Source organism: Nyctereutes procyonoides, unplaced genomic scaffold (genome assembly GCF_905146905.1).
Source record: "Nyctereutes procyonoides isolate TBG_1078 unplaced genomic scaffold, NYPRO_anot_genome, whole genome shotgun sequence".
NCBI lineage: Eukaryota > Metazoa > Chordata > Mammalia > Carnivora > Canidae > Nyctereutes > Nyctereutes procyonoides.
In genome coordinates, this window is record NW_026575049.1 from 43,441,430 (window position 1) to 44,452,301 (window position 1,010,872).

General features: G+C 39.2%; 8 protein-coding genes and 1 pseudogene across 13 annotated transcripts; 6 read left to right on the plus strand and 3 right to left on the minus strand.

Annotated features, from left to right (window-relative positions):
• The first annotated feature begins 90,783 nt into the window (after nt 1-90,783).
• AFF3 (ALF transcription elongation factor 3) lies at nt 90,784-611,969 on the plus strand. Of its 3 annotated transcripts, none has more exons than XM_055329104.1 (22): nt 90,784-90,848; nt 180,665-180,785; nt 181,754-182,066; nt 182,199-182,584; nt 339,901-339,948; nt 417,094-417,174; nt 432,156-432,192; nt 443,215-443,266; nt 495,532-495,583; nt 517,531-517,571; nt 564,926-565,112; nt 571,080-572,180; nt 576,939-577,063; nt 580,409-580,604; nt 583,088-583,209; nt 592,820-592,883; nt 595,370-595,506; nt 600,641-600,712; nt 602,321-602,414; nt 605,136-605,185; nt 605,335-605,558; nt 608,212-611,969. In XM_055329104.1, the coding sequence occupies exons 1-22, from the start codon at nt 90,796-90,798 to the stop codon at nt 608,331-608,333; spliced, it is 3,678 nt and encodes a 1,225-aa protein (XP_055185079.1). In that variant the 5' UTR covers nt 90,784-90,795; the 3' UTR covers nt 608,334-611,969. The 3 variants fall into 3 exon arrangements, with proteins under 3 accessions (XP_055185079.1, XP_055185081.1, XP_055185082.1); XM_055329106.1 differs by having other exon boundaries at nt 517,534-517,571; XM_055329107.1 differs by lacking the exon at nt 90,784-90,848 and adding an exon at nt 164,958-165,033.
• A 33,133-nt stretch (nt 611,970-645,102) lies between these two features.
• On the plus strand, nt 645,103-740,144 carry REV1 (REV1 DNA directed polymerase). Its single transcript, XM_055327939.1, is given in 24 exon segments — nt 645,103-645,291; nt 674,359-674,422; nt 675,685-675,811; nt 695,341-695,509; nt 699,171-699,323; nt 702,855-703,564; nt 706,072-706,179; nt 707,556-707,672; nt 712,186-712,294; nt 716,909-717,037; nt 719,713-719,867; nt 722,403-722,522; nt 727,774-727,994; nt 728,266-728,438; nt 733,793-733,895; nt 735,010-735,175; nt 735,413-735,615; nt 736,762-736,995; nt 737,594-737,714; nt 738,475-738,549; nt 738,552-738,694; nt 738,805-738,961; nt 739,264-739,366; nt 739,733-740,144. Coding segments are annotated over 23 exon segments (3,762 nt in total). The 5' UTR covers nt 645,103-645,291; nt 674,359-674,368; the 3' UTR covers nt 739,845-740,144.
• A 208-nt stretch (nt 740,145-740,352) lies between these two features.
• On the minus strand, nt 740,353-830,614 carry EIF5B (eukaryotic translation initiation factor 5B). 2 transcript variants are annotated; one of them, XM_055327941.1, is made up of 24 exons: nt 830,419-830,614; nt 801,699-801,824; nt 801,505-801,589; nt 800,253-800,922; nt 798,961-799,178; nt 798,395-798,545; nt 787,149-787,247; nt 786,594-786,683; nt 784,168-784,242; nt 778,020-778,303; nt 764,205-764,312; nt 763,909-764,019; nt 761,108-761,175; nt 760,413-760,554; nt 751,140-751,271; nt 750,298-750,480; nt 750,001-750,162; nt 748,048-748,179; nt 746,672-746,803; nt 746,491-746,567; nt 746,210-746,374; nt 744,019-744,157; nt 742,106-742,267; nt 740,353-741,757 (listed from the first exon to the last, which is right to left on the minus strand). In XM_055327941.1, exons 1-24 carry the CDS (start codon nt 830,451-830,453, stop codon nt 741,650-741,652), a joined length of 3,654 nt encoding a protein of 1,217 aa, XP_055183916.1. In that variant the 5' UTR covers nt 830,454-830,614; the 3' UTR covers nt 740,353-741,649. The 2 variants fall into 2 exon arrangements, with proteins under 2 accessions (XP_055183916.1, XP_055183915.1); XM_055327940.1 differs by having other exon boundaries at nt 778,020-778,306.
• A 983-nt stretch (nt 830,615-831,597) lies between these two features.
• TXNDC9 (thioredoxin domain containing 9) lies at nt 831,598-844,609 on the plus strand. Its single transcript, XM_055329306.1, has 5 exons — nt 831,598-831,745; nt 834,465-834,683; nt 837,556-837,674; nt 841,304-841,558; nt 844,008-844,609. Exons 2-5 carry the CDS (start codon nt 834,495-834,497, stop codon nt 844,123-844,125), a joined length of 681 nt encoding a protein of 226 aa, XP_055185281.1. The 5' UTR covers nt 831,598-831,745; nt 834,465-834,494; the 3' UTR covers nt 844,126-844,609.
• A 49,534-nt stretch (nt 844,610-894,143) lies between these two features.
• Nucleotides 894,144-904,220, plus strand: LYG1 (lysozyme g1). The gene is made up of 6 exons (XM_055329493.1): nt 894,144-894,214; nt 898,737-898,803; nt 900,673-900,777; nt 901,729-901,922; nt 903,625-903,757; nt 903,949-904,220. The coding sequence occupies exons 2-6, from the start codon at nt 898,761-898,763 to the stop codon at nt 904,065-904,067; spliced, it is 594 nt and encodes a 197-aa protein (XP_055185468.1). The 5' UTR covers nt 894,144-894,214; nt 898,737-898,760; the 3' UTR covers nt 904,068-904,220.
• A 42,928-nt stretch (nt 904,221-947,148) lies between these two features.
• Nucleotides 947,149-959,482, plus strand: LYG2 (lysozyme g2). The gene is made up of 7 exons (XM_055329206.1): nt 947,149-947,182; nt 947,315-947,420; nt 948,084-948,151; nt 953,455-953,595; nt 954,377-954,573; nt 955,355-955,493; nt 956,880-959,482. Exons 3-7 carry the CDS (start codon nt 948,109-948,111, stop codon nt 956,996-956,998), a joined length of 639 nt encoding a protein of 212 aa, XP_055185181.1. The 5' UTR covers nt 947,149-947,182; nt 947,315-947,420; nt 948,084-948,108; the 3' UTR covers nt 956,999-959,482.
• An 18,353-nt stretch (nt 959,483-977,835) lies between these two features.
• Nucleotides 977,836-978,459, minus strand: LOC129511895 (cytochrome c oxidase subunit NDUFA4-like; annotated as a pseudogene).
• A 3,139-nt stretch (nt 978,460-981,598) lies between these two features.
• Nucleotides 981,599-994,602, minus strand: MRPL30 (mitochondrial ribosomal protein L30). 2 transcript variants are annotated; one of them, XM_055329013.1, is made up of 6 exons: nt 994,485-994,602; nt 988,627-988,704; nt 987,217-987,297; nt 982,833-982,979; nt 982,529-982,602; nt 981,599-982,450 (listed from the first exon to the last, which is right to left on the minus strand). In XM_055329013.1, exons 2-6 carry the CDS (start codon nt 988,675-988,677, stop codon nt 982,318-982,320), a joined length of 486 nt encoding a protein of 161 aa, XP_055184988.1. In that variant the 5' UTR covers nt 988,678-988,704; nt 994,485-994,602; the 3' UTR covers nt 981,599-982,317. The 2 variants fall into 2 exon arrangements, with proteins under 2 accessions (XP_055184988.1, XP_055184989.1); XM_055329014.1 differs by having other exon boundaries at nt 988,627-988,783; nt 994,485-994,600.
• A 62-nt stretch (nt 994,603-994,664) lies between these two features.
• Nucleotides 994,665-1,006,845, plus strand: MITD1 (microtubule interacting and trafficking domain containing 1). 2 transcript variants are annotated; one of them, XM_055327984.1, is made up of 7 exons: nt 994,665-994,864; nt 1,000,060-1,000,161; nt 1,002,567-1,002,703; nt 1,002,784-1,002,870; nt 1,003,977-1,004,092; nt 1,004,934-1,004,994; nt 1,006,192-1,006,845. In XM_055327984.1, the coding sequence occupies exons 1-7, from the start codon at nt 994,714-994,716 to the stop codon at nt 1,006,291-1,006,293; spliced, it is 756 nt and encodes a 251-aa protein (XP_055183959.1). In that variant the 5' UTR covers nt 994,665-994,713; the 3' UTR covers nt 1,006,294-1,006,845. The 2 variants fall into 2 exon arrangements, with proteins under 2 accessions (XP_055183959.1, XP_055183960.1); XM_055327985.1 differs by lacking the exon at nt 1,006,192-1,006,845 and adding an exon at nt 1,005,108-1,005,275.
• Nucleotides 1,006,846-1,010,872: the final 4,027 nt, after the last annotated feature.

Below are 1,010,872 nucleotides of genomic sequence, written 5' to 3' on the forward strand. Positions count from 1 at the left end.
TTCTTTTATTCCCAATGCACCAGTTTTCTGATAACTTTTACATATGGATGGGTGTTCCTTTCTTTTCCTGGACAGATGATGGCATCGTAACACTTCTGTAGGAAACAAAGCCCAGCAGCATCTTCCTGTGTTTAATTGAATCCAACATTCTAGAAAAGCCTGAGATTCACTGTTTTGCCTTTCATGTCCTGGGTGAAGCAGATGAATGCCATAATTTCTGTGTTTTCTGAAAGGGAGATATGAAAATCTTGCGTTTATACTAAAAAGTATTCTCACTTCATTGAAATTCCGGCTTGAACTATCCACCCTGAACACGTCCAGAAGCCCTTTTCTCTAATTCTGGAAGCAGCGATCTCAGGAGAGAAGTTTTCCATCTGTCTCCTTATGATGCTAAGCTGTTAGTGCAGTTCATTATTTATTACATCTCCCACTTTATGTTAAACTATGATTTTCTTTTTTGCTGGGCTTTAAGAATTCAGCCGGGTTGGTATAAAAATAGGGTTGGCATCTACTTTGCAGACTGATTTTTTGAACAGCATATTTTGGAAGAGGTTTGTAATTATTCCCAAACTGCTTACTTCCTTAGCCAGTACTTGATATCTACTCTGGCTGTTCACACTCATGCCATCTCGCATGAGACTCGTCTGTGTGATGTGTGTCCTCAAATTCAGCAGTAAAAAGATATGTCTTCCAAGGCTCTGCACAGATGTTGGAGGCTAGGTTATCTGGCCCCAGAAGCAACTAGGTGACATGGGAGCATGTCCACATAGCAGAGTACAAGGTCTCACCTTCCATAGCAAATCCATAGCCTCTGAGTCGACAGTTTGTGGCATGTGCTTTTGAAAACAAACACATTAACAGACAAAATAGCCGAGATTCAAAATGTCTACTGGTCCTCCAGGGCAGGCAGTGATGTGGCAATGATGTGTTTATCAGGGTGAAGCTGCTCAGGCCCAGGTGGAAAAGGATGCTGGCCTTCTCAGGCCTGGGGCTTTGAGCTGGCTTGCAGTCTCCAGGGCATCCTGCCCTTCCAACCTGGCAGGGACACAGCTAAGAGTACCACGGAACAAAAGTGCAGTCTTGCACATTCTAACCACATCAGTGACAGCCCTCTAGGGGTCTGGAGGAAAGAACTAGAACCATGACACTAGCATTCTTACAATTAAATCACTACTATTCACTCCTTACAAGCTTGAGAGTTCTCTTTGTAACAAACCCTGGCCACTCATGTCATGCTAACAGGGGCTCAGGATTGGTGAAATATCTGAAAAGGAAGATTATTTCACTGCAACAGAATTGGGTCATTTTCTACCTAGCATTTTGTTTATAGAAATATCCTATCAGACACAGGAAGGAAAAGATAGATATCTTTTGCACCATAATTAACATATTACTTTTCTCAATGAAACATTATCTGTAGATTATTCCTCAAAAAAAAAAAAAAGAAAACACGATGTTTACAACAGTGACTATAAATGTAACATTGCCACTTTGAATTGTATAGAAAATGTGAGCTACTGCACCAGCTCCCACAGTTGTTCTTTTGATGTGCTAGTTCAGAATAAACAGGCTTATCTTTCCTGTCATACAACACTGTCTTTAATTTAATGGAGATGTTATTAAGATAAAATCTCTATTCAATCCCATATTGTACCATATTAACACACACAATTAGTAATGCTTTATCAGTTATGAAGAAAGATGATGACTGCTTTTAAGCTAAATTACCTTTATCATGGTAGCACACGAAGGAAACTACAAATATTTACCCGAGTGTATGTTAATTCTTATTTAATTTTAACGCTGCTTTTATCAACCAAATTAACCAATGAATTTTATTAAAAGGAATGTTATTATAGAAGAGAGCTTCCAATGCTGCATTCCATCTGCTTTTATTTATATAATTTTGATGGTTTCTTTTTCTCTTTCATTTCATTTTTAATTAAGAGGAACACATGGAAAATTGAACATTTGGGCTTTATTTTAGCAGAATTTAGAATAATTAGACCCATGTTCTGGTTAAGATAAAGATTGTCATCAGTGTTGGGACTGCAGGGTTCATATTGGTTCATATGAACCCTTGCAAAGGACACCCAATAAATACGATGGTGGGGGTGTTGCCACAACCTTTAAACTACCAAAGACAACATGTAGCAAGAAAAAAGAACTCACCTGAGTGATTTTACCCTTAAGGAAGCCAAGCGGTTCCTATCTATATAGTTTAAGAAATGAGAATTGCATTCTAAAGGAGGAGAATATTAGGCAGAAAGCATCTTAAAATTCAGACCAAGAGCATTCTTCCTAGCAATATATAAAGAAATTTTGCTTCTTTAGGCTCTGGATCTGCCTGGGGACTTAGGTTTCTAGGATTCTAATTGTAAGGTGTACATATAGATGGAAGAGACTGCAGTTAAAGAAAAACCCTATTTCGTTTCTTGACCTTCTTGGACTAGAAACTTTTGGACCTAAATTTTCTTACCTTTTCTTCCCCAAATAAAATATCAAGTGTAGGAGCAGCATGTTGATGGGAAATTAATATGTCCTTGGGGTAGCAGTTTGTAATCAGAATATATGAGATCGGGGTGCCTTGGTGGCTCAGTCCGTTAGGTGTCTGCCTGTGGCTCAGGTCATGATCTTAGAGTCCCAGGATCAAACCCTGCAACGGGCTCCCTGCTCAGTGGGTAGTCTGTTTCTCCCTTTGCCCCTCACCCCACTCTCATGCTATCTCTCACTCTCTTTCAAAATAAATAAATAAAATCTGAAAAAGATATATATGAGCTCAGATCTTAGTGGACTTTAGGTTTTCAATTGTTCTAGACTATTTACTTGCTTTTTGGAAGCATTCTGTGAGACAGAACTTATGCCCACCTTTAACTGCTTTTAGAAAAGAAAACCAGAGTGACTAAACTTTTTGAAAGGTACCTCTTGGCTCAGATTCAGTGAGTAGATCGCCTTCAAAACATTGGAGGGCGGGGGTAGAGCTGGTGTCCCATGCACCAAGCATTGGGGCAGCACAGTTTGCCTGTCTCAGTCATCTCTTCACATTCATCAGATGGTAACTACGCAAAAAAATAGACACCGTACAATGAGCTAAGCCCTTTGCTTTGGCCCAAGCTGGCCAGATCTAGCACTAATCATTGTGGGCTATGTAAGACTAGTTCTCAGAGAGATTGTGATGAAAGTGTTGGGTTTTTTTTTTTTTTAATTCGTGACTAGAATAATATATACTTTCCATTATAGTCATTTCATGCTTCTGGTTCAAAGGTTGTTGTTTAGGACACCTGGATCCTTCTAATCTTATTGTAGACACATGACCTTGAACAAGCCATGTGGTCTCTCTAAACCTCACTTCCTTATCTGTAAAATGGGGCAAATAGCTGCCTAATCTACAAAGTGTAACAACACATGGTCTCCCAATCTCTTAAAGAGAGAATAAGAAAATAAAATTGTTTTTAAGTAGTTGAAAACACTGCACAGAACAAACTGTCATTGTCATTTTTTAAATTGAAATCTGAGTTGTTTCTTACTCTTTCTAAGCTAAAAAGACCTAAACATATTAATGAGAAATAAGTTCAAAAAATGTCTGTGAAGTAAAGAAAATCATGTTCAGTTCCAGAAGAACCAAAATGCACAGCTCTGACAATTCAGCTCTTGTTTGGATGCTCAGGACATTTATAGACATTTATAATGTTATAAATCTGAAAATAACCAAAGAATGCTTTATCAATTGGAAACAAACAATTTAATCTAGTTCATACATGCCAGGATTGAAGTAAAAATTTGCTAGAAGTTGTTGGAGTAGGGGTAGCAGTAGAATGGTAGTATCAGTATTTCTATTGAGTTACAACAGGCCCCTGAAAGCCAGAGTTATCATGGACAGCCTTACAAAACTTTATAGCAGCCCTAAATAATAATACAATATATCCAAAGCCTCTCTACCCCTTACTTAAACTAGCACTCCTGCTATGGAAGACTCATAAAATTCAGAGCCTGGCAATTTATACTTAATCTCTATAAAGATTCTGTGTTCAGGGGAGATCCGCATTCCATGAGATGGCATTTGAGCATCAACATATTCAGCTGTAGAAAATGGCTTATCCACAGTAAACAAATTAATTTGACCCCAAGGGAAAGAAGGTGAGAGTAAATCAACTAGAGCAAGCCATTTACGTTCTTTATTTCTGAAGAGGAACCCTTCATTTATGTTCATCTTATCATCAGGCACTTGCCAAATACACAAAAATCTCATTTTCTATCTCTACAGCCTGTGTGTCTCCTTACTTTGATATGTCTTGTTTTTAGGAAATAGTGATGTTATAAAATTACATTTTAAACAGGAAAAAAAATCAGTCTCCATATAATTAGTGAATGTAACCAGATTACTTGCAATCAACATCTACTTAATGCCTTATTACCCTAATGGAAGTTATTGTAAGTGATGATAAAATTGTCAGAAAGGAGTTATGCTAAGTGATGATAAAATTGGCATTATTAAGTGATGAAAACCTTTTATGTTCTCCTTGGCTTTTTTTTTTTTTAATCTTTAATCTACCCAAATTCATTTCTAATGAGAGAATCTGGAAGACCCATTTATGTCACTTTGGCCAATGAAGGTAGTATGGACTCTATGTTCATGTCTTTCCAAAATTCCTATGTCAAAGCCCTAATACCCAGTGTGATGGTATTAGGAGGTGGGGCCTTTAGGAGGTGAGTAGGTCACCAGGGAGGAGCCATCGTGATGGGATTAGCGCTTTATAAGACAAAGGAGGGAGACAATCTCCATCTCTGTCCCGTGAGGATCCAACACAACAAGAAGGCAGCCATCTGCAAGCCAGGAGGAAATAGGTTGTCGCCAGGAAACAAACTGGCCGGCTAGGCGTCTTGATCTTGGACTTGTCAGTCAGCTTCCCAAACTGAGAAATAAATGTCTGTTGTTTAAACTGCTATTAGTTATAGCAGCCCAGGCTGAGTAAGACAGACAAATACTGCAGTTTTTATCCACAGCTGGTGGAAGACATCAGAAAGCAGAGGTGAGATGGACAGTTGGAAGAGCTCTCATGCTATCGTCCGCCTGCTTTGCGTGGTTTTGCCTTAGTGCAATTCTCTGTTCCTAACCTGCGGTTTTGCTGTGATTGGTCTGTACCACCAGGTTCTGGGTCAGAGAAGGAATCAGAAACAAAATGATGATTCCATAGGCAGAAGGGAAACAAAAGCAAGAGCATGCACCATGTGAATGAGGGGAGGGGTCCTCCGGTTAGGTGAGATGGCCCTGGGCCAGGAAAGGGGGGGACCACTGAGGACTTGCTCTCCCTGTGCCAGGCCACTCACTCACACACATCTGGTACCCACGTGACTCCATCTCTTTTTCTTAACACTTATTGGATTAGCTGAAGAGAAAAATAAATAAATGTGGATTTTCCAGTTAGTTGTAACTGACTCCGGGTTGTCCGATAAAAGCCCTGATGCCATCTTCATGTCCATGTGAATGACATGGATGAGGAAGATGAGCGTGTGTTCAGGGGTGAAATGAACAGCAAGTGCCTGGAAAGGGCTCGTGGGTGAGTCTTTGGCCTGCAAGTCCTGAGTTATAAGGCCCTTTAAAGAAAAAACAAGGTGCTTTGAAACATCTTCCCCACTGGGATACAAGCTCTGTGCAGGTCCTGTGTGTTTGCACCTTCCCTCTCAGCACTTAGGACAGGGTGTGGGAGGCACTCAGCAAATAAGTACTTCTTGGGTGAAGGCACCCGTGATGATTACTAGCGCCCTGAATGAAGAAGGAATGAAGAAGCCAGTTATCTGGGCACCTGGCTGACTCAGTTGGTTAAGCATCTGACTCTTGATTTTGGCCCAGGTCATGATCTCAGGATTGTGAGATTGAGGCCCTCCAAGAACCCCATGTCGGGCTCTATGCTCAGCAAGATGCTACTTTACATTCTTCCCGCCCCCCCTTTCTTCCCCGCCTTGCTCATGTTCTCTCTCTCTCTTTCTCTCTCTCTCTCTCTAAAATAAATTTTTAAAATATTTTTATTTTTTTTAAAGATTTTATTTATTTATTCATGAGAGACACACACACCACACACACAGAGAGAGAGAGAGAGAGAGGCAGAGACACAGGCAGAGGGAGAAGCAGGCTCCATGCCGGGAGCCTGACATGGGACTCAATCTCAGGTCTCCAGGATCAGGCCCTGGACTGAAGGCGGCGCTAAACCGCTGAGCCCCCTGGGCTGCCCTAAAAATCTTTTTGAAAAGTCAGTGATCTCCTACTTCCAAACTTCACATCTTTTCATCACTCCTCCTCTGCTTTTGTTAACCTCTGTGTTGAGTGGCCAACATTTGGAAGCTCTGGGTCATTTTCTTCTTCTACTCACCATGTTCCATTAGCTGGCAAATCTTGCCCTTTCTGATCTATGGTCTCCTTTTTACTCCCTCCCTGGGCCCAGCCCTTTTGTCTAGGCAGCTGCTCCGGGATCCTCACCAGTCTCCCTGCCTCCACAGTGAGTCTGGCAGTCTGAGGCCAGATTGATCTGTCTCAGGTATAGCTACGATCATTCCCTTTTGCTCAGGGGTTTGCTGAGGTTCCCCACTGCCAATGGACTGATGGAATCATTACTCACACAGGCATGTGAGGCTCTGCATTATGAAGCTCAAACTCACTTTCTCAGCCCTTGCCTTTTCTGGGTATGTGACATTTTGTGGGGCTACTCTGATGTCAGAGATTTTTGACAGGACTGTTCTAAAATGAAGATTTTATTATTATTCAGGTATGGTGAGGCTAACATGTCAGGAGACCCCTTGAAAAGGTAGTTCATTACTGTTCGTGAGAGGAGGGGGCATGCCATGCTATGCAGGACCACATGAGGAAGCCTGAGTGGGTCAGAGGAGGAGGGAGTGAGGGGGAAAATGTAGGTGGGCAAGAGCCTTTATTGTGGTTCCTATAAGAAGGAACAGGTGAGGTAAGGTAAACAGAATAAGCAAGTTTTGGATTGGTTGTTTGAATAATTTCAAGAGGCTCTTGGCCACCGGGGCTATATTCTAGTTGTCTGGGAGTTGGCCCTGGAATTATTGTTTGGGCAAGGGGTTAGTGGTCCTAAGTGTAAGAGCCTGTAAGAGGAGGTGGTTGGAGGTAAAGGCTCTGGATAGGTTAGTTTTCATATAAAAGGCTTGCTCACAGGCCCAGGAATTGTCTCACCCTGAGGAAGGGCATTCTCTCCAGACTCATCCAGGTCCCAGGGTATCAAAGCATCTGAAATACAGAAAAAACATGATTAGGGGTATCTGGGTGGCTTAGTGGTTGAGCATCTGCCTTTGGCTCAGGTCGTGATCCTGGGGTCCTGGGATCGAGTACTGCATTGGGCTCCCTGCATGGAGCCTGCTTCTCCCTCTGCCTGTGTCTCTGCTTCTCTCTATGTGTCTCTCATGAATAAATAAATAAAATGTTTAAAAAAAAAACCCAAAAACAAAAGCATGATTAATACAATGGTCTTAAGCCCTGCCCCCACATCCTCAAACTATTGAATAATGCCTTAAATAGTCTCCTATTAGTGAGCTTCCTGCATGCCTAAAGACCCACTCCAATGGAGACCATCCCCATTCGCACCCACTCCAACCCACCCAGTTCCATCCAGACTTATCCTTAATTTGCTAGAAAATGCTCAACAATTGATGGGGAATAAGACTTGGCTTTTCCCACTTGCTCCCAGGGAATAGCTGATCCTTCCTTGTACATGGATCTCCAGCCTCGGTCCCTGCACTGACTGCTGCGTCTATGTCTGAGAGCCTGTTGTGGTCCATTTCCTTTACAACTGGCTATTAAGAACCAAAACCAGTCATCTGTTCAGCTAGGTATTTGCCGTTTGCCGAATCATAACGCTTAAAATAGTAATCTCAAACTATTTTGTTAATTTTTAATAGCGTCTGTCTGTGCAACTGGACGCTGATGCCTGAGAGCAGCCACTCTGCTCAGCCTTCCGATTATTTAAGGACTCGGCCAAGCCCCCAAAGGCTTTCTTTCCATGCCATAGACTTTTATTCCAGCTTTAGAATAACATAAATTCCACCTGATTACTCACTTCCCTATTTTGCTCACACTTAGTCGTTAATCAGTTTTATTGAAAACGGTGACTGATCTAACTTGCCGTTGCACATAAAAGTGGTTTACCTGCAGTGTTTGTTTGAGGAGCACCCACTAATGGGTATCTTCTTATTTCAGTTGTTTTTGTTTTTGTTTTGGAAAACATATGGATAATAAATAAAATGATGCGAGGAGATTGTCACTCCTTATATAATCTTCAAAACCTTTCTTAAAAGAAATATGTCATTCTTCATCTATTTTATTGTATTCTAGTAGCTTTTATAAAAACTTCCTATACATGTATATGAAACAGAGGTCAGGCAAACTTATTAAAAACTATAATTAAAGTCTATTCCCCAATCTGACATTTACCTGAAATAGTAGATGTTAAAAAAAACAAGTCTTGTGATTGAATTTTTCTCGCCCGAATTTCTTCTGTGGCTGAGGTTGAAAAACACTCTCAGAGTATAATTTTTATATCTGCCATTCATTATGGTGGGGTTTTTAGTGCTCTGTAGATTTCTAGTCCGTGTAAAGATGCATACAAAAGAATAAAGGACATCCAGCTCTGGGGAGTGAATTGCAGTTAATCCCATGGGACACAATCATCGCACAAAACATAGGATCAGCTAATGTTGAATTTGCCTATTACTGAAGATGGTCAATGTGTAGCACAGAGCTTGTTCGAGGGGATGAAAATGATGGTCACTGTGCTAAATATCTGTCATCTTCTCTTTTAATTTTCAAAAGAACCCCATGAGGTAGGTACCCTGGCAATTCCCATTTGACAGATGAGGAAACTGAGCTGTGGTTCAGAGACCGGTCCCCTGACTCTACCAAGGACAAGGCTCCTCTCTACTGGGCTCCCTCCCTCATCACGCTGAGAGTCGGCCATAGCCTTTTTCTCACTGCAGACATATGCTGCTCACCAGAGGGCACAGCTCAACATCACAACATGCCCTTGAAGAAAACAAAATAATTTGTTCAATAATTTGTGAATTATTTTGTTTTGAAGAAAATAAACTAATTCATTCCAAAATGCCATGGAGCTTTAAGAAAGACATGTTGGTGGCCATTTGGATAGGGAACTGCAGCACTTTGACTGTCCCCAAGTAAACTAAGCTCCCTGGGGCAGGATATGTGTCTCTCTTCCTTTTATTATTCCCACCAACCATCAGCCCAGTGCTGGCCATGAGGCAGTGCTCAGCTGGGGAAGACCTTGGTTTTGTGGACAGAGCTCCTGCCTGGGAGATCACACAGGAATCAGAACCCTTGCTTTTGACTCTTGGCTCCACTCTTTTCTGTGTGACAATAGACAAGTCACCTAACCTTTTCAAATCTCAGCTTTCTCATCTCTAAAGATGGGGATGAAATCTGCTTCCTGTGGTGGTTGTGAAAACAAGTGAGAAAATTATTGTGGAAGTGTTTTGTAAACTGTAATTAATATAAATATAAGCATGCAAATTCCAGTTGAATTGTAACACACTTTTGCCTAGGCACAGGGACCTCAAGCCACCTACTCTCCATCTACTCTTTGCAGTCCCAGGAACCCTGATTTCTGAGCCCCCATTAGGCAGGTTCCCTGGGAATGCTAAGAATGAAGGTCGATATGCTTCGAATACTACAGGAATGCCAAGCCAACAGGCCACACGATTAAGTCTACTGGCCATACTCTGAGGTGGCATGAACTGTGATCTCTAACATTCACTGTTACTGTCACTCACTGCATGCTGGCCACTTCTCATGACCTAGCACTTTCAATGGCCTGACGAGGCAAATACTGTTATGATCCCCATTTGAGGTGAAGGGACTAAAGTGCACAGAGGCTGAGCAGTCAGCCAAGGCCATGGAGCAAGGAAGAGGCAAAGGCAGTCTCCTGATCAGTATAGTCTAGTTCCAGAGTCCCTGCACCTGACCACTGACCTATGTCTACTCTCTGAAAGCTTGAGGAATTATGTAGGGCAGGGGGACCTGTATATCCTATTCATGGGGACCCAGTTATATAGGGGATGGGATGCCACAGTTGCTACTGTCTCATTAAAATAGAAGTCTTGGGCAGCCTGGGGGGCTCAGTGATTTAGCACCACCTTCAGCCCAGGGCGTGATCCTGGAGACCCAGGATCAAGTCCCACGTCAGGCTTCCTGCATGAGCCTGCTTCTCCCTCTGCCTGTGTCTGTGCCTCTCTCTCTCTCTCTGTGTGTGTGTCTCTCATGAGTGAATAAATTTTTAAAAAGGAAAAAAAAATAAAATAGAAGTCTTCCTGTGCACGTCACCTGCTCCTCACCCCTCCTCACTTGAGTCCATGGAACAGACAGAAATATCACTTTTCCTCTGACCTTTACAGAAGGTGGATCAGTTTATGGCCAGGCCCATAAAGCTGAAGCCCTTGAGGCATTTGTGCAGGCAAGTGTGGGCACCCCAGACAGAGGGGAGGGCTAGCCAGCCTGGGAGAGGGGCAGAGGACTGAGCGGAGGGAGCCTGGGCTCTGCTGGAGGAGAGGTCTGGACGGGAGGTGTCGAGTTTTTGTTTTCTAGTAGGGTGAAATACACAGAACAGACCACGAACTGCTTTAAAGTAGCATTTAGTACACAATGTTGTGAAACCATTGCCTGTATCTAGTTCCAGAACATTTTCATTACCCTCGAAGGACATCTTGTAAGGGGAGGTTTTGAAATTGTGAGCAATGAAGTGTATGATATAACCCCCCAACTGTGTTCCAACCCCTACCTCCAGTCAGTCCCTCTTGGCAGCTCATGTTGCTTCTGCGTAAGTGGATTCCACTGGGGGACCCACCAGGAGCTTCCACCTGACCCCACTCGAAGACTGAGAACATGCAGATGAGGCATTTAGGACCCAGACCGAGAGAAAATCTGGGGGTGGTCAGGAGTCAGAGGCAGGCCGCGGAGGATTTGGGAGCTAAGGTGACCTCAACTCCAAGGTTAGTGAGATCCCAGCTGACATCTGGGTTATATAAGCAATTTGTGCGCTTTTCAAACTAGGCACAGAACATCTCGAGTACATAAAATGCCTTCCTCGGAGCTGTACCCATTGTACCTTGCATCACAGAAGCAACCGTGCTTCAGACAGCTGCCGTAAATTGTCCATGAAGCAAAGGCTGTTTTCCTATTGGCTCCAGGATCATCTGCAGGGCGGACTCCCATCTCACTGTTTCTGCCTGGGGCTGATAATGGTGCAAGGCAGGCAGGCGGAGGAGGGGGAAGGAGCTGAGAGCTCCTGGCTTTGCTGGCAGTGGCCCCCTTGGGCAGGCGTGGCCTCGGCTTCCTGGGGCCACAGGCAGTTCCAGCCAAGGAGTAGCAGACTTCCTTCCCCAGCCCGGCTGAGGCCAAGCTGTGCCCATCCCCCAGGCTCCTGCTCCTGCCTCCCGCCAGCAACCCCCCTCCCTGTCTGGAGTCTGAGCCACATTTTTTATTTCCCTTCTGGTGCATTTCTGGTATTTCTTAGTTGCTTTACCGAAAAGTCACTTCGAAGAACATCTCTATTCTTTAAAGCAAGGCATACCTATGTCCCCCTGAGCTAAAATTGTATTTTATTGAGGATTCCCTTATATTGTGATTATTTAATGGACAGTCTGCCCTGCTGGGAATGGCAGCAAATATAACTATTGACAGAAAAAAAAAAAAAAACCATGCACTTTCTGAGACACATTTGGCAAAGTAAATCCAGCTTCTTACAAGAAAAGAATGTAATGAATTTTTCTCTATTTTTAGTCACGCATAAATCCCTTTAATACATTTGAGCTCAAAACTCCATATTTTTCTTGGTCTGAAGTTAAATCTACAGGATAAGTTTAAAGGACAGCATATTTGTCCAACACAATGTATCGAGGTTCCCCAAGTGGAAAGAGGTTTATAGGAGCCTGGGTGTCATGGCAACCCTAGAACTGAGGTCCTCCAACACAGATGGGAAGGAAAGGGCTTCCCCCCAGCTTTCCTGGGAGAGACAGGATGGCAGCAAAGTGCCCATTGAGGGCCTGAAAAGGCCAATTTTGATACCCAGTCAGCACAGATGAGAGGAGATCATCTTGAACTCAGCCCATTAAGAATTTAAAGAAGGCCCAAGTGGCGGGGAAGGGAGATAACAATACTGATATGGAAGATAAAGGAGAGCTGTAGCACAAGAGTCAGTCACTGTAAAGCTCTAAGTCTTCCTATTTAAGGATTAATTTTTTTTAATCAGTCAATTAGATGGAGAGCCCTTGCCTTACCAAGTGGTATGGCCGGGATCAGGTAGAGTAAAGGAGGTGCGCCCAACATTGGCAGTCAGAGGTGTGACTACGTAGACTTCACTAACAAGGGAGGTCAAGTCATGGTAAAATCTAAAGTTGCACAAGGGCCACACCATGTCACTGGCCCCCCAGTGGGCAGAGGCATGGGGCAGGAGAAAGTGACCAGGGAAGAGGAAAGCTCCTGACTTCAGAGGTGAAAGTTTCCAAAGGACACACATTATGAGGAACCACAGAACCCAGCCAAGAATCTAGAAGGACTTTGCATATGTGTTGGGGGAAAGAAGAGGAAATAGACTGAGGGTTCAGTAGACCCACATCCCCTTGACGATACCCTCAGGTTACTGTGGTTTGAGAGCTCCACCCGTATATTTCTGCATCAGGGCACCAAAATTGGAATGGAAGAAAAGCATTGCAGCTCAGGTTGTCTGTAGTCCAGAGGTCTCCTCATGTGTGCTGGATTTAGTGATAAGCAGAGTCCAGAGTGTCTCAGACCCAGAAGATGTTGACATCACTAGCTGGAGAGTATGCCAGCAGCTCACCTCCCCAACATCCAGTCTAACAGGCTGTGTGATACATGCAGCAAACGCTCCTTGCAAAAACAGCCCCATCCCACTCCCTTCCACCCCCAGGAACCAAATCATGTTCTACTACTCTATGCCTGGCAAACAGACGAGCTGTGCCATCTTGTGATGCTCTGTTCTCATTCTGTCCCTATTGGCTCTAGATGAGGCAAATGAGGCAGAGATATTCATCTTAGTTTATTTACTGAGCAGTCAAGCCACAAAGAGGCTCAACCACTTGTCCAGGAGCAAAAACCTTTCAGATGAGCTTAGGGTGTTCTCTCCCTTTCTGATGGAATTTTTTTTCTTTTTAAAAAGATTTTTATTTATTTATTTATTCATGAGAGACACAGGCAGAGGGAGAAGCAGGCTCCTCTCAGGGAGCCCGATGTGGGACTCAATTCCGCAACTCTGGGATCACGCCCTGAGCTGGAAGGCAGACGCTCAACCACTGAGCCACCCAGGCATCTCTCTGATGGATTTTCCATGGCCCCACCCTGACCCCTGGGACAGAGGTATCCTGTTGGAGTGACTTTAAGAATATCCTTTTGAAATGTACCTAGCAAGGATAAGAAATTAATTTTTTAAAAATCTCCATAAATGTAAAGATTATAAAATACAGAGACTATCCTCCCTGAGACTGCCTGGTAGTGACAACACAAGCCAACAGGGAATTGGAAATCAATCAATTTACCAGGTCAAAACACTTTAGCATAAGCTCCCATTAAAACCCTTTAAAAAGGACCTTTGCTACTATCTTCAAGATCTTTAAATACCTTTGTCTTCTCACTGCACCTTAAGTGTAAAAAGCACCACCCTGAGCCCTTTTGATGTGGTCACCAGGTGTGTCTGCTGGTCTAGCCATAGCTGGGAACCCACACAACACCCTTGAATTTTTATTGAGGAGGCAACACAGTGCACAACTGTTGTCTGGTCTCATTATCAGCCAGATATTTTTGTTCATGTAGAGTAGATATAGGCTTTGAGATTTTTCAAACTGAATCACAGTAAGGAATATGCTCCGAATTTTACATCTAAACTTGCACAATTTGAATAATTACAAGCACCTGAATCCCTCCCAATCTACTGCCATCTTCATTCCCTTAAGGGCATAAATCGACCTTCTGTTCCTCCTATGAGGATGGAAGAACCATATCCTTCACAAATGTTCCTTCTTTTATATGAGCAAATAGAAGAACCTAATCAATCCAAATATCACTTTTTATGGAATTAAATTTTGAGATGAGGACATTTAGGCACGTTTTCTGTTCAGAGCTACAGAGAAATCTAGATTGATCATGAAAGTAGTTTCCAACCTTTCCTATAGTATTAAAAAAACACATGTTACATACATATGCCATTGCTGATGTCTGCCCTCTAGCTAATGTACCTGGTACCCAAAGAAACAAAACTCGAAAATTACTGAGTACTTTTATTTAGTTTTTTATTCCCAAGACCAATTGTTTAAGTGGAGATCTTCTGCCTTAGTGAATGAACACGTTAACTGTGGTCTGCAAAAGGTAGCTGCCTCAGCAAATGCATTTACATGTGGTAATAGCTGCAAGCAAAGCAGAAACACACAGAGACACACATAAAATAACGGATAGATATAGATAATCCAAATAATAAACTAAGTGAAACAAAAAATCTTGAAAACAGTGTTTTTCCTCCCTTCTTCAGCCTCAGCTCCAGGGTGACCTCTTCTTGGAAAGACTCTTCCATTAGCTGCCTTCTCTTTACCTGCCACCACCACCACCACCAGATCCCTTCTCTCTCACTTCTATCCTTTTGTGCCCCAGGAGGCTGACCTCTGTAGAGTAAATCACTCTGACACCCTACCTGGTGGCTTTCTGGTTGTCTTGAGCCAGTGGGAGAGACTGGCAGGAAATGGGAAAGCAGGAAGAGAGGGAGAGAGATTGGGGTATTTCCTCCTTGTTTACCCCATATATGGGTACGAGGTCTCTGATTTTGGCCGGGTCTCCCAATTCTAGCTCTTATTAGGTCCAACAGCACCGTTTCCTCTTCTAGCCCTCTAGCCCCAGGAGAAGTAATGGCTTCCCAGTATCATGACAACAGCCCTTCTTAGTTCCTTAACTTCCCCACAGTTCTGTGTCTGGTGCCTTCACCAGACTCTTTGCATGAGCTATCTGGCATGAATTTTGTATTCTGCTGGGACTCAGACATAGATTCTCTTTACCACTCAAGGTAAATCCGTCAACTACCCTCCAGTGCCCCTCCACATTCTTCTCTGATCCCATTTATCACCTCCACTGCAATCATTGTGTTTCTGTTGGTCTCCCCATTAGACTATGGCCTCACTGAGAGCTAAGGCTGACTTATTTGCCTTTTACCCTCAACATCTAGCACACTATCAGGCCTATAATGGGCAGTTAATTGATATTGCTTCAATGAACATGTAATTGTAGGTTAAACAAATAGGGCCTAAATGCTCTTCTGAGACAAACAACATACATTTTACTTTTCACTTTCATCTGTACATGCACTAAGTACCTGCTACATGCCAGGCCCTGGCCTGGGTGATTGGGACAGAACCACGAACAAGACAGAAACACTTATGACCCTCAAGGACTTTATAATCTGAGTATTGAGGGAGCTGACCAGAAAATGGGTGGTTACAATAATGTGATAAGTGTTTTGACTACGGGAGGGAAGTCTTTGTAAACAGCCAAGAAAAAAAAAAAAACAATCTAAATTGGAAACAGGTCTTCAGGGACAGTCTAAACTAGGGTTGGCAACTTCCAATGCCTACAGGGCCAGGCAGTCTATATAAATGAGTTAATCCAGTCAGGTGGGAGCTGAATGAACTGGAGAGAGCATTCCCTGTTTACAGTTGCCATGGCCCTCAGCTTGAGTGAGTGGAGTCTTGTGGCTATGTGCCGTTAATATCTCTTCCCAATTTTTAAGGGAAGTCAAAAGCTGGACATTTATTTTTTTTTAAATTTTTTTAATTTTTATTTATTTATGATAGCCACACACACACACACACAGAGAGAGAGAGAGAGAGAGAGAGAGAGAGAGAGAGAGGCAGAGACACAGGCAGAGGGAGAAGCAGGCTCCATGCACCGGGAGACCGACGTGGGATTTGATCCCGGGTTTCCAGGATCGCGCCCTGGGCCAAAGGCAGGCACTAAACCGCTGCGCCACCCAGGGATCCCTAGACATTTATTTTTAAATGTCCCAACCGAATTAAAAAATATAAAAATATAAAAAAAAAAATAAAAATACTAAGGGAAACAAATAAAATACATTAATAGATCAGGTGCTGCCAGCTTTCCACTCTGGCTTAAACCACTGGTCAAAAGAATGATCAAGAGTTAACCAGGTAAAAATATGTTGTGTGCGTGTGTGTGTGTGTGTGTGTGTGTATGTGTATGTGTATGTGTGTGTTGTGGGGCAGGGGGCAGATCCTTCAGTAGAAAGAGAGTTCAGGTAAGAAGAACAGCATGAGTGGATACCCAAAACAGAGTCAGTCTCGTAGGTTGAGAAATTTACTGTAGCTGAAGAATAGAATGTGGGAGAGATGTGGCAATAGAGAAGGCCAGATACATAAGCAGGGCCAGATGATGCAGAGCCTCATGCGCCTGGTGGGTGGGCACTGCTGATTGCCTTACTACTAGCCATCCTTCTTTGCCTTGGGAATCTCTATGTTGTTTAGCTACTAAGCAGCATGTGATTGAGAGGCGTGAAAGCCCCTCCATAGACCAGGGTCTAAGCTGGTCATGGTAATTCTGTTCCTTCCTAAGAATTGGTTTAGCATTGGCAAGACTGCAGTTCTTGCCAATGAGATAGCATGGGAAGAATGCTCATTCAGAGAGTCACATAGAGGCAAACATACCATTCCCCTTTTCCTCTGTGGATATATCCTAGTTCAAAAAGAAAACTAACCCCAGAAGACAAATCAGTATGCTGGAAAGACAAGAGTAGCCAGATAGAGGGAACCCACATTCATGATGAAGTCATTGGGCTGATGAATTAACCAGGTCTGAAGCTTCTCTGCCTGGGACTTCTGGTTATGTGAGGTAGTACATTTTCTTATTGTTGACTCTTTCGAGTTGTTTAATAATTACTGCAGGAAGTGTATGAAGTGAATCACCAAGTCAGTGAGTTTGAACTTTATTCTGAGGGCAGTAGGAAGCCACTGAAGGGTCTTTAGGAGACAAGTAGTTATATTCAAATCTAAGTTTTAGAAGGATCACCCTTGCAGCAGTGAAGATAAATGATTGGAGACAGGCAATACTAGATTCCAGGAGGAACATGCATGTTTCATTTGGCCCAGGAAACTCTAGATTCCTTGAGGGTAGGAATTGGGTTTCATTAGTCTGTCAAAGTGCTTTTCATATGGTTGGCTCTCAGTGTTTGTTCAGTGAAGGAGGTCAGTTACTGAATGGTGTGTGTGTATCCCTTCCTTTACTGTGAGAACAGCTGGAGGCTGACCCCTAGCTGGGTCACATAGAAAATACCTACAGGTTTCTTGTCAAGAGTTGCCAGTTAACTTTTTAAATTTGTTCGTTCTTTCTTTTCCTCTCTTTTTTCTTCTTTCTTCTTTCTTTCTTTCTTTCTTTCTTTCTTTCTTTCTTTCTTTTTTCTTTTGGTATTTCTTTATTTTTAAATTAAATTTAATTATTTAAATTATTTTTATTTGAATATAGTTCTCTCTTTTTCCTTTTAAGGTATGCAATATTCTTTTTTATTATTTTTTTATTGGAGTTCAATTTGCCAACATATAGCATAACACCCAGTGCTCATCCCGCCAACTGCCCCCCTCAGTGCCCATCACCCAGTCACCCCAACCCCTCACCCCCGCCCAGTATGTAATATTCTTATAGCCTAAAGCAACTACATAATTTATGGAGCCCAATGCAAACTGAATATTATCAGGCCTTTTGTCAAAAAGGAAGGAAAAGTATCATTCAAAGTACTACAATGTATAAGCTTTTCCTTTTTTATATGTATCTCCTCTGCTCCTGCATACTTGCCATTTGACTCCACTTATAAAACACAAGTTCAGAAAATTACTGAGAATTTAAAGATGGTGAAAGCAGAGCATTAGATCCCCAACCTGAGACCCATTTGAGCGTGGGGCACTGTAGATGGCTCAGCTCTTGCCCCCATGAAGCCAGTGCTGCCTCAGCTGTGAGGTACACTGTGAGATAAGGGGGGTAGGTAATGGAGAAGGCACACAGAGGTGGGTCTCTAGGGTGCCAACTACCTTCTTGTTAGTGATGTAAGTGGCTTTATAATTACAGTTTACTGCAAATTTATTTTTATGCACTTCTATTTATATGTATTGTATTTTCCAATTATAAAAATTTAAAATGAATGACAAAGATAAATTCATTATGAGTCTAATGAATTTTCTGAATTTCCCTCTCCTGGGGTCTTTCTCTTTGTTTCCGTGATCGTTTTGGGTCTTTCTACCTTCTCATTCATTCCCTTCCAGCTTCTCAGGAGTAATTTGGACTGATAAGTCCCAGGTTGCACATTTCTTTATGATCCTGCACTACAATAAGTAAATCCAGAAGGGAGTACAGGGAGGGATTAAGGGGTTAACCTTTTCCAGAAGCATTGCCAGACCAAGGAAGAACTGTATCACACACCAGAGAGCTCAACCAAATCTCTTTAGTGCACAATGTCCATTCTGCCCCCTCATGGCCAAAAGAGACCTTCAGCGTTTCTTCCATATAGACCTTGTTTTTCAGTGAAAGCCTAGAATGACCTCCCTGTCTTAGAGTAACAGGATCAGGGTCATCCAACAGAAGGTTGTACATCCCCACCCTCTACTTCAACTGGTGTAAATGGACCTCCTCCGTTTGTGGGGGACACTATTATTTTTGTCCTATGGGTTCAGGATAAAAGGACTCTAGTCTTATATGATGGGGGAAAGGGTGAGGTTGTGTGCTCATTGCCCTCCTGAGTTATTAAATGATAATTTCAAGGGGGCTGGACTTAGAGTCTTCATATCAAGTGATTCATGTACAAACATACTTACCTGTCACACTTAATATTTGTTATCATTTTGACAACACACATTCTTTTTTATTTTTATTTTAACTTTTCGGAAATTAAGCCTTGCAATCAGTGACATCTTACATTATTTGGCAGTGGTCATGACATAGTTGCCATTGCCTGGACAGGCATTGATTGAAAACACCAGCATCAGAACTTGCAAAATGAGGATCAGTGGCTTGGAAGAAAATCCCCAGATCACAGTGGAGCACTGCATTCCTATGAGCCAAGTGGCTACCAGGACACGGTGGGGGAGGAGGTAAACCAGACTAGTTAGCAACATTCTCAAAGCAGGAGTCACAAATAGGCTGACTCCACAGAAAAGCAACATTAGCTGAGGAGTCCAGTACCAGTTGTTTTTTGGGCCTGTTAAAAAAAATGCTGCATCACCAATGAGCTTGATGATCCTACAGCATAGACTGTGACATTGCATGGGAAAACATCATCATCTCTGAGTCACTAAGTGACTCAGGAAAGTCAGACAATATGAAAAAGTTCTAAGAAAGTCTGAAACTATTGACTTTGCTTGTATTTCCCTTTTTATGGATGCACAAGAGTGATATATGATTTTTTTAAATGTCTATGTCTAATTAGGATGGTTGTCATAAAAAGAAAAGCAAACCAAAAATAATAAGCATGACTAGGATGTAGAGAAATTACAACCCTTGTACATGGCTGGTGGGAATGTAAAATGGTGCAGCCTCTCTGGATAAGAGTATAGTGGGTCCTCAGAAAAATTAAATACAGAATTACCATATGATCCAACAATTACACTGTGGGCACATGCCCCAAATTATTCAAAGCAGAGACTCAAACAGATATTTGCACACCCAGGTATGTAGCAATATCATTCACAACAGTCAACAGGTGGAAGCAAACCAAGTGTCCTTTGATGAATAGGTAGATAAACAAAATGTGGTATATGTATAGACAATGGACTATAATTCATCTGTAAATAGTAATGAAATTAGGACACATCTTCCAATAGGGATGACCCTTAAGGACATTATGCTCAGTGAAATAAGTCAGTCACAAAAGGACAAATATTATATGAATCCACATACATGAGGTCAATGAGGTCCCCAGTAACCAAATTCAAAGAGAAAGGAAGTGGAATAGTAGTTATCAGGGGGCTCTATTAAGGGGAGGGGAATGGGGATTTCTGCTTAATAGTACATAGTTTCAGACTGGGAAGATGAAAAAGTTTTGGGTTGGTTACACAACAATGTGAATGTTTTTGATGCCATAGAACAATACACTTAAAAATGGTTAAAATGGTAACTTTTGTTACATATATTTAGTATGATAAAAAAATCTATGTCTAGGGATCCCTGGGTGGCGCAGCAGTTTGGCGCCTGCCTTTGGCCCAGGGCGCGATCCTGGAGACCCGGGATCAAATCCCACGTCGGGCTCCCGGTGCATGGAGCCTGCTTCTCCCTCTGCCTGTGTCTCTGCCTCTCTCTCTCTCTCTCTCTCTCTGTATGACTATCATAAATAAATAAAAATTAAAAAAAAACTATGTCTTAAGAAATGTATACACATTCTATTAAGTATAAAATAATAATTTTAAGTGATAAAGTGTTTTGCCCAAGGTAATTAACAGCATTTTTTTTCTTTTTTAGTAGTAAATAAAATAATGATACATCTTTCATCATTGGCGTCCTAGATTTGTGAAATATGGCCATGTGCTTTCCTTCACCTCCTCTCTCCATATAAAAAAGACCCATGTGAGAGGGTCATCCCTGAAAAGGAAAAGTTGTGCCCTGCGACTTCACCTCTGTTCAATTGTTAAGATTTTCTCTATGTTCAGTCCCTTGGTAGGAGCTGGGACTAGAGACCTATTCTTGACTCCGATGAGTGTATGGACTTGTCAGGTAAAAAAAAATATAAAACACTTAGGCAGAATTGTAAGCTCTGGAGCAGGTATTGGAAGAGAAGAGTTCTAGTCTAAACTCTGCACTGGGCAAGTCACTTTGCTTCTCTGGGCCTCAACTGTAAAAGGCAGTGTTCGTATTAAACCTCTGAGCTTCCTTATTACTTTTCTGCATCTGTGGGAATAATTAGACAAAATATAATCAAAGTGAAGCAGCAAAGAATGTAGCAGAGACCATGCTTTATGTGCCTCCTGAATGGCTCCTCCTGGGCAGGTAGCACAATGACATCTCCCAGTGTCGCAGCAGATAAGTAGGGCCACGTGACTCATTTATGGCCAAGGGAGCATAGTCAGCTATTACATATGCCCCTCTCTGGTCTGGCATATGAAACTTCACATTGAGACCTCCACTCTCTATGTTTTGCTGTGGTGCCCTCAAATGCCATGGATTGAAGATGGCTCTGCTGTGATGGAAGGCACTTCATTCTGGGTCATTATTTGGAGAGGTGCTACCTAACCCACATGGACTGTACTGCAAGCCGGAATTACATCATCATAATTTTAGCTACTCAGATTTTGTTTTGTTTTATTTATTTGAAAAGTTAACCCACTTTGAATAAAACAAAAAGTGACCTAGGAGTTCAATAAGAATTCTTACAATTTAGGAAAGATCAGAGAAGTGACATTGACACCAGCCCTGAAGGCACAGTCAAAAAAGGAAAAGGAGATGTTCTAGCCTTGGCAGAAACAGGATTCAAAATCTGGGGATTTGGATGTGGTTTGTTCTGAGAGCTAGAGATGAATGGTTGATGTACTAATCTACCTCCCTCCACGTCCCTTCCTCTACCATACACACACATTCAAAGATCTCCATCATCCAATAGTATCATCAAAAAGTATGCAAATGACTCTGAATGGATCCTGAAATGTAGAAACAAAATATGAATCACTGTAAAGAAGCCAAGGCAATGTACAACCTGGTGTATTAACTGTGCAGATGCTGATATGGCTCATTTGAGATCAATTTTCAATAGTATAAGCCAGCAATCCCAGACTGAGAAGAGTAAGCCAAACAGGGACTAGTTGGAGTAGATGAAATGCCAAAGGTGCATCTTGCTAGGGGTCTTCCCATGAAGGAGTTGAGAAGGATCTCTATGACCTCCACTGTGTAGTTAATAGGTAATGTTGGCACCGAGGAAGAGAAATCACATCCACCAAGCCTTGCCTTGAGGACCCAGCACCCCAAAGCAAGGTCACTGGTTTCATCCCAGGGCACCAGGTAGAGAGTGGGTGGCAAAATAGAGGAGGAGGGAAGGGAGGAGGGAGGGAGAGAGGGAGAGAAGGAGTGGGAAGAAGAAGGAAAGGAATGGAGGGGGGAAGTTAGTAAAGAAGAATTGACTTGACTTGGTAGGAGAAAGCTTGTTAAGAGTCTTAAATAAGGAGAAGACCCTTCCTACATGGTTCAAGAGAAAATGGCCAAAAGGTTTTTCGGCTCCTTCTCCATGATCAGATGATCTCCTTATATTAGTAAGAAGAGTCAACATCTAGACAGAAGGCAACAAAGTTAGTTTCTCTTCATCTATTCAGAAGCTTCTAAATTCTGGCAGTTTCTAGGAGGGATTTCAGCCATCTGAACACTTGATTATAACCTCAGCCCAGAGATGATAATGAGAATTGGCAGTACTTGCACAGGTGAGTCATGATTGTGCAATGATTGTGCAATGATTGGCTTTGACCAAGAATGGAAAATAGGATGGGGTGGTAGATGGGGATCAGGCTGGATGGGGGAGATGGCAAACAGATCCCTAGCAGCCTTACAGCTGCAGGCCTTTGCACTTGCTATTCCCTTTGTCTGGAAGAATCTTCCCCATTGGTATTTGCATGGCTGACTCCCTCATTTCTCTCTTTACTCTCTGACCAATTAGGCCATTTCCTCACTCTGATTAATTTTTCTTTCATGACATTTTTTTCCCCTATCTGGCATTAAATCCTTTATTTATTTATCTGTCTTCTGTCTGTGCATGGCCTTTGTTGTGTTTTCTGCTGTGTCTCCAGGGCCTAGAAGAGGTGGCTGGAACGTAACAGGGTTCAACAAATTCTTTCTTGCTGAGCTATCTTGCTTGCTAACTCACATCAGTAATTAGTGACCATTTGGAGGGCTGTGTTGAGGAAGATCTGGAACATCAGAGAATGGTAATCAACAATTGATATTTTGCCCAGCTATGGGGAGGCGGAGCCAGAGGGTAGGTTTCCAACACTGCAGTCTGATATTAGGATTAAAAATGGTATTGAATTTGGACTTTCCTAACGTGCTAGCCAGTAAGTCAACATTCTGGGTTTTTGAGTGGGAGAAGTGTCAACGAAATATGGCAGGGGAAGAGATTTCAGCTAACAAAGTACACAGGCCAGGACAGAACAGGGGGAATTAACATGGGACTGGGAAGCTGCAGTGGGAAATAAGACAGTTCTGGGGTGACAAAACCCTCTATAGACAGAATGTTCAGAGGCTGCACTGGGAGCAGGGCTTATCTGAGATCTTGCCCTGGTTTTGGGGGGGAGAATTGAGACAAGGAGGGACTACTCCATCAACTTCCACCCCTGGCCACCACGGCATCCTCACATCAGCCAAAGCTATCCCAGAACTTTGCCGTTCAAAGCAAAGCTATGAAGAGTTCATGAAAGAAGAGTAAGTAGGGAATAAATAAACCCACAGGTGAATACATTATTAGATAATATTCTTTAAATACTTCTTAAATTTGGACCAGTAGCGTGATTTCTCTTAGTCCATTAAGCAAAACTTGACAGAAAGGAAATCTCCCTCTCCTTTTTGGATTGGGGAGTCTGCCAAAACCACCAATGCCAGGATTCTTTTTCATCGTATTTTTAATGATAAATTAATTGTGAGCTCTAAAATCATTGTCCTCACAGTCATGCCAGGATTCAGTATAATAGTGCTGGCTTCTCAGGGCTGAGAGGCCTTCTATCTATGTCTCTCTGTCTCTGTCTGTCTCTTTCTCGCCAAAGCAAATTAATGAACATCGCCGAGCATCTTGGAACTGCATCACCCAATTTCTGGGATAGGACACAGAATCGATGGGCACATCTTCATTTCTCTCTACAATATGCATTCTTGTGTAATAATCTCCTTCCCATTTCCTACAGTCTCTACCAGCCAAACGATGACAAACATAATACAAACACCACTTGCAGAAGAGATGGTCTTTTATTAGTTCTTAGAAAGGCCTTAATTTCCTTCTAGGCTCATCTTTATAACTGGGAACCAGCTGATGGTTGGGAGTGAAGCAAATAGATCAGAACAGTAAACACTGAGTTTTAGAAATATGGTTATGCTTCTAATGGTAAAATAATTATAAGCAGGGACCTTGAAGCAGACTTTAGTTTACCCCCAGGAAGAATTATACTATTATGGTTTTATGCTAGATTAAGATTGGAGTTTTAAATGATTTGTGTCTCTCTTGAAGAGGCGCCACTTTATCTTCAGGGATAGGGAGAAAATAATACTTAGTTTCATATTTATAACCTTTTTTCTGAGTTGTTTGGATTTCAGAACCGATTTCTTATGCAGAAGAGACATGGAAATGTCAGGAAATTATGCAGAGTTCCATTTTAGTGATCACCACTTGGGATGATTTAGTCAGCCATAATGACCAGAGTTTCTGGTTCTGGTACATAGGTTCTTTTTATGCAAATAGAATTTTACACAAATGATCCCAAATCCCAGGTTATTCATTTCTCAATTGTTTATTTTTCACTTTTAAGCAATTGAGTTCAAAAGCATCCTAGTTATAGACTGTACATACAATTCATGCCACCTGCATACGCTCTTTCTGCCTGAGTGACTTTGTTGATGCCGCTTGAAATTAGCAGCCATTAGGGTTTATCTCTGCAAATCTACATGCCTCAGCCCAGATATTGCAGATCATTAGTGGGTGTAAATTGAGGTTTAGGAAATGAGCACCCTCCAGCACTTGTCACTTCACTTTGACTGTTGCCTGGTCTGATAAAATGGAACAAGCCAGCAAGTGGGACTTTTCTTCCAGCTGAGACATTGAACATGAGACAGTGTGCTGGGCTAAGGCAGTAAGATCTCACTAGAGAGGCTGGCATAAATGTGCCTGTCCCCAGTCACTCAAGGAAAAGATTCTAGCGGATGGCAGGAAGCCAAGTGACAAAGAAAGCTAAAGGCACAATGGGAAATACCCTCTGAAGCCAGACTGTGAAGAGGTGAGAAAGACATTGACAATGGACCAATTACTAAAAAGAAATGAAAGGCGCTGTGTACCTGGCACTGAATTTTTGAGTGGCTTGCAGAACGGAAAGGCTAGCCCAGTGTGCATTGTCTGACAGATACAGGTGGTGCATGTGGGCATCCTCTGGGCCTTGACTCATCTGTCCTCTGCCAGGCCTGTATTGAGAGAGCCACAGGGGAAGCTCCTGTGGGGCCAGAGAGGTTGGACCTTCTGGACAATGTCTGCCATTCCTAAAGACCTTTCTCTTCCATGGGAGAACTCTCCATCTGCCCAGCTGTGCCTGCATGGGTTAGAGACCTTGGGGATCTGCTTGCCTACACTCTCCACTCAACATTAAAACAAAACCATCTCAGGATGGGAGCCACTGCTTAATGAAAAATCAATGAGGGCCATTTTACTATATGATAGTTATTAATTAATGCCAGAGACAAAATGTAGAAATTACTCTGGTGATGATTTTGTTGCCAAAACAAACTGGAAGAAGTCCATAGAGGTAAATTTATTCATTTTAAATAGGATTCCTTTTAGGATGACCAGCCATCCTGGTTTTCTTTTTTCTTTTTCTTTCTTTCTTTCTTTCTTTCTTTCTTTCTTTCTTTCTTTCTTTCTTTCTTTCTTTCTTTCTTTCTTTTCTTCTTTCTTTCTTTTTTTTTTCCATCCTAGTTTTCCCAGTGAAAAACATCCTGGGATGTTCCCAGTATCTGCTCCTGGTCAAACTGAGGTAGTTGGTCACTCTAATTTTATTTAATATCAGAGTAGCTGGTTTAGGATAGTGTAATACAAACAATTAAGTTTATTCAGACCTGGATAACAAAAATCTAACAGTTCATTCCTTTACCTTTATTTCCAGAAATAAATGTATTGAGAAAACCCTCTGTGAGTCAACTTAGCATGGAAACCCCAGTGACTCTAAAGTCAGGCAACAGGGACTTGAATCTTGGCTCTAACACTTACTGGCTGTATGAATACTGGCTAGTTACCATTCAAACCCTTTGTGCCCCAGTTTCTTTATCTGCAAAGTGGGGATAATAGAGCATATTTCAGAGGGTTGCTATCTGAATTAAGTGAACTAATACATGTAGGAGGCTTAGAACAGCACCTGGTACATAGTCAGTGGTTAATACATATTGATTATCATTATCATTATTATTCTTATGTCTCTTTTCATAAGCCCTGAATTACCACCAAATATAGCAAGTGTTAAAATAAACAACTCCTAAGTACTCATTAAGCCTTCATGTAATTCCTTAACTATTATAGTCTGTATGTCATTCAACATTGTCTTCTTTGAGACCTAAGAATGTGATGTTTTTTCTTCTTGACTCTACGCTGGCCTGGAAACTTTCCATACTGTTTGGCTGCATTTGTTTCATCCTGCTTGGAGAAAAGCATCAATTAGGTTCCTAACAGCCTTTCTGCCAAAGCTTATTCCTTAACCTGCTGTCTTACATCTCTGTTCTAGGGCTCTAGCTGCCTCTTCTTTCACACACACACACACACACACTCTATGTGCACACATACACATATCACATGCACATACACACATCACATGCATATATATACATATATACACACACACACACATGCATACATACATCCACACACAACATTGTATACTGCATTCCTAGTGTGCTGCGGACTCCAGCTCATTCTCAGAGAGCATAGCAGAATATTTTTACCATTTCCATATGTATGTAAAGGCAGATCTTTTCCTAATGAATCTTAGGAAGGAAAAAAACCTGACACAAAAGGAAATTATATGTGCTTTTCTTCACTGTCACTTTATAAATATCAATTATGTAAAAGACTATTGCAAATATCCAAACTTTTGTATACATGCTGGTCATTGACTTTGGTCAACAGGTAATCACAATTTCATTGTCTGTAGCACTTTATTGTTTACAAAATGCTTTCTGACATGTCATTTCATTTAATGAGGAACTTCTACAGGCAAGGAATTTCATGTAATGCTGTCAAATTGCCTGGCCTTGGAGTGAGGATGTGTGCTCTGGGGCAGCTCAAATGGGAAATATTTATGGCTAGGTAGAGGCCAAGTAATATGTACTGGAAGTAGAAGGAATGAAAGCTGATGTAGTTCAGAAAGTACAGTTGGCAGTCAGGCATCATGTAGGCCTGGGTACACTGACTCTGATTTTAGAAATGATTAGTTCTAAGTGGCCAATCAGGCAGCTGAGGGAAAGCAGAGGAAAACTGAGTCCTGGCTCCTATAGACCTGCCATGGCATCTAGAGAAGGAGATTTGAGGACCTTAAGCCATGGGGATGAACATGGTGAAAGGTAGCCAGGGTCTAATAGCTAGGTAGGCTATTTCAGGGCAAGACACCAACTATAGAGGGAAATCAGGAAGGAGAGAGCCACAAAAAGAAGCTCTAGACCAGATGGGAGGTAGGGGATATACAGATTGGGTAGATATTTCTGGTTCTCCAAATCCTTATCTGATTGGAAAGAAAGGAGGGGGACATATAGAATGGCAATGGCATTTATGGCTGCAGCCCCCATCTACTTTATCTCAGGCCCAAACATCCCCAGGTGAGGGCTGGAAACTATCAATCTAAATATTAGTCAGGACACAGCACATGATAGGCAGTTTAATAAAAAAAAAAAAAAACACTTGTAGTGAAAAACTGAGAGCTTTCCCTCTAAGTTCAGGAACAAGAATGTCCATGCTTGCCACTTTTGTTCAGCATAGTCCTGGAAGTCTTACCTATGACAATCAGACAAGAAAAAGAAATGAGCCATCCATGTTGGCAAAGAAAAGTTAAACTGTCACTATTTGCCAATGACATTGATGTTTGTTATATATAGAAAATCCTAAATATTCTACCAAAAAACTACTGGAAGTAACAAATGAGTTCAGTAAAGTGGCAGGGTACAAAATTAATACTGAGAAATCGGTAGCATTCCCATACACTAACAACAAAGTTACAGAGAGAGGAATTTTTTAAAAACCCCACATTTGTAACTGCGCCAAAGAGAATAGAATACCTAGGAATAAACTTAACCAAGAAAGTGAAAGACCTATACTCAGAAAACTATAAAACAGTGATGAAAGAGATTGAAGATGACACAAGCAAATGGAAAGATAGTCCATGCTCAACTAATATTGTCAAAATGTCCTTATTACCCAAAACAATCTACAGATTCAATTCAGTCCCTATCAAAATACCAACAGCATTTTTCATAAAACTAGGACAGTGATGCTAACATTTTTATGGAACCACAGAAGACCCCATATAGCAAAAGCAATCCTGAGAAAGGGGAACAGAACTGGAGATATCACAGCTCAAGATTTCAAGATATACTAAAGCTGTAGCAATTAAAGTTGTATGGTACTAGGCACAAAAACAGACACAAAAATCAATGGGCCAGAATACAGACCCCAGAAAAAAAACCCCACATTTATACAGTCCATTAATCTATGACAAAGAAGGGAACAACATACAGTGGAAAAGACAGTCTTTTCATACATGGTGCTGGGAAAACCTGGACAGCTACATGCAAAAGAATGAAACTGGACTTTCTAATAACATACACAAAAATAAACTCAAGGTGGATTAAGGACCAAAACATGAGACCTGAAACTATAAAAATCCTAGAAAAGAATACAGGCAGTAATTTCCTCTGACATCAGCCTTAGCAACATTTTTCTAGATAGGTCTTTTAAGGCAAGGGAAACAAAAGCAACAATAAACTATTGGGAATGCATCAAAATAAAAAGCTTTTGTACAGCACAGCAAAGGAAATGATCAAGAAAATGAAAAGACAACCTACTGCATGGGAGAAGATATTTGCAAATGATATATCTAATAAAGGATTAGTAGCTAAAATATAGAAAGAACTTCTACAACTAACACCAAGAAACCCCAAACAATCTGATTTTAAAAAGGGGAAGAGGACCTGAATAGACATTGTTCCAAAGAAGGCATGCATATGGCCAAGAGATACATGAAAAGATGGTTAACATTACGCATCATCAGAGAAATGCAAATCAAAACCATGGTGAAATATCACCTTACACCTGTTAGAATGGCTAAAATTAAGGGGTGCCTGGGTGGGTCAGTTGGTTGAGCATCTGACTCTAGCTCAGGTCATGATCTCACAATCCTGGGATCAAGTCATGCATCATGCTGTGTGCTCAGTGGGAAGTCTACTTGTCCTTCTCCCTCTTCCTCTGCCCCTCTACCCACTCATGCTCTCTCCCTCTATCAAATAAATAAATAAAATTAAAAAAAAAAGAATGGCCAAAATCAAGAAGATAAGAAACAAGTGTTGGCGAGAATGTGGAATGAAAGGAACCTTCAAGCACTATTGGTGAGAATGTAAATTGGTACAGCCACTATGGAAAATAGTATAGAAGCTCCTCAAGAAATTAAAAATAGAAATACCATATGATCCAGTAATTCCACTACTGGGTATTTACCCAGGAAAAACAAAAATAGTAGCTCAAAAAAATATATGCACTCCTATATTTATTGCAGCATTATTTACAATAGCTAAGGCATGGAAGCAACCTAAATGTCCGACAATAGATGAATGGATAAGGCAAACATGGTACACACACACACACACACACACACACACAAATATTCACACAATGGAATATTACATAGCCATAAAAAAGATGAAATTGTGCCATTTGGGATAACATGGATGGACCTAGAGGGTATTATGCTAAGTGAAATAAGATTGAGAAAGACAAATCCTGTATGATTTCACTCATAAATTAAATCTGAAAAAAATGAATAAACGGAAAGCAGAACCAGAACTATAAATACAGAAAACAAACTGATGGTTGCCAGGGGGATGATTAGAGGATTGGGAAGGATAGCTGAAGGGGTGTGCAGACCTCCAGTTATGAAAAGAGTAGGTCATAGGAATGAAGAGCAGAACACGAGGAGTGCAGTCAGTGATATTGTGATAGCAATGTAATGGGAACAGATAGTGGTTATACTTGTGGTGAATATGGCATAATGTATGAACTTGTCAAATCACTGAGTGGTGCACCTGAAGCTAATGTAACATCGTGTGTTAACTATACCAAAAAAAAAACAGTTTAAGAAAAGCTACTTATAAAAGTATAGGCAGAGTGTAGAGAAAGCAACAAGAGAGTAGTCCTCATCACTAAAAACAGTGATTACCACCCGTTAAGCCTGAGTAGAACTCAGAGAGAGTAGAACTCAGAGAGAGTAGAACTCAGAGAGTAGCGGTATAAGGAGATGGCTGCCTGATAAACTGTGGCCTTCCATGGAGGGATGCAACCAACCCAAGACATCCAGAATGGCAGAAAAATACCTCCACCTTATTTTTCTCCCATCCTCTGATCCTTTGCTGGTGCCTGCCATTGGCCAAATCAACCAAAAGGCAGAAGGCAAGTATATCTGTTTGTATACTCCATATAGGCACAAGAGTAGGGAGGAGAAGGATGGAGAGTGGATCTGAAGGGACAATGGGAAATATCTAAAAGACTTTACCCTCTTTGCCTCTTAGCTTCTTTGCTATCTTTTATTTTGTGGGAAATAATTGATATCTGCAACAGTCCTCTCAGGGATTATATTTTGATGGGAATTGGGAGACCTGACATAACTCAGGTGGAACAGTAATGGACTATTCTGTATATGCAACTGCTTCTGATTATCCTGTTGATGTGAATGAGAAAAGGATTTTCTGGACTATAGCTACATACCAGATATTAGGGACCATGTTGATTTGTTTTAGTAATTATACCACAACCCTAACCACAGCTGTGATCATCATCGCCATCTGGTTAGGTTTGTGATCATCTCGGTTATTCTCCAGGAGCTATCAGGCTGTTTCACCAGGTGATTTAAATAGAGATATGGCTGGAGTCTCCACCCCCGCGTGTGTCAGATCTTTGATAGCAGCATTAATCTCTGCAGTTCCCAGAGACGTAGCAATTCCTTAGTTTACTTTCTTAATGATGGGGTTGGGGGCATTTTCAGGGACTTCTGCTTGGCTCTTCCTATCATAATTATCTTCACTTTATAGGTCAGGGAACCAATGTCAAAATTTGGTTAGTTACTGAGTATATCTAGTCTTGCTCTACTTCTGATGGTGGGGAAATTAACCACAAGAAGAGTGGACCCACAGTGAGACAGATTAAAAATTTTATCTATCACTTACTTCACAATGTCACCACTGTGGCTTTTTGGTTCTCCAGGGATTAGCACCACTTCAGAACCACTATCTAAAAAATTCCTAGAAGAGTCTGGTTATCTTGGGGCATAGTCCTGGAAAATGACCTCAGAGCTCTCTGGGAAAGGCTTGGAAGAATATTCACAGTATGCTGTACTTCTGTGTACATATTGCTAGATCCTTCTTCAAAGAGACCCAGTCACCTCCTTGAATTGAGAAGTTCTTAGTCTGTGAACTGATCTATGTCTGAGACCTGTGTATGAGACCTTGAATCTCTACTATAGCAACTTACGTTAGGTTTCTACTCATCAGACCTAGAATTTTTTCACCTATATATGTCAAGTAGTATCCTAGGAAATTGTCCGTCTATTTCATTTCCAGGGACCCAAGGGACCTACCTCTTACATATGCAGGTGAAAACATTCTGATAACAGTTCTAGCTCTGTTGTTTGTTGTAATCATTGCACCTGTCTTGTTGTGAAAGTTAAACACTATTTGGCTTCTAAATCTTCAAGTTCTCATTGAGATCAGAAAACCCAATAAGCTGCCACACCTACCAATATCTCTGACTTTTATTTTTTTAATATTTAAGTTATTTATTCATGAGAGACAGAAAGAGAGAGAGAGGCAGAGACACAGGCAGATGGAGAAGCAGGCTCCATGCGGGGAGCCTGATGCGGGACTTGATCCTAAGACCCCAGGATCATGATCTGAGCCAAAGGTAGATGCTCAGCCACTGAGCCACCCAAGTGCCCTTATCTCTGACCTTTAAAGAGGAATCACTTTTGCTCTGTCGTGTTGGTCATCATCTCAAGGTTTCACCAAGCCACCTATGAATGAAATAACTTGGATCTGTTGAAGCCTGGAAATAAAAATATCCTTGAGAAGCATTTATGAAATCTCTATTACTGGAATGTGGATTAAAAATGCTTGCTGGGGTGAGCTGCTAAATCTTTACACATGTTTAGGATAAAGCACAAATGAGAAAACCATGTTCAACTAGGCTCTTGTATTTTAGCTAACTGTGTTCTTAATTCTCTTCTGCTGAAATATCAGTGTTATGAGCAGGACCAAGACCGCAGACCAGATGGTGAAACCATTGTCCTGCTGTACTTGGGGTGACTTCTCCTCTAGGTGTTATGCTCTCTGTTTCTAACTGTCTCACTTTCTCTCCCCCCGTCCCCTCCCTCCCCCTGCCCTCTATCTCCCCCTTCCCTCTCACTCATGACAGAGAAAATCACTGTTTTGTTATTCTTATTTAATAACTATAGTGATATAAGTCACAACACAATCTTCTAGGCGTGGGCTAAGTTTTTACTAATTAGGATAGCTGTAAAGAGGCTGGTGTAAAACAGCAGTGAGAAGAAAATAATTAAATTGTTGAGGGGAGGGGATCCCTGGGTGGCGCAGCGGTTTAGCGCCTGCCTTTGGCCCAGGGTGCGATCCTGGAGACCCGGGATCGAATCCCACATCGGGCTCCCAGCGCATGGAGCCTGCTTCTCCCTCTGCCTATGTCTCTGCCTCTCTCTCTTTCTCTCTCTGTGACTATCATAAATAAAAAAAAATTGTTGAGGGGAAAACTGGACTTTCAAGATTTTAAAGTAAAATTATGTTTGAATTATAATATACAGGAAATGACACAAATCATAAGTATGTAATACAATGAATTTTCACTGAATGAATCATGTGTAACCACCATCCAGATCAAGAAATAATATTGCTGGCCCCTTCGAAACCCTATTTGTGCCCCTTTTATTACTGCTATTACCTGCAAAAACCCCACTATCAAAACTTCTTAGTTTTTTTGGGTTTTGCCGAGATTGTGAGTATGCACTCTTGGGTGAATGGGTTCCCTCGTGTAAAATTGCATTGGTGAAATTCATTAATGTTATTGCATTTAGCAGTAACATACTTGTTCCTGGTCTAGAGCAATGATGGCCAACTGCAGCATACTATAACTGCTCTTGTACAGCCCACCAGCTAAGAATGGCTTTAACATTTCTCAAGAGTTGTGAACAGGGCAGCACCGCCTGCAGCCCAGGGTGTGATCCTGGAGACCCTGGATCAAGTCCCACGTCAGGCTCTCTGCCTGGAGCCTGCTTCTCCCTCTGCTTGTGTCTCTGTGCCTCTCTCTCACTCTCTCTCTCTCTCTCTCTATGATTAAATAAATAAAATCTTTAATAAAAAAAAGAGTTGTGAACAAATGACATGAATATGCAACAAAGACAATATGTGGCTTGTAAAACCTACAATATTTACTCGCTATAGAGTACTGTGTTGTGTGAATATACTACAACTTATTATGGCTTAATTCCACTGCCAGGGGATATTTGTGTTATTTTCAGTTTTTCGCCGTCATGAAGAGTGCTGCCATAAACATTCTTACACATGCCTTTCGGTGGACATGTATACACATGTCTGCTCAGGATAAACCTAGAGGTGGAAGTATTGGGGCGTAAGGTATGAAGATATTCAGTGTTAGTAAATACTGCCAAACAGTCGTACAAATCAACACATTTGAGCAGCAGTGATTGAGAATTCCAGTTGTTCCACATCCTTGCCAAACTTGGTATTATTTTTCTTTTTAATTTTAATCATTTTGGTGTATCTATAATAGTATCCCCTTGTGCTTTGGGTTTTTACTCACCTGACGCCTCATGATGTAAGTACTTTTTCATGTGTTTATTGAACATTTGCTTATTCTTTTTGTGATATAACGGCTCACATGTTTTTTCCATGGTGCGTCTGTATTTCCCTTTTTGATGGATTAGAGTATCAAATTCTTTGTTAGCAATGAGTTGCAAATACCATGTTCTATTCGGTGATTTGTATTTAACTTTCCTAAGGGTATCCCTTGATAGACAGAAATCTTTAAGTTTAACATGGTCTAATTTTGCTGGTTTTCATTGTGGTCAGTGCTTTTCGAGTCCTATTTAAGAAAACTTTGCCTATCAACACCCTTTTTGAACTTGGCCACAGCAACTTCTCGTAAGGTACATCTATGAAGACAAGGGAAACAAAAGCAAAAATGAACTACTGAGACTTAAGATAAAAATCTCCTGCACAGCAAAAGAAACAGTCTACAAAACTAAAAGACAACCTACAAAATAGGAGAAGATATTTGCAAATGAAATATCAGATTAAGGGCTAGTATCCAAGATCTATAAAGAACTTATTAAACCCAACAACAAAGAAACAATCCAATCATGAAGTGGGCAAAAGACATGAACAGAAATCTCACAGAGGAAGACATACACATGGCCAACAAGCACATGAGAAAATGCTCCACATCACTTGCCATCAGGGAAATACAAATCAAAACCACAATGAGATAAAAAAAAAGAAATCTTTGCCTACCATTGTGTCATCAAAATATTCTCCAGTATTCTCTTCTACAAATGTTATTGTTTACCTTTTACATTCATATCTAAAATTTACCTAAGTTTCTTTGCATGGTGTGAGGTAGGATATCAAGATGGATTGTTGTCCCTTGTGGGATCCAGTTGGTCCAGCACTACTTTTGGAAAAAATTATCATTTTTCCTTTATAACTGGAGTGTCACCTTCATCATAAATCAGATACAGTATATGTGAAGGTCTGGTTCTGGGTTCAGTAATGTCTTCTATATGAACTCATCTAAGGTTCAGTAAGAACTTAAGTTTTCTTCTTCAAGATTATCTTGTCTCTTCTTGGCCCTCTACATTCCCATTTAAATTCATTGAATTGAAGAGGAAAATGCAATTTTATAGTATGAAAATGAAGATGATATATCCTTCCATTTATTTAGGTTTCTTTAATTTTTCTATGTGCTATTTTGTAATTTTCAATACAAATGAATTATGTAACTTATTACTTTATTTTTAGTTATATGATGTTTGTTGATGCTATTATAAATGGTTTTCTTCTTAAAGTTTTATTTTGTAATGTTTCCTCATGTATAGAAACATAACTGGTTGCTGTACATTGGTCCTGTATTCAGTGATCTTGCTAAAATTATTAATTCTAAGAGTTTGTAGAACGTTTTGTCTTTCATGTTTTTGTTTTAACCATGTTGCTGTTAATAATAACAGTTTTATTATTTACTTTCCATTTCTTAAAACTTATCTTTCTTACCTTGTTGTGCTGACTATATTATACTGTACAATATTGAATAGAAATAGTGATACTAAACATCCTTATTTTATTCCCGATCACAGAGGAAAGGCTTTCACTATTTCACCATTAAGCATGTTTACTATGGAATTTTTGTAAATCTCTATTGTGTTAAGAAGTTCCCCTTTACTTCTAGTTTGCTAAGTGTTTTTTTCTTTTTAATAAATACATAGATGTTGAACTTGGTCAAATATTTTTTATAGATCTGTTCAGATAATAATCAGATTTTTCACATTTATTTTGATAATTGGTGAATTACACTGAATGATTTTTCTAAATCATTACTGGAATAAGCCTAACTTTGTGACATGTTACACTTTTTATAAATATAAATATAAATATATAATATAAATTGCGGGTTATGGTTTGCTAAAATTTTTTTAGGATTCTGCATTATAAGAATTTGGCTGGAAATTAATTTTTTCGTATTGCCGTCTTTTGCATGATTTTGGTATTAAGGATGTGTTGGCGTCATAGAACAAATTAGAAAGTATTTCCTTTTTTATCTGCTCTCTGAAAGAGTTTGCATAGGATTGGTGCTATTTCTTCCTTAATGTTTAGAAGTATCTGCGAGCAAATACATCTGGGCTTAAACATTTCTTTGTAGGAAAGCTTTTTAATTAAATTTGAAACAGGTTTTTTTGGAGATATAATTGACAGGCAAGAAACTGTATGTACTTAAAGTGAATTATTTGATACATTTGAATATAGGTTCCCATACTTGAAACTGTCACACAGTCACCACAATCAAGATAATGGAAATATCCATTATTTCCAAAAGACTCCTTGAAGTCCTTTGTATTGCTTCCTTTTTGTCACTCCCCATCCTCATCCTCCAGCAACTAATGATCAGCTTTATGTCACTTTAGATTATTTACCTGTTCTCAAATTTTATAGACGTAAATTATGGGGTTTCTTTTTCTTGTCTCTCTTCTTATGCTCAGCATAATTATTTTGAGGTTTATCCAAGTTGTACCGTGTTTTAACTCATTTTTTCTTGAAAGATGAGCAGTATTCCATTGTATGTACATATTACAGTTCAGTTAACCAACTACCCACTGATGTATATTTAGGTGTTTCCAATCTGGGGCTATCACAATTAAAGTGGCTATAAATATTTGTGGACAAGTCTCTGCATGGACATATGCTTTCTTTTCTACCTAGGAGCAGAATGGCTAGGTCATGGCAGGTGTAAGTTTACCTTTAAAAGAGTCTGCCAAACTGTTTAACAAAATAGTTGTGCCATTTTACATTCTTACCAGCAGTGTGCAAGAATTTCAGTTCCTCTCCATCATCTCCAATACTTGGTATGATCAGACATTTTAATTTAAAAAATTCTAATATATAGGTAGTGGTATCTCATTGTGATTTTAATTCATTGCCCTGATTACTTAATCATGTGCACCATTTGTATATCATCTTTGCTAAAGTGTCTGTTAAAGTATTTTGCCTATTTTATATTGGGTTGTTTATTGTCTTATTACTGAATTTGAAGAGTTCTTTATTCTAGATCTTAATCAAATACAGGGTTTGCAAATATTTTCTCCCAGTCTGTGGTTTACCTTTTCTTTCTCTTAAAGTATATTTTGAAAAGTAAAACTTTTCAATTTTGATAATGTATAATTTCTCAATATTTTCTTTTAACTCAGCTTGCTTTTGATGTTGTACTAAAAAAATTATTGCCTAACCTAAGGTCACAAACACCTTCTCTATGTTTCCCTCTATAAATTTATAGTTTTAGGTTTTACATTTAGGTGTATGATCCATTTTGTGATTTTTTTGTTTTGGGGTTTTTTGGGGTTTTTTTTGGCAGTTCGGCAGCTTCTTATAGAAGTAAACGTGCCACTACCATATGGTCCATGATTTGCACTGTTGGACTTTTATCCCAGAGAAATGAAAACTTCCGTCCGTACAAAAATCTGTATATAAATGTTTAGAGCAGCTTTATCCACAACAGCCAAAAACTGGTAAGAGGGTAGCCCCGGTGGCCCAGAGGTTTAGCGCTGCCTTCAGCCCAGGGCGTGATCCTGGAGACCTGAGACCGAGTCCCATTCGGGCTCCCTGCATGGAGCCTGCTTCTCCCTCTGCCTGTGCCTCTGCCTCTCTCTGTCTCTGTCTCTGTCTCTGTCTCTGCTCTCTCTCTCTCATGAATAAATAAATAAAATCTTAAAAAAAAAAAACAGAACAAAAACTGGTAAGAGCCCAGATTTCTTTCAACAGGTATTTTAGCAAACTGTGATACACCCATTTCATAAATACTACATAACAATAAATAGTAGTGAACTATTAATATGTGCAACAACTTGGGTAGGTCTCCAGGGAATTGTACTGAGTGAAAAAAAATTCAATCGCTGCCTGATCCCCTTTATAAGATTTTGTTGAAACAACAAGATTATAGAGTATAGAATAGTTGCTGCTAAGGGTTATATTGGAGCAGGGGGATAGTAGTAAGAGAGAAGTGACTATGGTTATACAAGGGTAGCTTGAGGGCTTTTTGCAAGTGAACTGTTCATCTTGATTGTGGTGGTAGTCAGAGAGCCACCCATGTAATGAAATTGCACAGAACACACACACACACACACACACACACAAATGCAGTGAGTACATGCAATTATTTTAAGCAATTTGATTGTGATGTGACTAATTAACAAATAGTCATTTGTTTAGGTGTTTGTTGTTGTTGTTGTCCAGGGGTTGCTAGTATTTTGCCCAGAGTTTATCATTTTTATCCGTCGGAGAGTTAGTTAATCCAATATAAGATTCTCCACCATTACTGGAAATAGAACCTCTTATCATTCACTTTCCATTATAATTCTTTGTCCCGTAAGTTATTTAGAAATTCTTAAAATTTCCAAATATTTGAGAATTTTCAAGTTATCTTTTGTTACTGATATACGGCTTAATTTCACTAACAGATAACTTTGAGTGACCTTATTCCTAGTTTTATGGACCAGACTATGTTAAATTTTGGTGAATATTCAATGTGCATTTGAAAAGGATAGCTGTCCTGTCATTTTTGGATGCAGTGCTCTGTATAGAATAATCAGGTCAAGTTTATTAATCATGTCGTTCAAGTCTTTTATACCCTTATGAATTTCTTGTTGACTTGTTCTGTCAGTTACTGAGAAATGGATGTTTAAATGTCCCAGATTTGGTTATTTCCACTTTCAGATCTGTCAAGTTTTGTTTTAAGTATTTTTAACTACGTAATTAAGTGCATACAAATTTATACTTTTTATACATTTCTTGAAGCTTCAATCTTTTGTTATTATGAAAGTTTCTCATTTCTAGTGCTGTTTCTTACCTTAAAGTCTACCTTGTCATTTGACTAAAACTCACTAGATTAGCACAGCTACATCAGTCAGCTTGCTTCTGCTTTGCGTTTGCGTGGTACACTTTTCTGTATCTTCTAATTGTCATCCCTTTTGTTTTGTTATATTAAAATGCGTGTCTTGTTAGCCACATAGTTGGTGTTTGTTTTTTTTTGTTTTTTTGAAATCCAGTCCATACTAATTTGCTTGAGTAGCTGCCACCTGCCTGTTTTGTAGACCTTCTATTTATCTTTTTTAACCTTTTTTAGATAATAAAAAATATTTCCTTATTCTATAATTTTCATCTTGCTTTTAGTTATGCGTTCCTATACTATTCTTCAAATGGCTACCCTAGAGACTACTATCTGTGCTTTTTACTTCTTAAGGTTCAATATAAATTAGTTCTTTCACTACTTCTCATGCCAGAATTTTTTAACTCCATTTTTAACTTTTTTTTGGTATGATGGTCATGAACTTTAATTGTGCATACACTTTAAATCACATGAATTGTTGTTGTTGACATCTTATTCATTTGTGTGTATCTCTTTTATTTATTCCTTTCTATATTTCAATCTGGTATAATTTTCCCTCTGCCTGAAAAGCCCAATTTCATGTTCTTCTATGGGAACCCCTGGCAATAAGTTCTCTGTATTTATCCAAAAGTATCTTTATTTTCTTTAATTTTTAAAGAATATATTTTTTAGTTAAAATTCTAGTTTGGAGATTACTTCCTTTTAATACCTGAAGGTATCTTTCCATTGTTTTCTGGCTTTTGAAGTTTTTATTGAGAAGTCAGATATTAGCCTTATTGTTCATTGACTATTTGAAAGTGCTCTATCTTTTTTCTTTGGCTGCTTTTAATATTTCCCCTTTGCTTTTAAGTTTCTTCATTTTTCCTATGATGTAGTAGGTATAAGTTTTTTTTTTCTCTTAGTTTCTTTATACTTATTTGAGGGTCAGAGTGATCCTGTATCTGTAGCATGATGTCTTTTATGTATCTTCTGTATGTCTTGGAAAGCTGTCAGATATTCTCTTTTAAATATTGCTTTTGCCCCAATCTCTGTATCTTCTTCTGAAATCCCAGGTACTGTATTGTTTTCAATCTGCTGCCATACCTATTTATTGAGCTCTTTTTTAATTTCAGCTATATTTTAAATTTCTAGAATTTCCCTTTAATGTATGACAGTGCTCTGTTGAAATTATTATCTTCACATCTAGTTTCATAAACATATCAATCAGATGCATGAACGCATATAACTGAAATATCTAGATCAACTTTTTGTCTTTTTATTGCCTATTTTTCTCTTGACCCTGTTTCCTATATACATGGATATGTTTAACTGAATGTCAAACATTATATAAGAAAAATGAAAAGGTTGAGAGTAATTTTTTCATCTTCAGAGAGGATTAATGCTACCCTCCACCAGACAGCTCAAATATGGGCAGCTGACCTTATTTGGTTCAAAGTTATGTTACAGCCTTTGTAAGATTGAGTCGATCTATGATTCAAACCTACCTTCAGTATATACTCCAGACTCTCTCACTGAGAGCTTGAGTGTTTGCTAGAACTTAGAGAATAGTGGGCTCTAATTCTCATTTCTCCACATATATGTGACCAGTAAAAACTTCTGCTGTTTTCCTGCTGTTTTTTCAGTGGTTTCCTAGCCTTTTTGTATTGTACCAATTAAGAATCCAACTTCATTTCTCTCTGAAACTTTCATTTTGTTCATTAAACTTTATAAATCAGGTGAAATCATGAAACTGGTAGTTAAGTAAAGGCTTGAAAGTTGAAATATGGCCTCTTGGATTCAAAATACCAGGAAGCATTTTTTAGTGATTGAAATATCCATTATTGTTAGCTGACTCAATAAATTCATCCATGCAATATGGGAACATTTTTCTGTGTCATGTGTACATATGTACAAATATGTCCCCAAAACACGTGTTCAGTTTACCCCTTGTTCAATTTCTTCCCTCTTCAAAGTAAAAAGGAAACTTTCTTCTATATTCCTTTAGAAAGGAAACTTCAGGAGATCACATTAACCCAGTATTTGTCAGGCAGATTGCTCCAGTTGTGATGCAATATGGTAGAGACAAGTTATAAAACTAGAAGATCCATAATGAATTGAGCACCTGTAGGGTTTGTCCTCATTCAAATATCACTCTCTACTTAATATCAGAATCTACTGAGTCAACAAATTAACATGTTTCTGGTCAGTATGATAGAGATTTTTGTCTCCCTAGATCAATTTCTCCCTTTCCACCTCCCTTTCTGCTGAGAGGCTGAATTCCAAAAATGTATTAAATGGGCTCCCTTCCTCTCTGGATTCCATTTGGCTTTAGCCAGTGGATGTCATTGGCAGGAGACCAGAAAACAATAGAAGAATAATATCAGGATAATTACTCTCCCAGCTCCTTCTCAACTGGATTACTATGAATGGCCTGAATCCCTCTACCTAAATCACAACTCCTTTGTTACAGCCCTCTGCTCTGGCTATAGCTATGTGCTTTGGGTCACAGGTGGGAGTTTGGGGTTTAGAGGTGGTTGGCAATGGCCTTCTCCCTATCCACACATCCTTCAATATCCTTTCCTGGTTTCTCCAATTCGGCCCAACAACGTATTTTAAGGTTTCTTTAGTAAACTCTCCTCAATTACACAGTCTGACTGAGTATGCCATCTGCTTCCTATAGGGACCAAAACTGGTACAGTTTGACCCTCCCTATCACAAGTAAGCAGGGCAACACAATGCAATACAATGGATATATGATGTAAGTCCATTGCAGAGTGAAATTATACATTTTGCAAAAGATGGTAAAATTTTACGGAGCAGATGAAAGTAGTGTTGGAGAACTGTTTGAATTACATATAAAACTATTTATCTAATGCAGGTTAGCAAAGTTTCTCCATTGGAAAATGGAGGAGAAAATTAGCACTTAGCCATTTCAAAAGAGAATGATTTTAATGTCAAAGAATTAAAAGAAGCATTCGGCAAATATATGAATTATTTGATTCTTCTTCTTCTTCTTCTTTCAATAAAAGAGATGTTTTCTTTATATTTGTACCATAAAACTATATGAAGTAAAGGGTGTCCTTAGATATTACCCTACTCTTTTGTCAGGAGTGTTGTACCCAAATAGAAAAAGCCATCAAATAATACTCAGTTTACTTTTTCTTTGTCTTAAGAATTAGCATATAATTACAATTATAACCTACATTTTATTTTTTAAAAAGATTGTTATTTATTTTGTGAGAGAGAGCATGATCAGGGGAAGGGTCAGAGGGAAAAGCCGACTTCCTGCTGAGCAGGGAGCCAGATGTGGGACTCCATCCCATCATGACCCAAGCCAAAGGCAGATGCTTAACCAACTAAGCCACCCAGGGACCCTTATAACCTACATTTTACTACATGTAAAATAAACTTACTTTCACAGTTTTTCACTTTAATTTTTAAAGATGAAGTTACAGTGGAACTTCTTCTCTACTGAGAATCAAATTTTGGCCTCCACTTTAAATGGAGTCACTCTAAGTGGCTTTTTTCCAGGACCAATTATCTTTGGCTAAGAGGCTCTTTGAACATCTGCAGAGGAGTTGTAGCAGGTCACTCAGGGGGGTGGGGAGGACATCGGTTCCTTGAAAAGATTTCTAAGGCATCCCTTTGGATTTGGGATTGGCCTCTGTAGTCACACAGCCAAGGGTTTAGATTCTAGCTTCATCTACTGCTAACCCCTTGGCATTGGCTAGGCCCTCAGCCTTGGGAGCCCTACCACCAAGCTGCACCCTTGAAAGACAACATCGGTTTTGGCTCATGGTAAGCACTTGGTTAATATCAGTTCCTCCCAGAATTATCATGCCCATTAGTAGTTCTATTAAGCATTTTATCCATCTTACTAAAATTAAAACAGTAAATAATGCTTATGTTTTTACCAATTTCAAAATGACTAGACTCAAAGAATAAAAGACCAATAAAATTAAAGCAGGATTTCCACCTTTCAAAGAGAGTAATACATAATTTTTTTTGTATATTTTTTATTGGAGTTTGATTTGCCAACATAGAGCATAACACCCAGTGCTCATCCTGTCAAGTGCCCCAAAGAGAGTAATACCTAATTTATGTAGGAAAATCAAAACAAGAGAAGTAGAAAGAAATATAAAAAAGGAGAAACCTGAAACGTAATGGAAAAAAAGATAAATTAGTAAAGACAGTAAAAGTAAATGAGGTAAGCCAGGTAAACAAATATCAGGTAAAACAGACTCTGGGGTGCCTGGGTGGTTCAGTTGGTTAGGAAGCATCACACTCTTGATTTGTCTCAAGTCATGATCCCAGGGTCATGAGATTAAGTCCCTTGTTGGGCTCTGCACTGAGTATAGAGCCTGATTGGGATTCTTAATATCCCTCTCCCTCTGCCTCTCCCCCAACTCCCACTTGCTCACACTGTCTCTCAAAAAAACCTAACAATGTAAACTCTAACAAATTACCAGACTCTTAATATGTAAATGAAAATGACAAATAAATATTAAAATTAAAAGAATAAATGAAGACTCTCAGGAAAAAGCTAAATATAAGGAGTATGATATTTCTATTCAAACAAAGTCAAATTCAGCAAAATGTGCATAATTATAATGAAAAATGGAATCATCTTATAAATTGGTATAAGGTATAATCAATAACAAAATTAAATATTTTGTAGGAATATCTATGTGCCCAAAACAGAGCATAAAATATAGAAAGCAACACCTAAGTGTTCATCAATAGATGAATGGATAAAGAAGATGTGGTATGTGTGAACACACACACACACAATTCTCATTGACTGAAGTTTCTTTTATTTAATTTTTTAAAATGTATTTATGATAGTCATACAGAGAGAGAGAGAGAAAGGCAGAGACATAGGCAGAGGGAGAAGCAGGCTCCATGCACCGGGAGCCCGACATGGGATTCGATCCCGGGTCTCCAGGATCACGCCCTGGGCCAAAGGCAGGCGCCAAACCACTGCACCACCCAGGGATCCCTGACTGAAGTTTCTTGTAGGAGATGCAGTGTACAGCTTTCCTTGGTGGGGCCTGTAACTGATTCTTTCCTGTTGATTATTCTTTCGTTAGGGTCTGTAATTGACAATTCTTCCTGTAATTGATGTTGAATATTAAGGTTCCCCTGTTTAGCCTCCAACTTCACGTTAATGAGATGTCCCTTTATTAATTTTCACAGCGTGTATCAGCCAATGGCATGTTGAGTACAAAAGTAATAGCCAACTCTTAACTCCCAAGTTTTAGAACAGAGTTTCCCAACCAATAAGCTCTCTTGTGCCATAGGACCTTCTGAGACTTTAAGTCATCTACAGAGATTAGAGAGCTGAAAACTTCAGTCTTGAGCAGCTTTTCCTAGGACTCTGAGGAGAACTACTTGAGTAGATGGGAGTTGAATGGGGTCTCAGCACCTGAGACCAGAGAAAGAATACAAGGAGTTACATCTGGCTCTCTCCAGTGCGCAGAAATACACTGTGCATGGGCAAGGAAGTGTCCACCACCCGGGCATGTGATTCCACAGGCACCTGCAGTTGCCTGTTGTGGAGCAAGTAAGTTCAGGTGGGATGCCCAAGTAGCAAGGAGCAAGCTGTCCAACAAGGACGTGACTGGTAATTAGGGAAGATGAGCAGGAACATATCCAGGCCTCGGCCCTAAGTCTCTTGGATACTTCTGTCCCTTTTGGTAGATTTTTTAAAAAATATTATTTATTTATTTACTTACTTAAGAGAGAGAAAGAGCACAAACAAGGGGAGCGGCAGGCAGAGAAAGAGGTAGAAGTAGGCTCCTGGCTGAGCAGGGAGCCCAACATGGGGCTTGATCCCAGGACCCCAGGGATCATGACCTGAGCTTAAGGCAGACGTTTAACCAAGGAGCCATCCAGGTGCCCCTACATTTGCCTTTCAGGGCTTGCAGCAGAGTGACTCCTCTAACAATATATACACAAATAGAAAATGAGAGCTTCATCACTATTTTAAAAGATTGATATGAAGTTTCATTTGATACAAAATTCATTCCCTCTTCACAATTTATTCCAACAAAGCAACTTCCAAGAAAAAGCAAAAGAAGACTGTTGGACTCCTTAAATACCATTTTAACTGTTGTAGAAGTTTTGAATGATTATTTATAAAAGTTCGAGTTTTTCTTACCTATTCATGAAAATGAATTTTGCATCCATGGTAATGATGAAGTATTTTGAAGACGTTATTCTTTAAGAGTCTTGTCTAAGAACTGCACACAGCATATAACAAGAGAATAAAAAACAGTGTTTGTGAAAGTTAAAAAAAAAGAATGATTACCTTTAACCTATAGGAGAACTAATAATTTAGTATTTATTTTAAAATATTAGTTTCTAAAATAATAAGGCCAAGGAACACAAATAACGAGACAGACACACACAAAATATCAGTTAACTTTCTGAATTGAGAGCCACATACCTGTTTTAAAGCTCAGGAGGCCATTTGAAATTTATTTTGGTAATGTAATGTAGTTAAACCTGCATGGTATCAATTTAATGATTTTTTTCCCACTGACATGCTTTAATAACATGTATGAGGTCTTATCACTGTCCTGTTCCTGCGCTTTCAGCATCTCATTTGTATGCAAATTCTCTTGCATGCAACTTACTCTCTGGTAAATGCAACCAGCGGATTGAGTGTCTCCATAATTATGTTCCATCCTTGTCTACCCTATTTGTTTCTTATTATATCACTGTGGCAGTCCCTGCTTCGTGTTCCAGTCATGAATTACTGAGTGGCTCCAACAGTCATTTTTCTTATGGGTGATGGGCCGCTCTAATTCCTTTTCCTTAAGGCGTTACCCGCTTACCCTTACTTTCAAGACCAAATGTGCGAGGCTTGTTCTGTCTTCCTTCTGGTTGTCTCCTTCTGTTTCTTATTTATTTTCTAACTAGAAGCCTTTTGGTTCTAAGAGAGATAATTTGTTCAACTTACTAATATAGCCCCTTTCCTCCCCCTCCCTTGGTTTGATTTGTGTGATACTGAAATATGAGGCGAAATTATTTTATATACACGTGTATTTTTGGGTTCCTCACTAGGGCCGAGAAATCTAATGAAAATTCCACATGGGACAGCCATACCAGGAATAAACACTATGCGGATAGATTTACGTATCTAATACATAATATGTATACCTGCTTCTACATATGCATGTAAGTGTATGCGAATGAAGTGTGTGTGTGTGTGTGTGTGTGTGTGTGTGTGTGTGTGTAGGGAGAGAGATTGTGTTCTAAAACAGTAAGACCTATGTTTGAACCTTACATCAATCATTAATTATTGGTGTGACCTTGGGCAATTTCTTAAACTTCTGGACTTCATTTTCCTCATTGGTAAAATAAGGATAGGGATAATATCTATCTAATAGCATTTTGTGAGAAATAAATTAATTAATACATATAGAGTTCTTCTTGGTACATTATAAGCATTTCAACAATCCTGTCAGCTGTTTCTTTATCACACAGGATAAATAATATAGACATACACATACAGACATTGATGAGATTGGATCCTCCATACTCACTCAGCCAAAATTTACAGCACCAGAGTGCCAGACACCATGCAAGAATGCTCGGAGGTGCAAGGATGGAGAGTCTCTGCTCTTGGATGTACATCCATGATCTTCCCCAGTCCTCCCCAACGTGGACCCTCATGGGCCTCCTCCCTCAGTCTGTCCTCGATACCTAGGCTGTCCGCACCTATTCTGGGTGGGAAGTATGATAAAGGCCCCAGGCAGCACTAACCAGGCCTTCCTCGCCCACCACTCTTCTAGCTGTTGCATTTGACCAAAAAGGAATTGTAAGATTCTCAAACACTCTTCTCCATCCCAGTTTCATGGAGAGACTCACCCACGAGGCCCCTCAGTGTCCAGTGAGTGCAGCCAGCGTGGGCTGCTTTCCAGGTCCTGGCAGACAGGACAAGCCGTGTTTCCTGTGCTCTTGTTCCCTATCACACGGTACATGTCACTTCCCTCCAGGGAGGCCTCAGAATTTTGCACAGCAAACTGAGAGGGGCTCAGGGGAACAGCAGCCCCATAAACATAGCCCTTCCTGGGCTCAGAGGTGAAACCCGGACTTTCTCAAGCTGGAGAAGCAGGATGTATTTAGAGTGGGACATTCTGCCTCTAAACCTGCTTGAGCACATTCATCCCCATCTTTCCTGCCACCCTTTCTCATCACTTCTCTCCCCTCAACTCCAAATACAGCCTGTGGTGTCTGTCTTGTAAAGGTCAGGCTTGGCCGTTTATGACCTGCTTTGGTAACTGCCCTGTTCCTATGGGAGACGGTGTTTTGTGCTTCCCATTTTATAAGGAAACTGAGCTCTGAGACATTACAATTTGCTCAGGGCTGCACAGCATGACAAGGTTATACATGACAGAGTTTGAGGTCGACATTGGATTTTCTCAACTGCAGTTTATTTTCATTTACGTACTCACTCAACGAAATTTATCGAGGGCCTACTATGCGTGACAGAGACAGGTGTAGGCAGGGCCAGTGCCAACTGTACCTGGCAAAGCCTCTGGTCTCCTGGAGAAAATGCACGAGTCAGTAACTGATTGTAACTAAGTGTGTTGGGTGTTGTGGCAGAGGAAGGACACTTATTGAACATTGTGCGGGAGATCTTGCCAGAGACTGCAAAGAAGTTTCCATGAATGCATCTGCAACCAGCCCTACCTCCAGGGACCTGTTGCTGCTCACATCCCATGTCTGCCTTCTCATCAGTCCAGCTGTTCACCCAGGGCAGGGCCCTCTGTAGGGGGTACCCAGGGCTGATCTCTGAGAGGAACACAGGCTCCCTGCCAAGGTCAGCAACCTCACGAAGAAGCACAGTGGCAAGAGCAGCCCCGAGTGTTGAGCGATCTGCTAGTGGTGGGTTATTGCTGTGTGGGTGGTGAGAGGAGCCTGGAGGGGAAAGGTGGAGGAGGTGTGGCCTGGGAGTCCGCAGAGGTCAGCACGTAGGTAGGACAGCTGGCGGAAAATGCCTTCTCTGAATTTCTGTTACAAACGCACACCAAAGAATCTTTTTTTTTTTTTTTTTTTTTTTTTTTTTTAATAAAGGCATTCTGCTTCACTGGGAGTAGCTCTCCTTGGTATGAAATTTACAAATTTCACATCAAATTCATAAAAATTTCAAGGAGTTTTCAGAATAGTAAGGGAAACAAAGAAATAGGATATTCCCCACAACTTGCTGAATACTTACCCTGGGCACCGTGATGTTGTTTAATTTAGGCAATCGCTCTGACGTGGGTATTGTAAGAGACGAGGAGGTTGAACTTAAGAAATGTATCTGAGTTTCCACAGCCAGTAAATGGTAGAGGCAGGATTCGAACCCAAGTCTTTCTGACATCAGCACTCACCCTCCTAACTACCAAATCGCCCATGGTATCTTCCAACATGGAGACCCATGGCTGCGGTGGTGGCTGGCAGGTGTCATGAATTATGCCTCAGAGAGGAACAATGAGGAAGGAATTTTAGTGTCTGTGGGGATTTTCCAGTTAGCCAGTGGGTGTAAAGGCATCCTTCACAGAGGAATAGCATGGGAAAAACATCAACCTAAAGTAGCCTAGATGTTCAGGAAATCCCCAGGGGCATGGTATTGTTGGGTGGTGAGGAAGGAGGGTGGTAGTGAGCATGACAAGAGATCATTTTGGAGAGGGCAGGGTCAGGACTTTGGGATTTTCTCATAGGTGATGGGGTGGTGGTGGTTATGCAAGGAGGCATTGAAGAGTTTAAGGACAGGGTTTGGGGTAGGGGCTTGTAACATTAACATTTTTTGCAGGCATTTCCAAAGAAAATTTAGAGGCAGTTTGGAAAACACTAGAGCCGTCACCTGGGAGATGAGTTTAGAGACTATGTGTCCACATTTCTGATCATGTATCCTTCTCGGTAAAAAAGTCTTCAACAGACTTCCGGTAGATGTATGTTTATTCACAAATGATCATAACACAACTGTATTCAAACATTGCGTGCATTAAAATGTACACAAAAAAGTAGACACTAAAGATGTGACATAAAAATAAATGTGAGGTTTGGGACTAGATGGAGCTGGTAACCACCAGCACAATATTATGAATATATTCAATGTCACTGGATTATGCATTTTAAAATGGTCAATGGTTAATTTTATATTGTGTGATGTGAATCTAACCTCAACACAAATAAAAAACAAGCAAGCATGAGCAATATTCAAAACTTTTCTCCCCCAACTCTGAATTTTCTTGCATACCTTGGGCACACATGCCCTTTTGGGGCATGGGGCATTGATGATGAAGCCTGATGTAAGGGCCTGGCTATAGGAAAAGAGAAGAAAGAAAGAATTTGAGGTGTGATTTAAGAGGTAGAACTGACAGGGCTTGGTATTTAAAGGTGGAGGAGTATGTGAGAAAGGAAAGAAGGCAGGAAGATACCCCGTTTCTTTTTTTTTTTTAATTTTTATTTATTTATGATAGTCACACAGAGAGAGAGAGAGGCAGAGACACAGGCAGAGGGAGAAGCAGGCTCCATGCACCGGAAGCCCGACGTGGGATTTAATCCTGGGTCTCCAGGATCAGGCCCTGGGCCAAAGGCAGGCACTAAACCGCTTCACCACCCAGGGATCCCCCAGATACCCCGTTTCTGATTTGAATATTGGACTATAAAAGAAAGAAAGGTTTTCCCTGTGCCCAGGACCTAAAGTTGCCAATACTTGGATAATGCCCTGTGGTTGGCATAGGCTTGAGTGGGGCAGTTTCTAGGTATGTTCAGAAGTGAATCCAGAAGTAGGCAAGCTCAGGAGTGGGAAGCAGGAGCAAATTGGGAACAAAGCAGGAAGGATTTCACAGGTTTTATGGGAAGGCAGGGGAGTGAGAGACCAGGGTTTCATCTTGGCCAGTTGAGCCAGAGTGTCTGGGGGACATGTTGGGAGATCAGCAAAGACTTGTGAATATATGGATATGGACTTGGAAAGAGGCCACCCATGGAGAACATGAACCACTAGACTAAGAATGGAGCCCTATGGAGGGACAAAAATTAAGATGTTGGCAGAGGAATGGAAGCATGACATGAAAGAGATTGCCTGACCCAAACCAGGAGAATGTGGAGTCATGGAGGCCAAGAGGGAAGTTTCAGAATGAAAGACATGGTCCCGGGTGTCAAAAACTGCAGAGAGACAGGTAAGACAGGAACTGAAGAAGTGTCCCTCAGTAAGCTCCCTGGTGACAGAAAGTAATTCCAGAGATGAATGGGATAGAATGGAAGGATGTGGAGCAAGAAGTCCTACTGTTGTGGGTTGAGTAGTGAATGGAGATGAGTTGGTAGAAATCCTACAAATAAGGCAGCTCTGGGTCATCTGATTAGTGATCTAGAGCACCTTCTCTCCTGCTGCATCTTATTCTAGAAAGTTCTAGAAGACTGATTACAGACCATGGGCAGGATAAGGCTTTTGGTTCCAGTCTCCTATATATGGGCAGTTTGGGAAGCCAGCAGAATTTCAGACAAGTAGTAGGCCATTTAAATCCGTTTACTTGAGGATAAGGATGTATTTAAAGGGTTCCAAAAAAGTTCCTGGGGTTCTTCTAAGGAGTCTACATAGAGTCTGGGAGAGGCAGAGCAATAGAGAACTTCCTTGGCCTCCATAACCAATTACATTCCTTTGGTTCATGTCAGGTGGTCCCCAAGAGTGGGGCCCAGGCTCTTGCTTTCAGCCTTCTGGTAGACCTTGCCCTGCAGTGAGTAACAGGAGGGCAGTTGGGTATCTGGTGGGGAAATGCCATTGGCTGGTTTAGTCACTCGCCTCCACACTTTCACATCCTCTATCAGCACCTGCACACTTCAGTCGTGACCACACACACTCTTCCTGTTTATATAGAAAGTGCCATTCAGAAAGCTTGCCAGGGAGACGGGAGCTCCACACACAGCCTCAGAAGAAATAAGCTGAACGACTTATTTGAGAGAAAAAGAAAAGGAGCCTCTGAGTTGAGAGGTAAGATCAAGCTGTAGAATGTCGGTCTTCTGGGCTGCCATGGGTGGGAAAAAATAACCCTTGCCTTGGTACCCTTGTTCAGGGGTGCATCAGGGTAGCCTGGCCCTCCTCTTCAGGACCAGGCAGCACAGAGCACCCCCATTGCACCCCATAGAGATAATTCAGCTTTGGGTAAATGGCTGGGCAGACTAAGAAGGCAGATTTGGAACATTATCAGAAAAGGACACAGAATTCATATGGATGCAGCATGTGAAGAATATATACAGCCTTCATGTGGACGTGCTGATACCGAGGGTAGCTGGGCCTATGGGCCTTATGAACAGTATGTCTGTACCTTATTTAGACCATTAGGTGTACCCCTAAAAAAGAGGTTATGACACAGACTAGACCTCAGTGAATGGTCATAGAGAATAACGTCCCAGAGGCCTGGTCACAGGAAAGAGAGAATATGTGTATTTTACCCGAAGGCCACCACTGCTTCTGCATAAATAACTCAGAACAAATGACCTCAACAACAGGGTCTGACAGCTCTAGCCCATATTCTTTGGATAGCACATTATATACTATGCATGCACATATGCTTGGGTGTGCAGATATCATACATATATATGTATAGCACTATCCACACACACACACACAATATACACATAGACACACATCTAATACAAAATAACAATAGTGACAATATTTTTGAAGCCAGAGATCTGATGGTGTGACAAAGGATTTTGTTTCCTAATATGTGAATTCCTTGCAATTGAAGCTCTTACAAATGTAAAAGTAAAATCATGTTTAGATATGCAGTTCATAGTCCCTTTTTTTTCCAAAGGGTTGAATATTCATGAGGTAGAGCATTCAGGAATTCTGCGACCTGTTATTGCAACAAAGATAACATAAGCCAACTGTTAACCAGTACCCACAAGAGCAGAGAAGTGGCAGTAAAGTCGTTCGAGTCTTGATTGTACAACTAAATAATCCATTAAAAAAATTATGGTGTCTGCTTTTCTCAGAAGTATTTGCCCCTTAGTGCAAAGTGAGGGAGAGTTTCTTCCTTTACGTAGGTCTGTTGGGGTTTCTCATCTCACTGCTGATGTGAGATTACTACAGTGAAAGTAACACAAACACTCAACATGCTAAGGTTTTGGTTTTGCTTCTGTCTACTGTGGTTCTCTTTCTCCAAGTATCACCTGCATTTAGTGTTTAGTTGTCATCCATATTTTTATTTATTTGCATTTAGAAAATGAAAAAAAATACATTGCTCGTTCACTGGATTTCTGGGCTCAAATCTTAACTCTAACACTTGCTGTGACTTCAGGCAAGTCATTCATTATAGCTCTCTGCATCAGGGTCCTGCCATCTGTAAAGTGGGTACAATAGTCCCTACCTCTTATATAAGGTTTAGCAGAGCTAATACATGTAAAGTGCTTAGGAGAGTTCCTGGCACATTGAAATAGCTCAATAAGTATTAGTGAACATCATAATTTATTATTATTATTATTAATCGTCATCACCCCCTTCTCTGCAATTAAGCTGTTAGACTTGGGGCTGCTGGGTGGTCACTTTAGTGTCTGCCTTCAGCTCAGGTCACGATCCCAGGGTCCTGGGATTGAGCTGCAGGTTGAGCTCCCTGCTCACAGGGAGTCTGCTTCTTCCTCTCCTCTCCATTCATGCTCTTTTTCACTCACTCTCTCTCTCTCTCTCTCTCTCTCAAATAAATAAAATCTTAAAAAAAAAAAAAGCTGTCAGACTTTAAGGGAAATGGTAGGAGAGTGGGAAAGATTGAAGATGGGAGGTAGAGTAGGTAAATGAGCGTATGAGGGGATACGGAGGAGGTCAAAGCAAGGATACCCAACACATGCAGTGCAAACCCTGCAAGATGTAGTAGAGAGGGGGTGCTGGGAAAGGAGCCCAGGGCAGAGCTTCCTATGAGTCCTGCTGGTGATGGAGTCCCACCAGTCCTGCTGGTGAGTCCTGCTCCAGAGCTTGGTGGATTTGATGACACGAGTTCAAACACATCCGTGTGTCCATGTACACAGCAACCTGGGCAGCAGATACCCGTAACCAGCATCCAAATGACAGTACATGGCATGGGCCCAGTGTCTGTCACTTGCATGTACATGTCACATGCATTCTCATGCTGTTGCATCAGATTGCTTGTGATTGTGCCTATTTTAGAAGATAGCTGGTAGCTGGCCCAAGGGTGCAGAGCTGGGTGGGACCGGGCAGTGTTGGGGTCTGAGGGTCTGACCATCTCCGGACTCTGTGCACCTAAGCTGCCAGTGTTGCCTTTCCAGTACTGAGTGGTATTGAAATGTGAGTGATGAGAAAGCCAGGTCCCAGAGAATTCAGAAACAAGTTGAAAGTCTCACTGAGATTTAACAGTCTGGGGAGGAGCTGGATGCTGGTGTCTGATTTCTAGACTCTTTATTCTACACATCAGTTCAGAGAAAGAATTTGCCTGCCTCCTGACATTGACAGCTATGGGACTCCCTCAATAACTCACTTTCTCTTCCATGCTTCAGCTTCTTTATCTGTAAAATGGGTATAATAACCTGTCCTACATAGATCACAGAGTTTTAGGAGATTCCAGTGAGGGTACATTTGCAAATTACTATTCTTTCTTATTCATGTACGAGAAAAATGTGAGAAAGCGACTTTCAGTACAGGCAGTTATAGGAAAAGTGAAAGGGAAAATATAAATGATATTGGTTCTTAATGATGCATCATTAGGTAGGATTTAGCTCATTTTTTCAAATAGCTGTTTTGCTCTCTGGTACTGATGTTCCATAAATCTGTTGAGTCATTCCCATACATGGAAAATTAATTTATTGCCAATTTTTATGATATTACAAATCAAATGGCAGCGACTGTTCTTCCACAAATCCTGTAGCACATTCTACAAGTTCTTTTATTTTTTGCAAATCTGATCAGCAAATGGTGTTCTCATTTTTGTTTTCATTGGCTCTTCTCTGATTATCAATGTGTTGATTCCCGGTGTTTTAAAACATAACTGCAAGAAAATAAAAACATTATCCCTCATCCAAAAAACAGCCCAAATCCATGTTCCTTTTAAAGTGAAGTAGCACCATTTTTCTCATGATTGAAATACAAACAGGTATTTGTGTACAAATGTGAACCCACTGAAAAGCACCTTGCCAGAGATTTCTCCTTATACCTATTATCAGTGCAAAGAATGGGGGGGGGGGGCGGTTATCATGAAGACGAGACAACGAGACTCCTGCAATAACTAATAAACATGACAATTTGATTTATTAATGGTGCTCCACTGTAGTCTGTTGACAGATTTTTCTTTATGGAAAAATTACCATGGTTTAAATCTCTATCATATGGCACTTAATTCAATCGACAATATGTTACCAATTAGATCCTGCTTAAACTACCATCAGCCAGCAGACCACGGAACATGTTAAGTAGGATGACAATCAGATAACTAGTAAAATGCTTTGCGGCAGCTTTCTCAGGCCCAGGGTGCAGTGCTGAAGCAATGTAAAATGAAGAGAGTAAGGGCAAGTCTAGCATTTACTTCTCCCCATTCTGAAAAAAGAAGTTGTTTCAGGTTCTCCCGAAAGTGTACGAAGAGTTGGGTTTGAGTTGGTAGTTGCATCTGCTGATACTCCCTATCCCTCTTCCAACCCTCCATGCTCTTGCTTCCTTTGATGATAAATTTACAAACTGAGAGGCATTCTATTCCCAAGTGCTCTCTAATGTGATAATGTAGAACTTCAACTCAGTCTTGATGTCCCATTTAGTCACGTGTTTTATGAGTTCACCTTTCTCCCAAGCACCAGCTGTTGACAGCGGTAAAAGAATTCTTGGTAAGTGGGATGAACTTCTTTTCTTATTTTTGTCTTGGAATCAGGCTGTAGCCTGTCAGTGCACTGTTGCAAGAGATAGAAACCGAATTGCGTTGTGCTAAACAAAAGGGCAATCTTTTGGAACAATGGGGGCGGGGGGGGGAGGGGTGGCGCTGACCAGGTAGGTATAAAGTAGAGTAGCAAGTGAAGGGGTCTGAAGGCCAAGCACCCAGAACCAGTATGAACACCATTAAGAACAACAGTAATAGGAACTTGAACACATGTAATGTGGCCACCATTGTGACAGATATGACCTCAGTTGTCCCCACTTTGGGGCATTACTTAGGTAAAATACAGAATCTCAGAGAAGGGAGAGTGTGATGAGCTGCTTCTAGGTCACATGCCTGTTCCCAGAGAAGGGTCAGGTCTGTCCATTTGACTTTAGGTTCTACTTCCCAGGGCTATGTACAGGAAGGCATCTTCAAAAGGAAGAATGCAGTGACAACAGGAAGGGGTGGATAGTTGGAAGGTGACAGCAAAAAAATGGCAAATGTCCACCCCATAGTTACTGCACTGCAGCCTCTGAGTGGAGGCTGGTTAGTTATAAATGAGAGAGATCAGCCATTGGTGGTTTGTTTCCATAGATAGGTGCACAAAAGGGGGAACTAGGAGACAGACCCCACTGCTTCCCACATTCTCATTCTGGCCACTTTGCATTACAAGCTTTACTTGGCTTCGATAGCATGAGACCCAGGAATTTTCTTGAAGATCTGAGCAATAATATGGAACTTCCTTCTAAATCACAATAATAAGTACTGTTTCCTCAGCTCTTACCTATGCCAAGTCCTTTTCTGAGTCCTCATAACAGCCCTACAAAGTAGATATTCACATGTAGAGAAGAGAGGTTCTAAGGTTAAGTGACCTGCCCAAGTGCATACAGTTAGAGGGAGGTTCAAACCAAGGCCTCCATCCCAGCCAGCCTTAAGATGGTCCTGAGTCTAGGCTGTGCAGCAGCAGTACACATGGCAGTATTTGAATAAAACCCCTTTTCCTCCAGGACACCACACTGTGTGTTGTGTGTGTGTGTACATGTGCATGCATGTATGTGCTACGGGCACACATAACCAGGAAAAATGCTGAGAGGAAAGTTAGGGGCTCAGAGAAAAAACATCCCATATGTTATAACTTTGCCTGGGCTGTCCCTGTTTCTAAATACCGTGACAATATTTTTTGAAGCAAAGATCAAAGGACATATGGTCTGACTCATGGGTTGACAAAGGGAAAAATATTTGAAATTGGAAATATCTGGCACAATTTGAGATGTGTGGCTACAATCATTCTCAGAGCACCTGGAAATCATGGAGTTCTTTTTGAAACACTTTGAAATAGTGGCATATTAAATCCCATTCTCCAAACTAGGAATAATTTTATCAGCTAAAATGAGGACTGTTGGATATATTGGCTATTTGGTTCCATAGCTGTGAAACTTCTTGCTCATGAAAATAACAAAGGTGTGAAATCTGTTTACATCACCTGTAAAATCATTAGAAATAATAAGAGAATTCTTTATACAAAAATAAATAGATTTCTTATGGCAAAAATAACCAGTCAGAAAATATAATGAGAAAAAGGGGATATAATTCACAAAAACCACTGCAATTTAAATACCTAGAAAAGAACCTAAGAGAAAACACATGGGACTATATGAAAAAAAATCTACTTAGGTTTGTGAAACATATAAATGAAAATGCATAATGTCTGGAGACTAGATAAGCAGACTCAGTATTAACTCTCACCAAACTAATTTGTATGCCAAAAATATATAAAATAAAATTTCCAGTACAGTTGGGGAAGAAGGGAACCTGATAAAATTCCAATCTAAAATTCTGTTGAATTTTAGATTAGAATAACCAGGATATTCTTGGGGAGAAAAAAGAAGAAAAGGTGTGGGGGTGGGCAGGCATAGTGCTTGCCTTGGGGGGGTATGAAAGTTTCAGTGGTCACATGGTTCCAGGTGGATAAACAGATCAATAGGAGAGAAGAGAAAGTTCACACACATGTACACTCACACATGCAAATTTAGTAAATGATAAATGTATTGAATTGGTAATACCAAGAATGAGGACAATAATATCGGGAATGGTCAGTCCTCATTTGACTTGATTCTTTGGCAGATCTGACATAGTTTTTTGCTCTTTCTTTACCAAAGCAACTTCCATCTCTGCCTCCAGAGCATCATTTTCTTACTTCTCTTCCTATCTCACTGGGCACTCTGTCACCACCTCCTTTTTGTGTTCCTTCTCCAACTCTTCTATATCTCTAGATGGTAGAGTGCCCGGGGCTCAGTCCTCCAACTTCTCTCCTCCATTTGTGCTCATTCCCTGGGACATCTGGTCTGATATGACCTTGGAAACACCAACAATGCCCAGACTTACTTCTCCCAGCCCTGATCTCTTTTCTGACTAGAAACAAGGCTGCCCAGCAACACTCAATGTCTCTATTTGAATGTATATTTAGCCTCCTAATCTTAACATATCCAAAACAGAATTCCTGATTTCCCTGCCTCCAAGCTTCTCCTCCTGTAGTTTCCTTTCTTGTCACTAACAGCCCCTTCTGTTCTTCCAGTGTCAGGCCAACGCCATCCTTCATGTCTTGCTTTCACCACACACATGTAATCCATCAGCAAATCCCATCCATGTGTCCTTTGAAATACATCTAGAACTGAATCACTTCTCACCTGTTCAGCCTCTACCGCTCTGGTGTCTTAGCTGCTCTGCATGCTGCTTTCCTGTCTACACTCTCCGTTCCATACTCTGTTCTCAGCACAGACCCAGAGGAATTCTCATAGAACAGGTCAAATCATGTGATTGCTCAAACCCCTCTAAAAGCCTCCTTCCTCACTGTTCCAGTTATCTGTTGCTGCATAACCAACTATCCCAAAACATGGTGGCTTAAGACAGCATTTCAATTTTTCTCAAGATACTATGGATCAGGAATTGGGACATTTAGGTGTTGAACGGTCTGGGGGATCTCCTTCTGCTTCTTTACCTGGAGCCTGGTGCCTTGTGGATCTTTGTACCTTCTGTCTCTTCAGGTGGCATCCCTTCTTCCAGTGCTCTCTATGTGGCTTGGGCTTCTCACAGAGTGGTGGCTTTGGAGTGGTTGCATTTTTTCCATTGTGATTGTCTTCTAAGAGTCAGGAAGAAGAAGCTGCCACACCAGTTAGGGGCTACCCCCAATACCATTATAGCATCTATTCTACCATATTTTCTTGGCCAAAGCAGTTACTAGGAACGCCTGGGTGGCTCAGCAGTTAAGTGTCTGCCTTTGGCTCAGGGTGTGATCCCACGGTCCCGGGATCGAGTCTTGAATTGGGCTCCCTGCATGGAGCCTGCTTCTCCCTCTGCCTACATCTCTGCCTTTCTCTTTCTGTGTCTCATGAATAAATAAATAAAATATTTTTTCAAAAAATTAAAAAAAACAAAGCAGTTGCTAGGCCTGCTGAGATTCAAAGAGGTTGATGGTATGGCAATCCCTTACTGCAAACAAGCACATGGGATGTGGCTGTGGCCATCTTTGGGGAATGTAATCTGCTATGCTCATCCAGTGCCAAAATCCCAAATGCTTATCATAACCCATTAGGTCCTCCATGATCTGACTCCTGCCACCCCTCTGACTCCTGGTCCCATTTCCCCTAATTTGTGATGCTACTTCATTCAGAGAGATGGTCTCTCTGCCATTCTTCAAACACATCAACTATAATCTGACCTCATGGCCTAGCACCTACTGTTCCCTCTGCCTGGAATGCCCTTCCTTGGGTACACAGATTGCCTCTCACTTCCTTCAGCTCTCTACCCTAATACCACCATTTCAAAGAGAACTTGACCTTGACCACTCTGGGTAAAATGGCCATTCCAGCCTCTCCTCATCCACTGCATTAAGCACCACCTAACATACTACATGTTTAGTTGTCCTAATTGCCTCTCCTCATTATAATGTAACATATCTCCAGGACCTAGAAAAATGTCTGCTCATCATAGGCTCCAGATAAGGATTTGCTGAATAAATGTATGATTAGAAAAGTAACTTTCCAGTAAACAATATTAGGACACTGCATAATTGTTGGGAGTGGTTGGAAGTAGAGTAAAATTAGATGCATACTAAGCTAAAATAAGTTCTAGAAAGATTTCAATGTATTATAATAAAGCTTGAAAATTACTAGAGAAAATTTAGGCACAGACTAAGTAATCTTGCGGTGAGCAAGGTTTTTGTAAGTCTATACTAAATAAATGAAATATAAACAAAAATAAGGATAGATTTGTCTCTGTCAAAGACACCACTCACAAAAAATGAACAGCAAACTTGGAATACTTTGATATATAATGTGTGATGCTATCATTAATACATAAAAAGCTCTGTCAAATAAACTCAAAAGAGAAAAATATATATAAATGCCTAATAAGCATTTGGGAAGAGAAATTCTACCAGCTGTGTGGCGGCGGGCAAGCCACTCAGTTCTATAAAAGTGGATGCCATGTGGCTTCAGTGAGCAAATACCTGTACCTTTCTTAGAATAACACTTGGCATATAGTGGGGGCTTAATAACCACTGGCCTTTAATATTATTGTTATCTCCTAATGCCACGCATGACGCATAGATGGAACCTCTAAGTGTTTATTAATTATTTCATTCTTTCATTCCTTGGGGTGTACCTGTTAGATCACTTCAGAGGCAGCACTCTGCTTTCTTCCCCCATTGACTCAAAAATATAATGAAAAGAAGGTGAGGTAGAAGCCCTTTAGTTCTTGAGAACTCTATTTTAAAAGGCAGGTTCCCCCAAGAAAACTGCATTTATATCATATCAATAATACTGACCATGAAAATCACACTCATTTGAGTAGTTAAGGGCCGAGAAAGCACCGTGTCATACATTGAACTGACACTTCCTCTCCTCTGTTTGGTTAAAAAATAATAATAATCATAATTAAGTGTGTCTTTGGGGTCTGAATTTCACAGGAGTAATGTGCTGCCCTGCTCTTAAAGATGTTGGAGATATTGGGGAACTGGATTGTTGAGTCCATCTTTTTGTTTTTCAAATAGAATATTTACAGTCTGAGGTCAGAGAAGCTCTGGGCTGAAAATGTTCCTGTGGAATTTCTGGCCATTAATTTTATGAGTCTGTTATTCAATCTTCATTGTCGTCTGGCCTGCAATTATATTTTTGTGCTTTAGGAGATGCTCCACAGTCTTTGTTTAGAAATAAAGAATGAGCAGTTAACCTTCCTGACTGGTAAATGCCCTTCTGCTGACTCAACTGAGATCTTTGAGTATTGACGATGCCTCAGTTGGGTTATCCCGTGAGGCAGCACAGTGATCTCGTCTTTTCAAACTACATGAAATGATTTCACTCATGAACCTTCTGAAAGGAGCCCAGAAAACTGAGTACTTCAAGGCTTCCTGGAAATCAGCTTTTGAAACTGCCTCTTTTTTTTTTTTTTTTAATATGATCAAGTTGAAACTGCCTCTTAAACAAAGAGCCACAGGGCTTTTATTTCAGGACAATGAATAATTCTGAGGGCTGTAGTAAGATTGGTGCAGGCAATGAGTTGCACAGGGGCACACTGCCCACTGTGTGAGTAGGGACTGAGGTCCCTACCCTGAGGTCCAGCCCACACTCCATTTGCCCAGAGGAAGGGATGCTTTTTCTCTATTGTCACAAAGGCACTAGCGTCTTAATAAGCTCTGGGCCCACAGGGCTGCACTCTTGAGAGTGAGTGTCTCTTATGTATGTACATAGGACAGGCCTGGGTGAGAGAAGTGTCCTGTGTGGCAGAAATCTGTGGTATAGGAAAGGCAGGAATGGGGAGCTGGCATGGAGCCTTGCCCACAGAGCAGTCTTGAGCAAATCAGCTTTAGGAAGGATGATATCCACAAAAAGAAGTGGTATCATGCAGCTTCTGACTGTATCATGCAGCTTCTAGAAACTTCTAGAAAATTCGTTGCGTACCCTACCCAAGTTTGGAGACCTTCTGTGTTAATTGTTATGTTTTACATGCCACGTGCCTTAACTAAGAGGGAGCTACTGAAAGTGTGACAAACACAACATGGCTCCCTTAGGACAAAGATTCATGTCGGTGACACTCGGCCATGACACACCTCCTTCTCATGGACAGTGCAATTTGTATGGGGCGGAACCACATAGAGGCCATTGAAAGGCTTTGATGAGTGTTAGATCTCAACTCAAATCCCAGCTGTGCCTCCTAGAGTATAAACTAACATTAAGGATCACTCACTCAGCACTTCCTGTGCACCAGGCACTACGAGCTGTGTAACTGTGGGCAAATTGCTTCCTTCTCTGAGTCTTGGTTTACTCTTCAGTTCAAATAGGGGTAATAATACACGTGGGTTGCTGTGAGGATTTAATGAGGCTGTATGCAATGCATTCAGAGTACCTGGAACACACGGAGTCTTCAGTAAAAAGTAGCTATTTTTTCTTATTTAGACACTGGACCCGTATCAACGTTAACGTGCCTATTACTTGAAGAACAAGTAAATTAGACATGTTGGGAGGAGGGTTAATTCCTGAGATTGGTGGAGCATTTTGTGAATAACAATAGTAATTTTCTAAATGGCTCTGAGCAACTTGGGAAAGAGCATGCATGTAGCACAGGCCCTGTTGGTTTCCTGGAGAGTAAATTGCCCATTGGAATGGCCTGACCATTACTTGCTCATAATGTGGACTGTTTTATATATATACTTAGTTATAGCACATTTGCCAGGAAAACTACTAGGCGGATGTTTTTGCCTAAATAGCCAATCTTTTTTTGTCTTGAATAAAGTGTCAAATAACTGTATATGATTTAGATTTTATGTTCAGCTGATTATTTACATCAGGAAGCATCAATCCAGAGTAATTGGCAAGTGGGTACACATTCAAATGATATGATGATATCTCTGCTACATTTTCCTATGATTCTGGGGAGAAAATCATTAGGGATTCTTGTTTCAGAATCTCATCAAAATAGATCCTTTGGTTTAGTTAAGTGGTTGCTGCTGCGAAGTTTGTCGATGGTGGGAATGTAGCTGAAACGGGGGAGCCTCTGACCTATTAGCTATAGACTGGTATTTTGCCCAGCTGCTCTCCTGGTACCACATTCCTTGCTGGACTTAGTGGATGAGTAGCTTGGGTTAGCAAAGGGGACAGATGGACTGAAGATGCCTGACCGTTGACCCTGACCTCTGACCCAATTCCCTCTGTCTGTACTCCAGAAATGTGTCTATGGGAAAGATAAACAGATTAAATATCTCAGTATTGAACCTTAGAGGTCATCTATTCTAACCATACTCTTTCCAACACATTTCAGTAAGTGGTCATCGATTCAATTTAACTACCTCTGGCAACAAAAACCTCACGGCCCCTTGGCATGGCCATTTTTTTTTTTTCAAAGAGTTCCAATTACTTGAAAGTCCTTCATTTCAAAGTGAGATCAGTCTCTTCGTCATTTTGACTCTTGTTTCTCATTTTGCCTTCTGGTGTCACAGTGAATAAATACAAGAATACGAGACTGACTTAGGCAAACAGATCATAATTCTCTGTATTCCAAGCATCCTCTGAGCCAAATAACAATAACCAACATTTATTAATCTCTAGTGGCATGGGCTAGAAGAAGTAGGCTCTGGAAAACTCATTGCTTGAACTCTGAAATTAACCTGCCTCGAGTGGGTCACTCTAGTCATCCTTAACCCATCACGAAAAACATCAGAAGCCCCTTGAGAGTTTTTCCTATGAGAATGGGCAAGGCAGGAAGAGTGTGGGGAGGTGGGGGAAGGGAGAGAGAAAGGGAGAGAGAGAGAGAGAGAGGCAGTATTGTTCGTACTAAAGCAACTAGCAGAGAGGGTCAAAGATCTACCTGGTTCACGATTGTCTCTAATGCCAACTCCTCCGTGGGATGTATGCCATCCCAAGAGTTCCCATGCCTCTACGTAACTTATCAGCATCTAGCTGGGAGCAGAAACTGTCTCGGGGCTGCTCTTCCCAAGTCTTGTTTATTCAGACATTCAAAGCACTCGTATGGCAGGGGTGGGATGCAGTGGTTGAAGCTCAGAGGTCAGGCAAAATAGGGCTTAGAGTCACCTGAGGTCTGTGAGCCAGCAAGAAGTACCTGCAAGGAATCAAAAGACTTCCAGTCTGGTTCCGGCTTTACCACCCAGCAGCTATGTGACCTTGGGCAAGCATCCTCAACGTTTTTGTGTTGAGATGTTTCTTATGTACTAAAGGCAAATAAATAACCACCACCACCACCATCTCACCTACACCATAGCAATGATCTGAGAATCAGACAAGACAACAGAAGTAAATGACAATGAGTGCCCAGCTGAGGTGACAGAGGGATCAGAACTGAACATTCTGATTGAAATGTGAGAAATGCAGGTCAGTAATCCTGGATTTTCTAAACAGCCGAATCATGGGCATCAAACACCTGGCTGCATCATTTACTTTTCCTCTAGATGAATTGTAATTGCAGACTTACCTCCTAGAGATGACGGAATGATGCACTGCTGTGCCACCACCCAGCATTTCCGACAGTATTCCTATAACCTCGCAAGCAGCTGGCAGCTCATTGAAGCAAATTTATATGCATCAGCACTGTTTTCATCTTATACTTTAAGCAACTTTAATTAATAATACCCTCCTTTCCCAGAGTGTCAACACAACTCCACCTTTTCATTTTGAAAGAACTTAAATAAATACAGAAATAAAATATTCAATTATTGGAACTAGAAATGAGAAAATATAATTGATTTGAGAGGTTTTTGCTACAAAAATTCCCCAGGGCCACTGACTACATTTTATTAAAAAATATCACACACTTATATTTCTACATTTCTTATGTAATAATTTTGAGTTTCTCAGGGGGAAAATAGTATTATTGAAGGAAAAATAATTATGACAAGTGTTAAAGATTAGTGTGCCAGATTCCCCTGGTGTGCAACCAACATCCCGGGAGTAAGTTAAGTGCCTTAGGAAGCGACGTGAACTCTTGTCATTGAGTAAATTACTGCTTCGATGCACTAACAAGGACCCTAGTGGATTGGAAGAGTTCATTCAACTTCCCAGAGCACCAAGCCTAATCCCCGTGCAGCATTTGTGCTCTGAGAGAATCTGGATCTGTGTTCATCCACATCTATTTCTATCTTCTAAGAATAGGCACTCCTTCAGGGTAGAGCCCATATCTTTACAATTATAATTGGTGTCTGGCCCGGCCCCATGCTCCTGAGAGCCCAGTACACACTCCTCTGGCTTCTTGAGAAGAATGTGCCTTGCCACTGATCAATGCCTAAATTGCCCTGATAATGTTTCTCTGCCTCCCTGCTAAAAGAGTATCACAATTTCCTGACAGGCACCAATACTTTGACGAGAAAATCCAGCTTTTTCCTCCAGCATTCTCTGCATATCCCCTTCACTTATGCAATGAATACACAAAGTGTGCAGTAAGTTGACCATAGTCTACTCAGTCACTTAATATGTAGTATCCTCTTCTTCTTTGGGGGTTCAGAGTTATTAGATACTGAAAATCCAATCCAGAAGCCCAGTCCATTCCCGAAAGGCCAACAACAGAGTTATATGCAAGCTGCGATCTCAAGTGTGAGGGCATAGAGCCCAAGGCATAGAACCCAGCCTCACTGGTGATATGGAAACACAGAGAAGTCAGAGTCCTCATTTTGTGTTTCCCGAGCAATTCATCAGCATCCTTACGTGGCCTGCTAAACCCTGTTAGACTTGGCCCCTGCCTACTTCCACAGGCTCGCACAGAGCCTACCTCGGCTTGGCAGTCCGCCCCAGCCACCCGGATCGTTTCTCCACCTGAAGTCTGCACATGTGTTCCTTCAGTCTGGAACTCTCTTTCCACACCTGGCTGATGCCTCTTCCAGGTCTCATCTTCTCTTTTACTTCTCCAAGGAGCACCCCCGTTCATGACATGCTCCATTCTCCTATGTCCTTTCAATATTATAATTTTTTTCATCAAAGTAGTACCTTTATCTGGTAATCATTCAATGTTGGAAGAGACAGCCTCTGGCCCTTCTGCTCTGCACTCGTGTGTTATTTCTCAGAGTCACCTTCTTTTCACTTACCAACAGCAGGTGTGCCAGTACCATTCGAGGCACAAGGGATACAATGTTGGACAAAGGAGATAGACAAGGTCCCATTCTAAGAGGTTGTTTCCATTTTCATTTCTTCTATTCTTTCCTCCCTATAAACAATATGCCATCAACTCTCTCTTTTTAAAAATGTATCAATAAAGGATATTATTTGCACACTCTTCAGCATGAAAGCTGAAGTCCAGTCCTACCACCCCCCCTACCTTCCCAATCCTGGCTGTTCTCTGTGTCTGACATTTGTATTGCAATTTTTTGTTATATTTATTATCTATTGTTCTTCCCATGTTTATACTTGTAATATAAAGTATTATACTTAATCTATTTCTTATTTTGTTAACTTTTGATAATGTTGTATCTCTTGATTTCTCACTTTGAAAAGTAAAATTATTGATGCCTCTGCCCTTTTTTAAAATATTTTATTTATTTATTCATGAGAGATACACACAGAGAGAGGGAGCGAGAGGCAGAGACACAGGCAAAGGGAGAAGCAGGCTCCATGCAGGGAGCCCGATGTGGGACTCGATCCTTGGCCCCCAGGATCACACCCTGGGCCAAAGTCAGTGCCAAACCGCCGAGCCTCCCAGGCTGCCCTGCCTCTGCCCTTTTATTGACCTTCCAAATCTCCTTCTGTCAGATAAACATATACCTTACATTTTGTCCTAAAGTTGCAACCACATCTCCATGATTCATCCATAGATTGATCATGTCATGTGTTAGGAGTATATTCTTTTTGAGAAGCCTAACATTGTAGGGGCCAATTGAGAGAGGATGTTACCATCATGGTTCAGTGGAACTTCTCTCTCTTTGTTTTTATCTTCCAATATTGCCACATTTTAGTTTGCTTCGTGTGTTAATTATGATTTTATTAAACATTCATTTTATTATACATTCCTTATCCTACCAGTGATCCCTGGAGTTCCCAATGGGAGCAATTGGGGTTCTTTTGCATTATTTGTCTTTGTGATTAGTTTTCCTCAAGCCTGTCTTTTCTGTCAGGTCCCCCTTTACTCCTGGAAACCTCCATCCCCCCATCTCCCCACCTTCCTTCTGTTCCAATCTGTACTGGTTGCCCTCTGAGCCTTTTATTCAATTGTCATGGTGCACATTTTCCCCACTGCTCTCAGGAGTCTGGATTTTAACTACAGGTTCCTGGACCCCAAAACCTTCTTATTCTACTCTTTCATTTCTCTTGGCATATCTTCAAATACTTTTCAAGGAGAGAATGTATGGTAGATAAACTTTCTGGGATCTTTTTGTTTGAAAATATTATTCTGCCCTTATACTTTATTGGTATCTGGCTGGGTATAGAAGCCTTAGAAGTTTCTTTTTATCCTTGGTGTTCTGACACATCAAAAATGTTTCTAGGTATGGCTCTCTTTTCTTTAATTGTTCTGGGTATTCAGAAGCTTTTTTAATTCTGAAGAATTTTGTCCTTCAGCTTTGGAACTTTTTTCTTCAAGTATTTTTTTGTGATAATTTTTTTTTAATCTCCAACATTGCATGTGAGACCTCCTAGGTTGAACTTCTGGTTTCTAGACTGATCTTTTGTTTCATAGTTTTCAATTCTTTGTCTTTTTCTCCCTATATTTCAAGAGAGTAGAAAGAGTCTTTGGGTTTTTTTAGTCTTCTGTAATTAATTTTTTTTTCTCAAGGAGTATTGTTTTTTTAAATCTGCAAGCATTCTCTTTCATTCTCTAATTGTTTCTTTTTCTTAGCATTTTGTCCCAATTTTAAGGATATCATATTTTCTCCAAAATTCCCCTGGCATGTTAATTAGAGTGTTTTTAGTATTGTTTTCTATTTCCTATTTGTCTTTCTCCCCCTTTCTGGGTTAGTTTTTGTCTTTTTTATTGGTGCGTGTGTGTGTGTGTTCTTGATTTTTTGGTTTTTGTTTTTTGTCTTTTTCATGACAGTTCTCCTTGTATGCCTGGTAATGCTTAGTTTTGCATTTCCATTTAAGGGAGAAGAATTAAGTGACTTGTATATTTCTGGTATTTATCTTTTGTAGGTCTGTTTTCTGGCTAGATCTCTCTACTTTAGAACTGTAAGTAGGATGGAGTAGGGTGTGTCTGCTAGGAAGATTTGCTTTAGGGTGGCATGACAGTGAGCAAGAATCATCCTGAAGACTTCCAAATGCTGAAATGAGCAAGGCTTTATCCTAGTACTCCAAATATTAATGCAACTTTACAAAGAGGAAACTGAAGCTCAGAGGCTTGCCTGTGCTTAAATAGCTAGAAAGTGATTAAGTCAAAATCTGAACTGCAGTTTGCCTGATGAACACATTTATTATCATTTGACAAAACCAAATAAATTTCAGTGTAAATTGAAAATTAGTATGAAATGAATAATTAGTTCTATCTTCTGTGTGAATATACACTTTCATGTGCTATCTACTTCAAACTTCTGCCTTGATGGTCATATCTACAATGGCATACCAGGGACTCTGCACCTTTCCACCCATGTAACAAACCTTCTTTTTCTCTTAAACAATCAATCTACTCTCTGCTATTAAAGAAAATGAGATAATTAAATTTCACTCACACTCAGAAGGCATCTAAGCAGAATTAACAGTTTCAGAGGAACTATGTGCTATGGAACTGGAGGGAATAATTTATCCCTGAATTGGGCAGGCCCCGAGATGGTAGAAATTTCTTTAATTATTTTTACTAGATGTTAAGAAAGCCACATTCTTTCTAAGATTCTGCCCTGATTCTGAAGGTCATGGCTACTTCACTTTTTTAAAAATCCATTTTTTGAAAAAACTGTTGACAACAAATAATGATTTTGTTATTAGAAAATTACTTATAAAAGATCAAAAGTAAGTATTTATCACTTAGTATGTACTAGACACTATGAAATTAGACATGATTTCTTAATTCAATATTTCCCACACCTTTCTGGGAGGTGGTACTAGATGTTCCATGACAAATGCATTTCAAGATCAAATAAGTTTGATCAAATTTGGATTAAATAAAGTTAGTTTTCTTTTGCTGCTGGTCTTCTCAGAGTCTTTCATTGCTAATATTTAGCATTGTGAATCTCTTGGAGATTCACAATTTGGGAAATGCTTAATTTAGAAAACACACATTTTGAGAGACATTAACTTAATTTATTAAAGAGCCATTTTGCTTTCCTCTCCTCTCCAGAGACATATTCTCAATTACACGTGTTTGGGCCATGTCTCCCAGCCATGTGGCATTTCATTCCAGAATAATATTCAGTTTTCACTACTTTGGATTGGGTAACCTCACTACTATATTCATCTTCATTCTCTGCTTTTGTGCTATGACCATCTTTAATTTGCAGCCAGCCTCCCTCCCAAACACCCTTCCTTGAATGATGTTGTATTTTAATACAATTCCCTCATCTGGAAAATATCAACACACAAACACATTAGGCTTTAGTGAGAAATGAAAAAGAAAAATGACAGCCTACCTATTACATGAAGGTGACAATAAAATCACTGAAATAAAGTTTCTGCTTTTAGAGAGTTCTCTCATGGCCACCTTAGCCTTTAGTAAATAATACCCCATTTTGGTAGACAACAAAATCAAAACTATACAAAGACTCAAGATCTAAGATAGTCACAGAATGTCCAACAGAAAAGTTTACAAGAGGATTCCAGTTGTGTAAATACTGAGAAGGTAATTTGAGACAGTAACAAGATGCACCAATCTCTTGAAAATGAATTTCCCCAATTTGTGACAAAATATCATGTGTTTGTTAGTAATTTGACTGATGTCTCCTCTTCCATCCATCACCTTGTTCAGTTTATGGCACCACTGCCCATTAATCTGCCATAGTGGGAACTTCAAAGCCATCCTCATCCCTTTGCTTACCTTTCTGATTTGAGCGGATCTCTTCCTCAACTTGCTAATTTCATCCTTTAATATTGAGTTCAAAGCCTTTACCAGCTCACTTTCTAAACAAATATATTCACCCAACAAGCATTTGAGAATTTCATATGCCAGGCATTATCCAGGCTTGCAGAGCAAATATATAAGAACTTCATTTATATACCTTCACTATGGGAAAGCACTGCTATAGATGATATGATCCCCCCTCCTTCATCACCATCATCTTTGGAATGGGTATTTTACACCACTCTACCTTCACACTTAAACATTGGTATTAGCAGTCCTTGCATCGATTTCTACACAGACTGGTCAGATTACATTAAAAGGCTAAAGTAAATGAAGTGAAGGATTGTTTAATCTCATAATATCTTCTGAAGCTACATTTTAATTGTTTCAAGAAATTTAACAGGGGATTTATTTCCATCCCTCAGGTAAGTGAGGGTAACCAGAACTACTTGGGTAAATGTGGGCCCAACCCCTCAGACTTTGGGTTTCTCCTTGGTTAAGTATTCACAGGGAAAAACCAAAATCAAAATCAAAACCTTGTCTTAGTAGTCTAGGCAGCAGGACCATTAAGTAACTTAATAAATTTTATTCTTATTTAATTTCATTTCTACTCCATAAAAGAGCCTCAAGTGTAATGATTTGTGTGGAAGGCCTTGGTTGGGTTGTTAGAATCTTTAATGAGGGTCAATTCTGTAACATGGTTACCCACTAAGTGTGTCTAGTCAGAGATTTTGTGGAAACACATATTCTATTTGGGCCTAGAAGGTTAACTTCTCACAGTCTTATACTTGCAGGAGTGTTACCTTTCATTTTCTCAATTATAAGCTTCTATAAGAAGTTCTAAAGACCTTGTAGTGCCTCCTTTTCTGGATGATTTATTGAACATCATCACTGACACGACCAGGTGCTATCCCTTTGCTGCCAGACTCTTCTGCTCCTGTTCCGACGGGTTGGTTTTGATGCTTGCTAACCTAATTGTTTTAATTAGATCTTTAGTCTTTATTCTTACCAGGATAGTCTTTGAAAGCATAATCTACCTCATTTTAACAGAGCAATTCTGTGGAATAACTACAGGCCTATTAATTTGCTGGATGTTCTTTCAAAGCTTCATAACAGCCTTCTCCATAATAAATTGAGTCTAAAATTTCTCTACCTAATATTTTATGTGGAGAGAACACAGATTCCAGGATTGGCTGACATGAACCCTGTTGCTCGTTTGTGGCTTCAGGTTAAGTACTTTGCCCCTGTAAACTACAGTTCCTCCCCTTTAAAGCAGGGGTAATGACAGTGCCTACCTCATTTGGTTGTTATATGAATCAGACTAGAGCATGTGTGCGTATTGCCTGCTACATTGTAAACACTCAATACTTGCTAACAAGCAACTATTGAACCATAATTAACTATTGTTAAACCCTCTCATTGTTGTGCCAAGTCTGCCAAGAATAATATAACATTGTTTACTACTTTTATTGACTTTTCACAAAGTTTTGACTCTAGGGTCAAGACTAGGTTAGGACTTAAGCAGCATGAGGTCAATGAAGACTCCTAGTTATTGATGTTTAAATGAACCTGCTTTCAAGTGCCCAACAGGCAAAATTGGCAGGAATAGTCTCCTGAAGAGGATAATCTCTAGATGTGTAAAAACAAGGCCAAGTGGTTTAAACTAGGGCTAGAACAATGGGAGTCCTAAGGGTAATCACAGGGACTTTTTGCTAGTGCACCTTTGGCTTTACCTGTGTGTAAAGAGGGAGGTAATAAAGGCATTAAAACAATTAGGGTAATTGTAGAAATTCAAACACATGAAGTCTTACACATCTTTGCACAGAAGCATGCTTTAAGGCTACATGTGGGCAGAGCCAGAATTTTCCTTAATTGGAGTTTTTAATTGACCCCAGAATGCAAGGAAGTATTCCACTGGGTCCCTGACTTCTATAGCATAAACAATGCTAAGATTTGGGTATGGAAAAATTACAAAGCAGGTACTGCCAGGACCCGAAAGCCATGACCTAAGAGTTCCTTTCTAAAATACAACACCAGAAAAAAAAAACTCATAACTATAATCATTTTAAATCTGAAATAGTTATCTTTGGCAGATGTTATTAAATATTTAAATAGTTCATATTGAATAACAATAGCTGCCATTTGATTGTGCTTACACTAGATGCCAACTCTGTATTATATTTTTGCAATATTCTATTTATTTGTCAACAAAGAATCCATAATCATCATTTACATTTTACCAGCAAGGGAAGTGGGAATCAGAAAGTTTAAGTAAGCTACCTAAAATCACACTGCTACTAGAAGCAAAACAAAGATTTGAACCAGATTTGCTAGCTCCAAATCCTGTGCTCTTAACCAATATGGAGGATAGCTTACATCCATCCTGTGAATGTCATTGTCAGAGCAAGTTACCCAAATCCAAATAAAATTTTATTTTTCATAGCCCATATGCATCTACTCAATTAATCTAAAAAGTTTTTGAATAATTAGGATATAAAGGCATTAGAGATATAAAAATTGAGTGAAGAATTACAGAGTCAAGCTCCAGAAGGAGAAAGAGATCAAAGAAAGTGAGGCTGGTGTTTTCCCTGGAGGCCAAACCCGATTTTGGAGGCACTGATTGGGAGCTTGACACAAACTGTTGACAGTTTTCTGGGGCTCAAGTGATTACAATGAAGTCAGAGTTCACAAAGGAAAAACAATAGTGAATTCCTATTTTTTGGACTGGAATCCTGAAGAATGAACCCTAAGAAATGGAGACTTGAAAGCAGACATGCCCCTAGAGTATAAATTCATTATAAATTCCCCCCAAATTGTGAAACTATATAAAGATAATCATTGATTGCTAATACTTCTAAGAATCTGGCAGAAATGGACATACTTCTTTGGAGAAAGATAACATTACTATAACCCTCAAACTATTTCCAAAAATCATTTTGCAAATGCAGTCCCCACCATATAATTTAAAGGAATAACTGGAAATAAGGAAGTAAGACGATATGAATGACATGTTCTCAGTAGAAAAATAGACCATGGAAATATACTCATGGAGCTCCAGATAAAGGAGCCATGAGACATAAACTTTAAAATAACTATGTTTATAAAGTCTAAATTGAAAAAAGGTAAGATAGAGAATCTTAGCAGAAAAAGAGAAACTACAAAAGGAATCAAATGGGAATTGTATTATAAAAAAACATGATACTACAAATTAAGAACTCAGCAATGGGCTTAACAGCAGATTACATATAGCTCAAGAAACAGTTAACTGGAAGACATATTCAAAGAAAATAATTAGAAAGAAGATTTAGAAAGGCAAGAGGATTAAAATTTAAAAAGACAGAGTAACAGAGAAGACAGAAATTCTAACATGCATAAAATTGAAGTCTCAGGAGAGGAAAGAGAGAATGAGTCAAACTCAGTAACTAAAGAGATAATAGCTAAGAACTTACCAAAATTGCTGAAAGGTATCAAACTCAGATAAGAAGCCTTATGGATCTCAAGTAGGATAAAGAAAAAATAAACTACATCTAGGCACATCATAGTAAAACCTCTGAAAGCCAAAAATAAAACAGATAATCTTAAAATCAGGCAGAGGGAAAAAGAGGCTTTACCTACACCGGAACAAATATATAATTGATAGCTGACTTTTTAATGGATATAATAGAAACCAGAAGGCAGTGATATAATATCCTTAAATTGCTAGAGAAAAAAAAAACCCTGTCAAGCCAGAATTTTAAGCCTAGCAAAAATATCCTTCAATAATAAAAGTAAAATAGAGAAGTCAATCACAATGGAGAGAGTGAAGGCTTCTTTCCTCTTCCCATGGGAACACCAAATGTACAGATAAACACAGAAATTACCTCTGAAGGAAATACAGAAAGTATCTGAGATACTTCTATACATTGGACAAATGGGAAAATACTCATATTGGAATGGGTAGGAAATGTGATACATAAACCCCACCACTGATGCAGAACCATCATTTGGGAGGGAACTCCAAATTCCCATATTATTCCCAAGGAGCGAATGGTTTGAACCCCACATTTAGTACCCAATTTTTAAGACTCCCACCTGAAGGACAGTCCCACAAACACCTAGCTCTGAAAACCAATGTGCCTTGTGTTCATGAGACCAGTAAGAGAATAGCAAAGAAGCAATCATTAATGGGCACGAAGGCACTTGCTGTGGCTGTCTCCCTAGGGCTCAGCATAGAGGGAACAGGGAAAATCACCCATCTTTAGGTCTTCCTAAATAAGACAATCTGCAAATTTTGAAAGCTGTCACCTTAGGATCAGACTTCTAATTTAGCATACATCTTGAGGCTAGCTGGGATCTGTTCTTGAAACTAGAAAAACCAGCAGACAACTCCCTTTCTGGGATCCCTGGGTGGCACAGCGGTTTGGCGCCTGCCTTTGGCTCAGGGCGTGATCCTGGAGACCCGGGATCAAATCCCATGTCGGGCTACCGGTGCATGGAGCCTGCTTCTCCCTCTGCCTATGTCTCTGCCTCTCTCTCTCTCTCTCTGTGTGACTATCATAAATAAATAAAAATTAAAAAAAAAAGACAACTCCCTTTCTCTCCCTTTGGCATACTAAAAATCACCAGCATCTCCTTGGAAAGAGTTTGCACACACATGTGCATCCAGTTTTTGCTCTACTGCCTGAGGGATGTGTCCCCAGATCACCCAGCTCTGAAAGCCAACCGGGCTTCCATTCACAAGTCCCACAAAAACACCACTGCAGCTATATACCTGGGCCCAGTGCAAAGGGAGTAGGCAAAAACATTATCTACCAGTTTCTCCCTGGAAGAGGCTTATATACCTACTTTCCCAAAGCTGTTTGAAGGTCTAGCTTCCAATTATACTGTATCTAGCTGCTGAATGCAGTTCTTCTTTAGGGACACTGACAGGTCTTGGCACACCCTCAAATACTATTTGAAAGACACTTAGAATAAAACAAGCAGGTTGGACAATCACAGAGGTTTGAGAGGCAACCAGGAGCTCAGGCAAGGCTGATTGACAAGTTTCATCTTCTAGCAAGACTACTCTGTCAAGACTAGGAGAGTGATTGTTTTATCTAATGTACAAAAACCAACACGAAAAGTCAAGAAAAATTAATAGAGGAAAATTCTTCAAACAAAAGTTTAAGATAAATCTTCAGAAACACATCTTAGTGAAGTGGAAATAAGTGATTTATCTGACAGAGAGTTCAAAATAACAGTCAAAGATGCTCTCAGACGTCAGAAGAACAGCATATGAACAAAGTGAAAATTTCAATAAAGAGATAGAAAATATAAACAATTACCAAACAGAAGTCACATTGCTGAAGAATTGAAAAAAATCATTAAAGGAGTTAAACAATAAACTAGATCATGTGGAAGAAAGGATAAGAGAGCATGAAAACAGACAATAACATTCAATCAAAAGACCAAAAAGAAAAAGAATGAAAAACATTGAAGACAGCTTACAGGAGTAGGGAAAACCATTAAAAAAAAAAAAACCCAATATACACACTATAGGGGGTCCCAGAAGGAGGACAGATTGTTCAAAGAAATAGTGACTGAAAAATTCCCTGACCTGGGGAAAGAAACAGAGATCCAGATGAAGGAAGCCAAAACAGTACCAAATAAGATGAATTAAAAAAACAAAAACAAAAAACTTTTTTTCACCAGCACATTATAAATAAAGGGTCAAAAAAAGACAAGGAGAACATCTTAAAAACAGCAAGAGAAAGGCAACCTGTTACATATAAGAGAACCCACATAAGACTATAAGCAGATTTTTCAGCATAAATCCTGTTGGCCAGAAAGAAGTGGAATAATATATTCAACGTGCTGCAAGAAAAACACTGTCAACCAAGAATACTCTACCCAGCAGAGCTGTTCTTCAGAATTAAAAGAGAAATAAAGAGTTTTCTAGGCAAACAGAAGCAGAAGGAGTTCATCACCACTAGATAGGCTCTACAAGCTGTTCGTTAGAGTTTTTGAAGCTGAAATAGAAGGGCACTAAATAGTAACAGGAAAACTTAAGAAAGTATAAAACTCACTGGCAAAAGAAAATATATAGTTGAATTAAGAGTACTCTAATGTTGTAATGGTGGTGAGTAAATCACTTATAACTCTACAATGAAGATTAAAACATAAAAGTATTAAAATACCTATATTTACAGTAATCAGTTAATGGCTACACAATGTAAAAAGATGTAAATTGTGGTATCAACATAAGATGAGGGGACAGTGAAAATGTAGAGCTTTTGTTTGCATTCAGAGTGAAGCTCTTATCAGCTTAAAGTAGACTGCCATAATATAAGATGTTTTATGTGACCTAGTAGCCTTAAAGGAAGGCTCATGGTAACCTTAAAGGAAGAGCCTGTAGTATATACACAAAACATAAAGAGAAAGAGATCAAAGCATACCACTATAGAAAATCATTGAATCACAAAGACTGAGAGTGAGCAAGGAATAAAGGAAAAAAGATATCACAAAGCAACCAGAAAGTAATTAATAAAATGGCAGGAATAAGACCATACTTATCAGTAATTACTTCAAATGTAAATGGAATAATTTTTTCAATCAAAATATGTGGTGGTGGGGGGGAGATGTAGAGTGGCTAAATGGATTTACCAAACAAGGCCGAGCTACATGCTATCTCCTGCAAGGGACTTACTTTTGCTTTAAGGACTAAATGTACTAAAAGTAAAGGGATGGGAAAAGGTATTCCATGCAAATGGAAACCAAAAGAAAACAGGAATAGCTATACTTTTGTCAGACATAATAGATATTAAGCCAAAAAGTAACAAGAGACAAAGAAAGCCACTATATAATGATAGAGGGGTCAATTTATCAAGGTGTTATAACAGTAGATACTTATGTACCCAACATAGGAACACCTAAATATATAAAGTAAATATTAATACATTTGAAAGGAGAAATAGCAATACAATAATAGGAGAGGACTTCAATACTCCTCTTTCAATAATGGATAAATCATCTAGACAGAAAATCAATATGGAAAAATCTGATTGAAACTACACATGGGATCAAATGGACCTAATAGACATTTATAGAACATTTCATCCAACAGCAAAAGAATATATATTTTTTTCAAGTTCACTTGGAACATTCCCCAGGATAGGTCAATTGTGAGGCCACAAAATAAGTCTTAATAAATTTAAGAAGATTGAAATTGTATCAAGTGTCTTTTCCAACCGCAGTGGTATAAAACTAGAAGTCAGTTACAAAAAGAAAACTGGGAAATTCGCATATATTTGGCTATAAACACATGCTACTGAACAATCAGTGGATCAAAGAAGAAATCAAAAGGGAAATTTAAAAAAATCTTGAGACAAATAAAATTGAAAACACAATACACCAAAGCTGATGAGATGCAAAAATTGAGAAAAAATACATTGAGAAAAAAGAAAGATCTCAAATACACAACCTAACTTTATACCTCAAGGAACTAGTAAAAGAAAAACAAACCAAGCCCAAAATTAGAATGACAGAAAACCAAGGAATGGCAAAAAATGATGGAGACTAAAAAGAGAAAAGAATGATGAAAGTAAGAACTGTTTTTTTAAAAGATAAACAAAACAGGCAAACATTTAGTTAGACATACCAAGAAAAAAAGAGGACTCAAATAAAACTATAAATGAAAAAGGAGCTTTTACAATGAATGCCATATAAATACAATTGATTATAAGAGACCACTATGTACTATTATATGCCAACAAATAATGTAGAAGATATAGACAAATTCCTAGAAACCTACAACCTAATAAGATTGAATCATGAATAAATAGAAAATTTGAATAGACCAATTTCTAATAAGGAGATTGAATCAGTAATCAAAAACCTCTCAATGAAGAAAACCTCAGTCTTCATTGGTGAATTCTATCAACACTTTAAAGATTTAATACCAATCCTTCTCAAGTTCTTCCAAAAAATAGAAGAGGAAGGAACACTTTCAAACTCATTTTTTTTGGGCCAGCATCATGCTGATACCAAAGCCAGATAAGGATACTCTAAGAAAATTATAGACCAATATCTCTGGTGAGAACAGATTAAAAAATTCTCAACAAAATATTAGCAAACAAAGTGCAGGAGCACATTAGACAGATCATACACCATGGTCAAGTGAAAATTTATTATCAGGATGCAAAGGTAGTTGAACATTCGCAAATCAATGTGATAACCACATTAACAAAATGAAGGATAAAAAACATATGATTATCTCAATATATGTAGAAAAATCATTTGACAAAATTTAACATCTTCTCATGATAAAAACTCTCAACAAACTGGTTATAATGGGAATGTACCTCAATATAATAAGGCCATATATGAGAAGCCCACAGCTAACATCACACTCAATGTTGAAAAGCTGAAAGTGTTTCCTCTAACATCAAGAAGAAGACAAGGATGTCCACTCTTACCACTTTTCTTCAACATAGTACTGGTGTTCCTAGCTAGAGCAATTAGGCAAGAAAATGAAAGAAAAGGCATGCAAATTTTAAAAAGATAATGAAAATTCTGCATATCAAAACTTATAGAATGCAGCTAGGGGATCCTTGGGTGGCTCAGTGGTTTAGTGCCTGCTTTTGGCCCAGGGCATGATCCTGGAGTCTCAGGATGGAGTCCCACATTGGGCTCCCTGCATGGAGCCTGCTTCTCCCTCTGGCTGTGTCTCTGCCTCTCTCTCTGTGTCTCTCATGAATAAATAAATAAAATCTTTAAAAAAAATGCAGCTAAAGTTGTGTTTAGACTAAAAAATGTATAGCACTAAATGCATATATTAGAAAAGAAGAAAGGCCAGATATCAAAGAACCAAGCATCCACTCTGGAAATTAGAAAAAGAAGAGCAAATCACAAGCAAATAAATTCAAATGAAGGAAACGATAAAGATGGTCACAGAAATGAGTGAAATAAAAAACAAACATATGATAGTAGGGATCAAAGACAAAAAGGTAATTCTTTGAAAATACTGATAAAATTGATAAATTGCTAGGGAGGTCAGTTTAGAGATAGAGGGAGAGAAGCCATAAAATGTGATGAAGAAGTGAAAAGGGGCTAACCAGTGATCTGATGGATATTAAAGAGCCATTAAGTAAATATCATATCTTATGGAGTCAACTTGAAAATTTTCATGATTTAGACATCTTTCTAGAAGAATACAACTTGCCAAAATGGACAGGAAATAGACCTAAAATGATTAAAAACTGAGTCTGTAATTTAAAAATTTCCTTTAAAGAAAACTCAGGAGTCAGATGACTTTACTGGTGAAAGCCACCAAGTTCTTAAAGAAGTAATTAAGGCAATATAGTACCCAAACTCTCCCAGACAATACAAAGAAAAAAAGGTAAATCCAATTCATTTTCAAGTACTTTCTTGGCAAAAGCTAACAAGGTCACTTCAAAATAGGAAAATTTGTTCACTTATTCATGACCATTGATGTAGAAATTTCCCCACCCTGGCCAGATAGCACATTAATTCTAACAATAAATATATAACAAGCAATGCTTCACCACTGAGTTGTATTTATTCCAGAACACAAGGCTGGTTTAACTTTTGAAAATTAATAAACGTAATTAATTGCATTAACCATTACTAGAAAAAAAAAGGAGTCAAATAGTGGAATCATTTCAACAGGCCACAGAAAATATATTTTTTTAATGCAGCATCAATTCATGATTTCAATATACAATAATAGCTATAAAGCTGACAAACCAGGAGCAGAAAGGAAATTTCTTAATCTGATAAAAAGGTCTACAAAGAATCCTTAGTTTTGAAACCAGGAATAAGACAATGGTGCCCATCATTACTGCTTCTACTCAACATTGCATTTGAAGTTCCAGCTGGTAAGTTAAGGCCTCAGGATTGCAGAGAGGGGGAAAAACAGCCATCATTCATATGATGATATTGTTGAATTATTGTGTACATAGGAAATAATAAAACTACAGAAAAATAATTAGAATGAATAGACCAGTTTAATCAGACATCTGGAGAAAAAAGTCTAACAAATAATATGCAAGATCTCTACACAGAAAGATGTGAAAAATTAATATAAGTGAAAGGAAATCTAAATAAACAGAGGAACTAGCATGTTCAGGTATAGAAGATTCAATATTGTTGAAATATTAGTTCTCCCCAAATAGATCTATGTATCCAAAGCTATTCCTGTCAAAATGCTAATATGTTTTCTTTTCTGTGCATGTATGTGTGTGTGTAAAATGACAAGCTGATTCCAAAATATTATTGAAAAACGGAGGGCTAGGAATAGAAGATTTTCTTTTTTGAAAGAAGTTTTTATTTACATAATCTCCAAACCCAACTCAGGACCCCAAGATCAAGAGTTGCATGCTCTTCCAACTGAGCCAGCCAGGCACCCCAAAGATTATCTTATAGAAGAACAAGGTGGTCAGCCATCAGAAAAAGAAAAAAAAAAAGAAGTCTTGCCATTTGCAATGACATGGATGGAACTAGATAGAGGGTATTACATTAAGTGCAGTAAATCAGAGAAAGACAATTATCATATGATCTCATTCATATGTGGAATTTAAGAAACAAATCAGAGGATCATAGGGGAAGAGAGGAAAAAAATAAAACAGTGAAATCAGAGAGGGAGACAAACTATAAGAGACTCTTAATCATAGGAAACATGGGAAGGAGAGGGGCTGGAAGGGAAGGGGCTCAGGGAGGTGGGTAACTGGATGATGGACGTTAAGGAGGGCACATGATATAACGAGCAGTAGATGTTAACTAAGACTGATGAATCACCGAACTCTACCTCTAAAACCAATAATACCTGATATGTTAATTAATTGAATTTCGATAAAATAAAAAAAAAAAAGAAGAGGAACAAGGTGGGAGTAACAGACTCTACCATCCATCCGAGTCTTTTCTAAAGCAACAGTAGTTGAAGTGTGGAACTGAGCAAAAGAGAGACAAATAGACCAATGGAAATGACAGGATCGCCAAAGAAAAGGACCTGGACTAGGATCAAGAGAGCCACCTTCTCCTGGCCAGTGGTGTGATAGCTTCCCCCGAGTCAGGGCCTCTCCAAGCTGCTTCACACCAGTTAATCTTCACACTGTCTTGGGGCAGGTCGGGCCATTGGACCACTGGAATGTTCCCCTAGATAATTCTAATCTGCAGGTGTTTGAAAACCACATCCCCCCAACACACTCACACACACACACACACACACACAACGCACCTCTGTCTTCTAAACTTTGATGAGCGATGCAGTTTTTTATTTGAGGCTCATTAGGAGGCTGGAGAATGCAATTACATCATATTCCAAAACTTTCTGAAATCCCATTTAGATATTTGTCTTTTCCCAAATTTCTACTCCCTTCAGTTGCTGCCCGCTCCTTTCCCTTTCTCTTCTAGCCAAGTTCTTCATTTCTTCCTGCATTCCTCCTGTTATTTTTTGGTTTATTTCGCAGAACAATTTCTGCCTTCCCTCAGTTTCCCTCTCCCCCATCTCTATCATCACCTTGCTTAGCAAACAAAAGTCTTTTTGAGGACTTGATCTAATAAAAGGGAGAGAAAGATTGAAAGTACTTCTAATTTAATGTTTCCCCCTGCCACGTACAGCTGGGCAGGGCTTGCATTGTCTTCCTTTGTGTATATTTTCAATACTCTCAGGAAAAAAAGAAGCTTTTCATTTTGGAGTGAACTCAAGTGCAGGGGACTTGCATGGTGCAGACTGAATGGGTGACAGCACTGTGCTCTAGATGTGCTGCTCAGCCCGGCCTGGTGACAGGCCCCAAGGAGCCAGCAGCCACTCACCCTGTTAGTGAAAAGGTGCCCCATGGCACAAAAGTACCTCGGCAGCCCCAGCTTTGTGAACATGTGACACAGGCAATCACACGGGGCCCCACACTTAGAAGGGTGCTGTGCTTGTTGTTATTTGAAATTCTTACTAATTTATGCACAAGGGGCTCCTCACTCTCATTTTGCTCTGGGCTCTGCAAATGATGTGGTCAGCCCTGTGCTGAGGGAAGGGGTTTATAGTTTTGCTTGATTTTACAACAAAAAAAGAAAAACCTCTGGGCTGAGTGCTTTGTGAAATACTTTCTCTGGTTTCTCAGAAACCATTTCCTCTTTTCAGCTCTCAGTTGTCCCCCTGGGTTTGGCAGCTGCTGTTCACTTGCTGCTTTACTGAATCTCTGATGTTCGTTTCCTGCTCCCTTAAAATATTTTCACAATGGCAAAATAGGGTTTTCACCACCTGGCCCCAGTCTCGGCTCCTTTTCCCTTCTCCCTTCATTCTGCTTCTGCTCCCACCTGAGCATGACCCACTGACTACTATAACGCCCCCTCCTCTCCAGCCCAAGGCAGGGCTTTGACCACACAGAACCTTCTCTGTCAGTGGAACATGACATGCTTCTCACCTCTGCATTCTGCCATGTGCTTTTCCTTCTGCTTGGAATGCTCTTCCATTGCTACCACCTACCCCACTTTGGCTCTCATTTTTTAGACCCCACCTGAATGCCTCAGGCAGAAGGTGTTACCCACTTGCTCTTGCTCCCAAAGCTTTGAAGACACACCTCTGTCATAGCAGGTAAAACAGAATGGCATACAGAGGTGGTTCTTCTCTTTCATCCTCTCCCACCCACCTTATTCTGGAGAAGTCCATTCATGACTTGGAATACAAGTCAGTCATTCTTTCTAGAAAGTTCTTCCTGAGTACCTCATTATAGCACTAATCACATTGTAACATAATTGGTACCCCTCCTCAGTGAAACCAGGTCTGTTTCACTTAGGGTGGTAACCAGAGTGCCTAGCATAGTTTTGGGCACGTAACTGGCTCGATAAATACTTGTTCAATTTGAGAATGAGTAAGTAAAGGAAGATATATGTACATTATCATCTAGACTGTGGGTTTTATAACTTTTTTCTTAAACTTCTCCCTCTCTCTCCTTATTTCTTAACCCACTGATTGGCATGTATTAGCTATTCAATGTGTTTGTTAGGTAAACAAATGTCTGAAGGACTTAGGTGATCATGGAGCCTGACACCAAGGCCTGGGTGTGGGTAAGTATCCACAATGACTTCATCCTTGACTTGAGGTTGTATTCTTTAGAGGAGGATGGCAGGGATGACAGCACGGGATCTGGTGATACTCACTGAGGACCAAGAGGAAGAATCTCCTTTTATGTTGTAATAAACCTCATATTGTTGTCTAGAGAGTGACAGAAGTAATGCTAAATTCGTAAAAATGTAACTGCGCTAAGTATATAGAATTATAATAAGCATCACAGGAGAGTTGGGGCTTTGGAAAAACACTGGGAACCAACTGCCGAAAGAGCTGCTGTCTTTATTCAAGGGTGGGCCTGACCCTTAGACTAATAGCTTTCATCAGGGCTCCTTCCTGTCCTCATTGTCCTCCTCCTCCTATGATCTTGGGCTCCCATTTTCTACCTCCCAATGTGTAACTTCTTCCTTGAGATCCCGGAGAGAGGTATCTTTCTTTTGAGGAGTTTCCTGCCCCCACCCCCAACCCCTGTATCTTGTAGCATGCATTTTCATTGTTGTGACCAGCTCAAGTTCTTTTTTTTTTTTTCTAGAAGATTTTATTTATTTATTCATGAGACACACAGAAAGAGGCAGAGACATAGGCAGAGGGAGAAACAGGCTCCCTGTGGGAAGCCTGACGTGGGACTCGATCCCAGGACCCCGGGATCATGACCTGAGCCGAAGGTAGACACTCAACCACTGAGCGACCCAGGTGCCCTGGCCAGCTCAAGTTCTTTTTGAAGCTCCCCTCTTCTAAGAAACCACCTATCAGTTGGAAGGAGGTGGGATTTCTCTCATTCCTCTGTCCAAGTGCTCCTTTTAAGAGTCTGGCTCTCCTCTGCACAGCATTCCCAACTGGACAGGGAAGTCTCTCTTCCAAAGGTGCCAACGAAATTACTTGAGCCCCCCAGTCTCAATTTATGGAGCATCAAGAGAAGGAATTTAGTGAATCTGAGCTCTATTTGAGTACTTACTGCAGGTTAGTAATGTGCTAGACAGTTACAGGAAATCAATTTGGGATTCATAAATATAAGGAGGAATGTTGTTGCAGTTAGAGCTGAGCTCTTTTAAAATGGAATAGGAAGCCTTTCAACAGAGTGAGCTACCTATCATTAGAAATGCTCAGGGAGCCTGCGTGGGGCTCTGTCGGTTGAGCATCTGCCCTCACCTCAGGTCATGATCCTAGAGTCCTGGGAGTCTTGTGATAGAGCCTTGCACATCACCTTGGGCTCCCTACTTAACAGGGAGTCTGCTTCTCCCCTTCCCTCTGTTGCCTCCCCTTGCTTGTGCTTGCTCTCTCTCTGTGTCAGATAAACAAATGAATAAAATCTTAAAAAAAATAGAAATGCAGGGTGCCTGGGTGGCTCCTGGGATTGAGTCCTGCATCGGGCTCGCCACAGGGAGCCTGCTTCTCCCTCTGCCTATGTCTCTGCCTCTCTCTGTGTGTCTCTCATGAATAAATAAATAAAATCTTTAAAAAAATGCTCATGCACAGGCTGAACATACCAGGGCTGATCTGGAAGTAATTCCTGTATGGGTAGAAGGTTAGCTAGAGAGAGCCTCTATGGTTTCTTCCAAATTTCAAGCTTCTGCAATTTTATTATAGGGTTCTAACCCTATAATGTAGTTTGTATTTCAAAATACTGTACTTAATTAGTTGTTTTTCTAAACTCCTTCTGAAGTAAATCAGCTTCATACAGTGGTAATTAGTTTATTGGTAGAAACAATGACTGAGTCTGAAGCATGCATATTTTTATGTATGTGGCAAGGACACAAGAAAGGCTGACTATTATTATTCCTGCACTATTTTCCAGAAATGAGATTTTCTAGCATCCTTGTGAAGATGTAATAGTAACTTAACCAAGTTAATAAATAACATGAAAATAAAGAAACAACTATTAATATGGAATATTTAAAAAGTGCTGAAGCCAGATGAATCAGTTTTCAGACAATTGAACATAGTTTTTTATAACAGGAATGAACCCAGAATATTCTGGTAAAATTATACTTAAGAAAGCAAACACAGGGGGCACCTGGGTGGCTCAGTGGTTGAGCATCTGCCTTTGGCTCAGGGTGTAATCCTGGAGCCCTGGGATCACAACCTGTATCAGGCTCCTCACAGGGAGCCTGCTTCTCCCTCTGCCTATGTTTCTGCCTCTTTCTCTGTGTGTGTCTCTCATGAATAAATAAGTAAAATCTTAAAAAGAGAGAGAGAGAGAGAGAGAGAGAGAGAGAGAGAGAGAGACAGCAAATGTAGGCTTCTCCAAAGCACAGTTGGTCCTCTCATAGAGCTGCCCCTGCTGGGGCACATAGGCTGGGACATCTGGAAGACCTGACTGTATGTGGCAGTGTGTCAGGTACCCTGGAGGGACCATGACTTTCTCTATTAGTTAGCTGTAATAATCAAGACAGGACTCTAATGACTTAGCCAAATAGAGTCTTACTTTGTCCCCAAAAGTCCAGAGACAGGTAGATGGTTCAAAGATGGTATAGTTGTGTGAGGAAACCACCAAGGATGTAGCTTCCTTTTAACTTCAGATCTACAAACTCTAGTCTGTAGTTTTTTTGCCCTCGAGGTCTATGATGGCTGTTCCCCCTCAGGCCTTTAAATACATTTTGGACATGAAGAAGGAAGTGACTTAGAGGAAGAGATGGTAACCTATTTCAGGAAAGCGAAAATTTCCAAGAAATTCCAGCCAACTTGAACTTAGGCGTCATTGACCCAAGCTGTGTTATATGCTGTTATATGTTCTTGCTGTAACAGAGCCTGGAAAATATAGTTCTTTCAGTTGGTTTTATTAGCTCCCCAAACAAAACTTAGGTTTAGTTAGTAAATAAGAGGAGGAGGCATACTGAGTAGGCAAACAGCAGTGAGTGTCATAACTTGTCTGTCTCCTGATGAGGTAGACTCTGCTCTCCATTTCTTTTTTTCTGGATGGAGGACTTTCCATATAGACTTTGAGCTATAGGAGGTGCCACTATCTGAAAGACCTTGTGAGGCTCTTATACCGATGCCCTTTGCCCACACCAATATTTAACCCATCCACACATAATTTTGAAATTTCTCTGTCTTCTGGCTATGAGCCTTAGTCCATCCATTTGCAGCTCCAGTGTCCTCTAGGAGCTTGGGGGGACCGTCAGCTCCATACTTGAATATTTTCTGGTGCCATAGAGAAAAGAGTCTGACACCTATAGTCATGTTCTGACTTCTTTCTCACACTTCTCCCCAGACCTAAACCAAGTCTCTTCCTCTTGGACATGCTGGTCTTGCTGTCTGTTAACACTTAACAGAACAGCAAGCTCTCCTGTTTAGAACAGATCAACACCTTGAGATTTGTTTAAGCCAAGAAGGAGGTCCTACCTTTAAACAACAACAAAAAAGATTTATGGCTCTCTTGACATACTCCAGGGATTCCTGTCTGGCAGTGCTCAGGAGGGACAACTGAAAGCAGAATCGTAACATTTTGTAACTGTCAGAGACAAAAACTGACAAAGGATGGCCAACTCAGCCCTCTCATGTTGCAAAAGAAGACACTGAGACTTGAGAGAGTGCGGGTCTTTACTCCAGGTGTGGCATGGCACAACTCAGAGGTCAAAACCTAGGGGAAGGAAGACTACAGGGAGAGAGGTAGAGGGCTCTCTTTCACTTTCTGAGTAGGTTTGTGTTGCATTCATTATTTAAGCACCTGCAGGCATAGGAATGCTCCAAAGCTATAGACAATCAAGGCAAAAGTTATGGGATGTGGTGTGATATTGTGGCTGCTAAATCTAATCCCCTTTCTCCATGCTTTGGTTTGTGATGCTTATCTGTTCCTTAAGTTTGCTCACCTGTAAAAACAATGGTAACGTACCCCGTGTGGTTTTAGGAGGAATAAAACGGAGTTGCCACTTTGAACAGTACCCAGTTATAATATGAAGATATTATAATATAGAAATGTTTGCTTTCATTATGATTAGTTGTCTCCTATTCTCAGCAGATTAATAGTCTTTGAATCTTGCACGATGGCCAGTGCACATCTTAAAGAAGCACGACAAAGAGCCAGTGGGAATATTAACTTTTAAGTCAGGACGGTTGGTTCTTGTTACCAACACCAAGGGAATCTCAAATCACAAATAATGGGATTATCCCCCAAGTAGGTCAGCATGGCATGAAATACATGATCTATGATAAGGAATACTTTTCTGATCTACTTTTATGACTAGCCTATGCATTTTCTGCCAGTATTTTCATTTTCAGTAGATATGCCTGCTTTGTTTCTTTTCTTTTTTAAAATGTGGTGAGCTTCACACACTAGTCTTTTGTACCAGCTATATAAGGAGCAACTAACACCAAAGACATGCATGGGATTCTTATACCAAATCAGTTTTTTTTTAAAAGAACTCTTTAATTGGACAATACTTTAATTCTCTAAACAATGTTATGGTAGTTGACCACCTTTTGAAATTATCTTTGTCTTGTTTGGTACTTGAATGGCATGAAAAATTTCCCTCTGCTTCCTTACCCCTCTCCTAAGGGGTCATTTTCCCCGCTCTTTTCTCTGCCCTGCCTGGCCTCTGACCCTGCCAAACTCTGCTGTTTCCATGGACTTCTGAATCTAATTAACGTCTCAGTGGCTATATAAGTGAATTATGTAGGCAGGAGGATGTTGGAAAGTTTGAGGAAGGTACATACATTCCTTGGGGGAAAACCTGGTTTTGTACAAAGGAAAAAAAAAAAAAAGGAATGCACTTGGAGGAGGTGGAACGTCAGTAAAGGGTAAAAACATCAGTAACATGCTTAAGCTCATTAAGTATCTCCTGCCTGATGAGCAGATGCAACCTTAGGAGCATCTCTTTTGACATCTGGGCAATAATCAGCCATTACAGAATCTGGTTGAGGGGACAGGTAATCCAGATATGCCACTAGTGCAACACAACTGCCGCACAACTAGGTTATCAGCACTCTTCCCTCTCCCCCTTCTTTTTGCAGCCAGTTCACAACCACTTGTGGGGAGCATGTCCTTAGATGATCTCTGAAATGACCTGGCTACCAGGGCCACAAGTCTTTCTCAAACTCTCCAGGATGTGGGCAAGCAAGGGGGAGGGGGCCAGAGTGTTGAAGTTCTCTGCCAGAGGATACTGTCAGAGAGCCCAAGGCAGAGATGGTCCCTATGCCCCATGTTTCCATGGAAACATAGGAGGAGTGATGACAGCCAGCACAGCCACACCATCTGCTCGGGACCTGGTGAATGATGAAAAAAAATAGAAAAAGAGAGGCACCTCAGATCCCAGGCTAGAACCACTCTGAGATACCAAGGCAGAGGGAAAGGCCTGAAGACACTACACTCCTGGGTGGATTAAAATCCAAGCTGTCCTGGGGCTCGACATATTAGCATGTCATTTGCAAGCAGAAAGCCTAGAGGGCTTATCCTGCAATCCCTAGATATAGTTACGAACACTCAAGAAGCCTCTGGAAGGAGAAGCAGACTGTGATGTGACTGCAGCCTTGCTGGAACATGAGAGAAGGTGCAGTGACAAACAGTGCTGCAGGATGTGGGGTGGGGGCTCCCCTGACCTTCCAGCAAGATCGCCTGCACAGCTGGCTTTTAGCCAGGCATATTTTCTAGGGGAATGGTGGGAATATAAAAGGAAAATACCTACCCGGTCACAATTGTGACCTGAGTTGCAGCCACATCTTCAGAATAAGGCATGGATTAATAAAACCAGGCAAGCTTTCTCTTCTCTCAGCTTGGATCCAGGAGATCTTAGTTGGATGTTACAGATCTGCTTCTGGGTCTGTTTTAGAGGCTTTCAATTCCAGGCTGGTGGAATGTGAGTGGGGCTCTTGCTGAGTGTGCTTGTCAGCCTGCCCCAGACTGAGTAGGATTCATTTCTCAGTTCCTTCCATTCACAGATTTAACTCAAAAAAAAAAAAAAAAAAAAAAAAACATCCCTGACCCAGGGAGGCCTTAGCTAACTCCTCACAGTGGCTCTCCAGAGCTGGGTGGTTTCAACCAGCTCTCTGGAGTATTATCTGCATCTACCCCAGGAAAAGAGTCCCTCAAGTCTCCAGGTCGTTAGTATGCACAGAAACTACATCTGCTTCAGAAGAAACACCAGTTTTTATTTTTATTTTTAATTTAGGTAGTCTCTTATTCCTTTACAAACCAAACCAAACCAAACCAAACCATACCAAAAACCCAAACCTCCCTTTTACTTCTGGCATTCTAAATCCCAGAAAGTCCAAATCTTTTTTTTTTTTTCTTTTTATTCAAGATTTAAAATTTTGACAACTGGATGAAGCGCTTGTTTTGGTACGTGTATCTAGGGGCTGGCGTATTATGGCAACATCTTAATATACCAGATAAATAAAAATAATAAAAAGGTGACCTTATAAAGGTTCTCATTAACTCTTCTACGTTTTACTTGTAAATACTATTAATTTAGATTTATTTCCATGACAACTTAGTAAATACGGTATCTACAAGTATGATTCGGGTTTCTTCAAAAGACCATATTCTCCAACTGGACACTAAACACAAAAATATAATTGGAAATAAAAGTGTTAATGCAACTTCCCCTATGTTCGGAGGCCCCAAACAGAAAATAATGATGATTCCTGAAGAAAAATATTCGGATACCCACACTGAAATTGCTTTAGGCTCAAGTACCTTCATGTAGTAACATGAGGCACTGTGTTTAAATTCAAATAGAAATCTACCCACTACTACGTGGCTTTTGGGGAGAGAGACCTTTTATGAGTAAACCACTCCACTGGCTCTATACCCCCCACTGCTTTCTCGCTTTCCTTTTCCGGGGCCATCTATTTATCTTCAGCCTCTGTGGTGAGGGCAAATCTGTATCTTAAGCTTCAAGCTTAGGATGGGACTCCCAGTAAACATGGTTCTGTTTGTTCTCCAGCAGCCCTCCTTTGTATAAACAGATGTGGTGGGAAGGGAAGGAAAGCCAGATCTCTGTGAGGGGTGGGAGGTCTTCTTTCTGGAGAAGCTTCAGGCTGCAGCCATTAGCACAGGGACAGGATGCATTTCTTGTTCAGGGAGGGGAACTTGCAGTTCTTCCAGAGAGGGGCTGTTCTTCTCACTCTCCTCCACCCTCCACCCCCATCCTTTGTTCCTGGGAATACTGTCTGGATGTCTCCGGCATCTCACTTTTGCCAGAGCAAACATTTCCAACAAGGCTTATGCTAAGGAGATATTAGGAAGACAGATTTTTCCCCCCTTTACTCTCCAGATGTCCTGTAGACTGGGATTTGGGAAGACAGCCCTTCACACCTGTACTTTCTCCTCTATTCACATTCTCTTTGTTCTTTTGCAGCCTCTTTACTACCTTCAACTAATGAGGGAGATTTTTAGGGGCTGGGAGTTGTCAGCTTGTAAAATAACAATTCCATTTTCTCAAACTATGTTGATACTCTGTCTTAGTTTAGTGTTTTGCATTTTGCAACCAGTTATGGATGCTAATAAAGGAAGGACTACTTCAGAGCTGGGGGGAAAAGGGGGTGGGGGGCTGAGTGTTTTGTAATCGGATCCCAAATAAGTAAGAATTCTCATCAGTCTTTTCTTCTTCTGCATGTTCTCCAGACTTAGTTTGTTAATCCTCATTCAGAGATCAGAGAGGTGAGGAGGCTTGATGGAGGGATCCTGTGACTTTTACGCAAGGGTCTAGATTTCTGCTGGTTCCGGTCAGTGGTCCTTCTGTGAGAATGAACAAAGGGGAGAGCATGGAAAAGGCCTCTCGGCCTGCAGGAAATTGGGGGTTTGGTGCAAATGATGGGAGGGATATAACCACATCGCTCTGTACCACTCTCTAGGAGTTCTCTGGGATCCTGAGCTCTGGATCCCCAGAGCTGTGGCCAAGAGGACAGGGGAGTCAGGGAACTGAGGAGGGGTTCTGATTTTGGCCAGCTGTGGGGAAACAGAGCCACGGCCCTGATCTAGGCATGGACTTCTTGGCATGTCTGCAGAAGTAAGGAGGGGGGTGGGGGATGTTCTCTACGATCTAGGAAGTAATGGTAAAAAGGACCTGCTTTTTTTTAGGAGCCACAATGATACTCTATCATCCTCCAGCTGACAGTATGTCACTTGCCAGACAGATGGGGCGAGAAGTTAGCAGTCTACACCCGGGGGCCTGTCCCCCTCCCTGTAAGGAATAAAAAGAAAGGAGGTTAGTTTCCAGGGACGGCCAGCTGGAGGACGGTGGGACCCCCACTGTAGGCCAAACTGCGGGTCCTGTCAGTAGAGGTTTCCTCCCTTTCACTTAACTTACTGACTCCAGATATTTTAAACGATTTGTTTACAGCGCGACTGCAGGCTGCTCCGTTCACTCTCCCGGTGCCTGGGGGCCTGGGAATTTCCCAGCCCCCCAACCCCCCCCCCCCCCCCCCGGGCTGCAGGCGGCACAGCGCCCCGGAGCGCCCGGCACGGTCGGGGCAATTCTGGGCCGCAGGAGAAGTGCGTGCGGCCCGGGCAGGCCGGGCGAGGCGGCGGGCGAGGGCGAGGGCGAGGGCGAGGGCGAGGGCGAGGGCGAGGGCGAGGGCGAGGGCGAGGGCGAGAGGCAGGAGATGCGGCAGGCCGGGCCCGGCTCAGCATCCCCCGGCGCTCCGCACGGCCGCCCGCCGGCCCCCGCCCCCGCTCTCGGGGCGGCCCCGGGGCAGGCGGGCAGCGGGGGCGGGGGCGGGGGCGCGGGGCGCGGGGGCGGCGGGGCCCCGGGGAGCGGCGCGGGGAGCGCAGGGGCGCGCGGGGCGGGCGCGGCGCGGGGCTCACGGCGCGCGCGCGCCTCGGCCTCGCCCGCGCACACGCGCCTCCCCGAGGAGAAAGAGGCGGGCGGGCGGGCGCAGAGCACCGCGGCGGCGGCGGCGGCGGCGGCGGCGGCGGCGGCGGCGGCTGCAGCGGGCCGGGCCGCGGGGAGGGAGGGGAGGAGGGGCGGGCGCGGGGCGGGAGGGGGGCGAGGCGGCGGCGGCGGCGGCGGCGGCGGCGGCGCGGCGAGCTCGCCGCTCTCTGCTGAGTGTGCCTGCGCGCGAGCCGGGGAGCGGGTGAGTCGCCGGCCGCTGCCTCCCGCCGCGCGGGCCGGGCGTCGGGGGCGGGGGGCGCGAGGAAGCCCGAGCCGGGGGCGGGCGGCGGGCGGCGGGCGGGCGGCGGCTCCGGCGCGGCCGGGATGCACCTTGAGCGGCGCCTTTCGTTGCAGCGCGCGGGCGGCCCGAGCCTCGGCGGCGGCGGCGGCGGCGGCGGCGGCGGCGCGGCGCGCTGACACCTCCCACCATGGACAGCTTCGACTTAGCCCTGCTCCAGGAATGGGACCTCGAGTCGCTGTGGTGAGTGCCGGTGCCGGGCGCGGGGCGCGGGCGGGGGCGCGGGCGCGGGCGGGGGCGGCCGCGCGCTCACCTGCGCGGGGGGCTCGGGGCGGCCGGCCGCCGTGGGGTGGGGTGGGTCGGGGGCGCCCGCCCCGCCGGCCCCCCTGCCTCCCCGTCTTCTCGCCCCCCTTTCCCGTCCTCTCCCCTCGGTGCTGCCCGCCCCAGCCCAGGGGCCGGGGAGCGGGGGAGCCAGGGGGCAGAGCGCAGCCACGGAGAGAAAAAGCCCCGATTTCCAGAACGTGTCCCTAGTGCCTGGGGATCCACCCCTCGGCCCCGGCCCCGGCCCGGCCCCGCCCGGCCCCGGCCCGCAGCGCCTCCCGGCTCCCTGCGCCTGGTCTGCGCCCTGCGTTCACCCCAGCGACCCCCGGAGTTGGTGCTGCTGGAAGTGCCCTTAGAGGATGCTCCAGCCTCCCGCCCGGGGCGCCGGGCTGCGCGGCGGCATCCCTGCTGCCTCCTGCCCGCTCCCACCCGAGAGGGAAAGTGAACGCCGGGGGCAGGGGGCGAGGATTTCTCCGTGCGGGATTCCAGGGGCCCTGGCCCGGGGAGGCTCGTTTCCTCGAGGTTCACGGTTCCTCTGGGCCCTTTCTGCACACCTCGCTGCAGTTGCCCTCCGCCCCCTCCCCCCCCCCGGGCGCCCCGCGTGCCCCTTTATTCCGCGCTCCCGGCTCCCAGCCGGGGCGGCGGGCGGCCGCGGGAGCTCCCCGGGATCTGTTGCTCCGTGTCCTCTCGTTGAGGAGCTGCTGTAGGCGAATCGCCGCTAGAAGCAGTTTAATTCTCGTTGCGGGTTTCTTAAAAATCCCATTGGCTGCTTCGGCATCCCTCTGATTTCCTACCCTCCCTTCCACCCCTATCTCCTAAATGTTTCCAACCAGCCCTATTCAGGTGGTAAAATTACTGCCCGCATATTCCTGGAGGAACTTGTGTTATGTTTAATATTTACGGGAATGAACATCTGCTGGAACAAGCATATTAACTGCACTCTGTTCTGCCTCTGGTAAATTTTTTTTTTTCTGCCTTAATTCAGTAAAGAGTTCGCATGTGTCTAGAACTGCAAGTGGTGTGCACATGAATATGCAGTGTACGATTTTAAAGCTAAACTGCTTTGAGATTTATAGATTATATAGATGATAATGTGGATTATTTTCAGTGATTTAGGCTTCTAGTCACTTTTATCTTTCTAAAGCCAGGTGTAACAAACTAAACTGGACGCAGAGCTAGCGCATTATTGAGCAGTTTCTTATAAAAGATCTGATGATGAGTAACTGCAGCTTGCTCTGCATAATGCTGGTGCTTATAAAATACACAAGGATGGGCCCTAATGTAATAAAACTTTTATATATTACCCTGGAAACTTCAAAGAGCCAGTGTAGAAAGAATATGAAACATGTTATTACTCTATAAAAGTTGCTAATTACTGTCTTGTTGCTCCTGGGGTTATTTCAGCCTTTCATTTACAGATACCTGTTATTTTACAGGTTTACATTTAGAAATGTTGGTTTCTGGCACAAATTCAGTAGTTTGCTAGATAGAGACTGTGCTTTAAAAATGCCTTTTGCTTTTAAAAGACAGTTTTTCAATCAAAGGGAAGAACTTACTGTTTTGGCATGTTTTTATGGTGCTCATCAGCTTGCTGACTCAAACCGAAGCCCCCTCATGACTTTTACAAGTAATAGTTTGAAATTACCAGCTATAATCTGTGGGCTTTTCCAGCACAGGATCTAAGCTTTATTTCTCTCTTCATCCTTAGTTTCCAGCTGGGTTACCTGGATGGAGCACGGTTATACAATGTCTGTTGTATTGACTTGAAATTTACGTTATCTAGAGTACATTTATTCCTTTCAAAAATGAAAAAAAAATAAGCATTTTTGAAAAGTTGCTGTATACGCAGTCAGCATTGAATCAGTGCATCGGTTTATCTTTGGCTTATAAAAATGTGGAGGGTTTCTTGCTTGTAGTATAGTGGGACAGTTTGGCTTGACCGAGGGGGTGTTTCTAGTTTGCAGACGTAAAACTTACGTTTTACAAAAGCTTGTGTATTTCTGATAAGTTAAAGATAAATCATACTTCTTGAATATGCATTTATAACATAGGCATTTTCTCAGTTTATGGACGAATTTTTGCATGGTATTTTCTCACTCAGTTTTACGGTTTATTTTTAAATTTATAAGTGATCCAAAATAACATTTGAGTACTTTGTGTGTCAAATGTTTTCTTATCCATTGTTTGCTTATTTGAATCTGACAACAATCTTGGTGGCAAGCAGTAGGAGTCTTATTTTATAGATAAGGAAACGGAGGCTTTGGATTGTAAAAGGACTCAACTGAGCCGGTAAAACAAATGAGAGCAGAATTTTCACACTAACATTGACTGAACACTCACCATTTACCAGGCACAGTTCTAAGTACGTTATATGTTTTAGCCCAGTTAGCTCTCACAACTGCCTCAGGAAGCATTATCTGTTACTGTTCCCATTTTACAGATTGAGAAATTGAGGGTGGGGAAGGCCAGGTAACCTGCCCAAGGTCACACATCTAGAAGTGGAGGAGCTGTATTTGAACCAGCCATTAACTTCTCAACACTCAGGTTTCTGACTCTAAATCCCGTGGGTTTTCTACAATATTGCAGATGTCTCCCAGTGTATGAGGGTGGCTCTAAAGTTAATTATAAAACAAAACCATGATGGACTGGACGTTAAGGTTCTGTTAAAATACCAAAGAAAGAGAAGGTCAGAACCCTAGAAGATACTGATCTAAAATTAAAAATCTGAAAAATAAATACCAGGATTTAGGAAATTATGCCTGCCTTACATGAATTAACTTATAAATATCTATACATTTAAAATAAACACCACTAAAAACTTATTCTTTTCATTCATCTTAGAAAAACATGTTTCTTTGGAGATGGTGGGGGAAGGTACAGGTTAATGACAAAGGAGAATGGTATTTTAATCCCTAATAGTTCTTTCTAATTGGTGGGCATTGTTTTCCAATAAAACAAATTTATTAATTGTGACTGTGGCTTTGAACCTGAGCTAGCTTAGTCTGCCGGTCACAGAAAATGTCCCCAAATGACCGTATAGACAATATGAAGAGGAAAGCTCAGTATTATTGAAAGAAATCAAGAAATTCAAGAGCCATCTCCTCCACCTCCTTGTACCTCCCTCACGTTCTGCCAAAACCCTCATTCTTATTTTTCAAAGGAGGCCTTTTGAGTCTAAATGGTCCAGATAGCTGTTTAAACTTTTCCTTTCAGCCTTACTTAAAGTTGAAAAGGGTAGCCCTAATTTCTACTTTTTTTTTAAATTTTTTTTTTTTTCTAATTTCACTTCCCATTTCTGGTTTAAAGAGAATAGAGAGCTTGGAACAGGGTGAAGGCACTCATCCTGCCCCCAGCTCCATAGCTTCACTGGGTAGAGTTGGATCCCTGGAGAGTTGGGGATTCAGTAAGTTTGCAGAGGCAGGTATCCTGAGGAACAGCACTCTTACCAGCCTCCCACCCTCTTCCCATCTGCTCCTTCCTGTTCTCTATCACCTTTTGATCAGCTGCTGGACATAGCCATTCCTCATGGCCTTTAAAATAATGACCCTCCCTTTTAACAATCTAACATTACTTTCATTTATTCATTTAAATATTAATTGATCATTTCTTTAGTCTAAGATCTTGTGCTGATTGCTATAAGGAGTACTAAGATGAGTAAACTGTGGGTTGTGCATGTGATTATCTAGTAGGGGAATGAGATGAGTATACAAATAAAAAAGGAAGTTTTCAACACTGGTGATTCAGAAGAGAAAAAGACCATATTTGGGACTGGGGTGGGTGGTAAAGGAAGGAAAGAGGAAAAATTGAGTTAAAAAAAACCAAAACGCTTCCATGGAAAAGGTGGCCTTTGAACTAAGCCTTGGAAGATGAATGGGATTTTTACAGATGGTGGGGGTCGGGGTATTGAGAGGACATAGAGGCATCTTGGGCAAAGAAAGAACTTGAACAAAGGCTTTCATGGTGTTTCTGAAAGATCCTTTTATGAATCATGGTGGAATTACCTATACCAAGTATTTTAAAGATGCAGAACTTTTGTAATCAGGAGGCAGTTTCAGGGAGTGGGAAAAGTTTTCCAAATGAACTTAGTCAAAATTGTCTTAAATATAAAACTTTTCAGTTATTGGAGAGAAAGACTATCGAAATACAATAGAAATATTCAGATTTCTCTCTACTATTTCCCTCACCACACTCCCCCCACCCCATAGTTTCGCATAGGCCAGAATCCATTTTCTTTTGTTCAAATAGGCATTATACTTTATATTCTTTCAAATTAGAACCTTTGAAGTGTGATAAATGGATTGTTTCATACTTATCAATTTGTTCATTTAGCAAGTATTCATAGAGTATTAAGCATTATTCTGTGATAGGTACTATAGAACCAGTGGCTTTCAAGCACTTTAGACCCTGACTCACAGTAAATCATTTAACATTTCGACCCCTTGTGAGTGCCCATACACATAACTGAAACAACTGTCACAAGGTAATGCTTATCCTTACTATGTGTGATGCACTTTGATATTTTCTATTCTATTTCCACTCTATTTTTTTTTCAAATTTTCCATCTACCCATAGGTTGAAAACAGTGAAGAAGAGCCACTGACAGTACTGGAGTGCTTCCCAGTAGTACCTACTGACACATTTGGTTCTCTTCAAGTCAACTACCAATGGACATGGCCAGACCATGGCTTCTTTCATTCCTTGTTAGTTTGGCTTCCCAGGCCCCATATAGTGTCAGAAAACTGCTCCAGATTCCTGACCTTGACCCTCAGGTGCCTTGACCCTTTCCTGCAGCCCCGGCAAAGCAAACATTTTAAGGCTTACCACTATGCCTCTTGTTGGCTCTTGGGGTCAAAGTAGTTCAGTAGAACACAGAAGGCAGAAGGAGAGGTGCACACAAGGACCCTCCACATGCTTTCTGCAGGGTTACTGCAGGTGACTGGCCCAAGGTGGCTGTATGATTGGCAACAGTGGTTCTCTTTGGTTGAGAGCCCTAGAGCATATCCAGAGCTTAGGAAAGGCCTTAGCATGTGTGGGGATGACAATATTTCTACAAGTGGATTGCAGGGCTAGGACCTGTGGGCTGCAGGCTTGAAGGGGGCTGGTTGCCTGGGTGCAAGAGGCAAGGAGATATCCATGGGAAGCTATGGAATGCTGGGGGCAAGGATCTGAGTGCCGCTCCCATCTGTGTGAAGAGCATGAGCCTGGCTGTGGGTAGGTGTGTCTTGGAGAAAACCAGGTGGGAAGACTGGGTAATGCACCGTGTTAAAGTTGAGGACTCAGGCTTGGCTGGGGGCCACAGTGTTACAGAGACGTTGAGCACTGGGTGTGCAGATGAATTTTAACCACATGCCTTCTGATGACGATGAAGATGAGTATTGTGTGTGGGGAAGTGATTCCTTCCTGTGTTCCAGATTCTCTTTTGTGAAAATGTAGGAGGGTTATAAAATGCTAGGGATCTATTTTGGGAGAATGTCCCTGTGAACTAGAATGGGTCTAATCAATGACACTTTAGATGTAGCAACTGGTATGAGGCCCTTTGGCATAATATTGGTTAGCATAGCAGTCGAATTGAAGGAAAAAAATCTCGAAAGGAATGCAAGATTTTTTTCTGTATAAATGGGATTTTTAACCTGGTATAAGTTTGCCTGTTTAAATTTTCTTTATTTTGAAAATAAAGCCTTGGTAGCAAAATCAAGGCCATAAAAGACAATTTTAATATCATTTACTGGTAACATAATGTTTCCTTGTTTTATTTCAAAGTGAAATCCATAAAACTTACTTTAAATGTTGCCCATTCTCTTTTGTCTGGGAATTTAATTGAGGTTTCTGAATTCAGTTGGCTCCAGCCTTGCTTTCTGTTTGGCCCTGGGCAGCTCACGATTTTTCTCATTTCCTATTCTCAGTCTTGGTTTAATCACTTATAAAATGACAGCACTTATAGTGGCCTACCTCATAAGGTTGTGATGTTAAGTAATAAAAGTGTCAATTGCTTTGTGAATGCCAAATGTAGTTCTTTTAATACCCTTCGCTTCCTTAAAAAGTCTCTTTATCATAAACAAGGAAGGATGCAGAAAGGCCACGTTGGGTCAGGTCATCCATCTGGTACAGAGTTCTGTCCCTGGCAGTGGGATCCAGGGACATTTTAGAGTGGAGGCTGGTAGTTTTTCTTAGTTGTATATCATACTCTAGCAGACAAATACACCCTTACTTGTGGTTGTGCTACTAACGTATGTAGATATATTAACCATTACATAATCTTTGATGTTTCACTGAGAATGTATTGAATTACCACCCATTACATCAAATGACTTCATTTGGCACTGTGGGTCTCATTAAATTATGTCAGGCTAATCATAATTTAGTTTCAATAGAAACAAAATACACAGTTATTACCAGGGTAAGAGGACACCACACCATCCAAGAAACTAAATGGGTTTAGTCTACAGAAACTAACCCCTGGAGACATGATAGAGGCCCTGAAGGGGTTGAAGCAGTTTCACTGGGAAGGGGGCCTGGAGCTGTTTTGGGTTATTTAAGGGCACTGGTGAGATCAGGGGGTGTGAGAGTATCTAAAGGGGATGTGACCCTGCTATGTTGGAGGGTAACAATTACCTGTCTGTAGGAGGCTGCAGATGCCCTGCCAGCTACTTCTTACAAAAGATTCCTGGGGAAGTGGGCCAGCAGCAGTAAGTTATCTGAGTTCTTCCAACTTCAAAATCTATGATCATTCCTATCGTAGGAGAGCAGGGATCAAAGAGTGCAGAAGTCATTAATTTTCTCTTGTGTATTTTTCCCCTTTGTAATTTCCCCACTCACATGTGGAGGATGGCATAGAGGGTACTTAAACTTCTTCACATAATTTCTTCCCAGGGGGCTCATTGTTAGCTGAGGTAAACAAAAAGAACTGTAATTTGAAGACCACTAACATAACAACTCTGTTTAGAGTTATGTGTTAACTTGATGCTGAAAATAATTTTAATTTTCCTTTTTATGAACAGGAAATTAGTTGTCAGAAACCCTCTGGAGTGCTGTAATATGAGTCTGTTGGTCTTGGTTCCATTTTGGTTGTCATACCTGTACTGTACCTAAGTTATGAAGTGACCACACTTTTTCTGTCAGTGTTCATTGAAATGTTAATTAGTTGTCTGGTAGTTTAGATAGAAAAAAGCTTTGACTTCAGTGGATCATCACCAGTTCTAGGAAATAACCTGTTTTTATTTTCCAATTTCAAGGTATGTTTGTTTTTCTATAAACTGTATCTTGAGAAAGAAAAGATCCAGGGCTTATAAAACTATTTTGAGAACATAAGTCAGTATACTTAACTGTCATCCAGGAGGTGCTTCTCAGACATTAACTTGCCTTCAGGTAACTTAGGGAACTTGATAAAATATACATTATGATTTAATAGGTTCAGGGTGAGGCTATGATTCTGCATATCTAACTAGCTTCCTGGTAAACTGCTGGTCCACAGACCAAACTTTGAGTAGGGAGAACTAAAAGGATGAAAATTACTTTAAAAAGAGGTTCTTTTAAAATACTGCACTTTCTTCTCCTGATTTTGGGGGAAGAAGGGGTTGCATAATAACATTATAATTCCATGATGCCAGGAAGGTACGTTTAGAGCAGCATTTATTTTATTTTTGTGGGTCTTTCTAATACAGTTTTTTTTTCTAATACAGTTTTTTAAAAGACTTTATTTATTTATTCATGGGAGACCCAGAGAGAGAGGCAGAGACCTAGGCAGAGGGAGAAGCAGGCTCCTCTGATGCGGGACTCAATCCCAGGACCCTGGATCAGGCCCTGAGCCAAAGGCAGACACTCAACCATTGAGCCACCCGGGCATCCCTCGAATACAATTTTGATGAGTGAGGGGGTGGTTAATTGTATCCTAGTGGGGACACAGTGGCGAATAAACATAAAAGCTGAAGTAAATGAAGTTTGTAATAAATAGGCTAATCACTTTTTACAGCTTTACAGTTCTTGTCAGTCCTTCAAAGGCCAGGTTTTCCTGTGTCAGCAGTGAATGCTCAGAGTAACTGGGTGCCAAGTCTTAGAGACACTCCTGGATTTGTTGGGGAATCTCACAGTCCTTCCTGGAGCTGCCCAGGGCTCAGACCAAATGTCTGCATTCTCTCCTAGCCATTCCCTCTCTGGGAGGGAATTGGGGAGGTAGGGTGCTGAGGGGAAGGGAGGAGGCAGTGGTGGGGGAGAGGGGTAGCTATTTGCAGATTGACTGCACTACCCTGTGGCCATAGCTGCAAATTGCAACTTTCCTCAAGTCCTGAGAGAAATCAAAACTCAAGCTCCAAGTGGAGCCAAGGGCAAGTCTCAGACACCTCAGGTGGGGAGACTTCTAACCCAGCACTGCCAGCTGCCCTATCCCTCAGCTCTGACCACAGAGTGCCCTGAATCCATCAGGTGCTCACACATAGCTGCAGTTTCTGGGTTGAATTTCCAGTCCTATTTCATTAGAAAAATAAGTGCAGATAGGAATGATTATATAAGCAAATATAGTGCAGTTGACTTTGTGCTGTTGAGACGGACAGGAAATTTATTTACTTTATCTTCTTAATGAGGATTTGTGTGTGTGCATGCACACATGCACATTTCCATTTTCTGAAATGGCATAGAAGACTGTTGCTGGTAAGAGCAAGCCACATTGGGTTAAACAATTGTGACCATTTCAGATTTGAAAAAGAAAGCTGACTTTGCAGGAATAGTAGCGACCAGTTCAAATCTTGCAGTCTTGGGACACATGTGAACCCACAGAGGAAGTGCTTGCAATAGCTTTCAGCCCACTGTTTGTGGCAAGACTCCTCATTTATACTTCTAGTTGTGATGCTGCCTTATACATCATAATTCATTTTGCTGTCTAATAGTGTTTAATAATTTCTTGTAATTATTCCACCAATTTAACTTTTCTTTCAGATTGGGAGGAGGGGAGGGAAAATATTTCCCTCAAGAAGATAGGTCAGGTCCATAATAAGGAAGGTGGGTGTTTGTGAGTATGGCTTTGTTTTGTCCTAGTATTATCAAATTAATATATTTTCTTTTACAAGACAGAAAACACTATTTATAGGCCATCAACATACAGTACAAACAGCAGAATAGTCAGGCGATTTAGACAACTCTCAGGGGTAAAAAAAAAAAAAAAAAAAAACAGGACTCTCAGAGTCAGGGGTTGCTCCTAAGAAGAAACACCCAAGAGTTGCTTAAGAACAAAGAAGCAACTGATCACGGTCAACTAAATTCTGAACTTAGGTTACATTATTCAGAGTTTTGACTGAGAAGACAGGCCATCAGCACGACCCTCCCTCATTGCTCCCTTTTATACCAACCATATTCCATGACAGGGAGCCCACTGGTGTCAATTTTCAGAATTGCTGAGCAGGAAAATGCTGTTGGAGTTTGTGGACTTTACCTCAGGCTAAGAGACATGTATCTTCACAGGCCGTGGACACTGCAGCTCACTGAAATAGAGGGTCGGGATGGGGAGTGTTTTGGTCCTTCCACTTACTCCGATGTCCTGCCAGCTCTCCTCATGGTCTGCAGTGGGAGTGGAATGGAGTGTGTGACCCTTTGAGCAAAATATATGAGTCGTCTGTTGTCCAGAGGAAATAGTAGCATCAGCAGTAACGGGAAAACCATGCTATCCCAACTGACATCCATATCTAATAGCCTCTTTTTGATATAAAATCAAATGGTTTAATATTTTACTGTGGTATACCAGTTGTACCTCTGGCTGTGTAAATCTGTAGGATGAAGCCTTTGACCTGGCCTATATTGTCTGGGCTCAGGTTAGGGTGATGCAGATAAAGTCCATGCTGTGTCTGAGCACCAGACACATCTGCTGTGGTAGGATATTCAGAGCTCAGGACAGATGTTGTGTGCAAAGCCTGCTGAGTCCTCAGAAGTGTAGGACAGGGCTGCTCAGCTGGTACCACACGGACTCTCCTATTTCTGTTCCTTTCATTGAAGATAGGTCTTTCTCCAGAATATGGCATGACTTCTCCTGAGAACTAAATCTTTTAGATGACTTTCCTTTAGAGTGCTTTTTGTTTTGGTTTGTTTTTAATAAGTAGAGTTTATTCTTTTAGTATGAGCAGAATACCTGAGAAAGATATTTTGTGGGAAAGCTGGTATATTTTTACCTGCTACCCAGCCACCCTCCCCCTCCCTCTCCTCAAATCAAATGAATACTCCAAGGCTGAGTTAACAAGTTCTCAGTATGGAAATTAAATATTTATACTCTAGAAAGGAAGTATGGTATTTCAGTTTCTAATATTTAGGTAGATAATTAGTTACATAAATTAGTTTCTTTTCTTTTTTTCTTACTCTTATCCCTCAGCAGGACAAAAGTAATATTTTAAAGTCCTAAAATATCGTATACAATAATGTAACACAGTATGGATGCTTTAAACTGCTCTTTGTAACTTTCTTCCTCTGGATTTATAGGTTTCTGGGTTGAGATGAACAACCATTTATTGAACCAGACACAGAAGTGAATAGACCACTTTTCCAGCCCTTGATGTGTTTATACTTTAGCCTGGAGCAGATTATTTCAAATAATCTCAGTAGAGTTTTTATATGCTGTAATAGGGAATCCTGGGGAGTACATAAAAAGGTACTCTTCTCAGTGTGGAGTTTTAGGGAAGATTCTTGGAGAAAATGAGACCTAATTTGAGTTTTACAGGATGAATAGGAGTTAGTGAGGCTGGGAATACGGGAAATGTGGGTAGGTACAAAGGTGCAAAATAATGCAATAGTTACAATAGATAAGCAAAGACAAAAAGATGAAAAAGAGTGTGTTGTGAACAATGATGAATGCAGGTAAGTTGCAGGTCTGAAGCATTCAAGATAAGGAGTAGCAGGAGAGGAGTGGGGGGGAAAAGAGCCCCAGAAGCCAGACTTCCAAGGGCCTTGCTTGGCGTTCCAAGGAGCTCGAATGTTTTCTTGTAGGTAATAGCCTGCTATTGAGGGCTTTGAGGTGAGGAACAAAATGGGCACATTTGCATTTTATCATTATTTCTAAAAGACATTGTCAATGGATGAGTCTGGTGGCTGTGAGGATGGGAAGGTCAGTTCAGGGAGTGATGGCTGCCAAGATGAGGCCAATGCGGATGGAGAGGAGAGGAGGCAGTGGAGAGGTGTTCAGCGATTATACAGGAAGAACTTGGTGACTGGGACCAGAGATGCCTTTAGAACATTTAGCTTGTGTGATGAGGTAGGGAATATAAGAGGAAGAGCAAATTGAATGGGGAGAGATGAAGTGGTTGGATATAAATATATTGCATTTGAAGTGCCTTAGGCCCTCCAGGTAGAATTGCCCATAGAAAGTTTATTGTATGATAATGACAGTTAAGGTTAGAACAGAAATAAAGATTTGGGAGTTATCTGCATACAGGTACTGATGAGACCTGTGAAATTGGACAAGATTATCCAGGAAGAAAGGAGAGGATGAGAATTAAGCTGAGGGCACAGAGGGACATTGGTTTGGAAAGCAGCCCTTGAAGAGGGTTGAAAACAAATGGTTAGAGAGGTAAGGAACCATGAGAAAGTGGGGTCCCAGGTCAACTGTTTTAGAGTAGTCGCTTAACACGAGAAGGTTGAAGTGGTTGATGGAATTGGCAGTGGGGGTGCAAGAATGAATGGGAGGTGGGGAAGTGGAGATTATGAATGGTCTCCACTTGAGGGGAAAGATGGAGCAAATGGATGGTGGCATGTCTCAGAGGAGGAAGTGGATGGGCTAGGTCAGGCCCAGAATAAGAGGAAGAGCAAGTGGGTGGTTATGGATGTAGATGTGTTGAGGGTGGTGGAGACTTTAAAAAAAAATCTGAGAAATGGAAGTTTTGGGACATGGAACCATAGAGAAGAAGGTAGTATCAAATATTAGACTCTAAAATGTAAATAATAAATGTTTCATAGATAGTTTTGAATAAGTGACTAATGAATGAAAAGTCTGCATACACCACTTGAGCATAAATTTATGTCACACCATCTGTAATTTAATTAGAGTGTTTTTTAAAAGTAATTTTGATTTGGAAGTAATTGGATGAAGCTCTGTAGCCAGGAAAAAATTTGTAGACTTTTCTAATTGAGGACTGTTTAAAATGGATTTTTAAAAAGTGTTTTCAAACACACAAGACTGACAGAATGAGGTGCCCCAGAATGGTGTTCCGACATTTAATGGCCATAATCTCCTTGGAAGGGCACTTAGCCCATCTGGCGTCAGGGATTCTTAGTTTTTCTTACATGTAAGGAAGTGTAGTGAGCGCGTTATGTGCATCGTATCTCATTTAATCTTCATCACCTGTGAGGAGGTTCTTTTATTCTTTATTTTATATCAAGAGTGGGAAACAAAGGTGCAAAGTAACTTAATCCAAAGCCCCCACAACTAGTGCGTACAGAGCTGGAGCTTCAGTCCAGACAGTCTGGCTCCAGTCCTCACAGGTAGCCACCAGCATACAAAAAGTATCTCAGTGACAGAATCATAGGGCATGAATTCCAAGGTCCTTTCCAACTTTAAAATATTTGTGATTTCATATGTGTATCTTTATAGTCTCCAACAGGTACAGTGAAATACATACGGAAAAACATCTTAAGATTCTGTTTGAACTTTTTAACTCAGAAGGAATAATATATTGTGTCCAAGTTACTGTGTATTTTGGACTAGAATTCCAATTAAACAGGTTTTACTATGCAAAGATCATAATTCATTGCCATTTTAGCTACCAGTTTTTTTTTGTCAGTGTTTAAAACATAAAAATACGTTGTCTATATCTGTTTTCTCTCTTAATTATTTGTATACTCATAAAACCACTGATTTGACAAGTTTAATGGATGAAGAAAATGATAACAACTGTTCACCACAGCTGGTCAAATCTATCATAACACCTAAATGTAACTTTATTAATAATAATGATGGTGCAGAAATAAAATGAATACAAACACCTTAGAAAGGTAATCTGAAATTGTGTGTGAAGTGATTCTTTTCTGTGTAGATTATCTTATTTCTTTTTAGTTTCTACAGAAATACTATCTCTTCTAGCTATACAATTGATTCTATAAAAAGTGTTGCTTTGATGACGTGGAAAGAATAAATGGGATTAATTTATGTCACTAGCACTTCAGGGGAAGTAAAATTAATAGATTCTTGGCATAAGGAATTGTGACATACTGGAACAGATGACAAAAGTGATTTTAAATATGTAAAAATCTTTGAGTATAAGACAAATTAGCTTTAAGGTAGGTTAAAAATCCACATGGTGACAAAATTCCAGAAAGAATTTTGTGTCTGATAATGGGAAGGGCAAGGGGTTTGGAGCCAGCATGCAGTGGGTTCAAATTATGACTGTGCCATTCTCTAGTTGAGCAAATAACTTAATCTTCCTGTGCCTGTTTCCTTATGTATCAAATGGAGATAATGCCTGTGCCGCTGATGTATCATGAAGATTAAGTGAGATAATATACACAGATAACCTGGCACATAGTAGATCCTTAGAATGGTAACTTTATTATTCTTTATTCACTTCTCTTGGTTACTTACTATTTTTATTAGCAATTGTATTTAATTGCTGTATCCATTCTGTTGATTAAAACATATTTAGAAGCATTTATGTGAGTCACTCTTTTGGTTTGTATCTTTTTAAAAAATTGGTATTTTTTTTCAACTCTGGGCTGTGTTTATTTAATAACTACAGCAGATAAGAATAGAAGATAATCTAATACTTTCTTCTATAGGGAGCAGAAATATTTTCTTGTGACTTCACAATCCTCTTCGGTGTTGGTATAAAGATCCCTATGCATTGTATGTGCCTATTTAAAAAAAAACTATATACATTTCAATTACAATAAAAACTAAGAACTTGAACAATTATAATTGTTATAATTATGATATATAATATAATTATATTCTGGAATTGTTTTGGTGGACTTCAGAGCAATGACTTTGGATAGCCCCAATGACAAAATTTCTAGTAATTTTTCATCAGTACCAAACTGAGGTCTTTCCACTATTTCAGATGGATGATTGTACCTTTACCTCATATCTCTACTTTGATCCTTATCCATATGATTGCTCCCCATTTTCAGACTTAGAATGACCTCAGATTCTCCAGCTGGATGACAGCCTATTGTAGTCTATAGAGTGAACCCAAGTGATGTATTCGTTGTTTCCATAGACTTCAGATTTGGGTGCTTTCTATTCTCTTGATTCCCTTCTCTTGTCACTGCATTAATTGCTGCTGAAGAACATAGGATAGCTTTATATCAAATTGCTTTATTCTGGCAAACCAAGAAGATGAGTCATTACACATTTCTTTCATACTGAATTGTGAAATCAACATTCCCTAAAGGTTGTTTATGACATCCATCAGGTTTGTCTACTAACAGATAAATTAAAATGACAAAGTGGGTTAAATGCTAGAATTGTAGTTTGCATTAGTCAGCTTTTGTCAGGCAATGCTGTGGTAATAACCCCTAGATCTCAGTGGTTTACAATCTCAAAGTGTAACTCTTACCCACATTATGTGGCAGTTGAAGGTCAGCTGTACCCTTGTGTGACTAAGGCTGACAGTATATACCTTTTTTGGAACATGCCATCCTCTTGGTGGAGAGAATGAAAGAGCTTTTGCTGTATATGGCATACTATCACATGGCTCCCATTTCATTGGCCTAATTAGTCATAAGCCCAAACCTGACATCAGTAGGAAGGACAAATATCCTCCTTTTATGAAGCAGTAGTGCCAGTCACATGGTGGTCAGCAGGGACGCATATCCTCCTAAAGGAAGGCAATGAAAAACTGAAAACAATGATACATATAGTCTACTAAGCAATTCATCAGTATTTTATTGTTATTGTTAATCAGTGTTTTTAAATGAAAGGAAACTAGTAAGCTTTGAAAAAGAGCTTCCAGAATGTCTAGTAGTGTGTTCTTTTATATTATAGAATTTTTCTGTCTTTTGGCCCATGGTTTTCTTTTTACTGGAATTTATCACCCTTTTTTGAATTTTCATGGCAGAAAGGGTAGCTGATGAAAAAAGTTGGTGAAATGCGTTCATCCATAGAGCCAAAGTTTCCATGTTGTCGGTTTTACAATATTAGGGAAGTTATTTTTGAAACTATATGTTTATTTAATATTTCATTTTTAAGCAATGTGCCTTTATCATATATAGTAGAATACTATTATTCAATTATAATGTCCAGGTTCTTAAATTAATAATCAGACTTTGCTTGCCAGTCACTAATTGGAATCAAATTGTGAATGAGGAGTAAAATCCATATATAAATTGTAAGGGAATCAGGCAATAAACTATCTGGGAAAAAGCTACATTAATGTTTTCTTTAACTGAAGCTTTGCTTATGACTTGAGCCTCATTTTGATTTTTGTTTAGAACAAATTTAGACGTTTAGACAAAAGATGTGGTAACCTATAAATATAGAGGGAATGATAATTAACTGTTGATGTGAGTGAATGAATGCATGCATGTTTATTGAAGTCTTGAGGGTAAGGGCTATGAAAGGATTTTCTTGGACTCTGGCAGGACCTTTCAGAGTCAGGCTTACTCTTGGTTCACTTTACACTTTGTGGATTTTAGGATAGGCTGGGTCTGTACTCAAATGTAATGCTTTTCTGAAATAATGAACAACTTTCCTTCCTCTGTATGTTCAGTTTGTGTTACCTAAGAAGTGTATTCAATATTATTGGAATAAGATACCACTTCTATGTTAATTCTAATGAAATTGAAGAAGGAAACCCAATATTGTGAAGTGCTTAATGGAGTTTAAAATCTCTGGGAGACTAGGCCAAAGTAAGAATATAAATGAAATAACTGAAAATGTAGTCATTACTTTCTAGTTTGTATGAGCACTAGGATGCAATATTTTGAACTAATTGCAACTGCTATAAAGTACTTAGAAGAAAACCCATTAGAGAAAAAGTAAAACCTGAACAGATTAGTGTTCTTTAGTGAGCCAGGCAGAATTTCTTTTGTTGCTTCAAATTTTTTCTTATCACTTAAATTTCTTGGCTCTATAAACAAAAGTATCTTTCCCTCCACGTTTTCCAGAACTGTGTGTATACCAGGAAACACGTCTCTTAACCAAATATCATAGATAGTATTGAAAGCCAAAATAAATTCTGAATTTTATATTCTGCATCTCAGGTTGAGATTATATGAAATTAGAAGACCAGACTTTTTAGTTGTTAGTATTTAGTGATGGGATCGTGAGTCCCTGTTATTTTTACTGTCTTTTTTGTATATTGATCTTGTATCCTGCAACCTTGATGAATGTATTCATTAGTCCTAGTAAGTGTGTATGTGCGTGTGGGAATGAATGTGTATGTGTGTGTATTTCTTAGGATTTTATATGTGCAAGATCATGTTATCTGTGAATAGAGATAGTTTTACTTCGTTTTTTTCTAATGTGGGTATCTTTTATTCCATTTTCTTGCCTAGTGGGTACGTTAGAATGTCCAGTACTATGTTGACCAGCAATGGTGAGAGCAGACATTTTTTCTCGGCTTATTCCTGTCTTAGGGGGAAAGCATTCAGTCATTCAGTATTAAGTATGATATTGTTTGTGGGTTTTCATAGATGCCTTTTATCAGGTTGAAGAAGTTCCTCTTTCTTTTTCTAGTTTGTTAAGTGTTTTTATCATAAAAGAATGTTTGATTTTGTCGAAGGCTTTAGACATCTATGGAGGCAATTGTGTGTTTTGTTCTTTATTCTATTTATGTAATGTGTTATGTTGACTGATCCTTGTATGTTGTATCAACCTTGCATGCCTGAAATATTTCACTTGGTCATGGTATATAATCCTTTCATATGTTGCTGGATTCATTTTACCAGTATTTTGATGAATAGCTTCCTTTTTTGAAAAGACTGTCAATTTATTCTTTGAAAATAGAAACTCAGGAACACTGGAGAGAAAAGTAAACATGACTTTCCCAGGACTTGGCCCCATGGAAATATGGAAACTTCATTTCTGTACATGCTCTGAATGACTGTCCTTTAAGTGATAATCAGACTTCAAAATATGCCTACCCGAGTACTCAAGTTCAGAAACTTATGTAATAGTTATTTAAAGAATTTTACCTTGGCGTATGCTGAAAAATTCCCACATAATGTTATTTCTTATGTGACACGTTCAGATTTTAGATCCTGACCCTGTGGAAATCACTTAATTTTTCTTCTTAGCTTAGTTTCCTAATCAATAAATAGAATTATGAGGAGTGAATAAAATATGGTGTTTAAATGTGCTCATATTACATAATATGGTAAAATACAATTGTTTATATAGGCAGGTAAATATAATTGCTTAGCACAGGGGCATAAGTTAAAATAAGTTCAAGAACCAAAGAGACCAAGTAAATGTCTGAAGCAGTTACATAATTGGATATGATGGGGCCTGTGGCCAGTTGGAAACCTTGCAACCTTGCTTCAGTACATTCAAATTCAAAGGAAAACAAACAAAATAAAATGAACAAAGCAAACTTAAATCCCCATTGTTCTGGCCAGACATCACATTTCTGCCTCCCCGGTGTGACACCCTGATTCAGTGACAGAATGTATAGACCACGGTCTCATTCCAGTTCCACCATTGAAGAAATTCTTAATCTCTCCTAGTCCTCTTCTTCTCAGTCATAAAATGCTGATGATATGCCTTGCCTGTCTCCAGGGGCTATTGTGAGAGGCTGAAGGGGAATAATATGTGAAAATGACTCGAAAACTATTCAAGCCTGTATCCATGTAAGAAATATTGTTGTTTCTTAGTTTTTGCAAATCTTAGTTCTCCAAAGATGACACTTTCCTTGTTAAGAAGGTTTCGTAGCCAGACATTGGGAAACTCCAAAAGGCTAGCTAGAAAAGCCCCCTTTCGATAGAATGAACCTGGTAATAAATGAAAGCCCGTTTAATGTATTTTCCTGACTTGAATTGTTACCTGAATCATACCATTATCATTATGGCAAAAAGAACCATTGTCTTGTTTTTCTCCCCATTACTTGCTATTAGAAATGTGAAGTATTATGACAGTACTATAGGCTTCATAATTCTTAAAAACCAGTTATATTAGTTATAAGGACTATCTGTGGTTTCCTTGACAAAGTCTCGGTACCCTGAGATTAGAAAAAGTTAATTTTGCAATTTTCTGACTGCAGCCAATCAAGTGCTGTTATCTTGAAGCCTCTGTAAGAGGTTCTTTTGGAGCAAGATGTAAACCAGCATCTGCATAAAATTTGCCAAATAGCCATTCAGTGGTATCTGTGGCTCAGCTAACCATTTCTCCTCAGTCAGTAGGACATAGTCGTAGAAACTCATGATCCTAAGTTTATTGAATTCCCACTAAGTCTGAGGCGCTATGCTAGCTTGAGAGCACAGAAAAGTAATGTGGCCCTTTGAAAAAGCATGAAGTCTGGTTGGAGAGCGAGCAGTTTCCATGAAATAGCTCTAGAATCTGGACTCATAGATTATTAGCTTGTCTTGAAGGAGCCCTGGAAGTCATCTATCCAGCCATTTCCCTCATTTTACAGCAGAGAAAACTGATACCTGTTACTAAATGTTAATTTCTACCAGGTAGTCCAAGTCTTCTCAAATCCTCAAGTCTAGCTGCTTCCCAGAATCACATGGGGATATAGTCTCTAGGATGGGGAACCAAGAGTTCATACTGAAGTACAAAAGATTGACAGTTCTGAAGGATTCCGGCAGACCCAAATGCTTAATGGATTTAGGAATGGTACCAGTCAGGTTGTTAGTGTTTTTGGAATTTAGAGTTTAAGGAGTTCATTGAAAGGCCAAGAAAGGGCCCAATGGAGAACTTTAATGTTGCAGTAATGGGTGGGTAAGATTGAGATGACTGAGACCTTGGGTGAGGGCATGGAGTTGGGGATTGGCATGGCCAAGGTGACGAGTATGGTGTTTTATGTCATGAGTTTCTCTTGGATAGCAAAGTGCTTAGGGGATTTTGTACATTCACTTTGAAAATGAGCTGTGACATGCTCAAGACATCTTGATAGTCACTTGGACTTTTTTCGAGAAGGTTTCGAGAAAGTATTTGATTGCATTACAGGTAATTCTACAATTCTAAATTCATTGTATCTGGCTAAGCATTTTTTTTTCTAGTTTATTATTAATATCATCATAGTATCTTCTCTGGCTTCCCCAAATTGTTTTGAGATAGACATTGATAAATTTGTATGCTCATTTCCTGTTTTTCTTGGTAATAAAGTAATTGATATACAGTATGCTACTAAATATGTCCAGATAAAGAAGTGTACTAGAGACAACCAGCAGAAACATGAACACTTATAAATTATTCTTGGTTGAAAATAATTTTATTATCTCAAGAAAGTGAATTATTTTTATGGTATTTTAAATATTATTAAGGTACATGAAGCTGTATACAGTCTTCATGATAAATAAATAAGTGTTCTCAACCAGTGTTGACACCACACAATTTCCTTTTTGTAGAATGTCTGTCCACTTTGTATTTACATATATAATTTTATAGTTATGCATTCTGTATGCATTTTATTTTATTTTATTTTTTTAAATTTTTATTTATTTATGATAGTCACAGAGAGAGAGAGAGAGAGACAGAGAGAGAGACAGAGAGACAGAGACATAGGCAGAGGGAGAAGCAGGCTCCATGCACCGGGAGCCCGATGTGGGATTCGATCCTGAGTCTCCAGGATCGCGCCCTGGGCCAAAGGCAGGCGCCAAACCGCTGCGCCACCCAGGGATCCCTCTGTATGTATTTTAAAGTTACATTCATTTTGCTGTCAAAATGTTCAACAGTTTTTGTACAATAACCATTCTCTCTAGCCTATGAATTGGTTGAAGGGGGTAATGGCATAGTAATGATTAAAACCATGGACTCTGAACCAGATGATCTCAGTTCTTATTCCACCCCGCCCCCCTTTTCCCTTTTTGTTGCTTGCTAGCTATGGATAACTATTTTGTCAACTGTGAACTCTGGAAACAAATACCTATCACAAAGGATTGGTGTCAGGATTAAATGAGTTAATCTCTGTAAAGTGCTTTAAAGTTATCTAGTTAATGCCCTTCATTTTATACATTGAGGAATCAAGGACTTATTCTAAGGACTCACTCAAGATCATTAAGAAATGAGAACCTGGACCAGGACCCAAACCACCTGATTCCCAGGCTAGGTGAGAAGGGAAGAAAGTTGCTTCTCTCTGAAGCACTTCAGTGTTTTGGTCTGGCCTTTCACTGAGTCCCTCTGGCCCTATTCCTGCCCTCCTTCCCCCCCTCCCCCCAGCTCTTCATTTCTCTTTTCTATCCCATTCTTCCTCTTTGGCCTTATAAATCCCGATTCTAAACCTGGAGGTTTGGGAAGCTCCAAACATCATATGCACATTTTTCTTTTTCTCTTTGTCTTTTCTGAGAAGAGAGCCTACAACTTTCATTAGACTCCTGAAGCAACTGTGACCAGAGTGGAAGCATCTCTAGTAGCAGAGTCCATTAGGAGCAGAAGCTGAGGTGGTGCTGGAGAAGTGTAAGAACCGTATTCCTTTGTTAGTGTTTTCAGCTGCAGAGGAAGGAGTGGGCACTAATAGGGCTGCTGGGCAGAGCCATTGTGCCAGGCACAAGTGATTTTATCATGAAGACACTGCCGAATCTCTTCTTGACTGTGTGAACACGTGGGAGGCTTGGAATTTTACAGCCAGAACATGAAGACAATGCAGGCCATGGCTTGGAAACTAAGCCCCAGAAGAACTAAGAGCCAGCAGGTCCCTCTCTTCTTCTGTTACTTTGTTATGGCAAGGTGGGAGTCAAGTGGCTTAAATTTGCCTTCCTTGCAAATGAGCTGATTGATCTGAGCTTTCTCACAGTGATGCATAACTGCTAAAGGAAAAATTCTGTTTTGTGTCTCAAATACAATTAATGGACCAATGTTGTGTGTAAGGACTTAGGAATTCAAATGCGTTATGATGTTATAAGAACCATTTTACAAGAATGCATATCATGTATCCCAAGGGCTTTTCAAGTTAATTGTTGTTTGGGTTATCCTGTACCTTACTACTCAATGATAAAATTGTGACCAAAGAGATTTATGTGCACCTTTTGTAGCTATCAGGTAGCTCAAGATTTTTTTCCTTCATTATGCAATATTCAGATTTATCACATAGCAACTTTAATATAACCCATGGCAGTGCATTTTTTGTTGCAGTGGTAGGATCAAGGGCTTTTTAATCTAGTCTGGCTAGACATCAGGAGTATAGAAGTGATCCATTTCTTCCCTGGCAGTTAGGTGGAAAACAGGACATGTTGGGGGCATTTAGTTAAGCATGGCCAGACAGGAGGGCTTTATCAGGCTGACATTCTTTTGCCAAGTATGTGTGATAAAGCCAGGGTAGGCTTTGGGCATTTGGGCCTGGTCTATATTTAGCATTCAGAAATCACTATTGGGCTGTCATTGGTTAGGAGTTTCTAGTCACAGTTCTTGTTGAAGTTAGGTACTTTAGGCATATAGGACAGTGGTGCATTGTTTGTTCTAGAGTTTGTTTTTTAATTTGTTCATTCATTTATTAGTTCGTATTTCAATATGTCTGTGTTTTCTGACATTAGGTTTACTTTTTGGACATTTTTTTACAAGGATCTGAATAATTTTTGTTGAGAGAAACTTATGATGAAAAATTAAAATTAGGAAAACATTAGAGGACTTATGTACTTGCACAAACCCTCTTAAAAAGCTTTCCAAGGAAACAGATATTAAAAATTACTAAATAAAAGAAAGAAATGTCAATAGGAATTTCTTTCTTTAAATGAATTCTTAAAAAAAAAAAGAATTCTTAAAAAAAAACCCCTCACAAATACAAGATCTTTCTGTTAGGTTACATCTCATTTTTTCCCCCCAATAGAGATATTTTTGTTCTATATGTTCTATATGTTCTATATGTTCATTTTTCCCTCCAATAGAGATATTTTTGTTCTATATATATTTTTGTTCTATTTTTGTTCTGTATGTTGCCTGTTGATTGTTATGGGAGAGCTGCTGATCAATGAAAGGTCAAATGTGGGCTTAACTCTTGGCCATGCCATTCCCTACAATCTGATTTTTTATTTCTGTATCTATAAAGTTGGGATGATGATACTGTGTGTGTTTGTGAGCTTGTGTGGCTATTAAATGAATGAGCAGTGCCTTACTGTCAGCACCTGATAAATTGTAACTGTTTTTCCCCCAAAGAGTCTGTGAATCAAAAGGCAAATCAGAGTCAACTGTGGAGGTCCTGTTACCTTAATCAAAGTTGTGTCTCCTCTCCTTTTATCTGTGAATTTAGAACTTGGGTGGGATATAGGTCAAACCCTTCCTAAGCCAGGTGAGAGGGAGGCAGGGCAGGGCAGTGGAAATTTGGGAAGGTAGAACAAAGTGTGGACTCAACAGAACCTATCTGTTGTAGGAACTCACTAGGTGAACAGGTGGTCACTGAAGTTGTGGGGATTTTTTTGTTCTTCTAGCTCTGTTTGATGTGGCCATCCAGGGACTTTCCTGTCTCTAGATCTGAGTGAATGGGAGAAAATTGCTCTGAGGCAGAATCCACTTGGCTGTAGTGTGGAGATCACTTCCTGGCTTAGAGAGGTAACAGGCCTAATTATCAGGATCTTTTCTTCTAGCAAAACCTAATTATCCCCCTTCCTAGGGAAGTTTACCTGATTGCCCTTGGAGATGGTGGGCTTGATTTACTCTGTGGTTGGCTCCGCTCCCTGTAGTAGACTTAGAAGTATATGGACTTGGGATCTCTGGGTGGCGCAGCGGTTTGGCGCCTGCCTTTGGCCCAGGGCACGATCCTGGAGACCCGGGATCGAATCCCACGTTGGGCTCCTGGTGCATGGAGCCTGCTTCTCCCTCTGCCTATGTCTCTGCCTCTCTCTCTCTCTCTGTGTGATATCATAAATAAAAAATTAAAAAAAAATAAAAAAAAAGGAGTATATGGACTTGTTCTTTCTATGGCCTTTGGACTGCCTTTCAGGCTGCTTGCTGGTTTCTGTAGATGTCTACTGTTATCTGACTTTTTAGCTGCCTGCTCAATCCTTGTTACTAGCTTCTGGATACCCCTTAATCTGCTCCTAGCCCAAAAAAAGCCCCACCTTTGGTTCCCAGCCTTGTCTTGATCATCACTGTACATTTCTTTAGAGCCATTGCCTTTTGGAGAAGTGCAGTCTTCTCTGTCCAGATCCTTTGGCAGCCCCCTGGGGGCAGGGAGCAGCATTTATGTGTTTTCCTAGAGGCAGAGGTGAGTGGCCCAGCAGATAGGATACAGGTTAACCTGAATGCTTATCACAGACAGCTCTATATGGAGGCACTCTGTCCCATTTGACAAATGGGGCCAATGGAACTCTGAGGGATTAAATACATGTCTAAGTGTTGTGGCCAATGAATAGTGGAGTTAGGGTTATATCCTTGTTCCATCTGAGGGCAGAGGACTTTTCTTCTCTTTGTCCCTAAAAGAGGACAGTGCCCTCCTGTTCTGAAGTAGACATTTGCCTGAGAAGCCTCCCAAATGCACTGATTCTTCATCTTTATGTATAAATCGGTCATTGAGCCCAAACAGTACAAATTATTTCCTTCAAGGAGAACATCTGAGGCAAACTGGTTAGAGCTTAGTGTATGTCTATGCTTTTTCTTTTTTAAATCAGTTTTACATTTATTTATTTATTTATTTATTTATTTATTTATTTATTTATTTATGTGCTTTCCTCCCCCCCCCCTTTCTTTTCTCTCTTCCTTTCTTTATGTAGTCAAGATGATAGGCTTTACTTTTGCCTCTAGTCTGCAGGTTTCAGGACAATAATTTATCGACAAATATGCATATGACCTTTTTCTTTCTTTTTTTTTTTTTTTTAGCTTCAGCCACAGCCTTGGATAAAACATGTAAGGGAAGAGAAAACCTTCAGATGGACTATATGAATGTTTTAATTAGAAGTAATATATTCTTTGATAAAGCTAAGCAAAATTGCAGTAAACATCCATTAAATTTATACAAGTAACAATAATGGTTAAGAGCTAATAATTAATATAATCCTATCTACATTCTCTCTAGTCACCATAATAACTTAACCGCAGCAGGGAGAACAGGTGAGGAAACAAAGGCACAGTTGGGTTTACGCCCAGTTGTGACACTGGACATAATGTCATTGGACTATGCCATCCTGGTTTTAAAGCAAAGCAGGTGCCCTGTCTTGTTGTTTTAAAGGGTATTGCAGGGCAGCCCGGGTGGCTCAGCGGTTTAGCACTGCCTTTAGTCCAGACCTTGATCCTGGAGACCTGGGATCGAGTCCCATGTCGGGCTTCCTGCATGGAGCTGGCTTCTCCCTCTTCCTGTGTCTCTGTCTCTCATGAGTAAATAAATAAAATCTTTTAAAAAATAAAAAAATAAAGGGTATTGCAGCTCTTCTAACCCTTTTTTGTATATTGTGGTTCTTGGTCAATTTGCTGTGTCTGAATGCTAAAGGACCAGCACAGGTTATACACTACTTGAGTGATAATGACAAGAGTAACAGTAAAGTGTGTGGTTAGAGCAGGGAAAAATAAGATCAAGATGTTCTGTCTACCTGGCCGGGAGCTCAAGAGCACCCTACTCAAGGGAGACTGACTTCTTATTCTTACAGTGAGTCTGGTGGCACCCCATTCACCCAGTGCTCTGAAGCAGCATATGTATCCATCAGACTCACCTTGCACCCAGATGAAAATGAACTTCAAATCAAGGAGCAAACACTGGTACGGGAACATGGACCACCACCAGAAAGTTTAGATAGCATCTGCAAGTGTTCATGAAGCTGGGGAACTTCAATTTCTATTGGGGGGGGCAGTGGAAAAAGGTGCAATTCACACTGTGGGGATCTCTCCATCTCTAAGAACAAAGCAGGGATGGGTCATTTCCAGGTGAATTCAACATGCACTGATTGTGTGCCTGTCGTAAAGCAAGGGTGGCAGGCAAGAAGGAGAAGCGTGTCCACAGAGTGGCTGCCCTGAGTAGTTGACAGGTTAACTGAAACACTTGAAATCTGCTAGTTTGCTTGTTTCTAGTGGACTTTTTATTTTTTTAGGTTATGCATACTCTCCTACACACAACACTTAATTCTATCTGACATCATATTATTAATTTAATTTTTTATTCTTTCATTGGGAGATGTTCAGAAGTCCATGTGACTCAGTTCAGTGGTAGCCAAGTGAGCCTGTTCTCTCTGTCGTCATTTACACCCCCACTGCAAAGCAAGACTTGAGGCTGAACCTGGGAGCGGAGCCCTCTGAGACATTGATTTGTGCTTCTGGGTCAGGACCGAGTCATATGTACATTCTCGTGTAGAGAGGATTCTTTGACTAGATGAAAGCTTGAGCTAACAGTCTCTAGTTCTCTTCCAGCTCTAAAGATTTTGATTTTGATTCAAAATAAAACAAACAAGCCTTGTAAAAAGCTGCAAGTTTGAAGTGGTAAAAACTCTCTTCAGTATTTTAGATGGCATTTGTAACACCTACGGCTTTGACAAACCTGCACATTGACTTGCAGCACCTTCTGCATTTTGGCAGAAGCTCAGTTCACCTGGCTTCAAGGTGTCGGTCTCTGGCAATCTGGTAATGCCCCTCAGGGTGTAACTGACGGTTCCTTCTGTCAGGCTGGTTTGTCATGGATTTGCTGGCTTGTGTGTATGGCCTCCTCACTGGCATATGCAATATAGGTATATTTTGCTGATTGAAATATTTATGTCAGAGGAAAAATTTGTAAAGGGAATCAGAGGGAGGGAAGAAGTTATTTCTAAGGGTGGAATTGTTCACAATACAAGCAGGATACAGGAAATTTAGACAACTGGATCAGAAAGTCAGAAGAAGGCAGCAGTTGACTGGGCGTCCATGGGAGTTCCTTGAACCTCTCTGAGTTCTTATTTTCCTCTTGGATAAGATTACAGGTTTGGCTTATTAAATGGCTTCTCTAGCCTTAAGAATTCTGCAGTTCTCCTAATAAAGGAGACTGTACCTGGTTGGCTTCTACTGATGGAACAGAAAATCGAGAGTTGGAGTAGTAGAGAAAGAGTTTGGGGACTAGCTAGGTGTTTCCCCCACTTGCTTCCTCAAAACTCCTAGGTCGAATTAGTTAAGAGGGAGGAAGTAACATCCTGTATTAGTTTCTTCTGCTGCTGAAATAGAGTAGCACCGCCTTACTGGTCTAAGGCAGCACATATTTATTATTTTATAGTTCTGAAGGTCAGAAGTCTGACACAGGCTTCGTGGGGCTAAAATCAAGGTGTCTTTCTAGAAGATCTAGGGGAGAATCTGTTTCCTTGAGTTTTCCAACTTTTGGAGGCTTTCCACAGTCCTTGACTTGTGGCCCCTTCCTCCATCTTCAAAGCCAACAGTCATCTCACGCTGACCTCTGCTTCTCTAACTCTCCTGCCTCCCTTTTATAAGGACCTTTGTGAAGGACCTTTGGGCCCTCTAGGATAATCCAGGATAATCTCAGCTCAAGATCCTTAACTTAATCACAACTGCAAAACCCTTTTTGCCGTGTAAGGGGAACATATTCACAGGTTCTGGGGATTAGGAGGTGGACATCTTTGGGGTGCCATTATTCTACCTACCACACATACATAATGTTGATAGCATTGCAGTGGCCCAGGAGACCATGCTTCTCTCTCTTGAAAGAAATATTGCTAGCAGATTAAATCATTTTTAGCATTCATGAGGGACCTTCAGCTGCACTGCTCCAGCCTCTTGTGCCTCAGCAGGAAGTTTATTAAAAGGAAAAAGGGGAGAAAATGGGAAAAGAACTACACAGCTGGGAGGCAGTTTTATCAACTCAAATGGAGTCAACATCAAGGCCCTTTGGAAGGAGAGTGTACGATATGCTCTGATTCAGTTGTGCAGAAAAAAAAGGCAAACAGGTTCCAGGGGTCAGAACCACAGGTATTTTATGACTTGTCTCTTAGGAAATTTGGTGAGATATTTGGTTGTAGGTTCTCTGAGAGTTCAGCTGCAGTGTGCACCTTGCATTCAAGGTGGACATAACATGTGTTTACTTTCTGGAGGTGAGGCTTTTTCTGGGAAGTCTTTTTGCCTGGAAAGGCGTCAAATCTTTGGTGGGAAAGAAGCTCCTGCATAGAGTCTGAATGTGACATCAGCAGTGTTTATAGTTCTCTACAGCAGAAGCCACGATGAATCTGTGTTCTTAGTGTCTCAAGGGTGACATTTTAATTGTCACTGCATTAGATAAGGAGTTATCTTGGTTTATAGTTACAGACGTAATTGACTGAGGACAAGTTAGAGCGTGGAGAGCAAATGAGTGACACTGAAGCCACATCTTTCCCCCCATAAACTCCAGCCACTTTGCATTCATACTCTGATTTGACAGAGACATTCGTGTCATTGGCAGAAACTCATTTGGTTCCTGAGGAATTTTGTATTTCTCCAGTCCATCTTGACTTTTGGATTTGCTTAAATAGAAGCATGCTAACCTGCCTCGGAACACTACCTGGTAATTGGTGTAGAAGCGCTGACTGGTATATTAAAGAAGGATGTGGGCTGCGTTCAGGTGTGGGCGTGTCCAGTCAGCCTGGTGGTATGGGCTCTATAACCTGAGCCCCCAGGTGTCCTGACAGCACAATGCCTTCAAGGCATAAAACATCTTATAGAGGAGGGACCCACAGAGGTACCAGCAGCAGGAACAACTGGAGTATGTTATTCTGTTTTTGCAATCATACCAGACATCATCAGATAAATGTATGCTGGGAATTTGGCCAGAACCTCTAGGGAAAAGTGAAAGCTGGAAACATTTATAAAATACCAGTTTTAGATTTTCCCTAATTATAGTGAAATTTCGTTAGTTATTTCCCTAATTAACAGGTTTTTTTTTTTTCATTGTAGAAGTCAGTGTAATTATTGAAACCACAAGCCAAAAGGTCTTTATTTTATTTTTTGGCTTGTTTTTTTATTTACTTTCTCTTATTGAAGTATAATCAACACCATGTTATATTAGTTTCAGGTGTATAATATAGTGACTTCAACAATTCTGTAACTTTCTCAGTTCACATTGAGACAAGTGTCCTGTTAATCCCCTTTATTTTACCGATCCCCCACCTACCCTAATTAACACTTTTTTGCCACTGTTGTTGCTGTGTTTAGAAATAGGATTGTTCTCGGCTGACAATATCTGGGAAACATACGTGCTTATTCTTTAATCTCTCTTCGTTGTGCTCTGAGGAAGAGTATTTTCCCTGAAGAATCTTGAAATGGGTATTCCTAGAGAGGCAGACAGCCTTGGCCATGTTTTGTTGCTCTGACTCTGTTGTTTTTCTCCAGTTCTCAGAGCTCTAGTAGAAAGAAGGAATACCCGCTCACTAGATGGGCATAACTATTGCCCTAATCTTTGTTGTGCTTCTTATGGACTCCATTCACTGAAGAAGGAAGGCATTGATCATGGTGTTTCTTAAGAGGGTTTTAGAAGAGGTTGATTGAGGGGACAGGGACATTTGCCATATTTTACCTGGGAGCCTTGACATTTAACTTAGCCCATGGCCAGCTTCTGTGTGCCTGCTGTTCCCCTAAATGGGTCTGCTCTAAACTTATCTGATCACCCACCAAGAAATGTGAGCAGTTAGCTCAGGTTATTCTTTAGAAAGCAAAGGATACTCCCTGGAGCAGAGAACTCTATTCTATGTTTCCTTTCTAGAGGGGTTATATTTATAGCTCATTGTCATATAATTAAATGCTCTATTTACTGGCAGGAATTAAGATCCAATAATGGTCCTTTTGAACATTTAAATTAGAATTTTTTTTAACCTATCTAGGCTTCCTGCTGCCTCTCTTTACCTTCTTTTCTATCAGTGCTCGAAGGTGGGCTTTAATTTGCTTCCAAATAGCAGGAACTCTCTCCAAAATATTCTGTAATTCTCCAAGGTCAGATTTTGTGTTCTCAGGGTAAACAAGGCTAACACTCTGTTGGGTCTCTGTCCTTTCATTCTTCTTAGTTGTTCAGTCTTAGGGAGGACCTGCAGATCCTCAGCGTTGGATGCTATTAGATGCATATTGCCTATGTTGTACCCCTCTGATTCAGAATTTGGAGGCAAATTGGGCTTTAACTTTCCACCAGGTAAAGTGAGATAAAGACATCTGCTAAATGAAAGAATAATGTAAACAAGGTGCTGGGATGTGTTAACCTTCTTTGAGGGACTAATCTATCCACAGGCCATTTTCCAAGTAACCTTATCACTTTATGTTGTGTTGATCCTGTGGTGGATCAGCTGTAAAAACACAGTGTTTAGCAAGTGCAAATCTAAGTATGTGTAGGTACCAAGCATGTTGGTAACATGCAGTGATCATTAGCATAACTGTTCCCCAGAGATGACTGCTTAGGCACTGTGAGAGGTTGGGACTGAGAGGATAGGCTTGTCATGGCATATAAGGTACAGGAGGGAGAATGGCAAGAATGGCATACAGGATATAGGAGGGAGAGTGACAAGAATGAAAGAGAGTGAGAGGTGCCCTTGGCAGGTAGAGGAACAGACACCGAGGCAGGAGGAGAGCCAGGAGGTAACAAAGTCCAGAAGCCCAGTAAGGAAATTTCAAGGGTCAGGGTCAACAGAATAAAATGCCACAGAGTTAGCAGCCCAGTCAGATCTGGAAAGTAACCATACCTGTGACTTTTGACTGAGGAAACCAGTGCTCAGAATGAGTAAGTGTCTGATCCATGGCTGAGCCATGACAGGGCCTGGTAGGAGTCTTCCTTCTGGAACTTTCTACTCAGTCTCCTTCATATTTATGGGACTGGCTCTTCTGATATGACTTGTTTACAAAGTGCTCCATCATAGAGGCCACATGTTCTCATTTTTCATAATTTAAGAATTTCTCATTTCATAAGTCTCATTAGATATATATTATAGATTGAGTAATATGCTGCTTTTTGTATAGTAAGCCACCTGTTAACAATTTTAAACTTAGATAGATGTAACACTTTAAATGTAAAGTAAAAAAAAAAAGAAAGATCTGATTTCCATGAGGTAGCCATCTAGAAGCTCTGTCAGGCAACCTTTGAATTGTAGGTGGCAACAATTTTTCTTTTAATTTTTAACTTCTGACCATGATGTATGAACTTGCCTTTATTTGAGAAGGAGCTTGGTGTCTTATTTATGTGGCTCTGTGTTGTATTTTATTAGACCAAATAACACATTTTGTTGAGCTGCTTGGGCGAACAGAAAATGCGTGGCATGTGTATTAGTTTGTGAGAGCTGTTATAACAAAGCACCACAGGCCGGAAGGCGTTAACAACAGAAGTCTATTGTCTCACTGTTCTGGAGGCTAGAACTCTAGATTAAGATGTTGACAGTCAGCAATTTTTAAAGACTGTGAAGGAGAATTTCTTCCTGACTGCGTCCTAGCTTTTAGTGGCTTTCTGGCAATACTTGGTGTTCCTGGGCATGTGGAAAACATCACACTGATCTCTACTTTCATGCCCACTTGGCAATTTCCCCCTTTTATAAGGACATCACTCATAGTGGATCAGGGGCCCGCCCTACTCCAGGATGGTCTCATTTTAACTAATACATCTGCAGTGACTGTGTTTCCAAATAAGTCACATTCTGAAGTAGTAGGAATTCAACATACGAATTTTGGGGGACAAAGTTCAACCCATGACAGACTACAGGAAGTAAGATTTCTCTGAGACTGAGGTTAGGGAATCTGTCCTCAACATTGGCCTTCAGGCGTAGGACTTGATCTTACACTTCATTGAAAAATGACATTTAGGAAAGTTCGACAATAATTTCTTCATATTTAAGTCTGTGGATTAATTAGCCAAATCAGTTAATATGAGAACGGAACTAGAGAACAAAAGGACTCTGTTAGAGTAAAAGGGATGGCAGGAAACAGAAATGAAGATAAAATGGCAGAAATAAAGGAAATAACGTATACTTGTCTGAATGAGCTCTGAGAAATGTGTAGAATTGTTGAATCATTATGTTGTACACCTGGAACTAATATAACACTGTATGTTAATCATACTTTAATAAAAAAATAAAGAATACAAATAAGAAACAGCAATAGTGGTTATGTTCAGAGCATATTTCAGATGGAATTTTCTGGGTGCAGAAAATCTGTGAAGTATTTTAAACACACTTAATTGTCAGTGTTTGTGATATTATGGGTTCTTAGCATTTGTGATTTTAATCCTACGTGTAATAAACAAGAAAAGCAAAAATGTACTTATCAGCATTATTTTGGAGATGTTTCAGTTCATTAATACCCCCCTTCTGAGTCTTTTCCGAGGAAAGTAGCATTTTCCTGGAGTGGGGATGGAAGTGGGAGGGTGTCCCAGCCTTTACCCATAGGGTGGATTCCTCCTGGTGTGGCCCAACCAGGAAGCCAGCTCCAGCGAGTCACCTACCATTGGATCCTGCTCTTCAAGGGCCACACATATTCCCTTAAAGGCTAAGGGGTCATTTAGAGGACAGCCTGAGCACATGGACACAAAGAGGCCAAAATATCTCATTTTGCGGTTAAAGCAGAGGTGATTTTTCTAGCCACCGTATCTCATAGATTAGAAATCTCCAGTTGTCAGTGACTCTTCCCTTGTTTATATTTAGTAACAGACGTCAGAAGGCATAAAAATACATGATAAATGCTGTTTAGTTGAGCAAGCTGGATTTACAGACTGTACTACCTGCAGATAACCACATCTGCTGTGCAGTATGTGCCTTGAATATACACTCACTGAGACTCTGAAATGGAGAATGTCTTCACAGGAAAAAGGCAGCTTGATTCACAGGCAGAAAAAGGAGAAATAAGACACAATTACGGTTTCTTAAAGAAAGCACCAGCCATTCACTTCATCATTTGGTATGTATGGACAGCTCTGCTCAAAGCATTTTTCGGGGTTCTCTTTCTTTTCAGTTCCTTTTAACACCCATGTCAAATACCAGCCCCTTTAAAGGCAGACCCTGACATTGAGTCACCTCATTTGTGGGGGGTTTCTTTCTTCCAGGGGCCTCACAGGAATCACATCTCCTCCCTCTAGCTGTGTATGCATGCTTTTGTGCACTTTAACTCTTCCTTCAAACACGAGTCCACATGTGTAGAGTATGGAGTCACCTCAGTCGCAGGTGGCTCAGCGTATATTTCACAATTTGTGTTTTGTAAACTGTTTGCATAAAACCCTGGAACTTGAAACTTTGAAACCCTCCTATATCTTCTATACTTTCCTTACAGTTGACCCTTGAACTGCACAGGTCCACTGATAGATGGATTTTTTTCCAATAAATACCATATAGTACTGTAAATATATTTTGTCTTGTGATTTCTGAGTAGCGTTTTCTTTTCTCTAGCTTACTTTTTGGGTAAGAATACAGCATATAGTACATATAACCTACAAGATACGTGTTGTTGAGGTTATTGGTGATGCTTCCGGTCAGTGGTAGGCTACTAATTAAGTTTTGGTGAAGTCAAACATTGTATGTGGATTTTCGACTGTGCAGGGGACTGGTGCCCTGAAGTCCTGTGTTGTTCAAGGGTCAACTTTAAAAGATACTTCAGGCTTTATACTTCAGGCTTTTCTCCTGTCAGCCATTTTTGTTTTTAATAAGGTTCTCTATTTTATATGACAGTTCCAGAATTAAAAGCTTTTGCACACTTGCTTTTTTTTTTTCTTTTGGAAACAGGTCATTTCCTCTAGACCATTGTTGATAAGAAGAAGTTTATGTTATTAAATTGTAGCATGTTTCAAGTCAAGTGTTTTAATGCAATTACTTCTAACATGCACAACCCTTTTAAACAAATATTTGAACTCCTATGTTGTGCTGGACAACAATATAACTATAATTTATTCTATTATGTACTTTCATAGGTTATAAAATGTTCATTCTTACCAGTAACTTGAAAACTGAAAACCAGAAACAATATATTCCATTTTAAGAAAAAAAACCTCATTTATTAAAATTAAAAACTATCAAGCAAGTTTACAATAACAGAAAGAATTTACCAAAAACTGTCTTTAAGGAGTAGATCTTTGAGGTGTTACAGGTAATTACTTCATTCACCAAATCTTGATCAACATGTACTGTGAGCCAGACACTTGTAATTATGTGTTAGAAGTAGGCACAGAAGTGGAAGGGAGCAGAGAATCCTAGTTGCTGTGGCCAATTAGGAGCAGTCAGAAATGAAGATAATGCATTTCTAAAATCATGATGTGTGGAACAATGTGAAAATATAACTGATGATTAAAATTCAATTTATAACTTTTCAAGAACACATCTGTAGAATAATGATGAACACTGTATAGTGATTCAGGGGAACCAGAGTATGAACATAAATGAAAGGCAGTGATTCTATCTCAGTCATGAACAGGAAAGTTGACCTGAGGCATCAAACGACTGCTCCAGAGAGTGATGTATCTTCTAAAAATGCTCAGATTTCTACTTATAACAATTACAGCAACAATGATTTCACATCTGTTAGTCAGAGGGTTTTAATCTGCAAAAGGTGAAGTGTTTGACAGTTCCTTGTTCTCACATACAGATGAGCTGCTTGGAGTTTAACCTTTAGATGTGCTTAAGCAACCACGCTTTACAATTTTTTTTGTACAAAACCATCCAAACAGAAACAGTCTAATAACTTGCAACTAGGAATGCAGAAATCCAGGAGACATTTTTCCATTTGATATAAATTGCTTCAGTTACCTCCTTTCTTCCCTTCTGTCTGGGGGTATTTTTAACACTCACCCTAGTGTCTAGAAGCAACTTTACAATTAAAGAATTGAAGTCATTTGTGCTGATATAAATGTCAGAACAGGATAATTCTTCCATTTCAATGCCCTGCAGGATTTTATGAGTGACTGTGGCTGTTTGATATAGGGAAGATGAGAAATGGGGTCTTCTATCTTTACCTGAGTATGCTGGAATAAATATGAGTTTTAAACTCATCTGTGTAGAGAATGTGTATCTTGAGCTTCTGATTGTTGTAAAAGAGCAAACATTTATAGGCTTTACATACTACTGCTTTCTGTTTTTAAATGCAAGTTTATGTTAAATGATTTTAAGGCAACATTCACCCAGATAAGACATTTTAGTCAACTAATTCAAATTAGTTGCATCAGGTTTTGTTCTTTTTGCCATAAGAACACAGGATGAGAAAACAGACAAGAAAATAGATGGCCAAACATTAACTCTGCATGAACTGCATCGTACTTATTTTTAATTAGTGAATGCTCTTAAGTAAAGCTTGATCGTGTATGGTGGGAAACACATCTTTTAAGGCATTCCAGTGTTTATTAGAAATAGACACCAACCTATGTATTTTGCATGTTATCATAACTATCTCTATAACTCAGGCAAAATGCAGCATTAAGTCATTTTACAAATGAAGATGTAGGGTAAAAAAGTTTATCAGTGGTCCCCAGATTGGTCTGCTAGCAAGTCCTGTGGGAGCTTTTTAAAAAAAGAGATTCTTGGACCACCTTCTGGTGGATAGGATTTAGAAGTTCTGGAGTATAGGTCTGAGTGTCTTTATGGCTAAGTAGTTTCCCCAGTTGATTCTAATGAACACCACCCAGGTTTGGAGGCCACACTTGGTTGGAAGAGCCATCTCATGTCACACGGTTGTGAAATGATAGTGTTAAGATTGGAACTCAGATCTGTGTGCCTCCAGAGTTCATGTGATCTGGAAGTAATGTCATGGGGTGCCTGAGCCAGAGACATTTGAAAACCACCATAGAGTCCTAAATATTTGAAAGAATCCTAGTGGGGCACCTGGGTGTCTCAGTGCTTGAGGGTCTGCCGTTGGCTCAGGTTGTGATCCTGGAGACCTGGGATCGAGTCCCACGTCGGGCTCCCTGCATGGAGCCTGCTTCTCCCTCTGCCTGTGTATCTGCCTTTCTCTCTGTCTCTCTGTCTCTCATGAATAAATAAAGTCAAGAAAGAAAAGAAAGAAAAAGAAAGAAAGAAAGAAAGAAAGAAAAGAAAGAAAGAAAGAATGAATCCTAGCTTTTATTTTGTCTGACATCTTTCCCAGCATGGGATTCTCCTCCCGACATCCTTGGCGGTGGGTTTCTGAGCCTCTGATGCAGGCAGTTGAGAGATGAGGCTCTAGTTTTTTCCGGGCAGGCCCTGCTATTGCTGAGCAGTTCAGATTATTCACAAGTTCTGCTCTGGGCACGTATATTCTTGCCTGTCACTTACTGCGTTTGCCCTCTGGAGCTATCCAGAATAAATCCAGCCCTTCTTTTGCATGACAGCCTTTGTGCTATTCAAAGAAACATGGCTCCTTCGTTCTGTGGTTTTCCTACTCTAGGTTACTTGCATCGGGTGCCAAATTCAACTCCCCTCCAAAAAGAAACCACCACAGCCCCCACATACAACCATGATATCAACCATGGAATCTCCCCCGATCTTCAGAAGGCATGTATTATGCTGTTTGCCCTAGTATCATACCATTTTGTAGCCTCCCTAAATCCCCAGTTAATTTTCTTTTTTATTACTTAGCTCTGTCAAAATTAGGAGACTTGGGTCATTGTTTATAACACAAATCTACATTTTGCTTGTCGAGAAAGATTGCTTGCATTCCAAATCAAAGATGTGGTGGAATTAAGAGCATGGGAACTTGGGACATTAAGAGAGGAGTTAGTTGTGCTGAAGCAGCAGGTATTTCAATGCCATGTTTCCTTCCCGTGAGCTTGTGGCCTTCTGCAGCACAGGCCAGCCTTTGCAGGAGGACAGGCTGTTCCTGAACAGCTCCTCCACTGTAGTAAAAGCAAACATATCTTTCTCCTATACTGAACCCTTCAGCCCTTTGTGTTTAAACTATTTCCCATCTTGTTTGAACTATTTTTTCTGGAACAAATATTTATTGTAGGCAGTGTAAATAACAGCTGACACTGTTTGTGTTGACTTTCCTATGACTCTTCTGGGCCTTTATTTAGTTAGCAGAGAGTTTGGAGACCTGAATTCATGTCTCTGCCTTGTCACCAGTTCCTAGCTTAGACGAATCTTTTAATTTTCTGGGCCAAAGTTCTTTTGTGAAATAGGGTAAATAAGTATCTTTGCCCTGTCTAGTGGAAAGAGGTGTTAAATGTATTGGCTACCTAGAGGCCTGAGATGTCTAGAGAAATGAGTTTACATAAAATGATGTGATGCTATTGTGAGTATTTATTTGCCATTACTATAAATGAAAGTATTGGCTTATCAGTGGATTTTAGACTCTTCCTAGCATGCTGTTTTTTTTTTTTTTTTTTTTTTTTAGTTTTGCCGTTGCTGTTAATTTAGACAGGGTGGAGTTATCAAAAATATTTACCAGAAAATTCTGACTTTTCAGGGAACAGACTGATCACTCAGAAACAACTCCCTTAATTGATCTCAGATGAGCTTGGAGTGGGGCGTGCGTATGTGCACGCATACACCCTTAGATTTGTGTGCTTGCTCCATTTGTTCTCAGGAAGGAAACAGATAAGAGGCGCTTCCCCCTGCATGTTATCCAGCTCTTTCCTTAGCTGTAGATTGGACTGGAAGAAGTAAACTTTTTATATCTCCCCAGGGGCAGTGGGTTTAAGGTTATCTGTCTGGCTTTTTGAGCAACACCTTTTTTTAGCAAGTGTAAGAGTATGAACAGATCTTCAAGTGTGCTAGTTGAGAGGGAAATAATTATGAGTATGATGGTTTGGATGATGATGCAAGTGAGTGAATTGCAGTTGCCCAGGATCACAAGTAGTATTTCCTTCACGGCAGAACACTGGCGCTGAAGATATGAATAAAAGTGGTATCCTCTTTTGTAGAAGCCCTCAGACTCTTGTCAAATTTTCTGAATATATGTCTCCAGTTTTCCACTCTATCAAATGTCAGTTTTGGAAAGTATTTCCTGTAGCTGTCCTTGCAGAGATGCTGTGGGGGTTAATTAAATAGAAAACTAGCAAATGCTTTGAAAATCAAAAGGTACTTCAGAAATGATAAACATCGTTTGGTGCTTATTGGAGTGAGCAGAAAAGATATCTCCTTTCTTTAAAGTAATTTAAAGAAGATAGAAGAGAGAATAATGTTCCTCTCCTCGTGGTGATATGAACTACTTTTTTTTTTAAAAAAAAAAAAGATTTTATTTATTTATTTATGAGAGACACAGAGAGATAGAGAGAGAGGCAGAGACACAGGCAGAGGGAGAAGCAGGCTCCATGCAGGGAGCCTAATGTGGGACTCAATCCTAGGTCTCCAGGATCATGCCCTGGGCTGAAGGCGGTGCTAAACCACTGAGCCACCCGGGCTGCCCACGAACTACTTTGTTTCAGTGCACTACTTAGGTTGTATTATGCGCAGGCCCTCTAAGTTAAGAAATAAATGGGACCTCACTGGGTCTGCTGGAACCCTTCTACTGCAGGCCATTACAAACACATTTCAGGTATGTTTGACATCTAGTACTGTAGGTCTACAATGTGCCAATTAGAATACTTAACTGTGCAGTAAAAGAGGAGTTAATAAAACACATCTAAGAAATGGAAAATAAGATTAGAAGTGGTGTTTTGGCCTTTATTCAAGTGGCACAGAGCAGAAGAGGCTGTGGAAACCATGCTCAGTTCCCTTCTTGTCTTTATATTCTCCACCGGCTTATGGATGCTGAGATATTTAGATATCACCCCCTCGTCCCAAATATTCTGCTCTCGGCTTGATTCAGTGCTATTTTATTGTTTAGCAACATGGAAATTTTAGAATTTAAACTCAAAATAGTAAAACTAATTACAATTAGAGTCCATTGATTTCTTTGTTGGCTTTTCTGCTTATATAATAAGACTGCATAGATTTTGTACTTTATTCCTTTCAAAAGTCACTATGTAAGGACCCCCCAAAATACCTGGAGGTAGTTTTTTTTTTTATTATTATTTTAACGACAAGTGAACTGCTGTTTAGCAACATTGACTAGAACTGTGCTTCTTGGGAATTTCGCCACTACCTAATTGCCTTCTTCATTTCTTTTCTGGCTTAACTAGTGTATATAATCACTGATTTATAAGTGTGAGCTATAATAATGTCAGCTGTCTGCTGGCATGATTGGAGAACGTATTATGAAATGAAGTTAATTTTCTATCTTCTTTTCTTGGAAATTCTTTTACACTTAATTTTGAGCAGATAAGTGACATAAAAGACCAAGCCACTTGAAGATAATGCATTTAGAAATTGCTGATTGATGAGCTTATGCTTATCTAATTTTGTTTTAAAAAGATCCTAATATATCTTTTGAGAATAGATTTTTTTTAAAGATGTTATTTATTCATGAGAAACACACAGAAAGAGGCAGAGATGTAGGCAGAGGGAGAAGCAGGCTCCCCACAGGGAGCCCAATGCAGGACTCCATCCCCAGACCCAGTATCACGCCCTGAGCCAAAGGCAGACGCTCAACCCCTGAGCCACCAGGCATCCCAAGACTAGATTTTTGAATGGAGGAACAAAAATACTCTACGATAGGTGGATAAGATACCGGAAGAAGGAACACGGAAGGGCTCTGACTATGTTTTTCTCTGACCAAAAGTGATTTTAATATTAATCTTGGAATGTATGTTTTAGTCATGGTTGTCAGTGGTGGAAAATATTATTTAGCTTTAATAGTTTAAATTAAAATAAATATTTGTGTTTTAAGCAAAACAGTTTATGTTGTAATAGGATAATGGCAACATTTTATGCATCTCTTTCTTTGTTGGATTTTCTTTTGGAGATAATGATCTTTTGGGCTGTTTTCCATAAATATGCATATCATACTCCTGTTTCTGTTTAAATGCATGCATGAGTAAGAAGCACTGAATTTGATTAACTTTATTAACCATAAATAATGAAGTGTACTCTTTGATGTTAACCCTTGTTTTATTGTGTATCAGCCTTTAGACATTTGGCTATCTGGACAAGCAATCACTTATATCCTTTTAAAAAATATTTATAGCTTCTTTGACTAATTGCTTCTTACACGACTTGAAGCCTTTTGCAATGGTACCATTTGTTAAAACACAGCCAGGAGCAAGCAGAGCAGTGTCATTTTTCAAGAATTTAGTGTCATTTTTATAGACAAATAACACTTGTAAATGATGGATAATAGCTAGCAGGATGCTGCATGGCATAAAATGTGCATGAATTATATTTTCTGGGAGTTAGAAGGTTAACTTGCCTATGAACTAATTGAAGAGCTTTATGGTAAATGCAAAATGCTGTATGCACATTGTCGGTGCGACTTAAACCAGCTGAAAAAGGGATTTCCTTCCCTTGGGTATTATTCATTATCTCATCCCCTTTTCTGGCTAGCTGGTGTGTAAGGAAAGCATCTAATCATAATGCATCTATAGAATTTATAAAAGAGAGCACAGCATAGATGCTTTTCACAACAATTGGCAGATTAATACTTTGCACATTGGAGCTGGGAGTGGAGGTAAGTGCGGGCACTGAAATTATCGCTGCATAATGACATATTTTTGTATTTACACAGACCATGTTTATCAGGCCAACTGTGGTGTCTGGCCCTGGGAAAACAAATGGTGAGAGATATTCCTGGTTGCTGGCAGCTTGCAATATAGAAGTAACAGGAATTTATCACCTCCCTTCTGTTGAGGAAGGTTAACTCACAGTTCTCTTTTTATCCTCTTTACACTGGACAGTTGTGTTAAGTTGAAAACACACTGTCTCCCTGTAGTATCAGTTAGAAAACTCAGTAAACTACAGTATTATGTTAGTGAAAGCCTCAGAAACTTCATTTGTTCAAAGGTGAGACTTTTCCTGCCCAGCTGAGGCCGGGTCATACGCATCCATCCATCCTGATTATGGGAAAATTTGGTGTCTTTTTCATTTTCCCCTGCATTTTAACTGGTCTTACTCATTGGGTTTGTGTTGGGGAAGAAAAGAAGTTGAGGGAAGGAAGGTAATTTTAAGAAATGGATGGGATTTCTTACTTGACTGGTCTGGTCATAAGCTATGTTTTCTGGGCTTAGTTGCTATTTAACATCCTTTGTCTTTGGGGCTTTTCCATTTCTCTACAATATGTCTAGATTGGATTCCTTTTTATTTATTGGATTCATGTCCTACCACCTTCAGGAAGGTCTCTGTTATTACAACCTTAAACATTCCCTGTCCTCCATCCTTTCTCTTCCAAGACTGTGATTAGACTTATTTTAGACCTTCTCATTATATTCTTCATGTAGGTTAACATCTCTTCTATATTTTTTATCTCCTTGCCTCCCTGAATGGCCTTTTAGGCAATTTCTTCAACTCTTCCTTCCAGCTCATTAATTCCCTTTTCAGCTTTGACTAATACACTGTATAATCTTTCTAGTGCATTTTTTTCAATAGTTATAATTTTTTAAAAAGTAGGCTCCAGGCCTACTAGCGTGGGGTCTGATGTGGAGCTTGAACTCACGACCCTGAGACCAAGACCTGAGCTGAGATTAAGTGTCACTTAACTGACTGTGCCTGCTAGGTGCTCCCAATAATTATAATTTTTATTTTTAAATGTTTTCTTTGGTTCTTAAATCTGCTGATCATTTAAAGAAGCTATGGTCATACACACATAAGATTTACCATCTTAAGCATTGTTACATTGTACAATTCCATTAAATTCAGTTAGTATTAAGTACATTCACATTGTTGTGCAACCAGTCTCCAACACTTTTAAAAAATTTTTTAAAAATTCAGTTTGCTAACATATAGTATCACATCCAGTGCTCATCACATCACATGCCCTCCTTAATTAAGCTTATCACTCAACTTTAAAAAAAAATAGATTTTGTTTACTTATTTGAGAGAGAGAGAACACAAGCAGGAGAGAGGAGGGGCACAAGGAGAGGATGAAGCAGGCTCCCTGATTGACATATGCTTGATCCCAGGACCCTGGGATCATGACCTGAGTGGAAGACAAACTCTTAACCAGCTGAGCCACCCAGGAGCCCCTCCAGCACTCTTTTCATGTTGCAAAACTAAAACTGGTCACTTTTGATAGTCACTTATTGCATGTTTATTTTTGTGATTCTTTTTGTTTTTTAAAAAATGTTTCTATAATAATTTTATAGGCTTTCTCTGGTAAGTGAAACTTCTGAAGCCCATGGTAGCCTAAATCTGTTGTTTGTTATCTGTTCTGACTCTCATGCATGGTGCTTTGTTTCCATGTGTACTTAGTAAGCCTTGATTGCTAGTTCATATTTGATCTGATTGATGCTAATCTGTAGACAAAGCCTTGGGACCTACATCAAGGATGCTTTTCTGGGAGAGTATTTGCATTTTCTTCTGCAAGTTGTCTTGGGGCGCTGCTGTCCTGCGACCATTTCACCACCTCCCAGGTGTCCCAGAGCTTTAGTTGATTGCTCCTGTCCAACGGCACATGTAAGTCCCTCCCAAAAGCCACTTTGAAAATAGCGCTGTCCCTTGTAGGACCGACCCTCTCCTTTTTGTGTTCATTGGCTACAGTTTTCGTTTGCTTTTTCCTTTGTACTTGTTGGTGATTTTTCTCGCTTCCTCTGAACTTAGGAAAACAATAATGATTGCATTTTTATTTAGGATCTGATTGTTTTACTCGTAGATCCCAGAATAGTTGGTCTGCTATACTTCTGGAAGCCTTAGCTAAAAACCTATAATCTCAGTCTAATGATGAGAGAAAACACCAGTAAAACCTAAAGTGAGGGACATTCTACACAATGTCTGACTAGCACTCCTCAAACTGTCAAGATCATCAAAAATAGGGAAAGTCTGAGAAACTGTCACGGATGAGAGAAGGCAAAAGAGCCACTACTGCAAACTGTAATGTGATGAGATCTGGGAACAGGAGAAGGACATCAGGAAAAAAAAGTGGTGAAATCCAAAGAAAGTGTGGCACTTAGTTAATGGTAGTGTACTAATATTAGTTGGTTACTTAGTTATAAAAGAGATACAGAGTAATGTGAGATATTAATAGTAGGGTGAACTGGTGATGGAGTATAGAGGGATTCTTTGCACTATCTTGGCAACTTTTCTGTATGCCTAAAACTATCATAAAGTAAAAATGTTACTCAAAATTTTAAGTAGATATCCTTAAGTAAAAATAGGTATTTACATACTTTTCATAATAGCACTGAGAAATATCTATATGTGGTGTTACTGGTACTTCAGTAGAACCTTTGGTCATTTTCTAGAAGAGATAAATTGTGGTGGTCAGGCACATAGCCTAGTTGAGCAGATAGCAGTTAGCGTGGTGATGAAGGGCATCACTGGAGCTAGACTGATGGGGTTTGAAATGCAATTTCATTCCTCCTAGCTGGGTGACCTTAGGCAAGTTAACATTTCTGTGCCTTAGTATTTCCACATGCAGTATCATTATCCTACGTTGGATGGTTGAGGACTAATGAGATAACACACATAAAGCTCTGTGTCATAATCTACATCCCTGCTGTAGTGCCAGGACTTTCACCCTATTTTTCCAATATCTTTACTACCTATTCAAATGACTCACAGACAAGTTAGTAGATAACCTGATGCCAGGCAGATTAGTGTGAAAATATCTGTTCTCAGAGGCCAGTGTTGAACTGGGCAAGGATGGGGAGGGTGTGTTTCCCACATTGTTTAGTAATAATATCATCACTTGCGTATCCTGGATCCTTTGGGTACTCTCTAAATGTTAATGAATGTATCAGATTAATACATCTAGTCATATGCGTTTTGTGTTTTTGGTTTTGCAGAACTTTATTTATGATTTTGAGGAAACACATCATATGGCTGGGATCATAAAGCTTATTCTCTGGACACTGCTGTGTTTCATGACAGATAAGCTTTCATTGTCCTCTTTCAAAGGCATCAGTGCCAGATCCTGGGTTGTCGTCTTCTCGTCCTGACATCTGGTTTCTTGGCTGACTCTTTAGCCAGATGGGAGCATTGAAGTGGCCTCTGGATCAAAATTAGCACTCTTTTTCTCATTGTCCTTTTGTTAACTTGCATTGGATTAGAAGCAATGAGAACATATAATTTTCTTTAAAAAATAACTTTATTGAGATAAAATTCATATACCGTACCACTCATCCATGAATGTACAATTCAGTGACTTCAGTGCATTCACAGAGTTGTACAACCCTCATAACACGCAATTTTGGAGCACCTTCATGACCCCCAGAGAAATCCCACACCCTTTAGCTATCATCCCCCAATTCCCCACTATTTCCAGCCTTAGAAAGCCACTAATCTGCTTTCTATCTCTGTGGATTTTCCTGTTCTGGACCTTTCATATGAGTAAAATCATATAATATGTGGCCTCTGTATCTGGCTTATTTTGCTTATTAGCATAACATTTTTAGGTTTTATCCATATTGTAGCACATATCAGTAATTCGTTCCTTTTTATTGCTGAATAGTATTCCATTGAATACATAGACCACATTTTATGTATTTGCTCATCAGTTGATGAACATGTGAGTTTTTTATACTTTTTGATTACTACAGTAATGCTGTTGTTGTGGATGAATATTTTCAGAATTGCTGGTTCATATGTTTAAGTGGTTGAGGAACCACCAGACTGTTTTCTAAAGTGGCTACATCATTTTATATTTTAAATAGTAGCTTATTTGTGTTCTAATTTTTTATATTCTTGTCAATGCTTGTTTCTCTTTTTTTGATTATAGACATCCGATTGCTTATGCAGTGGCATCTCATTGTGGTTGTTAGACATTTCAGTAATGACTAAGGATGATGACCATCTTTTCATGTGCTTATTGGCCATTTATATACCGTCTTTGGAGAAATGTCTATTCATATTTTTCCTGATTTTTAAGTAAGTTATTTTCTCTTTATTTTTGAGTTATGAGAGTTCTTTGTATATTGTAACTCCCTTATCAGAAATGTGATTTGCAAATATTTTCTACCATTCAGTGTGTCTTTATGTTTTTGATGATAGTCTTTGAAACAGAAAAGGTTTGCTGTTAATGAAATCCACTTTATTTTTTTTAAAGATTTTATTTATTTATTCATGAGAGACATAGAGAGAGCAGCAGAGACACAGGCAGAGAGAGAAGTAGACTCCATGCAGGGAGCCCGATGTGGGACTCCATCCCAGGACTCCAGAATCACGCCCTGAGCTGAAGGCAGATGCTCAATTGCTGAGTCACCCAGGCATCCTTGAAATCTACTTTATTTTTTGTTGTTGTTGCTTATACTTTGGTGTCCTATCTAAGAAAGTTTTGCTAATCAAGTTCAAGAAGATTTACTCCTATATTTTTGGGGATTTTTATAATTTTAGATCTTACACTGAGGTTTCTGATCTATTTCAACCTAATTTTTATATATGGTATGAGGAAGGGATCTCTTGTGTGTTTTTTTTTTTTTTTTTAATCCTGGAGGGTCTGTAATTATAGTATGGGCTAGGAAGAAGGTGCCTACGTGACCAGCTTTTGGTAAAAGTCTAGGGTGTGTGGTCTCTAATAGGGTTCCCTAGGTAGAAACATCATACACATGTTGCTGCATCTTTATTGTTGGAAGAAAAGTGCTGTGTGTGACCCCTCATAGGAGGGAGAGAGCCTAGGAAGTCTACACATGGGTTTCTCCAGATTCCCTTGTGTCTTTTCTCTGTGTGATCTAGCTTTGTATCTTTACTACATAACTGTAACAAATCTTGGTAATGAGTATAACTATGTACTGAGTCTCAGTCTTTCTAGCAAATATCTGAACATGGTGGTGGTTGTAGGGCTCCATAATACAGCGTCCAACTTCATTCTTTTGCATTTGGATATCTAGTTGTCCTAGCATTATTTACTGAAAGAGGACATATATTTTCAAAGAGAAATTCAAATCCTGAAAGCTCAGGAACAGCACATGTGTTATACAAGGTCAAACATGTAGCAAGTATATGGACTAAGATAGGAGCCTATCTTAGTTCAGGCTGCTATACAAAAGTGTCTGTAGATTGGGTAGCTTAAACGATAGACATCTGTTCCTCATAGTTTAAGGTCTGGAAAGTCCAAGATAAGGTGACAGGCAGCTGATTGCATTACCAAGGAGGGCCTCTCTTTCTTTTTTGTGGACATATGCCTTCTTGCTGTATCCTCCCACGGTGGAGAGAGGGAGGAATTATGGACTTTTCTACTTTTTATATGAGCATTAATTTTATCATGGAGGGTCCTATCACATGACCTCTTCTAAACTTTATTACTTCTTAAAAGCCCTATCTCCAAATGCCATAATATTGGGGAGTAGGACTTCCACATAGGAATTTTGGGAATACATAAACATTCAGTTCATAACAGAACCCCATCTTCCAAATTTAAAACCAACTCTGGGTCACTACATGAAATATAGATGCTGAGGGATTCATGAAATATGTTTGTGCATTCCCACTAGAGCAGCTCTCGAATCATGCAGGTTAGAGATACAGGTTGCTTTTTTGCCAGAGGAGAAACTTCCTCTGTACATCATAGCTCTCTTTGTGTCTAGTGGAGACAAAGATTTCTTCAAATTTCTCTTTGGGACACTTTCTCTTTGGTCCCACTTTCTCTTTGGGACACAGGATGAATCAAAGTGATACCTTTCTTGAGTCTCTTGGAATTTTACTTCATTGTAGTTCTCTGCTTTGAACTGTGGGCCTTGTATATATTATGTAAGTCTTATGTAAAAAGCACCTTTGGGATACTAGCCTTTCATCATCCAAAATTGTTGATTAAAGTCAACCACCCTATTCAACGATCAAGGTGTATACATTTCTCTAAAATGTATATAAACCTTACTAGTTTTGCTTTTTTCATGGTGGCTTTTTATTTTTCAACTGTGTCTAAAAACAAGCTTGGATTGTCTTTATAAAAAAAGCCTGGTATATCTGAAAGAGCTTAGACTTGGGTTCAGAAGATCTGGCGTGAATGCTATTCCTGCCGTTTATCAATTATGCGCCTTGGTTGAGTGAGTCCTGAGCCTCATTTTCCTGCAGAATTTCTGAGAGGAATACGTAATATAACATTTCTAAAATGCCTAGGATGTCATGTCTTGGCATATAGTAGTCACTCAATAAACGGCTGCTATTTTTGACCCGGAAACACCAACTATCACTAACTTTTTTCTGTGTGGTCCTTTTTCTAATGCCCTTACTTGAATATGGCTTAGGTCAGACTTTTTCCTAGAAAGTTTACATAGTCATATCAGCTAGCTGGTGTGATTTACTCTAGCTATTTGAAAATTGAAATCTCCCAAGTTTTCAGGATGTGTTCCCAAGGGAAACACGAAGGATAGCAGTTTATCTTGTTCCAAGAAATATAGATGCTGAGGGATTCATGAAATATGTTTGTGCATTCCCACTAGAGCAGCTCTCGAATCATGCAGGTTAGAGATGCAGGTTGCTTTTTTGCCAGAGGAGAAACTTCCTCTGCACATCGTAGCTCTCTTTGTGTCTAGTGGAGACAAAGATTCCTTCAACAAGATAGGAATGACTTTACAAGACTGTGGCAAGGTAGAGTTTGAATGAATAGCAAGAGATTAATGAGAAGAAAGAATTCGTGACTAATTGAAGAGGAAGGACAAGCCACCAAGAGAGGGTTTCACATACTGTGACCCATGGAGGGAGTTGAAGGAATTAATAATATTGGTAATTATACTAGTAGTAATAGTAGGTAACATTTATTGGGTATTTGCTCTGTGATACATGTGTGCAAAGGACTCTGATCACATATTTGTTCATCTAATAGATATTAAGATTGTACTGAATCCAGTCAGGAGTTAAAATAGAGTAAAGAACTTATTCACAGATCACACAGCTAGTAAATGGCAGATCCAGGAAATGAATCCAGTGTGGCTAGAGACGGCAGAGATGTTTTTCTCTTTTTCTTGAGAGTGTGAGGGACCTGAGAACTCATCAAGCCTGTGAAGTGCTGTCTACTTCCATTTCCTTAGCTTTCCTATGGAGCCAGCTGTACAAACTGGATGCTTTTTGGAGTAAAGAGGGCTTTCTTAACATTTACCTCAGTGCAAAAGATATATATCAGACTGTCCCACGCATATGGTCACCTGTGTGGAGGGGTTTTAAAATAATTATATTTGAAGCAAAAAAGAAAAGAAAAGAGAGACATAGCCTTATTTAGAACAGATGATGGTATAGTATAAACAGATGACATGGAGAAAGCAGAACTGCTTTACTCCTATTTTGATGTTATCATATTTATCAGGAAAAATGATCTTGAAATTGGTATGGGAGGAATGAAGATGGTTACAAGAAATTAAAGCCCAAGATAGAAGAGATAATAAATGCTGCTAAAAATGCATTTAGGTCTCCTGTGCACTGAAAGAACTTGCAGATGTGATTGTGGAACCACTTTAGATAATATTTTGTGAATCAAGGCAAATAGGATGCCAAAAGATTGTAAATGATTTCAGTGAACATGTACCAGTTTTCAAGGGGGGAAAGCATAGTTTAGAAACTACAGATGGGTGAGCTTAAGTCAGTGTCTGATGAAATTCTAGAAGCGATATTAAACAGATGTTTGTGAACATATAAAAAGGCAGCAGCAGTGATTACTGGGAGACACAAAGGATTCTCTAAGAACAAGTTTGTTCCTGTTTGGATGGGATCATTAGTGTGACACAGGAAGAGGATGCCAGATAGTGAATATTGAGTTTAACAAGACATTTGAGAGTCTCTTGTGACGTGGCAAGATAGAGAGATGTGAGGTGGGTGATAATACAGTTCGATGACTTTCCTTTTTGCTGCAAGAGAGAGCAACAGCCATTTAAAAACTTGTGGTGAATGGATGAATTGACAAACATGGCCCATGAGCCAGTATAGCCCACTGGTTGTTTTTATAAATAAAGTTTTATTGGAACACAGTCAAGCCATTCATTCCTATGGCTACTTTTCTGCTAAAGGGAACAGTGAGCAGTGTGACAGAGACCATGTGGCCCACATAGCCTAAAATATTTGCTGTCTGGCTCTTTATGGAATAAGTTTGCTGACTCCTGGCCTGGACAAAACATGAGTTTTCAGACCAACTATATATTAGAATCACCTAGGTTCTTACTGATACCTAGCTTGTGCTCCCCACTCTCCCCAGCTGAATAAGAAACACTGAGGCTGGAACTGGCTTGCTTGCTTGCTTATTTATTTATTTATTTATTTATTTATTTTCCCATGTAATGTAATGTGTAGTCAGTCAGGGCTGGAGACCTCTGACCCAGAGGTAGGGTACTAATGAGGAGTGCTGTAGGGGGCCAGGAGCCATCTCATGTTTTCTATTAGAGCTAAGGATATATAATTAATCTCTGGATGATGCAGAAGGGAAAGGAAGAGATAGTTCTCTAGATGACAGGGTAAGAATTACAAAATTTCTGCCCTTAGGGTAAGAAAATGATGTTGGTTATAGTAATAAATGCAAAGTCCTGCATTTATGTACTAAATGTCCCCGTACAAGTATTGGGTGATGACTTAGCCTCATTGTAATTCATGTGAAAATGAGCTGAGGGTTAACTGCCAACATTATGATATAATCAGGAAAACCAAAATGAAACCAAATCAACAATAACAACCAAGGCAGCCTCAGCCTGCGTTAACCTAATTATAATGAAAAGCAAAGATCCTATACCCTGTTTAGGTCAGATTACATCTGTTAGATCTAAGCTCCTTATAGCTGAGGATATGGCTGATTCTGCTTTGGATTCTCGCCCAGGGGTAGGATGAGCTGCCATGGGAAGCAAGGAAGTCCCCTCTCTAGGATGTGTTCAAGGGAAGATTACATGACTATTTGGTATGGGTTAGAGTTGAAAATATTCTTGATGATTGTATTAGGGTTCTTCAGAGAAACAGACCCAATAGGATATATGTGCGTATGTTTGTGTATTTATATATTTATAAAAAGATATATTGCTCATGTGATTATGGAAGCCAGCAAGTCCCAAGATCTGCAGGGTCAATCAGCAAACTGGAGACCCAGCAGAACCAATAATGTAAGTTCTAGTCTGAGTCCTTAAGGCCTGTGAACCAGAAAAGCCGATGGTGTCAGTTCCAGTCAGAAGGCGTGCAGGTTCAAAACCCAAGAAGAGTTAATGTTTCAGTTCAAATCTGAGGGCAGGAAGAAGCCCTTGTCCCACTTTGAAGGTAGTTGGGCAGAAAGAATTCTCTCTTCCTCAGAAGAAACTGCCTTTTTGTTCTAGTCAAGCCTTCATTGGATTGTATGAAGCTCACCCACACTGTGGAGAGCAATCTGCTTTACTCAGACTACTGACTCAGCTGTTAATCCAATCTAGAAACACATTCACAGACACACTCAGAATAATGTTTGACCAAATGTCTGGGCATCCATAGCCTAGTCAGATCAACACATCAAATCAGCTACTATCACAGTGACCCTTTTTTTCTTTTTTTAAAAGATTTTATTTATTAATATGAGAGAGAGGCAGAGACACAGGCAGAGGGAGAAGCAGGCTCCATGCAGGGAGCCTGATGTGGAACTTGATCCCAGGTGTCCAGGATCAGGCCTTGGGCCAAAGGCGGTGCTAAACTGCTGAGCCACGGGGGCTGCCCTCACAGTGACCTTCTAATGCAGTGTGTTCATTTCGTGGAAAAGAAAACAGTCTCAGGATGTGACTTGCCAAAGGTGCTCCTGTGGCCAAAACAGCTTTAGGATTTGGGTCTCCTCAATCCACAGTCCTTTGCTTCTCTAGCCAGACTGTTCAGTAGATGTGGGTGGTGTGTGTGTGACCTCCAGGATCTTTCCATTGCACAGAATTAAACTGACTCTGTTAGAAGAAATGAAAAAGTAATGCCTCGGGATGAGAAACCATAACCAGGACAAGCACTGTAGCCACTGGAAAGTAGTGAGCAATTTTTGGGAGCACACCTGTCAACTAGATACAGAGGTGGTCAGTGTACCAACAGGTGACAGCCTTAGGCTCAATTACTTCCATTTTATACATAAACCCCCTTCAGGCCTCTCAAGGAGCCTGAAATGCTAGTTAATCTTTTAATGCTCTGAAGAGGAGGAGGAAGAGGGATCTCCAGGTAGGATACTGTGCTGGCATGCATAATTAGGTGAGTGGCAGTCCATGGGCTGGGGGTGGTAGCAGCTCCCTTGTGTTCTCAGCATCTGACCTCCTTGTGGAAAACCAGCAGATAATTGGCCAGAAAGATGCAGGACACTCAAAGGGGGAGCTCTGCCAATGTCAGGACATTGTTCCTGACAGCCATCAAAACAGGCTTAGCACCTACCTGGTGTCAAATACTATTCTAGGCACTTCACATGCATTGTTTTTTTTCTAGTTCAAATTAGCTCTTCAAGTCACACATTATTATCCCCATCCCACAGATAAGAAGACTGAGCTCCAGATGCATTTTCTTCATTTTGGAAGAAGGTTATTTGAATTGACAGCCTAGATTCAAGCTTCTAATGTCATGCCCCTGCATGTTTCCACACTGCTGGCACTGAGCCCATCTGATTTTAGGGAACAATAATAATGCAGTTATTCAGAAGATTGCTCTCAGAGTCAGCTTCCAGTTACTGTCAAACAGCAGAATTTGAAATTCCGTGGTGGCTAACGTGCTGACACCCAACACAGTTCAGGTGTTGTATAAATAAAGTCAACAGGCTGACTTTTGAGTAAAACATAATTTTTCAACTGCTGCCAAGAGGAAGATAATTGATGATAAAAGGCAAATATAAATGACTTTTTGATTACCTGTTGTTTTAGATTATCCCGGCTTCTCTTCATCATTGCTACAGAGACTTAAAAGCTATGCAAAAAAGCCTCTTAGTATAAATTTACCCCCTTCCACTTCCTCTCTTGTCACATTTCCCCACATCTTTTAATAGAAGCCCTACTCCTGGGGAAGTCAGGAATTAGTTGCTTAACTTTCTAATTATTACAAGTGTGTTAAACAAATCACTGGTAAGAGGCTTGTGTGTTGCAGGTGCCCCATGCCCGAGCAGATACTCAAAGAGGGCTGCTGGGGGAAAATGCTGGCGGGTGCTGCTGCCCCTGTCCTGCTCGAATTTAGGATGATAGTAGATGGACTTAGGATGCTTTGAGGAGTATTCTGTCTACATGTACAAGTACATTATCTTTAGGCTCTAAACCCTCTAAGTTGGTAAGTGGACTCACCACTCTGAAGGGCAGTCTAAACCCAGCTCTTGGGCTTGAGTAGGTAGTTGGAAAGTTTGGGGCTCTTCTGGATCATTTTCAGCAAGAATAGTTCTAGAAGGTAGCTCTAGGTAGTCCCCAGACAAAATGAGCATGGCATCCCCATTGCCCTTTCCCAAATTCATTCCTGCAGGGGAGATGGTGTGTGTGTGGGGAAGATAGAAGATCTAGAGTTGTTTCTGCCATTTTACTTTAAAACTTCACAATTTAGGGGCACCTGGGTGGCTCAGTCGGCTAAGGTTCAGCTCAGGTCATGATCTTGGGTTCTGGGATCAAGCCCCATATGGGGTTCCCTGCTTAGTGAGGCGTCTGCTTCTCCCTGCCCCCCCTTCCCCCAACTCATGCTCACTCTCTCTCAAATAAATTTAAAAAATATTAAAAAAACAACAACTTCACAATGTAAGTTTTGTCAATTTCTTAAACCATAATTAGAAATCTTACTGTTTCCCCTATCAAATTAGATTGAATACTGAAATTTTAAACAAACTGAATCACATGGCTACTCATCCCTGGATCAAGGCGTTATGGTAAAACATTTAAATCACGTGAACTACAAGACAAACAAATGTGAACATAGCACACAAAGGAGGGAAGGAAAGGAAGACTCCATATAGCAAGCTTAGAACTGGGTTTCCTTCCTTCTTCCCACCCTCTCCAGTCCCCTTCCTCAGTCTGTGATTGAACATCCTAAAGCCCTTTGAAAATCCATTTTTTTTTTTTTTTTTTTTTTTTTTTCTGAATGCATCTTAGGTCTTGAGGACTCATAGCCTGGAGAAGTATTGATTGCATTTAAGGGTCCATTACTTAGGTAAACCAAATAATGTAACTGATCTTGGCTCTAATTGATCAAATCTCTCCCACAGTGTTGGAAAGATTGTAATCTAATTACTCCAGTTCCTGGTTTCTAAGGCGAAGGTTACATTTTGCTGAAATTTAGCCGCTTCAGCGGCCTCTCCCCTTCTTGAAACACACATGCAGTGCATGTTGTACATCTATAAACTCAGAGGTACAGACACACACAAATAACCTATGCCTGTAAAGCTCCCTGGCTTTTACTTTCAACTCTCTATGTAAATGGTAGGTTAGAAATGTAAGCCGTTTCAGTTTTTTTCCTTTTACCTTTGGACTTTTTACAGCTTGCTAAGGGCAGTTGGAAGACGCTACTGCCTAATCTGGGTCACTACTAGCCTCTCTTGTTTCTCCAAGGGAGCTTTGCCTCATCCCAATACTTCTGTTTCTGGAGATAGAAGATGTGTTTTCAGTTTCAGAATCTGTAAATGCAGTGTGTTTGAAGACTGTTAAAAGCTGCTGAGCTGCCAATTTATCCATGGATTGGCTACCCTGGCCTTAACTTGTTCTTCACTAGCAGCCCTCTGTACCCTCCTGAGAGGTGTTAGTGGCTCAGCTTGGATTTTCCAGGTCTTTTTACTTCTTTAGCTAGGCCTGGTCTACCCCCACAGGTTAAAATCCAGGGCTGGCCTGGGAGTGGACCGACCCTTGGCCAAGAAGCTTGTTATCTTCCCTAACCAGCAGGATAACTACATTTAATGAAGACTGCCAGAATGACTGAGTTGGAAGCAAAAGGCCCTGCCATGGGGAGAAATCAGAAATTCAATTAAAAGATAACTTCGCTAGTACTGCCTAAAAATGCCATAGGTAACTGGAAAGCTTCATGGCAGGCTCAAGGAGTAACAGAGTGTGTGTCATATAGTTCTTTGGATAGGGGAGGATTGTGGACAGGGATCCTGGAATGTAGTGCCCTTCTTGCCAGTCCTCCTTCAGTGGGACGTCCCCTTACTGGTTGTTAATCCATATTAATCAGACTGCAGCAGGCATCTTCCTATAAAAGATCCTTAGTTCACCTGCCAGGAGGGAATTAGTGGGCATGGTCCAGTATATCTGCACTTGTAGGAAATACTAGCCTGGCCTGGTTGGGGATGAGCAGGGAAAGCTCTGAACTTTAGGGTTCTGGGGGATTTCTCTTAGCCAGGCAAATCCTGGGTATGCTGATGTTTGTTTTCCTTTCTTAAGAGAGTATGTTTCTACGAATGTAGAAACTGTGTTAGGGAACTTACAGTAACTGTCTTACAATTAAATAAAATGTATAAAAATACATTTTAAACTCTAAAAATAAAACCTCAAATAAAACTCTAAAAATGCATCTTTTTTAAAAGATTTTATTTATTTATTCATAAACTCAGAGAAAGAGGGGCAGAGACACAGACAGAGGGAGAAGCAGGCTCCATGCAGGGAGCCCGATGCAGAACTCGATCCCAGGTCCCCAGGATCACACCCCAGGCTGCAGGCGGTGCCAAACCGCTGCGCCACCGGGGCTGCCCAAAATACATCTTTTCTGATAAATCTAAGCACTATACTTCTCACCCAGGCTGGTGGGGTGCATGTCTTTAGTGAGAAGTGTCTCGGCTATTGGATTCTTTCTGGGGTCTAAAAACATAAGGTGACTAGAATGTGCTTCACGGGAATTTTTGAGTCTATATGGAGTTCCAAATGTAACTCTGCCCATTTTAATGGGTTTAATATTCATGCTAAAAAGTTTAAATTCAGAGTAGTGCAATAATGTTTCTTGCAAGTCTGTATCTAAGAAGTTGTATAGAGTATTCCTAGTTTGGTCTCCCATTCTGCCTGTTGGAGGACTCCTATTTCCAAACTTTTGATTTCAAAGTTACAGAATAATTGGAACAAGGGTGTAATGAACATGATGAACTCTTTACCCCCACCCCGCCCCCCCAACCCTGTGTACCAGGCATTTTGCTGCACTTGCTGCATAGCTCCCACTCTGTTCTCTGAAAATTTGAAAGAATGTTGCAGACCATGACACTTCATCCCTACCCACTTCAGGTTCCTAAGAATCAGTTTTTCCTTTACAAAATCTGTTACCATTAAAACACCAGGAAAATGGGAGCCTGGGTGGCTCAGCAGTTTAGCACCGCCTTCAGCCTGGGGCATGATCCTGGAGACCTGGAATCGAGTCCCATGTCGGGCTCCCTGCATGGATGGAGCCTGCTTCTTCCCCTGCCTGTGTCTCTTTCTCTCTGCGTCTCTCATGAATAAATAACTAAAATCTTAAAAAAAAAAAAAAAACGGGAAAATACAACTTTGACATAATAATATCATCTAGTATTAATTCAGATTTAAATTTCCCAGTTGTGTCAGTTATTTTCCTTATAGCTATTTAAAAACAAAAACAAAAACAAAAACAACCCAGGATCCAACCAAGGACCACATACTGTATTTAGTTGTCCCATCTCCTTAGCCTTATTTATTTATTTATTTATTTATTTATTTATTTATTTATTTATTTATTTATTTATGAGACAGCACATGCACATGGGGTGGGGAAGTGGAGAGGAGCAGAAGGAGATGGAGAGAGAGAATCTTAAGTAGGTGTGGAACACTACTCAGGGCTCTATCTCATGACCTGAGCCGAAATGAAGAGTTGGCCACTTAACCAACTGAGCCACCCAGACACCCCTCCTTAGTCTCTTTTAAATAGTCTCTCAGTTTTTTCAAAGTCTATGGTGTCATTGAATAGTCCAGGCCAGTTCTTGTGAAATATCCCACAATCTGTGTCTGTTCAGTTGTTTCCTCTTAAAGATTGAAGAATGCTACTTCAGGAGGGTTATCTTCTCAGGGCGATACCTCAGGAAGCACAGAGAGTCAGTCTGTCCCTTGGTGGTAGTGTTGGCTTTGGTCATGTGGTTAAAGTGGTGTCCACTAGATTTCTCCCCAGTGAAGGTATTTTCTTCCTCTTGTGATTTAGTAGCTTGTGGGGTGATTTTGAGACCATGTGAGTATCAGTTCTTGAATTGATGGTTACCATACCCCAATTTTGAGACAGAAAACGTCAACTGTACTTTGGGTACCAGAGGAATGATTCTAGGGAGAAAAAAATTGCATATCCTTTTCTAAAAATAAAGATAATTTGCTTTTTCCATATTTAAAACTTTTAAATGAAATTTGTGAATGTGAATATCAGTAAATAAAAGCCTTTGTTAATTTTGGGTGCAGATAATAAAATCGTGAGCTTATAAATTTCTAAATTTTGTACACCATCTCTTAAAATTTGCATCAAAAATTTTAGGGTTGAATTCTTGTTATTGCAGTATTTGAACCAAAAGTGGGAAAGTATTCTGTTTGCATGAGTGAAAGATCTTCATACTCTATTACTGTAGAAATATCATCTAAGGAATTTACGAAACTCTGAATGAATCTGTTGTATTTTTTAAGCAGCACTCATTTGAGAAATTGCTTGTGATAAATGGGTTTCACTAATTAAATCATACACTTCCATAGTACATTACATATAAAACTAGACTAGGAAATAAATATAATTAAAGTAAACATGCCCTTCTAATTAGTAATTGTTTCTGCCATTTTAAGCAAATTTCAGAGTCACAGAGAGCTGCTCCACTATAAACCTAATAATGAAGCTTGTGATAACAGGTGTAAATTAACACAATGGAAAACATTTACACTGTAACATGCTAAATTAAAAATGACATTAACAAGTCTCATTTTCAAATTCTGTATAATTAACATTTGTTCAACCCGGAGATGAATAAGTACAGTACAATGGTAGATGTCTTTATTTATAGCTTATAATATTTGTCATAGCTTTATCTTTGTTAAATTGTAAACAAGAGAGATGCATTCCTCCTTAAAAATATATCATGTTTATGTAATCTTAGACAGTTCTGACAAAGGGTAAAATGTGATATTTACTGGTGTCATTACTGTGGGTAATATGCAGGTATGCCACCAGAACAGCTTTGGTCGAGGATAGAGATAGACATGAAATATTGAGAGTGGCTTGAGTATGGAGATATGCAGGTACAACGGTAATAATATACACGACATGATAAAATATTAGGATTCCCTCGAGTGTTTCCCCTCAGTGCACATATGTGCTTCTAAGTGCTTTGAATCGATGTTTGTTTCTGCAAATAAATATTATCTTAAAGGCTTTCTTTTATGGCACTCGTTAATATAAGCTAGAAACCAGAGAACAGAGGAAACAGCTTTGTAGCTTAATTTGTCACAAAGGACATGATGTTTTACTCCTTACAGAGAATTTCATCAGTACAGTAATGATTGAACGAAGAATTAAGCGTTATTGCATTACATTGGCTTAGATCTTATAGTTGACTTTTGTTTGTTTTTATTTTTTATAGTTTACTTTTTAAAAACTCAAGATTTTAATTACTGTAACTGAATTTAAAAAATTGTCAAGGAGGGGCAGCCCGGGTGGCTCAGCAGTTTAGCATCACCTTCAGCCCAGGGCGTGATCATGGAGACCCAGGATCGAGTCCCACGTCGGGGTCCCTTGCATGGAGCCTGCTTCTCCCTCTGCCTGTGTGTCTGCCTCTCTCTCTCTCTGTGTGTCTCTCATGAATAAATAAATAAAATCTTTTAAAAAATTGTCAAGGACATATATTCTGGATTGGTTTTGAGGTTTTTTTTTTTTAATTTTCGATTTATTTTATTTAGGTTGCTTCGGGATTTATTTTAGAGGTAGAGGATAGAAAGGTTTGTAAGGACAGAATCTGTGTTATGTCATTAGGCCTGGCCCACAGCAGGTACTCAATAATACTTGGAGAATTCTAAGACTTAGTATGTACAAGTTCTGAAACCTGTTCTGTGGAGGAAACGGAAAAGTAAAACAGTGAGTGTTTTTACATCATTGGGCTCTCCTGGTCCTCGGGTCTTCAGACTCAGACTGGATCTCCAGCTTGCAGCTCACCCTGCAGATCTTGGGCCTTGTCAGCCTTCATAATTGCATGAGTCAAGTCCTTATAATAAATCTGTTTATACACACACACACACACACACACACACACACACACTCACATGCCCCTTGTTGATTCTGTTTCTCTGGAGAAACCTGACTAATAACCAACATAACAGGATTGTAAAGTAGGTTAGAAATTTTATATATATATATATATATATATATATATATATATATATATATATGAATAATAAATATTTATTGGTACCCTTAAAGGGAAGATTTAAGGCAATTCTTAGCAGAATAGCTGACATACAGTGAGCACTCAATAATGGTGGCTGTTTTTCTTATTAAGAAGTAGATTTGTCTGTAGTTGCTTGGCCATTTTCTCTGCTTCTTAGAGGCAGAGCAAGAACGCTGATAAAAATATGATTGCTGCTGCTACATAGTAGCTGCTCCATAACTCATCAATTGCTTGCTTTCCTGAGGTTATATCACAGTCTTCAATAGCTACCACTGGCCACTTGATGAAAGAAAATCGCCAATTTCCTACCCCTTCCCATTCTTGCCCCTCCATTGCCCCCATGGCCACGGTGTATTCCTTCCCTTCCCTCTCCTCTCCTTTCAGTCCAATGATGATATGATGGCTCTGAATTTGATGAGGATGGCTGGGGAGGTGCTTAGGAGCCCTTGGGCTGAGGCTCTTTCTCCCAAAGCACATTACCACCCTGTACTTGTTAGATCCTCCAACCAACCTTTTTCCAGTCCATCTGGTCAGGTCTGTCTCATTGCTTGATGTGGTCTGACCTGAAGGACAGCAAGACAGCCATGGGACAGAAGGGTTTGGCAGGCCCCTGAAAGGACATTACCGTTTTCTTTTTTCCTCTTTGGCACATCTCTAGGTTATTTTTGAAGGAATATAAACGTCCCCCAGACTGAATCTCAGAGATCAACCAAAACCGAATGCCATCAGCCCATGAACCGGCAGAGAGCAGGCCAACCTACAGAGAAAAAAAATGAGACAGTATGCATTTCTATTTATTGCTTAGAGAATTCCCTTTCACTATTGGCTACTGCATTGGGCCAGCAAAGTGAACTTAGGTTGGGTGTTGAGAATGAAAAAAATCTTGAAAAACGGTGTTGAAGTTTGTTGCACTCCCTAACTCATATAGACAGATCTAAAGGGAGAGATTGACAAGGAGTAATTCTGATTAAATTCAATAGCCTCATCCAGAGATTTTCTCTTTGTACCATCCCCAATATTTAGAGCACAGGGGCAGATAAATACAGAAAGAACTATTTTGCTTAAAACATGTAACCGTTTATGAATATGTAGATATTATTACTGCTGGGAAGGGAATGTTTATAAGCTGTCTTCCATGAGCGAGGATTCTGCTAGGTGCCCAGAGAGAGCAGAAGTGGAGGATGCATTCCTGCCCTCCAGGCACTGACCATGTAATTGAGAACCTGGCTACCTCGAGGCAGAGGAGGGTGCGGAGAAAGGGTAAGAGCAGTGCTGCTCCCAGTCACAGCTCCTGAATATGTTCAGTCCTGGTCCAGTGGCTGGATGGGGAGGAAAGTACCACCATGAGATCTAATTACCAGAGGCAGAGATGCTCAGGTGTGAGCTGCCTAATTATGAAAGCCCAGGGCACACAAACTCTCATGAGACCAGCCAGTGTTAAAGATACTGAAAAAATAATTTTGGCAGCAAATTTAAACTCAGATGAACTCCACTAGGAGTGGCAAATGTAGGAATGGAGTCTAGGCTTTCTTAAAAACACGAAAAGACCTCGGCAACAACTACAAAAAAACCCTTGGATTCATTATTTCAAGCCAAATCATCATGTTAGTTTCACAAGTGTGTGTAGAAAAACAAATGCACATGAATAGGGCCTTTAGAATGTTCATAATTAGGCAAAAGATCACACAGTTGATAGTTTGGTAGATGGCAAGAGTAAAAACAATTGCTCTTTGTGGTATGTGTTGGTTAAAAAGAAAAGTTGTATTTTCTAGTATCCTGCATCATGAAACTTTTTTTGAATGCAGCTATTTTTTTTTCAACCATGTTTAGTTTCTCTGGAAATAAAAATCTCAAGTGTGGTGAAGCTATTTTGCATCTTTTTCAATATAACATTCTCCCCATGTGATTGTACAGAATTCATTTTGCATGGCCCCAGACCAAATCCCTCCAATTCCTGTCCTCATCTACAGCAGAGCCATGTGTTTTGCACATGACGCCAAGCCTGGTAGTAACACAGTGTTGCTGTCAGAAGATGCTTGCTGAGGGGACGGGAATGTGCATTGCACACCATGTCATCCCACCTGCCCTTCCTGTTTGGGGCTAAGGCCACAGATTCTTTCAAAGCCAAATTGATATTCTTTTGAAAGAAGCATCTGGCTTCTTGGCAGCTCCACAGAAGTTATCTTGGTCATTTGAGAGTTTCTTCTGCATTTATCACATATTTTAGATATTGAAAGGATTCCTGGCATTTTATAATGTCCCAATTTCTGGGCATGAGAAACGTGAAAAAGCTGAAGTCTGTTTGCACTTGCAAAGGCTCTTTGAAATTTGTAGGGCTAAAAAAAAAAAAAAATCCTCCCTACTTAAAAAATTTTTTTTCTTCCAAGTTATATCTTACCTAGATTCATGGATAGTTTTTCTACTGCCTGATTTTAATATCCACAAATCTGGTATTTATGCTGGAGTAGAACATCAGTAGGGATTATAGTGAAGTGGTCCTTAAAAATATTCACTGAGAAAACGAAAATAACATTTTAAGTTTTTCTTAGTTTGAATATTTTAAAGTTCCGTGATATTTATTGAACAGCTATGATATTCCAGGCAGTATGTACCATAGCAGACACTATGTGTATCAGTCAGCTTGGACTACTGTAACAAATATTCCATAGATGGGGGGATTTCAATAACAGACATTTACATCTCACAGTTCTAGAGGTTGGAGTCCAAGATCAGGTTATCAGCAGGTTTCGTGTCTGATGAGGTCCCTCGTCTTGGCTTACAGAAGGCTTCCTTCTGGCTGTCCTTACATGGAGAGCTGGGAAGAAAGGGGAGGAGGAGGGGGGAGATATGTTTGTTCTCTCTTTTGTTTTTTATAAGGACACTGTTCCCATCACAGGGACTTTACTCTCTTGACCTCTTTAAATCTAATTACTTCCAAAAGGCCCCACCTACAAATACCATCACATTGGAGGTTAGGTCTTCAACATATGAATTTGGGGAAGATATATTCAGTCCATAAAATCATATTAGAAATTTCATGAGGTTCTTCATTATCAAATTTCAGAAAGCCTTCCCAGTCTAGGTCACTCACATTTCCATGTGACCCTTCTTTCTTTCTTTATTTTTTAAAAGATCTTATTTATTTATTTGAGAGAGAGCAAGAGAGCACAAGCAGAGAGAGGGGCAGGGGAGATACAGACTCCCCAATGAGGAGGGAGCCCAACATGGGGTGGGGGGTGGGACTTGATCCCAGGATCCCAGGATCATGACCTGAGCCAAAGGCAGACAATTAACCAACTAAGCCCCGTGACCCTTCTTTATTTTATTAAACAATTTATTCATGTTGTATAATAGTGTTAAATTTGTTTGTGTTGGATACCTTCAGTTAAACTTGATTACTTAATCATAATTTAGTGTCCAACTGCTAAATATTTTTCTGTTTCCATTTATTTCTCAGTCATTAGATAGTTTCAGGCATGTGGATTGCCACATCCATAACTTGTTTTGTCCGGCTTCTAGCCCAGCATTCAATTATGTAACAAACATGTATTGTGGACCTATTGTGTGCCAGGCACAGCTTCCGGACACTGCACTAAAAAGAACCAGCTTACCTACTGGAACTCACATTTTAGTGGGCCAAAAAATAGCTTTCAGAACAAAATATATTTGTGCTATAGAGAAAAAATGGGCAATAAGGGACATGGTAGAGGTGCTTGCAGGTGGAGGACATCAGTAATTAAGATGGCCAGGGAAACCCTACTGGTGAGATGACATTTGACCTGAGATCTGAGAAGTTTACCACACAGAGGTCTTGGGGAAAAGCTTTTCAAACAAAGGAAACTGCAGGGTCAGGGCGGGGTTGGGGGGGGCCAGGGATTCCTCCTAGCTCACTCTGGGACAAAGAACAAAAAAGGCCTGTGTGCCAGGGGTAGGATGAGTGATGGTGGGACAGGGCCAGGGGGTTTGCGAGGTTGTGGAATGGGGTGGGGGTGGCATGAGGTGGGCTCAGAGTGAGCACTGGCTGGAGGTTTGGAGGCGATAGTGAGGAGTTGGACATTTATTCCAAATGCAGAGGGAAGCTGTAATAAGCAGGTTGAAAGCAGGAGAAAAATAGGATTTTATTAATGCTGTAGGTTTTATTCAGTAAATACCATGATGTTAGTAGTATTGATAGTGGGTATATAATTACATGTAATAATAGCATGTGTACTTGCTATGATGTGAACATTCCCTAAGTATGTTTGGTTGAAAACAGAAAGAAATGAGTAAGTAAATTATATCTTTTTGTCTTTCTAACAGTTTAATATTCATCATTTGGAGAAGATATATACATTTTTATCCATGTGTAGGCATAAATTGTTCATTTGAGTAGGGCATGCCAATTTTAGCTAGGGTCTCCTCTTAATTTTGATTGTATATCCCTTGTGGCTACGTGTCAAAATATGACATATCAGCATAAGCCAACCTGGATTTAATGAATAGGAAACCATGGAATTTATATGATTTGGGGGCACATGGGTGCTTTTCTAATGCCAATTCCAAGGATAAGTGGCATGGAGGTTATTTGATTAATTGGACAAGCATAAACTCTAGGTTCTGCTGCCTGCCTGTCATCTGAACACAAGACATTGAAGATTAGTTGACTTAGCACTCCAGAATTAAAATCATGATACTTCCTTTACTGTTAACAGAATATTTTGCTTAGCTTTACACTGTCTTTTGGATAAGCACTGACAGTACTCTGAATATATAATTTTTACTTACAAGTGAGGTATTTTCCAAGGTATATTTCAAAAATACTCTGCTCCCTGAAATTCAAGGGTAGACAAAGACCTATCTTTGAGATGAGGCCTGGTTCATAGTTTCTCGTTGAACCTGTGGGCTGCTTTTGTGGAACTGGAGAATGCCATGTGCTCAGGAGGCACTTCCTTAACAATTCCTTGCTGACATCTTGCTGGTAGAGCCATCAATCACAAACACGACTTTTTTTTTTCTTTAAAGATTTTATTTATTTATTCCTGAGAGACACAGAGAAGGAGAGAGGCAGAGACATAGGCAGAGGGAGATGCAGGCCTCCTGTGGGCAGCCTCATGCGGACTCTATCCCAGGACCCTGGGACCACGACCTGAGCTGAAGTCAGATCCTCAACCACTGAGCCACCCAGGCATCCCACACACACTTTTATCCTCAAGAAATTGTGCATTTGCACATAGGTTTAGCTCAGTGTTGGCGTTATTTTGGAAGACCCAGAGACCTCGATTGGCTTAACTTTCAAGGTGATGAAGAGGGAGGCCAGACCCTGATGAGACCCTGACCGAGCTGATGTGATCCTGAGCGCTATTCTGACCTAGGATGACATGGCCCTTGGCCTGAAGAGCTGGTGTTGAGTCTGGCCATTCCTCACCCCCAGGGATTAAAAGAAATAAGGACTCTGAGACTTACCCATTTGGTAATCCAGACCCTTTAACCATCATTAGAAAGATCCACCATTAAGACACTACTCACACATTCAGATTTAATTCATATGTTTTTAAAAGAAAGTTGGTGACTTTCTTTTAAATAAACTATACCCCCAGCATGGGGCTCGAACTCTCGCAACCTCAAGATTGAGATTTGTATGATCTAGCAACTGAGCTAGCCAGGTGCACCCATGAAAGTTGGTGCCTTTTTAAGAGGCTCAAAAATAAAATTTGGTAATTGTTGAGACAAATATTCATAGCCCTTGACAGGACCTATCCTACAGATTTTAATGTTTTGTTATTAATACCAGTTTTTCTTTCCTTGCTTGACTATATTCTGCACTTTTATTTGAATAATGTTTTACAGTGCAGGAGCAATTTCTAATTTTGTCTTTTCAAAAATACACAAAGCATATAGAGTATCAGCATTATTATGCCCACTTTATAGATAAAAGACACTGATAGTGTTTTCTGAGGGAGCTATCCATCCAGCAAGTTGTAGAACTGTGTGCCATCCCAGATGTGCAGCCATCAAGCATTGTGCTTTCACCACCATTCCACACTGAATTTCAGTTTGCAGGAAGAAATTACTAAATGCCAAAGTCAACAAAGTTTAACTCTTTCCGGTTTAAATAAGCATAGGATAGTAAATGTTAATCTATAGTGTTTTAAGATTTCTTTTGCATTGCTTTTTTAGGTGGAAGTTCATGGTGATCAAGAGGATACAGCCCTCTTCAGGATTACAACTATTTGTGTTGAGATTGAAGTTTATCTTTTTTTTAGAATTCATAGACTAGAATTTGGTCCAATTTGGTTCTTGCTATAATCTGTTGAATTGAGGACACATAGATGGTTGTATAGCATTGGATGGTAGTAGAGGGAAAGGGTAGAGAGAAATTGAATGCTTTTTTCTTATACATCTTCATTTTTTATTTCTTACTGAGAACTCTCCACTTTTCTGTTTACTTTACAAATCCTACTAAAGTGTATGTGGTGGGGGAGACACAGTTAAGAAACTTGCCACAGTATGAAAAGACTACAGTTGGAACACAGGCCTGATTCTATCATAAAGCACATTCCCCAACTAATTGAGGTTTTCACCCTTCTTGTCCTCCTTCAAGGGTTTATCTTATCTAGGTGAGGCTCTCTCCTTTCAGGGGGAGTTTGTCCCATCATTGCTCAGGGTGACTTCCCAGCTGGCCCAGCAAAATGACACTTCTCAAGCCCTGAAACTGTTTTCTAACACTGCTCTTGATTGTGATTGTCCATGAGAAAATCATTTGAAGAAAAGGCAGGCCTTGTAAGTATCAGGTGAATGAAGATGCTTCAGCACCCGAGCCCTGCAGTGCTCTTGCCAGGCAGGTGTGTCAGACCTGGAGATACTGACACTGATTTTAAGCATTGCCTCAATATCCTGCTCTCCTCAGGGGTTCATGGTGGTCTTTTGGTGTAACTGATAAATGTAAAACTAGGACATTTTCTCCTACTGCTAGTGACTACAAAAGGGGTCTGGTTATATATTGGTTTCCTTTACTGGCGAGAGGGAAGTCTCCAGGAGCATTTGGCCTTTTGCAACTCAGTGATGTACATTGGTCATATTAGTAAAATGGTTGCATCTCAGCTAAATTGAACTCTTTTCTCAGAGCAAAGGAATGCTGTGATCATTGGGGTGGAGCTCTTTGTGTTGAGTACTGTATCAGGGACTCAGGGACTCCAAGTAATTTGTCACATTATCTTTCGTTAAGGAGATTATAGTCAAATGGGGGAGGTTGCAAGCAACAATAGCGGAGTGCTTAATAATATTGCGCACCCAGGGTCCGAGTGACAACAGCTTTAGAGAGGTCTGGTAGAGAATATAAAGACAGAGGAGCACGTGGGGGAAGGTCAGGGGAATGTGGTTAGGGAGGGGAAGCACTCTGTGAAGGAAATGACAAGAGTTGTGAGGAAGGTGGAATGTGATGAGTCATGCTGTAGATGGAATCCCACTTAGAAAGCATGGCAGATATAGTAAGTGGGTTTGAAATGGGAGGTAGCATTGAGGCAGGTGTTTGCTAGGCTGGAGTATTAGAAATCTCTGTATTTGAGATTTCTGTGAAATAGAACAGTTGAGATGAAAACTTAACAAGCATTTATTCAGTGCCCCTTTGAGCTAGGTAATGAGCTAGGTTCTGGGGAGAACAGAGATGAGTATGTGCCCCAGAAGTCACAGTCTCCCAGGGAAGAGAGAAAATGGAAACTAATCTGTGCTGGATGTGAGCCCAAGGCACCTGGATTAAGGAAGATGCAGCAGTTGGTTATGTTATGGACTGCTTCCTAGAGCAGAGGGACCTTCCAGCAGAGCTGACAGTGAATGAGAGGTGGGGAGAGAAAGAAGAGGAATTTCAAGTTAAGTAAGAAGGTTAGCAAAGATGTGTATGTGAAAAGGACTTCGATGTGTTGGGGAGAGGTCCTGTGTGTCTCCTATATGGACGTGTGCAGGAAGGTAAGTTATGCAGAGCTAGGGAGGGAGGCAGGTAGGTCAGGACTGGTGGGGAGAGTCTTTTATATCATGCTGAGGCTTCTGGACATGCTCAGGTCTGATAGAAAATATTTGAAGGCATGTGAATTTAATAGGATAGCCCCTGGTTACTAGGAAACCACTGTAGACTTTTGAGCAGGAAAGTGACATAATGAAGGTGGTATTTTATTTAACTAATTTAAAATGTGAACATTGTTATAATAGTTTTCTCTTATAAAAGTAAGAGATTAATTTCAGGAAAATTCAAAATGAAAAACTAAAAGAATAAAATAGATATGTTGCATAATCCCGTGACCCATTTATAAAAATTAAGCCATTTGAATGCTTTGTTATATTGTGGTCTTTTCTATGCATAGATGTGGCACTGGTAAAATCATGGGAAGATTTTGGATGGGTACCCAGCCTCCTTTCCCCCCCAACCACAAGCCGTGTGATGTCTTTTACTTGCTCTCTCCAAGGTTTATAAAATACATGAGAAACAACATCAAAGCTCTCTTTGTATTATTAATCTACAAAATGGTTGAGTTTGTTTACTTTTTTCTGTGTCTTTCTGTAAGACACTCTTTGCTTTTTGCAGCTCCTCTCTCTTTGATATGTACATACTTTTACATTGTTTGGAGGGGGTTATTGATATGAGGAAAACTTAATTTGACTGATGCTGGAAGGCTGGAATCCTGGGAGGAATGAAATAAGGGGCCACATGGTCTCTGCTGAAATCTTTGAGAGTAAGACCGCATGACACACTTAGTATGGTGGGAAAGCACCACAGGCATAGGCATACTCGCTCAGCTGAGATGTCCATGGGTGCCTCTGGTTGTGTCCTATGTCCTCTGGAGGACCATACGGGGGACTGGTGATCGTTCTCTTCTTCTTAGAATTACTCCTGTATTGTATTTGCACACACCCTCCCTGTTCTCTTTCTCTCTCTGTCTTCCCTTAATGACTTGAGGATTTTTTTTGGGCTGAGAAGAAATGTAGCCTAGAGTTTGATCGTTTGAAATACTGACTTTGAAAGTATTTCTTCTACTCAAACCATTTCATAGTCTACAGAGACCCAAATCAAAGAATTACAAAACAAAGCAAAAAACCAAAGACACTCCAAGTTGAAGTTGTGGGTGCTATTCTTGACTTTTATATTCATAAAATGTGTGTATTCATATTTGCACCTTTCCCCCATTTGGATCATAGCCAATATAGTTTTGAATGTTCCATTTTCATTAATATTGTGGGTATTTATCGTTATATATCATTACATTTTCCTTGAAAACAGATTCCAAATACTCAATAATATGGATTTACCGTACTTGCTTAACCATCCTCCTATTGGACATTGAGGTTTTTTATCTTAATACTTTAGCTGTTACATGAACACATACAATGATAAACATCCTTGTATAGAAGTCATTGCCCATATTTCCAATAATTCCTGATTGGAGGATGTGAGCTTTTATATAGTTTTTGATATATTGCCAAATTTCCCTTTAGAAAGATTTGACCTGTTTTGGTACCAGCAGGAGCATATGAGACCTCCTGCTGCCCTGTACAGTTGTCTGTATTGAGGATTATACTTCTTTTTTTTTTTTTTTTTTAAATTTTTTATTTATTTATTTATGACAGTCACAGAGAGAGAAGGAGAGAGAGGCAGAGACACAGGCAGATGGAGAAGCAGGCTCCATGCACCGGGAGCCCGATGTGGGATTCGATCCCGGGTCTCCAGGATCGCGCCCTGGGCCAAAGGCAGGCGCCAAACCGCTGCGCCACCCAGGGATCCGAGGATTATACTTCTTAGTTCTATGCCTGTTTGGTAGGGAAAAATGGTATTTATTATTTATTTTTTCTTTTTTAAAGATTATGGTGGTTTGCTATTTTTTTTTTTTTTACATTTTTGGTTATTTTTTGTTTCTTCTTCTCTTTTATTTTTTTTCTTGTCACTTAGTGTTCATGACCTCACTCACTTTTATCTGATTTTTTAAAACCATTTCCTATATTTATAAGAAATCTTTATATATAGAATAAAACTATTACCCCTTTTCTTATACGTTTTACATCCTTTCTCAGTTTATCCTTAATCTTTTGAAGATAAATTTGTGGGAATTTAATGATGTGTAGAAGTGTAAAATTTCTACATGATCAAATCTGTCCATTTTTTTTTGCATTTTCTTTCATTGCTTTAATGACTAGGAATGCCAGCCTCTTCTAAGATCACATAAATATTTACCTATATTTTCTTTTGGTTGTTTTATTGTTGCTTCATTTTGTTTTTGTTTGTTTTTTTTTAAAGATTTTATTAGAGAGAGAAAGAGAGAACTGGAGAAGGAACAGAGGGAGAAGGACAAGCAGACTCTGTGCTGAGCATGGAGTCTGACATGGGACTTGATCTCATGACCCTGAGACCATGACCATGAATTCAAGAGCCAGACACCTAACCAACTGAGCCACCCAGGCACCCCTATTGTTGTTTCATTTTAAAACAGTTATTCTTCAAACTGTTAGGATTTATTTTTGAACATGGTATGAGTAGGGTAAAACAGTGTCTTTCCCAAATAGTGTACTTATTATCTTAAAACCCAAAAGTGGATCTGTAATGATATGTTAGATTTTTAATAAACTGGTAAGAGGGGATCCCTGGGTGGCTTAGCGGTTATAGCGCCTGCCTTTGTCCCAGGGTGCCATCCTGGAGTCCCGGGATTGAGTCCCACGTCAGGCTCCCGGCATGGAGCCTGCTTCTCCCTCCTCCTGTGCCTCTGCCTCTCTCTCTCTCTATCATAAATCAATCAATCAATCAATCAATCAATCAATCTTAAAAAAACAAAACACACACAAAAAAAAACAAAAAAAAAACCCTGGTAAGATAATAATGGCTTAGAGCAACATGTGGGTGCAGCCCTGGAGTTATTAAATAGAAAGAATTGAATGTAGCAGCAGGTGGGTGGCAGACACTTCAAACTTAAGGCATTGTGAAGATGGTGGCACCATCTATCTTAATGGGGAATTCATGGTGGGGGAGATCATTGGCAGGAAAAAAATTGATACATTTTCTTCAGCACTTTATTTTTCAGAGCCCTGGCACACATATTCAGTTTTGATTAGAACCATATCATTGATCTCTTTCAGTGGATAGAACATCTTTGTGAGCCAAAATGTAGGTAAAGTGGTTCAAGGGACAGAAGAAATAAGGACTTTTGAAAACTATGTTCCTTGAAGTTCCCTCATTGCTACCACCACCCCCATTCCAGGAATGCTTCTTTACTCAAAACTTATCTCTGTAACATACTTTATGAGGAACAGATAACTTTCATATCTATTCGTTCAATTGGTTCTCACAACAACCCAGTGTAGAAGACATGCATGCATTATTATTATGTCCTTGTTTTTAAAGATTTGGAAATTTATACCAAAAGACATTTGGTGCCTAACGTCACACAAAGAATATATGTTTTCCTGTTCTCTCATTGAAAAAATACTCATCAAGGGCCCATGGTTTGCGGAGCATTGTTAGGTACTGAGGATGAATAAAAAGGAAGGTTTTTGTTCTGAATCAAAATAAGGAAGAAGCAGTCTCTTTTCCTTGCTCAGACTTCACTTTTTAAAGCCAGGATTTGATGTTTGGCTCTACCCAATCATTAAAATAAAATAAAACTCACATGAGGCAATTAATGTGGGTGACACTGAATACTTCATACACGGTGAACTTGAGTGGTCTTAAAGGAATGGAGGGCCTTGAGTGGTAATTAGATCAATGTATTATGTTGCTTTCTACCTCGGTATCCAATGTATACCTTTTTAAAACTCTTTTTATTGGTACTAGAGCAAAAGCTGGATAATTTCTTTATTCTTTATTATGTAAAGTGTAACTTAGACTCACTCAGGCTCTTCGTTTAAAGAGAAATGTTTTCTTTGTTGATATTCTGATATAAATGTCCCACTATCATTCCTCTAGAAAGTTTAGTATTTGCAGATAAAAAAAAAAAGAAAAAATTGGATTTCTGTGTGTAAGAGAAAAAGTTATTCCAATGATTTTATTTTTTTGAATTCTTTTTTTAAAAAGATTTTATTTATTTATTCATGAGAGACACACAGAGAGAGGCAGAGACATAGGCAGAGGGAGAAGCAGGCTCCCTGTGGGGAGCCTATTGTGGGACTTGATCCTAGGACTCCGGGATCATGTCCTGAGCTAAAGACAGACGCTCAACCACTGAGATACCCAGGTGCCCCTAATTTTTTGAATAATGAATTGAAAAGAGATTGCTATATTTGAAACCTAAAGATGGGAATGAGTTTGTGCAACTTATTTTTGTCAAGTTTAGTTTTTACTTCCGTATTTAATTCTTTTTTTATATGTCTATATAAGTTATTAATTCTGTTGTTACATATGTATATTTTGTATGTAATACCACTTTATGTTTCCATTTCATCTTAGATTATTATTCATTGTTCTTTTATGTGCTCCAATAAAGTCATTGTTTCTATGTGTTTTCTGATTGACAAGTTGAATAAAGAAATTGATTTTCTTTGGAGTAAAACTAAGTATTGAGTCACACAGGAAAGCCTTTGGAAAACAAATAGAGCAATCCTTTTGTCAATGCTAATATTTCAGTTTTTCAAGCTACTTGCATGACTGGAGTGATAACCGATCTTAGAACAAGCATTTGATATTGATTTGCCAGTCTAAAGTAACAAGTTAACGCTTCACTTCTTATCAAGAATTAAATCAAAATAATTCTAGGCCTATATAATATGTATCTTGAGAGTTCTCTTGCAAGATTTATGTGTTGCAGTGTAGCAGGGATAAATGTTGAAGAATCATATGACTTTAGATAAAGGTTGTATATTATTACATAATTTTATTATATAATAAATCTTAATTTGATATACACAAAAAGCTGTTGCAGGGGTTTTTATTTTTATTTATTTGTTTGCTTATTTATTTATTTTTAAAAGATTTTATTTACTTATTCATGAGAGACACAGAGAGAGAGAGGCAGAGACACAGGTAGAGGGAGAAGCAGGTTCCATGCAGTCCCCCGATGTGGGACTCGATCCTGGGACTCCAGGATCATGCCTTGGGCCGAAGGCAGGCACCAAACCACTGAGCCCCACCCCCCCGGGGATCCCCAGTTGCAGGGATTTTTAAAAAGTTGAGGGGCATATCGTATTATAAGAATTTGCATCTTTTTTTTTATTAATCCTGATGAATTTTTAGCCCATAAGGCTTTTTTATTGTCCAATAAAAATCCCAAATGGGAAACACTGATTTGCTTACAAAACATAGATTTTTTTACAAATCTGAATTATCATTCAAAGCTGATATTAGAAATAAAAATTCTATGTTGTTTCCTCTTTTTCAGAATTAAAATATGAGGTTATAATTAGGTACTCTGTGTTTCATATAAAAGTCAGATAGTATTTTTTTGCATATTTTAAATTTATTTCCAGAATTTACCATCTGGTAAATGGTTTGAGTTAATTTCAGAGAGTTGCAAATAACTCAGATGTTTCATACAGAATTAACAATTCATGCATCCCATATATGTGTGTATGAGTCTATATGCAATAAGCTTGTTGTAGCTCAGATATTTAAAATAAATCCAGAATTAATATTGGATCTTTTTCTTACAAGCCCTCTTCCTTCTCGAAGGCCATAGAATTGTTTTTGATAATGTAGGTCTGTTTCTTGATTATGCTACATGTTCATAATGTGTCAATGGGAGTAGGGGCTTTTTGTGACAGCAACCCTACTTAGGCACCCAAGTATAGGAAAACTATATCTTTATGCTTCTATATTTGGCAAGGGAGGAGATGTGGATGTGACATATGAGAGGATGTGTGTACCTGTTCCTAAACAAGCTCCTAGCAATTGTGTGTGGAATTGGCAAGCTGATTCCAGAATATGTATGACAGATACAAAGGGGTCACTATACCAAGACAGTCTGGAAAAAGAATAAGGTTGTAGGGCTTACTCTACTGGATATCAAGACTTTATTACAAAGCTGTAGTAATTAAGACATATAGTGTTGGCACAGGGATAAGCAAATAGACAAATGGAATTGAAAAAGGACTCCAGCAACAGAACCACACCTATATGAAGACCTGATTTATGGTGAAAGTTGGCACTGTATAGCAATGTGAAAATAATAGTCTTTTCAACTAATAGAGCTGGGTCATTTGGCTTGCCGTGTGGAAAAAAATGAAACGGATCATCATATTACATCAAAATCAATTTCAGGTGGTTCCTCCTCCTCCCTCCCCCCAAACTGACGTTGGTTTCATGCATAGTATGAGGTAGTGGTCAAGTGTAATTCGTTGAGTTTGATTAGATCATGGATAGAACATATCCATTAACAAGTTTAATAGAATATTGCCAGCATCTCAGAAATCTCTCCTGGGCATCCTTCCAATCACTGTTTCTTTCCCTTTTTTTTTTTCCAGAGATAACCATTATCTTGAATTCTGATGCTAAAGTTAATGCTTACTTATTTTTGTACATCATACAAATGGAATTATATAGTAGATACCCTTCTCTGTTTTGCTTCTTTTGCTCAGTATTGTGTTTGTGAGATTAATTTATGTTGCTGGTTATAGCTGTAGTTCTTAAGAAGTGTGGAGTTATGCTTCTCCTCCCTAAATGGAGGTGGAGTATCTATATAAATTGTTTGGATTTGTTTACTTAGTACGGACTCATGGATATTTCTTTGATACTTTGGATTATATTCCAGTACTATTTTAGTCATTTTCTTGTTCAGGTTGCTCCAGCTTTGGCCAGCAGAAACTCTTTCAGTTGCCTTTTATATCACCAATAGGCTCATCATTGGTGGTGGTGGTATTGCTTTTTGGTGCTACAAGTTGGTCAGATCTATCTTGTACATTTTCTGTGGCAGTCTAAAAGTAAGCCATTTCTTCAAGAAGCCCTGGTTCCTTTCATTGGAGAATGCTGTTGGAAACCAAGATCTGAATGCTAGCCATGTTCATTGTCACTGAGGTGTTGATGTTTCTAGGCCCACTTAGCTGACAGAGCAAGGACATATATGTGTATATACTAACCTGTGCATATATACATATATATACATATATATACTATAAATATTTACATATGTATCCATCTGCATATATATTAAGCTGAACATAAGTTCAGGCTGATGTCTAGAGCTCTAACTCACTATTACATGGATTGCGTAGATCCTGCCAGGTTCCCCTCACCGTCTTATGTGAAGAAAATTCCAAAGGTTTTTGGCCAATTAGAAGAATGGATTTGCTATTTATTGAGAGGAGAAGACTGCATGGGAGCAAAATTGGGGTGAACATCTGGAATACTGTTATCCTATTGTTGAATGATGTGAATTAAATAGATAATATTTTATTTTAAATGTTAATAAAATATGTATAACATTTATAATTGTGAAGAAATCCTTTTAACTCAGATTGTCACTTTCTTTCTTAAATTACAGTAAAATACATGCAATTTGGAATTTGCCATTTTAACCATTTTTAAGCATACAGTTCAGTAGTGTTAAATGCAGCAAATCTCCAGAACTGTTTTCATCTCACAAAACCAAAACTCTTTATGATCGGCTCATTTACTTAGCATTATATCCTTAAGGTCCATCCATGTTGTATGTATTAGGTTGCTAGGATTATTTAACAGAATGCCACAGATGGGGTGGCTTAAACAGCAGAGATTTCTTTCTTCACCGTCCTGATGGCTGGAATTCCCAGATCAAAGTGTTAGAAGGTTTGGTTTGTTTTGAAGCCTCTCTCCTTAGCTTGCAGATGGCTTCTGTCATCCCTCCTCTTCACATGGTCTTTTCTCTGTGCATAGACATCTCTGGTGTCCCCCTGGTGAGGCCAAATTTCCTTTTCTCAGAAGGACACCAGTTGGATTGAATTAGGACCCACCCTCATGACTCATTTTAACTGAATCACCTCTTCCAAGGCCCTGCCTCCACATACAGTCACATTCTAGATACTGGGGGTTAGAGCTTCGATATTTGACTTTAGGAGGGACACAGTTTAGCTGGTAACATTGTAGTAAATGTCCTGTGTCAGAATCTCCTTCCTTTTCAGGCTGAATACATTCCATCGTGTGTGAAGAGCACATTTTATTTATCCATTCATTGGTTGTTTGGGTTGCTTCCACCTCTGGGGTGTTATGAATAATGCTGCTCTGAACATGGATGTACAGATGAACATGGATATATATATTTGAGACCTTGCTTTCAAGTCTTCTGGGAATATGCCAGAAGTAAGATTGTTAAATCATACAGTAATTCTATTCTTAGCTTTTTGAGGAACTGCCATACTGTTTTCTAATGCACCTGCACCAATTTACATTCCCAGCAACTGTGCACACAGGGTTCCAGTTTCTATACATGCTTGCCAACACTTGGTGTTGTCTGTGTCTTAGAGCAGTGATCCTAATGTATAGGAAGAGTCTGAAGACTCAAACATACCAAATACAAACAAATGAAAAAGAAAGTTTTATATCTAATGTTTCTCAGAAATAGCCAGCATTAACATCTTGGTATTCTTTTAGATTTTTTTTCCTGTGTATGCAGGAATACACAGAAATATGTATACACACATACACTTTTGTATGATTTTTTTTTACTTTTGTATAATTTTAACAAAACTTTTATCATTTGCTTACATAATTTTTATCCTGGTTTTTTTTTTCATTTAACATTATGAGTATTTCCTGTGAACTTAAGTAGTATTGAAATACATGAGTTTTAATGGCCACAGTAAATTACGATTTAATTATTTTCTGATTATTGCACATCAGGTTGCTTCTAGTTTCCCTTGTATACAATTCTCTGATGAAAATTTATCTATATAAATCTCTGCATTTCTGACAATTTCCTTTGAACAGATTCCTAGGAGGAGAGGAGCAAGATAAAAGATCCTTTTTAAAGGTTCTGAATATGGATTACAAAACACAGAACTGTTGTCAGGAACTTGGTTCTGATCTAGACTCCCTCCAGCTACATGGAAGACACCACTGTCAACCAACACTTACCAGACTTGAATATTAATTTTTCCAACTCACTTAAACATTTTTTTTCTAATTGGGTAGGTAAAAATGGTTTCACTTTGATTTGCCTTGCATTTCTTTAATTATTAGTGAGGATGTGCAGTTGTTACATATTTATTATTCTTTCTCTTGTGAATTTTATGTGCCTGATAAAACAGTTGACATGGATAGAAAAATGGCACATTGAATTTGCAGAATTACCAATATTTTTCTAGTGTAAGAATAGTATAAGAAGATGTTATTAGTCATAGCCTTTAATGTTTAAGAATATATAATATGCCTAATATGAAGAGATGTTGCATTTATTAATGCTACTTTCCTTGTTTTATGATATATAAATACTAGACAACTGCTTAAAATATAAGTATTTGTAACAGAGGAAATGCATGTTATAATTTGAAGAAGAGTTCATTTTTATCTAAAATTCCAACATTATTACTTACTAACCTGAAAATAAATAATTAATACAGTAAATACTATTACTCAAACAGCAAACAAAATTAGATTAGATGAGAGATAAGGAGACAGACAATCTGACACAAAAACTCAGGACTACTGATAAAATTATAAGGGGAGAGAGATTTGGAGGGGAATGGTGCAGACAAGGGAGTAGGATGGACAATTAACCAATTTGTAGCCAGGAGAGCAGAATTCAGAGTTCCTGGAGGGCTTTGGCAATTCAGTAAACCCTTTTTGAGGTAAATTGTTATCCTCCTATAAATTGAAAGTCTCAGATGCCTCTGTACCCAGGTTTGTCATATTGGGGTTATGTTTCTCTCTGGAGAAGTAGCAAGTTGAGTTCATAAAGAGACTTTCCCAGACTTGGTATCATGTGACCTGGTGTCTTCTGAGTTATCCCTAGGGTTTATGCAGATTATTTGTCTGAAGCCCAGATTATATCAGTGTAGATGCAATTAGATACTAACAGGATGAACATGGTGATTTTATGTTTGTTTGGTATGCTTAAGTACAGGGGAATTACTGACAGATTCAGAAAGTCTTTGATCAACATGAAGTTTAATTGGATTAAAGTCTACAGGTTACATTTGTGGAGACATCTGTTTAGTTCTTCCTTGGGGAGGAAGAGTGAGTGGGTAGGGGGCGTGGAGCCTGGCCTGGTAGGGAGAGTCAGGATCCCGTAGAGTGTCGCATATAAACCTGTGCTATATTTACTAATCATTGCTTTAATTTTACATTTTACATGTTTATAGCTAATTCAGAAAGGAGAAACAAATTGAAACTTAACACGGTCAATATTTTAAAAATATAATGCTTTCTATTAAAAAAGTAATGTGCTTGTAAAATGTCCAACCTAGGCAGAAGAATATAAATCCCTTCCCACCCCCTGCCACTTCATTGTTTACTTCAGAGAGGAGTATTTTAAGATTTTCATATGTTTGTAAAAACACACATGTTATTTTATGTAAAAGAGATTATATCATCCATGCTCTTCTATAGCTTATTCTTTTTCCTTTAATATGTATGTCTTTGGTATTTTTCCATGTCTGTACATTTAGATCCCCTCCATCCAATGGCTTCATAGTCTTCTATTGTATGAAAGATCATAATTTATTAAGCAGGCTCTTCAGAATGATATTTAATTGACTTTAAATTTGTTTTGCAGTTTAAATAATGCTACAGTGACATCCTAAATATGGATGGTGTATTATTAAATATGAAACCTTTGAGTCAAAGTCAGTATTTAAGGACAAGATGGATAAGAAGTAGCATATTTTTCTGCATAGTGGGTATTTTAATCACCTCTGTCCAGGCATTAACAGTATTTTACCTTGGCAGAGCACTTTAACGTTTTCAAAGAATTCTACATTCATGACTTCATTTGCTTCTTACAAGTGATCAGTGTATGGATTGGTTTTATTAATCTTGCTAAAGCATGGAATGGTTCCTAACTTGTCTATGGCTGGACCTTACCTGGGTCTCCTCATTCTTGGTCTGATATTAATATCTTTGAAGATAGTGGAGTGTCCTTGAAAGGTATAGGGCCAGTGTTAGGGAATGTTCTTCTTGTCCAGTGGGGAGGCTTTGCTAGGTTTTCCTTTTTATGTCATTTCAACCTGACTCTGAATCATTAGCTTTTTATTCAAGAAAGCTTTAAGTTTAGAGATTTTCATGTAGGTTTCCCATTGAGATATTACAATATCTTCTGTTAATGCATATAACTTTTAATTCTAAATGGACAATATGACACTTTCATGTTTCTTTTGTGCCAGTCATTTAAAGAATTATTTGATAAAACCTTGCTTTATCAACTCCTTGAGACTGCTGCCTTCAGAATGCATCTGAAAGGCCTTTATGTATCATAGCATATGTTTTACTGTCCTGAGAAGACCAGATAAATCTACTCATAGTATTGTTTATCCTTACTGATTATTCAGTGAAAGGAGGGGTTGAGTGAGAATTATGTTGGCAGCCATCCATCCATTCATTCAACAAATGGTGACAGAGTGCCTAATGTAAGCCAGGTATTATCCTTAGCTAATTCTGAGAGGTGTGGACACTAAAATCTTATGGAGGGAGACCTTAGGCACTCCAAAAGCTGGGCAGTCAAGATGGAAGCCCACAGAATGGAATCCTCCTTCTAACTCAGCAGAAAGCTAATGTTGAATTGCCAGAGATCAAAGGTGAGAAGTCAAATGTTTCTTCTCTTGTCTCTCCCTCTAGTATGTGCCACTAACTGCCCAACCTTGTTCTGGACATAGCATTTTGAGAAAGAAGAACCTTTTTCCTAGACTTTCTTCATAATAAATGTATTTTAATGCCACAGAGTCGCCTATGTTTCCTGTGATGTTGAATTTACTTTGTTGTGAATGGTTGTATGTTGAACACATTGAAAGAAACAAAAAGAGTAAGGAGCGAGGGAAGAGAGGAAAAGAGAAGGGGAAGGAGGGGTATTTTAAGTTAACATGAAGCAAATATATTGGCAGAATATGTATGAGTGTCCTCTTTACAGCATTTCTTAAAAGAATTGTGAAAATTATCATCATGTGCAGGCAGCCCCATAATGTATAATATTCCTAATGTTCTAGGAATCTAATAAAATATTTTTATGATAAATTAGATGTCTATTTAAAATTGGGAACTTGTGAATGATACATCAGCCATAGGAAGACCCCTTGGTTTTCTGACACTATGTTATACGGATATTTAGAATTAATCATCTTTACTTCACTAGCACCTAATGAATTATAGAACTATAGAGTTCAAATAATTCATAATTTTTAACATCATCCTCTAACTCAAGCTTAATCGACTATAGAGCTTTCACCATGGTAAGTTAGAGAAGTCCCCAAGAATGGGTATTTTTTCATATCTACCTGGCATTTTGGTATATAGTGCTAATTAAATTTTTTGAATAAAAATATATATATTTTAAACACTTCAATTGTTTTTAATATCCAGAACTTCTGTGGAATTTAGAATTTTAATTCTGTTACTGTTTAGGCAACTCATTTAAATTTTCTTTTTTTTTTTCATTTAAATTTTCTAAGCCTCATTTCTCCATTGAAGACAGGCTTTTATCTGTAAAATGAACAGAAGAATGTTTATGGCACACAGATTTTCATTTTTATATTTGCATGTTCATTTATTAAAATCTGTGTTTTTCATAAATAAGGGCTACATAACAGTTTGCTGAGAGGGATAATAAAGTAACAAAACTTTCTTTACAAATTGTCCGACACCAAACAGTTGCTCAGTATTACTGTTAATATGATTCCCATTGTTATACTCTACAACCACAAAGAACATTTTAAGACCCAGGATTTTTTTTTTTAATTCATGAGAGACACAGAGAGAGGCAGAGACATAGGTGGAGGGAGAAGCAGGCTCCCTGTGGGGCACCAAATGTGGGACTCGATCCCAAGACCCTGGGATCATGATCAGAGCCAAAGGCAGATGCTCAACCACTGAGCCACCTAGGATTTGAATGGATTTTTATTCTGTTTGTTCAAATTGTGGTATGTATATAGGCTAAATTTTGAAAAGGAATGAGAAAAAAATTTAAAAATAATTTATCATGTATTTTAAAGTACTTTGAGTATTATTTTTAGTACCCATTCTGTGCCAGGTAGCATTGTAGGTGCTGGGAATATAGTTTTACAGAAAATAGATATAGATCCTCTTCTGTGGGGCTAACCATTTCATGGAGGACTTAGATGATTCATGTAAGAAATGTGACTAGAGGGAGAGTGTAGGATTCTATATAGGACATATGAAGGGCACCCTCGTCAAGACTTGGGTCTGTTGAGAGCATCAGGGAATATTTTTGTGAAGGAAGCATCACTAAATTGAGACCTTCAGGATCAGGAATAGGTAGGCAAGTGGAGAGCATACACTCGGCTCAAAGAGAGGCTATAGTATAGAGATTGGGGGAGATTTGAGCTGACATTGGAGAGATAAGCAGGGACCAGGCCCTGCAGGGTCATGGATACCAGATTTGGATTCTGTCCAAGAGAGGGTGGAGCATCACAGTGACGTGATCAAACTGCTATTTTAGGAAACACCACTTCACTGTGGAAGAGCAAATTGCAGGAAGAACAATAGGAAGCACTGTGAAGGACTAGGAGAGAGCTTCTGGTGGCTTGGACTGAAGACATAGCAGTGGAGAATGAGACAGACAGTTGGACAAATTGGAGTGATACTGACAGGCCTGGGGGATTGACTGGATGCTCTTGTTTCTGACCAACCAACTGTGTGGGTAGTGATGCCATCCACCAGCATAGGCAACAGAGTGGAGGCAGAGGCTGGGTCAGGGAGTGGCAATGAGGTATGTGTAGACTTGCTGCACTCTGTGTAACTGTGGGAAATATGACTTGAGAAGATGAGGTGGATAGTTGCATAATTGGGTCTGGAGCCAAGAAGAGAGACTTGGGTAAGTATTGGGAAAGAAGAGACCGAGTCTAGACAAAAGGTCTTGCCCAGATCTTAAGTGGCAACAAATTCTAAAGGAGTGACAAAAGAGTAGAGACAAGCATAGCACATTCAAGAGTAGCCCTAAAGGCAGGAGGTGAATTACGAGTATATATTTCCATAGAGTGTAGGGAAGAAAGCTTCTCAAAAGGCAATAGTAGCTGTGTGGGAGGTTGTAGAGTGAAAAGTATCCATTGATTGCCTAGTGAGGAAGTTGTGACCTTGCTGTGAAGAACAGAACCAAATCACATGGGTTTAGGAAAACCAAAAATTGGAGAGAGAGCAAGTGTGGATGGCTCTGCAGAAAACAGTGGCTGATGGAGAGCAACAGCCAGAAGGGGGCAGAGGGTCAGGGAGGACTTGTCATTTTCTTTTTTAGAAGATAGGAGGGACTTGAATGAGTTCATTAGCTGATGGAAAAAATCCCAGGGGAGACCAAGATGGCGACTAAGTACGAGAAAGTGGCATCTGTAGAAGGCAGGTTGGGGGCAGTAGGCTTCAGTGTTCAAATGGGAGAATTAGCCTGGGAAGGAGGAAAGAGGAGTGAGGAGTAGGGGAATCCAGAAAAGGATGTGAGGCCTGAGGTGGCAGGTGAGGTGAGAAAGATTGGAGGATGAGAAGTTGAGAGAGCATCTGCCCATTACCTTCTGTTTCCCTGTGACCGAGGAACAGAGCCCATGTCTCATACCCCAGACCTGCAATCCTGATGACATAGAGGCTGCATCCTCTCAGTGGTTCTCTGTTCTTATTCTGACACTGAGGATTTCCATCGTATTTTCCTCTTCCCTCTTCCCTTTACCCACTAAGACTTCTAGCTCAGCCGATAAACTGCCCTGTACTAAAATAGGCCATTCTCATCTTCAAAATAGGATCTCTCTCCCTTTCAGATAAATTATTGGGTCTATGATAGTCTTTGCCATTTGTATTTCCTACGTGGAAGACTCTAATGGTTGGTCTGTCAGATTGCTTCCACACCAGAAGGTATTTGAGGACATGCCTATTCCTTTAATTCTTTCTTTCCTTAAAGTTAGCTGTATTTGCTTGCATTCTAGCCTGGGGTTAGTTCTGTACCTCACAGGTAAATTAATTCAGTTCAACAGATGAAAGTAGCTCAAGTTAACTCTTAACTCCTTTTCAGAAATCCTATTTCAACCAGATAGTGTGGGTCATTAATGGTTCTGGGAGGAAAAGAAGTTGAACAGTTGGATTCAGGGAGAACAGGAGCCATTCTTTAATGGCTGATGTTCAGGGTCTTTTCTGTGTCCAGAAAGTGGACCCAGCCAATATCAGGAAGTTATATGAGAGGACACGGCCACCGTTCTGTCCTCTAGTTTAGTGCAGAGTATCACATCCATGACCCTGAGTGGCCACAAAGGGAGGGTATGGAAGGACATCATAGTTAAAACATAAGCACGCTATTAAATATGACTTCTTGCATATGGTTTTAAAATTCCTAGGAATATAAGTTTAGAAACTGATGCTGCAAAGTGAAAATGAAATTTAACTGAATATGTGGTGGAGGAAAGTACTTTATTGAAAGTCTTGGGAGTGAGTGTCCTTCTAATAACGGACACCGTGATTGATGGCAGCTCTGTGCTGCTGCTGGCTAGAAGTGAGCTCTTTGAAATAGCATAGTAGGGACTATATAGGTGGGTCTTGTTTGGTTAAGTTACTACTGCTTTTGTGAAGCTCCACTGCATCTTTATATTCTAACAAGGAGAAGATGGTAAATCAGAGTAATTGCTTCATCCTAAGGCACTTTTATATTGTAAAGGAAAAAAGGTCCTGTTAAGAAACTCAAATTAACTTCTCTGTTTATACTATGCTATGTGGAAAGCCTCTTGGAAAGCTGCTTGTCATACAACCTGGTGGTTTATTTATAATGGAACAATTCCATTAGAACCTGACACTTGTTCTCATGCCACGAAGACTTTAAGATCCCTCAGGAAAAGCGTTTAACCCTTGGAAATGCAAAGCTGTCATTTATCTGTCATCTCTCTAAGAACTCACTGGGGGCTATTTACAAGAGAGAGTTGAAACAGTCATCATTTCCACTGAGAAATGGAGTTAGGACTAACTAAATGATCAGTATAGAACTGACAAATGTCCAGCACCATATTGCAGAAGTGTCTTGTCTTTGTAAGTGTAATTATGGTATTCCATAATTTTTAAGGAACTCACTGTACAGAACTAATACTGGAGTATTTTTTTAATACTGGAGTATTAATTGCTAGTGCTGACTCAGTTGAATTGCTTATCCCACTTATATAAGTTTTAGAAGAATTCTTGAAGTTAACACTTTCCAACTAAAGAGACTTAGCAGATCTTAGAAGAATGAACTGAAATTGTCATGATCTGAAAATTAATACCCTTCTGCCTGGCATTTACTAGCAAAAGATGGGGATGCCATTTGTCAAAGCCTGTCAGTGAGCAGATTCCCCAGGGAGCCAGCAGAGCAGAGTCTAAGAATTCGGTTTCTGGTGCCAGACTGCCTGGCTTCAGACCCCAGCATTGTCGCTCACCGGCTATGAGACTTGTACGAGTTAGTTAACCTCAGAGCCTCTTGTTTCTTCACTGGTAGATGGGGATAATGTCTCTTAGGGTTTTCAAAACCACTCAGTGAAATAATGCATGTAAAGTGCTTCAGTAATAGTAAAGGGTTGCTGTTATTAGCAAAATTTAATATGGGCCTGATGGGCTTGGGAAGATGTTACAGATTATCCCAAAAGGCCATTTTTCTTTGGAATATTTATGGGCTCAATTTGTCTATGAGTGTTCATTATTTTGTGACTCCCTTCTGTTTTCCTAGTTTCACCAAAGCTGTGGTACGGGACAAGTGATTATGGCCCAAACCACTCTCAATTTTTTTTCCCATTCTTGTAGAATAGATCGGCAGTGCTGAGGCAGAGATCTGTGAATGCTCTTAGAGGGTTTCAAGATTGAATTAAGATTGAGATCACCTTTGTGATCCGAGACAAACAAGTAAGGTTGGACTGACCTTTCCAAGGTACTTGTTGTCGAAATAATTTTGGGGATCATACTTATAAAGCTGATGGCAAAGCCAGTAGTGTAATGCTCTTGGGGGGAAAATGGAATCAAGAGATGTGAGAAGGGAATTACTTGGCTCTCCAAGAAAAGCCTAGTATAAGTGAGCAAGACAGAGTGCTGTTCTTCAGGATTTAAGGGTTATATGGGCCGTTGACCAGTCCTCACTCCTCAGCAGATCTTTAACTACCAACCTCACCACTCTTCTCATCACCATCACCCCTTCCCACCACTCTCCAACCCCTCTTCCCACCACTTCACCACTACCACTCTTACCACCACCATCACTCCTGTCATTTCCATTACCCCCCAAACATTATCAACCCTGCCAACACCCCACCCCTTCCCACTTCCCCCAACTCCTCTTAATGCCACCCCCACCCCCTTTATCCTCAGCCCCATCATCACCACCATTACCTCCATCCCCTATGTCCTCATCCCCACCCCCATCCCCATCGTCACTGCCATTACCTCCATCACACCTGCTCCCTACCTCCTCATCCCCACCCTACCCCCATCATTACTACCATCACCCCCACCCCCTACATCCTCATCCCCACCCTCACCTCCATCATCACCACCATTACCTCCATCACCTCCATCCCCTACCTCCTCATCCCCACCCCACACTCATCATCCCCACCATTACCTCCATCACCCCTACCCCCTGCCTCCTCATCCCCACCCTTACCTCCATCATCCCCACCATTACCTCCATCACCCCCATGCCCTGTCTCCTCATCCCCACCCCCACCTCCATCATCACCATCCCTACCACTATTACCCTCCCCATCCCTACCCCACACCCCCAGCACCAGTACCATGGCTACAACAGTTCAGGACCTTGAAGGACTCCGGTTGGGGAATCTTTGCCTCTTTACCCAGCTCTGATTCCAACCCACCTTCTCTCTATCTGACTCACTTCTCACACCTGCTCATTCTCTGACCACCTTCCTGCCTCTCAGTCTCCCAGCTCTGTCTGTAGATTAAGGAAGGAATTTGCAAGTATACTTTAACAGTCTTGCTTTTCTTTGACTTAAGGGATTACTGATATTTTATCATTTGCTTTATAAATAACAAGAGATGATAGTTTGACTCATAAAGTTTAAAGCAATTGTTATAATTTTGCAGTGTTTGATTAAGTTTCTTTAATTATACAAAGTTGTTGACATTGCTACTCCAAAGAACAGGAGAGTTTCTGCAAAACATTCTCTCTACTTGGTGTCTTCTCTTGTGTTTGCCCCTGTGGCTGCCAGTGCACTCTAGGGGAAGGTTAGTGTGTTGTGCAAGGGCTTTGAGGGTCCCATGACTGAAAAGGTTATCTTCTCTGTGGTCAAGGTGTTCAAGGCCAGTCCTGATGCAAACCGTAAAGAAAGAGACAGTGTGTCTTTTATTTTTCCTTGTGTCCACCCTTCATTTATTTACTCCAAACCAGACCTGCTCCAGGAAGGGATCAGATTAAACTCATTTAGGGTAAGGTAGCAACAACAGGGTGGCGGTGGAGCTCACCAAACAAATGAAGCTTTAAATGTGGAATTCCAGCAGGTTAAAGAACTAGGATGGTGTGGGCAGGGCAGAGGTCACCTCCTCCACATCCTCTCAAAGGTTGCCTAGTAGTAATTTGTGTATCATGTACTTTTAAGCCCTTCTTCCCTTCATTCTCCTCTACCCACCCTTTTCTTTTTTTTTTTTTTTTTTTTTTTAAGATGCTTTAAAAAAAAGATTTTATTTATTCATGAGAGACACAGAGAAAGAGAGAGAGAGACTAACATAGGCAGAAGGAGAAGCAGGCTCCATGCAGGGACCCCGATGTGGGACTCGATCCCAGGACTCCAGGACCACGCTCTGAGCTGTAGGCAGATGCTCAACCGCTGAGCCACCCAGGCATCCCTAATTAAGATGCTTTATAGTGCATTAACAGGGCACTATATATATATATATATATATATATATATATATATATATATATATATAACAGTACTATATATATATAACAGTACCTTTCAAATCCACCGTAATCAAAGACAGAAGAGGATTCATTTGGTGCTACTACTTTACCACATTAGACTGCCTTGACTTCCAATGTTTACAAAGAGACGACTTTCCACCCTTCTAGATGCCACATTTTGCCCATCTGCATCTTTACCACAGTGCTTCAAAAATAAAATACAATTTAGAAGCACATTTGAACCTGGGTGTTTGAATAACATCATCACGAATAGGTCTCTCACCATCTCTTGATCCTGCTTTCCTCTGAGAGAATGAGTCCAGGCAGATTCTTCACATGTATTACCCACCCTTTTCTTAAGACCCGGCTCAAAGGCAGTCTTTTGCAGGAAGCACTCCAGATTCCCTGTGCTTCCTTCTCTGATGCCCCAAACACATGATGTCAACATGCTCTGCTTTAAATGGGCCACTTCCCTCTTCTCCCCATCTCCTGAACCATTGGCTTCACAGTAACAAGGAAAGGCCAGTCACAGCCCTAGTTGTCTCCCTTGGACCTAGCACCATGGCTTTCAGAAAAATACTTTTGGACTAAAGTGAGTTGTGTTTCTGCTGTGTAAGAGGACAGTAGATTTTAACCATAGAGAACATGAGAACTTTCTTCAAAAGATTGGTGAGAGGTCGTTCTCTCTCTTCTCCTTGAATTTACTTGTTTTCCAGCCCTCAACTCTGGTGACATACCAGTAGATAAGATAATGTTTTTTTGTTTTGTTTTGTTTTGTTTTTTAAAGAACAAAACAGTTTGATGACTCTCATCGAGGAGTGGGATTAGCTATGTATGCCCTTGGCTGATAGCGTTCTCCATGGGAAATGCAGTTTGTCTGCAGCAAATGTTCAGATATAAACAGGCTGCATATGAATCAGTGCCAGAGGGAGGAGAGCAGTCCCTCCTGGCCAGCTGGGCCTTCTGGGTCAAACCTGGGCTCAGCTGAGTGGGTGGCTCCACCAGCTCCACCACCTCTCCCTCCAGGAGGGCTGCTTAGGCAGAGACAAGAGCAGGCTAAGGGATGGGTAGGATTTGATGCAACTAGTGATACCAGCAGCCCAAGCTGCCTTATTACTTCAGAGTCTGTAATTTCTAAATTGGCTCATCTGTGCTCTAGTTCACTATTCTGTATTACATGGATATCCTTTTATCGCGTGTACTGTGGAAAGAAACTGATTTTTGTCTTTTGTGGACTATAAAAAAATTTAACAACTTAGCCTTAATTCCAGAATTCTCCTTTTAGTTCTTTCTGAATGGAAAGTAGCTTCCCTATGTTTCATTTGCCCTGTTTTGCTTTTGTGAGGTTCACATTCACTATTTATTAATACTTGGCTTGTAGACATCAGGGTTTAGGAAGCATGTCCACCTCTTGCTCCCAGGTAGCTCCTCATCCATGGATTGACACTGCTGTTCCTTCTACATGATGTCTTCTTTATGACATTGTTTTGATTATCAAAGTCTTAAAGATCAAAGTCTTTGATCTTTAGAAAAGTTATCCCAGCAGTGATAGCCACCATCGTTTTCTTTCTTCAAGGGACATTGTAAGGATAAGTAAGGGACCTGTGTGTGGGATGTTTTGAGCTTAGTAGAAGGGAGAAGCCATTAGATTCAAAGGTATTACTATTATTTGGTTTCATACTGTTACCATATGATCCAGAATACATTAATTTTGGAAATGGCGATAATTTCATGTTTGAATTTCTATTCCTATCTACTCAGCATAATTGGCTTTGGCCTGAACCTTACACTTACTTACCTCATTTTATAGATTAAAAGCAAATAAAGGGAAATTATCAGAAATGTTTTTACTATAGTTTTCATTGGCTGTTTTTTAATTCTAAAAATAAATAGGTCTTTTAAAAGGAGTTGATTAAAAAGGCTCATTTTCTGGGAATGTTATGCATCTGCAATAAATAATAAATAATATTGTAGCAGTTGGCTGCCTCCACTTTCATACAAAATAAATAAATACATTTGGTGACATACATTTGAGGAGTGTGATTCTTATAATTTTCATGGAAATAAGGAATAACTTTACAGAGATTTCACCATCTGCTAGTCACCAAAAAAACAAAAAACAAAAAACAAAACAACAAAAAAACTCCAAAACAAACCAACACAGCTCATAACATGAGGCTTTTACTGAGTCTAATGTATGTATCAGCATGCCAGGAATCAGAATTCTCTATAACTTTAGTCAGACATTCCCCAGGGAAGCTGACCTGACTTTTCAGCATGTCAAGGGAAAGGTTCCTTTGCTTCTAAAGCAAATGGCATGATCTTTACATTGCTTGAATGACAGAGGAGGGAAGAGAACTGAGTTTTAATGGTGAGAGATCAAGAGAAAGGCACTCTCTGGAGTTGTAAGTACCTGCACAGATTTCACTGGTAATTAGTGGAGTGGTGGACTCACTGTTGAGAAGATACTGTCTTTATGAGTTAAAACATTTAGCGTTGGTAGAAGAGATAAGAGTTCAGACGTTTAGAGAAAGATGGGGGGTGGCAAGTCCAGACTTTCTCTACAATGACATTTGCTTTAAGCAGGTGACATTTTAGCTTCCAAGGCCTGACAAGACAGGTGGGGGTTGTGGTTCTAGTGAAGGAGGTGGAGTCAGATGGGTCACCTTTAGGAAGTGTTGAATGCTCAGTAGAAGCAACAGAGCTGCCTTCCAAAGAAGAAGAAAAACCAAAAGGAAGGCACTGAAGAAGTATTGGCTTTCCTTTTGGGTTTTTTTTTGTGCTCTTCTGGAGAAGGTGGGGATGATTGTAATTTTTTGGTCATTCTGGTTTCATCTTAGTGGCATGGAGGTTACTGCATGTCACAAGCATCATGGCAGTGCCATAAAAGATGGCAAGTGCATTTCTATTAGCAGGCTGTGTGTAGGTGATCCTGAGGGTGTTCAGTCCTTCTTAGTATGAGAAGGCATAGGCTGGGTGTGCAAGCCGAACCTCATTAGGGAACGTTAGCCAGCCCAGATGTGCATCTTGAAGTGCTTTTGGTTATCTTTAAATGGATTATGGAATAGGCAGATTTAGTTAAAGAGGAGCAGCTTGCCTCTCACCTCCAGCTTCTCCATATTTTGAAGTGATTCTTACTCCCTGACCCTGAATGCAGCAAGTCTGATAGCTGCCTGATTGACTATGGCTTTTAGCCTAATGCTAAACATCTAAACCAGGTTGCAAAGTAGATAGTTTATAAATTTGTTTTCATTGCTATACTCTATGCTGTCCCTCCCTTTTTTGTTATACCTCCTATTTGGACCCCCTTTGGGCCCCTATGTCCTCTGCCCTTTCCCCTTGGAAACTCATGCACACCCAGATACCAAGGGCTGATTGGTTAAAGTGTTTCCTCTTCTTGTGGTGTCTACATTTTTTACAGGGGTGAAGACATCTTAAACCAGAGGAATGACTCTCTAGTTGTGGAATTTCAGTCTTCCGCCAGCAGATGCAGGAGGTATTATTTTGGGCATGGGGGCCTCTTAGGAGCCCTGAAATCATTCTAAATGACCACCTGCCTGCCCCATGTCACATAAGGCCACTTCATGCATCACACCAGTCTCGTGCGTGTGGTTGGTTTGACTTGCCCTGAGGGCAGTGAGCATGTTTGTGGAAGTCTCTGTGCATGGAGTTCTGCACAGTTGGTGCTTCACAGATGTGTGGACATGCTGGAGAGGGGAAGAAGTGCAGTGCATGCAATGCAAGCTTGTATTTCTGACTGCAGATGCTGGTATTGGTCCCAAAGTTAGCAAGTTCATAGTAAAACTCGGATTCACTTCGTGGTTAAAGCTTACTTCATCTCCATCCACAGCATGGGTCAGTCTCCATTTGAAATCCATGGAATGTTCGTGAAAGCTGGGGTTTCATATTGCAAACATCCACAAGCAGGGCAGGACAATCACAGCCTCTTATTTGAACTGGAAGTTTGGTTCTGTGAATAAGAGTGTCGTTTTCATCTTACACTAGTCACTATGACCATAGCTGCCCAGAGTGTTCTTAGTGATGGCTATGTTGGAGCAGTGAGCCTCTCAGTTGGTAAGGCTGTGGCTGCAGCCTCCGTTAATGTGAAGGTCACTGGTTAGACTCCCCAATCTAATAACTTTGGGTAACGTGCTAAAGATGAATTAAAATGCTAATAGGTGACACGTTCTGGGTATTTTAACATTCCCTAATCTTAAATTTAAATGGAATGCCTTAGGTGTTCTCACAGCCTTGCTGGAAGCATTGCCCCTTAGCAATTTAAAGTATATTCTGTTCACCTGGTTATAGCTAGAAGGATAAGCAGTATTTATTTTATGATCATTTTATTTGTGTCCTCTACAGCCACATGACACAATATTCTCTCTTATACTCAAGATAGCAATTTGGCTAAAACAAAACAAGACAAAAAAGAATCTCTCTCTTTTCATATGTTTCTGTAAACTCATGGATTCTTTCATTATTAACAACATTTAAAAGCAATACATTGGAGTTTGGGCACCTAAAGCTATTCTAAAGCCATTTTGTGCATTATCTTCACATTGAAACCTTACAACGCCATGAAGAATCCCTGTTTTATAATGAAGACACTGGAGTGAGAGAGTTTGTGTGGCTCTTCCATCATCAAGTCGCTGGTTATGGGAGAACCGGTTAGTAGGTAGTTGTCCTGGCTCCCAGCTCAGGCATCTGAGTCTTAGACCAAGTGGGAGCTCAAAGGAAAACAAGGTCAGTTAAACCAAATGCTTCAGCTAGGAAATGAAGACAGGGCACATTCTGAGGGACATGTCAGTTCTCCACTGAGGCCAGATTTCTTTATATACTGAGCTGAAAAAAAAAAAAAAAACAAGTGTATTTCCTTCCTTCAGTAAATGGGTCACTTCCTTATTATTAGTTGAATTAGCCTCTCTATTTTCTCCTTATGAGGGGGAAGGAACACTATTTCTCCCTTAGTCCTCCCAGTTATCTGGTGTCTGGTCACTTCATAATTGTATTTTGGGAGAATAGATATTAATTTTCTTTAACAAAAAAGGCTGAGATCCTTGATGACACACCATAATTCAATTTCCGTTCTCTCCCTGCGTTGCCTGCACCCCTTACTCCTGGCACATTTTTCATAGTTAGGAGGAGTGATAGTGTCAAATATATCAGAAGGAAGAATTGATTCAGTAGTAGTTTGACGACTTGACTGATTAACAGAGATCAGAAGAAGGCTCATAACTGTGAAAACCATTGCAGCATGGAGTTTTAACAGCTCTTTAGGGAGCTAGTTAATGAAAGAATCACTACAGAAACACAGCCATACAAAAAAAAAAAAAAAAGGAAAAGAAAGACAAGAACAGGAGCATTCCCATAGAACATTCAGAGGCTATGTCATAAGAGGAAATATGCTCGTAATTTCTATTTACACATCACTGTAATTACTGTCTGCCTTAAGATTACTTTTAGTCTTCTCCTGTCAAAGCTGCTTAGATATTTCCTGTCTTAGATATCAGGCAGAGAGGACTAGTACTGGTTGGAACTTGCCCTAAGGATTTTTTTTTTTTACCCCTGAAGAATGTAATTATCAGACACCCAAGCTCCTACTGCTGGGTGTCTAATCTGATCCTTGTTCTCCTTGTCACGGCTGTCTATCCATGAACCAGACTTTTGCACTCAGGGGAATGTTCCACAGGGTTTTAGCCTTTAACTTTTTCCTGTGTGGTTGTTCTCTTTTCTTTCTCCTGATGCAGCGTCTATGAACCAGATAGAAATGTGTTACGAAGGAAGGAACGAGAGAGAAGAAATCAGGAAACACAGCAGGATGATGGCACATTTAATTCGAGTTACTCCCTCTTCAGTGAACCTTATAAGGTAGATGATTTTCAATTCATCTTCTCCCCGACTTGTACCTCTACCCCTGTGATGGCAGTCTCTCCTCGAAGAGTTGACCAACCAAACTCCCGCTTGTTCTCTGCCTGTTCAGCCCAAGAAGACAGCTCTGCCTCTCAGAATGAGGTCTTTTCCCACAAATCTTGGTGTCTAGTTCACATGACTTGACTGCCTGTTTCCTCAGTAAAATGTAATGGTGAGAGCTGCTTGCTGTGAATTTTATCAATAGTATGGATTTCATTTCTGCATTGATTTTCAAAGTTAATGCCACTTGTAATGTTTTTCCTTCTAAGCTATAGGAAATAAAAAGAGGTTGGGTAACATATTTGCCACACATAGGTTATGCTGTGATCAGGCTACCTGATAAGATAATGAGAAAAAAAAAATGGCTGGATTGTTTCTTATTTACACCAAAGGCCAGAGATACAAACTCTGCCAAAATGCAAGGTCTTCCAAGATTTCACTAATATCTGAGGCCTGCACGGAACTGTGGATAGTTGGCCTCTTGCACATTTAGCCCGTGTTCATTTTTAAGCTTTATGCTGACTTCTTTTGCCTGTCACTCTGGGTTTCTGACAAGAATATGATATATTTAGAAATTGGCAGCAGAACAATTTGAGCCCAATTTGAATTTTCAAGAAAAGTTTCTAAGGGACTCTAAAAAAGCAAAGAAAACCCAATCCTGGAAAGCCTTAATCCTGATTTCCATTGCTGCATCATACCACCAAGGATAGATTCCCTTTTGGTGTAGTCTAAGGCTCTTAGTGGCTTCCTGGTTCTGGTGCCATGCAGCGTAGATGGATTTCTGAGACGATTTTGATTTCACCTCCCAGCTCTCATTCTGAATGTGACAGCCCTGACTCTATGAGCCATCAAGGCACCTCTCCATTGTTTCCTGTATTTCCCTTGTCTCTAACAACAAGGTGCTTACTGTGTTTTTCTTTCTCCAGACTAACAAGGGGGATGAGCTCTCCAACCGGATCCAGAATACTTTAGGCAATTACGATGAAATGAAAGACTTTTTAACTGATCGATCTAATCAGAGTCATCTTGTCGGCGTTCCCAAACCTGGGGTTCCTCAGGCTCCCGTGAACAAGATCGATGAACATTTTGCTGCAGATTCAAGAGCCCAGGCCCAGCCCTCATCTGTCTGTACCACTGCTTCTTCCACACCAGCAGCTGTCCCCGTGCAGCAGAGTAAGAGAGGCACCATGGGCTGGCAGAAGGCCGGGCATCCGCCATCAGATGGCCAACAGAGAGCAAGTAAGCACGGACACAGGTTGCTTGATTTGAACCGCTCTGCTAACCCAAAGAACCATAATAAAAAACCTAACCAGTCTGTGTTGAGCCCCTCATCCTCATCTTCCTCTTCTTCTTCTTCTTCTTCCAACTCAGCACAACAAGGCTCTCTCAGGACCTTGCTTGGAGATGGTGTTGGCAGACAGCAGCCACGAGCCAAACAAGTGTGCAATGTAGAGGTGGGTCTTCAGACCCAGGAAAGGCCACCTGCTATGGCAGCCAAGCATAGCAGCAGCGGACACTGTGTTCAGAACTTTCCTCCATCCCTGGCTTCAAAACCCAGCCTGGTCCAGCAGAAACCAACTGCATATGTGCGGCCGATGGATGGCCAAGATCAAGCTCCCGACGAGTCTCCAAAGCTTAAGTCGTCCACAGAAACGGGTGTGCACTGCACCTCATACAGGGGAGTCCCGGCCACCAAGCCAGAGTCTGCCAGAGCCAAGGCCAAACTTTCCAAGTTAAGCATCCCCAAACAAGGAGAGGTGAGTCTCTATTCAATGCCACCTACCATCTGAGTCATTCTCAGTGATAACTTGATACAAATTTACTTACCATGTTTATTTTCAGTGTGTGAATGATTCATGTGGTAGGATTTGTAGCAATTGCTAAAGCAGAATGTACAGATAAACAATGATTTCTTAAAATCTCAGATTGGTTATCACCCTTTTTTTTTTTAAGTTCTAACATAATGCAGTTACATGTCTATGTTCGTTCCGGAGAGAATATTTCCTTCAGTATAGGTCAAGGGTTTTTTGTGTGTGTGTGTGTGAATGAGTTGGTGTTGACATGAAATAGTAGAAATAAAAGTATTGTAAAGGCCATATATAAAGAGGTTAATTTTTATGTGAAAGAGTTCAGAAGTTCAATATTTTTGTCAGTTTTGAAATATTCCAGGACAAACTTTACAAAGTAAACCTCAATGATTTTTAAAGTAATTATTAAATGACTCAATATTGAATATGGTGAATATTCGAGTGTATTGTATGTCCCATCTATATTATAAACTTAAAATCCAGATTAATTGATGTTAATCAAGTAAGAACTTTTCTTGCCCTGTAAAAATGATCTTCGGTTATATGAAGTGTGTGAAATCTTTCAGTTCAGATTCTTCTGATTTGCCTCTTGAATTTAATCTGAGGTATTTATTTATTGTATTACAAAATGTGTAGGCTAGATGTATGGAATATTAGAATTCATAAAGCAAATCTCATAATCACAGAGGTAGCAAAGAGTCTAGTCTACTTGAACAGTAAATCTGGATGGAAAATGAAGTCTTGGTTTAGAGAAGCACATTTCATACTATATTCCAAATTGATGACAGTTGTCAAAAGCATAGGAAAAAGTATGCATGCACATTTTTTTTTGTTTTGTTGTGATGTGGTATATTAAGTAACATGAAATGTGAATTCTAGAACGTTGGACTTAGGAAATATTCAGGTTTTTTTTTTTCTTTTTGACATTTGTTTTTAAAGATGGAGTAACACTGTAGCTAGCATATTCTTTGTATCTTAATTTGATTTACTGACCAACTAAAACAAATGATTTGATATTTCTTGTGGGGAGTCTGACAAGGCTGAACTTAATTTCTGAGCTGAGCTCTTACCTCAGAAAGCACAGTGCACCAATTGGGAGATCAACATATTGCCCTTAGAGAAGATACATCCAAGATGTTTACGCAGGTTCTAATGAGGAAATTAAGTGACATTCACTTTTGATTATTCATTTATGATGGATCCCATAAAGTATTCTCAGGAATTAATTGGAGCAACATATAACTTCCGCAAGCATTCATGTTTTTAAAAATTTGCAGGAAACACGTATTAATATCACCTTATAAAACTGAATTTATCAAGTCCTTTGATTTGTGTTATCATCATCCAGTGACCTGGCAAATAAAACATGGCTTATCCTTGAACAGAGGTGACTGTAATCCCCAGGAATCCTTTATAATTTTAATCCCAATTGATTCCTTGTTAAAATGATTTTTATGTGCCAAAGAAACTTCAAATTTATTAGTAATTTATTTATTTATTTTGTAACCCAATGAGCTGATAAAGCCTGGTTAAAAGCCAGTTTTTCATAGCCAGTACAGCCTTATGTAGATAACTGTACAGTTTTCATTAGGCTTTTGGGTATGCCATTAATAACGTGGACACTTTCAGGACGCCCTTCCAAGACCCCAGATTGGGAATGACACATTGTACTACGGTTCAGTAATCACAGAAAGAGGGAAATGCCTGAGATAGAAAGTCATACCGAGAAAAATTAGAGCTTTTATACAGGAAGTGTTTCATTTCCCCCATGTAATGACATTGAGCCTGTGAGCTTGCTCCCTTCCTAACATTTTATACTGAATAGTTTAAAGAGGCCAATCATGCATTGATAGAAAAGAGGGAAGAAGTGTTGTTTGCAGAACAAAATTTTAATTGGTGGATTTGTTTTTTTGTTTTTGTTTTGGGTTTTTTGTTTTTGGTAGGGAAGATAGTACAGTCTTTACATTAGCAAAAAACTCCATATTATGGAAAATATGATAATTTGAATCTTGCAACACACACTGTGTTATAATAAGTTCATTATAATAGATTCTTTCCCAGTTAGCAGCAGGGTAGTATCTATCAGTTATATTTCCCATCCTTCAGACTTTTCAAAGAGTTTTTTTTGCTTGCTTGTTTGTTTTACAGTACTCCCAAGAGATTAAAAAATACCTTTTTGCAGGTATATCATTCAGTATTTATAGGGCATCCCTATAAAATCCACAATCATAGCATAGCAACTAAATTTTATTGGCTAATTAAATGTTATTTTTGAGGGAATATTTGCTTTTATTTTTCAGAGAGACTAAAACAAACATGGCAAACGAGAAATATTAATGCCTATTTTTTTTACACAGTACCTAGGTGAAAATGTCCTCTTGATTAGTACTAATATTAATTCCCAGTGAGGTAGGGAATGAATTTTTTTAGGGAAATCTACAGAGGCAATGACCTGATGGGAACTTTTGCATGACTTGACTCTAGTTTCCTAGGATGTTAGCTGTACAGCAAAACTTAACGCCAATGTGAGGGATTTGGGGGCGTAAAGGAAGTGTTAGGTAAAAATGACGTAAAGACAAAGGAGATACAAATATAGCCATATGGCATTGTGTAGCTATAGTCCTCATAAGAAATCAAATCAATGATTAGGTGTAATGTAATATGCAAAATTTAAAAAAATCTACGATATGATCTCTGCCTGCAAGAAATTTACATGAATTGAATAAATTAGACTCTAGCCCTTAGCTTTTAATTTGCAGTTTCTTTCACATACAGTCCAAACTAAATTTAAAATTTGCCTTTTAGTCCTAGAAAATTTCCTCACCTTCATAATCCTTGTAGTAGAAAAATATTCTGTTGTTTTAAAAAATTGAGAATTTGTGGATCTCTTTCGCCTGATTTTATACTTCAGAAATTCTTCCTTTTTTTTTTTCTTACAACATCTGCACTCTATCAGCTGCCCTGGCAAATTATTTGTTATAATTCTTTAGTCTTCAATAATAGGTAATTAGTGTGGAAAAATTCAGTACAATTTGATGTGGAAGTTAAAGACCTCAAGGGAGTTCTTTAACTGATACACCTGTCTCTTGGCTGGTTTTTCCCTGCTCAGTTTTGTGTTTAATGAAAAACATATTTTTGTTGTTATAGCTGAGTTTTTTATTCTTGATGCCATCCCTCATTAAGTGAGCCTTCCCTGGAGTGCCACTGGGAAAGATGACTAGTGTTAGATGAGAGACAGGGACATAAGAAGGACTGCAGCATGCATTCTAGAACATTCTAGAGTAGGGCACAGTAAATCTTATTTCCAGTTGAAGCAAATTATTTTTTGTTTCACATACACACACAAAATAAATGTTTTGCCCTTCACATGTAATTCAAGATCCAGACACGGGGGGCTGTTAACCTAGTGGGGCAGATACAAGTTTTGTGGGACCTAAAGTATATACCATCTTGAGGATTTTCTTCAGGAAAAAAGGACTAGAAAATTATATTTGAAATTCTTACAAAAAATGTATTAACTCATTGCTAGAGCCCCTCCTGGGGCCTTGGAGGAATCTTTGCTTAAGAGGTCTTGAAGATTATGCATCATTAGCTTCATGCTGTACCTATCTTTGGCTCATGGAATAATAAGAAATTATTAAAATGATAATTTTAGATTTGAAGAGAGTGCTTTATATGGCCTCAAACTTTATAGAATTTAAAAATACACATGTATGTGCTAGGTGATATAGAAAAGCAGAAATGGGACAATCCTATAAAAAAGCTTAATATGCAGTGCTGTTGAGACAAAATATGGGAATATGGGTCTCATGGGCCATGAAATCAGTTTGTTTGGCAAGTTTCAGCTTCAGTGGTATTCCAAAACATATACATTTTAGTTTCTGTTATTAATTTAATAAGTAGCAGTGATTTAAGACCGCACTTACAGAGGGGCTCTGATGGCCGAGAATAGAACATATCTGAAAAGCCAGGGAAGGAAGGAAGGAAAGCAGAGCCTGCTGCTCTCAGCTTAGTCAGTGATAAGGGAAGAGACACTTAAATTTGAATATCAATTAATAGACTGTAGTATGTATACTAGGAGTTTTTGTAGTGGTTGATAATTCATCTCTAAGAACAGAGAGACCATTTTTGGTTGGTCAGAATTTTATTTGTTAAAATAAGCAATTAAGTAGTTTAAGATGGGGATGCCTGGGTGGCTCAGTGGTTGAGCGTCTGCCTTCAGATCAGGGCATGATCCCAGTGTCCCAGGATCAAGTCCCACATCGGGCTCCCTGCATGGAGCCTGCTTCTCCCTCTGCCCATGTCTCTGCCTCTCTCTCTCTCTCTCTCTGTGTGTGTCTCTCATGAATAAATAAATAAAATATTTTTTAAAAATAGTTTAAGATGTATTGATTAATTAGCATTTTCACAATGGGCATTTTAAAATCACCATTTATATATAAATAAGAGCAGAAAGATAAAGCACCATGATTCCACAAAATAGCATCCTAGAAAAGCAATTAACTGATTTTTTTTTCTAAGTTCATAGAAGATAAATGATGTAGGCTTCCTATTTCCTGTCACTGTTGGTTACCTTTGTATGAAAATGGATTTCTTCCAAATTAAAGTCAGCACCAGCCTGTCGGACGAGAAAGGCATCTGCAGAGCAATGTGTACATTACATATTCATGCCAGTCTAAATTTCTTAATTACATTTGAGATGTATAATGTTTTCAAATGACAGTATGCTATCTGATTGCTCATTGATGAAATGAGGGTGCATGGCCAGGCTGGAGACTCAGTTTCCCTGTCTGTTGTGGTTTTATCCTCCCCATCACCATAACCTCCATCCTCCGTCACCCACTGCAGCATAAGGTTGTATCCTGTGGGACAGTGGGGCTTAGTAACAGCATAGCTGATTACACGCAGTGTGTTCTCTCAGTGGGAACATAGACAACTTGTAGCACTTAGACTTAGAAGAGTGAAGAGCCACAACTTTGATCTTAGATACTAGATGAAAGCGCTCATTTCTCATCTTAAAGATGGGTCACTCTGAAGGTCATAATGAAGGCTGGCAAGTGGAAATGTTTCCATACTTTTTGGTATTTTTATGTTCAGCTAGCGAGGCCCTAAAAGGTAAAGCACTTAGCCAGTTTAAAATAACTTCAGCTTCTATAACTCTTTATTGAAAACTTTGAAGAAAGCATATTAAAATGTGCCTCGTGTAAAGGTGCTGATGTCCTTTGCCGTCGTCCCCTTTCCTCTCTGGGCTCCTTTAGGTTCATATTATAAAACCACATTTTCTAGCCATAAGATAGGAGACTACTCCCAGTGATGGAGACGTTGAGAGTGAGACCCAGGGGAGGCTATTAGAAAGCCCCACTTTACTTTCCCCATATATTTTCTCAGTTCTCATAAAGTTTCCTCTCCCAGACAGCATCTGGACAGATTACGGGGCTGTTTGCCCTTAAACCGCAACCTTATATGTGTTGACTCCAAACCTGGGACTAATCAAGAGCCTGAGCTCTCTGTATTTGGAGTCCCTTGAAGAGATGGGTGTGTGATCCAACAACCTCTTCCACCCTGGAAAATGTCTCAGTGTACAGCCCAATGACAAAAGCCTCTTCTCTTGTATTTCATTCATTCTTGGTTGGAAATCCCATGCAAGCTTTCAGATGTACAGGGATACACAGTGGAATGATGATGGCTCTGCCAGGCATAGGTTCAAATCCTGGCTCTGCCACTTAGCCATGTGGCCAAGAGCAAGTAGTTTAATGTCTCCGAGCCTCAGGTTTCTTATGAGTGCAGAAAATGATAATATCTACATTGCAGAGTTACTGGAAAGAGGAGTTGATCGATGAGTTGAAGAATGTCATGTGCTTAACGCAGTGACAATATAGTAAGCATTCAGTAAATATTGGCTGTGTTACTCTTATTAGAAATACCACTGAAATGACAAAAGCAAACAAGATCTAGAAGTGAGGGTATTATTGGAAGTGGTTGTGTGTGTGCATGTGAGTGAACTAGAGAGAGAGAATGGCAGAGATATGAGGTGGGAAGAAAAAGGAAAATGAAATTCTGAAAGTTCTTTTGTGTTTATTTGTTGGAAATAATGGAAATCTTGAAGACTGAGATTATCCTGGATTAATATAGCAAAGCCTGAGTGACATGACTCTCCCTAATTTAATGCTTAGCCCCCTCCTGAGATTTTATTGCCAAGCCAGGGATCGAATTTTCTCTCTCCTTCTGTGTATTTGGCTTTCCTGAGCTATTACCTGTAGTAGAACTTATCACACTTCAGCTTTATTTCCAGTTAAATGAAATATAAAATCAACAAGGTATGGGCTGAAGAAAAGGGTTAAAATTTTCAGGTAGTATTTAGAATGACTCATTGAAATCGATCTTTTTAAAGCTACAAAGTATTAAATAGCATGTTTAATTGGGCTGATCAGGAGAATCACTTACCCACATGATTAACCAGCATTAGCAATGCCCTTATAGTAGAGGAGATTCAGTTTCCCTGCTGCTAGTCACACGTTCCATTCTGTAGCTGCATGTGTGACAGGCAGCCTGTGGTCACCCCCGGACATAGCAGTTTTCTATTTTGGCCAAAGGTCAGGCTTTAGGATCAAAAGACACTTTCAGGAGCAATACTGACTGGGACCCATCTCTGCAGTAATTGGCCTGGTTTTAGAACCGAATGAGAAGTGCGGTTTCTTGAGCTAGATTGTCTGACTTCAACTCCCAGTCTGTTGGCTAGCCAGATGACCTTGTGTCTCAGTGGCTTTATCTGCAACATGGAATCATGACTGTACCTTTATTAGTATGCCAGGGCTGCCATAACAAAGGACCACAAATCGGTTGGCTTAGAACAAAGAAATTGTCTCACAGTTCTGGAGGCCGGAACGCTAAAATCATGGAGTTGATAGGGTTGATTTCTTTTGAGGGCTGCGAGAGAGAATCTGCTCTAGCCCTCCTTCTTCCCTGGCTCAAAGATAGCTGTCTTCTCTTTGTGTCTTTACATTGTTTTCCCTCTACATGTATGTCTATCTAAATTTCTCCTTTTTTGTAAGGACATCAGTCATATTGGATTAGGGCCACCCTAATGACCTTGTTGTTAACTTGATTACCTCTGTAAAGTCCCTATCTCTATCTCAAATTTAAAATTGTGAGGGACACAATTCAATATAACAGTACTTGATAGCATCTGATAGTCTTTTTATGACTACTTAGTAAGTTAATACTGGTACAGTGCTTAGAATAGTGTGCCTGGCACAAAGTAAGCACTTAATAAGCCACAATAATAATAATAACTCCGAATTACTATTATAATTATTTATAGTAACTCTTTACTTCACATTTACCTTCTACTGTGCTCAGCCCTAGACGGTTTGAGAGCTTTGAACCTAGAAACTGAGGTGAGGTGATGAATTTTACTAGAATATGAATGCCATAAGAACAAGGATTTTTTGGGATCCCTGGGTGGCGCAGCGGTTTGGCGCCTGCCTTTGGCCCGGGGCGTGATCCTGGGGACCCGGGATCGAGTCCCACATCCCACGTCGGGCTCCCGGTGCATGGAGCCTGCTTCTCCCTCTGCCTGTGTCTCTGCCTCTCTCTCTCTCTCTGTAGCTATCATAAATAAATTTAAAAAAATTAAAAAAAAAAAGAACAAGGATTTTTGTTTTGCTTTTTGCTGCGTTGCTTCCTGGAGCTTTCCTAACTGTGCCTGACACATAGTTTGTGCTCAATAGGGGTTTGTTGAATTAGTTAATTCATTTAAGGATATAGGTGAAGGAAGTCACTCCCTTCCAACCACTGACCTCCTCTTCTTGGGGCCTCAGTAATTCCTGCCAAACCTTTTATGGGAAGAGAAAAGCCAAACACTTCCAACATATAATTTATAGCTGCTGTTACAAAGAGAAATGGGAACCATATTTACTGATGTATGTAAACACAACCCATGTAAAATAAACCATAGAGCTATATGTTGGCCTCAGAAACAAAAGCCAAAGCAGGCAGTGGCTCTGCCAGGGATATGTGCTCTGTCTCTTTTTTCATGTTCTTCTTCGTTTGGTTTGTGTGAGCAGAAGCCCTGGCCTGGGGGCAGTGTGGACGGTGTTTTGTGTATGTGCTGCAGGCAGATGCTTCTGTTCCCTGGCCACATGATGTGAGCTGTAGCAAAAGGATGTGGGGATGAGAAGGGTGGTGAAGGGGACAAGGGACAGTGGGGAAGAGACCCCATTTCCAAACTTTCTGCCATGTGAATTAAGTTTTAATGGATTTAAAATAGCCTGGAACACATGGAGTTCTTAGAGGTACTCCTTGATTCCAGTGGGTACCGAGTCCCAGAATTGCCCTTTTCTATGTCATTTTGTGCTTCATGGGTCTTGTTTCTGTCACGATTCCTATTTCACTCCTTCATAGTAATGCATTATTTCATAATTTATGCAAACACAATCCACATATTTATCCAGATCTCTGTTTATTTGTTGTCTTGGAGACATATCCTTCAGAAATATTGCTGGTTACAGAGCATTTGGGTCCACATAGCCAGTGGCATGCCTTTAATACACAGTAAATGTTTGACTCCTTATCTGTGTGACAGAAGGCTAAACTAGAAAATAAAAAGATGTATACATTCAGTTTGTGATCTACATAAGCCCTGAAAACAAATATAGATCAGCTGCTCTCCTACCCTCTCCCTCATTCTTGGATGTCTTGAAAATCTTACAGACAGAGCATGGGTGATGGAAGGTCTCCTCCAGACCTCCTGCAGGATGCTTGACTCCTCTCTGTGACATCCCCACTGAGGCTCTTCCTGTGTTCAGCCCCCATGGCTAAGAGGGAACTTCCTACCTCCTGATGTAGCCTCCCCATCTTTGGACAGCCCTCACCCTGCCTTATGTTGGCCTACAAACCAACCTTCCGGCAACTTGCGCTTCTTAGCTGTAGATGTGCCCACTGGGCTTTCACATTACTGGCTATTTCATTCATGTTTGTGTGTTAGTATGAATTCCTGTAGGTTAGGTTCTCTGGCCAGTCCCTCCCTCAGGGTCATGCCACCCTTTTCCAGTTGGCATCATAGTAATTTAAACATGAGCTTTCAGAGGAGCCTTTCTTGCTTCAGCACAGCCTATCTCAGCAACTCCTTTACCATTTTGAATTTTACCCTTTTATAATTTGTGATAAGTATTACAGAAAAGAGTCAAAGTGACTGGCTTCACACCTGTAAAGGAGTGCAGAGAGGTTGGGAGGAGGGGGAGCAGATTGCTCTATTAAGTAGGATAAAGTAATCCTCATTAAGAAAGAGAGACTTGAGCAGGAAGTTAGGAGGAAGGTATCTGGAGAAAGGAGGAATTAGAGCAGAGTGGATAGCTAGGGCAAAGGCCCGAGTGGGAGCATACCTCCTCACCCTGTAACATAAATGGGACAGTGTGCTGGAGGAGAATGCATGAGGTGAAGGGAAATAGTAGAGGAACCCACATCACGTAAGGCCTTTAGGCTACCACAAGGATCGGGGTGTTACTGCGAGTGAGAATGGGGAACCCTGGAGGGGTTCTGAGCACAGAGCATCATGGTCTGACTTAAGTATTACAAGAATCTGTCTGGCTGTTGTGTTGAGAATAAACTGTAATGGGATAGACGTGGAAGCAGGAGATTAGTTGGCAGATTATTTCCCTAATCTGGGGGAGAGATGACAGCCGTTGTAGGAGCTAGGTGGTAGCAAACATGATGAGAAGGTTGGATTCTGGATATATTTTGGAGGAGAGTCAGGTAAGAATCGACTGATTGGATGACAGATGGAGAGGAATTGAAGACAGATTTTTGACTTGAGTAGCTGAAAGTTGCTTTCAACTGAAATGGGAAGTTATATATGAAGCCGATTTTTGAGGAGAAGAGCAGGAATTCATTTGAGCCGACTGAATTTGGGGTGTCTGTTAGACATCCACGTGGATACCTTAAGTAGACACACACATTGGAGCCATAAGCGTGGAATTTGGTAGAGAAAGAAATACATATCTGGGCTAGAAGATAGAGATTTGGAAGTAGTCTGCATACCTTGATAATGCCTTGAGGCTGGATGAGGTCACTTAGGGTGTGAGTGTGGCTAAAGAAGAAGGCTAAGCCCTTATGTATTCGTACATCAAGGGATTAATGAGAAGAGAAGGTGCCAGCGAGAGAGAATCAGGAGGTGGGAAGAAATCAGTGTAGTATCTAGCAAACGTGAGGAGAGAAGGTATCAAGAAGAGAAGGGAATTGTCAGTTTCATTTCTGCTGATGATGGATTTAGTAACATGAAAGTCATCAGTTACCTCAAAGAGTGTTTTGGGGGCCAAAGTCTAAGTTTAAGAGAAAATCAGGAGGAGGAATTAGAGACGTTACATATAGACCACTCTTTCTGGAATTTCTGCTGCAAAGGGCAGCAAAGATTTTTAGAGTGATATGTCTTCATTATAAAAATTTGGGTAACATTAAGAACATAAAGGAGAAAAAAACCCACATGTAATGCTGCAGTCTGGAAATAGTCACAGTTTACATTTTGGTATAGATTCTTCTGGTCTTTTTCTATACTTAGACCTTCTTTGTTGGATCAGGATGAAGCTATCATATATGGTTATTTTCCCAATTATTCTCCTTGCATACCATAACCGCTTTGCTATGTTACTGAACAGTCTTTGGCAATGTTCAGTGTATGATCTTTGCATCACATTTAGTTGAGAATTTCAGTAGTTTTATCCTATGCAGATACCATAATTTGTTACATAATCCTTTTGTTGGACATTTAAACTGTTTTCAATTTTTTTCACCATTGTAAATTATTCTGCAATGAATAGCCTTATAAGTAAATTTGTGTAGATATCATATTTTCCAAGGAAAAATGCATAGACATCTAATTTATAATTTCAAAATGAACAAAGGTGATTAAGTATAATTTTTTGTGATTTTCTTTTCATGCTCTTTACCCATTTTTCTGTTGGAGTCTTTGTATTCTTTCTTACTGAGTTATGGGTTTTTAAAATTAAGGAAATGAACCTTTTCTAAATAAATTATAAGCAATTCTCCCAGCTTCTTGATTAACCTTTGTTTATAATGTAGAAATTAAATTTTGTATCTTTTTGATCTCTTCTTTTGTAATTATGGCTAAAAAGGCTATTTCCATAGATATGTTAAAGAGTTAAATCTGATGTGTAAAACCATAAAGGAAACTAGATGAAAAGTTAGCCATCTGGAATTTATTTTAATATAAGGTAAGCCTTTACTTACTTGTTTATTTTTCCCTACAGTCATATTCCAGCCTAAGCGATGACTCAGTCCATCTTTTCTTTATAGTTCAGTATGAAAGAAAGATAAATACTCCATCTTTATGGAATTGTGATGTAGCTGTGGGTAGGGATCCTACAATGTAATTTCTTGTGAGACTGAAAATCTTAATTCAAAATGCTCCAGGCTTTCTTCAAGCCCATGGCATAAGTCATGCCACTTCCACAATCTGCTCCAACCATCAAAGAATTTCCTTTCTTCTAAATTCCTATAGAGTCTGTGTGTGTTATATTACCATATATTATTATTTACTGCTTTGTTGTCTGTCTGGTGTCACCAATGTATCGTAAGCACCTTGAGCTTACTCTCTACTTCTCATCTGTCTTTGTGCCATCTCTTAGAACTAGTACTGAATTATCTTGTCCCTGAGGTCTGGACTTTGAGTTTTTACACCTGAAAAATAGAGACAAACATACTGTAACTGGCTTGAATGATGTTAGTTAATATCAGTGACAAAAATAAAGTCTAGAATGAAGTTCAATCATTGTATATAATCTGACCCAGACTTCATCCTTATCTACTTACCAGACCTCTTGCTGTTTCCTAAGCACACCATTTTCTTTCATAATTTTCTGGCTTTGCTTATGCCTGGAGTATTATTTTTTCCTAGTTTGCCTGCCCAATTCCTCCTTCAAATCTGGTTCCTCTTATAAAAAAATGATAATAATATTTGGAAATTAGAGAGTCACCACCCAGAATTGATTGTTGTTAATATATTGTCATATTTGCTTTCCATCTTGATATTTTCTGCTTACTTACTCATCGTTTTTGTTAACATGTTACATGCTCCTTCAAATTATCTAAAAATGAAGAAAAATGAAATTTAAAAATCAACTCAAATCCTGCCATCCAGAAAAAATTCCACAAACATAAAATGAATTTCATTCAAGACAACATTGTCTCTCTTCCTTCACCTCTCTCTTTTTCTACTTCTTTTTAGTTTCACCAAATTTGAAGACTCTCTTGAGCTTTAATATGTATATTCCTCAAATATGCCTATCCTGTTAAATCTTGAAAATGATTTGCTCATTTTGCTTGAATATCCTAAGTATTTATTTCTTCAAACTTCTGCAGCTTAATCAAAATGTGTCTCAGTATTGAGCATTTCCTGAAACATGGATTGGTCTTTCAGTCTTGTCAGATTAATACATTATTCCAGATCAGAGGTTTTTTTTTGTATTGTTTACACACATTGTGTGCACACACGCTTTTTGATTTGCCTTTAAGAGGCAAATTGAAGTAAACGTATTACTCTTGTGTTGAGTCATCTTTGTTTTTCTCATCTATTAGTTCCATTCTAATTGCTTTGACCTGTACTTTTTTGTTTTTTATCTGTATTCACTACTATTTTCCTAAGCCTTTCTTACATGTTGATGATCAGGTTTTGAGACCTATTCTGTTACTTACTAGGTTGATTTTTTTTTCATTACCTCTATCTCATGATTATACAGTTTTGTTAACAAAAACTTAGGCCCCCTATCCCAAATGACTTAAGTCATTCTCTTCTAGGAATTTATAAAGTTTTAATTCTCATTTCTATTTTAGTATTGTAAGATTAGTTTATTTTTATGATTCAGGGTTTTATTTTTCATGAAAAAATTAGAATTCAAGCTTTCCTTTGCTTTTACTATAAAATTTTGGTTCTTCCTTTTAATGGACACTTTCTGGTACCAAAATTCTCAGAGAAAGAAACATGTCTATTAAATCTTAATTAGAACATGGTGCTGTTTTCGGGCAGCCCCAGTGGTGCAGCGGTTTAGCGCCTCCTGCAGCCCGGGGTGTGATCCTGGAGACCTGGGATCAAGTCCCACGTCGGGCTCCCTGCATGGAGCCTGCTTCTCCCCCTGCCTGCGTCTCTGCCTCTCTCTCTCTCTCTCTGAATAAATAAATAAAAAATCTTAAAAAAAAGAAAAGAACATGATGCTGTTTTATGTGATGGATTACCAAAGAAGCAACTTAAAAACAAGCCAAAGGTTGCTTTTCTTACATTATAAATCTGAGGTGGAATGGTGGCTTTGTTCTCTGACATTCTATCATGGACTCAGTCTTCTTTTATTCTATAGCTCTACCACCTATAATGAGTGCTACAACTTGTCCACCTGATCCAAGGTGGCCCAGATTCCTTTTGAGCCCTCAGGAAGAGGAATAGGAATGGGGAGGGCATATCCTCCCCTTTAAAGCTTCAACCTGGAAGGAGCACAGACTACTTTCTTTCAGATCCCATTGACCCCAATTAGTCACCTGGCTGTCTTAGCTTTAAAGAGGGCTGAGAAATGCATCCAGACTTTATGTTGGGTCACCACGTGTCCAGATAAATTTATTTTGCTATAGACAAAGGCATGAATAGATATGGGGGGGAACAGCAGCCTTTGCCCTGTAGTAGTTATTACTTTATATCAGTGGTTCTTTCGGGGTTTGTCTCATGATTTGTGTGAGCCCTTCAGAAATGGAATCCTGTTCTCCATCCTCATTTCCCCAGTGCCTGATTCCAACATATAATAGGTTGTTCAGTAGTTTTTTGTTAGTTGTTTTTTAATTAAAATGACACAATCCGTATAATTTTTTGAATTTCTCAATGAATGAGGTCTGTAAACTCAAAGTGCTTTTAGAACATTATAGAAATGTTTGACAAAGAGGATGGGACTTCCTGTTATATTATTCTAGTTTGATAATTGTCCCTGAAATCAATGATAGCTACAAAGTATATGAATTTGATTGAAGTGACTATAAATATAACCAGTAATATCAGCTCTTCTTACTCAATATGAAAATGTCTTTGGATAATAAGTGGATTCCTATCTAAATTCATGAGTTCTCTTATGACATTTGGGTTAAGCCTGAAATGGATTAATCTTTTTCTGATAAAGTTTCATAAGCTGTGATTTCTCTGGTGACCACATTTAATTAGATATTAAATAAACTGCTTATCTTTATACCAACAGGTTTTATGACAGCATTTTTTTTTCCTGAGCTGTATTTCACAGATTAAGTAGCTAACAGTAGTAAAAAAATAAAATAAATTTTTGTAGCTATATCATCCTTAGATTAGAAATTAAAACATGCCCACTTTTTAAATGAAAAATGAATATTCAAGATTAGATTTAAAGAACAGAAATAGTAAGATAGTCTAACTATATACATTCTAGTGAAAATAAACTCATTTTGTTTTTCTAAGTACTATTTTCCCCTAGAAGTTGGCTATGTATTTTTTTAAGTGAAAAAAACTCCATTTAATCTGCAAAGGCTGAAACATTTTGTGATAAGATTCTGAAGGTTTTAATTAAAAAGTTGAATTTTCTTTTCTTCTTCTTCTTTTTTTATTCCTATACATTACAGTAAGATTCTCTAATCCCAATATACTAATGGCATTCTGATTTACCTGGTTTTTCCTCCAAGTGTTTGTGTGGAGAGGAGGGACTTGCAGTTCTTGTGGATGCTAATTTAATCTGCTGTTTTAGTGACTCGAACACCACAGAGATTGATCTGGAAACACCAGATGACCTTTTGTACAGATCAGAGCGGGAGAGTTTCTGAGTTGCCTGCAGTACTGAGATCCAAAAGGAGAGGATTTGTCCTTTTGGACAGTGGTTGTCAGATTGCCTAAAGGCATAAAGTCTATCAAGGGTTTAATTTTTCTCAGCTCTATTCTGTTTCCTAGAGCACAGCAAATTTTTAAAAGAGACTGTTTCACTCTCCAGAAGTTTTTTTAGTTCCATCAAATTGGAAGTGAAATGATTTTTACTTTTCTTTGTTAGTCCCTTCACCTTCCCAGGTAAACTTCAAGTGAAGAAGGCACAGGGACAGGTGAGTAGTGTAACCTTGCTGGGACAAAACCTGATGGCTGAACTGGTTGATGGACTTCATCTAAATTCCTGGTTCAAATTTACTGGCATGTATCTCAGATTCGGTGTCTTTGAACCTTGGTGGTAAAGGTTAAAGAGCATCCAGGCTACAGTGTTTTTGTTTTTGTTTTACCAAATGCTTTTTTTTTTCTTTTTAAGATTGTATTTATTTATTCATGAGAGACACAGAGAGAGAGAGATAGAGACACAGGCAGAGGGAGGAGCAGGCTCCATGCAGGGAGCCCAATGTGGAACTCCATCCCGGGTCTCCAGGATCAGGCCCTGGGCCGAAGGCGGCCCTAAACTGCTGAGCCACCCAGGCTGCCCCTGTTTTACCAAATGCTTTCTGGGTATTTTCGTTTTAATGGTTAAAGCTCAGGTTGACCATTAGTAGCATGTACCATGTTATTACTGGAACTTGATCTTAGATTCTCTTTCTTTAGTCATACCATATCTTGTTGATTACTCTTTTCATAAGTCTTTCATAATCTTCCAAACCTTAGTGCTACTTTCCTATTTAACTGTTTCACTTTGTTAACTAGCTTTTCTAGCTTTTGAATGTTCATCTTGTCACATCTCTTTAACAAGCCCTGAGTAACATTGTCTGATTAATTAACCTAAAGATCCAGTTCCACCTCTTTCTCACCATCTGAAAATGGTGGCCGGCCCCCTATTCCTTGTAGGATATAAAACATGTTCTGGACAAAAGTATGTTAAAGTGATTTAATTTCATGATTCCTTTAAAAATTTTTAATTGTGATAAAAAACATGTAGCATAAAATTTATCATCTTAATCATTTTTTAAGTAACTGGTTCAGGAATGTGAAATATATTCATGTTGTGCAACAATATTTTATAACTCTCAAAGGTTTTATTCCCCTCTCACTGAGGAAAAATGTAAATTCTGTTATATCTAACACAGATTTTAAAGGATTCTATACTTGAGTGTTTAAGAACTTCATGCCAGTCAATTGAAATCATTATGTGCAATTAAGTGGAGGCTGTTGGGAGTCTTCCTTGACTTCAGTTATTTTTTTTTCATATTCTTTATCTCTTTTTTTAAAAATATAAATTTATTTCTTATTGGTATTCAATTTTTTTACTTCATTTGTGGTTGTACTACTCAACTCTTCCTTTCTCTGGTGTTTCTCACATGAGTAAGGATGTGCTTCGCTTATGTTAGTCACTTAGTAACTTTTGTTGATTGGCTATGTGGGATATTAAGACCATTGTTAATATAGAATGCATATAGACCACCCTTCCAAGAATACAGGAACATAATTCCGTGATATTCCTTCCAATGAAGAACAATTCAATTACATAAGAAAAAATTAGCTAATATTGTTAACACTTTATAGCTATTAAAATTAAAGAGTACATGTGAAAATTGCAAAATGATTTTCTAATATCTGTTAATGATCTTATTTGAGTGAATTATATGATTTTATTTATATTCTCACATGCCTTAGAAACAAATAAAAGGAAAGAGAACATCAGATTTTGAATTAACTTTTAGATATTGGGCTAATTGCAAACAGGACCAATTTGCTGCAAGACTTCGGTCAATTCTCTGAATCGCTCTGGACTTCAGGTGTATTTAATTAGCCTCTGTTCTGTTCCAAACATATTTTGATTTCTTTACGTGATGTACCAGTGACCAAAGTAACAATATAAAACAGTGTCAGGCTCAACACTGTATTCTCTTTCTGGATAATGTAAAACAGAACCTTTTACATTATAAGAAAACCTTAAGATTACAAAAACTCTTAAGATTACAGTATAAAAAATGTCACATAAGATATTAATTAACTTTGTATTTTAACACTGAAATGTTGGTATTCTGGATTCTATACTCTTTTTGCCCTAAATTTTCCCCACAGTTGGGAGGGGAGCACTTTATCTATTCCAATGACTTCATATACCATCTGTATGACTACAGATGGTCCTGACCTTCCTTCTAAACTGAAAGCCATATTTCTAACTAATTTTTTTAAATAGGAGTATAGTTGACACACAGTGTTACCTTAGTTTCAGGTGTATAGCATAATTGCTATTCAACTTCTCTAGATGTATGTTATGCTCACTGTCTAACTGCTTTCTCAGTATGCCCCTATGGATGTTTTTGTAGGTACCTCATATGTAAAATGACCAGCACTGATCATACTGCTTTTTTTGCAGAGCAGACTTCTTTGAAATTCTATCTTGGCTAAAGGAGCACCTTCCACTGGGTCTTTAGGCTAGAATCTTTGAAGTCACTGTCATTTGCTGTGTTTCCATCATTCCACTTTTATCCTATTATGAATTACTTTTGTAATTTCAATCTGAGATAGTGTCTTGTGTAAAGTCCCTCCTCCCTGTGTTTTGTCACCTCTTGGCTTTTTGCCAGTAATCTCTTTCAAATTTAGTGCAATATCTACTTCATTACCAGACATGAACTGCTAAAAAAATAATTTTCTAATGAAGGGAAATGGAAAGGAACAAATAAATCTGATCATGTTCTATTCCTGCTCCAAAAGTTTTTTTGTTCCCCTACTTTCCTGAAGCAACATTTAATATCTTCCATGTGTATTCTGTAGAACATTAGTTTGAGAGATGTCAATAGTTATGTGAAGATGCTGTGCAATTAAGATGGTTTTTACTGCTGTCTTTCTCAACCCTGTTACACCAAATGTGTATTATGAATCTCTGAAAGGAGACTATAGGATGCAGCATTTTCTAACTTACTTGATCAAAAAGCATTTTGGTTTTTCGAGGGTTTTTTTGGCAAAGCAATTCAGAAACATATTCTAGAAAATACTAACCTAGAGGTAAAAAATCTAATACTTAGACCTAGCATACAGCCTTCACAACCTTATATCAACTCACTCCTCTAGCTTTAACCTCACAACACTGAGCCAGGTATACTATGCTTTACTGACTCTGAACTTGATGGCTGTGTTCCCAGCCTCCTCCCAACCTCCCAGCACACCATGCGCTTTCATGCCTTGATGCTTTGCCATCAGTTTTTCCATACCAGACACCTTCTGCATCCATTCACCCCACCCCATCAAGGCAACTGTCACTAAAGCTCTTTATCATCTTCTCTGTGAAACCTCTACTCCTTGTGGGATGACTTGCTTTCTGTGTGTCTTCACAGAACTTCTTGTCTCTACCTGTTCCCCGCCATCTATATTATCCATCCATCCATCCATCCATCCATCCATCCCATAATGTTTTCATTAGGTTCACATAGTTCTCTTTCACTAGTCTGTGAGCTCCTAGTCAGGCTAGTGCCCTGTTTTCTTTGTCTTTACATCCTTGGCATCAAGTACATAGCTGTTCTTTTTTTAAAAAAAGGATTCATAGTGTTTTATAAACAAGCATTATCCCAGCCTAGAGATTAAGAAAATAATATACTTTACATCTTACATCCTGTCAGGATTCTGGCTGGACATGTAATTCTTTTTTTTTTTTAATTTTTTATTTATGATAGTCACACAGAGAGAAAGAGGCAGAGACACAGGCAGAGGGAGAAGCAGGCTCCATGCACCGGGAGCCCGACGTGGGATTCGATCCTGGGTCTCCAGGATCGTGCCCCGGGCCAAAGGCAGGTGCCAAACTGCTGCGCCACCCAGGGATCCCTGGACGTGTAATTCTTAAAGGACAGAGAATACGTTTTTAAAAGGTGTGGGTAGTGCAGGAGTAAGCTCATGGATAAAAGCTTCATTTGGGATAGTCGATGATCAGGAGAGAAGTGTCCATACTCAGAGTGAGTAGGAATTTGAAATCATAATTTCGTTAAGGATACAGATTTAGTTCCTTTAAATTATGATTGCAAAGGAGTTCTTTAAAACAAGCAAATACTCATAGTTTGGCATAAGCTAAAGTTCAAGTAACATCAAGTACTCCATAAATCAAAATTCAGTGAGCTCTGAATGGTCCTGGGTCACAAGCTAGATCTCAGGATGACAGTCTGAGAGGTTGTATAGATGGATCTAAATGAACACTAGCTGAACACGCCAGTTCCAAGTCTCCTATTTGTGGAAGCATTGCACGGGAAAGTGAAGCCTAAAGTTATTTCAGCTATTTAACAGACAACCTGTTTGTGGAGAGTTCCATTGTGCTATGTACAAGTTCTCTATGGCTTTCACTTACAAACGTGAACCCCAAATAGATTAACACGAAGACTGTGGATAATGTTTTCCATATCCCTGTCTTTTAGGTATAGTTTAATGATAATTATCGTGTGGGATCAAGCGATCAGGAGAGAATTCAGCCTTTGCAACAGTGTTGAACTAGATGAGCAAACATGCAGAAAGAGGTCAGAGAGACCCTCCTCTTAGGCTAAGAAAGTGTCTTTATGCCTTTGACCCCTGGTTCATGCATGGATGGTCACTGTTTGAGAAGTGCAGCTGTGAAGCCACTTAGAGTAAAGGGCACAGAATTATGTTTGTAACTCAGCCGCTGTTTTGTTCAAAGCCCTAGCTGGGACAAAAGTGTAGAAAACACCACCCTTGTCGTCAGCCACCACAACTTGTTTAGTAAGTTTACTTCTCCAGATACTCTGATGCCTTAATGCTTGTTTCCAGCTTCATTGCATCTGTAAATGCTGAAATTTGAAATTCTAAATGAAGATTACACCACTATTTAATCCACCAGTTATATATTCCTAATAATTTTAAATATTCAGGCTCTTAGAAAATATGTCAGCTTGAGTAGGCTTATCTTGCACGTTCTACTTTGAATTGGTTTACTTAAATCTATGGGTTTCTGTAAGGATTATTGTTCCTTAGGTAAAGCAGTGTAATAGTACATCATTTGAAAGATGCTCTTAGAACCACTTTTTACTTAAAATTACATGTTTGGAACTGCTTCTTTACTTTAAATTATACACTGGTAATGAAACACACAAAAATTTATTTAACATTCATACCTTTTGGGAGGATAATCTGTTGAGCATATTAGACAAGAGACTATCCTAAAACATTGAGCTATTAAGTTAAGCTTAAATATTCAAATGTCCAATTTAGTCATTCAAAAGTAAAACTTATAACTTGATAAGTACTGTTAATAAAGACACTGTGACAACAGTATCGGAAGCTTATGAACACTGCATGGATTGAGTTATGTGAAGAGGTTGGGAGTAACATCGGTGAATAGGTACTTATTGTTGACATTGAAAATCATGAAGTTCAGTGCATGCCTTGCCTATCTTTTATTCATTTTACTTTACTTCATTTTATTTTATTTTTTGTGGAAGTACAATTTATATGTAGAAAAATGATCCTGAGAATATAGCTTGAGGAATTTTTACAAATTGAACGCATGTAGTATAACTGGCACCCACATTAAGAAATGGAGCATTAAAAAAAAAAAAAGAAAGAAAGAAATGGAGCATTACCAGACCCCAGAAGCCCTCTTTTGCCCCTTCCCAGCAACTACCCTATCTACCCAGGAGGGACCACTATCCTGACTTCTAACAGCAAAAGGATTTTTCCTGTTTTTGTACTTTATATTATGGGCTTCTTTTGTTCTTTTTTCTTTTTTTATGTTTTTTTTTTAATGTATGTGAGTTTCATCAATGTGTGAACTGTAGACTGCTTTCTCATTGTAGTGGAGTGACATTCCATTAATTTGTCCTTACCTATCTGTTTTTATCATAATTTTATCATTTCATTAATTTTATTTCTCTGATTTAATGGCACACCAATTTACCTTTAAAAAGGTCAAATGTGATTCCTTTTACTGCATGTGCCGTGCAATCTTTTAAAACATGGATAAATGAGGCAGCAATAAATTTAGCAAATTTTACGAGTAAAAGAAACTGGTAGCGCATTTTCATTATTTGAAAGAGGTCATGTCCATGGCAGCGCATTGCAATTTTGAATATGTAAAAAGAAAGTGAATCTGGTAGAATGCCAAAATAAATTTAGTTGCAAGATGATGACAGAAATATAGTTGTACTTCAGGTTTGGACGTTCCCTTATACTTCATCATTGGCTAGATGATATTTTTAAGAGAGTATCCTAAAGCAAGATAGGTAAATTTGGTTTGGTTACCCAGTACAAAATATCCAGTATGTAAATGCCTTACATCTGTGTATTTGTTTTGCTGCAGACATAACCAGCAAGAGTTTAGTGATGAAATCTGTTCTTAATTATGAGAGCAGCTGTTGGAGTGGTAGCCATTTTTTTTTCCTCCTGATGTGAAGTTGCCTGATTTACTCATTTTTGCCTGCATTTTTCAGGGTTGCTAGTGCAGAAAAGGGCCCCTTTGTGAGAGGTTGCAATTTGTTTTCTGTATGAGAGCCAGTGCAAATGGACTAAATCTGCACAGCAGGGTGGTTTTATCTGTCCTCCTCGTGCACTGCAAGCTGTCCTACCTCTGCTCAGCACCAGAGACCTATAAAACCACCCAACAAATGAGGGGGCTGTTAAGTGTTCTGGCAAGAATCTCAGGCAGCAAGCAGTTCATGTGAATTAACTAGGTCCTTCTGATGGGGCGGGGGGTGGCAAAGTTGGACGGTACAGAACTGGAACAGATGGTATTAACATACTATTTTGTTTTTAGTTTTGTAGATTTATTAACATACCTCTTTCCATTTCCATCCAGTTACTTTTCCATCCATAGGGCTATAGGATATTTATGACCATCTAGGTGACCCAAACAAAGCAAAAACACATTTAGATTAGCTTTCACATTATTTCATAAGCAATCTTCATGCTAAACCCAGGCCTTCACAGAAGGGGCCTATTTAATTTCTGTTGATATTCATAGCATACTAAAATAAGGACTTTGGATGAAACTGAATATGGAAGCTGAGTGAAGAGGATCTTTCATTATTAAAATTTTCTACTCAGGTCTGAATTTAAAAGCTTCGTAGATTCCTTTCATATACAGAAATCAGTGAATTGTTTAGTTGAAGTGATTGATACCTCTGTCAGTCTTAGGTGCATTGAACATTCGTTCCCTCTCCACATTATTTCAAATCTTGTCATAATCACCTTAACACCTCAAGCCTGACATCTGAAATATTAGAAGCAGTTTGTATTACATTGTAAAATTAAAAAATAAAGGACAAAAACAAAAATGTGAAAACAAAGCTCACTCTTGACAAGCTGGGAGGAAAACACTTTTACATTTTATTTTATGTAAAAGGGGAAAGAGAATTTCTCTCTCATGCTTGAAAACCAGTGTTTTTATAAGCTTTGCGAAGTGGATTTCTCCCGGAATTAGTGAAATTAAAACTAATGTTGTTTAGATGAATTTTTCTGCTCTGCTGGCACTTTCTGAAGCCATATATTCCTATTGCAAAACCTTTGGAGTGCACACTACTCTAAACCTTCCGAAAAGTGCTTGCCTGGCAGCATTATTTCCTTTCTTATTTTAATTAAACACAGACCAACACATTACTATTACCCGAGTAATTCAGTCCATTAATGCTGCTTTTACACAAATAATTCAGGGAAAGGTGAGTTTTTCTCACCTGAATTCTCCAGATAATTGTTTTTGCCTTCTGAAGTCAATAGATAAAAAGACACTGGCCCTATTGCTCTTTCTGCCTCCTCACTTCCCTCAAGATGGCAAACAACTCCAGACCTTGAGGTCAGGTCTCTGCCTCCTTAGCAGATACTTTAAGTACTTGATATCATTTCAGGATATATTAAAAACAGGAATGGTAATAGTAATAACAATTACATTTAAAAATAATTCACAAGTGGTCCACCAAAAAATGAATTATATCATCTTGGATTAAGGAAAAAACAGAAAGGTAATCAAGATATATGGAGATCATCCTTTATATGAATTTTGAAAATTTGTAAACCATTTTGGAGAGAGGAAGAAATGGGTCAGATGAAGAGTAGGCCCCATTCGACTTTGTTCCTTTGCCATTGGGATGCATGGTGACTGTTGACTTGATGAGACCGTTCTGTTCGAGGAAAACTGGATTAATCTCACACTTGTATGAGGCTCTTCTGATTAAGCAGAACTTAGATTTCATCTAATATATTTTAAATGCCTTATGGTTGCGTTCTAGTCAGCCAGAGACACGTGAGTAATTCTTAAAGGGACTGAGACTCTTGTCTTTATTAAAGATTTGTGGATTATCCCATGTATCCCTGGTTATGTCCCTGCATGAATTATATATACATATTCTGACAAAGATTATGCTCTGTCCCTCAGGGAAACTACATGTATGTGGCAATAACACTTGTCAGTGAGTGAGCACAGCTCATAAAGCCTGGAATGTTTTTCCTCCATGGTTAAAGACTCCCCTTCTTTCTCTCTTTTTCTTTTTTAAAGATTTTATTTATTTGAGAGAGTGAGCGAGCAAGAGAGAGCATGAGCTGGGGGAGGGGCAGAGGGAGAGGGAATAGCTGATTCCCTGCTGAGCAGAGAGCCAGATGTAGGGCTCAATACCAAACCCTGGGATCATGACCTGAGCTGAAGGCAGATGCTTCACCGACTGAGCCACCCAGGCGCCCCTCCCCTTCTCTTTATTTTTTTTTTAAAGATTTTATTTATTTATGAGAGAGAGAGAGAGAGAGAGAGAGAGAGAGAGAGAGAGAGAGAGAGGAGAGACACAGGCAGAGGGAGAAGCAGGCCCCATGCCGGGAGCCTGACGCGGGACTCAATCCCGGGACTCCAGGACTGCACCCTGGGCCAAAGGCAGACGCTAAACTGCTGAGCCACCCAGGGATTCCCCCCCTCTCTTTAATTAGGAAATACTTCTCTGTCCTTTTTGATTTTCTGTATTATTTTTTATCTTTAACTTGGTTGCTTGGTTTTTTCAGTTTCATTTTGAGTTAAATGCTCCATATTTAATACTTTCTGCAAATTTCTAGTAAATTTAATATCCTGGGCCCACAGTGTGAGGGAATTTGGAACATCAGACCTGGAGAGTCATGAAGAATACTGCCAATAGTTGACATGCCAGAATGAGACTCAGAAATTCAAGTAACTCAGTGAGTGTGGTTGCATAGGCTGGACTGCATTTTTCTGTTATGTTTATGCTTCTCTGGTTAGGTCACATTAGAACTCCAAACTGAATCCCAAAGGATGGTGGTTTGTTACTAGGCTGCCTTTGCTTGCTTGTATGTGGCTCATGTGGCTTGAGCAAGAGCATTGTAGGGCTAGTATCTTTGAGGCGTTGCTGGATCCTGACATTGTGAACAGCAAAAGAGCAATGGAAATTACTGGTTTTTTTGGTTTTCTGATAATTGTTAGCTAAAGGCTCTCTTTTTCAAAAGGTTTTAGTGGTTTTATATTTTAAGTGGTAAATAGTGGACAAGTTCAGAACATTAAATACATCTGATTATTATAAATGGTATGATTTTCAATAACACTTTGAAGTTCAGATGACAAACAACACAGATATAAGTTCCTATACATTAGAGTTTTTAAGACATGATCATCTCAGATTTAAAGGAAAATGACAAACTGAGGAAAATTTACAGTCTGTTAATATCCTAAGAAACATAAAGAATTATTAAGTGTTATTTAAAACAACAACAACAAACCACAAATCTTTGCTCTAAAAAAAAATAGGCAAAGGTCCTGAGTAGATAGCTCACAAAAAGAAGATATCCAGCCATCAAAAAAATCATGTGGGAAAATAAACATAAAGACACATGAAAATATCAGTGTCTTAACCCATCTAATTGACAAAGATTTAAAAGCTGTGAAGGATTGGGAGCAGTCATGCTTGCAGTATCCTTATAAAAGTCTACATTGTTAACTTTCTGAATTGCAATTTGGAGTGTGAATGAAGAAATTTAAAATATTATCTACAGGGATGTGTATCACAGTTTCATGTAACACATCAAGGAACTGGAAAAAAAAAATCCCTCTGCCCTGTGTGACGTTAAAATACGATTTTGGAAAGAACTTAATGTCATGGGAAAGTTTTTATGATATGTTAACCAAAAAATAAATCTATAAAACAGTACTCAGAGGATGATCCCAATTTTATAAATACATAGTTTCTTACCAGAGCCCGTTTTGATTGGTGGCGTTAGAGATCATTAAAACATTTTTACTCTTTTTACTTACAGTGAGCATGAATTTTATCATCAGAAACAACTCATGTAGTTAAAAAGTAACTCTGTGACTTAAAGTTCCCTTAGGTTGAGGATAAAAACATGTTATGCCAAGATATATTTTGTTTAAATAAAATACAGTGACTGAAAGACACATTTTTTTATAGCATTGATCTGGATAAAAGAAAACTGATACACGTAATAGCTGCCCAGGGAGTACTAAATAAGAAGAAAATACCTGGCCCCATGCTTAAGGTCAGCATGCCTGGCCTTAATGGAATCAGGAAAAGAAAGGCAATTGCTATAAATCAAATCCTTTCATAGAATGTGTCTATCCATTATGCCTCTGAAACCTACAAGTTGCCACATATTGGGCAAGAGAAATCATCGCCTTTCTTCGTTTTCTTCTGGAACACTTGTTCTGTGATGTGCCCTATCTCTCATTGCCACTCCATGCACAGTTGTGCTGGTGTCATTATATCTGCAGTGAGAGGAAAATAAAACATTGACATCGTGTCTGTTAGGGCTCATCTTGTGTCTTCTGTCCTGGCACAAGGGACAAATGTGCTAGACAGCCCTCGAGGCTGAAATGAGACGGCGGAACAGCAGGGAAAGGCAAACAGCACGGTATTTATTTCCATAAGTGACATTACAGCAATGAATATGAGACTCAGAATCCTCTATTAACTTCAGTCAAGCAATAGCTGAGGGTGAATAGCATGCTATAACCGTAATGGGCCATAAACCCAAGGACGTTGTCATGAGTTTTTACATTATAAAAAAATTGGCCAGAAACTTATATTTAATTAAGGACGCATGATTATGGCAAGAAGTGTACTTGAAAACCAGAGATAGTGAGCAAAATAGGCAGTAAGATATTCGGAGCAGTGTTTGCTTATCTACGTTGCTTGTACTTTATGGAATTCAAGTTCTTATTGATATTCAGAGTTCAAATAGTGGATTGTCAGCAGGAAAAAAATGTTTAATATAGAGATCATAGAACTAGGGAGTGATTTTTTTAAAGGTATAGAATATAATAAAGGAAAAAAAGAACATTAAAAAAAAGTTGGTTTTTGGTTTTTTTTCTCTGTGTGGACTCTGGCCCTTTTTCATGGCTTAGGAGACTGTTCCCTGAATCTAAATATTCCCACTCAATCTTAGATTCATAGCTGTTCTGAGCTTATCAGCCATTTCACTCTTTTTCTACAAAGACGTCTCTAACAGAATACCTCTTACTAAAATGAGCTAGTTCTCAGGCACCGACTTTTACCTTAAGAAAATGCAGTCTGATTCAGTTTAAATGTGTGTTAAGCACCTCATGTGTACAAGGCCCTTCAGAGTCTCTGGGTGACACAGGGATAACTTAGTCCCGGTCCTTGTCTTTGAAGAGACTCATAGGGAAAAGTATTTATTAAGAAAATATTCCCCTTTATTATAGCTTTTCAGATTTTGAATAGACTTGAATGATGTTCATTCCTTTTGTACATTCGTCTCTTCCAGTTGAAGAGCCCTATTTAGTTAGTCCTCTTACCACGTTGATCATGTTAGTTGTTCACCTCTTCCTTCCCCTGTCATGCATACACATGGCACTGTGGCTTCACCCAGGAGGAAGAGAATGCCTTCATTCTCCTATGATGTCCAGCATTTCTATTTGTCATGTGGGCTATAGGCCCTTGTGCTCTCAGAGAGAAAGAAATCAATAATGACTTCCACTTTCATATTATTCTCATTGATGCTCTGAGGGTTTTTTTTATAAACCAATAAGTAATTTTGACATTGGCAGTATTAATAAAATTACAATGCAAGTGTTTTCTAAATCTTTTTCCCATGTTGTGCTTATTAGCCTCTTCTAGTTTCTGCTGGGTTTGTAGCTTTACAGTAGGCACCCCCACAAATACACATGTTTATTACCCTATTGATATTTTCCTGTGGATCTGAGTTCTGTGAACAGTCTTCATTTGTAAAGTATATTCAGGCATACTTTTCAGATTGTTAATATTTCCAGGAATTCTGTTCCCAAACCTCTGAAGGAATGTACACTGCAGCTGTCTTTGAACCTTTATCGCCCAGGTGAATGTACTGCTTTTGGATCTTTGGACGAAGTTTCACAAACTAGTGTAAAGTGGACATGTATAGACAAGAGGGAAGGCAGGTTTCAGCTGAGCTCTTTCTCTCATTTAGAGTAGGATAGCTTTGGGATGAGCCGATTGCAGATAATGAGTTCTTCCCCCTGGAGGGAGCGCTGGCAGGAATAGGGTGATCAGTTGGGAGCTGGAATGGAGGGGCATGTATTGCTGATAAGGATTGATCACATGTTTTCCGGGATCCCCAAATAACTCAGCATCCTTGAATCTATGAGGACAGGACTGGCAGGTGGTGGGAGAAGCTGAACCTTCCAGCTCCTTAAGTGTCCCCTGGGGTTCCCTTTGAGAACCCACACAGAAACTTTTGAGGCCAATCTGAAGGGATAAGGCTATAGACATATCCTCCACTCTAAGTTGGGGCAGGATTGTCCAGCAAAAAGGAAGGCAAAGACCAGCCCAATCTGATAGATGGTTGTTTTGAAAGAAGAGCTGGGCTATTACCTGTTCATCAAAAGAAGAAAAAAAGTGTCTTGCAAGGCTAATAGGGATTTTAAAAAAATCTGACATTCATGTAATTTCTGCTAAACAGCACCTGAGATCAATTTTTTTTTCTTGGAAATTTAGGATCTCGGTGGCATTGGGGGGATCTGGGGCTAGAATTACAGGAGCAGTTCTCTCCTCCTTTTCGGAAACCCCCTTTCCAGCCTCAGGCAGGAACAGGTCTCCAGTTACACCATAGCAGTGGTGGCTAGCCACAAGGTGGTGAGTCTGTGAGATTTATTAGTTAGCTGCCAACCCCTTCCCCTGTTAGAGGGACAACTGTGGGCTTCCTAGGTTAGTGTGGAACTTCCGATAGGCCTGTCATGCCCTTAGAGTCATAGGCCAGGAGGAGACCACTGGTGGTAAATTTCACCTTGCCACATTGAAGCCATCTCAGGCATTTAAGAATCTATCTGGTCATATACTGTCCAAAAACAGTCCCTCATTCTTTCAGTTTAATGTTATGACATCTTTATGTTAGGAAATTTAGCTTTAGAGCAAACTCAGTTTCTTCTTGACCATTTCCTTTGGCTATCATCTTCTGAGTACCCTTCTTGTATTTGAAACCAATATTAAATTGGCTTTCAGCTTTCTCTTCTCCCTAGGTAGAATAATTTCAGTTCCAGTCACTTGAATTCAGAAGAAAAGCTTGCTAGGCAAATTTAAATCAAGTAAATATAAGCTCTTTTTAGGGGGGAAAAATAAGAGAGAAGGAGAGGGGGGCGGAAAGAGAAAGAAATGGTTTTTAAGCTGATAATGTCCATCTAAAGTTCAGGCTACTTGAAATGAAGTTTTATATTAAGTTTGCATCACTGCAGAATTAATCAGTTGCTGTCCATTGCCCTTGCGGTGGGAGCTGGAGTTTACTTTTCTTTGTAAGTCTTACGGATTTCCTTTGTGAATTTAAAAGTAGTTGTGTGAATTGAAGAGATTTAGAAACTGTTGCGAGAAATGAGATTGTGGAGTAAGGATTCCTTACTTTTGCCAAAACCTCAGCCCTCTTTGGAACCAAAGTTATTAATCTTTGGGGAGAGCCATAGACCCATTTGAATATCTGATAAAAGCTAAAAATCCTTTCCTAGAAAAAAACAACATACGTATATACAGGAACTATGCCATAAAATTATGTCGAGTCCGTGGACCTCGGATTCTAATCCCCAAACCTAAAATAGGTTGTATTTTAGTCAGAGGTAAAAATGAATCATTTTGCATAAAACTCTTAATTTATAAAAAGAAAGGAAAAAGTGATTTTTTTCTTTTTAAAAAAGAGTAAGGTAAAGCATTTCTTTTGAAGTATAGTTCTGTGACATAATTGGATATTTAATTTAATTTAAATTGAAAATACTTTTTCATTTCTGAAGTATTCCCACCAGAAATCTATAATATCTAGTAGAATTTAAGTTTGAATAAGAGTTGGTGTTAACCTCCTCCTCACAGTGCAGTGAACTGTGTAAAGAAACCCTGGACAGGCACCAGGATGATGGATTCTTCTCTTGCGTCTGTCACTGGCTGGTTATATGGACCTGGGTACATCTGTCACCTTCTTGGGCTTTCTCAGTAAAATGCTGCTTTCAGAATCTATTACTTAGTTTTATTTTTCTGTATTTGTCTTACATCTTCATAGGTATGCTTTTCCAGAGTTTAGTGAGATGTTCCTTGATGCACCACTTTTATAATTTAGTTAGGGCGGCTTGGCAAAAATGAGCCGAGGAAATAGTGTAATAAGGTCTTGGCACAATGGGCGGCCACCATAATTGCTCACCAGAGCTCATGTGTCACTCATCTTGTCTCAGCCACCTGGGCTCCACACATTGTGGAATAAGATGGAAGCTCCAAAGTCTCATCACTCCTAGCCCACATACATACTTTAAGGATACACAATGTATGAGAATTCAGATTTCCTGAACAATTTCCTTCGTTTTGACATATGCAGGCTGTGTCCAAGGACCCAGAGCAGGTCCTGCAGGACCGGCCAAGAGGATCCTTGGCTTCACACAGGATGGAAATCCATCTGGAGACAAGAGGAAGTGAGAGCAGAGTTTATTGAATAGTGTAAGGGATAGAGTATAGCAGATGGAGTGTCTGGGAGACTCGGGAAAAGAGAATGAGTCTCTCTGTCACTTGGAGTTTAGAAGTTTATATTGGAAAGGGGTTCAGGGTACTTGTTCTTTGAGTGATCCAGGGTAGGGTCTGATCAGAGGCAAGTGGCAGGTGAATAACTGGTCATCCAGGGTAGGGGGGTATTGATACCAGCATCAGCCGAGGTATTTTGTTGCAGCTAATTTCCTGGAACATGTTTGGGATCTGGCTCTTCTTAAATGTTATCAGGTGTTTGGGGGGCTTAGGATAGAACTCAGAGAATAATGAACTTTACTGTTTTCCCCTTGAACTGGGAACATAGCTTCTTTGTTTTACTCAGATGCAAAATATAGAATGTGGATAAATGAGGCCTAGCAGAAAAACAGCAGAGATGGAGCCTTTCTAAAAATGGACTCCTTTCATTTTCCCTGTCTCAATTTCAGTCCCATGAAACTAGCAAAATGCCATAGTAAGTGACTTGATTTAAAGAGAACTACATTATACATATATTCCCATGATCAATATTGACATCTATAGATTCGAAATGGGAAGATCTCCCTGCTGCCATTGCTAGTATTTCATGGTCAGGGATACCCTATGTAGGTGAAATTGTTTAGTCCAGATAGCTGGACAACTTCAATAGATTGTTTCATGTTTCCTGCTTTGTGTGATACTTAAGAATATCCAATTCTATCCCAATTGATTGGTTAAAATGAGACATCAGTGATTTGGCAGGCCTGGATGGATTCCAGCTTTAAGTCAGATGTGTATTGCTCACTAGCCTAAGTGGCTGTCAAGAGAAAACACCCAAAGAACTTGGTGAAACAAACCCAAGTTTACCTTGGAATAAGAGTAGGCAGCTGTGATTCCCAGGTTAAAGATGCCTTCCAGTTCAGCAGGCTTTTTGGTTGGGCTCACATACTCTTGGTGAAGCCAAGTGGAAAATTTTAATATTCTCTTAGTATTTGAAGTTATGTATTTCAGGAAGTATGTTATTAATTATCACTATCGTGAACTGCAATCTGATGATTCGATTCCTTTGTGTCACCACAGCACGGCAGGGCTGCATCCTCATAGACACCACCATTGGCCCTGGTAGTTTGTTTGGGGTGTCACAACTTGGAAAGGCCACGTGTCTATAGTCTCCGTTGGTACCAACGGGTGGATTGGGGAGAAGGTGTTCCAATAAATCGCATTAATTCATCTTTTATTTCTGCAGCGTGATGACAACTGTCAGCTTTTGCATTTATTTTATACTCAGTTGTTGAATGAAATCTCCACACTTGGAAGAGATCCTTCGCAGTTGCAGGCGCAGCAGTGAAAGATCATTTCCATTTTTCACTGGTCAGAGAGACAAAAGGTGGTCAGACTGGGTAGAGACAGGTTTGACATAAATGCTGAAGTGCCTTGCTAGTAAAGAGAGCAGGTTATCTTTGGATCATGGCAGCGATTACTCATGCTTTTAGCGGTGTGCCTTTCATCCCTGCAATTAGCTTCTTGTCTGGGAGTGTTTGGATACAGAATCTGTGGTTGTCATGCAGTCAGTGTCAAAATCACTCAACACTGTGCTCACTTTTGTGCTTGAGTACACTTATTGATGAGCACACAGGTGTTAAATTAGATTGTTTTCAATCCATTGTATGAAGTGGCCAGACACCAACTAATCCTCCTCTTGCTAGGGTTTCTGAAGTCTAGGTTACAGGAAAATGAAGAATGATCAGATAGTTTTAATCAAATAGGAATTATAAAGAGTCACTTAATTTAAAAAATCCCATCACATTTCACCTAAGGGAAAAAAATACAAACAACCTGTGGTAGAAAATAGGCATTTAGATAAAACTTATACATTTTGCATGACAATGCCTTTGACTTTCATTTACCTCCATTGTATTAACATAATTTGTACATATTCAACATCGAAATGCACCTACTCCCCGGCTCAGAAAAATCACAGGTGAAATTGTTCTTCAGGAGTTAGGTTTAAATGCAAATTAAAAGGCAGCTTCAGAAATGCAGGAGCATTTTTGCTCCTTGGGGTATATCGGGTGCTCTGGCTCCTGGCTCAATACAGGGCTCTTATTATTAAAATGGCTCATTACTGCTTGCATTCCAGAAGAAGAACCCTCTGCAGGCACCCCTGCTCCAGAGCAGGCCACAACAAAGGGCCGGCATACAAGCAGGCAAACTAATTAAAACAATAGCTGCAGAGACAGAATAGAAATTGGAGACCTGTACCTGTAGCAATAATTTTTCATTAAAGGTCTCATTTCTTTAAAAAATGAAGACTACCTACAAAGGGGAAAACATTGAGAATTAGAATTAGGCAATTAGGGCTTATACAGTACAATTTTGAATACCCAAGTCGAAATAGAATTATTTCGATAGACCTGAATTTGTGATTACAATTCTAGGCAGCACAGATTTGGGGGTATCAAACTTAGGAGAAATTTAGGTCCATTTTAAGTGATTGCCCCCTCAACCGCCCCATGCATAGAGTAGAATAAAGTATAGCCATCTGTCTAGGTGTCAGTCTGAATCTATGGGCAAAAAAGAGTCAGGAAGTATTCTGCACTCATGTAAATGGTGAGAAAATGGAGCCAGTAGAACAACTTGCTTATCTGCTTCAATTGTCTACCTTATACTTAACAGAATTTCAGCAGATGAGAAGTCCTGAGGAGCTATGTTTTCCCTCCTCATATCTCATTTTAACAAAGAAGTATTTTTCTAGTGAGCGGGTGGACTGCTTTTTAGCTGCATCTGTGCCATGATAACAAAACACAGGGCCTCAGTGAGTGAGAGCTAAGTGCTCCTAGTGAATGCTAAGAACAATTCTATAGTGAACACTCAATATTGAGCTAAAAGGTCCTGTGAATTTAAGTTGGAAATTATACAAGGCATATCAGGAGAAAAATTACAAGTATCATGTGTTGTTTTAGGGTCCATTTCTGATCAGATCAAGTATGACAAATATTGCACTAAATAAAATCACCAAAGGAGAAAAGCTTGCATGTTTATTTACACTTAACCATTTGTAGGTGTTGAGGTTTAGTTTTGTTATGACGAGGCCAGGCCTAACAAAGGAATACAAGAGCAGTGCGGTATTTCTGTTGAGCCTAATTGGCACCAGAGCTAGAAAGAGTAGCTCTGACCTCTAGGAGTTGGGTGGGGAGTGGTGAGAAGAGGTTTGGAACATCTTTGCCTCTTTCTGGTTTTTTATTGACTGTGCATAAAGTCTACAATCATTCATAATCCTTTTTAACTTGTTACAGTTTATCACTTATCTTACTCATTTTCTGGTTTATTGCCTGCTCCTTGATATATTAAGGACCTTATCTGTCTTGTTTACTGTTGTATCCTGGGTACCTACAGCAGTGCCAGGCATGTAGTAAAAGGCCAGTAACTTTTGTTGAATGGATGGAAATACCATCCAGAACGAAAAGCAGGGTAATATAGATATTCTATATGAAACTCTACATGATGTCATTGTTTGTCTTTATCTGACACCTCCTCCCCACTGCCCACCATGATTTCTATAAAATTATAGGAAAGGATGCTGTTTGAGGCTTACCTGAATCAAGAGCTAACCAACTGTAGCACCTGCAGAGATAAGTAATTATTTTGGACTTGCCCCTGCTCAGCTCTTCTGGCTAAGCACGATAGATGTGTGGATGACCAAGGAGCCAGCCTGTATCTTCTGAGCCTGGCACAATCCTTGTAGCCTCTGCAGTAGACCCTCATTGACTCCAGCCCCGGGGCTTGAGGTATATTCTGGGTTGATACCAGTATTATGGCCTCACGTGCTTAGTGCCCAGTAGATTTATCAGTGCGTCCAGCAAGTGGTCAGCTGGCTTTAAGGTGGGACACTTTGTGACACTGGTTTGATGTGGATCTCATTTGAGTTGTTTCACCTGTTAATAGATTTAGTAATCTTCTGTCTTTACAATGCACAGACATGTTGAATTCTTTTAGTTTCCTGCTTATGATTTAGATGGGAGAAATCAATCCAAATCATTTTTTTTCTACCATAAAGTTTTGTTAACAGAGCCTCAAGATATGTTTCCAGATCAATCATACTGAGTTGAAACCTCCAACTAATATATTTTTGTTGCTCATTTTTTGGTTTGGCCCTCGGCCTGACTCCCCAGTGTAGGGCTAGATGATGAGTTATTATTTAAACCAAAATGGCCTTCAAATTATATTTTATGATCATATTACCCTCCTTAAAGTTTTCAGTACAAGATGGACCAAACATTACATGTTCAGTCAAGAGTAGTCTACACCATGTGGATTACACAAAATAAATTTAAGTCATGTTTTTTTAATATATATATATATATCAAGGAGCTTTTGGCCTCAAGAGGAGACATGACATTTACATTTAGTAGTGGGTTGTGGTTTTGGATTACTTGGAGATAATTTTGATTGGAGAGAAAAAGTTAGATTATAGAGGGTTGGAAAGTCAGCCAGAAGTTAGAGTCTGGATATTTTCCTGGGCAGAGTGGGAACTGTAATCAGTTTAGGAAATGGGAAAAGATGTTGTGGAAGTTAAATCTTAGGAAGATTAGTCTGGGGGTAGCATAATGGAGTGAAGAGGGAGAAATGGGAAGTGTCTGAATTAAGGAACTATTGCAAGAAGCAAGTAGTGGTGGATGAAGGACATGGCTGAGGGTGGAGTGGACAAGGACAACATAAAGGATGTCTTGAAGGAAGTAATAGGGCCTGGAGATGCTCTTCTGTTGAGGGAAGGGACAACAAATTGGAGAAGATGTTTATCTGGTAACTTAGTAAAGAAAGAGCTGTTCAGATGAATGAGAGTGGTAAAATTGCTGTGACAGCATGTTAGGTATTCACAGCACTCTGTGGATGTGAAGACCATTTGATTGTTATGACCACCCTCTGGACTAGGGAGGGGAGATCTTTTGACTCTCATATTATAGAGGTAGATGCTCAGAGAGCTCAGAAAAAACAAGGTACATGGTTAATAAAGTGGAGAAGCTGGCACGGAGCCTAAATACTCTGGGACCTGGTCAAGAATGTGGTAAATTCTCATCTGGATATGTTGAGTTTGAGCTGGAAAATTTAAGTGGAATGCTGAGGAAGCATTTGGAGATACAGTGTAGGTGCTTGGGACTAAAGTTCTCAATATGATAATTAAATCAATGAAGCAGTAATTGAATCTCTTTGGGAAGGAGATTTAGAGGAAGAAGAGTAGGAGGCCAAGAATTCTATGTTGAAGACCGTGCATCATTAGAAGGATGGGAAAGAAGTAGAAGAGAAAGGGAAGGAAGTGTTGGCAGAAGAAAGAGTCAAGATGATGAGCAAGAAAGAGAAGGGATGGTCTCTGGGTCACAGGGGCAAGGTTGCTTTTCAGAAGGTGGGAAGGAACACTTCTTCCTTTGGGACTGGAAGGGTGTGACTCTGGTTTATTGTCAGCTGTACAGTAAGTGCCCCAAAGGAAACATGTGGAGCACATCTGTTCATGTCTGTGCCTTTTGCCATTTTCTTCCTTTTCATCCCATTCAGAAAATTTTGTCACTTCTTGCAGAGATGTACCATTTGTAGACTTTTATGCACTGTTTATTTCTCAATCCAATGAGAAGTATAAAAACTGGGACTGAGGTAGATGATACCGATAAGTGTTGAGTGATTCCTGAGTGGAAAATATAGAAATGGATGGTACTATTGTGATAATTCTGTGTATAATTTCAAAGATCCTAATTATTTAAAAAATGATAAATAGATATTCAGGTTTAGAAATACTAAAATTATTTGATTTGGTAGGTGTTTATTCATTTTTAAATATGGATCTATATTTGGTAGAAAATTTTTAGCTTGCTAGCTTTCTATTAATAAAACATAATCTGTCTTCATAGACAAGGGAATTTACAGATGGAGTTGTCCAAACATGGGTCATTCCACCAATTAGTACATTTGTTCAAGGCAGATTGGTGAGGTCACTGCTCACCAAGAGAGAAAATGCATGTCTGCGTTGTCTCTGAGGGTGGTAAAGGGAGTGGAGTGATCCTGTGGACTGACATCCACGGGGACTTGAATAAGAGATGTGGCATGCACACCTGAAGATTGCCTGGTGGCCATCCATTCACCTTTGTATCCTAGGATAAGAGAGAACCATAAGTCAGAAATCTGCTCCCACGCTCGGTTCTTGCTCTGGATCTTAGGAAGACAGTGACGGCTGTAGGGCAGGAAGCAGTTCACCCTAACTCCAGGGCCTGTGTTCTTTCTTCTGCTCCTCTCTCTTTGCTTCATTTCCATCTCATTTCACTTATGACCCTGAAGCATCCAAATCTCTTCTTTGGCAATGGAACATTGCTAAATTTTGATACATAGTTAGGAGGATATTGCTTTAGCTGCCTTAGAAGTGGGGAACAAAGAGTAGAGGGAAGTAAAGGCTGAAAAAAGGGATAAAGAAATTTTACAAACCTGTCACTGGCCAGAGCTGTTGGCTTCCCATAGGTATTTTATGACAAACCAAGCATCCTCTAGGCCACTTCCCTCCTTGCTGCTCACTTCATGTTTTACCCATTACTATTTGTTGAGGGCATTCCTGTTCCTTGTTTCTTGATGTTACTTCATGCTAAATTATTCCAGGGCAGTCTCAAATCCAAGTTGTACCAAAGCAGAAATGTCAACTGAATTATCTTTAATGAAATCATTTTCTTTTTTAATCATAGAGTCAACCAAAGGGAAAAAAAAGAAAGACTTGCTTTAATTGCAGGCCCTTGGAATACCCAGCCTGAGGTTAAATATCCTTTCATCTTGCATGATTGTGACAGACAGAGTAGGCATTCTTAACTCTGTAAATGCTTATGGTTTGGGAATAATTAAATTGGGTTAGGGAAGCAAAATGAAGGAAATACGTGGTTGAAAGGAAAATAGAATCTCCCATCAGTTAAAGGCAAAAGGAGGTTTTAAAAACTGATGGAAATGAAGTTGATCGCCTGCCAAGTTGGGTACACGTGAGACCCTGAAGCACAGAGTTAGAAGAACAAGTAGTGATGCAAACAAAGGTTGCGTAGGCATAAAGGAAGGAAGAGTTCATTCTTACTGGGGGATCAGGAAAGGGGCTTCTCAGCTGAGTGGGCCTTGAGAGGAGGATGAGCGTATGGACACTTAAGGTTAAGGGAATACAGAAGAAGCCACAGATGGGAATGTGTAGGCATATATTGTATCAGGGAACATAGGATGAGGTACTGTGTTTTGAACATCATTCCTTAGAAAATGGTGAGATACTGAAGCAGAATTGAATGTACCAGGCTGTATTTTAAAGGATGGAATCTTGTGGCCATGTGAGATTGATTGTGTAATCAAAGACAAGCCAAGGAGACCAGTTAGGAAGCTACTGCAATAGTCTAGGCACACACTGCTGGTGGCTTGAATAAAGCAGTGTCATTGAGTAGCATGCTGAAGAATAATACAGAGAGACCCTGTTTCCCAGTGTCCCTAATGTAGATACACCCACCAAAGTCAATTCCCACCTTCTGACTGTGGGTTTGAGAAGAGGTGCACACACTCAATATACAAGCTAGATGGAGCTGGCCCCAGAAGCATTGTGTCCTATAGATTGTATAGAACTATGTGAGGTCCAGTTTTGAATGGTTTGAATTGAATATATCTGTGGAACATCCACTGAAACATAACTGGTGCTCAAGAGAAAGGGCAGGGTGAGATTCGTAGATTGACATCATCAGCATTAAAGTGGGGGGGTGAGGAGAAGGTGGAGGCAGGAGAGGGAAAGTGGCTGGAAGAAGGGAGCGTGAGGGAGAGAGAGAATTTATACAAATGGGCTTAGGATGGAACCTTGGGGAATGCCTATGTATAAGGGGTAAAATGTGAAAGGAAAACCACCCAGATGTGAAGGCCTGAGGAAAGGAAAGTGGGGTTTGGAGGGTTGGGGGTTGGTGAGAATCAGGAGAAGGCAGGATGGCAGCACCTAAGATAGCAAAGAGTTCAAGCAACAGCATGATGTCATCAGGAAGACGGGATGTTTAGACTCCCGGTTTATGAACATAACATTTTAATCAGAATTGGCCCAGCATGAATTAATTTTCATGAAGTTCCTGAGGGAACATCATTAAGCCAATTTAATTCCTTCCCATAATCAATTTTCCATAGAGTGCTGTTAATCTGTTTCCATTTTTTTCTGTTTTCATATTTATCTTAATAAAATTATTTAAATCAGGATTGGTTATTTTCTTCATAAATATCATGGTAAAGATTGGATTTATCAATAATTTTTTAAAGTCTCTATTGGGTTTTACTGATTATATCGTCTGGTATTCATTTTCTTTTGTGGCCAGTTTCCCTAGGTCCTTTTTTGTTTTTTAACTATTAACAGTGAACAGATGATCCTTTAGGCAATATTTCATATCCTTAAATTTTAGTCTGTGGTCGTTATTAGCCATGTAAGTTTTATTTTGTCTTTAAACATAAACCTATTAAGTTTTAGCTGGTTAGTTGCTTTTTCCTGACAGCTCACTTAAGCACAGGGCAATTAAAAGTCTACATGGGAACCCTAACAGAGAAAGATGACATGGTTTGAGAAGCTCTTTCTCTAGTCTTCCATATCCTAGATTCAACAGACTTAATTAATAAAAACTTTATTTTTTTTAATAAAAACTTTAAAGTCTGGGAGAAAGTAACTTCATTGCTTCTGTTAGAATAATTTCAAAATCTTGGGTTTTCATAATGCTCTAAAAAACATAAAATTATTTCATTTGCTAGTCAAAATATAATAAAAATCTCATGTATATTTCCACTTACCACATGGCAATTGTGTTAGTACAGTCAAAGAAAAAAAAACATCGTATCCAATTTGAGATTGCTGGCAGAAGAATGAAGAACCCAAAAGTGGGTTCAGAAAGGTCACATTGAACCTCAAGACATATAGAGGGAATGATCATCACCATGAGAGCCCAGTTCCTAAAAGGCCACCTATGGTTTGGTGCCATTTCAGTAGTGAATTTGCTGATTTTTTCCACCAAACTTTTAAGACTGGACTCCCTTTATTAACCTAATGAGATTGATGTGCAAATCTAGAATGTCAGTTTATTCATTCAAGTAGGAAGAGAACTATAAATTTAGGAAAGAATATAGAATTGATATGTGGCTGGCTTGGAAAAGAAGGAAAAGCTAAATGAGTATACAATGAAAACTTTCAGCTAGTTGTCATCAGATGCAGGTTTTACTATTGATTTCTAAGTATTTTGATTTTTTTACTGCGCACCCCAGGAGGGGAATATTCAAGGGGCTGGAATATTTGAAGTCCGGTAAGTATAATTCTGTGCTTCCATCTCAATGGTGTGAATACCTGCCTACAAACCGGGTATCAGTAATAGATTTGGTTAAGGCTGGTTCCTTCCTGTAAAGGCCTGGCATGGATGCTACACTCTTGGCTTTTTTCTTTAGTGCTTGGCATGGTTGCTTCAATCGCCCTTCTGAACCATATGGCCTTATTTTAGATAGATAGCTTCAGTCAGATCACAGTATAGTCTTACTGGTCTAGCATTCATAGTAATTTTTTGAAAATTTATTTTTATATTTCATCTTTCATTCATTTTGTGTTATTCATAAGTTGAAACCTCAGAGAACAATCTCAAATTCTAGTTTTGGTGGGGGGGGGAGTCTAACCCCTAGGAACCAAGAACCACAGTACCCTCAGTCTTCCATAATATAAGATCACTTAAAGATTGTTTTAATCATACTTCTTATTTTGAGATCATTGTAGATTCACACGCAGTTATAAGAAATAATACAGAAAGATCCCATGTACTCTCTACCCATTCCTCCCCAGTGGTAACACCTTGCAATCTATGGTATAGTATCACAATCAGGATATTGACGTGGGCAGAGTCAAGATACAGAAGAACTCTACCACCACAGAGATCCTTTGTGTTGCCCTTGCATCCCCCCAAATTGGTTCTACTTGGTCATGGTACATAATGCTTTTCATACATTGCTAGATTTGGTTTGCTAATATTTTATTGAGGATTTTTGCATTTAATACTTGAGATCTTTTCTCTTTTCTACTTGCAGGCATTTAGTATATAAATTTCTCTTTAGTACTATAAATTTCTCTTTCAGCACTGCTTTAGCTGGGTGCCACATATTTTGATATGTTGTATTTTCATATTCTTTCATTCTGTCAATTTTTCATTTCCTTTGGGATTTTGTTTTTGACCCGTGGAATGCCACAGTAACCGGAGAAGGACAAACAGTGTATGTTCTCATTCATTTGGGGAATATGAATAATAGTGAAAGGGAATATAAGGGAAGGGAGAAGAAATGTGTGAGAAATATCAGAAAGGGAGACAGAACATAAAGACTTCTAACTCTGGGAAATGAACTAGGGGTGGTGGAGGGGGAGGAGGGCGGGGGTGGGGGTGAATGGGTGACGGGCACTGAGGGGTACACTTGACTGGATGAGCACTGGGTGTTATTCTGTATGTTGGTAAATTGAACACCAATAAAAATTAATTTATAAAATTAAAAAAAAAGTGTCTTGATAATTTTCAAGGGCTTGGAGATTTTCCTCTTGTCTTTCTGTTATTGTTTTCTAGTATGATTCCATTTTGGTCTGTGTATGATTTTAATTCTTTTACATTTGTTGAAGTTTATGACACAGGAAATTCCCTCTCTTGATGAATGGTTCATGAGCACTTGAAAGAAATGTTTATTCTGCTGTCATTGTGTGTAGTTTTCTGTATATGTCAAGTAGATTTTGTTGGTTGAATGTGTTGTTCAATTATTCTATATCCTTTTTGATTTTCTGCCTAGTAGTTCTGACTGTTGCTAAAAGTGGGGTGTTTAAGTCCCCAGCTATAATTGTATATTTCTCTGTTTTGCCTTTCAGCTCTATCAGTTTTTGTTTCATGCATTTTGAAGTGTTTTTATGTAGTTTGGTGCATGCATGTACTTTTAGGACTATTTTGCCTTCCCAGTGAACTGATTGCTTTATAATCATGTAATAATCCTCTTCATCTCTGGTATTTTTCTTTATCAGTCTAATAATATTAATACAGCTGCTTCTGCCCTTTATTTTTTTGATTGATGTTTGCATGGTCCTCTTCCCTCCTTTTATCTTGACCTAGTTGTAGTGCTGTACAGGAAGAAAGTTTCATGTAGACAGTACATCTGTCTGTCAACTTTGTTGGCTCATGTTGTTCTATCCACTCTAACCATCTGCTTTAGTTGGTTTATTGAGACCATTTACATTTAAGGTAATTTTTGACATGTTTGGGTGTAAGTCTTCCATTTTATTATTTGTTCTCTGATTTGTTTTCACTGTTTCTCATTTCTCTGTTTCTCTTACATTTCCGTAGGTTGTGTGAACACTTTTTTGATGATTCTGTTTTGATTTATTTATAGTTTTTTAAGCATATCACTTTGTATAGTTTTCTTAGTGATAGCTGTAGTTATTAACAATGTGCCTATGAAAGAAACATCGTAATCTACTGGTATCAAAGTTGTACCATTTTGATTGAAATATAGAAAACTTATGGTCATTTAGGTATCTTTATCTTCCCTCTCTAAATGTAATCGTTTTAAGTGTTTCCTCTTTACATGTGCGCCACATCAGATGGTGTAAAAATTTTTGCTTCATCAAAAAAAAATTTTTTTGCTTCAAACATCAGTTTTACCTATTCTGATATTCTTTTTCTCCAAAGCTCCAAGACTTTCTTCTGTATTTGCTTTTCTAGCCATTTTTTAAGGGTGGGTACAATTTCTCATACTAATCCCCTTAGTTTTTCTTCATCTGAGAATGTTTTTATTTCCTCTTTCATTTCTGAAGGATATTGTTACCAGATAGAGAATTCAAAGTTGACAGTTCTTTTCTTTGAAAAATATTTGAAGACTTGTGCCATTTCCTCCTGACCACCATGGTTTCAGATGAGAAATCTGTTTTCGTATGGATTGTTATTCCCTTATAAATAATACAACTTTTCCCTCTGGCCACTTTCAAGATTTTTTCTTTGTCTTTAGTTTTTCAGAAATTTAATGGTAATGCATCTTGGTGTGCATTTCTTTGATTCTCTTATGTAGAACTCACTCAGTTTTTTGAATCTGTGAGTTACATGTCTTTCACCAAATTTAAGAAGTTTTTAGTCATTGTTTTGTTAATAATCTTTCATCCACATTCTCTTTTCCCCTTCTGATGCTGTGATGATAAAAGATAATAGATCTTTTGTTACTGTGCCACAGGTCTCTAAGACTCTGGTTTTGTTTTGTTTTGTTTTTGTTTTTGTCCATTTTATCACTTTTGCTCAGATTGAGTAAATTCTTTTGCTACATCTTCAAATTTTATTGATTGCATCTTCTGTCATCCCTACTTTACTACTGAACCTATTTAGTGAATTTATATTCATTATAATATTTTTATTATACGATTTAAATTTTGTTCATTTTTTATAACTTTTATTTTTTTTTGCTGAGATTTTCTGTTCTTTCATTTGTTTATTTGATTGTTGAAGCATTTTCATGATAACTGCTTTCAAGTCCTTGTCAGACAATGCTAACATCTGATCATCTTGGTGCTAGCATTAGTTGACTATCTTCTCTCATTTCAACTTGTGGTTTTCCTGGCTCTTGTTATGATTGATTTTACCATTTTATCTTGGACATTCTGGCTATTATATTAAGAGTCTTTCTTTTTTAGGTTTAGCACCCAGGCTACTTTTGTAGACTGTGGTTACAATGACATTTACTGTTCAGAGCTTTTGTAGTGCTATTTTGATCTGTTTGGTTTATCTGGGCCTTCATGTTGCTTGAGGAAAAGGAAGGATTATTTGCCTGCCTTTAGTCCAGGGAGGAGAGTATTTGGCTCATGGGGAGGCCATAGATGAAAAATGTTTGTGATGGGATCCCCCTTGCTTGCTCTGTCTGGGTGAGGAAAGGCAATCTTAGGCCTGGCAGGGTAGGAGAGCACTTCTGGCTGACTTTTGTCAGTGGGGCACCTGGTCTATCCCCCTACCAGTTCCACCTCACCTGGCACTGTTGGTGAGAGTCTTATTCAATTCGCAGAAGGAATGAGACTACCTGGGCTGCCTTCTGTTCCTATAGGTTTGGGTTGGGAAACCCCAAGTCTGAGACTCCCTCTTCTGTTGGGTGGGAAGGTCCTAAGGTTCCCTGCTACTCTGTAGACCCTTGGATCTTGGGTCCCTAGCCAATATGCCTTCCTCTTGACACCTTTAGATATTTCCTTTGGCTGCCCTTTGTGTTATTTCCAGGGTTCATTGTTTTGCCCACAGGTGGGCACAGTTGCACACTTGATGCCCACAGGTCAGTCCTGTTATATTTCTGAGACATCATTTGTATAGTCTGTGGAAAATGCAGAAACATATAATCTACATAATCTTTGTGCACCAAGTGGACTGGCTAGTTGGAAACAAAGAGTGTAAAGAAAATGGTAACAGGGAAACCGCAGGTGTCTCAAAGCAAAATGTAATTGATTGCCAAGTGAGTGATATGTGCAAGAAACACTGGGGACTCAGAGGGAGGAGAGATCAATATATCTCCTGGCCTGACCTGAGCAATTAATAACCACAGTTTTTCAGTGGTCGTGACACCCATAGGATATGATCGTCAGGTTAATGAGGTTTCCTAGCTGGTAATATAGAACCGCCAGCTAGAAAGCCACATTTTTAAACGAAACGTCTTCCCCCAAGTCATCTCGTCCTTCCTTTACCAGGTACTGGGGGAAAGGGAAGCTGGGTGGTGAGCTATCAGTGGGAGACAGGTGTTGGGGAAGACTTTGGAAGAATGTCTTTCAAAATGCCTACACGTGGTGACTAAAACCCTGAAGGCGGTGACTAAAATGCTAAAAAGGTTGAATGGCTGGCTCTATGTGATTTCCAGTTTTGAGAAAACAGATAGCCAGCCCACCATGTGGAAGGGCATGTGACTGTGGGGACGCGAGAATCACAGGACTATGTGAAAGTAGGTCACAGGTTTGGCAGCTCTGTCAAGACAGCTCCAAAGGAAACAGCACAGCTTTCTGGTGGCTGGCGAGAGGTGGAGGCTAGATCCTTAATTAGCATATCAGAGTGCTCAGAGGGGGACCTGGAAGGCCCACCTCTCTGGTGTGTGCTGCTCTTGATACCCACTCCATTCTAGAACCTGCCAGTGCCCCTTCCCCAGGTGTTCTAAGCACCTGGTCCTCTTTGGAGGGTCCCCGTACAAGGTGGTTTGCAGGCACAAAGGGCAGGGGGCAGGGAGGCAGAGGATAAAAAAAATATGACAGAGATGGCAAGCCTGATTTTTTTAATAAGAGGTCTGTTGTATGAAACACAGCACTTGAAGGAAGGAAAAATGTTGGGGGTTATTATAAGGATAATAGCATTTAGCGTATTGTTTATAAAATGCAACATCCCAGAAGGACATCTTGGAGTTAGTCCGTATGGTGCTTGTTGGTTTTTTTTTTTTTCAGTATACGTAAAAACTAATTGTAAATAGTGATATTAAATGAAACATCAGAATGACTGCTTTCCCTGTAATAGCTAAGAAAGTGTGAAATTATATATGGCCAGCAATTTCTGGTTGAGTCTAAAGATCTCAGCAGAGAAACCTGTAATACTGTCGTTATTTAAATACAGTTCAAAATTTAAAGAAGAGTGCTGGCAGAGTGATGACTCAGATGTTACCAACGCTAGTGCCCACCAAAGAAGGAAGAGTTTACCCTTTTTAAGCATGAACTTCCCCATTTCATTGAGTGTAACATCTTGATCGTGCCACTCCGTTAGTATGATAGATATTTTTAAGAAGGAAGTAAGCAAGCAAATAACACCACACATAATTTTATGTTCTGTGTAAGTTAAACATCTGTTTGCGTTATCCAACACCGAAATATTTATTGACCACAGACCGCGTCCCTGTTCTAAGCACTGGGAATATAAACGTGAACAAAACACACAAAGTCCCTGTCCTTGTTTGTTCTGTCCGGGACACCATTCAAATATCCGTGGTCTTTGCTTGGGTGTAGGTGTAATTGGGTGTGGTAGGGAGAAGCCATAAACTGTGTTGGTGACCAGGAAGAGCTAATATGGAGTTTGAAATGGGGCCTACACCATGCATGGGAGTTAAAAGCATGCATTTAGCAAGAGTGGTCTGAGTTTACAAACAGAAAGAAAGGGGAAAAATATAGGACTGATCTTAGGAGGAAAATTGCTAATAATCTCATATGTATATGTGCTATAAATTATCTTTAAAAATATCAATTTATGTTTTCATTTGGTTCAGCAATCCATGATTGAGCATTTAAAAGGTACAGGCCTCAAAAGTATGACTTAGAATCAAGGGTTTGTGAGGAAGAATTCTTGTGCTTCACTTCCCTAACTACAAATGGTATATATTGTAGTACTATGTTAAAAATTTTCATGAAATACAAATATTCCTTGCAAATACATAATTCACATACCAATCTTACATTGTTTTCTTTATTGTATTGTATTTTCCAGGCAAAACTAGACTTCTTTTCCCAACCTCATATGTTTTATGTTCTACTTGTACGTCTTTGTTCATCCTATTCCTGAAAGTGTCCTTATTTCTTACCCACTCCTCAAAAAAAACCTCTGGCAATCAAAACTTTATCTATCTCTCCAAAATGTCTTTTAGTGAAAAATGATCTTTTCCTCCCATAGGTCCATACAACATTTTATGCTTCCTCGGGCCTGCCTTGGGTTGGTTATGTGTTTATTTACAATTTTCCTCTGCCCAAGTTAGATTGCAAACTCCCTAAGGACAGTGACTGTTTCTTACCAGTCTCTGCATACCCCTCCAGGGATCTGCATGGAAGTTACTCAGTAAATATTTATTGAATTATATTGTATAGTGAGCCTTCATATTTTTGAGTATAACTATTCTGTTCCACGAGTTTTTCCAGGCTATATTAACTCCTTCAGTTCTTGAGATTCAGTATTTCCAAAGCCTTTGTCTTTCCACTTGCTCTTTTCTAGACACAGTCAGAGGGACTGAAAACAGTATTCTTATTGGGGCCCAATGTAGCACAACCACCAATTTCCTCAGAAGAGGGTTGGTGGGTAGCTACCCACCGTTCTGAGAGTCTTCTTCTCCTTCTTCCTTCTTCCTTCTTCCTTCTTCCTTCTCTTCCTTCTTCCTTCTTCTTTTTTAAAGATTTTATTTATTCATGAGAGAGGGAGAGAGAGAGAGAGAGACAGAGAGAGAGAGAGAGAGAAAGAGACCTAGGCCAAGAGAGAAACAGACTCCCTGTGGGAGCCTGATGCAGGACTCAATCCCAGGACCTTGGGATCACACCCTGAGCCAAAGGCAGACACTCAACCGCTGAGCCACCCAGGAGTCCTGAGTCATCTTCTTTTAATTATTGTGGGAAAGTCCAAATGGACCAAAAATACTTTGAACACATAATGAATGTAAGCCATGCTGTCAGGCCTTGTGGCCATTCAGCCCCCTTATGCCTGCTTCGAAGCTGTTACTACATTTCTACTGTCAAAGACTCACCTGCCTCCCTTGCCGTAGACATTGAGAAAAGATTAAACAGAACAGATACAACCCTTTGTTTCCACATACTGAGCAGACTTCCCCCCCAAAAAGCTTTAATATGCACACTTTATCTTCCACGGATCTTGAGAGTTTGCTTTTCATTACCCATTACATACTGCTTTATCTGAAAGATCTCTCCAACCTGATGATCCAGTTGGTCCTGTTAACACTTCATACTGTCTTTTGGAGACAGTGTTGCCTTTGAACACCCGGTTGAGGCCAACAATTGGAAAGTGTGCTGGTGTTTTGTGACTCCATGCTGTATCTTTTTCTCTCTGTAAAGAAATATACCAGCTCACTTCTGTTTTCTCCTTTCTCCCTCTTTCCACATCCCACACACATACATAAATGAATTTTCTTATTTGACAGGCTGTCTGGAGAGATAAATTTAAGTGAGATATCACAGTGGATTACTATCACTTGATTTTAATCTATTTCTGTTTGCAACCCTAAGGTGTTAAATGTTACTGCCTTTCCTGTAAAGGAGTGATAAATTTAAAAAATAACTCTGAATGACCTCCCAAATTTCTAGGGGTTGACATTTAATTAAGTAAGGTGTCTGTAACTAATGATGCAGGGACACACACATATATACACACACGCACACACGCAGCTTGTGAATGTGACGGGGCCTTTGTGGTTCTTGTGCAACGGGGCCCTTTTCAGATTTTGTGGGCACTAGAATAGAATGCATATTGTCTCTTCATCCCAAGGCTCTAATGTGGGGCCTGGTGTTTATTGGGCACCACTCTCACCTGTTTCTGCTGAAGCTTCCATAAATTGCAATTTCTGTGGGTAGGTGCTTATATTATTTTTATACTTAACCTACTACTTTTATGCTGTGGTTCTTACGGCACAGAGTTCATATTTCATCTTCAGTCAAAGGCAACAGGGTGAATTAGCATATGACATCGATAAGTTCCTTATTTCCTGTTCCTCCCAGAAACTCCTTGCCACAATTGCTTACCACTGTACTCCAGGTATAATCTATTGCCTATTGCTTAGTGATGCTGAAATGTATTGTCATGGATAGTGATAGGTAATGAACATATGTGGCTCTTAATGGCATAATTTTAGTCAAAATCAGGCAAATTAAACGAATACTGCCAAATCATTCCAGTTTCTTTTAATGCTAAATCAAGACATGGTAGGTGAGGGATAACTTTCATATTCATTTAAAATCAGGTCCTCAAACCATAACCTGCTTATAAAAACTAGATGTCAGTTTTGTGTCAATCAGCTTAACCTTACTGATGCTGTTGTAACAAACAGCCCCTGATCTAGTGGCTTTGAGTGTCATGGTTCACATAAATATCTATCAGTTCCATTTAGTTCTGCTTCAGGAAGTATTCTTTGGAGACTCAGGCTTTTTTCTCACATCAGAAAGGGAGGGCCCCTATTCCTGCTGGCCATGTCTTCCTCCTTCCTTTAACCTGATGTCCATGTACTGTTACTGGACTAAAACAACATTTTATTAAAAACATCATTTGTGGACAAAGAAGTATATGGCAAGGAAAAAATTAAAACTGATTGGATTTTTGAAGGCTGTTCCACACACACATATACATACAGAATTCTCAGATTTTCTTTTTGCCTACAGCTCTACACACATATTTTGACTAGAACCATCTTCATTATTGAGTGGTTACAAATTTTGTCAGTGTAAAAACATGTGAAATCCTAGCTCCCGCCACAGGCCCCCTGCAACAGTATAGAGGAGTTTATGTTTACAGCTACCTACCTAGAATTCTCTGGGCTCTTTGAATATGCTGTACAAAGGCCAAAAGGAGAGATATTTATGCCCTTTTAAAAACCTAATGCTTCCCGTAAGGGCATTGGAATGGTTTTACGGAATGGTGTCCTAGTTCCTTAAATGATACAGAAACAAACTGGTGTAAAAACTTTGGCAGGATAATTTTTAGTTAAAATATATTCTGCCAGCATTTCTGCAGAATATTATTTTTGCATTAAAATTAAATTCTTAAAAAAATAAAAATTAAATGAAATGAAATTAAATTCTTCCTTTAGTTTAAACTGTCCTCTGCCTTGGCTATAAGAACATTAGACATTTCTAATGGGAGCAAAAGTCTGTTCTGTGTGCACCAGAAATGGGACAAGTACACCAGAGTCCTAACTGCTTTAAAATTCATTTCTTATTTGTTTATAACTCACATCTTTGAGTTTATGGCAGTGTTTCCCATTAAGATGTTAAACAATTGTAAGAATTTTTTGGAGGCAATTCTCAGTGAAAATGTCTTGAGTTCACAGTAGTAAAGCGTCACAGAAGAAACTTAACAGTTTTCTATAAATTTTATTGCTGCCTTGAAGTAATTATGTCTAGAGAACAGAATACTGTATATATTTTATTATCCATCAGTTTCTTTTTTAATAGGAGTGCTGTGCTTTGTACAAGTCAATTATTTTTGATAGTTTCTGTAATTAATGTTTAATTATATTTTATTATCCTCATTTTACTACATCACCTTGGTGATAATTGAAGCATTTCTAAATACTCTACTTCCTCAGAGTGTTTTGTATGTGTATATACTATCACCTCGTTAACATTTCCACAAAGTTTCAGGATGTATGTGGGTGTATGTGTATGTGTGTGTATATGTATACAAATATATATGGATATATTTACTGGAAAAAAATATGATACCAATTTTCTCTATATTTGGCAAAGTAGCCCTTAAATGTGAATAAAGATAGAAAAACAGCACCTGGGCAGCCCACGTGGCACAGCGGTTTGGTGCTGCCTGCAGCCTGGGGTGTGATCCTGGAGACCCAGGATCGAGTCCCACATCGGGCTCCCTGCGTGGAGCCTGTTTTTCTCCCTCTGCCTGTGTTTTTGCCTCTCTCTGTGTGTGTCTCTCATGAAAAAATAAATAAAATCTTAAAAAAAAAAAAGAAAAGAAAAACAGTACCTAAGCATTGCCTTCTATGTATATTTATCAGCATGGCAGATTGATAATTAAATGGGTTGTTTTTTTTTTTTTTTGGTACCACAGGATTTTAATCTCCCTACATTTATATGATGCTAAGTGTATATGAAAAGACATCACTGACAGTAGAACTGTCTGCTGATTCTGTCATAGAACTTATTCTTTGAGGATTTTGGTTGGTTTGTGCACAGCAGTGGTGTACTATCTGTAGCACTCCATCACTCCACTCACACACACACATTTTTGTATACAAGGCAAGTCTTAAGCCATAACCTTGGTCAATCTGTCAAGCCCACAAGGCCCTCTGTGTTCTTATTAATCGTTTTTTAACATGTTCCAGTGTCTCGGTTGTACTGGCCAGAGCTGTATCTCTTCTACTGTGGAGAGGGAGGGGAGGATCATGGGAGCAGGAGCTGCAGCGGGTGAGGGAAGCCCAACTCCTCACTTGGGTCGGTCCTTCCTGCACCGTGATCCCTCTGTCTCCACATTTGCAGCTGACTGTGTTGGCTGTACAATTATTGCCATCCATCACTTTGTTTCTCATTTTCCCATAATTTTCCTGCCTATTTTTAACAACTGGCATTTTTCCTCCTCTTCTGAATAAAACAGTCCAAGAAAGGATATTATAAAACAACTTTCCCAGTTCATTGGTTAGCCACTCCGTACAGGATGAAATAATACATTTTGATGAATTTAAGAAATTACAGCTATTACAGATCCTCAATCTTCGAAGACTTGTAGTTTGGACATAGAAGGATTTAAAATTAACCAGAGTGCACTTTATTGAAATGGCTCATTTTCTTCTAGGTATTTGCAAATTGAATTTATGCTCGTTTTTCTAAAGAAGGGAAGGGAAATGAACATTTCTGGAGTATCTCTGTGAGTCTGTTTTAGATGCTTTGTCACATATGTCTTGTGTATAATCATTCCAAAACCTGGGTGAGTTAGGGAGCATTGTCTCCATGTCTTATAGTGGAAGAAAGAAGTCTAAAGACATTAGATACTCCATCAAGAGTCAGACAGCTGCTAAGGGGTGCAGGTGGCCTCGAAAGTCTGTCCCTGCTTCCCCATCCCAAGTCACACAGCCTGTGAATGTGAAGATGCCTTTGAAGTCCATGCAATAGAGATCTCTTTTCAGATTTCAGGGCCAAGGGAATGCATATTATCTCTGTATCCCAAGGCTCTAGTGGGGGGCCTGGTGTTAATTGAGGACTGAAGGGTACTTGAAGATCCCAATAAGGACTCACACTTAGCGCTTACGGAGTACCAGATCCTGTTTTAAGCATTGCACATATATTAGCTTATTTAATCTTACTGACTGTGTGGAGTACAGCACTCTTCTACCTCCATTTTACAGGGAAGGAAACTACAGTACAGAAAGGTTAAATGACTTGCTTCAGGTCACATAGTAAGTTAGAGCCAGGTTTTGCACCCAACTGCCTGTTCTCAGCACCCATCCTCCTAACCACTGGAGTGCATCTACCTTGCATTAGTAAGTCTTCTGAATAAAGAACAGAAGGACCCTGGCAAAGTAAGTGTGTAGAATGAGAGGGCCTCTGCACGTTTGTTCTTCTCAATCATAAATAGTATACAATTCAGGTACATTTCTTATATTAGGAAGTTACCTTCCTAATGAAGTTTTGAAACAATAATACAGAGGATTGGAAAATCACGGAAGGAGGGAAAGCAAGGTGCTGGAGGGCAGGTCAAGGTGAGCATTTTCAGGGTGAGAGCAGTGGGACAGTGTGAGGACTTGGGTGTTTGAAAAGCAAAGGACCTTTCTGAAGCAGTGGAAGAGAAGCTGAAGTCAATTGGTGCCTCTTGTTCTCTAAATAAGGCTTTGGCACCTCACTTAACATCTTCCAGGTAGTCATGCCCAGAGAATTAACTGAGTTTCAGAGTTTCAGAAAGTATCAAGTCATTGTAGGGCACCTGAGTGGCTCAGTGGGTTAAGTGTCCGACTCTTGATTTCAGCTCAGGTCATGATCTCAGGGTCGTGAGATTGAACCCTACGTCGAACTTTGTGCAGTCTACTTAAGATTCTCTCTCTCTCCTTCGCCCTCTGTCCTTCCCTCCCTCTCTCTAAAATAAATAAATAAATCTAAAAAAAAAAAAGAAAATCAAGCCATTGTAATATGATGCTATTTACAAATGAGCATGAATTTCTACTCCTCTTTCCTAACCTTGCATCAGTCTATTTGTTCCTCCTAAGGAGTTATTATAAACATCTGACAATAAATTCCAAATCCAATGCAATTTGGAATTGTGATGTCCATGCCTTACCAAAATATGAGATTTCAATGATGCCTATGAAATTGGTGTTGGAGAACTAGTCAGATCATAGGCAGAACCACTGGCAAATCAACATTTGGCAGAGTCAGACAAGTCAGTAATTAAAAAGAAGATCAACCAAGATGATGGCATGGTAGTTATTTATTAATTGTTTTTATTTTATTATATATATATATATTAAAGATTTTATTTATTCATGAGAGACATAGAGAGAGAGAGGCAAGGACACAGGCAGAGGGAGAAGCAGGCTCCATGCAGGGAGCCCGACATGGGACTTGATCCCGAGACTCCAGGATCACGCCCTGGGCCGAAGGCAGGCACTAAACTGCTGAGCCACCCAGGGATCCCCTATTTTATTAAGTTTTTTAAGAGAAAGCATAGTAAGAATTACAGACTTGATTATTTTTTGAAAAAAAAATCAGGTTCAAAAATCAGAAAGGTGTTCTTGAGGGCAAGTCATACAAATTTTTTCAGAAAAATTATTTCGAAGAATAATTATGACTCAATTCATTCTTTGCTTAAGACTGAGTGGGTAGTTACAATTAGAACATAAAAATTGTTAAGCTAAAAAAATTGTTAAGCTATAAAATAAATACATTTTCTCTTTTAGTTTTTTTTTTCAATTTTTTTTCTTTTTTTCTCCATTAGTTTTTTTAGGCAACATCATAAAAGTTCATTTAAGTATTTTGTATAGAATCTTAGCCTCTGGTTTTGGTGGATTTATTTTACCTACCCCCTTTGGGCACTAAGTCAGAATATAAGGGACATCTGTGCACATGTTTGGGTATAGGCATGTATTTTTTCATTATTATCAAATTTCTTGATCAGTAGTTTTCTTTCTACAAACTAGATTTTATTTGCTGTCCCAACATGAAGTATGTCTCAAAGTTCTTAAAAATTTGTCACAGTACCACTAGAGCATGGAGAATATACATAATACACAGTTTTAAGTAGCAGATTGATGTACGAGTCTGAATCTCCTGTTGTAATTGTGCATAATAGGTGCTTCAGAAACATTTGCTAAATGGATGGATAAATTCTCCATCTATGATTTTGGAATAGTTAAGCCTAGTTTTTAAATCTTTTTTTTGTAAAATAAAAGATTTCATGGATATGGAAGTTGATTGAGCACACACAACGAAAAACTCACTAAATTTTTACTTGGCCATATTATTTTCACTAGTAGTAGCAATAATGAATTGCTGTGATCATTCATTCAAAGGACAAACACTGAATTGCCTCTCATGTCCCAGGCACCGGGGTACAGAATACGGTAACTTTATGTCTCTTTTTACCAAAGAGAATATTCACATTCAGCAAATTATTTCCATTCTTCCTTTCCTGGAATCTGTCACATATTCACCCACACACCAGCTCTCCTTAACTTGGTTTCCCCTTGTTTTTTTTATGGGTTAAAAAAGAAAACAAAACCTAGAAAGCTAACCACAAATGCAGAAATACTTGGCTAAAGAAGGAGAATATAGGGATAATCCATTTAATCTTACTGTTACATTACATTTAATGTTACTGCACGATTAATCATATAATTATTTGTCCAAACTGAACTGATACAGCTGCACATATAATTAAGGCTTAGCAATAAAATCACTTTGTTAGTAATGCTTTCTCATCTTTTATAAGTCAAATTGCTAGTAGAGAGTTGGTTTTTAAAAATTTCTTTGTAATGGCTAGGAAAAGTGTAAGAAATAAGGTGGTTTCCTTTTAAGTACTTGGAAAGAGTGAAAAATACCATTTCATGATTATTGTGTGAAAAGACGTTTTATTCCATTCCATTTTTTTGATACTTGAAACATGATTTCAGTAGCTGTAGAAGATGCATATCGATGCCTGTGAGTGTTTTAGAGTATTCATGCACCAGATGGAGTTCACATACTTGCCCCAAAGTTCATCTTTTCTCCTGCCTTTAGGGAAACTAAAAGGAAACAAATGTTTCACTTGAGATGGAAACAGTGAAATAAATAAACCAGTTTGGATACATGAATGTTAGTAGCAATGAGATATCCTAAATGAATGGATTAAATACTTTTATATGCATTACTTCATTGAATTCTTGACTACCCCAGTAGGTTGGTACTATTATTTTCCCATTTTACAGATGAGGACTCTGAAACCTGAGTAACATGCCAAAGTCAACTTGAAAGTGACCTTTAGTTTTTTTCCAACTAAAAAATTTTTTGGAGGAGTTAAATTGAGGATACATCCAGAGGTTTGCCTCCCATTTCTTTGCCAGGATTCATATTGCTCTAGTTGGGAGGATTATATGTGGTTGTGAGCTAGTGGTAGGGAAGACACAGCTTTTTTTTCCCCTTTAGCTTATGTGTTCCTTATTTAGTCCATATGATACTGCATTTAACATTTTTTAAATTAGACAAAAGAGCATATTAAATATCGAATGCTCTGTCATAATGAATTTCAAATTTTAATCCCAGTGGAATTAACATATACAGTGCTATATTAGTTTTCAGTGTACAATGTAGTGATCCTGCAGTCCCATATCTTACTCAGTACTCATCAAGACAAGTGTAGTCCTAATCCCCATCACCTATTCCCAGCCCCTGCTGCTCCCTCCCCCCCCCCCCCAGCCATCTGTTGGTTCCCTATACTTAAGTGTCTGTTTTTCTGGTTTTGTCTCTTTTTTTCTCTATGTTTGCTTTGTTTCTTAAATTCCACATATGAGTGAAATCATATGGTATATTTGTCTTTCTCTGACTGGCTTACTTCACTTAGCAATTTTTATTTTCATTATTTATTTTTGGACACAGTGGTTTTATTTATTTATTTATGTATTTATTTATTTTAATTTTTAAATTTTTTTAAATTTATTTATGATAGTCACACACACACACACAGAGAGACACAGGCAGACACAGGCAGAGGGCTCCAAGCACCAGGAGCCCGACGTGGGATTTGATCCCGGGTCTCCAGGATTGCGCCCTGGGCCAAAGGCAGGCGCCAAACCGCTGCGCCACCCAGGGATCCCGACACAGTGGTTTTAATTCTCAGCTGTTTTCCTCCATCAATCACAGGTTGAAGATGAGAATAGGCTATGCATGCTACTAGCTCTGCCCTGGACTTTCTGGAGCTGTGTCTTTAGGATGTCGGTTCTTTCTCCGAATTAGGCAGGGAGGTCCATCTGTGGATAGCAGGAGAAGCTGACTTGGGGCAGGGGGTGAAGGTGTCCTATCAACAAGGCCCTTGCTATCCACCGTTCTCATTCATCATCCTTCTTCCTTTGAGTTTTTCGATTCCAAATGAAATACAATAGACTATAGCAGCAAAGAAAAATTCCTGCTGTCTGCATTCAAAGCCAAGTAAGACTCTCAGAGTGTGCTGCAGAAGCTGAAACGTGTAAAGGAACAGGTAGATAGAATGCAGGGCAACATGGGGAGTTGTCTCAGGATTCATTTAGTGTAAGATTCTCCTACACCTGCAGTTTTATAAAGGGGTGAGTTCTGTCGGAACTGAGCCCTGCAGGCGGAAGACAGCCAGGCCTTCCTCCCGGAAGGAGTGGGCCCCAGGTAACCGTGGAGCTCTGAGTACCCCAACTGGTGACCTGTACAGCAGCGTTCTATTAATGCAGACTACTGTTAGGGAGAGAAGTCAGCCAACCTGCATATACCCCAAGGTATAGAGGACTAGAAAAAAAAAGTGTGGTTTTATAGCTCTTCTGTACAACTGCCATGACTTCCTTTGCTTAAAAGAGTTTTGCCACTCACTTCTAATGGCCAAACCAGATGCCTGATCTTGGCTGCAGGAAAATCCATGCTAAGTCCCCATTCTTTCTCCCCATCTTTCTCCCCCACCAGTCCCTTCATTTATTCTGTGCATTGAAAAAACCGAATGTCTTAGTATTTCCTGTGCACTCCCATGCCACTACTGAGCTGATTTCCAGCCCTCCCTTCTCTACATGCCTACTTAATGCTTGTCCCCCAAGCTGGTCCTAAGTGCCTGTCTCTTGCCCTCCTTGTTCACCTGCAACTCCCATTTCCTATGAAAGCTTTGGGCAGTTTGTCTATATAAATCCACGTTTTGATTTTATATCCATGCACTTGCTGAGATGTGTTGTTTATCTTTATATCCTGTTACAATACTTTACACAGGGCTTTGCACATATAAGTACTGAATAAATGTTTATGTAATGACTGACTAAAGCAAATAATACATTCTCTTGCATGAGAACAAAATGTTGCTAAATAGAAGGCCCTAAGGTGACATATTTTAATAAGGATCATTTTATCCAGGATGTAGTGAATGCAGTGTTCTCTGAGTGATACACAAATGAAAAGATATCAGTCACTACCCTAAAGATTTGAGGTTAGTTTGTTAGCTATTTGTGTATAATTGAGGATTAAAGGTGCCTGAGATACTGTAGTCTCCTAAATAAATTACCAATGATCCACCCACACACCAACTCTTGGTATTGTTAGCTCCATAAACAAATCATTTTACCTAAGCATCAAACAATGTGAACGTTAGCCTAATTCCTATTCACCCCTACTGGCTTCTAATTAGGGTGGCCCAAGTGAATTCTTCTTTCCTTTATTCTTGATAATGGTCAGTCTGCAAGGGAAGTTCCATGTCTGAGCTTGGGGCATGTTATGAAGAAATTCTGAAGACAGTGGTGCATACTGAAGCCCCAGCAGGATGTCAGTCAGAGCCTCTCTGTAGACCATCAACCATCGTTTAGGGACATTTGCCACATGTGGCATCTCCCAGAATGTAAGTGTGTCTTTGTGGTGGGGGCTGTGCCTATTAGAGCCCCAAGGAGGACTTTATGGGGAACCTGGTTCTTGAAGTTAATTTTCTGTGAAACATTTAGAAAATCACTGAAATAGGTAATGGGGGAATTTCTATTAAAAATTTGACTATCTTTGCACATACATTGTCATTTGTACTAATTGTTCAACAAGTGTGTTTTGAATGCCATCTAGGCTGTGCTGGGGTGTGATAGATCCCCCACCCCCACCCCCGTCACATGCCTCACAGTTTTCCTCAGTGGCCAGTAAGATTTTTGTCAGCAGTCTCTGCTTTCTAATCCCAAAAGCATCTTCCCCATGTGTGGTTTACTCTCAGTGATTATTTATTCTAGAATGCAGAGCTGAGCTGTCTCTAAAAATACCCATAGACTAGGTTTGGGAGTAAATGAGAAGCTGTTTGAAGGAATCATTGTTGAATAACCTGAATCCCATATGGTTTCCCTAGTGAGGGTGAGATGGATGGTGAGTTTCTCATTTCTCCTGGCTAGACATTGGGGGACAGAAATTGGACAAATGGAAACTCACCATTCCCAGTTGCCTTCGTGAAGAGAAGAAAGGTCCAGAACTGACTGCCCTGTGGCAGGGTCCACTGAGGTGCCTCGGGGGGCAGTCTGACTTCTGATGAGGAGGTGTGGTAGGAACCGAGGAGGCTCAGTGTGCTCGTCAATACCAGCTCTTCACCCATCTGGGGAAATGGAGAGGAGATCCTCTTTGCCATGAGTCTTCAAGGAAAGTGTTGGAAGTTTACTTTAGAGCTCCATTAGACTAGTGTTTTACCTAGTCAAAGAACTGTTTTCTTGCTGTGTGTTTTGCTAGCTATATAGTCGAGACTCATTTATTTGTATCTTCTGCATACAAATATTCAAATAATCCTGATAGTGTCTGATCAAAGGGAGAAGTAGCCACTTCTCCCTTTATTATGGAAGAGAAGAAATTCCAAAGTAATTTCCAATAAAACTCCACCAGGTCTTAGAAATCACATTTATCTTTTGAGAACCAGCTAAAGACCATTCTTTGGTCACTGGTTCTTTCATGCCTGGTTCCTGTGTCTGCATTAGCCAGCAGACAGTAAGTCCCACATTCTAAGCTATCTCTCTATATATTCACTTATGTTTGGGGACAAGTCATCTCAAGAGTAGGGATCATGTCTTGCCTGTGTAACTCCAGCTTGTACATAGTGGGTGTCCATTAACTGCGAAATACTTAAATGGATGAATCACGTCACTGAGTTTATGTCAGAGAGTCATGCAAACTCCCTGTTGACTCCATTTTTTCTGTTTTAAAAGTCCAAACAGATAACTTCTGGAGGTCCATTTCCTTTCTTAATTAAATGTAAATGTATATTTTAGGTTCTGATGATTACATTTTAGCTTGAAAAAGAAAGCTCTTTCTGGACTTGGGTCTTATGGGCTACTGGCTATGTGTCCTGGATATAAGGAACCTACTTGGCAACTCTGTCATTCACTGCCTTGTCTTTTCCTTCTTTGTATCTCTAGGGTCAAACATGGTTCTCTGCATTTAAGTGTTAAAAAATTTAAAAGCAAAGAGTTGTATAGCATGTTGATTCATCTTTAGACTGTAAACTCCTTGACTGCCAATGAAAGAAGAGCTGGCTCCTGCTATGTTTCTTTCCATGCTAGAGCCCCTGGAAGGTGGTGTAATCTGGTGAAGATGGAATGCTTTGACCAACCTCTGCACTTTGAAGAAGTAGGAGTTTAGGTTTTCCAATACCAGCCTTTCACAGTCTGCTTTGCCTTAAGTTTTTTTTTTAAAGAATTTATTTATTCATGAGAGAATGAGAGAGAGAGAGAGAGAGAGAGAGAGAGAGAGAGGCAGAGACATAGGCAGAGGGAGAAGCAGGCTCCATGCAGGGAGCCCGATGTGGGACTCAGTCCCAAGACTCCAGGATCAAGCCCTGAGCCGAAGGCAGACGCTTAACTGCTGAGCCACCCAGGCATCCCATTAAATTGGGTTTTTGTCTAATTAATCCCACTTGACTTATTAGGACATTCCTATATGTGGATGTTATTACTAATAGGGGAACAGATAATATGTTTAAACAGCTTTAATTTGATAGTGAGAAACATCTACACTATGACAACATGGAAAAAATATAATCAACTCCAACCCAAGATCATCAACTCCAATCCAAATTTGGGCCCTTAGAACAAAAAGTCAACATAAGTAGGCTTATTTTAAGCACAAAGAACTCATAGAAGACAACGTGGGTTAGGTTGAAAGCCAACATTCAAACTAATCTAGATGATCATCCAGACAAAGATTGCAAATAGAGGCACCAGTGGGAAGAATGATCTGCTAGTCCCAGTTTTACATAAAGTACTAATCTGAGAGAAACATAAAGGAGGGAAGACACCAGAAGACTCCACAAAATGTCATCAGTTCCACTTTTAGATGGGAGACTGAACAATCAGCAGGAAGGTAATGGGAAACCAAAGAGAAATTATTTTTCCACATTCAGCTTCTTTTTTAACCAAGTAGACTTCATTAGAAATAGATCACCAGGTAATAACTTGACAATTATTGAGTGCAGTATATCTGTGAAAAGAGAGGAAGAATATTCATTAAAATGAAGAAAAACCTTTTCACTTGATAAACTCATTTTTTTTTCTAGAGGAAAAGAACTTGTTTTGGTTTGAGGAGAGGACAGTGCCACATTTTCTCTTAATGATCAAAGAATCATTGTCCATGTGATAATATCATCATTTATTGAAAATTGGATATGTCACCTCAGAATCTGCTAAAGTCAGTGGACTGGTGTGTTTCTATACTTCCCACCTTTTTTTTTTTTAAGATTTTATTTATTTATTCATGAGTGACACAGAGAGAGAGGCAGAGACACAAGCAGAGGGAGAAGCAGGCTCCATGCAGGGAGCCTGACGCGGGACTTGATCCCAGGTCCCCAGGATCAGGCCCTGAGCCAAAGGCAGACACTCAACTGCTGAGCCCCTTGGGCTGCCCCTACTTCCCACTTTTTAAATAATGCTGACTAAACCAAAAGACTGGGGATATCCTCATCATCTTGGCAGTGAAGCCACTGAAGGGTATTCAGGATAGGCAGTTACCAGCAAGCTCATGTTCCTGGGGCCTCATACAGAACTAGGTTGGGGTTTTGGAGTAAGGGACATGAGTTTGCATCGGTTGCTCCTGTGGCTTTGAGGGCATGGGCTGCTTCTGTCCACACTGGCTTGGCATATGGTCAGTGAAGATGCAGTTGACATCTTGGAATTCAGGTAGCTGGCAAACTTTGAACAGGAATTGTGTGTTAATGAACTTTTATGTGGCAATTGATCTGGGTACAGGCTGGACCTTAATCATGACAACTGCTTCTGAAATGGCAGGGCTGCCAAAAATTATTTTCCTCTAATACATAAGGGGAAGGATGGATTTCTTCTGCTTGTTTGTTTGTTTGTTTGTTTGTTTTTTCCTCTGAGTCTCACATGATTATTTCTCAGGGAAGGAAAATCTGTTGGGAGTGAGGCACAGACAGTGGCATCACTGAGTAGGGCGCCAGGTAAGGTTGGGAGAGGGGATTCGCTCGCTGTATTCTTTCTCTGCTGGGAACTCCTGTGGTCTAGAGAGGAGAAAGACTTGGCTGCAGCCAAGGTCAACTTGGGATACTCGGAAAACTTTCCTCCGATCCCCCTAAGTCAGGGCTAATTCTCTCTGGATTAGTACGACTCTCGAACATGCTAAACTTATACCTGCCCAGGACCTATGCATTAGCTGTGCCTTCTGCCAGAAACATTCCTCCCCCAGCTCTCCACAGGGTGGTTTTCTTTTTCCTCTTTGTTTAGGATCTCATTTTAAATATTACCTTTACAGAGAGGCCTTTGCAGGCTACCAGCAGTCACTCATGATCATAACACCCATATTTTCTGATATTGTCTTGTTCACTAATCTTATTATTGTTTTTATTTCTCCAACTTGCTCTTCTCCATGCCATTTAGAGTATAAACTCTTTATCATATCCCTGGGAGTAGTGCTAGAACTTAATAGGGACTTAATAGGCATCTTTTGAATGGGTTGATAATGCACGCCTTACTATAATACAACACGTACTCCGCTACTTACCTGAATGTTTCCGCCAGTAGACTGTTAGCTCCTGAACAGGGAGCCTGATGCGGGGCTCCGTCCCAGGGTCCCGGGATCATGACCTGAGCCTTAGGCAGATACTTAATCAACTGAGCCACCTGGCACCCCAGGATGTCTAGCAGATTAAATGTAACAATACAGGAAAACCCCATGCACACTTACATGCAAATATACACAGAAACTCTGGGGTATCAGGGTCTCCTGGTTTAAGATTATAGCACAGGTTTCCTGCCACATCAGACATTTAAATTTAGGGATAGGCTTCAGTGAAAAATCTAAGATCTCAGTGATTGTGGAAGGCTGATTTTCTCTGTAAGTTCGCTTTTAGCTCAATATAGCATAAAGCATCTAACTATAATTGCAATGCTATGGGCCCCATCAGAACAATATCTTCATCATTTGGAACAAGACTTAAATATAAAGCTCTTATGTACTCTTAATACCTTAGATTTGTCCCAAAAGAAAACTGACAATAGAGTAATTAGCAAAGCAGTTCTTATTAATGCCATAAACAGATAATGAAAGAAATACAGATTTCACTTTTTATATTTCAAGTGTTTCATTAATCTAGCAGAAGTAGTCAGAATATCAGATGTTTCAGGAGGCTTAGTTTTAACAAATAGCTCTATTTGTCCCTCTCTGGAATGAAGAGATATTAAAACTGTTAGTCTCTTAATATATTATAGCTTTTCTAAAGCTGCATGGAATTGTATTTTTCTTCTTGGGCAATTCATCTGCATTTGTTACAAATATTTAAATGTTCCTTAGATACAGTGTCAGTCTAAACTGATAGGAACAATATATTCTGTAGGAAAGGGCTTAGGTGTTCTTTAATGTAGAGGGGAATTGAGAAAGGCCTTTTTCCCTTCTAAATCCAAGAACTGAGTTGTTGTGTTTACATGATTGAGTTGAGAGTGAAGCCCTTTGCCTCTGGGTGTGATCAGGAAGGTTAAATGTTACTTTATTTTATTTTAATTAAACATTTGTTTTTATTTTCTAATAGAAAGGAAACAACTAGGTATGCATTAAGTAAATTGTCCTCTTGACATTCAGCCAGCATTTTCAGGGAAACAAGATCAAATAGGATGGTCCTTACAGAAAGTTCATCAGGTTGAAATCTTGTTTGTGATATTGATCCCAGCATTTCTTTCATCGTTTTTGGCCATAAAAAAATAATAATAATAATAATAAATAATATTTGTGTTCGGGTGCTCCAGAGAAACAGAGCCAATGGAGTATATGTGTGCATGTGCATATACATTTACCTACATATGTGTATGCATCCATACATATAGTAAGAGTATAGTATATGGTAGGAGTATATACACATACACCATGCAAAAGTATATGTATAAAATACATATATATGAATGGAGAGAGAGAAATTGAGATGGAGATGGAGATTAAAAATTGAATCCATGATTATGAGGGTGGACCAGTCTAAAATCTGCAGGGCAGGCCAGTAGGCTGGAGACAAAGAGTAGACTTGATGGTGCAATCTGTCTGACTTTACAGGCAGTCTGGAGGCAGAATTCCCTCTTCCTCAGGGACCTCAGTTGTTTTCTCCTAAAGCCTTCAACTGATGAGATGAGGCCCACCCACCTTATAGAGGATAATCTGCTGTACTCAAAATCTCTTGACCTAAGTATTAATTTCTTCTAAAAAATATCTAAAATACCCAAAAATAGCAACATCTAGAATGGCCTTTCTTTTTTTTTTAATTTTTATTTATTTATGATAGTCACACACACAGAGAGATAGAGAGAGAGGCAGAGACACAGGCAGAGGGAGAAGCAGGCTCCATGCACCGGGAGCCCGACGTGGGATTCGGTCCCGGGTCTCCAGGATCGCGCCCTGGGCCAAAGGCAGACGCCAAACCGCTGCGCCATCCAGGGATCCCTAGAATGGCCTTTCATCAAATATCTGGGTATTGTGGTCTAGCCAAGTTGACACATCCAGTTGACCATTACATAATATAACATAGATCAGCCATACTTCAATTTAAAAAAGGCTGAGATGCCTGGGTGGCTCAGCGGTTGAGCGTCTACCTTTGGTTCAGGGCATGATCCCCGGGTCCTGGGATCAGGTCCTACATCGGGTTCCCTGCAAGGAGCCTGCTTCTCCCTCTGCCTATGTCCCTGCCTTTCTCTGTGTGTCTCTCATGAATAAATACATAAATCTTTAAGAAAATAAATAAATAAAATAAAAAAGGTAAAAAAAAATCAACTATCACAGCAGCAACATCATCACCACCATCATCATTTATTCTGTGCCAGGTACTATTTTAAGTACTTAACACGTATTAACTCACTAGATCCTCATCATAGCCACATCAGATACATACTCTTTCTCTACCCATTTTATAAATGATAGAGTTGCAGTGAGGTCAAGTAACATGCCCCCAGTTCTATAGCTCATTTAATTTCATTGTATACATGTCTACTTTGCCTATAAAATTTCCTTGAAGATGTGGCTGGTACTATTCTTTTTTCTTTTCACTCCCAGCTTTTCCAACCTGGATATCACTGATTCTTTTGCCTGTCCCTTATGAAATACATTGCACTTTTCTCTTCTTTTCTTCCTAAATATGAATAATCATTCCAGAATGTTACTTTTTCTGTTTGGGAACTCATCAAATAGTTACAGATGCCCTGGATTAAAGCTGAGTGTCGGAGGACTGCATCCCAGTGGCACAAGATGATGCCACAGATAAATCCAGCTCTGGCTAATGTCTGGACCGAGGTTAGAGAATGCATGCAGTAGTTACTGAAAGAGGAAACAACTTCTTGACTAAGGTCATTAGTACTTTAAAGAGTGTTCACCTTTCCAACAAGTGTGTTCACACTTCACTAGTCCAGTAATTTCTCACTGGGGCCAACATCTTTATGCCAAATGAATATACCCTAATTCCTTCTTCCTTCCTAAGGACTTCTGAGTTTGAAGTTGGACTTTTTTCCTCAATATTGTGTAACTTGTCCTTACTGTTCTAAAACAATTTAGAAGATGAAGTTAGGAGCTATTAACTGCATAACCACACAGCCCCAAATGGCATTTCCTCTATATAGGAATATATATGGAATTGACAGATAACAAGAATGCCTTTTTTTTTTTTTTTTTTTTTTTTTTTTTTTTGTAATCCTCCTGTAGCTTTGTGGATGTGTCCCTGAAACTCAGCTGGCTTTCTTGTCACTGCAGTTCCTGGGTGGTCTGATTAGGGTAAAACCCATCATCAAAGCAGGCCAGGTGCTGACACTCAGCATATGAAGCTGTCAGGAAATGATCCTCTCAATTTCCTGGGAACTCCTGCCCACACAGCACCACCAGGCCCTGATGGCCCCTGGTGCCTCAGGTGAGGGATTAGCAGAGCATCGTGTGGCTAGCTCTCACTAATCCTTCCGTACCAGCAAACTTAGATCCTCTAATTAATAGCCAGCTAATACCCAATTCCGTTTCTCCCAAGGCTAGAGTCTTTGAGGGATAGAAGGAAGAAGCAGGGGCGGGGGGGAACGAAAATGAAAAACACGAGCGCGTTGGTTATATTTACTTTTCCTTTCAAGCCATCTTGGAAAATTCTCTCTCTCTAGCTTTTGCCATGGATATCTACCTACTTACCTACCCACCTACCTATCTAGGCTCCAAGATCAACCAACTAGTATAGGTGTTTTTCCTCTTCTGATTTTGAAGTATAAATAATGGAGGGCTTTAGGTTTTGGCTTTGTTTGAATTCATGTTCTTCCCCCTTTCTTCCATTTCTTCCGTTTGCTTTTGTTGAATGATTATCATGCAGCTCCTATGACTGGGGACGAATGGTGGGGTTACTTACCAGGGAGCATGTTTATTTGCAGGTACACTGCTTCAAGTAGATGTTCACAGCTCCTACTTGCATGTTGATCAGTTCTCCCCTAACATTCTTAAGTGGAATGGAAAATGTTGAAGTATATTCAAATTGTGGTGTGTTCAGAATAGACAAGTGATGTTAGAATTTTAGGACATGCCATAGGCCTTTTGATATGGGACTATTTAGAGAGTCCCAGAAATACCCACGACGAGGCTGAGGTGTCAGGAAGTTCTCTGCTGTTAAATGGAATATAAGATGGTCACACTCATTCCTGCGGGATGGCCTGCCATCTCTGGGAATGTTTGAACTTTTTCAGTCTCTTTCTTTCTAAATTGTACCCTCTAGTGTAGTGAGAATATGTCTTCTCGTTAAGGTTCATGGTACTTTATTATCCTCAGTACTTTTATTATTTTAAAGAAGTTGTATAGAGACAGCTGTTCCTCTGCTCCCCAATTTGGGTTCTAAATTGCTCATTAAATATTTGTACAGTGAGTGAATGAATGATGACCAAAGATAACCTGTCTGGCTAAGTATAGAAAGAAGTTCTTCAGAAAGGACTAGAACCAGTGTCTAATATGCAATGGTCTGGGATAATAGATAATTTCACGTTGCAGTGGCAGTTTATTGGTGGTGACTGTCAACATGATCGTCATGTCGAGAGGGCTTCTAAGGTGTCTCCATGGCTGAAAACAAAAGAATGTCACTTGTACCAAAGGTGACAGTGGACATATGCCATCTCCTTGCTAATGCTAAGTATTAGGTAACCTCCTCTTTTCAAACATAAAGGTGTCAGAGTATTAAGTGGCAGGTAAACACACTCCTTTTGTCCCCTTCCGAATCTAGAACTAATTGGGAAATAAGACACCAGTGACAGTCAAATGTATGTCAAAATCTCAGCTGCTAAAGTGGATTACAGAAGGTGGCCTTTGATCTGTGTTTCTTCTCCCCAGAATTAAACATTCCTATCCCAGTAGTCTTGGGAAATCCTGGACACCTGCAGCTTCTCCTGAGAGGCAGGTCCTACCTTGCTAAGCTTTCTGCATGGCAGGAAAGCAGAAAAAATGTAATGCCACTGTATGGTGACAGAATGATAACTGCACTTAATGGCAGTGAGCATAGCCTAATGTATAGAATTGTCAAATCCATATGTTGTACACCTGAAACTAATATAACATTCCAAGTACAGTATGTGAGCTGTACTTCAGTAATTAAAAAAAAATGCACCGTTGTCACAGAAAGATCCAAAACACCAGAGTGACCAAGGTACGTGGATCATTCTTCCTTAGGCAGAGATAGGAAAAGGGACTCCTGCCCAGGAAGGCAGTCGTGAGGGAGCAGGCCAAGTGAGGTTGGAAGTCCTTCTTCCCAACTTGGGAAGGGAATGCAAGTTCCTTCCCTCCTGGGGTAGATGAGAAGAGGGAATAGTATCACAGTAACCAGCTAGACGTAAACATCTATTCTAATACAGGTTGTTCAGAAAGCCCACCTGGATCTGACTTTTTGTTCTGTCTAGGTTCACAGCAGCCCTCACTGTTGGATTAAGCCCCACACTGTCCCTGTGCCCCATCCCCAGGGGGATGTCTGCAAGACATCCTTCTCTCTCCTTGTCCTGCGCCTCTACTCCCTGAGAGCGGATTAGCTTTGTCACGAGCTGCCTGTGAGGCACTTAAGGACACATCTATATGCAGAGGTGTCTTCTCAGAAATTTTGGACATTCCGAACTTTATGAAAACTCACATAAAATATTCACCTTTTAGACCTGAAAAAGCCCAGTTGATAGGTTAGTGTCAATTGTCAAACCGTGGAACTAAGACACCACGCACTTGACCTAGACAGCACTATCTCAATCACTGTTGAGGGTACGTGGGGGCTGTGGTGGCTAGAAGCTTCAGGAGGAATGGGGAGACATTGGGCAAGGGTTCTGTTCTTCACTCACTCTCTTCCCCACAGGGCCCCTTTCAGTTCCTTGTGCTGTTGTTTTAGGCCCATCTACAGGGATTTCTGGCTGCCATAGAGATGCTGACACTCTCTCCTCAGGCTGGGAGTGCACAGTGGCTGTTTGTGCCGAGGAGGTCACAGGACCGGAGAAGGCTGTACTGCTCAGTTGGGGTTGATACTACAGTTGAAGCCTGCTTCCTCCTGGTACTGCCCTTGCCCGATTCTTAAATACCTCCAGCCATCTTTAGTTACCTGCTCCACCAGCTCTCAGGTCTTGTGTTTGAGAGTCTTCCAAATGTTTAACCTAAGTACTTCCACCCCTAGTTTAAGCTTGCTACTTTCTTGATAGGTCCTCAAGAGAACCAACTCATCTCAAGCCTTTACTATTCAGAATGTTGCATTTTTCTGAAAAAGACCTCAGGGGAAATGCATCACTAGTTGTGTAGAGCTTGGAATTTCTGCACTACCTTCATTCCATTTATGTTTCTTTCTGGAAAGATAAATCTCTTTTAATTATGAACATACATATATTTGTTATCTGACAAGCAAATCTAGTTTGGCTTTTTGTGGAATTACTTCATTGCAGTGCAGCTTCTCAGAGCTTATTTAATATCAATTAAAAAGCCCCACATTATTGAAACTGTACATTTTGATCAGGAATAGAACAAGAAGATCTATGGAGCACTGTGGAAAAGTTAATTGGAAAATATGATTAACTGAGAAGGCCAAAGGACCCTATGGAAACTGCTGGCCTTGTTGCCTCTCTGTGTAGCCTTGTAAACTCAAGGAAATACATCCTCTGATCCTAAGAGTGTGGAACTAACACTGAAGAGCATTTTGTGCCTGCCAGACACAGATTAATGCGAGATGCAGTCTCTGCCCACCTAGTTTCTGCAGTTTAGTTGGGCAGATAGGCAGTTAGTTTGTAAGGTGACACAGAGTTCCAGGTATAGTACTGTCCCTAAGCAAGGAAAGTCAGCACAGTCTGACTGGGCCCTTGCAGAGTTTGCCAGTGGGGCTGTGGTAGATGTGTTGAGAGAGGCCACTGACATGGGACACCTGTGGAGTAGAACAGTTCTCCTGGTGGTAGCTCTTATTTACCCGAAATAACTGGAGAATGCTCAACTTCCAAAATCTTGTGGGTTTTTTTTTTTTGATCAGCATAAAATCTGGAATGAAGAGGAATATCTTCAGAAATGCTTATTCTCAATGAGAAAAATAAGCAGAGTGAGCTGTTTCATCTGTACACTGATTGTAGTGCTAAATTAGGGAAGATAAATGGATGTCATCTCTGTAGTCGCCAAAACTGTGCTATTTAGCATCTTGTTCTTTGGGGTCCCCATGGACTGAAGACAGTACATAGCAAACCTTGCAATATAAATTATTTATACTTATGTTTATATAAATAGGACAACAACAAAATTATCATAGTAATCTTTAAATAGTACTCTATGACTAACTGTGGCTTTAAGTACTCACTGAAATGGAAAAAGAAAAGAACCCACCAGTGCTCTTCTAAGACTTCAACTTGTCCACAAAGCTGAAGTCCTTCTTCGTTTGTACCCAGAAAGGTCCACTCTGTTTCTTGGCCATACAGGTCCGTGAAAAAGGATATATACACTTGGCTTCTCTTGTGGACAGAGACCAAGAGTCCCATGAGGCCAGCCTGTGGTTTGCTATTCTTAACATCTCAGCAAGTGCTGGAAGGTCATCAACTAGTTAGTGAATATTTCTCTTAGGTCCTGACTCATCATACCCAGACATAAACCAACGAAAAATAATGATATGGGCAGTATGCCATTATTTTTTATTTTACCATGTTGTTGATTTTGTGATAAAGAAACTGATCCTAAGGTCATGATAATCTATGCTTATTCCCTGTCTTAAAATCATGAACCTTCTGTGATGTTGTAAAATCTTAAAAAGCAAAGAGTCATACTGTGACTTTAAACCCTCTTCCATATGAATTCCAGTTCTAAATCTTAAACTGTTGGTTGTTGGAACCGTAGTATTGTAAAAGCTTAGGCAAGTTACTAAATCACCCCCAGATGTGCTGTGGGAGCCATTATAAAGGACAGCTCTCAGGTCTCATTAAAGCCATGTATAAATGGAACATGTCCTTGAGAACCATACATTAGAAAGTACATATATTTGAACTTGTGTTTTGGGGCTAACTTCCTGGGTCCCAGTGGTAAACTTAACCTGTCAATGGCTAAATGCTTTAAAGAAATATAAAAGCCCTTAGGCTGGTCACACACACCACCCCCTCACCCCCCTCACCCCCGTCTCATGGATTTGCATAGCAAGTATGAGCATTAATCAACACTTTGAGGGACGCCTGGTGGCTCAGTGGTTTAGTGCCTACCTTTGGCCCAGGTCGTGATCCTGGTGTCCCGGGATCGAGTCCCACATCGGGCTCCCTGCATGGAACCTGCTTCTCCCTCTGCCTATGTCTCTGCCTTTCTCTTAACCTAGAGTCAAGAGTTTCTTAAAGTTTAGAGAGATGCTAGTGTGCAGGTCTATGGCAATCTCTGTATAATCCGGAAAATACTTTATTTTAATATCTTGGGATTTTCTGCTTTCCTGAATTTGAAACATAAAAAGAAGTCAGATGTTCATTTAAATAAAATAAAAATTCTAAATGCATGATAATGAATTTACCCTTGGTTCTCCTTCACTAAACATGTCAAACTGTATTTTAAAATGATGCTCATTCTCAGATATTTGTTGGCATCGCAGCCTTTTCATTTGTTTGGAAATGCTATTTTCAAGCTATTTTGGTTGAAAAATGTTATACTCAAAACATATTTATTTTAACATTTTTGAATTTCTTTTTACTTTATTATAGTATGAGTTTAAATCAAGTAAGGGCAATGCAATGTGATATCAGAAAATGCTTTATTCCAAGAGGACATTTTTCTGCAAAAAGATATGCTTTAAGTAAGGTGGCTTTTTCAGATGATTCATATGACAAGTCCTGGGGAAAAAGAAACCAAATTTATTTTTAAAAAAATAACCGAGGTCTGGGACGCCTGGGTGGCTCAGCAGTTAAGTGTCTGCCTTTGGCTTAGGGTGTGATCCTGAAGTCCTGGGATTGAGTCCCACATCGGGCTCCCTGCATGGAGCTTGCTTCTCCCTCTGCCTGTGTCTCTGACTCTCTTTCTCTGTGTCTCTCATGAGTAAATAAATAAAATCTTAAAAAAAAATAACCGAGGTCAACAAAAGTAACATGAAGTTATACTGAAGGAGGTAGTTGGTCATACTTCATGATGAGATGGAGCAATGTGTCCTTTTTTCTTCTCAAATGGAGTTGATGCACAGACAATTTTTATTATGTAATCTGTGTTGGTTGTGAGTTTTGTGATCCTTAGTAAACTTTTTACTGACATTTACCCATGCCATTTCTTTTTTTTTTATATAAAGATTTTATTTATTCATGAGAGACACAGAGAGAGAGGCAGAGACACAGGCAGAGGGAGAAGCAGGCTCCATGCAGGGAGCCCGACGTGGGACTTGATCCCGGGTCTCCAGGATCACGCCCTGGGCCAAAGGCAGACACTGAACTACTGAGCCACCCAGTTGTCCCTCTTTTTTTTTTTTTAAGATTTTATTTATTTATTCATGAGAGAGAGAGAGAGAGAGAGAGAGAGAGAGAGGCAGAGACACGGGCAGAGGGAGAAGCAGATGTGGGATTCGATCTCGGGACCCCAGGATCACGCCCTGAGCTGAAGGCAGGCGCCAAACCACAAAGCTACCCAGGGATCCCCTCATTTCGTAAATCATGGCCTGAAACGTATTAAACTTGGTCTAAGTTATTTTTTGTGCTTTTCTAAAAACTGGCTTTAATATACAGCATTTAATCCAAGTCCTGAAAGTTTGGTTTCTGCGGCGTATATATGATTTATACATAGGCACTACTGTGCAAGGTGTTTTGTGATGAAAGTTCTTCTAGTTAAAGGCTGTGGCAACTCCAAGAGGGTTGATCTGAACGGACTGCACACTAATTTGACAGGTCTCTTAGAACTGGGATGATGCAGTTCCTTGTTCAAATGAATTGAGGTTGGAGCCATCACAAACCACAGCGGTGATATCACCTTACCCAGCAAATCGCCAAGACCTGCCTGTGAAACTCTAACTCATTTTCTGGCTTCTTTCTGGGTTTCCTATTGAAGAATGAGTAGGACTGGCCTTATTTACCTGAAGTGATATGGTAAAAAAAAAAAAAAAAAAAAAAAAGAGTGACTCAGCTTATGCAGATACATTACTCAGCTTTTGAAGGAAGATTCTTTTATCGGTGGTGGCTTTCAAGTTCCAGCCCATACTGGCAAACAAAGTCCAGCTTGTTCTTGTTATATAAATATAATTAGGTAAGTATGTTCTGTGAAGATGACCTATAAATATCAGCCTCCACTTGCAAATATTTATAGGACAAAGAGACTTCGGAAACTTATATTCAAAGAAGGATCCCTGGCTTCATGTCGTGCATATTAAAAGGACTTACATAATGCTATTTAGCTACCATTCTGAGGTTTTCATGAAGTTATTTAGCCTTAAACTTTAATTTTCTTTCCCATATTAGTACATCTGTCCCACAATAGCTTTGTGGGCTCTGAAGCATGAAATAGCCTCCCACATGCTCTGTGGTTTCTCAATATACATTCATGGTTCTCTGATTAGGACACGTTAGTATTTTTAAGGTTTAGAGCTCTGGAGAGGTACCAGATTGCTTCTGGCTCATTTGCAGACCCTTGGAAAATTGTTTAATTACTCATCTCCTTCTAGCTTTTGACCTCTAAGCAGGCACTGCTTTGCACAAGTAGGGGCATGATGAGAAGTTGAGAGATGAGAGACACAGCTTTCACCTTCCCTTCAAGGAGACAGGGATCTACTCTCAAAAGAATTCCAATATCACCTTGCATATCAGCTTATGCCCTGAACCTGTATGAGACCACAGGAGCAGCTAGGAAACTTAGTAAAAATTAAGCAGGATTAGCATATGGGCTGTGGCGCTTTTCTTTGGGTTACTTGGAGATTTACATTTGTAGGCAAAATTTCATTTTTAATTGTTGATGTATTAATATATGCAAAGGAATAAAATCAGGTTCCTAGGAAAAGATCATTGGAAGCATTGTCAAGTGTACATGGTGTTTTCGAAGCAAGTTGTTGCATAATAAAAGTGTAGATCATTTTTGATCCACTTCAGCCCTGCAGGCACATCACACTTGCTCCTTCATCCAGGTCCTGTGTGTCTGAAGCACTTTGTACATACAGTGGGGAGCCACTAGATTCAAAGTTGGAGTATGAGATAAAAACTGTCCTTGAGAACCCTAATTCTCCCACAAAGAACAGTTGAGACCTGTTCTAATGTATCTAGTCCTCAGTGTATGTGTAAATTAATAATGTGTGAAGTGGGTGGTATGGCTTTAGAGATTTTGCTATATGAAAACTTATGTATCTTTAAATAATAGAATGAGCTCAGAGTGGGAAAATGAGAAGCATAAAGAACTTGCACCTGAACGTGGAGCAGCAGGTCTCTGGCTCTGGCTATACATGCACTCTGGGCATGTGTGCACTCTGGGCATGTGTGTTTATTGCAAAGAGTGGCAGGTGGACTCAGTAGTGCTGTTTAAATTCCTTTTGTGCTTGGTACCAATGTGTTGGAGCTTTGCTGTCTTGCTATCACTGGCTGTGTTTCTTCTCCAGGCTTATGTATTTGGGGTCTGGTCTCCTACTTATTGATTTAAGTTATGACTGTGTCCCCATGGCAGATTACTCCATGAGGACTGAGGACTGCGAATTATTGATTTTTGTATCCTCAACTCCTCACACAGTTGAATTGGGGCCCAATAAATGTTTACCAAATGTATAAATGATGACTTCATTTTCCTATGAGCAACCTTTGCAGATATATTTTTTTCAGGTTGTCTTTATGTTTATTTTGGTTTAGTTTGGCTTAGTTTAGTTTAATTCTCGTGTTTTTAACATTGCAGTATGATATTAGTTTCAGGTGTACAATATAGTGATTCATTTCCAACCATCATCTAGCCTTGGCAGATATTAATTAAATGACTCCATGGTTGCCTGTAGCATAAAAGGGACATTATCAGCTCCTGATCCATAGTTGTGAGACCTTGGTTTATTGGGTGATAATAAAGCAGCTTCCTGGGAATGGAAGCTCAGCTTGTGGCCTTGGAATAATATATGCTGTTTACTGTGTGTCTTCTGTTGCTAAGCTGATGCCAGGGTCTGGGGTTTCCAGTCCTCTTCTATGCATGTCCTGCACCCTCCCCTCCTCCATCTGTGCTTGACTTACGAACTGCTCAGTCTATCAGCACAGCCTTGGAGATGGCAGGGACTGGGCCCCTGGAGAGTCACAGAAAGGAAGGCTGAGATTCCAACACACTTTCTTCATTTTTCAATTGTCTTTTCATCTGCCCAAGAGAAAATGTAGGGCATCCATTCTGTAAACTTGGATTGAGTACTGACTAGGTACCAGGTGCAGTGCTATCTGCCGAAAACACAAGATATTAATATGTGGTCCTTGACCTCAAGAAGATCAAAAGCAACAGACATAAATTCCTAGATCATGCTCTGGGGTAGTGAGAATCACTCCTTCGGATGGCTTACATTTCTCTATATTAATAAAACGTATTTTGTAGGAAAATATTATTGAGCTTGAAGAAAACAGAGTTTGATCATCTGTGCCAAGCCTGAAGTAAATTTGACTGAATCGGTATTAGCACAAAAGGAAAGAAAATCTGTAATAACAATAATATTAACAATAAAAACCTTAGCCTTTGCATTTGATGGTGTAGTTCTAAAATAGAAATTCCCTTTTGTAGTGTGTGGACATGGGAAAATTAAGTTGATAAAGTAGCATTTTGGGTTTTATGTGTCAGTTTAATAGTTTCTAAATCTGAAACATAGCATGTGATAGAATGACCTCCTGATGTTGCTATTTTTGCCAGATTAATGTTGAATTTATAGCAATAAGCTAAAGTAAAGTGAAGTTTGGGTTACATGATATGGCAGACTGAGCAACAGTGATAGTAATGCAAGAAGGATATTCACCTCTTCACCTTCCTGGTAATGACCATCTTCTTCCATATTCCCAACTTAAATGAAAAGGCCAGGAATTCAACTCTTATTTAGTGACACTGCCTGCATACATGGTGCTGTAGTAAGCACTGTGGGAAGAATTCAAAGAGGAATAGAGATGGACAGTATATTATAGATCATAGCAGGATCAAGTAAGAGCTGTAAGAGAGACACAAGTTGTGATGTGAGTAGGAAGGTTGATTTCTTTGGAACCTCTAAGAAAGCAACTCAAAGGAAACGATGCCCAAGTAGAACCTTGAATAATATGTAAGATTTGTGCTAGCTGAAGGGGGAGGAATTGCATTATTGTCTGTGTGTGTTGTGTATGCCTGTGCGTTTTCTTTCCAAAAATCTTGAAGTCAAGAGTCAAGATCTGAGGCATGTCTTATGAGGAGAAAGAAATTTCCTCAATCCCCAGCCCAATGTAGAGCACAAAGGTTTGTTCATTGGTACTCGTAAGAGGAAGGACAGGATAGGAAAGCTTAAGGGAAGAATGTTATAACAAACCTACAGAGAATAGCCTGAATTGGGTAAGATTCTGATTTTCTTATGAGGGTCATATCCAGCAAGGTGATTCATAGATAAGCACACTCCCTACATGAAGCTGACTGCTGGAATTCTCTCTTGCCCATTCTATAGTCCAAAAGCAGAGATGTTTCTTAAAGCAGGACTTGCTTACTCTTCCTATGCAGCCGTTATTGATTTTATTCTTTACCTTGGTTTAATTGTAACTCTAAGAAGTACAACATTAAAAGTGAATTCTATGGTGTGATTTTATAGAGGCAAAAAACACATTTAATATGCTTAGAACACGCATACTGGGGTGGATCATAGCATCCCCGCCTTTTTTTTTAGGCCACACAAATCTCAGAAACTAAGGATGAGAAATTTCCTATTTTGGGAATGTTTTTCCCAAAGCAAGATTGAGTTTTTATTGCAAAAGAACTATGGAACAAGTCCTTTAAAATATCTGATTCAAATTATTTACAGTCAGCATAGTAGATATGCTCAAATGCCATACAACAACTGTTGTCACTATGTGCTTTCTCTCTTTTGAATGAATTCATCAGACCTCACTTTTCCACCAACTAGAATTCAGAAGATCCTAGTCATCTTTAAATGTTCCTTTTGGGGATCCCTGGGTGGCTCAGCGGTTTGGCGCCTGCCTTTGGCCCAGGGCGCAATCCTGGAGTCCCGGGATTGAGTCCCACGTTGGGCTCCTTGCATGGAGAGCGCTTCTATCTCTGCCTCTCTCTCTCTCTCCATGTCTACGTGAATAAATAAATAAATATTAAAAAAAATAAAAATAAATGTTCCTTTTGCAACAATACAAGTTAACTTCTAAATTTATAGAACTCGTAGCTGTGGCTCTTGAGAATACTTGGGTAGAATGTGAAATAAAGTACTTGCTGATTGTTAAGCCCAAAGCATATTTCTTTCCAGATATTTCATATGCTTTTTAGCATTGAAAGCTTATATCTAGAAATTGACAATCTGTACTCTGGTAAGCATCACAAATGTACAGACCAGAGTCCTTTGTATGCAAAATCCTATAACTCCCTAAGGAGCCATTTAACTTTGAGCAATTTGGCATTTGGAAGAGATGGCAACTGTGAGAAGATCCTGGTAGATCGAGGTTACTCAGCTACAGTTTTATCTTATCTTCAGATTTCCCCTATATTATCCTATCTAAAATGGAGCTAGGTTACTGTCATGCTTCCTGTGGGATGAAGAAAAGTTTGCTTAAACATACTGTATTTGAGGGCACCAGGGTGGCTCAGTGTGGAGCATCTGTCTTCAGCTCAGATTGTGATCCCGGGGTGTTGGGATCAAATCCCGTATCAGGCTCCCTGTGGAAAGTCTGCTCTCTCTCTGCCTATGTCTCAAGAATAAATAAATAAAATCTTAAAAAAAAAAAAACTCAGAAAAAAACTAAAAAAAACCCATACTGCATTTGGCACGGTGTAAAACATACTGTTTTAAGCAAGAAAAGTTTGCTTAAACATACTGTATTGGCATGGTATTTCCCCCCTTCCAAGGGAGGGGTGATGGTGAAACTTTTTTTTTTAAGATTTTATTTATTTATTCATGACAGAAAGAGAGAGAGGCAGAGAGAAAGGGAGAGAAGCAGGCTCTATGCAGGGAGCCTGATGTGGGACTCGATCCTGGGTCTCCAGGATCACACCCCAGGCTGAAGGCGGCGCCAAACTGCTGGGCCACCAGGGCAACCCTGTTTTTTTTTTTTTTTTTTTTTTTTTTTTTAGTTTATAAAATATGAAACATTTATGAGGTTGATGCTCTGGATGGGTGTATTGGGAGTGAATAGCACGTGCATGAATATACTATATTACATTTGGGAAGTGTTTCAAGGACACCTGGTAGAGCAGTAACTTGCCCTAGCAGAAAACTCCAACAGTCTGGGCTAAAATATTTACCACCATTCCATGAGAAGTGGCCAAAGGACTGGAACTACGAATAAGGCTTCTTTCATCCCCAGAGGTAGGAAAGACTCTAGGCATAAAGGAAAAAACATGTTAACTCAAGAACCTATAATGGTTCTTAATTCTTAGGAACTGTGTTACCTTTTTCTTTAATTGAGGTACAATTCGCATGCAGTGGAATGATCAGTTACCTTTCAGTTTTGATAAATGCAAAGGCTAAAGGCATCATCTCCAGGCCTCCCTTCCAGTCAGTTCCCATGGCCCCCAGAAGCAAGCCTTGATCTTATTATTTTACCCACTCTAGAATTTTGTAGAAATGGGATCATACAGTATGTACTTTTAATTTCTGGCTTTCTCCCCCTCAACATAGTATTTTTGAGATTCATTGATTTTGTTGCCTGCATCAGTGTTCCTCCCCCCCCCCCAATTTATTGTGTAGTAATCCACTATATGAATATATCACAGTAGGTTGATACTTTAATAGAAATCTAGGCTATTTATAGGTTTGGGTCATTATGAATAAAACAGCTATGGACATTGTAGTACAGAACTTTTACAGACCTATGGTTTGATTTCTTTTGTATAAACACCTAAGAGTGGAATTGATAAATTGTAGAGTAGATTATGTTTAACTTTAAGAAGCTGCAAGAGAGGGCAGCCCCAGTGGCTCAGAGGTTTAGCGCCACCTTCAGCCAGGGGCGTGATCCTGGAGACTCGGGATCAAGTCCCACATCTGGCTCCCTGCATGGAACCTGCTTCTCCCTCTGCCTGTGTCTCTGCCTCTTTCTCTCTCTGTGTGTCTCTCATCAATCAATAAATAAAATCTTAAAAAAAAAAAAGAAGCTGCAAGAGATTTCCAAAGTGATTTTACCATCTTATATTTGACCAAGAACACTGAAGAATTTTGGTATTGCACAATCCTCCTCAACATTTGGCAGTGGTTGTCTTTTTCATTTAATCATTTTAGTGGATGACTTTTGGTATTTCATTATGGCTTTAATCTGCATTCCCCAAATGGAAATGATGTTGAGCACTCTTCCACGTGCTTATTGACAATTTGTTTAAACATCATTCGCCAAATGACTCTCTTCATGTCTTTTGCCTTTTCTTATGCTGTTATTATTGTTTATTAGGTACCAGAGTGCTTCTTATGTACTAGATAGAAGTCACTTTTCAGATTGCATTGCAGATTTTTCCTTCCATTCTGTGGCTTTCTTGTTTATTCTCTTGTCATGCTTTTTTCATCACATTTTTAATTGTGATGAAATCCAAGTTATCAGTTATCATTTTTGTTCTTTTTACGTTTACTGCTAAGAAAAATTCCTATTCTGAACAATCTTTGTCTACTTCACCTTCATGAATATATTTATACTTTGTTCTAATAACATTTTAAAACCTTTTTATTTTGAAGTAATTTTAAATTTACAGGAAAGTTGCAAAGATGGTGCATTGAGTGCCTGTGTACCCCTTACCCAGCTATCCCTGACGTTAACATCTTTCACAACCATTGTACAATTGTCAAAATTAAGAAATTAATGTCAGTACGATATATGATGTACTGACTCTGTTCAGATCTCACCAGTTTTTCCCTTATTGTCTTTGTTCAGGATCCAGTCCAGGACACCACATTGCCCTTAGTTGTTGTGATTCCTTAGTGTTCTCTGGTCTCTGATAATTCCTCAGCCTCTTCTCATCTTTTATGACCTTGACACTTTTGAAGACTACTGGAGAGGTTTTGTAGAGTAGCCCTCAATTTGGTGTATCTGACATTTTCATCATAATTCGACTGAGATTATGGATTATTGGGAAGAATGAGCCGTAACAGAGGTGGTGTATTCTTTTCAGAGTCTCTAGTAACTTGTTTGTTGTAGCTTTAATGTTGGGTCCATGATTCTGTGCCTTTTCTTTTATTTTTTTTTTAATTTAAATTTTAATTTTGTGCCTTTTCTTTTAACAAAAGACTGCTGGGACTTTGACTGTAATTGTATTGAATTTCTTGATCAATATGAGGAGAATTGACCTCTTCACAATATTGAGTTTTTCAATGTCTGCATTTGTCGTATATATTTTTACTTATTTAGGTCTTCTTTAGCTTCTTTCAGCAGTGTTTTAGACTTTTTAGTATAAAGATCTTACGTGACTTTTATTAAATTTATCCCCAAGTACTTGATATTTTTTATACTTGTGTAAATAGTGTTTTTAGCATTTTTATTGTAAATACTTGACTTCATATCTTACAACATTGCTAACTTCGTTTAGCAGAATTCGTTTAGCTAAATTCGTTTATCAGATCTAGTAGTTCTCTTGTAGGTTTATCCTGATTTTTATGTATACATAATATGTCAGCGCTGAATAAAGGTAGTTTTGCTGCTGTCTTTTTGGTCTATATACCTTTTATTTCTCTTGCTTGTCTGATTGCTATGGCTAGAACCTTCAGTAAATGTTGAATAGAAGTGGTAAGAGTATACATTATACATTTTTTTTTCTTGTTCCCAACCTTAGGGAGAAACATTTAATATTTCACTGTTAAGTGTGGTTAGCTATAGACTTTCCTTTTTTTCCTTTTTTTGATGTCCATTACAGGCTGAGGAAGTTCTTTTCTATTCCTAGTTTGCTGAAATATTTTTACATAAATGCATGTTGCATAAGTAGGGTATGTATTTAACGTAAATGGATGTGTCAGCTGCTTTCTCTGTATCTGCTGAAATGACCATATAAATCCCCCCTTAATGTGTTAGTATAAGAAGCTACATTAATTAATTTCCAACCATTAATTCCTAGAATAAGCTCTACTTGATTATGGTATATTTTCCTCTTTATGTTTCTAGGTGATGTAATAACATTTTGTTAAAGTTTTTTTTTTCCTTTACATTGATGTTCATGAGGGATTTTGCTCTGTAACTTTCTTTTCTTATAATGTGTTTGGTTTTTTTTCAAAATTTAAATTCAATTAGCCAATATATAGGACATCATTAGTTTCAGATTGGTTTTGATACCAGGATCATAATGACTTCACAGGATACATTGGGAAGTATTCTTTCCTTTGTCTAAATCTAAAAGATTGTATATGATTGATATTATCTCTTTTATTAATTCTTGGAAGAATTCAACAGTGGATAGATTTAGTCCTGGAGTTTTCTTTTAGAAAATTGTTTAATTACAAATTCAATTTCTTTAATGGATATAGAGTTCTTTAGATTTTCTATCTCTTCTTGTGTCAATTTTGGTAAGTTGTGTTTTAGAAACTTGTCTATTTCATATATAGTCAAATTTGTTGGCATAAAATTGTTTATATCTTTTCATTATGCTTTTAATTTTTATACAATCTGTATTATGTCCACTCTTTTATTCTTTTTTATTTTTTTTTAAATTTTTATTTATTTATGATAGTCAGAGAGAGAGAGAGAGAGGCAGAGACATAGGCAGAGGGAGAAGCAGGCTCCATGCACCGGGAGCCCGACGTGGGATTCGATCCCGGGTCTCCAGGATCGCACCCTGGGCCAAAGGCAGGCGCTAAACCGCTGCACCACCCAGGGATCCCCACTCTTTTATTCTTAAGATTGATCATTTCTGTTTTCTATCTTTTCTTTTTTCCAAATCTTGATTGGTATTTGTAAGTGGTTATCAATTTTATCAATCTTTTTAAAGAATCCAATTCTGGCTTTGCTAATTTTTTTGTCAGTTTTCTGTCTTATTAATTTGTATTATTTTCTGTGTTCTACTTTCTTTGGGTTTAATTTGGGGAATGCTATTACTTTTAACCTTTGCCTTAAAGGAATTACAATTAGTAAGGGGAAAAAAGAGATTAATTAGTATGAAATCTTTTTAAATAAAGAATAATTGTTTTATAATATATTGTGGGTAAATTGAACTTGATCCTAGTTTTCAAAAATGAGTAAAGTTTACCTGTTAGATCTAAAATGATTTGAACAGGAATAGCTGTCTGGTCTTGGTAGCAGCTGCCCAGGGGATTGGCTAATTTTGTAGAAGGAACCATCCCATATTCTACAACCCATTCTAGAAGTGGCAAAGGAATGCCTCCTGAAAGGTATGTATAGGAGGGCAAGAACAGATCTTCACACAATTAAATTCATTCAAAACATGAAAATTATACATCTCATTTTAATTGCTGCGTTCAACTGTGGGCATTGATATGGGAAATATGGTAATTATACTTAAGAGATAAACATTAATAGTGTTATCTCTTGGATCTTCCATAAAAGAATTAGGTGCCCCAAATGTTTTTCATCCATGTCCTTAATGGGGGAAAACATTACAGTACAGTGAAATGGTTTTATACTGCTACTGGGAATTAATGATTGTTGTCTATATTCATAAAAACCGACAATAACCTAATGAATATCATACAGCAATAACAATAATGAGTAGGATTAAAAATACCTCTGGCTTTCCAAACCTGGATAGTGGTACCATTTTTTGTAAAAGGCACAAGTGGAACGTTGAGTATGTATGGTCAGTAATTCTGACCCCCAGAGTGTCTAAAGCATGAGGAATGGGGGTCAGGGTGATGTTCATTAGTAGATTTTTAAGGACGTGAAATGCAATGTATAACTAATCTACTTTAAATTATTCTAAATTATCTTAAATGCCCAAGATATTTCCAGGATGTTTCAAGCTTTGGGTTGATTGCCTTTTCCTTGTTGTCACCAAAGCAAGATGTTGGTGTTTCAAAAAACTTTTCTTTATGACTTCTGAGTTATCATGCTCATAATCAAAAGATATACAGCAATGTAACGGGCAAGCCGGGGGAAAAAAACACTCTCTATTTTTTGTAACTGCAACCAGAATATATTTTTCAGATAATAGGAGACAATTGCTTGGTTGAAGGAACAGTAAATTATTTATTCCCTTTAGAAAACGACACTGAAAGAGAATAGCTGGGGTTTTTTCTTTCCCCTTTTTTTTGCATCAGAATTGATTGTGCACTAGCATATTACTATTCAGTCCTATAAGAATTTGTTAGGATTTTTTCCTCTTCCTAAGGTTTTTATTTCTGTAATATTTTCATATAATGACCAAGTAATAAATAACCAACAGAATTTTTTTTCATGCTTTTTGTAAGGCAGATAATACAGTTTTCTTGTTAGTGAACTACCTTCATCATTTACTTTTCTTACTAGGTTATGTTGTATCTTATGCAGAAATGTGTATGAGTTGCTCCAGAATTCTGGCTTCTGTTAATGAGATAGATACTGCTATCACATATAATCAGAGTATCATAAATTGTGATGCTTTTAGGTCATTTTTAATATCAGAAAATCTGACAGCCTGTTTAGTAATCTCTCATAGGATCACTAAATTGTGATTATTTGGTATGATATATGATTATATGATAATCTCTTTAGGGAATGCAGGAAGAATAATATATGATCCCTTCCCCTGAAGAGCTTAGAGTCTAGCTGAAAAAGACAAGGCTGGCACACAGGAAACAAGGGTTGAACTCTAACAAGAGAGGATATAATTGTACATTCTTTGTTGTAAGTGTCTAGAACACAGAAATAATTGTCAGTATTCAGTTTCTTCTATATGCCTGTCCCAGATCTACTCTCACCTCTTCTCCCAGCCGTTTCGTGCTAGAGAAGTGCCTGTAAGTAGTGCATCAGACTTTCCTACCCTCTGGCCTCTGGTTGAGCTCAGCCAGTGAGGAGATCAGAGGGAGGAAGGACAGTCAGGTCCTATCTCCTCTCCCTGCTGTGGCCCCTGTTATCACCCTCTGGGCTCTGACCTTTCAGGCCAAGGAGCAGTCATTACCCCTTTTGTGCCTAACCTTAGGCAGAGTGCTGCACTAGCCTACAGTTCAGCCCCCTGCAATGGAGTGTGTAAATAATCCCTGTGTTAAACTCTCATCTTCCAGGTCCTTGCTTACCCAATCTTCCAGAACCCTGATTACACAGTGGGCTGCAGTCCTTAGGGCAGGTTTTCTGAAGGGAACTCAAGTCAAGCTTTGGAGATCAGGCATCTAAAAAACTAGATGTAGCATGAACAAGAGCAGAGACACACAGAAGTGCACATGTTCTAGAGATTTCTAGTCTTGCAGAGGTGGCATTAGGTGTCAGGCCCTTGCCTTTGCAGTCTTTGCCTTGGCCTTGTAGACTTGCAAGGCCACCTTGAAATGAAGATTTGAAGTGACCAGAATTGACGACCCAGAGACAATGCTGTCCCTAAAGAGGTAGTTCATAATTCTGTTTAGGACTGTTGCCAGGATATGTTTTCTAAGGGCATAATTGGAGAATGTGATTTCCAAGGATTAGGGTGTCCCCAGCTTCCTTCAAGTCTGTGTTTGCACACTTAGTGCATCCTGCAAGCTCTAGAAAATCTTACTCTGGGCTGGTTACAAAAGCATGGATACTTTTAGATCTTTCTCTATGTCTGCAAATCTTTCTCGTTGTCTCTGTCCCTCATTTTAAGTTTCTTTTTTAATGGACATTAGACACTTGCTATGTGCCAAGTCCTTTTTCAGGTGTCAGAAATATGGAAGCAACAAGGAATACAGAGCTCCTAGGATTTATATTCTAATGAAGGAGAATATAATATAGCATGACACATAAATAAATTATGGGATTTCAGAGTAAGTACTATGATAAAACAGAGTGAGGTGATGGAGTGATGGACTAAGAAGGAAAGGGGGAGTTATAGATGAAGTAGTGAAAGAAAACTTTTGAAGAGGTAACGTTTAAGCAGAGAAGTAAATGCAAAGGATTTGGGCAAGGGAAGAGTGTTCTTGTAGACAGCTTCTCTTTTAAACTGAGCTTTAGGGCAACCCAACTTTGCAGTGCTGAATATAGGGTTGTTATTGTTGTGTTTTTTTTACCACAAGCTATATTAGTGTCATAAGATGAACTTGTGAAAAGGTTCTTTTTAACTTGAAAAAAATATTGAAATACTGTGAAGCACATAGAATAACCCAGTAAACACCTGGGTATATGCTGTCCAGAAATAGCTAATTTATTTTAGTTATTTTTTATGAAAGAAAGTTATAACAACTTGCGGGGCTGCATAGCTTATGAGGCTCAGTGCAAAATGAAAATGTGGGTACCCATGTTTAAAAATTAAGAATTTCAAATAACATAGTAATGTTTCACCTATATATTTTAAATTACATAAATGATACTGTACTTACTGTTCATGACATGTGAACTTGCCTTTTTCACTTAATACATCCCTACTGATACATGTGGCTCTATTTTTTTTGTGTAATTGCTGTTAGAAGTTAATATATAATATTTTAATTAATCTGTTCCATTAAGCCAATACTTTTCATCATTTCATACCTATATAATTTTAATACACTTATTTTGAAGTAATTTTATGCTGAAAAGTTGCGAGGAGAGTCAAAGTATTCCCTGTACCTTTTATTTGGATTTCTCAAATGCTAATACTTGATCACATTATTTTTCTCTTTTCCTTTTCTCCTTGCTCCTTGTACGTGTGTATAATATAAAATATATGGCTTTCGCATATATACCTATAATTTTTCTGAACCACTTGAGGAAACAGTGTGGACACAAAGCTCATTTTTTTTTCTAAATAATTTAGTGTGTATTTTCTTAAAAAACAAGAGCATTCTCTTACCTACTCATAGTACATTAATCAAAATTAGGAGATTAACATTAATGCTGTACTATAATCTGTAGACCTTATTTTACTTTCTCAAATTGTGTTACTGTCTCTTTTCTTTCCCTGATCCAGGGTCCAATTCAAGATCATCCACTGTATTTCGTTGATATGCCTCTTTAGACTCCTTCAATATGCATTATTTCTTAGGCTCTTTTTTGTTTGTTTGTGTTTTTGCTCTTACAGTCTTGACATTTTTGAGGGCCAGAGTCTAGTTTATAAACTATTTCTCAATTTAGGTTTGTTTAATGTCTTCCAATGATTAGATTCAAGTTTTGCATTTTTTTTGGCAGGAATGCCACAAGAGAAATGCTGATTCATCTCAAAACATCATGTTCAGGGGCTCATGATATTGACTTGTCTCGTTACTGATGATGTAAACATGCTCACTTGGTTAAGGTAGTACCTGTCAGTTTTCTCCATTAAAGTTTTTAATAAGTATTATCAATAAATATCTTTGAGACTCTGTAGACATTTTATTTCTTATGAAGCTTTCACTCACTAGTTTTAGCATCCATTGATGATTCTTGCCTGAGTCCTTTATTTTAGTGGTGTTTGCCAAACAGTGGTTTTGCTAATTGTGTAATTACTCCTATATTTATTAGTTGACATTCCTATGTAAGGAAGAGCTTTCCCTTCTACCTTATTTATTAATCCAATCAGTGTGGGCTCATGGATTTTTATTTTATTCAGTAGGTTATAATGGATTATTCACATTATTTTAAGATTTAAAAAAAAATTTTATTTATGATAGTCACACAGAGAGAGAGAGAGAGGCAGAGACACAGGCAGAGGGAGAAGCCACTGGGAACCTGACGTGGGATTCGATCCCGGGTCTCCAGGATTGCGCCCTGGGCCAAAGGCAGGTGCCAAACCGCTGTGCCACCCAGAGATCCCCTATTCACATTATTTTAATGCTCAAATTATCCCAGATATGGTCAGTCAGAATCCCAAGAAGCTGGCTTGTTTACACTTGGCATATTCCCCTTTTCCCCCATTATTCCTTTTCTCTGGTACAGCAAGATGTCCTAAAATAATTTTGTAATTCCTCAACCTTAGTTCTGGAATCAGCCATTTCTCTAAGGAGGGAGCCCTGGCTCCTTTTATTGAAGTCATGGTATTTAGAAACCAAGATCTGGGTACTATGTGTGCTCATTGCTACTTGGATGTTGTTGCTTCTAGGCTTTTTAATTGGAAAAAGGTAGTAAACACATATACATTTTCTCTCTCTCTGTATATATGCCTGCTACTTCTTCTCAAATGATTCAGAAAAAAATCATATGTGCCTATGCTAGTATATATGTTACATACATATATACATTACAAACACATATACTATCAATATTAGATACCTAGGTATCTATCTAATGTTTATCTTCCACATATCTACCCTTCTCTCCAACAAAAATCAGAGATCATATTGACATCTTTAATTCTAATCCAGTTCCACAGGATTCATTCTAGAGTTCTCTCTTTCTGCATTTATAATTCCCTTTTCTTCTATTGAAAAGTCTTATTCCTATTATCATAATATATTTACTTTTTTATTTCAACTCAATTTGCCAAAATATTGTATAACACCCAGTGTTCATCTCCTCATGTGCCCTCCTTAATTCCCATCACCCAATGCCCCCACCTACCTCCCCTTACTTATTTGTTCAATATTAGAATACACCAAAAAAATTGATTCAAAATTGCTAACATATACAATTGTGCAAAACAAACATACTATCAAAAATTCACTATTTTAGAGCTACCCTGTGACCCAGCAATTGCATTACTGAGGATTTACCCCAAAGATATAGATGCAGTGAAAAGCCAAGACCCCTGCACCCCAATGTTATAGCAGCAATGTCCACAGTGGCCAAACTGTGGAAGGACCCTCAGTGTCCATCAAAAGATGAATGGATAAAGAAGATGTGGTCTATATATAAAATGGAATATTACTCAGCCATTAGAAACGCCAAATACCCACCATTTGCTTTGACGTGGATGGAACTGGAGGGTATTATGCTGAGTGAAGTAAGCCAATCGGAGAAGGACAAACGTTATATGTTTTCACTCAGAGGAATATAAAAAATAGTGAAAGGGATTATAGGGGAAAGAGAAAATGAGTGGGAAAAATCAGAGACAGAAGGTGATATAACATGAGAGACTACTAACTCTGGGAAACGAACAAGGAGTAGTGGAAGGGGAGGCGGGTGGGGGATGGGGTGACTGGGTGACGGCTACTGAGGGGGGCACTTGACGAGGTGAGCACTGGGTGTTATATGTTGGCAAATCAAACTCCAATAAAAAAATATACAAAAATAAATAAATAAACCTCTAGTTTCTGATGCTAAAAAATAAAAAAAGAATTTACTATTTAATATAATTCCTTATATAAGGTTCCTATTGTATTGGGCACAATAGTAGGTATAGCCAAGTAAGAGACTATCCTTGTCACTGAACTACTTCAACTCTTCCTCTTTCTTCTCCTCTCTGAAGGAAAGGAGCCAGATAGAATTGGTTTTGCCCCAGTGTTTTTCAGAACATAGTTAAGTGCTACAGAGTCCAGGCTATGATGGGGTTGGGATTAGTGGGGGTGCAGATGGAGGTTACCCTTGCTCTTCCCTGTTTGGGTACTATGTAGTATCTGCCAAAAGGATGGCCCTTCACATGCATGTTACTGCTGCTCCATAGGGAGTGTTTGGATTAGCTCTTGCTATAAAACAAACCACCTTAAAAGATAGTGGCTTAAAACAACCATAATAATTTATCTTGCTCATGGATATGCAATTTTGGCAGAGCAAAGATCAGTCCTTTGATACAGAAACAGTAAGCTAAGAATTTGTTACCCTGTGTTATCATTTGGGAATGTATGACCCTGTGAGATTTTGTCCCTCATTAAATTTAAAGTTTTCTGAGTTAATATGTAGCCTCATGTCTCTTTCATACCCTAGTGATTTCTGATCTTGAGACTATTCAGTGAGAAATACAACTATATTTATTAGGGTTAAAAATATGACCTTTGGAAACCTTTGTATGATTGGAAGGTACTCTAATGGAGAGAAATCTTCATAATCAGTGGTGCAGGGAAGCAATTTATTGGGTTTTAATGGAGACATATAGCATAGTTATAAATATGAGGACGTGTTATAGCAAGTTATGTGGTATTTGGAAGCATGTGCGCCCCAAGTGTGACTTTTGGCTATTAATTTTTACCAATGCAAATTACCAAATGACGTTTATGGACTGTGTTTGTCATCAAGCATAAAACTTTAGGTAAATATAGAACTATTGATCCTTAGTGTCCTAGGAAGATTTTTTTTTCCCATGAGTCACAGTGGATTTTTGCCCTAGGTCTCTAACAGTGCTAGGTTCTTAGATTAATAAATAGAGCAGTCTTCCTTTTATAGACTAATCACTTGGAGAAATCAAGACTCACCATTTCTCAGTACCATGAATGTAGCCTTATTCTCCTTTGGGCTAAAGAGCAATATATTACTCCCATTGACCTCTGAATTACTTCCACATGCCAAGGAATACTGTGTCTGAGCCTTGGTATCCTGGCTGTAGATGGATTCTGCTTCTCTCTTTCATTTGGGCACTTTCTCCTGCCAGCTATTATTTTGTGCTTGTAAATTTCTGCCACTTTCAACAAGACAGACCTGATGAATCATCAGGGAAGTTAACCTTTACCATCTAGAGCTTTTAAAATGTTAAATTGCTTTCAAATACCCAGTTCTTCTTAGAATTTCACATCCCAGCTGTAAGTAACAACATGGGGTTCTTCACCACCTAGCACAGGTATAGGTTTTTGTTGCTGTGGTGCAGATCTTCCCTTCTAGCCTCTTGGCTGCCATAACCCGTATACCCCCTTCAGTTACCACAAGGCATCCTTTCAAGCAGCTGTTGCTGAGTACGGCAGGTTGTTTTTTAAAGGAACATTTGCAATAATACATAACACCTGCATTTACAACCTGTTTTCATAATGCAGTTCAAGTGTTGATCAGTAAATTGCAGTATGAATCCAGGGACATAGGAAACCTCTAATGACCACTCAACCTTCGTACTTAGAATTTTGCTCTATCAGAGGGGTCAGTGCTCACCATAATAGCCAGACTCACATCCTTTGCCCTGTCTGAGTGAATATAAAAAGTGCAAATCTTTAAATGAGCACAAAAGTTTGACAAAACCAGTTAGATCTACTGGGGCAGCTAGTTTATAATTTCCAGTTTCTACTGAGTTTTTGAGAGGAATCCTTTTCTTATAAAAAAAATCTTTTTGTACTAACTCTTGGTACATGCTTAGTCTTATAAAAACTAACATAGAAATAAAAGATCAAACAATGATTGAAAGTTCTTCGGATGTGATAGTCACACACAAAACCACATAGACCCTTGATGCCATACCTCCTGCAATACAGGCCAATCCACCGTCAAAGACAGAGCATCAGACAGCTGGAAGAATAAATGGACTAATATGCTTCTCTCCAGGAAGCCCATACCCCAGCAGCTCTGACTCAGACATCGCGCTGGGTTATTATACTGTACGCACAAATCAAAAGCATTTTTTATGCCTTCCTTAACATTTATGTAAAAGCCTTCTTTCAAGATTCTTCAGTAAACTTCACCAATCCTCAGAGTAGCCTTGGATATGGAGGAAGGAATTGTAGAGTCCCTAATTCAGTATTTGGAGCAATTATGTGATTTGTGTAGCCAAACAGCAAAGCCAGTGAGAGCTCCTTCAGTGATCATATTTAACTTACTCCATCAAACCACAACATTACTCGTATGTCTCTTATTCAGAAAAGGATCTAAGGTAACTTACCAGAGCTCGTACAATTATCATATAGTAAGTGAAAGTAGCCTATAAATTGTCTCTGAGTTCCCGAGTGGCCAAAGTGAAAAAGGAAACTTGAAGGGCTTCAGGAATCACATCGTCCTTTAATATAAACTTAGCCACTTAGGACAAGCAGACACTTTGCTCATTTTGTGGTCTAAGAGACATTTCTCCTTATATAGCTCAAGGGTAGTGATATAGAAGAAAAGACTGTTTATAACATTCTTGCAATATCTAGAAATTTTCATCCAGCTGTTTTTGTTGCATTCCTTTGTGCAGATAGTGATCAGAATGCTACAGTATAGTACAGTGGTGATAGAGAATGAATACACTGCTATTTTACCTCTCCCCTATCTAGGTTTTTCCTTAATGCTTTAATACGGTATCCAAATGCTACTGCATAATACAGTATTTTAAATTATTAATCAAGTCTAGTTTTTAAAAATATGCTTGGGGATGAAAACAAATGAACAATAAAAATGTTAACCAACAGTACTTAGTGAATAAATAATGGGAGGATAGTTTTCTATCACTGCCTAAACAAAAGTATATTTATTCCCAAATCAAGTATTATGAGTGCCTTTCTCTTGAGTGGTCATTTTTATTTTATTTTATTTATTTGACAGAGAGAGCATAAGCAGCAGGGAGCTACAGAGGGAAAGGGAGAAGCAGGCTCCCCACTGAGCGTGGAGTCTGATGCAGGGCTCCTTCCCAGCATCATGGGATCATGACCTAAGCTGGAGGCAGATGCTTAACCTACTGAGCCACCCAGGCACCCCTTGAATGGTCATTTTAATGCAATTAATATTTAATGGAATTCTCTGTGACAGAGCATAGTATTGTGGTTATGCTTTTTTTAGTCCAGATCAGCACGTTTTATATTTTGGAGTTCATCTCAAATTGAGCATATGCTGCTATACATGAAATGATAAATTTTAAACATCTTTTGATAAGAAACGTGAGTGAAAGATTGAAAACTATGTTCAGTGGCATATAAATGACCTATTACTGCCTTTAGACCAAGAAGCAGAAGGTAAAATAGCCAATGAAGATTCAAAATTATTAAGATGAGAGAAGATGGGCAAGTGTAAGCCACCTGAATTAGAAATAAGTATCGGGTAGACACTTTTTTTTTAAAGATTTTATTTATTTAGTCATGACAGAGAGAGAGGCAGAGACACAGGCAGGGGGAGAGAAGCAGGCTCCATACAGGGAGCCCGACGCAGGACTCCATCCCGGATCTCTAGGATCACACCCGGGCCGAAGGCAGCACCAAACCGCTGGGCCACCCTGGTAGACACTTTTATTAAAGACAAAAGCTAGCTGTGAGAATCACATGGTCAGAAGGCCAGGACTCCTTCATTTCAGTGAGGAAGGAGGAGGGTAAAGCATCAAGATGCCTTCTGCTTGGCAGGAAGAGAATGAGGGGATGGTCTGCAGTGGTGTGGGGATGGGTATAGTAAACCCAAAGCTGAATATGGTTGGTGAATGTTTTTTTCATGGTAAGAACAGCATTCCTCAACAACTCAGACTCTCTTATTAGGAAACTGAATCTAGTGTTAGCTTCTTAGGATGAGAAAAAATAAATAGTAAAAATTCCACAGGCAAGCAAGACTTGCAATAATTGCAAGACTGAGTGTGTGATTCACGGTGAAGCATTAAGGGAGAGTGGGTTATTTAACCTGAAGAAAAGAATGGGCTTTCCTAAACTAGTGTCTGAGGAATAATATTTTGGTAATACTTGAAATATTTCACTTTAATCTTGCACATAGAATGACTGAGTTTTGCATGAACTTGTTAATTATGTAAAATGGTAAAAATTGTACACAGTGCAACAGAATTGGGCTAGTGTTAGCTTATGCAGATATTACATAATTTTAATATTTTTCATATCAATGAAATATGAGTAACTTCAAACAGATGAGTAGGAAAGGTTTTCCACCTCCATTTAGGATAAAAGGAGCCCTAAATTACAAAAGGAGGAATAGCTGTGCTTATTGTTAGAATTCATTTGTTTACACCATTAAGGGACTTGGGGGGGCGGTGATCTTCAAGAATGTGGTGCATTCACTATTTTCCCGGCATGTAGTATGTCTAGACTTGCTGGATAGTAACAGGTGACAGTGCTTAGCCCAGTATTGGTACATGATAGCTCCTTAAGCATCAACACAGTTCTTAGATGGTGTCTCAGCCATGGTTCAGGAGATAACCAGAAACAGATCTATGGATATATGTAAATAAGTGATAGATATATAGATAGACAGATAGATAGCAAGGAATTGGCTTATGGGTTGTGGGAAATGGCTAGGCAAGTACAAAATCCATAGGCCAGGACAACAGGAAGAACAGACTGGAAGCTCTTGGCCAGGAGCTGATGCTGTCTATAGTCTACTAGGGGAACAACTTCTTTAGGGAGACCTCAGTTGGGCTCTTAAGGTCTTTCAACTGATTGGATCAAGCCCAGTGAGGTCATCCATAATACTCTTTTCTACATAAAGGCAGCTAATTGTGGACGTTAACCACATCACAGCAACACCTATTTTAGTGATTGAGCCTAGCCAAGTTGATACGTACAGCTGACCGTTGCAGATAGATAAGGGTACAGTTATGTTTCAGGCTAACATGCTGGTCCTAACACACGCACTTGGTAGTTGGAAAGTGTAGGTCTGAAGCCCAGCTCCGGTCACATCCTGGTTTGAGCCTGCCAAACATGTTTCCTGACATTCTTTGTTTCAGCTCCCTCATATATAAAATGGGGTAGTAATGCCGACTTTCAAGGGTTCTTAGGACAATCAGGTGAATTTCTGATATGATGAAAGTACACAGTTAACAGTAGCTATTGTGGTTTGTAATGTTTTAAGGTTTAAGATGCAATTTAGAGAATTTTATCTTCATATTATTTGGAATGGCATCCAGAAATGTAAAAATGCCTAAAAATCATCTGGATGGAGTGGCATGGAAGAAGTTGGAGTATTTTAGTGTTGGGATTTATAAAAGTTTCTTCTCATGTCTACAGTCACACATTAGTCAGGCCTGGTTTTAATATTCTTTTATTGTGTAGAGCAGAGATTATCAGCTTATTTATCAAACATAAGGAATAAAAAAAAAACCCAGTGAATGGGAATGATTCTCTGATGGCAGTGGAGGGCATGATAAATGATAACGTCTGTATGAATTCCAAATGCAGTCATTAGGATCTATGCTGCTGGTATGAGTACCAACTGAATTCATAATGACGGGACTCTTAAAATAATGTATTACTTAGGATGTGAGGAAGTGGAGCGCTTAATTTTTCTGTTGGTTTATTGCAGCCCTTAACAAGCGTGGCTGCTAGTAAGTAGACAGTTAAATTAAACTCATGAATATCTGTTATAGTTTTTAAAATATAAAATATAAAATTGAAACAAAAGCCTTATATTGCTGTTTGTACGAATGCACTGAACTGCACGAAGCACCTTTCTCTTTGCGGGTCTGAGGCCAGGAATCAGGAGAGCAAAGGGGGACAATTAATTGGAGTGCTTTCTCCTTGTCGTTTACAATAATCAGTGTCTAAAATGATAAGAGAAAAAAAATGATAAGAGAAGAAACTGTAACTAATGATATGATCTCTGTTTCTGAGAGAAGGGGAGGTAGGATGGGGAGACAGGCAAGAAGCATTTGGACCAAGAATGTGAGGCAGATCACTGTCCTTGCCTTTATTTGGGGAAGTCACTGAGACCAAGGGGGCTATTAAGTTTTCAGCAGAAGCTTTTTCCATAACTAGCAGAGGTAAGCTGGCAGGAACTTTGAACAAGCATCTTCAGAGCAACCCCATGAAGACTTGGGTGGCAGCAGCGAGAAAGAGCAGCAGAGATTTCTGGATGGCACACCATCATCAGATGCCCCGCAAAGTTTAGTCAACACAATTCCATCCCTTGAATATTGGCCTTGGAGTAGCCAGGTTTGTGGGCCACCACAGCACAGGGGCCAGCATGGGAGGGAGAGTTCAGGAGTGTGACCAACCAGAAGAGGAAGCCAGGAGGTGTAGGGGAACAGAAGAAGGCAGGAGCTGCAGCAGCCAAGGGGGGTGGGGGATGGAGGAAAGAGAGGGCAGGATGGTGAGGCACTAGGCATCGGCGCATCATCCCTGAGCAGCTGGCCTCCATGGCCACAAGGAGAGTTAAAGGCACTAGAAGTGTGGGAGGGTCTATTACTCTAGACCCTAAGAGGCACCTGGGAAAGAGGACCAGATTATGTTGGTGTTCTGGATAATCTTAAAACAGATGGGCTTAGAGAACTGGCCATGCTCATTGGAGACCTTTTCCTCTCCAAAGGGAAAGAAGGATGCCTGGGGAGTCTGGAGAACAAGGCAAAGGCAAAGTCAGTTATTGAAGAAATGGAACAGAACAAAACAATGAATAAACTAGGGAAACGTTGTCACTGATATTGCTTACACCAAATGTATTGATAAAGAGAAAGCCTTCATTTAATTGAAAACTCTATGAGGCAACTCAGAGTACTGAAGCATTTCAGATATCTGGGCCTGATATTGCTAGATCAACTCGTGTTTGCCTCATCGGATACTGAGAGGAAAGGGTGTGAGATAAATTAATTCAAAATCAAATGGAAAGGGCCCCAAGCCAGAGCGTATTTTTGGATAGGACTTTTTCTACACTCTAATTTTAACCAAGTGAATTCATTTATAAGTACTATCCTCTTCAACCTTTAGAAATGAAGGATTTGCCATTTAATGGGAGATGTGCATTTTATTGTACAGATAGAACATGATGTCCTTGCATAGTTATTCTCCAGAGGTCCCTGTTTTGCACTGTGCATCGAGAGCACAGAGGAGACACTGATTTATCTCAGCCCTGGCAGACCTGGCTTTTCTACATGAAGATCAAAGCTGAGGGAAGCTGTAGCTTCCATTCTCAGTGGAGTGTCAGGTGTCAGAACTATCAGAAATGACCTAACCAGTTTCTGGTTTCATACTCATGAGCCCATGAAGGCAGAACAAATGAGGAAGAAAAGGGAAGTTTTCAGATAAAGGATAAAATTCACAAAGATGTGTAAAGCAAATGACTAAAATCCAGCAAATTTAAGCAACAAGTAAGAAGTTGTTGAATTCCTCTTTGTTTTTAAAACTGCTCTCTGCTGGAAGTATCTTAAAATGATGTCAATAGAAGAAGAGAAATATAATAAAGGAAGAGTATTCATGAGATTTATTTAGGAAGAAAGCTTGTAATTGGCAGCATCAGCAGGTGGCTGGCAATTGTAAAATAGGACATTTCCCATTCATATTACCATGATTGCAGACAAGCCTAAGGTGTGTTTGTTCAGTCCCAGTAAGATCCCCCCCCCCCGACTTTTGAGATAAGCCTGATATAAGTAATGATTGTAAAGTAAAACTCAGAGGAAAATCTATTATAAACCATACCAGAAAGGCATAGCAGGGCATTCATTTTAAAATCTAATTAAAAATAATCTCATCAAATTTATATATGATTTTGTGTATCTTAAGCCTGATTGTTATCTATTTAATGGAAATTTGTAAAGAGGTTATTATTTGTATTCTAATTTCCTCAGCTGCAATTTCAAAGAAGAGACAATCTGGTAATAAAACAACTGCTACTTTTAAAAACTTGTCATCAGGACAGCCTGGATGGCTCAGTGGTTTAGCGCCGCCTTCAGCCCAGAGCCTGATCCTGGAGACCTGGGATCAAGTCCCACGTCGGGCTCCCTGATTGGAGCCTGCTTCTCCCTCTGCCTGTGTCGCTGCCGCTCTCTCTCTCTGGGTCTCTCATGAATAAATAAATAAAATCTTCAAAAAAAATTGTGATCAATGCCCACCACTTTTCTCATTTTTCTATATAGGTATTTATTTCACTATATTTTAAATATTCAGTTATTATTTTTTCAACCACTCAGCAAATATCTATAGTCTACTACTGCCAAACACCATTTCAAATACAGAAAATAAAGCAGGAAAGAATCTGTTACTTTATATCATTGATTATAGGATTCACATTTTCTCATATTTTAACATCTCCAAAATTGGAATGTGTCTCACAATCTATTATGTGTCATTATTTGGTTGACAGTTTTTCTTCCTAAATGGTACACAACATTATTGTGCATCTCTCAATTGACAGCGTCTTAGAATTGTTGAAGTAGAGTTTAATGATATAATTACAATTATACATATTGGTGAACCTAAACGACTACTTCATATTTACTTATTATGAAAATTGAGAGTATTCTTCCAAGATTATTTCGTTGTTGGGCCTTAGGAAAAAAATAGCTCTATTGTCCTCGGTAGTTGTGAACTGAGAGTAAAAATATTTTAAATTATAGATAAAATGGGATTCAGAAAAATATAAATACTAAATTTTCCTATATTTCTTCTCTCATTATGTATGAGAGTTCTTTAGAACAGCTTAATCATCTCAGTGTTTGTATTATCTAGGATGTTGGCAGTGTGCGTGTACGTATCTTATATTTCTGTTTTTTCTTTCTATTTTATTCTATGACTAAAATCACTTAATTGCTTTATAATACTGCTATAAGTAAATCCAATTATGAAGATCTGGATTATTCAGGAAAGTTGAATTAGGAGGTGATTCTTCCCTTTGAACATGGAATTACTATAGAATTCGCTCAAATGGGACATTTAAAATCAACTTTGATTCACAGAAATTCAGTTTGTGTGTAGTTTTAAAAGCATGCCTGTCAGGTAAAATGAGGTACACCTGCACTGATGTGGTATATACCTGCATTGTTGAGCTGAATCAAGAATTGAATTCAGTAGAAGAGACTCAAATACATAGCATACTAAATATATATTTAAACATTATTCAGAAGAGTCACCCACTGGGAATTAGAATTTATCACTCATTGATTTTAAACAAATGTTCAATTTCTCTGATCATAAAAAAGAAATATTTCCTCCATTGTACATGTATAACAAGTCAGTACTAATTGTACCATGTGACTTCCAGATTTTAAGAATTTATAGGGCTATAAATTATGTATACTGTTTATTAAAGTTTAGACTTTAGTGCATGAGCTTACAGTTTAAACAGTCATGAGCAAATATACTTCCAAATACATCTAAAATCTATATTTCATGAGCAGTGTTAATGACCACCACACACGGGGTTCTTCTGTAGGAGCACCGAGGAGGTTCCTCTCTTCCAGATTTGAGGAGTAAATTACATTCAAGCAGAGACTTCCATGATGCACTGGGGCAGTGGGAGAAATATTTGCAAAACCTAGCAGTGTAGGTGAGAACAGAAAGTAGGTGAACAGGGAGTTGTGAAGGGAAGTAAAAGACTGTTAAGCCAAGCCAGATCCAAAAATGCCTTCTTAACTGTGACAAGCAGTTGACCTTCTCTTCTAAGGGCACAGCCATCAGAGTGTCTCAAGCAGGGAAGCGACATGATGAGCCTTAGTAGATCCCTGTGGCCACAGGGAGAGAACCCACTAGAGCTGTACTGGATGCCAGGGGACTTCTAGGGAGATGGCTTAAGCAATTTGAGAATTTGAGAAGCAGCAATTTGAGAAGCAATTTGAGAAGAAAGAATGGAACATGAGCTAGAGACTGTAAGGAAGGAAGGGGCACCCAGAACAGAGCTCTTCAGGAAGAGTTGGTAATGCCCTGGATGCGGGGTAAAACATGGGCAGAGCTGTGGCTGACCAGAGCCCCATTTCAGGCAGCTGGAAGGATGGTGGTGCCACTCTCTGAGAGTGAACACATGAAGAAAAGCAGATTGCGAGCAGGGAGTCAAGATGATGAGTTCAGTCCAAGTGGAGATGTCCTATTGGCCATGGAGTGAGAGGGAAGAGTAAGGGTTTAGTAGACCCCGCAAGGTTTGGCAAAATCTGTTGGAAAGTGGGAGACTTCTCACTGGAGAAACAGATTGCTGCACACCCCAAGCACCAGGGTGAAGGCCCTGTCTACCAAGTTATGATGAGAGTTTTCTCCAGCTATGCTACATAACCCACATGTAGATGACATCCTGATAGAGAGATAGAAGCCTCCATCTGATGTAACGCATTGTGAAGACAAGTCCAGGTTCCTCAGAATAACTGGCAGGAAGAAAAGAGAGAAGAAAACCCACATTAAGCAAAGTGTTGCCTTATTTCCTTAGTGTCTCAATACCTGAGAGATCTTCTGAAATAAATTCAGAGCTGATGACATGTGTGCACAGACATATGCATGCATGGATACACATATGCATGCATGCACATTCTGTTCCTTCAAGTGACAAGGAGGGATGCTGCCATTAGAGGGGACATGCATTTCTACAAATCTGTGGCTAAGCCTGCACTTTCAACTCCTCAGGAGGAGCAAAATGAGTATCATTGTACACTCTGGACTGTTTCCTGTGACCTGCCTTTACGGGAATGTGCCAGACCTATTTCATGGAGATTGTCCAAGCCTGTCAGACAGCCTTTCGTCATGGGCATTTCCCCCTTTGACTGTACCCATGGCTACCGCTCTGTTCCTGCCCAGAGTAGCTTTAGCAGCTGTTAGAACCACATTGCCAACATCCTGTGACCCCCAGAGAATCCCAGGCCTGGTCTGGCCACCCAGACACTTTCAGTCAGAAAATGCCATTGTATCCAGTGCCCACTGTGTCCCGCTGGGCATCACCCCAGCCCCTAGGAGATACACTCCTTTTAGCTGCCTCACCAAATGCCGAGCAGGCTTTCCTCCAACAGGACCCTGGAAAGCATCTCTCTGGGCAGGGGTCTTTGAAGGCAGCAGTGGTCTGTGTGAAGGAAAAGAAGAAAAATAAGGAACTCTTGAATGGGCTCCTGGTAGTTAACGAAAAGAAAACCAGGGCGGGCTTGGATCTAAGCGCTACATATTTGGATTGGAATTTTTTTTTTTAAGTTTGAGAGCCCTTTGAGAAGTTGCCTGAACCAAGTTTATAATCTTTAGCAGTCCGTGCATCCTGACGGCCATGTGTCTCCCTGGGGTATGGTCATTTCTGAAGTCACTATTGGGCTGAAATTATAGTATCAGCGTGGGAACCTCCATCATCAGTCCCATCACAAGATGAAAATGGTCATGCTGCCTTCACACAACTGCAGTAAAATCTTCTTGCCAGTGTAATTTCTCAGGGTAAGTTATCGCCTCTTCACAGGGTTCCCACTGCTCCTACACTTCAATTAAAATTCTTTAGGAGACTTACCATCCTACAGAGCCTTGATGTTACGGGTTCTCCGTGGCCTTGCATCAAAACCTTTATGAGATCGTTGCGGTGCAATTAAGTGGTTTTGGTGCAGTGAGGTTTAACAATAAAGCCCTAAAAAGCCACTTCAGAGTATACCCCATTCTGACAAAGTTTCAATAAGTCTGCCACTTCCAAACATACCTTCAAAATATCTAAAGACACTTGTGAATGTTAGGGACTCTAGCAGTTACTTTCTGATAAAGAGGGGGAAAAAAAATCTTTGTTTTCCTTGCATTTCTATTTCATGAGGACTTGACGTGTGTCCCCTGTTTTTCTCGGCCATGTGGCTCAGAATTTTACTTGGTCCCACACGGATTATGTAGAGCAAGTGAAAAGGGACGTTTCTTTGTGGACAGCTATTATTAAAAGTGCTAAAATCTTAAGCCAATTGTGTGTCTCAAATAGCAAAACTGTCTGTTCTCTCTTCAGATCCTTATGTCAGCAATATTTCTTTCATGATAACATTTATTTATCAAAGTTTATGCTACTTTGACTTTTTATAAAATACCAGTGAAGATAAATGGATCGATTGACCCCAGGAGCAGTTTATTTATCCCCTTAGTCACACTTCAGTGGCAAAATCAATACCCTTCTGAAATATCTGATATTACAGCAGTTCCAGTAAATAGTGACATTCCTGAGCTATGTGCAAGGGGAACTAAAATTTATTATCAACTTAGATTTTTTAGTACCTGTATTGATTTTCCTGGAGATGCTTGTGAATTTTTATTTATCCGTAGCTGAGCAAGTGACCTTTGTTTCAGAAAACTGCAGTTTAAACTTGCCAAGATGAGGGGAGTTGGAAGGACTTCTGTATATTTGTGTATATTTGTGAATGTGGGGCGAAAGGAAGAAAAGAAACCTTGGAGAGGTTTTTTTTTTCTTTAGCAGTGGGCTATTTTGTTTTCTTCCACAGTCGACATTTTGCACTCATTTTTTTGTGTTGTCAAATCCAGACGTTCAGAGCCCACATCCTTGTGCCTAGCCCTGGGAGGAGGGTTCTGGAGAAAATGTCATTCAAACCGGTCTGGGTTCTGAAGATGAGGTTAGCAAAACCAAAGGGTAGAGAGAAGAGAAGGCAGTGGGAACAGGAAGCAGGATGGAGGCTGGGATTCTGGTGTGGAAGGAGAAGTAAGGGAGGATGAGGGAGAGATGCACCCCTGTTGGAGCAGGGGTGGTCATTGGAGATGCAGTTGGCTGGCATGAGGGTGCCAGTCAATGGGGCCTTGGACTTTAGGCCTAGAGGCCGGGAGGGGGTGGGGGCTGTTTTGGAATTTTATTTTATTTTATTTTTATTTATTTATTTTTAAATATTTAAATAAAATTTAAAATCAGTTTAAAAATCTGATACAGAGGCACCTGGGTGGCTCAGTGGTTGAGTGTCTGCCTTTGGCTCAGGGTGTAATCCCAGATCCTGGGATCAAGTCCCTCATTGGGCTCCCCACAGAGAGCCTGCTTCTCCCTCTGCCTGTGTCTCTGCCCCTCTCTGTGTCTCTTTTGAGTAAATAAATTTTAAAATTTTTTTTAAACTGAGATGAAAATGTATTCTTGAAAACCCAGTCTAGTCATAGGAGGTGTGCAGAAGGGATGGTTGAAAGAGGCTTTCATGAGAGAACAGGGCTACAGCAGGAGCCAGGTAGAGCCACCCTGGCTGGAGACAGCATGAGTGGGGACCAAACCATTAGCACGAGCAAGTGGCCAAACTGAGAAAAAGAAAAGTGATATGATACCTGGGGAAGAAAAAACCATGGCACAAGAGAAGACACACAAGATTTGCTTGCTTGTGAGGGTGCCCCTTCTGATTGTGAGTTTGTGCTTGAGGTTTGAGATGATGGTTTCTCCTGCAGGCGAGTTATGAAGTGCTACAGTCAGTGTCAAGAGCTCAAGTTTGGGAATCTGAGACTGGTTTGAGCACGCAGGCTGTGAGCCGCCCTCCCTGTGCCTCAGTAGCCTCATCAGATGCTTGTCTCTTGGGGCTGGAAGAATGCTTCAGTGAGGGAATATGAGAGAAGCGTTGGGCACCGTGCTTGGCACAGGGCAGGTACTCGATATGTGAGTTGTTACTATTCAGAAGATCATATAGAGGAAATGTTAACTCTCAGGAAAACCAAAACAAAAGCTAGGGAGATGACAAGATAGATTTTCTTACTCTGCAAACATGTTTCTGAATTAACAGGAAGGGAGAAAAGAATCCACTTTTGTCTGTATTCTGCATATAACTTTGTAATGGACTCAGTGGAAATTGCAGAGAGGATAGGAAATAGAAAAGTCTTAAGACTTATTGACCCAGCTTATCAGTTAAGTTCTCCAGTATTTTCCAGCAGTTAGTCATTTGAAGGGCTTTGTTTTTTCTTATCAAGCCACAGTTAGTGTGTTTTTATTAAATTGGCAGATCATCATTGTACTTTGTGGTTTATACGTAATATTCATTTGCTCTGCCTCTATCATTTTTTCTTGCTAGACATTTCAATTCAGCATTTACTGAATTTCCCAACCAAATACTTATCACTATCCTGGGCAAATTAAAAGATGTAAGATTTGTACTTTACTCCTAAAGGGTGTCTCTTCAGAAAGACAAGATTATAAAATGATGATAAAAAAAAAGTAAATGAATAAGGACTAAAAAGAATGGTATAGACAGTAAGCACCCCAGAAATGGAGAGAAGTTAGAATTATGAGCCGAAACAGTCGGAAAAGGCTTCACGAAGGAAAATGAGCTGAGCTCCAAGGAGGCAATGAAGTGTGAGCCCTGGGAAGTAAGTGTGAGGAGAGACGAATGTTGGAAGAGGGCTTGCATGTGACCTGAGTCTTCACAGAATGATGAGCCACTCACCTGGCTAAATACATCCTTTGGATCCATTCAAGGGGCCCTATTTCCATGGTCTCCTGGCACTCTTTCATTCCTAAGTTTCTCATGAGAATCTGTTGGATTTGGTGGAGTAGTGGAGGGGTAGGGGTGCTTTTTAAATCAAAATAAGTTAATTGCACATGACGAAAAATTAAATTAACTATATGATTACAATGCAATTTGTCTCATATTCAGCACTGGATAAAAACTTCTGAAATGCAGCTTTTAAAATGTTAGTCTTTATTGTCCTAAAATGGAAATCATACCTATGGTAAATGAGGTGAATTTATTCTTCTAATTATTTTATAATAAATGTTTCACTTAACTTTGCAAGATAAAGTAACAATCTGTAACTCAGTTTCTTTTTTTTTTAAATTTTTATTTATTTTTGATAGTCACAGAGAGAGAGAGAGGCAGAGACACAGGCAGAGGGAGAAGCAGGCTCCATGCACCGGGAGCCCGATGTGGGATTCGATCCCGGATCTCCAGGATGGCGCCCTGGGCCAAAGGCAGGCACCAAACCGCTGCGCCACCCAGGGATCCCATGTAACTCAGTTTCTGAATAAATATTCACAATACAATTGAAAAAAATAAGAAAAAATACAAAAATATTTTAAAATAAATCATTCCTTTAAAATTTATAGGGTGTACTTGCAAAACAGTTTATTTACTCCTGGGATAGAGAAATACTGAAGAAGAATGCATTTTTGACAGGGGGGTAAAAAAAGGAACAAATGAAAACATCTTGACTAGCAATTTTAAGTACTTTGACTTAACTCTGCTTCACTTCGGAAGGAAACTTCTGACAGGTTCTTGGGTGTAACAGGTTCTTGGGTGAAGCTCTGTGTAAAAAGCATCAGGTATTAACCGAGGAAAATACTTCTAGCACCTGGGAAGCCTGCAGAGTGGCCCGGGCGACACTGCTGATAGGTGGCTGCAGCATGGAAGTAGTCAGGATAGACTTTCTTGTGTTTCTGGAATTTGGGTTGATAGAGGCGTGCATTGGATGGTGTTGATGGGAAACTCCTTGACCCTGGGTGTTTGGTTCATCCTACTGTACATTTTATATCAACTCATAATGTCATATGTTCTGTGTTTGTCAGACAACCAACTCCCTCCCTAGTTGTTTATCCAGAAACTGAAGGTGAACAGAATTTTCTGTAGCCAGGTGATTTCTCAGTTGAGATTTACTTTAGAAATGGGGAGGAGGGGAGGAAGAAGAAAAAGAAGACAGAGAGATAGAGGTAGAAGGGTTAGTGTAAGAGAAGAAAGAAAAAAAGACAGCCTTTTTCTATGGTAGAAGCAGCTGCTAAGGGTGTATAAATATGGTTTATTACTTTACTCAGGTCACCTTAAATCCTTTCATCAGCATATAGAGAGGGCACAACACAGGCCTTTACTGCAGTTGGTACTCAGCCAAGGTGAGGGGTTCCACGTGCCACTGTCAGAGGTCATGCTTTACGGGGGGTAACGATCCACTCTGGAGTGAGCATGGTGGCCTCTTTATAAAACCAACTTCAGAAGGTTATGTGAATAGATGTAATTAAATAATATGTAAGTGAAGGCTAGGATTCTTGTGCTCCAAGAATATCCTGTGCCCTTAGCATATCTGAATTTCAGCATGTCATCTGTTTAAAATCAAAGGCATGTTTCTATCCCATTTTATTGATTTATTTATTGCAGTTCAACTTCAAAAACACATTTATATCTTCAAATTGGCTCTTATATTAATTTTCTGTTGAAGTATGGGGAAATGTTCTGTTGGTGGGATTGTAAACTAGCATTGTCTTTTCAAAGTGCAACTTGGCAATATCTGTGAACGTTTGAAAGTATGAGCCCTTCAGGCTGGCAGTTTCATTTCTAAGAACATTTCCAACAGGAATACCCACATATGTGCGCAATGAACTTGTAATGGAGAAGTATCAACTGCCCAAACGCCTTCCTATAGGGAAGAAGTTAAATTGTGGTGTAAATATTTTGTAGATTATCATATGTCAGATACACAAAATGAAAACAGATCTCTATGTGGTGAGCATCAAGAAATGTTAGATCGAAAGCAGTTGTAAAACCAATATGTAATATTATTTTATTTCTAAATAAATGACATATTTCTAAATAATGACACACAGAACTTAATAGTTGGTTATTTTTGAAGAGAGATATAGATGGGTGCAGAAGTAAAGGAAGGGTTTACATTTTAAAATCTATGCACTTTTGCACCGCATAAAGTGTTTCAGAGCACAGACTTATGTATTATGTAATTAAGTTTTTAAAAACTATTTTCCTGACATCAGAAAAAAAAACTTCAGACAATCAAAATGTTTACTAAGTACCAGACACTGTCCTTCCTTTTTCTTCCCTTCACAATTTATGTTCTCAAGTTTCCGGAGGCTGGAAGACCAAGGTCAGGGCTGGGTTTTGGTGAAACCCTTTTCCTGGCTTACAGAGAGATGCCTTCTTGTTGTGTCCTCATGCGGTGGAGAGAATGCAAGCAAGCTCTTCACTGTCTCTTCATAGAAGAGCGCTAATGCTGTGATGAGGGTCCCATCTAACCTCAATACCTCCCTGAAACCCCACCTCCAAATACCATCACATGGTAGGTTAGGGATTCAACATGTGAACCTGGGCAGGGGATGGGGGTGGGACACAAACGTTCAGATCATAACATTGTCGCTAAAGGGCTTGGCATGGGATGGGATGAGCACTGGGTGTTACACGCAACACATGAATTATTGAAAACTACATCTGAAACTAATGGTGTACTATATGTTGGCTAATTGAATTTAAATTAAAAAAGAGTTTGTCAAACTTCCAGTAGTAACATTTATTAAATATTTGCTTTGTGTAGCATACTATGAAGTACTTCAGATATAATTCTAAGAAAACATTTCCAGTGTGGAGGTGTGTTGGGAATGTTGGACCCATTGTCATCCTGAGCAGAAAGTTTGACCAGTACCAGGGGGCAGGCAGGCCCAGCCGTGGGTAGCAAAGATCGTTTATTTGGATTTTTTTAAAACTGGAAAAAAAAAAAAAAGAAAAAAATTTGGAGGAGGTGCAAAACTGGTTCATCCTATGTCTATGGAGGTAGTGAGAGTGCCATTTGTCTTCTTCCTGAGTCACAGAGCCATCTGTGTTAGCATCAGGATAAGGAGAATTAGGTGCCCATGATGGAGCCGCTTCTCCTCTGTCACTCCCATCTGCCACCCCACAAGCCCACGACTTCCCTCTGTGCTCCCCTGGGATGGGAGAACATAGTGCTGAGTGCCGAGAGCCCCACAGCAGAGATTGGAGGCAATCCTGCGGTTATCCCCCATCGTGTTGATCTCACAGGATTCTCTTTTACGCTCAAGATGTTGATATGGATGTAAGACACAGCCTTTAGGAAGAATCGGGGGAGGGAGAGGGGTCACAACAAATGCTTGTTGACTGAGCTAATGAGGGACAGACAATAGCACCTGTGCTCTGTCATCTCATCATTATGACAGCCAGATAACGGTTGATTACTTCCCGTGAGTACAGGGGTCTTTTCAAAAAGACTTACATAGATAACCTAAAATAATACAGAACTTCCCTTCTTTTATTCCAAAACAATGTAATTTGCAAGTGTATTTATTAATAGTATCCTAGTTCCTAGCTGCCTAGACTGATGGACTAAATTTATTAAATTGCCCAGGTTGCAAGGAGCTGTAGCACTGAAAGGACAACTCCCAGACTTTGATGTTCTTGACAGACATTCCACAAACTCCATCGGGAATCTGCCCCGTATTTGAATATTCTACCTTCTTTGTTATAGTTGGGATCACATCCTACAGAGTTTAAGGTATCAAATGCTGCAACGAGCAGTGGGCAGAGCCCTTGAACTAGTCTCTATAGTAAGCGCATTCCCACAGGGACCTCTGAAGCCACGTTCCACAACCCCTGTGGTCAAGGCAGGAATGTAAGTAGAAGGAGCCTGGATTAAGGAGCAAGGCTGAATCAGGCAGGTCCCTTTTGAGAGACTTCCAAGTCATTAGGCTTGCATCCTTTCAGAGGCCATACCCTTTTCCTGTTGAACAACTTCAACATGTTTTATTTTAATGCTTTAAAACACTAAAAAAAAAGTGGGTTTTTTTTGTTTTTTTTTTGTTTTTATTTTAGTGCCAAGCATGGGGCTCAATGCAGGGTGTGAACTCACAGCCTTGAGATCAAGACCTGAGCTGAGATCAAGAGTCAGGTACCTAACCGACTCAGCCACTCAGGCACCCCACTTAAAATTTTTGAAGGGTTTCCTTTTGAAATTATTTGACTATAATTCATTTAATTTACATTTGGCTTCTCTGTAATAATCAAACTCAGAAATTCTTGGAAAATGAAAAAAAATCTAAGCTACACATTATTTTCAAGTGTAATGTATTTTTAAAATGAATACTAAACATAATTATTAAAAATGAGTTATAATGTTTTTGGACATTATTTAAACATTTATTAATTTTGACATTATAGTTTTCTCTTTTTATTTTGGAGCCCCGATATTTACTTCTCAGATGTCAAATATTTGTCCTGGATACAGTCCTGTCTCTACCACCTCCTAGCTGTGTGACATTGAGAAAGGCGCTTTCAAACTTTGAACCCCAGTGTCTTCATTTGTAAAATGGGGGTGATATTGCCTACCTCAGGGAAGTCATGTCTGGTCTCTTGGCATTGCGTGCAATGTCTACCAGCAGCTGTCTTTCATTTGTCAGAAGGACCAGGTGGAAGGCTTGGTAACCCTCATAGCATGCACTTGAAACAGGGTCAAGGGCAGTCTTTCTTCCCCAGCCTCAGAATCCTGAAAGCTAAATGGGGCTCTGGCTGCCTTTGCTATAGGCGGGGACACTCTTACCTGCCTGCCTTCCTTCCCTCCTGTATCAATCTTGTCTTTTTATTCTGTAATTTTGATGCTTTAACATCTTGGGGCCTGGCTGACCCTGGAGGGACTTCCTTTCCCCAGGGCTGGCTGATTCTTAGAGATGTAAATGACTCTCGCTTGTTTCAGCGGGGACAGTGCACCTTTTATATACAAAACCAGCCAATCCTGGGAGGCCTGGGTGGCTCAGCAGTTGAGCGTCTACCTTCAGCTCAGGGCGTGATCCCAGATCCTGGGATCTAGCTCCGCATCAGGCTCCCTGCATGGAGCCTGCTTCTCCCTCTGCCTATGTTTCTGCCTCTCTCTGTGTGTCTCTCATGAATAAATAAATAAAATCTTTAAAAAACAAAACAAAATCAACCAATCCAGAGTCTACACCCCCAACCACCTCCTTTATCAGGCTGCTATCCCTAGGCCCTGATCACCCCAGGTACCAGACAACTAGGGCCAGTCTCTGTACCGTAGAGCCCACTAAAATTATTCGAACTAGTAATCATAACCCCACTTTCCTTGCCTTTCCTGTTCCTTCCCTTGTAAAGCACAGTAAAGGCTCTTGCCCACATTTTCCCCTTGCTCCCTCTGCCTCTGGCCAACCTCAGTGCTTCCCTGTTGGCACCCATGGTGTGTTGTGCCCTCTCCACTTGGGACCTGTGAATAACAAGTTATCTTTTCAACATCAGGTGTCTTCTGATCAATCACCTTCTGTTATCATTCCTGAATAATAATAAACTTATGTTTAAAAGATACCAGCTCTGAAGAGGCCAGGGGTGGGAGTGGGGAATGGCAAATCCCACTGAGCAAGGAAACTAACTCAGTTGGCGTGGGTCCCCATGATGGTGAGGAAGATACAGCTGACAGGCCTTGATCCTGCATCTGGTAGGCCAGGGGCATGCAGACATTTACTTCTATCCAGACAGAACTGAGCCCCAAAGCCTATCTCTGACACTCCTGTTGTTTGAAGGACGAGAACAGCAGGGAGGGGCAGGTAGGGTGCCCTAGGGAGAACAAGTGGATTGTGAGAAAGTGCCGAATTCTTAGAAGTCACATGCCTCCTCCTGTTCCAGGTCTTCTCCCCACTCTGACCCAGGAACATTCTGTTTCTGTATTTTTTCTGACTTCTGCTTCCTCTCCATTCTTTGTTCTTTCTGATGAGTTTTCTGTTGAAAATTAATGCTAGAGTGCTCACTTCTGCAGCACATATACTGAAAATTAATACTAGAAATAAGTGATTAGAAGCAAAACATGGAAGTGTCTTAAGCCAATTCTGAAAACTCTGAAACTTACTTAATGATAATCTTGTCGGTCCTCTAAATTGTTTAAAAATCAAAAAGCACTCCTTTACCCACTGTGGCATTTCCCTCACCACTGCCTTATTGGCTGGGAGTGGCCACCTGCAGTTTTCCAGAATGTTCACAGAACCCTGTGGGCTGAGCTGATGCCCCATGCCTTCTCTCTCAAGGCATACTCTGCCACAGTAACACAGAATGTCTGAGGGAGGTCAGCGCAGGCTGCTGTGGAAAAAAACTAGATGAAATACCTATCTCATTTAGAACTTGCCAGTGTACAAGCAAGATAATACTCATGTATTCAGTAGATGAAGCAGGGGTGGATTTACCACTAAATTAACCAAGCTTTAATTTCAGAGCTCCTGAGTTGTGTGGTCCTCTTATAAGGCTGTACCTATTTCACATTCATGATTTTGCATTCTCTCTCTCTCTCTCTCTTTTTTTTTTTTTTTAAGGAGAACTCCAGAGGCTTTAGGGCCCTCAAAACTTGTGTCTGTTCCTGGGAAGGGGTTATGTGGTTGTGTGGTTATGTGGGTGTTATGTGATGCTTTTACTCCTTTTCATATAAATCTGTCATGATGAAAGCACATGTTGAGACGACATGTGTCAACATCATTCAAAAACAATGACATGGGTATTATGATAATAAATGTATTTCAAATACACTGTTCATTGCATCTTAACAGACTTATATTGAAGCCATTTGCTTTTCCTTACAATGTTTAGATCTATTAAAAATCTATTTGGACTACAAGAGAAAGAAAGAATTGACAAATCAGCGCCTTTATTTCTCAGCAATATGTCTGTCCCTCTGGGTTTTAAACCTAAAAATGAATTTTTAAAGACTTAAAGTATATAGTTGCATCGTTATTTTTATGACCATCAAATTAATTCTTTCACCTACCACTTGAAACCAATGGATATTGACGGTCCTGTTTTCTTACTTTAATGATGTAAACCTCATTGAAAATGAAGATTCTGGAGGATAAAAAATGGTGCTGTGACTGCTATTGATTAACTGTCTTGTTGGCTTCATTGTTCAGCCCTCATTGGCCTCTTGGGCAGAGGGAGGCCCAAGAATAACATTGCTGACATTTCCTTGAAAAGATGCAATGCTTTGACAAAGACAGCTGCATGCTTTAAAAAGATACAGTTTTGATATACATGCTTTAGTCTTTCCAGAAGTACGAGTGATTGATTACGATGCATAAAGAGAGAGACTTCTAAAAGTTACGTTGGGTTAAATGTTTATCTGAAATACTTAAGAATGAGAGTCATTGTAAGATGGTGATTTGCAAAAACCACACTACTCATACAATTTTTAGAAAGAAATTGATGAAGTGGGAAGAAATCAAGGAAAAGATAATATACTTATCTACAAGCACTGGAGTAATGATAACATTTAATTTAAATAAACATTTCTAGTCTTGTGGCTATGAAATCCTGAGTGTAGTTTTTAATACAATACAGAAAATGACATGCTATCTTAAAATGGCAACTCTCAACTATTATACACATGCTGAAGCTTCTACTTAATTGACAGTTTTTATTCACTTGAAATTACATATGATGTCCTCAATGTCTATGCTTTATAGGTAAGATCTGTTTAATTTATACCAGTACTTTCATCATCTACTGTCTTCATTTATTCTCAAATTACAGTGAAGTTTTATTGTATTTTATTGTCAGAGTTAAGTCTTCCCATCCCAGTAGTTTATTGAGAATATACCTTTCCCACCCCTTGCTTTGGAATTATCCAAAGTATTTATAATAGGTTCATTACTAAAACATTTGATGCAAAGTCTTGACTGTGTATGACAGTGTTTGTTATTAATAATAACACTTGCTGGGCAGCTCGGGTGGCTCAGCAGTTTAGCGCCACCTTCAGCCCGGGGCCTGATCCTGGAGACCTGGGATCGAGTCCCACGTCGGGCTCCCTGCATGGACCCTGCTTCTCCCTCTGCCTGTGTCTCTGCCTCTCTATCTCTCTCTGTGTCTCTCATGAATAAATAAATAAAATTAAAATAATAATAATAACGCTTGCTGAGTTGGGTTACAGATAATAAGTGCAGAGAGGTAGCTGCTCTTAGAATCATGTGTGTTCATGGATATTTGGGCAGCAAGGAGTAATGTGCCTGTTTGGAGTTGGACAGACCCAGACAGAAGTGTGTCTCTCGACCTGATGGCAGGGTCATCTGGAACAAGTTATACCTACCTTACTAAGCCTGGTTAACTCATCTGTGAATGAGGAGAAGTAAGGCTGTTTCACAGGGATATAATGCAGGATCAAGCAGATAAAGCATAGAAAGGGTTTGGCACAGGGCCATTTACAATAAGTACTCAGTACATGTCATCAAGTGCAACAATAATAAAGATATCTATTTATTAAATGCTAATTGTGTTCCAGATACTGTATTATGAACTTGGATTTAAAAAAAAAAAAGAATAACAAAATAACCCTCAACATTAAAGAGTTTATATTTTCTGGTAAAAGCACAGATATTTAAGTGATAATTATAATGTAATGTGATAACCACATTACTCTGAATATACTCTATGATGTTTTGCAAACAGGGATGTGTTGCTCAGAAAAAATAGTCAACTTCATAAACTAGGCAGATGCTGAATGAACAAGCATAGTGCCAACCCTGCCCCGAATAATCAGTTATAAGAAAGGCTCAGAGTCATGGAAGAATTCATAGTCTTTTTTATCCTAAAAAATGATTCTAGTAACAATAGTTTGGGGTTTTTCTCCCTTTTGTTTTGTGTTTCAAAAAATAAAAAAGAATTTTTACCTTTTCTGGACTCAGAGACTGGTTCTCTGGTTTAGGGCTGCAGGTGTAGTTGCTCTTTGCCTGAAACCCCCCTCCATTCTAGAGAGTGTAGCTAAATCGAACATGACAGGGAGGTTCAGGTGAACAGATTAGCTCAGCTGTCTTCCATCAGCACACCTGCTGCTTTTAGGGTCCCTTCTCCACCAGAGCAGGAAGGCAGCTGTGACCCGTGAGGGCCAACCAGGATTTCCACCATTTCTTTTCAAACACTGACTGCTGATAGGGATTTGGGTATGAGGGTAGTCCAGGCATCCCGTTAAGGGTCATTGAGAGATGATAAGTGATGAAATTCTAAAACCTAGGTGTCACTGGAAATTGAAGTAAGGAAATTAAACTTTGCTATTGCCTATAGCATTGGGTACAAGTTGAAGTTGATACTTTAAAGATGGTTTTTCTCAATTGAGATCTTAAAAAGAAAACTTTTAGGTAGAATCCCAAATTAACATAGTAAAATGCTTTCATGATTACTGTTGCTCTTTTGCTATTCAAGAAATCTACAAATCATATGTTAGAATGGAATTTCTTCCACAGTCTGCCTTATTGTGATCAATTTTTTTTTTTCACTTTGGGTAATAAAATTTCTCCCATAGAGTCTGGTCAGACCTTTCTTTAAAGGACTCTAATCCAATGGACTTGAAGTTAAAATAGTCCAAAAGCAATTAGAGATTTTTTCTAATGGCAAACTTGCATCCTTTGCATGTCTCCAGCAGGGAGGAGAGACAGCAAGGGGCTACAGATGCTTTTAGCTCTGCCTCCAGACCTGACGTCATGGGAGTGCGGCCATCCTGTATTAAGGAGGCTGTCTGACCTTGCATGTCCCACCTTCATTCCTGAAAAAAAAATTGCTTAGAGACTCTAGTGCATTAGTTTTAATTTAGTGGTGGGCATATTGGAGTATCCATGTGTTGGAGTAGTCTAAGGCCAGTCTGAAAAGAGTTCCCCAGCAAGAGCTGGCCAGGGATAAGATGAATGCTCTCCCAGTTTGGTGATGTGGGTGGAAAGTAATAAGACCTAGCTAGTGTGAAGCTGAGCACCTATCTTTAGAGTCATGGAAACCTTTTTAAATTGGGGAGAGACAATAAATCTAAAAGGTACAATGTAAGTGAACAAGATGTGAACAGGTTTGGATGTCACACAGAGGGCATGTAAGAGGTATGTTTAGAGGATATTTTTAAATGTATTTTGAGGATTTAGGAAAGAGCTGTACACATGGTTCGTGCCATGTTCTGTCTTCTCCAGATCAATTGCTAAGAGTAAACTGGATCAATAAACTTTCACTATCTACTATGTTCCCTGTTCCATCTTTAGACAGTAGGGGATGAAATAAGACTGACAACAGAGAAGCCCTTCCTTGCCTGTAATAGCCAGAGAGGGTAGATGGAGAAGCCTTACCACATAATAGACTCCAAAGCTGGCCCTGTGTATGGTCTACCCTCCAAATGAGCTTGTTCAGATGACCCAAGAGAGTGGTTGAATTTCTCTCCCAACCAGAAGTTGAGACATGGCGAAAGAGCAGATTAGCTACAGACAAGTTAGTAGTCATTGAACAGGAGAAGCGTTCTGTATCTTCTACTACCTCCAAAACTTACAAAGGGTTGGGGGAAATTTTCGGGTCTTAAAAGGCCCATGTACCTTCATCCCTGGAACCAGCAACCATTGGGCATGAACACTTATTTGGAGGCCTGGAGTTTCTCTCTGAAACTCCTATTTTCTCAAATTGAAGATGGGAGTAGGAAAATAATCTTATGATTACATTTTTATTTGGTCTTTACTGTGGGTAAGGCATTATGTTGTATGTAGATTTTGTGCCTGGCAGTCCAGACACAATTCCTGCTATCAGAGATCAAAGACATATTGTAAACGTAAGTGAAACATTAAAATACCTCAGTAAGAGAGTGGGGTGTCTGTCTGGCTCAGTCAGTTAACTGTCCAACACCTGATCTCAGCTCAGGTCATGATCGCAGGGTTGTGAGATTGAGCCCAGGATCAGGCTTCCCACTGGGCATAGAGCCCGCTTAAGATTCTGTCTCTCCCTTCCCCTCTGCCCTTCTACCCACCCCTCTCTAAAAAAGAAAGAAAAAGCTCAGTAAGACAGAAGGGAATAAATATCAAGCATAAGGGTTGTAGACATTGGTTTTAAGCAGAAAGATGAGGAACACCTGCCTGGCTCAGTGGAGTGTGCAACTCTTGATCTTGGGGTTGTGAGTTCGAGCCTCATGTTGGGTGTAGAGGTTACTTAATAAGATCTTTTTAAAAAACCAGAAGGATGAGAGAAAGTCTTTATATTGTGAGGTATGGTTTGAGCAGACCTTCAGAGGAAGAATTTGAGGAGGAGGAGGAGAAAGGAGGGGCTCTCAGCAGGAACACAAAGATTGTTTAGAAGGAAATGCCCAAATGAGCCAGACAGGAACAGAAAGGCTTAGTAAGGGGCTGCACTTGGCTCTGTGGACTGCGGATTTATCCTCTAGGTAACGGGAGCCATTAAAGCTCGGAACATGGAGCATGGAGAACTGAATGGTGAGAGCTGTATTTTAAGATTAACCTGGTAGCAGAGGATGGTGTTGTTTGGAAAGGGTGGGTGGCAGGCAAGCTTTTAGGGAGTTGTTTCAGGCTGAAGAACACCAAAAATGAAGAACATGGATTGTTCCAGTGAATATCCTTGATTGAGGGGAGGACAGGTTCCAGGATGGTAGGAGAAGCAAATACAGTGAAGCCAGCAATCCCTAAACAACCGTGTGTCTCCTCTGCTACCTGCCTTGTGTGGTCTTCACACTGAAAGTTGGTAGATAATATAGACTCATCTTGCTTTAACTAAATATCTAACTTTTAATATCTGGATTAATCAATAAGCAAATAAAGGAATAATTATTTGCTTTTCAAAATGGTTCTTTGCTGAAAAAGGAATTATGGTGCCATTGCTTTACAGACCAAACTCTAAAGTATTTAAACCATGATGTCTGTATCTTTAGTATCACACACATTGGGTGAAATAAGGCAACATTTATCTTTACTATACACAGACTTCATCTCTTCATTTGTCCTATTAAATAAATCAACAGTATTAATGTTTGGTGGTTGCTTTGTGGAATGATCAAGCTGAATTGTGTCTACTGACACATAAGGCCTTTTGCGGTGAAGAACAAAATCCAAACCATTTTGAATTTAACAAGTTTTTATTACCTACGATGCTTTTTTCTTCCTGAAATTTATAGTAATTCCACCTAGCCTTGTTTTAATTTTAATTTTTGCATATACATAAAACTAAATGTTTGTCCTTTCCCAATTCAGTAGATGGCTATCTGTTGATTTTAGATTTAGGATGTTTCAGTGGAGGACAAAGAAGCCACCTTGAGGGCGAGACTGGAGAAATGATAAAAGAAAATGTATGTTATTTCTCTTCTCTCCATGAAATCATGATTTGCCAAAAGAAAAAAGACCTTTGTGAAATGCAGTGGTTCTCTTCCATATGAAACTGAAGGGTCACTCCAAAGATTAATGATTCTGAGATGTTAATTCAGAAGAGAATTTATTTGTAAAGGCTGAGATTTATTCTGAGCCGGAGGATTCTGAGTTCAGCTGGGGGACTAATGAAGCATGTATTTTATTCTGTGGAGCTCCTAGTGGTATACCGTCAGTCACTAACATGGGGCCTATTTGCAGGAATTTCAGATCTGGTTGAAAGTCTAGGCATTCAGATGGTGAGATCCTTCTTCATTGGGAAGTTTCTCAGAAAACGTTTAGAGGGCAGCTTATTTCTTCTATACTTGAAAGGTTTTATGTGTGAGTTCTGTGTTTCTGTGAAGGCGCCATATTGGTATGAATTTATATTATTAACATATTGCAAAGGTTAAAAGGCACATTCTTCACAGTAGGGCACCTTCCAGTCCCTGGATTGTTCATTGTTTTCCCTGCCTGGGGTCAAAAACAAAACAATTTATTGATATCCTAGCCATTTATCTTCCCAGACTCCAGGTGAGGCTTAAATTTCATTTAAAAATACGTCTCTGAATGGACAACGCTTTTTCAGAGTTGAAAATTACATGGAAAAATACATTTTTTTCTTTGTCAGAAGTAATCTTTAGTTCTCTCTCAGATTGTACCCCTTCACTGGCTTTGTATCCCCTTTGCCCCAGTACTTCTCAAGGCCTCTTTGACACATGGCATTAGCTTCTCCCTCCCTGATTAGTGTTGTTCTTAGATCATAAATGAATCAATGTGCCCATCAAAATGTGCATTAGTAGGACATGGATAGGCAGAAATAAAGTGGCCATGATTTGGGTTCGGACTATAGAGTTTCTTTATGAGGTCAACTATCATTTTGACAGTCTTGAGCCTTGTACTGAATTTGTGCAGTCATGTTATAAAGAAAATTCTCCATTGGAAACAACCAAATAAATAAATTAAAACAAGATATTCAGTAGAATATGTTGACTTTACCACTTGTCACCATGTGTTCTTTTGTTAGCCAAAGCTTCAAAGAGAGATGCCACTCATGTAGAGATGGGCTGTCATTGGACCCTGCTTCCCAGAGACAACAATCCCAATGAACCAGACAGGCTTTGGGGTATACCCCAAGCCAGGCCAGCAGTGGGTCACTAGTCATTGAAGAACCCAGGCTTCCTTGTAATGCTGTTCATTTGGCTCACTTTTTCCTAGCTGGGTGGTTTCAGTCTCTGCTCTGGGATATTTCTCCAGCATTTTGACCTCATAAAATATAACGTCTCTAGAATACCAAGATTGGCTAATTATAGTTTATCCTGCAGAATGGGGCTGTAGAAACCCCCTTGCACAGATAATGGCTGTTCCCTAGACATCAGGTAAACCTCAACAGTGTAATTATTTGTATCTTCATTTTATATACATTCACTCACACAGAACTAAAGCTGGAGAGACACATAGGTCCACTGAGCTCTCACATAAGCAGGGACAGCCAAAGAATGCAAAGAATGATTTATATGTTGCAATAAGAGAGGATGGGTTGGGGAGGGGAGATATATATATATAGAGAGAGAGAGAGACAGAGAGAGGCAAATGAGGACCAATCATGCCGAAATGAGACATGATTTGCTGCTATTTTACTTTTTCAGTGTATTTTTCCTGAATGCCTCCCTGGCATTGCTGTTCAGTCACTTGTGTTGTGTGTGTGCTCGTGCATAAATTCAGGTCAAGTACAAAACCCTGATTTCTCTATTCATCATTGGAACAGGTAATGTTCTTATCAATACATAACAAGAAATTGCAACTAATTTGGCTCATGACCTTATTCTTTTATCATTAATGGTTGAAATGGTGTTTGCCTAGCCATTAATGCATTCGGTTCAGTAAACTAAAGCTGTTTGAAATTTTCACTAATCCCTTCCCATTGAGGGCTTCCCTGGACCAAATCACTTCTGAATAAAACAACAAAGCAAATGCATGCACAGGTTTCTAAGATTTTCCGGATCAAACGTAATTTACAGGGCACAGCATTTTAAAATGGGATTTCTTCTTTTTGAAATCACAGAACCCAAAGTACTGGAGAATGAATGAACTGTTTCCTAAAAATATGAATTGCATGAACTTACCCCATAAAGTGTTCATTATTGAGGGCCTATTTTTTTTTCCCAATGAAAACATGAACCAATATATAGCATAAAAGTAGAAAAATGGTTTAACACCTAGCACAAAGATGCTTTTCAAAGGAATCCGTCTTTGCTATTTAATTTACATTTTGAGGGCTCATTAGGATGATGAATGACACGACTGGAGAATAAAACATACTTCCTGAACAAAAGACGATCTCTGTAGCCTAATAACATTTTATGCCAGCACTTACATTTGTCAGAAGTGGATGCTATTTATCCCTATGATTATTTAAAAATCATTTTTATTGTCCTTTGTGCTGTGTCCTCTTCTGGGAATTTTAATTCAGAGTTTGACACCTACTTATTAACTTCGGTGAAGTATGGAGTACAAAGGCCCATACTCTATAAAGAATTCTAAACAGCCATGTTTATATTGCCTGCAGCTGTACACAAATTAGCTCAGTTTGGATTTGTTTCGATCAGAAACAGAAAGCCTGTTGGAATAGCATGTAACCTCAGCTTCCTGGGCGAAGCAAGTGCTCTCTCCGTCTGAACCAAGAGAGGCTTACGGGAGTCGACAGAAGGGGCAATTTTCCTAATTATGCTGCAGCCCTTATGCATTACTTCCATTTCCCTGGCCTCCACCAACTGCTCCTCCCAAACAACACGCTGTCATCTGTCGCCACATACTGATGCCCGTTCTCTCCTCTCTGATCTCCTCACCCAGCCTGCACTTCGACTCCCACACCCTCACTATTATTCCAGATTGCTTCTTCCTAAGCCATCTGTTTCCCTGGCGGTGCATTTTCACATCTCCTCAGTGGGCTAGGGTTTTTTTTTTTTTTTCCAGGGTGGGTAGCACCCTTTTGAAATTGAGTAGGAGTCCTAGCTGCATGATGAGATCCACACCAGGAATCCTAGAGTGAGGGATTCTCCATGTGGTGCAGCCATAAAAACCCAGCCCACATTGCTTGGGAAGCAGCCAGCAGGATCATCCAGCTCATCATAGGGCCCCCCTCGCAAACCCTGATCTCCACCCGCCACCTCAGAATGCTAACTAATTTTACTGGTGACTCATCCTAGAGGTTTTTATAAAGGGCAAGTGTCTGGTCTTTCCCAAGAGGAAAACAGCCCCGGCATTGTGAGTCAGAGCCTCAGGATGAGCTGTGTCCTGGGAGATGCCTCCTCGCCAGAGCCACAGTGGGGCTCTCCCAGGGCGCGTGACATACAGCCAGACAGCGTGAGGTGTGCTCCTCTCCACTTTAATATGATGTACAAATGTTTCATCATAATTCCATTCCTCCAACTAGACTCATGCCTGCTCACTTCAGGGGACCTTACATTTGTGTCTTAGAGGGCTAGAAATGAAACCACTAGCCACAAAATTTCAAAGATGAGTTCTTTCTTGGAAAGTAAAATCCTGGTACTAATTTTATATCTCTCTTATCAGAAGATCCTGGCTGATGCTACTTCAAATCGATATTCTGCAGGGAACCCAGCTTTGAATTATGGGTCTGGCTTCATTAGCAATTTAATGAACATCTAACCATCTTACCACTTTCATTGTTATTTTAAATGATATTAATAAAGGAAACTATTTCTATTTGGTCCTTAACTACCTTAATATTTTAATGAAAGTTACAGTGATAATTGATGATAGTCCATACCTAAAAGACTAGTTACTTTAGCAGCTCCCATGGACATTAATAATAATTGAAAAGGGCATTAAAAACTCAAGAAGAGGTGAAGACACGAAGATCAAGTTTTCCGTATTTGCACAAGAACACAGATGTGGCCCTTGGGCACATTGGCAAGACCTGAGTGCTTGCAAACCTGGCCACATGTGAAATGATGACCAATTTCGACCTTTTGCAAAATATAAGAGATTATAAACACCAGTTATTTATGCCCAGTTGACTCTGAATAAACTATCCAGAATCTCAGAATTACCTTCACAGGGAACTTCTGACCATTCCCCTACCTCGAATTGATAGAGAAATTTTATAAAAGTGGCTTAGTGCACCTCAAGGAAATAGAAGAAAAACTGATGCACATTCTGTATAGTTTTTATGTAATGCTTCATTACAGTTATTAATAATGTTGCTATATAGACATTTATGGAGCTAGTAGGAAGTTGATGAGCATGGCTCAGAAGATATAAACATAGCCCCTGTTCACAATCTGAATTTAAATAAGCTTGGAGATGGATAGTATAAACATAAAAATTCAGGTAAAGGAAATGATTTCAAGAAAGGAATTCCATGAATCTGCAGAACTCATTATGGACTGCATGGGGAAGTCACTGACTTTTTTTAAAAGCATAAATAATAGGTATTTTTGTTAAAGAATACAATCTGGAAAACAGTTTTAGAACTACACGGTCTGTGTTTCCATCCCCATGACCAGCTCTGGGACTTTTTTCAACCCCTATGAATTATTACTTCATTGCTTCTATCCAACAGATTCCTGGGCTGCCCTGAGTGTTGACTTCATGCACAAAAAGAAAATCTAACATCTCTGAAGTGACCTAATTTTGTGGCCTTTGGTTGTCCAGTTTTCTTAACCTCTGTCCACATTTAATTCAAATATTTGAAAGATATTCCATAGGCTTACAGAATCAAAGGCTGTAAAAAGGATTGCTGCTTCAATCTGTATGAATTGTACTGACCAGGGTGTTGTTGAATAGGAGTGCAAAAACAAGATATGTTGGCAGGCAACAGGAATCACCCATCCACCTACTCTTTCACTTGAGAGATTTAATATTGCCAAATCAAGAATTTAGTGACAGCTTTCTTAAGTAATTGACTGGATGTCTAACATGGTCTTAAATTTACTCTTATCATTGATTATTTTTAGATTGTATCAATTTTCATAAAAGTACAGCTCCAGAGAACATGATGGGAATTAGAAGTAATATGTCAGTGCGTACTGACAGAACAGAATTTTATTTCCTTTGTTTTTACTAAAATTTACTTATTATAGAGTAACATAGTAAAGGGAGAGATCATGAGACTTTGGATTAGTTTGGAAAGCTCTGTATGTTTAAAAATCTGCTATGAATGGGTAAAAACAAACAAACAAAAAAAAAACCTCTTAACCTCCCAGTAAAGAGATGATTATTGAATGGAATTTCCCTTCATTCTGACTTAAGAGCCTGAGTCTAATCACACAGGGAAGGGCGTTCCATGACAAGAACTATTTCTCCCCAGAAATTGTGTTTTAGCCACTTATAATCCAATCAGAGTTTTATTCTGAAGTCAAATTACCCTGCCTTGATTTTTCTTCACAACTCAAGCAAACTCATGTTGACTGGAATATTGCCATAAGAGGTTGTATGAACTTTCTCGTCCTGCTGTTTTCTCCTACATATTAGTACAGAGTTACATTTTATTGGATGTCTATTTTAATGTAGAACTTAAGTGTTGGGTGCTTTTGCAATATTTAATGATAACTTATCAAGCTAGGTTTACCCCTAGCATCATGTCTGTGGCATTGAGAAGATGTGTTAGAGATGAGATATTATGATATGATTTGATTCAGCACATTCATTAATCACACGTTGTATAAATATGTATCTTTCTTACCAGCTCATCTCCAGCACCTGGATAATGTCTCTCACATAGTAGGACTCTGTGAACGGCTTGTTCAATGAATGAGGAATGCACTTTTTTGAGAATTACACTGTTTTTGAATGGAAGGAAATTAACACCTAGTATCTAGGTGATAGTATCTAGTCTCTGTTTAGCAACATCTCTACTAGGAGCAAACAAAAGTTCTAGTTTGCTTCTAAATAAACTAGTATATTATGCTTGTAAAATAGTTTTATGTTTCACTTGACATTTTCATTGCATTCCAAAAATAGTCATGCTGGCTTCATGTGTTCTGTGAACATACAATGAATGTATGGCTACAGAATAATGGTCTTTAATAAAGTGCAATGACAATTTCCATTTAAAGGAGGCTCCCTCTCAGTGGTGCCAACAACTATAACAGCTCTCACCACCCACGGGCCCCCAGCATCTCCTTCACCTTTCTAGTCCACTCCGTTTCTCATTTCTCACAGTGGCAGTTCCAGCCTGCTAGTACCCTCCAAAGCCGCCATCACAGCAGGTGATGGACATTTCTGCCTGATGTCTCATTGACATGCCAAATGCATGTCCCAAACTCCTCAGGTAGGCTCATTAAGGATTTGGTTTCTATCCTGAAGGCCATAAAAAGCCACTGGGTGGTTTTAAGCATAAAAATGATGTGATGTGATTCCTCTTTTACAAAGCATACCCTGGTTGCTGCGTAAAGTATGGAGGTGGGCAAGGAGGAAAGTTAGGAGACGGGTTAAGAGAGAGGTGAGAGGTGATAAGACTTCCAGCTAAGGTGATGGCATTGGAGATGGGTCAGAGTACATGGATATAAAATATCTCCTGGAGGTAGAATCGACATAACATTGATAAAGTGGATGTGACAGTAACTGTAGGTTTACAAGGTGGACAGTCCCTGAAGTGACCAGGACAGAAGAAGTTTAGTAGAAAAGACCCAAATTCAGTTATAGACATTTTGGGATTTCTTTGAGATATTCAAGTGAATGTACCAACTAGACAGTTGGATAAATGAGCTTGGGATTCAATGATAGATCGGGACTGGACATGAATGTTTGGGAGTGAACACACAAATGGTATTTGGAGCCACAGGAGTGCATGGCACAGTACAGGGACTGACTGTGGCATGGGAAGTGAAGGAGGCTCAGGACTGAGTCCTTTGGAACCTCCAGAAGTAGTAAATGATTTGGGAAGAGCTGGTAAAGGAGAGCTAGAGTCTGAGAGAAACCAGAAGTCGCCGATGCCCTGGAAGCAGGGAGATGAGAGGCGGTGAAGGAGGATGTCCTGAGCAACAGGCCTCAGGCTTGACAGATCAGGGACTGTGGGAAGCTCACAGGGGAAGTCCTGGGCCTGCAGTGCCCTGAGCAGGATAGGAGGGGGCCGAGAGAGATATGTGTGGCATGGAGAAGATTGCCTGTGAGCACCATCATTAATAAGCGCTGCCAACAAAAGCAAAAATATGTCTCCTAAAAATTCATACAAGTTTGTATTTTACAATATACATCCGTGTCTGCTTTCCTTTTAAAATGCCACATTAGGGGCACCTGGGTGGCTCAGTGGTTGAGCATCTGCCTTTGACTCCAGTCATGATCTTGAGGTCCTGGGATCGAATCCCACATCAAGTTCCCCGAAGGGAGCCTGCTTCTCCCTCTGTCTGTGTCTCTCTCTGTGTGTTTCATGAATAAATAAAATCTTCAAAAAATAAAAATAAAACACCACATTAGTACCATCAGGAATAAACAAACCCATATCAGCTTCCTATCTTGTTGGCGAAAGGGACAGATGTTTTTGTCCTGAGTCTGCTCGATTTACAAACCATGCTAAACTGCAGAGAGCTGACATTGCACAGCAGGGTCAGGGGTCCAGGCAATCTCTCATCTCTCTCTCGTGTCACAATATTTTGAGAACCCAGCCACATATAAAAGCATAAATATAAATAAATGTCAGCTTTTCTCCTCCAGTATTTCCCGTGACTCCCTGGCAACCCCTAAGAAGAGATGCTCAGAAAGCTGCACAGAGGTGGAGTAGGTAACATTCTCAGGCTACATCAAGAGCCATTACAGCGATTAGAGTTTTTTAAAGAGTGGTGTAGTTCTTGCGGCATTGAAAGGAGTCTCTGACCAGTTGATCTTTTTAACAGTCTCTGGGAAATACCCCACAAGAACTTTTTCAGTGGAGATGACCAATAGATGTTCTTTTTTGCTTTAACCACTGAAGTGGTTATTTTTTTTATCATATCTGAATGAACCAAGGGTCTCAAGTGATCCCCAGGCCCCTTTTAGCCAATCTTTATATGGCACTTACCACAGGCCAGCTTTGTTCTTTGGTCTGTACCAGACTTGTTCTGTTTGGTCATCACAGCAACCCTGTGGGATACATGCTGTGAATGATCTCCATTTTACAGATGGGAAAACTGAGGCCTAGAGAGATGAAGGAATCTCCCTAAGGCAGCAGTTCTCCATATGTAGTCTCTGATGGCCCCAGACCCTTAGGATGGGTACACAACACCAAAACTATCTTTACAGTAATACAAAAATGCTATATTGTCTTTTCTTTTCCCCACCATTTTGACGTTCAACTAGGAAACAATGGAGGATAAAGTTCAAATGCCTTAGTATAAATCATAGCAGGGCCACCAAACTTTATTAGTAGTCATTGTATTCTTCATTGTCATGTACCCCCAGTTAAAAACCAGAACATAAACTGTCCATTTCATTTAAGAATGCCCTTGATTAAGAAGCACAGAATTATGAATTTGATCTCAATAGCTGAGTACATGTCTCTCTAACGCTCTGTAAGTGGGAAATATATGGAAGATACTTCTACTGCCTGCCTACCCAAGTAGAGTGGTCGTCTGGAGAAAAGACACTAAAGCACTCAAGTGAGATGGAACAGTGTTTTACCTTAAAGAACAGCCGACAGTCAGACTGTGGTTCTCAAACTCGGGTATTTGGCAGACATTTTCTCAAAAGTGAATGAAGTGAAATTGTCACTTCAAGGAAAACTGTTTGTTGCTAATGGCGAAACTTGAGCTTGCAAGCAAAACTTAAAATTTCAGAAAATGTGGCTGCCACCAGGGGCTTGATAAGTACTTAAACACTGAAAGACTTTTTTGGTGAGACTGTTGGTAATAAAAACAAACATGATTTTTTTTGATGTTCTGTATTGAAATGTGTTAACATATGGAATATCTGTATAATGCAGTGAGTTGGTAATTTCCAAATGACCAGTGCGTAATGTCACAAAATTGTGCATGTGCAAAAGGTTCATTCATAGTGCCAGATCATTGGATTTTAGTGTAACTAAAATTTGGAAAGTCCATTGCTGTGATTTCAGAGTCCACGTTGCAACTTACTGTTACTTGTTTCCCAGAACATTTTTGTCATGTGTAATCAAAATATTCACAACAGCATTTTACGTAATTGTTGATTGAAAGTCAGTTTTGAAGAAACATCTGTAAGACAATTTTATGAGCATTTCCTTATCCTTAAGGCAATCAGGAATTTTATTCAGTTTATCCAGGTTTTTAATCTGTTTTCTAATGGGTCACAGAGAATTCACTGAGGTGAGAAATAGAACAATGCACTGTGCTGTAATGTAAATATGTATTTAAATAATAATAACAATGGCTAATATGTCTTGAGAGGGAGCGCCTCCTATGGGCCTGGTGCTTTGCTATGCCCCTATTACTTGTAGAATCCCATTGAGGCAGATCATCTTCTTTTCCTCATTTTTATAGGTGAAGAAACTGAAATAGAGAGAGGTTGGATGACTGCTAAGTGACAGAGCCAGCGTTTAAACTCAGCAGTCTACTTCCCAAGTCCAAATTCTTGATACAGTTTATGGAATTTAAACCAATTTGAGGGACAGAGGGGTTTCTTTGTGTAATAATTTTTCAAACACTCCTTCTTATGGTTGCTAATTCATTTTTCTTCGGCAAAAGCTTTATTGTTTTCCTCATCCCATAGCTTCGCTGGAAGGCTCCCAGTGGTTAAAAACTCCCTCAGAGACCCAGGAGGACCCTAGTCTTTGAGGGCTAGTCTTTCCCAGGGTCCCTTGCACAGCCCACGTGGGGACCTTCCGGTCTGTAGAAGAGGGTCAGGCAGTTACCCAGTTCATCTACGTAGTGGTTTTCTGGGAACTCACAGGGATGGGGTCTGTGTGAGCCCATCTAAGAGGGCTGGTGCAGGTTCTTTGCAGGGCCAGAATGTCCAGGGTGGGGTGTCCATTCTTCCTGGCCAGCTTCCTGAGGAGAGATCAGGAGTGTCCTTCACCAGCTAGGGGTAAAGGGCCCATTTTTTCCAAGGCCACATCCTTGGGGTGGAAGTTTAGGTCCAGAGGGAATATATGAGTTGGAGGCTGATGCTGTTTGACCAGACAGCTGGCTATGATCTTATCCTAAAGGAGTAATTCTTTTGAATCTGGGAGCTCGTGGCTGGTCAGCAGCACAATGCCAACCACAGATGTCAGTATTTGCTATTCCCAGAGGCAGAGGAGAGCTGAGAAGATGGTCCCTAGGGTGAGGCTGGTCAGCGCTGTTTGGTCTAAGCCCTGGTGTTGAAGATAAGATGTAGACCCATAAGACCACCAGGCTTACATTTCTAGATTCTAAATTCTTTTTCTGTAGAACCTACTAATGGAATCCCTGAAGATATGCTGGGAAATTGCAAGTTCACAGCCCTGGCTGATGCCACACTCTTGAGCCTTTGTGCCCTACTCACTCTGCTGTGGTAAACTCCATAATGTGGGTTTTTCTTTATCCCACCAATCTCTCACTAAACATAAAGATTCCTATTCTTTATGAGCTTTCAGGAAAGGGATGAAATTAGCTCACATAGAAGAGCAGAATTTTGAGTGCATTCTGTAGTAACAACTTTTAAAGAATATATAATTCCACCCTCATATCTTTCCATAAAAGAGACCCTCTGTCATTATTCTTTGGCTCTGATTGCAGTCTGGCACATCACTTAGGGTGCTACTTGGGGTAACCAAGGATGAGCTGTTACCCTGATGTTTCTTGAAAAGGCGCAGTGGTGGTCCTTCTGGCCAGAGAGGAACACGTTTGAATACCTCTTGTTCAACGTTTCTTATTAGTTGATGAAGTCCTGTGTCAGTCACTACACTTCCTCAGGACATATGTCATGATTTTCAAGGTTATATTACTGGAATTTTATGCAGTAGGAGATCTCTTTAGGTCATATTTTATTCTCCCCAACCCACCTCCTGCTTCAGCCCTACACCTGACACATGAGCCATAGTAGGTGCCGGGTAAATGTTTATTGAGGGAATGCCTTCTTTTTATGGAAGATCTTTTCTGAGATTTAAAAAGTACTATCAGGGATCCCTGGGTGGCGCAGCGGTTTGGCGCCTGCCTTTGGCCCAGGGCGCGATCCTGGAGACCCGGGATCGAATCCCACATCGGGCTCCCGGTGCATGGAGCCTGCTTCTCCCTCTGCCTATGTCTCTGCCTCTCTCTCTTTCTCTCTCTGTGACTATCATAAATAAATAAAAATTTAAAAAAAATAAAAAATAAAAAGTACTATCAGTCTATCAACCAAGCAATTACAAATAAATTGGGTATTTTCTGGGAAGATTGCTAATATCACCTGTTCCAAATCCTGGGCATGTGTTGAATAGACTACAGCCTTCTCTGTACGTGCTACCAGGGGGCCCACTCTGCTTGGGGTCAGTGTAGTGAGACCCTGAGCGGGCTGAGGCCAGGTGGGTGTGGCAGGAGACCACCGAGAAGTCCAGAACTAGGAGCTTCAATTAAAATGGGACTGTTGGATCTTCGCATAGCTTCCTTTCTTCTTTATACAGAGACAGCCTCATACAAAGAGAACACAGTGTCCATCCAGAGAATAGTGACTTTATTCTCTTTGCCTCTTTGATTTTGTTCAGGGGATCGTGTATGAAACTGATTAAAATGTTCAGGAAGCCACAGGTCATCCAAGACAGACTCATGGTTCTCAGTACTCTCCCTCCATTCCTCATTATCTTGCTGTTTCCATACAAAAACTCCCAACCCCTTCACTGGAACTTTCGTAACAAGATAAAAGACCCCTCCCCCAAGTCCCTCCTGCTTCAGGACGCATCTCCCCTCAGGGTACCACCTGTCAGACGCCCCTCTTGCTTGCCCTGCTGTCTCCCCTTCTGGCCTGACATTGAATTTCAGTAGGTTGTGGCTAATGTTGAATATATTTCAAATGCTGTGCCCTCTCTGTGAACTATGAAGACAAGATTAGCAGAGACAATTAGCTGCTTTAGGATTAAAAAACAAATCAAAAAGAACTAGATTTTAATTATCGCCCTATTGGTTATTACTACTTGGAACATAGTCTTCTGTGATAGCCTATTTCTGAAGCAGGAAGAGAGTGGGGAATGGGTAGAAATTAGAATACAGGGTTTTTTTTCTTCTTAAGGAAAGAAACCCAGCACACTTTCAAAAGCTGTGAAAGCGTTCTCATGATCTGGTAGCTCCCATCTGTGCAGTTTTCAATGACATACTTCAAGTACATAAGCTACATTCAAAGGACCTTAAAAAAAAAAAAAGAAAGAAAGAAAGAAAGAAAAAAGAAAGACAGAGAAACGTGGGTGTTAATGAGAGGCCCCAGCTTGACAGCTGTAGGGAAAGCTAATCTCTCTCTCCATGTGCCCACCTGTCCCAGGGGCACGATTAGCGTGCTCACACTTCTTGGAGGAAGTCTGGTGTTCTGAAGTGTCACCCAGAGTCTGGAATGCCCCAGTGGATGCACCCCGGTGGTGGGAGGTTGCTCTGGCTCTGTCCCCCAGCACTGTCCTATGGAAACCGCAATGAAATTGCTGGAAGAGATGGTGAGCCCCTCCTCTCTGTTTTCCTTACTGAGGTGGGAGGGTATGGATGGAAAGAACATCATCAAAGAACATTCTGACCATGAGATATATGACATCTGCAGTTCTCATTTATCTAGGGAGGTTATCAAATGACCTTCCCTAGAGGCTTTTAGAGAAAGGGAACTGCCAGCCATCTTTTTGGAAATGCAGGCCCTGGGGACACTGTGTGATGGATTTCTTGACTGCTGGAGGTTTCTTCCAGTCCTGTGATACTAGTAAGTTATTCTTGGTCACTGCTACGGTAATTAGTTTTCCAACAGGCTGACTTGAAAACTCATCTGCCATAATACAACCTGAAACTCCCGAGTTTCTCTTGGGTTTTGCTTCCGTTATCAATTCCATTCGAATCCACTATGGCAATTTTTAATCATTGGTAACCATGTTTGTGAGGGACCATGACTATCAGAATTCTTCCTAAAAAAGGAGTTCAGAGAAGCAAATACTCCCTGTAATATTAGGGAAGTTAGGGCCGCCCAGTGGCTCAGCGGGTTAGTGCCACCTTCAGCCCAGGGCCTGATCCTGGAGACCCGGGATCTGATCGAGTCCCACGTCGAGCTCCCTGCATGGAGCCTGCTTCTCCCTCTGCCTGGGTCTCTGCCTCTTTCGATCTCTCTGTCTCATGAATAAATAAATAAATAATCTTTAAAAAAGGGGGGGGGAGTTAATTTGCCAACTTTAATTTTCTCATCTTTTGGCCTTCTGTTTCAGTTTTTGGCTTAAAGTATCATTTTGAGAAGAATTGCTATAATTTCTTTTGAATGTTTTTACAACATTATTAGATTTTAGGGACTCTCAGCACCTGAACACTCTCATAGACTCCCCTGTCTTATGAGGCGGGGCCCACCTATCGAAGCTGAAAATGCCAGATACTTGAAAATTCCAGATACTTGGAGTACTTGCCAGATACTCTAGCCTCTCTTCAAGCTGCGACTTAGGCCCATGATCCTAGCTCTGCCTGTCCAATTCATCCCCTCCAGACGTTAAATTAGAGGCAGGTGATGTGAGGGTTTAGGGAATGCATGGAATCTGTTCCACTGAGGGCGGGAGGGGAGGCAGCAGTGGCAGTTTGGTCCAGTTTTCAGGCTGCTGTTTTCTTGTAGCACCATCCAGTGCCCATTGATAGTAACATGAGCTCATCAATCATGGCAGAGGTATGCCCCAGACCAGCTCTGTAGGTCCCCTGGAGAGCCATTGAGACACCCAGTATCCTCTTCAATAAATGCCATTTCTGCTTAAATTCACCAGTGTTGTTTTGGTTGCTTTCTGCTGAAATCCATGTCAAGTGAGTTGGCCTCTTTCTTACCATGTGAAAGAACTGAAAAAAGAGAAACACATGGTATAGCAAATGGATGATCATAAGTCACTAAAGGTAGGAAGCTTAAAATTCATCTCTTCTATTTCCAAGTGGTCTAACACAGACATGTAGCTTCAGACTTTACCTTAATATCTTCAGCAAACATGTACTGTCTTCAGAAGGCAGTCCATTTTGTTTCTGGAAAGCTCTGAGTATTGGGGGGAATTTCTCCTACCTTGCAATTCTGCTGCCTAGCATGATGCCTGATGCATGATTGGAGCTCAACAGATCTTTGTTGAATGAGTGATTAAAGTGTAATGTCCATCACTGGCTCTAATTTTGCTCATAATACCCTCATAGAATAACTCCCATCTCTTATCTGTATCATAACCCTTAAAAAATGTGAGGGCTTTCTGATATTTTTAAGTTCTCATACCCTTTAAGTGAGCATTTTCAATGATTTCATGTGTTCCTCTTTGGGCACCTTCCTCATGGATGCATCTGAAACACAGTGCACTACATCTGGTCCATAAATAGGGTTATGCTCCTTTTTTGTGCATAATTAATCAAATTAACTTGATTAATTCTGCTTCACTATTGACTCCCAAATACAACTCTTCCAAGTCTTATCTACATGCGGCTGCTAAGCTGCAATGCATATATTCTTGGAGTTTTATCTTTGGGTCTAGATATAATTCATTCTCACGTATCTCTATTAAATTCCATTTTGTTGGAATGACCCATCCTAGCTTAGTTGAGATCATTCTGAATTTAATTCTGTCATCAAACATATGAAGTATGTGTGGCTAAAATAAGCAGTTTGACAGCCAAGACCTTCCATGCTCTTGTAAATAATTATTTGGTTTACTCTTTAACTACTCTCTGTTTCCAGAGTCTATTGCTCATAGGCCAAAGCTGCCCACATTTTTCCTTGAAGGGTTCCAAAGACTCTACTCAGAAAAGCTGGCCCACTTCCACTGCCCAGGATGGTCCCCTGTTGCTGTCTCCCCCAGCACTTGATGGTGGGGCCACTGCAACTCAAGCTGTGCCATTGTGCCCACAGAGCATTTTATCTACCCACACAGCTTATGTTCAGTTCCATTCACCATCTAACATAAATGTTGCTTAACTGTCTGATTTCCCTCCACCGTGTTCTCAGCAGTGTGAGCTCAGCAAAAATTATTGTAGTCTTGTCAGATTGACTCTGTTTAAGAATCTCTTTTCTTTCTATTTAATGCTAAAGAAAGTTCACAGAGGATACTAATTAAAATGCCTAAGAAGCAACATGTGGCGTCAGTATCACCTCGGTCTCTAGCTGCAAAGAAGGCATGACTCTTCGCCCTTTTGTTTGATTTGGAGTTTGGTGGGGCCTTGATGTTGCTGAACCCTATCACACTCCCCCAAAAAACAAATCGGCCCTCACTTAATATTTCATGTTCAGTGAACACATTGGATTGTGAAGCAGAATTCAAGCAAAGCTTTCAGTTCTTCCCTTGATGAAGTTCTTTGGTCACTTGCAGGGTGATGCGTTAACCTCAGGCTTCTCACTGCTCATTGTAGGCACATTTGCAATAGAGTAGATGCAGAGTGGGCTCATTCAGAATAGTCATGAATAGGCAGCCTTTGAATAACTGGTATGGCTGGTCGTAAGGACTTTTCATGACATGTGTAACCTATTAAATCGAGAAATTCCACAGGGGACTAGATGCATAGATATACCAGTTTACAGGCCTCTGTTTATGCTTTTAAATAGAACTACATAAAATAGATTGAACAAAATGGGAGCTATTGTGGAACTCTGCTCTACTACAGGCATAGTGGGGACAATATCTGTGGACATTTTTGCTACTCCTGGGCTTATCGCCATGGAAAAGACTAGACAAACTTTTAAAGACATATGTAGACTTTTATCAGTAGGCAAACTTACCAAGCTCCCAGAATCCAAGTCCAGTACTGATATCAGATGCCCTTTATCTTATCTGCTGTTTTCAGTCTATTATGCAGCCATCATTGGGTTCCTTGTATCATAAAGCAAGGAAAACTATATAAATGAATTCTCCAAGACCACAACAGGTCATATTAGGAAACAGCTCATCTATTCAGATGTTGCCAGCAGTAGTGAACTGTCTGTCAGGGCCATGGCAACAACTAACTTCCGTTGCTTCCCTTGAGAAGGCGATTCTGTGGTATTGAAGTATCAAGTAGATAATTGATGTCTATCCTACTTCCCTGACACTCTGATGGCTTACAAGGCCTCAAAATAGCTTTCTTTTGTCTCTCTCTCTTTCTCTCTTTTTTTTTTCATTTCTAACATGGAGTTTGCTCCACCAGTGTGAAAGAAGCAACATCTTTGTGGCAGGTGGATTTCAAATAGAAATTGATCATGAACCTGTCATATTCTTTCATTTGATGCTTCTATCCTAATTTGCCTCCAAGCTGCTCAGTTAAGATGCTGTCATCTGACTTATATGCTCATACCACATTCATCCCAAAAACTTCTGGGTAACCTTGTTAAAATTAAGTGTCTGCTTTGTGGATGAATTAGCCTCATTACATAATATTTTTGTATCTTGGAACCAAAGCATAATATATACATTAATAGTTAATTTTTAAAAATGTTCTCTACAACATTGCACATAAAAAACATAAATCAATAGAAGAATCCAAATATTTTCCAGTGTCTGTAAGTCATACTTATATTTATCTAAGATACTTTATTTGATGGCTAAAGGATTAGGGTTGGGGTTATGTGAACTCCTTTCTGAAATTTTTCTTAAAAGAGGAGACAAAATAAATAGAGCAGTCTGACTCTAATGTTTGTATGGTTTAAATCAATCATCATCTGGCTGCATACCCCATGAGAAAGTGGTATATTTATACCGAAATAGTTATCTTCAGAGCACAGAAGTGTTCTTTTACTCTGAAATAGTTATCCTTTTTGCACAAGATAAATTTTTACTTTTTTGTCTGAAACGGGCAATGCAGAAGCTTCTTTGTGAATGACAAAAACATTCACCTTTAAAAAAGCTTACTTCTTCTCAAGCTTCTCTGTTATTACTTACAGAAATCGATGGTCATAGCACACAAACAGTAGAGTCTTTATTGAGCAAGGTGGATAGATTAGTTTTGAATTTCTGTGGTTCCATTTCCTTTGCAGGAAAAACATCTGTTGAGATATTTTATTGCATGTTTCCATTTAAATATTTATTTTAATAAAAAAAAATCCTTGTAATATTAGTTTGCCAAAATGGCATCGTTAGATGATAGGAAGTGGGTGGAATAGAGAATAGCCTAGCGCAACCAAAGGGGTCTTTTTAATTGCAGAAGGACAGAGAAAGGAAACCTTTTGGTGTATGGCACTAGATTTTAATTTAGAAGAAGAAACTAAGTAAGTTTAATGACAACCTCATTCAGTTCCTCTTGCAAAGCCTTAGCCTTTGGCATACTGACACATCAAATAGGTTTCAAAGATCCCTTTTATGTTTGTAAAATATTAATTGTTTTTTACTCAGCTCTTCCACAGAGTAAAGAGCATAAGGAATGAGATGAGACTGTGGAAATTTCCTACCTCAGTCATTCAGGCCAGTGTCAGGACCACACTATGGAGCATCGGACCAGATGGATGATGCTTGGCATTATCCATAAACATGACCATAGTCACTGGACAATTAGGGGAGGGAGTTTTGAGGAAGGTAGAGGAAGCCTTCAAAAACTAAGCAATGGAAAAAAAAATTGACAATCGTGGTGAACAAGACATTTTTTCAAAATCTGTGACAGTCTCCCAATTGTAGAGAACAGAAGAGTCTTAAAAAGGTGGCAGGTGGAGAGTGTTAACAAGAAAATAGATCATAAAAGAATTTATGAACTTGCAAACTTTCTTTAAAAATAGTAATAAACAAATAGGTAGTAAACGTATAAAGAAAAGAAGAAATGACAACATTTAGTAATAGTGAAGAGAAGTTGGTAAGTAAGGAGCACAATGATTCCAAAACTTGGTTTTTATGATTCTGTATTTTAAGCTGTTTAGGTACACAAATATGTATTTTACTGTTATTCTTTATGCATATACATTATGGACACTTTTGTATGTATGAGATTACCTAAATATATGTGTGTATATGTATATATAATTTTTTAGAGAGAGAGAGAGAATATGTGAGCTTGGGGAGAAGAGAAGAGGGAAAAGGAGAGAGAGAATTGTAAGCAGGCTCCATGCCCAACATGGGGAGCCAGACGCGGGGCTTGATCTCATGACCCTAAGATCATGACCTGAGCCAAAATCAGGAGTTAGATGCTTAACTGACTGAGTCTCCCAGGAGCCCCTGTGTGTAATGATATATTTTGAAATAAAACCTTTAAGGGATGCCTGGCTGGCTCAGTCATTAGAGCACATGACTCTTGATCTCGGGGTGTGAGTTCTAGCCCTACACTGGGTGTAGAGATTATTTAAAAATAAAATCTTAAAAAAAAAAACTTTAAGAAAATAGAAAGAAGTGGTTAACTGCACAAGAGTCCAGCTAAAGATTTATAATGGTGCTAAGAATATACTCAATGTTCTTAGTGTAGTAACGATAACAATTTGCACAACTTGACTTCTAATGAAGCAAGTACTGTTCATGCACTTGTAAATGCAATAATTTATGTAGTGCACAGGCTTGTGTAGTATGCCATTGTCATCCACATTTACATAGCGGCGTTACTGAGACACAGAGTGTGACCAGGATCAAATCCAGATACTTTGGCTCTGAAGCCCATGCTGTTAGCAACTTTTCTACACACCCATATAGTATTAAGGAGACTAAATAAAATTTTGTATCAGTTCTTATACAGAAAAGATTAATTTGTCTTTTGAGTGTGAAAGGTTGGAAGCCACAGATGAAATGAAACCAGTGGCTGCACCAATTTTGGAGCTATTGATTGAAACCCTCATGTAACTGGCAAATTGCTGAAGACCTGGTTGGCTACCAATTTGACTTCTTTCCATAAGGAACTCAATGAATTAAGATTTTTGAGTCACCACTTTATGAGGCCAGCCAGTGAACTCCATTAAAAGCAAAATGCAAGGACTAAGCTTTGAGGGCTGGAGCATGTGATTTCTTTGGGGAAAATACTTGACTAACCCAAGTACTACATTTTTTAAAGAAAATGTAAATTTGTTAATAGAAGCCATTGAAATAGTATATTTAACTTATCAAAAGGTCTTTGAAAATACTAGGTACAAAGGTTAGTAAAAAAAAAAAACTTGAGCTTTCATGTGATTAAAAGTGAAGTGAAGAAAAAAATAACATTTTGAAGTAGATATAAAATGAACATATAGAAAACAAATAAAGGATAGAGATAGAGAGGTACATTTCTGGGTAATGATAGATAATCATTTAAATCAGGATGCCTGAGTGGCTTAGTGGTTGAGTGTCTTCCTTCAGCTCAGGGTGTGATCCCACAGTCCTGGGATTTAGTCTGCATCAGGCTTCCTGTGGGGAGGGAGCCTGCTTCTCCCTCTGCCTGTGTCTCTGCCTCTCTCTGTGTCTCTCATGAATAAATAAATAAAATCTTTAAAAAATCCTTTAGGACTCAGTATTGGCTTGAGGTCTGATTAGTTAATATATTCACAGTATTGAAATATTTTGCAAACTTTGTTGTAATATAAGAATTTCCTAGGGAGTTTGTTAAAAATGTAAATTCCTGGATCCCACCCCAAAGGTTCTGACTCAGTGGACTTGGAGCTGGCCCAGAAATTGGTAATTTTAACGAGAGTTCTAGGTGATTGTGCTGCAGATGGTTCCTGACCCCTCTCAAGAAAACTAAAATCCATACCACAAATGATGTGAATCTAGAAGACAGGGTGCCGAGTGACATGTTTGCAGATGACCTCAACTTTTCTGAAGAACAGTTTACCAAAGTGTAAAGGCTAAATCACAAAATGATCTTGAATGACTGGGCAGAAAAGAAAAACAGCAGCTTTAATGTAAGAAAGTATAAGAAAATGGCATTAGTGGAGAGCAATCCAAACTCAATTTAGCACTGTCCTTAGGACATAGGAGAAGCAGAGCTAGTTTATTTTGTAGATCATAAACATATTCATAGAGGATAAAAAACCCACATTAATAAATATATCAGTCAGTTATTACTGAGGAGCAAACCATCCCAAAATTCAGTGGCTTAAAACAAAAATCACTTATTCTTGCTCCTTTATCCAGCCTAGGCTGAAACTGGCTAGCACCAGCTCCATGTTGAAAGTTGGGTTCAGGGACGCCTGGGTGGCTCAGCTGTTGAGCGTCTGCCTTTGGCTCAGGTCATGATCCCAGGGTTCCAGGAGCAAGTCCCACATCAGGCTCCCTGCAGGGAGCCTACTTCTCCCTCTGCCTATGTCTCTGCCTCCCTCTCTATGTCTCTCAGGAATAAATAAAATCTTTAAAGAAAGAAAGAAACTTGGGTTCAGATCTCTTCTATGAGTTAATTTTCTTTCAACCATATACTATCTGGGGCATGTCCTTTCCCTGGTGATATCAGGAGTTCAGAAGGGCAAGCCCTGCTGAGCAAGCATATTTGAAGTTTGTGTCATGTCCGCTATATCCCATGTGCCAAAGCAAGTTATTCAGCCAACAAAATTAAGGGGTAGGGAAACATATTCCACCCACAGTGGAGAGAAAGGGGAGTGGATATTTTCTGGAAAATAACCTAACATAGCACAGTAGAGAATTTTTCTTTAATTTATGTCAGGAGAAAAAACTAAGGAGATAGCCATAGGTTCAAGGTCAAGGTGTGGAGGAAAACTTACCCAAGTTAACTGTAGGCTTAGGGGAAATGTGACAGTGGAGGCCCAGGTAGAAGAGAATCATTAACTATTTTTAGGATCATCCAGGAAGATTGAATTGACTGAGGTTTGTAGGATGGATGGGCTCTTTCACCATCAGAAACAGGAAGTTGACCTGATCCAAGCTGGGATTTGCATGTGTCTGTGTTCCAGTGTTACATTTTCTACCTTACTGTTCATTGCACCTGAAAAATCCTAACATATATTCACCTTACCTTATTATTCTAATGAGCTATTGACAGAATGACTTGGAAAACCCTTTAAGTTCTTGGGAATAAAGCAAATACAATGAAATAAAAGCCCTATATTTCAACATCCAAAAATGCAATGATTATATTAAACATTTTCTAAATGTTAAAAAAACAAATAATACAGAACCATTTGATAATCAGCATAATTATTTTCGGATTAAAAATTATTCAGTCTTATAAACAAACTGTGACAATTGATCACAATTAATACTAATAAGTAGGGTGCAGTATTATGTTCTGATTCACTCAATTGTGCCCCTAAATGAGTGGCACAATTATAGGAACAGTTTGTAAATAAGCTCCCAAACATAGATACCAATTATGATTATTCATTTATTTAGAATAAAAGAAGATCAGTTTTACAGATGTTTTCCTTTTGAGAAAAAAAAATTCTTTAGGACAGTCTTTTGACTCCTATGTATCTATGCCCCTTTAGTGATAAGTAAGGATAAAAATGAGAACACTATTTGTCTCCATGGTTCTTTCTAGGAAAAGCTGAAGGATTTAATGAGAGATATTCTATAAAAACAGAACTCACTAATTTCTTTTTTTTAAGATTTTATTTATTTATTCATGAGAGACACACAGAGAGAGAACGGCTGAGACATAGGCAGAGGGAGAAGCAGACTCCCTGTAGGGAGCCCAATGTGGGACTCAATCCCGGGACTCCAGGATCATGCCCTGGGCCAAAGGCAGGTGCTCAACCACTGAGCCACCCAGGCTTCCCAGAACTCACTAATTTCTAACAAATTTCAGTGCCAGAAGAGGGAAAGGGGTCCCCTATCAGGATAACAACTGAGTCATCATTTGAGAATTTTCTGAAAGACTACCCTTGCTCCAAATGTGCTATCTCCAAAATCCTTTGAGAGATGTTAATATGCTTATGTATAATTTGATACCCAAGTAATCACGAGTCTCACATTCCTGAACTGAAGATGGGATCTGTACCACATTTTCTAAAATGTTTGGTCACCAATCTAAGAAAGGACCATGTGCCAAAAGATGTTTTGCCATCTGATTATTTGAAACTTAGAACGTAATTTATCAAAGAAATACTGTTATGAATAGTGGTTGAGTTCCAGAATAGTCTGTAGGAAACAATACATCTCACACTGTAACTAAAAGAGTACTAACATAAGATTTCAACTGCATCAGTCCTCCTTTAAAACTACCCTGGGGCAGCCCCAGTGGCCCAGTAGTTTGGCGCCGCCTTCAGCCCAGGGTGTGATCCTGGAGTCCCGGGATCGAGTCCCACATCGGGCTCCCTATATGGAGCCTGCTTCTCCCACTGCCTGTGTCTCTGCTTCTCTCTCTCTCTCTCTCTCTCTCTGTCTCTCATGAATAAATAAAATCTTAAAATAAATAAATAAATAAATAAATAAATAAATAAATAAATAAAACATACTCTGGTTTTGTTCATTTTTCGAGGTATAATTTACATATAATCTACCAATTATGAAAGATTAACAACTCAATGAACTTTGATAATTTCAACATCTGTGTCATCTCACCATTGGCATCTATTGTCTTTTCCTGTGTGAACTGAGATTTTCTTGGTTCTTCATATGCTCAGCAACTTTGGATTGTATCTTGGACATTTTGAATATGATCCAGTTAAGACTGGTTCTTGTTTAAATCATACGGAGAAGGTTGGTATTTTTGTTTTATAGCAGGCAGTCAGCCAGCCTGGTTGGATTCAGGCTTTAGGTTGAATCCTTCTGTGAGTTTTAGTTTCAGTGCCAGTTCTGTTTTCAAATCATTGGCTTGCTGTTTGGGCCATTTCTGCACATGTGCCAGCCAATCCAAGAGTTCAGATCTGAAAGTCAGTGGTTTGCTGTTTAGAATTAGATCCAAGCATGTTCTGTTCAGAGGTGAACCCAGGAGATCATTATTAACCTTATGGGATTCATTTTCTAGTCTTTTTTCTCTTGGTAATTAATCTCTCTGGAACTTTCTGGTTCACTGGGACTGTCTTTTTAGACATTCCACCAGGAGTATGGGACTTTATAGCACTCTCTCACACGCTTCCTGCAACCTTGCCCAGGGGTTTGCCCCGCCTTCATAGGAAGGTCTGTCTGATATGAGCTATGATTTGTGTTTGTATGTGCTCCATTGTTATATGTTCACCTAGCTCAGATTGACTGGGCGTTCTTCTAACCCAAGAAGAAGGTTCTTCTCCATGGCATTCCTAGGCTCCTGCTGGCACCTATTTGCTGCCACTGTAAAAGTTATCATCACCAAGGGATATTTTTGGAGCCCAGGGTGTGAAAAAGTAGAGAAATGGAGGATTCTCTGCACATTCTCTGAATATTGGTAGCATCTTGTACTTCCCTTTGGGCCATATCAGCAGGCTTCTCCTAGTACTTTCTCCCTGTCTCCCTCTCTCCACAATAATGCTCACTTGTGGGTTTCACGCTTTCTGGAGTACAGACTGGGAGATACCAGAGAGAAAAGAAAATGGTTCACTGGTACTTCAGATTCTGGTCTTCTTTGCCAGCCAGCTGCTGCTGTTTAATTTTTACTCCATACATTTGTCCAGGTTCTTTAGCTTCAGTGTAGAGAGAGGATAAAAGTCGGCGTATTCCATCTCACCCGGAACTAGAAATGAACATGTCAGGCTATTTAACTTCAGTCTAGAATTTCTAGTGGATGTATAATGTTAGCTCATTGTGGCATTCCCTTTTAGCCAATGATATTGAGCATCTTTTCATGTGCTTATTTGCAACTCCTGTATCTTCTTTGGCAAAGTGTTTTTCCAAATCTTTGCCCATTTTTTTTAGAAAATTAACTTTTTCTTTCAGTATAGTTAATATTTACAAAATGTTGCAGATAGTACTGACATCCCCTGTGCCTGACATCCAGTTTCAGCTATTGTTAATATCTTACATTAGTATAGAACATTCATCACAACTTATGAGCCAATATTAACCCATTATTATTAACTAAATAATACTTTATTCACATTTACTTAGTTTTTTACCTAATATCCCCTTTCTATTCTAGAATCTCATATAGGATACCACACATTTAGTTGTCATATTTTCTTAGGCTTCTCTAAACTGTGAGTTTCTAGACTTCCCTCGTTTTTTATAACCTCGACAGTTCTGAGAAATACTAGTCCAGCATTTGTAGGAAACCTTCAGTTTCAGTTTGTCTGATCTTTTTCTCATGATTAAACTGAGGTTATGATTTAGGGGAGGAAGACCTCAGAGGTAAAGTGCCAGTTTCATCATGTGATATATAGGATACATACTGTCAACATGACTTAACAGTGTTGATGTTGACCTTGATCATTTTGCTGGAGTGGTGTTTGCCAGATTTCCCCCCTGTAAAGTTACCTCTCCTCTCCCTCTTCCATCCCAGCCTTTGGGAGAGAAGTCCCTGTGTACAGCCCACACTTGAAGAAGTGCTAGGTTATGCTCTATCTGTGGGTGCATATTAGCTACATAACTTATTTTAATTCTGGTGCACAGGAGACTTACTTGTTCTTTCCTATGAATTTATTTTTTCAGACTTTTTTTATAATCAGTATGGAACCATGGGTATTTATGTCATACTTTGAGTTATAATCCAGCAATCTAGTTTCAGCTCTGGCCATTAGGAACTCTTCCAGTTGGCTCCTTTGTCCCTTTGACATAGCTCCATCATTGTGATTTTACCCATGTTTTATTGAATTGTTTTCTCATTATTGAACTGTAAGAGTTCTTTATTTTGCTTATAAATCTTCTATTTGATAAATGTTTTACAAATATTTTCTCCCAGACTGTGGATTCTCCTTTTCCTCTTCTTCTTTTTTATTTTGACAGCTTTATCGAGCTATAACTCATATACCATACAATTCATTCATTAAACATGTACAATTTTTAGTATATTTTGAATTCTGTAACTACCGTCAATTTTTGAACATTTTCATCACCCCCAAAAGAAACCCTGTACCCTTTATCTTTTCATTTTTACAATGTCTTTTGAAGAAGGATAGTTTTTAATTTTAACAAAGTTTAACTATTTTTTCTCTTGAAGTTTATTCTTTTTGTGTCTTAGTTAAGAAATAATTTGCCTCATTCAAGGTCATTTAGATTTTCACTTATGTTCTAGAAATTTTGTATCTTAGCACTTATATTTAGGTCTAAGATCCATTTTGAGACAATTTGTGAGGTGTGTGGCAAGGCTTGAGGCTCATCTATTTGTATATGGATATGCAATTATCCTAGTACCATTTTTGGAAAGATTCTTTTCCTCATTGAATTACCTTTTAACAAATTACCTTACTTTCTTAAAACATAACTTGACCATTTATATGCCATCTATTTCTTAACATCATTAAAATTTTTGTTAATATTATAAAATGCCTGAAAATGTACACCCTTCCAAGACTGAATTGTGAGGAAATAGAAAATCTGAACAGACCAATAAGTAAGGAGGGTCAATCAGTAATCAAAAACCTCTTGCTAAGCAAAAATGGCATCATTGGTAGATTTTACCAAGCATTTAAATAAGAATTAATACCAGTCATTCTCAGACTCTCCCCCTGCCCCCAAAAAAAGAAAGAAAAGAAAGGTACAGTTCCAAACTCATTTTACAAAGCCCACATTGCCCTGATACCAAAGCCAGATTACAAGGACACTATAAGAGAAGAAAATTACAAGTCATTATCTCTGATGAGTATAGTGCAAAAATCCTCAACAAAGTATTAGCAAACCTAAATCAAGTACGATTCATTCACCGTGATCATTCACCATGATCAAGTATGATTTTATCCCTGGAATACAAGGATAGTTCAACATACACACATCGTGAGTACAATGAAGAATAAAGATCATATAGTAATCCCAGTAGATGCAGAAAAAACATTTGACAAAATTCAACATCTTTAGGATAAAAACTCTCAACAAATTAAGGATAGACAAAACGTATCTTGACATAATGAAGGCCATATATGACAGCCCCACAGATGACAGTATACTCAATGGTGAAGAAAAGCTGAAAGCTTTTCCTCTAAGATTAACAATAGGACAAGGTTGTCTACCCTTGCCATTCTATTCAATATGGTATTGGAAGTGCTAGCCAGAGCAATTAGGAAAGAAAAATAATTATATTTCCAATTCTGGCACCCCAAAACTTACCATTTTTATTGTAGGGACTTCCTAGTTAGTGGAGAAGAAAGGGGACAAGTTCTATCTACAGGCAACTATATTCTGGTTATATATATTCCACTTTGCAAAAATAAAGTGCCACTCCAGACCAGAGATTTACCTGGTGTCCTGAATTTAGGGCACAAAAGGCAGAAGTGATAGGAGGTTTTGAGGTGTACCTAGTGTTTATGTATTTATGTGGATTTGGTTGTGTGGATTTTTCTATAATAAGTTTGTAACTCCACAACTGTTTATCATGCTGACTTGTCTTATGTAATTTGTTCTTTTTGTATTTTATTCTTTTTATTCTGTTTATTATTCTGGCTAAGTAGGATTTAAAGGGTTGCTAAAGACAGTCAAGATTGCTAGTCAGTCAAGAGATAAAATCATTAATTGAAAGCTATAAAAAAATTGAAAGCAATAGATGATATGAAAGAATTTTATAAAACCACATACTTTTCTCCACTGACACTAATGCCCATGGCCACATGCATCAGCAACTCATTTGTTGGCCAATTGGTAGACACAACTAAAAAGCAATGTAGGTCTGTGGATAATTGGAAATCACTGAATACAGGCAAATCTATTCCTACTATGGTTTTTGCATTTGTTAGGGTTATATTTATAATTTATATCACTGCATTTAGAGAGCTTAAGTGTTTGGCAAATGTTCTTACTGCTTGACTTCCTTTGGGTTCTTCCTGAACTATTCATCAAGTTGTTTAAATATGCCTTGTTACTTTAAAAAGTCTTCTATGTTTCAGATACAAAAACAATTTATCTGCCTTTAAAATTTATCTGCCAGATACTGATCATTTGAGGTAATACTGATTTTTACGTCTAATACTGCTAATCCAATAATCTTGTATTTAGAGTCTCACTGTATCCATGAGACACTATATGAAGCTGTTAAGTTGAATGGAGTTAGTTTTTAATTCATTTGAAGCCCCAGGGATTTCCATTATAAATATGTAATTTTCTAAGTCTTGGTATATTATGTAAATTTGACCAAACATTGGAATTGGTTTATGAGATGAATTATGAACTATAATACAACCAATGGGCTTCAGGTTGCTTTTCCATCTCACAGATTGAAATAATAATTACAAGCTCTTGACTTGCCAGACACAGATCTGCAGTGCTAGTCAGCCACTGTATTAGGTGCAATTGACCTGTCCTTGGACAAATGCTAGAAAATGTACTCTAACATAAACTCTGCTTTTGTGATTGAATAACCTAATTCCTCTGGTGGTGGGTGCTTTGGGTTATACAGTGGGGCATATCATCTGTTGCTAACAATGTAAACGATGGCTTTGTAAATATCATTTTAAAAGTTAGCCTGAAATTTTAGATCTCTGACTTATTGTGGGGCAGGCTAAGTTTTGTTGATCTTAATTTGTTTTTAACTGCCTTCTCAAAAACCACACTTGAATTACTAACTCACTCACTGTCCTCCATTTGTTCATGATTTTCCCAACTCTATGACTGTCATTATGTCTTGTGCTTCTGGAAGAGTTTGTGTTTAGACCCCTTCCTCTATTCTTTACAGTTTAAGGCACTTCTCCAAGAGTCTCTTCTTGATGAGACAAGGGAGCTGCTTCTACCCTGAACCTTGAAAAGTCGACACTGTTGTTCCCATACAGACATCTGAACAATAAAGTATTGCATGTAAGAGCAGTTGAGAATATGGGCTTGGCCCACAAAATTGGGTTTGGGCTATGGCCCTACCACAGGCTCGTAGTATGACCTGGAAGAAGTTCCTCTTCTACAAAATGTGGATAATAACAATATCCGTTTTGTAAAATTGTGATAATTGAATGATACGATGAATGTAAAGCACTTAGCACCGTGCCTGGAAAACTGCGATACTCAATGAAGTTAGCTTATCAGTACTGAGACTGTGAGATCAGTAAATCAATAAACCTAAAACGAGATGTGTTCAACAAGTTATATATAGTCACCTACATGTCCTTTCCTGGAACAGATGACTCAGTCTTCCTCCCTACATTATCTCTAGCTTCAGGAAGGGTGAAATGAATATTATGGTTTTAGGCATAATTCAAGAAGCTGTAAACACCGAGGAATTTAACAGGGAAAAAAAAGTATTCAAATAGGAAAAAGAAACATGTTTTGGAAATCATTGGGTTGAAGTAGAAAATGCAAGCAGGGTGATTTTTTTTTTTAACCTGCTGTAGGGCCATATGGTTGCTGAATGTGTTGATGCTGGTTTTAAGATTCTTGAGTATTTTAAACTTGACATGTTATTTTTTTAATGATTTCAAACATCATTTCTTTCAGAGCCTTTTCCCAATGTTGCTGTAATATTGAACAGATGGCTCAGCAGCATTTACATTTGCATTTTGCAATACTGCCATGTTATTTGCAAAATTTCTTATCAAAAACCTGTTATTCTTTCTCTACCTTTTCAGAATGGCTGCAATGAAACTGTAAATAGGTTCTTCCCAGAGTCTTGGGGATGTAGTAGAAATTGGGATCGCATATTGCTTCTTCTTTTCAATTTTATGTTGTTGTATTTTTGGGTTTTATACCTACCATTATTAGTATACTCTCTCATCCTAAACAGCCCCTTTCTTCCAAATGACTGAATGTCCTCATCATACCTTTGTGATAGGAGTAAAAGTGAGGTGATGTTAGAACTAAGAGGAATCCTGAAGATTATATACCAGCCCTTTCACGCCACCCTGTTTACTATTCTAGCAATTGCTTGTCACTATGTGAAGTTGTCCTGTTTATTCTATTTATTTGTTGTCCATCTCACCTATAGAATGTAAGCTCCATGAGAGCTACGTCCCTGTCTGTTTTGTTTACTACCTCATCCCTAGTATTGGCACAGCGCTGGTGCCCAGTAATCATCTGTGAATGAATGAATGAGTTAATGAGGTCATTAATAAGTAATTTTCTAGATGTTGAAATTCTTTCACAAGCAGAATATGAGTTCCATGAACATAATTGCTTTCTCTAATCTGTTTACTTTTATGTTATTTAGCTATATTTTTAAGAAGGCTTTTCCAGGAGTGTTCTCTTGATAGTCTTTATTTCCTTGTTTTTTATGGTTGCTGCTTGTTTTTTTTTTTTTTAATGATTATGTGCATATAAGCAGGTAGTCCCATAGGAGGTTTGTGGGGGATTTTTTTGTTTTTTTGTTTTTTGTTTTTTTGGGTTTTTTTGGTTTTTTTTTTTTTTTTTTTTTTTTTTACTTTGGGGGCACAGCAGGATTAGTGCCAGCATAAAGGCATTTTCTTGCCTAACAGATTGAAAAGACACAGGAAGCAGGAGGAACTGTATTGATCAGAGCTGACTATACACCTTTCCTTTTAAAGGCATGTGATGATGAAAAATAAGCCCACTAATATCTCTGTTAAGGCTCTTTGATTTTTCTTTTTTTAAATGAGGACTGTGAGGGTGCCTCTTTGGCTCAGAGGGTGGTTAATGCAACAGGCCATACCGTGTCTGACTGTTGGCTTCATGGTTCATATTTTTCTGGTTTTGCCCTTGGCTATTGTTATTCTCAGCCCGAGACCTGCATTTAATATCTCCGAGACTTCAGGCTAGGAACTAGTCTAAGATTTGTTCAGTCTTAGCCTTGCACATAGAACAAATAGAGAAAACTTTAATATGAAATGTTGTACTACACTGTATCTAGAAGAGAATCATTTGCTCTGATTGTTGCTAAGTGTTGGCATGTTATTTGTCAGTAGAGTAACAAATCCTGTCTATCAGCTCAGAGGTACAGTGGGAGGTGAAGAACCACTTTTATTGGTACAACCATGTGTCTAGAAAGCATTTTAGGCTTCATCAAGTAGGTCTTTATAGATATTAGAGATTCTGTGAAAAGGGACAGGAGTTTCATCTCTGCTGAATGAAAACTTTGATTTTTCTAAAGCCAGAATTACAAAAGGATTTTAAAAGTGAGGGTATTTGTACTGTGGGTTTATATTTCCCACTTCTGAGCCTAGATTTTTGCCGCAGGCAAGCCCACGAGAAGCCTCCAACTGTGCTCAGAGTAGGAGATAAAGTGCCATAGAGAACAAACTCCAGCCCCAATGCAGGAATGAAAAAAAATTTTTTTTAATACTTTTTTCTGGCCTTCACAATACACCAAATGGTTTGACATATATATAAAACATATATACAGGTAAGATTTGAGGAAGCAAGGAGAGAACATAAAAGCAGCTGCAGTTTAGCCTTTCCCCATACGGTAGGATTAGTGAAGTCCAGTGGAGGTGTAGTATTTCCTGGACTCCCTGTACTCACCACCTCACCTTGGAAGATCTTACCTGTCTTAACATGAAGCTTTATTTATGGTGTATTTCCTAAGGCAAGGCTCTGCACTACGGGGTTAAGTGTATAATAAATACTGCCTAAGTGTAGTATTTTCCTCAATAACGAGTTTAACTCTTTGTTTGCTGCGCCCTGTGGCCATGTGACCTTCCTGTCTGTGAAAATGAATACTAATTATCATTATAAACAGTTCTTCTCATTATGTTCCAATGGATGGCATCTTTTATAGCTTGCTAATTATAAGCACACAGAACTGAAGCGCTTAAAGTTAAATAATGTAAACAGGGTTGTAATAGATTTTCATGTTGAATGCTTTTATTGATTAATTGTTAATTAAAATTTCTCAAATCTCTACCCAATTAATCCATTTAATTTATTAGATGCTGTAGTAACTCTGATTCTGTACTTGTAGATTGTACTTATAGAATATTCTTTTTATTCTCTTAAGAGGATTTCTTCATAAATCACTAAGTCATACGGACCTAGAGTGCTATGCTAAACTAGAAGATATAGAAATTTACCATTCAAGATTTTATTAACCAGAAATTGGTTAGAAATGACCGTAATTATAGTCTTAAAGTTGGAAAGAATCTCACATTTAGAGATGTGAGGTAGCAACTAACTTCCATTCAGAGAGTCATTTAACTTCTGGTTGAACATGTAATCAGTTGAGGAATCCTACCCATTCTCTTTGGACAGCCCTGATTGTGAAAAGAACTCTGATGGAGCTAAACTCACCACTGTACTGTACCCCATTGGTCCATACTCCCCTGTCTGGAATGGCCCAGAATATGTTTAAACTCTTTTCCACAACAATGCCCTTTAGATATGTAAGATGTCTAGTGTGACATCTTCATTTAACTCTTCTCTTTCTGTGATAGATTATTTCTACTTTCTTCAGCTATTCCTCAGATGCTCAGACCCTCCATCAATCTTGCTGTCCTTTTCCAGACTCACAGAGCCTTCAACTCAACAATGAAAGGAAAAATTAAACACACAACACTAAGAGTAATGAGATTCTCATAGTGGAAGAAAAAAATACTACAGATTTGTAGCTGCGAAAGGAGGTAGGGAAAGGGACTAACCTTCTAGCCCAGTCTCAAAACCTCTCTGGGTCAATAGAGATAACATGCACACCAGATGAACAGATTACAAACAAAATGCCCCATCCCACATTCCCAGTCCTTTTACCCTGTTCTAGTTTTCCTCCATGACACTGCATCTTCCAGTATATTACATAATTTATTTATTATTTTACTGCCTCCTTTCGGTAGAATCTAAACTCCATGAAGGTAGGAGTTTTTTCTGCTATATTCAGTTATGAATCCCTACCATCTAGAACAAGCTAGACACAGAGCAGGCACTCAACAAATATTTATTGAACAGTATTTATTGCTTAGGTGTGGCTGTTCAATTAGCTACCAGTCCATCTAACTAAACTTACAACCAATTCATATGTTTCCATCTTACCCACTGGGAGCTTTTGTAAGACTTGACAGATGCCTTGTAGAAATCCTAATACATTATATTTAAGACCAGGGGAAATTGTAGAGATAACATCATCTGGTCTTTGTGAATCATGTTGGCTCCTGGTAATCATTGCTTTCTTTTCTAAGTATGGAAATACTCTCTTTGTAATTATAACCTAAAATAATTATTCATATGTACTATTCAGCTCTCCTGTCGAAGGAACCCTGCTCAGTGAGCTGTACAAATGTATTGGCTCATTTAGTCCTTGCCTCATTTAGCCCTATTTAGGAGGTCCTGTTATCCCTGTTTTACAAATGAGATGAACGTGGTCTGGAGAAGTTAGGTAACTTCTGGGGGAACAAGTATGAAGTGGTTAAAAACATTCTCCTAGTATTACCTCTTCACCAGCACTTAAATTCCCTCTTTGTTCTACTTCTTATCACCTTGAAGATTGTTCTTGGTATGAAAGCAGAAGCAAGACAGAAGCTGAATTATGTTTTTGCTGGCATCTGTTGATGTTGTGCTATTTCACATAACACCATCTACCTAACCGGTGACCATCCTTTTTCTAAAAAAATTATTGAGGTATAATTGATGAACGGTGTTAGTTTCAGGAGTAGAACATATTGATTCAACAGCTCTATACATGACTGAGAACTCACCATGATAAGTGTAGTCACCATCTGTCACCACCTGTTCTGACTCCTTACACTACCTTACAGGTTTCTCAAGTCCCTCTCTGGTTGCGTGTTACATTAAACAGTCTGTATCTTTTATTCCTTTACAACTGCTAAGTTTCTAGGTGTCCTTTTTCTGTAGCCCAAAGGAAGTGATTTCTAAATATATCTACTTTCCTGGTGCTAGAGATCAAGTCTGTAATCAAACATGGCACATTATTTATTGGTATTATGTTAGAGAGGAGGGCTTAACTGAATGATTTTCTTCTTTTTGCTTTTTATGTAGGCCTCTATGCCCTAGTGTTAAATAGAAAGTAACTGTGACTAAATTCCATTCATACTTGGACTTAATTTGACTGCTTTTGGTATTTGTGACAAAATGATCATTTTTGGTTAAGTTGTTCCAACATAATCTTGGGTGTGTTTTAATTGGATTTCAAGCCTTTTATTATACACACACACATACAGTTCAAATTTTCTCTGTTGAAACGAGAGACATTGTTGATGTAGAAATTTGCCTTATGGATCAATTCCATACTCTAACAATCTACTAAGAAAACCAAAGGAGCCAAAGCCTGTGAAATGAAAAAGTGACCTAAGCACGAAGTCTTCTTCCCATAGTTTCCCAGTATCTCATGCTATAAAGGATTTCTCATGGTGTTAACTTATGTTGAAGAGGGAATGTCTGCATTCTGCCAAACAGAATCTTGCCATCATGATCGCAGCATATTTAGAATGTGGTATTTATTTCTTATTGAAATTTTTGTTTTGGCAATCTTTTGTTTTTCTCTCTCTGGATTACAACTCCAAGGGGTTTTGTGATACCAGTGAGGATGTGAAGATACAGAGAGGTTGTCTTCTCATTGGGCTTCACACAGAAGCTTTGGAATAGGCATAGAAAACAGCTCTGCCATCTTTATGGTAGGGTCACAGGAGCTGATATGTCTCTTCCCTTCCTCTTCCTTAATTGCCCAGCAAGGACCATCAGAGGATAGTTTATCTGGTGATGTTTTACATAGAAATCCAAATGCTAACAGGCACTTCCAAGGGACCTTCTGGGCCCTGCCTTAATAGTGGAAAGGGCAGATGTATGGACTAACGTCCCAGGTTCAGCTCTGGGTGTACGAAGTTCCACAAGTGAACAAACTCACTCTCTCTTACACTGTGGCAAACATACAGAAAGGAACTGAGTATTTTCTAGGAGTGAAAGCAAAATGTAAAATCCATTGCATTATGACAGGTCCCCTCTCAATAGACTCCAAGTGTTTTCCAAGACTAACAGTTAAAGAAAGCTACATCAACAGAGTCCAGAATGAAAATGCTGTAAATGTGCATTCAAAAAAGAAGAAAATCTTTAAGTGTGGCATTGTAGGTGGCTTTTTTCTAAAAATATATTAAAACTCTGAGTATTAAAAAACCCTCACCAGCCAATAGAAATGCATACCAATTTCTCACTCATGCTTTTCAGTGCTGCTTGCTTCCAGCATCTCAGGTCAGCCTCATTTTCAGCTGGATTTCTTCATTCAGCTTTTATTTATAGCCTGTCTCCTCAGAGAGCATACATAGAAACAGTTGATGTCAGGCACAGACAGAATGAACTCTCTTCTAGGGGGCAGCCAGACCTGAGACCTTTGTGAAAAGGTGAGATGATAATGGAGAAAGATTCATGAAGAAACATGACATATTAAGAGTTACTTGTGAATCTGTCCTTTATTTCTTTTATCTAAGTACATAAGTAAAAGTAATAGAATGTGCCAAACAGAATATTGTTAAATACGTCATGCCACTTCTGCCATTTACAATAGTCATTTCAATTCATGGTTGAGAGAACATTGATCATCTATCTTTCTGTGGGACACAGGGTAGAGCAGCCCTAAGTATCTTTAATTGGCTAAATTCTTTAGCCACATCAAATTACACTCTCCATCTTGCAGGCTTTTGTGTCCAGAATTTCACGAATGGAAAAGAAAACCATACTCCCAACTGTAAATGATAACTCAGATGTGTTTTTTCCTCCATCATTTAAGAAAAAAAAAAGATGATATATTATAGGGATGCCCTATCAGCAAGCCTTCTGCTACCTACAAAATAAAAAAACACATAATTTGTTACTGTAGATGAGGTGCAGGACAAAATTCAGGAAAGCATTAAAAAGGAAGTAGTACATTTCCAAAGTCTGCCTGTCACGTGAGGGTTAATAACGTCAGCATTGTCACTTGCCTGAGCCTGTGTGGTCTTCCTCTCACTCAAAGTAATGACTGTGCAGTTTTAGATGAAAGAACATAGAGGTCTTGCAGCATTCTTGTCAATGTCAGATTACAGGTGGAAGGCACGTGTTCACTATTACTGTTAATGTGGTTTCTTTACCGAGCTTTGACAGGACAGTGGAAGACGGCTCCAATATGCACTACTCAGGCACTTTATTGAGACATGACCCTGTGGAAAAGCACTCAATATCAATCAGTGATCAGGATGTAAAACCACTGTCTCTGGTTCTAATCTCTTTGTGCCATCAATAGATTTTTGACAAGGTCAGTGCACTGCCCACTTAACTTTCTGAAAACCAAATGCACTTTTAACTACACGTTCTGACTGAGGTCACTAATTTTCATTATAAAAATAATAACATAATTGAAAGACCTTGTCCTATGACTAAGAATCTGATAGAAAATCGATTATTAACTCTTTAATAATACTGTCTGTTGATAGCAGGCTAATACTTGTCCTCTGATTTATAGATGCCAATATGGAGATTAGGGAAGTCACATAACATGCTAATGGATTTTGCCTAAGGTATATAAGCTTAATTTTAATGAAGCAAACACATGTTGATATTCTAAGGATTTGTCTTTAAGATAACTCTGGTGATTTATTTGGGAGGGATGGGAGTGGCAAAGCAAAGACATCCCTTTGTCATGTTGATGACCAGCCGTATTATGAATAAAGTGCAACTTTTAATTTTTAAAAGAATCTCTTTTTAAAAATATCAGACTCTTATTTATTCATTCATTCAACAAATATCAACAGGCGCCTATGACATTGTGCCAAATATTCTGCTAGGGACTGGTCATAAACACATAAATGAGAGATACCATTTCCACTGTAAAATCTATTCATATAAGTAAATGATACTTATCAATGGTTTTCTCATTCTGTTCTTTTTAGTTCACTAAAGTATTAAATCAATAAAATCATATTTAAAAAGCTAATGTGAATGGGAATGAAACTGCTTAGTAGGTACTGCATTTTACTTTGAATTGGTAGAGATGTTTTGGAATTAGAGGTGATTGTGATTTACAACATTGTGCACTAAATGTATGTAATAAATGCCACTAAATTGTTCACTTATTTAATGTAATTGATTTTCTGTTATGTGACTTTCATCTCAGTTTTTTTTTTAAGTTAATGCAGTCTGTGGTTTGTTTCTCTTAATATATTTATTTGGCTTTGTATTATACATTAGAGTTGAGAAGTCTAGCTTGGTCCCTTTAGGCTTTTTTTTTTTCCTTTGGTTTTCAATAGAATTCTGAAGATATTTCTTACAGGTCTTAAACATTTCTTCTGAAGATTCTTCCTCACTTATTTTTCTTGATATTGTGGGTGGGATTTTTTTTTTATATTTTAAAATTCTTTAGTGCTGCCACACAGAAGAGCGATGGAGCTTTGACTCTGGTTTATATCTAGCACCTTTTAATCTTCCTTTTTAATAAGACTCACAGTAGAGTCTTTTGGATTTTTCTGGGTATGTGATCAGACATCTATAAGCTGAGATGATCCCAATTTTACATATTTTCCTTAGTGATACAGTACATCTGAAGTGCCCTAATATTAAATATTAAACCATTTTGTAGTCCCTAGGATGCACCCCACTAATTATTGTGATATTTTATTGAATTATATTTACTAATAATCTGCTGGGGATTTTCCATTTATCTTCATAAGGGATATTGATTATTCTCTTATGTTAGATTTTTATACTAATTTAATAAAATCACTCATAGCTTTCCATTACTGTCTACTCTGGAAGAAAAAAAATATATGGAATTAGTTTACCTTGAAAGTTTGAAATGCTTCACTCTAAAACTATCTGATTTGAAGCCGTATTTGTAGATAATTTTAAATTTAATGTAATCTACTCTCTCAGGATGATGGATACAGTCTTTCCTTTATTTAAGTCCATTGTTTTGTTTTGCAGAAAGTTGCCAATTTCATCAGTTTTTCATTTCTTAGTATTATATTCTTTTTTAAATATTAATATCAATATCCTCTTATAGTTATAATTCCTTCCATATATTTTATCTCCTTATTATGTTGAAGTATGTTTATTTGGGCTTTCTTTTTATTTGAACAGATTTTTAAGTGACTTTCTATTGTTGTTTTGGGTGGTGTGTTTTGTTTTTAAGAAATTACATTTTGACTTTCTAAACTCTACTGATTTTTCATGTTATAAGTTTATATTTCATTGGCTTTTCCCTATGTCTTATTTCCTCCCTTTTGTATCTCCTTTGATTTTAAATTTTTAATTGATTGCCTAGCACCTAAACTTTCTTTTAAAGCATAGTGAAGTTTTTTAGTGTGTGAATTTTTCTCTAAGAATATTTTGGGGTATCCCATAGTTTTCTTTTGCAGTATTTTAATTTTACTTTTCTGTGTCTATAAAGAGTTATTTATAAGTGTGTGATATTTGTTTTATTCCAAGAATTCTAGGAGATTTTTATGTCTGTACAGTGTTTAATTTATAGCTCCATCGTTTTGATAACTTGTGGTTAAAGAGTCTAGGCTATAAAACAACTACTTTTTTGGATTTTTTTGAGCCCTCTTATACCTTAGTATATGACTACTACAGTGACTGCCACTATGGTAACTGTCTCGTGTATGCTTGAAAAGCTGAGGTTCCTCCCTAAGTTCATAATAGCTAACAAGTTAGCCTTCTTCATTTTATTTAATTTTTCAAATTTTCTTTTTTTTTTAAGTTTTTATTTATTCATGAGAGACACACAGAGAGAGAGGCAAAGACATAGTCAGAGGGAGAAGCAGGCTCCATGCAGGGAGCCTGATGCCAGACTTGATCTTGAGACCCCAGGATCACGCCCTGAGCTGAAGGCAGATGCTTAAACACTGAGCCACCCAGGCATCTCGTAATTTTTCAAATTTTCTAACCCCTTATATGGGGGAGGGTGCAGCATCATTCTTTTCTTAGGGACAATATGGGTGAATTAATTGTTTCCAACCATAATAATTCTATGTCTCTGCTTTTCTCCTAACCTACTTATTTTGATGCTCTATTAATGCCTGAACTATTTTTTCCTCATTTTTGCTCTCCAATTCTTTTTTTTTTGCTATGAACTATCCTTTAGTTGATATTAATATTGCTACTACCTGTCATAATTCTGTTTGCATTTTTATATTATCTTTGAACATCTTTCTTTTCTTACTACTCTTTTTGCTTATTTTTCCTCTCAGTGTGTAAATGTATCGATGATAGTGTAACAGTGGAACCAGAGAGGAAGGCGCGGGTGTGAGTAGCAGAGGAAAAGAGCACTGATTTGCTGAGCTCCATCAGGGATTCAGAGATAAGAGGGGACTAATGAGGGATGAAGCAGGTTTTCAGCTTGGGTGACTGAGAGCAGAGTGTAGCCTTCAAAAGGGGAGGTGTTAGGTTGGGTGTAAGACAGGCTGAATTTGAGGGAGAACTGGCTGGCTACCTCCCTGTCCATAGGTGACTGGCCTCAGATGAGACTGGGGTGGGGATACAGCCAGTGGATGGGTTGAACATAGAATTCAGTAATCCCTGAATTCAAGCTTAGTCCTCACCCACTGCTTTGCTGGCATTGATGGCACACCTGATTTCTTTGAAACTCAGTTTTTCTGTGAATCAAGAATAGTAAGACTTATTTAAAAATATTCCTGTAGAAGTATTGAAGAGTGTTCATGTGATAAAGAATTGCTAAATGCTTGAGGGCCTTTTGAGTGCTTGCAGACAAACAAAGGTATTCTGACTTTAAAGTAGCATTATTTTATTTTTTTAAAGATTTTATTTTATTTGACAGAGCAAAAGAGAGACTGCACACGTACACACAAGCAGGGGGAGCAAGCAGGCAGAGGGAGTGGGAGAGACAGGCTCCTCATGGAGCAGGGAGCCTCATGCAGGGCTCTATTCCAGGACCCTGGGATCATGACCTGAGCCAAAGGCAGATGCTTAACTGACTGAGCCACCCAAGTGCCTGAGTAGCATTATTTTAGAATGAAAGTTCTGCCTTAAGTGTGTCTGATGAAGAGTTAAACTATTTTTGAAAATAGGATGTGTATAGCTTCATGTATGCAGTGAAATGCCATTTCCCACTGATTTGATCGAGCCTTTTCTCCTTAAGCCTTGCTTGCTTCTTCCAGGGCTCTGTGCTTGGCATGGTAATTAAGGACTTCTGCTCTCAGTGATAGGACGCTCCTGGCTATTTCTCCAGTTCTACTTTCCCACAGCTTAGCTCCTCACATTTCCCTGGCAGAGTGTGTGGTGTGTATTTTTAAGTGGTAGGATTTGAGGAAAGCAGTTCTGTGAAAAAAGGAACGTGATAGACAAGGCTGTAGAGCAGGAGAATCAGCTGGGGTTGCTAGCTTTTAATTGAAGTTTAGTTGGAGGTTCAATGAGGTGAGACTGTTATGACAGATTTCAAAATGTAATGATAGGAAATGGGGTGGGTTCATCAAAGTCAGAGTAAATACGGAGCAACGACTCAGTAACTCAGCATGAAACAACAGCTACAAACCCTCAAAAAAATAGAGTAATTAAAATTTGCATTGTGCAGTCCTCCTTCTCAGTGGGTACCTTTCCAGGGAAAGCAATAACTTTATTGTGAAAAATATAAACACAAATTTAGAGATGTAAATTACATGCATGTTTTAATCTTGTTCGTAAACACTAAAAGTTTTAAAAATCTAAATATAATCAAAGCACACAAGTGTAGCTAAAACCAGATTTGAGAAAGACCTCAACAAGGTGGAATGCCCCTCAGTCTCCCCCAACCCTCATCCCCTGCCCATGCCAGTCCTACTTGCCTACCCTCTTTTGCATATTTGGAAAAGAAGAAGTGGGATTCTGTCTTCCAACTTCAGGGGGCACAGATGCTTGTCTCTAATCTGTAAATGTCACAAGGAGGGAAGGTGGGTTTAACCCTTTCCACTTCCTCTCCTGTCTCTTCCCCCTTTAGTCTATGCATGTGATGTTAAAGGTTAGTAAGACACGGGGTGACTAAATGTTGGATGATCTGCAGCATGGAAATTTACCTAAATACCCTCTGGATTCTTTTATTTCTGTACTTCAGGCATGACAGTGACCTTAAATTGAGCCAGTTCTAAGGGTTGATCTTAGAGAGACAGCATGATATAGCAGAAAATTCACTGAACTGGTATTGAATAAATGAGTATGGGTTCTATCTTGATTTGCTGCCAGAATGATTTTGGAAAAGTCTCACTTCTCTAGGCCACAGTTTCTCCATCTGTTAAAGTCATTGAATTGGCCTAAAATGAGCTCTACGGTTTCTTCCAATTCAAATTTTCTACAATACTGTGCTTCATGGACTGACTTCAATCCAAATGGGATCCTGGGGATTCAGATTCAACATAGTACCCTTCTTAGGTTCTTAGGTGTCCCCAGGAGTAAGAAATGTTCCAGAGAAGGCCCAAGATTTTCCGTTGTCAAGTACTCTCCATACTGTAATGTAAGGCCAGATCTTCCTGAGACTATTATTGAAAATCTTTGTCCTTGGCCTCACTTCTGACACTTTCTCACCTTTATAAGGGTCTCTCCCAGTAGGGAATGACCTGATGTCTGTCCAGACCATCAAAACTCATAGTTGGAGCAGTCATCAATATGACCCAATGTAATAATCTTACATCCTCCATCTACAGTGAAAAGGGAAGTATTTTAATAGGATCTATACCATATGCCTCTCTCTGAATTCTCTTTTCAGAGTAGAATAGTGGAAATGTATAGGATTTTAGGGAGAGATATTCATAAAAGCAACCTGTTATTTATATAAATCACTTCAAATGAAATTATTGTATTTGGGGGAAATATAGTTTTAAGGAATCAAACCCAAAGTTCAATCTGAAGTATCTTTTTAGTTTGTTGTGTACTTGAGTGAGACTACCAGACAAACATGAAGTCAAGTTTTTATTGATTGACTGTTTTAAGGTGGAAAATAGAAAGTACATGAGAACTTAGCATTTGCTCTGCCAGTATGTTATACAGTAGGAAAGAATTGGGACTTGGAAGTAAGGTAAGAGAAGTGGTTATGAGTTTGAAGACATGTTTTCCGATTGAGACCATTCATCCCCACCACTGAACTCCAAAGAAGATGATTCTAAACATCATTGAGCCGTGCCCTGACCGAGACTTCAACATATAGCCTTTGTGATGATTGTCTCAGGCTCTGGAAAGGCAGTAGGTTTGGGGCAAGTTCCAAAAAGAGCTCTCTGATCCAATTTGATTAGAGTGTCAGAATACTGAAGTTTCCTAGAGCGCCTGAGTGGGTCAGTCGGTTAATCATCAGGCTCTTGATTTCAGCTCAGGTCATGATCTCAGGGTTGTGAGATCATGCTGGGCGAGGAGCTTACTTCAGATTCTTTCTCCCTTTGTCCCTCCCCCTACCTCTCTCACTTTCTTAAAAAAATAAAAAGAATTGTGAAGTTTCTAGAGCGATCCTGGGATAAGGCATTGGGGATGGGAGGAAGGGCTTATTAGTTGTGTGTCACCAACCTGGAACTTTTGGGGGAAATAGGAGGGATGGATGTAAGAAAGGTTAATGAGATTTTAGTAAAAGCATTTGTGTCTCCTAATCCTGTCATACCATTTAACACTATTTTTCTTGATTTATAAGGATAGACATGTATGTTGTATTCAGGCACCATTAGCAATAGTGGCTGTGCCTTAAACATTTTGTTACTAATCTTTCGTGATGAGACCAGCATGGAGTGATTTATACAAAGATAATATTCTATTTTAACTAAAAGTTACCAAATAACCAATAAGGAAATAAACTTTACCTAAAAGTTCTCAAACTAATGGATTGAAGACCTAAATATAAAAACTAAAACTATAAAGCTCTTAAAAGAGAACATGGGCACATCTTCCAGAACCTTGGATTTAGCAATGGTTTCTTAAATATAACACCAAAAGCAAAGGAAGAGAGAAAGAAAGTAGATAAAATGGACTTAATCAAAATGAAAAATTTTGTTCATCCATGAACTACCAAGAAAGTGAATATACAGCTCACAGAATGCAAGAAAATATGTGTAAATTATTTATCTGATAAGGGTCTAGGATTCAGAATATATAAAGAACTCTTAAAACAAACAATAAAAAGATAAAAAGTGGGGAAAAAAAGTGGGCAGAGGACATTTTTCCAAAAAAGATATGCGAATAACCAACATACATGTAAAGATGCTCAGCATTGATAGTCATTAGGAAAATGAATATCAAAACCATAACAAGATATCATTTTTACACCTAGTAGGATGGCTACTATCAAAAACAAAACAATGCAAAACCAAAAATAACAATACTTGTGAGGATATGGAGAAATTAGAACCTTCATAAATTGCTGATGGGAATGTAAAATAGTACAGCCAGTGTGAAAAACAGTTTGGCAGTTCCTCAACAAAGCTAAGCATAGAATTGCCACGTGACCCACTAATTCACCTCCTAATTATATACCCAAAAGAACTGAAAGACGTTCAAACAAAAACTTGTATATGAATGTTTATAGAAATACTATCACAAAGGCCAAAGTGGAAATATCAAAATGTCCATCAATTAATGAATGGATAAACAAAATGTGGTATATCTACACAATGGAATATTATTTGGCCATAAAAACGGAATGAAATATGATACATGCTATAACATGGAGGAACCTTGAAAACATTATCCTAAGTGAAACCTGCCCACCAGAGATAAAAGACCACATTTTATATGATTCCATTTACATGAAATGTCCAGAATAAAAAGATCCAGAGAGACAGAAAGTAGATTTGTGGTTATTAGGGGCTTGAGAGAGAGAGAATGGGAAGTTCCTGTTCAAGGGGCATGAGAACTTCATTCAGGGTGATGAAAAACTTCTAGAACTAGATTACGGTGGCATTGTGACTATATTTAATGCCAGTAAATTATACAATTTAAAATGGTTAAGATGGAAAATTTCGTGTTATGTATATTTTACCACACGCATGAGAAGTTCCTAAACTATATAAACCTTGTAGAAACCCTGGTGTTGAAATACCTTTGACAAACGATCTCAGATATGCTAAGGAATTAGATATAATTCAAGCATAGATTTAGGCCTGGGGAAAGCTTCTGGAAGTGGAAATGTGCATGATCCAAAGTCAGGAGTCCTGTGTTTTGGTCCAGGTGCTCCTGTTACGTGGTGTGGGGGCAAGTCATGTAAGATTTCTGGGCCTCAGTTAGGGTACTTGGACAAATTTTCTCAATCTGTGTGGGATTGAGAAACTTCGCATACCTTTATACACCCTCGCCTCTTACCCAGTGTGAAGGGTAGGATATTTCAAACAGACTCTTCTACCAGAACAAGGGAGTGGGGAGGGTGCAAAGATGTGCCCTTTGGTAGAGCCTTGGCAATATTCCAAAGTCCCAATTGTGGAGCCAATTGTGACAGTGCTCATATTCCTGAGACTGTAGGAAGTAGGTTTACTCATTTCTTCATATCGTGTCCACGAGCAAACATCTACCGCACATACTCAGGACTGTGTGAGGCACAGCTGAAAGCACAGAGCTCCTGAATTTGTGGAATGTATATTCTAGAGGGAGGAGATACTGTGTAAGAGTTAACTGTTGAGCGTGGCGAGTACTCTGAAGAAGACGTAGATGCTGCTGAGGATGAGGAGTCCAGGCTTAGGGACAGCTGCTCTGAGAAAGGCATGACTGACCTGTGATCTGCAGGGTGACTTGGCATTAACCAGGAAACCTGGAACAGGCCCATTTGCTTCCCTGGTGGAGAGAGAACCGTGAAGAGAATGAAAGCGAGGGCTTGGAGAAGACTGTGAAGACAGCCTCATTCTGGAACCTCATGCTGAGTGGTGGCCAACATCATTGAAATAAAGGCCAGAGGAAGTTTCTCCCTGAGACCACAGTGGGCACTTCTACCAGCAGACGCTGCTTTCATGTCCCCACCATACCACTTCCTGCGCTCCAAGCTATGGAACCAGCAGTAACCACACAGAATCTCTGGAACTTAAAATGCTCCCCAGTGTCGACTGTGACCTGAAGCCACCATTCCTCAGAGCCCTTAACATCTCCACAGCACAGGGCAGCGTGGGTCACAGAACAAGTGGCTCTGGAGTATGACACCCAGCATGCTGTGCGAATGTTGAGAGGATGTTTCTCCTTTTGGTCTTTCAGTTTTCGGCTCATCAAACCAGTAAATCTGGGCTTTGAGGATGGTGGAACTACCAGACTTTTACTTAAAAAGTGGGGACAGACTTCTACTTAAGTCTCTGTGACCATTGTGCTCGGCAAAGCCATTGCACGTGTTTGGTGGGTGATCTGGTTCCACTTTTGTGGTGGAGGTCACGTTTTTACACGTTGGTGGAGCCCAGGGTGAACAGAGCTCACACCTGCCAGTTGGCTCCTGTGCTCCTAGGAACCTGCCCTTTCTTAGCGTGGATGCAATTGGAGGACGCAGAGCTGAAATGCAGGAGTGTGTGGTGCTCCTGGGTGGCCCATCTGCTGCGCTGCCGAGGGGAGGGGAACAGTCATACCCGTGACTCAGGCTACCCTGTTAAGGAAAGGAGCTTCTCAGGAAGGCATCCCCGGGCCAGACTCAAGTTTAGAAGCTTATGTGTCATCTCTTCCTTTTAACCATAAATCTATGTTATCAGGCCTAATTTTTTTTTCCCTTTGCTTTCAGGAGAGTAGATCTGGAGACACAAACAGCTGTGTTGAAGAAATAATTCGGGTAAGGACTTTTTTTTTTTTTTTTTTTTTTTACAAATCTCATCCACTGGTTGGACGTAGATGCCGAGTAGAAGGCATGTGGCCACATTGACAAAGGAGCCTCTTGTCTGTTTCTTGTTTGACATGTACCTTTTCTGAGGGCAATCATGTAAGTTGCCTACATGCCACTTTACAAAAACAGTACCTCTTTTTGAAATCTAGGAGCTACACATCAACCTGATGCGTTTGTATAGGCTGAGGTGAAGTGTATTAAAGTGATCAGCTGGGAGACAGAAGAACAGAGTTGAGATGAAAAATATGCTTGTGGTCACATTTGGATGCTCCATTTATCACCCTCCTCTTTAGAAGCACCCTTACATAGTCTATCCTCTCCAGCCAGGCAAGGGTTGCGTTGTTATTTTTCTCCTAAACTTAATTAGGAGCACAAGCACCCTGACAAACAGGCAGTGCTCAGTGTCTGAAAATGTACTTCCATATTGTCTTGCTTATTACTGTCTGTAAGACTGTCCTTTCCTCCTCATCATCTCTAGCTGGTGCCCTCTGTGAACCAGTTTCACACCCAGATTTACTCAGGTTGGCTCTTCTGCCACATTAGTGTTTTCCCGAGTATTCAAACTTATAATCAGGATGTCATCTTCAACCCATATTTTTTCTTCACTCATATTTTTTTCAGGGGAGTAACCTAATAATTTACATTCTCAGAGAGCTGATATTACGCTGGGCAAAACACCAAGACAAATTAGACCAGATGGGATGGCAATTCCCTATAAAGAAAAAACCTTTATTTTAATGTATTTCTAACTTTTGGACATCCTACACACTTTATCTCGAATTGCTAGTGAATGACAGTAATATAATTATTTGGTTTAAAAATTTGCATTAATCATCAAATTGTTTTCGGAAGGCAGAGTTTTTTTTTTCTTCCTGGAAAGCATTCTTTCATAAATAAATCTTTTAACTCTCAAATTGACCAATATAAGTAATTGAAGCTTGATCTGTTGAGTTCATAATGATTTTTGTTTTCCTGGCAGAGATTTGTATAGAAAACAATTGTCAAAATGGGGAGCTTCATTTCTGGCGTTTAATATGTGTCAAATAAAATACATATTGTGTATTATCTTTAACCTGGGGCTTGTTTCAGATTAAACAACAAATAGTGTAAAGTGCTAATATACCTTTCCTATTTCTCTTTTGACATACTTGCATGTCTGGAGTCTAAATATTCAGTGTTTAAGCCTTCTTCCCTTGATTAGTTATGGTGTTTATGTCAGCAAAGTAGTGATACCAGAACCCAGCAATCCCTCTTTGGTTTCCCTGTTTATAAAATCCTACCCATTCTTATCCTTTCTCCTCTTTTCTGATGATATGGTAGAAATCTGTCATTTAACCTTCCTTATCCATATTCCAAGCAGAGCCTAAAGTTTGAATAAAGGCTGGAGCAATTCACACACCAAAAGGATATAGTTAAAGTGATATAAAATTCACCTAAAATAAAACTGAACACCAAGAGTTTAAGGCATTTTTTTTTTAGAGGGCTGATGGAACCCCCTGGCCCTGCTCTGCTTCCTAATATTGGCCCTAATATTCCACTGGTCCTGCCTCTGCCGTGGCCCACTTTGAATTAGGCATGGAACAAAAGGGAAAGCCTAGACCAAGCAGATCATTGATTCATAAGCATATTGCAAGGTTCAGGGCAATGGAGATAATGATTTCATCAGGTGGCAGCTGAGCTTTGTCTAAGTCCTGGTCTTCCTAGAGCCTATGAGGAGTGGTCCAGAATGGGAAATGGGATAGACTAAGAGGAAACTGGGGATGGTGGTGTCCAAGTGGGCCTTTTCTCTGTCCTTACCTGTCAGCCTGAGGCGATAGTATAGTGGTAGTTAGTAGTAGTAGTCATTGCGTACTTGGTAGTAGTAGTAGTAGTAGGTAGTAGTAGTAGCAGCAGCAGTATTAGTAATAGTAGTTAATAGTAGTAGCAGTAGTTAGTAGTACTTAGTAGTAGTAGTAGGGAGCTCCTAGAGGATCACATCGTGTTCTCATTTTTGCCTGCAGGGTTTTCCTGGTTGTCCCCTGACTCACTCATACCAGTCATTCTTCAGGGTTGTCTTCCTCTCTTGTCCTAAGCAAGTCCTCTCCTCCAAACACAAGCATGGGGCTCCTTCTCTGTTCAGCCAGTGGGATTTATTATGTGTCTGCCACATATCGGTTTTCCTCCCACCCTGTGGCCCTGATGTCTGGAACTGCAAATTCATGGTTTTGTAGAATGAATAAATAAACGAGTGAGTGAGGGAAGGAAGGAAGGAAGGAATCCTCTAAGGGAGAATGAAGAATATCCTTGTGATGGCTCACAAACAGATTCCATTTGCTCTAAACTGTGGACGTGACGTACTGGCCTTTTTAGCACTGGGTTCCCATGGATAGTCTTTATGGAGTCCAGTCTTCCTTATCACTGTCTCCTCCCTTGTGATCAGCTCAGGTAGACCTAATGTGGTCAGGGTCACCAGTCACTAAGGCACTCATTACTTATAACCATCACGCTTAAGCGATGGCTCTCTCTTATTGTGGAGAATGAGCAAGTCATGAAAATGCCTTATAATAATGAAAATTGAGTTATTCCCTTAACAAGCGTTAGTGTGCCCTTTCCATGTGGGAGGTACCGGGAGAATAATAGTGGGCCGAATGGGCATAACCTTCTAGAAACCAACCGTGTGCTGGAAGATATAGATACTAAGTTTTATTTTTAATCTTATAAATAAATATCTAATGTTAATTGTAATAAATACCATTCTATGAGAGCCCACTATAAGGCACACGACCTCATTTTAGGTCAAGAGCAGCTTCCCTGAAGAAGGAACATTTGGACTTATAGCTGGAGGATAAATAGGAAACTGTCCTAAGGAGAAAAATATTGAAGCTACAGGCAGAGGAACAGGGGAGTTTGGCTAGTTAGGGACCCAGAAAGGAAGTGAGGCCAGAGTGGCTAGAGAGTAGGTACAAAAGCTAGACAGGACAAGCCAGGTAGGGCTGTGCCTTCTCAGCCACGTCCAAGATGGGGGGCCAGCAAAAGATTTGAGCCAGGGTGATGTGATCGAATTGGCTGTTTAGATACTCTACTCTGACTGCTACGCAGAATGGATGGAGGGGAGGAGAGGAAGAAAAGAGGAGTGAGAGTGTGTCGCAGCTGCCCAGAAATGAGATGCAAGGTGGGGCATTTGTAGGCATGGGAACATTGAGGGAGATGCTAGTTTGTGGGGGAGGGATGAAATCATACAGTACTTTTTTGACATGTTGACTTTGAAGTACCTTTGAGACAATCCAGTAAACATGGAGACTGTAGATGAGCATATGTTGGTCTGGGGCTCAGAACTGAGGTCTAAGCAGCAGGCCAACATTTTGGCCTAATTAGCATGTTGGTAATAAATAAAATCATAGAAATGGGTAGATTTGCCTGGAGAGAGGCAAGAGATTGAGAAACAATGAGAGGCAGACTCCAAAATTTAAGGGCCAGGGAGAGTAGGATCCATTGGCAAATGAAAGAGGGAGGGTGTGACCCAGGAAGTTGAGGGCGAATGGTGGCCATGGAAGGTTCTAGAACCCAGGAAAAGAGTTTCAAGCTCAACAGTGCACAGGGCCTCTGAGAGGACAAGAGAGACAAAGATTGAAAACCACTCCGTGGATTGGACAACAAAAAGCTCATTAGTGACTCTATTGGGTGCTGTAGAGGGGGCAGTATCCAAACAAGAGAAAATTGAGAATATGAAGCCAGTGAGTCAAGAGAGCTTTAGTGGGGAGGGGCTGTAGTTTCCATCCAGGGCCTTTTCATTTATTTGCATTCAGTCCTATAGATACGAACAAGTACCAAATGATGGAGAGCGAACATTTATGGAATGTTAGGATTCTGGATGAGGAACTATTCTGTTTCTTGCCTACATTAGCTCATTTAACCATCACAGATGCCCCATGAGGCAGGCGCTGTTAACACCCCCATTTTACAGATGAAGAAAGTTAAATAGGGTTTGCCCAAGGTCACAGAACTAGAAAGTGGTAGAACTGGGGTTTTAATGAGCACCGTCTGGCACCAGCACCTTCTCTACTAAGCTTTCTTATTAAATGAAGAAGTCCCCCTGTCTCAATAATGAAACCACTCAGGCATTTTGTCGTGAAAGGGAGGCTTCCCATTTCCACATGTTTATGATTCAGAAATACCAGATCATGCATTTGTGCACTTGAACTCACAGAGGCTTTACGACCAATGTTATCAACTTCATCTTTAAACTTCTTTTTCCTCTCCCTTCTCTTATTTTTGCTGAGGTGACTGTTTTCAAGTCATTTGAATATTACATTATATCCTAAAGTGTAATTATTTTTTACTCTTACTCAAAGAATTTTAATCCTGGGACCTAATAAATCTGTGTATTATTGCAAAATTCAGTTAACCAAGGGAGAAATTATAACTGGGTTCTATGAAGATGGGCGATAAGAGCTAGAAGCCCTCCTGGCTGACATATGCTTGTAACAGACAGTTTTGTAAGTTATACTATATTTCATTCTTAAAGGTTCCAGTGCTGTAATACTTAGGTGCTTTTTGTAGCATTATCCATTAACGTAGAATGGCATTAACATTTGTTCAGCAAATAAAATGCGTTTACAACTTAATGGGGTTGTGCAGGGCTAGAATCTAGGATGCACAAATTTTATGCAAGACAGTTTTAGGTGGCAGTTGTTGAGGGGCACCACTCACAGTGTAGTGAGCCTTCCTAATAAGAGACCAGTGTTTGAGATCCTGGTTTGGACTCAAAGGATGAATTTAGAGACAATTTCAGGGTAACATCTGAGCAGAGTATCTTCTTGGTTTTCATCTTTAGTCACTAATTTAATTTCAGTTTGCTATGAAATATTTATAGTGAATATTTACATAGAGTTGCATTTCTGTTGATATAGAAGGGGGTAACTGGTACTCATTTAAATTCCGGAGACCCAAATCAGTTTCCTGAAACTATAATTGAACAGACTTCCAGCAAATAAGGGAAACTCCTTTTCTAGAAACTAAAGAGACTGCTGGACAAGATTTTCGGTTGTGATTCTGGAAGATCTATAATAAGTGAGGAGAGGTTTCAGCACACCATCGTATGAAGCGCATATTATCATGGCCCCACACACACACATTCAAACCATCATGATGGGCCAAGGTAAACCTTGTGCTTAAATGTCTACATGCTCCTTTAACCCAAATGAATATATGCTAGCCAGTCTACAGAGAAAATAGAGAACAAAGAGACAACTTGTTTTAAGTGACCTGTTTGGATCATTTGCAGAGATGGACCTTGGTCATATCTCCCCTGTTTCAGCCAAGATGGGCTTTTTCTAGTTCATGCTCTTTCCTTTACCAATTACTTCATTTATTTCAAACAGTAAAGGTTTTATTAGTGACAAAATGAAGCCCGAAAATGGCAAAATCAATCCAGGTACAGCTGCAGAGGGGTTCCATTAATACATCCCATTACTTGTCGTAGTGAAATAAAATCAAAGCAGAAATAAACCTGATGTAGGCCTAGAGAAATTCACCAGACAAAACCTACAAGTCTTGTGCAAAACAAATTATTATCTCATAGTGTTTTGTTTTAATTTCTCTTTCTGAGTTTGGTCATCTGAATGAATAGAGACAGAAATACCACAATTTGTATCTTATTTTACAACTATAGATGCATTTTTAAGAGATGTTATTATGTTAGTCCTTTTGGCTGAAACCAGAAGTCCTACTTAAAGGACTCCGTTTCTGCTTGGGTAGGGCATCTTTGTGCCATGAGGGGCGTGAAATTGAATGTAACTCAAAAAGTAGTAGATTTACACCAGGACTTAAGACACCTGCCAGACATGTAAAAGGGACAGATCCTTATGGAATGAGTAAGAGAGAGATGTGGGGAAGAACACAAGTAGGGATGCATTCCTTTTATGATCGTGCTCCTCTGAAAGGTGCCTTGCAGAGTCTGCCCTAACAACACAAGAGTGTAGGAGGGTGGGACAGAAGCAGAGACAGTCATTGACTGTCAGAGCATATGTGGTCCATAGGACTCTACTTGTCACCCATGCATGCCTCTCAGGTTTTCATAGCACCCTCATGGCATTTTGCTTTTTTGTATTTTGGTGAGTCTTCATTTGCAGAAAAATAAAGACTTAACCTTGGATTGCCGAGACCAAAGCATGCAAATTCTTATCTTTATCTATGACCAAAGTTTATCATTGCAGTGTGGTTTCTATTTTACTTATAGAAAATGTCAATACACATGAGATTATAATATCTGCTAATACTTTCAAATGTATAAATCCCCAAAAAACATACTTATTTTTAATCTTGGGTCCTCTTGAGTGCTATTCTTCAGCAGTGAAATGCTAATGTTTAGTGCTGGGCACTCAACTTGTTTCATGTCCTTTGCTAAATTTACCTAACAGAACAAATGCAATTTTGTTTTTTCTTTCCTGTTTCTAAACCTAAGTTATAATATAAGCATATGTGCTCCTTGGACTTTGAAACCTTATCAAAGATCAAAACTGGTAATTATTTATGGAATTATTATGTTAAGTCATTTAATGAAGAACATTTGGGAGTGCTAATTAAGAAGCACAAAAACAGTAGAATATTTGCTACAGTGATATTAGTATTTAACATGTACAGACAAATAAGTTTCTCTTTGTTTGCAAAAGTATTTTCAGACTGTGAATGTGTGTCTGCATGTATATAACCTTTGTGTCAGAAAACTTCTACCGCAAAAGGCTCATAACACAACCTTCTTCACCTCTACCCTACGTTATTTGCTTCTCTCTGTAACCTAGAAATTCTCTTGGGCAGCTCGTCCTTGTAAACAGGTCCTTGCATACAAGTCACTGAAGACTTCTTACTATGTTTCTGCCCCGTCAAACTCCCTAAGGGCATGGCCATCTTTTCCCCAAAAAAGCTTTCCAGTTTCATCCTGTGGCTGGAATGGCCATGTGTGAGGCATTACCTTCCTCTGAGGTGGGTCCTCTGTTGATGCTCTCCCCACCCCACATTAGCACCATTGTGCTTGGTCTCTGATCCACCTTCAGAGTCCACAACACCTCTCAGTCCTTCCAGGACTTCTAGGATGGAGCAGTGAAACTTTTTCTCGAGCAGCCAGCTCTGAGAGCAGGATCATGGACCCCTCCAAGCATCCAGCCAATTGTCAGCTCTTGTTTATGCAGAATCCTGCTTTCAGGGCAGGATCACGGTAGCTGGCCTGTGCTGGTCCCCTTAAACAATGACTTACTTCCACTGGAGTTCACTGTTGACGTGGTGTTCACCAGGCATTGCTACTATAGGTGTCCTGTAGGCTTTCTGCCTTTGCCCAGTCAGTGTTTCTCAATCTTTTCCATTATCCCCTTCTAGGGAATCTTTTGACACTCTTCTAATTGCTACCCCACAAAATTCTGATACCACAAATATACTGTACATCTGTGTATGGTATATGCATCTGTGATTTATACACAGAGAGTAAGACTTTTTCATCCCTAAGAACCAGATTCATCTGGCTTAGCCAAGTCAGGTCTGTTGCAGGGTTCACACCTCTGGTGCCTGCACCTCCCTCCTGCCTCAGCAGGAGCTTCACCTTTCTAGATATTGAGGAGATAGCTGATTAGTTATGAGCACTTTGGCCTGCTCACTTCATTGGCCAGTGTGCTAGGCTCTGTCCTAGGTACTGGGGGTACAGCAGTGAACCAAATAGGCCTAGATTCTGTCTTGCTGGCCCCACGCCAACTCAGGAGTTGACATGTGCCCTCTCTTCCAGGTCTCCTCCAGCCTGGATCTCCTGTAATGTCTCCTCCTCAGGGTAAACATGTACACATGCTTTCCATCTTTGGAAAAGTGCTTCTTCAATGCTGCACTCCTCATGGCTCTTTCCCCTTCCTCGGTTGACTTCCCTGGCCAAAGTCCCTGTGTACCCTCACTTCTACTTTCTCATCAACCACTGCTGTTCGATTTCTCCTCCTCTGCTCCCCTAAAACCACTTTCACCATGGTCACCGCTCCAAGCTGGCTTCTCACTAAGCAGAGACCATTCCCAGTGTGATCTCTTGGAGGGCATTCGATGTGCTGACTCCACTTCCCACTTTAAAATGCTCGAGCCTTAGCATCTCTCACCACACCCTCCTGGGTTTATTCCTTTTTTTTTTAAGATTTTTATTTATTTATTCATAGAGACACAGAGAGAGAGAGAGAGAGGCAGAGAGAGAAGCAGGCTCCACGCAGAGAGCCCGACATGGGACTCGATCCAGGGTTTCCAGGATCACGCCCTGGGCTGCAGTCAGCGCCAAACCGCTGTGCCACCAGGGCTGGCCCTGGGTTTATTCCTAATTGGTGGTCATTTCTTCTTGTTCCCTTCCATGCACCTCTCTTCCTGGTAACTACCCCTTATGTGCTGGGATTCCTTGGATTTCTGTCCTATTTTCTTCTCACTATAGTTTCTCCAGCTTCTGCTGGCATTTTTGCTGTGAGGGGGTTTCTTGAGCCCAGCTGTTTGCTGAGTTTCATGCTCGTCTATCCAGCCGCCCTCTAATTGCTCTACTTTTTAAAAAGATTTTATTTATGTATTTGAGAGAGAGTACTAGCAGGGGAAGGGGTGGCGGAGGTGGGAGAAGCAGACTCTGCTGAGTGTAGAGCCCAACACGGGGCTCAATCCCAAGACCCTCAAATCATGACCTAAACTGAAGTCAGATGCTTAACTGACTGAGCCATCCAGGGCCCCAACTGCTCCACTTATATGTGCCTTGGACACCTCCACCCTAGTGCCATTTCACACCTCTGCTGGCTCTTTCTCCAGCATGGATTGTCCTCATTCACCTAGCTGCGCTCCTCACACTTGCCACATTCGGTTCCAAACCAAGTCTGTTATTCTGTCTCCTGAATCTCCCTCAAATGGGTGTGCTTCTTTCTATCTCTCTGCTACCCTCCTTGTTCAGTCCACCATCCTTTCTCACATAGATTATTCCAGAGACCTCCTCTTGGCCACCTGCCTACTGGCTGCCTCTAGCCAGCTCTCCCAGTGTAGGCAGAATCAGCTTTCCAAAGCATGTTTGCTCTAAAAACATTTCCATGGCTCCTGTCTGGGTTCAGGACAGAGGCAGAGTGGGTGTGGTCCCATAGAGCCACACAGGTCCTAGCCCTGCATTGCATCCCAGCCTTATCTTTCCCTACTGCCCTCCTCACACTCTATACTCTATTCTGCAAGAGTGCTTTCAAGCACCTTTCCCTCACCTCTGGACTTACCTCACTATCTTCTCTACCCCCAGAACATGCTCTGTCTACTCCTTATCCCAAATTCAGCTGTTTCCAAGCCTTCCTTGAAAGGTCACTCCCTCCAGGAAGCCTTCCTGATTCCGGAGTCTGAGTTAGATGCTCCTTTTCTGTATTCTGCAGAAAAGGTACCCTTTATTCTTATAAGACCACTTATTCCATTGAGTCATAATGGTCTTTCTTAGTACGCATTAAGCTGTTACCATCTATCCCCAGGGACTATCAAAATGACTGTCACATAATGAATGTTTAATAAATATTGAATAAATGGATGGAGAATAATTAATGAATGACTTTGACCTTTTGCTCAATGTCTGTTCTTGCTCTCTACCTTATCCTGCAAAAAATAAAAAGAAAAAGAAAAAAGAAAAACATTGAAGTGCCATCCCCCTAGAACATACCTCTATAAGGATAGCCAAGACTGTCATGTGACCTGGGAGCATAGGACACATCCTACAATTAGCACAAATGCAAGAGAGATGAAAATTCACCTCCTAACTCCTGAGGATTGGAAATGAAAAGGAGTCCAGCAGCTCTGGCTGGTGTACACATCAGGAGAGCTCAGACCTTTCTATCCGCTATTTGTGTTCTGATTATCTTTCAGGAGATGGAGTTTTTCATTTTGATAGATAATGAGTGTAATGTACAAGTTGAAGAAATCAAGATAATAAATTTGCAGAGATAATTTGGTTAATTACCATTTTGCTGCTCAGAGAATCAAGGGCTAGAAGTCAGAGCTCTTTCCACTGCTAATATGCTCTGTGGAAAGCAGTTCTTAGAACAATTAAAACACATCTACCCAAAAGCGATCAGCTCAAGACATACATTTTAAAATTATCTTTATTATCATGAAAACCACACACAGTGTTCTCTGTTACTTTTTCAAATTCAGGGGTGTGAAATTACAAATTTGTACCCACATAGGAAAGTTGAAAATAATTTTTTTAAGATTTTATTTATTCATGAGAAACACAGAAAGAGGCAGAGGCATAGGCAGAGGGAGAAGCATGCTGCCTGTGGGGAGCCCGATGTGGGACTCGATCCCAGGACCCCTATCACGCCCTGAGCCAAAGGCAGATGCTCAACCACTGAGCCACCCAGGTGTCCTGAAAATAATTTCTTAAATGGAAGATGATAATTTACAGATTAAAGAGATAATGGCCTTGAAAAATTAGACCATCCATATGGATATTAATCTGCATTTTCGGGCTCCCTGGGTGGCGCAGCAGTTTGACGCCTGCCTTTGGCCCAGGGCGCGATCCTGGAGACCCGGGATCAAATCCCACGTCGGGCTCCCAGTGCATGAAGCCTGCTTCTCCCTCTGCCTATGTCTCTGCCTCCCTCTCTCATTCTGTGTGACTATCATAAATAAATAAAAATTTTTTAAAAAAAGAGTTTAATCTGCATTTTCTGTAGTCTTTTTTTTTAAGATTTTATTTATTTATTCATGAGAGACACAGAGAAAGAGAGAGGGGCAGAGACATAGGCAGAGGGAGAAGTAGGCTCCTCACAGGGAGCCTGATGTGGGACTTGATCCTGGATCCTGGGATCAGGCCCTAAGCCAAAGGCAGACACTCAACTGCTGAGCCACCCAGGCGTCCCTATAGTTCTTATATTCATAATTATTTAAATCAACATAATCTGAAAAAAACCTAGAAACCTAATTTTCCCTTTCCATTTCATTTATATGTTATAAGTCCGAAGAAATGTGATTTGTAGATGTGCAATTCTTTTGTTTTTATGTTGATTGGATGCAGTGCAGTGTGAGTATATTTTAAATGTAGGGGTTGGAATTCAGACATTTTGCATAACTTTTAGAACGTGATCCCATACCTATGGGCATCTTATTTTGTTCTGATTTTGAAAACTATCCACACAGCCCATAATTTCAGAATAGGTAACCTAGCATCGGCTAGGGCATCTTTCTTCCCTGACTTTCCTAGGACATTAAAGATGTTGTGACCTATGGGCAGTTCACTGTTTATTATTACAGATTTTTCAACATAATGTTTTTAGTGCTTTATTTTTGCATTGTAATCCTAAATAATTAGACATCTGCAGCTCTGCAGAATTAAAAATATTAAAGATTTTATGTTATTTTTTTTAAACAAAGTATCTATGAACATTGATTAGGCTTCTGAAATTTGATTAAAAATCTTAAGGTCGGCATGCTTATTATTGACATATTATGCAGTTATTTAAAACTCTATCCTCAGCTACTTGTTAATATCTTTTTAATATTCTCAAATATAGATTTATTTCTATATGTAAAGTGCCTATTTCTTTTTAAATTACCCAGGGATTCTATATTAATTCATTTAACATTATTGAAATACTTGCATCTGCATATTTCCTTAATGAATCATTTTAGTCTTCCCTTCCCTAGCAATAACTTGTGACTTAACAGTATTTTTGGCCAATTTTTAAACATGTTTTTGCATTCACCTTAATGGTGTATATCTGGGGATAGAGTGGGGTTGAAGAGTAGGTTTTTCAAAGCAGAACCTTTAAAAGTTAGCTAAAAATGTTAGGAGTTACAGCTTCTAAAAAATGACCATCCCTGAAAACCTACCCAGGCTGCTTCTCTGTAACCAGATTACAGATTGAGAACCTGGTAAATCTGAGACTCAAATTGGACTACAAAAGCCATTTGAAAATTCCATTGCAAAAGAAAAGAAAAAAGAAAAGAAAAGAGAAAAGAAAAGAAAAGAAAATTCCATTGCAAATAACTAGTGAGAAAGAGGCAAGAGGGATAAGAAAATACAGCCACGTGCAATGAAGAAGATGATATTGCACAATGAGGTGCAACAGGTTCTCTCCAGACAGTGAGATTAAAACCTCTCTACTAATCCGCAAAATAAGCATTTGCCGTTCTGACTTCTTAACTTTCTGTTTCCTTGTTTTGTTTCACCAATGCCTCTTACCAGCCTCTCCACACACATCTCAACCCTAGACTCAGGAAAAAGATGAGAAATGAACACAGAGTTCTTTTGGAGGTTCACCAGTTATTGTTGTATGAAATGAGAAGCCCACTGTGATATGAATAAAGACTCCTAACAGATTCCTAACATGTTTAAAATGGTGTGGATGGTGGGGGAGGAGGGGTCATCGTAGCTGGCATCATCTAGAAAGATCAGCAGCAGCCCTTGAATAGTTGAAATGATTAATCGCTTCAGCACAATAGAACACAAAAGGAGATTTGTTAAGAATAAGCAGGGGACTGAGTGCTAGCTCCAGGGGTGACGTGCTTGTCTGCTTAATAATGTATTTTTAAAGTGTGTGCCACATCAAAAGCAAAGCACATGCAAATGGAGGAAGATAGAAAGACAAGGCAGTGAGCAAAATATTTGGCGAATTAGAACAAATGTTTAGGAAATCAGCTGAACGGTAATTTTGATTTGAACATTTTAAAAATGCATTCCCCTCCCCTCCCTGCTCCTCCCTCCTACCCCAGTATCTTAGAAGCACTGGGAAAGCTTGCAGGGTGGGTGCTGGACCTTTCTCACTGAAAATGATGAAGAGCTAATCAAATCAATATTGCCTCCTATCCTCCCTGTCTTTAAGGTATGGGAATTTGAATAGGCTTCTTGGACCAGAGCAAACTATGTGACTTAAAGCATCAGAAAGCATCATATTGCCATTGCTTTACATGTATTGATGGCTGTGCCCTTCACGTCTATTACCTCTTTTAATCCTCGAAGTAACTCTATATGATGTCATCCCTATTTTACAGAAAAGACAACGGAAATGTAGAGAGCAATTAAGAGACATAGTTTGAGTTCAAACTCAGGTCTCCAGAGCCCAAGCTCATAAACACAATATGATGCAATCCTTTAAACTCTGAATATTTTCAAAATATAAGACTGAGCACATCCTTCTTGTGGGGGCATATCAAGACTTGCATTTGTACCAACCTCTTTCTTATGGCCTTGAGGAAACAAAGGGATGTATGATGGCCACAGTTGTTTCCCAGTGGTAAGAAACTGCAAAGCGTCTGGAAGGAGTTAGATTGAGGATTGGTATGTGCTGTGTGGCATGAGGGATGCACAGTGAGCATTAGAAATACTGCCGACAGTTCCGTACAAATTGATCTCCAGTGCATATTCATGCGTAAGCTAGTTACTGAGTAATATGTTTTGAAACCGTGGGTTCCTTTGCATCAGCCTATGTTATGTGCTGCCTTGTATGGAGCTGTACGTTACTGACACCTCCTGCCCATATTACTCTTGGTAAGAGCAGCAGCAATCAGTGCTCTGCTCCTCCCGAGGAGAGGGATGGGTAAAGATGGAAAGTCAAGAGAAATCAAGAATTCCAGGTGACAAATCCAGGCACCCCTGACTGCACAGGTGTGAGTTGCCCTGGAGCTCGAGCTTTTGCATCAGATATACTCCTGTGTTCAGCCACAGCTCCACCACCAACTGGCTGGGTAACACTGAGCTAATACAGATTTCAAGACAGTGCACATTTTGCCCAGGAAAAAAAAAAAGGCTATTGTTCTCACTATTTGATATGGTTGTGACATCTATTGCTGGGTAAATTTGTGAATACACACATCTTAGTGAGTCAGCGTCTAACAAAATATTTTCATTCATCAAATGCAGTTTTGGAGGTAAACCAATTTTGTAAATCTGTGATTGAAATAAACATTTTATTTTGGAGCTGATGACTGTTAGCTGCTGGTATTCTTGTTAGGATAATCGAGTATTTTCAAATTAATTAGAGATGAGGTTCACTTAAAGAAATGGCAATCTAGACTATCTAGCTGTAGGGTATTTGTGAGATTATCTTTGCTAAAGGATTCCTAGCTATAGGAAAAGATCGACCTAGGATCAACAGCAAACTCCCCCTAAAGAACCTAGATGTCTGTTTACGGTTTCTTTAAAACTTAGCGTTAATAGGAAAACAAAAGTGTAGGAAATCATTGAGTTTGACAAACAATAAAATGTGGAATAAAATCAAAAGCCAGTGGGACATTATAAATCACTTTACAAAAATAGAATTTTTTATACAACTGTTCAGGTGCATGTACCAAGTACAAAGTGGCTGCAAAGGGAATAAATGCAGACTACACCCCCTGGTGGAACATTTGTTTGATAGGTGGTTGATAGCTTTTTATCTCGTTAAGTACAGTTAAAGTACTTATTTAAATTTCTTTGCCTTTTTTTTTAAGTTTTTTTTAAATTTTTTTATTTATGATAGTTACAGAGAGAGAGAGAGAGAGAAGAGAGAGAGACAGAGACAGAGACACAAGCAGGCTCCATGCACCGGGAGCCCGATGTGGGATTCGATCCCGGGTCTCCAGGATCATGCCCTGGGCCAAAGGCAGGCGCCAAACCGCTGCGCCACCCAGGGATCCCCAATTTCTTTGCCTTTTTAGTTGATTATAAAACTATGTCAACTTATGCCTATAAGTTGCTTTTACAAGTATATGGTTATACTAACTATGCCTAATTATAAATCAGATTACTGGGGCAAAGTAATTTTTATATGTGTTGTAGTCTACTATGTTCCTAAAGATTCCCTTTTGAGAGCTCACAAAGGATTAAAAATCATGCAAAACTTCTAACTTAGAACAGTATTTTCACATTGAAATACACTTGGTACATTGCTTGGAACAGCTGGCAAATGACATAGAACCCTCCTACTTAAATATAAATCCTTTCCACAATGTAAATGTGGAGCAATGTAAAACTCAGAAATACTTGGACTTAAAAGGACAATGAATTAAAATAGTGGAGGTCTTCAAAGGGGTAGGTTCAGAAAATCTTAAGCTTTTATAGAGACTCTTAAAAGAAGATATGAGAAGGGAAGTGGGTTGGCATTTTTTATACCATGTATGAAGGATTATTTCTTTTCAATATTTTTCAGAGATGTACAGACTTAATTTCAATTATAATGAGATTGCCTACATTTGTGTTTGACTTTGTAGCACCCAGCAGTCATTCCGATAAGTACTGGAATCGTTTATTGAAAATCTAACTTCATGAAAAAATAGAGTTATTCAGTATTTAAAGACATCTTATATACTTTCAAGCATGGGACATATTACTTGCTAAATTGTATTCAGTGCCTTGAACTATTACTATTATGAAAGCCAGAGAATTCTAGGGTCCAAAATGAATAACAGCTAGAATTTTACCTAAGAGCTATAATTTTACATAGAAAATTCATGTCTTCACGGGAACTCAGAAGCATCTAAAATTATAAACTTAGTGTTACCTCTGATAAGAATCTACTCTTGAGTGAATTAAGAGTTTATAATGATACCTGTCAATACTTGGCCATACATATTCAGAATTGTTAACAGTAAGTTTTCTAGCTGGTTGTCTTGTCTGCCTTGGCAGCAGTAATATGTGCTTGACCCAGGTTTGTTGTGTAGCTCAAAGATGATAAAGGATTGTACACAACATGGTAAAGTGCTATTAAAAACAGAAGTGCTTCAGCTCAGAGCTACAGAAAGAAGACAAGAGAGCTGGACGATGTACTGCTTCCACTCTCACAATGAGAAAAAAGAGCTAGAGAAACAGCGAATTAACTATTTAGCCCATGAAAGAACTGACATCATAGGTCAAACAATTAACCTGAAATGTGATGAGAGACAGGCACCTTCAGGAAGAAACAGGACCTGAACATTTGCTGATGTGGGACACCACCCAAGGCCATGTAAACCAGTAAGAAGATTCAGTTAGAAATTTGTAATGAATTGCTGAAGTCAGATGTGGGCTCACAGGAGAGTGCCACAAACATAGAGGTGGTTACCTCCACCAGGCACTCATAGGAAAGACTAGGGAGCATACTGAGAAGGCTCTCTTGTGGTGTTGGCTAGGGAGGGGAATAGCAGTCACAGCTCAACCTCCATCCTGACCCAACTCCTCTATCCCTCCGACTGCTTGGAAGCCTTCATCTGTAGGAAAAAGGGCATGAAACTACAGCCTGAGAGCACTGGTGGATCCCCCTGGTGGGGCAGAGGAATGGCAACCACTTCCAAAACTGAGCTCAGACCCCTCTCCCTCTCATTCCTAAGAAACAAAAGCCTTAATCTCTAGAAGGAAGGACAACCAAAATGCATCCTGAGGCCCCTAGGGGGGAGATCCACTGTACTGGGGAAGAGAAAACAAACAGCACTACCTGTGGGGAAAGCACAGGAATATGTGCTACCTAACATTACTTCTGGAGGACGGCCACACCACCAAGACTCATGTTCATACTGCCTACCTGACACCAAGTCTTAATCAGAACATCAGAGTCCATTTTCCCTCCCCAATTCTCCAACCACCATACTAGCAAGCATTGAGTAAAAATAACAGTGGGATACAATCGGAAGAGCCATGCATAGGGAAGATCCAAAGTCAAGTGGGGAGAACTCAAGCCGAGCAGAGAGCAAAACTTCATATCCAGACCAACTTCTGACTAGATTAACACAAACCTGCACACTAAAGACCTAACAGAGAGAAAGGTGTTCTCATCTGCAAGCACAGGACATACTTACCTCAGAGTTTGCTGCCCATTATGACATGTATGACTTTCAGCACCAACTTAGAGGACCAATAAAAAGGCTTCAGAAAAGCATAGACTGAAGGGACAAAGCAGTCAATCAGAACTGGAATCCAACGTGACACAGACATTAGAACTTAAATGTCTGTAATCGATACATTAGTGTCTCTGACGGAAAAGACATCTAAAATTGTGAAATTAGTTTTTACCTCAGATAGGAACCCAAAATAATGCATGCAGAATCATAGGTAATTTCATTGGGGAGCTATAAGAGAGAGCCACATGAAAAAATTGGAAAAATGGAAAACACAGTGGGACATAAAATGCCTTTAATGAGTTCATCAGTGGCCTGGACACAATTGAGGTAGAGTCCAGGAGCATGAGGATAAGTCAATAGGAATTGCTCAAAATGAAAACAAAGAGACAAAACTATAAGAAAAAGAAAACACAGAACATCTAAGATCTGTAGGATAATAGTAAATGGTGAAATATTCACGTAACTGGAATTTGAAGAGGGGGAAGAAAATAAAAGAGAATAAGGCAAAACAAATAATAGCCAAGAATTTTCAGAATTAGTGATAGATCCCAATGCACATATCCCAGAAGCTCAGGCTCAAAGAATGCTGAGCAGTGTAAATACCAACACATTGCCCCAAGGTGTATCATATTAAAACTGCTGAAGACCAAAGACAAAGAGAAAATCTTGAAGTCAGCCAGCCAGAGAAAAAAGGCACATTACCAACAGAGGAATTGAGATGAGAATGACAGAAGACTTCTCATCAGTAGCCAGGCAAGCAATAAGATAATAAATAGAGTGACATCTTTGAAGTAGTTAAAGAAGAAAAAGCTGTCAGTGTCAGCCCAGAATTCTCAGCAAAAAATATTCCTTAAAAGTTAAATTAAGAGTTCCATAGACAAACCAAAATTTGGGGAATTCATTACCAGCAGACCTACTTTACAAGAAATGTTAGAGGAAATTAGACTATTATACAGTCTGAAACTCCGATCTCACACACAAAAATAAGAGCATCAGAAATGGAATAAGTAAATAAAATAGCAACAAAAGCATTGTAGTAAATTCCAAGGCCAAGAGCTAGACCTTATGCTGAGTTCTTTTATTTGCACTTTAAAATGCAACTATTATATATTATTTAAAGGAAACAGAGCTTCAGTTTGGAAAGATGAAAAGGTTTTGTGGACGGATGGTGGTTACACAACAATACAAATGTACTTAATGCCACTGAACAGTATACTTAAAAATGGGTTAAAATGGTACATTTTGCGTTACATATATTTTGCCACAGGAAAAAAAAAAGAAAAAGAAAAAAAGAAATGCAACTGTTACATCCAAAGACTCAATAGGTTGCAAAGCCCGATGTTTTTGATCACATGATCTCTTGAAATACTTTTTGTGGGCAACTTCTCCTGCCCTTAAATGAAATCTCACTAGTTTCCATGGCTTTCCCAGACACTGTTAGATGATTCAAAAGTCCTCTAGTCACTCTTAATGACAAAAAAAATAAAATCTCACTTCAGTAACTAAAATGCCCAGTTATAGGGCATCATCAAAGCTCTGAACTTCGTTTAAAGATTCTCTTACCCCCAACTTGACTTCCTTCAGGCTGGAATCCTAGAAGGGGAGGAGAGACATAGGTGTTCCTTCTATATTTCACTGGTTTGCATAATTCCTTTTTTCAGCTGGGGTTTCTGGTCCCCCCGCGGCTAGAACCAGGGTGATAATAAAGTACTAAGGGCCCAGGAAATCATACTTGGTTATCCCTGTGAACTGGCACTGGTGTTCTGTGGAGTTGGTGGGTCTTTCTCTTTGGGAAAGAGCACTGGTTCTTTGTGGGATGTTTTAATGATTCTAAAAAAGATTTGTCCCCATTGTGAACATTCACCTATAGCTCTTTTGATGAGGGTAGTGCCTCTTTCCATCTTCCATATGACCCCCTCTTCTCTCCATGTTCTTGTGCAACCCAACTTCTGCATCCAGGGTATATCTTGTCTCTCTGTAGGTCAACGTGCAGTCCACACATGACATAGCCTTCTGTGCCGCCCTGTCAGCCATTCAGTGGCTGCTCCCCTGTTGATTTTTTTCAGACTTAAGTTAGGTAACCCCAAGCACCCAGAGCAAATACAAAGTCTTCTGAGGGTTGTTGATGTGTGCGTGGGTGTGTGTCAGAAAGCCCTTGCATTTAGGCTTGAGGTGATGAGGAACCAACTCCCTTCCCCTCCCCCACTTCAGATGGGGGAGAGAAACATCCCAACCTTAAGGTATCTTTCTCCAAAGAAATTCTCTTCCTAGGCCTTAGATGAGTATTAAGCAAAAAGTCATAATACTCTCCTAAGAGCCCATCTACTGCAAGTTTTGTCTTGCCTAGATGCACCTTCCTTTGATTATATAGCATTTGTTGTTCTGAATTATAAAACAAAAATCAGTTCCTTTTTCACATCCTGTTTAGTAGTACTTAACTTTAGCATGATCAGGAGGTACATGGTTAGCTGGAAGATACACGGACTGAGAGGATTACCGTTTTGTCCTATGCTACTGCATGTAGTATCTACCATCTAGGTTACAAATAAAGCAGTTGAGAAAACCTGTTTTGTTGAGAAAACCTGACATCTCAGACACAGGCTTTAGCCAGGTAGAAAGAAGTATGTTCTCTTCTAATTTTCTCACATCCTCAGCCTTCTTTATCCTTCCATAGTTTCCCCTTGCCTTTTTTTGTTTGTTGTTGTTTGTTTGTTTGTTTGTTTCGACAAGGAGTTTGGTCTCAGACAAGGTTCATTGACCTCACTGAAATCACAAGCCAACATCTGCATGAAGATCCCAGTGCCCAGGTCTTAGTAAATACCCAAGTCAGAATCTGGTTTTGGAACTTTGGTAGGACCAGCCAGAGGACGAAATTAATTCCCATTAAGAGCTAGTTCTCTTTCAACTTAGTAAACGTTTCTTATCCTGTGTTTCCCAGCACTGCTTAAAGAGCTATTTTTAAAAGATCATTTTAGCTTTGGAAGAAAACTAGTACAACAATCCACTTAACACAAATAGTATCTTTGTTTAAAATGAGAACATCACAGTGTGATTGAGCTATAGTTGGAACTGGTACATTCTAATCTTGAGAGATGTCTCCTGTAAGCAACTCCATAGCCTCCCCTCCTTGATGCCCCTCCAACCTGAGCCAACAGTGGCTGTCACAATACACAGATTAGCATTGCTACCTAGAGATGTCCTTGAAATACTTGTTGTTTAAAGTGTGTTATCACATGGCATGAAAATGTTGAAGAAGGGAAACACGGACTTTTAAAAATATGTCAGTACTTCCTGATTATCTTTTTTTTTTAGGTCAAACCCTTCATTTTGACACTTAATGAATAAAATGCCCACATGGCAAGAAATGAGATAATGAATTGTAAAAAGACATAATCAGCAATGACTAAATAATTAAGGGAATTGAAATGCAGAGTCATTTGGGAATGCATTAATAATAACACGATTTGTTCCATATGCTGAAGAATTCTGTTTTTAGAAAATCAGTCATCACACATGCTCCATAGCAAAAATAAAAAAAAAATTAATGTTGACTAATAGGAACTGTAATTAGATGTTCTGCTTTTAAACAGCTGAATAAAAGATGAAATCATATAGAAAGTATATTTAGATACAAGTCAGAAAGTAAACTGATTATTATTCATAGTGCTGTTAATAGGAACTATAATTTATGCATCTAGTGGGAATTGTGTTAGGCAATTAAGGTAGGGAGTCACACTTGAGTTCCCTTTATGCATTTACATTTATGTATTTTCCTGCATTATACCAGGGACTATCTTTCTTATCTTTCACTGGCTTAACCATTAGAGTCTTGAGGTAGTGCACAGTGAGCATTTGGGGGTTCTGGGGCTTGGAAGGTCTTCCCTCAGGATACCACTCGGCCAGGGTGTACCATGTGCTTTTGTCCAGCACTGCCAGCTGGCGACTGTGACTTTTCAGCTTCTGTTTGTGTTTCACCTTGAGAGGTTTCTTCAGAGGTTACTAGGAAGGAAAGAGTAATATCTGACTTGGAAAGGCTACTGTGGGCAGCCTCTAAATCAAAAGTGGAAAGTGGAAGATAACAACCCCATGCCGTCACTGTCGACTGGCCCTAGCCATGCATTAAGGCAGTCATCAGGAGTGGTCACATTTCACTAATCATCAGCACATCCCTTTAGAGGGACATGAAATTCATTCCTCTTATTGTTTTTAAAGTATGAAACAGAACAAATCTGTGAGATCATGGTCAAAATGGACAAGTTTCTGATTTTGGATTTTCCATTAAAATGATGTACCTTTTTGGAGAATAAAATCGCTCATAGGGGCAAACAGGAGTGCAAGATTTTAACAAAACCCCTCAACCTCTCTGGCTATCAAGTTTATATTCCTAGTTGCCATTGTGAACACAGGCTCTTAGCTGTCCTGCAGGTGCATTCTTTTATTGCTATAAAAAAAAAAAGCCCACCAAAAATACAACCCACAACTCTGAACCATAAAGTGAGCAAGTCCTTTTACTATGGATGTCAGGCACACACATTGCTCTGCTGTGCCTCAGTGCTATAGTAACTCTGCCTATACAAGCAGCTACTCTTGTCGTCTCAGCCCATTACTGTGTCACTACCCATGGCATCGATCAGAGATAAGCTCTGAGTTGTTGCAGAGAGAATCACCTCAGCTCCATGAGAGGCATGCTTCGCGTTCTTCGTTAAATTTCTGAATAACCTCACACCTGTTTCTCCTTTCATAGAATAGAAGCAAGGTCTCTTACAACAATTCTCTGGGCAATATATGTTGATATGACACATGCCATGAGGGTCTTGCAGTATGGGTAATAGAAAGAACAGTGGACCTGAACTCTGCATATCTGGGTTTGAATCTGATTTTGTGGCCTTAAGGAAATCCCTCTGTGCCTCAGTTTATGCATCTGTAAATCAGAGATAACAGTGCTTCCCTTATCTACCTTGCAAAGTCGTTATGAGGGTCTTATAGAAAATGTGTGTGTTAAAGTGCTTTGCAAACTATAAATCATGTTATAAATGTCAGGGTTGTTTTTGATTATAGGGTAAATATTTTATGTATATATTACCTTCCTTAGAACATAAAGTTCTGAAGGCAATAGATAGTCTTATACAGGTCCCAGAGCTGTAACCATAAAATTTATAACCCACCATTGCTTTTGATAGATAATTACTCATAAACATACACTGTGGTAGGCAGAATAATGCACCCTCCCCCCCCCGCCAAAGATGTCCATATTCTAACCCCCAGAACATGGGACTGTGCTAGGCTATATGGCAAAGGGGAACTGAATTAAGGTTACAAAGAAAATTAAGGTTACCGGGATCCCTGGGTGGTGCAGCGGTATGGCGCCTGCCTTTGGCCCAGGGCGCGATCCTAGAGACCCGGGATCGAATCCCACATCGGGCTCCCAGTGCATGGAGCCTGCTTCTCCCTCTGCCTGTGTCTCTGCCTCTCTCTCTTTCTCTCTCTGTGACTATCATAAATAAATAAAAAAATTTAAAAAAAATTTTAAAAAAAGAAAATTAAGGTTACCAACCAGCTGATCTTGAAATGGGGAAATTATCCTATATTATCTGGGTGGCTCCAATGTAATCACTAAGGCCCTTCCTGAGTAGAGGAGAGAAGCAGAAGAGATGGGAGTATGAAAAAGGTGCCTGACTTGGAAGATGGAAGAAGGAGCCACAAGCTAAGGAACATGGGTAGTCTCTTAAAACTGGAGAGGGCAAGGAATAGATTCTCCACCAGAGCTTCCAGAATAGAACACAGCCCCACTCACACCTTGATTTTAGCCCATTCTGGACTACTAAGATTCTGAACTGTAAGATCATAAATTTGTGTTGTTTTAAGTCACCAAATTTGGGATGATTTGTTTACAGCAGCAATAGGAAAACACACACACACACATACACACACACACATTCTTACTAAAGTTAGTAGACAAGATTATTCAGATACTAATTTTAAAATGCCCCCAAAGCCTCAACTGCATAAGGCCGCAATCACCTGGAGGATTTCAGAGCCTAATACTTTTACTGGTGCCTCGTTTGCCCAGGTATTTGGACTAATCCTCTGCTTTGCTTTAGCCTTATTTCCTGGCTTAAATAAGCAGTAAGTTTATTGCTTTGTGCCCTGTGGGTATTCCGTAAATGCTTGTTGACTGCCTGACAGTGTGTTCTAAGTATTTCCTAGGTCAGGAAACAGGGGAGGTTAGAGAGGCCAGACAAGACCAGGAACTTGTCTGGGGTTGCATAGCAACCAGGAGGATGCTCAGCTGCTTTCAAGTAGTCTTCACCTATAATCGCCTGGCCTTCCCAGTAAACAATACGTCCACTTCAGATTAGCATCCAGTGATGATGGATCGTTTTGCTCATCTCAGGCTGTTTTACAGGTGCCAGTATTGATTCAAGCTCCAGAAGATCCTGAGTAAAAATCACTGGTCAATCAGCTAACTGGGGAAACCTTGAAATTCATGAGGGCATAGAGTTGACCTTATACATAGCTATGAGCACTTACTATATTCCAGCACAAGTGATGAATATGACAGATCCATTTCTGCAAAGATCTCATAAAACTGAGTGTCCTTTGTTGCACAAGTTATCCAGCAGTACTTACCAAAGGTCTCCTAAATAAGATGCTCTATTCAGCAGAAAATAGTTTGTTGGGCTTTCTTCTAACATATTATATGGCCCCAAAGTAAGGAGTTAATGATCCCACATAACAGTGATAAGAAACTCGCAAAAAAAAAAATCCTGGGAGCATGTAAGTTAACACATGTCCACATGAATATAGTGCAGTATGATCTGAGGCTCATCAGGCAAGTTTGGTTTTTGTCTCTTTGTTTCTTCAGGGGAAATAGGTTTCCTCCTTCACACCTTGGTACATGATCCCAGAGCATCCCCTATAGCAGGACCTCAGGAACAGCCACGTGGGGCAAAGATGAACTGTGGCTTTGAGGCCAGATCTGGTTTTGAATCCCAGCTTTACCACTTACTAGCTGAGTGATTCTGGATAAATCACTTAATCTCATTGAGCCTATTTTCTGCTTCTATTAAATGAACTCATAGGAGGATGAAATGAGATAATATATGTAAAGCCCAGCTTGGGCAGATCTGCTCCCCTTCCCACCTGCCAGAGCAGCAGCTGTGTTAGGAATGAGGGTCCCCTGATTGAGGGCTTGCCCATGTGGCCACTGAGAGCTCAGCCCCTCTAGCCCCTGCCTGGTCTTCTCTACCAGCCCCTCCGATAAAGCTCTCTGCTGTCACTTTCCCTTCCTGTTGCACCTTCACTCCCATATCCAAAGGCATACCTTGGAACCTCCAAGGCTTTCTGCCTTCCAGAAACTTCTTTCACATCCAAAGAAGAAACTTAAAAATCACCAAGAAGGGATCCCTGGGTGGCGCAGCGGTTTGGCGCCTGCCTTTGGCCCAGGGCGCGATCCTGGAGGCCCAGGATAGAGTCCCACGTCGGGCTCCCGGTGCATGGAGCCTGCTTCTCCCTCTGCCTGTGTCTCTGCCTCTCTCTCTGTGTGTGACTATCTTAAAAAAAAAAAATTAAAAATCACCAAGAAGTACTAATACTGCACTTTAGTTTCATTTGCCTACTTTCCCTTTAAAACACATATAAAACCATTCCTTGTGCACCCTGGGTGGCCTAGCGGTTTAGTGCCGCCGTCAGTGCAGGACATGATCTGGAGACCCCGGATCGAGTTCCATGTCGGGGCTCCCTGCATGGGGTCTGCTTCTCCCTCTGCCTGTGTCTCTGTCTCTCATGAATAAATAAATAAAAGCTTAAAAAAAAAACCCACTCCTTGCCCTGTTCTCTCCCCTTTTATGTATGAATTCTGGTGTTCAGTTTTATGTGTGAATTCTGGTGTTTAGATTCATTACGTTTGCTATCTATTGAACTCCCCTGGCCAGGGAATGAACCTATAAGCTTAAAATGGAAACAGAAAAACTCCTTCCCTTTTGTAGCTGCTGCTTCACTGGGTAGTCATTAAGTAAATTCAGTGTTTTAATGCACTAAAACACATGATTGTTTAACAGAGTATATTATGGAAAATGGTAACGTTAATAGTCTCGGTGGAGTTCTAGTTGGGGAAAAGTGCATTATAGCATTGCCAAGGCAGGGGGCTGTTTTTGTACGTGAAAATAAGTTACTGACATTGTACATCATTTTTATATCTTGTTGCTAGGCAACATTAAGAATGTGGTTATTGCCAATGTGTCTGCTTTTTTGTAAAAAAAAAAAAAAGCCACTTCTTAATTCTGTTAAATTAGCCCTGTTATTGATTCTGTGGTCTTTCCTGAGTGTATTGATTGAGGTTCATCCATTAGCTTGGGGTGGGATGGGGGAGGGGAGACAGATTTGCGTCTGTAACTCGAACACATACATTAGTACTAATCACTAATTCTCTTGTTCGTCACTCTTTGTTTTCACACAGAGACAGGTAGAGTTTTGGTGTCCTGAAATGCGATATCCAGTGAACTAGAGTTAAGATGTTGGTGGAATCTGCTGGTGAATTGAATGAATAATTACACATTTTCTAGAATATACTTCAAGTCACCGATGGTTTTGAGACCCCAGAATATTTCCTTATTTTCTTTTTCCTCAATTGTGACTCTTGTTTCCACCTCTCTTCACTCAGCTTGTTTCCTAAGCTCGTGCTACGTCAGCAGCCATACCCCACAGTCACTTAAGAAAACTCAGGAGTGGTATTTAGAGAAGATGGAAAGTGTGAGGAAATGTGATTTTTAAATTTGCATGAAATCAAGTTCTTCTGGCCTCTGTTTCGCCCACTCTTCCCAGGTACATAAGCCCTCCTACTCACATGCAGCTGCTCTGATTGTCTCTACTTCACCCCATTGCTGAGGGAGGGATTTCCACCCCCACCTCCGGAGAAGTGGGGACAGCCAAATGCATGACACCTGACACTGGACAGATGAGCTTGGCAGCAGTTTATTAGTCACATATGTTCACAGCCTGGCAGATGAGGATGCAGGGCTACACGGGGCTGAACCCTGGAACAAAGTGAACCAGCAGGGGCCATGAGAAGCAGGCTTCATAGTAATAAGAGAGTGAGGTGTCCCCCAGTCCCCACAGGGGTGAGATTGGCTTGTTTGAATAATTCTGCAGGCTAGCAGGGAGCTATATCCACCAGTCAGGGATGAGCTGAAAGTGTGCTTGTCCCTCTCAATAAGGAGGGTTGTTTGGCTAGGGGATCTTATCCACAGGGCATAGAATGGTGGCAGATTTGTGGCTAAACCATGTGAGGCTCCCTGGTTTCACCAGATGTCAAGGCAACACATAATACTGAATCTTAATGTTAGGCCTTACACCATAACAGTAGATGATTAGAACCAAGTCAGTAGGTTGGTTCTTCTGACTTCAGGGTGAAAAAAACAGGACCAACAAGTAGAATTTGCAGTTTGCAGCTTATCAGGAAGCCCTTTCTATCAGCTGAGATATCAGAAAACTAAGTGTCTATTTGGGAACACAACAGTTTCTCATCCTAGGAAGAACAGAAACTGGGTGTTTGGTAAGGATTCATACATTAGGGTCATGGCTGGCCCAGAGTCCTGAGACTGGGAATTCTGTGATCTTAAAGGACTTCAAGAACCAGCCAATCATGTAGCAATCCAAAAACGAAGCCTATACAATGCTCTACCCCCTTCCACCTAGAATACTAATTCTTCATTTCTGAGATGATACCCACTAATCTGATGAACCAAATTTACATTCATGGGTGATGAGTTTCAGTTCATACACATGTTAATAGTGGCCTTCTATCAAAATTTGCTGACAGATGCAAGGAGTAGGCCTAATGATGCCAGTAATACCACACAAAGCAAGGAACATTTTGGAATTAGGCTAACACTTATTTCCCCCTTCCCAAGCCTTTTCCAAACCTCATTGGAGCTTTGAGATCTTAAACATGGCTTTGATTAAACACTGGAGGTCATGATCAAGTTCATGATCCATGATAAATCAAAAGGTTCCATGTACTACTATATCTCATTGGTATGTCTCTTCCTCCCAAAATGATAAACAAAAAAATTATTGGAAAAAACCACTCACATGTATTATACCATGGATTATAAGTGGTACCCATGTAACTTGTGGATTCAACATTCAACCTGGAATTGTGCTGGACCCCAGCCTACCAGTTTATTTCCCAGCAAAGATACATTAAGAATAATGCTTGTGAATTTTTATCTGGAACAAGGGTGGGGTGGGTAGAGACAGGTGAATCTGGAGGGAATGGGACTCCTCTGAGACTAGTGGATCCACTCCAAGTTCTGGGACATCAGGGTCATCCTGAGTTACTTGCGCTATCATTTGAGTTCAGCTTGGATTACCCTTATTAAATCTGCAGTGGCTCTCTAGAAGAAACAATATAGGGAGCTAGAGTCCTGGTGCAGTGCTTTGAATCTGTCAAGGAGTGCCCTCCTCCACACACCTTGAGTCCCCACACTGTCATCATAGGGCTGAGCACACGCACCATTATGTTTGTTCATGTGTCTGCCCCATCCCTGGAACGCGAACTCCATGAGGTTATTTTTCGCCCTTTATTGCATCTTCTGTAACCAGCACACCACTTTGCATACAGTCGACAGAAGCTCCATAAATGTTGATGGGAGTAATTAATTAAAGAATGGAACATTAACCTGAAGCACATGAACTCATAAGATGGTCAGTGACAGAGCAGTCTGTGGAAACTGGGCACCTCTTAAAATGAGGCTGTGGTTGACTCTAACTATTCTGATTTTTTTCCTGCCATCTCTGAGAGGCATGTTCTTTATTTAGTGCACGTGTTTCCTTTTTTTGTCCAAGAATAAGTATCATTTGACAGTGATCTTTATGAATATTTTCAAGTTAAACTGTTGGGTTTTGAAAGATATGCTGGTTATGTGTGTTAAAAGACACATTCTGCTTCTGTGAAAAGGGCAGGCAAATGTTACTTTGTTGTGTGTACACCCATGTGTCTGTGTGCACGCGCATGTGTGTGTTCAGAAGATACTCTCTGCAGGCATTAACACATGTGAATGTTTCCTGCACTGAGCAATTTCCCTCCTGGACCTTACATTCTAAAGAAAAAGCAGATGTATACATAATTATGAGATTATAGGATAAGTACTTTATTATGAAGTATGTACAGAATGTTATGGGCCTAAAGAGGAATAGAAATTTCCTGCACAGAAAATAATCAACTGTTGTATTGATATGGATCAGAAAAATCTAAAATCAGTTGCTGGCTTAGAGAATGAAGATTGTTTCCTCAGGCACCAAATTATGACTTAGTAGATTAAAAAAATGTTTTCAAAAGCTTTTATGGCCCGCATTCTCTGTGTTTCACTTATTGGCTTGTGCGTCTGTCTGAATAACATAAAGCCAGAGAACGCTTCTGATTCCTCTTTCCATCTCTGGCATAGTTGAATTATTATCATAATACCACTGATGTAATATACTTCTTTTAAAATTTTTTTATTCTTCAAGTGAAAGTGGTATAAATAGAGGTGGATTTTTCTTATTTTGAAGCAGATATATACTTGACATTTATTGTAAAAGTCACATTACACCTTTGAGACCAAGCATAGATTTTGGGGGCGAGGGTGCAAATTGGAATACATGGTTTCCTGGATTCACCAAAACACCAGCAGGGTAGTGATTTTCATATGAGTTACCACTGCTTATTATTTACGGTCAGTTATATGAAGTAAACTTACATGTGTGGGAATAGGTTAATAATGCAGCCAGACCTCAGGTATACTTAATGAGAGCTGCCTTTTTTTTTTTTTTTGTCTCTTTATCCTACACTCAAATGCTGAGCTATTGAAGGTTTTTAATATTTTAACAAAATAAAAATCCATTTAAAAATTTAAAATATCCAGCATATCAAGTGAAATAACTGGTGACTGAATTTTAAATCGTGTTTTCTGTTAAAATGATTTTTAGAAGTCCTAAGTTGTGAACTTCAATAGTTGCCTACTCATACATACATTATTCATTGAAAAAAAATAATTTCCATAACTTTTTAAACTTGGTAATTACATGTTTTAATTATGTAATTACACATTCTAATTATGCAGTTAAATCCGATTACAGTAATTATGTAATTATATGATAATTGATACATAATACACATGTAAAAACCTGTATAAGCATGTATTTAACAAAGGAAATAGTTCTGAGCGAGATAATTATGGGAAGAGTTGCAAAAGGATTGACTTACAGAACTTGGCTAATTAATGACTTGAAATAATAGAGAGACCCCCTCCTACAATTTTGAAGAAGTTCTCATGCTGTAGCATCTGTGTTCACAATTTCTACTTTTTCGGTCACAGGCAAACACATGAACTGAAAAGGTGGAACTCAGGGGATGAGTGAAAATGAGAGATCTTATAACTAGATGTTAGGATAGGAGCATAGTTGGTGAAAACTTTTTAACAGAGTAGGCTATGGATGGCTCCTCCATCTAGATTTTCCTGTAGGAAAGAAATATAGGCCCTGTGTTTTGGTGACAGGAACTTTCTGCTCCCTGCACATGAGTCTGCTACTGGATCAGTAGCTGCCTTACTTAAGGATCCATTTCTCCCTTTCCATTTAACAGTGGCTTCACCTTCTTGACTGTAAGTATCCACAGTCAGTAAAATCTTTGACATGGAAGACCAAGTTAATGAAAACATGGGACAATACCTTGTAGCATCCATGGATGAAGGTTGGAAAAGAAGGTTAATCTATACAATTATAAGAAGTAATTGAAGTGGACAGCCTTTGAAATTTCTGAAAAGTTTCCCAAAATTATTTAGCTGGTTTTGCTGAAAGAGAGAGACTCTGCTTACAGAGAGGATCTATGAAGTCTATAACTGCATAGAATTGAAAGGAAATAGGAAGTGTTAGTTGTGCCTTTCTTCATTGAGGTAAAATTGATATACAATGAATTGCACATATTTAGAATGGCAGTTTGGTAAGTTTTCACAGTGCATGACGCTCAAGATACCTGTGAAAACATCATCATAATCAAGATTATGAACATATCCATCACTCCTCAAATTTTTCTTAGATTCCTTTGTCGTTCATCCCTTACCCTTGAATGCCCCACCTATCCCCAGGCCACCACTCATCTGCCTCTGTCAGTATAGAAGAGTTTGCCTTTTTTACACTTATATGAATGTAATCATATAATAATATATACTCTTTCTTGTCTTCTTTCAGTCTGCCTAATTATTTTGAGATTCATCCATATTTCATTCTCATTCCTTTTTATGGGTAAGCAGTATTCCATTGTATGGATATACCACAACTTGTTTATCCATTCACTTTCAAAGGACATTTGATTTGTTTCCATTTCTTGGCTAGTACAAGTAAGTCTATTATAAATATTTGTGCACATTTTTAGAATGTACAAAAAGTCTTTGTATGGAGTTATGCTTTCTTTTCTCTGAAGTAAATACCTAGCAGTGGAATGTTTGAATCAAAGAAGTGTGTTTAATTAAAAAAAAAAAAAAACCTGCCAAACTGTTCTCCAGACAGTATAAGCATTCCAAAGTGCTTATACCATTTTCATCTCTACCAGCGGTATGTGAGAATTGTAGCTTCTCTACATCCTTGCAAATACCTGGTCTTTTTAATTCTAAACATTCCAATGTGTGCAATGGTATCCTATGGTTTATATCTGTGTTGACTCAGTGGCTAATTACCTTAAACTTCTCTTCACTCACTTATTTTCCATCCATACATCTTTGGTAAAGTATCCAAAACGTTTGTCCTTTTTAATTTTATTATTGAGTTCGAAATTTCTTTATATATATTTTATATACAAATCTTGTATATACTTTGCAGATACTTCCTTTGCAAATATGTCTGTTCACATGGGGTTTGTCTTTACATTCTCTTTAACAGTGTCATTCAAAGATGACACTGTTAGTTTTTATTAATTAATTTTGGTGAAGTTCAGTTTATTAATTGTTTTTCTTTATGGATCATATTTTTAGTGTCGTACTACAAAATCTTTCCCTAATCTATGATCACAAAGATTTTTTTTCCACTTTTTTTTAAACATTTGCAGTTTGAGGTTTTATATTTGAGTTTAAGATCCACTTTGAAGTATAGATGGAGTTCAGTTTTGCACATGAATATCTAATTGTTCCATCACCAATGGTTGAAAACACTGTCCTTTCTCCATTGATTTACCTTTGCACTTTTGCTGAAAATCAGTTGTCTGTGTATGTGTGATATATCTCTGGATTCTTTATTTTGTCCCTATATATCAGTCTTTTCACCAATATCACACTTTCTTGGTCACTATGGCTCTATAATAAGATTTTCTAGCAGCTAGTGTTAGTTCTCCAATTTTGTTCTTGTTTTCCTAAGTTGTTTTGGTTATTTTTACACCTTTGCATTTCCGTGTGAATTTTAGAATCAGCACATCAATTTCTACCAAAAAAAAAATGAAATACCTACTGGGATTTTTATTGGGATTATATTGAATCTACAGATCAATCTGGAAAGAACTGATATCTTAACGGTATTGATTCTTCCAAGCCATGAATACAGTATATATCTCCATTCATTTAAATCTTATTTAATTTCTCCCTTCAATGTTTAGAATTTTTAGTGTACAAGGCATGAACATCTTTTGTCAGATTTACCACTAAGTATTTTATATTTTTATACTACTGTACATGGCACTTATTTTTTAATTTTAATTTATATTTATTAGTTGCAAGCATAGAGGTATACAGTTGATCTCTGTTGATCTTAACATCCTAAAGTATTGTGAAAGTAACTTATTAATTTTAGTAGCTTTTTTATGGATTCAATTATATTTTCTACATAAATATCATGTCATAATGTTGCTGTTCAAGCCTGTGTTGTAACTGGTTTTCTTCCTACTTATTCTGTCAGTTACTAAAGGAAGGGTATTGAAATCTGATGATAATTATGGGTTTGTCTATTTCTCCTTACTCTTGTGTCAGTTTTTGCTTCATGGATTTTGTGGATTTTGGGGTTTTTTTTTTTTTTAAAGATTTTACTTATTTATTCATGAGAGACAGAGAGAGAGAGAGAGGCAGAGACATAGGCAGAGGGAGAAGCAGGCTCTATGCGGGGAGCCCAATGTGGGACTCAATCCCAGGACCCCAGGATCACGCCCTGAGCTGAAGGCAGACACTCAAACCACTGAGCCACCCACGCATCCCATGGATTTTGAAACTCTGTTATGAGAGGTGTAAGTATTTAGATTGTAATGTCCTATTGACGGATTGATTCCTTGAACATAGTATAATCTCTTAATTCCTGGTTACACTGAGATGTACTTCAATATTAATATAGCCATTCTACCCATTTTTGAATTCATGCTAGTATGTAATTTCTATTTCTATCATTTTATTTTAATCTATTTGATTTTTTATATTTTAAGTGTGGTTTTTATAAGTAGCATATAGTCAGGTCTTGATTTTTTATGCAGTCTCATCATTTTTGTTTTTTTAATTAGGATTTGAAAGTGTTTACATTTAATATAATTATTGATATGGTTGAGATTAGGTCTCTTTTCCTGCTATATTCTATCTATCCTATCTTGTCTTTGTTTCTCTAACCTCCTTCTCTGCCTTCTTTTGTATTGAGTTGTTTCATTATTCTAATTTATTTACTTGTTGGCTTAGCAACTAACTCTTTGTTTTGTTCTCTCAGTGGTTATTTTCAGGTTTACAGTAGACACCTTTAACGTATCACAGTCCACTTTCCAGCGACACTATCCCTCTTCCCATACAGTCTGAGAACTTTGCAACAGGATGTTTCATTTTCCCTTCCTAGCCACCTGTATGCTGCTGTTGGCATATATATTTACTTCTTTATGTTATAAACTTCTCATAAATTAATATTGTTAAGTAGCCATTTATGTTTTAAATGCATTTAAATAATAAAATATATTTTTCTATATTTACCTCTGTGGTTATCATTTCCCATTCTCTTTAGTCCTTTGAATATATCTACATTTCCATCTGCTAGCATTTTCCTTCTGCATGAAGGACTTCCTTTAACATTTCTTGTAGTGCAGATCTGCTGATTATGAATTTTTTAGCATTTGCATATTTGAAAATGTCATTATTTTACCCTAGCTTCTTACAGATATTTTTGCTGGTTATGTATCACTGGGCTGGTATTTTTTTTCCATATTTTAAAGATGTTGTTTCACTGTCTTCTCTCTTATGTTGTTTCCAATAAGAAATTTCTTGTAATCTTTATCTTCATTCCATTTTACTCTGGCCGATTTTTTTTCTTTATTGCTAATTTTGACCATTTTCATTATACAAGGCTTTCTCCATGGTTCCCATGCTTAGAGTTCATTGAGTTTCCTGAACCTACAGGTTTGTCATTTTCATTCAGTTTGACTTTTTTTTCTCTTATTATTTCTTCAAACATATCCCCCCCTCCTTTCTCCTGTACTGACTCCGATTTCATGTACATTAGGACACATGTTATCCTATAGTTCAATGATATTCTTTTTTTATTTTATTATTTTTTCCGTTTTATTTTGTGTGTTTTCTGTTGCTGTGTCTTCAAGTTCATTAGTCTTTCCTTCTGTAATCTCTATTCTGCCATTAATTACATTCAGTGTACATTTTCATCTCATACCTTGTAGTTTTCATCTCTAGAAGTTTGATTTAGTTCATCTGTGTATCTTCTATGTCTCTCATCTTTTTGGACATATAAATTACAATTATAATAACCATTTAATTTATCCTTATATACTTACTTTAACATCTGTGTCAATTCTGAGTTTGTTTTGATTGATTGTTCTCTTCACTATTTTATTGCTTTTTTGTAGGTCTGGTAATATTTGGTTGATTGTTAGACAGTGATAATTCTGCCCTTTTTATATTTTGATAAATCTTGAGCCTTGTTTTGGGGTGCATTTAAGTTGCTTGGAAACAACTTGATCATTTGGAGTCAATCTGTTATTTTAACAATCTGTTAGGTGAGAAAAGAGCAGCATTTAGTCTGTTGCCCACTACTGATGCAAGGTTCTCTTTAGTCTCTACCCAATGCCTCAACATTTATGAGGTTTTCTACTCTACTGAAAATAATTACTGTTTCAGGCCTTGGGTGAGCACCCGATGTCTTCTTTCTAATCCTTTTAGATGATTCTTTCCCTGGATTCGATCTGTTTCCTCCTCACACTTGTGCTACTCAGAACTCTGTTGAAGGCCCTCAAGGGGGGCCATCTACAGATCTCTATGATTCTCTCTGTGCAGCAATCTCTCTGGTCTTTTGTCTTGCAAACTCTAGTCAAGTTGTTCTTCCAGACTCAGCTCAGAGTGTCCACTGGGCTCTACCTGGATTCCCTTTTCTGTACCATAGCCTAGCAACTCTTAATAAGCTGCAGTGTTAGTATAGTTTACCTCATTAGTTTTCCGTCTCCTGAGAATCAGTGTCATTGATTGCCTAACATGTATTTATCTTGAAAGCCTTTGTTTCATGTATTTATCCCAAATTGGAAACTTTTTTTAAAATTTTTATTTATTTATGTTAGTCACACACAGAGAGAGAGAGAGGCAGAGACACAGGCAGAGGGAGAAGCAGGCTCCATGCACCGGGAGCCCGACGTGGGACCCGATCCCGGGTCCCCAAGATGGCGCCCTGGGCCAAAGGCAGGCGCCAAACCACTGCGCCACCCAGGGATCCCAAATTGGAAACTTTTTTATTTAAATTTTATCTTTTTGGTTTTTTTCCTTCTGTTTTAAAGTGAAGTGTAGTTGATGCACAGTGTTACACTAGCTTCAGTGTACCACATAGTGACTCGACAGTCTCTAAATTCTACTATGCTTATATGCATAGCTACCATCTGTCACCATATGATACTATTACAATACCATTGACTGTATTCCTTATGCTGTACCTTTTATCCCCATGACATTCATTCCATAACTAGAAGCCTGCATCTCCCTAAAAAGGAGAAAGAAATTATGACATAATATTAAACTTCAGAGCTTTGAGTCAAATAATGTGATTGTGAGCATGGTGTGTTCACATATGACAGTTGCAATGGGTACTGCAGTAGGATATTCAATATAGTTAAGTAGGAAAGGTATTTTCCCAACATTAAAATTCACCAAATTTTGGCAGGTTTGCTTAGATCATAAAATACAGAGAACCTCCATACTGAGGTTATCACATTTAAAAATTCTGGTTTTCTGAATAGGTTTTTTTTTAAAGATTTTATTTATTCCTGAGGGACACAGAGAGTGAGAGAGAGGCAGAGACACAGGCAGAGGGAGAAGCAGACTCCATGCTAGGAGCCTGATGTGGGACTCGATCCCGGGTCTCCAGGATCACACCCTGGGCTGAAGGTGGTGCTAAAAGGCTGAGCCACGTGGGCTGCCCTCTGAATAGGTTTTGACTGTAGTTGAGAATGTAACAAGAAAAAGTAGGATGATTTGGTGTTAAAAGGACATTGGGCTTCCTTAGTGTTGAAGGATGAGGTTAAATAAAATAAGAGATATTGAACACTCCTCTGAATTACCTTTATCACATACCTTTTATCCAATTTTTAACAAATACTGCTTCTGGTTAATTTTCTAAAACATACTTCTTGATTTTGCACTTTTTCAAAAAGCTAGTTTATAAGAAGAGCCAAAATGTAAACAAATTAACACACTTCCATGAGGGACATGCCAAATGAGGTACAAAGCACTACATAGACATAGAGACAAGATAATGTTTTAACTACCTGAAGGGAAGAAGAGGAATTTACTAAATGGACAAGATAGGAGAGGTACTACAAACAAAGGAAAGCAAACTGTCAAAATATTAAAGCTTGGTGGAAGATGGGGGAAGGGGCTGCATAGTGAGACCCTAGAAGCTATGCCAAGATGTATGAAAATGACAGAGGTCCCTATAATACCTCCTTCAGATGAACATTTTAGCACTTCAAAAATACACCATATAGACAATAAAATATGTAGTCAGCTTTGAAAGATTTTAAGCTAAAGAGTGACTTCATCAGGTTTGTATTTTTGAATGATTAACCTGGTTCCTCTAATAAAGTAATGAATGGCAAAGAATTTGTTCTTCTGCCATAAACAAATAGAAGACTGCACAAAATAGGTAAAAATCACTATTTTCAGACATTGGAAAATAGTCCGTTCAGAATTGCGAATTTATAAGAAGGAAAATAAATTAGGTGACTACTGCATATTCACTTCAGATTTATATTCAGAGGTGCTTTCCAGACTGTGGTGCAGAGAGGTAGCTTCAGGCAGAACCTAGAAGTCTCACTGAGATGAGGGGAAAGAGAAACAGTGTTTGGAGAGGCCTAGGGAGCTCGAATTTGCAAGGCAGAATACAAAAGTGGAGGCATTCAGAGAAAGAGTTCCAGAAATCTGCATAGGGAGCCCCTTGAGTCTTTGGATGAATACTAATCCTTGCATACATAATGTGAAACTCCACAAGGCCATGCAAATAAAAATTTCCATGGAGCTATAAACTGAACAATTCCCAGAGCTCTCATAGGGCAGAGGTACATTTGAATTCTCACAAGCCATAATGGAGAAATCTCATTAAAAAACCAGAACATTAAGTAGAGTCACCAGAAAAGTCATGCCTTAGTAATAAGGCTAAAATATCCCCAGAGTAAAGGCTACTTTGGACCCAACCTAACAAACTTTAAAATTAAGCCTTTAAGGATAAACCTGATCCACAAGTAACAAATTTCATCTTTGAAGAAAGAAAAACGTTAAAACAATTACCAATACACATCTGTTGTCATCAAAAAGACAAGAAATAACAAGTGTTGACAAAAATGTAGAGAAAAAGAAACTCTTGTACACTGTTTGTGGGAACGTAAATTGGTGTAGCCACCATGGAAAACAGTATGGAGATTCCTAAAAAATTAAAATAAAACTACCATATCATCCAGCAATTCCACTTCTGAGTATTTATTCAAAAGAAAACCCTAATGCAAAAAGATACATGCACCCTCCAAGTTCACTGCAGTATTATTTATAAGAGACAAGCTGTGAAAACAACTTAAATCTCCTTTGACAGATGTATGGATAAAGAAGAAGTTTTATACACACACACACACACACATGAATATTACCCATAAATGAAGGATTAAATCTTGCCATTTGCAACAACCTGGATGGACCTTGAGGGCATTATGTTAAGTGAAATAAGTCAGAGAAAGACAAATATTGTATGACCTCACTTACATGTGGAATTTTAAAAACAAAACCAAAAAACAAGCTCATAGATATAGAGAACAGGTTGGTGGTTGCCAGAGATGAGATGGGAGTGGGTGAAATGGGTGAAAGGAATCAAAAGGTACAAACTTTCAGTTATAAAATAAGTAATAAGTAATTCAGGTGGTTGTAATGTATAGCCTGGTGACTGTAGTTAATAGTACTGCATTACACACTTAGGATTAAATTCACAACTTTTTCTTTACAACTTTTAAAAGTTCTGATCACAAAAAAATTCTTTATGTATAGTGACAGATGTTTACTGGACTTGTGGTGATCATTTTGCAATATATACAAATATCAAAGCATTATGCTGAACATGTGAAACTAATATAATGTATGTTATTATACCTCCATAAAAAATTGAAAACAATTACCAATATAACACTCACATAGTTAAGCATCCAATACAAAGAAACATGAAACATATAAAGAAACAGCAAAATGTGACTTGTGACAAAAGGAAAATAAAAAGGTTAATGAAAACATTCCCAGAAATGAAAGACATAATAGAATTATCAGACAAGAGCTTTATAATAACTAATCCAAATGGTCTTGAAGATTTAAAGGAAATGATTAATATATTAAAGAAACCAAAGATATAGCAATGTAACTTCTAGAGCTAAAAGTACACTTTTTGAATTTAAAATTCACTGGACAGATTTAACAATTAATTGGCACTTTAGAAAATAAAAATCAATGAAGCTGAAACATTACGATAGAGAAACTACCCAAAATGAGGTCTAGAGAGAAAAAGAACCAGAATTATACTGGTCTGTGTCACAGTATCTAGGTGTTTATCATGTGTATACTTGCAATTAAAAAGGAGAGGAGAAAGAAAGGGGCAGAAAAAATATTTTGAAGAAATAATGGCTGAAAGTCTTTCATATTTTTTTTAAGATTTATTTATTTATTTGAGAGAGTGTGTGTGAACAGGGGGAGGGGCAGAAGGAGACAGAGAGATAAACAGACTCCCCGCTGAATGTGGAGCCCAATGCAGGACTCAGTCTCACAACCCTGAGAGCATGACCTGAGTCAAAATCCTGAGTTAGACACTCAACCAACTGAGCCACCCAGGCATCCCATGAAAGTCTTTATATTTGATGAAAAGTATAAACCTACAGATCCAAGAAGTTCAACAAATCCCAAATAGGATAAACATAAAAAACATCATATCAAAGCAGGTTATACTCAAACTGCTAAAAATGAATAACAATGAAAATTTTAAGGTAACTAGAGGGAAAAAAAGGAACATTATACACAAGGGAGCAAACATAAAAACATCAGTGCAAACTTACTGCCAGTAACAGTACAAACACCATCACAATGGAGCAGCATTTTTAAAGTATTGAAAGAAAAAGCATGTTAACCTAGAAATTAATGTCCAATGAAAATATCTCAAAAATGAATGCATGGTAGAGCTTTTTTTTTTCACCATGGTAGAGCTTTTCAGATAAAAAGTGAGATAATTCATTTCCAACAAATTGGACAAATATTAAAGTTTTTCAGGCTTAAAAAAATAATGCCACATGGAAACTGGGAACTACATAAAAGAATGAAAACCTCCAGGAATGGTAGATATACTAGTAAATATAAAATATTTTTCTAGTTTAATCTGATTTTAAAGATAACTGGCAATCTAAAGCAAAAAGACAGAGGCACCTGGGTGGCTCAGTAGAATAAGCATCTGCCTTTGGCTCAGGTCATGATCCTGGAGTCCTAGGATCAAGCCCCCAGTTGGCCTCCCTGTTCATCCTGGAGTCTGCTTCTTCCTCTCTCTCTCTCTGCCTCTCCCTTGGCTTGTGCACTGGCATGTGTGTGCAGACATTCTCTCTCTCTCAAATAAATAAATAACATCTTTTTAAAAATAAAGCAAAAATACAGCAATTTATCAGTGTTTACAATATGTAAAATAAGTCGCAACAGTAGTACAACAGACTGAATAGAGCTTACTGCTTTAAAGCTCTTACATCAGAAGTAGAATGATAGGTTACTTTATGACAGACCATAATAATAATCTATATTGTAAACTAAAGAACAGCTATTTAAAAATTAAATGGATGTATAGCAAATAAGGCAATAATGGAGAAAAAAATACAAGAAAGATTGAATTAATACAAAAGAAGGCAGGACAAGAGAAAAAAAGGAACAAAGAATGGACAAGAAAACAACCATTGAGACGATAGACTTAAACCAAAGCCTAAAGTACACTTAATACTAAATTGATATAATTTTATAATTACATTAAATGAAATGGCCTACACACTCTTAATTAAAAGACTGAGATTGTTAGAATGGATATAATAAAAGCAGAAAGGAACCATTTGCTGTCTACATTCTTTATATTTAAAGAGATAGGTAAAGTAAAAGGATGAAAAAAAAGCGTTTAGCAAGTTATCAGAAGTACATAACAGTCTTGTATATGTATGCCATTCATAGTAGCATCAAAATCATAAAGTAATTGATAAATTTAGCAAAATACATCCAAAAATTATACTCTGAAAGCTATAAAAAATTACTAAGGGAAATTAAAGAAAACCTAAGTAAATGGAGAGCTAAACTGTAGCACTTAGGGAAGCAGACACTGAAATAGACATAGAAATGCAAGTGTAGGGCAGTCCGGGTGGCTCAGCGGTTTAGCGCCACCTTCGGCCCAGGGCCTGATCCTGGAGACCAGGGGTAGAGTCCCATGTCAGGCTCCCTACAGGGAGCCTGCTTCTCCCTCTGCCTGTGTCTCTGCCTCTGTGTGTGTGTGTGTCTCTCATGAATAAATAAATAATCTTTAAAAAAAAAGAAAGGCAAGTGTAATAGAGTCTAGTGAAAGACCCATGTATACTGTCAGTTCTCATTATTCATGGTAGTTATGTTCTATAAAGTTGCCATGAATATGAAATTTGCAAATATTGAACCTGGAGAAATACAGTGTTAAGTTCCTGCGAGCCTCTTGGGTCACAACACTTTCATCAACCCATTAGTGCATAACCTTGTTTTATGTGTGTTTTTGTTTAAAGACACCTTATTCAATAGGTATTGTTGGTTCATTAGCATTGAATTCATGGCCAGTACTCTAACTCAGGACTGAATGAAGCTTATCTAACACATATGTCTTCTCTGGAAGGCACATCACAGCTTTCTTGCACCTAAGAACTTTAGATGGCACTTCAGCTCTACACTTGGGGCTATTTTAAATGGTGAAACCATCAACAAAAAGCACAAAAATGAAAAAAATATGGGGCTAAATAAACCACAAAAAGGATGTTTCTTTATAGTGTAAGAGCTGAAAGAAGGCAAAGCATCACCTTTATTGGACCTCACTTGGGAACGTGAGCATTGAACATTCATGGGCAAGTCCTATGGTGTTGTGATTTATAGTAAGGAATATATATATGTTTGGTCTTCATCCCACTTTCTGGCACAAAGCTCCAAAAATTCTTGGAATTTCCTAAGTGATCAGCAAGATAAAGGTTCCTTTTGTTATTTATAATAAATCTCTTTCAGCCACATCTGAGTTTGTTAATGAGGTGATTTTTGGAAAGTCCCTAGATTACCTAAAGATGAAGGCTAGTTGCCAGGAGAATCACCCTTGTGATTAGAGGGTTGGAACTTTCAGCCTTACCTCCTGACTACCAGGGAGGGGAGAGGGGTTAAAGATTGAAGTGATCACCAGTGGCCAGTGATTTAATCAATCATGCCTATATAATGAAGCCTCCATAAAAATCCAAAAGGGCAGGGTTTGGAGAGCTTCCGAGTTGGTGAATAAGAACCTATTCATGTGCTTGGGAGAGTAGCACACCCCAAACTCCACCGGGACAGGAGTTCCTGTGCTCAGAATCTGATGGACCTCACCACCCTCTGTATTTCTTCATCTGGCTCTTCATTCATGGATATATGTTTTCACTTATCTTGGGTAAGTACCTAGGAGTAGAGTTGCTGGATTGTAGGTTGATCATGGTTTTTCAGACTTGGCACTATTGATAATTTGCACCAGATAATTCTTTGGGGAATTGTGGAGAGGGGATTGTACAGAGGATGTTTAGCAGCATCCCTGTCCTCTACCCACTAGGTGCCAGTAACACCCAAAAATGTCTCCAGACATTGCCCCTGGTTCCTTGGTTGAAAACCACTATAGAATTTGGCGGCCACTTAGTGGGGATTTATAATAAAACTGTAAAAGCAATCAGTGCTCAGTGAAGGAAATATTTTATCTTCAGATGCATGAATATATCTCACAGTCCCTTTACTGGGGAGAAGCAAATCTTAGATCTCTCATTCATTGACAGAAGTTCTGTTTAGTGCACTTCATTCAAAAATTCTAAAGCATTAGTTCCATTGTGTTTAGATATTGAAAAGCACATGGTGCTTTTATTAGATTTTCGGTAGTTTCGCTATGCTTGCTAATTGGCAGACACCGTAGTTACCTCAGTTACATGGTCCTTAGTTGTGTTTCAGGCAGTTCTTGTGGCACTTCATTGACTGTATAGGCTTTTCAGATGGTTCAAGATTCTAATGGTGTGATCCCATTTCTTCCCTTATCTGTGCTGTATACACATTTTTGGACAAGAAGCATTAGCTTGCAGTATTTTCCAAAGCAGGTTGGTAAATGCTTGAGTAGTCACTTTGCTGGAAGAATTTATCACAGGCAAGAGAGTTTCACACAGAAACGTATGTATTTTCTGATGAGCAATCACTTCGCATTTATTTTTGCAGGAACTGCCACCAAGAATCTAATTTTAGGTATCATCACCAGCGTCCATGCATGTGTAATTTTGACTGGATCTACATTCCTTTCATTGTTGAAATTAGTTGAATGATTCTGTAATTTGCTTTAAAATGCAAAGAAGATAATTTTGTAGCTATATTTTAATTTGCAGAGCTTGTGCTTCTGCCACTGATGTTTATTTTTCCTGACAAGACTTTAAAAAGTACGGGAAGGACTCAGCACTGTAACTTAGCCATGGAAGCAGCCTGAGTCCTTGGGCTCTCCCTCCACTACCTTCTCTGTGACCCATTCTCAGTGCTGATTTTCAACATTTCCAATTGAAAGTCTCTCCTAACGCTGGAGGCAAGAAGAGGCATGGCTGCTATCTATTGCATGTCATCTCCCTGGTATCCAGAGAGGCCTGATGGAAGTTTTGAGAGCCACATTGCCATTCCGGTCACAAATACGTGATCACTAGGGTCCCTAGAAAAGAAAGTACCAGTGGCCCGAGTCCTCAGGAATGAGAAGTATCATACCAACTCTAAGAGGCATTTTACAGATGAGAGAACAGATTCAGAGCATGGCTAACTTGGATCACAGGGCTGCTACATAACAGCAGACTCAAAGCCAAGCCTCTGAGTAAAACTAAGGGTTTGGTTTTGGTTTTATGCACCCTGCCAAAACTATCTCCATCAAATTTTGAAACCCAGCCTAATGGTCTCTGACCAAAAATGTTTAGCCTTTCAGGCCAGCAGCCCTGATCAGAGCTCTTCAGGATATACATCATAGGGAATTGATAATTTGTTGGTTATATGTTGTGTTCCCAAGACAGAAATTTATGACCTGTCTGTGGCAAGGAGCAAAGAGTGGGCAGGAGATGGTTGGGGGGAAGTATATTGCCTTGAAGTCCTATAAACTGAAAGCCAAACTATTAGGCTTTCTTAGAAAGCAAAGTATACCGCTTCACAGTACATGAGCGAGGGGTGGTATCCAGTAATGAGATGGGAGTTGCAGCCATCCAGAGAATTTAGTATCTAGAGAATACCTAGATCATCATTTTTGTGTTTTCTGCCTTCTGTGTTTTAGCCTGGCACTCACTGGCCTCTGATTTAGAGAGTTGAGTTTGCAGGCAGTTTGCTAATTATGACCCAACGAGGCACTTCTGGCTTTGGTCAGAGTGAGTGGGTGTGAGCCAGCACACAGCCATGGCCTCCCATTGCCATCTGTGATTTAGAGCAAAATCTTTGAGAGAAGTATAACTGCCTGAATTACTGCTCTTTTATATGTTTTTAAATGAGAATGTAAAGGCCAAGGGCATTTTTTCCCATTTAATACTATTAAATCCATCATTAAATCTCTCGCTGAACACTGGCTGATTTTAATGATGCCCTCCAGTCCCGATCCTGATGCTTGACTGTGTTAATATTGTTGTATATATAGATACAATAAATAATGCTTAGCTAAGATGGTATGAGAAGCATTGCTATGTGTATCAATAAAAATAGTCGTGCTAATGAGACCAAGTGTCAGGAACAGATGGTGTGGTGGGAATTCAGCCATTGGTGCTAAAAGTACAGTAAAGGACAAAGCTCCATGGCACACTGAATCTATCACTAAAACTGGCCCGAATCCTCTAAATATTTTACAGCAACTTGGCATAAAAGGATTAATTTGAAGTTTGAAGTTATCATTTATATTTTTACTATCTTACTTTATAGCACTATGACATAAAAAAATCACAAATGCTTTCCAGGGTTGGTTCTATTTACTGACTCCCGCACCCATGCCTCTTGGGCAGTCAAAGACACTTACCTGCCTGATTCCTTATCACATTGCTGGGTGACACATTTTTATCATGTAAGACCGAATGTGGGAGGTCTTGATTTTGATTTTTAAACATTTGTCATTCTGAAGATGAAACAGTATTTTTTACCTGAATATCCAATATTATATCTTCCACTTTGAGTACTTTGATCTTTGTAGCCACAACTAATATCTAAGGTCAAAAAGGAACTAGTGTGCTGGTGCTGGCTTTGGTGCTAACATCTCATTTGAACCTCCCATTGACCCTGTGAGTCAAGTACTGTTATCATTCCCAACTTAGAGATGCAGAAACAGGACCTGGAGTTGAAATAACTTTCCAAAGGGCACAGAGCAGAGGTCGGCAGAACTGGGATTCAAACCCCACCAGTCAGATTATAGGACCCATGCCCCCTTCACCTCCACGCTGTTTCTCTGCCTCACACACTAGACATTGTGCTGGGTGAGTATAAAGTTTCAGAGCAGGCTCAGAATAGATCCTCAACGGATGTGTGGAGTGGAGCGCAGAGAATACATGTGCATGGGGCGGATTGCACTAGGTGAACTCAAGTTCTTAAATAACTCCTTAAAAGTTTATACTGTCTCCCAACTCCCAGAATTCCTGGAGTTAGAAAGAGAAGTTTTCTAAAGATTGGAAGAAGATCTAGCAGAGAAACCTTTCATCTATGATACTTTTTAGAACTTTTATTTAAGTCTCTACTAGGACCCTGAAATGAAATAAAATGTCCCTCTTTTATTGCCCTTATAGAACTTCTGATAAGGTTCTGCTGTAAAGAGAGAAAAGGAATGAGGAGAGAGTAAAGTTTTATTCTTTTTAAGCTAGTCTTCCTATCTTTAGTAGTCGTAACCTTTACAGGTAATTGTTAGAGATTGGGATGTAATTTTCGAACTAGTGCTGTCCTTTTAAAGGCAGGGAGAATCCACCTCTGCGCTATTATTTTAGATTTAGAAATGGCCGCTTAATGTGAGTGTGGCACTAGGGTAGTGATAGATCATTTCATTACTCAGAGACTCCCTGACTGTAATTCTCTGTTCTCTATTTTACTCTCTTCCTATTACACAGGTCCACGTAGATTAGAACTTGGAATGACTTAGCCAGGGTTTGACTAGGAACAGACAGGCCAGTTCAGGCCGACCTGCGGTAACTAATTCATTCTTCTGCCTGTGGCTCCCGGGACACAAGCAGGGAGGCAGATGGGCCTAAGGTGAATAAAACCTCGGAGGGTTCCAACATCACCCTGTGCATAAACAAGATCCAAACGGTCAGAATTCTACAGTCAGAATTTCCTTAGTAGATCATTTCAGAGGAGCGAGGGAGCACACGAGCACGTTGAGAACACATCCACAATGAGGAAGATGAACATGACTGGCTTATCGGGTCATTATGAATTTTTCAACTCTAATAACTCCAGGTGAACTCATGACAGAAACAGCTTCTGAAGGTAGTTGAAAAGGTATGGACTAAATTTTAGGGCAGTACAATTACATTTGGTGTATTCTTCAGATCCTGAAATAAAAAGCGGCTCAGAAAATTGAAGTCCTCCAATTCACTAAAAGAAAATTGCTCTTATATTTAGTGCCATGCATATAGAATTTGTTCCCTTCAAGCCAACAGCCTAGGATTTTAAAGTGGAGAAGCAGAATATCTTCATATTGCACAAAGCATTATATTTTTCTCATATACTGATATATAGAATGTGTTAGCACACACAGTTTTGTTTGCCAGCACATTTGCCTTCCATTCTTCCTTTGCTTAGAGTCTGTGCCTTGTGCCTGTAGAGATGTAAGTCCCAGGCCTTGTGCCTATCATCTCTATTCTGTGGGTCCTTGGTGTGACCCTCTGCATTCTATCAGATTTGGAACTTACAGAGGTTTGACAGATATGACTACACACACACACACACACACACACACACACATATACCACACACACACACACAGAACTCAGACCCTCCACAGGGTGCTGGAAATTGCAGCTCACCCAAGCCTCTCTTCTAGGCAGGGAAGCACCCAAGAGGATGCTTGGACAAAGTCCTGGGAAGTCTAGGCTGTGTGGGCCTGGTTGTTATCAACAGGTACTGCCAATGGATGCTCAGGACTGCCTCAGTTTCTCTGGGGGGCCTGGGGCTTAAATAAACCCCTTGCTAAATCATTCAGGCCAGAGAAGCTGGTGAGCTAAATCCATGCTTCTCAGTAAGGCATCTGTGGAGGCTACCTTGAGTGTTTTCTTTGAGGACTAATGGAAAGTGCTGGGGTACACCTAAAAAGTAGACTTTCAATCCAAGTCTATGTAACTCCCCAAAGTATTTGCCATGGATGACATGTGATTGATGAGGCGCAGTATCTGTACTTAGCACATTTTAAGTGCTCAAGAGAGTGTTGATTTGCTGCTCTGAAGACTCTTGAATAACTTTTTCTATAAGGGCCCTGTCTTGACATATCTGAGCAAGAATAAACTATCTTAGAAAAGATGCTGGTTTTATATCCTCAGAATGGTCTTTAACCATTCATTGCTTTTCTGGAAATTTCTGAAAATGGCAGTCTCCACAACACAAAGCATGCCTGGATTCTAGAAGGACAGCCAGGCTAAATGATTTATTATAGAGATGTTTGGTGGAGAAAAGAACATATATTTTGTCAGTGACCAGGCTTGACTTAGTCCTTAGGACAGCATAAGCTTGAAGTGAACCCTCTTAGGCTGCTCAATTCCTTGCTGTCACATGGTGTCATTGGCCAGAATATGTCAAGTGCCCTTGAGAGAGAGGCCTAAGTTACACATCCTGAGATAGGGTGAGTTCTGCTGTCACAGAACTGCAGCATTTATGTCTGTACTCTCCCCTTGTACATTGTCTACCCAGAGTCCCTGGACACTGACAGCACACAAAACCCCCAGTCTGTGACCACTCTTTAGAATCTCCACAGTTAGGTCCAACGGCAGAGGGAATTTCTATCCTTCAAGTTTGGAGGAGGATATTAAAGAATATTTGGGAGGTGAGAGTTGGGAATGCATGGCAGTTACCAGACTCCCAGAGCAAAGGTTTTATTGCCATTGTGAAATTGAGTAATTATTAGTATTTTGTCACTTAAATCTCTGTTCACTGTCTCTTTTCCTTCTGTGAGTGATGGATTTTATCTTCCACTGTCTTCTGCAAAAAAAGATATCAAGAGAAAAGGTGGCCAACCTGGGCTCTCGGTTCCAAGCATCCATTCACTGTCTTTATACCCTATTTAACCCCTTAAATACCCTAGAAGCATGTCTAAAACAACAAGGTAAAACAGGCTTTTGGATGTTGAAAATGGTTCGTCTAGAAAATATTCAAACTTAAGAAAACAGATTCTCTATGTATTCACAAGCCAAAATAAGCATTTCTGGCTTCTTTTTCTTTTCTTTTCTTTTCTTTTCTTTCTTTTTTTTTTTTTTTTTTTGGCTTCTGGATATCTAAATGTCATTAAAGTATTTTGAGTCTTTTTATGAGGCTGTATAGTGCTAATTTTATCTTCAGAAGTCTTATCTCTTGAATTTACTATGAGTGCTATGTGTGTCTGTGTGTGTGTAGGACCAGGAGTATTAGTCCATTAATCTAATTACCAGTTTAAATGGTCAAATACTGGTAGAGGTCTGAACCCTGATGTTACACAAGAAGCAGAACACAGAAGGAAATAAGCAAATGCTTTTCAAGCTAGATCTTTTGAGAACTAGTGTTGCAGGTCAAGGTTTAAAAAGTTTCAGAAGTATTTTCAAATGGATTACCACAGAAAACCTCTGCAGGGTCATTGTAGGGCCCTTGTCCTACAGTGACAACAAAGGTCAGAGCTTAGGCAGTATGTCCCCTAAGTATTCAGTTGGGACTTTGTACTGTCTTATAAATTCTAATGCTGACCTTTCCTTTTTGGGTTCTTTTTCTTCCTCTTTCTCATGCTGGCAGAATTAGTGCCTTAAAAAAAATAACATCATAAACCTGGAATCCTGTTTCTTTATTTTATAATGTTCACTAGCATTTACAGATGTTTGGGCTACTGGACTTTTGGTAACATCTATGTTAAGCCTTTCAAGTACACTCTGTTTATAAGTATTACGATGTAAGGACGCTAAATCCAAAAGAAGACTGCCTTCATGCCCAAAGGGAAATGGAAAATCAAAACATTGGCCAGAATAATTTAAAGAAGAAAAGGGAAAAAAACCATTCCTCCAGGTTTCAGAAGCCATAGTTTTTGGTGTGTGGATGTTTGCTTGTTTGGACTTAAATCACCCAGATGATAAAGCCCTACATGGCCTTAAATGTCATGCAAGCTAGCAGTATTCATCTCAGTACTTCTCCTACATCACATCAGAGAAAATACTTTGATTATTTTTCTCTCAGAAATACTGAGATTATTCCCAATGTACAGAAAACAAAATTATAAAATATTTTTCATATATATTTGGATTTTAAGTTCAAATCACTTTATAATTTGCTATATTTGGTTAATCTAGTAACAAATGCAAATGTCCTTTTGTTATGATACTACTTAACCCCACTTCTTTGTTTCTTTTTTCTTTCATTCATTCATTCATTGAACAAGTGTGTTGATTGCCTTCTACTATATACTAGCATAGAATTCTAGGCCTCAAAACAGGAGTTAGCAAACTTTTTCCATAAAGGGCTGGGTAGTAAATATTTTTAGGCTTTGTGGGTCATACAGGCTCCATTGCAGCTACTCAGTTGTGCTTCTAGAGCACTAAAGCAGCCATACAAGCCATAGTGAATGCATGGATTTAGCTCTGTCCCGGTAAAACTCATTTACAAAAACAGGTGACAGGTCACTTTCATCTGGAGGTCATCGTTTACTGACATCTGCTCCATGTTAGAGCAATGAAGAGAAGATTCTTTGTTCTTATGAAATTTACATATTACTAGATGGGGGCAAGAAATAAACCAATGTATATATATAAATGTCAGGTAGGCCATAAGTGCTAAGAAGGAAGCAGGTTAAGAGGACAGGGAGCAGTGCAGCAAGTGTTATTTAAGATAGGACAGGCAAGGAGCCCTCTCTGTGGAAGTGACAGTGGAGCAGAGATGTAACAAATGAGAGAATGGTGTTGCTATCATGCAGTCAAGTGGGCAGGCTACAATTACAGTAAGTACAAAGGCCCTGAGGTAGGAACTTGTTTGGCTTGTTGAGAGGAACGGCAAGGAGGCCATTGTAGCTAAAATAGAATAAGCTGGGAGACAATAATGGAAATTAAGTCATAGAGAGAACCAGATGCCAGATCATATAGGACATGATATGTTATTGTAAGAACCTTGGGTTTTATTCTCTGTAAGATAGGCAACCATTGGAAGTTTTTCATCAGAAGAGGGACAAGATTGGTTTTGTGCTTTTTAAAGATCATTCTGATCTGTTTCTGTAGTAATTTTGCCACATTCACTTAAAACATCCCTCTGGTTAATATATGGAGAAGAGACTTGTCAGGGGACAAAGATGGAAGCAAAAGAACCGATAAGAAACAAAAGTAGCATATACCAGGACATAGTAGTGGACAGTAACAAGTGATTGCATCGTGGGTACAATTTGAAGGTTGAGTTGACAGGATTTGCTAATAGACTTAAATGGTCAGTGTGAGAAAAGAAAAATCAAAATGACTCTAAGGTTTTGATCTGAGCAACTGGAGAAATGAGGTTCCCATTAACTCAGATTGGGAAGGCTTTGGGAAAAGAAGAGCTGTGGTGGAAATCAAGAGCTCAGTTTGATTTATTTATTTATTTATTTTCAAGATTTTATTTATTTACTCATGAGACACACACACAGAGAGAGAATGAGGGGGTGGGGGCAGAGACACAGGCAGAGGGAGAAGCCGACTCCATTCAGGGAGCCCGACGTAGGACCCGATCCTGGGTCTCCAGGATTACACCCCTGACTGAAGGGAGCGCTAAACTGCTGAGCCACCCAGGCTGCCCAAGAGCTCAGTTTTAAATGTATTAAATTGGGATGCTATTCTGATATCCAAGTGGTGGTCAATGGGAAGCAGTTCAATATACAAGTTTGGAATTAGGAGAAGGGTATATGTTAGCAGGATAAATGCCGCCAGGATGAGATCACCTTGAACGTAAGTATACTTGGAAAAGAAAAGTGATTATAGGGCTGAATGAACCCTGGTTCACACAATCCTCTTGCAAAGGAAGTAAGGAAGGAGGAGAACTAAGGGAAGCTGCTGAGGAAGAACTAACGGCAGGCGATTCAATGACTAGGTGCAGAGAGATTCATGGAGGAGAGAATTCTCAACTGAAACAGCGTGCTGAGAGGTCCAGTGAGATGGAGACTGAGAATCGGCATTGAGAATGCCAGAGCCCAGCGCCAGCTCAGTGTGACTGGAATTGGCAGGTTGAGGAGGGGAAGTGGAGACAGAGAGTACTGATAGCTCTTCCATGGAGTTTTGCTGTAAAGGGGAACAGAAAGATGGAACAGCTGCTAATATACTGAGATTAAGGAAGAGTGGAGCTGGGACATACTTTTTGTTGTTTCTGTAGCGATAGGAATGACTCATAGAAAAGGATTATGAACAGATGACCACCAAATGTTTCAGTGATACTTAAGATGTTGAGATTCTAGTTTTGAATGAGATGTCCCTACATTTTCATATCATGATGCTGTGGCTATCTTTTCAGTATAATTAGAGGAAACTTTCTATGTATGTATGGCAATATACAGACTGGAAATGAAAGACCTGGAGCCTGGACCTGGCTTCACCATTTGCCAATGCTATCCTTGGGAAAATTTCTGAGCTTCAGTTTCTTCACTCGTAAAATGAAGATTAATAACAATAATGACTATGTGGTCACTTTCCCAGAGTTTTTTGTTTGTGTAAATTCCATGAAAACTGTGAATCACCACACTGGTATGTGATGCTAAATGCATATTGGTTATCTTCCTGCTGTTTTAAGAATTATTTTTTAGGGATTTATTCTAAGTAATTCAAAGTTGATTCAACATATGAGAATCAAATAATATATAATAATTAAATTATAAAAACCACAGATTATCTCAATAGATACAGAAAAAGCATTTGATAAAATCCAGCACTCTTTCATTATAAAAATGCTCAACAAACTAGCAATAGAGTTTATATCCTTCAACCTATAAAAGGATATCTGTGGAAAACCCACCGCTAACATCACATTTAATGGTAAAAAACTGAAAGCTTCCCCCCAGCCAAGGTCAAGAACTAGTCAAGGATGTCTGTTGTCATGGTTCCTGTTCAACGTGTATTGGAAGTACTATATAGGGCAGTTAGGCAAGAAAAAAAATGCATCCAGATTGGATGGAAATAAAGAAGAAAACATATCTCTACTCACTGATAACATCATTTTCCACTTATAAAGCCCTGAAGAACCCCCGTCTCCAACTCATACACAAAACTATTACAACTAACAAACAAGTCAACAAAGTTGCAGGATACAAGATTAATATACTAAAATAAGTACTTCTATACACTAACAATGAACAATCTGAAAATGAAATTTTTAAAAATCCAATTACAATACCAACAAAAGAATAAAATACTTAGAAATAAAATTAAACAAGTGCAATACTTATACACCCCAAACTGTGTTGAAAGAAGTTCAAGGCCTAAAAAACTGTAAAGACATTTGGAGTTCATAGATTGGAAGAGCTAGTATTGTCAAGATGGCAATACTCCCCAAATTAGTCTAAAAATTTGGTTCGATCTTTATCAAAATTCCAATTACTGTTTTTGCAAAAAAGAAAAAGCTGATCTTAAAATTTATTTGGAAATTCAAGAGACCTTCAAAGCCCAAGAAAAATCTTGAAAAGAAAAAATTGAAGTATTCACACTTTCTGATTTCAAAATTTACTACAAAGCAACAAAGTATAGTACTGGCATAAGGATAGACATAGACATATAATCAATAGGATAGAATTGAAAGTCCAAAATTAAACCATAATTTTATGGCCAAGTGATCCTTGACAAGGGTATCGGTCCATTCAAAGGGGAAAGAGGAGTCTGTTGCAGGGACAAGCAGATATCCACATGCAAAAGAATGAAGTCAGACCCTTACCTCACACCATATACAAAAATTAACTCAAGATGGATTAAAGACCTAAATTTTAGAGCCAAAACTATAAAAATCTTAGAAGAAATCATTTTGATTTTTGTGGATTTAGATTAGGCAGTTTTTTCAAAAATATGACATGAAACGCACAAGCAACAAAAGGGAAAATAGCTTAGTTAGATCTCATCAAAACTTAGAACTGTTATACTATCAAAGGATTAGAAAAATAACCTACAGAGTGGAAAAAAATATTTGCAAATTATATATCTAGTAAGGGTTTATTATCCAGAATATGTTTTTAAAAACTTCTTAAAACTCAACAATAAAGAGAAAACTCAACCCAAAACGGGGCAAAGGATTTGAATAGACAGTTCTCTAAAGAAGATACATATAAGGTGGCCAATAAGGACATGAAAATAAGTTTGTCATTAGTCATTAGGAAAATAGATCAAAATGAGCTACTACTTCCTACCACTAGGATGGCTAAAATGAACAATAATTGACAATGATGTGTAGAAATTCAAACCCTCATATGTTGCTGGTATGAATGTAAATGTTGCAGGGATTAGGGAAAACAGTTGACAGTTCCTCAAAAACTTAAACATAGAGTTACCGTATGACCGAGCAGTTCCATTTGGAAATACATATCCAAGAGAATTAAAAACATATGTTCAGGGGCAGCCCCAGTGGCTCAGTGGCTTGGCGCCACCTTCGGCCCAGGATGTGATCCTGGAGACCCCGGATCGAGTACCACATCGGACTCCCTTCATGGAACCTGCTTCTCCCTCTGCCTGTGTCTCTGCCTCTCTCTTTGTGTGTCTCTCATGAATAAATAAATCTTTTTTAAAAAAAAAACATATTCACACCAAAATTTGTACGTGAATACTAGTACTGGCATTATCCCTAATAGCCAAAAAGCTGAGACATCCTGAATATTTCTATCAGCTGATGAGTAGATAAAAAAATTGTGCTGTAGTGAAGCATTATTTGGTCATAAAACCTGACACATGCTCCAACACGGATGAACCTTGAAAACATGATGCTAAGTGAGAGAAGACACACAAAAGTCCACATATTGTATGATTCCATTTATAGGAAATGTCCAGAATAGGCAAATCCACCAAGACAGCAAGTAGCTAGATAGTGGTTGCCAGCGGGGAGGAGAGTGGAATTGGAAGGTACAGGGTTTCTTTGTGAGATGACAGAAATATTCTAGGATTTAGATGTGGATGGTGGTTGCACAAAATTGTGAATAACATAAATCCAGTGAATTGTGCATTTTTAAATGGCTAAAATAGTGAATTTTTATCTCAATTTCTAAAAAGTTACTTTATAGTTCCCAGTAAAAGAAACATAATAGGAATTTCAGACACTGAGATGACAGAAAAATACAACTGCAGTATATCTTTTATTGGAAAGTGGCCAAGTTCTCCAGGATGGGCCTCTCTTAAACACATACACACATGCCTACATACAAACCGTAACCGTCTTTTCTTTCCTACTATTTTCTTCCTTTTGATCATGAAGGTAGACAGTTGAGACCAAAAAATAGCTTTCACATAGGAAATCCAGTTAAGTTCTGTGGTAAGTGCCTAGTGCCCTAACCATATGTGGTCAATTATGTCTTAGAGCCTCACTATCATCTTTTTCTTTCCCCTAAAACCTATTTAAATTCCAAGTTCTAGGAGTCAGGAATCAACATGTTTTTCTGTAGCAATTAGAACTGGAAATGATTTAAGACCCCTAACACCATCACTCCTGGCCATGCGAAGTAAGCCACCAGAAGAGGCCCTAATTCATCCCACCGTTTCATTAGAGTCCAGAGGGAATTGCTAAATTCAGAATGGTCCCTAAGGAGGGGCTCTACGGTTTTAAATGTCATTTTTTCATAATGGTTATATGTGGTATGTTCATGTAAAGGTGATAGTGAGTGTAATAAAAAAATTTTTTTAGCCATTTCCTTGTCAAGAAATCCTAAAAACTACATGCTTGCAACAATCCATGCATGAAATGTTTGTGGGGGAACTGCTAAAATGGAGATGGCTTTTCTAAGCTCTTTGTATGTGACACACATGTACACACACACGCTTAGTACTCACAGAGATGCTCTCACAAAACACTCTTGACAGATACATAGGTATATAGATAGACACACAGATACACAGGCAGATGGGCCGCCATACGGATCATGCTGATACTCACATAAAAGAAAAGATGGCGGTGCCAGCCCTATCCCTGCTAGCTATTGTTGAGAGATAGGGAGAATCACATTGGGTATATGTATGTGAATATTTCTGTTGCTTTATACATCTGCTGTGAACCTCCCCCTGCCCTGTTCCCTTCTTCCATCCCAGCCACAGCCTATCTGGGACACCCACTGTTTGATCCTTTTCTTGTATCATTGGGACATTCCTTCATTCATTAAGCAAACATTTGTGAAGCTTCACTCAGTGCCAGGTACTGTGTAAGATGCAGGAAAAAAGCCATGGAGCTGTAAGAGGTATGCGCCGAGAAGGAGAGGGGACACAAGGAGACTAGATGAAGGGGAAGGAAGGGGAACAGGCCCAGGCAGTGGAGACACAAGAAAGCCCAACAGGGGCTGTGGCAAGTCCAGTGATCACTCTGGCTGTGGTGCTCCAGAAGCTGCTCTGCATTTGGCTCTCAGCTCTCCAACCAACCACTTAAAACCTGTCTTTATTACACAGTCAGACTTGCAGAGGCTGGGCCATATGGACATGCAAGCTGCCCATTTGAACTGGCAGTGCTGGGACTCATTTTTCCAGGTTTTGGGTTTGGTTTTGAAAGAACCCCAGGGCCAGCTTTGTTCCTGTCATGCAGGTCGAGTCTGTACTCTTGGGGCCCACATGGGTCCAGGCTCCACCTACAATTGTGTCTCCACTGTGCAGCCATGGAGACCTGTTGGCAGTTGACAAGGCTTTTTCAGGCTGCAGAAAAGAAAGGAACAGAGTAGAAAGCCTGCCAGATGCTAGAGGGGTCAAGCAGAGCAATCCTTATCTGAGGTGATTTAAGAGTTACGAATGAGGAGCCTTGTACCTGAAAGGAGAAGCTCACAAGGCCACACAGTGGGAACACTCAACCCAGCCTGGCAGAGTGAAGGCACAGGTGTCCAGTGATATGTCTGCCCACCTCAAGGAAAAGCTGGCAGCCACTCTTCTGTAACTCAGCACTCAAGCCCAGGACACGGTGTGGTCAGTCTGTGGACACTCAGTCTGAGGGCATGCTACACTAAATGGCCAGTGCTCAGGGTGGCACGAACCACTGTCTGTCATCAGCTGCGTTAAGGCCCATAGAGAAGAGGCCTAGGTGTCAGACATGAAGTCAGGTATTTCTCTGTGCAGAAAGAACTGAAGTCTCTTGGGGCACCTCCCTAAGCAGTCCTAGGAAGGAAGCAGGTAAATGAGAGGCCCTCTGGCCTGTGTAGGAACTTAGCATGGGGCTTCATACACGTGAGGCTCTTGACAAATGTTAGTGTAAAAATAGAAGCACCAAAGGTACTACAGCTTCCTGAAAAGCCTGATTTTGGCAGAAAATCGCAGGTCCCTTTCTCTAGGCCAAGGTGACTTTATGCCCAGACTTCTCCTTACCCCCACACACCCCCTCACCTCACCACAGTCTCCATCTGAAAGTATCAAGTTCCCTGGAGCTTTCTATGCTTATAAAATTGTAATAGTGGAAAGTAGATTTCCCCTGAAAAGTCAAATTCTCCATGTTTCAGAGAGTGAGTGACAACATGGAGCCTGTGTCCCCTCTGGAAGCAGCTACTGTGGAGCCCCAGAGACACACACCCTGCCCCCTGCCCCACCCCCTGCTCTGTAGCTGTGTCTAGGGCTCGGTGAGTCACAGAAGGCACATTTGAGGGTGGTGGGAGCACTGTCAGCAGCCACGGTCCCAGCCCCACTGGCAGGAGGCTCACAGGCCTACGGAGGCATTGCTCCTTCACTTCCTGGCTTCGCGACCCTGGGCAAGTTCTTTAACCTCTCAAATTCTCAGTTTCCTCATCTTTCACATCCTGCTTACCTCACAGTTCTGAGGATTACATGAGATAAGTGTAGAGCAAGTGTTTGGTGTGGCTCTTGGCACACAGTGACCACTCAGTACACAGTGCCTTTGAGAATATATTAGATACCTGTGCTCTGCTCAGTGATGGCGCAAGGAGCTGAACTTGCTAACCTCACCCTTGACTTGGGATTTTTCGCTGTGACCACAGTTGTGTTAGAGATGACTTGGTGATTGCACTCGCCATTCCTCATACTGCGTTCATTCTGAGTTTGTCAATTCATACTTTCCTTCTTCCTCAAAGCCCAACCCTTCCTCTGTTTTAAAGTCTTATCTTCAGTAGGAGCCAGAGTTCTTTAAGCAAGCCTGCTCTGCTCCTTTGGGGGCTCTTTATGCTTTTTAAAATTATTTGGTCATAGATTCCATAGATTCTAAATGTCTCCAAAGTCCCATTTACGCTCTGATCTAAAATACATAAGGTTGTCATAAATTACATGCCATTTTGTGATGCCCAGTATCTGACGTGTGTTCACTGGGCCTCCAAATTTTAATGTGAGTCTTCTTAGGGGAAGGTCTGCAGTTTACAAACCTTCTGTATGGCCAGAAGGCAGACAAAGACCATTATTAAGCCTCTAAATGCAGTTGAATAAATCAGGCAGGCTGGTATACTTCTTGTTTGTTTAACTCAAGTACAAACTGACCAGGTCCATTCCTATCTGCAGTAATAACTTGAGAACTCAGGAGAGCAGAGGGGAGCTCGTCCTGCCCTGGCAGGGCTTAGGGCAGGGCTGGGCTGGGCAGGGATCTAGAAGCTGAGGTGGGACATGATTGCATGTCCCCCTCATGGTTGTCCGTCTGAGCCTGGGTGTGGTGTGCTCTTAAAACTGCCTTTGAAGAAATCTGCTCTAAGGTCAGAAGTTAGCCCTGCAGACTTTGTATCCTCTAAAAGTAGTTCCTTATTCTGTTGCTAAAACATCTGATTTTTCCTGAACCCATCACCTCCTCATTCCTATTGTAATTCTGTTTCTCTTCTGTTTTAATAAGATTTTTCTTCCCAGAAGACTTCCTTCTCTCCCACTGTCCCTCATCCAAGCAGTCTGGCTCAGGATCGCCACGTTGCTCTGCCCAAAGCAGCACCTGGCATGTCTGACCCTCCACATTTAAACCCTCATAACCTGCCACCACCAACTCACCCTCCATGGCACAATCTGGTATTCAAAGCCCTTTGGAGACCATGCTTATTACTCCCCTCAGCTTCTACTCATCCCTTCACCCCTGCTTAAATACCCCACCAGCCTATTCCTGGGATTACCCAGGAATCTCCCCTTCTGTCATTGGCTTGCTCACTGCTCACCTCCTTCATAGACCCCTGAACACACCAGCTCACAGAGCATTGCTCCCTTGCTCAGTTCCAAGCATCACTGCCCATCCTACATTTGGAACTTGCCACACAGTCCCAGTACCCGAGGGACTGTATTGCCACCTTCCCAACTGCACTGTAAGCTCCTTTACAGGAGAGCCCGTGGTTCCCATTTACCATGCCCTTGGACATGCTCAGCCCAGTGCCCTGCACCAGCCAGCTCTCCACTGACTTCTGTAGATCATGATCATGACACTCCTGGTCCTCTGGTTTCTACCTTACTTAGGGCTGCTATTAGGTGTCTCAGAGCTGAGCCCTCTCGTTTTGGCTGGAGTCTACCATTGGGCCCCAGACAAAGCTATTTTTTGTGTAGACAGGAATAATAAAAAATGATTTTGGCAATTGTACCAGCAGCCCTTCATCTGGGAGCCTGCAGCCCACTGCAGGAATGGTGGAAAAAGTGTACTTCCTCATGCCAGTTCCCTCTCCATTGTAATTAGGAAGCTGGCTTGTTTGAAATATAGTTTCACAGGTGCAGGATTCATCCTCGACAGGTGATTATGTTTTGATTTTTATCATCACTTATAAAACAGAATGGGGAAAGAGATTTCAGACCATAAAGCATATTCCACTGCAAATGAGATATTAGTGTTAAAAATTCGCCAATGTTGCTAAATATTTACCCAATACAGGGTTTTTTACCTTCTGCCAACCTGAAGCATTCTCTTGGCAAATGTGCTTCATGGAACTTTGGAAGTCTTTCTGCATTACTAGTCTAACTACATAAATACAACCATCTGTCTGTACTAGGTAAACAGACTGACCTCTGTTCTTCTTCTTTTTTTTTAACCTTTGTTTTAATTTCTTGGAATTTGTCCAAAATAATCCTGACTCTGCTGCTGGTTCTTTGTTTGGAGCCAAAAAGATAAATTATAAAGAACCCCAGAAACATCTAGTACATTCCTTTCTTCTCCCTGTAATTTGAAACCCCTCTGAGAATTATAATTTTAAAAAAAGTTCCCCACACTTTCCTTCCTCCCAAAAGGTAGCCATGCATCTTTGTGTGTTTCTTACTGTTGTGTTGTTTTATTGTTCTACTATAGAAACTTGGTATTTTTAAAGCATCAAATTTATTTTGAAGTTCATATTTGCTCAGAACCAAACTACAACCATTAATAAGATTAGATCAATGGGTGTTGATTTAGTTCATACTAATGTTCTTAGTTGCTAGGTTCACCTTTATTTTATTTTTTAATTTTTTATTTTTTTTGCTAGGTTCACCTTTAAAAGAAATACTCATGTGGGATATTTTTAATGCATTCAAAGGCATTACTCACTGTCCTTCAAAAAGTCATTTTGAGAAGTTAAATACTCATTCTAATGATGTCATCTCTCAGGCATTCCTAGAACTACTTTCTTCTTGAGAGCAAGGAAGATGAGCAGGGAGGAACCAGCATCCTCACTTGGGCTCTGATCCAAAATAGCTCTCCTTAGTTAGTAGTGAACTGATATGTGATGGAAGGTTAGGGATGTGAACAGGGAAGTCAAGGCAGATGTGCCAGCACCTAGCAAAGCCCTGCAGGTGAGAGGGACAGAGCCTCCTTACTGTGAGCGCAGGGGATCCCGGCTTGCCTAGATGAACACTCGAGGAGGAGTGTGTCGAACATGTCACAGTCAGGCAGGGCCTGAGACAAGACTGAGAAGTGGGACTTCATCTAAGATGAAGTCCAGGACCCTCTCGATGGAGCAGACTCTTAGGGAGGCAGGTGGCATGATAGAAAGGGGGTTAAGGGAAGATTAATCTGGCGCCAGGATTAATAACCTTTCCCTTAGCTGCAGTTGTCCTAACTTGCTTGTGCTCAACTACATTCCATGATAGATGGTTCTAGAATTACATGTCAGAGATTGGGACATGAAGTTCCCCAGGGTGGGGAAGCAATTTGAAAATTAGAGCATGACTGTTTAACTCTGGAGTAAAAATGGTGCTTTGCTTAAGCACATGACTTGACGCCGATCAAAATAAATTGTTTTTAAAAAACTGTCACCACATCGTCCTGAGGAGATACAAAAGAAATAACAAGAAAAGGGAAGAGGCAAATGCCAGAGAATCTGAGAACATTAAGACCCTGGCTGTGTATTGAAACCAGGTTTCCAGAGTAAATACTTTCCATTTCTATCACTCAATAGAGCTGAATGGAGCCAGGCAATTTCTGTGTAAACTTCGGCAAGAATCTTGCTATGTGTGTACACAGTTGCTCTGGAGGTAAGAGTGGGGTAGGATCCATCTAACAACTTACTTTCGAAAAGTCTGTGATTATTGTTTCTTCTGACAGTATGCACAGGTAAGAAACCAAAGGCCCAGCAAAGTCAAGCACACATCCTGGTCAAGGACAGAGTAAGGTGTCCTGGTTCCTAGTCTACTTGCCTTCACCTGCCCACTTTGCCTAGTTCTGGTCTCTGTTTTTTTCTTCCCCTTCCCTTTTTTCTCTTTTGTCCCACTTCTTGTTTATTTTTGGTGGGAGCAGAGGTAGGAAAATAGGGGACCAGGATTGAGTAAAAAACATTAAGAGAACCAATAATGCTAGAATAGTGTATAGATCACATTTACACTTAAGAAATACCGCTGATGATGGGGCATCTGGGTGACTCAGTCGGGGAAGTGTCTGCCTTCAGCTCAGGTCATGATCTCAGGGTTCTCGGATCAAGCCCTGAGTCAGGCTCCTCCCTCAGCGGGGAGTCTGCTTCTCCCTCTCCCTCTGCCCCTCCCCACTGTTTGTTCTCTCTCTCCCTCTCTCTCTCTCAAATAAGTGAAATCTTAAAAAAAAAAAAAAAGAAATACTGCCGATGCTCCTTATTCTACATCAAGTAGCATATTTATGAAATAATATCAAATACAGTATCTTATTCTCACTGAACCCTGGTTAAATGATCTTTACTTTACAAACTGAAGGAAAATTGAAGGATGTAGAAGCCATAGTGTCACATTTTAGGTGAGTCACAGAATGGCTTGGTGGCCTTGAGCAGATAACTTCTCTGGGTCAAGTGCTCTCGTCTTCCAACCCCTTGGTTCCATGGCTCCCTATGGCTCTGGGACCAGCCTCAGTGTCTCCTCATTCTGAGTCCAGTGCTTTTTCTATACCTCTTTACCCAGTGCTGTTCTCTTCATCTCTGGGGCTCCAAAGCACAGTTTAAAAATATAAATATGCTTTAAACGAGGAAACATTTTTAAAATGTTTAGTTGGAATTCTGCACCTCTAGCAATTTCTTGATGTATCCCACTTGTGCCAACCTCCTTTTTTGTCAGAACCACTCCTGCCATGACGCTTGGGCTTAGACCTCTTAGCTGACTGAATTGCTCCATTACAGGCTACCATGATCTGGGTGCTTGTTCCCTATTCCAGGTTCATCTCTGTCTCTGCCAGAGCACTCACTACCACGCAGCACCACCTTCCATGCTGCCCTCATCAAGCCAGGTTCTTCACTCCCAATACCATCACTGACATGGGTTCTGACCTTCCATCAAAAACCTACTCCTCTGTGGCTCCTTCCCTAAGTCACAAGGGTCCTTATCTTCTCTGTACTGCTATTCTACCATAATCTTCAGGGCATAATTGAGCACTCTAATTCTCCCTTTTATGACGTTGTTGAGGCATAGTTTACATATCAAGAAACTAACCCATTTCCAGTGTACGATTCAGTGGTTCATAGTAAATCTAGAGTTGTGCAATGATCACCATTATATAGTTTGATTTCATCACCCTGGTGAGATCCTTCATACCCATTTTATAGCCAACATTCACACACGAACATACACACACACACACACCTGCTGACTCACACACACCCTCACATGTATATACTCACTCAAACATCCATTGGATCAACTAGAATATTACTATCCTCTTCCTTTTAGGCTTTTACTACAACAAATATTTTTTTGCAACCAGGTTTCAATACTTAGACAAGTTTGCCACTATACAATAAAATTGCCACATACTTTGATGATTACATTGAATACTTTCAAAGATAAAATTTTACTCTTCCCCTTTTCTTCCCAAGAGTTGCTTTTCCTTCCAATTTTTGTTATGCATATTTACTTCAAGAATTCTTTCCACAAAGATGTGATTGGAAAATATATTCATGTGACAACCTGACAGAGACAGAGCTGATCTCCAAAATACCCAAAGGATATTTTTTTTTTGCTGTAAAATTGGCAGTGAGGTAAAAAATGATTGTTTGTTGAGGTATAATTGACAAATAAAATTGTAATATATTTAGAGTCCAACATGATGATGAGATATATATATACATTATGAAAAGATTTCCACCATGAAGGTAACACTTCCATCATTTCACACATTTACTTTTTTAAAAATTTCTATTCTCAACAAATTTCAGTTATATGATACAGCATTTATAATACATTATTAGCAACTATACTTTTGGATCTAAGACTTCATTTATCTTATAAGTGAAAGTTGATACCCTTTTACCAACCTCTCCTTATTTCCCCCACGTCACAGCCCCAGGCAACTACCAGTCTACTCTTTGTTTCTGTGAATTCAATTTGGGTTGTTTTTTTTTTTTTTAGATTCCACCTATATTAATGCTGTACAGTATTTTTCTTTCTCTATTTGCAATATTTTACTTAGCCTAATTTCCTCAAGTCCATACATGTTGTCACAAAAGGCAAGATTTTCTCTCTTTTTAAGGCTGAGTAATATTCCAATGTAAATACAAAACACAATTTCTTTTTCCATTCTTCCATCAGTGGATACTTAGGTTGTTTACATTCTTTGGCTATTATGAATAATGCTGCAATGAACATGGGAATACAAATATTTCTTTGAGATGATTTTGTCTCCTTTAGATATATCCCAGATGTGAGATTATTGGATCATGAAATAGCTTTATTTTAATTTCTTGAGGAACCTCCATGGCGTTTCCCATAGTAGCTGTCCCAGTTTACATTCCCACCAGTAGTGTACAAGGCTTCCCTCTTCTCTTCATCCTTACCAGTATTTGTCATCTCTTATCTTTTTTAAAATAGATATCCTAACATGTGAGATGATGTTCATTGTGGTTTTGACTTTCATTTCTGTCTCTATGTCTTCTTTGGGAAATGTCTGTTCAGATCATCGGGTTATTCGGGTTTTTTCCATTGGGGTTCTATGAGTTTCTAGTATATTTTGGGTATTAATCAGATATGTGGTTTGCAAATCTCCTATGCTAGAAGTTATCTTTTCATTTTGTTGATGTTTCCTTTGCAGTGTACAAGCTTTCTTTTTTTTTTTTTTTAAAATATTTTTTTCTTTATTTATTTATGATAGTCAGAGAGAGAGAGAGAGAGGGAGAGGCAGAGACACAGGCAGAGGGAGAAGCAGGCTCCATGCACTGGGAGCCTGACGTGGGATTCGATCCCGGGTCTCCAGGATCGTGCCCTGGGCCAAAGGCAGGCGCCAAACCACTGCGCCACCCAGGGATCCAAGCTTTCATTGATGGAGTCTGACTTGTTTATTTTTGCTTTTATTGCCTTTGCTTTTTGTGTCAAAACTGAGTGATCACTGCCAAAACCAATGTCAAGGAGCTTACTCCCTGTGTTTTCTTCTAGGAGTTTTATTTTTTTTAAATTTTTTTATTTTATTTTATTTATTTATGATAGGCACACAGTGAGAGAGAAAGAGAGGCAGAGACATAGGCAGAGGGAGAAGCAGGCTCCATGCACCAGGAGCCCGACGTGGGATTCAATCCCGGGTCTCCAGGATCACGCCCTGGGCCAAAGGCAGGCGCTAAACCGCTGCGCCACCCAGGGATCCCTTCTAGGAGTTTTATAATATTAGGTCTCCCATTCTGTTTCACAGTTTACATCTTTTTAAATTGTGCATTTATTAACAAATTGTAGTTATTTTAATACTTTTGTCTGTTAACCTTTATACAAGAGTTACAAGTAATTTATGTAACACCACTATAATGTAGGGTTTTCTGAATTTAATAATATTTACCTTAGCCAGTGAGTTTTATACTTTCATATATTTTTATGTTACTAATTAGCATCACTTCAGCTTAAAGAACTAACTCCCTTTAACATTTCTTGAAAGGCTGGTCTAGTGATGATAGAAGGACTTTGTCAGGTAGAGTATTCTCAGGTGGCAAGTTTTTTTCACTGTGAGAACTTTGAAATATGTCATCCCACTTCCATCTGACCCACAAGGTTTCTGCTGAAAAATCTGTTAAAATTTTATGGTGTTCCCCGTGTATGTAACAAGTTTTCTTGCTGCTTTTAAGGTTCCTTCTTTGTCTTTAGCCTTTAACAATTTAATTATAATGTGTAACAGCATGATTTGCTTTGGATTCATCTCCTTTGGTACCTTCTGGGATTCCTAGATCTGGGTATCTGTTCCCTTTTTCAGTTTAGGGAAGTTTACAGTCATTATTTATTTGAATATATTTTCTGCCCATTTCTCTCTTTTTTCTCCTTCTGGGACCCCCATGATGTATATTAGTACACATAATGGTGTCCTAGAAGTCCCTTAAGCTAACTTACCCTTTTTTATCCTTTTTGCCTCTTAGTAGATGAATTCCACTGCCCTGTCGTCTAGTTCCCTGATTTTTTTATTCCTCTTGATTTAGTCTGCTATTGAATCCCTCTATTAAAACTTCCAATTCAGTTATTAAATTATTCAGCTCTTAGTTTTTTTATACTTTTTAATATTTCCTGTCTCTTTGTTGAAATTCTCACTTTGTTCATAGATTTCCTGACTTCATTGAGCATCTTTATGAACATTACTCTGAACTTTCTTTTGGGTAAATTACTTATTTCTATTTCATTACTATTGGTTCTTGGAGATTTATCTTGTTCTCTTTTTTTGGAACATATTTCCTTGTTTCTTCATTCATTTCTGAGATGTTCTGTGTTTCTTTCTGCACATTATTTAAAAGAGCCAACTCTCTGGCTTGACAGACTGGTCTTATATCAGAGATGAGACCCATCAACCTGCCCAGCTCAAGCTCCTGATTATTTCTCAAACATTTGTGATTGTCCAAGCTACCATTTTTGCTCTTAATATCTCTTAGTAGTTGAGAGTATGCCAAGACTTGTCAGTATCCCAAAAGAGAGGATTGTAGTTAGCATGTACATGCATGTTGACCAGAAGCCAGTCCCTCTAGCAGTCCCCTCTTACTCCTTCCAGGGAGAAACTGGAAGATGGGCATTTTTGCCTGCTACCTTTGCACTGTGCCCAGGTATATAGACACAAATGCCCCTTCATCCCTTAATGACTCCTTCTTTGTTTTCTATAATCCTGTGGGACTCATGGATGCAAAGCCCTGTTGTTCTATTGGAGCTAGGTGATTTGGAGGCCCATTCCTCAAGGTGTCAGCCTTCAAATCTGTGGTTCTAGATTTGTGATCTAGAACTTTTGCTTCTCAGAGAGAAGCTGGAACTTGGCAGATTCCCTCCAAGTTATATACTATGCCAGGGATGGGATTTATGGCATAAGTCTCAGCCTATTCCCTGTTTCAATGTGGATATTTTCTCTGTCACCTGGTATATAGGATTCACTCATCTAATTCCTGGATTTCTCTGAGAGGATATTCTATGTGTAGACATATATTCAGTGTGTCCATGAAAGGAGGGAAATTCAATAGCCTCCTATATCTCCATCTTGGTCTAAAAGCCATGGAAAATATGACTTTGAAAGAGTATTAATAAAGATAGTTAGAAACAGGGACTTCCATATACTGTTACAGGATATGTAAATTAATAGACCATTTTTGGAGAACAATTTGACAATATATTAACATTTAAAATAATTTATGCCATTTGATCTAGAAATTTTATACAAGGAATTTATACTCTGGGAGAAATACACAACCGTGAAAAGATCGATGGTCAAGGATTTTTGCCAAAGCATGGTTTATAGTCATGAAAAAAGGCAACAAATCAACTCTCCATTACTTGATTAAGTAACCTATAATACTTCCAGGCAGATTAAATAAACTATGATACTTCCAGGCAGTGGATTGTCTGTGTAGTCTTTCAAAAGAAGATACATTTGTATGTTGTGTTGGGAAGGAAGAAATGAAAAATGAAAAAGATTAACTTATCAAACAGTATCTTGGGACACCTGGGTGGCTTAGTGGTTGAGCATCTGCCTTTGGCCCAGGGCATGATCCTGGAGTCCTGGAATCGAATCCCACATCAGGCTCCCTGCATGGAGCCTGCTTCTCCCTCTGCCTATGTCTCTGCCTCTCTCTGTGTGTGTCTCTCATGAATAAATAAATAAAATCTTTAAAAAAAGAAAAAGAAAAACAGTATGACCTCATTAAATATATATATATATATATATATATATATATAAAATCCCCATGTTAGTGTATAGTGTATATAGTGTGTGTGTGTGTGTGTGTGTGTGTGTGTGTATATATATATATATATATATATATATATATATATATATAAACTGGATAAGTACCCAGTGCTTAAAACTGTTCACTGGGGGCATTATCCATAGGTGTTAAGATCCTGGGTGGCCTTTGCTTTCCTGCATTTTGTATTTTTGCAATGTTTAACTTTTTAACAAGAAGCATATATTATTTATGTAAACAGAAAGATTCAACGAAGATAATTTTTCAATTAAATTAAAATTAAAGTGAAATCATGTGTCCTTAGCCTAACAGAGATTACATGTGCAGTTAAGAACTTCACTGAGTCATACATAGAGACACACAGAGAGGGCAGGGGTGGTCTCACATCCCCCATGTGTTCCCACCAAAGTCAGAAGGAAGTAGATATTCCAGACTTGGGATGCACAGAAGCCTCTTGCTGTTATGATTGCAGATGCTTCCAAGATAGGCAGCTCAATATTTTAAGAAATGGCCAGTTTACCCCTGAGAAGTTTTGCTTTTTTTTTTTAAGATTTTATTTATTTATTCATGAGAGGCACAAAGAGAGGTAGAGACACAGGTAGAGGGAGAAGCAAGCTCCCTGTGCAGAGACTGATGTGGGACTCAATCCCAGGACCCTGGGATCACTACCTGAACCAAAAGCAGATGCTTACTTAACCACTGAGCCACCCAGGTGCCCCTACCCCTCAGTAGTTTTAATGGTTCTTACGTCATATCATATTATGCTAACTCAAGCTGCATTGTGTAGTTATAGATGCTGTATAAAGTCATACACATGTTTGCTGTCTATCTCACTTTGGCCAGAATGTAGTTTCCATGAAGACAGGGACCATATTTGCAGCTGTGTCTCCAGCACCTAAAACAGGACTTAGCACAAAGCACCTGTGGAATATTGTCAGAAATTGTCAGAAAGTTTATAAAAACCAAACTCTTCCTGATAACTTTAACCAACGGACTGTAACTGTGGCTGCTTGTCTCCATAAGCCACAAGGTAGGCCCTTGTATGTCCGACACAACAACTTGTGCTTCTTTTTTGCCAGACTGCTTAGACACATCAGACCAGGGGAGCAACCATGAGGAATGATTCCTCAGCCAGCATCCATGAAGGCCAGGATGGGCACTGGTGGCAGGGGTGCCCCATGAGAAATAAACCAGAAACAAAAATGTGGCAACCACAAAGAATATGGATGTGTTCGTTGTATTTACATCATTCATTGTTTATTGCTTATCTGTCCCACTGGCACTCACAATGCCGTGTCTGTTATATTCTGTGTTGTATCCCCAGGACATATTGTTACACCTGGTACATAGTAGATGCTCAAAAATTAGTCCAGTTGGATGTCCATCTGGGTGCACTAGTAGAAACTGAATTGATTAGTCTAACTAAGTCATAAACTCTTCAGCATGATTTCAGACCCCTTCTCAAGACAGGAAGCTATGTCTGATATTGTCAGCAAGGATCAAGGAGTAGAAACATCTGTCTCAAATTTGTAGATTGTCCATTTGCTTTTGCACATTCTGAACCTTCTCACTTTCTCCCCATAGAGACATCTGCAAGATCATCTTTGCTTCCTCGTTTCTTTAAGTTCTTTTCTTTCCCCCATTTAAAGACACACCATCTGGGTTCAGGTCTTATCTTCCTTAGACATCATTCACTTGGTGCCTTCCTCTTTTATCTTCATTTATGAGTTCTGAAGGAATACCTTTTCCCGAGGGGTAAGCTCTTTGCCAGGCTGTACTAACTCGGTCCTTTTTGTTGCTTTTCTTCAAATAAAAGTAGTTATGGTCCTGTTTTCATTTTGGCCTTAACATCTCTTTTCTCATAGACCTATAAACTCCTGAGGGGAAATACTTTGATCTTTTGCTTCTCCATTTTAAAGATATTTTAACTTCATGGCTTAAAAATTAAAAAAAAAAAAAAAGGTCGTTTCTCCAAGACTAACCAGCTTTCCTTCTTTCTCTGGATTTGGCTGTCTGTATCTGGAGTACTTCAGTAGACATTTCCTGTCTTTTACATTCATCCCTAAGATGAAGAAACATCCCCCTTGAGACTCGGGCAGTGCCACTCAGTGATCTATAAATCACCCCTCAAACTGAGAAGAAATACTTGGGTGAAGTTAATAGGCAGAAACCTGCATGGCCAAAGGGAACTTAGCTGAGAAAGGGCTTGAAAGGGAGAAAGATGTGCCCCAACTGCAAGGTTGCACTAAGGGCAGCACAGCTGCTGAGACTTGCCTTTCCTCTGGGGAACCAGACGTCCTGCTGTACCAGGGACATTTATCTCAGCCCCACAGTGGGGAAGACGGAGTCCCCTCTTGTCCAGGCTGCCTGCCTTGCTCTGTGTCCTGCCTGCCTCCAGGCTGACTTCTACCGCCATGACACAGTAGCTTTCCACCTCCATATTCACATCTCCCCATTGCCTCCTTCAGGTCATCTTAGAAGAGCTCTCAAGCCAGTGTACCAGCTTAAGTGCCCTAACCGTTGCCCCAGAGGTGGTCTGGAGGCATAAAGACAAAGCTTCTAAACTCTTTTGAACCCCAAACCAGCTTTTGGAAAGAGAATGCATTCTGCTTACTAGTAATGGTCCCATTTAAGAAAACTGTCAGACCATGTGACAGCACACTCTCCCCATTGTACAAATGGCACTCTAGTGGCAAAGGGAGTAAGGGAAGCAAATTATTGTTTGATAAGCACACTTTCATTATGCCTTCTATTTGACTATGAATAATTAACCAGGTAAATATTAAATAATTAACAGAGTGAAATAGATTAAAAAACAAACTCATAAATGTCTTCTCCTATAGTCATCCCCATTTCTTCACAAAGCTCAAGCCAAAAGCTGCCAACAGTAATGATAAAGGTAGTGACACAGTAGTAATCACCTTCTGTGGAGCACCTACTTGGTGCCAGACATTATGCTAGGTACTTTGTGTGTTTGTCGATAACCCTTTTAGTAATGCTGTAAGATAGGGTTATTAACACCAAGTTACAGATTAGGTCATCAATAATCAGAAAAGCGAACTTGCCCAGGGTCATTCTACGGTTCACAGCAGGACCAAAATGACACGTGGTTTCTCAGATGCTGACTTCAAACTTCTCTGTTCCACATTCCACTTCTCTGTAATTGAGAGATGAATATTGTCTGTGGAAGAGGGTTCGGGAACATGGTAAGAGGAAAACATGGCCAAGAATGTAATTATCACCCTCTTCCCCTTCTGGCTTACGAGTCTTCCTCTCTGCCCCAAATAATATCTTCTTTACCCTTAGATACACATGAAAGAGCTGTTTGATTGTTGCAAACCACAGCTAGTTCCAAGATTAATTACAATCCATACATCTATTAGGAAGGTGTTAGGTAGATCAAAAGTAAGGTGACAGTGGCATCATTAATAACATGACCTTTCTCACAAGCCAGTCAGGAACTTGGCTCACTTCTTATAAACCTAGACTTACTAAGACTTATTCTTAGAAATGATAGAGGAAAATACCAGCCCCACATTCAGAATTTGGGAAATCCTCTTACTGCCCCCAAATGCTTTATTTTTTTCAAAAGCATCTTTTAAAATTAGACTAACTAGTGTTTCTCAACAGGGGCATAAGGTTTTTAAGGAGTGAAGTTGTCACCTGAGCTTAACAAGAGTCATTAAGTTCCCGCAGCTGTACACTCAACATCAAAACCCTCGTCTTTAAATTCTGAGAACCCAACGTAGATTTTACTACTTTTTTTGAAGATTTTTATTTATTTGAGAGAGAGAGAGAGAGCACAAGCAGGGGTGAGGGGCAGAGGGAGAAGCAGACTCTTTGCTGAGCAGGAACCCCACATAGGGCTGATCCCAGGATCCCGGGATCATGAACTGAGCTGAAGACAAACACTTAACTGACTGAGCCACCCAGGCACCCCAGATTTTGCTACTTTTAACATTTCAATCCAACATTTAGTTCCAGAAACAATGCACAATTAAGGAATAGGAATTATAATATTTTTAAGGCCGGGGGGGGAATGAAATTGAAAGCCAGGTAAATCTAAAAATGAATTATAAAAATATATGGTTCTTACTGTTCCAGAAGGTCCCAATTAAACAGATAAAACAGAATGCACTTAACACAAAGAGGCAAGAGAATAAGATCACATCCATCTTCCTGCCCCAGAAGAAAACTGGAAAATAAGCCAAGCTGCATCTAGAACGAGAAATCTTCAGAAAAGTCTGGAATGAAGGCATCTAGCGGGAAATAATTTTTTGGACTGGCACTTGTATCTTGACTTCAGTCTGTGCTCTTATCCTGTTATTGGAGAGTCCAGAATTTGCAGGGAGGCTGAAATCAGGGAGATAAGAGTTGAGTCTGTAGTGCACGGGATGGATTTCCTTACAAGGACTCACTCTTTACATGTGAAGGAAATAATGTGCCTCAGAGGACTGAAAATCCTATGGCCCAGGGAGGAAGTGTGATGCACAGGCCGAGGGCACCCTTGGAATCTCTTGTTTCAAGGCTGGCTTTTGTACTTTCCCGTCCCCAGTGCTTGCTTTCCCACCGTAAGCCCATGGGGTCCTATTGTTATCTAACACATGTGTTCTCCTTGTCTTTCTCAGTCAGTGAAAGCTGAATTGAAAACCATTTCTCGAATTGATTCCATTAATCTTTACCTACATGGTACACCCACCATTCTGTCCCTTGTTGAAGAAGCTCACTGATGGCGGAGGGGGGAGGAGGGTATAGCCTGGAGTTAAAAAGCACTGGCATAGATTAGTTAGTGTTCCAATCTGCGAATCTCCCTCCCAGGGGACATGCACGAGACCAGAAAATACATCCATGGCTCCAGGGAATCCCCTCCCTCCTCAAGCCAATTTTTGTTCAAATTGGATGTATTCCTCGGTTTTCAATATAAAGAAACAAGATCTCACGATGATTTTTAGTAATGCTGCAGTGACACATTTTTATTGGTTATTTACTTACTTATAATTTTAGCAGCCTAACTGGACTATATATATATAAAAAAAAAAACAGAAGGTACTTTTCTTTTCCAGCAGCTACTGTTTTTCTAAAAGCTTTCCGTGAGCAGTGTTTCCATCAAAATCATGATTGTTGTTATTCTTCATGGACATGAATACACTATATCTACTATTATTTTGCAAACTGTAGGTCCTCTTACTATAGCAACAAAATGAGAATGCTCTTGAATTTTTGTTGATTTAGGGGGTACCTTCAACCTACTTGTTCAAAGCCAGGATCTGCCCACCCTTCAAGTCTGGTGTTGGAGTCTATGGAAAGTCCAGGGATGGACTGACAATTAGAATGTACTCTCAGCACCATTAGAGAAGTAGAGTTCTCCTGGTTTTTCTTCCTCCAGGGCTGGTGCTCTGACTCCCAGATATGGGCCTGCAGGAGTGTTTCCCTTTGCTGGATACAGCTCTCGTTAGCTCCCCACACTTAAAGGGTATGCATCGTAATAAAAATTACGCTGTCCTGTTGTTGGCAACACTTATCGGATAGGAGTATCATAACATGAATAATATGTGTGAGAAAACTGAAAAGCTGAGGGATTATCCTGATATGGAAACTGAAAACAAAACAACGCTCTGGTCTGCAGGAGCTACTTGCCACATATAAAAACCAACTTTGGCATTTTATATTTTTATTCCCAAGTGACAGAATTAATCCAGTGTTTTATTTTGAAAAGAGGGAGTTTCTGAGCACAAAGAATTCTGGAGTTAGCTGTGGTCATTTGCCAGGCCTGCGGAGATAGACACCCCTTTTTAGCAAACCTCTGAGTTGGCAGCAGATGTTGAAACATTGCTGAAAGAGAAAAGAAAATTCAGTCTCTCCCAATTCTGGCAACCATCATATGTATTTGGTAGGACAAGTATAGCTTATTGGTGCCATCATTTTAAAAGGCGAGAAAAGAGAATCTCAAAGAAATTAAATGAATTCCTATTCTTTTCTTCATTGTGGTAGGCCTCCAGAGAGTTACGAGAGTTTAAAAGACACAGTCCTTCCCTCAAAGAGGTTATAGCCTAATACGGGTTTTAAAAATGTATAATCTATATAATCTGGGAGTTCAAAGAGCACAATCCCTTCTCTCAAAGAGGTTATAACCTAATAGGGGTTTTAAAAAATGTGTAATCTGATGACACATGAAAGGTAAACTCATAGCCCCAGGTAACGTGGAAATGTTAAGTAAGGGACACAGGTCATGTGAAATGGAGAGTGGAGGGCATGATGCTTGCTAAGGATTGCACTGGGCAGTGACTTTCATAATGAGATGAGAAAGAAGGAAGAGGTAAGGGTGAGTGGGTGGCTCAGTCATTAAGCATCCGACTCTTGATTTTGGCCCAGGTCATGATCTCAGGGTCCTGAGACAGAGCTCTGAGTTGGGCTCCCCACTAAGCTGGGCATTTGCTTGAGATCCTCACTCTTCTTCTCCCTCTGCTCCTTTCCCCATCTTTCTCTAAAATAAATAAGTCTTTAAAGAAGAAGAAGAAGGAAGAGGTAAATGAAGTAATGAAGGGAAAGCATGAAGGGAAAAGCAAAAAAAAAAAAAACATGAAGGGAAAAGCAAAAAATGTTGGGACAGGAAAACGTAGGGGTAGGACAAGAAGTAAGCCCATCTGGCAGGGAAGGGGGAGGACCGTATAGAAAAGTAACAAGCAGTAACACCGCAGCGTTTCTTGATGGCACCATATGACAGAGCATCTTGAATGCTTGGACCAGAGTCCCTGGAAGCTTTTGAGCAAGTGCAGCATAGTAACTATTTTAAATAAAACACTTCGTTGACAGTGATCAAGATAGATTGTAGTGGAGAGACAGTAGACAGGGAGAGAAACCAGAGAAAGTATTTCTCTATTTGCTGATTTTAATAGGAAAATTTAAATGTTCAAAATTTTTCTAATTTACTTTGCAAACTAAGTATACTTCACAGCTCTTTATACTGTACATTTTGAACTCTTGAGATTTTGGGCTAAAATTCAATTTTTGTTTCTTCTCACCTCGAATAACAAAGAGTTACACTGCATAATGAATGGATACCCTGTGCCTTTGACCATTTGTGCTAGGTCAGGCTGAGCCAGGTGACACCAGAGTAAAAGTGGAGGGAGAGGATTATGCAAAATGAGTACATGGGCATTTGCTCACCTTGAGGTTCTGGATTCCTGGGACTCAGGGCCAATCTTGCTGGACAATAGACATGAAAATGGACACTGGCCCATGTCCCTATGGCCTTTTGAAAACCGCTATATGGAGGATAGAAAAAAGTTGGACAGTTAATGAAATGCAGTATTCTATACTGTTATCATTTAACCATCTGTTCCTTCATTTAGCAGAAAAGTGAGTGTATTTACTATAAAGAGATTTGGCATTTTAAGCCTATCTAAGAAATAAGAAGACACCCTGAAATATGTCCCTTGGGTAACTAGACATCTGCTTAAAGAGATGGGACTGGTGAGGCTGTGTTAAGACAGATACGTCTTATTCTTAATCCTACCAGTAGGCTAAGCAATGTAAGCTCAAAACTGAGGCCCTCTCAGTGCTGAGGAATAGGATGTAACTTCGTTCCTAAGTGACAAGAAAATCAAAAAGGAAGGAAGGCAGACAGATTAAAGAAGTCCAAGGGACTTTAGAAGATCAGAAGATAGCTTCCTAATAAACTCTGGAGTAATTGACCTTACGTTGTATTATCTTCCTGTCTTACCATGATCCAGAAAGTGGCTACATGACAGCCAATTGGGGGAAGAGGGAGCAAGGCAGTTATGAAGGGAAAGTTGAGGCAAAGGAGGTTGGGAGCATGAAGGGGTTAGGGGACAGCAGTGGACACAGTGGCATGGGATTGATGACCTGGCAATGGATAGGAATCTTTCCCTGTGAAGAAAATGCTGTGAGATAAACTAAGTGAAATTTTAACAGTTATGAAATTTTTTTTACATTTTAAATTACTAGAAGTAAGATATAAATTAAACACCCCTTTATTTTGTAAACCAAATCTTATCTCACTATTATTATGTCAAGGCTGTGTTCCCATGAAAAAGCTTAGGGACATTTTCTCCAGTGTAACGTACAAATCATAGTTAGGGATCATAATAATCACCTTAAATAACTTTCTGTTTTAATACTGAATAGTTTGTATTGATAATTACTAGCTTAATTACAGGTTACATTTGCATAATGCCTCATTTTTTTAAATAAAAACACTTCCCCATATATTCTCTCAGTTTCCCAATATCTAAAGCTCAGAGAGAAATTCTGTTTCTCATTTTAGAGACAAGAATTCTGAAACTCAGTTTGATATAAATCAGTACTGTCTTTTATTGGATGATTAAACATAAGGGAACCATTCTATGCCCTTTATATGTATTATCTCATTTAGTCTCTGTGACTAAACTGTGAGATCGTTAACATCTCTATTTCCTCTGGTTCTAGGATACCACAAGCTTAGATTTAATTAATTCCTAACTGTGGTTTGAAATCAGTACAGTTTACTGAAGGTGTGACTTACCTAAGCTCACTAAACTAGTAACAGAAGAGGAAGTAGAAAGAATCTATTTGCTCTTAATTTTCCCATCTAACCATAGTGAAGAATTTTTATATACTAGGTAATCAATCTTAAAAAAAATTCTTGCACATTGATTTTTAAAGTATACATTTAAATAGTTTGTGTAAAGAATTCTTATGTTTTTAGAAATTCTGGAATGTTTTAAGAAACCCCGTTGTCTGTATTTACCATTCCTTCATATATTTAGCAAAATGTATTGAGTGGAAAAATCACATGGAAATACTTAGCTAGAATTAAAATAAAGTTAGTGAGCAATTTTGCATTGAAATATGGGCATTCAGTTCAATTCAGCAAGTTGATTTTGAGTGCTTAGTATATAATGTGCTTCAATCTACACAAAGATAAGTAAGCAGTATCCCTCTCTGAAGAAGTTTTCAGTGCTTCTTTACAGGATTATGTTAAAATATCTGAATGTTATTGAAAGAGATTCTTGAGATTCTGAAGTATGATTTCTATTCTACTTGGGGCGGGGAAGACTATCAGAAGAAGGAGAAATGGTTGAGTGCAGAGTGAAGTACACTCAACTATCATAAAACTGTAACACAAAGAAGAATCTAACAGTTATGATGAGAGAGGAAAATGAGTAAATGCTTTGGAGAAGCATCAGAAGGAAACTGTCATATCACATTGGAATAGAAGGGGAATTAGCAAAGGCCTCAAGACGTAGATATGTTTAAGATGCACCTTAGTGAATGGATAGAAATCCAAAAAGCATATGAGAATAGGGCATTCACACACAAAGGGTCTCGTGTAACTGAACACAGAGGCGTAGCTTTTCTTATATTAGTGTATGTATGTAGATTAACAAAAAGGCCCAAGGCTGAATACCAGGACTTTGTTGTAAAGGTCTTGAATACTGGGCTGAAGTCTTTGAGAGCAAATGCAGTGGAGTGAAAGACAAATACTGGGCTGGAGGTATGAGACATATATACAAATTTCAGCATGACATTTATGAATTGAGTGAGCTTGAGCAAATCAATTATCTCTTTGAACTTTGACTTCCTCACCTGAAGTATGGATGTAACAGTAATTAAAGGTTGAGTATAAATTTTAAAATGTGTATGGAAGTACTCTGAAAATTGTAAAGCACAACAGGAGGCATCATTGCTGTGGTCATCATCATATTGTTATGTATACAATGGCATGGGAAGATTTTGGAGCAGTGAAGCTTTTCATCTGCATCTACAATTTAGGAAAATTGAGTTGGCAAGAGTGTAGTGGGTGGATTAATAACAAAAGAGGGGCGCCTGCGTGGTTCAGTCAGTTAAGTGTCTGCCTTTAACTCAGGTCACAATCTTGTGGTCCTAGGATCAAACCCCACATCCAGCTTCCTGCTCAGCAGAGAGCCTGCTTCTCCCTCTCCCTCTGCTGCTCCCCCTACTTGTGCTCGCTCTGTGAAATTGTGTCAAACAAATAAATAAAATCTTTTTAAAAAATAATAACAGAAGAGAGAGAACCAATCAGGAATTATTAAAGCAATCCAGGTTAAAAGTAATTAAGGTATGATTAGGATGGTAGAGACATTGCAGAAATACTGTTTAGTTTGGCATTCACTCAAAAATATGCTGACCACCCACTCAGTTCCTGGACACAAACTCAGGAGTCCTGCTTAACAAGCCTCTTCAAAAGAGACAGCAGGGAAAGATACAGGATAGAATGGGCGGGCAAATACTTGGGGAGCAGAGGTAAGAGGAGAGGGGCATAGAAGGTCACTGGATCTTCTTTTGCTCCCATTGGAGAGACCTCAGGAACAGTGGAATGGAGAAGGGACATCTCAAATGCCTGTGAGCCTAACCCACCTACGGCACAGGTGTCATGGAGGGCAAGAGATGACGGTAGGGTCAGTAAATCCTTCCAGGGTGGGTTTGACTCCTCTGCTCCCTGCCTGAATGGGTCTGCACTATCCGAGGTGCTGAAAGAGGAAAGTTACCCCCCAAAAGGGCACAAGACCCCCTCAGGAATCTACTGGACTTGAAAAACCTGTCAGAATCCCTCTTCCCCAAGAGAGATGAGAAAAATGTCTTCAACTAAAAAGAATTTCTCACTTTTCTTAAAATGGATCAACTACTGCTTCTGTGTTTGCTTATGTTTGAAAGTGGAAGGAAATTAAAAAAAAATAGGGCTCAAAACCTATCTATAAACTCAAAGTAAGTATCCTGGTAATCAGAAGTTGATTGACTCCATTGAATTGTACAGTCATTCGGTGAATGCAGGTACCTTCCAGGAGATAGAACTGAGGAAGGAAACTGCAAGTGGATAAACACTGCTCCCTCTCACAGTTTAGTGAAAGTGTGTGTCAAAAAGCACATGACAGGTGATTGTGTATTGAGGTAAAGTTGTGTTCTTAATACTGTGTTAGAAAAATAAGACACGGGGATCCCTGGGTGGCTCAGCAGTTTAGAGCCTGCCTTCAGCCCAGGGCGTGGTCCTGGGGTCCCAGGATCGAGTCCCACATCAGGCTCCCTGCGTGGAGCCTGCTTCTCCCTCTGCCTGTGTCTCTGCCTCTCCCTCTCTCTCTCTCTGCGTATCTCATGAATAAATAAAGAAAAATTTTTTAAAAAATTAAAAAAGAAAAATAAGACACTTCTCTCTCTCTCTCTCTCTCTCTCTATTTTATACATATGATTTGTTTTTTCACTTCTCCATGAAGGAAATTTTTATGAAGGCCAAAGCAGTGTGTGGGGGCTTACTGGAAACTCACCCTAATATTAGTTTCTAATAAAATAAAGAAGTCCTCTAATAATGACCCTAAAGTCAAAAGTACTTTGTCCATTCCTTCAGAAACACCCTATGAAATTTTGTGGGATTAAGTCCAAGAGAAGCAGCCCCCTTTGTACGGCATTTTCCATAGAACTTTTACTACTGGGTTGTCCCTTTATGCAGGAGCTTAAATGAAGTAAAAATAGGACAGCCTTGCAGCTCTTTTTAAGATTAAAGAGAGAATGGGGATAGCCATGGAACCAAAAATTGGTAAAATTAGGAAAAGAGATCATGAAAGCTGGTCTCAAATCCTTTTTTAAAAAAATCCCTTTCATTCTTTACTCCTGTTACTTCCCAGTGTTACTAAGGCAGGCTCGTATAGCTATTTTATATGCTACAGACTTTAAATACTCTACATATTACAGTGCTGTTTGTTTTTTCCCACCACTTAGGAGATGACCTGGCTCCCACCACTTTCTGCTATTCCAGCACCTGGGAAAGTGGAACCAAGCAAATTTCCATTTCCAAATAAGGTGAGATCTTGAAACACTCAGGAACGATATGCTTTACTCACATAGAGATTTTTAGTGGATAGTGGGTTTTCCCTTGATTGTTTTCCATCTGTAAATAGTCTTACCAGAGGCATAGGGTTCTGATTTTCAACAATTTGCAAACATGTATTTATTCATCAAAGGGAGAAAATTCGCTTCCATTTCCATACTTCCTGCAAAATGTGACACATGTTATACTTGTCATTTTATCTAAAACATTTGTAAAGTTGAAATGCATCATACAATCATTTTATACATTTAGTGTGATTGTGTGTCTTTTTTTCCTAAAAAGCTGTTATTAAATTAATGATGTATCTTAAAATCAATGTCTTAGAATTGAGGACATGTAGTATGTAATTCCTCCTGGGTATGTTTTATAAACCTTAAAATGTTTTCTAGGACTTTAAAAAACAAATTTCCATATTTTCTTAGGACAAGCACACACTCAAAAAATTCATCACAATATATTTAAATTATACATGAGTCTAATAGGTTTTATGTTTTTTAACCATACAACTAACATATAGCTACATATTCATAAAGATGAAATTATGCATATAGCAGGAGCAAAATATGAAAATGTACAGTACCCTCCATCCAGATTTTTATTTCCCTACCCAGAGTTTACTCTCAAGAGTTCGGTGAATACTATTCCACTCATCTTCCCTGTGCATGATATACATATATGTGCATATGCAGTTTTTTAAAGCCCTTAAATGGTATGGTTCTAAAAGCATTTCTTCTATAAAAGTTGATTTTTTTCAGATACCGTGAATACGTATTATTGCTAAATATTAACATCACAACTTTTTAAAGTGAATTGTTAAAATAACAGTTTGTTATAATTATTATCACAGTGGTAAATTTCATTCTAAGAGCTGATTTTTATTTCCTTTAACCAAGTGTATTTGGAGATCTTTGTAAGTAAATATATGGAGATGTTCTTCATTCTCCTTAATAGCCACAAAATACTTTGTAGTCTGAATATGTTGTAGTTTATTTGGTCAAGCTTCTTTTGATGGACACTGATATTGTTTCTGGCTTGTTGTTATCACAAACACTATTACAACCAACATTTTTATAACTGCCTCTTTGTATGCTTCTTGAAAGTTTCTAGTACAAATACCTAGAACAGGAATTGGGTGCTGGAGGCATGAGAAGCCAAGTTTAGCCTTGACTGTGTTTCAACAGTACTTTTTTATGCATCTTTGCCAGTGTTTAACATTATTAGGTGCTATATCATTGTGTCTGCAGTGCAGGTGAAAAATTGATATCCCATTGTTTTAATTTGCATTTCTCCAATTACTTCTGAGTTTGAGCATTGACTATTTTTCCGTTATAAATTGCCCATTCATATCCATTACCACTTTAAAAAAAATGATTTGTAGGAACTCCTTATATCTTATTCATTTGTCTGTTATATATGATGCAACTATTTTCTTACAACCTTATTTATGTACCTTTTATACTAGCAAAGTGTTTAATTTTATGTCAGGGAAAAATGATTTTTCCTGCTCTCCCACATTCTTACAATGCTCTCTATTTTATTATCATTTTTTATAGTTTCGTTTTTAGGTTTTAAAAAAACTTTGTGGATGGTGTAACATAGGATTCTAGATTTATTCATTTCAGTGGTTAGTAAATTATTGTAACACCATCAACTGATTAGCTCATATTCCGCCCAGTGGTTTGAAATATCACCTATATCAACAGTTGAACTTCTCATAAATACATGAATTTGTTTCAGGATTGTCCAGCCTCTTTTTTTAGTATATTTATCTAATTCTTTCTCAATTACTCATTTTTAAATAAAAGGTCAACAAGCATTTTTTGTAAAGGATCAGATTGTAAATAGTTTAAGCTTTGCAGAGAATATCTAAATGAATGAATGTGGCTATTTTCAAATAAAATTTTATTTACTGAAACAAGTAGTGAAAAAAAAAAAGAAACAGGTAATGAGTGGCACAATATATAAAGAACTCTTACAACCCAACAATAAAAAGATAACTCATTTTAAGGTTAAATGGTGCAGCCTCTTTGAAAGACACTTTTAACAGTTCCTCAAAAGGTTAAACATCAGGTTATTATATAACCCAGCAATTCCACTCCTAGGTATATACCCAAGAGAACTGAAAAGGAATGCCACTGGGGGTTGTGTTTACTTTGAACTCCTTTTGGTTCTGGGAGGTTTTTTTTGGTGGATTTATATTTTCCAAGTGGGGGAAAACAGAATATGTAGCAGTAAATTGTGTAACATGTTAGATTATGATATGTAGTGAAGGAAGATAAATTAGGAGAAGAAAATAATGAATGCTGATGGTGAATAGGGATGGATGAATTTTAAATAGAGAGTTTAAGAAAGGCCATCCTGAGGAGGTGACACTTGAGCTGAAGGAAGAGAAGGAGCAAGTCACATAGGCAAGAGGAGGAAGAGAGTTCTGGCAGATGGAAGTGAAATTGCCTGGACGCTAGAGGAACACCAAGAACTCAGTGGGGTCAAGGCAGAGTGAAACCAGGCAAAGAAACAGTAAGTGGCACAGTGAGGTAAATGCAGTCACATTATACTGGGACAGTAGGATTTGGACTTTGAAAGGACTTGGGCTTTACTCTAAGTGAATTGAGAAGCTGTTAAAGAATTTTGCAAATAACAAATGTAAAATGTTCCATTTTACTCGTCTTGTGTCTACTGGAATCTATACATCTTTGCCATATTCGTAACATTAACAAGGATGATTCTAATCATTGAATGTAGTTGTTATCAATAGGTATAAGAATTGTGTATTATATGTCCAGCCCAGGTAGCTTCCTTCTATTTCTAGGTTTTTTAACACTTTCACAGTTTCTTTTTTTCATTTTTAAAACTCAAGGTATAATTTTCAAATAGCAAAATGTACTCTTTTTAGTATCCTGCAAGTCTTTAAAAATACATATACTCCTGAGACCACCACACTCAAGATATAGAAGCATTCCATCACCACCCAAAACTCCCCCTTGGTACCTTGTAGTCAGTGCCTCCTGCACCCCCAGTCATTGGCAATTACTGATCTGTTTTCCAGAGTATACATGAATAGAACAAATTTGAATTTGGTTGAAATGTATTCAGTATTTATTGATATATTCATAGCTTTTTTCTTTAATCTGCTAATGTAGAAAATTATATTAATATGTTCTCTGATTTTTTAATCACTTGTATATTCCTGTGATTAGTTTCCTTGAGTATGGTGTTCTGTTCATTTGATACACTTTTGGATTCAATATGCCAATACTTAATTTCATAATTTTGTTCCTGTGTTCATCATCAGGAATGACATCAAGAATATAATAGCCTTCTATAATGAATTCTTTAGCTTTCTACTTTTTTCTGTATTCTGGTTTATATAGTTTATATAATATGCCAATTTCCCCCTTCTTAGAGGCATGGAGTAACTCAACCATAAAAGATACTGTCCATAGTTTTCTTTTAAGAGTAGATCTTTAATTGTATTTTCATTTTCTTCTATGCCTATTAGGTTTTTGAAATTTTCTACCTCTCTTGAAGTAACTAAACTTTCTTTGTTCTTTTTTTTCCCCTTTCAGATTTTCAAATGTATACATAATCTGTTTTTGTAGTAATTGCCTTTAAATTTTTAATACATTAGCCTATTTAAACTTATTTTTATCAATACCTACAATTAACTCATAACCATATTCTACGCCCAGCTATAAAACAATTAGGTTTAGTTTGGTCTCTCTCACCACCGTCTCTCAGTTTGAGATTATAGTATTTCAAATTGTCATTATTATAACTTTTTTTTAGCATTACACCGTAACAATTATTTGTGAGTTTCTTAATTAGTCATTGATTGTTTCCTGTGCATCAAATCTTCTGCTTTTTAAGATGTGTTTATTGTTTTCACTAAGAGTGTATTTTTAAGCAGGTTTTTAGTCCAGACTTGAATTAAAGTTGCCCACCATCCTTTTTTGCACTTACTTTTAATCCTTCCACTTCTCCTCTCTGTTTGTTCACTCCTTTAGTGATTTCATCTGGTCTGTTGCTTTAAATAACTCTCTATGCCAAGCTTATGACGTCTAAGTTTGTGTCTCCAGCCCCTTCTCCATCCCCCAAACTCCAGACTTGTATTTCTACTTACTTAATCAATATCTCCACTTGGATACCTAACAAACATCTTAAGCTTAGCATAGCAAAAACTGAATTTTTCACCCCCCTCCAACAAACCTTATCTCAGTTTTTCTCAGTAAGTGATTTCTCCATTTTTGCAGCTGTTTCAAGCCAAAAACCTTGGAATCATCTGTATTTGTTTTCTAAGATACCTTTAACAAAATACACAACTAGTGGGCAGCTTAAAATAAATGAATTTATTCTCTCTTAGTCCTGGAGGCTGAAGTCTGAAATCAGGGTGTCAGCAGTGCCATGCTCCTTCTGACGGCTCTAGAGAAGAATCCTTCTTGCCTCTTCCTAGCTTCTAATGACTGTCAGGTCTAATCACATTCCTTGGCTTGTAGCTGCACCACTTTCACTTTTGCCTCTACATTTACATGGCTGTCTTCCCTCTGTGTGTCTCTGTGTCTCTATAAAGACAACAGTCTTTAGATTTAGGGCCCACCCTAATCTAGTGTGATCTTGACCTCATCTGAGTAGTCATGAGTTTTAGAAGATGCTATTCAACTCAGTACACCATCTTTGATTCCTCTTTCTCTCATACCATTCATCCAATTCATCATTAAATCATGTCTACCCCACTTTTAAAATATATCCCGAATCTAAATGCTAACCCCACCATTATAGCTACCTCCTTGGTCTACACTATCACCTCTTGCATTAATTATTGCAGTAGCTCCCTAACTAGTCATCCTGTTTCTACACTTGCTCTATCTACCACTCTATTCCAGGCCATCGTCACATCTAGTTTGGACTACAGTTCTCCAGCCATTCACCCTAATACACAATCTATTCTCCACAGAGTAGCCTTAACAATATTTTTTTGAATTTGTTTTTTAATCCATTCAGCCACTCTGTGTCTTTTGATTGGAGAATTTAGTCCATTTACACTTGAAGCAACTATTGGTAAGTATGTGTTTATTGTTATCTTGTTAGTTGATTTCTAGTTGTTTTTGTAGTTCCTTTCTGTTCCTATCCTTCTCTTGCTCTCTTCCTTTGTGATTTGATGACTTTCTTTAGTGGTATGCTTATATTCCTTTCTCTTTCTCTTTTCTAAGTATTAACTATAGCTTTTTGCTTTGTGGTTACCATGAGGCTTACATGTAACAATTTATATCATAACAGTCTATTTTAAATTGGTAACAACTTTGATCCCATTCTAAAGCTGAACATTTTTACTCTCCTGCCACATTTTGATTTTGGTGTCACATTTTACATCTTTTTATCTTGTGTATCCTCTAAGTAATTATTGTAGTCATGGTTATTTTTACCACTTTTGTCTTTTAGCCATCATGTTACCTCTATAATAATTAATCCACTACCTTTACTAAAGATTTACTTTTCCAATGATATTTACTCTTTCACATGCTTTCTTGTTACTAATTAGGCCACTTCTTTTCAGCTTCATGAGGTACCTTCATCATTATGTGATGAAATCCTTTAGCTTTTGCCTGTCTCAAAAACTCTTGATCTCTCCTTCAATTCTTAATGAATTTTCTTGGCTAGATTTTTCTTTCAGCACTTTGCATATATCCTACCACTCGCTTCTGACCTGTAAAGTTTGTTCTGAAACTCTTATAGGGGTTCCCTTATACTTAAAAAGCTGTTTTTCTCTGGCTGTTTTTAATATTCTCTTGTTTTCTTTAACTTTTGATGTTTTAATCATAATGTGTCTTGGTATGGGTCTCTTTGGATTCATATTCTTTGGAATTCTTTGGGATTCCTGGATTTGGATTCTGATTTCCTTCCTCAAGGTAGAGATATTTTCAGTCATTATTTCTTCTGATAAGATTTCTGTCCCTTTCTCTTTGTCTTTTCCTCCTGGGAGCCCTGTGTACTGCAGATGTTAGTTAGTCTGTTGTCCTGTATGGTCCTGAAGTTGTCTTCACTTACTTCATTCTTTTTTTTTTTTTCCCTGCTCTGATTGGTGAGTTCCACTACCTTGTCTTTGAGTAGACTGATCCTTTCTCCTGCTTCATTTATTCTGTTGTTGAACCCCTGTGGTGTATGTTTCACCTCAGTCATTGCATTCTTCACCTCTGTGACTTCTGTTTGATACTTTCTTATATTTTACATCTCTTTGTGGAAGTTCTTACTGTGTTCCTCCATTCTTCTCACCCTTTCAGTAAGCATTTTTATGACTATTGCTTCGAACTCTTTATTAGATAAATTACTTACCTCTGTTTCATTAAGGATTTTTTTTCTGAAGTTTTGCCTTCATTTGGAACATATTCCTCTGTATCTTCATTTTGCTTGATTCTCTGTGTTGGTTTCTATATAGTAGATATATAGTAAATTAATTAGCTGAATACCTCTCACAGTCTTGAAGGAGTAGCCTCATGTTGGAAATGAACCCTTTTATTCAGCCTTTCCTCACGTCTCAGTCATTTCTCAAACCTATGTATTTGTCCAAGCAATCTGCTATGTTTCTAACAGCCCCTAATAGTTCAGAATGTGCCAAGACATGTCAGTGTCCCAAAGGGAAGAATCTCAGCATGTAGATTCAAGCTGAAAACCAGACCTGCACACAGCAGCTTTTAAAAGTATGCAAATATATGTAGTCCTGAGGGACCACAGGCATAAGCACTGCTGACCACCAGAGCCAAGGGATCTGGAAGTGTTCCCTGCATAGCAATTGCAAAAAAAATTGGGTTCCAGAGGAGTGTATAAGCTCCTTTCTGGGAGATACCAACAAGCTAGAGCTAGGCAGAGGGAGAATGAAAAGATAGTGTCTACAGCATATCTTCCCTGAGAGCAGCTCCATTGGCCACTAATGTATGTGCCAGTCCCGAAGACTACCTCTCAGTCTAAAGCTCTAGGACAATCAAAGTGGCCTCCTTCACAGATTGGGGGAAAGAATATGGCTCAGTCTACTGTCTGTGCAGTCCCCTGGACGTGATAGCCTGCCAAGAAGGCTATGAAGATAGGCTTCCCTGTAATTGCCACAGTCCTGTGGCACCCAGGAACAGAAGGCCCTTCAGGCCATCAGAACCAGGTGATCAAGAGGCATCCCCTGGACATCTGTTGCAAACACCAGGCACCAGGTACACATAATGCTCCCCTCCAGGAGATGTGGCATTCTGGAACCCAGCTGGGATGAATGCAAAGATAGCACTTACCCTCCAAGATCGCTGGAAAGAAATATAGTCAGCTCCTAGATGCATGTTTAAGTAGTAGCCTGCCCCTTAGGCCATAGCTATGATGATTAGTTACTAGGCCTAGGCCTCCCTCACAGAAAGACTGGGCTTCTAGGTCTATTGCTTCTTGTTGTGACCCAGGGATAGTAGTGGCTTAAGAACTCTTCTCTGTTGTTTATAGTTCTGTGGGACCCAAAAGTATAAGCCCCACTGGCCACCCCAACCAGGCAATGTAGAGGTATCCCCAAATAGCACACATCCCAAGGCCCATTTGGTTGTGACTTTACCAAAAGGACTGTACAAATTTGTTTTGTTGAATGTATATGGTTAAGTTGAAGTAATAACTTATCTTTACTTATCTTTACAGTAAAATTGAGACCTCATGTCACTAGTATAAAAAATATATTTTTCAAGGCAGAAATTAAGTTACAAGAATCTTATCTTCCATCCAAAAAGATACATTATCAAATATCAGATAGGGCACAGAATTTCAAATTTAAATTTTAAAATGTATGTTATTTAGGATTTTTATAGGATTTGTGTGGAGTTATGTCACTCCTAGATCTTTTTGCCTTGCCCAAGAAAGAAAGGATAAGTCATTTTACAAAGTGTAAGAACATTGCATGATTTCAATAATGTTTTTCTTTCAAAAAGCTTGTAAGTACTATTAATTTATCTTGTACAGAAGAAATAAGACTGGGTTAGTGTACTATGTCTGCTATAACAAATTACCAAAAACTTAGTAACTTAAGACAACATAAATTTATTGTCTTACAATTCTGGAACTCAGAAGTCTGAGCTAAAATCAAGGTGTTAGTGGGCTGCATTCCTCCTAAATGCTCTAGGGAAGAATTTGTTTTCTTGTTGCTCTCAGCTTCTACAAGCTACCCTTGTTACTTAGCTCATGGCTCTCATCATTCTGACCTCAGACTTCCTTGTCACATCTCCTTCTCTGAGACTCCTTCCTCCTCATCTCTGTCCTAAGGGTCTTTGTGATTATAGTGGGCCTACCTGATAATCCAGGATAATCTCCCATCTCAAAATTATTTAATCACATCTGCAAATCCCTTTTGCCCTGAGCAGCAGCATATTCATGGGGTCCAGTAATTAGGAAACAGACATCTTTGGGGGAGCCCTTACTCTGCCTACTACAAAGACTATTGCTAATTTTCACACACAGTGCATCTCTTTTAACCTGTATCTCAACTAATTAGTATTCTGACAATTGGAGGTGTGCAGTTCATTAATTGATTAATGTTTGAGATTGTCACTATTGCTAGTGTAGAGGAGTTAGAATTATTTATGGAATATGAGGGGGAAAAATCTCCAAAATGACTCATAAATAACAAAATTAAGCCCTCATTAAGATTGAAGGAGCAATTTGACCTCACAAGGAAAAGTCTTTTTAACTGAGCATTCTGAGTTACCACTAAATTAATTAGCTGAATACTTCCGAGAATTTCCCCAATTTGTCTCACTGTTAAAGGACATTATGTATAGTAAAGTTCACTGATAATGAACTTGGATATTTTTTTTCTGTTCCCTAAAATCTTAATTGGGAGTCACAATTCCCTAGATAAAAACTACCAGACATGTCCACCTCATTCTCTAAATCTCAAAAGTAATTGAATTTGCTTTTTAAAAAAAAAAACAAAAAAAAAAAAAAACAACAACAAAAAACCTATATACCATTATCAGGTATTTCAACCAAGAAAAAAAAAATTGAATTTGATTTGCCCTTTCTCTTCGTTTCTGGAACAGTCTCATAAATTTTGAAATGCAAATAAAGGACTCCAAGTGCTTGAACCTTTTCCATCCTCAGAAGGCATATGTGCAAACCTAATGACATTTCACAAACATTTTGTGTGGCAATGGATGCTGGCTCTGGTGGGATCAAACCTGGTCTGGAACTATACTTACTGATCAGTGTTTAAAGCATTATACAGAAGAATTCTAGCATCATTTTAGAAATGGTAATCCTATTATTGCCTTTTTGTCCACTAGAAGGAGAAGGAAGGCAGCAAGTGTGAAGGAAAGTGCTTTACAGTTGGGAAGTTTATTTTCTATCTTGTTCTTGGTGTTCCTAACATGCTTTAAGTTGCACCACAAAATTTTTGGACGAAAACTCCATGATTAGCACTATCTGGAAACAAACATTTAAATTAATTATAAATTACCTTATTTCAATTCTTTTAAACTTTATAGAAAAGAAGGAGGAGAAATAATAGGTGTGAAGGGAGACTGCAAATCATGTGTGCCTTGTTCCTGTAGTAACTAGCTTTGTACGTGGGTCTGAAAATATGAGATATATTTCCATTTCTTGCCTATCATAATTCTAACACCGGATTGATAGAAACACAACGAGAGATCTGAGTGAGTAGTCCTCAGATGATTCCAAAGAGCCATTTTTAAGTAATACCCTCAAAAAAAAAAAGTAATACCCTCATAGTATAAGTATTACCCTCCTTAAGCTATATGGCTTAAGAAAAACTGCATTTTACTGATGTAAAGTAGTTATGTGGGGGTTTTTTTACATCTTATGTTCCCTAAAAATCAGGATTTGTTTTATAATTGACGGCATCTTAAAATTAATTGGCAGTAGTTTTCTTTCATAATAGTACGGGAGGGAGTGTAGCTTCAGACAGTTTTGCTGGCAGGGTACATATGACGAAATACAGTCTTTATTACAGTGCTTCACTGAAGGGCTTTCTAGATACCAGCACACTTCAGCAAAATGATTTGTACAAACTCTGCTTCCCAACTAAACACTACATTTAAAGAAGGTTTAGGATTCCTGTGTACCAAAAAATAGGTGTTGGGAATTCAGGACTTGGAGGTGGATAAGCATAAATTCTCATCTGTAGATATTCTTGTAAATAACCGGAAGTGGCTCTCGCCTTTGTGCACACGTCAGAATGATGCTCACTTGATGAATGACACTGGCAAACCAAAAGCAGTCAATTAACCTTAGCAGTGTCCTGTTACAGGATGACAGGCAACTTTTTAAAAATGTATATACTTTACTTTTACTGCTTTTCTGAATTTTCTTTAATGAATAGATATTACTGTTGCTTGTTTCTTTAAATAATAAATGCTCCTCAATAAGATACAGCTACCTTTGGGTCAAGGCAGGAATAATAGTAGCATCTTTTTATCCTATCTATCAAATTGTATACTTGAAATATGTGCAGCTTATATCATTGAATTTGTACCTTAATAAATCTGGGTTTGTCCTTCTTTTAAAGAATCATAGTTGAAAAGGTAATGTCTGTAGTGGCAGTGTGACACAGTGCAGTGAAAACATAAAGCAGATGAGCCCTTTCTGGATCAGGAAGATTTCAAAGAGCAGGTAACCCTTGAGCTTTTCTGTTCTGAGCCTTGAAGAAAGAATGAAGTTTGCCAAGCAGAAAACAGAAAATGACAGGGCATACATCCCAAGGCCAAGGAAAGGTTGCAAAGACTTGAAGTACTCTTGCAGAGTGGCCATGACATCCCTTTCAGCCCTAGGTTATGATATTTTGTATACATATCATCTACACTGCTAACTTGCCAGGCCCCGGGGCCCTGTAGACAAGGAGTTTGTTCCCTCACTCTGTAACTCTTAAAATGTCTGACAGAACTTTGCAGCCTTCATAGAGTGCTCCCAGAGGGGGCTATAATAAGAATACGCAGATGAGGTTAGCAACTCCCCAAGCATCTACTTACAGAAAACTTAGCAAGGGCCTTTGAGAGAAAGAAGAGAAGAGAGAGAGAGAGAAGACCTTTGAGACAAGCTATAGGTGGTAAGAGTGTCTGGGTAGGATGACAGGAAATACAAAATGGGAAGACCTTAAGTGCCTGGGCCCTTGGAGGGAGGGGGCTTTGTTTCCCTTTGCTCTGAATCCAGCCTGGCTCCTCTCAGTGAAGGATAAAGGATCTGTACACTCACTCTCTGGTGGCCCCAGTGTTTTGCAGCTGCCTGGGCAGGGCAGGACTCTTTGAAGAAGCAGCAGCCACTGGCCCTATTGTTGGCCAGCAGAGACCTAGTCAGTATAAAGACAACGCCCTATGGATGTAGTCTTGAGAGGAGCCTCATAAGGTAACTCACGCCCTCCACCGGCCCACTGGCTATGTGCTGGCCAGACATCAGTGACAATGATGATGGGATAACATTCGTACCCCCAGAATGGAATGGTCTAGAAACTGGGGTTAGAGTCCTTATTTTCAAGCTAATATTTGTTGGTTCAGTGCACCATCCAGAAGACATTGGTTACAAACATGACATTACATATTAAGACAAAGTGTTTTGCCCCTCCAAAAGTCTCCTTCTTTCTGGAAGGGCAGATTTTTATGGTGATTTTTTTTAACCAATTACTTGAGCCATTTTCTGCCTCTCTTCACTGCCCACACAAAATAGAAATAATCATCATCATTAATTATGCAAATGTTTTGGTAAAATTCAAAGTCTGCAAATCTCTGAAATACATGATCTTGCAGTATGTAATTATAATTCAGGTTATATATGACCTTACTATTTGTTCTCTGCTCAAGAGTCACAGTCCATAGTCATCGTCTGAGCTTGAGGATGCCTGGTATGCATCAAGTAATAAAATGAGCTATTTTCCAAGAGTTTCTATCAGCTGACTCACAGAAATACCTACTTTTTCTTTTAAGAATGAACTTAGTGCAGGGTACCTGTGGTAGCTCAGTGGTTTAAGTGTCCAACTCTTAATTCCAGCTCAGATCTTGATATCAAGGTCATGAGTTCAAGGCCTGTGTTGGTCTTCATGCTGATTGTGGAGCCTACTATAAAAAAATTAAAAAGAATGAACTTAATGCTAAAAACTATCTCAATTACTATTCTTGCCTATTTGATCATGAGTGAGTGTTTACCTCTCTAGTACAGGACACCTACAAAATGTCAAAATCTGCAGGCAGCTTAGAGAAGTCAGCTACATGGATTCAAAGTACTTTTCATGTATAAAGCTAACACTAATTTATGTTCAAATATAAACTCTAAATTAATTAGAAAAGATGGAAAACATACCAATCCATTTGGAGGATTTAACTGTGGTTATCTTCTTAATAACAACTATCCAAATTATTTATTTATGAGGATTATACTTTAGCCCATCATTTCAGGAACAATATTTCATCTTAATACACTGTTTCCAAAACCTGACTCTCAGGTTCAGAGTTGAGCTTGTTCTTTTTCTTCATATGAATAGCTCATCATTACCTGCATTAGCATGAAAAGCATCTGTATGTGACTCGGTCTGCTTAATAGAGCAGGAATCCCTTTCCTTCCCTATTTTCCCAACCATTCCCTACCCAGCAGTCTGGCTGGTTTTATCATGTTTCAGTGGAATTCCTTTTGAAAACATCACATGGATTTGAATATGCTACAAGTCATAAAGGACATCTCCTGTCCCATGACAAATATATTCATGGAGCAAAACTCTAGTAAAATACATTAAACTATATAATAGAATTTAATTCCATTTCACTAGATTTTTGTCCCATGCACTAAAATTATAAAGGAGTTTCACTGGATTTTATTTGCTGCTACCTATTCTTTTACATTCCTACCATCTCCAATTCATTCTTTTGTAACTCTCCCTTATATTTCATGCTAAAAGAGAATTTTGCAAGTAAGAAGGATGTGAATTCCCAAAACAAAATTTAACATTTCACTTTAGTGCAAATAAAATCATGATCAATTGCTATTTACCTAAACAGTAACTAAATTCAAAATACTATGTAGTACTGGCTTTCCACCATTGCAGGTTAAGTGGGAATCTGTAGTAATCTTTCCATCTACCAATGTGAGACTGACAACAGTTGTTCAGGAGAGTTTTCCATGGTAGGATGGTTGCCAGCATCATCTATAGAAAGGTGATGAGAGTAAAGATACACACAAAGGGAAGTAGGTTAGATTAAAAGTCAGTCATATAATAAAATCTCAATATATGAACTAACATCATAAACCTCATGGAGAAAACATAGAATTAAATGTATGATTTGGATTTGGCAGTAGATTCTCAGATATGATGCCAAAAGCATGAGCCATAGAAGAAAAATAAGTTGGACTTCATTAAAATTAAAAAAAAATTTTGTTGATCAATGGATATTATCAATAAAGTGAAAAGACAGCTGACAGAATGGGAGGAAATATTTACAAATCATGTCTGATAAGAGTCTAAGATCCAGAATATATGAAGAACTATTTCAACAACAAAAAGGCCAACAACCTACTTTAAAATGGGCCAAGTTCTTAAATAGATATTTCCCCAAGGAACCTATACAAGTGCCCAACAAAAGCATACTCATCATCATTAGCTGTTAGGGAAATACAAATCGAAACCATATACACACTAAGATGGCTATCATAAAATTTCTCAAAATTAAAAGAAAATAACAGGTGTTGGTAAGGATGTGGAGAAATTGAAACCTGCATACATGGCTGGTAAAAATGCAAAGTGATGCAGTCACTATGAAAAATAGTTTGACAGAGATGCCTGGGTAGCTCAGTGGTTGAGCGTCTGCCTTGGGTTCAGAGCATGATCCCAGAGTTCCAGGATCAAGCCCCACAACAGGCTCTCTGCGTGGAGCCTTCTTCTCCCTCTGCCTATGTCTCTGCCTCTCTCTGTGTGTCTCTCATGAATAAATAAATAAAATGTTAAAAAAAATAGTTTGACAGTTCCTCAAAAAGTTCCATATAGAATTACCTTATGACTCCACGATCCCATTTGTGGGTATATACCCCAAAAAAGTTTGAAAATAGAGACTGAAACAAATACATATATGTGTGGGTTCATAATAGCACTATTCACAATAACCAAAAGGTAGAAAACAGCTGAAATATCCATTAATGGATATTCCATTATGTTGTATATATACACAATGAAATATTATTTGGCCTTAAAGAGGACTGACATACTGATACATGCTATGACATGGGTGAACCTTTGAAACATTATGCTAAGTGAAAGAAGCCAAACACAAAATGTCACATGTATTATGATTCCACCCCCTAAATATCCAGAATAAATAAATTCATAAAACAGGATGCAGAGTGTTGCTTATCAGGGATTGAGAGGAGTGGGTAATGAGGACACACTGCCTAAAGGGTAAGAAGTTTTACTTTGGAATGTTGGAAATATTTGCAACCAGATAGAGATAGTGGTTATACATTAAGAGTGTACTAAGTGCCATTGAGTTGTTAAAACATTTTTTAAGATTTATTTATTCATTTTTATTTTAGAAAGAGAGAGAGTACAGGGGTGGGGAAGGACAGAGGCAGAGGGAGAAAGAATGCCAAGCTGAACATGGAGCCTGATGCAGGACTCGATCTCACAATCCTGAGATCACCACCTGAACTGAAACCAAGAGTTGGACGCCCTAACCGACTGAGTCACCCAAGCACCCCTGAATTGTTCACTTTAAAGTGGTTAATTTTATGTTATGTGAATTTCACCTCAATAAATAAAAAGTCTACAGTACAAAAGTGAAGTGATTGTGAGCTAGCTACATTTCAGAACTGCTTAGTAAGCACATTTCTCATTACAGTATCTGGTAGAGACCACAATTAGTGAATAGGATCTGAATGACTGATAGTATGTCTCATATTCAACTTAGATTTTGAAAGTCAAAATAAGAAAATTAATTGATATTTCTTGTTCTTTTAGGACTCTCAGCTTGTTTCCTCCGGACACAATAATCCAAGTAAGAAAGACTTCTCTCTATAGCTTTGTATGCGGAGGGTGGGAGATAGAGGGAGTGAGGAGGGGACAATGCATGCAATAGACTGTAGGTTGAGAAGAATTTCACTAAGAAACAAAATCAGGTGGTGAAAAAGAGGCCCATTTGTTCAAGTACTGCCCAAATGGATAAGATTCCTGGTGATCCAGAGTCCTCCTCTAGCTTTATTCAAAGGGAGGGAGAACCAAAATATAAAATGGTGAATTTCAAAGCAATCCTATGAGGAAGGAACATTATACTTTATTACAATTGGTCTCTGGTATACATGGACAGGAAAAAAATCTTTAAAGGCAATCAGTGAGTTATTTAATTTGAAAGAAAATGAGTGGGCCAAGAGAACCAATTAGAAGACTTCAAGATAAATGACCTTAGAATCCACGAAGAAACCATGCCCTCTTCCAGAGATAGACAGGCTACAGTGTCTGGGAAGGAATTTTCTTATTGAAACGAGTAACTAATGAAACACGTGGGCTTCATTGTCAAAGATTGAATGTTGTCATTCCATGAAGTAGTGTTTTAATTCTCTTCTTTGGCACTAGTGATTGCTGTTAATATCATCTTGAGCATTAAAAATGCATATGCTACCCCATTCATGTCATGAAAGCACACTCACAAAGACTGGGCATTGTTAGTCTCATGCCCAGCCAGTCAGCTGAGAGCACCCCTTGCCAATTACAAAGCCACGTTTGAACATGAAAATCACTCTGAGCTAGTAAATGTGTCTTTGGGAACTGAGGCTCACCCACTGAGCATCTGTGAGGCAGAAGGCTTGAGGAGAAAAGACATTCAGACAAATGTGTTAAAAAGCCCCAGACTTTTAATGCACAGCTAGAGAAAAGTCAGGGTAGGGGGATGGTAACATCATGATGCATAGGCAATATCACTTAATTATTCCACCCTCTTTGGGGATTTGCTGTGAGCATTGGCACAGTGAAGAAGTGAAAGACCAAGGGACTTGAAATCTAAAGAAAATGATAAATTCAATGGTAAGAAAAGGACTTAAAAGAAATGCCTGATTAAATCCATGAGGTGTGCAGTATTAGCATCATATGCTTTATGATCATACTAAAGAACATACTAAAAAACTAGAACATACTGAAGAGTTGCCATTCCTTTCCTATTTCTTTCCATTTGAATTTAAACAGTTCAGGGTAAAGGGAGAATATAATCAATGTACATCCATTGTACTTGCTTGAGCTTTGAGTTTTTGACATAAAGAACAAAGGAGTCTCTTCTTTGTTCCAGTGCCTTGATATGTGATTTCACTTAATCCTAACCATAGGCAATTAAGGTAGGCAGTACCATCCCCATTTTACACATGATAAAAATGAGATTTTTGAGCTTAATGACTAACCCAAGGTCACATGGTAAAACAAAAAATGAATCTACCCCTAAGACAACAGATTGTATCCCACTACCTTGACCCCTAGAAGGTAGCTTCTGTCATTTCACGTGAGTTTGAATTCTTGTCCGAAAACTGTATACAGTGATTTTTGTACATATCTAGTGTATTTTTATGGCGCGTCATGCTTATACTGCAATTTAGATTATATAAAGCAGACCCCATCTTCTATGGAACGGGAGGTAGCAACTGCCTTCTGTGGCATACTTCCTAGCATTTTATTGTCTATGGAAATTTGTGATTGGCTTCCTCTTTTCTAGGGATAGAGAGGTTGTTTTTTTTTTTTTTTCAAATAAAATTTCCCCCAAAAGCTGAGCACATCTATAAAAAGGTAATATTGCTATTTAAAAATCTGAGCTTTTTCTATAGATTATAGCACATTTGAAACTTTAGGAGAGCTGAAGCCACCAGCATTTCCAGTGCTATTTCTTGTATTTGGTTTCGAATAATTACAGTTTGGAATGTGTTTGAAAGTCTGATTCCAATAAATATGTAGAAAATAGAAAAAACTGAAATGCAGAGACACCAAACACAAAATGTGTATGTGTGGATTGATGGACTGTCACTTTTGGTCAGTGCTTTTTTCTTTTTGAAATCAGAAAAAGTCTGTCATGTAGATAATAAGGGAAAAGAGTGTGTGAATTAAACAGAAATTCTTTACAATCCAAGTCTTTTTTTTTTAAGATTTTATTTATTTATTTATTTGAAAGAGAGAGAGCATGAACGGGTAGGGGGAGTGGCAGAAGGAGAGAGAGAGAAGCAGGCTCGTCACTGAGCAGGGAGCCCTACAACATGGAGCTTGATACCAGGACCCTGGTATCATGACCTGAGCTGGAGGCAGATGCTTAACCGACTGAGCAACCCAGGTGCCCTACAATCCAAGTCTTTAAAAGATGGATGCTTTAGTCAATTTGTTGAATTGCTGGTTAATTTAATATCACAAAATAGAAACTTACTAAACATGTGAAACTTAAATATTAAAATAGAGGGCGTATGTCTATGTTTTTTGAAAGCTATGAGAGTGTCCTGTTCAAGAGGACACTCTCATAAGCACTTTTTCCCGTTTCTTTAGGATCCCCATTTAAATAACCAAAAGCTATATTAATGGAAATAAATCTATAATAGCACTGAGAATAAGAAAGGATGTCAACAGCAAATCAGAAATTCAAGTTGAGTTTCTAGAAAACAGAAGCAGAAAGGACCATACTGTTTGATAATCCTGGCAGGAAAGATCATGGCCCAGAAAAAGAAAAAAAGGAAAAGAATGAAACAAATAGGAATAAGTTCTAGTAATGGTGGGAACTATCCTAGGGTGCTCCAAGAGATACTTCATATTTCCACTCAATCCCAAGAAAGAGTATATAGGAATGGATTGTGGACAATGATAGGTACACCTGGACCATTTTTCCCTGATTACCTCCACCCCGATCCTAAGTGGTTCTTATAGAGAGCATTCTGTCTTGTTTTTGTCCCCAAACAAACAAAAAGGTAATATTTACTAAGAAAATGAACAGCTTACTAGAAGTCCCAGCTAGGAGGCTAATAACTAAGAGAGAAGCAGAGCAAATTCTGAGATAATACCAGACCTTAAAAATAGACATATATGGGTAGTAGAAGAAGAGTCACATTTTCTCAAGAAGAAAATAAAAATACTACACACTCAGAGTAAAATAGTTCCTACTTGTGTTGGGGTCAGGGCTCCCAGCTTACCTTGAGGCCTCTCTTCTGAACCCTCAGTGAAGCCTTCCAGTCACCATACCCTGTGCACTTACAGAGAGTGCTAAATCAGCCCTTTCTTACAAGGCAGAGGTGTGTTAGGAAAAGAGATCAATATTACTGATACAGGAAATTCACACCAATTACCTTCATTAATCAACCCATTATCATTCAAAAATGTGAATGCATAACAGAGTACCAAAGAGAAGGAATGGCCCTGAGGGAATCAATCCATTAATTCAAAGAACAGAAGAAAATATTTCAAGTGTCATCAGTCTTCAGAGAAATTTGAAATTGTTTGTATTAAATATAAAGAGAACAGATTGGCATGAAAAAGAAGTAGTAGCAGAATAAATGAGCACTTGAGAATTTAAAATATGGTCAATAAAATTTAAAAATTTAATAGAAATGATGAGCAATAGCTGAAGTCTGGAATCTGAAATATAAGGTTGAAAACATTTTTTTCTGGGTATAAAGCAAAAGACAGATGGAAAATATGACAGGAAGGTAAGATACTTGGAAAATCAATCAGCATGGAAAGGTCAAAATCCAGCTAATAGGAATACCAGAAAAAGAAAATAAATGGAAGAGAATAAAAATAGAATTCTAAGGGAAATGAGCAACTCACTCTCAAAACCACTCATATACTAAATTTAAAAAAAAATAGGGGTGCCTGGCTGGCTCAGTCAGTGGAGCTTATGGCTCTTGATCTTGGGGTCATGAGTTCAGGCCCCACATTGGGTATAAGATTGTTTAAGTAAATAAACTTAAAGAGAAAACCAGTCACATACAAGAAAAGGAGAGATCATCAACAAAAGCAATGAAAAACAGCAGAGAATTGGTTAGATTTGCAAGGACTCCAGAGATTGTAATTACCAAGCCCATCGCCTTGTGGGCTTTTGGCTAAGATCAAGTGGAATTACCAAGCAAATATAAAATAAGACTGCTTAATTCCCTGAAATAAAAGAAAGGATTGAAAATGTGGTAAAGAACAAGAAGCCTTGAAGAAGTACTAATCAGAACCTCTAGAAATGAAAAAATAATAGTAGGAAATAAGATTTCTTTGGTCAGGTTTAACAGCAGATGACTGGACATTACTGAAGAAGAAAATAATGAATTGGGAAACTGGACTTAAGAGTATAGCCTGGAGAGGGACACCTGGGTGGCTCAGTGGTTGAATATCTGCCTTTGGTTCAGGTCACGACGCCGGGGTCCTGGGATTGGGTCCCACACAGTCTCCCTATGGGGAGCCTGCTTCTCATTCTGCCTATGTCTCTGCCTCTCTTTTTGTCTCTCATGAATAAATAAATAAAATCTTTAAAAAATGTATAGGGGATAAAGTGAGAAGGTCTAACAGTTGCAGAAGGAAATAGGGAACAGAGAAAAAATTAAAGTAGAAAGAGGCTGAGAATTTTCCAGGATTGAAAGACACTACCCCACAGACTGAAGGAACTCAATGAATACTAAGCAGATAAATAAAAAAGAGGTCCCCCACACTAGACACATTATAGTTAAACTGCAAGTCACAAAGATAAAAGTTCTTAAAATAACCTTTAATACCTTCAGAGAAGCAACAATTAGAATTCCAGTTGAATTCTCAACAGCAGCAGTGGGATCCAGCAGATGGCAAATTTATAACTTCACTTTTGTATATGTGGAAATTGACAGGCTGATTCTCAAATTTATTTGATAGAACAAAGGGCCAAGAGTAGCTCAGACACTCCTGGAGAAGAAAAAGGTTGGAACCTTGCCTTTCCAGTACTTAAAATAAATACATATTTGTAGCTAAGTATTGAAGATAGTAATAGACAAATTGAGCAATGAAACAGAAGACCCAGGAACAGACCCACAGATGTATGAAAACTAGATTTATTACAGAGCTGATAATGTAGACCAATGGAAAAAGAATGGGCTTCTTAATAAATAGTACCAGAATAATTGGTTATCAATAGGGAGAAAAATGAAATTAATTCCTACCCTACAGCATATTCAAAAACTATTCCTCATATTTTTATTTTTTTAAGATTTATTTATTTATTTGAGAGAGAGAGGAGGGGCAGAAGGAGAGGGAGAGGGAGAGAATCTCAAGCAGGTTCCCGACTGAGCGTGGAGCCTGACACAGGGCTCAATCTCATGACCCTGAGATCATGATCTGAGCCAAAATCAAGAGTCAGATGCTCCACTGACTGAGCCACTCAGGTGCCCCTCTTCCTTGTATTTTTAAGAGACCTAAATGTTGATACAAAAATTGTGTACTTTCAAAAGATAATATAGAACATCTTTTTGGTGTATTTCTTAAAACAAAAAGTAAGGGAAAATATTGATCAATCCATGTACATTAATTTTGAGAACTGATAGTCATCCAAAGATTCCAGAAAAAAAAGTAGAAAGACTCATTCACACTGGAAACAGTTATTCCCTGGAGTATGTGTACATGTATAAAAAAGGACAGAAGACTTGTATCAATAACACAAAATGCTTCTATGAGTTAAAAAAAAAAGAAATAATACTACAATTTTTTTAAAGAATTGACAGGGAGTGTCACAAAGGGCAAGCATAAAATATCCACTTCACTGGTACTCAGAAATGCAAACACCATAATGAAACTGTGCTCTATGTTATTAAGTTGGAAAAAAATGTTTAAAGTTTAACCAAAAGCTAATTTGGAAATCAGTTTAGGATTCTCTAGCAACATTGAGAATATGTAAGCCCCATGTCCCAGAACTCCTCCAAGATATACACAAGGAAGGATGTTCATGAATGTTTGTAATGACATCATTCATAATGGGAAAAAAAAACTATGAATGTCCATCAAGAATCAAATGAATAACAAAATCATGGTGGATTTTTATAAGGAGATGCTGCATGACAATGAGAATGAGTGAACCAATGCTATAGCACTTCATGATGGCTGAATCTAAAACCCTTAACACTGAGTGACAGAAGTAAGTCTCAGAAGAATGCATTTAGGGGTGTGCGGATGGCTCATTCGGTTAAGGGTCTGCCTTCGGCACAGGTGGTGATCTCAGGGTTCTGGGATCAAGCCCTGAGCTGGTCTCCCTGCTCAGCCAGAAGTCTGCTTCTCCCTCTCCCTCTCCCTCTGCCCCTTCCTCCTGCTCGTGTACTATCTTTCACTTTCTCTCAAATAAATAAATAGATTTTTCAAAAAAGAAGAATCCATACAATGTGATTCCATTTATATAAATTTTAAAATCAGGGAAAACTAAAGAATATTTTATCTACTAACAAATAAATGGGTAGTAGAAACCATCAAGAAAAGAAAGGGAATGATTAACACAAAATTCCATTTCTTGATAGCCATGGGGATGGCAGAAAGAGGATGTAAGCCCAGGAGGCTTCTGGGTTCCTTCATGGCAATACCCATTTCCTGGCCTGGAAGGTCACACAGTTAACTCATTTTAACTTTTTAAAACTGTGTATGTACACTTTCATATATGAATACATTTTATATGCCTTAAATGCATGCTCTCTTTAACATTTTTTTAAGATTTTATTTATTTGAGAGAGCACGCAAGAGAGAGCAGGGCGAGGGGCAGAGGGAGAAGGAGAAGCAGACTCCCTGCTGAGCAGGAGCCTGATGCTGGTGGTAGCCACACAGGCATCCCTCTGTTTAACATTTTTTTAGGAAAAGCATAGTCTTTCATTGAGACAGGTTAACATGTGGTGTGATGAAGTATAAGAATGGGAATACAGTTGACCTAAATGCCAGTAACACTTGCCTTCATTCAGCATTAGTGGCATTCCCTTCTGCACACATCCAGTCTTACTATTTTGTTCTTTAGTGACTAGTATTTAATCGTTACAATACTGTAAATCCTATTATTGGTTTGTAATTTTTCTAATGGGCCTACAGGCAATTCCAAAATTTAAATTATTAATTGGATTAATATTAATGAGGGTGACTCATTAATAATTACTGAACAGAATATAAATATTTTAAATCTTGGCTATGTAGAAGGAAAGGTATAGCCAGGCAGAGTTGTGTGCAGTGGAGGAAGGGAAAAATAGATAAGTGAATTTCCTCATACCACATAAAGTAAAAGATACTGTCAGCAGTTGATTAATCAAGAAATAGAAGGTTAAATTTAAAGTTATAAATACCCGCTAGAGGCACTAAAAGTAATAATAGAACTAGTAAGAATCGTAATCAGAGGTGGTAGTATCTTTAGTACCTTCTCTCTCGCCTTTCATATCAGCAATCATTACATTATACATCTAGAAACGATATCACTTAGCATAGTGGTTAAAGGGCTAACAGAACTAAAAAGCAAGCCAAGTCATTACCATGAACATGGATTACTATTGTTATAAAGGAAAGTCATAGTATACATAGGTGGGTTTTGATTCCTTTTCCAACAGTCCTTAGTTCACCTCGTAGCTCTGCTGATGGAGAATGGCAACTCCAACAGCGCAGTCATGTTACGTGTTTAAAGAGCATGAATTAGGTATTGTTTATCTTTATGCTTACCAGAGTGCCCAATGTGTAAGTCCTCAGTGCATTTATTGGATTAAAAATGTCACTACTGTAATTTTTTTAAGTGGCATGTTGGGGCCATCAAGCTGTTTTATACCTCAAACCATATATTCATCTCAGTGGTGAGTGCCTCTTTCTCCTCTTCTCTCACGGTAGCAGGGAATCTCTATTCATGACAGGTCATGAGACAGAAGACGTGTACTGAGCATGTAGTATATGTTAGGTACTATGGAAGGCTCAAGTAGATGAATACGGAGCATCAAATTGATAGTACGCATATAATATATATAATATATATTAATAATATACATATTATTAAATATCTAGTCTTTTTTCAGAAGTGAGACTGTTTATACATATTATACATAATATATATATATATATATATATACACACACCTGTGCATTTACGTGTGTGTGTAGATACATATATCCTATGGCTCATTTTTTTTCTCTCTCTTCCTCTTTGTAACTATATTTCCACATGCAAAATGACTGCACTGCTCCTGAGCCATTCTTTTATGTCCCGTTTCTTAATGATCAGTACAGGTTTCCTCAAAGGGATCAGTATGGTATCTATCATGAAAACAGCTGAAATAACCAGGGTGACCCCAAACAGTCTTCTTTGGTGGCTGCAGGGAAACCTCTCCTGAGCACCCAACTGAGAATTTTTTGTAGAGAATTTTCTAGTCTACATTTATTGTTTTCCCTTGGATCCTGATAAAGAGACCATGATTCTTAGTGGCTTGTGCACTTGAACATTTCATTTTTTTATATGAATCTTAATTTTTTTAAGATTTTGTTTATTTACCAACATACAGAATAACACCCAGTGCTCATCCCGTCAAGTGTCCCCCCCAGTGCCCGTCACCCATTCACCCCCACCCCCCGCCCTCCTCCCCCTCCACCACCCCTAGTATGTTGGTAAATTGAACACCAATAAAAATTAATTTATTAAAAAAAAGATTTTGTTTATTTGTTCATAGAGACACACACAGAGAGAGGCAGAGACACAGGCAGAGGGAGAAGCAGGCTCCCTATAGGAAGCCCGACGTGAGACTCGATCCCGGGTCTCCAGGATCACACCCCAGGCTGCAGGCGGCGCCAAACCGCTGTGCCACCGGGGCTGCCCCACTTGAACATTTCAAGTTAACTTCAGAAATTGCATCACCTAAAATTTCAAGATGTTGGGGGAAATTTTTGCATTTTATTTTTTCTGAACAATGAACACAGCTTAATCCCTCTCTCCACTCTGAGCTTACTTTTACCCCAGAAAGTTAATTCATTACCAGCATTGAATCTGCTGAGGACACTCCCTCTCGGACCATCCATAAATGCCCTGTTTGGCCTCATTGTATCCTTCCTATTCTGTTTTCCCTGTTGCCACAACATAACTGCTGCTTAGAGCAGAGGTAATCAGCTGCAGCCTTATCCCTACACTGATCCAGCCCACAGTTCCTGCAGCCCCCAGATCCCATGTGCAATAAGGCCTGGGCCCTCTCAACCTGCAGGTTGCTTGGCAGCATTGTTGGTCAAGGTAAAACATACTTATTCAGACATCCAAACAATTGTCTCTGTTTATATTATTGATTTCCTGTTTTTTTGACAGAATTTGTTTAGAAATGTTTACTATTGCCTGCTGCTACTAAACCTGCTGTTCTACATTCTTGATTATGATTGTATGTGGGGTTATTACTGGTGGCTCTAGCATTGGGAAAATAACCAATTGTTCCAAATTAAAAGAAAAAAGTATATCAATATGTTTGGGAAATTAAGCCTCCATTTAGTTTTGTCTTTTGTAATGCAGGTGTTGCAGCTCTTATTTTGGGATTCTGGCACAAATAGTGGTTACTTAGCAGAAAAAATGATTAGGGAAAGTACTAAATTAGGTTATTTTCCAGCACTAAAGCCAGTTGATGAGGCCTAACATGTCTCCTACATAATAAGTGCACCATGGGCTGACCTAGAAGACAAAAATATAGTATAAAAGTATGAGCTTTAAAGCAAGTCTGTTAATTTGCTGCCTCTGCTTTCATTTCAATACGGTTTTATCTGTACTGGGGCTTCGTCTCATCAGTGTTTGTGATCAAGGCACTTAAATCAGTTTTGTGGCTTTTTAACAAAGTGACTATCCCTTGTGGTTTTTCTGGCACTGTGTAGACATACTAACCAGAGTTATATCTGAGATAGATGTGTGAACTGTATATATAACTGTGCCTTCTTTGCCTCACAACTATTTAATTTCCTTTAAGAAAAAGAGAAGAAATTATAAAGGTTACTCTGGAGTTCAGTTTGGATATCTTTGGGATATGTTCATCATATAATTTGATGATTACACTAGGTGATCTCAAGCTAATGTCAGCAGCTGACAAGGGGAGCTCGTACAGTGCCATAGGCCTGAGGTTCTATGAGACATTCAGGCCTGACTTGAAAAAACAAAGCAAAGCAAGTTGCCACCATCAGGCCCATTTCTTACAACCCACCACCTTCCCTAGGGTTTACTCAACTATTAGCACCACACAACCATCAGAACCATAGCTAACTCACATGTGCAGTCTTGACCCTTCTTCTATCCCCTACCTGGCTCAGGGAAATAAAAAGAAGCCCCTTACAAAATGAGGATGCATGGTTCAAACCCTTAGTGGTTAAGGTTCTGAGAATTACATTATGTGTATTGTTGGAAGAATTTGCCCTTTAAAACTACAAAAAGTGAACTGGTTCCAGGCTCCCTTAATTAAAACCTATTAAGTCTTCAGTGACCACAGACCGCAGAAACATTTCTTAGCTAAGCTTTCAGATGGTCTGGAAGGATTTCTGGCTTACATCTTATTCTGCATTACATCAGGGTCCCCAAAAGATGCTGGCAGGGCTCTCAATAGGGTATAAATCTTGGGGATCTTGTAAGCTGTGATGCAGCCTTAGTGTTCTGTCAAATTCTCTCTTCCAAGTTCTGATACAGCCTGCCCTGGTTTGGCTTGTGTTAGCAGAAAGGATCAAAGTTCAAAATACCTTGCACGTAGAATGCTAATGGAGTTTATTTCCTTAAATTTTCTGTAAAATGAAGTGGAAGGAAACAGGTTCCATCTGTAAGATATTCATCTTTTGGCAAGGTCTCCACTCTGAACCTCTGGTTGTTTGCAAACAGCTTCCTTAGTACCTACTCATAGATCTGTGCCTGGGCAATTGTAATATATAGCAGAAATGACTTGCAAATCTGGTTCTCAGACAATAAAAAAGATGTTTTAAAAGCCTCCTGCTGCACATTTTGAAAGATTTTTAATAGAAGCATGGAAATATATTTAATCTCTCTTAAATCTTAAAGACTGTAACACTCACATGTTGGGGTTTTTTTTTTTTTCTGCTTCCTTTTTAAGAGAAAGGTGATGCTGAGCCAGAGAGTCCAGACAATGGCACATCGAATATATCGTAAGTCTCTTTCCTGTCTCTATCCAGATAATATGCCTGTAATATGAAGCAGTGCAAGTATCTTGTAAGAGGAATCATAATAATGGAAGGAAGCCTGTGGTTCTCTTTCTCATAATGATGTCTTTTTAAATGCTTTTGGGTGCAGATGCAATTTGAGGTCTTTCTTATGCTTTATCATAGTAAGAGTAATCTTCAAAATGCAAATACTCCTCCTTATGAAATAGAAATGTAGTAAGATTTCAGGGTGTATGTTGTCAGGGAGAAAGGAGGCAAACCTTTAGAATTTTGTTGGAGACTTTCGACACTGTCATAGATAATTGCAGGACTTTTCACACATCCTGAGATACTCTGTCCTACATAACTGTGAAGTACCAATGTGATTTTAAAAGCCTGCCATCTACAACCTCACCTCTGAATTATGCAAAAAGTATGATTATAAATATCTCTGGAATCCCAAGAATTTGTTATGTTTTTGAATTAACGAATGCAGCTTTAAAAACATAATAGAAAGAACTTAGGAAGCATGTGTTCCTCACTCTAGATTTTGTCTTTTTCCTCTCAGTATTCAAAGAATCCGAATGTGTTTTTAATGATTAATTTGATACCAGATTTTTCTACCAAAGTTTAAATTAAGTAATTCACAAGTTAACAAATTACTTTAGCTTCACAGGAATCAGTAACAGGTTGGCTCCTTAAGAATCTTTATGTTTATCCTCTAAGGGGTGAGATATGTTTTTGTATTATAAGACAGCTATGTGAATTTATCTATGTGCCGGCCAGTGCTTATATTACTAAGTATCTGCAATGCTGTTTGTTAGAAATCACACTTTGTGATATATTATTGAATGTCTTATTTTGTCCAAGATCTGTTTCTCAGTCTAGAAAGATCCTTTGGCTTGCATAGGAGGCTATGTATTTCATAAAGGATATAATTATATGTTTGCCTTTATTAAGATATTGCCCTAAAAGTTCTCAATAGTCCCACTGTCATGATTTCTGATGATATAATGAATGTGACTAGTCTTAAATGGTTAAAATAGTATTAATTTTTAAATTTTTGTGCTGCAAAATATAATGGAAGAAGGGTTTTAATGCCATCTGGAGGCATTCTAGAGAATTGAAAAGGGTAGAATCATTTAAAAATTTGGTTCTTTTGAGTAACATTTGAAACTGGATAAGAATCAATACAACTAGAATGTAAGCTATTTGGGAGTAAATTATATGTTTATGAATAATTTTATAAAAGTGCTAATTATTATAGAAACAATTTTTCAAATTCTCATTAACAAAATCATTTTTAAAACAGACAAAAGAATGTATAAAATATGTTGAAACACTCCTAGCATTCCACACTTAACTTTACAAATTTTAAAATTACATTCAATACATACTCCAATTTTGTTAATGCAGTTTGATGTGCCATTAGTTCTTCTTTTCTTTTTTTTTTTTTAAAGATTTTATTTATTTATTCATGAGATACACAGAGAAAGAAAGGCAGAGACACAGACAAAGGGAGAAGCAGGCTCCTTGCAGGGAGCCCGATGCAGGCCTCAATCCCTGGACGACAGAATCACACCCTGTGCCGAAGGCAGATGTTCAACTGCTGAGCCACCCAGGCATCCCTAGTTCTTCTTTTCTTAAGCATTTATAAAAAGTCTATTCTCTGAAAGAATTTGTTTCCATATGTTAGTTTCTTATAAAAATAAATAGTTTGAGGAATTACTTTTAAACCCTCTGGAAATGTCAGAATGTTAAAAGCTTGAAGCATCACCTCACATTCATCATATCCTGCCTTTTGCACTAGATAAAGTCTTAGCTTGAAAGAATTTCTCTTTAAAAAGCAGAGAATTCTAGGGGCACTGGGGTGGCACAGTCAGTTAAGCATCTGACTCTTGGTTTCAGGTCGGGTTGTGATCTTGGGGTGATGGAATCAAGCCCCACATCAGGCTCCATGCTCAGCACAATCTAGCTTGGGACATTCTCCCCCTCTTTCTCTGCCCTTCCTCCCTGCTCTTCCTTTCTCTCTCTCTCTCAAATAAATAGATAAATCTTTTTTTTTAAGTGGAGAATTCTGAACTTGAGCCCTCTAACAATCTTGTAATTAGGCAAGAGAAGGAGCATATTATGAACAAAGAGCAAGGACTCGGGAAGCCTGAGTTTTGTGTAGCATTTTATATGCTCTTTGCAGTATTTTTTTTTTCTTTGCGGTATTTTATTTGAGCTTTATTTAGGTACACAGTTAAGGTAGGGAATATCCTTATTTTATATACAAGGAACCTAAGAATCAGAAAAGTCATTCGACTTAAGTGAAAAAATTAGGACACAGATCACATATTTATTTTGCTTTTCTGCCCATTTACCAAGCTGAGGGGTGAGTAGATATTAGGAGACAAAGCAAGCCTTAAGTTAGAATCAAGTGGAAAAACTGTGGTCAGATTATTTGCTAAGTGGTAAGTACATTAGTTTGCTAGGGCTGCCATAACAAAGTACCACAGACTGTGTGCCTTAAATAAGAGAAATTTATTGTCTAACAGTTCTGCAGGCTAGAAGTCTCAGAGCAGTCAGTAGGGTTGGTTTCTTCTGTGAAGGAAGGATCTGTTGTTCCAGGCTTTGTTCTTTGTTTTACAGATGGCCATATTCTCCCTATGTTTTTCCACATAATCTTCCTTCTGTGTGGGTCTGTGTCCAAATTTCCCCCTTTTATGAAAATACCAGTTATATTGAATTAGGGCCCACCCTCATGTCTTCATTCTTACCTTATTACCCCTATAAAGACCCTGTCTCCAAATAAGGTTACATTCTGAGGTCCTGGAAGCCAGAATTTCAATATATGAATTCTGAGGGGAAATTATTCAACTCATAATATTAAGGTTCAGAAAAAAAAAAGTTCGGATGCAACCAGAATGATTCAGAAGCCAAGATGGGAGAAGAGAGAGTGTATAGATGCCAGAAGATGAAACAAGGTGAAAGAACCTAAGTAAAATGGACCAAAAATGATAAGCTCCATGGGAGCTGAAGGGGTGAAGAAGCAGAGCAAAGAAAAGTGTACATACACACAAAGAAAAGATAACATACACACAAAACATGAGGAAAGCTATCTTTTTCTTGCTCGTGGTTTAGTGGGAGAAAAATCCGCTTCAGTAATGCTTACTCATGCATCTATCTGTATAATTCAATGACCCTGTGAGTCATTCAAAGCCATTATATGGATTTAAATTATAGTATATAATAGGGAGTCTCCAGACAGGGAACTCATTTACTGAAGAAGCATCTTTCCTCCCTGGCCTCTTTTAAAAGCAAGACATTAGCATTATTTAAAATGGCCAAGACATGGAAACAAACTAAGTGATTACTAATGGATAAACAGATAAAGAAAATGTGAGGCATGCACACATGCAGACACACACACACACACACACACAGAGAGAAGAATATTATTTGACCATAAAAAAGAAGGAAATCCTGCCATTTTCAACAAGGTTGGAACTTGAAGGCATTATGCTAAGTGAAATAAATCAGACAGAGAAAGACAAATGCCATATAATCTCACACAGATGTAGAATCCTAACAAGCAAACAAACAAACAGACTGATGGTTTACAGAGGCAGGGGTAGGGGAGTGGGGTAAGAGATGGGCAAAATGAGGGAAAGTTGTCAAAAGGTACAAATCTCCAGTTGTAAAAATAAATAAGTCCTGGGGATGTAATGAACAACATCATGACTATAGTTGATAGTAATCTGTTGTATATTTGAAAGTTGCCAAGAGAATAGATCTAAAAGGTCTCAAAAACAAACAAACAAAAAAAAAAACTGTAGCTATGTGTAGTTGGCCCCTGAACAACACAGATTTGTAACACATGGATCTGCTTACATACGGGGGCTTTTTCCATCAAATATGTATAGTACTGGAAGTGTATTTTTTCTTCCTTATGATTTTCCTAATAACTTTTGATTTTTTTCTACCTTACTTTATTGTATGAATACAGTATATAATACATAATATACAAAATATGTGTTAATTGAGTTGTTTATGTTATCAGTTAGGTTTCCAGTCACAGTAGGCTATTAGTAGTTAAGTTTTGAGGGGAGTCAAAGTTATACATGGATTTTTTACTATAAGGGCATTGGGGCATTGACCACATTGTTCAAGGGTCAACTGTATGTCAAATCATTATGCTGTGGACCTGAAACTAATAAATGAATAAATAAAAACAGGAGATTAATCATGACAAGTTTAAGATAGTTGTTGCCTGGCAGGACAGAGTAGTCTGGATAATACTTGATCTCCTCAGGATATCTTATTTAATAATATCCTATGAGTATTCATAAAGATGGAAGGTATAATTTATGCTTAACACACACACACACAAACTCATAAATCAAAATTTCTGTGACAGAGTTCCAGTTATGTCAATAATAGAAGAGCTTATATTAGATTAACTCTTCTGCAGATAACTATTATAAATGCTGGACAAAATGTTTTTTTGAAGGCATTAGAGGCTGACTAAAAGAAGGCAGATAATGTTGGATATCTGTTCCTTGAAAGAAGGAAAAGGACCGGTTGAGATCTACATTTATACAGCTTATCCCCTGAGGGCACTTCAATCCACCAAGAGCAACTGGAATTCAAGGAGAAAGCCACATTCATATTTGCTTGAAGTGTTAGAAAGTGGAGTTCAGGGCTGCCAGAGTAGATGAGCTTTAAGGGAGGAAATTCCAGAAAGCAAGGAACCATATATAGTAGAGCTCCACTTCTTTATATAAATTTCTCTCAATCCTTGGATGACCACTAAACTGCATAAGTGTGGGAGAGATGCCATTGAGCCCCATGGAAAACAATAGCTTAGAAAGCTGTAAAGCTGAGCAGAGCTTTCAGCTGCTGCCTAATGCCTACAACTATTGCCCATAGAGTTTGGATTTTGATTCCCATCCAGTTATAACAGCTTGGTAAACACCTTGAGGTTTTTTTGTTTTTTGTTTTTTGTGTTTTTTCAAAACCTCAGAGAGGCTCTACCTTACGAATAAAGGACTCATCCTAAAAACTAAAGACTAAACCAAAATGAAATATGACAAAGTGGAACACTAAGTATGCATAAGTTTCAGGCAATCAGGTAATAATTTGTGTGATAGAACAAAAATATCAACATTGCTTAAAGGAAGAAAACAGACTCTAAAGTCTCTATAGCATATCATTGACTAACATTCATTATCTAATAAAAAATTAAAGGATATGTGAAGAAATAGGAAAATGTGATCCATAATTAAGAGAAAAAGTGGTTACTATAATAGACTTTGAGATGACCTAGATGTTGGAATTTTCAGACAAGAACTTTCAAGCATCTGTTATAATATAGTCATGGAGTTAAAGGGAAAAAATTATCATAATGACTGAAAAAAGTGAAATCTTAGCAGGGAAATGGAAACTATAAAGAAGGACTAAATGAAAATTCTGGAACTATAAAAAGAACAATATTTGAAATGAAAATTTCACTAGATAGCCAATAAGAATTATTCAGTATGAGGATCAGTAAGAATAAAGATTTAAAAACAATGAATGGAGCCTCAGTGCATTATGGGACAATATCAGATTGTCTAATATACATGTAATTGTCCCAGAAGGATAGGGCAGAAAAAAGAGATCAGAAAAAATTTTTGAAAAAGTAATAGCTGAAAGCTTACTAAACTGGGTAAAAACATTAACTTATAAATACAAGAAACTCAGCTAACTCAAAGAAAGATTAAAAAAAATACATAAAACCACATCTCAAAACATTGTGAAGTTGCTAAAAACTAAAGATAAAGAGAAACACAAAGAAAATATGATATGTGCAGAGGAGCAGTGATATAACTAGGATTTCCATTAGAAACTTCAGAGGCTAAAACATCTTTAAAGTGCTGAAAAACAAAAAACAAAACCAAAGCTAAAGAGAGAACTGTCAAGCCATAATTTTAACTCTAGCAAAAATATCCTTCAAAATGGAAGGTGAAATAAAGACTTTTGGATACAAAAGAATCAGAAAGAATTCATTTCAGTAGGCCTACACCACAACAAATGATAGAGGAAATTAATCAGGTTGAAGGGCAATATTATCAGATGGAAACTTAGCCATATAGGAAGGAAGTATATATAGGAAAAAATAAATATATGTATAAACATGAAAGATTGTTTAATGTAAAAAATAAAATATTGTTTTCTGGGATTTGCAGGGTCCAGTTGACCAATGAACAATGCAGGGCTTGGGGCCCTGACTCTGCCCCTCCACAACGCAATGAAAAACCCATATATAACCTTTAACTCCCCAGAAACTTAAGTACTAATACCTGCTGTTAACTGTAAGCCTCTAAAGGTGACATAGTCAATTGACACATATTTATCTGCTATATACTGTATTCTTACAATAAAGTAAGAGTAAAATATGATTAGAAAAAGAAGGAAGAAAAAATACACTTATAGTACTGTATTTATTGAAAAAAAAAATCTCATATAAGTGGAACCACACAGTTCAAACCTTTCTTGTTCAAGGGTCAATGGTATATGGATGGAAAATATGACAAAAATAGCACAAAAAATAAGAAAGAGCTAATGGAATTGCATGACTACAAGGTTCTTACATTTTATGTGAATTAGTATAATATCAAATCTAAGTTTGGTGATAAGTATGCATAGTAGAATACGTAGAAAAACCACTAAAAGCAAACACCCCCCCCAAAAAAAAAATAGCTAGAGTAAAGTCATTGGAGGAATTAAAATAAAAAAATTTAGGTTAATACAATACATGAGAGGAAAGAAAGAACAGAAATAAAAAGCAGAAGTTATGGATATTAAAGAAATAAAAAAATAGTAAATCTTATCCCAGCCCAATCGATACTTGCATTAAGTATAAATGGACCAAAAACTCCAGTTAAAAGGCAAAGGGTATCAAATTGGCATAAATCAAGACTTTCTGCTGTCAACAAGATACACAATTTAAATATAAAAACACAAGTAGTTTGAAGCCAGGTGGTGGAAAAGATAGACTGTGTTAACAGTAAGTATAAGAAAACCAATGTGACACTATTAATATTGCCAAATAGACCTTTAGATAAAGACCTTTAACTGATGATAAAAAGGTTAGTTATTAAAAAAGCAATCATAATTATGTATTTATTAACAGATCTTTAATAATAGTTACAGGTTTTTAACATCTCTTTCTTCAGTAATCAGTAGGAAACTTAAAATATTAGCAAGTATGTAGATATTTGGACATTATTAACTACTTTGGCCTAATTGACATTTATAAAACACTGCCCCCAACAAGTGCAGATTACAGAATCTCATCAAGTATACATGAAGCATTCACCCAAGACAGATCTTGTTGGGAGCAAGAAAAGAAATAACAATAAATTTCATAGTATTAAAATCTTTACAGAGTGTATTCTGTGATCACAGCATGATTAAATTATGTCAATGGCAAAGAAATAATCTAGATACTTGATAAATAACATCTAAATAGTCTTTGAGTTAAAGAATAAATCACAAGGGAAATTAGAAAGTGAGTTTAACTGGGAGAAAATGAAAGCACAATTTATGAAAATTATAGGATTCACTAAAACAATAAACAAAGCAAAAAAAGAAATTTGTAGATTCATATGCTTGTGTTAAAAGAACAAGGTTGAACATCAGTAACTTACGTTCCCACTCTAAGAAGCCACCAAAAGAAGAATAAATTAAACCCAAGATAATTAGAAAGAACATAATAAAAATTAGGAATAGAGCTTAACAAATAATATAGAAAATCAATGAAGCAAAAATTTAGTTCTTTTAGAAGATTAATAAAATTAACAAACACTGATGAAAGCAATTAAGAAAAAAAGAATGAGAACACAAACTACCAACATTAGCAATGAGAAGACAGGACATGAACACATAGCCTACAGAAGTTTTAACAATAATAACTGGATATTATGGCTACTTTAGCCAATTGATTTGACAATTTAGATGAAATAGTCACTTTCCTTGAAAATACGCAATTTACTGTAACTTTCACAAGAATATTAGAAAATATGAAGGCCCCATTACTATTTTAAAAAACTAAATATCTAATAAAAACTTTTACACAAAGAAGATTCTTCCAGGGTTAGATAGCTTCACAGGTAAATTCTATCAAAACTTCAAATAAAAAATGTTTATGCCAATGAAATACCAACAAATAAGCTACCAATCTTACACAAATTCTTTCAGAAGTTAGAGGAAGAAAAACTACCCAGTTGATTGTATCAGGCTAGTAAAATCCTGATACCAAAATCTGACATAAACCTTAAAAGAAAATAATCCAGTATCCTTTGTAAACATTGTGAAATTTCTTTAAAAAATATTATCATGTATACTCAGAGACATATGTAAAAAATATATGATTAACTATGACTCAGTGGGGTTTATCACAGGGAGGCATGGTTGGTTTAACAGAAAAATTAATTGTAATCCACCATATTAATAGAATAAAGGAGAAAAACCTTGATCTTTTAAATGGATCAAGAGAAGGCATTTGTCATAATTAACACTCATAATTTTTAGAAAATCTCAGCAAGCCAAGACAAAAAAGAAACTAAGTCAACCTGGTAAAGGGCATCTACAATTTAAAAAAAAAAAAAAAACCCTACTAGTGGGTTGCCTGGGTGGCTCAGGTGGTGATCCCAGGGTTCTGGGATCAAGTCCCACATTAGTCTCCCCACAAGGAGCCTGCTTCTCCCTCTATGTCTCTGCCTCTCTCTCTGTGTCTCTCATGGATAAATAAAATCTTTAAAAATAGAATAAAAAACCTATTGCTAACATCATATTTAATAATGAAACACCAAACACTTTCCTCCTAAGATTGGAAACATAGCAGTGATGTTTGCGTTTATCACCTGTATTCAACATTGTACTATTTCTAGTCAGTGCAATAAGGCAAGAAAAGGAACTGAAAAACATAAAGATTGACAAGAATGATTGTTTATAGAGAAAATCCTCAGAAATCTAATAAGCAACTAATAGAATCAGTAAATGAATTAAGCAAGGTCACCCTACAAAACTCAGTTGTATTTTTATTTGTTAGCAATAAGGAATTGGAAAATGAAAATTTTTTAAGATTTTATTTATTCATGAAAGACACAGAGAGAGATAGAGGCAGAGACATAGGCAGAGGAAGAAGAAGGCTCCCTGTGAGGAGCCCATGCAGGATTCGATCCCAGGAGCCTGGGATCACACCCTGAGCCAAAGGCAGACACCTAACCACTGAACCATCCAGGCATCCCAGAAAATGAAATTTTAAATGGAATTTTATTTACAATGACAAAATACTTAATGAATCTAGCAAAAGACATAAGACCTGTACTCTGAAAACTAAAACATTGATGAGAGAAATTTGAGACCTAAATAAATAGACAGATGTTCACAAATTGGAGGAATTAATTATGTTAACATGCCACTTCTTTTCATATTGTTCTGTAGATTCAACACCATCTTGATCAGATGGCTAGCAGGACACTTTTATAGAAAATGACAAGTTGAAATTTTTATAGAAAATTTTTATAGAAAAGTGAAGGACCTATTAGTCAAAACAGTCTTGAAGAACAAGGTTGAAGGCCTTTGGTTCCTAATTTCAAGACTTATAAAACCGAAGTAATATAGTGTGGCATTAACATAAGAACAGACAAATAAATCAATGGAGCAAAATAGAGTCTAGAAATAGAACCATACCTATATGGTCAGTTGATCTTTCACAGAACCACCAAGCAGTTCAGTGGCAAAAGCCAAATGCTTTCAACAAATAGTGTTGGAGCAACTGCTGGGGGTAAAAATAGGAATCTCACACCACACACAATTGAGATAAATCATAGACTTCAATATAAAGGCTAAAACTATAAAGCTTCTAGAGGAAAACATAGGAGAATATCTTCAAAACCTGAGATAGGCAAAGATGTCTTACAGAAGTCACAAAAATATACAATATAAAAGAAAATCCTAAAAAAAAAAGGAAAAAAGAAAATCCTGTTGAATTGGACTTCCTCAAAATTAAAAATATCTTCTCATGAAAATGACAGGGCAAGACACAAACTGGGAGAATATATTTGCAATACATATATCTGACAAATAATTTGTATACAGAATACCTAGGGAACTCTGAAAATTCAATAACAAAATGATAAACAAATGTTTCAAATGGGCAACCTCCTCAAACAGACAAAAGAATATACACAAATGGCTAGCAAGCAGCTTAAAAGATACATTTCACTTTAATGACTTAAAAGATGTTATTTCAATAACATACATCTTCAGGGAAATACAAATGAAAGCCATAATGATATACTACAATACCCGCTAGAATGGCTAAAATTGAAAGGACTGACAACACCAAATAGTGGCAAGGATCTGGAGCAGTTGGAAATCTCATGCATTGCTGATAGAAAAATAAAATGGTGTAACTGTTTCTGAAAACCATTTGACTGTTTCCTAGACACACATTTATTACATGACCCAGCAATTCCCTTTGTGGGCATTCGTGCAGAAAAAAATGGGAAAAAAGAGATTTGTACAAGAGTATTTGTAATGGCTTTATTCATAACAAAAACTGGAAGCAACCCCAATATCCATCGACTGGTAAATGGATAAATAACTATGGTATATTCACACTATGGAATACTTGTAATCAAAAGTCCACAAACTTCTCGACTTGATCTGTAGATTCAAAGCAATCACAATGAAAATTCCAGCAATTTATTTTGTGAATATCAACAAGCTGATCCTAAAGTTTATATGGAGAGGCAGAAGACCCAGAAGAACCAACACGATATTGAAAGAGAAAAGCAACATTGGAGGACTAAAGCTATCCCACTCCCAAGACTTACTATAAAACAATAGTAATCAAGACAGTGTGGTTTTGGCAAAAGAATAGAGAAATAGATCAGTGGAACAGAATAGACCCACATAAATATAGTCGACTGATCTTTGACAAAGGAGCAAAGACAGTACACTGTACCAAAATATTTTCAACAAATGGTGCTGGAACAGCTGGATATCCACATAGAAAAAAATTGAATCTAGACAGACCTTCTGCCCCTCACAAAAGTTAACTCAAAATGAATTACAGACTTAAATATATAAAATACAAAACTATAAAACTCCTAGAAGATATTATAGGAAAAAACCTAGATGACCTTGGGTATAGTGATGACTTTTTAGATACACCACCAAAGGAATAATCCATGAAATAAATAATTGGTAAACTGGATTTCATTGAAATTACGAACATATGCTCCATGAAAAACAATGTGAAAAAGATTGAAAAGATGAGAATAAGGAGACAAAAGAATGTCAAGAGAATAAAACTGGGAGAAAATCCATGTGAAAGACACATCTGATAAAGGACAGGTATCCAAAATATACAAAGAATTCTTAAAACTCAACAATAAGAAAACAATCCGATTTTAAAATGAGCCAAAGACCTTCATGTGAATAGATGATCTTACTCCATATGTCATCAGGAAAAAGGAAATTTAAACAATGAAATACTGCTACTAGAATGGCCATTAGAATGGCCCAAATCCAGAACATTGACAACACCAAATGCTGACAAGGATATGGAGCAACAAGAACTCTCATTCATTGCCAGTGGTTGCTGTGAAGGGCTGGAGTTTGACTGGAAGGGGTCATGATGAAATTTCTAAAGTGATAGAAAAGTTCTATATCTTAATTTGGGCTATGTGAGAAGAATATACATTTAACAAAACTCCACTGAATTTTACACTTAAGTTCTCTGCATTTCACTGTCTACAAATTATACCTCAATTAAATAACAATTAATTTACAGAAAGGATAAATTTATGTGGCAGCTTTTCTACCTGGTGATAATAATAACTGACCTGTTTTGAGGTTTTACCTTGACCAAATACTAGTCTTAACACTTGACGTTTTATCACTTCTAATTTTTAGCAAAAATCCAATAGCACCTTATCTTACAGGCAAAAAGAAGAGAATAAGGTTTCTGCTCTATATAGCTTTTAAGTGGCAAAGCCAGGATTTAAACCCAAGATTCAGAACCTGCAACCAAGCTCTTAACCTCTGTCCCACTCTACTCCTATCTTTGAACTCTTCTGAAGTTTCTCTGGAGACAATAACCAGGGCAGGAAGAACAAGCAAGTAAGGTGGTGCCTGCAGAGGAAGAGTAGATTCAGATCCTGCCAGGTTGTCATCTGTACTAGAAAAGTTCTAGAAATAACGAGCAAGTGGAGATTCCCAAGATACTGTGAAGGCCATATTTTGACAAGATCAATGGCATTCACTTGTAGAAGAATCCTGAGGCAGGACCCTTCTACATTTGTATATGACCCTTCATTGAACAAAGCACCTGTGATGTTAAAGACTACATGAAGATTTGATAGCACCTTCATAAATGAAAGAAGTGGGGATCCCTGGGTGGCTCAGCAATTTAGTGCCTGCCTTCGGCCCAGTGTGTGATCCTGGAGACCCGAGATCGAGTCCCACATCAGGCTCCCTGCATGGAGCCTGCTTCTTCCTCTGCCTGTGTCTCTGCCTGCCTCTCTCTCTCTCTCTCTCTCTCTGTGTGTGTGTGTGTGTGTGTCTCATGAATAAATAAAATCTTAAAAAAAATAAATGAAGTGGAATCAAACACCAAATATTCATTTCCTAGGAGAAAAAAATAAATAAACAAATGAAGCAGAAAAAAATGGTCTGTCAGGTGCACATGGTACAATAAAAGACTTAGAAATTATTATAAACTCAAACTGGATTAGAATGACTCATGCAGTGTTCTTTCTCCAAAGTTAATACAGTAGTTGAAATTAATATATGGAAAGTGCCAGTTACCTGGGAGGCACCCAATAAACATTACTACTGCAATCATAACAGGATTCATGACTTATAAAAGGTAGAAAACAACCCTATTTTAGCAGTTGGTAATGATCAGAGTTCAGTTAGAATTTTAATCTTTCCTTTAAAAAAAAGTAAACTGAGAAAAGGTGAAGAGTGATAAAAATAAAGATTTCAAAAGGGGGATGCCTGGCTGGCTCAGCAGTTGAGCGTTTGCCTTCAGCTCAGGGCATGATCGCATGGTCTTGGGATCGAGTCCCACATTGGGCTCCCTGCATGGAGCTTGCTTCTCTCTCTGCCTGTGTCTCTGCCTCTCTCTCTCTCTCTCTCTTTCTCTCTCTCTCTCTCTCTCTCTCTCTCTCTCTCATAAATGAATAATTTTTTTAAAAAAAGATTTCAAAAGGTCTTCTAGTAGAGCTGAGGCAGTGAAGAAGAAAAGCTAGTGGTCAGACTGCTTCAGAGATGTTAACCAGTATGCGTTTTCTCTAATTTCAGACAATGGGATCTTAGGCAAGGAGCACATGGCTTTACATATCCCTTTGAAGGATGCATGGCCTGGAGAAGGCTAAAAAATTTACCACTGACTAATGTTTTTAAATGTCTTGGAAGGTGTGGCTGCCATTGATTGGTAGAACAGAGTGGGTCTAGATGATACCCAAAGATCCATTCCAGGTGTATGAGTCATTTTTAAAGATAAAAAGTTTAAAGATGAAAAGTATTCATATCAATGAAAAAATATTTGTCTTTGTCAGTTCAGGTTGCTCTAACAAACTACTATAGTCTGTATGCTTTACAAGCAATAGAAATTTACTTCTCACAGTTCTGGAGGCCAAGAAGTCTAGGATCAAGGTGCTTGGCAGATCCAACATCTGATGAGGGCCCGCTTCCTGGTTTGCAGATGGCCATCTTGCTGTGTCCTCACATGGCACAGAGCAGAGAGAGAGAGAGGAAGCAAGCTTTCTTATATTCCTTCTTATAAGAGCATTAATTCTAATTACTTCCCAGAGGGCCTCCTAATACTATGACTTGGTGGTTAGAATTTCAGCGTATAAATTTTGGAGGGACATAAATAGTCCATGATCATATTTATTAAAAAATGTCTTATGCTCATTGTAGAGCATTGTCTTAGAAAATGTTAAATATGAAGGGAAAAATACACAGAGAAACAATTGTATCTGAAACACAAAGAAATCTGTCATTTATACATGTGAATTTAATAATAAGGTTACACAAACTGATTGTATAATAGGTTCTGGAAGTTGAGAGATCAAAGTTGATTTGAGAACTGTTACCGAAAGATGGTTTTATAGTTTGTGTGTGTGTGTGTGTGTGCGTGTCTGTGTGTGTGTGTTTTCAGAGAAGTTTGAAACCTTCCTGATATTTATTTTGGCCACAGTATTCCATATCTAAAATAATGAACTGTGGCTGTTCTTTTAGTCTGTGAGGTGTCTGCCCCCAGAGACTTCCTTTCCGTATCTGTTTAAGTAATTTGCCAGGATTCTGTCTGCTAAGAAAATGAGAAACCTGGTGTACAGCCTTTACCTAGAAAAGATTGGCCAGATTCTGTTTCTTCAACTCTCAGATACCAAAAATTAAAAAATATGATAGGAAGGGACTTTAGGGCTCCTTGGACCCCCTTATTGTGTAGATGAACAAACTTAGGCTGAAGGCCTTTTGAGACATATGGTTTATTCAGTGAGGAAGGAAGACCTTGACCCAGCCCTCAGATACCAATGAGTCCAAGGCTGGACAGGCTTGTTGAAAGAGAAGAGGTGTGTGTATCAGTTTTACCTGAGGGGGAAACTAGACGTGGCTGTCATATTGCTTGTACTCTCAGATTAAAATACGAAATGAACCCAAAAATGTAGACTGGAAATTATGCCATCACAGAACAAGATTGCAAACCTTCTCTTTTGTGCTCTTACGCCAGACTGGAAGGCCCATGGTCCCAGAAGTCACAAAAGAGAATTCTTCAGAAAAACTGGAGAGTGTATTCCCTGACCCATTTGGTTCCCCAGAGACTCACATTTTCTCTTTCCTTTATATCCAGGCTCCTCCCAGGGTGTTATCTAGGTTAGGGTTTCTCAGTATTTTTTTTTTTTTGTAACTTAATGTCTTTTTAAAATTTGAACTGTGATAAAATACATGTAACATAAAATCTACCATCTTAACCATTTTTAAGTGTACAGGTTAGTAGCATTAAGCACAGTCACATTGTTGTGTAATCATTACTACCATCCATCCACAGAACTCCTTTGATCTTCCCAAATGGAAACTCTGCTAATATGCTGAATTAAAGAATGGCCAAAGCCATTAACTCCCATTTCCCCCTCCCCTGGTCCCTGGCAACCACCACTCTACTTCCTGTCTCTATGAATTTGACTACACTAGGGACCTCGCATAGGTGGAATCATAGTATTTATCCTTTTGTGTCTGATTTATTTCACTTAGCATAATGTCTTCAAAGTTTCATCCATGTTGTAGTGTGTGTCAGAAGTTCTTTCCTTTCTAAAAGGAATTTCCTTTGTTTTTATGGAAAACATAAAATGAATGTTATGCACTGAATAATATTCTGTGGTGCATATATACATAATGGAATAATATTCCATGGTGTGTTTATACATTTTGTGTTTCCATTCATCCATCAGTGAACACCTGGGCTGCTTCTACTTTTTACCTGTTGCAAATAATGCTGCTTACAAGATGAGTATGCGAATACCTCATCGAATTCCTGCCTTTAGTTATTTTGGATATATACTCATTTCATCCTTTTTGAACATACCCTGCACAATCAGAAGTACATTTTACATCATATCCTATGAAAGTGTGTGTACTGAAAGAACAGAATCACAAAACATTACCTATAACTACTCTTGACATTTTCTATCCTTATTTAATATTTTAAAATACAGGTCAAGCCACACCAATCCACCTTTGTCAGCCAATATCCATACCACACTATAGGCTACTGACCAACTAATGAGATAGTCTGTGCCGAAGGTGGAGGCAGGAGAAGAAAATGTGTACTGACCCCGCCATGCTTCCAACCCTCACTCAGTCACCTGTGTAAATGACTTCCTCAGAAAGGGAGTTCTTCCTGAGACTGAAAGAGTATGAGAAGCTTGTCCAGAGATTTGTATCCAGTGAGTCTGTATCCCACTCAGCATTGCCACAGGCTCACACTGTTGGAATGTGACTCGTTTATACCCTGCAATACTGCCCTCAGAGAACCTATAAGCATTCTCACAGGGCCGAGGAAAGCTTGAGCTCAAAGGCCTGACAACTCAGATTTTAGGACTCCTTCAGAGGCTTAAGAAGATAGATAGTTGGAGTGTAAGTTATACGAGAAGGAGGTTTTTCAGCGACCCCTAATTAGATCACATAAGCATCTGCTTCCTTCATTTAACGATTAAAGTGGACACAGTTTCTAGATGGCACCTCTGCAATGAGCAATTCCAGTCCACAGAGACATTAATTAATAAACTTCAGCTATTCTGTATCCGCAGTGGCTTTAGCAGATGGCAGCGTTTTTCTGACGAGTCACTTGGGCCATGCGAGAACATGGAAATCAATAAATATTACCATATTTATTGATTGCAGTCGGTAATCAATAAATATTGCCTGGCATTAACAGACTGATTATGCTTCTTCCAAATGTTTTCTTTTATAAAGCTTCTTCATGCTCTTGTGCTGAAGCTTTGCCCAGCTATTTAGAACATAATACCTACATAATAAGATATTGTTGGTACGAATCAATGAATGAATTTGAAATAACACAAAGGATGGTTGGAATACATTTGCTGAGCACTTTCTGTATCTTCTTTCAGAAATACCACTACCGAGATTTGTCCTTTCTCTTGTACAGATTTTAATTAAGATGTAAACCTCCAAAATGCAGAACTTTTATATTTACAAACTGAATTTTCCCAACCCTCCTCCTCTCACCCCCAGATCACAGATTCTCTTTGCCTCTAATGCTGATCCCTTCCCAGGCAGCCTGGTACTATTATGATACTTTCCAGGCATTAAATGCCTATTTTGTGCCAGACGCTGTACTAGACATGTTATCTTACTTAATTCTTAACAATAATCCAATGAGGTGTATTATTACATTATTACATCCCATATTATAGAACAGAAAATCGAATTCTCAGAGCTGCAAGTTGGCTCAAAGAGATTTCACAGTTGTCAATGACCTAGATTTTAGCTAAGTCGGCTGGCTCCAGAACCACTTGCAGGAACCACTTTCAATCTGGGAACTGGTGCAGAGGGCACATGAAGCAGAAGTGATTTTAAGGGAGAAATCGGTTTCTACACAAAGCCTGGTATTTACCGAAAAGCCCTTTAATACCTGCCCTCCCTTCATATCGTCAAGAAGATTGTATCCCAAAGAGCTTGGGGTGAGGAGGGGGATGGGGGGAGGCTGGAGGAAGCCTGATTATAGACAATGAGGAAGCATGGCGTTACTGCACAGTGATGGAGATCTTGGAAAGAGCAGGGGCTGGAGCCTGGAATTCATCTGACAATCCAAATAGCTGGCAGAAGTAAAAGGACAGCTTCCCAGCCCTGGCCCACCTGCTCACCTCAGAGGGCCTTCTGCTGTTGGCAGAGTATATTTTGCTAAAGCAGTACTCACATGATCCCCCAAAGCATGTAAAATATTTAAGCCTCTGCCCTCAAGGTTCTACCACAGAGAATGCCACCCCCACTTTTAGCTTCTTAAACAGCTGAAAAATACAAAAAGGGACAGGGAATGTAGGGATAATGGGCAGGTGACCAAACTTTCACACACATACACTCATCTTTCGATGTTAAAAAGGCCATTCCTGCCTTAAAAATGAGGACTTGGTGGGATTTAAAGTATTTTTTTAGAATAGTAAAGGTGTCAGTCTATCATGATTAAGAGGTAACAAATACTGAATAGTAACTAGCTGGTCTGTATGCTAAATGCCTTATAAAAATGGACTAACTATATAATATAACAGTGATGGAGGAATGACAGGTGTAAACTGGAACATAGGCTCACCCTGTAGATGAATCAACTCTTTGAATCTTCATAGCAACCCAAAAAAGTAGATAGTATTAGAATCTCTCCTTTTATAGATAAAGAAAGTGAGTCTCAGAGAGCTCCCACAGGTAGTATGGCCAAGCCAGGATATTACCCTAGAGGTATCTGACTTGAAAGCACTCTTTCTTTGACACTGCCTCAGACTGCAGACACCTGAGCTGTGTTGTAGAGTAGACCTAGCACTGCTGGACTCCATTCTGGGTTCAAAACACAAACAAATGAAGTTCAAAGTGACCAGATGGCAGGAAACCCAGTGACTGGGGACTATTTCATTTGAAAGTCTGTTTAACACTATAGCTAGGGATTGAGTTAGATTAATTGGCTTGTAGCAATGGGGGAAAGAATGTTATTCATTTGCTTTTGGAGTTTGGGAGAGTAAAGAGAATAATAAGCAGGGTGAGAAAGAAAAACAACCAATAGTTGGGTAGAACTGTTAACCATATAACTTCACTTCTTGAAATAATCTGATGCTAATTTCACACAACCTGAGAAGTTGTATACTCTGAAAACAAAGAGAAGATTTTTTAATGGATAAATACATAGAATACTGTCATTTGTAATTTTAAAAATATGAATATATTATCCATGTGGCTGTAGGAAAAAAAATCATTTTCTCCTGGGCCAATTGTAAAAATGGAGCCAATCTCTGATTTTGTGAGTTTTTTTTTTCTTATTGACAGTTTGCACTACTATCCTCACCCCCAAAATTTACTGAGCACTTTACTATGTGCTGGGTACTGTTCTATGCACTTTACTCATATCATCCTCACAGCTCTCTGGAATGGTTATCCCCATTTACAGATAAGGGAAATGTTGCACAGAGAGGGTAAGTAACTTGCCCGGCGTCACACAGCTAGTGTGTGACAAAGCTGGGATTTGAACTCAGTTTGATTCCTGAACCCGTGCTTCTAACCACACTTCTATATAGTCTCCATTCTGGATGTCAGACTTCAACATATTTTCAAAATACTGACTATCGATATGCCTTTGCATTTCTGAATTACGTATCACCCCTGGGTGTACTTAGATGTTGGAAAATATTCTTGAATTAATCATTAATGTAATTAAGATCTTCATCTTATCTTTAAATGTCTGGAGGATATCAGTATTTTCATCTTCCCTTTCAAAATGTCCAAGAGGCAATCATTTTACTACATTTCCAAATACAATTGAATTCTGTTGTTTTTCCTAGTAATGACTATTACTAGTCATGCTAAATTGCTTCCAAGTGGGTACTACAGAGAGAAAACTCAGTGCCTTTGAAAATATTAAATTTGATGTACAAATTTCAAAAGAGAATGATCGATTAAAACTTGAGTATTTGTATGAATTTGTGGCTGAACTACAGTCTCATGCTGCTTCAGGACTCATTTTGTGAGTTCTGGACTCAGGTTATCCAGAGCTCAAACCCTATGGACTTCTGCAGTCAGTATCAGGATGTGGTGTCTCAGTGGAGCTGTTAGTATAACTGGATGAGCCAAAAATAAACCAGTGCCATAGAGAGTTATACCTGGACAAAAAGCATTCAGAAGGATAGGAATGGAAATTTCTCATCTTCCAGTTGTAAATAGATGTCTTTGTTGTTTTTTTATCCCTTCTGTCTAACCTCCAAACTAGTATTGCCAGATAAAATATAAGACACACAGTTGAATTTGAATTTCAGAGTAACAAGGAATAATTTTTTGTATTAGTATATCCCATGCAGTATTTGGGAATAATTTTTTTAGCATACATATGTCCTGTGCAATTTTGGGAACATATTTATATTTTAAAAATTATTCATTTTTTACCTGAACTTCAAATTTAACTGGACATCCTGTATTTTTATTTGCTAATTCTAGTGACCCTACCAAACACCTACCCTTTCATGGTGTTTGGACTGGACTTTAATTTAAATCCATACTTTATCAAAGAATAAAAGATAGACAAGGTGAAGAAGGGAGAGAAAAGAGAAGTGAAAAGAGATAAAGAGGAGAAAGTAAGAATGTGTTCTGGCAACCTGCCAAGTAAAATAACTAACATTTTGCAAGAAAGAAATCCTAAAACTGAGGTCATAGGATGGAAAAAGTCTGTTTCACAGACTCTTTAGCCTGAACACTGGCCAAAAAAAAGCAGGCATCCTATTAACATCTGAATACCAAAACTCATCCAGGAATGGAAAGATTTGGAATTTGAAGATCCTACGCTTCCAGCTTTGTTAGAATACCACAATTCTTTATTAATTGCAAGAAGGATTTTGTATTTTCAGTGAGATATGTAGGTAATTTGATATCAAAGAAAGCTAACTTCACTTTATGTTACTAATATGCATTTGAAACTTCGTGGATAACCTTTTGTTTGCTTGCCTCGCGCTAAAATGCAAAAAAAAAAAAAAACTATCAGATACCTGATATGGAGAAGAATTTACCTCTGTTTAAAAATCACACAGTTCTGCTGTGAAGCGTGAAGATGGCTTTGCTTTTTTTTTTTTTTTTTGAGTTACAAAATATTAACTGACAGCTTCAAGACAGATTTTTTTCTTTAATCTCTAACCAGACAAATTACTAGAAGCAAGAAACCTCTTGCCTTAATCTGGACACTTCACAGATGTGACATTGTTCTGTAGGAGATGGCTTTTTAACTGTGGATGGGGGAAAATAACCTTTGGAATTTTTAGGATGTTATTACAAGCAAGTTTACTAGTTTTTGACTTACTAAGCCACAGCTGGAGCCAACCTTCATCGGGGTAAGAATATTTTCATGCTACTATTATATCTTTTGTATTTTGAGAGTAGGATTATTGCATTTGGGGGAATATGGCCTTTGAGGCTTGTACCGTCTGTTGAGTATGCAAATGTGAATGTCCTGTAGAAAGGGAGAGGAGCTGACAGTTTCCTTCTGTGCCGTAAACTTAAAGACTCCAACAGATGATACGTTGGGGCTGCTGGAGCAGGAATTGGATCACACCATCATGTGGGATAAAAGAAAATTTTCTATTTCTTTAAGAGGCATTAAAAGGGCTGGGCTTATGGCCTCCCTCAGAGCCAAGCAAGTATGTGCCAGGCTTTCATTTCTATAATTGTTGTACTGTTACTGTTGCTTTAAAAAAAAAAAAATCAACCCAAACAGTGCAAGGCATTTTCTGGCCAAATTATGAATCTGCCTGACAGTCTTTTCTTCCTGATTAGTGAAATAAGAACCATCATTGCTTTTCCTATCCACTTTCCTCCATTCTGCATCTTTGTTTCTTTTATAAGATACATTGTGTCATTAGTTCAGAGAGTGGACAATGTTATTCTGTATGTTTTCCCTTAAAGAGACTTCAAAAAATTTTAAAGCCAGACTCTCTCCAAAGTGCCACAGATGGCATCCCCACAGGCCTGGCCGCCTGTGGAAAGGTGCTGCGGAGCCACAGAGAAACACATCAGTCCACCTGTGACAGCCAGGTTAGGAGCAGATGCCGTTTCCACAGGAGAAATGTCCAAAGGAAATTGTCAGGTGACATAAGTAACAGGGAACCAGTCAGCACAGTGAATTTCAGTATTCTATCCAACCCAGTTGGTGTTTTTTTTTTTTTCATTCGAATCTCTTTACTATGGTTCTTATCCAGGGTGCACATCAGATCATCTGGGAAGCTTTTCGAAATATGAATACCTGTGCTCTGCACAGTCGCATTTAATCAATGCTGGCCTCTGAGATTCTGATACATGTCCTTAGTTGAAAACTGTACTCAGGAGGTCCCAGACCCAGGAAACCTTCAGAATCACTGAAAAGGCTTTAAAATGAAAATTCCCAGGCCACCTCCTCAGAGATTCCAATTTGGTATGGCTGGGTTTGGGCCTAGAAATACATATTCTTGAAAAGTTTCACAATTAATTTTGATGATTAGTCAGATTTAGAAAACCACCTTTGTCCTGAGTCACATTAATTTCAGCAACAACAACAAAAAAAAAAAGTGGGGTTTTGAATTAGAAGAAAAATAACCTGGTTGTGTGTATAGTACCTTTGGAGCAATACCCTATGTATCCATTTTTTCACCTTAAATATTTTCCTAGCTTTATCCCTGCCTGCTTCTCTCCCATCTCAGCAGAAGAAATGTCTGATGCTTTTCTCCTCTGGTGCCGCTGACCTCATCTCCTCCCTCCTATCTTGTCCTTTTCTTAGCTACTCTACCTACCTGTTTATATTTTCCCAAACAAAATAAAAACAGTCACAGCCATCAACCATTGTAGCTACTTTGTGCTCAAGGGTCCTCTTCCTGATTACCTGTCCGCTACCTGTCTGCTTTTACCTCCTTCTGGCATCTATCTAGTCTTGTGGCCCACCATGATCTATTTGTCACTGGGCAAACAGTGGCCCTTTCTGAGTCTTTAATTCCCTTGATGTCTTTGCAGCCTATGACTCTGTTCATTGATCACACCCTCCTTGAGCCATCTGTTCCTTGTCTACCAGGGTTCAGTCTTTGGTCTGTTTCTTTTTCTCTACATCCTTCTCATGGTGATCTTGTCCATTCCCATAGCTGTAACTCTTAATCTCTGTCCAGATGCTTCTCAAATCAAGATCCCTAACTCTGATGTCTTCCTTGAGCTTCTAACCAGTCTTTCCTGCCATCTTCTGAGACCCCCAAATCCTATATATTCAGAATCTAATACTCTTATTCATTCCTTCCCAGCTCTTTTTTTTATATCACCTACTCTTTTGATAACAATGACCCCCCCCCCCGACTCAAAACCATGGTCCCTCTCTCCCCTTCCTTGGCCCCAAGCGTTGGTTACTTGCTATATCCTATTAAGTTCTATGCCCACAGCTTCTCCTACATAGTTCTTTTTCTGTAAGTCTCTGTGGCCACCCGAGTCAAGGCCTTCTCTTCTCTCTTCCCTGTCCTCTATAGAATCCTGATCTCCTTGCTTCTCATTTCTTCATACCATCTCTAAGAAGCTGCCAGTTTAATTTATCTAAAATACAGTTCTGTGCCTAGGTGGCACAGTCAGTTAGGCTAAGCGTCTCACTCTTGGTTTTGGCTCAGCTCGTGATCTCAGGGTCATGGAATCGAGCCCTGTGTTGGGCTCTGAGCTCAGTGGGGGGTATACTTGAGATTCTCTCTCCCTCTCTCTCTGCCCCTCCCCCCCAAATAAATAAATCTAAAAAACAAGTTCTGATCATGCTACTTCTCTGCTCTAAAATATTCTATGTACTACCAAATATTAAATTCAGATTCCAAACCTGGATTTTAGAATCTTTTGTGATCTTCCCCTATTTTTTTTTTCTAACTTCATCTTCCACTACCTATCCTCAGTCCCCACACACCCAAAGCATGATCCAAACTAGTACTTCCTATTCCTCTGTCATGCTCTAAGATCTTTCTTCTACCTGCCTTTCTTCATGCCATTCTCTCTGCTGAGAGTGCATTTTGCTAATTCTCCTGAGAGTCTCTCTGGTTCTCACATGAGATCCTCTCCTAATTCTATGATGATGCTACATGAGTTTCAAATTTTAGCTCTGTTTCTCTACCATTACACCAAATGTATTGGGTACCTGATTTTGCCCCTAATATATTTTCTCATAATATAATGAATATACTAGTGATAAATATATGATAAGCATGTAAAACCACTACAAAATGAAATTTTACCTTAGTTATTGCCTGAACATTTTGAAATGTGGGTTAGTCAGGCATTAGCACAGTAACCCAGGAATGTAATACAGGCCATGATCTAGAACTGTATGCATCAATCCACTGAGTAGATAAACCCAAGGGCTAGAAAAGCAAATAAAGGACACAAAACATGATTGGTTGCTTTGTTGGTTTTAATTTCCAGAATTCAGAGATAGTATAGGAACCAAATTCTGAAAGTCGAATGGCTCTCCATGGTGAAATCCTTACCTCCAACACTCAGTACTTCGTTTTACCTAATTGCAACCAAAGACATGACACTATGTGTTGATGCTGACTTTCTGCCTAGGGCTTTTGTGTTACATCTGAGGTCCGGGCCAGAGTCAAGGGTTATATTCTTATGTTTTTTTTTTAACATCTCTGGGCATAAAGGAGGGTGTGTTTTATAAGATGCCTGCAGGCCTGGTGCCTATGTTGATAAGGTATTACTGAAGGTAATAATTTATAAATAAATAAAAATGAAATTTATATTTATAAATAAATTAACATTTAAAAACAGATAATTAATAAGGTATTGTTGCACTAATGGCCAAGACCCCACTGGTATTACTGGATGTGGTAATGGCTGAGACCTCAGGGTCACATTGGAAGTTCAAGGCCATGGGGCTTGAAGATGTCAGACTTCTAAAATTATTCCAATCCCAAGTGAATTGTAAAGATAGTTTTCATAGGAGAGAGGATAAAGGAACTTAAATGGAATTAAAGGTTCTACATTTCACTCAAAGTGGATACTAGTAGGCTGTGATGTTATCTATGTGTGTGGCAATACTGAGAACAACCCCTAAGAAAACTATACAAGCAATATACTCAAAGACATTATAAATAAATCAGAGTGGAATCTAAAAAATGCTCAAGTAACCCACATGAAGACAAGAAAAAAGAAGAATGAGAAACAAAAGATAAAAATAGTAAATAACTGATAATATGGCACACTTAAACGCTAACATATCAATAATTACATTCAATGTAAATGGTCTAAATATATCAGTTAAAATACAGAGGTTGGTAGAGTGGATTTTTTTTTTAAAGGTTTATTTATTTATTCATGAGAGACACAAAGAGAGAGAGGCAGAGACACCAGCAGAGGGAGAAGCAGGCTTCCCAGAGGGAGCCCAACGTGGGGCTCAATCCCGGATCGTGGGATCATGCCCTGAACTGAAGGCAGACACTCAGCCACTGAGCCAGCCAGGCATCCCAAGTGGAGTGGATTTTTAAAAAATGATCCAACTACTTATTGTCTATAAAAAAAACTCATTTCAAACACAATGGCACACCCAGGTTAAAAGCAAAGCTATCAGAAAGATATGTCATGTAAAAGTTAATTTTAAAGATTAGGAATGGCTATATTAATATTTTAAAAGTAGTTTTCAGAGCAGGGAAAATACATAATGATAAAAGAATCAATCCACTAAAATGATATACCAACCTGAAATGTATATTTAGAAACAAAACCACTTCAAAATACATGAAGCACAAACTGAGAGGGCTGAAAAAGTAAATAGACAAATCTGCAGTTATAATCAGGGATTTCAAAACCCCACCCTCAGCAATTAATAGACTACTAGACAGGAAATCAACAATAATACAGAGGAATGGAACAATACCATCAAGCAGCAAGAGTATCTAACTGATATTAATAGAGCACTTTACCCAACAACAGTTAGAACATATATTTTCCAGAACCCATGGAAACATTCACCAAAATAAGCCTTATTCTGGGTCGTAAAACCTTAACAGATTTTGAAGAATTGAAATCATATACAGTATAATCTCTGACCATAACAGACTCAAACTAAAATAACAAAGACAAAAGGCAAATCTCCAAACACTTGGAAATTAAACAGCTTACTTCTAAATAACCCACAGGTCAAAGAGGAAATTTCAAAGGAAATTTGTAATATACATAGAAATGATTGAAAATGAAAACAGGATTTATCAAAGTGCTATGAGATACATCTAAAACAATGTCAAGATGAAAGTTTATGGTACTAAATTCTTACATTAGAAATGAGAAAAGATCTCAAATCAATTATCTAAGTCCTGACTTAAGAAACTAGAAAAGGAAGAGCAAAATACACCCAAGACAAGCAGAAGAGAGGAAATAATGAGGATAAGAGCTAAAATCGATGAAACTGAAAACAGGAAAACAATAGAAGAAATTAGTTAACAGAAATCTAGTTCTTTGAAGAAATTAATAAAATTCCAGCAAGATTGAAGATAAAAAGAAATACAAATAACCAATATCAGGAATGAAACAAAGGATATCACTGTAGGACTGTGCAGGTGTCAGGATAAGGTAAGCCTATGAACATAACTATGCACATAAATCTGGCAATTTACATGAAATGGATCAAATCCTTGAAAATCCACAAAATATCAGAACTCAGCCAAGCTGAAATAGCTAACCTGAATACCCATATAACTATGAAAGAAATTTACTTTGTAATTTAAAAGCTCCCCTCAAAAAGAAATCTCTGGGCACAGATGTTTTCACTGGAGAATTTTATCGTATATAGAAAGAAACATTAACATTAATTTTGTACAGTCATTGCCAGAGAAGATTACCAAATTATGAGTCCAGTATTACCCTGACACCAAAACCAGACGGAAACAAACAAGAATATTATAGACCAATATCTCTCATAAACTTAGAAATTTAAAAAAAAAAATTTCAAAAAAATTTTAGCAAGTTGGATCTAACAGTGTATAAGAATAATAATATACCATGACCAAGTTGGATTTATTCCAGGTAATCAAGGCTGGTTCAATATATGAAAATCAACCCATCAGCAAACTAAAAAGTAAAATGCATATAATCACATGAATTGATGCCCCAAAAAAAGCATTTTTAAAAAATTGACACCACTCATATTCAATGTAACAAAGTTCAAGCCACTACAGTATGGCAAGAAACAGAAGGCATACTTTTTGGAAAAGAAGAAACCCACATGTCTGTATATGGAGACAACATGCTTGTCTTTATGGGCCTATCAAATAGAACTAACAAAAGAGTTCTGGAAGATTATAGGACACAGGATCCACACACAAGAATCAATTGCATTTCTGTGTACTGACATGTAAGAACCAAAATAAAAATACAGTACCATTTACAATGCCTCAAAGAAAATAAAATACATATAAATCTAACAACATGTATATGGGGTCTCTGTGATGAAAATTACAGAATACTGATGCCTAAATGCCTAGAATGTTCTCACTTGGTGTCTACAACCGTGTGTCTGTCAGCACTGTGCTCAGTCTCTCCTTGCAAAAGAGTATTAACTCTGATCTGTGGTGAGCCTTGGACATTTCTGGGTAAATATGTAAAAGATCAAGTGCTTAAATGGATAAAAATTATTGGTATCATCTATAAAGATATGTTTTCCATTTTCTCAATATCAAAAGCCCAAGAATGCCCAGATTCCCAAAGTCAGTCAGTAGTCAGTGCTTGGATTGTTTAGCATGAATGTAGTTAGCCAGGGTCAACAGCCTCGGAGTTGAGCTTGAGATGGAATTTTCAAATTTTCAAATGTTTAGTGACAGCCATCCAGCACCCCAATGCTGGGAAGTCCAAGGCATGAGTCACAGGCAGACTTTTGAACAGTCAGAGAGTGCTGAAGAGATGCCCAGATTGGCCCCACAACTCCATTGTTAACGGTACCGGAAGACACGTAGCTGCCCCCGGGGCCAGGAAATAAGCTTTAAGAAAACACAAATAAGTGGTAACAGTAGTCCAAAAGCAAAGATTAGGCATGCCTCGTTAGAGAATGTTGTTCCGTAGAACAGAGTTTTCAAACTGGGAAGTTTAAAGATGTTCTGATTCCTGGAACTTTGGGTTAGCTCCAGGATCAAGATAGCACTGTGCTACTGCCCAATCCTACAGACGATACACCCTTGGAATTCTATTTTGAACAGCCTGGGAATATATAGAGTAGTTTTAGAGAAGGAAAAAGCAGACATAGGCATCATAGAACATCATAGATGAGACCTCATGACACAGGCAGTAGATATATTGGCAGCATGCAAATAAATACACAAAGTCAGATATTTTTTAACTATCTTATTAATGTTCATATGGGTGCAGATGTAACTGTGTAGAGTGGGGATGCATGCCCTGGATTAGACCTTTTACATTAAATATAATGGAGAGTTTAAATAATAGAAGCATAGGATAAACTGGCTCAAAATTAAATACTCTTTGGCTGCAATGCAGTGATTTTAGTTTCTTGGGCATAAACCACTTGAGTCTTGCTGCTGTAGCAGACAGTGATGTTGGTATGAGAAGATGGAGAATGAAACTGTATTAATGAAACTTTTTACAGTTCTTCTAAGCAGCCAAGATTTGATGTGATAATCTGTCAAATTGATTTCCTGGGCAATTCATTTGTGAATTTTATCTGCAAACTCACCAAAACTAATAATAATAATCGATTTTGTTTGAATGGGTTTGGACAGCTAACTGTTATATGAGGCCGCCAGGCTGAGAAGAGTGAGTATGCCCCTGGAAGGTGGTGACTGATGTGCAGTAAGTGTCCTGTTGGAGTGGTTTGGGGTGCACAGGCAATCTTTTCGCAGATTCTGGAGAATTCTTTGGCTAGGGAAAACGACGTGATTGATCATCTTTATTTTTACAAACGCTTTATTTCAGCTTCTTCATCAGTTCTCCTATTTTATAGCATGCAGGTGCTTATATGTGCCCACAAATTCTCAGAATTATACATTACAAATTTAATTCTATTGATCTCCAGTGAAGATAGAGTGCTATTCTCTTTGAGAAATATTGTGTTTATTAAGTTGTTGAAACTAACCATGGTCATTTATAATGAAAAAAGTGGAGGCAGGGATAACCCTGCCTCCTGCATCCTGTGTAGCTCTGGATATGCATATAAACTCAGAGTTTTTACAGAAAAGTACCTTTTCCAGATTTTTTTTCTTTGCAATTTAAAGACACATTTCCAACATATCTCAAGAGCTCTCACTAAAAGGAGTATAATTATGTTCATAAATATAGGTACCTAGAATTAATCCCCTGGTTGTTGGTAAACTGGTGAATTAAATGAGTCAAGCTGTATGTATTCAGGTAGGAGTATGGAGCGTACTACGGTCCCACCTGGGAGACTCACCTATGGGGAAGCGTGAGCCACCTGAGGTATGAAACTGGCCCAGCTGTGGCATCTAGAGTTTACCCAGTCCAGGATCCCCCAGGCACCAGTGACTCTGGAGCACTGGAAATGTGGAGAGTCCAGGCTGAGATAGGTTCTTAGTGTACAGGACACACTTGGTACAAAAAAAAAAAAAAATGTAGAAGATCTCAATTTTTATTGATTCTATGTTGAAATGACAATATTTGGGGTATATTGGGTTAAATAAATGTATTAAAATTAAGCTTGCCATTTTACTCTTTTAACATAGCTTCTAGAAATTTTTAAAATTACATAGGAGGCTCACATTCAATTTCTGTTACCACTGTTCTAGAGAATCCACTGGCATGTGGTGTGGGCAAGGAGAGGCCTTATGGAAAGCAATGCAAACAATTTCAAACTGATAACTAGGCATTCCTGTCCTAACAGCCCTCAGCTGCCCTACTCAGGGTCTTCTCCTTGGCTGCCTTTGACAGCTTCAGCACACACCCAGACAGCCTGTGACCAGCTGCCCTCTCCTCGCCTTGCCTGCTGCCCTCCTGAGCCTCTCCCTCCCTCCAGCACGGCCCCACACTCCAGACAGCTCAGGGTTCTGTTGGCCTGAGCATTTCCTCTCTCCGACTTCTCACTCACTCCCCTTGAGGTGCTCAGCGGCAAAACGAGAGTCTTTTGTTAACAAGACCCACCCTCCTTAGAAGGCTTTCCTTCAAAGTATCAACCCACAATCTCTCCCTCAGCTCAGATGTTTTAAAAGCTCTAAAGGTCTGAAATTAAAAACAAAACAAAACAAAACCCCACCTCATTTGGCAGAACTGGCTGCAAGCTATTTATTTTATAGCTTTGATCTCACTTCCTGTGACTTGGTCATTCAGCCGCCCCAGACCCTGCCCAGGTGCTGTAGACCATGTGATGGAGGGATCAGTTTGCCTTTCTAAAAAGAAGTTTTGAATCCCCAAACACATCCAGACCTGAGAGCTTTCAGATAAGGCATGATGGACCGGCAGTTTTTCCCTCCCTTAAAAGCTGGCTTCCCTCACCCATCTAGGTTGCCTTAAAGATCATCTTCCTGCAAGACAGGCTTAACCAGGTCTCTGTCCTCCCTTCCATCCTTGTAAGGAGTCCTGTGGCCCCCAGGGCCCCGTGTCAGCTCCTTAACAGCTGTTCCAGCTCCTCATCTGCAGGTATTGATCACCTGCTACCGGTAGGCACAGGGCCTGAGGAGCCTCAAGACACTTGAAATACAGCCTCTGACTGAAAGAGGGGAGATGAAACACCAGGAACCACAGTGAACAATGGAAAGATTAAATGCAAAAGTGCAAGAGAACAGCTGCAAGTGCAGGCTGAATGAGAGAATCAGGAGAGCAGAGCAGCATGGGATCTCCAGTCCCAGGTGGGCTGGACGGCAGAAGTGGAAGGGGAGTGCCGTTTCCTGCTCCCCCACCTGGATGTCTGTCTTATCCAGATAGTTAATGAGGATTGGCCTATTGCCTGCCTTTCCAGTGAGCCCACGGGACACCCGAAGGATCCTGCCTTCCAGAATCAAACGCGTTCCCTGCATTTCATCATTCGAAGTGATTCCTCAAACACAGAACCAGATGTGGACGTTCATTGTTTTCATCCCTGCGTCATGCTGAGCCCAGATTAACCTGCCAACTCTCTTCACCACACTCCCTCACCTCTGGACTACACGTAAAGTTGCCAGAGGAATTAGGGGTGGTTGCTGGGTAGCCTTTCCCTGCAGTTCTCATTTGTTGAGGTCCTGCTGTTCGCAGGGCTCTGAGCCTACGCTGGAATCCCGGAGCCCTCAGTCCCTTAGAATACTTATTCTGTGCTTCAGTATTTGCAAATGTTTTTGTCTACATGATCTTTTTCAGTTCCCCAATAATCCTTTAAAGTTGATGAGATGCGTATTATTCATTCTCAGTTTACAATCAGAAATGGAGGCCTAAAAACACCCACGAATTTACTCAGAGCCAGCAAGCTAGTAAGTGACAGAGCTAGAAGTCAAAAATTAACTCCAAATCCAGCACATTTACCAATACAGAAGTCACCTATTTCCTATATCTTACTAACTTGAGGGGTAAAAAGCTTTATTTTAGGAGCACCTGGGTCTCTCAGTAGGTTAAGCAAGCGTCTGTCTTCGGCTCAGGTCATGATCTGAGGGTCCTGTGATCGAGCCCCATATCTGGCTCCCTACTCAGTAGAGAATCTGCTTCTCCCTCTCCCTCTCTGTGCGCGCGCTCTCTCTCGCTCTTTTCTTTTTTTTTAAGATTTTATATATTCATGACAGACAGAGAGAGAGAGAGGAGAAGACACAGACAGAGGGAGAAGCAGGTTCTCCGCCGGGAGCCCGATGTGGGACTCAATCCGGAGACTCCGGGATCACACCCTCAGTCAAAGGCAGATGCTCAACCGCCGAGCCACCCAGGAGTCCCTTCTCTCTCTTTCAAATAAATAAATGAAATCTTTAAAAAAAAAAAAAGTTTATTTTAATTGATGTGTTGCACCTTTGAAGGTCATTGAGTAGGTATGGATGCATGCCCACTGCTGGCCCAAACATGGAACTCGTCTTACCAGTTCCCGGAGCAACACTGGCAACATTCAGTGCCACTTCCCAGAATAAATCTTAACAGCCACACTAAATACCCTAGATTTGTGAAGGAAATGTTGACGCAGCCGTGTGAAAAGGAAGCAAACAATTTATGAGTGTTGGTAGCGAAAACGGCCCAGGGTGCTGGATCAGGTAAAAGAGCTGCACTCTTATGGGTGAATGAAAGGGAGATGCAAGGCTTTACTCGATAAATTCCACAGTTAAGAGATCACAGTATATCATATAACCAAATGACAGCTTTTAATGATGTTTTTATTCCTGGCAACGCAAAAGCTTTTGTACCCATATCGTTTCTAAGATAAGTACCATGGTTCTAAGACAGAATTTTCATTTTCCCTTTATAGAGAAGGAAATTGATAATATTACCATCAGGCCACCAAGCAAGTAAAGAACCCTGAGAAACAAAGCCAGGACCTCTTCCACTCCCACTCAAAGCACTGGGCTACCATGTACCATCCCAAATGATGATACTAGAAAAGAAATCCTAGTGGCATGTAAACTGTCTCCATATGAAAATTCGGTTTGGGCATATCCAGTGTTTGCAGTGTCTGAGGGATAGAAAGAACGGTTGTTTCTCTCTGAGAATCCAACTGAAACATACACAGAGAAAAATAAGATTTGTCTTGCAGAATCCCACTTAAAGTTCCCATTCTGAGTAATAATGTTAACATTACTACTAGTCAGTACTGACTTGAGTTGCAGTCAGTAATGGAATTCCTGTTTCCTCTTACTCCATTACCTACTTCTTTTCTCTGTAACCTCATAGTGGTCTGTTCATTTTCATTTGATTCAGTTGGGGAATCTGTTCATTTGTGTGAGCTTTGTTTTTTTTTTTTAAGATTTTATTTCTTTGAGAGGAAGAGAACACAAGCAGGAGGGAGCAGGGCAGAGAGAGAATCTGAAGCAGACTCTGTGCTGAGCAGAGAGCCTGATGCAGGGCTGGATCCCACAACCTCGAGGTCATGACCTGAGCTGAAACCAAGAGTCAAAATGCTTAACGAACTAAGCTACACAGGCACTCGGGAATCTGTTAATTTAAGTTCCTGATCTGTTCTGGGTCCAACACTGCAAATAACAAAATAAACATGGGAATATGGCATGGCCTCTGCTCAAAAGAAGTTCACCCTGCACGAGTGAGGCTGAAACATAAGGAAGGCATTTCCATGGGTGACAGCAGCTCTGATAGAGGCATACATCCAGACGGCTAGGTCCCTGGCAGCCACCAGAACAGTTCCAGCCCCAAGAAGCTGAGATGGCTGGAAGCTTTCACTCTGAGTCTCCCCCTGCTGCATTTAACCTGGTACCTGACAACCTGACTCTCCAGAGGACACAAGAGTTTCAAGGGTTGTCTCAGTCCCAGAAGTCTAGGGAAAGGGAAAGGACTACTGGCCCCCAGCCAAGACAGCAGATTCTTGATGAGGTTCAGAGAGAAGAGAGGACACCAAGGAAGGAGGATCATCTGGTGGACTTCTTAGAGGAGCTGTTCTTGGGATGGACCCTCATAGATGCATGGGATTCAAATTGCAGAAGAATGTGGCCCATCATTGCAGGTGAGGACACAGCACACAGCACTGTGGGATTTGATCATGCTCCCTCTTCTCCCCCAGAAAACTCTTTCAAGACCTTTGTCAACCAGTCTTCCTCCTGCCACCACATATCCCAGGCACAGGCCCTACCTCCAACCTCCATAGCCTGGTAACCTCTTTCCCACTGTTACTGCTTGGGTAAGATCAAAGAGTAAGAATAAAGAACAGTGCTGCTTCAGAAGGGGCCAGGAGCAAGGGACAAGCAGAATTTCTGTCCTGTCTCCCTGGCTGCAGGGGCCACCTGGCAGATGAGAGATGTCAGCAAAGGCCAGAACTGGATTTAGCAGCTAGGGTTGTTCTCTGCCTTCAGACTCAGTCCTGCAGGGGAAAGAGTTAACAGTCAGATTTGGCAGGAGGAGGGCTCAGCCCAGGGGAGGAGGTGGAGGCCAGGCCAGAAGGCCACACCCTCCCAGTGATCCAGCAAAGCCCTGACCTTGCCACTGTGGCAAGGTCAGCTGCCAGCCCTGGAGGGACTGGTCACCAGCCTCCAGAAGCTCTACCAAGAAGGGCGAGAAGGCTATTCGAAAGGGTCCTCAACACCTTCCATGTTTTAGATCCTATTAGTTAGTTACATGAACTTAGTTCTTCCCTAGGCCCTAATCACTAATTAAATATCCTCCTGAAACAAGACCTCCCTCAGAATGAATTTCCACCTTCTATCCAACAGCCCTCCCACAGGCTCTGCTGGGCTTGTCCCATATCCCATGGCCTCTCACTGATGGCAGGGTGACCATTTGCTTTGTCACTGCTATTTCCTTGCAGGAGGGAAAAGTGGCTGATAACACTTATCCGAGGCCTCTGCTTTCTTGCACATATTTTCCTCTGAAAGAGTTGGGGTGCCACCATTGATACCAACAGTTTATAAACCATGGGTCCCGATTATCACAAAAGCCTCTTCACCTCCAGAATCCCTTTTAAGAGGATTTTCCTGGTACACAAGCTCGTTTATGGTTGGAGTCCTCTGTGGTCTCCAGTGAGGGATTCCTTTGGGGAAGGCAGCTCAGAGAAAACAGGGAAATGCCCCAGCTTGGACACCAGCTGGGGACAGGAGCACAGGAGCATCAGCTACACTGGGTGCCCCAAAATAAGACTCTCCCAAACTGCAGGCCACAGAAGTTCAGCAGGTACACCACACACATTTTGGGCAGAGCTTTATTATGGTGTCTATATTTTTTATGAAAATAATTTGGCCATAGATGCACTGAAAAATCATATACGGAGCTCTTAGTGCACAAATGAGACCAAATTTTCCCCAGAGCATCCGAGTCAGCATGGGAGGAATACACAGTGACTGGGCACAGCTGGTGTGGAGACAAGCCTTGGTAATCAGGCAACCTGAGAATTTTCTGGAGCAGGGAGTGTGTTGCAGGTGGGAGGTGAGGAAATCCTGGTCAAGGCTGGTTTGATAAAGAAAAAGAAAAGGCAGTGAGGGAGCCCCTGATAAGGCTTAAACTACCTGCTTGCCCTCAGCTTCCTAAGGGACCTCTGGGCCCCAAACAGCGTTGAGGCAAAGTTAGGGTGAGTCCCTTTGACACATATTCCTTTCATACCATCATCACTGCCTTTTGTCCCCAGCACCAAGACATTCAGACAGAATGTGCCCAGTTTGCCTGACACTGCATCGATGCTGGCATCTTCGTCCTTCCCCATATGGCTCCTCCCGGTCCTCCCCATCCTGCCTTCTCCATTAGGGAAACTAAAAGAAAGAAACTCCAGGGGCATCTGGGTGACCCAGTTAAGTGTCTGACTTCGGCTCAGATCAGGATCTCAGGGTCCTGGGGTCGAGCGCCGCAACCCACCAGGAGTCTGCTTCTCCTCCCTCTGCCCCTGCCTTTCCCCCACCACCCTCGCTCATGTGTGTGCGTGTTTGCTCTCTCTCTTTCTCTGTATCCAATAAATAAATAAAATCTTAAAAAAAAAAATGCCTGCACAGAAATTCTTCAAAACACAGATTTAATCTTTTTTTTTTTTTTTTTTTTTTTTAAGATTCTTAAGATGTACTTACTTTAGAGAGAGCAGGAGCAGGGGTAGGAATAGAGGGAGGAGCAGAGAGAGATAAGCAGACTGACTCCTGCGGGGCGGGGAGCCTAACACAGGCTTCATCCTGCCACCCTGAGATCATGACCTGAGCCAAAATCAAGAGTCAGCTGCTTAACCTACTGAGCTACCCAGGCTCCCCTAATCTTTTTTTAAATATTACCTTGTATCAGGATACCTTTAACCAAAATATATTTGTCAAAAGCCAGATTGTTACTGGGAAAAGATCTGGATAAAAAGCATACAATAGCCAGTCATGTCCTACAGGAATTCTAGCAGCAGCACATGGCCATTAGCCTTGCACCTTTTAATTTTTTTTTAATTTTTTTTATTTATTTATGATAGTCACACACAGAGAGAGAGGCAGAGACATAGGCAGAGGGAGAAGCAGGCTCCATGCACCGGTAGCCCGACGTGGGGTTCGATCCCGGGTCTCCAGGATCGCGCCCTGGGCCAAAGGCAGGCGCCAAACCGCTGCACCACCCAGGGATCCCAGCCTTGAACCTTTTATTTCACAAACAGCTACACAGTCACTTGGGGCCCTGGGATTCTCCGGCTGCTGCCTGAGCCCTTCCCGTTGCTTTGGTTCTGTAGTAGACAAATCTGCCTAGCCACTTTTTGTTTTTGAAGTTAATAGGCGATTAAAAAGTGTGGTTATTATAAATTCAATTGCTTCTTCAACTTTTATATAACTTATTTTGAGCTCATTATTTTTCAGCCCTCTAAAGACGTATTTTAATTCCATTCCATTTGTAGTCATGGATCAAGCAAGCTCTCCTCTGTAGTGTGACAGGTCTTATCTCTTATTAAGGAAGGGTGTGTGCTTATGCCCGTTCATTAAGTAAATACTTGTGTGCCCCTGGCACCGGGGACACAGAAAGGAGTGAGGCTGGCACTTCCTTCAAGGAGACCATGAGTCAGGTAGATGACAGACTCTGAAGACAGATAATTACACTCTTGGGTGGCAAATGTGCAAATCGACAAATGTACAGAAGAGGGTAATTAATTAAGGTCACTGAGCATGAAGACGATGTGCCCTTTGGGCTGGCATTTGAAGGGTGAGTAATTGATGAAAACGGGAAACAGAAAGAAGAGCGTTTCAGGCAGGAGGAGAGGTCAGGGCTGAGAATCAGACAAGTAGAACTATATATAGTTTGCATTGTTCCAGTACCGAATCCAAGGGCCAGGTCAGGGGAGCAACTAACTGCAAAGAACTGGGGCCAGGCCATGTAGAGCCTTGTGGGCCTTGATAAGCAGCAGGTAGTATGAATTTAGATTTTAGGAGGACTGCAGTGTAATGGGCAGTAGAAGAACCTGGAGGGAGGGAGATGGTAAGTTGTTACAGGAGAACCAGAATTGTGAATTAAAGCAGTATCATGAGGGATGGAGGAAGATGGACTAAAAAGAAAACTGAGGAAATTGAACATATACCTCTAGGAGGTTTAGTGTCTGTAAAGAGGAAAGGGAGGAGGTCAACAGCCATATGCAGATGGCCGGGTGGATGGCAATGCCACAGACCTGGGCACAGAATTCAGGAGTGCCTGTTGGATATTAGGTGGGGTTTTTGGGGGGGTTCTGGTTTTAGACAAATCAAAGTGGAGGCACATCTAAGTGGAGATTCATTTTCTCCGCAAACATTTGTTGTAGGGTTATTCTATGCCAGGCATTTTGCTAGACACTAAAGATGCCCAGTAGGATAAAATACAGTCTCTGGCCTCCAAACGGCCATAGTACAGAAATGCCAGGGTGCACTTGGGCCTACAGAACTGGCTCTGGGAGGATGAAGTCATAGATGTCATCTTCAGGAATAGTGAGGAGGTGAGAAGGGGAAGAAGAGAAGAGAACTGAGTACAGGATCCTAGGGTAACATCAACCTCTGAAGAGTGGCAAAAGGGATAGATTCATCAAAGGAAATGGGATGTCAAAGATAAAGAGAACCTTAGGGACCAGAGAAGCTGTGCAAGGAACATTTTAAGGAAGGAGTATTACATGAATGTTACATAAATCAGTATGAGCAAACCAGACAAAGAATCAAAGGTGTCTGTCTCATTTGGCAACTGAATATCTCTGATAGCCTTAGTGTATACATATGAATATGCAGACATCTGTCATTTGGAAAGAATTCCGTTCTTGCTGATCAAGAATATGAATGCTTTGTTGAGACTTAAAATGTCTCTTTGGCCAGATTTTAATCACTTTTCACAGGTAATGACAAGCCTTTGATTTATGCCTACAGCTACCATGGGCAACACATTGTGACTCTGCCCCTTGGCTCTATCTATAGAGTGTCAGAAGGACTACTCAGTCTAGTACTTTTTATGTGGTTAAGAAATAGTTGAGGGGTGCCTGGGTGGCGCAGTCGGTTGAGCACCCGACTCTTGGTTTTGGCTCAGGTCATGATCTCAGGGTCATGAGTTGGAACCCCACGTTAGGCTCCAAACTTAGTGCAGAGTCTGCTTAAGATTTGCTCTCCCCTCCCCCCCGCCCCGTCATGTTCTCTTGTGCTCTCTGTCTCTCTAAAAAGAATTAATAAATTAAAAAAGAAGAAATAGAAAAAAAAGAAAGAAAGAAATAGGGATGCCTGGGTGGCTCAGCGCTTGAGTGTCTGCCTTTGGCTCAGGGCATGATCCTGGAGTTCCGGGGTGGAGTCCATATCGAGCCCCCTGCATGGAATCTGCTTCTCCTCTGCCCATGTCTCTGCCTCTCTTGTGTGTGTCTCTCATTAATAAATAAATAAAATCTTTTGGAAAAAAAGAAATAGCTGATTAGTCTTGGATTATAACCCAATATAGAAAGTATATGCAAGAATCCATACAGATATAAATAAGTGATTGAATAAATAAATAAACAGGGGTGAATAGATGAATTTCTTATACAAAATAATATCAAATAATTTCTGTGGATACTGTCCATCAAGGACATGGAATATAAATCCCTACCCCTTAAGTACTTAGTGATTTCCATATGCAGTCTGGAAAGGATGGGGAAAGAATAACTTTACAGTAAATAAACCTAACAAACACAGTGTCAGCCAAGTGATTAAGCTTAGCATCATAAGTCATAAGTCATATTGATAACATGCTCCCTTGATAAGATGGAGTAAGAATAGCACTCTACCTCTGGGGTCTTCCTCCTCAGAACCCATAACCCCAATCTCATGAGGAAAACATCAAACAACCCAAATTGTGGGACATTCTACAAAGTACATGGCCAGTACTCCTCAAATGGTCAGTCATCAAAAACAAGGCAAGGCTGAGAAATTGTCACAGCCAAGAAGCACTGTAAGAAGACATTACAACTGAATGCCACATCTATCTATCCCAGATGAGATCCTGGGACAGAAAAAGAACATGCTACATGAGAAAGGAGGTATGAACATTGGAATAGGGAGATGGTGCACCTAAAATGGTAGAGGTTTCAAAAGACAAAGTGCACTTTCTTTGCAATGTTTCTAATGTTGGTCTGGAGCTCAATTGATTTCCTATGGTTTTAAAGAAAAATTGTGGACCAGGACTCTTGACCCATCTAAAATTGGAAAGTCAGGAAGCCTGCACTGGACTGGGGTTCTGTCTCTCTTCATCTCTACTCATGTCTTCTGTCAATGAACAGACCCACATAGGCAGGATTTATACCATGACCTCTAGGATAATAACTACATTTATCATGATTATTACTGGTTATTTTCTTAAGAAGTAGAACAAACGCTACTCTGCAGTCACATTCTGTTTCAAAAATAGGCACTACCACTTAAAATTTTTCACATGCATTATTTTCTTTGCACTTGAGATTTCTTCCTGCCACCTGAAAGTCAAATAGATGAATATGTAAAAAGCTGGTTAGGCAACAAACAACTTGACTCTGCAGTTTTACTCATCTTGACTTAACCCCAAAATACACCTGATCTAAAAACCAGGAGGAAATGCTGAAACTTTTTTTGTGGAGTGACTTTGACTGATGTTTGTGACCCCGTGTCAATCCAGTGAATGGAATCCTCCTCTGCAATAGTATGGTAGGATTTAATGTGCATGGGTTGTTTGATACATTCTGTATCACTGTGAGCAGAACAACCCCCAAAAGGATGTAATTGGTGGATAGAGATGCATGTTGAATGGATAATTGTTTCCCATTGCAAAAACCAGTTGTGCATACCTGAAAATGAATATGGAACATTTAATATATTTGCCCTAATTTTGCACCCATTCACTTAAAAGAAAAGTAGTGAATTAGTCCTGGTATATGTGATATCTTTAAAAAAAATTGGGGTTATCTGATTTATATATTCAGACCACCTGGATTAGTTTTATAATGAAAAATTCTGGAAGTACCAGAGATAATATGCAAAGTACTACAAAAGTGGTAGCATTAGCTGAATTTATGGAAATGCCTTAGTTTGAGGATCATATACCAATCTCCCAGTTTCATGAATAGCTAACAGGATAGTTTTTTTCTAATATGGAACATGGGCTATCCTCTTCTCCTCTTCACATTTAAATGGTCAGTTTATTGTGTTTGTGGCAAAGAGGGTTAGTGGATTTAGCACAAAAGCCTACAACTAGTCACAGGTATCCAGAAGTCCTGAGGCATATATTCCAGGGACTAAACAACTTGGGATGGGGTATTTGGCTGGATCTCTACAGTATCCAGTTCTGGCTTGGTCCCTTCCACAGTCGCAGAAGCCAGAATGATCATTTCGGTCCACTTAAAACAGGGCAAGATTGTTAAAATTTGTTGATGAATCTCACATAACTTATGGTATCCTGAACAACAAGGCAGATGGACAGGGAGGGAGCAACTAAATGAGTAAGGTGGAGAACTATTGGAACTCTTGACTTCCAATGTAGGACGGTGTTTCTCCCACTCCAGCTAATACTGATAGAGCCTAGATAGTGGACTGTGTCCCTCACATGACTCTGTATGTTGGGAAGAGTCAAAGAACTTAGGGTTGACCCAGAAGAGAACTACAGAGCTGTTTTAAAGCCTAGATAATAAAACCTTATGAAGAAAAATAAAAGGGGCCAGGATTGTCCAACCAAGAGAGAAGGAGATTATTTGCACTCTCACTTTTTTATCACTCTGCTAGCTTTACTTATTTGCCTTACCCTCTAAAAGTCAGTGAGACACTTGAAGACAAAGACTTTTTCGACTTTCTATCACCAGCAACTAGAACATCCCTGGCTCTTTGGAGATGGTCAGTAAATTCAGAAGTTTGTGTTCTCTGTTAGAAAAAGTGAAATGGTCTTAAATTATAACATGCTGATTGTTACAATATGGAATGGGTCATAAAATACTGATAATAATATTAAATATTTATTGGGTGAGTACTGCGTATCAGGCCCAGTACAAAATGTTTTATGCATTTTCCCCATATAATTTCCACAATATTCCTGGGAGGTAAACGTTCTTATTATTCTGTTTTAATGATGAGGAAACTGAGAGCAATTCTGAGTTCTTTCACAAGGACACAGCTAATAGGTGGCAGGGCCTAGATGTACATATTAATAAATAAGGCTTTCTGACTCCAGAGCTCATGCTCTTAATTACTCTACATGTAAGTCAGAGTTTGATCTGGAAAAGAGAAACCACTCTGGTATTTTAAGTAGAAAAGCACTTACCATAGGACATAACCCATCAAGAGGGGTAGGGAAGCTACAAGGATGGAGCCACTAGGAAATCAGTAAAACTAGAATTACAGAGAACTGCTAACAGTCATCTCAGATGTCAGCAGCACCTACAGGTGTTACAGAAGGATGCCTGGAGGCCATTGGCAGACAGCACATCTGCTGAAGCTTATACCCCTGCTTTCACTGCCCTGGAAGCATTAATGGCTTCCATTACTCTTTGACCTTCTAAACCCTATTGAGTGCTTCTCACTGGTGACATCTAGCCAAAAACCCTGCATGCAAGGAATGCAGTTCCCAGGCCTCTAGACACTATGGTACAGGGTAGTGCTTTAAAGGGGAGCTGAGATGTCAGCTGTGCTATTTGGTCTTGAAGAAAACTTGGGGGCTTCCTTAGAGAACTTAAAAGTCAAGATAACCTATAATCTTCAGTATTTCTGCCTGGGGGCTGAAGAACAAGCCAGAAAACAATCTCAGGTGCCCCAGCATTTTCCATGGTTTCTGAAAAACAACCATTGAAGAATTCTAGAACACTAACAATATCTTCTTAACTCATTAGTGATGATGAGTTTGGGCCTTACCTAGGTATTGAAGAAATACACCTCTCCCTTGGAAACCATTCTTATTCAAATGGAAGGTGAGAGATAAAGTGGAGCCAGATGAGTTGACAAACTGCCCTCTGTAGTCCTTTAATTAATTCTGTGCAAAATTAGATAAGATGTGAAGAATTCTGACCTGTGGATTGAAGATGGCTTTAATGAGAAGATGATCATTCACTTGGAATTGAGGCAGTGGTTTTTAACCCTGGCTGAGCAGTAAATTCATCCGGGCTGGGCTCCGGATGCCCGTGCCCAACCCAAGACCAATTAAATCAGATTCTCTGGGGATAAGGCCCATGAATCAGTATTTATTTCTTTCCCCTTTATCTATTTCACTCATCTTCCTCACCAACCTACCCCCAGCCATCATTGGTTTATTCTCCGTATAGAAGTCTGTCCTTTTGTCTCTTTTTTTCATTTGTTTTGTTTCTTAAATTTCATGAGTGAAATCATGTGGTATTTGCCTTCTCTGTCCGATTTATTTGCATTATACCCTTTAGATCCATCCCTGTTGTCACAAATAGCAAGATATTCTTTTTATGGCTGAGAAGTCTTCCACTGTGTGTATGTGTGTGTGTATATGTGTGTGTGTGTATATATATATATATATATATATATAGAGAGAGAGAGAGAGAGAGTCTTCCACTGTGTGTGTATATATATATGTATATATATATATATACACACACCTTCTTTATCCATTCATCTATTGATGGACCAGGTTGTTTCAATATCTTGGCTATTGTAAATAATGCTGCAATAAACATAGGGGTGCTGTATCTTTTTGAATTAGTGTTTTAATATTCCTTGAGTAAATAGCCAGTAGTGAAGTTACTAGATCATATGCTAATTCTGTTTTTAATTTTGAGGAACCTCCATACTGTTTGCCACAGTGGCTGCACCAATTTGCTTCCCACCAACAGTGCATGAGGGTTACACTTGAATCTTTTGAGTCAACTATCATCCTATTTTATTAATGGGTAAAATAAAACTTCAGAGTTTAGGTCCAGAACTGTTGAAGGCATACAGCTCTTCTGACTCTGTTCTATGTTATATATATATATATATATATATATATATATATATATATATATAGTGGTTTGCAAACTTTGCTGTAAATCAAAATCACCTAAGGGGCTTTTAAAAAACATGGATCCCCAGATCATACTCCTATTACATCAGAATATGGGGATAGGGCGGGAGCCAGGCATCAACATTTTTCAAAGATTCCAGGTGATTCTGACGTGCAGTAAAGTTTAGAAACCACTGCATTATGCCAATCTCAGGCAACCTGTAAGGTTGGTATAGCTTAAAGTGCATGCATTTGCCAGTTAAGAGATTATGCTTGGTTCTCTTTTCTGATTCTAACAAAGTCTTCTAACAGTCAGATTCTGATTCTAACAAAGTCTTCTAACAGTCTAACAATAAATTGGTTCAAATAAATATCTCAATTAGGGACTCTCTTGTAAATTAACTTATTAATAACAATAGCCACAAGAATGCAAAAACTGGCATCATGAACCAAAGAACAAATCTTAACCTAATGGATGTATGACCCTTATAGGTTCAATGCATTCTTAGTATCAAAAGTTATCAATTAACCATTAGTTAACAAACAGAATAGGCAACCAGCTTACTAATTTAGTGACAACCAATTAATATTCAACATCACAAACAGCTGTATACGTACATATTTCATTTCCCCTCTGGTTAGGTATAAATTCCCCTTCAAAGAGGGTTTAGTAAAGAAATGCCCATCATTGAATCTGTGCAGCCAAGAAAACTTTATATTTCCAGGCAGGGTCCTCGGACCCCTCTTCTGGTGTCTGCTTGGAAAAGGATCTTATTCTTTCACACGCTGTACTTGAATTTACTCAGAACTGAAGCCTCTAATACCAAGAACATCAAGTTCAGAAACTAATTTTCTAGAAGTCCTTGTAACAAACAAGGATAGGAATTTTTAAACTATTTTTTAAGAGAAAGCATTCCCTATTAAAGTGCTATTTCTAAAGCCTCCATTGTTTTTTGATAGAAATGATAGAGTACCTACAGCCCTCTTCTCCTGTAATGCTTTCAGGAGGAAGCAATTTTAAAGTTTAATGTGCTCAGAGAATGCTCCTTTATAACTGTGGACTACACTGCCCTAAATGGGAAATATGGAGCATTTTCATATTTTCATAGTCACACGAACTGTGTGTGGCACTTATATCCTTCTGGGTGCTTTCCATCCATGGGATATTCAAGGAAAATGGGCCCGGTATTCCATTTCTCCTAGACAGAGAGTTCGCTTGGGCCTCTCAGTACCCCTAGGGAGAATTGCAATTCCAAGTGGAAAAAAACAACCAGCACACTTTTAAAAATACGCAACTTTTTTAAAAAAACAGAGTATTTGACATAACTTTTGTCAAATATGTCTTTACTACATGCAAGAGAAGTGGGTATGAGATAAGTTGGAGCAACAAGTGTACAGACTTGCCCTGTACGGAGAGCCTTTGACAAGGTGTATTTGTAAGTCAGTCCATTGTTCTGCTCTTGTAAGCCATGGCTCCTAAACACATTGCCCTGAGCACACCCCTCCGGTGGGCCACCTGCAGCTCTGTGCAGGTTTCTGCTTTCCAGCTCTTCCATGAAACCAGAAGCTCCCATGTTCATTGTGGAGTGTCATGCCATATGTAGTTACCATCATCAGAATTAGAAGCAAGATGGGCATTGAAACATTTAACATAATGGGCCTTTGGGATCCCAGTCTCCATGAAGAATAGTCAGTGAGGGTACACATTTGCAGTGATTCTGACCAAAGCCTTCCCTTTCTCTTCCCTCAGCTCTTGCACATACTAAGTTACCAGGATCTTTCTTTCACAGGCTTGTACAACTACCCTGTTAAGCAGGAAGTGTTAGAGGAAATTGACATCTGAAAGAAGCAAAGGGGGGCTGAGGCCTGAGCGGGGGTGGGAAAAACAAAAAATCCCCTGGAGATTTGAACACCCCTCACTTTCTACAAAAAGTATGAGCCTGGGTTGTCCAACACAGGAGCCACTAGCCACCTGAAATGTGTATATTGTTGTGATACGTATATGATATGTTGGGGTAAATAAACTATACCCTTAAAGCTGGTTTTACTTGTTTCTTTTTACCTTTTTTAACATGACTTTTAGAACTTTTTAATTACCTTTAGGTCCACATTATACTTCTGTTAGACGGCTTGAATAATGTCTGTTAATGCTTTTAGTTGAAGCTGAGGGTGATCTTACATTATACTTCTGTTGGACGGCTTGAATAATGTCTGTTAATGCTTTTTAGTTGAAGCTGAGGGTGATCTTGAAAAGGGACACACTAAATATTTAATGCCATCTGCCAGCGTAAGAATTACTTATTGATGCCTAACAAATTACCCCAAAACTTAGTGGCTTCAAACAGCATTTATTACTATACCGTTTCTGTTTCAGGAATCTGAGCATGGCTCACCTGGGGTCTCTGGCTGTGGGTCTCTCACAGGGCAGCAAGGGGTGGGTGGGTTGTAGTCATCTCAAGGCTTTCCTGGGGACAGACCCAATTCCAAGCTTGCTCATGTGATTGTTGGCAAGATTCAGTTCCTCCTGGGTCGCTAGACTGAGGACCTTAGTTCCTCCTTGGCCGTTGGCCAGAAGTCCCCCTCATTTCCCTGCCACGGGAATTTCTCCATACAGCAGCTCACAACATGGCAGCTTTTTCCCATCCAAGCAAGCTGGCAAGAAGAGTAAAAGAGTATGCATGCCAGTAAGCAGAGGTCACCTAAACTCACAAGTGACATCCTATCATTTTGCCCTACTCTGTTTACTAAAAGCCAGTCACTATGTACAGCCATACTCCAGGGAGGGGAGTATAAAAGGACATGAATACCAGGAGGCAGGATCTATGGAAGCATCTTAGAAGCTGCCTGCCGCAGCCAGGTAATTAGGGTCTAGTTAACATTGTTATTTGTCCACCACATAGTTGTTCTTTAATGTCAGGTACTTACCCTGACGGATCTAATGTGCTGCATTCATGTTTACTTGTTAATGCATAAAGAAATTCTGAAATAATATATAAGAACCTATAAACAGGGGTGACTTTGGAGGATGAGAGTAGCAAGTAAGAGATTATAAACAAGATGAGGATGGAGACATTTCACTGTATACCTTATGCTATTCGGGGGAGTTCTGAACTATGTGTATGTATTACTTAAAAAATACCATGAGAGTAAAGAAAATAAACTGGCTCCATTCCCAGACACTCTGTGCTTGGCTATCAACCCTGCTCTATGGATAGAGTTCCCTCTCAGGATAGAGGTCCCTGATTTCATCTGCCTCCTGTAGGACCTCGAAGCCCTTCAGGTACTCCCTCCTCCTTGCAGCTTTCCCTGAGCCCCGTGGCCTCCAGAACTCATCTCACCACCCACACGCTAGTACCATTGACTGTTTTTCTTATTAGTGTTGGTTTCCAGTTTCTTTTATTGTTTATTCTATATTAATGTACTAGGTACAGGTACTATTGGGAAAGGCAGTTGCTCAATTGAGATTTCGAAGGCACTCATTCACTTGTATCTCACCAGGGTTTAGCAGGTCTTCTAAATGGGGATTTTGTTTGTTTGTTTGTTTGTTTGTTTGTTTGTTTTGCGAGAGTCTTAAATGGTAGGAAATGAGATGCTGGCCCCCAGGAAAGACAGGCCTGTGTAGAAGGTAGCAGGTGTACTCAGCTCGTAAGTGGGAGAAAAGGACCAATAGAACATACTGTCCCTAAGAAAAAGTGAGTTTATAAACAGAAGAGCTACGGTGCACCTCCATCCTCCACCACAGGATGAATGTGCAGAATCAGAAGGTTACTTGAGGAAGAGGAAGTCCAGGAAGGAGATACAAGTGAGCAAACACCATCTCCCTATGAACCCCCATTCTTCAAAAGATGTAGATATGAAACCCTGGATAGGAAAACATCAGAGTTGAAAACTCTTAGGTCTTCTAAACCACCCCTTTGTCTAACTCCTGATTTCTCTATTTGCTTCCAGACTAAGTTACTTCATTTGTGCCTTGGATGCACTAAATCACTACCCCCCAGTGTGAGCCTATCTGAGCCTTCCTGGCTTCTGATTGACTGGAATGGCATGAGCCAAATTCTTCTGAAAAAATGGGGCAGCCTCGGTGGCCCAGTGGTTTAGTGCTGCCTTCAGCCCAGAGCGTGATCCTGGAGACCCGGGATCAAGTCCCATGTTGGGCTCCCTGCATGGAGCCTGCTTCTCCCTCTGCCTGAGTCTCTGCCTCTCTCTCTCTCTTTTCTCTCTCAGTCTGTGACTCTCAGGAATAAATAAATAAAAATCTTTTTATAAAAAGAGGCAAGTGGTTACCTGTTTATGAAAATAAACCCAGGCAGATGGTAGCACTGACCCTGACAGTACAGTGGACTTCAGACAGAATAAAAGGTGTTTTATAACTTCTTCCCATGTTCCTAGCAGTAGAGACGATGGCTTGGGGAGTACCTGCAGAGGGGTGCACTTGCATAACGAGTAGGCTATGGTGCACAGCTAATTGCTAGAATAGATATTTGCATATATGAATATGTTTAATAGGGAGTCATAAACATTTGTCTTTGGCTTTAAATCTCAAATAGGTGGAGACAGTAGTAGCACCAGCTACAGAAGCAAATCTGAAAATCAAACAGCCCAATTAAAACTCAGATTTCTTAAAAGCCATTAAGATCAAGCAAAATGAAATGAACTTTAAAGGGCTAAAGGATTCATATCTGTTAAGGGCCCCAAATGGCAAGTAATTCTGGGGAAATACTATTAATTAAAAACCACTGCTCTGTGAAATGACTGCCATTACATTTGAAGGTAGTTAATGTGCTTTTCATGATACCTGTGAAGAAATAGGGGCGCATGAGAAGCAGTTGGCCATCTGCTTAGGGTAGGCTACTCCCTGCTCCCTGCTCCCTGAGATGCAGTGTACTTCAGAAATGTAAGGACTGGCAACAACATAAATGTGTTTGTATGCCCAAATAAAAAATACCACACATGGGAAGGTCCCCATAATCAAATATTAAAGTCGTAAGGGTTTTATTTCATTTCTCCCTTTCCTGAGCGCCACCGAGGTTCCCAACAGATGAGGCAGTTGGGTTCTGTTAAGTTGTGTGTGCAGAGCTTTGCAATTTGGTGGTCTTTTTTTTAAATGGCCAAGGTGGCAGCACTGATGTGAATGTAATATGTGAGGGAGCCGGCCCTGGGAGGCAGTGTGCTCCCCCTCCCCGTTAGCACCTGACCACAGGAAAGCATCCGTGGCTGAGATCGTGGATGCCAGTCCTGCTGCTGGTGCCATACAGCCTTCACTTGCAGAAAGAGGGCTCCCCCTGAGGGAGAACCCTGCAAACCCCAAAGGGAACTGTGTGTGCCTGCCTCCCTTGTCAGAGCTCTTAAGCCACTCTGTCACGCCTTCCTGGGGGACCCTCCACACGAGGCCCCCTCCCTGCGTGAGAGCATGGGACCTTCAGCCCATGGCTCAGAACCTTCTGACCCTTTGCGCCAGGTGTTCGTGCGGCGTGTGATAACAAGCCTAGGACGATCATTTTAAGAAACCTTGGTCTAACGCAGTTCCCCGGTGGTAAATAGGTAGAATCTTAATCACCTAATTGCATGTTTAAAAATCCTGCCTGCATCCTTTAATGTCTCAGTTTTTAGTTATTTGGTTCAGACTCGCGGGCCAGTCACAGTCAGGCACGACCTTGGAGGGCTTGTGACAGCCCATCAGGTGTTCTGGGCACAGGGTCGAGGTTTCTCTGCACCTCTGGCTGCAACTCTGCTCTCTGGCCTTACTTCCAGAAGTTCAATTTTATTCTCTGTTTTATTTCGGCACCCCTGTTGTCATAACTCGGTGGGTCCTGCTGGGGCCTCCTGGCCATGTGGCTGACCCCTGGCCCTCGGGGCAGATCTCCTGATATACTGAAGCTGATGAGCATGTTTTGTGTCCACTCTACCTCTGAAGCCACGTCCAATCAATCAACCACGGCAGCAGTTATAACTAAAATAAATCACCCCTCCACAACCTCTAGAAAATCTCTTTTGTTTTCAGAATGTCCAGAAAGTAGAGCAAAGGGCTTAGATTTAAGGTATTATTATAGAAACATCTTTTCTCCCAAACTGTTTATCCATGCAAATTCCTTAAATGCTCTAAGGCATTACCCTCAGAGATAAATGAGGAATATTAATAAAAAAACGAACATCTATTGAATGCTTGTTCTGTGCCAGGTTCTGTGCTAAGCACTTTCCAATGATTGTGTAATGATTTCTCTGGAAAACCCGTTGAGACAGGTATCGGGTCACTCAGCTAGTTGAGTGGTAGAGTTAGGATTCATCCTGGGCAGCCTGACTCCAGAGTCCGTGCTCTGACCAGCGCAGCGTGCTGCCCCAGCAGTGCCCACCTTGGAGGAGGTGCGTGGGGTCGAATAAGGTAATGTGTAGATAGTGCTTTTAGCTAGCCTGGCTTGAACCTCCATTCAACATTGAGTGCTCCTACTAATCAACAGTTCAGGCCCCTGGGAGGGCTTGGAGAGCCTTAGAAAGGGGAGGGCTAAGGGAATGGCTCTGGCTGGGTAGACATCACTGGCTGGAGGGAGGACTGGTGGTGCTCAGATGTAGGGGTGCAGGTACAGCAGGGTGCCCATATGAGCCAGCATGATGCCAAAACACGGGCCCTGCACTGATGTGCAGATGACCCATCTGAAACTCTACCTTTGGCCCTTCAGAGCATTGGGGGCTTTGCCTTCCTTTTTCGAAAATAGAGTTGGAGAACCTCCACCTCTGCCCTTTGGCCTCACCAACACTTAGTTTGGATTTTCTTTTACATTTGGTTTAAACCTTTGTTTGTTGTTTGTTCGTGTTTAATATGTTTAATCCATGCCAATCTATTCCTTTCAGAAATAGATGATAAAAATGTTCTCAAATGGGCAGGATTGGAGCTGGGGCACAGTAGTGCCATTTGTGTGTTTAAACGGAGCTAATCCCGGCCTCCTGTCTGCCTGCCACATGCCAAACACTGACATCTCTTAGGATCTTGTGGGTTACAGCATTTTTCTTCTCCAGCTATGCTTTGTTGTTCAGCTGTCACCTCAGACATCTCCTTTGGCTCCTCTTCCTTAAGTCTGGTCAGCCAGGCTGGAAGAACACAGGGAATGGGGACATGCACTGTGCTTTGGAAGCTGAGTCATGGAGGCTTTGCTGTGACCATGAGAATAAAGTAGGAAGGCTGGACTGTGTTCCTTGATGGGCTTGAGCGTCCGTCACCTCAGTGTGTGACTACTGACAATTGGGCAGAGTGGTGGTGACTGTCTGCTCCGGGCCTGTGGCTGCAGGGGTTGGGGACAGCGGTGTCCCAGGGCTGCTGTGGGACATGTCAGAGGGACTTAGTGTTTCAGTGCCCTTTCCTCATATTTCAGGATTCAGAAATTTAACTGGCTTCTAACTTCTCTGGAGATTTTTCTTGAATACAAAGTATTTTTACATTTGATCCTTTGTTTTTAGATCTCAGTCAGAAACACAATAAATTCATTTTTTTAAGATATAAAAAGTTCACAAAGCAAGGTGGATTTCTGACTGCTTTTCTTCTAGAAATTATGGCAAAAACAGAAATGATGAAGCCGAGGCCCAGAGGTGTGACTTACCCAGGATCAGGGGATGTGAGAGACAGTATGAAATTCAAACCAACACCCAGTGATGTGTTTACACATTTAGCACATGCTCAGAATAAACAACAGTAAGCTGTATTCCCTACCTTAAAAGAGAACCTTGCACACTGTTCTTACTGTTATGGTTACTTTCAGCATTGCCAGCCTCGTGTGGTGACCGAGTCACATGGCTTGTTTGCAGCCAAGCTAAGATCCCTTGCTTTGGGGCACGTTGGGGTTTCTTGTTCTGGTTGACAGTGGCCTTCAAGTCTGTGTGTGCTATTGCCCATATAAAGATGAAACTTCTCAGTCACCCTTGACATGACCTCTATCCAACAACAAAAGGGTTGTTAGTGATGATTATGTGTATCCTTCCCCCTCCTTCTTGCCACCCACTGACAGGACCACCCACACTTAGAACACCCAATGCTTCCAGGGCAATCCTTGAGATCAAACCAAATCGCAGTTGGCAGTTTACCCTTAGAGAGTGAAGTATGGAGGCAAGAAGCTGTCCTGCTTCTCTGGGTTTTTTCATCAGAAAGGCATTTGTGCCTTTTAGTAGGAAAATAGTCTTGGGGAAATTGCCCCAGCCCAGCCAACAAACTGGTGTTGTACTCTGTGCTGTCACTGTGCTAGTCACTGAGGACTCGAGGACAAAGAAAACACAGTCCCTTTCCTAGGTTCTTCCTAAACAATGCTGTAATGAATCACCACCATGTCTCTTCTCTTTGAAGCTAAGGGTAGGAGTTTGTGAGGTCAAAGGGAATGGACCGCACGCCTGAAAGATGTGAAGGGCAGTCTTTGCTGATGCTTTCTTGGTTTGCCTGTGGTTGAACTAATAAGAGTGATACTCTCCATACCGGTAGAATGGCCATAGCCTGTGAGGAAACAGATCTGGTGTCCTCATGGTTATGGCTTAAGTGGTACAGCAGCAATTGCTTAGAAATATCTCAGCTGCACTCTCTACAACAAATACAAGAGTTTTTCTACTTTACGGAAGAGGGGGTGACTTTATTCCCTAGACTCATGGAATCTGAAGGACTGGATGTTAGAGATTGCCCAGCATAACCTGTCACTTTACAAATAAGGAAATGGGACCAGAGATTGAAGGCGTTAAGTGATTTTCTCCAAACAAATGGCCAATTGGGGCAAAACTGGGTCTGCGTGCTGCCCTGGCAAATCTTTCCCCCAAGTTCACCCCAAAAGTCACTGAAATTACTTTTAAAAATATTCAGAGGAATATCATGATGATGGATGGGCCTGTAATTGGCTTTTAAAGAAACTAGGCACATTTTAGGGAACAGTCTTTTGAAGGTGACTTCAAGGAGGACAATGAAGTCCTCCAAGCACATGGGCTCAGTGGCCTTCAGACTGATTCCTGGAGCCCATCAGAAATGGATGCTTCCCCACCCTCACCCCCACAGAGCAGCTCTGCCTGCATTCATTTGTGTTACAGAGTATCCCTCTGAGTGAGATTTCTTTTGAAATGAATTAATCTGAAAAATATTTTCCTATAAACAATTCAGCAGTACCACCAAGAATCCAATTTTATCACCAGCAGAAATAAGAGGGTTTGATTTTTTGTTTGTATGCTTTTGCTTTGAACTCCTACAGACCCGAAAGCATCCTTTCCCATTGCTTCTGCCAAGGCAAATCCGACAGAGGCAGGGGGCACTTGAGAGTTGCCTTCAGAGTCTTTTCAAAATCTTCTCCCCCATGTGGTCTTCCTCATCCAGCAGGGTTTTTGAGCAGATGTCTTCTCCAGACCTTTGACTGGTGGAGACCTGAGCAGCTTCCCCTCACAGCTCCAGTTTATTGTGCTACTGCTGTCAGCACAGTGCTACCTGCCTTCTCGTTGTTGACCATAAATAGTAATGAAGACATAGCAGAGCACCTGTCACATGGCAAATGAGCAAATAACTATAGAGTTCAAACTTCGCATGCAAAAGCCCCTATTTGATTCTGTTAGTCATCTTACCCTATTAAGGACTGTTGTGAGGGTTAATCTTCATAATGGGGCAGTTTGTTATTTCCTAAGTACATCAGAAGAAAAAGGCTTAAAAGAAAAGGTTTCTTTTTTTAATTAATTAGGAAATAAAATATACTTATTATTGAAACATTGCTCCAATAAAGATATTTTCGGGCAGCCCAGATGAATCAGTGGTTTAGCGCCACCTTCAGCCCAGGGTATGATCCTGGAGACCCGGGATCGAGTCCCACATCGGGCTCCCAGGATGGAGCCTGCTTCTCCTTCTGCCTCTCTCTCTCTCTCTCTCTCTCTCTCTCTCTCTGTGTGTGTGTGTGTGTGTGTGTGTGTGTGTCTCATGAGTAAATAAATAAAATCTTAAAAAAAATAAAAAGAAAAGATATTTTCGTGCTGAATTATTTTGAATTTGCTAAGTATCTGTACCTCTTTGTTCCTTTTTTTTTTTTTTTTTTCAGAATGTTAGAAGATGACCTTAAGCTAAGTAGTGATGAAGAGGAGAATGAACAGGTAAGATTTTCTTTCGTGTTGTTGTCCTTTGAATGTGACAGCACCGCTCACCCCCCAGGCTGTCCTGGGTATTGACTGAATCATACACATTCGAAATTGTGGTGCTCTGGGCTGCTGGATGCCCTCTGGTAATTATGAGCTTTCATGCTGTGGGGCCAGTCCATTAAAATATCTTAGCCTTAATTTTCCTTGTAACTGTGATGTGTGATTTCTGTGTCTTTGAAACCAACAATGGGCACTTACAAGGAAGCCACTAGCACCCACTGGACTTCAATACAAAATAGACCCTATTTTTGCTTTTCTTCTTTTTCTTTTTTTCTTTTTTCTGGCAAAGCTCACTACTAGTCTTCTAGAGACCAAGTGTGTGACCTAACCTCATCAGCATGCAGTGGGCAAGCTGTAACATTAAATATTGAGAAGTCTTATACAGATATTATTAACATTGAGAAGAAGCAAACGCAGAGGTGAAACTTAAACGATGAATAAAAAATAATCATGCTCTGAATAGGCTGTTTGTCTTAGATGATAAATGTGCTTAACGTGTTCTCCTCTGGTGTTGATTTACCAGCTCAAGACATCAGTCAGGGGTTTATAAATACTCTTCCGATCAGTCAGTTAAGGTGAAAAAATAGCCACGCTACATTCATCACTTTCAACGTCTGCATTTCAGGAAATGTTTGTATTCTAAAGCAAGTTTGAAAACATAAAAAGATAGATTTTCCTACACCTCTGTTCCGTTTTTCTTATTATCCGTGTGGTATTTTGTCAAGTTTGGACAAATGTGGTAGGTATAAAGACAATCCAGATAGGTTTCTCCAGAAGTTATTTTTACATGCCCTATAAGGTAGTATGCAATTGATCTTGGAATCATGAATTTTATACGAAGGTGTCATGGAGCGATTCAGCTGTCTAGCCATGCAAATGCAAATAATGCGCAAAGTGTACAGAGGTGAGATAAAAGTCAAAGGAACATTTCCAGGAAGAGCATCTAAGCAGAATGTGGCTATAAGGTCACAGAGAAAGAGCCTGTTCACCTTGAGGAAGAAAGTAAATTAGCAAACCAGAGCCTGGCTGTGAAATAGAACTTGAATTGAAACTAGGGGGCAAGCCGGGAAAACCCAAAGTGAAGGAGAGCTAACTGAGCAAGGTGAGCTGCTCAGGCTTTGGGTTTTGTAGAGACTGACGACTTTGTTTCTAGGTGTGCACACCAGGACAGTCAGCTATCCATAACACAGCAATACTGAGAACTGAGAGTGACCTCACTCCTGATTTTGATTCCTCACCTATGTGACTATTAGCTAATGATTTCATCTCTTCATGTTTTTTTCCTAGTGAAAGGTTCAGATAGGTACATTGTGGATTAAGTCATATCAGATGTGTAGATTATGTCTCCTTTATATTAGAAAAGGAATTCACAGAGTACTGTATTCAGCAAACTTTCTTAATTTGGAAAATTTTTTCCAGAGTTATTTCTGGGAAATATTTCCACTGAAAACTCAATTTATTAAAAAAATTAGTTATCATGGATATACTAGACACATTCTCTAAGGCAGTAAGAACTTTTAGTTGAATCACTTTGCTCTATTAGCCACTCCTTTCTAATCTGTGATCATTGATAATATATTGTGAATATACAGGTTAGATCCTTTTTTCTTACGTGTGGTCCCTATGTGTGTACACCTTTCCATTGTTTACAATGAAAGTGGCTGACGGAATGAGTGATTTTTATACAGTAGTATAATTAAGACTCTAGACATTGTATGAGGTGGTTTAAGTGATTGCTCTAACACTAATTATATTAAGTTATCCTCCTTTGGCCTATAATTATAGCCTGGCCTAATCACAAAATCATAATTTCCATACTTTAAAAAAAGGCTAATGATATGGTATTTTTCCCCTCCAAAACCAAAATGTGATTGTGACCCTGAAGAGTAGAGCCTATGCACACGCATGCGTGTAGACACACACACTCACACTGCATTTCTCTGTACTTGCATGCGTGTAGACACACACACTCACACTGCACTTAGTAGCTTTCAGCCTTGGCCCAGTCCACAAGCTATTCTCTGCTCCAGGGTCACCATTTATAAAGTAGTGGGAAATTAATGTCAGATCCCCAGAGCCTACTCAGAACATGTGCTCATCTGTTATCTTCATGTTATCAGATCCAATAGGCCTTTAGTTTTTTGCTTTTTAGTCAACTTATAAATGAACATCCATACGAAGAAAAAAGTACACAGAACCTAAGAATGCAATGTAATGAACATTCAAAAACCACACACACCTGTCATCACCACACAGACACAACCAGCCTCTCAGGTCTCCCAAATCCCCATCCAGTCACCATCCTCCACAAGAATAACCACTCTCCTGTTTTTCTAACACCATAGGGTAATTTTGCTTGTTTTTGAACTTTATATCAATGGAATCATACAGTGTGTACTCTCATTTGTAGCTTCTTTCACTCAGTGTTATATTTGTGAGACTTACCCATGTTGCAAGCAATTGAAAAGTACTCATTTTCATTGCCCAGTCATATCTCATCATGTGCATATGCCCTAATTTACTTACCCTTTCTACTCCTGATGGGCACAAGGGTATTTGGGGTATCAGGGTAGTACTGTCATTGACATTCGTCTGTGCCCAGGAGTAGAAATCAGGCCCGGGAGGTATGTGCATGTTCAAGTTGGATAGATCACTTTCAATCATTTTCCAAAGCAGTTTCACCAACTGACACTCTCATCAGGAGTGTAAGAGAATTGCAGTTGCTTCGCATCCTCACCATGTTTGTCTTTTTTGTATTGTCTTTGTCTGGTTTTGAAATAAGGGCATTAAAAAAAAAAAACGAAAAGAAAGAAAGAAGGGCATTACTTTACTGGCTTATGAAATAAATTGAGAAGTGTTCCCTGCACTTGTTTTTTCTTGCAGAGTTTATATAAAGTTAATTTTTCTTTAAACACTTGTCAGACTTCTCCAGTGAAACCACATAAACCTGAAGATTTTTAACACTTACAAATTCTACTTTCTGAATAGTTCAAGGGCTGTTAAGAGTATTTCACTTGGGTAGGTTATGGCAGTATATGCTCTTTAAGTAATTGGTTTATCATGTCTTTTTAAGTTATCATATTTATGTGCAGAATGTTCTGTTCTTTTATTATCCCTTTAATGTCTGGGATACAGTGATATCCCATTTCATCTTGATATTGATCTTATTTCTGTCTTTGTCATCTTGCTAGAGGCTTTTCAATTTCATTGAGCTTTTCAAAAAACAAGTTTTTGTTTCATTGATAGTCTCTATTAAGTTTTCTGTTTTCGATCTTATCTACTTCTTAACTTTATTATTTCCCTCTTTCCGTTGCTTTCCATGCATTTTTATCTTCTTTTTCTGGATTCTTGAGGGACCTTAGATTACTGATATGAGGGGCACCTGGGTGCTCAGTGGTTGAGCATCTGCCTTTGGCTCAGGTCATGATCCTGGGGTCCTGAGATCAAGTCCTACATGAGGTTCCCCAAAGGGAGCCTGCTTCTCCCTCTGCCTGTGTCTCTGCCTCTCTCGTGACTCTCACGAATAAATAAATAAAATCTTTTTTTAAAAAAAGATTACTGATTTGAGACTTGTCCTCTTTTATAATATAAGCACATAGTGCTATACATTTCCCTCTCAGCAAGCTGTAGCCACATCCCACAAATTTTGGTATTTTGTATTTTCATTGTCCTTCAGTTCAGTAAGACGTCCCCCCTGACACATGGATTATTTAGAAATGGGTGTTTTGTTTCCATATGTTTGGCGATTTCCTGTAATCTTTTATTGATTTCTGGTTTGATTCTATTGTGGTCAAAGAACACATTTGTAGGACGTCAGTTCTTGTAAATTGACTGAATATTTTTTATGGCCCAAGATATAGTCTGTATTGGTAAATGACTTACAGGCACTTGAACGAATGTATATTCTGTGGTTGGATGGAGTGTTCTATAAATGTCAATTAGATCCTGTTGGTTGATGTTGGTGTTGAGTTCTTCTAGATCCTCGCTGACTTTCTCTCTAGTTGTTTTATTAATCGTTGGGAGAGGAGTGCTGCAGTCTCCAACTATAACTGGATTCGTCTACTGCTCCTTTCTGTCCTGTCAGTTTTTGCCTCACATATTTTACAGCTCTGTTATTTGGTGCATAACATTTAGGATTGCTATGTCTTCTTAGTATAATGACTTTTTATCATTATGTAATGTTCCACTCCATCTCTGGTAATTTTCTTTGCTCTGAAGTGTACTGTATCTGATACTGACTTAGCCACTACTGCACTCCTGACTAATGTTTACACAATGTAACTTTTTCCATTCTTTAACTTTCCACCCACCTATATTGTTGTGCTTGAAGTGAGTTTCTTACAGTATGTTGTCATATTTTTATCTATTTTGCCAATCTCTGTCCTTTTTTAAGATTTTATTTATTTATTCATGAGAGACACAGAGAGAGATAGAGGCAGAGACACAGGCAGAGAGAGCAGCAGGCTCCATGCAGGGAGCCCAATGTGGGACTCGATCCTGGGTCTCCAGGATCAGGCCCTGGGCCAAAGGCAGATGCTGAACCACTGAGCCACCCGGACATCCCAACCAATCTCTGTCTTTTGATTGACGTATTTAGAACATTTGCATTTAATGTAATTATTGGTATATTAAGACTTAAGTCTGTCACTTTATTTTTGCTCTTCCGTCACTTTCCTTTTCTTTCTGTTTTCATTTTTCTTTCTCCTGACTTCTGTAGGTTTCTTGAACATCCTGCAGAATTCTGGATGGTTTTATTTACCTCTAGATAATAGAGGTTTTATTTACCTCTAGTGTTTTTAGTGTACCTCTTTGTATAGCTTTTCTAGTGGCTGTTCCAAGAACTACATTATACATACATAACTTATTAACAGTTCATTGGTGATAGCATTTTACAGGTTTTCTCCCTTAGTGTCCTCCATCACAGAACTGATAATACATGAATAACAGGGAATTTCCTTTTCTATTTTCCTGACTTTTTGAGTGAGCAGCTGACTTGTGTTCTCTTATTCATCCTAGTGCATACCTTGGCTGACCAGCTTCCAACAGGAAAGCCTCATCTTTCCATAACCAGATCCACAAAAGTACCTTCATCTTCACTCATCCCCTCCTTTACTCCTATTATATGAGAACACTGCTTTCCTCTTATCAAAAGTCTGTCCCATTTCCTCTCTGTCACTTGGGACTTTGTTCTTTTGACTCCTTTCTGTCCCGTGTCCCCCAGAATTATGCATTGGGTCACCAGTGACCTTCACAGAGTCAAACGTACTGGGCTTTTTTTAGTCTCTTGTCTTACCAGAAGACTTACTGCATTGAAAACTATTGATTAGGATCCCTGGGTGGCTCAGCGGTTTAGTGCCTGCCTTTGGCCCAGGGCATGATCCTGGAGTCCCGGGATTGAGTCCCATATCAGGCTCCCTGCATGGAGCCTGCTTCTCCCTCTGTCTGTGTCTCTGCCTCTCTCTGTGTGTCTCTCATGAATAAATAAATAAAATCTTAAAAAAAAAAACTATTGATCACCCCACTTTTCTTGAGGTGTCTAATACTAAACTCCTGGTTTGTTTCCTACCATTTTGACTATTTCTTCTTAGGCTCCTTTGCTGGCTGCTCCTCCCCTGCCCAGTTTTACATATTGGAGTCTTTCAGCATTTATTCATGATTTCTGTTCTCCACTTCCTTTTTCTTTCTCTCTCTCTCTAGGTGATCTCATCCATTCCCATGACCTTCATTTTTTATATGCTTACAGTTTCTAAAGTTACATCCTCAGCTCAGAACTCTTTTCTGAACTGCAGACCTACTTGACTTTTCCACTTGGATGTATCACAAGCATTTCACATTCAATTTGTGCCGGACTGGACTTCTGGTCTTTGCCACCCCTTACCCACTCACACACAGATATATTCTTCTTGTGATTGTTTCCATTTCTGAAAGTGGCCCTGCCAGACACCCAGATGTTTAAGCCTAGAAAACACCAGGGTTATCCTTGACAACTCTCACTTCCCACTTGAATGTTAATTTCATTTCTAAGGCCTATAAATTCAACCTCCAAAATTAAATACTAGCCTTTCCATTTCTTTCCATCCTGGCTAGTCTAAACCAGGGGCACCTGGGTGGTTCAGTGGTTGAGCGTCTACCTTTGGCTCAGGTCATGATTCCAGAGTCCTGGGATCAAGTTCCGTGTCGGGCTCCCCATAGGAAGCCTGCTTATCCCTCTGCCTTTTTCTCTCTGTCTCTCTTATGAATAAATAAATAAAATCTTTTTAAAAATAAATAAATAGGGATCCCTGGGTGGCTCAGCGGTTTGGCGCCTGCCTTTGGCCCAGGGCACGATCCTGGAGTCCTGGGATCGAATCCTGCATCGGGCTCCCGGCATGGAGCCTACTTCTCCCTCTGCCTGTGTCTCTGCCTCTCATTCTCTCTCTGTGTGTGTCTATCATAAATAAATAAATAAATCTTTAAATAAATAAATAATAAACTATTCTAGGAAACACTAGCATATTTCTATTCTTTCTCTCCATAATGCAGCCTCTTCACAATGATCTTTTAAAAATATAAATCAGGGGCGCCTGGGTGGCTCAGCAGTTGAGCGTCTGCCTTTGACTCAGGGTGTGATCCTGGAGTCCTGGGATCGAGTCCCGTATCAGGCTTCCTGCATGGAGCCTGCTTCTCCCTCTGCCTGTGTCTCTGCCTCTCTCTGTCTCTCGTGAATAAATAAATAAAATCTTAAAATATATATATATTATATATATATATATATATATATATATATTATATATATATATATATATATATTATATATATATTATATATATATATATATATAATATATATATATATATCAGATCAACTCATTCCTTGGTCCAAAATCTTAAATAATTTCCCGTTTCACTTGAGATAAAATCCAGAACCCATAGCATGACTAACACTACCCTACACAGTCCAGCTTCACTCACATCTTTTCCTTCACATCACATTAAGCTCATTCATGACACATTAGCCACATGGGCCTTCTTTCAGCTCCTCCAACAGGCCATGGTCAGCTGCCTCAGGACCTCCAGAGGCTTCTCCATCATTTTTTTTTTTTTTTTGTCTGACCAACACCTACTCATGCTGGAAGCATAACATAACTTTCAGTTTCTCAGGGGCCTCCCCATTATCTAAATTGGACCCCCAGTTAGTCCTTTTCCCAGCCATCTTAACCTTTCTTCTTAAGTCTCATCATAACTTTAGTGATGTGTTATGTTTACTTTTTAAAATATGTCTCTACCAATGAGATTGGAAGTTTCCTGAGGGCAGGGACTGGGTGTGGCATAGCAGCAGGCTCTAAATACTTGCTGAATGGATGGATACATGAATACATACACAGTATCAAAGATAACTTTTGCTCTAGCTTTATTTCTTTTACTGAGCACTACAATTTTTCAAGTTAATCCTATCCAAAGATCAAAGGTGTTGACAGAGAAGGCAAAAACATAAGATCCAAAATCATAAGGTGGCCGTAGATTAATGTACAAATAATCTACCTATTTAGGAGGAAAGTTCTATCCAATCCCCATGGAAATGCCTATAATCACTTCTTAATATGGTTACCGTGAAGCCATGTTGAAGTTACAGATGTTCAGAACTTATCTCAAACAGAAGCCTCCAAAACCAAAAGAATGGGTTTCTCGATAGCCTTCCCTTTCAATGATAGCAGAATTTTTACTGTGACCTCTAGAGCTAAGATTATGACAAAATTTACCTGGAAAGTTAGGGGATGTAATTAAAATGGAAGCATATTCCAATGTTTGCTCTTATAATTTTCACACTTGATAAGGTTCAGACTGGGACTAGGACAAATAATATGAGAATCCATTTTCTAGTTTGGGTAAATGAAAGATGCTGATACATGTAGTAATTTGCTTAGATCTCCTTTTCTGTAACTCTTGACTTTAACATTCCAAAGGCCAATATCCTCATGTAAGAATGCAAAGAAATTAGAAGATTTAAGACGAAATTATTCTTAAAGTCACCAAGTACTAGAGGAATTTTTTTTAATGGACTTGAAGCGATTGATTATATTTCATGTCTTCCAATTTGGTAAAAAGAGGAGCTCTGCCTCTCAAGTCAGGAAAAGCTTGGGGAAGTCGGACAAGGCAAATATCTAGATGAAATTATTACAGCTAAGGCTTAAGGAGAGGAACAGATGATTAAACTTTCAGCAAGGAGTAGCTGAGAGAGTGTCAACTGCAGACAGTGTTTCAGAGATGACAAATATATAAGCTTAGGGAGAGTAAAGAAGCAGGAATCCACATTGAATGGCTACGTATGTGCCTGTAGCTTCCAGTAATTACATTATCCACACAGTATCAAGCAGTCTTTTCATTTTAATTGTATAACTGAATTTTTCTCTTTAAATGAGCATAGTTTATCCACTCAAACTGACAATTTTAATTTTACAGGCACTAATCATTGGATATAATCTGTAGAGGGAAATTCTCCTTCTGGCATAATTTACTTCTTACAATGAAGAAAAGTTACCTTTAATCCCCAATCAATATTTGGAGAGCACACAATTAATTTAATAGATATCTAGGTAGTTAACATAAATCTTCAAGTTAAAGAGCCAGTTCTTTTCTTATTTTTAATGCATAGAGTGTTAATTGTATCTCTCAAAAAGAATCTCAGCCCTCTTGGAATGAATCTAGAGCCTCGCTACATCAAGATGTCAAGATTATAGGTGCAATTGCTCTGAGCACTGAATTGCAGTTCTCATTGCTTTTTGTTGCCTTTGGTTTCTTATGGGAAGACACAGAAGCATTCCCACTCAGTTCTCTCCTTTTTACCATAGAGGCCATTGGATAACTAACATCAGTTTGGGGTGTAATATTGAAAGCAGATTGCCAATTGTAATAGGCGCTGTTCATTTTTTCTCTTGTTCCTTTTTAATATGACAATTGCATAAGAGAAAGCAGAGCTTTCGAAAAGAACCTCTGAAGCCATTGGCAGTGCATGTCTATCAGTGACCAAATGAATTAGCTAAATGATATGCAGACGTGGAATAAAAACATAGGAGGTTTGTGCAGCCCAGCTCCACTTCCCTGGGTACATTTTTCTTCTCAAGATCAGCTTGGTTGATGCCGGAGTTCTTGGCCTGTGAAAATTTATTACCCACAGAGTCAATCTGCATTCAGGCGGCCAAGTCTGAATAAATAGAGTCATTGTGCTTGTCTGGGATTTGTGGCCAGAGTTCATCCAGTCAGCTTGACATTCACATCCCAGGAGATTCATAAAAGCCAACACCCTGGTATGTGCTCTTGAATCCTGCCAAACTTGTGTAGAATTATATAAACAGGAGTTGAAGCAGTAATCAGGACCAGGTTTGAGGGGCAAGATTCCAAAATCAAGTTTCTCCTACATTAGAAATGAACTGTATTGTAGATGTTATTTGTAGTCAAACAAGAGCTAAAAATTTTTACATTAGAGTCATTCTGAGAATAATCTTAAATGCCCACTAAGTGCCGAACATCAAACAAGACACGTTAGTGATATTCATTATGATAATTTAGCCTTAAAAATTTAAAGTAAATTTTAAATGCCAGGAAAAGCTCTGCCCTCAATGTACAAAAAAAAAAGCATATATTAATAGAACAGGAAAAAAAAGAGTTGTTTATGTTTGGTTTTATGTTTAGTCTTGAATTAATGTTATACCTAAGCTAAATATCCAATTTAATCATATTGATGAATTGGTTTCTTTTTAATATAGGAATAGAGCAGTAAGTCAATTTGAAAACTGCTGCCTGTCAGGTTTTTGTCATGTGTATGAAGTAAGCATATACTCGAAGCTTCTGTCGAAGTCAGTAAAAACTCAAATGTGAAGCAGGAGGTTTTTATTTGTATAACAGTCCTAAAACTTAGTTAAGTAATCAGATTATATAAATAAAATTTTATTGTCACCAGAAGCAAATGCAAAATTCTCTTAATATGGCCAATTTTATTAACTCACGCCACTCTTCAAAAACATTTGTGAAAAACACGAGCTTGGGTAGACACCCAAAAATGTAATGGCCTTTGTTTCAAGTTAATGAACAGTAATTTCCAAAACTGAAATTATCAGCTGACTTAAATGTCACTGAGCACAGATACACAAAGGCCCAGAACCCTATTTCCTAAAATATTTTCTCAGACCTCTTCCGAGGACCCAAATGAGATTTATGTCAGTTTAGTTATGCCCAGCCAGCCTGGACCATAGGATGTGACTAGCTTCAGCTGGAAGACCCTGAACAGAAATCCAGGAAATGAGAAAATTATATGAAAATTAAAAGATGATCCATGAAACTTGGGTAAACATATAATTAACACATACAAAAAAAAAAGAAACAGAGAATCATTGCTTTAAGTTCAAGAATTCATAGAGGACCTTCATTTTTGAAACTAAGCCAAGTGTTTGTTAATGGTGAATATCAGTACCAACAAAATATAGACTCTCCATTTGCAGAACAGAAGAAAGGCCATGCATGCATCAAGAGTTGATAGGCATGCTCCTCTTCTCAATACAGCTGCCAGGAGAGCCCCAGGTTGGCAGAGGAAGTGGAAATCCCCCTCCAGAGGATGTAGCTATTTAACTTAGAGGAATAGTCCTTTGTCCTGTGAGTTTAATGGTTTTTAATCTTCAATAGTTTTTTCAGAAGTGTAACCATTCAAGAATGGATGTTCCTCGGAGTATATGCTATCACTCAGATCCAGGCTTGAGTGGTTTCATTTAGTGAGGGATTTACCTACAGTCACTCAGGTGTTTGGTCCAGATATACACTTGGAAAGTTTTATTTTTGTTTGTGTTTTTCCCAATCTTCTCCAAGTGGGGCTGGTTATCTCCTAGCACAGCTTTTCTCAGGAGACTCTCTTAGCCTGTTGTTTCTACATGGAGCATAATCACTTGTGGTAATTCAACGCCCCTTGGCACTTGCCAGTTCCATCCTGACCATATTTGCAGCCAACAGGTTGTGCTGAGTGATAGAACACCATCTTTAAGAAGCTGACCAGACAGTTCCCAAAACATCAGGCCACCTAAAGGTCGTCTTCATGCTCAAAAAGTGCAAGTTAGCCGGACTATCTCTCTGGGGAGGTCAGTTCAACAACATGTCTCTGGGTGCCACTTCTTTCAAACTGGGATTCATTCTTAAAAGTCCAAAGCAGTTCAGAGAAGAATATATGATTACAACATCTTATATGTGAGACTATTTTCACATATAAACCCTAAGGCAGTGGCCTCCTGAGAAGTGAAAATGCTAATACTAATAGGAACACAATCAGAATCGATTTAACTTTCTTTTATGTTAAAAAATTGGTTTGCAAAGTGCAACCATAAGACTCTTAACTATTAGAAAACTATTTTTACCTTCAAATATTGCTATGTCATCTAAGTGAAAAAGATGTTTAAGTGAAACGTAAAGCCAGACTTAAGATTTTGGTTGCGTTTACAACAAAACTATCAAAACATCTATGTGACTCTCATCTTTATACAATAACAAAGTAACGTTTATATTCCACACAACTTAGGCTCCAGTTGCATTCATAATAATTGAACACAAACCAAGGTCAGTGGAAAGTGAATGGGTCCCCACCAAAGAATTATTTTGAGGTAGCATAAGGATTTTGTTGAAAGATTTAAAAGGCATTTGGCAAACCCAACAAAGTAGGAAGTGACTGAACCCAGTATCTACCTGCAATGCCAAAAATGAGAGTTGTTAACAGGCCATCACCATCTTGGCCATGCTCAAGATCTGGCCCGCAGTGAAACTGCTCTGTGAGATGAGTTCTAAGAGTGTGTGGATGACCAACCCTAACAAGCAGGCCACAAAGCCACAGTAGAACTGCAGGGCTTAGGTTGCATCCCCTCCATACTCCAAATTTAACCTTCCATTCCATTCAACAACCAGGAATTATTTAAATCAACATACTACCTGTAGACTATCTCCAAGCTACTCAGCCATCCTTAGATATGTTGATCATTCTTGCTTGTTTGCTTGTTTGAAATTGCAGATGCTAGATAACCACTTGCACACACAGACACACACACATAAACACTCACATGGAAGGCTATTACCTTGCCAGCGTTCTGTCCCAGAATCCAGATGTTTCCACCACTATCACCATTGTGAGAATTTACAGCTGAACTTGGATTTTTCATCATCATCCAGCAATACTGGTGGGTTTGCCTCATTTTTCTGGTGAATCCTCAGTGATCTCTGGACCTACCTAGACTTGACCCAGGCAGCAAGCACTTCCTTTATATATGCAATTCTGTCCTGGTGAGCTCTAGAGGTAAAAAAATAAAATAAATAAAATAAAATAAAATAATAAATAAAATAATAAAATAAAATCTTCCTCCTTAGGAGTTTCTGTCAAGCTCTGAGATAAACTATATGTTTCTACCTGTAAACCTCTTGAGGAAAAGATTTTAGTCTCAGAAACCTAAAACCCTCCCATCTCCTTTGCAAACACCTGTCTAAAAGGTGACTCTTATGCTTCCTCTTCATTAGCATCCCCACAGGAAGCTTGCCCTGTGTGTGTGTTAGTATCCACACAGGATCCCCCTAGTCCTTTTGGCACTGAGATTGAAAGAATTCCTAATTCACCTTCTGACAAGAATAGTCACAGTGAGGTAGAGACAGGACTGGGGTGCTCTGTGGTACCTCAGTGGCCTGAGGTTCCATTACTTACCGACTCTGTGACTATGAACAAGTCAACCTTACCGAACCCCTGTTTCAATATTTTAATGTAACTGGACAAAAATACTAAAGTAGATTAATAGAAAATGTTTTATATTAATATAAAATATGTATTATTGTAAAGCTGTTAAAGTACACATTTTAACATCCTCCCCTCTCCCTTCTACTTCTCTTCCTTCTCCCCAAGAGTGTTCTTTATTTGTGTTTCTGGAACCTTTTTTAATGGCTATTTAGTAATAAAAGGAGAGGAGTAGAGGAAGACGCCAGGAAAATTGATTTATATCAGAAAAGGCAAGGAGTTAATCATAGAAGAATAGATCTGGAAGATAGGAGGAAGAGGAGAGAAGTTCTGGAGCTTTAGGGGAGAGAAAGAGGAGGAGGGAAGGAGAAGAGAGACAGGGCCACTGCCACACAGCATGGAACTTTGAAAATATGTCTGAATAAAGAAGAATGGGGTTTATAGTGTGTTACAGTCTATCTCCCCAACCCTCTCTTGTCAAGAGGCTTTGATACTTCCCTTACTTTTCAAGACTTTCATAGTCTTCGTGCAATGCCATGTTCAGACTGGTCGCAAGACAGCCCTGATTTACTTTACTCTCCATTTACATGGAGAATAGGGATAGATTCACACCAAGCTGCTAATGGTAGCTATCACCCCAGTGGCAAAATGGAGGTGGTTTTTTGTTTTGTTGTTGTGTGTTTGTTGTATGCATGTCATTTTTCCTATAATGCACATATACCACTTAATAATTGAAAATTATGATAAAAACTGGAAGCCTAGAGTTGAAACTTAGTCCCCGGGTATGTATGCCACGCATACAATGAAGGTGAAATGTGAAATCTGAAGATGTAGGCCTAGATGTTACAAGTTTTTATTTATCTGACTCTTATCATCTCTCTCCTAACACAACTGAAACATTCTGAGGACATAGATAACAAGACAACCCAGCCCCTAATTAGTGGGGATTGAGTTTAGTGAACATGTTCTTTAGGACAATAAAGTAGTTATGTTTGGAACAGAAGGGGAGAGACTGATAACTTACCACCTGTTCAGCAGGGGCCACAAATAGTCCCTAATTTAGTACCTTGAAAGAAAGTGCTAAAGGTTTTACTGGAAAACACCACAAGGAAAAAAAAATTAATTTCTTACAGGGAAAGTATTTTCATAGAGAGTGTCATATTGGTTTTGAACAAAATAATAGTTCAGCAAAGATGTGCTAGATTCTTTTACACAAGAGGGCAATTGACAATTGAATGATGGTAGCTGTTTAAGAGCAAAATACTGCCTTGTTCATTCCTTAAAACAAAAACAAAAAGGAACACGAAGTTGGTAATTATACTGACGGAATCTGCCTCTCTCTGTCTCATGAATAAATAAATAAAATCTTAAAGAGAGAGAGAGAGAGAGAGAGAGACAGGCAGAGGGAGAAGCAGGCTCCACACAGGGAGCCCGATGTAGGACTCAATCCTGGGTCCCCAGGATCACACCCTGAGCCGAAGGCAGACACTTAACCCCTGAGCCACCCAGGCATCCCTAATGGAATCTTGAAAAACTTTATTTTTATTTTTTTTTTAAACTTTAGAATCCATGTTAAAACCTAAAGCCCAGTTGCCAATTTTGAGTTCTCATCCTCTGCATAAAATATTTGTGGAATGAGAGTGAATGGAATGAATGAGATAAAAGCTAACCCATCATCCCCGCAGCATTCAGGACAGGTCCCAGTATGACTTGGTCTTCTGGCAGCAGTATACTTATCACCGTTTATGTGCTCTGTGCCATTGGTTAAACCTTGTACTGAGGGCTGTTCAACAAAGTACCTGCTTGGTTCACTCCCTGTCCTCAAAGAGCTGGTATCTAGCCTCCCTGAGCCTGACCCTTTATGGGGTCAGTGTCCAGCTGGCCAGCTAGATGCAGCTACTTGCCATGGACAGCAATGCCACATTCCTCTGACCTGGCTTGGGGCTGGCTATTGCTTAGCTTACTTCTGCAGACCACCACCCCCGACACTGTGGTGAATCCTGACAGCTTCATGCCCCACCATAGGTCTTCCTACCATTATTCTTGCATTTGACACTGACCTCTTACACTCCCACACCAGCTCCCCACCCCACAGGCTTCCAGGAAGCCACTGGGACCCTCTGTCCCATAATCTGCCTTTGTCTTGGGCCTCAGTATGGCCTACTATCTAGAGTGCCCTTTATGTTCTAGGCCCTCAGTGGAGCCCCAGCCCTCTAGGAGGAGTCTGATGTCATCACCATGGACAGGGGACAGCCCCCGTGGCATGTGCTCACATAGTCCTCACATCTTTCCTTTCTTTCCCCTGACTTCTAGTGGCTGCCCTTAAATTTTCATTTGTGAAGGCCAAAGCCTCCAGAACCTAGAGGCAGGAACTTGTCATCTTGCATAGCGGAGGTCACAAATTTTTCATAGTTTATCTCCAATGAGTAAAATGTCCAGAAAATGCTCAGTGAAAACAAGCGTGTCTCCCTTAACCCCTCTCCGAAGATTTGAAAGGCCCAATTAGACTGTCACTTCTAATCTGACCTCAAACAAGTCCCCCAAATCAGTCAGCTGGTAACAGGAGCCAAATTATGAGATACCATTATAAAGGCAGTCTTCATCTGCCTGTATAATATCAACTGTAGTCAGCATTTTCCAGGGGATATAACAGGTGCTCAATAAACATTTATTATTGTCTTTACAGAATTCCTGGTAGACATAAACAAATCTAAGCAATCTGGTGGGGGTGGGGGGGTGGAAACGAGACAAACTTTCTTCAAAGAGGAAAGTGTACCCTAGTTTTTTAAAGAAAGCAAAATAGAAGAAAAAAATATATAGCTAAGAAAAAGAAATGTATTCCAACACTTAGATTGGAGCTGTGGCAAATAGCATCCATATTATCATCCCCATATGTTACCTACTCACATCCTGCCTGTGAATCCCACCCACCGTTGTCAGTCTCCAGGAAGCCCTTTCTGGTGAGGGGAGAAGGACTAGGGTTTCCACCTTTAGTGATCCTCAAGGAACTGGTGGAGCCAAGGTTAGAATTCTCGCGAAGCAGATGGCAAAGTCCTCAAGAAAGAAAAGAACCTGGTGCTAACATGTGTTCTGGGCTAGGAGTTCAGAGAGAGGAAGATCAACAAAAGCCTTGGTCAAGGAGCACTTATAAAAAGGGTGAGCTAGACCTCAGATGATAGGCAGAATGTAAATAAAGGGAAGAGCAGCTGGAAAGAGAACAGGAAAATGACAGAAACATTGGCTTGACTTAAACAAGAATGCAGGTAATTTGTCTGCTGCTGACCCCATTCCGCTGTTTGCTGTCTTTATTGACAAGCTCCTAAGCCCCTGAAACTCTATCTTCTCATCCTGATCTTATTTATATTTGTGCAGCGTTGTCTTTATTAGAGCAGCCATACAATACAGCTCAGCGTGCCCAGAAAAGCAGATTTTCTTTGTTGCCCCCAACACCCATCTGGGTAGCATCCCCTTTCATTCTCCAAAATGTTCTCATTTGGAATACAAATTACATTGTCATCTCTGACTCTGCCCAGTGACTCTGCCCAACCCCTGACAGAGGACAGGATAGGTCAAAGGCTACTGAAAAAAAATCCTTCCTAGACAACATTTCTAGAAATCTGAAAATGCACAAGACTTATTTTTACAGAGGAAATACTGAAGAGCATAAGACTCTTCCTTTGTCTGACAAATATTGCTAACCAGGTTGAAAACAAGAAACAGAAGCTCCCAGCATAAAAAGTTAAGAGACCCATGAGCTAGGACTGAAGTGAAAAGCAACAGCATAAAAGTTAAGTTAATGAAACATAAGATGTGTTAAAGAGATGTAGAAGGAAATTAAGCCGTGAAATTAATTAATAAGTACAAGCCTCAACTTGCAGAAAAATGGCAAGAAAACTAAGGCCTCACCAGACAGAAGTCCTGTAAAGGTAGGTGAATCCAGTCTAAATCTCCCAGAGTGCTTCAGTAGTGCCAAAACAGAAGAACTAAGGTTAGCTGTGATAGTATTTATTCAAGTCGTTGAATATGGATACAACATCCTAACACAGGTGAAGCCAAATGATTAAAATCACTGCCGCAGAGATACCTGCTTTACTGTCATATAATAAGCCTAAAAAGATAGAGTTTATTCACATGCAGATGAAAAAATAAAGGAAGTGTTCTAACTACTTGAATCCTGAATCTGCTTCTCTGAGAATAGCAAACTGTAGATCCAGAAAGTTCAGCCATGTATCTCTATGCATCGGTGGCTCTTCATGCTTACCAGCGCCTCAAGCCAGAAACCTGGGACTCATTCCTGATGCCTCAGATGTCTGTGCCACATCTTAACAATCACCATTTCCCTGGGTTCTGCCTCCAGAATGTAACACAGACTCTCTCCTGTCTGGTGCTACCAAGCACTTCTCTTGCCTACTTTGTTGCAACAACCTCAAACATGGTCCCTTCCTGCTCAAATCCATTCACCACACAGAAGCCAGAGTGATACCTGAAAAATGTCAGTCGTATTATCCTTCATGTAGTTCTTCGACTGAACAAAGATCTAGGCCTACCTTAGGCCTTTGCTCCCAAACTGTCTTCCCTGCCCGGATCCCTTCCTTCCCCACTCACTCCCATTTCTCTGGTTCAGTAACATCTTTATCCTGCAGGCATGAGCTTTTTTGTGCTTTACTTAGCGAGCCTTCCCTGACCAACCGAGATCTCCTTAGTATTCTGTTCGCCCTGTGCTGTTCAGCCGTAGACCTTATAATCTAGAATGTTTGTGTATGTTTAGCTTTTCATGCCTGACTTGCTCTAGATCCTAAGTACAATGTGAGGAGAGTTTTGTCCACTTTTGCCTGTCACCCAAGCTGAGCCTAGTACCTGTACGTCGGAGATACTTCAGATTAAATTACAGATCTGTCCACACATTCGTCTGTTTCTAGCAAGTAAAAGAGAAATTGGATTATCCTGAGACCCCTCTGAATTTCAGCCTCTTCCTTTCATTCTCCTTCCCACTCCAGCATCCATAAACTTGTTCTGTGCACAACCCAATTACAAGAAGGGCACTTAATTTCCTCTTTGAGTTCCCTTCAATAACAGATTGTGACTGGTAATTCATTTAGCATACATTGAAACCTGAATGTCTACTGATTATGTTCCAAAACACCGAGCTCACTGTAATGAAGACAGAGAAAAGATGTCATCTCTTGGAGAGAACCTGGAAAATGATTATTTCTGGTAGAAAACTTGTTTTGTAGACTTATGCTTCAGAGTCATTCATGAATGAGTAATGAACTCTGGAGAGATCAATGAAGCATTCCCTTAACCTTCTCAACCTATTTTGCTGAGAACCGAATAAGAGGAAAGTTACTAGAGGAGTTGATAATTTAGGAAGAGAAAAATATGGTTGCTGTAATGTACAACTCTTGAAAGAAGGAAATTGGGCAATTCATCTAGTTTACTATGAGTAGTTTTTCAGGCTTCAATCATGAGTCACCTAAGTAATTTTTTCTCTGCTCTTTAATTCCAATGTTTATTTATTTTATTATTTTCCAACCATTAAGTGAAATAGTATGCAAAAATCAAAGTACTTTTAAGAGACAAGGCAGTAAAAAAAAAAATGTGGTCTTTGCCTCCGTATATGACATACAGTTTTAATCTAATGCCATAAAGCTTTTATTTTCTCAAGGAATTATTTAAAATGTTTAAAATACTCTCATCTCTTTGCTTGATGGATGATGAGTCACCCTCTGTAAAGTTTTTAATGGTGTAGAATAACTGCAAATTAAATAGCACAATCAAAACCAGGCATTGAAAATAGTGGTGCAGGCAATCAGAGGTGCTAAATACCACGGTGGGAAGTGGATAGTGACATGCATCGTGTGGACAGATTGAAGAGTGACTGTCACAGAAAGACACAGCTTAATGACTGGTGGGATGACCGATGTCTAAACCTTCGTATGTCTATGACCTATGTCAGAGCCTTTCAGCCCTAGCATCCCATCCATCTGCTAAGAGAAAGCAGCCCCTGCTCCAAGCTTCCAGTTAAGCTTATGTGAGAGCTTGCATCAGGCCTACAGTTATTCTCCACAGGTGCCACCACCTGGGACACATCACTCCAGTGGTGCTTGAGCAACTGAGCTATTTGGGTTTTGTTGCTTTTGCTGTCTAAATAATTTTCTTATCGGCTGCACATCAAAAAAAAAAAAAAGCACTGTTTCCTTATCACAAAAGTCAGCAGGAAGTATTTGGAGGCAGGAGAGAAAAGAGTCCATAGACTTTTTAAACATGGATGCCCATGGCAAGGGAAAACTTCAGAGGCCATGTTAGAGGTTTCTGATGAACTTTTAGTCACATCCCTTATGATTTCTGTTTTTCTGGGAAGAGTCTGTCTCCACTGCCTCCTGCTGAGATAATGTTAAGAGGCTGTACTAATAATGCATGCCATCTTTCCTTTGGAGAGTTCCAAATTATTTTTGTATATTTAGGCAGACTCAAGGGTAGAGAGTTAAGTTCTTTTTGAGGATAGCTGCCAAAAGTGAAAGCCATCTTGATGAGTGAGAAGAGAACCCTTTGGGAGACAAACCTGAGAATAGAAATGGCTGCTCGTCACTTGCTGGGTACTTTTCGTGGGCATGCTCCTAGGCTGGCCCTCCAGGAGCACACAGAGAAAGGAGCGCAAGAGAAGGAAGTACCCATCCTCTGAGGTATCCGAGGGGGCTCCTGGGCTCCAGGTCTTTCTCAGGCTTCTCACCTCTTCCCCTATGCCTTTTCCTACTCCCTTGGGTGTCCTCACAAAGAGAAGCTCTGTGATGTTCTTCTTTCCTCTCTTGGACTAATTCTGTGATGCTAGAATGCCAGGACATTTGGGCCTTAATTTAGCAAAAACCAGGAGAAAAGGGGAGGTAGTAACCCTTTAGATTGTCTGCAATAGCCTGGGTATTGACTGACTGGCTCCCTTGTCATCCCCTTCAAGGAAGGAAAGAGCAATTTGGAAACAGACATAGGTTGAGGGGCCAGACTCTAGGCTGCCATATAAATAAATGACAAAACCTCTCCCAGAACATAAGACTTTCAATTCCCAGTTTTACAACTTTGTGCTTTTTCTTAAATCAATGTGGTTATATCATTTGTGGGAATTACCTAAGTTCCTCTTATTTGTTTATTTTCAATTCCTTTTGCCAGGCCCGGAGGCAAATCTGACTTCTTTCAATTCTGACTTGCATTCCTACTTTGCTCTGGTGTTTCTCCATAGAGCCACCCTTGTCGTTTTAAGGGGACATTTCCTCACTGTATGAGGGACCCTCCTGATCTTGAAAGTTTTCTGCACCCCCAACCCCAGGCACCTAACACCAGCAGTGATCCCCTTCATGCATGTAATGGGAAGAAACACCCCTACTCACAGCCAGACACTCCTTGTCTTTCAAGTTCTGCTCCAACTTTAGTTGGGAAGGATTCCCTCATTGATTCATTCATGTAATGTTTACTCAGTGGATATTTACCGAGCACCTGCTGACAGTTCTAGGCACTGTTTGAGGAGCTACTGGTCCACCAACCTTTAGCAGTCACTCAGACCTGCCCCCTCCTAACGCTGTCCTACCTTAACCTTTTCATCTGTGTGTGATTTCCTAAATGTCCTCAAGTCATCCCTGTGCCTCCGGTGTGACTTCCTACCTAGGGATGGAGCTTCTCCAAGACGATGATTAATTCTGCTTTTGTTTTTGTCCCTCCTGGAGCCCAGCACAATAGTCTCTACACAGTAGTAATTCGGTAGTGTTGGACTGACTGATACAAAGACATGCAGCTCCCATCCAGGATATATTTCATTTCTGCAATAGGGCTGATGACGCCGATGTGTCATTTTTTTTTTTCTATTCTGAAGATTCTATTTTGTCTGCTGTCTAAATGGAATGAGGAATAGCCTGGGAAACAGTTTCGTGTCCCTGGTAAGCAGTACACTTGACATGTGTAGTGTACACAGTGAAAACAAACTGTGTGCACTCTTTATTTCCTGCTGCACCCTGAGTAAACCCCGGTCTTAGAGGCCATGCTTTGATCCCCTCCCAATTACAACTTCTGAGACACAGAATGGAGTAGGACCTTGGCCTTCTGAAGTTTCACAGTGCTTAGCAATAGAAAGCCAATGTACAAAAATATAGAAAAGGCAGACAAAAAAAGGAAGGTGATTACAAACCTGAGAAAATCTGATGGAGAAATGGTGGCCGCCTTCTTTTTTTTTTTCTCTTAGTTTTGGTATTAGGGAAAGTTTCGAAAACATACAAACATGCCCAGAACAACGGCACTTGGGTGGCTCAGGGGTTGAACATCTATCTGCCTTTGGCTCAGGTCATGATCCTAGGGTCCTGGGATCAAGTCCCGCATTAGAGTCCCTGCAGGGAGTCTGCTTCTCCCTCTTATGTCTCTGCCTCTCTCTGTGTGTCTCTCATGAATAAATAAATAAAATCTTTTTTTTAAATGCCAAGAATAATATAATAGTATCCCAATGTGCTCATCCCCTAGCTTCAACAGTTATCAACCCAAGGCCATCTTGTTTCATTTATAAACGCCCACCCACTCTCCCTTCCCTCCGACTGTATTGTTTCAAAGCAAATCTTGACATCATATAATTGTATCCATAAATATTTCAATATGGTTTCTCTACAAGACTTTTAAAAATCGCCCCAATGTCATTACTTTGCCTAAAACAAATCAATAGTCTCATAATATCATCACATTTCCAGTCGGCCTTCCAATTTCCAATGGTAGTGACTTTTTCAATAAATCTGATGAAAACTGAGTCGAAGTTACACTTTGATTGAGAAAGATGCTACAAAGGAGCCAAAACAGCTTTTTTTCTTAGAGGAACGTAGAATAAAACCATGGGAAAAGTGATTTCAGCGAGCAAAAATGAAACAGCTCTGATCCTCTCCTGGTAGATCAGCAGTGGGCATTCATCTATAATCTCCCCTGCCGAGCACACCATGCCTCCCGCCCCCTGGTGGCAGGTGTGCACTGCAGGGCTTCTGTCAACTGTTCTGGAAACCATTTCTTAACATGGTGGGGCTCTCTACCATGTTGCTGGTAGTTTAATATTTGCCCACATGGCAAAAATGTGTGTGATACTGGTTTTTTAAAAGTGTTGATTGAGTACATAATTTAAAGTCAGAATATTAAATAAACATCTCTGTCCTTCCTTCCAGCAGGCAGCCCAGAGAACTGCTCTCCACGCTCTGTCTGACAGGTACATTTTGTCATTTTTATGAACTATAAATTGCTTTATGAAACATTGAGCCCTATTTATTGTGGCATATAATTCATAATCGGATTTTGTCCCTAAAGTATCTGTGAACTGGGATGTTAAACATTTTGCATGCTTGGATTTGTCATGCATGTGTGGAGTTTATTACTGCAAAAATCGCCTTGTTGTATTTCATAGAAAGTATGAAGAATCCCTTGTTGTGCAATGAAACAGGAGATGGGAAACTTAGAGGGAAAGACCTGAATAGGGCAGTAAATTCTGAACTTTGGAATTGGTTGAGATCTAAGCTCATTTTTCAGCCATAAGTGCTTCATTTATTCTGAGATGTTTTCTTCAGACTTTTTCCATAGCATTTCACCAGGATCTGTCTGTCTCTTGATGAAATTCTCTCTTGAAATACTTCGTGCACATAACCCAGTTCATGGTCCCAAGTGCCTGACTTTTTACTCCTGGCTTTGGCTTGTGTTTTCAGACTTTTGTTATTGAAGGAGATAGAGAAAACTAATCAGTAAATACTCAAGCTGTATTTCACAGCCTGCCCTGCTTTAAAAGGCTGTGTGTAAAGAGCTGAACAGAGACATACCAAGTTACTTTCGGGAACAGACCAGACCCTTTCTGTTTGGTTGGTTTGTGAGTTTTCATTTACTAAGGTTGGGGTGTGTGTGTGTTTCTCTCTCTTTTTTTTTAAAGATTTTACCATTTATTTATTTATTAATGAGAGACACAGAGAGAGATTGAGAGAGGAGAGAGAGAGAGGCAGAGACACAGGCAGAGGGAGAAGCAGGCTCCATGCAGGGAGCCCGACGTGGGCCTTGATACGGGGTCTCCAGGATCACGCCCTGAGCTGAAGGCGGCGCTAAACCGCTGAGCCACCTGGGCTGCCCTGTGTGTGTTTCTTAAAGAACTGTCAGGAGAAGAGGAACTCCAGCTTCTGCCCCCAAGGGAGGCTCTTGCTGAGTTAGAACCCACTGGAGGAGATGTTCCCCTGGCTGGCTGGTGGGCACCTCAGCATTATCTAGCTAACTGTCACCACCTTCCTTTTCTTCTCAGTTCTTTTTTTTTTCCTTTTTTTTTTTTGAATGAACAATAATTGACTGTGTCAACTAGCTCAGTTCAGTGCTTCTCCAAGGTAAAAACCTGTCACTTAGGCAAATTATCTGTGCACATGGGTGAAAAGCATTTTCTCTATGGTGGCAGGTTGAGCATGAGTATTTTTATTTCAGTTGAAAAGCCTTCCCCATGACAACCACACAAGCTTGTGTGCTCTAAGAGGGTCCGCCACATGATCTTCTGGTATTACGTCTGGGATTTTCACAAAAGCTGATAACTGTACTGCTTCTGAGTCTGTTGGTAGGAGACTCTGGATGGAAACATTTAAAATCTGACACATTAATTCCTTTCCTCTATGTATTTCTTTTTTCCCTTTGACTTAAGTAAGTTTCCTTCAACAAAATGCATTGGAAAGCAAGTGAAGCCCCTCAGTTTACAATATTATGTTATTGCCAATGGTTGGAAGATGTCTTTGGGGGGTATTGAAAATGTTGTAAAATTAGATTATGGTGCTGATCTCATAACCCTGTACCAAAAACCATCAAATTGCATGTTTTGAAGGGGTGAGCTTTATGGTACATAAATTATATTTCAATAAAGCCACATGTACAAACCCAAAACATCATTATTACCTTTGGTAGAATGAATCAAAACCAATTTTAGGAAAATATGGAATTCCTTTGAAAACATGGTTGCAAATACGAAGACAAGTCATCAGAAACTAGAACTGATACATTCTAAGGCTGCTTCCCAAAAGATACATGACTCTGTTCTGGATAGAAAGTGTGCGTGGATTTTAATGATGAGCAACACTATTCCCCTTGACTTTTTTCTGATATTCTCTCTAAAACCCCTTAACAAAACCAATAGTTAACTAACTAGTAAGTTAGCATCTTAGCCTCTATTGATTATATAATTACTCACAGCAGAATACTGTGAGAAAAGAAGCCCCAGGAAGTAGAGGTTCCCATTGTAGTTTCTCTTCTTATTAATTTCTGTCTTTAAATGTCCCTTAAGTCTAAAGGTTTTTCTGTTCAAAATTGGAGGAATTTGACTCATTTTAAAGTAATGAGTTGACTTTGCTATTCTAACAATGCAGTTGTGTAAAGCTACCTTCTCTGAGCTTTCTCTATTCTGTTTTCTATGAATTCAGGGCCACATGAGGAATTTCCAGAAGTGAGAAGTATCTGTAATCATTTGGAGATATGATTTTAAATCCTTTTTAAAAATAAGGACTTACTGGGTGGCTCAGTGGTTGAGCATCTGCCTTTGGCTCAGGTTGTGATCCCAGGGTCCTGGGATCGAGTCCAATATCAGACTCCCTACAGGGAGCCTGCTTCTCCCCCTGCCTATGTTCCTGCCTCTTTCTCTTTATGAATAAATAAATAAAAACTTTTAAAAATATAAAATTAAATTAAAAATACAAATAAGGACTTAAAACCCCTACTAAGTTCATTGGATGAATATTTTCTATTTTCTTAAATTAAGGAATACTAATTTATCAAGTAATAGATGTCATTTTCTAGCACATTACTTATTCTGTTAAATAAACCAGTATTTTTTTTAAGATTTTTTATTTATTTATTTATTCATGAGAGACACAGAGAGAGAGAGAGAGGCAGAGACACAGGCAGAGGGAGAAGCAGGCTTCACGCAGGGAACCCGACGCAGGACTCCATCCCGGGTCTCCAGGATCACGCCCTAGGCCGAAGGCAGGCGCTAAACTGCTGAGCCACCCAGGGATCCCCTAAACCAGTATTTTCTAGAAAATGATGAATGTGACTCTGGGTCAAACTACTGCATGTCTTCTTGCCCAATATTCTGTCTGTTGGAGGAACCACCTCAGGGTCGAAATGGAATTGAGTAAAGATTCCCCCCAAGTTGTGACCTTCGCGAGGTGGAGATCTAATGCCAGTATCTCTGGCTACTTGGAACCTGGTATGAATCTATTCTGCATGCCTTCACATAATCTAGTCTGTTTTCCTAAAATATTGTTTTCAGTGTATTAGCACTTCTTGATATAAAATTCCATTGATAAGGCAGCACTTTCATTTTCTCCTAGAAAATAGAGGCACTTTTCAGACCTGAAAAGGTGCTTTCATGAGTTCTGCAGTTCTACAGTTGGACAGAGCAGCTGAGTTGGCCCAGCCTATGCCACTCATGTCCTGTTAGTTTGTTCACATGTGGGTCTAACTTCTGGTTAGCCTTATAGCCACCTTGAGTACATGGTGGACACAAGGACATTTGATACAGGAGTAGAGCCATTTTGTTTCAAGATGTAAACTTGACAATGACCTAGAGTTTACTTGACTTGGGTCGTTGGTGGGTATGAGTGCACACTGAAGGATGCCAGTGACTGTTCTCTGCTTCCCCGTGAGAAAACCTGCATCCGGGTCTTTGAGACCCGACCCGATGAGACTAATTATAAGGAAAAGAGTTGACATTTCCCTTTTCTTTCTAACGGCAGATAGAAATCTTGTTTCTTCTCTCAGATGAGAGAATATCCAGATGTCTTTTGAAGGCCAATCCTATCTTTTCATTTCTCCTATTTCCTGGTTTAAATAGACGTTCTAGCAGAAATCCAATATCTGACAGTTAAGATGGTACTTTAAAGTTCAGTGAGTCCTAAGCAATCAATACACACCCTTGATAAATTAAAACTATGATATTTCCATTACCTAAATGTAAAAAGTCTTCTGTGGTCACCTCCAAAGAAAACCCGTAGCCTTGTTCAGTTTTGCCCGAGCAATGGGCTTAATTTATGGTTCATTCAAAGTAGCTAAAGTGCCGAAAACTGGATGGATCACACTAGCAAGACAAATTTGGGCTTTGGCCAGCTCACCTGTGCCACCCTGCAGTGACAAGAAGGGTTGCATGAGGGTAGAATGGCACTTTTTTGTTGTTGTTCTTTCCTATTGCTGACTGTGGAATTTATCATCTGTTTTATCCCTTTGAGAGTCAGCTGGCCTACCAGAGGCCCACTGATTCCCCAAGTCGAGAAAAACAGCAGGAGACCAAGGCAGGAAGAGATGGCAAAATTCTGAACAAGGCAAAGCAAGCCAATTATAAGAAAACCTCAATCTACAAAGGGACACTCTCCTTCTTACTTATCACTCCTTATAACGTGCCTCCCAAGTGGTTTTTTCTCCTTATGGGTTATTGTACTGGACAAAGTAGAGAGAGGCAGAGGAGAATAAGGATAAATGGGCATGAGGCCCATTTATAAAGGTGTGTCTTTGGTGTAGACTATCTGTACTGTGAAAGCTGCCACATTGCCGGTAATGTGGAAAATATGCAAAGTGCTGTTCAGAGAAGGAAGGGTATGTGTGCAGCATATGAAGTGCCTCTGAATATGATTAACTTCACCTCATAAGTAGTAAATAGTAGATAACTGTGATCAAAAAAGGGATTCGTGTGATTTATCAAGCTGAGCAACTGTGCATTTGCAGAGAAGCTGGAGGTCAATCTTGAAATCTAGGGCAAGAGGAGCACTAGGAAATTGCCAGGACTAAGAAGTTAATCATACCCTTGGACTGCTTCCATCTGTCTCAGAGCGACAGAGCTGCTGCAGAGCGAGCGGGGATGCTTTATAGCAGCAGATCAGGAATTAATATTTTCTGTGAAACCTCAAGCATCATTTGCAGTAACTTGGGTTTTATAAAAATGGGGCATAATTTCATATGAATAAATCACATTCAGCTGGAAATAGGAACTGGGAAAAAACTATGCCTGACTTTAAAAAAAAGAGGGGGGGGTGATGAGCAAGAAAGCTAACATGCAAACAGTTGTTGAAGTGATGGCACTTGGAGGGCACAAGTGGCCGTGTGGTTAAATTGTGCATATAATCATCTTCTGAAATGTCAGCATGTGACTCCAGAAATGGCTACATTTTTATAGCCTTGGAGATGCATCACCAGACTGTAACCTGTCTGCCCATCTGGCAATATCTCAGGTCCAAAATCCATTTATATTGAAATCCAAACAACTGCCATTGATTGATTCACTTATGCCACAAGCATTTATTGAGCGCATCCCACGTGCTCAGCCAGGCGCAGAGCTGGCCAGGGGTACAGTGGTGAGCAGACATGGCCATGCACCTATGCTCAGGACTTTACCGTGTACAGGGATGCTGGCTTTGCAGAAAAGAAGGGCTTCTTTAGGCTCATTCAAATAAATCTCTCCCATCAACTCTCCTCTTCCCATTTGGGAGAATGTAATGGAATTAAGCAAATGAGAAATAGACTAAAAGGAAGGGATTTTCTTTCCACGTGGGGCTGTTGTTCCTCCAAAGGCAGGACTGGAAACGACCCCAGTGCAAGGTGAGAAGGGTTGGGGGGCATCACACTGCAGGGTCGGGGGTTTGCATTCCACTTCATCTTCCTGATCTCTTGCCAACTGAGCAAAGGGAGCATGCTGGGGGTGGCCACCAGCACAGAAGTGTAACTTTCTGGGTGACATTTTACACAATGTCCTGAGAGGAAAGTCACAGCTGCCATGCACTACTAACAGTCAGTCTCTTCTCAAAGGACCCAAAAAAGGAGTGGGGGGTGGGGGGTGGAGTGGGGAATGCAGAACTTTTTAAGAAAGCTTTAAATTTCCAACTTTAAAGATAATAACATGGCATGCTAGAGGGTATCTGTCAACCCTGTCCTTGAAACCCACAGCAGTCTCTCCAATGCAAGGGATTCCTTACTTATAATGAAGTCTTTTTGGTATATCGTGTAAATGAAAAACTTTTTTAAAGAGCTTTAAAGTTTACAGGCACTATCACATTGACCGTCTCATTTTGTGATCCTCACAGCAACCCCATGAACTAGAAAAGACTCATTTTACAAATAAGAAAACTGAGCCTAAGATAGGTGATGTGGTGCATCCAAGGTCCCAAGTTAGCACGTGGCAGAGCTGGGACTAAATTCCTCTGACTCCCAATGATTATGATTCATCCTCCACCACACAGCAACAAAGCAGGTGTGGATGGGGTCAGAGACTGGTGGCTCTAACCACATTTTACATTAACAAATAGTTAACTCAGTCTGTACTAATACTTTGTCTACTAATAATTATAATAATCTTAACATTTCTGGTTTGGTTATCTTTTTATCCCTACCACATAGCACAATTTCTAACAATTAGAAGACACAGTAAGTCACTTGATGAATGAAAGAAAACAGTGAGCAAATAAATGAATGAACTAAGTACAATGTTTTGTAGTTTTGTAGTTGAAAGATGGCAACTTTGGGCTGAAAATAGAAAATACTTTCTGAAACTAACTGTGTGCCACTACAGCAGACCACCAAGGAGACAGACATTGACGGTCAGGACTCACCACTGAGGAGTTAAAGCAGGTGTCCACGCCTGTAAGATGCTATAGAATTGAAAAACACCATTAATTGCCACAGAGATAAAGAGTGGGGAAAATGGAATTATTAAAAAAAAAAAATCAGTCCAGAGCATGCTGGTGGCTCAATTGGTTAAGCATCTAACTCTTGGTTTCAGCTTGGAAAGGGTTGTAGGATTGAGCCCCACATCAATGGGAAGTCTGCTTGAGACTTTTTCCTCTCCCTCTGCCCCTCTGCCCCTCCTCCACTCATTCTCATCTGCTCTTTCTCTCTCTCTCTCTCTCTCTTTATCTCTCAAATAAATAAATAAATAAATAAATAAATAAATAAATAAATAAGTCTTTTAAAAAAATAGTCCAGGGATCCCTGGGTGGCGCAGCGGTTTGGCGCCTGCCTTTGGCCCAGGGCGCGATCCTGGGGACCCGGGATCGAATCCCACATCGGGCTCCCAGTGCATGGAGCCTGCTTCTCCCTCTGCCTGTGTCTCTGCCTCTCTCTCTCTCTCTCTCTCTGTGTGACTATCATAAATAAATTTAAAAAAAATTAGTCCAAAAGTAGACAAGAAATTGATGAATCGGTAAAGAAGATGTGAGAGAGACAGATATTACAATGGAATATTACTCAGCCATAGAAAAGAATGAAATCTTGCCATTTTCAACAACGTGGATGGAGCAGGAGAGTATGATGCTAAGTGAAATAAGTCCATCAGAAAAAGACAAATACCATATGATTTGACTCATAGGTGAATTTAAGAAACAAAAGAAACAAAAGGAAAGACAGAGAGAGAGAGAGAGAGAGAGAAAGCAAGAAAGACTCTTAATTATAGAAAAGAAACCAATGGTTACCAGAGGGAGGAGGGAGGAGGGATGGATGAAGTAGACGGAGATTAAGGATGCAGTTGCCATGATGAACACAGTGTGGTGTATGGAAGTGTTAAATTGCTATATTGTACACTGAAACTAATACTACACTGTATGTTAATTATACTGGAATTAAAAACTTGGGGAAAAAACTTAAAAGGATTAAAACCATCCAGTGCAATTAAATTAAAGTGGAATTAAACTAGAAATCAGTACCAATGGAGAACTCTACGATGCCATGGAGAGATTTCCCGCATGGAGGGGGGCAAGACTAGATGACCTCTGACCCCTCACAGTCTCCCCACCTCACTCCTCATTTCTGTGATTCATACTCCTGCCACCACTTACAGTACTCTCCCATATTCTCTCCGCCAGTGATTCAAGCTCCATTTTCACCTTCATTCATTTGAAGCATGTTTATACTACTGAACCCCTGCTATGCGTAAGGCATTGTGCTGGTCTCTGTGGAAGACACAGAAATTCATTACCCGTGGATCCCAGTCTCCAGGCATTTACAAGGTGGTAGAAGAAACTTAGACATATGTATAACTACAGTGTACATTAACCGTCGACATGTGCCCACCTGGCCATGGGTCTTATTAGCACAGCAGTCATGTGGAGGTGCTAGGCTCTGCGCTTCACATGCATAACTTCATTTACTCCTCACAGCAATATTCTCGACTAGGAAGGAGGGATTTAATTAATATAAGGTCCCTGAGGAGATGATATTTTCAATGACGTTTTATTTCATTTCATTTCACAAATACTCTCCCTAAAATCCTAGTGAGTTGGGTGACCGGAGATAACGTAACTTTCCCAAAGTCTTATGGACATAAAGCCTCAGAGGGCTCTGACTCTGGTTGATGATGCTCTTAGCTGCTTTAGTAATCACCCTTGCCCCCCATCAATTTATGAATAAAAGCCACTGGAGGGATGCAGTTAAAACCTTGAAGTACCCTCAGAACAAAGAAAGAGAATAGCTGTGGGGAGCGGGGAGGTGTTTGAAGTAGCATATAAAGGATGGGTCACATCAGAAGACACTGGGAGGGAGAAGGGAAGCACCAGCCTTCTCTGCAGAACAAATGGCCTTGGTCTGAGCATGCAAGGCCATGGAGGTAAACAGGGAGCCACAGGCCCCTCATTCCACCAGGATGTAGGTGTCTAAAGAGAAAGGGGTCTGAAAGCCAGCTCTAGACAGGCACTGGTACAAGGGGTAGGGGTTACTTTTTGCAACACAGTGCTTCCTTCAAATGTGGAATCAAGCTTCATCTTCCACAGAAACCCTAAATAACCAGCTTACCTGGCTCCAACACACCTATTCCATCAGCACCTCATATAATTGTGGACCTAGGTCTGCTTCCGTCCTCTGCACACCTTATGTATTTGTGTCTGCTCTCAACAGCTGACTGGAGCCTAGGAACCCCATCTGAAATATTCGGTAGTACTTCATTGATACCAAAGGACTGGCTTTCAAACAATAAAGACCAAGAATTCCAATTATGCCTTCTTATCTCTACTCTCTGGGGAAAAATACCAAACCTCTGGCCCAGCTCTCCCTCACCTCTCCTCATCATGCAGGAAGGACGAGATTTTGAATGCTTGAACTTGAGCTAGAATTTACTTTGGCTAAAATATTCACCCATCTGAGTTTGAACTTCCTCAGTTGCGTAAACAGGATGATAGTAATGCCTTATGTCCAGATTAAATGAGGTGATAAATGGGAAGAGTGCTTTGGTAATCTATCCATATGATAGTAATTACTCTGTTGTATGCCTAAGAAGAGTCACTCATCAAGATACCATGAGATACTCTTGATTTAAGTCTTACCAAGAGGCTTAAAAGCCAGGGGAGGGAAGTATTACAGTTTGAATTTAATGTATGAAACCCTGGAGAGCTAATAGTGTAGGTCATGTTCTTAAATTGACCTTATAGAAAAATAAAACAACAAATCCCGAAAACCGTGCCTTACTATTGCTCCTACCACCCCTATTTTGTAATATATGTATTCTAATCTAGCCTATTCTCCACTAAAAGCAAACTTGTGGATCTGTGGGTCCTAGATGAGGCTCACATACGCCTTTGAGGAGGCTCTAGCCTGTCTCTACCGCATCATCTTCCTCCTTCAGTCACATAGAAAAGTTAGTCTGGAGCAATTCCTGACACCTTTTTTGGCAGATCTCCAAAGAATTGGTCTCATTTATTATTTTAAAGCAAATAATCTTTATTTTGAAAGCAAACAGTGATTCTTAGATACTATGGGGATCCGGGTAGAGATCTGTTCAGGGGGACCTTGTGGAAGGAGAAAAATTGCTAAGTCTCCGAGCCAGCCTTCTCCTCTCTAACAAGGCCTGATGGTACCCATATATACTCACAAAAGTGGACCCCCTTGGCCTTACTGCTTCTTCTGGAGAGGCCATGTAAGTGTCCCCAACCTCCCTTTGGTAGCTGTTAGCTCAATTGACTGCGTTAACAATGTGAGCAAACGCAGGCTGTCAAGTCTAAAATTCGGCTTTTAAAAAGCCCCCCTACTACTAATTTCCACAATAAAACTGAATGGCTCCAGAGAAGCCATTGAGTTCTATCAGGTAAATAACACACATTTTAAAAGGTCCCAAACATGTATTTTACACAATAGAACAGAGCAGCCTAGAAGAAACAGTCTTTTGAGTAAATAAACAATGAATTGTGTGAAGCCACTAATTGCCCTTTAAAATGGTCTAGTGGGTTTGGGGACACCTGCGGATTAGTGGGGACTTGCTGCCTGATGTCTGGGCAAAGGGATGCCACCATAGGCCTCGGGGTGAAAGTGAGTTTTACCCCTGTCTGTCGTTGCTCACAATTCCTGTAAGCCTGCAGGAAAGCATGCGGCCTTCTTAGGAGTGTGTGGCCTCTTTAAAAAAGCCACACAACAATGTGAATGTATGGAATGCCACTGAACTGTATACTTACATGTGGTTACAATGATTAATGTGATGTTATATATATTTTACCATAATTTTAAAAAGAAAAAAATGAGTGTACATACTAATATTCCAAGCTCTTCAGGATGGTCTCCTTTCTCACATGTCTCTGGTGGGAAGTAGTTCTTTCTGTCCCGGGTTTGAGGGGCTGGAGTTCTAGTCCTGAGATTCCTTCCTTCCTTCTCTGATAGAGGAGAAGGCTCTCACGGGCACACCTGGTCTCCCTGTGGTGAAGAGACCTGTCAACCCATCCCTGCCCCAGCAACCAGTGGGAGATCTGTGATCACCCAAGAGCAGAGCTGATTGTCCACACCACCTGACTTAATGAGCCTTGAAAAAGTCGGTCAGAAGGAACCAGACACCCCATAAAAGGCATGACATAACTATTATTACCATACTTTAAATGACCAACTTTGACCCATTACCATCCACACTGTATTCCCCTCTTCTGGACTCATTCTCAGACTAAATTGATAAGGTTAGTGAAGGCGAAATATTTAAATCACAGAACTATAGGTTATTTTTACTTAAGTCTTTGTCACTATGTCATACTCCTTTGAAAGCCATATCACTTTTAGTTCTATACCAAGGACAATGGTGTATGATTGTAATCCAATTTTTGACATCAAGAAAAGTTACTTGTATATTCAATACACAAAGTTGGCATTAAGAGGAATAAAGCTCTTGTGTAACTAGCAGAGTTTTCAATATTTGTCACTGCTGTCCACTCTTTTTCTTTTTTAGCTGAAGTGCAGTTACAGTGTATTGTACAGTACAGTGTAGCACACACTGTTACATTAGTTTCAGATGTACAGCATAGCAATTCAGCAAGTCCATTTGTTGTGCAGCACTCACCACAAGGGTAGCTACCATATGTTGCCATATAACACTACTACAATACCACTGACTCTTCCCGATGCTATACCTTTCATTCCTATGACCTATTTGTTCCATAACTGGAAGCCTGTATCTCCCACTCCCCTTCACCCATTCTCCCCATCTCCCCCTTCTCTCTGGTAACCATCAGTTGGTTCTCTGCATTTATAGGTCTGATTCTGCTTTTTGTTTATTTGTTTTATTTTTTAGATCCTACATGTAAGTGAAATCATATAGTATATGTCTTTTCTCTGTCTAACTTATTTTATCTAGCATAATACTCTCTAACTCCATGTTGTTGCAAAAGGCAAGATCTCATTCATTTTTATGGCTGAATAATAGTTCTTCGTGTGTATATGTATATATGTGTATATGTATATATGTGTATATGTGTATATGTATAATATATACATATATATATATGCCATATCTTCTTTATCCATCTATTGATGGGCACTTAGATTGCTTCTATATCTTAGCTCTTATAAATAATGCTTCAGGGCCGCCTGGGTGGCTCAGCAGTTCAGCACCACCTTCAGTCCAGGGCACGATCCTGGAGTCCCGGGATTGAGTGCCGCATCGGGCTCCCTGCATGGAGCCTGCTTCTCCCTCTGCCTGGGTCTCTGCATCTCTCTCTGTCTTTGTCTCTCATGAATAAATAAAATCTTTAAAAAACAAACAAATAAATAAAGCTTCAGTAAACATAGGGGTGCATATATCTTTTCAAAATAGTGGGGTTTTTTCTTTGGGTAAATACCCAGTAATAGGATTATTGAATCATATGTTATTTCAATTTTTTATCTTTTTTAGGAACTTTCATGCTGTTTTCCACAGTGACTACACCAATTTACATTTCCACCAACAGTGCATGAGGGTTGCTTTTTCTCCACATCCTTGCCAACACTTATTATTTTTTGTCTTTTTGATTCTAGCCATTCTGACAGATATGAAGCAATACTTCATTGTGCTTTTGACTTGCATTTCCCTGATCATGAGTGATGTTGAGCATCTTTTCATGTCTACTGACCCTTTGTGGGTCTTCTTTGGAAAATGTCTATTCAGGCCCTCTGTCTACTTTTTAACCAGATTATTGGGGGGTTTTGATGTTGAGTTGTATAAATTCTTTATATATGTTGAATATTAACCCATTATCAGATCTGTCATTTGCAAAAATCTTCTCCTATTCAGTAGGTTGCCTTTTGTTTTGATGATAGTTTGCTGTGCAAAAGCTTTTTCTTTTTGTATAGTCCCGATAGTTTATTTTTGCTTTCTGTCTACTCCTTTTTGAAACTATCTATTTCTAAGGTAGAATTACACCTGTACCTTCTTGAATAATACTTAGTTTTAATTAAGCATTTACTATCCTACACTGAATATGTTGATGATTAGTTAATTAGTGGTCAGTTCTTTTAAAATGTTTAAACTGATTACACAGGAAGATACAACTGGTAGCCATCCCCTTCCCCATGCTTTTACCATTCTCACTGACCCAGATCTGGGAAACGGAACTGAATATAATAGAAACCCAAGAGCAACAAGTAATATATCTTACAGGGGGGAAAAAAAGAAGATTCTAAAACATGAAGTACATTTTAGTTACATGTATATTTCTTAACACACTGATGCCACTGTCTTGAAATATTTCCCTCACGTATGTGCCTTTAAGGAGTGGGGGGCCAGCTGGAGAAATATTGGTGGCAGGTAGATAGTTTTAAAGCCAAGAGATAGATTGAGGAGTTGTTTGTTTTGTTTTGTTTTGTTTGTTTTTTGTTTGTTTTGTTTGTTAAATCTCCTTTTAGTAGAGAAAACTAGCCAAAGCCGGGAGCCTTCCTTCTCTGCTTTAAGAGCCTTTCAGGCTAACACCTCTCACCGGTCCAGGCCCCCAATAAATTCCCTCCCAGACAGTCCCACCCTGGTCATTTCACTTTGGACTCCCCAAGCCAGCTGGAACGAGCTGCCCCTCCAGCTGCTAACTCTGGGCACGAGGCCTGCCCCTCCTCTCCTCTCCCCCACTCCCCAGTGGCCTCCCCGTGACCCACTCCTCCAACTGCCCTCCCAGAGGCGGACTTGGGCCAGTATTGGCCGAGCTGCCTGGCTGGCCTTTAATGACTATGTTTTGGAGGCTGGTGAGCTCCCCTGCTGCTGTTGAAAGGTTAATGTGCTCCGCGTCAACTGGAGCAGCCTGACCTTTCCTGACTTCATCCAATTCCTTTCCCTGTGCTGGCTTCCATGCAAGTGACTGGCAGGCCAGCTGCCACACCGTATCCTCCCAACAGCCCAAAGAGTGCAGCACCCACTCTGCCCTCGCCAGCCAGCATCAGAGCCTGGCCATCTGCACCCGTTATTCTTAACAGCCGTCAGAGCTGCTGGATTCTGAGTAGGTTCCCCAGCCGCGCCTCCTCCCTCTGTAATTCTCCGTGGCCTCGGGTTGGAGTTTTCAGGCTGCCCTCTCCCCATTGCTCCTCCCAGCTAGAGAGACAGTCTTCAGTATGTCAGTTAGGTGTCAGTCCACGGCCCCTTTTCCATTTCACAGACCAGTTCTGCCTGTCTACTGGCCCTGGTCCAACTAATTGCACAGGACCTCCATGAAGCCTAGCCCAGCCCTAGAGTTTGTAGGCCCAGCATCTCCCCAGGGGCTTCCCTGTGGCCCTGTTTGCCCTGTTCACAGCCATTGAGTCACAGGGCCACGTTAGGCCACAGTTCCTCATCTTACAATGGAGACAGTAACCCCTATTCAGCCAGCCAGTCCTGCTGCTGGGAGAGAAGAAGACAAATGATGTGTGTGCAGGCATGAATGCTACCGAAGCACAGAGAAGTAAGGTATTTATTAGTTTGCTGAGGGAATATGTGAAAGGAAGTCCCTATTTGTTTTGAGTCCTCACTCCAGCCACTAAGCTATTTAGTGTAATTCTAAAAGGACAGTAGGCTTGGACCTTTGCTATTGTTGGAAGGTGAACACAAAGTTGAATGATAACCCACCTCTCCTTGACAAAGGCATATTCTCATCAGGACATCATGTTACCCTCTTTGCTCTTGAAGTGGCTCGCCTGCTGCAGTGAGCCCTGTGCTAGGACTTGATGTTGTTACCCCATTCCATCTCCATGATAGCGCTATGGGGTAGGTGCCCTTGTCCCCACTTTACACATGGGGAAACTGATACCTAAAGTGATGAGTCCATTGCCCAAGGTTGAAGAAGGAGGAGAGCTGGCGGGGAGCCCAGGTTTTTGGGTGGCAGTGGGGCCTTGTGTGGGGATGTTTTTGCACACTGAGTTGGTGACAAAGGCACATTGTCCTTGTTGCCCAAGGGCCTCATCCTTGCTCCACCACCACCACCAACCACCTCACATCCCCTTATAAAAAGGATGAAATCCCACCTGCTGGAAGCCTGCATTCACAGCACAGGCTTGAGCACTACACACCGGACCGAGGGCTGCTCTTGACCAGAGGTCAGAGCATCAGAACATAGTCCCATTTGCAAAAGAAGCTGTCTGTTCCCGCAACATTTGAGCATAAAACAGGAATGAACATGCATCCTCGGAGGTTTCTGCTGGGAGCTGACTTGGTGGAACACACCTCATCTGCTCCTGTTCTCTTCAGGAAAGTAGTTCTAGGGATTTTAGCCCTCCTTCTGTGTCCTGCACTTAAAACAGAAGATGACTAAAAACTTGAAAAGTGCTCCGGTTGTGCTTAGATTTATATGATGAGGAAAGGAGAGTCAAGCCAACATTATTTCCTAAGACTTATATTTCCTGAAGATTTTTTTTTCCTTCCAGCTGGCTGGAGAAATACTGGTTATTCACTAACACTTCAGAATGAAGGCCAGATTTTGCTCACTGCTCTACAGCAGTTCTGTACCTCATGAGTCTTTAAATGTGAACCCTACCCCTAGAGTGTTTCTGTGGGCGGCACTAGTCATCAGTTATCCAGATTCCTTGCCTCAGTCAGGGGAAGTGAAGCTCCAGACAGTGGATACCACATAGACTCCGTAGATATGAGATGGTCTGGAACAGTACAGATCCAACCAACATGACTCCTCCTGGCCCAGTCAAGCTCTAGCTCTATCACAGACTCACTCTGGATCTCCAAGCACAGAAATTGTACTTCTCCCACACCTGCACACATGCTGCTTCTTCTCCCTGGAACAGTCTTTCCCTCCCTCTCCCCTCCCCCCTTTCATGTTGCCCAGCCTACTCCTACTCTAATACCAGGTCGCAGCTTAAACATCCTGTAACAGGATGTTACCCTGTTAGGCCTTCCCCCCTTTGCCATCTGTTCCCCCAGCACCTGCCTCTTGCCTCTTGGTGACAGTCACCACTGTTGTAATGGACTTCTTGATTTCCTGCCTTCCCACTGAAGACAGGCTCCATCTTATCCCTGTCAGATCTTGGTATCTAGTGTAGTCCCTAATGCATGACCTTAACACTAGCTGACCGACTTTATTTCTCTGAGTCTTTTTTCTTATCTGTTAAGTGGAGAGAGTGATGCTTGCTCTATCTACCTCGAAGCATTTGTTAGACCTTATGGGATTATATTTTGCAAAAGAGCTGTGTAAAACAACTTATTACAAATAGTATACATTTTTAGTAAAATAGCTGCTAAGAAGGACTAAGGAAGGGAGAGAGGGAGAAACTTGAATGGCTTCTACCACCCTTGGTGAGTAATGGAAGGTAAAGTAAAAATGCCACATTCCATCCATGACACTTAACCCTTTACCCTTAACCTAAGGATGGCAGGCAACTTTTCTCCAACAGTAAATAATGAAATAAGTTGTACAGTGGCAATGGTAGTAAATACTATAATATAAAAGCAATTACTGAAGAGGCAGTTTTAATTCAAAATTATTTTATTAACATGAGACTGCAACTTATTTAAAATTCTGGCTCCATAGAGCCTCCTTGAGTTTCCAAAATCATCACCACCTTGGCTAGCCAGAGACAGACTGCAAAATTTTATTCCACCTTGACATTAGTGAGAAACTTGGGGAATGCAAGCAGACAGGTAACTGGGTAGGTTACAGGCAGGAACAGAGCCCCCTCAGAAGGCTGTTATGCTACGCTACAACAAAACCTTGCATTCTGGGCTTCTGGGCCAGTAGATCTATGGCCACAGAAGCAACATTCCCTATGTGATTCCCTAGGCTGATTATAGCTGCAATGACCTTACAACCCAATGATTGCCCATGCCCCATTATAATCACAGATAATGCCTCCTTCACTCTTAGACATGTCCGGGTTTAGGGCACCTGGGTAGTAGCTCAGTCAGTTAAGCATCTGCCTCCGGCTCAAGATCATGATCCCAGGGTCCTGGGATCAAATTCCGCATCAGGCTCCCTGCCGCGCAGGCACCCTCTGCCCCTCCCCCCCCACTCATTCTCTCCCTCTCTCTTTCAAATAAATAAATAAAATCTTTAAAGAAAAAAAAGTGTCCTGATTTAAACCACAATGAGACACCCATTAAAATGGCTTCTATTGTAAAAATCAAAAAATGAAAAAACAGAAAATAACAAGTGTAGAGAAATTGGAACCCTCATACACTGTTGGTGGAAATTCTAAAATGGTATAGACACTATAGAAAAAATATATAATTCTTCAGAAAATTAAAGATAGAATTACTGTATGATCCAGCAATTCCACTTTTGGATATTACCCCCAAGGAATGAAAGCATGATCCCAAAGAGATACTTGCACACCCATGTTCAGAGCATCCTTATTCATAATGGCTAAGAGACAGAAACAACCCATAGATGGATGAATAGATAAACAAAAGGAGGTATATACCTGCCCTGGGATATATTTAGATTTGGAAAGGAAGGAAATGCTGATGTGAGCCGCATAATATATTTTGAGGACACTATGCTAAGTTAAATAAGCCCGCTTCCAAAAAGATAAACTATGTAATTCCACTATATGGGTTCTCTGGAGTAGTCAAATTCAGAAAGAAAGTCAAAGGGTGGTTGCCAGAAGCTGTGGAGAGGGCAGAATGGGATATTAGTGTTTAAAGGGTATAGAGTTTCAGTTTTTACTGTAAGACGAAAAGTTTCAGAGATGGATGGTGGTAATGGTAGTGAAACAATGTGATATAGTTAAAGCTACTAAACTGTACACTTAAAACAGGGCGACTGAGTGTCTCAGGCAGTTAAGCGTCCAATTCTTGATTTCAGCTCAGCTCCTGATCTCAGGGTCATGAGATGGAGCCACATGTCAGCTTCACGCTCAGCAATTTGGCAGGGGGTGTCTGCTTAAGATTCTCTCTCCTTCTCCCTCTGCCTCTCCTGTGCACACATGCAGTCTCTTTCTCTTTCAAAAAAATGGTTAAGATTTATGTTATGTGCATTTTATTTTTTTTAATATTTTATTTATTTATGGGCAGCCCCAGTGGCGCAGCGGTTTAGCACTGCCTGCAGCCCAGGGTGTGATCCTGGAGACCCGGGATTGAGTCCCATGTCAGGCTCCCTGCATGGAGCCTGCTTCTCCCTCTGCCTGTGTCTCTGCTTCTCTCTCTCTCTCTCTGTCGCTCATGAATGAATAAACAAAATCTTTTTTAAAAAGATTTTATTTATTCATTAGAGACACACACAGAGAGGCAGAGACACAGGCAGAGGGAGAAGCAGACTCCCCACAAGGAGCCCCATGTGGGACTCGATCCTGGACCCCAGGATCATGACCTGAGCCAAAGGCAGACGCTCAACCACTGAGCCACCCAGGCATCCCTGTTATGTGCATTCTAAAACACTTTTTTAAAAAAGTATCATGGCTTAGACCAAAATTATATGGTCACCCTAATTATAACTAATTTTAAATTTATATCAGTCAGTATTACTCAAGGAAACATTTTCAGTGTTAGCCTTTTCTTTTTGACTATAGAAAACTCTAATGAAGGAATCTAACCTCTCAGCAGGCAGATGAGGAGCAGTTTGAAGGACATTGGTTTGGTTTGGGTGGCATGGTAGGTGGCAGTTCACACAAGCATCAGGCCACCAGTGTGGGTAAGTCCAGCTAAATCCAGCTTCTTCCTTTCATTGACATGGAGCTAGGGTTCTCTGTGAAAGAAAGGCTCCTGAAGTTTCTAGAGTGCTTGTCCTAGGGCTGAGATGGGCCACTCCCAAGAGCTAGAACCCTCACTAGCTTTCCCAACTGGACTGCGCCCCCTTCCATGTTCTGCTCAGGCCAGCTTTCCTGAAACAGCTCACAACACTTGGGTCTAACAGACTCAGCTAGTAACTGCCTCCTTTGCCCTCTGCACTCAGAGGCCCGTATTCTCTCAGAGTCCAACTCTTCACAAAGATGAGCCCAGGACCTGCCAGGCATTTCTCTTTTCCCAAGGTGCGGTCCCTTAGCTACCTCACACCTGTGTAAAAGTGATTCTCCCCCAGGAGGGTGATACTTCCCCCACCGGCTTCATCCCCTTCTGCAGCTGAGAAACTTCCTGTGGGCAGTGTGAACATGGAGCCATAAAGTCTTCTCCTTATTTCTTTGACAGGTGTTCAGGAGCTATTGTAGAATGTTCATTTTTTTGTTTTCTAACATGATTGCTATGACTATAGTTTGTATTTAACTTTGCTGTCTTACCCATCCTCCTTTCCAGGCTTCACACAGTGTATCCCCATCATGCTTCCAGTGTTATTTTTTTCTCCAAACTTTTGATGAAGATCATCTGTTGGAAGTCTTTTTTTCTTTTCTTCTCTTTTTATTTTTAGAAGTCTTAATGCTAAAAACCCTGGTAGAGGCAAGAGCTCCTAAAAGTCTTCATGAGCTCTTTCCTTTGTGACAATCACATTTCTGAGGGGTTGGGTCACTTGCCCCCATGAGCAGCTTGCCCTAAAGAGGAGTCTAGAGTGAAACCTAGACTAGAGTGCCTGTAGTCAACCTCATCTCTCTCTCCATCCTACCACCTGTTCTAAATAGGGTAAGCTGCATCTAGTGCAGTAGGAAGGTCTAAATAACAGAATCTAAAGGAGAATTGCTTTCCAGAGGAATTTTCTATCTTTTGTGTATTATGAAAATAAAACTGGCAATAAGAATAAACATGAGCCCGAGACATGGCTCTAGGTTTACAGATGCCACTTTCTTTCAGTGAAACACCCCAACGAGGGCATATCTTATTAACTCCCAACATTATGCCCAAGCCTACTCTGTTGAATAAAGCATTCTTCCAATATTCTGTTGTCTAAATGCAACAAACAACACACAGCTTAGGATGGGTGGAGTGTGGCTAGTTCGGATGCACTAAAGATCCTTCAGCGTTGACATTTTCTACACCTGCCCTGGAAGGCAATTCAGTATATTTCTTTTCCCAAAAACTAATCTCTCTTCAGATGGCCACTTTAGGATTCTCAACTAGCTGGCAGGTGTTGCAGTCATGGAGATATAAACAAGTTTGTTACAGTAAGAAAATGGTTACATGAGCCTCACTTTTCATCCTCTCAACTCATTCAGAAGCATAAAAGGCAATATTTAACCCTGAGTTTTGTGACTTTGAAATAGACTCATGATATTTTATTACCCCTTTGTTATATTATCTAACAGTTCCTCCATCACAATGTCTTTTGTGTGACACCACTCTTAGAATACAGCTTTGACAACCTGAAAGATGAAGTCCCAGGCACCAAACTTTCAGCTGTGTGATTTAGTTGCAATTAATCCTCTCATGCATCATTCCATCTAGCATCTTATCAAGAACCCAGAAGAGATTTTGCAAACTTTCAAGCAGGAAATCCCTGCACACTATTTAATGGTGGTGCTGTTTGCCAAGTGTCATGCAAATTTCTTAAGTAAGTCATCCACAAACGTTCCAGGAGTGTCTCCTTAGTGCTTGGTGCCAGACGTTTTCATGTTGGATAGATGAAAAAGATCACAAACCTTAGATTGCCAGGGTTAGCAAATAAAAATACAGGAACAGGGAATCCCTGGGTGGCTCAGCGATTTGGCTCCTGCCTTCAGCTCAGGGTGTGATCCTGGAGACCCGGGATCGGTTCCCACATTGGGCTCCCTACATGGAACCTGCTTCTCCCTCTGCCTGTGTCTCTGCCTCTCTCTCTCTCTCTCTCTCTCTCTCTCTCTGTGTGTGTGTGTGTGTGTGTGTGTCTCATGAATAAAGAAATAAAATCTTTAAAAAAATACAAGAACAATGAATAATTCTTTAGCTTAAGTATGCCCCTCAGATTACATATTACGCATTGGTTCTCTGAAATTCAGACTCCATTGCGTTCCCTCTATTTGATCTGGCAGCCCTACAGAAACCATATTTTGGTCAAGAGACCATTATGAAAAGAAATGTCTTATAAAGTATTTGATCTTTGTTAGAAATTATGTAAGAAAATGTGAAGATCTTGGAAGGCCATCTGTATACAAACCATGGATGCAATTCTATCTTGCTCTTCAAGAGAGCTTCCTTGAAAATTAATTTTCTCTTTTCAGTAGAATAAGCATCTCCCTGCCAGAAGTGGTGTGCTGTGTCTCCTCTTGATTTTCCATACGAGTCTGTATATTCGTATGTGTGTGGAGTGGGTGCTGTACTTGCTGCAAGTGCTGAGCCTATTTGGAAATCCATGTAAGGGTAGGAGCATTTGCAGGTCAGAGGCATCTGGCTGAACTCCTGTCCCCCACCTCCCACCATATGTGTCCTGATGGAAAACATCAGACTTCCACTTTCTGTGAGGCATGGGCTGCTGCCCCAGCACTGTGCTGACCTCTTGGTGCCCTTTCTAATTTGTATTTTGCTGAGTTATTTGTGCCAAAGACTGTCTGTTTTGATAAAGTGGAGACTTTCTTGCTGCCACTGACCTGTTTCCACATATGCAGTGAGGCCGAAGAGAGTTTCCTGTTGACCTCTAAGAACAGCAGGTGATGGGCTGAGAGCATCACCTCTGAGCATGTGGCTGTCAGGCTGTGAGACTCTCATTAACAAGACTGCGTGTGGGTGACACTTTCTTTTAAGCTCTGTTTCTTAACCACTATGACTCCCTTGGTTATCACATCATATTAATTATTCATTGCTTAACTTTTTTCCAAATGTAATTAATGAGTTAAGTTACACAATGGCAATGGTAGTAAATATTAAAATACAAAAGCAGTTACTGAAGTGGCAGTTTTAATTCATTATTTTAATTACATGGGACTCCAACTTATTTAAAACCGTATCTCCACAGAAATTCCTTTGAGCTTCCGAAACTGTCACCACCTTGGTTACCTGGAGATAGTCTGTGAAGTTTTCTTCCACCTTTACACTAGTGAGCAATTCGGGGAATGCAAGCAGGTGGCAGGGTGGATTACAGGCAGGAACAGAGTGCTCGCCGAAGATCACAGTCCCAGGAGTCTAGATGATGCTCTGTATGTTGTGGCATTTTGTTTTAGAGAAGGACTAAAGTAGAAGGGACCTACAGCCCCAGGTGGGACCAGCTTCATGGGCCAGTGAACTGTGAGGTCTCAAAGGGCCCCTATGATCAGATGATCCGCACTTAGTTTAATGCTCTGCAGTTGCTCTGCTGAAAGCCTTAATGGCTTAGTCTTTGAATCTGTGTTTCATAAGCAAAGTCCATTGAAACCATGAAGCGTACAGCAGCAGCTTGGAGTGTTGGGTCACATGCTTCCCAGGGAGCTTCCTGCTCCCCCACCCTGCCTGGTTCCCTGGCCCCACTCTGCATTCCCTCTCCTCACTGTGCAGCAGTTGCTGCCATCCTGCACCGCAGGGGGAACGTGGGTGCACTGGGGGGCGGGGGTAGAGCACACATGCCTAGGGCACCATGGTGGCCCTATCTGCCCCAGCTCCAGGCTCATTCAAAGGGCAACGCTTCCAGAGCGGGCCTCTCCCCTGCCCTGATGCAGGTGCCTCCAGTGTTCCAATGCAGAGGTCACCATACCCTTGGGTGTCACCCTTTGCCCATCATAGTTGGGGCAGCAGGCTGTGGAAGGGGAAGATGCCTGACTCAACTTGCCTACCCCCCCACCCAGGACACCAGAAGACAAGTTCCCCAGATGCCTGAGAAGGTCTGTACCCACCCCATAAGTACCCTGGTACCCAGAAAGTACAACATGAAATAGCAAATTTAAAAAATGCCATGACCATTTGAGAGACCATGGAGAAAGGGGAGAGTTTTCTATTTTAGTACTTGCCATGATGCCTTTTTTCCCTGCTTTTGAACAAAGGACTTACATACTTATTATGCAATGGGCACTACAGACTGTGTTGCAGGACCTGGCTCCCAGGGCTTTGGGAAGCTGGGCCGCCACTGTTCATGTTTAGCATCAGGAAAAGCCTGTCTTTTCAGGTTTTAAGATCCTGATGGAGTGTTTTCTCTCCTGTGGCATTCTGAGGCCCCACATGCATGTTGCTCCTTGGAATTAACTGAGGCACACACTGCCAGGTGTGCTCTGATAGCCGCCTGTATGCCTTCCTCCCATCCTCTCTTCCTCCTGTGAACTCTCTCAGTTTTCCTTCATTAGAAAAAAAGTGAGACTAGCTTTGAAGCATATCCTGATCACAAAAACAAGCCAGTTGGAAGCTCCCTGAAGGCAAGGACTGTCTCTAGCACCCATCTCAGTGCTCTTGCCTTTTACCCAGAACTCACTTGGGGCCTGACCGCCTTCCCCAACTCTGTGGTGTGTGTTCAGTGAAAGAATAGGCTACAGCCCTACAGCCCTGGCTTGTCACCAGGCCCAATGCCTGGAGTCATTCAGACCCTGCCGGTAGAACACCATCCAGTCAGGCCGGCCCTGGGCTGGGAGTTTTATTGATCTGTTGTACGATGCTTGGTGATGCTTCTTTTAGTGGGAAGTTCATTTCTGGAAGCAAGATTACTCACATTTTCTGTGATGGTGGAGCTGGGGAGTCACAGAACTCAGATTTATTGGCACCATCCTCAGGAATAATAAAGCAAATAAAATTATATTGACCACATTTCAGTTTATTTCCTTGCCCCTTCTGTTTCTTACCCACCCCCGCCCTTCCTTTCTCCCTCTTTGCTCAGCCTGCCCGTAAAACAACCTCTCTATTTTCAGCAAACCTTAAAGAAACAAAGGCCTGACTTGAATGTTCCTTTCCTCAAATAAAATGTCATCCTTGTAATTTCCCTCTCAGAATCAGCTCATTCTCAGCTTCTGCACGTGGGTGTCACTTACAGTCGTGGGCATCTCCCAGGTGCACAGCCTCCACAAAGCATAATCAGTGGTTGAAGGAGATACCACTTCCCTGAATCGTTTGTGTCCTCTATGCTCCAGCAGTGGCCACACCAAAGTGGGGTTGGAGACCCCCGATCCCACAAGCCTCCCATTCAGAATGGTCTTACTAGTTTATTTATTTTTAAAGACTTATTTATTTATTCATGAGAGAGAGAGAGAGAGAGAGAGAGAGAGGAGAGAGCAGAGACACAGGCAGAGGGAGAAACAGGCTCCATGCTGGGAACCTAACGTCGGACTCGATCCCGGGACTCCAGGATCACGCTCTGGGCTGAAGGCAGGCGCTAAACCGCTGAGCCACCCAGGGATCCCCTGGTCTTGATAGTTTAAGTCACGCCAATATGCTTACAGAATTTCTGCTTCACCCAATACAGAAAATCAGTCAATCCCAATCTATTTCTTCAGCTCTTTTCTTCACCACCTGTGTGTCTACATAGAAGGGCTACTTGGTGCCAGACTCCATAAATTCGAAGGAAGGATAAATAGTTCCACCCCGATCTGAGCCTGTTTTGACTTCACCTTGCACAATCACCCTCTGTGAATCTCTGTTTCCTGCTAAATTCTGGATTCCCACCTGTAACCCGCCTGCCTTGCCTAGAGCTTGTCGCTTTCTCTATTCTCCTAGTTAAATCCTACCTTATGCTTCGAGCCCTACTCAGGTACCACCTCCTCCAGGGACACCTACCTGCAAATTCCAGCCCTCCTGGATTTTTTCTGGAGTGATTCTCCTGGTCTCTAAACTCCTACAAGTAAGAACTTAATCACAGATATTAGCACTTGAAATATACTGTCTTCTTTTGAACATTAATCTAGGCCCTCCAACTTTGAGGATACAGATTAACATGATGGTGCTTGCCCCCACCAAACTCAGAACAGTGCCAGGCAGGGAGGGTGTACAAAGCAACAGCTCAGGGCAAGAAGCACTTACAAATTCTTAATGGCAGAAAAATCCTCATTGACCTAAAACTAAAATGGAAAGTGCTCTGGATGTAACTGGCTTCAGGCAGATAATGCCTTTGGCTCATCCTTGAGGTCCCTTTACACACAGCAAGATAAGAAATCTCCAGCCCCCAGCACAGCACCTGGCATATCAGAGGCTCAGTACATAGTTGTCAGGGGAATGTTTGTGATTGCCTACACTTCTAGCAGTAACAAAGCTAGGTTGGCACACGCTCAACCGTTACACAGGAATCCTACGCGCACATTCAGGAAGAAAACATAAGACAGCGTATTATTGTCAACTCAGGACTAACTACCAGTAGAGAATCATCTCTGACTTCTGGCACTAATGTCCTCGGGTTGTTTTCTTTTCCTCCCCACTGTTCGTCATCCTGAACGGAGAAAAGGAAAAGAATTCACATAGAAATTAACATAGCTTCTAGTTAGAAATTCTGATATAAGGCATTTCTAAGGACAGGTAATTAAAATGAAGGTCATTAGTGTTTTCTTTGTAATTAACTATGAATATTGGAAGTCAGAGGAACCTCAGACACCCTCTTCTCCATGCCTGTCTCTTAACAGATGAGAAAGCAGAGGCCCACAGGTGTGACTAGAATGCACATGTGCAGGTGTTGAGGCTACACAGCATTCTGCTTGAATTTTAGCTGGGATGACCAATCAAGCCAACTTTAGATCTGGCTGTTTGGATTTGTTTCCATTTATGGCATATGCCCCACTAATGGAGCAGGCTTCTCGTATGCAGAAGACACCATTGATTGCCTGTATAGCAGCCGCTCTCCACGTCCTTACAGGGTGGGTTCACCCTACACTGAACAGCATGTTCTTCAGGGGAGGTTGGTCAGTCTCCAGCCCTAAGGGGTGACTATTGATTAGTCTAAGCCAAACTTAATGGTCTTAATGGCCTTATTAGGCTTGCTGTGGAACTGGTTTAGTCCTGGGCATGTGATACCAGCGAGGAGGGGTCTACTTAGCAAGAGAATCTGGAGAGGAATGTCCATTTGTCCGGACATCGTTGTCTGCACATGACTATAACAGCCACCTTAGGGTAGTGAGGACAGTTAGTCTGCAGACGAGCCAATGGCAGCAGTGAGAAAAGATGCAAAGAGCCTGGGTCCTTGATGAGGCCCCCAGACCTCTGAATTAGCCAGTCCTGGAAATGCCCTTCCCCGGGGCTTCTTACTAGGATATGTGCACGTCCTTACTGTATTTTCATTTCCTTGAGTTGAGGTCCCAGCTTCCCGTCACCAGACACAGTCTATCAGCTCCGCTGTTACATAGCCTTTGAAAAGGCCTCTTATGAACAGCACTTCCCACAGAAACACCGGAATAATATTTTACACATTTGCCCTGAGAGTCCTTACCCAAGAAACAAATCCGGCTCGGTTAACGACAGCTAACAAGATCACAGCTTGAGCTGATACGGCCACGAGTCTGTGTCTCAAATGCTGTAATTTGGTTTCCATAAAAATCCCTTTTGCTCATCATCCTTAAGTCTTGTATTCCTCGGTGAGATGCAAATTAAACACCACATGCTGCTGACATTCAGAAGCTCGCTTTATTTGCTTTAAACACAGGAGAGAATTGGAATTGGTTTATTCAGACGGAGATTGGGTTAGGAGGATGGTTTTCAGGAGCCAAACATTATCCCAGACTAAGACTAGGGCGCTGCCATCTCTCTGAGCCCCTCCAGCCTGCCGTGGGTGCTTTTTCAGCTTTGACCTTGTTCAAGATCAGAGCTGCCTGGAACTTTGCACTAAAAACAACCAGGTTTATGGAAAATTAAAGAGGAGATGTCTAAGAAGTAGTGTTGGAAAGCTCATTGGCCATGTGATCTTGGACACACTGCACTATGCTGCTTCCTAGAGACCCGACTAGCTGATCTCCCAGGTTCTTTCCTGGATGAACATTTTACAATCCCATGAAATGATCAGATGGACCTGATGTGCTGAGCCCTGGGTGTCATACTATATGTATGACATATATGTATGTACTATATGTATGTATACAATATGCAAATTGAATTTAAATATAATTTTAAAAATTAAAAAGAAAAAAAAACACCCTTATATACCTCCTCCTTCACGTGTAAAAAGACAGTTGTCATAGTAAATAGCAGTAAACCATTTTTCAATTTTTAAAAAAAGAAAAAAGAAAGAAATGACCAGATAGGCAATGTGAGTTAAGAATGCAAGTAAACTGGAGGAATTCTTACCTGTTTAGGCTACTGTGTTGGAAGAAGTCATAGTTATCAAAAATTAATGAATAACATTAACCTGTATCTATTAAGCACTTGCTCTATGCTTGGCATTGTGCTAATTGAGAATATCAGCTGCATTTTCTCATTTAGTCCACCTAGCAACCCTCTGAGGCTGGCACTATTATTGACCCCTTAATGCCAGTGAGGCAGCTGAAGCTCAGAGAGGTTAAACAACCTCCCCAAGGTCACACAGCCAGCAAGCAGAGAAGGTAAAATGTCCATTGGGCCTGTCTGATTCTAAAGCCTACACACCATCCTGCTTCATGTGGCAAAATTTTCTAAATGTGCCTGGCGGAGGCCAAAAAAGGCTGACTGACAATTTACCCTCTTGCTGGGAAAGTTTGGCTCCTCAGAGAGCACTGGTTAGCATTAGGAGCTTAAGACCTGGATCCCAGCCTCTCTTGTGCAATCTTGAGTAAGCAACTTGGCCTCTCTGTTTTACCTTCTATAGAGTGGATGTAATGATACTTGAATTTCCTACTTCATAAATTTACTGAGGCTTACATGAGAGGCTTGAAAGGAAAATGCTTTGAAAACTCCTAAAGAATTGTATAAACCTAAACATCTATTACAGTTAAAAGTAGTCAAGGAAGAAGTGACCAAAGAAAACTATGATTAATTCTATTAATTAAGTAATATAAATAGAAAAATAGAATTAATTAATTAATTAATTAAAAATTATTTTGCTGCTATAGAACTGTGCCTAGTGCATTTGTGTTCAATAGATATTGGTTGCATGGTTGAATAAATGATTATATGAAAAAAATTATTTTACTGCAAGAATACCATCGAGACTGGGAGAAAATATTTGCAAATTGCATATCTGATGAGGCATTTGTATCCAGAATATATAAAGAGCTATTACAACTCAGTAATGAAGTTTTTTTTAAAGGCAAAGGATTGGAGGAGACATTCTCAAAAGAAAGATAACACACATGGCCAATAAGCATATGAAAAGATGCTCAATATCATTAGTCATCAGGGCAATGCAAACTGAAACCACAGTGAGCTCCCACTTCACACATACCACTATGGCTACAATCAAAAAGATGAACAATAACAAGTGTTGACAAGCATGTGGAGAAATTGGACAGACATCTCATACACTCTTCATAGGGATGCAAAATGTGACACCTGCTTTGGAAAACAGACTGACAGTTCCTCAAAAGATCAAACGTACAGTTACCAGAAGACCGAGCAATTCCACTCCTAGGTATAAACCCAAGAGAAATGAAAACATGTGTCCACACAAAACTTGAACAAAAATGTTCATAACTTTGCTCGTAATAACCGAAAAGTAGAAACAAACCAATGTTCGTTGACCAATGAATGACCATATTGTACTCATACATGCTACAATATGGATGATCCTTGAAAAGGTTATACCAAGTGGAAGAAAGATCACCAAAGATCAAACACTCCATGCTTCCATTGATATCAGATGTCCTGGAATAGGCAAATCTGTAGCAATAGAAAGCAGATCAGTGCTTGCTTAGGGCTGGAACAAGGGGAACTAGGGACGAGGGAAATGACAATTGACTGCTAATGAGTACAGGATTTCTTTAAAGGGAACAAAAAATGAGATTGTGGTGATAGTTGCACAACCCTGTAAACATAATACTAAAATACATTGAATTATACTACTTAAACCAATGAACTCGGTGGTATGTAAATTATATCTCAGGAAAGCTGTTTTTGATGTGTTCCCTTAAGTAGTCCAGGAGCTCGGGTAAATTTTTATTGCCACATAGATTATAGTGTTCCCTTGAGGGCAGCAGTATGGGGCTGCACTCTGTCTAAAGCCTTCCTTGAGGCCTTTGAAAAAAAATATATATATAAGAAAACATAAGAACTACATGAGCAAGTACACAAATGGCAGGATTTCTTATGCGCTATATTGCTTCAAAATACTCCTAAGTGCTGCAAGGTACAAGAGGTACCCTTCACAGTAGAATTTCTTTCTTCTGGGTCTTTCGTATTGAAGCATGGGACTCAGTAGGGGGCACTTCGTCCTGCCTGTCCCCATGACAGGATTTCACCTCTAGAAGCAGTCCCTGCACAACCTAACCCTGAGGGCAGGGTGAGAAAGAAGCTCAGGGTAGGGCACCCCGGGGTGGCTCAACTTTGGTGCCGCCTTCAGCCCAGGGCCTGATCCTGGAGACCTGGGATCGAGTCCGAGTCCCACGTCGGGCTCCCTGCATGGAGCCTGCTTCTTCCTCTGCCTGTGTCTCTGCCTCTCTCTCTCTCTCTCTCTCTCTCTCTCTCTCTCTCTGTGTGTGTGTGTGTATGTGTGTGTGTCTCTCATGAATAAATAAATAAAATCTCTAAAAAAAAAAAACAAAAAAACAAAAAAACAAAAACAAGCAGCAGCAGCAGCTCAGGGTAACATTAAATTAGGATCGCCAAGAATCTCTCAGCATTTCATCGTAGATCCAGTGGCTGAAAAACAATTGCGTGGGGAGGCTCCCTGCCCACAATCCAGCAGCCATGGCTCAAGGGAAAACACCGAGGAAGTCAGAAGAGCTGCATTTGTCTTGTGAGCAGATCAAATGAAACGCCGCTGGGGGGTCATTCATCTGCGTGGCCGGCCTGCTTTTAGCAGCAGGAGCACAAACATCCACACCTGGCAGCGCCCGCCGCACCCATCAGTCAGTTAGCTCAGCTTCTGGAGGCCGGTGCCCTTCCCTTTCCACCTTGTCCCCCATAATCCCACCCAGATGGCCTTCACCTAATCCGTGTTTCAGCTCCTTCCGTGAGGGGAGTAGTTGTGCCAATAGTCTTTCTCGCCCTCTGGCCTTTGGGTACAGGCCCTCCAGAGCTGCTGCCACATTGCAGCCCCCAGCCCTATTTGCAGAGAAGGATGTTGAATTCCCTGCTTTGAGGTGTTCTCTGGACCAAAAGGCTTTTCAACTCAGTGTTGCAAGTGGTACCACTAACCTGACTATAAAGGAAGCACGGTCATGTGGCCAGAAGCCAACTGCTTCCTGGCACAGTGTCTCACACAGTGCTAAAGACAGGATGGAAATGCACCTGCAAACTGGCTTTGAAGCCTTAGCGGTGCGGTGCAGAGGTAGCCCAGCCAGGGCAGTGTGGGCATTTCTGAGAAGCAGTCCCTGCGGGGACTAGCCCAACATCCTCTAGGATGCTCACACATCAGGATGCCCAGCTTAAATGCTTGTCTGTTACACAAACAAAATGTGCAGATGTTTCTCTGCTTCCCAGTGATATTACACACACACATTCTACCCCCACCAAGAATGCTTGCATCTGAGAAGGGACCAGAGGGCTCTACTCTATTCAAAGCCGTCAGCCCAGAGAAAGTGGCTGGCTGGAAAATGTTCTCTGATGGGCCTTTATTTACAAATAAGTAAATATTATTTTAGAAACAGACAAACGCTATCAACAAACCCAGGAATATTTAGGAGCCAAAGTATATTTGTGTGTTATTGTATTTTTTCCTTTTTGTGAAATACCTATTTGTTTGATTCGGTCACATGTGGGTCTTAGTTCAACTGGAAGTAAAAGTTTGTTCTAAATATGATCCAGCATTCTAAGCCATAGCTTTTTTTTTTTTTTTGTCTTGGTGTATCTAGAATATTCTTCACTGAATATTCTGACGTCAGAACAAAAGAATTTATATTCCTTAGCAAATATTATTAGTCAGCTAGTAATTATGTAAACTCAATAATCCTAAGCTCAAGAATGTTTTAGTGCTATTCAAGCAGATTCTCCAAGCCAGGGCACACATCTAAGGGAAGCAGAGCATCAGACAGCTGGTTAAGAATTAATGGCTTATTGTCATCTAGGACATTTGATATCATAAAAGATGGAAATTCAGGAAATGACACAGGCCCCATGAGGTGACATCTGTGCTCTCTGGTGTCTGAAAGTGAGGATCAAGCCTCGTGTCCCAAAGCTTTTCATAAAATTGAAATTTGGGCGTTAGTTCCTCATTTCCTCTAGGACAACGTAAATGGCCCAATTGGCTGATAAGGAGGATCTCTGGATTCTTTGGTTTGTAACAGAAGAATTCCATATGCTACAATAGCATCAGCAGTCAAATATGAGGTATAATTTATGTCCAAGTTGACTGACCTTCTGTATCACTGAATTTCTCTCTTGCTAAATGTAGCAAGTTCTGTTTACTTTTATCCTTCCCTATGGCCAATGGAAGATTTCAAAGACCTTTGGGATAGACCTAGTGCTGAATAAATTTCCTTTATGACCTTAATTGTTTCCCCAGGCGATTCCCTGCCACCATCCCACTCTAGTTCACAGGAAATGGGCCCCTTCCTTCTCTCCTTTACTAGATTGTCTTACCTGAACCTTAAGAAGCCACTATCCCACTCAAAGTTTTGATATATGCTAAGCTACATCCACCATTTTTATATTGGGGACCCAAATGTAATGTTTATCCTTCTTTTTTTTAAGATTTTATTTATTTATTCATGAGACACAGAGAAAGAGAGAGAGAGGCAGAGACATAGGCAGAGGGAGAAGCAGGCTCCATGCAGAGCGCTCGACATGGGATTCGATCCAGGGTCTCCAGGTTCAAACCCTGGGCTGAAGGCAGATGCTCAACTGCTGAGCCACCCAGGCACCCCAATGTTTAGCCTTCTTAAATATCATTTTGTATTGGGAAGCCGTTTTCTAAATAACTGTTTGATCAAAGGAGAATTAAACTACTACAACCATCTATTTAGAGAGTAAATAAAAACACAGCATAATGAGAAGGATCACCTGCAACCATAGATATATTCAGAAGCAAAGTGATAACCCAAATGCTTCCATTATTAAGAAAGAATTAAAATAGCTGAAATAAGCCTTCAACTCAAGAAGCGTGTAAAGCTGTTATTAAAATAAACCTGAAAAATATAAAAGGAAGCAAAGCCAGAAAATACAGATTGAGCTGTTCCTTTGAAAAGAAAATAGACAAATTTTTGACAAATATAAGGAAGAAAAAGGGATGGGAAAGCAGAATTTAGCAGAAGTGATATACTAGATACCATGGTTCTAAAGAGAATATTCTATAAATTTTGTGAAATAAATAAGCTTGAAAATAGAAATTAAACAAAATTTTTTGGAAACAAAATATAAATTAATAGAATCAACAAAAGAAGAAATGAGTAGTAATCAAGGAATAAATTATAAAAGGTATCAAAGGATCACCATTCTGAAAAAGCTCTGTTGACTAGATAGTTTGCTGCTGTAAGTACTAAACTTTCAAGGAACAGATAATTCTCATATTATTGAAACTTTTTTAGAGCACCTTCCAGTTTATTCTTCCAAGCTAAACTCCGCATGATGCCAAACCTGTCAAAACTGCTCCCAAAATATAAAATAGATGAATATAAATATATGTCAGGTTCACCAATAAAGATAGATCCTCCCAGAATTCTAAATAAAATACTAGCAGGCTAATTTTAATGATATATTAAGAGAATCATCAATTAAATAGACTTGAAAAGGCTAGCATATGTTCTGTTGGTTAAAAATTGGAAAATACAGAAAAGTTCAAAAAATATTTAAACCTCATGATACCACCATCCAAATTTATCCACAGTTAACATTTGAGTATATATCCTTCCAGTGTTTTTTCTCTTATATATATTTTCTCTATATATTCATGCTGCTTTGTAGCTAATAGACTGTCTGAGAAAAACCACATACAAATACCCTGGGAGGTTAGATTAGGTCCTCATTTTATTTGCCAAAGGATACAGAAACACCACTGAGACACAAGTGCCCCACAGAGCTGGGATAGGCACACTGGCACAGATCCCCAGGTATCCCTAGAGCTTTTTTTTTTTTTAAGATTTTATTTATTTATTTATTCATGAGAGACACAGAGAGAGGCAGAGACACAGGCAGAAAGAGAAGCAGGCTCCATGCAGGGAGCCCGATGTGGGACTCGATCCCAGATCTCCAGGATCATGCCCTGGGCTGAAGGCGGCGTTAAACCACTGAGCCACCCGGGCTGCCCTCCCTAGAGCTTCTAACAGGATTCTCACACCTCAGTCCCTTTATGCTTGGGCCTCACATAACTAGTCAAGGAGATTTCCACAAACTGTACGCTTAATAATCCCATTGAAGAGCCTGTTTATAGGCAATGGGACCATCTGATAAGCTGAAGTAAAACTCAGGGTCGGCAAAACTCCATCCTCCCCCAGGGGGAAAAAAAAAGCAGAATCAACACCTGTGTGTTCCTGGTCAGTTTCTCTGCCCTCAGATGACAGGCATACTGGAAAGCCCATTTCTGCACAAATATACTGTGAGAATTTTTCATGAAGTATTCTCATATGTTTATAATGACTGTATAATACTAAAAAATATTCCCTCATAAAGGTGTATCATTATTTATTTAACAATCCCCTATTGTCAGGCATTTGGCTGTTTATAAGTCCTTTCCTATTGCAAATAATGTAAAAGCATATATCCTTTAGATAAATGTTTTTAAACACTCTTGATTATTTTCATAGGGCAAATTTCTGGAAAGAGAATCTCAGCTCTGTCTCTTATTAGGGGTCTTCTTGTCCTCATCTATGAAGAGAAGAATAATACCTATAAGGAGGCAACAATGGTATAAAGTAACAAAACAAACAAAACCTCCAGGGGTCTAGGATCCTGAGGGAAATATTGTCCAACTGTCCTGAGTCACTGTTTCGTGTTGATGTAGGTAACTACTTCCCTCCACTTGGACACTGGCTAATCCTTTATGACTTATTTTAGAGCTTTTCTTTGATTTTTCTAAACTGATGAAAATGCAGTTTTTGCATTGTCAAAAAGTAGTATATGGGGCGCCTGGGTGGCTCAGTGATTGAGCATCTGGCTTCAGCTCAGGCCGTGATCCCGGGGTCCTGGGATCGAGTCCCACACTGGGCCCCACAGGGAGCCTGCTTCTCCCTCTGCCTGTGTGTCTGCTTCAGATTTCACATGTAAGTGAAATCATATGATATTTGTCTTTCTCTGACTTGTTTCACTTAGCATTATACCCTCTGGGTCCATTCATGTTGTCACAGATGGTACGATTTCATTCTTTTTTTATGGTTAAGTAATAGTCCTGTGTGTGTGTGTGTGTGTGTGTGTGTGTATCTCACATCTTTTTTATCCTTTTATCTATTGACGGACACAGGCTGCTTCCATAGTCCTTTTGATAACAGACAGTCTGACCAGTGTGAGGTGCTGTCTCCTTGTGGTTTTGATTTGCATTTCCCCGATGATTAGTGATGTTGAACATTTTTTCATGCACCTGTTGCCATCCGTATGTCTCCTTTGGAAAAGTGTCTATTCATATTCTCTGTGCATTTTTTAATCAGGTACTTCGTGGGTTTTTTGATACTAAGTCATGTACATTGTTTATATATTTTGGAAATTAACCACTTATAGAATCCATAATTTGCAAATATCTTCTCCTATTCAGCCTTTTCATTTTGTTGATGATTCCCTTCACTGTGCAAAAACTTTTTAGTTTGATGTAGTTTCATTTGTTTATCTTAGCTTTTGTTGCCCTTGCCTGAGGATACTGGTCCAAAAAAAAATATTTCTAAGACTAATGTCAAGGAGCTTATTGCCTATATTTTCTTCTAGGAGTTTTATGGTTTCAGGTCTTACATTCAAGTCTTCAGTCCCTTTGAGTTTATTTTTTGTATATGGAGTAAGAAAGTGGTCCAGTTTCATTCTTTGGCATGTAACTGTCCAGTTCTCCCAACACCATTTGAAGAGACTGTCCTTTCCCCCATTGCATATTCTTGCCTCCTTTGTTGTAGATTAATTGACCATACATGTGCAGGTTTATTTCTGGACTCTCTGTTCTAGACCATTAATCTATGAGTTCATTTTCATGCCAATACCATAGTGTTTTGATTTCTATGTCTTTGTAGTATAGTTTGAAGTCATAGACATGATCTTCGGGACGCCTGGGTGGCTCAGCGGTTTAGCGCCGCCTTCAGCCCAGGGCGTGATCCTGGAGTCCCGGGATTGAGTCCCACATCTGGCTTCCTGGTTGGAGCCTGCTTCTCTCTCTGCCCATGTCTCTGCCTCTCTCTCTCGGTGTCTCTCATGAATATATAAATAAAATATTTTTTTTAATAAAAAGAGACATGATCTTCCAGCTTTGTTCTTCTTTCTCAAGATTGCTTTGTATATTCGCGGTCTTTTCTGGTTCCATCCAAATTTTAGAATTCTTTGTTCTAATTTTGTAAAAGATGCAATTGGTGTTTTGGTGGAGATCACATTGAATCTGTAGATTGCTTGGATAGTATAGAAATTTTTAGCAATAATAATTCTTCCATCTGTGAGCACCGTGTATCTTTCCATTTATTTGTCTCACCTTCAATTTCTTTCACTAATGTCTTGTTCTCAGAGTTCTCAGAGTACCAGTCTCCCACCAACTTGGTTAAATTTATCCCTAGATATTTTATTCCTTTTGATGCTATTATAAATAGGATTGTTTCCTTAATTTTTCTCTCTGATAGCTTGTTATTAGCATGTAGAAATGCGACCAATTTCTGTATGCTAATTTTATATTTTGCAACTTCACTGAATTCACTTATTAGTTCTAATAGCTTTTTCGTGGAATCTTCAGGTTTTCTATAAATGGTATCATATCATCTGCAAATAATGACAGTTTTATTTCCTTCTGATCTGGATGTCTTTGGTTTTTTTTTCTTGCCTGATTGTTGTGATAGGACTTACAGTACTATGTTGAATAAAAGTGGCAAAAGTGGGCATCCTCATTTTCTTTCTGATCTTAGAGGAAAAGTTTTCAGCTTTTCCCCATTGAGTGTGATGTTAGCTGTGGGTCTATCATATATGGCCTTTATCATGTTGAGGTATGTTCTTCCTATGCCCACTTTGTTGAGGATTTTTATCTTTAGTGGATGTTGAATTTTGTCATATGCTTTCTCTGCATTATTGAAGTGATTGTAGGATTTTTATCCTTCATTTTGTTAATGTAGTGTGTACCATGTTGATTAATTTGCAGATGCCAAGCCACCACCCTTGCATCCCTAGTATAAATCCTACTTGACTATGGTGTGTGATTTTTCTAATATGTTGTTAAATTCTGTTTGCTAATATTTTGTTGAGAGTTTCTTGTTCATCAGGGATATTGGGTATAATTTTCTTTTTGTAGTGTCTATGTCTGTTTTTAGTGTCAGGGTAATGCTGGCTTCATAAAATGAGTTTGGAAGTGTTCCTTCCTCTGCAGTGCTTTTTGTTGTTGTTGTTGTTGTTGTTGTTGTTGTTTATTTTCCAGTAATTTTAGAAGAGATACTAACTCTTCTTTAAATGTTTGGTAGAGAGCAGCCCTGGTGGCTCCGCAGTTTAGCGCCACCTTCAGCCCAGGGTGTGATCCTGGAAACCCAGGATCGAGTCCCACGTTGGGCTGCCGGCATGGAGCCTGTTTCTCCCTCTGCCTGTGTCTCTGCCTCTCTCTCTCTCTTTCTCTCTCTTTCTCTCTCTCTCTCTCTCTCTTTCATGAATAAATAAATAAAATCTTAAAAAAAATAAAGTAAATGTTTGGTAGAATTTACCTGTGAAGCCATCTGGTTCTAGACTTTTGTTTTTGGGGAATTTTTTTAAGATGTTATTTATTTATTAGAGAGCACGCACACAAATGCACACATGTGTGCATGGATGGGAGAAGGGCAGAGGGATGAGCAGACTCTCCTCTGAGAGCCTGACTTGGGCTTCAATCCCAGGACCCCTGAGATCATGACCTGAGCTGAAGTCAGATGCTTAACCAACTGAGCAACCCATATGCCCCCGTTTTTTGGGAATTTTTAGATTACTGATTCAATTTCTTTATTTGTAATTGGTCTGTTCAGATTTTAAATTCTTCATGATTGAATCTTAGAAGATTGTGTACTTCCAGAAGTGTATCCACTTCTTGCAGGTGTTTCAGTTTACTGTCTCATAGTAGTCTCATGATTTTTTTTTTTTAATTTCTGGGGTGTCAGTTGTAACTTGCCATCTTTCATTTCTGATTTTATTTATTTGGGTCCACTTTTTTACTTGATGAGTCTGGCTAGAGGTTTATTGATTTTGTTTATCTTTCAAAAAAAACTGCTTTTAGTTTCATTGATTTTTTTCAATTTTTTTAGTCTCTATTTTATTTATTCTCACTCCAATCTTTATTATTTCCTTGTACTATCTTTAGGCTTCTTTTTCTACTTTCTTTAGGTGTAAGGTTGGATTGTTTACTTGAGATTTTTCTTCTTTCTTGAGGTAGGCTTCTGTTGTTCTTAGACTCTCAAACTGCTTTTGCTATAGCCCATAGATTTCAGCAAGTTGTGTTTCCATCTCATTTGTGTAAGGTGTTTTTTTATTTTCTCTTGACTTCTTCATTGATACATTGGTTCTTTAGTAACATTCTGTTTAGTCTCAAGTGTTTGTGTTCTTTCCAGTTTTCTTCTTATAATTCTAGTTTCACACCATTCTGGTCCCAAAAGATGCTTGATATGATTTCAGTCTTCTAGAATTTATTTAGGCTTGTTTTGTGGCTTAGCATGTGACCTATCCTGGAGAATGTCCCATGTGCACTGGAGATGAATATGTATTCTGCAGTTTGGGGATAAAAAATTCCATATGTGAGTCCATCTCATCTAATGTGTTGTTTAAAGCCAGTGTTTCCTCATTGATTTTCTGCCTGGGTGATCTATGCATTCATGTAACTAGGGTAATAAAGTCCCCTAATACCATTGTATTACTGTGAATTTCTTCCTTTATTTCCATTAATATTTTCTTTATGTACTTAGGTGCTCTTATGTTGGGTGCACCCAAATAAATAAATGTTTATGAATGGTATATCCTTTTCTTGTATTGACATGATTATCACTGTGTAATGCTCGTCTTTATCTTTTGTTAGTCTTTGTTTTAAAGTCTATTTAGTCTGATATGAATATAGCTATTTCAGCTTTCTTTTCATTTTTATTTCTGTGAAATATCTTTCTCCATCCCTTCACTTTCAGTCTATGTATGTCTTAGTTCTGCTGTGAGTCTCTTGTAAACAGCATATACATGGGTCTTGTTTTTGTTTTTACCCATTGTGCCATTCATTGTCTTTTGATTGGAGCATTTAGGTCATTTACATCTAAAGTAATTAATGATAGGTATTCATTGCCATTTTGTTCATTGTTTTCTGGGGTTTTTTGGTAGTTCTCATTCCTTTTCTTGCTCTCTTCCTCTGTGATTTAATAACTTTCATTAGCTTTATGTTTGGGCTCCTTTCTCTGTTTTGTGTGGGTATCTAGTGTAGGTTTTTGGTTTCTAGTTACCATGAGGTTTATATAGATTGGCCTATGCTCTTCTATATAAATAGCAGTATATTTTAAACTGATAATTGCTTAAGTTTAAATGCATTCTAAAGTCACTACCTTTTTACTGTCTTCCACCACGTTTTATGTTTTTGACATTATATTTTACATCTTTTATTTTGTATATCCCTTAACATTTATTGTAGTTATAGTTGATTCACTATTTTTGCTTTTAACCTTCATATTAGCTTTCTAAGTAGCTGATCACTGCCTTTACTGTATATTTGCCTTGTACTATCAGTGAGTTTATTTTTTAACCAGTGGGTTTTTTCTTTCAATGTTTTCTTTTTTCTACTTGTAGCCTTTTCTATTCTACTCAAAGAAGACCCTTTAACATTTCTTGTAAGGCAAGATTAGTGGTGATGAACTCCTTTAGTATTTGCTTATCTGGGAAACTCTTTCTCTCCTTTAATTCTGAGTGATAATCTTGACAGGCAATGGTTTCAGTTGTCATTTTTTCCCCTTTTCCAGCACTTTAAATATATCCTGACACTCCCTTCTGGCCTACAAAGTTTCTGCTGAAAATCAACTGATAGACTTAAGGAGTTTCCCTTTTATGTGACCATTTTTCTCTTGATGCCTTTAAAATCTCTCTTTATCTTTAACTTTTGTCGTGTTAATTATAATATGTCTTAGTGTGGCTCTCTTTGGGTTCATCTTGTGTGGGATTCTGTGTGCTACCTGGACCAGGATGTCTGTTTCCTTCCACAGGATAGGGAAGTTTTCCACCATTATTTCTTCAGATAAGTTTTCTGTTCCTTTCTCTCTCTTCTCCTTCTGGGACCCAGAAATGTGAAATACATTATGCCTAATGTTGTCTTGAAGGTCCCTTAAACTAACTTCCTTTTCGGGGGACAGGGGAGAGCGGTTCTGATGGGGTGGCTTCCACTATTGTGTCTTCCAGGTCACTAATTCATTCTTCTGTATCATCTAATCTGCTGTTAATTCCCTCTAGTGTATTTTTCACTTCAATTATTATATTCTTCAGTTCTGATTGGTTCTTTCTTATATTTTCTGACTCTTTGTTGAAGTTCTCTCTATGTTCCTCCACATTCTTCTCCCAAGTTTGATGAGTGTCTTTATGACCATTACTTTGAACTCTTTATCGGGTAAATTACTTATCTCTATTTCACTAGGGTTTTTCTGTGATTTTATCTTGTTCTTCTTTTTGGAGCATGTTTCTCTGTCTCTTCATTTTGTCTTACCTTCTGTTTGTTTCTATCAATTAGGCAGAGTAGCTACCTCTCCCAGCCTTGAAGAAGTGGCCTTGTATAGGAGCATTTCCTGTGTTGACTGCATGTGTCTGGTGGCTTTGGCAGGCCAGCTGGAGCTGGAGCTGGAGCTGGAGCTGGAGCAGGTGTAGGCCAGGGGTTCCCAAGGCATGCTGTATCAAAGTTGTTCTGCTGGGATGGCTAGAGTTAGAGTGAACACAGACCAAGGAGTCCCAAGACATGCCATTCTAGGAGCCAGTACAGGCCAGGAGGTCCTGAGGCACTACACCAGGGACTCCCTGGCAGGACAGCTGGAGTAGGCATTAGCAGGGCTGCCCTGGTGGAATGGATGGAGCAGAGCAGATGTGTACCAGGAGGTCCCTGGATGTACCATGCCAAGGCTGCTTTAGTGGGTAGCTCAAGCTGAATCAAGCATGAGCTTGTAGGATCCCAGGGCATGCTGTGTGGGGCTGCCCAAGCAGGAGGGCTGGCGCTGGAACGGGCATGAACCTGGGGGTCCCAAGGCATGCCATGCTGGTGCCTTCTTGGGAGGACTGCTAGAGCTAGTGTAAGCCAGAGGTATGGGGCATAGTGGGCAGCACTAGCAATTTGGCTAGAGTGCCTCAACCCTGTACCACCTACACTATCAAGATGGAAGAGGAACATAAAAAATGGCACTTGCCATCACCCCCAGCCCTGGAGAGAGTTCCAGCAGTTTCTGCCCACTGGCAAATGCTCTACAGTTAGTAAATGGATTTCCTTCACTTTAATCTAGTTTCCCTTTAAACCACTGTTTTTTTGCTGTCCCAGCTGGGTGAATCTGCCCATGGGCCCCTCAGTGGTAACCCTCCCTACTGCAGGTCACCATGTTGGGGATGGGATTTCCATCATTACCAGGTCTCTGTCTCTCCTACTCTTCTCTGTATTCTTTCTACTGTTTGCTGTGAGGAAACTCAAGCAGCCCTCGGTTCTTCTTTAGGAAAAATTATTCTATATGTAGGTATAGATTGAGTGTGTCCACAGGAGGAGGTGAGTTCAGAGTTTTCCTACACTGCCATCTTGGGCCACCCTCTCCAAAAGTGGATTCTTAACAAATGTCACACAAATATCATTCCTAACTCTCATGCCATTTACTCTAAACATAACTTTTAGAGTACTCACCTTTTTATCCTTAACATTTTTCAACCTCCTTTTGTTTGGGTCCTTTTTCTCATAATGATAAATGCATTCTTTATAACATGATCTGCCTAGACATAGACTTTTAAAATCTGAGCTTAATTTCCACAATAAATGGTTTTTGTTTTTGTTTTTTAAGATTTATTTATTTATTTATTTATGATAGACACACACACAGAGAGAGAGAGAGAGAGAGAGAGAGAGGCAGAGACACAGGAAGAGGGAGAAGCAGGCTCCATGCAGGGAACCTGATGTGGGACTCGATCCCAGGACTCCAGGATCACGCCCTGGGCCAAAGGCAGGCGCTAAACGGCTGAGCCACCCAGGGATCCCCAATAAATGGTTTTTAAATAAGTGAATTAATGCCTAATATGGCTAAGTGATAAAAGTAGGCAAAGACTGTAGCAGACACCTGCATGGTTGTTTCATTCATAAACTCTTGATACAATTAACCAGAGCAGAAGTTAGAAGTACTAAGGAGTGAAATTTCCTTTCTACTTGATAAATATCAAGTAGGTCATTCTCATTCTGGGACAAAATACTAATGTACTTTTCCAAATCCTTTATGCTAAATACAACTAAATGCTTAGATAGTATATATAAAACAAACATAGGACTATAAGATAGAAGGCAGATCAGCTAGGCAAATAAGTTCCAAGAAAGGCATGGCAGGTGGTTCACTGGGTTTTCATTTTTCCTCATATAGCTCAGAGCGAATGCTGCAAAAGCCAGCAACCTGGAAATGCCAACAGGCACAGATTTTAAAAAATAAAAATAAAAGCCTCAGGAAAGCTAATTCTCTCTAGTCAAAGAGCCAGGAAGTGAGTATCCTAGCAAGAAGAAAACTTTTAGACAAAAAGTGACTTTCATGGTGTTCCAGCCAAACACCATGGGTGGGGGGGGGGGGTGGAAGTAGCCACATTTCCACCTTTGTTAGGAAAGGCAAAGTTAGAAGCCTTGAGTTCCTTCTCCCCTTGCCCAACTATAAAGAGGTACTCTTCTGTCCCCTTACTGATTTTGTGTTAGTGGAGGGCTACTAAAATAAGTGTTTTTTTTTCTGAAATCCAAAGTCTTATAATATGAAAATGTTCAGGATACAATAGAATATCATTCATCATATCAAGAACCTGGAAAAATCTCAACTTGAATGAGAGAAGACAAACGACAGATGCCAATAGTGGATGACACAAATATTAGAATTACATGACAAGGATTTTAAAGGAACCATTATATTGGGATGCCTGGGTGGCTCAGTGGTTGAGCATCTGCCTTTCGTTCGGGGTGTGATCCCAGGGTCCTGGGATCAGGTCCCACTTCGGGCTCCCTGCATGGAGCCTGCTTCTCCCTTTGCCTGTGTCTCTGCCTCTCTCTTCTCTCTCTCTGTGACTCTCATGAATAAATAAATAAACTCTTTTTTAAAATAAATAAAGGAACCATTATAAAATGCTTCAATATGCAATTAAGAGCATACTTGAAACAAATGAAAATATAGTCTCAGCAAAGAAATAAAAGATATAAAGAGGAACTAAATGTCAATTGCAAAACTGAAAAATACAATAACTGAAATTTAAAAATCCAATGAATGCGTTCAAAAGTAGAATGAGGAAAACATAAGAAAGAATCTGTGAACCTGAAGATAGAATAATAGGTATTGCCAAAATGAATAACAGAGAAGCATAAACTAAAGGGGAAAAAAAGAGAGAGCCTCAAAAATCTATGGAACTATAAAAAAGACCTATCATTTGTATCATTAGAGGCCCAGAAAGAGAGAAGGAAACTCCATACAATAAATGCTATCAAGAAAGAAAAACAGTGGAAACAGTAAAAGTAGGGAAAATATGAGAATTTTTTTTTCTCTTCATGGGGTTTCTAAATTGTATTTGGCAAATGAAGCAAAATTTGAAACATTGTTTGGTGTGATCCTCCAATGTATATAAAAGATATATTTTTTTAAACTTTATTTATTTATTCATGACAGATACACAGAGAGAGAGGCAGAAACACAGGCAGAGGAAGAAGCAGGCTCCATGCAGGAAGCCCCACATGGGACTCAATCCAGGGTCTCCAGGAAGGATCACACCCCAGGCTGAAGGTGGCGCTAAAACACTGGGTCACCGGGGCTGCCCTATAAAAGATATATTTAAGGGAATCCCTGGGTGGCTCAGCCTAGGGAGTGATCCTGAAGTCCCGGGATCAAGTCCCACATCAGGCTCCTGCATGGGGCCTGCTTCTCCCTCTGCCTGTGTCTCTCTGCCTCTCTCTCTCTCTCTCTCTCTCTCTCTCTCTCTCTCTCTCTCTCTGTCTCTCACGGATAAATAAATAAAATCTTTTTTTAAAAAAGATGTATTTAAGATAGTGAAGGAGGTAAGGTTTCTACACTTCACTCAAACTGGTAAAATGACAACAGCAGTAGATTGTGATAAGTTATATATAATGTAGCATCTGGAAAAAAACAATTTAAAATCTGTACGAAGAGAGGAATTCAAAAGCACTATAAGTAAAGCAAAATATAATTCCATTTTTATTTATTATAATTCTATTCTATTTTTGTGGTTGCCAGAAGTAGGGGATGGGAGGGTGGGAGAAATGGGTGAACTGGTTTTGGTTTTTTAGTTTAAATAGAGTGAGTTTAAATATATGTAAATATATATGCACTTATCTACGTATACACATATATAATATATAATTTTAGATATATATAATTCTAAAGCATATTAGAGATAGTCAAAATTATGAGAAATTTATTATGGCTGAGGTTTAGGGATAGACCCAGTAAGGTTAGGATGGAGATCTGATTGAGGACAGACCATGAAGAGCTTCAAAAAGCCATGTTTAACAGAAGACTTGTTCCTGGTGCTATAGCAGAGCAAACCAAAATATTTTATATAGAACCAACAATCCTACCAGTTTTGTGTTTTGGAAGATAAGTTCGGCAGCAGTGAACCTCCTTGTGCCATCTTTTACCACTTTCACTTCTCATAATGTAGATATAGTTTTAGATCAATTAATATCAATAAAGATACTATCAAAAAAAATACTGTTGCTGGAGCACTAATCGCACTTTAGAAATCAAGTGTTTGGAAATTAATACAGAGTGTTCAGTGAGAAGGTGCTGTCGCCCCTTCTAAAACATCGTCATCAGACCAGTACGGGTGGAGTGGCCACAGGAAGTGAGGCTCCTGCTGGGCATCTCAGCTGTCCACACAGTGCCAACCAGGCCGAGAGCCTGCCTCTAAGTTACTTGTGAGCTGAAAGCTTGTGGACAGCTTTGGGTATTTATCCAGACTCCACGATACACTTAGCAAACACCAGCACCCTTGACTGTGAGGTCCAGGATTTGTTAATTAGGTTCCAGATCTGTCTGTATTCAGACTTTGCGCAGCCCAGATTCTGAAAGAAATGTGTCACTGCAGCCAAAGGAAGAGACACAGTAAGCAGATCATTTAGAATAAACCCAAGACCCTCCCAAAGGTGTGTTTGATCCTGACCACTCACAAAACCAGCAAAACATTACATGAAATCAAAATACAAAAAGTAAATAAATCATCTGGGAGAGAACTGTGCTTAAATTATAGGAGATGAAATTTAGAACACATTTAAAGAAATATTCTCTGAAAGGAAAAAGTATTAAAATTGGAAGATCACAGGAGGTGCTGAAATCCCCTTAAATACTTTCTTTATTGGAGAAGAGAGGTTGTACCACTTTTAAAGGTTAAATCCATTTTTTAAAAAAACTCATTAACCCAGTGATAGATTTTCTCTATTGATTTTTTCATTCAGTAGTCACATGTAAATGCTCGTTATGTCCCAGCCATGGTGCTAAGTTTGATGACAGGAAGACTTTCATTCCATTATCTCATTAATGTTGTCACATCTGTAGTCTCCATGGCACCATGTTCCTGAAATGGCATAGGGTCCAGAAACTCTCTTAAAAGTTGGCTAAGACTGTGTCATCATGTCAATTAATTAGTTTTATCATTTTAGGAAAAAGTTAATTTTTAATTAAATTAATATTTTTTAATATCTTCGGTATGGAAACATAACAACTTCTTGGCACACTAACATGCTCAGTCTGCAATTTGAAATAAATTGAGTCTAAAGTCTTCTTTCCAGAAGGTCTTTCTGATACATCTTTTTCCATCTTCTTGATTCCATGACTCCCAAGAGCCCTCCTGATTTAACTGATCTCATCCTTCTGTTGGTATTAGTCTATAGTGATGACCATCCTTGGCTTCCTCATCTCTTCTGCTACCCTCCCCTCCCTGCTGCAGAGGCCCATGGAGGCACAGCAACTGCCTGCACTCATGGCAACAACATTTGTTGAGTCGAAGCCAGAATGACTAGTTGTCCCTCAAGGACCTCTGCATCAAGACTAATTACTGGAACAGCCTCCATGGAGGTTGAGATAGTTATCTTGATCCCACAACTGGAGGCTTGACAGTCTTTCCAGGCTCCCATCCTTAACATGAATTGTTTCTGGCAACATATTCTCTACCCAGACCATTGAAACACAAATATATTCAATCCCGCCCACAGAAGCATGGTAAGCCTCACAGCCCTTACAACCAAAGCCTAAAGAAAAACCTAAAATTCTTGGCTCTCTCAATTGTCTTAAAAACAAATAATAGTTACACTAGTAGAACTGTCATTTTAGGTGAATTTCCTCCCTTAATTTAAGGGAGGAAAACATAAAAGTATAAGACTTTCCTGCCAATCTAATTCAGATCAGAGATTCTCTCTCCTTGGACTAGTATGTCTCATTACTATAGGACAGCAGTCATAAAAGGAAGGCAGCATGGTAACTGTTTAATGGACATTTTCTCAGAAATTAAAGTGCCGCTTTTCAAAAGACAGTCAATCACTTTGTGGTGCAAGCCCCAGGGAATTGCACACACATTGCTGTTTCTGCTGCACACACAATGCCCAGGTACACACAGCACCAGCATCACATGTTCCTTTGTGGTTTGAATTAAAGTAAGTAGAATGTCCTGCCCAGTGATCAAAGCCTTTGACCATCACATGAAATCCATCAAAATACTCTTTATTCATAATAATTTCCCTGTCTTCAGCAATGTCATTCCAAAGCTTGGCAGGGACACATATCTCTTTCCTCCACCATGTGTTGCTTTGCTGTTTGGGGGTTTTGGAGGAGAGGGTGTTTGGAGTTTTTCCCCAGTGTTTTGGGGGTCTCCTGACAAACTATTATCGATCTCAGATGTTCATGTTGGGTCAGAATCTTTTTTTTTTAATTTTTATTTATTTATGACAGTCACACAGATAGAGAGAGGCAGAGACACAGGCAGAGGGAGAAGCAGACTCCATGCACTGGGAGCCTGACGTGGGATTCGATCCCGGGTCTCCAGGATCACGCCCTGGGCCAAAGGCAGGCGCTAAACCGCTGCGCCACCCAGGGATCCCTGGGTCAGAATCTAATAGTTGGTTTTTTTTTTGTTTTTTTTTTTTATGACTCCACTGATAGTAGCCATCTCTACTCAGCCAACAGGAAAAATGGATTTTAGTTCATAAAGGAAGAAAGAAATATTACAGCCCTTTGATCACTAACATTCCCTTTCCCACCTCTGTCTAAAGATCCGGGATTCCTCACTCAACACCAGACACAAACAGTAGCCTGGTAAAGAAACCACTACAGCTCAGGCAAGGCATAAATGTGCTGGTGTTGTCTAATGTTGAAGAATTTTGTCAGACAGTAGGAATGGACCATGACTTTGGTGGGAGAAATGTTCCCACCAAACAATGTTCCCCCACTAGGGAAGGTTATGTTCTGGCTCCACTTTTCTCTATCTAACCCTGTAGTTCAAAACGATGCTTCCATTTTCAGATGTATCCTACAAGATAGCTTCTTGGCTGGTCATTCTTCTAGAAGAAGTAAGGCTCAATGAATATTAACCTCCCTCCCTGCCCCCACACTGAGGATTTATGAGAATCTGTCCTTGGGCAAAGACACTTGTCAGAGATTTAAGGGGTAGGTGAAAGGATGGTTCACCTTGTCTAGGCTGCTTCGCACTTAGAGCCATAAACCCTGACAAGCTCCGCTCACCCCTGGCTTTCCCTGAAGTCCAGTCCTGATGAAACAGTAGTCACAGTTGGAAGTGGCAAGCAGATATTTGCTGACTCAACATTAAAAAATGACCACTGCATTTTCTGGGTTCAGAATTTGACCTCAAAAGAACAGATTCAGGCATGTTGCAATGCAGTTAATAAAGGACTCTAAAGATGTTGTATAGTATGTGAGTACCGAAACTTCCTTTTTGGCTCAAACACTCTCTGGGTTGGTGTGTCCTATTTGCATTTTTGTGATTAATTAATTACCATTACAAACTGCCCACTTTTCCTGTTGTCTTTGAGTATATAATGATGACTTCTGGCAAATTTCAGCATGGATATGAACATCAAGCATTTGAACGTTTAAAACATTTGAACATTTGAAATGCCGTTACTATAAGCCACCACACTGGGGTTAAATTTTAAAGTCTGGAATATATGAAAATGGGTAAAGGATGAAGCCTCAGTTCTTTAATGAAGGGCTCAAAATGAAAGTTACTGTTTATACAGCAAGCCAGCTCCTACAAACACTCCAGCACTCAACTCCATGGGCAGGAAGAGGTAGGAAGTAGGACTATATAACTTTGTTGATGCTCCAGTCTCTAGAACCTTTCAACAGGCCATGAAAGCACAATGCTGTGCCCTTCCTTGCAGCCCACTTCCTAAAAGAAAGCAAACAGGTATTTTCAGTCTCTACAAAATATTTCAAGCATTTTGGATTTCCCTGCATTTTTTGTAGCTGATTGGATCAGGGGTGCATTTGCAAAGCCATTCCCAGAAACAGTCATTCTGAAATGACACCACCAGCCCCCCTTCTTAAAGCACCACCAGATAGTGAGGGCCCGACTAGCAAGGGACACCAACTCTCATTCCCAATTTTATTTATATACATTTTTTTTTTTTTTTTAAACCATGAGGATGCCTTTGACCTGATGATTGCTCTTCAGGCTCCAGGTGGTGGTTGACAGACACGCAGCCAGTGTGCTGCTTCTCTCCTTTGGTCGAATGACAGCTTGCTTGCTCGGTGGCGGCGTTTTGTGTTTGCTCACTTGGCTTTCCTTCCCTCTTCTTCCCGGGGGGCCTCGTGGGCTGGCAGCACCGTGGTCCAGCAGGCCAACTGCAGAGCCTCTGTGCCTTCCAGCAAGGGCAGCAGCAGTGGCAGTAGCAGCAGCGGCAGCAGCTCCTCCAGTGACTCGGAGAGCAGCTCTGGATCTGACTCGGAGACCGAGAGCAGTTCCAGCGAGAGTGAGGGCAGCAAGCCTCCCCACTACTCCAGCCCCGAGGTAAGAGCCTGAGAGCCTCCTAGCCTGAGCCCCCCGGGGCAGCCGGCTGTGCTTCTCTCTCTAAGGTGAGCGCAGTAAATCCCTGGAGTCTGGTTCTCACACCTACCCCCTCCCTGGGCTCGGGCAGCAGACAGCGACTGGCCCCACTGGCTGGGAGGCCACCACCCATGGCAGCGGGTCAGGGTCTGTCTGGGCTCATCATTTTCCCCACTCTGCCCCCTGCTTGCAGCTCTCCTAACTACAGAGCTCCCTTTGAAGTATAGAAACTTCATCTTTCATTGTCCAAAAATCTCTATGTTGACTTCTAGAAATTTCCAAGTATGCCATATACATCACTGCCTGGAAATAACCTCTGGATCAGGTCTCCCTAAGGGTTAGTGGAGGCAATAACTAGACGGGGCAGTTCACTGCCTGGGAAGTGTGGCCCACCCATAAATCAGGGGGAAAGGAGTTTTATGGATTAGACATGGTTAGAATCCTACCTTTTTGCAGTTTGTCATGGTTTAGAAGAACAAGGGCTATAAATATTAATAAAACCTTCGTAACTGTGTTTTCTTTGTGAAAATATAAAAAGAAAAATTAGCATCGACCTACAAATAATAATGAAACCTTTTATGGCTATGATGAGTATCTATGTGGAAGATTTAGGTGCCTCATATAAAAGCATTATAAGGTACCAATAAAAACCATTGCTATTTCTACTTTAAAGGGGAAAGGGGGAAATTAAATAGTAATTCAGTGCATAGAGATTCTTGGGAGAGAGTTGAAAGCAAACTTCTCAAGTCCCTGAATCTGTAAAGGTAGACTTTGATTGCTAAAGAAAGCATAAAACAGTTTCTTCTTGGGTATATAAACATTTGACATTACCACAGATTATAGGATTTCCATTTTTTGCCCACAGTCCCTCTGTACCACTCTGGGGCGAAAATTTCTAAATAGGCTCTGAAAACCAAAGCCACTTTTACAAACCCTGGCAGTGAGAGGGAAGCACCATTAAGGGCCTACACAACCCACATTCCCAGCTTTGGGTCTGTGCCTCAGGACATCATCACACCCAAAGCAATTGTCTTTTTATCTGCAGTTCATAGACTACTCTTAAATTCCCTCAGATTTTTCCCCTTCCAGTCTCTTCCCAAGAGGCTGAGGCTTTTTGCAGAAGCATCAAGAATGTCCCCACGCTGCATATTCCTTCTTCGGCAACCTTTCTACTCTGCACTGAGAGCTCTCCATTCATCCCAAAATCATCCATCTCTCCATATCTCCTCCATTTTTCTCTCCTTTCCATGACGCTCACCTCCTCCCCACTCCCTCTCTCTCTATTTCTGTATCTATACATAGAAGGGGAAGGCCCTTAGCAGCATTAACCTGTAAATGCCATAAGTTGCTATAACCCTGATCGTCCCAGAAACTAAATTCTTATTCCTTCTTCATACTTGCAGTCATTCATTCACCCATTTAGTGTGCATTTGACAAATATTTACCAAGCATCGGCCATGGACTTGGTGCTTGGCTCTGGAGTACAGTAATTATCTGACAGGAAAGGTCTCCGTCTTCAGAGAACTGACGTTCTAATAGGAAGAATTTGAAACAAACAAAAAAATACAGGCATTAAATGGGCTTCTTTAAAGCCAGCTTTGTAAAGCTAGAATTTGTTGAGAAACTCCAGAATATTTCGTTATAAGAAATAATGGCAACAGAGACATCACAAGAGCCAAGGGGGCCAGTGGAGAGGTGTAAGAGGTATTCATGTCCGTGAATAACCCTGCTTTGAAGGTGAAATTCATGAATGTGGAGTCTTATTTTCATGCTGCAATGGGAATCCTGGAGCTACTGGCTAAACGTAGTCTAAGAGAAGTACAGTTAAAAAGTGCTTGCAGCACATTCTTTCTAAATGTCATTGAGATAATTACAAAGATTTGAACTCCTTGGTGATGAAAGGAAGCTCTCACCAGGGAGCTTCTAGCCTCACCTCTCCGAGGAGAGGAATGCAGGTCTAGTGAAGCCGTCCTAAAAGTTTAAGTTGCCTGAGGCCACAGAGTTTTTCATTCTTGCTTCACTGTGCAGAGGGAATGCAGAAGTGACAAGCAATATATGATGTAATACCCATGCTGCACATTGCTTCCTTCCACTGGAATGGAATGTATCCGTTGGAGTAAAAAGTAAGGTTTCTTTTAATGTTTTTCCCAAGATTAATACAGACACTCACCCTTTAGAACAAAAATGAGTTTGCAGAATGAAGATTGCAAAGACAGGACGTAGCTTTTCATGGCTCACTCTCCCCAGCGTCTGTTTTACTGGGGCTGAGCTGGCCCAGGTCACCTTAAGGTGACTGGTGAGACTCGTGCCCCTGACCCTCAAAAGACAATCAGACTCTGTATATCCACACACCTCGCATTCCACAGCACAGACAGTTCATGCTGCTGCTTTAAAGCAAAATGCTCCTGGCCCTCCCTTTCCTCCCAGTACCATCCTGATGTGGGAATAGAAGGAGGCGCAGGCGCTCCTGAGGTTCCAAGGCACCTGCTTACTCCCCTTCAACGTGCCAGCACTGGAAACCCACTGGGCTGGGCTGAGTTTCATCTGAACTGTTTTTCATGGCTCTGGTTGTAGCAATCCACTGCATTTTACCTGAATCACCGTGGGTAATATATCTGCAGCTAGCACGGCGGAGCCACTGTAAACTGTTTCCATCACTACAGATCCCCTCTCTACAGCCTGATATTTGCTTCCTTGTCTCAGCCCAGTTTTCTTGACTTGAGTCTCATCATCTTTCCTGGCATGGTGCATCCTTTCATGTCAGAGCATTCACGGGGGGATGCACCTTCCCCCTCAGCTAGCACTGCACACGAGCACACAGAGCTCCCTAGAGCAGTGTTCCACAAGTCATAGGTGCTGTGTGGGACAAAGAGAGCCTGGTCACATGATTTTGAGGAGTGTCAGGATAAAGTCAGTTTAATTCATCTTTTAGCTCTTCACCATTTTTTTTTTCTCTTCACCATTTAAACTTCCTTGGCCACAATTGCCTCCTCCCCACAATGGTGAATATTCCTGTCCTGCCTCATCTATAAAGCTGTTCTAAGGAATAAGTGATATAATTTGAGCAAAAGCCCAATGACATTCGCATTTTGTTCTTACTAGGAGCAAAGTCACAGCACTTGACCTCCCTAACCTATTACAGACAGATACGGGTTTAGTCTTGGTAGCTCTGCAGCTTTGGACATGTCACTTAACCTCTCTTAGCCTCATCTTCAAACTAGGGATCATAATATTTCTGATCTGTATAGATTAAATTAGATGATATGTGTAAAGTGGGGAGCATACTGTAGGTGTTCAGCCATGAGAGATGGCTGTAAGATGAAAGATGCCCTTGAAAACCAGCCCAAGGCATTTGGATTTCTTCTGAGAGGCAATCAGAGGTCATCGTAGATCCTTAAGAAAGGGAGTGTGATTTAGTGATGTGTTGAAAATGGTACTTGAGACTGATTTTTTCAGCTGTGAAGTGCAGGAAAAAATGACCCTAAAGCACATCAGGCAATGGGCTCATACTAAATTTATTAAATTCTCCCCTTCACTGTTAATGCTCCCATCAGGAAATTTTAGTGCAAATCTCCCTGTGTGCAGCCGTGTTTTGGGCTGTGTTCTCTCACGTAAGGTGTAAGCTACAGAAAGCTCAGTGTGGTGGGAGTGAGGGTGAGCTAGTGTTAAACATGGTGGCAGGGCCAGTGTGAGTGCATGCTCTGCCATAAATGTTTGCACCCTCCCCCCAAACGTGTCCCCTTTCTGCAAGAGGCCCCTTCAGCATCCATTCAGATTGGCCATGTCCCATTACACTAGGGAAGCTGAGGCACACAAGTCATCAAGTTGCCAATGGTCATGTAGAGAGAGAAGTGGGACAAGGAGGAGATGCTATCTGAAGCCATACATTGTTTGCCACCAAATTAGCTTTCATTCACACTCAGCTAATCCCAGGAAAGGTGAGAGCTTCCCCTTGGCCACAGAGCTATTTTGTGCCCTGTTGTCCTGCTCTCTCTATTGCATGCATCTCCCATTGCAGTATGGGCTGGGCGTGCTGTTAGGATTCCTGTGCTCCCTTTCTCTGGAGAAACCAAAATAAAGTGAGGTCAGAACTTAAATAGAACAACTTAGACATGCAAAATGATAACTTTTTGTTCTTTTGCATCTTGCCCTGGTCCTTTTGGTATATGAAAACAAACAAACAAAGTCCAATCAAAGGCCACATTCCCCATCGAGTCCATGAGGGTCTCCCCTCATCCCTATGTCCCAGGGTAAAGCCTCTCCATCCTCACTGCCATGGGAGAAGGGCCCCAGATCCTTGTGCTGGCCTCCCCTGAAATGTCATTTGTCCTTCCCAGTCACTGGACACTTTATGTGGTGTTCCCTGAAGTACAGTTGACCTCATCTCTTTTGGGGGAACCAGCAGGATGTCCATGGTCCCTGCCACAGCCCCAGTGCCTGGTGCCCATACTCTGTGGCCTCTTCATCTTGGCCCCAGGCATCTCTAGCCCATCAGAGGCTTCCCATGTCTTAAGCTGTGTCCAGCCCCAGCTGACTCCATGACGTTGCCTGCACCACTCCCCTCAAATCCTTGCTGCATGTGCCTGTGCCCCCAAGGTCTGCACTGAACCTGGACCTCATTGTTGAAAAACAAATTTTGACACATACAGACAAGATTTAGGAAAGTATTCTGTATGAAAAAGTATGAAAAAGATTTTCTCCTCCAAGGGAGCATGACTTGCTCTAGACTTGAACCAATCAAGTTTAAATGCAAAAGGTAAGCAGTGCCTCCTTTATTGACTGGAAACTAATCTCCTGAAACAATGGATGCCACAAATTCAGAGGGTGGGAGGCCACAGGGAAGGAAAAATACATCACTTTAAAAAGTCAAAAATATTTCCCCCATGTCATGTGCAGTCACAAATAGGAAAACACTCTAATGTTTTTACACTTACCAGTACACCCTTTTTTCTATTAATAATCATAGATGCTGGAAAAAAATGGACTTGTATTAGAATTCAAAAGTATTTACACTCTGTAAAATCATCAATTCTTAGCCTTTTTATGAGCCATAGATCTCTAGAGACTTGAATGAAAACTCTGGACCTCTCTCAGAAAAAAGGCATCTACACAGCACCCTGTGTCAGGGTGTTCACAGACTCCCTGGAACCAATCCGTGGGGCAGAGTTTAAAACCTATACAGCCATGATTTGCTCTAAGTTAACAAAACCGCGTGCAGAAAAAGTTCCGTTCCCATCATCATTTCCGCTTCTGAAACATTTCCAGCAAAGCAGAATGGAAGCAGGTTGAGGATGAACTAACCAAATCCAGCTGGCAAAGCATATGGGGCACACGAGTTCCCTTTGAAATAGGAGTTCTCTGCCACTAAACAAGCCACCCCCCCCCAAAAAAAAGTTACTGCTTCTACTGTTAAATTACCATACCCTACTTGCCTTCACCACGGAAATTATATGTTAATTGCTTGGGATTACAGGTTCTATTTAGTCCCCCCTTTTAATTTCCTCTGAATTTTTCAGTCTTACAAAAAAATGTGTGCTTTAACGTTCAGCGCCTCCATACTATCCCCCAGTTAATCCTGGAATCTCAAGTTTATGTATGTATGATTATAAAAAATATACATCGTATAACACTCAAAAGGGCTGGAAACCAGTTCTCATGAAGCACAGGGATGGCCTCTGATTTTTTCCAAATAGGTTTCATACTACTGCGCTGATACATAAGTGCCTCGGGACAGAAAAGGGACACCATCCCTGCGTCCCGTGGGCCAGTCCAGCCGTGGCCACACACACCTACTGCTTCCATTTTGCTGTTGCTTGCAGCCCCTTGGTTTTCTGTTCAGATACTTAGGGGAGTAAGTGAAGATTCAGAGCAGCCGAGCATCTTTTAAGTGAGTCTAATAAAAGATGTTTGTTGCCGGTTTTCTGCTTTTAGGCTGAACCAGCGTCCTCTAACAAGTGGCAGCTGGACAAATGGCTAAACAAAGTTAATCCCCACAAGCCACCTATTCTGATCCAAAATGAGAGCCACGGGCCAGAGAGCAATCAATACTACGCTCCTGCGAAAGAGGAAGTGCAGGACTGTGCGAAGCTGGCCGACGTGTGCCAAGCCAGCCTGCGAGACAAGGACATCAAGAGCGCCTGCAAGGAGGAGCAGAGGCCAAGGACTGCGAACAAGGCCCCGGGGAGCAAGGGAGTGAAGCAGAAGTCCCCGCCCGCCGCCGTGGCCGTGGCCGTGAGCGCAGCCGCCCAGCCGCCCGCCGTGCCCGGTGCGCCCGCCGAGAGCACACCTGCGCCCGCCCGGAGGGCCGCGGGCAAGAAGCCCACCCGGCGCACCGACAGGACCGCCGCCGGCGACGCCACCAACTGCCACCGGCCCGAGGAGCCCGCGGCTGCCGATGCGCTGGGGGCGAGCGTGGTGGGCCCCCCGGAGCCCGCCAAGACCAGGCCCTGCGGCAACAGCAGAACGAGCCACCGCAAGGAGCTGCGCTCCTCGGTGACCTGCGAGAAGCGCCGCACGCGGGGGCTGAGCAGGATCGTCCCCAAATCCAAGGAGTTCATAGACACAGAATCCTCCTCTTCCTCCTCCTCCTCGGACTCGGACCTGGAGTCTGAGCAAGAGGAGTACCCTCTGTCCAAAGCGCAGGCCGTGGCCGCCGCCGCCTCCTCGGCGAGTGACCAGAGGCTGAAGGAGGCTGCGGGCCCCATCAGCAGTGGCGGTGGCCCCCGGGCCCCCGTAGGCTCCATCAATGCCAGGACCACCAGCGACATTGCCAAGGAGCTGGAGGAGCAGTTCTACACGCTCGTCCCTTTCGGCCGCAACGAACTTCTCTCCCCCTTGAAGGACAGCGATGAGGTCAGGTCTCTCTGGGTCAAAATTGACCTGACCCTGCTGTCCAGGATCCCAGAACACCTGCCCCAGGAGCCCGGGGTCTTGAATGCCCCTGCAGCCAAGGACGCCGAGAGCACGCAGCCAAGCCATCCGTCTGACGCTCCTGCCGAAAAGGCTTTGCCAAAATCCAAGAGGAAACGCAAGGTGGGCCTGGGGCTGAAGGTGGGCGGGGAGGGAGGGCTGGCTTTCCCTTAAGTCGTGGGGAAGTGGGGAAGCCCACGGGGGCTGCTGGTCCGCAGTGGACAGGCAGCGGGAGTGTTACGTGTGTCCTTGCTCAGCAAACATTCCTGTAGCACCAGGTATATGCCACACACATAAGTACTTGACGTAGATTAACTCCATTAAATCCTCAGAACTGCTTGATGACGAAACACCACTCGTAGTCCCATTTTATCGGTAGAGATCATTAAGCCCAGTCCCACAGCAGGTGGATAGGCATACGAGAAATCCTTACCAAGTGTGTGCACAGGCAGGCTGGCTGCTGGACCAGTAGAAAGGCTGATCACGTGGTGCACCTCACTCTTTGCTGGAAGGGACAGGGGACCTTGACCAGTCATGGACCTAAGAAGCCAAGAGCCTCGTAGAGTTTAAGGCTGTGACTAGGGTGAAGCATGAAATAAGTGCCGGCCGCCTGGTGGTGGGTGGACGGGCCTAGGAGGGGGAGCACCAGCCTGCTACTCCCGGTAACCTTGACCAAGGAGAACCCAGTGGTTGAGAGGGCCTGGGAACAGGGACCTGAGGAGAAGGAAGAGAAACATTGAGTCATCAGGGAACCGGGGATGATGTGGCACCAAAAAAGAGAACCCAGAGCGAACCGGGAAGGCGCGGAGTAAGAAAGATGGCCCAAATGCAGAGAGAGCTGGCCACCCATCTGGAAGCAGACCCAGATATCCAGCAGTGTTTGCAGACGCTTGAGGGCAGGAATAACTTCACCATAAATTAAAGCCAATTTTGAGGAGTTTGAGCCCCTCCTGTTATGGTTACCTTCAAAAGTAAGTTGTTACCACAGCAAAAAATATCAGGGGTGATAAACCAAAGATTGCAGTATTGTGGATGGTTCCAAATTTAGAAGAAAATCTTTAACAACACTTGACGTACATATTATGAGCCCATGAGTGATGCTGTTTCAGCACTTTGTACATATTCATTCATTCAATCTTTATGACTTTATGAGGCAAGTATTTTTGTCACAGTGGTTTTACAGATGAGAGAACTGAAGCCCAGGGAGCCTAAAGCATCTTGCACCAGGTTCACACAAGGGCTAGGGGTGAACCCGGCCTGTCTGGCTCCAGGCTTTCCAATAAAAAGTCAGTCTGAAGGTTGTGTAGTACTTTCCCCACAGGGCCCCTGCCCAGAAGGACTCTGTGCTTGGAATTTAATGCTTGTGGTTGCCATCTTGAAAGTCATTTTCTCTCTGAACTTGTGTTTTTCAGTGTGGCATGATGGAGGGGACCTGTGGAACTCTGACATACACGTGGTCCTACCTCCTGCCTGGTTCCCCCAGGACAGGTTCTGCTGGCCCTTTGGCCCCTCAGCACTCCAAAGTTAGCAAAACGGCTTCCAGAAGAAGTTTCCATCATCACTCCCATACTGAAACACTTATGGCAACACATTGTAGAAGCAGGCCCTGTGCAGCCTTCCGGTCCCCATCTCCCTCCAGGCACCTGCACTGCTCCCCAAAGCCAGGGGCCAAGGCAGGTTAACATAGGCATCTCACCCAACCCTAACCCAGGACCTGAGAGGTCTCAGAGAGGGGACTGCAATCTCCTAGGGGTTGCAGATTTGCCTGGGGGTTGAGGGGTGGGCCATGGAAAGGGGAAATACCTGGCTGGACTTCCCTGCCTCTATACAACTGGCAGGCAGGGGGAAAACCTCCCCTGTTGGGCCATGTGCATGTGCATAGTCACAGGATTGGCCCCAGCACTTCCGTCAGCCTGCGCCCCCCACATATCCACATGCCTCAAGGAACACAATATGAAATAGTAATTAAACACCACCATGACAAGTCAAGAGAGAGACTTTGACAGGCAGGAAAATTTTTTCTACTTTAGAACTTTATAACACTACTCTTTGCCTGCTTTTTTTCTTTCAATTTATTTTTTGAGGTATAATTGACATTAATTAGTTTCAGGTATACAATATAATGATTCAGTTTTTATAAATATTGCAAAATTATCAGAGCAATAAATCCAGTTAATATCCATCACTATACGTAGTTATAATTTTTTTTTCTCATGGGAACATTCAAGATCCATTCTCCTAGCTACCTTCAAATACGGGGTAGTATTAACTATAGTCACCATGCTGTAACATTACAGCTCCATGACTTACTCATTTTATAACTGGAAATTTGTACATTTTGACCCCCTTCACCCATTTTGCCCACCCCTCACCCTCAACTTCAGGCAACCACCAATATAGTGACTATATACAAGCTTGGGCTTTTTTTCATTTTACGGATTTTGTTTTTAGATTCCACGTGGAAGTGAGGTCACATGGTATTTATCTTTTTCTGTCTGACTCACTTCACTTAATAAAATGTCCTCAAGTTCTATCCACGCTGTTGCAAATGGCAGGATTTCATTTTTTATGACTAAATAATATTCTATTATACACACATGCACACACACACCTCATCTTCTTTATCCATTCATCCATTGACAGACATTTAGGTTGTTTCATGTGTTGGCTATTGTGATGAATGTTGCAATGAGTATGGGGCTACATAATATCTTTTTGAGTTAGTGTTTTCTTTTTCCTCAGTTAAATACCCCAAATTGGAATTGCTAGATCATATGATAATTATAGTTTTAATGGGGGGGGGCCCTCCATACTGTTCTCCAGAGCAGCTGCATCAGTTTACATTCCCACCATCAGTTCACAAGGGTCCACTTTCTCATCCTCGCCAACACTTGTTATTTCTTGCATTTTTTTTTATTTTAGCAGTTCTAACAGTTGTGAAGTGATCTTATTGTGGTTTTGATTTGCATTTGCCTGATGATTAGTGATGTTGAGTATCTTCTCATTTATTTGTTGACTATCTGTATGGCATCTAAATATCTGTTCAGATTCTCTGCCCCCCATTGTTTAATGGGGTTGTGTTTTTGCTATTGAGTTGTATGAGTTCTTTATATATTTTGGATATTAACCTCTTATTGTATACTTGCAAATGTTGTCTCCCATTCAGTAGGTTGCCTTTTCATTTTGTTGATGGTTTTCTTTGCTGGGCAGAAGCTTTTCGATTTGATATAGTCCTACGTGTTTATTTTTGCTTTTGTTATCTTTGGTTTTGGTGTCAAATTCAAAAACTTTCACCAAGCCAAAATCGAGGATATATTCCTGCGTTTTGACAAAGGGGCTCAGTGTTTTCATTCTACACTGAACCCTGCAAATTATGTAGTTGGCCCCTCCTGGATAACCTTAATCAGGGGACCTTACTTCTCTGTACTTCAGTTTCTTCCTTTGTAAAATGGTGATATCCTTGCAGAGGTATTGTCAGGTTCAGACCATATAGTACAGTGATACAGCGTAGCTTACTACTTCTCTACCCCTCTTCCTTTCTGTTTCCCTCTAGCTACCCTGCCCTCCTCATTACTTATTGGATTTATGGGAATGGATAGACTACTGGAAAGAAAGAGAGACAGAGAAAAACAGTTATAAAAAATATGCATAACTAGAAATTTATAAATATTGTTTAGAAATACATGTAGCTATCTAAACATACATACAGAGATGTGCAGAAAGACATACATATAAATTCCATAATATTCTATATTTAAGTAATTTATGATGGCCTTTTAAAAAATTTTTCAACTTATGAAACTTCATTTATACTAAGCCTGACACCTACCCCTCCTCCTGAAATCTGATTAATCATCATTAAATACATACACAGAGAAGTGAAAGGACATTTTCATACCAGTCTTCACTCAGCATCTGAGGTGTTAAGACTCAGTACTGGGACACCATAGACATGGCTGCCAAAGGTTCAGAATCTAGAACCTGCTAGAACCCCGGAGCAGAAGACTAGGGATTCGGAGCTTTGGTTTGCAACCTTCTTGGGGTCACTATTCAGTGTGAGCATCTGGGATCCTGTGACAGAGGCTGTGTGACAATCCCAGCTAGACAGAGAAGGTCAAAGTTTTTTTATCTTTGAAGCCAGCACTTGTCTCCTGGAAAACACTGCTAAGAGCCGTGAATATACTGTTACTATAGTAACAGCTTTCTCACCAACAATAGAACTTTGTTGAGTGTGTTTACACTGCACCCTAATACACATGTAAAAGGTAACCACAATCATGGAAACAAGAATTCCATTGAAATACTCTTCTATAAAAAGGTACATTAAGGATTCTAAGATGTCAAAGGATAGTTATTGTTAACTAGAATTAAGACACCAAGAGGTAACAACCTTTGCTTGAAATTCATAAAAGCCATAAATTTCAAAAGAAAGGTCTAGGCTTGTCATTGCCTTTATGGCATTAAGCTCAGGATATGGTGGTTGTACTTTATTCAGATATGAAGAAATGCCAAAATGAGAGACACTGAACATATAGTGTGAATTCAGAACAGGTTGCCTTTGGAGAGCTAAATCAGATGTGTTGATGGTAGACCAATTTTCATCATTCACAGTGTGCTCTCTCTAACAGTGATCGCAGGGTCATGCTTTTCCTCTCAATAAACTGTCAGTAGTAAAAATGACAGATTTCATGGTTGAGGAGCTGTCCGGGAGCCTAGAACAGGGGCAAGAACACAGCAAACATACTGCTGCTCCAGACCCTTGCCAGAGAAACTGAGTGAGCTGGTCTCTCAGGAGGCCCTGTTCTGTGGAAGGTTGTGATGGGAGCTCATTATGATCCCTTGAAATCCAAAGCTGATTGGCTTTTGCTTATTTCCATGCAGTGTGACAATGAAGACGATTACAGGGAGGTCAAGAAGGCCCAGGGAGAGAAAGAGAGCTCTTTGCGACTGACCACCTCTGCCAATAATACTTTATCTGCAAACCATTGCAGCATGAACATCAACAGGTATGCGTGTTCCATTGAAGGTAAGAGGTGAGCCGGACGGATCTCTGGGTCTGAAAGGCAGGTACCATGTTGGAGGAGAGTCAGAACTTTTAATGCCTGCTCTGGTCTGGGTCCCTAGACTTGTTTCCTTTGATCTAACCTAAAGCTAATAATTATGCCCAGAGGTGTCCGCGTGTCACAACCCCAGATACAGCGTCAGTACTTCTTTCTAACAAAAGACGGGTTACTCTCAAAGACTTGTGCTCTCAAAGACAACACCTTCCCTCTGAAAACTTAGTAACTGAATTTTCAAACCCTTATTTTAATAGCCACTAAACCCGTAAGAACACTAAGCTTATTACATGGTTGAAGAAATATAAACTTTGAGGGGAATCGCTTATAGACTAAAATTGTAGCATTAGGCAGGATCTGTGTCTCCAAGGTTAAATGGCACCCAGTTACTCCTCTAAAGGGTTTCCAGACAGACCCACATTGCACCAAATCCCCTGTGACAAATGGCTTTCTAGCAAGGCAAGGTCCCCAATATTTATTAGAAGTGAGTAGCTTATCATCAGTCATAGAAGCTCTTTCCATTTAGAAATACCACAGCTCAGAAACCACTTTTCCTCTGCTAAGACACTCCTCACTCTCCCTGACTGTGTACATAGAATTTTTAAGGGGAGATTAATGTTTCAGCACAACACATAAAAATGTAAACTGAAAGGTTAGGAGAAGATGTAGAGCAGTACTAAAACTCAAAGAGGAAATTGGAGAGTGAGGATACACGAGCACAGGCGCACTGCAGTGTGAGAGTCACCTTGGGAAAGAAGGCGAGAGCTCTTGAAGGTTGAGCGAGAGAGTGTGTGTGCAAGCTGGCCCAGCCCACAGTGCTCTGGGCCTAGTAGGTGGTCTCCCAAAATACTGGGGAAACATGATGAGGAAAATGTGGTTCCAAGGTGTCTTTTTTAAATGTGTGATATAGTTGTAAATGTGCTTCTTTGTTAGTGCATTGAAAGCCTTTCTAGCAGGTCCTAGTAACTGCTGTAATCTCTAAGTAGTGATGAATAGATATAAACAATATTTTGAGATGTCTGCAACAACTATGACATGACACAAGGATACCTGTGGTTTCCTACTGATGACACAATCAAGCATTGCTAACACTACTCCTGCCCAACCACTACTCTGGGAATGCTCCATTTCAATGAGAAGTTGTAACTTTTTCCCACCCAAGTTCACAGACCCCAGGCAGGATAAAAGCTCTTGCTCTAGAGCCTTTGCCTGGCAGAGCGTCTAACTCCAGTAGCTTTATTTATGTTACATAGTGACACTTGCATGTAAGAGTGTTTTGAATTCCTTCTATGAAAGGTGGTCCATGTACCTCAGGAACATATGCAAGGGGAACACCTCTCCCAAAGATGAGATCCAGAGCAAGTTCTTTTGGTCAACTTGAGTATGGAAACTTATAATGATGAAGAAATAGTCCTATGTCCATAACAATATTTAATACAATAATTTAGTTTTCTATGAACATTTAAAACCGCATAAGATGGGGCGCGTTGGTGGCTAAGTGGTTAAGCGTCCGCCTTTGGCTCAGGTCATGATCCTGGGGTCCTGGGATCAAGTCCCACATCGGACTCCCTGTGGGGAGCCTACTTCCCCCTCTGCCTATGTCTCTGCGTCTCTGTATTTCTCATGAATAAATAAATAAAATCTTTAAAAAATTAAAAATTAAAAAAACATAATAGAGGTTTAGAAGTATGACTTTGTTCACTCACATGTCAAGACACAATTATATACAGACTGTTCACATCTATCTTCAACATCAGTCTCTTCATCATCACTAACTAAGCCATTTTTTATTTGCTTCATGGAGTTTTCCAGAACACATCTTCTCACTTCTAGGTTGTTAGATGCACAGTACTTTTTGAACCAGAAATCAATCACCAGATACTCTATCCCTACACAGATCAATTTGCATGACACTAAGAACCTTGTTACTTTAACATTAAGAACCTTGGCTTTATTATCTGTTCTAAAGGGCTGTGTTTGTAATTTCTACACTGTGACCACCAACGTAAGGAAATTGCTTTTTGAAGTGACTTTTAACGGCTTGTTTGCAGTGATAACCAACATGTGCAATTAAGAAGTAATAACTGCAGGAATAGTGACTAAGTTTTTGTTAAATGGATTTACCCTTTTTTAACTAACTCTGTTAAGTGACTTCTATGAGCATCCCAAATTAGCAATGTTGGAGTTTATTTCAGGTTATTGCGTGTCTTCCTTCAATTTTTTTTTCAGGGTAAAGTAACAGAGAGAGGCCTATCAATATAACATACACTGCAAAGATTCAAATACATGTGACTCCCTTCTTTGATGGTTAATTTTGGGGGGAGTTATGTTCACGCATAACCAAAAGTTTTACTCATTAGTTTGGGGGTTTTTTGTTTTAATTGATGTATAGTTGACATACAATATTATGTTAGTTTCAGTTATATAACATAGTGATTCAACATTTGTGATTGTTCATTTGTTTTGCTTTTTAGGTTGTACATATAAGTGAAATTTTACAGTATTTGTCTTCCTCTGGCATAAACAATTAATTTGGGAGGTGAAATAAGGAACTAGAAATCAGAAAATATAACTTTTTTTTTAGAGAGGGAAGGGGAAGGGGCAAAGGGAGAAAGAGAATCTTAAGCAGGCTCCACACCCAGCCCAGAGGCCAATGTGGGGCTTCATCTCTTGAGCTGAAATGAAGACCTAAGCTGAAATCAAGAGTCGGACACTTAACCCACTGAGCTACCCTGGCACCCTCAGAAAATATAACTTTTAATTAGAGTTTTCTATTCTGTGTTTGTTCTGACCACTATCTGGTTAGCCCAGAAACCTAACAAATGAAAGTTGGCCTCATACTTTGCAAATTATTCTGTGATTCCATTATTCTCTATATAATAATTAGTACAAGCTCAGGTGTTAGCAAAAGTCCTTTTAGAAGTAGAGAACTCATGTACCATGTGATTGACTTTCCCATTACTTGCTGCTTAGACTTGTTAGGAGAGCAGTAAGTGTTGTGTATTTTGAGATCCTTGGATGAAAAACTCAGAAAGATGAAAGTCTTATTAGTCTTAGTCATTTAACACCAGAATTATTATTCATCCTGATAAGACAAGGAAGGAAACAATGAGTAAAATTTACTTATTGTTTGCTATGGTCCTAAGGCCACAAAATTGTTTCCTGGTATAATAATTCTCAAAAAACACCTTCCTACCAATAGGTTTTAAATAGGAGGTTTGGGTCATATATAAAACATTTACCTTTCCCTGTGCTGACTGTGTGACATTCCATTACTGTGATTTCCTTTTTCAGCTTGGCAATACCAATAAATAAAAATGAAAAAGTGCTCCGGTCACCCATCTCACCCCTCTCTGATGCATCTAAACACAAATACTCCAGTGAGGACTTAACTTCTTCTAGCAGATCAAATGGCAACTTCACTTCTGCTTCCTCCAACAAAAAGCATAAGGCTGAGAGCCAGCTGCAGTCTCATGCTGGAGACCTCACGGTATGTTGATTCCCTTCCTTTCCCAGTTAAAATAAAAATGAAATTGAACACACCCCTGTCCTCTTCTGTCTCTAGCCCAGCACAGCCTAAACACATGCTTGAGGTCCTGCAAGAATCCCTAAATGCTGCCCTGGGAAGACCTGGTGAACGAGCATGCCCCATTACCTCCTCCCACAGAGAGCTCCAGAAGACAGCAGAGGAAGCATTGCAAGCCTCTTCTGCTTAGCACACTTCTTGGCAGGATTGCATTTCCCACTCTGAAGAGAAATGGCCCCAAAGGAGTACTATCCCAAGGCATTGTAAATTGGGAGTTTGGGACCAACAACCAACCTTTTCATTTGGAAATATTCCTTGCCCCAGGGCAGAGTTAAATCTGGGACTCCCACTCCACTCTTGGTGACCAGCTTATAGTGACTGAATTGTGGGACCCTGCTATCACCCTTTCTCCACCACCCTTCCCAGGGATGATTCCAGCTGCCGGCACTGCCCTCAGGAAGGGCAGGAGACTGGGGTCCACAGTCTGTCTAGCCTCATATCTTAGTCAAAATGTGACTTCAAGCCAGTTGCTTCATCTCTCTGAGCTGGTTTCATTTGCAAAATAGTGGCGAAAAGATTTTAATGACCTACTATTATCTGAAGAACTGACAGCCCCTGGATACCTATACAACTAATACTTCATGTTGGTTCCTCTTTACGGCCACTGGTGGTCCTGGATCATGCATCCTCTGGGACACATTCTTTAATTCCAAACTCTCCTTCCAAATTCTCTCAGGTCACCACCGTGCTATCAGTACCAGCAGGGCTTTGTGAGGCAGGGAGAGAAATGAGACATGAGAAGAGGGCCCTGCAAGGAAAGATGAGGGAGGCAGTATTTAATGTTCTAGAGGTAAAATAATTGGTAGAAGGTCTGGCAAGAGCTGACATCTTGTTACATCAGGAAATTAATAACCCACTGATGCACCCTTATTTGGGATCAATTATCTTTAATTCTAGACTCACAGAATCTAGAAGACCCCACTAGAAAATCCTAGGGGATCCCTGGGTGGCTCAGCGGTTTAGTGCCTGCCTTCGGCCCAGGGCGTGATCCTAGAGTCCCAGGATCGAGTCCCACGTCAGGCTCCCTGCATGGAGCCTGCTTCTCCCTCTGCCTGTGTCTCTGCCTCTGTGTGTATGTGTGTGTGTGTGTGTGTGTGTGTGTGTGTGTCTCATGAATAAATAAGTAAAATCTTAAAAAAAAAAAAAAGAAAGAAAAACCTGGAATAAAAAACTGCTGATTCAAATTAAAACACAAAACATTTCTTCACCTCCCGATCCTAATATAAAAGCAACCATGATGTCTAGAGAATCGTAAAATAATTACAGTCTTTATTCAGTCATTCTTTCACCAAACAGATGTTTATTGAGCAAGTACTTACCATGTGCCAGGCACTGCCAAGCAATGGAGGTCTAGCGATGATCTAACAGATTCAGTCTGTGCCTGTGTGAAGCTCACAGTCTAGCTGAAGAGAATGACATAGACAGGAGACCACACACATCCATAATGACTGCCCTGAGTGCCAAAAAGGAAATGCAGAGTCCTAGGAGCTCTTAACAACAAAGAGGCTTGACCTGCACAAAAAAAATCATTCCATATTTAAAGAAGCATTTATACACACTCAACACATTTTATTTACTTCAGAGGGATCTATTTGAATCTCATAACCAAAGACAGTTGCTTTATGATTCATGGGTCTAGCACACAATAGGTGTTCTATAAATATCTGAATCTGCAGGGAATAAGATTTTTTTAATTTTTCACAGATCAATAGTGTTCCTTTTAAAAACACATTTTAAATAATTTCTATTTATTCCCTTTGCCTTTTCCTATTCTTAACAGACAGCTAATGAGAATCAGTCCATTTGTGACCTGAATGACTTTTCTTTTGCAAGGGAGTATAACTCAGCAGTTCTGAAAGCTTGGTTTCTGGATCAGCATCACCTGGAACTTGCTAGAAATGTGATGTTCTCAGGCCGCACTCCACACCTACTAAATTCAACTCTGGAGGGGTGGGGGTCCAGCCATCTATGTGTTGACAGACCACCACCACCACCACCACCACCACCACTACCAACCCTGCAATGATTCTGATGCAGAATTCACCTTGGAGAGCCATAGGTCTGACCAACTGGGAAAAAGTAGGAGCTTGAGTCTTAGGCCCGAGGCGTCACCCACAATAGCTATTTGAACTTGGGCAAGTTACTTAAACTCAGCTAACTTCAGTTTCTGGACCCATGATAGTGGGCAACTGAGAACTTCCCTTTCAGTACTGTTATAAGAATGACATTTGACAACACGTGTAAAAGCCCTCAGCACAAGAACTGGAACGCATGTATTTCCTTGTTCATTATGTAGACAAAAGAAATCATCAGTCCTAACAGAACAATGGGTTGCTCTTTCAGCCAGGTGGCCCGTTTTTAAAAGAATGGTATGTTATTTTGTTTAGAAAGCTGCTCACAACAATTCCGAAAACGTTCTCCACAAGTCACGGCCACAAACAGAGCCATGGTCTCCAGGTTCCAACGGCCACAGGGATTGCAAGAGGCAGAAACTTGTCTTCGATGATATGTGAGTGTGGACTCTTTGTTGATATGGTGAGGGGCATGGTAAAACAGAAACTCCTTGAGTAGAAGGTTTTTATATGCATGACTTGGTTAGGGTAAGTGTTGCCTTCTCAAAGGGAACTGGAGCTTAACTTTGAATGCACCCCTGAGTCCTAGTGGGCTTTTTGAATGGCTACAACAGCCAGAGCTACTGCGGTTGCGTCCAGGATGTCAGGAAGCTAAGGCAAGTGGCATCTGTGAGTCTTAACTTTTCTGAGCACCTGCATTTTGGACTGTTGGCAGTTGTATGCAACCAGAAAGAGAAACATTCTTGGTTTTGTAAATTATAACAGGCAAAGGATAATAGCGACTCACTCCTGGCTTGTTTTCTTCTAAAATGCTATGTTCTTTATAATAGTATTAACAGTACTTATACAGGAAAAAAATATCCTATCATCCTTCTAGGAGAAGTGATAAAATGATACTGAAAATTACTTAGGCTCCTAGGGGAAAAAAATAAATGTCAAGGACAAGCCTAGAAGACAGAAGATATGGTTTCAAGAGTTTGGCTTGAATCCTGTTTTCAATGATAACTGTTTAACAAGCATCCAGTGCATGGGGTGAAACAGTGCCCAGCACGGAGCATCCTGTCCTCCACTCGCTTATATGAGGGGACAGACTATAAATCACTAACCCCACCCAAAATTGGAAAAATAAAAGGTGCCAAATGTCTTCGAGTTCCAACTCCCTTATCAGGAAAAATGAGTCATGACACCTTTCTTCCAGAGGCTCTCCTAAGACCCAGTTAGTTGAGATCTCATGAGGGAGACCATCTGTGTAGAAGTGATGACTATTCCATCCTCATCTTCTACACATCCTCTTCTCCAGCCCTGACTTCACCCAGGGTATAGACGCGCTCTATTTATTCACCCCATAGACTTCTCTGAGAAATGAGAGGACTAAGTTGTAGTCCTTAATTTACACTTGGACTTCAGTGAGCTAATTAAAGGCACAGAATTTGGGAGCTGAAAGCCAAATCCACACTTTTGGTTTGTTCCACTTACTGAACATATTCCAAGATAATTGGATTTATGAAAGTTTAAGGGTGGCCCAAGAGGGCATGTATTTTTCTCTTCTTCCCATGGCGGCTGCAGCTGCACTCAGCCCCATCACAGTCTCCTCCTGGCCCTCACCACCTCCCCTCTCCTCGGTTTCTCCACTGCCCTAAGCATGCAGCAAGGGAAGTGGTCATTAATCCCCGGAGTGGGTGCATGTAGTGGGAGGACAGTCCCTCAGTCAACTACATATATAATTAGGTTTGGTAGTATAAATTGTTCGTGTGAGCTCTAGCTCTAGCCATTTGTAAAAACCGGAGATTAGAATTGTGTCTGATGACAACATGGCAATTTACATTCAGAAGTCATAATCTAACAACATGATCAAACACAACGTGCATTAGACTCTGAGGTGCTTAACACATCCAACATTTCCAGCGGGTGTTGTTGTTAAGGGCATGGTATTTTAATACACATACAATGGTACCACATGTATTGATACAATGATATTAAGCACACATATAGAACATTTAAATGTAAGGAATTTTCCAATATATGGACCAAAAAGCTAAGTCAGAAACAGCAACAACTAAATGGCCGTACTTCGATCTGCAGTTTCTTGGACCATTTACAAGAGGAAATGTTTCTCAATCTGCCAGGGCTATTGCTAATATAATTTTTTCAGTATCTATGTCAACGAAAAAGCTGTTATCATTCGTTCTTCCCATTAACAATATGTATAATTTTTCTGGCTGACAGCTACAATAAAACTGTTTCTCTTTTTACCATTATAGATATAATATAATAAAGAAGCACTCTTACATATACCTCATATGGAGAGATAGATGTCATGTTCCAATTGCCATGTGTCCCAATTGACTTGAAATCCATAACAGTAAAATAAACATGCAACTCAAACAGCCACTCAACCACTGAACTAAGAAAGTCTTGGGAAGGGATCCCTGGGTGGCGCAGTGGTTTGGCGCCTGCCTTTGGCCCAGGGCGCGATCCTGGAGACCCAGGATCGAGTCCCACATCGGGCTCCCGGTGCATGGAGCCTGCTTCTCCCTCTGCCTTTGTCTCTGCCTCTCTCTCTCTCTCTGTGTGTGCCTATCATAAATAAATACAAATTAGAAAAATAAAATAAAAAGTTTGTTAAAAAAAAAAAAGAAAGAAAGTCTTGGGAAGATCTTTGAAGCTTGAAAAGCCAAACCAGGCATTATTTCTTCCTTAAAACAATAAAAATCCATGTCCCTTAAGAGATCACTAGGAGGAAAGCCACCTAAACTTATACAGAATGTCTCCCAGGTCCAGTTGGTATGTGCTGGCACACTGGCTGGAGCTAGGATATGCAATTAATTAATCCTCAGTTATTAATGCGGGGCCTGGGGAGGCACATGAGTGGCTTCCCCAGGAAGGTGCCTGGGGACCACAAAACTTCAGTCTCCTCCTGCTCTGCTCTGCTCTGCACCAACCTCCCCACCAGCAGCCTCTGTTGACAGACAAGGACCTGGCTCCTGTCACTTTCCTTGACTTCTCACTTGTCAACAAGCTGTGAAACAACCAGAGAGGGCACCAGTAGAAAAGAAAGAAAGAAAGTGCTAGAAAAATAGCCCAGGAGTAATTTAGAGTTGATGGAAATCCAGTTACAGTGATCCAAAAAGGAACAGATGCCACCCTGCCATTTAATTTTTAAAGCTGCATCATGTAGCTTTTAGGAAAAAAGTAAACTCATCCTTTTGTATATAAATACTGGTTAATGGTTGAATAAACATGCAATTCAGACAACAGCTGAATTCAGTGGGCGCTTAATAACAAGTGCTGAATGAACACAGCTGAATTAGAATAACATTCCCAGGAGAGTAATGCCTACAATTTATTCCCCCACGAATATAAGGAATCTCCATGCAGGTAGATTTAAATTCATGGACTTCTAAGCCCCTTTTCCTATGTTACTTACCAATTAAACAGGCACCAGTTTGTGTCTCCAGGATGCAGATGGGACTGAATGAAATAACACTTATTTTTAAAAACGTGATCCAGGTCAACTTGTTCTGCAGAATTTGTAGGCTCAGATTGGCAGCAGTGTGACTGCACCTCCTCCCCGACATTTAGCCATGCTCGACACTCACTACTTGACAGCCACGGTTTTAAGGTGACACTGGTGTGATTGCCAAACTTTTGTTAAAAAAAAATCTGTAAGAATTTATGTCAATGAGTGACAGCACTTGATTCAACTCAAAGCCTAGAAACTGATCTTATTAGTGCGAAGCCACGAGCTGTAAATTACTTTGTGTCATAATTAGTGACGGGAGTTCTTGGCCTGGGAAAATTGAGAGAGAACAACTGTGTCATGAAGGCCTCAGTACAGAAGTCCTGAGCCGAGCTAAGTGGTGAAATGCTTGGCTGAGAAATCAAGTCTCCTTTCCCACCAGCCATATTGCTGGTTTGGGAAGCCAGCGAATCCTGAGTGCCAGAACTGCCTGCTGCTCCCAGAAGGATGCACTGTCTCCTGCCCATATTTCACAAGGAAGAGTTGGTCACGATCATCACATTCAGCAAAACCACCAAACGTTCCATCTGTCCCCGTGGCACTAGTAACCAGAGCCCAGCTACTTTAAACCTCCCAACATTGAGAAGACTCCCTCAGGGCACCTGAGTGGCTCAATGTTGAGCGTCTGCCTTCCGCTCAGGGTGTGATCCTGGGGTCCTGGGATCCAGTCCCGCATCAGGCTCCCTGTGGGGAGCCTGCTTCTCCCTCTGCGTATGTCTCTGCCTCTCTCTCCATGTCTCTCATGAATACATAAATAAAATCTTTATTAAAAAAAAAAAAAAAAAGACTCCCTCAGCTACACGGCACTGAAGGCCATGGTTTGTGTAATGTGGCTGGCCGGGAAGGAAGAAGGATTTGGCATTTGTGATGTAATTATGCTCCACAATGTCATAGCTAAAAGGATTTAATCTTATAGAGAACGGGAAGAGTCTAGTACGTTAAAGGTCAGATCTCTTGTGTTGATTTAGTCAAAGGACACCAACTGAAATCCTCAAGTAGGTGATAGTACATGGCGCAAGGTGCTCCCATGGAGAGCGTGCTGTGGCCATTGGTTTTTCTCCTGAGGGTCTCACTTTCCCCACCTTTCCTGGTAAACCACAAGCACTTATGTTCTTTACATAGGATTTTCCCTTTTAAGAGATCCCAGTCCCTCAGCCAAGTTATTTTGTTCTAACTGAAACAGAGAGACAGACAGACAGACTAGGCTTGAGGCCATGGGGAGTACTGGAAAACAAGGTCTTTCAGACCTCCCTAGTGGAAATCTTACTTTTCTGATCATTTGTAAAATGTTTTATTTGAAATATCACACCCAGAGAAGAACAACAATCAAACTGATGAGTTTCTATTTCAACAGAAAATTGCTTGTGACTGAATGACAAAAACCTGCCACACTTAGCCTGTGTGTCCTAGAAAACACGCTGTTCTCTGTCACAACCAGGAGAGAAGCAGTTGCACACAAGGGCCCATGGCCTGTATGTGACACGATGAGTGGTCACTTGTGATTCTGAGAAGCCAGGTTCTTGAGATTCTGGGGTCCCCGCCAGCATCAAGCTAATGGAAACAAAAACAGCTGCTTAAATGCAGTGTGCCTACCTCCTTCAAGAAGCAGTCATAAGGCCAACACCAGCACGCCAGCGACCCTGACTCTGAAGTGGATTAAAAAGAATTACAGGTTCTCCCGCTGTCTGAGGGTAGAGCGTTCCTATGAAACCATTTGTAAGTCAAAATTGTGTAAAGCGAAGAGCATCCCGGCTTTCCAACATATCGCTTTGCACTACTCCATTTTTAAGAAAGACCTCCATCGGCACAGTAAGGCTTTTTTCAGAAGAGTGAAAATCCTCTCCAGGTTAGCAAAAACCATTCTAGGTCTTTCGTAAAAGCAAAGTGGCATACCTCGAATTTTCAGAAAGTAGAGGGATGCCTGTATTTAACTCATCATGCTTCCTTCTTTGTGAAGAGAATAACTCAAAGCTGAGGGACACAGTAACACCCATGGGGCTTATCAGATGACAAGCTGACAGGATATGGGATGATGAGTTCATTTGGTATGCAGTTGCCTACTTGTCTGATTTGGACTTCAACTTCCCTAAGAAAATTATCCAGATTTCTGCTGTGCCAAGGAACCTGTTTGTTCAAACACACTGAGCTCCCATCGCTGCCAGTTTTCACAAAACAGGCGGCTCTGCTGGGGAAGGGGGGGGCACATTTCACTGAGGTAGGAATTACAGAAAGAAGGCTGCCAGCCTCTCCATGGGAGACCATTCAACTAGATCCCAGCCACGGAGCAGAACAAAAAGCAAGGTTGCTTTAATACTCTTCTGCCAGAAGAAATATCGGGGTAGCTCAAACCCTGTGGCTGCTCAGAACTAAGGCTGCATGTTTAGGTGGGGCAGTGGGAGGGTGAGGAGAAGAAAGAAAACATTCTATTTGGATCAAGTGTTCAGATGTTTTTTCTTTGCTGTTGTTACAGAGAGCTCTTACAACAAAGATACACATGGCTAAGCCTTGGCTTTTAAAAAGATCACTCACGAGTCCCATTTCTGAAGCACCCAAGATACACAGTTAGTTACATGTATGATGTTTAATTGAACTTGTATTAGGTTTATTCATGTATTGTCATAAAATTACCATCACTGTGAAAAAAAAAATATGAGGAAGGTTATTATCTAAATGAAAAATGAAGACCTTAGGCTTTTCATGTAAAAAAAAAATTAGATTAGATCACAAATCTGTTTGAACACCGAAATAATTAGATTTTATTGTAGTACCTTGGCCAAGTCATAGTGTGTAACTGCCACAGTAGCGACAACAGTTCTGCATTCCTCCTGACTTGTACATTGCTGTCAGAGTGATGCCTTCATGATAGCATGCATCCACTGTGCTGCTGGCTAGTCTTCAGTGGCATCCACTTGGCCCCATTGCCTCAGTGATGTTCTGATCTAGGAGCGTGGCACTAGAAATCACCTGAAAGGAGAAAATGAGCCAATCATCAGGCAATCTGCAGTGACTCAGTATAGTGAGCCCTCCATTACATGCGAATATGAGAATTCTAACTAATGTGTTTGTAAATGGCCTCCGGATGGTACATTTTTTCCTATCATCTCAGGTTAGTGTCAGCTGCTATGATACAGTCAGAAAATTAGATGTGTTACTTACCTCCGTACAGTATTGTGAGAGTTTGTAACTCAACCTCCATATCAAATTTTAAAAATACATTTACATGCTGTAGATGAAAACAATGTTGAGGGTGTTATACTATAAGCTGGCAAATTGAATTTAAACAAAAAAATTAAAAATTAAAAATATTAATCAGAAATTAAATAAAAATTGTTTAAAAAGAAAACAATGTTGATCAAGAAACATATATGAGGAATTAGACACTGCCATCCCTAAAGGTAACTTAGAAGGCTAGTTAAAACTCAGATGCCATAGCTGATTGCCAGAGAATCCTTTCATGAAAACGAATGCATTTGAAATGATGATCTGTTAGTGACAGGGTCTACAGAACCAGGCAAGAAAAAATTGACCAAACTCATATACTAGAGTGTGGAGTGGATAATGATGTGGAGAATTTCAAGTTGCCATGGAGACGTTCTCTGGCTTATTGGCTGTGATGCTGCACCCCATCTGAAGCCACCACTCTCTTCTAAGCTCAAAATGAATTCAGTGCTATTCAAGGGGGGGTTCATGTACCTTCTACCATGTGCCTAAAACCATAGGGTGGGGATGATCAAAGATGTCCATGGCATATTCCCTACTAAAAATGTACCAGCTACAGAGCTGTCCACGTGCAAGGATGGTAGCCCTAGAGATCAGAAGATAATTAAATGCCTAGAAGTATAGTGTAAAGAAGAAGGTGCATCGAGGAAGGACAGGGGTAAGTGTGGACCAGAGTTCACAAGCAAGGCCCCACAGCATAAGAATTTGAGGGAGAGGTAACATTTGGCTCATAGAAGGCATTCACTGTATGTGCAGTCAGTGAGCAGGGTGTTCCAGGTGAGAGGAAAGGGAGGAGCAGAGAGGTTCTAAGACAGAGATGGCATGTGAACAACACAGTGAGGAAGCCACCCCAGGCTGTGGTTCAGAGCCTTGGTGACTAACTGATACCATTAAGGAGGCTAGGCAAGATCACTGGGGGCCTGAACTGAGATTTGATCCTGTGGGATCTGGAGATTGATTTTAGGCCTGTAAGTAGGATGGTGACATAATGAAAGCCATGTTTTACGAACACTGGTCAAGGGTTAAAGCTCAGGACAGGTTGGAGCAGAGCAAAACGAGAAGCCAAGAAAGGTGATGAAAGCCTAGGTTTGGGTAGTGGATGTGCTAACCAAGAAAAGAAAGGATGTTTACAAGGAGGATGCACTCACAGCATCTGATAACAGGGAAGAGGAATGGATGAAGATACTGGAACTCCTCTCCTGAGTAGATAGGCTCTGGGAACTCCTCTGAAGGTCAGGAGTCAGGTCTGGGTCTGGACTAGAGGTAGAATCTGGTATTCTATGCTGGGACATTCAGCAAAAAGATGAACAAAAAATAATCTAAAGGATTTTTAGGGCAATGAAACTCTGCTCTATGATACTATAATGGTAGTAGATAAATGTCAATATACATTTGTTAAACCTTACAGAATATACAACACCAGAAGTGAACCCTAATGTAACTCTGGATTTGGGGTGATAATGATGTGTCAGTGTAGGTTCATCAGTTGTAACAAATGTGCCACTCTGGTGAGGGATGTTAAGGTATGTAAGGGAGGCTGGGGAGAGAGGGGCAGGAGGTATATGACAACTCTCTAAACTCTCTATACTTGCCATTCAATTTTGTTGTGAACCTAAGACTGCTCTGAAAAATAAAATCCATTAAAAAACAAAGACAGTAACAATAAAAATGTAAATCATCAGACTTGGAATCCAAGACCAATATCCAAAAGGTGTTCAAAGGTCAATGTGTGGACAAAGAAGGAAATAACATATGCAAAGGCACCCAAAACCCATTCAAATGGAAGATGTGTGAACATCTAGGAAATGACCTAGAGGAAGCAGAGCCAGTAGGAGAAGGCCTTCCTCTAAAGGAAACCTCTGGTCCCACCTGCCACAAAGACCTACCGAGACGAATGGAAGGTTTCAGGCCGGAGTGGCAGTAAGAATGATAGAGGGATGATGAACCAAAGATGGGGAGTTTAATATTACGCATTAAGGAAATTCTGCAGCTATGTTCCTTATCTCCTTGTTGGAAAAGTAAAATATTCTCAGCACATTACCACAGGAATACAATATTTTACGGGGAAATTCAAAGACAGAAAACCAAGGTCTTTTTCTTGCCTCCATGATTTATACTCGAAACTAATTATTTGTTATGCTGCTGGTTTGTTTATTTGCTTGATTGATTAAAACCATTAAAATGAAGATAGAAGTTTGGGATTGCAATGTCATTATCATGGTACACATGGTTTTTCCAAGCATTTTGACCTCGTTAGATAAAAGGATGCTCTGACCCCTAATATTGAAGTAAGGAAAAAGACCCATTAGAATCTGAAAGAAGAGAGTTCAGAATAAGCATGTAACAATAGGTGAGTCAGTCCGTGATTAACATCACTTCTTACATCTTAACTCATTGGAGGAGTCCTGGCTTATATTGGATATTCATGAATAGATCAAGTTTATTGATTACATAAAGACCCATAATATAAAAAGCTTGGGCTAATGATCTCTACGGTATGTAGATTTTTAAAAATCTATCAGACTAAGCATTTAAAGGTGCTGTCTGCTGAGTAGCTTTGCGTAACTTGGGGTCATTACACACACTCAGATTGGTCTCTGTATGAATTACTTTCATCTCCCAGCAGAGTTAGTGCTGGCAGGGGCTATTGTTTCAATAATGCACATGTCTGCTGTTAATGTTTACCAGCCAGCTAATCAGAACTCTGGAGAATACATGCTACTTTGAATTGTTACAAGGTAGACATCACTTTACAATTAACTTCATTATAATTGGAATATAATGATACAGTATTACCTCTTTTCATGTTTCACCGTGAAGCCTTAAAATAATTATATATAGATAGATACAACTGTAGGTGCCATTTATGCATATAAGCGACACGTACTTTCCTAAGAATACATAAGTGTACTCACCCATACATATCTATACAGTTATTATGAGGTATATTTATGATCTTTACAGTAAAAAGGAATTACTGTATACAAATTTCATGTAAAATAAGGTTTTTTTTGTTTCCTCAGCCATGCAATAAGAAATCTAATTCACAAATTAACCACTGGGGAACCCAATTAAAATCATTGTAGATGTACACTATCTGCAGATATTGAGCGTGTTTTGAATAGCTAATGTAAGAGAAAAGGAATTATGATATTTTACAGATAGGCAGTAATTTGGGAATGCAAAAATGCTTGATTCCATATTAAACCGACTTTGGAAACTGTGATTCAAGTTTGAGCAAAAGGGAAGAATATTTTCCAAAGATCCTGCACTTACACAATAATGACATTTAATATTCTCTCCTGTAGGCCACGCAGTGCAGACTATTTTATGCAAGAAGCTAAACGGATGAAGCATAAAGCAGATGCAATGGTAAGACCCTTTTCTTTCCAGATATGTTCCTCCAAATTATGTTTGTACTGCAGCTTCATCACTGGGGCAATATAGCTGGGGTAATTATAAAATCTATTACAAGGATGGCTGGGTCTGTTAAATGGAGAAATGTTTATATAATCAAGTGCTCATAGCCCAATAAATTATGACTTCAACCAATAATGTCTGACTGGGAGAAAGTCCCGGATAAATGAATATTTCAATTTAGTTCTAAGGTCTGAATAGTAACTAGAGGCAATGGAGTCAGTGGGTGGTAGTATTTTGTTCCTTTAAAAAAAAAAAATCTAGGTTTGCATTTTTCTTTCTTGTTAGCCTGGCCAACCCTTGGCTTGGTCCCAGGATCAAGTCCTTTTTCAAAAAGACTCATGTTCTGCCTGTGTATCTGCCAAAATTAATACTTCCTCTGAAACTGTACAACACAGAAACTATTATGCAGCTCATAAGACCCAAAAGTCACCATGATTTGATGTTTTGAAAAATAATAATAATAACTTTTCTTACTTGGAAAATCTCCTGTTTTGGGAAGCTTGACTCTTCCAAGCAAGAAATAGAAAACTTCTGTTTTTTTCTAAAGGAGATAACATGATTGTTCCATCTTAAGATCTCATCCAAAGAGACTCTTCCTACCTAGTAATTCCTGTTCTGTTCCTCTCCAGCATTCCTGAACTGAGGGTGCCAGAGATGAATAAGGCATTTCAAATGACCTTCAGGGTAGTATTCTAGGGCTGAAGGTACTCAGATCATAGCATACCCCTCTCCCAGTGCTACCAGTGTTGCCCATCAGACATTTATTTGTATGAAGATCTCTGCCTCAGTACACCAGTGTGCAGGGGGAAATAAACAGAGTTATCAGAAAATAGACAAGGGAAATGGAAGGTATGGTTCTTGTCCTTACCACCCCACAGTCTGATGGAAAGCTCTGGTCACCCAAAAAAGCTGATGCCATAGTCACTATTGGAAAAGAACACCATATTTTAAAGCAGAATGAAAATTTCTGCCTGGATCATCCAAGGCTTTCCAAGGATTGTTCCTTCAGTATCAGGTTACCAGAAGCTGACCTTTCCTATCAACATGCTGCGGCAGCCAGGCTGGTGCTTTCCTGGTCTCCCAGCACACATCACTCGTGCTAGCCAGTGGGCCTGTGCCGCAGCAGAGCCTCGTGCACACACACTCACAGCTACTCACACCTTCAGCTTCCTCCCCAAATCCAGCCAAATTATACCATTCCTTCCCATTCTCATTTTCAGGTCTCCTCCCTGAGGCCTCCCCAGCCAATCTGCAGCCCCATGACTTACTCCCTTCCTACCATCTCTTAGCATTGGACTCTTGGCTTTGTATTCTGTTAATCACAGACTGCCTTGCACTTTGAACTATCTTGTGGGTGCACTTTTTCTCTCTCCAGGTGCATTCTGTGTTCCTGGAAGGAGTTTCATGTCTCAAATGCGTACTGCACAGAACTAGGTGCTGTAGAAAATACTTCTTGAATGAAGTGACCTCCTTGGTCTGAAAGCGCTGTCAAGAAATATCTCTCTATAGCCTATTAGGGTTATAAACTGTTTAAAAACTTGATTTGCTAGGGCACCTGGGTGGCTCAGTCAGTTAAGTGTCTGCCTTTGGCTCAGGTCATGATCTCAGGTCCTGGGATTGAGCCCTGCATTGGGCTCCCTGCTCAGTGGGGAGCCTACTTCTTCCTCTCCCTCTGCCACTCCTCCTGCTTGTGCTCTCTTTCTCTCTCTCTGTCAAATAAACAAATAAAATCTTTTTTTAAAAATTTTAAAACTTGATTTGCCAAAGAGAGAGAGTTTTGCTCTACATTGACGTTTTCTAAGGTATCCATTATGAATGAAAATTGTTTTCAGAGGCAGGACCTAGATCAGTAGTCTTTGTGTAATTCTCTTTTGGTTGATGAATGAATATGTGAAAACCGGGAAGATGATACGATCCAAATTTAGAATATGTAATTATCACAGAGAGTAACAATATATGGTTGCCTTGATGTGTGAGTTCAGATTTATGAGAGTCTAAAAATATGAAGCCAATTCTCAGTTATCCTCACTGACATGGGGGGAAATTAACATAAATTTAGACAACTTGAGATAATCCTCCCAAATCATTTTTTATTTAGCATAGCATGGAGGAAAAAGAAGGGAAGCTGCCAAGCAATTAGGGGTTAGAAAGAAAAAGAAATTAGAGCAACCATGTAGTTCTGACCAATTCTGATTGGCAGCTATTGTATAGCTTTGGTACATTTCTGTATGTAACTGTTCACTCACTTACTCTGAACCAGTAGCAATTTGCGAAAATAACTAGAGAAGGAAGCATCCTGTTTCTTTCTTCTCTCAGCTCCAGTCACAGGATTTGGGGACTCAAATGTTGGGTTTCTCAAATAAAGCATATAAACTATGTAACAATGCCATTTAAAGAACTATACTTAAGAAAGACACTGTATTAACTCTGTTGATCAGGTGGAAAAGTTTGGAAAGGCTTTGAACTATGCTGAAGCAGCTTTATCATTTATTGAGTGTGGAAATGCAATGGAACAAGGCCCAATGGAATCCAAATCTCCTTATACAATGTATTCGGAAACAGTAGAGCTCATCAGGTAAGCACTGTGTCTTGTTGGGGAAGTGGAGGGGATGAGGGATGTATGTCAGCTACCAAGATCTCCTGTTCATTCCCACAAGGAAGAATGTAAGGTTTTGCAAGGCACTTTCACACACCCTGCCTCCTTTGCTCTCTTTATGACTGAGCAGGAGAGCTCCTCTCACCCCTGATTGCTGGAGAAAGGAAGCTGAGTCCAAGTGAAATGTGACATGCCTACATCACCCAGCTGGGAAGTGGCAGATTTTGAACTAATTTCACCTTTATGCTGTTTTTTTAAAAATATGATTCAGTTTAGCATAATAAAAATCCTAACTCCATCAGTAAATGATTCAGGAGTATTTGATGAGAGGAAAGAACATTTGGGGGGATTTTAGGAAAGGAAATTCTCTCCTATGAGATGCTGTCTCAACAGGTACTGATGTTTTATTCTTAGACCTGACTGGGAGCACCATCCCCCACCTGGGTTGAGACATGTAATGTGAGTAGAAGTAGAGTTTCTGACATGCCCACATCAAGGAGTTGGATGGGAGACTCTTGTCTTCCATCATGGAGACCCAGAAAGGCACATCTTTAATGTCTTTTTAATGAACCATTAAGGGAATCTCATCCATGAACCATACTGAGAACCTTGTCATATAGTTTATGTCTCTAGTTAGTTCAACTGCTTGAGATAATGTATAATACCCATATGTGAAATTATTCTTCCCCAAAACTAACTTTAAGAGACTTTCCTAATTCTGGAATTCTTTGCAACCTAAGATTAAATGTTTTAGCATGCCCCATCAGTCCAGATGGAAGATTTCTAGTCATCTTCGGTTATAACCTTTTTGATCTTTATTGGCCCAAAGGTACAATGAGGTAGTTTATACCACTCTCCTTCAGTAAGTAATTTCTAGCCTTTGAAACTGTCACCCCAGCATCAGAGAATACATCATCTTTAAAATGTACCTCTTAAGAATGTTTTGAAATTCAACACTGCCCAGTAATTTTTTTTACTAAAATATCCCTACTATATCGGTGTATTATTGGATTCCTTCATACTGTTTTCTTACATTGTATGCTATTTTTGTCAGCGAACAAAAGAAATCACCATAGTAAAATACTTAAAATTACTCTAAGAGATCCTAGATTCTCCCATTCCTTCCTCAGAGTAAGGCACAGACTGAGGGACCCACAGACGGGTAAGAAAGTTGTGACCCTCGATAGGCACACAAAAGAAGTGATGTGTCCTAGAATTCTCCAACACAGAGAAGTTGAGGGGAGGGGTTCTGATTTGTTTATTGATGTATCCTTAATCCCTAGGATAGTTCCTGGAACATGATATGTGCTCAATAAATATTTGAATGAACAAATAAGTCAGAGGTCTTATGGCAAACTGGAGTGGGCCTGGCCCCCTTTAAGGCATTCAAATTTTAAAAGACAAATAAGCAAACAACAATGAAAAAGCCTGATGCCAGTCAAATACACCTGGAGGTGCTGATGTGCTACACCTGCTCTGCACCAGAGTTAGGACTCAAATGTATTCACTAATGCAAGTATCATTGCATGATGGAGAACACAATCTATCTTCTAGATAATTCAGACTGAATAGAATCCCTTAAACTACTAAGAAAACTAAGACAAAAGAAATTATTTTTATCTGAATTAGAAAATAGCATTAATTCACCACATAAATCTAGGCATGTTGCCTGCCAGACTTAAGACTCTCCTCCCCCACTGAGAGACAATGGGGGCTGAGAGCACTGGCAAGGGGGATCTCACCATGACTGTCCAGCTCAGGATGCCCCCTTTGTCATCATAGGCAGGAGAATTCCTTTCTCCTCAAAGGATACCAAGCATCACAAATCAAAATGGTACCATAAGCACTCTAAAAATTAAATTGTAATTGGAACTACAACCCAGAAGTAGGCCAGGACTTGCCTGCTAAACCTGAACAAGGCAGCTTCCTTTTAAAATAAAAGATTTAGATAGGACCCAGAGTCTCCTAACATAATAGCCAAATATTCAAGTTACAGTAGAAACTCACTTATCATACCAAGAAACAAGAAATCACAACTGAATAAGAAAATGGCAGTAAGAAATGAGAAAAGACAACCATTTGACACCAATCGCCAAGATGAATCAAAGGTTGGAATTATCTGATAGTATTTTGAAGCAGCCATCATAAAAATGCTTCAACAAATTGATAAATTCTCTTGAAAGAAACAAAAAATAAAAAATTTCAGCAAAGAAATGTTATTTTTTTAAAGAATTGAATGTAAATTACAGAAATGAAAAATATAACAGTAACAAAAATCTCACTGGATAGGCTCAATAGCAGAGTGGAGATGTGTAAGTTCATAACACTGCATCAGGAGCTTCCCAAATGTAATCTGAAACTGCTCCCTTGTAGATAAAGGGGGCAAGGAGACATGAGGGGAAAAGGGCAGACCACTCCATGTTCCTAGGTGGCAGGTTTAAATTTTTTTTTTTTTTAATGATAGTCACAGAGAGAGAGAGAGAGAGGCAGAGACACAGGCAGAGGGAGAAGCAGGCTCCATGCACCGGGAGCCCAATGCGGGATTCGATCCCGGGTCTCCAGGATCAGGCCCTGGGCCAAAGGCAGGCGCCAAACCCCTGCGCCACCCAGGGATCCCAGGTGGCAGGTTTAATAAGCAAAGAGAACTTACTTGGGTGGCCACAAGGTGAATGGATCCACTCATGTACACACCAAATCTTAAAGTTTACATAGGGGCCTTAACTGGGTTTAGCCAATTCTACTGGGCAGATATTCTCAACACTGTATTTACTGTCTCAAGGCTCTGTCCTTGGAGTAGCCTCTGGGAGCAGAAGAGGCAAGTAGAACCCACATTTCTTTTTTTTTTTTTTAAGTTTTTTTCATTTATTTACTCATGAGAGACACAGAGAGAGAGAGAGAGGCAGAGAGACACAGGCAGAGGGAGAAGCAGGCTCCATGCAGGGAGCCTGATGTGGAACTCGATCCCAGGTCTCCAGGATCAGGCTCTGGGCTGAAGGCGGCACTACACTGCTGAGCCACCCGGGCTGCCCAGAACCCACATTTCAAAAACAAGGAAGGTGAGGAGCCTCTGTTCACCCAGGTCCAGCTCACAGGTCAATTGGCAGTCACCGCTTTTTGAAGATCTTCTCCAACAGAATGACAGAGGATAGAATTAGTGAACTTGAGAACAGAAAATGGAATGTATCCAATCTGATTAACAAAGAGAAAATAAACTGAAAAAAAAATGGGTGGAGCCCCACGAGCCTCAAGCACACTGACAAAAGATCCAACGTGTGTATCATTGGAGTCTCAGGAATGGAAGTGAATGGAATTAAAAGAATATTTGAAGAAGTAATGGCTGAAATCTGCCAAATTTGGCAAAAACATAAATATGCAGGTACAAGAAGCTGAGAAAAACCCAAGTACAATAAACCCAAAGAAATGCATGACAAGACACATCAGCACTATGTTTCTGAAAACTAAAAACAAACAAACATGAATCCTGAAGACAGCTGGAGAGAAATGATGCATTACTTATAAAGGAGCACCAGTTCATATGACAGCAGACTTCTCATCTGAAACCATGGAGGATGGAAGAGAGTGGCATGACATTTTTCAAGTGTTGAAAGAAAAACCCATCAAATTGAATTGTAGATTCAGTGAAACATCATTATACAGGAAAGAAAAGGAAATAAAAATATTCTCAGACTAAGAAAAACAAAGTTCTTTGTTTTTAAACTATGAAGATTAGCTAGAAGAAGTTCCTCAAACTGAAAGGAGATGACAAATGAAGGAATCTTGGAGCATCAGAAAGGAAGGAAGAACAACGGAAGAACAGAGTACAAAAACATGCAATAAACTATCCTCCTCATGAGTTTCACAAATCATACTCAATGATCAAAACAAGAATCATATCACCAGCTGATACTCAAGACAATGTTTTTGAAAAGTGAATAAAGTAAAGGGACTTAAAGGGAAATAAAGTCTCCATGCTTCACTCAAAGTGAAACGTGTTAACACCAGTGAATTATGGTAAGGCACATACATGTATATTGTAAATACTCAGAGCAACCACTAGAAAAACTATGCGTGGAGATATATTCAAAGACACTACAAATCTGCATGCTGTGGAGCTAGTATAATAACAGTATCATTTTTTTAGCAACTTACAATGACCTTGACCAATACTCTCCATACAACAATGCTATATGATCAGCAGTATTAGTCTTATTTTATCGGTAAAGAAATTGAGGCTGAACTTGGATTTGAACCCAGGACTTTCTGATCATTTCACCTCTGTCTGAGCTCTCTCCCAGAGTCTACAAGTAACTTAGTATATTACTGAGAGAATGGAATGACCATAGTCCCCTTGCTTTAGAGAAATAAGTGGGATTGAGTAAAGTTCATAAGAGCCACTAGTTATGCACCTAGGACATTTACACAGCCATCAAAGTAAGAGTTCCTGAACAGTGAAAAGGGTAAAATCCAAGCATTCATCTGAATACAGGAAGTGAATATTTTTCTGGACATTAGTTTAGAAGGATTTAACTTCACTCCATCTTGTTAGTCATTCAGCCATAAGCCCAAATTAGAAAAATGGATGTGTCACCATACACCTAGATAATGCTTGAACTGGTATCACTCTCAACGATCTGTAGCATTTGAACTTGGAGCAGTAAGTACCTAGAGGGCCATAAAAGTCATTTTGTTCTAGCTGTCATAGTAATATAGTGCTTAGGGGAAATGGGGCAGCATCAGCTAGCTTTTAAGAAAGAATTAACAGGGGGGCACCTTGGGTGGCTCAGTTGATTGTGCATCCCAAGTCTTGATTTCAGCTCAGGTCATGATCTCAGGGTTGTGATATCACATTAGGCTCCATGCTCAGCGTGGAGTCAGCTTGAGATTCTCCCTCTCCACACCCCCCCCTAAATAGAAAGAAAGGAAGTCAAAAAAAAAAAAAAAAAGAATAGCAAGTGCTATGAAAAACTAAGTATTAAGCAAAGAAAACTTCGATCACCGAAGATGTTCTATTGTTAATAAGAAAGCTTTTTTTTTTAGTATATGTGCTGCCGAAGCGAGCACAATAAGAAAGCTTTTTTAAAAAATTTCTTTGATTTTCCTTTTTTACCCCTAGGTATGCTATGAGACTAAAAACTCATTCAGGCCCCAATGCCACACCAGAGGACAAACAACTGGCTGCATTATGGTGAGTGAATGATAATGAGAAAGCTTAAAATAGCTGCCTCAGCCTTGCTATATGTTCATTGGCAAACAAGGTACTGAAACGCATACATTTTTCTAGTGACTTCTGATGTGCAAAACCATATGCAGTTCTAATGGTGGCCAGGGAGAGCCCATACTATTTCATGTATGATGTGAATTCACAGCGATTGAGAATCAACAGGTCCATTACACAAGGATAGTAGTTTCTCTTTGTGTGTGTGCATGTGCATGTGTGCATGCAAACATGTGTGCACCTGCATGCATGCACAATTTTAAAATCAGGTAGGCCTGTGTTTTAATCATTTGAATATGAGTTGTGCCAAATGTCATTTCTCTTGTGTTTAACACGTTAGACACGATCAAAATAATGCATTTGCCTCCTTATATGTGGGATTAGTATGACTGAATCAAGATGATGTGCAAAAGTTCTCAACATATCAAACTAAGGAACAGTTCATTACACTGTGATAATAGAAGCATTTCTTTTAAACTGTTCACCATCATGTAATAGATGTTTTCTATATCTGTAATGATTACAATTGTACAGATTATGTGAGTATAATAATCTTCCTTGTTACATCTCCTTGGGACACTTCACCCCATTCTCCCAAATGACAGGACACCTATCTATAGAAATCCAACATTTTCAGCTCTCTAGTGGTTCATCCCCTACTCTAGAACCTGATCTGCAAGTCAGAGAATCAAGTCTCAAAGGATATAGCAGCAACATACACAAAAGAGAGGGTCCTCAGGTACTTTTACATCATCTGCAGTTTTATGTCCTCAAAAGAGACTATTAAGTTGTACTTGGCATGTTGGCATTCCAGCATGTCAGCACCAGATCTGAGTTATTAGCAAATAATTATGACCGAAGAGCATCAACGCAAAGAGAGTATGTCTCAGGAAGTACCTTCTGTACTCTTTTCAAACTGAAAATTCCGTATTAGGATTAACAAATTAATGATGATTAATACTTAATATTATGTAAGATAGAATACCGATATATTATAAATAATACAAAACAATAAAATAATAACTACTCTCAGCACTGAGTTCCTCTTGTTTATAAGATGTTCATATCTGTTTCTTTATTTGAACTACTCAGAATCCAGTAGTTTAAAAGTGAAGAGAATACAAACAGGTGGAGGAGCTATTCTTTCAGCAAAGCCAACACTGCAGAAGTCTGGGGCGCCAGTGGGAAATCAGAGTAAGGAAGGTGGCTCTGCCTGGAGACTCCCCGTCTCCGTGAAAGCTGTGAGCTAGTTCTCCCTCACTCCTCCCATGGAGAGAGACTGTCCTCTAGTGGTGGAAGAAGAAAATGGCCTCCCTTGGCCCCAAGAAAGAAGTGCTAAAGCCACCATCTAGTGGTACATACACTTGTGGGGTAACTCCTTGAACTTTAGAATTAGATCTTTTGAACACATGGCAAGTCAGATACTCGACAGACGTAAACATAAGCATAACAATATTTCATATACGTAATCCTGATATAAATATGGAGTGCCTTAGAACAAAAAGAGTTTTGTGTAAGTTTTGTTGGCAGAGGACACACTTACACTCCCCGGGGCCCATTTCTCTCTTTCTGCCACAGTTACCGCTGCCTGGCTCTCCTGTACTGGCGGATGTTTCGACTCAAAAGGGACCATGCTGTGAAGTATTCAAAAGCACTTATTGACTATTTCAAGGTATTGTCTGGTTAATGGGTGACATTGCTGCTTGTATCCAGTGGTCAAGGACATTTTCTAGGAGCCTGGCAGACTCAATGGCTTTGGGAGGAATACAGGAACCCTCTGATGTCAATAGTAACCCCCTTTATGATATTCTCGTGGTGTTCAAGGCTCAGAGAATGGCCTTGAGAGCCTGCCTGATTCGTCCTCCTGCCTTGTGTCTTCGTATGTCCATGGCTTCAAGAGAAAAAAGATCCAATTACCCACTCGAGTGTCCTAGGATATTCTTTATAGCTAACAAATTCCTCATGTTCGCTTAGAGCTTCTTCCTCTCTGAAGTAACAACTTAGGACTTCCGGGTAGCTCCCTTCAATAGCTAATTTAGTTTTTAATAAGCGTGTTGTTTGAAGTGATAAGAAATGGCTCATTGGAACTCAGAGGCACTAGGACAACAGCAGTGGGTAAAGATAAGGGTAGAATTGGAAACCAGGCTCTTCTCCCTATCTCAGGAAGTGAAATCATTTTCACTGAGAGAATGAGAAAAAAGAAAGCCTTCCCTGCTGTACTTGTGAAGCAGACATGAAGTTATAATGCATTTGAGATTTCTAGGCCTCTTTGCTGTCCATCTGTCTATAGAAACAAGAAATTCTACCATTTTCACCTCTACCAACCCTTTGTCAGATACACACCATCATTTTAGATCCTTTAACCCCCAACCTCCATACCTTAGAGATCATTTCTGATGACCAGGCAATGTTGGAGGTTCCAGGGGCTCTGTGCGACCTCCTTCCTGGTCATGCATATGGAATAACCAGGTTCTAAGGCAAGGAGATGACTGTTTTTAACATATTGACCATTCTGTGTCATAATGACAAGAACAGATACTAAGCCTATTCCTTTACTTTGGAGGCCCAAGGTCAAGAGAAGTAGTTTCTAAAACATCAGACTCTAAGAGCTAATGCTGAAGAGCATTATTACAGTACAAAAAAAAACATTTAAAAGCTTGAATAAAAAGGACTCTGAACTCTGTAAGCCATGGAGGTTATAACAGAACTTTTAAGGCATACAAGAAGTTCTTAGCGTGTATGTGTGCCATCCATGAATATGTACCGAATAGACAGAGAACACAAACATCAGTTTCCCCTCCAGGGATCACTGGTTGTTATCCTTAATTAAAAGCTATTTAAGGGGATGCCTGGGTGACTCAGGGGTTGAGCATCTGCCTTTGGCCCAGGGCGTGATCCTGGACATCAGGCTTCCTGCAGGAAGCCTGTTTCTCCCTCTGCCTATGTCTCTGCCTCTCAATCTGTGTCTCTCGTGAATAAATAAATAAAATCTTTATTTAAAAAAACCATTTAAGAAAAGCCATTTAAATGGTATTTCAAGTTTAGAGATTATGGGGGCATCTGGGTGGCTCAGTTGAGTGTCCAAATCTTGATTTGGGCTCAAGGTCATGATCTCAGGGTCATGGAATTGGGGCCCACCTCAGACTCTGCACTGAGCATGGAGTCGGCTTAGGATTCTCTCCCTCCCTTCTCCCTCTCCTGCTCCCTCTCCTCTCGATCTCTAAGTTAATTAATTAAATCTTTAAAAAAAAAAAAAAGTTCAGGGATTATGAAACCTTCAGGTAACAATGAGAATTTGTCCACAAAGAATGTGTTTTACCAATATAGAGCTACTTTTGGAAAAAAAAAAAAAAAAAAAAGACCTGCTCCCCATGTGTGTTTTCACAGTCACAGGGCTTCCTGGTAGTAGAAGAGGCCTGAAGGCAATTGCAGAATTGCCACCTGCTAGGCCATTTCTTACCATTTTGGTAACACCTCCACTAAAAACTAAAAACCATTCACCACTTCATAAAGTCCTTTTTAACCAAAAGAAACACCTTGTCTCTGGGGAACCAGGCTCAGGCTGTTTTCTTGTCTCTGGACGGGCAAATACACATCAGTATCATAAAGACTATTAATAATTTAAAAACACCCTAAACTTATGTGCAAGAACACATGATCAGGCTTTCAGAGTAGAAATCTGTCTGTACATTTAGCAACTTTCCTTGCCATAGGCAAAACTTCTTTTCAATGCCTGATGCAAACAACTGGCTCATGTATTATATAGCTTCCTAAATCAAAATATTCAGATAAACCAGTTTTTGAATGCTCCAGTAAGGACATATATTTTAATCTGTTCTTTTAGAAAATTTCAACAGCAATTTCTTTTAAGAGAAATTTTTAAGCCTTGTAAGTCAAAACAATAGGATTTGGTGTCTCATGTCTTTTCAGGCATTAAATGTATGTCAGTGGTTTCTGCAGATATGCCCTATATTTAAATATAAGATGGTCTCAGTAAGTGTAGTGGGGGGGACTCCCACTCTTTTTTCCTTTTCAAGAAAACTAAGCTAGTTGAAAAAATTTAGGCTGGTTCAGGATTCAACAGACCCTCAGGATTATGATTTAATTTGGTACATAGAATTCAGTGGATAAGAACCCAGGCTGTGGGGCGAGTTGTCCATTTTAGCCCGCCGTGGAACCCAACAGGCCATGCAACTGCCCCCCGCCCCCAGCTTCCAGAAAAAAGACCAGTCGCCTAGTGATTTCAGCTTCCCAGATCCGGTTTCTGTGAGTCTTCACTTTATCTGCAGTCTCTGCCATTACTTCTCCCAATGGTCACCTGAGAACATGTAACTGTCAGCTGTTTAAACTCAGACAGATGGTAGTCACTGACAACGTTTTTATTTTCCTGCAGAATTCATCTAAAGCTGCCCAAGCCCCATCTCCATGGGGAGCCAGTGGAAAGTAAGTTCATTTCTCCAAAGGAAAGGTGATAAATGAGACACTGCATGATGCTGGGCCATGTGCTGCTTTGCTTACCCTGGGGGCCTGTTCTACCTCCCCTGGTACCAACCTCCCCACTCTTGTTTTTTTCCTACTCTCTCCCCTAACAGGAGCACTGGAACCCCATCCCCTATGTCTCCCAACCCCTCCCCAACCAGCTCCGTGGGATCTCAGGGGAGCCTCTCCAACGCCAGCGCCCTGTCCCCTTCAACCATCGTCAGCATCCCACAGCGCATCCACCAGATGGCAGCCAATCACGTCAGCATCACCAACAGCATTCTCCACAGCTATGACTACTGGGAGATGGCAGACAACCTGGCCAAGGAAAACAGAGGTGTGTGTGCCTCTAGGGGGTGTGTGCAGGGTTCTACCACAGCTCAGGGGGCCGGCCTGACCCTGGGCATCACCGAGCAAGTTTTCATCATTTACCAGAGAAGACATAGTAGGAATTGTCACCTACTGTGAGAAAATTTTCCTGACCTCTCCCCCTCACTCAGGGCCTCCTGTGCCTTGACTGACCTTAATCTTAACTGTGGGAGATTAGAGATGGAGGTAGATATGGAAATAGATATAATACAGATACATAGGAGATGTCTGGGTGGCTCAGTGGTTGAGCATCTGCCTTTGGCTCAAGGCATGAGCCTGGATCCAGGGATCGAGTCCTGCATCAGGCTCCCAGTGAGGAGCCTGCTTCTCCCTCTCCCTGTGTCTCTGCCTCTCTCTCTCTCTCTCTCTCTCTGTGTGTGTGTGTGTGTGTGTCACGAATAAATAAATAAAATCTTTACAAAAAATACAGATACATAAAGATGATGTCAATACAGATATATACATGTATGCTTTTCCCTTGAGACAGTGAGCTCCTTGAAGGTAGGGGTCACGTTCTATTCAGCTTGCTGTTCCCAAAACCTACAGGGCCTAGAACACAGCTGGGGAGCAGAAACATTGAATGAATGAATTGATTGATTAATTAATGAGGATGAATGTCCCTAGCTATGTAAGTGGTAGCTACTTCTGACTGAAAAGAGAGTGTCTTCTAGGTAGCAGTGAGCTCTCTTTCTCTTTAAATAAGAGAAGATAAGGTTTGTTTAAATAAGGTTTAAATAAGGTTTGTTTTCACAGATTATAAGACAGACACATGTCTACTGTGGCTAAATTTGCAATACATGGAAAACTACGAAGAAAAACATTTTTTAATTATCAGTAATCTTATCACCAAGAAGTAATTACCGTTAACATTCTACCGAAGTTTCTTCTAGTCTTCTCCAAATATGCAAGATTCTTACCAAAATAAGATTGCAATCCATATGCAGTCTTATATCCTGTCTGCTTCCATTTAACATTGTATCAGGCATTTTCCCATGTCATGAACTTGTTCAGAAACATCTTTTATGATGGTTCTAGAAGACTGTCATAATAGTGCTTATGCAGTCATAAAGTATCATGATTTCTCAAAACCATTCCCTTCTTGTTGGACATGTCACTTCAAATTTTTTTCTATTATTGCAAATAATGTTATGAAAATATCTTCATATAAGTCATTGTTCATATTCTAATTATTTTCAGAGGAGGGAGAATTTGGGGGTCAAAGGTATAGATTCTTTTAAGGTATGTATTGTTACATATCTTGACACATATCATTAACTTTCTCCCAAAAGACTATGCCAATTTACTACTCTCCCTCCAATATCAGTGAGAATGCAAATCTGAGCTCACTTTCAAGCCTTTAAATGTGAATTTTGTTCCCATGATAGCATTGGCTTCTGAGGACAAGAACAGAATGTCCACAGTGAGATGAGGAATTAATGGCATAGATAAGCAGATGGGGCCTGCATACATGAAATTGATAATAAAACCAGACAGCACATAACATGCATCCCAGAGGTGGCGCATGAAAATCTAATGAGAATGCCAGGGAGGTCAATGTCAGGGGATTGAGGCCACCAGGAGAGGCTTGAGAGAGGAACTGGCATGGGACAGAGATTTGAAAAGCAAATAGTAGTTGCATGGTAAAGACGGAGTAGGGTAGGCATCACAGGTGGACAAAACAGAAGGGACAGGACATATAAAAATTGACGTGGCCAGTTTGGGAGACCCTGAGCAGGACACACTCCAGATGGCACTGCCAGCTGGCTACTGGATATCTCGTACCCAGGGGCTCAGTGCTGCATGTCCAGTGCAAAGTCGGCATTGTTTCCTGGACCTGCTCCTCCTCCCCTCTTCTGCTCCTAGATTTCCTGCCTTGGATATCCTCCCGGTCAACTGGGAGTCTTCTCTAACCTCTCCCTTGCCTTCTCCAGCAGGATCAGCATGTACACGAGCACCTCTGAAAAACTTCTCCCAGAGACTTACTTTCAAGGAGTGTTATTCAGTGATCCAGTTATGACAGCATAAGAGCCATATGAATTTGTCTCTATCAGCCACTATACTGTGATCTCTAGAGAGCAGAGCCTATACATTATTCTCCTTGGTATACTCCCCAACCTCTACCTCCCTGCACCCAGCACAGTGCCCTGGCACGAGATCAATATTTAATGAAAGAATGTCCCAGAACTAGAAGGTGACCTCGGTAGGATTTTTCAGAACCTGTCCCTGATTTGCCCCCAGGGACCTGGAGCCTCCTCCCTTGCTCTCACTCCAGGGGTTCAGCACTTGCTGAGTACAGTTAGGGCAACAGAGCCACAACCCACACCCAGGGTAGGAAGCATTAATGTACAACAATGCAGTCTGAGGAAGTAAATGTTCTTTGCTTTTTGGCTCAGTAAATGTTATCCATTTAAATGAGAAATGGCCAATAGAATTATTTGGATATAGGATGAGTTCTCCACCTGGGAGTTCTGTTCAGTTGAATGCTAAAGATGCACAATGGACTAGAGAATGCTTGATGTATATAAAGGCAATGAATGGGATATTTTTCTTAAGTCACTCAGGTCTCTCAGGGTGGCATGCTTAGCATGCGCATCACTCTAATGACTCTCTCTGTCCCCTAGAATTCTTCAATGACCTGGATTTGCTCATGGGGCCTGTCACCCTGCACAGCAGCATGGAGCACCTGGTCCAGTACTCCCAGCAGGGTCTGCACTGGCTGCGGAACAGCACCCACCTGTCATAGGGACCTTGGCCGTGAGCCGGACTGTGCTTTCATCTCCGTGGATGGCTCGATGTCTCTGGACACTGCGCCACTAAAGTTCCCAGCCACAGCATTTCTCAAACCGCGGTGAATATTTCCTCAGCATCGAACAATGGTCTTTTCCCAGGGCATGTGTGTTTGTACGTGTGGGTGTAAAAGAAGTTGCCTGTATGTGTGTAAGATATATGGCTCTTTAGAACCATAGGCATTTTCTTTGTCTAGTTTCCACAAACCCAAGCTAGACAAAGTGATCAGAGGTTTCTACTTAAGAGAATATACACTTACACACACACACGCACACAAAATCACACACACACACACTTTCTATTTCAAAGCTAAACCATGACTTCTTAGAACATTCAACCAAAATCTCATGGGTTAGTTAACCAGGTGCAATACAGCACACCAAAAGCTTGACTGCCAGTTAAGATGAACCTTAGTTCTTATATTATTGATTACTTTCAGTATTAATATACTATTCCCCAATTAATTTTTGATTGTGTGTATTAATGGGTAATTGAATAATGAAAAGAAGTCAGTTATTTTTGTGCTGGACGTTTACTAGATTGCATGTTACCAAATACCTTGCCTTTTGTCTAATGCCCACCTCTCCCATCCAACTTTATTCTCAACTAAATGCGTCATAAGCAAACGGATCAAATCCCACAGGCCTTCCCTGCCCTTCCCCCCAAAGAATATGAAAATGGCACTGGAATTTGGTAAAAAGTCAGTGTCTTTGAAAGCTAACTGACATTAAAAGACAGCTGTGCTCAGAGCACAGTCAAGAACTGCAACCTTCTGCACGTGCAACAACCAGCCCACCCAGCACATGTGTTGTTTCTTCCTGCCACTGTGACACGGTGGCCATAGAGCCACATGGCATTTGTCAGCCAATATTTTTCAAGTCTTTTTCTCTCCACGATAGCTTTCTTACAAATTTTCTTGGCCAAATTAGGACATTACCTAGAATGTCTCTTCACTAGGAGTCTGTATCTGCTGCTTATCAAGCCGAGAACTATTTGCTAACACAAGACTGTCCGATCCTCTCACTCTTCGTGCAGAACGCAGGCCTTTGTTGCATTTCGATCTGGGGGATACATTTCAGGCTTTGGTTAGCAAGCTGCTTACTGCGCAGGGTAAGTTATCTTTGCAAGGACCGCAAATCTGTTTGGGGTAGCAACAACCAGAACATCAAGCCTACATCCCCAGTACCTGGTATGTTTACATCTTGCCCTTGATTCTGCTTTCTTTTTTTTTTAAATGAAGTTTACATTTTAGTTTTTTGACGTCTTGTTTACAGTTTTTGTCTGAAACTTACTTCTTTTTATAGTCTCTTATTGTGCCCTAGATTTAGTCTTCTTGTTAAATAAACTCAGTTATAAAAATACTGGTAAAAATCAAAATTCTTAGAAAGGAAGATATTATGCCTTGCCATATCCTTAAAAACAAAAATAATGTCCTTGAAGCCTCTCACTCAACAGAATTGCACCAGGATGGTCTGAGAAAGATAGGTGATGCGGGATGTGGAACACTGTTTTCCAAGGTGACAGTGGCACAAAACATTTATAATAGATAGTGATATGCTTTCCCTGATGCTCTTACTGGTTTGGTTGTCATGTTACCATTTGGTCACCTGACCTGTAGGTGGGAAATAAGATTGTTGTACTTCTAAGCACTGATTCAAAATGATTGAACAACTTCAGTGACTTGAGATGAGTTTAAAATGAAGGGTTCAAAGGGAAATGAAGCCACTGAAAGATTTGTGAAATTTGCATTTGGCTTTGGCCTTGGACCATCTGGAAATATTACCAGTATTTCTACTTTCCATTTATCCAGCTGCAGTGCTCCTCACATCACTTTCACTAGTCATTGGCAGAGTTCGTGATCCCACAGTATGTTAGAAATTTGAGCATAATTTAGGAAATTTTTGATTTTTTTTTTTTTTGAGGACTGAGGCTTATTCTACTTCCTCTTGCTGAATTCTGACGAAATGTTGAAACTCTCATGTAAAGGGATGATGAACCTGAGAGTCCATTGTGCATCCCTGGGTCACTTTCTGGCCCTGCCCATCCTTAAAGTCACAGGTCTTGTGGGAGCTACATGGGTAAGCACCCACAAAATCCCATGTAAACACACAGGTGGCCCCTGGCTGATTATGCCCCAGCATTTTTATTAGCACTTAGGAGGCTCATGTTTCCCAACAAAACTTGGAACTGGTCATTTTGGGGATGGTCAGAGCATGCAGGTCCTCTCCCTGTCTTTGATCTCATCATAGACCATGTGAGGGCAGCAGTTTTCGTTCACTTTGGCATAGATGATTTTGGTAAGGAACCATCTTCTGATTGTTGTCCGTGAAAGTCATTCATAACTTGTTCCTTTTATTTAGCTTTGTTCAAAGTAGAAATACCTTTCTTGTGTTTTTGGATTATAAAAGTAATACATGCTCATTGTAAAGATTCAAACAATACAGCAAATGTATAAAGTAGAAAGTAGTAAGTCCCATACCCCCGAAGACAACCACTGCTCACAGTTTCATGTGTATTCTTCTAAAGATTCTCCCATTTAAACGTATAATGTCTATGATCATTTTTTTTCTATTTGAAGACTTATTATTTCCTCAGAAGTTAAACACTGAGTTCAACTGACCTTATCCTTCCATGACCTGAGTGGATGCCTTCCTTTATCACAATGTTAGAGTTATCTTTGAAAGAAAGTAACCCCAATATATTCCTGATCAAAATTTGGGATTTGTTACTACTCTCTACACAGATCAGACTTATGTGCAGGATTGTGCCCGGAAAGAGAGGTTTGGTTAAAACAGATATTTCTGGAAACTTTCAAATTGCAAATGGAAACTTGGACCCACTATCTAAAGAAGAATGTACTGGAAAAATAATCTGAAGAGTTGACAAATTGTGTACTAGATCGAACACCCAGAATGGAATGCAATGAGATTTTCTGCACTAAAACTTACCCTAGTATGTAAAACAATGATGTGTGTATTATATAACAGTGATGTGTACATTTCTGACATCTCATACATAATATACACAGTTTGTATAAAAATGCATACATTTAAAAATATATATGTACAATACAGCTAACATAAAACTGTAGTATGCCTGAAGGATATTACTAGTGCCTAACATTGAGTATAAGTCACTGCGTGTTCGCATCACCTTGGAAGTGCAGTAATTGTTACAAAATTAATCAGTGCAGCCAACATTATTTATGAATCACATCTTTGAAACTGTGCAGTAGTATATACATATATATTTTTAAATAACATTTTTCACAGTTTTCCAGAGTTACTGTTGAAATCTGTATCACCAAAAAAAAAAAAAGCAAGATTTTTTTAATGATGTAGACACTCTTCAGACCCAGTAATCTGTGTGTGATTTCCTGTTTGTAGATACCCAAGAGACTTTAGCAGTCACCAGCCTTAATGCATGTACAGGATATTATTGTGACTTAATTTATCTGCAGTTTTTAATCCATGTGAAATTGGAATTTATAAACTGACTTGGATTAAATATGTCTGCCTTTCTAAGGTTGCAAATGTTACATTAAATGATTTATGTTGTAAATGAGAGAAACCGAGTTGTATGTAAAAAAAAAATGTCCACCAATTGCTGTGAATATTTTTACAAGGAAACTTCCAAATCAAAATACGTAAATACGTTCAAATAAGTATTCTGGTCCCCAGTTCATAATCTCTTCAGAAGCAACGTTGTCGTTTCACAAATTTTTTAAATGTAGCTCCCATGGATTATCGTTACTAGATCTGCTATTTTCCACCGGCAAGACAGAAGCATGTTTTTCTTCATTATAACTACAGTTTACTATCTGTCTTTCCCATTTCCCAGCACACATATGCACGTACACACGTGCAGAATAACACACCCCAGTGGCCCAGAAAATGCTAACTAGGAAGCTTGAAGGAGTTCATATTGATGACTGCATTGATGCCTGTCCAACCAGTAGTCCTGGGACACTGGGACACTGTTTTACTCAACATTCCTTAATGACACAAGTTAATTCCTTAAGTTCTATGTGTCAGGTTTTTTCAACTCAGACCAACGTGATGGAACAATGCTTGCAATATTTGGCTGAGTAATATTTGGTTGAGAATTTTGATGAACTAATGAAGATGGAAAGGTTAGAACAGCAGCTTGCCATATATATCCCCCTGTGTGGGAGAGTTTTTTGTTAACCTTATTTTTCCTCTTCTCTCACAACTTTTTCAGTCCATTCCATCCCAAAGAAGCAACAGAAACAGAACGATCATTCTACCTTACCCAGCCTATACCCTTAGATTCAAATTGCCTTGTCACGCAGCAGGACCCTAGCTCCAGGCCACCACAGAGACCGTCTCATCCCACAGATGTCCAGGACGGGGGACAAGCTTTGCTTGCTCCAGGGACCTTGATACTTTTTTCAGAAGTGGTTTGGGCTAAGAAACACTCAATAGTCTTTCAAGAACTGTCTTTGTCTTATATGGTTTGCCTGCTACTAAAATCTGTTCTAATCAGAATTATTTTTTTAAGAAGTAACGCATTTTCAATGAAATATGGATCAACTGGAGTCTTGAAAGACACTTTTTTAATGAAAGAAAGAAAATTTAACAACATAAACTGCATCTCCAACAATTTTCCAAGCACAGTTTTCAATAATACAGCTTCCTAGCAAACAGCACAAGAAATGTTCAGAGTTGAGATTTGTGTTCTTTTTGTCCAAACTGAATTATTCTATAATGTCATCAGAGGGGTCAATTTGTTTGCATGAGGAAAATCACAAAACTCTATTCTCAAACTAATTACATCTGACCACAGTTTTGGTTTTTATGATTTAATTGGCATTCTGAGGCACCAGGGGTTAATTTTGGGCTGGCTCCAAGGGCACTTAGATTCACAGCTCTTACGGTAATGGGGATCAGGGGATTAAATCCCTATGCGCGTTACTTGGAAAATCCACCTCTTAGAGGCAGTTTTAAACACACTGATCTGAGGGATGAATTCAAAGTACTAATTGCAAGTCGGCACAAGGATCAGCCTTTGTCTCTAAGCATCAGGAAGAAACGATGGGGCCTGGAGAGCTGAATCAAGGATTTGTTTACTATTCGTTTCTGACATAGAAAAAGCTTATCAGAAAATATTTATATCCAAAGATGATGTAAAATAGTACTAGTGTTTAGGATTTTCAAACAGTGCTGTTTGGTGATAAAAACAATTACAATATTGTGCTTTCTATCATGTTCTTCAGCCCTTCTTCAGTTTTCCCTAAAACAAAACTGACTTTTTCCCCAGTGTTTATCATCTCTTGATTTCTAGATGTCCACATGAGCAAAGAGAAAATACTTAATGCTGAAAAATACATACTCTACATGACTGAACAGCGTTGTACCCACATTAGCCAAAGATATATGACTTCTTAAAGAACATTCTTTGAGTCTCCTGTGTTACCTTCATCCTACAAAATGAGAGATCACAAAGCTTCAAGTATGGCCAGGTAGTTGAGATGTCAAAAATTCTAAGCATATAACATACTAATCTTTAGTGATAGACACTTTTATAGCATCGTCAGCTATCCGTGGGGCCTGTGTGGTGAAATAATATAAACTCTTTTCTTTGAGTAATCTGCATTCTGATTATTAATCCCCTGAAGTTCTAGGATTACCAGCTCACCCCAAAATATCCCTCTCCGTGAGCTGGGTTGATTTTTTGTTGTTGTCGTTCCTTTGGGGTATTTTTCCCTTCTAAGTTCTATAAGTCAGGTTTAGTATCTTGACTTTTTAGGAGAACAGTTATTGGAGACAGTGGGAGCTTTGAGGAAACAAGGATTAAATAAGAGAACTCATCGATGTTGGGATGAAAAGTCAGGAAAATAACTGGAGTGCCCAAACGTCTCCCTCCTTCGCCTGCTGTGCCTGATCCTTGAATAAAGCTCCTCTGCATCCTTCAGTCTCCTGTATGTGAAATGTAACTCAGAATACCCATGACCTCAGGTAGTGTGAGGATCAACAGATTTAGGGCAAGCATTTTGAGATCCCAATTGTCACACTTGGCAGGAGTAACCCATGATTGTCAGAACAGAGGCAGCAGAAATATACCGTATCTACACACACCAGTACACAAAAGTGTGATAACGGGGCACGCTACTCTGTCCCAACCCTGCCAAGTTTTTAGAGGACTAAGAGGATGACAGTGAGTAGCCATAGCCCCCTTTCTCCATAAGATTCTTCACCCTTTATTGTTACCACTTTGAGTCCTCCTGCCTGTAGGCAGAGCTCTAAGACCAATGAGGGGGTGAGGGAGTCTGTCCTCGCCAAGAGCAGCAAGGCTGCCAAGTACCCCAGTTGGTAGTACAGTCCCATCCTCCTCTTTCTCATCCAGTACTGACCTTAGGAAATCAGGGTGTCCAGATGGAAAGGGGAAGAAGGAACATTGGGCCCAAGCTTCCAGTATGTGCCATCTTCCATGAGAAAATAATGTGCCTATTGAACACCATGTTTCAAATATCTTCATAGAGCCAGAGAACATAGCACAGTCTCATTTTCTGTCTTGGTTTTTGTTTGAGTGCCAGGAGGCTGAGTTCCAAGATATGGATCATGTGCCTCCGATGGTATTTTTGTTTGTTTGTTTGTTTGTTTGTTTGGGGCCAGGAGGTGGACAGCTGCTCTGAAAGGTTTGTCCCTGAGAAAGGAGATCTGTCATAAGGGACATGGGTATGTCATGAATTTCAGGAAAGATGAGACCTCTCTTGAGAGAATAGTTAGATGTTTCCTCTTGTGGGTTAGGTTGCCTCAACATGATCACTTAATTGCAGGCTGCACCTTAATCAGTGTACCAGGAGAGAGAAAAATCAACATAAGAACTTGGTGATTTTTGTGATGCCCACCTAGACACTTCATGTTCTAGCCCTAAACATCAAAACAAAAACTGGAAATCTGACCAATCTGAATGTTTCATACAACCGAGATCAAGGCCTTCAGTGTTGGACTGAAAATTTTTAGCTTTTATCTAAAATTTGTATTATTTAGACACAGGGCTTCCTTGTGTCCCTAAATCAGTGCTTTGATGCAATCAAAATAATCGTGAAATACTCATCCTACAAGGCCCTTTCTTTTCATACTTCCTGGAAAATCCCTAGCCTTTTTCCAATACAAAAGAGCAGTGGCTGAAAATCTTGCAAGATCCATCCTCATTTAGGCCCAAATTGATACTAACACCCTATCCCCAGAGCACCACACCTTATCCTGTGTGAATTCTGAGTTTTTAGGTAAAAAAAAAAAAAATTCTAGAATGGCAATATGACTTTTATTGGCATGAGGAGGTGTCGCTACGCTAGCTAGACACTTGGATGTTACATTTTCTTGGCCAAGGTACAATGGAACACACACTCCTACTACAACATAATAAATAGCTGCCTACCCTATGTATGGTTCTGTGGAATCAAGTTGAAAGTCACTCCCATGTAAGTTTGCCTCAATTGGAGCAGGAATTTAAAATTCCACCATTTTGTAGTGTATCATCTAGTATGTTTATTCATGGAGCTGGCAACTCTAATTCAATATTCCTGCGTAGCATGTCACATGAAACACCATTTCAAGTTCTGCATCTCAGTCTCGGGAAAGCTGTCAGCAACTTAGGAACCTGCTGATGTCCCACAAGACTCTCCCACTGATCTATTTTGAGCAGCCACAACACCAAATTAGAGGACTGTCATCTCCTCTTCCAGGAACTGGTCTGACAATTGTTTCCGGGATTGAAGAGGATGCTAAGCAGGACAGTTCTGTACAGTAATTTATGCTGTATTCATGTACCCATTGTAGCATTGATTAAAGTGCTGTATTTATAAGGTCAAATACTATTTTCATTTGTGTCTAGTCATTCAATATTAAAATAGCTTAAGTTCATTTTTGTTACATGATATTTCTTTGGGATTTCTTGTTAGGGCATTTGAAATATGGTTATGGAGAAAGTCCAGAATCTGTGTCACTATTTTAATCCAAGTAGTTGTAATGGTCTATTAAGCATCAACATTATGAACACTATTACTGATGAAACCATGTGCTCTTGTCTGTGTCTTTAAGTGTGTGATAAAAATCTTAACCCAAGCAATTAATAAAGACCAGTGGCTTTAGTAAGGTTCACTTCCTCAGGCTTTTCTTCTCAAAATTCATTAACACTTTTTCCAAGGAAATTCAGTGCATCCTTATAAAGTCTTCCCAGATCTCTTACTCCTATAGAGGGGTCTCATCTCCCAGGCTGCTTCTAAGATGTCTGCATGCATGAAACCTAAAGTACTTCACTTTGGTGTTGGTTCATGTCTGCATAAGGGAGGGCAAATAACTAAATCCTCTCTCTCTCTCTCTCTCTCTCTCATAAGGAAAAGTTTCTCCCGCATAGCAGTATTTATCATATTGCAAATAAAACTCCACATTCAAGCCATGAACAATTCAATAATGAATTGTTTTGGCAAGGTGTTAGGAGTAGAGTGTACATCTAATATTAAGGAGTTGTCTAGGGAGATCTTATGTTTTGTCTGAGTTTAAACTTATGTGTACAAAGATGATGGAATCATTGACCATTATTTTACTGTTTGAAGATTTTGCTGTGTCTATAAGTCACATAAAACTCATGCGGAACAGTTTCTGGAATGGAGAAACATCTTACTATACTGTAACAGAATGAGCCTTAAGGATTTGTAAGAATAAGCTCTTTTATATTTGGAGGTAAATATTAATGCATCAGTGAAGTTACTTTTTTAATGTCTTAATAAACCTTGAAATCAACATCACTCTGTCTCAGAAACATCCTACTGTCTCTTTCTAGAACTTCTGAGTAAAATGTCCTTTCCCATGTGTTACAGGATTTTGTTTTAAATGCAATCAACTAGTCACAAACTTATCTTTTCCTCTATAAAAATACGAACCTACCTGAACTACTAAACTGGACAGTGCATTTTACAAAAAGGAACACCACTCTGAGAATGCTCTTGGCAGGAAATGTTAAGTGTCACTTTAGAGTGAAAAAACAACCTCCAAGAGAGCCTGGAATATTCTTGCTAAGCAAGGTTTTGATTTTTGTTTCTTTGATTTATTACATGTCAGGCTTTGTTTACTATAGAGCAATGCCCAAGTGGAGGCTGTTACATTGTGACATAGTTCGAACACAGCTGAGGAACAAAAATGTTCCATGCTGAGACCCACTCCTGCCATTTGCAGTTCATTTCTTTTACCGTTTCTTTTATAAAATTTATCCACAAACAAGTAATATGAGAATATGGCCTTGCTTTAAAAAAAAAAAAAGAAGAAGAAGAAGAAGAATGTGGGGGCACCTGGGTGGCTCAGTTGGTTAAGTGTCTGCCTTCAGGTCACGTCATGATCTCAGAGTCCTGGGATCGAGCCCGTGTGGAGCTCCCTGCTCGGCGGGAGTCTGCTTCTCCCTCTCCCTCTGCTCCTCCCCACCCTCCTGCCCCGCCTGTGTGTGTGTGTGTGTGTGTGTGTGTGTGTGTGTATGTGTGTGTGTGAGAGAGAGAGAGAGAGCACGTGCACTCTCTCTCAAATAAATAAAATATTTTAAAAATTAAAACTAAAAAATAAATTTTAAAAGTTTGTGATCCAAATAGGCAAGCATTGCTCAACAGTAGTTCACCCTTTTAAAATGTAGAGTGTGTTGTTTTTAGTATGCTCACAAGGCTGTGCAAACACCACCATTATCTAATCACAGAACATTTTCACTACCCCAGAAAGAAACCCCATACTCACTCCTCATATCTGCTTCCCCCAGCCCCTGGCTATCTCTATGGATTTGCCCATTCTGGACATTGTATATAAATGAAATCATCCAACAGGTGGCCTTTTTTTGTTGGGCTTCTTTCACTTAGCATAATGTTTTCAAGGTCCATCCTTATTACAGCAACTGTCAGCACTTTATTCTTTTTTATGGCTGAACAAGATTCCATTGTATGGACATAACCACATCTTATTCACCAGTCAATAGGTGTTGGCTTGTTCTCACTTTTTGGCTATTATGAATAATGATACTGTAAATAATCATAGCACAAGTTTTATGTATGTTTCCAGTTCTCTTGGGTATGTACCTTGGAGAACTGCTGGGTCATGGGGTAACTCTCCATGTTTCATTTTTTGAGGGGAGCCTGGGGAGGGGTGCTGATGAGTGCAGGATTTCTTTTTTGAGTAATGAAAATGTTCTGGAACTAGATAGAAGTTATGGTTGCACAACATTGTGAATATGCTGAAATCCACTGAATTATACACTTTAAAAGGATGAATTTTGTGGTATGTGAATTACATCTCAATTTCAAAAGTAGTCATATTTATTTAGACTTAGCATGAAGGCTTCCCAGTTGTTTTGTTGCTTCTTGAATCCTACTTCTTGAGTCAATTCTCCTTTCAGATCAGATCTGAGTTGTAACATTTTGAATCTTTGCACATCTGAGAGTATCTCACTTTGTGCCCTCATCCTTGTGTCCTGATTTCGCCTATTATGGAATTCTAATTCCAAAGGATTTTCCTTGCAAGGTTGAAGATACTGTTCCAGTTTCTTCTTGCATCTCTTGTTATCTTTGTAGTAACAGAGTCCCTCCTCTCCCCATCTCCCTTCTCCCAGGAATCATTTAGGGTAGTCCCTTTATCCTTGGTGTCTGAAATGTCACCATGACATTGCTTGGTAGGAGTGTGTCTCCTTTCGTTGTGTCTGTCCTTGATTCCACTCATCCATCCATGAGTTCCACACCTGTCCTCTGGGTCCACACCCGTCCTCACTCTAGGACGCTGTCTCCCGTTACTGCCAGTGTACTCTGAACTCCGTGCCCTCTGTCCTTATCTTCAGATCTCTGCGATGCATGTTGGGAACTTCCAGGTTCCTCTGATTCTCGTTTTTAAATACTTTCTGTCCTCGTCCATTTTTGTGATTCTGAGAGAATTCCTTGGCTCAGCCTTTCAACATATTCTCTTGTCAGCTTCAGTGCTTCTGCCCACTTACTGAGAATTTCACTTCAATAGTCAATTTTTTCATTTCCAACATTTCTAAAGCATTCCTTTTTATGGGTGCAATATCATTTTATTTCTCTCTGAGGATTCTAATTATATATGTGCCATTTTCTTGTTCTGTTTGCTCTATTAACTCTGCTTCTTTGGATGTAAACTTTTCCATTCGTTGGGGTTGGTACCTCTCTTTTATGGCCTTTTCCAAATGTTTAGGGGTTATTGGCTGTGTGCTACACTTCACATCAGCCTTTCTGCCAGTGTTCTTTCTTTTTGCTGCATCTAGTCTCCTGAACAAAGAGGGCAGCCTGTCCCTCCTGGTGTTTTCCAGGGCCCCATTTGGCCTCCCCATCACAACATCTGAACCCACTGGTCCACGCTGAGGGGCTAACACCCCTGTTGCCTGCTTCTTGGCTTGAAGGTGGAGAGGAGGCTGCTCCTAGATGGTATGCCAAGTGATACCCTCTCCCAAGAGGTACCCCCTCCAGGGTACCTCCCAATATTCTTGATCTCCAAGCTCAACAAATCCTGGATTGGCCCTGTATATTTTTAGTTCTGCACAACCTCAGGAATATGCTTTTCTTCTTTTTGATGATCCTAGGCTTTTTCCATCCTTCAGAGGTGCCTCAAAGTTCCTGGGCCTTTGAAGACACCCCTTCTTGTATTTTAGTTCACTTGCGGATTTGTTGTTGCTGTTGTCACAGCAAAGAGATATAACTTCATAAAGTCAGGTCCTAATGCTGGCCAGTGGCAGGAGATTTGCCCTATAGTAATCAGTCTTGATGCAACTGAGGCTTCTTTATGGGATGATCTGCATGTTGCTGGTTTGCATCACTTCTTATTCCATCTAACTTGCATTCCAAGCTGGCCTTAGACTTCTAGACTCCACATTGCCAGGAGCCTCACTCGCAGGTATCCTGGCCCTTCTGGTGCAGTTGCTGCTCAGCCCTTTGAAAACCACTTTGCTGCTCATTCCTGCTGCTGCTGTACCATGCCTCCAGTATATCCAGTGGTGCGCCTGAGAGGTCTCTCCCTGCTGCCTGTTTCGTTGCCTCTGCCACACCCATGAGTCTAATATAAAGTGGATTTTTGGCATCCATCCCTGAATTAACCTTAAAAAATGCCCCCTGGAGGCAGAAAGTTCTTCTCCATCACAGGCCAGGTTGAGACCATTTCTCTTCTGGCCTTGAAAGCACCACATGCAGAAGCCAAGTCAGATGATTCCAAGTCCATTGCTGGTCAACACAGCGCATCATGCCCTGAGTCTAAGCCAGGGACTGATCCCAAGAACAGCGGCAGAAATCAGTGATTAGTGCTGGGACAGAAGATCTGGACCAACAATAAGGAAACTTGCCCGTGAGTTGCCTGAACACTGTGATGTGAGCCCTGACTTGGGATAGTTTAGAGTCCAGAGCCCCAGGGTGGGTGGCTTGCAGGTGGAGGTTCTGTGGCCTCAGTGGTGGGGAGGGAAAGGCTCAGAGGTAGAGAGAAAATAAAGGGAGTCAATACTTTTCACGACACCAGCTCTAACTTGCTGACCCAGAGAACGGTTCTACTTTCAGCCACTTAGCTGAAGACATTTCTAATGCGGGGTGTGGAGATCTCAGTTGGTGCTTGATGTCATGTCAAAGCAAGTAAGTAGGCAAGGTAAGTAGGGTGTGATCCATGAAGCATCCAGGGTGTTGAGTATATAGATGGACACATGAGCCTTGCCACAGGACCACAGGACCTACCCCTTGGGGAGGTAGAGGCAGGTGACAGCCAGGTAGTAGGATTCTTGGAGCACTGGGAAGAACATTCGACCTCCCTCAGAAAACTCTCAGAAGACCACTTCCAGACTTCTCTTGTAAAAAGCCCACATTCCCATAAGGTGTCCCACAGGAAGTCCCTCCCACATCCATGGCATCTTATCACACTGTTGCCACTGATCAGCAGGAGGAGACCATGAGGAGGCAAAGGTGCCGGGAGGGGGTGGCCAGGAAGTTGGAAGCAGAGAAAGGGAGACAGGCCTAGCAGGGCAAGAAGGCCCATAGTCACATCCAACCACTGCTGTAGCACTGTTCCCAGCAGGACCTTTACCTGAGGTCGTTTGCCTCTGAGATGGGCCCTCCATCCCAGAGACAGATGACTCTAGGAACATTCCTGACCTGTCCTCCCCGTGCATTAGAGTCCAGTGCTGGAACTTAAGTGGAAACTCCCCAGTGGATGAGCATCGCTGCCTTCCTGGGAGAACTCAACATGTTTATCTTGAGCTTGAGGTTGTAATTATGATTTAGTGGAATGCCACTTTGGAATGTCTTTTTCTTATAAATTTCATGTAAATTAAGTTGCCGGTACATGTGGGAATGCGTGTGTCTCTATTCCTAAGGGGAGTTGGAAAATCCATTAGTTATCATCTAGGAAGTGCTCTGCAGATAAAAAGCTCTCCAGAAATGTGAGGTATTATTATTGGGTGCCTTCAAGTTGTAAATCATCTTGAATGGGTTGTTTGGTTTTATTCTGTTTTGTTTGGATAAGAAAATGAAAGCTCCAAACCCTGAGTTCAGCAATGGCCAATACACATGCCAAAGAACATGTGCAAGATATGAATACAGGGTGTTTGGTGGTTTTGATTTATTCACTCTGAGGGTTTGCGAGGCACTAAGAATTCCAGTGAAGCTAAGAATTCCCAGACTTTGAGAAATCCCATGAACTAGCCTGACCTCCAAAATCAATGTGGAAGGCTGTGGGGAGCGGGGCAGGTGGTCTGCAGAGGGTGTAGAGTCTGGCTTTCATTGTTGAATGAATGAGTGGATAAATTCGTCGATAATTCCTACCCTCCAGATTCTCAATATCTAGAAAAATAGTGCATTTTTCTTACCATGATGAACGGTTCTAGGTTTCTTGATTCATTCAAAAAGAAACAAAACTTTCGAACAGCCTGTATTTGCTCCAAACATTGAAAGGGGGAAATTTACATAAAGCAAACAAAGACACAAAGAATTGGAAATTGATATGTTCATAGCCAAAGGAAACCCTGATCTGTGCCTGTTAGGTCAAAAGCCATCTTCTCATCTGGACCTTGCAAATTTAAGTGGCCTGCGCTGGGGAACTGTCCTGTGCATTGTAGGATGGTTAATGGGATCCTTGACCTCTACCCACTAGATGTCAGTAGAGCTCCTCTCCAGATTGTGACAATGACAGTTGTCTCCAGACCTTGCCAAGTGTCTCCTGAGGGACAAAATCTCCCCATGTTGAGAGCCACTGCATTTGAAGAAATTCCAGCTGCTTTGATACATGAGACCCTCAGTGATCCAGCCTTTACCTCTCTTCTGTGAGCCTACTCACTTCTCATCCAGGGCTCCGGCCATGCTGAGCCTACACGAGGTTCTTGAACTAAGCCACACTCATGCCTCCATGCCTGTGTACACCTTCTTGCCACTTCCTAGACTACCATTCTCCTACTTCACTCACACAGGCATCGTCCAGCCCACTCATGCCCAAATCCAACCTCCCTTTACTTTTTTCCCTCTCACCTTATGGGTGAAGGGCCCACCTTTGGGCTCCCAAAGCAGCTTGCTCAGCTCCCACCCACCCCTTCCTCACTACCTGGTAATCACCTGCGTGCAGACTTTGATGGCACCACCTGGTGAGCTAAACTGTGAGGCCAGGGTGGGACTCTTACCTACAGTACCTACAGTAAGTGTCTAGCACATAGTAGATGCTGAATAAATGGGTGTGGGAAGGAGGGTGGGAGAGAGGTGAAGGCAAGCAGAGAAGCGGGAGATGGGGAAGACAGGAGGAGAAAGGCTGTTAGGGATTTTCCTAATGTTACATGAGTAGTAAATGTCGCTCTCTATATTCAGTTTCTACTTTTAGAAGTCCATTAACTTGGCCATAAAAATAAATGCTGGTCCCTCATAAAAAAGATATATGGCAACAAACAGGCCTTTAGGATTGGTTGCTGGGTTGTGGTTTTTTTCTTAAATCCCAGGCAAAGTACTTTACCCTTCCTCTGATTATTACTGCTTATTTCAGATGGTTCTTGTTCAAACACTGGCCTTTCTCTGTGGTCCCTCCTTCCCTGCTGCTCCCAGAGGCAGTGGCTGCCTCTGAAGGAGGGGTAGAACCCACTAGTGCCCAGCCACTCCCCCAAGGCCCTTCAGACTTGCTTCCTAAGGTGAGCATGCCGCACCCCCAGGTTCTCCCTCTGCTCGAGGACCATTCTGTTTATTCAGTCATTTCTGAGCTGCAAGGGTCATCTGCTTCCTCCACCAAGTAAGTGATCGAATTCCCTTTGAATGCTGTAAAGGAGTTCCTCTTCTCTCTCTCTCTTACTCTCACCAGATCCTGAAGTAGAAACTGCTGAGGAGGCTCCTAGAAGCAACTGAACTGATGCATTTCTGAGCAGAAAATAGGCACTCAATCCCCTGGCTTCCCTGAAGCTGGGGTCATCTTCCTACTGGAAGTGAAGCAGCACAAAGCAATATGAAAATAAATTCAGGCCCTGAACTCGGGATGAGAAAGTCGTCATGAATAAGCCAAAAGAAAGAAAGAATCAGGTGAAGAACATGCAGAGGACCTACAATGAATGAAACATTTCCTTTTCTACTGGGATAATATTTTTCCAGGCATTTGCCACCTGTTTCCACTTTTTTTTCAACCTATCACCTGCCACACCTCTGTGTTCAAGCACTCCAGGCTATTCTGTGCTCAGTGTCTTCAAGGGAAGGATGTGGCTGTCTGAAAGGGGAGCCAGGGCACGGAGCACTTGAGCTGGGGCTAGACTCAGTTGAAATGTGCTAAGTAAAACATGCCCTGTAGATTCCGAAGACAGTATTAAAAAATAAGTTAATTATTTCATTTAAAAAAATTTTTTTTAATTTTTATTTACTTAGGATAGTCACAGAGAGAGAGAGAGAGGCAGAGACACAGGCAGAGGGAGAAGCAGGCTCCATGCACCGGGAGCCCGATGTGGGATTCGATCCCGGGTCTCCAGGATCGCGCCCTGGGCCAAAGGCAGGCGCCAAACCTCTGCGCCACCCAGGGATCCCTCCATTTAAAATTTTAATTGATTGTATGTTGAAATGATAAGATTTGTGATTTATTGGGTTAAAATATTATTTAAAATAATTTCATCTGCTCTTTTTGCTTTTTTTAATGCGGCTCCTAGGAAACTTTATATTATATATGTGGCTTGTGTTATATTCCACTGGGCAGTGCTATCTGAGAGAAAAGGATAAAGACGAGGACAATGGCGATGTCTGCCATCTGCACATCTCGAGGATTCTTCTCATAAGCTCAGAACCAGCATTCTTGACTTATGAATGATCACACAAAGTCTTTTACTACTTCCGTATTATTTATATGATACATTTAAGGTTTTATTTAATGCATTTGGGAGCAGCGTAAATGGATAAAATGTTAGATGATGAGAGTTTGAACATATCTAGTTATTTGACAATAATTCTTAATGGAAATAACTTATTTCCGGTCTTCTGACTGAAAGTTGCATTTTCTTCTAATATAATATGTATATTGTGGATCCTCTGTTTTAACTCTAATTCTCTTAAGTTAGAATAGAGTTTTCCAGTACGGACAAGATGCAACAGACTCATCTATCTTCACTCCCCCAGCCAAGTGCAACTGTAATCCCTGGAAACAATGCAAGAGTCAAACAAAGGAGAGGTCTGAGAGATGGAAAGAGGATGAGCTAAAACAATTTTTTTTTAAGATTTTATTTATTTATTCCTGAGAGACACAGAGTGAGAGGCAGAGAGAGAAGCAGGCTCCTTGCAGGGAGCCCGATGCAGGACTCAATCCCGGGACTGGGATCACACCCTGAGCCAAAGGCAGACACTCAACTGCTAAGCCACCCAGGCATCCCTAAAACAATCTTAACAGAAAGGAATATCTAACTCTAATATCTAGAGTTAGATATTAACTCTATCTAATATTAAGGTTTACTATGTAGTTACAGTACACAGTGTGGTACTAACAAAGAAGAGTTATTATATAGATTAATGGAACAAAATTGAGAACCCTGAATTAGATCCATACAAATATATTCAACTGATTTTTGACAAAAGTACAAAAGCAATTCAGTAAAGGAAGAATAGCCATGCCCACCATGGAGCCCAAGGTGGGATTTGAACTCACAACGTTGAGTTCAAAAGGTACAGGCTGGGCAGCCCCGGTGACTCAGCAGTTTAGCGCCACGTTCAGCCCAGGGCGTGGTCCTGGAGACCCAGGATTGAGTCCCACGTTGGGCTTCCTGCATGGAACCTGCTTCTCCCTCTGCCTGTGTCTCTGCCTCTCTCTCTCTGTCTCTCAAGATTTTAAAAATCTTAAAAAAAAAAAAAAAGGCACAGACTGAGATCAAGAATCTGATGCCTAACCAAGTGAGCCACCCAGGCACCCCAGAAGGATAGTTTTTATGGCAAACAGTACTGTAACAATTAGGTATCCACAGGCAGGGGCACCTGGGCTGCTCAGTTAAGTTAAGCACCTGACTCTTGATTTTGGCTCAGGCCGTGATCCCAGGGTTGTGAGATCAAGCCCCGGGTGGAGCCCTGCATCCAGCCCATAGGGCTCTGAGCTCATTAGGGAATCTACTTGAGATTCTCTCTCTCCCTCTGCCACTCTTTCCCACTCACATGCACTCTGTCATTCTCTTTCTCTCTCTAAAATAAAATCTAAAAAAAAAAAAAAACACCCACAGGCACAACCAAAAATTGAACCTAAACTTCACTCTTCATACAAAAATTAACACAAAGTGGGTTATGACTTATATGTAAAATGAAAAACTAGAAATCTTTCATAATCAAACTTTGGAGAAAAAAATATAAGTTTTAAGAGGACAAATTGGATATTATCGAAATTAAAAATCTTTGCTCTGTAAGGATGCTGTTAAGATAAAAAGATAAGCTACAGGGGTGCCTGGGTGGCTCAGCTGGTTAAACGCCTGCCTTCAGGTCAGGTCATGATCTCAGGGTCCTGGGATCAAGCCCTGTGTTCAACTCCCTGCTCAGTGGGGAACCTACTTCTTCCTCTCTCTCTCTCTCTCCTGCTTATGCTCTCTCTTTCTCTCTCCCTCTCTCAAATAAATAAATAAAATCTTTTAAAAAAAAAGATAAGCTACAAGCTGGGAGCAAATATTTGCAAACTATGCATCTGACAATGGACTGGTACCTAGAATATATAAAGTCCTCAAAACTTGTGAATAAAACAGACAATAAAATAAAGTTAAAATTTTTAAAAATGGGCTAAAGACATACATTTCACTGAAGTGAAATTTAAAAAAAGTTTCAACATTAGCCATCAAGGATTTGCAAATTAAAATCACAGTGATATACCACTACACACCTATCGGAACAGCACCCAACATAGGAGCACCTAAATAATGACACGTGCGGGCAAGAATATAGAGAAACTGGATCACTCATGTATTGTTCGTGGGAATGTCGCTGGAATGGCCACTCTGGAAAATAGTTTGGCAGTTCCTTATGAAACTAAACATGCAACTACCATATGACTCAACACAACAATTGCTCTCTTGAGCATTTATTTCAGATAAATGAAAGCTTGTTTATGCAAAAACCTATACATAAATGCTCTTATCAGCTTTATACATAATAGCCAAAACCTGGAAACAGCCTGCATGTCTTTCAATGGGCAAATGGATGAAAATGGAATGCTATTCAGCAAGAAAAATGAATTAACTAGTGATACACACTAAAATTTAACGAATCTGCAGACAATTATACTGAGTAAAAAAAAAAGAATAAAAAAGTTGTATGATATTTATATAACATTTATGTAACATTTTGAAGTGACACAATTTTAGAAATGGATAATGGATTACTACTGACTGCTAGGGGTTAGGAAAAGAATGGGAGGGAGGTGGATGTGGTTATCAAGGGGTAGCAGGAGGGGTCATTGCAAAGATGGAACTGTCCTATATCTTGACTGGGGTGGTAAATGCACAAACCTACACATAGTGTAGAATCATACAGAACTACATACACATACCCACACAAATCAGTACAAATACATCTGTCTGAACAAAATTGGCGGATTGCATCAATGTCAAATCCTTGTGAAACTGTAGTGGTGTTACCATTGGGAGAAACTGGGTAAAGGATACACCGGATCTCTCTGAATTATTTCTTACAAGTGCACGTGAATGTACACTTTTCTCAGGAAAAAGTTAATACAAAATAATGAGATGCATTTCAATCAATCAGGACACCTTAAAGTACAGGAAATGGGTGAGAACTTTTTGGAAACTGTAACACAAGACTTTCTTAGGAACAAACAAACAAGCAGACAACAACAAAAACCTGGATCTTGATTCAATCTTGCAAAAAGCAAGGGAATGAATCCAAAAAGGCTTTGTCAACAGACTAATCACATTTAGACAATATTCTGGTTTAGCTCCTGATGTTCTGATTTCTAATGCCTTTTGTACCTTCCTTTGTTAGTGTTTCAGAGGCAGCAACTGCAGATATGATACATAAAAAGTTGGTTTGCAAATACCCCATTCTATGAACTTTGGCTAAACATTTTGAAGAAGCTTTAGATACCCCAAAGGAAAACAAATGAATAAACAAAGCACATCATGTTATAATTAAAGCAATTAAATCTCTCCTCCTCTCCCTCAAGAGACAATAAAAACTTTCCCTTTGACAAAGACACTTGCCAATACAATAAAAAAAAGAAAAAGAAAAGAAAAAAAGGTGGGGAAGGGGGTACTTAGGCACTGAAAAAATAACTGCCCCATCTGAACTAAAATGAAACAGAATTATGCAGCCTCCTTGTTATCCACAGAGGAATAATGAAGGGACTCTGAGGGATAGTGTGGTGCCCAATTTCCAATGATTCTTTTAATTCAATAAGGAGGATTATAATAATAGAAAGACAAAGGCAAACCTTTCTGCTAGATACGCATACTACCCTGTCAGTTATCAGCTCTACCATCATCTCTACCCATCTTCCTCAGAACAATTCCTAATTCAAGAATTTCAAACAGTGCTCAGACTCTTCCCATGAAGAGTCTGACCCAACCCGTAACCCCTTGGCTCTCTCAGTCAATAAACATTTGCATTTCTTCTCTGTAACACCATGCTGTTAAATTTTATTGGGAGAGATCTTTTATGTAAATTGAACTGACAACTCAAATGTTCCTCAAACGAACTTTTTCTAGAAACACCTGAAGACTCTCTCATGCATAAGTCCTTAATAGTGTGACTAGATGGCATTTTGCCTGTCCCTGAAAATTTAACTCGGTCTCAGTTTTAGCAATGATTTGAAGTCTCTGATTTGCTCTGGAACAACAGTTGTCCCAAATAATTCTATGAGTAAACCCATCAAAATAGAAATTGACTCTTCTAAACCCTACACATCCTTAGATCTTAGTCCCTAAGACTCCCTCTCCCGATGGAGACCATGTGGGCAGGCAAGAAGACAGGAAACAGACAGTAGAGATGGGGTGGTGGTGGAAAATGAACCAAAAAGACGGTGATGGCAACTGTACAGAGGCTGTTCAAGGAAGGTCACTCTGAAGTGTTGAGCCGTGACTGAGGTGGGATTGGGCAGCAGGAGCTGGCCAAACAGAGAGCATTTCAGGCCAAGGGAAGCATGAGGACCCAGAGGCCAAGTCAAGGAGAGGAGCTAAATTTGGCTGCAGAGTGGGAGGCCCACAGCAGATGGACACCCCGTGAGGAAGCAAGACCAGATACCACAGGGTCTTGGATGCCAGGCTAAGAATTTTGCTAAGGACGGGGAGCCAAACTGCACAGACCCTGCTCACTTCCAAAGCCCCTGTCATCACCATTCTCTCCTTTCCTGCTGTCCTTCCCAAATTCCCTCTTGCTTTCTGGGCTTTCTGAGCAGTAGTATCCTCGTCCCAGGGCCACTGATAGGCCACCTTCCTCCCTTTTCCTGGTTCTTAAGGGGGGCAACTTCCTAACTTCTGACTCAGCATTTCCCATGCAGGAATTTACAAATAATCCTTACTAAAACTGTGTGCTGAACAGCCTAGACATCAGCTTTCCTTCATAATTACAGTAGCAACTTGCAGAAATGCCCTCCATTTGGTTAAGTGTGACTAGCTTGCGCCTAAAAACAAGGCCAAATTGTGCTTTTAAAAATCCCAGTGACTTTCCCACAGCTTTCTTGGGTTTTTTGTTGTTGGTTTTTAGGATTTTATTTATTCATAAGAGAGAGAGAGGCAGAGACGCAGGCAGAGGGAGAAGCAGGCTCTCCGCAAGGAGCCTGATGTGGGGCTCGATCCCAGAACCCCGGGATCACGTCCTGAGCCAAAGGCAGAAGCTCAACCACTGAGCCTCCCGGGTGCCCCTCTGTATTTTTTTTTTTTAAAGTATCATTCTGTATCTCTGCCTATTTGCTGAACACCTCTGAGAAAATAATATCTGAGGTTGGTGCTTTGCTTAGCTGAAACGCACTCTGCCTACTAATAATCATTTCTACCATCACCACCCTTTCACTCAATCTCCTGAATATCAACCATGGTTCCTGGATATAAGGCTCTTCGTTTTGGCAATTTGCCACTCTCTCCCTCTGTCAGTAATAAAATGGTGTGTTCAAAACCTAGTCTTCCTTATGCCTTTTGTTCTCTGAACCCCTCTTCCCCCCATGTGAAAATATTTGATGTCTTGTGTATGTGGTTTAAAAGCCTATGATTATGAATGCTGCTTGCAGTATTGAGCCTCTTGATTGTTTTAATCTCTCCCTGATTAAACTCATATAATGATTAATTCTACTTGTCTTTTATAATTCCCTTATTTTTATTCTGGCTTCCTCATATCTAAAAAAAAGAAAGAAAAGAAAAGAAAGAAAAGAAAAGAAAGAAAAAAGAAAAGAAAAAACAACAGACCAGAAGCAAAAGGCCTCTCCATTGTTCTGCCTTTAATTGAATATATTTCTGTGACTTTTGCAGCTTTTTAAAATTGTATTAAACACATTGTATTATTTTGAGTACGTCAGTACTGCATACTACAACCATCATTCCAATTTATTTTATCCAGTTTCTAAGCCTTTAAAATTAAGGTATCTTAGTATTTTAGAAATAGGGGAGACGTTGTTTGCTGCAACCCTTTCATTTTACAAACCAGGACTTTGAGGTCCAGAGAAGTTAAACTACTAGTCCCAAATGAAGCAGCTCATTAGTGGCAGAGTCAGATCCAGAAACCAATGCTGTTTCTGCAACAGAACTGCATCTCCATTTAAAGTGCTGTTTATGTTTGAATAGCATCAGTATAAGTCATCATTCTCAGAGCATATGTATTAATCTTTCTTTCCCTTCAGTATTTGTATTTGGAACACCCACAAAAGGGAAATCTTCCAATAAAATCCAGAAACAGATTCCATCCTTCAAGGTCTCTGTGGGTCCCTGGAGTCGTTAATGATAGAGTGAGTAGTAAAAGTCCCCGGGTTTATTTTCAGTTCTCCCACTGATTTGGTGTATAACTTTGGGCATATTTCCCCCGTGGGCTTTCCTAATGTGTTGGATTCTAGTTATAGACAGATCCTTTGAAAGACCTTGTCTAAGACAATTGCAAAACAAGACATACAGCGTCATTTAGGGTATTAAATTCAGGGAAGTATACTTACTTTTAGCCCAGAAATGTGATCCTCATGTCTCTCATCTAGTTCAAAGTGCATTTCTTTTTTTTTTTTTTAAGATTTTATTTATTTATTCATGAGAGACAGAGAGAGAGAGAGAGAGACAGAGAGAGACAGAGAGAGAGAGAGAAAGAGAGAGGCAGAGACACAGGCAGAGGGAGAAGCAGGCTCCATGCAGGGAGCCTGATGCAGGACTGGATCCCGGGTCTCCAGGACCACACCCTGGGCCAAAGGCGGCGCTAAACCGCTGAGCCGCCCAGGGATCCCCTCAACCCCTCAAAGTGCATTTCTAATCCTCTCCCATCAAGCCCAAGATTCAGGGCAATTTAGAGTGTTCTTTGGGTTTGCTTATTGTACCAGTGAAAGGGGAAAGGAAGGCACTGAGAAGTTAGGCCTATGTCCTTTGGCAGCTTTCTCCATTTGGTGGAATCAGCCCCTAGGATCAAGTGTTGCTAAAGCCCCACAAATGGCCTGAGGTCGTGGGAATTGACTCACCTCTAGGAAAGTTGAGTTGAGAGCTGTGTTGTCCTAAGTTCTGGGCTCGTTCTTTGTGATGTCAGTAGACAGAGGTGGACTGTTCTAACTCTCCATGGTAAGTTTGATCAACCTTCCAGACTGGCAAAACACAGATTTTTTTTTCAGATCTTATTAATTTATTCATGAGAGATACAGAGAGAGAGGCAGAGACATAGGCAGAGGGAGAGGCAGGGAACCTGATGTGGGACTCAATCCCAGGACCCCGGGATCATGACCTGAGGCAAAGGCAGATGCTCAACCACTGAGCCACCCAAACGTCCCAAAGCACAGATCTTTAATCTTAGTAGGCGCCCCTTAGCTGCAAGTTACTAACACCAATTTAAGTCAGCTCAAGCTGAAAAGAAATCCATTCCAAGGACACACACCTAAGTATTTCTCTCCACCTGTAGCTGCTTTGCTCTGGGAATCTACTGCCAGAATCTGCGAGAATAAGCTTCCTGACCTCAGCCTATAAGTTCACTTGGAGCTCATATTCTTAAATGGTATGGCATGCTTTTTTCCAGGCTGGTGCCCGGTGGTGGTGTTCCCAGGCAACTTTGAATAACATACATTGCTTCATGCAAGAGAAGAATTGGGGGACGGGGAGAAGGCAGAAAGAAAATCTATCACTCAGATAATTAATCTATCTCAGTCAGAAAACACAGGCTCTGAAACATCTAATATAAGGACCAACTGACCTGACCAAACTAGAGAAATAACCATTTGTTAATTTAAAAAAACAAACAAGGGTGCCTGGGTAGTTCAGTCGGTTAAGCATCTGCCTTCTCAGGTTGTGGTCCCGTGGTCCTGAGATGGAACCCAAGTAGAGTTGGGCTCCCTGCTCAGCAGGGAGCCTGCTTCGCCCTCTCCCTCTGCCTGCCCACATGTTCTCTCTCTCCCAAACAGCCTGTGTACCCAGATGACATTATTTCAAATAGATAAAATCTTTAAAAAATAATAAAAATAAACAAGGAGACTTTCTGTTAAAATTTTGGGTTAAACACACAATATTTTCTCTACCCCTTTTCAAATCTCACAAAAATGACTATACAGGGGTTTTTTTTTTTTTTTGTTGTTGTTGTTTGTTTGTTTTTATAAAAGGGACTCAAACACACAAGGAAGAGGAGAATGGGAAAGGAGAGACAGCAACAAATTTGGAAGATGGAAATCGGAAGGATGCATAGCAATTCATCTGGCCACCCAGGAGAAGCTGAACGTGGAGAGCTATTGGTGAGGCAGCAGGAAAAGCAATCTGAGAAATCTCAGGTGTTCACGGGAAAATAGGGCCGAAGGTGAGAGAGTGGAAACAGGAAGATTGGTTGAAAGTCTGATTCTCTCCTTCTTCCCCCTTCTTCTGGTGTTCAGGCTGAAAACCTACATCATCTTTCACCTTTCACACCCTATTCCCTGTAGGCAATTCATCAACAAATCCTATTGGCTCGATCTTTTTTTTTTTTTTTAAGATTTTATTTATTTATTCATGAGGGACACAGGCAGAGGGAGAAGCAGGCTCCATGGGGGAGCCCAACGTGGGACTCGATCCCAGGTCTCTAGGATCTGTCCCTGGGCAGAAGGTGGTGCTAAACCCCTCAGCCACCCAGGCTGCCCTTGGCTCAGTCTTAAAACCATCTTCAGAGTCTGGCCCTCTCACCACCTCCACCACAACCAGCCTAGATCAGGCTGCCATCATCCCTCGCCTGAATCCATCTTCTTCCTCCCCTCTCATTTTCTATTGTGTCAGCCAAGACTTTGTCTACAACTCTCCACAGGATTTTTCCAAGTCACTAGTGACCTCCATATGCCAAGTCCAGTGTTCATTTTTGGTCATTTTACTTGAATTATCAGCAGTATGTGACTCAGTCAATCTTTCTTTCATCCTTGAAATACAACCTTACTCCGTTTTTGTTTGTTTTTGTTTTGTCTTTCAGGACACTCTTCTCTTTTCCTTCTCTTACCGCCCTGACAGCTCATTGTTTTCAGTTTCCTTTAATGGATCCCTATCGCCCTGACAACATCCTAATACCTGTGTTCTAAATCTCAGTCACCAAACATCTCTACATACTCATTCCCTGATTGTATCCAGCTGCATGGATTGAAACATCATCCATAAACCAACAACTCCAAAATGTAGATCCGTCAATCCTGACATTTTCCCAAACTCTGCAGTTGAATCTAACTGCCCTTTTAACATCCCCATTTGTGTATCTGATGGACATCTTGGACCTAACAGGACTAAAACAGAATTCCTGATTCGCACCCCCCACCCCCGCTCTCCACCCCCTGCTAAAACCTCTCTGCTTTTGCTCTAACCTTCCTCACATGGAGGTGTCAGGTTTAATCTGATCGGTAGTGAAATGGAATAGAGAGGCCAGGCAAAAGTTGGTGGAAACAGGGTTTTAATGGGACGTGCTCTGGGCGGGTGAGGTTCCATGGCCCCCAGGGGAGGGAGAGAGCATTGGGGGTGGGGGGGTCGGCCGGGGAAGTGGCGCGCAGTGGGGGGGGCGGAGGGGGGCAAGCGGGCTTTTCAAGGGGGGAGGGGGAAGGGGTTGTGTCTGTCTGGGGGGATAGGTATTAGGCATATTACTGGTGGCATCGGCCTGGGGCAATAACTGCCCGTGCCCTTTTATGGGGTCTGGGTAAGTACAGTTCAGGTTTCCTGCATAGGTCCAGTCTCCCCCCCATGACGTGTCCTCAAGGTGGTCTGCTGGTGATGGGAAAGTTCTGAGGTGGGGCAACAAGGTGGAGGGTCCACGGCCATTTTGATCCCAGTTGATCCCACCAGCCCAACAGAGGCCACAGGAATTACCCTTAAAAGTAAGTCAGATCACACCTTACTCTTCCAGTCAAAACCTTTTAGTGGCTCCATCACACTCGGTATGTAGCTCCAGGGCCTGACCTAACTGGCTTTCTGCCACACCCCTGACTTCATCTCCAGCCGGTCCCTCCTTTGTCACTCTGCTCCAGCTTCACTGTCCTTAAATACTGAAGCATATTCCCCACTCAGAACCTTTGACCTTGCTGTCTGTTGGACCCTGGCTCACGGGTGCCAACGTGGCCAGGTGGACGCCCCAGAGACTCAGACCCCAGACAGGCAGATGCAATCAGCAAGAGGGTTTATTGAACGTCTGCGCAAACGGGCTCTCCCTCGCCTCCGAGGAGGAAAAGAGCCCCGATTAGCAATTACAAGGATCTTTTAAAGGCAAAAGGAAAGAAACCGCCTAAAGGCAAAAGAACCGTGGGAGTCGCATAGCATCCAGGTTGATTTCACAGAGGGTCAACATGAACCTATTCAGGGACATTCCAATCAGGGTGTGGGGGGAAATGGTTTTATTGTGAACAGAATGCTTTTAGTTGCTAAAATTTCAGGAAGGCGCCTGGATGGGCTGCCTCTGGGTTAGGGCTGGCCCTACTTACAAGGGGGGAGGTTTCTTCACTGTCCTCTGAACCTAGAATTCCCTTCTCCCTTCTTGGCTTCTTTCCTCACTTCTTCTGGTCTCTGCTCAAGACTTCTTGTCAAAGTGGGCTTTCCTTACCACACTTCTAAATACACCCGCCCTTCCCCAGTCTGCCCTTCTTTCCTGTTTTACTTTCCTCCATAGCACTCCCCACTTCCTGTGTCTTACTGACAGAGCTTTTTCTTCATTTATTGATTACTTTTACCCACTGGGAAGTAAGTGCCACAAGCACCGGAAATTCGCCCAGGTTGCTGACTGCTCCAAGTACTCAGCACCTGGAACAAACTTGGAATGAATCTATAAAAAAGCAGTTAAACCCTTTAGTTGGCCTCCGAGCCTGTGTACCCAGATGACATCTATTTCCCAACCACAGCATAAGAGAAGAAGCTTGTTCCTGGAAATGCTGATCTGAGAAGCTCTGGATTCAAGGATGCAAAGCACGTAGAAGGAGGGATATCTTGATGAAAACGGGATTAAATGAAAGTGTATGCATTAGAGGTTGAGAGTCCCAGGTTCCTGCCCACCCCAATCTTGCCTTACGAGACTACTTTTTTTTTTTTTTTTTTAAGACTACTCTTGTAGTCTCTGTAGTACAGAGATCTTCAGTCAGGCCTAATCTCCCTTAACTGGACCGAGGATCTCCCTATAGACAAAATAAATCATCCCTCCTAAAAGACCAATAGTCACTGATATTTCTGGGTCCCCAGTCAAGCAGGTAGCTGACCCTCTGATTATCTGGTAAGGAGACTCATCATTCAACAGACCCTTCTAGGATACACAGTTCTTTTAAGGTCTCATGCTTAAACATGAGAAGATAATCAAGGTTAGCAAATTTGGGGAAGGTGTCTGTAATGGGCTAAATTTTGTCTCCCCTCAAATTCATATGTTAAATCCCCACCCCCCCAATGTGACTTTATTTGAAGATAGGAGTAATTAAGGTCAAATGAAGCCACAGAGGTGGGGCCATGATCCAATAGAATTGGCATCCTTATAAGAAGAGGAAGAAACACCAGGAATTCACATACACAGGAAAAAGGTTGTGTGAGGATATAGTAAGAAGGTGGCCATTTGCAAGCCAAAGAGAGAGGCCTTACCAGAATCTAACTTTCTGACACCTGAATCTTGGGCTTCTAGCTTTCAGAACTGTGAGAAAATAAATTTCTGTTGAGAGCCACCCAGTCTGTGGTATTTTGTTATGGCAGCCTGAGCAAACTAACATAGTGTCTAATGTGAAAGATAACCAAACCAAAAAATGACACAAAAAAAGAGATGACATAAAAGGACATAGGAAGATAATCAAGGAAAGAGGAAAAATTTTGAAGTAGTTACTTTCATTAATATTTATAGAGAGATAAGAGAAGATCTCTTTAATAAGAACAAAAATGGTATTGTTAAGCAAATGAGGAAACCTAGTAGTACAAAAAGGAGCTCTTAGAAGTGTAAAATATGGGGGATCCCTGGGTGGCTCAGCAGTTTAGTGCCTACCTTTGGCCCAGAGCATGATGCTGGAGTCCTGGAATCGAGTCCCACATCAGGCTCCCTGCATGGAGCCTGCTTCTCCCTTTGTCTCTCTCTCTGTGTCTCTCATGAATAAGTAAAATCTTTTAAAAAAACAAAAAGAAATGTAACAAAAAGAAATGTAAACTACGATAGTATGGAGTTTTTTTCAGCCCACCGTGGTTCCCTGATAGTATGAAGTTTTACAGTTAGTTAAGATTTAGAAGATAGGGATCCCTGGGTGGCTCAGCGGTTGGGCACCAGCCTTCGGCTCAGGTCGTGATCCTGGAATCCGGGGTAAAGTACCACATCAGGCTCCCTGTGAGGAGCCTGCTTCTCCCTCTGCCTATGTCTCTACCTCTCTCTCTGTGTCTCTCATGAATAAATAAATAAATCTTAAAAAAAAAAAAAAGATTTAGAAGATAAAATTGAGGGAACTCCCAGAAAGTAGAACAAATGGACAGAAAACAGAGACCATTTTTTTCCAGCTTTACTGAGGTTAATCAGCAAGTAAAATTGTATGTATTTAAAGTATACAATAGATGATTTGATATATATATATATGCTTTGTGAAATCATTATTACAATCAACTTAATTTACACTTCCATCACCTTACATAGTTTCCATTGTGTGTGTGTGTGTGTGTGTGTGTGTGTGTGTGTGTGTGGTGAAACAATTAAGATCTACTCACTTAGATCTATATTCGTCAGGGATACTGGCCTGTAGTTTTCTTTTCTTATACTGTCCTCGTCTGACTTTGGTATCAGGTAATGGTAGCTTCATAAAATGAGTTTGGAAGTGTTCCCTTCTCTTCAATTCTTTGAGGAGTTTGAGTTTGAGGAGGATTGGTATTAATTCTTCTTTAATTGTTTCATAGAATTCATCAGTAAACCAGTAGGTCTTAGGGTTTTTTTTTCCCCCCTTGGGAAGTTTTTGATTACTGACTCCAAGAAAAAAAGTGAAATGATAGATTATATGATTACAAAAAAAAAATTATGGTCATATAAATATATGAGTCACCCTGAATGCTAATTTAAATAGTCATGATAATGTAAACAATAAGCACTGACATAACCAACTTTTATGACATACCTAAATAGAAAATATATGAAGTGGAAAATGTATGTTTGTGTGTATGTCTGTTTGCACATAAATTCTTACTTAAGGCAGCCAGATACATATATTTCATAGTAAGAAATCAGTAGGCAATATCTAAAATTGAAAAAGCAAGTATTAGCAACATATACATGCTATTAGAAACATGAAGGTAAGTGCCAGCATAAATTGTTACAAAAAATCGACAATGTTGACTTGGAAATCAGAAATTAAGGGGCAGAGAGAAGTTATAAGTTTTCAACAAAAATAATATTAAGTTTAAAAATAAGGAAGTTAGGAAACTGTATTTTTATGCCACTAAAAATTGAAGAATATAAAAATACAAGAGAATATAAATATAAACTATGAGTTGTAAATGTATAGCTCATTTGTTTGACAAGGAAATTCCTGTCTTCTGTTGCTAAATTAAAAACAGCATGAATTAAGCTGTCCATTTGAAATAAGACAGGATGATTTCAACATACATGCTACATTAATAATAATTAGCTATTATCTTTCCATTTAAAATGCCATTGATGACTATTCTTTTAAGTAATCTCTAAGGCCAAAATGAGGTTTGGACTCATAACTCCAAGATCAAGAGTTGCACATTCCATCAACTGACCTAGCCAGGTGCCCCCATTGATGACTATTGATTTCTTATTTTCATTTCAAATTCCAATTATGCTTTGCTGGTATATATAAAAGCAAATGCCTTTTGTATATTGATCTTGTATTCTGTGACCTTGCTATACTCACTTACTTGTCATAGGAGATTTTTTATAGATTCTCTTTCAGGTTTTCTACATAAACAATTATGTCATCTTTAAATAAAGACAGTTGCATTTCCTCCTGTCCAGTCTGCATAATTTTATTTCCTTTTCTTGTCATATTGCATTGGCTAGGACTTCCAGTATGATACTGAGTAATATTATGAATATTATGAGAAAGAATATACTTGCTTTGTTCCTATTCTTAGGAGAAAGAATTCAGTCTCTCACCATTAAGTATAATATAAACTGTAGGTTTTTTATACCCTTCATTAGCTAAAAAACTATTTCTAGCTTAAAAATTTTTAATATTTTTTCAGCAACTATTGACATAGTCATGTGTTTTAATAATCCTTTAATATGATTAATTACATTGAATGATTTATGAATATTGAACCAGTTTTGCATTCTTAGAGTAAAATCCATTTGGTTGTAATGATTATAGATTTTATATATTGTTGAATTCAATTTGCTAATATTTTAAGGATTTCTGTGTCTCAGTTAATGAGAGACTGTATTTTTCCTTAGCTGTCCCATCTTCAAGTGGTTTTGATAATAGAAAAAGGTGGGAAGTATTTCTTTTTTCATTTTCTGAAAGATCCTGGGTAGAATCAATGTTTTTATCTTTGAGTATTTGGTATAATTCACCAGTGAAACCGTGTTGGCCTGGCATTTTTCTTTGTTGGGAAGACTTGATTCAATTTCTTTAGTAGATATAGATTTGGATCTTGAAAAGACTATATCCTTAGGTGAGTTTTGGTAGGTTGTATCTTTCAAAGAATTCATCTAGGCTATCAAAATTGTTTATAATATTACCTTATTCTATTTTTAACGCCCATGGAGAATTAAGCCATTACCAATATCATTCCTGATATTGGTCATTTATGTCTTCTTTTTTCTGGGTTAGCCTGCCTAGAGGCTTATCAATGTTATTAATCTTTTCAAAAGAACCAAATTTTGTTTTTGTTGATTTTCTTGTTTCCCTGTTTTCAATTTCACTGATATTGGCTCTAATTATATCTTTTTATGCTGATTTAACTTGTTCTTATTTCTCAACTTTCCTAAGGTAGAAAATCATTGATTTTAGATCTTTTCTCTTTCCTAATATATGTATTTGATATTAAAAATTTCTAAGTACTGCTTTCACTACACCCCACACATTTTGATAAATTGTATTTTCATTTTCAGTTTAGTTCAAAATATTTTTAAATGTTTCTTGAGACTTTTTTGATCCTTGTGTTATTTAGAAATGTGTTGTTTTAATCTCCAAACATTTGGAGATTTTCCCAGCTATCTTTCTGTTATTCATTTCTAGTTTAATTTCATGGTCTCAGAACATACTTTGTATGATTTCTATTCTTTTAAATTTGTTAAGGTGTATTTCATGGCCCAGAATGCAGTCTATCTTGGTGAATGTTTCATGTGCAATTGAGAAGAATGTATATTCTGCTCTTGTTGGATGAGTATCCTATAAATGTCAATTAGATCAAGTTGATTGATAGTGCTGTTCAGGTCATTCATATCCTTATGATTTTTTTGTGCCTGCTCGATTTATGAATTACTGACAGAGGGTGTAAAAGCCTTCAACTATAATAGCAGATTTGTCTATTTCTCTTTTCAGTCCCATCAGCTTTTGTTTCATGTAGTTGGACACTCTGTTGTTAGGTACATATAAAGTACAGATTGTTATATCTTCTTGGAAAATTAACCCTATGCCTGCCTTTGGCTCAGGTCATGATCCTGGGATCCAGGATCGAGTCCCACATCAGACTTCCTGTGAGGAGCCTGCTTCTCCCTCTATGTCTCTGCCTCTCTCTCAGTCTGTGTCTCTCATGAATAAATAAATAAATCTTAAAAAAAGGGAAGAAAATTAACCCTTTTATCAATATGTAATTGCTCTTTATCCCTGATAATATTCCTTGTTTAGAACTCTCTTGGATTAAAATTATTATAGCCATTCCAACTTTCTTTGAGTTAGTGCTAGCAAGGTATACCTTTTTCTACCCCACTACTTTTAACTGAGTCTTTATATTTGAAGTGGGTTTTGTTGTACATAGTATCTAGTCTTGTTTTGTTTTAAATCCAACTTCAGGGGCACCTAGGTGGCTTAGTTGGTGTGATCCCAGGGTCCTGGGATCTGTCTTGCATTAGGCTTGCTGCAGGAAGCCTGTTTCTCCTTCTGCCTGTGTCTCTGCCTCTCTGTGTGTCTCTCAGGGATAAACAAAATCTTAAAAAAAAAAAAAAACCAACCTGAAAACATCTGTTGTTTAACTGGTATGTTTAGACCATTCACATTTAAAGTGTTTTTTTTTTTTTAAGATTTTATTTATTTATTCATGAGAGACACAGAGAGAGGCAGAGACATAGGCAGAGGGAGAGGCAGGCTCTATGCAGGAAGCCGGATGTGGGACTCGATCCCGGAACTCCAGGATCATGCCCTGGGTGTGAAGGCAGACACTCAACCAGTGAGCCACCCAGGCGTCGCTAAAGTGATTCTTACTATACTGGAATTAAAGTCTATGACTGCTGCTCCCATATTTCTCACTCTTACACTAGTCCAAATAGCTTCTAGCAATTTATCAAAATTTCCATGTAAGTGTTCTTACTTTCTTATGGCATCCAAAGGTTTCTGCTCTGGGGAACCAGATCCTATGCTATATACTCTGGATATGCTTATCTCTAGATTTTTTGGGTGGTGGTTTGTCATGTAATCTCAGTTCTCTAATACATCTAAAAAAAAAAGAAGTTACTGATTCTTATAAGGATGGGAGTGATGACTTCCAAGGTCTCTAGAGATCAAAAGTGAAACTGGAAGTCCAAATTCCTTTTTTATATTCAGGATCCTCCTTAATATATATCTTAATCTCAAAATTACTATCTTATTTAATGTGAAACATTGAACCCATTCCCATTAAAATTAGGAACAAAGCCATTTCCCACTATTTTAACTATGATATATTGGAGATATTAACCAAAGCAATTAAATAAGAGAAAAATGATTGGAGGAATAAAAATTACAAATAAAGAGTTAAAATGATATCTGTATGCAAATTATTTGAAAAACCCAAGAAAACCAATGAAAAAATACCAATTCAAACAATAGGCATCTTAGTACAGTAGAAGAATATACAATTAACATAAAAATCAATAAATTTCATATAAACAATAACCAGTATAAAAAGATAATAAATAAGGAGACTATTTACTATTGGAACAAAAACACATAAATAAAATACATAAAAATAGAAATGTGCATAAACTTATACAGTCAAATTTTGGGAAACTTCTGAAAGATTCCAATGTGACAATGAATAAATGGAATGATGTCCCAGGTCCTTAGATAAGATGACTCCCCGTCAGAAATTATCCCCAAGTTTACATATAAGTTTAATGAGATCCCAGTAAAGATATCAAGTTCTCCCTCCCCAGAGAACTATATAAGTTGATCCCAAAATGAAAAAATTAGTAAGCATCAATAGCTAAGAAAGCCCCAAAAGAGAAGAGTAATAGTGGTAGCCTTATTAGATTACAAAACAAAAGTTTAAACAAATAATGGGGTGGGGGCACCTGGGTGGTTCAGTCAGTTAATTGATCAACTCTTGATTTTAGCTTAAGTCATGATCTCTGGGTTGTGGGATTGAGCCCCACATTGGGGCCTTGTGCTCAGTGGGGAGTTTGCTGGAGATTCTTTCCCTCTCCCTCTGCCCCTCCTCCTGCTGGCACTCTAAATGAATGCATACATACATACATACATACATAAAATCTTAACAAAAAATAACTACTGGAGTGTGTTAGGGGAATAGGCATCAACTTGAATGGGCTATAACTGGCCAAATCTGGAACAATTTACACACCTAAAAGGATGAGTATAATTAATTGCAAGATTACAATAAATAAATATTTATGAGCCAACTCTACTAGTATCTCGGTCTTTACTGAGATGTCCCTCCCTCTAGGAAGCCTCCCTGACACCCGTTCTATGTTCCCATAGAACACTTTCCAGTGGCAGTCCTGAACCTGTACTGCTGGTGCCTGTTTAAAGATTTGCCTCCCTTTCTACCCTGGAAACTTTTCACAAGCAGGAAGTGCATTTTGTTCTTTATTAACCAAAGACTGAGTGGCATTCAGAAGGCTCATCATTACTAATTGTTGAATCATCCTGAATTTTGTGAACTATGTTATTTAAATATAGATATATATACCTGTCCATGGTCTCTTTTTACTCTGTAAAAACAGATAATGTGTTTAGACGAATTAGGTCTTGGTAAACCAATTCTGGTTCCAAATTCCTTTCTAAGTTTCTGTGTGTTTGTGCTCATTCTTCCTTGTTATTATTTCATCTTTCAGCATAATGTGCTGAATGCCTTACAACCATCAGCATGATGGTTCTTTCCCATGAGTAAATCACAGGAGTTATTGTGTGTATATCACCCAAGGGACTTGAGTACAAATCTCTGTTTGAATGGTTTCATGTTCTTATTTTCTGTTTTTGGTATTTGAGAGACTAGATGTGGATGTTTTCAAGGAAAGTTTACTGCGCCAGATACAGAGGTTAAAGGATAAGAGCCATGTCCTTTCCCAGGGCTATCCTTGCAAGTGTCTGCACTTTCATAGGCCCCTTGAGATGTCAGTAATGATAGAAATCTCAAAAATAAATTTTAATGAAGCTCAAAAAAGAGGAATAAGGTAGAGTGCCCCAAAACATCTCCCAAGTGTGGGAGTCCAGAGTGGCTCTCTCAGTTGCATTACCCAAAGGTCAGGCCAGTTCCCCTCAGACTGGGAAAGATGGTCCTCATGAGAATACATGGCAGTAAATGAAGGATGAATGTAGATGACTGGACAGAATTGAAATAAAAGGCTCTTCAGACATTGTTTAATATATTATGGGATAGCATGTGACAGAATATTCCAGAATGAGCAAAAATAAAACTGACAAAATCATATGAAGGATTCTAGAGTTTGTATACATTTTTTTAAAATGTAGTTTTCGGCTCTCTTTTTATTCTATTTTCATGTAAGGAGCAATGTGATTTTTTTTCTTTCTTAGCAGAGGCTTTCTACTAGTTAGCACTGAAATGCAGTCACACCATCCTACCGTATTTCATAAAGGTGTTGCCAAGGTCAGTTAGCGCGATGTGTTTCTTTCTTGAGAAAAAAAAAAAAATTCTCTAATAGGAGAGAATGGGAAAGGAAATTGCAGTTGTAATACAATAGTACATTTCCTGTAGATTTCTCAAGTTTTTTTTCTTTTCAATTTGAAAATCAAGTTTTGCCATTTTTTGTTAACAATGCTGCCATTTAGAGACACTCATTAAAAAATAGTAAGAGGTTACTACTGTTCTCCTGTGAGATCTCAGCAGATGAAGATCACCCTTAGTTGCGGTGGGCAATTGATTGTGAGCCTGCTGAAAATACGCGATTTGTACTAAATTATGACGTCTCAGAAAAACATACCACTTGATTTTGCCGGGTTAGAGACAATACCGAAGTTACAGTGCATCTGTAAGTCTACAAAACGGCAAAAACAGAAAAGGCTGGGATAAAAGAAACAAGTCATTCGAATATTCTCTGAATTACCAATAAATCAGTCTCAGCTCCGCAAAATCAGTTTTCCAAAGAGTACCGTTTCCTAAGTACGTTCAAACTCTTCAAGTATCCTAGGTAAGGGACTAAGGGAGAGAAAGTGTTGGGGCTTTGCACCGAGGGTCGCTTCATTTTGCTCATTACAACAATAAAGACTATTACAATAGTAACGTGGGATCTCTTGGCAAAGCGACACTGCCAAAAAGGGGGGGGAAATGGTCCTTATGGAACAATTGTCTTTTGCCGGAAGGCCTTCAATCAAAATTGTATTTAAGCATACACAGTATACGATCTTTTTTTTTTTTTTTTTTTTTTTTTTAACGATAGTTGAAAATTGCTTTCGAGTGTTACCCCCGCGCTGCACGCGGGCTGGGCCACCCGCCGTCGCTCTGCAAACATCCAGGTGCAGTCCCGGGCGGAAACTCACAGCGCAGCAAACAGCGCTGGCGTCCCTGCGGGAGCCGGCGACAAGCCGCCTCAACTGCGTGGCGCAGTGTCCCTTCCCGCTAACCTACGTGGGCCGTGGTTCTCGGTCGCTCCCTGACGCAGCAAAGTGTCGGCTCGCGTGCGTCCCCTTCTCCGCTAGATGTCACTGTGAATCAGTCGCTAGCGGAGAGGGGCACCGGGTTTCGGGTTGTCTTGAGACACTACGAGGGTTTCAAGCAAAGCATGGTCGGTCCCCGCATGGTCGGCCTCCTCCCAGGCTGGGGAGTGCCTCGCGGGGCGGGGCGGGGGCGGGGGCGGGGGCGACCCTCGGAAGCGCAGGCAGCGCCCCCTCGGCGGCCCGAGGCGACCGAGGCGCGGCGGCCCGAGCGGGAGGCCGGCAGGCTGCGCGGTTGCAGGGCCGCCCTCCGCGCCGCGCTCCTCTCCGCCTCCGCGAGCGAGACGGTCACGTGCCGCGGAGGCGCTGCCCCCAGCGGGCGGCGGCGGCGGAGGGAGGGCGGGGGGGCGGGGCCGGCTGCCGCGGAGCTCCGAGGCGCGGCGGCCGCGGGGCAGGGCGGCCCGGGGCGCGGCGCGGGGTGAGCGCGAGCCGGGGCGGGGACAGCCGGCCGCCAGCCGCGCGCCTCGGGCCGGCCGGCGCGCACGGGGCGGGGGCAGGGGGCGGAGCCAGGGGCGCGCGGGCGCGGAGGGGGAGGGGCGGGGCGGAGCTGCGGCGCGCGCGCCCGCCCGAGGCAGGGAGGGGCGGGAGCCGCGGCGCAGCGCGCGCAGGGCCGGCCGCGGTGAGCGTGGGGCGAGCGTGGGCCGCGGCGCGGCTGGGTGACTCCTTCCCGCGACCCTCTTCTCGGCCCCCGGCGGGGGCGCGGTGCGGCGGCCGCAGCGGCGCCGGAGCCCGCGAGGCCCAACGGGCGGCCGTGCCCGGGCATGGTGGCCCGGGGCAACGCGGAAGGTGAGCGACCCCCGGGCCGGCGGCGGGTGGGGGAGGGGTGGGACCGGACACGCGTCGCCCGGAGGCGCCGCAGACCCGCCCGGCGGCGGCCCGAGCGCGGACGGCCCGAGGCGGGGCTGGGGAGGGCGCGCCGGCCCGGGCGCCGCAGGCCGTCCTCTCGCGGCCTGGGCGGCCCGCGGCGTCCCCGAGCGCGGCAGCCGCCGGGTTATGTAACGCGTGACCTCCCCTTCCCCCTCCGCCATGGCGCGGCCGGCCGGGCGCCGCCGACCCCGCCGCCCGCCGCCCGCCGCCCGCCCGCGGCCGCCCCGCGCCCGAGAGCTGCCCGGCGGCCCTTCCCCGCTGCTCCCGGGGCCCCGCCGGCGGACGCCCCCCCGGCCCCGCTCACACCGCGCCGCAAACTCCTTCCCCTGCGGCGGCGCCTGGGCCGGCCATTCAGCGCCGCGCCATTCATTCGTGCGCGCGTTCGGCCGCGGGTTCGTCGAGCGTCGCCGGGGTCCCCCGCCCGCCTCCCGCCTCCCGCCTCCCGCCTCCCGCCGCGCCGAGCCTCCCCGCCCCCCCCCCCCGGGGGTCCCGACCTCGGTGTTGCACTCTCCGACGGCGGTTTTTATTCACTTAGTTTTCCCTGTTCCCTTAGCGTGCAGGCAGCCTTCCCCCGCTGCCCTTACAAGTGCCCTTTCCACACTTCCCCTCGGCATTAAGATGACCCAGCGAGCCCCTGTGTGGACCCAAGGGGGCCTTTCCCTGTATATTTCGCTGCTCTTACTACCCAAACCCGGTCTGTGAGGAAAGAAAATACCTGAATATATCACACCTAAGTTGAGCCCCCCCCCCTCCGCCCCTTGCTTAAAATAAAATAATTACAGATGGTGTAAGTTCATGATTTCTGTCGGTTACACCTTCGCAGGGCACGTACAGAGTGGAAATGGTATCGTTCAGACGGGCACCCCCTGTAAAAGGGCCTGTAACTAACTTTTAAGGACTTTTATGTAACGGTTCTTAATTCTGTGTGTCTGGTCTCTCTGGCCTCCCCACTTCAGTCTTGGGGAATTGGCCGTTTCTTCTTTAGGATTGGGCACGCCGTAACGCTGGTTCTTGCTGGGAGTACGCAGAGGTCCATCCTGCGACGGTCCGGGCCACCTGCTCTCCAGATTTCCCATCTCTGCTTCCCCACCTGCCTTGTCTTAGCCGGTGCAGGTGCTGCTAGCAGCGGTTCCCCCCTTAGGTGTCCTAGGCTGGACTCTTGGAGGTTCACCTCGCAAGGACCCCAAGTCCCTAGGAGGACCTCCACTCAGCTCTTATTTATTTGCCACTCCGATTCTACGTGCGTCATGATGATTATCTTTTTGTCGGTGTCCTCTTTTTCTCTCCATCCATTCCAAACTCGTCTTTTGTCATAGGACTTTCATTTTATAGTAAACAATATGGTTAAGATTTCTTTTTTTTTTTTTCCCTAAAAAGACAGGAATCACTCTTTTAGGATTAATGCTTATGATGCCCCAAGTGGAAAATAATTTTTCCAAATTAATGTGTTTGAGTTGGTAGGATCACTCCATGCAAACTCCGTTTTGCAGAAGAAAAAGAAACCCCGTCCTCATGAGCAACAAGTTCGTCATTAATAAGTTGGGAATACTTCATATATTTGATAGTTCTTTGACAGTTGCTGTAGTGGAAAGATCACTTTAGAGATACACGTAGACTTAAATTCTGGTTTATTGGCTGTGTGACCTTGGACAATTTAGGTTATTAATATTTGATTTTTTTTTTCCTTAGGTGTAGTATGAAGACATTATTTTCTACCTTGAGTAGCTAAGGATTAAACGAGTCTTTAAAAAATGTAAGGCATCCAATGAGTACTTGGTACACAGTGATGCTCGATAAATACATATTCCCTTTGGTATACTTTTTTTTTATTGCAATTCACAATCTAGAATGAGCCAGGATATGCTGGAAACAAAACATGAGAAGAGAGTTGATTAGAAGAGGTGCTAGGTACTTCTTGTCTCCAGGTAAATGAGTGAGCTCTAAGCTAAACAGTAGTAAAGCTCTTGCTTCTCAAGAATGTAGGCATGTAGGTGGCATGTTATACATTATAGAATATTGAACAGAACACATAAATGAAGGAAGTCTGGTTGGTTGTTTTTTGTTGTTTTTTTTTTTTTAGGGAGAGAGAGTGAGCAGGGCTGGGTAGGGTAGCAGAGGGAGAGGGAGAGAGAGAATATTAAGCAGGCTCCACTCAGGGTTTGATCTCACTACCCTGAGATCGTGACCTGAGCTGAAATTAAGAGTGGGACACTTAACTGAGCCGCCCAAGTCCCTCCTGAAGAGAATATGTTCTAATCTTTTTCCCCCTATATATAAGCACCAACTGAACCATTAACTTGGATATTAAAAAAGAATCTGATTTTTTCCAAGTCAAGTCAGGAAGAGGGGATGAAGATGACGGGAGGAAGCATATTTTAAAAACTCTCTTTTAGAAACAATTGAGTCCATGGTCTTCTTTTAGTGTCTCATCTGCTTAAAAACCATGAATCCTAGTCTGAGTTCCAGTACTTCTTCCTTAGGCTGTTGTAACAGTGCCTCCCTGATATCCCCGTTTCTCTTGCTTTTCTTCCTGACTGATCCCCACATAAAAGAGTGATCTTTTTATTTATTTGTTTTTTATTTTTTTATTTTATTTGACAGAGCACTCACGTGTGCCCTCAAGGATGACCACGGTAAGGGGCAGAGAGAAGGAGAGGGACACGCAGACTTCCTGCTGAGCACGAAAAGGAAAAAGGGAGGGCTGGGTCCTAGGACCCTGAAGTCCTAACCTGAGCCCAAAGCAGCTGCTTAACTGACGGAGCCACCCAGGCGCCCCCACAGCTATTTTTTTTAGAGACATAAATCATACTGTCATTCTTGTGCTCAAAAGCCTCTGAAAGCTTCCTGTACCCTAAGTATTGAATCAGAACTCTTTGCTGCAGCCTCTCGGGACATTACGTGATTTGGCAGCTACCAATCCTAAGTGGACCTCTTACTGTGTGACTTTTAATCACCCTGCCCCAGCCCCCTGATCCTTTTGCCATTTTTTGAACTAACCAAGCTGTTCCTACATTAGGGGTGTAAAACTTGGCTGTTCTCTTAGTTGAGCTACCCCTTCCTCCTCGTGGTTATCTTGCCTTTATATCTTCTGTTTTCTGGTCAGATGTCATCACCTCAGGCCTTCCCTGATCCCTTTCGTCTGCCACTTTTGATGCTTTCATTTTTATTTTTGTTCATAGCACTTATTGCTAGGTGAAGATACACTGTTTACTTATTTACCAGTTTTCCCCATAGACTTGTTTGCTCCAAGGCCTCTCTCCCACTAGAGGGCGGGGGCCTTGTATGACTTGTACTCACCGTTGTGTCCCCAAAGCTCAGAATTCTTCCTGGCACACAGTAGGTGCTCAGCAAAGCTTGTTACATGAAAGAATGGTATGCAGAGTTTAAACTCTGTTATGGAATCAGACAGGCTGGGTCAGCATCCTATCTCCTACTATTTACTCATTCTGTAGTCTTGGGCAAGTTAATATCTTTTGGTGCTTCGGTTTGCTTCTCTGTGAGATGGGGACCATATGTACCTTTTAGGATTGTGGTGAGTAATAATTGAGTTAATATACGTTTGGTGCTTAGAACAGGGTTATTTTGTAGTTTTTAGAAACAGTATTTGGAATTAGCTTGGAATCACTTAGGATTTTGTGTTTTTGCAGGAGACAAAGGCATAATCATTGAAATTTGTATTTTGGTGTTATTTTTCGCCACCAAAGTCATATGTATGGACCTATTTAAAAACATTTTGTGGATGCCTAGAATGGATTAAAAAATAAACTGTTGGGACGCCTGGGTGGCTCAGTGGTTGAGCGCCTGCCTTTGGCTCAGGGTGTGATCCCAGGATCTGGGATTGAGTCCCACATTGGGCTCCCTGCGAGGAGCCTGCTCCTCCCTCTGGCTGTGTCTCTGCCTCTCTCTCTGTGTGTCTCTCATGAATAAATAAATAAATCTTAAAAAAAATTAACTGTTGAGGATGGCAACTAGTATTGGTCTTAATGTGGAACTCAGTTTTTTCATTCTCAGATCTGTGGAAGATGCTAGGAGAGATTATCTTAGCAGCTGCCCACCAGAGTAGCTTTTACATATTTCCCTTTGAAGTTCTGCTGGAGATAGGACTGTGGCGATGAAAGGACTTGCTGGAGGCTGAAGATGGAAAACCCTTGAAGATCCGGTTGAAGGATGAGTCCCGGAGTATTTGGGAAAGGGGAAGTGTTTTATCTTTTGTGTTCAGTTTCTGTTATTTTTCTTTATGGGTTTTCCCCCCAAAATTGCATTTGGTTCTTAATTAGAGCTTATAGTGATCCAACTATATATATATATATATATATATATATATATATATATATATATTTAAGATTTATTTTGAGAGAAAGCAAGTGTGTGCAAGTGGGGGAGAGGGAGAGAGAGAATCCCAAGCAGACTGACATGGGCTCAATCTCATGATTCTGAGATCACAACCCTGAGGTCATGACTGAAGCCAAAACCAAAAAAGGGGCACCTCAACCAATTGCACCACCCAGGTGCTCTGACATCGCATCTTTTTTTTTCCCCCTTTTCTCTTCATCTTTTCATAATGTGATTTAGTTTTTTCCTTAATGTTTTATAGAAATTGAGAAGAAAGAATTAATGGGGACAGACACTAGATGTAACAATTGATACTTTGAGCTAATGCAACTTGAATTCTTAGAAACTAAGTCTCCCTGTAGTAACCACACTTGCTTGCTTCCAGTTATTTCTACTTAGGCCACATATCTTTAGTAAAGTGCCTCTTTATAGAAACATGTTTTATTTCTTAGTCTGAACTTTAACCAGTAGGATCCTATCTGTGGGCCCTAAACTTATGGGAAAAAATCAAAATGTTGCTTCTCTGTGTAACATTTGTTCGAAAATTTAATAATTGCTAAGTTACTAAACATTGTGTCAGGCCCTTTGCTAAGCCAGTGTCTCATTTAATATCCATAACCACTCTAAGGTAGGCACAGTTACAAAGAAACAGATAACGTTCCTTGGAGCCAGACACACAGGTAAGAAAGGAGCTAGGATATCAATCTATTCCTACCTCATTCTGTAACCCAGGGTCATAACCAGTTTGCTCTGAAGCACATTTTAAAACAAAGTTTCTGTTTGGAAACTTGCTATTATGTTTTATCATGTTAGTTTGTGTGTGGTGTTGCTCTAACTACAAGTAGTTTCATTGTTTGTGGCTAAGTTTTTTTGTTTTTGAAATTAACCCATACTTAAATACCTATATATTTTATTATAAGTGAAGAATGTTTTGATAGGCAAAATCATTTTCTTTTTCATTACAGAGTTACTGAAACAAGTCAAAGTATCTGTGTTGTGGAAGGTCAGCTTTATAAATAGTTTGAAAAAGTTTTGCATATAATGTGATTTGAGAAAACATGGATATTTTTCAATTTGCTTAAGGCTAAAATTTCAGATGGCAAGTAAACACTTAGTAAAAGTTAATGATTATGAAGTAGATCTTTATCATCTTTGTTTTTAAAAAATAAGGAGGATATTATTCAGTCAAAATATGTTTTGTCATGTAGTCAGGTAGCTGCCTATGCACACAGGATAGTTTGAGTAATTTTTTTAAGTTTGTTTTAAGAGAGAGAAAGCTTGCATACACACAAGCAGGGGAAGGGGCAGAGAGGAACTTCAGCAGACCTCTAGCTAAGCGCAGATTCCCCAAGTGAACTCTCTCTCAGGCCCCTGAGATCATGATGTGAGCTGAAACCAAGAGTCATGCGCTTAACTGAGCCACACAGATGCTCCTAGTTAGAGTAACTTCTAAAAAATATTTTATTTCCTTATTTTGAGAGACCAAGAGTGAGTGTCTGTGTTTTAGGGCGCTGAGCAGGAGGAGGAGAAGAACCAGAGGAGGAAGCAGACTCCCTGCTGAGGTGGGGGAACGGGCTTGATCCCAAGACCCTAGGATCATGACCTCAGCCCATGGCAAACACTTTACTGAGCCGCCCAGGCACCCCTAGCTGAGTAACTTTTTAATTTTAATTTTATTTTTTAAAAAATTTTATTTATTTATTCATGAAAGACACACAGAGAGAGGCAGAGACACAGGCAGAGGGAGAAGCAGGCTCCGTGCAGGGAGCCCAATGTGGGACTTGATCCGGGGTCTCCAGAATCAGGCCCTGGGCCAAAGGCAGGCGCCAAACCACTGAGCCACCCAGGGATCCCCTTGAGTAACTTTTTAAAAGTCCATTCTGGTGTTGTGGCTTTATGGTTGAATTAAAGATTAGGTAGGGTGGGGGAAAGTTGATTGTCATGTGAATGATTATTTGAATCCAGTGTCTGAGTAACCAAAATGTTTCTTAGTGGCTTCAGTTATTCCTGATTATAACCAAGGCTAAAATGAACTTTTTGAAGATTTAGTCAGAAAATAGTTGAATCTTATATCTTTCTAAACTCCATCATTTCTACACTTGAGATTCCTAAGAATGAACTTGATATATTTTTATCATTTAGGCATTCGTCTTATTAGATTCCTTTCCCTTTTAAATGTTTTTCATCAGACTTCTGAATTTTATCTTAAAATAAGTTCTATTTAAGCATTTTTCCAAAAAATTAAATCGGACAATCCTGAATTTAAAAAATATTTTAAGTTTCTTCCTTAATATTTTTTTATTTTTTAATTTTTAAAAAGATTTTATTTTATTTATTCATGACAGACACACAGGCAGAGACACAGGCAGAGGGAGTAGCAGGCTCCCAGTGTGGGACTCGATCCTGGGACCTTGGGATCACTACCTGAGCTGAAGGCTCAGCTACCCAGGTGTCCCTCTTAATATTTTTGAGAGCATAACCAAAAAAGTCCTTTACTCTTTGTAATGGTTTATGCCTTAAAAAGTGCTTTCCCTTGGCTTTTTGTCATTCAGTCCGTATAGGAGAGAGATGAAACTATGTATCCTGTTGTACAGCTGCCATATAATTCTGGCATTAATTACCCACGGTTAGGGCAGACATTAGATTACCCACTCTAAGCTCAAGGGTTTCCAGGCCACCTGTACTTGTGACCAACTGGCTACAAATTTGGGAGTTCCCACTACTCCTTCAGATTTGATAATTTGCTAGAGTGGCTTGAAACTCAGGAAAGTGCTTGCATGAACTGTACTTGAAATAATATTTTTATTATAAATGATACAAATCAGGGCAAGCCAAATGAAGAGATCCCTAGAAAGAGGTCCAGAAAGGTCCCAAATATTAAGCTTCCATGTCATCAGGATGTGTTATCCTCCGCTACATTGAAAAGTGATTATCAACCAGGGAAACTCACCTAAGCCTTGGTGTCCAGAGTTTTTATTGGAGTTTTGTTACTTAGGCATGATTAATTGAATTATTGGCCATGTGGTGAATCAGTCTCCAGCCTTTTCCTCTTCCAGGAGGTCAGGTTGATACCATGTGGCTCAAAGGCTCAGCCCTCTAATCACTTGACTGGTCTTTTTTTTCTTTCATAAGATTTTTTATTTATTCATTTAAGAGCGAGGGAGAGCGTATCTGAAGCCAACTCCGCGCTGAGCACAGAGCCACACTCCGGGCTTGATCACACAACTGCAATATCATGATCTCATGATATGAGCCAAAACCAAGAGTTTGTTTCTGAGCCATCCGTGTGCCCTTTGCTTGACGGCCTTTCAAGTGTGGCTAGCCCCGTCTTGAAACTAAGGGCCCACTAAGAGTTGTATGTTAATATAAAAAGATATCTTAGGGGCCCACCAAGGATGACAAAAACACTTCTATCAGTTGTGAAATTCAAAAGATTTAGAGTCACCATCCCAGGAATCAGGGACAAAGGCCAGCCAAATTTTATATTGTACAGTAATAGCTGAAGAAGTGTGAACAGACATTTGCCCAATTTGTGACAGTTGAAACTAGAACATATTTCTGTAGTAGTAGCCCAGTGATCTCCATTACTAAAAATTATAACAGGTTGCATTTGAATATATTTATGTAAGTAGAAAGATTGCTTTCTGGTGAAAATTGTAACATTTTCTTTTATTGCTAAAATTGTGTTTAAAACCTGGGTCCATGTTCATTTGAGTTATATACTTATATAAATTGTGTTGTAGGTGAGTTTATAAACTACATACTTTTTAGTGTTTCAAAAGCTCAGTAATGTTGGCTGTGAAAGTTTCGTTTTTGGCATTTTTGAATTTGTAATTTTAGACTTAGGTTATTAGTGTTAAGTGAGAATAAATCTATGAGGTGAGATTTTGTTAGTGAGGTAGAGGTGTTGATAATTTATTGATTGGTTGTTAGTGTTGTAAAGTGTTTTTAGTAACTTAATTGCCATTTTGAATTTGAGCTCTCGAGTTAGTAGCTGTTCAGGTTTACAGTATTGAAGGTTGATAATGTTCTTTTGCTTATTGTGTATGCCTAATAGGAAATCTTATTTCTGATTGTTATGTTTAAAGGTTGTATTACATTCTGTTGGAACTCACTGAATGCTTCTATCTGTTAGCTAAACAAACTGTTTCATTGAGTAAGACCCCTAATGTTTTTTGAGGAATGCAGTATCCTATTTGGAATGTCATATCATCTTAAAAATTAGTGAGTTCTGTTGTTGGTGTTTTGAATACCTGATAGGGAGTTCTTGTCAAAAAACAAAGGGAAAAGAGGCTAGAAAGTTAAAGGCGATTTCTTAAACATTCTACTTCCTTTATTTTCAGATGCAGGTACATTTAGTATAAGGAGTTGCAAGAAAAGAGATTTGTAGCAGGTGGAACTGATAGCGTATCTACGAAATAGTGAGTTTGACCATATTTTTGAATTTCAGTTATTCAGAGGAATTTGTTTTTAGTTGTATGTCATTATGTGTGCCAGCCTTATCTTCTGAGTTTGGAGTTCTAATTTATTTAGGGATAGAAGACACAGGATGAGGACCTCTGCTAAGACGGGTTTATAGACAGGTTTGTAGATTAGGCTCAGGAGACAGAACTTCTCCTGGTCCATGTGCAAGCCACCCCCACCCTCCAGCATTTACATACGCAAATTTATTCTTCATTTCCAACCTTTTCAAAGGTTCAAACTCCTTAGTATGACATTCAGAGCCTTGTGTTTTATTTCCTCAACTACCTCTGTCCATGTGTCAATCCAGAATGTTGCCTTGAATGGTCATGAATTTCCTTCTTCCTGAAATCCTGCCTCACCCTCTTGTGCCCATTAAAATCCTACTCCTTGTTCTTGGCGCATATCTGCCTCTTGAGTGAAGTCCTCTTGGATGGCTTCTCCAACATGAAATTTGTTGCTGTTTTCTCTGTGTGTTTTATTCCTTCTTGTCACTGCCTTTGGTGTAGACTTCTGTAGTGTAGTTTTACACAGATCTTTTTGCTCTAATAGATAACGTTGGATTTTGGTTTATACTTACTTCACTCACCTTGAAAATAAATTATAGTGAATGTTCTGTGAATATGGAGTAAACGGTTAGATCAGACCTGGAATTTGGGGAGAGGGAGTGCAAGGCACTGGATGGAAGAGATCTTACCTATAATCTAATCAGCATTTTGATCTGGTGAGTTGCATTTACTCCTGTTATTTTGAAATTATTTCTCTTTGATGTACATTATTGCAGCCTTCTTTCTATTTGATGTATACTTGATCTCCTCTGAACTCCTCCTTTACTTGTCTCTGTTTGCAATTACCACTCTAGATACACTGCAGGCAAAATCAGTGGTTCTCTCATTGTGTGCCCCAGACCCGCCACATCAGCATTTACTTTTTAGAAATGGAGATTCCTGGTTCCACTCCAGACCTACTGAATGAGAAATTTTGGAGTTGGGGCTCAGCAATCTTTGTTAACCGTGCTTCCAAAATATTGTGGTGCATGCTCAAGTGTGAGAACTACTGAAGATGCAGTCCTCTCTTCTTTGATATTATCTCCTTTATTCTCCAGATATGCTCTGTCCTTGTTACTAAACTTCTGTGGCCTTTGAAATCCTTGATTTACTGCAGCCTTGAACTTTCCTATGGATAATTATTTGGCTTTCCTGTGAGAATATACCACTTCTTCTTCTTTTTTTTTTTTTTTAAGATTTTATTTATTTATTCACAAGAGACACGGAAAGAGGCAGAGACACAGGCAGAGGGAGAAGCAGGCTCCATGCAAGGAGCCTGACATGGGACTCAATCCCAAGAATCTGGGATAAAGCCCTGAGCCAAAGGCAGATGCTCAACCAGTGAGCCACCCAGTCGTTCCTATACCACTTCTTAGTGAAGATCACTGGCTTTTTATTCCTTCTTCTAGACTCAATTTTGAATCATGTCTTCTGCAGAAGAACATACCTTAGTTTTCTTTACTTTGTAGCTTGAGCCTGCTTTTGGCCATGCTTACTTTGAGATGCATGTGGGACATCCTGGTGGAGATTTCTTTTTTTTTTTTTTTAATGTACTTATTTGACACCCAGAGCAAGCACTAGCGGGGCGGGGGGGGGGGGGCAGCAGGCAGAGGGAGAGGGAGAAACCGGAGTCCCTGCTGAGCAAGGAGTCAGATGTGGGGCTTAATCCTAGGACTCTGGCATCATGACATGAGCTGAAGGCAGATGCTTAACTGACTGAGCCACCCAGGTGCCCCTCGTAGAGATGTTTAATAAGCAATTGGGCCTCATGGTTTGGAGTTTTTTCAGAAAGTCAGGAAAATTGAGGGAAGGTGTTTAGAAATTAGTTGATTTCGCTGTACCCTGGAGAATCAGAGAAGGCGGTTCTTTGTACTTTATTAAAATAGCGGTCTTCATTTTTTTTCCCTTCTATGGAAGTCTGTAATTACACAGAAGAAAATTTTAGTAATTCTTTTAGAATGCCTCTTTCAACTTGTATTCAGATGACTGATTTTATGAAATCAATCATATTTTTTATTTTTGTTGTTACAACAAAGAAGATGAGAGAAAATTTTTTGTTGTATTGAATCATTTGGGATAAAAACTTTTCTTTTAATAAGATCAGCCTCAGACTGGGACATTACAAATATTTGTTACATGTTTTCATTTATAATATATCCAAATATTTTTCTTACACATCTCATTTTTCTCTGTAGTTTATTTAAATACTGACATTGTGTTAATGTCACTATATTATATTAAATACTGACATAATATTAAAATGCTGAAATGTACTTCTTTTCATTAGAGTACAAGGTAACCTGCTATAACAGAAACTTACAAACACAATGATGCAAACAATAATGTAATTTTTCTTTTTTTTTTTATTTATTTATTCATGATAGTCATATAGAGAGCGAGAGAGCGAGAGAGGCAGAGACACAGGCAGAGGGAGAAGCAGGCTCCATGCACCGGGAGCCCGACATGGGATTCGATCCCGGGTCTCCAGGATCGCGCCCTGGGCCAAAGGCAGGCGCTAAACTGCTGCGCCACCCAGGGATCCCTAATTTTTCTTTTTCATGTAGTAGTAGGTAGGCAGTCAACAGTGGATGAGGGACTGCATTTTATTTTTAAGGTTATTCATGGTCTTGGGTTCCTTCTGTTTGCTTAGCCATCCCCAGTGGTATTGTTCTAATTTTCAGGTTGAAGCCAAGTTACCTCATAGCTACATACCAGAAAGAGAAATAAATCCCTTCCTTTAAGAAGATGGCACAGATTTTTTTTTTTTAACAGTATTATTCTGTTGATATCTCACTATCCAGAACTTAGTCACATGGTTGCTCCTGATTTTAAAGGAGCTTAGGAAGTGTAGTCTCTAGTTGGTAACTCTGTTTCCCACTGGGGGTAGGGAGGGGGAGAAATGTTTTATTACTAAAAGAAAGAAAAGGAGAATGAATACTGGAGGACAGTTGTCATTCTCCCACTCCAGAGTTTGAGAGTACCAAGACCACTCTCGTATCTGGTACCAAGTGCAAGTTTGGGGATCCTCAAGACCACCCTCACTCAGGTACTCAGGTTCAATAATTCTTTTTTTTTTTATTTTAAATTATTTATTTATTCATGAGAGTCACAGAGAGGCAGAGACATAGGCAGAGGGAGAAGCAGCCTCCATGCAGAGCCCGATGTGGGACTTCATCCCAGGATCACAACCTGAGCCAAAGGCAGATGCTCAACCACTGAGCCACCCAGGTGCCCAGGTTCAATAATTCATTAGAAGGACTCAGAACTCTTGAAAGCTGTTGTGCTCATGATTATGATTAATTCAGTGAAAGGCATAGATTAAAACCAGCCAAGGGAAAAGGCACATAAGGCACAGGTGGAACTTCCACTTGTCCTCTCTCACTGGAGTCTGGGACAGCACTAACTTCTGGCAGCGAGTGACAGTACACACAAAGTATTGCCAACCAGGGAAGCTTACCCAAGCCTTATTGTCCAGAGTTTTTATTGGAGTTTGGTCATGTGGTTATGGTTGGCTACCTATGTGCCTGACCTTTAGTCTCTAGTCTTTCAGGAGGTTGATGATGCATGACCCAAAACTTCCACCATAAATCACATTGTTTGACTGTTTGCAGTGGCTCATAGTCCCTAGGTAAAGAAAGACATTTATGAAGCAGGACATTCCAGGGGCTTAGAGATCACCTTCCAGAAACCAAGGGCAATGGCTAGTCCTCTTTTTGAGTAAGGTTAATTTTTTACTAGATAGCTTCTTCTGCAGATAGGCACATCTTGTTTTCCAGAAGCATAGACAGCATTACATAGTATATATGCTTTCATTCTAAAAGCTTTTTATTCTTAAGTGAATAGATATATAGAATTATCTACATTTTAAAAACTGAAAGAGACTGGGTTTTGTCAGGTTCAACTCTATCCACAAAAAGAACTGAATCTAACTGTGTGATTTGCTTAAGTTCAGAGAACCCATTTAACAAAGTTGATACTGTATTTGGATCTCAACTTCTTATGAGTATGGACTTCTTACATTTGGAGTCTAGATGGAACCTTATCTGTAGGACCTATTTTCTTCCTTTGTCCATGCATGTCTGTGAACTACTGTATCTGACGCACACAGATGCTAGATTCAAAGCATCTGTTTTGTTAAATTGTATGAGACTGGTTCAATTCAAGATGAATATTCTTTTCAGAAGTTTATTATGTTGGTAATATTGTTAGTTTTTCCACTGAAGATTGGGGACTGTTATAAGTTAAGTGCAATTTTGTACCACAAACCAGCAATGCAGCCTTATTGAAAGCCTTTAGTCTTTCTACTCTAGCAGGCAGCCAGGTACAAAATAACTAGTATTTGGCCTACATACTCCACAGATATTTGTGAATATAAATAGTAAATGTAAAGACCTCTTTGAAAAAATAAAAGTACTAGAGAAGTTTAAAATACTACTAGTATGTTTAAATTTAAAGAACTTAAATGTTAAAAATTTCATACTTGAAGGAAATATAAACTGTCAGTCAAAAGGTGAATTTTTTTAAAGATTTTATTTATTTGAAAGAGAGTGAGTGAGCAGAAGTGAGCCTACGGTAGGGGGGTGGGCAGAAGGAGAAGTGGACTCTGAGATCATGACCTGAGCCAAAGGCAGATGTTCAACTGACTGAGCCACCCAGCCGTCCCAAAAGGTGAAATTTTTAAAAGATGGTGGAAATATGGTAATTTTCTCTTTCATTTTTTTCTCTCTTGTATTTTCTCCATTTTCTGCAGTAAACATGCAGTTCTTTTATAAATAGAGTGAAGCAAACTTTAAAAAAGTACCCCTATCAAGACCAAATACTGGCAATATGACAAAGCAGTGTATCTTTGTATGATAAATCATGAATCGGTGGATAATAGAAAATTTCTCAAGAAAAGTTGGAAAGATCAGACTCACTTCTAGAAAGGTTTATGTACCCAAGTCTATCAGCTGTTGTTTAGACAGTGCTGTGTATGTTATAGCCACTTTTATTTGGTGGTTTAAAGTTCTCTGATTTCTGTGTGTATTTGGTGTTGATCAAGAAGTTATCTCCTATAGTTCAGGGATTCTTTCATTGCAGCAGAAACAGTTGGTCATAGGAAAATGTCTCAGTATACTGAAGGTGAGGGAACCAGGTTAAAAACTTTACGAGTCCTGTTAGGTTAGGAAGAATACTTGGTTGAAATCTTTAGAAATTTTATATATTTTTCGAAGATATTTTAAATACATACAGTATTCTTAGGATGTAAACTGTCAGTTTGGTTTTGAATCTCTAAAAGCAAATACATGGTAAAGTCTAGAGCTGCTTGTTGTGCTTCTTGGTAATAGTTACAAGGGCCTGGGGATGCCTGAGTGGCTCAGCGGTTTAGCGCCTGCCTTTGGCCCAAGGTGTGATCCTGGAGTCCCAGGATCAAGTCCCACATCAGGCTCCCTACATGGAGCCTGCTTCTCCCTCTGCCTGTGTGTCTCTGCCTCTCTCTCTCCCTCTCTCTGTCTCTCATGAATAAATAAATACTCTCTCTCTGTCTCTCATGAATAAATAAAATCTTAAAAAAAAAAGTTACAAGGGCCTAATGTCCATCACCTAGGTGTCTGATTTTTGTTTTTAATAGATTGATGAGAGTCTTCAAAGTTAAAGCCTGACTAGTGTGTGGATATGTCTAGATGATTCTACTTCTCTGGGTTATGAAATTCAAGAATCTCCGTGCCCTTGTAATTTCAGCAGTGTGGGAACTATATAGATCATGATGGTTTCTATGGTTGAATCAACCTAAAACCTCAGAACAGCTGTATTTTTCTATTTAAATATTACATAAAAAATTGTTTATCTGATTTTAAAGCCTTTACCATGTAAGGACAAATAAGAGCATGTTGGAGCAGTCATTGTCCAATCATGTTAGTGACTATGTGCTAGCACTTCGTTTACTTAGTCACTTCTATGGGCAGTACTTGATCCTCATAAATTAGTTCTGCAAATGGCTTCCCACTGTCTTCTCCAAGAAAAAAAAAATCCTACATATTGCTATATAGGTTCTTGGAGGAATAGCCTCTTTCCCAGTGTTGTACTCCAAATGAACATTACAGTTACCCTCTTCTCTGTGGCTTGCCGGTCTCTGTGATCCCAGCTGCCTATGGAATGTTTCTAGGGTCAGAAGTCCTTTTTTTCTTTGCTTATTTTTAAAATTTTATTTTTAAATTTTTAATTGAGGGAAAGTCACATATAAAAGTTACCATTTTAACCATTAAAAAAATCTTTTTAGGGGCGCCCGGGTGGCTCAGTCATTGGGTGTCTGCCTTTGGCTCGGGTCAAGATCCCAGGGTGCTGCGATCGAGCCCCACATCAGGCTCCCTGCTCAGCGGGGAGCCTGCTTCTCCCATGCCCTCTTCTGTTCTCACTTGTGCTCTCTAGTTTCCTCGGTCAAATAAATCCTAAAAAAAAAATTTTTTTTAAAGGTTTATTTGAGGTAGAGCACAAGTAAAGGGGAAGGGGCAGAGGGAGAGGGAGATGCGTCTCCCTGCTGAGATGGGATCCATCCCAGGTTCCCCAAGATCATGATCTGAGCCGGAGGCAGACACTTAACCGACTGAGCCACCCAGGCACCCCATTTTTAACCATCTTTAGGTGGACTGTCAGTGGCATTAGTACATTCACACTGTGTTATATAACTGTCACTACCATCTATCTCCAGAATGCTTTTCATTCAATAGCTAAAACTCTACCCATTAAACTGTAGCTCTCCATTCCCATTCCCCTCAAAGCCCCTGGCAACTCTTGTTTTACTTTCTGTCTACTTTAGGTACCTCATAAAAATGGAATCATAGCAGTGTTTCTCTTTTTATGACTGGCATAGTGTCTTCAAGGTTCATCCATGTTGCAGTGTTTGTCAGAATTTTCTTCCTTTTTAAGGCTGAATTATATTCCATTGTATGTATATGTCACATTTTCTTTATCCATTTATCCATCAGTGGACACCTAAGTTGCCTTTTTTTTTTTTTTTGGTTTCAAATTTTTATTTGAATTCTAGTTACTTAACATATAGTGTAATAATATTGGTTACAGGGGTAGAGTTTAGTGATTCATCACTTACATATAACACCCAGTGCTCATCACAAGTGCCCTCCTTAATACTTATCACTCATTTACCCACCTCCCTCCATCAACCCTCAGTTTTTTTCTCTATAGTTAAGAGTCTCTTATGGTTTACGTCTCTCCTTTTTTTTTTTTCTTCCCATATGTTCATGTTTTGTTTCTTAAATTCCAGGAGTGAAATCATACGGTATTTGTCTTTGACCTATTTCACTTAGCGTAATATACTCTAGTTCTACCCCACAGTGTTGCAAATGGCAGGATTTCATTCTTTTTGATGGCTGAGTAGTAAGTATTCCTGTGTGTGTGTATGTGTGTATCTTTATCCATTCATAAGTCAATGGACATTTGGGATCTTTAGTTTGGGTATTGTTGATAATGTTGCTGTAAACATTGGGGTGCATGTGCCCCTTCAAATCTGTATTTTTTTCTCTCTTTTGTTTAAATATCCAGTAGGGCAGTTGCTGGGTCATAGTGTAGTTCTATTTTTAACTTTTTCAGGAACCTACATATTGTTTTCCAGAGTAGGTGTACCAGCTTGCACTCCCACCAACAGTATAAGTGAGTTCCCTTTTCTCCTCATCCTCACCAACATCTGTTGTTTGCTCTGTTGTTAATTTTAGCTGCTCTGACAGGTGTGAGATGGTATCTCACTGTTGTTTTGATTTGTATTTCCTTGATGGTGAGTGATGTTGAGCATCTTTTCATGTGTCTGTTAGTCTTCTGTACGTCTTCTTTGGAAAAAAGTCTATTCATGTTTTCTGCCCATTTTTTAACTGGATTATTTGTTTCTGGGTGTTAAGTTTGAAACATTCTTTGTAGATTTTGGATACTAACACTTTATCAGATACCTCATTTGCAAATATCTTCTCACTCCTACCTTTTGCCTATTGTGAATAATACTGTGAACATGGGTGTACAAATATCTCTTTGAGACTGTGCTTTCAGTTGTTTGGGGTATATACTCAGAAGTGTAATTGCTGGATCCTAGGGAATTCTATTTTTAATTTTTTGAGGAACCACCATACTGTTTTCTGTAATAGCTACATCATTTTACATTCTTACCAACAGTGTACAAGGGTTCCAATTTCTCCACATCCTTGCCAACACTTATTTTCTGCTTTTTTTTTTTTTTTTAAGATTGTATTTATTTCCCATTTCCTTTGGCAAAAAGACTGCTTTTCTCCAGTCAATGTCATGGGGAAGTCTTCTTAAATACATGTCTCTGGGGTGTATCATACCATAAACCAGTTATTAATAACTAGGTCCTTAAATGTTAGCGGAGAATTGACAAGCTAAGGTAAAGAAAGAGACCTTGAAGAAGAAAAGAAAGATGTTGACTATCAATATAGTAGAGAACCAAAGGTAAACTTACTTTACTTCAGACTTGCCTAGTGATGATCTGGGTGGCCACAGGCTGCTTTCTTTGCATTTGTGTCATATGCATGAATTAGTATACTATAATATATGCACATTCATTCATCCATTGCATATTCATTTGTATATTCCAATTCATTCTGCAGCTGTTTCTTAACTATTAAATGAAGATAAGATAAACCCGTACATGTACACAACTAGACTAATAAAACTGCATAAAAGCCATTCAAAGAAAGTATATTTTGTTTTGTTTTTTTATTTTATTTTAAATAATTTATTTATTTGAGTGAGAGAGAATGATCAGGGAGGAGGGGCAGAGGGAGAGGGAGAAACAGACTCCCCACTGAGCAGGGAAGCCCAACACAGAGCTCAATTCCAGGGCCCTGAGATGATGACCTGAGCCATAGGCAGACTTAACTGACTGAACCATCCAGGCACCCCTAGCCTATATATTTTTGAGTTACAGATCTGTAACTAACAGATTAACACCAATGAATATGTATTTGGGCAGTTTCTGGGTATGTAGTGGGAGTTTTGCTGGTGTATAAACTGTTTAGAACCCTATATTAATAATTCTTCAGGAAATAGATGGAATACCACTTTTGCGTGAAAATTATTCCTCCTGGTGATTAACATCAGTCTGTGGGTAGGTATTAAAAGCCACCATTAATCATAATAAAGCAGACAGAAGTTTTGTGGGTTTTGTTTTGTTTTTTAGTAGGATTTGAGTAGCTGCTTTTAAGAAGCAGCACATTGGAAGTCCAGAGGGAACTGATAACTGTGCTCCAGCAAAAGATGAAATAAAGTTAGGGGAAAAGTATGAATAAGTAATTTTGATACACTTTTAAATAAGCAGATCCTTCATAAGACTCTTCATAGGGTTTTGAATATCCCTGTTAAGAGAATGAAAGAGTCAGGCAGACTTTAGCATTGCAAGGAATTTAGGGTCCCTGGGCTCATAAATACAGCTGCTGTCCTGTTCAGGCTCAGCTGGTTAGCTGTTATTCTTTGTTGACACTGGGGGCTGGGCATGACTGCACTGACAGCTTCTCATTTTGTTGGTCTTAATAATTTCATTACTTGAGGACTGGTTAATAGGTGAGTCTTTTAAGGGGTGGAACTATTCCATTTTCAGCACCTTTTGTAGTCATGTATGGGAACACAGAACACAGCCAAGTTTTTAGTTCATTCATTTTGGTTTTGGTCTTTTTCCATTGAGCTTTTTCTTTTTCTTTTTTTTTTTTTTTTTTTTTTAGATTTTATTTATTTATATGAGAGAGAGAGAGGGGCAGAGACATAGGCAGAGGGAGAAGCAGGCTCCATGCAGGGAGCCCGATATGGGACTCAATCCTGGGACTCCGGGATCATGCCCTGAGCCGAAGGCAGATGCTCCGGGATCTTGCCCTGAGCCGAAGGCAGATGCTTAACTGCTGAGCTACCCAGGTGTCCCCCATTTGAGCTTTTTCTTACTCAGACCTCAGATCATTTAAAACTTTACAGAGCAGGTTGTTAAAATTGAAGTGGATTTATAGAGTGGACTCTTACCTGCTTGCTCTTTACCCAAATTCTGTTTCCTCTGTGCCACATTCATCCTATATATTGAGTTCATGGTTCCATAGGGATTCTACTGAGCACTAGTCAGTCAGACTTTGCTTTGTAGGTGAAGAGATATGAAGCTCAGTGCTCTTGGATTCATCCCAAGTCATAGAGCTAGGCAATGGTAAAACTGATTAAAGCCCAGATCTTGTGTCAGTAAATCTATTACTCTTTCCATTATGTTGTACACCATGGATAATGCATTTAAAATAATGTTGTGTGTGCTTTATAATCTTCAAAGGGTTACCACACGTGTGGTCTCATTTGATTTTCACTCTGACTTGGTGGGGTAGATTAGTATAATAACAGCTAATGTTTATTGAAGGTGTAACCTAAATGCTAGGGATAAAGGTACTTTTGCATATGTGAGTCATTTTTTATCTGTTTTTTAACTAGTTTTTTAAAACCTTAGCAGTTGACTTCTGTCGATGCTGCATAAGATGTCCATAGGTTATTCTAGGTTGTTTATTACAGTTTCAGAAACATTTATCACTTTCCTCAAGGTCATCAAGCACTGTGGGACTAGACTGGGAATCCAGTCTGCAAAAATTTTATCAAGAAGACAGTTTTTATTTACAAGTCTGATAATTGGATGGCTTGTTGATAAAGGGTTAGCAGAGTTAGTCAAGAGGACACGTAACTCAGAGGTTGCTTAGAACAGAGAAGATGAGAACTGCGTGAGTTATTTTTGATGATTATTTCTATCAAGCTTTGGTATCCTGACTTAACTGCTCTTTTCCCTTCTATGGTAAGTCCGATTTGAAAAAGTAAACCAGTCATCTAGAGTGAAGAACTCTTGTCTTGAATATGGCTTGGGAGCCTCTTTTTTGAAGCTCCTTACTGGGTTGCAGAAACATAAACCTTGACTTACCACTTTGTAAGAATAATAGGTTTTTATGTTAGCTGTTTCCTGATTTCACACTACAAAGGAAGCACTGTAGTCTTCAGAACCCCCTAAATGATTTATACTTAATCCCACCTGTTGTGTGGTTCTTGATAGCATCAAAAACATGTATCATTGACTAATCTTGTCTGTGTACCATTTTGGGAGGAGGAAGTGTATCTTACTTCTGTTTATTAAACAGCACAGAATGTGTCAATCTTTGGAAAGGTGTTTTAAAATAAGAGAAATAGGGGCACCCTGCTGGCTCAGCCAGGAGAGCATGTCCTTCTTGATCTTGGGGTTGTGAGGTGTTTTTTATTTTTTATTTTATTTTTTTTAAGATTTTATTTATTTATTCATGAGAGACGCAAAGAGAGAGGCAGAGGGAGAAGCAGGCTCCATGCAAGGAGCCTAACATGAGACTCAATCCCGGGACTCCAGGATCACGCCCTGGGCAGAAGGTGGCACTAAACCGCTGAGCCACCAGGGCTGCCCAGGGTTGTGAGTTTGAGGCCCACATTGGATGTAAAAAAGAAAATAGAGAAATTAAAAAAATAGGTAAGATTAAATATACAAGGTACAGTTTCAAATACAGATACACTGGAGTACACCATACTGAGACATTACTCTTGCTACCTTCCTTTATTTCTTTCATATGCATTCATTTTCTTTATTCAGCAAGAATTTATTGACTTTCTATCATATGCAAGATTAATGACTTTTATATATATAGTATGTTCTTCCTATTTTTATTCTATAATGTTTCAAGTATGAGAAGGGAAAAGAGTGTGGGTCTAACTGAAGTAAGTGAAGTATGAATAATCTTTGATGCTGTGTACATATGAACAGAAGTGTGATAAGCCTACTTATTACTTGCTTCCTGTCATCTGGGTTTCTCTTTTATTGACCTTACAGTTTAGGTTGTCAGGTAGCTTTGCTGCATGCCAGATTGGTCTGTTACTGCTCTTTGCCAGCATCATAGATGTGGGTTATGTAGTTTTCTTTGCGTCCAGAGTTTTTTTTTTCCTCCCTACCCTTCTTGCCTAAAATCTTTCCCTTCAGTTCATTTGTAGAGCTAGTTAGTATTTCCTTAATTGGTGCTCATTTCTTTTTAGATTGTAAAATATTTGAACTCAAACAAAAATGTCTATAATTTTATTTATCTCAGTATTGCCTATGATAATATGGTGCTTTATACACAGTAATATTCCATTAGCTTTGATCTATGGGTAGTCTAATGTGATGTCCCTTATACACATTATCTGAATTATTTCTTAGATGCTATAATTATGTATGCTATGAGAAGTAATCTATAGTCTGCTGAACTATCTAGCATCTATTGTTTGACAGAAGAGAGTTACACAACTGATGTCATACAAGAGTGACAGTGATAAATTGCCACTCCTAATATTCAGCATATGCCAGATTTGCAGTTAGGTGTTTTTTTTTTTTTTAAGATTTATTTATTTATTCAGAGAGAGAGAGAGAGAGGAGGGAGGAGGGAGGGAGGGAGAAACAGGCTCCATGCAGGAAGCCTGACGTGGGACTCAATCCCGGGTCTCCAGGATCCCACCCTTGGGCTGCAGGTAGTGCTAAACCGCTGTGTCACTGGGGCTGCCCTGTAGTTAGGTTTTTATCCCAATCCACTGTCATAGGCCATCTTAGTCTATACGTAGATTTTTTTTTTTTTAAAGATTTTATTTATTTATTCATGAGAGACATACACAGAGAGAGAGAGAGAGAGGCAGAGACACAGGCAGAGGGAGAAGCAGGCTCCATGCACTGGGAGCCCGACGTGGGATTCGATCCTGGGTCTCCAGGATCGCGCCCCGGGCCAAAGGCAGGCGCCAAACCGCTGCGCCACCCAGGGATCCCTATACGTAGATTATTTAAATGAATTTGATAGGACAAATTACCTTAAGTCTTTTCTGGAGTAAGTAAAGGAGATGTGCATAAATAAACATAGAGCATCACAACTGTTACATAATCAGATTCTAAAATTTGTTGCTAAAGTATATGGATATAGTATTTTTTTATATTTGATTTCTGAAAATAGTTCTTTAGTGTGTCTTGCATAGAATACAAAAGGAATTGTGAAATAATTTTAATCTAAAATGGAGCCAGAGGATATGAAATGAAGAATCTTAAGCATATGCCCTCAGAGGAATAAACTTAAAAACTCAGGGACTGATTTCCTGTACGTGCCTGATGTACAGAAGATGGAGTTTTCTCTCTTTACCAGTGAAGAGCTGCCAAGAATTTCTCCTCATCCTCATGCCTTTGAACTTACTGCTTGGACTCTAGCTGAGCTTCCCCCCTTGGCAGTCCTTGCCCATAAATACAGTCCATCCCAAATCCTCAACTTGTCTTATCCCAAACTTGCCTATAGCTTGGTAGAGCATACATTTCCCAAATTAGAATTCCTCTGCTTTTGTCAAATAAATTCAATTTCTGGTAATAGCTTTCCTCAGTTTTCCTCTTTATTTAGGTTGACAGAAATCTAGTAGTCAACTACCCAAACCTCTTATGGTAAAAGACCCAGACAATATAATAATTGAAACTCAGAGAGATGGAAATGTCCCAGAGATCAACGAAACCAGTTAGTGGCAGAGCCTGGATTAGAAATGGTTCCTCATATCCTTACTCTTTTATTTATAATCTTTTGATTGACTTGTGCTTTATATTATGGTACCAAAAAAAATCAAATTGACTGTCATTACTGTACTTTTATTCAGTCAGTATTTAACAATGGTTAATCCAGATATTTATTGTTTTCCTTGCTGCATTTTTTCCTGTAATTTTGACCTTCCAAGATAATTTTTCTTCTACCTGAGGGATGTATTTTCAGATTTCTTTTGCAAATGTGCTTGTGGCATTAGCTTCTGTTTTTATTTGCCCAAAATACTTTTATTTCATCTTTCTTGACAGCTTTTCTCTGGGTATAGAATTCTAAGTAATTCTTTTCTTTCAGCACTCCTGTCTTTTGACACTATTGTTTCTGCTGAAAAGACAGCTGTTGTTTAATTGGTGCTCCTTTGAATATTTTGGGTTTTTTTTCCTTTGAATATTTTGAATGGATTCTCTGCCTTCCACACCCATGACAGCTACTTATTTATTTCATTGAACATAGTAAGCATAGTTTAATTTTTAATCTGGGTTAAAATCAGTATCTGGAGTCTGTGTAGGTCTGTTTTGTTTCTGTTGGTTCTCACTCTTGTGATCTTACTACTTTGTGTGCTTGTTATATTTGTATGCCAGACTTTATATTTTCAAAATGATTTTCAGAAACATGGGAAAGTTGGGATGTTGTCATCTTCCATAGAAGGTATACATTGCTTCAGCCAGATGCTTTGGAGCACTGAGGAGTCTGGGATCATCTTTTTGATTTTCTTTTTCCATTATAATTCTAGTATAGTTCACATACAGTGTTAGTTTCAGATGTACAATATAGTGATTCAGCAATTCTGTACATCACTCAATGCTCATCGTTACTGTACTCTTTTATCCCCTTCACCTATTTCATCCATCCCCCCTCTCATCACCTTTCTAGTATCTATCAGTTTGTTCTCAGTCTGTTTTTTGGCTTGTCTCTGTTTTGTTCCTTATATTCCACTTATGAGTGAAATCATATGGTATTTCTCTTTTTCTAACTGGCTTATTTCACTTAGCATTATACTCTCTAGATGCACCCAGGTTGTTGCAAATGGCAAAATTTTATTTTTGTAATGGCTGAATAATATTCCATTGTAGTGTGTACACACCCACACACACCACCTCTTTATCCATTCATTTATCAGTGAATACTTAGGCTGTTTCCATAATTTGGCTATTGTAAATAATGCTACAATAAACATCTTTTCAAATTAGTGTTTTCATATCTTTGGGTATATACCCAGGAGTGAAATTATTGGATCATATAATTTACTTATTAGAAATAATTAATTTATTTAAAAAATCATTTAGTTTTTTGAGGACCTGTATACTGTTTTCCACAGTAGCTCTACCTGCTTGCATTCCCACCAACAGTGCAAGAGGATTCCTTTTTCTCTATATCCTCACCAACACTTGTTTCTTGTGTTTTTGATTTTAGCCATTCTGGCAGGTGTGAAGTGATAGCTCATTGTAGTTTTCATTTGCATTTCCCTGATGACAAGTGGTGTTAGGCAACTTTTCATGTGTCTCTTGGCCATCTGTATGTCTTTGGAGAATGTCTGTGTCTTCTGGCCATTTTTAATTGGATTATTTGTTTTTTTGGTACTGAGTTTTATAAGTTCTTTATATATTTTGGATACTAGCTCTTTATGGGATATGTCATTTGCAGATATATTCTCCCACTCAGTAGGTTGTCATTTGTTTTGTTGATTGTTTCCTTTGCTCTGCAGAAGCCTTTTATTTTGATGTAGTCTCAGTAGTTTATTTTTGCTTTACTTTTTCTTGCCTCAGGAGACATATCTAGAAAAATCTTGCCAGAGCTGATGCTCTCTTCTAGGATTTTTATGGTTTCAGGTCTCACATTTAGTTCCTTAATCCAGTTTATTTTTGTTACATGGTTTAAGAAACTGACCTAGTTCCATTCTTTTGCATGTAGCTGTCTATTTTTCCCAACACTATTTGTTAAAGAGATTGTCTTTTTCCCATTGTGTATTCTTGCTTTCTTTGCCAAAAATTAATTAACCATATAATGCTGGGCTTATTTCTGGGCTCTCTTCTGTTCCATTGATGTTTGTGTCTGTTTTTGGGCCAGTACCGTACTGTTTTGATTACTACAGCTTTGTAGTGTATCTTGAAACCTGAAATTGTGATACCTCCAGTTTTGTTTTGTTTTGTTTTTTCAAGATTGCTTTGGCTCTTTGGGATCTTTTGTGGTTCCATACAGATTTTAGGGTTATTTGTTCTAATTCTGTGAAATACGCTGTTGGTATTTTAATAGAGATTGTATCAAGTCTGTATATTGCTTCAGGTAGTATTGCTTTAACAATATTGGTTCTACCATCCATAAGCGAGGAATATCTTTCCATTTGTTTTCATCTTCAGTTTCTTTCATCCCTGTTTTAAAGTTTTCAGAGTACAGGCTTTTCCCATCCTTGGTTAAGTTTATTCCTAGGTTATTTAGTTATTTATTTGGTGTAATTATAAATGGGATTGTTTTATTAATATCTTTCTGTTCTGTTATTATTAGTGTATAGAAATGCAGCAGATTCCTGAATATTGATTTTCTACCCTGCAACCTTAACAAATTCATTTATCAGTTTCAGTAGTTTTTTGGTGGAGTCTCTAGGGTTTTCTGCATATAGTATCATGTCATCTGTAAATAATGAAAGTTTTCTTCTTTACCAATTTGGATGCCTTTTATTCTTTCTGTTATCTAATTGTTGTGGCTAGAACTTCCAGTACTATTAAATAAAAGTTGTGAGAATGGACATCCTTGTCTTGTTCCTGATCTTAGGAAAAAAGCACTAAGTTTTTTTTTCACCATTAAATATGGTGTTACCTGTGGGTTTTTGTATATGACTTTGTTATGTTCTCTCTAAACCTATTTTGTTGAGGGTTTTTTGTCATGAGTGGCTGTTGTACTTTGTCAAATGCATTTTCTCCATCTATTGAAATGATCATAGGATTTTTCCCTTTTTTTTTGTTGATGTGAATATTGAACCACCTTGCATACCTGCATCCCACTTGATCATAATGAATGATTTTTTTTAGTATATTGTTGGATTTAGTTTGCTAATATTTTTTTGAGGATTTTTAAATTAATGTTCATCAGATAATGGCCTGTAGTTCCCTTTTTTTAGTAGTGTCTTTATCTGAGTTTTGATATCCAGGTAATGCTGGCCTCATAGAATGAGTTTGAAAGCTTTCTTTCCTCTTCATGTTTTTGGGATAGTTTGAGAAGAATAGGTGTCATCTCTAATTTAAATGTGTTCTAAAATTCACCTGTGAGGCCATCTGTTCCTGGACTTTGGTTTGTTGGGAGTTTTTTGATTACTGATTCAGTTTCATTGCTATTAATTGGTTTGTTCAGATTTTCTATTTCTTCCTGATTGAGTTTTGGGAAATTATTCTTTCTAGGAATTTATTTCTTCTAGATTGTCCAATTTGTTGGTATATAATTTTTCATAGTCTTTTATAATCTGGGGTACCTTGGTGGCTCAGTTGGTTAAGTGGCTGCCTTCAGCTCAGGTCATGATCCCAGGGTCCTGGGATTGAGCCCTGCATCCAGTTCCAGCTCAGTGGGGAGTTGGCATCTCCCTCTGCTCCCCCCTCCCCCCGCTTGTGCATGTGTATACTCTCATAAAATCTAAAAAGGAAAATATATTCTCTTATAATCTTTTATAGTTCTGTGGTGGTGGTTGTTATTTCTCCTCTTTCATTCTGATTTTATTGATTTGAATCCTCTTTTTTCTTAATTTTTTTTAAATGAGTCTGGCTAAAAGTTTATCAGTTTTGTTGATTTTTTTTTTTTTTTTGTTTCAAAGAACCAGCTCATGGTTTCATTGATCTGTTCTGTTGTTTTTTTAATTTCTGTTTTGCTTATTTCTAAATAAATAATCGTTATTATTTCCTTCTTTCTCTAGTGCTTTAGGATTTTGTTTTTTCTTTTTTTTCTACATCCTTTAGGTGTAAGGTTAGGTTCTTCATTTGAGATTTTTCTTGCTTCTTGAGGTAGGCCTGTATTGCTATAAACTTCCCTCTTAGAACAGCTTTGGTGCCTTCCAAAGATTTTGGGCCATTGTGTTTTCATTTTCATTTGTCTTTAGGTATTTTTTTATTTCCTTCTTGGTTTCTTGGTTGAGTCATTCATTGTTTAGTAGCATGTTACTTCCATATATTTGTGTTCTTTAGGATCATCTTAAATTACCTTCAGAGATTGAAATAATCCAAGGCAAGATATGTTTTTTGGCAAAATTGGGTGTACTTCCAGTTTACTTACTCCTAGGATCCTACTCCCAAGTGTGGAGATTTATATTCTTGGAGGATCCTTAAATTCCAATTTTTGTTCCCTTGTTTTTTTCCCCCAAAACATGGTCCAGCTTTTCAACCACACTTTTATAATTGCCACATGCCCTCAGAGGAAAAAGTTGTCCCGATCTGGGAAGGCCAGGTGAGGTGGCAGGTTTTCTTTTTCATCTTCTAAATCTTGACCCAGTAATTTTTCTTTATTTTCTGCACCTTCTATGCCTTTTTTTTTTTTTTTTAAATAATGTTTTGTCTAGATTTCCTCTTCCTCAGCAGGAAGGTTGATCCAAATAACCTAGTTTACTATTTGTTATGGGATTTCTCAAAAGCAGAATTTGAATGTATAAAATAAAATATGTTTCTTGTTTTTTTCCCCCCCTTTTTTGGTCTTATTATTTGAATCCTGAACCAATATGAGTTTGCTGTGCTTGGTCAAGTTAGTGGAAATGAAGAAATTACTAATTTCAGTGTCTCATTCCTTTTCCTTTTCAAAGCTTAAACGTTTGTCTGGAATAGCTATATTACTTTGGAATAGAGGAAGAACCTTTAAAATTTATTTATTTTGTAAAAAAATTTATTACAAGTTTGTTTGATACTTTTCTACCCTCATTAAACCACTGTTAAGGATTTTTTTCATATTGGCCTTTTGCAGTAGTTACCCAGTAGATCTTAAATGAATAACACTTTTAAATAAGTGATTAGCCAACTGAATTAAACTTTTAAAATATATTTCATTCTTTAATTTACCTTCATTTAGCCAGTGAATTGTTGCCTTTAATTTTTGTGAGTATGCATCCTTAACATATAATGGCCAGAACTCCCAAATTTTTTACTTGTAAGGAGAGAAGTTTAGATTGAGTTTATATGAATCAAGAACTATTCTATGCTAACATATTTCCCAGACTCCTTTTAGAGAAGTCTTGAGGGACTAAACAAAGTGAGTCTCTTAAAAACAGAACTATTTAGCAGAGCAAATATGGTAGTTCTGGGACTCAAATGAACACATTGTATAGCCATGCCCCTACATTTGTCAGACTGAAAACAACACCGTCTCTTTCTCTCCACAAGCATCCACGACCCCTAATCTGGGTTAATCCCCTTGCCTCCTATTTGCAGAGCTCTTGCTCATGCGCCTTTTCTCTCTATTGGACTTATATTTTTAAGAGACTCTCTATACATAACTTTTAGGCCTCTTTGAGTAGATAGTAAAAATTCATAATTAATATGAATGTCAGCAAGGGAAAACTATAAACCATGCAATATATCAAATAAAGAAATATTCGAAAGAAAATATCTGCTGTTGTTTTTGGCTAAAGTGTCGTATTTTAAGGTGCACTCAGTAACAGATTCTTATAATCTGATTTGACTTGGATAAAGTAACAGAGCTTCTCCAGTAGCATATTAATTGGTACTAACTTTTACATTGTTAGTAGAAGAAAAATAACCTAAATAGAGGGCATGTTAATTTTGTGAAGGGCAATGCAGTCATGTCTCAAGATGTAGCCATATAGCTAGAAGAATTCTATAAGGAGTGTCATTAAGTGTCTGCTTTGACTTCTGAACAATTTATATCTTGCTAACCACTAAGCCAGCTGACACTTGAGATAAGCCATTATTTGGTCAGTTTGGTGGTTTAATAGGATAGTGGGTCAAGTGTAGCCTTAAGGAGAATGCCAGACTTAATAGTTTATTATAAGTGATAATCTTTCTACATTATTTCCCCTAGATGTGTTGTTTTAATTGATTTCTTTTAAGAGTTTTTGCATAATATATGAATTACATCTATTATGTGACTGCATTCTTAAGTGTCTAGTATGTAATAGCAAAAGCAGTTTAATAGCCGTTTCAGAGGGCAATTCCTGAAGGAAAATGTTTTCTTGGGTTCTGTTAATACTAATTAATGTTAATGAGTAAGCATGGCCACATTAGTCTGATTTGGTGATTCTTTATGCATATGTATATTAGGTTTGGTGCTTAGGAATACATAAAAGTTTTTACTATAAAATTTATAATAGTTATAATTTAAACCTGATACTTATCTATTAGAGTGTTTTAGGAACATTTTCATGTATGAAGCAGGAGAATATATGTTTTGGAAAAAGTTTTAGCTTTCACAAATTGAATATTTGTGAAATATTTGAGTTTCTTTTAAATTCTCATTTTTCTTGATTTGAAATAAAATGTCAATAATTAGACATTATATTATAAAATTTACAGTTTTGTTTTGTTTTTTTTCCCTTAATACAGAAGCTCCACCATGAGACGAGGTGGATGGAGGAGGCGAGCTGAAAATGATGGCTGGGAAAAATGGGTGTGTTTTAAAAGAATAAAAATACTTATATTTAATTGTCTAGGTATTTTTCATTCTTCTTGTAGATTATATATTATATTTTCTAAAAGTGTAAATCACTTTAGATACCAACTCCTCTGAGGTTTCACAACGTATTAAAAGTTTGTTTAAACTTTTTAACACTTGAACTTTATTTTATCTTAAGGAAATGTTCTGGTACACAGATAATAATTTTGATCATTTTATTGCAGCATTGCTAGTAGTACTGAAAAACAGGAAAACATAAGATATATTGTAGGTAGGGGATTGGTCAAATAAATTACCTTTGTTCAACTATTATTTAGCTTTTTCTTTCTTTCTTTCTTTCCTCCCCCTTCCTCTCCCCTTCCCGTCCCCCTTCCCCTCTCCCCTCCCTTCCTTCCTTTCTTCTTTCCTTCCTTCCTGAGAGAGTGGGGAGAGGGGCAGAGGGAAAGGGAGAGGATCTTAAGCAGGCTCCATGCCTAGTGTGGAGCCCAGTGTGTTTGATCTCACAACCCTGAGATCATGACCTGAGCTGAAAGCAAGAGTTGGGTGCTTAACCAACTGAGCCACCCAGGTGCCCCTTACCTTTATATTTAAACATGGCAAGATGGCCTTGACTAAAGGTATGATACAAAAGGACTATTATATATGAGACTGTTGTTCTAAAACCTCTATATTCTGAGACATAGTAATAAGCTTTCCAAGTAGATTGATTAGCTCCAGAATTTGGCCACTGAATCATTTATTTTAGTATCTACACGTATGGAGGGCTGTACTGGTTTGTTGAACGGTTTAATTTTACTTTAAGTTACTAATTTTAAGCTTCCTGTATTCAGAAGATAGTGGAAGCCAGTACTCTTACTGATCACTTGTCAACTTTTTAATTGGTTTAAATTTCAGTGTAACTTCTGCTGGGCTTTGTAGATAAGAACAAGATTTTATGGCGTTAAACATTATTTTTGACCTACCTTTCTCTGATTTTAAAGTAACTGTTATAAGAATGTGATAAAATAATTAAAAACTGAAAAAAAAATTGAGTTGACAGAGGGGAAAGTCTTCCTTGACCTGCCTGTTTTATTGCCTTGCCTTATGGTTAATGTTTATAATTATACCTTATGTTGTCATCATATCTTGGTCACTAGCATAGAATAGGGTCAGTTTATTTATTTATTTATTTGTTTGTTTAAATGTAAGTTTCCTTAAGGAAAGGGGCTGAAGAAAATATAACCTTTGTGATTGGTTTACCTTTTTTTAAATTCTAGGGTGGGTATATGGCTGCCAAGGTCCAGAAATTGGAAGAACAATTTCGATCAGATGCTACTATACAGAAGGATGGAACTTCATCTACGATTTTTAGTGGAGTGGCCATTTACGTTAATGGATATACAGGTTGAGTCCTTTTAACTTTTTAGGTACCCTATTTTGGCATGTAGTGTTATTAGGATTGAGAGTGATTTGCTTTAAATTCTGTTTTTATTTATCTTCTATATAAAAATGATAAAATCCTCTGCTTAAAATCTTTCACTTTTCCTTTTTGTACCCCCTGTACCTGTCATTGTGTTTTTCATTTTAATTTTTATTGAATTACCATAGTTTTAAAAAGCCAAAGGAGGTTGAAAATGGAAAACAGTAGTCGTCTTTCATAATCATCTGACTGGAAACTCATCACACATGTGTGAGGCATGTACACTGTGAGCTTCAGTATAGTGGGATCTGTTAGGGCCGTTTCATTGGTGAACTTATCCATAGGTCTTTTTGAGCTGATTGGGGTAGAGGGTGGTGAGTGTGTTAGGTTTCCCAGAATCTTACCTTCTCTAAGTAAATGCTGCCAGCATTTTGGTTGTCACGGGGAGAGATGGTGGCACAGTCCTCACAGTTTAGAAAATAGAATTTCCTTTAATATTCCTCTTCATTTTTTATCCCCTCTATCCACTTCTCCCCTCCTGTATACCTGTTGTCATTGAGTCCATTCTCTGGAAGGGACAGGATGGTCTTCTTTGTGAGTCGGAGTGGAGATCTGGATTTCTGATTTGTCTCTTAGACATTTCAGCCATAAATTCCTTGTTTCATGACCTTTTCACATGGCCACTTTTGAAGGTGCCCAGTGCTTTTTCTGGGCACTGAGTTTCTCTTGCTTTCACTGGCACCAAGCCGACTCTTCTTGTTTCCACATAGCCAGCTTAGATTTTACCTTTCTCTAATCTATGAAGTCAGTTATCACTTGTCTGTTGGCTCTCAGCTTTTATTACTAAAATTTTCATTCTCTTGAGAATTCCTTTCCTCTTGAAATCATTGTAGTGGTTTTTTTTTGTTTTTGTTTTGTTTTGTTTTGTTTTAAGTGAATGGCTGTAAGTATTTGTGTCATTCTGTTATATTTATCCCTCTCTGCTTCTCAGCTGGCTGTACTTGCTTATCTTTAAGGTCTCTTTCTACATCACTTCCCCTCACTTGTCTGATTATCTTCCTATATAGGTATAGGTGACTTCTAATGCTCCTGTGGAGCTAATGGCTCTTTAGTATCTTAGCATTTATTGGATCTTATTGTAGTTGCTTGTGTACTAGATAAGAGGAAGAGCTATACATTTTCATTTTCATTACTGTTGTATCCTTGGTGTCTCTTCCGTGACTGGGCATTAACTACTCAGGAAATATTTGTTGAATTAATGTTAAGTTTTAATTAACAGATACATTTTCCTGGTTAAGTTTTTTCAGGCATCATTGACAAATTTCATCTAAGAATGTTATCTCAAAATGAATGCTGGTGTAGCTTTGGGAAAGTTGGTAAATGCAACTTTTCTACTTAGGTATCCTGGAATATTCAAGCTTCACAGACTTTCCTGAGATGCATTATAAAGATTAAAAGAGTTTAAAAAAAAAAAAAAGGAAAGAAAGGAAACATTGTGTGTTATATTAGCCAGTAATGGAAGTCCCCAGTTAATGGGGGTGCACTTATTCATATAAGAAGAAAGAGAGATAACCTTGTGTGAGGGAGGAAAAAAACAATAGCGATCACTACTATGATTGGGAATCTGAAATTCTAATTCTACTTTTGTCACCAATTTTTGTGTGACCATAAGACATTTTCTCTGTGGACACATTTTATTCAGACCCATTTTATCCCCATCCTTTTCGTTATTAACCCTGTCCTTTTCATTATTTTCCCTGTCCTTTTCTTTAGGATAGGGATAATAATACTAATTTTTGCTCTTAGGAATTACATCATAATTCTACAAGTAAAGTTCCATTTTGTTGAATTTCATAGGGACATGCAAACTCTGATGATACAGTTTTTTTTTTTTTTTGGAAAAATTTTGAGTTTTAATGAGTATTCTGTCAGTTTGTAGATAAAAGAATTGACAACCTCTGTGTAATGAATTAGCAGTAGTCAATTAGTGCTTTAGATGCAGTAAGACTAGTGGAAATGCTATATTATTGTTGATTCTTAATCATGCTCCCCATAGACTTTAACACTTCAAGTTTTCTTGATTCCTTTAAAGTTCCCAGTTCTACCAACTGAACTTCTCTTTGGTGACTCCCATCCTTTGCAACCCAAGTAGCAGTGAACTTGAGATTAAGAAAAGATTCTGCATCTTTTGGATATTGTGTGTCTGTCAACCCATTTTTTTCCCCCCAAAAGAAGATCTTTTCCCTGCTAAGGTTAACCTCTTGGCCTTCCATCCCCTTGTGTGTGTGTGTGTGTGTGTGTGTGTGTGTGTGCGTGCGTGTATGTGTGTTTTAAGATTTATTTATTAATTTGAGAGAGAGCATGTGTGTGCATATGTTAGGAAGTGGACAGAGAGAAAATCTCAGGCAGGCTCTCTGCTGAGTGGAGCTTGACATGGGGCTCGATCATGACCTGAGCTGAAATCAAGAGTTGGATGCTTAACTGACTCGGCCACCCAGGCTCCCCATCCTGGTTTTTTGTTTATTTGTGTGTTTTAGGATTTAATTTATTTGAGAGAGAGAGAGAGAGAGCATATGAGCGGGGTAGGAGCAGAGGGTGAGGGATAAGCAGACTCCTCACAAGGAGCAGGGAGTCCGACATGGGGCTCAATCTCAGAACCTGGGGGTCATGAACTGAGCTGAAGACAGATGCTTAACTTATTGAACCATCCAGGTGCCCCCCCATCCTGTTTTTTAATTTAACTTTTTTTCCTAAGATAATTGTAAATTCATATGCCATAGTAAGAAATAATACTGAGACATACCATGAACTATTTGCCTGGTTTGTCTTGTTGTTAACATCTTATAAACCATAGTAAGATACCAATCAGGAAATGGACTTTGAAACAGTCAAGATAGAGAATGTTTCCACACCACAAAGATTCTTCATGCTACACTTTTATAGCCACACCTGCTTCCCTTTTGCTCTTAGCCCCTTTTTAATCCCTTTAACTACTAACCTGGTCTCCACTTCTATACTTTTTTCATTTCAAGAATGTTACATATATAGAATAAACTGCATATAATATTTTAGGATTGGCTTAAGTTCAGTGTAATATTCTGGAGAGTCATCCAAGTTGTATATATCAGTAGTTTTTTTCCTTTTTATTCCTGAGTTGTATTCCATTGTATCGGTGTTCCACAATTTGTTAACCTTTTACCTATTTAAGAACATATGGGTTATTTTCAAAACATACGATTTTGGCTCAGAACATTTGTGTATAGGTTTTGCTTGAACCTAAGTGTGCTATTGTTGGGTCATGCATATGGTAGTTGCCTGTTTAGTTTTTTTTTTTTTTTAAGATTTTATTTATTTATTCATGAGAGAGAGAGAGAGAGAGGCAGAGCCCTAGGCAGAGGGAGAAGCAGCAGGCTCCCCACAAGGAGCTGGATGCAGGACTCGATCCCGGATCCTGGGATCAGGCCCTGAGCTGAAGGCAGACGCTCAACTGCTGAGCCACCCAGGTGTCCTTCCTGTTTAATTTTTTTTAAGAGACTGCTAAACTGTTTCTTCATAACTGTACTATTTTATTGTACATTCCCATTAGCAGTTTGTGAGTGACCCAGTTTCTCTGTATTCTTGTTTTGAGCGTTTTTTAAAACATTTTAATGTATGTGTTCTGATATCTCATTGTGGTTTTTGTGTTGTAATTGTTCTGCATCTTCACCAGCATTTGATGAAGACAAATTGTTTTTTTGTTTTTGTTTCTTTTCAATTAATTTATATATTCTCCTAGATGTGTAGTGGTGTCTCATTGTGATTTTATTTTGTATTTCCCCACTGTCTAATGATACTGAACATCTTTTGCTGTGTTTATTTGCCATCCGTATGTCCTCTTCAGTGAAATGTCTATACATGTCTTTTGCCCATTTTCTAGTTGGATTGTTTTATATACTTTAGAGTTTTGAGAGTTCTTTATATATTCGACATGTTACTCCTTTGTCAGATAAGTGGTTTGCAGATATTTTTTGTCAGTCTGTTGCTTATCTTTCATCGTTTTCTCATGGTCTTTTGCAGAACAAAGTTAATTTTCTTGAGATCTAGTTTATCTATCTTTATCTTTATGAATTGTGCTTTCTTTTTTTTTTCTTTTTCTTTTTTGTGCTTTAAATTCAGTAGTCTTTGTTTAATACTAGATCTCACCAATTTTTTTCCCAAAATATTTTCATGATATTTTATTTTATTTTATTATTTTATTTATTTATTTTATTTTATGTTCATGGTTTTATGTTTTACATTTAATAAGTTCATGATGCATTTTCAGTTAATTTTTAGTAAATTTATTTTTTTGGTGGCCTGTGGATATCCAGTTGTTCTAGCTCTGCTTCTTAAAAAATTGTTTTCTTCCAATGGATTACTTTTGCACTTTTGTCAAAAATCAGTTGGACCTATTTGGTTCTCTGTTTTATTATATTAGTACATGTGTCTCCTTCACCAATACCAACCACATGGTTTTGATTACTGTGCCTATAGGACTTAATATCAGGCAGAATGACTATTTCCATTTTCTTCTTTGCCAAGATTATTTAAACTATTCTAAGGCCGGTGCCTTTCCATATAAATTTTATAATAAGGTTGTCTGTGTTTATAAAATAAATACCTTGCTGAGATTGTGATAGGAATTACATTAAGCCTGTAGATCAATTTAAGGAGAATTGACATGTTTACTGTGTTGAGTTTTCCAATCTGTGGACCTTCCATCCCATTTTACTCTACTTTAGTTGATTGAACAATTGTATTTTCTATGCTGCTTGTGTATTAGGAACTATAAACAGGGATGATGATTGCTGGAGAATGTGGGTTTTGTGATGAGTAAGTAATCTCAGAGTTTGGTAGAGAGGAAGATAGGTGGCAACACAGGAGAGAAGTTATTGCCTTTGAGAGTTAGTCTGAGTCATTCATAGAGGAATTAACCCTTTAAGCTGGGTCTTGGATAAATAGGATCCTGATGTACATTTTCCTCTTTATATTCTCTAATTTTGGTCATTGGGCTTATTCTGATATTTTAGGTTTTTTCTTTATTCTTTCTTGTTTTTGAACTTGTTTGTGCTTTTGCCTCTTATGATAAGCTTCTTTCGTCACTTCTGTGAATTGAAATTATATTCATCCATTAAGACTCAGATTACATTAGATTTTGTCTCCATTGCTAAACCAGTCCATAGTATTTAAATTTCATAGTATCATTGCTAGAAATATTTGACACCTAAGTCTTAAGTTGTCAGGCCTTATTTGTGTATTATGTTTTTGGAATCAGAAAGCTCATTTTATGTCATAGCACTTAGCCAAATGTGGATCAGAGGTAGCACTGTAGGGCCATAAATTTGCTATTCCATCTGATGTCCTTGGGTCTTAACCGTTCTCATCTCTGATCAAATGTCACCTCCTCTGAGACTTTTCCCTGACCATCCTTATCTAAGATAAGTGTACCTTGCCCTCCAGTTTCGTTTCTAACCCCTTGTCCAGCTTTATTCTCTTCATAGAATTTATTTGTACCTGAACTGGTATCATTTATCTTATTAATCTTCTGTGTGCCCAGTGAAATAGAAGTACCATGAAGCACAGACAGGAATCTTGATCATTGCCATATCCCAGGGGCTAGAACCTTGCCTGTCACATTGTAAAATGCTCAGTAAATATTAGCTAAGTAAATGAGTGAACAACAGGATTTTGTATTTGTACATCAGAATGTTAAAATATTTGCACTCATGCTAATTCGATTGTCTTCTTAAATCTTTAGGTTTTAATTAAGAAATAGGCTACATCCTAGGCTTTTACCGAATTATAATCTCTGGGAGATAGGTCTTGAACATGTTTATTTTGGTGAAAGCTCCCAGGTGAGCTAGTGCTTCAAATCTAGTGAAGTGTAATTGTTATCTTCTGTGGAGTAGGATTAGGACAGTTACTATGGCAAGAGGTGTTTTGGTTATTTTGAACTTTTTTCAATATGTGGATAAAAGACCAGGTCCAATATGGCTTTGGTACTGCTGAAGTTTGTGGAAAAAAAAAAAAAAAAACCAGATGAACAGGCAGATTCTTTGGCATTAATTGCAAAATGAACAAGGTAGTATGTAAGTATGGCATATTTAGAATTCAAGTGATAAGGATTTGTTTGAAAACTTTATCAACCTTACTTTGTTGTTTTCTGAACATGTCAATGTCATGGTTTAGGAAGAGTCCATTTAATGGTGACAAACCAAGTTTTTCAGAAATTTATGCTTCCCAGAAATTATTTTCTTCCTGTATATTTGTATCTTCTTTCATTTTTCAGTGAGACTCTAATCTTGTAAATCAGAGATGTAGGCATTTCACTTATAACGTGGGAGAGACTTGTAATTTATGCCACCCACTGTATTTTTGCCAGTGTCTAATAGGTGTTTTCACCTAGTAGTTAACTCAAAACTGTTCTGTAGTTGTTTGAAACTTCTTCAGTTTTTGTTTGGTTAAGTGTATGTGGCTTTCAGTTGAATGTGATAAGTCTAAGGTAGTTAGGGAGGAAAGGAGTCAAGGGCGTAATAAGCATGGCTACTGGAGGAAGAGTAGTGGGTGGGAGTCAGAAGACAAAAGGGTCTGCACAATGGCTGTGTGATTATGGACAAATCACCTAATTTTTTTCTATTTCCTCATCAGTAACTATGCTAAATTATCTTTTCTAATTTGTAGGATTGTGAGACTCAAATGAAATAATGAAATAATGAAGGATATTACTACTGTAGAACCAAAGGAGGTGTAAGCAGCCATTTGGTTTACTTCTTTCTACCATGTATGTAGCACAACCAACATTTAATCAAGTTCTTTGGATATACAGAATGAAATGATGCGCATAATGAATATTTTCTCATTAGAGATTTATCAAGGAAAACTTCTGTACAAGATTTTAAGTTTTTGTTTATAGAATTTGTAATGATCAAAACTGTTCTTATAAACTGTGCTTAGAAACATGAAAGTGGTCTTCATGTGGCTCTTTTCCTGTTCTGTAATGACATTTGCTGTGATGGGATTTCACTTGCAGAGCTTTAGGCCTAAATTGTGGTCCTGTGATACATGCCTTTTACTTTACTGTGTGTGATTGTTTCTTACTACGGTTGGTTTTAGTTCTAAACTTTAGTTGCATTCAGAATATTCTTTAAAATTAACTGTAGGAGTATTAACTGTAGGAGTATTGTGGAATTTAATTTTAAACTTTGAGAAGATACTTTAAGATCCTAGAGTGCCTTCATTGTTACTAAGAACAACCATTATTATTTTACATAAGTAGTTCTGCTAAATAGTTTGAGTTTTTACAATGCCAGAAATCCTTTTATTGCAGTAGCAATACTTTTTCAAACCCAACGCTTTTATCCTTGTTAATGCTATGAACTTTCAGCCGACCTGCTATAGCAAATTATCTGACTTACATTTTATTCCCCCACCCCCACCACACAATAGTGTACCTTAAGATAATGATGAAAAAGAATAATGAGAAGAGAAGAACTAGCTCTGACATCTCAAAAACTATTATAGAAGGCTGTAAGCATTTAAAACTTTGTGTAACTGGTATAAGAACAGGCAGATAAGTTGTTTAGAGTTGCTCAGACATGTATTTTGTGTGGGCTTCTGGGTGGCTAAGTTGATTAAGTGTCCAACACTTGATTTCAGCTCAGGTTATGATTTCAGGGTTGTAAGCTCAGGCCCCACATTGGGCTCCACACTGGGCATGGAGCCTACTTAAAAAGAAGAAAAAGAAATTATATGTTATGTAAATTAGATATCATCTTTATACACATATATGTATGATTTATTGTAAGTTACATGCATTGTGTTTATTAAACCGAACAGCCTAGTCCTTCAGCACTATTTAAAATATTCTAAGTTAGAAAGTTTCACAGATGAGTGGAGGAGAGGGTCGGATTATTCAGTATAATTTGTTGCAACAAATCGGATGACTGCGAATAAGCTTATACATCAAAGTAATAGGAAATAAAACACTAACATCCCAATAGATTAAAGGCAGGTTTCAAAAACAGTTTATTTCAGGAAATAGACCCGGGTCACAAATATGGAAATATATTCACCTTTACTGTTAGATAAATGTATAATGAAGCAGAATAAGTTTCTGCAAAGTTTTATTTAATTAAAAAAATTATTACATGAATATATGCAGTGCAGGTATGGATGAAAGAAAATAACTGCTCCATTCATTGCTGGAGCAAGAGTGTGAGTTGGTAGACTTGTTTTGGAAAATGACATAATGAAACATGTAAAGGGACTTTAATATGCTTATAACCTTTGGGTTAGTAATTCTTAAAATAAGAGTCTCTTCTAAGCCCATGATCCTGTTTGGCCTCCCAGTATAGGTTTATAGAAAAGATGATCTTATCACCTTGTTTTTATTTGAAAGAAAAGCTCTGCTTGAAAGCAAAAAAGCATTGTATAAGAATAGAAATTTAGTTATAAATTGTACTATCTATAAGATGACTTCATTAAAAAACTGGATAATTTGTAATAATACAGAATAATTTTTGGTAAGTGAAAAAGGGTAGGATATAAAATGAGAAGTAGGGGATGATCAAACTTAGAAAAGCAGAGGAAAGAATTTAGAAGCAAATCATCACAGTGGTAACTTTCTTTGGGCATAGAACTATGAGTGGTATATTTTCTTCTTTTTTCTAGATTTTTTATTCTAGGCATGATTTTATTAGACTAGAGAATAATCTTTAATTCTGAACTTTAATGTTATTTATTTGGGGAAACATGAAATTACTATAGTGCCTTTGCTTTGTTTTTTTTTTTTTTTTTTTTGGTTTTTAGGCTGAACATTTAGGTATAGGAATATGTTACTGATAAGATAGTTTGTAGAAACAAAAAACAAATGATTTATGTAAATATTTCCAAATATACTATATGGTGGATTGTATTTGTTCACTGAAATCTGCTTCCCCTCTCTAGGGGAGGATTTTACTTCCCTACTTGTTGAAGTCAGGTTTGGTCATGTTCACAAAATGTGAGAAGAAATGGTATATATCAGCTTGGGGATAAAGCTTTAAAAATTAGTTTGTGCTTCATTATATCCTCTTTTTCTTTTGCCACAATGACTGACAGCATTCTAAATAGAGGTTGCTCCATCAGTCTGGATCTCAGAGTAAAGATGACCTGGAGCCACAGCTCCATGGACATAATGGAACGTGGGATAGACATGTTTCATGAGTGAAAAATAAACCTTTGTTTTAAGTCACTGTGATTTTTGAGGTCGTGTATTATGCAGCATAATCTACCCTCTCCTCTCTAAGCAGTATCTAAAATAGTGGATAGGAGAAATATCTAGAACGATATTATATTTTAGGTTTTAGGTTTCCTAAAGTGTCATCTTTGGCTTATTTTATTTTATTTTTTAAAGATTTATTTACTAATTTTAGAGAGAGCACCCACACAAGCAGGGGGGGGGCAGAGGAGAGGGAGAGAATCTCGAGCAGACTCCCTGCTGAGCACAAAGCCCAACACTGGCTTGATCTCACCACCCTGGGATTATGACTGGAACTGAAATCAAGAGTTGGCTGCTTAACCAACTGAGCCACCCAGGTGCTCCTCTGGCTAGATTTTATTTTATTTTATTTTATTTTATTTTATTTTTTATTTTTTTTTTTTAAATTTATTTATGATAGTCACAGAGAGAGAGAGAGAGAGGCAGAGACACAGGCAGAGGGAGAAGCAGGCTCCATGCACCGGGAGCCCGATGTGGGATTCGATCCCGGGTCTCCAGGATCGCGCCCTGGGCCAAAGGCAGGCGCCAAACCACTGCGCCACCCAGGGATCCCCTGGCTAGATTTTAGATCAGGGGTTGGCAAACTTTTTCTGTAAAGGGCCAGAGCTTTGTGGGCCATGCAGCTCTCTTTTGGAACTATTCAGCTCTGCTGTTGTAGCCCGAGAGCCATAGACAATATATAAATGAATGAGAGTGGCTGTGTTCCAAAAAAACACTTATTTACAAAAACAGGTGCGCCCAAGGGCCTTAATTTGCTGACCTTTTTTTTTTAGACCACAGACTCAGAATCTTGGGATTAGAGGGAAATTTAAATCTTCAAATTAGTCCTTGTCTATGTGAGAATTCTTCTTCAATCTTGCTTAGTTACTGACAGGCCACCACCACTCAGCCTCTTGCAGTGACTCCAGTGTGATGGTATACTGTCCTGGGAGGCAAGCAAGTTCATTTTCCAGTAGGTCTGATTGTTTTAGTGTGCTAAAATGTGGATCCCTGTAGCTTCCATCTAAAATGTGGATCCTGTAGTTCTTTCTCTAGGACTCCAGAGCATAAATTCAAACCCTGTCATGTCCTCTCAGTGTGCTCTTCATACTAATTCACCCTACAGCTCTCAAACTCGATTATTCCTAGTTCTTTAAAAGTGTGCTTTCAACCCTGTGGCCACACTTCTCTCCAGTTCCTTAACAGCTTTTCTCATCATCTTTTCCTCAGCTTCCTGGAATGTCAAAATCCTATTTAGTTTCCAGGTTCAGCTCAATCAAATGTTTATCGGCTCTCTGTCCCCACAGAACTTTTTTTCTGATAGAATATCTTGTGTTTAAAAAAGCATTTGTGGAATCCTTACTAAATTCTAAGTGAGATGCTTGAAAATATGGATACTGAGGATACACTCATGATTAAGTAAGGTTCCTGCCTCCTTAAGTTATAAGTAATACCATAAGTGCTATTGGATGCCTGATTAAAGCTGCTGGTTGTTTTGAATTATTAAGTTCCAAAATACCTGAAAGGTTTTGCAGTCTTAAAATTATATGTATTTTTAAGTACACCAAGAACAGATAAATGAAACATATATGTTATTTACTTGGGATATTTTTTACCTTTTGTTGTTAGGTTAAGTAGTTTTTACATAGGCTTTGGAATAGAACTTCTTTTAAGTAGTTGAAAATGCTAATAGTTCTAATGTGTGTGACTCCGGATTTTCTCACTCCTATGCTAAAAGGCAAAATGGTAATAGTTTATGTTACAAATTGAACTTTCAAAATAAAGTTTTGTATAATACTACTTTGTTTGGTATTGGGGGATTTTTTGGTAATGGTTCATTTGAAATAGGGTTCTGCTATTTATAAAAAATTGAAAATCACTAATTTAAATGTCTCCATCTTCTTAATTAAGGCAAAGCAGTTTTTTAATTTGTTTCCTTTGGTGTTTTATACATGACTGAAACATCACTTAATGCTTATTAGCCAGTATGACTTGATTTTGAGATCTATAGAGGACTCCTCCTGAATGAGTTTTACTGTACTTCTCTAATGAAGTTGGTCAGGGTCTAGCATATATTGCATCATAAATAGAATCAAATGTGTTCTAGGCATGTAGTTTGACCCAAGTGAGGTAGAGCAGAACCATCCCACTCGTGGTCTACCCTCTGTATGTTTGCATTGTTTGAGTTCATTATTTTGAGGGAGAGGAGGAGGTAAAGCTAATTAAAAAAAGGCAGAGACTTGACTTGGTTTAGTCATGTGAGACATCTTTGTCCTGTGTTGTGTATCAGTTCTCCTACATACTAAATGGTGCTGTTGTTTTAAAATAAAATGTGGAACCTCAGTTTTCACTGTCAAATTTTTCTCATTGAGATATTTTTTGGCCAAGATTACTTTGTCTCTTAAGTTAACTGTCTACTGTCTGTCACGCAGAAGTGTCACCACCTGTGTTCTTAGTCACGTCCTGAGTTGAAATACTGTGCAGTATAAAGCTGAGAACTCATTAATCTTCCTGTAGGTAAACACTGCCTCTACAATCACTACTCTTGGTACTGTTTGCTGAGTTCCCAACATTGTCCTTAGGAGATACATTGTTATATGTTTGCAAAGCTTTCTTTCTAAGATATTTGTAAAATTATTAAATTGTACAGTCCTATTCCTGAGAAATACAGTTTAGGTGAAGAAGTCTCTTGTTGATCAGTTACTCTTTGATGGATCTTGTGTTTTGTCAAGAAAGGACATATAAATAAATGCACATAGAAAAGAAAGTGTATGTTCAAGCTATAAGTTTTATTTTTTATTTTATTTTTTTAAGCTAGAAGTTTTAGAACCTGTTTTTAGATTTATTAAAACTTGAAAATATTATTTGAATTTTGTATGCTTTATAAAAGAGCCTCCTTCAAGATGTTGAATTTTGGCTTTAAAGTATGTAATAGGAAACCTTCATGGTTTTGCTTTGGTTGAAGTATTTCTAGTTTTTGTGTACCAGTTCTCCAAATAAAATGGCAAAGCTTTAAAAAGTTTGGAAAAGTTGAGGGTTCCTGGGTGGCTCAGTCAGTTCAGTGTCCAACTCTTGGTTTCAGCACAGGTCATGATCTCAGAGTCCTGAGACTGCACTCCACATCAGGCTTTGCGCTCAGCAGGCAGTCAGCTTGAGGATTCGCTCTTCTTCTGCTCCCTTCACCCCCAGTAAATAAATCTTTTTAAAAAAGTATCGGAAAGTTGATTGCATGTGCACTGACTCTAGGATTAATATGGAAATTTTTAATCTGCAGGTGGCTCCCATTATCATGAATCTTTCTCTGCAACTTTTCTGAGGTTTAGAATATATATTGAGAGGCAATAAGTTGGAAAAGGAGCATGGGAACAAATCAAGGCTTGGATTTTAATTTAATTCTAGATTTTTTTCACTTATTAGCTAATCCTGTCTCTTAGAGCAGTGAGATTTTCACAAGCATCTTTAAAGTGTTAGTAGTAATAATAATGTTCTCCCAAGCTCTTACAATTATTGATTTTGCAGAATTGAAAATTAAATGTGAATAAAATGACAGACATAATAAAATTCAAGTTAATATTATTATATGAATGGTGTTGTTTTGCTGAAACTAAATTCCTGTTTACAATATAGATGTGGTACTAACTGGTATGTAGCATATTCCTTTGTGTTTAGCATGGCTGTCAAAATGTGGTTTGCTTTTTTAAAAATTTTTTTGAATTATGGCATATTATACATAACAAAGTTTACCACTTTATTCTTAAAGTGTATAGTTTGGTAGTCTTAAGTATAGCCACCTTATTATACAACTGATCCCTAGAGCTTCTTTATGTTACAGAACTGAAACCCTATACACATTAAATGACCCTCCATTCCCCCCCTCCACCCGCAACCACCATTCTACTTTTCTGTTGGCTGTGAATTTGACTATTTGAGATACCTCAAAGAAGTAGAGTCATTCAGAATTTTTTTTTGTCACTATTTTATTTAGTGTAATAAGAGGTTCAAGGTTCAGGTTGTAGCATGTATTAGAACCTTCCTTTTTAAGGCTGAATTATATATCATTGTATGTATGTACCATATTAGTATGTAACATTTAAAGCTGTCCATGACAACAGCACTAGTACCTTCATAACAAAACCTGGGCATTAACATCTTGTGACAGTGCTTTAGTTAGGAAATGATTATCCAAATAATCCTCCCCAGATGTATGTTTTCTGGTAAGAATAGTATTGAAATGAAATTAATAATCTCACACAGGACTTGTGATGCCAAGACTTAACTGTCAGTTTCCAGTGTTGGAATCACTAGTGGTGAGGAGTGAGATAAGGTATGTCAAGGACCTGACTAGAATAGGCCCTAAATTCATGTTGATTTTCTTTCCTCAGTTTTTTACCTGCTTTTGTTTATAAACCAGCTAATGACACTTTTATTCTGCTCTGCATAGAGGTGGATGTTTTTAATAAATTTGACATATATATTGGTGCTACTAGAATGGACATGTGTCTACTGACCATGGGAAAGGAAAAAAATGACATTTTCAAGTTTTATTATCATGTATAAAAATTTACCCTTGTTATTTTGTTTAGTAAAAATGTATTAAGAGCACTTACTCTATAAAGAGGATATGCCAAGTATTAATGCATCTCTTAAAAAACATATTTTGTTAAATATAATGGCTTAGGGAAACTGACATCTAATCTTAAATTTCTGTATGGGATATTTAGGATTATTGCTAGTAAAAATAGCTGTCAGATTGTTTTGTCACAGAGGAAATTTTCTGAGAATATTGATTCTGTATCATGTTTCAAACCACTGCTGTGTTTCCTCAGTAGGAAAGCTGTAGATGAAAAGAGTAGACTAGTTTCACTTTTTTTTTTTTCAAATGTCTTGGATCTTCTGTGCCTGTATTTTAATGGACAGTTTGGGAGTTGATATAGACGTTGTAGGATATATGAGTAAATGAAAGCACTGACAGTATTGCTTGTTGAGAGATTAGAAGTGAAGACCCCATAAATTTTTGCCTTCTGTTTAAAGATTTTGTTAGCATATGATAGGATCAGGTATAGAACTTCAGTTACAGAGGATAAACTCAGTTGAGCAGGGAATCTGGTAAAATACACATAAAAGATAGTTTATTTTAACCAGGTCATCAAAGCACTATTACCGACTTTTTGATGGATAGTCAAGTTGGTTGTATAATACTTTTTTTTTTTTCTGTGATGGTATTTAATGTGATGGAAGCTGTTGGTAATTGAATATGAAGCAGGGATAGAAAACTTATCTGGAAGCCAAACAGATTCATAATAGTTTAGGTCTGAAAGGAACCTTAGGAATCATTTGCTCTAGTCATCCCATTTGACCTCTGTCACACTAAAGCATAAAGATAGTAGATACTTGTTAATTTTGACAGAGCTAGACTGAACTCAGGACTTTTGGTCTCCAGTTCACTGTGTTTCCCTTATACTACATATTTTATCTTGTAAAGACAGTATTTGCTTTTAAGTACTTTGTATTACTCGACCTTAAACTTACTGAATTTTATACCTGTCGTGTGTGTAAAAGACATTGGTGTTTATTAGATAATCAAGATATGTGAATTATTGACCTACCTTTTCCAATGTCTTGCTAACATATATATGTATTTTTTAACTCATTTACTTTTTTCTGCTTTAGTTCCTTCATCCATAAAATTGAGTGACCTGGTTTGCTTTTCTCTCACAAACTTGTAAAATAGTCTTCAAGTTTTGTTTGCTGGACATAATGGTTTTAGTACATAGATAGAATTATATAATAAATAGCTTTGTAAAGAATCTTAAGGATCATCTAGTTTAGCCTCTCATTTTGTAAAGAGGAAACAGGCTAAATGGGATGGGTCAGTTGCCCAAGATATTACAACTTTTCAGCTGGAAACCATGCCTTTTTCTTTTTTTAAGATTTTATTTATTCTTAAGACACAGAGAGAGGCAGAGACCTAGGCAGAGAGAGAAGCAGCCTTCCTGTGGGGAACCTGATGCAGGACTTGATCCCAGACCCTGGGATCAGCCCTGAGCTGAAGGCAGATGCTCAACCACTGAAGCCACCCAAGTGTCCCAAAACCATGCTTTTCTATCCCGGTTAGCAACATGTTAAGGCTGATCAAGAGTTTTTGGAGACAGAAACCTGGACCTGAATTGTAGCTATCCCACTAGCTGTATGTGACTTTGGAAAGTTACCTTATTCTCTTTGATCTTTTAGTTTTTCTAATAATTAATCTACCTAAAGTTGATGTTATTTATAAGAAACCTTAAGTGCATTGATGAATAATAATTTACTTGTTGAAAAATTCAGTAAATCTCCAGAGAAATAATTTGATTGGCACATGTACCTTTAAAAAAATATTTTGTTAGAACTGCTGTTTTTGGTTTTGTTTTTTCTTCTGGTAAAGTTGTTTTTGGGAGCCGCTGAGGCTCTGAGACACTCTTACTTAAAGGATCTTCCCCAAGATGTCATTGGTAACGTATGGTGATGATTTTTGTTGGTGATTAAGTTACTTTTTAAATATTCTAATGTATTTAAAAATAATATGTTCAGTGAGGATGTATAATGAGGGTTGAGAGATAATTTATTTACTGTTTGAATTGGTCTAGTTGGTTTAAGTTTATTTATACCAATATGGAAAATGAAATGGTTATTAAATCTCTACAGGCTCTTTTAGTTCTGACATTCTCTAGAGGGTAACATCAGTTGTAAAGATTTGGGGGATAAAATGTCTCTGAATAGTTTTTTGTTTTGTTGGATTTTTCATTTTCTTCTTTTGTTCTTGCTAATACATTAAGGACTTTCTTGAAGGAAAAGGTACTGGAGGGTGGGCAATAAGATGATTTAAAGGTGGGATTATGAATTAAAAAATGTAATGATTTATAGGTAGAGAAAAGCCTCAGACATGGAGTTTTTTCCTTCTTTCTGCTTTTGGGGTAAGAGATGGTAACATAATAATGCTGGTAATAGGTGACACATAATTCTTACTTTGAGCATGGCACTTTTCTTAGCAATTTATAATTTTAGTTCTTAATCCCATAACAGCTCTCTGAGGCACTATTATTATCAGTTTACATATGAGAAAAGTGAGGCCCTGGAAAGTTAAGTAACTTGCTTGAGGTCCACAATTTAGCAAGGGATTGAGCTAGGATTTGTGCCCACTCGATCTTGCTCTGGACCCTGTGCTATATGGCCTAATATGTTGAGTTACTGAGTAAATGTTTTGAAAATAGACATGGTAATACGACTCACACTCCACTTTTACTAGAGGGGTGAAAACCCCAGGCAGGAGGCTTTGATGCATGGGAGATACCAGTAAATTCAGTAAATGTGTACTGAACACCTGCTTTGTGGCAGACATAATGGAAGTGAATAAAACAGACAAGGTTCCTGCCCTCAAGGAGCACGTGCTCAAGGGGGAAATCTAACAACAAACAAATAGGGTAATTTCAAATTGTTCCTGGTAGTATGAAGAAAATTACCTGGTGTAGTAGATTGGAGGGATGGGGTTACACAAAGCTTAGTGTCATAGAGGTTTCATGGGGTTGGATACTGTGTCTCCCAAACATTTTTCTCTACTTAGCCCACATCTGCTGAATTTAAGGAGTGTGTTAAACACAAAAATGAATTTATTGTGCAAATCTTCAGAGCTGTTGTTTATATTCTTTTGAACTTGTAATGTGGAAGTATGTTCTTTTGCTTGAAGAAATAGAGCCAGAGAGAAATACTGTTTTAAAAATATCAAAAAGCTATAAAAGTGAGGGCAGCCACCAGCCACCATGCACGCCAGGCTGTTGGGGCTGGTGGAGTGGTTCCTGGCTGCTGTCCTTGGCACATTAAATGGCAGTTCTGTGTTTGAAAAGTTAGGACTACCATGTCAGCATATGTGTTGTCTTCTACCGTTTTTTGTATAGGGCTGGATCCTCAAGTCATACAATGCTTTAAAGGAGTTCTGCTGTCATTATAATTTATAATAACAGTTTTTACATTGAGTACTTTCTATGTGCCAGGCTTATTTATTTGTAAAGAGGAGAAAGCTTTAAGGAGTTAAGTCCTTTTTCAAAGTAATACATCCAAAGAATGTTAAAGCCAAGATTAAATCCAGGTTGGTCTGACACCAGATTTCATGTAATCTTACCTTTTAACTAGATTGGTTTTTATGGTCCACTTCACACTGAAGAATATGTACAGAGTTTGCAAAGTGAACTTCAAGGAGCCTCCTTAATTTCATCCAGTAGGCCAGTAAATTGTCCAGGTTTTCCAGTTCCAAATTTCTGCAGTAATTCAATTTCAGAGAGCAAGTAGTAGAGGGGACAGTGCTTTTACAAGTATGCGTAAACAAAGGTAATGTTTTCTGTCAGCCTGTTTCCTATTTAAATCATTGAATACAATTAGAATTGGTTGAGGAAAGTTGTGGATTAACTTGTAAATACTTTTTTTGCATTTCCTTGCTTTTTATTGGATTTGGCGTCTGTTCATATTATGTTGTATCTAGCCTTTGAATTGGTACTTAATACTATTGTGTCAGCCAAATTTTGTAATCTTTAGGGTAAGAAAATAAGTAAACTATAGATTTTCGACTGGCTAGCTGCTTAATTTCCACTGTTTTACATTAAATCATTGTGATGCTCAAGTTTTTGTGATTTCCTAACTCCTGGAAACCTTATGAATTCTGAGTTAATTTTATTTAAAAGTTGTTTTCATTTCCCTTTTTAGTCCACTGTTGAGTTTGGTTAACACTAGCCGCATGTGTTAATAAGCACTTGAAATGTGGCTGGTCTAAATTGACAAATGTTGTAAATGTAAAATACACGCTGGAGTATAAACAGAATAATGTGAAATATCCCAGGTTTTTGTGTTGCTTACGTGGTGAAGATGTTGAAGTGATGATTTGGATCTGTGAGATTAAAAATATTATTCAAATTAATTTTACCTTTTATTCTGTTTTGTGAGTTTACTAGAAAATTTTAAATTACAGTGACTTGTATTTATGGTTCACATTATATTTGTATTGAGCAGTGCCAGTGCAATCAGTAACATCAAATGAATTGTATACTATAAGAATTTACCAAGACTTGACCAACCTGTCAACATTGTCTAAATGTTCTAAATCTATCTTGTTAGTTTTTTTCTGATTCTAAAAACTAAAACTCCCCTAGTTACATAGTTACTATAATAAAAGTGTTTATTTAAATACTTAGACCTGTATTGCTTAGACTTAAGATAAATCTGTTGGTTGGATAACAAAGTATCCTCCTGTGATGTCCCCCCCCCCCACCCACCCCCCCCCCCCCCCCGGGGTATAGCTGTTTTGAGGAAGGTGTAATTTAGAGCTTTCATTAGAATAATTAGGTTGGAAGAAACAAACTATTGAAAATAATTAGTTTAATGTGATGTTAGTAATACTGGTCATAACTTCAGTGAGTTAGACTTTTTATGCAAAAGCATAAACCATACTGATTGTTGTTTAAGATATTTTTCTATAGTTTTATTAAAAAATAATTTCAGAGATGGGGGCAGGGAAAAATAATTTTTTTTTGTTTTTTTTTGGTGGGGGGCAGGAATAATTTGAAACAAAACCGAAAAAGATGTTTCTTTTTCTGTGATTTTTTTTTTTTTAATTGGTGAACTTTATTTTTTGGCTTTGGTGCAAGTTCATATTGAGAAACTGAGTAAGATTATCTTCTTATATTTTCTTAAATAAAAATAAAAATTATTAAGCTTCATAAGAGTAAAGTCTTTTAGTAGCCCTACAGTAAGTCTGTTTGTTCATAGTAAGTTATGAGTGGTTTATCTATCTACTATTGTATTCTGAAGGAGGTGTAGGATTAATTGGAATCTCTGTAAACTGATCTATAAATGATTTTATGGTAATTAATTTTTTAGAACATAAGATACCAATGTCAAGGTCATGTAGCTAAATATGGTCAGAAGTTTTAAAACATCTGCTCTGTTATTAATATTTGTTTCATTACTTGAGGTCCCTGTCTCCTCTGGGCATCTCTTAGCAGTAGTTTTTTTTTTGTTGGTGGAGTGTCTCTAGCAGGCAAGAGGATGTGCTAAAGCGACATAGCCTTATTTATCACTTTGTGATTTACCTCCCAATTTTGTTTACTGGCAACACAGCCCAGGAGGAAGTGGATCAGTGATAGATTCTTTAAGTTGGGCTTTATAAGGGGTTATTCAGTTAGGGCTTAACTTAAATATAAAACTCTTAACATTATTTTAATATTAATTTTACAGATCCTTCTGCTGAGGAATTGAGAAAGCTAATGATGTTGCATGGAGGCCAATACCATGTGTATTATTCTAGATCCAAAACAACACACATTATTGCCACAAATCTTCCCAATGCCAAAATTAAAGAATTAAAGGGGGAGAAAGTAATTCGGCCAGAATGGATTGTGGAAAGGTAAGTTTAATTTTTTAATTAAATTTTAATAAGTTTTTAAAATTGGAATGCTTTTTGTTTATATTATAAACACCTCACTTACATCGCCTCTTAAGGTTGAAAAATAATGTCTTAAACTGTTGTACTCTTTAACCTCACATTGATAATTTAGGTAACCTAATATGTTAGTGTTCTTGCATCCTCAGCTACCAGGAGTTAGGGGCAATGACTCAGGTAAGCAGCAGGAAGCAGTGATGGGAAGGGGTTGGCTAAACATGGTGTTCGTTCAGAAAATGTTTATACATCTCTGATGGGCTCTGTACTTGGGAAATATCAGTGAAGTAAATAAAGATCCTTTCCCTACCTCTTGGAGTTTATGTACTACTGAAGAAAACAGAAAGTAATATTCTTCGTATATAAGTAAATTATATGTTAAGAGTTAATACATGCTAAGGGAAAAAAAGAAGAGCCAGGGTATTGGACCTGGTGTACTAGAGGAGAAGGGACAGAGAGGAGGAGCAATTTGCAGTATTATTAATATCTGTTTTTCAGTTATGTTACTGTTCTTTGTTGTTGGTTTAGAACTGATGTCATGAATCAGAGGTGATTCATACTAACTACCTAAATTTAATTTGTCATCTGATGAGCCATAACTTAAGTGATTTATATTTTAAGTGACACATAATACATATAAGTAATTGCTAGATTTACGAAAGTTCAAAGTGAAGATATTAAAATTCTCATTTGTAAAAGAAGGCTTAATATTGATATGCTGTGATTAGGTGAGAACTGTTAATTTGTACAAACTATCCAGCACAGTGCCTGGCACATTGTTAGATACATAATATATAAGAAGTTCCTTTCTAATTTTATTTTTATTCTATGGACATTATCAGGTATTAGAAAATTAATTCCAAAATGACAAAACTGCATTTTTAAAAAGTGCATTTGGCTTTCAGAAAACCAAATGTATCTTATAGATTAAGGGTTTTTTAAACCTTGGGGGATTAAGTTGACAGTTCATCCCTGGAACATCTTACTGATTTCCTTTTGCTGTTTTCTTGTGATTTGTCCTCTCATTACGTAGGACCAATGAATATGACTTTTAGCTATGTATCTCCTTAAAAAGGGAAGTGTGCAGTTTTCAGTATAAGAAGTTAGTATCATTCCAGAGTTGGGCTGTGTATTGTCATGTACAGACAATCCTATCATCATGTTAGGGCTAGCATTGGATCTGAAAATATTAATCTGACTTTGGAGGGAATGGTGGAGATTCAAAGACAGTAGGAAAGTGGACTGAAAAGGGTGCTTGGTGGGTAGAACTTGATTTACTTAGAAAATGTAGTTTTCATTATAGCTGTTTTTGTTTTGTTTTGTTTTTCGTTTTAATACTTGCTTTTCCTTCTTGCCCTGAATGCAATTAGAGAATACAATTGAAAAAGCAACTTAAGGTAGTTACAAGTTTTAAAGTTTACCTGAATGGATTTTATTTCATATTGAAGTCAGGCTTAATCATTTATTTTTAAATAACTGACGTGATTTTGGACATCCTGATTATATGGCCTGTTTGCTTCATTTTATATATGAGAAGGCAAAGCTACTAAGGCTGACTTGCCCAGAAACATCAGGATTCAGAATCCAGATTTTCCTGACTCCTGTTTGGGTCTGCTCTTTGCCATTTAATTAAGCTTATTATAGATGAATTGGCCTATGTGGAAATGGATCAGCCTGGGCATACATCTTAATATATAAAACAAATGCCTAATGTCTACACGTCTTAGCATGGAGTCCTTTTGGGAAACCACAGTACTGTTTTCTTTCATACTCTAATCCCAATCTTGTTCATCTTGTCTTAGTCGTGTTTTGATGAGATTTTATTATACTTAAAATTTTAGGGACGCCTGGGTGGGTCAGCAGTTTAGCACCTGCCTTTGGCCCAGGGCAAGGTCCTGGAGTCCCAGGACTGAGTCCCACATCGGGCTCCCTGCATGGAGCCTGCTTCTCCTTCTGCCTATGTCTCTGCCTCTCTCTGTGTGTCTCTTATGAATAAATAAAATCTTAAAAAAAAAAATTAAACATTATTTTAGTTATTTAATGGATGATACATGACATTCTTTAATTGTTTTTCCTGTTTTTGGTTAGAGCAGTTTAAAAAGCAGCTATACCACTTTTGAGTGTGTAGGGTGATAGCTTTGCTTTGATTAGAATTCCCTGATGTCTGTCTGTGTATCATTAGACCAGAGTTAATGTGGGGGGAAGTCCTTTAAGGGAGAAGCCTGTGTGCATTAGGTTTAGGTATGAGATTATTTTACTAAAAACTTTGCCTTGCGTATCTCACACTTATATATGGTATATTGTAAGTCAGGGATTTTAAATTTTTTGTTCTAATCCTTTTCTTCAGATAATTTAATGACATTTGAACGATAGAATAGTTAATGAGGAGCTGCTGTGATTCACACCACTGCCTCATCAAGCCTGGCAATGCCATGGAGCACAGTTTAAAAACACTGTCCTCAGTTATTAAAGGCTGATTTTGTTTTTGTTGTTTGTTTTGTGTTGAGTGTTTTGTAGCAGGGGACCCTGCCTACTATGGTTAGGTTCCCACATGGGTCTACTGGCAGCGTGAGTTGATGATTGTTGCAGTTCCATGGCCGGCTCATCGGGATCTCCTGGTGGGGGTGCCTGGTTCCCAATCAGATCTGCCCTTTCTTTTTAAGCTCCCAAACTATAATATGTTAGTACGTTTGTTAGGTACTTATGATACTACAAAGAGCTCATACTTCATATGGGCTAAAATGTTTCTAATTACATTTACTACTAATATCAGTGCTTATTCAACTCAAGTAAAAGTTGTGATTTCATCTCGTTTTTTTTTTTTCATTTCTCTTGTGTTTTTTATATCTTGCCTCAATTTATTCTTCATAGAAAATATGTTTGATTCTAGTTTCTAGTATAGATTTGGCTTTTATTTTTAAATTGGTGTTATTTACATTTCTCTCTCACAGTGCTATAGAGTTCTTCTAAAACTATTTTTACTCGACTAGCTAGCCAACAGACACATTTCAGACTTTCCCCCAGGTTACTTGTAGGTAATTCTGTATCAGAAAGTGTATTCTCTGTCTTCAGGTTCTCAAGAATGAATAGTTTATTCTCAGTATCTGTAGTAAACAAACTCCATACTCTGTAGGAGAAAGGGCAAGAAGTTGTATACATTTTTTCATACTTGTTTATTTCCTTTCCTGAGCTCATAGTGTAGAAATTGGAAATCCTCATCCATTTTAGTTATTCTGGAAATACTTAGTATGTAAGATGAGCTTTGAGAAAGTCTTGATAATTCTATGTGAATTGTTTGGGAACTGTGGTAAATATTAAAAGCATGATGGTTAAAATATTGACTAGTCATAAGACTCCATGCATGCAGTTTTGTCATCCTACTCTGTAGTTACTTATTTTCCCCTCAGATTTTTGGCCACTAACTTTTAGAAGTTCACATGTATGTCTCTGCATGAGTAGAATGTCTTATTCTTAGAGCCACAAACACGGAGGGAGATGAACTAAACTAGGAAAATAGGTGGCTCGTTTTTGGTGAAAAGCTCCTATTATTCAGAACAAAAATTATTTTCGTGAAGCTTATTTTCCCAAAGTATTGAACTCTTAAATTAGTGTTACTTTTTTGTTTCAGCATCAAGGCTGGACGACTGCTGTCCTGCATTCCCTATCAGCTGTACAGCAAGCAGTCCAACATGCAGAAAGGTCTCAACTTTAATCCTGCATGCAAAGCTGAGGAACCTGTGCCAGGTCCAAGCAGTGTAGCCAAACAGCTCAACAACAGGGTGTAAGTTTGTCTACATTGGAGAGTGTTGCAAAGCTGGGTTTTAGCAGTGGGTATAGCCCCTGCTTTGCTGAGATAGAAACAAACACAAAAACCTGGCCATTCATGTGTATTAAACATGTTTAAAATATGTGTGTAGGTATCTTGTCAAAAAATTATTTTTACTGTGAAAGTTTCATAAACAAAATGTAAATAAGAAAGCTTTTCCAGGGATCCTTGGGTGGCTCAGTGGGTTAGCGCTGCCTTCAGCCCAGGGCGTGATCCTGGAGACCTGGGATTGAGTCCCACATCAGGCTCCCTGCATGGAGTCTGCTTCTCCCTCTGCCTGTGTCTCTGCTTCTCTCTCTCCCTGTATCTCTCATGAATAAATAAAATCTTAAAAAAAAAAAAAAAAGAAAAAGAAAGAAAGCTTTTCCAGGGGCACCTGGGTGGTTCAGTGGTTGATCATTTGCCTTTGGCTCAGGGTGTGATCCCGGGGTCTCGGGATTGAGTCCTGCATCAGGTTCCCCACAGGAAGGCTGCTTCTCCCTCTGCCTGTGTCTCTGCCTCTCCCTCTGTGTGTCTCATGAATAAATAAATAAAATCTTTAAAAAAAAAAAAAAAGAAAAAAGAAGGCTTTTCCAGTTGTTTTAGATTCCCATGTAAACTAATGAATCTTGGGATGCCTGGGTGGCTCAGCAGTTGAGCGTCTGCCTTCTGCTCAGGTCGTGATCATGGGTCTGGGGATCAAGTCTCACATCGGGCTCCCTGCCAGGAGCTCGCTTCTCCCCCTGCATGTGTGTCTGCTTCTCTCTCTGTGTCTCTCTTATTTATTTATGAATAAATAAAATAGTTTTTTAAAAAATAAACTAATGAATCTGAAGTTATTAGAAGTAAAATTTCCCATGGATTTTCCTGAAAGTAATTATTTCCACGGAAGTAATTTGCTGTGGAATGTTGCTTTCTCAAAAAACTGAACTAACTATGCCGGGTATACTTTTGTTGTGTGGCCTATACATACGGAAAATGTTAACATTTCTAGGTGGTTTTTGAAAAATTCCAAATTCATAGCCATTTTACATATGTAAATATTTTTATAATGGTAAAAATTTACAGTTAGAGGTAACTCTAGACTTGAGTCTAGACTTGAGTCCATGTGACAGGTTTTTAAAAAATATTAAGCTTTAATTGCAATAATCTTGGGTAAAGTGGTTTCATGATTAATTGGTGTGTTGACTTAACATATATGTCAGGTGGTTCATTATCATTAGCCTTCCCCTTATTTATTAAATTGCTTGCTTTGGGAGTTGGATATATATATATTTTTTAAAAGGCCAGGAGTCTAATTAACCTGTGGAGATCCAGTGTCACCACCTTCCATAGTTTTTGTTGTTATTTGTTTTTTAGCTTGTGTTCACTTATAAGCATATTCACATTTTTCACATTACATGATACTTTTGATTTTTTTTAGAAACATCAAGATGCACAACAAATAATATCAGAAAATGTTTCTGAACGTACTTGATATCTTTTTCTTACCCGCACTAATAAAAATAGAAAGTAGGTGTTTTTTTTTTTTAATTCTTTGTGCCAGTTTTAGCAAGAATTTATCCTGATAGATTGTACTTTTTTTTTTTTTTTTTAGAGATGTTATTTATTTGAGAGAGAGTGAGAGTGAGCACAAGCAAGGGGAGAGGGAGAAGCAGACTCCCACTGAGTGAGGAGCCTCATACAGGGCTCAATCCCAGGATCCCAGAATCACAACCAGAGCCAAAGGCAGATGCCCAACCAAATGAGCGACCCAGGCTTCCCTAGATTTCACCTTTTAATCTATATACACTGTTGCCTAATTAATGTGTATCTACCAGTGATATATTTCCACTACACCTACTTTATGAATATCCATTTGTCTAGGCTGAAAAACCGAACCACAGTACAGTAAGAATATATATTAGCAGTGTGTTTCTTGCCAATATATGCAATTCTGTTGCATATGTTGCTAGTATACTTGGAAAGAATCTTTACTGTTTGTGACACAGAAAACTAGATGTCAGGCTTTTTTGATTTACTTCACTTTTGTTGAAAGAATCTTTACTGTTTGTGACACAGAAAACTAGATGTCAGGCTTTTCTGATTTACTTCACTTTTGTTGCTCTCTGTGATCATTATTGTTTGGTATATTTAATACATTTTATAAATTCCTTTGAAATTCTTTTATGTGATTTCTTGTTCCCTTGTTTTCTCTTTATCTCAAGGGCCAGACATATAACAAATTAGGTTTTCTTTCCTTCCTCTTTTAATCGTTTCCTGTTGGTCGTCTCTTTCCCTTTCACTGGCATGATCATCTGTGAGGACTGAACCTAATCAGAGTTGGCTGTCATATTCCATAAGATGGTTCAAACAGACAGAGCCAACCCAGAAATGGGTGGTAATGTTTTGCATTCTACTCATGTTTGTGACTTCTCTGTGTGTTCAGGTTGCTATTACTAATATATCATGTTGGACTTTAGATTAAACCTGCTAATACTGTGGTAACCTCACCAATGCCTGGGGACCATGTATCAGGCAACCTTCTCTGGAGCCTGAACTACTAACTGGATTAATGATGTGGGTATTTTTCTAAGTGGACTGAATTACAGTTCTGTAATTCAGGTTTTTGTATTTGTGAGATGACTTTTTTGAATGCAAATGAATTTTGTCTTTATAGCAAACATCTAGAGGAGTCACAATGTGAATTTAGCTAAATTTTGTCATAGGCCCTGCATTTATAAATTTGTCATCAGGGATCTTGGTCCAGATTGCCTTGGACCACCTTAGCATCTGAATACACTTTTCTTAGAGATTAAATGCCATTTTCTTGGTTAATAAGTGAGTGTGTCCTCATTTTTCTAGGTATTTTTTTTTCCTGAATTACCCATACACATTAACCTGGTCCTTACTTTTTATTTACTAATGCAACAATTGGCCCCATTAATGGATTAGTACATAGAGTCTGTCAGTCTTCCTGAATGAAACTTAACTGGCCCTAGGATTGTAGCAGTATTGGATTTAATGTGTTGAACAGTGCCTTACATAAAACTAAAACTAGGAATAATAATTCAAATAAAGTTTCTTAATCCATTTTTATGGGAGCTATTTATACTGAGTCCCATAATTTATTAACTCCCTAGTAAATGGCAGACACTGTGCCTCCAACTGGATATTTAGAGATTACAGATTCCATTTAATTTTTAGTGGGAAAAATAATTAAAAATAGTTCTTATTTTTCTTCAGTCTAAGATTCCATTGTATTTCTTCTTTGGGAGTAAACCCTTAAAAGACTGTTTATATTCTAGAATTTTCCTAGTTACCTTGCTACTTTGGTTTAGCTAAGAATTATCTTGTGTTGGAAGAGAAAGAATATAAAATTCATGGCTTAATTTTTCAGAGAAATCTTTTTTTTTTTGTAATTTTTCAGAGAAATCTTGAAGTGCATATCACTAAGACCATGTTTAAAAATTGTTTTAGCCTGAAAGTCACACATTAATTGAAATTAAATCTTCTTTCCTGCTGTAGAAATCACATAATAAAGAAGATTGAGACAGAAAATGAAGTCAAAGTCAATGGAATGAACAGTTGGAATGAAGAAGATGCAAATAATGATTTTAGTTTAACAGAGCTAGAGCAGATCTTTCCAGGAAGGAAACAAAATGGAATTCCGCATCACAGAGACAGCGCTGCCATTTTTAATGGACACACTCCTAGCTCTAATGGTGCCTTAAAGACGCAGGATTGCTTGGTGTCCATGGGCAACAGTGTTGCCAGCAGGCTTTCTTCAGACTTCACCCAGGAGGAGGAGCAGGCTGAGAAGAATAGCACTGACTTCAGAGACTGCATCGTGCAGCAGTTCCCACAAAGCACTAGAAACACAGATACCGTGCGGAATCCACACAGAACTAATTCCTTCTCCTTATCACCTTTGCACAGTAACACTAAAATAAACGGTGCTCACCACTCTGCTGTTCAGGGGCCTTCAAGCACAAAAAGCACTTCTTCAGTACCTACTCTTAGCAAGGCAGCACCTTTAGTGCCATCCAAACCTTCAGATTGCAATTTTATTTCAGACTTCTATTCCCGCTCAAGACTGCATCACATATCAATGTGGAAGTGTGAATTGACTGAATTTGTCAATACCCTGCAAAGACAAAGTAGTGGTGTCTTTCCAGGAAGGGAAAAGTTAAAAAAAATGAAAACAGGCAGGTCTACACTTGTTGTAACTGACACAGGTAGATACTTACTAAAATTGTTTTCTTAAGAAACAATCATGCTTGACCATTTTGTTCTTGAGCTGTCATTGGTATTCTGATCAATACTAAGCTCTCATATAAGTCTTTAGGAATATCAGGTTATGTAAGTTATAGTAAGCATAGCAGATTATAGAAAGCTTTCTTATTTATTTAAGTATTTTCTTACAAATTTAGATTTAAATATGGCTAACTGAATATTTTTAGGTAATTTAAACAGTAACAAGGTTGAGATTCTGAGCATTCATATGTAGACCTTTTCAGTTGTGGAAGTTTTGAAATGTGTTGAAGTATTACATGTATTATATTCAGTGCATAAACTCCTGTAAGAATATATTGGTTTGGCAAGAGTAACTGTTAATTCCAGAAGCTGGCATCTTAATGATTTTTAAATTATTAAATAACTGACATAATAGCTATTGTAATTATAGTGGTAAACTTGTAGTGAGATTAAGTATTTTCACATAAAAGTAGATGGGTTGATTGTATTTTGTTTTTTTTTAAATACTTGTTTTCAAAAGCGAACAAAACCAATGACAGGCTATATTTCTGTGCAGTCATTATCAAGAGTATCTGCTTTGAGGTTTTAGATGTTTTTTTACAGAATATACAGTTTTGTTTTGTTTTTTAGAGAGAGATCTCAGAGATTATCTAATACTACCCTTTAACTTAACAGCCATGGAAACTGAGGTACAGAGGGAAGCTCATGGTTTTGTCCTAGAAAGTGATAGATCTTCTCCATGTGGTGTTTTTCTGTTATGTTTGTTGTGTTTGATGTATTCCTAAATGCTTTGTTACTTATGAAATATTTTAGAATGATGTTATAGGTATTTGATTATCCACACATCATCCCTTGACCTTACATGGTAAAGGTCATTTAATTTTGAAAGCTTCAAAGAACTATTACAAATTAGTTTCATGAGTGGGAATAAAGTGATTAATTTTATATTGAATGAAAGCATTCAGTAGGTATATGGTATGTATGTTCTGTACTATTTGAATGTTTAAAGCAGTTATTTTGGGTTGTTTACATTATGTGTATATAATACTTCAGAAGAATTGTAAGATTTATTTTACAGATCATTTCTTGAGATAATGTAGAGGGTAGCAAGGAAGTTCATGGTTTTGGAGTTTGATAACATAGCCTGAATCTAAATCCTGGCTCTGCCGCTCTTATCCTGCAGGACCATGGGCCAGTTAGTTCACCTCTCTGGGTCTCAGTTTCCTCTTCACGGTAGAGTGGTAGGTAGTCCCTGCTGCTCACCTCATGGGCTTCTAAGCTTAGGGAAGATAACATGAACAAAGGCTTGGTGCCTTGCACATAGTGAGAACTTGGTAAAAGCTTTCACAGTCAAAATGGAATAGTCTGGACCTTTGGGGAGTAAGGATAAGTTTTTGGAAGCTTATTATGAAGATCTACCTTCAGTACTAGTATTCTTTATCAGCGAAAAATTCCTTTATGAGATTAGAACTTTATATAAGCTCAGGGTTCTAATTCCAAGACTTGTGTACCCCGGAGGGCCAGTGAATAGGGCTAAGGATGAAACTGATAAAGAGGAAAGCTCTAGTTGTGGCTGGATTGGTTAAAATAACCCTGCTAAATCAAAATACGCAGCTCAGGGTGATTGATTAGAAGGTAGGGTCCTTAGAAGAGGACACTCACCTTTATCTTCTTGAAAGTGGCATATATACTTCAGACCTGACTTTTAATAATGTTTAATGGCTTAAGGAGGAAAGTTTATATACATTATGTATATATACAAATTCATATGTAGATTTTTGTTTTTATAGACTTTTCTAAATACATCTAGGATATCAGTGTGATGGCTTGAGAGCTCAAATCAGACTGCCTGGGGTTGATTACCAGCTCAGCCTCTTCCTGGCTGCATAACATAATTATTAACAAATCATAATAGTAATCTGTGAAATGGGCATAATAAGATTACTTATCTCAGCATTGGTGTGGGAATTTAAATACACGTCTTAAAACAGTGCATGATACCTACCAAACAATAACAGTGGGAAATTATACTGTTTTGTTTTTGGTTTTGGTTTTAATCAAGGAATGTTTGTAGACTACATGGAATACTGGTCATTTAAAGTTACTTAGCTCCAAGTGTAACTAAATACATGAAAACACCTTTATACACTTTAATAAAATATTGAGCACACAGAAATAACTTTAAGAGAAGTATTTAGCTATACTTTCGATTAAAAACTTAATTATTAGAATTCAGATTAGGAAGATATGGTATCTTCATAATTGGTTTCAAATTATGTTTGGAAACTGTCTATCTCTGAATTACTGTTAGAAGCAAAGAAACAAATTTGACCTCTCTTGAAAATAATCTGTAATAGAGTCTATATTTTTTTTGAAACCATTCTAATTATAGGCACTTGAAAAATACAGTTTCTAAAATTAACTAGACCTGATTTTTTAGAATACTAAAAATTAGTTTGGGGTTTGAACATTCTCTTTTTCCTTCTAGGAAATATGTCAGTATTGAGTTCACCCAGGCATCAGAGCTGTATAATGCATGTTGATATGGATTGCTTCTTTGTATCAGTGGGTATACGAAATAGACCAGATCTCAAAGGTCTGTATTCTTGTTTATATTTTAAGAAAATTAACATTATTATAAATATATGTTCTAAAGGATCTAAAAATCTGCTTTAAGAAATACTTATTCTCGTTTTCCTTGGCAAAATAAATTTCTGCTTCCAACTTTTCTGGACTCAATTATCAAGAAAGATTATAGGAAATTAGAAACATTTTTTTCTTCCTATAGAGTTCAGGTCTAGGGAATAATATTCTTCAGCTGAAGGATCTGTCATTCTAAGACTAATGTAGATTGGTACTGGGCATTTTCTGTATTTTTATATATATACTATTACTTTGTTATTAAATGGAAATTTTGTGGTAGCATATGGCTGCTACTTGGGTCACTGTGCTTTCTCTCTTGAATAAACTTGATTAACTGTCCTGATGCTACTGCACATTCCCACCTTTTGGTTAGAGAATAATTTTACATTATTGTTTATTGCTAAGATATGCTGTCATCTTAGTTTTAATATAATTTCATGTATTTGTGAGCTAGGCAGTACTTTTAAAAATATTTATTCTGGATTTTTCAGTAGTTCTTTCTGTGCTTAAAGATGTAACTATTAGTGTTTTCTTTTGAGAGTCTAGTTTGTTCTTCCTTTAAGGAAAGCACAGAAGCTGCTCGGTTAATACCAGGGCTTTATTTTTGTCAGTAGCAGCTACTGCTTCAGCTTTGAAAGGAGCTTAGAATGTTGAAGAATTGAGCTTAGCCTGATGAGTCACTCTGATGCATTATTTTTTTTTTATTCTTACAACACATGCATTCAGTAACATATATATTAATTATCCGTGCTGTTGCTTTAAGAATCTCTTGTAATTGAATGCACATACAAAGAAATGATAAATGAAAGATTTTATAACTAAACCAAAAATTGAAGGGGGACTGTGTTCTCACATTGGGTTACATGGTAGGTCAGATTGTGGTTGATTTGTTTCTTTTGCTTTGTAAAATTGAAAGATTAGTTTAAATGTTACCTTTTCTGATATGAAATATAAAAATTTGAGATAAGAGTTGGTTTTTCTTTTCCTTTCCCACCTCTCCAATTCAAATCTGGAATCAGAGTTGACTTGTTTTCTACTGCAAAAAGCCAAACAAAAATAAGGGGAAGCAAAGTGATAGCGGTGCTTTTAAGTTGAATACATGTATCAAAATTGACATAAAGAGCTTACTTTTAGGGGGGTATTGATAAATTTAGATGATCTTTGCATGGTAATTAATAATGTTTAGAGATGTTAAGCTTCTTTATGGATGAATGCCTAAGGAAAAACTGTATTTATTAAATCTTGTGAAAAATTTTTCCTTACATGTTATCAGTGTTGTTAATATTCCTGTACTTAGATTTAGAAATAATTTTTTTCTTTTCCTACCAGGAAAACCAGTGGCTGTTACAAGTAACAGAGGCACAGGAAGGGCACCTTTACGTCCCGGTGCTAACCCCCAGCTGGAGTGGCAGTATTATCAGAATAAAATCCTGAAAGGCAAAGCAGGTACAAATGAGCTCTCTTTGAAGTCATAATGCTCCTGTTGAAGACGTCTGGATTTTGCTGCTGGTATTGTTGTTATAGAAATGAAAGAGTTGAAATAATTAGCTTTTTCATTCAAGGGTTTTAAAGGTGTCAGTGACATCTTAAGGCAAAAATCCATATGCAGTGCAAATGACTGGTTTATAGTCCTGCTTTGTTGAGTTGGATGATGACATTTTCCTGGGACAGAGAGTGAAGAATGTTATAAGGTTTGATTAGTTTGCTTTGTATATATTTAGATTGGGGATGAAAATAAAATCATGAACATCATTTTGTGGAAGCCTCTAGACTGGAGAGTTAATTACTAGTTGTTTGGTCACTGATCACAGTAAAGACATGAAAGTTCATATTGCTAAAGATTTGCATGCGGCAGTGGAATAAAAAACAATAGGATTTCACTTATTGGAATAAAGATAAATACCAGAAATCATTCCCCATGTCTTTACTGAACCTGCTTCAATATTTTCTTGCCTCACTGGCTTTTATATTTTTGCTATTAATTAAATAAAAATCATAACTTAGATGATTTACAATACTACTAAGATTTTTATATCTGTTTTCCCCCCTGAGTAAATTCTCTGAGAAATATTTGGTTAGAAATTAAATTCTTTGTCATTGATCAGTTTTCTCATGGTTGTCTGCAGAGCCAAAACATTTTTTAAATTAGTTTTCCAGAAAAATATTAATCAGAGAGTATCCAGAAATTTAGGTACAGTGAAATGGAAGGCAAGCAGTGAAATTTCATCCTGATTATTTCTGGTTCCTAGTTTTCAATTATGAAAACTTGGGATTATTTTAGAAATGATCTCACTGAAATTAAGGCAAAAGGAAAGCCACTGGACCTTTCTGAGGACCTTTATGGGATTACAGTGTTTTTGTTGGTTGTGATTATCTGTTTACATAGTGTGAGTGCAAAAGACAGTAATGATAGGAGATAAATTTTTGTTTCATGTGTATCTATATTTTCCCAATTTCCTAAAGGTTTTCTTGGTTTTTAAATCTTTTAAGAGATTTTTGAGATTCTAACATTTTGTGTGTCATGAGAAGATCTTGGAGTAGCCAGTATTGAGTTTGTTCATATTTAGTTGTTTGAGGTATATGACAATATGGGTAGTTTCTTAAGTATTGGTAGTATGGTTTTGTGGTAGATTGGTTTTTCTTTTTGTATTTTCGGTGTGGCATTTAAAAGATGAAATCTTAAGTTCTAGAAAACAAATAAGTAGCTTAAGGAAATGCATAATACTTGTCACCTATTGGGCACTCAGTAAAAAAAAAAAAAAAAAAAATCAATGAACATTGAAAGAAGGAAAAATACCGTGGACTTAGCATTCAGTAACGTCGGTCAGTTACCCAGCGCTCAGTTCCTACAGTGGGTAGAATCTTGTGTTTGCTACACACGTCTGTAGTCTGGTAGTCTCCATCAAGAAGTTTGGCTGTGGCAAGCATACGTTCCTTAGGAGTAGCAGAGAACTAGTCCTCTTATATCTTTCCTTCCTTCACAAGTGATCTGACTATATGCAGTTTATTAACAGAATACAGTCGTTGATTACTTGGTTATCTTCACCAGTTTAACCACTGGATTTTCATAACATTGTAATGACCTTTTATAATTCACATCCCCTCCACTCTAAATGTGGGTGGTAAATTAGAAGATAAATATTAGGAAAAATATTGAAAATTCACTTGCCACTGAAAACTGTCAAAAATAGAGTTTTCTGTCACTAGAAAAGGTGAATTTGATACTTTGCATTTTATATTCTTTCTTTAACTTGATGTCATTCACTTTTATTTCCTAAGCCTTTGACCCATTAGGAACTTAACAAAATATTTGTAACATAAAATGAACAGATTGTCCTTTATTATAAAGTTTGGTTGCAGCTAACCTTGTACTTAGAACTTGTTTTTTCAGTGCCTTTTTTCTTCTTTCCTTATTATTCCCTGATCTTTCTTTCTCTGGGTCCTTATCAGACATGACACAAAAATTTTAAAATATCGAGGATCTATTTAGGAATTAGAGTCTTTGGCTTCTGCACACTAACTTTTAAAAAAACTCAGTTCAGATGTTTCAGCTTGTGTGTCTAGGCAAAGCATTAGAACAAATAGCATCTTCAGCCCTTTATAGATAGAAACTTGAGTTTCTTGTTCGTCACATTCAAGAACTCTTTGTCTAAACGGACCAGCATAACCAGGGGCTCTCCATCCATGACTTCCTTTGGAAGCTGCTTCCTCAGCTGTACTCAGCAGTGATGCTTCTCATTGATGACCTCATTTGGAATCCATTTATACTCAAGATTTTGTGGTTGGGGCCTTTTACCCCTTCTTGGATTCCAGGATGCAGATGTTTTCTTATCCCTTCAACAACTTCAGTGTTCATTCTAAAGAACAACAGTTTTTAAAATCGTGTTAGTCATAGATTTATTCTCAGCGATTTCTTTTTCACAGACTTGGGTCCTGGCCTCTGATTTCTCCAACCGTTCCTCCACATTCTCCATGTGCCCGTCTAGTTTGTCAAGTTTTGATGAGCAGTTCTCTACTTTGCCCTCCACTGAGGACAGTGTGTCCCTGAATTTCCCTGAATCTCCCTTGAAGCAACTCACTGCGCTCGTGGAGGGATCCACGCTCTCTGCTGCACTGTGGAAAAGGTCAGCCAGCCCAGTGAAGAGAACCATGAGGTGGTGCCTCTCAGGCAGGGCATTGGGAGCCCAAGGACTACAGACAGTTTTCTCACCCCAAGCATGATTTTTCTGTAATTTTCAAGACAAGTATCGTAGATTATTTAACTACACCTTCAAATAGAAGTCCCCTAACTCCACAGCTTTTAAAGCTTAATAAGGTCATAGTGTGATACCTGTGAAATGCAGCTGGTTGTGGCTCTTCAAGCTTCAACTCTCTTTGTTGTTTGGTTTAGTAGTAGCTTCTCTTGAACTGTGATGCTGACAATCTTGAAATTCTTGCAGATTTTCAGCGTAGAATAAGGACTATGAAAGCTGATATTTAGCCTTCTAAGATGCTTCAGTAAAACAGGGAAATCTGCTCCTCATTCTGTTTTTAATTTTTCATGGTATAACATATGTTTATCATAATATATCAGGAGTCATGGCTCAAATTATATTCTCTGCTGTTCTAATTTTTGAGGCAAGTGGGATTTGAGCCCATTAAGATACCTTATGGCTTGATTTGCATTTATGCTTTGTGTGTATGGGTGCTGGAATCCAAAAATGCTTATTTTGGTTGCATAGTTGGGTAAAAGATGTTGACAATTTCTGGAGTCAGACCTGGAACAGTTGTTTTAGACCACAAAGCCAGACACCTTGCCATGGTGCTTTAACTTGACTGATTTTTCAGGGAACATTAGGTCTCTGAAATAAGCAGAAAAGAAATACTGGGTTTGCTGGTTACATATTATTACAATGTACTCAAAATAGGTTTGTCTTGACTTAATTGAAATGGTCTATCTTGGCTTGTTTCACTAATTAGTGGTATTTTTGTTAATAGCATTAGAACTATGGCTGAGGAGATTGTGTTTCAAGAATATATATTTTTAAAGCATATTCTTAGAACATAGTAGTATCCCAAAAGACCAAGAACTGAAGTTGTGTTTTAATCTTTCTCAATTGCTAGTGAAGCTAATGGTAAAGGAAGGAAAGTGGCATGCAGTCAGTACTCTCTAGATATGTGCTTTTATAATCTTGTGAGAAACTGTACATTTGGTTTGGATATTGAGAGATACTAGTTAGTGGTACTGTTTAGGCTAGAGTTGTTTTCTGTAAAGCAGTTGATATTCTGATCACACTTAATGTTTTTAATTGAACATGCATTGTTAATCCATTAAGTAGAATTTACTGGAAGGGGGGCAGTGTTGTGAAGTTCTTTTTCCTGATGTGTGTTCAGAAAAAAAATCTTAAGTGTAAGGATGAAACCTCTTTATGATATGTGACCTAATGAATTGTTTGATCGAATGACTTGTAGGAAATTGATGTTTGTTGAGTGTGTTGTTAAGTAGCCTCCGGTTTTGCAGGTAGTTTATTTAGGAAACGGCAAAGAACATTCAGAGAAATGTGTATTTTCCATTAACTGTTTCCCATTACAGGGAGCTGTGTGATCTTTTCAAGAATATAGGAGGGGGTTCATCTTCCTGATAACTTTTCATCCTTTTTCATCTCAAGAGACTGTTAAAGGGATAGTTTATATTTATCTTTTGGTACATTTTGTAAACAAATCTTTGCTAAAATGGAACACTTTGAATGTATTATATGTGTTATATGATGAAGTATAGAATGGTGAAGTATAGAATGGAAGCAAACCATTTTAGAACTCTAGTTTTTTTCTTTTATTGAGTTAGGAGACCAGTACTAATGGATACAACTATATCCGGAACTTATTAAACATTTGTGTATGAGAGGAATGGAAAATATATTTGAGTGAAAAGGAAAATGAATTTTTAACGTATAATCATTAAATTTTGTTATTTTTAAAGCAGAGATACCAGATTCATCAATGTGGGAGAACCAAGATTCTGCACAAGCAAATGGGATTGATTCTGTTTTGTCAAAGGCTGAGATTGCCTCTTGTAGTTATGAAGCCAGGTATGTGGAAATTAAGTGTGTTGTAATCTTTACGAATAGTTAACTTAATCATTTTTAGAGATTCTTTTGTTTTTTTTTTTTTAAAGTTTATTTATTTATGAGGGAGGGAGAAGCAGACTCCCTGCTGAGCAGGGAGCCCAACATGGGACCTGATTACAGGACCTGATCATGACCCAAGCCGAAGGCAGGCACCTAACCCAACTGAGCCACCCAGGCGCCCCTAGAGATTCTTTTGAAGTGGATCAGATGTGCCAGTCAGGCCTATTTTACACATGTTATGGGAAGAAATATTTCAAGGCTTAATCCCCTTCATTCCTTTTTTCCTTTCACAAATGCTAGATAACTTTAAATAAATACCTCAGTTTACTGATGAATCAGTAGGTCTGACAGTGGAAACCAACAGAAATTAGACAATGTCATTTTTAAACCATTGTCTTTTGAAACATGTAATTAAAGAATTCAATATTTTTTAAAAAATTTAAAAGATTTTATTTATTTATTAGAGAGAGTACACACATGAGGAGAGAGGCAGGTAGAGTGGGAGGGAGAGAAAGGGAAAGAATCCCAAGCCAACTCTACACTGAGGGCAGAGCCCTACATGGGGCTTGATCCCACGACCCACTCCCCATCCCCCCACCAAGATCATGACCTGAGCTGAAACCAAGGGTCAGACGCTTAAATGAATGAGCCACCCAGGCGCCCCAAAGAATTAGATGTTTTGTCATGGGAAAGGGACTTCATGGTCTTCTGATCTAATCATTCTTTTTTATAGCTAAGAAAAATCCCTTGTAATTTAAAACTCTAAGATTATTCAAAATAATGTTAAAACTGATCACCTATTAAATTATAATAATTCCATATTGGCATACGCAGTAATCGCCACACTTAAAATTGTAGTGTTGTCAACTCATTAGTACCAACTTTGTATGTATAACTTTATATTGCAGTAAGCATAAACTCTCTTCACAGTGGGCTGTTTCAGTACAAGAAGAAACAGGCATATATACAAGTTCATCATACTTAAAGAATCAGTCATTTAAAAATAATCAGTTGTACTAGTTGTAAGATAATCTAGTACAAAATCTAGTACAAATTTAGTTGTACTAGAGGTAATGAATTAATTTAAAAGAACAGTCTATTTTTTTCTTTCCTGGTAACTGAGCAGACATTTTTACCTTTATAACACAGCAGGTATTTACACATTGTTGACAAGTATTCAAGTATTTAATTAAAAACAGAGTCCTCTATCAATTCTGTTTTTTGGTCTTTTTTACTTACGGCTTTGTCATGCATACTTTTCTTTTTATTGAGGTATAGTCGACATACAACATTACAGTACTTTCAGTTGTACAGCATCATGATTTGATATATTTAACATTTTTCAGTGCTGATTAAAAGTTGGGATTGTCTAAAAGGAACATAAAATATCTCAACATCATCTAACTGAAATAGTTTAAAATCTTGCCAATTATTTTATTTAAAAGATATTTAAGAAAACTTTGTAATCAAATAAGCATAATCATAAAATATTTAAATTATTTTTCATTTACGACGTGAAACTTTTAGTCCTAGACTAACTTTGCCTTTCTTACCAACAGAATTATGTTTTAATCTTTTAATTGTTAGTTGATGATGTAGCCCAAGAGTCAAAAACTTAATAAAAACAGTAAGTCAAATACAGATGTATTCTGGATTACCGTATTTTTATTAGCCCAAGCAGTTTAGAGCTGAATTTGTGTTCATATGTGGAGAGTATGGTGAAGCTCAGACATGCTCTGTCAGCATTTGAGTTCTGCTCAACTGGTGATGAGATGAAAGCCCTACCCTCTCTGTACTGCCTACAAGCTGAGTTCTGGCTGGATGTGGGGAGTGGGGGATAGCAAGTCTACTTCAGGGGTAAAAGTGTTTTCCTGTTCCTGCTGGCTTTGGACTCCTGTCTAGGCTCTAGGCTTTTTTTGGTGTTTGGATATTGCAGTCCTATTGCATTAGCTATTTCAAGCTGAATGTATTAGAAAATAATTGGGGTGACGATATATGGGCCAAATACTATGCAGCAAGCCACTTAGGTGGCAGTTATTTTAAGGAGATTCATAAAGTGATGAAAATGAATTTGAGTGTAAGTTGGGAAATTGGCCCACAAGATCCACAGCAATTCGGTTTTGTTTCTTACTTGTGATTTTCATTTTGTAGAAAGCTGTTGATAATGAAAGTCTAGAAAACAATTCTTGATATTCTTTTCTTGTGGTGGTCCAATAATTGTATTTTCCTTAGGTGAAAAGATTTTTTAAAAAATACATATATTCACAATTGTATCAGAGAAATGTTTCTAGGGTTGGAGTGGGGACTGGATTGTGGGGATGGTCATCCCAGTTCTATACATTGGTGAGTTTCCAGTAGACGCAGACTAATAATGGGTCTGCAAAGGATGGTGTGTGCACATGAGATGGTAGAAATCCTGGAAAGGTAGGATGCATTAGAATATGCATTATTGTTAATAGTTTTATTCACCAGAACGCGTAAGCTTTATACATATGTGAGAAGGTAGATACACGGATGAATGGGTAATAGAATCACGTATTTTTTAAGATCAAATCATTTTTGAATGTTTTTGTAAGGACGCTTTACTGTTCTTAGTGATATGGATACCTATTAACATATTGAATGGACAGCAGCGTACATGTGCAGTGTGAACCTGTAAATAATCTGTTTTTACATCACACACTGATGAAGTATTGGTAGTTTATCCTGCGTGGGACCTAGTGACAGGAATAGATAAGTCACGGTAGCAGAGAGTCACTTCAGACTGTTGTGTATTTGCCTTTACTCATTTATTTTATATGAGCCAAATCCAGTTTCCCAACTACCAACTCAGAGTATTTTGCTTCCTTTAATTACAGGAAACCTCTTAGTCTTCCTTGTTTGTTTGTAACTTCCTTATGGTGTCTAGTGGCACCTAAACAATTCTCTCCAAGACAAGTATGTGCATGAATACATTAAGTAGATGTATTATGTTTTGCTAAGTAATACGTCCCTGAGAATTTTTGAATACATAAAAAATGAAATGAAATTATTGTAAATAAAAGAATATGGTATTTATAGCAATTACATAACACATTTTTTTAAAAAAATGAATTACCTTTAATTTGTAAGCTTAGCCCTTTGCATGCCGAAGCTATATAACCAGCATTATTAAAAATGTCTTAAATTGTATGTACTTCTGTATAGACTTCAGAACTATTATACTTCCCTGCCTTACTGAACAAGGTCCATTGACTATATATAATCTATCCTTTGTTGGGTGAGTGCAGAATCATCCTTGTGAACATCATGCGATCTGTTTTGTTTACCATCTTTTTGCCCACTATCCCACAAAATGCCTGAGACATAAATTTTTGTTGAATTAATGAAAAAATCTTTACCATGCTGTTTGTTATTCATCGCTTCTTTTACTGTCACTTTTCCTTCCTATTAGATGTTTCTCGTCTACTGGGAACTTTGCAGTCAGATAATTTATTACTGTCTTCGTGTCCATAAGAAATGGATATGATTTTGCATTTACTTCTGAGTAACTTGGAAGATTCTTTTCCTTCTTGGCTCTCAGTGGTGGTCTGAGATGGGGAGGGTGCCAGAGACCTCTGAGTAATTGAAGCCTAGTATTTGTATATTGATTCTCCAAACTTAGTGTGGCTATACCACCATACTAAGTAAGCACTTGGTAAATATTTATTGAATGAATGTCTAGAATAACTATTTGATGTATCTACATAGTAATAAGTAATCTGGTGAAACTAGTGCTTGTTATTTTGCTTGTTTTTACTTTAAAGTATTTTTCTTGATTCGTTGCAGAGTGGTCAAATGGAATTTTACTTAATTATGTATAATTCCATAATTATAGTTTTGTGCTGAATGCTCCAAATATCAGAGGTAATGTGGGGCATTGAGACACGCAAAAGATTTAAAATTTACCATTTTCAATTAGGTCCCTCAAAGTTCTGGAACCCTGGCTCCTGCCCAGAGTGATGTCCTACCATATACAATGCTGTTGGCATCTCAACCACTGTGGAGCCACTTCAGGAGCATGGAATTGGTCAATTGGGAATTGGGTGGTAATAGGATGAGTACATTTTGTCTGTTTGTCACATAGCACTGTTTTGTGTAGTTCTTTCGTTTATATTCTTTGTCTTTGGGGGATGAACCCTGGCCAAACTGTGCCATGTGTTAGGGGAAGAAAACCTCTTTTTGACAGCACATTCCTGCTCTGTGGTGGTTGTGATATCACCAGCATATGGCATGCTGGCATCTCTGCAAAGGGGCCAGAGGTCTGAGTCTTAGGAGAAATCTTCAGAGACAGACAAGCGCCAAACCTGGTCTTTTAATAACATATTTTGGCACATCTACACATGTCATTTACACTAATCAGGCAATTGTGCAATTTTCCTTTGGGGGGAAACAAACTTGTAAGTTTTTTTTAATGCTTGTTGTTTATCCCTAATGAGAATTAAGTGAAAATTATGTATTAGTGGCATGGGGAGATACTGTCAACATTTGGTATTTGGTTTTGCATTTGAAAGTTATTCCTAGTATAACCTCCCTTGTGTTTTATTCTTTCTCTAGACAAGTTGGCATCAAGAATGGAATGTTTTTTGGGCAAGCTAAACAACTTTGTCCTAATCTTCAGGCCGTTCCATATGATTTTCATGCATATAAAGAAGTTGCACGAACAATGTATGAAACACTGGCAAGGTACATCGTATACTGCAGTCACTTCCGTGTCTGTTCTTTTGCTTCTGTATCTGATACTGAAGAGAGTCTGGTGTTCTTTAGGGTTGTCAGGGCCACATTTGGTGGACTCTTCTTTCTTTCAGGAACCCTATCGTCAGCAACTCCAGCAGTCAGTAGCTCAATCTTAAGATACATGTTTGCACTGCTCAGACTGTTCAGATGATTCTTGATGTCGGTGTAAACTGATTCTCTGCCTATATAACTTCAACTTCAGTGGCTCTCGTTTTCTTCCTCTGGAACCAGACAGATGAAGGATTGGCATTTTTTTAATCTAGTTATTTTCTTTTATTACATTTGAATTATAGTTTTGTTTATAATCAGAACTGATGGATTAACAAGTAGAGATTCTAAAACCATTTATATTGTATAATCATTATGTTTGCCAAAAGTTAGTTTTTATAAAAGTTTTTAGTAATAGTTTTAGGGTGGTTGATAGTTGGCTTGAGAAAAGGAGATTAACTTTTATGTACAGTATAGGATGATTGATTGATTGATTTTAAGACAAAGAGGCAGAGACCTAGGCAGAGAGAGAAGCAGGCTCTCTGTTAGGAGCCTAATACAGGACTCAATCCTGGGATCCAGGATCACAACCTGAGTCGAAGGCAGACACTCAGCCTCTGACCCACCCAAGTATCCTCAGTATAGATATATTTAATATTGATTCAAAACTCAAAATTTAAAATAAGTATATGGCAGGCAACGTATGCTCCAAAGCAGGAGTCGGCATATTTTTTCTGTAAAGGACTAGATAAGGTCTGTATTCCAACTGCTCAACTCTGCTGTATAAAGTGAAAGCCACAGACACATATAGTAGTGAGTGGGTGTGACTGTGTTCCATTAAATACTTACCAAAACAGGCATCTGGACAGTAGGCCAAGGTTCATCAACCTTTGGAGGGTATTAATGTTCTGAAAGATAATTCTTGCACCTCTGTCTTCACTTCTTCCTCTCTCCTTTGCATTATTTTGAATATTTATTGAATATCTATTAAATACAAATAACTGTTGATGACTGCTGATCCTGTAGAGAGAAACGAAATCCAGTGTCTACTTGAGCAGGAAAAAGAAAATAAAAGGACCAGATGAAATTTTCTGGCATTAGTTTGTAGGTCTGAGTGCTGAATGATAAGCCATTTATAATCACAGCTGTCTTTAAGATCCCACATATGGGAATGTTGGTGTTACCAGGGGAAAGTGTGTTTTTAAATCTGGTTCCATGGGGCAGCCCGGGTGGCTCAGCGGTTTAGTGCCACCTTCAGCCCAGGGCGTGATCCTGGAGTCCCAGGATCGAGTCCCACATCGGGCTCCCTGCATGGAGCCTGCTTCTCCCTCTGCCTGTATCTCTGCCTCTCTCTCTCTCTCTTTCTCTGTCTCTCTGTCTCTCATGAATAAATAAATAAAATCTTTAAAAAAAAAAATCCTGTTCCAGCGCTGAGGTCGATAGAAGCATCCAGATGAGGGCTGGGAACGGATGACTGAGCTGGGGCGTGGTACTTCTCTGTTCTGTGTTATGAGTATTGAGGCATTCAGGCAGCTACCTACCTACCAGCCTGAGTCTCACATCAGGGAGATTTGAAAGAGAGCTGTGACACATACTGGTTCTGAGATCATTTTAGTCTTTGGAGACATTGTCAGTGGCACGTGGCTATGCTTGGGGGGGGGGGGGGATGTACAGTGTCATTCTCCTGCCACCCTTTGGAAATCCTACCTCGGCTTCATATTATTTCTGCCTCAGGGCAGCTTTCACTGGGAAGCAGAATTCCTATCAGGTATACCCTTCTGCTCTTAGAGATTTCACCCTTAAGTGTAAACCAAATACTCATTTCTTAAATGAATACAGCCAATTCTGATTTGTAACCTGCAGTAAGGTGGTGAGATAAGGCATAGTGTATGTTAACCAGTAAGTTATTGAAGGTACGTTTTTGACCTTGAGGCCTTTCTGGTTGCCTTCCATTTGTGGTCTGCATATTTAATTACCTTTGGAGCCATAGGATAACTCTGCTCTTTCTTTTCTTCCTCTCTAGCTAATTAAAACAAGTCTTTTGTGTCAGTAGATCATGACCAAAACCCAAAGTATTTCCACATTAAGGGAATGTAGTTTGTGTCCTTTCAGACAGGTATTTGGGGGTGATTGGTCTTTATATCCTGTATCCTAGGCCTGCTACAGTAAAAGATATTCAGTTGTGGTGTTTTTGTTTAGGAGATCATCACTTACTTTGATTTATGCAATTTTTCTATCTGTTTAGGATTCTGGTAAACCATGTTTAAACACATCTTAGGTTAAATGTTACGATAGTTTTAATTTGCACACTACTTTTCAACTATTCAGAGCTTTACAAAGGTATCCTCAGCATAGAGAAACAGGAATGGTAATATCTGCTGCATTTTTGGTAGTTAATATGGAAAATGAGAAAATACTAATCAATAGGTTTTGCAGTTAAAAATTAGGTGACTAAATAATGGCACTTAGGCCACTTTAATTAAAATGCTAATACTTTTTTTTTTTTTTTAGCGTTTTAAAAAGTCTTAAAAGGAAATATGAAGAAAGATGCCAGGGGAAGACTCGACCCTGCCACATTTGTGTCTACTAGAGGGCAAGCTGCCAGGTGATTCATTGCCTTTGCTTTGTGTCAACAGCTACACACATAACATCGAAGCTGTCAGTTGTGATGAAGCACTGGTAGATATCACTGAAATCCTTGCAGAGACCAGACTTACACCTGATGAATTTGCAAATGCTGTCCGCACAGAAATCAAAGACCAGACCAAATGTGCGGCCTCTGTTGGAATTGGTTAGTATCTAGCTTATCTTGTATTATTTATTGTACTCAAAGCATTGCTTTGTGATCATTGAATATCATTTAATTTTTTGGAGTAATTGTTCAGGTTGTTTTTTTACTGTACTGCATAGGCCTCTGACTTCTAAGACGATTCTTAGCATTGGTCACATTTGTGCAATACGTGAGGTAGAAGTGTTAGAAAGGTAAGTAAATGGATGATGATGATACTGTCTTTGGGTTGAACAAGTTGGAATATTTCTAGTTTTTCAAAAATGGGGAGAAGTGAATTCAGTATTTGTAAACATACTCTTTTTAAATGAACCAAAGCCTTTAAAGCAATGTGGTTGGGGGTGATTGGGAGTTAAGTGTTACTGTGAGTCTTGTTGTAATTCAGTTACTTTATGAACTTCAGCTTCCTGGAGTACTCCACCAGTCCTGTCTTCACTCTCAATTCCAGAAGTCATCCTTATCAACTGTTGGCCCTCAATGATTGTCCTGTCTCTCCCCACCCCTTGTTTTGTCTTTAACCCTTGTGCTTAGTTTCCTCAGCCACTTCCACCATTTGTCCTTGTTTGGTGGAGCCGTCTCTGACACCTCAGCTTCCCTGAGTCCCCTCCTTCTCTCAGAACATACTTTATTGAATAGCTCCTACCAGGATGCCTCTTTACTCGTGTTCTCTCCAGTATTCTGTAGTTCCAGGCATGGGAGGTAGATAGAATTTCCTTTTAGCTTGTCATTGTTATTTCCAACCACTCCTCTTCCATTCTTATTCCTCTGAAGTTCTTGGTCTCATTTGTACCCTTGGTGTTTTAATTTCTGGAGATAACTGAGTAATGACACAGAGAAGCCAATACTGTGGAAAGATTTTTATTACTTACACTTCCCAAGGGGGGAGGAGAAGGCATGCTGCACCATGCAGGGCCACGTGAGGAACCCCCAGTTTTGGTCAGGAGGCAGAAGCAGGAGTGACGGGAAATCCTAGACCAGAGCCTATATTGGGATTTCTGTGGGAAAAGTTGGGCTGAGTGGAATAAACAGCTTTGGATTCACTGTTTTGGATAATCCTGTGTTACCCTTAGGCCTTTGTAAGCAGGGATCTGTAGTTGCCTTGTACCCTGCCTGGATGAGTTAGGGCAAGAAAATACCGTCTTTGTGTGTGACCTTGGTAAGGAGAAGGTTGAGGGTGGCTGGCTTGCATATGCGAGGAGGGCTCCCAAAGGAGTTAGTTGTTTGCTATTCTTAGAAAGTAGCTAGCACTGGGAGGGTCATCTCTCCCCAGCCAGCAAGAGTTTTAAGATATCAAAACATACAGAAAATAAAATAGATGATTAATACATTCATAGCATTCCTCCATTTCCTAGCCTAGCAACCTTTCTGCTCCCCTCTTTGGCCTTCACATCCTTCCCAGCATTCATTTAGGGCTTATTTTCTGTTTTCCAGTATCTGGCATGGGTGTAGTTGTTTAAATTATACTTTTTAATTTATAGGTGTGACAATATGAGTACTACATTCTTTTAGGTTCAATCAAGCAATTAAAATGAAAATCCCACGTGATACAATATTTCCACTCCTCACCCCCTTTTGCCTCTCCACGACTCACCACTGTTACCATTTTGTTTTGTTTTGTTTTTTTTAATTTATTTATTTATTTATTTATTTACGATAGTCATACAGAGAGAGAGAGAGAGAGGCAGAGACACAGGCAGAGAGAGAAGCAGGCTCCATGCACCGGGAGCCCGACGTGGGATTCGATCCCGGGTCTCCAGGATCGCTCCCTGGGCCGAAGGCAGGCGCCAAACCGCTGCGCCACCCAGGGATCCCCCACTGTTACCATTTTGGTGTCACTTTGCAGAACTTTTTCTCTTCATGAATATTTACATATTTACCCTGGGAAAACACTGTTACATAAGTCTCCCATAAAACTGAGGCATGTCCAATTTTACGTCTTCCATAAATTCCAACATCCTCCTCTCTGAGACCCCTGACACCATCTCTGTCTCCTGTACCCTTTTCCTCTGCTCTGCTTTACTTCTCCATGTCCACACCATACTGTCACTATCTGTTTTTAAGACTCTCACACCCGCAGATTCCACTGCACATGTTCTGATTATATAGTGAGACTTTGGGTTCTTCAGGCTCACTTTTTCCCCCTATCCAGTAGCATTCCTTTGGCTTTATTTTCCTGCTCGCCCTGGACTCACTGATTGGCAGGATGATTGAATTTCTAATCATTATCCTTGTTGCCTGCATCTCCCATCATAAAGTTAGGGACTGCTTTTACCATTCCTTTACCAGAGTAGAAGATACTGAAATGACACTTATTTGGGAACAAGGGAAACCTCTATCCAGTAACCATGTGGGCTATAATCTGTCATATTTAACAAAATTCTGCCAGTTTTACTGTATTTGAAATGATCAGAATTGCAAAATTATTTTTCATTGTTTTTGAAAGAAATTTGATAGGTAACCTATCTGTAGATGTCTTTGTTAAGAAATTTAAAAATAATGGTGAGTATTTTTTTAAAACTTTTTTTCTTTACTTTATAGGTTCTAATATTCTCCTTGCTAGAATGGCAACTAGAAAAGCAAAACCAGATGGCCAGTACCACTTAAAACCAGAAGAAGTAGATGATTTTATCAGAGGTCAGCTAGTTAGTAATCTACCAGGTAAATACAGATCTTTGCTTTTTAACTTTGGTTTATTGTAGACATCTATTAATGCTTTTCATAGTTTTATAACATTACTCTTTTTTCCACAACAGGAATCAATTTTTTTTTTATCCGTGATTGAGTGCCAAGAGAAACAGAATTTGAAATTCCTCAATTATTAATCCCCTCAGTTGACTAATTAGGACCTGAATGTTATCTTTTACTTCTATTTCTCAAGTATTTTACTTTAAATATTTCTCACGTGGCAAGATCAGGGAATTCCTAGAAATCATTTTAAGGAGAATATGATAAAATTGACTTCTGATCCTTTAAATCATAATTGAAATTGTACTTCTAGGTTAAATAGAAAGTTTTGAGAATTGGTTCCCCTGTTTATAAAATTATATTAATGGACTTGTGACAGGTTTCTGAGTTTAGTAAACAAATTGCTTTAAAAGTAGAAAATATATGAATCCTATCAGGAAGAATAAAACCTAAAGATGAAGTAATTACATTTTGCTAACTCAGAGGTAGAAGTAAAATTAAAATGTCCATCTTCACCTTTCTCCGCTAAGGGCCAGGATGCTTTGTTATTTTATATCGTGTGTAGTTACTGCATGGCTAACTTAGCTTGTAAAAATCTTTCCATAGAGAAATCATCAAATTTAATTAATTATAACTGAAAATCAGTTGCCCTTTTGGGACCTTGAAGAGATGCAGTTTTTTTTGTGTAGTACAATTCATTTCACAATAATTATAGGACAGTTCCTGTCACAGTTACTAAATATTTAGATTTATTTGCTCTGGTAGATAGCTCTTTCTAGGAAATTTCTCTAAACCATGCAGTAATCCTTGATACTGTTTCAGATAATCCTATTTGTTAAAAAACACACTGTTAGTTTCACAAAGCTCCTGTGTATTTATGGTGGAGAGAGCGCAAGACGATGCATTTTTGATGTTTTTTAAATCCATTTGCTTGCAAAAGTGGAGTTAGTGATATTTTTAGATGTATATTCTTAAGCTTAATAAAAGTATATCTGAAGCAACCTAGAAGGTTCTGTTACAGGCTATCAAATATTAAATGACCAAAATGCCACTTTATGGTAGATTATTTTGAAAGCTTCCTGACCCCCTAGTAAATAACTTAAAAAAATGTATTAGTGTTGGAAATCTGAAATAGTACATTTTGATAGTTAGAGATTGAATTGGAAGAATAATTAACCTTATAAAATCAAGCTAGCAAATTGCCTCATTAGACAGTACAGTTTGTTTTAATAACACATGTTACTGAAGGCTTATGTAAGAAGGAACTAGTATAGTAAGTGTATTTAAAGCCGCATGTGAAAGCCACATTTAGACTTCCTCTTCTAGCCATCTCTGTTAGTTTTCTAAGGCTGCCGTAACAAAATGGCACCGACTTGGGGTCTTAAGTAACAGAAATTTATTTTCTCAAGATTCCTAGAGCTGGAAGTCCAGCCCTGTCAGCAGGGTTGTTTGTCTACTCCCTGTGTTGTCACGTAGTCTTTTTTCTTTATGTGTCTATGACCTAACCTCTTCTTAAAGGGTCAGTCTGGATTAGGACCCACTTGTATATGACCTCATTACCTTGCTTACCTCTTTCAAGGCCCTATCTCTAGTTACAGTTGTCACATTCTGAGGTATCGAGTATTAGAATTTCAACATACGAATTTTAAGAAGACACAATTCAGTCTGTAACACTGTCTTTAAACTGAATCATTTTTGTTTGGTTTGGTGGTGTGTTTGTTGTTTTTACACACAGTGTTTAGTTCCTGAACCTAGTAATCTTAACCTTTCACTTTAGTTTGCTTGCTGGCTAGAGGGGCTTTATTTCTTGAAGGGCAAATGTGAAATTCTGTGTCCTGGTCAGATTCTTAAGCCTTGAATTCCCTAAGGGATGCCTGGAATATGGTGGGAACGCAGCCAGATTAGTTCCCTCTGGCAAGCCACCTTCCTGTGTGGCCTCCCCTCTCCTTCAAAACCAGATTGTATCACCCCAAAATTCTTCATGTGATGTCTGTTGACTTTTATCAAATTCCCAAATTCTTAATCAGATTTCGAACCTTTCAGGCACACACAATGTCACCTTTTGCTGTTGTTAGGCCTGTATTGAAGATGGCATTGTAACCATCTTTTTCCAAAGTGTGCTCTTATAGAATGCAGGCTGTTCCATTAAAAAAAGATTTCACGTGCATACGGGAAGCATCCCTGGTGGAGGGCCCACAAAGTAAAAGTTGAGAATTTTTAAAATATAAAGTAACCTATTTATCTTTGTTAAAAAGTAGCAATTTCCCAGATATTTGAAGATGAATATATAGTGCCTGTTAACATCTTGTAAAACATGCTTTAGGGAAATTTTGCTCTCTAACCAATAGCCAGAAGAAACTCAGGATGAATACACCTGACCTGTTGTCCTCTACAAGCTCTCTCTGGCCCTCTGTGCCCATAAATCTTTACTTGGCACACAGTGTGTCTAGGACAATATTCACAATTATTGTAGCTACATGAGAAGTAGAAAACGCATTATTAGTAAGTTTATGTTTTAGGGGACTCTACAGAATGATGATTATATATTGTAACAAATTATGTGAGGAGATCTGTTTAATGAAAGAAAGGATCCTCCCTACTATTTAAATACAATAACTGTTCCTGGGAGTTCTTTGGTTCTTTGCCTGGCCTTTCAACTCTTGCATATGCCCTTACCTTGAGGCCCTTCTGCATCTGGTTCAGCCAACCCTGAGTTTGGGCTCTTAGCTTGTGGTTGCCATCTCTTTAGCCATCTCAGAGAAACACCGCGGCCATGTATCCCTACATAAAGATCTGCCTTGATCTTTAAGTGAAGCTAGTAAAATTTAAAGTTAAATTAATTACAGTCAAATAAAATTAAAATTTGGTTCCTCATTTGCACTAGCCCCATTTCGGTGCTCAACAGCCACACGTAGCAAGTGCCTACTGGATTGGACAGCACAGATGGAGAACATTTTTATCATCACAGAAAGTTCTGTGTGGTGCTAATTTAGATGGTGAAAACCTGATTCTTTGAAATTTTATTCTTCTGTGTCCGCTGTACTGTCAAGTCTGCTTGCCAGGGGAGACATTTCTGGCTATTTTTGATTTAGTGTAATAGTTCCCCTTCAAGGACAGCAAGTCTGTCCCAGTGGCTTGACCAGAGCTTCCACATCTTTTTTTTTTATTTCCTCCTCTCCTTCTCAGAGACTGGGTCCTAAGCTAACATATTTTCCTTCACTTTTTCCTTTTTCTGTCGATGCACTCAATTTGACGGTAAAGACCCTGTTACTTTGTCTTTAGAGGTGCCGCTGTCTCTAATAAATGCTTACATGATGCGGTCAGTTAAACCAGTGACCCCTGTTTTGCTGCTGATGAATTTTTCCTCCCCCCCTCAGCATAGTACGGATTAGAGGTAGACCCCCCTCCGCCCACGTGCCTCCCTCTGCTGCTCAACTTCAGGCCCATTCCATTTTGTTAGGTGAGCTTGCAGTGGATGGGGTCTTTCTGTCCTCCCTAGAGGGACAGTTTACTTAGATTAGGTTGATTAGGTTCATTTGGTGTTATTTAGTATGATAGCCTTTTGTACCTACTAGCAAATAATAATTCTCTTCCACTGTGTTGAAGATACTCTTAAAAACAATTAGGTTTTTCTCCTGCCCCACCCCAGCACACATAGAATCAATCCAGGATTGTTGCCTCTTGCTGATTTTTCAAGTCCATGAGATGTATGAGTTCTCCAGATCTCTAAAGGAGATATCGTAATCACAGTTTGAGAGTGGGGCAACAGAGACTCCCCTCCCCCCCCCCAAAAAAAAACCCACCTTTCCTGAACATAAATAGTGTGTAGAGTGTCTGACTTTGGCCAGCCTATGATTTGCTTCTTACCTTATGTTTCTCTTCTCTGCCTTGAAAAATATTCAGATGGATTTCACTTAGAATTTCAATTCACCTTTTTGTAAATGGTATTCCTCTGACCAATTTTGATGTTAAAGCAGACTCTGGTATTCTTTCTTATTCTCTGTTCTTACTTGAACTTTAAAATGGCACACTTGGGAGGCAGTGCCCTTAATACCATTCATCTAGATCCATGAGGGAATAGCTTTTCTTGGTTTAAACTTGTCTTGCCCACCTCTAGGGCCATAGATCTTCTGTGTAAAGTTGATAGTCTCCCAACCTTATGTCATACGTAAGTGCTTCAAGAGGTTGTCCTGGAAGAACCTGGACTAGTGTCCTTCTACTGAAGACCATTCAGAGAACAGCCATTAGAAGAATGATAATCGAGTGATTAGCAGAATATAGCCGACTTTACTCTGAGCTCTTTCTCACAATCCTGTGGAAGACTGGAAACCCGCTTCCTCATTGGTGGCAATTACTGGTTTGATAGTGTGCAGACCATTTTGATAAGAATTTGAGTTTCCCTGGGTTACTTTTCAGTATCTCTTCTAGATATGTGTACCTTTGTTAAGATTTTGGGCAAATTGAGGGTGACAGAACTCATCAGTACCCTCCAGGTGAGGCTCAAACCTGGCATCTGGAAGAGAAGATCACAGGGACTGTGCTGCATGCTGGCCCAGCTGTAGGAGGGTTGAGACCTCGTCAAGGAGATAAACTTCATTGATAAAAGGAATCTGTCTTGCTCCCTCTACCCACCCTCTGCTTAGGAATCTTTATTCCCAGGTCACTTTGTCCAGTATGACAGTAACGTTTTTGGGTTTGGATCTGTGTCATAAGTTCTGTGTAGTTTCCATTCATAGAAAATGAGGCTGAAACTATTGTAAAGTTTGGCCATCACCGAAATTGTAGTAGAATCCCTAACAGTTGTGAGTCCCCTCACATGTAGGTCATACTGTAGGCCCGTTTAAAGAAGTCTGTAAGTTCATTAGTTGATTTTCCAAATAAGATGGAAATCTTGATATTACTCAGTAATAAAGATGGCATTCTTTATTATATAGTCAGTGTATATAGTCAGTGTAACTGATGAACTTAAGTCAGTTACACATATTTGAGAAGGTTCACCTATATGTGGAGCTCAAATTGAGTAGATTCTAGAAATAACTTTGCTAGCATTTGCACTAAAAAATACTTTAGTCTGTGAGCTGCTTCACTATGTCACTTAAAAATTTTAAGGGAGATTATTTTAAACTAGTTGTTTTGTCTATGAATGATCATTATTTCACATTGCTAAATTGTTTTTAATGGTTTTTGTGCAGAATTAAAGAACTATATGTATCCCTTTTTCTAGGAGTTGGACGTTCGATGGAATCTAAGTTGAACTCTTTGGGAATTAAAACTTGTGGAGACTTGCAATATATGACAATGGCAAAACTCCAAAAAGAATTTGGTCCCAAAACAGGTCAGATGCTTTATCGGTTCTGCCGAGGTTTGGATGATAGACCAGTTCGAACGGAAAAGGAAAGAAAATCTATTTCAGCTGAGATCAACTATGGAATAAGGTTTACCCAGGTAAAACTTAACTCTTCACAAGTTTTATCTATTTATTTCCTGTTATTTATCTTTTCACATAGTTCCATTTTTCCAACTAGCCCATAGACTCTGGATGCTTGAAGTTAAGACTTTACTCTGTTATTCCTGCAGCTTGCAGAATGTTTGTTTTTAGTAGACCCCTAGTGGGATTTAAATAGTATACATGTTTGATTTTGAAAGTGAAAATACTTGAGAATTGTTCAGTGTGTAGGAAAATAGCGTGGAAGTTTTTCTGTTTTTCTTTCCATAGCCAAAAGAAGCGGAAGCTTTTCTTCTGAATCTTTCAGAAGAAATTCAGCGACGACTTGAGGCTGCCCATGTAAAGGGTAAACGCCTGACACTCAAGATCATGGTGCGAAAGTCTGGGGCCCCAGTAGAAACTGCAAAATTTGGAGGCCATGGGATTTGTGACAACATTACCAGGTAAGCCTATGTATAAAAGGAGTTTGGCTAATTGATATTTTGGTTAGTTTATTATAATTAATAGAAAAAGAAGAAAAGCAAGGAAGAGTCTGAATAAAGATCTGTTACCAGATATTTAGCCCAAGGCCATTGCCATTGTTCACTGCCTTCAGGTTCCGTTAGTCATAGGAACCTGTATGCCTGACCTTCAGAGGGAGTCTTTTGGCCGTGAACTTCTGTGCACAGACAGAAGAAAGGGGTGGCAATAGTTGTGAGTGGCGCCAGGGTCTGGAGGGAAAGGTCAGTATGGTGATTCAGAAAATGATTTTAATGAGACGTTTACTTTACTTAGGGAGGTATAGTTTCTGTTTCTGAAATGAATAATTATTATAGTCTCTACAAACTGGTAGAAAGCATTTAAAAGCTTTTTTTTTTTTTTTTTTTTTTTTTAATGTGAGGACTGTTAATATAGAACTTCATGTTAGGGCACCTGGGTGGCTCAGTCAGTGGACATCTGCCTTATAGGCTCAGGTCATGATCCTAGGGTCCTGGGATCAAGCCCTGTGTCAGCCTCCCTGCTCAGTGGGGAGTCTGCTTCTTTCTTTTCCTCTGCCTTTCCCCCTGCTTATGCTCTGTGCCCTCTGCTTGTGTTCTCTCACATACACTCTCTCTCAAATAAATAAAACCTTTTTTTTTTAAGATTTTATTTATTTATTCATGAGAGACACACAGAGAGAGAGACAGAGACACAGGCAGAGGGAGAAGCAGGCTCCCACAAGGAGCCTGATGTGGGACTCGATCCAGCATCCCAGGATCACACCCTAGGCCAAAGGCAGGCACTCAACCACTGAGCCACCCAGACATCCCAAATAAATAAAATCTTAAAATAACTTCATGTAAAGCTTGTGACCAATATGAAAATAATTTTGCGTGCCATTTTATATACCAACGGTACACTGTATTTTATCTGTCAAATCCACCAAAGCTTTGAAATTTCTGACCCTGAAAGCTACACATAAGGAGTTGTATAAAAAAAAAAACCCAGAAACCAAAAAGCAAAAAACCAGTTTTGTTAAGTGTAGCTTATGCCAACTGTGGAAATAATGTTTGTGTGTATGGTGCTGTTGGCCAGTCACAAGAGGACTGTTCACAGGCAGTGTCCAGCTTTGTCATTCACGCATGTATTCACCATGAAAACAAGGTTCATAAATTATACCTGAGACAACATATTTATAAAATATGTTTTTATGTAGTTGGTAATTTTTTTTTTAAGATTTTATTATTTATTCATGGGGCGGGGGCAGACACAGGCAGAGGGAGAAGCAGGCTCCATGCAGGAAGTCTGATGGTGGGACTTGATCCCAGGACTCCAGGATCAGGCCCTGGGCTGAAGGCAGCGCTAAACCACGGGGCCACCCAGGCTGCCCCTGTAGTTGGTAATCTTTAACTGTTTATTTTCCTATTTTAATATACCTGTATTTCAAGTGGTAAATTGTGTTAGTGATCATTTCTATAAGTTGGTTTTTAGCCCTAACTCTGGAATAGAATGATCGATCTCTTTACATGTGGTTTCTATTGGAAAATCAGATCTACTTTATTAATACTTTTTTGGAAATGTAACCTGGAACTTGATTTGTTCAAGGTACATGGGAAAGATCATCCAAAAATTAAATGACTTTTCTTTGGAAAGAGAACTGGCAGTAGAGTTTCTTCTTTTTGTGTATGTGTTTTTATTTTTATTTTATTATTATTTTTTTGTTGTGTATGTGTTTTTAAATATCTTATAGTTACTTAGCATTGTGTATTTTGGGGGTTCACTCTCTCTCTACCCTTAATAAAATAATGAACCTTCATTTGGTCCTTTTTGGAGAATCCAGGTACTCTAAAAATGTAATTTTTACATTAAAAAAAACTAAAATTAATTATACTTTATCCTGCCTGCCCCCAGTTGAAGGATAATTTTCAGCCTTTTTATAAGCACATTATCTGCTTGCTGTTGTTGGTATTAGTTCCATTTTTGTCCTAAACTTAAAAAGTTTTATTAGGAAAATTTAAAACATATGTAATATAGAAAGAACAGTAGACTGAATGAACCCATCACTTGATTCCAGTAGTTGCTGTCAGCTTCTCTGATACCATCCTTCCTCCCCTTCTTCCCGATAATTTTGAAGCAGATCTCTGATCTCATCTTATTTCTTCCGTAAATATTTCAGCATTCATCTGTAATATGGTGAGGACTCATTGTTTAGTCACCACAGGACAGTTCACCATCTACAATGCATAGCTAGTGGCCAAGTGTACGTTTTGCTGTGCCCTTAAAATACTTACTTTAGAGAAAATGATAAAAAAGAGCACATGATTAATCAAAACAGGTGTAGTTTTATAAATGTTACCAAATACAGACCATTTGTTAAACCATTAACTTCAACCTAACATTTCAGTGGTGTTTTAACTGTATGAGGAATGCTTTAGGTGAGGGATTATGAAATATGCTAACACTGACCATATATTTCCTCTACTTCCTTGGTTGACACACTGTTTCCTGTGGGCCATATCCAGCCTTGGGCCTCTTTTCATGTGGTTTTCATGAGCCAAGAATGATATTTATATAGTAGTTTGTGAAAAGTGAAGACTGTGAGAGGGACCATAAAGCATAGGCAGGGGGATCCCTGGGTGGCGCAGCGGTTTAGCGCCTGTCTTTGGCCCAGGGCGTGATCCTGGAGACCCGGGATCGAATCCCACGTCGGCTCCCGGTGCATGGAGCCTGCTTCTCCCTCTGCCTGTGTCTCTGCCTCTCTCTCTCTCTCTCACTGTGTGCCTATCATAAATAAATAAAATTGTAAAAAAATTGAAAAAAAAAAAAAAAGCATAGGCAGTTTACTCTTGGCCCTTAACAGAAAAAGTTCCAAGCCTCTGCTATAGTCCCTATTAAGAAGTGGTACTCCACATTCCATGATTTTGTGACCTCTTGTCAAAGCTACGTGGCAGTCATGTGCTGCCTAGACTCTGATGTTCTAATACTGTAGAGGAAGGACACATTTTTAATTGCTTATCAAAGAGCCATAGGTACACTGAGATCTGTGGCTTATTACATAGGGAAAGTTTTCTTTTACACACACACACACACAGTCCCTTGCACTGCTTCTCTTCCATTGCCTGTTCCTGTTTGTACGCCTCCTGGGGCTGACCACATGTCTGCTACAACCACATTCCCTTCTTTGTGGAACTTGTTTGTTCTGCACTTACTGAGCACCTTGTTTTGGTTTGTTGGCTTTTTTGTGAACTCCCCACTGAGTGTGTCCCCACATTCCCTTCTCTTGTGTTTCAGCACAAGTTAATCAACTGGCTTGATCTTTATTCTTGGAGTGCTCTCTTGGGGCCCCCAGCATGCCAGTGCGATCTAGATTAGTGCAAACCATACTGCAGAGTGGGGGGCACAGGGTATCCCTTTTCTGTGATTGCCACAGGATCCTTGTTTCCTGGATTCCTGATGTCATTCTGCTAGTACCTAGTGAGAAAGAATGAATGCATGGGTGTGAATTGTTTTGAATCTGCCTATCTGCATGCTCAGTAGTTCTGAAGTTACATTTGCTTAGACTCCATTGTCACCTTTTTCTCAGGATTACTCTTGAGAAGCTTAGTGCTTTTTTTTTTTTTTTTTAAAGATTTTTATCTATTCATGAGGGAGAGAGAGGCAGAGACAGAGGCAGAGGGAGAAGCAGGCTCCATGCAGGAGCCCAACTGAGGCCTCGATCCCGGGTCTCCAGGATCAGGCCCCGGGCTGAAGGCGGTGCCAAACCGCTGAGCCACCCGGGCTGCCCTTTTAGTGCTCTTTTGATTGCCTGTTCTTTACAGATTGTTTTTTCTGGAACTTTCAGAACTCTAATTCAGGGACTCTGAAATTTTATTTGGCCTTACTGTGCCAGGTAACTTCGTCAATATTAGTTTATTTCTAACATTTTAAACTTTTTTCTTAATTCTTTGGACATTTAAATATGTTACTTCACAGATGCCACATTCTCTTATCTCTTAAATACTCTTCTATTTCCTGTGTAATTTAATTTTTTCTCCCAATTCTTCTCTTTTGACTGCTTTTATATTAGCCGTTTTCTTCCACCATCTGTCTGATAGTTCGTGGCTGACTGTTCATATGTGAACTCCTCAAGTTTTATTTGGAACCTCTAGATTCACAGTGGGACACATGGACCAATGGGTGTCATCATAGATGAGTGGTTGAAGGGCTTTGATCTTTGGTTACCACAACCAGCTGTATCTGTGGTCTTTGCTGTTTAGGCTTATCAATAGGCCCCTTGTGGGATCTTCCCATTTGCTGCCTGTAGTTGGTGAGCAGATGTGAAGATGGCAGCTAGCATTCCGGTTACTTAATAGGAAGAGCCGTCTGAGTGGGAAGAGTGTACATCTTTTGAGTGAGGTGCCTCCCACCTCCCTTGGCCACGCATGAGGTCTCCTGGCTCTCAGCATCGACATCCAGTGTATAGTGCATCCTACAAAGGAGGGGCTATCTGTGGGTTGGCCACACATGCACATTCTCCACCCCTCCACTGGTACCTGATAGCTCTAATCACGGAGTGTTTTTGAGGTTCTGTAGCATAAATGGGCTTATTTCAAGTTGGCTCTTTGCTTTAGGCATAGCAGACATATTTGGTAACAGTATTTACGGATTTGCTTTCAGTATGTAAACTATGATTAACATTTTTCCTCTATCTTGTCTCCTCTCCTACTTGTATTTTAAGACCATTTTTAAATCAATTTTTTGAGTTTATGCTATTTATTTTTATTAAGAGTTTATGCTATTTAAAAGTCATTTTAAGATAGTTTAGTGGTGTTCTGAAAGGATATGAAGATAAATGCATTAAACCACCATGGTCTACTAAAAATCTTGCTTTCAGTAAAGTTCTTCTGTATTTATTTGTGTGAAATAAAGACAGGGGGATTCATCATTCTTTCATAGCAATCTCAAAACACTGTATTTACATTTATGTTTTAGTAGCAACATAATACTGTTATTTGTATATATAGGCATTAACTACATCTTTTTAAAAACTTTTTTTCCAATTTGTTTTTAGTTGGCCAGGTCTTCTTTGTCTCTATCTCAAAGTCCCAGTGTTCTATATGATTTTTCTTTTACTCCTTGCTGTCAGTGTAGTTAATTTGTGATTATTGGCTTCCTTGAAGGAAGACTATCTCATCTCATTCATTTTTAAGGATTATATATTGGTACTTAATTATTTGAACTTTGTTACTTTCTTTGACTTTCCTATACATCTTTAAACCACGCAGTACTTGTGAGGTACCAGTGAATATATAGGAGGTAGATTTTGTTCCTTTAAAAAAGTGAATTCTATCATTTACAGGACCGTAACTCTTGACCAGGCCACAGATAGTGCAAAGATAATTGGAAAAGCTACACTAAATATGTTTCATACAATGAAACTAAATATATCGGATATGAGAGGGGTAAGTATATAACTTTAAAATTCTGACTTTCTTTCTATAATGTTTTTCTCATTTAAGGCTTGAACTAAGAATGGCTTGGGGGGGTGGGCAGACGGTTTATGTGCATATTTTCAGCTCCTTTAGAGTAATACCAGGAAGATAGAAACTGAAAAATTCTTGACTTTATCATTTGACCTAATATTTTTCAAATTTGTTCTGAAAGCTCGTTTTGTTTCCTGCCTAGAATAATTTTGTACCTTGGACTTTTACAGATCTTTTAATTAACCAAGGGCTTATTTTACATATATTATCTGCTTTCTGTTCTCACTCCCCTAGAAGTAGATGGGACTGAGGAGTGTAGAACTGCAAATAAATCTTCTACCTTTAAGGTCTTTTTTAATCAAATTCATTCTTATGTCTCTTGGTGCTCCAGAAGGAAGTGTTTACTACAGGCACACAAACATGCCTTTGGGACACGTTGAGAGGGTATCAAAAATGTAAAAACCTTAATTTTCTTAAGGATGAACCTTTGTAGTAGGTTCCGTGTGTGTAGATGTACGTGAATGAAAGGCTTTCATTTGTTATTTCATCAACTCACTGGCTTGATGTGGCATTTTTGGAAGAATTAAAGAATTACTAAGCCAGACACGATTAAAACTTCTCCCTGAAATACTGTTATAATAAGGCTTTCTGGTGGTGTGGGGGCAGTTATCTATGCCTGGGGCACTGCCCATCCCACCCTACACACACCCATTTATTTGAAAAGTATTTTAAACAGAAAAATGATAAATGAAGACTGCAAGTAGACCACCTCTTATAGAGGTTTTGTGGGTTTTTTAATGTTAAAAATGTAGTTGATTAGAACTTCAGTGGGATATAAAAGTACTAAACTTTTTTGGATTTTTTATTTTGGAGAGATGGCAATATACTTGGATAGAATTGGATACCCAAGATTGAGGTGAATAACTGCTCACTAGCTAGCTAGTAGTTTTGGTAAAAAATCATACAGAAGGCTGTTTGAATGTTTCCACTAATCTTTTATTCTAGAAATAGGATCTAGAAGATCTTTTTAAAAAGCTTGAATTCATATTCTAGCTTCACTTTTCCTGGAACACATTTTCACTTCTGGTTCTAGGTTGGGATTCATGTCAATCAGTTGGTTCCCACCAATCCAAACCCTTCTGCATGCCCCAGTCGCCCATCAGTTCAGTCAGGCCACTTTCCTGGTGGGTCACACTCTGTCCTGGATCTCTTCCAAGTTCAGAAAGCTAAGAAATCCACCGAAGAGGAGCACAAAGAAGGTCAGTGGTCATCAGTGTGGTTCTTGTTTTGGTGCTGCTTTTATCCTTAGGTGGGCTAATAAGTTAATTCAAGAGTTGTCTGGCATGGCTCTATGTACTCTTAAAGAACACATTGACATTCTAGATTATGATGAATCAATAGTATAAGTTCGTTTTACTTAGTGTATTAAAGTAATCCATATTATCCCATACCTAAGTATCTGAGGAAGCTATTTTATGTATTTTCTATACTTTCAGTATTTCTGGCTGCTATGGATCTGGAAATATCCTCCGCCTCTAGAAATTGCACTTTCTTGCCATCTTTTTCTACACATCTGACATCAAGTGTCAGTCCAGTTACTAGCAAAGCCGAGTCTTCAGGGAAATGGAATGGTCTACATTCTCCCATCAGTTTAAAATCAAGAATTAACCTGAGTATAGAGGTTCCGTCACCTTCCCAGGTATATTTTTATAGTTCTACGTATGATTTAAGTGCAAAGGCATACGTTTTTAGTTAGTATAGGCAAGAAGGGGAGAGGGCTACCTGTTAGGATAGATCAAGGGCAGATCACAGTGTTACCAAATTCCAAATGAGAAATATCAAGGTAGGAGAAAGGTGGTGCTTTTGGCAAAGATCTGTGACTCTTGGAAGTTGTAGAACATGGTTGCAAGCCAGTTCTGCAGACTGCCAGTCAGTAACCACTTTACCTCTTTGAAGCGGCAGTAATCATGTGGATTTAACTCTATTCAGCAATACAGCTTTGGTGGTGAGTTGTAGGGGCCTCTGCCCAAGGTTTTTCTTGCAGCATATGCAAATGGTTCTGTCTGTAGGGTGAACGATTTTCCTAACGTAAGCTAGTAATTCTGTTGGTGTGTGCTGTAAGTGTGGAACTGTTGGAAATTTTGCTCCTTGCAAGGTAAGATAGCACTTTAAGCTATATTGGGAAAGTCCATTTCCCTGCTCCACTTCGTAGTAGGAGGCTGAAGGAAACACACATGCTGGTGGCTGTAAGGCCAGAAAGGGACACTTGATACTTTTGCACTGGGTCCCGGATGCTAGTGAGTCATCCAAAAGTAGTTGTTCCTGGCAAAGTAGAACGTTGGCCTAGCCAGCTTAATGGGATTCCAGGTTTCTAAATGGAAGTGCACAGAGGAATCTGGTATGTAGGCTAGAGAAAGGGCGATTTCCATAATCTCTCTTGTCTAACACGGTATTGTCAGAAACAGATTTATTTGTATTTGGGGGCAGATAGTCTACTGTGTGAGAGGTAAACTTCTCACCCAGGGCTCCGCGATCCCACTCCTAGGCGTTGGCCCTTGCCCCCTGGGTGGGGTCCAAGATACGAGGTTGACACGGGTTTGTGGGGTCTGGGCTTGTGTGTGGACTTGCCTGATTGGCGGTGCTGCCTCCCCAGACTTCACGTGTTTGCTACTACTCAGGCTGCGATGGCAAGAGGCCAGCAACCTTCCGAAAGTGTGCTGCTTTGGAGGGTTTGCTTTCCTAGCCTGCTCCGCTGCGCCTCTTGATTATCCAGAATGTGCTAGCATTCAGTCCTAACCTCCTCTCTGAGCATACTATGACTCCAGACTCGTGTGGGATCTTACAGCTCGACCAGTCTGTTCTAGAAGCACTTCCGCCTGATCTCCGGGAGCAAGTAGAGCAGGTCTGTGCTGTTCAGCAAGGAGAGCTGCATGGCGACAAAAGGAAAGAGCCAGTAAACGGCTGCAATACAGGAATTTTGCCACAACCAGTTGGGACGGTTTTGTTACAAATACCAGAACCTCAAGAATCTAACAGTGATGTGGGAATTAATGTCATAGCCCTTCCAGCATTTTCACAGGTAAGTCAAACTACAGACCTTCTACCCTATGTTCACCCTTCCTACTGCAGCCCAGGACCTGTCTCACTTCCGCTTTTCCTTTGGATCCTACACTCCCCGTAGCTTACACCATATCCACTGCTACATCATCTGAAGGACAGACTGGCAGAGAAGAGGGAGCATGTGGTATGTGGATGCTTACAATTTCCACCCAGACGTACAACACATTGTTTCTACTTTCTTGCCCAGTGGTGACCATTGGGCCACACTTGAAGTAACTGGGTAGAGATCTGTAATTGTAGACTAGAGACACTAAGAGTCTTAAGTTTGGTGTTTAAAAAGATACTGCCCGTGAGCCTGTCTTCTTGTGTTTTGCCTTTCGTTTTCTAGTAATGCTGCTTACTCAGATGGTTCTGCTGTGGTTTGGTTTTATTCAAGTCAGTTCTTAGCTGTAAGTTTTTTTATTCTCACCCTAAAACCAGGATACAGTGAGCTTCAATATTGAGGACCTATCAAGAATTCACACAGATCAGAGAAACATGATTTGAAAACAAAATCTGTTTTGTGAAAAATAGAGCATCGACTCCAGTTTGACTTTGAACCTTCTCTTTCTCACTAGGTGGACCCTGAGGTGTTTGCGGCACTTCCTGCAGAGCTTCAGAAAGAGCTGAAGGCAGCTTATGATCAAAGACAAAGGCAGGGGGAGAACACCGCTCAGCAGCAGCCGGCCACCGCGTCAGGTAAGCCCGGGAAGGGACCTGAAACAACCGAAGACAAGAAAAGAGATCATAGGGTGTGGTTACTGCAGCAGGTAACAGCTGGCGTCTGAGCTGCTGGTCCAGCTAAGAGCTCTTTGTATTGAAGGGAACGAGTACATGATGTGCCAAGTGTTGTCACAGTCCTGGCTGGATTTGTATCTGTAACTTCTTGACTGGAAACACCTTCATTTCAGAGAAAGTCTGAATTATTACCAGAAATAGGTTGATATATCAAAGAGTGTAGGTTTAAATTTTTTTTTTTAATTTATTCATGATAGACATAGAGAGAGGCAGAGAGACATAGGCAGAGGGAGAAGCAGGCTCCATGCAGGGAGCCTAACGTGGACTCGATCCCGGGACTCCAGGATCACGCCCTGTGCCAAAGGCAGGCGCTAAACCGCTGAGCCACCCAGGGATCCCAACAGTGTAGGTTTAAAACAAAAAATGTGGAAGTGTCTGAACAAGCATTATAGTATGGCCTGAACTGTTATCCTTCACCTGTTGAATTTCCACCTAATCCTGATGGGCCCCTCTTTATAGACTAGATTTTAATAGGTGATGAGCACAGGTAGTGGGAGCCCTAGAGCCTGCGCTTACCGCCAGGTACTGCATCCCACAGTCTTGCTAAGGGGCCTGTGTTGGGATGTGTGCGTGCATGCATAGGGGCTATATTTAAGGAGGAACAAGAACTTGTATTGTCTGAACATACTTTGTTGACAATCTCACGTTCGTATTCTTACAGTGCCAAAGAATCCGTTACGTCAGCTAAAACCAGCAGCAGTGAAAGAAAAGAAACGAAACAAGAAGAAAAATCCCATCAGTCCCCCAAAAAGATCCAGAGTCCTTTGAAAAACAAGTTGCTTAATAGTCCTGTGAAAACTCTGCCTGGGGCCTGTGGGAGTCCTCAAAAGTTAATTGATGGGATTCTAAAACATGAAGGTCCTGCTTCTGAGAAACCTCTGGTAATAGTTTTCATACTCTTTAAACTTTGACCTCTTCTTTTACCAGATTTTAATGTTGTACTTGCTGTTACGTAAACACAGCACTTTTTATCGTTTGTTTTCTTTAACAGGGAGAACTCTCTGCTTCCACTTCAGGTGTGCCAGGCCTCTCTGGTTTGCAGCCTGAGCCGGTTGGCTGTGGGAGACCCCCAGCACCAAACCTGGCAGGAGCTGTTGAATTCAGTGATGTGAAGACCTTGCTCAAAGAATGGATAACTACCATTTCAGGTTGGCTTGGCCGGTGGGACAGCCGCAGACAGATATAACAACAGTTCTAGATTTTAGAGCATGAACAGACTCGACTGTAGAAATGGAACTCATTTTTCTAAATCTGGTAGGCTAAAACCAGCCACCCTCTAACCTTTCAAACTCTGGGGCTGACTTTGAAAAGTGCCTTAACTATAGACCATTTGTTTGACGGCTCTAAGTCAGTGGGAGAGCTTATAGAAATGCGAGTCTCCTTTATGCCTGCAGCTGGCTGTCTTTAAAAGGAGGCTGGTCCTTATTTGAAGTTTTTCCCCCCTCTCTAGATCCAATGGAAGAAGACATTCTGCAAGTTGTGAAATATTGTACTGATCTAATAGAGGAAAAAGATTTGGAAAAACTGGACCTAGTTATAAAATACATGAAAAGGTAATTATTCGATATTTTTATCAGAACAAGAAAATCAGGCATCTCACACAGCTACTGGAGGGGAAGCAGAGTAGCTTTTACACTTCTGGGCAAGCTGCTAACTGTACTCTTTAGAGTTAGTGAAAAGGGGATACTCTGTTTTGAACCCCAAAGAAATGCCATAATACAATCAAAAGATTGTTCCCCTCGAGATTTATATGGCTTAAAACCATAGTAGGTATACTTTTGAGCATTCTAGGGGTTTGGCCAAAATTGGTTCTTACATAAAAACATTAAAACCCTAATGATTTATGTTCAGCTGATTCTTGTGGGAGGAGGAGTCCATCATCTTACCTGATTGATGTCTTTTCTTAACCCACCTTTTAGGTTGATGCAGCAGTCGGTGGAATCGGTTTGGAACATGGCATTTGACTTTATTCTTGACAACGTTCAGGTGGTTTTACAACAAACTTATGGAAGCACATTAAAAGTTACATAAATATCACCAGGGAGCCTGGTGCTCTCTGCTAGCTGTGCCATAAGTGCTTGTGAGGTATTTGCAAAGTGCATGATAGTAATGCTTGGAGTTTTTATAATTTTAAAATTTTGTTTTTAAGCAAGTGTTTTGTACATTTCTTTTCAATAAGTGCCAAATTTGTCAGTATTGCATGTAAATAATTGTGTTAATTCTTTTACTGTAGTATAGATTCTATTTACAAAATGTTTGTTTATAAAGTTTTATGGATTTTTACAGTGAAGTGTTTACAGTTGTTTAATAAAGAACTGTATGTATATTTTGTACAGGCTCCTTTTTGTGAATCCTTTAGGAAGCAAATCCTGCACTGTTAATTCTATTTAAAGGCTGAGGAAACCTACAAGCAGACCATTGTTACAGGCTCCGTACTAAGCTTTGAAATTCCTGAGGTCCCAGACTGGGATTCTGCTTGTTCCGGGTAAAGCCTCTAAAATAATCTTATCACTCTTGTCCCCAAGCATGAACACAGGAGTATGTTAAGAAAATCTTCTTTACTTCTTCCAAGTGGAGGGATTTACACATTTTAAATTAGAACACACACATAATTGAATAATAAGGTTTTCCTGGGAAAATGATGTCCCAAAGATGTTTGAGTGGTCTCATCTCTGCTTCTACCATCCCTGGAGAAGCTTCAGTAGTAGTGAAGAATGGTGCGGATTTTCTAGACTATGCTATACCATAATACTTGAAAAATATAATTTATAATCCTGTGCCAGTGAATACATGGGGACATTTTCTTCAGAACACCCCACACTGCCCTTAGGACTGTGCTATACATAGGTAGTCCAATACGAGAGATCTGTGACCAAAATTCATCCCCCACTAACAGATTCCTTGCCGTGGGGAAAATTTCATGTGGACTTGCCCAGCTAAATCCAATTACTGCTATCAACAAATCATGATGTCTCCGCAACAGCTTAGGAGCACTAAGCAAGTCCCAACGGTCCATCAGCTCCCTACTGACTGCCCCATCAGGGAACGTACGCATGATAGGATTTTCTAGGACAAACTGGACCAAGATTGATGTACAAAAATTCTAACACTGACGTGTGCTGGCACACAAGGTATTACACCAAAGCTGATGACTCGTGGAGAGAAGCTATGCTAGCATGGAAGCCTAACAGCTCACTGGTGGATGTCTGTTTTCTTTATTGGTAGTTCAGAATTGTGCTGATTACAGTGGACTCTCAGGACTATACAAGCAGTAAATAGCAGCCAGCTACGCTTTACACCATGGTTTCACACAAAGCAGATAAAGAGATATCAGAGTGCCTAATTTTCTATTTTAAAAAATTCCTAAGGGCATACGGCAGAAGAATGCTGGAAAAAAAAATCACCGTGGGAAGGGATATGCATAAATAAAGAAGTATTTCTTACATCAAAAAAGTCCCATGAATCACAAAATCTGCAGAAGCTTGGTTAATCAAATACTGCAGTACTGATTTAATCAGTATAAAATCGAAAGAGCTTTAGATCTGTAATAAAAATCCAAATTTGGGTTAGGGCAAACTTTAAAACAGCAGCCAGTAGAGAAGGGTCGGGAAAGGAGGGGACAGGTGAACAGGCACGTTGGAACTGTGGGGACATGTAATCGACCACTGTCAAACCAGTGTAAGTTTCTTGGTTTCTCATGGAAAACATTTTATACACCTATTTTTTTCCTTCCATACTTAAGTTCGTCAGTGTCCAGATACATCCGTCTTGTTTTTCTTGGTGATTTTACAACATAATATTGCATTTATTCCAATTTCCTGCCCCATGTGGAAAAATTAGATGATTTCAAATACTTTCTTCAGCTCCACAATAAGCTGCCAGTCACTCTTCTGCATCTCATCTCTGAACCAGTCTTTGAGGGCATCGATGGACTGCCGGCTGATCTGCAAGCCCGAGGCACAGACAGGGTCAGGAACAGGGTAACCGTTACATGCCGAGGACAAGCACAGGGCCTGTCACCAGATACTGCCCATTGAAAAGAAACCTTAGCTAAGATAAGTGCAGTGCTCGCCTGCCTATTTGGAGTAGTGGACTGAGGAGGCCCCTTCCTCAACAAAGCCAGGGCCCCCTCACAGACCCGCCCCTGCCCTGAGAAGCAGCTAATCCTCTCAGAGTGCACAGGTCCAAACTTCCAGCCCTCAGAGCTAGTGCATAAAGGTAGCCAGAGAAGAGTTGACCCCCCCCTTCCCCACCCCTTTCCTAAAATGGGCCACTTTGAGGGAGACACTTACCTTACTGACAAGAATGTCTGTAGCTTCAAAATGTCTTCCATACATTTTGGGAGATTCACCAGGGATAGGTTCTATTTTGACACAGACTTCTTGTCCTTTTTTTGCGACATCCACTTGTTTATGGTTTATTTCAATACTTGTTACTATTCCAATGTCAACAAACTGTAAAATAAGAACTGCAATGTAAGCAGAGGAATCCTGCCAGTCACAGGCACTGCAACTGGACAGCTGAAATAAAAACTGGAGCAAAAGAGCCAGTTTAAAAGCCTTGGCTCTGTGATCTTCTCTAGCACTCATCACTGCAGTTTTCTCACTGGGAAACTAGGCAATGACACCACCACATCCCCCCTGGCCTTCACAAGATGGCTGTGAAGATCATGTGCTTTAGACAACCTGGGAAGTGCCCTGTCAGTCCAGTGTGGCTTACTACTACTGCCTATCCTTTCACACTACAGGTGCCATATTGCAAGAGAATGGCAGGCACAACACTTCTCAATTAGAAATGAGCTTGGAGTGGGCAGTATGGTGAGCAAGGGGACTGGGGATTACGTCAGGGTGGCAGCCAGGGATACATCACATGGGGTCCCATAGGCTGAGGTTAGAGGATCAAAGTTGTGAGTGGTCTGACCTTAGTGATATGCAGGAGAAAACCACTCCTTGTGAAGAGATAAAGGAGAGTAAGAGTGAAACCAAGGGCTTTGATGTGGCCAAAGCCACAAATAATTGCTGCAAGCAAATGTCCTTAGTCCACTGAAACGGTATAAAAGCAACAGCTCCTGGAAGTAAGTCCTAGTGCTCAGATGACTTCTAAGTGCCATTTCCCACTAAAGGAACCAAGTGTGGGGCAGTGAAAGTACTAGATGAGCCCAGAACAGCTTGCACCATAAAGGAAGAAGATGCTCCACGTGCTGTGTGTTAAGTGCTGAAGTAACCAGCTTGAATGGGCTCCCGCTGACCAGAATGGAGAACTGGGGTTTCAGAAATACTGGTATTGGATGGTAACATTAAATTTTATTTTATTTTTTTCAAATTTTATTTTTAAAAAGTGACTGTGTATAAGGTACCTAATGAAAAGTTGGGGGTGGGGGTGGAGGGTGGGGATCACAATGTTACAAACATCGTATCACTGCCTTAGGCAAGGATTACCAATCACTAAATCTACCAGGATACAGACTGTTGAAACAGGATATTCACAGGTACTCAAAGTGCCCCAGAGATTACTTAGTAATTACAAAGGGAGACAGATGTGTTTCTATTGGCAGTGCTGAGGCAACAGCACCTTCCCCAGGAAAGGAAGATGGCACCACCACAGTAAGAAAGCCTGTGTGACAGGGCAGGAGGTGTTTGGGAACACCTGCGCATACAGTATCTGTTCCAACAACTGTAACTTCTATCTAGTGAGGAGGAAACCATCAGACAAATCCAAGTTGAGAAATAATCTGCAAAACAACTGGACTCTACAGAAAGGATGGGAGGGGCTGTTCCTACTGGGACTAAACCCTGTAATAACCAAAAGCAAAGCCCCTTGAAGGGATCTGGGACCAGATGGGCAGGTGGCATTAGGAAAGACATTTGGGACAACTGGGGAAATGTGAAAACTATAAACTATAGGACATTAACTCAATTTTTCTTAGGTATGACGCTAATCTCAAGGGAAGGAATGAGTGTTGGTTATTCTATAAACTTTTCCCCAGGCTTGAAACTTTAAAACATTTTTTACAAGGGCAATAATTCAAAGTACCTTGCAACTTTCATCTGCTGAAGCAATAATACTTGGTGCTAGGAATCAACAGTGGCACTTGTACTGAGGTATAAAACAGACGGGGACAAGCTGTGCTTGTCGCCAATCCTGGACTCCCCACTTTACTCCTTTAAGAGACCATACTTGTTTTCAAAGTACAACCAGAACTTACATTTTTGCTAGGGACGCACATGGGTGTCCCCTGTTTCACCTGACCTGCTTCCACAGTCACTCCCATCACTATTGGGTCTCGAGAATTAAAAATATACTGGGGGAGGATTTTCATCTTGCAGGGAAATACTGCTATATGCCTAAAAGAAAAAAGAAAACCCAAAAATTATGAAGCTGACAAAACCACTTAAACATTAAAAACAAATACAAGTAAGTATGAGGCTTCTGTTGGATAAAAGCAATACCCCCCAGGGGATGCCAGAGGAGCAAGAAAGACGCTGCTGACAGTGGTCAGTGGTGTCTGTTCTGGTCCAGGCCACCTGCCTGGAATGCTTCATCCCCTCACCATCTTCTTCCCTTCCCTCCCTCCATGCTGTTGCTTCCCAAGTCTTAAAAAAGCTGCCTCCCTGGAGCACTGAGCCCTGCCCCCTAAATTTAGATGGGAGTTTAGAACCTTGATGGAACCCACAGGCAGTCTCCTGGGGACCACAGACATCGAACAACAGCCACTTTCTCCATACCATGTCCCCCAATCAGGTGATCCAAAAGGCCACTATTTTCCTGCTTATTAGCAAGCATGTGCTCAGAATACATTCAGTGTCTAGCAGTCTTCTCTAACCAAGTCTTTTCGTTTCCAGTTTCATGATTTTCTGTTTTTTAAGATTTTATTTATTCATGAGATACACCCAAAGAGAGGGAGAAGCAGGCCCCATGCAGGAAGCCCGATGTGGGACTCTATCCTGGTACTCTAGGATCATACCCCGAGCCGAAGGCAAACGCTCAACCGCTGAGCCACCCAGGTGTCCCAGTTTCATGATTTCAACTGAGCATATCTCAATCTCCTAACACTCACCTGGCAATTCTACTTTAAATATGTAGCCCAAATTGAGCCACCCTCTGTCTTACCTGGAACACTGGGAGCTCAACAAGGGCCTTCATGGACTCGCTGAGATCCTCCTTAAGGGCCATACAGAGTCCCACCAACTTCTCTGACCCCATCTCCTACTGCTCCCCATCATTCTCAACGTGGCTGCCCCCAAGGGCTGCCCTGCTGCCTGGATAGCTCACTTCATTCCCTCCAGATCTCTATTTGAAGGGGAGACCTACAGAGCTGAGCTGCTGCCCCCTGCCACACTGCTGGTCACGTCTCTTCCCTGAATTACAGTTTTCCTCCTCCGCTCTTTGGCACTTACCCTACTTCTCATGTGTTCACTACTTGTATCCCCTGAGCTGCAAGAGGAGGGGGGGACCTGGTCAGGGTCACTGCTGACTCGTCCAGCACCTGCAGTGAGCCACCATGTTACATGGGGCAAGCTGTGAGGTCAGCTGGAGAAGCAAGCTCTCTTCTGATAGAATACTTCCCTTCATTTCAGTCCCTCACCTTCCACATTCTCATATTGTTCCTTCCTTCCTGTGTAATACCAGATAAGAAACTCCAAACAAGAGGATTTTAGCAACTACTCACCAATTGATGAGACCCAGGTCTGCCAATTTGAAAATTAAAAACTAAAACACTACAGAGCTTTGTTAACACTGCTGGAATGCCTCAGATGGGCAGAATTTATGGTTTTTAATACATTCCATCAGGATGGCAGCCTCTCTGTTTGAGCAAATGCCATGTGCTTCTACTGTCCACGTACCTTTCTTGCACAGATGTCCCCCACGGGTCTGAAAAGTTTGCCTATTGCCACCTTGCTTTTACAAAAGACCTACATTAGTACCTGCTTTCTCTAACCTCTGAGGAGAATTTTGCTTTTATGAAAAAAGGCAAAAAGCAAAAACATTTAGCATTTGTTTTACAGTGAGCCATTAAGGTCAAGCGGGCACCCCAAAGAGAGTGGCCCCGCTGAGCTTGTTCCCAGGGACCACACTCAGCATCTCACTATCATGCTGCTGGAGCTGTGTCTGTCTATGAGCAATTGGCCTTCACCTCAATTTTTTTTTTTTTAAATCTGCTATCAAGATGTGTCCTAAGATAGCAGAAAAGCATGAGAGAGATTATAGTTTGAGCCTAGGAGTGTTCAAAAATTTCCCATATGAATTAATGGTAATTGCTTCTTCCCTTTATGCCATTTTGGCTTATGGAAGGTTTCACAGGAATGCTCTTTCAGGGTAGTGGAAGCAGCCTGCATTTGGTAATTCCTAACCACTTCATTGCCAAAGACCCAAAGTAAGTAAAATCACCAACTTACTTAAATTCTTCTTGTTTCTGTTTCTTGTAGTCTTGTCTATATTTCGTAAAGGCATCAAATAAATGATAAATAATTTCTGCACTAAAAATTCTAACTCCTAAACTATCAGCCATTTCTTGTGCATCCCGTTCAATTCTCACATCAAAGGCCAAAATTACTGCATACCTGAAAGGTTCAAACACAATAAAGATCATTTGGTGAAACACAGAGTATGTCACGAAGGACCGTTTGAAGACAACAAGTAATATGAAAGCCTTCACAGCAGAAGAGAAATTACTTACTGGGGATCATGTTCTAGCATCACTGAAGCCTTCATAACATCTTTTTTATGGACTGGACCAATGTTAATTCCTGCATACTGTAGAAAGGGAATTTCTGAGCTTAAATGCCTGTGTCTGGTAAAAGAAACAAAACCAACCACAACTACCACAGACTCCTATAGAGTCAGGTAGGATTACTTACGGGCACTTCTGATGTTTTTAGAAATTCAAGTAGAGCTTCCAAAGATCCCAGTGTAGATGCTTGAACATAGACTCCTTTTTCTTCCAACTTGATAGCATTTAGCGTCTGCTTTAACTCATGGATCAACTCATCCTTGAAAAGAAATTAAATTTGACAAGGTTGTGAATGCATCTCTATCAGCAATGCCTTAGAATTAAGCTGCATTTCTTTTTTTTTTTCTTTTTTGAGATTTTATTTATTTATTCATTGGAGAGAGAGAGAGAGGCAGAGACACAGGCAGAGGGAGAAGCAGGCTCCATGCAGGGAGCCCGACGTGGGACTCGATCCCGGGTCTCCAGAATCACGCCCTGGGCCCAAGGTGGCACTAAACTGCTGAGCCACTCAGGCTGCCCACATTTCTGTTTTTTTAAATTAAGTATTCACCTGAAAATAGGAAACCAAAGCTAAGAAAAAGTAAGACGTAGCAGAACCTGTGCTAGAAAAGAGGCAGCGATTCGGGGGCCAAATCTGAGCTGTGTCCCACACTTCACCTTTGTCTTACACTTCCTAGTACTGAGATCTATTGAGCTTCTGCTGTGCTTCGCAAATAAGGTAGACTAGGTGAGCAGAATGAAACAAAAATAATCTTTTCAAAGTTAAAAGCACTTTATAAATACAATGTGTTATGGAAGCCCACAGAGTCTGCTTGACTGTCTTTCCTGAAATGCCTCAGCATCCTCTTCCTCTGTCACTGCTCCTTTAGAGACGAAGAGATTTTCCCCAGGAATAAGGACAGTCACATCCAAGCCATGAAGGATGCAGCAGTCCATGCCACAGCTGGGACTAGCCGCAGAGGAAGGCTGGCCCTCTTCTCACTGACCCTAAGGTGGACTGATTCCCTGATGGCGGTGACTTGATGCTGCCAGGACACAAGCCAATATGCTAGGAACAGAGAGCCATCTTCTCTTTGGCAAGTGAGTATATCAACTCAAAGTTTGCTTTTGGGAAACTATGCTAGACTCCAGTGGGCATCTACTCCTACAGACACATACACAAGCTTTAAAACGACTCCTACTTCCTTGTAATATTTTGAGTTTTGTCTGCGTATTCTGACATCTAAAAACACGAACAACTACTTCTGGTCTTAGATTCATTTTTTATTTAAATAAAGTGTATATTTTAGAATTCTAGTGTATATAAATATTACTTATGTTAATTCACAGGACTGTACAAACTGAAGTAATCTAAAAGCATCAACTATCTGCTATGAGCCTCCAGGTAAAGCTTCACAAAGACAAAGGTGCCCACTTCATCCATCATTACTAGGATGTGTCCTGCGGACACACCAGCAGGACTCCAATAACTCTAGAGGGGAAAAAAATTTTTAAGTAACTTACTTTAAGAACTGGGATTTCATCTTCTTTATAAGCCACCAGGAGGGGTAAACCAGCCAATGTCTTCTCTAGGTCTTTTCCAAGAATCTTTACCCCCTGAGCTGCTTCTACTTCTTTATGCTTTTCATACTGGTTCTGTAGAGATCAAAACATTTGTTACCACATTTATTTGCAAAGTGGCTGGCAGTAGGAGATGATGTGAGAGATAATATTTTTAGGATCATGGGGTAGGGAAATTTTTCTTAGACACAGAAAGCAATAAACACAAAAGATTGATAAATTCACACTAAAATGAAAGATTTCTGTTTCTTAAGATACCATAGAAAAGGGGATCCCTGGGTGGCGCAGCGGTTTGGCACCTGCCTTTGGCCCAGGGCGCGATCCTGGAGACCCGGGATCGAGTCCCACGTCGGGCTCCCGATGCATGGAGCCTGCTTCTCTCTGCCTATGTCTCTGCCTCTCTCTCTATCTCTCTCTCTCTGTGACTATCATTAAAAAAAAAAAAAAAAAAGATACCTTAGAAAAGGTGAAAAGACAAGTCACAGAGTAAGAGAAGATGCTGCGATGCATACAAGCCACTAACAAACTAGTCTCCTGACTATACAGACTATTCCTAATTAATCAAGTCAGACAATGCTGGAGCACAGAGACATTTCACAAAGGAATGAACTTCAATGGTTAATAAACATACAAAATGCCCAACCATATTTCAATCAGGCAAGTACCAAATGAAACAACAAGCTACCAGATGTGAACATTTAAAAATCTGACAGCATCAAAGAGCTGACAGAAGTGAAATAATGAAAACTCTAATATACTGCAGGTGAAAGTGTAACTTGTTGGACTCACTGTGGACAACAGTGTGGCCTTATCCAGTAAAATTGGAGCTGAGCATAAGTGAGAACTCAGCAATTCACTCCTAGGCATATACCCTGCAGAATCTTGCACAATTGCACCAACAGATAATACAATTATGTTTGTAGCAACAATACTGCTTGTAATAGCAAAAATTTAAAACCTGGAGATAGCCTACAGTTGCCATCAACAGGAGGACAGATAAATAAAACATGATTTTATATATATATATATATATATATATATATATATATATATATATATACACATACACATTTTTTTTTAAGATTTTATTTATTTATTCATGAGAGACACAGAGAGAGCAGAGACACAGGCAGAGGAAGAAGCAGGCTCCATGCAGGGAGCCCAATGCGGAACTCGATTCCGGGTCTCCAGGATCATGCCCTGAGCCAGAGGCAGACGATTAACCACTAAGCCACCCAGGCGTCCCAACCATGATATATTTATGCAGAATATACCACAAAAAAATGACCTATAGCTATATGCAAAAACATGGATAAATCTTAAAGGTGTTTTGTTTTGGTTCTTTGACTAGAAGAAGCCAGATACAATGGAAATGAGAATGATCCCACTTATATGAAGTCCATACACAATTTTTAGGGGCACACACTCAGGTATTAAAAAACTATTTTTAAAGGCTATTAATTACTACCATAAAAATGGAAACATGGTTAACTTTTAGGAAGGTGTGGGAGTGGCTAACACCCATGAGAGGCACACAGGCTTCCAGGGTGTCAGCAATGATCTATTCTTCATCTGTTTGTCTGCTTTTTAAAAATCTGTTGAACTTTTCTATGTTTTGTGTAGTTTTCTGTATTTATTTCATGATAAAAAATGTTTAAAACTAGTCAGGGTAGAACCAAAACAATATACTTCAGTTCTCATGGAAAGCTCGGATGAAAAATAAGAACATGCATACATCTCCATCCTGATGGATGATCCCTTCCGCATGAAGATACCAAATATAGGACAAAGAGTGAGGGCATATTAGGCCAGGCAGCTCTTGAAGTGAGGAAGTGACCTCAACAGAACTTACACTGTATATGTCCCCATGTGTCAACATTTACCACCTAGGCTTACCTTCACCCTTAATTCCTTCATAGGAGGAGGTAATAGGAGGCCTCGAATCTGAGTTACAATGGGCCCTTCTACTCCAGGAACAATAATTGTATCTCCTTCCTTCAAACGCCCATTGATCAGTATCACATCTATAGTGGTGCCCATTCCTGGTAGAGCCTTAACCTGAGAGACATAAGTGTAAAGGGAATGAGATATATGATATACTATGCTGACTGAATCTAAAAGCAGAAGACATCCCCACCCAAGAACTCACTGTTAAAGGAATAAAAGAAAATAAACTGAAAAACTCATCAGTACCTCCATAACCTGTGCTCTTAGCTCCTCACAGTGTGCAAGTCTCTTGCTTAACATGGTCTGAGTTAACTCGACAAGAAGGTAGATCAGACTTCCCATACCATCACCAGTATGCGCAGAGGTAGGTACCAAGGACACAAAAGTACGGGGATCCTTATTCTCATAAAACAAAGCTGCATTCAAACCCTAGAAACATAAAAAGCAAAAATCATTCCAAAAGGCCAAGCTGTGGAAGGAAACATCCAGAACAGTATGACTGATTAGATGACAGATAGGCAAGTAGCTTGTCTTTCTGAAATTCCTCAAAAACACTCAAGAGATCATGCATATTATGCAGTTCTTTCACAAAAATGTAATTTCTTTTCAGGTTTTCTTTTTTTTTTTTTTTGATCGATTGGGAGGGAGGGGCAGAAGGGGAAGGGGAGGGAGAGGGAAGGGGAAAGAGAGGGGGAAAGGAGGGAGAGGGGTGGGGGGGAGGGAGAGAGAGAGAGAGAATGAATCTCAAGCAGAAAGCCAGATGCAGGGCTTGATCTCACAACCCTGAGATCATTGACCTGAACTGAAATCTAGAGACAGACACTTAACAGACTGAGTGATCCAGGCACCCCTTCAAATCAACTTTATTTTTAAAAATAAACATTCAGATTATAAAAACAGATCTTTGAAGTATTAGCTAATTTAAAAAGAAAAAGGGATAGGGAAAAGAATGGAGAACACTCCTTGGCATTGATAAGGGAACAGAACCAACATTAGTGAAAATGTTGGCTTTAGTATAAGGACAATAGGACAAAAGTAAAAATATTCTATGATATAGACTCTTCATCAAGAAGGAAAAGTTTTCTTACCTGCTGTGCAAATTCCACAATAATAGCCTTTGCTCGCTCCTCAAATTCATCTTTTGTATTCTTTTTCTGCTTCTTTAAAGTAGCAGCCACATCAGAGTCAGGGCTCTTTTTCCAATCATACAACCTATCAATCTGGAAAAAAAATATTTCATGAGAAATATCTTTAAGACATTCAAAACACTTAGGAATTTAATTAAGGCTAAAACTTCTAAAAATTCCTAATGTATATTAAATATATTCAGGAGAGTGTGAATTACTCAAATATTTTATTATACCAAGAAGCCTGTATAATAACCTGCTTAACTGCATCCCCTCTTAAATTAGAAACTTCTGAGTTAACATGCTGCCCATCAGCTTCCAAACCAATTTATTTGCAAAAGATGAGATCCTAGAATTATCTTAGGATAATATACTTATTAGTGTATTTTTTTTTTAGAATTCCAAAATGGCTTTGTTTAGTAGTCAGAATAATAGCAAGTATCATCAGGAAAATTATACACCAAAAAAATAGAAAATAAAAGATAATTACATCCTATTTTAGAGAACAGCCCATCTGAATTTTTATTGCTCAAATTATATTTGCTGTTAAAAAAATCATGTATTTTCCTTCACTTTTCAAGTGTGATAAATGGGTATAGAGAGGAAAAACTATTTAGTAGTAAAAACAAATAAAATCTGTTTCCCCAGTCTAGAACCACAAGAGTCTGCCCAAATCTGAATGCTACAGAGGACAAAAATTAGTAAGCAGAAATAGCCCCAGAAATGACAAAGATGTTGTAATTAGCATATGAGGTCCTTAAAATAGTTATTATAAAATATGTTGTGGACCTAAAAATATATATATAATTTGAAATAAAAATTCACTGGATAAGCTTAATAGCAAACTACATGTTACAAAAGACTGGAGGCCTTGAAGATGTAGCAATAAATACTATCCCAATTGAAGCATATGAAAAAAGATGAAAGAAAACCTCACTTATGAAAAATATATAACCAAAAAAAAATTTTTAATTGATGAAGACTACAAGTTCGTAGATCTAAGAAAAACAAATCAAAGTAGGATAAACAAATTATTACATAATCTCAATTGTGAACCCTTAAAAGTTCTTAAAAGCAATCAAGGAAAAAGGAAGACATTACATACAGGGAAACAAAGACACGAAGACATAAAAACCATAAAGCAATGATGAAGGCAAAAAATTTTTTTATAGAAGGAAAAAAATTTTAAGCCTAGAAGTCTGTATCAAGTAAAAATATTCAGGAAATAATTTGATTCAAATGATAATAAAAGTACAATATACCTAAGCAGTGTTGTTTTTTTTAAGATTTTATTTATTCCTAGAGATAGAGAGCGAGTAAGCACAAGTGAGGGGAGGAGCAAAGGGAAATGGACAAATAAACTCTGCCCTTAGCAAAGAACCCAATACGGTGCTCAATCCCATGACCCTGAGAGCACAACCTGAGTCAAAATCAATAGTTGGATGCTTAACCGACTGAGTCACCCAGGAACCCCTCAGCAATGCTTTTAACAGTGTGTAAAACATACCCTTAAATACTTCTATTAGACAAGAAAAAATATCTGAAATCAACAATCTAAGATTCTACCTTAAGAAGTTAGAAGAAGACATGACAACTAAACAGAAAGAAAGAAAAATAATTAAATTAACACTGGAAATCAAGGAGATAAAAAACAATGAGCTGGTTCTTGGAAACAAATTTCTATACTAATTAGAGAAAAATAAAAACTAAAATAACCTGTACTTGTTTAAAGAGATTCTATGCAGATCTGGTTCCTGGTGAATTCTACCAAACATTTTATCATTTATACACACACACACACACACACACACACACACACACACACACTCTCTCAGAAAATGAAGGAGGAAATATTTCTCAATTCATCTTACAAGGCAACATTACTCTGATATCAAAATCAGACAAAAGACACTACAGGAAAGGAAAATTATATAGCAAAATCATTCATGAATATGGACACAAAAATCATCAGCAACAGCTTATCAAATCAAACCTTGCAATATATGAAAGGGATACTACATCATGACCAAGTAGGTTTATTCTAGTGATGTAAGGTTGGTTTAACATTTAAAAATAGTGCTGGAACAACTGAGTATCATCCACATGCAAAAAAACAATCTTTTCTTCCATGTAACAAAAATTAACTCAGAATAATCACAGACCTAAATGTAACATACAAAACTCTAAAACTCCTACAAAACACAGAAAAAAATGTGATGCCCTTGACTCTTTAGATACTAAAGGCATGATCCATGAAAGAAAGATAAGCTAAACTTTATTAAAATTAAAAACTTCTGTGAAACAGAGAGTGAGTCTAGAAAGTGAAATAAGAAGCCAGACTGGGATAAAACATGTGCAAAAGTCAGCTGATAAAGAAACTGTTTCCAAAATATATTAACTCTTAAAACTCAAAAGTAAGAAAACAAAGAATCCAATTTAAAAATGCGCCAATGGGACGGATGCCTGGTTGGCTCAGCAGTTCGGCACCTGCCTTCAGCCCAGGACATGATCCTGGAGACCCGGGATCGAGTGCCATGTAAGGCTCCCTCCATGGAGCCTGCTTCTCCTTCTGCCTGTGTCTCTGCCTCTCTCTCTCTGTCTCTCCTGAATAAATAAATAAATAAATCTTTTTAAAAAATGTACCAATGAATTTGACACCTCAGAAATGGCAAATAAGCACGTGAAAAGACATTCCACATCTCAGAGAACATCTTTAGGAAACATATTAAAACAACAATGAATACCACTATATACCTATTAGATGTAGTCCAAAACACAATACCAAATGCTGGTCAAGATGTAGAGCAACAGGAATTCTTATTCGTTGCTGGTAGGCTTGCAATTACACTTACAACCACTTGAGAAGAGTTCAGCAGTTTCTTGCAAAACTAAACATGCTTACCATACAATCCACCATCACACTCCTGGGTATTTACCCAAAGGAGCTAAAAAACATGTCCATGCACAAATCCGCACCTCTGTAAACAGAGGTTTACAGCAGCTTCATTACTAACTGCCAAACTTGCAAGCAACCAAGATGCCCTTCAATGGATAAATGAATAAAACTGTAGTGCATCCAGACAATGGAATTATTAAACAAAATGAATGAGCTAAAAGTAAAAAAAAAAAAAAAAAAAAGCCATGAAAATACATAGAGGAAAGTTTAATTCCTATTTTTAAGTGAAAGAAGGTGATCTGATAAAGTTTATTCCAGAACGCTGTACAATCCCAACTATACGACACTCTGGAAAAGGCAAAACTATGCAGATAGTAAAAAGATCAAGGATCTTTAGGGGGGGACTGGGAGGTGGGAGAACAACAGAGCAGTAAGATTTTCAAGGTCGTGATAATACTTTATGACACCAAAATGATGGATACAGGTCATTATACATTTGTCTAAACCCATAGAACGTACAAGACCAAGAAGTAAACTATGGACTTTGGTTGATTATAAGTCAATGAATTTTCATCAATTATAACATATCACACCCTGGTGTGGGAGGGAGTGTACGGAAAATGGGGGAGACTTTCTGGGGGAGGAAAGGTATGGGGGAAATCTCTGTACCCTCTCTTCAAAATTGCTGTAAATGTTAAATGGCTCTAAAGATAATAAAGTCTTGATAATAAAAAGTAAAGTCCCCTCAAAACAGCAACATTAGTTCATCTTATGGAAGAGGAAAAGCCACATAAATATCTCAAGAGATGGAGAAGAGCCATCTGACAAAAATCAAAACTCATGACTTAAAAAAACCACAAATAGCACTTTAAACAACCTACGGCTGACATTATATATAATTGGTGGAAGACCAAGGACTTCCCCCAAGATGGAGCAGAAAGCAAAGTGTCTGTCATTATTTCTCTTCAACATTGTTCTAGAAGTTAGAGCAGTAAGGAAGGGGAAAATTTACAGAGCACACACATGAAGGGAAAAAATAAAATAGCTATTTGCAGATAATATAATTGTATAGATGGAAAATTCCACATGATGTACAAAAGAAGCTAGTAGGCCTAATCAGTGAATTTAATAAGATCACAAAATTAAAAATGAATACATAAAACTCAAATATGTTCCTATATAAATTTAAAACTAGAAATCTAAAATTTTAAAATGGTATTTACAATAGCACCAAAACCATGGCATACTATGAGATAAATTTAGAAAAATATGTCTAACACATGGACACCAAATATCACCAAAAGAAAATAATTAAGTAAATGTAGAAATATCATGTTCACTTATCAGAGGACTCAATTTTGATAAAATGTCAGTTCTTACAGAATTCATCTACAATTCAAATCAAAATTCTAGAAGGCTTTCTGTAAAAACTAAGAGGATCATTAGGTCACAAAACAAGTTTCAATAAACTTAAGAATGAAATCACATCAATCCTTTCCAACCAAAACAGAATAAAAAAATAAATAAATAACAAGAGAAAAACCGGAAAAAACGTGAGGGCTAAAGAACATGGTACTGAACAACCAGTGGGTCAATGAAGTATTCAAAGAGGAAATTTAAAAAAACACCTTGAGACAAATAAAAATGAAAATACAACAATCCAAAATCTTTGTGATACAGTGAAAAGTTATTAGAAAAAACTCATAGCAATTCAGGCTTATCTCAAGAAAGAAAAATCTCAAATAAACAATCTAACCTTATACTTAAAGGGACTGGGGGAAAACAACAACAACAAAAAAGCCTAAAGTTAGTAAAAGGAAGAGAATAATACACATCAGAGAAGAAATAAATGAAAGAGACTATAAAAACAATAGATCAGTGGAACCAAGAGATAGTTTTTTGCAAAGAAACAAAAATTAATAAACCTTTAGACTCTTTGAGAAAAAAAAGAGGACTCAAAATCAGAAACAAGTAACTGACACCACAGAAATACAAAGGACCATGAATCTGTTACATAAAAATGATATGCAGGGGCAACTGCATGACTTAGTCCATTAAGCATCTGCCTTCAGCTCAGGTCATGATCCCCGAATCCTGGGATCAAAGCCCCTGCTTAGTGGAGAGTCTACTTCTCCCTCTGCCCCTCCCCCTGCTGGTGCTCACTCTCTCTCTCAAATCTTCAAAAAAAAAAAATTATATGCCAACAACTTTAACAACTTAGAAGAAATGAATAAACCAGAAAATCAATAAAACAAAACCCAAACAGACCAGTTACCAGTAACAAAATTGAACCAATAATCAAAACGATCCCAACAAACAAAAGTCCAGGACTTCTGAAACCAAATGGCTTCACAGGTGAATTCTACCTAACATTTATTTATTTTATTTTTTAAAGACTTTATTTATTTATTCATTCATTCATTCATGAGAGACACAGAGAGAGAGAGGCAGAGACACAGGCAGAGAGAGAAGCAGGCTCCATGCAGGGAGCCCGATGTGGGACTCGATCCTGGGTCTCCAGGATCACGCCCTGGGCCAAACACAGGTGCTAAACCGCTAAGCTAAGGGATCTACTCAGAGATCCCTCTACCTAACATTTAAAGAATAGTTAATACCAATTTTCCTCTTGTACTATTCCAAAAACAGATAAGGAAGGATAATTTCCAAATACATTCCATGATGCCAGTATTAACCCAATTCCAAAACAAGACAAAGACACTACCAAAAAAAAAAAAAAAAAAAAAAGAAAAGAAAAGAAAAGAAAACTGCAGGCTAATGCCTCTGATGAACACAGATGCAAAAGTCCTCAACAAAATATTAGCAAGCCAAATTCAACAATACATTGAAAATAATCATTCACCACAATCAAGTGGGATTTATTCTGGGGATGCAAAGATGGTTCAATATCCAAAATCAGTCAAGGTGATACACCACATGAACAAAATAAAGGATAAAAGTTATAAAATCATCTCAACAGGTTCAGAAAATGCATCTGACACCAACATCTGTTCATGATAAAAACTCAACAAAGTGGGTTTAGAGGGAACATACCTCAACATGATAAAGGCCATATATAACAAACCCACAGCTAACATCATACTCAACGGTGAAAAACTGAAAGCCTTTCTTCTAAGATCAGGAACAGAGCAAGAATGTCCATTCTTGCCACTTTTATTCAATATAACACAGGAAGTCCCAATAGTAGCAGACACACAAGAAATAAAAGGCACCCAAATTGGTAAGAAGGGGATAAAACCATCACTGTTAGTGCACGACAGGATAATATAGAGATTCTGCTAAAAAAAATGATTAGAATGCATGAATTCAGTAAAGTTGGGGAATACAAAATTAACATACAAAAATCTCCTGCATTTCTATACACTAATAATTAAGTAGGAGAAAGGCAAGAAAATCATCCCATTTACAGTTGTACCAGAAAGAATAAAGTATCTAGGAACAAATTTAACCCAGAAGGTGAAAAACTGGTACTCTGAAAACTCTAGGACACTTATAAAGGGAAAATGACACAAACAAATGGAAAGATATACCACACTCATGGATGGAAGAATACTGTTATAATGTTCATTCTACCCAAAGCAATTTACAGATTCAATGCAATCCCTATCAAAGTACCAATAGCAATTTTCACAGAACTGCAACCAATAATCCTAAAAATGTGTACAGAATCAGAAAGGCTCCAAATAGCTAAAGCATTCTTGGAAAAAAAAAAAAAAAAAAACAAAGCTGGAGTTAGCACAATCTTGGATTTCAAGCAATGTTACAAAACTACAGCAACGAAAACAGTGATACTGGCACAAAAAACAGACTCAATTCAACGGAACGGAGAGCCCAGAAATAAACCAATGCTTATAGGGTCTATCTATTACAAAGGAGAAAGGAATATACGATGGGGAAAAGACGGTCTCTTAAATAAATGATGCTAGGAAATCTGGACAACTACATGTAAAAGAGTAAAACTGAACCACTTTCTAACATCATACACAAAATAAACTCAAAATGTAATAAAGACCTAAATGTAAGACCTGAAACCATAAAACTCCTAGAAAAGAACACAGTAATTTATCTGACATTGACTATAGCCAATATTTTTCGTTTCCTTTTTTTGTTTTTAAGATTCATTTATTTATTTATTTATTTGAAACAGAGTGAGCATGAGCAGGAGGGGCAGAGGGGCACAGAGCCTGATGTGGGGCTCAATTTCACAACCCTGAAATCACAACCTAGGCTGAAACCAAAAGTCAGACACCCAAGTGTCTCCAAAGGCAAGGTAAACAGAAATAAACCACTGGGACTACACCGAAATAAAAACGTTTTGTAAAGTGATGGAAACCCATCAACAAAACAAAAACACAATCTACTGAATGACAGAAGATATCTGCAAAGGATATATCCAATAAAGAGTTAATATCAGACATATATAAAGAACATATACACAGCAACATCTCAAAACACAAATGATCCAAATAAAACAATGGGCAGAGAACCTAGACATTTCTCCAAAGACATAGAGATGGCTAACGGACACATGAAAAGATGCTCAATGTCACTAATCATCAGGGAAATAAAACCACAATGAAACGTCACCTTGTTATAAAGTCACAGTGGCTAGTTTAAAAAAAGACAATAAATAACAAGTGTTGGTGAGGATGTGCAGAAAAGGGAACTCTGGTGCACTACTGGTGGGAATGTAAATTGGTGCAACCAATCAATGTGAAAAACAGTATGGAGACTCCTCAAAATATTAAAAATAGAAATACCATCATGATCGAGTAATCCCACTACTAGATATTTATCTAAAGAAAATGAAAACATTAATTAAAAAAGAAGATGCACCCCTATGTTTATTGCATCATTATTTACAATAGCCAAGATATGGAAGCAACCTAAGTGATCACTGATAGTTAAATGGATAAAGATGTGGTACATATGTGTACACACACACACACACACACACACACACACTCTGGAGTATTACTCAGCCATAAAAATGAATGAGAGCTTGTCATTTACAATATTGATAGACCCAGAGGATATTATGCTAAGTGAAATTAGCCTGACAGAGAAAGACAAATACTATATGATTTCACTAATAATGTGGAATTAAAAAGAAAACAAAACTAAAACAAGCAAACAAGTAGAAACAGTTCATAAACAGAACGAAGTGGTGGTTATCACATTTCTACCATGAATAAAAATTAACTGAAAATACCACAGACTTAATTGTTAAATATCTAGAAACACTGAAAATTTTTTCATAAATTGGGGTGGTTAAAGATTACTTACAGAGAATCTAAAAAACACAAATTATAAAAAAAATTTCTCATACGCTGGACTTCACCAAAATTAGAAATCTGTGCTTTTCAAAACACATCACTAAGAAAATGAAAAACCAAGTCCTTGACTATAAGTATGTACCCACAATACAAACCACTGGCAAAGGACTTATATCAGCAATAAAGAACTCTTAAATTCAATAGTAAGACAACAATCCAGTAAAAAAAAATGAGCAAACATTTTAAAATAGTTACTTCACAAAGAGTGGTAAATGCATGAAAAGATTTTTGAGGCCATTAGGCATCAAAGAAATGCAAATTAAATCACAATAAAATTTAGTATTACACAATTATACTTGCTGTATGTAAAACAGATGTTGCCAAGAATGTGCAGAATTGAAATCTTAAAATATAAAATCGTATAAACTCTTTGAGAAAATGTCATTTTCTCATTAAATGGAACATATACAACTTACTTGAACCACCAACTTTCTTTTTAAATATTTACTCAAAGTAAGTAAGAAATTTCAACCCAAAGATGTGTAGGGATGTTGATAGCTGCTTTGTTAATAACCTAAAGTAGAATCAACCCAAATATTCTTCAGTGTGTAAATGAAGTGTAGTATTAATCAAGATGATGAACTATCACTCATCAGTGAAAAGGAACCACCAATGGTATATGCAACATGGATAAATATAAAATATCAAGAGTAGAAGAAAATGCCAGACCCAAAAGAGTACACACTACATAATTTCATTATTATGAAAATATAAAACAGACAAAATTAGTCTATAGTAATAGATCAGTTCTTGGAGTTGAAAAGGGGGTAGGCTTACTAATAAGGAACATGAATGAACATTCTGGGAATATGGAGATGATCTATATTCTGATGGTGGTGGTTATATGTATGTATAAATTGGTTAAAATACATTGAACTTAGCCTGAGTACATATTCTTATATGAAAGTTATACTATGACACATTTGTTTAATCACAAAAATTTAAGAAGCATGTATTCACATTTAATTCTTCAGGGGGGCTTACCTTATTGAGTGCAACAATGAAGGGACATTTTTTAGATTTCAGAAGATTAATAGATTCAATTGTCTGGGGCTCCAAACCATGCATAATGTCAACAACTAAAATAGCAATATCACAAAGAGAGCTTCCTCTGTTTCTCAGATTACTGTTGAAAAGAGGAAAAAAAATGCATAAATAGAAAATCTTGAAATTACTTTTACCTAAAGAAACAAGTAATTAATATTTTGTAAAATCTGAATCAAAAAAGCAAAATGAAGTGCATGCATTAAAATTTAAATGCTGTTAGTCCTTAAGTTGTCAAATGCTTATCAGACAGTGAACTGACATCAGCTGGAATAAGTTAGTTCCAGAAGTTACTCCAGTATTTCTGCAAATTGTACTGGCCAAGTTTTTTGTGCTAAGGAATATAGCCAAGAGACAACAGAATAAGTTCCACATATAATGGGTTTCACAGAAGACAGACCAAGTATTTATTAGGACTTAGTCTTTCAAAAGAGAAAAGATATCCATAAAAAACAAGTATCCAAATAAATTACTACTTATTCAGTAAGGCACATATAATGATTGGTAGTTTAGGGACTACAGATTTTAAAATACTACCCTAAAATTAACTAATCAGACTTTCTCACTCACTGAACTTTAAGACTTAATGGTTTCTAGCAGTCTGCTTGATGACAAATAACCCAAGTTGCTCTTACCTGAAAGACTCATGCCCAGGAGTATCAATAATGAGCATTCCTGGAATTCGTACGTTCTCTCTATCAAACTAGGAAAGATGGGGAAAAGTGGAGAGCTTAATTAAGGAAGTCAAAACAATGGCAGTTTCTTTATAAAAACAATTATTCTGCCATGGAAACTGAAAAACATCACCACTTACTTCTCTAAATAAATGGTTTTCAACAGTCAGTGAATCAACCAGCAAAGCCCAACAGTCAATATTTTCATTAATCAAAAGGAGTTTGCAGGGGGAAAATATGAAATGAGAAAACATTCTCTTTGTTAAGGTCATAAAACCTTGGTGTATCCCAATTTTGAGCAGATTATCAGTAAGTAACAAATGACAGCAGCCATGCAGGAGTCCTTATCTATAAAAAGGTGACAGGCCGGCAGCCCCGGTGGCTTAGCAGTTTAGATCACGCCACCTTCAGCCCAGGGCGTGATCCCGGAGACAATGTCAGGCTCCCTGCAAGGAGCCTGCTTCTCCTTCTGCCTGTGTTTCTCTCTCTCTCTCTCTCTCCAATAAATAAATAAAATCTTAAAAAAAAAAAAAAAAAAAAGGTGACAAGCAAGAAGAAATTCTGACTACCTGAAAAATATATCTGGTCCAACTTTAAAGCAATTCTAACTTTAAAAAATATCTCAAAGTATGTTTTAAAGAAAATTTGCTACATCAACCTAAAATATTAAAGAAAGACTGCTTTATTTAAAAAACATCATAAGCATTTGATTTTCTGGACAAAGTTCTTTAATGAATGGAAAAAAAATTATAATATGCCCAATAAGGACTTTCTCTTTTAACCTATAGAGTGGTATTGACCAACAAAATTCTTACACACATTTTTTTTTACTTGCTTATCTATACTTTTTCTCAGTCTTCAAATGGTTTTTCAAAATCTTATCTCCTGATCTAGGTCAAAATGATTCAAATGTAAAACATCTCATATTTGTATTCTGGTGATCTTAAATCAACATTAACTGATCACTGTAATTACTTCCACTTCCAGGGTCTGGAATACAAACAATATAATTCTCATATAAAAGTTATCCTGAAAACTTTAATACAGACCTAAAGTAACACCAGATTTCAAATTCTGGCAAACGGCAGAAAAAGCTGATATAAAATCCCCAATGACTAACTCATAGAAATACCAGATAAATTATAAATTTAGAAGATAAATTTTAAATTATGAATTTGAAAAACTAATTCAAGAAAACTGTCCTAAAATAAAGATTTTTAAACATACTGAAATGGAACTGGAAAATTTCCATATAATTGGAAAATTAATCCAAAACAATCAAAGCCAAGATGCAGAAAGACCACACTACTTCTAAAAGATGAAAACCAACTTATGATCAAACTTGAAAGGCAATATTTTATGTGAGAAGAAACTAGAGTAACAGTTAAGACATTTAAGGAAAGAAAACGTGAATAAGGATTTTCTATGCAGCCAACTGACTTTCCAGGAAGAAAGCCACAAAGTAACTATGGGATATTCAAAAACTCAAAGAATATTATTCCTCTTCTTCTTTCCATGGGAATCTAACAGAAAACAAGCTTCATAAAACATAATCTCAAACAAAAAAACAAAACCCTCCACAAACTAGAGACAAACTTGTAGACCCTTTCTCTTAAAATAATTAAAAACAAAGAAAGAAGAGGGAGGCATTAGTATGTAATAATTTATACTCTGGGTGTCAGTTAACTTTTTGTTACTTCTCAGTTCCGAACTTGCTTATTTCAACTGCTCTGTGATAATGGAACTAGGGAAGTTTTACAAGGCTCAGTTCCAAGCCTAGAGGCAAGGTAATGTATAAGATGAGCCTAAAATATCCTGCTCCATCAAACAGCATGGATGCAACCAAAGACTACTAAAACTGAATCAAAAAAGACTCAGGAGTCAATCCCTGGACAAAGAGGAGACTATCTCACCAGATGAATAAGTGAATTAAAACAATAAGTATGTTTAAACCCAGGAGCTTATAAGACAAAACGAAACCACTCTTTATTTTAAAGCTGGTAAATAAAAGTAGAGGATCAGGCATTTATTCTACCTTCACTATACATACTGTCCTGAGTAACCAAACAATAGACTAAGTAGTTTCTCTGTAGATATAATTCAATAAATAAATATGGATGATGGGCTTGCAACCTCTAACACATTAAAAGGTAGAGATACTTTAAAAGCTCCTCCTAAGTAGAAGAAGAGTGTTTTGATTGGAAAGGGATGTAATAGAGGTCTTCTGAGGTAAAGGCCAAGGTTCTATCTCCTAACATAGGTGACCATAAAAGTGTTTGCTTTATGATTCATTAAGCTTTACCTTAAGCTTATAGGGTTTTCTTTATTGTGTTATATTTTGGAGAATTAAACTGAGTATCTTCAAAGTAGAAAACATTAGAGAGATAAAGAAAATACAATCAATTTGACAGAAGAAAAAAGGGTGGAGGAAGAAAAGTTTTTCAACATGGAAATCTACAGTAAAAGTGTTAAAACATGCAGGGGTACAATATACTCTAACTTCAAAATAGCAATTGCCTTTGGGAGCAAGAGGAAAGGAAATGAAAAGTGAGGGCTCCTATAACATCTAATGTTTTTTTGTTTAAAAAAAAAAAAAACTAAAGGAAAATCCAACAAAGTGGAACAAGTGTTAATTATGAATAGGAAACATATGGATCTTTATAATATTCTTTCTTTTCTACATCTGAATAATTTATTCCTTAATTTCTGTTAGAGATTAAAACACAGCAAATAGAGTATACTTACATTTTTTTTATACTTACATTTTTAATCATCTTAGTCTGTTCATTAATAGCTTCAAGGGGAACATTGGTGGCCCCAATTTGTTGAGTAATGCCACCTGCTTCACCATCTTGTACATGTGTGTGACGAAGCTAGGATAAGACAGCAGACTGAGAATTGTATTTCAAAATATAAAAAGCAGCAAAAGCATTAAGAAAGTAGCAACCTATTTAATGTAAAAGAACTACCTGTATGTGCTTTGGTTTCTATTAGTTTTTTACAAGGTATAATTCACTTAACTTAAAAAGTTATATCGAGGATAACAATACTTTCTTACTTTATCTAGAATTTTTGTCTTCCCTGTGTCCACATGTCCAAGTACACAAATAACAGGAGCTCTTAGCTTTTCTGTATTTACATTTTTACTATGTTCAAGTCGCCGTTTCTAGGAATGAAAAAAAAAATCACAAAATTATTATTTCAAACCCTATCATTACTGTTCTTTAAACTATGTTGGTCTTAGCAAGGGGATGCCACAACCATCCAAGTTCTTCGTTTCTTTAACTACACATAATTATTGCATTTCACTTACAACATAAACTTTTCAATTTAATTCCCATCACAGTACCTCTGGACAAAGAAAAACCTGTTTAAATAAATTTCAGGGCAACACTGTCAAATATGACAAATATGTAAAATTTTGGCTCTGACACTCTGAACACTTTTATACATTGCTTATTTAATAGAATACACAAAATTGATCTTATATTCAATTCAATATACATACAGTACTCACTCTAGCTTACGTGGGGGGTTTACATAAAAGGTGATATATTTTTGCATTCAAACAATTTCATTAGAACTTCAAAACTATAAAATATCTTAAAGCAATTTATTTTTAAACTTTATCCATCCAGTATACAAACCCGATAAAACCTTTCAATTGAGAGGGTTGATTTCATCTTCAGCCTAAGATGTCCAATGGTATTTCCTACGTTCCTAAGATACCACTCATTAGGCATGAGAACCATGTCCTTGCATCACAATGTATTTCTCTTGTAGCATTTACCTAGATACTTCAGCTTTCAAAGAACCAAACAAAAACACATATGACAGCAGCTCTTTGAAATGCCAACTTTCATGTACAGTAAAGCTGGCATTCAAATGAGTGAGATAAGACTTTCATCAAAATTATGAAGTATAAAAAATATGAAGTAATTTACAAAACATTTTCCATCTAAAAACCATTTTTGTAAAAGTTCTTTATTTTCATTTCTACCACTTAACACTGGATATTTCTATAGAAAATAGAATGAAAAAAAATTTTGGAATGTCAAAAATCAGATGCATTTACTAACAAGGAATACTACACAAGAGTTTTATACTCTCTATGACTCAAATGCAAACATCATAACTTTAGTTAGAATTTGATATGGTTTACCTTTTTCTCCCACACTTGGTATAGCATTAAAATTTTCTGGAGCACAGTGCAGTATAGGCTTTAACTCAAAAATTATATCTATAAGTATTTGTCCTGAAGCAATGACATAAGCATAGAGAAATACATGTGTACAACAGTGTTTGTTCACTGCAGCATTGTCTGTAACAGCAAAAATTAATAAGCACTTAATCATCTGTAGCTGGGGATTTCTTAATGAGTGTTTCCTCAATCCCAGGCTGAACCCTATCTGGTTGCATAGAATCACTTACAGGGATGCCTGGGTGGCTCAGCACTTGAGCATCTGCCTTTGGCTGAGGGCGTGATCCCGGATTCCCGGGTTTGAGTCCCACATCAGGCTCCTTGCATGGAGCCTGCTTCTCCCTCTGCCTGTGTCTGTCTTTCTCATGAATAAATAAATAAAATCCAAAAAAAAAAAAAAAAAAACCTTAGAAATTCCTATCAACAATGGAGATTCTTAGGACATCTGGTATAGATTTTAGAAAATTATATGTAGAAATGTTTTGGAACCATGAAATTTATTATAGACTTAATTTTATCTCTTCCAAATTCATACATCCAATCCCTAACTACCAATGTGACTGCATTTAGAGACAGGCCCTTTAAGGAGTAATTAAAGTTAAATGGGTAGAGTCCTAATCCAATAAAACAGGTATCCTTACAAGAGAAGAAACAAGAAAAATCTCTCTCTGCACATGCTCAGAGTAAAGACCATATCACTCAGTGAGAAGGCATCCATCTACAAACCAAGAAGAGAGCTTTCACCAGGAAAAAACCCTGCTGACCCTTTCATCTTGAATTTTTAGCCTCAAGAGTGCTCAGAATAAATCTCTATTGTTGAAGGCACCTAGTCCAAGAAGATCAAAAAGATAGAAACCTTTCACTAGTTTGATGAAGGAAGCAAAGAAAAAAAAAGAGACACAAATCACGAAAATCAGAGTCAAAAGACACGACTACTAACTTTACACAAAGGATTATAAAAGGATAACATAAACAACTTTACGCTCACAACTTAGATGAAACACAATAGTAAAAAAGGCAAAAATTACTGAGAACGACTCAAGATGAAAAAGAAAATATGACAAAAAGGTAAAAACATAACATGCAAAGAAAACTGAATCAGAAATCTAGTCGTGGGGCACCAGGGTAGCTCAGGGGTTGAGCATCTGCCTTTGGCTCAGGTTGTGATCACTGGGTCCTGGGATCCAGTCCTGCATCAGACTACCCACAGGGAGTCTGCTTCACCCTCTGCCCATGTATCTGCCTCTCTCTCTCTGTGTCTCATGAATAAATAAAATCTTAAAAAAAAAAAAAGTCTTCCCAAAGAAAAACTTTTTGTTAGTAAATTTTGCCAAACACTTAAAACAGGAAAAACAATCTTTCACAAACTCTTGCAGAAAAGAGGAAGAAGAACATCCTGACTAATCCTAGGAAGCTAATTTTAAACTGACACCAAAGCCAGACAAATTGTACAAAAAGAAACCTACTAATTAACATCCCTCATGGGTAGAGATCACAAAAACGTCAACAAAATATTACAAACCAAATCCAGTAACATATTAAAGAGGATTATATACCAGGATCAAGTGGGATTTATTCTAGGAATGCAAGGTTGGGCTTAAATTTGAAAAACAATATAATATATCATATATTAATACAAAAAAGAAAAAAGAATCTCAATAAACATAGAAAAGGTACCCATCTCCACTCATGATATGAACTTTTAACAAATTAGGAAAAAGGAAGATCCTCAAACTGATAAAGGGCACTACCATTAACATCATAGTTAATGATGAAAATCTGAATGCTTTCCCCACAAAGACTAAAAAGAAGGCAAGTATTGCTCTCACCACTTCTATTCAATAATGTATTGTTCTAGCTAGTGAAATCAGGCAAGAAAAAGTACAATGAGACTGGAAGAATTAAAACTGTCCTTGATAGAGAACATGCCACTGATATAGGAAATACTAAGGAATTCACAAAAAATTATTAGAAAAACTATTTCAATACAGTTACAGAACATGGGATTTATAAAATTCAACTGTATTTCTTTATACTAGAAATAAAAAAAATTTAAAAACTGTGAACCTAGAGAGGAGGCAAGATGGCAGAAGAGTAAGGATCTAAGTTTCATCTGGTCCACCAAATTTAGCTAGATAACCTTCAAACCATCCTGAACATCTATAAATTCAACCTGAGATATAAAAAAAGAACAGCTGGAATGCTACAGAAAAAAAAAAAGTGATTCCTTCTTACAAGGTAGGAGTGTGGAGAAAAGCGGAAGGGGAGCATTTATAAGCTAGCTGCAGGACAGCCATACAGTGCACAATCAGGACCTTTAGAAATTTGTTCCTAAGTCTTCCTGCCTGAAAAATGCTCAGTAGTGAAAGTGAGCAGAATCGCAGGAGGGGCAGTGAAGTCTCAATATTCCCAGAGACACAGAATGAACGGAGGTGCCAGGGAGAAAGCTCAACTTGTGCTATAAACCATAAACTGAGGTCAGATGGTGGGACTGATGTCCTAAGTCCCAGTAATGGACTAGAACGCAGCAACCCTCCACGGGCACTTGAGATAGGCAGAGCAGATGCACACTCCAGTGGGTGAGCGCTCTCTGCCCCAGGGTCTGGCAGCAGACAGGAGTAGGCTATCCACGTTCCCTCTGGTAGAGGCAGAGCTGGGGAGTGCACAAGATGGCAATACCTCTCCCAGAACTCTCCAAATTGTAGGAATCAGTGCCCACAAGCTTTCCAAGGAGGATCTGAGCCAGTGTGCACTAAGAGACTGACGGCTGGAGATCTGTCAGCTGCCAGCTTTTTTTCTTTCACCCTGGAGAGGCACGGCTTCTAGAGAACAAAGGTCTCATAGGATAAACAGCTCACGAGGAGCCCAGCTACCTGGCAAGGGGTGGGGCATCTCTGCCCAGGCACAGACATTTAAGAATTAGCATAGCAGGCCCATCCCCCAAAAGAACAGCTGGAAGAACAGGGGAATAGCAAGTCTACTGATCAAGCAGCACTGGGAAACTCCAGGACTGAGGGAAAATAGTATTATACAGATTTCAAGGTTTTTTCCTTATAATTCACTTATCTTTCAGGTTAAAAATTTCCAATATTTTCTTTTTTCCTGTCTTAACTATAATATTTTATCAATTCTTCCCTTTTAAGTTTTTTCCTTTTTGACATTCATGTCATAGATACATCCTTCATTTTTGGCTTCCTTTCAACGTATTCAATTTAATCTTTGTAGATATAAAAGTTTTGGGGTTTAATTGTGTTTTGCTTTATAATTTCGGAATTTAGTACTTTCTAAAATATGGAACAAAATACACTCAAAACCAAGTAGATCACCTTCTTGGCCCACTTGAGACTATATTCTCTCCCCCACCACTTCCTTCCCCACCTTTTTAAGTTTTTACTTTTTTTGTTTGTTTTTCACTTTCATGGCCTTTTTGTTTTCTGGTCCTTGACCTCTTTGGAATTGTCTACGGTATATTTTACTTAGGTCGTGGCTGATGTTCTTGACTCTGCCCACTCCTACAGCCATTCTGTACTGAACAAAATGACTAGAAGGAAGAATTCACCACAAAAGAAAGAACCAGAAGTAATAGTCTCTGCCACAGATCTAATGGATATGGATTTAAGTAAAATGTCAGAGATACAATTCAGGATTACAATTATAAAATTATTGGTGGCTCTTGGAAAATGCATGACTCTAGAGATTCTCTTACTGCAGAATTGAGATCTAATCAGACCAAAATTAAAAATACTTTAACTGAAATTCAGTCTAACCTGGATACTCTAGGGATGCCTGCATATCTCAGTGATTGAGTATCTGCCTTCAGCTCAGGGCATGATTCCGGGGTCCAGGATCAAGTCCCAAATCGGGCTCCTTGCAGGGAGCCTGCTTCTCCCTCTGGCTATATCTCTGCCTCTCTCTGTGTGTCTCTTATGAATAAATAAAATCTTAAAAAGAATTTTTTTTAATAAAAATAAAAAACCTGGATGCTCTAACAGCCAAAGTTAATGAACTAAAAGAGACAGTGAGTGACATAAAAGACAAATTGATGGAAAGGAAGGATGCTGAGGAAAAAGGGAAAAACAATTAAGAGCCCATGAGGAGATTCTGGAAAATAAGTGACAGTTTGAGAAGGAATAATATTCGTCTTCTTGGATTCCAGAGTATGTGGAGGGAGGGGGGGGGTCCACAAAGTGTATTTGAACAAATCACAGCTAAGAACTTCCCTAATCTGAGGAAGAAAAGAGGCATTCATATCTAAGAGATACAGAAGACCCCCTCGACACACAAAATCAACAAAAACTGATCAACACCATGACATATAATAGTGAAGCTTGAAAATATCAGAAATAAAGAGAAAATCCTAAAAGCAGCTCGAAGACAAGATTCCTAACTTATATGGGGAGAAATATCAGATTAACAGCAGACCTATCCACAGAGACCTGGCAGGCCAGAAAGGGCTAGCATGATATATTCAGGGTACTAAATAATAAAAACATGTAGCCAAGAATACTTTATCCAGAAAGGCTGTCATTCAGAATAAAAGGAGAGATAGGGAGCTTCCAGGATAGACAGAAACTGAAAGAATATGTGATCACCAAACAAGCTCTGCAAGAAATATTAAGGGGGACCCTATAAGTGAAGGAGGCCAAGGAAACAATCTGCAAAAACAGGGGCTGTATAAGTAATACTATGACACTAAATTCATATCTTTCAATAGTTACTCAGAACTTAAATGGGCTAAATGATCCAAACAAAAAACACAGGGTATTAGACTGGATAAAAAAGTAAGACCCATCCAAATGCTGTCTACAAGAGACTAATTTTAGACCTAAGGATACATACAGACAGAAAATGAAGGGGTAGAGAACCATTTACCATTCAAATGGTTTTCAAAAGAAAGCTGGGGTAGCAATCCTCAGATTAGACAAATTAGATTGTAAACCAAATACTGTAATAAGAGATGAAGAGGGACATTGTATCATACTAAACGGGTCTATCCAACAAGAAGACCTAAAAATGATGAATATTTATGCCCCTAATGTGGGAGCAGCCAAGTATATCAACCAACTAATAAAGTTAAGAGATGCATAGATAATAATACATTAAGTAGGAAATTTCAACATGATACTCCAGGCAAAGGACAGAGCTTCTAAGCAGAACATCACCAAAGAAACAAGGGCTCTGAATGACACACTGGACCAAATGCATTTCACAGAACATTCCATCCTAATGCAACTGAATACACATTCTTCTCAAGTGCACAGGGAACTTTCTACAGAATACACCACATACTGGGTCACAAAACAGGTCTCAACCAATACCAAAAGACTGGGATTATTCCCCGCATATTTTCAGACCACAATGCTTTGAAACTAGAACTCAATCACAAGAAGAAATCTGGAATGAATTCAAACACTTACTTGGAGTTTAAAGAGCATCCTACTAAAAGATGAATAGATCAACCAGGAAATTAGAGAAGAATTAAAAAAGATTCATGGAACTAATGAAAATGAAAGCACAACTGTTCAAAATCTTTGGGATACAGCAAAGGCAGTCATGTAAGAGAGAAATATATCTCAATACAAGCCTCCATTGAAAAACAGGAAAAATTTCAAATATACAAGCTAACCTTATACCTAAAGGAACTGTACAAAGAAGAGCAAACAAATTCTAAACCAAACAGAAGAGAAATAATAAAGATTAGAGCATAACTCAATGAATTAGAGACCAAGAGAAATGTAGAACAGATCAATGAAAGCATCAGCTGGTCTCTGGATGAATTAATTAGATAAACCTCTAGCCAGATTTATTAAAAAGAAAAGAGAGGAACACCTGGGTGGCTCAGTGACAGAGTGTCTGCCTTCGGCTCAGGTCGTGATACTGGGTTCCTGGGATCGAGTCCCCCATCAGGCTTCCTACAAGGAGCCTGCTTCTCTCTCTATGTCTCTGCCTCTCTGTATCTCTCGTGAATAAATAAATATTAAAAAAAAGAAAAAAGAAAAAAGACTCAAATTAAAATCATGAATGAAAGAGGAGCGATCACAACCAATGCCAAAGAAATACAAACAATTTTAAAAATGTATTATGAGCAACTATATGCCAACAAATTTGGCAATCTGGAAGAAACGGATGCATTCCTCAAAACCTACAAATTATCAAAACTGAAACAGGAAGAAATAGAAAATCTAAAGTGAGGAAACTGAAGCAATCATCAAAAACCTCCTAAGAAACAAAAGTCCAGGGCCAGATGTCTTCCCAGGGGGATTCTACCAAACATTTAAAGAAGAAATAATACCTATCCTACTAAAGCTATTTCAAAGGATAAGAAATGAAAGGAATACTTCCAAGCTCGTTCTATTGAAGCAGCCATTACCTTGATCCCAAAACCAAAGACCTCACCAAAAAAGAGAATTACAAACCAGTATCCCTGATGAAAATGGATGCAAAAATTCTCACCAAGATACCAACCAATAGGATCCAACAGTACATTAAAGATGACTATTCACCAAGACCAAGCGGGACTTATCCCTGGGATGCAAGGGTGGGTTCAACATTTGTAAAACAATCAGTGTGGTAGATCACATCAATAAAAAAAAAGAACCATATGATCCTCTCAACAGATGCTTTCTCTAAAGCATCTGACAAAATACAGTATGCATTCCTGATTAAAATTCTTCAAAGTGTAAAGACAGAGGGAACATATCTCAAGATCATAAAACCATTTATGAAAAGCCCACAGTGAGTATCATTCTCAATGGGGAAAAACAGAGCTTTTCCCCTAAGGTCAGGAACATGACAGGGATGCCCACTCTTGCCACTGTTATTCAACATAGTACTAAAAAGTCCTAGTCTCGGGATCCCTGGGTGGCGCAGCGGTTTGGCGCCTGCCTTTGGCCCAGGGCGCGATCCTGGAGACCCGGGATCGAATCCCACATCGGGCTCCCGGTGCATGGAGCCTGCTTCTCCCTCTGCCTATGTCTCTGCCTCTCTCTCTCTCTCTCTCTCTCTGTGACTATCATAAATATAAATTAAAAAAAAAAAGTCCTAGTCTCAGCAATCAGAGAGCAGAAAGAAAGAAAAGGCATTCAAATGGGCAAAGTCCTCCTCAAACTCTCCCTCTTGCAGATGACATGATACTGTATATAGAAAACACAAAAGACTCTACCCCAAAATTGCTACAACTCATATAGCAATTTAGCAAGGTGGCAAGATCACAGAAATCAGTGCACAGAAATCAGTTACATTTTTATACACTAACAACGAGACTAAAGAAAGAGAAATTAGGGAATCAATTCCATTTACAATTGCACTCAAAACCATAAGATACTTAGGAATAAACCTAACCAAAGAGGTAAAGGATCTATTCTCCCAAATCTACAGAACATTTATGAAAGAAATCGAAAAGACACAAAGAGATGGAAAAACATTCCATGTTCATGGACTGGAAGAATACATACTGTGAAAATGTCTATGCTACCAGAGCAATTTACATATTCAATGCAATCCCTATCAAAATACCATGGACTTTCTTCACAGAGTTGAAACAAATAAGCCTAAGATTTATATGGAACCAGAAAAGACCCCAAACAGAGGAATGTTGAAAAAGAAAACTAAAGCTGGGGGCATTACTATACCTGACTTCACACTGTATTACAAAGCTGTGATCAAGATCATACAAAGCTGTATGGTACTGGCACAAAAACAGATGCAAAGATCAATGGAACAGAAAACCTAGAAATGAAGCCTCAACTCTATGATCAACTCATCTTCAACACAGCAGGAAAGAATATCCAATAGAAAAAAGACAGTCTCTTCAATATATGGTGTTGGGCAATTGGACAGCCACATGCAGAAGAATGAATCCGGACCGAAACTGGTTTATTCTCTTACACCATACACAAAGGTAAACTCAAAATGGTTGAAAAATCTAAATGTGAGACAACAATCCATCAAAATCCTAGAGGAGAACACCGGCAACAACCTCTCTGAACTTGGCCACAGCAACTTCTTGCAAGACACATCTATGAAAGCAAGGGAAACAAAATAAAAAATGAACTATTGGGACTTCAAGATAAAAAGCACAACAAAGGAAACAGTCAAAAAAACTAAAAGGTAACCTACAGAATAGAAGATATTTGTAAATGACATATCAGATAAAGGGCTAGTATCCAAGATTTATAAAGAATGTATCAAACTTAACACCCAAGAAACAAACAATCCAGGCATGAAATGGGCATAAGACATGAACAGACATTTCTCCGAAGAAGACCTATACACGGCCAACAAGCACATGAAAAAATGCTTCACATCACTTGCCATCAGGGAAATATAAATCAAAACCACAATGAGATACCCCTTTACACCAGTGAGAGTGGCTAACAAGACCGGAAACAACAAATGTTGGCGAGCATGTGGAGAAAGGGCAACCCTCTTGCACTGTTGGTGGGAATGCAAGCTGGTGCAACCACTCTGGAAAGCAGGGTAGAGGTTCCTTAAGATATTAAAAATAGAGCTACTCTAAGGCCCAGCAACTGCACTACTGGGTATTCACCCCAAAGATACAGATGTAGTGAAACAACAGGACACCTGCACCCCAATGTTCATAGCAGCAATGTCCACAATAGCCAAACTGTGGAACAAGCCACAATGTCCTTAGACAGATGAATGGATAAAGAAGATGTGGTGTGTGTGTATAAACACACACACACACACACACACACACAATGGACTATTTCTCAGCCATCACAAAGGATGAATATATACCATTTATTTCGACGTGGATGGAACTGGAGGATATTATGCTGAGTGAAATAAGTCAATCAGAGAAAGACAATTATCATATGGTTTTACTCATACGTGGAACATAAGACATAGTGAAAGGGACCATAAGGAAAGGAGAGAAACTGAGTGGGGAAAAAATTAGAGAGAAAGGCAAACCATGAGAGACTCCTAACTCTGGGAAACAAAGAGTTGTGGAAGGGGAGGTGGGTGGGGGGATGGGGTAATTGGTGACAGGCACTAAGGAAGGCAAAAGATGAGCCATGCACTGGGTGTTATACTATATGCTGGCAAACTGAATTTAAATTTTTTTTGAATTTAAATATATTTTTTAAATTGTGAACCCATTTGCAATAGCATTGAAAACAATAAAATACCTAGTAATAAATTTAATAAAAGAATCGCAAATCTTAAACTGTGCAAAGTATAAGACACTACTGGAAGAAACTGTAAAAGATCCAAATGAATAGAGAATCAGCCTATTTACATAGACTGGAAGATTCAATATTGTTAAAATAGATGATAATTCTCCCTAAAATCGATATATAATTTCAACACAATCTCCATCTAAATCTGAGCAAGCCTTCTGCAGGAATTGACAAGGTGACCATAAAATTTGTATTGAAAAGCAAGTTACAATAGCCAAAACAATCTTAAAAAGGAATAATAATATTGGAAGAGTTACATTTCCCTACCTCAAAACTTACTATAAAACTACAGTAATCAAGACAGTGTGGTACTGGCATAAGAACAGATAATACACGAGTGAAACAGAACTGAAAGTCCAGAAATAAATCCTCATATTTCTGACCCATTGACTTGTCAAAGATGCCAAAACAATTCAATAGGAAAAGGATAGCTTTTTCAACCAATAGTGCTAGTTAAATTAATAAAAAAATGAGTTTAGTCTCTGACCCATCATACATAAAACTGATCTTAAAACAGATCAGAGATAGAGCTAAAGACAGAAGAAACTAAAGGCATAAATTTAGGAAAAAAATAGGACAAAATATTCATGACCTTGAGTCAGACAATAATTTATCTAAAACAACACTAGAAGGAAATTTTGATAAACTAGATGTTAACAAAATTAAAAACTTATTCACCTCAAAAGAAACTTAAAACTCAATAATAAAAAGACAAATTACAAAACTTTTAAAAATGAACAAAAATTTGAATAATGTTTCACCAATGAAGATACAGTAATGGTCAATAAGCACATTGAGAAATGTTAAACATCATAGAAATACAAATTAAAATCACAATAAGATATACTATTTCATATCCACTAGAATGGCTATAATTGAAAAGACAGATATTAAAAAGTATTAATGAGGATGGAGAGAAACTACTAGAACCTTCAACTGGTAGGAATCTGTAATTGTGCAGCCACTCTAGAAAATAGTTTCTGAAAAAGTTAAATGCAAATTTATGATCTAGCAATTTTATTATTAGGAATATATCAAAGAAAGAAAGGAAAAAAGAAAAGACACATTTCTATATAAAGGCTTTCATGCAAATGTATACCATTTATAATAGCTAAAAAACTGGAAACTCAAATGTTCTGTAATTAGTGAATAGAGAATATGGTATACTTATAGAGCACTATTTGGCAATAAAAATTAACAAAACTGATACAGCTGCCACATAAACAAACAGGGTAAGTGAAATAAGCTAGACAACAAAAGATCACATATTATATGATTGAATTTATAGTAGTCCCTCCTTATCCAGGGGGTGATACATTCCAAGACCCCCAATGGATGCCTGAAACTGTGGATAGTACCAAACCCCATACATACTATGTTTTCTCATTTATATATCTATGATGAAGTTAAATTTAGGGATGCCTGGTGGCTCAGTTGGTTAAGCATCTGACTCTTAATTTCAGATCTGGTCATGATCTCAGGGTTGTGAGATGGAGCCGTGCATCAGGCTCTGTGGTGGGCATGGAACCTGCTTAACATTCTCTCTCCCCATCTCCCCCTCTGTGCTCCCCTCCCCCCCAAAAAATAAATTAAATTTATAAATTAGGCACACTAAGAGATTACCAGTAACTAGTAATAAAACAGAACAATATACTGGAAAAAAGTTATGTGAATGTGATCTCTCTCAAAGTAACTGTACTCACCCTTCTGATATAAGATTATAAAATGCGTACATAATGAGATGAAGTGAGGTGAATGACATAGTGTTAGGCTACTACTGACTTTCTGACAATACATGAGAAGGAGTATCATCTGCTTCCAGAGTGCAGCTGACCACAGGTAACTGAAACCATGTAAAGCAAAACTGGATGGTGGGACTCCAAGGGTGGGAGTGAGGAATAAGGAATGATTACAAATTGGCACATGAAATCTTTTTAGGGTGATGAAAATATTCTGAAGTTGACTTATGATAACAGATGCACAATTCTACAAATTTACAAAATATCATTAAACTGTACACTTAGAATGGATCAATTCTTTGGTATATAAATCATATCTCAACAAGAGTGCTTAAAAAATTGTTGGGTGAAGAGGTCCATAGCATATTGATATGTGAAACAAAGATATATCTATAAAATTTATTATTTTAGCTTTAATTAAACATTTTTAAAAACTTGAACCTCAAGTACAGAACTATGAACAAGTCTGGAAGTGAGATAATGGAGAAACCTTTTTTCTCTGCTTATATCCATGGTCTTTAAATCATCAAACACATTACAAACTGTCTCTCACACATGGGTACAGAGCAAAGGAATTGGCTTGAGTAGGTGCTATGAGAAGCAGCAATTATAAGTGCGAAGGGAGGGGAACGCCACTGGTATCTAGTGGATGGAGGGCAGGGATGCTGCTTAACATTCTAAATTAAGAAGTCTGTCCCCCACAACAGAATTATATGGCCTAATGATGTCAATAGTGACAGGGGTGAGAAATCCCAACTTACAATAACAGAAATTCAGAAAATTCAAAAAATGTATCCCTTTAATAGACTTTATAGAAGGATGAGGCAAATACTGATATACAAGTTATTTTTTAAAAATCTAATTAAAAAACTGGAAAATTAAAATTATAAATGAAAATTTTTAAAAGTTAAAATTGTTTTTAGCTTTAAAATTCTTTAGCATCCTCAAACTAGTTTTTAGTATATTGTTTATGCTAAGCTTATGCTAAGCTGACATAATTAACAAAAACTCTCAAGTCTATTGTATAAGTGGAAAAATAGAGTAAGCCTGCTAGGTAATGTGCACTTTAATAAATAGATGCCTCATTAACTCACCAAATTTCAACAATTAACATGAGCAGATGCCCCCACAGTGACTAACCTAAAATAGGCAAGGCAAATACTAGTCTAACTAGTGTTTATGACTAGAGGGTATATGATCAGAGTATCCCTGTACACCTTTAAGCCATCATTTAAAGAGCACATCAAAATTTGGAGAAAACAAGAAAAAAAAAAAGCACGATGAAACAGTATACCATTCTGGATTAGGTGAGGGAGTAAGGTTCTTGGGTTAGATCACTGTCAGAGACCCACTGTCTAACCCACAGTCATGAATATTTTGTCTTGTTTTTTCTAATTATATACCTTTAGTTTGTTAAATCTTTAGCTCTCCCTGTTTTAATAACTTTTATATATGATTTGGAGTCAGAGACAAACTCATTTTTTATTAATTTAACTAGCACCATTGGTTGAAAAAGCTATCCTCTTCCCACTGAATTGATCTGGCATCTTTGACAAATCAACAGGTCAGAAATAGGAGAATCTATTTCTGGACTATCAGTTCTGTTTCACTCATGTGTATTTTCTGTTCTTACGCTAGTACCACGCTCTCTTTAGTTCAGAGAACAATTCTGATGATCCCAGATGAGGAACAGCGAGGAAAGGAAAAAAGAGAAAGGGGAAAATAAATACCTCAATCCTCCGTTTGGCTTTGTCATAAGCCCGTTCTTCTTTAGTTCGATCATCATCAGAGTCGTATTCAGATTCTGAACTCATTTCTTTACTTGGTTTTTTATCTAACATTTTCCCTGCATCCTTCTCATCGGACACCTTTTCATCTTCTTCATCACCTTCACTGCCTTCACTTTCTCCTTCCTCTTCCTCTTCCTCTTCACTCTCTTCTTCTTCACTCTCTTCTTCCTCCTCTTCCTCTTCCTCCTCAGGGTTTTCTTTTACTTCTATATGCACAGTATTTTCTTCTTTCAGGAAACAAAGATTTTAAAATAAATGAAAGTTAAAAATGGAGATCAACATTATAAACCTTAAAGGGAAAATACTACTAGTAAGGGTGCACTAAATCTGGCAGTAACATTATAAAACATCATGAATGCTAACTTGTTTTTATGCATCATAAATTCAAAGTACTGATCACACATTTGCTACAATGAAGACTGCCATTTAACAGTAAAAACTTAATGTTACTGAGCCAGACTATAAGCAGAATAAGAATCAAGGGAGCAGGGGTGCCTGGGTGGCTCAGGGGTTGAGCATCTACCTTTGGCTCAGGGCATGATCCCAGGGTCCTGGAATCGAGTTCTGCATCAGGTTCCCCACAGGGAAGCCTGCTTCTCCATCTATCTACATCTCTGCCTCTCTGTGTCTCTCATGAATAAATAATATCTTAAAAAAAAAAAAAACGAAGGGAAGGGAACACAACGCTTATTCTTTCTGTTGGGGTCATCTACCGATTCTGTCCTTGATCTTAGCCAAAAGGCAAAGAAGCAATGGTCATTTGTTGATTCTGGAGGAGGCAGCTTAAAAGCTAAACAGTGCTTAGCCTATTAATGAGGGGCGGTACACAAGGTGGACAGACATTGGGTAAATACTCTTTTTATGGAATGAAATCTCGGAGAACTGAACACTAACAGAATGAATAGGAAATAAAAAGGACTTCCCTGTTATTGACCAATCACCTTCAGATTCTATTCTTATCAATTCTAAATCTGGAATAAAATGATTCCATATTGCTAATTCATTTAGACTCCTGGTGAATGTACACATAAATTTTCTCTGGAAAAAAATACTGTCCTTGATGTCAAATTATTCCCACAGCTTTACAAGTATAATGTCCAACACAATATATGAAAATAACAAGCCATGTGAAAAAAACATTTCACACAATAGAAGCTAGCATACACAAACCCAGAGGACTTCTATATGCCAAAGTTATAAAACCAAAATTGAGGGGCACCTGGGTGGCTCAGTTGGTTGAGCGTCCAACTCTTGGTTTTGGCTCAGGTCATGAGATTGAGCCTCATGGTGGGGCTGCTTGAGAGGCTCTCTCTGCCCTTGCCCTGCTTTCGCTCTCTAAAATAAATGAATAAACCTATTCAAAAATTTTAAAAATGAGGTAGCCCCGGTGGCCCAGCAGTTTGGCGCCTTCAGCCCGTGGTGTGATCCTGGACACCCGGGATCAAGTCCCACATCGGGCTCCCTGCATGGACCCTGCTTCTCTCCCTCTCCCTGGGACTCTGCCCCTCTCTCTCTCTGTCATGAATAAATAAATAAAATCTTTAAAAAATATTTTTTTCATGACTCTATCATCTAGGAAGCAAAAGATTAAAAAATATAGAAAGAAAAAAAACTATAAAAAATAGTTAAATGGATTATCTAAAACTAGAAGGTACTGGGGACAAAAGTAAGAACCCAAAAGATGGATTTAACAGGAGTGTAAACAGTGAAAGAGAAAATTAGTGAACCAGAAGACAGATAAGAAACACTCTAGAATGAACCATGGACACTCAATTAAGTGGATAAAACAGAAATGATACATTGATACAAGAAGGTACATAATAGGAATAACTAGAATTCCTGAGGAGAAATAATGGCTCATAACATTATAAAACCATACACTGATAAATCTCTACAGGCAGAATTAGTAAAAGAGAATTGACCCAGGCCACCTCATACTAAAACTGCTGAAAACCAAAGACACATGAAAACTTTAGGTTGATACCTAACGTTAGGTTGACTTCTCAACAGAAACAATGAAAGCTAACACAAAGGAATAGTACCTTCAAAATGTTAAACAGAATTTCAACAAAAAATTCCTCACTCAGTAAATACACCCTTCAAGAATAAAGATGAGATAAAGGTATTTTTTAGAAAAGCAAAAATGGAATGCCTCACTAACAGATTCATACTAAAGGAAACTCTAAAAGGTATTCTTCAGACAAGGACAAATGATTTCAAATGGAAGATGAGAGATGCAAAAAGAAATGAATTACAACAAAGAACAGACAATATGAGTAAACTTAACCTATGATTGGATTTAATAAAGAATTAAAATATGGGAATGATGATATATAAACTGAGAAGTGCATAAATTTATTCATGTATTCTGTGGTCTTTGAATTGTATAGAAAGAGGGTAACGTTAAACAGTGATAGTTAAAGGGATCCCTGGGTGGCACAGCGGTTTAGCGCCTGCCTTTGGCCCAGGGCGTGATCCTGGAGACCCAGGATCGAATCCCACATCTGGCTCCTGGTGCATGGAGCCTGCTTCTCCCTCTGCCTATGTCTCTGCCTCTCTCTCTCTCTCTGTGTGACTATCATAAATAAATAAAAAAATTAAAAAAAAAGTGATAAAGATCCACGTTAAAAGTCTCTAGAGTAACAACTAAAAGTAAGCAGAAAAGTATACCACTTCCAAGCTCATGAAAGGAGGAAAATATGGAATTTATAAAACAACAGCCTCAAAGATGGTTATAAAGGACAAAATAAAAAATAAAGATAAATATTTTTCATTAATCACATCAAGAGTTAAATGTAATGGGCTAAGTAGCCTAGGTAAAATATGATTGATAAACTAGATTTAAAACTCTCAACTATGTGTGATTTAAGGAGACAGAGAAAGTAATAAATACAGAAAAAAAAAAGATCATGTAAAACAAAGCTGTATCGCTAGATCAGTATCGATGAAGTAAGCTTTAAGGCAAAAAGCACTGCTAAAAATAAAATATAAATAAAACAACAGAGTAACAAATCAATGAGTCACTTCATCAAAAAAATATGAGAATGTATTCGCCCAATAATATAGGACTAAAATGTATCAAACAAAACTAACAGAACTCAGGGAGAAATGGACAATCTACTTTATCGTATATTTTAACCCACTACTCTCAGTAACAGAAAGAAAAGGTAGCCCAGAATAAAAAAAAAATCTCAGAATAAAAAAGAGTTGAACAAAATGATGAGCAACATGGATGAAATACAGTTTACCCTTTAACAATATGGGGATTAGGCATGTTGATGCCCCCCTGTGCAGTCAGAAATCCATGTATAATTTTTGACTCCTCGAATACTAACAGCCTATTTTACTGACCATAATACTTTTTAATAACATAAACAGTTGACTGATATATATTTTGTATGTGTATTACATACTGTATTCTTACAATAAATGAAACCAGGCAAATAAAAATGTTGTAAAGAAAAAAAATTTTTTTGTAAAGAAAATCTTAAAAATTTATAGCACTGTATTTTTTAAAAAATCTACATGTAAATAGACTCCTGCAGTTTATTTTTTTTTTTTTTTTTAAGATTTTATTTGTTTATCCATGAGACACACACAGAGAGAGGAAGAGACACAGGCAGAGGGAGAAACAGGCTCTCTGGGGAAGTCCGATGTGGGACTCAATCCCAGGACCCAGGGATCACAACCTGAGCCAAAGGCAGACATTCAAGCACTACGCTACCCAAGCACTACGCTTGACTCCTGCATTTGAAATCCATGTTGTTCAAGGGTTACCTCTAAAGAGAGCAAGGCACACTACTACTACAGAATATAAATTCCTTCCAAGCACATATTAAACACAATAACTAACCATGTGTTGGGTTGTAAATTAAGTCTCAACGTATTTCAAAATATAGAACCATGTAGGTTCTCTGATCTCATTGAAGTAACAAGAAAATAATTAGAAAATCCCATTTTTATAAATTAAGAACTACACTTTCATTAATCAAGTAATATATATTAAAATGGAAATTAGGGATCCCTGGGTGGCGCAGTGGTTTGGCGCCTGCCTTTGGCCCAGGGCGCGATCCTGGAGACCAGGGATCGAGTCCCACGTCGGGCTCCCGGTGCATGGAGCCTGCTTCTCCCTCTGCCTCTCTCTCTGTGACTATCATAAATAAACTAAAAAAAAAAAAAAATTTTAAAATAAATAAATAAATAAATAAATAAATAAATAAATAAAAATGAACTCTTCATTGGAATTCTTTAAAAAAAAAATGGAAATTAAAAAGTAACATCAGAATTTGTGAAATTTTGCTAAAGCAATACTAAAAAGAAAAATTTAGTTTTTAAAAAATGTTTTAGGGACCAGGATATGGAAGAAAAGGAACCCTCTTGTGCTAGTGGTGGGAATGCAACCTGGTGCAAGCCACTGTGGAAAGAGTATGGAGGTTCTTCAAAAAATTAAAAATAGAGGACACCTGTGTGGCCCAGCAGTTGAGCACCTGCCTTCAGCCCAGGAAGTGATCCCAGAGTCCTGGGATTGGGTCCTGCATCGGGCTCCCTCCATGGAGCCTGCTTCTCTCTCTGCCTATGTCTTTTCTTCTCTCTCTCTCTCATAAATAAAGAAAATCTTTTAAAAAAAATTAAAAATAGAACTACCTTATGACCTAGTAGTCACATTACTAGGTATTTATTCAAAAAATACAAAAACACTAATTCAAAACACATTACCAGGTATCTATTCAAAAAATACAAAAACACTAATACATGCACCCCTATGTTTATAGTAGCATTACTTATAATAACCAAGATATGGAAGCAACTCAAATGTCCAGTGACAGATGAATGGATAGACAAGATGTGGTGTATGTATGCAATGGAATACTATGCAGCCATAAAAAAGAATAAAATCCAGTCACTTGCAATAACAGGCATGAAGCTAGAGAGTATAATGCTAAACGAAATACATCTGTCAGAGAAAGACAAATACATGATTTCCACTCATGGGATTTAAGAAACAAAACAAATGAGCAAAGGGAAAAAAAAAAAAAAAAAAAACCAGAAAGAGACATATTAAGAAATGGACTCTTAACTACAGAGAACAAACTGATGGTTACCACAGGATAGAAGTCTGGGGCAAGGTAGGGCCTGGGGTAATGGGGGGGGTGGTTAAATGGGTGATGGGAATTAAAGAGTATACTTGTTCTGATGAGCACATGGAATTGTTGAATCACTATATCATACACCAGAAACTAACATAACATTGCATGCTAACAATTAAAACTTAGAAGAAAAAATATATATTAGGAAAAAAACCTTAAAAAAAAAAAAAGTATCTACCTCAAGAGGCTAGGGAAAACCCCAAGCAAGTTAAAACTAAAGAAAGTAGATTTAATATAGGACATAAAGAAAAGACAAAAATTACTTATTCATATAGATTAGGCACTATTTACTTGTATTGCCTTTGTATTATATTTTAAGTTAAAGTGCTTCTTACAGGCTAGCTTTAAAAATCCAATCCCATCTACAACATCATTCTGAAAAAAAAAAAAGGATTTTTTTAAAAAGATTTTTTTTATTAATTTGAGAGAGATAACAACAGAGAGCACAAGCTGAAGGAAAGGGCAGAGGGAAAAGAAAAGCAGGAAGGAACTAAGCAGGAAGCCAGACGCAGGGCTTGATCCCAGACCCCTGGGATCATGACTGCAGCTGAAGCCATCTGCTTCAAAAAATGTATTTTAAATCCTAGGAGTCCCTAAAAAACCATTTATTCATAAAATGAGGATCCACATGAGGATTTGGGAAGCATGGCAGTGGAGAGATCCAAGACTAATTTTTATTCCCAGAAACGTTCACAGAGCTTTCATAATCAGAAGACACTTCCTTTAATTATACAAATGTCTAGAGGCACCTGGGTGGCTCAGTCGGTTAAGCATATGCTCAGTTAGGAGTTGGCTTCTCCCTTTCCCTCTGCCCTCCCACCTCTGTCTCATGCTCTCTTTCTCACACACTCTCTCTCAAGTAAATCAAATCTTAATAATTAAAAAAAAAACACCTCTAATTAACTATTAGATATATCAACGTGTACTTATGAGCTATTCACCTTTTTCTCTCTCTTCATCACTGGCCATAGCTTCCCAATCATCCAATCCAGTATCTTCAGTTTCTTCTTCCTCTTCTGTAAATAAAGGTTTGTGTTAAAGACACAGAAATCATCCAGAAATTGGGTTTACTTTTAGATAAAAGTAGAAAATTATGCTGACATTAAAAATGTTTTAATTATGCAAAAATATATACTATTTTGTCATCTTTGGAACTATTTTCTCAATATAGCTAGCATGTTATAATGTAGTATTACCAAATGCTATATAGTTTTTTAGAATTTGGAATATACCAAATTAAAACTCAACCCAGATTTCATATTTGACATAATTTAAGTATTAGAAACTCAGACACTGAAATGTTCTGTTAGATTTTGAAAAGGATAGACGATTACACTCAGTTCTTGAGGAGAAATGAAATTTCACAATAGTCCTCCTAACCTCATCTATGGTCTTGCTTTCTGCAGTTTGTTACCCAAAATGAACTATGGTCTGGAAGCCTTTCCTTCCAACATATCATCAGGTCAATGGTAGTCTAACATTACATCACATTGCCTACATCATTCATCTTACTTCATCTTGTCATAGGGATATGTATCATCTCACATCATAACAAGAAGAGTATAGTAAAATAAGGTATTTTAACAGAGACTATATTCACATAACTTCTTACAGTATATTGTTCTAAATGTTCATATTATTATTTATTGCTGTTCATCTCCTACTGTGAATTTGTAAGTTAAACTATCATAATTATGTATATATAGGAAAAAGCAGTATAAAGAGTTAGGACTATATGCAGTTTCAGGCAGCCACTGGATGCCTGAAAGAGAGGACTATTTACCATATCTTCATTTTGATCTTTCAAACTCATACCTCACACCTAAGAATTCACTACTTATTTTACTGCTTTAACTTCTACAGATGCATACAAGTACTACTTAAATCACATAGTTGTAGGTACAAAGCTACACCTCTACTCCAGTTGAAAATAAGAACAAGAGTATTTGCTGACAATCCAAAAATATCCAGAAAGGTATAATTTTGAATATTTAAAACTTAATACTCAACATTAATGACTTATTTTACTGACATCCAATAAAGCAAAACTATTCTCAAATTAAAGATGAAGGTGCCACAAGTGGTATTTACTTCCCTGTACTAATTATTATTTGCCAACAAATTTGGATAAGTCATCTTGAGGAAATGAGGCAGGTACATGTACCCAAAATATCTTTCCACATTAGCAATTCTTTTTACTGCTACAAATGTCCTCTAAAATCATGGACTGCCATCAAGCTATCAACCTGAATTTCTCTAGTGTCATCATGTTAAGCTGAGTTGTACCAGGTGAACCATCCTCTTTATACTAAGAATAGAAGGGGAGAAAGAAAGAAAGGAACTATCAATGATACCTTTCACCAGTGTGGGTCAGTCTTGATATTCTCTTGCTATTTATTCTCACTCCGAACTTTAAACAGTGGATATTCTCTTGATTTTGTTACCAAAATGTAGCTAGCCACTGGCTCGCCTGTCAATATCTAGTCCAATGAGTTAAAACAATGTTTATCTTTAAAAAAAAAAAAAAAAAAAAAAGCCAAAGACTTTCTCCAACTTCAAAACACATACACACAGACTGAATAAACTGACTCCTCTTGCTGATTTAGTAAATAGAAGCTGACCTCTAAGGAGGTTTAAAAATGCCAAATTTTACAGCACTCTTAAAAAGTTCTCATTAAAACGTTTCCAGTTTCCAAAGGATTAAATAAAGAACATCAGGGGGCGTCTGGATGGCTCAAGTGTCTGCCTTTGGCTCAGGTCATAGGATCAAGACCCATACTGGAGTCCTGGGATCAAGACCCATACTGGAGTCCTGGGATCAAGACCCATACTGGGCCTGCTCAGGCTTGTCCCTCTCCCTCTGCCCTGCTCTTGAGCACATGCGCTCGATCTCTCTCAAATAAATAAAATCTTAAAAAAAAAAAAAAAAAAAAAAAAAAAGAAGAAGAAGAAGAACTTTAGGTCTTCTTGGCACCACCTAAGACTTCTGGCCCATAAATAAAAGCATCAGAAAAAAATTCAAAAACTTCTATCCTTCTCTACATTTTACTGACACTACTAAAAACGAACTCAAGTCTCACTCCTACACTTTTTCTTTTTAAGTGGAGCCCAGCATGGAGTCTGAAACTCACGGGCGCTCAAACTCACAATCATGAGATCATACCCTGAGCCATGACCAGAGTCAAATACTCAACCAACTGAGCCTCCCAGGTGCCCCTACACTTTTTCAAAATGGAAATGGAAAGAAATGGTTTAGAGTATGAAGAATACCATCCTGCTAGATATTTGCTTTCCTTAAATTAATGAGGACTAAGACAATTTCTGACATATCAGTGCTATTTAATAGGAAACAATTAGTGCTACTGGCCTGGTTCAACAGGAGGTGGTGTCTCTTCCTTTTCTGGAACTCCTTGTTCCACAACTTCTACAGCAGCACTTAATTCTATTGGTTCAGATACTGAAAAAAATGGCAGAAACCAAGTTAATACTTTCTCAGTGCATAATTTCTGTTAGGATACTTTGTTAAGTCATGAGTAAAATCCAGTAATACAAACCTAAGTTCTTTAGCAAGTTTAAAAACTGTTTAAATACCAGTCATATATTTCACAGGAAATAGCAATTTTTCTTTCTGCTCAAGGAACAATGTAAAATTACAAAAGGCTCAATGGAAACAAGAAAAATAATGATAGGGAAGAACAGTTGTTTCTGGGTAGGATCTAGGTTTTACAAACAAAAGCACTTTTCCTTTAACCTGTCATTTAAATCAGTTGAGAATGATTAACAAAAGAAAATAAGGTACAAGAAATAAGTTTTAACATGTAATTCTGACTTGTGATTTTTCTTTTTAAAAGATTGTTTTGAAGGTTGTAGAAAAAAGGCAAACAAAACTGTTTTTAAATCACAGGTCATTTTGTATACAAACCTTCTTTATTTTCTAGCTGCTGTAATGTTTTTTTCTTCTTTTTATCTTCATAAATTGGCCTTTTCTTTGGCAAAGAGTCTTTTGATGGCACTTCAACACCTAAGGGATAAGAACAAAAAACTCTAGATTTTTGCTATTTGTGTATCATCTAAGAAATACTTAAAAAGGTAACATTTACCTCAGAGATACATACCCTGAAATATAAATGCACATTGATAGAAAAATCTCTTTTCTATATAAAGTTTTTAAATTTACACAAACTTAAATTCTACTTTCTTGATGTCCAATTCTAGGACTTTCGACAAATGTATCGAGTTATTATACACAACAAAGATGCAAAACCGTTCCCTGTGCTGTTCTATGTAGTCAAACCCTACTCACATCCTTAGGCCCTGGCAAACACTTACCTGTTCTCTAGCTCCAAAGATTTGCTTTTTACAAATGTCACAGAAACAAAACCTTACAGTCTGGGCTGTTGTCACCATGATGGATTTTAGAGTAATCCTCATGGTTGTATGTACTAATTATTGTATTTACTACCACTTCATTTCTTTTTATTGCATTCCATTGTATGGATATACTATAGTTCCATTATTCTGTAGACAACTGAAGGACATCGGAATCATTTCCAGTTTTTGACAATTATGAATAAAGCTGCTATGAACATTTATATGCAGGTTTCTATGTAAACATTTCTCTGGAGTAAATATTTTGGAGAATGATGGGACATTAGATAAATATGTATTTAGTTTTTTAAGAAACAGTCAACTGGGGCAGCCCCAGTGGCTCAGCAGTTTAGCGCCACCTTCAGCCCAGGGCATGATCCTGGAGACCCGGGATCAAGGCCCACATCAGGCTCTCTGCATGGAGCCTGCTTCTCCCTCTGCGTGTGTCTCTGCCTCTCTCTGTCTCTCATGAATAAATTAAAAAAAAAATAAAATAAAAAATCTTAAAAAAAAAAAAAAGAAACTGCCAACTGTTTTCCAAATTGACTTTACAGCTTTGCATTCCAACCAGTAAGACAGGTGAGTTCCAACTGTTTTGCACGCTTGCCAGAAAAAGAGCATATTTAAATTCATGTATTTCAATAAATATGTAGTGCTACCTCATTGTGGTCTTTTTTTTTTTTAAGATTTTATTTATTTATTCATGAGAGACAGAGAGAGCGAGCGAGAGAGAGAGGGAGAGAGGCAGAGACACAGGCAGAGGGAGAAACAGGCTCCATGCAGGGAGCCCGACGTGGGACTCGATCCTGTGTCTCCAGGATCACACCCTGGAGCGAAAGTGGTGCTAAACCACTGAGCCACCAGGGCTGCCCTCATTGTGGTCTTAATTTGAATTTCCCTAATGACTAATGTTAAACATTGTTTTCATTGCTTATATTTTCTTGAAGCGTCTGTTCAAATCTTTTGCCCATTTTTAAATGGAGTTGTTAACTTTTCTTATTGTTGAAGATTCAGTTATCTTCACATATTTTGCATATTAATCCTTGTCAGATAAGCGATTTTCAGGTATTGTCTTTGAATTCTCTCAGTGGTGACTTTTGCAGAGCAAATTTTTGACTGGATTTTCCCAAATTTGTTACTTTTATGAATTATGCTTTGAAGTTAAATTAAGCACTGACACAAGACAAGATCACAAAGATTTTCTACTAAGTTTTCCCCTCTAGTTTTATACTTGTATATTTCATATTTAGGTTTACAGTCTTTGAGTTAATTTTTATACAATGTGTAATATTTAGGACTAGGCTTTTGCGTTTGAGTTTTTGTTTTTGCATCTAGATACCCAAAGGTTCCAGCATCAGTTGTTGCAAATACCATACTTTACTTACTAAATTGCCTTTTACCTATGACAGAAAAATTAAAAACAAAATACCCAAACTGACCATATTCTGATGACTCTACTGATCTGCTTTATTGCTGCTTTTGGCATTATCACATTGCACTGATTACCCCAGCTTTATAGTAAGTCTTGAAATCAGGTATTTTGAGCCCTCCATGTATATTATTTTCAAAAATATTCTGGCCATTCTAACTCCTTCACTTTTTCTTTTTTTTTTCTTTTATTTATTTATTTATTTATGATAGTCAGAGAGAGAGAGAGAGAGAGAGAGAGAGAGAGAGAGAGAGGCAGAAACACAGGCAGAGGGAGAAGCAGGCTCCATGCAGGGAGCCTGATGTGGGACTCGATCCCGGGTCTCCAGGATCGCACCCTGGGCTGAAGGACGGTGCTAAACCGCTGAGCCACCAGGGCTGCCCATGATTGTGGTTAAGAGTTGACATCCTTGCCTTAATTACAGTATTAGAGTTTAGCAGCTACAATTCATCATTAAGTGCAACGGTTGTATATTTTTTTGTAGATCTCTTTTAGCAAAATAAGAAACTTTTCTATTTCCAGTTTGTGAATTCCTAGAATACATAGATATTGAATTGTCAGATGATTTTTCTCCATTCATAAGATGATCATGTAGTTTTTCTTCTTTAAATACATTTACTGATTTTCAAAACTGAACCAGACTTCATTCCCAGGGTAAAACCCAGCTCATCATGATAAATTATATGAGTTTTGATACTTTTTATCTTTTAAAGAATACCCCTATTTTTACGTAAGCTTTTTTTTTTTTTTTTTTAAGATTTTTGTTTGTTTATTTATTCATGAGAGACACAGAGAGGCAGAGACACAGGCAGAGGGAGAGGCAGGCTCCTTGCAGGGAGCCTGACGTGGGACTCGATCCTGGGTCTCCAGGATCATACCCCACGCTGAAGGCGGTGCTAAACCGCTGAGCCACTGGGGCTGCCCGTTACCTAAGCTTTTGAATCTCTTAGCATAGAGTTGTTCATAGTATTGCCTTATCATTTTAATACCTTAGATCTGTAACGATATCCCTCCCCATGCTTCTCTCCTGGTATCAGTAATTTGTGTCTTTTTTTTCCCAGGCATTCTAGAAGTTTATCAATTTTATTGATATTTTCAAAGTACTAACTTCTGGCTTCAATGATTCTCTTAGTCTTGTTTTACATTCTGTTGCTTTCTGCATTTTTTTTCTTTCCACTTACTATGCTCTTCTATTTTTTTAGTTTAAGATGGAAGCTTAGACTATCGATTTGACTTTTTCTAAAGCAAGCATTACTATTTCTAAAGCAAGAATTACTATGAATTCCACTCTAAGCACTGCTTTAGCTACAGCCCACAAACTTTGATATGCTGTAGTATTTTTCCCGCCAAATTCAAGATACTTTCTAATTTTCACTAAGCCTTCCTCCTGGACTCATAGCTTAGTAAGAAGTGTCATTTAATTTCCAAATGGTTATTGATTTTTTAAATATATTTCTATTATTCACTTCTAGTTTAATTCTGTTTTGGTCCCCCCCCCCCAAAAAAAAGTACTGTGTGATTTCAATTCTTTTAAATATTTTAATGTTTATTTTATGGCCCCCAAAATGGCCTATCTTGGTGAATGTTTGTGAACTTGTGCTTAGGTTTTCTTTCTCTCTCTCCCCCTTCCTCCCCCTTCCTTTCTTTCAAGAGAAAGGAAGAATAGGAGCAGTGGTGGAGCGGAAAAGGAAAAGACAGAGAATCTTTTTTTTTTTTTTAAGATTTATTTTTATTTTATGATAGACAGGCAGAGGGAGAAGCAGGCTCCATGCCAGAAGCCCGACGCTGTACTCGATCCCGGGACTTCAGGACTGCACCCTGGGCCAAAGGCAGGCGCGAAACCGCTGAGCCACCCAGGGATCCCCAGGCATAGAGAATCTTAAGCAGGCTCCAAGCTCAGCACGGATCCTACAATTCTGAGATCATGACCTGAGCCAAAATCAAGACTCAGAAGCTTAACTGACTAAGCCACCCAGGTGCCTCAGGACTGTTTTATTTTTTGATGAATTCACTTTTTATTATGCAATACAGCTATTTTTGGTAATTTTACTTGTTCTGAAGTACTTCAGACTAATGTAACAACTCCAGTTTTCATTTGACATCTGTTTTTACCATTCTGTCTAAATCAGTATAGTTGGGCAGCCCCAGTGGCTCAGCAGTTTAGTGCCGCCTTCGGCCTGGGCTGTGATCCTGGAGACCTGGGATCAAGTCCCACATCAGGCTCCCTACATGGAGCCTGCTTCTCCCTCTGTGTGTGTCTCTGCCTCTCTCTCTGTCTGTCATGAATAAATAAATAAAATCTTTTAAAAAAAAAAGTATACTTAAAGGGCAATTGGGGAGCTCAGTTGCCTAAGTATCTGCCTTCGGCCCAGACATGATCCCAGTCTTGGGACTGAGCCCCACATTGGACTCCCTGTTCAGCAGGGAGCCTGCTTCTCCCCTCAACTCATGTTCTCTCTCTCTCTCTCTCTCTCTCTCTCTCTCACACACACACACGGACTCCCTGTTCAGCAGGGAGCCTGCTTCTCCCCTCAACTCATGTTCTCTCTCTCTCTCTCTCTCTCTCTCTCACACACACACACACATGTTCTCTCAAATAAATAAAATATTAAAAAAAATCAGTATACTTAAAGTGGATTCATTGTAGATAACACATAGCAAGCTTGCTCTTATTTTCTGACAATCTGTTTTAACTGACATATTTAGATTACTATATTTTAATTATTATGGTTAGTTTTAGCCCTATCATTTTATTATTTGATTGGTTTGTTCCCTATTTTCCACTTCCCTTTTCACCTTCTCCCGCTTTCTTCTGGATTATATTATTTTTTAGAGTTCCTCTTTAAGGGATGCCTGGGTGGCTCAGCCGTTGAGTGTCTGCCTTCAGCTCAGGGCATGGTCCTGGGATCAAATCCCACATCAGGCTCCCTGCGAGGAGTCTGCTTCTCCCTCTGCCTATGTCTCTGACTCTCTCACTGTGTTTCTCATGAATAAAAAAGTAAATAAAATCTTAAAAAAAAAAATTCCTCTCATCTACTGATTTTGGGGTTTAATTTTATTTAATGGCTGCTGCAGAAATTACAACATATTATTACTTTCCACAGTATGCTTAGAATGAGTATTTTACGTGGTACAGGAGCCATTCAGAAGTATATCTGGGTCTTGGGCAGTGGTTTATATCATGGTTCAGTCCTTAAAGTACTATCCTTTTTTGGGTCTGTTCTAAACACACAGAGCTATATTATAAAACCCTGGGATTTATATTTATTTATCAGTAAGAATATAAGATTCTTCAACCACTTCTCACCTCTCCAGTTTCCTCTATGCTCTCCAACTCCCAGGAGCCCCCTTCTCTGGGGGCCAAAAAGAGGAATTCCTTCAGGAATTTTATCCTTTATATGACATCATATGCCACTTAAGTGGAGCTGCAATTTGGCCCCAAGAGAAAAAAGGGAAAAAATAATAGGTAGTCCCTTCAAACTCCTCAGACATCACAGCCCCCCTTCCCTGATTCTTCTGGTCAAAAAGAAGTAACCATATGAGTGCGCCATTCTGTTATTAAAACATCAATGAACAATGTATTCAATTCAAAATAAACAGAATAAGAACTTTATATTTACATTTGAAAGGGCAGAAATTTTGGAATTCTTTTTCCCACATCCCCCAAAAGGTCCACAAAACTTCCACTATCTCTATTTATTCCATACATATTGGGCTATGAACCGAAACAGAAAACAAAAAAAGTAGAAAAGCCAAAAAGAAGCCACAGTTGAAAAAAGGTAAATTCTACCTTTAACCTATCCTTTTCACTTTATAATAAATGCCTCTAGCAATCTGACAGGAACAGCAGAAATTTAAAAGTAGATCTTAATTTAACACCTATTCTTCCTAATACTTTAATAGTAATGAAAAATTTGCCACTATTTATATATCTTTTGATCATAATTATAATTTATCAGCCATGTTTAAATTGAACTCTCAAATTTAAACATGAAAGTGGCATGACATAGCAAATAAACAGCATCAGGTAATCTGCACATTTCAGAGTAATATGGTCACTGATATTTTTTTTTTAAAGATTTTTATTTATGAGAGACAGAGAGAGAGAGAGAGAGAGAGGCAGAGACACAGGCAGAGGGAGAAGCAGGCTCCATGCAGGGAGCCTGATGTGGGACTCGATCCCGGGTCTCCAGGATCACGCCCTGGGCCGAAGGCAGCGCTAAATGGCTGAGCCACCGGGGCTGCCCTGATCTGTATTTAAACAAGAGGTTTTAGTCTTTGAAAGATAAATGAAAACATGACATTCACAAAATGTTATCTTTGTAGTGAACTCTAAAATGAAATTATGTAGTAAATAATGCCTCCCCCAGCCCCCTGCCATCCATGTCCTAATCTACAAAACATGTGAATATGTTACCTAACATGCCAAAAAAGACACTGCAGATGTGAATAAGCCTAAGGATCCTGAGATGAGAGAGATTATTCTGGATTACCCAGGTGAACCCAGCCTAATCACAGTCCTAAAAGTGAAGAACTTTTCACTAAAGTACAGGCTGAGGTCAGAGGAAGATGTACCTATGGAAAAACAGCCTAGGCAACACTGACAGCTCTAAAGATGAAAGAAGGGGTCATGAGCCAAGTAATGTGAATGCTTCTAGAAGACAAGGGAATGAATTCTATCCTATAAACTCCAGAAAGGAATGCAGGCCTACCAAAACCTTACTTAACCCAATGACACCTATGTCAGACTTCTGATCCAGAGAATTCTAAAGTAATAATTTTCTTTAAGCCACTAAATTTGTGGTAATTTGTTACAGCACAAATAGAAAACTTATATTAAGTGTAATAAGTTTCCATTACCACTACAAAACAAAGTTAATGTCTACTTTTTTTCAACTAAGGCCAGCTTCATAGCTGGTTAAAAGCAAATAAAGTAAGATTCAATTACAAACTGACTTATCCAAAATGAAAAGGTTAGTATCAGATCACTAATTTGTTTTTGTCTGAATCCATGGTTCTTACTATCCGGTTTATGAACATTTCACATTTTCTCTTAAATAAAGCAAACAAATTTTATCAAATTAAGACATGGTAGTAAAAATCAATGTCAAATCTGATTTGCAAATAAACTTACTGAGTCTGAAGAGAATACATCTTTATCTATCAACAGTTAGTAGTGAATCCCAGAAATAGATTGGTTCCCTATTACAATCCTTCCTCTCCATTCCTATAACAAACTCTTAAGAGAGGTTCCCCACCATCTGCTGAATTACTGACAGTTTCTCACAGGGCAGAAATTTTATAAGACAACAGTAAAAACTATTTACTATGGGGTTTGAATGACATTGTTACTAGAGAGAAATTACCTAAAATGTTCTTAACTTTAAAGTATGAATGTGGGCAGCCCGGCTGGCTCAGCGGTTTAGTGCCGCCTCCAACCAAGGGCCTGATCCTGGAGATCCAGGATCGAGTCCCACGTTGGGCTCCCTGCATGAAGCCTGCTTCTCCCTCTGCCTGTGTCCCTGCCTCTCTCTCTCTCTGTGTCTCTCATGAATAAATAAAATATTTTTAAAAAATAAAATGAAATAAATAATAAAAATAAAGTATGAACGTATGTATGTACGTATATATATATGAGAGAAGTGAGATTGGTTAGAATTATAAAACTAAAGCTATCAGTCTGGTAAGACAAACTAAAGTAAAAACATAAAGCCAGCTGACAATGTGGAGATAATCAAGTTGACCAGAGTTTTCCCTGCCCAGTAGCCTCTATCTACTAAGTCAAAGTATGGACCTTGGAGGGAAACTATAGGCTAGATGACCTGAGAAGGGTGGTCCCAACAACACTGCAGACTTAAATTGCTCTAGTTAGGGATGTTTAATAAACTCTTGTATTTACAGTCAATACCAAGACTTGTGTGTTCTGATTCACCATTCACTTCGCCAACTGAGACATTACAATCAAATTCTCATAGAAAAAAAAATTCATAGAAACTCTTTGCCTGAAATGAGTTGATTTCAAATTATTTGTAAAGTACTTTCTATACGCTGAGTAGCTATAGGCTAAATAAAGGTTACAGAACTGACTGAAAAGGTAATCTGCTATACAATTCACAGTAATTACCTGAAAACATCTGCAGAAACCTACACTCTCAAAGAACACATTCTGGGCTCAATAAACAAGTTTTATATTATCCTAGGTAATGAATGTGGCACCTGATCTTTATCCAACAAGGTAGCTTTGAAACATATAATGAAACAGAACAATCTAACTTCATTTTATGAGATGATTCAATGAGCAGACTGTAGAGGGTCTTTAATATAAAGCTAAGAAGTTTGGACTTCTTATCAATGGACAATAGGGAATCAGAGAGTAAACACTGAGCAACACTATGAAAAACAAGAAGAGATTAAGAGCAGAGATGCCACTAGAGAGACTATCTCTTCCAAGCCTGTCCTAATGATCATCATTTTAAATTATAGGGGAGGGCAGCACCTGACTGGCTCAGTTGGTGGAACATCCATCTACTGATCTTGGAGTCCTGAGTTCAAACACTTCACTGGGGGGGTAGTTTTTACTTAAATAATTTTCATCTAATTTCATAAGTACAAGTCAAACTACTACATAAAACATTACTAAGACTGGCAAATTACTCTCATGCCAATTTCTTCATGACTGCTTTTAGCTTTCCAGATAGTCACCAGTCAAATCTGATAACTGGATGCTAGTTATAATCATAATTGTTCTCTAATTTCATCTTAATATTATATCCCCAATTAAGAATAAAACTATCTGAAATCTAAGTACTGTGTTTCTCTATATTTACTACTCTCAGCTGAACATACAATGTATAGTTAAGAGGTAATAACACAGATCAGTTTAAATCACAGCTCCACAATTTTGGGCAAACTGTTACAACTCAGAGGAGTTTTCATTTCTTCATTTATATCATGAGAATGAAAATATCTATAATATTTTTATGAGGAGGGATGCCTGGGTGGCTCAGCGGTTGAGCATCTGCCTTTGGCTCAGGGTGGATCCCTGGGATCCAGGCTCAAGTTCCGCATCAGACTCCTTTTGGGGAGCCTGCTTCTCTCTCTGCCTATGTCTCTCCCATTCTCTTTCTCTCTGTGGCTCTCATGAATAAATAAATCAAATCTTTAAAAAAAATTTTTTTTATGAGGAAATAGACAACATTAAAGGTTTATGACAGCATCAGTTACATAATAAATACACAATATATAGGACCTATTACTGTAATTATAGCATAGGCTCTATGGTGGAGTGTCTGCCTTTTGGCTCAGGGTGTGATTCTGGGGTACCAGGATCAAGTCCCACATCGGGCTCTCTGCATGGAGCCTGCTTCTCCTCCCTCTTCCAGTGTCTTTGCCTCTCTCTCTGTGTCTGTCATGAATAAATAAATAAATTTAAAAAAAAAATAAAAAGAAAGAAAGAGAGAAAGAGGTCAAAGAATACTGTGGTCTTGTGGAAAAACTCACAGGGACCAACCTGAATGAGCCCACTAGTCCCCTGCTGGCCAAAGATGGGACAATATGAATATAAAAAACATAACTTCATGAGATATAAACAGATTATCTAAAACCCCACTAAAAGAAACTGATACACATCTAAAAAACAAAATTACACTCTTGATCACCTTTGGAAGCTGCTAAGACACGAATTTACTATTCTGAAAATTAATAAAGGAAAAGAGTTAAGCAGTTATTCTGGCTTTCCTGCATGAACTACCTTTCAGGGAACGCTTTTCTTTAAAAGGAAGATTGTAGGGCAGCCTGGGTGGCTCAGCGTTTTAGCACCGCCTTCAGCCCAGGGCGTGATCCTGGAGACCCGGGACAAGTCCCGTGTCAAGCTCCCTGCTTGGAGCCTGCTTCTCCCTCTGCCTGTGTCTCTGCCTCTCTCTCTCTCTCTCGAATAAATAAATAAAATCTAAAAAAAAAAGGGAAGATTGTAGCTAATAAATTCAGAAGGAATGACTATCACAACTCTGCAATTCTCAGGGAAATACTGGATATAGGCAATGATCACCAGGTGGATATTAAATTATTAGGCTAGATACTAAATTATTATTAGAGAAGTCAGTGCAATACTTATATAATGGACAAAGCTGCCAATACCTAAACCCAATGATCAGTCTTGACCTCACTAGAAGTGAGACAAACAGATTGCATGCCTACTGACATGAGGCAAAAGAAGTACATAATACCATTCGAAAAAGGCTAGGTTGCTAGACCTAAGAGATTATAAGGGACAGAGAAGTGTATCAGTCAACAACAGGAGAATGCCATTAGATAAATCCAAAATACGAGAAATTCTAAAGAATAATCCAGTATCTGCGACTAACAAATGGCCTGCTAAAAACAAGGATGGGTAGTGGTATCAGTGAGAGACAGACGTATCAACCAAATGCAATGGGGTGGATGTAATCTGGATCCTGATTTGAACAAATCAATTATTAAAAACATTCTGGAGATAAGGGGCAAAACATAGAAAATTAGATGCTGTCAAGGAATTAATTTTGTTCTATGTAATAATATGAATTCTACTTAACGTTAAAAAAAATCCTTGTCAAAGATATATACTAAAGGAAAATACAAGAAAAACACTATGGTGTTTAGAATTCACTTTAAAATACTCCAGGAAAAAAAAAATGGTGTGAATTGAGAGAGACCAAACAAAAACCATAAATGGGGCAGCCCTGGTGGCTCAGTGGTTTAGTGCCACCTTCGGCCCAGGGCCTGATCCTGGAGACCTGGGATAGAGTCCCATGTCAGGCTCCCTACGTGGAGCCTGCTTCTCTCTCTCTCTGCCTGTGTCTCTGCCCATCTCTCTCTCTCTCTGTCTCTCATGAATGAATGAATGAATGAATGAATGAATAAATAAATAAATTCTTTGAAAACAAACAAACAAACAAAAAAAACCCATAAATGTTGGCAATTGTTGAAACTGAGTGACAGGTACTTGGGTTTCATTTTACCATATTCTCTATTTTTATTTTGGGGGACAAAAAAACTTATATAGACATACTATCATTTACACATAAATTTTCCATCATTACATAGAAGTCATTCCCCAGAATAATGTAATTATCTTACATATTTTTTTTTTTAAAGTAAGCCCTACACCCAGCATGGGACTTGAACTCATGACCCTGAAACCAAGAGTTACATGTACTACCAACTGAGTCAGCCAGGTGACCCTATTCTTTACATTTGTATTTTACTTTTTCCACAGCACTTTCATAGGAATTTTCTGACTTAATTCAGTTCTCCTTTCAGTCATTACAGTCTATTAACTGTATGACAGAAGCTTCCATACTGTTCAGTTAATTAAAAATTAACTTACTACTTACCCTGAGCTTGTAGAAGTTTAAGGGTAGCTTCAGCTCTGGCTCTGGCTTCTCTCTGGGATTTAGTTAAAAGTTTCCCTTCTTTTTTTAAGCGTTCTTTTCTTTCTTTCTCTTTTTGCTTTTTCCTTTCTCTCTTTTCTTGTTCTAGTCTTTCCTGCATTAGAGTACATAAATAAGATAAAAATTGTATTGGCAAAATTATGAAATTTAAATGTAAAGAACGCACACTCAAATGTAAAGCTCTGAAGATACACGCAAAGTATTACATTGGAATACCCAAAAGAAAATACTTTAACAGTTGTACATAATAATTATTAATATCACATGAAAGTAGACTAGGTATTGGCAAGGATACATAACCAATTTCTGCATCTGAGGAAATAAAGGTAGGATTTTTTTGTATTGCTTCACTTTGTTTATATCAGAATACTAACATAATTACTATATAACTATGACATTTTTAGAATTAGATACAGAATATCAAAATAGTATTAGATATTAGAATAAGGTATCTTACAGAGCAGACTTTTAAATTAAACACTTCTAAGTTAAACTTCATGAAAACATACCTCTTCTTTACGCTTGGCTTCTAACTCTTCAAGTCGTTTTATGCGTTCCTCCTCTTCTCTCTTCTGCCGTTCTTCTTCTTCTTTAAGCTTAGCCAGAGCTTCTTGCATAGCTTTTACTGTTGCTTTGCTAGGTCCTTTTTTCTTCTCTTTCTCTTTTTCTTCCTTTTCTCCTTTCTTTTTCTTCTTATCTTTTTTCTTTTTGTCTCCTTCATTGTCATCTTCAAAAAAGAACAGAGGCAAAGTGTTTTTTAAAAAGTTGTTTCCTGAAGCAGTGATAAGCATACCCCAGAATTCAAGGACCATATTGGCCTAAGGCTGATGCCAGCAACAAGGTAAGATCGGTAGCTGTATCAAGGGGTACCCAGAATAGCTCAGAACTGCGCAGTTGCCTCCTTTAGAAGCCCACAAGCTGGTGTTACTTTAAATGGTCCTGGGGGATCCAAAAAACAGGAGGATCCTTACAGCAGGAAGAAGATATAGTCTATATGTAATGTATCTCTTAATCCATGGTATACCTGAATTCCTGCCCAAATTCTGTAGCTAATTTTTCCTCTCTAGGATGGGGATAGGAATGATGACTACCTTAAGGGGATATTAGGAGGACAAAATAAAATATATAATTATATTCTAAGAGCTCTACAGCATTAAATTTTATGCTACTTTTGTGGTGTTACTCCTCAAAGATGTCCAGATAATAAAAATTTGGTTAAAAAAGATAGGTCAATTAAAAAAAAAAAAAGAAAAGAAAGAAAAAAAAGAAAGAAAACTTCGTGTGAATCATTTGGTCTTTATACTCCTTCTGAGGCTCAGGAGGAGAATTTTAGCTAGAAAGCTTTTTTTTGTTAATTGGTTCTGGCACGAAAACTTCTCACTGTTGGTTTAAAAATGTTAACTAATTTTAACACTTCTATTTCCTAAATCAAAATGGGTATTTAAAATCAGGAAAGAATTTGCAAAAATAAGAAAAAAATTTTAATAGGAAAGTAATTATTTGACAGATATATCAAAAGGAATAAATTTATAATTAAGCAACGTCCAGTCCTTATCATCAACAAAATTGTTTTCACAGTGAAATTCTATAAAAATCCTAATGTACACAAACCATTTGAAGATATTTTATGCTATTTAAATGTTTAACAATGAAAGTCAAAAGTACTTAGATGTAATTTTTAAAAGTCCTCTTCTTAAAATTTAAATCTCTTTACAGCCAAGGAAAGAAACCAACATGACTTGGATTCATAGTCTGGGGTAAAACTCAGGCCTTCAGCCCTTTCCTCGATAATATTACCAACCTTCAGCAGCTGTGGGAGTCTCTCCTTTCTCTTCAGAGGCAGGGACTGCTCCGATATCAAGAGTCACTTTGGATTTTACAGCTTCTTCTTCTGATTTCTTTTGAGATTGTTTACTCTGATCCTTTTTCCCAGTCTCTAGCTCTTCTTTTTCTTTCAGCTTCCGTAGTTTTGCTTTTTCTTCATCTCTCTTTTTTCTTTCACGCTCTTTCTTTTCTGCCTTCTTTTGGGCCACCGTCTTAATTTTGAAGGAGGAATCATCATCTTCATTCCCACTCTCCACATTAGGACCTGGTTTATTTTTTTGATTTTTTTTCTGTCCTTTTCTGGACTGTAAAAATTCATCTGATTCATCACCACTTTCACCTGAAGAATTTACTCGGGAACGCTCTTTAACTCTTTTACTGTTATCCTCATCTTCTTCTGACCCATCCCCCCTTTTATTTGATTTCTGCACTTTCCCTTTAGCTTTTTTAGAAAGTTTATTAAAATCATCATCATCATCACTCCCAGAGTACATTTCCACTTTTGACTTTGCAGTCTTTTTTGATTTTGAATCTTTATCTTCCCATTCTTCACTATCATTATCATCAAAACTTTGTTTTTTGCCTTTTTGTCCTTTCTTTTTTTTATCTTGTTTTGAGGTGGACTCTTCTTCATTATTTTCTGTTGGCTAAAAAAATTCCATTGTTAAAAATTATGTCATATTTTATTTTTTTAAGATAACTGAGACTCCTCAATCATGTACTTTACTAAGTACACATAGAAAATATCCTCAGAATAACTTCAAAATAAGGTCCTTTTTATAAGAATATAAAACTTGCCCAGACTAAGCACCAGAAGCTAGCCTAGGCCTCAGGCACATTTCATATTCACTGTAAATTTCAGAATCCAGGTGCTATGAAGCAAGACTCATGACTCTGCATTTACTACCTTCTTCAAATGGCATACAAAACCTATGAGGAAATTAAAAGAAAAAAAAATATGCCTATCACTTTCCCCTTACTTTGAAGCTATCCAAATTCAAAGAATGAAAATAAAGACTACTGGATATGGGAAATGTTCTATCTCCAAATATTGTATCTGTGAAAGGTTTTAAAACACATTATTTCTTCCCTAAAAATTGTTTTCCCTCTTTGGCATCAGAATTTATAGAAACCTTTAACTAACATATTCACACTGCTCAAAAGCTCAAAAACAGCTCCCTAAAACTGGCACTAGCACACAGAATAGGTAACAATGGTCTGTTTTTCACCTTTACTGCAGCACTTTCTCTGTCAGCTTTGATGCCTTGAGCTTCCCAAGACAATTCTTCCAGTTCTTTCAGGATATCATCTTCACTAGAAAATGATTAAAATATATTTTGAGGCACAGACTTAGTTTAATAAGTCAATCTAGTACCAAAGCTAATAAAAATCAAAGTCTTGAAACTTTGAAATATATACTTACTCAAAGTCTTGCCTTTTTTTCTCCTTTTTCTTTTTCCCCTTTGATTTTTGAGGTTCCTGTTCCTTGGCAGCACCAGCTCCTTCTATTTCTGCAGCCAAGGCATCAAGATCAATGTCATCCTTGGCACTTAAATGAAAACAAAAAAGACCAAAATGTTACTCGAGAGCAAAATAATCTATCACGTTAACAGTGAACTTTTAAATCACTCAGCAAGTTCTTTCAAGCAACATTTGAGTAGTATCTACTTATCAATAAGCCTCCCTGCATCTGTTTCAATATGGTTACACTCAGAACTATAATAAATAGCTCCAAGTAAATCTAGGTAACAAGAGAAGGAAATCAACTTTGGTTGATACCAAATTTTTTTAATGTGTGCCTGAAACGAATTATTTATAAAATAGAGAGCTTAAAAGATAAAATGTGTCTTTTTACTTTACCAATAGCAACACCTAACTATTTGAACAGCTATTCATTTTTACTTGGAATAGTAGAAATTTTAGTGCTGGAAAGAACTTTAGAGACCATCTAGTCTATTATCTCATTTTACAAACAAAAAAACTAAGATGCACAAAGTCTGAATGCCTTGGGCAAAATGTGACCATACATCTAATCTAAATGAATTAGGAATGGTTTACTAAATAAAACATGTAACATCCAAAAACCCAGAACCAAATCTGCTCACAATCTTTTACATTCCTGGTTTCATTTCTGGTTCTGTCCCACAATGTCCTCACCTACAAATATTGGAATAAATCAAACTAAGTTTCCATTAAAAACTACAAAAAACTAAGGAGGTCAGTCAGCCTGAGACCTACAAATATGAAAGGTAGTTGAATCCAAATAAATGATACAATAAGAAAACAAAGACTTCATGCAACATGACCCCCTACTTTTGCACACCTTATTATAAAAGTGCTTCATTTCAGCAAAGAAAATTTCTTAAGAATAAGTTTTAGCTCTATTAATAATTATAATTTAAGATTAGTAAGACATTGAGGATATAAAATTTACTTTCAAGGATCTTGGAAGAGACAGATAGCACATCAATAAACCAGGAATTGCAAAATGCCAAATGCCAAGTGAAGGAATTTATGCTTTCATAATAGTTGTCCAGACTGAAATATATTCTCTTTTGTCCTATATTTTAGACAATGTGTTTGAGGAAGATTACATAACACTGAACTGCTGCATTGGAAGTCATCTTCCTGAAGCATGAAATCCACAATCAGAAAGTCAGACATTTCCTGGCAGAGGACAGGCCTAGAACCAAGTACTGAAAGAGTAACAAGAGTTGGCTGGACAAAGCAGATGTGCGTATCAGACACAAGAAGTACAAAAACCTAAAGACAAAGTGCATGAGGTCTTAAGAAGATTCATTAAAGAGTATCTGAACCAACTGAAATGTTTCTCATAAGTTATATATTTCTTGACCCAAGATCAAGAGATACAGTAAAAGGGTGGGAACTAGACAAGTTATATTTAGCAATCTTCCCAGATAATAATGGGCCCAATATAAAGTTATTCTTTTTTAATAAATATAAAAACCAACGCACAGAGAATTCACCCAGGATCAAGGCAGAGATGAGATCTGAACCCAGAAGTTCTGATTCCACAGTAAGAGCTCTTAACTCTGCTTACATAACCAAATTTGCATTTTAGAAAGCTACTTCTAGTATGAGGTAGAATCCCAACTAGACAGGAAGCAGGAAGACCAGTTAGGGAGCTTTTATAGTTAATTATAATGAGAAATAATGAACACCAGACCTGCAGCAGTAGCAGGCAAGATGATGTAAGATACCTATTGAGGGAATCAATCAGCATGTAAGCGACCAACTGGATGGACTGTATACAGAAGAAAAAAAAAAATCAAGAACCATCCTTAGGTCTCATTAAGTAACAGAAACTTAAGCCTGGCCAAACATCAACCAGCAGTATCTCAAAGGCATTTCTGTCAGTATTTCATACCATAAAACCTTCTAAAAATAGGGTGAGATGGGAAGATGGTTAATGACTAAAACTTGACACCTCACCTCCAAAAATTTGCCGGATCTCAGCTGAACTACATTCATCTTATCAGAATAGCCTGTGACTAAGCTATATTTCCAGAGCATTTACTTGGTATAATTTAGCTTTATGACAAATATTACTGAAACAAACATCTCCAGAGTAACAGTATATAGGACTACCTTTGTATGCTGTTGAGTCTGAAAGGCTTCCTCTGCCTAGTAACGAAAGACTGACAGTTTTTGAGTGCTTATCGTATACTAAAGCATTGTGCTGATCAACTGCTAGATATACTATATATCATTTACTCCCAACTTTATGAAGTTAAGCTTAAAGATGCTAGAACTTACACAAGGCTAGAAAATAGCAAACCAAGAACTCAAGCACAAGTCTGACACCAGAATTGTACTACCTTCCTTAAAAATGGGAAATCAGGGGGGGCCGGCCAGCCGGCCTGGGGGTGGGGGGACTATAAAAAAAAATGGGAAATCATGAGGGCACCTAGGTGGCTCAGCGGTTGAGTGTCTGCCTTCGGCTCAGGTCGTGATCTTGGGGTCCTGGGATTGAGTCCTGCATCGGGTTCCCCACAGGGAGAATCTCCCTCTCCCTAGGTCTCTGACCCCCCCTCTCTCTCATGAATAAATAAATAAATAATTTTAAAAAGGGGGGATATATCAAGTTTCTGAAATTGTTTGAAAAATTCAAACAGCTACAAAATACATCAGTGATACACAACACAACTTAAGTCTTAACCACGATGGTTTCTAAAGTGTTCCTTCAATATGTACTGAACTTTCTGCCCCAGTCAGGAAGAGGTCCTAAAAAGTCAACCATACTACAATGACTGGACATGAAAGTGACATACGTATCATATCAGTGATGTAAGTTGAAACTGTATACCTACATTTTCAGTGATACTCCTATATCCACCCACTACAAACTACAGCTTTAAGATTTCAATAAACTTAGTCAAATCTAAAATCCAGTCATGTTGATAATAAAAGCTTTAAAACCTTTAAGAATTCTGTAAAAGCATTTTTCTGTAGGTATGTCTTTCTGCAAACCACTTATTTTCCCCCTTAACAAAGCTGTAACATTTCTATTGTTTCCTGTGACAGCCCTCAATTCTTCACTCTAAATTTACCACTGTTTCACAGAAATAAAAGGCAATTTCCTACTGTACTCATGCTTTCACAGGCCACATTCCTCCACCAAGATGATAAAAATGTTACAACTTAGTGGCCTTAAAAAATAAAGTTATTAAAAAGTTATGTGTAGATTTTTAAGAAACAAAGTATTTTCTAAAGTGGGTTTATCATTTAATATTCACATCAGCACCGTGTGGAGATTTCCATTCTTTTTGAACATCCCAATCAGTATTTGATATTATGGCTACTATTCCTTTAAGATACTCTAATAGATTATATGGTGTACTTCCTCATAGTTTTCAGTTGCATTTCCTTAAAGGCTAGGGTAATTAAACATCTCATCATGTGTTATCATTTATACATACTAGTCAATGAATTGTCTGTTCATATCTTTTGCCTATTTTGTAATTGGACTTGGGCTGATTTAATGTTGAGTTTTGAGAACTCTTTTTACGTTCTGAGTCATTGGTTAAATATGGTTTATATATATTTTCTTCCATGTAGCTCATCTTTCAACAGGGTAAAATTTTTATCAAAGCAAAAAAATTTTAATTTTCATGAGACATCCTTTAACAAAATTCCCTTTATGAATCATGCTTTTGGTGTCATAACTAAGAATGTTTCACTATGCCCTAGGTCTTAAAAATAAAACCTGTTATCTTCAAAAAGTTGTGTACCTTAATGTTTTATATTTAAATCTAGGATCCATTTTAATCTAGTACCTATGGGTACTCAAGTTATTCCAGCAACATTTTAAATTATCCATCCTATACTGAACTGCTTTTGCACTTTGGTCAAAAATCGCTTAGCTGTATTTGTACAGGGCTATTCCTGAGCTCTTTATTCTGCTCTACTGATCTATGTGTCTCTCTCCCTCTGACATTAACAGTCATGATTAATGGAACTACACAGCAAGTTTTGAAATCAGGTGGAATGATTCCCTCCCTTTATTATTCACTGTAAGAATTGTGTTTTATCTATTTTCAACTTTAACTTTTCAAATATATTTTAGAATAATCTTGTGTGTGTGTATATATATATACACACAATCTTGCTAAAATTTTAATAGAAACTGTGTTAACTATATACAGAGATCTGAAGAGAACATCTTCATTAGTTAAGTTCATACAGTGGAAGACAATAGGTTTCTCCATTAATTTAGATCACTGATTTCTTTCATCAGTGTTTTAACATTTTCACAAATCTAGTATTTTTTTAAATAACGGGAAATTTTAAAATTCAATTTCTACGTACACATTACGAATGTGTAAAAATATGATTAGATCCTTATGTTGATCTGGTATACTGCAACCTTGCTGAACTCACATATTAGTTCTAAGAGTTTTAAAATGGATTGAGATTTTTCTAGAAACATCATTCATTTGCATATAAGAACAGTTTTAATCCTTTCTGATCTGCACTTTTTATTTTTCTTTCTTTATTGCACTGACTAGAACTAGTGCTATGTTGACAGTGGTGAAAGCAAACATCCTTGCCTTGTTCCCAATCTCAGAGAAAAACAAGTTTTTCACCTCTAAATATGTGAGCTACAGGTTTTTCATATTCTTTTTCAATACAAAAAAGGTTTCCCTCCATTTCTAGTTTTCTGAGTTTATTATGAATGGGTGATATATTTTGGCTAAAACTTTCTGTATCAAAAACAAAAGAATTTCTTAAAGTTTTCTGGATCAATTAGTATAATCATAAATAATTTTTTTTCTTTAACCTGTCAATGGGGCATGTTTACGTTGATTGGTTTCTGAATAATGAACCAGTCTTGCATCACCTGAATTCACTTGTTCATGGTATTTCTTTTTATATAATGCCAAGATATATTTATACTCAATTCTATTTGTTAATATAATATCACTAGCAACTTTTGCGATCTAGATGTATAAGGATATCAGCTTGTAGTTTTCTTTTTGTGCATACCACTTCTGACTGGCTTTTATATCAGGGTAATACTAGTTTCATAAAAAGATCTTGGAAGGGTCTCTTCTCCCATTTTCCAGAAATGATTGTATAGAATTGATATTAATTCTTTAAACATTTGGTAGAAATCTCAGTAAAACAGCCACACTCTGGAGATATGTTTCTCAGAACATTTTAAATTATGTATTCAACTTCCTTAAAATGCATAAGGCTCTTCAAATTGTCTATTTCGGGACACCTGGGTGGCTCAGTTTAGCGCCTGCCTTCCACCCAGGGCGTGATCCTGGAGTCCAGGATCGAGTCCTACATCAGGCTCCCTCATGGAGCCTGCTTCTCCCTCTGCCTGTTTCTCTGCCTCTCTCTGTCTCTCATGAATAAATACAATGTTTAAAACAACAACAACAACAACAACAAATTGTCTATTTCATTTTGGTGAGTTTCAATAGTTTGAGAAGTTAATCTATTTCATCAGTTATCAAAGTCATGTGTATAGAGTTATTCAAAGTACCTTTTTTTAATCCTTTTGATGTGTGGCTATAATACCATCCCCTTTTTCATCCTTAAAGGCCTGTATCTAATAAACAAGTTGAGTCACTAATTTGTAACCTTCCAAAAGAAAGCTCTAGGCCCAAGTAATTTTACTGGTGAATTTATAGCACTTGAAAAAAATAAAAGTAGAGTCTTAACTCATTCTGGAAGGCTTTACCCCAATACCAAAACCAAAAACAGGGTAAGGAAAACTACAAATATCACTGAACAACAAAGATGTCAAAGCCCTCAAAAAAATTAGGAAACTGAAACCCACAATGTATAAAATGAATTTTACACTACGACCAACTGGAATTTATTTCAGATATGCAAGATTTAAATACAAGAAATACTGTGAACTACTATATGCCAACAGATTCAATAACTTAAGATTAAATGGACCAATTCCTAGACAAACTACTAAAATAGATTCAAAAAAGCAGAAAATCTGGGATCCCTGGGTGGGACAGCGGTTTGGCGCCTGCCTTTGGCCCAGGGCGCGATCCTGGAGACCCGGGATCAAGTCCCACGTCGGGCTCCCAGTGCATGGAGCCTGCTTCTCCCTCTGTCTATGTCTCTGCCTCTCTCTCTCTCTCTCTCTCTCTCTCTCTCTCTCTGTGACTATCATAAATTAAAAAAAAGGGGGGGGGGCAGAAAATCTGAATAAGGGCAGCCCCGGTGGCACAGCGGTTTAGCACCTCCTGCAGCCCGGGGTGTGATCCTAGGGACCTGGGGTCAAATCCCACGTTGGGCTTCCTGCATGGAGCCTGCTTCTCCCTCTGCCTCTCTCGGCCTCTCTCTCTCTCTCTCTCTCTCTCTCTCTCTCTCTCTGCGCCTCATGAATAAATAAGTAAAAAAAAGAAAAGAAAAGAAAAGAAAAAAGAAAATCTGAATAAACCTTAACAAGTAACTGAATCATTAATCTAAAAGTTTCCTACTAAGAAAAGCCCAGGCCCAGATAGCTTCACTGGTGAATTCTAGGGTACATTAAAGAATTAACTTCGATCCTTCACAAACTCTTTTTGCCCAGAGAAAAAGAGAAGGGGGGAGGAGGTGGGAGGGAAAAGAGAACACTGAGGTCAATATTATCCAGATAACAAAACTAGACAAAGACATAAGGTACAGATGAGTATTGGTATGTACAAATATTCTCAACAAAATACTATCAAACCAAATCCAGCCACATAAAAAAAAAAAGACTACATATCACAAAGAAGCAGAATTCAGGAATGTAAGGTTGGATTTAATATACATAAAAGCAGTACTACCAACCACATCAACAGGCTATGGGGGGGAAAAAAAACAAACCTATAATCATACTGCCACACAAAATTTTATAAAAACCAACCAATTTTATAAATTTTATAAAACCAACACCTATTCATATAAAAATACTCAGCAAATAATAGAGATCAAGACCTAAACAGAAGGATATTCCATGATCATGAACTGAAGATAATATAGTTGTCAATTCTTGCTCTCATGATCTATTCAACCACTTTGCAAAAATCAACAAACTGATTTGACACATTAAATGAAAAGCAAAAGACTCTGAATAGTCAAAACAATACTTCAAAACAAAGTTGGAGGACTCTACCCTATTTCAAGACTTACTACAAAGCTTATTATCAAGACAATGAAGTAAAAAAAGAAGCAAATTCTGTTGACCTTGGGTTTTGCAATGAGGTTTAAGATAACTTTTCCTGAGAAGAATACTGATAAGAAAATGAAAACAGAAACTGCACAGTAAGAGAAAGAGAAAACACAGGCATACCTTCCTTTATTGTGCTTCATGGACTCTGTTTACAAACTAAAGATTTGTGGCAAGCCTGCATGGGGTATTTTTCCAAGAGCACTTGCTCATATTGTGCCTCTGTGTCACATTTTGGTAAAGGTCACAAACATTTACATCATTATTATACTTGTTATGGTGATCTGTGATCAGTGATCTTTAATGTCACTATTGTAATTGCTTTCAAACACCACAAATCACACCCACATAAGACAGCAAACTTAATAAATGTTGTGTGTGTTCAGACTGTCCCATCAACCAGCCATTTCCACCATGTATCTCCTTCTCCTCAGGACTCCCTATTCTGAGACGCATCAGTATTGAAATTAAGCCAACTGATAACCCTACACTGGCCTCTTAGGTGTTCAAGGAAGTGTTATACACCTCTCACTTTAAATCGAAAGCTGGAAATGATTAAGCTCAGTGAAAAAAGTATGTTGAAAGCTGAGACAGGCTGAAAATTAGGCCCCTTTTACCAACCAGCCAGCCTAACTGTGAATGCAAAGGATAAGCTCTTAAAGAAAATTAAAAGTGCTTCTCCAGTGAACACACAAATAATAAAGTGAAACAACCTTATCTTATGGAGAAAGTTTTAGTGGCCTAGATAGATGATCACATCAGCCACACATTTCCTTAAGCCAAAGACTAATCAAGAATGCCCTAACTCTCTTCAATTCAATGAAGGCTCAGAGAAGTGAGGAAACTGCAAAAGAGAAGTATGAAACTAGGAGAGGTTTGGTTCATGAGGATGAAGGAAAGAAGCCATCTTCCATAACATCGAGATACAGGGTGAAGAAGCAAGATGTAGAAACTGGCAAGTCATCCAGGAGATCTAGCTCAAACCATGACTGAAAGTGGCTACAGTGAACAACAGGTTTTCAAGTGTTGACAGAACAGCCTCACAATGGAAGATGTCATATACAACTTTCATAGCAGCTCATGGATGAAAGTAATTTTGGTTTACCAAGTCTCATTATGTAAGAAATATATTTTGTTAGGCTATAGCTGCCATAGATAGTGATTCCTCTGATGGATCTGAGCACAGAAAATTGAAAACCTTCTGGAAAGGATTCACCATTCTAGGTATCACGTGATTCACGTGTAGGGATCAAAAATATCAACATTAACAAAAATTTGGAAGTCAGTTGATTCAAACCCTCATGGGTCATTTTGAGGGGTTCAAGACTTCAGTGGAGGAAGTAACTGTAGATGTGGTTGGAAACAGCAAGAAAATTAGAAGTGGAACCTGAAGATATAACTGAAATGCAATCTCATGGTAAAATTTTAACAGATGGAGTTGCTGCTTATGGATGAGCAAAGAAATGATTTCTTGAGATGGAATTTACTCTAGGTGAAAATGCTGTGAAGGCTGTTGAAATGACAATGGATTTAAAATATTACATAAACTTAACTGATAAAGCAGCAATGGGATTTGTTGCAATTTTCAAAGAAGTTCTGCTGTGAGTAAAAACACAAATGCTATCAAACAGCATCGCACGCCACAGAAATATTCATGAAAAAGTCAACTGATAAAGTTTATTGCTGTCCTCTTTTAAGAAACTGCCACAGCCACCCCAACTTCAGAAACTACCAACCAGTGTGATCAATCAGCAGTCATTAACACTGAGGCAAGACCCTACTCCAACAATTATGAACTGCTTAGCATTTTCTAGCAATAAAATACTTTTATGTTAATGTACATCCTTTTAGACATAATTATTTTTTGCACACAATAGACTACAGTTAGACTACAGTATATTATAAACATAATTTTCATATGCACTAGGAAACCAGAAAACTGATTTGACTTGGTTTATTGCAGTGGTCTAGAATCGAATTTGTAATATCTGAGGTATGCCTGTATTTGCAAAACACTACTGGCTGAAGTACTTGTATCCAAAATGTGGGGGGAAAAATTCTTAAAACAATAAAAAAAAGAACCCAATTAAAATATGAATAAAGATCTTCATAGTCACTTGACAAAAAAGATACATAAGTGGCAAAAAAAAAAAAAGAGATAAAATGCTCATCATTTGTCATTAGGAAATGCAAATTAAACAGATAAAAAAAAAAAAACAAAGAGCACTTCATACCTACCAGAATGACTGAAATCCAAGAAACTGGCAGTATCAATTGCTGGTGACAATGCAAAATAGCTGATTCTAGGCTTTGGGTGAGCATGGAGCATCTTGTAATACCAGAAGGTAAGTGATTAACATCTCCTCCCTATCTACCCTACCAAAAACAATGAGTGTGTAACCAAAGGAATGTAGAAACCAAGTGAAAGAGCACTAGATGGCCAACAAGAGGAAAAAATTAATTTCTTAATTAGAGCAACAAATATAGTATTAGATTATAAGCCAAAGTATAAAATATTATCCCCAAGTCCATACTATTAAGAGGTAAATGATTAAGTGGAGAGACAAGTCTCCGATGCAGAAGAATTCTAAGTCATACCATCATCAAGGAAATGGATAGTTTCCCACCTAAGTATAAGCAACATACAGTGGTTTACTTCCAAAGAGTACAGTATGGAAAAAGGAAGAAAAGAGTAACTTACAACTGAAAAGCCTGACAAATACAGCCAAACGATCAAGGTCAGAATAGTGATATGTTGACATCTTCTCAAAGATAAGAGGGTCCAAGGAAAAATGACAATCATTTACAAACACTCCACAGAAAATATTTTGCTGTAAATCTAAGAAAGCATGTACAGAATTTGTATGCTGAAAACTACAAAATGTTAATAAAAGAAATTCAAGACAATCTTACTAAAATGAAGAGATACACCAAGTTCATGAACTAGGAGACTCAACACAGTAAAGATGTCAAGATGTCAGTTCTGCCCAAAAATGACATCCAAGTTTTAGCAATTCCAACAAAAATCTCAACAAGATTTGTGGGACATTGCCAATATACACAAGACTACCATAAAATTTATATGGAAAACTAAAACAACCAGAATTGCTAAAACATTTTGGAAAAGGGCTAAATAAAAGATGACTTTAGCAAATTTTGAGACTAAATCTATAGCTAGAATAACCAAGACAGTGCTTTTTCAGACGTAAAGAAACAAGTATCAACAGAACAGAAGAGGGAATCTCAACTGAAAAAGGTGCAGAAAGCAAATGAAGAGAGAATGACAGCCTTTCAACAAATGATGCTGGAGCAAATGGACATCTATTCATACAAAAAAAATTAATCTCAGTACTTATACAAAAATGAACTCAAGATACAGAACAGACCTAAATGTAAAACACAAAAAGTATAATTTAGCAGGGTGGGGGTGGGGGTGGAAGTGAGATAGGGACAGGGACGACACAACATTTGGGATCAGCACTAAGCAGTTTTTAAGACTTCCTGAAATTAAAGGTACAATCCAAAATAAATTGGGACCTCATAAAAAAAAAAAAAAACTTGGGGCCTTATCAAAATCAAAAACTTTAGGGTGCCTCAGTGGCTCAGTCACTTAAGCATCTGCCTTCAGCTCAGGTCATGATGATCCCAGGGTTCCCCACATCAGGCTTTCTCCTGAGCAGGAATCTGCTTCTCCCTCTCCCTCTATTCCTCGCCCCTGCTCATGCTCGCTCCTCTCTAATTAAAAAATGAAATATTTAAAAAAATAAAAAATAAAAATAAATAAAACTTTGGCTATGCACGAGACCATCTGAAGAGAATGAGAAAACAAACCACAGAGAAGGAGAAAATATTTGTGAGCCACATTCTAGAAAAGGACTGGTATCTAGAATACATAAATAAAACTCAACAGTAAAAAACCTAATAATGTGATTTAGAAAATGGGCAAAGGCATGAAAAGACATTTCACTGAAGAGCACTTACATATGGCAAATAAAAATGTTCCACATCATCAGGCATTTGGGAAATACAAAATGATATCACTACACACCTCTTGACAAAAAAGTGATAATAACCAATGTTGGTGAGGATATACAGGATCTGAATTATTCACACATTGCTGGTGGAAATGTAAACTGGTATACAGCCACTCTGAAAAATAGTCTATAATGTTCTTATAAAACTAAAAATGTACTTACCATATGACCCAGCAACTGTACTCTTGTGCATTTATCCCTTAGCAATGAAAACTTATCTCATGCAGAATCTTGTACACAAATGTTTGTAGTGGTTTTATTTGCAATAGCCAAAAATAAAAAATAATTCAAATGTCCTTTAATGAGTGACTGGTTAAATAAACTGTGGCTCATCCCCATTCCATGGAATACCATTAAGCAATAAAATGTAAAAAACTATCAGTACATGCAACAACTTGGATGAAATCACAAAAGAATTAGGCTGACTGGAAAGAAGCCAATCCCCAAAGGTCACGTATATACAAGATTCCATTTATACAACATTTTAAAAATTTCTTTTAAAAAGAAAAAATTTTACAAATGTAGAACAGATTCGAGGTTACCAAAGGTTGGGATGGGCAAGGAAGGGGAGGCACATAGGAAGGAGATGAATACAGTCACGCATGAACAACATGAGGGATTCCTACAGTGAGGTTCTGTATTTTGACTAGGGTAGTGAATACACAAATACACAGGTGAAAATACTGTATAGCACTAAACACAAATGAAGCTGAGCAATTTGAATATGGTCAGTGAATTGTATCAATGTTAATATCCAAGTTCCAGTATTGTATAGTCTTGCAAGATGTTACCATGGTGGGGAAACTGGGTAAAAGGTATAAAGATCTCTCTGTATTATCTTTTTACAACTACGTGTGAATCTATAATTATCTTAAAAGTTTCATTTAAAAAATACAGTATTAAAATGGCAAGTCAAATTGAGGAAAAAAATTTTGCAATACATAAACCTGATATAGGATTTGTCTGCAACACATAAAAAAAAAAAAAACTACAAGCCAATATGAAACAATGTAATTTTTTAAATGGACGAATGATTTGAACAGTTAACCAAATGAGATTCAAAAATGGCAAATAAGCACATAACAAGATGGTCAACGTAAGAAAATGTCAATTAAAGCCACAATGAGATGCCACTACACAGCCAACAAGATGACTAAAAAAAGACTGATAATACTAGTATTGAGAGAGGATGTGAAGCAACTGGAACACATCCCTAGAGGGAATGCAAAATTGGCACAGCCACTTTGGAAGAGACAGTTTGGCAGTTTTTTAAAGTTAAACATACACACTTACCATATGACCCAGCAATCCCACTCCTAGGTATTTACCTAAGAGAAATGAAAACATATGTCCACACAAAGACTTGTACTTAAATATTCACAGGTTTATTCATAATCACAAGAAGCTGCAAACAACGCAAATATCTACCAGATAATTATAAACAAATTGTCATCTATCCACATACTGCACTACTATTTAACAATAAAAGAATTAGTGTAACATATACCAACATGGATAATCTCAGAAGTATTACATTAAGTGAAACTCTGCCAGCCAATAAAGGCTATATACTAATTCTACTTTTATGGATTTCTGGAAAAGGGAAAACTATGGTGACCCCCCCCCCCCAAAAAATAAGAAGAGAACAACAACAACAAGAACAATACAAAAGCAAAAAACTCCAGTGACTTCTGGCCAAAAGCCAGTTGTAGGGGAAAAATAACTGCCTACAAAGGGTCATAAAGAAACTTTTTGGGCTAATGGAAATATTCCTGTATCATGACTACAGTGAGGGATACAGAACTGTACACATTTATCAAAACTTATCAACTGCACCCTTAAAATTCGTGAATTTTATGTCAATTACACCTCAAAAAAAAGTGTTAATTTGAATTTCTAGTAATACTATAAAAACAGCTGAGAAGTTACAGAGTGCATTTTTATCAGTTTAAACACTTATGGTTAAAAGCATGTAGAACCAAATATAAATCATTTACCCATTTTTATCCCATTTTTATAAGTTAAGAAAAATAAAAATAAACCTGTATCTCCTAACACCTTAATTTCTATTAACATGATATAATGTATAACTAAAATAATCTTACTATGAAGTAATCTTTTACATGGTATTTCTTGGGGTTCCTGGGTGGCTCAGTCGGTTAAGTGTCTGACTCTTGGTTTTGGCTCATGTCATGATCTCAGGTTGTGAGATCAAGCCGGGCACTGGACTCTGCACTCAGCACAGTCTGCCTGAGATTCTCTCTCCCTTGTCCCTCTTGCTCATGCTCACTCATTTTCTCTCTCTAAAATAAATCTTTAAAAACAGGCTATTTCTTTATTAACTGTATTCAGGCATATACTCAACTTTGTTTTGGGCTTCTCAGAATTAAATAAAAATCACAGATAAAAACATACTTCATTTTCAGATCAACAGAGTAAAGCCTTTTGAAGACACAAAACTTTACCCAAAAAAGTTCACTGAAAACAAATAAAAGAAAAATTAACCTATGTGCAAATCTCCTCTCAATTCCAAATTTGGCAAATTTAATAATGACAGGCATTTTCCACTAAAAAGTTTAATATAAAGTTAGACAAGAACATAGAAAATGCAACTCTTGCCAAACTATTCCATAAAAAGTCTTCAAGCTTCCTAAGACTTTCCCCTATCAACCCCCTTCTCCAGTGCCTCACTACCCCCTGTGGATCTTTTATAATCTGGCTCAAAAGGTCTCTGAGAAATGGGGGTCTGTCACCTTCACTTTAACATGGGGCTGTGTAAATGATCTATAGACTATGACATAAATGATGTTTTAGTTCCTGGACCCACACCTTTCCCTGGCAGCATCTACTTCACGACTTTTGAGATATTCACTGACAAATTAATGAAGATGTCCAGACCATAGAGAGATCAAAGATGTTCCAGCTGAAGTCCCAACCAAGAGTTACTATCATCATACACCGGAAGTGAAGTGCCAAATGAGGTAGTCTTTAAGATGACTCCCTTACAGCCACCATTTATCTGCAATCACATGAGAGACCCCAAGTGAGATGCACCTGAGCCCAGTCAGAACCAAGAGATAATGATTTTTATTATTTTAAGCCACTGAGTTTAGAATGACTTCTGATGTAAAAATAAATGGAGCACCTATATATTTCTTCCTATTCCTAATCAATACCAAGGCCTATAAAAAATGGAAAGCACTTCTACAGAAAGAGATAAAATCCAAAACACAACACTCCTTCCTCTCTACTCACCGATGATGAAAAATATAAATTAACCATAATCTCAAAGCACTGAGAGAAAGAACAGTCATGGATAACCCTGTTACTACCTCTTTTCACTTTTCTTCGGTTTCTGCTCATCCCCCTAACTTTTATTAAGATTTTGGGATGCCTGGGTGGCTCAGTGGTTGAGCGTCTGCCTTCGGCTCAGGGAATGATTCCGGAGTCTCAGGATCGAGTCCCACATCGGGCTCCTTGCATGGAGCCTGCTTCTCCCTTTGCCTGTGTCTCTGCCTCTCTCTCATAAATAAATACAATCTTAAAAAAAAAAAAAAGATTTTATTTGAGAAAAAGACAGTGCGTGTGCATACACATGAGCAGGTTTGGGGTGGAGGAGCGAGCAGAGGGGAAAGGGGGAGAGAGAGAAAATCTGAAACAGACTTTGGCTGAGGGCAGAGCCCAACTCAGGCTTGACTACAGGACCCTAAAATCATGACCTGAGCTGAAATCAAGGGTCTGACATACTTAACTGACTAAACCACCTGGGTGCCCCTCATCTCCCCAACTCTTACCAACAGTAACAAACAAGAGGAAAAGCATAATGAGAAATCCCATTCTTTACTCCTAACTCTATCCTACCAATATTAGTAGCAATAAGGGAAGCAAAGAAACAGACCTGCCTATATGCCTTTTAGCATTTCTCCAATCTCCATCTCTTCTTACCCAGCATTCCTTGATCATCAACAGTTACATGTGCAAAGAAGAAAAATAAGACAAAAGAAGGAAAAGCCTCAATAATCATTGCTCCTCACTAGCTCCCATCACTGGCATAACCAGTAACTCCCAAAAGTGCTCACTTCCTACTCCCTCAATGGAGTTCTGTCTTATACAACCCATTAATTCAGAGCTACCTATACATACCTTGGGAAGGGGGGGAAAAAAGCCCTCCCAGCTTACAATTTTTTTATGAACTAAGTTCTGACATCTTTAAAAGGTATAGGAAACCATACTGCTACTTTCATTGTACAATGCAAACAGAATGTATCTTACTGCCTTCCACAAAATTCAGCCTAATTCATCACTTTCTAAATACCTATGTTAAAGTGACAGTGCAAGAACAAGCACAAGTATCATACTGCAGACCCTCAAATACACATAACCTAAGTTCATTCATAGTATAGATTCTAACATGTCTAACTATAAAAATCACTCTAAGGCTTTTTTTTTTTTTTCAAACTGGAGTACTCTCAATGCGAGTGAGGGAGTACAAGGGGAGAAATGGGATGCAGGATTATGGGTAATTTCAGAAGTCTAAAAATTCTCTTGTTTTATCTGTTAATTTCAATTTGATTATTAAAGATTTAAGATAAACATACCACAAACCATACAGATGCCAATTTATCACACTGTACTGTCACAGAATATCAACCCAAGCTTCTGTTTGCAAACCTCCACTTGACTTAAGATGAAAGAGATCAGGAGCAAACTTAATATGTAAACATTTTACCAACAAAAGAGGTTATAAAAACTTAAAATCATTAGTTCAAATTGAAAAAGTTCTTAGAAAAATTGAGTGCTTGCTGAACTCAAAAGAAGTCCATTACAGGAGGCAGTATATTCACAATAAAATGGTTAATTTAGATCCTGCTACTCAAAAAATTACTCCATGATAAGCAGCATCAATATCATCTCATTAGAAATCCAAAACCTCAGGTCCCACCCCAGACTCAATGAATCAAAATATCCATTTTAACGAGATCCACAAGTGAATCTCATTAAAGTTTGCGAAGCACTAATTTAAAGCAGTAACACAAGGGCGCCTGGGTGTCTCAGTAAGTTAAACATCTGCCATCAGCTAGGGCCATGATCCCAGCGTCCTGGGATCAGAGCCCCAAATAAGACACTCTGCTCAGTGGAGAGCCTGCTTCTCCCTCTCCCTCTGCCTGCTGCTCCCCCTGGTTGTGCTCTGTCAAATAAATAAATAAATAAATAAAATCTTAAAAAAAAGAACAACATAACGGAATCGTCTTTCATGTCAATGATGCAAATTTAAACTTAAAAAAAACCTTATAGTTCTTACTATTTGATACGAGTATTTGAGGTCTCACATTTGCATAAGAAATACAAGTTTATATTTAGCATTATGCCTGTAGTTATATATAGATGCTATTGATAATTTAGGCTAACACTCTGAATTAGTATCTTAAAAAAGGACATAATTTATGCTCTAAAATAATTGTTCAGGGGATCCTGGGTGGCTCAGTCAGTTAAGCATCTGCTTTAGGCTCAGGTCATGATCCTAGGGTCCTGGGATCCAGCCCCACATCTAATAAGGGTTAAGTATCCAGAATATACAAAGAATTCTTAAAACTCAACCTTAAAAATACAACTTAAAAATGAGTAAAGAACTTACACAGAATTTGTCCAAACAAGACATACAAATTGTTAGTGAATACATTAAAAAAATGTTCATCATTAGTAACCAGGGAAATGCAAATCAATACCGCTTCACAATTACCAGGATGGCTATTAAAAAAAGGGAGGGGGAGAAATGCACTGGGCAAAGGTATGAAGAAATAAGATCCCTTTTACATTGCTGTTGGAAATGTAAAATGGTGTTGCCACTGTAAGAAGTCTAGTGATTCTTCCAAAAACATTTTTCACAAAACTAGAACAAATAATACTAAAACTTAAATGGAACCACAAAAGACTACAACTAGCCAAAGCAAGCTTGAAAGGGGGGAAAAAGCTATAGTATTCACAATCCCTGATTTCATGACATACAAAGCTGTAGTAATCAAAACAGTATGATACTGTCACAAAAATAGACATACAGAACAGAGAGCCCTAAATTAATTAAATTATATGATTAATTAATCTATGACAAAGCAGGCAAGATATAAAATGGGGAAAAGACAGTCTATTCAATAGTCCTGGGAAACCTGGACATGTAAAGAACAAAACTGGACCACTTTCTAACATCACACACAAAAATAAACTCAAAACAGATTAAAGACCTAAATGTAAGACCTGAAACCATAAAATTCCTAGAAGAGAACACAGGTAGTAATTTCCCTGACATCAGCTGTAGCAACATTTTTCTAGATGTCTCCTAAGGCAAGAATATATTGGACTATATTGAAATAAACTTTTGTGCAGTGAAGGAAACCATCAACATAACCTAAAGAAAACCTATTGAATGGAAGAAAATATCTGCAAATGATATATCCAATAAAGAATTAATATTCAAAATGAATACAGAACTTCTACAATCCAACGCAAAAAAAATAATAATAATAATCTGATTAAAAATAGGCAGAGGACCTGAACAGACTTTTTTCCAAAGACATCTAGATGGCCAACAGACATAGGAAAAAATGCTCAACATCACTCATCATCAGGGAAATGCAAATCAAAAGCACAACGAGTTATCACCTTACAACTGTCAAAATGGATAGTATCAAAAACACATTAAGTGTTGGTGAGGATGTAGAGGAAAAAAGAACCCTCGTGCATTGTTAGTGGGAAAGTAAATCGGTGTAGCCACTGTGGAAAACACTATGGAGGTTCCTCAAAAACTTAAAAACAGAAATATGACGGGACACCTGGGTGGCTCAGCAGTTGGGCGCCTGCCTTCGGTTCAGGTCTGATCCCAGGATGCAGGATCGAGTCCCACATTGGACTCCCTGCGAGGAGCCTGCTTCTCCCTCTGCTTATGTGTCTGCCTCTGTGTGTGTGTGTGTGTGTGTGTGTGTGTCTATCATGAATAAATAAATCTTTAAAAAAAAATAGAAATATGATATGATCCAGTAATTTCACTAGCTACTTACTCAAGCCAAATGAAAACACGAATTCAAAAAGATATATGCACCCCAATATTTACTGCAACTTTATAATAGTCAAGATATGGAAGTAATCCAAGTGTCCCATCGATAGACAAATTAATTAGGAAAATGTGGTATGTGTTTAAAATGAAATATCATGCAGCCATAAAAAAGGATGAGATTTTACCATTTATGACATGAATAGACTGAGGAGGTATTATGGTAAGTGAAAAAAGTGAGATTTATAAAGACAAATACCATATAATTTCACCCATGTGGAATCTAAAAAAATAACCATGAATAAATAAAAAGCAGAATTAGATCTATAAATATGGAGACCAAACTGATGGTTGCCAGAGGGGAAAGGACAGAAGAATGGGTAGAACATGTTTAAAAAAGAGAGAGAGAGAGAGAGAGAGAGAGAGAGAGAGAGAGAGAAAAGCACATGATCATCTCAGATGAAGAAACAGCACTTAACAAAATCCAACACTTTTTCATGGTAAAAACATCCTACGAGCTAGGAATAGAATGGAAATTCCTCAACCTGGAAAAGGGCATCCATGCAAAACACAGTTAACATCATATCCTAATGAGTAAATACTGAAAGCTTTTCCCCCTTAAGATCAGAAACAAGACAAGGATGTCTACTCTCCCCACTTCTAGTCGACATTGTACTGCAGAATCTAGCCAAAGCATTAAGCAAGACAGAGAAGCAAAAGACAGACTAGAAAAAGTAGAAACTATTTGAACTTGCAGATGACAGGACCACGTACATAGAATCCACACACACACAAGACCATTTGAGCTAATAAATGAGCTCAGTATGACTGGAGGATAGAAGATCAATATACTAAAATTAATTGTATTTAAGTTAGGCACTAGTAATAAACAATCTGAAAATGAACTTAAAATAATTCCATTAGCAATAGTGTAAAAAATGAACTAAATGCTTAGGAATAATTTTTTAAAAGAACGGCAAATGTTGTACTCTGAAAACTAAAAATCAATCACTGAAACTGAAGACCTAAATAGGTGGAAAGACATCCTTGGTTCATGGATCAGAAGGCATAATATTGGCAATACTCTCAAAACTGATCTACTAAGGATATGCAATCAATCCAAAATCCTAGATGCCTTCTTTTTTATTGCAGAAACTGAAGTCAACATTTTGTTGAAATGTTATTCCTAACATTTGTATGGAAATGTAAGGGACACAGAATAGCCAAAACCATTTCAAAAAGAAGTTAGAAAAATCGCAATTTCCAATTTGTAAACTTACTACAAAACTACAGCAATCAAGACAGTGTGGTACTGCCATAAAGACAAAAGACCTATGGAACAATATTGAGTCCAGAAATAAACCCCTACACATGGTTGATTTCGACAAGGAATTAGAATACTCAAACATCTAAACTAAAAGCTAAAACTATAAAGCTACTACTAGAAAGAAAACATAGTCTGCATGACTTAGGATTTGGTGATAGTTTCTTAGCTCTAACACAAAAAGCACATGCAACCAAAGAAAAAGTAGATAAATCAGACTTCATCAAAATTAACCTTTGTGCTACAAAGAACACCATCAAGAATGTGAAAGGACAGGGACGCCTGGGTGGCTCAGCGGCTGAGCGTCTGTCTGCCTTTGAGCGTGATCCCAGGGTCCCAGGCTTCCAGCATGGAGCCTGCTTCTCCCTCTGCCTATGTCTCTGCCTCTCTCTCTCTCTCATGAATAAATACATAAAATCTAAAAAAAAAAAAAAAAAAGAGAGAGAGAGAGAGAATGTAAAAGGACAGGGGCACCTGGCTGATTGAGTCAGTAGAGCATGCAACTCTTGATCTCAGGGTTGAGTCTGAGCCCCACACTGTGTGTAAATATTTAAAATCTTTTTAAAAAGGGGGGTGGGAACGACAACCTCCTAAAGGAGAAAATACTCCACAGAATGGGACAAAATATTTGCAAACCATATCTGATAAAGGATCTGTATCTAAAATATATGAACTCATATTCTTCACGAATAAAGAAGGTAATTTAAAAACAGGCAAAGAATCTGAATAGACAATTCTCCAAACAAGTTTACAAGTGTCCAATAAGTGCATGAGGACATACTCAACATCTTAAGCCATCATGGAATGCAAACTAAAATCCCAGTAAGACACTACTTAACACCCACTAGAATGGCTATAAATCACAAAGTCAGCTGATAACAAGTATTGATGAAGATGCAGAGAAATTGGAATTTTAATACACTGTTGATTGGAATGTAAAATTGAGCAGGAGCTTTGGCAGCTCCTGAAAAAAGTTAACTGCCTAGCAGTTTCTGAAGAAGTTAAACACAGTTACCTATCACCCAACAATTTCACTCCTAGGTATAAACCCCCAAACTGAAAACATATGTCCACACAAAAACTTGTATAGGTATTTTTATAGCAGTATGATTCATAATAGCCCCAAATGTGGAACCCCAATGTCCATCAACAGATGAATGGGTAAATCAAATGCAGTCTATTCATATAATCTTAGAATGTGATTCTAGACTCAGAAGAAATGCCAACTACAGTTATCATCAGTCATATCTATTAGCTTCACCAAAGCTCAGTACCTGAAGCCTAATGATATAAATTTGAGTTAAAACAGTACTCAATTGTATTTTTAAGGACTACTATATAAAGTTAACAGTTTGAATAAAGCTTCAGAAATAGAAAAACCAAACCAAGATTTTAAACCTCAGGAGCAAGTATGTTTCTATCACCAAAAGGAGGACTGAAAATCCATTATTCCAAAAAATAACTGCTACCCAGTGAAAAATAGGGATTCCTCTGAAAGAACATATCTGAAATGGGAAGAACTAAAACATTAAATTGTCATTGCTTTCACTTTAAACATATAGACAACAAGAAAAGCAGTTACATAATTAAATTGGTTACAGGAGAAAGAAATTCTTTAAAGAGATTTTGGCACTGATTGACCTACAGACAATGGCTGTCATTTTTCTATTTGCCCTTCTTTTTGAGTTCTTAATCTTTAATAGTTGTTTCACCAGTAAAGATCCTACGCAGATATTAATTTTTCTTTGGAGAGTCTATATTTTGGAATATCAAGATTTCTTAAATCAGCTACCACACCAGAGTAAAAAGCTACAGGTTCTAGAGTCAGATTTGGCTTAATAGCTGAGGTTATAAACCTCTAGCACATTATTATATTAAATTTCACTTTCCTCTTCTATATATTATATAGCTCTTAAATCTACATATAATAGCTTTTAAATCTCTATACTTCTCCATTCCTCCCAGATTCTCAAACTAGTTATAACATGGTTATTGGTTCTACATTAAATACTTTCATTAAAATTACATAAATACTGTGGTTACTGCTAGGACAAGCTGCATTATTGTGATTAATACTGTTTAATAAGGTTCAAAATACCCATGTATTTTGTACTATAACTTTTCAATAGTTCTTATTTGTCACAGGGCAAAAATTAGAAAGGGTGAGAAAAAGGAGTCATTTGGGTGTGACTAAAACATTTGAAAGCTGCTGTACTGTCTTTAACTTTCTCTCTACTCCTCCCCTTCTTTACTATTTACCTATTATCACAAACTAATAACCTAATCACAATGTAGTCCTCACCCTTTACAAAGCTAATTCTAATAGAATTAGAATTAATTCTAATTAATTGGCCGGCCAGTAGGCTGGTCAAACACAAGATAACCATCTTAAAAGTTTTCTTATTAAGAATAAAAAAATTACTACATTAAAAGTCATCAAATCATAGGATATCTAGAAATAAGCCAAACAAGAAATAGTCTAAAGACTCATATTTAAAAAAAAAAAATTTTACTGGTATACAATTAACCAAATAGAGAAGCATGTCTTACTAGTAATTTGTTTACCACTATATTTGGAGCACCTAGAACAACACTTGGCACTTAAGTGATTAATTAGACAATTTCTTCAATGAGATGATTTAATACCAAAAAGATGTCAAGTGTACTAAATATTCTAAAAACATAATGGGACTCTCAATTAAAACCAATCCCAACAGATTTTTAATAGAACTTGATAAATTCACCTATTACATTAAAAAAGAAAAATCATAAATGGGTGAACTTTCAAGAGTATGAACTTGACTACAGATGTCTTAAGTTGCCCTTGAGTAATTCTTAAGCATTTTTATTTTCTGTTAGACAAACATTAATGATGGTCAAAAAGCTTGGAAAATGTCTCACAAAGCCCCAAATCTAGTTTAGGAATCCCCAAATCAGCTGTCCTTAAAGTAGTCCCCAAGATCTGTTCAGGGGGTCTAAACTAATTCAAGAGATCAAAAGTATTTTCAAAATAATACTAAGAGGCTATTAGTCTTTTTCATTCTCATTTTCTCACAAGTGTACAGTGGAGTTTTCCAGAGGTCACATGATGTGCAATATTGCTACAACACTGAATGCAGGAGCAGATGGATAACCAAGCTCTCTTCTACTAAGCCAGACAGGTGGTTTGCAAAAATGTTCAATATCAGTCTTCTCATTATTTTTTGAAAACAATTACTTAACAACGCTACTTACATTAATATGTAATGTGTCTATTACATTTTTGGGGTTTTTTTTAGTAAACTCTTTGCCCAAGGTGGGGCCTGAACTTACAACCCCAAGATCAAGAGTTGCACACTCTAACAACTTAACCAGCCAGGCGCCACCTCATTTTATTTTTAAATTTATAACTATTTGGGACGCCTGGGTGGCTCAGCAATTGAGCCTCTGCCTTTGGCTCGGGGCGTGATCCCAGAGTCCCAGGATCGAGTCCCACATCAGGCTTCCTGCATGGAGCCTGCTTCTCCCTCTGCCTAGGTCTCTGCCTCTTTCTCTCTGTGTCTCTCATGAATAAATAAATAAAACATTTTTAAAAAATAATAAATGTATAACTATTCTAAGACCTTTTAACTTGTAATATAGTAAGTATTCCATATAACTTACCTACATAGCAAAAATCTTTTCAGGTCCTTAGTAACTTAAAAGGTTAGAGGGGTGCAAGAACCAAAAAGTTTGAGAACTGCTGTTCTAACCCAACCACTAACACTCAGTTCTTCAGTTAAACAATGTTTTGCTTACCTTATAGATCAAATCCAAGAATGGAAGAAACTTAGATAAATAAAGCACAATTAGTGGGCAAGCAACATCAAAAACAGCTGCATCAGTTCCCCAGAGATCACCATTAAAGAAGGCTAAAGTTACTATAAGCTAACAATGAAAGTTTGTCACCTGCTTTTTTTTTTTAAGATTTATTTATTTATTTATTTAAGATAGACATAGAGAGAGAGAGAGAGGCAGAGACACAGGAGGAGGGAGAAGCAGGCTCCACGCCAGGAGCCCAACGTGGGACTGGATCCCGGGACTCCCAGGATCGCGCCCTGGGCCAAAGGCAGGCGCTAAACCGCTGAGCCACCCAGGGATCCCCTGTCATCTGCTTTCTTATTCATTTATGGCAAAGTAGGACTTCTCCTTCCACATAGCAATTTCCTAAAGTATCAGTACAAGTTAAGCCAAGAAAACTCTTGGATTATAGATCTTTTTTTCTTTTTTGATCTGATATGTAGAGGGATTTTTTTTTATTATTAATTCAGGTATATACAAATGAGAAATAAATTTCTTTGTTGAGCTAGACCATTTGGACTGTTTGCCACTTGGCCGACTCCCTCTCTGGAAAGCTCTTGACTACCAGCTATACTCAGAGATCCTTCTGGGGAGGTTCTTTAAGTAGAGCACCATGTCTTTTTTTTTTTTTTTTTTAATCACAGGGGCGGGACCCTGGTACCCCAATCATACCTGACTAGAATAAATGTCTAACATTAGGGCAACCATCTAAAGGTTAGGCAACTGGGCAGCCTGGGTGGCTCAGCGGTTTAGCGCCGCCACCTTTGGCCCAGGGCATGATCCTGGGGACCCGGGATCAAGTCCCGCGTCGGGCTCTCTGCATGGAGCCTGCTTCTCCCTCTGCCTGTGTCTCTGCCTCTCTCTGTGTCTCTCTCATGGATAAATACAAATCTTTAAAAAATAAAAATAAAAAAAATAAAGGTTAGGCAACTGTTTCATAGATAGCTAGAACTCAAGAAAGCAGGGAATTTAATTTGCCAGTAATGATAAGAACACTAAGTTAAAACAAATAGAGGAGTCACTATATTGGTTCACTGCTGGTGTACAGAACCACAGCAAGAAATAACCAGATGCTGAACATACCCTAGAACTCTATGAAATACTTCAAGGCCTTGTAGTTCCTGAGTAACATTCCCACCTTCATATCTGATGGTGAGACAGATGAAATAATTATTTTCCTCCTGTATCCTTTTGGGGGGTATTAATCCTATAAAGGTGACATACCAACTTCCTTATAGTCTGAAAAATATAACTACCACACTTAGGGGATCAAACAAAAAAGAGACCAGAATAAAGAACTGGAGGCTGTGAAAAACTAACCTAGATCCTGATAAGAGAACGTCAGTCATACTGTGCAAACAGAAAGAGCAGAACATCACTAGAACATACAAGATCTCATAACGTATATTGGCCATATATTTTATATGATCTATAGATATTGAATCTTAGCCCTTATTTCACCAAGAGTTTCTCCAGTCTACTGAAAAGTCAGGAAAACTTGCTGAGTATCTTATTAAAATCTCATTCGTGGGGAATGCCTGGGTGGCTCAGCCGTTTAGCGCCTGCCTTCTGCCCAGGACGTGATCCTGGAGTCGCGGGATCGAGTCCCACATCGGGCTCTCTGCATGGAGCCTGCTTCTCCCTCTGCTTGTGTCTCTGCCTCTCTCTTTCTCTGTGTCTCTCATGAATAAATAAAACCTTTAAAAATAAATAAATAAATAAATAAATAAATAAATAAATAAATAAATAAATAAATAAATGTCATTCTCAGAATTACACAAGCCGGAATAAAATTTGAGAATTTTTTTTTTTTATTTATTCACGAGACACACAGAAAGAGAGAGGCAGAGACATAGGCAGAGGGAGAAACGGGTTCCATGCAGGAAGCCCGATGTGGGACTCAATCTTGGGACTCCAGGATCACGCCCTGAGCCAAAGGCAGAGGCTCAACCACTGAGCCATCCAGGCATCCCGAGAATTCAGTTTTTATTTTTTTTTAATTTATTTATTTATGATAGTCACAGAGAGAGAGAGAGAGGCAGAGACAGAGGCAGAGGGAGAAGCAGGCACCATGCACCGGGAGCCCGACGTGGGATTCGATCCCGGGTCTCCAGGATCGAGCCCTGGGCCAAAGGCAGGCGCGAAACCGCTGCGCCACCCAGGGATCCCGAGAATTCAGTTTTTAAACAAAAGTCACTGATACAACAAAACATACGTTCCTCAAATAAAATTAGATAATCAGATGAAATAAAGCCTAATTTTAAATGAACACCAAGTGGTTGAGAAGGTAAAATAAGGATTAAATGTAAGGATTAAAACAAAGTATTTTTTGTTCTTTCCTATCCGAAAAGTGCCTCGATGCCCTATCTTGGTAACTAATAAGCAGCTGCTCATTTCTCACCTAATTTCTACCCAGAAATATGCTCAACTTAGCACAGCTTGAAAGGGAAGGGGTGGTAGGATGAATGCAAAATCTTTAAAGTGGGGATCTTGGGACACCTGGGTGGCTCAGCGGTTGGTCGGCTGCCTTCGGTTCAGGTCATGATCCCGGGATCCAGGATCGAGACCCGCATGCGGCTCCTGCGAATAGCCTGCTTCTCCCTCTGCCTATGTCTCTGCCTCTGTCTCTCTCTCATGAATAAATAAATAAATCTTTAAAAAATAAATGTGGGGATCTTTATTCAAGAGAGTAAAACCAGATAAGTATCTTATTTTACACAAAAATATTAATCCTAAAATAGAGCTCTCTCCTAGACTTTCTTCCCAAACTAGGTCTTTGTTTCTTTTACAAATATGCAAAATATCCTTGAAGAAAACTGTATTTAAACAAACAGAAGGTTAAAGCAAACTAATTCACAAGTAGTGGAACTTCCCTGTCCAACCCCTGCCGCGTATCTTCGCTGTTCTCCTTCCCTCCAAAATACCTTACAAGGCATGCCAAAGTAAAAAGGCCAAGTAGTTCCAAGTCAAAGGAGGACCTCTGCAAAACCTGGGATTTCTTAGATATTTGAAAAGCATTCAAGCAAAGGAGTCCATTTAGCATTTGAAAACCACCAAAACTTGATACTGGCATATGAGAAAATAAGTTTTTCAATTACATTGCCACCACTTTCCCTTAAAAATGAGCCAAAATAGAAGACCACAGATTAGTCTGAGGGAGGAAAATCAGTAGTAGCATTATTTCTACACTACCAAATCAATCATTCAACAACAGGCTCCAGCGTCTGCACTTCATATCACTTATCAAAAACTTTATTAATCAGTAAGAAACACTTTTTCCTAAAAATAAAAAGTACCCTCTGAACAGTTTTTTTTTCCATTATGAAAGAGCTTAGAAAGTAAAAGATGTAAATAAAGAAATAACACAGATATGTATTTTTTTAATCTACAGAATGGAGTTCTGTAATTCTGAACCAAACAAATGGAAGCGCAAAAATTTTTTTTTTAAATAATGAAATTAAACTGAGCGAATACTCAATAATATTTAAGAAGTCCTTCTTACTATTCCTTAGGCTTGATGATAGCATTACAGTTCTTTCTTCCCTCAAGTATTTATCTTTCAGATACACCTAAAGGATTAACACATGAAAATTGAGATGGCTTTAAAACATCTAGTAGAGGGCAGCCCCCGTGCCGCAGCGGTTTAGCGCCGCCTGCAGCCTGGGGTGTGATCCTGGAGACCAGGGATAGAGTCCCACGTCAGGCTCCCTGCATGGAGCCTGCTTCTCCCTCTGCCTGTGTCTCTGCCTCTCTCTCTTCCTCTGTGTCTCTATGAATAAATAAATAAATAATCTTAAAAAAAAATATCTAGTAGATAGAACAGGAATAATCATGTGAGAACTATGACTGAAGCTGGCTAATTGCTATACGAAGCTTCATTATATTGATATATTTTTTGTACACAGTTGAAGGGAAAAAAAACGTAACCTATGCGTCAAAACGTCAGTCAAAAGAGAAATTTTCGTCCCACTAAATCACCCAGAATTCTGCTTATTTTCTCTCATTTACCTGGTCTGATTAACAAGTTCTAGTCTGCAAGCCAATTAACTGCCTCCAACAGACCTGTAGCTGAAATACAAGATTCATCTTGCTTTTAATCCTACTCATCAGCTAGGTGAGTGCCGGGTGAGCAAACAATACAGGAATTTATCATTAGTAATCGTATTTTAACCTCAAGACCTGATACCCACTTTGAGTCAAAATGAACTACCAGAAGTTGTTGTTTTTGGCGGGTTGTTTTTTTCTTTTTTTAACTTTACTCTCCCCTTAGTATCCGAACTAAATTTGGTCAGTGGTATAAAAGGTGAAATATAACAGACGTTCACCACCACCACCACCACCCCACCCCACCCCCACCCAGCTAGTAAACTCTGGATAAGAGTCAAAGAATTCAATCGAATGCGACACGCAGAAATGTTGCAAAAGTCTCGGGGTACGTAACTCTCCATACACCCTTACACTCCCTCCACCCCCTCCCCCCCCCCAAAAAAAAACGCCTTTTAACTGGTTAGAAAGGAGAGACCCCGGTTGGTTGGTTTTGTCTCCTCCTCCTTTCTTAGGGGGAGGTGCTAAAGAGCAAAGAAATCACCAAAAGACAGGCCGGAAGAAGGAAAGCGAAAAGCATGGAGTCTGGACAACTAGACGTTGAGTAACTGAGAACTATAACCAAATGATAGGAAGTTACGAGGGAGTTACCTGTTAAACACCTCCCTGTAACCCCAACTCACCTGAGCGGCTCAGACTTTACCAACCTGGCTGAAGGCACACTCACACTCCAACTCGCCTCTCCTCAAGTATTCGCCGGTACAAAGGCACGGAAAGAACTCTTCCTGACCCTCGCCAATAGTAGCGCCGCAAAAACAACTCTGAGGCTGGCCGCGGCCACGCTGGCCGGGCAGTCCCCGGGCCAGCGAGGCCACCGGAGCCCCTCCCCGCGGGGCAGGGGACCCCCCGACCACCGCCCCGCCCCTGAGGTACCAGATCCCTCCTCCCAGGCCGGACGAGGAGCAGCGACCGGACCGAGTCTCGCCCGAAGAACCCGCCCGCCGCCGAGGCCCTCCCTCCGCGCCCGTCCGGAACTGCGGTCGTGGCCCCGGGCCGCCCATTCGGGACCCAGGCCCGGGGCCCCGCGGGGCCGGGCGCGAGCCTCGCCCCCGGGCCGCCCCGCGCCGGCGGAACCCGCGCGAACCCCTGCGCTGCGCCGGACGCCGCCGTGCGGACCCAGTCACTGGCTACCTGTCTTCGCTCTTGTTTTTCTGCTTCTTCCCCATCGTGTGTCAGCGGCGCTCGCGGCCCCAGCCCCTCTATTCGGTCTCTCACAGGCCCGCTGTCCCCCAGCCGACTTTGGTCTCTCCGCGGCTCGGCTCCCCTCGCGCTGCCGCCTCTCGCACCCGGCTCTCCACAGACCCGCGCACTGGGACAGGGCACATATGGTGTGAGCTCTCAGTGCGCAAGCGCATCGCCCCGCCGCCTCGGCGTGGGGACGCAGGGCGCGGCTCATCGAGAGCTGCGCTTCGGGTAGAGCGTCTCCGGCCGACCCGCCGCCAGGCGGGACCCGAGCGCCCCCTTTCCGCCAGCGTCGGCCGCGCGCGGGGAACAGCTGCGTCTCCTGGTTCTAGAACTCGGAGACAATGAGGCTGAAAATTCCCCTTGTTAGCTCCAGCTCAGCGGCGGAACGCAGACTTGGAGTCTGGGGCTCTGTTCGGAAGTCAGCCTTGCGCTTTGCTTCCACCTATCTTCGTATTCTCAACCGCACGCGGGTCACTAAAGAACCGCGATGAACCGGTGATAGGCATAGGCACTCTAGGTCATCTATCGAGGACACATTGGGCCTCTCGATAACGTCCATGAATTAGCAAGTCCGTTCGGTCACCGAAAAATAATGACCGCGAACGAAACGAGGACACACCATCAGTTCCCCGAACTAGATCTTAGTCTTAACGCTCAAAGCGACAGCAACATCTAAGAATTTGTTAGGGAAGTCAAAAGGGAACCTACTAGGATAGTAAACACGTTCAATGTCTGGATCTGGACGGTGTTAACTATGTAAAAACTAACCATGCTGTGTAAGTTATACCTCAACTTAAAAAAAAAAAAAAAGTTCATTAAACACAAAGGAAGTGAAGTTGGAATGTCACTGCTCCGGAGCAAGATCGTAGCCATCCCGTTTCTGATGTAACATGACGTGTCCCGAGGCTCCGAGCCTAAGAAAGTCCGACGCGGCCAGGCTGAGCACCGACGAACTACAACCTCCAGCATACTTCGCTCCCCGGCGCGTGGGCGGTTTACCTAGAGCCAGGCTAAAAATCGGAAACCTCCGGGGGGGGGAGGGGGAGGAAGGGAGCTGCGCACGCGCAGAGGCGCTCCCCGCACGCACGCCCTCCTCCCCCGCCCCACTTCCTCGGGCGTCTCAGGTTGTATCGCGTGAGGGCCGCAGCCAAAGGGGAGGCGGAAGTGACGGCCGGTTCGCAGTCACGGGCAGCTGCTGCGAGAGTGAAGCCGGACTGGACTGCCTTCCTGGAGCGGCTGGTTCCTCACTTCTCCGGTGTCACCGAGAGCTCAGGTGAGGCAGAGGATGGTGTTAAAAAAAGCCGGCCACCGCCTCCCCGTGCTGATTGATGGACACTTCGCCACTCAACATGCGGCCCGGGCGGGGGAGGGGGGCGGCCCAGACGTCGGTGTCGGTGAGGCGGAGGCGGCTTCGGCGCATGAGCCGCGGGAGGTGTTGAAGTCGGGGCCACCTGCCCTCAGCCTTCGGCTGTGCCTGGGGCTCTGGGAGTGGCGGGGAAGCCTCAGGGAGGGCTCCTCGCGGGCAGTGAAGGTTGTTTGGACGGGTGCGTGTAAGGGAGTCAAGGAAACGGTTAGGTGATTTGAAGACAAGCCCCTTCCGACCGTTCCCGATGAACTGTAAAAAGGAATCGGGTTTGTGGTTTGAAGGATGAAAAGTTAACAGGATCGCTACACCATCTCCCTTCCCTTTTGTGAATGTGGTGACCACCGTCACCTGTCCCCAGAACAGCTCGTGTTACTGGCTTCTGTCCCCAGTTATCCCAGAATTAAATTCTGAGTTCAGTCCCCTAAAACTTAAGGGATAAGCATCCGCTGTAGCTTTAGTAAGAACAGGTTCTGACATATAATAACTCAGTGTTTCGATAACCAATTTTCTGCCTCATCCGGCCCCAGCCCTAAGGGAAACAGTCGTACTGACGTTTTTCTTTGGAGGTAGGAAGTGTGAGACTATTTTTACCATATTTGAAATGCAATTCCTTAAAAATACATAGCATTTATGAGGAGCTTACAGTTTGTTTATTTTTTTTTAATTTTATTTATTCACGAGAGAGAGAGAGAGAGATAGACAGAGAGGCAGAGACACAGGCAGAGGGAGAAGCAGGCTCCATGCAGGGAGCCCGACGTGGGACTCGATCCTGGGTCTCCAGGATCAGGCCTTGGACTGAAGGCGGTGCTAAACCGCTAAGCCACGCAGGCTGCCCAGTTTTGTTTTTTTTTTTTTAAGTCAGATACTTTTGAAACTTAAGGATAATTTGAACAAAAAGTAAGCACATGTTCATTCAAAAGTATTTTTTGAGCACCAGCTGTGTTCCAAGCATTGCTAGCTCTGGGGATACAAAAATGAAATCAATTGTGCTTTTCATCTGCTTTTCCTGCGAAGAAAAAAGAATCAGAAGTGAAGTTTGCAAGACTACTGCTTTTGATTTCAACAGTTGTAGAGAGTTTGTGTGGGCCAGGCTATATGTCAGTAACTTGGTCAGTGAGTTCACGGTTTATTAAGATTTTCTTCAGGGATCCCTGGGTGGCGCAGCGGTTTGGCGCCTGCCTTTGGCCCAGGGCGCAATCCTGGAGGCCCCGGGATCGAATCCCACGTCAGGCTCCCCGTGCATGGAGCCTGCTTCTGCCTCTGCCTGTGTCTCTGCCTCTCTCTCTCTCTGTGACTATCATAAATAAATAAATTTTAAAAATAATATTTTCTTCAGTAGTATTTGCAGTTGTGTCATAGTTGAGATGCAACAGCTTCCTGCTTTCATAGCAAGTTATAAATTATATTTCTGTAGTAATAACCCATGGGTACACATAAAATTTCCATCTGTTGATGACAGAAAATATTACATCTTATAGAATGTGTAATTAAGATAGAATTTCCTTTCCTATCTGAATTAGATTGTTTTTAAACTCCTACCTTACATAAAGGAGTGTTGGAAAAATCAGTATTTTTAACACTTGGAGTGATACTGTTTCACATCAAAGTTAAGAACACTGTCAGTAGATCCGTACCAGTATTGATCTTTTGTTAGGGCATAGGAGAAAAGCAGTGAAACTAAAGTTTGGGGAACACCAGGCGTAAATTGTTCTTTACCTAATTTGTACATAAATTGTGATGCAGTTTCTCAGAGGTTAAATGAAAATCATTTAGGTAGAGACCTTGAAAAATACGTTGTTGGCTCAACTCTGTTCTATACTGAAGCAAAGTTTGTTTTGTAGATGTATATGTAAAACCTCACTGCACTTAAACTTTACCGCATCATTATTCAGTCGTTCCTGCTTTATTTCTCTTCTGGTTTAAACAAAGAAGCACTATCAATTTATGTCACTAGGTAGAACTCCAACTACTCGTTACTCTCTGGTCTTAAAGACTTGTTTTTGCTTTGTTGTAGTGAAGCACAAACTAAATCAGAAGCACCTAAACTTTGTTCTAAGTAATATTTGAGTGGTGTTGACTATAACCTATTGAAAATTCAATTTTAAAAGATTTCAATAAGGGATGTCTTGGTGGCTTAGTCAGTTAAAACGTCCAACTCTTGATTTCAGCCCAGGTTTATGATCCCAGGATTGTGAAACAGAGCCCTGAGTCGGGCTCTCACCGAACACACAGCCTGCTTAATATTCTCTCTGCCATCCCCTCCCCTCCCCTCGCTCCCTCAATCAATCAATCAATAAAAACATTTAAGTAAAAATTCTTTTTTTTTTTTAAGATTTTATTTATTTATTAGAGACAGAGAGGCAGAGGGAGAAGCAGGCTCCATGCAGGGAGCCCGATGTGGGACTCGATCCCCGGTCTCTAGGATCACGCGTGGGCTGAAGGCGGCACCAAACCGCTAGCTAAGCCACCAGGGCTGCCTTAAGTAAAAATTCTTAAGTGTAACACAAAATGTTTGGTTGTCAGAACTCTTTGTGGAGTACAAATTATACACTTGCTAGAATTTTTTAAAATGAGAGAAGAAACTTTACCTTTTTTTTCCCCCCAACTTTGCAAACTTTCTCCCTAGCACCAAGGCTGAACTGTACCATTTAGAAGAATGGAAGCTAATGCATCTGTTGACATGTTTTCAAAAGTCCTGGAAAATCAATTGCTTCAGACCACCAAACTAGTAGAAGAACATTTGGATTCTGAAATTCAGAAACTGGATCAGATGGACGAGGATGAATTGGAACGCCTCAAAGAAAAGAGACTTGAGGCGTTAAGGAAAGCTCAACAGCAGAAACAAGTAACCTCTCTGCCCTGCTTTCTGAAATTACTTTAACAGTATGCTCCTAACAACTTATATATATATGTGCTGAAGTACTTTTATATTTCAGTCCTCATTTCTAGAGTTGTTTTCATTTTTTGCTTCAGAGTACTATCACTGTTAAAAATTTGCTGGGAAAAAAATTAGTTTTAAAGCACATTAAAAATTAGTTTGTTCAGTATGTTAATCTACAGTCGAGTAAAAGAAACATGCACCCAAGATCGTGTTTTGAGCTCAGATTGTTTGGTTGAGTAGAGAGTGGCCTAGGTAGAGCATAGGAAGCACTGTCAGTGGTTTTCCTTTTAGGTGATTAATTGTAAAGCCAGTTATAATTTAGCTGTACTCATTGTAAGTGAGGCGAGAGCTGTAAGGCCATTGACATGGTGGAAATTATTTCAGACATTTCCATTGTAACATTTACATGGCTTATTTGTTCAAAAGAATGCATGCTGGGTCACCAAAGAAGGGTGGCCACAACTCTATTCTTGTTGGTCTCTTAGAGTATGAGTGTGGAAAAGACTCTAATCAAAACATTGGGTTAAATTCTGTTTTTGATTTAAAAATGTTTGCATTGCTTTATGTTACACTGTAATAGATTATTATCAGTTCTTATTCCTCTTCAGTTGGCTGTGAATAAAAAAAACTTTCTAACTTTTCTAAAGAAACAGGGAGTTTTGTTTGTGCTCCCTGTAGCATCTGTTTGATAATGTTTATACTTGGTATTTATAAGAATTGCTAAAAGGAAAGAATCGTCTATAGTGTGCCTGAGTTTCTATTTTTATATCTTGAGTTTTCTAGAATAGGGGTTGTGTGTGTGTCTATATATGGTTTTGAAGCCAGGAGACTTTTTTTAATATAATGCTAATAATTACTTAAGGTAATGTATGATGAGATTCTGCTACAAACTCCTATTTCATGATCACAGTTAAGTAACACTACTTAATAGGCCTGTGCCAATCAATATTCCTCAGTCAACCAAGCACCCTCTTACTGTTATGGCAGCTTGTGACATAGGACTTAGGTAGTGAGCAGAAGGACAGGTGAGATACAGGAAGAGCCCATCCAAAAACTTGGGTTATAGCCACTAAGTGAGAACTAGATGCTCAGCTGCCAGCCCTTGGGTAGGTTCAGCCTGCACTGTGATCTCTGCTCATTCTGCTAAATTCCATTCGGCAGATGCTCTGTGGAGCATGAACTCTTTAAAAGAGTACAGGGGTGTGCTGAGTGTCTTGGGAAAGATGCCCTGTGTTGGAGGTTCAGAGTTGGCTTGCCTCCGAGGGAACTTCGAAAGGTTCAAGTTTTCCACCTGTTGGTTAAACATATGAGAATTAATAAAAAGAGCTTTTTAAAAAACAAAGAAACACTCTTTTTTTTAAGGGCAATGTTATTGGTAAGTCAAGAAAAGTCATGAAATGTTACATGCCATTAACGGATTGTATTTGAGAGTTTAAATTGTTTATAAAAGCTTGACCAAAGAAATGTCACATAAGGAGAAAACACCAGGGCTTCCTGTGAGCATCAGCTTAGCATAAGTCAATGTGAAATGGATTCCAAAATTCTTAATACAGCCTGTATTAGCTTAAGTCCAGAGGAAGAAAGGAGATGGCACTACTGCCACCTTCTCGGTGGACCACTTCTGGAGGGCTGCCTATAGACTTCTGCCACCTTTTAAAGGGAAAGGGGGAAATTAGTTCAGAGGAGGATAATCAATAAGAGTAAGAGATGTAAAAAAAAAAATAAAAAAAGAATAAAGTAAGAGATGTAGCAATCATTTCATACGAGAAACAGCCAAAAGAAAATGGAGAGGTAGAAAAGAAAGGACATAGGTGAGACAGGATGTCTGAAGGGCTAACATATGAAAGACATTAGAACTTTTCTCTCTAATCTTAGGTCCAAGCTGGATCCACAGACCAAAGTTACAGATATATTGCAGTTCAGTGTGAGAAGACCCTTCAAAAAATGAGAGTATACATGCAACTGGTTTTGAAGCACCTGTGCCAGACACTGTTAGAGATATTTTCATGTAGACAGTCTTACTTTCACAACTCAGTGAGATAGTTGCTTTGTGATCTCCACTCAAAAGACTATTAAAATTCTTAGCCTAATGAGTGGTAGAATAATTACTCAAACCCATGCCTTCTACCTGCAAGCCCAATGCTCTTTTTATTAAAACCAGCTGCCTAAAAAAAAGGCAGCAAGCTTCCAATTGAGATGATGAACCTTTCCAGTAGCAGGAAGCTTGAGAAGCAAAGGTCTGTCAGGCATGGTTGATACATTGGGTTGAGAAGTTGAGTTATAGATGACTCATGGGATCTGTATTGTTTCTGGACATCATGTGAGAAGACAATATTTTCTTCCTATGATACTATCCCATTGGTGGCCAGAATAGAAATGGTTCCTACTTCTCTGAGCAAACAGGGCTTTTGAGCTGCAGAGCTGCAGTAACCAACCCCCCTTCTCCCCTACAAAGACCAAGTAGCTTTATCTGATGAGCATAATTTTCCAAAGCTTTGCAGTAACTTAGACCTAATGCTTCTGACTTTAGTTGAGTGCAGAGAAATTAAATGGATATTTACATTTTAAGTCTCCTGAATCTAAATTTTTAAAGTTCTAAGAAAACATGTATGAAGTTACCATGGATTGTCTTAAACACAAACCATGCTGAGAGATAGTACCTACTCAGAGACTGTTTGCACTTGACAGTAGAGGCATAGGAGAGTAAATAAGAGGAATTGATTTCTCTACAAGATAAAATCAACTTCATTACAGGATATTACAGTGATTTAGACACAAAATGTAAAGGACTGAAAAATATGTCAAGTATGTAATATTTCCCTTTTCTCCAAATTAGGAATGGCTTTCAAAAGGACATGGGGAATACAGAGAAATCCCTAGTGAGAGAGACTTTTTTCAAGAAGTCAAGGAGAGTAAAAAAGTGGTTTGCCATTTCTACAGAGACTCCACATTCAGGTAACTTTGTTTCCACCAGTGAGTTGTTTAAAATGATGAGATCTTTGAGTAGAAATACACTAATATAATAGAAAATTTTCAGAAATTAGAGGAACTACTTTTTAAGTTGTTTCTTGGTACTTCTGTAAAAGTCTGTTAAACAGTTGCTATGTTGAAGATTAACTTAAAACCCATTACACTCTTCCTCAGCGTGCAGCTCATGGGAAGACAATAGTTTGGCCAAGCCTTTCATTAGAAGCATCGTTGGGAGTGCCAGACTTGGCTGGAAGGAGAGGAAAGTGATTTCTTTTGGATAGCCCAGATCTACAAGCCTCTCTATGGAGGCAGAGTCCTTGTAAAATGAAAATACCCCTAGAAAGGGTTATATCTTAACCCTTTCTTTCTTTTAACTCTCAAATTTGATTAGTTGCCAACTTTGAAAAATTGAGAGATACAATTTTTTTTAAAAAAATCCAGATTTCAGATTTTTTTAAAAATCGAATAACTTAATAGGCCTAGAATTCAGTAGGAAAGCAGTTTGCTGATACTGAATAGTAGCTGCCTCCCTAGACAGACACATACTCCAGTGTAGAGTCTCCATCATTCACTGTTGTCTCCACCCTGCCCTCTCCTCCCATTTCCATAACCTGCTCAGCCTTTGTCTTTAACTCACCATCCAGTAACATGGTTACTAATTAACATCTTTCTAAGATTGCCTGCCTGAGATTTACTGATTAAGGTAATATAAATGAAAGAAGAAAAAACAATTAAAAAATTTTTTAATGAAAGAAAATGTTGAGATGGTGAAATCCCTGTAAAGGAAGGTATGGGAATGGATTAGGAAAGAAAAGGGTAGGGGCAGCCTGGGTGGCTCAGCAGTTTAGCGCCGTCTTCAGTCCAGGGCCTGATCCTGGAGACCTAGGATCGAGTCCCACGTCAGGGTCCCTGCATGGAGCCTGCTTATCCCTCTGCCTCTCTCTCCTCTCTCTCTCTCTCTCTCGAATAAATAAATCTTTAAAAGGGAAGAAAAGGGTATCAGAGAAACCCTCTGTCACTGTGGTACTCTATCCTCTCCTATTGGCACACATTTCTCCAGTTGCCAACCTCTGACATACATGGTGAGGTGATATGTTAATATTAGTATCTAAGATTGATACCATTTGATGTTTATTAGATGTTTTTGACCACTAGATTGTTTTGTGACAGCAGAGAGTTTGCCTGTATCATGGTTCACCATGCTCCCAGGAGCAGCAATGGCTGACACATAGCAGGTGCTCAGTAAATATATTTGATGGATGTATAAACAGTGCAAAACAGTGCAACCGCAGGAATACTTACCTTCAAGCAAAAATGAAAACTCAAGAGGTACCTGGCTGGCTCAGCCAGTAGAACATCTGACTCTTGAGCCCCTTGTTGGGTATAGAGATTGCTTAAAAAATAGAAAAAAGGAAAACAAAAAAATCATTAGAAAATTTCATATACAAGTCTAATACAGATTTCAGAATTCTTGGCATATAGTAGACTGGATATTCCATGTATAAAACCCTGGAACAGGGCAGCCCGGGTGGCTCAGCGGTTTAATGCCGCCTTCATCCCAGGGTGTGATCCTGGAGACCTGGGATCAATGCCCACGGTGGGCTCCCTGCATGGAGCCTGCTTCTCCCTCTGCCTGTGTCTCTGCCTCTGTGTGTGTGTGTGTCTCTCATGACTGAATAAATAAATAATTACATCTTTTAATTATTGTGGTGGGGAGAGGATGATCCTGGGAACTGGGGAATTTCTCCCCCTTGAGAATCCAACCATCAAACACCTTCCAACAGAAAACACAGATATAGATGATCATTTCCATCAACTCCTGAAGTCACAGGTATATTGCAAAGGGAGGAAGTTATCTAGCAATGAGCCTGCAGCCTAAAGTGAACTGACAACCTGCTCTCCCCTGCCTACTTGATTTCCATCTCTCTATATTTTGGCCTTGAAGGTTGTTTGCACATGTTATTATTAATGATTTTTTCTTCATAAGCCTTAAAGTATCCAAAGTAAGTAAACTTTATTATACTCTGATAATTTCTTGGTAAATGAAAGTATAGACAATTTAAAAAAAAAAAAACCTTTAAAAAAATCTTTAAAAAAAAAACAAAAAACCCTGGAACATTCATAATGACCCTTTGAGGTAGGTATAATTCCAGTGCTTCATGTATGGATGGTCGACCAGGACTTGGAGAGATTAGGTGTCTCACCTAATGTCATTCATCTAGTAAATGATAGAAGAGGATTCAAAACCAGAATTTAAGCCTAAGCTGTTTTAACTACACCGCGACTGCTGCTTCTGGGTTTTAAAAAAGTGGATTAATTAACAAATGGTACAATCATAGATTCACTTAAAATAGGTTGCATGCAACTCCAGTGAAACATGGAGTTGATTTATCTACTGGTTTTTGAGAACATAGTTCTCTCATAATGGCTCATTTATCATTTGTTTTAGCTTCATTCAGGAACCTTTTGTTAATTTGTTCTCTTGTACCATTCATTTTCTCTTGTACCAGCGATTCAGTGCCTGCCTTCAGCCCAGGGCGTGATCCTGGAATCCCAGGATCAAGTCCCACATCTGGCTCCCTACGGGGAGCCTGCTTCTCCCTCTGCATGTGTCTCTGCCTCTCTCTCTCTATCTCTCTCTCTCTCACTCTCTGTCTCTCATGAATAAATAAATAAAATTTAAAAAATAAATAAATAAAAGCTGACTTTAATGAACACTGTGATGAAGAACTGCTCAAAAAGATTATTACAGTAGTCGGTTTCAGGAACACTAAAGGATCAACCAGTTTAAAGTACATTTTAACTTACAGAAAATGCCATTTCCATATTTCTTTTCAATAGAAAGTGACTTAATGTACTACTGGTATTTCCATTTTTTCAGAACCATATGAGCATATTTATAATCCTTACCTTTATGCTTCTTAATGATAGTTGCACAGTTAGAAGAGTTCCTTCTTCGTGACGTCCTTTGGTCTTAATGACTTCCAAATATGGCATTGTGTATACATTTCTAATTCTGAAAAGTCACTTCTGAGTTCTATCAAGTCAGATTGGTCACCTTCAAGCTCCGTGTATGAGATACCAGGAAACATACATAAGAGAAATGATAGTTATTTTCTTTTTTTTTTTTTTTAAGATTTTATTTATTTATTCATGAGACCCAGAGAGAGAGAGAGAGAGAGAGGCAGAGACACAGGCAGAGGGAGAAGCAGGCTCCACACAGGGAGCCTGACGTGGGACTCGATCCCAGGTCTCCAGGATCACACCCTGGGCTGAAGGCGGCACTAAACCAGTGAGCCACCTGGGCTGCCCAGTTTTTTTTGTTCTTACCATGAGCATGACAACTTCATGAACTACTTATGACTGAAAGCATATATTGAGTATAAGTATCATGAGGCACAACTGACTTTCTAGAATATTAGATTATTTTCCTGCCTCTTCTAATCAGTTTAGCTAACCTGTGAAATGAAATTGAGGTCATCCAATGCAAGCATGGGTTGGCTGCCAAATTATGAGACTCACACAGAAAATGAGATGTATCTTTAGGACACTTATTTTTAAAATGAAAAATATGTTGTTTTAGCTTTTGATTCTCTATATGCTGTTATTTACAGGTGTAAAATATTAGACCGACATTTGGTGATACTGTCTAAGAAACATCTTGAGACCAAATTTCTGAAGCTGAATGTGGAAAAAGCACCTTTCCTTTGTGAGAGACTACGTATCAAAGTCATTCCCACACTAGCACTGGTAAAAGATGGAAAAACACAAGATTATGTTGTTGGATTTACTGACCTAGGAAATACAGATGACTTCACCACAGAAACTTTAGAGTGGAGGCTGGGTTGTTCCGATATTCTCAATTACAGGTAATTTTTAGCAAAACAATTTGATTTTAATTCCATATTCAGTTGATATTTGTAGAGAATTTTTTTATGTTAACATTCATTTTAAGAAGCTAAGTAAGGTCTGGCTGAGATGTAGAAAATGTTTCACAAATGAAAAGCATATTTCTTAAAGTGTACATTAAGCATAATCTTACAACAAAATCAGAGTTACAGATAAAATTGAGTTTTGGAGTATACCTAGCTATTATAAAAACTTTCATCCTAACAGATCCTATTGAATCTAATTTTCTAATAGTCTGGAAACCCAAAATGACACTTCAGAATTGACTCTTCCCTGATTTAGACCAGATTACTCAAATTGATAATGAGTTCTCTTTGAACATCAGATTTTTTTAATGTAGCTATTCCTGTTTTGTAGAATCTGGTAAAATGTATAATCTCAGTCATGTAATCAGCTTAAATTACTTATTGTGGAAACAGTCTCAATTTGAAAACAATCTAAAATCCAACTTCCATTTTTCATTCATCTCCTTGTCCACTTTGCCAGATAGTTTACCTGATCCTACAAATCAGAGCATATCATCTTGTCATCTGTGCCTGTTTTTGATTTATAGAATTAACAGATAAAATTATACAATTATTCTATTGTCATAGCACCTTTCAGTAAGTAGAAAGTTCTCTCCTCTTTTCCCTGTCCCTTTTTCTCTGAATCTCCCCTATGTTGTAGAACTTGATTTCGGAGTTTTAGGTTTTACTTAATAACAAATAAAATATTAATATCTATTAAATGAATTTTGAAATAATTTCAAACTTTAAACAAGCTGGAAACTAGCACAAAGAATTCTCATATACCTATTGCCCATATGTCTCAGTTCTAAACATTTTACATTTGCTTTATCATTCTTTTCCTGAATACACGATTTTTTTTAAACCATTTAAGTGGAGATGTATTATCCCTTTACTGCTAAATATCTCCTTGTGTATTTTCCAACAATAAGGGCTTTTTCTTATGTAACCATAGTACAGTTGTTAAGATATTATATTATAATATTATGTAATATTATATATTTCAAATTCTACCACTGTCCCAAATAATGTCCTACATACTAAAATGTTGCATGTAGTTACCATGTATTTTTAGTTTCCATTAACCTTGTCTTATTTTTCAGTACTTTGACATTTCTGAAGAGTACGAGCTAGTTATTTTGTAGAGTATCCTTCAATTTGGGTTTGTCTAATGTTTCAAGATTAGATGCAGACTATGCATGTTCTCATGGGTACATAATAAAAGCGATGTTGTATTCTTCTCAGTATACCACAGGAAGAGGTATAGGGTGTTTTATTTCTGCTGATAACTGAGCCCTGGTTAACAAGTTATCTACCAAGCCATATGGGGATTTAAGAACAACTTTTCCATATCCCACATTAATTTACTTTTTCATTTATTTCTATTAGAATGGGCAGCGGCTTATCTTAGCCAATGGGTTGTAGTTAGTTACTAATACTTATTTTGAAACCTAAATTGCCCCAGATTTGGCCAGTGAGAGGCCCTCTCATGCAGACTTCAGTGTTCTTTTTACATGGCCCCATAGTTCTTTAAGCACTTTTTTTTTTTAAGATTTTATTTATTTATTCATGAGAATACACAGAGAGGAGAGAGAGAGAGGCAGAGACACAGGCACAGGGAGAAGCAGGCGCCATGCAGGGAGCCCGACGAGTGGGACTCCATCCGGGTCTCTAGGATCACTCCCTGGGCTGAAGGCGGCGCTAAAAGGCTGAGCCACCTGGGCTGCCCAAGCACTCTTTCTGATGCAAATAAGTGGTCTTAGACAACTCTCCCTAGGATTGGCTATTTCTCCAAGGAACCAAGGTTCCTTTCCGTAGCAAATGGTATTTCAAAACCAGAATCTAGGTGCCAGGAATCTTCCTAGATATTTTTAAAGAAGAAGTTGTCTCATTTATTTCTTAAGCATCATTGAAAATTTTTATACCAATTCCAGGTTAATGATAAAGAGTTCCATAAGTTTTATTGATGTTTGTCTAAACATTTAAAGATGTGAAACAGGATCATACCAGCCATAATAAGCTGTCAAAAATAGAGCATCATTTTCCTGTGTCATTCTTACAGTGAAAAGAATCTAATCCAAGTTGAACACATCCAAAACAGGTGGAAAAACTGTTTCATTTCTTTCTCTGCTTTTCAGCCGAAATTCAGTAGGTACATCCTATGAGATAATTAGTCAGTGATTAATGATAAAAGAAAACATTGATCTAAAACATTTAATAATACAAAATAAGGTTTAAAACTCTTAACCAGCAGTATAAATAATATATATATATATATATCTTCCTTGACACCAGGATTTTCTTTAAAATAGGTTAGTAAGAAAAGAGATTTTTGTGTAGGTTAGCATACCAACTGTACTAAATCATAAAGAATAAATGCTTTTCAAATTTGTTTTATTTTTAGTGGAAATTTAATGGAGCCACCATTTCAGAGCCAGAAGAAATTCGGAACAAACTTCACAAAGCTGGAAAAGAAAACTATTCGAGGGAAGAAATATGATTCAGACTCTGATGATGATTAGAAATTAGTTGTAATTCTTTGTAAATTGTCTTTTTATTTCTGCTTACTTCAGAATTGATGTGTTTTCTAAATCCCGTTGGTTTTGATACATTGGTCATTTGATGGTCATGTTCTAGGGTTTTGTACATTTTCATCACATTGAAAGACATCTTCAGTATTTTCTGTGTGGCACTCATGTTTAAGTTGAAGACAACTTCTGCGTTCTTAAATTATCCAACAAGAGTCTGGATTCTCTATTTTTGAGATTGATTTTATCACAATATGATTCTTAAGTCTTTATACCATTCACAGTTGTGTTTTTAATCTACTACATTGGAAATAGGAATTCAACAGACTATTCCAGGACTAATTCTTAACACAGCACTATTTACTTTATACAATAGGTCAAACAACATTTACTGGTGTAACAGACTCACTTGTAAATGAATTATAAACACTCTTCTGGAATATATTTAACTATTAAAGAACTGCTTATTTATTCTGTAGGCTGTGTGTTGATGATGAATCAACTAATGGCAGCAGAAAGCTTTTTTGGGTTTTGAGCACATTGCCTTATTTAAAGGGTTCTGGTTGCTTGTATTTTAAGACATGCATTTAAAAATAGGAAGGGGCAGCCAGATGGCTCAGTTAAATGTCCGACTCTTGATTTCAGCTCAGATCAGGAGCTCAGGCCCTTGGGATTGAGCCCTGCATCTGGCTCTGTGCTCAGTGGATGATCTACTTAAGATTCTCCCTCTGCAGCCCGCCCCCCCCCCTTCATGTGCACTCTTTCAAAAATAATAATAATAATAATCACAATTGGAATGGCAGCATGAGGAAATCTGCAGAAGAGCATCAGAGGCTATACAGTGCAGGGTAAATTAAATAGTCCAGCGAAGTCACTAAACAAGCAAGTGCTGGGAAGATGAGTCTTCAGAGCTGCTATATTATCTAAACTGTCCACTTTTCAACAAAAACTTAAAAAAATCTGTGGAGAAACAGTAAAGTGTGTCCCATAAACGAGATTTGAAAACAGTAAAAAGAAACTTTTAGTGGACCCGGATGTTGGAAGCAGAAAAAAAAACTTCAAAGCAGCTATCATATTTAAAAAAAAAAAAAAAAAAACTGAAAGAAACCATGCTTGGAAGTAAAGGTATAATATTTCATCAAATAGAGAACAAAGGGGCAGCCCAGGTGGCTCAGCGGTTTAGCGCCACCTTCAGCCCAGAGTGTGATCCTGGAGACCCAGGATCGAGTCCCACGTCAGGTTCCCTGCATGGAGCCTGCTCCCTCTGTATCTCTGCTTCTCTCTCTCTCTCTCTCTCTCTCTCTCTCTCTCTCTCTCTCATGAATAAATAAAATCTATTTAAAAAAAAAAGAAAAAGATCAAAGGAAGTATTTTAGAAGAACTAAATAATGCAAATAATACAATCTGGAGAGTAGGAGAAAAGGAAATGAAAAATAGCTTCAGAGAAACATGAATCCTCAAATACGTGTAAGGAAAGTACCTAGCGGAGAAGAGAAGCGGAAAAATTGTTAGAAGAAATAATGCTTAAAAATACCAAATTTGGGGGGAAAAAATCTGAAAAGAGTAAGTTCTTACATAAAGTAGAATGGTCTACATTCACACACATGTCAGACTACAAATGTTGAAAGATCTTGAAAAAAAAAATACCATCATATACAAGAAAACCCCATTAACAACTGATTTATCAGGAGACTTGAAGGCAGTAGGATAACATGTAGAGTGCTGGAAAGGAAAAAACTATCAAACAAGAATTTTCTATCTAAAAAAACTATCCTTCAGAAATGAAGGCGATGAGGAAATGAAATTCCCACATATTAAGAATTCCTAGGAAACCAATCTTAGAAGAAATACTGAAGTTTTTTCAGGCTGAAAGGAAATGAGACAATACAATAATTTAAATCCTAATGAAAAAAACTTCCAATAAAGGTAATTATGTAGGAAATTACAAAAGGCATTGTAATATCCTATTCTTCCCTCAGCTGATTTAAAAACTAATTCTATAAGACAATATATAATTGTGGCATTATCTATAGCATAGAAATGTATATTTGTGACACCATAAAGCAGGTGGTAGAAGCAAAGCTGTATTTTTTTTTTAAGATTTTATTTATTTATCCATGAGAGACAGAGAGAGAGGCAGAAACAGGCTGAGGGAGAGGCAGGCTCCATGCAGGAAGCCAGACGTGGGACTTGATCCCAGGTCTCCAGGATCAGGCCCTGGGCTGAAGGTGGCACTAAACCACTGAGCCACCCAGGCTGCCGATAAAGCTGTATTTCAATAATGAAGCCACAGGAAGAAATGAGAACATAAAATGGTAAATTAAAAGGTTAATATAAAAACTATATATACCCATTCTTCCAACCTTTATAACAAAATTAAAATTATTACAACAATGTATTGATAAATTTTTAATAGCGATACAACATGTATAACAAAAAAAAAGCTTTATAAGAGTAACATTTCTGCATTTCACTGGAATTAAGTTACTATAAAGCTAAAGTAGATTTTGACAAGCTATATACTTGTAAGGCCTATAGTAACCACTGAGAAAATTTTTAAAATACAAAAAAATGATTAATAAAAGGAATCAAAATATTACACTAGAAAGTATTCAGTTGTGGGGCACCTGGGTGACTCAGTTGGTTAGGTGTCTTAATTTCAGCGCAGGTCTTGATTTCAGGGTCATGAGTTCAAGCCCTATGTTGGGCCCCAACAGGGTGTAAAGCCTACATTTAAATTTTTTTTAATTAAAAATAAAACTTGAACAAAGGAAAAAAAAGGTGTATGACATATATAAGAAACAAAGCAAAACACATAAATCCAACCATACAAACAACATTACATGTGAACGGATTAAACAAATATTATCAGAGTGGATTACCAAAACAAGATTTAAATATATACTGTCCATGGGAGACACATTTTGGATTCAAAAATGAAAATGCAATGAAAAAACTACGATGCAAACAGCAATCATCAGAGAGCTGAAGTGGCTAAACAAAGATTTGAAAATAAAAACAAAAAAAAAACTTAAAAATAATGAAAATAAAAACTTCCTACAGAAAGAGGCTCATTTTATAGTGAGATAAAAGAGAATCCATCAAGAAGCTATTAACAATTGTAAACATTTCTGCACCTCACAACACAGCCCATAAATTCTTAACGACTCTGTATTTTGCTGTCAGAATTCTGAAGCAAAACTTGACAGAAGTGACAGGAAAGTAGACAATTCAACAATAATAGAGAAATGACCCAACTTTCAACAATGAATAGAAAAAGGCAGAGTCAAAAAGGAAATAGAAGACATGAACAGCTCTATAAACCAACTACACCTAACATATCTATAGAGCTTTCATATACCAACAGCACAATTCTCAAGACCACATGGAACATTCTCCAAGACAGATCATATGCCAGAACACAAAACAAGCCTCAGTAAATGCAAAAGTTATTGAAATAAAAAATCTGTTCTCTGGTCACAATGGAATGAAATTACAAATAAGTAACAGAAATCTGGAAAATTCAAAAATGTATAGAAATTAATGCACTCCAAAATTTGACCAATGGATCAAAGAGAAAATCACAAGATAAATTAGGAAATCTGTAGAGATACTTGAAAATAAAAATGCAACATACCAAAGCTTATGGAATGCCACTAAAGCAGTACTTAAAGGGAAATCATAGCAGTAAACACCCCTGTGAAACATACAAAGAAATCAAACTTCACCTTAAAATCTTGGGAAAAGCATAAACCTGAAACAAGCAGGGGAGGTAAAACTTTTTAAAGCTACAATAATCTAGACTGTGCTGCAGCAGACATAAAGACAAACATAAATCAACGTAATTGATTGGGTCCAAAAATAACAACTTGTGGTCAATTAATGTTTGGCAGAGGTGTGAAGAGAATTCAAATGGGAAAGAATCTCTTCAACAAATGGCACTGGAACAACTAAATATGGTTTGAAAGGAAGTTGAACCTCTATCTCGCACAATATACAAAATGTAACTAACAGGGATCAGAGACCTCTATGGTACTGAATAAGGTAACTGATGTGTGCTATAATATGGATGAACCTTAAAAACATTATGCTAAGTTAAAGAAGCCAGTCACAAAAGACTGCATGTATGATACTATTTATATATGAAATGTCCAGAAAACTTATATCTATAGGAACAGAAAGTAAATTAGTGGTTGGATAAGACAGGACGTTTCCAGGGACTGGGAGTGATAGATGTTTGTACGGGGTTTCTTTTGGTATGGTGAAAATGTCCTAAACTTGATTTGGTGATGGTTGCAGAACTCAGTGAATATACTAAATTATAATTCACAAAATATACAATTTATCCATTTAAAGTATACATCTCAATAAAGCATTTTATAGATATTTCTATCATCTATAAAGGAACAACAAATATAAAAGTAAATGACAAGACAATAAGAATATGAAAAAGCCAATAGAGCTCAGGAAAGAAATAATAGAAACATTTCACAAATGAAGCTTAAAGGAGAAAAAAATTACAGGAGGAAAGAGACAACAGGAAGAGTTAAAAGGACTCTTTAGGGAAAAAAAAATGTTAACTATGGGAAGCTAGGCAAAGAAGATCCAGTATATTTATAATAAGAATCTGTGAGGAATAAAACCAAAGGAATTGAATAGGAAGATGGTCCTAAAGTGATAATTCAATACAACTACTGAAATAATAAGATTTGAACTTACATATTGGAGAGGCATCCCAAATACTTGTACAATTGACCCGTAATAGCCACTACTGAGAAATACTCTATTTAAACTACTGACTTTTAAAGGAGAAGAAGAGGGATCCCTGGGTGGCGCAGCGGTTTGGCGCCTGCCTTTGGCCCAGGGCGCGATCCTGGAGACCCGGGATCGAATCCCATATCGGGCTCCCGGTGCATGGAGCCTGCTTCTCCCTCTGCCTGTGTCTCTGCCTCTCTCTCTCAATCTGTGACTATCATAAATAAAAAAAAAAAAAAAAAATAAAGGAGAAGAAGAAAGTAAGGTTTTGGTCATTCAGGCAAAAACTCCAGGTCATCTGTATGGGAAAGAAAATTGAGTTAGCATTGGGATTTTATCCATTACACTTTGTGGATAATGAAGAAGAAATGAAGTGGCGTATTTAATATATTTAAATATATATTAAAGAGTGGAAATGTGAACCAAGGATTTTATATTCAGCCAACTGAACTTCCAGAAATAAGACCACATATAAAGTTATGATTATGCAAAATATTAGAGAATATTGTAATGAGTAATCTATTGAACAACAAGCTTCATACACCAGGAAATGATTGGAGAATTTCCAATATGAGGCTTTTGGAAGTATGTAATATATTACCCTTAAAACTAAATCCAGGGGATCCCTGGGTGGCTCAGCAGTTTCACACCTGCCTTTTGGCCCAGGGCGCGATCCTGGAGTCCCGGGATTGAGTCCCACATCGGGCTCCTGGTGTGGAGCCTGCTTCTCCCTCTGCCTGTCTCTCTCTCTCGCTCTCTCTCTCTCTCTCTCTATCATAAATAAAAATAAATCTTTAAAAAAAAACTAAATCCAATTCTGGTCAGCAAAAAAATTATAGAATAGGCAGTTCCAAGGGCACATTCTGCAACCCCCACCACCCCCTACACACACAATTGGAAAAAAAAATCAAGCATAAACTGTCAACTTTTTCATAATTATGGAAAAGTCAAAAGTTAACAACCAAGGAAATACTGAATCAAGAAAAGAATTTAAGAACAGTAGGAAATCTTTTTGCCATTTTTATTTGCCTTTGTCCTGCCCCCTTCCTGAGTGTGTGGTAGTCTTAAAAACAGCAGCCTGCTTTCCCAGTGGGGGAATCCTACTCTCAGATACTGGAGAGAGCAGAATAGACTCTATTTGCAGAGAACTGTTTGTTCTTACCTGTCTGGGCATTACTTGAAGAACTGAAACAGGGAATTCATTTCTGTTTTGCCTAACTCAGAACTCCAGGAAGAAAAGCAGCAGGCATTCCTTAAAAGTTTTCCTTAAAAAAAAAACTTTTTAAGGTCAATAAGCAACATGCAGCCACTCGGGGCAAAAGATTATGGTTAAAGTATACAACAGAGCACCAGAGCCTGTGAGGATAACCTGGGGAGAGAGTTTCTTTGCTATATTCAAAGCGACACTTTTACACTGAGGAATTTCAAAAGTTACGTGAATATCCAAGGTAGGATGCATGGTCTGAAAAGACCAGAGAAGACTCGAAGCTTTCACTTCAAGCTGATCTCTAGGTTCAGTGAAAGCAAGAAATGAAGGTGAAGGCAGAGGTGTAGATACCCTGACCAAGTATCCTAGTCCAGAGTGACAGGGGCTTTTATTCTGCCTATTTCCCTCCTCCCTCTCTCTCTTTTGGTGTTCAAGGAAATTTCTATTAAAAGCTGAACACAAGCTAAATGTACAGACACTTCAAAGCATGAAGGACAAGAAAATACAGACTTTACAAAAATTGTTCAAAAAAGTCACTGAACAGTTATACCAACATCATGCAATAAAAAAATGAAAGGCTGTAGGGAGGGTAAAGAACCTGGTTTCCTGAGTTAACACATTATAATATAAAAATATCCAGTTTACAACAACAACAAAAAATAATGAAGCATGTAAACAACATATGACTGACCCATTCACAGCAGAAATTAACAGAAACTCTCTATGAGGAACACACACATTGGACTAGATAGACAAACTTTAAGTCAACTGTTCTAAATATATTAAAATACTTTTACGAAAAACATGGACAAAAGCTATAGGAAACCAGAAGAACAAATTATAAACAGGATATCAATAAAAAGATAAAAATAGGGCAGCCTGGGTGGCTCAGCAGTTCAGTACTGCCTTCAGCTCAGGGCGTGATCCTGGAGACCTGGGATCGAGTCTCATGTCAGGCTTCCTGCATGGAGCCTGCTTCTCCCTCTGCCTGTGTGTATCTCTGCCTCTCTCTCTCTCTCTCTCTCTCTCTGTGTCTCTCATGAATAAATAAATTTTTTTAAAATGATAAAAAATTATAAAAAGGAACTATGAAGGAAATTCTGCAGCTGAAAAGTACAATAACTAAAATGAAAAATTCACCAGAGAGTTTCCATTGCAGATTTTAGCAAGCAGAAGAAAGAACTGGTGCATGTAAAGATGAGTCAATTTCTATTATCAAGTCTGAGTAACAGAAAAAACATTGAAGAAAAATGAACAGAGCCTAAAAGACCCGTGGCACCTAGTTCAACCCCACCATGATATGCATAATGAGAATTCCAAGGGACAGAAAAAATTTAAACAGTGGCTGGGAGGGGGAAAAAAAAACCAGTGGCTGGTCCCAATTTTGATAAAAGACACAAATCTATATTTAAGAAGCTTAACACCTTCAAGAAGGATAAACACAAAGAAATCCCCATTACAATCAAATTGTTGAAAACCAAGGACAAAGAGAGAAACTTGAAAGCAGTCAGAGAATCAACCTACCATGTACAAGGAATCCTCAATAATGTTAACAAATTTCTCCTAAAAAACCATGGAGACAAAGTGGAGTGACATTTTTAAAGTAATGACAGAAAAAATACCAACAAGGAAGTTTATATTTGGGATAACTTTATTTTTTTATTTTTTTAAGATTTTATTTATTTATTCATGAGAGAGAGAGAGAGAGAGAGAGAGAGAGGCAGAGACACAGGCAGAGGGAGAAGCCGGCTCCATGCAGGGAGCCCGACATGGGACTGGATTGGGGGCTCCAGGATCATGCCCTGGGCTGAAGGCTGCGCTAAACCCCTGAGCCACCCGGGGGCCCTAGAGCATTCTATTCTTAACAAGATTTGCCCTCAGGAAAAACTATTACCAAAGCCTAACCTGCTGGGCTTTTATCAGGGCTTAATGGCCCTGGGAAAAGGATATCCTCAACTCCAGCCCCCTCTTGCCATCTCGTCCCACCTCAGAGAGGGGGGAAGCATGTGTGATGTTCACAGTCCAGAAGTACAGTCTCACTAGAACTTAGAGAAATAACCATAGGAACAAAACACTTTACCTCTTCCCACATCTTAGCACATTCTTAAAGGTCTAAGGCTGTTCATTACTAAGTTGGAAGAATGACACTACCCAACTTCAAGACCTATGATAGAGCCACAGTAATCAAGATAGTGTAGTGTTGGTTAAAGAATAGACAAATAGATCAATGGAACAGAATGAAAAGCCCAGAAATGAACCCACATAAGTTTAGTCCACTGATCTCAACAAAGGAGCAAAGGCAATACAGTGGAGCAAAGATAGGGCTCTTCAATAAATGATGCTGGAAAAACTGGATATCTACATGCAAAAACAAAAAGAAAAGAAAAGAATAAAGAAAAAAATCTAGACCAGACTTTACACCCTTCACAAAAATTAACTCAAAATGTATCACAGAACTAAAGGCAAAACACAAAACTATAAAACACCTAAAAGATAATGTAAGAGAAAATCGGATGACCTTGGGTATGGTGATGAGTTTTTAGACATACCATCAAAGAGTCCATGAATGAAAGAATTAATAAGCTGGACTTCATTACAATTAAAAGTTTATTTTTTTAAAAAAATTTATTCATGAGAGACACAAAGATGGGGGGCAGAGACATAGGCAGAGGGAGAAGCAGGCTCCCTGCGTAGAGCCCGATGTAGGACTCAATCCCAGGACCCCGGGATCACGACTTGAGTTGAAGGCAGACACTCAACCACTGAGCCACCCAGGTGCCCCACAATTAAAAGTTTCTGCCCCGTGAAAACAAATGTCAAGAGAATGAGGAGACAAATTATAAACTGGGAGAAAATTTTTCAAAAATACATATCTGACAAAGGACCATTATCCAAAATATACAAAAACTCTTAAAACTCAGCAATAAGAAAACAAACAACCCAATTAAAAGATGGGCCAAAGAGCTGAACAGGCACCTCACCAAAAAACATATACATATGATAAATAAGCACATGAAAAGATGTTCCTCCTCAAGTGTCATCAGGGAAATGCAAATTCAAACAGTGATAAACCACTACATCCTTATTAGAATGGCCAAAATCCAAAACACAACACCAAACTCTGATGAGGAGGTGGAGCAACAGGAACATGCATTCATTGCTGGTAAGAATGCAAATTGGTACAGCCAGCTTAGGCGACAGCCCAGCAACTTTTTAGAAAACTTAACATGCTCTTGCCATACAACCCAGAAATTACATTCCTCACTATTTACCAAAAGGAGCTGAAAACTTATTTCCATACAAAATCTAACACATGAATATTTACAGCAGCTTTATTCATACTTGCTAAAACTTATGAGCTGTCATGAATGTCTTTAGTAAGTGAATGAATAAAAACTGTGGTATATCCAGACAACAAGTAGTATTCAGTCCCAGAAAGAAATGATTTTTTTTTTTACATTGGAGAAATGAGCTATTGAGCAATGAAAAAACATGAAGTAAATTTAAGTGCATATTACAAAGTGAAAGAAACTAATCTGAAAAGGCTACAACTACAGGACATTCTGGAAAAGACAGTATGATGGAGACAATAAGAAGAGTGATTACCAGGGGCTAAAGGAAAGGGAGGTATGAAAAGGTACAGCAGAGAGGATTTTTAGGGCAGTGAAACTACTCTGTATGATACTATAATAATGAATACATGTCATTATACATTTGTCCAAACCCATAGAAAAGTCAACACCAAGAATGAGCCCTAATATAAATTTTGGATTTTGGGTAATAATGATGTGTCAATGTAGGTCATCGTTGTAACAAATGTACTACTCTGGTAGAGAGTGCTAATAATGGGGGAGGCTGTGCATAAGTGGGAACATAGAATATGTACCTTCCACTCAATTTTCCTGTAACATATTTAAAACTACTCTAAAAATAATTTCTGGGGTGCCTGGGTGGTTCAGTCAGTTGAGCATCTCAAGGTCCTGGGATCAAGCCCTGAATGGGGCTTTGCACTCAGCAGGGAGTCTGCTTATCCCTCTCCTCCTCCTTCTGCCCCTACCCCTACTTGTACACATATACTCTCTCTCAAATAAATAAATAAATAAATAAATAAATAAATAAATAAATAAATAAAATCTTTAAAAATAATAATTTCTATTTTGGGGGTGCCTGGGTGGTACAGTTGATTAAACGTCTGACTCTAAGTTTCAGCTCAGGTTGTGATCTCAGGGTCATGAGATCGAACCCCACATCTGGCTCCATGCTCAGTTTGGAGTCGCTTAAGACTGTCCCCCTGTCCCTCTGCCCCTCTCCATGTCTCTCTCTATTAAAATAAATAAGTAAATCTTTAAAAAATAATTTATATTTTTTAAAAAGAGAGTATCTCAAATTAATAAGCTAACATTACATGTTAAGTCATAAAGGAAGAGCAAATGAAACTGAAATCTAGCAGGAGATACTAAATATTAAAGCAGAGATAAATGAAATAGAAATTGATAAATAGAATTGATAAAACCGAAAGTGGTTCTTTGAAAAGATCAACAAAATTGGCGAACTGATAGACCAATAAAGAAAGAGAAAAGATTTGAATAAATAATATCAGAAATGAACATGAGGACATTACTGAAATTAAAAGGAATATTATAAGAGAACATTATGAAATATACACCAACAAACAAGGTAACACAGATGAAATGGACAAATTCCTAGAAAATATACAACTTACCAAAACTGACTCAAGAAGGTCTGGAAAATCTAAACAGACCTATATTGAGTAAAGAGATTGAATTAGTCCATTTTAAAAAAGAGACAGATTGAATTAGTAATAAAATCTTCCAACAACAACAAAAAAATCCAGCACCATCTGGTTTACCAGTGAATTCTATCAAACATTTAAAGAACTAATCTCAAACCCTTCCAAAAAATAGAAAAGAAGGAAACAACTTCTAATATATTCTATGAGGCCATATTACCCAGGTACAAAGCCAGACACAGTAAAGAACAAGAAACCAATGTCACTTATAGGTATATTGGGGCACCTGGGTGGCTCAGTCAGTTAAGCATCTGCTTATGGCTCAGGTCATGATCCCATGGTCCTGAGTCCACCCCCTGCTCCAAGAGGACCCTGCTTCTCCTTCTTCCTTTGCCCCGTCCCCACTCATGTGCTCTCTCAATCAAATAAATAAATAAATAAATAAATAAATAAATAAATAAATAAATAAATAAAATCTTTTTCTTTTAAAGTATAGATGCAGGGCTCAGAGGTTTAGCGCCGCCTTCAGCCCAGGATGTGATACTGGAGACCCGGGATTGAGTCCCACGTCGGGCTCCCTGCATGGAACCTGCTTCTCCCTCTGCCTGTGTCTCTGCCTCTCTCTCTCTCTCTCTGTGTCTCTATGAATAAATAAATAAAATCTTTTAAAAAAATTAAAATAAATAAATAAATAAATAATAAAGTTAGATGCACAAATTCTCCACGAAGTACTTGCACAGTAATCCAACAGCATAATAAAAGGGTTTTGCAGTATGACCAAATAGGATTTATTCCAGGATGCAAAGATGGTTCAACATTACAAAAAAAAAAAAATCAATTTAGTAGAAAAAAATTACCTAACACAATCATCTCAATTGGTGCAGAAAAAGCTTTTGAACATATCTAATGCACTTGCATAATAACACTCAGAAAACTGGGATGGGAAAGAACTTCCTCATGATGATTTATGTAAAACATCAAAGCTATTCATACTCAATGGTCAAAGACTGAAGTTTCCCCCTAAGATCAGGAACAAGACAAGGATGCATGATTTCACCACTGTTATTCAACATTGTACTGGTAGTTCTTGCCAAGAACAATTAGGCAAGAAAAAGAGTGGAAAGGCATCCAAATTGGGAAGAATCAATTTATTTCTATTTGCAGATGACATGATCCTATGAATGGAAAATCCCAAAGAATACACAAACAGCCAGAAAAAAAAATTAGTATTAGAACTAATAAATAAATTTAGCAAAGTTGCAGTGTATAAGATTAACACAAAAAAATCTGCTGTGTGCTGACAATACACTAGTAAAGAACAATCAGAAAAGAAAATTAAGAAAACAATTAAATGTACAATAGCACCCAAAGAATAGAATACCTAGAATAAACTTAATCAAGTAAATGAAATATTTGTACACTGAAAACTATACATCACTGAAATGAAGACAAAAAATTGAAATTATATTCATGAATTGGCAGATATAATATTTTAGGATAGCAATACTATGTAAAACACTCTGCAGACTCAATACAATCCCTATCAAAATTCCAGTGCCCCTTTTTTGGCAAAAATGGGAAAAACTAATCCTCAATATAATCCATATGAATTACAACTCAACAACAAAAATGAGCAAATGACTTGAATAGCTATTTTCTCAAAGAAGGTACGTGATAGCCAACAAGCATATGAAAGACGCTTAACAGCATTAGTCATAGGTAAATGCAAATCCAAATCACAATGAGGTACCACTTCATTTCCACTAGAATGACTATACATTTTTTTTAAAAAGCAAAGAACAAGTGTTAATATGAATGTAGATTACATTACATTGCTTGTACGTTATTGGTGAAACGTAAAATGGTACAGCTGTGGTGGAAAATAATTGGGTAGTTCCTTAAAGAGTTAAACATAGAATGACCATGTGACCTAGCAATTGAATTCTAGGTATATCCCCCAAATAACTGAAAACAGCTACTCAGACAAGTGTGTATATGCATGTTCACAGCAGCATTATTCATAATAGCCAAAAGATGGAAACAACCAAAAATCCATCAATGGGTGAATGGATAAACATTGTGATATACATATACAGTACAATATTATTCAGTAACAGAAAATAATGAAGTACTAATACAATCTACAGCATGAATGAATCTCAAAAGCATTATTCCACATGAAAGCAGACACAAAGGTCACACACTGCAGGATTCCTTTTACAGGAAATATCCAGAATAGGTAAATCCATAGAGCAGACTGGTGGTTGCAGAGGGCTGGGGGAAGGCGGTATGTGTCGTGAGGACAGGGTTTCCTTTTGGGGTGATGAAAACATATTAGAACTAGATAGAGGGCAGCCCAAGTGGCTCAGTGGTTTAGCGCCACCTTCAGCTCAGGGCGTGATCCTGGAGACCTGGGATGGAGTCCCACGTCAGGCTCCCTGCACGGAGCTTGCTTCTCCCTCTGCCTGTATCTCTGCCTCCCTCTCTGTGTGTGTCTCTAATGAATAAATAAATAAAATCTTTAAAATAAATAAAAAAGAACTAGATAGAGGAGTTGGTTGTACAACATTTTGAATGTACTCAATGTTACTAACTCATACACTTTAAAATCATCTTGTTATCTGAATTTCACTTGAATTTTTAAAAAATGTAAATTCAAGTTGTGGAAATAAGGGTTACAGAATAGTTTATATTCGTTACATGCTCTGACACCAACTTCCCACACAGTAGAAGATTCACATGTTACTCTTGACTCCCCCAAAACTTAACTACTAACAGCCTACTCTTTATCAGGCTCCTTACAAGTAACATATTTGTACTATATCCTGTATTCTTATGACAAAGTAAGCTAGAGGAAAGAAAATATTTAAAAACTCATAAGTGGGGTAGCCCACGTGGCTCAGCAGTTTAGCGCCTTTAGCCCAGGGAGTTATCCTGGAGACCTAGGATAGAGTCCCACCTCAGGCTCCCTGCATGGAGCCTGCTTCTCCCTCTGCCTGTGTCTCTCGTAAATAAATAAATAAAATCTTTAAAATCTTTAAAAAAAAAAAAAAGCAACTCATGAGTGGGAGAAAATGCATTTACAATACTATACTGTATCAAAAAAATCCACATATAAATGGACCCATGTAGTCCAAACCCCTGCTGTTCATGGGGTAGCTGTATTTTGACCAATAAAAGATTAAGAATTAACACTGCAAGTTTTAGGACCCTGCCTTAAGAAACCAACAGCTTCCACTTTCTGACCCTCAACTACTTGCTTTTATTTTTAAATTTTATTTTTTTAAATTTCATTCATTTATTCATGAGACACACAGAGAGGCAGAGACATAAGCAGAGGGAGAAGCAGGCTCCCTGTGGGGAGCCCAATGCAGGACTCCATCCTAGGACCCTGGGATCACAACCTGACCCAAAGGCAGACACGCAACCACTGAGCCACCCAGGTGTCCAAGTACTTGCCTTTAGAACATGGCTACCCAGAGGTGGACACCTGTAGTCTGTAGGTCCGAGCAGTCCTGTGGAGAGACCCATGCAGCCAGCAGCCCTGGCTTAGTTTTCTACCTCCAGCTAGTACCAGCTTGCCAGCCACGTGAGTGAGTGACCCACTTGGAGGTGGATTCTCCAGTTTGAGTGTCTGAGCTGATGCCTCACTGAGAAGAGAGAAGCCATCTCTCTTGAGCCCAGCCAAAACTGCAGATTCACAAAAGCACTATTTTGTTGTGGTTCTAAGCCTCAGAGATTTGGGTTGCTTTGTCCTACAGAAACAGACAGTTGAAACACCCTTCTTTGATTTTGCTTTTCCGTGTGTCACCTCACTTTTGACAGAGATCTCATTTTTTTTAAACCAGAACTTATGTTCTTGAGCCTTTCTCTGTTTTGGCCACTTGTTTTGTGAGTAGTAACTTGTAACCAAGTTCTAATAACTTATTAAAATATTTAAAATATGTGAGAATAGGATTGTCCTAAATTTTTATGTTTTGGGTGACTTTTTTCTGATGCGAGATCTTCATCTGTGATTTGTTGTTCATGCTTTTATTCTTTTATCTTTTTTTTTTGAAACTGTTGATTCCTTTCTGAACAACAATTACTTTTTTTTAATTTTTAATTTTTAATATTTATTTATTTATTTATTTATTTATTTATTTTCAACAATTACTTTTAAATGAGAAGAATTATTCTTGAAATTGTCCTTTGCAGGAGTTTTGGAAGAGGCTAGTACTGGGTTTCAGGCTAGCAGGAAATCCCTTACAACACAGGATGGTATGTATGAAGGACATATTTTCACTTTCCATTCTCCCAACCACAAGAGATTAGTGTCCCTCATGGTGGGACAATACAGAGTCTCTGGCCCAGGTTGCTTTGCCTCCTGCACACAGAGCTTCAGTGTGTCATTTACCCTTGCCTCTTCCACATCTTTCTGGTAGCAGACTAAGTCAGGGTGATGCCAGGGTGGTTGGGTTTTCCCACCAGATGTTTTGCCACCCATGCTAGGCACTTTCCTACATGACATACAGAGGCCCTGTGTGCAGGTCATTCCCAAAAGATGCTACTGCATAATCTTTATTTCTATAAAAAAAATTTTAAGGAATTTAAGATTATTTTTTTAGTAGGCTGCACACCCACTGTGGAGCCAAACATGAGGCCTGAACTTACTACCCTGAGATCAAGACCTGAGCTGAGGTCAAGTGTCAAACACTTAACTGGTCCACGCAGGTGTCCCAAATTTTTAAAATTTTGAATCATGTGTGTTTTATCGTACCCATTTATAACATTCTAATTGCACTATAGATGAATGAAGCCAAGATAAGTTGATTTTGTGCTTAGTTCAGATTTTTAAAAATAAAAATAATAATCATACTAGGTAGATTACAGTAACACTCAGCTGGGGAACAATGAGCCGACTTGATTTAAATACTGATACCTCCACAAGAGCTAAAGTCCCTTCTTCACTGTCTCCTATATCACTACCTAATGGTGTCCAGAATAAATCTTAACACCAAGTGTCGAAGGCCTTTCATAGCACTGAAGTGTGTAGTGAGGAATACAGCCAGGAACAGGCCTATTTAACACAGACTAGTAGTCCAGACTTTTACTTGATCTCAGTTGAAAAAAAAATGTTAAATCTAACACCTTTCTTATTTTCGAGTTCTATTTTCTCTTAACAGCTATAGTTCTCAATTCCCACACATCTGAGCGATGTACCACATCTGTCAGCACATTTGCTGTTACAGGGATTCTTAATCGCAAGCTCAGTTTCTCAAGGTGTGTTCTACTGATGCTTACATGCAGTAGAATCTTAGACAAGCCTTTGGACAGTAGTGCACTCAATTGTTCAAAGACTTAAGGCCTCCCCTCAAATGTACTGGATCAGTCCGTAGGGTTGAAACCAGGGAGTCAATCCCTTTAACAAAAGCCCTCGGTCTTCAAGCTCAAGTTTGAGAACCATTGCCTAGGACATCACCTTAGACTTAGAAATTGAGATTGAAAAACTCAACAACAGGGCAATTCTTATCTTCCCCATCTCCACCTCTATCTGGTGAGAATCATTGCTCAGAGCAAGAGCTTGCTTCTCTTTTGGTCACTCTCGGTGATCTCAGAAAATCTCCATCAGTGTTCCATTTCCCCAGTTCATTAGCCCCAGCAGGGTGTTCCTTTGTCATTTTGTGTGTAAGTTATAGAATATGAAGTCAAAACATGATTTTCTGAACTAAGCAGCCTCTGATGCCTATGGCACAAACTCAATTCTTTTTTTTTTTTAAGATTTTATTTATTTATTAATGAGAGACAGAGAGAGAGGCAGAGACACAGGCAGAGGGAGAAGCAGGCCCCATGCAGAGAGCCCAATGTGAGACTAGATCGGGTCTCCAGGATCACACCCCGGGCTGAAGGCGGCGCTAAACTGCTGGGCCACCGGGGGTGCCCCAAATTCGATTCTAATTAATTCCTATGAACAGAGTCCTCTGCGTTCCTGAAAGTTGTATTCATGTCATTTCATAATGTAGCTAACCACTTCCTCCTCAATAAAAAGTAAGCTAAGATTTAAAAAGACCAATTGCTTAAGTTCTAGCCTTTTAATCTTTGATAAAGGGCCTATGGGGGACATTTTCAGAGAAACTTCATCCTCAAAAGGGTGATAGGACTCAAAGGAAAAAAGCTATGCAGAAACTATCTAAAAATTCAGACATCTAACAGGTAACAAAATGAAATTATAGTACATCTTCTGTCTCATTGTAACATTTAAAGGCCATGCTTCAGGTTTGCCACAGCTCAGTTCTACTTTTAAACTTCCTCCTATTTTTCTTGCTTAGAAAGGGAGTCATTTGCTTTTGTGATAGGTTTCTGCTCTCCGAGGATAAATATTTCCATTCTGTTCCCTGGTAACTGCACTCTAAGAACATGATGTAATTGCATGCTATTTTGGGTTTGGAACTATTTTTACACAATATTTGCCTTTGTCCTGGCTCTCTGGTTTTGTCAAGTGACTTAAGCCAATGCTGCTACTCAGTGTGAGCCAAGACAGGCAGCATCAGCATCACTTGCGAGCTTGTTAGAAATGCAAATACTCAAGCCCCACCATAGACTTACTGAATCCAAATTTCAAGGAGATGGCATTCTGAATTTCAACAATGCTTCCAAGAAATTGTACTATATGCCATGAGTTGTAATGGAAGCAGTTATGAAAGGATTTAGCCTTGTGCTAAGAAAAAGAACATCTACCCTTTTGAGATGATCATCTATTTCCTTCTGAAAATGAACTGACCCATTTATTTAATTCTTAGATTCCCATTTTCAACTATTCCAGAAATCAATGAAGAGACTATACCAAAATTATACTGATCATCTAATGTTTACATTTATAATTCCAAGAGTTTTGGATTTTTGCTCCTTTGGTCATTACTATGAACACTAATTATCTCTGCATATTATTAAAGATGATTTTGCTAATTGTTTATTTTGGATTGTGCAGATATAGGCTATCCTCATATTTAAGATTATTGTGATAAAATTGCCATCTTTATGGTTGTAGAATTTTTTTTACTTCAGTATATATTTTGAATAGAATGAGTTAATTACTCTATATTGTATCAACTTGACTGTGAACACCTTGAGGGTGGGGACTAAGTTTTCTTCATGTTTTCGATTTCCTTCTTACTGTGTAGCCTGGTATTTAGGTTAAAAAAGAGCTTAAAAGATTTGTATGGAATTTGAGTAAAACAACAACAGCAACAACAAAAACAGAAAACCTATTCCAATAATGAATTTAATCTTGGTTTGATATGCATCTTTGTGGTCAGAGTAATAAGCTCTACATACATATATAGATATAGATATCTAGATATCTTTTCATTTTACAAAATACTTTCACCTAAGTTTTCCCGTTTGGGCCTCAAAAAGTGTTGCGTAATTAGTGCAAAAGTTAGCACCCCCATTTTGCAAATGAGAAAATTGAAGTGCCAAGAAATTAAATCTTTTTACCCTGTAAGGTTGCTCATTTATAAGCAGGTGGGTGGCAGGGTGGAAGTTCTATGGTCTTTAAGCTTCTTTCCTTTAAATATGTTAAGGTTTAAAAAAATTAAGATGTTAGGGTTTAGTTATTCTACTCCAATATTCAAAGTAGCCATGCAGATCAAAATTTACTCGATGCCAGAGCAACCTTAGAGAAGTGTTCATACAGTTTTAGATATAGGATTACTAATTAACGCTTGAGTCAGGGTTTTTCAACATTGTCACTATTTATATTTTGGATTAGATAATCCTTTGTTATATAGGAGTTGACTGTCCTGTGTATTGTGGAACGCAGGGTAGAGGGTAGAGAAGTTATTCCCTACTCCCCTCATGACCAACTCAATAAACAGTGTGGCTAAATAAAAGAAAGTAGCATACTGAGAATGCAGACAACTGACCAGTGAACCTTTCACAGACCAGATGAGGAAATGCACATTGTTCCCCTGCACCTCAACCCTTACTCCAGTTTGTTTATGTTAAGTGTCCTGTCTGAATGACACTGACAGAGACAGTTGGACAATGTTTGCTACAATTGTGGGGACAGTATGTATTGCCATCTAAAATATTATTTTCTAAATATGTTTCATAAGAGTATAACCCAATTCTTAGGAAATAAGAGTTGCTTCTCAGTCCAAACAAAGGCCACAGGACAGTTCTAATAATGACTTAACTTTAACTTGTTCAGTCATATCCATTGGAAAAAAAAAAAGGGTACCTCATGGGTCAGTCCAATTAGCACGCTAGAAAGGCTGGTTGCTGTGAGGTTCTTGAACCAGCCTCTGGGAAACTTGTCATATATTCCTTACTGCTCAAACCAGTTCTGCCCATTGACCCAAGTCTTCAATCTTTATATAATTGTTGAGATTGGATAACTCACCTGTCTGCTTGACTGTCTTTCTACTTACTCTGTTCAGCTCTAGATGAGAGGTACCACTTTCTCTGAGTGTTAAATAACTATTCTGACTTATTGAATGACACAATTTTAGGACTCACCAAAGAAAGACTGGAGGCACAGTGGCAAGGAATGTGGGTCTGAGCAAGGGCAGTACCAGATAAGATGGAAGAAAGCAAAGAAAGTTGCTAGAGATATTTGGGGAAAGGGTAGGGTTTGAGGATTGACTGGATGTGGTGCTCAGGTGCTGGAGGTGGGTAGAAGGGGTAGTTGAAAATAACTAGCCTGAGTACCTTTCCTTAACCAATCTAGGAGATCCAAGGAAAGAAGTGGTAGTGGGGGTGGGGGGCGATGGAGAGAAGAGAATACAAGAGGAATTAAGAAAAAAATATTAGCAGTTCAAAATGCTGTAAAAGAGTTAAAGGTGAATGAAGATAAGAAGAGACAATGCAAAGGTCATTAACAATTATCAAGGGAACCAATTCCATAGTGCCCTCAGTACTAAAACCTTACTTTCATTACCTGTAATTGAAAAACACAATCATATGATGGATTTTGGTTGAGTTATGAATTTATTTATATGCAGTCTTTTAATGGTCCAAAAGTAAATCACCTGTTTGATGAATCACCATTTTTTTGAATCACCATTATTGAATAAAAATATATAATAAAATGGAACTGCTCCGGAAAACCCATAATGTACTGTCATGATTGTCTTTGGGAGAGAAACCAAAGATTGGGTGGTTATAGGAATGAACTGAGGCATAAGAAGGGAATAGGTAAGGGATATGAATAATTTCAGAGAAATTTAGAAGGGACAGGAGAAACCACTGCTTAGGTTGTCAGAGGCAGGCTGGAACTGCTCTTGCTGAGGAGGATCTGAGGTACCCTGCAGAGATTAGGACAGTCTCTGGATTTTTTTTTTATGGAATATGCTATTAATAAATAAACTGCATACTTTTCATCAGACTAGCAATGATTTTGATGGTTGATCTGCTGAGGGAATATGGTTTTGAAAATAGACATTTGAAGGTAATATTGAAATGATTGAATTTCTATGACCTGATTACTATATCCTAAAGAGCTAGGGGAAAGTAGACAGTGGGAGGAAGACTTGATTGGCTATTTTTATTGTTATTTTTCTGGTTTTAAGAAAAAGGTAAATATCAGTCAATCATAGAAATAGGAAACATGACAAGTAGGAATGTTGTGTAATCTCATCTTTCAGTGATTACCTCTTTCAAGATTTGGTGCATTTCCTCCCAGTTTTTATTATCTAAACATAAACTAAGTTTATATAAAAATGGGATACTTCAGTACATTCTATTCTGCAACTCGCATTTCACCCCATTTAGCTATATAGCTTGCACATTTTTCCACATCAGTATCTGTAGAGCTACCTCTCTAATGACTGTGAAGCATTTTATTGTACTGCTACTATGTATGAAAAATATTTCCTAATAAGGCAAGTGTGAAGGAGAAAAGTCTCTGGACTTTTCTTTTTAGCATACCTCAAATATTTTATGAAGAACTTGTCCTGTGTCTTTGGCTCCACAGAAGTAAAATGTGGACTGCTCTGAGCTAGCAAGCTTGGCAATGCCTTTCTTCTCTTTCACAAAAGAGGAGGTGGCCAAGTCTCTAAATAAAGATCTCTGGGTAAAGAAAAAAAAATCTTGAACAAGTACCAGATTTTGTGTGATCATAAAATGTAAAGCATATATTATACATTAGGAAATGGCTTGAAGAGCTATCTTAAATTTAATTGTATGATAAAAAAGTATCACTGAATATATCACTCCCACTGAAATGTCTGAGGCTAGGGATAAAGATTCTTCAGTGCTTCCAGTTTTAAAGTATGTTCCAAGTATAAGGATTAATTGGGAAGCCATCCCACAGAATAAAGGATATGACTTTGCTTGGTGGGAAGGAGTTGGCTAGGCTAGAGAGGACATATGGCTCCCTTTGCTATTTCTTTGGTGGTGCAGATCTTTCAGGTGGCTTCCCTTCCCTCAGAGACGACTGACAGGGTCTTTCCTCACTACTTTTCACTCCTTCAGAGTGGCGCCACACTCCTTAGCCTCCTCCTCCCAGGTCCCTCCAAGCAAATGAGTTAAGATACCTCTTTCATGAAACTATCTACTTTTCTTCCATTAAATGTATTGGGGGAAAGTGTTCTTTTGCCCTTTTTTCTTATACATAATATAAATTATTTTTCATGTATGTTTAAACCAACTGACTTAAATTTGTGCTAGTTCTTAGCTTCCTTGTGAAATTCCTTTTAAGACTGTTTTCTGGGATCCCTGGGTGGCTCAGCAGTTTAGCGCCTGCCTTTGGCCCAGGGCGCGAGTCCCGGGATCGAGTCCCACGTCGGGCTCCTGGCATAGAGCCTGCTTCTCCTTCCTCCTGTGTCTCTGCCTCTCTCTCTCTCTCTGTCTATGATAAATAAATTAATTAATCTTAAAAAAAAAGAAGACTGTTTTCTATGTTTTAAATTACACAATAAAAATAAAAATTTAATCTCTTATAAAAACAAAACTAAAAATAAAGCAGGCTGACTCTCATAAGGGGAAAATCCTGATCAAGAAAACTAGAAACAGGGATCCCTGGGTGGCGCAGTGGTTTGGCGCCTGCCTTTGGCCCAGGGCGTGATCCTGGAGACCCGGGATCGAATCCCACGTCGGGCTCCCGGTGCATGGAGCCTGCTTCTCCCTCTGCTATGTCTCTGCCTCTGTCTCTCTCTCTCTCTCTCTCTCTCTCTCTCTCTCTCATGTGACTATAATAAATAAATAAATAAAAATTAAAAAAAAAAAAGAAAACTAGAAACAGGGGGGCACCTGAGGGGCTCAATGGTTGTGCATCTGCCTTTGGCGCAGATCCTGATCCCAGGGCCTTGGGATCAAGTCCTGCATCAGGCTCCCTGGAGGGAGCTTGCTTCTCCCTCTGCCTGTGTTTCTGCCTCTCTCTGTGTGTCTCTCATGAATAATAAAATCTTTAAAAACACACACACACACACACACACACACACACACACACACACACAAAACTGGAAACAGGAGTGACATCAGCAATGCAGTGGTATAAGATGTCCCTCACCTTTGTCCTTTTAAAAAGAACTAATTAGGCATCCAAGATGTCCCTCACCTTTGTCCTTTTAAAAAGAACTAATTAGGCATCCATCTGTGAACAAAAGTGCCATTTGCAAGTTGTAGGATCTGGCACCAAATGCCAAAGGACCTGGGAGAAGTCTCATTCCATCTGGTAATAGACAAACAAGCTATTTTGTACAGGCTGTGGAACCCGCAGGATCAGTATAGGCTGTGGTGCCAGCAGGAGCTGGAGAAACTGCCCCCAACTCCTCTCAGGTAAAATTTGGAGAGTGCTGGCAGGACAGATGCCCTCAGGCAAGAGACTCTGTAGAAGTCCAGCTTTCCTAAGGGGAAGATTCTAACCTACTACTAGATTTTTTTTAAATTATAAATTTGGATGAGCTGAAGAAGATAAGAATTTTGCCAGTGCAGGCCTCCCAAGGCAATACAGCATGGGGCTAAACTAGCTAGTGGTGACTTCTCCATCAACTGTAAAGGAGAGTGGTAAGTGTCCACGTACCCTAGCTGGGCAGCACACTGATGGAAAAAAACCATTTCTCTCCAGCAGCACCAAGAGTAGTGAGATGGAACCTCCATAATTGGGGGAAAGCAAGAGATCAAGAAAGAGACTCTGTATCCAGATGTTCTTTGAAAAGGACATCAAAGGAGGCTAAAAAGAGAATAACCCTCCGGAAGAATCTCACTTGAGGATTTCCAACTCAGTCCACAGGCAACCCCCAACACCCAGAGTGCTAAACTTCACTCTGCAGCCAGCTCTTTGTGTGTACTCCTGAGTGCAGCCATCAGAGTGAGGTCCAGTAAACGGAGACTCAGAAAAATAAGACCATTTTGTGGACAAGGGAAAAACCACAAACTTGAGTGGTAGTGCCACCTTCTGGCAAACACAGGGGAGGTTTCTAACAGCTAACCTGGTAAGTTTTAAGAACCAGAGAAGACCAAAAAGCTTAAGAATTCTGCTATTAAGTGGGACTAAGAAGTATAGAGCATGTATATTCAAACAAGGTTAGAGAAAATTCCAGGTATAACAGGTTCAACAGACAATATATCCCTTCTGAAGCTAACTAGTAAAGATTTGAGGACTTCTGCTACTTCAATTGTAAAAACATCAATGCAAAGCTCTGAAGGGCATGAAGAATGAGGGAAACAAGTCATCATCTAAAGATAACAATAATCCTCTAATAAATGAACTCAGTGACATAGAATTTCATAATCTAGCTCATAAATAATTCAAAATAGCTGTTTTGAGATATTCTATGAGCTATAAGAAAACTCAGAAAAATAACCTAATGAAATCAGGAATACATAAACAGAATGAGGCATTTAATAAAGAGGAATCAAAAAAAGGACCAAATAGAAAGTGTAGAGTTGAAGAATTCAATGAATGAAATGGAAAAAAATTTCAAAAAAAACCAAAAACAAAAACAAAATAACAACAGAATAAATGAGCAAGAGGATAGGAACTTCCAAATAACCAAATCAGAGGAAAGCAAAGAAAAGAGTGAAAAAGAGCAAAGAAAGCCCAAGTGATCTATGGGAATCCATCAACCACACAGACATTAGAGTAATTAGTACTAGAGAGGGAGAAGAAAGGGGAAAAAGTACAGGAGTTTACTTACATAGTTAAAAATTTCCCAAACCTGGGAAAGACTTAGACATCTAAGTTTACCAAGCTAATAGATCACTCTATATTCTCAATGAAAAAAGAGACCTACTCTGTAACCATAGGGTCAACTAGTCATTGACAAAGCAGGAAGGAATATCCAAAGGAAAAAAAAGACCATTTCTCCAACAAATGGTGTTGGGAAAACTGGGCATGCAAAAAGGATGAAACTAGACCTCTTTCTTACAACATACACAAAAATAAATTCAAAATGGATCAAAGACCTAGATGTGAGATAGGAAACATCAAAATCCTAGAGGAGAACACAGGCAGTAACCTCTTTGACATTGGCTGCAGCAACTTCTTTTTTTTTTTTTATAAGGTTTTCTTTTTTTTTATTATTATTATTATTTATGATAGTCACACAGAATGAGAGAGAGAGGCAGAGACACAGGCAGAGGGAGAAGCAGGCTCCATGCACCGGGAGCCCGACGTGGGATTCGATCCCGGGTCTCCAGGATCGCGCCCTGGGCCAAAGGCAGGCGCCAAACCGCGGCTGCAGCAACTTCTTATAGATATATCTCCTGAGGAAAGGGAAACAAAAATAAAAATAAACTATTGGGATATCGTAAAGATACAAAGTTTCTGCACTGAAAAGAAAACAGTCAACAAAACTAATGGGTAACCTATGGAATGGGAGAAGATATTTGCAAATGACATATCTGATAAAGGGTTAGTATTCAAAAATCTATAAAGAACTTAGAGAAGACTCCTAACTCTGGGAAACAAACTAGGGGTGGTGGAAGGGGAGGAGGGCGGGGGGGAGGGGTGACTGGGTGGCGGGCACTGAGGTGGGCACTTGACGGGATGAGCACTGGGTGTTATTCTGTATGTTGGCACATTGAACACCAATAAAAAATAAATTTATTATTAAAAAAAAGAACTATTCAAACTCAACACCTGAAAAACAAATAATCCAGTTTAAAAATGGGCAGAAAACATTATTTCCAAAGAAGACATCCAGATGGCTAAAAGACACATGAAAAGATGCTCAACATAACTTACCATCAGGGAAATACAAATCAAAACTACAATGAGAGATCACCTCACACCTGTCAGAATGGCTAAAATTAACAACACAGGAAACAGGCAAGGATGTGGAGCAGAAGAAACCTTCATGCACTGTTGGTGGGAATGCAAACTGGTACAGCCACTCTGGAAAACAGTATGGAGGTTCCTCAGAAAGTTAAAAATAGAACTATCCTACAATCCAGGAATCACACAACTAGATATTTACCCAAAGGATACAAAAATACTGATTCAAAGGGATACATGCATCTGGATGTTTATAGCACATTATCAACAAACAGCCAAATTATAGGAAGAGCCCAAATGTCTATCAACTGATGTATGGATAAAGATGTGATTTTATATATAAAATATTACTTAGCCATAAAAAAGATTGAAATCTTCCTATTTGCAGTGACATGGTTGGATCTAGGAAGTACTATGCTAAGTGAAATAGGTCAGAGAAAGATAAATACCATATTATATCACTCATATGTGGAATCTAAGAAACAAAACACATAGAATATGGGGTGATGGGAAAGAGAGGCAAACCAGAGAACAGACTTTCAACTATAGAGAACAAACTGAGGGCAGTGGGATGGGTTAAATGGGTAATAGGTAATAAGGAAGACATTTGTGATAAGCAGTAGGTGTTTTATGTAAGTGATGAATAGCTAAATTCTACACCTGAGGGAGATCCCTGGGTGGCTCAGTGGTTTACCACCTGCCTTTGGCCCAGGGCATGATCCTGGAGTCCTGGGATCGAGTCCCACATCGGCCTCCCTGCAAGGAGCCTGCTTCTCTCTGTGTGTGTCTCTGCCTCTGTGTGTGTGTGTGTGTCTTTCATGAATAAATAAATAAAATCTTTTAAATAAATAAATAAATAAATAAATAAATAAATAAATTCTACACCTGAGACCAATACACTGTATGTTAACTGGAATTTAAAGAAAAACTTGAAAAAAGAAAAAAAAAACAATCTAAAGGGAAGCATACTAAAAAGTTCAGAATATTGAAGGCATACCATGCTATTTTTTTCTTCTTGAAGGAAAAAAAATTCACAGACTAGTGTATTCTTGGCACTGAGTGGTGCTGGCTAGGGTTAAAGGCAGAGAAGAGCAAAGTTCACCAGATCTTCTAACCCAGTTCAATGTTGTTCTTTTCTGCTTTGTGCTTGTTTGGAGTACTGAAACCTCTGCAGGGATTTTGACAGCTAATAAAGGCATTTTTGCTCTTACGAGGTTGTTAAGTTAAACTGATAGTTACCAGAAGGAGAGTGGGTTGGGGAATGGGTTAAATAGGTGATGGAGATTAAAGAGTACTCTTGTTGTGATGAGCACTGTATATTCTATGGAAGCGTTGAATCACTATGTTGTACACCTGAAACTAATATTCACTATATATTAACTAACAAATTTAAGTAAAAACTTAAAAGGGAGACCTACTCTAATTATAATGAACATGTCAAAAATCAAAGATAAACAGAAAATGCTAAAAGCAACCAGAGCCAGGGGAAAGGGTAGGGAGAAAAGATTGTAACCTAAAAAGGAACCCCCAATTAGACCATCAACAGATTTTTCAGCAGAAACTCTATAGAGCAAGAGAGAATGAAATAACATACTCAAAGTATTGAAAGAAAATTGCCAACCAAGAATAATGTATCCAGCAAAGTTATCTTTCAATATAGAGAAATAAAGGCTTTTCTTCAAGCATACTAATGTAACATTTGCATTATAAGGGATGCAGAAGAAGAGAGAAAGGGACAATAAACCTATTTGAAGAAACAATAGGTGAAAACTCCCCTAACCTGGGAAGGAAACAGATACTCAGGTGCAGAAAGCAAAGAGAGCCCCAAACAAGAAAAACTCAAAAAGGGACTTCTTTAAGTAGAAAAAGCCATTATTAGAAGAAAACTGTGAAAGACAAAAGGTTCTTGGGTAAAAGTAAACATATAGTAAAGGTAGTAGATCAATCACTTATAAAGCTAGTATGAGGATTAAAAGGCATATGTAGTAAAATCAGTTATACCTAAAATATTATACTTAAGATGTTATAGATGAGCCTCATGGTAACTCGAAACCCAAAACCTATAATAGATGCACAGAAAATAAAGAGAAAGGAATCCAAGTATAAATACCAAAGGAATTCATCAGTTGCAAAGGAAAAGAGCAAAATAAGGAAGAGAGCTCCAAAAATTAGAAAACAATTTAAAAATGGCAATAATCACATACTTATCAATAATTAATTTAAGTGTAAAGAGACTAAACACTCCCATCAAAAGACACACAGTAACTGAATGGATTGAACAAAAACAAACAAACAAAAAAACCAAGTCCCATCTATATGCTGACTACAAAAGACTCATTTCAGACCTAAGGACACAAAAGAGATTAAAAGAGAAAGGATGGAGAAAAATATTCCATGCAAATGGACATGAAAAAAAAAAAAGCCAGGATAGTAATACTTATATCAGACAAAATAGACTTTAAGACAAAGGCTGCAACAAGAGACAAAAAGTGTATTACATAAGGATATAGGGATTAATCCAACAAGAGGGTATAATAATTGTAAGTATTTATGGACTAGCATAGAAGTACTTAGATATACAAAACAAATATTAACAGACATAAAAGGAGAACTTGACAGTAACAGTAGGATAATTTTACACCCTACTTCTATCAATGGATAAATCATCAGGACAGAAAATCAGTAAAGAAGCAGTGCCTTTGGGGATTCCAGGGTGGCTCAGCGATTTAGCACCTGCCTTCGGCCCCGGGTGCAATCCTGGAGCCCCGGGATCAAGTCCCACATCGGGCTCCCTGCATGAAGCCTGCTTCTGACCCCTCTGCCTGTGTCTCTGCCAATTTCTCTGTGTCTCTCATGAATAAATAAAATCTTTAGGAAAAAAAAAAAAGGAAACCGTGCCTTTGAATAACACATAGAGTAGAAGGATTTCACAGATACATACAGAATATTTTACCCAAACACAGAAAACACATTCTTTTCAAGTGCACATGGAACACTTCTAAGACAGATCACATGGCAGACCACAAAACCAATCTCAAATATAAGACTGAAATCATATCCAACAGCTCTTCTGCCCACAGTGGTATGAAACTAGAAATCAATTACAGGAAAAAAGAACTTGAAAAAACACAAACATATGAAGGCTAAACAACAGGTTACTAAAAACAAAACAAAAAACAGGCTACTAAACAACCAGTAAGTCAAAGAAATCAAAAGAGGAAATTAAAAAATATCTGGAGATTAATTAAAATGGAAACAATAGTCCAAAATCTTTGGACCACAGCAAAAGCAGTGCTAATAGGGAAGTTTATAATGATATAGGCCTTCCTAAGGAAACAAGAGAAACCTCAACAATCTAACTCTCTGCCTAAAGGAACTGGAAAAGAACAAACAAAGCCTCAAATTAGTAGAAGGGGGAAAATAGAAACCAAAGTAGAAATAAATGAAGTAAAGACTAAAAACAATAGAAAAGATCAAGGAAACCAAGAGCTGGTTTCAAAAGATAAACAAGATAAACAAAATGATAAACCCTTAGCAACACTCAAAGAGAAGATTCAAACAAAGTCAGAAATGAAAGAGGAGAACAACCAATACCATAAAAAATTGTTTGCTAACAAGTTGGACAATCTAGAAGAAATAGATAAATTAGAAACATACAATCTTCCAAGACAGAATTAGGAATAAATAGAAAATTGAAACAGGGATCCCTGGGTTGCGCAGCGGTTTAGCGCCTGCCTTTGGCCCAGGGCGCGATCCTGGAGACCCAGGATCGAATCCCACGTCGGGCTCCCGGTGCATGGAGCCTGCTTCTCCATCTGCCTGTGTGTCTCTGCCTCTCTCTCTGTCTCTCTGTGACTATCGTAAATAAATAAAAATTAAAAAAAAAAGAAAATCGAAACAGGGGATCCCTGGGTGGTTCAGCTGTTTGGAGCCTGCCTTTAGCCCAGGGTGTGATCCTGGAGTCCCGGGATCGAGTCCCGCATTGGGCTCCCTGCATGGAGCCTGCTTCTCCCTCTGCCTGTGTCTCTGTCTCCCTCTCTCTCTCTGCGTCTCTCATGAATAAATACATAAAATCTTTAAAAAATCGAAACAGATTGATTACTGGTAACAAAACTGAATTGGTAATATATTTCCAATGAACAAAAGTTCAGAACCATATGTCTTCACAGGTGAATTCTCCCAATAATTAAAGAAGAGTTAAGAGGCACCTGGGTGGCTCAGTTGGTTAAGCATCTGTCTTTGGCTCAGGTCATGATCTCAAGGCCCTGGGATCGAGCCCCACATCAGGCTCCCTGCTTGGTGAGAAGTCTGCTTCTCCCTCTCCCTTTGTGCTCTCCCATTCTTTGACTCTCTCAAATAATGAAATATTTTTTTAAAAAATTAATACCTATCCTTCTCAAACTATCCCCTCCCCCACAAAATAGAAAAAAAAATCTTCCAAACTCATTTTATACAGAAAAAGCATTTGACAAAATTAAATATCCATTCATGATTTTAAAAAAACTCTCTTGGGGTGCCTGGGTGGCTCAGTCAGTTAAGCATCTGACTCTTGATTTTGGCTAAGGTCATGATCTCAGAATTGTGAGATTGAGCCCTTTGACAGGCTCCACATTGGGCAGGGAGTCTGCTTAAGATTGTCTCTCTCCCTCTACCTTCCCTAAAATCCCCTCCCCAGCTCTCTCTTTCTCTCTCTTAAAAACAAACACACACACACACACACACACACACACACACACACACAAACCCTCAAGGTGTAGGTGTAGACAGAACATACCTCAAGATAGTAACAACATATATGACAAACCCACAGTTAATATCATACTCATTATTCAAACACCATGAGCTTTTCCTTTAAGATCAAGAACAAGGAAAGAATGTATACTCTTCCTACTTTTATTCAACATAGCACAGGAAGTCCCGGCCACAGCAATCAGACAAGAAATAAAAAGCATCCAAACTGGTAAGGAAGAGGTAAAACTGTCACTATTTGTGCATGACAGGATACTATATGTAGAAAACCTAAAGACTCCACCAAAAAATTATTAGACCAAATGAATTCAGAAAAGTTGGAGGATACAAAATTTGTATGCAGAAATCTCTTGCACTTCTATACATTAATAACAGAAAGAGAAATTAAAACTATCCCATTTAAAATTGTACCAGAAAGACTAAAATACCTAGGAATTTATTTAACCTATTCCTATACCTAGGAATAAATTTAACCAAGAAGGTGAAAAACCTATACCTAAATTTAACCAAGAAGGTGAAAAACCTATACCCTGAAAACCCTAAGACATTGATGAAAGAAATGGAAGATGACAAAAACAAATGAAAAGAGACCACACTCACGGATTGGAAGAATATTGTTAAAATGGATATACTACTCAAAGCAATCTACAGGTTCAATGCAATTTCTATCAAAATACCAATAACATTTTTTGCAGAACTACAGCATATAATCCTAAAATTTGTATGGAACTACAAAAGACCCTTAAAATAGCCAAAGCAATCTTGAGAAAGAACAAACCTGAAGTATCAAAATTCCTGATTGGAAGCTATAATACAAAGCTATAGCAATAAAAATATGGCACTAACACAAAAATAGACACACAATGAAACAGGATAGAGAGCCCAGAAATGAACCTGCACTTATATGGTCAATTAATCTATGATAAAGGAGGAAAGAATATACAATGAGGAAAAGACAGTCTTTTCAATAAGTGGTGATAGAAAAACTGGACAGCTACATGCAGAAGAAAAAAACTGGACTACTTTCTTATACTATACACAAAAATAAACTCAAAATGGATTAAACACCTACCTGTGAAGTCTGAAACCATAAAACTTCTAGAAGAAAACAGACACTAATCCCTTGGACATTGGCCAACATTTGTGATAATATGAATGGACCTAAAGGGATTATGCTAATTGAAAAAAACTCAGAGAGGAACAAATATATGATTTCATTTATACATGGAACCTAAAAACAAAACAAAACAAATGAACAAACAAACAACAAAAACAGACTTCTAGATATGAAGAACAAATTGGTGGTTGCCAGAGGGGAGCAAATGGGGAAATGGGCCAAATAGGTGAAAGAAAGTAAGAGATACAAACTTCCAGTTAGAAAATAGGTCACAGGGATGAAAAAGTGCCACACCAGGAATATAGTTGAAAATATTGTAATAACTTTATATGGTGACAGATGGTGGGGACTACACTTATTGAGCACTGAATAATATGTAGAATTATTTAATCACTATGTTGTATACTTGAAACTAATATAACATCACAGGTCAGCTACTTCAATAAGAAAAAATGATGGCCTTTCCCAAACAAAAATTAAAGCAGTTCATCACTATTAGACCTGTTTTACAAGAAATACTGAAAGTTCTTTAAGCTGAAATGAAAAGATACTAGTGACATGAAAACATGAATATACACAACACACTGGTAAAGGTAAATATGCAGTCATATTTAGAAAACTCTAATTTTGTGATAGAATCATGTGATAACAAGTTTCCAACAGTTTCGAGGTTAAAGCAAAAGAATATTAAAGGACTATAATTGGGGCACCTGGGTGGTGCAATCAGGTAAGCCTCTGACTCTCGGTTTCTGCTTAGGTTATGATCTTGGGGTTGGGAGATCTCGCCCAGCATCAGGCTCAGGGTTCAGCGAGTACTCTGCTTAAGACTTTCTCTCCCGGGAACCCTGGGTGGCGCAGCGGTTTGGAGCCTGCCTTTGGCCCAGGGCGCGATCCTGGAGACCCGGGATCGAGTCCCACGTCGGGCTCCCGGTGCATGGAGCCTGCTTCTCCCTCTGCCTGTGTCTCTGCCTCTCTCTCTCTCTCTCTCTGTGACTATCATGAACAAATAAAAAAAAAAACAAATACACAATACAAAAAGAGATAAATTGTGACATAAAAAATGTATAGAGGGGAAATAAAAGGGTGGACCTTTCATATGTAATTAAAGTTAAGTTACTATCAGCTTAAAATAGATGGTTACTTGTAGGATGTTTTATGTAAGCCTCACAGTGTGAAAATTAAGATACCTTGTTTAAAATGTAGTAAGGAGGGGGATCCCTGGGTGGCTCTGTGGTTTAGTGCCTGTCTTCGGCCCAGGGCGTAATCCTGGGGTCACGGAATCGAGTCCCACATCAGGCTCTCGGCATGGAGCCTGCTTCTCCCTCTGCCTGTCCCTTTCTCTCTGTCTCTCATGAATAAATAAACTTTAGGAATCCCTGGGTGGCGCAGCGGTTTAGCGCCTGCCTTTGGCCCAGGGCGTGATCCTGGAGACCTGGGATTGAATCCCACGTCGGGCTCCCGGTACATGTAGCCTGCTTCTCCATCTGCCTAAGTCTCTGCCTCTCTCTCTCTCTCTCTCTCTCTCTCTCTCTCTCTCTCTCTCTCTCTCTCTGACTATCATAAATAAATAAAAATTAAAAAAGAAAAATGAATAAATAAATTTTAAAAATCTTTAAAAAAAAAAGTAGTAGGGAGGCCAGCAGGGGGAGTTCTCACACCCTACCACTCATTGTAGACCTCCCAGAAAAAGATTTGTTATTTCAGATACTACTATATTCCAGCCTGAGGAAGAAAAGTTCTCCTCCCACAGCAATATGCCAGCCAATCCCAACTCAGCCTTTGAAAAACCACGATACTTCACGTTCCCAGTTTACTCCAATGGACTTTTTATTTTTATAACAGCACTCCAAGCTTCCCCCTTATGTCTACAAAAGAGCGTTTTCTCTACTTTGTTCTGTGGGCTTGCCTACGGATTACTATAGTTTGCTTGTCCTAGATTGTAATTTTCTTCTACTCCCCAATAAACCTTTTTGCTAGTAAAATAACTGGAAGTTTTATTTTTAAGATTAATAATGGTAACCACAAAAAGAAAACCTAGAGTAGATTCATTAAAAATAAAGAAAGGGGAAACAATATACCACCCTGGAATCTTCGGTTTACAAAGATAGGCAGAAACAAGAGGGGAAAAAAAGATTCGATGAAACTACAAAACAGATATAAATCAATTAATAAGATGGGATTCAAAAGTCCTTACATGTCAGTAATTACTCCAGATGTAAATGGATTGAATTCACTGATCAAAAATCTGGATATGTAAAAAAAAAAAAAAAAAAAAAAAAAAAAACAAGACCCAACTACATGCTGCCTATAAGAGACTTCAGATTTAAGAACATGCATAGACTTGAAGTAAAGACATGGAAAAGTATATTCCATTAAAGTGGAAACAAAAAGAAAACAAGGATAGTTGTATTTGCATTACACAAAATAGATTTTAAGCCAATAAAGGTAACATGAGATAAAGAATGTTATATAATAAGGGGATCAACTCATAAAGAAGATCATAAGTATATATGGACCCAACACTGGAGCACCGAAATATATTATGCAAATATTAACAAATCTTCAGGGAGAAATAGGCAACCATATAATGATAGTAAAGAACTTCAGTAACCCATTTTCAGCAACAGCTAGATCATCCACACAGAAAAATCAACAAGAAAACATTGGACTCTAGCCATATATTAGACCAATGGACCTATAAGACATTTATGGAACATCTCATCCAACAGCAAAAGAATACATATTCCTTTCATATGTATTCTCTGTGAATACATATTCGCAAGGAATATTGTCCAGGATAGATCATATATTAGGCCACAAAACAAATCTTAGGAAATTTAAGAAGATTAAAATCATACCAAGTATCTTTTCCAACAACAATGGTATAAAAAGAAGCTTATAGTAAGATGTATTAAGAAAATACAAAGATCTCTGGGACGCCTGGGTGGCTCAGTGGTTGAGTATCTGCCTTTGGCTAGGGCATGATCCCAGGGTCCTGGGATTGAGTCCCACATCAGGCTCCCTGCAAGGAGCCTGTTTCTCTCTCTGCCTATGTCTCTGCCTCTCTCTGTGTCTCTCATGAATAAATAAATAAAATCTTAAAAAAAAGAAAAAATACGAAGATCTCAAACAACTTAACTTTATACTTCAAGGAACTAGAAAAAGAAGAACAAATGAAGCCCAAAGTTAGCAGAACAAAGGAAGTAAGAAATATCAGAGTGGAGATAAATGAAATAGAAACCAGAAAAATAATAGAAGAGGTCAACAAAACTAAGAGCTGTTTTTTTCAAAAGGTAAATCTGATAAACTTTTAGCTAGACTAAAAAAAATAGTCAAATCAGTAAAATCAGATATGAGAGGATGCATTACAAACACTACTATAGGAATACATATGGTCATAAGGCTTATGAACACATGATAACAAATTGGGTAACTTAGAAAAATGGATAAATTCCTAGAAACATACAACTTAGCAAGACAATCAAGAGAAATAAAAGATCTGAACAGACCAATAAACAAATAAAGAGAATGACTCTGTAATCAAAAACATTCCAACCGGAAAAGCCTAGCTTCACTGGTAAATTCTATCTAATATTTGAAAATTAATTAAAGCCAATCCTTCTCAAACTCTTTCAAAAAATTTAAGAGAGAATACTTCCAAACTCACACCAAAGCCCAATTAGGGCATTATAAGAAAACTATAGACCAACATCCCTGATGAATGTACCTGCAAAAATTCTCAACAAAATATTAACAAATCTAATTCAATAACACATTAAAAGGATCATACACCATGATCAAATGGAATTTATCCCAGGGAACTAAGGATTGGTCAACATATGCAGATCAATAAATGTGACACATTACGTTAATGGAATGAATAAAAATCATATGATCATCTCAATAGATGAGAAAAGACATTGGATAGAACACAACATCCTTTCAAGATAAGAACTCTTAACAAATTGTCTACAGAAGGAATGTATCTCAACATTTTAATAAAAGCCATATAGGACAATCCTATGGCTAACATACTCAACAGTGAAAGATTTAAGCTTTTTCTTCTAACATTAGGAACAAGACAAAGACGCCCATTATCACCACTCTTATTTAACTTATTGGAAGTCCTAGCTAGGCAAGGTAAAGAAATAAAAAACATCTATTCAGAAAGGAATAAGTAAAATTATTATCATTTATAGGTGATACTATCTCTTATTTAAAAAAAATCCTGAAGTCAATCAAAAAACTATTGTAACTATGCAATGAATTCAGTAACATAGCAGGATATAAAAAAATCAACAGAGACATTAGTTATGTTTCTGTAACAATGAAATTTCTGAAAAACAAAATTATCCCATCACAATAGCATCAAAACAAATACATTAGGAATAAATTTAACCAGGGAAGTGAAAAATCTATACAATGAAAACCACAAGACTTTGATGAGAAAAACTGGAGATATGAACAGATGAAAAGATATCCCATGTTCATGAATTAGGAGAATTGTTAAAATAGTCATACCACCCAGGACACCTGGCAGACTCAATTAGTAAAGCACTTTGATTCTTAATCTTAGGATCATGAGTTTGAGCCCCACATTGAGTGTAGAGATTATTTTTTAAAAATGTTCATACCATCTAATTATAATTAATTAATTGCAATTAATGCAATTCCACATAGGCAAAGCAATCTTGAGAAAGAAGAACAAAGCTAAATGCATCATATTTTCTTATTTCAAACTATACTACAAATCTTTAGTAATTACATCAGTATGGTACTGGCATAAAAATAAACAACTGGACCAATAGAACCAAATAGAAAAGAACCGAATAGAAAGCCAAGAAGTAAAACCCTGCGTGCGTGATCAACTAATATTGGACATAAGAGCCAAGAATGCTCAGTGGGGAAAAGAACAAGCTCTTCAACAATTGGTATTGGGAAAACTAGACAACCATATGCAGAAAAAGGAAACTGCACCCTTATCTTATATCACACACCAAAAAAACCACAAAAAAAAAAAAAACCCACACCCAAAACAGAGTAAAGTCTTAAATGTAAGACCTGGTACTATAAATTCCAAGAAAATAGGAAAAAATTTCTTGACATTGGTCTTGACAATGATGTATTTGAATAGGACACCAAAAACAGAAGCAACAAAAGCAAAAGTCAACAAGTGGGATCACATCAAATTCAAAGGCTTCTACACAGCAAAGACAATTATCAATAAGATGAAAAGGCAACTTATGGAATGGGAGAAAATATTTGCAAATATATTGGACAAGGGGTTAACATCCAAAATAGGTTTTAAAAATTCATACAACTCAGTAACAAAAAACAATCCATTTTAAAAGGAGGCAGAGTAAATAAAAGAAAGACTTCCATGTTTATTGCAAAATTATTCACAATAGCCAAGATACAGAAACAACCTAAGTTGTGTCAATAGATAAATTAGATATCACACACACACACAAATACTATTTAGCCATTAGAAAGAAGGAAATCCTGCCATTTGGACAACGTGAATATCTTGAATACATTATGCTTACTGAGATAAGTCAGACAAAGACATATCAGATATTGTCTGATATCACTTATACATGGAATCTAAAAAAAAAAACCCTAAACTCCTAGAAACAGAGAATAGAATGGTGGTTACCAGGACTAGGGGGCAGGGGAATTTGAGAGATGTCGTTAGTGGGCACAAACCTGCAATCAGAAGATGAGTACGTTTGAAGATCCAATGCACAGCATAGCAATTATAGTCACTAATATATTATATATTCCAACATTGCTAAGAGACTAGACCTTAATTTTTTTTAAGATTTTTATTTATTTATTCATAGACACACACACACACACACACACAGAGAGAGAGAGAGAGAGAGAGAGAGAGAGAGAGAGAGGCAGAGACACAAGCAGAGGGAGAAGCAGGCTCCATGCAGGGAGCCCGACGTGGGACTCGATCCCGGGTCTCCAGGATCACACCCCAGGCTGCAGGCGGCACTACAGGCTGCAGGCGGCACTACACCCTGCGCCACAGGGGCTGCCCAAGACTAGACCTTAATTATTCTCACCACAAAAAGAAGTGATAAGTATGTGACATCACAGCAATTTTAACTAAAACTCTGGTGGCAACCATACGGCTATCTATACACCTATCAACACCTATACCCAAGCTTGGACAATGTCATGCGTAAATTAGATCTCAATTTTAAAAATTTAGTAACAGGGATCCCTGGGTGGCGCAGCGGTTTGGCGCCTGCCTTTGGCCCAGGGCGCGATCCTGGAGACCCGGGATCGAATCCCATATCGGGCTCCCGGTGTATGGAGCCTGCTTCTCCCTCTGCCTGTGTCTCTGCCTCTCTCTCTCTGTGACTATCATAAAATAAAAAATAAAAAAAAATTTAGTAACAAAGAAAGAAAAGGAGAACTGGAAACAGCTGACACAAGTCCCTTTTGCTCAAAGCCACATCTATAAAGATTGGAGGAAAGATTCTGGCCAATGATGGCAGAAAGCCACAGAACCTGCAGCTGTGGCTCTTACCCTTGACGGCACGTATCTACTTCTGTTGTTGCTGTAAACGTTATCCCAGACACGGTGACCTAAAACAACAAGTTTATTCCCTTCCTGTTCTGGAGGTCAGAAGTTAGAGATGGCACTCACTGAGCTACAAGCCGAGTGTCGACCAGGCTATGACCCTTCTGGGGGACCTATAAAGAATCCATTTTCTTGCCTATTCCAGCATCTCAAGATTGACTCATTCATGGACCCTTCCTCCATCTTCTAAAGCATCCATGGCCTGTGGAGCCTCATATCACAGTGCTCTGACACCTTCCCTCTCCCTCTTCCACATTAAAAGGGCTTTGTGATGACATTGGGCCCACCTGGATAATTCAGGATCATCTACCTATTTTAAGGTCAGTTGATTAGCAACCTTAATTCCATCTGCTACCTTGATGCCTTCTGCTGTGTAACACAGCAGGTTCCAGTTTCCAGGGATGAGGACGTGGACCTCTTTGGGAGGCCATTATTCTGCCTACCACAGCTGGGAAACAGGTTCCAGTTTCCAGGGATGAGGACGTGGACCTCTTTGGGAGGCCATTATTCTGCCTACCACAGCTGGGAAACTTCAAAATGTCCTGATGCCTGGGCCCACCCCCAGAGACTCTGATGTCATTGACCTAGAATGTGGCAGGGGCATCCAGATGTTTTTAAAGCTCTCCAGGCTATTCTAATGAGCAGCTGCTGAAAACCACTGTTGTAAAGAAATAGAATATATATATATCGTGCCTGCTCTGCTTTTATTATCTACATATCATTTAGCCTTTCCAACAATGTATTTTACGTAACAATTGTTAAAGTAATTAGATTAGGTCCAAGATGGAATCACTCGTGCTAAGTAAGCCCAATATCAGCAAGTCAAAACTAAGTTTTTGGGGCACCGGGGTGGCTCAGTGGTTGAGGATCTGCCTTTGACTCCAGGCATGGTCCTGGGGTCCTGGGGTCCTGGGATCAAGTCCCGCATCAGGTTCTCCTCAGGGAGCCTGATTCTGTCTCTGCCTATGTCTCTGCCTCTCTCTGTGTGTGTCTCTTATGAATAAATAAATAAGAAAAAAAAACCCCAACTTAACTAAGTTTCTATGCTCAGCTCACACAGGAAAGGTAGGTATTGATCAACCAAGGAGTGCCTGCTTGGCACAAGTTACCGGACCCAGATCCAAGACTTCCCTTTCCTCCATGCAAGGTATAACCCTGCTTTAATCAGTCAGCAAATACCCAATATAACTTCCTTGTTTCTACTCACTTTGGTCCATAAAAATCTCTCATCTGGTACAGCTCTCTGGCACTCCTTCCCTTCCCATCTGTTAGATTGCATGCTGCCTGATTCATGAATTGCTGAATAAAGCCAATTAGATCTTTGCAAAACTTATGATTGTTAGATTCTTTTTTTTTTCAAATACAACTAACATTTATATGGCAGGCATTGTGATAAGTTAACTGTGCTAATATTGTGCTGACATTTTACAAGTATTTTCTCTCAAGTAATTCCCACAACAATCCTGTGCAATAGGTGCTGTTTTTATTCCTATTTTACAGAAAAGGGAAGAGAGTCAGAAATTTGCCCAAGATCATGTGTGGTAAGCTGTTAAACAAAGATCCTGGTTCTTTGATTCTTGATAGTAGAGCTACAAGAGCATTTAGAGTTTAGACTTAGAAGCAAAAAAGGTGTTAATTAGATATATATTTTTAAAAGATTTTGTTTATTTACTTGACAGAGAATGAGAGCACAGGTAGGGGGAGGAGCAGAGGCAGAGAGAGAAGCAGACTCCCCGCTGAGCAAGGAGCCCCACGTGAGGCTGGATCCCAGGAATCTAGGATCATGACCTGAGCTGACGCTTAGCTGAGTCACCCAGGTGCCCCTTAATTAGATATTTAATGTCTAAATTCCAGAAGGAATATAAGCTATGATGAGCGCTAGAAGCTGTAGCTTGGGGAGTTCCAGTACAGGGAGTCAATGTTTAGAGTAGTAGTAATAAGATCATAACCAGGAACTTTAAAATGGTCTTTAGTTTGTGTGGCACAGGCTACATTTCATGATTTATAAGCCAAAATAGAGGTTAACTAATTTTTTTGTGCATTTAAAATGAAACTATATATATATATAGCTATATATATATAACTATATATATATCTAGTTTTTAAACAGAACATCCCTGATTTTTGCTAGGGATTCATATCATAAAGTCAGCCAAACATAGCATAATTCCCAGTCAAGCACCACTCATTGGCTTTTGGCAGTTTTCTTGTAAGGAATTAGGAAGATTCTCTAAGCCTTACAGGGAAGCCCCAACCTCTTCTAAGTGATTTCTAAACACCTCCATGACCACATTTGTGACTTACTACAAACTTTATTTTTTGGCACCTAAAGTTCCCTGGATCTCCATCTTTGCGAGTAGAGGGGAATGAGTGACCACACAAATACCACCAATGGGAATTGTACTGTGTGGTCATGGATCATCTCTAGAGGGCACATGGGTGTGAGCGCTGAGCAACGTAGTTGGCTAACAAGACTTCACAACCTTAAGCTGACAGTGGGGGCCTAGACATCTATCACCACCTACTGGTAATAACATGGCACCTCCCCCTTTGCCTTTTGGAGCAATGTCAGAGGAAGCCAGTTAAAACAGGTTTAAATAAAATCCAGTCTCATCCATAGTACCTCAAATGTCCAGGTTTAATTTGAAAACCACTCATGATTCCAAGAACCAGTAATATCTCCAACTGAATGCAAAAAGACAATCAACTGATGCCAATATACAGAAGAGCTGTTAGACTTCTCTGACAAAGACTTCTAAATGCTTCACCAATTACAAACACATCTAAAACAAATACAGAGTCTAGGGCACCTGGGTGGCTCAATCAGTTAAGCATCTGACTCTTGATCTCAGCTCAGGTTTTGATCTCAGGGTTGTGAGTTCAAGTCCCATGTTGAGCTCCATGCTGGGCATGGAACCTACTTAAAAAAAATGAAGAGTCTCGGCAAAAGAAAAAAAAGATATAAAGGGGAGCCAAGGGCAGCCCCGGTGGCTCAGCAGTTTAGTGCCACCTTCGGCCTGGGGTGTGATCCTGGAGACCCGGGATCCAGTCCCACGTCGGGCTCACTGCATGGAGCCTGCTTCTCTGCCTGTGTCTCTGCCTCTCTCTCTCTATGTGTGTGTCTGTCATGAATAAATAAATAAAATCTTAAAAAAAATCTTAAAAAAATAAAATAAAGGGGAGCCAAATAGAATTAAGCAACATAATTACACTCATTATCACAAGTCTAGTGGATCCCATAATAAATTATTAATTTGAGGATCATAAGACATAATGGCCAATTGGCACGTCTCATCCTAAATTAAAGTTAATTCAGAGCCGGTGGGATAGGACCCCTAGCCAGCCTTGAACAGGCTCCTTCTGACATAGACACCAGGCAGTTTTTTCTCAAAGGACTATCTGAATTATTGGATTTCCTTATTCCTTTTGATTAGTCAAGTGGCCGTTATTAAGGAGGCCCTAAATGGCTTGGAATTATTGGCTGCTACTGAGCTCCTGAGACTCAGGCTTTTGCTTCCCAAGGCATCTACTGAGTTAAGCCTCCATTCAGAATTTCCAGAGTCATCCATGACCTGGAAATTGATGATCTAGGCTTCTCTCATCATCTGATTTTGGTTAATAACTATAGAAGCACCATACTCTTCTACAGAAGCTGTACAGAGCATCCAATCTGCTCCAGTCCTGAATGCAAATCCCCAAGTTATGGGACACACAGCTACATTTTCTGACCTGAGGCAATGGCAATTTCTCCAGCCTTGTTAGGGATGCATCCTATCCTGGGATCCTAGTCACCACCTGAGGACAATCACCTCTATATCATGGTGAGCCTTTTTTGCCAAAAGGCAACCTTTTGTGGCCTTGACTGATGCTGGTTCCCAAATCATGGCACTCCCTGGAGATTGCACTAAATTTAAGAGAGGAACCCTATGTTCTCTGGGGAGATACAGGACAAAAAGACTGAAGGTAAACAAGTCTATCTTAATAGACCATTGACCCCTTGCTAATATGGTAACTTGGGTAAGTCATTTAGTTGCTGAATTTCATAGTTTGCTCATCTGTAAAATATGGGTAATGGTCATGCCTGCACATGTGAAAGTACTGTATACCCTGGGAAGTAATCCACAACTGTGAGGTATGACTGAATGATCCCTTGGGCATTTCCCCCTATTTGGGATATTTTAAACAAATTGCATGAGTCACAGCATCTAAGAGTTTTATTGGTTCCTGGATAAGACAATTTGTCTCATTCTTCCATGCTTGTGGACAATAAAGAATTTACTTAGCATTACCTCATCATTTTGTTGCCGGCTGGTTGATGGATTCTCTGGAGTTTTATGATCAGTACATGAAAGGTTTAATGTGGCTTCTGAAGGAGCCATCAATTTAGTCCCTTTGCACAATAGAAATCAGAAAAATGAATGTTAACTATCCAGCAGTGAGCTACTTGAGGGCAGGGGCTGTCTTATTTTTATTCCTGGCAGGTAGCCCAGTGGTTGGCACATTGTCAGCACTAAGTAAACATTTATTTAATCCATGGACAGAATTATTTTGGAAGGAATAAGGTTGTTACTTGCTTCCTGGAATTGCCTATCTCCAAAGCTAGCCTAGGCATTTATCTTTTGCCATGATTTTGTGTTGTATTTTGTTGTTGTTACATGGGATCAATATTTTATTTCAGACTTATTAGATAAACTGAAAATACACAAAAACTCATATCAGGTTCATAATTCAAATATCCATTCTTTTTCTTCATAAACCAGAAGAAACAAAAAACACATTAAAGAGCCACCCTTCATTCACAGATGATCTCCCCGATGCTTTTGGGCAAAAGTAGTTTCAGGCTCATGTGACAACTGAAAAGTATTTCTGTTAGAGATTTTGTTAGTTATAAGGGGAAATCCAATAAAAAAATGTGACTTAATTTATTTTAAAGATTTTATTTATTTGCGAGAGAGAGAGAGAGAGAGACAGCATGAGCAATGGGGGAAGGGCAAAGGGAGAGGGAGAAGCAGACTCCCCACTGAGCAAGGAGCCCTACATGGGGCTTGATCCCAGGACGCTGAGATCATGACCTGAGCCAAAGGCAGATACTTAACTGACTTAGCCACCCATGTGCCCCCCCTTCACCGACTTTAATGAAAACTGGAAGATGTGGTCTTTGGCAATGAGAATGCTTGGAGTGACATATAGACCTTGGTTTCTAAGGGTGGCATCATACAATGTGAAAAGAAATAGAAAAAAAATCCATAAATTCTGTATTCAATGTATGAAAAGAAATTGCATAGCTTTATTGTTCCTGATGTTTCAGCTAATCTCTGGTCAGGAGCAATGGTAAGGTTCACATGATCCTAAGGTCTCTTCAAATGAATATAAAGGTTCTATAGGTACATATCAAATCAGATGAGTTTTGTTCTTTGCTCTCATTAAAATACTACAAATATTTCCAGGATATGGAAACAGAAAAGCCCTCATGAGCCTGCCTACCAAGTGAGTGTATGCCATATTGTACGTACTGAGTACATGCTGTGAGAGTGCACCCCAAGCCTGTGTCTAGGACCAGCCTCGGGGGAGGGCAAGAAGAGCTGCCAATTTTTCCCTAGGAAGCAGCAGAACACACCGCAGCATCTGCCCCATCAAGCTACTTATTATAAAAGGTCACCAGAAGCATTCCTGGACTTGCACATGTACAGTAGCATAAAACTCAAAAGGACTGGTACAGCTGAAGCTCCTACTGAATGAAGTCAACAGCATTTCTCAGGGGGCACTGAATGCCAGTAGAAACACCCTAGACCTGAGATAACTCAAAAAATACCACACCATATTTCCATATACTCCTACTTAAAAACAATTTATCTCATTTCAGTGAGCTAAGTAGGAGGAAGGTTTTGGTTCATTTGTTTTGTTTTGTCGGTTTTTTTCTTGTTTTACCAAAAGAAACCTAAGTATGCAAAAAGTTCTGTGATTTCCACAATAAACTATAGCAAGTCAGCTGTGTCCAAAGCCAGCTCTAATGGCCCTTTTTCAGTTCCTTTTTTCTGATTTTGTTTCTTCTGTCTGGCGTCTTTCTTCCCTGGCATCTGTGACCAAAACTGCCCGTGGTCTAGTAAAGCTGTCAAAAATGATTGAAGAATAATGGCATCTTCACCCTTCCTTTATCTGGGAAGAGGACGCTGCTGACAGCATTGCTGGCAGCAATCTCCTTGTGAGTATGGCTTGTTTAATTGCCACCTTTAAAAGTTCCACAGGACTTAGTTGAAGATTCTTTGGTAAGTAATTTGGAGGCTCTTAGATGAAAAGGCTTTACGAATATAAGTTTATATCAGGCTTTCCTCCTCTTTCCTCCTCCTTTCCTTTAGTGGGTTGCTGTGTCTAAATGTTTGTCCCTAGCTTAAAATTAGTTGATAGTGTTGATTGGAGCTGGAAAGGAGAAGGTCTGAAGAATGCTAAAAATACCATGGTTATTTACAAGCATTTTCTCATTTAATCCTTAAAACTTCCCTGTGAGGTTACCACCATTTTTATAGCCAAGGATACAGGCTCAAAGAGATCAACTGTCCAAAGGTCACCCAGATCCCTGGGATCTCAAAGTCCTTGCTCTCAGCCACTCTGCTTTCCTTTCCCAGCAAAAACCAACCAACTCCAGGCATGAACTCAGGACCTGATCCTTTGTCATCTTTGAGGCAACTGCTCCATTTTTTACTCCCTTGATGCATTTTCAAGCATTTCCTCTGCTGGGTTCCTCCTACTACTGTTCAGAGATGTCTTCATAGTCTCTGCTGTACAAGTAAATAATAAATACTCCTCCTTGCCTCTCAGTCTAGTTAGCACCTCATCTCACTTTCCTGAGAAAGTTGCAAAAGTGATTCTCTCTCTCCTCTAGATTTGAATAAGAAAGTATAAACCCTGGGAATTATTGGAAGCTATCTTAAGTGATGAATAGGGGGCAGAAAGCATTAGGATAAGGTTGATACTTAAAGCAGAGTGGAGTACTGGGTATTTGCCCAAAGAAAATGAAACACTAATTTGTAAAGATATGCATTATTTACAATAGCCAAGACATGAAAGCAACCTAAGTGTTCACTGATAAATGAATGGAAAAAGAAGACGTGGTGTGTGTATTTGTGTGTGTGTATACACACACAATGGAGTATTACTGAGCCATAACAAGAATGAGATCTTGCCATTTGTGACAACATGGGTGGATCTAGAGGGTATTATGCTAAGTGAAATAAGTCAGACAGAGAAAGAAAAATACTGTATGATTTCACTTATATATGGAATCTAAAAAACAAAACAAATGAACAAACGAAAATGCAGAAACAGAACCATAAATACAGAGAACAAACTGGTGGTTGTCAGAAGGGAGGGGAGTGGAGGGATGGGCAAAATGGGTGAAGAAGATTGGGAGGTACAGGCTTCCAACTATGGAATGAGTGAGTCACAGGGTTGAAAGCACAGCATAGGGAATATAGTCATTAACATTGTAAAAGTGTTGTGTGGTGACAATGGTAGGTGCACTTGTGGTGAGCAGAGCATCACGTAGAGAATCACTATGTTGTACACTTGACACTAATGTAACATTGTTGTCAACTCTATTGCAATAAAAAAAAAAGGAAAGAAAGCAGAATGAAGGAGCAAAAGAATTCTAGGTGCACAACGACATTGTTGAATTGTTGAATCAAACCATCTCTGAAAAAAAAAACATCTCTGAAACTTAGCCTACCTCTGAGCGTCCTCGTATGTAAATTAATAAATGTTTATTGAGTCAAATTATCAGTTACTTACAATAGAATGAATCCTGATACTCCTGTATCACGATTACTCCTGCCTGGTATTGAGTGACTTCTGTGTAGCTAAATGCAATTAATCTATTTTCAGTCTCATCTTCTCAACAGCATTTGACAAAGATAACACTAACTCCTTGGCTTCTGTGATATCATACTGTTGAACAAAAATTCAACTGAGTAAATTTAAAGATCTAACTGGCTTTATTCAACATTCATGAATCTGGCAATGTTCCCTCTGACAACAGAAGGATGCTCTGAGGAGTTGCCTAAAATGAAAGGCTTTTATAGGCAGAAAGGCATGGGACAAGGAGATTATAAGCAAAGGGGGGGGGGGGGAGCCATGTTACTTTCCCTGATGGAAAAGAGCAGAGGATCTTATGCAGATGACCTTGCTAGTGCTGATCAGGGAAGTTCCTGACTGCTTGGTTTAAAACTCCACTCCTGGGAATGGAGTGGTTAGGTTAGGTGGTAAATGCTGGGGGAGCTTTACATGAGTGACTTCATTTTGGAACTGTTGTTTCTTTTTAATGGTATTCTACTGGTTTTCCCCTCCTTTATGGTCTCTCTTATTTGGCTTCTTTTCCAGCTGTTTTTCCTCTACTTAATCCCTAAATATCAGGGACTGCTAAAGAGCATACTTCAATTCTCACCTGACACTTTCTTCCTAGGTAATGCCTTCTATTTTCCCGCCTTTACTTCCCTCTGTATAGCACTGACTCCCAAATTTATAGTCATCAATCCAGACCTCTCTTCTGAGCTTCACATGCCACTGTGACATGTCTGCTAGGATGTCTCACAGGCACCTGAAACCTAACTCATTATATTAGAATATAAGCTCTACAAGGGCTAGGGCCATAGCTGTGCTGCTCACCCCTGTATGGCCCATTCCTAGCATTGTGCCTGACACAGAATAAGCTTTTTTTAAAATTTGTAAATGAATGAATGAATGAGAGATTAATAAGTGGGTAAATTAAATGATAGTACTGTTATTTGCAGATATCATTATCTTAACTCAAATTATTTTAAATAATAAGAGGAACTTAATATAATTCAATTGAAGTGTCTCTACTGAACTTGAGAACAGAAATGTGGTTAGACCTCAGGTCATTTGGAACTGTGGTTTAGGATGTTGTCAGAACTCTCTTCAATTATTCCTTCTTCATTTCTCCTATGCAGCTAGCTACTTCATTTTTTACTCTAGCTGCTTTTCTTGTTTTAATTCCCCAGACAAAATGGAGATTTTAGAACAGGGGTTGGTAAGCTTTTTCTTTTTTTAAAGATTCTATTATTTATTCATGAGAGACACACACAGAGAGAGAGAGGCAGAGACACAGGCAGAGGGAGAAGCAGGCTCCATGCACTGGGAGCCCGACGTGGGACTCGATCCGGGGTCTCCAGGATCACACCCTGGGCCAAAGGCAGGCGCCAAACCGCTGCGCCACCCAGGGATCCCTAGAGGCCACTTTTAGGCAAAAGACTTGAGCAATGGAAACCTGATCAAGGCAAAAGGCCCCACAGTGACGGAACTGATGCAAACAGACTCATTGAGCAACCAATCTCGGAATAGCCAGAGGCCCTAACTGGTCAATTACAACAAGGCACAGTTCCTAAGATTATCAAAAAAGGAGAAATTCCATATGCCCCCATACCTCCTCACCCCATCCTAAACTGTGGCCCCCAACCACCTCCTCCCGGCAGACAGTCTCTCCTTTGCTGTCCTCCCTGAGCTCCCTTCACAGTGTATTCAATAAACTTGTATCTCCTTTGTTCTACCTTGAGTGAATTCTTTTACTGTCCACGCTGCTGGCCTGCACCTAATCAGGACATCTCCACAATATGCTCAATAAATGCTTTCAACCTATATGTAGCAGAATCTTGTAATACTTATTACTTTAGGGAGGTATTAGGAAATGCCAAGGGGTACCAGGAGGAGAGAAGGATGGGGGAAAAGATATTGTTTAGGAGACATTTTAGATAAGAAATAATGTGGTTGGGAGCAGATACTTTCTGAAACTTTGGAGAGATAGATGGGCAAAGAGGATTTTTAAGAAGTTTGATGATGTGCAGAATGATTCCTGTTTTGGTACCTCTCAATATAATTTTCTGTAAAGCTATCTATTTGTTTTGGGGGATTTTGTCAATGATTTGTGTTCCTTTGGAGGGATATTATGCAGAACCCAGCCTTAAGGTAAGAGTAAGAAAGCTAAATTCATTTAAGACACAAACTTAAGCTGGGAAGATCTTGTGTCTGTGAAGTAGGCTGGGGCAGAAGTGAGGTGAGGGAGTCAGCTATTGTGATATGTAATAAGAAATATATATTTGGGTTCCATATGTTGTTGGAACATACATTTATTTTGTCACATTTTGGAAGGTGAAAGTCTAAGATCGAGGTGTTGGCTGGTTGGGATTCTCTGGAGCCCTTGCTTCCCGGCTTGCAGATGGCTACCCTCTTGCTGTGTCCTCAAATGGTCTTTTCTCTATGTGGATGCATCTTGGTATCTCTTCCAATTCTTTTAAAGACATCATTGGATTATTAAAACAACAACAACAACAAATTATCTATTTGGTCTTTATCTCTATTCCTGGTACAGAGCTTCTAAAATCCTTGGAATTTCATAAGGATAAGGACAATAAAGGTGACTTTTATTATGTTAATGAAGTGGCTTTTAGATGCTCCAGAGGATGGAGGATAGGGCCTGCCTTGGGGAGTGGAAGACACTAATTTGTGATTAAAGCGTTGGAATTTTCAACCTCTGGGGAGGAGAGAGAGACTAGAGCTTGAGTTCAAGCTACATGGCCAGTGATTTAATCAGTTGTGGTTAAGTAATGCTTCGGTAAGAACCCAAGAGGAGGGGGTTGAGAGAGCTTCCAGGTTGGTGAACATGGAGATTCAAAGATAGTAGTGCATCTGGAGAGAATATAGAAGGTCTATACCATGTAACCATACCTTGTCCTGTGAATCTCTTCCATCTGGCTGTTCCTGAGTTATATCTTTTTTTTGTAACAAACCAGTAACGTAGTCACTATAAAATGTTTCTCTGAGTTCTGTGAGCAAATTGACCCCAAGGAGAGGTCTTCAGATCCTCAGATTTAAAGCCTATTGATTAGAAACACAGGTGACAACCTGGTCTTGCTATTGGTGTCTGATGTGGAGTAGGGGCAGTATTGTAGGACTGAGACATTAACCTGAGATCTGATGTTGTCTCTGGGTAGGTAGTGTCAGAATTGAGTTGAACCACAGAACACCCAGCTGGTGTCAAAGAATTGCCTGGTATGGGAAAGAAAAAAGGCAGGTCATAGCTGGCATCAGAACTGTAAGGGCGCTCATTGCTCACCTGGGTCTGGGGGCAGGACATGGAATATCTTTTTTTTTTTAAGTTCTTTTTTTTTAATTTTTATTTATTTATGATAGTCACACAGAGAGAGAGAGAGAGAGAGGCAGAGACACAGGCAGAGGGAGAAGCAGGCTCCATGCACCGGGAGCCCGATGTGGGATTCGATCCCGGGTCTCCAGGATCGCGCCCTGGGCCAAAGGCAGGCGCCAAACCGCTGCGCCACCCAGGGATCCCAGGACATGGAATATCTTGAGCTGTTTCCATTTAGTCTCACTTAAGTCTAAGTGCAGTAAGCTTTTCTGATAGCCCACTGCCTTCTCTCTTGATAAGGCTTTTGGAAGGAAGTGTTCATATGGGGACTGGCTGAGGACTGAACAACCCTGAGGCTTAGGTGGGCATCATGTCTGAGGAGCTGTGGCTTGGCAACATGCTGGCTACCCACCAGGGAGAACCTTTTATCACAGGAACATGGGCACTGGGTGAGATCAGCCTTGGTGACTTGGTGCTTTTGCACATGGTGTCAGGACATTCCCACATTTCCTCATGCTGTAATACATTTTAGTTGTTGGTGTGTGCTAGACAAAATAAAGAGAAAGGGTTTCAGTTGTTGGTAGGGATATGGTTCTTAACAGGGCTCATTATTGCTCTGTTTTTTATTGCAACTCTGCCAACAACAGAGAGGAGACCAGCATCCTCATATTCTCCTCCCTAGACTTAAATGTCAGGAACTCCCTGGGAGTCCAGGTCTGGATCATCATCTCAGCCATTGATAGAGAACAACAAAATCCTAATCCCCAAAATCTGAGCTGCAAATGCCCAGTCTGCTATTTCCCAACTCAAGTATCCTGGGCTGTGTTGGAGGAAAATCAAGTCATTCAGTAGAGATGGGGCAAAGGGTGTGCTTGGTGATAGAAAGGGTTCCCTCTTTTAGTTATGAAACTCATCCCTTGGGCAATCTAGGCCAAAGAGTCCTTCCTGGAAACTTCATATAAAACCTTTTAAAGTATTTATTGAGGTAGACATTTGCGAACAAACTGTATGTACTAGATGTATATAAAAGGGCATCATTCAGCCTGTCTAAGGTGTGATTCTGCTTGCCTGAAATAAAGATCAAGAATGAATTTTTGACATTCCAAATTCAATTTCTTCCTTCTTTCTTTCTTTTTCTCTTTCCTTCTTCCCTTGTTTCCCTCCTTCCCTCCTTCCTTCCTTCCCTCCCTCCTTCCCTTCTTTCCCTCTTCTTTTCTTACTTGCCTTTATTCCTAGAAGCTGGTGCAAATAAAAGCAAGTGTTGGCCTGAAAGTACCAATATAAATCCACATACTATGATCCGCCTTCTGAGGTATGGTAGGGAACTAATTGGTTAATGTCTGCAAAATGGCAGGACATTCTTGAATAAAAGGCCCTATATAAGTTCAAAGTATTTGTAATTATTGTGATTATTACTATAACTTGTGAGACTTAGCCATAAATATTTTCATAAGAGGATGAAGTCAACACTTTTAAAAAGAAGAAGCAGGACAGAGACTCTATATAAAGCGTCATGGACTGCCCGCCTCTAAGGACAAGAGGTAACAGAAGACAGGTGAGTGTATGTCGGACTAGAGGCCCTTACATTCAGACTTATTTAGAAGGAAAGATCCAGTCTATGGTGATGGATTGGTAATGATTGCATCACTTTGCTGCTAAGTAAACAAGACAGTTTGGAGTAGGATAAAACTTAAGGACTTTGCAAGGACAGCCCAAGTTATAAAAGATTATGTAGATGATGCGGTGATTTTTCCCCCCTGTTCATTGTAATGCTTATAAAAACCTAGATTTCTGGTAATGCAAGTGTATAGTTACTTTTGGATTTGTGAGCAAGTGCAAAAGAACAGAACTATATGTGCATTTAACAGAAGTTGTGATAGGCTGAATGGGTTGTCTTTGCTGTGAATCCAGAGCCAAAGGATTGAGATGTTGACATTTTGTCAGATAGCAATCTGTCCCCCAGCCTTACCCTCCTGCCAGCCTTACATTAACCCCATATACATTGCATGATGGCTGTATAACAGAGCCTTATTTTCTCTGGAAGCTGTGAAAGGACAAAGGTCAATGGTCTAACAGCTGAAGCCTGACAGAGTAAAAGCATAGAGAGCTTCAGGAGTCTTGGCTGGAACACAGAGGCCATGATCTCTTTGATTTGATCTTTGTTTATAACGAGATATTCCCAGGATAGGTCCTAGCATTAGGAAAGGAGACTTCCTGGAGTTCTCAACTCTGGAATCCCAGATGGGCACAGAGACCTTATGGACAGAAGGAAAGGATTTACCTGCAGAAAGTCAAGAGAAGCCATCACACCTCCAAGCTCCTTGGGGCTGGTCATCTGCTCACAATCCAAATTCAGGAAACATAACATTTTTGCAGACCATCTAACTCTGCCGAAGAGTGAGTTCAGAAGGAGCCTTACATTTGAAGCTAAAAAGTGAGATTCTTCTCCAGAAAATATGATCACAGTGGCAGAAACATTTGGTATCTGTGGCTGTCACTGCTACTATTTTAATTTAGGGCCTGTTGGTGCAGAGGCATTGGCAGGACAATGGGTGGGGTATTGCTGTGTGCAAGGAAAGAAGGAAGGGACAGGCAGCAAGAGGGTGGATGACTAAGACGAGATGCTGCTGGAAAGGCCTATCAGCCCCCAGGGAGCAAGCAGATGGAGAGACCGGTTATCTGTAAAAGCCCAGTGGCCAGACAGTGAGGAGTGAAGAGACCTGTCTAACTGCACGTGTAGAGCAGCCCTCAGTTTTCCAGGATCGAGTAGGAGGCCACGCTGGGGCAGGACACCTTCCTGGCTGGTTGACCACCCTGACCTCAGGGTGCTACTACAGCACATCTTCCAGGCTGGTTGGAGGGCCCCAAGGATGTGGAGTGGCTGTAGTTTAAGAGTTCTGGTGAAGACCTGGGAGAGCATTCCCAGGAAGGGAACAGGAGTTCTGTGGTGAGAGAACTGCAAAGACCAAAAAAGACCTTTATTTCCACTTTTTCCAGGAAAATGGTTTAAGGGATGAGTAAACACTCTATTATGCCTTATAAATCTAAACAATGCTTTGGGAATTACGAAGCACTCGGTGGAGAGAAGATGGGTAGAGACCACCAGGAACTTAAACTGGCCCCAAGGGATGCTCGGGTTGTCTATTTCCCTGTGCCCTGCCAGCAGGCTACTGCTCCAGCTTGTTGGCACCCCTGTGCTGCTTGTCACTGCTTTGCTCTCCAGGAAGGGAGAAGGGGATGCACAAAGATACTGCGCTTGGCATTATGAGCACTGGGGTCGCAGTTGACCCCAGGCAATGCTGGAGGATCTGGTCTCCTGCCCCCAAAGCCTCCACCCCCAACCCTCCCTCTGCAGGGTGTTCCCATCCTTTCCCTGGGTCCAATGAGCCTGGCTACCTATCACTTTAAATTATTACTATCATTATTAGTAGGAGTTTGCATATAAATACGAGATTTGACACTTTCTCATCTCTTTTGCTTCAGGGTTATCTTGAGTGTTTCTTTTCAAACACCCAGGAAGAGATTACGTCTCAAGATAAAGGAGAGATGTTAAGGATGTCATTTAATTGTGTCTTCTACCAAGCAGTCACATGTTCCATGGATATGGTGATGTTTTTTGTTTTCCTTCCCTACAACGTGAGATGGTTTCCCTTAGTTGAGCAGAAAATGCCAGGCTCAGTGCCAACACCTGAAAGATACAGGAACGTGGAGTTGTAGCTGGGTCTGCAGAAATTCTCAGGTTCAGGCACCGGAGAGGAATCATTTATTCAACGTCTACTGAGCGCCACCCCCCCCCCAACCCCCCTCCACTGGGATGCTCAGGCCCAGGAAAAAGACTGGAGAAAGAGCCATGTAGGTACAGGAAACTCTCATATAGTCTCAAGAAAGTTTATCTTTATGGAGGCTTCTTACTGGCTTTAGGGGAAGAGCCCTGCAGAAAAGAGCACGACTGGCATCCAGATGCTAAACCGAGGGTCTTTCACTCTGCTCCTGCTTTTCTAGGGAACAAAAATACTTCCTCTTGGAAACTTCCAGGGGAAAAGGACTCTGTTTTCATTGCAACATGAAAGCTACCTCATGGTTCCAACCAGGGAACTAAAAGCTTGGTTGAAAAGAGTCTGTAATTACTTAGAAACACAGAGTTACTTTTTGTCATGTTTTAGTTACATCAGGAAAAAAGCATTAAGTGACAGTGGAAATAGACACAGCATATTGAAGCAACTCCAACTCTGTGACCCAACTTTATAGATGCCACAAAACATTTGTGATTAGAAGGGACCGCTGAGGCATTGCGGGAGTGTGGTCAGGGAGCGTCCATTGGTTACCTATGATTAATCTTAATGCCCCTGTGGCTCTGTGCACTGCACTCTAAACCACTATTAGAATGTCAAGGCCAAGGGACACCTGGGTGGCTGAGTGGCTGAGCATCTGCCTTTGGCTCAGGTCGTGATCCCAGAGTACTGGGATCGAGTCCCGTGTCAGGCTCCCGAGAGGGACTCCCGAGAGCCTGCTTCTCCCTCTGCCCATGTCTCTGCCTCTCTCTGTGTGTGTGTGTCTCTCATAAATAAATAAATAAATAAATAAACAAATAAATAAATAAATATTTTTTAAAAAAGGAATGTCAAGGCCTAGACAGTGCAGTGCTCATAATGCCAAGCGCAGTATCTTTGGTGGCATCCCCCTTCTCCCTTCCTGGAGAGCAAAGCAGTGACAAGCAGCACAGGGGTGCCAACAAGCTGGAGCAGTAGCCTGCTGGCAGGGCACAGGGAAATAGACAACCCGAGCATCCCTTGGGGCCAGTTTAAGTTCCTGGTGGTCTCTACCCATCTTCTCTCCACCGAGTGCTTCGTAATTCCCAAAGCATTGTTTAGATTTATAAGGCATAATAGAGTGTTTACTCATCCCTTAAACCATTTTCCTGGAAAAAGTGGAAATAAAGGTCTTTTTTGGTCTTTGCAGTTCTCTCACCACAGAACTCCTGTTCCCTTCCTGGGAATGCTCTCCCAGGTCTTCACCAGAACTCTTAAACTACAGCCACTCCACATCCTTGGGGCCCTCCAACCAGCCTGGAAGATGTGCTGTAGTAGCACCCTGAGGTCAGGGTGGTCAACCAGCCAGGAAGGTGTCCTGCCCCAGCGTGGCCTCCTACTCGATCCTGGAAAACTGAGGGCTGCTCTACACGTGCAGTTAGACAGGTCTCTTCACTCCTCACTGTCTGGCCACTGGGCTTTTACAGATAACCGGTCTCTCCATCTGCTTGCTCCCTGGGGGCTGATAGGCCTTTCCAGCAGCATCTCGTCTTAGTCATCCACCCTCTTGCTGCCTGTCCCTTCCTTCTTTCCTTGCACACAGCAATACCCCACCCATTGTCCTGCCAATGCCTCTGCACCAACAGGCCCTAAATTAAAATAGTAGCAGTGACAGTCACAGATACCAAATGTTTCTGCCACTGTGATCATATTTTCTGGAGAAGGATCTCACTTTTTAGCTTCAAATGTAAGGCTCCTTCTGAACTCACTCTTCGGCAGAGTTAGATGGTCTGCAAAAATGTTATGTTTCCTGAATTTGGATTGTGAGCAGATGACCAGCCCCAAGGAGCTTGGACTTCCCTACAGTGAAGGAAAAAGAACCCAAATGAAGAGAAACACTAACACAAGATTCTCCTTTTCCACATTATCTTTTGATAATGAAAAGGCTATTACTGAGATAAGGCATAGGCATCAAAAACTTGCTTTTCAGGATCTGGACTCAGGTCACTATGTTTCTCAGTGTTGAGAATCAAAGTATCCTGGCTTCCTGAACTAATTACTATCCGGTAACTCGATGGTATGGTGAGTCCCTGTGGGCCAAGCAGAAGTCTTGTTATTTTAAAATTAATTGAAAGGATGGATGGAGCACAAGGCTTACTTTTGCTTTCTTCCTTATGATTCAAATCACTAACTTTTCTTCATTCAGCCATGGGAAAACTTATTCCTTTCTTTTTTTAAACCTCTTTCCATAGAAATATTGAATATTGTTATGATGATAATTGGTGTTCTCACATCTTTGAGCTAATACTTATTGTAACATCATTTTAGGACCCATAGAGCCAGCTCATCAGTATGTCTGTGTTGTGGCTGCTTCTGGGGCTTCTGGCCCTTACTGGTGAGTGTTTAATTTTTTCCACATGACCTTGGAGATGGGAAGGATAAGCATAGGAACAGAATGGTATTTCTGGTACTTAAGACTGTAGTAAAAAAATGTTGTTTTTCTTCTATGTTGGCCAATAAATACTGGATTTAGTAACAGCCACTGATAAATGGCCTTTTTCCAGATGCCTCACAAAAGGAGGGGGCTCTCCAGAATGTGGAGTGGCCTTATACCAGCATTGCTGGAGGCTGGACTTTAAACATACATCATCAATAAGTACTTATTTTACCTCTATAAGAACCATCTCACCAAAAGTAATTATTGAAGCTATTAATAGATCATGTATTTCCGGAGGAGGATTGAGATGTTTTACTATGTAAAAAAAAAAAAAGACTAATGTAATTTCAAATAGGAAACTAGCATGGAGGGGATCAAGGATATGTGATGAAGCCAGCCACTGAGATTGACATAGTTGCTATGCTTGAATTTCAGATTTGGTCTTAAGGTTTCTTGCAGACCAAAAGGGAAAAGTACATGTTTTTTGATAAATAAAAGAAGAAAACATTTTCCTGGCTCTAAATTCTTTTTTTTTTAAGATTTTATTTATTTATTCATAGAGACAGAGAGAGAGAGAGAGAGAGAGAGAGAGAGGCAGAGACACAAGCAGAGGGAGAAGCAGGCTCCATGCAGAGAGCCTGACGTGGGACTCGATCCAGGGTCCCCAGGATCACGCCCTGGGCTGCAGGTGGCGCCTTTTTTTTTTTTTTTAAGTTTTTATTTATTTATTCATGAGAGACACAGAGAGAGAGAAGCAGAGACAGAAGCAGAGACAGAAGCAGGCTCCATGCAGGGAGCCTGACGTGGGACTCGATCCCGGGACTCCGGGATCATGTCCTGGGCCAAAGGCAGGCGCCAAACCGCTGAGCCACCCAGGGATCCCCTGGCTCTAAATTCTAACAATTTCTCAGATGAGGTCTTACATTCATTCACTGATTGATCCATTTATTTAAGAAGTATTTTTAAATTTCTAAAAGATATTTGGGGGAATACAAGGAACTTTAAGGAGCATTTAAATGTGACTCAGGGAGTGGCTACAGGGCAGGGAGCAATGAATGACATAACCCATTACAATATTAAGGGTATTTGTTATTACTTATAAAGAAAAAAAAACTGTACTGATTAAAAAATAAAAAAGGACACACTGGTAGGCAGTATTAGAGAGAGAGAGAGAGAGAGAGAGAAAGAGAGAGGCAAAGATAAAAAGGGAAGAAGTAGAAAGAGGGAGCCTGCACATGGAGACCTGGTCCTGTGTCCCACTACATGTCTTCCCCTCTTTGTTGTCATAGAGACCCCCACCTAGAAGAGCATACCATCCAGAAGACCACATAAAGCCACCTCTAAGTCCAAGTATCTTTACTTTGAGTCTGGGTTGAGACCCCATGGAGGCCCAAGCTTTATACATGTTTCTACAGAACAACCATAAATATCTCACCAGACCAGCCAGGCAGAAATATTTGAGGGAGAAATATCAAGAGTTCACCTAAGATAGAGGATGAAGACTAGTTATATGGAACAGATAATCTAGTTTGATTCTAAGACATCAACTCAATGATACTGGACAGCCCAGGGCTCTGTGAGGAGTATACTCCTGCTCCAACAAGTGCTCATATCTTCAGGATAGGAGGTGACAACTTAGTATGGAGGAGGTTTCTATGATGATTTCCTAGTCACTGTACCATAAATTTTAAGTGTTTCAAGTTAGAGTGAAGTTCTTGTTCTTATGGATTTTGGTAAATTGCTTTGATGGCGTTTCATTCGTGGACAGAAGATGATCAAAAGTAGTCTAATTCAATGCCTAAAGCTGAAAATTTCTCAAATTTGTAGATTCATCTGAAAGCAGCAACTGGGGATGCTATGGAAACATCCGAAACATTGAGACCCCTGGGGCGTCCTGTGGGATTGGCAAGCGTCATGGCCTGAACTACTGTGGTAGGTTACGAGCTCATTGTCCACCTCCGCTCTTCTGCTTCATCTCAGAAAGTGCCTCTTTTTGGCAGGGGTGGCTTCAACAGGATTTTGTCATTTCCCTTGTTACCCCTCACCCACATCTCCTTGTCCTTCCCCACAAATTTTGATCCTCTCAACATATCTGTTTGGTTCCCGCTATTTCCCATAGTCCTACACTACCAGGTGGCAGGATGAGTGCTGGACATGGAGTCCAAAGATCTTGTCTGAATGTGGGCTCTGATTCTTCAACAAGTCACTTAGTTCCCCTCTGCCTCCACTGAAAGGGGTTAAAAGTACTCACTTTGTAATTTTGCTGTAAACTCTGGTCAATAGAATGTGAATGAGAGTGCATTTGAAATCACTAAAAATCCTTACAAAGTAAGCGGGCTAGCCAGGTAAATTAATACTGGTTTTCATTTTTCCCAGCATCCTTGTTATTTTATAAAGGTTTAAGCTTATAGCAATTTCTGGGTGTCACTTTAGGGTGGAAAGGTGGGCAAGAGTGGGCAAATCTGTTAGGGAAACTCTCCATGGACTTCTTGAAGGGGTTGGGAGACTCTTTCAGATCTGGTGCTCATTGTAGCTGATGGACAGGTGCATTTTACTGGGTACCTCTGTTTGGGGTGCTTAGGATGGAGCCAGTGTGCTATGCTCGGAGAATCATCCTCCGTGGGCCAGAGCAGCCCCTGAGAGCCCAGCGAGGGGGTGCTGGAAGCCACAAAGGACATTGCCTCAGTGTATGCCAACTCAAGCTCAAAGGAGGAGAATCATACTCTCAGGTCTAGAAATGGCAGCTAGGGAGTTCAGACTGAGACATGGGCTTCTCAGTACTAGACCACTGCCCAGGTCCTTGGAGTGTGATTTCTCTCCTTTTGAGCCCCCACATCAGCATAAGTCACACAAACCGCATCCTTCCTTCTGTGTTTGCATTAGGAGTTCGTGCTTCTGAAAGGCTGGCTGAAATAGACATGCCCTACCTCCTGAGATACCAGCCGGTGATTCACACTGTTGGCCAGAAGTACTGTGTGGATCCTGCAGTGATCGCTGGTGTCTTGTCCAGGGAGTCTCATGGCGGCAACGCTATGGTCAATGTGGGCAACACGGGCAACGGCATCGGGGTTGTGCAGGTAACCCTCGTCAGTTATGACATATGGCCGTTGTGCTGCATGGCACAACACTAAGGGGGCATCGTCACATTTGTTGTTGTTGACACCCTGGAGCACAGCTCCATGGGACACCGAGTGAAAGGTACTCCCTGGAGCTGTGAGAGCCACAGCTCTCTGCCTGATACAAGTGGCAACATCACTGCTTCATTGTGAGCCATGGTTTCCTTTCAAAATCAACTGTGCTGTGTTTCCAGGATATCATCCATTGTACTCTATTCTGGATCTTTGCTCTGTTATTTTGTAGCCACATGACCTCATTCAATCTCCCTATGACTCTGTTTCCTCATCTATAAAACACCAGCCTCAGAATTATTATGAAGACTCAATGCAATGATGTGAAAATATGCTTAACATCTGGCAGATTTTCAGCAAATACTGGACTCCTTCTCTTTTGTCTTCTTTCTACACAATTCTTAGTTCTGAAGATCCAGTTTTATTTTTGCGCGAATTTTTCCTGGTTTCACTTGTCTCAGAGTCTCCCAGGGAACTGGGCATTAACTCCACAATCGAATTAATTGCACACTGGGGGAATCGGTGATGGCAAGGAGACAATGGAGCTGTAATTTTTTTTTCTATTGCATTTCACGTTGTTGTTATAGTTGTTGAGAAGCCTTTACGCAGTGCAGTCACTTTTGAAGCTTTTAGGAAAATGTATTCCTCAGTGATCTTGAAACTGGCTTCCCATTAGTACTTGGAACGAGACTTTGCAATTTAAAAGTACTTTCAAATACTTTATCTTATTTTGATCTGGGGACCCATCCAGTAATCTAATGAGGATGGGGTGAAGGAGAAGGCATATAATACATCCTTTCCAGGTGAGGAAGTGGTTTTACAAGGAGAGGGTCAATGCTGCAAAGTCACACGGCAGTTGGAAAATGAAGAACCGAGACCAAGAACAACATGGGTGATGTTAGGGTCAGCGTCAACTCTAATATTCTGCTCTGCCTCCTTTGTAAAATCTTGCTCTTAGGAAAAGCATGTGTCCATCTGCTTTGAAGATGAAAGAATTCTCTAGATCCAGACATTTCTCCTAAACATGTTGAAAATCATGTGGAACGGTAACCTAAGGTCTATAAGAAAAATTAGAAGTACTTTTAGACATTCAGATTACCTGGAAGAAGGGATGCCTGGGTGGCTCAGCGGTTGAGCATCCACCTTTGGCTCAGGGTGTGATCGTGGGGTCTTGGGATGAGTCCCACACTGAGCTCCCTGCAGGGAGCCTGCTTCTCCCTCTGCCTGTGTCTTTGCCTCTCTTTCGTGTCTCTCATGAATAAACAAATAAAATCTTAAAAAAAAAAAAGAGAGAGAAGATTATCTGGAAGGAGGATTACAAGTACAGATAGAAAAACCCCTTTTTGATCTGTTTGGAAGGCTTGTGTTTGCACCACTGAAGGTACATCCACTACCTCTGTCACCTTGGGCACCCAGCTCTGCTTTTCACTATTACAACGAGGCAGCTGTGAAATGTCTGCTCATTCTTTCTTTGACCAAACCTTATAGCTTTACTGTTTATCCTCAGAGAGATCAAAGGTGGCATTAATTAGTTCGCCCAAAGGAGGAGGAGAGAAAAAGGAAGGAAATGAAAAAGCAGCACTGGTCCCATGAAGTCCTGTCACCCTCCCACATGGCTTACCTAGTTTTTCCTCCACCTCTCTCCCTCTAGGACCCTGGTTTTTATGCTCCCACATCCTGGATCAGCGAGTCTCAGGTTTCTCAGATAACTGAGGTCCTTACTGTTAGGATCAAAGAAATTCAAAGGAGGTTTCCAACCTGGACCTCTGACCAGTACCTGAGAGGTAAGTGTAACTCTGGGCTGGGGTTTCAGGGCATGGGATTAATAAGAACAAATATAAGACATTGCACAAGATTCCCCAAGATTACTCAACCTGCTGTTGAGCCATCAGGAAAGAGAATCTAAGTCAACTGCGGAGACCCTGAAGCAATGAGGGACTGTAAGGTCAGCATTAACCCATCTCACAAATTCCAGGTGGACTCTGTGCCTATGCTGGAGGTCCTGGCTACATCAGAAGCAGCCAGGACCTGAGCTGTGACTTCTGCAATGACGTCCTTGCACGAGCCAAATACTTCAAGAGACATGGCTTCTAACACATCAGAGCAAACCCAAGGTCATTACCAAACACAGGAGACCTCAACTGTAACACAGAAAAAACTAGCCAATGGGGCTTGTAACTGTGAATCTGAATTTGATCTGAAGGTCACCAAAATAATTGAATCACATTAAAGGAGGAATTGTCTGCATTTTGTGGTTGAGTATGTAAATGAAAAAACTGTGTCCCCTTAAAGGTACTTCCATGTAAGTTAGCTCTAATGTGGATTTCCTATACCTCATTGACTAGCACTGTCAGATTTGGCAAATAAAAATACAGGAGGCCCAGTTAAATTTGAATTCCAGGTAAATGATGAATGAATTTTTAATGTAAATCCCATGCAATATTTAGAACACATTTATCCTAAAAAATTATTCATAGTTTATCTGAAATTCAAATTTATCTGAGTACCTGGTATTTTATCTGGCAAACTCCATCACTGATTTTTTAAAATAAGAATCATACTTTCAAATTTTAATTAAAAAGTTTGAAAAATATTTTATTTATTTATTTGAGAGTGAGTGAGTGAGAGAGAGCACGAGTGTGTGTGTGTGTGTGTGTGTGTGTGTGTGTGTGTTGGGGGGAATAGAAGGAGAGGGAGAAGCAAATACCCCACTGGGCAGGGAGCCCAATGTGAGGCTCCATCCCAGGACCCTGAGATCATGACCTGAGCTGGAGGCCACTGCTTAACTGCCTGAGCCACCCAGGCATCCCAGAGAGTCACCTGTTAACTCTGTAGCATTAGCTTAGCCCTCGGACGGTCTCCCTTTTTCTAATTTTACCTCCTCCTTTCCTGGACCCTTGGCCACAGAACCTTCTCCTGCACCCGTACTCCCCCCAGCTCAGCTAAATTATCCCCTGGTTTGGCCCACTTAGGACTAACAGAGCCAGGGCGTAGGATAGTGAGTCATCTATCCGAATTGCCCTCAAGGACATCGACCAGCACTATACTGGTAAATTATTTAATTCGAGGGGTTGTATGTTCTATAAATGTAATGAATGTCTGTCCCATTCTATCAACTGTATGCTGTCAACACTCTGCAGGGTGTCATTTTAGAACAACAATCATCATTTTAAGCAGAAGTGTTTTTAAGCAACTGCTGTGTGCTCAGCACTGCATGAAGCACTATGTATCAGAGTCTGTGGCCTCAGAAACTGTTCAGTCATAAAATTTAGCTGGGGATAACAGCCCACCACATGGGCTGTGTACCTGTGCACAAGGTACAGACTCAGGGCCGGTTTCAGGTAGCAGAAGGAGGTGCTCATCTTCTGCATTGGGGGCCTGTGGAACCTGCTCATGACCATTGGTCATGAATTCCTTGAATTCCTCCAGGCCACTTCCTTCTTAGTCTTCCCACCCCTTGAGCTTTCCCAGACCTACTGTCAAGGCTGACTGCACTTAAGGGATTCCCACCACTGAAAAATGACTAAGGAAACCTCTTGAACATACCCTCTTTGTGGATTCACATTGCACTGGCACAAGGAAAATAGATTGTGAGGCAGTAGTGATGGGCCCACAGGGGAAACATTTGGGTGAATGAAATCTTCCTGAAGTCATACCACCAGGGCAGCCCGCAGCCTCATGCAGCCCCCACTACAGACACATATGCCCAGTAAGTGGGGATAACTCATGTGCATGCTGATGATAGCGTCTTTCCTAAGGAAATATCCAGCCCAACAAAGCCAACAAGGAGCACCATGTGACAATAGGAGCTCTGTAAAAGGTGCCACTGTGGGAGTGGTTGGTAAAAGTATAGGGTATTCATCACATAGCCATTAACGAATCCTTATTCGTAGAACAAAAACTTCTATCTGCCAATCACTGTCTTAAAAACTGTAAAGGTGAAATCCATGCTCACAAAGGCTCCTGTTCTAGTTGGGATACAGATATACTAACACTTGAGACACAGTAAAAATTTCTCTAAAAAAGAAATAAATAAAAATTGATGTGGGAACTTTGGTGAAGAACTGAGGCCTGAATTCAAACAAGTGGTTAAGCTGTTTATTAGATGCTGAATTCTCACACTGGCCCTGACAGGATACACCATTTTTATTCAACCGAACAGAAAGAACTACCCACTGGAACTGTTAAGGCACTTGTCTTAGTTACAAAAGCAGAATTCAAACCCAGATTTCTTCCATTTAAGGCCTTTTTATTTTTCCCTAAGTGACACATGCACGTAATCGGATGATTATATTTTTAAAGACTATTTATTTATGTATTTGAGAAAGAGAATCTCAAGCAGACTCCACTCTGAGCTTGGATCCCATGACCCTGAGATCATGACCTGAGCCAAAACTATGAGTTGGACGCTTAACTGACTGAGTCACCCAGGAGCCCCTGTAATTAGATGATTATTAATATGTATGATGTGTGTGTGTCTGTCTGCGTGGTGGGGTTTTTGGGTGCCAACCATCTGTGCTAAAAAAAGGGAAGGTTAAAGAGGAAAGGTCCCAGGCAAATCCAGATGAGTTGGTCACCTTGGTGTGGCCTTATCCCTTGCAGGAGGTATTTGAAAATGTGTAAGAACAGTTTTCTTCTTTCCCTCCCTCCTCCTCATACTCTTTGCTTTGTTATTGCCATGGTATTTAGGGTGGGGAGAGGGAAGGGGGATTGGACATTGCTGGTGTTTCATAGTGATGCAAAAGGATGCTAAACATTTTGCAGTTCACACTGAGTAGGATGGTCCCATCCAGTAACGAATGTATATAAATGAAGGGGTGTGTATACGTATGTGTGTGTGTGTGTGTGTGTGTGTGTACATTTTTTTAAAACTTCTTTCTGAGTTAGTCTTTTATCAACTTCATAACTCAGAATTTTTTTTAAGAAGTCTGGGATCCATCTCTTGGAAATGTAAACATCCAGGAAGATAGCTTACCTTTTTGTTCCTGTCACTGTGATAGTTTAGCCTCTAGGCATTTGCTTGTCAAAAAAATAAGAAAAATTTTATTACTTCTTCTGATAAAGGTGAATTTAGGGAAAACTACTAAAGAATATGCAGCAAATTGTGCTGTTTTCTTGTATGTATGTAATGGCAAAAAATAGAGCAGCATGAAAGGATTATAACTTCTTGGCTGCATAAATCGGATAGAATTTTTATCTTTATCATCTCTTTGCGGATGATCAACCATGTCCATGCTCCAGTTTATTTTTATTCATGAATTCTAAATCTCTCAGGAAATCTTTCCTGAAGGCTTCTGACCTACTGCTCTCAGAGGTAAGTCAGAAAGCTCTGAGAGCATCTGGGGATCCCCTCCACCATCAGCCCTTTGCAGCTGTCCTATGTTCCCCTTCTATTTTTTACATCCTTCTTAGCTTACTCCTTTGTTTTGATGGAACACATTCTCTATCAGCTTCCTGAGAAAACTGAGTGGAAGGTAAAATTTTTTGAGCTCTCTCATGTCCAAAATACCATTTTTTCTACTGTCATGTGAATTGGTGATTTGGCCTGGTAAAGAATTATAGTTTGGAGATAATTTTCCTTTAAAATTCTGAAAGCATGGCTCCCTTGGCCTTCTGGCTTCTGGGGTTACTCTTGAGAAGCCTGAGGTCATTTCAATTTTAATCCTTTGTAATATAATATATCCCCTCCTTCCTTCTAGAAGATTGGAGAATTTTTTCTTGTCACATGTTTGATATTTCACAATGATGTGCTTTAGTAAGATTCTGGTTTTATCCAGAATCTGAGTGCTAGGCATTCAGTCAGTCCTTTCAAATTTAATTTCAAAATTAAAAAATTTTGCTGATAATTTCCTTCCCTCAATTGTTCTCCATCCTCTCTTCTTTTATTCAGCATGAACCTCCCGGACTGGTCTTCTAAATTTCTGATGTATTTCTCTCCTAATTTTAACTTCTGTCCTTTTGCTTTCTAGAAATTTTCTTTCTCTCCTAAAGTTTCCAATAAGGTTTTCATTTCTGCTATCACGTTTTTATCTTTTGTTTTGTTTTGTTTGCTTGTTTCCTTTCTGTCCTCCAAGTGTTTCTCTTTATAGTGGTTTCATCAATGCAATGTTTTCTCTTATTTCTTTGGGTGTATTATTGTGAGTCCTCCCCACTCCCCCAAGTCTTCTTCTTGCACAATCTCTATTTCTTCCTGGGTGCCTTTTTTTCATTTGCTCTGACATCACTATTTCCTGTTGGAGGCTTTCTTCAAATATCAAGAATTATTTGTTATCTGGACATACTTAAGAATGCAGGAACTAGAAAGTTTATCAGAAACTCTGAGCACATGGATGGGGCTTATGTGAGCAACTCCATAAAGTGATCCTCCTGGGCTATTTGTTGGGAAATCCTCTATATTCGTATATCTTTACATATTTTCTTTTGGCTGTTCTTATGCCTGGAAGAAAAAACCATATAGTTTTTAGACTTCTCTACAGTAAAGACTTGGCTGCCAGTGTTCTGGAATCCAAGTGGAGGTAGCAAGCTGAGGAACTCAGCATTCAATATGCATTTCAGGGGCGTCTGGGTGGTTCAGTCAGCCTTCAGCTCAGGTCATGATCTCGGGGGTCCTAGGATCAAGCCCTAAGTCAGGCTCCCTGCTCAGCAGGGAGCCAGCTTGTCCCTCTCCCTCTGCCTGCCACTCCCCCTGCTTGTACTCTCTCTCTGTGTCAAATAAATTTTAAAAAATATTTTTTAAAATGTGCATTTCACTTAGTTTTCCTCTATTCTATGTGAACCCCTTCCCAGGTATGCCAGATATTATCCTACCCAGAGACAGTCTGTATTTCCCTTTCCAGAGACAAAAATCTCTGCTGGGATCAGGGAAGAGATCCAGGGTTTCAGCTGCTACTTAATCATCTTTCAAACATAAACATCTTTTCTTACCCCAAGTTTCCCTCACTTCCAGAAGTGGTCAATGCCATCAATTTCTGAGTTTTCTGAGGATTTTCAACATAAATCATGTTGGTTCTTTGCTTCCCACTGCCAAGCTAGGATTTCACTTCTTACGCTTATTTTATCAGTGACCATTTTTCCAAGTGTTTTCCAGCTTTCACAATTTTGATGCTTTTATCTATCAGAGTCTAGGAATGTCTTCAAAGACTAGGGTTTTCAACCAGAATTTCTGCACTTTCTCTATATCACACTTAGAGCAAAAAGTTTATAGATTCCTCATGCTGTGGATTTATGCTGTGGTAGATCCAAGTAGATTACTGTGGCAGTGTCACAGACTCTAAGATGCCCCCTATGGTCCCCTCCTCCTGGTGTTCATGCTCTTGTGAAATTCTCTTCCCTTCACTCTGAGTGGTAACTGGGACTTGCTTCTTTTTTTTTTTTTAAACTTTTTTTTTAATATATATATTTTTTAATTTTTATTTATTTATGATAGTCACAGAGAGAGAGAGAGAGAGAGAGAGGCAGAAACATAGGCAGAGGGAGAAGCAGGCTCCATGCACCGGGAGCCCGACGTGGGATTCGATCCTGGGTCTCCAGGATCGCGCCCTGGGCCAAAGGCAGGCGCTAAACCGCTGCGCCACCCAGGGATCCCTGGGACTTGCTTCTAACAAATAAAATATGGCAAAGAAGATGGGATGTTACTTCTGTGATGACATTACATAAGATTGTAACTTCCATCTGTTAGCAAACTCTCTGTTTAGCCAGCCTTGATGAAGCAAGTTGCCATGTTAGGGAAGCCAATGTGGCATAGAACTGAGGGTGGCCTCTGGCTAATAGTCAGCAAGGTACTAAGGACCTTGTTTCAACAACCCAAAGGAACTGAATCCTATCAACAACCATATGAGTGAGCTTTGCAGTGGGTCCTTCCATAGTTGAGCTTTCAGATGAGAGTCTAGCCCTGGTTGATTACAGCCTTATGAGAGATACTGAAGCAAAGGATCTAGCTGAGCTGTGCCTGGATTCCACAGAAACTGAGACAATAAATGCATTTTTTAAGCCACTAAGTTTGTGGTCATCTGTCAGGCAGCAACTATAACCACCACTATCAAAATAATGACTGGTCTGCCCTATCGCCAAACAAGACCTGGTTATATTTTGGAAGGGTAATCAGTGCAGAATCAAGAAACTTACATAATTAGATAAATATTGGGAAATATGATTGCTTCCCAAACAAAAAAAATCAATTATCTTTCATTTTGAAAAGTTTCCATGTTGCTCCCTTTTGATTTTTATCAGTGCAATATAAACATGTAGAAAAATATAGAATTGTGCAAATACTAAAAAGCAGAAGTAGCCCCACTCCATCCCTCCTCAGACAGTCTTAAAGCAACAAAATTATTTTTATTATTATTTATTTCATTCCATTATGTGGATGTACCATTACTTAATAAATTTCCTAATGGAAGTTTGGATCATTGACATCTTTCTCCATGCCTAAATTTTATTGTAGAAATTTTCAAACAAATAGGAAGGTTGGAAACTTTTATAGTGGGCACCCATCTTCCCACTACCTAGATTATACGCCTGAATGTAATTCTGTACTCGCTTTATTACATATCTCTTCAACTATCCATCTTCTACCCACCCATCAATCCACCTATTTTTTTGGATGAATTTCAGACTAATTTAGAGGTATTATTTATACTTCCTCCCAGATGCTTCAGTCAGTATAAAATTAACAGGAGTTCACCATTTGTCCATGATTCTTTTTTGCTGTTATTCTTTTGAGGTAAGATTTACATACACAAATCTTAAGGGCACCATTTGATGAGTTACAGCAAATGCTTACTCCTATCCAACCTATATCCTGATCCAAGTATGGAACACTGCCATCAATCCAAAAACCCTCTCATGATCTTTACCAATTTCCTCCCACAAAGGCAACTACTGCTCAGTCTTCACAACCATAATTTTTCCTGCTTTAGAATTTCACTTAAGTGGAACAAATAGCACGTATTCTTTTCCTATAAGGTTTCTTTAACTCAGTAAAATGTTTTTGAAGTTCATCTACATCATTGCATTTACCAGTAATTCTTACCTTTTCCTTGTTGACTAGTATTCTGTTGTATAACTGTCACACTATGTTTATGCATGCTCCTGTCGATGGGCACCTGAGTTGTTTCTAGTTTTGGGCTATTATGGAATAAAGTTGCCATGAATATTCTTGTACAACTCTTTTTGCGAGCATATCTTCTTCACATTTCTTAAGTAAATACCTAAGAGTGGATTTTTTTTTGAGAAAAAAAAATCCTCCTCGGGGAGGAGCTGAGGGAGAAGGGGAGAGAGTGAATCTTAAGCAGGCTGCACATCCAGTGAGGAGCCCAACATGGGGCTCAATCTCACAACCCTGAGATCATGACCTGAAGTGAAATCAAGAAATTGGATGCTTAACTGACTAAGCCACCCAGGTGCTCCCACGAGTAGAATTTTTTAGTCAAAGCAAACACTTTTAATTCTTTCTTTTATAGTCCTTGTGGTAAACTTCTTAATGCTAAATAATATGCATTTCTCATTATCTATCACTTTTAATTATAATTTTTCCCAGACCTCAGGAATCAGAATTATAGTAATTCATAAATACTGGTTAATGATACTCTCTTATCAAATAGCCCAAATATGGCTTTATTTTATTATTACAGTTAGATATAGGTGATTATACAGTTAGATGTTTTTAGCAATTCAATAATCACACAGGCTCACCCTGACACCCAAATAAAACCTAGGATTCTAATAAGATACATTTAAATATATTGTTCCTTGTCCTTCACCATTGTATCTCCTTGCAGCTCTTCACCCAGGGTAACTATCAACATGAATCCTGTGTTCATCATACTCTTGCTTTCCTTTTCTTTTTTCTTTAAGATTTTATTTGTTTATTTGAGAGAGAAAGCATGAGCAGGGGGAGGTGCAGAGGGAGAGGGAGAAGCAGACTCCTCGCTGAGCAGGGAGCCTAACACAGGGCTCTATCCCAGGACCCTGAGATCATGACCTGAGCCTAAGGCATATGCTTAACAGACTAAGCCACCTAGGCATCCCCCTAGCTTTCCTTTATATATCGTTTCTCATTCTTATTTTAGTTTTTAGCATTATAAAAAGGATATGATGGGGGGAAAAGCCACATGATCTTCTTAATTGATACAGAAAAACAGTTTGACAAAATTCAATACCTTTTTATGATAAGAACGCTCAACAAACTAGGAACAAAAGAAAATTAGCTCAACATAATTTTTTTTAAAGATTTTATTTACTTATTCATGAGAGGCACACAGAGACACAGGCAGAGGGAGAAGCAGGCTCCATGCAGGGAGCCTGATGTGGGACTCGATCCTGGGACTCCAGGACCACGCCCTGAACCAAACGCAGGTGCTAAACCACTGAGCCACCCAGGATCCCCAAGCTCAACATAATTAAAGCCATATATGAAAAACTCACAGCTATCAATATACTCAGCGATAAAAACCTGAAAGCTTTCCCTCTAAGATCAGGAACAAAATAAGTGTGCCTACTTTTGCCACATATGTTCAACAAAGTACTAGAAGTCCTAGTTGCAGCAATCAGAAAAGAAAAGGAAATGAAAGACATTCAAATTGTAAAGGAAGAAATAAATTTTTTTTGGAAGAAATAAAATTATCTCTGTTTGCAGATGATATGATCTTATATGTTGAAAACCCTAAAGATTATACATATACTCACATGCACACATATGCATAAAACCTGTTAGAACTAATAAATGAATTCAGTAAAGTTGCAGGTTACAAAATCAACACCTAAGAATCAGTTTTATTTCTATGCACCAACAATAAACAATCCAAATAATATATAAACAATCCAAAAAGGAAATTAAGAAAACAATTCCATTTGTAACAGCATCAAAAGGAATAAAATGCTAAGGAACTTAGCCAAGTAGGAAAAAGAGCTATACACTGAAAACTATAAAACATCATTGAAATGAAAGAAAATACAAATAAATGGAGCAACATCCCATGTTTATAGATTAGAAAACTTAATACTGTTAGGATGTCAATACTATCCAAAGTGATCTACAGATTCAATGAAATCCTTATCAAAATCCCAAAGACTTTTTTTTTCTTGCAGAAATGAAAAACCCATTTAAAAAATCAAATGGAATCTCAAGGGACCCTGGATAGTCAAAATAATATTGAAAAAGAAGAAAATTGGGAGCATCTAAGTGGCTCATTAAGTGTCTGCCTTCGGCTCAGGTCATGATCCTGGGGTTCTGTGATCAAGAGATAAAACCATAAAACTCTCAGAAGATAGGAAGAAATCTTGATAATTGGATTTGGCAATGCTTTCTTGTCAAATGCCAGGAAACAAAAGAAAAATAGATAAATTGGACTTCATCAAAATTTTGAAAATTATGGGATGTCTAGGTGGCTCAGTCAGTTGAGCATCTGACTCTTCATTTTGGCTCAGGTCATGACTCAGGTCATGAGATGGAACCCCGACTTGGGCTCTGTGCTCAGAGTGGAGGCTGCTTGAGATTCTCTTTCTCCCTCTGCTTCTGCCCCTCCTCCTGCTCACAAACCTGTGCATGCTCACTCTCTTTCTCTCCCTCCAAAATAAATAAATAAATAATTTTAAAAAATCCTTTAAAATTTTTTAAAATCGTGCATCAAAAGACACAGTCAAAAAAGTAGAAATGCAATTCACAGAATCGGAGAAAATATTTTCAAATCACATATCTGGTAAGAGATTAATATCCAGAATATTTAGAGAACTCCCAAAACTCAACAACAAAAAACCAAACAACCCCACTAAGCATATGAAAAGATGTTCATCTTCACTAGTCATTAGAGAAATGCAAAGCAAAATCACAATGAGGCACTACCTCATACCCATTATAGTGACTTATAAAATCAACAATAAAAAACAAACAAGCAATCCAATTTAAAAAATGGACCAAGGACTTGTATAGACATTGCTCCAAAGAAGGATATATATAGATGGCTTATAAATCATTGTTTAAAAGAAAACCACAGGCCAAAATTGGCATCATATAGGTTGAAGCCCCAAGTCAGTAAATCAAGATGAACTATCTAACCTAACCAGTTTTATTTAGCTAATATTTGCCATAACTGTCATTTTCATTCCTTTAACTTCAATCTTCATATATCCTTAGAGTTTTAGATATAGCTCTTGTAAACAATATATCTGGACCTTTTTTAAAGTCTTAATTTGTCAACAAATTCAATGAATAGTAAGTTTATTCTATTTATGCTTAGTATAATTAATCATGAATTTGGATCTACTTTTACCATCTTAACTTATTATTTTGATTTGCCTTCTCATTTTACATTTCTTTATAATTCTCTTATAATTCAAAAAAATTAAAAAATTGATATTTAGATCTCTCCTTAAATGACACAAGAAACTAGAAGGCCCTCACATTCATTGGTCTCTCCCCATTGCAACCTTGTCAAGTTGACATTTTCTAGATTTTCAGTTTTGAGTTATAATGGATTTATTTTTACCCCTCCCTGGCCTTTTAAGGCAAGAATTGTTAACTGAGCAAGCCAGGTGCCCCCTCTTCTTCATTTTAATTTTTTCTCTTCCTAGGATACCTGCTATATAGATTTAATATCTGGGTAATACTTCTGTTTCTATACATCATATCTTTCACTTTTCCCTAAAATTAGGCTAATTTAAAATTATTTGTTGGTCTCTGTTAATATTTTTACTTTTGATGGAATCTATGTGTTTATTTTCCTTTTGAAATGCTTCCTCAAAGGTCTAGTAATCCTAGCTTGTGAATCCGTTTGCCCTGGGGTATTGTCTCTGCAGGCAGCTGCAGAAGCACAGAGTTTGCCCCAATTGACACTGAGGCTAAGGAAGGCAAGAGGTGGGAATGGGCCCTGGACACCAGCCAATCATTTGCTCCAGGAGGAAGAGGGTAAGGGAAAGTTAGTTAGTTGGTTTCCACCTGCTACCTGCTTCTCTTCCTCCAAAGCCCAGGGATTCTGTGCTGGCTTAATTTGATACCTGGGGACACCTGAACTAGGCTGCACGTGTTAGCAGGCCCTGTTTTTTTCCACGGTAACACAGAATGGGCCTGAAGCAAGATCAAAACTCCAATAGTTCCCTTCTATGTTACTCTCCAATCAGCGTGGCTGTCTCCAGTACAGGCCGCACCTGAACACATAACAATTAAAAACAGTCCCACATCACCTGGGGGGATCATACTTGACCCTGGAGGGGGACTCTGGAGAGTGTCTCTGTCATATATGTTTTGTATCCCCCACTCCTTAAAGAATCAATTACACATATGTGGTTAAAAAAAGAGAGAGACTAGAATTTATAATAAAAAGCAGGGCCTCCCGCTCTACCCCACCCCTTTCCCAGTCACACTTCCTGGGAGTACTTTAATCCTTTCTTTTTATAGCTTTCCTGAAGGAATCCTGTAAGAGAAGAACTCTTTCCTTTTCCCTCCTACTAGGGAGAACCCAACTCTTCCCTACTGTTTGCTCTCCGGGAGTCAACTTTACTACTCACACAGAACATGTTACTTCTAGTGTGCAGCTGCACCCCAGCAGACCCTAAGCCTAGGGTGGGTAATGGTCCAGTGAGGCTGAAGACAAGACCTGAGACAGTAACTGAGACATGGGTTTATTGAGGGGAACTTATATGTATAGGAACTCCAGGGGCAGCCAACTGGTCAAAGCATCTGCTGCTGGCATGTATGTGCAGCAAGTTTTTATATCATAGCAACTTAACGTAGTAACTATCAGTGGCCCTCCCTCTCCTTGCAAGGCCATCATTTCTAAGGAGATCAAGTCCTGCCACTCTGGGTTGGCCATCCCTAGAAGCCCTAACTTTGAACTCTAAGCAACACATTCTGCTGCACATTCCGCTTGATGGGAATATAGAGGGAGGATAGGATCTCTACCTCTTTAAGATAGCGATCAACAGGGCCATGTGGGGCATGTTTGCACAAACTAGCTATCTGCATGTGCCATACAAATGATCACCAAATGTTTGTGGAGGTTTTCCCCCCACACCAAGCAATTCTCCTTGATTCCAGCTGAGCATCCTACAATTTAACTCTATTCTGAGTTAGATCCTGCAGGTTAGTCCCACAAGACTGTCCCACTACCCCTGACAGCACCCACAAACCTCAGATAACAATGGAAAGTCCAGGTTGTCTTCTGTGCTTCTGACCAGCCAGCTCTAGATTAGAGATTCCAACAACCCTCTCGTTGGGTTCTGTTAATTTGTGAGAGCAGCTCACAGAACTCGGGGAAATACTTATATTTACCAGTTTTTTAAAGGATGAAAGATGAACAGCCAGATGAAGAACTACATAGGGTAAATCCTGGGAGGGTCCCAAGTATGAGAGTTTCTGTCCCTGTAGGGGTGCCATGCCTCACCCTCCCAGTGTGGAAGTGTTCATCTGTCTGAAAGCTCTCTGCACCCTTTTATATCAGGATTTTTTTGAAAGCTTCCTCATGGAGGCATGATCAAGTGTTAACTACATTTCTAGCGCCTCTGCCCTCTCAGGAGTATGGGGAGGAGGTGGAGCTGAAAATTCTAAGTTTCTAATCATGGCTTGATCTCAGGTCTTCATGGTGACCAGGCCCCCCATCCAGAAGCTGTCCAGGAACTCACCCAGACTCACATCATTAGAACAAAAGATCCTCCTAGTGTTCTCATCACTTAGAAATTACAAGAATTGTAGGAACTCTGCATCAGGACCTGGGGGCAGAGACCAATATATATATTTTCTATTATACCATGATATCTCTGTAACTTTAAAACTATGTTGGGCAGCCCGGGTGCCTCAGCAGTTTAGCGCTGCCTTCAGCCCAGATTGTGATCCTGGAGACCTGGGATCAAGTCCCATGACAGGCTCGCTGCGTGGAGCCTGCTTCTCCCTCTGCCTGTGTCTCTGCCTCTCTCTTTCTGTGTCTCTCATAAATAAATAAATAAAATCTTTAAAAATAAATAAAACTATGTTAATCCTGTTATTTCTCCTTTCCTCACTACTATGAGAAGAGATCCTTGTAAAATTAAAAGAAATCTCATTGAAAATGGAGCCAGGAAGCCCTAAAGGGGGAGCTCTTGCAAGCACCACTCCTGGCAGCTCCCATAGCCAGCAGAAAAAAGGGTTATCTTGACAAGGGAAAACATTTCTCACAGAGGAATTTCATCTCCAGAAGTTAGGAATGCACATTTGTCTTTCTCTGGTTGGTCCTAAGCTGATAGCAGAGACAAAACCTAGAGAAGGTGCCAGTTATTAATCAAATGCTGGCTATTTGGGACCAGTTTTTACAAGTATTTTTGTTTGGCTTCTTGAACCAGTTGTTAGAGAGATAGTGGTCTGACTTCTTACAAGTCTGACTTACACATAGCAAGCTGGCTTCCTGGGCTGGTTACTGCAGATAATGGGTTGGTTTCCTGGGCTGATTGCTGCAAATAGCAGGTCCGAATTCTTTTTTTTTTTTTTTTAAGATTTTATTTATTTATTCATGACAGACACAGAGAGAGGTAGAGACATAGAGAGAGAAGCAGGCTCCCTGCAGAAACCTGAGGCAGGACTCAATCCCAGTCCCTGGGACTCATCCCTGGGATCATGGCCTGGGATCATGGCCTGAGCCAAAGGCAGATGCTCAACCACTGAGCTACCAAGGCACCCCAGAATTCTATTTTTATATACAGTCAGGCCATTGTCCATTTTTATATTCATCCTCTCACTATGTTCCCAAAGTTGTGCAACCATCACCACTATTTAAATCCAGAGCATTGGGATCCCTGGGTGGTGCAGTGGTTTAGCCACCTGCCTTTGGCCCAGGTGAGATCCTGGAGACCCCAGATCGAATCCCACGTCGGGCTCCCGGTGCATGGAGCCTGCTTCTCCTTCTGCCTGTGTTTCTGCCTCTCTCTCTCCTCTCTCTCTCTCTCTCTCATGAATAAATAAATAAAATATTTTAAAAAAATAAATAAATCCAGAGCATTTACATCACCCCAAAAGAAACCCTATACCTACTAACATTCTCTCATTTTCTTCCTATTCCCTAGCCATAGGCAACCAGTAATCTACTTTCTGTCTCTATAGATTTCCCTATTGTGGACATTTCACATAATTGGAATCACATAATGTGGTTTTCAAGACTGGCTTCTTTCACTACCATAATGCCTTCAAGTTTCATCCATATTATAGCATGCATCAGTACTTCATTACTTTTTATTGATGGATATTCTTTATGGTATGATTCATGATTTTATGATTTTGAAAGATATTAATGCACTTTCTCTATAATGATTGTGCGAATTTCATTCTTACCAGCAATATATGAGTTTATTTTCCCACAGACAATTTTCTAATTTTTTCACTAATTCGATGTTAGTGGAAAGTTGTACTCCAATTTACTTTTATTTTTTTTATTATAAATGAGGTTGAACATCTTTTCATGTCTAAAATCCATTTCCATTTATTTTCTGGAAATTGCTTATATTTTTGTCCATTTTTCTTATCTAGGTAATTTGTAGAAGCTTTTTATAAATCTGTAGGTTAGCCCTCTGAACACGAATTTTGACCATTTTATCTTGAGTTTCACTTGTCTCATGTTAATTTTTTTTCACTATGTAGAAAATTATTTTTTTAGTTCATGTCTTACATTTATTTATTTATTTATTTATTTTATTTTATTTTTTTTTTACTTAGAGTTTGTTCCAGTTACAGTATAAGGTATTGGTCGAACTTAATTTTTCCTAGTTGGCTACCTGGTTGTCCCAACATCATTTATAAAATAGTCCATAGTTTTTCCATTGGTTTGAAGTGTCACATTATCATAATCTAAATTCCCATATTTTTGGTCTGGTTTTGGACTGTCATTTCCCATCAGCTGTCTAGCTACACATGGGGCAATACTAACTTGTTTTAACTATTGAATCTTTATATAATTTTTAGAAGAAATCCATAGGCCTAAAATGGCATCACTTAGGCCAGGTCAAGTTAGCTAATATCTAACCTAAATGTAGTTTCAAACTCCCCTAGAGATAAAAGCCTTAACTTGTCAATCAGAAAATTTCTGGTAAATACCAATGATGTCACTGTCACATGGGCCCTGTTCATCCCACAAGGGAAGATGGGGTAATCTACCTAAAACGACTACCTCCCTGTCCTTCTCCTGAAGGGAAAGTGAACTTGACTTTGCCTGGAACAATCCTTTCTTTTCTTCTGTAAATAACTTTCTTGCCCCACCTTCCTTCCTATAAAAACCTTCCATTTTATACAATTCCTTGGAGCTCTTCTCTATCTGCCAGATGAGGGGGCTGGCTGATTCATGAATAACATAATAAAGCCAATTAAGTCTTCAAATTTAATTGGTTGAGTTTTTGTTCTTTAACACTATATTTTATTTTCTTGTAGTCTGGTTCTTCCTCACTGCGCTTACTTTTCAGAGGTTTCCTGCCACTGGCCACTGGAAAGGACTCAATCTGTTCTTAATGATTAAAAATAAGGCCAGTGATCTCAAATCAATTTATGGAGTAATGATTTTTTAAAAGACTTTTTTAAAGGTTTTATTTATTCATGAGACACAGAGAGGCAGAGACAAAGGCAAAGGGAGAAGCAGGCTCCCCAAAGGGAGCCTGATGTGGGACTCAGTCCTAGGATCCCAGGATCATGCTCTGAGCCAAAGGCAGATGCTCAACCACTGAGCCACCCAGGAGTCCCTATGGAGTAATTATTAAACAGTGCTCATAGTCTCCTGTGTAAAGACCCCAGGGCTCAGGTCTTTAGGGCTGGGAGTGAGCTGTGAGAGCTGTGTGAGCAGGAGGTGAAGGATTTGTGGAAGATGGGGATTGAGCTGAAGGAGGCCTTGAGACTCCAATTATCATTGTTCCTTCTTCATATTAAAATTTCTCCACTGGGGCACCTGGGTGGCTCGTGGTTGAGCATCTGCCTTTGGCTCAGGGTGTGATTCCAGGGCCCTGGGATTGAGTGCTGCATTGGGTTCCCTGCAGGGAGCCCGCTTCTCTCTCTGCTTATGTCTCTGTCTCTCTCCCTGTGTCTTTCATGAATAAATGGATAAAATCTTAAAAAAAAAAAAAAGATTGTCTTCCCTTACACCAGAGTTCTCCACTCTGGCTACACAATGGACCACCTTGGTAAGCTTTCAAACTCCTGGCATCCCACCCTGAGATTTCTGATGTAATTGGTTTGGGGTGTGGCTGGAGTATGGGTGTTTTTAAAATTCCAGATTCCATTCCCAAGTGATTCTGATATGTAGCCACAGTTGAGAATTATTGCCTTTCAAATTCTTCAGCATCCCCCGGAATAAATAGAATGTTGATGAGTAGTTTTATATGGCTATCTGCACACTCTAAAGCCTTTTCTTGTTTTTCAGGACTATTCAAAATTCAGATTCCTCAACTATATGTGCAAAGCTTCTGGCTTAGCTGGCAGATGGAGCCAAAGCACTTTTTGACTTGCTGAGATAGCCTATCCAGCCATTGTGAGTCCATGTTACCTCCTGCTCTGTCAGCTTCTCCTGCATCCTTCTCCAATCTCTTCCCCATGCTGCCTTACACAACTGAAACATGACCCACTTATTGCCTTCGTTTTGACCTCAGTCTGTATTTTCTGATTAAGTTCTTCTTTCCAGCTTATCTTTTATTTATTTTATTTTTTAATTTATGATAGTCACACAGAGAGAGAGAGAGGGGGGCAGAGACATAGGCAGAGGGAGAAGCAGGCTCCATGCACCAGGAGCCCGACATGGGATTCGATCCCGGGTCTCCAGGATCGCGCCCTGGGTCAAAGGCAGGCGCTAAACTGCTGTGCCACCCAGGGATCCCCCAGCTTATCTTTTAACTCAAGCAAAAGCATCCTGTGGACAAAGCATCCTGTGATGGAAATGGAAACTACCCCTTGGAACAATAGGGACCTCCTAATGCCAGCAAGACCCTGAGTGATTGACCCCAAGAGAATGATTGACCTGACCTTTACTACCCACCTGCCTGTATGTACCTAATGACCTTTGTCCCACATTTTCCCTTAGATAAACCTAAAGGTATTTCCAGCACTTTGGAGACAGGCTTTGAGGCACTAGTCTGCTGTCTTCCCAGTGTTGGCCTCACTGGAATAAATTCCTTTCTTGTTTCACCACAAGTCTCTCTGCCTTTGGACTTTATCAGTGGTGAGTGGCCGAACCTGGTCTGTTTGGGACCCCTGGGCCCAGAGGCTTGCTTGGTCTTCTGGTAACACAGACTCATGAGTTTCTTTACCAAACAGATATAGAGGCAATGTCAGATCAAAGTAATTTAATTTCCCTTATGTTCAACTTCCCTATGTGACCCGAATCTATTTTTCTAGCACAGGCATAATAGACACATTATACTTCCAATAATATATTTACATTTCTTGTGGGGAATTAAAAAGGAGAATTCTTAAGACTCTGAGTAAAAGCTCTTTGAGAAAGCAGTAAGAACTAGGCCTTACAAATGTTTTGCTCTAGTGTGTGAGATCATAAACAAGCAAAACTTCAAGTATCACCATGTCTTCAGGTCGTGTAGAAGAGAATGAGTCCTGGCTGGAACACCCTGGGCACCAATGAGCTAGCTCATCATTCAGGCACTGTAAAAAAACACACTTGCCCTTCCTTTAATACCTGTTCTTCCTGGAAACAGCTGAGACATTTGAAGTCTTGTCCATTCACATGTCTGGTGGTTGATCTAGGCTGTTTGCTCTAGGCTGAGGGGCTAGCTGCCACTGAAATACCCACATGTAGCTTCTCTGTGTGGTCTGAGCTTCCTCACAACGTGGTGGCTGGGGTCTAATGCCAAGCATCCCAAGAGATGAGCCAAGAGGTAGCTATATTGCTATTCATGCACTAGCCTTGGAAGCCACATGGCATCCTTTATGCTGCATTCTGTTGGTTGAGGCAGTTACAGGGGGTCCACTGTGGACCCAGAAAGCATAGACCTGACCTCTCAGTGCAGGAGTGTCAATGTCACAAAATAAGATGAGCCCTTGAGATGGGATATACAATGGTATGTCCATCTTTGGAAAATAGCCTGCTAGAGGGGTGAACTTGACAAGTAGTTACTACACAACATGATAATATTGATATCTTAGAGATCCCACAACTGCTATTGACAAAAATAATAACAGTGGGTATTAGGCTCCAACCTGCACTGGGAATTTTATGTTCTTTCTTCCAAAATAGCTTTATTGAGATTTATTTTCAATACCGTAAAAATCACCCAGTTAAAGTGCACAATTTGGTGGTTTTCTGATATACTCAATAGAGTTGTATAACCACTACCAACTAATTTCAGAACATTTCCAACACCCCCAAAAGAAACTCGATAAACATTGGCAGTTGCCCCCCCTCCCCCATTACTTCACTAATCTCAGCCCCTGGCAACCATTGATCTACTTTCTACCTCTATCTGCCTAGTCTAGACATTCCATATAAATGGAATCATACTCTATGTGGTCCTCTGTGACTGGCTTCTTTCATTTACCAACAGTGTTTTCAAGGTGCATCCATGTTATATGTTATTTCTCAGTCCTCAAAACAGTCTGAATTGACTCCTCATTTCTATGAGAAAATAGAAGCAATCAGAAGAGAATCTCTAAAAGCTCCTATAGGCAACTGTGCCCAGGTTAATTTTATCTTTATGGGTGAACAGTGACCAACACATAATAAGCATGCAATGAGTATTTGTGAATAAATAAGCCCACCATGGTGATTTATAAAGTGTAGTCCTTTGATCTACAGCCTCACAATGCCCTGACTCCCTGCAGTTGCAGGCCCTCAACCCTGACCTATTAAATCAGATTTCCAGGGATGGGATCCAAGCAATAGAATTATAGAAATTGATTGATTAATTGACTAGGTAATATATTCATGAGCTTCAGGATCCAAAGGATACAAAAGGTATGTCATGTTGGGGCATCTGGGTGACTCAGTGGTTAAGTGTCTGCCTTTGGCTCAGGTTGTGATCCTGGGATCCTGAGATCGAGTCCTGCATCGGGCTCCCCACAGGGAGCCTGCTTCTCCCTCTGCCTCTGTCTCTGCCTCTCTCTGTGTCTCCCATGAATAAATAAAATATTAAAAAAAGGGTATGCCATGACATTTTCCTTCCCTTTTATGTCCTCTAGCCAGTCAGCTTGTTTCTCTAGGGGCAACTAATTTCACCAGTCCTTTTGTTTTGTTTTTTTTCCAGAGATATGGTCCACAAATGAATAAATATGCGTGTAATATTCTTGTGCTTTACTACTTCCCCCACAGAGGCATACTATACACATTTTTATGCACATTATTTATATTTAAATATGACTTATATATAAAATGTTTATGTACAGTTTAAAGAACACTAAAATGAACACCCATACACCCATCTCTCAGGTTAAGAACTAGAACATCACTGCTACCCTAAGATATCGGCGAGGTGCTTCTCCTCCATCACCACCAGGGGAAACCTGGACTGAATTTTTGCCTTAACCATATTTTGCTTAGCTTTTCATGTTTACCAACTATACATATATTCTTAAATAATATAGCATTTAGCTGGGCCTATTTATGAAGTTTATGTCAATGGAGTCATTTTGCATATGTTAATTAGTAAATTGTTTCTTTTACTCAATATTGTTTTTGAGGAACAAACAGTTGATGCCTATAATTGTAATGCATTTATTTTCACTGGTGTCTGATACCCCATTTTGTATGTATGTGACACAGGTTTCTTTTTTTTTAAGATTGTATTTGTTTATAAATACAGACAGAGAGAAAGCACAAGCAGGAGGAGCTGCAGGCAAAGGGAAAGGGAGAAGCAGGCTCCCGGCCAAGTAGGGAGCCCAATGTGGGGCTTGATTCCAGGACCCTGGGACCATGACCCGAGTTGAAGGCAGACGCTCAACTGACTGAGCCACACAGGCACCCCAGTGACAGTTTATTTATCAATTCCACTGTTGATGGACTTTTGAATTATCACTGATTTTGCTACTGTAAACAATGCTGTTATAGAGTTGGTTGTGCAAGCCTCCTGTCACCCATGTCAAGTTTCAGGAGCTATGCTGTCCAATACAGTAGCCATTAGCCATATGTGGCTATTGAGCACCTAAAATATAGCCAGTCCAAGTGCAGCAAGTCTAGAATATAGACTGAATTTTGAAGACTTAGTATGAAAAAGAAATGTAAAATATCTCACTATCAATGTTTTTATATTTAATATATATTGAAATGAAAAACTTTAGATACATTGGTGTAAGTTAAAATATTATTAAAATTAATTTCACTAATTCTTTTTACTTTTTAAAATAAGGTATTAGAAAATTTAAAAGTACATATACAGCTTGCATTCTATTTCCATAAGACAGTGCTGTTCAATAAAGTATCTCATTGTGGAATTATTGGGTCTAATATTTGGTAACACCTAAGTGTTTTGCAAAGTGGTTATAACCTTTACACTTTTACTAGCAACATATGAATGCTCCTCTTGCCATACCCATCAGCATTGCCCAGATTTAAAATTTTTGCCAATCTGGTAGATGTCGAATGTTACTGCACTGTGGTTTGCAATGTACATTTACCTCATTACTAAAAATGTTGAGAATTTTTTTTTCAGGCACTAGGCTGAGTGCCATACGTGACTTTAAAAAATTGTTCTTAGGGATGCCCGGGTGGCTCAGCAGTTGAGAATCTGCCTTCAGCTTAGGGTGTGATCCTGGAGTTCCCAGATCGAGTCCCGCATCGGGCTCCTGCAGGGAGCCTTGCTTCTCCCTCTGTCTGTGTCTCTGCCTCTCTCCCTATGTCTCTCATGAATAAATAAATAGATCTTTAAAAAATTTATTTTTATGATACCTCGGTGGCTCAGTCAATTAAGTATCTGCCTTCAGGTCAGGTCACCATCCCAGGGTCCTGGGATATTGGCTCTGTGTCAGGTTATCTGCTCAGTGGGGAGTCTGCTTCTCCCTCTCTCTCTGCTCATGCTCTCTCTCTCAAACAAATAAATACAATATTTAAAAAGTTGGTTTTGGGATCCCTGGGTGGCGCAGCAGTTTAGTGCCTGCCTTTGGCCCAGGGCGCGATCCTGGAGACCCGGGATCGAATCCCACGTCGGGCTCCCAGTGCATGGAGCCTGCTTCTCCCTCTGTGTCTCTGCCTCTCTCTCTCTCTCTCTCTCTCTCTCTCTCTCTCTTTCTCTCTCTCTGTGCGACTATCATAAATTAAAAAAAGAAGTTGGTTTTTACTTAAGTATAATTGACACATGATGTTACATTAGTTTTGGGTGTACAACGTAGTGATTCAACATTTCTATATATTATGCTCTGCTCACCACAAGTGTAGCTGCCATCTGTCACCATACATTGCTATGACAATAGCTCTGACTATATTCCCTATGCTGTGCCTTTCATCCCTGTGACTTACTCATTCTGTAACCAGAAGCCTGCATCTCCCACCCCCCTCATCCATTTTTCCCATCCCACTACCCACCTCCCCTCTGGCAACCATCAGTTTGTCTTCTGTCTTTAAAGGTTTGATTCTGCTTTTTGTCGTTTATTCATTTGTTTTGTTTCTTAGATTCCACATATGAGTGAAATCATATGATATTTGTTTTTATCAGTCTAACTTATTTTGCCTAGCATAATACCCTCTAGGCCCATCCATGTTGCTGGATCTTGTCCTTTTTTATTGCTGTGGCAAGATCTTGTCCTTTTTTATTGCTGTGTAATATTCCTTTGTGTGTGTGTGTGTGTGTGTGTGTGTACCACATCTTCTTTTTTTTAATTTTTTTTTTATTATAAATTTTTTTAATTCTTTTTTTATTTATGATAGTCACAGAGAGAGAGAGAGGCAGAGACACAGGCAGAGGGAGAAGCAGGCTCCATGCACCGGGAGCCCGACGTGGGATTCGATCCCGGGTCTCCAGGATCGCGCCCTGGGCCAAAGGCAGGCGCCAAACCGCTGCGCCACCCAGGGATCCCTTTTTTTTAATTTTTATTTATTTATGATAGTCACACAGAGAGAGAGAGGCAGAGACATAGGCAGAGGGAGAAGCAGGCTCCATGCACCGGGAGCCCGACGTGGGATTCGATCCCGGGTCTCCAGGATCGCGCCCTGGGCCAAAGGCAGGCGCTAAACTGCTGCGCCACCCAGGGATCCCTGTACCACATCTTCTTTATCTGTTCTAGGAATGGATAAATACGTCATTTGACATTTTGTCATACGTTCACTTATATTTTTTCTTCTGTGTTTTCTTTATGGCTCTCTCATTTCCTATTTCAATGTACCTCTTTTTTATTGATAGGAATTATTTAACTATACTGAATACTATCATTTATGTGTCATGCAAATATCTTTGGCTTATAACTTACTTTTTTTTCACTCTTTTTAGTGAAAACCTTTGGTTTTGAGGCAAACTCAAAGTTACAGAAAAATCTCTGTTACAGAAAAGTTTACTTGTATAGGGCAGCCCCGGTGGCTCAGCGGTTTAGCACCACCTTCAGCCCAGGGCCTGATCCTGGAGTCCCGGGATCGAGTCCCATGTCGGGCTCCCTGCATAGAGCCTACTTCTCCCTTTGCTTGTGTCTCTGCCTTTCAGTCTTTCTCTCTCCCTGAATAAAAAATAAATAAATCTTAAAAAAAATTCTTAAAAAAAGTTTACTTGTATACTACAAATAAATTTTCCCCTTGAGAGTAAGCTGCCAATATGATGTCCCATTACCTATGAATACTTCTGTGTGTTGTTTTTACAAACAAGGACATTCTCCTACATCATAACAACACAAAATAGTTATTAAGGAAATGCTATCTGGCAGCATTTGTTCAGAGTTTTTCTGGTAATCTGGGGATGAGATATGCTGTATTGAACTCATGCAGTCTGAGTAAGAAGCAAAACCCAAATAGCATTTTAGAATTACATTTTGTTGTTGCTGCAGTTAGCAAATATAATTAACTTGTATATATTTTCCATTGACATCAGATGTATAAAATCAGATGAATCATAAATCTTGGTCTCTGACACATTATCATTAGTCCTTTCATGACCTTCTTTTATTTGTTTATGTAAAAAATATGATGAACACTGTGGACCTGCATCAACCCCAAAACTTGACAGCAACCTATGTGTTCTTCTCCTATTCCATCCTCTGCTTTCCCCCATTTTCCTGTATTTTATATTCATCATTCCTTTCTTATCAATATACTGTATATGCTTAGTCTTATACATAATGTATAATATGTGTATTGCTTAGTCTTTTTTAATAGCAGCTTTATTTATTTTTTTAATAGCAGCTTTATTGAGATATAATTCACATATCTTAGAATTTACTCTTTTAAAATATAGAATTAGTGATTTTTAGCATATTCATGTGTGACCATCACCACTATCTAATTCCAGAACATTGGGACACCTGGGTGGCTCAGCGGTTGGGCGCCTGCCTTCAGATCAGGTTGTGATCCCCGGCATCCGGGATCGAGTCCTGCATCAGGCTCCCTGTGAGGAACCTGCTTCTCCCTCTGCCTTTGCCTCTCCCTCTCTCTCTCAGTCTGTATAAATTTATTTATAAATAGATAAATAATTAAAAAAATAATTCCAGAACATTTTCATTATTCTCCAAATAAACTCTATATTTATTAAGCAGTCACTCCTCATTCCCCCAAATGTCCCACCCCAGCTGCCACTAATCTACTTTTTTCCTTATGGATTTGCCTAATGGGCATTTCACATAAATGAAATTAAATAATATGTGTTTTTTGTAGAGCTCCTGGGTCAGTCAGTTGGGCATCTGACTCTTGGTTTAGGCTTAGGTCATGGTCTTGGGGTCATGGGAATAAGCTCTGAGTTGGACTCCCTGCCAGCCTGGAGTCTGCTCAAGATTCTGTCTCCCTTTCCTTGCCCTCCTGTGCCTCCCCTCAGGCCATGCATGCACACTCTCTCTGTATCTCTAAAATAAATGAATAAAAATAAAAATAAAATCTTAAAAAAAATAATATGTGGTTTTTGTGTCTGCATTTTTTTTCACCCAGCATAATGTTTTCAGGTATATTCCTGCTGAGTGTGTATCAACACTTAATTTCTTTTTGTAGCTTGATAATAGTCCATTATATGGATATATACATTTTATCTATTCCTCAGGTGAGGGACATTTTGAGTGTTTCCTACTTTTGGCTACTGTGAATAATAGTGTTATGAAAAATTATGTAAAGGGCTTTTTGCGTGGACATATATATTTTCAGTTCTCCTTGGTGTACACCTAGGAGTGGTGGTCCTGGGTCATATGGTTACTTTATGGATAACTTTTGGAGGTGATGACAAACTGTTTTCTAAATGGGCTATACCATTTTATATTCCCACCAAAAATGAGTGAGAGTTCCTGTCTCCACATCCCTATCAGTCCTTATTATTGTCCATCTTTGTGATTTTAGCCATCTAATAAGAGTGAAGTGGTAGCTCATTGTGGTTTTGATTTGCCTTTCCTGATGACTAATAATATTGAGCATCCTCTTATTGGCCTTTTGTGTATCTTCTTTGGATATGAAATGTCTATTCAAATACCTTGCTTATTTTTCATTGAGTTTCTTGTCTCATTTTTAAGTTGTAAGGATTCTTTACATAATCTAGGTACAAGCTCCTGATCAGGTTTATGATTGATAAGTATTTTCTCCCATTTTGTGGGTTGTCTTTTCATCTTCCTGATAGCATGGAAATAACCCAACTTGAACAATGAGGAAAAGGCAAACACTTATGGATGATGGAGCAGCAACATAGGAGAAGGATCTGATTTGTGAGAGAGAAATAAACTTCTACTTTGTTGAATCACTGATGGTAATTGTGTCATACATCCAATACAGCATTTTCCTTTTTCAAATGCCTTCATATTCTATAGAAGCTCTGTGAGACAGGTAGAATCATGCTATTCCCATCTTACAAAAAAGAAACCTGAAACCCAGAAAGCTCAGTGACTGACATGGTGTCGTGCAGCTTATGTGCAAAGCAGCGATGAATTCTTAGCACCAAAGCTCCCTGCGTCTTATCAGCCCTGAGCTATTAGCTGACAGGAAGAGGGAGGTGTATTTTGTCTTAAAGGAAGAAGGTAGATGGTCACAATGTACCTTAGGTCAGAAGTCTAGACTCTGCTTCTATTTATTGTGTACACTTTTATAGTAATTTAAACTTTCTGAGCCTCAGCTTCCTTACTTATAAATTATGGAGCTTTGACAGGTTGATGCCCTATATTTCCCACCAGGTGTGAATGACTTTTAATATAATTATACTGCTTCCAGGTAATTGTTTTCACTGACTGTTATGCTAAATATTTGCTCATATGGCATAGCCACTTCAGCTAAACTTAATGTATATTGGGAAATTCTTTTGGATGCCAGTTTAACAAAGTCAGCGGCCCTTAAGCAGCAACAGAGATGTCGGGTGCCTGGGTGACTCAGCTGGTTAAGCCCCTGACTCTTGATTTTTGGCTCAGGTCATGATCACAGAGTTATGAGATGAAGCCCAGTATTGGGCTCCATGCTCAGTGAGGAGTCTGTTTGAGATTCTCTCTTCCTCTGCCCCACTCCCATACTCTCTGTCTCTCTAAAATAAATAAACACATCTTTAAGAGAGAGAGAGAGAGAGAGAGAGAGAGAGAGAGGTGTTTTCACATAAGACCATTTGGAAGGCACTCCATGTCTGTGCTTGAATTTCCCCATCTGTGGAATGAGAATTAAAGGAAATAATGTGGTAAAAAGCTGATTACAGTTCCTGGCACAGGTAGGACTCAATTAATGACAAAAATAAGTATTATTATATATGATAGGTGTGCATTAACTCCCTGGTAACAAGAAGTCAAGATTGAACGTGTTGGAGTTCACATGTATTCATTCACATAGAAGCCTGTCCGAGGAAGTCAGAGCAGAGCTCTTGGGGGAAATAGGATATTCTTAGGCTCTCATTTTAATGAGATCAATATGAATGCCCAAGTCTGCACTGATCAACTATGGCACTGGAACCCCAGACAGGTTTTCCTCTTGGGTTGAATGCTGTCATACAGAAATCATTACCTGGAAGAAAATGAAAGAAGGACTTGGGATGGCATTATTTACTAAGAGTTTGAGGGGGTTGGGGGAGGGTGGAAATAAAGACAATTGTTCTTGCTAGCATTGCTGTGATTTCATTTCTATGTTCTGAGAGAAGATAAAAACCCTAAAGTTGTATAAAGAGTAAAATGCCTGCCCTGCCCTTGGGAAGCTTGTTTATCAGGGAGATCGCTCCGCTCCCAGCCCAACTTACTCTCAGAGCTGCAGCTGTGGTTTCCATTTCTTGGGGAACAGGGTGCGCAATGTGTCAGTCCTGAAGGCAAGCCCTTTCTTTGTTCCTCAGCTGAAAGATTGTCTCTACCACCCGCCGCCTCCTCTTTGCTCATTGCCATATAACTTCATCTCTTGTTCTTTCATCTCCCTGAGACCACAGATGTCCAGGACTCTGGAATTATGCAATCTAATCTTCCAAAAAACAGTGTTTACATGGTCTCAGAGTCTGCTTGCTGCCTTATCTGATGAAGCTGCAGTGGGACATTATTTGAAACATCCCAAGAGAGAAAGCTTCCTTATAGCTTAAGGTAGCAACACTGATTAGAGCATGGCAAGTAAACAGGACTCTGCTCAGAGTTGCTTCTATAAGATGACCTTTGAAGCTCAGTAGAGTGTAAATACAGTGATAAAACATTTAAACATTTAAATTGAAATATTTTTTAAAAGGCCTTTGTTACTCTGATGTTCTCCTTGACTTCTGTGGGAAATAATTTATAGTCCATGATTTTTAAAAAAATTATTCCTAAGCAAAACTTGGAAGTGAATCCTCAGGCATTTCTTTCCTGTGGGTGACCTGCTACACTGCTGCCTCCACCCAAGAATCAGTTAGCCCCCTAATAATTTCTCATATGAACCCCTACCTTGTTTCATCAAAATGTACCTCTCCTATTGCCTATCTTCTCTATCTCTTGCTCTTTGCTTTCTAACTAATTAAAGAGAGTAGGAAAGATAGCAGGAGAGAGAAGGGAGAAAGAGAAGGAGGCAGATTTAAACCCATCAATGTGTTCATATAAGTTTCAATTTCCTCATGTATCAAGTAAAAATAAAACCAGAAACAGTCAAACTGAATTGGAATATATTTAGGCCTGGGGTGCTCAGTCGGTTAAGCATCTGACTTATAATTTCAGCTCAGATCACGATCTCAGGGTTCTGGGATTGAGCCCAGAGTCCTGGGTCTCACTCTGTGCTCAGCGAGAAGTCTGCTGGAGATTCTCTCCCTCTCCCTCTATTCCTTCCCCCACTCATGCTCCCACACTCTCTCTCTCTAATAAATAAACAAATCTTTAAATATATATATGGACAAATATATGTACACATATATATGTATTTAGGCCTGCAGTTGAGGAAAATGCTCAGGTTACTTCAGGTGATGGCGCTCTGTTGCAGAAATTCACAGGGAAGTAACAAAGTAGAAAGCAGAGGAAGCTGGTTCAGCAGAGGATGAGTAGGTGGCATGGAGAACTAGAATGTTCTCCAGAAGACCACAGCCTCCTAGTTGCCCAGTAGCCGCTCTTGGTGGTCTGTTCTTGGGATTCAGGAACCCTCCATCTCTGTATCAACAGCTACTACTTCTGACACCAAAGTGATTTTTCTGATTAATCTCTGGTCTCCATCTGCTCACTTAAGGCTTCTCCTGTCTCATGGCTTCTGCTTCATGCCTTTTTTCTGTGGATTTTTCTGCTTCTTGCTACCCTACTCTCTGTGCCTCACAGCAAAAACTCTCCAATCAGAGTTTCATTGATTGCTCTCCAGTACAATTACCCACAGATTTTTCCAAACTTGCCTTTTCCCCTGGCTCATGTTAATAGTTCTTAGAGATTTATCAGGAGTAGAATGACACCTGTTTATCAGACTTGGTTTTCCCCATGTGTGTTCTTACTTCACTCCTGGTCCACAAACATGTATAGAGTACCTATGATAAGACAAATACTATGCCAAGTATTGAGGAGAGCAAGATGATAGAAGATGAATTAACAGACTATGAGAGAGACAACCCAGAAAAGAGACAATTGAAATTCAGTGATGTTGTGGCACCTGGGTGGCTCAGGGGTTAAGCATCTACTTCTGGCTCAGATCGTGATCCCGGGGTCCTGGGATCGAGTCCTGCATCCGGCTCCCCACGGGGAGCCTGCTTCTCCCTCTGCCTATGTCTCTGCCTCTCTCTGTGTGTCTCTCATGAATAAATAAATAAAATCTTGAAAAAAAAGAAAAATAAATTCAGTGATGTATGTGTTTTCTGGGATTGCTGTGACAAATTGCCACAAAATCGGTGGCTTAAAACAACAGAAATTAATCTCTAACAGTTCTGGAGGCTAGAAGTCTAAAATCAAGGTGTCAGTGGGGCCATGCTCCCCCTAGCTTATGGTGGTTGCCTGCAATCCTTGGCAATACTTGGTTTGTAGACATATCACTCCAATCTCTGCCTCAGATTTCACATGGTGTACTACCTGCATATCCCTCTGTGTCTTCACATGGCCTTCCTTTAGGGACACTAGTCATTGGATTTAGGATGCACCCTAATCTAACAGGATCACATCTGAAAAGATCCTATTTCTATTTTTTTTAAGATTTTATTTATTTATTTGAGAGGGAGAGTGGCAGAGAGAGCACCAGATGGGGGAGGGTCAAAGGGAGAAGCAGACTCCCCACTGAGTGGGTAGCCTGACGTGGGGCTTAATTCTGAGACCCTGGGATCATGACCTGTGCTGAAGGCAGACATTTAACCAACTGAGCCACCTAGGTGCCCTGTGAGGATCCTATTTCTAAATAAGATTACATTCATTCACTGGTTCTTGGTGGATGTGAATTTTGAGGTGATCCTATTCAATAATGGATGATCCTGTTCAAGCATGGATGGTAAAGAGTACATTGGTTGGGGGAGTAGAATGCTCCAAGAAGGACACTTACTCCCCTTTTCTCTGATCTACTGGCCTGATCTAATCATAGAAAGTCCAACACAACTGAGCAGCAGCATAGGAGAAGCAATAATGGTAATAATGGTAAAAAATTACCATTGGTTGAATGATTGCTCTGTATGATAGGCATCATAATAGGTGCTTTATATAGAATAAAATATAATTCTTACAACGCCATAATTAAATAGTAATATTCTGGTTAAGTTAGTTAACCAGGGAGATTAAATTAGTTTTTCAAGGTGGAATGGCCAGTAAGGGCAGATCAGGGTTTGATCTAAGGTCCAAGACTTTATCACTATAAATACTTCAAGGAAGCCTGGGGCTGGCATGACCTGTACAGTGCAACTTGAAATACCTCAAAATATCTCCTCTATAGATGTAAAAAATTCTGTATCAGGTGACTTATTTGTCTTAGGGCGTCACAAGCTCATATAAACAGTCATCATTTAGAACTGTCTCATCGGATATGGTAACCACTAGCTGTATGTGACTACTGAGCACTTCAAATGTGGTTTAGTTGAACAAGTCTATGCTGTGATTCTAAAATACACAGACTTAGGATGAAAAAGAAGATCATAAAATATCTCAATATTTATACTGAAATCATATTTTAGATGTATTAAAATGTTAAATAAAATATACTATTAAAATTAATCCTATCACTTTCTTTTTCCCTTTCTCAATGTGGCTAATTGAAAATTTAAAATCAAATTCATGGCCCATTCCTATTGGACAGTGCTGGTCTGGAAAATTTCTGCTTATAGAACTCCATATTTTTCCAATGGGAGGCATATTTTCCAATGGGAGTGAGTATATCAGAGACGGTAGACAGGTGCTGGGCAGTGTTGGAATTAAGATGGATGTAGATGGCTCTGAACAGAGGTCTTTGTGCAGCTAGTGGTAATTGAAGTCATTAATGCTTGGTTTTGGGAAATGACAAAATAAATCATGGAATCTTGACATTTCATGATTCAAGAAATAAGTGCCTTGTGGGTCATCTGGTCCAGGAAATGATGGGAAGGAAATGCCTTGAACTCAGTGTCTGAATGTTTGGGTTCCAGTCTCAGCTCCAACATTTATTAGCTAGGAGATCTTGGGAAAATCATTTAATCTCTTTTCTTGTACGTATAATGAAGGAGATAAATCTGCTTGACCTTTCTCAGAGGGTTAATTCAGGTATCTTAACTTATTCAAAAGTCCATTTAAATTTCTGAAGCACTGTGCAAATATGATATTAAAAAGACATTGCCTATGTTAGAATCCTGGCTCAGTCCAGCTGTAGAGAGTTGTAGATAATTTTCAAAGTGGATATTTACTTTAAACACAATTTGGCACTGAACATATTGGTGTGTTCATGCTTATATCTATGCAGAGAAGCAAAAAGAAGCAAAGATGAAGAAAGCCAGTGACTCCCATTTTTTTCTTCTTTTTTCTATCATAGTTACAAATCCCTAAGGAATTTTGGATGAGAATTCTGGAACCTGGCAAAATCAAGTAAATCAGGCTGAGATAATGAATAGAACAAGTTGATGTAGGATTACGTTTTGGGTTGAGTTACTCGCTCTGCCCAAGCTGGTCCCTTCCAGGGTTGGCTCTTTTCAGAAGCAAAGGCAGCACAATGCTGCGCTCTGTTGTTAACAGTGTGGCATGACCAGCTAGGGCCATTTCCTTATTTTTCTTGAACAGTCAGTTCTCCAGCCCCAGGCTTGTCAGAGTTCCTACAGAGGAGCCAGGAGAAACCAGGGATACCTGAGGCATTCTCACTGCTGTGCCAGCCTCAGGAATACTGGCTGAGGTTGGGTCAACCTGAAGGGTGACTGCTGACAGCTTTGACTCCTCAGACATCTCGCCATTGCTTGTTGCTGTACTGGACCCTCAGGGAGGTCAATGTTCTCCTGGGCCTCTCTGTTGTTGTACACATCTGGAACTAAAACTCGGGCTCTATTCCCACAGCCCTTAATTTGACACTAAGAACAGTGGACAAATGTAATTGACCTCTGATGATTCCACCTCCCCAGTCACCTTCTGAGGTAAGGCCCCAGGGGCTGGAATTCTGGAAGGTGCCCTTGCAGTTTTCATAAAACCCCAGGGGTCCAGGGCCATCTAAAGGAAATACCTACACAATATTCACCTGTGGGATCAGACTTAACTACACCCTTGAGAACACATAGGGTTCTTTAAAATTCTAAGAGATTTTAAAATACTGCTTCTTTCTGATAACTAAATTAAAACATATTCTTTGTAGAATACTGGGAAGTTACTGTAAGGTACTGTGATTACAACCCCATAAATTATTATTTTGCTTTATGTTCTGTAATTCCTCTCTTTATATTTCATATAATTAATAAAAGGAAAAAAGACCCCACCCCAAAACAAAAACAAAAGTTTTGGACCTAGCCTAGAATGTACTAAGGATTCCTACTTTTAAAAATAAGAAAAAAAGCAAAAAATCCAGTAAAATATTATAAAAGATATAAGCAGATAGTTTAGAGAAGCTGTAAGTGGAATGGTGAATATGCATAGATGAAAAGACAACCAATATCAATCAGGGCAATGAGACTTTTCCCACCCAGTTAAAAAGTTCAATAATAGTAAAGTTTGGTGGAGATGTGGGACATCAGGAACATTCATAACCTACTTTAGAGGGTAAGTGTGGTGTAGTCTCTTTGAAGAAAATTCCTTAACATCTGGTACAGGTGAAGATGCAATTCAGCTTATTTTCCATGACTGCATATACATACACTTAAAATAAAATTGGAACCATTCATTAATACTATTTAATAACCTGGTTAAGAGCTTAAAGATATATCATGAACATTTTTCTGTCATTAAACAAGAAAACTTATTATTAAAAAGCCTCCAGCAAAGGCAACTAACCCATGCTTCTTCTCTCTGCACTTTGGGGATGGCTAGCATTTTGGTGCTTCTAAAATATTTATGACATCTGACATCAACCAGTCCATATCCGGACCCTACTAATCTTTTTGGCTCTCTTGTCAGGTCTTTTAATTCTCCAGAGTAGCTTTTCTCCATTTTCTCCATTTCCTTAAGTGTGTAATTCTACATAATTTTTACTCTCAACACATGATCTGACCTTCTATTTCACTGGGGAATTAGGAATCATGAGATAATGATTTTCTCCAATCGACTCTATAAATTGAACTGCATTACTATCTGATTCTGTTCTCTTTTCTTTCTGTTTCAAGGGAAGACGTGTTCCCACTCCTGCCTCAGGCCAATCTCTATTCCTACATAGGCTTTTGAACTCATGCCTTTAATTTTACTGGAATTAATCTTACTGGAATAGAATTATGCTTCTATTTCCATATCCTCAATATTTTCTATAGCACTCAAATATTTCAAGTCATTCCCAGAATAAACCATAGTGAAGTGGCCTTGATTCAAGCCTTCCTCCACATACTGCCATAGCTCTTCTCTCCAACACAGGTATAGTGAACAACTATGGCACATTAAAAAAAATCAGACTTCTGCTTTCTCTTTTTCAAACAAATCTACTCCTAGATGTAGTTGAATAGTCCAGAGTTGGGCACTTCACCCAATCTAGGTTAATTGGAGTTCTTCCCTAATTTTTTATTAATCTGGATATTATTCTATTATATGGCTATTCCATGATTGTTAATTCATTCCCTTGTTGAATTTTTGGAATGTTTCCAGTATTTGGGCTGTTATAAATAAAGCTACTATGAACATTCTAGTGCAAGTCTTTTGGGAGACATTTGTTTCCATTTCTCTTAGATAAATACCCAGGAATAGAATTGCTGGGTCATATATTAGATGTACGTATAGAAGCCAAAAGCAGGCCATCCCAAAGTGTGCCACTTTGGCTTATTAATTATTTTAAATTAAAGGTAGTTAAAAGAAGCCAGTGCAAGAAGAACATTCTGGCTCCCTGTTGTCTTCAGAGCAGGAGAGAAATCTCCCATGTGAAAGGTACCCTCTCTGTTCCAAGAGACCTCCTTATCAACGGAGATTGGGAATTCAGGCTAAGAAGGCTGTATCAACAAACCTTGTACTTTTTACTAATTTACTACCCCAACCCAAATTCTGTTCAGAATTCCTTACTAACTAAAGCTCCTGAACATAAATTATCTTTATCCTATCAATTCCTCACAGAGTTATTGTCTCTTTGTCTAAAAAATATAAAAACTGCCTGCCTTAGTCAGTTCTTCAGGTCTCAATTTCATTATGGGGTCTCCTCGTTCACATAATTAAACTTTATTTTTTCTTCTGTTAATCTGTTTTATGTCAATATAATTCTTAGACTAGCTAGAAGAACTCTGAAGGATGGAGAAAAAAATGTTCTGACTTTACATATGTTTAGCTTTATACAAAATTGCTAAACAGTTCCCCAAAGCAATCCTACCATTTTACATTCTAACCAGGAGTGTACAAGAGTTCCATTTGCTTCATATTTCCACCAATATTTGATATAACCACTCTTATGTTAGCCTTTTTAAGTGTGTGAAATGCTATCACATTGTGGTCTTAATTATATTTTCCTGATGCCTAATGATCTTGAGCACCTTTTCATGACCCTTTGACCAATTTTATAGCTTTTCTGAACTACTGGTCAAATATTTGACACTGGAAGACCTGTACCTTCAGCAGGGTATGGTATTTTATTTACCATAGAGTAGAATAAACTCAAGGCAAAAAAAAAGGGGGGGGGAAGAAAAGCACTCAGCAGTTCAAGCCAGGCATTGAAATATCTTGAGGTTAAATTGAGCTTTTTTTTTTTTAAGATTTTATTTATTTATTCATGAGAGACACACACACACACGAGGAGAGAGAGAGAGAGAGAGAGAGAGAGAGAGAAAGGCAGAGACACAGGCAGAGGGAGAAGCAGACTCCATGCAGGGAGCCCGACGTGGGACTTGATCCCAGGACTCCAGGATCACGACCTGGGCCAAAGGCAGGCGCTAAACTGCTGGGCCACCCAGGGATCCCCTTAAATTTGGCATTTTAGAGAAATTTTGTATAAGGGTTCTCCTTCTGCCTTCCCACCAGCCATTGTTTCCAAAGTACCAATGCCATGTGTTCTTGGGCAGCCCTTTCATTCTGCAGTTTCTAAGCTGTGCAGTGGGTGCTTAGGCTGTACATGACTATTTCTGATATTGTCATTCCTTCAGTCCCACCAGGCTGGCTGTAGAGTCCCAGCAACAGCCTTTGCTTGTCTTGCCATATGTCCTTCCTGGTTGAAGTGAAGCTTCACTAGTTACTTCCTGTCCTATAAGTCAACTCAACTCTTCATTATGTTTCCTTGTGTCCCATAGACAAATAAACAAACAAATGAATAAATCAACAAGAAGCTAAACCATCAGGATTTGTGTGCAATGCCATCATAGTAATAATTGGGATGTATATGAAGCATTGCAGGTTATAACATGTTTTCACATATGTAATTTATTTTTATCTTCAAAACAGTTGTGGGGCATCATTATCATCTCCATTTTACAGATGAGGCAAACTAAGGCTCAGAGAGGTTAAATGAGTTGCCCATGGTAATCATCCTTGGTTGTTCTTGAGGAAGGAGAGCTGTGACTGGGATTTCCAAATGGCAACATGGTGGAGGCAACCTACTCTTTAAAACCACAGACCAATGCTGGGAGGGAGGTAGATGGGGATGAAGAAGTAAAGGGGACCAAGTCAGCTCGAGATATTGACAGCACCCCAAAGGTGCTGTCTGAGGCTAGCTCAGGGTACAAGTGCAGCTTTTTCTGTGATGTGTTCTGAGGAGTCCCCAAAGGAACTGTCACCAAAACCTACTTCCTGGGCAGCCCCGGTGGCTCAGCAGTTTAGCGCCTCCTGCAGCAGAAGGGTGATCCTGGAGACCCAGGATGGAGTCCCGTGTCGGGCTCCCTGCATGGAGCCTGCTTCTCCCTCTGCCTTTGTCTCTGCCTCTCTCTCTTTCTATCTCAATCTCTGTGTGTATTCTCGTGAATAAATAAATAAAATCTTAAAAAAAAAACCTACTTCCTTGGGCATGCACAGTGTTTCAGATTCCAACATCATTCCTCTCCTTCTATTGTTAGGACAGTACTTCTTAAACTTTTCCACTGAAGCTCTCTCTACGGCAGAGACACATAAAGGCTACCCTGGGTAGGTGGTGGTTTGGAACAGAGTTCCAAGTGGGAGTTGAAAGAGAGACCTTTCTGAATTTAGTGTTTTATCTTAAAAATTAATGCAGATTTCACATTTTTCCTCACAATAAAGGTGTGTATCTTAAAAATGCAGGTATTTTATTATGAAAATAATGATCCTTTTGCAAAGAGAGACATGTGTGTGTGTGACAGCTGCCCTCTGGTTTCTGTATCCCCTTGGCAGACTGACTCATTTCTTACTCTGAAAAAACAAGACTTCAAGTATTTAAAACCCTGGTTAAAATTTAAAATTAGATTGCACCTGAAAATGATATTCCTTTAAGTTTCTGTTATTAATTAATAAAACTCTGTTATCAGATTAACCTAAGGGGGAGCAGGATATTGGCTTAGGAAGTAGAGAGACGGCAAAAAGGTTTAAAATCCTGTGGAATTGTTGGAGGATTTGATTCTTGTCTTGGGCCTCAATGTCACAGTGATAGGCATTGTGACAGGAATAATGATTCCCCAGACTGTGATTCCTGCCTAGCTCAAACTACTAGCAACAGCAATCAGAGCCTAGATCTAAGAGTCTCTTGACAATTATGACAAAAAGAATCTTGATTTTTCAATTTACTATACTTTTCAATCATTACATCATTTTGGGCAATTTTGAGGCTACTCTTGACATATGTAAAGTTAAAACTTTCATTGGCCTTGCTCATATCTTCTGCAACTCACCCAGCCTGACAGGGAAATCTGTAACTGTGGCTGAGACTAGCAAGCAAGCAAGCAAGCAAACAACACCTCTTTCTTACTGCTCTTTTTTATAATTTTTTTTAAATTTTTTTATTTATTTATGATAGTCACACACAGAGAGAGAGAGAGGCAGAGACACAGGCAGAGGGAGAAGCAGGCTCCATGCACCGGGAGCCCGACATGGGATTCGATCCCGTGTCTCCAGGATTGCGCCCTGGGCCAAAGGCAGGCGCCAAACCGCTGCGCCACCCAGGGATCCCTTTCTTACTGCTCTTAATATGAATATGGTTGATGATCAGGATCCTGAACTTGATTTCTGGACCTTCATATGATAAAGTTCTACTATTTGTCAGTTGCAAGATTGAGAAGGAAGGGGATCCCTGGGTGGCGCAGAGGTTTGGCGCCTGCCTTTGGCCCAGGGCGCGATCCTGGAGACCCGGGATCGAATCCCACGCTGGGCTCCCGGTGCATGGAGCCTGCTTCTCCCTCTGCCTGTGTCTCTGCCTCTCTCTCTCTCTGTGTGACTATCGTAATTTAAAAAAAAAATTTAAAAAAAATATTGAGAAGGAAATTTACTTTGAAAGTCACCCTAAGAAACAGAATGACTTGCATGGCACTTGTGATTTTGAGACCTAATGTGATGCCTGAATGGCTCAGAGGTTGAGCATCTGCCTTGGGTTCATGGTGTGATCCCAAGGACCTGGGGACCAAGTACCCCACTGGGCTCCCCGCGGGGAGCCTGCTTCTCCCTCTACCTGTGTCTCTGCCTCTCTCCCTCTCTGTGTCTCTATAAATAAATAAATTAAATTAAATTAAAAAAAGAACTAAAATGCAGTCTCTAAGTTTCTTTGAAAACCAGTAAAAAGTGTAATATAGACTTAATTCATATTTAAGCCACTCTGCCTGACCTCCCACATTTATTCCCTCTTCTGGATCCAGTAGATTGTTGGAGCCAGAGAAGGGCTTGGAGATCATCTGCTGTCTTCAAGGTTTTTTTACTCTATAAATGGGAAAATGATGTCTAGGTTGGTGACCTACCAAAGGATTCTCAGCTTTTGGGAGGCAGATCTGAGACTGCAAGCTGGATCCTTCCTGGCCAGAGCTCTTCCTGCCACAACGTACTTTGATGGAAACCAGTTGTTTTTGTGGAAACTACATACATTTTGGTTTAAGATCTCTTGCTGAGGTCATTTCGATGTTAGGGTTGATTGGAGCCCTCACCCCTAAGGCCAGGAACCACAAATATATTACCAGAAAATTGCTATATTGAAAAGTCTTAAAGGTAGACAACTGGGAGGTTGCAGGAGGTCAGGGGACTGGTCACAGGGTTCCACATTAAAAAAAAAAAAACCTATTTATTTATTTATTTATTTATTTATTTATTTATTTATTTTGAAAGAAAGAAAGAGCAGGAGGGGCAAAGGGAGTGGGAGAGAGAATCTCAAGCAGACTCCCAGCTGAGTGCAGAGCCTGATGTGAGTCTTGATCGTTCTACCCTGAGATCATGACATGAGCTGAAACCAAGAGTCGGATGCTTAACCGACTCCACCCAGGTGCCCCAAGGACATTTTAAAATAAGATTTTATTTATTAATTTAGAGAGAGAGACTATGAGAGGGGTGGTGAGGGGAAAAGAGAGAGAGAGACTCCCAAGCAGACTTCATGTGGAGTGCAGAGTCAGATGCTGGGCTTGGTCCCATGACCTGAGATCATGACCAGAATAAAAATTAAGAGTCAGACACTCAACAGACTAAGCCACCCAGGTGGCCCTAGCAAGGACAGCAAGGACATTTTTTGTATATGGATCATATTTTTACTTTGGGAAACCAGGGGGCTGGTGGAGATTATAGCAGGTGACTGGTCCCCTCAAGCTCCTCCTGGCATCATTACTACAACTAACATGCATAGTCACTGTTGGCACCCTTGGGAAGAGATGGGGAATCACTTAGTAAATTACTTTTTAATGTCAAAATTTTTTTCGGATAGCACCCATACTTAACCATCTACTGGGTTGTAGATTAAAGTAGTTAAAATCTAGGCCTTAGGCGGCAACAAACCTGAGTGCAGCCCTAGGCCACGCCCCTTACTACTGCTCTGCCAGGCCTGCTATAGAGACTCAATGCATGCTATTGGTGGAGAAGATACAAAGAGACAAAAAGTCACTGTGGATTCAGTTGACTCATATTTGTATTTAAAAATTACAACAGCATAGGGGCACCTGGGTGGCTCAGTTGGTGAAGCATTCAGCTCTTGATTTTGGCTCAGAGCATGACTTTAGGGTTGAGAGATCAAGCCCTGCCTGGGGTTCTGCTCTGAGGGTGGAGCCTACTTAAAATTCTCTCTCTCTTTCTCTCTCCCTCAGCCCTCCTCACCCTCCCTTCTCTCTCTTAAAACAAAAACAAAAACAAAAACAAAACACCCAAAATTACAACAGCATCTACAAATGACTGCTAAATATCTGCAACTGGAATGATTTATTCAGACCACAGACAATGCTTTGTGTGCCAATTGACTGATTTGAAACTGTTGTAATAATTATTCTGCAGGGAGGAGGGGCAAGATGGCGGAAGAGCAGGGTCCCCGAGTCACCTGTCCCCACCAAATTACCTAGATAACCTTCAAACCATCCTGAAAATCTACAAATTCGGCCTGAGATGTAAAGAGAGACCAGCTGGAATGCTACAGTGAGAAGAGTTCGCGCTTCTATCGAGGTAGGAAGACGGGGAAAAGAAATAAAGGAACAAAAGGCCTCCGAGGGGGAGGGGCCCCGCGAGGAGCCGGGCTGAGGCCGGGGCGAGTGTCCCCAGGACAGGAGAGCCCCGTCCCGGAGGAGCAGGAGCTGCACCAACCTTCCCGGGCGGGAGGAAAGGGGCCCGCAGGGAGTTGGAGCAGGACCCAGGAGGGCGGGGATGCCCTCGGGCTCCCTGGGACACTAACAGACACCTGCGCGCCAGGAGAGTGCTCCGAGCTCCCTAAGGGCTGCAGCGCGCACGGCGGGACCGACCGGAGCAGCTCGGAGGGGCTCGGGAGCGGCTCCAGGGAGGGAGCTGCAGGGCGGGAGCGCGAATCCAACAGCGCAGGTCCCGGAGCACAGGGCACCGGGACACAGCCCAGGATCCGGCCTCCCCCTGGGACAGGCAGAGGCCCGGAGGGCCCAGGACAGCGAGGACGCTCCTGCCCCGAGCTGAGCAGATCAGCGGCCCCGCCCCGGAGCCTCCAGGCCCTGCAGATGGAGAACCGAGAGCCCCGAGCCCCGTAGTTCCTGCGGAGGCTGAATCCAGGCTTCCAGAGTTGCCATAGCAACTGCGACTGTTCCTCCTGGGGCCTGACGGGGTAAACAACCCCCGCTGAGCCCTGCAGCAGGCAGGGGCAGAGCAGCTCCCCCAAGTGCTAACACCTGAAAATCAGCGCAACAGGCCCCTCCCCCAGAAGACCAGCTAGAGGGACCAGTGATACTCCCCCGTGTTCCAATACAACTTGTTTTTGGCCACTCTGCACTGAGCAAAATGACTAGAAGGAAAACCTCACTTCAAAAGAAAGAATCAGAAACAGCCCTCTTTCCCACAGAGTTACAAAATCTGGATTACACTTCAATGTCAGAAAGCCAATTCAGAAGCACCATTATACAGCTACTGGTGGCTCTAGAAAAAAGCATTAAGGCCTCACGAGACTTCATGACTGCAGAATTTAGATCCAATCAGGCAGAAATTAAAAATCAATTGAATGAGATGCAATCCAAACTAGAAGTCCTAACGACGAGGGTTAACGAGGTGGAAGAACGAGTGAGTGACATAGAAGACAAGTTAATGGCAAAGAGGGAAACTGAGGAAAAAAGAGATAAACAATTAAAGAACCATGAAGACAGATTAAGGGAAATAAATGACACTCTAAGGAAGAAAAACCTACGTTTAATTGGGGTTCCCGAGGGCGCCGAAAGGGACAGAGGGCCAGAATATGTATTTGAACAAATCCTAGCTGAAAACTTTCCCAATCTGGGAAGGGAAACAGGCATTCAGATCCAGGAAATAGAGAGATCCCCCCCTAAAATCAATAAAAACCGTTCAACACCTCGACATCTAATAGTGAAGCTTGCAAATTCCAAAGATAAAGAGAAGATCCTTAAAGCAGCAAGAGACAAGAAGTCCCTGACTTTCATGGGGAGGAATATTAGGGTAACAGCAGACCTCTCCACAGAGACCTGGCAGGCCAGAAAGGGCTGGCAGGATATATTCAGGGTCCTAAATGAGAAGAACATGCAACCAAGAATACTTTATCCAGCAAGGCTCTCATTCAAAATGGAAGGAGAGATAAAGAGCTTCCAAGACAGGCAGGAACTGAAAGAATATGTGACCTCCAAACCAGCTCTGCAAGAAATTTTAAGGGGGACTCTTAAAACTCCCCTTTAAGAAGAAGTTCAGTGGAACAATCCACAAAAACAAGGACTAAATAGATATCATGATGACACTAAACTCATATCTGTCAATAGTAACTCTGAACGTGAATGGGCTTAATGACCCCATCAAAAGGCGCAGGGTTTCAGACTGGATAAAAAAACAGGACCCATCTATTTGCTGTCTACAAGAGACTCATTTTAGACAGAAAGGACACCTACAACCTGAAAATAAAAGGTTGGAGAACCATTTACCATTCAAATGGTTCTCAAAATATACCCTAAAAACTATAGAACACTTCTGAAAGAAATTGAGGAAGACACAAAGAGATGGAAAAATATTCCACGCTCATGGATTGGCAGAATTAATATTGTGAAAATGTCAATTTTACCCAGGGCAATTTACACGTATAATGCAATCCCTATCAAAATACCATGGACTTTCTTCAGAGACTTAGAACAAGTTATTTTAAGATTTGTGTGGAATCAGAAAAGACCCCGAACAGCCAGGGGAATTTTAAAAAAGAAAACCATATCTGGGGGCATCACAATGCCAGATTTCAGGTTGTACTACAAAGCTGTGGTCATCAAGACAGTGTGGTACTGGCACAAAAACAGACACATAGATCAATGGAACAGAACAGAGAACCCAGAAGTGGACCCTGAACTTTATGGTCAACTAATATACGATAAAGGAGGAAAGACGATCCACTGGAAGAAAGACAGTCTCTTCAATAAATGGTGCTGGGAAAATTGGACATCCACATGCAGAAGAATGAAACTGGACCACTCTCTTGCACCATACACAAAGATAAACTCAAAATAGATGAAAGATCTAAATGTGAGACAAGATTCCATCAAAATCCCAGAGGAGAACTCAGGCAACACCCTTTTTGAACTTGGCCACAGTAACCGGAGAAGGACAAACAGTGTATGTTCTCATTCATTTGGGGAATATGAATAATAGTGAAAGGGAATATAAGGGAAGGGAGAAGAAATGTGTGAGAAATATCAGAAAGGGAGACAAAACATAAAGACTTCTAACTCTGGGAAATGAACTAGGGGTGGTGGAGGGGGAGGAGGGCGGGGGGTGGGGGTGAATGGGTGACGGGCACTGAGGGGGACACTTGACGGGATGAGCACTGGGTGTTATTCTGTATGTTGGTAAATTGAACACCAATAAAAATTAATTTATATTAAAAAAAATAATTATTCTGCAGGGTCATTGCTCTACAGCACTAGTACTTCAGACATAGTAGAAGAGTATGGATTTTGTAATCTGATAGATCCGGGCTCAAATTCCAGCTTTGCCATGTCCTGACTATGCCAGTGTTGGCAAGTTGCTTAACTTCTCGGAGTCTCGGTTTCCTCATCCCTAAAATAGGAATAATACGTATCTTACAGGTATTATCATACCTTATAGGTATATTATCCAAACCTTGGAGGATTGGATGATATAATGCACATAGGAACCTAACGTATCATGGCAGTCAGATAAATGTTTATTTGTATTTTCACACTTTGAGCAAAACTTAATAATCCACCTCAGTTTGAAAGCATTTACTTAAATTTCCAAGAGCCTAGACATTGAGAGTTTTATACCTAGAAGGACTTATAGCTCCACAATAGGAAAACAGGGAGAGGAATAAAATAGGCTTCACATTTAACTGTACTTTCAATGTTTTGTTTTTACTTTTGTTTTCTGGGGGCATCTAGAGACAGCTTAGCCTCTACCTAGAATCTTTTACCTAACTTTTAATTCTTCCTCCACTCGTTCTTCTTCTTTTCTTTTCTTCCACCTTACCCTGCATTGGTGATAGCCCATATGTCCATAAGGGCCATGCTAGAGAAGCTGGACCCATGCAAAACCCCTTATTAAAGAGTAGCCCTGACTGCAAGCATTGATGGTGCTAGTAAAGCTGGTCCCTGCCATGAATCATTTTCATGATAGCCAAGGCAGGAATCATCATTGGTTCAGAATATCCCCGCCCTTCTTCCCTGGAATGGGAGGCTGGAAGCCACTTAAATGGAAGTCTCTACAAACAGGAAGGCAGGGCAAAAGTGAATGCAATGAGGTAGTGCAGAGATCAGCTTTGTGAGGGCATGATCTCCTAAAAGTTGTAGTTTATTCATTGCCAGGGAGCCTGACAAGTTGTTTGACTTAGGGTATTAGCCTTCCCCATCTCCTTTTCAGTCTCTCTCACACCTGTGTTCACCTGGTGGCTTTATGGAAGGATTGTATACAGTCTTAGAAACTTCTCACACTTGTGGAAGGACCTGTGTCAGACTTGCTCCTCTTTGGAAATTGAGCTTTGCCCATTTCAAGAATGTCCCTAACATTTCCTATTCCCGGGGCTGCATAAAGTGCTTTATCTCTTCCTTTGGACATAAGTGTGAAGAAAGATACTCTATCCTCAAAAAAATTTTCATTCCTGGCCAAATCTTTTTTTTTTCCTATTTCCTCATATAGTTTGGAAAATGAACACCCAGGTTGCTACTCTGGTTTTGTACTGATCTCAGAGCAGGTAGCTATTCTTGGCTCTTTTGGTCAGAGTAGAATTGGAGCAAGGAGCCATGTGACATATTGGTATGCAGATCATGTGACAATGGAATGAGGAACAAAGAGCAGGAGGCTCAACCTTCAGGCAAATGACCAATCCAGGAATGAGACCTGCTAGTATCTCTTGTTTATTTATCTTTTTAATGCTAATTATCTGTTTCTTGTTCTCAGATTTAGAAGCTGTTGACCTAGCTCAATTTTAGATACCCAGAAACTATCCACCAAATATATGCCTCCAATATAACTTGGGGGTTCATTAGATTAATTAATTAATAGTGGTTAATAAATGCTTTGAAATCTTTTTATTAAAAGGGCCACCTAAGTCCAGAGTATTATTATAATCAGGTCTAAGGAGGTCAGTGATTAAAGAGAGGGTTTTAAACCATATATAAAGCTCCCCCAACTATCAGTGGTACAGGATGAAGGTAAGAAGAGACAGGTGAGTCTACATGCTGGCCTTTAGGACCTCCTCCACAGTGGCAGAGTCAAAATGAAGTCTACTTGGATTGAAGCCAGGTAATCATATATCTATCAACTAAAGGATTCTAAAATTGTTTAACCTGTCTTTTAGGACAAGGGCCACTGCTTTGTTAAATCCTGGCATACAGGGTAGTGCTGAGGACGGGGGACCCTCCCAAACCAAGAGGAGAGACTTTCTCTGCAAGGTCACAAACCAGGTTAGTGCCTGTCTTCTTGTATCTTGTAGAATACTTAAGCTGTCTTTTGAATGAAACCAAAAATAGAGTTGATGGAGGAAGGTAGGGAGCACAGCAAACCTATTCTGAGTCATGATCTCTAATGCTCCTCTCAGTGGCTTCTTTTGGTTTTCTAAGGAGACTATAATAGAAGAATGGGAACAAAATTATAATATGAGCAAACTTGGAGACGAAATGGGAGTGTGTTGGCGTAACATATTTAAGATATTTGTAGGCTCATGTCAAAATGAAATTGGATTAAAATGAGTTGGGGGGACCTGAGTGGCTCAGAGGTTGAACGCCTGCCTTTGGCTCAGAGCGTGATCCTGGATTCCCGGGTTCGAATCCCACATCGGGCTCCTTGCATGGAGCCTGCTTCTTCCTCTGCCTATGTCTCTGTCTCTCTCTCTGTGTCTCTCATGAATAAATAAATAAAATATTTTAAAAAAATGAGTTGGGAAGTTATACTCATGAAGGGGAGTGATCCAATGACCCATAATACTAAGCCTATGAGAATAATATCTTGGAAGTGGCAAAAAAGTATTATACTGGAAATGATTCTAAACTTGCTTTTAATTGAAACAAATTTCCTTAAGGAAACTTTCAAGTTTTAAAATTAACCAGTTTCTCTTTCAATCATAATAGGTGTTGTAGGATAAGATTCACCACCATGTTATCCTCTATCCTGCTTTGGGGACTTATTGCCCTCATTGGTAAGTCATTGATTGACATGTAGCATTGTTTGCAGGGTGTCCACAAAAACATTTAGCATAGTTGTGAATCAAAAAAAGCAATGATCACATGTAATGGAGGGGTGGGCTCTTCTTTTAATCAGCTTGGCTGTCAATCAACTGCTTACATCTCTAATTAAGTGTATTCTGTTTGCCAAGTATGTGAAGTCACTATCAGTGGGAATTTATGGAACAGTACCTTGGGAGGCAAGACATATAAAGATAAAATTATCAATACCAGGTAGTAAATAAGAGTTAAAGGAGTATAGTCAGAAAAAGACACTAGTCTAGGAGAGGTTTAGAATAGAGTTCACATCTAGTCAGGATGTTGAGACCAGAAAGGTTTTCTTGGAGGATGTGATCCTTGAAGAATGTTTGTGTTTTGATAAGAGAAAAGAAGAGTCTATGCTGGATGGGTTGAATGCCTTTAGTATATATAGCAAGGCAGAAATGCATGGAAAGTATTGGGGGTACAGTAAACAGATCAGTGTGACCAGAACAGAAGTGAGGATTTCTGAGGGGACGCCTAGAAAGGTAGGCTGGTGAGATGGTGAGGGACTTTGAATAAGAAAAGATATAAAATTTGGCTTAGGAAAAATGTAAAGCCCTTGTAAACCATGTTTGAGTTGTATTTCACTAGTTGTATTTACTTACATGTAAATGTTTACATGAGTTGTCTTTAAGAATAGAGTGAAGTGGGATGCCAGGGTGGCTCAGTGGTTGAATCTTGGTTCAGGGCGTGATTCCACAGTCTCAGGATTGAGTCCCACATTGGGCTCCCTGCATGGAGCCTGCTTCTCCCTCTGCCTCTCTCTCATAAATAAATAAATAAAATCTTAAAAAAAAAAAGAATAGAGTGAAGATTGAGAATTGAGAAAAAAAGTGTTTCTAAAATGTTTAATTCTACATGTGAAAAGTGAAGCTACAGAAAAGTGATAATTTCCAATTATTTATATGGTCAAAGGTAGGGGAACATAGTTTTAAATTTTTATTCCTTCTTTAATGTCCAGGTGGGAGCAGAGTTCTATAGCCAGTAGACTAATTATGAGCTACGCTACTAGCTATGTTTGACTGAAAGGTGACTATAATTAAGAAGGACCTGTGTGTTTATGATGTCAACACAAGTAGTGTTAAGTTTTGGTCATATTCTAATCCTCTTAAAGCAATTTTAGGGATGCATGAGCCTGCTGGGAATCCTGGTTAAAGTGCAGATTCTTTGACCTTAGACCTAAAGACTCAATAGAGTCATACTAGGTTCAATAGACCTAGTATGAGAAGCCCAGAAATAAGCATTTTTTAAAAAAATATTTTATTTTATTATTTATTCATGAGAGACAGAGAGAAAGAGAGAGAGAGAGAGAGAGAGAGAGAGAGAGAGACAGGCAGAGACACAGGTAGAGGGAGAAGCAGGCTCCATGCTGGGAGCCCGATGTGGGACTCCATCCCAGGACTCCAGGATCAGGCCCTGGGCTGAAGGTGACGCTAAACCGCTGAGCCACCCGGACTGCCCAGAAATATGCATTTTTTTTAAATATGCATTTTTAATAGGCATCCAGATCGCCTTGATACCTGTGGTCTGTGGGCCACACATTGAGCATAGCAAAGGCTGGCTCTCCAGTCAGAAGAAATTGAAATTTTTGACATATGGACACTTGATCCAGATAATTTAGATAATTCCTTTACTTTTCATTTATTCACTCATTCATCCATTCACCCATGCATTCATGTGTCCATTCACAAATATTTACTGACTGTCCACTTTGTGCCAGGCATTGTTCTAGGTGCTGAGGAGGATATAGCAGAGGGAAAAAAAATGTTCTATGAGAGGAATAGACAGAAAAAAGGAGAGGAAGAAATAAAATAAAGAAAGAAGGAAGACATGTTAGGTGGTGATAACTGATATAAATAAAATAATGTAAGGTAATGGATGATAAGGAATGAGGCATGACTGTGTTGCCTTTTTAATATAAGTAGGGAAAAAAAGACTCTTTAATAAGGTAATTTTAAAAAATTTGTTGTAGAACGTTCCAAACACATAAAATGGGGGAGGGAATAATGTAAGTAACTCCCATGTACACTTCATCAAGCATCTATATGGTTTTCAACACTTTACTATTCTTATTTTATCTATCCCTCATCTTTGCATTTTTTTGGGTAGAGGGGGAGGCTAAAATATTGTAAAGCAACCCAAAACATCAAACCATTTTACCTGTAAATGTCTTAGTATGCATTTAAAATGTATAAAGACCAGCTCTGGCAAAATGTTCCTAGCTCACCTTAAACATTTCCTGCCCCAGGCCAGGAATGAGCCCTTTTTCTGAGAAGCGCTGGTTCCTCTGAGTGGAAAATAGTGTTTGGAGATCACAAGATGAGTACCAGGGGTTCTCCATTGCTATTAGGCTATTATTCCTTCCAGTGCTTTTCAGTGGAGAGAACTTAGAAAGTATTTTTTAAGAGAAAAATAATTATGCATTCATACTGATATTTCATATTAGTATTTATGAACACAAAGTATTTATTAAAAATCCTGGTTCCTAAAAACATTAACATGATTACTCATTTATATATAATAGTTTCAAAATAACTATGGCAGTATTACCAAACAACAACAATCCTGTGCATATAGATTAAGATTTTCTTATGATTCTTTATGTTCATAGGGTGTATTTCACTAGTTGTATTTACTTACATTGACCTGTTTTTAAGTCACTAGAAATAATTCTCTTCTATGTGTTAATTAAATTTTTAATTTGACATAAAGTTAGATTTATTTGTCTTTCACTTTTTAGGATTTTTTTCTATTTGATTTATTTATTTTTAATTGTAGAAACATTTACATGGCTCCAAAATAAAAACTATAAAAAAGGTACATTTAGAGAAGTCTAGCCTCTATCCCTGTCCCTTATACCTCTCCTTACCTTCCCTGATAACTAACAATTTTTATTAGTTTTTGGTTCATCCTTGTATTGTTTTTTATGATTATATAAGGAAATCACACACACACAAACACAAAATCATATTTTCTCCCTTTTTCAAACAAAGAATACAATTCTATAAATACTATTCTTACTGGAGATAATGTTATAGAATCATATAGAGTTCTTCCTCTTTCCTTTTTTACAGCTACATAGTAATCTGTTGTGTGGAAGTGACTTAGCTTATTCAATCTCTGTATGAATGACACTTGCATTGTTCCCAGATCTTTGCTGTTAAACAACAGCCTATTGCAAAATTTCCTTCCACAGCAATGTATAAAACTGCTTATTCCCTCACAGCCTCATCAGAATACATTGTCAAGCTTTTGGATTCTTGCCAATTAAATATGTAAAAAATAGTGTCTCAGTGATGTTTTAGTATGGCACTCTCTTTTGAGTGTGTTTGAGCACTTTTTTATACATTTAAGTATTCTTTTCTTTTCTTTGTTTATAAACTATTTATTCATATCTTTTGCTGATAAGGTGGTATTTGAACAGTCTTGAAGGCAGTGAAGCAGCAAATCATGTAGATACCTGGAGAAGAGGCATTCTAGGCAAAAGGATCTATAAATATAAAGGTCTTTTTTTTTTTTTTAATATAAAGGTCTTGAGGCAGGAACCTGCCTGGCATGTTGGAGGATAAGCGAGGAGAAGAATGTGACTATAGAAGAGGGAAGGAAGGGAAAGAGAAGTCAGAAAGTGAGCAAAGGCCAGATCAGGTAGGGCTTGAAGGTCACAATCAAATGATTGGAAAGGCACTGGAAGATTAAGAGAAAAGACTGATATGATCCCATGCATGTTTCCACAAACCACTCTGGCTGCTGGGGAATAGACTGCAAGGGCAGAGAAGAGAGGTCAGTTAGGAGGCTCTTAAAATAATCTAGATGAGCACTAGTGGTGGTTTGGACCTGGTGGTGAAGAGTGGTCAGATATGGTGTATGTTGTTGGTCTGCACCCTCAGTCACTGCTTCTACACCTGTCTCACATATGATCTGTGTCATGAAAATTCATCCATTCATTCACTTGTGTGTATTTCCTACACATATTGTAGGCACAAAATTCTACACTGGGGGCCATGGAGAGTGCCAATACCATGCCCTTTGCATCACATGAAAATGCACCATTGCTTAGAGAAGCTTAATGGCTTTACTGGTTTCTATTGGTTTTTATTATCTAAATAGGCTTTCTATGTATTCTGAGTTTACTTGATAGTTTCACTGTCTGACTTTTTGGTACATTTATAATACTTTTTTTTTTGGCCTGTTTGTAGTTGGGAGAGAGTAGATTATGCCTGTATTTTATTTGTTTTGATGAGTATTGCTTTTTAAAAAGTTAATATTTAGAGCTGCTTTGTTTTCCTTTTAAAATAAATATTTATAAGGAATAGTTCTATTGGTAGTGTGCCTAATTCTAAGAGTCTCTTTATATTATCAAGTTAATCAGAACTAGATCTATAGTGAATGGGTAAAATCCATGTCTCTATTAAAAAACACCATTTACAACACTAAGTGAAACAACAAATATAATTTCTTAGAACAAGTATTTGTAGTCTTAAAATATAAGCCAACAGTCCTAGGAACTATTAAAACAAACTTTTCAACTTAGAGAAAAGCTCTTTATCTCCTTTAGTAAATAGACTTGGACAGGAAGTCACTTCATAATGACAAAATAAAAAAGTATAGGAATAGGATATAACTTAATTTTCTATGGAAAGTTTAATTTTATTTCCAATTTTACTAATTATACTTAGAAATGCCACAGAAACATGATAGAAAATGAATATTTTAAGTTAATGGTACCTTTGTTTTCTTAAACAGAGGTAATTGCTAATCCAGATATTTACATCCCCAGAAGTAACTGTGTCAGAAGTATCTGAAAATTTCTCTCAAAGTTCCTGCTTAAAACTCTAGTGGCAATTTTAATTCTGATCAAGTTTGTAGCAAATATTTTTGAGACCTATAAAAACTGATTTTCATAATACTTTGTACATGTTTAGAATTAAGTACTTCATTAAAATTTGGTAGGGTGGCAGGGAGCACCTGGCTGGCGCAGTTAGTAGAACATGTGATTTTTGATCTCTAGGTCGTGAGTTTAAGCCTCACATTGGGTATGGACAAAAATTTTTTTAAGGTTGGAGTAAAGTGGAAAGGGGGAATCTTCTGTTTTGTCTGATGAGCCATTCTAGGGGTCTTGGGGAGAGAATTGGGAAAAAGTAAGTCTATGGCTTCCTCTTTGGTTTAGTATGCTCATTATAGTAACTTGAGCAATATTTCTCACAGGTTTCATGAGAATTATCATTCTGTCCCCCAGGCACTTCTAGCGGCTCCTACCCTTTCACTCACTCAATGAAGCCCCACCTGCATCCCCGCCTATACCATGGCTGCTATGGTGACATCATGACCATGGAGACCTCTGGTGCTGCCTGTGATATAACCAGGTTGATGAACTGTGGTAAGTGAGAAGCAAGGTAAACATTTGGCTTTCCCCCTTTGGCATTTTCATATTCTTTTTTAGGAAGTAGCTTAATTTTGAAAAAGCATATTCAATGTTATAGCAATAAGATCAAAATTAAAAATTAGAAGAAAGCAGAATCCCAACCAACCTAACAAACTGCTTCTTTTCATTTTCCCCCTATTCTTTCCAAACCTTATCCACATGTTTTTTTCTACATAATGAAATGATTGCTTACATAAAATATTAAATTCTATCTTTTCTTTTGTTGTTGTTATGTGTTTACTTTATATTACAGCATGAGCATTTTAAGCAAGGCTCTTGCTCTTTGTACATCCTCTCTTTTGTAATCCTGTTCCAAAGCCTTCTTCATGTTATCCCAGTATTAGAACACCAGTGCTGGATGCAACTACAAAGTCAATCTAATCCTGCCCCCCCAATTTATAGATCTGAAAACTGAGGCTCAGCAAGAAGAGACTTCTCATGGGCCTAGAGCTAGGTAGTGGCAGAACCAGACTCAAATTTAGGTTGGCTGACTTCTAGTCCAAGAGTCTTCCCATTGCACCAATGTGGCAGGTAACAGAAGACCAAGAAAGACAGGAGAAGTGGTATCTGCCTGGACTTGTGGACATTTCAGGGTTTATGCAATTAGAGATTTAAAACAAAAGTCCTAGAATAGTTATTCCTGGGCTGCAGGTTGTGGTCAGGGGCTGTGATTAACTTATTAAACTTGGAAAAGGGTTCTCTTTTGAAGTAAACAGTTTATTTTCTATTGACATAGGGATCCGTGGTTCTGAAATGTTTGCTGAGATGGATTTGAGAGCCTTAAAGACTTACCAGATTCTGATCAAAGAAGTTGGGCTGAGGCATTGTGTAGACCCTGCACTCATTGCTGCCATCATCTCCAGAGAAAGCCATGGTGGAGCCGTCCTGAAAGATGGTTGGGACCACAGGGGACTTAAATTTGGCTTGATGCAGGTACTTGGCAAGATGCTTTAAGTTTTCCTCACTGTATCTTTCTTTATGGAAGCTTGATCCAAACTGGATGGCCATTTGCAGTACTTCCAGGCTTCAACACACCTTGGTATTTCAGCATAATTTGGACTTAGGTATTTCTGTAACACACCTTTGGTATTTCATTCCAGATTTATCAGTTTTGGGGTATCTTTAGAAAAAGGATTTTATGAGTTTTATAACTACAATTTGTAATTAATAATGGGCAATGCACTTCAATTGAGAAAATCTTATAAAGGGCACTATTAGAGGTACCTATTTGGGATTCATAAAATAGTGAATTTTATCCATGTAGTTCAAAACACTAGGATTAAGCTCTACTTGACCTAAATTGTTCTTTAGCAAATTGGAGGAAGGGGACCCAAATTATCTGAATGTTTGTATCCAATCTTTATTTTAAATTCTCTATAGAAATCCAAGCTCCAAACTGTCCCAGTTAGAAACAATTTTTTTACTGTAAATGTCTAGACATTGAGTACTAATTATTTATTTTGAAACAACTTTTTCATATGTTTATTTATATTTGAGATCTTAACTAAAACTATGCCACATCCACATCTCTCAAATCATACTTTATTTCTCTGACTCTCTTTTCTGTGAGAGAAGGTAGAATGGATTCTGTGGGGATAAAGTAAGGGGGCTGATGGCAGCGGCTGTGTCCTTGAACACAAGGAAGAGATATTGGGAATAGCTGAAAAATGTGTTGCTTCATCCAGATGCTGACACGATTATCTGATTTTTCTAGCTTGATAAAAAAATTCATCACCCTGTTGGTACCTGGGACAGCAAAGAACACCTTCTGCAGGCTGTTGGGATTCTCACAGACAAAATTAAGGCAATCCAGAAAAAATTCCCCACGTGGAATGTGGCTCAACACCTCAAAGGTAGGCCATATTTGTGGAGCTTGTTTAAAAGAGCAGTGAGTGAGACCTCTGAAGGCCATATGTGCCCTGGGCCTCTCTGGGAGCATTCTCCTGGAGTCAGCAGTGGGCCTGGGAGGATCTGCCAAAAGGTTTCACTAGGGCTCTCTGAACCACTGAGTTACTTTGAATAGTCTTTCTTCCCAACTTCCTTTTCCTCTTCTGCCATATGTTGGTGTTCATATTACATGTCTTATTGGTAACTGAGCCATTGAGTGATGCCATAAGGATTAATGCAATAGTTTAAGAGAATATGTTTGCCTTCTTCTGATAGGCTTTTTCTTAATGCAAGAAACTTAACCGTTTTCTTTGTTTGAACAAATGTTTACTCTGAGCATTCTCAGTGACATTAGGGCTTAGATACTATATTTAAGTGGAGATCTCTGCTTAGCTGATCCCAGATCTCCTTAAGTTCAGCATCTTCTAGGCTGAATTAAATAACTAGCCTCCCACCAAAAATTTGCTCTTTCTTCTGTTTTTCTATCTCTTCTCTTTTTTTCTGTCTTCATGAAAGGCCCCATAATGTGTCTAGTCATTCCAGCCAGAACATCAGATTGTTTTCTTAGGTTCTCTGGTCCCTTCTGTTTTCACATCCAACCACATCAAGTCCTATTGAGTCTACCTTTTATAGACCTATGGTGTGCATATACCTTTCTCCTCCCACATTTTAATGTCCTTATTTTAGAATAAACAATTTCTGTTTTCTATTTCAGGGTCCCTGAAGTCAGGGATCAGGACTGGGGTCTTTTTCTCTACATATCAGAGCAGAGCACAGTTATGTTAAACACACAAATAACTCCTGAAGATTAAAATTCTTGGGTAAAATACCATACACACACATGCATACACACACATATCCCTACAAAGAAATAATTATGTCTTGGGTATCACTGTGCATCCAGCATTCAGTATGGCACCCATCCTGGCACATAGTAGGTGTGTAAAAACATTTATTGAATGACTGAATGAGGGAATGAATAAATAAGTAAACTTTTTAAAAAATGAATAAGTTAGTGACTGGGAGAATGCTATAAATATTGCCAGACTGAAGATTTGCTGGGGATCAAGTTTTGGACTATGTAGTCCTGGGCTACATAAGAAGCAAATATGGCTTTTGCAACAACAACAACAACAACAAAGTTTTTTGAAGGAAGAGAGAAGGAAAGCAATCTGGAATTTTTCCAGAGATTCTTAGGGTAATTGTTCCTTTCAGGAGGGGAGGAAGGGGGAAAGAGAATCTGGGACTGCCTGCTTTGGAACATTTGCCTAGAGGGCTTACATCCTGGGAATGCTCATATCTTATTTCTGCTGAAAGTTAATATTTCAATCTGAACCTCTGTTTCATTTCAGGTGGTCTCTCGGCCTATAAGTCAGGAATCGATGCCATTGTCACCCCAGTGGATATAGACAATGACTTGGTCAATGATCTTCTTGCTCGAGCTAAATTCTATAAAAGACATGGCTTCTAGGCAAAGCTCTGTGGGTGGGCTGGGTTGGCAGGTGTTCAGATGGCCCCTCATAGAGAGTTTGATATGGATGTGTTGTACTCAACACAAAGAAATGGTTGCAATTATGACAGAAAATTCATTTCTCAGTTTTCTTAATGCAAATAAGCATTACAAAAGAAAAAGAAAAGGAAACCCACCCAGTTCATAATATAATTCCCATGAAATGTTCACAGACATATATGCATAATTATTTCATAGTAAACTTGATTATCATGGTAAGTGACATCTACATATTTCAGTGAGGCCTTATTTTATTCCATGATTTCAAAGCCCACTGACCCTCTGTTTTACCAGAATTGTTAACAAGAGAGCCTGATCTGAACCTTTCTCTCTTTCCAAGTATCTGTCCAAGCCACTAAGGCTTTGATTGTGAGATATGCTTAACTCAAAAGCCAGTCAACCTGTGGGACAATGGAGAAGCTAGAGATGGAATTCTAGTTTCACAATTAACTGAGAGCTGACTGTGGTGAAGCTGATCTTCTAAAAGTGATATATACTATGTCCCTGGCTCACACCAACCTTCTGTGTATTCTTCCTTTTGTTTGCTGAAGATCCAGGGACTGGCTTCTACTTTCAGTAATTCCTGCCACATATATGTTCAAAGAGTCCACTCTCCACAAAACATGGCAGAAGATAAGCATATAGGACCTGAATGAGTTATGGTTCTTCAGTTGCGAGCAAAAGTAACCAATTCTGGAAAATTTAAGGAACAAAAGCAACTATGAGTAGAAGGCTGTCAAAAGGCTCATAGAAACAACAAGGTCAAGGACATAAAGAGATACCAGGCAGCTCTGTGCAGCAGGAACCAGTTGACCATTCTTGATAGCATCCCCACTGCATGAATGAATTAGCACTCTCCTTGCATAAATGTACTCCAGATATTTTTCATCCATCCTTTTATCATTCTGCTTCACTTTCATAGTTCCATAAGAGAGATTCTGATGAGCTTATCTTGGGTTATATACATTCTTACTCCTTAGCTACTTTGCTCTTTGGTCTGGTTCAGACCACCCATAATGGAAAAGAGATCCCTAGAATGAAAAACCTGGTACAGTTTGTAGCTTTACTGTCATCCTCAGGAGAGAACACAAATAATAATGTCAGAGTATAAAGCCCTCAAAGTCCCTACTGACATGGCTCCTGCTGGGCCTTTAGCTTTTGAGAGGAATATTTGATAAAAGTTTCTACCCATTACTTCTCTTTATGAGAAGAAATCAAAATTAAACACATCTATCTCTGAGTGCCCCTGGAGAAAGCCAGGTAAACCCTTCTCTGCCCAACAACCCCTTACCCTAGCCTGAAGATTTGACCCAGGCAGAACTGGGACCCTGTGTTTCACTGTGTGGAGCCAATGGTCAGCTATGATGGCAGCCCAGCAGCATACAGTCCAGCATCCTTTATAATTGGTTGAAAACCATACTGTACCAGTTGTTAAATATTTTGATTATCATCCCTGCATGTGGGCAATCCAGAATGTTCTTTAGATGTTTACTTAAGAATGATTTCTTCCGGGCCTTCCCCCACAAGCATGTACTCCACTTAATTGCCAGCCCATTCAATGTCACTACCTGAAGCAATAAAGTACATCAGGTAAGATAATTTTCAAGTAATTTGAAAAACAACAAATAGTTTGCTGACTTAGATTCTGAATTGATTCCCCCAGTAGTCTCTTTATGACTGGGATACCAAAGGTGATGTTCTATAGGAAAGTCCATATTTAAGGTGTCTTAGTTTGGTTCCCATAGAAACAGACCCTGAGACAAGGAGTAGGGTCTAGGTAGCTTATTTGAGAGGTACAAGGAACACTGGTATGAACTGGCTTGGTGATACCGGAAAGGAAGAAAGCCAGCAAAATGTGTGTCATTAAACCAGCTAACATGATGGGCACTGGAGCTCACCCCCACCCCCCAAGCAAACATTAAGGAATGGTACAAAATGCACAGGTCAGAATTATCTACCCATGGGATAAGGAGCTGGGGCATTTATACATCTACTTTAAGAGCCATTAATTGAGGGATCTTCCTGTTGGGGGCTGGGGAGGGCCTGTTACTTCTGTGCTCCTCTGCTCTGCCATGCAAATAGGCAGCGCACTTTTCTGCAGTTCCAAGGAAAGGAGATTGTAGGCACAGATGCAGATACTGGCAGCTGGAAATCACTTGAGAATCCCGGAATGTCTAGGGATATGGGAAGGGCACTGACAGCATCACTTCACAAAGGTTAGATATACCTGGAGGTTGAGGAAATCTCTCCAATACTGTTTGCTTTCCTCCATGACCCAACAACACAATAAGAATATGGAAATAAATACAAGCCTCATTATGCCTCATGATTTCCATGCCAAGTTCTTCCATAATCTATTAGAATTACTAATTAGAAATGATAGAACTGTCTTACTCTATTTTTCCAGTTGATATTGAGAACAATATTAAAGATGTTAGACTCAAATGTGACTCCATTATTCTTTCAATAATCTTCAATTTTCTTTCTTTCTTTCTTTCTTTCTTTCTTTCTTTCTTTCTTTCTCTTTCTTTTCTTTCTTTCTTTCTTTTCCTTTCTTCTTCTTCTTCTTCTTCTTCTTTTTTTTTTCTTTCTTTCTTTCTTTCTTTCTTTCTTTCTTTCTTTTCTTTCTTTCTTTCTTTCTTTCTTTCTTTCTTTCTTTCTTTCTTTCTTTCTTTCTTTCGCCTGTGTCTTCTTCAGGGATAATGAATGGCTCCATGTTTACACCCTAGTGTGTACAATGTCACCCTTTTTGTTGTCTAAAAACTAAGCTCTCTTTGGAAAATGAAGAAAGTTTGTCTTATAAATAGTTTTGAAAGCAACAACAATAAAAAAATCTAAAACTATCTCCCCAGCTGGACTTGTTCATGGTTACATTCTCATCCTTTCTCTTTCTTGGCAATCAATACCTCACAGGACTTTCAGCATCAGTGCTGAGAACATTCTTAGAGGTCACAGATATGGAAGCACTTCATTCCCTTACTTCCTCTGCATAATGCTAAAGAACTACAATGAGAAGACCAATCTTGGGTATTGTAGAGACTAAAGGAAAAAGTACTTGAGAAATTACTAAGCAATCATTGGTGGTGGTGTGGTGGCAGCATCTCCAGACTGAGAGACTGCAAATCTGGGGGGGGGGGGGGGGCACAAGGACACAGGATTCCTGGGAGAGTGAGAGCTCTGAAAGCTAAAAGACTCTAAAGGTAAAGTGACTGCAATACACCTCCTTGCCTACCCCATTGGGTGTAGCCTTTGAAGCAACTCTTAGTTTGTCTGCCTGGTGAATACAAAAGGGAGTGGAGTTATCACTCAGCTTCTTTTTAGTTGCCATCTCAATATTTATTTGCATTGAATTTAAAATGCACTGTTTATTTTTTAAAGATTTATTTATTTTAGAGAGAGCGAGCATAGACACAAGTGGGAGGGGCAGAAGGAGAGGGAGAGAATCTCAAGCAGACTCCACGCTGGGCATAGTGCCCAACGCTTGGGCTCAATCTCACAAACCTGAGATCATGACCTGAGCTAAAACCAAGAGTCAAACACTAAACTGTATTATCCAGGTGCCCCTAAAATACCCTCTTTAAAAAAGCTTTTTAAAATTGTGAAACAATACACATACAGAAAAGTACACGTAGTAAGAAAACTGTTTAGCAAAATAAACTATTAACAATGTCAAAAAAGACTAGTCACAGAACAGGAAAAGACATTTCAACAAATAAGTAAATATTGTGGTCTAATGCCTTGATCTATTCCCTTTCTTGGGGACCTAAAGTGGTATTTTAATTAATTTTTATAAAGTTTTTAATGAAGTTTTATTAATACTTTATTCCAAGTCTTATGAAGGAAAAAAACCCCTACAATTTATATTGCTAAGTTATGCATTTATTGTGCTGCATAATTTTTTCCTTGAATTTTTCTTCAATTTTTAAATTTTGGTAAAATACATAACACAAAATTCTTCATTGTAACCATTTTTAAGTTTTTAAAAATTTAAATTTTAAATTTTGGTAAAATACATAACACAAAATTTATCATCGTAACCATTTTTAAGTGTACAGCTCAGTGGTATTAATAACATTCATAATGTTGTGCATTCGTTACCACCATCCAATTCCATAATTCATTTCATCTTATAAAATCTATACTCATTAAGTAATAACCCTATTCCTCCCTCCGACCTGCCCAGCCTCTGGCAACTACCATTCTGTTTTCTGTCTCTATAATTTTGACTAATCTAAGTACCTTCTGTAAATATTACCTTATTCTTAATGTTTCTCATGCCTCATTTAAGGAATATTTTCCTTTTTTAAAAATTTTTTTTATTGGAGTTCAATTTGCCAACATATACCATAACACCCAGTGCTCATCCCACCAAGTGCTCCCCTCAGTGCCCATCACCCAGTCACCCCAACCCCGTGCCCACCTCCCCTTCCACTACCCCTTGTTTTTTTTTAATAAATTAATTTTTATTGGTGTTCAATTTACCAACATACAGAATAACACCCAGTGCTCATTCCATCAAGTGTCCCCCTCAGTGCCCGTCACCCATTCACCCCCACCCCCCGCCCTCCTCCCCCTCCACCACCCCTAGTTCATTTCCCAGAGTTAGAAGTCTTTATGTTCTGTCTCCCTTTCTGATATTTCCCACACATTTCTTCTCCCTTCCCTTATATTCCCTTTCAGTATTATTCATATTCCCCAAATGAATGAGAACATACACTGTTTGTCCTTCTCCGATTGACTTACTTCACTCAGCATAATACCCTCCAGTTCCATCCACGTTGAAGCAAATGGTGGGTATTTGTCGTTTCTAATGGCTGAGTAATATTCCATTGTATACATAAACCACATCTTCTTTATCCATTCATCTTTTGATGGGCACCGAGGCTCCTTCCACAGTTTGGCTATTGTGGACATGGCTGCTAGAAACATCGGGGTGCAGGTGTCCCGGCGTTTCATTGCATCTGAATCTTTGGGGTAAATCCCTAACAGTGCAATTGCTGGGTCGTAGGGCAGGTCTATTTTTAACTCTTTGAGGAACCTCCACACAGTTTTCCAGAGTGGCTGCACCAGTTCACATTCCCACCAACAGTGTAAGAGGGTTCCCTTTTCTCCGCATCCTCTCCAACATTTGTTGTTTCCTGCCTTGTTAATTTTCCCCATTCTCACTGGGGTGAGGTGGTATCTCATTATGGTTTTGATTTGTATTTCCCTGATGGCAAGTGATGCAGAGCATTTTCTCATGTGCATGTTGGCCATTTCTATGTCTTCCTCTGTGAGATTTCTCTTCATGTCTTTTGCCCATTTCATGATTGGATTGTTTGTTTCTTTGCTGTTGAGTTTAATAAGTTCTTTATAGATTTTGGAAACTAGCCCTTTATCTGATATGTTATTTGCAAATATCTTCTCCCATTCTGTAGGTTGTCTTTGAGTTTTGTTGACTGTATCCTTTGCTGTGCAAAAGCTTCTTATCTTGATGAAGTCCCAATAGTTCATTTTTGCTTTTGTTTCTTTTGCTTTCGTGGATGTATCTTGCAAGAAGTTACTGTGGCCAAGTTCAAAAAGGGTGTTGCCTGTGTTTTCCTCTAGGATTTTGATGGACTCTTGTCTCACATTTAGATCTTTCATCCATTTTAAGTTTATCTTTGTGTATGGTGCAAGAGAGTGGTCTAGTTTCATTCTTCTGCATTTGGATGTCCAATTTTCCCAGCACCATTTATTGAAGAGACTGTCTTTCTTCCAGTGGATCGTCTTTCCTCCTTTGTCGAATATTAGTTGACCATAAAGTTGAGGGTCCACTTCTGGGTTCTCTATTCTGTTCCATTGGTCTATGCGTCTGTTTTTGTGCCAGTACCACACTGTCTTGAAGACCACAGCTTTGTAGTACAACCTGAAATCTGGCATTGTGATGCCCCCAGATATGGTTTTCTTTTTTAAAATTCCCCTGGCTATTTGGGGTCTTTTCTGATTCCACACAAATCTTAAAATAATTTGTTCTAAGTCTCTGAAGAAAGTCCATGGTATTTTGATAGGGATTGCATTAAACGTGTAAATTGCCCTGGGTAACATTGACATTTTCACAATATTAATTCTGCCAATCCATGAGCATGGAATATTTTTCCATCTCTTTGTGTCTTCCTCAATTTCTTTCAGAAGTGTTCTATAGTTTTTAGGGTATAGATCCTTTACCTCTTTGGTTAGGTTTATTCCTAGGTATCTTATGCTTTTGGGTGCAATTGTAAATGGGATTGACTCCTTAATTTCTCTTTCTTCAGTCTCATTGTTAGTGTATAGGAATGCCATTGATTTCTGGGCATTGATTTTGTATCTTGCCACGCTACCAAATTGCTGTATGAGTTCTAGCAATCTTGGGGTGGAGGTTTTTTGGGTTTTCTATGTAGAGTATCATGTCATCGGCGAAGAGGGAGAGTTTGACTTCTTCTTTGCCAATTTGAATGCCTTTAATGTCTACTACCCCTTGTTCATTTCCCAGAGTTAGGTGTCTCTCGTGTTCTGTCACCCTCACTGATATATTCACTCATTTTATCTCCTTTCCCTTTATTCCCTTTCACTACTTTTTATATTCCCCAAATAAATGAGATAAGGAATATTTTCCATCATCAGATTATGAAGATATTCTCCTACATTACTTCCAAATGTCTTATTGTTTTGTATTTCACATGTGGGTTGATGAAGCACTGGATTTTTGGTGTGGCGTGGTATAGAGATCCAATTAAATGTTTTTCTGTATGGATACCTAAAATTGTCTCAAAAACATTTATTGTAAAGATCATCTTTCCCTCACTGCCCTGCAGTGTCATCTCTATTTCTGATCTCTCTTCTGCTCATTGTTTACTTATTTCTACCAAACCAAACTATCTGATTTAGTATAGCTTTATTGTGAGTCTTGATTCCTGGTAAAGCAAATCCTACAACCTTGTTTTTCTCCTTGCATTTTTTTATATAAACTTTCAATTAGCTTGTCAAGTTCCACAAAAAATAGCAGTTAGGATTTTTTTTTTTAATTAAAAAACTTCAGGGGCAGCCCGGGTGGCTCAGTGGTTTAGCGCCGCCTTCAGCCCGGGCCTGATCCTGGGGACCCAGGATCGAGTCCCATGTCGGGCTCCCTGCATGGAGCCTGCTTCTCCCTCTGCCTGTGTCTCTGCCTGCCTCTCTCTCTCTCTGTCTCTCATGAATAAATAAATAAAATCTTTAAAAAAAATTTAAAAACTTCAGCTTTCAGAGAACTTTTAGATTCACAAAAAAATTGGGCAGAAAAAGTACCAAGAGTTCCCATATACTCCCTATCTCCACATATTCACAGCCTCCCCTAGTATCGATATCCAATACCACAGTGGTATATTTGTTATAATCAATGAACCTACATTGACACATCATTTTTATCTGAAGCCCATAGTTTATATTAGGGTTCATTCTTGGTGTTGTACATTTTATGGGTTTTGACAAATGTATAATGACATATATCCATCATTAGAGTATCATACAAGATAGTTTCACTATCCTAAAAACCTTCTGAGCTCAGCCTACTCATCCCTTCCCTCTTCCCCCAGCCACTGATCATTTCACTTTTTCAATAGCTTTGCATTTTCCTGAATGTCACATACTTAGAATCATATAGTGTGTAGTCTTTTCAGATTGGCTTCTTTCACTTACTAGGATGCATTTAAGTTTCCTCCATACCTTTTCAAGGCTTTATAACACATTTCTTTTTAGCACTGAATAATACTGCATTATCTGAAAACACCACAATTCATTTTTCAATCAACTGCTGAAGACATCTTGGTGGCTCCCAATTTTTGGCAATTATGAATAGAGCTGTTATAAACATCTGTGTGCAGGTTTTCGTGTGGACGTAGTTTTCAATCTATCTGGGTAAATACCAGGAACATGATTGATGGATCACATAGAAAGAAATGTAAGTTTTGTAAGAAACCACCACACTATCTTCTAAAGTGGCTGTACCATTTTCTCCCCATTAGCAATAAATGAGATTTTGTTGTTGTTGTTGCTCTTTGTCAGCATTTGAAATTGTTAGTGTTCTGGATTTAAGCCATTCTAATATGTATACAGAGACCCTGTCATTTTAACTTGCAATTCCATAATGACATATAATGTTGGACATCTTTTCAGATGTTTACATGCCATCGTATATCTCCTTTGATCTATCTTTTAATCAGGTTGTTTATTTTCCTGTTGTTGAGTTTTAAGAATTCTTTGTGTATTTTGGATAATAGTTCTTTATCTGACGTGTATCTTGCAAATATTTTCTCCCAGACTGTACTTTGTCCTCTCATTCTCTTGACACTATATTTCACAGAGCAGAAGTTTTTAGTTTTAATGAAATCTTTCTTACCATTTTTTTATTTCATGGATTGTGTCTTTGATGTTGTATCTAAAAAGTCACCAACATACCTAAGGTCATGTAGTCTTTTCCTATGTTATTTCTGGGAGTTTAGTTTTGCATTTTGAATTTAGGTATAGATTCATTTGGACTTAATTTTTATGAAGAGTATAAGGTCTGTGTCTAAAATTATTTATTTATTTTTTTTGGTTGTGGATATCCAGTTGTTCAGCACCAGATGAAGACATGATCTTTGCTCCATTGTATTGTCTATATTTCTTTGTCAAAGATCAAATGACTATTTTTGTATGTGTCCATTTCTGGGCTATTTATACTGTTCCATTGATCTATTTGTCTATTCTTTCTCAAATACCACACTGTCTTGAGTATCATAGCCAGGTAATACCAATCCCTCCAACTTTGTTCTTGGTAGTTTGGCCTTTGTTCTTTGTTCAGTTGACCATTCTGTCTGTTTGCCTCTTCATTTAAACTTTAGAATCAATTTGTTGATATCCAATAAATCATTTGCTGGGATTTTGATTGGGATTGCTTTGAATCTATAAATCAAATTGAGAAGAACTGACATCTTGAAAAACTGACTCTTCCCATTGATAGACATGAAATATCTCTTCACTAATTTAGTTCCTCTCTGTTTTAACCAGCTTTTTGTAGTTTTTCTCATAAATATATTATACATATTTTGTTAGATTTAACATTAAGCATGTAGGCTTTTTTTTTTAAGCATGTAGGTTTTTTCGTGGATGTTCTTTATCAAATTGAGAAAGTTTCCCTCTATTCCTAGTTTGCTGAGAATCTTTATCATGATGAGTGTTAGATTTTATTGGATGGTTTTTTTTTTGTTGTTGTTGTTGTTGCTGTTGGATTTTGTTGCATCTATCAATATGATTGAGTGGTTTTTCTTCTTTAACTTGTGATGTGATGAATTACATCAATCAGTTTTGAAATGTTGAACCAGCCTTGTGTACCTGGATAAATCCTACCTGGTTATGGTATACAATTCTTTTTATACATTGTTGGATTTACCTGATAATACTTATCATTCTGAAAATCTGAAGTTCTTAAGGGCCCTTAGGAATTATGCTAAATCTACTCTTCCTATGCTCTATAAATGGAGCAACAAAGCCTGAATGACACTGCATCTGTTTATAATACAGTTTACTGAATATACTAAGCCCACTATTGAGACCTACTGGTTGGGAAAAAAAGATTCCTTTCAAAATCTAACTACTGGGGATCCTGCCTGCTTCAGTCTGTAGAGCATGCGACTCTTTATCTTGGGGTTGTTTGAGCCCCACATTGGCTGTAGAGATTATTTAAAAATAAAATCTTTTAAAAATCCCACAAAATATTACTACTCATTGACAACGCACCTTATTACTCAAGAAATGGGAATGTAAATTGTTCAGCTACTATGGAAAATGATACGGATGTTCCTAAAAAAGTTAAAAATAAAACTACCATAAATCCCACTTCTGAATATGTATCCAGAGGAACTGGAAGCAGGATATCAAAGATATATGCACTCTTCTGTTTAGTGTAGCATGAATCACAGTAGTCAAGATATGTAAACAACCTAAATGTTTATCAACAGATGAGTGGATAAAGAATTTGTGGTGTGTATAAGTGATGGAATATTATTCAGCCATGAGGGGAAAAAAGGAAATCCTGCCATTTACAACAACAAGGATGGACCCTGAGGGCATTATACTAAGTGAGATAAGTCAGGCAGGAAAGACAAATACTATCTTTTATATGTGAAACCTAAAAAAGCCAAACTCAAAAGAACAGAGTGTAGCATGATGGTTACCAGAGACTGGGGGTGGTGGAGGAGTTGGGAATATATTATGTAAGCATACAAACTGGAAACAGATGAGTAAATTCTGAAGAACAAATGCACAGCCTAGGGAATTAGAGTCAACAATATTGTGTTATAAACTTCAAAGTGGCTTAGAGTTCTAGATCTTTATCGTTCTCACCACACACACAAAATGGGCAGCCTGAGTGGCTCAGTGGTTTAGTGCCGCGTTTGGCCCTGGGCATGATCCTGGAGACCTAGGATCGAATCCCATGTCGGGCTCCCTGCATGGAGTCAGCTTCTCCCTCTGCCTGTGTCTCTACCTCTCTGTCTCTCTGTTTCTCATGAATAAATAGATAAAATCTTAAAAAAAATGATACTTATGTGACATAACATAGGTGTTAGCTAAGGCTACAGTGGTAATCATATGACAATATATAAATGTCTCAAATCAACACATTATACACCTTAAAATTATACAATGTTATATGTTAACTATACTTCAATTTAAAAATATTTAAAAACCTCAAGACAGTCAACAAAAATTTTATTCCTTACTTCACAGTAGTACCTAATCCAAATATCCTGTCATCACTTCTGGCTGAAGCTACTTCCTTTACAATACTGGATCTTACTCTGCCTCTTTCAGTGTGCCTCTAGATCAGAAAAGCCAGTATGTTCTTGCCTTGACTTGCAGAGATCAACAATATACCTGGACAGTCATGTCCCAGGGGTTCACTGAAACCCCTTCACTTTCTTCAGAGAACAAGGAAGCTTACAAAAAAGATTCCCTTTACTTCCTCTCAGAATTAACAGGAAGGAGGCATAAATTTTCAAAAGGTAATTTACAATTTTGTGAAACCACAGTATGTGTGGGGCATGACCTATTAAGGGGACAAAAAAGTTCTCTCCTGATTCACTAAAGACCATCTAAATGTACCTAGACCACTTACAAAATGACAGTTGAAAGGATTTCTAGCTTTAACTTGGTATTGCCAACAATGGTTGCCAAAATTCTCTTATAAGAGGACTCTTCTCTCCCTCTTCCCTACCTATCCCCAACTACAAAAAGTTCTTTTGTTTATATGTGTGTTAGTTATCTGAACAACCCCATGAGGTTTTAATTCAATTTCATGGGAACTATCACATCATCTCTTACTAAAGTCTCACTCTTAGTTTCAAAGGCTTATTTTCTTTATCTTACGGCAATAGCTGTCACTGAAAAACTTGATGTTTTGCTGAACTAATTCTAAATTGCTTGCTTAAGCTCATGGTTTGCTTGCAGTATAATTACATCTGGCTGAGAAAACACAACACATTCCTGCCAGTTGATCAACTTCTATTGAGATTGTTACTTTCTCCCTCTCACATTACTATTTAGCACTACAACCCCTCTAATGCTGCCACTTTTTTGCCCCAATCAGGAGAGGAATCTCATGATAGTCCTTTTCCAGTTAGGAAACTTCCTATATCTTACTCCCATTGAGAACATTGATCCATTATGATTTGTTGATTGATCTCACCTCAACCAACACTGGAAGTCATTAAACAAGGTATGTTACAACTAATGTAAGCTCTCCTTCAGAAAATAATCCCTCATCAGGTAAAATCAGCAAAACTTATTATACCAATGAGAGTGTATCAACTATCCAAAGACTAGGGAGTAAACATATTACAGATAGCAAGTATGCTTTTAGAGTAGTACATAGCTTTGGAATGCTGTGGAGACAAAGAGTGTTTCTTACCTCTGCTGGAATTCCCATCCAAAATAGACAAGAAGCAGGACACCTGGGTGGCCTGGCTTTTGGCTCAAGGCATGATCCTGGAGTTCTGGGATCTAGTCCCACATTGGGCTTCCTGCATGGAGCCTGCTTCTCCCTCTGCCTATGTCTCTACCTTTCTCTGTGTCTCTCATAAATGAATAAATAAAATATTTTTAAAAAATGGACAAGTTATAGAACTTCAAGGAACTCCTACTTCCTAGAGAAGTGGCTCTTATAAAGCTTGAGAGCCATCCAAAAAGAGGTAATACTAAAGGAAGAAGAGGTTGAGGAAGAAAGGAAGTAAGACTAAAGGAAATGGTCAAACAGGTTATTTTGCTAAACAAGCAACTCCAAGTTCGGGGATGGATCAGAAGGAAAAGAACTGAGGAAAGGAAGAAAAGAAAGATTAAACAGGGGATAAAATAGAAAAAAAACATGCTCTTTTCTCCCCCCTCTCTCTACTCATACTTCAAAACTCAGATTAAGAGCTGCCCTACGGGGATGCCTGGGTGGCTCAGCAGTTGGGCGTCTGCCTTTGGCTCAGGGCATGATCTTGGAGCCCTGGGATAGAGTCCCACATCAGGCTCCCTGCGAGGAGCCTGCTTCTCCCTCTGCTTGTGTCTCTGCCTCTCTCCCTCTGTGTCTCTCATGAATAAATAAATAAAATCTAAAAAAAAAAAAGAGCTGCTCTACCTTTGAAATCTTCATGGACCTCTTAAGCAGAATTAGTCATTTTTAATGCGGGACTTCACCAACACCAAACAAGGCCTCTGAATGTGGAGTCAGACTGATGTAGGTTAAAATCTTACTTTATCATTAAACAGATCTTTGGTCTTGGGCAAGTTTCTTCTTCACTCTGAACATTAGCTTGCTTTTCTATAAAAAAAATAGATAAAATAGTTTATATTAAATCATAATGTCATGAGAATTAAGTGAGATTTTGAGTGCTATATAAGTAGCACAATGAGATGATAGATGTAATGTACTCAGCAAAGGTACTGAAAGACATTGACTTATAGACTGTAGAAGGTCAATGGACCCCAAATAGCAAAAATATAAAGAAAACCAAAACAGGCATAGAACAACCTGCTGAAATCCAGAGATGCAGCAGATATTAAAGCAACAAGAGAAAAATGAAACATCAGATACAGGAGAACTACTTAAAGATTGTGAACTTTGCACTTCTGGAGGCCAGAAGACAAATTATATGATACCTTTAAAGTGCTTTAGAGGTGCCTGGGTGGCTCAGTGGGCTGGGCATCTGCATTTGGCTTGGAAGCCCACATCAGGCTCCTTGTTCAGTGGGCACCCTGCTTCTCCTTCCCCTTTGGCCCCCAACTTGTGCTTGCTCTGTCTCTCTATTGCTCTCTTTCTCAAATAAATAAGTAAATAAATAAATAAATAAAATCTTTTTAAAAAAGTGCTGAAATTTAAAAAACCACAAAAAACAATTTAAGATGCTATGTCCAGGAAACTAACTTCCAAAAAATAAGATAAAATAAAATACTAAATAAAAATTATTTTAAGATACACAAAACCTGAGAAAATTGACCTGTACTCAAGAAATCCTAAAGGAACTTCTTCAGGCTGAAGGGAAATGACACTGAGTAACCACTCAGTACTCAAATTTACAGGAAAAAAAAATATTATCAGAAATTGTGAATATATGACTATATTTTTTCTTTTAGTTCTTTAAAAGATATATGAATGGTCAAAGCAATATTTATAATAATGTATTGTGGAGTTTACCAGGTATGTTTATTATACATGGCAATAATATCAGAATGAATGTGGGGGTGTGAATGGAATTATACTATTGCAATGTTTCTATATTCATTATGAAGTATTAACTCCAAGCAGTTTGGAATAAGTTAAAGTGCATTGTAATCCTAAGACAACCATTTAAAAATAATGTAAGAAATACAGTCAATAGAAAAATAAAAAACAAAATGCTAAAAAAAAATTAACCAAAAAAGAAGGCATAAAAAATAGAGTTTTAAAAAATTAAACACAGACAAGAAAAATATAAAAGATACATAAAATAGCAGATCTAAATCCAACCACATTAGCAATTATACTAAATGTAAGTGGACAGAACACTATAATTAGAAGACAGAATTATTAGATTGGATTTTTAAAAGCAAGACTCAAATACCAATAATTACTAGTGGTCTTAGCCAAAATAAATTAAGATCTCCAAGGCCCCTCTAGAACAAACAGCTCAGCTGCTTCAGGGTCCAGCTAGCACACAGGATTCTCTGTAAAAGTCTGACACGTCCTGTGCCTGGAGTCAGACTTGTCTGAGGTACCTTGGAGATGTTCCTCTCTGGGCTCTGTCGCTCTGAGTCCCTACTTAGACGCAGGATGCAGAATTTCATTTCTCTCAACCCTCCAAAATATGTCTCTCCCCTCCTTTTAGTCTAATGCCCCTTAATAACTTCATGTTTTCAAAAACAGATGCCTGGAATAGAGGGTGACCTCAATCAAAGGAACACAAAGTCCTGGTCAATAAGGGACAAAACAGAGATTAAAGTCTTAAATTATCATGCCACATGAACATTCATGTTGTTTGGGTTCATTTAATATGTTCCTCAAAAAAGCTAAGTTGTTTACTTTTAAGAAGATAAAAGACTAAAACATGAATGAAGCTTTGAAAAAAGTGAAATGAAGAAAGGGATGAGAGAGGATGTGGTTACTAATTGTGCCTTTGATGGTGGAGAGTTTGAATACTTTATAAGGACCTGCAAGCTCCAGCGTCCTAAGAGCTGCACACACACAGAGTTATTGAAATCTGGATAATGATGTATTTGCTCCTCATTTCTCTTCCACTTGTTTTTCTTTCTTTGTTGGTTTTCTGGGAATGAACTCGAATATCCACAAAGAATAATCACCCCAACTAGGGCTTAGCTTTGCCAAATCTACTCCAAATAGCTTTTCTAATTTTTAAAGAATGAAATAAGTCACTGTAGGCTATTTGCTGTAATTTGAAACTAGCAAAAATGTATGGAATGTTCTAAGAGTCATGACTGTGAGCATCACATTTTAGCTGTTTGATCATCCCAAGTCAATGCCATGAAAGCTGTGTTTGGCTTCCTCAGTTCTCTATATATACGCATCCTCTCCTCTCCTGCATAAATCTCTTTCCCACCATGTCCTTCATTCCATATCTCACACACATGGCCTTCCCTCTCCAGGATCTATGCTCTACCATCTGTTTCCCACATCATCTTCCCCTCCTGAATCCTTGGATCTGCATGAACCTCCTCCCTTTGCTAAGGGTCTGTCATGGGTTTGGCATCCCCTTTCCTCCATTTCCCAGCTCTTCTGTCCCTACTTCCTGCTTCTTCCCTGAACTGTAAAACAAAGACTTTGTATTACAAAGTGAACTCAGTGGAGGTATTTTTATCACGTGTTATTTCAAACTTAAGTAATTGGAGCCAGAGAGTCTGGATTAGCACATTTAGTAAAGAACACATTAATTCTATATCATTTATATCTCTGATGATTTTTTGGAGTTTTTTTTAAATAAAGAGTTCTATGCTCAGCTGTCCTTTGAGCTTTGTGCCCATGCTCAAAACAATCAGATAAGAAATTTGTTCCAATATGTGACTTTATCCTTTATTAAAAGTCCTAAAAACATAAAAATTAAAGTTATATTTTATGTACACACATTTTTACTTTGATTTTTTGGTAAGAGTATAATTAACTGAACTTGAGATTGTTGTGGATTCTAGAATGTTGGTCAGAGTACCTTAAGGGAAGATACAACTTAAACTCAATACAGTTTGAATGTTATGTTGTTTATAAGGTGGAGAAATACTACTTTCCTCATAGCTGTTCAATACCATGCTTGCAAACATTTGCTCTATGTGCAGTGCTTATATACTTATAGAATGGTGCTAAGAGATAGGTCCTATTCTCATTTTGTCTCATATTCTCACCATCCTGAGGCTGTGGCTTCTCTGATGTTTCTGGGTCTTGGTGGTTTTCAGCTGAGTCTTCATTGTCCTTACCAGTGAAACCCTCTGTAAGTCCCTGAGGCCAGGTCCCATACCTATAGTGACAGTGGAGGTGGGGGGGGGCAGGTTGTGAGAGCCACAGATATCTTCAGAATATGGTGGATGGTCTGAGAGAAGTATTCATATAAAAGAAGACAAAAAAGGTGAAGGTATATCTAAGAGTGAGTGCTCTATGGGAGGTTGCACCGTACTAGAGGGGAAGGTGGTCAGAAGGACATGGATTGAATCAGAGTATGGAGTTCATTATAGAGAATAAGATTAATTTGTCACCATTGATGAAGAGTCAATAAATAGATCTGAGTACCTTTACTAATAAGATCCTTTTGCATACAAAGCTGTTTATTGAAGGGAGAATGATGGAAGATTTCCATAATGTCAAAGTATATTCAATTATTAGAACTCAAGATAATGAAGAAAATTGATCCATAGTCATTGTAGATACAAGATGGACCATTTCCCTTAGAAGCTCTTTGTTTCATATGTTGCTTTTTCCTTTTCCAGGCCAGGCCTTAACAGCAGATTTTGCTCATTCCCTCTGGTACAATGTGGGAATGAGGAACTGGGTGGATATGTCCACATGACCACTTTGCCAGAATTTCCAAAAGGCAAGTTCAGCCCCTTGATAATAGCAACTCTGTCCTGGCCAACATTCTCATTTCTCTGCCCTCATACAAACCTCATTTTCAGATCGTGTTTTAAGAAGGAGGAAACTGCATGGGTGTTTTGTTGATCTACCTACATTCAAGACTAAGCTTTACTGATAACCTCCCAGAGGCACTGATGGTCCTAGGTAAGCATAGTAACTACCATGTCTAAAAAGGGCATACACATTTTAGGCACTGGACATCCTCACATCAGCACATAAATATGAATCTACTTTTCAAAAATTTCAAACCAATTCTGTCCTATGAACTCAAATTCTTATGGACATGGCAGGGTTATGGAACTCAATCACATAAACACTTAGGAAATGACCCCTACTCTGGAGACAAGTGCAGTGCTAGCAGGTTCTAATTATCTGGAGAATGAAAAGGCTGACATCCTAAGCTAGAACTTCAAGGAACTTCAAAATTTACCTCCTTCCTTCAAAACTTTGGCCAAAGTAGGGGCCTACGATTTTCTCTGGTAGGCTGGTGTTCTTGATAGTCTTAGGACTTAGTATGTTGGAGGGCAGAGGTGAAATGATATAAAAAGGATAATGATCATGCTTCTTTCTGAAGGAAACATACTACTACTATACTACTAATAAAAGCAATGATAGTTACTGTGTTCTAGGCACTAGATCAGTTACTTTATAATTATTTTCTTATTCAATTCCTATGATAAAGGTGCTACTTATCATCTTCATTGTATGGATGAGAAAACTGAAACCCAGAGAGGTTAAATTATTTGCCAAAGTCCCATACCTAGTAACAGGGCTAGGATTTAGAGCATGTGCCCCTAATCTCTATAATACCCTGTGTGTGCAATAGTAACATTCTGTCTGCATCTTGAATTTGCCACTTCCTACCTTTTCCCTTGGAATTTCTAGTTGACCTCATAAGGTATATAGTTGATTAAAGGGTCTGCAGCAAGGCAAGGTATCAATCAAATGTTAATTGGAAATTATCTCCTTCTCTGAAGTTTCCCTCCCTTATATGCCCCATACTTTGTATGTTAAAACAAACAAAAACCCCTACTCATTTTCACACATGTACAATGTTGTAGCTAATTTTGAAATGCAAAATACAACAGCTTAACCAGGTGATGTATGGAATAATTGAATCACTATATGGTACATCTGAAACTAATATAACACTGTATGTTAACTAACTATAATAAAAATTAAAACTTAAAAAACTAGTTTTTATACCTCCAAAAACCTTGTCCTCCAACTTCATTCTGCTACCTTGGAAATTCCCAGCATAATTTAAAACATTCTTCTTTTGGGGTTGTCTGATTAAGTTTGGTAGACAAAAATGTTTATAATTATTTTGAATTAATGTTTGGAGAATTTTTAGACATCAATCATTCCCATTCCTATGCTTTTATGTGGTGAATAGCAAATCTTTGTTATCTGATAGTCATTTTAGAAAACCCATAGATTAAGAATAAAATATAATTTTACTCTTTCAAATTTGGGTATGATCTTGAGAAAGGCAGTTAAAAATAGTTTTTAGAGAAGACAAGATATGTGATAAGTATCTAAAATAGGAAATGATGAGTCTCTAGGCAAGAATACCTTGGTCTATTCAAATTCTATTTTTACCTTTATTTTACATTACTGATGCACAGATTGTGGTAATTTATTAATATGCCTTTGTATGTATTTAGGCATGATCTATACTTAATGAACTTAAAGCTTATATCTATAGCACTAAAATAGAATTTATCAGTATATTAGAAGATGTATATATATCGTACTAAATTTACCATCTCAATAATCAAAAATCATATTCATTATGCTGTATACATTTTTGTTTCTCTGTAATTATGATATCTGGTTTAAATTGTTAATAATATATAAATAGTGTTAACAGTTAGTAGAACAGTATATAACATTGTGGGGGGAGTTAAAGAATTTATTTATTTATTCATGAGAGACACACAGAGAGAGGCAGAGACATAGGAAGAGGGAGAAGCAGGCTCCATGCAGAGAGCCTGATGCAGTACTCGATCCCAGGACTCCGGGATCATGCTCTGAGCCAAAGGCAGATGCTCAACTGCTGAGCCACTCAGGCGTCCCTGGGTTTGTTTTTTGTTTTAGTTTCAAGTTTTTGCTTAAATCACAGTTAGTTAATATATAGTGTAATATTAGTACAGTGTAGAATTTAGTGATTTATTGCATACATACCACACCCGGTGCTCATCACAAATGCCCTCCTTAATACCCATCACCCATTTATCCCATTCCCCTGCTCACCTCCCCTTCAGCAACCTTCAGTTTGTTTTCCATAGAGTCTATTTTCTGGTTTGCCTGTCTCTCCTTGCCCCCGCTCCCATGTTCACCTATTTTGTTCCTTAAATACCACATATGAGTGAAACACCATAGTATTTGTCTTCCTCTGATTGACTTATTTTGTTTTGCACAATACTCTCTAGCTCCATCCATGTCATTGCAAATGGGAAGATGTCATACTTCTTTATGGCTGAGTAATACTCCTTTGAATATATATACTTCTTCTTTTCCTTTCATCTCCCAATGGGTATTTGGGTTCTTCCCATAATTTGGCTTTTGTTGATGATGTTCCTATAAACATTGGGGTCCACATATCCCTTTGAATCAATATTTTTGTATCCTCCAGGTAAATCTAGTAGTGCAATTGCTAGATCAGATGGTAGTTCTATTTTTAATTTTTTTGAGGAACCTCAACACTTTTTCAGAGTGACTGTTCCAGTTTGCATTCCCATCAACAGGGCATGAGCGTTCCCCATTCTCTGCATCTTTGCCAACATCTGTTTACTGTCTTGTTAATTTTAGCCTTTCTGACTGGTGTGAGGTGATATCTCATTGTAGTTTTGATTTGTATTCCCCTGATGATGAGTGATGTTGAGTATCTCTTCATGTGTCTATTAACCATCTGGATGTCATCTTCAGAAAAATGCCTACTCGTGTCTTCTGCCCATTTTTTAACTGGATTATTTATTTTTTGGGAGTGTTGAATTTGGTTAAGTTCTTTATACATTTTGGATACCCATCCTCTACCAGATATGTCACTTGCAAATATCTTCTCCTATTCTGAGTGTTGCCTTTCAGTTTTGTTGATTGTTTCCTTCACTGTGCAGAAGCTTTTGACCTTTATCTTCATTTTTGCTTTTGTTTCCCTTGCCTCAGGGGACTTAGTAAGAAGTTGCTATGGCTGATGTCAAAGAGATTACTGCTGTTCTCTTCTAGGATTTTAATGGTTTTTTATGTTATATTTAGGTCTTTCATTCATTTTGAATTTATTTTTGTATATGGTATAAAAAATGGTCCAGTTTCATTTTTTTTTTTTTTGCAGTTGTCCAGTTTTCCCAATACCATTTGTTGAGGAGACTGTCTTTTTTTCCATTGGATATTCTTTCCTACTTTGTCAAAGATTAGCTGATTGTTTTTTTTTTTTTAAGATTGGCTGATTGTATAGTTGTGTGTCTACTTCTGTGTTTTCTATTCTGTTCCTTTGATCTATGTGTCTGTTTTTTGTGCTGATACCATTCTGTCTTGATAACTATAGCTTTGTAATATAACTTGAAGTCCAGAATTGTGATGCTTGCAGCTTTGCTTTTCCTTTCTTTGCTGGCTTTAGGCTTCATTTGTTGTTCTTTTTCTAGCTCCTTTAGGTGTAAGATTGATTACGTATATGAGATTTTTCTTGTTTCTGGAGCTAGGCCTGTATTGCTATATACTCCCTCTTAGGACTGTGTTTGCTGCATCCCAAAGGTTTTGGATTATTGTGTCTCATTCATTTGATTCCATGTATTTTTTTTTAATTTCTTCTTTAATTTCCTGATTGACTCATTATTTTTAGTAGGATGTTCTTTAGCCTTCATGTATTTGTGGTCTTTCCAAACTTTTTCTTTTTCTTGCAGTTAACTTCAAGATTCATAGTGTTGTGGTTTGGAAAATATGCATGGTATGATCTTAATATTTTTGTACTTGTTGAGACCTGATTTGTGACCTAATATGTGATCTATTCTGGAGAATGTCCCATGTGCACTTGAAAAGAATGTTTATCCTACTGCTTTAGGATGAAATGATCTGAATAAATCTATTAAGTCCATCTGGTCTAGTGTGTCATTCAAAGCCATTGTTTCCTTGTTGATTTTCTGCTTAGTGTTCATTGATGTAAATAGGGTGTTAACATCCCCTATTACTGAATCATTATCAATGAATTCCTTATGTTTGTTCTTGTTTTATATACTTGGCTGCTCCCAAGTTGGGGCATATTTACAATTATTAGATCTTGTTGGATAGACCCCTTTATTATGATATAGTGCCCTTCTTCATCTGTTACAGTCTTTTTTTTCCCCCTAAAATTTCAGATATTTATTATTCAGTGTAAAACCCAACACATACACCAACATGATTTCGTGCATTTAGAGGGTAAATATTTCCTGGATAAGTGGAAAATTGTGCAGATGGCTTCTGGAAGACCTTCATTCTAAGCAGCTTTATAGTGAAACATTTCATTTAGAAGTCTGGACCTTCTTTCTTCAGTTTGCTGTAATCTACATTAACTGAGTAGAACTTGATCATTGGGACCCAGTTTGTTCCAAGGTTCTGGGTTATTCTTCCTATCCCAGTTAACATCTGGATTGAACAATGCCAAGTGCAACACATACAGCACTGCTCCAGTACCTCCTGCCCCAATAAATATGAAGAGGGGGATCAAGCTTGGATGCTTCTTGGCCTGACTGATGATCTGGCATAACATGGTTGCGGCAGAGGTCTTCCATGCAGAAGGAAAAACCCGAGTTGCTGCAAGGCCCTGAACTAAGTAATGCCTCTTGTTAGTCTTTGGTTTAAAATCTTGTTTGTCTGATAACAAGTATTCCTATCTGGATTTCTTTTGACATCCATCACCATGAAAAATATTTCTCCTTCTCCTCACTTCCAATCTAGAGGTGTCTTTAGGTCTAAGATGAGTCTGTTATAGGCAGCATATAGATGGCTCTTGTTTTTTAATCCATTTGACTCCATAAGTTTTTTGATCAGAGTATTAGGCCATTTACATTCAGGGTAATTATTAATAGACATGAATTTACTACCATTTTATTGCTTATTTTGTCATTTTTTCCCTGTAGATTTTGTTTCTTTCTAGTCTTTTTTCCCCTTAATATTTCCTGCAGGGCTTATTTAGTGCACAAAAACTCCTTTAGTTTTAGTTTGAGAAACTCTTTATCTCTCCCTCAATCGTGAATGATAGCTTCCTGGATAGAGTATTCTTGGCTGTAGATTTTTCCTATTCAGCATGTCGAACATATCATGCCACTCCTCTCTGGCCTGCCAAGTTTCTGTGGAGAAATCTGCTGCTACCTTTATTTTTTTATTTTTCTTTTTTTTAAAAAAAACTTTATTTGTTCATAGAGAGAAAGAGACAGAGAGAGAGGCAGAGACACAGGCAGAGGGAGAAGCAGGCTCCATGCAGGGAGCCCAACATGGGACTCGAGCCTGAGGCTCCAGAATCACACCCCGGGCTGAAGGTGGTGCTAAACCACTGGGCCACCAGGGATGCCCTGCTGCTACCTTTGTCTTCCCTTGTAGTTAGGGATTTGTTTTGTCTTGCATCTTTTAGGATTTTTTATCTCTACATTTTGCAAATTGAACTATAATATGCCTTGGCATTGGCTTACTTTTGTTGATTTTGATGGGAGTTCTCAGTGCTTCCCGGATTTGGAAGTCTGTCTCCCTTCTCCCTGCCTCCCCCTCCCTCACACACACACATTAGGGGAAGTTTTCAGCTATAATTTCCTCAAATAAACATTCTGTTCCCTTTTCTCAATTTCTTTTTCTGGGTCTCCTATGATAGGAATGTTATGTTTCATGGAATCATGGAGTTTCCTAATTCTACTTTCTGATTTGAGATTTTTCTTACCCTCTTTTGATCAGCTTCATTATTTTCCATAATAATATCTTCTATATCATTTATTCATTCTTCTGCTTCTTCCATCCTTGTGATGATTGCATCCAGTCAGTTTTGAATCTAAGATACTGCATTTTTAATTTTGGTCTGATTGGTCTTCAGTTGTTTTTTTTTTTTTTTAAATATTTGTAAGGGACACCTTGATCTTTTGATGTCTTCTATGCTTTTCTCAAGCTAAGCTAGTATCCTTATGATTGTTTTAGGTTCTGGATCAGGCATATTACTTTTATGTTTCCATTAGATCTCTGGCCATGACCTATTCTTGTTCTTTCTTTTGGGATGAATTCCTCCATCTTGGCATTTTGTCTAGGTCTCTGTCTTCTGTGTTAGGAAACCTCTTGTTTCCTGCTCCTGAAAGTAATGGTTTTATCAAGGAGGTCATACATTGTCCAGGATGTGGTGCTTCAAGAAATGTCTCTGGTATATGCTGTGTGCACTCTGCTGCTGTGTTATGGTTCCTCTCTTCCTCAGGTTGGTCCTCTGCAGGGTTTCTCCTTGCCTGCAGTGGGAGAGTTTAGACTTTGGCCAGAGTGTGGCAAGTTTTAATTAGGTATGCTCTGGTCTGCTTGTTAGAATAGACTTGAAGCAATTTCCACTAGAGCTGAAGCTCTGCAGCACTCTGTGGCCGGTAGACTTGGTGTATGTGGAGGTTTGTGCTGGTCTTCAGAGGGAGGGGTCCACTGTGTTGGTTCTCAGGCACACTTGCTCAAGGAAAGCTGTGCCAGCAGAGCACAGCACAGCAGGTGTTGGTGTAAGCAATTTAAACAGCCAATGTTGGTGCTGTGTTGTTTACTTAGGAGCATGGAAGAAAGATGGTACTGGCCAGCTCTTTTGTCCCTGGAGAGGGGAGTTCATGCTTGCTACTGTCAGGGAAGCCATCACTGAGCAAATAATTTATCCTTATGTGCCACAGGTGTTTTTCAGATTGCTGTTTTCACTGTGTCTGAGTTGCTTGCCCACCTGGAGCAGGACAGTGCACTTTGGGCTCTATCCCAGCCAGGCTGGCTGAGTGCTTTAAAACTCCTAATTTTAGGGACCTGGCATGGTGGGGACCCACGCTGATCCTCTGGGGAAGGGTCTCCCTGCACTGGGATGGATACAGGTTTGACTCTGTATGGCAGTTTTACTAGAGTGCAGGAGGGTGGGGTCTGGAGCAAAAAGCACTAAAGAGCCAGTGTCCAGGTTAGCTGTCCTCAGCAGGTATCTGTACCCAGTGCTGAGGGGTGGGGGAAGATAATGGTGCCCATCAGCTCCTTTGTCCCCAGAGAGGCAATGCTGCTGGTCTCAGATCCACTCCTGTCTTTCCCAGTGTGTCCCAGGAAAATCCTCAGATTGGCCCATCTACCCCAGGCCTTTGCCCTCCTTCTCAATAGGAACACTGAAGTACCCTCCACAGCTGCCATGCTGCAGACATCTAAAACTTCAGTCCTGCTGGCTGTCCCTTGAGTTTTCTCAGCCAGTGGCTTTGGGGAAAGTATTTTCCTTTTGCCATCTTGACTCCTCCCCTTCAAAGCATCCACAATCCTTTTTCCCCAAACCACATCTCTGCATCACCTACCTTCCACAATGTGGCCACCTCTCTCCTAGTTGTGCAGTTTGTTCTGTCAGTCCTTATACTGATTTCCTGGGTATTCAAAATGATGTGGTATCTATCTAGCTGTGTTCAACGGATGAGGCAAGCCTACAGTCCTCCTACTACTCTGCCATCTTAGCTCCTCCATTATGTAACATTGTTAACACTGTTTATATTAGCTTTAACTTTAGTGATCAAAGGAATTTTCTTTTCTCCACACAATAAAGAAAATTAGAGAACAGAAAATGAAATGTTTAGCTGTTTTTTCTCCATGAACACTTATTTCATATCATTTCTCTAATTTTGAGGCAAAAATAAACAGATATTATCCAAAGGTAGTGTTTGTTAATTGATTGACATTTTAAGAAATAAAAGTAAAAATTTTAGTGACTAACGCCTTATCTATTTAGGCATTATTTAGAAACTGTCTAGATTTCCAAAGATTCTTTATTAACTTATTTACATAAGATCAAGTTAATTGAGAGAAAAATTTAATGCAGTTAACAAATTTTGACATGTATACACTTATAAAGAAGGACAGATGATTTAGACAGTAACTTGGAGGCTTTAAAATTTTATCAAGCTATCTAATCAAAAAGCCCATACTTGGGGATCCCTGGGTGGCTCAGCGGTTTGGCGCCTGCCTTTGGCCCAGGGCGCGATCCTGGAGTCCCGGGATCAAGTCCCATGTCGGGGTCCCGACAGAGAGCCTGATGTGGGACTCAATCCCTGGGACTCCAGAATCACTCCCTGGGCCAAAGGCAAGTACTAAACCACTGAGCCACCCAGAGAGCCTCAGCTGTGCATTTCTCTACACATAACAGGCTGCTCACTCAAAAAGACAGTCACAGAATTTGTTGAATTCAATTAAAAGAGAAAACAGTATTTTTAAAAAGTCAATAGTTATTGCTAGGTGACATCTGAACCCAGATATTCAAATAACACCATTCTTGCCCATTCTGCAATGAAATCAGAGGGAAAAAAGAGAAAGACCAAATAATAGCAATGAAACCTCCAAGGCTATTTAAGGAAGAATCACACCATGTTTAGACAGTGAAAATGACTACTATTTAAAATATATTTTAATGAGAACACTTTCTCACTACCTTTAAATGATTTATATTTTTAAATATGAAATTGCTCTGCAATTAGGACTTAACAGCTTCCTGATCTACAGGGTTTAGATGCCACCGCACTATTAATTCCCCAGTGCTCTTGAGGCACGTGTTAGACATGTCCTCCTCTGTTGGAAGTCCCTGTGGCAGCTTCAGGGGCTTGATCCTGTGACATAAGAATATGCTTTTAGAATCATACTAGGCAACAAACTGTTAAAAATAGCTGAAGTAATGAACAACAAACCTTATCAAATGCTTAACCACTTTCAGTTTTGCATTCACTGAAGGGATATTCTTGTGAACTTGAGGAGTATGTGCCTATAAAGAAAGGAAAAAATGTAATGGATCAGTTACAAAGCAGATGATCCCATGTTGCCTACAAAATGTTAAGATGAAGACTTATTCTGTCTAAATCAAAGTTTCAAATAAATTACACTTAAATAATACATTTAAACAAAAGAAATAATAAAATATACCTTTAAGTTTAAAAATTATAAAGTTTAAAGCAAATTTAGGCAACACTTAAGAGGACTTAAATAGTTGCATACTTTTTCTAACCCAAGCATCTTTATTATATCTTTTTCCCAATATGGACGTCTCTTTGTACTTTTTATTCTGGTAACAATATGCAGTTTATGAGGGTGCTGTGGATCCCCACCATATTTTTCATGATCTGCAGGTGAAGGTTGAAATACCTAAGAAAGAAAAATTATAAACAGTAAATTTTCAACTTACACAGTTTCTGCATCTTTTTTCTTAAAAAAAAAAACAAAACCAAAAAACCCAACCAAACAAAAACCCAAACTACATAATGATCTCATCTCAAATCTTTCTGTGATCCTCATCCTCAAATTGAACATTTATACCAGTCTGATTACTTAGACAAACTCTAAGAATTTAGAAAATTCTTACTCTGAAAAATTCTGTACTCTGAAAAAAATATCACATAGGCAACAAATTGTTTTATTTAAGAGTGAAGCAGGAGCAACCAGAGGACACTAAAGACTTCAAATGCCAGGACAATGTATTAGCACTATATAAGCTGGGTGTGGCTGTATCCCTCCCCTCCATTCAAGCAGGGGAACAAAAACTAGCGTAAAATGAAAATAACACGAGTATCATAAGAAAATAAGTACAGAGTACTTGAAGAGTACAAATGACTGCCTATGAAGGATTAGAAGCAGCTCCACAGAGCTGCCATTTGAACTGATTCTCTAAGAATCAAAATGTTCTAGTTAGCTATCCCAAGAAAAACTTCCCTCAGAACATAAAATGTACTGAATAAGAATGTACATGGTAACACTATTTGTAATACTGAAAAAACTAAAGGCCACATCCATGTTCCTCATGGAATAACTAAAAGAATTACAATGCATACATTCTAAACAAAACGAACAAACTAATGATAACAAATCCAAATAAAATATGATACAACTAAATAAATTATGATGTATCCCACGGGATACAATGCTGCCATTAAAACAAAAAGGTATACTATTTTAGCAGCTACTAATGTTGAAGGATTGTCATAATACATTCTTGAGGAGAAAAGAATTCCACACAACCATGTGTAGTAGGATCTTGTATTTGTTTTATCTGTACCAAAATACATGGGTGTGTATGTGATACATTACATAAATACCAATTCTAAGAAATCATGTTATATACACACACACGTATGTATGTATAAACATCTCAAAGACATTAAATCAATAGTCATACCTCTGGGGAATCACAACAAGGAAACACATACAAAATATGGTACTTTAGTCAAAAAGGATATAATTTAATCATAAAAAATAATATTGTAGAAACTTATCCACTGAGAGAGTCCCATTATATTGCTAAATGAAGAAAACAACTAGAGAAGCATTATACATGAGATGATTCACATCTTTAGGAACCTACAACAAAATAGGATGTGGAGGGTAGGGTGTTGACAGTCTCCAGGTAGGTAAGATTAAGGGTGCATTTCAGTTCTTTTTGTTCCTTTGTATTTTCTAGGGGTTTTGAAGAGATGCAGGATGAGAAGAATGGTGACAGACAGAGAACGGGGCAGGCACACCAAAGAAAAGAAGATACAAAGAACCAGTGATCAAGAAACAGTATAAAAAGCATCAAATATTTGGGAAAACTAAGTGATTCTGTGTAGCTGGAGTAGGAAAAAACCATGAAAAGCAATGTAGGGGATGAGGTTAAACTATTCAATTGTGCTGAGCCTGGCAGAGATTTTCAGAAGCTACTTAAGCCATTACAGATTTGAAGAAAACATGACTAAAGTTTTGAGAGACTCAGAAAGAATATACTCAAAAGAGGATAAAATGGGGTGGGAGTGGGAGTCTGGTACTAGGAAGCACTTGTAGCGGTGGTTTAAGAGCCTGAACTACAGAAGCTCCAACAGAAAAGGGACTCATCTGGGGACTCTGAGCAATAAAATTATAGATGGGTTTGTACTAGATGAAGGAATAGGAGGGGCTAAGATGGACTCAGGGGTCTCTGGTCTGGGAAATCAGGCAGAGGATGGTAGCATTAATTGGTATAACTAAGGCCAAGTATCCTCTTTTGTTTGGTTGTTTAGAGATAAAGTAAAAAGATAAGTTTCATTTTAGATAGGTTTAACCTGAAATACCTGAGTTATCAAAGAACTGGGTCTAGGGATCATTTGAGAATATAGGAATAGATTCAGAATACAGGCAAGTACTAGAGGTACACATCTCAAGAGTCATTTCCATGAAGTTTGAGTTTTCACATTTGCTACAGATGGCAAGCAAAATCACTGCTTTGCACATTTTAAAGGAATGGTAATATTTGTATCTATGCTTTTATTCCAGAACTTTACAGACTAAGAAACAGGAAAAGATTTAAGACAATACAGTTATGGGAAGGATAGCAGCTGAAAGGCCATACCTGAAAAACAAAGAGGTTTCTGATAAGAGAACATCAAGCATATTAAGGGTGTCGAAACCGTCAAAGTAACAGTCAACAGATCAATATTATTTGATCTTTAAGAAAAAGATGGGGGCACCTGGGTGCCTCAGTTGGTTAAGCATCTGCCTTTGGCTCAGGACATGATCCCGGGGTCCTGGGTTTGAGTCCTGAGTCTGGCTCCCTGCTCAGTGGGGAGCTTGCTTCTCCCTCTGCCTCTTCCCCTGACTCATGTTCTCTCTCTAGCTTGTACTCTCTCTCAAGTAAATAAATAAAATCTTAAAAAAGAAAAGTTAAATCAATGGAGAATGGTGGTTGCCAGGGGCTGGGGGAAGGAGGGAGTGGGTAGCTATTATTTCATGAGAACAGCGTGTCAGTATTGTAAGATGATGAATTCTGGAGATGGATGGTGGTGATGGCTCTGCAAGACAATATGAATGTATTTAATACCACTGAAACATATACTTACAATGGTTAAGAAAGTACATTTTATATATATTTTGCTGCAGCACAAAAAATTAGGGGGAAAAACACAAAAAAACCCAAGCTTTAAAAACTAAATGTCTTTTCCATATATACCATCAACTGCATAATTACATTCTTAGGTATTTACCTCAAATGAGTTAAAAACTTATGCCCACACAAAAACCCACATGCAAATGTTTACAGCAGCTTTATTCACTGCCAAAAATTGGAAGCAATTAAGATGTCTTTCAGTAGGTGAATGGCTAAACAAACTATGGTATATCAATACAACCAAATGTTATTTGTAGTAAAAAGAAATGAGCTGCACAGGCATAAAACTCAGGTTATAAAAATATAGTTTTCATTATTTCTATAACCTTGTTTGATTTCTGAGTCTCCAGTCACTTTAATGGAAAATAACTTGATCTAATTCATGTTTTTCCTTAATTCTATCCAGCTTTTTTTAGTTAACTCATGATTTATCATTCTTTTGATTAAATATAGTTAACAAATACATAAAAAGCTATCAATCATGGTGGTAAGACATTAAGACATCACATGGCATACTGCTATGTGAACATAGCCAATGTGAAAGAACTACATACTGTAGGATTCCAACTATATGATATTCTGGGAAAGGCAAAACTATAACGACAGTCATTAAAAATATCAGTAGTTGCTAGAAGTTGAGAGATGAGAGGGAGGGATGAACAGGTGAAGCGCAGAGGATTTTTAGGGCAGTGAAACTATTTGTATGATACCCTAATGACACAGGATACTGTGTATTTGTCAAAAGTCATAAAATGTATAGCACTGACAGTAAACTCTGGCACAATCTAAGAACTTTGGTTAATAATAATCTGTTAAAAAAATAATCTGTTAATACTGGTCCATAAATTCTAATAAATGTATTAGAATGTTAATTATGTTAACAATTAAAACATTAGTTATAGGGTAAACTATATATGTTGGGGGAGGAAGTAAACAGGAACTCTCTGTACTTTCTGTTCAGTTTTTCTAAGAAATAAAAGCTGCTCTAAGAAACTACTCTAAGAAATAAAGTCATTTAAAAAAATGAAACAAAATAAAAATCAATAGAATGCTTAGCTAGTGTTTTCTGAAAGAATGACATGTACACATAAATCTAGCAGGAAAAATCAAAGATCCCAAGTTGCAGTAGTCAATACAGAAAGTGAACACAGAGCTACAATGACAGTGTCTGAGCAGGAAGAAGGCTCATTGTTTTCTGAGGACAATGGTGATTGAAAACACAAAGTATTAAGGCAAAAAAACCCAAGCAGGAATAAACAAATTCTAAGATGATAAAAACCTACTACTACAAAGGCCAGTGGCACATTTTTTTTTTTTTAAAGTCTTATTGGCACTTTTTTTTTAAAGTCATTATTTAGATAAATTCTACTGCCAACATCCAGAAATAATTTAACATAAAAGTTTTCAATATTACAAAAGTAGGTACCTTTTAAACCATCGCATGCTTAAAAAGATAGTAATACTAAAAAAACCACCCCAAACCCTTCTTACTTTATCCGGAATTCTTGACTTTGTAAATTTGTGACGAATCCAGTCTGTACAAATAAGAGGCTCCACACCTTTTGTCACGGTCTAAAGCATGAAATAAAACAATTTTTTAAGAACTCTGGTTAATGCAGAAATCCATACCCATCAATTTGTAGGTGACAAAAGTCACATTAGAAAGCAAAAAGCACGTAAATACATACTTTTCCATGTTTTTATTTAAATTCCAGTTTCTTTACATACATTGCAATATTAGTTTCAGATGTGGAATTTAGTGAATTCACCACTTAACACACAACAGTTGGTGCTCATCACAAGTGCCCTCCTCAATCCCCATCACCCATTCAACCCATGTTTTTCCCCTGGCAGCAACCCATAGTTTGTTCTCTATAGAGTCTGTTTTCTGGTTTGCCCTCTCTTTTTTCTTTTTGCCCCTATGTTCATCTGTCTTGTTTCTTAAACTCTACATATGAATGAAATACAGACTTCTTGAACAGGAGTTTGGAATATTTTTCTGTATAGGGCCAGATGGGAAATATTTCCAGCTTTGGGCTGTCCAGTTTCCATTGCTGACTTTCAACTCTGCCTTGGTAGGGCAAAAGGGGCCCCCGAACAACAAGGATGGGGGTGGCTACATTCCGATGAAACTTGATTTACAAGAAAACAGGTGGCAGACTGAATCTGACCTGCAGATGTTTGCCAACCCCTGCTCTACACAATGTGCAATAAATCACCTTCAACAATACAATGTAAAAGGAAATGAGTTTCTGGTTTTCTTTCTAGTCCCTACAATGCCATCACTCCTTGTTCCTATCTCTTGTTCCCTTTCTATAATCTTCCAGTCCCCTTGCTCTCAGTCTGCTACAGAAAAAGGAAATAATACTGATCAACAGAATTAATCTAAGGTTAAGGTAATGCATGTAAAGCATTCATAGCCAGCAGGAGGTCTGTATCTAGACTCTGCCCCTCTGAACAGATTAGCCTGAGCTGCTGCAATTTGTGTAAGAGAGACTAGAAGGAAATATATGAAAATACAAGCATTAATGGTCTCTGGGAGAATGCTTTTCTTCTTTCTGCTCTTTCATAGTGTTCTATTTTTCTATAATCGAAAATATACTTTTTTTCAGAATTAAAGACAAAAAAACCTTAAAACTTTAAAAAATTAAGGGGAATCAACACTGGCCATTTTTACTAGCATGTTCTCTGGGAAAAGATCTTTTGTGATTTCAAATCTTTAGTGATAAAAGAGCAGATAAATCATAAAAAAAGTTGGCTCTTAACATTAAATAAAAACTTAATACACACACAAAAAAGAACTTATGCAGTTTAACTTGCCTGTTTGTTTTGTTAATCACAAGAGAAAAAAATAGTTATTAAGGAATTAAAATAAGATAATATTTGAAAAGAAACACTTACTTGGAGTCGGCCTGGGGGCCTCCGAATTATTGAGCACAAAAACCCTGCCATGATTGTGCTGACCTTTCTCTTCAGGGGCTATGACAAGCAGAAATAGATCTGTGGGTCAAATGTGTCTTGGAAATGGACAGGTGCTCACTTCTGTATTATTAAAAAACTAAACAACAAGTTAATTATAAAACTTATAGTTTAACAGTAAAATCTTATTATTTTAATACAATAAAGGTAAGAATTAAGTTATAATAAATGTCTTATTTGGAGTTCAGCAAAACCATAGGTAGTAATCATATATTAACCACAACTCATTTTTGCCAAATGAGTTAGAAGCTAGGTTGACTCGACAAAAATGGGCAAAGGAGGCTACTATTGTTTAAAATTTTTTCTTCAACAATGAGCACAAAGAATGCTTTGTTATAGAATCACAAAAAATGAAAGGGCTAGAAGGACTGAAGAAATCCAGACCCCTCGAACTAGATTTAACAACCTTCTTATCTCAGGTATGTGGGGAATAAAAATTCAATCATTTACCCAAGGGCATCCAAGGAATATAGTCTGGAACCCAATTCTCCTAATTCCCAATCCAGCATATTCTCACTAAATCATAACACCTTTGTCTTAAAAAGTAAGCTGTAACTTTCTTTTTTTGCATGTTTGTATTTTTAAACTATTCTTAACAAATATGCATTGCTTCTAGGATGTAAAAAAATGTTTTTTGAGTCGCACAACTACAACCTACTATACTGATGTATACTGAAAACAGAAAGATTAGGTTTATGAGCTACATGTTTATTTTGGGTAGGTCACTTAATTTGTGTGCTTCAGTTTTTTTCCCCAAAAGAATGAAAATAATATCTATCTTGCAAATGAGTTATTCTGAAAACACCTAAGACAGTATTTAGCACATAGGAAGCCCTCAATAAATGGTACTTATACTATGATAAAATTATTAAATTATTACAAAGCTGTAATAAGAATATCCTAATGCACCAAAATAGGATATAATGCTGTATTTCAGTGAATCCACCAGATTCTGGCTCACTCAAGCTCTTCAAGCCTTTTCTGTGATATGGACAAAGTGATGAAGTTGTCGGAATCAAAGGAAGATGTTTCATTAAAAGAGCCAGACTTTAGAAAAATTTTCAGCAACTGAACCACTCTCTCAAAATTAACTATGTATCAGTTTTAGAAGAGTTAACTACTAAATCCTTAGTGCCATGAAAGCCAGAATTTTGTCTTGTTCATTTTTTACTCTCCGCATCTAGCACAGTATCTGATGAATAGCAGGCAACCAGTGTTTGTTTATGAATGTCTGAATTAATTAATGGATTAGATCTATGGTCTGCTCAACTCAGAATTCAGAAGTACATCAAAATTTCACGACTCTCATTCAGACTTCAGACTTCAAACATTACCATACAATTTAACAACTTCTAGTTCAAATCAATATTTAGTCAAATCATCAGCCATTGCTTGGCTGGTTGTTTAAATACATTTTGTATTAAGGCTTCCTTAGAAGAGACGTTTATTTAATCCTCTGGCCTCCAATCAAATAGGTAATGATAAAGTATTTTCTTTACCATATTTCTTCCTCCAAATTAAACATAATAGACTAACACAACTCATTTGGCTTCACACTTTGTTAGTCTTTTTCTTACCACTTAAATTTCAACAAAAGCCTCCTCATGGCCTTCTGGCTTCCATTCCAACTTCCCTAGAGTCTCTTTTCCGTGACAGCAATCATCTCATTAAAATCCTAAATCTGGGGATCCCTGGGTGGCGCAGTGGTTTGGCGCCTGCCTTTGGCCCAGGGTGTGATCCTGGAGACCCGGGATCGAATCCCTTATCGGGCTCCCGGTGCATGGAGCCTGCTTCTCCCTCTGCCTGTGTCTCTGCCTCTCTTTCTCTCTGTGACTATCATAAATAAGTAAAAATTAAAAAAAATAAAACAAAATAAAATCCTAAATCTGATCATGTCAACTCTTCTCAAAACCTCCAACTGCTGGAGTGAGAAGTAACATACAAGTCAAAAGGAGAAAGCAAGAATAACCCATGTGATCCAATGGCACAGGATTCGAGTTCAAGTTCATGGTTAGCTAAATAGAGAGACTGATGGATGTAGAAAATAATCACAGACACGCATGTATACGTCGGTTAGCTCTGTTAGCTAACAAGAGCAAAAAGCAATGGCATCCTAATAGCAATGAGCATACCCAACACCTGATCTTAGTATTCTCTAATAAAAGAAACCAGGCCTCTGTGGAGAAATGGCTGATTGTAGGGCTACAGCAGGGAATATACAGAGATGAGCTTGGAGCATCTTGTAACACTTGAAAGGAACTACTCAAAAGTCAAAATGATGGGAGAATGTCAAAGGGACATAGGACCATGTCAAAGAGCTCCTAATAGCTAAGGCTAGACCAATATAAGCAACAAAGTAAGTAATAAAGTACTGGCTTATAGTCCAAACCATAAAATACATGATTCCATAGTCATACAAATAAATGAAGAAGTAAATTAATGGTAGAGAAGAAACAAATCTCTCTTACACAAGAATTCCAAATAACTTAGGCAGATACTTCCCTTTCAAAGAGGTGGAGCAAAACCATTCATCTCTCTCTCTCTCTCTCTCTAAGATTTTATTTATTCATGAGAAGCTGAGAGAGAGAGAGAGAGAGAGAGAGAGAGAGAGAAAGGCAGAGACATAGGCAGAGGGAGAAGCAGGCTCTATGCAAGGAGCCCGATGTGGGACTCCATGTGGGGACTCGGGGATCACGCCCTTGGCCAAAGGCAGACGCTCAATAGCTGAGCCACCTAGGTGTCCCTAAAACCATTCATCTCTTAAGTATGGGCTATGCTTAATAACTTGCTCCCAGAGAACAGCACAGAAAGGAGAAAAAAATAACTGTGTACTAGAGAAACCTCACACTGTGTCAGCCAGATGATTATGGTTTATATCAACTGAGATAAAAGTCAAGTTGATAGCATGCACCCTTGATATGATGGAATGAAAATGGCACTTCGTGTCTGTGTTCTTCCCCATAACCCTGAACACCAGGCTGAGAGAAAAACATCAAACTCCATTTGATGGACATTGTGGAAAATATCTGACCAGTATCTCTTCAAATAATTGAGTGCCTTTAAACTGTCAAGGTCACCAAAAACAGGGAAAGTGAGAAACTGCCATAGTCAAGAGAAGCCTAAGGAGAAATGATGGCTAAATGGGATTCTGAAAGAGTAAAAGGACATTTAGTAAATACTAAGAAATTCAAATGAAGTATGTTAGTTAACAATGTATCAATATTGGTTCATCAATTATAACATATGTACCATACTAATGTAAGATGTTAATAAAAGGGGAAGTCAGGTGTGGGGTATATATAGGAACTCTGTACTATCTTCACATTTCTATAAAATCTATATTATTCTGGGCAGCCCCGGTGCAAAAAAGTTTATTGATTAAAATAACAAAAAGCTCTAATGCATTGGAGCGACAGCCAGTCCTCAGCCTCCACTTCTAGGACCTCACCTCCAATCACTCTTAATACACATACTGGTCCCCTTCCAGGCCCTAGAAGTTGCCAGGCACTCTTTTGGACTGGCAGTTCTTTCTCCTGGAACGCTCTTGATATTCACAAAGTTAATTTCTCTTACCTCTTTCAATTTTTGGCTCAAATCTTTTCTCAGTAGGGTCTATCCTTATTCCATTACTTAACAGTTTGACCCACCCCAAAATTGTCAAGACTCCTTACACCACCTGATTTTCTTTCCATAGCACTTAACAATTTGTTAGGTTTTTGTTTACTGTCTCCACCCAGTAACATGTTCATTCTGCAAGGACAATGATTTTTAAATTGTTTTTGGTTTGCCCCATCTATTCAGATGTATCCCAAGCATATACCTAAAGCATATACCTGTCATGTACTAGGCACTCAATCAGTTTTCATTGAATTTAGTTTAATTTACAGACTTGAGAAGGTGTAACACTCGCCATGCCTGGGTGGCTCAGTGGTTGAGCGTCTGCCTTTGGCTCAGGTCATGATCCAGGGTCCTGGGATAGAGTCCTGCATCAGGCTCCCCACAAGAAGCCTGCTTCTGTCTATGTCTCTGCCTCTCTCTCATGAATAAATAAATAAAATCTTAAAAAAAAAAAAGAGGTGACAGTCAAAAATTCTAAGTTTTAATAAAAAGTAAAGGTTATCGTTAATAAGGCACAAAACTCTTGGATCTTGAAATAACTATACTGTCTCCTACTGTACAATAACTTTTCTTGTACAGGTGCAAAAGAAGGAAAATGCATCATGAGAAGTATGATCTCTTTTCCATTAAAAAAATGTCTGTGGGGGCAGCCCCTGTGGCTAAGCGGTTTAGCACCGCCTTCAGCCCAGGGTGTGATTCTGGAATCCCTGGATCGAGGATGGAGTCCCACATCGGGCTCCCTGCATGGAGCCTGCTTCTCCCTCTGCCTATGTCTCTGCCTCTCTCTCTCGCTCTGTGTCTCTCATGAATAAATAAATAAAATCTTAAAAAAAAAAAAAGAAAGTTGAAATTAAAAAAAAAAAAAGTCTGTGAATGAATGGTGGCAAATATTCCATTTTTGCCAGAAGTTTGTCGCTGGGAACGCTGTGGTCTCAGACGTGGTCTGATTTTCCTACTGGATTCTGAGTTTGCGGGTCGCAGTCTCCTAAGTGGGCCTGCGCCCGGGTACCGTCCCGGGGTCGAGCGGATCCTACTTCCCAGCTCCGGAGCCACGCGGCTGATGGAGCCCGACTCTGGGAGCCCGAGAGCCGAGCCGCCCAGGCAGGACCCCCCCTAGAGGGAGAGGAATGTGTGTGTAAACACAAACTCTGGAAGGCTATCAGTAAAATGCTAACGTACCCCTGGGGGGTAAGGCTATCAAGTGATTTTCCGCTTTTGGTTCCCAGTTGTCTGAACAGTTTTATGTATCTATTTAATGACAAAAGGAGGGAAAACATTACTGGAAATGCACAACACAGAATTTCTCTTTCAATAAACCGGTATCTCTGAAGGCAGTAAGTATCTCTTCTTTTAATTCCTAATTTCTAACAAGCCATAGGCAGCCCTCATCCTCATCAGCACCTCTTGGGAAAAATACAAAGCAGAACAGGCAGCTTTGGGTAGGTGGCGATCAAGAAACATGGTTGCAGGGGATCCCTGGGTGGTGCAGCGGTTTGGCGCCTGCCTTTGGCCCAGGGCGCGATCCTGGAGACCCGGGATCGAATCCCACGTCGGGCTCCCGGTGCATGGAGCCTGCTTGTGTCTCTGCCTCTCTCTCTCTCTGTGTGTGTGACTATCATAAGTAAATAAAAATAAAAAAAATAATCCTAGTAACTTAAAAAAAAAAAAACCTGGTTGCAAAATTACAGCTTTTGGTGAAACGGTAAATATTTTAACTGCCAACCTCGGAAGATTTTTGCCTTCTAAAATGCAATTAGGAAAGCTTTTATCTTCATTAACAAAAAATTCAGCTTACGCCGATCCGCAGCGGAAAAACGAAAATAGTAAAACAGAAGCACAGAAACTAAGACGAACGCGACTTCCCTCTCCCACTGGGGGGTCCTGCCTGGGCGGCTCGGCCCTCGGGCTCCCAGAGTCGGGGCCCACCAGCCGCGTGGCTCCGGAGCTGGGAAGTAGGATGCTCGACCCCGGGACGGTACCCGGGCGCAGGCCCACCTAGGAGACTGCGACCCGCAAACTCAGAATCCAATGGGAAAATGAGCCCGGATCTGAGACCACAGCGTTCCCAGGGACATACTCCTGGCAAAAATGCAATACTTGCCACCATTCGTTCCCCCCTCACCAGCTACGGCTAAGTGTGGCTCAGCCTGAACTTGACTCACCGAGGGAGAGGAGAACAGAGGAAGGACCACCTGGGGCTACCGCGAACCCAGCCGTCCGTCCCACTGCGCGCCGACAGCGAGACCGTGCACTTCCGTTCCCGCCACGTCCCGCCCACTCAAGAGGCGCCGAAAGAGAGCGCAGGCGCACTGGTGTCACGTGATCGCTCCCGGAAGCGCCGCCGGCTGGCTGGGTTCTGGGCGGGCTCCCCGCCGCTGGGATTTCGGAACTATGGCGAAGTACGGGAAGGAGCAGGATGCCCAGAGCGTGGCTGCATTCACGGTGTTAAAGCGGGCGATGGAACTGGACTCGGATTCCCGGTACCAGCAGGCCCTGGTGTGTTACCAGGAGGGGATTGACCTGCTCATGCAGGTCCTGAGAGGTGAGCAGGGAGCAGTGGAGAGAGGACTAGATGAAAGGAACTGGATCTCGCTGTGCCTGGGGCGGAGTGAAAGTTAAGAATCCTTGTGCACAACGGGAAAGCAAATACGAATGCAGAAGGCGGATATTCTACAGAACAAGTGGACTGGTTCCGTTTATACCTTGGATAGGTTGATGTCATCAAAAAAGAGGAACTGCACTCTAGATTTTTAAGAGACAGAATAAAATGTGACATATAAGCCTTGATAGGACTAGTTTTGAACGTAAATGTAAAAGACATTTCTGGATCGGTTTGGAACGTTTGAATAGAGATGGGGTAACACTCAAATTATTGACTTTGTTAAGCGGTATGTTTTTTTTTTTCGAAAACTGCCTTTGATTTTTCGAGATGTAGACTTGAGCGTCTTGGAAAGAGTTTGTCACGATATCTGAGTTTAATTTTAAGGAAGAGAAACAATTGGAGCAAATGTGGCAGAATGCTAACAATTCTTAAATCAATGAGTAATAAGGGTGTTCGTTACACAATTATCTTTACTTCTCTGTATAGGCGTTTTCGTTAGAAGTAAACAATAAAAGCACGTAGCGGTAAAATAAAAATTGGGAGAAATTTCAGTGTGTACTGAAATTCGGTGTGAGAAATGCATAGCATTGTGAATGGGGCAGCCAGACTTTATCTGTTGTGTAATTATTCAATGTTGAGAAGTACCCAAATAACCACTAACCAATAGTACAATCCTTGGCACATAGTAGACACTCAGTAATTATATATTATGTGTAATTATATATTATATGTTAAATATATATGTTACATATGTATTATATAAAGCTGGTTTAAGACCAGCCCCTGTTCCCCAAACCCTGGAGCTCCCAGTCTGGCCTAAGAGCACACAGAAGCCTTGAAAGGACAGCAGAGGGCGCTCTTCAAGGGTGAGTGCTTTCGTCAGAACTATAAGAACTACCGGGGTGCCTGCCTGGGTGGCTCAGGTCCTGATCTTGGGGTTCACGGATAGAGCCATGAATTGGGTTTCACGCTTGCGGGGAGTCTGCGTCTCCCTCCCCACCCCCACTCAGGCTCCAGCGCCCACTCTCTTAAATAAAATCTTAAAAAAAAAAAAGAACTATAAAACTATCTTGGAAGAGCCCGTTTGATGATGATAGTGATGATGGTGATAGGAGTAATTATTTATGAGTGCTGAGTGCTGGCACTGTGCAGAGTACATCAAAATCATAATCTTGGGGTACCTGGGTGGTTCAGGGGTGAGCCTCTCTCTTTGGCTCAGGGCATGATCCTGGGGTTCTGGCATCGAGTCCCACGTTGGGCTCCCCACAGGGAGTCTGCTTCTCCCTCTGCCTATGTCTCTCTCTGCGTGGCTCATGAATAAATAAATACAATCTTTTAAAAAAATAAGTCTCACTACAATTAGTAGAGTCACAATGGAACCCAAGGTTTTAAAGACTCTGGTATACTGACTGCCAAAATGAGATAGTGTACAGTGTTGGTCAGATGGAGCATTGCTAAAATTCTGGTGCTCTAGGGTTGTCAAGTGGAGCACTGCTCAAGTTCTGGCACTCTGGGAATCTGAAGCAGGAGAATCCAGTTTTGCTCCAGTGTGCTCCCTGATTCCACAGAGGTTATAGAGACAGTGAGATAATCTTACAGATTAAGGTACAAATGCAAATAACCCACATAGGGAATAAGTGCCAGGAGAGGGTTATAGACAAGTGCAATGAAGATTTAGACAGTTAAAGGTCATTTGGGGGAGGAAAAGTGGAGGTGGCATTTGACAGGGGCTTTGGAGGAGTAAGTAGAATTTCAGCAATGAAATTCAGCTAAGTGTTTAAATTCTGTCTGTGCTGTTTTATTAAATAAGTGGTTCAGTTTGGTTCCAGCATGTGTCTATAGAGAAAGAGTGAGAAGTTAAGTTTAAAGATAGAGTGAGGGATCCCTGGGTGGCACAGCGGTTTGGCGCCTGCCTTTGGCCCAGGGCGCGATCCTGGAGACCCGGGATCGAATCCCACATCGGGCTCCCGGTGCATGGAGCCTGCTTCTCTCTCTGCCTGTGTCTCTGCCTCTCTCTCTCTCTCTGTGTGACTATCATAAAAAAAATAAAATAAAATAAAAGTTAAAGATAGAGTGAGTCTTGGAACACAGAGTGGATGGCCTTGACCATCAGATTTTAACTCATTCCAGAGATGAGGAGAAACCATTTAAAGTTTTTACAAAAGATTGGTGTAATTAAAGTTGCATGTCAGGGCTTGTCTCTATAAGGAATATGCTCTTCTCCTCTCAGGTATTTGTATTTGTATAGCATACTCCTCTTTATACAATTATTACTTTCTCTGTGAAGCCTTCCCTGACCTCCTATGTAAAATTGCAGCCTCATCCTAGGACTTCCTTATCCTTCTTCCTTGTTTTATTTTATTTAATAACACTTACCACAATCTAACATACATACTTACCCGATTTACTTTTCTTGTTGTCTTTCCTCCAACTTGAATGAGAGGGCAATTGTGTCTGTACTAGGCCTGAACAAGCCAGTACATATACTGTGATTAATAAAAGAAGTTACACATAAGGAGAGCAGGAGGGCTAGAATGAACCCTATGGGATCAAAGTTACCATCATGAACTCGTGGTTTAAAAAAAATACACACACACACACACACACACACAGTTGAATAGACAGAAGTAAATGCAGATGTATATATATGTTAGTAACCCTACGTATATTTTCTAGCCATGTTGATTGAAAGAGTCTAGAAGTAGTGACAGGACTTTCCTAGTGGCAACAAGTACACTTGGCACCCAGAATTGGATTTCTTTATACCATTCTCCAACAAAGGAACCAGGGGTTCTTGGAAAAATGGTTGATTCCAGGGCTGGGGCAGGGAAAACACAAGATGAGTTGAAAACATTTTGCACCAGAAAGCAAGGAAGTGATCAAAATTTGAGGAGTCTGTCGAAAGGACAGGGGCCAACATGAAGGAGCTGTCAAAGCCAAAGCTGATAAAATTAGAACAAGAAAATAATAGTATTGCCATTTGCAATGACATGGATGGTGCTAGAGAGTATTATGCTAAGTGAAATAAGTCAGAGAAATACCATATGATTTCACTCATATGTGGAATTTAAGAGGCAAATGAGCAAAGAGAAAAAGAGAGGCAAACCAAGAAATAGATTCATAACTATAGAGAACAAACTGATGGTTACCAGAGGGGAGGTGGTGGAGGGATGGGTGAAATAGGTGATGGGGATTAAGAAGCGCACTTGTGATGAGTAGTGGGTGATGTATGGAAGTGTTGAATTACTATGTTATAACCAGAAAGTAATATTACAATGTATGTTAACTAACTGGAATTTAAATAAAAAAAACAATAGTATTGGATTACAACCCACAGACTAAAATAAATATGCATGAGTCCCATATTGATATAAATTGATCATCGAATAAATAAGTAGATGGGAGGAGGGATAGCTCTTCTTCACAGTAGCATTCCAAGTTTGTTTGTTTGTTTGTTTATTTATTTATTTATTTTTAAGATTTTATTTATTCATGAGAGACACAGAGAGAAGGCAGAGACATAGGTAGAGGGAGAAGCAGGCTCCATGCAGAGAGCCCAATGCGAGACTTGATCCTGGATCTCCGGGATCACGCCCTGAACCAAAGGTAGACACTCAACTGCTGAGCCACTCACTTATCCCGCATTCCAAATTTATAAATTAAATGATAGAATAGGAAATCTCTGTTTGACAGACACTCTAGTGATAGTTGTTGCAGGCAAGGACCATCAATGGGTGCTAAAATTAGTGGATAAAAGTGATGAGAAACAGGGTATCTTCCCACAAGATACTTATCATTTAGAAGGGACAAAATAGTGATTTTACAGTGGAGAAATCTTCGATTACCACATGATCAAAGTTAATGTCACCAGTAGTAACACATATTGACATCATGTACCCACTGAGAAGGGCCTGCTTTGATCATGATTTTTGTGCTAAAAATGTGTAACCTCAATCTAAGCATGAGAAAACATCAATAGCTCCAAATGAGAGACATCCTACAAAATAACTGAGCACTGTTTTCCTCAAATGTCAAAATCATAAAAGGTGGAGAGAGGCCAAGAACCTATACAGATTGGAGGAGAGGACACTAAGAAGACATGATAAGTATATGCTGTGTAAGATCCTGGACCAGAAAACAAACTTTCTTTAGTGGGACAATTGGTGGAATACAAGGTTTGGAGATGAGTTCGTAGTGTTGTATCAGTGTTAAGTTCCTAACTCTGATAATTGTACTATATTTATATATTAGTATTAGGGGAGTCTGGGTGAAAGGATGCTGTACCATTATTGCAGTTTTTCTATAAATACAAAATTGATTCTAAATAAAATATATTTTAATGGGTTAAAAATGAAATTATTATGAAAAAATAAGCAATATCAAAAGGGAGGAATGAAGAAACCAGAAGTGATTTGGTGACCGATTGGGTTTGGGGATTAGGGCTTAGGTAAGATTTTACTGATAATGTATATTAAAAAAAATACCTTACATTTTTGGGATGGCTGGGAAAATAATTGAACATAAACTATAACCAGGAAGTCTAGAAGAGAAACTGGTTTTGTGTAAGAAAGATAACTGTTGGGACAGCCTGGGTGGCTCAGTAGTTTAGCACTGCCTTCGGCCCAGGGCCTGATCCTGGAGACCCGGGATTGAGTCCCACGTCCGGCTCTTTGCATGGAGCCTGCTTCTCCCTCTGCCTGTGTCTCTGCCTCTGTGTGTGTGTGTGTCTCATGAATAAATAAATAAAATCTTAAAAAAAGAGAAAAAGGTAAGTGTTGTTTGCTATGTTTTGATTATGCTAAGATTTCAGACTTGTGGTTGATTACGACAAAACAATTCTTAGACTCAGGTTTGACATGTAATAAGCCACCTTTGTCACCTCACCAAATTTGATGTCCCCAGCTGTGAGACACAGTGGCAGGGTCTCCACTCAATAAAGCTGTTCCAGATGCTTAGTGTAAAAATGAAGGTCTTGCATGATCAAGCCAAATATGAGCACATTAGTGTATTTTAGGACTGAGGCAAACCATGCTTAAGGATAGGAAATTTGTGGAAAACTTGAGAAACTGGAAATAATGCCTGTACTAAATAGAAAAACTATTTGGAAATTTGAGAATGTATTTTTTAATTTGTAGGTACCAAAGATGATACAAAGAAACGTAATCTCCGAAAACAAATTTCTGGCTACATGGATAAAGCAGAAATAGTAAAGAAATATTTGGATCAAGAAAAAGAAGGTAAAGAGGCTAATTTACAGAATGTGTCCGTAAGCTATTGTGACAAAACTCATTTCATCCAATGTTTCTGGCTCTGCCTTTTGGAACTCTGTGGTCTGGACCATTTATCCCTGGGAGCCTACTGGTTTATTCTGCATTTCCACTTCCCTATATGTAAATTATTCTTAACCTTTTTGGGGGGGACCCTGCAGTGGGGAGGTGGTTTTCATATATCTTCTTGAGAATCTGATGAAAGCTATACATACTGCAGAACTCTGCATGGTGTTTTAAGTTCACAGATCACCATGAAGGTAATGTGTGAACTAAAGTTGAAATAATACTGCACAGAAATAGGGAATGTAAATCTTGTATTTTATTTCTATTTTCCTTTAGAAAATGAACAAAATGTTGAAGTAGCTAAAGAAACTCCTGGGACTTCTTTAGGATTTTGCTGTGAATCAAAACATTCCAGGAGTTAAGTATTCCTAATGACTGGAGATGCCATAGGTGTCCTTCCCTACTTATTATTAGTTTTCTACTCATGAGTATGCAGTTTACAAACATATATCTATAAATGATCATCACCACTTTTGCCCGGCATACCTGCTTTTGTTAGCCAAAGTTACTACTGCCCTCAAAAAGCCAGTGCCTCCAGGGGCGCCTGGGTGGCTCAGTCAGGTAAGTGTCTGACTCTTGGTTTCAGCTCAGGCCATGATCTCATAGATCATGAGATCGAACCTGTGTTGGGTTCTGCTCGCAGGCAGCACAGTCTGCTTAAGATTGTCTCTCTTCAAAAAAAAAAAAAAAAAAAAAAAGATTGTCTCTCTTCCTCTGCCCCTCTCCACCCCCTACTCTCTTTCTATAAATAAATAAATAAATAAATAAGTAAATAAATAAAATCTTTAAATTATATATATATATATATATATACATCCCACCAGTGCTTCCAGCCCTCAGCTGCTCTTCCTCACTGTTCTTATATGGCCCTCCCCCACCTCTTCCTAGTATTCTGTATGAGCCCATACCCTGGGTACTCCCCTGCCAGAGCTCCTCTGTTGGGTGGGAATAAAAAGTATTTACTTTACCCTAAATTGAAATGTACAATGAAATTTCCTTTTAAAACCTTGAAAAAAAAAAACCTTGATAAAATATAGTACCATCAACATTGTGGCTTGAATACATTGGGTTAAATTAACCTATGTAGCTAGCTTGGCTTGAAAACTGATACATAGTTGCTGACATATTTGGGGAAATATTAGGAACAGAATCAAACTACTGGTCTTTTTATTTTTTTTTAATTAATTAATTAATTTATTTATTTATGATAGTCACAGAGAGAGAGAGAGAGAGGCAGAGACACAGGCAGAGGGAGAAGCAGGCTCCATGCACCGGGAGCCCGACGTGGGATTCAATCCTGGGTCTCCAGGATCGCGCCCTGGGCCAAAGGCAGGCGCCAAACCGCTGCGCCACCCAGGGATCCCCAAACTACTGGTCTTTAAACAAACTTTAAATATATAACCATCACGTTAGGAACTACCATTAGAGGTCATATTTTTAAAAATCTTAAAGGTCTTTGATAACTAATTCAATAATTATTCATTTCGAATGAACAAAAGCAATGGAACTATCTTACTGATCCTGTGGGATCCTAGTCTTTGGCTTGGGTTGTTAAGAAGTGCTATAAATTTCTGCTTAAAATATTCTATAAGTTCTTCCCTAGAGACTTCAAAATTCCACATAGTATTGCATTTATATGTTTAATACTTTAGCTATTAAATTGCAGGAACATAAAAAAGACTAAAATCTGAAGGGAAGGACAAGGAAGCCCTGGAGTTCTAGCTTATTCTACTCACGGTGACAGTATCAGCTATCATTATACATATGGGCTTCTCTTAGATAAACTGCCTGGTCTGTAGGATTTTTTAAAATTTTTTTTTAAATTTTTTTATTTATGATAGTCACAGAGAGAGAGAGAGAGAGAGAGAGAGAGAGAGAGAGAGGCAGAGACATAGGCAGAGGGAGAAGCAGGCTCCATGCACTGGGAGCCTGACGTGGGATTCGATCCCGGGTCGTCTTCAGGATCGCGCCCTGGGCCAAAGGGTAGGCGCTAAACCGCTGCGCCACCCAGGGATCCCTGGTCTGTAGGATTTGACCCAAGAACCTGTTCCAAGAAATCTCTGGACTTTCCCACTTGGCCTCCATGAAGATAAAAATCACTTATGGGATTGTTTGCCTTATTTATCTCTGTATGTGTAGCATCTTGCTTTGTGCCTCATATATATGTAGTAGGTATTCAGAAATATTTGCTGAGTGGAGGAATTAAAAAAAATTAACTTGTATCAGATCCTGATTAATCACTGTATGTAAATATGTGTAAAAGGAATATAAATGGTCATTGGTTATATTATTGAAATTGTGTTTTGTAGATGGAAAATATCATAAGCAGATTAAAATAGAAGAGAATGCAACTGGTTTCAGTTATGAGTCACTTTTTCAACAATACCTTAATGAAACAGTTACAGAAGTTTGGATACAAGATCCTTACATTAGACAGATTCATCAGGTAGGTGAAATGTACAAAAATATGATGAAATTTTATTTAAAATGTATGAGTTAGTAATAACCTATCCTGATGTCTTTCAGCTATATAACTTTCTTCGATTTTGTGAGATGCTTATTAAGAAACCATGTAAAGTAAAAACTATTCATCTTCTCACATCTCTGGATGAAGTAGGTATCTGGAAGCATTTACTGTTTCTGCATTTACTCTTTCGTCATTCACTTTATTCAGATACAAGATGTAGTTTGAGCAAGGAAAATGTGGACACTGCTTCAGCTAGAACTGTTTCTTCAGGATTATCTAACTACAGGCCTAAAATACCTTCCTTCCAAAAAATGCTGTTGATTTTTTTCCTGATTTTGTTGTACCTTGCATTGGGCCACTTTGCTAAGCTCTTTGATTCAAATAGTTTGTTAGTTTAGTCTCTTGGATGTTCCAGGATATGATCACATGTTTGCACTATTGACAGTTTTGTCTCTTCTTTACCAATGATTATATAGTATTGGCCTTCTGGTGGATCATAGCATAATAGCATCTCTATCTTGATTTTGACTTAAATAGGAATGCTCCTAAATAAACCAGATTTCTAGGATTAACTTGAAAAGAAAGCAGTTCCATCTGAATAACTAAGTAGCATTACTAGGGGTACCTGGGTGGCTTGGTCATTGAGCATCTGCCTTCTGCTCGGGTTGTGATCCGGGGTTCTGGGATGGAGTCCCGCATCAGGCTCCCCATAGGGAGCCTGCTTCTCCCTCTGCCTATGTCTCTGCCTCTTTCTGTGTGTCTCTCATGAATAAATAAATAAAATCTTAAAAATAGGGATCCCTGGGTGGCGCAGCGGTTTGGCGCCTGCCTTTGGCCCAGGGCGCGATCCTGGAGACCCGGGATCGAATCCCATGTCGAGCTCCCAGTGCATGGAGCCTGCTTCTCCCTCTGCCTATGCCTATGTCTCTGCCTCTCTCTCTCTCTCTCCCTGTGTGACTATCATAAATAAATAAAAAAAAAATTAAAAAAAAAATCTTAAAAATAAATAGCATTACTGAAATACATTTTAGGAGATGGGATAGAGTCGTGTTATGTACACGTTAGAAAAAAATTTTGGTAAAAATTGCTGTTAAACTGCTTTATGCTCTGGTTGCTTCTTTGAGATAATAGACTTTGAAACTAGTATAGAATCTTTTCCATTTTAATTCATTCTATGATATGCATTGCATAGCTTAATGATAATTTAAAATATTAGTAACTGAACAGAAAATTGTATCTTTCCTATTTACAGGGTAGTCGGAAACAGCAGCAAAGTAGTGGCCTGCAAGAAATAAAAGAGTCACTCCAAGATCATGGAGTGCTGTTGGAATTAGAATATTCTTCTTCAGTACATGACCGAGAAATTAGGTTAGTGTATAGCAATATTTTAATTTTTATGCAGTTGAAAATATTTTTCTTTTAATAAGTTTTACATAATTACATATAAATATTCAATTTATTAAAATTTTAAATAAAGATTAATTTTAGTATCTTTTCACTTTCGAGAAAAAAAATCTGGCTTATTATGTCTGAGTTTCATGTTTCCTTATGGATTAGAGTTTAAGTGTTCTGTTGCTTTTCTGTTCAATTATACATATAGTGTTATGGTATTGGGATAATTTTTTCTGGTAATAATATTTAATAGTTTGATGATTTTAGTTTTTCTTGTTTATTAAATAATCACATAGGTGTGACAATATGCTATAGTGTCTACAAGGAAACAGTATATGCAGGTATCTTAGTAATAGGTTTGTGGCCTTTATATGTTTAGAGTACTGCACCCTTAGTTTTAATGAAAACTTAAGCATAACCTAAATGCAGTGCTATAGTTGAAGCAGAGGTTGGGATCCAGAGCTCTTCTTCCTTATGTCCTCCATCTCTAGGTAGGGGAACTGCTGCAATACTCCGTAGTCTGCCTGAATACACTTTGTAGAACAGGAAAGTTTTATCAGAAATCTGAAATTCAAGAATAAGATAGAATTTAATTGTTAAACTTGTTACCAGCTAATCAAATCAACTAGTGGTTTCTTTGGATGTTTCATTTCATTGGAAACATAGCCCATGAGTAACCCTCGGTTTGGTTCAACTCATGGTGCTGCAGAAAGTGATTTTCTTTGTTATGAGGAAATGTTGCTGATACTTGCACTATATCTTTGATAATTGTCTGACTCAACTGTCTAGAATATAATACTGTATACTATTTCAATAGGTTTAACAATGGATGGATGATTAAGATTGGAAGGGGACTCGATTATTTTAAGAAACCACAGGTAGGATATAGTCTTACGAGTGAGTATGTTGCACTCTTTTTGTATCATTTTAATAAACTGGCTTTGGGTTTTTTTGTTGTTAAAAAAAAAAACCTCTTTTCTTCTCTTCTTAGAGTCGATTTTCCCTTGGATATTGTGATTTTGACTTAAGACCATGTCATGAAACCACAGTGGACATTTTTCATAATAAGCACACAAAAAAAATATGATGGGTAGTCACCTAATTTGTATTATATATTTCTATTTTAAGTTAATATTGCTTTGTTGTTGTTTTTACTTTGGACAGATCATTCCTATAATTATGAATTTAACAATAAATTTTTATATTTCTAACTTATGGATCCATTGTTCAGTTATGTAATCAAACCTAAATATTTTTATAAATACATTATTTAGTAGATTTAGTGTTTCTAGTCACAAGGTTAATTTAAACATTTTACTAGCTTTTCTCTTATTTGACTGTTGGAGAATGGATCAATAAATAATAAGCACCTATTATGAAGAGGAATTCAATGTTAATTTTGCCCCTGGGAATTTAGAGTCCAGGAAGAAAAATCATGGATTAGAATATTCTTTTAAGAGACAGATGGGCTTGTGCTTCTAATAACCAGGAGGAAAAAAAAAAGTTAATTTTATAACAAGTGTCCCTGGTAGAAATTTACCAACATTCATTTATCCAATATTACCTAACTCCATAAAGGTAAACCAACCTGCTTAGTTGCACAGGTACATTTTACAGGTTATTCAGTCTTGGTTGGCACATTTGTAAAGCTGTGCAGTTTAAAATTAACTGTTTTGGCATCCATCCAGATGCCACTTGAGTGGTTGCGGACAAAGACTAGGTTCCATGGAGATAGGTTGGGGTTGGGGATAAAGGTAGAGGTAACGAGCAGTCTGAAAGCTTAAAGAATAAGCTAAGTCAGTCTGTGGAGGGAAAGAGAAGTGTTAGTGTTAGGGAGTACACATAAAACATCACATCTGGAGAAGACTGAAGATTACATTCAAGATTAAATAGTATGAAAGGACCAAAGCCAGGTAGAAGCCATGGGAATAAGATTGGGCAGAGTGGTCCTGGGTGACTTGAACACCAGCTTTATGTTCTACCTCTGGGAGCCAGCAGTCACCTGACTGAATTGGCATAAAAGACCAAGAAGGGATTCCAGAAAAGTTCCTAATGTTTTTCTTTAATGTTTTCAGGTTCAGGTGCTGGTAATGCTGAACCTGAAAAGACTCAAACCAGTGTGCCAAGCTTTATTATATGGAAATTCAGGGTCTCAGGAGAGCAAGTATTGGACCTAATCAGAAGTTAATTTTCTGCAAAGTATTGTAGCTTATTTTGCCAGGTACCTATCAGCATGTGGAAGTAGAGTGGCTTTTCATTCAGGTGAGAACATGTATTAGACTTTCTTATTTTCATTGTAAAATAACCACTCTGATTTCTGCTAGAGCATATGTATCTATCACTGTAGAGATTCAGCAGTCCACAACCCTGTGAAATTAACTTTTATCCAACCCATATAGGAATCCTGCCTAAGAGATATTGGTATTTAAGGAAGAGTGCCTATCCATTATTTATAATAATGGATAAAGCAATAATGCTCTCCATTATTCTATATATTTGAAATCTATCCCCAGATCCAATTAGAACATCAGAAGACTACTAGATGTAAGTTACTCATTAAATACATCAAGAAATGTGCAAGAACTCTGTGAGTAAACTAAACTTTATGGAGGATTGTAAAAGGAAAGTAGGGAAAAACAAATTATATTCTTGGATGGGAAAGATTAATAAAATATCATTTCTCCCTAAGTTAATTTTATAAATTAATTGACAGAGACTAATGCTAGGAAACTTGCCTGACCAGCTATAAAGACATAAAGTTACGATATATATATATATATATATATATACACACACACACATATATACATATATATATACACACACACATATATATACTATATACTATAGTACTTTATATACAAATATATAGTATAAATAAATATAGTTATATTTATATATAGTTATATTTATATAAATATATACAGTATATATAAAATTTATATAAATATATAGTATATAAATATATACTATATATAGTATAAAGTACTTTTATATATAAAGTTACTATATATAGTGTATATATATATAGCATATATAGTAACTTTATATATACACATTTTTTAAACATATGGGCATAAGAATGGACAAATCAGTGGGATAGAATAAGGGGTCTGAAAACATCTGAGAGAATAAGTGAATGTGTGTATGGGTCCTTAATGCACTACAAAGGTGTGGTTCATATTGGTGGGGAAAGAGTAGATTATTCAATAAATGTTTGGAAAAAAACATTAGATTTCTACCCCACATAGTTATTCTGTTAAAGAGCTAATTAAATGAAAAAAAAAATTTTAACTCCACTAAATGTACGAAGTATAACACAAAACCCAGGAACTATCAAGGAAAAGGCAAAAGATCTGATCATGTATTGAAAATTTGATTAAAAATGATAAAAAGTTAACACGAGATCAAATTTATAGTATATAGAGAAAGGGTTAATAGTACTAATATATAAGGAAGATAGCCAAACTTTTAGGAAGTGAACTCAATCTTACCTCTGTTAGCCTCACTGCCTCACCAAGGAATTTGTCCTTTTAGCCATGACTCCCTTTGCTGCATTGTTTCTGCCAGTATAGACATTCCTAGCCAGATACAACCCACCCTATTTCTTTGTTTTTCATGAACAAACTTCTTGAAGTTCTTTATACGATTTTTTCCAATTACCTCATCTCCCTATTCATATTTCAACTCACTTCAATCAGGCTACCCAGTCACTCCACTGAAATTGCTCTTATCAAAGTCAACAATGACTTCCATCAGTGAGTGCTTCTTAACCTTCATATTACCTAACCTTTCAGAAGTATTTGACCAAGAGAGCCACTCCCTTCTTGAAATTCTCAAATACCATGAAACATTCCTTCTCCTCCATCCTGTCTCTTAAATATTGGTGTTAAGTCATATACTAAGTAGTAACTTTTTTTTTTTAATTTGCACTCTCCCCCAAGTGATTAGTAATTTCTTAGTGAAAAGCAACAGGAACTGCTCTTGATATAAGCAAAAAAGAGATTATAAAGATAGTGGGTAGTTCAGGCCATCACCACCGAGGTACAGATTTGGCCTTGGAAGTTATGCAGCAAAAAAAAAAAACACATCTAGATCACAACACAAAACTAATCAGATGGTACCACTGCTGATCCCAAGGCAAGACCTGGACTCAGTAGTCTTATTACCACTTCTGTCACTTAAATTATCAGAAAGTACACTGCCACTCTCAGTGCCTTGCTACTCCCAGAAATTCAGGCTCCTGGTACTACTGCCAGAGAAGGTTTTCACCATCCCATGTTCTCTGTCATGATGCATTCAGATTCTGAAGCAAGTACATCTGATTGGCAGAACCTAAGACATATGCCCTTACCCTAGATTCAAGAGAGGCTAAGAAAAGAATACAGTGGAAATTTCAATTTCCACAGAGGAGAGTGTTGTTGGTTTGCAACCTCTGGAGTTCCCCAGGTGAAATTCAAAACTGGCCTTCATAAACTCAGTGCAAGGAAAGAATGAAAAAAGAGGCAGACCATTCCAGATTGGAGGGTGGGGTTTAATAACCAAGGGAACTTACATATAAGGCTTTTCTTGGGTGGCTACAAGATTCTGCACATGCTTGCAGAATCTCAAGAGTTCATAGAGGCTTTGATGGAATTCAAGTCACATGTACAATCCAGATAGTCTCAGGAACATATTAGTGTCTCAAGGCTGAATCTTTGAAGTGGCTCCTAATGTTGGAGCAGTGGGTACACATTTCAAGGGCAGGGGAGGGTGTAAAGAGCCTCCGATTGCCCATATTCAGTTCAGGGGTCAACTGGCATCACATCCTCTTGATGACCTCTCCAACAAACCAGGTTTGACCTCGCAGCAAAGTTTATAAGGTGGAGGTGACTCAGGTGCTAAACACTTTAAGCTTTAAATGAATTATAAAAGTTCACAGTTACCCATTTTCATGACTTAAAATTCTATGTATATGCTGTCAACTCCTAAATATATAAAATAAGCCAAAACTTTTCCTTGGAGCTGTGATCTCATATATTCAGCTGCCTATTTGGCATTTCCTGTGGCAACTCAGAAGCACACAGGCATTTCAAATATAGGATGCTGCAACTGAACTTTGGAAACACACTCCCCCACTCCTTGTACTTACTCCCATCCATCCAGTTGCTCAAATAAGAAATCTAGGATTCATTTTTGATTCCTCATTCTCCTTGAACCCCATATGGAAACAGAAAATTCTGCGGGCTCCAGCTGCAAAACATACCTTTTCTATTCAGGTGATGCTTGTTAAATTGCCCTTTTGTTTTTTTTTTTTTTAATTTTTATTTATTTATGATAGTCACACACACACACACACAGAGAGAGAGAGAGGCAGAGACACAGGCAGAGGGAGAAGCAGGCTCCATGCACCGGGAGCCCGACGTGGGATTCGATCCCGGGTCTCCAGGATCGTGCCCTGGGCCAAAGGCAGGCGCTAAACCGCTGCGCCACCCAGGGATCCCTAAATTGCCCTTTTGGAACCTGAAGCTCTTAACACCTTTCACCTGATGGTATCCTCGCTCTTGAGAAACAAATGGTATCAGAAAATCAGGAGTGCTTTATTGCCCCAAAGCATACCCTATCAGGATACCTTTCTTGGAAAGTAACTTTCACGCAGCAAATGTAATGCTTAAAAAATATGTCCATGATAAATCTCTTCAAATTGTTTATTTGCCGTTTAATATTGCTGTAGAAGAACAGAAGGACCTGCCTGTGAATCCTGCCTCAAATGAAGAACAGTTAGACTGTCATTTGTGTTTGTCTCAGGGGTCACTTGAAAAGCAAAATCCCAGGGTGCTTGGGTGGCTCAGTGATTGAGCATCTGCCTTTGGCTCAGGGCATGATCCGGGGTCCTGGGATCCAGTCCTTTATCAGGCTCCCCAGAGGGAACCTGCTTCTCCCTCTGCCTATGTCTCTGCCTCTCTCTCTCTCTGTGTCTCTCATGAATAAAGAAATAAAATCTTAAATAAAAAGTAAAATCCCCTCCACTTACTCCACTTCTGCTTTGAGAAAACCAGTTGCAGGTGAAACCCTGTTTGTCCACTCCTGCCCACCCCCTTCTTCACAAAAAAAAAGGGGGGGGATGAGATCTGGATCTACTCAGGTACAAGAAAAGAACTCATAAGAGCTAAATCCACATGTTAAAATCCTAACCTATAGTACCTCAGAATGTAACTGTATTTGGAGACAAGGTTTTCAAAGAGTTATAAAGTTAAAATGATGTCTTTAGAGTGGACCCTAATCCAGTAAGATTGATGTCCTTATAAGAAGTGGACATTTTGAGCAGCCTGGGTGGCTCAGCCATTTAGTGCTGCCTTCAGCCCAGGGCGTGATCCTCAAGACCCAGGATCGAGTCCCACGTCAGGTTCCTGCATGGAGCCTGCTTCTCTCTCACCTGTGTCTCTGCCTCTCTGTTTCTCATGAATAAATAAATAAAATATTTTTTAAAAAAGTGGACATTTTGACACATATGCACACTCAGAGGAAATGTAACAGTACCCTAATTGGTCTTAAGGGTTAACGTGCTTCCAGCTTATGCACTCCTTGCTTGCTGACCTAAATCTCAGTTTATAACAGTACTAACCTACTTCCCTTGAGATTCTGTGAAGTGCTGGCCTTGAACAAAGAACCGGACTTTCCAGAAGATAAGGCCTGATCACACTCAAACAGCCACCACTGGTCATGGCATCCTTGATAAGAGACATCTGGGAGCCTTGATTCCTGGTACAGGGGCAC

Excerpts from the sequence above, each read along its gene's own strand:
- AFF3 (XM_055329104.1), top strand. The coding sequence starts at position 90,796 with ATGGACAGCTTCGACTTAGCCCTGCTCCAGGAATGGGACCTCGAGTCG. Across the intron at positions 572,181-576,938 it reads AATCCAAGAGGAAACGCAAG|TGTGACAATGAAGACGATTA; the intron begins GTGGGCCTGGGG and ends ATTTCCATGCAG. Across the intron at positions 592,884-595,369 it reads AGCATAAAGCAGATGCAATG|GTGGAAAAGTTTGGAAAGGC; the intron begins GTAAGACCCTTT and ends TCTGTTGATCAG.
- EIF5B (XM_055327940.1), bottom strand. The coding sequence starts at position 830,453 with ATGGGGAAGAAGCAGAAAAACAAGAGCGAAGACAG. Across the intron at positions 798,546-798,960 it reads AAGCCAAGCGTAAAGAAGAG|GAAAGACTAGAACAAGAAAA; the intron begins GTATGTTTTCAT and ends ACTCTAATGCAG. Across the intron at positions 746,804-748,047 it reads ATGAAATCCCAGTTCTTAAA|GATGAGTTGATCCATGAGTT; the intron begins GTAAGTTACTTA and ends TTTCTTTTCAAG.
- TXNDC9 (XM_055329306.1), top strand. The coding sequence starts at position 834,495 with ATGGAAGCTAATGCATCTGTTGACATGTTTTCAAAAGTCCTGGAAAAT. Across the intron at positions 837,675-841,303 it reads TACAGAGACTCCACATTCAG|GTGTAAAATATTAGACCGAC; the intron begins GTAACTTTGTTT and ends TGTTATTTACAG. Across the intron at positions 841,559-844,007 it reads TCCGATATTCTCAATTACAG|TGGAAATTTAATGGAGCCAC; the intron begins GTAATTTTTAGC and ends TTTTATTTTTAG.
- LYG1 (XM_055329493.1), top strand. The coding sequence starts at position 898,761 with ATGTCTGTGTTGTGGCTGCTTCTGGGGCTTCTGGCCCTTACTG. Across the intron at positions 901,923-903,624 it reads ACGGCATCGGGGTTGTGCAG|GACCCTGGTTTTTATGCTCC; the intron begins GTAACCCTCGTC and ends CTCTCCCTCTAG. Across the intron at positions 903,758-903,948 it reads CTCTGACCAGTACCTGAGAG|GTGGACTCTGTGCCTATGCT; the intron begins GTAAGTGTAACT and ends CACAAATTCCAG.
- LYG2 (XM_055329206.1), top strand. The coding sequence starts at position 948,109 with ATGTTATCCTCTATCCTGCTTTGGGGACTTATTGCCCTCATTG. Across the intron at positions 954,574-955,354 it reads TTAAATTTGGCTTGATGCAG|CTTGATAAAAAAATTCATCA; the intron begins GTACTTGGCAAG and ends TGATTTTTCTAG. Across the intron at positions 955,494-956,879 it reads TGTGGCTCAACACCTCAAAG|GTGGTCTCTCGGCCTATAAG; the intron begins GTAGGCCATATT and ends GTTTCATTTCAG.
- MRPL30 (XM_055329013.1), bottom strand. The coding sequence starts at position 988,677 with ATGGCAGGGTTTTTGTGCTCAATAATTCGGAGGCCCCCAGGCCGACTC. Across the intron at positions 982,980-987,216 it reads AGTCAAGAATTCCGGATAAA|GTATTTCAACCTTCACCTGC; the intron begins GTAAGAAGGGTT and ends TTTCTTTCTTAG. Across the intron at positions 982,451-982,528 it reads GTGGTTAAGCATTTGATAAG|GATCAAGCCCCTGAAGCTGC; the intron begins GTTTGTTGTTCA and ends CTTATGTCACAG.
- MITD1 (XM_055327984.1), top strand. The coding sequence starts at position 994,714 with ATGGCGAAGTACGGGAAGGAGCAGGATGCCCAGAGCGTGGCTGCATTC. Across the intron at positions 1,004,093-1,004,933 it reads GTACATGACCGAGAAATTAG|GTTTAACAATGGATGGATGA; the intron begins GTTAGTGTATAG and ends CTATTTCAATAG. Across the intron at positions 1,004,995-1,006,191 it reads ATTATTTTAAGAAACCACAG|GTTCAGGTGCTGGTAATGCT; the intron begins GTAGGATATAGT and ends TAATGTTTTCAG.